This window comes from Corythoichthys intestinalis, chromosome 19, assembly GCF_030265065.1.
Source record: "Corythoichthys intestinalis isolate RoL2023-P3 chromosome 19, ASM3026506v1, whole genome shotgun sequence".
Taxonomy (NCBI): Eukaryota; Metazoa; Chordata; class Actinopteri; order Syngnathiformes; family Syngnathidae; genus Corythoichthys; species Corythoichthys intestinalis.
This window is the reverse complement of record NC_080413.1, coordinates 9,307,357-10,228,215: the sequence shown is the minus strand read 5'-3', so window position 1 is coordinate 10,228,215 and position 920,859 is coordinate 9,307,357. Positions and strand designations below refer to the sequence as shown.

At 39.1% G+C, this 920,859-nt stretch overlaps 8 protein-coding genes across 15 annotated transcripts; 5 read left to right on the top strand and 3 right to left on the bottom strand.

Annotated features, from left to right (window-relative positions):
* Positions 1-18,869: 18,869 nt before the first annotated feature.
* Positions 18,870-520,574, top strand: LOC130907439 (kelch-like protein 29). 4 transcript variants are annotated; one of them, XM_057822529.1, is made up of 15 exons: positions 18,870-19,112; positions 53,204-53,276; positions 194,891-195,196; positions 292,945-293,083; positions 301,626-302,084; positions 369,534-369,672; positions 388,264-388,460; positions 395,998-396,110; positions 399,992-400,138; positions 444,864-445,062; positions 469,010-469,192; positions 475,214-475,394; positions 506,017-506,210; positions 513,904-514,048; positions 519,722-520,574. In XM_057822529.1, the coding sequence occupies exons 3-15, from the start codon at positions 194,930-194,932 to the stop codon at positions 519,903-519,905; spliced, it is 2,547 nt and encodes an 848-aa protein (XP_057678512.1). In that variant the 5' UTR covers positions 18,870-19,112; positions 53,204-53,276; positions 194,891-194,929; the 3' UTR covers positions 519,906-520,574. The 4 variants fall into 4 exon arrangements, with proteins under 4 accessions (XP_057678512.1, XP_057678513.1, XP_057678514.1 ...); XM_057822530.1 differs by having other exon boundaries at positions 18,870-19,116; XM_057822531.1 differs by lacking the exons at positions 18,870-19,112; positions 53,204-53,276 and adding an exon at positions 190,665-190,718.
* Positions 520,575-521,362: 788 nt separating this feature from the next.
* Positions 521,363-687,365, bottom strand: atad2b (ATPase family AAA domain containing 2B). 2 transcript variants are annotated; one of them, XM_057822001.1, is made up of 28 exons: positions 687,122-687,365; positions 679,162-679,316; positions 679,009-679,040; positions 678,797-678,923; positions 676,152-676,251; positions 675,951-676,074; positions 675,737-675,880; positions 675,589-675,664; positions 673,765-673,866; positions 668,616-668,727; positions 668,416-668,531; positions 666,014-666,188; positions 665,848-665,936; positions 665,493-665,652; positions 661,375-661,465; positions 659,921-660,229; positions 658,380-658,536; positions 658,010-658,196; positions 657,741-657,926; positions 651,497-651,632; positions 639,252-639,445; positions 639,016-639,175; positions 627,057-627,179; positions 619,118-619,297; positions 577,635-578,261; positions 573,558-573,709; positions 549,965-550,093; positions 521,363-532,877 (listed from the first exon to the last, which is right to left on the bottom strand). In XM_057822001.1, exons 1-28 carry the CDS (start codon positions 687,218-687,220, stop codon positions 532,836-532,838), a joined length of 4,284 nt encoding a protein of 1,427 aa, XP_057677984.1. In that variant the 5' UTR covers positions 687,221-687,365; the 3' UTR covers positions 521,363-532,835. The 2 variants fall into 2 exon arrangements, with proteins under 2 accessions (XP_057677984.1, XP_057677983.1); XM_057822000.1 differs by having other exon boundaries at positions 679,162-679,319; positions 687,122-687,364.
* A 4,164-nt stretch (positions 687,366-691,529) lies between these two features.
* ubxn2a (UBX domain protein 2A) lies at positions 691,530-696,677 on the top strand. Of its 3 annotated transcripts, none has more exons than XM_057822003.1 (7): positions 691,530-691,648; positions 691,926-691,979; positions 692,216-692,318; positions 692,500-692,609; positions 692,685-692,822; positions 694,451-694,612; positions 696,249-696,674. In XM_057822003.1, exons 2-7 carry the CDS (start codon positions 691,945-691,947, stop codon positions 696,427-696,429), a joined length of 729 nt encoding a protein of 242 aa, XP_057677986.1. In that variant the 5' UTR covers positions 691,530-691,648; positions 691,926-691,944; the 3' UTR covers positions 696,430-696,674. The 3 variants fall into 3 exon arrangements, with proteins under 3 accessions (XP_057677986.1, XP_057677988.1, XP_057677987.1); XM_057822005.1 differs by having other exon boundaries at positions 691,607-691,688; positions 696,249-696,677; XM_057822004.1 differs by having other exon boundaries at positions 691,619-691,752; positions 696,249-696,677.
* Positions 696,678-697,563: 886 nt separating this feature from the next.
* mfsd2b (MFSD2 lysolipid transporter B, sphingolipid) lies at positions 697,564-755,864 on the top strand. Its single transcript, XM_057822002.1, has 16 exons — positions 697,564-698,084; positions 704,962-705,066; positions 708,596-708,909; positions 721,521-721,646; positions 721,708-721,832; positions 732,093-732,216; positions 737,590-737,668; positions 737,738-737,919; positions 739,469-739,559; positions 742,028-742,149; positions 742,288-742,371; positions 747,418-747,501; positions 747,912-748,021; positions 750,384-750,527; positions 754,882-755,058; positions 755,178-755,864. The coding sequence occupies exons 3-16, from the start codon at positions 708,613-708,615 to the stop codon at positions 755,224-755,226; spliced, it is 1,794 nt and encodes a 597-aa protein (XP_057677985.1). The 5' UTR covers positions 697,564-698,084; positions 704,962-705,066; positions 708,596-708,612; the 3' UTR covers positions 755,227-755,864.
* Positions 755,865-756,265: 401 nt separating this feature from the next.
* LOC130907477 (required for drug-induced death protein 1-like) lies at positions 756,266-761,462 on the bottom strand. The gene is made up of 2 exons (XM_057822622.1): positions 761,086-761,462; positions 756,266-756,777 (listed from the first exon to the last, which is right to left on the bottom strand). The coding sequence occupies exons 1-2, from the start codon at positions 761,302-761,304 to the stop codon at positions 756,640-756,642; spliced, it is 357 nt and encodes a 118-aa protein (XP_057678605.1). The 5' UTR covers positions 761,305-761,462; the 3' UTR covers positions 756,266-756,639.
* Positions 761,463-763,493: 2,031 nt separating this feature from the next.
* Positions 763,494-782,382, bottom strand: ak9 (adenylate kinase 9). Of its 2 annotated transcripts, XM_057822606.1 has the most exons (35): positions 782,132-782,382; positions 781,590-781,693; positions 781,239-781,302; positions 781,113-781,165; positions 778,436-778,532; positions 778,254-778,366; positions 778,028-778,189; positions 777,801-777,938; positions 777,652-777,726; positions 777,485-777,580; positions 777,255-777,394; positions 776,851-777,167; positions 776,755-776,775; positions 775,481-775,596; positions 775,220-775,367; positions 775,040-775,087; positions 773,613-773,759; positions 773,358-773,521; positions 773,057-773,272; positions 772,750-772,992; positions 772,559-772,683; positions 772,269-772,488; positions 772,125-772,190; positions 771,849-772,052; positions 771,549-771,767; positions 768,872-769,088; positions 768,596-768,797; positions 768,384-768,527; positions 768,090-768,307; positions 767,832-768,028; positions 767,573-767,742; positions 764,695-764,793; positions 764,514-764,616; positions 764,330-764,444; positions 763,494-764,267 (listed from the first exon to the last, which is right to left on the bottom strand). In XM_057822606.1, the coding sequence occupies exons 2-35, from the start codon at positions 781,686-781,688 to the stop codon at positions 764,053-764,055; spliced, it is 4,971 nt and encodes a 1,656-aa protein (XP_057678589.1). In that variant the 5' UTR covers positions 781,689-781,693; positions 782,132-782,382; the 3' UTR covers positions 763,494-764,052. The 2 variants fall into 2 exon arrangements, with proteins under 2 accessions (XP_057678589.1, XP_057678590.1); XM_057822607.1 differs by lacking the exon at positions 782,132-782,382 and having other exon boundaries at positions 781,590-781,786.
* fig4a (FIG4 phosphoinositide 5-phosphatase a) lies at positions 782,322-869,621 on the top strand. The gene is made up of 24 exons (XM_057822608.1): positions 782,322-782,664; positions 782,757-782,856; positions 787,992-788,090; positions 788,491-788,614; positions 791,158-791,314; positions 793,329-793,379; positions 793,458-793,621; positions 793,701-793,829; positions 795,309-795,409; positions 799,684-799,846; positions 807,344-807,441; positions 817,170-817,303; positions 820,083-820,199; positions 825,972-826,017; positions 828,262-828,410; positions 829,138-829,304; positions 834,565-834,703; positions 835,293-835,351; positions 839,879-840,026; positions 841,858-841,941; positions 842,255-842,453; positions 850,462-850,547; positions 858,127-858,204; positions 867,665-869,621. The coding sequence occupies exons 2-24, from the start codon at positions 782,794-782,796 to the stop codon at positions 867,840-867,842; spliced, it is 2,733 nt and encodes a 910-aa protein (XP_057678591.1). The 5' UTR covers positions 782,322-782,664; positions 782,757-782,793; the 3' UTR covers positions 867,843-869,621.
* Positions 869,622-890,104: 20,483 nt separating this feature from the next.
* Positions 890,105-898,027, top strand: LOC130907475 (G-protein coupled receptor 6). Its single transcript, XM_057822616.1, has 2 exons — positions 890,105-890,473; positions 895,998-898,027. Exon 2 carries the CDS (start codon positions 896,026-896,028, stop codon positions 897,007-897,009), a length of 984 nt encoding a protein of 327 aa, XP_057678599.1. The 5' UTR covers positions 890,105-890,473; positions 895,998-896,025; the 3' UTR covers positions 897,010-898,027.
* Positions 898,028-920,859: the final 22,832 nt, after the last annotated feature.

Here is a 920,859-nt window from a genome sequence, read left to right as displayed (position 1 = left end):
GGACATGATAGACCCGCCCTCGCATTGAAGCAATATTATTTCTGCTACTTTTCTCTGGTAATCTTTCAAAAACGAACATGCTGATCAGTGATCACGCATTGCTTTTTTGGAACTTGTAGAAACGAATCTAGACATTAAGGATGTTTTCTTCATACGTTTCCCGAAACCAAAAACTCGGAGGAAAAAATGTGACGAATGAATCAATTTGCGCGGACGATTTAACGCCAGCTAGGTGAAGCCAGGGTGAATCCATTCAGATTTCATATGCAGTACACATTTTGTTGGGTTGGCATGGTCTTTCAGAGGACAAAGAGGTAAGCCATTTTTATATTTTTAACTTATTTTTTAACGTGATGTTGTCCCGTGCTGCTTCTGTCCGACAATGAATGACCTGAAAATAATTAAAATGAAATTTGACTGCCAGATACCTTTTCTGTTGTAAAAAAAAAAAAAAAAACTTTAGTAAGGGGGAAGTGGTGCGTTGGCATGTCCCCCCTTAGCAACAGTAGCTAATGTCATGAATATTAATGAGCGGAAGTGATGTGTTACTTGCAGTACGCCATTCTCACAGGCCCCTCAAGACGATTTTCTGGTGGGTGTGTGTGTAAGGTGTGCAAGTGGAAATTTATTTGCAGGCCCCTTCAGACAACCAACCAAGCTAGATGGGCTGGCAGAGATATTTTCACACTAAAAATACTACACTGCTGGCTAAAAAATTTTCCCAGAAAATGATTGCAATCACAAATGCTTTGGTAGTAATATCTTCATTTATTTTGCTTGCAATGCAAAAACACTAAAGAGAATGGAAAAAAATAATTATCATTTTACACCAAACTCCAAAAATGGGCCGGACAAAAGTTTTGACACCCTCAGCTTAATACTTGGTAGCACAACCTTTAGACAAAATAACTGCGAACAACCTCTTCCAGTATCCATCAATGAGTTTCCTACAATGCTCTGCTGGAATTTTAGACCATTGTTCTTTGGCCAACTGCTCCAGGTCTCTGATATTTGATGGGTGCCTTCTCCAAACTGCCATTTTCAGATCTCTCCACAGGTGTTCTATGAGATTCAGGTCTGGACTCATTGCTGGCCACTTTAGAAGTCTCCAGTGCTTTCTCTCAAACCATTTTTTACTGCTTTTTTACGTGTGTTTTGGGTCATTGTCCTGCTGGAAGATCCATGACCTCTGAGGGAGACTCGGCTTTCTCACACTGGGCCCTACATTAAGCTGCAAAATCAGTTGGTAGTCTTCAGACTTCCTAACGCTATGCACACGGTCAAGTAGTCCAGTGCCAGAGGCAGCAGAGCAACCCCAAAACATCAGGGAACCTTCGCCATGTTTGACTGTGTGGACCGTGTTCTTTTCTTTAAAGGCCTCGTCCCCCCCCCCCCCCCCCCCCCCCCCCCGTAAACTCTATGTTGATGCCTTTTCCCAAAAAACTCTACTTTTGTCTCATCTGACCAGAGAACATTCTTCCAAAACGTTTTTGGCTTCTCAGGTAAGTTTTGGCAAACTCCAGCCTGGCTTTTTACTGTCTCTGGGTCAGAAGTGGGGTCTTCCTTGGTATCCTACCATAGAGTCCCTTTTCATTCAGACGCTGATGGATAGTACGGGTTGACACTGTTGTACCCTCAGACTGTTAGTCGAGGTTCTTTATCTACCATCCGCACAATCTTTCATTGAAATCTCTCGTCAATTTTTCTGCTCCGTCCACATCTAGGGAGGTTAGCCACAGCGCCATGGGCTTTACACTTATTGAAGACACTGCACACGGTAGACACAGGAGCATTCAGGTCTTTGGAGATGGACTTGTAGCCAGGGCCGGCCCAGGCCATTTGGGGGCCCGAAGCAAAATAATGCAAAGGGGCCAATATTTTTGGCCCACCATTTCGTCACAGTGTACTGTGAAACCCATACATGCAATCCAACCCATACGTCCATATTTTGTATATTAATCAGATTTATTTGCACTGCATACTTCAAACTTCTCACCCCAAATGATTGTCAGTACTTACAGTAGTAGCGCCAAACCAAAGAGGCCAAAGAGGAAAGAAAGAAGTTAAGGAAGAACTTTTATTTTTTTTAAAGCTTGTAATCAAGTCTCAAAACTCACAAAAGTCAAATAAAGCAAACTGTAGTAAACAAAATAGAACACAAATTAAACAATTGCCAGATTGGGGCCCCCAGGTGGTCAGGGGCCCTAAGCAACTGCATAGTCTGCGTATAGGCTGGGCCGGCCCTGCTTGTAGCCTTGAGATTGCCCATGTTTCCTCACAATTTTGCGTCTCAAGTCCTCAGACAGTTCTTTGGTCTTCTTCCTTTCTCCATGCTCAATCTGGTACTCACAAGGACACAGGACAGGGGTTGAGTCAACTTTAATCCATTTTAACTGGCTGCAAGTGTGATTTAGTTATCGCCACCACCTGTTATGCGCCACAGGTAAGTCACAGGTGCTGTCAATTGCACAAATTAGAGAAGCATCGCATGATTTTTCAAAGGGAGTTTTGTGTTAAATGATAATGATTTAATTTTTCCCCCATTCTCTTATGTGTTTTTTATTGCAAGCAAAATAAATGAAGATATTACTACCAAAGCATTTGTAATTGCAATTATTTTCTGGCAGAAATCGTGCATGAGCTGACAGAATTGCAGGGGTGCCAATACTTTTGGCCAGTACTGTACGTACTATGTCAAAATCAAATGAATTATGAGTGCTAAATGCATATTCTTTTATCAATTAATTTTTTTTGCACTTTGTCGTTATATAAATGTATTTTGCGTGCACTCAACTATGACTCAAATCATTCCAAACAATTAAAAAAATTTTTTGCTGTTAATCCACAATTTCTGGCAAATGGACGAATCCCATCTCTTCAAAATAAGTCCAACTCAAGCCATCAATTTTCCACAGTCTTAATGCTTTCAATATGCTAAGGAATAATCTTTTTCCACCATCTCTTATGATCTCGCAGATCTTAAAATGAGTGGGATGAAGAATTTCAAATTTATGGTAATGATTCTAGCTCCGTTTTTAATTCGTTTTATTATGTTATATAACATAGTGTGTCAATATGGTTCTTTGAGAAACCCTGCCAATGTCATTTAGGGATACACACACACTCACACACAGCCAGAAAGCACAGAGCAGATGGCCGCTGCCAAGTGTGATGCTGAATAAGCTCTACGCAATTCCTTTTATGTATACACGCTACATATTGTCCAATGAGAGATCCAGATGGAATATAAAGCCTATGTATACAGTTGTACAGCATGTATTGCAGTTATTATGTTTCAACACTAGAGAGCGCTCAACTACAAGTTTAGAACGTTTACAAGCCATCTTTGGTAAAGAGCATTTACACTCACCAGCCACTTTATTAGGTGCACCATGCTAGTAACGGGTCGGACCCCCTTTTGCCTTCAGAACTGTCTCAATTCTTCGAGGCATAGATTCAACAAGGTGCTGGAAGCATTCCTCAGAGAGTTTGGTCCATACTGACATGATGGCATCACACAGTTGGTGCAGATTTGTCGGCTGCACATCCATGATGCGAATCTCCCGTTCCACCACATCCCAAAGATGCTCTATTGGATTGAGATCTGGTGATTGTGGAGGCCATTTGAGTACAGTGAACTCATTGTCATGTTCAAGAAACCAGTCTGAGATGATTCCAGCTTTATCCTGCTGAAAGTAGTCATCAGAAGTTGGGTACATTTTGGTCATAAAGGGATGGACATGGTTAGCAACAATACTCAGGTAGGCTATGGCGTTCCAACGATGCTCAGTTGGGATCAAGGGGCCCAAAGAGTGCCAAGAAAATATTCCCCACACCATTACACCACCACCACTAGCCTGAGCCGTTGATACAAGGCAGGATGGATCCATGCTTTTATGTTGTTGACGCCATATTCTGACCCTACCATCCGAATTTCGCAGCAGAAATCGAGACTCATCAAACCAGGCAACGTTTTTCCAATCTTCTATTGTCCAATTTCGATGAGCTTGTGCAAATTGTAGCATCAGTTTCCTGTTCCTAGCTGAAAGGAGTTGCACCCGGCGTGGTCTTCTGCTGCTGTAGCCCATCTGCCTCAAAGTTCGACGTACTGTGCGTTCAGAGATGCTCTTCTTCCTACCTTGGTTGTAACGGGTGGTTATTTGAGTCACTGTTGCCTTTCTATCAGCTCAAACCAGTCTGGCCATTCTCCTCTGACCTCTGGCATCAACAAGGTATTTCCGCCCACAGAACTGCCGCTCACTGGATATTTCTTCTTTTTTGGACCATTCTCTGTAAACCGTAGAGATGGTTGTGCGTGAAAATCCCATTAGATCAGCAGTTTCTGAAATACTCAGACCAGCCCTTCTGGCACCAACAACCATGCCACGTTCAAAGTCACTCAAATCATTGAACTACAGGAGATTGTCTTAAATCATGGCGGCACTGAGTTGCCGCCATGTGATTGGCTGATTAGAAATTAAGTGTTAACGAGCAGTTGGACAGGTGTACCTAATAAAGTGGCCGGTGAGTGTATACAGTATTTCAATGATAATCTACAGTCCCTGACAAAAGTCTTGTCGCTAATCCATTTTGTAGAAACAATTGCTAATAACCTGACTTTTAATTATTCAATTGGTTTTAGAAATGGCTCATATGAAAGCTAAGACTCTCCCAAACGATGTTGAATGTACAAAAAAAAATTTGTTTCACTGAAAAAAGATTTATCATTTAATGAAGACATAAAGGTCAAATTTTAGCAAGACAAAAGGTTTGTCGCCTACAGAAAGTAGTGTGAAAATTGAAGAAAAAATGTACTTCAAATACAAAAATATGTTACATAACATAAGCGAATTAAGTAGTGGTGCTATGAGATCCAATTTGATATCTTGTATGACTTCCATGGGCTTGAAGGACTGCATCCATGCGGTTCGGCAAGGATTCATACAATTTATTGATGAAGTCATCAGGAACATCAAAGAAAGTAGTCCTGCATGCCTCCCAGAGTCCATCAACATTCTTGGGTTTCGTCTTCCATGCTTCCTCTTTCATCCTGTTCATGTCTGGTGACTGGGCTGGCCAGTCCTGGAGGATCTTGATCTTCTTTGCCTTGAGGAACTTTTAGGTAGAAGATTGAAGTATGCGATGGTGCACCATCCTGCTGCAGAATTTGTCCCTTTTTATGGTTAGGAATGTAAGAGGCAGCTAAGATTTGTTGATATTTCAGACTATTTATGTTACCTTCCACCCTGCAGATCTCTCGCACACCCCCATACAGGATGTAACCCCATACCATGATTTTGCCACCACCAAACTTCAGTTTTCTGAGTGAATCTCGGATCCATGCGGGCTCCAGTAGGTCTCCTGCAATATTTGCGGCGACTGTGGGTACTACTGGAGATTTTTCTCTCAGCAGAAAGGTATCTATATGAACTGTTATTATTATACTGTACAATAACCCATTACATAATCGTATTAATTCAAAGAAATACAAAAAAACATAATAATTGAATTCCAGCGAGAGGGAAAAAATACAGAAGTGAAGCATCATTAGTCCGAAGAGCATGAGTTCCCTCTAGAGGAAATTGTTCCTCGCTTGAATAGTTGAATAATAATTCCTTCATAGTTCCTATTATGAAATTAATGTCAGGAAAACGTGGGCAGGCAGGTGGTGTGGACCCAATTGCAGGGAAACAAAAAGCAGCAAGGCAGTTTGCGGTGAACTCAAAACACGTTATAATAACAACTAACCAAAAGTACAAAGTACAACCAAAAGGACTGGGGATCAAAAAGGCAATGTTCAAACCAAAACTTACTTAAACGGAGGGACTGGTACACGAGGGCTTGGACAGGACTTGAAAGTGACGTTGACATAGACAATGACGCAACAAGGAGTGAAAAGAAACTGGGAGCTTATATACACACACAGAGACGAGGGGTAACGAGACAACGAGGAACAGATGGGTGACACAGAAGGATGCAGGGTGGCGATACACTAGGAGCAGGCACAACAGTTGAAATCAATGGGCAATCACATGAACACACTAGGAGGGAACCAACACAAAACCTAACAATTAAAAGGATCATATTTCCGGTTTTCAGTGGTCAATCGGTGACAAATAAAAACTGGGAGAGAGGTTAAAGTCCCCGCTTTCGCTTTCGTTGAGGGCAGCGCACTATGTCAAATACTTAATTTTTCACGGTGCTTTCAGAAGCCACGTAATTGAACAGGCCGGCATGATCATAGAACGGCAAGCTAGAGTCTGATTGGTATAATGAAGTCATGTGATTATTGTTGCGACGTCTCATTGGTGAAACTGGTAGCGCTACTGTTGACATCGCTGGCAAAACATTTTTAAAAACGTAAAATCTAATATGTAGAATAAAGTAGAGTTACAGTAAAAAAAATTTTTAAATCACTGAAGATTGCCAACAAAAAAGTGACGACCAACCCCCAAAAAAATCAACCAAAATATTAGACAAAAAATTCCGGGCAAGGAATGCCAAAAATTGTAAACAAAAAACATTTCACCATAAAATTCGAACAATAAGTGGTCACACAAAAAATGCAACCCAGCCACTTTATTATTTTACAGTAGCGTTTTTTGGAGGGCTGATGTACTACAAAAAAACTGCTTTCTTTTGTTACATGAGTGCTTTAGTGTCCTGCATGTTATACGCTGCTCCAAAAGCTCTTTTTTATGTCGCTCGTTCTTCAAGGACTTAACGTGGCAATAAAGCGTTTCAGCTACCACCAGCCGCTCTTGTGTGGACATCAACTTTTATGCTGTTCACTATACGTTTAAATGAGCGCGGGCGACACGTGACATTGTTTTATGGGAAGATCTAATTGCTTAAACTCCCCAGGGGCCTCATACTCATACGTATGTGTGTTGGCGAGTGTTTGTCATCTCATCATGTCATGTATGTTACGTTAAGTTAGTTGAGGTTATGTAACTGGCATTCTCTCACGCGCCCACAGGCAATTAACACATGATGCACACCAGCAACTGAAAAATATAACAATATGCTCATATACTGTATATGAAAGGGAAAAACAACAACACATTTATCATGTGCATACCAAGGGAAATATCCTTGTTTAATCAGTTTAAAAGAATAGAATTGTATTTTTCTGATGTATAAAAGTGAAGAAAACCTGAATAAAAACTAGGACTTCCAGGAAGTACCCGCTCAACATAAAAGAAGATATTTTTATCAAATGCTGGTTATACAAGGCTCCAGACTGCTCCTAAATGGGGGCATTTCACCCCTAAAATTTGACATAATGCAAATAAATTTCCCATCAACTTGCACCTGTGCAAGTAGGACTTTTGCACATTTTTAATTTAACAAAAAAAAAAAAAAAAAGTTGGACTCCATTGTTGGCGGCAATGGACAAATAAGTTGCTAAAGCAATGCATTTATCAGCAATACAGTAAACATATAGTAAACATATTGACGGGGGTTTCTCCAGCTCATGAAAATTTAAATTCAAGACTTACAGTGTACCCCAAACGTGAGTACACCCCTCGCATTACTGCAGATATTTAGGGTTGTTCCGATCATGTTTTTTTGCTCCCGATCCGATCCCGATCGTTTTAGTTTGAGTATCTGCCGATCCGATTGCTTTTTTTTTGCTCCCGATTCAATTCCAGTCATTCCCGATAATTTTTCCCGATCATATACATTTTGGCAATGCATTAAGAAAAAAATGAATAAAACTCGGACAAATATATTCATTCAACATACAGTACATAAGTACTGTATTTGTTTATTATGACAATAAATCCTCAAGATGGCATTTACATTATTAACATTCTTTCTGTGAGAGGGATCCATGGATATAAAGACTTGTAATGCTTAAAGGATATTTGTGACTTTGTATATTGTGACTCAATATTGCCATCTAGTGTATTTGTTGAGCTTTCAGTCAATGATACTGTAGCCCTGCCCAAATGCATGATGGGAAGAGCAAACCATGACTGTGCGTAGTGCTACCAATCGGTATATCTTCTCTGCGTTGGGAAATAACATAAGGTGTTAAGAAAAAGATCAGGTACTACCTTCCCCACTTTGCTTCCCACGATATTTCTAATCATAGGGAGAGGGATTGTAAGGCTTTAGCCAATTAAAAAGAGGTGCCTAAGGCTGCCAAAATTCACTCTACTCATTTTATGCTGCCTTTTAGCTCTCTGTACAGGTAAAACGGCGCCATTACAGATTGAGCGCGACAATGCGAGAGTGAGTCATGCAGCACATGCATTAATTGTGTTAAATATTTTAACGTGATACATTTTTTAAAAAATTAATTACCGCTGTTATCGGGATAAATTTGATAACCCTACCTTTAGCCTAAACTAAAGACTCTGGATGAGTGTAACATATTATGTCTGTAACATTAAATACAATTAGAAAACGATTTAATCAAAAAAATAAATATATATTAAAAAAAGGCATGTCCGATATTTTTTTGCTGATTCAGATACTTTGAAAATGACGTGATCGGACCCGATCGATCGGCATCGACATCTCTATATTAACACTGACAAAATGACACTTTGACACAATGAAAAGTAGTCTTTGTGCAGCTTATATAATAGAGTTAATTTATTTTCCCCTCAAAATAACTCAAAATATAGCCATTAACTCATTCACTCCCAGCCATTTTCACCGGAGCAACCCCCTTCACTCACGGCCGTTTTGCTGGATTTTGACTGATTTTGCAAGGCCCACAGAAAATTCTGTTCTATTGCTATATAAAAATGGATCCACCAAAAGAAAGATTAAACTCTCCTCTTTCAGCAGGAAAAAAAGTTAATATCTTTTTCCATTCAATAGATATCAGCATTAGAATATAGCTTAGTTTGAGCAATTTTCCAATTTCTGATGAAAAAGTTTGCTTTTTGTAAAAGCATACATTTCAAGCATTGACTTTAACACAGCTATTTTTTGCTTTCGTGACATCCCAAACATCTAAATAATGTTTTCCTTCTACAAAATAATAAACAAGAAGACAAATACAGCTTTTGATAGCAAAGTAACAATTTATTTACACATAACTAAACTATTGAACTGAGAGATTATGCTGTTGTGGCCGCGGCTCTATCGGCAGACGGGGTAAATTTTTCCCTCATCACCACCTGTCTGTCTCATCAAGATAGATTTTTTTGAATCTTTCTTTTGGAGTGACCACTACCTCATAACAGAATTCACCTAGGGAACTTGTGTGGGGCATGTGCCTTGTGTTTCACATCGTTCTCCACATTTTTCTCACGCTTTTTACTTCTTCCAACTTCCGTTTCCTGACTATTTCTCTTCATTCATTTCTTTTCAAGGTCCGATACTGCCCTCTAGACCTCTAGAACCTAGAGATGTCTCTTGTGGAAAAAAAAACGTAAAAGACGTGTAACGTTTTTGGGACACTGAAACAATTAAAAATAGAACGTATTTATACGTTTTGGGAGCAAATGAGTTAGTATCTAAACCCCTGGCAACAAAAGTGAGTACACCTCTTAGTAACAACGTACATCCCTAAATGTCCAAATTGAGTACTGCTTGTTATTTTCTCTCCAAAATGTCATGTGACTCGTTACAGGAGTGCTGTCAGCATTGCTGCAGAGATTGAAGAGGTGGGGGGTCAGCCTGTTAGTGCTCAGACCATACGCCGCACTCTACATCAAAATGGTGTGCATGGCTGTCACCCCAGGAGGAAGCCTCTTCTGAAGATGGTACACAAGAAAGCCCGCAAACAGTTTGCTGAAGATATGTCAACAAAGCACATGGATTACTGGAACCGTGTCCTATGGTCTGATGAGATGTAGTTTCTAAGGGGTGTACTCACTTTTGTTGCCAAGTGTTTAGATATTAATGGCTATATTTTGAGTTATTTTGAGGGGAAAATAAATTAACTCTATGATATAAACTGCACACAGACCACTTTTCATTATGTCAAAGTAAAATTTTGTCAGTGTTGTCCCATGAAAAGATATACTTAAATATCTGCAGAAATGCGAGGGGTGTATTCACTTTTGTGATACACTGTATTAATGTCTTTGAAGACCCCCTCAATTCTACCGACACGCCTTCCTTTGCGGAAGCAGAGTCTGGGGACTCCAAGGTGGGCTCTCCAATCTCTGGGGTTGAAGTCACTGAGGTGGTTGGAAAGCTCCTCGGTGGCAAGTCCCCGGGGGTCGATGAGATCCGCCCGGAGTTCCTAAAGGCTCTGGATGTTGTGGGGCTGTCGTGACTGACACGCCTCTACAACATCGCGTGGACATAGGTGACAGTGCCTCTGGATTGGCAGACCGGGGTGGTGGTCCCCCTTTTTATGAAGGGGGGCCGGAGGATGTGTTCCAATTATAGAGGGATCACACTCCTCAGCCTCCCTGGTAAAGTCTATTCAGGGGTGCTGGAGAGGAGGGTCCGTCGGGAAGTCGAATCTCGGATTCAGGAGGAACAGTGTGGTTTTGTCCCGACCGTGGAGCAGTGGACCAGCTCTACACCCTCGGCAGGGTCCTCGAGGGTGCATGGGAGTTCGCCCAACCAGTCTACATGTGTTTTGTGGATCTGGAGAAGGCATTCGACAGTGTGCCTCGGGGAGTCCTGTGGGGGGTGCTCCGGGAGTACGGGGTACCGAACCCCTTGGTAAGGACTGTTCGGTCCCTGTACGACCGGTGTCAGAATTTGGTCCGCATTGCCGGCGGTCAGTCAAATTCGTTCCCAGTGATAGTTGGACAAAGATCAGCACCTCCAAATCAAAGACCGTGGTCTTCAGTCGGAAAAGGGTGGCGTGCCCTCTCCGGGTCAGGGATGAGATCCTGCCCCAAGTGGAGGAGTTCAAGTATGTTGGGGTCTTGTTCACGAGTGAGGGTAGGAGGGTGCGGGAAATCGACAGGCGGATCGGTGCAGCGTCTGCAGTGATGCGGCCTCTGCACTGGTCCGTAGTGGTGAAGAAGGAACTGAGCCGAAAGGCCAAGCTCTTGATTTACCAGTCGATCTAGGTTCTGACCATCACCTATAGTCACGAGCTGTGGGTCATGACCGAAAGAACAAGATCCCGGATACAAGCGGCCAAAATGAGTTTCTGCCGCAGGGTGTCCGGGCTCTCCCTTAGAGATAGGGTGAGAAGGGAATCGGCGTCGAGCCGCTACACCTCCGCGTTGAGAGGAGCCAGCTGAGGTGGCTCGGGATTCTGGTTCGGATGAATCCTGGGCGCCTCCCCGGAGAGGTGTTCCGGGCATGTCCCACCGGCGGGAGGCCCCGGGGATGACCCAGGACACGCTGGACAGACTAGGTCTCTCGGCTGGCCTGGGAACGCCTTGGGATCCTGCCAGAGGTTTCTGGTTGAAGTGGGGAGAGTGAAGTCTGGGCTTCCCTGTTAAAGCTGCTGCCTCCGCGACCCGACCCCGGAGTAGGCGGAAGATGACGGATGGATGGATGGATGGACTTATTAATGTTGTTTGAGACCAACTTCACAACATACCAAAGTTGTAGATGAGGGCGGGCACAACAGGACGTCAAGTAGTGTGATTTAATCGTTGCTAAAAGTCACAGTCAATCAATCATATGACATCCCATAAGTGAAGCCACATAAACAACATAGTCTCGGAAGGGGATATCACGTGATTTAGCGGTTTTATTCTTGCCACAAAATAAGCCAGTGAGTTTTGCCCAAAAATAATGGTCCGGCCCACATTAGATCCATCCATCCATCCATCCATCCATCCATCCATCCATCCATCCATCCATCCATCCATCCATCCATCCATCCATCCATCCATCCATCCATCCATCCATCCATCCATCCATCCATCCATCGTCTTCCACTCGTTCCGCTCGTTCCGGGGGCAGCAGCCTTAAAAGGAAAGCCCAGACTTCCCTCTCCCCAGCCACTTCAACCAGCTCCTCCGGCAGGATCCCAAGGCCTTCCCAGGCCAGCCGAGAGACAGTCTCTCCAGCTTGTCCTTGGTTGTCCCCGGGGCCTCCCGCCGGTGGGACATGCCCGGAACACCTCTCCGAGGAGGCATCCAGGATTCATCCTAACCAGAATCCTGAGCCACCTCAGCTGGCTCCTCTCACCCTATCTCTCAGGGAGAGACCGGACACCCTGCGGAGGAAACTCATTTCAGCCGTTTGTAGCCGGGATCTTGTCCTTTCGGTGGGGTGAGGGTAGGAACATGGATCGACTGGTAAATCGAGAGCTTTGCCTTTTGGCTCAGCTCCTTCTTCACCACTACGGACCGGTGCATAGTCCGCATCACTGCAGATACTTCACCGATCCGCCTGTCGACCTCCTGCTCCCTCCTACCGTCACTCATGAACAAGACCCCAAGATACTTGTTAATGTGGCCCATCAACCAAAGTGAGTTTTACACCCCTGCTCTGGAATACCCCAAAATTCACCCAAAACCTGAAATAAATAAATACCCCCAAATTTAGAAACCCCTGACAAAAATCAGTCACTTGAAAATTGTGACCCGCTCCCAAAAAGATCAATAACGTGAATACTTTGTGTATTTTTTTCATCCTTTAAATGTACTGTAAATACTTGCTGTGCTGAATTGGTATTTCTTTCCTGAGAGGAAGAATGTGAGCATTATAGCAAGCAATTAACCTTCAAAAAAAGAAAAGAAAGAAAAGCTCAGTGGCGGCAGCTTCAGAGTGAATCAATGCCGTTTCATTTCCAGACAGAGATAATGGATCAACGCAGACATACTGTCTGACAGCATAAATGTTTTTTTCGTGTAATTCTGCTCCATAAGACCCCTACTTACATGATCGCTGCTGTCTATTTTGCACAAGGACTCCCAAGTAGGAAGTACTTAGTGTGGTAGACCTTTGACAGCAGCTTAGCTTAAATGCCAATAAATATACTGGGGTCATGGTTTTTAAAAGATGCCATTTGGATGTAACAGTGTGGACCAGTGGCGGAAAAAATGTGAACAGGGCTCGGGTGCGATGAGCATGAACGGGACCCCCTGAGTAGATGGTTTGATGGAGGAGGGCAGGAGGGGGTTGGTGCTAATGGACAATTGTTCATGGGCCCCTCAAGGCCAAGGGGCAGTTTACATGGCGACCGTGCGACACAAAGACGCAATGACTGAGTAGCGGACTCGCCTCGCGTGCATATGGTGTCGGCGAAGACGAAAAATTCTGAATCCTGCCTCCAAAGTGAAAGAATCCGATTGCGGGGGAATGAGGGGGGCTTCCTCAGCATGCATATCAAAGGCTCCTGCGACGCGAGACTGTGCCATTAACGGCAGCACTCATACACATCACATTGTCATTTAACATTTTTTTAACACATCTTACCTTTGTTTGACCCTCCCCTCGACCAACCTCATCCACTTTACGCCCCCATACCGGGCCCTTTAGAGGCCTGGATGCAGTCGCACCCCCAAAACCCCCCTAAATTCCGCCCCTGGAGTGGACACAATTGTGGTTCCTTGCACGGTCAGGTTGGGCGGTTGCCTGGGGCAGCAAATTGCTAGGGGTGCATGCACATAAGGCTCACACGAGTTATTGCCTACTAGTATTAAAATTGGCGCCCCGAGCGTTGAAATGACGCCCCCTGCAGACCGCAGTTACTGTCTGCATGCAACACCACAAGGAGAAGGAGGTGGGAGCTGGGATTAGATCAGTTCCATCTGAGCGAACTAGTCACAAGTAGTCTTCCACACTCTTGATTGTTTCTCCAAATAATGTTTGTGATATTAAATATTCTCTTGCGCATATTTCTTGTGAACTTTTAACTGGTTTGATAGCATTAAAAAAATGAATTTTTTTTGCTTTGTTTTGTTGTTTTCAATGAAAACGTTGTTGGTTGTGCTAAGTATACTTCACGCGCTCTATTTTGTGGGTCAAACATTTTTGTATTTTTTGCGATTGTTATTTTTTTGAGGGGTGGAAGGGGGCGCCAAAGCGCATTGTTGCACAGCGCGTCAATGTAGGCTCGGAACGCCACTTAGTGGACACTAACAGAGGGGACATTTTGTACTAATGTTAGCTCTCAGCATAATGGCTAACATAATTTTGGATTTTTGATGAGAAATCTATAATTTAACAAATAGACCTTTCGAAATAATTCAATTCAATTAATTTCTATATCATATATATAACTTTTTAACAGAGTGGACAGGTTAAGATCAACAACACTGAACGTACTACATAAAACAAAAAAAATCTATTTTTTTAGGGAGGAAAAAATTAAATTGCTTTCCACAGTTGAATATCCTGTCAGTTGTGTGATGTTATCGCAGAAGAGTGATGGGAAATTTAAAAAATGGGGACATAACACAACGTAATAGAGTGGACAGTGACACTGGGGACCAACATTTAATTTAATTTTTTTTTTTAAATATGTGAATTTAAAAACAAAACATGATTAAAGATAATTTATCCAGGACAACAAAATCATAATTATTTTGGATTTTATCTACTTATATTAGTAACTTTATATACTGAATTTGAATGAAACACATTGAGGACATATCAAAATTTCAGAACATTTTTTTTTTACCAGAAGTAAACTAAACTAAAAAAAATGAATTAAAGCAAAACTAGGTAACTTTTCAAACTTTATAAAATATTTTCATAAAATTTGCGATATGTTGACTGACAACTAGTTGAATGACACCTCTTTTATATCTTGAGGGGGTCTGTATCATTCTCACCGGCACTAATTAACTATGAGGAGGGTGGCAGGAACTCTGCCACACACAAAAAAAACCTAAAGACTGCTTTTTGTCATACTTTACTTCTCTCTTTCCCCATTCATTGTAAAGACAGAAGTCGATGCAAACGCTTCCGCGCGAATTCTGCAAAGATAGCAGTGCAACAAAAGAGACAAAAAGTTTTGTCTGAAGAGGAAAAAAAATTGGAGGCTACCAGAATATACATTGGCCCGGCTTTCACTCGCTGGCATCAGTGCTGACGAGTTCAGGTGTGGTGGGGGGTTTAGCCACATAAGTCACACGGTTGCTAACCATCATATGCTATTGTTTAGCCACAAATGGATTCATTACCTTATTACTATTCATCCTTCACACAGCCACTGGAAACAGAAATGTCGTTTATTCCATCTGCAGGTGACTGGGACATCATGATTTTACGACACTGTGCAGGTGTGTGCTGGTCCTTACGGGAAACGCAGTCTTCCTTAAGGCAAAACACTACCGCTTTTGTCCACCGGCGTCGCTAAAATCGACCAAAACTGAAAAGTTACCAAGTGTTGCTTTAAGGAGCCTGTACAACTTAAATATACAATTGACAGCAATTGGTAATACACACAAAAAATAAGTTGGATGTATTTTTGTCCAACTTCAGTGAAAACAGTTTAATTTTTACTTGGGACACAAATACTACCCTATAAAAAATGACTAAAACTGAAGTCAGTTTCACAAAAAAAATTGAGGGCCAAAAACTGTCATCAATTGAAAATATTTGCTACTGGGAGTGATGGTGCCTTCTGCCAGTCAATAAAACACTGGCAGGGAAGCAAGAGAAAATGAAACTTTGATAAGAAAGTAAATATCTGGCTGAGTGTATCTTTCCCTGCAGGACGGGAACGTGTCGAGCGTTTTAGTCGAGTCGCCTTTTTTTGGTGCGACTCTGCCTTCATTTGCATGCAGCCGAGCGTGATATTTATAGTCTCTCGCAGATAGGAAGACACCTTTTTAAACACTGTCTGTCCCAACATCGCTGCCTGAATTCTAAATGCCATAACACATCAGAAACCGAGTTGGGATGAAAGCAAAGGATGACCGAGAGTGTTGTAAAACCAATAATCCAACTTTTTGGAAAATGTAGCATTTCATCATATACTGAGAGCTGCTCTAACACAAGTTAAATTCAAACTGATATAGTTTTGAAAAAAAAAATAGTGGCCAGAAAAGAACGTTGTCAATGTTGACAGCAGTACAAACATTTGTGTAAACATTAGTGCACCGAATTATGTCATTGGTATCAGCGACTACTAAAAAGTATCTAATGTGTCTAATACTAAAACATCTAATCCTTTTAAAGTCGGAGGGTTCGTTCATTCACTGCCACCCTCCCACTTCAAATGGATTGGACGTCTACCACCGTTAGCGGCAGACAATAAGTTAAGTCGTGTCTGACCAAGCCAAGATGGCAATTATTTTACATTCTGGTGAGTATGTAGTAATACAGTGATCCTTCGCTACTTCGCGGCTCATGTTTCACGCTTTTAGTGCATCGTGGATTTTTAAAATGATCATATTATTATGTAAAAGAGTTTTAAAACATATGTACATTTTATTTACATCGATGTATTTATGTACACTTACACTTACACACATACCCACGTATCATATGAGAGTGAGAGAGAGAATGACTGTACAGTACGTATTATTTACTGTATTTTCCTCACTATACGACGCATCGGAGTATAAGGCACACCTTCAATGAATGGCCTATTTTAAAACTGTTTTCATATATAGCTCTGCATTATAAGGCGCAGTATTAGTAGTCGTAGTGGTTGGGGTTGTGTTATACATCCACTAGATGGTGCTGTGCTAAAGGGAATGTCATGCCATGATTCACCAATATTGATCTATGTATAAGGCACCTCGGATTATAAGAGGCACTGTCTGGTTTTGAGAAAATTGAAGAATTTTAGGTGCGCCTTCGAGTGCCAAAAATACTATTATATATTATACTATTATATATTATATATATTATTTTATGTATGTTATTTATATTATGAATACTTATTAATGTTCTAATGATAACATATGCATTTATAGGGTTTTATATGTACTTATTGATATACAGTATATACCGTATTGGCCCGAATATAAGACGGTGTTTTTGCATTGAAATAAGACTGAAACAGAGGGGGCCGTCTTATATTCGCGGTCTCGACATTATACCCATTCACGATGCTAGATGGCGCCAGATATCATTGAAGCGATGTTCTGTCATGACAGCTCTCAGCTACTCTCCCCATTCATGACGCTAGATGGCGCCAGATATCATTGAAGCGATGTTCTGTCATGATAGATCTCAGCTACTGTCACGTTTAACCAGTTTGCATTGTTTAACTGCAATGTTTTTCCTTATTCAGATTTTACTTCAAGACTACAGTTACAGTTAGACTTCACTTTGATGGTAAATGCAGTTATTGCAATTTTGTTGTTTCATCACAATAGATTGGTTTATTTACATTTCAAAAACCAGAAGCCATTCATTTACGAATGTGATTGCACTTTAGTTTACATATTTAAATGTTCAGATATTAAGATTTGAAAGAGGCAAAATAACATGCTTTTTTCAAACTTGAGTCTTGAAAAAGAGGGGGTCGTCTTATAACCAGTGCCGTCTTATATTCTGGCCAATACGGTATATATACACACAAAAAATGTATGTTAAAAATGGGTTTTGCGGTTTTTCACTTCATGTGGTCAGTTCTGGTCCCAATTAATAGTGATATTTGAGGAATCACTGGATAGTATTAAACAAGAAAGGATATTTTTTCAAGAAATGTAGTATCGGTACGGTATTGGCATCAACCGATATCACACAGATGGAATCAGTATTGGGAGAAAAATGGTTTTGGTGCAAAACCGGAAAAAAAAAAAAAGACACCTAAAAATGGACAAACTACACCCAAAAATATTTTTGAAAAATTCATTCATTCATCCAAGTTACCAACAATTGTGATGCAATCTAAAAATATGCCAAAAAAAAATAACCAAAAACTAAAATGTCCCCAAAAATGTTGTCATTAAAAATTATGATCCCCATAAATTTCTCCAGCAGGGCCGAGAACGAAAAGTGGTATTTGGTTTGTGGCAAAATTGATTTTGACATGTGGCATTTTTTTGCCGTATGGCATACATTTTGCCACGTTGCAAAAAAATGCCACATGGAAAAATCAATTTTCCACATACCAAAAAAATGCCACATGGCAAAATCCATTTTGCCACACACGAAAAAAAAGGCCACCTGCCAAAATCCATTTTGCCACATTCCCAAAAAATACCACATACCAAAATCTACTTTGCCACACACGAAAAAACAAACAAACAAACAAACAAAAAAAAAAAACAGCCACATGCCAAAACACGTTGCCACATGTAAAAAAATGCCACATGGCAAAATCAGTTTCCCACATACCCAAAACATGCCACATGGCAAAAAAAAAAAAAAAAAAAGCCAGATGCCAAAATCCATTTTGTCACATACCAAAAAAATGTCACACGGCAAAAAAAGTGCCACATGCCAAAATCCCTTTTGCCACATTCCCAAAAAATACCACATACCAAAATCTACTTTGCCACACACGAAAAAACAAACAAACAAACAAACAAAAAAAAACAGCCACATGCCAAAACACGTTGCCACATGTAAAAAAATGCCACATGGCAAAATCAGTTTCCCACATACCCAAAACATGCCACATGGCAAAAAAAAAAAAAAAAAAGCCAGATGCCAAAATCCATTTTGCCACATACCAAAAAAATGTCACACGGCAAAAAAAGTGCCACATGCCAAAATCCCTTTTGCCATATACCCAAAAAATGCCACATGGCAAAAAAAAACCACATGCCAAAATGCCTTTTGCCACATATCCGAAAAATGCCACATGGCAAAAAAAAAAACACATGCCAAAATAAATTTAGCCATATGGCAAAATCAATGTTGTCAAATACTGTACCGCTTTTTGTTCTCGCTGTCTCTCTAAATTTTACCCAAAAAAGCTCACCAGCACTCCTGCAATTTCACTGAACGTGCTGCGGGAGACGCTGTCGAGCCAGTGTTTAGCCGGAGCACACATGCCCATAAAGGGGAGGCGCTTGATCCGGAGTAAAGTGTCTTCTACGCTCGGTGCCACTCGTCTTCCTCCAGTCTTCATCAGCGCATCTTAGTCACGCCGCTCCCCGCCGTCGGTGACCCGCACACGGACGAACGAGCTCACCTTTTCACTACCTTCCTCCGACCCTACTTTGCTGAACAATGCACAAGCAGCGCGTCTTCTTTGCCGGATAATAATAGCGTAGGAAAGGGAGGAACGAACTATAACCCGCCGGTGGTGGTGCTTGTCGGCCGGTGCAAGGGAGCGAGGACCAGCGGAGCAACGAGCGGCCCCGGTAGGTAAGCCACCCTGCGGCCGTCTCTCGGTGCTCATCTGTCGGCCACCAGCTTGGACGCGAGCCGGTCACTTGACATGTCATCAATGAACAGATTCAAACGTTGTGCGCAGGCGCTGAGGTTTATCATAAAAAATAACTTATAAATTATTATTGTTTTTGTTATAGTATTACTATTATTATAGTGAATTCAGAAAGACTTAAAGCACTCATTAATGGGAAGTTGGAATCAATATTTTAATGCATTTGGAATGCATCTACATGAAGTATTAATTAGCTATAGTTGGGATTTACTGTTATTTCCCAAGGCACTATAATGCTCAGGTTGCATTGTTTTAACTGTACTGATGTAAACAATGGCCTGACTCATTACTTGCACATTGACCTACCAATACTCAGCAATAATGCATACTTTAGTTTTATTACTTAAACGGTTGTTTTAATTATTAATATAATAATTTCATGAGAGAGTCACACTTACAGTATTAACAGCTTGGCCTTCAACATATTTACAGTAAATGCTGGTATGTCATATGTGTTCTTTGTTTGTTTATTTGTTTGTTTGTTGGTTTGTTTGTAGAGCAACTTACTGACCGGATCTATATTTAGTAGTCGCTCAACTCGGCCAAGTCAGCGCCAGGCGTCATGTTGATTCCAGTGATGGTATTATCATAATCTGGCCTCCATATTTAGCATGATTTATCAACCCCCGCAACCCCCTCTACTTCTTGCTGATGCTTTCATGAGCTGCATGAAGAATCATCACGAACATGCACTGTATGTCACTCACTACTGAAGTCGATTTTCCAGCAAGCTGTCCTACACTTGTGTATTTACTTGAACTTTTTAGTGGCAGTCCATTGAAAAAATTCGATCCCTGTCTTTGTTTAGGTTATTCATTCTCCGGTTTTTACCAAAACAACTTCAAAACGCAAAAATATGTCAGGGTCATATCAGGTAGAAAATAACACGGTCAGAAGCAAATTAGCGGAACGTAAACCAGGAAGCTTTAACATTAATCAGAAAAATATTTCCCCATCCGTGCACTTACTTAAAAGCATTCTTTTGACACTGGCGGCTGCAAAAATGATTAATGTCCGGAAAAAACACATTGTCGTTGTCTGGCAGAATCCTCATCAATCAAATAACACCATGATGCATAAGTAACTGAACACTGCATTGTTTGAATTGGTGTTTTACCTTCTATTGTATCATTGCACACTAAAATGAACAAGCCAGCACCAAAAAATAATTTCTAAATCACTAATTTAGTTCATTATCACTGATTAAAAACAGGCAAAAACACATCAACAAGGCCTGTATTTTGACTCATAATATCTTGAAAATACAAGCGAAGTTTAAATCTTGACGTAAATTGCTGAGTTTACGTCACTTAAAGTGTCCAGTAGTGTTAATATTCATTTTTCTTCTATTTTTTTAATGTGAAACTGACCAAATTTGAACATGCAGGGTTTCTATGTGACAGCAAGGTACACAACTGTACAGTGCAGTGTAGTACAGTAGACTACAGTACATTACGGTTCTTCTCCCTCAGTCTCCGAGGGTAATCTGTCCTTGTCGGATGTGAATTACGCCAGCCCAGGGATTCGCCTCGGCCGGAGGAATTCATTTCGAGGTCCAACCGGAGACATTTATCCTATTAGCTGAGAGCCCTCGTTGTCGCTTTGCTCAGCAAATTACAATTTGGTCGCCCCAGGGCATTTGTGTTGTCGTTATTATCTACGCCAAGCATGAAAATATGAAGAGGATGGATTCACGCGAAACTTAGTAGAAGACTTGATGAATCTATCTGAAGAAATGGGGATTTGTCTGGTGTTTTGTCTTTTGAGTTGCCATGGAACTGTCACAGAGTGGCAATGGTTCAGTCCTGTCTGTTTAACACATTGGCTGCCAATGAGTTGACTCATTCACTAATTTTGCTTGTTTTCATTGAATTTATTTGCTACTCTTGCATTTTGAGTTAGTACTAATAGTACAGTACCTTCTGTCGAATGCTGTTTAGCTAACACAGTGGTTCTTAATAGTGTTGTTCCGATCATGTTTTTTGCTCCCGATCCGATCCCGATCATTTTAGTTTGAGTATCTGCCGAGTCAAATGAGTTCAAGAAACTAAATTCTGTGCTTTACGAAGAGTGAAAAAAGGAGAATTTAACACAGACGAAATCATTCGGCCGATTAGAGTGAAGTATTACTGAAACAAAATGGTGACGTCACGTACCGTAATGGTCGGTAACGGGTCGCCGCAGACGTTTCTTCAACACAACATGGCCGTGTCGATTAAAAAAAAAAAAAAAAACGGTATATATATATATGTAGTATATATATATATATGTATATATATATATTTCTGTCTCCATCCATGTACCCATTTATAATGCGCACCATGATTTTACAAGTTGATTTTGGGGGAAAAAAAGTGCGCGTTATATTCGGGAAATTACGGTAATTTGAAGTTGGTTGCTTAAAGATTGGCCATGTTAAGATAAGAAACGCCAATATTTTAAAGGTGTGAGTAAGGTTAACAAATTAGCTAGAATGTGCACAGGTTAAAATAAAATAGATAATTGAAATAATTAGGGTTGTTCCGATCATGTTTTTTTGCTCCCGATCCGATCCCGATCGTTTTAGTTTGAGTATCTGCCGATCCCGATATTTCCCGATCCGATTTTTTTTTTTTTTGCTCCCAATTCAATTCCAATCATTCCCGATAATTTTTCCCGATCATATACATTTTGGCAATGCATTAAGAAAAAAATGAATAAAACTCGGATGAATATATACATTCAACATACAGTACATAAGTACTGTATTTGTTTATTATGACAATAAATCCTCAAGATGGCATTTACATTATTAACATTCTTTCTGTGAGAGGGATCCACGGATAGAAAGACTTGTGACTTTGTATATTGTGACTAAATATTGCCATCTAGTGTATTTGTTGAGCTTTCAGTAAATGATACTATCGCCATTTAACTGTTCTGCCCAAATGCATGATTGGAAGTGCAATCATGACTGTGCGTAGTGGCACCAACTGATATATCTTCTTTGCGTTGGGAAATAACATAGGGTGCTAAGAAAAAGATCAATCACTACCTTTCTTCCCCACATTGCTTCTCACGATATTTCTAATTGTTGAGAGAGGGATTTTAAGGTTTTAGCCAATTAAAAATAGGCTTCAAAGACTGCCAAAATTCACTCTACTCATTTTACACTGCCTTTTAGCTCTATATTTAGATAAAACGGCGCCATTATAGATTGAACGCGACAATGCGTGAGTGGGTCGTGCAGCGCATGCGTTCATTGCATGAAATATTTTAACGTGATTAATTAAAAAAATAAGATTACCACCGTTAACGCGATAAATTTGATAGCCCTACTTTAAGCCTAAACTAAAGACTCTGGATGAGTGTAAGACATTTTTTCTGTAACGTTAAATACAAATAGAAAACGATCTAATAAAAAAAAAAAAAAAAAATTAAAAAAAGGCATGTCCAATATTTTTTTGCCGATTCCGATACTTTGAAAATGACGTGATCGGACCTGATCGATGCCGATCAATCGGGACATCTTTAGTTCTTAACCTTGCTAAAGTTACCAAACCTCACAAGTTTTACATGCGGATTCACCGGACCCTTCGGAATTAGATAATAAAACATTATTTTTTTCAAATTCAAAACCGATATATCTAAACTAGCAAGCTAACAATTTAGCAAATTCCCGTTCAAAATTCTTCTCATTTTGACAGCATGTTTTATAAACCAGTCAAAATTTGATACCATGCTGCGCATTGTGCGAGTCAACCTTCCACTGAGCAAACCAGTTCCTCCTCCCATCAGATGGAGGACTAGCAGTTAAAAGAAATGAATTAAGCCTGTAAATTGGGAGCAAAATCAGGCGACCTGGTCTAAAAAGCCACTTTGCCTAGATTTAATCAGCGTACGAAAATAGGGCCCTGCGTTTCTTTACCTTCGCCGAACCTCTTGGCAGAGGTAGCGTTACTTCAAAATAATATTACTCAAGTCAAAGTAAAAGTAGTCATTCAAAAAATGTACTCAAGTGCAAGTAAAGTGTTTGGTGAATAGAATACTCAGCTAATGAGTAACATTGTGAGGAACTGCTTACATTGTTTATTTTTTAAACAATGGTATTTTTTCTCTCTCAAACCAAACTTATCTATAAGAACTGTTGTTATAATAATACTGTACAATAACCCATGACATAACCACATTAAACCAAAGAAATACAACAACAACAAAAAAATTGAATTCCGGCGAAAAAAATAACAGAAATGAAGCATTATTCGTTCAAAGAGCATGAGTGCCCTCTAGTGGAAAAAATAGTTCCTAGTTTGAATACTGTAGTTGTTTCCTTCATGGTTACTATTATGAAATTAAAAGGATCATATTGCCGGTTTTCCTTGGTCAATCGGTGCCAAATAAAAACTGGAAGAGAGGGTAAAATCCGCGCTTTCGAGTCATGTTGAGGGCAGCGCTCTATGTCAAATACTTCATTTTTTATGGTGCTTCGAAGACACCAAGTGATTGAACAGGCTGGCGTGATCATAGAATGTCAAGCTTGCGTGTGATTGGTATATTGTAGTCATGTGATTAATGTTGCGTTGTGTCATTGGTGAAATTTGTAGAGCTACTCTTGGCATCTCTGGGGAAAAAAAAAGAAATCTAATATGTAGAATAAAGAGATGTAACAACGTAGCGGAGTAAGAGTAGTGTTTTTCTTCACAAATCTAGTCAAGTAAAAGTAAAAAGTATGGCTTTGTAAAACTACTCTTACAAGCACATTTTTCTCAAAAAGTTACTCAAGTAAATGTAACAAAGAAAACGTAACGCGTTACTACCCACCTCTGCCCATTAGACTTACTCACCGAACCCCTGGGGTTTGATCAAACCCAGTTTAAGAACCACTTAGCTGACAAACACTCCCTGTACATTGAATGTTTAGTTGTTTTAGTGTATTAATCAGCTATTTTTTAATTCTGACTTTGCAAACTTTGGCCCCAGAACTTAAATACAGTGGTACCTCGACATACGATCCTTTCGACATCCAACATAAAATTTGACTCGACATATGACAACATGCTCGAATTACGATAATTTATGACAGCGTCGCAGTTCCACAGTTTTCCCGCACGGGTGATTTTCTTGTGAGAGAAATCACCATTGGTCCGAACAATGTTAGTGCAGGCGGTGAAAAAGGAAAAAGGTGACGCTTACCATTGAAATAAGAAGCAAATTATAGAAAAATATGAGCGTGGTGTGCGTTAGAGTGAACTGGCACGACAACATGGCCGGTCTCCACCGACCTTCGTTCACCAGTCTCTATAAGTTAAGGTGACAATGAAATCAAGGTGACAATGAAATCGCTTTTTATTTCCGATTGTAACATCGGCAAGGAAGTCGCCAGCATCGTCAGGTTTTTAATCATTTATTTCAGAACTTGAGCAACACAACACGGCTACTGTCTGCCGTAGCTGACGCCAACAACAACATGAAAAATAGTAAAAACGTCCCACTCTACCGCACCTCTCTCTCGTCAGTCACACGGTGAGTTCAGGAACAGCATGCAAAACACAACCGCCACATTAGAACCTGATTGCTTACATTATAATTTGTTATTATTCCAATTTGTATTTATAATACGTATAACTGTTTTGCAATGTGTAACTGTACCAGCAGTATTTATTAAGGATTTAGCATCGGTTTTTAGGATGTGGAACGAATTAATCGAATTATAATGTATTCTTAAGGGAAAATCCCGCTCGACATACGACCGTTTCGACTTACAAACCAGGTCCTGGAATGAATTAAATTCATATTTAGAGTTGGGCTGCAGCTATTGATTATTTTAGTAGTCGATTAATAGATGAGATGAACTAGTTAGTTCGAATAATCATGTAATCGGATAAGGAACATATAAAAAAATTAAAATACCTGAGCTTCAAAAAGTAAATTAATAAAAAAATAGTATTTAAGTACAACAGAAGAACAATTGGCTAACTTACAAAAGTCCGCTAGCTTAAATACTATAAAATGCTAACTTGTTTTTTTTTTTGTTTTGTTTTTTTACAATGCTCTTAACAAATGGTTCAAACACATATTCCCACAAAAAAAGAAATTATGAAAGCATTAAAAAACATTAGCTCAAACAAGAACTTAGCTTATGTTGCTCTTAACAGGGAGCAGCCGGATTTAGCCATGTGAAATGAGTTATGTCATATTCACTGTTGCCACGAGAGGGCAGTGTATCCACCCAAATCAATAAAACTTAATGCAAACACTTTCAAAACAAACCATTAAAACAGCACTTTAATTAAACTAATACTCGAAGTAGCAAAATTGAATTGGAATCTTTTTTTGCTAATCGAATTACTCGAGTTAATCGATTAATCGTTTCAGCACTAATGTAGAGGTACCACTGTAGTACTGTCCTAGCCAATAAGATAAGACATAAACTTGCACTCTCTGAACGATAAGGTTGTCTAATTTTACTAGAATTTATTTGCTAATTTGAATCTCAATGGAAATGTTCCCCACTACAGAATCTAAATTGTAAAATTCAATCTTTAAATCTAGCATTTTTCATTGCATTCTCCATGAACCAATAAGTAGCCTGCCGGCTAACATACCACAAGAGGCTTTATTACTTTTGTAAATAAGATGTCTGTTTTTGCTGTTGAAGTCAAAATAGAGTGCACTGTGACTGTACAATTGGTTGTATTGAGCACTCGTGTTTTCGAGTATCTTGCAGCAGTTAGTATAAGATTAGCGAGATATGATGATGAAACCTACCGTGTGGTGTTGAGTTGGTCCCCGCTGGTTAGGTTTCAGGTTATGTGCTGTGTTTGAAAAAAATAATAAAAGAAATGAAGCGGTAGTAGCTCGCCTCGTTAAACACGGAGACGACGTGAATGGGCCGTGTATATCTTTTATTCGCGCACGTGATTACAATGCTTGTGTTACGTCAGCACTGAAACAGCGAATTATTTTCATATCATGTCAATGTTACTTACTCTCACTTTCATTTTTTAAAACTTTTCTTTAGTTTGTTTAACAATATTCTAGAGTAATCCATTATTTTTCGTAAGCTTATTTTATTTTAATTAGTGCTGTAACAATTGTTTAGAAAAAAGCTTTAAATCAAATTTCGCTGCTTAGAGGTTTCAGTTAGAGTTGTGTTGTAATTAGGGTTCCGATCTAGGCATGTGCCGGTATGAGATTTTGACGGTACGATAACCGTGAGCAAAAATACCGCGGTTTCACGGTATCACGGTATTGCAATTATAGCTCCAAAATGTGTTATTTTGAGATGTATGGGTTAAAAAAAAAACAACTTCTTTCCATTGAACAGGATTTTTTTTTTAGAACATAGTTGCAAATTGGAATATGAATGTATTGTTAAAATATATAAATTATCAATTAAAAAAAAAAAACTTATAAAAAAAAATTAAAATATAACATAGACTATACCCACAGCCACAGCTCAAGTTGCTCAAGTTTAGAGCAAGAACAAAATAATTTCTATAAAAAAAGTAAAAACTCTTATGAATAAAATTTTAAAACATTTATACTGCATAATTTTTTTTGAGGATTGAAAAGCTCAAGTGAAGTTTCGCCATTTTCAGCCACTGTGTCAACTCTAGTCTACATGATGTCATGCCTTTGTGTTAGAAAGAACAAAAAATTCAAAAGTTAATAACTTAGTTAAAAATGTATAAGTTAGTTAAAATGTAAATATTGTTGTGGAAAGGTTTCATCTTAAAAAAAAAATATATATAATAATAATTGGGAGTGAGACCTCTCCTTGATCCAGCGAACGTGGATTTTGTGCTTAGAGCAAGATCATCTTTCCTCAATTAACGATCTTTGATGCTATGCCTTTTTTTCCCCCTTCATTCAAGAGAATCATGCTTGTTTTCTCACTCTGCGGCTGTAACACTCGACGGAGTTGCTCTCCCAGCTAAGCCTAGGCTAACATTCGTCTTTTATAAGCTTTTAGTTAGTTTGTATATCGAATTTCAAAGGAAAATATGTGTTTTGTTTTTGGCGAACTCATAGTGCTAATCTGTATAGCTACTCACACATGGGAAAATACAATTGTACAACGTTTTAAATGTATTCATTCTGTATATTTCACTTACCACGATTTGAGAGCTCAATAAATTGAAGAAAAGAACGCCTTATGTTTGGAGTATTTGTTTAGGGTTCGCTGGCTGTTTAGCCGATAATCACTTTCACACGCAGCAACAAACGGGAGGGGGTGAGCGCTGCCGCGCCACGCCACTTCTGGCTGGATTTTTGACACATGAAAAATGGCGAATACCGTACTACGGTCTGACGGAAAATTTTAGTGGTTTTGAAACCGCGACGTTTTCACACCACGGTAAACCGTGAAACCGGTAACCGGCACATGTCTATTCCGATCATGTTTTTTTTACTCCCGATCCGATCCCGATCGTTTTAGTTTGAGTATCTGCCGATCCCGATATTTCCCGATCTGATTGCTTTTTTTTTTGCTCCCGATTCAATTCCAATCATTCCCGATAATTTTTCCCAATCATATACATTTTGGCAATGCATTAAGAAAAAAATGAATAAAACTCGGACGAATATATACATTCAACATACAGTACATAAGTACTGTATTTGTTTATTATGACAATAAATCCTCAAGATAGCATTTACATTATTAACATTCTTTCTGTGAGAGGGATCCACGGATAGAAAGACTTGTAATTCTTAAAGGATAAATGTGACTTTGTATATAGTGACTAAATATTGCCATCTAGTGTATTTGTTGAGCTTTCAGTAAATGATACTGTAGCCATTTAACTGTTCTGCCCAAATGCATGATGGAAAGTGCAACCATGACTGTGCGTAGTGGTATCAATTGATATATCTTGGGAAGCGTTGGGAAATAACATAGGGTGTTAAGAAAAAAGATCAATTACTACTTTTCTTCCCCACATTGCTTCCCACGATATTTCTAATCGTAGGGAGAGGGATTGCAAGGCTTTAGCCAATTTAAAAAAAGGCTCCAAAGGCTGCCAAAATTCACTCTACTCATTTTACGCTGCCTTTTAGCTCTATATATAGGTAAAACGGCGCCATTACAGATTGAACGCGACAATGTGTGAGTGGGTCATGCAGCGCATGCGTTAATTGCGTTAAATATTTTAACGTGATAAATTTTTAAAAAAATTAATTACCGCCGTTAACGGGATAAATTTGATAACCCTACCTTAAGCCTAAACTAAAGACTCTGGATGAGTGTAACATATTATGTCTGTAACGTTAAATACAATTAGAAAACGATTTAATTAAAAAAATATATATATATATATTAAAAAAAGGCATGTCCGATATTTTTTTTGCCGATTCCGATACTTTGAAAATGATGTGATCGGACCCGATAGATCGGGATGCCAATCGATCGGGACATCTCTAGTTGTAATGGTTTGTTTTGAAAGTGTTTGCATTTAGTTTTATTGATTTTGGGTGGATACACCCTTTAGTGGCAACAGTGAATATGACATAACTTATTTACCTTGGCTGAATCTGTTAAGACCAAGATATGGTAAGTTTTTGTTTGAGCTCGTTTTTTTTTTTTTTTAATGCATTCGTAATTTAGTTTATAGGTATATTTAGCAGTTTTTGTGAGAATAGGGGTTTGAACGATTTGTTAAGAGCATTGTAAGGGAAAAAAAACGTAGCTTTTTGTAGCATTTAAGCTAGCGGACTTTAACTATGCAAGTTAGCCAAGTGTTTTTTTTTTGTACTTAGAGCCTCATTTATGTATTCATTTTTTTCATACAATTGGAGGCTAATCTCAGATAATTTATTTTAAAATTATTTTATTGCTCTTGTGAAATGAAAGTGCAATTCTGCAGTTTGAAGAAACTTATTTGGTGTTTGCACTTTCAAAAGAGCATTAAATGCTATCTTATCATGCCGAAATAAATGTTGTTGCAAGCATAAACACAAGTTTCTTTGTTTTATATCTCCTAAAATTGATGATTCAATTATTCCAACTAACTAGTTGATAGATTAATCAATTATTTAAATAATCAATTGCTGCAGCACAATTTTAATGTATAGTTTTTACGCCTATAATTTTGAGGTAAGTTATTATTTGTATTTTTTTAAGAAATTCATTATCATAAAATGAACTCATTCACCGCCATTCACAGTGATAGACATCAAATCCATTTGAATTGGGATGACTGGCATAGAGGAATCATGTTTCATTGCCATTGACAACGATAGACGTCCAATCCGTTTTGGCTTGGGGGGTGTAGCAATCATTCAAAGCTAATTAAAATAAATTAAAATGTGTTCAATTTTGTATTTTTCTTCAAATAGTTTGTTGTTTTGTTTGTAGATGAAAAAAATTAAGAAACAGTTTGCTTCAGGTTTTATATTTTACTGATAATATACTTTTGAATTATTAAAAAAAAAAAAACCTAAACAACGATTTAGTGATTAACTCGAGTAATTCGATTAGAAAAGAGCGTAATCAAATTTTGCTGCTTTGTGGATTTGTTTATTTAGATTGGCATTGTAATGGTTTTGAAAGTGTTTGCATTTGGTGTTATTCGTTTGGGTAGATACACTGCCCTCTTGTGGTAACAATGAATATGGCATAACCCATCTAACATGACTGGATCTGGCTGCTCCCTGTTAAGACCAACATAAGGTTGTAAGTTTTTGTGTGCGCTACTATGATTGTTTATGCATTCGGAATTTAGTTCAGAAGTGCATTCAGCAGTTTTTTGTAGGAATATGTGTTTGAACAATTTGTTAAGAGCATTGTTTAAAAAAAAAAAAAAGTTAGCATTTTATAGCATTTGAGCTAGCACACTTTTGCTATGCGAGTTAACCAATTGTTCTTTTGTTGTACTTCGATCCTCATTTGTTATTTTTTATACCGTTTGAGGCTAAGCTCAGGTATTTTAATTTAGTTTTAAATGCAAATATTGCTCTCATGAAATAAAAATGCAATTCTGTAGAGTTTGAAAAACGAAACACTCAGGAATTCGGTATAAGCATTTAATGCTCTTTTGAAAGTGCAATCTTAGCAAGCCCCTGTGCTACATCTCCTAATTTTTTTTTTTTGCAATGCATGAAATGTTTCTAATCCGATTATTCGAACTAATTGATAGATTAATCGATAATTTAAATAATCTAGTGCTGCAACGATTAATTGATTAACTCGAGTATTCGATTAGGAAAAAAAGATTCGAATTAAATGTTGCTGCTTCGAGTATTCGGTTAATTAAAGTGGCATTTTAATGGCTTGTTTTGAAAGTGTTTACATTTAGTTTTATTGATTTGGGTGGATACTCTGTCCTTTAATCTGCCTCATTTCACATGGCTGAATGGCTGCTCCCTGTTAAAACCAACATAAACTAAGATTTTGTTTGAGCTCATATTATTTTTAATGCATTCTTAATTTAGTTTACAGGTATATTTTGCCATTTTTTGTGGTGATTTGTGTCTGAACCATTTGTTAAGAGCATTGTTAAAAAAAATAAAAAACCGTTAGCATTTCATAGCATGTAAGCTAGCGGGCTTTTGCTGTGCAAGTTTGCCAGTTGTTTTTTCGTTGTACATACTAGTAGATCCTCATGTTCCTTATATTATTCGAACTAACTAGTTCATCGATTAATCGACAACTAAAATAATCGATAGCTGCACCCCTAAAATAATCGATAGCTGCAGTCTTACTTTTAAAACGTACAGTACATACAGAGTTACTATGTGCATATGGAAGCAAAGTACGGTGTGAATGTAAAACATCACAAAAAGTGAAACACCCCGATGAAATAAATGCTCCCCATATCATTGAAAAATCAAATATAAAATACATTAATTGCTGTGCTCTGCTGCATAATGAAGCCAAACTATGCGTGTGATTTTCTTCACTCGACGCCTCTTGAGTCGTGAAGGGCGTCATGTCTTGCTGGGCTTCAGAGAGTGGAAAACATTAAGTGCGATACTTCAATATTAGTCCTTTTGTGATTGCCTCTATTGATTAAATGATTGCAACGATTGATTTTGCACAAACAAGAGTCTAAAAAAGCAATTTAACAAAGTAAAAGAAAGATTAAGTACTTCATTAGCATTAGCCTCTTTTTTTTTCTGTTTAAACCCTTTTACATGTAATGCTGCTGAAGTGGCGATGTTTTGAGTGAAACGTCAGGAGGGGAAAAACGTGCGTGCGGACGTTTTTAGCCAGCAACTTAGCGCTCGTCTGCACTTAGCCTAATTGCACCTTGCAGTGATCGCTTTAGTGGTGATCATTGATCACAATGCGTTGTCCGTTGCTGGCCTGTGTTGATTAGCACCTCGATGGAAGTGGCTTGGGTTGACCGTGACGTGCCCTGCCTGCTAATAATGTGATGAGAAACCTTTTTAAAAGCGGAACAATGTTGATGGTTTCAACTGGATTCTGGTGGTTGTTTTTGTTTTTAGTAATAGAAAGGTTGCGGTTGATTATTTCAAGTGTTTTTTTTTTTTTAGGGCTGTCAAATTTATCGCATTAAAATATTTGACGCAATTAACACATGGACGGAATGACTTGTTCATGCGTTGCCTCAAACAGTTTACAACGACGCCATTTTTGCACATTTGGACCGAAAAGGTAGAGAAATGCGAGTGGACACAGGCGTTCATTGGACCGCGCGTTTTATTGGCTGAAGAAGCCACTACTAATTGTCATGGTTGCCCAACTTCCCATTATGCATTTGGGCAGAGCAAGGTACTATCTTTTTCTTAACATGCTTAATTGAACACAACGCAGAACATATTGTATACCATTTGCAGCCACTACTGACAGTTAGTAGTGAGAACCTCTTGTTACCTCACGATTCGATACGATTTGCGATTCAAAGCTCACGATAATGATTTTCTGACGATATGGCGATACAATGATTATCGATACATTGGTCAGGAAGTCATTCAAGGATATTCTACAAACAACTAATAAACAGAAAAACAAGCTTCTGCTGCGAATTGGAATGAGTATATCAATAGTAGACGTCCAATCCATTTGAACTGGGAGGGTGGCAGCGAATGAACATTCGTTCATTCGCTGCCATCCCTCCCACTTCAAAAGGATTGAACGTCTATGGCTGTCATTGGCAGCCAATGCCAGGCAACGACGTTTAATTAAAGTGCCGCTGTAATGCTTTGCTTTGAAAGTGTTTGCATTTATTTTTATTGATTTGGGTGGATACACGGCCCTCTTGTCTGCCTCATTTCACATGGCTGAATCCATCTGATCCCTGTTAAGACCAACATAAGCTAAGTTTTTGTTTGAGCTAATAATTGTTTTGGAATGCATTCGTAATTTAGTTTAAAGGTATACTTAGCAATTTTTTGTGGGAATATGTGTCTGAGCCATTTTTTAAGAGCATTGTAAAAAAGCGTTAGCATTTTATAGAATTTAAGCTAGCTGACTTTTGCTATCTAAGTTAGCCAATTGTTTTTTGTTGTACATAGATCATATATATATATATATATATATATATATATATATATATATAAGCTAAAACTAAAATAATCAATAGCTGCAGCCCTATTTCGAATGAACGAACGTTCCCAGTCTAAATGGATTGGCCGTCGAGCAGCGTCAATGGCAGCCTTAGAGTTACCTGACACACTATTATATTCCTTTTTAAAAAAAAATTATTTATTTTTTATTTTTTTAAACATTGACACCTTTATAACGATGTCTCGATTCTTAGCAGTAGCATATCGGTAACCTTTTGGGATACAATGTATCACGATATATCACCATTTTGATATATTGTCACACCCCTACTGACAGTCATGGTTGCCCAACTTTCCATCATGCAACTGGGCGGAGCAGGAGACGATCTTTTTCTTAACACGCCGAATTGAACATAACGTACGATAAACCATTTGCATCCACCCCTGAGAGTCATGGTTGACCAACTTCCCATCATGCATTTGGGCGGAGCAGGAGGCGTTCTTTTTCTTAACACGACTAATTGAACACAACGCAGATCGTACTGTATACCATTTGCAGCCACCACTGACAGTCATGGTTGCCCAACTTCCCATCATGCATTTGGGCAAAGCAAGAGACGATCTTTTTTCTTAACACGCCTAATTGAAAACAATGTAGAACATAGTGGACACCATTTGCAGCCACCACTGACAGTCATGGTTGCCCAACCTCCCATCATGCATTTGGGCCGAACAGTTAAGTCGCTACAGTATCGTTTAGTGACAGCATAACAAAAATAATTATTCTATCACTCAAAAAAATAATGTTCACAAAAAGAAAAGCGCTCAATGCAAAGAGAACTGGCATTCCCAATCAAATAGCTATGCAAAATACACATAAATGTTAATAATGTTAATGCCATCTTGTGGATTTATTGTTATAATAAACAAATACAGTACTTATGTACAGTCTGTTGAATGTTCATGTCCCTCTTGTGTCTTATCTTTCCGTTCCAACAATAATTTACAGAAAAATATGGCATATTTTAGAGATGGTTTGAATTGCGATTAATTACGATGAATTAATTTTTAAGCTGTTATTAACTCGATTAAAAATTTTAATTGTTTGACAGCGCTAGTTTTTTAAAATCTTGTTGTCATGGTGGCCCTCAATGAACATTTCTTTATTGTTAGTTATTAACATCGGCAGCCTTTGACGGTGATAGATGTCCAATTCATTTAAATTTGGATCATTCACTGCCAGGCCTCCCAATGGATTTGATGTCTGTTGCCGTCAAAAGCAGCCAATGAGTCAAGGCTCAACCACAGGGTGCTGAATTGTCTTTTTAAGTTCTGTTCTGTGTTAATAAACTTACAACTTTGGCGGTTTGTGAGTTTGATGACTTGCCAGAAAACACAAAGTCTAGTAAGTTGACTTTGACAATTCAGCCCTGAAGCCTGTTTCATTTAGCTACATGGAATTTGATAGCTTGATTAATTTTTCAAAGCTCGGTCGACCCACAAAAATGTCTTGGAATCGTGCCCGAAAAGGCAAAAAACATCTGCCATTTGGGTTTTGAGGCTGTTTTTGCATCAATTCTGCCATTTCTAGGTTTCACGTGTAGATTTCTATCATTTCAAAGGCAGTTTGCATCGCTTTCCCAGCTACCTGTGATAAATGGATGGATGTTTAGCCATTTGAACCATGTTTACCATGATGAGAGATGATAAATTGACAGTTTCTCATTTGAAGAATTGCCTTGAAACGCTATTAACTCATTCACTGCCAGCATTTAAAGTTTCACTGAGTCGTATATTCTACCACAAAAGCATTGAGTGTACAAAGAGTAAATTCTCTATCATTACCCCAAAAGTTTGCTTTTCAAGGTTTCCTTTCTTTAATAATTAGGAGTAGAACATGTGTATGTTTCAGTAAAAGCTACGGTTTCTGGAGAAAAAAAAAAAGCAGAAAAATGAAGTTTATTTTCTAAAAGATTTCAATTGGAATCGTGGCAATTAGGGCTGCAGCTATCGATTGTTTTAGTAGTCTATTAATCTATCAACTAGTTAGTTCGAATAATCGAGTAATTGGATTAGGAACATTTAATATGTTGCAGAATATACCTGAGCTTTGCCTCAAATGATCTAAATAAATAAATAAATCAATAAATGAGGATCTAAGTACACCAAAGAACAATTGGCTAACTTGCATAGCAAAAATCTGCGAGTTTAAATGCTTTAAAATGCTAATGTTTAAAAAAAAAAAAATTTTTTTTTAACAATGCTCTTAACAAATCGTTCAAACACATAATAGCAAAAAAAAAAAAAAAAAAAAAAAAGAATAAAAGGCTAAATATACCTATTAACTGAATTACGAATGCATCAAAAAATGTGAGCTCAAACCAAAACTTACCTTATGTTGGTCTTAACAGGGATCAGCTGGATTCAGCCATGTTAACTGAGTCATGTCATATTCACCGTTGCCACTAGAGGACAGTGTATTCACCCAAATCAATAAAACTAAATGCAAACACTTACAAAACAAACCATTACATGGCTACTCTAATTAGATGAATACTCGAAGTCGCAAAATTGGATTCGAAGATGTGACAGTAATAAAATAAATACAATTAAGCGATAGTTAGACCTATTTAGAGACACTATTTTTTTCATTGTGGCATAATTTGTTTCAAGTTTAAATAATAATTTTTTGGAAGTGTTTTTTTAACTAAATATTCGACATCGATTAATGATTTTAAGCTAAAATTGATAGACATTTCGAATAATAAATATAACTACTTCTTTTTATGGCTGGGTTGAAACAAGAGCAGTTGCGCAGTGTCTATAAATGGGATTAGACTAGACTACCAGCTTCTCCCTGTTAAGACCAACATACGTTTTTGTTTGAGCTAAGGTTTTTTATAATGCATTCATAATTTAGTTTAAAGGTATATTTAGCCGTTTTTTGTGGGAAAATGTGTTTCCACCATTTAAGAGCAATGACCCCCCCAAAAAATAGCATTAGCATTAAACTGATTTGCTCCCAGAAACGTAAAAATACGTTCTATTTTTAAATGCTTCATTGTCCCAAAAACGTATTTATGTCTTTTGCGTTTTTTTTTTTTTTTTTACAAGAAGAATCTATAGCTTGCGATCTATGAGAAGCAAAAAACAATGCTCCAAACCCATTTTAAAGCAATAAAACTGGCCACTGGAGGGCAGTAGCGCATTTTGTAAAGACCCGCAACCCGATTCAACAGCAATTAAAGGGGCAGCACGGTCGGAGCGCTGGCGGCAGTATGCCAGGCGGCGGACGACCGAACAAAACAACCGAGAGGATGCCTGGAATGCCAGGCGCTTGACAACGGAGCAAAACGACTGAGACCACCGTGCAGCGGGCTCGCCAAGCAGACCCCACAGAGATAAAAAAATAATCCATCTTTGTGAGAAGACAACGATGAGGGAAAAGTTTACACGGCAGACGCGGCGACAACGGCGTCATCTCGGCGACAACAGGCGTCATCTCTCAGTAGTCATTTGTAAACAAATTGTTACTTTGCTATTTGTCTTGTTCATTATATTTTGTAAAAGGAAAACATTTAGATGTTTGGAATGTAAATAATGCAAAAATAGCTGTGTTAAAGTCAAAGTGATGTTTGAAATGTATACGTTAAAGTGATGTTTGAAATGTATGCGTTTACAAAAAGCTAATTTTCTCAGTTTTTTCATCAGAAATTGGAAAATTGCTCAAACTAAGCTATTTTCTAATGCTGATTTCGAAAGAATGGAAAGCGATTTGAACTTTTTTTCTGCTGAAAGAAGAGAGTCTAATCTTTTTTTTGGTGGGTTCCATGTTTATATAGCAATAGAACAGAATTTTCTGTGGGCCTTGCAAAATCAGTCAAAATCCAGAAAAAGGGCCGGGAGCGAAAGTTAAGCTAGCGAACTTTTGCTTTGTAAGTTAGCCAATTGTTCTTTTGTTGTACTTAGATCCAAATTTTTTAATTTTCTTGATACCGTTTGAGGTTAGCTCAGGTACTTGAATTTTTTATGTTCCTTATCCGATTATTCAATTATTCAAACTAGTTCATTGATTAATCGACTACTAAAATAACCGATAGCAGCAGCCCTAATTGCGTTCACGTCACACAAACCTAATTAACGCTAAGCTAAACTGCTAGTTTACTACAATTATGGCACCACATGAAGGCAGTAACAGTACATAATGTCTGAGTGTGAGGTGCCTGAATCTTTGTAAATATGAACAAAATTGACGTTACAGGGCAATATACACCACTATATGGTTAACTCAAAAGCTGTGCTGATCTAATATCCAAATCGATGCTAGACCGCCATCATGAGTATTTTAGTATTACACTTCCCTACTGTTCAAAGCAAAACAAGATAAATATAGTATATGCATCATTTCTAGTAGGAGGTTGGATTTCCGGTGACGATTAAATAGTTCAGTAAATGATGCCCATGAAACTAATTTTAGTTAAAAAAAAAAAAAAATCAAATTGGCTGAAAATGCACGTTAAGTCTTCCATTTGGTTTTAAAGCGCCCATTTTAGTGTCACTTTTGGCAATTTGGGTATAAAATGGGTCAATTAAATTTGACATACTTTCAAGCGTCTAAATACTGTAAAGCGTCCCTAGGTCTCTTGATAGACACTATAGAAAATAATTATGAACATTTGTCTTTCTACATATTTTAAAAACTGCGCCTTGTTCCATTTTGCAGAGATTTTCCTCTAAGAAGCGCCTGTTTAAAACCATTATCATCTCTTCAATGCCTACTCAAGCTTCACATGGTTTGTTTGGGAACACTCGGGGCTAAGCGCCTGTTTTGAGGCCCAAGCTTGTCAGGCGTCATCAGAGAGGGTGGACGGTGAGGGGTCGAGTCTTGAGAGTCCCTGCGGGGGGGCCACTTAAGCCTGTTAGCCTCATATGATGACACAGCGGGATGGCCGCACACGCGAACCGGCGGGTTGGGAAAACTTGTCTATCTGTGCTGCGCTTGGCCGCCGATGTCGGGACGCAACCTTCCGCGTCGTGCTCCCTCTTGCTATTATTTCAACTTTGCGCTGAACATCATCCACTATTTAAGCTTGACTTGAGGTTTTAAAAAATGCAGCGCGCCTGCAGAGTGACACGGATGTCTCATTGTAATAATTCATTACAAATTTGAATAATTGAGGGAAAAGCTTAAATAGAGGTCCACTCTAATGGAATGACAAGACTGGGCTCCGTGATATGTCCAAAATCAGTTGGGACATGCTCCAGCTCACCCCAATCCCAATGAATATACAGTGCCCTCCATAATTATTGGCACCCCTGAAAAAGATGTGTTTTTTAGCTTCTAATATACATATTTTTTCATTCAAATAATATGGGACCTTAATGGAAAAAAAGAGAAAAGTCCAACCTTCAATACAATTGCACTCATTCAGTGGGGAAAAAAATCCCACATAAAGAAAAAATTATTTGACATCAAATAATGTGTGTCACAATTATTAGCACCCCTGGTGTTAATACTTTGTACGACCCCCTTTTGCCAACAAAACAAGGTCCGGGGACTGAGATGGCCATGGGAGGAGTTTGATTTTGTGTCTGGTGAACCATTTCTGTGTAGATTTGGCCATATGTTTAGAGTCATTGTCTTGCTGAAAGACCCAGTGACGATCCATCTTCAGCTTTCGGGCAGAGGGCAACAGATTTTGATTTAAAATGTCCTGGTATTTCAAAGCATTCATGATGCCATGCACCCTAACAAGGATCCCAGAGCCTTTGGAAGCGAAACAGCCCCACAGCATCACTGACCTACCCCAATACTTCACAGTAGGTATGAGGTGCTTTTCAACATGCGCATCTTTCGTGGCACGCCAGACCCACTTAGAGTGTTTGTTGCCAAAAAGCTCAATCTTGGTCTCATCTGACCAAAGCACACGGTCCCAGTTGAAGCCTGGGACCGTGTGTATTTTTGTGTTCACAGTGGGTATGGTGTTCTTCGGATGCAATTCAGTATTCTTTCTATTCCAAACACAAGAACCTGTGTTTCTACCAAAAAGTTCTATTTTGGTTTCATCTGACCATAACACGTTCTCCCAGTCCTCTTGTGGATCATCCAAATGCTCCCTAGCGAACCGCAGACGGGCCTGGACGTGTACTTTCTTCAGCAGGGGGACACGCCTGGCAGTGCAGGATTTGAGACCCTGGCGGCGCATTGTGTTACTGATAGTACCCTTTGTTACTGTGGTCCCAGCTCTCTGTAGGTCATTCACTAGGTCCCCCCGTGTGGTTCTGGGATTTTTGCTCAACGTTCTAGTTATCATTTTGACGCCACGGGGTGAGATCGAGGGAGATTATCAGTGGTCTTGTATGTCTTCCATGTCTTCCATTTTCTAATAATTGCTCCCACAGTGGATTTCTTTACACCAAGCGTTTTACCTATTGCAGATTCTGTCTTCCCAGCCTGGTGCAGGTGTACAATTTTGTCTCTGGTGTCTTTCGACAGCTCTTTGGTCTTGGCCATGGTGGAGATTGGAGTGTGACTGAATGAGGTTGTGGACAGGTGTCTTTTATACTGATAATTAGTTAAAACAGGTGCCATTAATACAGGTAACGAGTGAAGCCTCGTTAGACCTCGTTAGAAGAAGTTAGACCTCTTTGACAGCCAGAAATCTTGCTTGTTTGTAGGTGACCAAATACTTATTTTCCACTCTAATTTGGAAATTCTTTAAAAATCAAACAATCTGATTTTCTGTTTTTTTTTTCCCCCCACATTCTCTCTCTCATGGTTGAGGTTTACCCATATTGACAATTACAGGCCTCTCTAATCTTTTTAAGTAGGAGAACTTGCACAATTGGTGGTTGACTAAATACTTATTTGCCCCACTGTATTTCCTCCACAATCTTCTCACCTTTTTAACCCCTGACCCATTTTCATGCCTGTATTTGAATGCTAATCTTGCGATAAAACGTGGAACTTGACTGTGTAAGCATGTTCATTATTTTTTCTTTGACATTTTCCCGAAAATGTAGTCCATACTTTAGAAAAATAAGCATTTTACTAGTTGACAATATATGTATTATAATAGTCACATAATACAGTCTCAATGCCCAAATTCAACAACTAGTCAGCCATTTTGAGTCGAAAAGACAGGACATCTCCTGACACATGTGGGAGGAATATTGTGATTAAAACAATCGTTTTTTTTTGGCATACATCAGCTTCCTCACTGCTTCCCTTTGTCTTTCCTTTTGACACTGTGCATAAGACAAACAGCAACTCTGAATGAAGACGTTGACCGTCACGAAAGCTTCCCGCGCGAGACGTCGACTGCTTGTCGGCCATATGCTTGTCACTCGTGATGAAAAGCTGCTCTTTGAGGTAGCGCCATACCGCTTGTCCTAATGAAGGTGATGTTTCAGGAAGAGCGTGTTTGGATTTGTCATTAGCAGCCAGACACTACTTGAAGTAATCACTAAGGACAATTAATGACCCCCGATGCTTTTGTGCTTCAGTATTTACGCAGGCAAAAATCCACCGCCAGCATTAATTCATCAAGAGCCGAGCGCGCGCCGCCTCGGCTGGGCCTCGGCCAATATTTCATGACGAAGGCAAACGGGTTGTAAATAAGACGCGATTAGAAATGCGCACGCACACCTTGGCGCAAATATGATTTATGTATCCTCTTAAGTCAAGAGCCACAAATGCAAATGAGACGTGTTGCCCAGAGAAGCTTTTACTGTATGTATTTATTCCTTCACCGCAGACAAATGATTTAAGGCCGCTTGAATGAGACGATAACCCGAAATGAAAACCGCGCTCGTAACCTGTTTATAATGGTGATTTAATCTTATTTTTACCTTATGGGATTAATAACATTTATCCATGCAAATGCATATCAAGCCAGGGTTGTTTTTTATGGGCTATTAGCCAGCAGACACTAACACCAGGGGGAGCTACTCGAATCCGTGTGAAAACAAGTTGTGAGAATAACTCTTTGGCCATTTGAATTGGGAGGGTTGGCAGTGATTTGTTTCGTGAATGTGTTAATCATTATTAGGATAACAATGATTAATTGATACAGCACCTAAAAATGAAGGTAAAATGCACAAATGCTCCATGTTTTCACCAAATACTTAAAGTGCCTATAAATACTAGCAATGCCGATCGATTGGGTCCGATCACGTCATTTTCAAAGTATCGGAATCGGCAAAAAAATATCGGCCATGCCTTTTTAAAATATATACATATTTTTTAATTAAATCGTTTTCTAATTGTATTTAACGTTACAGACATAGTATGTTACACTCATCCAGAGTCTTTAGTTTAGGCTTAAGGTAGGGTTATCAAATTTATCCCAATAATGGCGGTGATTAATTAAAAAAAAAAAATGTATCACGTTAAAATATTTAAAGGGATCCTCTATTTTTAAAACAAGTAATTCTTATAAGATAAATGTTAGTATGAGTTATAATAATTTGATATTAAAACCCCTCTTAATGTTTTTGTTTTAATAAAGTTTGTAAAATGATTTTAAGTGATAGGTCGCCATTCGCGTGACGTCACTGGTCCCGTTGGCGAAATTCCAGCGCGTCACTCGTTAGCTTTCCCAACATGTCGTCAGTTCTACCCTTCCTATTTGAACCAGATCTGAAAAGTGAAGAGCAGGACAGCACTGTCGGTCGCTCACAAGACGAGCTTCAGGGAAAAATGCGTGCAGCAAATACCTGATAAGACAAAAGTTGGGCAAAACTGGTGATGCGAGAGAGTCCTGTTGGGAACTCCGGTTGGGAGCGAGAGTGCATGCTGTTGGGATTCGGGAACTCCTGTTTTATTAGCAGATATTCAAGGTAAGCATATTGCGTTTTCAAACTTATCCCAATATAATTATGTAGATAGTTAGCATCCAGACCTGTCGTGTGCTTTACATACAGTACAGGCCAAAGAGCACACCTTGTGTAATCCAGGTCTTGTACATTGTAACGCGTGGTAGCTAGGATACGTGTATAAAAGTACCAGAAAGGGGAGAAGCTTCTACTTATGCACATTTATTCACAAAAAATAATATTTCCACCATGACCACTCTTCACTCGGGAGCTCAGCAGTACGCAAACACGCATTCCCTGACGAACTCCAACATCGTGGTAAGGTCCACGTCAGAGTCACTGTTGCCACTGTAGCGTGCCATAGGGCTTTAATTATTTAGTATGATTTGGGGGAAACTGCCACGAAGAATAGTCAACAAAAAAAGATAGCAATACTAATCCAAATCCGCGTTTTTTACTCACTCGAAGATCCAGGAATTAGACAGATCCGAGGGCAATATCGCAGCCGCGATCAGGCCGTCGATTCCAAAAAATAGACTGATCCGAAAAGCCGCTGTGGGACCGACGAATCAAAAATATAGACAGAATCGAAACCAATATTGCAGACGCGGTGGGACCATCGGATGCAGGAAATAGACGGATCCCTTACTTGACTGAGGAGCCAGGAAAAATGTTCGGGCCCCAGTTGTAACGCGTGGTGGGTAGGATATGTGCATACAGGGACCAAAAAAGGGGGAGAAGCTTCCACTTGTGCACATTTATTCACTAAAAATAATAATTCTACCTTGACCACTCACTTCACTCCCCTTGTTTCCATTTGACTGGAAATTGCATCCAAAAGCAGCACATCGTGGCATTTTACTTCGCGAGTTTAGGCAGCAATAAGCAATTGTTGAACACGCTACACATTTGGAAAGATACCAATTACGTCATCACTGTGAGCCCGCAACCCATGGCGCCAACTAACGGTCAAAATATGGACTAAATATTATAAAATATTGCCATTGATTTAACATTTTATGTGTTTCTAACAACATATTTTAGTACAAGAGAACAATTGTGGTTTATTAGAGCCTACATGTATTTAAGTCAGAGGATCACTTTAACGCTATTAATGCATGCGTTGCACGACCCACTCACGCATTGTCGCGCTCAATTTGTAATGGCGCCGTTTTACCTATATAGAGAGATAAAAGGCAGCGTAAAATGAGTGGAGGGAATTTTGGCAGCTTTTGAAGCCTTTTTTTAATTGGCTAAAGCCTTACAATCCCTCATGGGAAGCAATGTGGGGAAACAAGGTAGCAATTGATCTTTTTCTTAACACCTTATGTTATTTCCCAACGCAGAGAAGATATATCAATTGGTAGCACTACGCACAGTTATGGTTCCACTTCCCATCATGCATTTGGGCATGACTACAGTATCATTTACTGAAAGCTCAACAAATACACTAGATGGCAATATTTAGTCACAATATACAAAGTCACAAGTCTTTCTATCCGTGGATCCCTCTCACAGAAATAATATTAATAATGTAAATGCCATCTTGAGGATTTATTGTCATAATAAATAAATACAGTACTTATGTACTGTATGTTGAATGTATATATTCGTCCGAGTTTCATTCATTTTTTTCGTAATGCATTGCCAAAATGTATATGATCGGGAAAAATGATCGGGAATGATTGGAATTGAATCGGGAGAAAAAAAAAAAAGCAATCGGATCGGGAAATATCGGGATCGGCAGATACTCAAACTAAAACAATCGGGATCGGATCGGGAGCAAAAAAACATGATCGGAACAACCCTAGATGTAACTAATGCAAAAAATAGCTGTGTTAAAGTCAAAGTTATGTTTGAAATGTATGCGTTTACAAAAAGCTCAATTTTTTCCACCCCTCTCTTCCCTCTTCGTGCGCTTGTTGAGAGCACGATCCTCAGCTTGGGCTCGCGGGGCCCCTTCGCTCTGGTCTCCGGTTCTGGTTCCGGAGCACACTATACTCGACTTGGGCTTGGGCAGCCATGTACTCCGACGTCAGCTGGTTTGTCCACCGAGAATGTGCAATTTTTGGCGTTCATTCCCCTCTGCGTCCCGGCGACGAACACTGCCTGCCTGCCGAGAGCCGCAGCAGAACGATGAGCCGACAATCAACCCTGTCGCCGTGTGTGACACGAGTCGGGGGAGTTTTGTGTGATTTTTCATTTTCGAAAGGCGAGGAAAAGACTTGGAAGAGCTGCTCGCTTTTGTTTACGCTGTTTCCTCCGTCTCCGAAGCCAGGGCAGGGAAATGACAAAAGCCGGACTGACTCCGGTGGCATAAAATACAGTTCAGGTTTAAGAAGTCGGCAGTTTTGACCATTATGCTGTAATTTAGCCCTGTCATTCTGAATCAATACATTTTTAATGTTCCATATTGTATTTAGCACAAGACTGTTATTTGTCATGACCATACCATTTATTTAGCAATTGGGGAAAATACTCAGATTAAAAACAATATCCAGTAAAAATATTGGCGTCCAGAGATCAAAACTTTGATGACATTTTGCTGCTCTCTGTCGCATTTTCCTCGTTCTGATTCTTACCCATTGGGCTGAATTCTAAATCAGCTGAAATCGTTCCTCTGCTGGAGGAGCTAGAGCGCTATCATGACAGGTGGGGCTAAACGGCAGATTAAAAGACTCATTTTTCGTCATCTGTGCTTTTGCCACAATGTTGTATAGAGTCGAATTGTCTCAAAATATGATTTGAATTCACATGATAATAATATTTAAGATTTTTTTCATCATGTCACGGGCACTTTAAATACAAAATACTAAAATAATAATTAATTAAAAACTTAAACCATATTTTTGTATTTTCTACCAGTTAGCAAAACACATTCTCGAGCTATCAAACTTGTTGTTTTTGTCATCGGGTGCTGTGGTCGTACAGGACATCCCTCCATTTGTTCTTGACTGTCCTGAAGAGCTGATTGCAGGATTTGGTGTTGCAGACGTGGGCTTCTCGAGGTCTTGGCTATCACCTGGTAGTCGGCGCCAGTCTTGCTCAGTCAGCTGCATGACGCACGCGTTGGGCTTCTGTGGTAAAAAGGCGTCATGTATCTCTTATACCCTATGCCAACTATATTTTGCTTGTTTTCCTTATATTGGGTGCATTAGAATAATACAAACAGTCAAACAGTAAATACGAGAAAAGATACTATTCTCTGATTGATTATAATAAGTGTGTTGGAGTAATACAAACAGTTGAACGGTAAATACGAGAAAAGATACTATATCCTTCAACCTCCATCAGGAAAGTCCTGAATTGTTTGGCCACCATTATTCTCACACATATTGACGTCTGGATGTCGCCACTCTTATTACGTAGGATATCAAATGTTGGAGTCCGACAAGAGGAGAAACTTTCAAACAAGTCGTGTAGGGTGACATCACCGAGGCCTTAATTGCCCCGCTTTGATTAAAAGCCGACTTTTATCTCCGCATATTTCACAGTCAAGAGGCAGCTTGATTCAATGCGACGTTACGCCAATGATTTATGGCCACCCGAGCCGTTAAGATTAGTTTTTAACTGACTTTGTTACTTGAGGTTTTGTTTATCATGCATAGAGGGGCAAAATATACATCTATAGGGAGAAGTCAATGAGGTTGTTAATGATGCCCGCACTTAATGGGGATGCATCTCTCATTTCATGGTGGCAACACTTTTTTTTTTTCTTCTCCCGGAGGCTTCTTAATTCTACGGCTCGATAAGATTTTTGTCTCCCCGATTACCAGCGTTTCTTCTGGTTGTTTATTGTGTAAATATCACGTAAATACATTGTCTGTGCCTTTTCTTCCCTTACAAAATAGTTGCTGAAATTAGGTTTTAACAAGTGTTTTTGTTTAGTCGTAAACATTGGATTTGAAAAGAGCTGAGAAGTGGTCACATTTGTTCTCCACACTGATGGTACAGACTGCATTATTTTGCAATTTTGTACAGTGGTGCCTTGAGAAGATACAAGGTTAATTTGTTGCAGACCAATTTGGGACTCAAAACACTCATGATTTTTGCTCATTTAAATGAATGGAAATGCCGATAATCCGTACCAGCTTCCCCTCCAAAAACCAACAAGTCTTTGTACCACTTGACAATATGCTTTATAAAACATTAAATAAAAAGATGTTTAGAAGAATGCACTTACATTTCACAAGAGCAATAAATGTAGTGCTGCAACGATTAATCGATTAACTCGAATATTCGATTAGGAAAAAAGATTCAAATTAAATTTTATGCTTCGAGTATTCGTTTAATTAAAGTGCCGTTGTAAGGGTTTGTTTTGAAAGTGTTTGCATTTAGCTTTATTGATTTGGGTGGATACACTGCTCTCTAGTTTGCCTCATTTCACATGGCTGAATCCAGCTGCTCCTTGTTAAGACCAACCTCAGCTAAGTTTTTGTTTGCGCTCAAGTTTTTTGTTCAATGCATTCAAATTTTAGTTTATCGGTATATTTAGCCATTTTTTGTGGGAATATGTGTCTGAACCATTTGCTAAGAGCATTGTAAAAAAATGTTCTTTTGTTGTACATAGATCATTTATTTATTTTATGTTCCTTATCCGATTACTTGATTATTCGAACCAAATAGTTTATCAATTAATCGACTACTAAAATAATCGATAGCTGCAGCCCTCAATAAATGCATTCAAAAATAATTAAAATACCTTAGCTCAGCCTTGAAGAGTCTACTAAAAATAAATGTGGAAGTTCAACAAAAAAAACGATCCATATTTAGTCAGGCTTTTGACATTTCCCTGCCCCCTGGCTTCGGAGAATGTAAACAAACCAAAAGGCGTAACAGCTAGCCGACATGCTAACCTGAACCGAGTGACGTCTCAAAGTCTTATTTTCGCTTTTGAAGCGAAAAATCACGTAAAACTAGCCCGGATCATATCACACTGCTGCGGGGTTGTCGATTGTCTTCGCCGATCGGCAACCCGCCCGGCGGAGAGCAAGTTACAGCTTGTTCCCCTGCTACTACGGACAGGAGAGCTCGCCGGAGAAGCAGCTGGAGAGTACCGCCGGACAAACCGGCCGACGTCGGAGGAACGCATAGCTGCCACATGGTCAGCAGGTATAGAATGAAAAATAATGCTTTATTACACGGCGACGACGTAAACAAAGAGCGGCGTGCAGTTGTTGTGCAGCTAACATGACAGATGAGTCTTAGGAGATCTTTTCTACCTGCCCATCCATGATGTAACGTAAGTAAATAGTCCTTTATTTAAATAAAGTTTGTAGTGTTTACCTTGCAATAGCTGTATTTGCGGCCATTTTTAACACAAAGTTGCAATTTCTGATGGGGTTGAAAATTTGACAGAACACCGGGCACATGAAGATGGCAATAAACCTAGTATAGTGCTCTCCAAGCGGTCCATTTAATTCAGGAGCGGAAAATATGAAAAAAAAAAAGCTTTTTGCTGTCATAGGCACTTTAATGTGGTCATGTAAAAGGTTATTGTACAGTATCATTATAACAACAGTTCATATAAAAAAATAAAAATCAAAAATATGCAGTTACTCACAATGTTCGTCATTTCTTGTGTTTTCTTTTCACTGGATATTTTTTTACTTGTACTTGAGCAGATTTTTCGGATTAGTACTTTTACTTGAGTAATATTATTTTGAAGTAGCGCTACTCTTATTTCAGTAAAAATTTTGGCTACTCTACCGACCTCTGATAGTAATATGAAATACTTACAGAGGCGTCGCGTCCCATTAGGCAAACCAGGCAATTGCTTAGGGCCCCCAGCCAGCAGGGGCCCCCAGAGGGCCAATGGATTTAGCACACACAGCTTTACTGCACTATTGCAGCGTCAAGTGTAGGGAGTGTTTCAATACAATTGGAATCGTTTGGCGGATTATCTAACAATTCTGTTATCAATTCCAATCAGCACTAACCATGTCACATACATTGTACATGTTTAAGGAAGTCCAATCAGCTAGTAATACCACATGATTGTTTAAAGACTCAAAAAGTACTCTCTAGAAAGTTCTTGCCGAGTTTTTTTATATTGATTTTCACAGGCCACCTCATTATTCATGTGACTACTTAAAGAAATGGTAATTTTCCCAAAAAAGTCTATTAATGGGTCTATCATATTCCTCGTCGAATACTCTATAAGAAAAATATAACATATATGCATCTAAAATAATCCTAAACAATTTTATTAGCAAATTTAATGCTCATTTCGGTCGGTAGTCCACCAATCAGTGTTTTTTACAGAATAATTTGAATTTGGTGGGTCGTACGGCCAATCTGACTACTGATTTTACACATCCACTGGTGGTATTTATGTGTTGCTACTCTTTCTTCTATTGCTCCAAGTCCAGCTGTCCCCCTTACTTGCACACGCTCGAAGGGCCCCATGTTGCTTGTTGCCTGGGGCCCCCGGGGACCCTTGCTACGCCTCTGAGTACTTATCTGAAAATTAAAAGTTGTAAAACTAAAAAGAACATGAAAATATTCTAGAAAATGTCTTAAAGTTGCTGAAAAATCATGAAAACTGATCTTGAAAGTTTCTGTATCATTCTATTTAATAATTCATAATTTGTCAGGTCGTTTTTGCAACAAGTTCCTTTTTCTTTCTGGAATGAAGCCGTATTCTCCCAGCCAGCTTCTCCCTGCAATCACCCCCTCGGGTAGGATTTTGCCAGAAGGCACTTTTGTCCTTTTTTTCCTGCACAATCATCACAACCGAGTCACGAAAAATACGACTTCATCCCGAAAGCCACCATCCGTCCCCCGCGTTCTCCTTATTAAGTCTTACACTTTTAACACTTGGAGAAATTTTGCCGGGAAACTGTCATCGCCGATATTCTGGCAATGGCAGATTCTGGTACTCCGGCACATTTACAATCTTTGAGAATAAAAAAATATTCACCCTCATTTTTTTTTTTTCCCGCCCTGTCAAACTGAAGCTGCCAAATGCCTCTTATTTGCATTGTAGCATTGTCGTTTCCCAGGAAAAAGAAAAAAAACCCAAGAGGGATTGCTTGAGTCTGTGTTTTTATTCCTGCGTAGGTGTTGGAATATGTGCACCAAAAAAAAAAAAAGTGTGGGTTGTCAGTCTTAAGCTAGGAGTAAGACGTGTGTGCGGCGAGCGATGCTTTATTCACGATCTTCTCGGAGCTGAATGTGGAATTTGTTCCTGATCCCGGAAAGACTCAAGTTAAGACGAGCTCGGGGAGCTCCACGCTGCACTCTGACACAAGCCAGGCGTCACGTTCGTACCGACACTGCTTTGGCTTTTTACACCAAAATGGCATTTCTACACCACACTGACGTGTTTTTACAACACGGTGATGTATTTTGACACCATATTTTTACACCGCCATGTTACACCATGATGATATTTTTAAAGCAACACTATGTAACTTTTCAACCTTTATAATATGTTTTATTAACATTTGTGATGATATTTCGACTGACAACTACCGTAATTTCCCGAATATAACGCGCACTTTTTCCCCCCAAAATCAACTTGTAAAATCATGGTGGGCATTATAAACGGGTACATGGATGGAGACAGAAATATATACTGTATATATTACACATATATATATATATATATATATATATATAAAAACCGATTTTTTTTTTTTTTATTGACACGGCCACGTTGTGTTGAAGAACCGTCAACATTTTGTTTCGGTAATACTTCACTCTAATCGGCCGAATGATTTTGTCTGTGCTAAATTCTTTTTTCACTCTTCATAAAGCACAGAATTTAGTTTCTTGAACTCATTTGAGTCAACTTTTATTGCAGCTCCGCAACTCGGACCATAACAAACGTAAGCACACAGACTTCCTGTGTCCGTCAACTATATCTGTCCCTCGGGAAACTCAAACCCAAATAACAATAGTTCCTATTGTTACTGCCGTGTCGACAGCGATGAGCTCTTACGGATTTCCGACTTACGTTCTCACTTTCATTTTACCATATCAATCCATGGAAGAAACATTTATTCATCATGATGAAACGAGCAAGTTATACAGCAGCCTTTAAAAGAAAAGTCACATCTGTTTTGTTTTCTCCTAGATTCTGGTAAGTTGGTGAAGTTGTCAAATCATATTATTAGGGCTGTCAAACGATTACAATTTTTAATCGAGTTAATTACAGCTTAAAAATTAATTAATCGTAATTAATCGCAATTAATCACAATTCAAACCAACTATAAAATATGCCATATTTTTCTGTAAATTATATATATATTCTGTAAAATAAATTGTTGGAATGGAAAGATAAGACACAAGATGGATATATATATTCAACATACAGTTACTCACTCCGAAGCGTCTACTTTTTCCAAAGCTAGACAGCTAGTGAACGACGCCTTAATAGTTAGACTTCTTCCTTTTTCATCTGATTTATTAATAAAATGACCTCAAACCATTGTCCTCTTTAGACCGTCGTAAAACTACAAAATAAAAGTACACAAGCATTGCATTAGCAACAATGTTAGCTTAGCACGCTATACAGGGTCACTAAACATAAACAAAAAGCGTCTCATACAAAAAATATAACATTTTGCTTACTAACATAATATGTACATTCTTTACAACAACCATACTTACGGACAAATCTTGTCCAAGGATCATATAAGCACAACATTATCAGCCCGAGACGTCGTGCAGCCATAATGAACTGGCAAGAAAACAATAAACCATGTCGCAAAGCGACCACAAGAGTTCACTGTTGGACAGCACAAAAAGCCTTGCTGTAAAACCAAAAGGCAGAATACTGTCTGAGCGGGACATGTGCGTTAATTGCGTCAAATATTTTAACGTGATTAATTAAAAAAATTAATTACCGCGCGTTAACGCGATAATTTTGACAGCTCTACATATTATTACCGTAAATATTGTCAGTTTATGTTAATGTTTTGAACTACCAATGTGCTATGCTTGTGCTGTGTTTCACCAGTTAGTAAAATGACATTTCTGTATCTGTACACCAGAGGTTGCGCTAGACTTTTTCGTTGTCTGTCATTTTGACTGACAGGGTCATAAAAATCTGGTCATAATCTATTTTTACCCGTCACTTAAATTTTTGCAATGTTGATAATGACATATTCAATAGTATTTAGTTTTCATTCGTCTTTAATTAATATTCTGTCCGAACAAGCTTAACAGAGAATCCACACCGCGCCATCACACATCAAGCAGCTGTGCGTTAGTAGCGCCTAGCTTGCCTTGAACATGGCTTTTTAGGAAGGGTCGGACTTGACAAGTGATTAAAAAAAAAAAAAAAAAGGGGGTTTGAGGATAAGCCTGAGAATGATCGGTTTTCTCTCTGCTCCATATAAGCAATATTTCAACATTGCTTACACGGCCGAGAGTCGGGGCAAACTGCTCGTATGTGTGTGTGACATGCACGAACAGTGCGTGCATGCAATCGATCCATATACTCTGAATATAAACCTGTACAGGGATTATTTATGCCTGTTATTTGTGTCCTCTTTTTAAAAAGCAAAATATGATATCCCTGGAATGACGGATGTCAGCCAGCATGTGTGATTGTATGGTCATTTGTTTTGATGCTTCTGCGCATGCGGGTCGTCTTGCTCAGCGCATGTGGGACTGCAGATATGACAAAAAATCGGATTCGTGCATTAAGACCTGTAGTATGAACGTAGCCATAGGCTTGTTGCTGTTAAAAAGAGGACACAAATAACAGGCATATATAATCCCCGTTTAGGCTTATATTCAAAGTATATGGATCGATAGCATGCACGCACTGTTCGTGCATGTCACACACACATACGGGCAGTTTGCCCCGACTCTCGGCCTTGTAAGCAATGTTGAAATATTGCTTACATGGAGCAGAGAGAAAACTGATCATTCTCAGGCTTATCCTCAAACCTATTATTATTTTTTTATGACTGTTGTCAAGTCCGACCCTTCCTAAAAAGCCGTGTTCAAGGCAAGCTAGGCGCTAATAACGCACTGCTGCATCGCTACCGTACCGTCTCTCGCTTTTTGATGACGTAATTGCTGCATTAAATCCGATTTGCGGGACTGGAAAGTACAGACCGCCGCGACAGTCTGGAAAAATGTGGCCCAGACCAGATTTAGACCACATACGAAAGTGACCCAGATCGGATTTGAAATGGTCCCGTTCTATGCGACTTGTCACGTTCAGACCGTCAAGTTAATGCCTCACTCGAGTCGGAAAAACACGGAAAAATCGTATTCGTGCATTAAGACCTGTAGTATGAACGTAGCCTTAGTTCGGACGCTCAGTTGCCTTGACATTTTTCCGAGTAAGGCCAACGACGTCATGCATCAAGAGAGACAATAGCTAATTGATATGCTCACTCGCCACCCTGTGGTCTGGGGTGTGAATTGCAACCTGTCAAAATGACGGATGGACTTCAGTTTTTTCCCTCACCGTTTTAAAAAACCGGTCAACGACGGAAAATATTCGGTTAACGCGACCCCTGCAGTGTACACAAGCTCTGTTTTCTTGTATGCTTCTATTTATTGGTGCTAAAATTAGGGTGCATGTTATACCTGGGTACAATAATTTTCCCTAGATTTTACAAGTAAATTTGGGGTGCGTGTTATACACGGGTGCGCCTTATATTCGTGAAATTACAGTACTCTCCGATACCGATGACATCATTTTAGTGCCGTATCGGTTGTTTTTATGTATGCAGTGACGTACCACCTTATCATTTTTACACCACAATGTAATTTCTCACGCTCAAGTCGTATTTCTATTTCGCCATTTATGTGTTTTTATGCCAGTGTTGCATTTTAACACCAAGGTGGAATGTTTTTACACTGTGGCGTCATGTTTTTACAACACATTGTCATTTATACACCACAGTTGCATGTTATTAGACTGTTATGTGGTGTTTTTATACTAGAGTGTCATGTTTTTCCATGACCATGACATGTTTTAAAACCGCCATCTTTTTAATTTTTAAAATTTTTTTAAATTTTAAAATGTTATATTTTTACACCCCAATGTTTTTAATTTATGCTATCACTACCTTGTCATAGATGTATGCCATGTTTTCAGTTTTTCCCAAAAATGTAGTGTTTACAATGGCAGTCTTGTGTTCTTACACCCTCTGGCAATTTTTGATTTGATGGCAAATTATTCTGTTTTTTACATGTTCGTGTAGTTTTTAAATGCCAATGTCATTTTTATAATAACACACTGTGATTGATGCTTTAACTCCGGAATTCCTTTCAAATGTAGTCCTTGGTTTGTGTCATTGATACGCTATCTCGTCCATCTTTGCTAGCATTGTGACTTCCTCTTGAAACTCCTCACAGGAACCTTTGTAGTCATAGCTCTGGTTTTTCCATACAACTTTATATCTTTTATTCATTTTTTGCTTTAGTGTCCAGTCCCCAAGAGCTTTCCGACTATTGTAGCCGCACGCCTCCGGTTTGACCTTTTTCCCGCCGCCGAATTACCCGACACGTCGCGCTAATGTTCTCTCGGGATGTTGGCGTCCGTCGGCGTTATTGATAGCTTCCGCCGGTCCCGGCAGAGTCGTTTATCTGTTCTCCAGATTGCGGCGATTGCGCTAATCCATCTCCAGATGCAGATTGTACTTCATTTCAGCAAAAGAGGTTCCTCGTTTTCATCATTTAGAGGCCAACACGCACGGGGAAATCGACACTGGCGTTCGGATTTGTAATCGTTAACGTCGTCAAGTCATAAAGCTTTGTTTTTTTCCGCAGGTGCGCCACGGAAATATGCGCCGGATGTAATTTGTCTGGGATGAGCATCCCCGTCATCCACCATAGACCGAAGGTAAGACATTGAAAAATGGATCGTGCTAAAGATGCTAAAGCTAAGTCCAGTATTCTTGTGGATTAGTTGAAAAAAAGACTTTTTCTGCTGCGCATGTAAGCAGTCATGCTACAGAATTGGGAATGATATTTGACTCAATGTTTCTGAGCGTTAAGGTCAAGTTGACTCCTGTAATTCCCTTTTTTTTGAAGGCTCGTAAATCGGTTTGTAAAGGGTAGTAAATCCCATTTCTCCCACAGCATCTTGTGCTGCTCTGTGATCATTTATTCATATCCGTGTTCTGCTTCAGTGGAAAAAAAGGGCCCCATTGATGGGAATTACATAGATAGATGGCGCCATTTATTCCGCTTGACGTGCTGTGAAATGAGTCTGTCTTTGTTTTCCGACAAACGTCGCGGGGACAAATGGGGTGGGAGTCTGTTGCACCAGTGATCCCCAGGCTGGAAAGGGTGATCTCAGGTCACTGGGAAATGGGAAGTCAGGTGCAGTTGGTGCTGATGAGAAAGAGTTGAATCAACGAACAACATGAGATGAAAAGTCATTGAATTTTTTTTTCCAAACACCCAAACACGTTGATAATTTGTGTGATTTATCGTGATACCAAGAATCGAGAATTCGTTTTTAGGGCTGCAGCTATCGAATGTTTTAGTAATCGGGTATTCGACTGAAATTCTATCGATTAATCGAGTAATCGGATAAAACATTTTTTTTAGGTAAAGAGCAATTATAAATATTAGAGGCGTGCAAAATTTCCGATTCTTAGATTATTTGCGATTCGGCCGTGGAAGATTCGAGAACGATTCACAAATATCCAAATTCCGATTATTGAATTATACCAGGTAAAGTGGAAATAAAACGCATTCAGCGCGGTCTTCAGGACGCAATGAGGAACAGACTGAGAGTAAATATCATGTGCAGTTAATGCCGCTAGGTAAAAAAAACAATAATACCTGACTACGGCCGTCAGCCGCTACAAACAGCGGCCAGTTGCTAGTTGCTACAAACATACGGCAACATACGGCTATGGTAGATATCATATATATCTAGACTAGATGTGAAATGACAGACTTTCCCGCACTAGTAAACAGGCGCCATCTTAAAGCAGTAGACTTCTCTAGAAGGCTCTGTTGTAGAGAACCTAATTACTTTTTATCTAAAATACTCCTAAATCGGCAAAATAAATAAATAAATAAAACAATAAATAATATACTCAAATCCCCATTCTGTATCAACAGCTTTAAACTACATTCAATTAATTTAATGTTGTGAATCAACCGTTAAAGTCGTTAAAATTGCTCCTGTTATTCCATAATTTCCCTTTTGTCTACTTTCGACATGTGAAAGTTTTAAAACTATTTTAAAGATAGATTCAAGTCAATAATTTACCGATTTAGGAGTATTTTAGATAAAAAAGTTAATTAGGTTCTCTACAACAGCCTAGCAGGGAAGTCTACTGCTTTAAGATGGCGGCCGTTTACTAACGCCCGCTTCTAGCTTTCAGTACATGTGCTGCTAACGCCACCGAGTCTAATTGCATCTAGTCCTATATAAATATGATATCTACCGACATTGTAAATTTTCTTCAAATTAACAATGAACATAAATTATTTTTTATGTTATGCTTGTCTTTTTCTGAAGACTTTTAAATGTCAAGATCCTCAACAGTCGTTTTTACTAGAGTTGTCCAATAATAACGGCCAGTCGATAATATCAATCGATAAATGCGTTTAAAAATAATATCGGTATCGGTTTTGCACAATTATGCATGCTGGCTTATAAATTAATGTACAGCCTGCAGCCTTTGTGCATTGTGATCTCAAGATGTCTCCAAACTAAGATGTTTAGGATTTTTTAAACTGAGAGACAGACCCTAATCACTCATGGTGCACAAAAAAAAGAGAACAATATATGAAAAATAATGAATTTTAAATTCATGACATATAACTACTGCAGCACCACAGACAAATAGTCACTAAGAAAAGTAATAAAAACACACAATTATAATTAAAAATATATGTAAAAGGAGTAAAGGAATTATTGCATTGGCATGTCCTATGATTCCCTGCCTGTATATGTAATGCTTTCCTCACCCCATAGTGCCTCATTGGGAAAACAAGTGTAAACGCGATTTATTTGTGAATTATTCTTTTTATTTAACTACAGACATTTTCGCTCATTTCATTTGATTTTTATCTATATGGGACATTATTTTGGCACTTTTTCTATAACTTTAAGTTGTTTTCTTATTTTTCACAGAATATTTATTGATCTGGAAAACCTTGGAAGTTGTTACATTTATCATTGTTAAAGCATCTAGTGGGGTATCACAATACAGTTAGCAATAATAGTTTTTGTCCACGACCGCATATATCGGTATCGGATTTTGGAGTTGGACATCATCAGGATGTCAGTTATCGATTAAAAAGTCATTATCGGATAACAAACATTATTATACTGCGTATATACAATTACATTTACATTTTGAGTTGATAATTTTGTTTGTTTATGTAGAATGGATTTAATTAGGATATATCTGTATTGCGGATTTGACTTATTGCGTAGGTTGTCTAGAAGATAACCCCCAGGATTGAGAGGGGAGTAGTGATTTACTGCGGACATGTACCTGCTCGAGGCCTCCACAAACATTCTATTTTAAGTAAATAGTAAGAATTCTCCCCATTTTTGTCCAGTTGTGAGCCAAGATGGTGGATATACAGTAGCTAAGATTCACGATCAAGCGAGCACATTGTTCTTGTTGACGCTCTGTCCATGCTCAAAGGTTCTTGAAATTGAGATAAAACAATACGTGTACACACTAAAAGGTTAAAAGCAACTCGGCGGCAACGTTGACAGACACAATTCGTTTCTTTTACAACACACCTTGGATGGTAACGCTCGTGATCACCCTGGCGCGCGCTGTTTATTCGAGGACCCCAGACGGCGAGGCGCAGCTGTCAGGCCGCATCATTCTCAGCGCTTACCTGGCGTAATGACGGATGGCGAGCCTCCGCGGTGAGAAGGAGCGGGCACAAACCGCGGATGAAACACTGCAGGGCACCATGGGAGATGTGGCCTTCTTTGGTCCTGCTGAGCTGTGCAGTAAATTACAGTTAGCGATGGGAGGCGGCTTTGTGCCACTTCTCAGCTAACTTTTATGCTGGGAAAATGTTACACAGTTACATACGTGCAAATAAAATGTATTTTGGAGTTTTCAGTGAGCCTGTGTTATTGTTTTCAATAAAAAAAAATTAGGGAGTCAATTTATCTGCAAGATAGTTGACTATAACTTGTTTTTCTTATAATAAAACCCCATGAACATTAGGAAAAAAATCCAGAAAAAAAAACTTTGCCTCAAAAGTATTTTTTTTTTTCGTTTTAAACTTTTTTCCAACGTGACAGAGACAAACAAACTAAAAAATAAAGCCACTTAAAAAATTTCGTGTTGTTGTTTTTTCTAGCAATTTCTTTGAACTTTTCCTCATATGAATTTAAAATCGATAAAATACTTAACAAAAACATACAATATATCTCTATATAATACCGTATATTATAATATATCTTAAGAATTTAAGAATTTTATGGATGAACTTACTCTTAAAAATGGATTTTTCTTTTACCTAAACATTTGACTGAATGGTAATTTTTACTTCAGAAAATACTTTATACCATCTAGCAACTTGCTGAGATTCACATATGAAAGATGAGTACATTTTAACAGACAATTGCACGAGTCACTATTATCCGAGTCATGAGGTTATGTCGAGTCACGAGGTTGTGTTGAGTCACGAGGTTATGTCGAGTCACGAGGTTATGTCGAGTCGAGACACGAGGTTATGTCGAGTCACGAGGATATGTCGAGTGAAGTCACGATGTTATGTCGAGTGGAGTCACGATATGTCGAGTGGAGTCACGAGGTTGTGTCGAGTTGAGTCACGAGGTTATGTCGAGTCACGAGGTTGTCGAGTCACGAGGTTGTCGAGTCACGAGGTTATGTCGAGTGGAGTCACGAGGATATGTCGAGTGGAGTCACGAGGATATGTCGAGTGGAGTCACGAGGATATGTCGAGTGGAGTCACGAGGATATGTCGAGTGGAGTCACGAGGATATGTCGAGTGGAGTGACGAGGATATGTCGAGTGGAGTGACGAGGATATTTTGAGTCTAGTCACGATGTTATGTCGAGTGGAGTCGCGAGGTCATGTCAAGCGAAGTCGTGAGGTCATGTCGAGCGGAGTCACGATATGTCGAGCGGAGTCACGATATGTCGAGTGGAGTCACGATATGTCGAGTGGAGTCACAATGTTATGTCGAGTGGAGTCACAATGTTATGTCGAGTGGAGTCACGAGGTTATGTCGAGTCACGAGGTTGTCGAGTGGAGTCACGAGATCATGTCGAGCGAAGTCGCGAGGTCATGTCGAGCGGAGTCACGATATGTCGAGTGGAGTCACGATATGTCGAGTGGAGTCACAATGTTATGTTGAGTGGAGTCACAATGTTATGTCGAGTTGAGTCACGAGGTTGTTTCGAGTTGAGTCACGAGGTTGTTTCGAGTTGAGTCACGAGGTTGTGTCGAGTTGAGTCACGAGGTTGTGTCGAGTTGAGTCACGAGGTTATGTCGAGTCACGAGGATATGTCGAGTGGAGTCACGAGGATATGTCGAGTGGAGTCACGAGGTTGTGTCGAGTTGAGTCACGAGGTTATGTCGAGTCACGAGGTTATGTCGAGTGGAGTCACGAGGATATGTCGAGTGGAGTCACGAGGATATGTCGAGTGGAGTCACGAGGATATGTCGAGTAGAGTCACGAGGATATGTCGAATGGAGTCACGAGGATATTTTGAGTCTAGTCACGATGTTATGTTTAGGTTATGTCGAGTGGAGTCGCGAGGTCATGTCGAGCGAAGTCGCGAGGTCATGTCGAGCGAAGTCGCGAGGTCATGTCGAGCGGAGTCACGATATGTCGAGTGGAGTCACGATATGTCGAGTGGAGTCACAATGTTATGTCGAGCTGAGTCACGAGGTTGTGTCGAGTTGAGTCACGAGGTTATGTCGAGTCACGAGGTTATGTCGAGTTGAGTCACGAGGTTATGTCGAGTCACGAGGATATGTTGAGTGGAGTCACGAAGATAAGTCGAGTTGAGTCACGAGGTCATGTCGAGCGGAGTCGCGAGGTCATGTCGAGCGGAGTCGCGAGGTCATGTCGAGCCGGGTCGCGAGGTCATGTCGAGCGGCGTCGAGCCCAGTCACAAGGTTGTAAAGACAAGTCGAACAAGTCAAAGGTTGTTGAGTCGGGTCACAAGTTTTTCAAGCCAGCTTTGCGAGTCTCGAGTTGTCTCGAGTTATTGCCTGACAAGTAGTCGAGTCATGGACCCTCCCAGCTCAAGCGTGTCAAGTCAGTCTGCCTTTTTTTTCTCGTTCAAATCCGATTCGAGTTACAAGTCATCAAATTTGTGACTCGAGTCGACTCGAGTCAGAGTCCCTGTGACTCAAGTCCAATCGTCTGCATTTTTAACCAACACAATTAACTCAACATGCAGTATGCGCTAAATTAATACGCCATACTACACAGCTGAATAATAATATGTGAGGTAGGCTAAATTGGGCATGTGATAATCTGTGATTAATGTTATACGACATGAAAAAAATGTCTGATTAATGTAATAATGCCTTAACACATGAATCACTTGATAATGTGTAAAATGCTCTGGTTGTTACAGCACAAAAGCGGTTTCTGATGTTTTTTACAGCACAAGGTAACCAATACGTTAGAAACAGCCCTTCTTTCAGCTCACATTAGAAAGTGAGAGGGTACAAGTGAGCAAAAAAATCTCCCTCATAACTTGCTGACAAAGCAAAATTGTAGATACGGCCTACGTAGGGGGTTTGGGGTGGTGGTAATGAGCTGACCCTTGAACTTACTGCAAGGTGTGCTATCATGATGAGGTGTGTGGAAGGTCAGATTTTTCTCACCAGAGCCTCTCTCATCCATTATCGTCTCCCCTGCCGAAATGAAGATGTGCAATGCTAGGAAGGTGGGAGGGAGTTGGAAGGGGGGGGCGCGTGGTTAAGCGTGGAATCGTGAGAAGCCGACACACACACTCCGCACGGCGGGGGGTTCCGACGTTTCCAAGGCCGCTGAGGCTAATAATGCGCGCAAATGGCCACTTTTTTTACCGCGTGCTAGGCATCACGGATGATTTACAACGCTGCTTTAAGGTATCCCGCCTGCAGTTTGTGGACGGCTGTCTCGCAAGAGCAGCAGCAAGTGACAGCTGCTCGAGGCCACAATGCATATGGCATATATTACAAAGCGCGTCTTCCTTTGTTAGTATGTCTGGGTCTGGTCAATTTAGCCGGCTACTGTGGATCACAACTGCCGGCTCCATTTCGGGGGAAAAAAGTGGAATTAATGGAAAAAGTGACGATAGGTTTTGCCTCCTTGTCCTGTCCTGAACCCTGCGCTTCACTGGTTGGTTTTATGAGGGTTTAATGCTTTTAAGGGGGAAGAATAAGGGCCTCTTTATCATTTCGTGTATCGGGGCAAATTTGGTCTTAACTCACCTGACTGGTCTTTTGGTTATCGTGAGACATCTCCCAGGTGAACAGCAACATTTTGGTCATATGAGTGGATTTACATCAAAACATGTCTAAAAAGCTTGAAACATAGGCTTGTTTAAAGTACTTTTTTTCTTATGCTTCTATTTGTTTTTTTAAAAAACAATTTTCATGTTTTTGTGTCCCACAATTATTATCACACTCTCCCAGCGTCCATGAGAATGAAAACAGCAAATCTGAGACTGAAGCACTGGACAACCGGATGTCCGGCTTGTATCAGGGAGAAGGGGGGGGGGGGGGGGGGGTACATCTGTAAATTAACTCTGGTCCCCTTTTTTGGCTTTATGCAACTTTCACGTGTCACCAATTCTGCCCTTTTTGGTAATTGGCGGTGTTTTCAACTCCTCGCCGTAGTGAGGAGTAAACCGGCGATTCACTTGGCTCGTTGTCATCGGTTCGTCCGATTTCCGCCTCAGAAAGGCGGCGGCGTGCATAAAAACACCGAGAGGCGTCGGATGGCTCTTTATGGATACTTTTATTGACCAAAACAAAAACGTAGGAGATGCCACCACTGAACTCCGCGCTACCTGCGCACTTTCCCAACTCACCGATCTCACTCCCTCTCTCGGGGGTGTTAGTAACAACCGCTTGCATCGCGAGCGCCCGCCATTCTAAACTTTATCCACATGTAATTTTTCTTTTTGACCCGTCATTACCCGTCGACGGTATGTTTTGCCCGTCGACGCATTTACGTCATCAATGACGTCGACAACGTCGACTAGCATTTTCATTAAAGATACACGATAATATCGATCACCGATAATTATCGGCCGATAATGGCAATTATGACGTCACACAGATAATCCAGATAATAAAAAAATTCAACTGATAATGCAATCCGATAATTATATACTTGATTTAGCCTCCAAATGTGCGCAACCGAAGAATTCAGCACGGCGCCTCCTCAACCCCTCCCCTCTCTGAAGCCCCTGAGGGAGGAGGGGTTGAGGAGGCGGAGTTACACGACAAGAAATAGTTGGAATATTATGGCGGCTGTTACTAAAAAAACGACGCTCTCGCCATCTGCGAAACATGTACCGCAGAAGTTCCACGAGGCGAAAAGAAAGCGTCCTCATTCAAAACCACTAACCCAGCAGCCATTTAAAACTGCATCACAAAGATTTTTGGAACGAATACGAGGCTGCTGCTAGCGGGAATGCTAAAGCTAGTGTAAAGACAAGTTAAACTACAGGGCTTGTGACGATACAGAGTCTGGCTGTTTGGGAATGCAGCCCAAGGCGGGTGGTAAATTCGCATCCAAGGCTAAACACCGGCACGACTGGAGACCGATAGTCGGCAAGTAGCCGTCTTCCGACGGAGCCCGCCGCTCTGGCCGGTCCGGCAGGCTGCCGCCTCGCCGTAGGCGGAGCGAGCCGAGCTCGGTTCCCCGGCTTCGGGACCTCTGGCGAACACCCCGGTTTCTCGAGTGTTCCCCCACGGCGTGCGAGCAGAGCCAGGACCCGAATATGCTGCGGCGAACCGGCCGGGGTGGGCGGATTATCCGGTACGAACGTAGCTGCCGCGGCCGAGACGAGACACGATTTTTTTTTTTTTTTTTTACCGAAATGACCCGAAAACCAAAGCCCAGGATAAAAAAATAATGCAGTTTATACGACCACCATTCCTCATGAAAAACATGCCAATCACATCATTTTTTTGACAACGGTCATTTGGACAAGTGATGTCCAGTAGGCTAGCTTATCATGACGGCACAGTGGTTAGATGATAATTTAAACATGGAGAAAACGAAGTCAGCCAGTCAATAATGCGTTCAGTATGTAAAATTACGAGCGGTCAGATGACTCTGTAACGCTGCCTTTATTTTCGGCTTAACAAAACTCAGGCACAAAACAACAGGCACGCGGATGCGAGCTCCAACTCTGTCCAAATAGTACTGCCGTGTATCAGTTTAGCTGCTGTAAAGCAAATGTCGTGAGTGCCGCAAATGTAAACAAAGCGCTGCAGAATGGGTACGTGACATCTCGCTCTTTGGAGTTAATCATTTTCCAGTGTGCAACAAAGCATATAATATTAGCAATCACTTTTCAAATTATTTAACTTATTTGTCTGCTCAATTACAGTCACAATAGATAATCAAAACTTGTTGGCACTTATTAACACTTATCAATTTAAATATGCACATTCCTGTTGTAATGAAATAACAATAATATTCTGTAGCCACAAATATTATTCAAAATCTTTCCTTCTTCCAAGTTTTTTTTTTTTTTTTTTTTTAGGATTAAGTATAATAATGTATTGCTTAAAATAAGGCTGTTAAGATTATTTTCAGCTAGCTATTTTTCTTCCAAGAAATCTGAGAGAAATACACTTGAAGCGCTGGCAGATAATTTCACTTATTTCCAATAGATTTACACTTAAAACTGACTAGTTTTAAGGAGGTGTGTTTTGCAGTGTATTAATGTTATATATGTTAGGAATGGCTTACTTTTAAAGGCATTTTTGTGCAACTTAGGTATTTACTCTGTAAGTAATTGTTGCCAAAAGTTTACCATTACCCAATGTCAGACAATCTGTCATTATTTCGATGTTGTAATTGACGACTTGTTCATATTTTATGTTGACAAAAAGGGCAATAAATTATATTTTTGCAAAGTAATAATTTCTTTTGTGTATACTTTAAAATTTTACATAAATCTTTTAATAGAATTATCGGCTTGACATTATCGGTTATCGGTTGGAATGAGCAGGAAATTATCGGTTATCGGTATCGGTTGAAAAATGTATTATCGTGCATCACTAATTTTCATACCAAGGTATACCTTGAAACCGGTAATCGGCACATGTCTAGTTTAATGATGTGGGAATAAGGACAAAAAGACCATATGTTTGTTCTCAACTTTATTAATGCAAGTTATGTACACTGCATAAAGAAAAAGTTAATCTTAAGATACACAAATTTATAAAATATTCATCACACATTGGTTAGAAGATGTCTGTGGCCATAGTTTTATAATATATGTACATAATGTATGTCAGAACTGTGGGCTTCTTTGATTGTTGGACTGGCATCTGAGTCCCACCATGCTAACCGCTACAAAGCCTCAAGGCCTACTCAATGCTGTTTTAGCGAAAGCCAAAAGATCAACTATTTCGGGTCATTAAGTGTTTTCTTGGGTGATTTCTTCGCACAAAGCAACTGTAGGCAGCGAGAGATTTTTGTGTAGGGATCATTGTTGTTCTTGCTGTGTCTGCGTCTCTATCCCTGTCAACTTTTTAGCCCTCGTCTTAGCGCATCAGAGAAGCTTGAAAATTTTATAACACAGCAGATATTAACGGATCAGGGTAACATGGCAGGCAAACAAATACTGAATACGTCTATAGCGCTTCCAGCAATAACATACTGCTGTACAACTGAGTAGAACAGAATGTTTTGTCTTTTATTCGCGATTGGCTAAATGCTATATGCTAAGTGGCTTATTGACAAAGCCGAGCCAAATTTTGTTTGTTTGTCGTGTAACATAAGAACAATGTAAAGCGCTGCTTTGTCAGAGATTTCCACACTAAAAGACATGTTTTTTAAGTGTCTTAGAGCCAAATTTCAGCCACACGGCTTAAATCAACAAGGCGACACAACGCCTCTCGCATTCATAACGACTTCATTAGAAGAAAAGCGCCAGCTGGTTTTTCACTGAACACCATCGAGTCTTTTGAAAACCTTTTTTTCATTCTTTGTTGCGGTTTGTTTGGGCTTTGAAAGCCGCCGCCGCAAATATGAAACGCCCGACATCTCTTTGTTGGGTATTTTTTTTTTTTGTTTTCGCGTCCAAGGTTCCCTTTAAAGCGAGAGAACGAGTCAGACGCTAAGTTGTATTCATCCGTTGTTGTCGGTGTCACGTTGAACACTCCAAATCCCCGAAAATCATTTTCTCATCTCGCGTGTCCGTCACGTCAGCAGCAGTCTTATTTAAGACTTTCGACCTACTATTGATTTTCATACCGGGTGTCTTCATCCCTAGAGGTTGTTGAGGGTCTTTAGCAGGTATTTGTTTCAGGTCCTTGGGCTTGAGCTGTCGGAGTTGATGTCATCTTAGCAGGTAATTATGCGCGTGACCTTGTTCTTTCCTTCTTCCTTTTAATAGATCAGCTTCGTTCTGTCACTGTTAATGACTGACATATAGTCTTGCCAATATTAAAATTGGAGAGTTGCTTGGTGTGTAGCTGTGATGTTTTTGCCAGCCCTTTTAATTTTCGTCTTTTGAAGGATAATACTTATTAGTCTTAGTCATGCTTAGGCCTGTCGCGATACCAAATTTTAGTAGGCGATATACAGTCATGTGAAAAAATTAGGACACCCCATTAAATATTCAGTTCTTTATCTAGAAATGTTCACATATCAATGTCTGATCTTGTTTTTCTTTATCTCTGGAAAAGAAAGTGATTTAATTGCAGGTAAACAACAAAAAAATAGCATTGTTTTACTCCTCAAACCAAATATATCAACAAAAATGCAAATTCTAACTGAGGAAAAAGTTAGGACACCCTACCCCCTAATACGTAGCTAGTGTTACCCTCTTTGGCTGAAATAACTTCAGTAAGACGCTTTTTTGTAGCCATCTACCAGTCTTTGACATCGGTCTGAAGAACGTTTGACCCACTCCTCAACGCAAAATACTTTCAGCTGTGAGATGTTTGAGGGGTTTCTTGCATGTACAGCCCGTTTCTAGTCACCCACAGCATCCATTTAGACTGGGAACGTACGTTCATTCGAAATAGGGCTGCAGCTATCGATTATTTTAGTGGTCGATTAATCGATGAACTATTTAGTTCGAATAATCGTGTAATTGGATAAGGAACGTAAAAAAATTAACGTACCTGAGCTGAAACTCACACGGTATAAATATATTTTTAAAAAAAAATAGAGGATCGATGCACAACAAAAGAAAAATTGGCTAACTTACATAGCAAAACTCCGCTAGCTGAATTGCGATGAAATGCTAACGCTTTTTTTTACAGTGCTTTTAACAAATGGCTCAGACACATATTCCCACAAAAAATGGCTAAATATACATTTAACTAAATTAGGAATGCATTCAAAAAATCATTAGCTCAAACAAACGCTTATGTTGGTCTTAACAGGGAGCAGATGGATTCAGCCATGTGAAATGAGGTCGACTAGAGGGCCGTGTATCCACCCATATCAATAAAAATAAATGCAAACAGTTTCAAAACCATATCAACGCCACTTTAATTAAACGAATACTCGAAGCAGCAAAATTTAATTTGAACCTTTATTTCTATTTATTTATTTTTTTAACCTGTCCTGTTCAGCTGTTTGACACCGAGAATGGAAGTCTAAGTGCCCGGATAGTCTGAACAGTTTTAATGTTTCACATTGAGTCTGAGATACTCCCATTGTGATCATTCAAAATACCTCATTTATTATGACAAAGCAGCGAACAGGAAAGGGTTATGGGGGGACAGAAGAAAAGAAACACGAGAAGAAAGAAAGGAAACACAAACACAAACAACAACGAGAAATACATTGAACGTCTGGACTAGCTACTAATATGTTGGTGCTATCTTTAGCTATATGTATTTCCGGTTAACACCATGTTGGGGCCTGTTGACCAGTGAAAGAGGGGCATAGGGGTGGGTTTGTCTATAAACTAAGTGATTGAAAGGGGTAGAGTGTACACAAATCAGTTCTGTGATCTAGAACCCAGTAATCGTGTGAAGCCTTTGTGAGTGTAAGCTTGTTGGCGACCGACCCTACCCCGCCCCATCGCCAATCCCGGCATCGGGACCCCCCCACCCGAGCGCGCCTTATCACATCCCGCCGCACGCGAGCCCCACCAGGCGCGCAACAGCCATGCAGACGAGCAGAGACGCCACGCGGGTGCCAACCCAGGGCCTCGGCTCCCAGCCAGCCAGGGGAGGGAGGGCGGTGTTCCGCGCAGCCCATCCCTCAACCGGCCCTCAGGGATGGCAAGAGGGGATGCACCACCAACCCCACATCCACCCCCACCCGCCCACCCGGCCCGCCAGCCACAGCCGCAGCCCTCCAACCGGCATGGCACGCCACAGGACCTCCAGTGGCCCACCAAGCCCAGGGCAGGGCAGGGTCCCCCGCCGGAGCAGGCAACACCCAGCCGATACACCGGCGCCCAGCCAGCGACCCGCGACGGAGCACAGGGGGGGATACCCAGTCAGAGAAGAGAGGGGAAGGCGGAGGCGGGAGAACGCCGACGGAGTCTCGACCTCCCCCCACTTCCGCCGCCAGCAGCCCAGGCAGAGGGGAGGCCCCAGGAGCCACGCAATAGGGAAAAAATGTGGGACCCACCTTCCACCCTTTTACTGTGGCTGTCAGGTTCCCGGCTGGCAGCCATTACCCAGCACTGTGAGGGGAGGGTAGTGCTCTGTATGCATTAAAATAGGAGAGCTTGGCTTGGGGCAGTGGGACCGCAGCATGGAATTTCTACCCAGCCGCCCGTCCCACCACCCTCTACCGGAGCTCTCCTGTGGAGAATGATGTGTGTGGTGTGTTAAAAAAAGGTGCAGGGATGGCGGGGCCAGTCTTGAGGAGGTAACCGTGAGGCACCTCCCCCTCAACAGGTCCCAACTATCCCATAACCTTGGTGTGTGATGCATCAAAAACAGGGGGAGCTGGGCCGGGACTGTATGGCCCCGTCCCAACTCTCCCCGGAGAAATGTATGAGTATGTAAGTGCCAGCGTGAAAGATATTTACAGTGCCGAAGTGAGAAGTGCGTGAGTTAAGAGGCAGGCTCCCGCGGGCGTGGCCCCGTCCACCGGAACCACCGGGCGCAGGGCGGGAGAAGCGCCAGGGCCCCGATCAACCCCCGCCCGAGCACCCACCCTGCACCCCAAGCAGGCGCTATGCCAAGAGCCGGAGACCAGGGGGCGTCCACCCCACCGGCAGGCGACAGCAAGCACTACCCATGGCCCCGTGGGCCCCAAGAGGCCTTTTTATTTAATCTCTTTTTCTAATCGCGCAGTCATTCTGTCTGATTATCGGGGCATTTACAGGTCACTTGCTGATCATTTACAGGTCATTTCCTGTTGAGTTTGAGTCACTGCCTATTCATTTGGGTGATTCCCAGGTCACTTCCTGTTCTGTAACTCAATATAAACAGGAAGTGACCCATAAAATACCCCCCAAATCAACAGGAAGTGACTAAAAATCAACAGGCAATTGACCTTAAATGGCCCAAAATTACCTCATTGCCTGGCATTGGCTGCCACTGACGGCCATAGACGTTCAATCAAGTGGGAGGGATGGCAGCGAATGAACGAATGTTCATTCGCTGCCACCCTCCCATTTCGAATGGATTGAACGTCTACAAGTGATAACCTCATTCCAATTCACAGCAGAAGCTTGTTTTTCTATTTATTAGTTGTTTTTAGAATACCCTAGAATGATTTCCGGACCAATGTATCGATAATCGTTGTAACGCCATATCGTTAAATCATTGTTATCGTGAGCTTTGTATCGCGTATCGTATCGTGAGGGAACAAGAGGTTCCCACTCCTAATCCTCATCGTAGACGAAAACAACACTGGTGAGTAGACTCTCAAAAGTGGAAAAAGAGGTCATCTGGTCACCAGGAGTTTTTCAGTTCTTACCAAACCCTAGCCTCCTTACACATGTGTTAGCATTCTTTCCTCACGTTGGACTTTAATGGCCTTCTACACATACAGCACAGTTACGCACGTGTGCACGCACATCTATATAAATGTTTTATGTTATTTTCTACCACTATGCACATGCACGACCAGCCATTGTTTGAGTTCTTCGAAACAAAGCACACATTTTCCTCATGAACGGTTTTAGCTGTGATGTATAATTGCGATGATCCGTTCAGGCTAATTACTGGTTACGTGGCTATATGGACAGTGCATACAAGTGTCGTTAATCGAAAAAAGGTTTGTAGCTTTATGGATGCAAAGAACGCAGATGTTAAACCAAACCTATAGGTGCTCGTAAACTGCATTCCTACACGGTGGCGGGCTCAATTTCAACACACTGCGCCTGCTGGAAAAGACTGTAGTTTTATAATCGTGTTGGAAACTTAAGGAAAGTGCGTACATTTTGTCCTCCTATTTTTCAGACCTGCAACACATTCGTTATTAAAGCATTTGAGAAATTCTGACCAAAACCAGATTGTAGGATAATCATAGAGACAATTTCGAATGAACATTGACTGAAGAGCACATAATTGTAGAGTCTCGGAGGACATCACCATCTTTGTGATGATAATACACACTTAGCAGGAAAACAGTACATTGTTTTCAATTAAATAAACTCACCTGGATGCCACGAACTGTGCGTAAAAAGTTTTCCAAGAGTTTAAGATGACAGTACGCTAAATTCTAATGCTAACGCGAACACTATGCTAATGCTACAAGTTACATTTAGTGTGTGATGATCACTCAGCACAGAGCTTTAAAGACTAAAGCAACATGGCATATCTAGCCAGGATAAGAAAACAGAACCTGACATGTTTCACAAAAGGAGCCTGGACTGGGCACACACTTAAGCCTGTTTGTGAGGTTCGGGGTGAGGCGCAGCACGTCACATGAGTGACACAATCAAACACTGCTAAAATGAGTGCTAAATACACATACGATAAGAGAATATCACATATGGCGAACTTATGGCAGAAACTATGGCGAATTTTTGTCTCGTGAGACGACAACTTGCATCCGTCTCGTTATGTTTTCGTCTCCCAAGACATGTTTTTAGTTCGTGTATCATCACGTCCTGGTCATTAAAAAAATTGTTCGATGACGAAATTTTTTCGTTATCGTCATCGTTGACGAAAACAACACTTATGTATTGTACACTTTATTTACATCTACGTCTATGTACACTTACACGTATTATATGAGAGAGTGAGCGAATGAATATACAGTCCAGTACATATTATCCATATTATTCGTACATTATTTTATGTGTGTTATTTACCATATTTTCCATACTATAAGTCACACTTTTTTCGTAATTTGACTGGGTCCGCGACTCAAGTGCGGCATATATATGTTTTTTTCCCCACTATCCCACATTCCCTGCTATCTTGTGTGTTTTAGGCTATAGTTATCTGAAAAACTGTTAATACGTTACGTTAACAGAGGCCTATTTAGCCTGTTGTTCTCCAATTTACTATTATCACTTTAAAGTGTAATGTTTGTTCTTGGTTTTTGATCAATTAAAAAATTGACCCTCAAAACGCAATTTATACTCCAGTGCAGAGGTGCAACAATTTATATATATATATAATATTGATAGCCAATTAAACGTTTAGGACCTTTTTCACCTTAAAGTTGTCTAAATTCTTCAAATTATAACATATATAAAACTTCTCAATTGTAAATATTATCAGATTTCTTTATCATATTTTTGTTAAGTCAAAGTAGGACATGAACAAAAAAGTCTGCTTTTTCTTTGGAAAACAACTATTCACATTTTTGCCAATTTTCGGACATTTTACTGCCTAAACTAGCTTATTAATGAGGCTGCAATAATTAATTAATTCAATGGATTGATAAATTAGTTGCCAATAGGCCTGTACCTATCAATGATTTTAATCGTCAATTGATTGATGAACTAGTTGGTTCGAATAATTGAGTAATCGGATAAGGAACATAAAAAATTAAAATACCTGAGCTGAGGCTCAAACAGTATTAAAAAATAGATAAATAAATAAATAAATGAGGATCTAAGTACAGCAAAAGAACAATTAGCTAACTTGCATATCAAAAGTCCACTAGCTTAAATGCTATAAAATGCTAACTTTTTCTTTTTTCTTTTATTTTTTTTATTTTTACAATGCTCTTAACAAATAGTTCAAACACATAATCGGACAATAAATATGAACTAAATTATGAATACATTAAAAAAAGATTAGCTCAAACAAAAACTTAGCTTATGTTGGTCTTAACAGGGAGCAGCTGGTATCAGCCATGTGAAATGAGGTATGTCCTATTCACTGTTGCGTCTGGAGGGCAGTGTATCCACCCAAATCAATAAATCTGAATGCAAACACTTTCATAACAAACCATTACAACGCCACTTTAATTGAACGAATACTCGAACCAGGAAAATTTAATTTTAATCATTTTTCTAATCGAATTACTCGATTAATCGTTGCAGCACTAGTTGACAACGAATTTGATCATCGATACAGTTGTATACTACAGTTAAGTCAGGAAGCTGTAATAAAATATTATTTTTGAAGAATATACTCATCCATTTTGTCTTCATTGCTACTTACAACATGCTAAAAACAAATTCAAGTTAAATTGTGAAGGTAATTGAAATAAATGACATTTATCCAACTAATCGATTTATCATTTAATTAATTGTCCAATTCATCGATTATGAAAATATTCGTTCTTTGCAGCCCTACTCCAGTGCGACTTTTGTATATTTACTTTTCATTGCTCATTTTTTGGCTGGTGCGACTTATAGTCCGAAAAATATGGTATAATTGTTATTGTATTTGCATGTTTCAAATTGTTCTCAGATTTTCTCATGATGATTTTTCACTTTAAGCTGTTGTTTTTGTTCCCCATTAATACAGCTATTAATGAGGAATCACTTTACATGCTTTTATTTTGAAGGTCTGACTTTTGAAAGGCTGTTACACATGTGTCACAAAATCAGTCTATTGTATGACAGACGTTTTTTTCCCTCCTGGTTCTTGTGCCCCTTGAAAGATTTTTTTGGTTTGTTTGTTTGTATGTTTTATTCAACATTGTCATGCTTGCATCTTCCAGCTGAATGCAATCACAACAAGAGCGTAGCAGCGGTGGCATCAATGCATGCTGGGATTCAAGCCGTCAGCTTTGAGAGGCCTTTTAAACACAGTTATAATGTGTAGTGTTGTTTCGACGACAATTCCCATGATTCTTTTTTCTCGTTACACTCATGTAACTGAGGCAATAATAAAAACAACTCCACGTTTTCTTGCTTTAAAGACGGCCGCGGTGAATTAGAAGTAAAGGTTGTGCTTAAGTTGCACTTTTAGCTCTAAGTAGAGGGCATATATATTAGGGCTGGGCGATATGGCCTTAAGTACGTATCACGATAAATTGAGCAGATTTACCTCGATAACGATAAATGACGATAAATTCGCCCAAGCGGACTATTATATAATTTGAAACTTTGGATCAATGCATGGAACACAAATTAACCGTTTCTCGTTAAATTTATTTACCAGCTGTCAATTTAACAATTGCACATGCAGTCTAAACATGAAGTAATACAAAAAATCTTGTAAACAATAAGAATTCTAGTGTGAACATTTATAACAACTTGTATGACTTGAAAAAAGTACAACATTATAAAAAATCAATATGATGACTGAGCAAACATGTCATTCTAACACAAATGACTTGCAGCTTTAACAGTACACTTCAGACAACTTATTGGTAATGGCTGCTGTGACATCATTATTCAACACAAGTGTTTACGTCAAGGTTTCAGGTTTTTTTTTCCCGAAACATTTTTTAATACATGCACCCCCCCACACACAGACACAACCAGATTAAAGCTGTATTGCTCTGATGCCAATGAAACATTTAAGGTTTTATGATGGTAGAATAAAGCAAACACACACAGAAAAATAGCTGTGGCCAATAAACTGTCATATTATATATAGGCTCCACTGTTGGATTATACTTTATGCTGAGTGCTTTACCATCATGAAAGTTTTCAGAGAAATCACACAGAGATACCAAATAACGCGACATAATGATTGCTAAATGAAGTCCGTGCCCAGTCCACTCATTATTTTCAGCCGTTTCGACAAGGTTAGAGCCGCTATCCGACTCCATCACGTTCGTTTTTACCGTTAGCCGCTAGCGTTAGCCTGTGGCTTGGCTACCAGAAGAAAGCACTGAAAGCATCCTCTCCTGAAATTGTGAGAACCAGGGAGGACAGCGGGTGAAAGCCCGTCTGGAACTCGCCAAGAGTTTACTTAATGTCGGGTGAAAGTTTGGCGAAGCTAACTTAAGCCCGACTCCATCCCGTTTACTTCTAGCGTTAGATGCTGGCGTTAGCCTACCGGGCTTCTGTTTGTTTGGCTTCCTGAAAACCACGTGACTCCATACGTAAGCACACTGTCTGCTTTCTCAAAGGGGAATGAACATAGCCGAACAACACAGAGTCAAAGCGGGATGAAAAGACCATATTTTCTTGTTTTATTAAAATACCGAATTTGCCGACATGGTCAAAATTACGCCGGTCATCGTGAAGAATTTCGGTGACGGTAAATTTTCGGTTTACCGCCCTGCTCTAATATATGTTCAATTTAGTAATTACAACAGGTTGTGCTTTTTATTTTATTTTTTTCAAGTACACCAAAAGAAAACATCTTTTTCTTACTTTCCAAACTTGTTTTTAATTTTTTTAAGCGACAACTTAGTCTTCTCATCTCTGATGTGAATCTGGAGCAACCAGGCACGGCGCCGTGGGGAACGCCTCCCCTTACAACTCACCTGCGTGCTCCCGTTCTTTCGCTTTCCTTTCTGTCTCGAGGCTGTGTTGTTTTGCTCGTGCAAAAAATCAATAGCTATTACACCAGAGAGAAGACGGCGTGCCGTCCCCGCCTGCCTGAAGGCTGTCATCTCCTTTAATTGCAGCGCTAATATCGTCCCCGCTCAGCCTGGATGTAGGTCGGCAGGCCTGCGGGCGCGCCTTCCTCATCGCCTCTTCTTCCTCCTCTGGGCTCTGTCAAGTGCAAACATGAGGGAGATAAGTTTAGTTTAATCCAATTGTGTTTTGACCCAAGTTGAAGATAAGGAGGACTTTCGTAGCATTGTCGGAGTGAATGGGAAGTATTTTAGCTTTGTAGTCAAACGCAACGGGTTGTTAAAGTGCCTGTGACACGGAAAAGCATGTTTATTTCATAATACACGCGCTATTTTATGCCCCTGAATGATATGGGCCGCTTGGATGTGTGTGGAAGCGATCGCTATTTTTATTTAGTTTTTTGAATCCCGCGCCATGAAAATGAGTGACTTCCGGCTTCGGTCTTGCATTGAGGAGGAGGGCGCTGTGACGTGTACGGTAGAAGACATCCTCTTCACGCTACAGTGTACTGTTGTGTATGAGGACAAAGGATTCAGCTGATTTTGCGGATTAATACGTTTATTTTTCGCATCACGCCAGCCAAACGGCTGCAGAAAAATCATTCTGTATGAGGGAGAGGCGTATGCGCCTTTTTGGAGTGTCAAAAGGTTCCCATTCACCGTGGATATTTACTGTGGGACCATTGGACTTACGAGGAAGTGAGTAAACATCTTGTTTTGTATTATGTCAAATACGAATACAGCGATTACAAAGTAAACACTACAAACTTCCTTTAAATGAAGGACTACTTAGGTTTGATCATTGATTGGCATGTAAAAAGCTCTCCTAATGCTCATTAGCAGCAGCACGTTAGTTGCACAACAAATCCAGCCACCCTCCTCCAGGGAACGAACTGTAAATTGCTCTCCGCCGGGCGGTTTGCCGATCCACTAAGACAATCGACAACCGGGTCATCATGTCAAATAATCCAGGATAGTTATGTGTGATTTTCCACTTCGAAGACTTTGAAACATCACTCGGTTCGGGTTAGCATGTCGGCTAGCTGTCACGGCTTCTGGTTTGTTTACATTCTCCGAAGCCGGGGAAGGGAAATGACATATGTCCGATTTAGGTGTCATAAAATATCGTTCGGGAGGTGCGACAGTAAAGGTGAAGTCGACATTTTTGACCATTATGGAGTAATTTTGCCATGTCGTCCTGAATAAATGCATTTTTATTATTTCATATTCCATTCAGCACAAGACTGTTATTTGTCATGAACATGCCATTTATTTAGCAATTGGGGAAAATACTTGGATAAAAAGAATATCCTGTAAAAATATTGAAGTAAAGAGACAGAAACAATGACATTTTGCCGCTCTCTTCGTCGCGTTTTCCTCGTTGTGAACAGTTCCCCCTCGACGGGCTGACTGGTCCTTCTCAAGCCATTTATATAGCTATTGGGGAAAATACTTGGATAAAAAGAATATTCAGTAAAAATATTGGAGTAGAGAGACTTAAACAATGACATTTTGCGGCTCTCTTCATCGCGTTTTCCTTGTTCTGAATAATTCCTCCTCAATGGGCTGAATAGTAAAACCGATGAGCCCAGTCTCCCACTGACGGTCATCCACCTGTTGGGGACGCTAAAGCCCTATAATGGTAGGCGTGGCTAACCGGCAGATTAAAAGACTAATTTCTCGTCATCTGCGCTTTGCTAAATTGTTGTATATAGTCGAATCGTCTCAAAATATTATTCTAATTCACATAATAATGCCATTTAAGACTTTCTCATGTCATATGCTCTTTAAGTCATTGGCTAGCATTGTTAATGGCGCTGAAACTTGAGCATTCACAGCAATTGAAGGTCTATCCAAGTTAGCTGTTGAATGTGAATGCAGTGTTGAATGCAGTCTAACCTGTAGTTTTTTTTTTAGCAACAGAGTGTCAATCCTGAACACAGGTTTACAAAAATTTGTGACCAATATTTGAGAAAGTCATTTGAAGTAGCAAATATGACATTTACCCTATTGGCCCGAATATAAGACGGTGTTTTTTTGCATTGAAATAAGAATGAAACAGAGGGGGTCGTCTTATATTCGCGGTCTAGACATTATACCCATTCACGACGCTAGATGGCGCCAGATATCATTGAAGCCATGTTCTGTCATGACAGATCCCAGCTACTAGTTTAACCAGTTCGCATTATTTTATTGCAAGCATTACGAGCATCGTTAACTTTAATAAGCAAGTGCTGCAGTGACTGAGGAACAAAGGGCTGGGAGAGGGAGGGTGTGAGGCTGTGGCAGAGCAGAAAGCACGGCGTATGTGGATTAAAAAACAAAACAAAACTATCGCACGCGCTTGCGATGGGACTATCGCGTACGCGCACATCGCGATGGCGATGTTTAAAGGATATATCGTTCAGGCCTAGTCTAGTTATGTTTTAGTCTCTCAAAGCATGTTTTTAGCTCATCATGGTGTTCGTTGATGAAATATTTTCGTTGTCATCGTTCACGAAAGCAACACTTGTATCGGCCGATACTCACAGCTAGAGGCGTGCAAAATTTCCGATTCTTAGATTCGTCCGTGGAAGATTCGAGAACGATTCACAAATATCCAAATTCTGATTATTGAAATATACCAGGTAAAGCGGAAGTAAAACACAGTCAGCGCGGTCTTTGGGACGCAATGAGGAACGGACCGAGAGTAAATATCATGTTCAACTCATGCCGCTAGATAAAAAAAACAATCATACCTGACTGCGGCTGACAGCCGCTACAAAGAACGCCCAGTTGCTAGTTGCTACAAACATACGGTGACAGTAGATATCATATATATGTAGAACTAGATGCAAAATGACAGACGACGTCGGTGTTCGACCATGTATTATTGAAGAGATGCGAAATGACTGACTTTCCAGCGTAAGTAAACAGCCGCCATCTTAAAGCAGTAGACCTCTCTAGAAGGCTCTGTTATAGCGAACCTAATTAATTTTTTATCTAAAAGACTCTTAAATCGGCAGAATCTTGTCTTGAATCTATCTTTAAATGATGAAATAGTGTTAAAACTTTGACTAAAGTAGACAGAAGGGAAATTATGGAATAACGGGAGCAATTTTAACAACTGTAACAGTTGATTCACAACATTAATTTAATTGAATGTAGTTTAAAGCTGCTGATACAGAATGGGGACTGGAGTTTTTTATTTACTGTTATTTTTGTATATTTGTTTACTGTTATATGTTAACTTGATACTGAAATAGTAGTTTGGTTTAGCCTGCGAGGATTTTTGATCAATTTTGGAACTAATGTACAAAACATTTTAAAAAAAAAAAAAAAAAAGGAGGGGGGTGCATCAATAATCGTTTTATAATCGAATCGGAGCCTCTGAATCGTAATCGAATCGTTAGGTGCCCAAAGATTCCCAGCTCTACTCACAGCACAAGTATCAGAATTGGTATTGGGATGAAAAAATGGTATCGGAACATCCATCCATCCATCCATCCATCCATCCATCCATCCATCCATCCATCCATCCATCCATCCATCCATCCATCCATCCATCCATCCATCCATCCATCCATCCATCCATCCATCCATCCATCCATCCATCCATCCATCCATCCATCCATCCATCCATCCAATTTAAAACTTATTAAAATGGCCAAACAAAATGTATATATAAACATGTTTACTACTGGTGACTATCCTTTTGGCACACATGCTTTGTTCTCCAGCCAGGCACGTCTATGCACAAGCTCTCCATCCCCAAAACGCTCCAATGTGCTTTCTATTGGCCCGTGCTAGTATATTCCTCTCCTCTCTTTGGTTTCCAAGTGACAGTCCAGATGTGTGTTTTCTCTGGAGGCTCTCGGCAGCTCAATCAAAAAGCCTGCGGTTGTTTTTGGAAGCGTGGCAGCTGTTGCTCCCAACCACTTGTTTTGTTTGCCCAAAGTCTCGGATTGCGCCTGCGCTTCCCCTCGTCGCCACTTTGCGTCCCGTTTAATGGATGGCCACCGACTTGATATTCAACGGGTTTGGAAGCGAACGAAAAGTGCTGACTTTGCGTGGCACAACTTTGATTGATTGCCTTGAAATTCAGTCCGAATAACGTGCCCGACTCTGTCAATTAAGTAGACCTTTACATCCGTTATTTCCCATAGGAAATAATGGAAAGTGAATTTGCGCCACTGCTGTCATAAAACTTTATGAGCCCTATGGGCAATTTTGAATTGAAAAAAAAACCAAAACAAGTTTTGTGTCACATAAAAAGTTGAAGATCCAGAGAAGTGAATGTCTGTAAATTTGTCTGTAAAAACATCACACGTTTAACGATAATTTGTCAAAACATTAAATTACGTATATTATGGAGGTATGCCGGTAAGCAGTTTCTCATCATTTCCATATTTTTACGTGGTGTATTTTTGTGTTGTCAAAAGTTGTTGCGTGACGGACGCAGTTTTGGAGTCCGCTTTATAGTGGTGGGAACCACTGGGTGCCTCACGATACAATACGATTTGCGATGCAAGGCTCACCATAACGATGATCTAACGATATGGCGATACAACGATTATCATTACATCTGTCAGGAAACCATCCCACGATTAAACAGTAAAACAAGCTCTTTTCATCCTTCTGGTGTGAACTGGAATGATTTTATCACTAGTAGACTTCCAATCGTTTTTCTATGGCTGTCGGTGGAAGCCAATGCCAGACAATGAGTTCATTTGGGGCATTCGCGGAGATTGCATGTAATTGACTTTCCAATATATTAATTTAAAATAGGGCTGTCAAACGATTAAAATTTTTAATCGAGTTAATTACAGCTTAAAAATAATCGTAATTAATCGCAATTCAAACCATCTATAAAATATGCCCTATTTTTCTGAAAATTATTGTTGGAATGGAAAGATAAGACACAAAACGGATATATACATTCAACATACGGTACATAAGTATTTGTTTATTGTAACAATAAATCAACAAGATGGCATTAACATTATTTACATTCTCTTAAAGCGATCCATGGATAGAAAGACTTGTGGTTTTTAAAAGATAAATGTTAGTACAAGTTATAGAAATTTTATATTAAAACCCCTCTTAATGTTTTCGTTTTCTTAAAATTTTCAATCAAAAAATAAACTAGTAGCTCGCCATTGTTGATGTCAATAATTACACCTTGCTCACTCATGGTACTAACCCATAAAATCAGTTGTACCCAAGCGCCAGCAGAGGGCGCCAAACACCAAAAAACAAGTAACAAGCGGACTAGAACTGTCCCGACTAGTCGACATTGTCGACGTCATCGATGACGTAAATCCGTCGACGAGCACAACATCTCGTCGACGGTTAATGAAGGGTTAAAAAAATATATGCGTGGAAAGTTCAGAATGTCGGACGCTTGGTATGCAAGCGGGGAAATCGGCACAAAGCCAAAAAAGCGCACCAGAGAGTCCAAAACATTGCCTTATTTTTAAAGAAACAAAGGAGGGTACACTGTTGTGTCCTGTCTCTTCAATGCCAAGCTTGGCTGCACGTCGGCCGTGAATGATAACGACAGGAGATTGTAAGTCCATCTAACTAACTAATGACATGTTTCATTGAAGTTGCTAAGCCTGTCGCGATATGCAATGATTCCATTTATCGCATGGTAAATAAAAACTAGGGCGGTCATTTTCACGGCTGTGTGTTATAGCTGCGCGCGCGTGTGTGCATTTGTGCGTGCGTGCTGATGGCATATGAGACTCCAGTTCTTCTCTGTCATCAACACGCTGTAGAATTAAAGTTCAGACATACAAAATAAGAAAACACATCTATATTAAACACTATATACGTTAGCATTGCTACATTGAGGTGAATGGGAAAAAAGATGACCTACTTTAGCCGGCTATAAAACAGGCAGCCTTGTCCAAAACTTGCAGTTAAAAGGTGACACTTCAAACATGAAAAATCACTGGTTAACAGCATTTGCAACAGGACAAAAAATCTATTACTAACACCACATGCAATAACAAAAAGTGTTTTTTTATGTGGAATGTAAAGCATAAGTTAGCGGTTTAGCGAGCGTACTTCCGGTGAACATTTCAAAATAAAAGCATGCCATGTTCGTCATATAAATAACGATTTCTGGAGTTAATCCCACATACTTCAGATTCTACACTAAGAATACCTTTAAAATGACACCCTTTATGAAAAGTCTGATTGGCAATGAATAATTTTTATAATACTATTATATATAGTACGACAGTATACTATAATATTAACGCTAGGTATTTTTTTAAGAATTGTTTTGAATGATGTTGGAAAGGTGAAGTCAGTGTTCTGAATCTGTTTACATTCCATTCTTTTTCACAAGTTAATTCTTTCAGCATTTGAACTCATTGTTTGTGATTTATTATTGTTATTTATCTATTTATTTGTACTTTAATAAAGAATTTAAGTGTTCCAAAATGTTTTTGTGGATTGATAAGCGTCAACAAAAATTTCATTGCTAAATTAGTAAAAAAAAAAAAGTTTTTGTGAATTGATAAGCGTCAACAAAAATTTCATTGCTAAATTAGTAAAAAAAAAAAAAAATTTGAAAAAAATTAGAAAAAAATTAACAGATTAGTCGACTAATCAGAAAAATAGTCGGCTGATTAATCGGGAGAAAATTTGTCGTTTGGGACAGCCCTAAAGCGGACATTACACTATACTGTCATTTTAATCTGTTTGAGCGGGGCATGTGCGTTAATTGCGTCAAATATTTTAACGTGATTTAAAAAATTAATTACCGCCCGTTAACGCAATATTTTTGACAGCCCTCATTTAAAATTAAGACTGCCGGTAAAATGTTGTCTATAAAGTTTGTAAAGCAATAAAACAACAAAAATGAATTGAATGAAAAAAAAAAAAAAAAGGGTCAAAATTATTTTTCAATCAGATCATGTGACTAGCACCTAAAATCATAGGAAACATATATCATGTACATATGAATATTCAAATTTAGTAAAACAATATATAAAGTGTCTGGTGTGCACAGATGTGTCCAGCTGGTTTTATCCAAGCACATGTCAAAAATAATGATCCAGAAGTATTTGCCCTTGACTTGATTTTTGGAGAAAGGGTCCAGTTTGGCCTGAATGTGGACCTCAGATGTTTTCATGTTGACGCTTGGAAGCGTTCCCGTCTCGGCGCCGGGCTTCAGACGGCCAGAAGAGCGCAGGTGCTTGAAACACATTGTTCTACGGCCACAGTGTGTGCGGATGCGTGCGTGAGCGCGCCCGGCCAAACACACTCACCCAGCTGGGCCGGACGGGGCCGGTGGCCGTGTTTCTCGTACCATCTGCCGCCCCGCCGCTCGCCTCGCCAAGCTCGCTCATATCCCATTGCCAAAAACATGAGGACGATCCTTCTGTTGCCTTTTGGACGGCTTCATTACCTCCACCAAGGAGCCTGTACTTTCAGAACCGGAAGCATTTCATTTGCCTTTGAAAAGACTCATTGTGCTTCTGTTTATCCTTTCACAAAATGCAAATGATTCAGAATCTGTCTGTTCATTTACGTACTTAAGATAATCTTGTAAGCAACACATGATGTCGTACACGTCTGTCTGTTCACATACACATTATCCATTCCCTTTCACAACCCATCATTTAAACATCCATTCACATACTCGCACGATTTACACGTCTGCCTGTCAGTTCACATACAAGCATCTATATATAAATCTATCCGTATACTTACATTATTTTTCGTTTACTCATGATTCTTAGAAATCCAGTTAGATTTTGTTAAGTAATTTTTCCCCTTTCAAATTTGAGGAAATTCAAGATCATAAGATGTGTGAAAATGGCCGATGGTCATAAGTAAAGATGATGCCGATCGATCGGGTCCAATCACGTCATTTTCAAAGTATCGGAATCGGCAAAAAAAATATCGGACATGCCTTTTTTTTATATATATATATATATATATATACATATATATATATTTTTTTTATTTCAATCGTTTTCTAATTGTGTATAACGTTACAGACAAAATGTCTTACACTCATCCAGAGTAGTTTTGGCTTAAAGTAGGGCTATCAAAATTATTGCGTTAACGGCGGTAATTATTTTTTCTTAATTAATCCCGTTAAATGATTAACGCATGCGCTGCACGACCCACTCACGCATTGTCGCGTTCAATCTATAAAGGCGCCGTTTTACCAATATATATAGCTAAACGCAGCGTATAATGAGTAGGAAAAATTTTGACAGCCTTTGGAGCCTTTTTTTATTTGGCTAAAGCCTTAAATTCCCTCTCTCAGCAATTAAAATTAAGGTGGGAGGCAATGTTGGGAAGAAAGGTAGTAGTTGATCATTTTCTTAACACCCTAAGTTCTTTCTCAACGCAGAGAAGATATATCAATTGGTGCCCCTACACACAGTCATGGTTGCACTTCCAGTCATGCATTTGGGTTGAATGGCTGCAGTATCATTTACTGAAAGCTCAACAAATACACTAGATGGCAATATTAGTCACAATATACAAAGTCACATTTATCCTTTAAGAATTACAAGTCTTTCTATCCATGGATCCCTCTCACAGAAAGAATGTTAATAAATGCCATCTTGAGGATTTATTGTCATAATAAACAAATACAGTACTTATGTACTGTATGTTGAATGTATATAGTCATCCGAGTTTTATTCATTTTTTTCTGAATGCATTGCCAAAATGTATATGATCGGGAAATTTTTATCGGGAATGATTGGAATTGAATCGGGAGGGAAAAAAAGCAATCGGATCGGGAAATATTGGGATCGGCAGATACTCAAACTAAAATGATCGGGATCGGATCGGGAGCAAAAAAAACATGATCGGAACAACCCTACCCAAAATTAAACAAATCGGTTGCCATTGACTGCCGTAGACGTCCAATTCGTTTGAAGTGGGAGGTTGAACGTTCGTTCATTCGCTGCCATCCCTCCCACTTCAAACGAATTATTGGATGTCTCCTCGTGATAAGGAGTACACAGCACACATAAGGATACACACACTGCGTTCTTTGATCGCCTCAAAAATTTGTAATCGAAACATTTTGTCCATTACCATATGCACATAATGCAAAGATATGTCTCCCAATTCACATATACTCTACGCGTATTGCAAATATTTGTCAATTTACATACCCACCTAAGGCTAACATCCATCTGTGCATACATTACTGTATAAACACATCATGTAAATATCTGTCAATTCACACAATGTATTTCTCTTTATGTACTCCCATACTGCATACATTTTCATTTTGAATCCACATAAACACGCTAAGATCTCTCTTCTACACAAACTTGTAGCGCAAGCATCTGTTTGTCCATTCACATAAAAAAATCGTAAAGTGAGCTCGACAAGCAACCGTGTCAGAGCTGAACCGGATTTATTTTTAAACGTTGAATTCCTGCCATTAGTCTTGACATTCGCCCTCTTTGAAAAGATTTCCCCCCTCGCGGAATCCTCCGTGACCTCTCGAGTCATCGCTCCTATTGAGCGTTGGCACGTCAAACTCCGGTCCCCTTGAGGATACTCAAAGCATAACGCCGCTCCAATTAGTCCGGTATTTTATTTTTTCACGTTTTAAGATTTTTGTTTTTCATTGTTATAGTTAGTTCATATTTAATCATGTCATATTTGTGAACTGTGGAAGCGTAGCGCAGTCCTGGTATTCGCCACTGGCGCACAAATGAGTCACTGAATAAATGAATCTAATATATTTTCTCATTTATTCAATTGAGACTGGGATTAGATTCTCTCCGCCTGTTTAATATTTCATGGGTGCACTCGCTTCCATTAGTGACATTTGGATGTTCTTAAACTGTACCGCGATGCAATATCTTAAGTTATTAGAGGCTGTTCAAAGTGTTATGTTTCATTTTGAGGAATAGGCTATACTCAAGCTCACATTTAGCAGGAATGTTTGGTTGCCACCATTCAACTGAATTTGTCTCAATAGTGGTTCTAAAATTTACCACCTAAGATGGTTGAAGTGACCTGGAATAATGTCATTTCCTTAATCACAAGTAGACCCCAAAAATGGTATTTGCTGTTTCCGTTGTGCAAGATTCTGACCAGGGCCAGCCCAGCCTATGCGCAGACTATGCAGCTGCTTAGGGCCCCTGATCACTAAAGGGCTCCAAATTTGTCAATTGTTTAATTTATATTCTATTTTGTTTACTACAGTTTGCTTTATTTGACTTTTGTGAGTTTTGATACTTGATTACAAGCTTAAAAAAATAAAAGTCCTTCCTTAACTTCTTTATTTCCTCTTTTAGAAAAAGGTTTGGCGCTATCTACTGTAAGTTCTGACAATCATTTGGGGTGAGAAGTTTGAAGTATGCAGTGCAACAAAATCTGATTAATATACAAAATATGGATGTATGGGTTGGATTGCATGTATGGGTTTCACAGTACACTGTGACGAAATGGTGGGCCAAAAATATGGGCCCCTTTGCATTATTTTGCTTAGAGCCCCCAAATAGCCCTGATTCTGACGGTATGATAACCTTAAGAGAAAATATCATGGTTCACGGTATCACTGTATTGCAATTACAGCTCTAAAATGTGTTACTTTGAGATATCTGGGTTTAAAAAATAAAAAAAAAAAAGTTTTTTTCATTGAACAAGATTTTTAGTTTTCAAAACATGCCATCAAATTGAAACAAAGTATAAAGTTAAAATAAAAAAATATATATGACGGAAAACACTCAGGCGACTTGAAGTTCCACTCTGAGACTTCCAATTTGGCCAAATTTCAAAATTGTCCTATATGCATGTGTAATAAATCATTTGAAAGCTTAAAATCTCAATTTTCTGGGGTAAGAAAATGTTTGAAAAGGAGGGCATTTTAGAAAAAACAAAAAATGTAAACAGCAAAACCTGAACTGGAGGTGATAGCATTAAAGAGCAAAATTAAAGACACTACGATTTTAACGAGATATTATCGTGTACTTACCTCTTTTCGATCCAAAAACTCAATGTAGCATGTATCACCGAGTGTCAAGACAAAGCTGTGAATGACCACAGCTGGATTTTTTGGGAATTTTAAGGGTGAAATATGGTCATATAACAAGGGTCGCGATGCAGAAATCGCAGACATCAAGGAGGGTTCTAGATTTTTTTTTTCCATATATTTACCTACAGTGGGGCAAATAAGTATTTAGTCAACATGGGTATTTATAAGTATTTATTGTCAACATGGGTAAATCTCAACTATGACAGACAGAATGTGGGGAAAAAAACAGAAATCATATTGTTTGATTTTTAAAGAATTTGTTTCCAAATTAGAGTGAAAAATAAGTATTTGGTCACCTACAAACAAGCAAGATTTCTGGCTGTCAAAGAGGTCTAACTTCTTCTAACGAGGTCTAACGAGGCTCCACTCGTTACCTGTATTAATGGCACCTGTTTTAACTCATTATCTGTATGAAAGACACCTGTCCAAAATCTCAGTCAGTCACACTCGGACACGGACTTTCAATTCCCTCCACAGATTTTCTATGGGGTTGAGATCTGGAGACCGGCTAGGCCACTCCAGGACCTTGAAATGCTTCTTACGAAGCCACTCCTTTGTTGCCCTGGCTGTGTGTTTGGGATCATTGTCATGCTGAAAGATCCAGCCACGTCTCATCTGATGGAGATTTTCACTCAAAATCGCTTGATATTTGGCCCCATTCATTCTTTCCTTTACACCAGGGGTGTCCAAACATTTTGCAAAGGGGGCCAGATTTGGTGTGGTAAAAATGTGGGGTGTGTCACATTTGCTTTAGTATTTTTTTAAATTAATAATTTCAACAATCTCGCAACTAGACTTTGTGGCGTATTCTTTCGAATCTCGGGCTCATGCGAAATACTGCTGCTGTGAAATGAAACTAGCTTCAAGTTGCTTTAATTTATCGCTACGTATTTACCCTGTAATCTTGTCGTACATGTCAGCGTGTCTTCTTTGGCAATATCGCCTCACATTGAACTATTAAAAAGCAGCGACTGTCTCTTTGCAAATGAGGCAGACACAGTTGTTGCGTATTTTAGAGAAGAAATAGTCCAATTTCCACCTATCCTTGAAGCGTTGGCCGTCGCAGTTGATTGTCGCCATTTTAGCAAATTGGGAGTAAAGGGTCACATGGGGTAATGATGCTAAGAGTGCTGCTGCCTTTTAGTGGGTAAATGAGGAGCAGCATTTAGTGTGTAAGCTACTTCTTATGCTGGTAGCAGTACTGCTGACCAATTTATTAAGTCTGTGTGTAGGCCAGACATTATTGATTTTAGGACAGAGGCTGGGGGCCGGATGAAATTTGTCCACGGGCCGCATTTGGCCCCCAGGCCGGACTTTGGACATGTCTGCTTTACACAGATCAGTCGTCCTGGTCCCTTTGCAGAAAAAAAAGCCCCAAAGCATGATGTTTCCACCCCCATGCTTCACAGTGGGTATGGTGTTCTTCGGATACAATTCAGTATTCTTTCTCCTCCAAACACGAGAAGCTGTGTTTCTACCAAAAAGTTCTATTTTGGTTTCATCTGACCATAACACATTCTTCCAGTCCTCTTCTGGATCATCCAACTGCTTTCTAGTGAACTGCAGACGGGCCTGGACGTGTACTGGCTTCAGCAGGCGGACACGTCTGGCAGTGCAGGATTTGAGTCCCTGGCGGCACATTGTGTTACTGATAGTAGCCTTTGTTACTGTGGTCCCAGCTCTCTGTAGGTCATTCACTAGGTCCACCCGTGTGGTTCTGGGATTTTTGCTCACCGTTCTTGTTATCATTTTGACCCCATGGGGTGAGATCTTGCATGGAGCCCCAGATCGAGGGAGATTATCAGTGGTCTTGTCTGTCTTCGATTTTCTAATAATTGCTCCCACAGTTGATTTCTTTACACCAAGCGTTTTACCTATTGCAGATTCAGTCTTCCCAACCTGGTGCAGGTCTACAATTTTGTCTCTGGTGTCCTTCGACCGCTCTTTGGTCTTGGCCGTAGTGGAGTTTGGAGTGTGACTGACTGAGATTATGGACAAGTGTTTTTTATACCGATAATGAGTTAAAACAGGTGCCATTAATGCAGGTAACGAGTGGAGCCTTGTTAGACCTCGTTAGAAGAAGTTAGACCTCATGGACAGCCAGAAATCTTGCTTGTTTGTAGGTGACCAAATACTTATTTTCCACTCAATTTGGAAATCATTAAAAATCAAATAAAATGATTTTCAGTTTTTTTCCCCCCACATTCTGTCTCTCATGGTTGAGGTTTATCCATGTGGACAATTACAGGCCTCTCTAATCTTTTCAAGTCGGAGAACTTGCACAATTGGTGGTTGACTAAATACTTATTTGCCCCACTGTACTTCAAAGGCTGGTGACAATCGTATGCTGCAGTGAATAAGTGAATTTTGTTCAGATTTTTAGTCCTAACAAATTCAAACCAGGTATACTGTATCTAACAGATTTGCAATACTGGATCTTTTGAGTTTCGTCTTGTGTTGAATCTCGCCGTAAAACGTGAACTCAATGTCAGTTCATTTCTGTAGATGCTGTAATTTCAAGTTCAACATAGGTTTTCAAAAAGGGAGAATATTTTTGGTTTTATGTTTCTTGGCCGCCGCTGAAGGTTTCGCTTCAAGCATGGGCGCGTTTTTATATGGAGTATGCCTATCAAGGGACAAAGAAGAGCAGGAACAGGAAGTCTTGCTTGTTTATTACTTATTAGCGATTCCGCTCAAACGAGTTTGTTTAGCACGTACTTAATTACCTCCATCGCATTAAACCTCAGAATAGACCTGCCTGTTCTCAGCGGCTATGTCAACTGCGGCCCGGCTCGCCCATGGCGCTGATTTGATGTGAGCTCCGCTAGACAATTTGCAGTTTATTACTGCTGTGTCCAGCTCGGTCCCCGATGAGATTAATCAATGTCTGCGAATCACCAACGACGCACTGTTTGCACTCGCCGGAGCTCATATCTGAAACGATCCGCGGACCGGACGGTCCGCATCCGCGATCAAGTTTGAGTAGGGAATCGTGATGGCTGGACTACAGGGACCGAAGCAGCCCCCTTTTTCCCTGACCCAATTTCAACTTAAAGACTTTTGAACTCTCGGTATTCTTTTAATGGACTTAGACTTTCAATTACAGCGGTACTTGACTCATGAGCATAATTTGTCTTTGAATCTGCTTCAGACACCACAGTTTTTGTTTTTACGGAAAACAACAAAACAATCTTAGCTGAAATTTTAGCTCGCTCAGCAAAACAAAAACAAAAAAATCACACAACTGACTACAACTAGATCGCTCAAATGTGAAGGTACCACTATATCTAATAATCTTGCGTGGGCTTGGCCAAAAGAGGCGACAGTCTTTTGTTTTACTGCAACACTTCTCGTAATTGTGTGAAGGGGAGGTGTTGACTTTGATTGATTGTTTACCCCTTTTGCTATTTGTAGACACACATACATACACACTCACACGCACTGAGGCTTGATGAATTATGTATCGCTGCACTGGAAACAAAGCAATCAATATAAGATGTCTGCCTTCGCTAGCACAAACACTGGCAGTGAAAAAGAGAGAGATCAGGTGTTTATGGAGGCTATGTGGACGTAAGGATAGCGACACAGCCCTTAATCAACTAATCAATCCATCACAAGTTAGGCTGGAATACTTACTAAAGAAACCTAAATCCTGTATACTGTACTGCTTTTGGACAAACTGCTAAGAATCAAACTTGATGAAATGTTTCATGCGAATCAACTTTATTCCCAGGCAACTGATCCAAACCTTAAAATTTTTTGTTTGGATTAGGCATGTGCTGGTTACCTGTTTCAAGGTTTACCGTGGTATGAAAACGTCACGGTTTCAAAACAACTAAAATTTTCCTTCATCGATCGGGTCCGATCACGTCATTTTCAAAGTATCGGAATCGGCAAAAAAATATCGGCCATGCCATTTTTAAATATATATATAAATATTTTAATTAGGGCTGTCAAACGATTAAAATTTTTAATCAAGTTAATTACAGCTTAAAAATTAATTAATCGTAATTAATCGCAATTAATCGCAATTCAAACCATCTATAAAATATGCCATATGTTTCTGTGAATTATATATATATTCTGTAAAATAAATTGTTGGAATGGAAAGATAAGACACAACATGGATATATACAGTGGGGAGAACAAGTATTTGATACACTGCCAATGGGAAAACCCATTGGCAGTGTATCAAATACTTGTTCTCCCCACTGTACATTCAACATTCGGTACATAAGGACTGTAGTGGGCATTTCACTCTACTGTCATTTAAATCTGTCTATGCTGTCCTCACTCCGAAGCGTCTACTTTTTCCAAAGCTAGACAGCTAGTGAACGACGCCTTAATAATCAGACTTCTTCCTTTTTCATCTGATTTATTAATAAAATAGCCTCCAACCATTGTCCTCTTTAGACCGTCATAAAACTACAAAAAAAAAAGTACACAAGCATTGCATTAGCAACAACGTTAGCTAAGCACGCTATACAGGTTCACTAAACATAACCAAAAAGCGTCTCATACAAAAAATAGAACATTTCGCTTACTAACATAATATGTACATTCTTTACAACAACCATACTTACGGACAAATCTTGTCCAAGGATCATATAAGCACAACATTACAACGTAGGCGTCAGCCCGAGACGTCGTGCACCCATATTGAACTGGCAAGAAAAAAATAAACCATGTCGCAAAGCGACCACAAGAGTTCGCTGTTAGACAGCACAAAAAGCCTTGCTGTAAAACTTACCAAAAGGCAGAATACTGTCTGAGCGGGACATGTGCGTTAATTGCGTCAAATATTTTAACGTGATTAATTAAAAAAATTAATTACCGCGCATTAACGCGATAATTTTGACAGCCCTAATTTTAATTAAATCGTTTTCTAATTGTATTTAACGTGACAGACATAATATGTTACACTCATCCAGAGTCTTTAGTTTAGGCTTAAGGTAGGGTTATCAAATTTATCCCGATAACGGCGGTAATTAATTTAGCATTTTAGCATATTATAGCAGCTAGCTTAAGCTAGCATGCTTTTGCTATGCAAGTTAGCCAGTTGTTCTTTTGTTGTACTTAAATCCTCATTTGTTTTATACCGTCTGAGGCTTAGCTCAGATATTTTATGTTCCTTATCAGATTACACGATTATTCAAAATAGCTCGTTCATCGATTAATCGACTATTAAAATAATCGATAGCTGCAGACCTAGATAATACACGCTCAGCAGTAAAACCATACACTATTTTCAGTTATACCCACCTTGACACCCTAAACTTTATGTAAAAAAAATGTTGTTTGGGAGTTTAAGACGACGCTCGCCATGCTAAATTTAAAAACTAACACGAACGCGAATGCTATGCTAACGCTATGAGTTACATTTAGTGTGAGAGGAAAAATTGCATATTCCCATCTGACCAAGATGAGTAAACAAATCTTCCCATGCTTGAAGGTGAGGATGGGGGCTAGCGGGGGTGGGGGGCAGCATGAGTGACACAACCCACGTACTCCACGTACAATATGAAAATGTCACGCATTGTGAACGTGACAGAAACCTTGTCGCATTTTCATCTCATTGTCGTCTCGTCAGATGAAAACTGGCATTTGTCTTGTCTCTAAAGCCATGTTTTTATCCAGTCATCATCATGAAAAATTTGTTGACAAAATATTTTATAGTCATCGTTGACAAATACAACAATGACCAAAACAATGAGTTCAAAACGCACTACTTCCTAGCACCTAAACAAACTGATTGGTCATCAGAGACTGCAGCTGAATGACAAAGAAGACCAAAAACCAGACAAGGGTTTCGAAGCATACAGCCGGTCTGTCATGCATGCAATTTTCCCCCCCAGTGTAGCTTGCAGGGTTTCGTTAGCGTCCTCCGCTAGCTTGCTCAGGGCCCATGAGAGAGATGCGGCTGATTAAGAGCTACAGATCGCTGGAGGAGAACGACCTTGGCGTTAGTATCGGAGAATGTGGGAAACGCTGGCGAGCAGCAGTGCTCCCCAGACGAGCGACGCGGCTCCAACAATGAGCTGCGGATTCACTTTTTTCTCTCGCTCCATCGCTTTTTTTTTTTCTATGCCACAATGGCGAGGTCAGGAAGTTGCCGTAACAATGTGATCGTAGGGAAAAAGGAAGATGTATAGCATGTTGAAATTCAGGAAAACTTGCATACCTTTTATGTCGAGAGAATGCTTATGATTAATACTGTAAAGAATCCATTTGCAATTTAGAAAAATATTTTCGCAAGTAACCAAATTGAAAAATTTTGTTATGAGACTTGGCTCTTTGATCAATTTCTTCTCACTTTCTGCGATAGAAATGGCCAATTAGTTTGTCTGATCTCTTAACCCTGCACATGTATGTAGTGACTTTGTACCGTCATAATGTCTTCAACCTTCCATTGATTAGTATCCGCCAATTAGAATCTGAACTTTCACTGCTATTGATGTCGATATTCTTGGGTTTTTAACATGTACAACCGCTGATGGCAGAGGTGCTCCATATTCTTAAGTAATTTGTTGTTTATAACTAATTTTATCAAGTAAATATTGTGAACTTGATCAAATGAGTTTACAGTAATTGAAATGATAGGTCATACTTTTATTTCTGAGTATACTAAACGTGCAATGATAATATGTGTGAAGTTAGCTTCAGTCTTGATTAGTGCTGCAACGATTAATCGATTAACTCGAGTAACGTATTTTCGGACAATAAGTCGCACCTGAGTATAAGTTGCACCAGATATAAAATGCCCAATGAAGAGGAAAAAAAACATATATAGGTCGCACCGGAGTATAAGTCGCATTTTGGGGGGAAATTTACTTGATAAAATCCAACACATAGAACATATATGTCATCTTGAAAGGCAATTTAATAAAAAATTACAATAGAGAACAACATGCTGAATAAGTGTATGATAATGTTACATGATGCATGAACAACGAAATGCGAATATACTATCCTAACCAGGACGCTACGGCTTGGTCCTGGCTATAGACCCTACTCACGTGACGTCACAGACGTAATTTCCGTATCTGAGGAAGCTGAAATTCGTGAAGTGGCAAGACGGTATGACGTCGGAGAATCGAGTGTGCGGTATTGGAAACGAATGAAGAAGCAGCTGGAACAAGCAAAGTCATCAGCAAAAGCAATTGGTAGGGGCAGAAAAGCACTTATAAGAATGCTTTAGATGTTCATGTATAATACAGATATGGCTGTTTTGTTTTCTCACGGGTTCTCTTAAGTTGGAGAAGTTGTTAAAGGTTGTTACAGTAATGTTTTGCACTACCGGAACGGTAATTATCACTGTGCTATGCTTGTGCTGTGTTATGTCTGTTTATAATTTGTTAAATTAAAATGACATTTCTGTATTTCTACATGAACTGTTTTCTTGTATTTTACCGTATTTATTGGTGCTAAAATTAGGGTGCGCGTTATACACGGGTACAAGAATTTTCCCTAGATTTTGCAGGTAAATTGGGGGTGCGCGTTATACACGGGTGCGCCTTATATTCGGGAAATTACGGTATGTGTTTTATAAGCCTGCGTAAAATATTCTTTCACAGTGGCAACAGTGAACAGCGAATATGCCATAACATGGCTGAATCCAGCTGCTCCCTGTTAAGAAAAACATAAGGTATGTTTTTGTTTGAGCTAATATACTTGTTTATACATTTGTTATTTCGTTTAGAAGTGTATTCAGCAGGTTTTTGTGGGAATACGTATGTGTTTAGAGGATTTAAGAGCATTGTCAAAAAAAAAAAAAAGTTTTTGAATTTGTTTTGAAAGTGTTTGCATTTAATTTTGATTTGCGTGGGTACACTACCCTCTAGTGGCAACCAGGAACATTTAACATTTAAAATATCTTTGAATGATTTGTTAAGAGCATTGTAAAAAAAAAAAGTTAGCATTTTATAGCATTTTAGCATTTGCTACGCAAGTTAGCCAATTGTTCTTTTGTTTTACTTAGATACTAAGTTATTTTTCTTATATTGTTTGAGGCAAATCTCAGGTATTTATTTTTAAATGCATTTATTGCTCTTGTGAAATGAAAGTGCAATTCTGCATTGTTTGTAGAAACACTCAGGAATTTTATTGTGTATTCGCATTTAACGCTCTGTTGAAAGTGTAATCTTAGCAAGCCTAAATAAATATTATTGCAATCATAAACACATGTTTATTAACATATGCTAAAATTTATTCTGCAACGCATTAAATGTTCGTAATCCAATTATTCGAACTACAGTAATTGTTAGATTAATCGATAGCTGTAACCCTACTCTTGATGCATTCAAAAGCATGAGCTGGGAAGGGGGCAGTTAGCCAGGATGTTTGGCACATTCTTTTACCCACTCCGCTACCACGGTGATGGCCCAGGTTCGCCTGGAGAATGATTATATATTTACATAAACTAAAGTTAAGTTTACTTATGAAGAGAAAATAGTCAAAGCAAAGATGGAGGGAGTCGACGTTCTCTTTTCACAGGTCACTACTTCTTTTATATGAACATAAGATGAAGACACGCAATTCAAAACAACAATAATGAATTAAAATATAGAACAAAGTATCAGAAGGGAAAAAAAGACAGCAAAGAATCATTTTAGCAAGTCCAGTTGTAAACCTTGCACACCCCCGTCATTGATGGAATCGAGAGAAAAAGGCCCAATTGAACCATTAAATCATGCGCAGTGGAAAAATACAAAGGGTAAACAATTAATTCCAATGTCCCCTTATCATATCTTTGAGGCAGGCACTTTGCGTACAAGCCTGAAGACAGTAACTGAACAGCAGTGAATGAATATGTATAACTTTACGATTATATGAAAATATTTTCTTCTTCACTTACTCGATGGCATTAAATTGTTTGTAGTTTTACATCAAACCTTGGAAATGTAAGCGAAATAGATTGACTTGACCGTTCAAGCTCGACAAACTTTTTCCAGATCAGCAATGGCTCAGTTCTGATAAGACGCATGACCTACTGCACTTAACTGCAAATTACTTGGTACGTTTTCTTGTTAGATTCTATATTCTATGTAATAATAGGCCACAATATTCTGTACGTCTTGAAAAATCAGGTGAAATTGCTTTTCTGAAAGCAGCTGGCAGTGAAAAAGTTACAAATAGAAACACCATCCAGCATGGTGAAGTCTAGAATCTTGACATTTGCTATACAACAAACAGCCACATGTTAAGCATTGATATTCATTCATAGTGTTAATAGTTCATATTGTCAGCATAGCCCTCTATAATGTGTTTACTGCAGTCAATCCAATGCATGACAGTGGCACGTGGCATTTGAGCAAAAATACATTTGCCCTGCTCGACTCCAGACAGCTGCAAAAAAAAAACAAAAAAAAAAAGACGGCGGCGGCGTCTCCTTGCAACTCGATGATGTTATCTCCCTGCGAAGCCAAGGCGAAAAAATATATATCATTATTTACATGCATCAGCACCGTGTTTTCACACCATTTTCTCCACTTTACCGGAACCTGTGTTACCCCATGCTGGCGAGCTATTACTTTGTGACACTGCAGTGACATTTCATTCGAATGATGGACAGCTTGACGCAGATGATTTGCAATAATATTAAATGCATGTCGCTTGAGGCGGTGCTACTGCTATATAGAGGTAGTGATGCCCCATTTTGGCTTGGGTTTCTCAAGCTTCTTGGGTACACGGACCAAAATAAGTCAACGATGAATGCCGCTGTCACTCCTCTGTCTAAGCTTGATTGTGCCTCCGACCCCAAGAAGATATTGTGTTTACAAGGCGAACGTGTATTTACACCTGCACTCTTTGCTTTCCTCCAGTGAAGGGTTCTCAACAACGCTGGGTGTTTTTATCGCTTGTAGAGCAATCATTCTCTTTAAGCCCCCAGGCCGAATGCTGAGTCAGCTCACCTTCGTATGGAGATTGGCTCCCTAAGCTCAGGGGGGGTTATTGATCTTACACCCCCTTTTATACACAGGAACCGTTGCCCCCTCGAATTCGTTTGACTCGACGAGAGCTCCGCAGGGCCTCTGATGGAAACAATGTCATGCTTGGATGACAGCGTGGATGTATGTTGGTAATGACAATATGCATAGAAATCAATGAAGAAGCTAAGCTGTATAAGGAAACATTTTTTTCTATGAAGATTTTTTTTTCTGGAATGTGGTTATTTCCACGGGTGCAGCTACAGTATATTTACCTGGAAAGTTTATGATTGCCCAGAAAATTGCCAAATAGATGAATGCTGAACTGCAAATACAGTGGGGCAAATAAGTATTTAGTCAACCACTAATTGTGCAAGTTCTCCCACTTGAAAATATTAGAGGCCTGTAATTGTCAACAAGGGTAAACCTCAACCATGAGAGACAGAATGTGGAAGAAAAAAAATCCCAGAAAATCACATCGTTTGATTTTTAAATAATGTATTTGCAAATCATGGTGGAAAATAAGTATTTGGTCAATACCAAAAGTTCATCTCAATACTTTGTTATGTACCCTCTGTTGGCAATAACGGAGGCCAAACATTTTCTGTAATTCTTCACAAGCTTTTTACACACGGTTGCTTGTATTTTGGCCCGTTCCTCCATGCAGATCTCTAGAGCAGTGATGTTTTGGGGCTGTTGTTGGCAACACGGACTTTCAACTCCCTCCACAGATTTTCGATGGGGTTGAGATCTGGAGACTGGCTAGGCCACTCCAGGACCTTGAAATGCGTCTTACGAAGCCACTCCTTTGTTGCCCTGGCTGTGTGTTTGGGATCAGTAGCCACGTTTACATGGAGCCAAATATTCCAATTACAATCGGTTTAGATGTTCAAACCGAATAAATGTGTTCCATATAAACACCTCATTCGGAATGAACAGGCCCAAACCGAATGGAATTTCATTCCGTTTCACAGGGGTGGAATATTCCTTTTCCCAAACCGATTAGAAGTAAAATTATATCATGTAAACAGGGAAGCGGAATGGTGTCTGGTTGCGTTCTTTCTGCACATGCTCCGTACTGACGTGGTGACGTCACTTGGTGACGTAAGTAACGTCACTTGCAACATGGCCTCCAAGCACAGCGCACCTAATTGGAGTCCGGCGGAAAGTTTGTATTTAATTCAAACTTTAAAATAATTGAATATAATTGCTCGCTTAGACGGGCGTAAAACGAGGAACAGTGAACTATTTAAAAAAGTTCATGAGAGGTTACAGATTAGAAACTGGTGGAAAACGCTGAAAACCGGCTACTACAAGGCAAAAGAGCAAAACAGCAGAAGCGGATACGACCCCACAAACACAACAAGTGGGTTAAAGTTAAAACAGCAGCACTCTGACGATCGATTTCCATGTTTTGCAACGTGACGCTTTGTTTTGATTAATCTGCGCATGTCAGACGGCAGTTGTCAAACGTCCTTTCGGAATAAAGGCAGACACATGTAAACGCTGGATCGGAATAGATGAAGTGACATGTAAACAGCTGATCTGAAATTTCCATTCGGAATGATTTGAATCGGTATGAATAAAAGTCAGCATGTAAACGTGGCTATTGTCATGCTGAAAGACCCAGCCACGTCTTATCTTCAATGCCCTTTGATTTTCACTCAAAATCTCTCGATACATGGCCCCATTCATTCTTTCCTTTACACAGATCAGTCGTCTTCGCCCCTTTGCAGAAAAACAGCCTCAAAGCATGATATTTCACCCCCATGCTTCACAGTGGGTATGGTGTTCTTCGGATGCAATTCAGTATTTTTTTTCTCCTCCAAACACGAAAACCTGTGTTTCTCCCAAAAAGTTCTATTTTGGTTTCATCTGACCATAACACATTCTCCCAGTCCTCTTCTGGATCATCCAAATTCTCTCTAGCGAACCGCAGATGGGGCTGGACGTGTACTTTCTTCAGCAGGGGGACACGTCTGGTAGTGCAGGATTTGAGTCCCTGGCGGCGCATTGTGTTACTGATAGTAGCCTTTGTTACTCTGGTCCCAGCTCTCTGTAGGTCAATCACTAGGTCCCCCTGTGTGGTTCTGGGATTTTTGCTCACCGTTCTTATCATTTTGACGCCACGGGGTGAGATCTTGCATGGAGCCCCAGATCGAGGGAGATTATCGTGGTCTTGTATGTCTTCCATTTTCTAATAATTGCTCCCACAGTTGATTTCTTTACACCAAGCATTTTACCTATTGCAGATTCAGTCTTCCCAGCCTGGTGCAGGTCTACAATTTTGTCTCTGGTGTCCTTCGACAGCTCTGTGGTCTTGGCCATAGTGGAGTTTAGAGTGTGACTGACTGAGGTTGTGGACAGGTGTCTTTTAGGGGCAGTTTACATGGCGACTCTGCGACACAAAGACGCAATGACTGAGTTGCGGACTCGCCTCGCGTGCATATGGTGTCGGCGAAGATGAAAAATTCTGAATCCTGCCTCCAAAGTGGAAGAATCCGATTGCGGGGGGTTGAGAGGGGCTTCCTCGGCATGCATATCAAAGGCTCCTGCGGCGCGAGACAGCGCTGTTGAAGTCAGCACTCATACACGTCACATTGGGCATGAGCAGCGGTGCTAAAAACAGCAAATACGGCGGAATGTCGGCTTTAATTTACTGTTTTAATAATATTTTAAAATTAAATATGTTGAACGTTTAATTTTTTGTGCCTTTTTGAACAAAAGAAAAATGACATTGCTTCGTGTGGGCGGGCTTATTTTTTTCCGGGCTGAGGGAGCTTGGTGGGGTCAAAGTGCGGAATTGCGACATTGTTCAAAAGGAGACGCAAATGCAAATGCAAGATTGAAATTGTTCGTATTCTCGGAGAGTCACCATGTAAACGGCCCCTTATACCGATAACGAGTTAAAACAGGTGCCATTGATACAGGTAACGAGAGGAGCCTCGTTAGACCTCATTAGAAGAAGTTAGACCCCTTTGACAGCCAGAAATCTTGCTTGTTTGTAGGTGACCAAATACTTATTTTCCACTCTTAATTTGGAAATAAATTCTTTTCTGTTTTTTTTCCCCCACATTCTGTCTCTCATGGTTGAGGTTTACCCATGTTGACAAATACAGGCCTCTAATCTTTTCAAGTAGGAGAACTTGCACAATTGGTGGTTGACTAAATACTTATTTGCCCCACTGTAACACCTATTGTCCATTACCAATATACCTATTTTCGTCTATGTGTTAGATAATACATGAGCCTTCAACTGTGATATGGTGGGCAAACATGATACCGACATGATGATGATGACCATCATCTCTAAAAGTATGCAATTAGTATGAAATCTGATCCTGTTTAGCTCACCACAAACTGTTATTTCATTATTTGAATAGCAACAGGTGGATTAAATGTACCTTCTGCCCAGTGATGTGTGGAGAGCTTCTTGGCAGGCATTAGTCATGCGTAGTTGCAGGACATAAAAACAAAACAAAACATATATATAGAAATAAAAAAATTAAAAATGCTTGATTAAATTCTTTTCATGCACATAACATTTGACTGTAAGGATCATTGCATTTCCAGTGGTTTAGCGAGAGAGCGTATCAGCCATTGTAATTCCTTACCGAGTCATTATTAACTACATGAGCAAACAGGAGAAAAATATCAGCTTGGAAGTAAATAAAACACAATAAAACAGACAAAGAGAAATTCATAAATGTTACCTTCAACTTAGTATCACTGTGGAATAGTGTGATGAATGGTATGGAAAGTCATGTATTCTTGCATAACTCACGAAATATTGCAAATCAGTTTAGATAAGGGTGAGGATTTTTTGTTGTTGTTGTTGTTGTTGTAAAATGTCACTTTGAATAGGGCATACCGTATTTTTCAGACTATAAGTCGCACCTGAGTATAAGTCGCACCAGCCCAAAAATGCAATGAGTGCAATGAATAGAAAAAAACCCATATAAGTCGCACTGAAGTATAAGTCACATTTTGGGATTGAAATTTACTTGATAAAATCCAAGACATACAACAGATATGTAATCTTGAAAGGCATTTTAAAATAAAAACACAATTGAGAACAACATGCTGAATAAGTGTACAGGATGATAATGTTACATGATGAATGAACAACGAAATGCGAATTTGGCCGGTATTTTAACGTAACATTGCTATTAAGAGTTATTCAAATAACTATAGTAGTGCTACAACGATTAATCGATTAACTTGAGCATTCGATTAGAAAAAAAATATTTGAATAAAGTTTTGCTGCCTTGAGTATTCCTTTAAAGTAAAATTAAAGTGGCGTTGTAATGGTTTGTTTTGAAAGTGTTTGTCATTAGTTTTATTGATTTGGGTGGATACACTGTCCTCTAGTCTGCCTCATTTCACATGGCTGAATCCAGCTGCTCTCTGTTAAGACCAACATAAGCTAAATTTTTGTTTGAGCTAATTTTTTTTTAATGCACTCGTAATTTAGTTTAAAGGTATATTTAGCTGTTTTTTTGTTGGAATATGTGTTTGAACTATTTGTTAAGTAGTGGCTACAGTGAATACGACATAAGTCATTGAACATAGTTGAATCCAACTGCTCCCTGTTAAGACCAACATAAGTAAGCTTCTTGTTTGAGCTGTTTTTTTTTTTTTTTTTTTTTATGCATTCGTAATTTGGTTTATAGGTATATTTTATTTAAGTTTTTTTTGTGAGTATTCGATTAGAAAAAAATATATTCGAATTAAATTTTGCTGTCTTGAGCATTCGTTTAATCAAAGTGGCGTTGTAATGGTTTGTTTTGAAAGTGTTTGCCATTAGTTTTATTGATTTGCGTGGATACACTGTCCTCTAGTCTGCCTCATTTCACATGGCTGAATCCAGCTGCTCTGTGTTAAGACCAACATAAGCTAAGTTTTTGTTTGAGCTAAAAAATTTTTTTAATGCACTCGTAATTTAGTTTAAAGGTATATTTAGCCGTTTTTTTGTTGGAATATGTGTTTGAACTATTTGTTAAGTAGTGGCTACAGTGAATACGACATAAGTCATTTAACATGGTTGAATCCAACTGCTCCCTGTTAAGACCAACATAAGTAAGCTTTTTGTTTGAGCTATTATGTTTTTTTTTTTTTTTTAATGCACTCGTAATTTGGTTTATAGGTATATTTAACAGTTTTTTTTGTGTGGGTATATGTGATTGAATGACTTGTTAAGAGCATTGTTAAAAAAAAAAATCATTTTATAGCATTTAAACTAGCGGACTTTTGCGATGTAAGTTAGCTAATTGTTCTTTTGTTGTACATATATCCTGATTTTTTTATTATTATTACTTATTATCATTTTTTTTTTTTTTTTTATACCGTTTGAGGCTCAGGTCAGGTATTTTAATTTTTAATGTTCCTTATCGGATTACTCGATTATTTGAACTAACGAGTTCATGGATTAATCGACTACTAAAATAATCGATAGCTGCAGGCCTAAACTATAGCATAAAGGACTTGCTAGCAAGTTTACCAAACCATCAGTCTCTCCAAAACACCAAAATAACATGTGATAATGTGTGCATAATAATGTGTTAATAATTTCACGTATAAGTCGCTCCAGAGTATACGTAAGTTGCACCCCCAGCCAAACTATGAAAAAAAAAACCCAACTGCGACTTATAGTGCGAAAAATACGGTAAATAAGTCTGCTGTGAGTAAGTACGGGAATATTACATTTTGAAATATAAGATATGAGCAGAAAATGCAAAATAGAAAAATTGGGAGTGTTTTTCCAAGCCTCGAATGGATGAATGGAATTTCAGTTCTTTTATGAGTTACCAGAATTTATACGTAGACTACAAGTAAATTGAGTTATGAATAAATTATACTACTAAGGCAAGATACGCTTGCATTATTTTTATGTTTTAGTATAAAATAAACCCACATAAATATGTGCATTGAGGCACTCTGACATGTTCAATAAAAACTACATGCTTGTGAAGCGGCTGTTGAATGCCATGACAACACACCTGAGGGGCATTTTTCTCACATTCGACACTGCCAAATGGCATCTTGTGAATCTAAGTTGATTAGCGCGCTGGTGCCGAATGCCGCTTGCTGCTGTAAAATCAAATCTTTAAAAACATGACGTTGCGGGGTGGCCCGCAGGTGACTCACGCTCTGTTTCTTTACCACATGGTGTACGGTGAGCAAGTAAGTAAGTGAGTGAGCGAGGTGCCACAATAACGTGGATCGATGGCGGCATGTAAGCCTAAGAGAGACAAAACCCTCTGAGTTTACTTTTTCTTTTTTCCCCCTTTTCTAAGCAAGGTATACTTTTGAATAATTTATTTGTTTTTGTACTGCTGCAGACTATTTATCAACGTGGAGAGTATTGTAGACCAAGTCGGCGCTTTTGTTTTGCAAGAGTAGATCTCCCCATGTGCGCTCCGCCATGCTTAAAAATCCATAATTGCCTTTGGATAATAACACACTTGTCTCCAGACAAAGAAAAAAGACGTGTTTAAAACTCTTAATTGTGATATTTGTGCTCAACTTTGACCTGTTTCCTGTCCGTTGAAACGTTTTATAAGCATTTTGCTTCCCCACAATCCTCTTCGGGGATTTGGGTAGGTCAAAGTTCAGAAAATACATAACTTTGCTTAAGTGAAACTTCTGCAATGTTTTGTCAACAAATGTCAAACAACTAAACATAACCAAATCCATAATTAGAACAAGCCGAAGTAGGACAAGAACCAAACCAGAACACCAAATAAAATAAAAACAACAACATACCGATAGGGCTGCAGCTATCGATTATTTAAGTAATTGATTAATCTATCAACTAGTTAGTTCGAATAATCGAGTAATTGGATAAGGAACATTTAATACGTTTCAAAATAAATTTTGTGAGATGTAAAGAAAAGGCTTGCTAAGATTGCACTTCCAAAACAGCATTAAATACAAAATAAAATTCCCGAGTGTTTCTTCAAACTGCAGAATTGAAATTTTATTTCCCCAGAGCAAATAATGCATTTAAAAATAAATTAAAATACCCGAGCTTAGCCTGAAACAGTATAAAAAAATACATAAATGAGGTTCTAAGTACAACAAAAGAACACAGTACTGTAATTTTCGGGCTATAAGGTGCACCTGACTATAAGCCGCCACCCACCAAAATTGACACCAAAACAGCATTTGTTCATAGGTATGGTAACAGCATCGTAGGTCCAAAGGTATTAACCGGTAACACTTAATTTGACAGAGGCATCATAAGACTGTCATAAGACAAAAATGAACCACCAAGAAGCTTTGAACCAATTGGCTGCAAAACTTAATTGCTTCAAAAAGCTTCATTTGGCCATCACTGCTCCCTTGGGGGAGACGATCAACCTTTTCTGCCACCTAATGTCAACACTGTTGTTGTCCAACATGCCTCCTAGCATGCATTGCAACGCTACAGATGTAAATAACAATCAAAATTCATGTTCTGCGCTAATTATTTCTTCAGTATTACTTTTCCAGTTGTTTCATTAATTGCTAGCTGTGGTATTTGGTAACACTTTATTTGACAGTGGCGCCATAAAACTGTCATAAGACCATCATAATTATGACATGACACTGCTATGAGCATTAATGTATTATTATGACAGATGTCATTTTGTGTCAACCGGCAAACAATCTCACTTTTGAATAGATGTAAAAGATCCAAGCTTGGCATAAATGGAGTGTTGGTGACATAATTTGCCCTATGATACTTGATGACATCTGTCATATGCATACATTAATGCTCATAGCAGTGTTATTATTGCCCGTAATAGTGTCATAATCATGTCATAATTACGACTGTGTTATGATGCTGCCCTCAAATAAAGTGTTACCTATTAACCCAAATAAATCAACAAATAAGCCGCACTGGACTATACTGGACTATAAACCACAGGATTCAAAATGAGGGGAAAAAGTAGCGGGTTATAGTCCGAAAATTACGTTAACTAGCTTGTAAGCCTGTCGCGATCTGCAATAAGTCAGTTTATCGCACGGTAAGTAAAAATTAGGTCAGTAATTTTCCCGGCTGCAATTTATCACCGCGTGCTTGTTTGCATTTGCTACGTGCACTGGGCACACGTGCGTGATGGTTGCATATGAGACTCAATTTCCTTTCACAGATGTTTGTTGGTCATCGTTACATCTTAAAATTAAGGTTCAGACAAACAAAATAAGGAAACACATTTATATTAATTAGGGCTGTCAAAATTATCGCGTTAACGGGCGTTAATTAATTTTTTTAATAATCACGTTAAAATATTTGACGCAATGAACGCACATGCCCCGCTCAAACAGATTAAAATGACAGCAGTGTCCTGTCCACTTGTTACATGTGTTTTTTTGTCTCCCTCTGCTGGCGCTTTGGTGTGACTGATTTTATGGGTTGACATCAACAATGGCGGGCTACTAGTTTTTGCCTGGTACACCAGACTCAACGCTGTTCCAGCGATTGAGTCTGGCCACCATTCCCACGGATACAATTTCCAGGGCGGAGCAAGCCACAGCAAACAGACAGCGGAGTGGACCAATCAGCAACGGGCAGATGTGACGTTATTAACTGACGACGGAAGGACGAGGGACTTGCGCGCAGAAGTAAACATACGAAGAGAGCGGAGTTTATTCAACATGGCTAGCGCGAGACAGACTATTGTCAATGACTCGTGTCGCTGTGTTTTTGGTAATTTTAAAAAGAATTGACCGCGGATTGGAACATGTTCTCGGTTATCCCGTTGACCATCTCTGTTGTCGAGACGACTTTCGGCGCGCAAGACTGACGTTGCTCGTGAAGAACACGTCACGCAAATAAACGAATCTGATTTGTCGATTGATTTTGTACCTGCTCGAAAAGGCCGTTAATGGGATGGTTCCCAGACTATTTCTCTCAGTGTTTGAAAAATACAGGGAGAATAGTCAGGCAGAGCCAGGCAATACTAGTTTATTTTTTGATTGAAAATTTCACAAATTTTATTAAAACGAAAACATTAAGAGGGGTTTTAATATAAAATTTCTATAACTTGTGCTAACATTTATCTTTTTAGAACTACAAGTCTTTCAATCCATGGATCACTTTAACAGAATGTTAATGTTAATGCCATCTTGTTGATTTATTATTATAATAAACAAATACAGTACTTATGTACATGATGTAGAATGTATATATCCGTCTTGTGTCTTATCTTTCCATTCCTACAATAATTTACAGGAAAATATGGGATATTTTATAGATGGTTTGAATTGCGATTAATGACGATTAATTAATTTTTAAGCTGTGATTAACTCGATTAAAAATTTTAATCGTTTGACAGCCCTAGTATAAATATAACATATTAATATTGTCAAACGTTAGCATTGCTACATTAAGGCTAATGGAAGAAAGACAATATACTAACTGCTTTAGCCCTTTATAAAACAGTGGCTTTCTGGTGGTGGTTTTCTCCAAAACGCAAACTTGCGGTTAAGAGGTCACACTTCAAACATGAAAACTTGCTGGTTTACAGCATTTGCAAACAATGCGAAAAAATGTATTACTGACACTACCTGCATGATGAACATTGAAGTGTACTTTTTCTTTTTTTTAAAACTGATTGTAAAGCTTACGATTAGCTGCTTAGGGAACGCACTGCCGGTGAACATTTCAAAATAAAAGCACAGCATGTTCAACATGTAAATAAAGATTTCTGGAGTTAATCTCACATACTTCACAATCTACACTAAGTGTAGCTTTAAAATGACACCCGCAATGAATAATTTGGCTTCAAATTTGCTGACGTACACACTTTGCAGGACAAAATGACAGACATTTTGGATCTAATAACCACCCGATGGGCTCTAATTGGCAGAGAAAAAAAAATGCCTTTGGGTTTATCACCTATTTTATGTTCTGCACTTAGCTAGCTTTCAAATGACTCGTTGTGCATTGTTTTTTTTTTTCTTTTCTTTTTAAATATTATTTATAATATAGTGTGTTTTATTTCAGAATTACAATTTATTCGATTTGAATGGATGATTTGTTCGGATTGCATTGTCACTTCATTAGTGGTTGAATTGGTTCCAAAAAAAAAAAAAAAATTGACAGCAGTGTCGCATATCCTAGCTAGCCTACTAGCTTGCATGGCAAAAGTCGGCTAGCTTTAATGCTATAAAAGACTAACTTTTTTTCCCCATGCTGTTCACAAATCATTCAAACACATATTCCCCTTAAAATAACTGTTATATACGAGGGGTGCACGACATCCATATTTTGAAACCGATATCGATAACATCCTGCTCCTCAAGGCCGATACCAATACGATAACCGATAGTATAATTTTTCAATGTATATTCACCTGAGTTTTTGAACACCTGTAGTTAAAAAATACTAGTGATTGATTCAGCATAGATGATGACATGAACATTACTATAATTAACAAGACAAAGACAGGAACAGTTTTGACTTCAAATAAAGTGCCCGTATTAATTTTTTCAAATAAATATAATTTGAGTCAATCACAATCAATCAGTCAATATCATTGACGATGTGTTCCTCTGAACAATAAGCACTGATCTAAAACAAACATAAACCCAACAGGTATTGTGCTTTGTCGGCAGATAAAACCTTTGGTGCAACAGGAGAGGAGACTTTTGTCGTCATGATCCATGAAACCACTTTCTTAACCTGGCAATTATAGAACAGCAAGCCTATCAATAACCAAAAGGTCTCCCAAGACCTTGTAAACATAACACTGTAAAATGCAAACTTTTGCTAATTGACATAGTAAAGTTCATAACTCGGTGAAGGAAAATACGGCCTCTAGAACAGTAACAAAACTTTACATACTGGCAAAACAGGAGTGGAAACAAACGCACACACCCCAATCCGACACCATGCCAAAAATATTATTAATAGGCCCGATAATATATAATGTTATCGGATTTATTGGGATGACGTCATAATTCCTATTATCGGACCGATAATTATCGAACCGATAATTATCTTGCACCTCTATTATATGTGTACCTATAAACGAAATTACAAATGCATAAAAAAAACATACCGTAATTTCCCGAATATAACGCACACTTTTTCCTCCCAAAATCAACTTGTAAACTCATGGTGCGCATTATAAACGGGTACATGGATGGAGACAGAAATATATATGTATTACATATATATATAAACCGATTTTTTTTTCATTGACACGGCCACGTTGTGTTGAAGAAACGTATGCGGCGACCCGTTGCCGACCATTACGGTACGTGACGTCACCATTTTGTTTCGGTAATACTTGACTGTAATCGGCCGAATGATTTCGTCTGTGTTAAATTCTGCTTTTTTCACTCTTCATAAAGCACAGAATTTAGTTTCTTGAACTCATTTGAGTCGACGTTTATTGCAGCTCCGCAATTCGGACCATAACAAATGTAAGGACACACACTTCCTGTGTCCGTCAACTATATCGGTCCCTCGGGAAACTCAAACCCAAATAACAATGGTTCCTTTTGTTACTGTCGTGTTGACAGCGATGACCTCTCATGGATTTCCGACTTACGTTCTCACTTTCATTTTACCGTATCAATCCATGGAAGAAACATTTATTCATCATGAGGAAACGAGCAAGTTATACAGCAGCCTTTAAAAGAAAAGTCACATCTGTTTTGTTTTCTCCTAGATTCTGGTAAGTTGGAGAAGTTGTCAAATCATATTATTACCGTAAATATTGTCAGTTTACGGTAATGTTTTGAACTACCAATGTGCTATGCTAGTGCTGTGTTTCACCACTCAGTAAAATTACATCTCTGTATCTGTACACGAGCTCTGTTTTCTTGTATTCTTCTATTTATTGGTGCTAAAATTAGGGTGCACGTTATAAACGGGTACAATAATTTTCCCCAGATTTAACAAGTAAATTTGGGGTGCACATTATACACGGGTGCGCCTTATATTCGGGAAATTACGGTAATAGCTCAAACAAAAACCTACCTGACTTATGTTGGTCTTAACAGGGAGCAGCTGGATTCAGCCATGTTAAATGAGTGATATCATAGTCGCTGTTGCCACTAGAGGGAACTGTATCCACCCAAATCAATAAAACTAAATGCAAACACTTTCAAAACAAACCATTACAACTTCACTAAGGAAATGAATCATCAAAGCAGCAAAATTTGATTTGAAGCTTTTTCCTGAACAAATTACTCGAGTTAATCGATTAATCGTTGCAGGACTACATACCAACAATCCAGAAGTTCAACTAAAACATGAATTCTGGGACTAAAACAAACCCAGAAGGAGGTCTAGTTTTACAACCACAATCTGAGCTACAACTGGTCACAATCAGAATTACAATCACAAGCAAAAGTCAAATTAGAGTATAAATAGAATGAGACATAGAAGCTGAACCAGAAGTGGACCAAGACACTACAGCTAGAGGCTTGCGTTTGTTAAAGGTCTGCCAAACTAGGTGACAGTCCAGTAAAAATTTACCAAGTGTACCTAATGTTTTAGCCAATGAGTGCACATTGCATCTAATTCAGTACTTGTATTGCACTTGAAATACTCTTAAAATGCTCTGAAAATTCACATATGAACCAAATAATCTTATTTTATGTCCTTTTGGAATGGAGATATTTCCTCACTGTCAGCAGTCAGTGTTTCATGTGTCCTCTGAATGTCTGTTGATATCTCCCAAGGTGCGCGCACACACAGACACACACAACACAGCAGGTGTCTCGCTATCCCCCGTTGCCGTATTGTGTGACCGTGTCTGCTTGAGTGACAGCTCTTAGTTTGTCTGGGTGTCCGTGGTTACGGCCCAAGGGCTAGCGCCCAGGAGACCATGACCTTGTCAACGCGCCTGAAAGCAGAGATGGATGGCCCCGGGCCCTGAGCCCTTTCTGCCCCTTAGCCCTGAGCTCATTTTTGCCCCTTGTGCCGCTTGTTAGAAACTATCCACCAAAAAGAACCTCAGTGTTGGCATCTCAATTTACTCACACCCTGAAGAAGTGACATATCAAGAAAAACACATCCTAATAAATGGAAGGCTGGTTTTCTAGTTCCAAAAGGTGGCTTCAGTTCAGGTGTCGAGCACCCTGCTGCTTTTGTTTTGATGAGCATAAGTACACACCAGCTCAGATGTCAGGGCTGGCTCTTCAAGGACTCTCACTATCACTCTATCTTGAACTGAGACTAGTATTATGACCAAGGGGGTTCTAACAACGAAACTAGCATCAGAACCAAAATCATGAGTCTGACCAAATGTACAGAAATCTTGTATGAAAAAGTATCTGAACCTTTTGAAATTTCTCACATTTCTGCATAAAAGGATAAAAAACCATCTTTAAAAGTCTGGATGTCTGTCAATCGACAGTCCAAGAAGTTGTCTACAAATGGATAGTGGTTTGATTGTCTCCCAATGAGTGGCCTTCCACCAAAGATGACGCCAAGAGTTCGGTGCAGAATACTCAGAGAGGTAAAAAAGAACTCTAGAGTGTCTGCGAAAGACTTACAGAAATCACTAGCACAGTCCAATATCTCTGTGCACACATCAACTATATGTAAAACTATGCCCAAGAATGGTGTTCTTGAGAGAACAAAACATTGTTGCTCATTTAGTGTTCACAAATAGGCACTTGAACACTCCACAGAAGTTTTGGCACAATATTTTGTGTACTGAAGAAACCAAAGTTGAAGTGTTTGGGAGTAACACACAACGCCATGTGTGGAGGAAAAATGGAACAGCTCACCAACATTAACACCTCATCCCCACCGTGAAGCATGGTGGAGGGAGCACCATGTTTTTAGGCTGTTTGCTGCTTCAAGGCCTGGACAACTTGCAATCATTAATGGAAGAATGAATTCAAAAGTTTATCAGGATGTTTTGCAGGAAAAGCTGAGGCCGTCTGTCAGACGGTTGAATTTAAAAAGAGGATGGATGCTGCAACAAAACAATGATCTAAAACACAGAAGTAAATCAACTTCAGAATGCTTTCAGAAGAACAAAATACACCTTCTGGAGTGGCCAAGGCAAAGTCCAGACTTGAACCCCATTGAGATGCTGTGACATGACCTAAAGACAGCGATTCATGCCAGACATCCTAGGAGTCCGACTGAACTACAGCATTTTTGTCGAGAAGAATGTACCAAGATTAGTCCTGATCGATGTGCCAGACTGATCTGCAGCTACAGGAAGCATCTGGTTAAAGTTATTGCTGCCAAAGGGGGGGGCCACAAAATATAAAATATGATGGTTCACTTACTCATTTTTCCCCCCTTCTATCATTGTTTGCATACTATCCTCATTAAAGTATGAAAACCTATAAATGTTTGGGTGGTTTAAGTTAAAGCAGACAGTTTTTTTTCATCTGTGTGATTTTGACAAAGATCAGATCACATTTGATAGTAATTTTATGCAGAAATGTGAGAAATTCCAAAGGGTTCAGATACTTTTTCATACCACTGTAACATACAACCAGTGCTCGGATTTGGACTATAATTTAAACTAAACCAGAATGCTGAGTGTGGTTATGAGTGGAAACCTAACTAAATAATCATGACTTTCCAACTACAACCTGAACTTGGACTGAGATTGTCAGTGTAAATGTATCTTAGCCCAAACTAAATGTCAGGAAATAAAACTCAACCAGTATTCTATTCTAAAGACAGTCACAAGGAAACGAAAATCTCACATCCCAATCTGAAGCCACTCGAGTTTCACTTTTTAATGTGCACGGGGACGATCTCCGAATCTTTTCTTTTCTCACCTTTTATTACCCAGAATCACATGGTAATACATGGTAACAGAATATGCAGAAAGTGAGTACATGGCGTGCAGTGATTGGTTAGTTCAGAATAGCAACAGTTTGGTAAGTGCCTTATTTGGTGTTGTTTCTCAAAACTGGATGCTTACTGTGAAACGATACCTCTGAAAACGAGAGTGAAACTTAAGTATCAACTCTGGTGATTTTCCACAGCTTACGACCTTGAGAACCTGGCCGTGGTTGGCACCAAAAGTGAGGGAAAATTTGATAAGACAGTCAACTGAACATAGTATGAATATGCATATAGTATCACACCAGTAATGTGTTTTATAAGCATGAATAAAATATATTCTTTCACACTAAACCTAATACTTTACCAGTCTTCTACCAGTGACTTGTAAAAACCCAGAGGTCGGTGACTCAATCCAGAAATTGGACTACAACTTAAATCTGATAACAACCAGAACCCTAACTTTGATGAAAGGTATTAAGAACCAGAACTCTAAGTATGACTATCATAAAAATTTGAATCAGAAGAACCGTACCTGAAACTCTGTCTTTAAGAGCGACTCCAACATCACAATAACTGCAAACCTGCCGAAAACTAGATATAAACTAAACATAGCACTAGAATCAGAATCCTCGAGAAGAAAGTGTTTGGTTCTTAGGCGTTAAAGCAACGGGTGTCTGTGTGTGCATGCGTGCATGACCGACCTCTCAAGCAGCTAATGAGAACGTTTAACATTTGCTGAATCGGCAGTGCATTTGAAATCATTCGTCACACCACTGATATGGCTCACGGCAGCCACATTTGAGAGGAAGTATCTCAACATTTTTGTATGTGTAGCATCTTGTCCAATTTTCACCTCTCATGGTATTTTGTGGTAAGGGGAAAGGTCTCTTCCCACCCACGCACTGCATAAAAATATACTTTGTCAGCCTGCCTTCCAAAGCAAACGTGGAAGAAGAACAAAAGTTGAACTCCAATCAGATTTAGTAATATAATAAGATACAGAACTAGAACCAGGTATAAAACTAGAAACAGAAAGACAGAGAGGTAGAACCATAAACCACAAGTACTAGCATACAAAACATGGAAGTAGAAGCAGATCTAGCATAAATGCTATAACAGGCTGTTTTACAAACCGATGTTCTGCCAAAATGTCCTATTTTGGCGAAACGTCTACGATTTGACACCTAAAGTTCTACCGTGCGCTTTCAACTTGTTTTATTAACTGTAATTTTCGGACTATAAGCCGCTACTTTTTAAAACTCATTTTGGATCCTGCTGCTTATAGTCCAGTGTGGATTACTTGTTGATTTATTTGGGTTAATTGGTAACACTTTATTTGACAGCGGGGTCATGTAAGACTCCCATAAGACCATCATAATTACGACATGACACTATCATGGGCATTAATGAATGCTGATGGTGGTTTTCATTCAGTGTCATTCAGCAAATTATGTCACTAACTCCAATTATGTCCAGCTCGGATCTTTTACATCCATTCAAAAATAAAATAATTTGCCAAATAAATGACATCTATCATAAGCATTCATTAATGCTCACGGCGGTGTCATTTCATAGTTATACTAGTCTTATGACAGTCTTATGGCGCGACTGTCAAATAAAGTGTTACCAAATACCATAAGAATAGTAAATGAATAAATAATTAGCACAGAACATGACTTTTGATTGTAATTTGCATCTGTAGCGCTGCAATGCATGCTAGGAGGTAAGGCTGCAGCTATCGACTATTTTAGTAATCGAGTGTTCGACGGAAAATTCGGAAATTCGGAAATTTTCAATTAATCGAGTAATCGAATAAAACATATAATCGAGTAATCGAATAAAACATATATATATATATATATATATATATATATGTATATTAGGGCTGTCAAAATTATCTCGTTAACGGGCGGTAATTAATTTTTTAAATTAATCACGTTAAAATATTTGACGCAATTAACGCACATGCCCCGCTCAAACAGATTAAAATGACAGTACAGTGTAATGCCCGCTTGTTGCATGTTTTTTGGTGTTTGGCGCCCTCTGCTGGCGCTTGGGTCCAATAATGTTATGGGTTAGTAACATGAGTGAGCATGGTGTAATGATTGACATCAACAATGGCGAGCTACGAGTTTATTTTTTGATTGAAAATTTTACAAATTTTAATAAACCGAAAACATTAAGAGGGGTTTTAATATAAAATTTCAATAACTTGTACTAACAATTATCTTTTAAGAACTACAAGTCTTTCTATCCATGGATCACTTTAAGAGAATGTTAATAATGTTAATGCCATCTTGTTAATTTATTGTTATAATAAACAAATACAGTACTTATGTACCGTATGTTGAATGTATATATCTGTCTTGTGTCTTTCCATTCCAACAATAATTTACAAAAAAATATGGCATATTTTATAGATGGTTTGAATTGCGATTAATTACGATTAATTTATTTTTAAGCTGTAATTAACTCGATTAAAAATTTTAATCGTTTGACAGCCCAAATATATATATACATACATACACATGAGAAAACGACATTTCACCTAATATTGAACCATTTTCACACAATTAATGTCTTTATTTTCGATGTACATTGTTGAAAATAGCCAACAATTGCATTTCAGATGTGACTGGGAAAAAAAACAACAAATTCATGGCTTTCTCTCAAAAATTTTCTACATCTTACAAAAAAAAAAATCTTATTTCTTACCTAAAAATGCCATTATGCTTAAAGTCCTGATAGGATTTTGAGTTTTTGCAGTGTTCAAAATAACTATGATACCTGCTGTATTGGAGCACATTAGGCACCAGTGCTACTAGGTGTTTTATTTAGCAATGACTACTGAGCTTAAACTGACAGTTAGCTTTATTATGTTTTTAGACCCTCATCACTCTACAGTGCTGTGTTTTTATAGATTAAATAAAGCCTGTATGTGAGACACGTTAGCCACACATCGACAGTGGTCATAATTAATAGAAACCTAGCCCTCGGCAGGGCTAATGTTACGTTAGCAAGGTACAGTAACGTTAATCATATTTACTAGCACTGAGAAGTTTACTGCTTTAAGATGGCGTCTGTTTACTAACGGTGTGGTGAGTCTGTCATTTCGCATCTAGTTTCATATACATGTGATATCTATGAGACGCACGCTACCTGCTACCACCCTAGCATAATGCGTGCGTCGTTTGTAGCAACGTTGGCATAGTTTGTAGCGGCTGTAGGTTGCAATCAGGTATTATTGCTTCTTTCTCAAAGATGTGATGTCAGTGCGTTGTCTCACATTGAAAGTTGAAAGTCAAAACGTGATGCTTAGAGCTGGCGAAAACGATTCCTCAAGGCAAATAAAATGACTCGGATCAATTTTTTAAACTCGAGTTACTCGAGTTAGTTGAGTATTCGTTTCAGCCCTATTAGGAGGCATGTTGGACAACAACAGTGTTGACAGCAGGTGGCAACAGAGGTTAAGTGTCTCCTCCAAGGGAGCCGTGATGGCCAAATGAAGCTTTTTGAAGCAATGAAGCTTTGAACTACCGTAATTGGCTGCAAAGGCTCATGGGGTTCATTTGATCTTATCACAGTTTTATGATGCTGCTGTCAAATTAGGTGTTCCCGGTTAATATCTTTTGGTGTAAATATCCCATGATACGGTGAGGACAGCTGCGGCTTATAATCCCATGTGGTTTATCTCTAAACTAATGCTGTTTTCGTTTCAAATTTGGTGGGTGGCGGCTTATTGTCAGGTGTGCCTTATAGTCGGAAAATTACGGTAGATGCGTACAGGCAGAACGTACAAAAAAAAAGCCTTAAGAAAATACTTAAATGTAGTTATATAAAATAAAGACAGTTCAAATACGCTATGTGACTAATGTGGTCAACAGATAAACACTGCTTTAAAGCTACCACAAGAAACACAATGGTTAAAAGTATAAAAAGTTGTAATAAAAAACTCATTAAAAACAAAAATAGTGAGCACTCGCTGCTTTTAGCTCTTGTGTGCATGCATGTGGATGCTTACGCAAGCACACTGAGCAATGTGTAGCATTTTGCCGCGTCGGAAGGAATTGTAGACCACCGGTAAAAAGAAAATTCAGTGACAGCGCCATTTAACTCTATGTCTGAAGAAGGCAGTTGAATTTATGAAAACGTTTTGCACTCCCATTGACCTTTCAGACACAAAGCGTTATATCCTGAATTAAGCTAATTAAACCTGTCTGCATGGTGTATTAGAACGCTTTTAGAAGAGAGCATTCCTAACAGCTATTCTGAATTCTGTCCGAAATCAGGTCGACAAGTTAGTATTGTCCAACTATTTGCATCCACATTAAATACATAAAGGTCTATACTTTACTATAACTTCTAAACACTATGCTCGTGTTCTCTAGGTAACCTTGATGAGTACTCGCTGTTTAGTGACCGTGAGGTGACCTCGCCGCCTCGCCCTACGTGTAACTCTGCATCCGCCCCTCCCGCGATCCCCCCCATCGCGGCAACCTGACCGCAGCGCAGGGCCCATTACTATTTGATGAGCGGGAAGGGGCTCGTACCGCCGCGCATTTCCACTGGGCCGCAGCGAGTCAGCACTTTAGCGCAGCTCCGTTCGAGAGGTCGCCGGGCGGGCATGTCGCTCCTCTTACGCCACCTTGCTGGTTGTTATCAAGATGACTGGTGCGCCGACTTCTCCCAGTGACCTCGTGCCGAACCCTTTTCCAGATCTATTTTTAAAGGCTTTACTATTTTTGTGTTTTTGTAAGGAGAAACGTCGCACGATGTCACCCTTTACTACGAGATTAGTGTAGTGTATTTAGTATGTTAAAAAAAAATCTATACCCATTACAATTAGATTGTAGAAGCAGTTAATTGACCGGTGCAATCGGTGAACAGAATGTCAGATTTTTCAGTTGTATTACTTCTTCCTTAAATACGTTATTCTTTTCACCGGCTTGAATGAATTTGTAATCAGTCCTCAGTCACTTTAAAAAATTTAAACGGTTTTGAGCAAGGTCAACTGTCAATTTTTCACGAAGTAATGATTTACCTGGAAAAGCTTCGGTACTATTTTTTTAGACAATAACTACACACAGAACATGAATCTGAACTGCAGCTATGAGGCGGAAAACACTCAGGTGACTTGAAGTTCCGCTCTGAGACCCCCAATTTGGCCAAATTTCAAAATTGTCCAATATGCATGTGTGATACATCATTGGAAAGCTTAAAATCTCAATTTTCTGGGGGAAGAAAAATTTTGAACAGGAGGGCATTTAATTTTTTTTTTTTTTTTTTTTAAAACAGCAAAACCCTATCTGGAGGTGAGAGCACGCGAGAGCAGAATTACAGACGCCATGACTTTAACGAGATATTAACGCGTACTTACCTTATTTCGATCCCAAAACTCCATGTAACATGTATCACAGAGTGTCAAGACACAGCTGTGAATGGCCACAGCTGGATTTTTGGGGGATTTTATGGATGAAACATGGTAATATAACTAGAGTCGTGATGCAGAAATCGCTGACATCGAGGAGTGGTTGAGATTTTCTTTTTCATATATTTGCTAGGGCTGTCAAACGATTACAAATTTTAATCGAGTTAATTACAGCTTAAAAATTAATCGTAATTAATCGCAATTCAAACCATCTATAAAATATGCCATATTTTTCTGTAAATTATTGTTGGAATGGAAAGATAAGACGGATATACGTATACATTCAACATACGGTACATAAGTACTGTATTTGTTTATTATAACAATAAATCAACAAGATGGCATTAACATTATTAACATTCTGTTAAAGTGATCCACGGATAGAAAGACTTAGTTCTTAAAAGATAAATGTTAGTACAAGTGATAGAAATTTTATATTAAAACCCCTCTTAATGTTTTCGTTTTAATAAAATTTGTAAAATCTTCAATCAAAAAATAAACTAGTAGCTCGCCATTGTTGATGTCAATAATTACACAATTCTCATGGTGCTGAAACTCATAAAATCAGTCGCACCCAAGCACCAGCAGAGGGCAACAAAACACCCAAAAACACAAGTATCAAGTGGACATGACACTGTGCTGTCATTTTAATCTGTTTGAGCGGGGCATGTGCATTAAATGCGTCAAATTTTTTAACGTGATTAATTTAAATAATTAATTACCGCCTGTTAACACGATAATTTTGACAGCCCTAATATTTACCCTTTTAAAGTTTTTTTTTTCTTTCTGTTCTTTGTTTGGATTGATTATTTATCATCTAACATATCGGATAAAATGCTACGGTAACAACAACAACAACAAAAAATAATAATACAATTAAGCGATAGCGATTTTTATTTATTTTTTGGATTGAATTAACTTTTTGATTGAAGTAATGTTGATTTGTGTTTGGGCCACATTTTGGCTAGGACATTTTTCTCTTTATTATTCAAACAAAAAATAAGTTAATAATTAATTAATAAGTCAAAAAAATATAGATTTTCAAAAGAAAAATAACTTAAATCATAGAAAAAGGTTTTTGAATGCGAAAAAATATTTTTGATTGAACATTTTGCATTTGAACACTTTCATTGAAAAAGATTGCTTCTATTGAAGCAATCTTTTCTGTTTGGCCATATTATGATTAGGACATGATTAGGACATTTATGTCTAAATCATTCAATCCCCCAAAAAGTTGCTTCAGTCAAAAAAAAAAAAAAAAATTTTTTTTTCAATCATAGAAAAAAATTATTTTTAAAAATATGTTTAAATGATATGTAAAGCAAATGACTGTTTAAGGTACTCGAAAAATAATTTCGACCCATTATAAAATAATTTCGACCCATTATAAAAATGTTTTTTTGTTCATTTAATTCATTTTTGTGGCAGTTTTATTGCTTTACAACTTTTATATATACTGTATATAGGAAAGTTAATTACATGCAATGACACTTTTCGGCCCCCCTTAAAATCCGCTTATGCCCATAGCTACAAATAGAACAACAATTAAAACCACAACCAGAGGTAGAAAGACGGTATCATCAAAAGAACTGAACAAAAATGGCACTTGTAGAAAGTCTAATTTTACCAGAAGCTGTGCTCAGACAGCACAAGCAGGCTATTGCTAAGCTGCCACTGATTGGAGTCGCAAAAACTTCCTTCACCTCCAAACCCCCCCACCGCTTACTCTCCGAGTCTTCCGAGTCGGCGGCAACAACAGCGCCCTCGGGTTTCTGGACAAAGCCGATCAGCGGCCGGCTTGACAAGTCATTGTCTTTTCCTAAGCTGCGGTAATTCATCAGCGCTGCAGCACCGCCTCTGGATGATTGCGTTTTGGACAGAGCAATCTCCGCCGTGTCATAGATGCTTTGGTTTTCGTGGCGCGGATGCAACTTGGACGGTAAATGCGCGGAGACGGCGAAAGGCGCTTGGGCTCGCAAATTGAATCTGGTGCTGTGAGGAGTTACTTTTTGGGCCTCCTCCAGAGGGTCGCAACTTTCTTTTGTTCTGTCATTTCTCCAGCGATTTAGAGGAAGATGAAAAATGGACACGGCGAAGTTCTTCACAGTGAATTTCAAGCATGAGTTAAGGTTTCAAGTTGGGGTTTTACAATGGTGTTTAAAGCCAGGGTAATAACTTCATGTTAGGGTTTCAATTTAAGGGCACTTTCACATTAGACTAGGCATGTGCCGGTATGATAACTTTAGGCCAAAATATCACTGTTTCACGGTGCAAGGTATCGCAATTACAGCTTTAAAATGTGTTACTTTGAGTTATCTGGGTTTAAAAAAATAAATTGAATAGGATTTTAATTTTTTTAAAACAATTTTAGCAAATTGGAACATAAGTATAAACTCACAGCCTCAGCTCAACATTATTAACATCAGAACAAAAATAATCGTGTTATTCTCCAGAAAAAGCATGTGTGTATGACTCGTATCTTGTTTACATTATTCATACACACTCTCTTTCTCAACACAGACAGTTGCCAGAGAGGAAAAAAACACTGCATGTTTTACCACCACTAGACACACTAAGCACGCTGGAGTTAACTCTCGTAGCTGGTGGGAAACGTTCATGACGGTGTTTACAAACCTTTAATTTTGTATAAATGCAAAATCATATTGGAGGTACTGCCTCCTCGGCAGCCACCCTCCGCAAACATGTTATACATGTCCTTTGGTCCTCCTACTCTAAGCCTTGTCTGTCTGTAACTTTTCTGTCGCCAAAGTATTCCCATACCAGCAATTTCGTTTTCTTCAATGGGGAGAAAATTCAGGACTTTCACCTCCTCCAGCTATCGTGTAGCACAGCTGACTTACTGACACTGAGCAACAACCAGTGGGGAAGGGTTGAGCCTTGAAGCTGTAAGCGAGGGATTTCTCAATGCATTTTTGGAACATTAAAAATAGCTAATAACTCAGGGACGGTATGACGGAAAATTTTTGCACTTTTGAAACCTTGAGCTTTTCATACCGGTAATAGGCACATGTCTACATCATCAATCAATCAAATTTATTTATATAGCCCTTTACTAAACCTGAAAGTGCTTTACAACAAAAACATGGCTCAAGATAAATAAAAGGCACGATAGTATTATACAATGACATTAAGAAAAAATAAAGAAATGAAACTAAAACAGCGCATCGCGATTAAAGTCCAGCAAATAAAACAAAACCGATAAAATCCCAAAACATTAAAAACCCTTAAGCAAATGAAACCAGGGTATCCTAATCTGTGGAAAAGGCGAGTCGAAAAAAGGTGTCTTTTTAACCGAGACTTGACCTAGATCAGACATGTCCAAAGTCCGGCCCAGGGGCCAAATGCGGCCTGTGGTCAAACTTCATCCGGCCCCCAGCCTCTGTCATAAAATCAATAATGTCTGGGCCGCACACAGACATAGTAAATTGGTCAGCAGTACTGCTACCAGCATATGAAGTAGCTTACACACTAAATGCTGCTCCTATTTACGCACTAAAAAGCAGCAGCACTCTAAGCAACATTACCCCGTGTGAATCTTTACTCCCAATTTGCTAAAATGGCGACAATCAACAACAAAAAAATAAAGTTGACTCCGACGGCCAATTCTTCAAGGATAGGTGGAAATTGGACTATTTCTTCACTAAAATACGCAACTGTGTCTGCCTCATTTGCAAAGACAGTTTTAAAGAGTTCAATGTGAGGCGATATTACCAAACAAGACACGCTGACTTGTACGACAAGATTACAGGCAAGATACGTAGCGAGAAATTGAAGCAACTTGAAGCTAGTTTAATTTTGAAGCTGCAGTATTTCGCAAGAGCCATAGAGTCGAAAGAGAATGTCACAAAGGCTAGTTGCGAGATTGTTGAAATTATTAATTTAAAAAAATAATAAATAATAAAGCAAATGTGACACACAGAATGGCTAGCTAAAATTTGCTTAAATATATTGTTTTACTTAAAAACGTCAGCCAAGGTCGGCCCCCACATGTTTATCGCACCAAATCTGGCCCCCTTTGCAAAATGTTTGGATACCCCTGACCTAGATCCTTAATGGTGCGGATTTCAGGGGGAAGGCTATTCCACAGCCTGGGGGCAGCAACCGCAAAAGATCGGCCTACCTGCTGCTTAAGTTTTCACCTCAAAACGTAAAAGAAGCTGGCCGGTCGAACGAAGAGTCCTGCCAGAGTTACGGAAGGTTAAAATTTCCGATAAATAAGATGGAGCCTGGCCATTAATAGAATTAAAAACAAACAATAAAAGTTTGACATCAATTCTAAAATGGACTGGCACATGCTACAGCTACCTTGCAACAACACTTGCAAATGACTTGTTGAAAAGGTTCAGCATTCACACTGCGCCAAACGAAGTACAACCCCCCCCAATCTCTGCCGGGAAAAAAAAGGGTTGGGGGCAACAACTGAAAAATGGAGCCTCTAGTACAGGCATTTGTTTCCTTAGTACTGTAACAGCGACAAGGAAGCCAACTTCGTCAGGTTTTTAATCCTTTACTTCAGAACTTGTGCAACACAACACTGTTTCTGTCACGAACCAGGGAACAGATGGACCCAAGAATGCAGAACTCAGATCAAAGATTTCTGAAGCGAATTTTTAGACAGGACAGGCCTCGTCTTTCTTTGAAGTCTGGAGGGGGGTCGAATGGGAGGGTCATGCAAAGCAAAGGCAGGAAACGTTCCGGGTCCGTTTCCCGTCGCCGGTTCAGGGTAACAGAAATACAGGCAGAAAAAGGCATAGGCAAGGTACGGGCTAGAGGCAAAGGTCCAAAAGGTCAAAAACATGTATCAAGGTCCGGGAAGGCAAGATGACTGGAAAATGCGCATAAGGTGCTTGTAAGGGCTAACAAACCTGCACTGAAGCAGAGAGCTGAGAGTGTATAAGTCGGGGGGCTATGATGACGATCAGGTGTGCAGAACAGGTGGGTGAAATGAGTGCTAATGACCGGGGGGGCCTGCTGCTGTGCTCGAACAGCTACTGTCCGCCGTAGGCGACGCCAACTTCGCCAAGTCGCCAACAATAACAGAATATTGAAAGTGAAAGTTTCCCGCCCCACTCTTCCGCAATCTCACACGGTGGGTTCAGCAACAGCATGCAAAACACGACCGCCACATAAGAACCTGACTCTGTCATCAAATGCAACTGCTTAGCACAGCACCACAACATTTGGCCATGGTTAACCATCTGTCCTCTTGCCATTGTTGATGTTTAATAGCCAGTTACCGGTTTCAATGTATACCGTGGGATGAAAACGTCATGGTTTCAAAACCACTATATTTTCCCGTCATACAGTTCCTACTGTACTAGCTATTTTTTTATGTCCCAAAGGTAAAAATCCCTCACTTGCAGCTTCAGGGCTTACCTCTCCCTAGGGCTGCAGCTATCGAATATTTTAGTAATCGCGTAATCGACTGAAAATTCTATCGATTAATCGTGTAATCGGATAAAACATTTTTTTAGGTAAAGAGCAATTATAAACATACATGAGAAAAAAAGACATTTAATCCAATATTGAACCATTTTCAAGTCAATCAATGTCTTTATTTTCCATGTGCATTGTTGAAAACCGCCAACAATTGCATCTAAGATGTGACTAGAAAAAAAATTCACTGCTTTCACTCAAAAAACTTCTAGATCTTATTAAAAAAAAACATATTTCTTACCTAAAAATGTAATTACGCTTGATAACACACATCACTTGAAAGCTACGTGTTTTTCCCACGTGTTTCAATTTAATTTCCATTTGTGTCAAGCTATTTTTAAGTTTTAAGTTAGTCTAAACTGTAAGTACTGGTAGGATTTTGAGTTTTTGCAGTGTTTAAAATAAATGTATGATACCTGCTGTATTGGAGCACATTTATTCAGTAATGACTACTGAGCTAAAACTGACAGTTAGCTTTATTATGTTTTAATTTTACACCCTCATCACCCTACAACGCTGTGTTTTTACAGATTAAGTAGCCACGCATCGACAGTGGTCATAATCAATAGAAACCTAGCCCCTCGAAGGGCTAACGTTACGTGAGCGAGACAGTAACGTTATATTTATTAGCGATGAGAAGTCTACTGCTTAAAGATGGCGGCTGTTTACTAACGCTGCCCAGACGCGGCTGAGTCTGTCATTTCGCATCTAGTCTTAAATGCATGCGATATCTATGAGATGCATAGCACACTACCTGCTACCAAACTAGCATCATGCGGGCGTAGTTTTTAGCAACGTCGGCGCAGTTTGTAGTGGCTGTTGGCTGCGGTAAGTTTTTTTTATTTAATTTTTTATTGCTTCTTCCTCTACGCACGTGACGTCAGCGCATTGTCCCGCATTAAAAGTAGTCCGGGCAAAACGTGATGCTTAGAGCTGGCAAAATTAAACGATTCCTCGAGGTGAATAAAATTACTCGGATGCGTTTTTAAACTCTAGTTACTCGTGTTGCTCGAGTATTCGTTTCAGCTCTACCTCTCCCCCTCTGGTTGTTGCTCAGTGAGTCAGAGACTCAGCTGTGCTACACAATGGCTAGAGGAAGTGGAACACCTGAACTTTCCCCCCATTGAAGAAAACGAAATGGTTCGTATGGGAATACTTCGGCTACAGAAAAGTTATAGACGCCCGTGGCTGAGAGGAAGAGGGCCAAGTGACATGTGAAACATGTGGCTGCCAGAGGAAGCAATACCTCCAGTATGATTTTGATTTTACATGACCACCCATCACTTTATACAAAATTAAAGGTTAATAAATGTTGTTATGAACGTTTCCCACCAGCTACGAGAGTTAACTCCAGTGTGTTTAGTGTGTCTATCAGTAGTAAAACAAATACAGAAATTGGATAATAATTTAATTATTTTTGTTATGATGATAATAATGTTGAACTGTGGCTGAGGGTTTAGGCTCACCTGAAGGACGGCTTTTATTTTGATTCTATTTAGAATATATCAGTTATTTATTTTAACTTAACATTATACCGTATTGGCCTGAATATAAGATGGTGGTTTTTGCATTGAAATAAGACTGAAAAAGTGGGGGTCGTCTTATATTTGCGGTCTAGACATTATACCCATTCACGACGCTAGATGGCGACAGATATCATTGAAGCGATGTTCTTTCATGACAGATCTCAGCTACTTTCAAGTTTAACCAGTTTGCATTATTTTATTGCAATGTTTTTCCTTATTCATTGTTTTAAGACTACAGTTACAGTTAAACTTCACTTTGATGGTTAATGCAGTTGTTGCAATTTTGTTGTTTTATCACAATAGATTGGTTTATTTACATTTCAAAAACCAGAAGCCATTCATTTACGAATGTGATTGCACTTTAGTTTACATATTTAAATGTTCAGATATTAAGATTTGAATGAGATTTTTCTCTCAAATACATTGTTATAATCATTTTTTTTTGTGGATATACTGTAATTATTTTCTGTATAAAAATTAATTTGGTGTTCAAAAAGTCTTTTTTCAAACTTGAGTCTTGAAAAAGAGGGGGACGTCTTATAATCAGGGCCGTCTTATATTCGGGCCAATACGGTACTCATGTTCCAATTTGCTAATATCTTGTTTAGAAAAATAAAAAGCCTGTTCAATGGAAAAAAGTTTTGTTTTTAACCCAGAGATCTCAAAATAACACATTTTAGAGCTGTAACTGCAATATCGAGAAACCGTGATATTTTTGTCATAAGGTTATCATACCGTCAGAATCTCATACCAGCTGTGACGCTGCAACTAAAATAGCAAAAACGCACCCTACCTATGGTTGCATTCAAAAGCGAAGCAGGGTGCGTTTAAAGTGGACCGAGACCCACAATTTTTGAATGGACCAGAATTCGTTTGTTTTGTCCGAACTCGAGTTCGGACGCGCGTTCATATTTACAAAACAAAAAGGACTATCTGAGAAAAAGAACTCTGGTCCGTTTAAAACACACCAAACAGTCCTGGTGCAAAAGCGCCCTAAGGTATAAAAACTTGTTTCATGCAAAAGTTAGGGTCTTTAAATTGAGAGTTTAAGTGCAGTGTAGGATTTCAACATATCCTTTCACATTAGGGTTCTATAACCAGTGTTACATTTTCTAGACCAAATGATAGTTTCAAATTACATTTCAAGACAGTTATGCTTTCACATTAGAGTTTCAAGCCAGGGAAGGTGAACATTAGAATAGCCTAGAGCTTCCTCACCCGCTGCATCCTAATAGCATTTTCCTTGCGCCTCACAAGCTCTTTCATATTTCTCTGCTCTACATGAACGTCATTGTTATAGTCACTGTCAGCGTTTAACGGGCACCTCTGTACTACGCTTGATTAAGTCCAATAAACTCCGCTAACCAACATTTTATGGGAGATTTCCACACTAAAGGGAGTATAATCCGCTATTGACGGCCACTGCGAGACGAGTAATAACGAGTAAAAAGTGCGTGTGTGTGTTTTCATTTGGAGGCTGATGATGGACTGGAGACACTCACGTGTCAGCGGTCAAAGCTTCCATTCAGGCCCTCACACAAAGGAGACGAGAGCAGCACTCGCGTAGGAAGAGAGTAGTAAGCATTGTGCCAGTATTTGGATTGTCAGGGAAATAATCTCATTAGGGTTTCAAGCAAAATTTAGGGTTCAAAATTAGGGTTTCTAACCAGGATTAGGGATTTAAATGTGATTCGGCTCAAGCTTGGCTAGAATGTCTAACTCAATAGTCAGTAATGAACAGCAGCAGTGCTTCTAAATGGCTGTTCTGTCTATTTAGATGACTAACAGTCATCTTGATTAGATTTGCTCAATATTCTACCAACACGCTATGTCATAGCACATGATGTCAACCATAAATTCTGAAAAAGATAAGAAAATGAAGACTCTCAGTAAGACTGCCAAGGAACACGAGGCACAAAGTGACAGGGAGCTTTAATTTATTTACTGTGTCGTAATTTAACTCGCTCTTGGGGGGAAATATCGTCAATTTGATTTTGGGCGTTTGTCTGTCTTTCCCACATTGATGTATATTTTGGCAATTAAGCATAATTTTTACCTTGATGGATTTATCTAGCACATAGAAAAAGTTTTTGTTTGTCTTATTTGTGTTGGCCCTTCATTTATTTCTATGCATGACATTACGTTTCATACAATGGCTGCAAGCTAACTGCACCATTTACCCTGCCGGCAGGTTGAAGCGTCTTAGGAGGTGTCAATTAATGTTTGTAAAATGTCACTTACTAATTACGCCTCAAGAATAAATGTTGTGTGTCTGCAAAAATGAGATAAATATGTTTAATCCACTCACCTTCTGTGCATTAGCATACTCGTTCGCAGGGTAACTAGCTCCCTTTACACATTTAACGGTAAATTTGCTAACATTTCTGTACATACATGTTTTATAAAGTCACTTTTCACATTTTATTTTGGTTGACAGTATTGTAAATTACAATAATGCCCTCTAAAACAATGATTCTGTCACGCATCATTAGCGCTAATGCTATATGTTCACTTGTTATTGCAAAATCTTGTGTGTTTGCAAAAATGAGATAAATATGTTTAATCCACTCACATCCTGTGCATTATCATACTTGCTAGCAGGCTAACTAGTTCTCTTCACACATTTAGCGTTAATTTTGCTAACATTTCTCTACATACATGTTTTATAAAGTCACTTTTCGCATATTAATTTGGTTTATTGTATCTTAAATTACAATAATGCCCTCTAAAACAATTATTCTAGCACACATCATTAGCGCTAATGCTAGTTGTTCACTTGTTATTGCCAAATCTTGTGTGTTTGCAAAAATTAGATAAATATGTTTAATACACTCACATCTGGTGCATTAGCATACTTGCTAGCAGGCTAACTAGCTCCCTACACACATTTAACGTTAATTTTGCTAACATTCGTGTACATACATGTTTTGGAAAGTCACTTTTCACATATTATTTTGGTTTACAGTATTGTAAATTATTATAATGCCCTCTAAAACAATTATTTTATCACGCATCATTAACGCTAATGCTAGTTGTTCACATGTTATTGCAAAATCTTGTGTGTCTGCAAAAATGAGATAAATATGTTTAATCCACTTACGTCCTGTGCATTAGCATACTTGCTAGTAGGTTAACTAGCTCTCTTCACACATTTAATGTTAATTTTGCTAACATTTCTGTACATACATGTTTTAGAAAGTCACTTTCCACATATTATTTTGGTTTACAGTATTGTAAATTATTATAATGCCCTCTAAAACAATTATTCCATCACGTATCATAAGCGCTAATGCTAGTTGTTCACTTGTTTTTACAAAATCTTGTGTGTCTGCAAAAATGAGATAAATATGTTTAATCCACTCACATCCTGTGCGTTAGCATACTTGCTAGCAGGCTAACTAGCTCTCTTCACACATTTAACATGAATTTTGCTAACATTTCTGTACATACATGTTTTATAAAGTCGCTTTTCATTTATTATTTTTGTTTACAGTATTGTAAAATACAACAATGCCCTCGAAAACATTCTTCTATCACGCATCATTAGCGCTAATAATAGTTGTTCACTTTTTATTGCAAAATCTTATGTGTCTGCAGAAATGAGATAAATATGTTTAATCCACTCACTTTCTGTGCATTAGCATATTTGTTAGCAGGCTAACTAGCTCCCTTCACACATTGAACGTTAATTTTGCTAACATTTCTGTACATACATGTTTTAGAAAGTCGCTTTTCATTTATTATTTTTGTTTACAGTATTTTAAATTACAATAATTCCCTCTCAAACATTCTTCTATCAAGCATCATTAGCGCTAATGCTAGTTGTTGACTTGTTATTGGAAAATCATATAGTATTTTAAAAACACAAGGTGTTTGTATGTTTTCGGCGACACGTGTGTCGACAAAACACAAGGGAACACTGCAAGTCAATTTTTTGTGTCTACACTCTGGCATGTGTGAAACGCCGCCATCAAAAGCTTGCGTTTGTGAGTGTGTGTTTGTGTGTGGTGGGAGTGTAGTATCTGCGTGTGTTTGTGTGGGTAGTGTGCAGAGTGTCCGTTATGGCAGTGATGGTGTTTCACTTGGCTACAAACAGCAGTCATGAGGGACCAGAAGAGTGATGACACACTTCTCTCTCTCTCTGCACTCCAACTAACCTCACACATGCACACACACACACTGTAAACTGTACAGTGCGTGTGTGCACAACAGCAGCACAAATAAACAAGGCCATGTGCAAACACAAGTAAGCATATATTGCGGGAAAGCATATTTGCGCTTGGATAAGGAACACTTGATACATACTGTACATGCTGTATAGTGAGCGTGTGTATTGTTGTTTTTCTACTTTTATGTGGAGCAGCATTTCAAATGTTGTCATTACAATGTAATGATGTAATTTTGGAGAATGGGGCCAGATTTGTGAGATTAAAGAGTCACGATAAATTGAAATTGTTAATTTGATCACAATAAAAACAAAAATATACGAACAGAAATTCAATGTTACCAAATTAAACATAAATATACCAAATAAAGATGTAGTGTTAGTGACTTAAAAAAAAATCAAATAATCTTTTTCAAGAAAAGTGTCATAAACGTACAAAATAAAATTGTATTCCTGTAAAAATTAAGTCATATAATAGGTGGAACAGAGTTGTATTATTTCTAGACTAACATGGACATTAAGGTAATATTTTCCTGGAAGGAAAAGTCTTATATAATGACTACGTTCCCTCATATTCCGAGAACAAAATACAGTTAGTCCCTGGGATACGAACGAGTTCCGTTTCTACGCTGGTGAAGTAACCCGAATTTCCGCGTAAGTGGAATGAACCCTTTAACTCATTCACTCCCAGCCATTTTCATCGGAGCAAGGCCCTTCGCTCCCGGCCGTTTTACTGGATTTGGACTGATTTTGCAAGGCCCACAGAAAATTCTGTTCGATTGCTATATAAACATGGAACCCACCAAAAGAAAGATTAGACTCTTCTTTCAGCAGGTAAAAAAGGAAGTTCATATCTTTTTCCATTCTTTACAAATCAGCATCAGAAAATAGCTTAGTTTGAGCAATTTTCCAATATCTGATGAAAAAAAAAGAAATTGAGCTTTTTGTGAAAGCATATGTTTCAAACATAACTTTGACTTTAACACAGCTATTTTTTGCTTTAGTTGCATCCCAAACATCTGAATAATGTTTTCCTTTTACAAAATAACACAAACAACAAGACAAATGGAGCTTTTGATAGCAAAGTAACAATTTATTTACACATAACTAACTGAGAGATGACGCTGTTGTGGCCGCGACAGCCGGGTTAACTTTTCCCTCATCGCCGCCTGTCTCAAAAAGATGGATTTTTTTTTTTTTTAAGTCTCTGTGGTGTCTGCTCGGCAAGCAGCATGGACTCAACGACATCGTCCGCTGCACTGGTGGTCCCGGTCATTCTTCTCAATCGTCCAGCGCCTGGCATCCCGGGCGTCTTCTCGGTTGTTCTGCTCGATTGTCCGCCGCCTGGCATCCTTCAGCCGGCGCCCCGGCCGTGTGGCCCGGCCATTTATTGCCGTTGAATCGGGTTGCGGGTCTTACCAAATGCGCTACTGCTCTCCAGTGGACAGTTGTATTGCTTTAAAATGGAGTTTTGGCTTTGTTCTTTGGAGCTCAGTTGAATCAGAACCCAGAGATGTCATTTACGAAAAAGACGGATGAATACGTCTTTGGGACACTGAAACAATTAAAAATAGGACGTATTTATACGCTTTTGGGAGCAAATGAGTTAAGTACCCCCAAATACCCCCCAAATCTAAAAAAAAACTATCCCAAAAAATATATTATACGTCATTGTACTGTCCTCACCAAGACTTTGGAGCCGAATCTTAGCTATACCACGAGCTAAGCTCCGAAATGACGTCAGACGTCCGTGTGTTTTGCTGACTTTATTCAGCTGCTCGTGACATCACCACGAAGTGGGAGGGACGGCAGCGAATGAAAATTCGTTAATTCCACCCTCCCAGTTCAAATGAATTGGATGTCTACTATTGACTCTTATCTATTAACTCTATTAAATTGACAGCAGAGGGTTGAATAGAGGTTGTTTTTCTGTTTATTACTTGTACAGTATAGTTAAAATAATTGTAAAATTATTTCCTTACCCATGTATGGATAGCATATCAATTGTGAGATATTCGTTATCGTGAGCCTTTTAAGTGACTATTAGTCATTTTGGCTCATCTACACAAGAAAAATGCTTCAGTCTTTCTATTTTGTATCTTGCTTTTTTTTTGGACATTCCTCAATCTGACTGGTACACACAAGAAATATCTTTGGCATTATGTTCCTCTTTCTTGCTTCTTTTGCTCTCTTTTTTTCCCATTTGTGTTTATCGATTGTGCTGAAACAAAAGGATGCAAACCTCAGCAGTTACTTTGTACGATGAAGGCTTTAAAAGTTGAAAGTGGAAACCTCAGCAAGAGGCACAACCAAGTAGAAAGGTGCTCTTGGAAGAATTTTGGTTTTTATTTATTTTGCTCTCTCTGCTTGGCACCCTCAAGGTGTTTTTTTTTTCTTTTTTCTTTTTCTGGGCGCTCAAATGTTGACAGTTTTATAGAGAGATTTCACCCAGTGTTCATTCACTTTAGGAGGCTGGCAGGAATGGGAACTGAGTCCAAGGGTGGGCAGAGACTTTGAACTCAGCCAAGGCTTTAAAGGCTGATCAGATGAGGGGGCGATTCTTTTGATCCGCTTCATGCAAAATGCATCCACCATAAAAAGAAAAAGAAACAACTAATAGCAGGACCTCAGTGAAAAGGGAAATCAAGTATATTATAGTAAAAAAAGTAAAGAATGTAATGTGGGTTCGAAAAGTATTAGTGGTGTGGAAAGATTTGTTGGTTGAAAAAGCCATATTTTTCAGAGTAAATCAATTTCTTTCTCTTTTAAAAACATTTTTTGGGGGGAAAATGGCATTTCTTCCCAGCCAAAACAGTTTTATGAACCGACACCATTCATACACCAAAACGAACAGAAGTCTCATGGAACACGTTTTGTGCCCCAAAAAACTGTACCCCCAAATACACGTTTAAAAAAAAAAAGTCTCAAATTTCAATACGTTACTTATGAAAATCAATGATTTAAAAAAAAAAATTTGCACAAGTGAAAATTTCCAAAATTTGCCAAAAACATACCCATTCATTTCTAATGCGCGAAATTTCCCATTAATTTTCCAATGGCCCTATTCACCATTCATTTCAAGAACACAAAAACTTCCATTCACTCCTATTGATTTCAAACCCAATTGACTCAATATCAACAGGAAGTCACCCATAAATGCCCCGAAATCAAGTGATCCAGTATAAACACTGCCCTTAGCCGGCCCTCTCCTATTTTAATGTATATACTGCATTAACCTTCCCACACAATCCCATCACGGTGCTGGGTAAATGCTGCCAGTCGGGGACCTAGCAGCCACAGTACCGTAATTTCCGAACTACAAGCTGCTACTTTTTCCCCCTCATTTTGAATCCTGTGGCGTATGCAATTATGCGTCCAATTTTTTTTGCTGTACTATGTTTTTAGATGTAGCAGTTTGTCAGTGATGTTTTTTCCTCCTTTAAAAGTCATTCTTAGGTTTTTGACACTGTACTCTGTTGCGTTCCTTTTTGTTCAGGGCTGCCCACAGTTCCCTCTTACTAAAGGTGGTCTTCGACCTTAACTTTACGGAAATTGACAAGGGGGGACTTAAATGTTATATATTGGGCCAAATTTAACTTAGTACGTTTCTGTTTTTTTCCTAATGTAAGGAATTTTATTTACTGGACAAAATTTAACTCAGTGTTGTTTTTCGTTTTTTCCTAACTGAAGACTAACTTGATTTTTATCTATGGGGCCAAATTTTACTTAGTGTATATCTCATTTTTCCAAATTTCAGGACTAACTTGATAGGTAGCCCGTCTAATTGATCATGGAAAAATCATTCTCAATACACCTGTACAAAGAGGTCACTGTGAGCTGATGCCTACAGCCACGGGACCAAACACAACCAAGGATGAACCCTTTTAAGCGGTATTATATTGTCTTATAGAATCTTTAACAGGAGTTCTGAGGGGGACTTGCTAATTTCATCCATCAATGTTTAATCTGTTCATCAATTTCTAAATTTTTCCACCACTTGCTAAGGCTAACTTCTAAGGCCCCATCCATGTTTTTACGATCCCGTCGGGGCTCGTGAGGGGGAATGAAGGGAATTGTTACCTTTCTCGCGCACACCATATAACTGTTTGGATTACTCTAACACACTTAATATAATCAATCAGGGAACAGTATCATTTGTCATATTTACTGTAGGAATGTTTGTATTATCTCTCACTCACCTAATATAAAATAAATAGCTCTTAAACAATAGTTTAATGAAAAGAAGCAGAATAGAGGGCATAAAAGATACACAACAGCATCTTATCACAGAAGCCCAACGTGTGCCATTAGCAAGATTGACGCGCCAACTCTGGCAATCAGTTCTCCCGGGCACTCCAGGACAAAGAGCAGGGCGTTCTGTCCTAAAACAAGTAGCATCGGAAAACGTCCGATATCCAACTGATAACACAACTGACAAGACTCCAGGAGTCTTTAAGTAATTTAAAACTCGCCATTCACACCTTGTGGTGTATTTCATTCACTACCTTACGTAGTTAAAGACACTGTGGAAGAACAGCAGGGAGCCCATGTGATGTAACCGCTCTGCGACGTCAACGATGGCGAGCTACTAGTTTATTTTTTTATTGAAAATTTTACAAATCTTAATAAAACGAAAACATTAAGAGGGGTTTTAATATAAAATTACTATAACTTGTACTAACATTGATCTTTTAAGAACTACAAGTCTTTTTACCCGTGGATCCCATTAACAGAAAGAATGTTAATAATGTTAATGCCATCTTTTGGATTTATTGTTAAAATGAACAAATACAGTACTTATATACAGTATGTTGAATGCATATATCCGTCTTGTGTCTTATCTTTCCTTTCCAACAATAATTTACAGAAAAATAGGGCATATTTTAGAGATGGTTTGAATTGCAATTAATTACGATTAATTGATTTTTAAGCTGTGATTAACTCGATTAAAAATTTTAATCGTTTGACTGCCCTAAAAAAATATATAGTGTACAGGGTTTCCCCTACACACAAAAGATTGGGGCACACCGCCACACCGAAATAAAGGGCGCCAAGCCTTGCAAATGAGATGTTTTTTTTTTTTTTTTTTTTTAAACGATACATTCTAAATCGTAATTTGTATGATTTAACAATACGTCCAAATGAATATCTATAACTCATTATTTACACACTATTCGCCAGAAGTTGTCTGAAAGCGCAATTCAAATACAATTTGGTCCTTTACACGCTTTATTTTGAAAATCACATTGGTTCTCCTGTTGCAAGCGTGAGTCTGACTATGTTGGCGCGGAGTCGGAAGAAAAATCAACAGAAAGCTATTTCAAATTAATGGATGTACCGTATTGGCCCGAATATAAGAATGCCCTGATTATAAGACGACCCCCTCTTTTTCATGACTCAAGTTTGAAAAAAGACTTTTTGAACACCAAATTAATTTTTATACAGAAAATAATTACAGTACATCCGAAAAAAATGATTGTAACAATATATTTGAGAAAAAAAGCCTGTTATTTTGACTCATTCAAATCTTAATATCTGAACATTTAAATATGTAAACTAAAGTGCAATCACATTTGTAAATGAATGGCTTCTGGTTTTTGAAATGTAAATAAACCAATCTATAAAGTGAAGTCTAACTGTAACTGTAGTCTTTAAACAAATCTGAATAAGGAAAAACATTGCAATGAAATAATGCAAACTGGTTAAACTAAAAAGAGTAGCTGAGATGTGTCATGACAGAACATCGCTTGCTTCAATGATATCTGGCGCCATCTAGCGTCGTGAATGGGGAGAGTAGCTGAGATCTGTCATGACAGAACATCGCTTCAATGATATCTGGCGCCATCTAGCGTCGTGAATGGGTATAATATCGAATATAAGACGACCGCCTCTTTTTCAGTGTTATTTCAATGCAAAAAACACCGTCTTATATTCGGGCCAATACGGTAATTCTGGTTTAAACCTGTGAAAATGACCTTAATATTGACATTGACATGACTTTTAGGTTCTTTTCGGCGTGTGTTTTACCTGAATTGCCGCGTCCTAGCATAGCATTTTATCGTTGCTGTTGTCACTGGTAGTAAATTCAGATGAGAATTTTTGGAAGTATTTAGAAAAGATTTAAGTTGTCAATGAAGGAAGGTCCGTTAACAGAAAGACTATTATTGTTATGGTAATGTAGTGCATAATAAAGCCAAATAAAGAAAAAGAAAAGAGATGTAATTTGTACTATTGCTACAAGGAAAAAGTCATTATTATGTGGAGGTAATGTAGCTGTAATCAGCTACGCATTTTACGTACATGTACCGTAGCTGAGAGCTACGACAAAGCAATAGTATAAATCTTTCTATTGATTATAATTTGATGTTGAAGAGGCAAAGTATAAAGGATTTCCTTATTAGTTAAACCGATTCTAAAACACAAGATGCTTTCAATATTGTCAATTTGTAACCGAGGCCGCAACGCGCTATGTGAAGTACGTACTGTAGGTGCTTATTCAGCTACATTAGCCCTACGTAATACGATTTTTATTCTCATACTTCTAATTCAACATTCATTTTCGTAGTAATAGTTCGACTTTTTTTTCTCTTGCTTCATCTAGATGAAATTATTATCCATAGAATGATTTAAGCTAATGCTTTGTCGTAGCTCCCAGCTAAGGTACATGTATGTAAAGTGTGTAGCGGTTTACAGCTACATTACCTCTATGTAATAATTAAATTAATTAAAAAATTCATAAATTCATTTAAAAAATTCTCATTAGTCACGATACGAAGCAACTTTACCGCTGCACAACATGTGGGGCTGTCCAACTTCGATGCGGCCCACCACCACCACAGCTTCAAAAAATCCTAGAGGAAACCTTGCTGTATATTGTTGAATATTTTTAGGGGTTGAGGGGCATACCAGTAATAAAAATCATTAAAATATTCAACTTTATTCCCCTAGGATTACAACTTTTCTCTTCCAAAACATGTCCCCGTTGGCTGAAACTCGACGTTCTGTCGTCCGTTGGAAACATGACAGTAGTTTGTTGTATAGTTGCGTTTTGAGGGTTCTTCACACTGTGTGGGCTTGTTCAAATAGAGTGGATGCACTGCAGCGCTCTGGTGCAAAGACTCTCGGCTCCCCAGTTGGTCCGGCCTGACTGAGAGTTCTGGGCCGTGGTTCTGACAGGAGTAGGCCCACTGAGAACAGCTTTTTAAAGGGGCATGCCGCTTTTTGTGTTTATTGTACCGTATGTGTGTATTTACTAGCGCAACACTAAAAAACACTAAAAATTTTATTGTGTCAATGCCGAGAGAGGAATAAAAAATGGCTGCACCTGCTCGCCAAATTCTGAACCCAAACCGCAAACAAAACGTCTTGGATGGACTTTTCCAACTTTTTACTGGTCCTGTTCCGAAAATGATTTAGTCGTGAAATATTTCAAGCATGAATAATTGAGCTTTTGTATGGAAAATCGCTGACATCAAAACATTGTAAAAACAGACTGAATTTTTTGAAGTCATCTGTGTGCCTTACACTTCAATTTTACTCCCATAAGAGTAGCGTTACTTCAAAAAATATTACTTTAAAAAAAAAAAAAAATTACTCAAGTAAAAGTAATCATTGAAAAAAAAAACTCAAGTACAAGTCAAAAAGTATTTGGTGAAAAGAATACTCAAGTAATCAGTAATTGTTTACAACGTCAGATTGTTTTGTAAACAATGGCATATTATTTTTTTCAGCACCTTATGCATGTGAACTGTTATTATTATACTGTACTATAACCTATTACATGACCATATTAAAGGCTAAAAAAACATAAAAATAATTGAAAATTATTCTAAGAAATCCACAGAAATGAAACATCACCCGTTCAAAGAGCATGAGTGCCCTCTAGTGGAGAAAAACTTTTTCATCCCATGAAATTAAAACAATCATATCATGACTGGTTTTCCGCAGTCAATCGGTGCCAAATAAAAACTGGGAAAGAGGTTGAAACCTGCGCTTTCAACAGGTAGTAATGTTGACGGCAGCGCTCTATGCGACCTCTGTGAAGTTGGTCTCCCATCAGACGAAAATTTATAGAAAAATTATGTTGTTGGTTTGTGCTAGGTTTGTGCTGAAAATATTTTGTTTGTGCAGCTATCGTTTTTGAGGTATTAACAATTTTTTTATAGGTCAGTCTAAGGTCAGGCAGTCCCCCATTTTGATTAAAAATGGCTAAAAATCATGTCAAACGTTTGTGTTACGTTTGTGCTGTAAATTTTTTTATTTGTCCTGTTATCGTTTTTGAGCCATTGAGATATTAATTTCAAGTGATGACGTCACACAGGTCGAAATTAATCTCAAATTTATTTTATTTATTTATTTATTATTTTTGTGTGTGTGTATTTTTTTATTATTTTTTTTATTTATTTTTGTTTTTTATTTGTATTTATTATTATTTTTTTATTTTTAGAAATTAATATCTCAATATCTGTAAAAAGATAGCAGCACAAACGTAGCGTAAACGAATGGCACCATTTCGGATCCATTTTGCAATAAACGGGGGGCTGCGTGACGTCATCATTCGAAATCAATATCTCTAAAAATAATAGCACAAATGAAGCATAAACGATTTACACCATTTTTAATCAAAATAGGGGTCTGGTTGACTTTAGATTGACCTGTAAAAGAATTGTAAATATCTTAAAAACGATAGCAGCACAAATGAAACTTTTTACGGCACAAATTTAACACAAATAATTGACATCATTTTTATATAAGTTTGCGTCTGATGGGGGGGCAACTTCACGGAGGTCTTTATGCGAACAAGTTAATTTTTTACTGTGCTTTAAAGACGTCACGTGATTGAACACGCTGGCGTGATCAAAGGACTTCAGACTATAAGCGTGTATATGGTCATGTGAGTGTATCGTTACGTTTGGTTGGTATAATAGAATTGTGATGATTGTTGCGGCGTCTAAACATTGGTAGAGATTGGTAGAGCCACTGTGAGAATCTCTGGTAAAAAATAAAGTCAAATATGTAGAATAAATAGGAAAAATGACTCTAGCGTCGCTCAGAGTAGCATAGTAGGATTAGCGTTTCTTCTTCACAAATCTACTCAAGGAAAAGTTAAAAAAAGTATGCTGTAGTAAACACGTCTCAGAAGTACTTTCTCTCTCAAAAAGTACTCAAGTACCGTCATTATTGGACTAAAAGCCACTACTTTTTTCCCTCATTGTGAATCCTGCGGCATTTCGCCCAGTGCGGCTTTTTTGTTGATTCATTGGGTTAAAAGGTAACACTATATTCGACAACAGCATCATAAGACTGTCATAAGACCATCAGAATTATGACATGACATTATCATGGGCATTAATGAATGCTTATGACAGATGTCATTAAGTGTCATCCGGCAAATTATGTCACTAACTCCATGTATTTCCAGCTCGGATGTTTTACATCCATTCAAAAGTGGGATAATTTGCTGGATGACACAAAATGACATTTGTCCAAAGTATTCAGGAATGCTCATGGCAGTGTCATGTCATAATTAGGATGGGCTTATGACAGTGTGATGGTGCCACTATCAAAAAAAGTGTTACCAAATACCGTAAATAGCAATTCATGAAACAACTGTAACTGTAACTGAAGAAATGATTAGCATAGAACAGGAATTTTGATTGTTATTTACATCTGTTGCACTGCAATGCATGCTAGGAGGCATGTTGGACAACAACAGTGTTTACAGCAGGTGGCAGACTGTCTCCTCCAAGAGAGCAGCGGTGGCCAAATGAAGCTTCTTGAAGCAATGAAGCTTCACAGCCAATTGGTTTTAAACTTCATGGTGGTTCATTTAGTCTTATGAGGTCTTATGATGCCACTGTCAACCGGTTAATATATGTTGGTGTAAATATCCCATAATACAGTGAGGACAGTTGCAGTGAACAAATGTCGTTTTCATGTCAAATTTGGTGGGTGTCAGTTTATAGTCAGGTGCACTTTATAGTCCGAAAATTACGGTAAATGTAATGGAGTAAACGTAACACGTGACTATCAATCTCTGCTTGCAACAAATAACACAATTTATGTTAGAAAGTTATATTTATGAGGGAAAAATATTATTTTTCGAGGTGTTTTTTTTTCTCTCCAAAACACTTTCCTCAAAAATAAAGCTTCTATCTTAGTACGGCCATGTTTGCCTTCACTTTGGGGAGGCTATGATACTAACTTCAGTTATGGTCCTCAATGTAGTTCGGTGAGAGAATATTTCATCCTAATTTCTTAGTGGACTATAATTTGTAGTTATTGTCGGCACAAAATGGACTTGGCCGCATGTTTGTCCGTTGAGTGTAATGGAGCGTGCCGGGCGTCCTCGGAACAGAATACATAATACGCTGTAATGGTGCGTCTTGAACAAGTGCTCCACGTCTCCTCGGCGCCTTTTAATGGGCCGCTTGAAAAGGAAGAATTGATTTTTTTGTCGGTCTTGTATGTCGCACCGAGAGCCGCTCTCGAAGCAATCCTGTTGCCTCCACCATCCTGTCTCGACAGAAAGGAGTTGCGGAGTTTGGTTTCTGTGACGGCTCCTCTAAAGTCAGCCGACCTTGTTTATGTCAGATCTAAAACTTTCTTGATTGATTATGTTGAGTTGCTGAATTAAACGGTCCCTGACAAAAGTCTTGTCGCTTATCCATTTTGTAGAAACAATTGCTAATAACCTGACTTTTAATTTTTCAGTTGGTTTCAGAAATGGCTCATATGAAAGCTAAGACCCTCCCAAATGATGTTAAATGTACGAAAATATATTTGTTTCACTGAAAAAAAAATTATCATTTAATGAAAACATAAAGGTCAAATTTTGGCAAGACAAAAGTTTTGTCGCCTACAGAAAGTAGTGTGAAAATTGAACAAAAAATGTACTTCAAATACAAAAATATGTTACATAACATAAGCGAATTAAGTAGTGGTGCTGTGAGATCCAAATTTAATATTTTGTATGCCTTCCATGAGCTTCGGGAAGGATTCATACAATTTATTGATAAAGTAATCAGGAACATCAAAGAAAGCAGTCTTGCATGCCTCCCAGAGTTCATCAACATTCTTGGGTTTCGTCTTCCGTGCTTCCTCTTTCATCCTGTTCATGTCTGGTGACTGGGCTGGCCAGTCCTGGAGGATCTAGATCAGACATGTCCAAAGTCCGGCCCGGGGGCCAAATGCGGCCCTTTGTCAAATTTAATCCGGCCCCCAGCCTCTGTCATAAAATCAATTACGTCTGGCCCGCACACAGGCTTAATAAATTGGTCAGCAGTACTGCTACCAGCATATGACGTAGCTTAAACACTAAATGCTGCTCCTCATTTACCCACTAAAAGGCAGCAGCACTCTAAGCAACATTACCTCGGGGGACCCTTTATTCCCTATTTTCTAAAATAACGACGATCAACAGCAACAAAAAAAAAGTTGTCTGCGACGGCCGACGCTTCAAGGATAGGTGGAAATTGGAATATTTCTTCTCTAAAATACGCAACAACTCTGTCTGCCTCATTTGCAAAGAGACAGTCACTGTTTTTAAAAAAGAAGAAAGGAAGAAATTCAAGCAACTTGAAGCTAGTTCAATTTTACACCTGCAGTATTTCACAAGAGCCCGAGAGCTGAAAGAGAATGCCACAAAAGCTAGTTGCGAGATTGTTGAAATTATTAATTAAAAAAATAATAATAAAGCAAAAGTGACACAAGGAATGGCTTGCTCAAATTTGCTTCAATAATTTGTTCTACGTAAAGGACGTCAGCCAAGGCCGGCCCCCCACATTTTTACCACACCAAATCTGGCCCCCTTTGCAAAATGTTTGGACACCCCTGATCTAGATCTTCTTTGCCTTGAACTTTGAGGTAGAAATTGAAGTATGCGATGGAGCACCATCCTGCTGCAGAATTTGTCCCTTTTTATGGTTAGGAATGTAAGAGGCAGCTATGATTTGTTGATATTTCAGACTATTTATGTTGCCTTCCACAGATCCGTCGCACACCCCCATACTGGATGTAACCCCAGACCATGATTTTGCCACCACCAAACTTGACTGTTTTTTGAGTGAATCCTGGATCCATGCGGGCTCCAGTAGGTCTCCTGCAATATTTGTGGCGACTGTGGTGTAATTTAATGGAAGATTCATCTGAAAAATCCACCTTTTGCCATTTTTCCAGCGTCCATCCTTTTGACAGGCTTTGGGCCTTGGCAAATGCCACACGGTTTTTTGATTGTCTGCACCCTGAGAGATAAATTAGTCAGAAATATCAACAAATCTTAGCTGCCTCTTACGTTCCTAACCACAAAAAGGGACAAATTCTGCAGCAGGGTGGAGCTCTATCGCATACTTTTATCACTACCTCAAAGTTCCTCAAGGCAAAGAAGATCAGGATCCTCCAGGACTGGCCAGCCCAGTCACCAGACATGAACATCATTGAGCATGTCTGGGGTAGGATGAAAGAGGAAGCATGGAAGACGAAACCCAAGAATGTTGATGAACTCTGGGAAGCATGCATGACTGCTTTCTTTGATGTTTCTGATGACTTCATCAATAAATTGTATGAATCCTTGCTGAAGCTCATTGAAGTCATACAAAATATTAATTTGGATCTCACAGCAGCACTACTTAATTCGCTTATGCTATGTAACATATTTTTGTATTTGAAGTACATTTTTTGTTAGATTTTCACACTACTTTCTGTAGGCAACAAAACTTTTGTCTTGCCAAAATTTGACCTTCATGTCTTCATTAAATGATGAATCTTTTTTCAGTGAAACAAATATATTTTTGTACATTCAAAATCATTTGGAAGGGTCTTAGCTTTCATATGAGCCATTTCTGAAACCAATTGAATAATTAAAAGTCAGGTTATTAGCAATTGTTTCTACAAAATGGATAAGCGACAAGACTTTTGCCAGGTACTATACTTGCTTAGCTAAACAACCAATGAAAACAAGTCAGTTTATATCATGTTTTTCAGGAATATCTTCTACAGACCCAGAAATGTCGATTAAACATGCATTTTAGGGGTTTGATAATGTTTGAAAACACATTTTACGGCCTCGTGTTTTTAATCGAGTGCCTTCCCCGGCCCCCGCAAAAGTCTCATAAACACGTTTTCCCACTGCGATACGGAAGATAAACGGAGTTAATCGTGGGGACTTTGCTTTAATAAAGCAGCACTCCTACTGTTTACGATATACTGTAATTTGTACACAAGCGTTTGGTTTCCATGTGAAAGCCCCTCTGAGTCTTGATGAGTCGTGTGAGTCTTGTAGCTGTAGGATGAAGCGGATGAGAATATAGAGATTCTGTGATAAGCGCCGACAGAGAAGGAGGACAATAGTCGGTGCGCTTCTGCCGGAATTTAATGAGTGGCGTTGCTCATCTGATTATGAGCCGCTGACAATCTTTCTGCTCCAGCCTGAGCTCCGCTATGACTAATGAACAGTGATCTCCTCCCTCCTTCTCGCTCTTCACTTCACGCTCTATTGATTATTGAAACGCTCACCCGCTCTTTCCTTTCATTTGCCATTCGCCTCTTCGTCTTGTAGAGTTCATTTCGCTAATTTGATATCTCGACTTGATAGGACCCAACCACTACCCGGGGATGCTTCCTCTACCGAATATCTCTTATTCTGCATCTTCTTTTCTTCCTCTTCTTTCTACTCTTCATTCACCTAACAGAACAGCTACTCTTAGCATCAAGTGTGTTGAAGTGCCTCACAGAACATGCTGACTTCCTGACAATAGGAGTGTGACAATTTATTGAAAAGGTGATGTATCGCGTGACTTCGTAGCCCAAAAGGTTATCGATATGCTTCCGGCAAGAATCGAGATACTGCTAGCCAAAAGTATTGGCACCCCTGCAATTCTGTCAGATAATGCTCAATTTCTCCCAGAAAATGGTTGCAATTATAAATATCCTTATACACAAAATTTTAAAAATGGGCTGGACAAAAGTATTGGCACCCTTTGAAAAATTATATGATGCTTCTCTAATTTGTTCAATTAAAATCACCTATTAACTCATTTGCCCCCCAAAACGTATAAATATGTTCTATTTTTAATTGTTTCAGTGTCCCAAAGACGTATTTATACGTCTTTTATGTTTTTTTTTCATAAGAGACATCTCTGGGTTCTGATTCAACTGAGCTCCAGAGTACAAAGCCAAAAATCCATTTTAAAGCAATAAAACTGGCCACTGGAAGGCAGTAGCGCATTTGGTAAGACCCGCAACCCGATTCAACGGCAACGAACGGCTGGGCCACACGGCCGGGGTGCCAGCGGAAGGATGCCAGGCGGCGGACGACTGAGCAGAAAAAACCGAGAAGACGCCCGGGATGCCAGGCGCCGGACGACCGAGCAGAACGACCGGGACCACCAGTGCAGCAAACAATGTCATTGAGTCTGTGCTGCTTGCCGAGCAGACCCAGCAGAGACTCAAAAACATCCAGCTTTGTGAGACAGGCTACGATGAGGGAAAAGTTAACCCGGCTGTCGCGGCCACAACAGCGTCATCTCAGTTATGTGTAAATAAATTGTTATTTTGCTATCAAAAGCTCTATTTGTCTTGTTGTTTATGTTATTTTGTAAAAGGAAAACATTATTCAGATGTTTGGGATGTAACTAAAGCAAAAAATAGCTGTGTTAAAGTCAAAGTTATGTTTGAAATGTATGCTTTCACAAGAAGCTCAATTTCTCTGTTTTTTCATCAGAAATTGGAAAACTGCTCAAACTATGCTATTTTCTAATGCTGATTTCTAAAGAACGGAAAAAGATATGAACTTATGTTTTTTTCCTGCTCAAAGAAGAGAGTCCAATCTTTCTTTTGGTGGGTTCAATGTTTATATAGCAATAGAACAGAATTTTCTGTGGGCCTTGCAAAATCAGTCAAAATCCAGTAAAACGGCCGGGAGCGAAGGGCCTTGCTCCGGTGACAATGGCTGGGAGTGAATGAATTAAAATCACCTGTTACTTACCTGTGGCACATAACAGGTGGTGGCAATAACTAAATCACACTTGCAGCCAGTTAAAGTGGATTAAAGTTGACTGAACCTCTGTCTTATGTCCTTGTGTGTTTCACATTGAGGATGGAGAAAAAAAAAATCAGACCAAAGAACTGTCTGAGGATTTGAGAAGCAAAATTGTGAGGAAGCATGGGCAATCTCAGGGCTACAAGTCCATCTCCAAAGACCTGTGTTTACCGTGCATAGTGTCATCAATAAGTGTAAAGCCCATGGCACCTAGATGTGGACGGAAAAGAAAAAATTGATTGAGAGATTTCAATGAAAGATTGTGTGGATGGTGGATAAAGAACCTCAACTAACATCCAAACAAGTTCAAGCTGTCCTGCGGTCCGAGGGTAAAACAGTGTTAACCCGTGCTATCCGTCAGCGTCTGAATGAAAAGGGACTCTATGGTAGCATACCCAGGAAGACCCCTACTTATGACACAGAGACATAAAAAAAAGCCCGGCTAGAGTTTGCGAAAACTGACCTGAGAAAGCCAAAAACGTTTTGGAAGAATGTTCTCTGGTCAGATGAGACAAAAGTATAGCTTTTTGGGAAAATGCATCTACATAGAGTTTACAGGAAAAAAAACGAGGCCTTCAAAGAAAAGAACACTGTCCCCACAGTTAAACATGGCGGAGGTTCCGTGATGTTTTGGGGTTGCTTTGCTGCTTCTGGCACTGGACTGCTTGACCGTGTGCATGGCATTATGAAGTCTGAAGACTACCAACAACTTTTGCAGCATTATGTAGGACCCAGTGTGAGAAAGCTGGGTCTCCCTCAGAGGTCATGAGTCTTCCAGCAGGACGATGACCCAAAAGACACGTCAAGAAGCACTAGAAAATGGTTTGAGAGAAAGCACTGGAGACTTCTGAAGTGGCCAGCAATGAGTCCAGACTTGAATCCCATAGAACATCTGTGGAGAGATCTTAAAATGGCAGTTTGGAGAAGGCACCCTACAGATCTCAGAGGCCTGGAGCAGTTAGCCAAAGAAGAATGGTCTAAAATTCCAGCAGAGCATTGTAAGAAACTCATTGATGCATACCGGAAGCGGTTGTTTACAGTTATTTTGTCTAAAGGTTGTGCTACCAAGTATTAGGATGAGGGTGCCAATACCTTTTTTCCGGCCGATTTTTGGAGTTTTGTGTAAAATGATTATGATTTGTTTTTCATTCCCTTTTGTGTTTTTTCATTGCAAGGAAAATAAATGAAGATATTACTACCAAGGCATTTATAATTGCAATCATTTTCTGGGTAAAATTGAGCATTAACTGACAGAATTGCAGGGGTGCCAATACTTTTGGCCAGCATTGTAAGATTGGATTTCTTGATCACACTCATTATCTATTTGCTAACTCAAAACGATTTAAAATTAAAGATCTTGCCAAATATTATACATCTATAATGTTATTTAGGACATATAATAAACTACTGCCATTTAATATGCAAAACCTTTTTAAGATTAGGGAGAGTACGCATAGTCTGTCATTTTGGGTCATTTAAGGTCATTTGCCTGTTGATTTTCAGTTTCTTCCTGTTGATTTTGTGGTATTTTAAAGGTCACTTCCTGTTTATTTTGCGTGACAGAACAGGAAATGACCTGGGAATCACCCAAATGAATAGGAAGTGACTCAAACTCAACAGGAAATGACCTGTAAATGAACAGCAAGTGACATGTAAATGGCCCGAAAATCAGACAATGACTGCGAATGCTCTGGTTTCGTATTAGTGCAGCAACGATTAATCGATTAACTCGAGTATTCGATTAGAAAAAAGGATGCAAATTAAATTTTTCTGCTTCGAGTATTCGTTGAATTAAAGTGGCGTTGTAATGGTTTGGTTTGAAAGTGTTTGCATTAATTTTTATTGATTTGGGTGGATACACAGCCCTCTAGTCTACCTCATTTCACATGGCTGAATCCATCTGCTCCCTGTTAAGACCAACATAAGCGTTTGTTTGAGCTAATGATTTTTTTGGAATGCATTCCTAATTTAGTTTAAAGGTATATTTAGCTATTTTTTGTGGGAATATGTGTCTGAGCCATTTGTTAAGAGCATTGTAAAAAAGCGTTAGCATTTTGTAGCATTTAAGCTAGCGGACTATTGCTATATAAGTTAGCCAATTGTTCTTTTGTTGTACATTTTTATATACCGTGTGAGACTCAGCTCAGTATTTTAATGTTTTATGTTCCTTATCCGATTATTCGATTATTCGAAATTGATAACTCATCGATTAATCGGCTACTAAAATAATCGATTGCAGCCCTATTTCGAATGAATGAACTTTCCCAGTCTCAATGGATAGGGCGTCGAGTTACCTGAGACACTATTATGGTGGAAGATTTTGGTAGCAACTTGTTGGTCCCTTTTTTTTTTAAACACTGACACCTTTTTAAAATGATATCTCGATTCTTGGCAGGACCATATCGATAAACTTTTTGGATAGAAAGTATCATGATATATCACCATTTCGATATTTTGTCACAACTCTAATCGCTATATCGTCAGATCATCGTTATCGTGAGCTTTGTATCGCAAATCGTATCGTATCGTGAGGTACCAAGAGGTTTCCACTTCTACAGCTGGCTGAAAAAAATGTTAAGTAGAATTCTGAGGGAGGTAACCCATCCGACACAGCAGATGTTTTTCTTGACGTTTACTAGAATCTTAATGCTAAAATTATTGGAATCCCTCCTAAAAAGTCAAGACAATAACAGTACAAAGCCTGAAAACTAGGGTTGTTCCGATCATGTTTTTTTTTTGCTCCCGATCGGATCCCGATCGTTTTAGTTTGAGTATCTGCAGATCCCGATAGTTCCCGATCCGATTGCTTTTTTTTTGCTCCCGATTCAATTCCAATCATTCCCGATAATTTTTCCTGATCATATACATTTTGGCAAAGCATTAAGAAAAAAATGAATAAAACGCGGACGAATATATACATTCAACATACAGTACATAAGTACTGTATTTGTTTATTATGACAATAAATTCTCAAGATGGCATTTACCTTAACATTCTTTCTGTGAGAGGGATCCACGGATAGAAAGACTTGTGACTTTGTATATTGTGACTAAATATTGCCATCTAGTGTATTTGTTGAGCTTTCAGTAAATGATAATATAGCCATGCCCAAATGCATGATGGGAAGTGCAACCATGACTGTGCTTAGTGGTACCAATTGATATATCTTCTCTGCGTTGGGAAATAACGTAGGGTGTTAAGAAAAAGATCAACTACTACCTTCCTTCCCCACATTGCTTCCCATGATATTTCTAATCGTAGGGAGAGGGATTGTCAGGCTTTAGCCAAGTAAAAACAGGCTCCAAAGGCTGCTAAAATTCACTCTACTCATTTTACGCTGCCTTTTATCTCTCTATATGGGTAAAACGGCGCCATTATAAATTGAACGCGACAATGTGTGAGTGGGTCGTGCAGCGCATGCGTTAATTGCGCTAAATATTTTAACGTGATAAATTTTTTTAAAAATTAATTACCGCCGCTAACAGGATAAATTTGATAACCCTACCTTAAGCCTAAACGAAAGACTCTGGATGAGTGTAACATATTATGTCTGTAACGTTAAATACAGTTAGAAAACATTTAATTAAAAAATATATATATTTATGTTTAAAAAAAGGCATGGCTGATAATTTTGTCCGATACTTTGAAAATGACGTGATCGGACCCGATCGATCGGGACATCTCTACTGAAAACACATCGTGTAAGAAGACAGAGACTGACCAAGAAGATGAAAATGTTTCTTTATTTATCGCTGTTCACGAGAGTCGATCCTGTTAATTTCCTACTCAAAAATGTCAATCTTGTTCTCAATCTTCTTTCTCTCCTCCTTCGACTCCTTCCCTTTCTCTGCCTCCTCCCGTTTTCCATCCAGATAATGAAATCAGGCGGCGGCAGCCCTTCATCTGCATTAGCACCATTTGCGAGACTAAACAGCCCGCTAATTCGCCATCCTTCTCGTTGGTTAGCCTGACACCCATTTGCATAATTTTCAGCAGGGCCGCTTTCTGTCAGCCGGCGAGAGGAAGCAGGAAGCTGCCGCCGGCTCGTTTGATCCCCGTCTCAATATTTGTCTATCGGGCAAAGGGCTTGATTAACGGAACAAAAAGCGATCCGCCACCCGGATCGTTCCTCTTGAACAGTCAATCCGAATTTTACCACGAACCCCTTTGATTGCGCCTCACCTTCGGGTTGTGACTCACGTCGCTGAAGAGACTTTCATCGCCTCCTGCCAACTCCGTCACTTTGTTGAGTGGCGTCTCGAGGCTAGGCGTCTCAGAAAAAAAACACACACACACACACAAAACCTTTCCAGGTTATCTTTTTCTTCCTCGCACTGGCAGGTGTTCCATTAACCTTGAAGGCTAACGCTGTCTCCAAGTAGCCTCATTACCTTGCGACTGACGAGCTCTTAACTCATATGTCGCTGTGATTTTTTTGCGCCTTGGACACGCCGGGATGAGCGAAGGGGACGGTATGACCTTCCCCTTCGCTTTTCGCCTCCGTGCATTAATGAAGAGACGAGGCGTCCTTTGTCAGAGACACATCTTGAAGTTGGTTTCCTTTTCTCTTAATGGCATTCAGTGTCATTTAGATTAGCGTCAGGTTCAGGGGTTCTGAAACTTTTTCTTAGAGGAAAGATATTTTTGCTCAGACACATAAGATCAACACCAGGTAAACAGAACTATCTCATACAGCCTTAACATCAATAGGATAAGAAATAGTCCTTTTATTGTCCTGTAGTTAGTCGAGAAAGCGAGCTACAGTATCTGGCAACATGACTTTCAAGGACAGTTTGTTATGTACTTATATACTTGCCTTAAGACTTTTATATGATCCCCATTCAGTGTTGTTTTGGCAGCCCTTTAAATTTTTGTCTTTAAGACTTATCGAAGAGGAAGTTCGGAATTTTTGACATCAGCCTGAAAGTGTGACAGCATAAAAAAATTTTTTTTTTAATCGCATTATTATGTGAATTACAATCATATTTTGAGACGATTCGACTATATACCGTATTGGCCCGACTAAAAGACGGCCCTGATTATAAGACGACTCCCTCTTTTTCAAGACTCAACTTTGAAAAAAGACTTTTTGAACACCAAATTAATTTTTATACAGAAAATAATTACAGTACATTCCGAAACAAATGATTATAACAATATATCTGAGAGAAAAACATGTTATTTTGCCTCATTCAAATCTTAATATATGAACATTTAAATATGTAAACTAAAGTGCAATCACATTCGTAAATAAATGGCTTCTGGTTTTTGAAATGTAAATAAACCAATCTATTGTGATAAAACAACAAAATTGCAATAACTGCATTAACCATCAAAGTGGAGTCTAACTGTAACTGTAGTCTTGAAACAAATCTGAATAAGGAAAAACATTGCAATAAAATAATGCAAACTGGTTAAACTTGAGAGTAGCTGAGATCTGTCATGACAGAACATCTAGCGTTGTGAATGGGTATAATGTCTACACCGCGAATATAAGACGACGCCCCCATTTTCAGTCTTATTTCAATGCAAAAACACCATCTTATATTCGGGCCAATATGGTACGACAATTTGGCAATGCACAGATGACGAGAAATTACTCTTTTAATCTGCCGTTTAGAACCACCTGTCATTATAGCGCTCTCGCGTCCCTAGCTGGATGATGACGTCGGCAGGGTCACGATTTCATCTAATTTAGAACTTAGCCCATTGAGGGGGAAGTTTCAGGAAGAGGAAAATACAACACTGAGGAGCAAAATGTCATCATTGTTTCAATCTCTCCACTCCAATATTTTTACAGGATATTCTTTTTATTAGTGCTGTCAAATTTATCGCGTTAACGGGCGGTAATTAATTTTTAAAGTATTGTGCCAAACGACGTAGGGAGGAATGACAGGAGACGATCTTTTTCTTAACACGCTTAATTGAACACAAGCAGAGCATACTGTATACTATTTGCAGCCACCGCTGACAGTCATGGTTGCCCAACTTCCCAGCAAGCATTTGGGCAGAACAGTTAGGTCGCTACAGTATCATTTAGTGAAAGCACAACAAAAATAATATTTCCATTTCTCACAGGAGACTATCTTTGTCTTAACACGCTTAATTGAACACAACGCAGAACATACTGTATACTATTTGCAGCCACCACTGACAATCATGGTTGCCCAACTTCCCATCATGCATTTGGGCGGAACAGTTAAGTCGCTACAGTATCATTTAGTGAAAGCACATAAAAAATAATATTCCTATCTCTCAAAAAAAACGTAATGTTCACAAAAAGAAAAGTGCTCAATGCAAAGAGAACTGGCATTCCCGATCAAAATAGCTATGCAAAATACACATAAAACTTACTCAGACTTTGCCTTGTCTAGATCTCTAATTAATTTAAAACTCGCCATTGACACCTTGTGGTGTATTTCAGCCACTACCTTACGTAGTTAAAGACGCTGTGGAAGAACGGCAGGGAGCCCATGTGATGTCCTGTTCGGCGACGTCAACAATGGCAAGCTATTAGTTTATTTTTTTTGATTGAAAATTTTACAAATTTTATTAAAATAAAAACATTCAGAGGGGTTTTAATATACAATTCCTATAGCTTGTACTCAAATTTATCTTTTAAGAGCCACAAGTATTTCTATCTGTGTATTATATGTGTATGTGTGTGTGTATTTCTATCCTTTAACAGAAAGGATGTCAATAATGTTAATGCCATCTTGTGGATTTATTGTTATAATAAACAGATACAGTACTTATTTACAGTATGTTGAATGTTTATGTCCGTCTTTTGTCTTATCTTTCCATTCCAACAATAATTTACAGAAAAATATAGCATATTTTAGAGATGGTTTGAATTGCGATTAATTATGATTAATTAGTTTTTAAGCTGTGATTCATATTTTTTATAAGTATTTATATAAGTATTTTTCCCCAATTGCTATTATAAATCCTATGGTAAATGCCATAGGAAATGAATGGGAAATTTGGACGTCCATGGCCGTCATGGAATCGACATATGCTTCAATGGAATCCAAGTACATTGGCATCAATAGAATCGACATACATGGACGTCAATGGCATGGACGTGCATAGCCCTCATTGGCATCTGTGGACATGAGCGTCCATGCAATGTTAATGCCATTGGAAATGAATATGAAATTTGGACGTACTTGGCCGTCAATGGCATCGACTTACATATGCGTCAATTTAATCCAAGTACATTGGCTTCAATAGAATTGACATACATGGCCGTCAATGGCATCTGTGTACATGGGCGTTAATGCATGCTGTTGGAAATGAATGGGAAATTTGGATTTACATGGCTGTCTTTAGCATCTCATTAGAAATTAATGGGGCAGTTTTTGGCAAATTTTGGGGGAACCGTAAGTTTTTTCCAAAGTCTGTACACAACTTTTATGCCCCTTACTGTCCCGGAATTTTTGATGTCATAATTATGTGATTTGGTCAAAAACTGTAGGACAAGTAGTGTTTTTGAAAATACATTAAAAAAAAAAAAAAAAATAATTAAAATCGGCGTTTTTACGGGCGAACAAAAAAATTTTCGGGGTTGTTCGAAAAAATCCCTGTGTTGCGCAAAAATTCTGATAGTTTCGATATTCTGTTCCATTGGTGCCACGCCCCCCCCCCCCCCCCCCCCCCCGCCACCCCCCCAAAAAAAGGAATTTTACTATATGGACCTTTAAAATGCAAAGCTCCATATAATTAAACCACCTAGAAACCACAAACTGTACTTAAAAAGAAAGGTGTCCAAGCGTTTAAGAGGATGCTCGCCACGCTAAAGTTAATGCTAATGCTAACATGAACGCTATGCTAACGCAACAAGTTACATTGAGTGTGTGATGATCACTAAGCAGAGGCCTTTAAAGGCTAAAGCAACATTGCATAATCTCTCTTACCAAGATAAGAAAACAAATCTTACCATGTGTCTCCAAACAAGCAAATAAAGCGCAGCCTAGCTTAAAACACATACTAAACTCCGATGAGGACAGTGAGGGAGAGGCGCACCACATCTCACATGAGTGACACAACCCAAACACTGCTACGATACAAGCTAATGTACTCCACGTACAGTATGAAAATGTCACGTATTGTAGACATATGACAGAAACTGTCGCATTTTTGTCTCTTTGTCGTCTCGTCAGACGAAAATTAACATTCGTCTCGATATGTTCTGGTCTTCCAAGCCACATTTTTACCTCGTCGTCATCATGAAAAAATTGTTCCTTAAGAAAACAATATGTTGTTTGACAAACACTTGCTAGTTAAGGTCAAAATTGCAATCGATAGGAACATTTCGCTAACAATAGCTTCCTTTGCGTTGTTGCAATTCAACATCTTTAAAAAAAAAGAAAAAAAAAAAGAGCCGAGACAGTGATTCAGACGAATACAAGCACAAAATGTCATCTTTAGAAGTAGTCTGCTTGGTTTAAAGGTCACAAGAACTCTTAACTGATGTCCGCTCAGCGATTTACCGGTTGATCAATGATATGACGCTAATCCCCGCAAGCCCTGACAATAATTCTGGACACGGAATGTTATTTCTCCTACTTTCTATTTTTCCTTGACACTTGCAGGTCGTTTATTTCTTCTGTGCTGCTAAAGAAGTCATGTCGGGTCCGGGCGCAGCCGTATATGATGAATCTCAGTTGAGGAGTGTTCATTCCAGACAGCATTCCCTCAGTCGCTGTTCTTCCACTCCAATAGATTCTTATTAGGGCTCAAGCACCAGGTGGTGCAAAAGCCCTCGTCTTGCAACTCTCTTGCCTGAAAACTCATCGATCTTTTCGAGCTTTTTTGTATCCTGATAAAAATGTATGGTGTGCTCAACACGGCACCCCTGAACTTACTCGCTCATGCACAAAAATGTCTCAAGGACCCATGTTGAACAGGAAGTCAGACATTTTGGTTTAAAGCACTGTTCCTTAAAGCACTGTTCCAAGTGGATACCAGGCACTTTGGAGAAAATCCTATTTGGGAACTTGCCCAAATGAGCTACCATTAGAAGCAGGTGCCCTTGACGAATGGGCCCCGGTAATTGTTGAAGCTTTTTTGGCTTAACCATTTTAAGGTGCCAGAGCAGGGCGCCAAAGATGGATTTTGAGAATGAGCCTCTTACAGTGGTTTAACCAATCAACAGAAAATCGAGTGGAGATATAGCAGAAAAATTACCCAAACCCATGTTTGAAACAGAATAGAGGGTTGTAGATTAACTCATTCACTCCCAGCCATTTTCACTGGAGCAAGGCCCTTCGCTTCCGGCCGTTTTACTGGATTTTGACTGATTTTGCAAGGGCCTTCAGAAAATTCCATTGCTATATAAACATGGAACCTACCAAAAGAAAGATTACTCTTCTTTCAGCAGGAAAAAAAAGTAAGTTCATATCTTTTTCCATTCTTTAGAAATCAGCATTAGAAATTAGCTTACCGTAATTTCCCGAATATAAGGTGCACCCGTGTATAACGTGCACCCCAAATTTACTTGTAAAATCTAGGGGAAATTATTGTACTTGTGTATAACGCGCACCCTAATTTTAGCACCAATAAATAGAAGAATACAAGAAAACAGAGCTCGTGTACAGATACAGAAATGTCATTTTTACTGACTGGTGAAACACAGCACAAGCATAGCAAATTGCTAGTTCAAAACATTACCGTAAACTGACAATATGTACGGTATTAATAAGAGCTGGGAGTCTTTGGGCACCTAATGATTCGATTACGATTACGATTTTAATGTTTTGTATAGTAGTTCCAAACTTGTTCCAAAATCCTCTCAGGCTAAACCAAACTACTATTTCAGAATCAAGTTAACATATAACTTACGATTGATCATGGATAGGCATGTAAAAACCTCTCCTCATATACAGTGGGGAGAACAAGTATTTGATACACTGCCAGTGGGTTTTCCCATTGGCAGTGTATCAAATACTCGTGTTGACCATTTGGCAGCTACACACTTCTCCGACGTCGGCTGGTTTGTTCAGCGGTCATTGTCCAGCTGCTTCCATGGCGAGCTCTCCTGTCTGTAGTAGCAGGGGAACGAGCTCTAAATTGCTCTCCACCGGGCGAGTTGGCAATCGGCGAAGACAATCGACAACCCAGTCCGCATGTGAAATGATCCGGGCTAGTTATGTGTGATTTTCCGCTTCGAAGACTTTGAAACATCACTCGGTTCGGGTTAGCATGTCGGCTTGCTATCACGCCTCTTGGTTTGTTCACATTCTCCGAAGCCGGGGAAGGGAAATGACATAAGGCGGGATAAAATATTGTTCGGGAGGTGCGACGCAGTGACAGTAAAGGTGAAGTCGATAGTTTTGACCATTATGGAGTAATTTTGCAATATCGTCCTGAATAAATGCCTTTTTATTATTTCATATTCCATTTAGCACAAGACTCTTACATGTCATGATCATGCCATTTATTTAGCTATTGGGAAAAAAATACTTTGATAAAAAGAATATCCTGTAAAAATATTGGAGTAGAGAGACTGAAAAAATGACATTTTGCGGCTCTTCACGTTTTCCTTGTTCTGAATAATTCCCCCTCAACGGGCTGACTGGTCCTTCTCAGGCCATTCATTTAGCTATTGGGGAAAAATACTTGGATAAAAAGAATATCCTGTAAAAATATTGGAGCAGAGAGACTGAAACAATGACATTTTGCGTCTCTCTTCGTCGTATTTTCCTCATTGTGAGTAATTCCTCCTCATCGGGCTGCATACGAAATCAGTTGAAATCGTGACTCCGCTGACGTCATCCACCTGTTGGGGACGCTAGAGCTCTATAATGGTAGGCGTGGCTAACCGGCAGACTAAAAGACTAATTTCTCGTCATCTGCGCTTTACTAAACTGTTGTATATAGTCGAATCGTCTCAAAATATGATTCTAACGTCTAGCGCCGTCAATGGCAGCCAACGTAGACATAATTCCATTGTTAGATTTTGATAGCAACCTGTTGGTTCCTTTGCTTTTTTTTTTTTTTTTTTCTCCTTTTTTTTTTCAAATGACACCTTTTTAAAATGATATATGGATTCTTGGTGGGAGCATATCAATAACCTTTTGGGCTACAAGGTTTTGTGATATACCACCTTTTCGATATATTGTCGCACCCCTAGTGTAGATATATTTATTTACTCCTACATATTTGTTCATTTTATATTATCATACATATCCATTCATTGCTAGTATATTACTGACATTTGTGAACTACATTATATGACTGTTTTTCTTGCAAAGAGGCAAGAACTGTGAGAGTCTTTACCCAGCCAAGGTCATCCAATAGATACGAGTTGTTTTTCAGCCAAGGAATTTCCATTCTAGTGATTTTCAACAGTTTTTTTTTTTTTTTTGTGTGTGTGTGTCACGTCTAATTTATAGGCTGGCGCTAGCTTGCAGATTTTCATAACCCATAATATAAAGCGTATGAATTGGAAGTTCGGGAATTCAAGGGACGAGTTCCCGCTTTTAATTGTTCATTGATAAGAAAATGAAAATAATCTGGAAAATAATTAGGAATTTTTACAAATTCAGATAAAGATAAGTTCCAATTGGAGTCAGCCAATGCAGCTTAGCTTGTAGCATTAGTTGTTTAATGAACACCGCAAAATTTAACAATCATCCCTCGCGGTTAAATGTTGACCATCAGAACTTGACCGAACTTAGACTCAACATAAACTGACTCGAAGGGGCTCCAAAGTGTCCAGATTATTTTCTCGTATAGAATAACAAATAGTTGATTTCGTCAGGGAATTTTCAACCACAGCCTTTCTAAAATGTGCTTCTCTTCATGCACGGTCATGTCTTCACCAACCACAGGTCAAAGTGCCACTGAGTGATGCCTATTTGTTCAGTGTGTGTGTGGCATTAGCATTGATTTGCCATTCTGAGGGGAAAAAGCACAGTAAATGCCAAGCGGCTGTACCGTGGCTTGTTTTATTTATGAACACGTGCCCCTCCGAGACGTTCATTATCTTGCGTGGCTACAAAGCTCCGGTGTAGCAACTGTGGAAGCGTCTTTTTATAGCCAATTCCCAAACTGCCTCAACAGTGGACCCGATCGGATTTTTAACGCATCTTTACGCGCGACCCGGGGGCATTGTTGATTGTGCCCGCGGTGCAAGCTTCTCATAAATGAGCGCTTGTTAAAAAGACGGTTTATGAGAAAGCGGCGTCGAACACTTTGTGCGTCACAGGATAACCTTGCTGTCGTTTCGGAATAGAAGCAAAGCGTCCAGATGATTAGAGCCAGACTGAGGCAGATGGATTGGCCGTGCTAGTTGTGGGCGGTTAATTAAGCTTAAATTGAGCAAATTGATCAGAGCGGGGTCGGCGCCGTCCTTCGGTTAGCAAACATTGCTGCTGGCGAGAATGTGAATTCGGTCAGAACAAAGCATAGAATGTGACAATTCATCAGTTGCCGAAGGCTGTGTTTACATCATAATTGTATATAAGCGTACAAGCAAAACTAATTGTTTTGGTGCCTTTAGTTTTTGACGGTTAAGCCTGAGTTATGCTCCTGTGTTGCAGTGACGGCGAAGTGACTACGGCCTCAATGAGCATTCGATAGTTCTGCTGTGAGGGAACGCGCTGCTCTGTAATTCACGCCAAACCACTAGAGGGGTCTGGAATTGTGTTTGTACGGTTTTGGGGCACGCTTGTCGACTTCCTCTAGTGTAACGGAGAAAAAGTAAATAAACAATGCAAGATGGAATGCGTGAATGTGGATCTTCAGCTCATCAACATTGAATAAATGTTGATCTTACAAATGTTGAGGCACAGGCGACGCAGAAGACGGTTTCGAGGCGTTCTGTCCGACTTTTGATGCCGCACAGAGAGTTATAGCCTCGGGTGGAAACCAGCAAGCTGTGGCGGCTAGCTTCAAAATGGCGTCGAGCACTGTGTCCAGCATTTTGTCCGAGGTCTGCAAAGCCCTCTAGCCTGATTTGTTTGCATTGTCCTACAACCAGCCAGTGGGAAGCCATAGCAGATTTCTGGCGGCTATGGAACTTCCCAAACTGCGTTAGAAGCCTTGATGTTAACGTTATCATAAAAGCGCCGAGGCACTCTATGTCAGTGATGATGTATCAAGTGTGAACTGTCTGTTAAACCTCAATACAACTATTTTAACACCAGTCTCTGTGCGGCATCAACAGTCGGACAGACCACCTCTGCAACCATCTTCTGCGTCGCCTGCACCACAACATTTGTATTAAAGATGTCGCCGATCGATCGGGTCCAATCACGTCATTGTCAAAGTATCGGAATCGGCAAAAAAATATCAGACATGCCTTTTTTAATATATATATATATATTTTTAATTCAATCGTTTTCTAATTGTATTTAACGTTACAGACAAAATGTCTTACACTCATCCAAAGTCTTTAGTTTTGGCTTATAGTAGGGTTATCAAATTTATCGCTTTAACGGCGGTAATAACATGAACATATTTAACGCAATTAACGGATGCGCTGCACTAACCACTCACGCATTGTTGCGTTCAATCTATAATGGCACCGTTTTACGTATAAATAGAGCTAATAGGCAACGCAAAATGAGTAGAGAGAATTTTGGCAGCCTTTGAAGCCTATTTTTAATTGGCTAAAGCCTTACATTCCCTCTCTCAACAATTAGAAATATCGTGGGAAGCAATGTGGGGAAGAAAGGTAGTAGTTGATCTTTTTCTTAACACCCTATGTTATTTCCCAACGCAGAGAAGATATATCAATTGGTTCCACTAAGCACAGTCATGGTTGCACTTCCCATCATGCATTTGGGCAGAAGTTAAATGGCTTCAGTATCATTTACTGAAAGCTCAACAAATACACTAGAGGGCAATATTTAGTCACAATATACAAAGTCACATTTATCCTTTAAGAATTACAAGTCTTTCTATCCGTGGATCCCTCTCACAGAAAGAGTGTTAATAATGTAAACGCCATCTTGAGGATTTATTGTCATAATAAACAAATACAGTACTTATGTACTGTATGTTGAATGTATATATTCGTCCGACTTTTATTCATTTTTTTCTTAATGCATTGCCAAAATGTATATGATCGGGAAAAATTATCGGGAATGATTGGAATTGAATCGGGAGCAAAAAAAAAAAACAGTCGGATCGGGAAATGTCGGGATCGGCAGGTACTCAAACTAAAATGATCGGGATCGGACCGGGAGCAAAAAAACATGATCGGAACAACCCTAATTTGTACGATCAACATTTGCCGTTCAATGTTGATGAGCTGAAGACACCTTCAAGGATTCCATCTCTGTTGCCATTGTTGTCTAACCGGAAGAAAACTCAAGGAATTCGACAAAAGTCCCCTAAAACCTCACGAACACAACGCAACACACCACTAGTGACTTGGCGGTGATTACAGAGCAACGCGTTCCCTTGATGCAAAACTTTGAATGCTCATTGACGATTTCGGGTCCGTATACGCAGTTGCTACTCCGTCACCGCAACGCAGAAGCATAAATTTGGCTTGAGTCGCAGCCGATTAAAACTCACAGGCCCTACCTGGAAAAAAGTGTGACTTATACAGGTAGTCCCCGGGTTACGAACGAGTTCCTTTCCCATGCTGGCGACATAACCCGAATTTCCTTCTAAGTCTGAATTAACACTTTAAGTACCCCTACAAAATAACTAAACAAAAAAATCCAAAAGTATTGTATTTTGTTAAATGATGGAGGATACACTGCCCTCCGGTGGCAGCGTTGGGTCTGGTTGGACTGTCGTCTTGTATGACTGAGAAGCAGACTCAGACATCTGACATGCATAAAGGATAGCTGCGCTCTGGTTTGGCCCACATAAGACTGTAAGTTATTTCAGCTAATATATGTTAGTGAATGCTAGCGGTGCAATGGTTTGTGGTTCAAAACCGAACCCTGTACGGTTCAATACACCTTTATGAACCGTGCCTTTTCGGTTTTGCAATTAATGTATTCCGAACGCTTGTGGAATGAATTGATCGAGCTCTGTGTGCCTGTGTGTGATGTGAAGCACCGCTGTGGAGAAATTCCCGCCCTGCAAGTAAATGTCGGATCGCAGTCAAGCACCTGTGTAATAGAAGCCGAGTAACGCCCTGTCTCGCTTACGAGCGAAGTGAAAGTGAAACAAGACAGAAAACAAATAGCTATGCCGAATAGAGGAGTGGAGAGACTGAATTTTGTGGAAGCACCGGCTTCTTTCAAATCTGTGGTGTGGCAACAATTTGGTTTCCCCGTGACTTCAATGAGGAGGGAGAGAAAATATTGAAGAAAAAAAAAAAAATTGCAAGCATTCGCCCTGACCACTGATAGTTGGAAGTTGGACGTCCCGTGCTACAGAGTGCTACTACCTAACTGTGACGGTCCACTATAATTCATACCTGTCAAATTGTACGGTCTCGTTGTAATTTGTACAAGTGAGCACTCATTTTTAAATGTGTACGCCTTACGTTATGTTCAAAATCTGCACGTTTTTCGTGTATTACGTTTTTTTTTTCATCCGTTCGGATTTGGTCACCGTTTCTGCAACGAGACAATGCGTTGGTTGAATGACGCGAGAAAAGTCAGAGACTTGGAGAGGGAAGAGTGTTTGTTGAGACACTGTAGCAAACGCGATGCTAGGCTAGGTGGCTCTAATATTTCCTGACTGTAGCCGACAGGCTACAACCTACGCCTAGATATCTCATGCATATAGAACTACATGCGAAATGACAGACTCGGTAGCGTTAGTAAACAGCTGCCATTTTAGAGCAGTAAACTCAGAAAGGCTCTGTTGTAGTAAACCTTATGAGCAAACCTAAGCAACTTTTTATCTAAAATACTCCTAAATCGGCAAAATCTTGACTTGAGTCTATCTTTAAAGGATGAAACAGTTTTAAAGTTTTCACATGTCGAAAGTAGATAGAAGGGAACGAATGCAAAAACGGGAGCAATTTTATCAACTTTAACGGTTGATTCACAACATTAAATGACCTCCAAACATAGCAAAGGTTACTATGTTTTTGGGTTTGTTTGTTTTTTGTTTTTTTTTTTAATGGAAAAAAAAAACATGAAAAGGTATCACCAGTTACTTTGCCAAGTAACTTTTTTACTACTGTGTGTGTATTTCAGTAGTCAGTCACTACACTAGCCAAAGAGCTAAGAGGCATTTTAACAGTCGAAAATGTTTACATTTCACGTGTTTGTTTCATTTTTTAAAAAGCAAAATAAAGGCAGTTAAAAAAAAAAAAAAAAAAAAAAAGCAAAACGCAAACCGAAACCAAACCGAAACCGTGATCCCAAAACCGAGGTTCAAACCGAACCGTGGGCTAACTGAACCGTTGCACCCCGAGTGAATGCATTTGTAACCACATTTACAGCTATAGTTTCTGTGAGTGATTTGCGATAAGAATTGTAAATACGTTAGCATTCACAGCATTTAAGCTATCTGATTTTTGTTAGGCAATTTAGGCTAATTTAATCTACTAAATTTCCATATTGATCAGATTAGATGGACGTTTGAACACCCTTTTTTTTTGTGTTGAGCGTTTTATTGTTAAAATACGTGTCCTTTTGAACAAAAGTGTACATATGTGTGTTACAGCTTTCCAAATTGTCAAAAGTGAAGGAAGTAAAAAGCTTCAAAAGGCACAATTGCCTTGTTTGCTGTCCGTAAAGCTGTAAAAGTTCATGTTTAGTGAGGACAGAACACTTAATTTTAATAAAGTAAAAAAAAAGATACTGTGAAGTACAATACGGTACTGTTTATGCGACTGGAGATAAAATGGCGGACGAGACTCTGGCGTCGTGAAGTCGAAATCGCCTAAGTCGAGTGCGTCGTACCTGTATTCCAGATAATACATCCTGGTATTAGAAAGCTCGGTCTTAGTTATCTTTTGGGATTTCAGCACTGAAAGACGATTTAAGATACAAGTGGTTTGAGTTACGAGCATGGTCTACAGCACTAATTAGCCTTGTAGCGCAAGTCGCCTCTGTGTTTTGTACACGTACAAACTCAATGCATCTTGGAGCGAAATGTGCTGCCGAATCAATATATATGGAGGACTGGGATCTCCTAAAGAGCTTGCTGGTCTTCAGTGTGACATTGTAACAGGATGCCATTGTTGCAAGTTTCTTCTGTCGTAAACATTCGGAGATCAACTCCAAGTGGTGTTGTCGCAGTAAATGGAAGTGTTTAAGAACCGCAGCCACATCATTAAGCGCTCTGCCAAGTGGGCTCGGTTGACTGCATTGTGCCCACTTGTTAAGTTTGGTTCAGGAGGGATAAAGCTGCTAGTTTGTTATTGTGGAGTCAAACCGAGCTTATTATCAAAACTTCATCCAAGCAGTATCATATTCAGACCGAAAGAAAATGACGCCCACGTTAAAAAAAGACTCACATTTCTGTTGTAATGCAATATGCACGCCACACCAGTAATTAGCAATGTCTTTTACGATGAATGGTGATCTTAATTTAAAAGAATTAAAACATTTAAATAACGCCGTCTGATAAAAAGGGAAGAAGTTGTTGCAAAACACTGCATTTCTTTCCTAAAAATAATATAACGATATGGTACAGTTATATCATACAAATTCTAATTGAATGTATTTTAAAAAATATTCTTTGATTAACACCTCGTTTAAAAATACAGTGGGGCAAATAAGTATTTAGTCAACCATTTATTGTGCAAGTTCTTTCACTTGAAAATATTAGAGAGGCTTGTAATTGTCAGCATGGGTAAACCTCAACCATGAGAGACAAAAACGGAAAAAACCCCGGAAAATCACATTGTTTGCTTTTTAAAGAATTTATTTGCAAATCATGGTGGAAAATAAGTATTTGGTCAATACCAAACGTTCTCAATACTTATCTCAATACTTTGTTATGTACCCTTTGTTGGCAATAACGGAGGCCAAACGTTTTCTGTAACTCTTCACAAGCTTTTCACACACTGTTGCTGGTATTTTGGCCCATACCTCCGTGTAGATCTCCTCTAGAGCAGTGATGTTTTAGGGCTGTCGTTGGGCAACACGGACTTCCAACTCCCTCCACAGATTTTCTATGAGGTCGAGATCTGGAGACTGGCTTGGCCGATCCAGCACCTTGAAATGCTTCTTAAGAAGCCACTCCTTTGTTGTCCTGGTTGTGTGTTTGGGATCATTGTCATGCTCAAAGACCCAGCCACGTCTCATGTTCAATGCGCTTGCTGATGGAAGGAGATTTTCACTCAAAATCTCTCGATACATGGCCCCATTCATTCTTTCCTTTACACAGATCAGTCGTCCTGGTCCCTTTGCAGAAAAACAGCCGCAAAACATGATGTTTCCACCCCCATGCTTCACAGTGGGTATGGTGTTCTTCGGATGCAATTCAGTATTCTTTCTCCTCTAAACAGGAGAGCCTGTGTTTCTACCAAAATGTTCTGTTTTGGTTTCATCTGACCATAACACATTCTCCCAGTCCTCTTCTGGATCATCTAGATGCTCTCTAGCGAACCGCAGACGGGCCTGGACGTGCACTGGCTTCAGCAGGGGGACACGTCTGGCAGTGCAAGATTTGAGTCCCTGGCGGCGCATTGTGTTACTGATAGAAGCCTTTGTTACTGTGGTCCCAGCTCTCTGTAGGTTATTTACTAGGTCCCCCCGTGTGGTTCTGGGATTTTTGCTCACCGTTCTTGTTATCATTTTGACGCCACGGGGTGAGATCTTGCATGGAGCCCCAGATCGAGGGAGATAATCAGTGGTCTTTTATGTCTTCCATTTTCTAATAAGTGCTCCCACAGTTGATTTCTTTACAACAAGCGCTTTACCTATTGCAGATTCAGTCTTCCCAGCCTGGTGCAGGTCTACAATTTTGTCTCTGGTGTCCTTCGACAGCTCTTTGGTCTTGGCCATTATGTAGTTTGGAGTGTGACTGACTGAGTTTGTGGACAGGTGTCTTTTATACCGATAATGAGTTAAAACAGGTGCCATTAACACAGATAACGAGTGAAGCCTCGTTAGACCTCTTTAGATCTCATTAGAAGAAGTTAGACCTCTTTGACAGGCAGAAATCTTGCTTGTTTGTAGGTGACCAAATACTTACTCAAACACATATTCCCACAAAAAACAGCTAACTATACCATAAACTAAATTACGAATCCACAAAAAAAAACATTTCTTATGTCGGTCCTAACAGGGGGCAGCTGGATTCAGCCATGTTAAATAAGTTACGTCATATTCACTGTTGCCACTAGAGGGCAGTTTATCCACCAAAATTAATAAAACTAAGTGCAAACACTTTTAAAACAAACCATTACAATGCCACTCTCATTGAACGAATACTCGATGCAGCAAAATTGATTCGAAGCATTTTTCTAATCGTATTGAGTTAATCGATGAAGGAATCTGACTATTTAGCCAGATTGCCGGAATCACGCCAACCGAACCACCGGACCCACGCTGGCTCAGCTCCAACGACCCGGGCCGGCAAAAATCCCACAACTCGGCCAAAAGGCCAAACTTCGCCCATTCACCTTAGTCTTAACCCCTTGTACTGACTCCATTTTGAAAGCTGGAAAAAGGCTTTGAAACACAAGTTGAGAATTTATTCAGGTCGACAGCGATCAAAAAGACCCAGGCGAGGAGGCAGACTGGTTCCAGGGTCGCCATATCACAAGTCAAAGAAAGATTCCCGAGAAAAAATGACAAGGATTAGTTAAGCATTCAATCTTTTTGAAGGCTGCGGTGCGGTAGGCTGGACAAAGGGTGTGGCTGGGTCTTCTGGTGTTGCAGATTTGGGCAGTCAAGTTCATGTGTCACTGTTGCTGGGTTAATGAGGCAACTGAGGTGAGAGGTTCGGTGCACCTCACCGTCTGGGAGGCGCTAAGCTAACAAACTTAGTTGTTTTTTTATTATCGGGTGTTGTGGTAGTACAGGGCATCCCGCCATTTGTTCTGGACTATCCCGAAGAGCTGATTGTGGGATTTGGTGTTGCAGATATGGGCTTGTAGATCTCTTGCCTATCACCTGGTAGTCAGCGTCAATCTTGCACAGTCTGCTGCATGACGCACGCGTTGGGCTTCCATGGTCAGAAGGCGTCATATATCTCTTATGCCCTATGCCAAATATATTCTGTTTGTTTTCCTTAAACTAAATGCTATTTATGGTATATTGGGTATGTTATAGTAATACAAACAGTCAAACAGTAAATACAAGAAAAGATACAATTCCTTCATCGATTAATCGTTGCAGACCTAAGGCAATGAGTTTAATGGTTTCACTATGTACTGTATATAACTTGCATATTTTCTTCCCCCCGTGCTGACTGCCCTGGAGTGCGTGACCCAATGGGTCGGCAACCCCTGGTGTAGACGGCCTCTCCAGAGTATATGGAGGTCAGTTTCACCATGACAACAAGGTTTGATATCTTGACGTGCCGTTTTTCACTCACGTCTCAGTTCAGGGCGCACACAAACGGATGCGGCGCACGATCGGCGAAGTGGCACGCGCCGCACACTATAAGTCACTTAGCCGTCGTCACAGGCCACTCGTCCGTTTATCTCCATCCCTGCATCCATTAATCTCCCTTTACTGTAACCCATCCGGTTAGTGGCTAGCCAAAGCCGATGAGACGGGCCATTACTTATTTAGCGCTACTTTGAAGGGAGGGGGGGCAAACGGTGCAGGGTGGGGTCGATAGCGGAGACGCTCTCGGTAACAACATTTGCTGTCCAGTTTGAAGACGTCGAGATGGAATCAAGTCAATAAAACACGAGGCGCGCCGTGATGGGCGCGTAGTTAAGTGAAGGTCAAACTGCCGGGTCGGGGCGTAATCTGTTCGCTTGGATGACGGCGGCAAACATTCTAGAGGGGATCGTCCCCCCCTACCCTCCTACCCCAGCACTTCAATATCCTCTAAATCAATGTGACCTGCACAGGAGCATAGCACTCAGTTTGTACCGATGTACTGTAATATCTTTTTTTTTTTTTTTTTTTTTTTTTTCCTATATCATAGTGCACTCGGTGGCAGAAGAGCGTGTTGTGACGCATTAAGAGTCCATGAGAGAGGACACGAGATAAGGCAGCCTGTGTGTGTTTTTGTGTGTATTTTAGTCATATCCAGGGCTTCTTCAGGGATTTGAAAACGTGACAGGAAAAATGTCAATATATGATTCATTTGGGTTACGAGCCTGGTCACAGAATGCGTGAAACAAAATACTGAAATAACCCACGATCCCCAACCTTAAAGGGAACCACGGACAGAAAGACTTGTAGTTCTTAAAAGATAAATGTTAGTATGAGTTATAATAATTTGATATTGAACCCCCTCTTAATGTTTTCGTTTAACTAGTAGGCCGCCATTAGACATGTCCCGATTACCAGTTTGAAGGTATACCGTGGTATGAAAACGTCACGGTTTCAAAACCGCAAAAATTTTTCCATCATACCATCCGTAAGGTATTACCGTAATTTTGGGACTATAAGCCGCTACTTTTTTCCCCTCATTTTGAATCCTGCAATATATAGTCCAGTGCCGCTTATTTGTTGATTTATTTGGGTTAATACATGACACTTTTGACAGCGGTGTCATAAGACTGTCATAAGACCATCATAATTATGACATGACACTATCAAAGGCATTACTGAATGCTTATATCAATATAGCAAATTATGTCACTAACTCCATTTATGTCCAGTTTGGATCTTTTGCATCCATTCAAAAATGAGATCATTTGCCAGATAACACTAAATGACATCTGTTATAAGCATTAATTAACGCTCATGACAACGTCATGTCATAATTATGATTGTCTAATAACAGTCTTATGATGCCACTCTCAAATAAAGTGTTACCAAATACCATAACTTGGAATTTATGAAACAACTGGAACAGTAACTGAAGAAATAATGAGCACAGAACATGAATTTTGATTGTTATTTACATCTGTAGCGCTGCAATGCATGCTAGGAGGCATGTTGGATGACAATAGTGTTGACAGCAGGGGGCAGCAGAGGTTGTCTGTCTCCCCCAATGGAGCAGTGATGGCCAAATGAATCTTCTTGAAGCCATCAAGCTTTGCAGCCAATTAGTTCAAAGCTTCATAGTGGTTCATTTGGTCTTATGACAGTTGTATGACGCTGCTTTCTAATACGGTGTTACCGGTGAATATCTTTTGGTGTAAATATATCATAATAAAGTGAGGACAGTTCCGGCTTATAGTCCAGTGCAGCTTATCTATGAACAAATGCCGTTTTCATGCCAAATTTGGTGGGTGGCGGCTTATAGTCAGGTGCGCCTTACAGTGCGAAAATTATGGTAGATAATTCTTGTGTCCCAAAACCCTCCCCACCGGTTGTCAGTCTGTCAGCTGTGCTACATGATGGCTGGACGAGGTGAAACACTTGAACTTTTTCCCCCATCAAAGAAAATGAAATCGCCGGTATGGGAATACTTCGGCTACAGAAAAGTTAGACGGCTCCGGCAAAAGTTAACTCCAGTGTGCTTAGTGTTTCTTGCGGTGGTAAAACATGGTGTTTTTCCTCTCTGTCAACTGTCTGTGTTGGGAAAGAGTGTGCGTATAATGTAAACATGATACGAGTCATACGCATGTGCTTTTTATGGAAAATAATTCAATTATATTTGTTCTGATGGTAATAATGTTATGCTGTGGCTTTGGGTTTAGGCTCCTGTTCGATGGATTTTTTTTTTTTAACCCAGATATCTCAAAGTAACAGATTTTAGAGCGGTAATTGCAATACCGTGAAACCGTGATATTTAGGTTTAAGGTTATCATACCATCAGAATCTCATAACTGGCACATGCCTAGTCGCCATTGTTGTTGACGACGCAATGCACTCTAAACGGTGACGTCATTGGGCAGCACTGCCTTAATTCCACAATGTCACTAGTTAGCTACATAAACATGTCGTCGGTTGTGCCCTTCCAATTTGAACTGGAAAAGTGATGAGCAGGACAGCACTGTCGATACGTCACAAAACGAGCAGCAAAAGCAATTAAATGAAGGTCTCAAGCAGGATTCCTTCATGAGCACGTAGACCACAGGACTAGACTTCAGAATCATGATTTTTCTTATTAAAGCAATCACAACCCACATGCGGTGCTCTGCGCAACTGAAAAGAAAGTGGGACTGGCTTGACCACGGAATTAGAAAACGCAGCTGACTTCAGGCTTCAAGCAGACAATAATATAGTCATTGCGTAAGAGGGTTTATTGAACACACTAAAAGAAATGTGAAAGGGCGACACAAAAAGGCTCCATGACAGCAGGTCGGGATCAATAAAAAAATAAAATTAAAAAACCTGAGGAAAACCGCGGTGAGAGACAGACAAATGAAAAAAAAAAGGCAATGAGTCTACTAGCAACTAAGACATATACAAACTATCAAATGGCAGCAAGTCAATATCTCGGCAAGCCGCCTAGGATCGGTTTTAAGACACTGCTGATGAGCTGGAATTGGATGCAGGTACGATATTAGGAACTCATCCCACATCTCTGTAACAAAACAATTTGACCGGCAGTAGAATGTGACAAAATCCTTCCAGTCGTCATACTAGCTTCGCTTGCTAGCTAGCATAGCTATTCTCCCAATCCAGCCCAACTGCGTCATCACCCTCCGTAGATCAAAACATGTACTAAATTTATAGATTTTTAAATAAATGCCAATAATATATGTGTTTCTAATAACATATTTTAGTAAAAGAGAACAATTATGGCTTATTGGAGCCTTCAAGTCTTTAAGTCCGAGATTCCCTTTAACACAAGCCCCCAACCGCACTGTACACATGACATTTCCTACCAAGTCCACCTCCCCCAACTCCTCGTCCACGTCTTGTATCACGTGCTGTCACTCTGGCAACATATTAAAAAGGCGAGATAGCAGCCGCTCTGTTCTTGCCAGGAAAGTGATTTAGCGCGGGCTTGTGTTGATGAAAGAACATGTGTGTTTTTTTTTCCCACCACTCCTCCATCTCATCACGCACGCTTCTCATTTGGTGTCCTCTTCCTCATTTTCTTCTTCTACTTTATCTCCCGTCGCCTCTCTGATGTCGTCCGGGAGTGTTCGCCTTCGCCGCTCCCTTTCTTCTTCTTTGGAAGGATGATTGTTTTGTTAGTGGAGGGAGAAGAAGAAGAACAAAGGAAGGTTTGGGGTTATAGTTAGGGTTGGGGTTCGGACAGGGTTCTATCGTTATTTTAAAGGTACTACTTTTTAAGATACTATGATATTGCTACAAAGAACTTTGCCAAACCGCGTGTTGATATTTGATCATTTTAACTAGGGGTGTGACAATATATCGAAATGGTGATATATCGCGATACTTTGTAGCCCTAAAGGTTATCGATATGCTCCCACCACGAGTGGATATACCATAATTTTTGGACTATAAGCCGTTTTCTTCCTACATTATGAATCCTGCGGCTTCAGTGCGGCTTATTTGTTGATTTATTTGGGTTATTGCTTCAGTTACTGTTCCAGTTGTTTCAGTAATTGCTAGTTATGGTATTTGGTAACACTTTTTTTGACAGCGGTGTTATAAGACTGTCATAATTATGACATAATACTATCATTGGCATTACTAAATGCTCATGACAGATGTTATTAAGTGTCATCCGGCAAATTACGACACTAACCCCATTTATGTCCAGCTTAGATCTTTTACAGCCATTCAAAAGTGAGCTAATTTGCCAGATAAAACTAAATGACATGTTATAAGCATTCATTAGTGCTCATGACAGTGTCATGTCATAATTGTGATTGTCTAATGACAGTCTTATGGTGCCACTGTCAAATAAAGTGTTACCAAATACCGTAACTAGCCATTACTGAAACAACTGGAACAGTAACTGAAGAAATAATTAGCACAGAACATAAGTTTTGATTGTTATTTACATTTGTAGCGCTGCAATGAATGCAAAGAGGCATGTTGAACAACAGCAGCGTTGACAGCAGATAGCAGCTGAGGTTGATCCTCTCACCCAATGGAGCAGTGATGGCCAAATGAAGCTTCTTGAAGCAATAAGGCTTTGCAGCCTATTGGTTCAAACTTCATAGTGATTCATTTGGTCTGTTGACAGTCAAATGATGCCGCTGTCAAATAAAGTGTTACCAGTTAAGATCTTTTGGTGTTAATATCCCATAATACCGTGAGGACAGCTGCGGCTTTTATTTCATACCATTTAAGCTAGCAGACTTTTTCTATCCAAGTTAGCCAATTGTTCTTTTGTTGTACACATATCCTCATTTAAAAAAAAAAAAAAAAATCGTTTGAGGCTCAGCTCAGGTGTTTTAATTTTTTATGTTCCTTATCCGATTACTCGATTATTCGAACAAACTAGTCCATCGATTAATCAACGACTAAAATATTCGATAGCTGCAGCCTTATAATAAAGCAAATGTGACACACAGAACGGCTTGATAGAATTTGCTTAAATATATTGTTCTACGTAAAGGACGTCAGCCAAGATCGGCCCCCCACATTTTTACCACACCAAATCTGGCCCCCATTGCACAAAGTTTGGACACCCCTGATGTAGTGCTTTGTTTTGGACACTCAAAGACGCTTTACATTATATTATTCTTTCACTCTGCACTCGATGGAGGGAAGCCACAATTGTAGCCACATTTGGCCTGGGGCAGTCCGACAGAAGTGAGGCAGCCAATCCGCGCCATCGGCCCCTTCCGACTTCCAACAGACAACGCGTTTTCACACTCTTTTCACACAGGCAAGCAGGGTAAAGTATCTTGTAGCCCAAGGATACAACGACAATGGGCGTAGGTCGGGGTAGGGATGGGAATTGATAGGATTTTTACGATTCCAATTCCATTATCGATATTGCTTAACGATTCGATTCTTTATCGATTCTCTTATCGATTCTAATTTGGGGAAAAAGAACAACAAACGTTTTGATTGGCATCGAGTTTGTTGAATCAGAACTCACAACCTTACAAACTCACAACGAGATCAAAAGAGGCCCAAAGCCTCAATGTTAACTGTGGCAATAAGTGGCAAATACACAAGAATGTGTAACATTTTACTGAAACATTTATCTAATAGAAATAAAAAATATTGGTATATATTGGCAGATAGGTTGTTGTTCTGCGTTTGGCAATATGTGTTAAAGCAGGGGTCCCCAAACTTTTTCCTGTGAGGGTAACATAACTTTTCCCTTCTCTGATGAGGGGCCGGGGTCAGTTTGTAACAAAAAAAGTGTGACGATTGCAGAAGTGCATAAATGTAAAAAATTATTGTTTTTCAGAAAGCCACAATCAAATAACCCTTTCTGGATGAAAGTAAATAAAATAAAAATAATAATATAATAATTAATAATAAAAACACTATTAATTAAATAGATAATAACCAAATAACCCGCTCTGAATTCTTCAAGGAAAAAGGCCAGGAAATAAATAATACGATTGAGAAAAAAAAAAAATTCAAAATGGCCGGACCAAATGTGGAGGCGGGCCGTATTTGGGCCGCGGGCCGCAGTTTGGGCACCCGAAGAAATGCCGCATCCAAGCGAGTGAGCGAGCGAAGTGAGAGAGGGAAACACTTCTACGAGCCTACATTCTTTGTTAATGTTAATATCTACAGAGGCAACGCCTGTATGTATAATCTTTTGTGTTGTTGTTGTTGTGTTTCCACTCGCGATCGGACACTTAAATCCAGTTGTGTAGTGGTTTTAACGATGTGCTAATGCTAGCGAACGAATGCTAACCATACTGTTATTAGCAGCTAATCATCGCTGATTTACGTTGATGCAAACCTGTTTGTTATTGGGGACGAAATTGATTTGTTTCATTTCTATTTTTAGTTTCACTCTTCAAGTGATGGTTGAATAAAGTCAGCAAATTATACCAACGTCTTCTGTATCGTCATTTCGGAGTTTAGCTAGCTGCATAGCTGTCTCGGTGAGGACAGTGCAGTCTATTCCCTCCCGATGCAGTTATCTCCACCTTGCAATGACTGCAAGTCGCTTTGTTGTAATTTTTCCTCGTGAAGTGAAGACACACTTTCCAGCGTTTGAACCTACGTGCTGTCATTGTTTATGGCTGCAATGCTCGTGCTTACCCGTCGTAACCTTTCATTTTCACATTCTTTCCTGGTGAAGTGTAGTCCAACTTTGGAGCGAGTGGTTCTTGGCGCCATGCTAGTTTGATGCGTCTGGACAACAAAACACGTCACGACGCAATACGCGTCTTTAGGAATCGTTAAAGGGATCGTTAAGGCTTTTTCATTGTGATGTCGAGGCCTCGAAACACTCGGAACCGGTTCCGAATTGGAATCGGATTTCGATTCCCATCCCTAGGTGGGGGCTAGAATCGAAACCCCGATCCTTCAATCAGTGACCGAACATCAATAGGAAATGATGCGGAATGCCCCAAAATGAACTCATTGTGTGGCATTAGCTGCCACTGACGGCCATTGACGTCCAATCAGTTTGAAGTGGGAGGGATGGCAGCGAATGAACGAATGTTCATTCGCTGCCACCCTCCCAGTTCAAGCGGATTGGACGTCTACAAGTGATAAACTCATTCCAATTCACAGCAGACAGATGAAAATAGCTTGTTTTTCTGTTTCTTAGTTGTTCGTATCGTATTGTATCGTATCGTATCGTATCGTGAGGTACCCAGATGTTCCCACCCCTAATTTCAACTGATTATGCAGATGCCCAGATAACTTCATCCTTAGCTTGCGGTTGGACGAGGGAATTGACGCATTATTAGAAAGGGAGGTCGGAGTTAAACAAGGGTGTGAAAGAAAGAAGGTAGAGCAAGTTAATGCCTGTTAATTAATCCCGTCAACTGTGGCTCAGCTTTGTTCACTTAAACAATCGGACCACACTCTCACTTAACAGTCTGTACCATGATCAAGCAAAGCTCGGTTATATTGGAATTACTTTTAAGACCAAAGAAGCGTCGGGTGCAAAGGATGAACCTGGTCAAAGTAGGCTAATAAACTAGTAATGACATGTACGGATTTAAGCATGAATGAGTTTACATACTGACATTTATAGCGAATGCAGAGCATCATTTTTCTGCTAGGTGCTAAATCATTAATAACAACAGCATATGCACTATGGCAGTTACTGTTAACGAGCGATTCTGACTAGGGCCTAATTTTAGGGTTAGGTTATAGGTAGAGTTGTCTGATAATGACTTGTCAACCAATAACCGATATCTCGATATTGTCCAACTCCGAAAATCCGATACCGATATCAAACCGATACCAATATATGCGCTCGTGAACTTGGGTTATGGCGAATTTAATTATATAATAATTAATTAATTAATTAATTAATTATTATTAATTAATTAATTATTAATAATTAATATTGTGATGCCCCACTAGATTCTTTAATAATGATAAATGTAACAACTTCAAGGTGTTCCAAATAAACATTCTGTGAAAAATAAGAGAACAACTTCAAGTGACGTGATGGAAAAAGTTCCTATATTTCACTACTATATTTATTGTTGAAATCATAAAAGTCCAAACATCAGTTTTTGTTTTTGACTAAGTGCAAGTGCAAAGTGCCAATAAGGTACTTATTCTGTCCTCTGTATGTGTGGGTACACAAATCGACAGATAGAATTAGTGCTGAAACGATTAATCAATTAACTCGAGTAATTCGATTAGAAAAAAGATTGGAATTACATTTTTTCTGCTTCGAGTATTTGTTTAATTAATGTGGCGTCATAATGGTTTGAATTTAGTTTTATTGATTTGGATAGATACTTTGCCCTCTAGTGCTGACTGTGAATATGACTTATTTCACATGGCTGAACTTAGCTGCTCCCTGTTAAGACCAACATAAGCTAAATTTTTGTTTAAGCTGTTTTTTTAAAATGCATTTGTAATATAGTTTATTGGTATATGTAGCCGTTTTTGTGGGAATATGTGTTTGAAACAGTTGCTAAGAGGTTTAAAAAAAAAAAAAAAAAAAATTAGCACTTTATAGCATTTAAGCTAGCGGACTTTTGCTATGTAAGTTAGCCAAATGTTCTTTTGTTGTACTTATATCCTCATATATTCATTTTTTACACCGTTTGAGGCTCAGCTGAGGTATTTTAATTGTCTATGTTCCTTATCTGATTACTCGATTATTTAAACTAACAGGTTCATTGATTGATCAACTACTAAAATAAGCTGCAGCCCTAGATAGAACACCACGTGTCAATTTGAATAGGAACTGGTAGTATAGCTAGCAAACAATGAAGCAATGTAACCACATTTTACCACAAATGCAAACAAAACAAAATATACACATCTCCAATATACTACACGACGCCCATGAATATAAAACAAAGAAAGAATATAACTTACAAACAATGCTTGTGTCAGGCAAAAACAACTTGGTGAGATGGCAAGAACTGCTATGATACAGTAGCTGCAGATGTAAACTTGTCCATTTATCTCTCTCTATCCGCAATGACCTCACGTCGAAATATGATGACGTCAGCAGAAAGTGCTGGAACTTTTGAAAACTTCTCGCGCCAGCAGGGGGTGTCAAATCACCAGAAACGCAGTCAGGCAATACAGGGACATGACAGCACTGCCATACGCATATTGGCCCAAAACCGATAATGAAAAGCCGATGTCAATATTATCAGATATCATTTTAAAATGCTTTCATCGGCCGATATTATCGACTACACTAGTTTTAGGGTTTTGGTAAGATTTCAGGCTACGAAATTCAAGTCTTAAAGACAAGCTTTAAAATGTATTTTTTTCCACTGTGAATTAAAGTCTATCCAAAAAATTCTAAGGGATTCTCCTATGACACCACACTATATTGAACATTTTATCTATGGCCAGCTAAACCTTTTAATCAATGGTGTTATTACTGAGCGTAGGATTGATTTTGTTTTAAACTGAGACATGGTTGGATCAAAATATGAGCACAGTTGCTCTTATTGTGTCAACCCCTCTTAGCTGTAGTTTTTGTGTAAGGCCAGAGTGAATTGGAGAGGGAGTGGAGCAGCGTTTTTTTTTTTTTTTTCTAAATCCTTTTCAGATTCACTAGATCGTCTTTCAAGTATTTTTATACCTTTGAGTATATGGCTCTTGAGCTGAAATCCTCAATGCGAGCAGTGTTCTTCAATGTTTACAAGTCACCTACCGTAACTACTCTGCTGCCTTTTGGAGGATTTTTGTGTGCTTCTGTTTATAGTAGGGCTGTCAAACGATTAAAATTTTTAACCGAGTTAATTACAGCTTAAAAATTAATCGTAATTAATCGCAATTCAACCATCTCTAACAATGCCATATTTTTCTGTAAATTATTGTTGGAATGGAAATATAAGACACAAGACGGAAATAAACATTCAACATACTGTATATAATTACTGTATTTGTTTATTATAACAATAAATCCACAAGATGGCATTGACATTATTAACATTCTTTCTGTTAAAGGGATCCACGGATAGAAAGACTTGTAGTTCTTAAAAGATAAATTTGAGTACAAGTTATAGTAATTTTATATTAAAACGCCTCTTAATGTTTTCATTTTAATAAAATTTGTAAAAATTTGAATCAAAAAATAAACTAATAGCTAGCCATTGTTGACGTCACCAAGCGGGACGTCACATGGGCTCCCTGCCGTTCTTCCACAGTGTCTCTAACTACCTAAGATAGTGATTGAAATACACCACAAGGTGTCAATGGCGAGTTTTAAATTAATTAGAGATCTAGCCAAGGCAAAGTCTGAGTAAGTTTTATGTGTATTTTGCGTAGCTATTTTGATTGAGAATGCCAGTTCTCTTTGCATTGAGCGCTTTTCTTTTTGTGAACATAATTTTTTTGAGAAATAGGTTCAGAGAAAGATCGTCTCCTGCTCTGCCCAAATGCATGATGGGAAGTTGGGCAACCATGAATGTCAGTCGTGGCTGCAAACGGTATACAATTTGTTCTGCCTTGTGTTCAATTAAGCGTGATAGGAGAAAAACATAGGCGGCACGGTGGCTGAGTGGTTAGCACGTCCGCCTCACAGTTCTGAAATCGAGGGTTCAATCCCGGGCTTCGGCCTTCCTGTGTGGAGTTTGCATGTTCTCCCTGTGCCTGCGTGGGTTTCCTCCGGGAAACATGCATGGTAAGCTGATTGAACACTCTAAATTGTCCGTAGGTATGAGGGTGTGCGTGAATGGTTGTATGTCTCCTTGTGCCCTGCGATTGGCTGGCAACCAGCCTACTGCCCGTAGTTAGCTGGGACCTCCGTGACCCACGTGAGGAAAAAGCGGCATGGAAAATGAATGAATGAATGAATGAAAGAAAAATATCGTCTCCTGCTCCACCCAAATGCATGATGGGAAATTGGGCAACCATGACTGTTAGTAGAGGCTGCAAATGGTATACAGTATGTTCTGCGTTGTGTTCAAATAAGCGTGTCCATAAAAGAAAAAATTCTGTCTCCTTTCATTCTTCCCTACGTCGTTCGCCACAATACTTTACTAATTCAATACTAAGATTTGCCAATAAAAGGCGCGGTCCAATGAATGCCTGTGTCCACTTGCAATTCTCTGCCTTTTTCCTCTCAATGTGCTAAAACGGCATCATTGTAAACTGTTTGAGGCAACGCATGAATGAGTCATTCCGTGCATGCGTTAACTGCGTCAAATATTTTAACGTGATTGATTTAAAAAATGAATTACCGCCCGTTAACGCGATAAATTTGACAGCCCTAGTTTATAGTGTGTATTTTATATGATGATATCATATTTTTTGGTGATTTTAACATGCATGATGACAGTTGGGATCTCCTAAAACAGAGGGGCTAATGCTAACAAAACAAGAGTCCGACGCTGCTATATTTGAGGATTTTTGCGGTTAGTTAGTGTCGGGTTTTAGGGTTTCAGTTAGGTTGTAGGGTTTAGGGTTGTGATTAAATTTTAGGGGTGGATTTGTCTTTTTGCCAAGGTTCTGGCTGGTAAGTCATTTGTAACAAATGACAAATTGGCGTTGTAGGCTGCTGCTAATGAGAGATTTTAATTATCGGCTAATCCGCTGGTCATTTTTGTGATGAAGGGATCAATCATTCCCTCATTAAGATGTCAGACAATTGTCGGAAATGAGCTCTCGTGCTCGGAGTAACACAGCTGCTTGGCGCAAAATGACCATTATTTTGCAGCGGGGGAAGTAGATTTTTCAGGTATCTGCATCAATTGAGTATTTTTTGGAGTTTTGATAAATAAATACCTGTACTTTTTGCAATTCCTTTTATCAAAAGGAGCTTGTTGCCTTTGTTTGTCTTTCTTTTTAATGTTAGCAAAGCTATAGAAACATTTCGTTGCGTCACTTTATTAAAAGAGCCCTTGTATATGTTTGATAAGAGTCAGAGTCTGCACTTTGTTAAATTTACGTAAGTAAGTGTGCTGAATTTTTACTTCCACTTCGTCTCTTTTACACCGTATCTGTATTTCAATTTAAGAATACGGTTTGAGTACTTTTGACAGTTCTTTGTCTTGGGATTTGAGTCATATATCTGGGTTTCTCTTGCAAACAGAGGAAATAAATTGAAGTAGTTTCACTTCCAGAGTCTCCTGATCAATACTTCTATACTTCTTTTTGATCATTCGAGTTGGCCCAGTTTGTTCATTCCCAACCGTGTGCTTGGCCGTTAATCTCCTGAACACTACTTCAGGCTCTCTAGCCTTTCACAGTGCTTCTTAAAGGCTATGTGTTCATACCGATGTAAAACTCAGACAAAGAAGGGCTGTTAGGGCGAGCTGCACCCTGAAATGTGAGATAAGTGGCGAAAGCTAGAACCTCTCCTGGGATTTCCACGTCTTTGAAGGCCAAAGTGACAACATTTTGAGCGATTGAGAGAATATCGGCAACTCCTCAACAATTCCTTGCGTGCTCTTTTGAAAAGGTTGCATTCAGAGGAGGTGAATATAGAGTTAGATCACTAAGGGATTCCTTTCGGGGGATGCAGGACTGGGGAAGGTAAACTGGCATTGAGTGGGACAGAGAAAGAACCAGTCTATGAACCTTGATCGTGAAAAGAGACATGGATAGAAAGGATGTATTTTAATCCATCCATCTTTGTCCTTTTATAAGAGGTCAGGTCGTTGGAGCAGCAGGTTCAGTAGGGAAACCTGGACTTCCATTTCCCCAAACACTTCACCCAGCTCTTCAAGGCGGACCCCGAGGCGTTCCTCCTCTCAATGCGTAGGAGCAGAGGCTCGACCTTGAGTCCCTCCTGGATGACTGAGGTTGAAAGACCAAACACCCTTCGGCTGAAACTCTTTTCGCCGTTTGGATCTTGTTCTTCTGGTCACGACCCACAGCTCATGACAATAGCTGAGCGTAGGAACGTAGCTCGACAAGTCATTTGAGAGCTTCACCCTTCGGTTCAGCTCCTTCAACATGTCAGACCGATACAGAAATACTGTATTTTTAATATAGCATTTGTTTCTGGAAGTAGTCTCGTAACCTGAAAAGTCCTTAAGTAGTTTTTCATGTGAATGCCCTATTCCGTTCCAAGCACTACTGAAACGCCACATTAAATTTTATAACTGGGTTAACAACAGCCAAACACATTTGATCTTTACATATACGTATCTAACCCAGTGGTTCTTAACAGGGGTTCGGTGAGTAAGGCACAAGGGTTCGGTAAAAGTTAAAGTGATCCTCTAACTTAAATACATGTAGGCTCTAATAAACCACAATTGTTCTCTTGTACTAAAATATGTTGTTAGAAACACATAAAATATTAAATCAATGGCAATATTTTATAATATTTCCGATTCTTAGATTATTCGCAATTCGGCCGTGGAAGATTCGAGAACGATTCACAAACATCCAAATTCCGATTATTGAATTATACCAGGTAAAGCGGAAATAAAACGCAGTCAGCGCGGTCTTTGGGACGCAATGAGGAACGGACCAAGAATAAATATCGTGTGCAGCTAATGCCGCTAGGTAAAAAAAAACAATAATACCTGACTGCGGCCGTCAGCCGCTACAAACAGCGTGGAGTTGCTAATTGCTACAAACATACGCCAACATACTGCTATGGTAGATATCACATATATCTAGACTAGATGTGAAACGACGTACTTTCCCGTGCTATTAAACAGGCGCCATCTTAAAGCAGTAGACTTCTCTAGAAGGCTCTGTTGTAGAGAACCTAATTACTTTTTATCTAAAATACCCCTAAATCGGCAAAATCTTGACTTGAATCTATCTTCGAATGATGAAAAAGTTTTAAAACTTTCACATGTCGAAAGTAGATATGAAGGAAATTATGGAATAACGGTCGCAATTTAAACAACTTCAACGGTTGATTCACAACATTAAATTAATTGAATGTAGTTTAAAGCTGCTGATACAGAATGGGGACTTGAGTATTTTATTTACTGTTTTTAACCGGTAACTTGATACTAAAATAGTAGTTTGGTTTATTTAGCCTGAGACGATTTTTGAACAATTTTGGAACAAATATACAAAACATTTAAAAAAAAAAAAAAAATGGGGGGGGGGGGGCGGGGGGGGGCATCAATAATCGATTTATAGTAGAATCGGAGTCTCTGAATCGTAATCGAATCGTTAGGTGCCCAAAGATTCCCACCTCTAATATTTAGTCCATATTTTGACCGTTAGTTGGCGCCATGGTTTGCGTGCTCGTAGTGATGACGTAATTGGGATCTTTCCAAATGTGTAGCGTGTTCAACAATTGATTATTGCTGCCTAAACTCGCAAAGTAAAATGCCACAATGTGCTGCTTTTGGGTGCAATTTCCAGTCGAATGGAAACAAGGGGAGTGAAGTGAGTGGTCAAAGTGGAATTTTTAGTGAATAAATGTGCATAAGTGGAAGCTTCTCCCCCTTTTTGGTCCCTGTATGCAGATATCCTACCCACCACGTGTTACAACTGGCGCGACATTGCCATGCGATCGGTCTAATTCCTGGATCTTTGAGTGAGTAAAAAACGCGGATCTGGATTACTATTGCTATCTTTAATGTTGACTATTCTTCGTGGGAGTTTTCCCCAAATCATACTAAATAATTAAAGCACTATGGCACGCTATAGGGACGACAGTGACTCTGACGTGGACCTTACAACAATGTTGGAGTTCGTCATGGAACGTTTGTTTGCGTACTGCTGAGCTCCCGAGTGAAGAGTGGTCAAGGTGGAAATATTATTTTTTTGTGAATAAATGTGCATAAGTGGAAGCTACTCCCCTTTTGGTACTTTTATACACGTATCCTAGCTACCACGCGTTACAATGTACAAGACATGGATTACACAAGGTGTGCTCTTTGGCCTGTACTGTATGTAAAGCACACGACAGCTCTTGATGCTAACAATCTACATAATTATATTGGGATAAGTTTGAAAACGCAATATGCTTACCTTGAATATCTGCTAATAAAACCAGAGTTCCAAATAGCATACAGTCTCGCTCCCAACCGGATTTCCCAACAGCACTCTCTCGCATCACCAGTTTTGCCCAACTTTTGTCTTATCGGGTAATTGCTGCACGCATTTTTCCCTGAATCTCATCTTGTGAACGACTGACAGTGCTGTCCTGCTCTTCCCTTTTCAGATCTGGTTCAAATAGGAAGGGTAGAACTGACGACATGTTGGGAAAGCTAACGAGGGACACGCTGGAATTTCAGCAACGGTTCCGGTGACGTCACGCACTGCGACGTAACAAGAATGGCGACCTATCACTTAAAATAGTTTTACAAACTTTATTCAAACAAAAACATTAAGGGGGGGTTTAATATCAAATTATTATAACTCATAGTAACATTTATCTTTTAAGAGTTACTTGTCTTAAAAATAGAGGATCCCTTTAAGAAACGCATAGCTCTAATTTGTACGCTGACTAAATCTCGGCAAAGTGGCGTTTTAGACTGGTTGTTGTTGTTGACGTCGCAGGGCGGCGACATCACTCGGTTACGCTGCCGTACTTCCACAGTGTCACTCGTTAGCTACATAAACATGTTGTTGGTTCTTACAGTACACATTACATTAATGAGCAAGACAGCACTGTTTTACATATTTCACAAAATGAGCAGCAAAACCAAAATGAACAGGAAAGACTGGATGAGATGACAAGACCGGTGTTCTGTCAAAATGTGCTACACCAGCGAAACGTCCTACTAGAGGCGAATTTAACACCCAAAATACTACCGTGCGCTTTCAGCTTGTTTTGTTTAGATGCATACAGACAGAACATACTAAAGATGTAAGTAATATCAAATAAGGGTGGTTTAAATACGCTACGTGACTAATATGGTCAACAGATCACCAATCTGTTTTAAAGCTACCACAAGAAAACGCAATGCTTAAAAGTATGAGAGGGAAACACATGCAAGAAGTATTTTGAGGCAATGAAAAGGTAATAAGACTCAAACACAAATAGTAAGTATTCGCCGCTTTTAACTAGGCATGTGCCGGTATGAGATTTTGACGGTACGATAACCGTGAGCAAAAATACCGCTGTTTTACGGTATCACGGTATTGCAATTATAGCTCCAAAATGTGTTATTTTGAGAGGTATTGGTTAAAAAAAACAACAACAAAAAAACCCCACTTTTTTCCGGGATTTTTTTATTTTTCAAAAAATATTTGCAAATTGGAACATGATTATTATGTTAAAAAACATAAATAAACAAAAAAATATTTTAAATAAAATTAAAATAAATAACTTATAGACTACCCACAGCTCAGGTTGCTCAAGATTGGAGCAAGACCTAAATTAATTGCTATAAAAAAAGTAAAAAACTTCTAAATAAAATTGAAAAATATTGACTGTACTTTTTTTTTTTTTTTTGAGGGGGCAAAAGCTCAAGTGAAGTTTCGCCATTTTCAGCTACTGTGTCAACTCTAGTCCTTTGTGTTAAAAAGACGCAGAATTCATAAGTTAATAAGTTAAAAATGGATAAGTTAGTTAAAATGTGAATGTTGTCGTGTAAAGGTTTAATCTAAAAACATTGGGAGTGAGACCTCTCCTTGTCCAGCGAGCGTACATTTGTGCTTAGGGCAAGATCATCTGTCGCAATTAGCGATCTTTGATGTTATCCCTTTTCCTTCATTCAAGCTTGTTTATCAGTGGCCGTGAGATTTATAACCTCGACGAAGTTGCTCTCCCAGCTAAGACTAGGCTAACATTCACCTTTGTAAGTTTTTAGTCAATTTGTATTTTGAATTTGACAGGAAAATGTGTGTTTTGTTTTTGGCGAACTTTTTCATGGAATACTTCCTCACATTCTGTTGTGTTTGTGCTAATGAAGCTACTCACAAGTGTAAAATACTATTGTACAAGGTTTTAAAAGTGTTCATTTTGTATATTTCAGTTATCATGATTTGAGACCTCCATAAATTCAAGAAAAGTACGCCTTTTGTTTGGAGTGTTTCTTTTTCGGTGTTTAGCAGAATAGCGTCACTGACACACACACATCAGCAACCGGAGACGGAGGGTTGAGCGCTGTCGCTCCAAGACACTTCTGGCTGCATTTTTGAGACTTGTAAAATAGCGAATACCGTACTATGGTATGACGGAAAATTTTAGTGGTTTTGAAACTGTGACGTTTTCATACCACGGTAAACCTTGATACCGCTAACCGGCACATGCCTACTTCTAACCGATTTGCACATGTGTTGGACGTCTTACCGTGGAAGGACTTGCAGAAGACCGGTAGTGTTAGTCTAGTGAGTGACAAACTACATCATCACCCCGAGCAACTGTTGCGCTTAAATCATGACGCCCTCTGTAGGTCAAAACATGTACTAAATATTGTAGATTTTCAAATCAATGGCAATATTTTACGTTTCTAATAACATACTTTAGTAAAAGAGAACAATTATGGCTTAATAGGTTCCCTTTAGGAAAAACTTTGTGAGACAAAATGCGAGGAGACTTGTGCTCTTTTGGCAGAGACGTTGAGCCCGCTATAACAACAACACCATCGCGCTTGTGCACATCATCATACTGCGACACCCAAATTGAAATGTCATCAATCGGATAGCAGAATCACATCACTGAAGCATTCTGGGAAATATTATGACCAATCGGGGAGCAGGATCTTATGGCGCGACATTTAACAGAAGGAAGCACATACGCATGTCTTTCAGTACTCAATTGTATTTTTACCTCTCGTATCCTGAAATTTCTCTCGTAATAACAGGCAATATTTTCCAGTTGAGTTGATAATCTAAAAATTCTGTTTGTACCACTGTACGTCAAAAAGATGTAAATGCCGTTAAATGATTTAAACTTGACAAAACACTCCCTCTGAACCAAATATACTTTGTGAATTGTTTAATCAGTGGTTGCTCAGTGTTTATCTTTCTCTCATTACTTACAAGCACACAGTTAGCTTCTTCTGGCCTCGATTAACCTGAACTCAAGAGTCAGTCCGCGTGGTTGTGGTCTGAATAAATTAATGTCTTTGTTAATAATGCCCATGTGTCTCCAGTTTGGTTCACCTTCCCATGATACACTTCCAATGTCCCTAACTCCCTAATTCAGCTAGTACTACATTAACGGCAGGTGCTAGCTACTATGAACTTGCACATGTGATCGTCAATGCTGTAGCGTAGCATTCGCCGTCCTATCTGCCGATTACCTGGCCGTTCACATGTGTTTGTGAGTCAAACGCCTCCCAGTTGTCCCGTTAAACTGGAGCTATTTAAGCCGAGCCATCCTCCATGTCGCTATTAATCACGCAAGCAGATGCTATTTGGGCTGCAAAACAGCAGCTTGGCCTGCAGGCTTTTTATGCTTTCCCTTTTTTCTTTCTAGATGTCCTATATTTATTACAGGGCCTACTACTGACTGCCTGCTTCTTTCCGGAGCACTAATGAGGTGTAGCAATTGTAGTAGAGGTACTAATTCTCCTCAAAGCACTGGGATTAATTGCGGCGACTAATGCGAAGATTCAATCCCAAAAAGAGGTTACTGGTAAGCGGCGTTCTTCTCCGCATGCTTATCCCCAAAAGATGGTCTCTCAGAATGACGCACACCTTCATCATATATTTTACGTTGTTGGCTAAACTTGAGCGGCTGATTTGAATTCAAGGCGAACAGCAGAAAGTGGCAGGTTTTATAAACTCCCTACATACAGTATTGAACTAAAAGTCGAATATCTGGTTGAAATAGACTTTTACTTTTTCCAAAGTCGTGTCCTTCTCCAAGAACGTTAATTAGCTTTCCTCCTGCGTCAGACAAAGAAAAAAAACAACTACCGGAAGGTATTGTTCCTCTCCTGCTCGGAGAACAAAATCAGTCAGTATTAGAGCTGCAGCTGTTGAATATTTTAGTAATCGAGTATTCTACTGAAAATTTTATCGATTAATTGAGTACCGTAATTTTTGCACTATAATGCGCACCTTACTTATACCTGTCAACCCGACGCCGTTGGCAATCTGACAAATAGTGACGTATGCCCTTACAAATTGATGACTAGTCTTACAACGTTTTATATAGCGTGCAATATGAAAGAATATTAAAACTAAATTTTTGAAAATAATATGAATTTATTGGTAATATTGTCACATATAACCTGGTGCAATCAAAGAACAATGGGGCGCCGTTTGAAAAGCAGTACATGCTGAAAATTCAGACAACATTTTCTTACATTTAGCGCCACACATTGTTTAAAATGTGTAAAATCTTTAGAGTCACTTTTTTTTTTGCACATTTAAAACATTATTTAGCAACTTAAATATGTTTATGTTTTTTTTTTTTTTGGACCTTATTGTTTAAATCCAGAACTAAATATTTAATTTAAATCTTAAATTTATGTCCTGCATCCTAAATGTTACATCTGGAAACGGTTGGAACTAAATATTTAGCATAATATGCAAATTCAAATGACTGGAGACCGGAAGTAACAAAATAAAAGCTGGCGCACACAAACTACTTTTTAAATAGTATCTCCTAAATGTGTATTTTAGCTATATATTGATATAATCACAATGACTCATGTCCAAGAGCCGACCGACTGCCACCATTGAGTCGGTTTTATTCATTTTTTAATCAAAGTAAACAGACAGTCTGAGTTGCTCCAGTTTTTATCTTGTTACTTCCGGTCTCCCTTCACGTGAATTTGCATATTAAGCTAAATATTTAGTTCCAACCGTTTCCAATAGGGTTGTTCCGATCATGTTTTTTTTGCTCCCGATCCGATCGTTTTAGTTTGAGTATCTGCCGATCCTGATATTTCCCGATCCGATTGCTTTTTTTTGCTCCCGATTCAATTCCGATCATTCCCGATAATTTTTCCCGATCATATACATTTTGGCAATGCATTAAGAAAAAAATGAATAAAACTCGGACGAATACATACGTTCAACATACAGTACATAAGTACTGTATTTGTTTATTATGACAATAAATCCTCAAGATGGCATTTACATTATTAACATTCTTTCTGTGAGAGGGATCCACGGATAGAAAGACTTGTGACTTTGTATATTGTGACTAAATATTGCCATCTAGTGTATTTGTTGAGCTTTCAGTAAATTATACTGTAGCCCTGCCCAAATGCATGATGGGAAGTGGAACCATGACTGTGTGTAGTGCTACCAATTGATATATCTTCTCTGCGTTGGGAAATAACATAAGGTGTTAAGAAAAAGATCATTTGCTACCTTGCTTCCCCACATTGCTGCCCATGATGTTTCTAATCGTAGGGAAAGGGATTGCAAGGCTTTAGCCAATTAAAAAAAAGGCTCCAACGGCTGCCAAAATTCACTACTCATTTTACGCTGCCTTTTATCTCTCTATATAGGTAAAACGGCGCCATTACAGATTGAGCGCGACAATGCGTGAGTGGGTCGTGCAGTGCATGCATTATTTGCGTTAAATGTTTTAACGTGATTTTTTTTTTTTTTTAATTAATTACTGCTGTTATCGGGATAAATTTGATAACCCTACCTTAAGCCTAAACTAAAGACTCTGGATGAGTGTAACATATTATGTCTGCAACGTTAAATACAATTAGAAAACGATTTAATTAAAAATATATATATATTTAAAAAAGGCATGGCCGATATTTTTTTGCCGATTCCGATACTTGAAAATGACGTGATCGGACGCGCTCGATCGGGATGCCGATCGATCGGGACATCTGTAGTTTCCAAATTTAACATTTAGGATATAGGATATAAATTTATGATTAAAATTAAATATTTAGTTCTGTATTTAAACAGTCAGGTCTAAAACTTCTTATTAAAAACTAAATATTTAAGTTGCTAAATTGCATTGTAAATGTGCAAAAAGAAAGTGACTCTAAACATTTCAAACCATTTTAAACACTGTGTGGTGCTAAATGTGAGACAATGATGTAATTTTTAGCATATACTGCTTTACAAATGGCGCTTCATAATCTTCAGCTACATCATGATTAATCAAATTTAACAGTGACAAGCCCAAATGCATGACAGGAAGTTGGGCAACCATGACTGTCAGTGGTGGCTGCAAATGGTATACAGTATGTTCTGCGTTGTGTTCAGTTAAGCGTGTTAAGAAAAATATCGTCTCCTGCTCCACCCAAATGTATGATGGGAAGTTGGGCAACCATGACTGTTAGTCATGGCTGCAAATGGTATACTGTATGTTCTGCGATGTGTTCAATTAAGCGTGTCAAAGAAAAAAAAAAAAAGTTTGTCTTCCCTACGTCGTTCGCCACAATACTAACTCAATACTAAGATTTGCCAATAAAAGGCGCGGTCCAATGAACGCCTGTGTCCACTTGCATTTCTCTGCCTTTTTCCTCTCAATGTGCTAAAACGGCGTCATTGTAAACTGTTTGAGGCAACGCATGAACGGGTCATTCTGTGCATGCGTTAATTGCGTCAAATATTTTAACGTGACTCATCAAAAAATTAATTACCGCCCGTTAACGCGATAAATTTGTCAGCCCCTACAGGGAATATGACATATCTTTCTTCTTTTTTTTTTTTTTTTTTTTTTTTTGCACTCCTGGTCCTCCATCAATTATTCACGTCATTTCCTATTGATTTTCGGTCACTTCCTATTAATTTGGGGACATTTGTTAGTCACATGGCAGAACAATTTTTAAACCCGAGTTATTCGAGTAATCGTTTCAGCTCTAGTCAGTATTGTTTAAAACACTGTCGGAAATTTTCTGGGTTTGTCGCTGTCCTTCAAAATTGCATCTTTTTCCTTGAAAATCAGTAAGCTTTCCTCCTTCCTGTTCATCTCAGTCAACAAAACCAATCAGAAGGAACATCCATAATGGCTCCTGTTGCAGGGCATGTTTGCCCTTTTATCGCTTGTGTATTTGTTTGTGGGTGTGTGCGCGTGTGTGTTGCTTTTGTCATTTCTCCTCTTGCTCTGCTGCTCTATTTAAATGTCAGCATGAACATTGTGTTGTCCTGGAAGAATTGTCAGCACATTTACTGCTGCGGTGAGTGTGTGTGCGCGTGTATTAATGATTAGTGTTGTGTGTGTGTGTGTCTCACGGGGGCTGCTCATTTACAGCAATATCTTGTTCTTGTAGGACTTACAGCAGATCCACTTTCGGCGAGGCTCATTTGTAGCACGCACGCTCTCCTGATGGATAAATTGATCATTAGTGCGGCAAGTGTGTGCGTGCATGTGTTCGAAGGATGGCTGCCACCAGGTCAATAGCAGTAACTACGGCCGCAGATTGGAAATGGAGCCGATTCTCATTGGGAGTAGGGGTGTGACAAAATATCGAAATTGTGATATATCGTGATACTTTGTATCCCAAAAGGTTATCGATATGCTCCTGCCAAGAATCGAGATATCGTTTTAGGAAGGTGTCAATGTTTAAAAAAAAGAAAAAAAGGAACCAACAAGCTGTTATCAAAATCTTCCACCATAATGTAACCCCTAGCAAAAAAGTATGGAATAACCAGTCTCGGACATGCACTCACTCAGACAGTTGATCATGTAGAACAAACTCAGATGAAAAGCTTGAAAAAAATGAATGAGTTCGAAAGTGCAACACTTTAGCATTCAGAAACACTAAAAGAAATGAATAAAAAACATTGTGGCGGTCAGTAAATGTTAATTTTATGGAGCAAGTGGAGGGAAATATATATATATATAGAATCACTCATCATTAGAAACAAACAAAGAAATAACAATCAAAACACATCTCTAGTATTTAGTAGCACCACCTCTGGCTTTTATGAAAGCTTGCAGTCTCTGAGGCATGGACTTGATGAGTATTCTTCATTAATTTGGTGCCAACTCTCTTTGATCGCAGTTGCCAGATCATCCATGCAGGTCGGAGCCCTGCTGTGGACCATTTTTTTTAAATTTCCACCACAGGTTATCAATAGGGTTGGGATCTGGACTATTTGCAGGCCATGACATTGACTGGATGAGTCTTTCTCCAAGGAATGCATTACCAGTTTTATCTTTTTGGCATGATGCATTGCCATCTTGGAAAATGACAAACATATTTTCAATTGAAGGGATCAGAAATCTAAAATGTCTAAAATTTCAATGTAAACTTGTGCATTTATTGAAGATTTAACCACAGCCATCTCGCCAGTGCCTTTGCCTGACATGCAGCCCCATATCAAGGACTGAGGGAATTTTAATGTTTTCTTCAGGCAATCATCTTTGTAAATCTCAGTGGAACGGCGCCAAACAAAAGTTCCAGCATCATCACCTTGTCCAATGCAGATTCTTGACTCTTGACACCTTGTCCAATGCAGATTCTTGACTCTTGACAAGGTGATGAAGCTGGAACTTTAGTTTGGTGCTGTTCCAGTGAGACCTTAAATGGCCCAAAATTACCTAATTGCCTGGCATCGACTGCCACTGACAGCCATAGACGTTCAATCCGAACAGTTCAATAGGATTGGACGTACTAGTGATAAACTCATTCCAAAGCTTTTTTTTCTGTTTATTAGTTGTTTGTAGAGTATCCTAGAATGATTTCCTGACCAATGTATCGATAATTGTTGTATCGTCATTAGTGCTGCAACGATTAATCGATTAACTCGAGTATTCGATAAGAAAAAATATTCGAATTGAATTTTGTTGCCTCGAGTATTCGTTTAATTAAAGTGGCGTTGTAATGGTTTATTTTGAAAGTGTTTGCATTGAGTTTTATTGATTCGGGTGGATACACTGCCCTCTGGTTTGCCTCTTTTCACATGGCTGAATCCAACTGCTCCCTGTTAAGACCAACGTAAGCTAAGTTTTTGTTTGAGCTAATGTTTTTTAATGCATTCATAATTTAGTTTATAGGTGTAATTAGCCAATTTTTGTGGGAATATGTGTCTGAACTAGGGCTGTAAAAATTATCGCGTTAACGGGCGGTATTATTATTATTATTTTTTAATCACGTTAAAATATTTGACGCAGTTAACGCACATGCCCCGCTCAGATTAAAATGACAGCAATGTAATGTTAGCTTGTTACTTGTTTTTTGGTGTTTGGCGCCCTCTGCTGGCGCTTGGGTCCAACTGATTTTATGTGTTACACCGTGAGTGAGCATGGTGTAATGATTGACATCAACAATAGCGAGCTACTAGTTTATTTTTTGATTGAAATTTTTACAAATTTTAATAAAACGAAAACATTAAGAGGGGTTTTAATATAAAATTTCTATTACTTGTACTAACATTTATCTTTTAAGAACTACAATTCTTTCTATCCATGGATCTCTTTAAGAGAATATTAGTAATGTTAATGCCATCTTGTTGATTTATTGTTATAATAAACAAATACAGTACTTATGTACCGTATGTTGAATGTATATATCCGTCTTGTGTCTTACCTTTCCATTCCAACAATAATTTACAGAAAAATTTCATATTTTATAGATGGTTTGAATTGCGATTAATTACATTGAATTAGTTTTTAAGTTGTAATTAACTCAATTAAAAATTTTAATCGTTTGACAGCCCTAGTCTGAACCATTTTTTAGAGCATTGTAAAAAAAACTTTAGCATTTCATGGCATTTAAGCTAGTGGACTTTTTCTATGTAAGTTAGCAGATTGTTCTTTTGTTTAACATAGATCCTCATTTTTAAAAATGTATACTGTTTGAGGCTCAGTTCAGGTATTTTAATTTTTCATGTTCCGTATCCGGCACGGTGGCTTAGTGGTTAGCACATATGCTTCACAGTTCTGAGATCAAGGGTTCAATCCCGGGCTTCGGCCTTCCTGTGTGGAGTTTGCATGTTCTCCCCGTGCCTGCGTGGGTTTACTCCGGGAACTCCGGTTTCCTCCCACATCCCAAAAACATGCATGGTAGGCTGATTGAACACTCTAAATTGTCCGTAGGTATGAGTGTGTGCGTGAATGGTTGTATGTCTCCTTGTGCCCTGCGATTGGCTGGCAACCAGTTCAGGGTGTCCCCTGCCTACTGCCCGTAGTTGGCTGGGATAGGCTCCAGCACCTCCGCGACCCTCGTGAGGAAAAGCGGCATGGAAAATGAATGAATGGATGAATGTTCCGTATCCGATTACACAATTATTCGAACTAACTAGTCTATTGATTAATCGACTATATATTCGATAGCTGCAGCCCTAATCGCCATATCATCAGATCATCGTTATCGTGAGCTTTGTATCGCAAATCGTATCGTGAGGTAACAAGAGGTTCCCACTCCTAATTGGGATCATCGGAAGCAGGCAGATTCCAAATCCGGTGACATCAACCAAACATTGCACATGCAGTCACATAAACATACATTTGTCACCGTCGTCTCAAGCTCACGTACACGTTGACTTTTCCGCTGCCGAACGCAGGTTACTAGCTGCTAACATCCATCTGTCGTGTTCCTTCCTTCTTCACACGTATTCCCGCACGGTTTGAGTGTGACGCGCGCCTAACATGACTCCAGGCAGATGCCATCCCTAAAAAGTGAGGATTTGTTTATTAATTTGATAAAAAGAACAATCTGCTAATTAACAGCCATCATTGTTTGCATATCAAAATACATTGGCAAGCTTGTCACCTGGCAGAAAATTGAAAACAAAAAACAGGCAGTAATTGTGTTCCCTTTTGAAACGAGCATGGTTCACTCATTGTAAACAAACCACAAGTGTTTTAAGCTAGGTTCCTTTGACTGGCAAAGTTGCTACATCTATACATCCACGACTAAAATAGCTTTTGTGTGTTGTCGTTCCTCGTTTCGGAACACTGTCACCATTTTCCAACCGTTGTAGTTGATTGGATGTGACGTAAAATGGTCGAATGCCTATTGGCAGCGTGTCCCCAGGGCGGCGTGATGCATTTAAGTTTTTATCCATTCTGGCAGAGCACACAGGTGTGCTGGGTGTCTGGTTCCCCTCCTCATCCTCTTCTTCCTCCTCCTCGCTAGACCTCGCTCTGAGCTTCCAGTCGGTACACACACACGCGCTCGCCAGGACCTTTTAAAAGCCCCCTCGTAGTTATGCAGAGAATTTAAGACTCGCTAATTAGGAAGCTCAAATCCATCTGTTCGCCACCCAACCGCAAATGTAGCTGGATTTTGTTTGGGTGACACGAGTCGTGCAGCTGCCGCTTGCAACGTGAGACTCACACATACATTCATTGCACTGCCTATATTTAATCTCATGATCGCGACACATACTTGCTACAAACAACCTTGACACATACCCTGTTTATACATTGCATCCATATAACTAAACATATCCGACTTAAAGCGTGTTGACATTTCTCTTCCTCATAAATAATCCAAGATTTAGCACCTAATCGTTTCCTTCTACGCAAAAGCTATGTTAATCTAAAATCTGATAAAATGCTACAATGATACATTTTACAGTAAAAGCAGGGTGAGTTGGAAAACATAACTGAAGAATATACCTATACAGTGTATCACAAAAGTGAGTACATCCCTCGCATTTCTGCAGATATTTAAGTACTGTATATATTTCCATGGGACAACACTGACCAAATGACACTTTGACACAATGAAAAGCAGTCTGTGTGCAGCTTGTATAATAGTTAATTTATTTTCCCCTCAAAATAACTCAGAATAAAGCCATTAATATCGAAACCCCTGGCAACAAAAGTGAGTACACCCCTTAGAAACTACATCCCTAAATGTTCAAATTGAGTACTGCTCCACTGCATTTACTACTAGGTCCAGGTGTGCATAAGGAGCAGGTGTGTTCAAATTTGTAGTGCAGCTCTCACACTCTCTCATACTGGTCACTGAAAGTTCCAACATGGCACCACATGGCAAAGAACTCTCTGAGGATCTTAAAATATGTAATGTTGCGCTACAAGAACATTGCCAACATCCAGCACAGTGGCTAATATCATCCAGTGTTTTAAAACACGCAGCGAATGAACAGTTCATTCGCTGCCATCCCTCCCACTTCAAACGGATTGAATGTCTATGGCTGTCAGTGGCAGTCAATGCCAGGGAATTAGGTAATTTTGGGCCATTTAAGGTCTCCCTGGAACAGCAACAAACAAAAGTTCCAGCATCATCACCTTGTCCAATGCAAATTCTTGTGAATTAACGCTTAAATCCCTGAAATCTTTATAGATATGGACGTAAAACAGTCTCGATTCTTGGTTAAAAGCAAAAACTACCGGCAGTTAGCTTTTATTTTACGTAATTATGTCGAATATGCTGCTTAGTTAAGTCACTGTGGTTGCCTCCTTTGTACAACAAGAGCATTTTACGCTAAAAATTCTTGTGAATTAACGCTTAAATCCCGGAATTCTTTATATATATGGACGTAAAACAGTCTCGATTCTTGGTTAAAAGCGAAAGCAACAGGGCAGTTAGCTTTTATTTTACGTAAATATGTCGAATGTGTTGCTAGTAAAGTCACTGTGGCTGCCCACTTAGTACAAGAAAGAGCTATTTCCGCCGAAAATTATTGTGAATAAATGCTGAAATACCTGAATTCTTTATAAATGTGGACGTAAAGCAGTCTCGATTCTTGGTTAAAAGCAAAAACTACCGGGCAGTTAGCTTTTATTTTACGTAATTATGTCGAATGTGCTGCTCGTTAAGTCACTGTGGTTGCCCCCTTTGTACAACAAGAGCATTTTACGCTGAAAATTCTTGTGAATTAATGCTTAAATCCCTGAATTCTTTATAGATATGGAAGTAAAACAGTCTCGACTCTTGGTTAAAAGCGAAAACAACAGGGCAGTTAGCTTTTATTTTACGTAAATTATTCGAATGCGTTGCTAGTTAAGTCACTGTGGTTTCCTACTTAGTACAAGAAAGAGCTATTTCCGCCGAAAATTCTTGTGAATAAATGCTTAAATCCCTGAATTCTTTATAGATGTGGACGTAAAACAGTCTCGATTCTTGGTTTAAAGCAAAAGCAACAGGGCAGTTAGCTTTTATTTTACGTAAATATGTCGAATGTGCTGCTAGTTAAGTCACTGTGGCTGCCCCCTTAGTACAACAAAGACCTTTTTGCTTTGAAAATTCATGTGAATAAATGCTTAAATCCCTGTATTCTTTAGAGATATGGACGCAAAACAGTTTCGATTCTTGGTTAAAAGCAAAAAAAAAACAAAAAAAAAAAAAAAGAGCAATTAGCTTTTATTTTACGTAAATAAATGTCAAATGTGCTTGTAGTTAAGTCACTGTGGCTTCCCCGTTTGTACAACAAAGAGCTTTTTTCATTGAAAATTCTTATGAATAAATGCTTAAATCCCTGAATTCTTTGTAAATATGGACGTAAAACAGTTTCGATTCCTGGTTAAAGGCATAAAACCGGGAAGTAAGCAGTTATTTGACGTAAATATTTTGATGTATAATGCCAATGCTGTAGCGGCTAATTCCTCCAAATGATTTCTTTCACACCGTTCAAAATGCATGCATGGTACGAAAAAAATAATAATTTCATTGAATCCTCGAACAAATCTCTACTGAGACAATCCTTCCTGTTTGCATTCAGTACAGCTTTCTTAGTTTTTCAACCTAAATCCGGCTATACATTGCTGCATGTGACCGACTGCTAATAAATGAAGGCTTCGGGAAGGCTTCACGCAGTAAATGGCAAAAGTGTCAGGTCAATCATTATGAAGTCTAATATTTTGTATTATTTTCAATAATTATCTAATTATTCAGTAAGATTTAAGCATATTTTTGTATTGTCTATCTAATATGCAAACTTTTTTATTATGTTAAATATTGTGTAGTGTACTTTATTTATATTTGAAGACTTTTTTTTTCTGCTAGTTGTGCCTGTCCCTCTTATTTTTGCATATTTTATGATAGTTTAGCATTTTTGCCTGTCCCTCTTATTTTTGCATATTTTATGATAGTTTAGCATTTTTCTTTTTATATTTTAGCATTTTTTGGGAAGTATTTTGCAATCTAAAAAAATAATTGTCAAATTTGGTATTTTCTGACAATATTTTGGTCCACCATAGGCTTGACGCAATAAATGGCAAAAGTGTCAGGTCAATCATTATAAAGTCTAATATTTGTATTATTTTCAATAATTATCTAATTACTCAGTAAGATTTAAGCATATTTTTGTATTGTCTATCTAATTTGCAAACTTTTTTATTATGTTAAATATTGGGTAATGTACTTTATTTATATTTGAAGACTTTTTAAAAAAAATTCTACTAGTTGTGCCTGTCCCTCTTATTTTGGCATATTTCATGATAGTTGAGCATTTTTCATTTTGTATTTTAGCATTTTTTGGTAAGTATTTTGCAATCTAAAAAAATAATTGTCAAACTTAGTATTTTCTGACAATATTTTGGTCCACCATAGGCTTCACGCAATAAATGGCAAAAGTGTCAGGTAAATCATTATAAAGTCTAATATTTTGTATTATTTTCAATAATTATCTAATTACTCAGTAAGATTTAAGCATATTTTTGTATTGTCTATCTAATTTGCTAACTTTTTTATTATGTTAAATATTGTGTAATGTACTTTATTTATATTTGAAGACTTTTTTTTTTATTCTACTAGTTGTGCCTGTCCCTCTTATTTTGGCATATTTCATGATAGTTGACCATTTTTCATTTTATATTTTAGCATTTTTTGGTAAGTATTTTGCAATTCAAAAAAATAATTGTCAAATTTAGTATTTTCTGACAATATTTTGGTCCACCATAGGCTTGACGCAATAAATGGCAAAAGTGTCAGGTCAATCATTATAAAGTCTAATATTTTGTATTATTTTCAATAATTATCTAATTACTCAGTAAGATTTAAAAGTGTCAGGTCAATCATTATAAAGTCTAATATTTTGTATTATTTTCAATAATTATCTAATTACTCAGTGAGATTTAAGCATATTTTTGTATTGTCGATCTAATTTGCAAACTTTTTTATTAGTATTTTGCATTGAAGTATTTTGCAATCTAAAAAAATAATTGTCAAATTTAGTATTTTCAGACAATATTTTGGTCCACCATAATTTGATGTTTTTCATATTTTTTGTCAAATGTGCATTTTCCGCTCCTTTTTTTTGTCAATTTTTTTGGTATCATTTTAATAATATCTAACATTATTTGGGGGATATTTAAAACATAGTATTTCCAGTCATTATTATTTTAATAATATCTAACATTATTTGGGGGATGTTCAAAACATAGTATTTGCAGTCATTATTCATTTTCATGAGCAAAAAAAAATCCACATTTCTTTGAGCAAAAAAAAAATCCACATTTCTTTGATAAATATTGTGATTACTGACAACTATAATCACAAAGCTCGTTCCCTCACACTGAAAAACTGTGTTAACAATAGGCAGAGCTGCTAAAAAAGCGGCGGGATGTCACTCTCGACTGATTCCCCCCCTTCACTCTCCGGCCGTTGCCTACCCGCCGCAGCCCCCCCTTTAATAACCTTGAATTTTCCGAGTGGCTACAGTTGTATTACCTCTAAAAATATGTGAGGCGAAGAGAGGAACACGGCGCTCGTCCGGCGGAACAATGCTGGCGGTTTGTGCCAGCTAATATTCTCCCTTATCTCCACAGCTCCACACCTCAGCTGGGAAAGAAGAGGGCAGCCGGGTAATTCTTCCGCAAATAGGTAGAGAACAAATATGAAAAAAAAAAAAAAACTATATATAAATATATATGTATGTAAAGATTATCTCCTCAGAAATGCTGCTGAAGCACATTTGCATTCAGGATTTCACACCTTTTATGTATTTTGGGCGAGAGAAGTGGTGAAAATGCTGTTCTGGATCTATTGTGCTATTCACTCCAAGATATATATATATTTTTTTGTGACAAATATTTAATCTTATCGTGTAAGCTTGCAGTTTTTTTTTTTTTCCTCTGCAAAGTGAACAGCAAAAGGGAAGTCGTATGATTATCCACCGAGCATCCACCACTGTGCTTTCAGGACTAAAAAGGACTATTATACAGCAAGAAGCTCGGCAGACTGGACTAATAAATGTCACAGCCTAGGCTATAAGCACAAAATATTGTGGTGTGATCATCCAATAGTGCCTACCAGATGTGATTTCTCTAAGACTGTAAGAGAAGCTAAGCTTCCTCTAAAATGTAAGTGATCATAAGCATTGTGTGTACATGGCATTGACAAATTATTTTCTGCAACGCGCTCAAGTTACAGTGGTATGAAAAATTATCTGAACCTTTTGGATTTTCTCACATTTCTGCATAAAATCACCATCAAATGTGATCTGATCTTTGTCAAAATCACACAGATGAAAAAACTGTCTGCTTTAACTAAAACCACCCAAACATTTATAGGTTTTTATATTTTAATGAGGCTAGTATGCAAACAATGGCAGAAGGGGGGAAAAATAAGTAAGTGAACCATCACATTTAATATTTTTTGACCCCCACTTTGGATGCAATAACTTCAACCAGACACTTCCTGTAGCTGCAGATCATTTTGGCACACCGATCAGGATTAATCTTGGCCCATTCTTCTCTACAAAACTGCTGTAGTTGAGTCAGATTCCTGGGATGTCTGGCATCAATTCCTGTCTTTAGGTCATGCCACAGCATCTCAATGGAGTTTAAGTCTGGACTTGGCCACTCCGGAACGTGTATTTTGTTCTTCTAAAACCATTCTGAAAGTTGATTTACTTCTCTGTTTTGGATCATTGTCTTGTTGCAGCATCCATCCTCTTTTTAGCTTTAACTGTCTGACAGACAGCCTCAGTTTTTCCTACAAAACATCCTGATACACTTTTGAATTCATTCTTCCATTAATGATTGCAAGTTGTCCAAGCCCTGATCAGCAAAACAGCCCCAAATTATGATGCTCCCTCTACCATGCTTCACGGTGGGGATGAGGTGTTGATGTTGGTGAGCTGTTCCATTTTTCCTCCAAACATGACGTTGTGTGTTACTCCCGAACAATTCAACTTTGGTTTCATCGGTCCGCAAAATATTTTGCCAAAACTTCTGTGGGATGTCCAAGTGCCTTTTTTGCAAACATTAAACGAGCAACAATGGGTTTTTTTTAGACAGCAGTGGCTTCGTCCGTGGAGTCCTCCCATGAACACCATTGTTGGCCATACTTTTACATATAGTTGATGTGTGCACAGAGATATTGGACTGTGCCATGTGATTTCTGTAAGTCTTTAGAAGACACTCTAGGGTTCATTTTTACCTCTCTGAGTATTTCTGCGCTGAACTCTTAACGTCATCTTTGGTGGACGGGAGAGAAGCAACAGTGCCAAATTCTCTCCGTTTCTCTGACCATCTTCTCTGACTATTGATTGATGAATATCCAGACTTTTACAGATGATTTTGTATCCTCTCCCAGCTTTTTGCAAATCAACAATCCTTGATCGCAGGTCTTTAGACCGCTCTTTTGACCAAGCCATGATGCACATTAGACCTCTCATCAAGACATTTCTTACCAGGTGTGTGTTTCATAGTGGGCAGCGCAGCTTTAAACCACTCATCAGTGATTGGGCACACATCTGACTTAAAATGTTTGGTAAAAAATTGTTTCAATTGCTCTTTATGTCTCCTGCAGCAGAGGGTTCACTTACTTATTCCCCCACCCCCTCTTGTGTCATTGTTTGCATGCTGTCCTCAGTAAAATATAAAAGCCTATAAATGTTTGGGTGGTTTTAGTTAAAGCAGACACTGTATTTTCATCTGTGTGATTTTGACAAATGTCAGATCACATTTGATGGTGATTTTATGCAGGAATGTGAGAAATTCAAGGTTCAGATACTTTTTCATTCCACTGTATGTTCAGAATCAGCTTCTTCATCACTGTTTACCACGCGGCTTCTAGTTAAACACTGTGGACGCTGTGCATCTCCAGAGTTTAGCGTACATTGTTCCACTACCGAGATGATTGACTTATTTGTCTGAGACTGAATTCCTTTTTGATTGACAGTGAAATGAGCAAATCAGTGATGTTGTCGTATTAACATCCACAGAAGGCATTTTTCAATATTCATTCCGTTGTTCTGAGTGTAACCGGAGGCTTTCATAATCCTGCTAGCGACGCTTGCTCTGTTAAAAACGACTAGCAAACAATTGACTTTCTCTTACTGGTGTTTTTTTTTTTTTTTTTTTTTTAACTGTAGCTGCTTCATGCATTTGGGCAGAAGTTAAATGGCTACAGTATAATTTACTGAAAGCTCAACAAATACACTAGATGGCAATATTTAGTCACAATATACAAAGTCACATTTATCCTTTAAGAATTACAAGTCTTTCTATCTGTGGATCCCTCTCACAGAAAGAATGTTAATAATGTAAATGCCATCTTGAGGATTTATTGTCATAATAAACAAATACAGTACTTATGTACTGTATGTTGAATGTATATATTCGTCCGAGTTTTATTCATTTTTTTCTTAATGCATTGCAAAAATGTATATGATCGGGAAAAATTATCGGGAATGATTGGAATTGAATCGGGAGCAAAAAAACATGATCGGAACAACCCTACTTTTTACATTTCTTACAGTGGCTGCTACTGGCTGGAAAAAAAAACTTCAAATATCCCTCATATCTAATGTGTGTGTGTGTTGTTGGGGGGGTCAAGTCATCAGCCAATCAAATAAGCGTTTAGGAGGGAAATAAATGGACCGGCACATTCAGCAAGTGAAAAGAGGTACATGTAAGTCTGAAGATAATGAAAATAATTCACTTAATAATGTTTGGGTCAGTTATAACAAAATAAAACATATGGGAAGTGTTGAAATTCGCCTCCCCAGACAAGCCGTACGGAAACAGCGACAGCCGAACAAAGTGCCGCTCTGCCGATGCCGCCCCCGCGCGCGCCAACCGGGTATGCGGAATTTCGCGCGTTCATCTCTGATGTTATTTGTCGACAATGGTCAAAAACAAGGCAAAAACAGACGACGGAGGGACAATTCTGGATCCAAAACAAGGCTACATGTTTCCCAGCAGCAAAATCTGTGTTATCTCAGTGTCCAGTGTTTTTAAGTCCTTAATGTTGTGGGCGGTCTGAAGGTGTGTCCGGGCGTTGCTTTGGGATCATCCCTCTCTGGCCGGTTTCGGGCTGTTTAGGTTCGTGCGTGGATGGGATGTGGTTGCCACAGCAACCGATGCTGGTCTTTACGTCCCAAGCGCCTGCTATCAACTTTGTTATCCGGGCTGGCTCTACTTGTTGTCGGACAAAGAGCGCTTTGTCCTTGCAGAACTGATTTGCAAGTTTTGGTGCGTCAATCTTGCTCGTGGCGCACACGTTGGGCTTCTATGATAAGATGGCGTCGTGTATTTATTCTGCTTCTTTTCATTAAACTATGGTGTTCTATCTATTGTACACTAGGTGTGTCAGAGCAGTACAGTCCCATCATAAATATGAGTAATAATACTATTCCCTGATTAATTGTATTCCGTGTGTTCGAGTAATGCAAACAGTTAGACGGTGCCTACGAGAAACGTTTTTTTCCATTTCCCCCTCAGGAGCCCTGATAAGGTGATTAACTTTACTGTGTCAAGGCCACTGAGTGAAGTCTGCCTAGACTAATGCAAACAATTATATGGTGTGTGAGAGAACGGTACCTTTACCCTTCAGAAGACAATCTAAATGACATGCTATTATATAACGCAAATAAGGTTGCTTAAAAGTCGGTGGGGACAATTTGAGCATCCTGAAAAGTTGGTAGTGTTTTGTCCCTACCGTCCCTATGCAAACCTACGCCCTTTCGTCAACTAATAATGAAGTCTATGGCTGAAGTATTTTGTTCCTAAATCTTACCTGTACTTTTCATTGTGCTTGTGCCGCAGGCCTGCCCTTGTTATTCCCCTTGATAGGACGAGGAAGTGATGTCACGCCACCACCACCGCTTCGAACGGGACTACCGGGCACCCTGGGAGCGGCGCGACATCCGCCTTTCGGGCCTCCACAATGGAGGAGCCAATCATAACTGTGCCTCTGCCGTGGTCAACGGCAACAACCGCCCGGGACTCCTTCCTCTCCCCGTAATCCCGTCGCTGCTTCCCACACCGACCGCCGTCGTCGTGACGACGTCGAGCGGCGAAGCGGCCGTCAAGCGGGGCATCGCGGGATCGGTCGCTCCGGCGTCATCCAAGGTAAGAGAACCCCGACTCGCCGCTTCTGTCAAGTTTCTCACCACGGTTAACTTCCCGTCTCCTTTTCTCTGGAAATGTTTCGCCGCTCGCTCACTTGTCGTCATGGTTGGCCTCCGCCTGTCTCTCGGAACTCACCATCCGAACCGCTCCCGTCAACGCCTCGGTTCTTGCCAAACCATTTTTCTCTTCCATCCTCATTTCCTCCGTCTGCCAAGTGCGAGGCTCGTCTTCCCAGCCTAGGCCTCTCTGTGCTAATTTTTTTCCCTTTGATTATGCAAATAGCCTTTCAGTCAGTGACGGTTTGACTTTTCTTTGAATTAAAACAAATGAGAAAGGATAGGGAGAATAGTTTGAGTGATTTGATATGTTTACGGCTATGTGGCCATGGTTATTTTTACTATCAAGGCTGCAAGTGATTCATGTATATCTCCAATTTTACTGCACACCCACCTAAAACCTCATTATGAACACAAACTCTCAACATCCACTATAAAAAGCGCCATCAAAAAAAAATATCAGTGTTTAGAGAAATAACAAACCAGCATGCAACTCTAGACACGAAGACCAATTTTCATGCCTGAGTCTGACTCATTGAACAACTTGTTAAGTGAGGAAGGATTTGTAGCTTAACATCAGTTACTTTAGTTGTAAGCTTAGGCTGTAGTCATGCTAGGCTAGCCTTGGCCAATCACTGTAAGTTCTCTGAAGTTGGGGCTTGCTTTTGACCACAACTTCAGCTGTGGTGGATGCTGGTCTTTCAATGAGGGGAAGCTCAAACTGTGTCCGCTTGTGAGTGCCTTGTCATGGTGGAGAGGCTCAGCTGCACCCCAGCGTGTGCACGGCAATAGACCACTATCCTCGGCTTGGGCTCGGCCAGTGACACGCTCCTCCAACGTCAGCCGGTTTGCCGGCTGTTATTCTCCAACTGCTTCTCCGTCAAACGAGACGAACTCTTCTGCCCGCAGCAGAGGAACGACGAGCTGTAACTTGCTCACGGCGGGGGTAGGGGGGTTTGCCGATCGGCAAAGACAACCTGTTACGTCCCACGGATGGCTCGCTAAGGGCGTAACATATAACGAGCCACACAAATGTACAAGTGGACACAAATTTATTTACACAAAAATCAAACTCGCAATGAATATGTACAAAATGTGGATGAAGCGCGGCTTCAGGGTAAGCCCAGGCCAAAACAACAAACAAAAGGAATCTACATTTAAACCCCACCCGCTAACTAAACCCTGATCATGAAAAAGAACAAAGAAAAGACAGCCACTAACCTAGCTTCCTACGCTATACAAAACAGGAGAAAACGGGTTGAACAGAAATGGCGACTTACCCCTACTTGCTTTAGTGCTCTTATTTACAGTGGTGAACAAAAAAGATCCAATAAGGAATAAACACAAAAGACCTCACTGAAAAAGCGGGAGTGTATCAGACTAGTGATCAAATGCAAACGGCGTGAATGGCAAGCAAACAGCTGGCGAGGAGGACCGCGGCAGAATGCTGTCAAATGCGACCTCCCAGAGCGTTGACAGCGGCAGGTTTAAGAAGCGTGGCGCCTTTCTTCGTGGCCAATATGCGGCGGCGACGTCGTCGGTCCGTCGGCGTCGATCAGCTTTCGTCACAGTGGGAGAGGAAGCAGCCAGCTGGTGGAGGCGATGATCAGCTGACTGGAAGAGTCTCAGAAAATTAACTATTGAATGGCCAGGGGCTGTCACACAACTGACAACCCCGCCGCCATTTGAAATAATCCGGGGTAGTTTTTTTGTCTGATTTTTCGCTTCGAAAGGCGAGGATTTGGAAACGCTGCTCGTTTCGGGTTAGCATGTTGGCTAGTTGTCACACCTCCTGGTTTGTTTACGCTCTCCGAAGCCGGGGCAGGAAAATGACAAAAGCCAGACTAACTACGGTGGTATAAAATATCGTTTGTGAGGTGCAAGAAGTCGTCAGTTTTTACCATTATGGAGTAATTTTGCCATATCTTACTGAATAAATGCATTTTTAATATTTCATATTCCATTTAGCGCAAGACTGTTATTTGTCATGACCATGCCATTTATTTAGCAATTAGGGAAAAATACTTGGATAAAAAAAATATCCCGCAAAAATATTGGAGGAGAGCGATTGAAACAATGACATTTTCCTCAATTTGAATAATTCCCCTTCAATTGGCTGAATTCTAAATCGGACGAAACCATGACCCTGCCGACGTCATCCTCCTGTTGGGGACGCTAGAGCCCTATAATGGTAGGTGTGGCTAAACGGCAGATTAAAAGACTAATTTCTCGTTATCTGCGCTTTACCAAATTGTTGTATATAGTCGAATTGTCTCAAAATATCAGACGAGACAAAATATGAGATTCCAGGTATTTTATGTCATGGTTTGTTTGTCCAACTTTTCAGTGCATCAAAAAATCTCAGACTCTTTTAAATAACGTTACATTTTTATAAACAACATACAATCCTTGTTATTTGTTCTGTAATTATTTTATTTTATACATTTTTTAAAAACGTTTTTTTATTATTATTATTTTCTATACACGAGATGTGCCGGATCTGCCTAAATAAGTCCCGGAACACAAGGAGGCCAAAATCAACCCCTGCTTATTCCCCTCCCATACCAATTTACAGTGGGGCAAATACGTATTTCGTCAACCACCAATTGTGCAAGTTCTCCTACTTGAAAACATTAGAGAGGCCTGTAATTGTCAACATGGGTAAACTTCAACCATGAGAGACAGAATGTGGAAAAAAAAAAAAAAAAAAAAAGAAAATCACATTGTTTGATTTTTAAAGAATTTCCATATTAGAGTGGAAAATAAGTACTTGGTCACCAACAAACAAGCAAGATTTCTGAATGTCAAATAGATCTAACTTCTTCTAATGAGGTCTAACAAGGCTCCACTCGTTACCTGTATTATTGGCACCTGTTTCAACTCATTATTAGTATAAAAGACACCTGTCCACAACCTCAGTCAGTCACACTCCAAACTCCACTATGGCCAAGACCAAAAAGCTGTCGAAGGACACCAGAGACAAAATTGTAGACCTGCACCAGGCTGGAATCAGAATCTGCAATAGGTAAAACGGTTGGTGTAAAGAAATCAACTGTGGGAGCAATTATTAGGAAAAGGAAGACACACAAGACCACTGATAATCTCCCTCGATCTGGGGCTCCACGCAAGATCTCACCCCATGGCGTCAAAATGATAACAAGAACGGTGAGCAAAAATCCCAGAACCACACGGGGGGACCTAGTGAATGACCTGCAGAGAGCTGGGACCACAGTAACAAAGGCTACTATCAGTAACACACTGCGCCGCCAGGGACTCAAATCCTGCACTGCCAGACGTGTCCCCCTGCTGAAGCCAGTACACGTCCAGGCCCGTCTGCAGTTCGCTAAAGAGGATCTGGATGATCCAGAAGAGGACTGGGAGAATGTGTTATGGTCAGATGAAACCAAAATAGAACTTTTTGGTGGAAACACAGGTTCTCGTGTTTGGAGGAGAAAGAATACTGAATTGCATCCGAAGAACACCATACCCACTGTGAATCATGGGGGTGGAAACTTCATGATTTGGGGCTGTTTTTCTGCAAAGGGACCATGACGACTGATCTGTGTAAAGGAAAGAATGAATGGGGCCATGTATCGAGGGATTTTGAGTGAAAATCTCCTTCCATCAACAAGGGCATTGAAGATGAGACATGGCTGGGTCTTTCAGCATGACAATGATCCCAAACACACAGCCAGGGCAACAAAGGGGTGGCTTCGTAAAAAGCATTTCAAGGTCCTGGAGTGGCCTAGCCAGTCTCCAGATCTCAACCCCATCGAAAATCTGTGGAGGGAGTTGAAAGTCCGTGTTGCCCAACGACAGTCCCAAAACATCACTGCTCTAGAGGAGATCTGCATGGAGGAAGGGGCCAAAATACCAGCAACAGTGTGTGAAAAGCTTGTGTAGAGTTACATTAAAGGTTTGGCCTCCGTTATTGCCAACAAAGGGTACATAACAAAGTATTGAGATGAACTTTTGGTATTGACCAAATACTTATTTTCCACCATGATTTGCAAATAAATTATTTAAAAATCAAACAATGTGATTCTGTCTCCCATGGTTGAGGTTTACCCATTTTGACAATTACAGGCGTCTCTAATATTTTCAAGTGGGAGAACTTGCACAATTAGTGGTTGACTAAATACTTATTTGCCCCACTGTAATTTCCGTCGTCTGTGTTCATAGCTAGCTAAAAGGTCGCCAAAGTTTAGAGTTAGACTTGGGACTGATCATTCATTGCCAGAGTCGTTGCTGAAGGTAAGGAGCTAATCTCAGACCATGAATCAGCTTCGTCACTCCATGTTTAATCCACTCCATAGCCATAACCTTTCTGCCAGCTAGTTCAGGCATTGGCAGCCAGTCCGTGCGAGGCATCGGCTACTTTTCTCTTACAAGAGGACATTCCTTGGGTTTTCCAAGTTGACTCATTTGGTTAAAACAAAGTTTATGGCATCGATCTCCTCTCCCGGGAGGTAAACACGGCCGTTGTAATTTAAGAGTTCCCGCTGAACGCACAGGTTGCAAATCGTAAATCTGCATTGGCATCGGCCCAATCGTTACGTGCTCTTGCTACGGTCGTTGTCATTATTCAAGTGCAATTAGGTGACATTCCTATAAAGGCACTTATTATATTTGAGGTAAGGGGAATGCGAGTGCCTCACCGCAGCGCTCTTCCCAGGATGCCACTTTGTTTGTTTTTACCGGAACTTTCTCCCACCTCCTCTTCCTGTGTAGAGGTTTTCAACAGCTCTTTGCTAAATGGGCAACGGAGAGCAACCGTGTCTAAAAGGCAAACTGCTCGTCTCGGCTTTAATTACGGCACGGGCCTCTCAGGAGCCAGCCAACACCTCCGGTGCCTGGCTTTCCATCTCAGCTCCCCACATGTACCCTCTGCCATTCGGTCAAATCGGATAAAAGCTGCTGGCAAGTCCAAAATTCCTATTGGGAGCTTCCGACACGTGTAAAAGCGATGCTCCGTAATCTTTCGCAACCAATCACAGGGCGGATTGGCGCGACATGGGACAAGACGGCTTTTACTTTCACCTGTGCGGGAGTGTGAGTGCCTGTGCGACAAGCGCACCATCTGGCATTATTGTCCGTTACCGATGTAAAGTTAACCGCACGGAACAGCAGCCTGTAGTTAATTCGCAGCGACGTTTTTTTTTCTCCCCCGGTCCCAAGTCGCTCCGTTAATTATTTGTCAACGGTTTTCCATGCTGTTGTCGCATTCATAAAAAAATCATGCCCTCCTCTTAAAGAGGCCACGTTCATCGACATAAAAACACCACAGTCAAGCATTTACGGCAATATAACTTTCATGCAAACATCGTAAAAGTTTAACAAGATGCGTCTTCATCCTTTTTAAGTGCTGGACTATAAATCAAATGCATTAAATGGGAGTCGCTGGGATGGAATTACTTTGACCCACGGGCCTAGATGGAAACTCGGGTTGAGAATCTCTGGCATGAAGCCGATTCGATATGTATCTAGATACACAGTTTACTATTCGATTAAAAAAACGATACATTCTTAAGGCCGAGCGATTCGATACGATTCGATAAAGTTTAAGAACGATACGGTTCGATGCAGAGCGAAAACGATACGATAGTAAACATTTGTTGTGTGTGTTAGTACAGTATTTTAAACATATAAAAAAGTAGGGCTTTCAAAATTATCGCGGTAACAGGCGGTAATGAATTTTTAAAATTAATCATGTTAAAATTTTTGACGCAATTAACGCACAAATGCCCCGCTCAAACAGATTAAAATGACAGCACAGTGAAACGTGTACTTGTGTTTTTCGGAGTTTTGGCACCCTCTGCTGGCGTTTGGATGCGACTGATTTTATAGGCTTCAGCACCCATGAGCATTTTGTAAGTAATTATTGACATCAACAATGTCGGGCTACTAGTTTATTTTTTTGATTGAAAATTTTACAAATGTTATTAAAATGAAAACATGAAGAGAGGTTTTAATATAGAATTTCTATAACCTGTACTAAAAATTGTTTTTTAAGAACTACAAGTCTTTCTATCCATGGATCGCTTTAACAGAATGTTAATAATGGTATTGCCATCTTGTTGATTTATTGTTATAATAAAGAAATACAGTACTTATGTACGGTATGTTGAACGGATATATCCATCTTGTGTCGTATCTTTCCATTCCAACAATAATTTACAGAAAAATATGGCATATTTTATAGATGGTTTGAATTGGGATTAATTAATTTTTAAGCTGTAATTAACTCGATTAAAAATTTTAATTGTTTGACACCCCTTGTTATCATAAATAAATGATAAATTATGCTTTACCACTGGTATAATTGGGGGAATAAAAACATGGCATTTTAGACTGACAGGTCTATAATCATTACTTTAACCTTATACAGAGCAAAGTCATTCACTTATGCCTGTGCTTCCACATTTTTTTTTATTCCTCATCACTGTCTATGTTTTTTGAAGGGCAGATTTTTCTTGAGGAAGATCAACTGATCCACATGTTCATGTTTAAGTAGACTGCATTTCGTGGAAACAATATGCCGCCCTTTCCACCATTGTAGTGGGTTATTTTTTAGGGTTAAAAACTCACGATCTCTGTACCACTTCACAGTAGGTCTGTCCCATGCGAACAGATCTGGCTGCCTTTGTCACTTCAAAGTCCGAGTTTTGTTTTCCTGGGTGCGTTGAAAATCAATCGCTGCACGTCGCTGGCGTGGTGCGCAAACTGTCCATTGTTTTAGCATGTTGCTTCGTTGCCACTACTAGTTTAGTTTTGGGCTGTAAAGAAAACGCTACGGAGCGTGCGTTGCAGGTTTTTTTTTTTTAGCTCTCGCGTTATGACACGCCCGTGACGATCGGGTAATGACGGTGACTACGAGCGGTTCTGCCGAAAAGAATTGGAAACTGAGACAACCACGACGGCGGTCACATTCTAAGTGCGCTGTGTGGTGAATGACACAAGCGCAGCATGTGAGGTAAAAGCTATATTATTATCATATTAAGCAATGCATTGTACTATGCATTAGAAGCTAATTCTTGTGCTCGCGATAGCCGAATTCTATCTCTACTATCGGTTCATTGAATATTTAATGGCTAATTACTGTCGAATGGTAACTTTACTATCGATACAGCTGTATCTCTCATCTGTAAAACCGGATATCCGGTCGTATCGGTTTATCGTTCTCAAGCTTACTGTTTACTGTGTCTAAAAATGATCATAGCAGACAGCTGGAAGCCAAATCAATTCAGACGCCACTTAAGACCCCAATCTCATTGATAAGCCGCTTGGTTGTTTTTCAGCGAAAACGTGCCGAATATTGCCAACAATCGTCCCGCTTTGTCAGTGTTATATCAGTAAACCAGTGAGCACTGTTAGCATGCTCAGTGCAAAATAACCCCACACCATTGCAAACCGGAGGTGACACTGTGAGCAGCGAAAATAAAAACTGTCCTTCGTTCCAAAGACACTTTTTTTTTTTCTATTCAGTTTTGTTTTTTCGGTCAAAGTTTTTGGCATATTGTCCTCATGTGTTAATGTTTCAAATCAATTTGAATTTGTTGTTATTTACTGATTTTATTTTTCAGTATCAAATGGTTAAAAATGTACCTTGAGTGTATTTTTACAGTTTGGATGTGACTTTTTAACTAATTCAGGCAAATTGATGTACGTTAAGTCTTTTCTGTTACAAACAAAACAATGTCAATCAAGTGATACTTTATAAATTGATGTTATTTTCTCTAATAGAAAAAAAGGACACAATGTGAGGCACAGGCGTTGGTATAATAGTAATATTATAGACAAATGATACTGTTTACGGTGGCGGCAGAGTTTGGGGGGCGTGAAACATTTACGTCTTCCTTGGGGGGGGTGTAACAAAAATAATTGCACTAAACTTGTGATTATGACTTTTGATTTCAAAGTTGGTGCAGGCTTTTCATTTTTTTTTTTACTTTAAAAAAATACTACTTGATAATCATTTTTAAACAGGGGTCAACACATCAGTATGATTACCGCATTTCTTTTGATAAAGGTGCACACGAGCACTGGCACTTTATTTTTTGTGACTTGTTTTTCATGTAATAATTGAAGAGATGAAGAAGAAAATGCGGCGGTCGCACCTTGGCGGAGTGCGTTAATATTCATAAGGCGATTAATCACTTACATAAATGAGTCGTGCACCTAAAAAAGAAAAAAAAAAAGTCTTCCTCGAAGCAGCCAAATATAAAACTAGCGTGGCGACGCGGCGGCTTAAAAGATGAGCTCTTTATTCATGCAAATTAAAGGCGAATAAAAACACAGGTATCGCACTGGTGAAGACTTTGTCTTGAGATGTGGAAATGTACAAATACTCTGTCCTTCTATAGAAGTACAGTCCCTGACAAAAGTCTTGTGGCTCTTCCATTTTGTAGAAACAATTGCTAATAACCTGATTTTTAATGATTCAATTGGTCAGAAATGGCTCATATGAAAGCTAAGACCCTCCCAAATGATGTTGAATGTACAAAAATTAGGGCTGTCAAATGATTAAAAATTTTAATCGAGTTAATCACAGCATAAAAATTAATTAATCGTAATTAATCGCAATTCAAACCATCTCTAAAATATGCCATATTTTCCCCGTAAATTATTGTTGGAATTGAAAGATAAGACATAAGACGGATATATACATTCAACATACTGTACATAAGTACTGTATTTGTTTATTATAACAATAAATCAACAAGATGGCATTAACATTATTAACATTCTTTCTGTTAAAGGGATCCACAAGAAAGACTTGTAGTTCTTAAAAGATAAATGTTATTACAAGTTATACTAATTCTATACTAAAACCCCTCTTAATGATTTGTAAAATTTTCTATCATAAAATAAACTACACTAACTTAGTGCTGCAACGATTAATCCATTAACTCGAGTATTCGATTAGAAAAAAAAAGATTCAAATTAAATTTTGCTGCTTCGAGTATTCGTTTAACTAAAGTGGCATTGTAATGGTTTGTTTTGAAAATGATTGCAATTAGGTTTTACTGATTTGAGTGGATACACTGCCTTGTAGTCTGCCTCATTTCACATGGCTGAATCCAGCTGTTCCCTATTAAGACCAACTAAGCTAGGTTTTTGTTTGAGCTAATTTTTTTTTTTTTATGCATTCGTAATTTAGTTTAAAAGTATATTTAGCCAATTTTTGTGGGAATATGTGTCTGAACCATTTGTTAACAGCATTGTAAAAAAAAATAAATAAATAAAAAATTACTATCTTATAGCATTTAAGTTAGCGGACTTTTGCTATGTAAGTTAGCCAATTGTTCTTTTGTTGTACATAGATCCTTATTTATTTATTCTTTTTTTTAAATATTTTTTTATACCAATTGGTGGTCAGCTTAGGTGTTTTAATTTTTTATGTTCCTTATCCGATTACTCGATTATTCGAACTGACTAGTTCATCGATTAATCGACTACTAAAATAATCGATAGCTGCGGCCCTACACTAAATACACCCCAAGGTGTCAATGGCGAGTTTTAAATTAAATTAGAAATCAAGCCAAATAGTGTGTTTTGTCCCTCGACTGACGCCGTAGTTTCCTGTTTACTGGTCCATCCATTGTAATTCACGTCATTTGATTGCTGGCTTCACAACGTACTTGACCTCTGATAGTTTGTAGTATATTGTGAATAAATATTGCCATCCAATGTATTTGTTGAACTAAACAAAATGTTTGAATAGAGTTTGACCAAAGTCTTGAGTAAGTTTTATGTGTATGTTGCATAGCTATTTTGATTGGGAATGCCAGTTCTGTTTGCACTTTTGTTTAACTGTGTGAGAATAGGGCCTCATTAATACAGATTTTCTTTTTGTGAACATTTTTTTTTGTTTTTTTTGAGCGATATTATTTTTGTTGTGCTTTCACTAAATAATACTCACAGTGGGGAGAACAAGTATTTGATACACTGCCAATGGGTTTTCCCATTGGCAGTGTATCAAATACTTGTTCTCCCTACTGTATGTTTGTTGTGAAGGAGTAGCCGAAGCTTACGGCAATAAACGTCGCGGTCCAATGAATGCCGGTGTCCACTCACCTTTTGTAATATTCTGATATAGAATTATCCGAGTCACCTTGAAGTGAACGTGGCGCCAACTTGTTGTTTACTCATATGACGCAGGAGTGAGTTAGAGTTATGGCCTGCCGAGAGCCGTAAGCTTTGTTAATGTTAAAGCTGAATGTGCTAATAAAGAAACAAAGTGCCAGCACGTCGTGTGTGGTATACCTTTATTTTGAAAGAGCACAAAACAAGACACCTTTCTCTGCCTCTTAGCTCTCAAGTGCGTCATTGTAATCTGTTTGAGGCAATGCATGAGCGGGTCATTCCGCGCATGCGTTAAATGCGTTAAATATTTTAACGTGAATATTTTAACGTGATTAATTGAAAAAATGAATTACCGCCCGTTAATTTGTTAAATTTGACAGCCCTAACAAAAATATATTTGTTTCACTGAAAAAAGAGTTATCATTTAAATGACAACATAAAGGTCCAATTTTGGCAAGACAAAAGTTTTGTCGCCTACAGAAAGTAGTGTGAAAATTGAACAAAAAATGTACTTCAAATACAAAAATATGTTACATAACATAAGCGAATTAAGTAGTGGTGCTGTGAGATCCAAATTTAATATTTTGTATGACTTCCATGGGCTTGAAGGACTGCATCCATGCGGTTCGGCAAGGATTCATACAATATATTGATGTCGTCAGGAACATCAAAGAAAGCAGTCTTGCATGCCTCCCAGAGTTCATCAACATTCTTGGGTTTCGTCTTCCATGCTTCCTCTTTCATCCTGTTCATGTCTGGTGACTGGGCTGGCCAGTCCTGGAGGATCTTGATCTTCTTTGCCTTGAGGAACTTTGAGGTAGAGATTGAAGTATGCGATGGAGCACCATCCTGCTGCAGAATTTGTCCCTTTTTATGCTTAGGAATGTAAGAGGCAGCTAAGATTTGTTGATATTTCAGACTATTTATGTTGCCTTCCACCCTGCAGATTTTGCACACCCCCATACTGGATGTAACCGCAAACCATGATTTTGCCACCACCAAACTTCACCGTTTTCTGAGTGAATCTCGGATCCATGCGGGCTCCAGTAGGTCTGCAATGTTTGCGGCGACTGTGGTGTAATTCAATGGAAGATTCATCTGAAAAATCCACCTTTTGCCACAAAACAGTGAAATGGCAGCCATTGTGTTAACTTATTTGGTCAAAAATAAACTGGTCCAGCCCACATTAGGTCTAATTGCCATGAAAGTGGCCCGCATACCAAAATGAGTTTGACACCCCTGCTAATAACAGCCCTTCAACATAACAGAGTATGTTTCACAGTGTATATTTTTTTGTGTACAGATGCAGCAAAGTATCACCAGAACATAACAAAAGTTTTTGTGACCACTGTGGGTTTACCAGAGAGGTACTAACTCTTGTGCGGGTGCATTAATCATAAAAAAAGTGAGACAAAAATTTGCCAAACTGCATTATGACTAGCCACAAACCTTCAGGGAGAATGTCCTATGCTTTGGCTTTAACGTGCGTGATAAAGAGCTTTCTGGGGACATTCTGCAGAGGTACCCACACATAAGCTTTTTTATTGTATCCGAACGAGGTAATGATGCCGCTGGAGGCCAGAAGGATGGACGGACCGGTCGTCGTCTTGTCAGAGCGCTGCGGCGAGTACCAGGCAGCACACCGGCAATCCCTGTTCGCTTTGTCGGCAGGATCTCGTCATGTGAAACAACCGAGGCGCCTTGAGCCGCTAAGTCCCCGAAGGGAAGGTGGGATGTTCAAGGAGTTACAGTGGAATAAGACAGAACACCCTCCCTTTTTCCCAAAGCTTATTGAGCTGTCAGGTTGCAGTCCAGCCGGAGAATATTGATTTTTCTGTCACATGTCCGAATCTGGTCCAAATTTTTAACTTTTTTTTAATACTTCAGAAACTTCTACAATATCCTCAATTTATTAATCTATTAATTTCTCTTATTGCATTATTTTGGGGCCATTTAATTTGTTTAGTTTAGAATATTAACACATCATTTAAAGTATACTATACATAGTACATACAGATACAGTATATGTTTATATAATTAAATGTGCAAAAAGGACACTCCAAGGAAGCTATTTAGAAGCTTTCAGTAGGGGGCTCAGTTTTCCACAAATTAACCGAGTAATCAGATTTGGAACATTTAATGCGTTGCAGAATAAATTTTAGTAGATCTAAAACAAAGGCTTGCTAAAATTGCACTTTGAAAAGAGCATAAAATGCAAATACGAAATAAAATTCTGGAGTGTTTCTTCAAACTATGCAGAAGTGCACTTTCATTTCATAAGAGCTTTTAATGCATTTAGAAATAAATGAAATTACCTGATCTTAGTTTCAAACGATATAGAAAATTAATTAAAAAAAAAAAGTCCGCTAGCTTAAATGCTACAAAATGCTAACATTATTTTTACAATGCTCTTAGTAGAGATTGTGCAAACATATATCGCTATTAAAAAAATATGCTAAATATAACTTTAAACTAAATTACGAATGCATAAACAATTATATTAGCTCAAGCAAAAACTTAGAACCTTATGTTGGTCTTAATAGGGAGCCGCTAATTTCATGTTATACAGTACGTTATATATCGTATTCTCTGTTGCCACTAGAGGGCAGTGTATCCACCCAAATCAATAAAACTAAATGCAAACACCCCCCGCCCCCCCCTCAAAAAAACCCATTACAACGCCTCTCTAATAAGCAAATCTTCAAAGTTTTTTTTCTAATCGAATTACTCAAGTTAATCGATTAATCGTTGCAACAATAGACAACATACACAGACACACAATTCACGAGAAGAATTTCAAAATTCTGTCATGTTGGATTGATGCGAATTCTAGTCGTAATGTTATCTAAAGAATCAGCATATCAGACATACATTGCTAGCTGGTGAAGGAATCTGACCTTTTTGCCAGATTGCCAGAATCACGCCAGCCGTACTGCCGGAACCACACTAACGCAATTCCAATGACTCGGGCCGGCCGAACGCAACAACCCGGCCAAAAGGCCAAACTCCGGGCGTTCATCTTTGACTTAACCCCTTGTACTGACTCCATTTTAAAAGCTGGAAAAAAGGCTATGAAACACAAGTTGACTATTTATTCCAGAAAGGCAGCAATCATACAGCTCAGAGAGACCTGGACGAGGAGGCAAACTGCATTCCAGGTCACCATATCTCAAGTCAACAAACGATTCCAGAGAAAAATGACAACGATTAGTTAAATGGAACGTGACATTTTAAGGATTTCATCAAGTTCGTTGCATATCTGTGGTCCTGTATACACAATGCTAAAGCTTGTACACTTTAGTCTTTTTTCCCCATTACTATTCCCTTCGCTAGCTAGGAGTTGAAGTTTGAGTTTTTTCTTTAAAATGGAAATGGAATGTGACATTTTAAGTATTTGATCAAGTTCGTTCCAAATCTGTGGTCCTCTATACACAATGCTAAAGCTTGTACACTTTAGCCTTTTATTTTCCCCATTACTATTCCCTTCACTAGCTAGCGAGGTGAGCTTTTAGTTTTTTCTTTAAAATGAAGATGGAATGTGACATTTGAAGGATTTCATCAAGTTTGTTCCTGTTGACCTTTGAGTTTTTTCTTTAGAATGGAGATGGAATGTAACATTTTTAGGATTTCATCAAGTTCATTCCAAATCTGTGGTCCTCTATACACAATGCTAAACCTTGTACACTTTAGCCTTCTTTTTTCCCCACTACTATTCCCTTCACTAGCTAGCTAGCTAACTAGCGAGTTGAGCTTTGAGTTTTTTTTCTTTAAAATGGAGATGGAATGTAACATTTTTAGGATTTCATCCAAGTTTGTTCCAAATCTTTGGTCCTCTATACACATTGCTAAAGCTTGTACACTTTAGCTTTCTTTTTTTCCCCATTACTATTCCCTTCACTAGCTAGCTAGCTAGCTAGTGAGTTGAGCGTTGAGTTTTTTTCTTTAAAATGGAGATGGAATGTGACATTTTAAGGATTTCATCAAGTTCGTTCCAAATCTGTGGTCCTTCTTCCTTCTCTTATCCCCCCCACCACCCAGCGATTTAGATTTTTTTTTTTTTTTTTTTTTGTAGAATAGCTGTACCGAGGAGCACATTTAGTGAAAATTTGGCCAGATTTGATAACTTTTTCTGCTTCATCTGCATCGTGTCAGTGTTGCAAAGTTCCACAATACTGTTTAAAAAGCCATTTTAAGCTTATGGACTCAACCTGCTGGGCCAACACCATTAATATAACTCAGAAAGAAATGAGAGGAGACAATAAATAAGTTGTGTTGTTACCACGGGGGACCGGACAGGCCTCATAATGAAGACGTAGTGTGTGTATGTGTGTGTGCTCGTGTATATGCGTGACACTGCGCGGCCGTTTCTGTGCTAGAGCGCGATTCATTAAGCTCATTTAAATGAGGTCGTTATGCCAATGAAATGAGGCCCTATATATTTGGAAGCGGGTCCAAAAAAACAACTCGGAAGTTGAATATGTGTGTGCGCGTTCCTAGGGGAGGTCTGCATCACCGTCAAGTACGCCTTGGCGCTAGCATTAAGTGCAATAACCACTGTAGCATCCTGATAGCGCTCTATGAACAACTTGACAATAGCGGCTATTAGGATGCTTTAATTAGCTCTCACCCAGCTTTAAATAACAAGTAACGACCGCCTACCCCCACACGACACACAGTGCACACACATACAAGTGATTGGCCTCTCATTAAGGTGTTCTCGATACAGTGTTGGGCTGACATGTGACATGGTGCAAACGAGCCCCTGTAGGTTCACGTTTTCAACCTGTGGAACTAAAAACAAAAATAGCAGTCATAAAAAAAATAAAAACTTTTATGGACCATGTCATGACCCACGATAGAAAGTCTGACTTTCTGTTTTTTCTCATTTCTAAACAATTCCTCCCTCAGGAAATAATGGGAAGGGAGTTCATCCGTTCTAGAAGTTTCTCAGCTATGATGACCTTCAATATGAGTGACCGAAGTGAAAAGTTTTTCTGAGACACCTGCTAAATTCAGTTGCTTTGACTTCTGACTCTGACAGTAATAATTAGGAAACATTCTTTCTGGCTTCAAGCTGTTTATTTTCACTCTCAGACGAAGGTTACTGTCAAATGAAATGAAATTAAGACAAGTAAACCATGTGAATTTAAAATAGGGAAACCTCATTGGTAGAGCCGGCCGGCCCGATAACCGTAACCCTTGATTTTTATTTTTTTGTATGTGAAAAGGGATTTTAAAATTAATTTTCATAATATTATTATAATTTTACTCAAACCTGAATTAATTAGGTCATATTTAAGTGATATAAGTAAATAAAATTACCGTATTGGCCGAATATAAGCAACCCTGATTATAAGACGACCCTTTTTCAAGACTCAAGTTTGAAATAAGACTTTTTGAACACCAAATTAATTTTTATACAGAAAATAATTACACAGTACATCCGAAACAAATGATTGTAACAATATATGTGAGAGAAAAAGCATGTTATTTTGCCTCATTCAAATCTTAATATCTGAACATTTAAATATGTAAACTAAAGTGCAATCACATTCGTAAATGAATGGCTTCTGGTTTTTGAAATGTAAATAAACCAGTCTATTGTGATAAACAACAAAATTGCAATAACTGCATTAACCATCAAAGTGAAATCTAACTGTAACTGTAGTCTTGAAACAAATCTGAATAAGGAAAAACATTGCAATAAAATAATGCAAACTGGTTAAACTTGAGAGTAGCTGAGTCGCTTCAATGATATCTGGCACCATCTAGCGTCGTGAATGGGTATAACATCTAGACCGCGAATATAAGACGACCCCCACTTTTTCAGTCTTATTTCAATGCAAAAAACACTGTCTTATATTTGGGCCAATACGGTAACATCTATCCTGCTAAATTTAAAACTGTATACTTTAACCCTTAAGGTCCTGAGCCTTTTTTCTTTCGTGTGTGTGTGTGTGTGATTTTGGACCTCCCTGAAGTTGCCCTCCCATGAGACGCAAATTTATCGAAAAATTATGTCATTCGTTTGTTCCAGGTTTGTGCTGGAAAAAAGAAATTGTGCTGCAAACGTTTTTGAGATATTCACAATACTTCTAAAAGTCAATCTGAGGTCAACCAGCCCCCCATTTTGATTAAAAATGGCTAAAAATGGTGTGCTACGTTCGTGCTGGTTTGTGGTGTCAAAATTTTTGTTTGTGCTGCAATCGTTTTTGAGATATTGTGATGTTAATTACGAGTGATGACTAGGCATGTGCCAATTACCAGTTTCAAGGGATACTGAATGAAAACGTCAATGTTTCAAAACTGCAAAGATTTTCCATCATACCATTCCATCATAGGGTATTAGCAATTTTTTATGTCCCAAAAATTAATGGAGAAATCCCTCGCTTTCAGCTGCAAGGCTCAATCCTCCCCCACCGGTTGTTGCTCAGTTTCAGTGAGTCAGCTGTGCTACACGATGGCTGGAGGTGTTGAAACTCCGAAACTTTTTCGCCCCATCGAAGAAAGCAAAATCGCTGGTATTGGATTACTTCGGCTACAAAAAAGTTACAGACGGCCGCGGCTTAGAGGAGGGCCAACCGACATGTAAAACATGTTTGCGGAGGGTGTCTGCCGAGGAGGCAATACCTCCAATATGATTTCGCATTTATACTGAATTAAGGGTTTGTCAACACTGTCATGAACGTTTGAACCACCAGCTACAAGAGTTATCTCCAGCGTGTTTAGTATGTCTAGCGGTGGTAAATGTTAAGAAATAGAGTGTGTGTATAATGTAAACATGATACGAGTCATACACACGTGCTTTTTATGGAAAACAATTATTTTTGTTCTGATGGTAATAATGTTGAGCTGTGGCTTTGGGTTTGGCTCACCTAGAAAACTCAACTCCAACGTGTTTAGTGTGTCTAACGGGGGTAAAACGTGGTGTTTTTTTCTCTCTGGCAACTGCGTTGAGAAAAAGAGTGTGTGTATAATGTAAACAATATTACGAGTCATACACATGTGCTTTTTATGGAAAATAACTCAATTATTTTTGCTCTGATGGTGATAATTTTGCGGTGTGGGTTTAGGCTCACCTAAAGGACTGCGTTTATTTTAATTTAAAATATTTCGGTTATTTTCTTGTCATTTTGTAAAATTTATTTTAACTTAACATTATACCTATATTCCAATTTGCTTAATATGTGTTGAAAAATAAAAATCCTGTTTAATTGCAATTTGCTAATAAGTTTTGAAAAATAAAAATCCTGACAATGGGAATTTTTTTTTTTTTTATTATTATTTTTTTTTAACTTAGATATCTCAATGTAACACATTTTCGATCTTTAATTGCAAAACCGCGATACCGTGAAACCGTGATATTTTTTTGCTTAAGGTTAGCCCCCCATTTATTGCAAAATGGACCCGAAATGGTGTCATTCGTTTATGCTACGTTTGCGCTCGTTTTTACTGTAAAAATTTTCGTTTTGTGCTGATATTGTTTTACAGATTTTTAGACGTCAATTGCAGCATCTCTGTCCTGGCTGACAGAGCGTACCAACTGTCTCAATAACAGAGGGGTGTCCCAAAAACTAGCGCAAATGTAGCACAAACGAATGGCACCCCTTCAGGTCCATTTTGCAGTAAATGGGAGGCTGTGTGACGTCATCACTCGAAATGAATACCTCAAAAATGATAGCGCAAACGGAAAAATTTTCCAGTAAAAATGTAGCACAAACGATTGATACAATTTTCAGCCATTTTAAATCAAAACGGGGGGCTGGTTGACCTCAGATTATGTTATCTTCCGTTATCATCATGGCAAGCGACAGTACCTCAACCAATGAGACGAGTTGGATTTCAAATTGTCATTGTTCCGTGAGCTCATTGGTTAAAAAGCAGGAGAGGCGGGGGGGATGAGTTTCCCATCATATCCTTGTAAAGCCCCATACCAGTTTTCATTCGTACTACAAATAAGACACTATTTTCGATTTTCATGATAATAAGGGACAAAGCACGTCCACTTAAAGCTCATCATGAGACGCGTACTTTTGTTTCTGAATACGGGTTGATTCCGTTTTTCAAGGCACAGTTGGCAACACTAATTTAAAACAACCAGATAGCCGCTGCTAATCGAATACTAGCATGCGACGGGAGGAGTTGATTGATGACATGAAACATAAAAACAGTGTTTATATAACTGTTCTATTGATAGAATTGTCAAGTATGACTAAAAACTAAATAGAATGTAATTTACCTCACGAAGAGCCGTTCTTGAAGTTGGTGGTCATCTTCATGCTAAAGAGATGTGTAGCCGGTTAGCAACTATCAGATACTGTGCTTGTATAACTTTACAACCACAGAATATGGGAGGAATCAATGCAGTGATGGTCATGGTACTAGAGTGGAGTGCGCAAATTCTCTTCATGAATTATCTTTATACGATATAAATGTCTCCTCGGCCTTAGATTTAACACAGTAACAAAGACCACACACACACACGCACACACACTCGACAATGTGATTGTAACCTCCCTCGGCTGCACCTCACAGTCATCCGATTACGTCCTAGTGGGAAATAACAGTCGAAGCGTTGTAGGAGCGGAGGAACACGCTGCCTCGCAATTAGCCGCAAATTGGAGCTAATAGTTAGGCGAGTTGAGAAGCAACACTTGGCAAAAGTAATTGCACAAGTAATTAGCATTTAGATGATCAGGATTCATAAATGCTTCCACAGGTATTGTGTCGCGTGTAATAGAATATATTTAATCTTATATATTGATATTGGCGTCAAAGAAAATCTAACTGCGTTAACCTGTAATTCTTTTTTTTTTTTTTGATTCAGAGTTGTGCTTTTAAATTCGCTTAGGGTTTTTTTCCCCCCAGAGCAAAGTAGAAGACTAAACGGAGTTAAGTGTCGGGGAAAAAAAGCCTAGGAAAGTGGAAAAAGTTTTACTCATTTTCTTGTACAAAATTTATTAAATGATTGTGACGAGACTATATTTAGTAGTAGGGGTTGAGATTGAGAATATAAATGGCCCGGTGGCCCAGATATTTTTTTTTTTTTTTTTAAACCTTCAGGGCCACCAGAATGCTCCAAACAATGGCCCGATTGGGCCAGTAAAAATAATACGTCGATTAAAAAAAAAAAAAAAAAATCTTATTTCACATTCATTCTCCATGGTTCCGTGTTTTAATAACGTTATGCTATCCCGATCAAAGACAACCTTAGAGTCCTCGCAGTTAGCCGTTGCTCTCCGTGTGGCGTAAACTCACCTCGTTCGTTCGCTCACGTGAACACGCCCAAATTGATTACTGCTGCTAATTAATTGTCAGTATCTCAGTACCCACCTAACATTATTGTACAAGACTATATGTTTCTGAAACCCCCAGCACCCGGCCAAGCACCGGGGGAAAAAAAAGATCACCCAAGAAAGATAAAGTTAGAGAAACGTTAACAAGTATTAAACCTATGGTATGAACTATATATTCCACCATTAGTTGACAAGACAGCTCCCACAGACATTGCGCCACGCTTTCTGGTAGGGAGCCAGACCCAGACAGAAGTTGAGTTGGCTTTTACTGTGATAAACTCAAACGCTGCATTCTAGTGCCGGATTTAAGTGGAAATAGGGCGAATGTTTTCCTAATAGGGAACCCTTTATTTGACAGCGGCGTCATAAGACTGCCATAAGAATGTCTAATTATGACATGACATTATCATTGGCAATAATGAATGCTTATGACAGATGTTATTAAGTGTCATCCGGCAAACTGTGTCACTAACTCCATTTTTGTCCAGCTCTGATCTTTTACATCCATTCAAAAGGGAGATAATTTGATGGATACATTAAATGACATGGTATAAGCATTCATTTATGCTTATGACAGTCTCATGTCATAACTAGAAACTGCAAGTTTGGGAGAAATTACTTCTGGTCTTTGCCATATGGAGATACAGATCTTGGCCCCAGCCTAGGTTGGTTTGGGGACAATTCGGGGACAATATCAGGTCACTTCCTGTCTATTTGTGGACATTTATGGGGCCTGGGATAATGATATCAGGTCATTTGGGAACATTTGGGAGGCGTGGCCTATTCATATCAGGTCATTTGGGAGCATTTGGGGCGTGGCCTAGTCATATCAGGTAATTTTGGAACATTTAGGGGGCATGGCCTGATCATATCAGGTCATTTGGGAACATTTAGGGGGCGTCGCCTGATCATATATGGTCATTTGGGAACATTTGGGGGGCGTGGCCTGATCATATCAGGTCATTTGGGGGCATGTCCTATTGATATCAGGTTATTTCCTGTTGATTTGGGGACATTGTTTTTTTTTGCCATTGAAAATGAATGGGAAAAAAATTGGATAGCCGTCAATGGCATTAAACAAGAGGAAATGCCATTGGAAATGAATGGAAAATTTGGACGTCCATGTCCGTCAATGGCAGCACCCTCTACAAGCGTCAATGGAAGTGGGGAAGTTTGGGGGACACGTCCTATTGATATCTGCTCATTTTCTGTTGATTTGGGGACATTGGATTTTTTTCCCCATTGAAAATGAATGGGAAAAATTTTGGACATCCAAGGCTGTCAATGGCATCGACTTACATAGGCATCAATGGAAAGCAAGTACATTGGCATCAATACAATGGAGAAACATGCCCGCCAATGGCATTAAACAAACTAAATGCCATGAGAAATGAATGGGAAATTTGGACGTCCATGGCCGTCAATCGCAGCACCCCCTGTAAGCGTCAATGGAATCCGGGACGTTTGGGGAACATGTCTTATTGATATCTGGTCATTTTTTTGTTGATTTGGGGAAATTTTGTTTTTTCCCCATTGAAAATGAATGGGAAAAATTTTGGACGTCCATGGCCGTCAATGGCATCGACATCCATATAGTCAATTGAATCCAAGTACATTGCCATCAATACATTCGACATGCATGGCCGTCAGTGGCATCAATGCAATGTAAATTCCATTGGAAATCCCATTGGAAGTGAATAGGAACTGTTCCCATTAGAAATGAATATACTTTTTTAAAATTTGAAAAGGAAACTGGATAAGTAAAAAACAGATTTCAACTTTCATTATAACAACAAAAGTTATTATTATTTCAACAAACGTGTGGAGAGAAAAAAAAGGACCAGTTTTTCTCTTAATATGTGACCTGCAAAAATGAGCCGTATTTAATTCTGCCACAGGGAAAATGTTTTTCATTTTTTGTACATTCCGATCATCAAACACAGTGGAAGACCACACACCCATTTTACTTTTCTAATTCCCCAAAAAACAGCAAGAACCTACAAGACAAACACGGCCCTTTTATATTTGCCAGCTCAGAAGCGCACTGATAATTAATAATTCATTGCTCTCATCTTGTGCCTGTGAACATTTTGCACGCTCCTCTTTGACTTTTTTTTTCCCAATGCACATTTGCACCCAAAATGAAAAAACAAGACTAAGGTGGCGGAGAGGAGGATAAAGTCCCACTTTTATCTAAAACAACAAAGTAGTTAATTCTACCATGCGTCACGCTTAACTGATTCATTAGAGCACGAGCGGAAGAACAACGCGCTTCCATCAGAGACTTAATCCGAGAGCAGACCCGTTAAAGTCGCGAGAAGTGATTGTTGTTTTTGGCCGGCCAGTCGTTTGCCCGTCCGATAGGGATCCTCATCTCAGTAAGTCTTTAAATATTGATGCCTGGTCTCATTTAGTATTTCTAGCTCTTCATTACAACGTAAAATTTACAAAAATATTGCACAGTATAAGTTGTACCAGAAGAATGAAGAGGAAAAACACATATACTGGACTGTCTCAGAAAATTAGAATACACAATATTCTAATTTTTTGAGACAGTCCTGTGTATATATACAGGACTGTCTCAGGAAATTAGAATACACAATATTCTAATTTCCCGACTGTCTCAGGAAATTAGAATATTGTGTATTCTAATTTCCTGAGACAGTCCTGTATATATACACAGGACTGTCTCAAAAAATTAGAATATTGTGTATTCTAATTTTCTGAGACAGTCCAGTATAAGGCTAGGTTTATACCGCAGGTCTTAATTCATGAAGGCAATAATATCTTTTCTCGTATATACCGATCGACTCTTTGTATTACTCTAAGGTCTTGTAGCTTATCCATTTTGTAGAAACAATTACTAATAACCTGACTTTTAATTATTCAATTGGTTTCAGAAATGGCTCATACGAAAGCTAAGACCCTCCCAAATGATGTTGAATCTCCAAAAATATATTTGTTTCACTGAAAAAAAATGTATCAGTTAATGAAGACATATAGGTCAAATTTTGGTTAAGAAAAAAGTTTTGTCGCCTACAGAAAGTAGTGTGAAAATTGAACAAAAAATGTACCTCAAATACAAAAACATGTTACATAACATAAGCAAATTAAGTAGTGGTGCTGTGGGATGCAAATTTAATATTTTGTATGACTTCCATGCGGTTCGGCAAGGATTCATACAATCTATTGATTAAGTCATCAGGAACATCAAAGAAAGCAGTTTTGCATGCCTCCCAGAGTTCATCGACATTCTTGGGTTTCGTCTTCCATGCTTCCTCTTTCATTCTACCCCAGACATGCTCAATGTTATCCATGTCTGGTGACTGGGCTGGCCAGTCCTGGACAATTTTGATCTTCTTTGCCTTGAGGAACTTTGAGGTAGAGATTGAAGTATGCGATGGAGCACCTTCCTGCTGCAGAATTTGTCCCTTTTTATGGTTAGGAATGTAAGAGGCAGCTAAGATTTGTTGATATGTCAGACTATTTATCTCTCAGGGTTCAGACAATTAAAAAAACGTGTGGCATTTGCCAAGGCCCACAGCCTGTCAAAAGGATAGACGCTGGAAAAGTGGCAAAATATAGATTCTTCAGATGAATATTCCATTTAATTACACCACAGTCGCCACAAATATTGCAGGAGACATACTGGAGCCCGCATGGATCCGAGATTCACTCAGAAAACTGAAGTTTGGTGATTACATCATTCCCAAAATCATCGTCTGGGGTTACATCGAGTATGGGGTGTGCGAGAGATCTGCAGGGTGGAAGGCAACATAAATAGTCATCATTGAGCATGTCTGGGGTAGGAACAAAGAGGAAGCATGGAAGACGAAACCCAAGAATGTTGATGAACTCTGGGAGGCATGCAAGACTGCTTTCTTTGATGTTCCTGATGACTTCATCAATAAATTGTATGAATCCTTGCCAAAGCCCATGGAAGTCATACAAAATATGAAATTTGGATCTCACAGCACCACTACTTATTTCGCTTATGTTTATGTAACACAGTTTTGTATTTGAAGTACATTTATTGTTCAGATTTAGCATTGGAAAGAGATACATATAAGACACGTTTTTTAACTTTTTTTCCCCCCAAAAGTAATAATTTAAAAAATCTTGTATGTATGTATCTATATATATATGGTTTTTAAGCACTTGAAATGTAATATTTTTGATAAGATTTAAACATGTTACTGTCCCACAGAATTATTTTTAAACAAGAATAAAGTAGAAAAATGCTTGTGTCACTCATTTGCCCCCCAAAACGTATAAATACATTCTATTTTTAATTGTTTCAGTGTCCCAAAAACGTATTTATACGTCGTTTTTTTTTTTTTACAAGCGGCATCTCTAGGTTCTTTTGCACCTAAACTGCAATGCACAATGCTCAAAACTCATTTTAAAGCAATAAAACTGGCCACTGGAGGGCAGTAGCGCATTTTGTAAGAACTCATCTTGGGCCAAGCAAGGAAGTGAAGAAAAATAGTCAGGAAACGGAAGTTGGAGGGATCTTGTGAAGACGCGTGATAATTTGAGAAAAATGTAGAGAACGATCGGGAAAAAAAGGCAAACGACACTGGAAGAGTGTTTTGAAAAGAAACGAAACCATCGTCAAAGAAGGATTCAAAAAAATCTATCTTGATCATACAGACGGTGGCGGCCACAACAGCGTCAGGTTCCACACGTGTTCTGCGGAGCTCACGTTGCGTTACTCCTGAGCCCGAGGTTGAAACCAACGATGAAGATGATAGAAAAAAGTGAGACTGATCTTGATCCGGACTCATCAGATTACTGGGATCCACCTCATTCAACCGGAAGCAGCCGAGAGCCTTCCCCGTTGTTATGTGCGCAAGTAGTTCAACAGTTCAATAGTTTAGTTATGTGTAAATAAATTGTTACTTTGCGATCAAAAGCTCTATTTGTCTTGTTGTTTATGTTATTTTGTAGAAAGAAAACATTATTCAGATGTTTGGGGTGTCACAAAAGCGAAAAATAGCTGTGTTAAAGTCAAAGTTACGTTTGAAATGTATGCTTTTACAAAAAGCTCAATTTCTCTGTTTTTTTCATCAGAAATTGGAAAATTGCTCAAACTAAGTTATTTTCTAATGCTGATTTCTAAAGAATGGAAAAAGATATGAACTAACTTTTTTTTCTGCTGAAAGAAGAGAGTCTAATCTTTCTTTTGGTGGGTTCCATGTTTGGAAAGAAATAGAACAGAAATTTCTGTGGGCCTTGCAAAATCAGTCAAAATCCAGTAAAACGGCCGGGAGCGAAGGGCCTTGCTCCGGTGAAAATGGCTGTGAGTGAATGAGTTGCTCATTTACACACAATGAGTTGCCACAGCAACTGTTGTACAAGTGAAATGATGATTGACGCATGCGTTGCTTTGAAGTGTTGGCTTCCATGCGTCTCTGGCAAGATCAAACCTTAACGTCTGTCAATCACTGTTAACTTTAATCAGCAATTCCAGTTTACTGCCTGACCAAGAAAATCGGCAGGAGCGAGAGTAAGAGACTACGTGATCAGATCGGGACAGCGCTAGAAAAGACTGCATTCATTTATTTTATTTTTTTAATTGAAAAAAAAATGTGCGATGAACTGAGGGCGCAAAGTTTGAAGTGCGAAGTAGCGAGGGATCACTGTAATTACAAATTACATTAAATTTCCAAACAAATTTTATTTTAAAAAAATATATACATTAGGGCTGTCAAAATTATCGCGTTAACGGGCGGTAATGCATTTTTTAAATGAATCACGTTAAAATATTTGACGCAATTAACGCACATGTCCCGCTCAGACAGATTTAAATGACAGTAGAGTGAAATGCCCACTTGTTAATTGTGTTTTATGGAGTTTTGCCGCCCTCTGCTGGCGCTTGGGTGCGACTGATTTTATAGGCTTCAGCACCCATGAGCATTGTGTAAGTAATTATTGACATCAACAATGGCGGGCTACTAGTTTATTTTTTGATTGAAAATTTTACAAAATTTATTAAAACGAAAACATTAAGAGGGGTTTTAATATAAAATTTCTATAACTTGTACTAACATTTATTTTTTAAGAACTACAAGTCTTTCTATCCATGGATCGCTTTAACAGAATGTTAATAATGTTAATGCCATCTTGTTGATTTATTGTTATAATAAACAAATACAGCCCTTATGTACCGTATGTTGAATGTATATATCCATCTTGTGTCTTATCTTTCCATTCCAACAATTTATTTTACAGATTATATATATGATTTACAGAAAAATATGGCATATTTTATAGACGGTTTGAATTGCGATTAATTACGATTATTTAATTTTTAAGCTGTAATTAACTTGATTAAAAATTTTAATCGTTTGACAGCCCTAATATACATATAACTAAATAAACCTTGTCTTGAGTCCTCCAAAATGTCAAGTACTGACCTCAGCGGGTACACTTACAAAGAGCTCAAAAGTGCTCATTAATAAATAATGCATCGGTCATGAGACTCCAAAGAGAGTGAAGCAGTCTCGTGTCAGCACTGTAAAGATTTACCACAGCTAACTTGAGAGGACAATGTACACACATGCGCGCACACACACACTCACCGAGTAGTGCGGTTATGGCGGCGTGGCGAAGCGTGAAGCTCCTAATGAGAAAAAAAAGTGAGTTTGCAGTCATTTGTTCGGCCAGAGTTAAGGTCAGACCACAAAAGGCTGATTGAGTCTCTCCCTATTAGAATCTGCATTTAAAAGGTGATCTATTATTTATGTGTATGATATTAAAATGCCTGCCTGGACCCCCTGCCGTCCCCCGCTCCTCAGCCACATAGCCCCAAAGCGACTACACCACAATCCACACAGCACCCAATCAATGGAATAATAATAATAATGAGAAATGGCTTGGTTGCCTCAGTGAATATTTTGTAACGCTCTGCTTAAAAAATTATAATAATAACTCAAATGTAGTTTCCTGGCTGTGTTTCAACTGGAAAGAATATTAAATGAACAGAATAAAATTTGACTAATGTGTGCACCCAATGGAAAAATTGGTCGGAATTCATTTTGAGCAACAAGTCTGAATAACCAAGACTTTTACTGTTAAAAATGACTTTATTGACTTATAGAGTTATTCTCAATAAGTACGAGTCAAATAGCACTCTGAGTGTACTTAATTTAAATATACAGTATTCGCATGCTTATAAAAGATATATATTGACTTTGACTCCGTCTGGTATATGGATATACTGTAGTTAGAGCTGTCCCGACTAGTCGACGTTGTCAACGTCATTGATGAGGTAAATGCGTATGTGGGCAAAACATACCGTCGACGGGTAATGATGGGTTGAAAAAAAAATTACATGCAGATAAAGTTTAGAATAGCGGGTGCTGTTACTGGCACCCCCAAGGGGGACGCTGTTATTTCAATGTGACCGGCGTTGTCAGATTGAGCAAAGAGGAAGAAAGTAGGCGAGCGAGCGAGAGGGCGCGAGATCGGTGAGTTGGAAAAGTGCGCGGGTAGCGCCGAGTTGAGTGGTTGCATCCCCCACGTTTTTGTTTTGGTCAATAAAAGTATCCATAAAGAGCTATCCGATGCCTCTCTGTGTTTTTCTGCACGCCACCGCCTTCCTGAGGAGGAAATCTGACGAACCGACGACAACGAGCCAAGTGACTCGCCGGTTCACTCCTCACTATGGCGAGGAGTTGAAAACACTGCCAATTACCAAAAAGGGCAGAATTGGTAACACGTGAAAGCGGCATAAAGCCAAAAAAGCGGACCAGAATAGCCAGGGCCTGGAATTATTTCAAGGAAAATATGGAGGGTGCCACTTTGTGTACTCTTTGCTAAGCTGAGCTCGCATACCACGGTAGCACGTCGGCTATGAACGAACACTTGAAGCGCCGTCACCCAAGTGTAATTTTCGAAGACTACAAGAAACAAGCTAGCGGATTGTAAGTCCATACAACTTTCTAACGATTTTTTTAAATGGAAGTTGCCTTTATGTGCGTCGTATCAACATGCATTTTTATTTAATAAAATAGTTAATACATATAATAATTATATAATATTTTTTTTAATTATTATTAAATTTATTAGGATCATGGAAGCTCCCACTTGGGGAAAATATATACATACGTATATACTGTATATACATAATAAAAATATACTGGACTGTCTCAGAAAATTAGAATACACAATATTCTAATTTTCTGAGACAGTCCTGTATATTGTTCTATGTAAAGGACGTCAGCCAAGGTCGGCCCCCCACATTTTTACCACGCCAAATCTGGTCCCCTTTGCAAAAAGTTTGGACACCCCTGCTTTAAATGGTGGATTAATGTACAGGACTGTCTCAGAAAATTAGAATATTGTGTATTCTAATTTTCTGAGACAGTCCAGTATATGGAAACAGCACTGGCCTGCTTACTGTAATCCATGACTGCACTAATGTTAGTTACTTAATATTATAAAGCATTACATATAGTAGTATACTATAAAATTAATACTATATATTAAATTTTTGTTACTGTGGGTATGTGGGCCTTTCATTCAAAATAATTGTGGTAATATTTCAGTGGGCCCTCTACTTGATTTATTTTCAGGTTAAAACAAACAAAAGTTGAAGTTTTTCCCATCCCCCAAAAATGCGGAATGCACGCCAGAAAAAGCATCTGAACTCACACAAAGTATTCTGAAAATGGTTGTCCGGGACATTGCATTTCATTTTAACATTTAGAACAATGTAGACAATGACATACCACAAAAAGAGTAAGAATTGTTTTGACTCCTGTTAAAGAGGTGAAGTCACAGTGTTTCCGTTTACATTTTTTTGCACTAGTTAATGCCAGCAGCATTTGACCTCATTGTTTGTGATTTATTATTGGTATTCATGTTATTTATTTATACGTTAATAAAGAATTTAGGTGTTCCAAAATGTTTTTTGTGAATTAATGAGCTTGAACAAAAATTTCAATATTAAAGTAGTAAGAAAAAAAAAAATAGATTAGTCGACCAATCGTAAAAATAGTCGGCTGACTAATCGGGAGGAAATTAGTCGTTTGGGACAGCCCCAGATATAGTTGTAACAGTAAGATGCTGTAATATTAGATTTCCATTACAGAGGATCAAGGTTCTCTAGGTGAAAGTTTAGCTAGGGCCGTCCCAAAATTACAATATTTTTTTTTAAATGTTGTATATTTTGTAAATACAGTGGTACCTCTATTTACAAACGTCTCTACATACATAATTTTGAGGTAAAAGTTTAGCTAGGACCCTCCCAAAATTATAATATTTAAAAAAAAAAAAAAAAAAGTTGTATATTTTATAAATACAGTGGTACCTCTACATACAGACATCTCTACATACATAATTTTCAGGTTAAAACATGCCTCAATGGGAAAATATCGCCTGTTGTTAAGGAAGAAATTTCAGGATGCAAAAGGCAAAAATACAATATGGCTGGAACTCGAAGCTCCCAGAGTTTACTGAACGGAACAAATTTATAGCTGCTCTACCATTGGCTATTTGTCTAGCATTCCTTGCATCCAATTGGTTAAGAGGGACCTCTACTGTATGTGTGTGTGTGTGTGTGTGTTCCAGTGTCCTCTTCATTCGGCCCTCATGTCCTGACAGCTTTACATGGGTGTATTAAATTGTATTCTTTATTCTTGGTTTTTAAATTATGCACAACTCAGATTTTATGTTTATTGTGCAATAAACTAATTGTAACATGTATTTGTTACATGTTTTGATGCATATTTATACATTATAAAAGATTTATTTGGGGGGCTTGGAACGGATGAGGGAATTTATATGGAACATGCGTCTCTACTTACAGAATTTTCTAGTTAAGAAACTACTTCCAGAACAAATTAATTTCGTAAGTGGAGGTACCATTGTATTGTATCTGCACAACTTGGAAAACCAATAAGCTTTGCCCCACTCAGAGTTAGTTTTGTGCTGTAGTAGTAGGGGAGTCAACAGGTTACCCGCTATCTCCGAAGCTAACGCTATTTTCATGTTTAACTTTTATTTAAGACAATGATGGACCTCTACTCTGTGCCCTTTTTCCCTCCACTTTCTTTCGTCGCTTTCTTAAAGCAGCACTTGAGGGCTTGGATCTTTTCATATTAAAAGTCTGACATGTCATATTGCCATCAACAGAAGTGAAATATGCATTTTTCAATAGTGCTAGCCGCTAACACAGTGAGATGATTTGCAAACCCTCACCACACCTTTCGCTGTCAACAACAGGAAGAAAACAAGAGTAATAAGAGATTTAGAGTGCTCGGTCATGATCTGACTCGAAGTTAAATATTCAGACCAGAAGCCATTTTGAAAATAATGTATACAAATTGTCTCCGGGTTACGAATGACTTGGGTTCCTACGCTTGTGACATAATCGGAATTTCCGCGTAAACCTTTTGAGTACCCCTAAATACCCCCTAAATCTCAAAATAACTATCCCAAAACATGTATTATACATCATTGTACTGTCCTTGCCAAGATGTTGGAGCTAAGTCTTAGCTAGACAGCGAGCTAAGCTGTAACCTTTCCCTTCTCTCTCACTCGGCTGTGCGACTTCTTCACAGCAAATGCACTTTTCCTCGTGTCGTGTGTGCGCATGCGCTCTTACTCGGGCGTGTACTACCTGCTCTATGCTTCCTGCGCGGAAAGAAAAGCATGCATCACAAAACAAAAGTTCCTGTGAGGTATAAGATACTGTTTACGCGACTAAAAAAAAAAAAAAAAAAAAAACCGAGTGGAGACAAAATGGCGGACGAGACCCCGGTGTCGAAATCCGGGGACTACCTGTATAATTTTTTTTTTTTTTTTTTATGTTTAGCATATTTAAAGGTACTTGCTATATGTTAAAATGTTCAGGAAGCGTAGCATGAGTATTTTTTTTTTCCTTCCAAAGCAGTTTGGTGCCCGAGGCTACCAACTAGCTTGTCTATGTTGATGGCCGGCACTGCAGAGGATAAAGAATACATGCCAGCGAGTACATCTTTATTGTCTGTCTACATGTTTATCAATTGACTGACTGATGAGGCTTTTGAGGTATAAACCATTATTCAAGACTTTGTTTTTTTGTTTTTTTTTGCTTTGGCTTGAGAGCAAAAATTTCAAATCTGAGTACTGTATGCTGTCAGTGAACTCAAATCCCCTCACAAAAAGCACCTTTGGTATTGTAAACAGATCTTCAAAAGAGAGGCTTCAAGCTGTTGACTGCCAGTTAAGGTTAGTACAGTCAAAGTAAACATCAAACATCAGAGAAATATTTTGTTTTCACATACACTGTACTAACATATTTTTCCTCAACTCAGAAAAATGTCTTTTAGTCAAATTATATATATAAACATGATCCTTAATGATTTAACATTTTAAATTTTCAAACGGCATAGTTGCCTGTTTTCTCACAGCTTTTTCTCATGTACAGTTGGAAAGCTGACTCAAAGCGAACTCAGCAAATATTTTCAGCTTGCAAACACAATGACTTTCTCACCAACCACGAGAATGTCTGGAATAAGGCTGGAACTATCGATTATTGTAGTAGTCGATTAATCGATGAACTAGTTAGTTCGAATAATCGAGTAATTGGATAAGGAACATAAAAAAAATAATAAAATACCTGAGCTGAGCCTCAAACAGTATAAAAATAAATAAATAAAGAAATGAGGATCTAAATACAACAAAAGAACAATTGGCTATCTTACATAGCAACGATCTGCTAGCTTAAATGCTATAAAATGCTATCGTTTTTTGTTGTTTTTTTTTGTTTTTTTGTTTTGCTCACAATGCTCTAAACAAATGGTTCAAACACATATTCCCAGAAAAAAAACGGCTAAAAATACCTAAAAAGCATTAGCTAAAAAAAAAAACTGGTCTTAACAGGGAGCAGCTGTATTCAGCCTTGTGAAATGAGTTATATGTCATATTCACTGTTGCCACTAGAGGGCAGTGAATCCAACCAAATCAATAAAACTAAATTCTAAACAAACCGTTACAACGCCACTCGAATTAAATAAATCCTCGAAGCAGCAAAATTTAATTCCATTTTTTTTTCCTAATCGAATTACTTGAGTTGGATGTGATTGGCCGCGCTCGGGTGGGGGGTGCCGGTGCTGGGGCTGGCGGTGGGGCGGCTTAGGGTCGGTTGCCAACAGGCTTACACTCCTTACCCCTCCCAATCACTTAGCTTATCGACATCCCCAGCCCCCTCCTCTTCTTTCCTTTGTCAACAGGCCCCCCACATGGTGTCAACCGGAAATGCATCTAGGTGACAATAACACCAGCATATTAATAGTTAGTGTAGGCCAGGGCCGGCCCAGGCCATTTGGTGGCCTAAGCAAAATAATGCCAAGGGGCCCATATTTTTGGCACACCATTTCGTCACAGTGTACTGTGAAACCCATACATGCAATCCAACCCATACGTCCATATTTTTTATATTAATCAGATTTTGTTGCACTGCATACTTCAAACTTCTCACCCCAAATGATTGTCAGTACTTACAGTAGATAGCGCCAAACCTTTTTCTAAAAGAGGAAAAGAAGTTAAGAACTTTTATTTTTTTAATCTTGAAATTAAGTATCAAAACTCACAATAGTCAAATAAAGCAAACAGTAGTAAACAAAATAGAATATAAATTAATAAATAAACATATATAATAATAAACAATTGCCAGATTGGGGGCCCCCTAGTGGTCAGGGGCCCTAAGCAGCTGCATAGTCTGCGTATAGACCCTACTCACCTACGTCACAAAATGGGCGTGTCGCTGTTTCCGGCCGCCATATTGTACCTCTTTTTCAGACCTATTCTCATTGTTTTCTATTAGTCGAGCAAGTTATAGAGCAATTCATGGAAGCCCCGGTGTTATCTGACGCTGTAAACTCATTGGATCCGTTGCATAAAAGGCGTTACGTGGAAAAGCTTCAGTTTATCCATTCGCCAGATCCGTATTTGATGCCTAAATCGATGTTTTTCGACCCGCTGGCTTCGCCTGACATCTGATACCCACACAAAATCAGCCTATTCTCACGAAAGTTTGAAAAACTTTAAGAGCTTGGAGGCTTATAAATGCTACGTTGCTGGTTAGGTGAAACACGTCCTCGTACACGAAAATTCGGCAGGAATCTTGTGCTCGGAAGGTGAGTTACGAAATTTTCAATTGAAAATCTTTTGTTCTTGCTAACATCCACTGTCAAGTCTAATGTATTTCATGTCATTTGTCAATGGAGCTAGGGCTTTTAATGTTTATATGGTTTAGCGATAGCACTAACTACATACATACGTGTATGTTGTCGGCGATTAGCCTAGCAATGATCTTAATTGTGGTTGTCAGCCCGAAACCCTCTAAATATATATTAAATGCATCTTACCAGATATAAAATGACTACTACATAATCTGTGGTAGTCGTTTGGAGCCCAGTTGTCTCGTCGAATTGCAGCAGTCAATCGCGGCCTCCTCTTCGTGTCTCTCGGAATACGGTAAAAATTCAAGTCTCTCCGTCTATCTTCTCTGTTTTTGCAACCGACCGCCACACACGACTTCGCCATTTTGAGTATTAATGTTGACGAGCAGTAAAACGTGCAATAATAGGAAGAATTTACGAAGCGCTAATGCATTTCTATGGCGAGTATGCGGACATCATGGCGCGGGGGCGTGGCTATGACGTCACGTGAGTAGGGTCTATAGGCTGGGCCGGCCCTGGAGTAGGCGTTCAATGTATTTCTTGTTGTTGTTTGTGTTTTTCTTTCTTCTCTTGTGTTTCTTTTCTTTTGAAGAATTACTCGAGTTAATCGACTAATCGTTGCAGCACTAGTTTGGAATGTACGATCCGCTACAAAAGGAAGGGTTATTTGCGCTTGTAAGATGAAGACAGTAACCAACAGAATTTTTCTGGAGAAGTTAATTGCTTCATCATTCAGTTTCCTTGTACTTTCAAGGCAGCAAGTCTCGGAGCTGACAACAGCTGTCTTTGCTAATTCTCTTCATTAGCACTTTGCAAACTCTTCGCAGTTGCACGGCAGCCTCCGGAGAACGAGCCAATTATAAACGATGGAGTGAAAAAAATCAGCCCGAGTATCATTTTCACCTTTGACAAGAGGCCTCTGACGCACGCGTGAGCGGCAGGGCGAGAAGCCCGCGGCGACGGCGGCGGTGCTGACGGATGACAGCGACAAATCTAAGACGACAGCCACTTGGAGCTGTCGGCGGACGGACCGCGACGAGCCTCTCGACACGCTCGTCCTGTCTGACAAGCTCGACGCTCTCATAGGCTGACAGTCCTGAGGAGGACTCCAGGAGAATGACCACAGAGAAGTCAACACTTGAAGTACCGTAAAGTTCATGCATGGAAAGGAATTCATCAATTATGCACAACTCATTGCGAACTCTCTGAGTTACGCTTCGACTACGTGATGGAGAAATCAAGTAGAGCAAAAGCAAAGAATTTGTTTAAAGGGCGATTGAGTTCAAGTTTTTAAAGGAATGATTTAATATTTATAATTCATTTTGGTATCTTAATAGTAGTGCTGCGACGATTAATCGAATAAGACGAGTAATTGGATTAGAAAAAAGGCTTTGAATTAAATTTCGCTGCTTAGATTATTCTTTTAATTGGAGTGGCGTTGTAATGTTTTTTTAAATGTGTTTGCATTTAGTTTTATTAATTTGGGTGGATCCACTGCCTTCTAGTGGCAACAGTGAATGTGACATAACTCATTTAACAAGAGACCAACGTAAAGTAATTTTTTGTTTGAGCTAATATGTTTTTTATGCATTTGTAATGTAGTTTAAGGTACATTTGGCTGGTTTTTGTGGGAATATGTGTTTGAACGATTTGTTAAGAGCATTGTAAAAAAAAAAAATCGCCTTTGAGCTAGCGGACTTTTGCTATGTAAAGTTTGCCTATTTTTATTCTAAATGAAAGTGCAATTCTACATAGTTTGAAGAAACACTCGATAATTTTGTATTCGCATTTAATGCTCTTTTTAAAGTGCAATCTTACCAAGCCTTTGTTTTACATCTCCTAAAAATTTATTCTGCAACCCATTAAATGTGCCTAATTTAAATACTCGATTATTCAAACTAACTAGTTGATAGAGTAATCGGTTACTAAAATAATCGATAGCTGCAGCCCTACTTTAATAGTAATCTTTCACGTGTACTATAAACAGATTAAATTAAAATGCAAAAAGGCACTTTGAAAGTATTTCATATTCTCTGCAACATTTGACATACAGAACAATATCAAAATAGCATTAGCCCTATGTCACCAAACACTTGTAATAAATTAATAGATAAATGTATTTTTCTTTCTCCTGTTGAAAAAACTAAAACAACAGAACAAGTTAGCTTTTGTGCTGTTTGTCAAATTTGTCTTAAATGAGCTCGCTGGTTCCTTCTGTAGTCATGTATTCACATATTCCTCTTGCTGAAATCTAAAATATATATTGTAAAACTTCATTTTGGAGATATCGCCTTCATTGGCTAAGCTAAAGCTAAAGCTAACACAATAATTCAATGTAATGCTTAATTATCAAGCACAAAAATTTCCCAGTCATGGCACACTTTCACGGACGCATATTAGTCTAGTGCTGCATAATTTGAGAGTTATTTTGTATTCAAATTTAATACTTTTTTGAGAGTGCAATCTTAGCAAGCCAATATAAATGTTATTGCTGTAAAATACTTATTTGTTTTACATCTCCTAGTATTTATTCTGCAACGCATTAAAAATGTTCGTAATCCGATGACGCGATTATTCAAACTAACTTAATCGATAGATTAATCAATTACCTAAATAATCGATAGTTGCAGCCCTATATTTATTGTATATATTTACGACGTACACGACTTATGCAATTTCAACGCCGGAGTCTCGTCTGCCATTTAGTCTCCAGTATTTTTTTTTTACGCACAAACAGTACCTAATAGTACCTCACAGTATCTTATTTTTTACTTTACTTTATTAAGATGACGTGTTCTGTTTTTCAGCTTGACAGACAGCAAACAAAGCAATTGTACTTTTTGAAGCTTTTTACTTCCTTCACTTTTAACAATTTGTAAAGCTGTTACACACATACAGCCAATGGGTTTTCCCATTGGCAGTGTATCAAATACTTGTTCTCCCCACTGTATGTACCGCCTGTTCAAAACAACATGCATTTTAACAAAACAGCACTCGACACAAAACGATTGGTGTTCAAACGTCCATCTAGTCTGATCAATATGTAAATCTAGTTGATTAAATTAGCCTAATTTTACTCAGAAAAGTCCCCTAGCTTAACTGCTACAAATGCTAACGCATTTACAATTCGCATAGCAAATCGCTCGCAGGTAACTCCACAAACTGTAGCTCTAAATTTAATTCCAAATTCATACACAAACATTTATTAGCTGAAACTTACTTACGCCTTATGTGGGCCAAACCAGAGCACAGCTGTCCTTTATCCATGTGAGACGTTTGAGTGCTCCTGTATGGAAGCATTACTGAACGACAGTCCAGCCAGACCCAACACTGCCACCAGAGGGCAGTGCATCCTCCACTATTAAACAAAATACAATGCTTTTAGAATTTGTGATAGTTATTTTGGATTTTTAAACGGTTAATTCCGATTTGCGTTGAAATTCGGGTTACGTCACCAGCGTAGGAACGGAACTCGTTCGTAACCCAGGGACTGCCTGAACTGTATTTTTTAAAAATTAAATTAAATAATGTAATTTTACTGCATTTAATAAATAGAAAAAATAAAAATAAAATATTTTTTTCCCCAGATTTCCTCTTAAAATTCTTATTATTAATTGAACAAATGAGCTAAAAAATTTTATTAGATTTTTTTTTAAACTGAAAAAAAAAAAAAACCATATGTATATATATATATACAGTATATATATATATATATAATTTTTTTTTTTTTTTTTTTTTTTTTTTTTTACATATCATTATATTTTGTTTCAAGTTTGTAAGTAAGATGTTAAACTACTGTATATGGCGGAAAACACAGCCAAGGCTGAAAAAGCAGTTTCTGCTCTTGCACCCCTCTTTAAAATAAACTGCTGTATTTTAAGCCAAAACAACTGTCGTGTTTGATAGAAGACAGAATAGCAAATTCATAGCGGATTAAGCCCCCGAACTATTTTTAATTTGTCCGATTTACCCTGGAAACCCCTGTCTACATACATCGCGCAATTGCTTTTGTTTCAACCTAGCCATAAAAAGAAGGTATGTAATAATATTTATTATTCGAAATGTCTGTCATTTTTAGCCTAGAATCATTAATGGATGTCTAATATTTAGTTTAGAAAGAAAAAAAATCACTATCATATTTTAAACTTTTAAACAAATGTCACAATGAAAAAATAAGCATCTGTAAATAAGTCATGGATATCTACCTCATAACTATTGCTTAATTGTAGTTTTTTTTTTACACTGTCGCATTTTCCCCGATATTTTAGATGATAAATAATCAATCCAGACAAAAAAAATAGAAAAAAAAAAATGTTTAAAAGCGTAAAGATATGAAAATGAAAATCTCGACCACTCCTTGATGCCTGCGATTTCTGCATCTCGACCCTTGTTATATCACCATATTTCACCCATAAAGTCCCCCAAAAATCCGGCTGTGACAATTCACAGCTGTGTCTTGACACCCGGTGATACATGCTACATGAAGTTTTTGGATCGAAAAGAGGTAAGTACGCGGTAATGTCTTGTTAAAATCATGGTGTCTTTAATTATGCTCTCGTGTGCTCTTACCTCCAGTGAAGGTTTTGCTGTTTAAAAAAAAATGTGTGCAGAAAAATTGAGATTTTAAGCTTTCCAATGATGTATCACACATGCATATAGGACAATTTTGAAATTTGGCAAAATTAGGGTTCTCAGAGCGGAACTTCAATTCACCTGAGGGTTTTCCGCCATATACTGTATTTTTCAGACTATAAGTCGCACCAGCCATAAAATGCCCAACGAAGAGGAAAAAAAACATATAAGTCGCACCGGAGTATCAGTCGAATTTTGGGGGGAAATTTACTTGATAAAATCCAACACATAGAGCAGATATGTCATCTTGAAAGGGAATTTAATTTAAAAATACAATAGAGAACAACCTGCTGAATAAGTGTACAGTATGATGTTACATGATGCATGAACAACAAAATGCGAATATACTGTCCTCACCAGGACGCTACGGCTTGGAGCTAGCTATACAGCGAGCTAAACTCCCAAATGACGATGCTGGACGTCTGTATAATTTGCTGAATCAATTTTATCCTCAATACCAAACAGGTTCGCATCAACGTAAATAAATGATAATTGGTTGCTATTACAGCAATGACCCAAACGGTTAGCATGCGTTTGATAGCATTAGCACATCGTTCAAACAACCACACAACTGGCCCTAAGTGTCCGATCGCGGGTGGAAAACACACATCAACAACAGAAAAGATGATACACACAGACGTTGCCTCTGTAGAGATATTTTAAAAGCATAAACAATGAACGTAGGTTCGCAACCGTGTTTCTCTCTCGTCCACTGGCTCAGATACGCTGCGTAGCTGTCCGGCTTCTTCTGGCGTAAACAAGTGCGAGTGCGCCACCACTTGGGCGTGAGAGCTACAAACTAAAAGCATGCATTTCAATATAAAAAAGTCAATAATACAATTGAACACACATTGCCAAAGGCGGAACGTGAACATGGCCATAGCTATTAAGAGTTATTCAGATAACTATAGCATAAAGAACATGCTAACAAGTTTACCAAACCATCAGTGTCACTCCAAAACACAAAAATAACATGGAAATGATAACATAATGTGTTAATAATTTCACACATAAGTTGCTCCTGAGTATGTCGCACCCCCAGCCAAACTATGACAAAAACTGCGACATATAGTCCGAAAAATACGGTAATAATTACTAAAATGTGCCCAATTTTATACAACTCTATTAAATTTTCATAATTATTTATTGATTAATTGATTTGAGGTGGTAGAGGTAAGCAACTAATATACTGTATGTTTGATTGAACACTGTTTTTTAAACTTTGTTCATGCAAATCTAAGTAATTATACTCACATCATTTTTGAACTTCCAGGAATTGATTAGCTGCCATAACAATTCAAATTAATAGAAGTATAAACTAAGTTAGCAATGTTGCATTTCTCAACACCCACTGAAAATTGAGTTTCATTGTTATTATTAACAGTTTATGAATTCACCTGAGCAATTTATCGACACTGCCAGACAGTCGGCGCATACGCGATCGATAGAGAATAGGAGCCAATGACACATTTATCTGGAGCCTACCATCATCTCGCACATCAAGAAATATTGACAGGCAAGAAGATTGAAAAAATGAAAACGGTGACAAAGGCGGGCGCTCGTACAATGGCGACCAGATGAACCATATCTGTGTGGCTTGTGTCAATCTCGGATAAGACCGGACGGGATGTCACGAAGATTTTCGTACAATCGCCGCCATGTCTCCACTGACCTTTGGCGTCGGCCCTTTTGTCCCTTCAAATAAAGCGAACCTGGAGAATCTCCAAAGGCAGCGGTCCAATAGAGGCTTTGTTATTTGTCCACACAGACTGGAATGGAAACAAACTGACTCACTTATGAGTGTGGCTCCAAGCTGACGGGCTGGATGGTTCAATCTAATAAGCAGTCAGTGGATATCATGCTGGGATGAAAGACAAGATGCAGTCCCACCACGTCTATTTATGTCTCAGTGACTTTGCGAACGCGAGCGTCTTGTTGTGCAATAATAGGCTTCACAGGTTAGCAATACTGCGGTAAACTGAGAAAACCGCATCACATTCAAGGCGTAATGTTAACAAACACAGACAATAGTGAAGGATCTTCTTCTTGACAAGTTGGTAAGAAGGCAAATTGTTTTGGAGAGGAGACTAATACAGGGCTGCAGCTATCGATTATTTAAGTAATTGATTAGGTTCGCTAGGAAGGTTCTCTACAACAGAGCCGTCCTAAAAAGTCTACTGCTTTAAGATGGCGGCTGTCTACTAACGCATTTAGTGCCATGCAGTGTTGTTAATTTTACTTTAAAAAAGTAATTAATTACAGTTACAAATTACTTCTCCCAAAAAGTAATTGCGTTAGTAACTCAGTTACCTGAATGTAAGAGTAATTAGTTACTTGGCAAAGTAACTAGTGATATATATATATTTTTTTTTCTCCAAAAAAAAAAAAAAAAAAAACACAGGTCACACAATGTGAAGCTTAAAGGGTTTGGGGGACAATTGGCCCTAACCCAATTCTTTACCCTCCGCTTAACTAGACACAAGGGTATTGCGATAACTAGCTAGTAACCTTTGCTATGTGTGGAAGTCATTTAAAGTTGTGAATCAATCGTTAAAGTTGTTAAAATTTCTCCCGTTATTGCATTAGTTCCCTTCTGTCTACTTTAAACATGTGTAAGTTTTAAAACTGTTTCATCATTTAAAGATAGATTTAAGTTAAGATTTTGCCGATTTAGGAGCATTTTAGATTTAAAAAAAAAATACTTAGGTTCGCTAGGAAGGATCTCTACATCAGGGCCTTCCTGAGAGGTCTACTGCTTTAAGATTGCGGCTGTTTACAAACGCATGTAGTCCTTAAAACATGTTGGCAATGCAGCAGTGTCTGACATTTGCATCTAGTTCTATAATATGATATCTACCGTGTCATGTGGGCGTAGTTTGTCGGCTATGGCTGCAGTCAGGTATTATTGGAGCCACCTAGCATCGCGGTTGCAACGGCGTCTTCCCCACTCCTGCTCAGCTCTCGTCCCCGTGAGTCCGTTTCTCTCAGACTTTTTTTTTATTCAACCAACTTAGTAACGCATAGTAACGCACGCCTTTCCCGCCTCAGTAACGGTAACGGCGTTGCCAAGATGAGAAAAGTAATTAATTAGATTACTCATTACTGAAAAAAATAACGCCGTTAGTAACGCCGTTATATTGTAATGCCGTTATTAACAACACTGGTCATAATAAACAAATACAGTACTTATGTACTGTACGTTGAATGTATACATTCGTCCGAGTTTTATTCATTTTTTTCTTAATGCATTGCCAAAATGTATATGATCGGGAAAAATTATCGGGAATGATTGGAATTGAATCGGGAGCAAAAAAAAAAAAAAGCAATCGGATCGGGAAATATCGGGATCGGCAGCTACTCAAACTAAAACGGTCGGGATCGGATCGGGAGCAAAAAAAAACATGATCGGAACAACCCTAGTTTTTATTTTATTTTTTTTTTTAACAAAGCTCTTAAAGTGATCCTCTAACTTAAATACATGTAGGCTGTAATAAACCACAATTGTTCCCTTGTACTAAAATATGTTGTAAGAAACACATAAAATGTTAAATCAATGGCAATATTTTATAATATTTTCTACATATTTTGACCGTTAGTTGGCGCCATGGTTTGCGGGCTCGCAGTGATGACGTCATTGGGATCTTTCCAAATGTGTAGCGTGTTCAACAATTGCTTATTGCAGCCTAAACTCGCGAAGTAAAATGCCACGATGTGCTGCTTTTGGATGCAATTTCCAGTCAAATGGAAACAAGGGTAGTGAAGTGAGTGGTCAATGTGGAATTATTATTTTTAGTGAATAAATGTGCATAAGTGGAAGCTTCTCCCCCTTTTTGGTCCATGTATGCACGTATCCTACCCACCACGCGTTACAACTGGCGCCCGAACATTTTTCCTGGATTCTCAGTCAAGTAAGGGATCCCTCTATTTTCTGGATCCGACGGTCCCACCGCGTCTGCAATATTGGTTTCGGATCTGTCCATTTTTTTGATTCGTCGGTCCCACAGCGACTTTTCGGATCAGTCTATTTTGTGGAATCGATGGCCTTATCGCGGCTGCAACATTGCCATGGGATCGGTCTTAATTCCTGGATCTTCGAGTGAGTAAAAAACGCGGATTTGGATTACTATTGCTATCTTTTTAGTTGACTATTCTTCGTGGGAGTTTTCCCCAAATCATACTAAATAATTAAAGCACTATGGCACTCTACAGTGACAACAGTGACTCTGACGTGGACCTTACAACAATTTTTGTGAATAAATGTGCATAAGTGGACGGGATGTTTTGGTACTTTTATACACGTATCCTACCTACCACGCGTTACAATGTACAAGACATGGATTACACAAGGTGTGCTCTTTGGCCTGTACTGTATGTAAAGCACACGACAGCTCTGGATGCTAACAATCTACATAATTATATTGGGATAAGTTTGAAAACGCAATATGCTTACCTTGAATATCTGCTAATAACAGCATACACTCTCGCTCCCAACCGGAGTTTCCAACAGCACTGTCTTTCTCTGTTGCCATTGAGACTCACTTGCAGCGAGTGCATCACCAGTTTTGCCCGACTTTTGTCTTATCAGGCATTTGCTGCACGCATTTTTCCCTGAAGCTCGTCTTGTGAACGACCGACAGTGCTGTCCTGCTCTTCACTTTTCAGATCTGGTTCAAATGGGAAGGGTAGAACTGACGACATGTTGGGAAAGCTAACGATTGACACGCTGGAATTTCGGCTACGGGCCCGGTGACGTCACGCACTACGACGTAAAAAGAACGGCGACCTATCACTTAAAATAATTTTACAAACTTTATTAAAACAAAAACATTGAGGGGTTTTAATATCAAATTATTATAACTCATACTAACATTTATCTTTTAAGAATTACTTGTCTTAAAAATACAGGATCCCTTTAACAAATCGTTCAAACATAGAGTCCCACAAAAAACTGCTAAATATACTTATTAAGTATATCACAAATGAATAAACAAATATATTAGCTCAAACAAACACATACAGTGCTGACCAAAAGTATTGGCACCCCTGCAATTCCTATAAATAATAAATCATATTTTATACCTATAAAGGTAAAAAATAAACACTCTAAACATACTTCTATAGCGTAATCAAAATAACTCATCGCAAATTGCATTTATAATAAAATTTCGAGGACTACACTATACAGTCCCTGACAGCCGCTTATCCATTTTGTAGAAACAATTGCTAATAACCTGAATTTTAATTATTCAATGGGTTTCAGAAATGGCTCATATGAAAACTAAAACCCTCCCAAATGATGTCGAATGTACAAAAATATACAGTATGTGTTTCACTGAAAAAAGATTGATCATTTAATGAAGACATAAAGGTCAAATTTTGGCAAGACAAAAGTTTTGTCGCCTAAAGAAAGTAGTGTGAAAATTGAACAAAAAATGTACTTCTAACACAAAAAATATGTTACATAAGCGAATTAAGTAGTGGTGCTGTGAGATCCTAATTTAACATTTTGTATGACTTCCATCGGCTTCGGCAAGGATTCATACAATTTATTGAAGTCATCAGGAACATCAAAGAAAGCAGTCTTGCATGCCTCCCAGAGTTCATCAACATTCTTGGGTTTCGTCTTCCATGCTTCGTCTTTCATCCTGTTCATGTCTGGTGACTGGGCTGGCCAGTCCTGGAGGATCTTGATCTACTTTGCCTTGAGGAACTTTCAGGTAGAGATCGAAGTATGCAATGGAGCACCATCCTGCTGCAGAATGTGTCCCTTTTTATGGTTAGGAATGTAAGAGGCAGCTAAGATTTGTTGATATTTCAGACTATTTATGTTGCCTTCCACCCTGCAGATCTTTTGCACACCCCATACTGGATGTAACCCCAGACAATGATTTTGCCACCACCAAACTTCACTGTTTTCTGAGTGAATCTCAGATCCATGCGGGTTCCAGTAGGTTTCTTGCAATATTTGCGGCGACTGTGGTGTAATTCAATGGAAGATTCATCTGAAAAATCCATCTTTTGCCATAAAACAGTGAAGTTTGGTGGTGGCAAAATCATGGTGGATCATGCATGGTGGATTTTTCAGATGAATCTTTCATTGAATTACACCACAGTCGCCGCAAATATTGCAGGAGACCTACTGGAGCCTGCATGGATCTGAGATTCGCTCAGAAAACAGTGAAGTTTGGTGATGGCAAAATCATGGTCGGGAGTTACATCCAGTATGGGGGTGTGCGAGAGATCGGCAGGGTGGAAGGCAACATAAATAGTCTGAAATATCAGCAAATCCTAGCTGCCTCTTTTATTCCTCACCATAAAAAGGGACAAATTCTGCAGCAGGATGGTGCTCCATCGCATACTTCAATCTCTACCTCAAAGTTCCTCAAGGCAAAGAAGATTAAGATCCTCCAGGACTGGCCAGCCCAGTCACTAGACATACAGTGCCTTGCAAAAGTATTCGGCCCCCTTGAACCTTGCAACCTTTCGCCACATTTCAGGCTTCAAACATAAAGATATAAAATTTTAATTTTTTGTCAAGAATCAACAACAAGTGGGACACAATCGTGAAGTGGAACAAAATTTATTGGATAATTTAAACTTTTTTAACAAATAAAAAACTCAAAAGTGGGGCGTGCAATATTATTCGGCCCCCTTGCGTTAATACTTTGTAGCGCCACCTTTTGCTCCAATTACAGCTGCAAGTCGCTTGGGGTATGTTTCTATCAGTTTTGCACATCGAGAGACTGACATTCTTGCCCATTCTTCCTTGCAAAACAGCTCGAGCTCAGTGAGGTTGGATGGAGAGTGTTTGTGAACAGCAGTCTTCAGCTCTTTCCACAGATTCTCGATTGGATTCAGGTCTGGACTTTGACTTGGCCATTCTAACACCTGGATACGTTTATTTTTGAACCATTCCATTGTAGATTTGGCTTTATGTTTTGGATCATTGTCCTGTTGGAAGATAAATCTCCGTCCCAGTCTCAGGTCTTGTGCAGATACCAACAGGTTTTCTTCCAGAATGTTCCTGTATTTGGCTGCATCCATCTTCCCGTCAATTTTAACCATCTTCCCCGTCCCTGCTGAAGAAAAGTAGGCCCAGACCATGATGCTGCCACCACCATGTTTGACAGTGGGGATGGTGTGTTCAGGGTGATGAGCTGTGTTGCTTTTCCGCCAAACATATCGTTTTGCATTGTGGCCAAAAAGTTCAATTTTGGTTTCATCTGACCAGACCACCTTCTTCCACATGTTTGGTGTGTCTCCCAGGTGGCTTGTGGCAAACTTTAAACGAGACTTTTTATGGATATCTTTGAGAAATCGCTTTCTTCTTGCCACTCTTCCATAAAGGCCAGATTTGTGCAGTGTACGACTGATTGTTGTCCTATGGACAGACTCTCCCACCTCAGCTGTAGGTCTCTGCAGTTCATCCAGAGTGATCATGGGCCTCTTGGCTGCATCTGTGATCAGTTTTCTCCTTGTTTGAGAAGAAAGTTTGGAAGGACGGCCGGGTCTTGGTAGATTTGCAGTGGTCTGATGCTCCTTCCATTTCAATATGATGGCTTGCACAGTGCTCCTTGAGATGTTTAAAGCTTGGGAAATCTTTTTGTATCCAAATCCGGCTTTAAACTTCTCCACAACAGTATCTCGGACCTGCCTGGTGTGTTCCTTGGTTTTCATAATGCTCTCTGCACTTTAAACAGAACCCTGAGACTATCACAGAGCAGGTGCATTTATACGGAGACTTGATTACACACATTTGGATTCTATTTATCATCATCGGTCATTTAGGACAACATTGGATCATTCAGAGATCCTCACTGAACTTCTGTAGTGAGTTTGCTGCACTGAAAGTAAAGGGGCCGAATAATATTGCACGCCCCACTTTTCAGTTTTTTATTTGTTAAAAAAGTTTAAATTATCCAATAAATGTTGTTCCACTTCACGATTGTGTCCCACTTGTTGTTGATTCTTGACAAAAAAAAATTAAATTTCATATCTTTATGTTTGAAGCCTGAAATATGGCGAAAGGTTGCAAGATTCAAGGGGGCCGAATACTTTTGCAAGGCACTGTAAACAGGATGAAAGAGGAAGCATGGAAGACGTAACCCAAGAATGTTGATGAACTCGGGAAGCATGCAAGTCTGCTTTCTTTGATGTTTCTGATGACTTCATCAATAAATTGTATGAATCCTTGCCGAAGCCCATGGAAGTCATACAAAATATTAAATTTGGATCTCACAGCACCACTACTTAATTCGCTTATGTTATGTAACATATTTTTGTATTTGAAGTACATTTTTTGTGCAATTTTCACACTACTTTCTGTAGGCGACAAAACTTTTGTCTTGCCAAAATTTGACGTTTATGTCTTCATTAAATGATAAATCTTTTTTCAGTGAAACAAATATATTTTTGTACATTCAACATCATTTGGGAGGGTCTTAGCGTTCATATGAGCCATTTCTGAATCCAATTGAATAATGAAAAATCAGGTTGTTTCTACAAAATGTATAAGCGACAAAACTTTTGTCAGCGACTGTCGAGGACATGATTAGGAGCAGGCTGCAGACATTTTGTCGTAATCTGGCCTTCAGGGCATGCTGTGATTGGTCGCCGAGCAGACAACTAACTCAGCATCTACTTAATTAAAAATCAGCGTTCCTCCTTAAACTTTCCATGCGGTCTCCTGAAAGGAAAATCGCTGCTTAATCCCTTTCCCTCTTCGCTCGTGCGGCCTTCTGCTTCAAAGCAGATTTGTTTGTCCACAAACAACGGCGACGTTCGCATTCTTGAATGGAAAACGATGATGGTGATGCCTGTTGGGAGCCAAACAAAATCAGGTGCAGTCATCAGTGCAGACGAGCCAGTTTATGAACGTTGCCTTGAGGAACAACAGACGTGCTCAGAGGCTGCCAAAAACGATGAGGCCTGTTTTTTCCCCCTTTTCCAGGGAGGAAAAATCAAACCCAGAAAGAAAAACAGGAAGTGGCGCTTTTCATTAGCAGGTTAATAGTTTGGTGGTGTGAAAGCGGTTCCCTGTAGGGCTACTCAGGGCTGTCTTATAGCGAACTGACATTTTGGATCACGACTAATATGTATTCCAACATCCCTGAAGAACAGATCTGGGCATTGTATGCAGTGTTGTTTTCGTCAACAAAGAACAATTTGTTTCATGACAATGATGTGACGATTAGGAGTGGGAACTTCTTGTTACCTCACGATACGATTTGCGATACAAAGCTCACGATAACGATGATCTGACGATATGGCGATACAACGATTATCGATACATTGGTCAGGAAATCATTTTAGGATATTCTACAAACAACTAATAATAACAGAAAAACAAGCTTCTGTGAATTGGAATGAGTTCATCACTAGTAGACGTCCAATCCATTTGAACTGGGAGGGTGGCAGCGAATGAACATTCGTTCATTCGCTGCCATCCCTCCCACTTCAAACGGATTGAACGTCTATGGCCGTCACTGGCAGCCAATAGACCCTACCCACGTGACGTCACAACTCCGCTCTCCTGAATGGTACCGCCCAATTGTCCGTCAAAACATAGTGTTAACCTGTTACGGCTACGTACATTCCTCCTATTTACGGCGTGTTTTTCTGCTCCTTAACATTAATAATCAAAATGGTGAAGGCGTGTGTGGCTGTTGGTTGCACTAACAGAGAAGATGGAAGGAGAGACTTGAAGTTTTACCGTATTCCGAGGGATCCAAAGAGGAGAGCGAAATGGACGGCTGCAATTCGACGTGAAAACTGGGCACCAAAAAATCACCACAGACTATGTAGTAGTCATTTTATATCCGGTAAGATGCATTTAAGATATACTTAGAGGGTTTTGGGCTGACAAATAACCACAATTAAGATCATTGCTTGGCTAATCGCCGACAACATACACGTATGTGTGTAGTGAGAGTGCTATCGCTAAACCATATAAACATAAAAAGTCCTAACTGCATTGACAAATGACATGAAATAAATTAGACTTGACAGTGGATGTTAGCGAGAATAAAAGATTTTGAATTGAAAATTTTGTAACTCACCTTTCCAAGCACAAGATAGATTCCTGCCGAATTTTCGTGGACGAGGACCTGTTTCACCCAACCAGCAACGAAGTATTTATAAGCCTCCAAGCTCTTGAAGTTTTTCAAATTTTCGTGAGAATAGGCTGATTTTGTGTGGACAAGATAGTTGTAAATATCAGCGTAGCAGATGTTAGGCAGACAGGGCGAAGACAGTGGGTCGAAAAACATCGATTTGGGCATCAAATATGGATCTGGCGACTGTATAGAACGAAGCTTTTCCACATAACGCCTTTTATGCAACACATCCAGTGAGTTTACGGCATCCGAAAGCACCGGGTCTTCCATGAAATGCATTTTAAATTCCTCGATAAATTGAAACCAATGCTAATACAGAGACAAAATGACGGACAAGGGGGCGGAACCATACAGCGAGCATGTGGTTTTGTGACGTCGGTGGGTAGGGTCTATACCAGGCAATGAGGTAATTTTGGGCCATTTAAGGTCATTTACCTGTTGATTTTGGGTTACTTCCTGTTGATTTTGGGGTATTTTATGGGTCACTTCCGGTTTATTTTGAGTTACAGAGCAGGAAGTGACCTGGGAATCACCCAAATGATTAGGTAGGATCTATGAAGGTTTAACAACTTCTAGGAGATGAATAAAACACTCTAGCACGAAAAATCAAAAAATCAGAATTTTGAAGTGCATATGACACCAAAAATCGAAACTCGAGAAAACGCGTAAAAACTAGAAACCCGTGCACGGCAAATAAAACTCAATAAAGCGCGAAAAGAAATGTAAATTTTAGTGGAAAACTCTATTTTTGGGAAAAAAATTAAAATACCATCAAAAAACTGCTAAAAAAATCATTTTTAATGTAGTTTAGATAGTATTAAGGAGGGTCTTGCGTGAATTTAAGGCGAAAAACGAAGTTTTAAATTTTGAAGGGACCCTCGGTCTGAAAATGTTTATTGTCAAAAATAACTCAAAAGTGTCTAAAGTCTGTTCACGGCAGTTAAACGAACGGATAATAATAATAATCACATAGGATAGAAACAGTACTGGTGTGTGGATGAGGTTTGTGTGAGTGTGTGCTTTTTACTAACATAAAACAAGTGGGACTGTAAGTGGCAACTCACTTTGGATGGATAGCAAGAGTGGTTCGCCTATCAGTAATACTGAGAGGTAGAAGCCTGACCACTACCACTGTGAGAAATTAATTGTCACCCCACTTTCTTGGCCAAGGAGAGCAAAAGAGGGACTAGACAGAGAAATGCTAGATTACGCTGTATAGTCCCCAAAATTGATCTAAGGAAAACCCCTCCTTGCTATTTTTATTTAGGGGTTTGTCCTAACACAGAAAGGGTGCTGACCTGAGGGAGGGGAGAGCAAGCTGGAGACACCCACGTGATTTTGGTTGGCTATGTGTGAGCATGTAGGTGGAACTAACTAAATACACGTGTGTAAGCAAAGGCACATGTAAACAACGGTCAAAATGACCCAGACACTTCACTTATGCAACGCTGCGGCCATGGAAGATGTCCTCGAATGGAAAATCGTCCTCGAAGGTCTAGACGAAAGTCCAGACTTCAGGTGCTGAAGATGTCTCGGAAGGTCTAGTTACGCAATGATGCGGCCATGAAGTAAGGCAGTTGTCATCCCGACCCTCTTTGCTCTTTGTAACACTTAACATTATACCTAGTATAGCAAGCAATAATCATTTTCTGGTTATATCAATAAGAGAAAAATATGACAATATGTATTATTTATGGTATATATGAGCACAAGCAAATATTCAATCAATCAATCAAAAATATTTAATCAATCAACCCTCGATAATTACCTCAACACTCACCGAAAACAGGCTGACAATTTATTCGTCGACAATGGTCAAAAAACAAGGCAAAAACAGACGACGGAGGGACCCTGCTGGATCCAAAACAAGGCTATATCTCAGTGTCCAGTCTTTTTGAAAGCTGCGGTGGAGTGGGCCAGGCCGAAGGTGTGGCTGGGTGTTGCCTTGGGATCATCCCTCTGTGGCAGGTTTTGGGTGGTTAGGTTCGTGCGTCATCCTTCGTGGCTGGGACGTGGTTGCCACAGCGACCGACGCCGGACTTTACGTCCCAGGCGCCCGCTATCAACTTGTTATCCTGGTTGGGCAGGATGCTACTTCTTTTAGGACAGAGCGCCCTGCTCTTTGTCCTGGAGTGCCCGGGAGAACTGATTGCGAGAGTTGGTGCGTCAATCTTGCTTGTGACGCACACGTTGGGCTTCTGTGTTAAGATGGCGTTGTGTATCTTTTTATTTCGCCTCTATTCTGCTTCTTTTCATTAAACTATGGTGTAAGTGCTATTTATTTTATATTAGGTGTGTTAGAGTAATACAAACAGTACAACAGTAAATATGAGAAATTATACTATTCCCTGATTAATTATATTACGTGTGTTAGAGTAATGCAAACAGTTATATGGTGTGTGCGAGAAAGGTAACTACCCTTCAGCTGCAACGATTAATCGATTAACTCGAGTATTCGATTAGAAAAAAATTCAAATTAAATTTTGCTGCTTCGAGTATTCGTTTAATTAAAGTGGCGTTGGAATGGTTTGTTTTGGAAGTGTTTGCATTTATTTTCATTGATTTGGGTGGATACACAGCCCTCTAGTCTACCTCATTTCACATGGCTGAATCCATCTGCTCCCTGTTAAGACCAACATAAGCTAAGTTTTTGAGCTAATGATTTTTTTGAATGTAGTAATTTAGTTTATAGGTATATTTAGCCATTTTTTGTAGTATGCGTCACGTTTCTAAATATCGGCCCGATATTTCGGCCGGCTGATATATCAGTCTATCTCTACACTAAATGTAACTCATCGCATTAGCATAGCATTCACGTTAGCATTAACATGAATTTTAGCCTGGTGAGCATCCTCCTAAACACTAGGACGTTTTTTTACATATAGTTTGTGGCTTCAAGGCAGATTTAATTCAAAATAATGTACTGCTATTCCTGCCGATTGTGTATTATCATTACCAAGTTGGCGTTATCCTTGTAGATGGTACAATATGTGGTTATCTGCAGTGTTGTTAATAACGGCGTTACAATATAACGGCGTTACTAACGGCGTTATTTTTTTCAGCAACGAGTAATCTAATTAATTACTTTTCTCATCTTGGCAACACCGTTACCGTTACTGAGGCGGGAAAGGCGTGCGTTACTATGCGTTTCTAAGTTGGTTGAATAAAAAAAGTCTGAGAGAAACGGACTCACGGGGACGAGAGCAGAGCAGCAGTGGGGAAGACGTCGTTGCAACCGCGATGCTAGGTGGCTCCAATAATACCTGACTGTAGCCATAGTGACAAACTACGCCCACATGACACGGTAGATATCATATTATAGAACTAGATGCAAAAACTGACACAGCTGCATTGCCAACATGTTTTAAGGACTACATGCGTTAGTAAACAGCCGCCATCTTAAAGCAGTAGACCTCTCAGGAAGGCCCTGATGTAGAGATCCTTCCTAGCGAACCTAAGTAACTTTTTTTTTTTTTTTTTTTAATCTAAAATGCTTCTAAATCGGCAAAATCTTAACTTAAATCTATCTTTAAATGATGAAACAGTTTTAAAACTTACACATGTTTAAAGTAGACAGAAGGGAACTAATGCAATAACGGGAGCAATTTTAACAACTTTAACGGTTGATTCACAACTTTAAATGACTTCCACACATAGCAAAGGTTACTAGCTAGTTATCGCAATACCCGTGTGTCTAGTTAAGTGGAGGGTAAAGAATTGGGCTAGGGCCAATTGTCCCCCCAAATCCTTTAAACTTCACATTGTGTGACCTGTTTTTTTTTTTTTGTTTGTTTCTTGTTTTTTTTTTTTTTTTTTGAGAAAAAAAAAATTATCACTAGTTACTTTGCCAATTAACTAATTACTCTTACATTCAGGTAACTGAGTTACTAACGCAATTACTTTTTGGGAGAAGTAATTTGTAACTGTAATTAATTACTATTTTAAAGTAAAATTAACAACACTGCATATACTGTAATAGATATAACTAGATGCAAAATGACAGACACGGCACTAGATGCGTTAGTAAACAGCCGCCATCTTAAAGCAGTAGACCTTTTATTACGGCTCTGTTGTAGAAAACCTTCCTAACGAACCTAAGTAACTTTTTATCTAAAATACTTCTAAATCGGCAAAATCTTGACTTGAATCTATCTTTAAATGATGAAATAGTTTTAAAACTTTCATTTGTCGAAAGTAGAGAGAAGGGAACTAATGCAATAATGGGAGCAATTTTAACAACTTTTAACAGTTGATTCAGGGTGAAGGGTAAATTAGGGTAAAGAATTGGGCTCGGGCCAATTGTACCAAAAACCTTCACAAAAAAACTTCACATAGTGTGGCCAATGTTTCTTTTTTTTTTTTTTGAGGAAAAAAAAAAGTAATTACAGTGGTACCTCTACATACGAAGTTAATCCGTTCCAGGACCTTGTTTGTAAGTCGAAATGGTCGTATGTCGAGCAGGATTTTCCCATAGGAATACATTATAATTCCATTAATTCGTTCCACAGCCCAAAAACCTTCACTAAATCCTTAAAAAATACTGCTGGTACTATTACAAATGGCAATTACACATAGCAAAACAAATAAATTATAAATCAAAATCGGAATAATAATAATAATAATAATAATTCCTGTATTAATGTAACGAATCGGGTTCTAATGTGGCGGACGTTTTTTGCTGACCCTGAACGCACCGTGAGGCTCACGTGCCAGAGACAGACCGGTGAGCTTGAGTTTCACTTTCACTTTGAATGTTTTCTTGAGAACACCTCAATTGCGGCAGACAGAAGGTGTTTTTGTTTTGAATAAGTTGTGAAATAAATGATAAAAACGTGGCGAAGTTGGCGATTTCTCTGGAGATGTTACCACAAAAGGAATTGTCAGCTTAACTTATAGACTGGCGAACGATGGTCATAGGAGGACCGTGGAGATGTATTTTTGAGCCATTTCACGGATGCCCACCCTACGCTCATATTTTTCTGTCATTTGCATCTTCATTTAGAAGGTAAGCGTCAACTTTTTCCTTGTTTCACCCCCTGTACCAACCTTTTCTGAAACCAGTGTTGATTTGTCACACAAGAAAATCCGCCGTGCATTCGTCTGCGGTGCTGCCATTGTCGTCGTATTTCGAGCATGTCGTCGGATGTAGAAACAAATGGCGAGTCAAATTTTACGTCGGATGTCGAAAAGTTCGTGTGTCGAAGCGATCGTATGTAGAGGTACCACTGTATCACCAATTACTTTGCCAAGTAACTAATTACTCTTACATTCAGGTAATTGAGTTACTAACGCAATTACTTTTTAGGAGAAGTAATTTGTAACTATAATTAATTACTTTTTTTCAGTAAAATTAACAACACTGGTTATCTGTCTACGTTTAGTCAAATTTATTGGAAACCTTTATTTATTTTTGGACTAAGACTTTTGAATTTTACAGACCAAAACATTTGGAGTAAAACTTGACAAAATTTTTATGAGATTCCGTCGACTAAAACTAGATGAACACATTATGAAATGACTATAATATGACTAAGACTAATAAGAATGACAAAAATTAAAAGGATGCCAAAAACAACACTAATTGTATGTAAATCAAACCAACTCAAACCTTAATCCATTAAAATTTTACATTAATCCAACACCCTAGGCTTCAACTCTAACCCTAAACCCTAATCCTAACCCCGACACTAATATGGCCACCCAAGACCTAAAAGGCGGATAAAGACCCGCTCAACTCAATTCACCTTCCGGTGTTCCGTGACGAATGGCTAAGAATTGAAGGGCAGACCAGTGAAGAAGGTTTCTCCCCCGTGGTCGTTTTGTGAAGGATCATCTTCTCAGGGGGAGGATTTGCTGACATTTTCACCATTCAATGCAAATAGCGAGCTAGTCTGGGACAGGATGAGACGGGCGGCGAGAAGCTAATAAATCAAATCCAGGCAGCAGAGTGTGAAGGTGGTTTACTTTTGGGATCCTCCGAGGGGGAAGAAAGTAAGAAAGTAAGTTGGGAAGAGTGCCTCTGCTTTGTGGATTTATGGAGGACAATCCGGTTGTCTGTTTGTGTTCTCATGCATAAGTGAGCACAACATCAGTAGAATGGCGGAATTGTCAGATAACAGGATTTGCGCGGAGAATTGAAAATTAATCTTTTCAAAGTTAGGCAAAACATAGGCAATAATCTTAGGACAAACTTCTTTACCAATAAATAAGCCTTAAGTTAACCTGAACCACTTATCCTAAAACTCCAAACCTTAACGTTTAGCTGAAATCCTAAATCAAAGGCTCAAAAGCCTACACCATCATTGTAAAAGTCACACTAACACTTATCTGCAAGCCTAAATCTAAGTATTTTACACAGATCAATCTGGGCAAGATTCAATTAAGACTTGTTTCATGGGTCAAACCTTAAAAAAAATATACAGCTGCTGATGGCTTTTCTCGTCACTTACGAAAACATCATTTTCTGTCAAAAAAAATGTTTTTAGTGACATTCTTTGCTCCTCTTCAAATGAGGAAATTAAGTGTATTTCAGAAAAACTTTTGGAAACTGACATACCTACAAGAACTGCTTTGCATTCCGCCATAGTATTCAAGCAGATAGTTTGCAGCTCCAGCCTCTTTCACCTGATTGGCTCACCACCGTTATTGAGTTTTTGTTTTAATGAAGACATAAAGATCAAATTTTGGCAAGAGAAAAGTTTTGTCGCCAACAGAAAGTAGTGTGAAAATTGAATAAAAACTGTACTTCAAATACAAAAATATGTTACATATAGCCTACCAGAGTTCAACAACATTCTTGGGTTTCATCTTCCATGCTTCCTCTTTCATCCTACCCCAGACATGCTCAATGATGTTCATGTCTGGTGACTTGGGGATCTTGATCTTCTTTGCCTTGAGGAACTTTGAGGTACAGATTGAAGTATGTGATGGAGCACCATCCTGCTGCAGAATTTGTTCCTTTTTATGGTTAGTAATGTAAGAGGCAGCTAAGATTTGTTGATATTTCAGACTATTCACGTTGCCTTCCACCCTGCAGATCTCTCGCACACCCCATACTGGATGTAATCCCAGACCATGATTTTGCCACCACCAAACTTCACTGTTTTCTGAGTGAATCTCGGATCCATGCGGGCTCCAGTAGGTCTCCTGCAATATTTGCGGCGACTGGGGGATGAAGCCACTCAACTCGGCGCTACGCGCGCACTTTTCCAACTCACAGATCTCGCTCCCTCTCTCTCGCTCGCTCGCCCACTTTCTTCCTCTTTGCTCAATCTGACAACGCCGGTCACATTGAAATGATGGCGGCCCCCTTGGAGGTGCCAGTAACAACCGCTTGTATCGCGAGCGCCCGCCATTCTATTCTTTATCCGCATGTAATTTTTTTTATCCCGTCATTAGCCGTCGACGGTATGTTTTGCCCGACGATGCATTTACTTAATCGATGACGTCGACAACGTGGACTAGTCGGGACAGCTCTACTTGCAAGGCTACTAGACAATAACCCCTGAACCTAAAATCGGATCCTATACCCTTACCAAATACAAAAAGCCTTCAACCTTAACCCAAAGTAAGACATAAACCCTATCTTGATACAACAAACTCATGCCCAAGCTGTAACCCGAACACTAAACCCACCCCTAACCCTCAGCTCTAACATTCTGACCCCAGACCCCTAACCCAAATCAAATTTTAGCGTACATGTTCGAAGGAAGTAAACTAAAGCTCTTTTGTAAGTGTTCCTTCTCTGTTGATTAGGGCAGCTCTTTCTGCTCCCCCGTTGCGACGGCCCCGGCATGGGGTCTGTGTACAGGATCAATGGCCCAACCAGACACAATGCCAGATGAGTTTTATTCGCGACGCGCTGCATTGATCTCTGCTGTCGATGCTTCACTCGTGACGCTTAATTGCGCGAGGAGGCAAACTTTTGTGTATTCCCTACTTTTCAATCAGTTACAAATTGGCTTTTGAGAAGAAGAACAACGGTGCGTAGCTATGAACCGATGATGGAGTGATCCATCACTATAGTAGAATCTGTGTCAGGTGCTGAAATCCAACGCAGGATGATGGTACCCTTTCATAATAAAAACGGGCAGGGCAAAAAAAAAAAAGAAATGAAAAGGGAAATGGCTGTGCTCAGTGGAACAGAAAGCTACGCACGGTCTTGCGGCGAGAATGTGTCTTAATGGAATGCCGGCAGCAGGTATTACACAGAATCTCTATCAGAGCCCATCAAAGCGCTGGATGTATCGCGGCGGAATATCAAGCACGGCCATCTTGATTGTTTACTATGTCGCTATGCTCGGCTGCCGACGCTGGATTTATGTTTGTGTGCTGTGGCTGCAAAACAAATTGAACTTGGGGAGTTGGGAACTTTGGAAAGTCCCAAAGTCAACTTCAGGAAAATTAGTCGCATCATTTGCTATTCTCAGTATAGAGGCGAGGCCTTCGCTTTTCAATAGAGTTCCGTTCCAAAGTCTGATAACCCAAATTGTAATCCAAGTCATAATCTGTCACTTTCTATCAGCTACTATTTTATAGTACTGTTTAGCTAGTATCAGTACACACAAGTCACAGTTTGGTACGTACCTCCAGAGATGGGTAGAGTAGCAAAAAACTGTACTCAAGTAAGAGTAGAGTTACAGTGGGGCAAATAAGTATTTCGTCAACCACTAATTGTGCAAGTTCTCCCACTTTAAAAATATTAGAGAGGCCTGTAATTTTCAACATGGGTAAACCTTAACCGTGAGAGACAGAATGTGGGGGGAAAAAATCACATTGTTCGATTTTTAAAGAATTTATTTGCAAATCATGGTGGAAAATAAGTATTTGGTCTATACCAAAAGTTGTTTGTTTGTTTGTTTGTTATGTACCCTTTGTTGGCAATAACAGAGACCAAACGTTTTCTGTAACTCTTCACAAGCTTTTCACACACTGTTGCTGGTATTTTGGCCCATTCCTCCATGCAGATCTCCTCGAGAGAAGTGATGTTTTGGGGCTGTCGTTGGGCAACACGGACTTTCAACTCCCTCCACAGATTTTCTATGGGGTTGAGATCTGGAGACTGGCTAGGCCACTCCAGGACCTTGAAATGCTTCTTACGAAGCCACCCCTTTTTTGCCTTGGCTGTGTGTTTGGGATCATTGTCATGCTGAAAGACCCAGCCACGTCTCATCTTCAATGCCCTTGCTGATGGAAGGAGATTTTCACTCGAAATCTCTCAATACATGGCCCCATTCATTCTTTCTTTCACACAGATCAGTCGTCCTGGTTTCTTTGCAGATAAACAGCCCCAAAGCATGATGTTTCCACCCACATGCTTCACAGTGGATATGGTGCAATTCAGTATTCTTTTTTCCTCCAAACACGAGAACCTGTGTTTCTACCAAAAAGTTCTATTTTGGTTTCATCTGACCATAACACATTCTCTCAGTCCTCTTCTGGATCATCCAAATGCTCTATTATGAACCGCAGACGGGCCTGGACTAGGCATGTGCCGGTATGAGATTTTGACGGTACGATAACTGTGAGCAAAAATACCGCGGTTTCACGGTATCACGGTATTGCAATTATAGCTACAAAATGTGTTTTTTTTGAGATGTATGAGTTAAAGAAAATAACTTTTTTCCATTGAACAGGATTTTTTTTTTTTTTTCAGAACATAGTTGCAAATTGGAACATGAATATATTGTTAAAATAAATTATAAATAAAAGAAAACATTAAAATACAACAACAATACAATTAAACAACAATAAAATTAAAATATAACTTATAGACTATACCCACAGCCACAGCTCAAGTTGCTCAAGATTAGAGCAAGAACAAAATAATTTATATAAAAAAGTAAAAACACTTCTGAATAAAATTTTTAAAAATTTATACTGCATCACTTTTTTTTAAGGGTGGAAAAGCTCAAGTGAAGTTTTGCCAATTTCAGCCACTGTGTCAAATCTAGTCTTCATGATGTCATGCCTTTGTGTTAAAAAGAACATAAAGAATTCATAAGTTAATAAATTAGTTAAAAATCTACAAGTAAGTATAAGTTAGTTGAAAATGTAAAAGTTAGTTAAAATGTAAATATTGTTGTAGAAAGGTTTCATCTAAAAAAAAAAAAAAAAAAACATTGGGAGTGAGACCTCTCCTTGAGCTAAGGAACATGGATTTGTGCTTAGGGCAAGATCATCTTTCACAATTAACGATCTTTGATGCTATCCTTTTTCCCCTTCATTCAAGCGAATCAAGCTTGTTTTCTCACTCTGCGGCTGTAACACTCGGCGAAGTTGTTCTCCCAGCTAAGCCTAGGCTAACATTCATCTGTGTAAGCTTTTAGTTAGTGTGTATATCGAATTTGAAAGGAAAATGTGTGTTTTGTTTTTGGCGAACTTTTCCATGGTGCTAATCTGTTGAAGCTACTCACACATGGAAAAATACAATTGTAAATGTTTTAAATGTATTCATTTTGTATATTACACTTACCACGATTTGAGAGCTCAATAAATTGAAGAAAAGAACGTCTTATGTTTGGAGTATTTGTTTTTGGGTTCGCTGGCTGTCTAGCCGATAGCGTCACTTTCACACACAGAAACAAACGGGAGGGGATGAATGCTGCCGCGCCACGCCACTTCTGGCTGCATTTTTGACACATGAAAAATGGCGAATACCGTACTATGGTCTGACGGAAAATTTTAGTGGTTTTGAAACCGCGACGTTTTCACACCACGGTAAAACGTGAAACCGGTAACTGGCACATGCCTAGCCTGGACTTGTACTTTCTTCAGCAGGGGGACACGTCTGGCAGTGCAGGATTTGAGTCCCTGGCGGCGCATTGTGTTACTGATAGTAGCCTTTGTTTCTGTGGTCCCGGCTCTCTGTAGGTCATTCACTAGGTCCCCCCGTGTGGTTCTGGGATTTCTGCTCACCGTTCTTGTTATCGTTTTGACGCCACGGAGTGAGAAGGGAGTAGAAAGTCTGTGTTGCCCAACGACAGCCCCAAAACATCACTACTCTAGAGGAGATCTGCATGGAGGAATGGGCCAAAATACCAGCAACAGTGTGTGAAAAGCTTGTGAAGAGTTACAGAAAACGTTTGGCCTCCGTTATTGCCAACAAAGGGGATATAACAAAGTATTGAGATGAACTTTTGGTATTGACCAAATACTTATTTTCCACCATGATTTGCAAATAAATTCTTTAAAAATCAAATAATTTGATTTTCTGTTTTTTTTTTTACCACATTCTGTCTCTCATGGTTGAGGTTTACCCATGTTGACAATTACAGGCCTCTCTAATATTTTCAAGTGGGAGAACCTTCACAGTTAGTGGTTGACTAAATACTTATTTGCCCCACTGTACCTCAAAATCATATTACTCAAGTAAAAGTAAAAGCAGTCATCCAAACAATACCGCCCCCTGGATTTGAGGTAGACTAACTGACAGTACGGGACAAATGCAAATACCTCTACACTCTTAATAGCTACTATTTCTGCGTATGCCAGTGAAAGCTACAACATTTTTTAAATCTTTTCAGAAAATTCAATCACTACTGTAAAAGAAAGTCCTGTCTTCTCACTGTGACCACCCCGACTAATAAGAGAAACATTTAAACCTATATGAGATTTACAGCATTCGCCGTATTACACCAAGCCGAAGAGCACCAATCTCCCCGGTGCGAATAAGCATGCAGAGAAGGGGCGGATTTGAACGATCAAATTAAAGGATTAAACCATGTATGAAATCCATGTTTCAGTGGGCTCTCGGTGTGAAGACACTTTGAGGAATATTATGCTTGAGCAGATAAAAGAGTTTGGCTTTGGCCCATGTTTAAACCCAATAAAATCCTTCTCCGCTCACTCGACTAGTGTTGTAGCACGCGAGGTTCACCCAGCATGGATGCAAATGACTGCAGAGCTTGCTTAAAACTTCCAGAAGAGTAACTGATGATTGCTTTTGCTTGCTGTGAGTTTCCCATTGCCATTTTCAAGTTTCATAGAAGCATGTACTGGACAAGCACAAAGCATCAGCACGTAATAACTAAGGGTGTAACAGTACATGTACTGTATTTGTATTGAACCATTTCGGTACGGGGTGTCGGTTCGGAACGGAAGCGTACCGAATGAGTTTCTGACGTAATGTAACTAGGGCTGCAGCTATCAAATATTTTAGTAATCGAGTAATCGACTGAAAATTATATCGATTAATCGAGTAATCAGATAAAACATATATTTTTAGGTGAAGAGCAATAATAAATATACATGAGAAAACAAGACATTTCATCTAATATTGAACCATTTTCAGTCAATCAATGTCTTTATTTTCGATGTACCATGTTGAAAACAGCCAACAATTGCATCTCAGATGTAACTAGAATTTTAAAAAAAAGACTAATTCACTGCTTTCACTCAAAAAACTTTTAGATCTTAGAAAGTATATATATATATATATATATATATATATATATATATATATATATATGTATATATATATATATTTCTTACGTAAAAATGCCATTACGCTGGATAACACACATCACTTAAAAGTTAGGATTTTTTCCCCCACGTGTTTCAGTTGAATTTCTATTTGTGTCAAGCTATTTTTAAGTTCTAGTAAAGTTTTAAGTTAGTCTAAACTGTAAGTCCTGATAGGATTTTGAGTATTTACAGTGTTCAAAATAAATGTATGATACAAGCTGTATTGGAGCACATAAGGGACCAGTGCTACTTGGTGTTTTATCCAGCAATGACTGATGAGATAAAATTGATAGTTAGCATCATTAAGTTTTTATTTTACACCCTCGTCACTCCACAGCGCTATGTTATGTTAAAGCCTGTATGTAAGACACGTTAGCCACGCATCGACAGTGGTCATAATTAATAGAAACCTAGCCCTCTGCAGGGCTAACATTCCGTGAGCGAGTGACAGTAACGTTAATCTTATTTATTAGCGCTTAGTGCTCTTTATTAGCGTTTAGCGCACCACTGCTTTAAGATGGCGGCTGTTTACTAACGCCGCTGACTCTGTCATTTTGCATATAGTTCAACAACATACATGTGATATCTATGAGATGCATCAGATGCCACCTGCTACCGTCGTAGCATCATGCGGGCTAGTTTTTAGCAACGTCGGCGTCGTTTGTTGCGGCTGTCGGCTTCGGTAAGTTTTTTTTTTTTTTTAATTGCTTTTCCCTCTACGCACGTGACATCAGCGCGTTGTCCCGCATTAAAAGTAGTCTGAGCAAAACGTGGTGCTTAGAGCTGTCAAAATTAAACGATTACTAGAGGTGAATAAAATTACTCGGATCAGTTTTTAAACTCGAGTTACTCGAGTTGCTTGAGTATTCGTTTCAGCTCTAAATGTAACCCTTACTTTTCGAGGCTGTGAGTCGATCGGGTTACAGTTTCTTTGTGTAGATTATATTTACTCCGTCTTCTCTACTATAATGAGGACCAACACGGACAGTATATAACCCAGAAATGTCAACGGCGCGACAACGTGGCCGCCGCGAGAACGCAGTGAATTTCGGGCGTTAAAGTCAATCAGCCAATGCACACCAGTCGCAGTGCGGCCGCGTGTTAGACGTGTCCCAGAAGCGGCTCAACGCGACGCACGCGAAAAGAACGGCAGAGTTTATTATTTGACGCGAGACGCGGCCCTCCTGCGTCAATGCTACTAGCTAGGATCGGGCAGACCGGAAGTCACTCGTGTAAAAATACGGTGGATCCTGTCGATTTTCAAACTAATATGCTATCGTAACCAACTTTTGGAGTCCATCAGATCTCTTGAGTGGTAGATCGGGGCACAGTTGACTTGTCTTTGTTGATTTTCTGCTGTCTTCTCTTCTATAATAATAACGAACACGGCCTCGTGTTCAATACAAAACCCTCCTACCACAACAAAACAAGTAGGAACTAATATTCACATAGGAAATAAAGTTATACAACATAAAATACTGTAATTTCCCGAATATAACGCGCACTTTTTTCCCCAAAATTTACTCGTAAAATCATGGGTGCGCGTTATTCACGGGTACAGGGATGGACACAGAAAAAATTCATCATGATTCATGTTCCATTGTAAGCATGGACCAGCACAATATTACCTAATCCGAACGACAGTGATATAATAATCAAGTTTCATGTGGTAAATAATTGTTTTCATGATATTTTTCACATCTAATAAAATTAAAATGTTTTTTTTTGTACTATTCGTTTATTATTTACCGGTACATTTTTCTTACCTTTGCGTTGCAACATGCCGGCACACGGCGATGTTGTCTTGAAGAGAACGTATACGGCGAGCCGTTTCGTATAAATGTTGACCGTGTTGTGAGCTACGACAGGAGTCTGAGGAAGAGTGTCGAACCACTGAGCCAAGCTGCGTTGTTTTATTTACATTGAAACTCACAAAGTAACAACGTACGTCTTGCACGAAAATCGCGGGACATTAGTTCCGCTGGTGAATTCTGTTAAAACTCGCTACAACTCCTTACTTTGTGAAAATTATTATCGTATACTGTGAGCAATTTTACCACAGAAAAATTAATGTTCTATTTAAAAAAAAAAAAAATGAAAAAATGATTAAAAAATGCTGCAACCGCGTACTTTATAAAAGTTCGAGAGACGAGACTCATATTTATTGGTGCTAAAATTAGGGTGCGCTTTATACACGGGTGCAAGAATTTTCCCTAGATTTTACAGGTAAAGTTGGGGTGCGCGTTATACACGGGTGCACCTTATATTCGGGAAATTACGGTATACAATATAAATGAATACTACATCACATTTGTAAAATATAAACACATAATAAAATAAATAATAACCCTTTTAAATAAAATAAATTGAAATGAGCTAAAACACCTGTAATTAAATAATAAGAATAATACACAGATCCTGCTTACACAATTCAATTTATTAATTTCTGTGTGGCACTTTAACTTGAGAAAATCCACCAATAAAGCTTTGGAAAACCGTTCATAAGAAAAAAAAACATGATTCATTGAGGCATTTCATTTGTAAAATACATGTTAAAATCTTTGTCATTGGGATTGATTTTCTCTTTAGCACAGGACTTCTTTTTTCTTCTTTCTAAGCTGACCAATACGCGGTGTCTGAAAGGCAAATTGTTGTTGGATTATTATTAGGGTTGTTCTGATCATGTTTTTTTGCTCCCGATCCGATCCCGATTGTTTTAGTTTGAGTATCTGCTGATCCCGATATTTCCCGATCTGATTGCTTTTTTTTTGCTCCCGATTCAATTCCAATCATTCCCGATCATTTTTCCCGATCATATACATTTTGGCAATGCATTAAGAAAAAAATGAAAAAAAAACTCGGACGAATATATACATTCAACATACAGTACATAAGTACTGTATTTGTTTATTATGACAATAAATCCTCAAGATGGCATTTACATTGTTAACATTCTTTCTGTGAGAGAGATCCACGGATAGAAAGACTTGTAATTCTTAAAGGACAAATGTGACTAAATATTGCCATCTAGTTTATTTGTTGAGCTTTCAGTAAATGATACTGTAGCCATGCCCAAATGCATGATGGGAAGTGCAACCATGACTGTGCGTAGTGCTACCAATTGATATATCTTCTCTGTGTTGGGAAATAACATAGGGTGTTAAGAAAAAGATCAATTACTACCTTGCTTCCCCACATTGTTTCCCATAATATTTCTAATCGTAAGGAGAGGGATTGTAAGGCTTTAGCCAATTAAAAAAAGGCTCCAAAGGCTTCCAATATACACTCTACTCATTTTACGCTGCCCTTTAGCTCTCCATATAGGTAAAACTGCGCCATTACAGATTAAGCGTGACAATGCGTGGGTGGGTCGTGCAGCGCATGCATTAATTGCGTTAAATATTTTAACGTGATACATTTTTAAAAAAATTAATTACCGCCATTATCGGGATAAATTTGATAACTCTACCTTAAGCCAAAACGAAAAACTCTGGATGAGTGTAACATATTATATCTGTAACGTTAAATAATTATAAAGCGATTTAATTTATATATATATATATATATATATATATATATATATATATATATATATATATATATATATATATATACAGTGGGGAGAACAAGTATTTGATACACTGCCATTGGCAGTGTATCAAATACTTGTTCTCCCCACTGTATATGAAATGTTTCTGTTTTGATTGTTCCGTACGGTCCAACCTAATTGAATTTGTTGCCGATGGCCTTTAGAAGTTGAATGACGTTTACCTTGAAATGTCTTGTGCCATGTCTATGGAGTTGCATTAGCATTTGAAGAGTTTGCATTGTTCGCAGACCGCCTGGAGGCAGTTCTGGACAGACAAAACAGTCCTCCCTCCTTTCAGGGCTCAGTTTGTTTTTCCCCACCTGCCGCACTCTAAAGACCCCCACCGTGCTTCTGCCGGGTCGGACCCCGACCCCGTCGGGCTTGCTGCGAGCCCCCAGGGGTCTCGGTGACCACTTCATCTTGTCCGATAAAAAGCCGCCTTTGAGCAGTGCTAGTGGGGGGCGGCGTTGTTGTTGCCCCCCAGGATGAAAATCTCAAAGGTATAAATAAAGCCGCTCAGAAAATATTGTTGGCGCCTGCACTTAAAAGAACAGTGAGTAACAGTTTAACCTTAAAATAGCTGCTTTTAAATGAGAATTGCTTTTCTTGTTACCAGGGCTACTTTGTGTCATGTTGGCGGAGCAGCCAAGGCACATCTTATTTCTAATGTTGGCAGACTGCTTTTGATTTCAGTTAAAATCCCTTAACGTTATGGGTTTTCTCTTCAATAACAAAAAAAAAAAAAAAAAAAAACCACAAATATACAGTGATGAAAATAAGTATATGATTACCCTGCGATTTTGCAAGTTCTCCCACTTAGAAATGATGGGTGGCATTGGAATTTTCATGGTCGGTGCTTGTCAGCTGACATTCTAAAGAAGGAAAAATCCAGAAATCACAGTGTATAATTTTTTTTTAACAATTTACTCGAATTATACTGCTGCAAATAAGTATTTGAACACCTGTCTTTTAGCTAAAATTGTCAGTCTCAAATACATGTTAGTCACCTTCAAAACGTCCAATGAATAAGTGGAGTGGAGGTAGACTTTTTGAGTCTGACTTTTTGACCCGTTTGCGGCGGTTAGCTGCATATAAAGACATGTCCACCCCATACAATCAGTAAGACCCTAATTCCTAACATGGTCCAGACCAAAGAGCTGTCCAAAGACACCAGAGACAGAATTGTCGACTTGTACAAGGCTGGACAGGGTTACGGGACAATTGCCAAGCAGCTTGATGATATAAGATCCACCGCTGGAGCATCCATCCATCCATCCATCGCATCCATCCCATCCATCCATCCATCCCATCCCATCCATCGCTTAGTCCAGGGTCGACTCACGAAGGCAGCAGCTTTAGCAGGGAAGCCCAGACTTCCCTCTCCCCAGCCACTTCAACCAGCTCCTCCGGCGGGATCCCAAGGCATTCCCAGGCCATGTCAGCCACTTCAACCAGCTCCTCCGGCGGGATCCCAAGGCATTCCCAGGCCACCCGAGAGACAGTCTCTCCAGCGTGTCCTGTGTCGTCCCCGGGGCCTTCCGTCAGTGGGACATGCCCGGAACTCCTCTGCTGGGAGGCGTCCAGAAGGCATCCGAACCATATGCCCAAGCCACCTCAACTGGCTCCTCTCAACGTGGAGGAGTAGCGGCTCTCACCAAGTCACTCCCGGATGACCGAGCTTCTCACCTTATCTATATGGGAGAGCCCGAACACCCTGCGGAGGAAACTCATTTCGGCCGCTTGTATCAGGGACCTTGTTCTTTCGGTCATGACCCACAGCATGTGACCTTAGGTGAGGGTCGGAACGTAGATCGACTGGTAAATCGAGAGCTTCACCTTTCGGCTCAGCTCCTTCTTAATAGCTACGGACTGGTGCATAGTCCGCATCACTGCAGACGCTTCACCGATCCGCCTGTCGATCTCCGGCTCCCTCCTACCCTCACTCATGAACAAGAACCCAAGGTACTTCAACTCCTGCACTTGGGGCAGGATCTCATCCCCGACCTGGAAAAGGTATGCCACCCTTTTCCGACTGAGGACCATGGTCTTGGATTTGGAGGAGCTGATCTTCTTCCAGCTGCTTCACAATCGACTGCGAACCGCTCCAGTGAGAGTTGGAGGTCACGTCTTAATGAAACCAACAGCGCCACATCATCTGCATTAAGCAGATGCAATGCTGAGGTCACCAAACCGGACCCCCTCAACGCTTCGGCTGCGCCTAAAAATTCTGTCCATAAAAATTATGAACAGAATCGGTGACAAAGGGGACTTGGTGGAGTCCAACCCCCACTGGGAACAAATTCGACTTACTGCCAGCAATGCGGACCAAACTCTGACACTGGTCATACAGGGACCGAACAACCCTTACCAAGGAGCTCGGTACCCCGTACTCCCGGAGCACCCCCCACAGGACTCCCTGAAACATTATTAAGATTAATACAAAATGGAAGAAGCTAAACATGACTGTCAATCTCCTTCGGACTGGGGCTCCATGCAAGACCTACCTCGTAGGGTCTCAATGATCCTAAGAATGGTGAGGAATCAGCCAAGAACTACACAGGAGGAGCTTGCCAATGACCTGAAAGGTGCTGGAACCACCATTTCCAAAGGTAATGTTGGTAATACACCAAGACGTCATGGTTTAAAATCATGCATGGCATGGAAGGTTCCCCTGATTAAACCAGCACATGTCCAGGCCAGTTTGCCAATGACCATTTGGATGATCCAGAGGAGTCAGGGGAGAAGGTCATGATGAAATGGAGCTTTTTTGTCTTAATTACAGTCATAGTGTTTGGAGGAAGAAGAATGATGAGCAGGGCCGGCCCAGGCCATTTGGGGGCCCTAAGCAAATTAATGCCAAGGGGCCCATATTTTTGGCACACCATTTCGTCACAGCGTACTGTGAAACACATACATGCAATCCAACCCATACGTCCATATTTTTTATATTAATCATATTTTGTTGCACTGCATACTTCAAACTTCTCACCCCAAATAATTGTCAGTACTTACAGTAGATAGCGCCAAACCTTTTTCTAAAAGAGGAAAAGAAGTTAAGGAAGAACTTTTATTATTTTAAGCTTGAAATTAAGTATCAAAACTCACAATAGTCAAATAAAGCAAACAGTAGTAAACAAAATAGAATATGAATTAATAAATAAACATATGTAATAATAAACAATTGCCAGATTGGGGGCCCCCTAGTGGTCAGGGGCCCTAAGCAGCTGCATAGTCTGCGTATAGGCTGGGCCGGCCCTCATGATGAGTACCATCCCAAGAACACCATCACTGCTGTGAAGCATTTGGGTGGTAGCATAATGCTTTTGGGGTGTTTTCCTGCATATGGGACTAGATGACTGCACTGTATTAAGGAGAGGATGACCAGGGCCGTGTCTTGTGAGATTTTGGGAAATAACCTCCTTCCCTTAGTTTGAGCATTGACAATGGGTCGTGACTGGATCATCCAACATGACAATGGCCCGCAGCAGACAGCTAGAATAACCAAGGAGTGGCTTTGTAAAAAGCATATCAAGGTTCTGGAGGGGCGTAGCCAGTCGCCAGACCTAAACCCAATAGAAAATCTTTGGTGGAAGCTCAAGCTCCGTGTTTATTAGTGACAGCCCAGAAACCTGATTGATCTAGAGAAGATCTGTGTGGAGCAGCGGTGCAAAATCTCAGCTACAAACCTGGTGAAAAGTTACAGGAAATGTTTGACCTCTGTAATTGTAATCAAAGGCTACTTACCAAGTATTAATTTATTTTCTCAAGTGTACTTATTGGCAGCAGTATAATACAAATAAATTGTTAAAAAAAATCATACGCTGTGATTTCTGGATGGTTTTTTTTTTTAGATTGTCTCTCACAGTGGACAAGCACCTACCATGAAAGTTTCAAACTCGCCCATCAAAATCGCAGGGTGTTCGAATACTAATTTTCCTCACTGTATGTATCATATTCATTTGTTTAAAAAAAAAAAAAAAAAAAAACACTTTTCACATACAAAAATATAATTCAAGGGTGACGGTTATCGGGCCGGCTGGCTCTACCAATGAGGTGTCCCTTATTATTGTTTTTTTAAGGGAGTTGGCAACCCAATAAACAACACTTGTTAGCAAACTGCGTACTTGTCAGCTCTTTGTAGCACAATACGCTATCATTAGCGCTAAACCACGACTAGCCAGTTGTTTCATCGACTCCCAATCCGCACATTGATGAATGCACTCGTTGCGTTTTGCTGCATTACGCCGCTAATTAGTCACAATTGTAGAGAAAGAATCGCCATAGGCTGCGCCTCCAGCTTTTCGGCTCCATTGGACGCCTGTGTTGTTGTTTGCCTCAATCTCTCGCGCTTAATCCCGCTCATGTCGGGTAAACAAAAAGCATCCGCGCTTGTCTCGATTTGCTTTGAAGATGCTTCAGAGCTCCGTTTTCAGGCTTTTTGTCAACGCGGCGGGGGGTCTCGTTTGGAGATCTATCTGGCTGGACGCCTGCATGTTGCCAGCCCACAGAGGCCGTCCCGCTAGGGCGGGCCTGCAAGTCCTGACCAAGTCGCTCAATGGTTTTTGGTGGTTTTCCTTCTTTGTTTTTCAAAGCGAATCAAGCTTGAAAAAGACTTCAGCCTGCGCAGTATGATCATAATATGAAATATTTTAAAGGATAAACAAAAAAAAAAAACACTTTTTATTATTCATACTTATTATCATACTACTGTATTCCCCTAATGTTTTTGTTGTTATCTTCCTAGCGTTAAACATTTTGTTTAATGTAGTATTTCTACTTCTTGCGTTTTCATGCAGTTTTGTTCAACTAATAATTTTGTAGTTGTCATCTAATACTTTTACATAGAATAACTATTGCTTAAATGTTTAAGATACACAAATGGGGGGAAAAGTTAAAAATACCTGTATTTTGTGTTTTTCTATATTTTAATTATTCATTGCTAAGCATTAATCTACAGTAAAATAAGAAAATATGTTAAAGTCCAAATTGCTATCCATTGACTTAATCTACACTAATAATTTAATAATACGAAAATGTGTCTCTAAATTAGATTATTGTTGTAATGCCATTTTTTAAAGAATGATTTATATACAGTGATCCTTCGTTTTTCGCTCGAAAATCCGCTAAGTTGTGGCGGAGCTTATTTACATTTTTTTTTTTTTTTTTAAGTTTTCTTAGGGGTATGTTCAATTTATTTATTCAGATTTAACAGCATTAGAAAGAGATACATATAGAACATGTTTTTTTCTCCTTTTTAATTTATTTATAATTAAAAAAAAGCAAAAATAAAAAATAATGAAATGATTTGAATGATTTTTAAGTACTGCAAATGTCACAATTAAAACATAAATGAGATATATATGAAAGAAAACAATGATTTGTAAATGTATAGATTAGGGCTGTCCCAAATGACAAATTTTCTCCCGATTAGTCAGCCGACTATTTTTACGATTAGTCGACTAATCTAATAATAATTAAAAAAAAAAATTTTTTTTTTTTTTTTTTGCTAAATTAGCAATGACATTTTTGTTGACGCTTATCAATTCACAAAAAACATTTTGGAAAACTTAAATTGTTTATTAAAGTACAAACAAACACGTAAATAACAATCATAAATCACAAATAAACAATGAGTTCAAATGCTGATAGAATTAACTAGTGTAAAAGACTGGAATGTAAACAGATTCAGAACACTGACTTCGCCTTTCCAACATGATTCAAAACAATTCTTAAAAAACACCTAGCATTAATATTATAGTATAGTACTATATATAATAGCGTTATAATCAGGGGTGCACATAATTTTTTTGCCCAGGTTCTCAGAGGAGGACCTGGAGATGTGACTTGGTCCTCATTGAGCTTGAGAGCCGACCCGCCTGATGCGATAAATTTATGACGAGCTTTACTTAGAGCCAATTAACTTTAATTAATTATATTAACAATTAGTGCTTGATTAACATCAACTGGCACAACAAAATTGCCATTACTTTGAAGTGAAATGTAAAGAAATAAAAAGCACCAATTCAAAATAAAGGGCATTATGCGGCTCCCACATTAACTCCAAGCCTTTTTAAAATTGGGATGTCCTCCTCATAAGACCTTATTGAACGTGCATGTTTAGCTTTGTAAAATGCGAGCAAAAACACGTTTGTCAGTGCATGTCGCTGTTCATTACCTTTATTCCGCCACTTGTCCATAGGGTGAGCGGGGTCCTGTTTGACATCGATAGTTTGCTTAATTGCCACATGCTCTCTGTTTTTTTCGTGCTTTTCAAAGTTTGGATGGCTGAAATTCTTTGACCCTACATAAAATGCGCTGCTCTTATCGGCGACATTGGGATTCTCACAGCACATTTTGTACCGCATTTCCGTGCGAGCATCATTTGCTTCTAGCCATGGTACCTCCTACTTTTCAGCAAAAGTCCTTTTTTTCGGTAGCTCCGGTGACGTCTCTGTCGTCTGTCTTTTGACAGGGGTGGGGGAACACCGAAGTAATTACTCAGTGTGGCCTCCCTCTTTGACATTTTGAGAAGTTGTTTTCTCGTGTCCGCCGCAAATACGGTGGTCAGCCATCGGTACGCAAAAGCGTATGGAAGCCGTTGAGGGCCAGCGCGTTTGTCTACGTCCGGTACGCATGCGCGCATGCGGACCACTTATGTGCACCCCTGGTTATAATAATTATAATAATTATTCATTGCCAATCAGATTTTTCATAAAGGGTGTCATTTTAAAGGTATTCTTAGTGTAGAATCTGAATTCTGAAGTATGAGTGATTAACTCCAGAAATCGTTATATATATGACGAACATGACTTGCTTTTATTTTGAAATGTTCACCGGAAGTACGTTCGCTAAACAGCTAACGTCAGCTTTACACTCAGCCAAAAAAGCACTTTTTGTCATTGCATGAAGTGTCAGTAATAGATTTTTTTTCTTCATTTTTTTCGTTTGCAAATGCTGTTAACCAGCGATTTTTCATTTTTAAAGTGTCACCTTTTGACCGCAAGTTTGCTTTCACGAAACGACTGCCAATGTTTTATAGCAGGCTAAAGTAGGTTGCCTTTTGTCCCCCCATTCACCTCAGTGTAGCAGTAGCCTGGTACACCAGACTCAACGCTGTTCCAGCTATTGAGTCTGGCCACCATTCCCACGGAAACAATTTCCAGGGCGGAGCAAGCCACAGCAAACAGACAGCGGAGTGGACCAATCAGCGACGGGCAGACGTGACGTTATTAAATGGCGACGGCAGGACGAGGGACTTGCGCGCGGAAGTAAACATACGAAGAGAGCGGAGTTTATTCGACATGGCTAGCGCGAGACAGACTGTTGTCAATGACTCGTGTCGATGTGTTTTTGGTCATTTAAAACTGATTTTACCGTGGATTGGAACATATTCTTGGCTCTGCCGTTCACCATCTGTGTTGCTGAAGGGACGACTTTCGACGCGCAAGAGTGACGTTGCTCGTGAAGAACACGTCACGCAAATAAACGAATCTGATTTGTCGATTGATTTTGTATCTGCTCGAAAAGGCCGTTAATGGGATGGTTCCCAGACTATTTCTCTCAGTGTTTGAAAAATACAGGGAGAATAGTCTGGCAGAGCCAGGCTAGTGTAGCAGTGCTAACGTTAGTGTTTAATATAGGTGTTTCTTATTTTGTATGTCTGAACTTTAATTCTACAGCGTGCTGATAAGAGAAAGGAACTGGAGTCTCATTTGCCATCAGCACGCACACACCTATGTATGCACGCAGGCACGCGTGCGGCGATAAAACTCAGCCGTGAAAATTACCGCCCTCATTTTTATTTGCCGTGCGATAAATGGACTCATTGCATATCGCGACAGGCTTAGCAACTTCAATAAAACATGTCGTTAGTCAGTTATGAGGACATACAAACTGGGTGACGCCGCTTTAGGTGTTTATTCACGGCCGACGTGCAGCCAAGCTTGGCATTGAAGGGACAGGACACAAGAGTGTACCCTCCTTTTTTTCTTTGAAATAAGTCAATGTTTAGGACACTCTGGTGCGCTTTTTTGGCTTTGTGCCGCTTTCCCCGCTTGCATACAGAGCGTCCGACATTCTGAACTTTCCACGCATATATTTCTTTAACCGTTCATTAACCGTCGACGGGATGTTGTGCTCGTCGACAGATTTAAGTCATCGATGACGTCGACTATGTCGACTAGTCGGGACAGATGCATATATCTTAACATTTTTAAATAAAATACAGTATTTATTTATTTATTTTTAAATACGCAATGGACTGATGGCGTGAAATTTAAAACATGTTTATCGGATTTTTTCTAATTTTTCATCCAATATTTATATAGTTAGTTCTCATATTTAAGTATTTTTACACCTCCCATGCTGCTGAACTGATATAAACATTGCTCAGCCATATTTCATGTTTATTTCACTGTCAAACCTCCTTTAGTTGAGGCTAATTCAATCCGGCCAATGTACTTTCACTCCCCTTCACGGATGTTCATCTTCTTTGAGACGCTGACAGGCCGTCGGATATTTTCCTCCCCAAACACTCTGCAGTCACGGCCCGCCGAAGCCCCCCGTGTCACTTGGTCAGCAGCAGTGGGGGCCCCCCGATAAACTCCTAGCATGACATGAAGAAGCCCTCGACTGCTCAGCAGAGTCAACCGCCGGACGCCCTCGGGACGAGGCCGTCCGCCGCTCGTCTCGCACATAAACAAGAACACAAAAGGAAGGTTGCGAGCGCCGCGAGGTCTGAGCACTCTGAGGATATTAGCTCCGCTTTCCCACTCGAGCATGTCGGCAATCTCGCAATTTTGCCGTTCGGGCCTTTGGCGGCGGCCGGCCCCCCTCCCCGGGATGGAAATCACACAGCGTGTCCGTAGCCGCTCCACAGAGCATCAACGCTTTATACACCCGGCAGACGATGGTGTTATTTTCATGATGTCGGTCTGGTGAGCGTGAGGGGACGTCGGATGTGTTACAATGCTTGGAGAGACTGTGCAAGGCAGCTCAGGTGACAGTAAAGTTTTTAGTTAAGACAATTTTTTTGCATGTATTTTTCAACTTGTAAAAGTTAAATTTGTTCAGAATATGCTCAACATTTTTGTAGTAGTGGTTTTGTATTTGGCGGAAAACACTCAAGTAGGGCTGCAGCTATCGACTATTTTAGTAATCGAGTATTCGACTGAAAATTCTATCAATGAATTGAGTAATCGGATAAAACTTTTTTTTAGGTAAGGAGCAATTATAAATATTCATGAGAAAACAAGACATTTCATCTAATATTGAACCATTTTCAGTCAATCAATGTCTTTATTTTCGATTGTTGAATACAGCCAACAATTCCATCTCAGAAGTGACTAGAAAAAAACCCAACTTTTTTACTGTTTTCACTCAAAAACCTCTAGACCTTATTAAAAAAATATTATTTCTTGCCTAAAAATTTAATTACGCTTGATAACACACTAGGGCTGCAGCTATCGATTATTTTAGTAGTCAATTAATCAATGAACTAGTTAGTTCGAATAATCAATTAATCGGATGAACATGAAAAAATTAAAATACCTGAGCTGGGCCTCAAACGGTATAAAAAATAAATAAATAAGACTCTACATATGAACAACAAAAGAACAATTGGCTAACTTACGTAGCAAAAGTCCACTAGCTTAAATGCTATAAAATACATTTTTTTTGTGTGTACAATGCTCTCAACAAATAGTTCCAACACATATTCCCACAAAAATTGGCAAAATATACCTTCAAACTAAATTACGAATGCATTAAAAAACATTAGCTCAAACAAAAACCTGGCTTATGTTGGTCTTAACAGGGAGTATCTGGATTTGGCCACGTAAAATGAGGCGACTAGAGGGCAGTGTATCCACCCAAATCAATGGAACTAAATGCAAACACTTTCAAAAACAAACCATTACAACGCCACTTTAATTAAACGAATACTCGAAGCAGCAAATTTTAATTCGAATATTTTTTTCTCATCGAATACTCGAGTTAATCGATTAATCGTTGTAGCACTACACTCAAGTGACTTGAAGTTCCGCTCTGAGACCCTCAATTTGGCCAACTTTCAAAATTGTCAAAATGCATGCGTGATAGATAATTGGAAAGATTAAAGTCTCAATTTTCTGGGGGAACAAAAATTTTGAACAAGAAGGCATTTAAAAAAAAAAAAAAAAATTAAACAGCAAAACCCTAATTGGAGGCGAGAACACGCGAGAGCAGAATTAAAGACGCCACGATTTTAACCAGATATTATCGTGTACTTACCTTGTTTCAATCCAAAAACTCCATGCAGCAAGTATCACCGAGTGTCAAGACACAGCTGTGAATGGCCACAGCTGGATTTCTTATTTTATTTTATGGGTGAAACATGGTGATATGACAAGGGTCACAATGCAGAAATCGCAGACAACAAGGACAACAAGATTTTCTTTTTCATATAGTTCCCCTTTTAAACGTTATATTTCAATTCTTTTTTGTTAGGATCCATTATTTATCATCTAACATATCGGGGAAAATGCGACAGTAACAAAAAAAATACAATTAAGCGATAATTATGAGGTAGATATCCGTGACTTTTTTACAGACGCCAAATTTTTCATTGTGACGTAATTCCTTTAAAAGTTTAAAATATGCGAGTGAATAATTTTTTAAAGTAGTTTTTTTTTTTTTTAAACTTAACATTTAGACATCAATTAATGATTCTACGCTAAAAATGACAGACATTATGAATAATAGATGTAATTCTTTTTATGGCTAGGTTGAAACAAAAGTGGTCTGTAAACGGGGGTTTTCGGGGTAAAACGGACAAATTAAAAATAGTTTGGAGGCTTAGCGCGCCATGAATCTGCTATGGCAGCATATAGACATATTGTTCTATCAAGCACAACAGTTCTTTTGGCTTAAAATACAGCAGTTTATTTTAAAAAGGGGTGCAAGAGCAGAAACTGCTTTTTCAGTCTTGTCTGTGTTTTCCCCCATTTGCTTCAATTTTGGGGGCTAAAATTTGCAATTTTATGGTCAAGTAAAGCCATGCTTTGAGATATAAGTGACCCGACTTACAAGTTTTAAAGGGATCCTCGATCTTTCAGACAAGTAATTCTTAAAAGATAAATGTTAGTAGTGAGTTATAATAATTTGATATTAAAACCCCTCTTAATGTTTTCGTTTTAATAAAGTTTGTAAAATAATTTTAAGTGATAGGTCGCCATTCTCGTTACATCGCAGTGCCCGCTGACGGACTTCCAGCATGTCACTCATTAGCTACCCCAACATGTCGTCGGTTCTGCCCTTCCAATTTGATTCAGATCGGAAAGGTGAAGAGCAGGACAGCACTGTCAGTCATTCACAAGAAGAGCAGCAAAGGCAAATGCAGAGCAGTAAATACAGTACCCGATAAGACAAGAGTTGGGCAAAACTGGTGATGGACTCGCGGCAAGTGCGTCTCAATGACAACGGAGCAAGAGAGTGTATGCTGTTGAGAACTCCGGTTTTTGTTAGCAAATCTTCAAGGTGAGCTATTGCATTTCCAAACTTATCCCAGAATAATTATGTAGATTTTTAGCATACAGTGCTGTTGTGTGCTTTACATACAGTACAGGCCAAAAGTTTGAACACACCTTGTCATTCATGCATGTTTATTTTCATGACTATTGACATAAACTCACTGAAGGTACTAAAACTATGAATGCAAATGTGTGATAGGATCGTAGTCGTGTCGTGGCTGACTGTCCTCATTAAATTCGTCATCTGACGGGAACAAATCCTGGAATCGAGTGTAATCCATGTCTTGTACATTGAAACGCGTGGCAGGTAGGATACGTGCATAAAAGTACCAAAAAAGGGAGAAACTTCCACTTAGGCACATTTATTCACAAAAAATATTTCCACCTTGACCACTCGTCACTCGGGAGCGCAGCAGTACGCACACACGCGTTCCCAGACGAACTCCAACATTAAAGTAATGTCCATGTCAGAGTCACTGTCGTCACTGTAGCGTGCCATAATGCTTTAATTATTTGGTATGATTTGGGGAAAACTCCCACGAAGAATAGTACACAAAAAAGATAGCAATAGTAATCCAAAGCCGTGTTTTTTCACTCACTCGAAGATCCAGGAATTAGACTGATCCCATTGCAATGTTGCAGCCGCGATCAGGCCGTCGAATACAAAAAATAGATTGATCTGAAAAGCCACTGTGGGACCGACGAATCCAGAAAATAGACAGATCCGAAACCAGTATTGCAGCCGCGGTGGGACGTCGGATCCAGAAAATAGACCCTTACTTGACTGAGGATCCTGGAAAAATGTTTGGGCGCCAGTTGTTACGCGTGGTAAGTAGGATACGTACATATAAGTACCAAAAAGGGGAGAAGCTTCCTCTTATGCACATTTATTCACAAAAAATAATAATTAAACCTTGACCTTTGACTGGAAATTGCATCCAAAAGCAGCACATTGTGGCATTTTACCTCGCGAGTTTAGGAAGCAATACGCAATTGTTGATCACGCTACACATTTGGAAACATCCCATTTACGTCATCACTCCGAGCCCGCAAAACATGGCGCCAACTACTGGTCAAAATATGTACTAAATATTATCAAATATTGCCATTGATTTAACATTTTATGTGTTTCTAACAACATGATTTAGTACAAGAGAACAATTGTGGTTTATTAGAGCCTACATATATTTAAGGTCGAGGATCCCTTTAAGAGATACGAGCTGTCACTTTCCTGTGAACTGACTTCACAAAATTCGATATACAAACTAATACAAGTTTTTAGTTAAAGCCAGTATTTTTGTATGTATTTTCAACTGGTCAAAGTTTAATTTTGTTCAAAATACGTTAATGTTTTCTGAAATTTGTGTCGTTTTTGTAGTAGTAGTATTTGCTTCAAGCTTCTTCTGATATTCGCAGGTATGTGGTCAAGTAAAGCTATGCTTTGAGATACGAGTGACCCGACTTAGAAGTTTTACAAGATACCAGCTGTCATTTTAATTGCGAACTGACTTGCCCAAACCTGATATACGAACAAGAGGAACAGGTTTTTAGTGACTGATAGTATTTTTGTATGTACTTTTCATCTTGTAAGTTAAAATTGTTAGAAACATGTTTGATATTTACTTCTATTTTTTCCCCTAGAATATTTGCAAATTTACGATCAAGTAAAACAATGCTTTGACATACGAGTGACCCGACTTAAAAGTTTTACTATATATATACTGTCATTTTTTTTTTTTTTTTTTTCCGCTTTGACTTGCAAACTAACTTGCAAAAATATTTTTAGTTAAATAGAGTATTTCTTTATATATTTTTCAACGTGTAAAACTTTAATTTGGTTAAAAGCATGTTAGTGTTGTATTTGCTTCAACTTTTTCCCGGTATAGCAAAATCATGCATTGAGATGGTTAAAGTTTGTAGAGATGGTAAAGTTTAGTTTTTGGTAGTGTTGTATGTGCTTCAATTTTTTTTTCTGAATATTTGCAAAACCCTGCTTTGAGATACAAGTGACCTGACTTGCAAGTTAAAATTTTTCTTAAATTTGTGTAATTTTTCTAGTGGTTGTATTTCCTTCAACCTTTTACGGTCAAGTAAAACCGTGCTTTGAGAAACAAGTGACCCGACTTAATGTTTACGACATACAAAATGTATGTTATTTTGCTTTGACTTGCGAATTGACTTGCGAAAACTTGATATAAGAACTCGAGGTAAAGTTTAAGTTAGTTAGTTTTTGGTAGTGTTGTATGTGCTTCAATTTTTTTTCTGAATATTTGCAAAACCCTGCTTTGAGATACCAGTGACCTGACTTGCAAGTTAAAAATTTTCTTAAATTTGTGTAATTTTTCTAGTGGTTGTATTTCCTTCAACCTTTTACGGTCAAGTAAAACCGTGCTTTGAGATACAAGTGACCCGACTTAATGTTTACGACATACAAAATGTATGTTATTTTGCTTTGACTTGCGAATTGACTTGCGAAAACTTGATATAAGAACTCGAGGTAAAGTTTAAGGTAGTTAGTTTTTGGTAGTGTTGTATGTGCTTCAATTTTTTTTCTGAAAATTTGCAAAACCCTGCTTTGAGATACAAGTGACTTGACTTACAAGTTAGAAATTTTCTTAAATTTGTGTAATTTTTCTCGTGGTTGTATTTGTTTCAACCTTTTACGGTCAAGTAAAACCGTGCTTTGAGATACAAGTGACCCGACTTAACTTTTACAACATACGAAATGTATGTTATTTTGCTTTGACTTGCGAATTGACTTGCACAAACTTGATATACGAACTCGTGGTAAAGTTTAAGTTAGTTCGTTTTTGGTAGTGTTGTATGTGCTTCAATTTTTTTTCCCGAATACTTGCAAAACCCTACTTTGAGATACGAGTGATCTGATTTGCAAGTTAGAAATTTTCTTAAACTTGTGTAATTTTTCTAGTGGTTGTATTTGTTTCAACCTTTTACGGTCAAGTAAAACCGTGCTTTGAGATACAAGTGACCCGACTTAACTTTTACAACATACGAAATGTATGTTATTTTGCTTTGACTTGCGAATTGACTTGCACAAACTTGATATACGAACTCGTGGTAAAGTTTAAGTTAGTTCGTTTTTGGTAGTGTTGTATGTGCTTCAATTTTTTTTCCCGAATACTTGCAAAACCCTACTTTGAGATACGAGTGATCTGATTTGCAAGTTAGAAATTTTCTTAAACTTGTGTAATTTTTCTAGTGGTTGTATTTGCTTCAACCTTTTACGCTCAAGCAAAACCGTGCTTTGAGATACAAGTGACCCGACTTAACTTTTACAACATACGAAATGTTTTTTTGCTTTGACTTGCGAATTGACTTGCAAAAACTTGATATACGAACTCGAGGTAAAGTTTAAGTTAGTTAGTTTTTGGTAGTGTTGTATGTGCTTCAATGTTCTTTTTCTGAATATTTGCAAAACCCTGCTTTGAGATATGAGTGACCTGATTTACAAGTTAGAAATTATGTTGAATTTGTGGTTAGGGTTTGTTTTTTTCTAGTGGTTGTGAATTGAAGTACACCCGTGCTTTGAGATACAAGTGACCCGATTTAAGTTTTACAACATACGAAATGTTTTTTTGCTTTGACTTGCGAATTGACTTGCAAAAACTTGATATACGAACTCGAGGTAAAGTTTAAGTTAGTTAGTTTTTGGTAGTGTTGTATGTGCTTCAATGATGTCGGTCTGGGATGACCTGAAAAACGAACTATAGGTGTAACTTTTTATCGATTTGTTAACTCATTGGCTGCCATTGATGGCAATAGACGTCCAATCCATTTGAAGTGGGAGGGTGGCAGCGTTCATGTTCATTCGCTGCCGCCCTCCCGGTTCAAATGGATTGGACGTCTACGAGTGGTAAAGTAGTGATCAAACTCATTTAAATTCACAGCAGAACATTTTAATTTTACACAGACACATTAATTCAGATTAAAACCTGATTGGAATAAAATTGCTTCACGTTCACATGCTAACGCTAGTGTGGGCAATTCCCCCACTAGTGTTTTCTCATTGCCATCTGCCTATTTACTCACTTGCGCGTGATGCGCTGCAGCGTTCCGGTCCAATAGATTGGACACGGCGGCATGCGGGGACACCCGGAACTAATCGGCTTCGCATTCAGGTGACGGCGCGTCGCCATGGAGACGGGCTCTCTTCTGAGCGCGACTCGTTAACTGTCGCTCAATTTCGGGCCTTTGCTCGCTTTCTTTCGGGCAGAAGAGGTGGATATTTTGGGGGAGAGGCGAGCGTGATCGGTCAGGAGGCGACACGGCGAGTCTGCGTGATGGATGTTTCTGGGAGAGGAGCCATTATTCCCATCAGTTTCCACATTGCGGCCAAGTCCAGCGTATCTGTCCGAGCTTGGCCGAAGGGAAGGGAGAGAAAAAAAAGCACAGTTGCAAGCAGATGGATTTCATGAATTTCATTTTCTTGTATGTGCTTCCTCCTCCTCTTCCTCCTTCATTCTCGTGTAGTTACGAGCTGGAGAGCTATGGAGGAAGCAATATAGAGTGGAAAGTCTCCATGCAATTCCATTATTGTGTGTTTCGCATTAATAGTTTAGTATTTTTCTGAAATATTTGGATGTTTTTTGTAACCAACTTTTAATCATCACTTAGGTTATAGTTGTGAATTTACTTGGAGAATGTTTGTGTATTTCAAGTAGGGTTGTTCCGATCATGTTTTTTTGCTCTCGATCCGATCCGGATCATTTTAGTTTGAGTATCTGCCGATCCCGATATTTCCCGATCCGATTGCTTTTTTTTTTGCTCCCGATTCAATTCCAATCATTCCCGATAATTTTTCCCGATCATATACATTTTGACAAAATGTTGGCAAACTCGGACGAATATATACATTCAACATACAGTACATAAGTACTGTATTTGTTTATTTTGACAATAAATCCTCAAGATGGCATTTATATTATTAACATTCTTTCTGTGAGAGGGATCCACGGATAGAAAGACTTGTAATTCTTAAAGGATAAATATGACTTTGTATATTGTTACTAAATATTGCCATCTAGTGTATTTGTTGAGCTTTCAGTAAATGATACTGTAGCCACTTAACTTCTGTCCAAATGCATGATGGGAAGTGCAACCATGACTGTGCGTAATGGTACCAATTGATATAGCTTCTCTGTGTTGGGAAATAACATAGGCTGTTAAGAAAAAGATCAACCACTACCTTTCTTCCCCACATTGATTCCCACAATATTTCAAATCGTTGAGAGAGGGATTGTAAGGCTTTAGCCAATTAAATAAAGGCTTCAAAGGCTGCCAAAATTCTCTCTACTCATTTTACGTTGCCTTTTTCCCCTATGTATATGTAAAACGGTGCCATTATAGATTGAATGCGACAATGCGTGAGTGGGTAGTGCAGCGCATGCGTTGATTGCGTTAAATATTATAATGTTATTAATGCCGTTAACGCGATAAATTTGATAGCCCTACTTTACGCCAAATCTAAAGACTCCGGATGAGGGTAAGACATTTTGTCTGTAACGTTAAATACAATCAGAAAACGATTTAATTAAAAAAAAAAAAAAAAAAAATATATATATATATATATATATATATATATATAAAAAAAGGCATGTCGGATATATTTTTGCAGATTCCGATACTTTGAAAATGACGTGATCGGACCTGATCGATGCCGATCGATCGGGACATCTTTAATTTCAAGGTAATTGTCGTGTACAACTCCTAGCAAAAAGTAAGGAATCACCAGTCTCGGACTTGCACTCGCTCAGACATTTTATCATGTAGAACAAACTCAGATAAAAAAGCTTGAAAAAAATAATGAATTAGTTCAAAAGTGCAACTCTTTAGCATTCAGAAACAACAAAAGAAATGAATAAAAAACATTTTGGTGGTCAGTAAATGTTACTTTTATAGAGCAAGTGCAGGGAAATATATATCATCATGTCAAGAGTCAAGAATCTGCATTGGACAAGGTGATGATGCTGGAACTTTTGTCTGGTGCTGTTCCAGTAAGATTTACAAAGATGACTGCCTGAAGAAAACATCAAAATTACCAGGGAAATATATATGGAATTACTCTATTCTAAGGAAAAAAATATGGAATCATGAGAAACAAACAAAGAAATAACAATCAAAACACATCTCTAGTATTTAGTAGCACCACCTCTGGCTTTTATGACAGCTTGCAGTCTCTAAGGCATAGACTTAATGAGTATTCTTTATCAATTTGGTGCCAATTCTCTTTGATTGCAGTTGCCAGATCATCCTTGCAGGTCGGAGCCTTGCTGTGGACCTTTTTTTTTTTCCAATTTCCACCACAGGTTTTCAATAGGGCTACCGTAATTTCCCGAATATAACGCACACTTTTTCCCCCCCAAAATCAACTTGTAAAATCATGTTGCGCATTATAAACGGGTACAGGGATGGAGACAAAAAAAAATATATATATATATATATATATATATATATATATATATATATATATAGACCGAGTTTTTTTTATTGACACGGCCATGTTGTGTTGAAAAAACTTATGTGGCGATCCATTGCCGACCATTACGGTACGTGACGTCACCATTTTGTTTCGGTTGTGGCGAGCTAGAGAAGGAGTCGGAGACGGAATTAAAGATGTCCCGATCGATCGGGTCCGATCACGTCATTTTCAAAGTATTGGAATCTGCAAAAAAATATTGGACATGCCTTTTTTTAATATATATATATTTTTTAATTGAATCGTTTTCTAATTGTATTTAACGTTACAGACAAAATGCCTTAGACTCAACCAGAGTCTTTAGTTTTGGCTTAAATTTGGGCTATCAAATTTATCGCGTTAACGGCAGTAATAATTTTTTTAAAAATTATTCACGTTAAATTATTTAACGCAATTACCACACGCGCTGCATGACCCACTCACGCATTGTCGTGTTCAATCTATAATGCCGCCATTTTATCTGTATACAGAGGTAAAAGCATAAAATGAGTTGAGTGAATTTTGCAAGTCTTTGGAGTCTTTTTTTAATTGGCTAAAGCCTTAAAATCCCTCTCTCAACAATTAGAAATATCGTGAGAAGCCATGTGGGAAAGAAAGGTAGTGGTTGATCTTTTTCTTAACACCCTATGTTATTTCCCAACGCAGAGAAGATATATTAATTGGTGCCACTACGCACAGTCATGGTTGCACTTCCCATCATGCATTTGGACAGAAGTTAAGTGGCTACAGTATCATTTACTGAAAGCTCAACAAATACACTAGATGGCAATATTTAGTCACAATATACAAAGTCACCTTTATCCTTTAAGAATTACAAGTCTTTCTATCCGTGGATCCCTCTCACAGAAAGAATGTTAATAATGTAAATGCCATCTTGAGGATTTATTGTCATAATAAACAAATACAGTACTTATGTACTGTATGTTGAATGTATATATTCGTCCGAGTTTTATTCATTTTTTTCTTAATGCATTGCCAAAATGTATATGATCAGGAAAAATTTTCAGGAATGATTGGAATTGAATTGGGAGCAAAAAAAAAACATGATCGGAACAACCCTAGTAGCAATGTCTGTCTCACATGCAACCCGCGGAATATAACTATCTTTCTGGCTGTTCCCTCAACAAAATACCTCAATACCGACAATTCATTAATGCTCATGAATAGTGCTTCAACGATTAATTGATTAACTCGGCTAATTCAATTAGAAAAAAAGATTCAAATTAAATTTAGCTGCTTTGAGGATTGTTAATTAACTTGTCGTAGTAATGGTTTGTTTTGAAAGTGTTTGCATTTAATTTTATTGATTTGGGTGGATACACTGCCCTCAAGTGGTAACAGTGAATATGACATAAGTCATTTCACATAGGTGAATCAAGCTGCTCTCTGTTAAGACCAACATAAGCTAACTTTTTGTTTGCGCTGTTTTTTTAAATGCATACGTAATTTAGTTTGTAGGTATATTTAGCCTTTTTTTAAACGAGAATATGTGTTTAAACCATTAATTAAGAGCATTGTTTAAAAAAAAACAACAAAAAAAACTAGCATTTTATAAGATTTAAGCTAGCGGACTTTTGCTATGTAAGTTGGCCAATTGTTCTTTTGTTGTACTTACATCCTCATTTATTTATTTTTTTTATACCGTTTGAGGCTCAGCTCAGGTATTTTAATTTTTTATGTTCCTTATCCGAATACTCGAATATTCGAACTAACTAGTTCATCGATTAATCGACTACCAAAATAATCGATAGCTGCAGCCCTACTCATGACCATGTCATGTCATAATTATGACGGTCTTATGACTGTCAAATAAAGTGTTACCTCTTACTGAAATAGTATATTTTTTAAATGTATTACTTATTTGATATTTGTTTTCAAATATTCTTGTATTTAGCCCAAATATTTATCATCTTTTTTTCCACGTGTTTACCATGATCTACTAATCTTGTATTTTGTCATCTTTAAATTTTTATGTAGATACCTCTCTAGTAATCACATATTTATCGACTTTTTTTTTTTTTTTTTGTGCATTCCCCCCCAGAATTTAGACACATGCTCACAAGGAAGAAATAGGGGAATAAGCACTAGTAGCAAGCAGATGGAATTCATGAATTTCATTTCCTTCCATATACACTGCCCTCCTTCTCCTCTTCCTCACGTGCAATTACAAACCAGCGTTATTTCTACGGAGGGAGCAATATAGACTCTTGATTAAATTTGTTTACACGCGGCTCCCTTGAGATAGTGAGCAGATTTGTGGAGGTGGTAGTGCATTTTAATGTAAGCAACACCACGCGAGACCAGTCGTATAGCAAAAAAAAACTAAGCAAACAAAAACACAAGAGCTGTATTATATACATTTAACTTAATACACCTTTTTCAAGGGGCAAAAATATACCCAAAACCGTGGTCCCAGGAAAATGTCTTGTTCTGTGCTGCTCTAAAACTTTGAATGATGGATAAGGAAATTTTCTAAATGCAGATGAGTGAACCTCTTGCATTCATGAGAGTGTTACCGGTGACTCAAAAGTAATGAAAAATCTGTCGTATCCCATCGAGGCGCCGCCTGTGTCACTCGCACACGTGCAGGGCAGATGGCGACGGGCAGCAGTGCGAGGTTCTGCTTGACTCTCGACCGGCTCCTGCCGTGGCAAGATGGCAACAGATGTCAGCTGACACAGTAACATTCACGATGAGGTTTTCACTTCCGTGTGTGTGTGAGTGACTTATCATCGTTGTTAGGTGAATCCTCTTGTTAATCAGATTTTAAAGCCACGTGAAGCCAACATTTATTTTTAGCGTCATACCTGCCTACTTATTTTGGACCAATTGTGTTGGAAAAAAAGTGGAATTTAACCCACGAATGGCCAAATGTCGGCTTCCACCCAATATGGCTGACTTCCGATTTAACTTCTTGGGACTTTTTTTTTTAATCACTCCATGTTGATGCATGAATCCACTGTGAGAGAAGATTTGGTAACACTTTATTTGACAGTGGCGTCGTAAGACTGTCGTAATTATGACACGACACTGTCATGAGCATTGATGAATGCTTATGCACGGCAAATGTTTTCGGACTATAAGGCGCACCTGGCTTACAGCTCCCACCCACCAAATTTGACATGAAAACCGCATTTCATAAGCCGCACTGGACTATAAGCCGCAGCTGCCTTCACTGTATCATGGGATATTTACTGTACATCAAAAGATATTTACCGGAAACACTTTATTTGACAGCGGCATCATAAGACTGTCATAAGAACAAATGAACCCCATAAAGCTTTGAACCAATTGGCTGCAAAGCTTCCTTGCTTCAAGAAGCTTTATTTGGCCATCACTGTTAACACTGTTGTCGTCCAATATGCCTCCTAGCATGCATTACAGCGCTACAGATGTAAATTACAATCAAAATTCATGATCTGTGCTAATTATTTCTTCAGTTACTGTTCTAGTTGTTTCATTAATTACTAGTGATGGTATTTGGTAACGCTTTATTTGACAGTGGCGCCATAAGTCTGTCATAAGACCATCAAAACTATGACATGATCCTGTCATGAGCATTAATAGATGCTTATGACAGATGTCATTTTGTGTCATTCTGCAAATTATCTCACTTTTGAATGGATGTAAAAGATCCCAGCTGGACATAAACGGAGTTAGTGACATAATTTGCCGTATGACACTAAATGACAACCGTCACAAGCATTCTTTCATGCACATGGTAGTGTCATGTCATAATTATGACGGTCTTATGGCAGTCTTATGAAGCCGCTGTCAAATAAAGTGTTACCTATTAACCCAAATAAATTCACAAATAAGCCACACTGGACAATAAACTGCAGGATTCAAAATAAGGGCTTATTGTCCGAAAATTACGGTAACGTCTTTCTCTTAATTCTAGTCAAATATTTTTCTCCATCTTGTTCCAACTGTGAAAGACTAGTTAACAGATTCATGCTTCAGATTATTCCACTTATTTTAACTAAATCTTACTATTTATTCTTATTAAGCTCATACATCTAAAAGTTTTTTTTTTAATTTTTCACCTAAATCAAGAAAAATTGCATTGCATTCAAATTATGTTTTGAACAATATCTATACTTTAACGAAGAACACTTGTGACAAACAAGCTTTTTTTAAGATGATATATACTAATTTATTGCTGAAAATAAGTAAGCCTATTTTAGCTAGCCATTTTTCTTATTTGAAGAAATCAGAGTAAAATTTACTAGAAGCACTGGCAGATAATTTCATTTATTTCTAGTAGATTTACACTGAAAACAAGGGAATATAACTAGTTTTTAGGAGGTGAGGTGTGTTTTTGCAGTGTGACAGATGTCATAAAGTGTCATCTGGCAAATTTTGTCACTAACTCCATTTATATCCAGTCCGGATCTTTTACATCCATTCAAAAGTGACATAATTTGCCGGATAACACTTAATGACATCTGTCACACACATTCAGTAACGCTCATGCATGTTTTCGAGACTATAAATAGGAGTATTTTTCATAGGCATTTCATTGGCTGGCCCTGCGACTTATACTCAGGTGTGGCTTTTATACATGACATACTGTATAAATATATGTACTATAGCACTCTATGTGAAATAGTTGATTTTATGCAACTTTGAAGACGTCACATGATTGATCACACCGGCGTGACCATAGGATTCATGGTGATTTGTGACTGAAAGCTTGTGTGTGATCATTAGGCATGTGCCGCTATGATATTCTGACAGTATGATAACCTTAAACCAAAATATCACGGTGTAAACATTTTTCCATTGAACAGGGTTTTTATTGTTCAAAATGTTAGCAAACTGGTACATAAGTATAATAAATAAATAAATAAATATATAAACTTAAAATAGATTTTAAGAATTACAAAATATTCTTAATAAAATCAAAATTAATGCAGTCCTTTAGTGAGCCTAAACCCACAGCCACAGCTCAACATTATTACCATTAGAACAAAAATAATTGAATTATTTTCCATAAAAAGCACGTGTGTATGTCTCATATCATGTTTACATTATACACACACTCTTTCTCAGCACAGTTGCCAGAGAGAAAGAAAAAAAAAAACACGTTTTACCACCGCTAGACACACTAAACACACTGGAGTTATCTCTCGTAGTTGGTGGGAAGCATTCGTTACAGTGTTTACTAACCTTTAATTTTGTATAAATGTGAAATCATATTGAAGGTATTGCTTCCTCGGCTGCCACCCTCTGCAAACATGTTTTACATGTCCGTTGGCCCTCCTCGTCTAAGCCGTGGCCATCTGTAACTTTTCTGTAGCCGAAGTATTTCCATACCAGTGTTTTCGTTGTCTTCGATAGGGGAAAATTTTAAGGAGTTTGACCTTCTCCAGCCATCGTGTAGCGCAGCTGACTTACTGATATCGAGCAACAGCCAGTGGGGGAGAGTTGAGCAAGTGAGGGATTTCTCCCTGCATTTATTGGGCATAAAAAAATAGCTTAAAATAGCTAATACCGTAGGGATGGAATTTTTTTTGTGGTTTTGAAATCTTGACGTTTTCATCCCATGATATACCCTGAAACTGGCATTCAGCACGTGCCTACACATGACAGTGCCATGTCATTTTTTTCATTTTTTTTTTCATTTCATTCGTTTATTTCAGGCCATTATTCCTTGTCAAGACAACAAATATATACAGCTCATATAATCAAGTAACAAAAAAGAGCAGCAAAGCTAAGCTAAGCTATACATACTTACTTTACATGTCATAATTATGACGGTTTTATGACGCCACTGTCAAATAGTGTTACTGAAGATTTTATTCCTAATTGCTTATCATATCATTTGCAAATATGTACATATTTTTCCATGCTGGCTTTTATTGAGCAAGTTATTATATTTATAGATATTTACAAACGCAATATCTTTTTATTGCCTTATTTTATTTTGTGCTTCCTCTGCAACGCAATTTTTAAATTGTATATCTCCCGAAAAGTTGATTGTGGCAATATGTTCATTTGGGGGAACCCTGCTGAGACCTTTTTCGAATATTTCTCAATGTTTTCAGTGTAATGTGGAATTACTGGCCCTCTATACGAGGATAATCCTTTTTTTATACTATTGGATACTGCAGATGTAACAGTAGGGGGTGCACACCACACCATCCACTGCAATATCGAGTGTGTGAGTTCGACCCCCAGCCAGAACCCAGAATATCTTGAACATGGGCTTGAAAATTATTTATCTGGATCTCCACCAAACTCATCCAGTATATGCTTTCTGTCCATTCGGCAGGAAGCATCTGCGGGCCGATGATAATAAGCGAGTCGCAACTGATGAAACTAGAAAAATAAAATCGAGAAAATGTCAGGCGTTGTCCCAGAACCTCCAGCTACTTCATACTTGTCTGCTTGCTGCATGTCTTCTGTCTTAATAAATAAATCCTTGCTCCTGTCTGTGTGTATATCCAAGTGTGTATATTTACAGTGTGCGGTCATGGCCCAGTCTTGTGTGTATTCCTCCTGATAAATCACCATTTTCTGGCCTGTAAAATTCAGCCAATTCACATACATGGTTCCCCCTTTTTTTAACCCTTTTAACCAGTTTGTCGTCTCCTAAGCATGAATTGTGAGTAGCTAGTTAGCATGTCCATTATTGATTTCATTAGTTATTTGTAAGGACAACAAAATGTTAGTTTTGAATGTTTCACATCTGTCAGTTATTAGTTGTTTGTTGGTTTATATTTGTTTGCATTTTAGTTTAGTTATTTTTTTTCCAGTTGGTTAATTTGTTAGCTAACTTGCTAGGTATAAGAGTGGTGATTAATTTGCTTAGTTAGCTAGGTAGATAGTTAATTAGCAAGTTACAAATATTACACAAGTGTATGTTTGGTTTTGTTGTTTGTTTGATATGTTAAAAAAAAATCGTTAGTATGACAATAATTTGCGCAAAACTTGCTGAAGTTAACTCGTTGGCTGCTGTCATACGATCCACCTTTTTCATTTTTCTTTCTTTTTTTTTCTAACCCTATTAACCAGTTTGTTGTCTTCTTCAAGCAGAAATTGTGAGTAGCTAGTTAGCATGTCCATTATTTATTTCATTAGTTATTTGGAAAGACAACAAAAAGTTAGTTTTGAATATTCCACGTCAGTTAGTTATTAGTTGTTTGTTGGCTTATATTTGTTTGCATTTTAGTTTAGTTATTTTTTTCCCAGTTGGTTAATTTGCTAGCTACCTTGCTAGGTATAAGAGTGGTGATTAATTGGCTTAGTTAGCTAGGTAGGTAGTTAATTAGCAAGTTACAAATATTACACAAGTGTATGTTTGGTTTTGCTGTTTGTTTGATATGTTAGCAACATTCGTTAGCATGAAGTTAATTTGCACAAAACTTGCTGACGTTAACTCGTTGGCTGCTATCATAGAATCCCCCATTTTTTCATTTTTTCACCCTATTAACCAGATTTTTATCTCCTTCAAGCATGAATTGTGGGTAGCTAGTTAGCGTGTCCATTAGTTTTTTTTCATTAGTTATTTGGACAACAAAAACTTAGTTTTGAGTGCTCCACGTCAGTCAGTTAATTACTTGTTTTATTTGTTGGTTTATTTATTTATTCATTTATTTATTTATTTATTTTTCTTTTGAATTGTAGTTTAGTTATTTTTTTCCAGTTGGCTAATTTGTTAGCTAGCTTGCTAAGTGTAAAAGTGGTGATTAATTGGCTTAGTTAGCTAGCTAGGTAGTTCATTAGCAAGTTAGAAATATTACATAAGTGTAAATTTGGTTTTGTTGCTTGTTTAATGTGTTAGCATCATTCGTTAGCATGGCTTTAGTTTGTGCAAAACTTGCTGAAGTTAACTCTTTGGCTGCTATCATACGATCCACCTTTTTCTTTATTTATTTTTTTTTTTAACCCTATTAACCAGTTTGTTGTCTTCTTCAAGCATAAATTGTGAGTAGCTAGTTAGCATGTCCATTATTTATTTCATTAGTTATTTGGAAAGACAACAAAAAGTTATTTTTGAATATTCCACGTCTGTCAGTTATTAGTTGTTTGTTGGTTTATATTTGTTTGCATTTTAGTTAAGTTATTTTTTTCCAGTTGGTTAATTTTCTAGCTACCTTGCTAGGTATGAGAGTGGTGATTAATTGGCTTAGTTAACTAGGTAGGTAGTAAATTAGCAAGCTACAAATATTACACAAGTGTATGTTTGGTTTTGCTGTTTGTTTGATATGTTAGCAACATTATTTTTTTATATATTGCATTTTAGTTTAGTAATTTTTTTCCAATTTGTTAATTTGTTAGCTAGCTTGCTAAGTGTAAAAGTGGTGATTAATTGGTTTAGTTAGCTAGCTAGGTAGTTACTTAGCTAGAAGTTACAGTTAGAAATATTACATAAGTATACATTTGGTTTTGTTGTTTGTTTAATGTGTTAGCATTATTCATTAGCATGGCTTTAGTTTGCGCGAAACTTGCTGAAGTTAAATCGTTGGCTGCTATTACAGTACGTGTTTTTAAAATTTTTAACCTTATTAACCAATTTGTTGTCTCCTTCATGCATATTTTGTGAGTAGCCAATTAGCATGTTCATTATTTATTTCATTAGGTATTTGGACGGACAACAAAAAGTTCGTTTTGGAAGTTCCACTTCAGCCAGTTAATTACTTGTTTTGTTTGTTGGTTTATTTTTGTTTGCATTTTAGTTTAGTTAATATTTTTCAGTTGATTAATTTGTTAGCTAGCGTGCTAGGTATAAGAGTGTTGATTAAATGGCTTAGTTAGCTAGCTTGGTAGATAGTTAATTAGAAAGTTAGAAAAATTACACCAGAGCATATTTGGTGTTAGCAACATTCGTTAGCATGACATTAGTTTGCGCAAAACTTGCTGGATTTAACTCATGGCTGCTATCATGCGATACCCCCCCCCCCCCCCCCTTTTTTTTTTTTTTTTTTTTTTTTTTTTTTTTTTAACTCTATTAGCCATTTTTTGGTCTCCTTTATGCTATTTGGAAGAAAAGCAAAGTTATGAATGATCCCAGGTCAGTTAGTTAGTCATTTTGTTTGTTGGTTTATTTTTGTGTGCTTTTTAATTCTTTTTTTTCAGTTGATAATAATTTGTTAGCTGGATTGCTAGGTATAAGAGTGGTGATTAGTTGACTTAGTAGCTAGCTAGGTAGTTAATTGGCAAGTTACAAATTTTACACAAGTCTACATTTGGTTTTGTTGTTTGTTAGCAACATTGCGTTAGCGTGACATTGATTTGCACAAACATGCTGAAGTTAACTCATTGACCGCCATCATGCGATCATTCGCTGCTATCCCTCCCAGATGAAATTGCCTGAACATCAGTTACCGTCATTGGCAGCCAGTGAGTTAATTATTACTGTTAGATTACAGAAAAGTTGCTTGTTTGTTGAGTGCAGAGGTTTAAGGACAATTAAAATGACTCAGAAACAGTTTGGGGCCAGAACTGGTCCAAAGTAGCAGACACTACATTCATGTATGGCCCAGATATGGCACACATGTGACCAAATATGGGCCAGATTTGGGGTCCATTTTGTTCAATGTATCATACTTTAATGCAGGGGTTTCCAAATCGGTCCTCAAGGACCGCTGTGGGTCCTGGTTTTTGTTACAACCGATCGAGCACCCGACTGCAATAAACTGATTACACTTGTAAGACACCAGATTGGTGCATAGGTGTTGTCTTGTTTAGTTGGAATGTGTCCTGGTTTTTGTTACAACCGATCGAGCACCCGACTGCAATTAACTGATTACACTTGTAAGACACCAGATTGGTGCATAGGTGTTGTCTTGTTTAGTTGGAATGTGGAATAGTTTGGAGACCACTGCTTTAATGTGTTTATATTGCATATTAAATTTGTCTTTTAAAATCAATAATGACAACACTTCTTTTTCATGCCATTTTTAATGCGAACATATTAATTAATCATACAACAACAATACAACATTGTTTTTTCACAAAATATTTTAAATGGAACCAGCAACACCACATTAAAGATGACCGATTTTTAGACTGTAAACAACATATTGTATTTGTTAAGGTTTCAGGTGTAACGGGGTGCCTAATTCATTGACAATGAGAGGGAGTGGTAGATAGTGCCCGAAGAATCCGGTGGGCAGTTTGGTGATAGAACAGGTGAACGGGCAGGCAGGCGTTTTGCCAGGCAAGCAGTACAGGATCTGGGGGGGGGGGGGGGGGGGGGTCACAAAAATGAGCTAAGTATCAGGAATACAAGATTCTTTGTTAACTGAAAGTCACATACCTGTAGGTGAGTTGTTGATCTGGCAATGATGTGAGGCCAAGGACCAGTTTAAGTAAACTGCTGACGATGATCAGCGGCACCTTGTCCCAGGCTTACCAATCTGTGCAATCAAGGCGACAATTAAGGCAAAACTGTCTTCGTGCTGATCCGGGCCACATCTGGTGCACTGACATTCAGCGGGAGTTTGAGCACGTCCGGTCTGCAAGGTCCGCCCCGGAACAGTGCGTAACCTATCATTTGGACTGTCATAGTGCTGATCCGGGCCACATCTGGCGCACCGACGTTAAGTGGGTATGATTGCTATGCAGATCTGGCAAGCTGAGGCCGGATCCGGCACGCACTCGCCTGCTATTGAGGTAGTTGCATATTTTTTATCCTGTTGGTTTTTAAGTCCTGAAATAATTCTGTTAATTCCTTCAGGAATGAACTTTTTTAACTTTAAAATCTCTGGCATGCAGTGTTAATTGAGATTTATCTGGCCAAATATGAGTTTGCAACAAATCATGTTTGTTTTCAGGTGTTTTAGGGTGAACTCTTATTACTCTTAATGAGGCCGCGTATGTGGGTTCGGGCTCGGTACGAGGGTCAACGTTAAGCGTTAATGATGAGTTTTCCCTCGCCGCAAAGGGAAAAGGAGGACGGCTCATTAAAGCCAATAGCGGGTTTGGAAGGAACGTCTCCTCACCTTGGATATGCTCGGGAATCTTGCCCCCTCCTTCCCCTAGAGTCTCCGGAATGGAGCAGTTCTCAGAGTAAAGCGTTTGAGTTGACAGCTTGAAGTGGACAAAAGAAGCTGACAGCTCATCTTCTCGGGCTTCATTCCCTCGCTCCATCACTCCTTTGTCTTTGTTTTTTTGGGTCTTCGGCTCCCATCGTACGCACGCGCACACGCGCCAACACACAAACACACAACTGTCAGAGAAGCTCCAGTAGGGATTTATCTTCGAGTGGACACACATTCAACTTGTCTGCCCGTGTGAAACTGAGTTTTCATCCCACAACACAACATTGTTGCAAAGGGGGCATTGCCCAGGGGTCCGTTTTAGGTTTAGTTTTATTGACAATTTATTTTACTGCTTCTGTCAGAAAAATAGCAGCCTCAGCCTTGTGATTGCAATCATGTAATAGTATGCTTACAAGAATTTTTTGGGGCACTTCTATGTGTAAGAACAAAACTGATACTGTCACTACTAGTCTTTTAGTTTTATTCTTACTTCATGCTACTTCCTCGATTACTTTTACTGTATCTGTATGACAAAGCTGCTTGTGAATTCCGAAGCCAAACCGCGTCACTGCAGGGTCAGTCAGGATAATGGAATGGCAGGCCAGAGCGCCGCTCTGAGGGGATCCGGGTCTTTTCTATTAACTCTAAGGCCAAGCGGAGGGGAATCCGGCTTCGGCGCTGAACCCTCGAAAACCCGCAGCAATCGGTCGAGTCCAAACGCTGAAGCGGCGGGTGAAATGGGGGGAAAGGAGATCTCCCACCGGGTACAGCAGTGATTGAGCCAGCGTTGCATCAGCCTGCTCGAGCCTGATAACGTTTCGTCCCGGCAAAATCCATTTTTTTACATAGCAGGTGTGAAAATAGAAACACTTTATTTTGATGGGCACTGTTTCCAGAATTGTTTTTGGCACAACCAGCTGGACTATTACACATTAACAGGTATTATCCTGCAGGAGTGCTCTATCTTTTTGGCCAGAATTTACAACTCAGTTTCATGAGTACACCTCAATGCCATAAGATATTGCAGTGTTATGGTGAAGAGAAAAGAAAAATCAATGTAAAGAGGCATTTTTTGTTGGAAATAAATATGTCATTCAAGAAGAATGATGTTATGTTCTTCCAACATTGTAATTAGACTTGTCCGATAATGACTTTTTAGCCGATAACCGATATCCCGATGTTGTTCAAATCCAAAATCTGATGCCAATACCAAACTAATACTGATATATGCAGTCATGGACTTAACATATTATTGCTAATTGTATTGTGTTGCCCTACTGCAGTGCTTCTCATTTATTTTCTGTTATGCCCCCCACGGCAAGATGTAAATGTTCCACGCCCCCCCAACTCTCTGCCGCCACTATAAATATACTGTAGTATCATTTGTATATAAAATTCTTATTTTTATAAGTACACCTCTGCATAACATTGTGTTCTTTTTAATATTAAAAGAAAGAAAGTAATATAGATCAACTTTCAATAAAGTGTTAAAAAAAAAAATCCATTCTGTAAAAATACAGTCAAGTTAGATAGTTTGACTGTTTGATACTGAAAATTAAAAATGATTAAAATCAATAAATAATAATAAATTCAAATAGATTAGCAACATTAACTCATCGGGATAATATGCCAACAATTAGACAGAAAAAATCAAAATTAATAGAACAAAAACGACAGTGTCATTGGACAGAGGGACAATTTTTATTTTTGCTGCAGGCAGTATCAGCTCCTTTGCTATGGTGTGGAGTTATTTTGCACTGAGCAACTTGGTATGCCACCTTATATGATGCTGACAGTGCTTGCTGGTTTACTTAGGTAACACGAATTGCTGGCAAAATTTGGCACGTTTTCACAAAAAAAAAAAAAAAAAAATTCCTGCTGTCCGCTGCGAACATTTTTAGACAAAGTAAACAGATTGGTCTTTCCTCGTCTCCCTCTGTACTAAAAGTCAAAGACAAATGTTGCATATGTTTCGTCATATTTCCTTGTCTTAGCTTTTCATATCTCTGTTGCTCTTTGCTGTGTGCTCTTGTTTGGCCCAAAAATACTGCGCACACACCAAAAATGAGAGTGGCACTGCCACCCACTGAGTGGATGTGCAATTACACTGTATTCTAGTACGGCAAAAAAGTATGTTCCCCAAGGTCATACGCGCCACCCCCAGAATCGCTCTGCACCCCCCTGGGGCTGCCCGCCCCACTATTTGAGAAGTACTGCCCTACTGGATGCTTTAATAATGATAAATGTAACAACTACACTGTTCTCCAAATAAAATAAAACAATATGTAATCCCATCTGAATAATGTAATATTCTTCCAACATTGTAATAAAAGTTGTCCGATAATGACTTTTTAACGAATAGCCGATATCCCAATGTTGTTCAATTCCAAAATCTGATACCAATATCAAACCGATACTGATATATGTGGTCATGGACTTAACATATTATTGCTAATTGTATTGTGTTGCCCTACTGGATGCTTTAATAATGATACATGTAACAAAATCATAGTTCTCCAAATGAAATAAAACAAATATGTAACCCCAGAAGAATAGTGTTATATTCTTCCAACATTGTAACTAGAGTTGTCCGATAATGACTTCTTAACCGATAGCTGATATCCTGATGTTGTTCAACTCCAAAATCTGATACCAATATCAAACCCATACTGATATATGCGGTCATGGACTTAACATATTATTGCTAATTGTACTGTGTTGCCCGACTGGATGCTTTAATAATGATAAATGTAACAACTTCAATGTTTTCCAAATAAACATTCTGTGAAAAATAAGAGAACAACAAAATAAAGTCCCATATATCATTATTTTCGGACTATAAGGCGCACCTGACTATAAGCTGCCTCCAACCAAATTTGACACGAAAACGGCATTTATTCATAAGACTGTCATAAGACTGGCTGCAAAGCTTCACTGCTTCAAGAAGCTTCATTTGGCCATCACTGCTCCCTTGGGGGAGACATTCAACCTCTGCTATCAACACTGTTGTCATCCAACATGCTTCCTAGCATGCACTGCAGTGCTACGGATCTAAATTACAATCAAAATGCATGTTCTGTGCTATTTATTTCTTCAATTACTGTTCTAGTTGTTTCATTAATTGCGAGTTATGGTATTTAGTACCACTTTAGTCGACAGTGGCGCCATAAGACTGTTATAAGACCATTATAACTATGACATGACACTGCCATGAGCATTAATAAATGCTTATGACAGATGTCATTTTCTCACATGTAAATAGATGTAAAAGATCCGAGCTCAACATAAATGGAGTTAGTGACATAATTTACCGGAAGACACTCAATGACAACAGTCATAAGCAATTATTAATCCCCATGATAATGTCATTTCATAATTATGACTGTTTTATGACGCAGCTGTCAAATAAAGTGTTACCTATTTAACCAATTAACAAACAAGCAAAACGGGACTATAAGCCACAGGATTCAAAATGAGGGAAAACAGTAGCGGTTTATAGTCCGCAGATTATGGTAAATAAAATAAATTGAAATGAGCCAAAATGTCTGTATTTAAATAAGATAAATAAATAATTAGGGCTGTCAAACGATTAAAATTTTTAATCGAGTTAATAACAGCTTAAAAATTAATTAATCGTAATTAATCGCAATTAATCGCAATTCAAACCATCTATAAAATATGCCATATTTTTCTGTAAATTATTGTTGGAATGGAAAGATAAGACAAGATGGATATATACATTCAACATACGGTACATAAGGACTGTATTTGTTTATTATAACAATAAATCAACAAGATGGCATTAACATTATTAACATTCTGTTAAAGTGATCCATGGATAGAAAGACTTGTAGTTCTTAAAAGATGAATATTAGTACAAGTTATAGAAATGTTATATTAAAACGCCTCTTAATGTTTTCGTTTTAATAAAATTTGTAAAATTTTCAAAAAATAAACTAGTAGCCCTATTCTGTCCTCAATGTGTGTGAGTACACAAATTGACAGATAAAAATCCGACGGTGTGGCAAAGTTGCATGGGCTTTACTGAAGTCATCTCTTTTTGACAGGAGCACGTTTCTTCTATTTTTGTAAAACTGAAAATAACAAGGCAATGTGTAAATAACTTGCATAAATCACAAAATAACATAAAATGTACACACACGTGTCCATTTGAGCAGTAGCACTAGCCAATTAGCTCACAAGCATCTAACAATGTAACTGCATTTCGCCATATATGTGAACAAATTCAAATACACATCATCAATAGCTATCTAATGCTCATGAATATAAACAAAGGAGGAATATAACTCACAAGCGATGCATGTATTAGACACAAAAAGTGTGATGGGGCTATGAGAACTGCCACTGAATACTGGATGCGGACGTTAGCTGGTCTTGAATAGCACTGTCTATTAGTGTGAGTTCGCGTCGACATATAATCACGTCAGAAAAGCGCGCCGAAACCCAAATAATCAGCTGCGCTGAATCGCCAGCAGAGGACGACATTACGCCACATAACATATGCAAGTCACACCCAAGCGCCAGCAGAGGGCGGAAAAACTCCATAAAACACAATTAACAAGTTGGCCTTTCACTGTACTGACATTTAAATCTGTCTGAGCGGGCCTAGTGCGTTAATTGCGTCAAATATTTTAACGTGATTAATTTAAAAAATTAATTAACGCCCGTTAACGTGATAATTTTGACAGCCCTATAAATGATATAAAATAAATAATTCACAATGAAATCATGTTTACACTAGTTACCACTAGACCATTAGTAGACGATCAAAGCATTACAAACATAGGCAGGCAATCATAAGACATGCTAATACAATGACAATTCCCAAAATGCATTTTGCTGGGCGTTTGCACACATTGTAAATGATAATTTTACTTATTGTGCTGAGTTTAAGATTCTTTTATTTTCTTCATTTATTGTTCATTTTACTTGTGCACCATGAGTGATTAGGGTCTTTCCCTCAGTTAACACATCTCAAGCATATCAGTTTGTAAACACTTAAAAGGTCACTCTAAGCACAAAAAAACATTTGTTATTGGATATAAACTTTATTCCAATAATCATATGACCCAAACAAAAATAATATATGGGCAGGGACATATTATTTATGCACTGATATGTCAGCAAATGACTAAATTAACCCAAAGCTAAATTAGGTAGGTGTAATTGATTTTGCATAGAAACGGCTAACTTTTGTTTTCAAAGCCTAATTCAATGCAAATTAATTTGCAAACCCCCCAAGCTGTGACCCACGAACACAATTATGATAATAATATCGGTTCGTTGATAATCAGTATTAATGAGTACTTGTTGTGGTTACAGGTGTCTCCCGGGGACAACCAAAGCTCGGGCCTGCTGCTCACTCCGGGTGTGAGGTGGGGACAGACGCCCATCAACCAGCTGACACCCTGGGACACGGACGAGCCGCCGAGCAAGCAGCATCGAGATGGCGAGGCCACGGGTAACTCAAACTCAAATTCAGCAGCTTTTTCTGAGAGCGGCCTAATCGCGCATATCATTATAGAACTGTCAAAATCGTACATGCTAGGAAAGCACCTTAGAGGTCTTAACAGCCCGTGTCAAAAGCGCTGTCAACGGTATAATGTAGTTGTCTGCTATTTATGCCCTAGTGTCTCGTCTTCATCCTCCCATTTTTTTTTTCTCTCCAAGACTTATTGTAATGAAGCCACCCAGAATGGCTTCACCCCACAGCGGTTAATTTCCTTCCCTGACCTGCTGCGACTTACTCAAAATAACTCTTTTAGACAGAACACCGGCAGACAGTGGTGTTGACGGAATAAAGAGGGACAACCGAGGGCTCTATTGCAGCATCGATTGACTAACTGATGATCTTGCGTGCTATTGACGGTTACAGATGTTCTATCCATTTGAACTTTATTTGCTCTTCCAATCTGACGTCAGAGTAAAATTTTAAAATAAACTCGAAGCGAATACAAATCCTGTTCTGGGGAACTGTAGTCCTTACTCATTGACTGCCATTGACGTTGCTCAACGGTCAGTCCATTTTCGACTAGATTGGACGACTAGCGGCGTCAATGGCACCGAAAGATGACTTCCAGCTTAACTGGATTGGACGTCTATCACCGTCAGTGGCATTCGATGAGTTAAATACTATTTAAATTTTTTTTTTAAATACTACTTTGAGCCCTAACCAGTGTGCATTTCTGTTTTTATTCATTTCATTTCAATTTAATTAATTTAGCGTCTGCTAACATTGTATTAATTTATCAAATCTATATATTAATTATAGAAAACAATATAAAAAATGCATTAACGAAATTATTATTCTTTTTTTTTGTTTTTTTCCTGTTGATTTGGGGACATTTCAGGGACATGTTCTGTTGACATCAGGTCACTTCCTAATGATTTGGAGACATTTCGGGGACACATCCTGTTGATGGGGACATTTCGGGGACACTTTCTGTTAAAATCGGATCACTTCCTGTCGATTTGGGGACGTTTCGGGGACACGTCCTGTTGAAATCAAGTCACTTCGTGTTGATTTGGGGACATTTCAGGGACACGTCCTGTTGATTTGGGGACATTTCGGGGACATGTCCTGTTGATATCAGGTGCTTTGTATTGATTTGGGGACATTTCGGGGACACGTCCTGTTGAAATCAGGTCACTTCCTGTTGATTTGGGGACATTTCTGGGACACGTCCTGTTGAAATCAGGTCACTTTCTGTTGATTTGGTGACACGTCCTGGTGATCTAGGGACATTTTGGGAACACGTCTTGTTGCTATCAGGTCACTTCTTGTTGATTTGGGGACATTTCGTGGTCACTTTGCGTTGATATCAGGTCACTTCCTGTTTACTTGGGGACAATGGGGAGGGGGACTTTCTGTTGAAATCAGATCATTTCCTGTTGATTTGGGGACATTTCTGGGACACATATTGTTGATATCAGGTAACTTCGTGTTGATTTGGGGACATTTCAGGGACACGTCCTGTTGACTTGGGGACATTTCAGAGACACGTCATGTTGCTCTGGGGACATTTTGGGGACACGTCCTGTTGATGGGGACCATTCAGGGACACGTCCTGTTGATATCAGGTCACTTCCTGTTGATCTGGGAACATTTTGGGGACACGTCCTGTTGATGGGGACCTTTCAGCGACACGTCCTGTTGATATCAGGTCACTTCCTGTTCATTTAGGGACATTACGGGGACAGGTCCTGTTGATATCAGGTGGCTTCCTGTTGATTTGGGGAAATTTCTGGGACACATCCTGTTGAGATCAGGTCACTTCGTGTTGATTTGGAAACATTTTGGGGCCACATCGTGTTGAAATCAGGTCACTTCCTGTTGATCTGGGGACATTTCGGGGACACGTCCTGTTGATATCAGGTCACTTCGTGTTGATTTGGGGACATTTAAGGGACACGTCCTTTTGTCTTGGGGACATTTCAGGGACACTTCCTGTTGATATCAGGTAACTTCCTGTTGATTTGGGGACAATTCAGGGACACGTCCTGTTCATCTGGGGACACATCCTGTTGATGGGGACATTTCAGGGACACGTCCTGTTGATATCAGGTCACTTTCTATTGATTTGGCGACATTTCGGGGACACTTCCTTTTGCTATCAGGTCGCTTCCTGTTGATTTGGGGTCATTTCTGGGACACATCCTGTTGAGATCAGGTCACTTCGTGTTGATTTGGGGACAATTCGGGCACACGGCCTGTTGATATCAGGTCTCATCGTGTTGATTTGGGGACAATTTGGGGACACGGCCTGTTGATATCAGGTCACTTCGTGTTGATAATGGGGACAATTTGAGGACATGTCCTGTGCCAGTTAAATGTCAATGGGCTGTGATGTTAAGTTTTTGGTCAAAAACCACAACCAAACAGGTTTTTCATTGGGAAATTTGGACATACATGGCCGTCAATGGCATCCTATTAGAAATGAATGGTTTGAACGTTTTAGGCGAATTTGGGGGGAACCTTACGTTTTTGCCAAATACTATATTCAACTTTTATGCCCCGTGCCGTCCTGGAATTTTTGATGAGTAAATTATGTGATTTGGTCAAAAATTATGGGACAAGTAGCGTTTTGCATATTTTTTTTTTCAACAAACCCGTGTTTTTCGGTTGAACAGAAAATTTTGGGAGGTCATTGGAAAATTTCCCGAGAACTCCGGTCATTTCGATATTGGAATGGTGCCGATCGGTCAAACAGTTTGGGCAGTGCGGCGCGCTGAAAAACACGGAGAATAAGATGATTTATAAGATAAATAATATAGTTTGAGGAATTTTATATAAGCCAAGCAAAGCTCCCATCAATAAATGTAAGAAACAGTAGAAATGTTTTACCTTACGTTTAAACAATACACTTATGATAACTACATATAATTTAGCCTCAGAGAAATTTCCACAAGCTAAAATGTCAGTCATTTGTTTAGTAAGGTAGCAAATGTAGGCATTTCGCCTGTTCAAATCTGCAAAAAAAATTGTGACAATCCTTATTAATGGAAAAACTTGGCAAAAGAAATGGAGCTTCAGGACAGCACCAGTTAGCTGACTGACTTGTGACTTCTCTATCAGCACCTCCAGCATCATGAATAATGCCAGTGTCTCCTTTTCCCATCTTTCCTTTTTTTTTTTAGCGCCATTTAGACTTTGGCCCTTTGACTCAGTGCTCAGTTATTTTTAGAAGGTGGCAGGGAGGAACACTATGGCAAGGAGGCATCATTTAGGTGCAATATGGTTGTGTCTTCCCAGCAAACCCTGCGCCCCGAGCGCCTCAGGGTAGGAAATGATTGGCTCAGACTGTGTGGATAAACACACAGTCCACAGTGGCTTTAAAAAGCACATGAAATGTGCTGGCTCTTTGCTAAACTCTCATGATGATGTTGATCCTACGCAGGGGTTAATTAAACATAAGGGACGTTGTAAGGAAGGGAAAAATATTCCTATATATTATAAACCCTTAGCTGTCAGTACAATAACACATTAGAAAATTATGTGAAAGCACAAAAATGAAGTAATAATAATGCATTCCGTTACAATAGTGGGCAATGGACTCCAAAAGCATGGCAGACCTGTAAACAAAGTACTAGTAAAAAAAAAAAGTAATAAGACCACACAGATTGGGTGAAAGGAGGTTTTGTGCATGTTTTGTTGTGTGAGCAACATATGAGGTTATGCAGCACCAATCTCCCTCCAAGCAGCTTCTTGTTCATGTTTTTCTGGTTCTATGGTGTCCAGCACCACTACATCATCACTACATTTCTCACAGTTCAATTAACTCATTTGCTCCCAAAAACGTATAAATACTAGGGCTGTCAAAATGATCGCGTTAGCGGGCGGTAATCAATTTTTAAAAATTAATCACGTTAAAATATTTGACGCAATTAACGCACATGCGCCACTCGAACAGATTAAAATGACAGCACAGTGTCATGGCCACTTGTTACTTGTGTTTTTTGGTGTTTTGTCACCCTCTGCTGGCGCTAGGGTGCGACTGATTTTATGGGTTTAAGCACCATGAGCATTGTGTAATTATTGACATCAACAATGGCGAGCTACTAGTTTATTTTTTGATTGAAAATTTTACAAATGTTATTAAAACGAACACATTAAGAAGGGTTTTAAATATCAAATTTCTATAACTTGTACTAACATTTATCTTTTAAGAACTACAAGTCTTTCTATCCATGGATCGCTTTAACAGAATGTTAATGTTAAAGCCATCTTGTTTATATATTGTTATAATAAACAAATACAGTACTTATGTACAGTATGTTGAATGTACATATCCATCTTGTGTCTTATCTTTCCATTCCAACAATAATTTACAAAAAAATGTGGCATATTTTATAGATGGTTTGAATTGCGATTAATTACGATTAATTTTTAAGCTGTGATTAACTCGATTAATAATTTTAATCGTTTGACAGCCCTAATAAATATGTTCTATTTTTAATTGCTTCAGTGTCCCAAAAACGTTTTTATACGTCTTTTGCGTTGTTTTTTTTTTTTTTTTTTTTTTAAAGGCATCTATAGGTTCCGATGTATCTAAGATACAATGCACAAAGCTCAAAACCCATTTTAAAGCAGTAACATTGACCACTGGAGGTCAGTAGCGCATCTCGGGCCAAGAAAGGAAGTGAAGAAAAATAGGCAGGAAACGGAAGTTGGAGGCATCTTGTGAAGACGCGTGAGAATTTGAGAAAAATGTGGAGAACGATCGTGGAAAAAAAGTCAATCGACACTGGAGCAGTGTTTTGAAAAGAAAAGGAAACCATCTTCAAATAAGGATTCAAAAAAATCTATCTTGATGAGACAGACGGTCACGGCCACAACAGCGTCAGGTTCCACGCGCGTTCTGCGTTACTCCTTAGCCTGAGGTTGAAACCAACGATGAAGATGATGAAAAAAGTGAGACCGATCTTGATCTGGACTCATCAGATTACCGTACTGGGAGCCACCTCATTCAACCGGGATGTTGTTGTTATGTGCGCAAATAGTTCAACAGTTCAGTAGTTTAGTTATGTGTAAATAAATTGTTACTTTGCGATCAAAAGCTCTATTTGTCTTGTTGTTTGTTATTTTGTAGAACGAAAACATTATTCAGATGTTTGGTATGTCCCGTAAGCGAAAAATAGCTGTGTTAAAGTCATGTTTTTAATGTATGCTTTCACAAAAAGCTCAATTTCTCTGTTTTTTCATCAGAAATTGGAAAATTGCTCAAACTAAGCTATTTTCTAATGCTGATTTCTGAAGAATGGAAAAAGATATGAATTAACTAACAAGAAGAGAGTCTAATCTTTCTTTTGGTGGGTTCCATGTTTATATAGCAATAGAACAGAATTTTCTGTGGGCCTTGCAAAATCAGTCAAAATCCAGTAAAACGGCCGGGAGCGAAGGGCCTTGCTCCGGTGAAATGGCTGGGAGTGAATGAGTTAACGTTAACAGTAGAAAACATAAACAGAAGGACACTTCTCTCTCGCAGCTTCCTACTCGAGTTTTGCAGGTTAGCAAATTTACACAGTTGAATGTTATGCTAACTCTGATGCAGGTCGGGCTTTCAGTAGCAAAATTTACGGTGTGTTCCCCTACTCCACAACATTGACATATTTTTACATTACTTATAGTGGCTGCTGCTGGCCCAAAAAAAAAACCAAAAAATTCGAAAATACATGTTGTCGACATGTATTTCTGTCGGGGCTGTGTGAGTGTGAGCGTGCGTGTGAGTGTCGGCGGTGGGTCAAGTCATCAGCTAATCAAACGTGCATTGGGGGGGGGGGGATGGACCGGCACATTCAGCAAGTGAAGAGGGGTAAATTTAAGTTTGAATATAATGAAAATTATTCACTTAATAATGGTAGGGTCAGTTCTATCCTTACAACATTTGGGAAGACAATCTAAGTTATCTGTATAACTGAACTCATTATATAATGCAGATACGGTTGCTTAAAGGTTGGTGGGGACAATTTGAGCATCCTGAAAAGTTGGTAGTGTCATGTCCCTATGCAAACCTACGCCCTTGGCTTCTAAACACGATCTTTTCGACATCCGACATATGTATCGCAAATCTGATTGTATAGTGAGGTACCCAGAGGTGCCCACCTCTACTATGCATAAGAAATTGCAGTATAATTGACGTTTTAATGAATTGTAATCCACCTAATTTGCGTTTTGTGTGCGGAAAAAAACTGTTAATATGCATTGTATTTATGCATGATATTACACATTGAAGTCAGTTCAATGAACATGCAGTACAGTTAAGGCGTCATGAATATGAATATAGATTGTGTGAGCTGTACATGTTACTATGCATTATAGTGATTGTACATATTAATTATGTATACATTATTGTGCATTGTATCCAGGCGTATTTTGCTGGCGCCGAGTGGGGAAATTGTTTCATAACAGAATACAGAACAGCAACAAAGAAGATCTGAAATGTTGTTTCCGACTACGAAGCGAAATAATTTTGTTTATGGAAGAACTAATTTGCTGACGGCAAGGTTTATGGAGAGGATGTAAATGATCCTTACAGGATGCCATTTTTTTCATGTAAAGTAAAAACATATGTAAGGACTAAATAACGTGTGTTGCTGTTTGAGCGCTAACTTTTCACCTTGCAACAAAATTCGTTGAGTCCATCCGCTGTTTTTGCTCTCATTTGCCACCCGCGTGCTCCTAACTAAGCCCTGTGTGGATGGAGTCGAAGTGCGGTTTTGTTTCAGTCAATTTGGAGTCCTCTCAGATGCTCACCTCTCATCCTATTTGATCGTCTAATAGCCGACTTAAAACTCTTCCCTGTCAGTTCCTGTTCACAGCTTTGTCGACGACTTACTGAAAAAATGCGACTAATCAGTCCGCGTTTCTGATCAGAGGTATCAACCTGGCAGGTGGATAAGTGGGTTTTAATGTTTTAACAAACATGGGGATGTACTCGAATAGAAAATAACTTTGCCTGCATCAGAACTGAACGGGCCCTCGCAGTTTGGTGCAACTCGGACGGCACGCAGGTCAGGGTGGTGACAGATTGTCCCCCTACAACCATCTCATGAAAAAACTAACATGCTCGAAACTCGCCTCTTTTTGGGGGATTAGGAATACATTCACACAACTAGGAGGAAAAAACCCTTTTGGAGAGAGTACAACAAAAAAGGAGGCGCTACTGAGCTGTGCAGCCACGCCCTTATTCAAAACCAAAATGCATCTTCTATTTGGGCCAATTTGATCAAGTGTGCCAAATTCCGTGGTTTGATAAGCTGCCTAAGTCCCTGAAAAAAATTTACTTCCTTTTATAGCGAACAAAGGATTGTCACTGAAACAGAAAGAGACATGTGGACATGGGCCTTAAAATATATTATTAGAAAAGGTCTTGAAACTATGATGACCAACCTGAAAAGAACTGGACATGTATAAGTAAAATGAGTGACTTTCTGTTGCCACTAGTTGGCGCTGTGGGGTTGATGCAAATGACTCGTACAGGAGCCTCCAGGGTACGAATCTCACCAAGCACGGGAAGTTTAGCATAGATATGTTGTATGTCTGCCAAGTTATGACTGTTCAAAATTTGTGGCGAGACAAAATGAAGATGGTCATTTACACTTTCTTGTTTGGACTCCTCTGCTTCAACCAAACCACAATAGTTTTCATCAGGCATTTGAACACATGTCTTAAGGCTGCCTTTAAACGGGTTTGAGGTCAATTGATTTTTTTTTTCCCTTGGAGGAGGAGCCCGTCACGTAAAAAAGGCCATTTCCTGCTCCCAGCAGGGGGCGCCAGGCCTAATAGGAAATATTTCAATGCAGTCCTCTTCAAGCTGGGATACCCCACATACATGCCAGATATGAAAAAGATTGAACCTTGTATCAGGGAGTTATTCGGCATTTACTTAATATGAAGTGTTGCCAAAAAAATGGCCGATTTTGGCACCCTGCCCAGGTCAGACACGTGAATGAAAATTCACCATTTTTAAAACTTAAGATCTCATTTGTCTCATCAGCAGTCTTACCAATTTTGAGGAGGATACAATTAACTCCCTAGGCGCCAAGGTCTCAAAAGTGCACCCTGTAAATCTATAAAGCATGTACATTCGATCCAAAATACCCGATTTTCCTTTTGGGTTTTGAATATGGGTGCAAGAGACTTTTTGAAGCAGTTTTGCACCATGTTTCAACTCCCAAAATGTCATTGCTCTATGTTAAAAAAACCTCATAGGAGAGGCCTATTTGAAAAATTCAAAGGGGCACCACTGAGCCATTATTTTTTTGCAACGTTGCAAAATTATCAAAATTTACGCAAAGCCGCATTTATGTGCAAATTTTGGTGAGTTTTCGAGCATGTTCAGGCCTCCAAATTGGCCATTTTCATTTGCCCTGAAAAAAGAATAATATTCCTTTGCATTACAATAGGGCTCTCGCGCCAGTTAGTGCTCAGGCCCTAATGATAGATTTGTATTTATCTCAGGGATGGTTCTTTGGCTGAATTTTTTCTTGTGTTTGTGTTCCAGGTCCCGCCTGGGTGGCACCGGTCGCTGCAGTTAGTCAGCCTAGCCTCTTACCCCACACTTACGCCCTCCCCCATCCGCCCTCCTATAACCACAGTGTGACGGCACAGTCGCCGATCATTGGGGTGACATCTGTGCCGCCGCCCCATCATCAGCACTCCCTCATGACCGCCCACTTCCAGCTGACACCGCAGTCGACCCCACAGCCGCCTGCTATGGTGATGAGCATGCCAGGACAGCCACCCTACGCCACCGTGCCATCCAACCACGTGGTACACACGACCCCCCACGGTCTGATGGGCAACGGCCATTTGAGCGCCCACCACCCGGGCCTCATCCAGCTCACCAACGGACAGGGGACTGCCGCCACCGCTGACAATCAGGAGGGTCTTAACGGTGTGCAAATGCTTCGGACAGTCGGGATGGGGAAGTACGAGTTCAGCGATCCGGGACATCCCAAAGGTAAGAAAGGCGGGAGGCTAAAATGCGTGGCCTGCTTAGATGCAACTAACGGAGATCATGGTACAGTCTTTTGATTGGGTTCTACCTTCAATGTTTCCTCGTCATTTACAGTATTTTTGAGACTATAAGTTGTACTATTTTTTTTATAGGCATTTGATTGGCTGGCCATGCGACTTATACACAGGTGTGCCTTTTATATATGACATAAGGTATATATATGTATATACTGTATATATGTATATATATATATGTACTGCAGCACCCTATGTAAAATAGTTTATTTTTATGCTACTTAAGGACGTCACATAATGATCATAGGATTCATGGTGACTTGCGACTGAACACTTGTGTGTGATCATAGGCATGTGCCGTTGTGATATTCTCACCGTATGATAACCTTAAGCCAAAAATATCACAGTTTCACAGTATCACACTATTACAATTACAGCTCTAAAATGTGTTAATTTGAGAGAAACTTTTTCCCATTGAACAGGATTTTTATTTTTTAAAACATTAGCAAATTGGAACGTAAGTATGATGTTACGTTAAATTAAAAAATAAAAAATCATTCTAAATATAAACATTAGCAAATTGGAATGTAAGTATGATGTTACGTTAAATTAAAAAATAAAAAATTATTCTAAATATAAACATTAGCAAATTGGAACATAAGTATGATGTTACGTTAGATTAAAAAATAATTCTAAATAAAATTAAAAATAAATGCAGTCTTATAGATGAGACAAAACCCACAGCCACAGCTCAATATTATTACCATTAGAACTAAAATAAATGAATTATTTTCCATGTAAAGCACGTGTGTATGACCCGTATCATGTTTACACTATACACACACTCTCTTTCTTAACAGACGATTGCCAGAGAGAAAAAAAACACGTTTTACAACCGCTAGACACACTAAACACGCTGGACTTAACTCTCGTAGCAGGTGGGAAACTTTCATGACAGTGTTTACTAAATGTGAAATCTTATTGGAGGTATTGCCTCCTCGGCAGCCACCCGCAGTAAACATGTTTTATATGTTGGTTGGCCCTCCTCCTCTAAGCCCCGGCCTTCTGTAACTTTTCTGTACTTTTCCGATGGGGGAAAAAGTTCAGTTTCACCTTCTCCAGCCATCATGTAGCACAGCTGACTCACTGACACTGAGCAGTGGAGGAGGGTTGAGCCTTGCAGCTGCGAGCAAGAGATTTCTCCATGCATTTTTGGAACATAAAAAATAGCTAATACCTTAGGGACGGTATGACGGAAAATTTTGGGCGGTTTTGAAACCTTGACGTTTTCATACCACAGTATACCTTGAAACCGGTAATCGGCACATGTCTACTGTATATATAAGTACTGCAGCACTCAATGTGAAATAGTTGGTTTTTTACGCAACTTTATAGAAGTCACATGACTGATCACGCTGGCGTGATCATAGGACTCGGGGTGACTTGTGACTGAAAGCTTGTGTGTGATCATGTGACTGTATTGTTAAGTGTGATTACGTTCTAAAAGATAAAAGTTTGGCGTTGTAAAACTACTCTTATCAGTACATTTTTCTCCAAGTTACTCAAGCAAATATGACATAGTAAATGTAATGCGTTGCTACCATCTTTGCATATAGTGACAGGAAGAGCAACTACAGTATATCAGATGCGAAAAAGTGCAAAATAGCTGCGTTTCGACCTGTTGCCATTCATACAACAGGTATACAATATAAATCAGCTTTGTGTGTAGTTAAATAGAACCAAATCTTACACAGAGTAAGTGCATTTGTTAGTAAATTGAAATTGATTATATCATTATTCATAGTTTTTGCAACATTTTAGTATGACAGCGTTACATTATCTAATATAAAGCCTACAAAATACATTAGTTGGCAAATGGTATGTTCGGAAGTTATTAGGGTTAGTGGCGTCAGGTTTAGTTTCATGGGTTAGGGCAGTGGTTCTTAAGCTGGGTTCGATCGAACCCCAGGGGTTCGGTGAGTAAATCTGAGGAGTTCGGCGAAGGTAAAGAAGTCCAGAGCCCTATTTTCGTACACTGATTAAATCTAGGCAAAGTGGCTTTTTAGACCAAGCTTTGGACTGGTTTGCTCCCAATTTACAGGCTTAATCCATTTCTTTTAACTAGGGATGTCCCGATCCAGGTTTTTGCACTTCCGATCCGATACCGATATTGTTTTGCACTTCCGATCCGATACCGATACTGGCCGATACCAATACCGGCCTATCTGAGCATGTGTTAAAGTTTAAAAGTTATTTAAAGTTTAAAGTTAACACTTTACTTGACATATTTCAATAATCGGAATTTGGATGTTTGTGAATCGTTCTCAAATCTTCCACGGCCGAATCGCTCAAGGATGTAATGACGGCAGGGCACGTTGTACTGTGGTTCTAAGTGCTGGATGGTGCGTGTTTACTCATGAGAGATAATTGCTCGTCATCCAGAATGAATTCTTCGGCAATGACTCTTGTTATTCCCTGGGCTTTGGGACTGTCGAGTGCCAGTTTGTCACGCATAGCAAAAGTTTCTGCCAGTGTTAGTTGTGTAGGACCTTTCTTTTTGTCTTCGGTTTTCTCAACATACGCCTTATATTGTTTGTGTTGGTATTACGCTAAATGCTTGATTAGGCTGGTTGTATTAAAACTTCTTACAGCTTTACCACCACGCTTGACTTTAATATGGCATATGTTGCACTCTGCCTCTTCGTCTTTGTCGTCCTTTAAGGTGAAATGATCCCACACATCATTTTTACCGATAAAGTCTCTCGGTAAATTGGGAGATGGTAATGTAGTGTGTTGAAGGTGTGCCGTAAAATACGGACCAGATTATAGGTAAACCGAAGCAAAACTGGAATGGATTATGTAAATCGGTGCGCTGGAAAACCCGGACCCGGACAGGTTCAAAACCTGGATCGGAAGTCTGGATCGGAATTTTTCCGTGTCGGCTGATTCGATACCGATGCGCATTTTTTTGCCCATATCGGCATCCGATCCGATCCAAATATCGGATCGGGACATCTCTACTTTTAACTATTAGTCCTCGATCTTGTGGGAGTAGGAACTGGTTTGCTCAGTGGAAAGTCGACTCACACTTGGTATGAGGGAATATAACAGACCAGTGGGCAGCGTGGTCTCAAATTTTGACCTGTTTATGAAACATGTTGTCAAAATGAGAATTTTGAATGGGAATTTGCTAAATTAGTAACTCGCCAGCTTAGATATGGCGGAAAACACTCAGGTGACTTGAAGTTCCGCTCTGAGACCCCCAATTTGGCCAACTCTGAAATTTGTCCGATATGCATGTGTGATACATCTTTGGAAAGCTTGAAATCTCAATTTTCTGGGGGAAGAAAAAATTTGAACTGGAGGGCATTTAAAAAAAAAAAAAATAATGTTTTTTTAAACAGCAAAACCCTATCTGGAGGCGGGAGCACGCGAGAGCAGAATTACAGACGCCATGACTTTAACGAGATATTATCGTGTACTTACCTTGTTTTGATCCAAAAACTCCATGTAACATGTATCACTGAGTCTCAAGACACAGCTGTGAATGGCCACAGCTGGATTTTTGGGGGATTTTATCAGTGAAACATGGTAGTATAACAAGGGTCGAGATGCATAAATCGCAGACATCAAGGAGTGGTCGAGATTTTCTTTTTCATATATTTACCCTTTTAAACGTTTATTTATTTATTTATTCTTTGTTTGGATCGATTATAATGTATTTATCATCTAACATATCAGAGAAAATGTGACAGTAACAAAAAGGATACAATTAAGCGATAGTTATGAGGTAGATATCATGACTTTTTTACAGACACCATTTTTTTTCACTGTGACATAATTTGTTTAAAAGTTAAAAATATGTGAGTGAATAATTTTTTAAAGTCGTTTTTTATTTGAAACGAAATATGGGACATCAATTAATGATTCTAAGCTAAAAACGACAGACATTATAAATAATAAATATAATTAATTACCTTTGTTTTATGGCGGGGTTGAAACGAAAGCGGTTGCGCGACTTCTGTAAACGGGTTTTCAGGGTAAAGCGGACAAATTAAAAATAGTTCGGGGGCTTCATGCCCCATGAATCTGCTATGGCAGCATATAGACATGTATTTCTATCAAACACAACTGTTGTTTTGGCTTAAAATACAGCAGTTTCTTTTAAAGAGGTGTGCAAGAGCAGAAACTGCTTTTTCAGTCTTGTCCGTGTTTTCTGCCATATATTGGTTTTGAATTTGACAAAAATAACTTTATTACGTAATTCTGAAGCGTTAGGTGAATCCACATGTGAAACTTGTGGGGTTCGGTCCCTTTAGCAAGGTTAAGAACCACTGGGTTAGGAGATTGCGTTTGGCTCTTTGGTTAGTCAACTATTTCTAGTTTAGGAAGTTCAAGAAACAAGTTAAACCTCAGCAACGATGCGAATCCCCTTCCACATCTGCGACTCAACTGAAGCGTCTTTACTGATAAACGATATTTGTCTTGACATCCCACAGCATCAAAACTTACTAGTCCTCGCCTCGCCGGCATCGTTTGCGAAGTTGATTCACGGCCCGCGAGTTGAATTTGCCGTCTGGTTTTAACCTTGGAGTTTACGACGCAGGGACTTGTCAGAAACAGATGTTCGCAATTCCCGGTACAATTTTCACATTTAATGAAGCTTTTCATTTAGGTTTAGATTGTTTTCACCCCCCACACACTCCCGACCCCCCCTCGCCACATCCCCGACTCATTGCGATCAATAAAACAAAGGCAAATGAACTCGTAGATTGCAGAAAAGCAATTATTTTGTGGCCTGTCTGCGCTACATTGAAATGAGACTGTAGGTAGAATTGCAAACGGATAATTAGACAGGATTGTTGGCTTGGTCTGCTCTCTATAAAATGAGAATTTTTGCTGCCTCCGGCGTGTTGAATAGGCTGTCACGATCCATTAAGCCCATACGCGCACGGTTGCGTTGACCTCCCACTAAGAGACCCAGAACGTTATAGCTCGACGGCTGTTACGGCGTCGCACGACGAGAATTTGTCTGCGGAAGCCTCCAGCCTAGGGGAACGTAACCATCCGCTTTTGCAATTATTACATTTTCACTCAATTAACCTGTATGGCAGTGGCATTTAATACCTGCTAGAATGGTAAAATATCAATAAACCTCCAAACCTGAGAGGTCATAAGAAGTTCATGGGTTCAGAGACAAGAAAAACTGTTATTATAAGAGCAAGGACCAGATTATTTTAAAAAAAAAAAAAAAAAAAGGCTGAACTTGAAAAACTACAGCGACTGGCTGGCAACCAGTTGAGGGGTACTCTGCCTCCTGCCTGGCTCCAACACCCTCGTGACCCTTGTGAGGATAAGCGTTTCAGAAGATGAATGAATGAAAGATGAAAAACAAATCAATAAAAAATAAGCTAACACTATAAACGCAACTTGGTTGCCACTGAAGGAGATAGATGTCCAATCCATTTGAACTGGAAGTACAAATGGATGTCTACTAGTGAAAAACTAATTCAATTTCACACCATCAATTGCACTGAATGAGTTGAAGACCGCACTATACTGCGCATGAAAGCATTAGGCGCACCGTCACTGAATGGCCTATTTTAAAACTGTTTTCATATATAGGCATATATACTGCATTATAAGGCGCAGTGGTAGTAATAGTAGTAGTGGTTGGGGTTGCATTACACATCCACTAGACGAACCTGCGCTAAAGAGAATGTCATTTCATGATTAACCATCATTGATGAATCAGTGGTAGATGAAGGAATTTTTTTTTGCCCAAGTAAAAGTACACATACAGAGGTAAAGCAACTACCTAATCAAGTAATTTAAATTTTACTTTACAAGTCAAAATAGTTTTTTCTTACCAAAGCAAAACTGTCCCTCGCTACTTCGCGCTTCAAACTTCGTGCCCTCAGTCCATCGCGGATTTATTTTCCAATTAAAAAAATAAAAATAAAAAAAATAAATACAGATGAACCATCCTGAGCCAATCACGTAGTCTTACTCTCCCTCCTACTGCTCATGGTTGGTCAGGCAGTGCACTGAAGTTGCTTATTAAAGTTAACGATGATTGACAGACTTTTAATGTTTGATCTTGCCAAAACCAAGCCAAAGCTTCAAAGCGCCGCATGCGTCAATCATCGTTTAACTTGTTAAACAGTTGCTGTGGCAACTCATTGTGTCTAAGTGAGCAGCTAGAGCAGATTAGTTTGGACTCACTCAATCAAGCATTTAATACAGACAAGCGTTTTTCTACTTCTGGTTTAAAAATAATTTGGTGGGACAGTAATATATTTAAAACTTACATTTGAGTGGGGGAAAAGTGTCTTATATGTATCTCTTTCCAATGCTAAATCTAAAATAAATACATTGAATACAGAAAAAGAAAAACAAAAATCATTTTTTTTTGGAGGGGGGGGGGGCTACTTTTTTGGGGATCTGGTCCCCATTAACCGCCAAAAACGAGGGATCACACAATGTATGTGTATATATGTATATATATATATATTTATATATATATATATATATATATATAAATATACATTAGGGCTGTCAAACGATTAAAATTTTTAATTGAGTTAATTACAGCTTAAAAATTAATCGTAATTAATCGCAATTAATCGCAATTCAAACCATCTATAAAATATGCCATATTTTTCTGTAAATTATATATATATTCTGTAAAATAAATTGTTGGAATGGAAAGATAAGACACATTCAACATACGGTACATAAGGACTGTAGTGGGCATTTCACTCTATTGTCATTTAAATCTGTCTATGCTGTCCTCAATCCGAAGCGTTTACTTTTTCCAAAGCTAGACAGCTAGTGAACGACGCTGTAATAATCGGACTTCTTCCTTTTTCATCTGATTTATTAATAAAATGGCCTCAAACCATTGTCCTCTTTAGACCGTCGTAAAACTACAAAAAAAAAGTAGCAAAAACGTTAGCTTAGCACGCTATACAGGTTCACTAAACATAAACAAAAAGCGTCTCATACAAAAATATAACATTTCGCTTACTAACATAATATGTACATTCGTTACAACAACCATACTTAACGGACAAATCTTGTCCAAGGATCATATAAGCACAACATTACAATGTAGGCGTCAGCCCGAGACGTCGTGCAGCCATATTGAACTGGGAAGAAAACAATAAACCATGTCGCAAAGCGACCACAAGAGTTCGCTGTTAGACAGCACAAAAAGCCTTGCTGTAAAACTTACCAAAAGGCAGAATACTGTCTGAGCGGGGCATGTGCGTTAATTGCGTCAAATATTTTAGACACATTTATATATATATATATATATATATATATATATATATATATATATATATATATATATGTATATATATAAATGATCGCGTTAACGGGCGGTAATCAATTTTTTAAATTAATCACGTTAAAACATTTGACGCAATTAACGCACATGCCCCGCTCAAACAGATTAAAATGTACAGTACAGTGTAATATCCGCTTGTTACTTGTTTTTTGGTGTTTGGTGCCCTCTGCTTGCGCTTGGGTCCAATGGATTTAATGGCTTAGTACAATGAGTGAGCTACTAGTTTATTTTTTGATTGAAAATTTTACAAATTTTAATAAAACGGAAACATTAAGAGGGGTTTTAATATAAAATTTCTATAACTTGTACTAACATTCATCTTTTAAGAACTACAAATTATTATCTATTTACTTAATAGTGTTGTTATTATAGTATATTTAGGGCTGTCAAACGATTAACATTTTTTATCGAGTTAATCACAGCTTAAAAATTAATTAATCGTAATTAATCGTAATCAATCGCAATTCCAACCATCTATAAAATATGCCATAATTTTCTGTAAATTGTTGGAATGGAAAGATAAGACACAAGACAGATATATACATTCAACATACTGTACATAAGTTCTGTATTTGTTTATTATAACAATTAAATCAAGAAGATGGCATTAACATTAACATTCTCTTAAAGCGATCCATAGATAGAAAGACTTGTAGTTCTTAAAGGATAAATGTTAGTACAAGTTATACAAATTTTAAATTAAAACCCCTCTTAATGTTTTCCTTTTAATAAAATTTGTAAAATTTTCAATCAAAAAAACTAGTAGCTCGCCATTGTTGATGTCAATAATTACACAATGCTCATTGTGCTTAAACCCATAAATTCAGTTGCACCAAAGCGCCAGCAGAGGGAGACAAAAACACAAGTAACAAGTGGACATGTCACTGCTGTCATTTTAATCTGTTTGAGTGGGGCATGTGTGTTAATTGCGTCAAATATTTTAACGTGATTAATTTAAAAAATTAATTACCGCCCGTTAACGCGGTAATTTTGACAACCCTAATTATATTATATGATATTATTATTTTTATTTTATTTACTTTTGTTCCGTGAAGAATCCAGAAAGGGTTATTTGATTGTGGCTTTCTGAAAAGCAAAAAAATTTTACATTAAGGTACTCCTACACTCGTCACAATTTTTCTGTTACAAACTGACCCCGGCCCCTCATCAGAGAAGGGAAAGGTTATGTGGCCCTCACAGGAAAAAGTTTGGGGATCCCTGTTCTATATTATTCTGACCAATCAGTATTTTTTTGTTTGTTTGTTTGTTTGTTAACAACCCAAAATGCAGCCTCGCTAATCATCACCGAGGAAGCCGTTTAGTCCTTCAGGAAGTACAGTTGCAGTGCAGTTCACGAGACCTGCCATAAAAAGGCTAGTCGATGGCGTTTCCAAGTGATTGCTCGGCAAAGAGCTGAAACGTCCTCTCGAGGGTTGTCATCGCTTCTTAACAAGTTGCTCGCCCAAGGACACATCGCTAGCAAGGGTGGGGCATTTCTGGCATTTGATGGCAAAGCGGACTGATCTTGGAGATGGTGACGGCGTCTTAATCCACACACACAACAGGCCACTAAATGTGTTTGTGTCTGTGATTGTGTGTGTGAGCTTCTGGGTGTGGATATTTTGTCAGATGACAGCCTGCAAACAGCACAGTGGCAGAAATTGCGCCTCGTCTTTTGATCCCGCTTTGCTTCAAAGGCAGCAATTTGTCTTCGCTCTGCTTCAATGAGCACATTTTATTCTCTGTGCACACATCTGTCGATACGTGCTTGAGTCAGTATTAACGTCAGCCACTATCATGTGCACTTGACCGGCATACATACAGTTAATATATAAGTCTTAAGCCACAGTTAGAGTTGTGCTTGTACAATGCTGTCTTTACTGTATGACAGGGGTCTCCAAACCGGTTCTCGAGGGCCGCTGTGGGTTTTTGTTCATACCGATCAAGCACAGACCTTTTAACCAATGTGGTTTGTACTAAAACAAGCAGCACCTGACTGCAATCAACTGATTAAAGTGCTGCAACGATTAATTGATTAACTCGAGTATTCGATTAGAAAAAAATATTCAAATTAAATTTTGTTGTTTTTAGTATTCGTTTAATTAAAATTCTGTTGTATTGGTTTATTTTGAAAGTGTTTGCATTTAGTTTTATTGATTTGGGTGGCAACAATTAATATGATATAACTCATTTCTCATGGCTGAAACCAGCTGCTCCCTGTTAAGACCAACATTAGTCAAGTTTTTGTTTGAGCTAATGTTTTTTAATGCATTCATGATTTAGTTTATAGGTATAGTTAACAGTTTTTTGTGGGAATATGTGTCTGAACCATTGTAAAAAAGAAAAAAAAATCTTTAGCATTTTATAGCATTTAAGCTAGAGGACTTTTATGTGCAAGTTAGCCAATTGTTCTTTTGTTGTACTCAGATCCTCATTTAAAAAAAAAATTATACATCAGGTATTTTAATTTTTCATGTTCCTTAGCCGATTACTCGATTATTCGAACTAACTAGTCTATCGATTAATCGACTAGTAAAATATTCGATAGCTGCAGCCCTAACTGATTACACTTATAAAACACCAGATTGGTGAAAAGGTGTGGTTCTGTTTTGTTGGAGTGAAATCCTGCACCCACTGCGGCCAGGGGTTAATTTGAGCCGGATCTTTGCGGATCAAGATCCGGCACCTCTTGATTTTGGCCTCCCTGTGTTCCGGGACTTATTTGGGCAGATCCAGCACCGCTCGTGCATATAAAATAATGATAATATAAAAAAAACGTTGGGGGGAAAGAAGGAGAGGAGTCGTGGATGGCTTTCTCCACTTTATTGTGGCAACAATAAGAAAACGATAAACAAAATAATGCGGACTGCCGCCACATTCGACCGCGAACTTTTGCTTCTCGCTCGTCTCCCCCTCGTCTCCTACTACTCACCACTCTCCAGTCCCAGCGTGTCTTAAATGTATCGTGTCTTGTTATGAGCTTTTTGTTGACAAAGGTATCGAACACACGATGTGTTGACAACTTTGTTCCTTTATTAACACATGAAGCTAACAGTACGAACACAGCTTGGGGCTCTTGGCAGGCTGCGCCGAGCGATAGATAGAACCTGTGCCTCTCTATCGCAGTCCCGCATCACGTGACCAAAACAACAGTAACGTTGCATGCACTTCAGGGTGCCTCGGAAAACATTATATCAGAATATTACACACAGTTACAGACATTACAGTATAAAATAAAATAATAATATGCGTAAATTCATTTACACAACAAATCCCAAGAATTGCATGTTGTTTATAAAAAATTAACGTCATTTGAAAGAGTCGGAGATTTGTTGATGCACTGAAAAGCTGGATCAACAAATCATGCCCCTGACATAAAAATAATAATAATAATAATAAAAAAAATTGAAATTTGCTTGCCTGATACAGCCAGACTATTCTGCCTGTATTTTTCAAACACTGTGAGAAATAGTCTGGCACCCAGCCCATTAATGGCCTCTCGAGCAAGGTACAAAATCAATCGTCCAATCAGATTCGTTTATTTGCGTGACGTGTTCTTAACGAGTAACGTCACTCTTGCCCGCCGAAAGTCGTGTCTACAACAACACAGATGGCGAACGAGAGAGCCGAGAATATGTTCCAATCCGCAGTAAAACCAGTTTTAAATTGCCAAAAACACATTGAAACAAGTCCTTGACAACAGTCAACATGGCTCGCGCTAGCCATGTTGAATAAACTTCTCCATTCTCCGCTCACGCTAATTACTTGTCGCTTTAACAACGTCACGTCTGCCCGTCGCTGATTGGTCCACTCCGCTGTCTGTTTGCTGTGGCTTGCGCCGCCCTCGGAATTTGATCCACCGGACGGTCGCCAGACTCAATTGCTGGAACAGCAGTGAGTCTGGTATACCAGGCAAAAAAGTTGCGGCATCTTGGGAGCAAGCCGCCAGGATCAAACGGTATTTCAACATGCCAAAAAGACAGTTGCATTTACTGTCTTTTTTCAAAAAGAAGGAAGATGGTTCAAAACGAGTCAGAAAAGCACATAGAAAAGAACGAAAAAAAGGAAAATCCCACAGCCATAGGCGTATCTACTATTCAGGCGAAGTAGGCGATCGCCTTAGGCCCCCAACCAGTAGGGGGGCCCCAACCAGCTGCCCTTGCCCCAACGAACAAGGGCTTGGGCCACCGGAGCCAGCAGCACCCCCAACTATTAGTCATGTATGATTATGTCAGCATACCAAATAAACAAATAACCAAACAAACAAATAACAAAACAAAAAAGAAAGCCATTTGAATGCTGCATTTATATTATCTCTCCCCCACACACACGCACTACAATGGACTGTTCCATGACAACGGACTGAGTATCAGTCGCTTAGCTTCATTTAGCACCGTTTAGCTTCGCTTACCTCCGTTTAGCATCGCTTAGCTGTTCGTTAGCTTCACTTAGCTCTCCCGCGTTTTTCACGCCACTAAGCTTGCTATTTTTACAGCTCACTTGCTACTTTGCACGTCGGCTTTCGTTTATTTCGAACACATGAGCGAACCTGCTCTCCATGAGAGTCAAAGTGCAGTGAGGGAGAAGTTGAGAACAGGCCGCTAATGCCTCTTTTGACTTTCTTCTTCTTCTTCACACCGAACATAAAATACACGACAGCACTTCCTGTGGCGAAACAATGCAGTACAGTTCCAATCAGTCATACACTAACACTCAACAGCTGGTTAACAGCATTTGCTAATGAAAAAAAAATTAAATCTATCTAATCTAAGAATGTTTTTTACGGCGTGTGAAGCTTTCGGTTAGCGGTTTAGCGAACGTAGCTCCGGTGAACATTTCAAAATAAAAGCACGTCATGTTCGTCATATAAATAACGATTTCTGCAGTTAATCCCACATACTTCAGAATTAATATTATAATATGTTGAGTAAATTCTTCAGAATACAGATTCTACACTAAGAATAGCTTTTAAATGACACTCTTTATGACAAATATGATTGGCAATGAATAATCATTATAATTATTATACTACTATTATATATACTTGTAGTATACTATAATAATAATGCTGGAATTTTTTTTTTAAGAATTGTTTTGAATAATGTTGGGAAGGCAAAATCAGTGTTCTGAATCTGTTTACTTTCCATTCTTTTGCACTAGTAAATGCTATCAGCATTTTACGTCATTGTTTATTTGTGATTAATTATTTGTTATTTACATGATTATTTGTACTTTAATACAGAATTTAAGTGTTCCAAAATGGTTTTGTGAATTAATAAGCGTAAAAAAAATTTTCATTGCTAAATTAGTTAAAAAAAAAAAGAAAATATTTAGATTAGTCGACTAATCGTAAAACTAGTCGGCTGACTAATCAGGAGAAAATATATCCTTTAGGACAGCCCTAGTGTACCGGAACATATTTCCTTCACACCCTGCTCATCTTTTTAACCCCTGACCCATGAAGAGGGCCCCTGGATATGTTCGCCTTAGGCCCCAAAACTGCCAAGTCCGCCACTGCCTACAGCATGGCAAGTGGACATTTGCGTTTTGTTTTCAGCACCATTTTTTGCTTATGTTCCGGGACCTGTCCCCGTGCCGTCATCCCTGCGCTGTCATATGTTCATGCGTTCCGGCACCTTATGATTTACAAATTAAGCACTGACTGCGGTCCTATGTGGCATAGTTTGGAGACCACTGCTGTATGAGGAGACAAAGAAATGAGACCGCGACAGCCGAGTGCACAACTCAACGTGAAACCCTTATAGATGGCAAACAAGCATTTGTGGGTAAGGCTATGTGGGTTATTTGAGGTCTGACAAGAGAAAAAAAAAACTCTGCTGCATAGACACTCATGACTTATTGCAATTCGCCTTATTTGCTCATGTCACTGATTTGATGTCGATTTTATGGAACGGCATTGACGAATTCCGAATGAGTTGAATTGAAAGCAGGGATTGCACACGTCAGGCAAACGGGAAAGTGCAGCGTGTCGTCTGCTTTGTGTGCACTTTTAACTTCCTCTCCTGCTGTGATGTTTCAGTCGCCGCTCTATAATTTTGCCCACCTTGTTTCGCCGCCCACAGCAGGCACTCCTGGTAATACCCGCCTGTCGACAGCGCGCACTTCCCCTCCTCTTTACGTTTATTTATTTTTTCATTGGAACTCAAATAACTGGTGCAGCTGGCCCGGACACACTCTGTCGTAAGAGTAGGTGACTGACATAGTTGATTAAAGGTCTCGTAAAGAGCGCGGGGCATAGGCTGAGAGAGCCAGCTCGGGTCTATTGAGCGGCTCGTTCAAATCAATGCTCGTGTCCTGATGAATGTCAGCCACGGGAAGCAAGTGTTGAGCTCAGCACGGACGTGCTCAGAAATTGGATTGATATAAATGCACTTAACTACTTAAAAAAACGTAAATCAGGAAATGTGTGCCTTGGGTTTTTTGGGGACTAACCGTGTTAATTCCATTTTAGACAAAATGTGGAGTATCTGATTTGTCTGTGCAATGGGAACAGTACAATCCCAGTTGTATCCGAATTAGAAGTGCAAATTAATCGACAACTATTTTTAGGACTTGCTAACTTGTCTAAACTCTTGAAATTACGTTGAAAAAATGTTGAGTTGGCATTCATTGTGATAAACTCGAATACGCTGCGTTCTAACGCCAGATTTAGGTGGAAACAGGACAAAGGTTTTATTGCATACAAGCAGGCAGGAGTGTCTCAAGAGTGATTTGGTTGAGGATTCAAGGTAATTATTACAATAAATAGTACCATGCGTGCACTTTGAAACATTGTGAAAAAAATCAATGGATGAAATTAGTGTAACTTTGGCTTGAAATATTTACGTAAAATGAATGATAACTGCCCGTTTTTTTCTTTTAACCAAGAATCTAGACTGTTTTACGTTCATATCTATAGAAATTCCGTGATTTAAGCGTTTAATGACAAGAATTTTCAACTTAACGAGCTCTTTGTTTCGTGATGGTCGCATATTGGATTACACAATACCGTAAGTTTTGCTTGAAATATTTACGTTAAATGAACGATGACTGCCCGTTTTTTGCTTTTAACCAAGAATCTTAACTGTTTTACGTTCATATTCACAGAAATTCCATGATTCAAGCATTTATTGACAAGAATATTGAACTTAAAAAGCTTTCTTTCATGACGACCACCATGTTGGATTACACAATACCATAACTTTGGCTTGAAATATTTAGGTAAAATGAACGATAACTGCCTGTTTTTTGCTTTTAACCAAGAATCTAAACTGTTTGACGTTCATATCTATAGTAATTCCACGATCTAGGCATTTATTTACAAGAATCTTCAACCTAAAAAGCTCTTTGTTTCGTGACGTCCACCATGTTGGATTTTGTATCTCCACAATAGCGGAATTCAACCTAAATAATTTGTGACTGTATTTAGAAAAATGCTAATTTTGCTTTTGTTCAGTAAAAGTTAGATAATTCTGCATAGTTTCTTCAAGTATTAAGTTTCTGATGTGAAAATTGAGTGATTTCTTAGATGTTGAAAACTTAAAAAAAAAAAAAAAAAAAAAAAAAAAATTGCTATTATGGGGAAATACATATATGATAAATATTGCTGTTGATCTGGCAAAAAATTATGATATGTTAAATATTGCTATTGATGCTGAAAATATAGGTGATTATCTCCGAATTTGGTGATTTTTGTGCATCTAGTGTAAATTTTGGCAATTTTAGAGCCAGTTTAAGTTTTGTTATACTTGTACAAAAAATTATTAATCAGGATTTTATTAGGGAACGACTTTGAATTTTTAGATGTCGCTGCTCATGGAGACTCATATATGCTTAAGGGAGGTGCCTCTTTTGGTTTTAGGTCGCTAGCGGCTGTGGTTTTGAAAAAAATTGAATTTTAAGTAAAAATAGGCTTCTTACCGATTCACCCTGATCCCTGTCTCCTGTTAACTGACAGTGAAATCTATGATGTAAGATTTCTGCTTTTTTTTTTGTTTTGTTTTTGTTTTGTTAAGTTAAAGTAGGACATGAACAAAAATCTGCTTTTACTTTGGAAAACAACAATTCACATTTTTGCCAATTTTCGGACATCTGACTGTCTAAACTAGCTTCTTAATAAGGCTGCAACAACTAATCAATTAATAAGTCATTTGCCAATGAATTTACTAATCGTACAATTGAAGGAAATAGTCATCCATTTTGTCTTCATTGCTACTTACAACATGCCGAAAACAACTTCAAGGGAAAATGTGAAGGTAATTGAAAGAAATGACATTTAACTGATTAATCGTCCGATTAATCGATTGTGACAATAATCGTTAGTGCAGCATCTGATATGTATCCCATGCATGTCCAATATCAACACTGACAATAGCGAAATATTTCGTCGACAAACAATTTTTTTCATGACAATGACGTCACGATGACAAGCTAAAAACGTGGCTTGGGAGACTAGAACATTTCGGGACAATTGCCAGTTTTCGTCTGACGAGACGACAACGAAACAAAAATTCGACATAGTTTCTGTCATATGTTGACAATGCGTGACATTTTCATATTTTACCTGGAGTACGTCAGCTTGCGTCGTAGCATTGTTTGGGTTGTGTCACTCATCGGTGTTTAGGATGTGTCTAAAGCTAGGCAGCGCTACATCTTGCTTGTTTGGAAGCACGGTAAGATCTGTTTTCTTATCTTTGCAAGAGAGAATATGCAGTGCTGCTTTAACGTTTAAAGGTCTGTGTTGAGTGATCGTCAGACACTAAATGTAACTCCTCACGTTAGCGTAGCATTCACGTTCGTATTAAGCATTAGCTTCAAAATGACAAGTGTCCTCTGGCCACTTGGCTTCTCTGGTCAGTAATTCTAGAGGAGAGTAAAAATGGCATTTAGCTAATAGCCCATTTCAGCTGTTTTATTTGATAAATTACACCTGGGTCATTCTTCTGTGGAGATACAGATCTTAGCCCCACTCAGGTCTATCAATAGAATGGACAATAATGCCAGTCAATGGCATTAAACAAAGTAAACGCCATTAGAAATTATTGGGAGAATTGGATGTCCATGTCCGTCAATGGCAGCACCCTCCATAAGCGTCAATGCAATCGGGGACATTTGGGGTACACGTCCGATTGATATCTAGTCATTTCCTGTTGATTTGGGGATATATTTTTTTTTTGCCATTGAAAATGAATGAGGAAAAATTGGACGTCAATGGTATCAAATTACATAGGCGTCAATGGAATCCAAGTAAATTGGCATCAATAGAATGGAAAAACATGATTAAATGCCATTAGAAATGAATGGGAAATTTGGACGTCCATGGCCGTCAATGGTGGTACCCTTCATAAGCGTCAATGGAATTGGGGAAGTTTGGGGGACACGTCCTATTGATATCTAGTCATTTTCTGTTGATTTGGAGAAAAAAAATCCCCATTGAAAATGAATGGGGAAAAATTTGGACGTCCATGGACGTCAATGGTATCAACTTACATAGGCATCAGTGGAATCCAAATACAATGACATCAATTGAATGAAAAAACATAATTAAATGCCTTTAGAAATGAATGGGAATTTTGGACGTCCATGGACATCATGGTAAATTAGCAATTACTGGGAAATACTTATTGTTTGCAACATTTTTTTTACGTACAGTTTGTGGCTTCCAGGTGGGTTTAATTGCTACAATATGTGCTTGTCTGTCTATGTTCATTCGAAATTGTTGGAAACCGTTATTTATTTTTGAACTAAAACTAACTACTAACAACTAAAACTAGACAAAATTTGTTGGAGATTTCATCGACTAAAACTACACGAAGGCAAACACATTTTAAAATGACTAAAGATGACTAAGACTAATAAGTATTTTCATCCAAAAGACTAACACAAAAATGAAAAGGGCTGCCACAAAACAACACTGATTCCTCATTTGATGCTCCAATGTGGCCCAACATCCACTTTTCATCTCTTGACAGAAATGTGTTGTTTTCATGGGTTGCCTGTCCACTAAATTTGCCCATTTTCTACAAAGTGCACACATTTATTTTGTTTTGACACATCCATTTTGATCTGACACTGAACGTTTGCGTTCACCTCACTGGCCTTTACTGGTCTTTTGCTCACAGACAGTAGAGGCCATCACATGCATAAATTCACTCGAGGAGCCAATAGGCTCACGTTAGACATCCACACGCGGCGACTCGCTGCGACACATAGCGACACGCAGCCTCTCCGCCTGCCCTGGGAGTTCATCTTCCAGTCAGTTCACATCAGACCTTATCAGGGGAGCAACGAGCGGCCCCTGTGAACGCAATTAAGATGCCCCGCCGAGTTAAGATCAACGCAGTGGTTTACCATCCAATTGTGTATATTTAAAGTCAGATTTACTAGTTTACTGTGTGTTGCTGTAATAATTAAACTTTTCTTTGTGGTGTGCATAGCAAAATTTTCTGACTAACACGGCAGCTGCTCTCACACCTTCGTGCTAAACATGGAGCACCATCACCAGCATACATTGTTTACAGTTACTTGGAGCAGGGTGTTCAAAAATAACCTCAGGCAATGCACCAAAAGAACCACAAGACATTATTTACTAAGCCAGTATTTTAAACTGGTGGGCAACATGCTGTAGTTCCTAGTAAGCTAAGTGGGTTTGGTTTCAGTTCGTCAGGTCAGGGTTAGGATCAGGGTTAAACCATCCTTTAGTTGATCGTTACCATTTCACATAGTCATTCAACAACATTGCACACAGTCAAGTCTACAGAGTGTTTTGGTATTACGATTGGCAGTAACAAATAGGGGTGTGACAATAATTCGAAAAAGTGATATATCGCGATACTTCTTAGCCCAAAAGATTATCGATATGCTCCCACCAAGAATTGATAGTGATCCCTCATTTTTCGCGGCGAATTGGGACCGCCCCTTATGATAATCGAAATTCTGCGAAGTAGAGGTGGGTATTATTTACATTAAAATATATGTGGTGGAAAACACAGACAAATAAGTATTTAGTCAACCAATAATTGTACAAGTTCTCCCACTTGAAAATATTAGAGAGACCTGTAATTGTCAACATGGGTCAACCTCAACCATGAGAGACAGAATGTGGGGGGGTGGGGGGGGGTACCACATTATTTGACTTTCAAAGAATTTATTTGCGAATCACGGTGGAAAATAAGTATTTGGTCAATACCAAAAGTTCATCTCGATACTTTGTTATGTCCCCTTTGTTGGCAATTAAGAAAGGCCAAACGTTTTCTGTAACTCTTCACAAGCTTTTCACACACGGTTGCTGGTATGTTGGCCCATTCCTCCATGCAGATCTCCTCTAGATCAGTGATGTTTTAAGGCTGTCATTGGGCAACACGGACTTTCAACTCCCTCCACAGATTTTCTATGGGGTTGAGATCTGAGGACTGGCTAGGCCACTCCAGGACCTTGAAGTGCTTCTTACGAAGCCACTACTTTGTTGCCCTGGCTGTGTGTTTGGGATCATTGTCATGCTGAAAGACCCAGCCACGTCTCATCTTCAATGTCCTTGCTGATGGAAGGATATTTTCACTCAAAATCTCTTGATACATGGCCCCATTCATTCTTTCCTTTACAAAGATCAGTTGTCCTGGTCCCTTTGCAGAAAAACAGCCCCAAAGCATGATGTTTCCACCCCCATGCTTCACAGTGGGTATGGTGTTCTTTGGATGCAATTCAGTATTCTTTCTCCTCCAAACACGAGAACCTGTGTTTCTACCAAAAAGTTCTATTTCGGTTTCATCTGACCATAACACATTCTCCCCTCCCACTCCTCTTCTGGATCATCCAAATGCTCTCTAGTGAACCGCAGACGGGCCTAGACGTGTACTGGCTTCAACAGGGGGACACGTCTAGCAGTGCAGGATTTGAGCCCCTGGCGGCACATTGTGTTACTGATAGTAGCCTTTGTTACTGTGGTCCCAGCTCTCTGTAGGTCATTCACTAGGTCCCCATTGTATGGTTCTGGGATTTTTGCTCACCGTTTTTGTTATCATTTTGACGCCATGGGGTGAGATCTTGCATGGAGCCCCAGATCGAGGGGGATAATCAGTGGTTTTGTATGTCTTCCATTTTCTAATAATTGCTCCCACAGTTGATTTCTTTACACCAAGGGTTCTACCTATTGCAGATTCAGTCTTCCTAGCCTGGTGCAGGTCTACAATTTTGTCTCTGGTGTCCTTCAACAGCTCTTTGGTCTTGGCCATAGTGGAGTTTGGAGTGTGACCGACTGACTGAGGTTGTGGACAGGTGTCTTTCATTCCGATAATGAGTTAAAACAGGTGCCATTAATACAGGTAACGAGTGGAGCCTCGTTAGACCTCGTTAGAAAAAGTTAGACTTCTTTGACAGCCAGAAATCTTGCGTGTTTGTAGGTGATCAAATACTTATTTTCCACTCTTTAAAAATCAAACAATGTGATTTTCTGTTTTTTTTCCACATTTTGTCTCTCATGGTTGAGGTTTACCCATGTTGACAATTACAGGCCTCTCTAATCTTTTCAAGTAGGAGAACTTGCACAATTGATGGTTGACTAAATACTTATTTTTGTTTCTACCCAGCCATAAAACGAAGGTAATTAATTATATTTATTATTCAAAATGTCTGTCATTTTTAGCTTTGAATCATTAATTGATGTCTCATATCTCGTTTAAAAAAAAAAAAACGACTTTAAAAAATTATTCACTCACATATTTTGAATTTAAACAAATTATGTCTCAATGAAAAAAATGGCGTCTGTAAAAAAGTCACGGATATCTACCTCATAACTATTGCTTAATTGTATTTTTTTTTTTGTTTCTGTCATATTTTCTCCGATATGTTAGATGATAAATAATCGATCCAAACAAAGACAAAAAAAAATAAAAATTTTAAAGGGTAAATATATGAAAAACTCGTCCACTTGCAACCCTTGTTATATTACCATGTTTCACCAATAAAATTAAAAAAAAAAAAAAAAAAAAAAAAATCCAGCTGTGGCCATTCAAAGCTTTGTCATGACACTCAGTGATACATGCTACATGGAGTTTTTGGATCGAATTTTTTTTTTTAAATGCCCTCCTGTTCAAAATGTTTTTTTTTCACCCAGAAAATTGAGTTTTTAAGCTGTCCAATGATGTATCACACATGCATATCGGACAATTTTGAAATTTGGCCAAATTGTGGGTCTCAGAGCAGAACTTCAAGTTACCTAAGTGTTTTCCGCCATATGTTTTTTTTCCCTGTTCGTTGGGCATTTTATGGCTGGTGCGACTTGTACTCAGGTGCGACTTATAGTCTGAAAAACACGGTACTTGCTTTTAGTTTTGAGTACCCTCCCAATTATTTTGGGACATTCTTGAGCCACGTCTCTTCCAGTAACCCAAAATCAGCAGGAAGTGACCTGTAAGTGCCCCAAAATCAACAGGAAGTGAGCTAGAAATGCCCCCCATATCAACAAGAAGTGACTGAAAATTAACAGCAAATGACGTGAAATGCTCCAAAATGAACTCTTTACCTGGCATTGACTGCCATAGACGTTCAATCTGTTTGAAGTGGGAGGGATGGCAGCGAATGAACGGATGTTCATTCGCTGCCACCCTCCCAGTTCAAACGGATTGGACGTCTATGAGTGATAAACTCATTCCAATTCACAGCATGAGCATTTGAGGCAATAAGCATGTACTGGCAGCCACTAAGACTTATTTGAAAGTAAATCCCAAGCGAGCACCAAGATAAACATGCCTCAGCAGTATCATTTATGCAACGTCACTCATCATTTACATTTCAGAAGACAAAAAAGACAGAAGGCGCTTCCCTTCCAGTGAGTCGTCGCGAACAGTTTAGCGATAGGCTCGCCAAGCCCATTAATCACCGCAGGCTTCATTAAAGCTTGTCCTCTTTTCTTCCCGCACGCCATTTTTGTTTCCTGTACGGGAGCGTGTGAAAAAAATTGTACACAAGGTTGACTGGAACTGAGACAGATGCGGTGTAAAATATGCACGCGCGGGAGTTGCTGACAGGGTGGCAAATAGATTCAGTGCGGTTTGGAGCTTTCAAGCTGGTCATTATAACAAAACAAGACTGTGAAAAATCAAAGAGGGAAATGAATGGACTGTACTGTAAAGTTGGTTTTATACATCACTACACAGAAGAGATCCTTAATGAGCTTAAAGTTTAGCAATCCCTAGATAATAATTATTTTAGCCTCTTACTGTGAAAAATTGGGTTTTGTGTGTCAATTTTAACACTTGGTTAATCAATTCTTGTGTTTTATGTCTTTGCATAGTCATTAATTGCTTTAGTTGGGATAAGCATGGCTTCCGTCCAGAAGTTTCTAGTACAGTGGTTTGAAAAAGTATCTGAACCTTTTGGAATTTGTCACATTCCTGCATAAAATCACAATCAAATGCGAGCTGATCTTTGTCAAAATCACACAGATGAAAAAACAGTGTCTGCTTTAACTAAAACCACCCAAACATTTATCGGGTTTTATATTTAAATGAGGATAGTATGCAAACAATGACAGTAGGGGGGGAAATAAATAAGTGAACCATCACATTTAATATTTTGTGGCCACCCCTTTAGCTGCAATAACTTCAACCAGACGCTTCCTGTAGCTCCAGATCAGTCTGGCACATCGAGCAGGACTAATCTTGGCCCATTCTTCTCTACATAACTGCTGTAGTTCAGTCAGATTCCTGGGAGGTCAGGCATGAATCACTGTCTTTAGGTCATGCCACAACATCTCAATGGGGTTCAAGTTTGGACTTTGACTTGGGCAATCCAGAACGTGTATTTTATTTTTCTGAAACCATTCCGAAGTTGATTTACTTCTGTGTTCTGGATCATTGTCTTGTTGCAGCATCCATCCTCTTTTTAGCTTAACTGTCTAACAGACGGCCTCAGGTTTTCCTGCAAAACATCCTGATAAACTTTTGAATTCATTCTTCCTTTAATGATTGCAAGTTGTCCAGGCCCAGAGGCAGCAAAACAGCCCCAAATCATGATGCTCCCTCCACCATGCTTCACGCTGGGGATGAGGTGCTGATGTTGGTGAGCTGTTCCATTTTTCCCTCCACGCATGGCGTTTTGTGTTACTCCCAAACAATTCAACTTTCATCAGTCTACAAAATATTTTGCCAAAACATCTGTGGAGTGTCCAAGTGCCTTTTTGCGAACATTAAACGATATCCAAACATTTTTTTTTTTTAGACAGCAGTAGCTTTCTCCGTGGAGTCCTCCCATGAACACCATTCTTGGTCATAGTTTTACATATAGTTGATGTATGGACAGAGACTGTGTCAGTGATTTCTGTAAGTCTTTAGCAGACACTCTAGAGTTCTTTTTTACCTCTCTGAGTATTCTGCGCTAAACTCTTGGCGTCAACATTGGTGGACGGCCACTCCTTGGGAGAGAAGCAACAGTGCCGAACCCTCTCCATTTGTAGACAACTTCTCTGACTGTTGATCGATAAACATACAGATTTTTAGAGAGGGTTTTGTATCCTTTACCAGATTTATACAAATAAAAAATCCTTGATCGCAGGTCTTCAGACAGCTCATTTGACCGAGCCAGGATGCACATCAGACAATGCTTCTAATCAAGACAATTCTTACTAGGTGTGTGTTTTATAGTGGGCAGGGCAGCTTTAAACCACCCATCAGCGATTGGGCACACACCTGACTTAATTTGTTTGGTAACAATTGGTTTCAATTAGAGATGTCCCGATTGATATGCCGATCGATCGGGTCCGATCACGTCATTTTCAAAGTATCGGGATCGGCAAACCTTTTTTTAATATATGTTTTTTTAATTAAATCGGTTTCTAATTGTATTTAACATTACAGACCTAATATGTTAAACTCATCCAGAGTCTTTAGTTTAGGCTTAAGGTAGGGTTATCAAATTTATCCGGTTAACGGCAGTAATTAATTTTTTTTTTTTTTTAAATTTATCACGTTAAAATATTTAACGCAATTAACGCATGCGCTGCACGACCCACTCACGCATTGTTGCGTTCAATCTGTAATGGCGCCGTTTTATCTATATATAGAGCTAAAAGGCAGCGTAAAATGAGTAGAGTGAATTTTGGCAGCATTTGGAGCCTTTTTTTAATTGACTAAAGCCTTACAATCCCTCTCCCTACGATTAGAAATATCATGGGAAGCAATGTGGGGAAGATCGGTAGTAATTGATCTTTTTCTTAACACCCTATGTTATTTCCCAACGCAGAGAACATATATCAATTGGTACCACTATGCACAGTCATGGTTGCACTTCCCATCATGCATTTGGGCAGAACAGTTAAATGGCTACAGTATCATTTACTGAAAGCTCAACAAATACACTAGATGGCAATATTTAGTCACAATATACAAAGTCACATTTATCCTTTAAGAATTACAAGTCTTTCTATTCGTGGATCCCTCTCACAGAAAGAATGTTAATAATGTAAATGCCATCTTGAAGATTTATTGTTATAATTAACAAATACAGTACTTATGTACTGTATGCTGAATGTATATAGTTTTATTCATTTTTTTCTTAATGCATTGCCAAAATGTATATGATCGGGAAAAATTATCGGGAATGATTGGAATTGAATCGGGAGCAAAAAAAAAAAAAAAGCAATCGGATCGGGAAATATCGGGATCGGCAGATACTCAAACTAAAACGATCGGGATCGAATCGGGAGCAAAAAAACATGATTGGAACAACCCTAGTTTCAATTGCTCTTTAAATCTCATTGGGCATAGGGTTTACTTACTTATTTTCCCCCTTCTGTCATTGTTTGCATGCTATCCCCATTAAAATATGAGAACCTATAAATGTTTGGGTGGTTTTAGTTAAAGCAGACACTGTTTTTACATTTGTGTGATTTTGACAAAGATCAGATTTGATGGTAATTTTATGCAGAAATGTGAGAAAAACTTTTTTATACCACTGTACATCTTGGCCAAAGTGGAGCCGAAATAAGGAACTGAATAGGGGGTTGCATATATGGCAGCGAAAGCAAGAAAATCAGCCTCACGCCCTCACTCATTCGTCCTCGTTACCGTATTTTAAAAGCGAGGAGCCCCCGTGCGTTATATCGGTCCGTAGTTAATGCTCGGACGGCGGATAGCTCATTAAGATTGATCATTCCTTGCCCACCGCCTCACGTGCACAATGCAGCGGCGGCTTCATTAATCACTTGGATCTCGGAGATAAAGCTCGCGAATGTCACCGGTCGAACCCGTGGTCCTGACAGATCAGGTTGTACATGCGTAATCACATCCTGGGAGCCGTCCCCTTCCCACCTCGCACCTGCACTTTCACCGACAAGTGACTCGGTTGCTTCCGTTCGAGGCGCCGCATTCCCATTTGGTGTTGAATATCTTCCAGATAAAAGTTAACCACCTAGTTATGCGTTAGGCCTGCACAATATAACAAACTATATAACAAACAATATAACAAAACATGTCCGATGAGCTCAAATGCTGACATTAACCAACACCATTGCAAGTGAATGTAAAGTAAACAGATCCAAAACATTTTTCCAACAGGATTTAACACAATTTTAACTTCTCTCACAGCTCTATATTGTTCTCTCTAAGCATTGAAGTGAAGGAATGTGAGGATGTCAGGTGCCAAGTTTTCTCTTTTTTTCGTTACAATGTTCCTAGCACCTGAGAAAAGACGCTCAGATGGTGTTGCGCAGAGTAGATAAATAGAGGTCACGTGTTTCCATTTATTAATACATGAAGCAGCGGGACTAGCAACGTGCCTACAAGCCCTAACACAATTTGACCAGTCACTGGAGTGAAATAGCTCCATTAATGTTAGCTACATAATGCACAAAGCTGAAACACAACACTGTAATTTTAACTGCTACCAAATGCTTCGAATAAATTGAACTTAATGATGCACGTCAATACCAAGTATAAAGTTATATGGACTTACGATCCTCCAGCTTTTTGTCTTTTGTCGTCTTCCATTAGTACATCTGGGTGACGGCATTTCAGGTGTTCGTTTATAGCCAAGGTGCTGCACACAACAGTGAAACCCTCCTTTTTTTCTTGAAAATAAGACTTTGGACACTGGTCCGCTTTTTTTCGCTTTATTGTCCCGCTCAAGCCTTCCGGGCCTACCCCATATCAACTTTGCACACGTGCTTTTAACTGTTCTTTTTTTTTTTTTTTTAATCTCTTCAACTGCCGACGGTATGTTGTGTTCGTCTACGCAGTTACCTCATCGATGACGTCAACAACTTTGGCTAGTCGTACAGCTCTAATAATTAATTAAAACTAGTGGTGTCAAATTTATTGCGTTAACGGGCGGTAATTCATTTTTTTAATCAATCATGTTAAAATATTTGACGCATTTAACGCATGCGCGGAATGACCCGCTCATGCATTGCCTCAAAAAGATTACAATGACGCCGTTTTTTGCACATAATAAGAGGCATAGAAAGGTGAGCGGACACAGGCATTCATTGGGCCACGCCATTTATTAGCATAAACTTCGGCAAGTAAAAGTGCTTCAATCTGTGTTAATAAGGCCCTATTCTCACACAGTAAAACAATGCAAAGTGAACTTGCATTCCCAATCAAAATAGCTATGCAAAATACATATAAAACGTACTCAGACTTTGGTCAAACTCTATTCAAACATTTCGTTTAGCTCAGTGCTTCTCAATTATCTTGAGGTACGCCCCCCCCAAGGAAGACATAAATATTTTGCGCCACCCCCCCAAACTCTCTGCCGCCACTGTAAATAGTATCATTTGTCTATAAAATTATTATTATAAGTACGCATCTGCCTAACATTGTGTCCTTTTTTTCTACTAAAGAAAAAACTGTAATATAAATTAACTTAGAATAAAGTATAACTTTATAAACATTTTTTTGTTTGTAACAGAAAAGACTTAACGCACATCAATTTGCCTGAATTTAAAAAAAAAAAGTCACATCCAAATTGTAAAAATACGCTCAAGGTACATTTTTGACCATTTGATACTGAAAGATAAAATGTAATAAAATCAGTAAATAATAAAAAAAAAAAAAAAAATCAAATTGATTAGAAACAAATAACTCATGAAGACAATATACCAAAAAATTTGACCGAAAAAACAAAACTGAATAGAAGAGGAAAAAAAATTGTCTTTGGACAAAAGCAAGAGTGTCTTTGGACAGAAGGTTAGGACAGTTTTTATTTTCGCTGCTCACAGTATCACCTCATTTGCAAAGGTGTGGGGTTATTTAGCATTGAGCATGCTAACAGTGCTCACTGGTTTACTGATATAACACAGACAAAGCGGGACGATTGTTGGCAATATTCGCCACGTTTTCGCTGAAAAACAATCAAGCGGCTTTTCAATGAGATTGGGGTCTCATGTCTTTAAGTGTCGTCTTAATTGATCTGGCTTCTGGCTGTCCGCTATAATCATTTTTAGACACAGTAAACAGTGTTTTTTCCTCTTCTCCCACTGTATTAAAAGTCAAAGCCAAAAGGCAAACGGCCCGAAAAAAGCGCATTCTCGGTGGCCGAGGGAGAACCGCAAGTGTGGGCGGTCGTCGTGACGATCCCAAGCTAAAAATGGCACTTCTCGGGCGGACACGTGAGAACCGGAGAAGACAGTGGGTCCCTGCGTGAGTCCGGTCGGAAAACGGCTTTCGAAAACGGCGCACAGCTCTTCTTCATATCTCTTTTCTGTGTGCTCCTGCTTAGTTCTAAATACAGTGGTACCTCTACATACGAAGTTAATCCGTTCCAGGACCTTGTTTGTAAGTCGAAATGGTCGTATGTCGAGCAGGATTTTCCCATAGGAATACATTATAATTCCATTAATTCGTTCCACAGCCCAAAAACCTGCACTAAATCCTTAAAAAATACTGCTGGTGCTATTACAAATGGCAATTACACGTAGCAAAACAAATAAATTATAAATCAAAATTGGAATAATGTAATAAAAAGAATAATAATAATTCCTGTAATAGTGTAACGAATTGGGTTCTAATAAGGCGGACGTTTTTTTGTGTACCTGAACGCACCGCGGGGCTCACGTGCCAGAGACAGACCGGTGAGCTTGAGTTTCACTTTCACTTTGAATGTTCTCTTGAGAACACCATCAATTGCGGCAGACAGCAGGCGTTTTGTGTTGAATAAGTTGTAAAAGAAATGATGAAAACGTGGCGAAGCTGGCGATTTCTTTGGAGACAATAAGAATTGTCAGCTTAATTTATAAAGACTGGCGAACGATGGTCGGAGGAGGACCGTGGAGATGTATTGTTGAGCCATTTCACGGATGCCCACCCCACGCTCATATTTTTCTGTCATTTGCATCTTCATTTCGAAGGTAAGCATCAACTTTTTCCTTGTTTCACCACCTGTACCAACCTTTTCTGAAACCTGTGTTGATTTGTCACACAAGAAAATCCGCCGTGCATTCGTCTGCGGTGCTGCCATTGTCGTCGTATTTCGAGCATGTCGTCGGATGTAGAAACAAATGGCGAGTCAAATTTTACGTCGGATGTCGAAAAGTTCGTGTGTCGAAGCGATCGTATGTAGAGGTACCACTGTACTGTGCACACTTTGAAAATGAGAGCGCCACTGCCACCCACTGAGTGGATGTGCAAGTACACTTTATTCTAGTACGGCAAAAAAAAAAAAAAAAAACATGTTCCCAGAGCTCACATGCGCCGCCCTTGGCATTGCTCTGCGCCCCCCAGGGGGCGCACCCCACTATTTGAGAAGTACTGGTTTAGCTCAACAAATACACTGGATGGCGATATTTAGTCACAGTATACAAACTATCAGAGGTCTCGTATGTTGTGAAGCCAACACTCAAATGAACGTAAGGTACAATGAACCCGGAAACTACAACGTCAGTCAAGGGGCAAAACGCACTCGTTGGCTATATCTCTAATTAATTTAAAAATCGCCATTGACACCTTGTGGTGTATTTCAATCACTACCTCACGTAGTTAAAGACACTGTGGAAGAACGGCAGGGAGCCCATGTGACGTCCTGCTGGGATGGCGAGCTACTAGTTTATTTTTTGATTGAAAATTTTACAAATTTTATTAAAACGAAAAACAATAATAGGGGTTTTAATATAAAATTACGATAACTTGTACTAACATTTATCTTTTAAGAACTACAAGTCTTTCTATCCTTTTAACAGAAAGAATGTTATTAATGTTAATGCCATCTTGTGGATTTATAGTCATAAGAAACAAATACAGTACTTATGTACAGTATGTTGTATGTATATCTCTGTCTTGTGTCTTATCTTTCCATTCCAACAATAATTTACAGAAAAATATGGCATATTTTAGAGATGGTTTGAATTGTGATTAATTATTTTTTAAGCTGTGATTAACTCGATTAAAAATTTTAATCATTTGACAGCCCTAAAACTTTTTAGCAATTTAGCATCTTAAACAATCATTCACAAAGTGTCGCGCAAGCACCACTCTTGGTACATGCGCCCCCTCTAGTGGTAGGTAAACGAATGACTGAATTAAACGAAAATGACATCATGGACATATGACAGAATCAACTCGACAAAACTTAACTTTATTCGCAGCTGTACTAAAAGTATGTTGAGTTCCCCCAAACGGTAATTTTAGAAAAAAATCCCAGTTTTCTCAAATGCAACATTAATAGCCTGTAATATATTTAGTTAGCAAAATGCAAGCGGGAACTGTAAAAGAGGGTAGAAAGATGTAGAAACAGCTGGAGTCCAATAGCGCCGGGAATCTGCTGCGCTTACTGGCCCCGCAGAAAACTTAATGGAAAACCTTTATGAGCGCCATGAAAGCCCATCAAATAAAGTTGATTTTCAGGCCACAAACAGATACAAGGAGACATTTACTGTATGAGCAAGGTGATTCAAGTCGTGTTGATATAGATACTCCCTCATATTTCCACTGTCTCTGTATTTGTTTTGCCAGACACTCTAAAATAAACATACCACAAAGACCTTTATACTTCATCTTGAGGGCTTATTTGCACATGCTTTAAAATTTTGGCTTCATATACAGTAATTCAGTGAAACATTTACCGTATTTTTTAGACAATAGGTTGCTTTTTTTTTCTTCAATAGTTTGGCCGGGGGTGTGACATACCCTGGAGCGATTTTATGTATGAAATTATTAATACATTATTATTAGGTCTGTTAAACGATCAAACGAGTTAATCACAGCTTAAAAATTAATGAATCGCAATTCAAACCATCCATAAAACATGCCATATTTTTCTGTAAATTGTTGTTGGAATGGAAAGATAAGACTCAAGACGGATATATACATTCAACATACTGTACATATGTACTGTATTTGTTTATTATAACATTAAAACAACAAGATGGCATTAACATTAACATTCTGTTAAAGCGGTCCATGGATAGAAACACTTATATTTCTTAAAAGATAAATAATAGTACAAGTTACAGAAATTTTATATTAAAACCCCTCTTAATGTTTCCGTTTTAATAAAATTTATAAAATTTTCAAACAAAAGATAAACTAGTAGCTCGCCATTGTTGATGTCAATAATTACACAATGCTCATGGTGCTGAAACCCATAAAATCAGTCGCGCCCAAGCGCCACCAGTGGGCGACAAAACACCAAAAAACGAGTAACAAGTGGACATGACACTGTGCTGTCATTTTACTCTGTTTGAGCGGGGCATGTGGGTTAATTGCATCAAATATTTTAACGTGATTAATTTAAAAAATTAATTACCGCTCGTTACCGCGATAATTTTGACAGCCCTAATTATATATCATTTCACGTTATTTTCACACTAAAACGTGAGAGAGCGCTCAAGGCCTGTGTTTCAACATTGGTGGTAACTTATAAAAACAACTGAGAAGGGCTGAACAAAATGGCACTGAAAATAAAATTATATCTTGAAGATTACAAGCAGTAAAATGTGAAATATGCGGCCGAAAACGGTAATCGAGTGGAAGAAAGGAAGTTTGGATTTAGAGAGAAACGAAGGTTACTCTTACCGAAATGAAGAGCTAAGTGGCCACAGCTATAACTCTTAATAGTTATGTTACGTTAACATACCAGGCACGTTCACAGTTCGTTGTTTATGTGTCATGTAGCATTAGGATACCGTACATTTGTTCAAGCTATTGTTCTCTATTTTTTATTTTACAAAATGCGACTTATGTTTTATTCCACAGATGTGACGTATACCGTAATTTTCATACTATAAGCCGCTAGTTTTTTTCCTTCAGCTTATAGTCTGGTGTTATTTGTTGATTTATTTGGGTTAATAGGTAAGATTTTATTTGACAGCGGCATCATAAGACCGTCATAATTATGAAATGATCATGGGCAGTACTAAATGCTTATGTCATTGAGGGTCATACAGCAAATAATGTCACTAACTTCATTGATGTCCAGCTTGGATCTTTTACATCCATTCAAAAGTGAGATAATTTGCCGGATAACACTAAAGGACATCTGTTATAAGCATTCATTAATGCTCAGGACAGTGTCATGTCGTAATTATGATTGTCTAATGACAGTCTTATGGCGCCACGGTCAAATATAGTGTTACCAAATACCATAACTAGCAATTAATGAAACAACTGGAACAGTAACTGAAGAAATGATTAGCACAGAACATGAATTCTGCTTGTAATTTACATCTGTAGCGCTGCAATGAATGCTAGGAGGTATGTTGGACGACAACAGTGTTGACAGCAGGTGGCAGCAGAGGTTGACCGTCTCCCCCAAGGGAGCAGTGATGGCCAAATGAAGCTTCTTGAAGCAGTAAAGCTTTGCAGCCAATTGGTTCAAGGGTTCATGGCGGTTCATTCGGTCTTATGACAGTCGTATGATGCCGCTATCAAATAAAGATTACTGGTTAATAAGGGTGAAATGGTACATGTATTTGTATTGAACCGTTTCGGTACGTGGTGCTCGGTTCGGAACGGTGGCGTACCGAACGAGTTTGTGACGTAATGTAACCCTTACTTTTCGAGACTGTGAGTCGATCGGGTTACAGTTTCTTTGTGTAGATTATATTTCCTCCGTCTTCTCTACTATAATGAGGACCAACACGGTAGGACAGTATAACCCAGAAACGTCAACGGCGCGACAACGTGGCCGCCGCGAGAACGCAGTGAAACGCGGGCGTTAAAGTCAATCAGCCAATGCACACCGGTCGCAGTGCGGCCGCGTGTTAGACCCAGAAGCGGCTAAACACTACGCACGCGAAAAGAACTGCAGAGTTTATTATTTGACGCGAGACGCGACCCTCGTGCGTCAATACTACTACCGGTAGCTAGGATCGGACAGACCGGAAGTCACTCGTGTAAAAATACGGTGGATCCGGACGATTTTCAAACTAATATGCATTCGTAACCCACTTTTTCAGTCCATCAGATCTCTTGAGTGGTAGATCGGGGCACAGTTGACTTGTCTTTGTTGATTTACTGCTGTCTTCTCTGCTATAAAATAACCAACACGGCCCTGTGTTCAATACAAAACCTGCCTACCACAACAAAACAAGTAGGAACTAATATTCACATAGGAACTAAAGTTATACAACATAAAATATACAATATAAATGAATACTACATGACATTTGTAAAATCTAAACACATAATAAAATAAATAAATAGGCCATTTAAATAAAATCAAGTTAGCTAAAACACCTGTAATTAAAGAATTATACACAGATCCTGCTTACACAATGAAATTTATTGATTTCTGTGTGGCGCTTTAACTTGAGAAAATCCATCCATAAAGCTTTTGAAAGCCGTTCATAAGAAAAAAATATGATTCATTGAGGCATTTCATTTGTAAAATGCATGTTAAAATCTTTGTCATTGGGATTGCTTTTCTCTTTAGCACAGGACTTCTTTTTTCTTCTTTCTTTCAGAAATATGCGGGGTCTGACAAGCAAATTGTTGTTGGATTATCTTTAAATACCCGCTACTATTTGAACAGAATTCTAGCTTTGTATAGGCTAAAGTTCCTATTGTTGAAAGCACAAAGGTGTGTAATAAACATTTATAGCACATTTATATTTTGCATTTTGTTTTCTTACTGTACCGAAAATGAACCGAACCGTGACCTCAAAACCGAGGTACATACCGAACCGAGATTTTTGTGTACAGTTACACCCCTACTGGTTAATGTCTTAAGGTGTAAATATCCCATAATTCAGTGAGGACTGCTGCGGTTTATAGTCCAGTGCAGCTTATCTATGCGCAAATGCCGTTTTCGTGCCAAATTTGGTGGGTGGCGGCTAGAGCTGGGAATCTTTGGGCACCTAACGATTCGATTACGATTCAGAGGCTCCGATTCGATTATAAAACGATTACTGATGCACCCCCCCCCTTTTTTTTTTTTTTTAATTTATTTATTTTTTTTTGATAAATGTTTTGTACATTAGTTCCAAAATTGTTCAAAAATCCTCTCAGGCTAAACCAAACTACTATTTCAGTATCAAGTTAACATATAACAGTAAACAAATATACAAAAATAACAGTAAATAAAAAACTCCAGTCCCCATTCTGTATCAGCAGCTTTAAACTACATTCAATAATTTAATGTTGTGAATCAACCGTTAAAGTTGTTAAAATTGCTCCCGTTATTCCATAATTTCCTTTTTGTCTACTTTCGACATGTGAAAGTTTTAAAACTATTTTAAAGATAGATTCGAGTCAATATTTTACCGATTTAGGAGTATTTTAGATAAAAAGTTTATTAGGTTTGCTTGGAAGGTTCGCTACAACAGCCTTGCAGGGAAGTGTACTGCTTTAAGATGGCGGCCGTTTCCTAACGCCCGCATCTAGCTTTTTGTAGATGTGCTGCTAACGCTACAGAATCTTTATTGCATCTATTCCTATCTAAATGATATCTACCGTAACATTATGTGGATGTACTTTGTAGCAGCTTTTCGGCAGCAGTCAGGTATGTTGTGTTTTTTTTATGTTGTTGTGTTTTTTTTATCTCGTGGCATGAGTTGAGCTAGAGCCGTGAGTTGAGCATTGGCATTACCCGAGGGGCCAGGTAATGAGAAGCATGATGTTTTGCTACTCTCGCTCCAGTCCTCATTGCGTCCTGAAGACAGCGCGGCGCGCTGAGTGTGTTGTACTTCCGCTTTACTTGGCATATTTCAATAATCGGAATTTGGATGTTTGTGAATCGTTCTCGAATCTTCCACGGCCGAATCGCGAATAATCTAAGAATCGGAAATTTTGCACACCTCTAGTGGCGGCTTATAGTCAGGTGCGCCTTATAGTCCTAAAATTACAGTAGTCTGAAAAATACGGTAAATATGATTCTATATATGAATATAGCTATCAAGTGTTGATTATTTTTTTGCGGGTTGTCAGAATATGGAGTGAAATGAGTCTGGTACAACAGCTGAATTAAAAAAATAATTGACTATTGTTTTGATACATTTTATTGTTTCATATTTATGGCTTATTAGTGTGTTTCCATACAAATGTTTTCTGACATTATGGCTTCACCTCTTTACTAGCAGACGTGAGTGATACACTATGGTAGTTTATGACTTCGATAAACAATGGATTACATCACTACCATTGGAATGGGACCCTGTCGTAAACCAAGCACCCCTTGTAAAGATGTTGTCATTCGATTTTGCAGGTATTCTTATTAAGTCAGTGAGTATATTTATACAGCATCACACAGAGATGACTCACAAAGTCGTTAATATGGTTACGATTCAGATAAGCAAACATACAGTTAAGATGAAATAAAATCATTATTTAATGTTTTCTCTCAACAAATCTATGCAATAACTTTTTTAATGTCTGCTGTGCAATCCATGATTTGCAACAAATAGAAAGGCTCTATCACTGTTAGCTTTTAATATTGTGGGAGAGACGTTAAATAAAATGCGGTCAACACGGCAGAGTGACCTTACAGGACAATAAAATGACATCAGCTTCTCCAAGTATTGAGTTGTCTGTTCGTTGAAGGCTCTGTACGTGACTGGTAAAATTTGGTGGTGCAGTCTGAAAATAACAGGGAGTGTTCTCAAGTTGAGACTGTCTGATTACGTAAGTTTTCAGTTTACTCTCTATATCAACTAGAATTTAAACATTTGCCATTTATCGTCATAGTCGGTGTTTTGCTACTAATACCATAAAAAGCTAAAAGCCATGTACTTGAAATCCTCGTTTTCGTCAACAATGGCGATAACAAAAATGTTTCATCGCCGAACAATTTCTTTCATGACAATGATGAGCAAAGAACGTGTCTTGGGAGACTAAAACATATGACAACAGAAGAATACCAGTTTTCGACTGAGACGAGATGAAAAAGAAATGACGTAGGATTCATCATATGTTAACAATGTGTGACATTTTCTTATCGTATGTGTAGTTAGCCTTCATTGCCCCATATACTATATTTTTCGGACTATAAATCGCAGTTTTTTTCATAATTTGGCTGGAGGTGCGACTTATACTCTGGAGCGACTTATGTGTGAAATTATTAACACAATATTATATCATTTCACATGTTATTTTGGTGTTTTGGAGTAGCACTGCTGGTTTGGTAAAGTTGTTAGCATGTTCTGTATGCTTTAGTCGTCTCAATAACTCCTAATAGCTATGTTACGTTAACATACCGGCCACGTTTCCATTTTGTTTTTCAAGCATCATGTAACATGATCATACCGTACACCTATTCAGCATGTTGTTCTCTATTGTTTTTTTATTTTAAATTGCCTTTCAAGATGACATATCTGTTCAATGTGTTGGATTTTATCAAGTAAATTTCCCCCAAAAATGTGACTTATACTCAGATGTGACTTATATATGTTTTTTTCCTCTTCACTGGGCATTTTATGGCTGGTGCGACTTATACTCAGGTGCGACCTATAGTCCGAAAAATACGGTATATACTCACAAGTGTTCTCTCCAGGCTCCAGACTTGCTTGTTTTGAAACAAAAAGATTTGTTTTCTTATCCTGGCTCAAGAGAATATGCCATGTTGCTTTAGCCTTGAAAGATCTGTGCTGAATGATCATCACGCACTAAATGTAACTAGTAGCAATAGCATAACGGTCACGTAAGTGTTAGCATTAGCATTTAGTGTGGCAAGCGTAATTTTAAACTATTGGACAACTTTTTTTTCTTTTTCACATACACTTCGTGAGGCCCAGGTGGGTTTAATTAATTAAAAAATAATGTACTGTTTTCCTTCTTAGTGAGTATTATCATCACGTAGATCGCGATGTCCTTGTAGACGCTACAATTATGTGCTCGTCCCTCAATGTTAATTTGAAATTGTGGAAACCTTTATTTATTTTTGGACTAAAACTTCTGAAATTTACAGACAAAAACATTTTGCAGAATCGTTGACTAAAACTAGACAAATTTATTTTCATTTCTCGTTGCCTGAAACTGGACGAACACATTTTGAAATGACTAAAGTATCTGCATCCCAAAAGACTAGGACAAAAATCAAAAGGGCTGCCAAGAACAACACTGTAATTGAAATGAAATATCATACGAATGTATTGGCAGCAACGATGAAACTTCCGTTTTTGTCTCAGTCACCTAAAGCAAGTTGGGACCCATTCAGCCAAGGGCGTAGGTTTGCATAGGGACGGTAGGGACATAACACTACCAACTTTTTAGGATGATCAAATTGTCCCCACCAACTTTTAAGCAACCTTATTTGCATTATATAATGACTTCAGTGTATATTAGATTGTCTTTCCATATGCCGTAATGATAGAATTAACCCTGCCATTACTAAGTGAATTATTTGTTCAGACTTTTACCCCTTTTCACTTGCTGAATGTGGCAGTCAATCTTTTTCCCCTCAAATGCATGTTTGATTGTTTGATTACTTATACAGCATGTTGACAACATGCCGTCTCCTCCGCCCCCTTCAAGGAGGAGGATATTATAAGTTTTTTTTTTCAGCCAGCAGCACCAGCAACCACTCTAAGTAATGTAAAAAGATGTTAATGTTGTGGAGGTAGTGGACACACCACAAATTTTGCTACTGAAAATCCGACCTGCATCCGAGTAAGCTTAACATTAAACGGTGTGAATTTGCTAACCTGAAAAACTCGAGTAGGAAACTGCTTAGAGAGATGTGTCCTCCTGTATGTGTTTTCTCCTTAAACTGTGAGAAATGTAGTATACCGAGGTTTAAAACTTAATTGTCACTTTTGTTTATTTATTTCGCCTTAAAGCAGCCCAAAGGAGCTTTCAATTTCGGTTGAATTTGGCTGTGGAAGGCTCCATTTTTAGTTATTTTTTAATTTTTTTTTTTATTTCCTGACTAAGTTTTTTCAGTTATATTTAATTTATTTAGACAATGTTGAATGGTCTTAAGACAAATGTTTTTTTGTTGTTGTTTTTTTTGCATTCCTGGATAGTTAAGATTTTTAACAAGTTTGTATTTGTTATGTATCTTAATATAATTGAAGTTATGTTCAAATATTGAAATTTAAATTTGCTAATAAAATCCAGACATTTATGTTTTCAAAATCTTTTATTTATTTATTTAAAACAAAGGTTTGAAATAATTGAATGGTTTATCACCTAAACCAATATATATGAAAGTTAGCATAAGTCAATACAGACTTATTTTGCATTGATCATTTAGCCTATCAATTAATTAGGTTGATATTTGTGAGAAATGTAGCCCTGACCCCCATTCACCCAATCAGTTTGGTCTTATAAATGTCCTGTCCCCACCAAAAAGTGTACATGCAGATTATGCTGTTATATCGGCCCTACCAATGTTAAGACCAAACCTACGCCCTTGCATTCAGCCTTTTATAATAGCTATTAGATCAAGTTGAAGTTTAACTAATTATTGAAATTGCTGATGAATGTAGAGTATACATGAGGTCAGACTCACACTTGCAAATTTTCCCAGCCACCTCGCAATGGATTTTATATGTGACTAAATTGAGTTATGTGCGTGATCACAAAACAAATTAAGACTACTTTATTTGTTGCTTCCCGCCATTGGTAAACATGGCAGATGCTATGCGCGCTGTGCCGGATGTTTCTCCCAAATGAGAAGGCCTAATTGCGACGCAAGCGAGTCTGTGCTGCCCCAAAAGCTGTTCAGCAGTGTCGGCCATGTTCGAGTCCAACTTCTGCCTAGAAAACTTTTAAATGGCTTTGATAATGCATGCAGGACATCTAATAAATACTAATGACGAGAGCAGACATTAGCAGGAATAGCTCCCCCTTTCCATCTTATTATTCCTGGGAGTTAGCAACAAGGTCGGCACAGGGAAGATGGATAGTTTGTCTGCGACGTAGACGGATGATAATGGATCCCGACTGCAATCAAGACATCTCGGGCGCGCTCGCGAAACGAAAATCGTGTGCGAGGCGCAGATACCGTGATGCTATTGAACGAAGCTGAATCACAGCATTATTGACATTTCATTGTAGCCATTCCCTAAGTGCCAGATGACGACACGGCTCGGTTATCAAGGTGTCGATATTTTATGCTGCTGTTATGGATAATGGATTGTATCACATATGATCCGACGCGCGACGTGTATTGATACTGCTTTTAAAATTACCATGTAACACAGTAGTGATATTTAAAACTGGTTTGGGGGTAATTTATCATTGCAAATAGGAATAAATCACAATTGTGTTACTGGATGCTGCTGATACTATAGCAGATAATTATGCTGTGTATTACTCTGTCAATATTTTGTGACGTTTTTGTGAACTTGTATCCATATTTTACCATATCAGATAATGATTCAATGTGGTATTGATTAGGGGTTCAATGCAATTAGTTTTCCAGCGCCCATAACATACTGTGATCATCGTTTAATGATCGAATCCTAGCACCCTGAATCGTAAACGAATCGTATCGTGGGGTGCCTTACATGGCACACCCATGGCTGAAACTCGTGTAACGGCATTTGAAACTTAAAGTTTGATCGATTGGCTAAAACTAAAAATGTGCTGTGATTTAAGTGCATAATAAATAGAAGAAAACCTCAAACTTGTAAATTTGTGTTTTTATGGTTCTAACATTCTTTAACTCACAGTTAATGTGCAAAAATGAACAACACACCCTTTTTTGTTGGGATCATCTGAGGTAACCGTTAAAGTCAGGTCGCGCTCGCTAGCTAGCAACCTGGGTATTTTTTTTTTTCTTTTAACTCATTCACTCCCAGCAATTTTCACCAGTGCAACCCCCTTCGCTCCTGGCCGTTTTACTGGATTTTGACTGATTTTGCAAGGCCCACAGAAAAATCTGTTCTATTGCCATATAAACATGGAACCCACCAAAAGAAAGACTAGACTCTCTTCTTTCAGCAGAAAAAAAGGAAGTTCATATCTTTTTCCATTCTTTAGAAATCAGCATTAGTGACATAATTCGCCGGATGAGACTTAATGACATCTGTCATAAGCATTCATTAATGCCCATGACAGTGTCGTGTCATAATTGTGACAGTCATATGTAGAGCTGGGAATCTTGGGGCACCTAACGATTCGATTACGATTACAATTCAGAGGCTCTGATTCGATTATAAAACAATTATTGATGCACCCCCCCCCCTCCTTTTTTTATTTTTATTTTATTTTATTTTTTATTTTTTTTAATGTTTTGTACATTAGTTCCAAAATTGTTCAAAAATCCTCTCAGGCTAAACCAAAATACTATTTCAGTATCAAGTTAACATATAGCAGTAAACAAATATACAAAAATAACAGTAAATAAAAAACTCCAGTCCCCATTCTGTAACAGCAGCTTTAAACTACATTCAATTAATTTAATGTTGTGAATCAACTGTTAAAGTTGTTAAAATTGCTCCCGTTATTCCATAATTTCCCTTCTGTCTACTTTCGACATGTGAAAGTTTTAAAACTATTTTAAAGATAGATTCAAGTCAATATTTTACCGATTTAGGAGTATTTTAGATAAAAAGTTAATTAGGTTTGCTTGGAAGGTTCGCTACAACAGCCTTGCAGGGAAGTGTACTGCTTTAAGATGGCGGCCGTTTATAACGCCCGCATCTAGCTTTTTGTAGATGTGCTGCTCACGCTACCGAATCAATGGTCCATCTAGTCCTATATAAATGATATCTACCATTACATTATGTGGATGACTTACTTTGTAGCAGCTTTTCGGCAGCAGTCAGGTATGTTGTTGTGTTTTTTTATCTCGTGGCATGAGTTGAGCTAGAGCCGTGAGTTGAGCATTGGCATTACCCGAGGGGCCGGGTAATGAGAAGCATGATGTGTAGCCACTCTCGCTGCGTTCTTCCTCGTTGCGCCCGGAAGACCGCGCGGCGCGCTGAGTGGGTTGTACTTCCGCTTTGCTTGGCATATTTCAATAATCGGAATTTGGATGTTTGTGAATCGTTCTCGAATCTTCCACGGCAGAATCGCGAATAATCTAAGAATCGGAAATTTTGCACACCTCTAGTCATATGGCAGTCTGATGATGCCGCTGTCAAATAAAGTGTTACCTATAAAGGCAAGGCAAGGCAAATTTATTCATATAGCACAATTCAACACAAGGCAATTCAAAGTGCTTTACATCACATGAAAATCATAAAAATCACATTTAAATCAATACAACGTAAAAACCAAGACAAAAGATCGCATTTAATCACAAATAGAATAAAAATAAATAATTAGAAATAAAACAAAAATAAAAATAAAACAAAAACTGCTACTACTAATAATTGAAATCAGCAATGGGTATAAGCACAAGAGGAATAGAAAGCAAGTAGATTAAAATATATAGACAGTTATGGATATGCAGTGCTAAACAAAAGCGTTTTTAGCCCTGATTTAAAAGCGCTAACAGTTTGAGCATACTTCAGACGTGCAGGTAACTTGTTCCAGAGGTGAGGAGCATAATAACTAAATGCTGCCTCACCCTGCTTGGTTCTTGTTCTTGGAACATACAGAAAACCGGTTCCAGACGACCTTAGGGGTCTAGATGTCTCATAGGAATCTAACAAGTCAAGCATGTATCTTGGTCCAAGGCCATTAAGTGTTTTGTAGACGAGCAGTAGTATTTTATAGTGTATCCTTTGACTCACTGGAAGCCAGTGTAGCGATTTCAAAACCGGTGTAATGTGGTCCAGCTTCCTTGTATTTGTGAGGACTCTGGCTGCAGCATTCTGTACTAGCTGCAGCTTCCTGACTGATTTTTTATCAAGACCTGTAAATATACCGTTGCAAGAGTCCAATTTGCTGAAAATGAATGCATGCATAAGTTTTTCCATGTCTTGTTGAGTCAGAAGCCCCTTAATTCTGGTTATATTTTTTAGGTGGTAATAAGCGGATTTAGTGACGGACTTTAGATGGCTATCAAATTTTAGGTCTGAGTCAATAATTACGCCAAGGTTTCTAACTTGATTTGTAGCTGTAAGTGACAAAGTGCTAAGTTGCCTGCTTATCTTTGACCTTTCCTTTTTTGGCCCAAAAATGATCACCTCTGTCTTCTCCACATTTAACTGGAGAAAATTCTGGCACATCCATTCATTGATTTGATGAATGCATTTACTCAGGTAGACTAAGGGACTATAATCATGTGGGGACACAGAAATGTACAGTTGTGTGTCATCTGCATAGGCGTGATAGGATATGTCATACTGTTCCATTATCTGAGCTAACGGAAGCATATAGATGTTAAATAAGAGTGGTCCAAGAATTGACCCTTGAGGGACTCCACACGTGAATTTGGTTCGTTCTGACTGATAGTTTCCGATTGACACAAAGAAATCCCTATCATGTAAGTAGGATGTGAACCACTGAAGAATAGTGTCAGTAAGACCTACCCACTGTTCCAATCTGTTGAGTAGTATGTTGTGATCAACCGTGTCAAATGCGGCGCTGAGATCCAATAGTAGCAGAACAGATGATTTGCCTGCATCGGTATTCCGACGAATATCATTTAGGACTTTGATAAGCACGGTCTCGGTGCTGTGTTGTGGCCGAAAAACTCAAATATATCAACAAATAAGCTATTCGATTCAAAATGAGGGGAAAAAGTAGCTTCTTATAGTCCAAAAATTACATTAGTTGAAACTCATGCAGCAACAACTCTCATACTGCTTGTTTTTAATTCCATAGAATATTAATACTTTGCCACACTCATGATTATGACAGATGAGACATTTTGTAAGCAAGCAGTTTAGTGTTGTGTTTTTTATTAGCATCTCTCAACGCTCTAAATGTTGTGTTTGTCTTCAGGGCTCGCGAGCAACAGCTACAAAAAAAATTAGAAGGTCACAGCTGCCATACATAAACACGCACACAAAATAAAGAAATAACAGACCAAAAAAAAAAAGTTCAAATGGGATCAAATGCAAGAGTTGCATAGCCCCCACTGCTAACCTTCCCGCTCTGACCGCTTTGACTTTTAGGTCGTTGTCCAGTAAACAGGCGGCGCTTACATGGTGACATTTATCCTTAAAGGGCTCAGCTGACATGAAAATGTTGTTATTGTGTTTGTCTACATGCCAGGGAGGAGGCGAGAAAACGTGGCGAGTCGTAAACGCAATCCGCGTTTGAAGGGTAACAGACGCTGAAAGTAATTCAAGACCTTTGCTGGACCACAGTTTTTACACAATGTTCGGGGCAGTCAAGTATTCCAAGTAAATAACAAAAAGTCAAAAGTGAAGGACTTTAAAGATGAAGTTATTTAAAAGATGTGCGGTTTAATTTTATGAGATACTAAGAGCCGAGAATCAAGGCCAGGTTTGTTTTAAAAGCTATTAAATTAGCATCTTCACAGGAAAGTATTCAATGCAAATGTGTTCTGTTTGATTTTTTTATTCAGATTTAATTACCAAGCTGCCTCACCATTGAAATGGGGTGGACACCTATTGCCGTCAATGGCTGCGAATTCACCCATAATTAAAATATTCGTTGGTATTAAAATCACTAATTACATATTTGATGCAAGAGTCAATTTCAAATACAGGTAGTAATCAAGGTAAACCTTAATAATGAAAAACCGTCTCTCTGATTATTATGAGCATAATCATTGTAGCGGTGTCATGTTTTTTTGTACTTGCTAATACTCTCTGACAGCTAATGCAGTACTTGCTTGTCAGGTCTTTCATTAGAACAGAGTGTAGCGCTTGTCTTCTAACCCCTTTTAATTCAATTACATTAAGTTACTATTTCAACAGCGGAGTTCAAATGGTGACGTTTATAAAGCCGGCTGTAAAAACAATGCTGACAGAGCCCAATCAATCACGAATGCCACCGACGTCGTTTGTTCTTCACTTTGACCGCTGACCGAGCACAAAGACAACTGTATGAAACATCTATCCAAAACATCCCAACGCTAGGTTTTTGTTCAGTTTTAGAGATGAAAATTAGAAAATAAAATCAACAATTTACAGTGAAGAAAAGAAGTATTTGAACACCCTGCTATTTTGCAAGTTCTCCCACTTAGAAATCATGGAGGAGTCTGAAACTTTCATCGTAGGTGCATGTCCACTGTGAGAGAGATAATCTAATCTAAACAGAAAAATCCAGAAATCACAATGCATGTTTTTTTAACATTTTGTGTGTGTGATACAGCTGCAAATAAGTACTGTATATGAACACCTGTCCATCAGCTGGATTCCTGACCCTGAAAGTCCTGTTGGTCCGCCTATTAACTCATTTGCTCCCAAAAACGTATAAATGTGTTCTATTTTTAATTGTTTCAGTGTCCCAAAGACGTATTTATGCGTCTTTTACGGGGGTTTTTTTCACAAGAAACATCTCTGGGTTCTGATTCAACTTGGCTCCAAAGCACAACGCTGAAAATCCATTTTAAAGCAATAAAACTGGCCACTGGAGGGCAGTAGCGCATTTGGTCAGAGCAGCAACCCGATTCAACGGAACGAACGGCCGGGTCGCCGGTGGAAGACAACCGAATGGACGTCCAGGATGCCAGGCGGCGGATGACCGAGCAGAACAACCGGGAGGACGCCCAAGATGCCAGGCGCTGGACGACCTAGCAGAACAACCGGGACCACCAGTGCAGCGGATGATGCTCGCTGAGCAGAGACAGTCGGCGATGAGGGAAAAGTTTACCCCGGCTGTCGCAGCCACAACAACGACATCTCTCAGTTAGTTATGTGTAAATAAATTGTTACTTTGCTATCAATAGCTCTATTTTCTTTGTTTTTTTTTATCTTATTTTGTAAAAGGAAAACATTATTCAGATGTTTGGGAAGTAACTAAAGCAAAAAATAGCTGTGTTAAAGTCAAAGTAATGTTTGAAATGTATGTTTTCACAAAAGCTCAATTTCTCTGTTTTTTCATCAGAAATTGGAGAATTACTCAAACTATGCTATTTTCTAATGCTAATTTATAAAGAATGGAAAACGATATGAGCTAACTTTTTTTCCTGCTGAAAGAAGAGAGTCTAATCTTTCTTTTGGTGGGTTCCATGTTTATATAGCAATAGAACAGAATTTTCTGTGGGCCTTGCAAAATCAGTCAAAATCCAGTAAAACATCCGGGAGCGAAGGGGGTTGCACCGGTGAAAATGGTTGGGAGTGAATGAGTTAAAAGTCCACCTCTCACCTGAATCAGATGCACTTGTTTGAGGTCGATGGCAGCATAAAGACACCTGTCCACCCCATACAATCAGTGAGACTCAAACTTGTAACATGGTCAAGACCAAAGAGCTGTCCAAAGACAAAATTGTTCACCTCCACAAGGCTGGAAAGGGCTATACAGCAATTGCCAAGCTTGATTAAAAAAGGTCCACTGTTGGAGCAATCCATAGAAAATGGAAGAAGCTAAACCTGACGGTCAATCTCAATCGCAGTGGAGCCCCATTTAAGATATCACCTCATGGGGTCTATATGATTCTAAGAAAGGTGAGGAATCTACCTAGAACTACACGACAGGAGTTAAACCTGCACATGTCAAGGCCGGTCTTAAGTTTTGTGGTCAGATGAGAGTAAAATAGAACTTTTTGGTCATAACCCCACTAAGCGTGTTTGGAAGAAGAAGAAGAATGATGAGTACTAACTCAAGAACACCATCCCTACTGTGAAGCATGGCGGTGGTAGCATCATGCTTTGGGGGTGTATTTCTGCGTATGGGACAGGGTGAGTGAACTGTATTAAAGAGAAGATGACTGGGGCCCTGTATTGTGAGATTTTGGGGAACAACCAACTTCCTTCAGTCAAAGCATTGAAGATGGCATATGTCTGGGTCTCCCAACATGACAATGACCCGAAGCACACAGCCAGGAAAACCAAGGAGTGGCTCCGTAGGAAGCATAACAAGGTTCTAGCATGGCCTAGCCGGTCTTCAGAACTAAACCCAATATAAAACCTTTGAATGGAGCTGAAACTCAGTGTTTCTCAGATACAGCCCAGAAACCTGACTGATGAGTGGAAACTTTTGACCTGTCATCTCAAACAAAGGCTACTGTACCAAATATTAACACAGTTTTCTCAGGTGTTCAAATTCTTATTTGCATCTGTATCACACAAGTGATAAATAGTATTTAAAAATCATACATTGTGATTTCTGGATTTTTCTTTTGAGATTATCCCTCTCACAGTGGACATAAAATTTCAGACCCCTCCATGATTTCTAAGTGGGAGAACTTGAAAAATAGCAGGGTGTTCAAATACTTTTTTTCTTCACTGTAGGTAGGTAGATACTGTGGCCTTATATTGTCATGTGTGGTAGCCAATTGGACAGAATTCTAATTGAAAATAGGGTATTTATGCCATCTACTGGTGTTTTTGTTTCATTAACAATGTGTACAAGGCTGAAATTCACAGTACAGCTGCTAAACATAAAAAATATAGACAAATGAATAAGCATTGGTTGTAAAAATCTGGAGAAATTTATCACAAGTTAGCTTACACATACTGTAGACAACATTACTATTTTCATTTTTGAAGTCAAATTGCAGTTTTATTTTCTGGGTAAATGACAAATTTGTCTCTTCTAATGAAATTAATATTTTGTATTTCTATGCACCCCTTTGTCTGATTAATGGACTTGTAGTTTTTGGTATCCAGGGTGTTTTCTAGCGTGTTAAATTTGCGTGTAATGTGATTGGTCTTTACTCACTGCATTCTGATTGGTTGTCACTCAACCAATCCGAAGACCGTTTTCCACTCACGCTTGAAACTAATCCTGACAATTAATTAATTCGGTGTTGCTCCCCTCTGATTAGTGCACTTTTTTTTGCCTGTCGAATTTGCATTTTGTGGTTTCACCAGTAATTAACCCCAGGATACTTTGCAAGTAGGAAAATGTTGATGTTTTCTCAATTTAGGGTTGTATACGGTTATGTGTAGTTTTAAATCTGTATTGGTAAGCAGTATTGTGTTATTTTTATTCTTGGGGGAAAGGTGGAAAATAATGATGGAAGCAAAATGTACTATAGGTGGAATGAAGCCACTAAGTCTTTCCATTGTATGTAGAATTTTCATATATTTATTATTCTTTAAGAGTGTGAAGGTCCAGGAATTTCACACATCACTTGAGACATACACACAAGTGTTGGAAAATAAATCTTTACACATTTGTGATGAGGTGCCGTTGGCTCAAACTGCATGCGAAGTGGATGTCATTATTCCGCATATTCCCTCGTGGAAGTATTTCCTACATTGCTGGAAAAGCTCAGCGTGTGTGGGCTGGAAAGGTGTTACAGCATTTCTAAATAGCTGATGCCAGAAAAACTGAGAAAATGCAGTTTTCTGTCCCTTTAGGTAGGAATGACATTCATCAAACACGATAATTGTAAGGCTGTGGTTTTATTATGTTTGTAATGTTTAGGGCTGCATCTATCGATTATATTAGTAGTCGATTAATTTAGTTAGTTAGTTCTAGTTAGTTCGAATAATTGAGTAATCAAATTAAAAACATTTAATGCATTGCAGAATACATTTTAGGAGATAGAAAACAAAGGCTAGCTAACATTGCACTTTCAAAAGAGCATTAAATCCGACTACAAAATAAAATTGCAGAATTGCATTTTTATGTTAAATAAATTAAAATACCTGAGCTTAGCCTCAAACGTTATAAAATAAATAAATAAATGAGGATCTAAGTACAACAAGATAACAATTGACTAACTTGCATCGCAAAAGTCCGCTATCTTAAATGCTATAAAATGCTAATTTTTTTTACATAACTCTTACAAAATTGTTCAAACACATGTTCCCGCAAAAAAAACAGCTAAATATACCGATAAACTACATTTCAAATGCATAAAAAAAATGTTGGTCTTAACAGGGAGCAGCTGGATTCAGCCATATAAAATGAGTTGTGTCATATTCACTTTTTTTTTTTTTTTTTTTTTTTTTTTTTTTTTTTTAACAATAGTCTTAACAAATCGTTCAAACACATATTCCAACAAAAAACGGCTGAACATTCCTATAAACTAAATTAGGAATGCATATACAAACATATTAGCTCAAACAAAAACTTACTTTATGTTGGGTTTAACAAGGTGCGGCTGGATAAACGAATACATGAAGCAGCAAAATTTGATTCGGAGCATTTTTGTAATCGAACTACTCGAGTTAATCGATTAATCGTTGCAGCATTAGTAACGTTAGAGTGTGAATGTACTGTTAGATTAACCTAATTTTTGATAAAGTAATGGTATATGCTTGTAAGCAGAATGTTTTTGTCTGTATTTTGTCTGGATTTTTTTAATGCTAGATTTAACGAATAAAATCACTGCTAAGTGTCAGTCATTAATTCTTCCTTGGAATATATGAATTAGAGCAGAAAATTGACATTATGGCTTCGTTTATTTGCAGTTTTCTGGCAAATTAGGAGATGGACAACAAAGGCTAGCTAACATTGCACTTTCAAAAGAGCATTAAATGCGAATACAAAATGAAATTGCAGAATTGCATTTTCGTTTTAAAATAAATTAAAATAACTGAGCCTCAAACGGTATAAAAAAAATTAATAAATGAGGATCTAAGTACAACTAGAGAACAATTGGCTAACTTGCATAGCAAAAGTCCGCTCGCTTAAATTCTATAAAATGCTAATGTTTTTTTACATAACTCTTAACAAATTGTTCAAACACATGTTCCCGCAAAAAACAGCAAAAAATACGGATAAACCACATTTCAAATGCATTAAAAAAACATTAGCTTATATTGGTCTTAACAGGAAGCAGCTGGATTCAGCCCTGTTAAATGAGGTATGTCGTATTCACTTTATTTTTTAAAAAATTTTTAACAATGCTCTTAACTAAGTGTTCAAACACATATTCCAACAAAAAACGGCTAAACATTCCTATAAACTTAACTAAAATACGAATGCATATACAAACATATTAGCTCAAACAAAAACTTACCTTATGTTAGGCTTAACAAGGAGCGGCTGGATTCAGCCATCTTAAATGAGTTGTTATATTTACTGTTGCCACTAGAAGGTGGTGTATCCACCCAAATCAATAAAACTAAATGCCAACACTTTCAAAACAAACCATTACAACGCCACTCTAACTAAACGAATACTCGAAGCAGCAAAATTTGATTCGGAGCGTTTTTCTAATCAAATTACTCGAGTTGATTGGTTAATCGTTGCAGCACTAGTAACTTTCGAGTGTTAGAGTAACTTGATTTTGTTTGATAAATTAATGGTATATGCTTGCAAGCAGGATGCTTTTGTCTATGTTGGATTTTTTTAATGCCAGATTTAACGAATAAAGTCACTGCTAAGTGTCAGTCATGAACTCTTCCTTAGAATATTTGAATTAGAGCAGAAAATTGACATTATGACTTTGTTTATTTGCCGTTTTCTGTACGCTTTAAATGATTTAATTGGCAGTGTTGAGTCCAGTGGTTAGTTTAGTGAGATTTCAGAGACGCACAGCTAGAAGAGCAAAGAATTTGCTTCTTTTTGTTGTCCGTTTAAGGATTATACCTGCATCAGCTACCACTATTGAAATCAACAAAATCATATTAGATTGTTTCATTGAATATATTATGTTGGATATTTTATATTAACTAACTTAAAGATGGTGTTTTTCTAAGGTGCATTTTTTATCTTGATCTTTATAAACCATTACTAAAGAATTTATTGAAATGTTTGAATAACAGTGAAAATGAGACTTAACATAACTGTTTTCATTCGTTTCATCTAGTGCTGCAACGATTAATCGATTCACTTGAGTAATGCTATTAGAAAAAAGTTTTGAATCAAATTTTGCTGCTTCGAGTATTCGTTTAATTTGAGTGGTGTAGTAATGGTTTATTTTGAAAATGTTTGCATTTAGTTTAATTGATTTGGGTGGATACACTGCCTTTTGGTGGCAACAGTGAATATGACATAACTCATTTAACATGGCTGAATCCAGCTGATCCCTGTTAAGACCAACATAAGGTAAGTTTTTGTTTGGGCTAATATGTTTGTTTATGCATTCGTAATTTAGTTTATAGGAATGTTTTGCCGTTTTTTGTTGGAATATGTGTTTGAACGATTTGTTAAGAGCATTGTTTAAAAAAAAAAAAAAAAGTGATTATGACATAACTTATTTTACATGGCTGAATCCAGCTGCTCCTTGTAAAGACCAAAATAAGCTAATGTTTTTTTTTTATGCGTTTGAAATTTTTTAATCGGTATATTGTCTTTGAACAATTTGTTTAGAGAACTGTAGGGAAAAAAAAAAAACTTTAGCATTTTATAGCATTTAGTAAAGATGTCCCGATCGATCGGCATCATTTTCCAGGTATCGGAATCGGCAAAAAAATATTTTAAATGTTTTTAATATATATATATATATTTTTTAATCAAATCGTTTTCTAATTGTATTTAACGTTACAGACAAAATGTCTTACATTCATCCAGAGTCTTTAGGTTTGGCTTAAAGTAGGGCTATCAAATTTATCGCGTAAACGGCGGTAATTAATTTTTTAAAAATTAATCACGATAAAATATTTAATGCAATTAACGCATGCGCTGCACGACCCATGCACGCATTGTCGCGTTCAATCTATAATGGTGCCGTTTTACCTATATATATAGCGCTAACAGGCAGCGTAAAATGAGTAGAGAGAATTTTGGCAGTCTTTGGAGCCTCTTTTTAATTGGCTAAAGCCTTAAAATCCCTCTCTCAACAATTAGAAATATTGTGGGAAGCAATGTGGGGAAGGACGGTAGTGGTTGATCTTTTCCTTAACACTCTATGTTACATCCCAATGCAGAGATGTAATTCTGTGGGGAATGATTAGCTTCCCCACAGACAATTGGTGCCACTACCCACAGTCATGGTTGCACTTCCCATCATGCATTTGGGCAGAACAGCTAAATGGCTACAGTATCATTTACTGAAAGCTCAACAAATACACTAGATGGCAATATTTAGTCACAATATACAAAGTCACATTTATCCTTTAAGAATTACTAGTCTTTCTATCTGTGGATCCCTCTCACAGAAAGAATGTTAATAATGTAAATGCCATCTTGAGGATTTATTGTCATAATAAACAAATACAGTACTTATGTATTGTATGTTGAATGTATATATCCGTCCGAGTTTTATTCATTTTTTTCTTAATGCATTGCCAAAATGTATATGATCGGGAAAAATTATCGGGAATGATTGGAATTGAATCGGGAGCACAAAAAAAAAAGCAATCGGATCGGGAAATTTCGGGATCGGCAGATACTCAAACTAAAACGATCGGATCGGGAACAAAAAAACATGATCGGAACAACCCTAAATATAAGCTAATGTTTTTTTATGCGTTTGAAATTTTTTTTATCGGTATATTGTGTTTGAACAATTTGTTTAGAGTAATGTAGGAAAAGAATTTTTTTTTTTTTAGCATTTTATAGCATTCAGGCATGCAGACTTTTGCTATGTGTTAGCCATTTGTTCTTTGTACTTACATCCTCATCTATTTATTTTTGTTTTAATACCGTTTGAGGCTAAGCTCAGGTATTTTCATTTATTTTCAAATTAAAGTGAAATTCTGCATTGTTTGATGAAACAATTTTTATTTAATGTTCTTTTGATAGTGCAATCTTAGCAAGCCTTTGTTTTATATCTTCTAAAATTGATTGTGCAACACATTAAATGTTCCTAATCGGATTACGCGATTATTCGAACTAACTAGTTGATAGATTAATCGATTACTAAAATGATCGATAGCTGCAGCCCTAGTTTCGTCCTGTTTTAAATTATTCGTGGGTGTCCCAGTTTTCAGAGACATTCCTGTGGTACAACGCGGAAATGTGTAAAATACTGTTTAAGTCCTTTTTGTTTGTGTCTAAAGTTCATTTATTTCTTGTAATAGTCACAAAGAAATTCCTCTAAACTCCATTTTATGTATTTTTAATGGCCATCAAATGACATTAAACATCAAAGACGCTCAAAGAATTTTGCTTCGAATTTGTTGACCCTCCAATTCGGTGAGCCACATGTTATAAACACATGAGTGTAGCGCAGTCATCACAATGGAAAATGGTCACATTTATTGCATTTTTGCATGTTTGTTTGCACATGGATTGTCGTCACCCTGTTTTTTCTCCCCGCTCGAGCAATTCAGGGGGGCGGTACCGACAGCGGTGTCCCAGTTTTTGGCGGTCGGAGTTAAAGTATATGTGGTGCGCGCGTGCTGTCATGGCGTCTGTCGCTCTGTGGTAGCTTGCAAAGGGGATTCCTTGTTGTCAAGTGTAATCGGTCAATGCATTATAGAATGAATGTTTTGATGTTCACTAAGTGACATTGGTTAAAATTTTCATTACTGAGATTAAACATGCCAGAATACAGCAGGAACAGGAGTTACACTGTGTGTAAACCAAGATTGAACTTTGCTATCTTCTGATTTGTGTTTTTTAAATGTTTATGTATTTGTATTTTTGTTTGCAATTCACTTCTGATTTAGAATATTTCATCATTTACGGGGATAAAACCGCATTTATCGTTGGGAAAATCCTCAAAATCATAAAGTACTGATTTGAGGTAACATAAAGTTTTTTTTTTTTTTTTGCAGGAACATCGTAGAGTGGTTTTGAACTAATATGTATGAAAATAGTTTTGTTACTGTCACAAAATATTATACCTTGTGTTTTGTTTTAGGTAAACAGTAGTGATGCACGATAATGCATTTTTCAAAGGATAACCATAAGTTTCCTCCTCCTTCCAGCCAATAACTGATAATGTTAAGCCGATAACTCTATTAAAAGATGTATAGTAGATATGATTTTAAATTATACACAAGAGCAAATGTTACTGTGCAAAAATGAGAATTTATTGCTACTTTTTCCACATAAATTGTGAACAATTGATAAATTCAAACATCTAAACAATGTATATTAATTGATTAATAGTAATACTTACAAAGTAAATACTTCATTGCAGAAAAATGCCTTTCAGGAGGGGTTGAGGCGCAGAATTGGACCAAGCTGTCAAGTGCGCACATTTGGAGGCTAAATCAAGTATATGATCATCAGATTGCATTATCAGTTGAATTTTTTTAATGATCTGGATTATCTGTGTGACGTCATAATTTCCATTATCGATAGCCGATAGAGATTGACCGCAAAGGGTTTTTCAGGACCGATATCGATTATTAGTAGTTAGAGAGGCCGATAACCGATTTTTGGAGCTTGTTCATTCGTGGTAAAAGTGTAAAAATTGGCTTAAAAATTTTCAATAATGCAAACACTGAACTTTGCCTAAGCATGTTTTTTTTTAATCACACAAATAGAAAATAATAGCTACAGAAGTGCCTGAATTTCCTGGACTCAGAAGATCTCTTATAAAGTGGAATAAAAGGTTAAATAAATCGCTCTCTGAAACTTTTCCACAGAAACTACTATAGAAAAAAAATGCAGGGAGTTCTCAGGCTCAGCAGCACCTCTTGTACTGTTAAATTAAAATGTATAATTGCTCCCTGAGTTCTTTTCACAATAAAAAAAATAAAATTTCAATATAACTGAAATAATTTTACTTCAAACAAACAAAAAAATAAGTGCAGGAGTTCTCAGGCTCAGCATTATCTCTAGTAAATGCAAATAAAAACCATTAATGACTGAATGACCATTTAGCCAATCAGAGGACGGGGTGAATACAAGTGCATTTGAGGGAGGCGCGGCTGCATTTGAGCCGAAATAACCCAATTTTAAATAGATTTTTTCACAACGGCAGGTCAGATTTTTAATAAAAGGCGATACCGATATACGTCAAATTTCCTAATATCGGCACCGATAATCGGTCTATCTCTAGTAACCGATATTACTGCAGTAAAAAGGGAAACATAGATTTTCTTTTGCATGGACAGATATAAAAAAAAAAAAAAATACAATATCTATGTCATATTAGCATTAGTGCTGCAGCGATTAATCGATTAACTCAAGTAATTTGATTGGGAAAAAAAGCTTTGATTCAATTTTTGCTGCTTCGAGTATTAATTTAATTAGGGTGGCGTCGTAATGGCTTTGTTTTGAATGTGTTTGCATTTAGTTTTATTGATTTGGATGGATACACTGCCCTCTAGTGGCAACAGTGAATATGACATAACTCATGTGACATGGCTTAGTCCAGCTGTTCCCTGTTAAGACCAACATAAGCTCATGCTTTTTTTTTTTTTTTTATGAATTTGAAATTTAGTTCAGCGGTTTTTTTAGCCGTTATGTTGTGGGAATATGAGTTTGAACGATTTGTTAATAACATTGTTTAAAAAAAATAAACATTTTATAGCATTTAAGCGAGCGCACTTTTTCTATGCTGGTTAGCCAATTGTTCTTTTTTGTACTTAGATCCTCATTTATCTATTTTTTTCATACCATTTGAGGCGAAGCTCAGGTTTTAAAATTTATTTATGAATGAAAGTGGAATCCTGCATAGATCGAAGAAATATTTTACATTTCCTAAAATATTTTCTACATCGGATTAAATGTTCCTAATCAGATTACTCAATTTTTTGAACTAACTAGTTGATGGATTAATCGACTACTAACATAATTGATAGCTGCATCCCTGATTATCATGACAGCAGCTTCCATACAATTAAGATTTCTAATAATCAAACATTAATGAATCAAATAAAAAAGGTAAAAATAATGTATATATTTTCACGTGCTGGTCAGCTTTTAATCAAACAAACTTGAAATGAAATTTTAGTTATTTCAACGTAATTTTAAATGGCTTTAACTGTATCAATTTACATTTTAAACCTAGACTTTTTAATCAGATTTTAAAATAAAATCTTTGATCAACTCTATATTTTGTTAATATTGAAAAAGTCAGACGTTTTGTGCATAAGGTAGTTTAAGTGTAACTAGTGTACGTTTTTACTTGCATGAAATTACATTGCTAGTGTTTGTATAAAAAGCCTACATAATTATGTTGAAAAATATACACAAATACAGTGCCTGTCAATTAACAAAAAAACACAAAAATGTTAAGCAATCCATATTTTACATGTTCAAGTTGACCAAAAACTGACTTTAAACATAATTTCGATCATTTTGGCATATTTACACCTTGAATTGTATTAAATAATAATATAAATTACGTGATTACAGTTTGTGTACTAAAGACCAAACTCTATAGACTATGTGCATTACTTTAGCCTTCTACGGTCCCATTACGAGACTTTTGTATGATAATATGTAACCGACGGGGCCCCTCTTCCATTCGGCGTGGCTAACATTGAAGCCACACCCCCCCTTGGGGTCCTTGACAGACTTTTTCCCTTTGAGCTTGTACTTGAATTTGCCCTCAGTTGTCCTCAGAGTACCGCCTGACCTCTGAACCTCCCGAGCCCAGGTCCCGCTCCCCTACAAAGAGACCTTACATCGTTCTTGAAGACCCCCCCCCCCCAACCCCTCGCTTACGGCTGGCCCCTTGACAAGCGCCTTCTTAACTCAGCACTTTTGAGCAGGAAAGAGGATATAAAAATAAGACATGAAACGAAGAGCGTCATCACGGACTATTCTCCCAAGCGGCGAGAGTGAAGAGTCGTTGAAGATCCGAGAGGATTTCCTGCGGAATGAATGCGGCTGATTGGAAAGAGGAATGTTTTGACGCCATTGGACGCCATCTGACTTTGTCACGTGACCGTACGATGAAACAAGGACGCCGACGGCTTTGATCCTGGCTTGTTTTTCAACACGCAAACAACAAAAAAAACATTTGCAAGCCTTTGATTTTCGGCTTTTAATGTTTTAAAAGACAGGAAAATAGTCCTTACTTTCATTTTATGCGATTATAGATAAAACGACGGATATAAAAATGCATATTTCAACATGAATTTCTTGTATTTTTTTGAAAAAATAAGTATTAGATGTGGTTGTGTGGATGTAAAAAAAAATGTTTTCAATTAAATTATAAAATATGTGCATTTATGCGCTAAAGTCCATTTCAAGTGTTGACGCAGAATATGAAATGTTTTTTAAAAAACAATAATTGAATGGATTTTTTAAATCAAATACGTTCATAAAAAAGTCATTTTAGGTCTTTCAAAATTATCACGTTAAAAAACAATCTCAAACATATGATTATTAATCTGAATTTTATTTGCTTTTGTAAACAATAGATTTCTTATTTACGGTTTGACACTCAGAAAACTAAAAGAATGCATATTTTTCTTTTAGAAACTAAAAATACTTTTTAAATTATTATTAAAACATACTGCATTAGATTTTTATATTTAATGGCTGTATTTTAAATGAAAGCTTTGAGTCATTGTGGAAGTAGATTTGTTCAAATTACATCTATTTTAATTACAAAGTGTACTTATATTTATTAATAATGAACCCTTCAGCTTCATTTTTATTTTCGTGTTCCGTTCTGTTTGCCTTTTGAAATCCAAAAACTTTTACAAAATGATTTTATAAGATTAATTAAGAATTACATTGTGGGGTAAGTTGCACTTGTTAGTACTAATTACATTGAAAGGAATACATCTATTTATCACAAAAATGACAATAAACGAAGAAGACCTTATAATTATTCCTGAAATATGCCAATGAATGATTGCATCGAATTTATAAAAATACAAAAACATAATCATTTACAAAATGAAATCCATTTTGATTTGGAAAATTCCATTTGTAACACAAAAAAGAAAAGAGTAAGCGCCATAAATACTTTAATACATTTGATTTAATGTAATATTTAATGTACGTCATAAAATATGCCCTGCCTCTTTACGCTCGGAATAAAAACATAAAAGTCAAGTTGTATATTGAATTATTGATCGGCTTGCGGTGCTGGTTTGTTTTCCGGCCAATTAAGCCAGCGTCGTTTTACCATTAAATCTTTAAAAGCGGACAAAAAAGGGCGGAATGAGAACATTTTTGTTCTTTTGGGGGACTTTCATTTTAAAAACAGAAGTCCAGAAAATGTCTGGATAAAAAAATCAACAACAAGCAAAACATTTTAGTTGATTAATTAACAAAGATTGATGTTTTTTTTTAATGTAAAGTATATTTATAATGCTGAAAATAGCTTCTAATCAAAAATATAGAAAAAAGGTGAATTACTTAGATTAGAACCTAAAGATACTGTTTGTAAAAAAACAATAAAGCCAAAGTGTAAATTTTCTAATTGTGTTAAAATTAGTTATTGTTTCCATATACAAGACAACAAAGAAATATACATATTTAAAAATAACAGTTTAACAACAAATAAATGCTGGAGGAAAAAAGATTAATTAGTTAGTTACAATATAAATAAGATTTGGAAGGGAGGTGCATAAGATATTTCATATGCAAAAAAAATGTGTATTAAAGTATATAAGTATAAGCAAATATATAGTATGTATATAAGTAGTTTTTTTACATACATGTTGCTAATGCTATGGCAAAAGAAATGGATTCATAAAGTAAAGAAATGCTGAAAAAAATTTTGGGGAAAAAAAAAAAGAAAAATACTTAAGAGATGTTGCCTGTAAACAACAATAAATATGCTAAAAAATGCTTTAACAACAAACATTTAATTCCTTTTTTGCTTATATTGGAAAATGCTTTTCCTAATAATGCTTTCAACAAGAAAAAATGTCATTTTTTTAGACAATATCTTCACACATGAACCTCACAAGTCCATCACATCACATTTGAACATCACAAAGCCCACCAACATCTATGCCTTGATGACAAAATGGCGGCAACTCCCACCCGCTTGTCAAATCTGTGCCGAACCGCAAAATGGCTCCGAGATCGGCAACCGACATCGCGTCATTTCTGGGCCACCTATCGTGTCTCGCTACGTAACTTTTTTGGCATTGGCAAGGCGTTGGCACCCGCGGATTGGTCGGCGTACCCGAGAACCCCAATTGGGCATAGTCGCCGTTACTAGGCCGCTAAGGAACCAATCAACATTGAGCTGCTCCTGTTGTGAACTCGTCCGCCCGGCGACCCAACGGCGAGAGCTAGCGTAGGTCTTTGTTACTCCTCTTGACGTCCCTCGGCGCATCTTTCTCGTATTGAGACGTAGGTTTGGCGTTCCCCCGCACTGAAGAATGGGGTACGCCATTTTAGTTTCACGGGTTGTTCCAGGGCAAATCCTTCCACCCTGCTACTCCTCTTGGAAGCTACGATTAGCTCTTCTCTCAGGCATTCAGGTGTGTCTGCGTGGCTCCAAGGGAGGCGGCCTTTGTTTGCTCACCGGACCCCCATCCCACCCCCTCTAGGGGCTCTATTCACGGTGTAAAGGGGTCTTATACGGTGTGGATGATTGGAGGCGAGAGCCATATCATTTTTTGCAGGAGAGTCCAAACTAATTCACTGTCGTCCGAGGGTCGGCCCCGCTGACAAGAAGAGCTGGAGTGGAATGCTTTTGTGTTTCGGTGGGGGTGTTGGGGCAAATTCTTAAAAGAGATGCAGCTGTGTATCCAGTTGGGGATTTCCAGAACCGTCTGTACGTTAGACCCTCGCATTTTCTTTCGGAGTATAATAGTATTTGTACTTGCAAGAAACATTCGATACAGTACCGAAACATCTCAAATTCCTGCTGGCAACGTATTAATTTAGAAAGAGGTCATGGCGGTTTTCCAACATAATAATTCATACTGATCCGCGAAAATAATAATCGTCAAAATGGAATCTGGCACTTTAGTTGAACGCAAAGCTATTGTTCTGTAGTATGAATGGCACCAGGTAGCTTATTGTGAGCATTGAATTGTCCTGCCTGTCACTATACGTTGCAGACATAGTTGAAAATAGGGGTGTGACAAAATATCGAAATGGTGATATACAGTGGGGCAAATAAGTATTTAGTCAACCACTAATTGTGCAAGTTCTCCCTCTTGAAAATATTAGAGAGGCCTGTAATTGTCAACATGGGTAAACCTCAACCATATGAGACAGAATGTAGGAAAAAAAAAAAAAAAAAAGAAAATCACATTGTTTGATTTTTAAAGAATTTATTTGCAAATCATGGTGGAAAATAAGTATTTGGTCAATACCAAAAGTTCATCTCAATACTTTGTTATGTACCCTTTGTTGGCAATAACCGAGGCCAAACGTTTTCTGTAACTCTCCAGAAGCTTTTCACACACTGTTGCTGGCCCATTCCTCCATGCAGATCTCCTCTAGAGCAGTGATGTTTTGGGGCTGTCATTGGGCAACACGGACTTTCAACTCCCTCCACAGATTTTCTATGGGGTTGAGATCTGGAGACTGGCTAGGCCACTCCAGGACCTTGAAATGCTTCTTAGGAAGCCACTCCTTTGTTGCCCTGGCTGTGTGTTTGGGATCATTGTCATGCTGAAAGACCCAGCCACGTCTCATCTTCAATGCCCTTGCTGATGGAAGGAGAATTTCACCCAAAATCTCTCGATACATGGCCCCATTCATTCTTTCTTTTACCCAGATCAGTCGTCCTGGTGCCGTTGCAGAAAAACAGCCCCAAAGCATGATATTTCCACCCCCATGCTTCACAGTGGGTATGGTGTTCTTCGGATGCAATTCCGTATTCTTTCTCCTCCAAACACCAGAACCTGTGTTTCTACCAAAAAGTTCTATTTTGGTTTCATCTGACCATAACACATTCTCCCAGTCCTCTTCTGGATCATCCAAATGCTCTCTAGCGAACCGCAGACGTGCCTGGATGTGTACTTTCTTCAGCAGGGGGACACGTCTGGCATTGCAGAATTTGAGTCACTGGCGGCGCATTGTGTTACTGATTGTAGCCTTTGTTACTGTGGTCCCAGCTCTCTGTAGGTCATTCACTAACCCCCAATCTCCCTTGTGGTTCTGGGATTTTTGCTCATCTTTCTTATCATTTTGATGCCACGGGGTGAGATCTTGCATGGAGCCCCAGATCGAGGGAGATTATCAATGGTCTTGTATGTCTTCCATTTTCTAATTATTGCTCCCACAGTTTATTTCTTTGCACCAAGAGTTTTACTTATTGCAGATTCAGTCTTCCCAGCCTGGTGCAGGTCTACAATTTTGTCTCTGGTGTCCTTCGACAGGTCTTTGGCCATAGTGGAGTTTGGAGTGTGACTGACTGAGGTTGTGGACAGGTGTCTTTTATACCGATAATGAGTTAAAACAGGTGCCATAAATACAGGTAACGAGTGGAGCCTCGTTAGAAGAAGTTAGACCGGTTTGACAGCCAGAAATCTTGCTTGTTTGTAGGTGACCAAATACTTATTTTCCACTGTAATTTGGAAATAAATTCTTTAAAAATCAAACAATGTGATTTTCTGTTTTTTTCCCACATTCTGTCTGTCATGGTTGAGGTTTACCCATGTTGATAATTACATGCCTCTCTAATCTTTTCAAGTAGGAGAACTTGCACAATTGGTGGTTTACTAAATACTTATTTGCCCCACTGTATCGTGATACTTTGTATCCCAAAAGGTTATCGATATGCTCCATAATATGCGCATAATAGTGTCTCAGTTACCTCTAAGGCTGCCTTGACGGTGCTCGACACCCAATTCATTTAGACTGGGAACGTTCGTTCGTTTGAAACCAAATCATTCACATTCATCCTGTCAGATTTTCAGGGCTTATAGGTCACTTACTGTTTATTTTAGGGCATTTCCAGGTCGTTTCCTATTGAGTTTGAGTCACTGCCTAGTCATTTGGGTGATTCCCAGGTCACTTCCTGTTCTGTAACACAAAATGAACAGGAAGTGACCCATAAAATACCCCAAAATCAACAGGAAGTAACTGAAAATCAACCGGTAAATGACCTTAACTCATTCACTCCCAGCCATTTTCACCGGAGCAACCCCCTTCGCTCCCGGCCGTTTTACTGGATTTTGACTGATTTTGCAAGGCCCACAAAAAATTCTGTTCAATTGCTATATGAACATGGAACCCACCAAAAGAAAGATTAGACTCTCTTTTAGCAGAAAAATAAAAAGTTAGTATCTTTTTCCATTTTTTAGAAATCAAGCATTAGAAAATAGCTTAGTTTGAGCAATTCCCCTATTTCTGATGAAAAACCGGAGAAATTGAGCTTTTTGTGAAAGCATACATTTCAAACATAACTTTGACTTTAACACAGCTATTTTTTGCTTTAGTTACATCCCAACCATCTGAATGTTTTGCTTTTACAAAATAAGATAAACAACAAGACAAATAGAGCTTTTGATAGCAAACTAACTATTTATTTACACATAACTAACTGAAAGATGACGCTGTTCTGTCCGCGACAGCCGGTTAAACTTTTCCCTCATTGCCATCTGTCTCATAAAGATGAATTTTTTTTAGTCTCTGCGGGCTCTGCTCGCGAGCAGCACGGACTCAAAGGCATCGTCCTCTGCACTAGTGGTCCCGGTCGTTCTGCTCGGTCGTCCAGCGCCTGGCATCCCGGGCATCCAACTGGTTGTTCTGCTCGGTCGTCCATCGCCTGGCATCCATTCGGTCGTCTTTCGCCGGCGCCCGGATATGCGGCTTGGACGTTCGTTGCTGTTGAATCGGGTTACGGGTCCTACCAAATGCGCTACTGCCCTCCAGTGGCCAGTTTTATTGCTTTAAAATGGATTTGCAGCTTTGTGCTTTGGAGGTAAATTGAAACACGACCCATAGATGTCTTTTTTGAAAAAAACAAAACAAAACGTAAAAGACGTATAGATACATCTTTGGGGCACTGAAACAATTAAAAATAGAACGTATTTATATGTTTTTGGGAGCAAATGAGTTAAATGGCCCAAAATTACCTCATTGCCTGGCATTGGCCGCTACTGACGGCCATAGATGTTCAATCTGTTTGAAATGGTCCCTCCCAGTTCAAACAGATTGGACGTCTACTAGTGATAAACTCATTCCAATTCACAGCAGAAGCTTGTTTTTCTGTTTATTAGTTGTTTTTAGAATATCCTAAAATGATTTCCTGACCAATGTATCGATAATCATTGTATCGCTGTATCGTCATCATTATCATGAGCTTTGTATCGCAAACTGTATCGTATCGTGAGGTTCCAAGAGGTTCCCACTCCTACTTGAAAATACATTATTCATAGTTTTAAAAAAAAAAATAGTCAGTGTAATTGGATAATATTTCGCAGCATCTCTTATGATAGCTTACAACGCACTGAGCAGTGAATGGTAATGGCTGCTGAATGTCAACCAAATAATCGCCTTCAAATCATGCTATCCACCGAACTGTCAAGTGCTCACTTGAAAGATTACGCACACAACACTCACAAAAGAGAACCATTATCTATACAGAAACGTGATTAGTTCAACTACTAGACAGTTTGAGTTCCAGTGCAAAGGAAATAATAATGTTCTTTTGCGAGAACCAAGGCCATGTTCTATACAGTTGCGAGAGACAGTCATAATACAGTAGCTGCGTTATTGTCGGAAAGACTGTGGACTGCGCACTCAGCAGACGAAGGCTAATGTGGGCCTGGTCATCGAGGTCTCTTTTTCAGAATGTTTTGGAAGGACAAATTGCAATTTCTTTCCATGTCAGGTCTACTTTTCATGGGTCCATGCTGGGTATTAGAACTGCACTTTCCAAAGTCCTTCAAGACAGTGGCGCCACCAGAGGGTGGCCACGGCCCCCCAATAAATTTGTTGGCCACGCCACTGACCACCCCTCTTTTGTTAAATGTTCACTTTATGCTTAATATATACTAGGGCTGTCAAACGATTAAAATTTTTAATCGAGTTAATTACAGCTTAAAATTAATTAATCGTAATTCATTGCAATTCAGACCATCTATAAAATATGCCATATTTTTCTGTAAATTATTGTTGGAATGGAAAGATAAGACACAAGACAGATATATACATTCAACATACGGTACGTAAGTAGTGTATTTGTTTACTATAACAATAAATCAACAAGATGGCATTAACATTAACATTCTGTTAAAGCGATCCATAGATAGAAAGACTTGTAGTTCTTAAAAGATAAATGTTAGTACAAGTTATAGAAATTTCATATTAAAACCCGTCTTAATGTTTTCGTTTTAATAAAATTTGTAAAATTTTCAATCAAAAAATAAACTAGTAGGTCGCCATTGTTGATGTCAATAATTACACAATGCTCATTCATGGTGCTGAAACCCATCAAATCAGTCGCACCCAAGCGCCAGCAGAGGGCGACAAAACGCCAAAATGCACAAGTAACAAGTGGACATTACACTGTGCTGTCATTTTAATCTGTTTGAGCGGGGTGGTGGTTAATTGCCTCAAATATTTCAACATGATTAAAAAAAATTAATTACTGCCTGTTAATGCGATAATTTTGACAGCCCTAATGTATACATAACACAATAGAACAGAATTGTTGTGGAACTCAAAATGTTGACTGGACTGTTATGGACTGAAATCATTGGTAACATTAAATTAGGGCTGCAGCTATCAATTATTTTAGTAGTCGACTAATCAATGAACTAGTTAGTTTGAATAATCGAGTAATCGGATAAGGAACATAAAAAAATCAAGTACATGAGCTGAGCCTCAAACGGTCTAAAAAAATAAATCGATGAGGATCTAAGTACAATAAAAGAACAACTGGCTAACTTATATAGCAAAAGTCTGCTAGCTTCAATGCTATAATATGCTAACTTTTTTTTTTTTTTAACATGCTGTCAACAAATGGTTCAAACATATATTCCCACAAAAATTGCTAATTATACCTATTAGCTAAATTATGAATTGATTAAAAAAGCATTAGCTCAAACAAAAACGTAGCTTATGTTGGTCTTAACAGGGAGCAACTTGATTCAGCCATGTGAAATGAGTTATGTCATATTCATGTTGCCACTGGAGGGTAATGTATCCACCCAAACCAATAAAACTAAATGCAAACACTTTACTCACGAACAGTGTTGGGAATAACGCCGTTATAAATAACAGCGTTACATAACGGCGTTATTTTTTCAGTAACGGGGTAATCTAACTAATTATTTTTTCTGCCGTTACAACGCCGTTACCGTTACTGACGGTCAAAAGCGGTGCGTAACTTACTTTGAATAAATTGAAGAAACTATCAGCCGTAGCGAGTCTACTCTGCTCTGTTTATTTGTCATCCAAGACTTGGGGTGCGTTCAGGTTCATGGCAATGAAAATAGTAAACACACATAGCCTACCTTTGTAAGAACGATGGAGTTGCCGTTTGATACGGTCATAATGTGCAGGTCCTGCACACATCCGCAGCAAAATTGTTCGTACTTTTGTAGCCATTTGTAATTTCGGAATCGCTGATGAGTTTAGTAACATACACCAAACAATAAATACAGCAGAATGTCCATTTCGCGTAATTGTGGAAGCCTGTCGACATCTTTACTCCATTAGTCTTCGGCTTGCTCGTAAGGGTCAACATTGTTCACATCCTTAAATTTGATCACATATCTGTTCTTCGCCTTAGTAACGAGTTTGTCTCTTTATTGAACTGGCAAGTTAAAGTTTAATGTCCCGCGAGCCAGACCTGCTTCCAATATGGCTGCGTTGTTGTCAAATCTCACGTGATCCCCCATTCTGTGACGTAAAAGCTCGAGCCTCATAGCGCACGTACTTCAGAGTACGTGCGCTATGAGCCGGTGTTTTCACACACAAACTGGAACAGCGCGTGCGGCAAACACACACGCACGCAAAACAGATGCAGAGGGATATGATGGTAGAGCATTCAGAGGAAAATTTGCCGTTTACGAGGTGGAGATATAAACACTATTTCAAGTTGGTCGAAATTAAAGGAAAGAACGTGCATGTAAAGTGTAATCAGCATTCGACCTCAGTGTTCATGTGTGATCAATTATAGTTATTTACATGTTTATTTGTACTTTAATAAAGAATTTAAGTGTTCCAAAATGTTTTTGTGAATTAATAAGCGTCAACAAAAGTTGAATTGCTAAATTAGTAAAAAAAAAAAAAAAATGTTAAAAAAAAAATTGTAAAAATAGTCGGCTGACTAATCGGGAAAAATTTGTCGTTTGGGACTGCCCTACCGGAACATATTTCCTCCACACCCTTCTCACCTTTTTAACCCCTGATCCATTTTCATGCCTGGTCTTAAATAGAATAGCAATTTACAGTGGTATCGCTAGATACCAGCGGCTACCGCCAATACATTGGACTTATATATCGACTTTTTTCCAATATCGACCATCGGCCGATTAACAAAAAGTAAGCTGATATAAAAAGGATTTTGATCAGTACTGATTAAGTATAGCAACCATGTGCAAATGTTGTGCAGTCATCCAAAAAAAAAAAGGTATTGTACAAATTTCAGAACTGCCATGACTAGTACAGCATGTTTTCTGAGTCATTTGCGGGATGCCCATTTGCGAGTCACAAACTCCACTGTTTACCAAATGTTCCAACTGTCATCCTCACAGCCAGCACTTGCAATCAAAAGCTGTAACCGCACACGAACAGTGTCCATAACCATAATACGGCACATTATGGCTTGTGTACGTTCACAAAGTGGCCTTCTGGATTACGAAGCATGGCGTCTCCCCCACTTCACCCCACCACCCGCTGATATTTCCTCTCAGCATCCCCTCATGGCGCCTCATTAAGACACCAGGAAAACAAGCGCCTCCGACCCATCGCCGCAGTGGGTCCAACGAGGCGAGACTACACCGAATTTGCATCCGTTAGCTCTGAGCGTGACTCTTTCTCAGTTTGGTTGTCGTCCGATTATAAAGGCATTGTGATGATTACGTTTGGGAGTAAGCAGATCGCGTCAGTGGAAAGTCGACTACACGGAAAGTAGGACAATCCATTAACAGGGTGTTCCAAATTTTCTAGAATTTCGTATGTTTAATTTCGTTTTTAAGTTGGTCAACGCCTGCGATTGGCTAGCAGCCAGTTCAGGGTGTAACATGTAGTGCTGCAACGATTAATTGATTAACTCGAGTAATTCACTTAGAAAAAGATTCAAATTAAATTTTGTTGCTTTGAGTATTCGTTTAATTAAAGCGGCGTTGTAATGGTTTGTTTTGAAAGTGTTTGCACTGCGTTTTATTAATTTGGGTGGATACACTGCCCTGTAGTGGCAACAGTGAGTATGACATAGTTCATTTCACATGGCTGAATCCAGCTGCTCCCTGTTAAGACCAACATAAGCTGTTTTTTAATTGCATTTGTAATGTAGTTTATTGATACATTTAGCCATTTTTGTGGGAATATGTGCCCATTTGCGAGTCACATTTGTTAGAGCATTGTTTAAAAAAAAAAGCTAGCGGAATTTTGCTGTGTAAATTAACCAGATCCTTCGATCCTCATTTATTTACAGTATTTTTTTTATACCATTTGAGGCTCAGTTCAGGTATTTTATTTTTTCATGTTCCTGAAATGATTACTCGTTTATTCGAACTAACTAGTTCATCGATTAATCGACTACTAAAATAATTGATAGCTTTAGCCCTAGTACCTTATTTCCTGCCCGTTGTTAGCTGGATAGGCTCCAGCACCCCTGTGACCCTCGTCAGGATAAGCTGTTCAGATAGCAATGAATGAAACGCTTGACAAAAAATAGTAAGGGTCTTGATTCATATTAAGCTTGTCCCGATCGCATATTCTTCCAGCCGAGTCCAGAGTCCGAGTCACCTGATTTTGAGAATCTGAGATACCGAGGTCCAGATCCAAGTTGTTGTTTTTTTTTCCTTTTTAAGCAAAAGTTCCAAACATGTTACTATTCGACCGTGCCGCATTCATTACGTGAATTATTTTTAAACAAGAATAACGTAGAAAAATGGTTGTCTTTATTCAACGCTTCATTGAGTGAGTCCACTCAAATTCATTCACGTTTTGATTCTCACGCTGCTTAGAACAGCCTCTCACTTGCACAATGAGTTGCTACAGCACACTTTTGCACCTTAGATCGTAGCGCTACCAAGGTTATCTGACAAGATCAAAGCAACAAACCTTTCAATCGCCGTTAACTTTGAGTACCAAACGCAAGCTGGGCAGTTTGGCCGCACTGCTTAGCAGGAGAGAGGGTTAGAGGCTGAGGCGCTGTACGAGCATGAAGCAGAAAAACATAAATACAGGTAGTCCCCGGGCTACAACGTACTTTTTTTTTTCCTAATTGTACTTCACAGTGTATTATTTTTTACTTTACTTTATTAACATGACTTCTATCCTCGCTAAACGTGAAGTTGTTCAGCTTGACAGAAAAAGCAATTGTGCTTTTTGAAGCTTTTGACTTCCTTTTGACAATTTGTAAAGCTGTTACACACATGTACACGTCTGTTTTAACAATAAAACACTCGACACAAAACGATTGGTGTTCAAACGTCCATCTAGTCTGATCAATATATAAATTTAGTAGATTAAATTAGCCTAATTTGCTTCACAAAAGTCCGCTAGCTTAAATGCTACGAATGCTAACGTATTTACAATTCTCATAGCAAATTGCTCACATGTAACTCCACAAACTGTAGCTCCAAACTTAATTACAAATGCATTAAAAAAAACATATATTAGCTGAAACAACTTACAGCCTTATGTGGGCCAAACCAGAACACAGCTATCCTTTATCCATGGGAGATGTCTGAGTGCTCCTGAATGGATCGACAGTCCAACCAGAGCCAACGCTGCCACTAGAGGACAGTGTAACCTCCATCATTAAACAAAATACAAAACTGTGGGACTTTTTGGATGGTTATTTTGAAATTTTAAAGGGTTAATTCTTGTTTACACAGAAATTCAGGTTACGTTGCCGTTTGTAACCCGGGGCCTATTTGTATATATTTTTTAATTAAACAACCCAATCCTTTTCACCTGATTCCGATCCTCGAAAATGGCCTGATCGGTCGATTTTCGATCTCGCGATCGGATGTGGACATCCCTAATTCATATCCTTGTAAATTTGTTCATTTCGGTAATCCAATTGCACGTTAATTGCGACTATTCCGATGTTCTCTTACAGGAAGAATTTCATAGCAATTCATTCATAAAATAATCTCCTTTATTCAGTAGAAAACTGAAAGTTGGTGCATGTTCAGGTTATTCAACAAGAATTCAATACGCAAAGTTGTGTATTATAAATACACTGTAAAAAATGGAATTTACTCAGTAGAATTGAGGTAACAATTTACAGTTAGTTTGATAGTGTAAAGTTGAGCCAATTTTACTGTGTAAATTATATTTAAATGCGTCAACAATAATATACTCAAGTAATTTGGGTAAGGTTTACCTAACCTTTTAAAAGTGATTATATCACTTACTACGTATTAAAATTGAGTATTATTTACTCATGTGTGTAGTGTATTGTATTGTTTATTTTACTGAATGTTTTTTAATAAATCTTAATATGAATATCACTATTGTAGATTAGGTTTATTTTACCCTGAAGTCATTGTACACAAGAGAAACATTTGATTGCCAAGTGTTTTTTTTATTTTTTATTTACAATTTGCTCATTAAATTTAAAATTTAACAAATTGTCTGCCCAACATAAATTACATAAATAAATAAATAAATAAATAGATATAATTCCCCAAAAGCAGTTTTTTCGCAGTGACCTTCAGCATTTTTTGTTCAATTTCCCACAAAAAATTAATTTGTTTTTCACACAGGTGAGAAAACTGTGTGGATGTTGTTTCTTCACTTTGACATCACCAATGTTATCTCCAATGTTTCTTTTCTGTGTCACGCTGTTGATGCTCATGTCTGTCCTGAAAATCAAGCAACTTCTTAATCTTAAAATATGTCGCTGTCTGTTTTCCTTCTTCTTCTCTTTCTTCCTCCCCAGAAATGTTGAAGGAGCTCAACCAGCAGCGGCGAGCGAAAGAGTTTACAGACCTGAAAATAATTGTTGAAGGCAAAGAGTTTGAAGTCCACCAAAATGTTCTAGCTTCCTGCAGCTTGTATTTCAAGGACCTGGTCAAAAGGTTTGCCTTTTCCTGACAGCATTCATCCTCCTTGATCCCACCTGTTCTCTTTTGTAGGGCACATTTGTGTCGCTTTCCTAACCCGCCTTAGCTCCAATCTGCCCCCCCACCCTTCTTTCTCTTTCTGTTCTGTCTTTTCATCTTTCTTGCAGGTACTTGAAGACTTTTTTTGGTTCTAGCGCAGGGCCAGCAGCCATTCCTTCCTTCTCTCCCCTTCACTCCCACACTCAAATGAATGTATCTGAATCTGGAGATAAAGGTCAACAACTCGTCATCTCTTGCAACCCCCTCTCTCACCATGCCATTTTAACCACATTTCCATTTTAACGAGCAGCGCAAATGTTGCACGGGCGGGGGATGTTTTTAAGGGCCCAAACGAGACGACCGTATTTCCTCCGCACTGTGTAATCGTAAATAATAGGCGCTTTTGCACTGTAGGAACCATCTGAAGTTTCTGTAACCTTATGGGGGCCGAAGACCTAATTTGCTGTGTAGGAACAAGGGACCAGTTCCCGGAAAATTGCAGGAGTCGCTATGATCCGAGTCTTAGGGCACTTTTCACATTAGACCAAGAGTACCAGGGTCCGGTTGGAGAGCTACAGTGGTATGAAAAAGTATCTGAACCTTTTGGAATTTCTGCATCAAATCACCTTCAAATGTGATCTGATCTTCTGTCTAAATCACACAGATGAAAATAAGGTGTTTGCTTTAACTAAAACCACCCAAACATTTATAAGTTTTCATTAGGGCTGTCAAAATTATCGCGTTAACGCACGGTAATTAATTTTTTAAATTAATCACGTTAAAATATTTGACGCAATTAACGCACATGCCCCGCTCAAACAGATTAAAATGACAGCACAGTGCAATGTTACTTGTTACTTATGTTTTTGGGAGTTTTGTTGCCCTCTGCTGGCGCTTGGGTGCGACTGATTTTATGGGCTTAAGCTCCCGTGAGCATTGTGTAATTATTGACATCAACAATGGCGGGCTACGAGTTAATTTTTTGATTGAAAATTTAACAAATTTTATTAAAATGAAAACATGAAGAGGGGTTTTAATATAAAATTTCTATAACTTGTACTAACATTTATCTTTTAAGAACTACAAGTCTTGGATCGCTTTAACAGAGTGTTAGTAATGTTAATGCCATCTTTTTGATTTATTGTTATAATAAACAAATACAGTACTTATGTACAGTATGTTGAATGTATATATCCATCTTGTGTCTTATCTTTCCATTCCTACAATAATTTACAGAAAAAATGGCATATTTTATAGATGGTTTGAATTGCGATTAATTACGATTAATTAATTTTTAATCTCTGTCTCGATTAAAAATTTTAATCATTTGACAGCCCTAGTTTTCATATTTTAATGAGGATAGCATGCAAACAATGATGGGGGGGGGGGGGGGGGGGGGTAAGTGAACACTCTGCCTAAGGAGACTTAAAGAGCAATTGAGACCATTTTTTACCAAACATTTTAAGTCACTTAAGTCCTAAAGCTGCTCTGCCCACTATAAAACCCACACCTGGTAAGAAATGTCTTGATAAGAAGCTGGGAAAGGATACAAAACCATCTCTAAAAGTCTGGATGTTCATCAATCGACAGTCAGAGAAGTTGTCTACAAATTCAGAGAATTTGGCACTGTTGCTTTCCTCCCAAGAAGTGGCCGTCCACCAAAGATGACGCCAAGAGTTCTGCACAGAATACTCAGAGGGGTAAAAATGAACGCTACAGTGTCTAAAGACTTACAGAAATAACTGGCACAGTCCAAAATCTATACGCACACATCAACTGTATGTAAAACTATGGCCAAGAATGGTGTTCATGGGAGGACTCCACGGAGGAAGCCACTAGTTTCTAAAAAAAAAAAAAAAAAAAAAAAAAACATTGTTGCTAGTTTAAAAAAAGGCACTTGGACCCTCCACAGACGTTTTGGCAAGATATTTTGTGGACTGATGAAACCAGAGTTGAATTGCTTGGGAGTAAGACACAACGTCATGTGTGGAGGGAAAAATGGAACAGCTCACCGAGATGAACACCTCATCCCCACCGTGACGCATGGTGGAGGGAGCGTCATGATTTGGGGCTGTTTTGCAACCTCAGGGCCTGGACAACTTGAAATCAATAATGTAAAAATGTATTCAGAAGTTTATCAGGATGTTTTGCAAGAAAACCTTAGGCCGTCTGCAGACAGTTAAAGCTAAAAAGAGGATGGATGCTGCAACAAGACAATGATCCAAAACACAAAAGTAAATCAACTTCAGAATTGTTTCAGAAGAACAAAATACACATTCTGGAATGGCCTAATCAAAGTCCAGACTTGAACCCCATTGAGATGCTGTGGCATGACATAAGACAGCGATTCATAGCCAGACCTCCCAGGAATCTGACATAACTAAAGCAGTTTTGTAGAGAAGAATGGGCCAAGATTAGTCCTAATCGATGTGCCGGACTGATTTACAGCTACAGGAAGCGTCTGGTTGAAGTTATTGTTGCCAAAGGGGGGCCACAAAATAATAAATGTGATGGTTCAATTACTTATTTTCCCCCTTCTGTCATTCTTTGCATACTATCCTCATTAAAATAATAAAACCTATAAATGTTTGAGTGGTGTTAAAGCAGTTGTTTCATCTGTGTGATTTTGATAAACATCAGTTCACATTTGATGGTGATTTTATGCAGAAATGTGAGAAATTCCAAAAGGTTCAGACACTTTTTCATACCACTGTACCTTGCAACAACACTTGGAAATAACTTGTTGAAAGGTTCAGCGTTCATACTGCCACCGAACTATCCCCCCAACCCCCCCCCCCCCCCCCCCCCCCCAAAAAAAAAAGAAAAAAACAACCGAAAAATGGAGTCTCTGTGTCAGGAGTGACACAAGCAGACACTGCTACGATGCAGGCTAACTACACATATAAAATGTCACACATTGTGAACATGTGACAGAAACAATTGCGCAATTTTGTTTTGTTGTTGTCTCGTCAGACAAAAACTGGCAAAGACAAAGTCTCCAAAAACACATTTTTGGCTCGTTAATCTCGTCATCGTTATGACAAAAGTGTTTGTTGAGGAAATATTTTCGTAGTCATCGTTGACGAACACTGTTCCATAGGGCTGTAGGAACTTGATTACGTCGGTGTTTGGTGATTTGCTGAAATGAAAAGTCTCAACTGCAATTTAAAAAAAAAAAAAAAGTGGCATATGGTATTAGCCATGTATATGTTTGATATATTATGCTTGAAACACATAAAACAAAGAAAGCCTTTGGTTCTTTCATATTATTAAACCTGCGCGCTCTTCCAGTCTCGTCGATTAAACGCTCAATGTAGTCGCCTATAGAAACTATTGTTGCAGCTCAACAACATGCCATGCCAAGTTGTATTTCAATCTCAGAACACTCGAATATCCAAAATTACATTTTTTAATTGTATTTTGGTCTTATCTTAGAATGCAAAATTTTGGGGGGCTGGGGGGGTCCAATTCATGGTAAAATATATTTCAAATAAATAGAATTTATTATCTCTAATTAATGGTAACGTGTAACTCTGAAACTGAGTGGCGTTCAACCTTTTTAACTCCAGTTATGGCATTTTTCTTGCCAAAGTTTTGATATTATACTTTGGATTCACGTTCAAATTAGGGCTGTCAAAATTATCACGTTAACGGGCGTTAATTAATTTTTTTTAATTAATCACGTTAAAATATTTGACGCAATTAACGCAGATGCCCCGCTCAGACAGATTTAAATGACAGTAGAGTGAAACGCTCACTTGTTGTGTTTTATGGAGTTTTGCCGCCCTCTGCTGGCGCTTGGGTGCGACTGATTTTATAGGCTTCAGCACCCATGAGCATTGTGTAAGTAATTATTGACATCAACAATGGAGGGCTACTGGTTTATTTTTTGATTGACAATTTTACAAATTTTTTTCAAACGAAAACATTAAGAGGGGTTTTAATATAAAATTTCTATAACTTGTGCTAACATTTTTCTTTTAAGAACTACAAGTCCCTCTATCCATGGATCACTTTAACGGAATGTTAATAATGTTAATGCCATCTTGTTGATTTATTGTTATAATAAACAAATACAGTCCTTATGTACCGTATGTTTAATGTATATATCCATCTTGTGTCTTATCTTTCCATTCCAACAATAATTTACAGAAAAATATGGCATATTTTATGGATGGTTTGAATTGCGATTAATTACGATTAATTAATTTTTAAGCTGTAATTAACTCGATTAAAAATTTTAATCGTTTGACACCCCTAGTTTAAATCAATCCTTGAAATTTGAGGTTCCACTGTACATCTCAAAATTTGGTGATGGTAGAGCAGACGAGAAGACCTTTCCACCAGCGCGCCAATTCCAGAGTCTGCCTTTGACCTTGACGAGAGCCTGAAAGCCTCACGGGGGGTCGACGGGGGGTTGAGCTGCTGTCCATCACTCGCCGTCTCATGTGGGGTTCTTACCGGCGATACGAGCCCATCATTTATGCGCGAAGGTGTGAAACCCCCAATAGACACCTGAGCTTGACACATTAATCAGCCCAAATGCTCATGAATCACTTAATTGATTGGGGGAGCGCTTTCATCTGTTGTCATAACGTTCTCACTTTTCAGGGTAGTTAAGACATTTAGCTCATTTTGAAAGGTGGGAAAAAACACGTTTGTACAACTAGTGGTTACACCTAATGAATTTCATCGAGAAGTTGAAATTATTTTTGGTTTCTATCCTCCAAGAATATTTTTTAAAATTAAAATGTCATGTTAAATTTATGCAAATAAGTATTTAAATATTTGGCTCCCATTGACGGCGAGAGATGTCCAATCCATTTGAAGTATGACGGTGGCAGCGAATGAACCAATGTAATTTTAACGTCTTTAACTTATTCTCTGCCATTATTGGACATGCAAAACAATAGTTCTACATATAACATTGTAATAACATCGTGATAACACTGTAATAACGTGCAAATACACAGAAATTTGAAGTTTAACTGTGCAAATGCTCACATGAATTGGATGTTGATTGCTGTCAACGGAAAACTTATGTTTGTTTTCAGTTCAAATGGATTGGACATCTACTAGTCATAAAGTCATCTAAATTCTAAAACTCAATTTAATTTGTAGATGTCATTGCTATTACTTTTCATTAGTTGTACAATATATATATATTGTGTGGCTTTTGCAAATGCTAAAATTGATTCTTCCATTTTAATTAATGTACCGAACCATGTTTTTTGGAAATATTTTCATATTTTGTGAAATTTAACTCTAAAATTCTGGTTTAGTCGTACGGAGCCCCTAAAGGGACATCAACAGAAATAACATAAAATTAAGCAAACTATCTCTGATAAACACTAGCGTTATATAGCATTTAGGCTAGCGGACATATGCTATGCATGTTAGCCAAATGCTGCATTGTTGCAATTAGCTAACTTGCATAGCAAAACTCTGCTACCTTAAATGCAACATAATGCTAAGGTTTATAACAATTGACTAATTTGAATGGTAAAATTAAGCTAGCTTAAATGCAATATAATGCTAATGTTTACAACAATTGACTAACTTGCATAGCAAAAGTCCGCTAGCTTAAATGCTATATAAAGCTAATGTTTACAACAATTAGCTAACTTGCATAGCGAAAGTCCACTTGTTTAAATGCTATATAATGCTAATGTTTACAAAAATTGGCTAACTTTGTAACTTGCATAGCAAAAGTCCGCTAGCTCAAATGCTATATAATGCTAATGTTTACAGCAATATACTAACTTGCATTGCAAAAGTCCGCTATCTTAAATGCTATATAATGCTAATGTTTACAACAATTGACTAACTTGCATAGCAAAAGTCCGCAAGCTTAAATGCTATATAAAGCTAATGTTTACAACAATTAGCTAACTTGCATAGCGAAAGTCCACTTGTTTAAATGCTTTATAATGCTAATGTTTACAACAATTGGCTAACTTTGTAACTTGCATAGCAAAAGTCCGCTCGCTCAAATGCTATATAATGCTAATTTTTACAGCAATATACTAACTTGCATTGCAAAAGTCCGCTATCTTAAATGCTATATAATGCTAATGTTAACAACAATTGACTTACTATTCTAGCAAAGGTCTGCTAGCTTGAATGCTATATAATGTTTTTTTTCGTTTGTTTGTTTTTTTTAAACAATTGACTAACTTGCATAGCAAAAGTATGTTAGCTTAAATGCTATATAATGCCAATGTTCACAACAACTGGCTAACTTGCATTACTAAGGTCCGCTAGCTTAAATGCTATATAATGCTGATGTTTACTAGATAGATTCTGGTGTCCCAGATTGCGTCAATATTTCTGTCGATGTCCCTTTCAGGGCTCCGGAGAAATAGTATTTTCGCTTATCTTTTTTTTTTTAGCATTTTGGTGGCTGTACGCAATCATTTTATTTCCACGCATTGCTTCTATTTTTCTACAATTTCCATTTTCTACTAATTTCTTGGAACATGTTGCCCCACGATACCGAAAGGATCCAATGCAAACATTAACCCTCCCCGAAAAAACCCATTACCTTCCTCTTAAAGGGCCGGTGCACCGAGCAGGCTGACAGATCATGGCCCGTAATTCCATTTCACCCATCAGCATTTTCCAATAAGCGTGCTCGCTTGGCATTTAATTTATGGCATCCGTCCGCATATTCTGCATCGCCACTACCGCATTCCGCAAAAAAACTGAGCCCGGTCTGACACATTTCGTCCTCGTGAGCCGTTACCAACCCGACCGTTCGACTCACCCCGGGGGGAGGACGGGACTTTGTCCAATTCCCTTTAGATTTATGTGTAATAGTCTTTGTTCTAGTTGATCCTGATAGCGAGACGAGTCTTCACACTTTTATTTGGCCTGCAGTCTCTGTCACCTCTTCAATGACTTTCATATCAAAGACAATTTTGTGCAGGTGCACCGTCTCTCTCACCTTGGTCTTCATAAAGTGACATTTTTGGGATGAGGCCATTTAAATGGAAACAGGATGAGGTGAAATGCTTACAATAACTCTAATAAGTAGAGTTTGAAAATTGAACCCGCAAATCAGTTTTTCATAACATGGCATATGATTGGCATATCCATCATGAGTAGACCCACAAGAAAGACGACGCTATGCACAAAAAGACACAGGAAGTCAGCCGTTGTGTGTGTTTCAATAGCATACCAGCAAGGTTTAATGATTCTTTGTAAACTCAAGTTTCGTAATCGGTTTCGTTTAGCAACTTGACATTAAGGTTATAATAGTTAGGATTATTTTTTTAAATTGTAGTTAAGTTTTATGTAGTCCTCTAAATCAATTAGTTTAAACTCATTGGCGGCCGTAGACGTCAAATTTTGATTCCAAATTCGAAGTGAGATGGTGGCAGAGAATTAACAAATGTCATTTTAGCGTGTTAATATTGCATCTGGAGATAAAATGAAAACGAAGGGATTAGTGTCTTGAACTCATTGATTGACACTGATAGCATTAGACGTCCAAACTGAAATTCCACCATTTACATTGTAATAACATGGTAATAACACTGTAATAACTTCAAACTACAACACAATAAGTTGAACTGTGCAAATGTTGAAATGAATCAGATGTAGATTGCTGTCAATGGAAGCTAATGAGTTCATTTGAAAACGTATATTAGTTTTGTTGACACTATACAATTCAATTCAGTTTAGGGCTGCAGCTATCGATTATTTTAGTAGTCGATTAATCGGTAAACTAGTTAGTTCGAATAATTAAGTAATCGGATGAGGAACACGAAAAATTAAAATACCTGAGCTGAGCCTCAAACGATATAAAAATAAATAAATAAATAAATAAGAATCTATGTACAAGAAAAGAACAATCGGCTAAATTACTAGTACACAGCAAAAGTCCGTTAGCTTAAATGCTATAAAACGCTAACTTTTTTTTTTTTTTTTTTTACAATTCTCTTAACAAATGGTTCAGACACATATTCCCACAAAAACGGCTAAATATACAGCTAAGTATACCTATCCCTATAACTAAATTATGAATGCATTAAAAAAAACAGACGCAAACAAAAACTTGGCTTATGTTGGTCTTAACATGGAGCAGCTGGATTCAGCCATGTGAAATGAGGCAGACTAGAGGGCAGTGTATCCACCCAAATCAATAAAACCGAATGCAAACACTTTCAAAATAAACCATTACAACATCACTTTAATTAAAAGAATACTCGAAGCAACAAAATTTAATTTGAATCTTTTTTTTCTAATTGAATACTCGAGTTAATCGATTAATCATTGCAGCACTAATTCAATTTATTCTAAACACTGTGTCCAATCTACTACTTTTTTGATTTTTAGATAATTATTTTTATTGTTTTCAATCACAAGTTAAATTGAACATACATTTCTCAGCAATGGAATCCAACTTGCAAACTACAGCGGTATGAAAAGATATCTGAACCTTTTGGAATTTCTCACATTTCTGCATAAAATCACCATCAAATGTGATCTGATCTTTGTCAAAATCACTCAGATGAAAAAACAGTGTCTGCTTTAACTAAAACCACCCAAACATTTATAGGTTTTCATATTTTAATGACGATAGTATGCAAACAATGACAGAAGAGGGAAAAATAAGTAAGTGAACCCTCTGCCGAAGGAGACCAAACAATTAAAGTCAGGTGTGTGCCCAATCACTGATGAGTGGTTTAAATCTGCCCTGCCCGCTATTAAAACACACACCTGTTAAGAATTGTATTGATTGTCTGATGTGCATCATGGCTCGGTCGAATGAGCTGTCTGAAGACCTGCGATCAAGGATTGTTGATTTGTATAAAGCTGGGAAAGGTTACACAACCATCTCTAAAAGGCTGGATGTTCATCAGTCGACAGTCAGAGAAGTTGTCTACAAATGGAGAGAGTTTGTTACTGTTGCTTCTCTCCCAAGGAGTGGTCGTCCACTAAAGGTGACGCCAATAGTTCAGCGCAGAATACTCAGTGAGGTAATAAAAAAAAGTAGAGTGGCCACAAAATATTAAATGTAATGATTCACTTACTTATTTCCCCCCCTCCTGTCATTGTTTGCATACTATCCTCATTAAAATATAAAAAACCTATAAATGTTTGGGTGGTTTTAGTTGAAGAAGGCACTGTTTTTTTCATCTGTGTGATTTTGACAAAGATCAGATCACATTTGATGGTGATTTTATGCAGAAATGTGACAAACTCCAAAAGGTTCAGATATGTTTTTATACCACTGTATGTGACTTTGATGTATAAGAGGACATACATACAAAACAAAAAAACACATAAACACACAAACAGCACCTCGTCAGTCATAAAAATATACTGTATAATCGGGAAATGTCTCCATAGTTCAGCAGCACCAAATAACCCCACCGAGCGCTCTCCAAAAATCAGCATACAACAATGTATACATATAAAAATTAGGGCTGTGAAACGATTAAAATTTCTAATCGAGTTAATTACAGCTTAAAAATTAATTAATCGTAATTAATCGCAATTCAGACCATCTATAAAATATGCCATATTTTTCTGTAAATTATTGTTGGAATGGAAAGATAAGACACAAGACGGATATATACATTCAACATACGGTACATAAGTACTGTATTTGTTTATTATAACAATAAATCAACAAGATGGCATTAACATTGTTAACATTCTCTTAAAGCGATCCATGGATAGAAAGACTTGTAGTTCTTAAAAGATAAATGTTAGTACAAGTTATAGAAATTTTATATTAAAACCCCTTTTAATGTTTTCATTTTATTAAAATTTGTGAAATTGTCAATCAAAAAATAATCTAGTAGCTCGCCATTGTTGATGTCAATAATTACACCATGCTCACTCATGGTACTAACCCACAAAAATCACTTGGACCCAAGCGCCAGCAGAGGGCGCCAAACACCAAAAAACAAGTAACAAGCGGACATTACACTGTACTGTCATTTTAATCTGTTTGAGTGGGGCATGTGCGTTAATTGCGTCAGATATTTTAACGTGATTAATTTGCAAAAATTAATTACCGCCCATTAACGTGGTAATTTTGACAGCCTTAATTAAAAATATAAGAACTTTTGGGTTCAGTTGGAGGAGCAGCCACATGCTGTATGTCACTAATGAGAAAGTTAAAAAAAAAATTTTTTAAACGATATTCTAGAATCTGAAGGAAATTCAAGGCCCTAGCATATATCAGGAAAGGGGTCCACCTTGCTTTAAATTTGTTTCTGCAGCCCCCAAGCGTACAAAAGATCTTCCCGAAGTGAACACAATTCAAGATTGATTTTATCCAAGCATGTGAGAGGGTGAGATGGGAGATTTCCATGCAAGTACTATCAGTCGCCTTGCCAAAAGGGTAACAAAGGCAATTCTATCCTGATCCATCTTGGATAATTCCAACACAGATGAGGATGTTCTAAACACCGCTATGGTGGGGTCTGGACTTATTCGTATGCGGCATATTTCTGAAATTGTCTTAAATACCTTGAAGGAATTTGGCCTCCCGACTAGGCCTGAACGATATTGGAAAAAACTATTGTTGCGAATTTTTGGGGGTTTGCGATATATTGCGATATTATATTGCGATATTAATTTTTTTTTTTTTTTTTTTTTAAAGAAATTTTCACTAGATGACTTGAATAGCTGTTTGAAAAGACTTTGGATGACTCACCATCACCACAGTGTACAGTGATCCCTCGTTTTTCGCGGTAAATGGGGACCAGAACCCGCCGCGATAAGTGAAAAACCTCGAAGTAGCGCACCCCCACCCCAATTTTTTTTTATGTGTGTGTGTTTTTGTGCTCAATGTATTTATTCAGATTTAGCATTGGATAGAGATACATATAAGACATGTTTTTTTCTCACTTTTTCCCCCAAAGTGATTTTAAAAATGTATATAAATAAATATTTTTTAAGCACTTCAAATGTCATAATTATAATCAGTTTAAACATAACTGTCCAAACAAATCATTTTTGAACAAGAATAAAGTACTGTAGTAGAAAAATGCTTGGCTTTATTAAATGCTTCTGTTTATCTACCTTAGCTGTGACTCTTGGAGTGACTTGTAGAAATTCCAAACTCCTCATGATCACTTCTGGCATTTATTTTATGTCTCCAACGTCTCCACAAACACACACATTCATTCCAGCGCGGCTTCCTTGCAGAAACTGTTTAACAAGTTAAACGATGATTGACACATTGCTCCGCTTTGATGTCCGCTTCTTTGGCAAGATCAAAGACAACAAGCATCGTTAACTTTAATAAGCAAGTGCTGCAGTGACTGTGGGAACAAAGGGCTGGGAGAGGGAGGGCGTGAGGCTGTGTGCAGAGCAAAAAGCAAGGCGTATGTGGATTAAAAAATATATATATATCACACTCGCTTGCGATGGGACTATCGCGCACATCGCGATGGCAATGTTTAAACGATATATCGTTCAGGCTTACTCCCGACCAAGCCGCTGGAACTGCGACAGCCGAACCAGTAGGGATCCCACTGTCGCAGCCCCAGCTAAGTCGGCCGGAGAGGCCAAACCCCGCGCGTCCACTCCGGTGTTAACCCTTTGTACTGACTCCATTTTGAATGATTTAAAGAAGTCTCACCGAAAACAGGTTGACAATTTATTCGTCGACAATGTTCAAAAAGCAAGGCAAAAACAGACGACGGAGAAACAATACTGGATCCAGGGTCAGCTAAACAACGGATACATCAAAATACCCTGAGAAGTGACAGTTGTTATCTAAATGTTCAGTCTTTTGAAGGCTTTGCGAGGAAGAAGGTTGTTAAGAAGGAAGAAGAAGGGTGTGTTTGGGATTATTATCTTTTTGTGGATTGGACAGGAGGATTCGGGAGTTACTGTTGTCCGGGCAACGAGGATGTGGATTCTGCCACCTAAGTGTGAAAGGGGGCTCTTGGAATCTTGTCAGTTGTTTTAGCAGTTGGATTTCGGGCGTTCTCCGATGCTACTTGTTTTAGAACAGAACGCCCTGCTCTTTATCCTGGAGTGCCCGGGAGAACTGATTGCAAGAGTTGGGGCGTCAATCTTGCTCATGATGCACACGTTGGGCTTCTGTGATAAGATGGCGTTGTGAATTTTTTAGTCATAAATATACAGAAAGTATTCCATTTCTCTTCAAAGTGGGACATTTCGACATTTCCGAGGGTCCTTCATGACCAAACTCTGCCTCGAAATATTGCCTGATTTCAAACAAATTCTAATCCTCGGAATCCTACGCAGACAGCCAATGCAAAATTTTTCTGATTGTGCATTTTCATCATCCCGTGCATGTGTGTGTTCTGTCTTCCTCATTCTCCGCTTCCTCTCAGACAAGTGTAGCATTTTTTTCCCCACTGAGAAGTATCAACGTCCGAGCGTTTCTCATCTGGACATAACCTCACTCGCCACCCTCCCATCTTTCACACGAGTACAATCAGACGCTAGCCTCCTTTTTTCAGACGCTCCCTAACATTTTTCCACGGCCCCGCCAGCCGCTTCCCGCCGCACTAATTGACTGGGCTGATGCTCGTTTTTTTTTTTTTTTTCCCTCCCCCATTCTCCCTCCATCATTTTACCATCCCCTCTGCCTCCCTTTCTTTCTTCCACCTGCCACCTCCCTCCGCCCCCCCCTGCAGGCAGGCCTTTGTGCGGGATAAAGGTCAATAACACTATGTGGCTTTTTGCTTTGCAGGAGGACAAAACATTTAAAAAAGAAAGAAAAAAAAAAGCTTTGAGTTTTTGCAGCCATGCGGAGACAATTAAATGTCTTTCATTTTTTTATTTTTTATTTTTTGGATGTCCTTCTCACCTCCCCCTCCCTCCCCGCTTCAATTGACGACTAATGTCTTTGAGTTCATACAATACAGGATATTGCAGGTGTGAAGGTGGTGGGCTTTTTAATGGGGGTTGCTTGGGGTTATCTTTTATTGAAAAGTCATGGAACAACACGACCCCTCCCCCGTTAAGGATGGCTGCTGGCTCCCTGCGGAAGGATCGTCTCACCCCTGCCTCACTCCTTTCTCCCCCTCTCTCTTTTTTTTTTCGTCCTTCCTCGATCCACCATCCTTTCCTGTTGTCTCGTCCCGTTTGTTTGTTGTCGTGTTTAAATTCTTTTACACTAGAATGTACGCTGTTTTCACACCTAAAATTATATATGATACTACAATCCTGTGTAGGGTACTCGTTTAACTGATTGGCTGTCACTGATGGCGCTAGACGTCCAATACATTTTGACTGGGAGAGGCTAGCAGCCAGTGCTGTTTTTGGCAGCCCTTTTAATTTTCTCTTTGTCTTTTGGACGAAAATACTCATTAGTGTTAGTTTTGGTCCTTTCAAAATTTGATGGCACATTTACATGTGTTTGTCTGTTTTACACTGAAAAAAAATATTTGGTGGATTTACTTGATAAAATCAGTGTAACAATTTGCACTTACTTTTATGAAGTAAAAATTTACTTAGTAAAAGTACCGTCATTTTTGGACGACAAGCCGCTACTTTTTTCTTTCATTTTGAATCCTGTGGCTTATAGTCCAGTGCGGCTTATTTGTTGATTTATTTGGGTTAAGAGGTAACACTTTATTTGACAGCGGCATCATAAGACCATCATCACCATCATAGGAATTATTGAATGCTTATGACAGATGTCATTAAGTGTCAACCGACAAATTATGTCACTAACTCCATTTATGTCCCGCTTGGCTCTTTTACATGCATTCAAAAGTGAGATAATTTGCCGGATAACACTAAATGACATCTGTTATAGGCATTCATTAATGCTCATGACCGTCTAATGGCGCCACTGTCATATAAAATGTTACCAAATACCAAAACTAGCAATTAATGAAACAACTGGAACAGTAACCGAATAAATAATTAGCACAGAACATGAAGTTTGATTGTTGTTTACATTTGTAGCGCTGCAATGCATGCTAAGAGGCATGTTAGACAACAGTATTGACAGCAGGTGGTAGCAGAGGTTCACTGTCTCCTCCAAGGGAGCAGTGATGGCCAAATGAAGCTTCTTGAAGCGTCATGGTGGTTCATTTGGTTTTATGACAGTCTTATGCTGCCGCTGTAAAATAAAGTGTTACCAGGTAATATCTTTTGGAGTAAATATCTCATAATATAATGAGGAGAGCTGCGGCTTGTAGTCAAGTGGGGCTTATTTATGAACAAATGCCGTTTTCCTGCCAAATTTGGTGGGTGGCGCCTTATAGTAAGGTGTGCCTTATAGTGCAAAAACCACGGTAAGTGCAATTTACTACAAGCAGTAAAATTTATCAAGTAAATCAACCAGTTTTTTTTTTTTTTTTTTTTTTTTTTTCAGTGTAGTCCAAAAATAAATACAGTGATCCCTTGTTTGTCGCGGTTAATGGGGCGGGTGAAAAACCGCAAAAAACACCCCCAGACCAAAAAAAAAAAAAAAAGAAAAATTATTTAAATGAACAAAAAAATTGTTTATTGTTTTTGTGTGTGTTCAATGTATTTTATATATATATATATATATATATATATATATATATATATATATATATATAAAGGCTGTCAAAATTATCGCGTTAACGGGCGGTAATTTTTTAAATTAATCACGTTAAAATATTTGACGCAATTAACGCACTTGCCGAGCTCAGACAGATTTAAATGACAGAAGAGTGAAAGGCCCACTTGTTAATTGTGTTTTGCGGAGTTTTGCTGCCCTCTGCTGGCGCTTGGGTGCGACTGATTTTATAGGCTTCAGCACCCAGGAGCATTGTGTAAGTAATTATTGACATCAACAATGGCGGGCTACTAGTTTATTTTTTGATTGAAAATTTTACAAATTTTATTAAAACGAAAACATTAAGAGGGGTTTTAATATAAAATTTCTATAACTTGTACTAACATTTATCTTTTAAGAACTGCAAGTCTTTCTATCCATGGATCGCTTTAACAGAATGTTAATAATGTTAATGCCATCTTGTTGATTTATTGTTATAATAAACAAATACAGTCCTTATGTACCACATGTTGAATATATATACTGTATATCCATCTTGTGTCTTATCTTTCCATTCCAACAATAATTTACAGAAAAATATGGCATATTATATAGATGGTTTGAATTGCGATTAATTATGATTAATTAATTTTTAAGCTGTAATTAACTCGATTAAAAATTGTAATCGTTTGACAGCCCTATATATATATATTTATATATATATATTTTTTTTTCCCCCCCAAAGTATGATTACCAAAAAAAAACGAATAATTAATAGGTAATAATTATGATATAAACATGTTACTGTCCCACCTAATTATTCTTAAACAAGAATAAAGCATAAAAACGCTTGTCTTTAATAAATGCTTCATTGAGTGAGTCCACTCAATTCCGCTCCATCTCCTCACTTACACACAATGAGTTGCCACCGCAACTGTTTAACAAGTTAAATGATGATTGACGCTTTGATGCTGAGGCTTCCAGGGATCTGTGGCAAAATCGAACAGAAGACGCCTCCTAGCATGCATTGCAGTGCTACAGATGTAAATAACAATTAAAATTCATGTTCTATGCTTATTATTTCTTCAGTTACTGTTCCAGTTGTTCCATTCATTGCTAGTTATGGTATATGGTAACATTTTATGTGACAGTGGCACCATAAGACTATCATAATTGTGACATGACACTTCTATGAGTATTTATGAATGCTTATGACAGATGTCATTTTGTCTCATCTGGCAAATTACCTCACTTTTGAATGGACGTAAAAGATCCAAGCTGGACATAAATGGAGTTAGGGACATCATTTTCCAGGTGACACTAAATTACATCTATCATAAGCATTTATTACAGCCCACGATAGTGTCATTTCATAATTATGGCGGTCTTAGGGCACCACTGTCAAATAAAGTGTTACCTATTAACCCAAATAAATCAACAAATAAGCCGCACTGGACTATAAACCGCAGGATTCAAAATGAGGGAAAAATAAAGCGACTTATAGTCCGAAAATTACGGTAAATATTAGGGATGGGAATCGAAATCCAATTCCAATTCCGAACCAGTTCCTAGTGTTTCGAGGCCTCAACATCACAATGAAAAAGCCTTAACGATCCCTTTAACGAGTCCTGAAGACGCATATTGCGTCGTGACTGTCTTGTTGTCCAGACGCATCAAACTAGCATGGCGCCAAGAACAACCCGCTCCAAAGTTTGGCTACACTTCACCAGGAAAGAGGGTGAAAATGAAAGGTTACGATGGTTTAGCACGAGCATTGCAGCCGTAAACATAATAATGACAGCACGTAGGTTCAAACGCTCGAAAGTGTGTCTTTACTTCAAGAGGAAAAATTACAACAACACGACTTGCAATCATTGCAAGGTGGAGATAACTGCATCGTGAGGGATGGTGGAGATAACTGCATCGGGAGGGAATAGACTGCACTGTCCTCACCGACACAGCTATACAGCTAGCTAAACTCCGAAATGACGATACAAAAGACGTTGGTATGATTTGCTGACTTTATTCAACCATCACTTGAAGAGTGAAACTAAAAATAGAAATGAAACAAATCAATTTCGTCCCCAATAACAAACAGGTTTGCATCAACGTAAATCAGCGATGATTAGCTGCTAATTCAGTAATAACAACACGGTTAGCATGCGTTCGCTAGCATTAGCACATCGTTCAAACCACTGCACAACTGGATTTAAGTGTCCAATCGCGAGTGGAAACACACAACAACAACACAAAAGATGATACATACAGGCGTTGCCTCTGTAGATATTTTACAAACATTAAGAAAGAAAGTAGGATTGTAGCAGTGCTTCCCTCTCTCACTAACTCGCTCACTCGCTTGGATGCGGCATTTCTTCTTCTTCGCGTGTAAGCGCGCTCTTCTTCACGTGAGCACGTTCTTCTTTGCGTGAGGAAGCGCAAGGGCGCCCCCACTTGAGCGTGAAAGCACCATAAAAACTAAAAGGCATGCATTTCAATATACTGGTAAATAATACACTTTAACAGGGGTCCCCAAACTACGGCCCGCGGGCCGGATAGGCCCGCCCTGACATTTGGTCCGGCCCCCTGAACAATACCAGAGAGCATTTTGAATTTTTTTTTTTTTTTTTCTCAATAGTGTTATTTATTTTCTGGCCTTTTTCTGTGAAGAACTCAGAGAGGGTTATTTGGTTATTATCTATTTGATTAATAGTGTTGTTATTATTATTAATTATTATTAAATAAATTTATTTTTTATTTACTTTTGTTCCGTTAAATATCCTGTAAGGGTTATTTGATTGTGGCTTTCTGAAAAACTAATTTTTTTTTACATTTAGGCACTCCTGCAATCGTCACACTTTTTCTGTTACAAACTGACCCCGGCCCCTCATCAGAGAAAAGGGAAAAGTTATGTGGCCCTCTCTGGAAAAAGTTTGGGGACCCCAGCAAGTTTAACACATATTGCCAACGGCAGACCAACGACCTATATGCCAATATATACCAATATTTTTTATCTATTAGAAAAATGTTTCAGTAAAATGTTACACATTCTTGTGCATTTGCCACTTATTGCCACAGTTAATATTGAGGCTTTGGGCCTCTTTTGACCTTGTTGTGAGTTTGTAAGGTTGTGACTTCTGATTAAACAAACTCAATGCCAATCAAAACGTTTGTTCTTCTTTTCCCCCCAAATTAGAATCGATAAAGAATCGAATCGTTAAGCAATATCGATAATGGAATTGGAATCGTAAAAATCCTATCAATTCCCATCCCTAGTAAATATAATATTTGTGAGCAATTCAGTTCAACAATTTGAGTCTTATTACGCATTTGAGAAGCTGTCCAAAGCTGCCAAGATCTTAGAAATCTTGATTGGCAAATTAACTGCAATTTTTCCCTTTCTAATATGAGAAACATCAAGATCATAATATATAAAATGGCCAAAAAATATGTGTTTGCCTTTCAAAAGTCCTACCAATAATCCTTTATTCAAATAAACTCGCTAACCCTCATTTTTATCAAATGTGATTATCTGACCTGGGAAATTTCTCAGCTTTCTTCAATGTAGCATCAATTGTGAACGCGTACTTAATGTAATTCAGCAAAGTGGCTCCAGCACGAGCGTGTAAAAAAAAAAAAATGTGCAAAATCTTGATTGACGCAGGGAAAGGGCCTCCATCCATCTTAATACGGACCACTTTTCATATGTCCGTGGCCGCAGGGAGGGGAGTTAAAGTGGTTGTGGGCGGCGGGGTGGGGGGGCTCCATTTGTCTCGCCCTTGAGTAGATTATTGTTTCACATGGGACATTAAACATGGGTGAGGTGTTACTTAACGCCCTAATATCTCCCCCGTGGGCTTCCGCCGCCGCGTGGACAAATCGCCGTCATCCGAGCCCAGCCGAGTAACACGTAGTCTGCTTCTCATGCCTCCCGGTTATCATATAATCGTTTTTTATATACTGTAATCTCCTGTCAGAATTTACTATTTTTATGCCTAAATTCTCTCCCTTTGTCACACCTTTTCGCCTCAGAGCAAGCAGCCTTCTCTAACCCGGTTACTCTTCTTTCTCTGTGCCTTGATTGGTCGGACCAGGTCGTCAGGGGAGACGCGTAACGGCGAGATGCTGAAGCTGAGCATGAGCAACATCAGCGCAGAGGTTCTGGAGCAGCTGCTGGAATTCGTGTACACCGGCTCGCTTGTCATTGATTCGGCAAACGCCAAAACGCTGTTGGAGGCCGCCAACAAGTTTCAGTTCAACACTTTCTGCAAAGTCTGTGTCTCCTTCCTAGGTGGGTTTGTGTGTTAGTTACCTTTGTCCGTGAGGTTAGCTTTTGTAACTTTTAATGATTTCCTATCAAACCCAAAACTTGTATGAGTCCCCAATGCCACATTTGGCTAGCACCAATTTAGTTAGATTGTCTGACATTAGTAGAGCCTCAAAAATACCAACCGGGAAGGCGGAATTTCGCGCGTTCATCTCTGATGTTAACCCTTTGTACTGACACCATGTTCCAAAAGTTTGAAAAAGACTCGCCGAAAGCAGGTTGACAATTTATTCGTCGACAATGGTCAAAAACAAGGCCAAAACAGACAATGGAGGGACCATTCTGGACCCAAAGCAAGGCTACATAGAAAATGTTTCCGAGTAGCAAATCTGTGTTATCTCAGTCTCCAGTGTTTTTTAAGTCCATGGTGTAGGAGGGCCGGGCCGAAGGTGTGACTGCGTGTTGTTTCGGGACCATCCCTCTGTGGCCGGTCTTGGGCGGTTTTGGTTCGTGCGCGGATGGGACGTGGTTACCACAGCGACCGACGCTGGTCTTGACGTCCCAAGCGCCCGCTATTAACTTTGTTATCCGGGCTAGCGCTACTTGTTTTAGGACAAAGCTTAAAGGCTAAATCAACTCGGCATATCTAGCCAAGATAAGAAAACAAAACATACCAAGCAGCACCTGACACAGGTCTTTCACAAAAGGAGCCTCGAGTGAACACACCGGCCGGTGCGTAAGCTTGGGGTGCGCGGCACGTCACATATATAACATGACCAAACACTGCTACGATGCGTGCTAACTACACATACGATAAGAAAACGTCACACATTGTGAATTTTTGACTGAAACTATGGCGGATTTTCATATCGTTATCGTCTCGTCGGACAATAACTAGCATCCATCTCGTTATGTTTTAGTCTCCCAAGACGTTTTTAGCTTGTCATCGCCATGTCAATGTTATGAAAAAAATTTTTCATCGATGAAATATTTTCATTATCGTCATCACTGACGAAAACATTACTGATATTGCATTTTCACAACTTCAAGGGTGTACAACCACCATTGTTTATAGTCTACTTGAAACGAGCAAATAAAGGTTCCGTCCCGTACATTAAAGTCCCATTTAAAGTGCCCGTTTTCCCTCCGCCTCCTTTTATAGCTTCTTAAAGCAGCACCCGAGGGCTGGGCCCTTTTCATATTAAAAGTCTTTAATGTTGTATTGAAAGCAAAAGAAGTGACACATTCATTTTTCAATAGCTTCAGTTGCTAACACTGTGAGATGATGCACAACCCCTCCCCCTTGATATGTTAGGAAATGTTCTGGAACTGTAGCGTGTGAATTAGAGTATTTAATTTGGCGCCCCTTCCATTAGATGTCACCCTATGCAAGCGCCTAGCTCGTCTATGCTCAGGGCTGGCGCTGGAGTTAGCATAGCAACAAAGTTTATGGACTTAAACATTCATGCGTTCATTAATTTTCTGAACCGCTTATCCTCTTGAGGGTCACGGGGGTGCTGGAGTCTACCCCAGCTAACAACGGATAACAATGCAGTCAACTTAAACATAAAATACCAAACTATTTAGTTGAATTTGAAAAATTAAGCCCTCAAAATCATTGTCTTATCCGAAAAAGACAATTGTTAAATTTTGGCAATTTATGGGTGTGACATGAAATATTCTAGAGCTTCTGTCTGTTAGCCACCAAAATTAAATTTCTAGAATTAAAAATAGACGTTTTCGCTATTGTGTTCTGCGTAGCATGGTGGATGACTCACCACAAAACACTAAAAAAAAGTTTCTTTTTAAAGTTCATCCTCCCAAGCCAGTGTTACCTTGCGACATAAAATATGATAGACATGTCTGTCACAAGGTCATGCAACTCCTAAAAAGTTTGAAAAAGGCTTTGTTGGGGGACCTTAACAATAAAAAAAAGAGCCCGAAATGTCAGGATTTGCATTCCATCTCGTGAGTTGTTTGGGGTATGGCGAACACGAGGGAAGCGTATGTCGACAAAAAGGTCAGAGGCGAGCGAGCGGAGAGAGGAAAACGGCAGAAATGGCGCCTATTGATTTGTTTTCCTCTATTTGGGCCACACAACACATAAAAAAGAGAAAGCAAACATGGAAGCCATTTGTAGACTTCATTTCCACTGAGACGTCAATTCATTCCGCTTCGACAAGATTCATGACATTTTAGCACATTAGAGCGAGAGAGGGCGGCGTTCAGGTGCAAGCGTTTGTCCTTGGGAGAGGAGAAAGTGATAGTGTGTCAGATGTTACCGTCTTCTCGACCTACTTTTTGCTTTTCGTTGACGTTAATTCACAGAAATCGCATTTGTCAGCATTGGAACATTTCAAGCGCTTCAGTGTGGGCTTGAATGCAAGGCCAAACTGGTCCCGAAAAGGAATGCTAGAATGTTAGCAATAGGGGTGTGACAAAATATCGAAATAGTGATATATCGCGATTAGGGTTGGGCATCGTTTGAAATTGAACGATTCCAATTACGATTCCACGTTTCGATTCCGGTTCCGAACAATTCTCGATGATTTTTTAAATTATATGACCTTCTCCGAGGGCTAATTTTAACATATATAAATTAACTAGGGCTGTCAAATGATTAAAATTTTTAATCGAGTTAATTACAGCTTAAAAATGAATTAATCGTGATTAATCGCAATTCAAACCATCTATAAAATATGATGTATGACGGCAGCCCTCTTGCTGGCACTGCGGGAGGAGGGATGGGCTGCGCTGGCTCACCCCCTCCCCGATTACCTGGGGAAGGGGCATGGCCCTAGGGCGGCTCCCGGGCGGCATTTCCACCCATCTGCAGGACTATCAAATGTCTCACGCATGACTAAGTGCAATTAGACACACTCAAGTAGAGAAACTTGGTGTCATGTTTAGCGATCAGGCAGCATAGGATAGGATCCCGACATATCCACTTTCACAAGGGTTTCACACAAATACTGGGTTCTACACCTCACATGGCTGATTTGTGAACACTACACTCCTTCCAATTATTCTTTCTGACTCCCCCCTGGTGTCAACCAGAAATACAACTAGCTAACAACAGCTCCAACATATTCATAGTTTGTGTCGGCATTCAATGTATTTCTTCGGTAACACTTTACAATAAGGGTCCCTTAATTAACATTAGTTAATGCATTTTTGGACAATAACTCTAGTTTAAGTAACATGACAATAATTCATTTAATCCCTTATCTAACATTTATTAATATATTAATTAACATGAGTTAATGCATTAGTTAATGCAGTAACTAATAGTTTGGTAAAATTAAAAATATATATAAGCCTATATAGGATTAGGGTTTAGGGTTAGGGTTTGTTAATTTAAGCATTTATAATTTCTAAACTAAGGGACACATGTGCTACACTTTACAATAAGGGTCCAAAAAGCATTCAGTAATGGTTAATGAAGGTTAAGAGGGGGGAACTTAAGCATTTATATTTTCTTAGTTAAGGGATACTAAGTAATAAGTAAGTAATTTAAGTCATACTTATGAGGTACGTTCACGTGAAATAATACCATACTTAAGGTTAGGTTATAACAGTGCTTCTCAATTATTTTCTGTTACGCCCCAAGGAAGACGTAAATGTTTCGCGCCTCCCTAAACTCTGCCGCCACTGTAAATAGTATCATTTGTCAATAACAGGGGTGTCCAAACTTTTTGCAAAGAGGGCCAGATTTGGTGTGGTAAAAATATGGGGGGCCGACCTTGGCTGACTTCCTTTACGTAGAACAATATATTATTATATATTGCAAATTTTAGCAAGCCATTCTGTGTGTCACATTTGCTTTATTTTTTTTTTTTTTAATTAATAATTTCAACAATCTTGCAACTATAGCCTTTGCGGCGTTCTCTTTCGACTCTCGGGCTCTTGCAACATGCTGCTGCTGTAAAATTAAACTAGGGCTGTCAAAATTATCGCGTTAACGGGCGGTAATTAATTTTTAAAATTAATCACGTTAAAATATTTGACGCAATTAACGCACATGCTCCGCTCAAACAGATTAAAATGACAGCAGTGTAATGTCCGCTTGTGACTTGTTTTTTGTTGTTTGACGCCTTCTGCTGGCTCTTGGGTCCAAATGATTTTATCGGTTTGAGGAGTGAGCATTGTGTAATTATTGACATCAACAATGGCGAGCTACTAGTTTATTTTTTTAATTGAAAACTTTACAAATTGTATTAAAACGAAAACATTAAGAGGGGTTTTAATATAAAATTTCTATAACTTGTACTAACATGTATCTTTTAAGAACTACAGGTTTTTCTATCCATGGATCGCTTTAAGAGAATGTTAATAATGTTAATGCCATCTTGTTGATTTATTGTTATAATAAACAAATACAGTACTTATGTACCGTATCTTGAATGTATATATCCGTCATGTGTCTTATCTTTCCATTCCAACAATAATTTACAGAAAAATATGGCATATTTTATAGATTGTTTGAATCGCGATTAATTACGATTAATTAATTTTTAAGCTGTAATTAACTCGATTAAAAATTTTAATCCTTTGACAGCCCTAAATTAAACTAGTTTTAAGTTGCTTCAATTTCTTGCTACGTATCTTCCCTGTAATCTTGTCGTACATGTCAGCGTGTCTTGTTTGGTAATATTGCCTCACATTGAACTCTTTAAAAACAGCGACTGTCTCTTTGCAAATGAGGCAGACACAGTTGTTGCGTATTTTAGTGAAGAAATAGTCCAATGTCCAGCTATCCTTGAAGTGTGAGTAGTTGCAGTCAACTTTCTTTTTTTTGTTGTTGATTGTCGCCATTTTAGAAAATTGGGTCACATGGGGTAACGTTAGAGTGCTGCTGCCTTTTAGTGGGTAAATGAGGAGCAGCATTTAGTGTGTAGGTTACTTTATATGCTGGTTGCAGTACTGCTGACCAATTTATTAAGTCTGTGTGCGGGCCAGACGTTATTAATTTTATGACAGAGGCTGGGGGCCGGATGAAATTTGTCCACGGGCCGCATTTGGCCTCCGGGCCCGACTTTGGACATGTCTGGCCCATAATATTACTATTATAAGTACGCCTCTGCCTCACATTGTGTCCTTTGTTTCTATTACAGAAAATAAAAGAGATCAACTTATAAAGTATAACTTTATCAACATTGTTTTGTTTGTAACAGAAAAGACAACGCGCATCAATTTGCCTGTATTAAAAAAAAAAAAAAAAAAGTCACATCCAAACTGTAAAAATACACTCAAGGTACATTTTTAACATTTGATACTGAAAAATAAAATCAGTAAATAATAACAAATTCAAATTGATTAGAAACATTAACTCATGAGGACAATATGCCAAAAAATTTGACCGAAAAATCAAAACTGAATAGAAGAAAAAAAGCAAAAAGAGTGTCTCTGGACAAAAGGACAGTTTTTATTTTCACTGCTCACTATCACCTTCAGTTTGCAATGGTGTGGGGTTATTTTCCACTGAGCATGCTAAGAGTGCTCACAGGTTTATTTATATAACACTGACAAAGCGGGACGATTATTGGCAATAATCGTCACGTTTTCGCTGAAAAACAACCAAGCGGCTTATCAATGAGATTGGGGTCTAATGTCTTTAAGTGGCGTCTTAATTGATTTGGCTTCCGGCTGTACGCTATAATCATTTTTAGACACAATAAACAATGGTCTTTCCTCACCTATCACTGTATTAAATGTCAAAGCCAAAAGGCAACCGGCCCGAAAAAAAGCGCATTCTCGGCGGCCGAGGGAGAACCGTAGGTGAGGGCGGTGGTCGTGACGATCCCAAGCCGAAAATGCCACTTCTTGGGCGGACACGTGAGAACCGGAAAAGACAGTGGGTCGCTGTGTGAGTCCAGCTGGAAAACGGCTTTCGAAAACGGCGCACAGCTCTTCATATCTCCCGTCTGTGTGCTCTTGCTTACTTCAAAAATACCGCGCGCACTTTGAAAATGAGAGCGCCACTGCTACCCACTGAGTGGATGCGCAAGTACACTTTATTCTAGAAAAAAAAGCATGTTCCCCGAGGTCAGATGCGCCACCCCTGGCATCGCTCTGCGCCCACCTGGGGGGGCGCGCCCCACTATTTGAGAAGTACTGGGTTATAATATATAATATATATAATAATACATTACTTAACATTAATTCACATATACATTAGTGCATTAATAAATAGTTATTAATGTATACTGGTACTAGTAAGTGATTGTTATTTTAAAATGAGAAACATTGCTCTGTGAGTCCTTGGGTGCTGCTAACCTAACCTTAAGTTTGGTATTATTTCACGTGAACATACCTCATAAGTATCACTTAACCTTAATTAACCAGCTCACATGTAGCTCATGTGTCCCTTAACTAAGAAATTATAAATGCTAAATTAACAAACCCTAACCCTATATAGGTCTATATTTTTAATTTTACCAAACCATTAGTTACTGCCTGGTTATGCTAATGCATTAACTCATGTTAATTAATATAATTAATATTAATAAATGTTAGATAAGCAATTATTTTATTTATTGTAATGTTACTTAAACATTAGTTATTGTCTAAAAATGCATTAACTAATGTTAATTAACGGACCCTTATTGTAAAGTGTTACCATTTCTTCTTGTTGTATGTGCCTCTTCTGTTTCTCTCTCTCCTATTCTTTTTTTTCCCATCCCCCCCATAACCACTTCCTTTTCACTACTTTCTCCTAATAAATGAGGCACGTCGAATGATCACAATGGGAGTATGTCATACTCCTATGTGATACATTAAAACCTTTCGGACCAATCAGACCCTCAGATTTCCATTCTCTGTGTCAAGCAGCTGAACAGGACAGGTTAAAAAAAAAAAAAAAAAAAGCTAGCAAACTTGAACCGGAATGATCCGCTGCTTTGTGTTTTGGCTTTGCCTCTGTTGACCGCTATTTATTTTTGGGCACGGCACATTTATCGATTAAAATTAAAAAAGGCCTGGCGTGGCTCCCTCTCGAGGGCAATTATTTAATCAGGTCTCTTTCATGGGGCCAGTTATTCCGTCCGTCTGTCTGATTGCGTGTTGATTACAAACATTCCCTCAGCTCTTTTGATTAATTCATGCTTACTTCGAAAGCAACCTCTCGTCAAGGATCACAGGGCACTCGTAAGCTCTCCCCCTGCTGGTCGTTTTAAGATGTACCTCTTTAATGTGCCCCGGCTAATCCCTAATCCTACTCCCCGCGATCGATTCCCGCTCTGTTTGTTTGTCCCGGGAGGCGTTTGGAGTTATTAGACGTGTCGAGGTAGCTAGAAAGCTGATAAGCTGCGACACAATCCCTCGACATCATCTTCGACGTCCACCATCTTGCTATCGACCTAATCAATCTGTCTGTGTTCTCCCCTCGCGGGTCTCCTGATCTGACCTCCTCCTTCTTTAGTCAATTACTTGTTTTTCTGTTGCCGCTATATTAGTCGCATTAGATTGACATAGTAATGTTTGTGGTTTTCATCTCATGTTGTCGAACGGATTCACTTTGAAACTAAAAATCTTGATTTTTCTTTTTCCTCCTCGGCCACAGAGAAACAGCTGACGGCTGCAAACTGTCTTGGCGTATTGGCCATGGCTGAAGCCATGACTTGCACAGAGCTGCACAACATGGCCAAAGCCTTTGCGCTGCAGAATTTTCCTGAGGTAAGTCCAAACTGTGCTGGAACACTTTCTAGTATAACGCTGAAGATAAAATCATCATCCTTGATTAGGTGTGTAACGGTACACACAAGTCACGCTTCGGTACATACAGAGGGGCAAATAAGTATTTAGTCAACCACTAATTGTGCAAGTTCTCCCACTTGAAAATATTAGAGAGGCCTGTAATTGTCAACATGGTTAAACCTCAACCATGAGAGACAGAATGTGGAAAAAAAAACACGGGCAACACGGACTTTCAACTCCCTCCTTACCCTGTGGCGTCAAAATGATAACAAGAACGGGGAGCAAAAATCCCAGAACCACACGGAGGGACCTAGTGAATGACCTACAGAGAGCTGGGACCACAGGAACAAAGGCTACTACCAGTAACACAATACGCCGCCAGGGGCTCAAATCCTGCACTGCCAGACTTGTCCCCCTGCTGGAGAAAGTACACGTCCAGGCCCGTCTGCGGTTCGCTAGAGAGCATTTGGATGATCCAGAAGAGGACTGGGAGAATGTGGTTTGGTCAGATGAAACCAAAATAGAACTTTTTGGTAGAAACACAGGTTCTCGTGTTTGGAGGAGAAAGAATACTGAATTGCATCTGAAGAACACCATACCCACTGTGAAGCACGGGGGTGGAAACATCATGCTTTGGGGCTGTTTTTCTGCAAAGGGACCAGGACGACTGATCTGTGTAAAGGAAAGAATGAATGGGGCCATGTATCGAGAGATTTTGAGTGAAAGTCCTTGTTGCCCAACGACAGCCCCAAAACATCACTGCTCTAGAGGAGATCTGCATGGAGGAATGGGCCAAAATACCAGCAACAGTGTGTGAAAAGCTTGTGAACAGTTCCAGAAAACGTTTGGCCTCCGTTATTGCCAACAAAGAGTACATAACAAAGTATTGAGATGAACTTTTGGTATTGACCAAATACTTATTTTCCACCATGATTTGCAAATAAATTCTTTAAAAATCAAACAATTTGATTTACCCATGTTGACAATTACAGGCCTCTCTAATATTTTCAAGTGGCAGAACCTGCACTAGCATTAGTAGTTGACTAAATACTTATTTGCCCCATTGTACATCGGTACGGGGATCATGGTCGGTCCAGGTTCGATACAACAGGAACCCGTTCATCACAGCATTTGAAAGTTAATACTAGAACTCCCAAGGGTGGATCAGTTGATACAAATTACTTTTTTAACCAGAGAAGGATCATTTGACCCTAATCAGCATATCTTTTTTTAGGACTATGGTCCTCATTAGTCATTCCCATTCACACTCGCATTGCTACAATTAGCATCGTGAGTGTTTGCAGGGCAGGGGTGCCTTTGCTGATGGGGAAAGGGTAAACTGGTGTTATTCTAGCTGGCCTGTTGTCACTTCTAAGGCCAGAAGACAGGTTGTGGTGAAAAAGCCACCATAAAATAGACCAAACTACTGACAGGATGTGACTTTTCTTTTTAAGTCTTTACTTGTCCCTTCAACTCTTCCAGTTTTCTCCCTTGTGTAAACCAAATGGAATTTACTAGGTCAGGTTTCCTTTTTTTTTCTTTCTTTTTTTTTTTTTTTTTTTCTTCATGCATGCAACATGCAACTTCATGCATGGAACCATACTGTGGTCAGATGTACAGTATGTCTCACATATACTCTATGTGTATGTAAACTGTATGGAAACAAAAGGTGCCATTGGATGGTTGGCTGAGGCAATGAACACCTTTAGAGGTCATTTACTCTCCCCCTTCCGAATAGGCTTCTCCAGTTGGACAAAACAGTTGTTGCTTGTCGGACAGTGAAACTCTCAGGCAGGCAATCAGGCGGACAACCTTTTTACATCTTCCGTTTGCCTACGCTACAAGGGAAGGTGTAATAAAAAAACAAAACATTTTTTATGTGGTGACATATGGCACTTCGCCCTTTTCCCAGGGCTAGGTGTTGGAGGTTGTTGTCCAAGCAATTTTTCCTTCTGCACCTTCATTGCGCCCAAATCAGAGAGAGCCAATTCCTTTGCAAGACCCACCAGAAAGCCCACCGGTCTCTCTTATATTCAAGATGCTAATTACAGCTATCCGGAGTGAACCCCCCCCCCCCCCTTCACACCTAGGCAGCGACTCCACAGGAGTGTGTAGGGGGGTGGCCTGCTTGATTTCTTCTTTGAGTGGTCTACTGTTTGACAAAGCCCAGTAGTCAGTTTGGTATCGGGGTCATTTGACGCCTTTCTGGTATTTCTTTATAGCCAAAAAAAAAAAAAACCCTGGGAGTTCTAGTGTTAAAGGGTATCACATATAGAAAGACATGTAGTTCTTTAAAGATAAACGTTAATATGAGTTATAATAATTTGATATTAAAACCCCTCTTAATTTTTTTGTTTTTATAAAATATGTACAATTTTAAACCAAAAAATTAACTAGTAGCTCACCATTGTTGTTGACGTCGTAGGGCGGTGACCTCACATGGGTGTGCTGCCGTAGTTCACAGTGTCACTCTTTAAGGTAGTGATTTAAATACACCACAACGTGTCAATGGCCAGTTTTGAATTAATTAGAGATCAAGCCAATGAGTGCGTTTTGTCTCCCGTAGTTTCCTTTTTAGTGCGGGTCCATTGTGCCTAATGTTCATTTTTGTGTTGTTTTCACAACATACAAGACTCCTGATATTGGCTCCTAGCATCATAATTTGTATATTGTGACTAAAAATTGCCATCCAGTGTATTTGTTGAACTCAACGAGTTGCTAAAATGTTTAAATAGAGTTTGACCAAAGTCTGAGTAAGGTTTGTGTGTACTTTGCATATTTGTTTTGATTGTGAATTTGTGAATGCCAGTTCTCTTTGCATTGTTGTTTAACTGTGTGAGAATAGGGCCTCATGAATATAGATTGAAGCACTTTTCGTTTTGTGAACATTATTTTTTGAACGATATGAATATATATTTTTAATATTTATAATATTATTATATTATTCTATTTTCGCTATATCATACTTATGTTCAATTGTATCTTGTAAAGGAGGTGCCGAAGCTTATGCAAATAAACGGCGCAGTCTGAGCTACGAATCTGAACGCCTTTGTCCAATCGCCTTTCTCTGCCTTTTAGATCTCAATGTGCAAAATATGGCGTCATGATAATCTGTTGGGCAGAAAATGATACAAATAGCCAGCAATCAAACTAATTTTAATACATTTATTCGTTTTACGTGTTGCTTATTCACCGGGAAGCAAGCTTCGGGAGCAACATCTGATAAGTCTGATAAATCTGAGAACACCGGTTATTAACTGAAAGAATTTTGCACATACAAGTTTGGCGAGACCCTTATCGCCGCCTACTCATTAGCAAACCAGTTAATTAATATAACCGTACACAAAAACGTCTTTCGCCATCCATAATTAGAGCTCATTGCAAATTGCGACCTGCGAGAAGTCAATGTTTTATGCTTGGTGGAGACATTTTGAGTCTTCTTTCAAATTACCACGTCTGGGCTACTTGAGGTCAATTAGTCAATGATTTAAAGGGTACATATTCCACTGACCCAATAAACTTCGTCGATATATTTTTCCTTTTTTTATCCTGTCGTCAGCGGCTGCTTTGTCATGCAAAATGAATTCTCCATATACCCTTTTATGCCAGAGCAGCAGTTTTTCAGTGCAACAGAGGAGTTTGATTTACTCCTTCTCTTATGTTGTGATGGATAGTTATTGGAAAATGCAGTCGGACAGAACGAGGTTTGACAGAGGGCAGACAGAGAGAAAGGAAAGAACAGAGCAAAAAAAATGGGTCGAGAACAATAGAAGTGTAAAACAATACCTGGCTCTACAACAATTGAATGAGGGCAGAAGTTGTCCCAAAATATGCTCATTTATGACATGTTTGACCATCAGGTGGCAGGACAGGAGGAGATTCTGAGCGTTTCCAAGGAGGACCTGGTGGCCTACCTGTCCAATGACAGCCTCAACACCAAAGCGGAGGAGTTGGTGTACGAGACAGTCATCAAGTGGATCAAACGCGACTCTAGCTCCAGAGTTCAGGTAAGGAAAACAAACGCAGCGCTCTCAATTTTGGAAGTGTTTTTCTATCTGAAAGTTTTCTTGGTTTCTCGAGAGAAAATCAAAAAAACAAACAACAGTCACCGCCCTGGTCTGTTTGTTTGTTTGTTTGTCCTCAAGGCCTCAAAAGATTCCCAGAGTCAGTTCATCACAATCAAAGGTTATATCCTCAAGATGGATATCGACAACAGGAAAGAGCAGGTCAAAATCAGTATGTTGCGCTGAATCGATAAAGCCTAGAGGACAGAGCGTCAACTCCGGCCCGGTCGGTGCAAAAGTAAATGGCGCGCCGACTGATGTGTTCACGGTTAGGACCTCAGGTCATGAGATTTTTATCGATTCCGGTGGCGAACGCCGAGCTGCTGATTTTATGGCCTGTTTAAGAACGGAGGCGGTTATAGTGGATAAATTGCAGGCCATCCGTCATTGGAGGAGTCATCCATCCTAAGCAATGTCTACTCGTCCACGGGCGCTGGCCGGCATCCCCCAGATCAGACGTCCAAAATCAATGCAACCCTGTCAGCACTACATCATTAGTTCTGATTCGTTGTTTAACTTTATGCCTTTGAGCTGCGGTCTTATTGCGTTACCATCAAGCTTACTTAGCGTCTTAGCAAGGTACTAGTCCGTATCTGATGTGAGATGTGTTGACGTTTTATTGAATGAATTGACTCCCGTTTAGTATCGCAGGATGTCATTTTAAATATAAGACTTACAGGAGATGTGGAACTGTTGTTTAGACGCTAGGTGTTGTGTGATAAAATCCTATTACCATTTGACAACTTTGGGAAATGTGACGGACTGATTTGGCTCTTATTTTTTAGTAGTTCAAGGGCAATTTGTATTAGAATGTGGACATAATCCCACTAAACTTCTTTTGAGGACTTTTATGTTAGGGGTGTGTATTGCCCCATAACTCTGGTGATACGATTCGTATCACGATTCACAAGTCAGGATTCGATTCGATCCCTATTAATCCCAATACTACACTCAAAGACGATTATTAAGCTATTTATTCTTGAATCCTCATCCAGCACTCAAGTTAAAATGTTTGTTTTATGTTTGAATATAGACTTAACATATTATAATTACATATTAAAACCTGAAAGGAAAACACAACTGAAAGGAAAGTGGAATTAAACCACGGAATTAGAAAACGTGGCTCACTTCAGACAGCAAGCAGACAACGATAGCAAAGGGATTGCGTAAAAGGGTTTATAAAACACACGAAAAAAAAACACGTGATCGCGAAAAGGGAGACACAAAAAGGGTTCGTGGCAGATGCATGATGCATCTAGGTATGAAAAGATATACAAGCGGTCAAATGGCAGCAAGTCAATATCCCAGCCAGCCGCTTAGGATCGTTTTAAAGACCCCACTGATGAGCTGGAATTGGATGCCGGTACGACGTTGGGAACTCATCCCACATCACTGTAAAAGACAATCTGACCAGAAGCAGAATGTGACAAAATCATGCCAGTCGTCATACTAGCTTCGCATGCTTGCTAGCACAGCTATTCTCCCAGTCCAGCTCAAGCATGTCATCACCCCCAGCGTGTATTGCACACGTGAAACATTGCACCCTCCATAGGTCAAAACATGTACTAAATTATAGATTTTTAAATCAATTGCAATAATACACAGTGGGGCAAATAAGTATTTAGGCAACCACTAATTGTGCAAGTTCTCCCACTTGAAAATATTAGAGAGGCTTGTAATTGTCAACATGGGTAAACCTCAACCTTGAGAGACAGAATGTGGGGAAAAAAACAGCTCACATTGTATGATTTTTAAAGAATTTATTTGCAAATCATGGTGGAAAATAAGTATTTGGTCAATACCAAAAGTTCATGTCAATGCTTTGTTATGTACCCTTTGTTGGCAGTAATGGAGGCCAAGCGTTTTCTGTAACTCTTCACAAGCTTTTCACACACCGTTTCTGGTATTTTGGCCCATTCCTCCATGCAGATCTCCTCTAGAGCAATGATGTTTTGGGGCTGTTGTTGGGCAACACGGACTTTCAACTCCCTCCACAGATTTTCTATGGGGTTGAGATCTGGATACTGGCTAGGCCACTCCAGGACCTTGAAATGCTTCTTACAAAGCCACTCATTTGTTGCCCTGGCTGTGTGTTTGGGATCATTGTCATGCTGAAAGACCCAGCCACGTCTCATCTTCAATGCCCTTTTCACCCAAAATCTCTCGATTTCATTCTTTCTTTTACACAGATCAGTCATACTGGTCCCTTTGCAGAAAAACAGCCCCAAAGCATGATGTTTCCACCCCCATGCTTCACAGTGGGTATGGTGTTCTTCGGATGCAATTCAGTATTGTTTCTCCTCCAAACACGAGAACCTGTGTTTCTACCATAAAGTTCTATTTTGGTTTCATCTGACCATACCACATTCTCCCAGTCCTCTTCTGGATCATCCAAATGCTCTCTAGCGAACCGCTGACGGGCCTGGACGTGTACTTTCTCCAGCAGGGGAACACGTCTGGCAGTGCAGGATTTGAGTCCCTGGCGGCGCATTGTGTTACTGATAGTAGCCTTTGTTACTGTGGTCCCAGCTCTCTGTAGGTCATTCACTAGGGCCCCCCATGTGGTTCTGGGATTTTTGCTCACCGTTCTTATTATCATTTTGACGCCACGGGGTGAGATCTTGCCTGGAGCCCCAGATCGAGGGAGATTATCAGTGGTCTTGTATGTCTTCCATTTTCTAATAATTGCTCCCAGAATTGATTTCTTTACACCAAGCGTTTTACCTATTGTAGATTCAGTCTTCCCAGCCTGGTGCTGGTCTACAATTTTGTCTCTGGTGTCCTTGCTCTTTGGTCTTGGCCAAAGTGGAGTTTGGAGTGTGACTGAATGAGGTTGTGGACAGGTGTCTTTTATACCGGTAATGAGTTAAAACAGGTGTCATTAATACAGGTAACGAGTGGAGCCTCGTTAGACCTCGTTGACAGCCAGAAATCTTGCTTGTTTGTAGGTGGCCAAATACCTTTTTTCCACTTTAATTTGGAAATAAATTCTTTAAAAATCAAGCATACATGGCTTGCTGCTCAACCTAAAATTTTTATTTCTGAGAGTATCAGAAAGCTTGTGCAATGATGGACAAAGTGCATTGAAAAACGGGGTGTCTATGTTGAAAAATCATGTACTTTTATGTTCTTGTATCAAATAATAAAAACGGAGTGCAGATACGTAATGACCCTTGTATCATGAAAAAAATTTAATCCGAAGTCATAAAAATCTATATCAGGATAGCTTTAGTTTAATATATTCTATCCAGTACAGTTATCATTCTTGTTCAGGCTCAACCACCATTGACCAAGTGATGCCCGCAGCATGTCATGTCAGTCCAAAACCTCCAAACCACTCAGTCCAGCAATCTCACCCTCTAATGGACAGCCAAGTTATTCCAAAGAAGTAGACTTAGGGGGCAAAAAATGGGACATTTTTCCGCCTGTCTGAACAAGCCATTCACATATTCCTGAGACGGGAGACCCTGGGTCACCTTGTGTTTGAGCCGAGAAGAAGAAGAAGGTACAGAAGATTGCAGAGATTGAAAAAAAATGGGGAGAAACAATCCAAGCGTATCAAGAGGCGACTTCGAATCTTGTACTCTGACCTCCTCGGGCGGGAGCAAAAAATGCGTCTCTTTCGGATGCTTCCGTGACGCCGCATTCATGGTCCGCATCCACCGGTGGTTCATCCCGAGGCGGAAAAATCACTCCTGCGGAACCTGTGACAACTTTTAATGACATGTCAGGGCACCACGTCGCCGCGTGACTTTTAAGCCGTCAACCAGTCAGTATGTGTGTGCGCGCTACAATGCGTTCATCTCAGCACGCCCCCGCTTTGTGTGTCTTAAGCTGCGGGCTATATAGCAGAAAAGTGGCATATTGAACGCGGCGTGTAAATAATATGCAATTTTCTTTTTTCCGCTACCCTGTCAGCTAGCGTCTGATGGCGGCAGGAAACGAGGCGTGGACATCACTTAGAGATGGAAGAGAACATTAGAGTGTGTTTTCAAGTGAAATTGTATTTATTTCTGAGTGGGGTCCTGACACAAAAGCTTCCAAAATTCACTTAATAGAAACCTCCTAGGCAATGTTCCCTCTAATTTTTTATGTGTCTGAGCAAACACACCTGCTCCCTGAGCACACTGCGGCCCACGGTGAGCAACATCAGATGTGTACCGTATTTTTCGGAACATAAAATGTGTAATTAAAAGGTAAAAACATATATGTCGCACCGGCGTATAAGTCGCATTTTTGGGGGAAATTTATTTGGTAGAATCCACCACCAAGAACAGACATGTCATTTTGAAAGGCAATGTAGAATAAAAATACAATAGAGAACAACAGGCTGAATAAGTGTACGGTATGCTAACATTACATGACTCATAAACAACGAACTGAGAACATGCCTGGTATGTTAATGTAACATAGCTTTTTAGAGCTATTCAGATAACCATAGCATAAAGAACATGCTAACTAGCAACAATGATATAATGATGTGTGAATAAGCTCACATACAGTATAAATCGCTCCAGAGTATAAGACGCACCCTCTGCCAAACTATGAAAAAAAACTGCGATTTATAGTCTGTAAAATACGGTACATGGCGGCCACACACCAGTATCACGCCTTTTCACGCCTATTAGCATTTCAACTGCCCGTAAATTATCTAGTATTAAGAGCATTTAATGATTAATATCCATGATTAAAATATCTTTATAAATGTCACTAGAATACACACCAATCTGACTTAAATTGTACCTTATTTTTCACATCTTAATATATAGGACTAGCATTTGGTGTACTGATATGTCAGTGCTCTCATCTACTATCGGTGTATGCCAGGGTGCATTTTTAACACTGAACATAGTCTCGTTCTCCACTATTTCATTTATTGAGTTTACAAATTCAAAGGCATAATTTTTACTTCGTCAGCTTTCTGGTATACTTACATACTTTGCCATTTGATTGCGGATTTGTTGAACTGACACCATTGACGCATTCATTTCGATGGCAAGTAAAATATCGTCAATTAGAACTTCAACTTGCTCTGGGTCAGATTTTGTTTTGTGGGACAGCTCGTTTCTCTTCTGTCGGTCTTTTTGCATTCTCCCGCAATAATGTACTAATCGCCTGTCCCATCTTGAGTCTTCGTAATTTTCAACGGCTTTCAAATGACTTTTCTGCTGAATATGACAATTGAGGTAGTCCAACTTCCATTCAGTCCGCATTTTTCCCTCTGAAAACTCACGTGGTACTTTGGCTTCGTGGCATATATCACACAGTTTCACCGCTTGTTCGTCTATTTGCACATGCTCCGACAGCTACTCCATCTTATATGAACCGCATTTCTTTTTTACTTTGGCATGGTGAGTGGATGTGTTGCTGCCCGTTCGTTTCGCCATGATAAGGGGTTAGCCTTTGCGTCTCTCAACTCCGCCGCAATCACGCACTGTTGATAGCTTGCTAACCTACACCGCGCGTGTAGGCTGGGCAATACACAAGCAATGTCAATGCTATGATTGGCTGCGTAGCGGAAGTGAACCTTATCGTATCATTTGCTGGACACCTGTCACTCACCGAGTTACAACCCAATTAATACGTTTCTGTTGATTTTTTTTTTTTGTGCGCAGCATAGAATTTCTTGTGCGCAGAGTAGGTGCCAGCAGTGCGCGATTGCGCACACGCGCAGCTTAGAGGGAACATTGCTCCTAGGATGTCGGGGTGGGGTGAGAATGTCTCAATCCAGTTTCAAAACATGTGTATGTACAAGGGTTGTCCCCGATAAGATCACGTGGTTTGAAATCGAGCCCAATCAGATCATTTTCAGAGGATCGGAATCGGGTAAAAAAGATGGGATTTTCAAAATGTATTCATTCATTAGTTTTATTTTGGAGTCTTAACTCATTGACGGTGATAGAAGACGTCCATTTTGACTGGGAGGTCTAGCAGCGATCATTCGATCTATCGCCGTCAATGGCGGTGAAACGTGATCACTGTCAGAGGCAGTGAATGAGCTGCAAGCAACTAAATAGTACAGTCCCTGACAAAAGTCTTGTCGCTTAACCATTTTGTTGAAACAATTGCGAATAACCTGACTTTTTAATTATTCAATTTGTTTCAGAAATGGCTCATATGAAAGCTAAGACACTAAGTTGAATGTCAAAAATATATTTGTTGCACTGAAAAAAGATTTATCATTTAATGAAGTCATAAAGGTCCAATTTTGGCAATACAAAAGTTTTGTCGCCTACAGAAAGTAGTGTGAAAATTGAACAAAAAATGTACTTCAAATACAAAAATGTTACATAACATAAGCGAATTAAGTAGTGGTGCTGTGAGATCCAAATTTAATATTTTGTATGACTTCAATGGGCTTAAAGCACTGCATCCATTCAGTTCGGCAAGGATTCATACAATTTATGGATGAAGTCATCAGGAACATCAAAGAAATCAGTTTTGCATGCCTCCCAGAGTTCATCAACATTGTTGGGTTTCGTCTTCCATGCTTCCTCTTTCATCCTACCCCAGACAAGCTCAATGATATTGATGTCTGGTGACTGGGCTGGCCAGTCCTGGAGGATCTTGATTGAAGTATGCGATGGAGCACCATCCTGCTGCAGAATTTGTCCCTTTTTATTTTATTTTATTTTATTTTTTTACTTGTCCTGTTCAGCTGCTTGACACAGAGAATGGAAGTCTAAGTGCCCGAATAGTCTGAACAGTTTTAATGTTTCACATTGAGAGTCTGACATACTCCCATTGTGATCATTCAACATACCTCGTTTATTATGACAAAGACAAACACAAGAGAAACAAAGAAAAGAAACACAAATTACAAGTAGAAATACATTGAACCTCTAGACTAACTACTAATATGTTGGTGCTATCTTCAGCTAGATGTATTTCCGGTTAACACCATGTGGGGGCCTGTTGACCAGGGAGAGAGGGGGACGGGGGTGGAGGTGTCTATAAGCTAAGTGATTGAAAGGGGTAGAGTGTACACAAATCAGCTCTGTGATCTAGAACTCAGTAATCCTTTGTGAGTGTAAGTCTGTTGGCGACTGACAGTACCCCGCCCCATCGCCAATCCCGGCACCGGGACGCCCCCACCCGAGCGCGCTCTATCACATCGCACCGCACGCGAGCCCCACCAGGCGCGCGACAGCCACGCAGACGAGCAAAGACGCCACGCGGGCGTCAACCCAGGGCCCCGGCCCCCACCCAGTCAGCCCGAGGAGGGAGGACGACTGGGGGGGGGTCTGTGGGGGGCGCTGTTCCGCGCAGCCCATCCCTATCCCTCCTCCCGCAGCCCAGCAAAGGAGCCATCGTCCCCCCCCCCCCCCCCACGGGATCCAGGGTGGTCCCCTGGGCCACCCGCGCACCCATCAGCCGGCCTTCAGGGATGGCAAGAGGGGACGCACGCATTTGTCCCTTTTTATGGTTAGGAATGTAAGAGGCAGCTAAGACCCTCCAGATCTCTCGCACGCCCCCATTCTGGATGTAACCCCAGACCATGATTTTGCCACCACCAAACTTCACTGTTTTGTGGCAAAAGGTGGATTTTTCAGATGAATCTTCCATTGAATTACACCACAGTCGCCACAAATATTGCAGGAGACCTACTGGAGCCCGCATGGATCCCAGATTCATCCAGCACCTGGCATCCCGGGCGTCCTCTCGGTTGTTCTGCTCGGTCGTCCTCCGCCTGGCATCCTTCCGCCGGCGCCCCGGTTGGCCATTCGTTGCTGTTGAATCTGGTTGCGGGTCTTAACAAATGCCCTACTGCCCTCCAATGGCCAGTTTTATTGCTTTAAAATGGATTTTCAGCTTTGTGCTTTGGAGCTCAGTTGTATCAGAACCCAGAGATGTCTCTTATGAAAAAAAATACGTATAAATACGTCTTTGGGACACCGAAACAATTAAAAATAGAACTTATTTATACGTTTCTGGGAGCAAATGAGTTAATAAGCAACTCCAGTGCACTGCCTGACCAACAAAGAGGAAGGGAGAGTGAGACTACTCGATCGGCTCGGGACTGCTGATCTATATATATATATTTTTTTAATTGGAAAAAAAATCCGCGATACACTGAGGGCGCAAAGTTTGAAGCGCGAAGTAGCGAGAGATCACTGTATATCCCCTTTTTTGGTATATTGTTACACCCTTAAATTGAGTGCCAGTCGAATGCAGGTATCCTTTGTTAGCCATCTATTGAACCCTAGAGTACTTTTTTGACCTACATTCTTTCATCAAGCTCAGTCCTATCACCATTCATTATCCAAGTTTGCTGCCGCTCGGTTGATGAAACTAACAAAGTAACAACATCCCCTTCTTTTCTGCAGTGTTGAAACAGCTGAAGTGGAGTCAGAACAAAACAACTCAGGCATTTCAATCTCCTCTGAAGGACGATTGTGGAAGACGGGAAGTTTTTCTTCTCCCATAAAATACAATTAACCTCGCTTAATGGCTCGTGGCAATGAAGTCTTTTGCGCTTTTGAACTCGGAAGACAACGGCTAAATGAAAAGCGACTCCCCAGGTAAAATGGGGTCATTTTTGTCATCTTGGACGACGGGGAATCAGTTTAAATACGTACTCAGGCGCGCGCACACGCGCAGTCTCAAAGCACTTTTGTCCTCTGATATCATTTGTTCTGACTTTAGAAAAAAGACAGCAGAAAATTACATCAGCTTAATATGAGAGTCACACATAAGCACATGAAGTAATACTTTAAACTATGTTCATTTTGCCCGCGGACCGCAAATGTCACGTTGTGCCATTGTTATTCCCGCTAATGGCTAGGCCGGCTTTTTTTTTTTTTTTTTTTTATCAGGCAAAACACGCCATTAAATGTCCTTTTTAGCCGCGCTACAGTCGCTGGCCACTTTCCAAAGACACAATTAATCAGCCTCTTTTGTCACCTGGCCAGATAGGATCGGCTATGAAATGAAATGTCGGCGTTAGGCCTAATGGAGGTCCTATTCAGGCTTTTGGCAGAGCCTAGCTTCCAGTAATTGAACGAGTACGGAGGAGATACAAAGCACCGCCGAGCGAAAGCGAGGACGCGTGTCCCGCTGTCAACGCAGTTGGGAAAAACGTGGCGGGAAATTTACAGGTCTCCATCATTGGCTGTTTCAAATCAGATATGACCCAGTTTTGATCATCAAGCTTTAACACCTACCAAGAAGAAAAAGGCTTGCAAAGGGGCATTGTTGTTTTCGTCAACGGTGACGATAACAAAACTATTTTGTCGACGAGCAATTTTTTCATGACATGACGATAGCGAGCTGAAATCATTTCATGGGCCACTAAAACATAACAAGACAAATGGCAGTTTTCCTTTGACGAGACGACAATGAGACGAAAATACAATAGTTTCTGTCATATGTTCGCAATGTGTGAAATTATTGAATGTGTAGTTAGCCTCTATCATAGCAGTGTTTGGTTGTGTCACTCATGTGATGTGCTGCGCCCTCCCTCCCCACACACACACTCACCTAGGAGTGGGAACCTCTTGGTACCTCACGATATGATTCGATTTGCGATACAAAGCTCACGATAACGATGATCTGACGATATGGCAATACAATGATTATCAATACATTGGTCAAGAAATCTATGTCTTCGTATTACATTTTACTGTAATACGTATGTGGCTTGTATTTTGTGGCCGACATGCTCTTTGTCCACTCGGCCGACGACCGGCGGCTTGTCACACATCCCCCCACCGGGAGAGCACTATTCTCAGCTTATTGCCTTCTTCATGTGCCCGGTGTTTTGTCAAATTTTACACCCGATCAGAAATTGCAAATTTGTGTTAAAAATAGCCGCGAATACAGCGATTACAAAGTAAACACTACAAACTTTCTTTATATAAAGGACTACTTATGTTTGATCATGAATGGGCAAAAAGCTCTCCTCATACACATTCTGTCATGTTAGCTGCACAACAACTGCAGCTGCTGTCCTATGATATTCTCGCTGTTTACGTCTTCGCCGTGTAGCAAAGCATTATTTTGCCATATTCGTGTTGACCATTTGGCAGCTACACGCTCCTCCGACGTCGGCCGGTTTGTCCGTCGTTCATTGTCCAGCTGCTTCCCCGCAAACGAGCCCTCTGCCTTCAACAGTGGAACGACGAGGTCTAACTTGCTCGCCGCCGGGCAGGTTGCCGATTGGCGAAGACAATCAACAACCCCACTGTCACGTGAAATGATCCGGGCCAGTAATGTGTGATTTTCGGCTTCGATGACTTTGAAACATCACTCAGTTCGGGTTAGCATGTCATCTAGCTGTCTCGCCTCTTGGTTTGTTTACATTCTCCGAAGCCGGCAGGGAAATGACAAAAGCCCGACTAACTACGGTGCCATAAAATATCGTTCAGGAGGTGCGACAATAAAGGTGAAGGTGACCATTATGGAGTAATTTTGCCATGTCGTACTGAATAAATACATTCGTATTACTTCATATTCCATTTAGCAAAAGCCCTCTATGGGCTGAATAGTAAAACAGATGAGACCATTCTCCTGCCGACGTCATCCACCTGTTGTTGACGCTTGAGCCCTATAATGGTAGGCGTGGCTAACTGGCAGATTAAAAGACTAATTTCCCGTCATCTGCGCTTTGCCAAATTGTTGTATATAGTCGTATCGTCTCAAAATGTGATTCTAATTCAGATAAAAATGCTATTTAGGACTTTTTTTCTCCTGTCGTACGCACTTTAAAGGGCTAAGATGAGTGATCATCACACACTAAATGTAACTTCTAGCGTTAGCATAGCGTTCGCGTTAGTGTTAGAATTAGTATTTCAAGTGGCGAGCATCATCTTAAACTCTTGGACAACAGTTTGTGGCGTCCAGGCAGTTTTAATTCATTAAAAATGATGTACAGTTTTCCTGCTGAGTTTGTATTATCATCACCAAGGTTGCGATGTCCTTGTAGACGCTAAAATTATGTTATCTGCTGTCAATGTTAATTTGAAATTGTTGAAAACATTTACAGTGCTGGACAAAAGTATTGGCACCCCTGTAGTTCTGTCAGATAATGCTCAATTTCTCCCAGAAAATGATTGCAATTACAAATGCTTTGGTAGTAATATCTTCATTGATTTTGCTTGCAATGAAAAAACACAAAAGAGATTTTTTTAAAAATAAATAAATGATTATCATTTTACACAAAACTCCAAAAATGGTATTGGCACCCTTTCAAAAATCATGTGATGCTTCTCTAATTTGTGTAATTAACAGCACCTGTTACTTACCTGTGGCAAATGACAAGTGGTGGCAATAACTAAATCACACTTGCAGCCAGTTAAAATGGATTAATGTTGACTCAACCTCTGTCTTGTGGCCTTGTGTGTATCACATTGAGCATGGAGAAAAGAAAGAAACCAAGGAACTGTCTGAGGACTTGAGAAGAAAAAATGTGAGGAAGCATGGGCAATCACAAGGTTACAAGTCCATCTCCAAAGGCCTGAATGTTCCGGTGACTACCATGCGCAGTGTCATCAATAAGAGTAAAGCCCATGACACTGTGGCTAACCTCCCTAGATGTGGACGGAAAAAAAAATTGACTAGTGATTTCAACGAAAGATTGTGCGGATGGTGGATAAAGAACCTCGACTAAGATCCAAACAAGTTCAAGCTGTCCTGCAGTCCGAGGGTACAAAAGTGCCAACCCGTACTCCTTAAAAGGGACTCTATGGTAGGATACCCAGGAAGCCCCAACTTAAGACCCAAAGACATAAAAAAGCCAGGCTGGTGTTTGCCAAAACTTATCTGAGAGAGCCAAAAACATTTTGGAAGAATGTTCTCTGGTCAGATAAGACAAAAGTAAAGCTTTTTGGGGAAAGCCATCAACCTGGAGTTTACAGGAAAAAGAACGAAGCCTTCAAAGAAAAGAACACGGTCCCCACTGTCAAACATGGTGGGGGTTCCCTGATGTTTTGGGGTTGCTTTGCTGCCTCTGGCTCTGAACTGCTTGACCGTGTGCATGGCATTATGAAGTCTACAGACTACCAACAAATTTTGCAGTATAATGCAGTGCCCAGTGTGAGAAAGTTGGTTCTCCTTCAGAGGTCATGGGCCTTCCAGCAGGACAATAACCCAAAACACACTTCAAAAAGCACTAGAAAATGGTTTTAGAGAAAGCACTGGAGACTTCTAAAGTTGTCAGCAATGAGTCGAGACCTGAATCTCATAGAACACCTGTGGAGAGATCTGAAAATGTCAGTTTGGAGAAGGCACCCTTCAAATCTCAGAGACTTGGAGCAGTTGGCCAAAGAAGAATGGTCTAAAATTCCAGCAGAGCATTGTAAAAATCTCATTGATGGACACCGGAAGCGGTTGTTCACAGTTATTTTGTCTAAAGGTTGTGCTACCAAGTATTAGGCTGAGGGTGCCAATACTTTTGTCCGGCCCATTTTTGGAGTTTTGTGTAAAATGATAATGATTAAAAAAAATTTCATTCTCTTTTGTGTTTTTTCATTACAAACTAATTAAATGAAGATATTACTACCAAAGCATTTGTAATTAGGGCCCGAGCACTAAGTGTGCGAAAGCCCTATTGTAACGCAAAGGATTATTACTCTTCTGCTCGGCAAATGAAAATGGCCAATTTGGAAGCCTGAACATGCTCGAAAACTCACCAAAATTTGCACATACGTGCAGCTTTGCGTAAATTTAAATAATTTTGCAACGTAGCGAGAAAAAAAATGTAACAAAATGGCTCAGTGGCGCCCCCCTGAATTTTTTTTTTTTTAAAAGGCCTCTCCATTTAGGTTTTTTCACATAGACCAATGAAATTTGGGGAGTCGATACGTTGTGCAAAATTGCTCTAAAAGTCTCTTGCACCCATATTCCAAACCCAACAGGAAATCGTGTATTTTGGATTGAATTTGAATTTATCGATTAACAGGGTGCACACTTGACACCTGCCTAGGGAGTTAGTTGGATCCTCATTGGTGAGAATGTTCATGAGACATATGAGACCTTAAGTTGTCAAAATGGTGAGTTTTCATTCACGGGCTTGACCTGGGCGAGGTGCCAAAGTCGGCCATTTTTGGGGCAAAACACCAAATTCAGAAAAAGACTATTAACTCCCTCATACAATATTCAATCTTTTTCATATATGGGACTATCTGCAGATATTTCTGTGCTGTGTGTCCAGAGTTGAGAGTACATTTTTCTACTAGAGCGAAACGAGTCATTGGCTAAAGGCTGGGTTTATCCCACTCATCGGACGCGCTGTGTTTCTGGGGGTCTGTGGGCAGTGGGCGGGGCTCGACTCGCCCGGACACACTTGTTTTCTGCATGATGATTGGATGAGCTGTCTGAGGCTGAATCCCTTTTTGATGAACTAACCGCAAAAAACGAGGGATCACTGTACACTGCGTCACGTTGAATCATCCAAAGTCTTTCCAAACACCTATTCAAGTCATCTAGTGAAAATTTCTTTTAAAAAATAAAATCTATATATATATATATATATATATATATTTTTTTTTTTTTATCGTTCAGGCCTAATTTGAACTTAAAAATTCCAAACTTTAAGATAAAAAAAAAAAAAAAACATTTGGTTTCAATTTTTTTTTTTTCAAATGTTTCTTTTTTTCAGATTACAATACTTTTGACCTTGATTTAGCACCATAGGCTAATAAGTATTTTTGTCCGAAAGACTAAAACAAAAATTAAAAGAGCTGCCAAAAACAACATCGTAAAGTAGGCAGCATTGGTTGTCTTTCAACCCGAAGATAGTGGGTTTAATCCTTAGCGAGTGACCTTTCTGTGTCCCTGTAAATGAGGAGGCGGTGTTAAAGCACTTTCAGTGCCTTGAAGGTAGAAAGACGCAAAAGAAGTGAAATTCCATCTAAAAAATCTGTGCAGACGAAATCTGTCTTTGAAGGACCTCTGAAAATGGCCTAAATGACCACTTTGGACCAAAATTTTTCTGTGCCTTTTCGGGCATGGTCACTAGACTGTTTTTTCATGAGTCTGCTCATGAAATGTCTGCACACCAAATTTCTGTTATTTAAATGAAACTGGCTTTTGGGAACACATTTTTCATTCTTAGTTTCATGTTTTATGACAAATCCTTAGACTCCTAGTGCAAGTTATCAGAATTTGCAGACTTGCAAGCTGTCTGATTCATTCATTCATTCGTGCTGGTCTTTTAATGGGGGGAAGCTTAAAGTGTGTCCACTTGTGAGTGCTTTGTGATGGTGGAGGGGCTAAGCGGCACCCGCTGCTTGGTAGGGAAAGAAACTAGAGTGCAAGAAGTCAAGGCTCCAAACACAAGCAGCTACAATAGCAAAAAAATTTTTATAACAATATAGCAAATGGATTTTTTCGCTAGTCATTTTTAACAAAGCAAGTGTTGCTAGGATGATGATGAAAGTCTCTGGTTCAACTTAGAACAACAAAATGAAAATTGAAAAATGCGTCCTGTGGATCTTAATGCAATAAGATCACTGATTCTCTCATTTCGCTGTCAATAAAAAAGGGATTCAGCCTCAGACAGATCATCCAATCGTCATGCAGAGAACCAGAGCGTCCAGGCCAGTCGAGCCCCGCCCAGAGACACAGTGCGTCCAATGAGCGGAATAAACCCAGCCTCTAGCCAATGACTCGTCTTGTTTTGCTCTAGTGGAACAATGTACTCTCAACTCTGGAGACACAGCGCGGAAACATCTGTGGGTTACAAACAAGTTCTGTTCCTACGCTGGCGATGTAACCCGAATTTACGCATAAATTGGAATTAACCCTTTAAGTACCTTTTAACACCCTCCAAATTAGGGGGGAAAAAACTATCCAAAAACATGTATTTTACATCATATTAATCAAATAAAGTAAAAAAATGATATATTATTTCCCTCTGGTAACACCAATCACACCATAGTTCGTCTTCAAATTGCATTTATTAATTTGTCATCATCAAACAATGAACACACAATTACAAAATAAAATACAATCATGACAAAGAGCGTACAATAATGCTATTAAGTAAATCAATAGAGACATTGGCTTACAAAAACATACAAACATTGCCAAATAGTGGGCTAATAGCGAGCTAACGGGGGGTGGCATAGCCAAGTCTGCGCCGTTTACATTTTCTTTGCCTTCTTAAAACGTTAAATGGCGTTTACCCCCACGTGAAAGCAACGCTTGAAACTAACAAAGTAGCGCTGACGTGATGCTATTACTGTAGAAATCAACCATTTACATTAATTAGGAGAGACAGCGAGAACCAAAAGTAGTATTTGCCATTTGGCATTTTTTTTGCCATGTGGCATATTTTTTTGCCAGGTGGCAAAATTGATTTTGCCATGTGGCAAAATTGATTTTGCCATGTGGCATTTTTTGTTTGGCATGTGACAAAATGGATTTTGACTTGTGGCGTTTTTTTTTTTTGGTATGTGGCAAAATGGATTTGGATTTTGGAAAATTTGGATGTGCATAGCCATCAAGGGCGTGGACGTGCATGGCACAATCCATTTCGCCACATGGCAAAAAGAATGTCACATGGCAAAAAAAAATGCCACATGGCAAATACCACTTTTGGTTCTCGGCCCTGCAGTTAATTAGACCAAATAATTTACTGTAGCCTACTTACCATCAGTGCTTAGAGGTGGCAGACGAGACACTTTTACGCCATCGTCCAATCAGCAGTTGTATATTTTATGAAGGTTCCTCACTATGAAAAAGTGAGTAATGAGTAATGTGGCATGGCAGGCACAGGATTTGTGCTTCAAGTTTATTTACAAAATCTCACGGATAAATCACTTTTGTACTCAAGTGCTGGAATTTCTCAGTCATACCTGCTGCGATCCTTGAAACCCACCCAAAATGCTTGCTTTAAACCTAAATGCTCAATTTCAGACATGAGTCTCTTGAGACTTTTTCCTGCGTACTTTTATGAGAGACATGTTCACCCAATTTAATGTGGATTGGTGAAACCCCTGTCAGGAGCTGATTTTTTTTCTTCTACATGATGGTACAATTAGTTCGGTTCAGATCATTCGTTTAAAAAAACGGTTTTTGCGGTGTGTTGAGACCATGAAATAGAATTAGGTCACCGAGCGCACGTTGTAGTGTAAATGCCGCTGTTGTCTCTTCTAGTATGTATGTGTCGCCTGCTGTTTTAGAAGCGAGGGGGTGGGCCAGAGGATCGGATACAGGCCAGTGAACTGTGGACCTCCACAGACATCTGTGTGGTCCCAGAGCGTGCTCAGTCCTGATGTGTGCAGCCAGATGGACGCAGGCGCTCGACCGTGGCGACTTTGTATCCGGTGCAGGTCAAATCTGTGCTCGCTTACACCGGCTGGAACCTACTGTAATATTAGCCAAGAGGTGAATACTATGCTACAACTACTGCATTCATCACATTTTTTCGATTAGTGGAGTCTTTCATTAATATTTTCTGCCACATTTGCAGTTGTAAAGGGAAGACTTTGTGATATAGACCTTGTGCAGGTACACCTAATATTTTGGGCTGACAGCTTATGAGACGATACTTCCATCTTGTACCTGGTGTGCAACAAGGAGTCTTCCAGCTGAACGTGCTCCTTTTCTCCCAATGAAGTCATGCTGAAACGCGCTGCACCTGTCAGTCGCGGCTCAGGGCGACATGCCCCCCCTCCCCCCGTCTGCTCTCCCACTCACCATCAACCAACCCCCTCGCTCACATCCTCCCCGGCTGACACGCACTCACACATAGTCACGCAGGCGCCCAAAAACACCATCCGTGGCCAAGCGCGAGCATATTTTGCTCACGCGTAATGTGTGCAGTGCGCTCTCATTGCAGTTGAATGGGTTTGTTTGTGAGGTTGTGTGCTCTTCTACACGTGTGTGTGTGTTATTATTCATGTGTACTGAAGAGAGTAGTCTATTATTCAAACCAAAGCAGACAACATGACCCTTTGTGTGCCATTTGCTTGAGTCATTTCAAATTGCAAGGCTTTAATGGAAATTTTTACTGGAGCAGGCTGCTGTAATGTATTTGCGTTTAGACTTTGTGAAGCAATATGTGTCTCTCTCACCTCGCCATGTTGGGCCAATGTGGATGTAATGTAGATGTACAGTGCCTTGCAAAAGTATTCGGCCCCCTTGAACCTTGCAACCTTTCGCCACATTTCAGGCTTCAAACATAAAGATATAAAATTTTAATTTTTTGTCAAGAGTCAACAACAAGTGGGACACAATCGTGAAGTGGAACAAAATTTATTGGATAATTTAAACTTTTTTAACAAATAAAAAACTGAAAAGTGGGGCGTGCAATATTATACGGCTCCCTTGCGTTAATACTTTGTAGCGCCACCTTTTGCTCCAATTACAGCTGCAAGTCGCTTTGGGTATGTTTCTATCAGTTTTGCACATCGAGAGACTGACATTCTTGCCCATTCTTCCTTGCAAAACAGCTCGAGCTCAGTGAGGTTGGATGGAGAGTGTTTGTGAACAGCAGTCTTCAGCTCTTTCCACAGATTCTCGATTGGATTCAGGTCTGGACTTTGACTTGGCCATTCTAACACCTGGATAAGTTTATTTTTTAACCATTCCATTGTAGATTTGGCTTTATGTTTTGGATCATTGTCCTGTTGGAAGATAAATCTCCGTCCCAGTCTCAGGTCTTTTGAAAGATACCAACAGGTTTTCTTCCAGAATGTTCCTGTATTTGGCTGCATCCATCTTCCCGTCAATTTTAACCATCTTCCCTGTCCCTGCTGAAGAAAAGCAGGCCCAAACCATGATGCTGCCACCACCATGTTTGACAGTGGGGATGGTGTGTTCAGGGTGATGAGCTGTGTTGCTTTTACGCCAAACATATCGTTTTGCATTGTAGCCAAAAAGTTCAATTTTGGTTTCATCTGACCAGAGCACCTTCTTCCACATGTTTGGTGTGTCTCCCAGGTGGCTTGTGGCAAACTTTAAACGAGACTTTTTATGGATATCTTTGAGAAATGGCTTTCTTCTTGCCACTCTTCCATAAAGGCCAGATTTGTGCAGTGTACGACTGATTGTTGTCCTATGGACAGACTCTCCCACCTCAGCTGTAGATCTCTGCAGTTCATCCAGAGTGATCATGGGCCTCTTGGCTGCATCTCTGATCAGTTTTCTCCTTGTTTGAGAAGAAAGTTTGGAAGGACGGCCGAGTCTTGGTAGATTTGCAGTGGTCTGATGCTCCTTCCATTTCAATATGATGGCTTGCACAGTGCTCCTTGAGATGTTTAAAGCTTGGGAAATCTTTTTGTATCCAAATCCGGCTTTAAACTTCTCCACAACAGTATCTCGGACCTGCCTGGTGTGTTCCTTGGTTTTCATAATGCTCTCTGCACTTTAAACAGAACCCTGAGACTATCACAGAGCAGGTGCATTTATACGGAGACTTGATTACACACAGGTGGATTCTATTTATCATCATAGGTCATTTAGGACAACATTGGATCATTCAGAAATCCTCACTGAACTTCTGGAGTGAGTTTGCTGCACTGAAAGTAAAGGGGCCGAATAATATTGCACGCCCCACTTTTCAGTTTTTTATTTGTTAAAAAAGTTTAAATTATCCAATAAATGTTGTTCCACTTCACGATTGTGTCCCACTTGTTGTTGATTCTTGACAAAAAAATTAAATTTCATATCTTTATGTTTGAAGCCTGAAATGTGGCGAAAGGTTGCAAGATTCAAGGGGGCCGAATACTTTTGCAAGGCACTGTACTATGTTACCATGGTGGCGATAGGGGAGTGCAGAAGAAAACTTTTAACTTTTAATCTATCTGGCCCAGTGGTTGCGCTAGACTTTTTTGTTCTCTGTCATTTTGACTGACAGTGTCATAAAAATCCGGTCATAATCTATTTTTACTTGCACTTACATTTTTAAAATGATAATAATGACATATTCAATAGTATTTAGTTTTCATTAATTTTTAATTAATATTCTGTCCGAACAAGCTTAACAAGAGGCAAACAGACAGCTGAGTGCACCAATCAGCGACGGGTAGACGTGCCGTTAGCAAAGCGACGAGGGCAGGACGAGGGACTAGCGCGCGGAAGTAAACATACGAGGAGAGCGGAGTTTATTCAACATGGCTAGCGCGAGACAGACTGTTGTCAATGACTCGTGTCGATGTGTTTTAGCTCATTTAAAACTGAATTTACCGCAGATTGGAACATATTCTCGGCTCTCCCGTTCGCCATCAGTGTTGTTGTAGAGACGACTTTCGGCGCGCAAGAGTGACGTTGCTCGTGAAGAACACGTCACGCAAATAAACAAATCTGATTTGTCGATTGATTTTGTACCTACTCAAGAGGCCGTTAATGGGCTGGGTCCTAGACTTTTCTCTCAGTGTTTGAAAAATACCGGGAGAACAGTCTGGCCGTGCCAGGCAAACACTCAGTTGCCTTGACATTTTTCCGAGTAAAGCCAACGACGTCATGCATCAAGAGAAACAATAGCTAATTAATATGCTCACTCGCCACCCTGTGGTCTGGGGTGTGAATTGCAACCTGTCAAAATAACAGATGGACTTTAATTTTTTCCGTCACCGTTTTAAAAAACCGGTCAGCGACGGAAAATATTCGGTTAACGCGACCCCTGATCTGGCCTATTGTCACTTTCAATTCAATTCAATTCAATTTTATTTGTATAGCCCTAGATCACAAAAATGTTGTCTCAAAGGGCTTTGCAGAGGCAATATGATACACAATCAGAAACAGCAAACGAAGCAACAAAGATGAATAAATAAATTCAAGTCCTGGGTGTCCCCCATCCTTAGACCCTCCATGTCGGCAAGGAAAAACTCCAAAAATTCCAGAGTCTTCAGGAGAAAACGAGAAACCTTGCGGAGTACCACAGTCAGGAGAGATCCACTCCCAGGACGGATAAACAGGAAGCCCCAGGACCGCTAATGGGAATTAGCAGGCGAAGTTACAGTCCGTAAAAAATGCGGTGGAGTAAAGGAACAAGAAGAGGTCCATCTAGCCAGATGAGACGGGGGTAGCAACGAGGACGTCCATCCAGCTTGGGGTCCGGACAGTCAGGAGGCTGCAGCTGAAAGGGACACCGGGTGACTAGTGATGAAGAGACTAGACAACTAGATATTAACATTAGAAAATAGAAATAAAGTAAGAAAGGTGGTTGGTAGAGTGAGAAAAAAGGAGATAGAACTCAGTGGCTGTACTTCCCCCAGCTTTCTAGCTTCTAGTGCAGCTTAGACTAAACTTTGAGTCTACTCCGACTTCAACTAGCCTGACCATAAGCTTTGCTGAATAGGAACGTTTTTAATCTAATCTTAAATGTTTCAAGCCCAGAAGACAGGTTGTGGTGAAAAAAACACCATAAAATAGACCAAACTACTGACAGGATGTGACTTTTCTTTTTAAGTGTTTACTTGTCCCTTCAACTTTTCCAGTTTTATCTTCTGTATAAACCAAATGGAAATACCGTAATTTCCCGAATATAAGGCGCACCCGTGTATAATGCGCACCCCAAATTTACTTGTAAAATCTAGGGGAAATTATTGTACCCGTTTATAACGCGCACCCTAATTTTAGCACCAATAAATAGAAGAATATAAGAAAACAGCTCGTGTACAGATGCAGAAATGTCATTTTACTGAATGGTGAAACACAGCACAAGCACAGCATATTGGTAGTTCAAAACATTACCATAAACTGACAATATTTGCGGTAATAATATGATTTGACAACTTCTCCAACTTACCAGAATCTAGGAGAAAACAAAACATAGTGACTTTTCTTTTAAAGGCTGCTGTATAACTTGCTCGTTTCATCATGATGAATAAATGTTTCTTCCACGGATTGATACGGTAAAATCAAAGTGAGAATGTAAGTCAGAAATCCGAGAGCGCTCATCGCTGTCGACACAACAGTAACAATAGGAACTATTGTTATTTGGGTTTGAGTTTCTCGAGGGACAGATATAGTTGACGGACACACACAGGAAGTCTGTTGTTAAGTTTGTTATGGTCCGAGTTGGGGAGCTGCAATGAAGGTTGACTCAAATGAGTTAAAGAAACTAAATTCTGTGCTTTATGTAGAGTGAAAAAAGCAGAATTTAACACAGACGAAATCTTTCGGCCGATTAGAGTGAAGTATTACCGAAACAAAATGGTGACGTCACATACCGTAATGGTCGGCAACGGATCGCCGCATACGTTTCTTCAACACAACATGGCCGTGTCAATAAAAAAAAAAGGGTTTATATACAGTGCCCTCCGTAATTATTGGCACCCCTGAAAAACATGTTTTTTAGCTTCTAATATTTTTTTTAATTCAAATAATATGGGACCTTAATGGGAAAAAAAAGAGAAAAATCCAACCTTCAATACAAGTGCATTCATTCAGTGGGGGAAAAAATCCCACATAAAGAAAAAAATATTTGACATCAAATAATGTGTGTCACAATTATTAGCACCCCTGGTGTTAATACTTTGTACAACCCCCTTTTGCCAACAAAACAAGGTCTGGGGACTGAGACGGCCATGGGAGGAGCTTGATTTTGTGTCTGGTGAACCATTTCTGTGTAGATTTGGCCATATGTTTAGGGTCATTGTCTTACTGAAAGACCCAGTGACGACCCATCTTCAGCTTTCCGGCAGAGGGCAACAGATTTTGATTTAAAATGTATTGTATAAAATGGTATTTCAAAGCATTCATGATGCCATGCACCCTAACAAGGTTCCCAGGGCCTTTGGAAGCGAAACAGCCCCACAGCATCACTGACCCACCCCCATACTTCACAGTGGGTATGAGGTGCTTTTCAGCATGCGCATCTTTCGTGGCACGCCAGACCCACTTAGAGTGTTTGTTGCCAAAAAGCTCAATCTTGGTCTCATCTGACCAAAGCACGCGGTCCCAGTTGAAGCCTGGAACCGTGTGTATTTTTGTGTAAGACCAAGATTGAGCTCACAGAAAATAATTGAAAAGCACTGTCCTTAAGTTCCGGCCTGGACAGTCTCTTTTCCAGGCATTTGAGACAGCCTTGATGCAAAGACCACTTTATATAAAGTCGTTTATGAAATATAATGCTTTCACAAATCAAGGTAAAAAAAAAAAAAGAGCTGTAGAATGATAACTTGCAAAGACAACAATTTATACATACAATATGTATATGTATGTATGTGCTGCCACCTATAGCATCGGAGTGGAACCCTTTCAACTACAGATTAAATATTTTTTTTGTTTTTGTTAGTATTATTATTTATTTATTATTATTTATTTTATTTATTTTCCCTTCAGGCATGACAAATCCAAACAAACATACAGCATTTATATGTGTTTACAATTAATTCAACCCGAAAAGAAAAGGGCTGGCGGGAGAAGCCGAAGCTTATTGAAACCCATATAGTAATAGTATAGTAATAGTATCGTCTGAGTGCAGAAACTTGGGTTCAAGACTTACTCTATCACGCATCCTTCTGGGTTCTTTGTGTGGCCTGAGTGCTTATTTGGGCCCATTAGTGAGCATGTTGGGAATCACGTTGTTCGGGCATATGGTCTCCTCATCCTGAGAGAATTGAAGAAGCAGGCAAAAAAATTGCTAAAAGTAGCTGCTGCACATGAGCTCGGACCTCTCGTGGAGAGCGTCCATATGTTGGGCATGTTAGCACTCGCACGCTACTTGTCATTAAAAATGAGTGCAATACAGAGAAAGGTTAAAGCTAGGATTAGCAACCTGGAGTTCGTGGATTGTATTTGAAAATTAGTACCATTTTTGCTTTTAAGGCTTAGCTCGCCAAACGGCGGATACATTTTTTTTTAGCTGAGGCAATGATTTACTGTATCGAATTGGCCTAAAAATAGCCTTCTTCCCATTATTTATCTGCCTTTGCGTCATAGGTCATCTTCCTTTAAAGGTTTGTCTCGATGTCTGGTCGGTGAAGACAGCTCTCACCGTTCGTCACTCAGGATGACGCTCGCGTTTTACTCAAAAGCTGTGCTAGACATGGACGGTGAGAAATGGAATCCGTCGCTCCCTCACTCGCTCTCAATTCCCCGAACATCGTTCACCGGTGGGAATGTCATGAGTGATGTCCCGCAGAGATGTTCGCCTATGAGGACGCAGAGGTCGTTTTGTGTACTTACCACCCTGAGCTCTCACCTAAATTTAGCATTAGTACTGTACTTGATGCAGTGTGGTTGTGCTGCTTTCAAGAAAAATGGGAAATTTCGCTGTAAACGAGGAAAATGGCAAATCAATGAGATACAGTTGTCTGACGTGACACAATAATGGCGTTATAAACTACCATTTATTAGTGTTGCAGTATCGATACAGCACTAAATTGACGTCATTGGTGTCGGCAAGGAGAATTAATGTGCTAATGTTGTGCAATATGTACTTTTCAATATCTAGTGTCCAACTGCTGGTTGCCCTACCTAAGATGGGCGCCAACTACGCATGCATCCGTACAAATAGGAGCGCTTGTCGCCCTTTCCAAGACGATGATAGACGTCCAGTCACGTGGTGTCCAATCATCCTTCCGTTTATCACAAGTAGACGTCCAATCCATTTGAAGTGGGAGGGATGGCAGCGAATGAACATTCGCTGCCATCCCTCCCACTTCAAATGGGTTGGACATCTAGCACCTTCAATGGCAGACAATGAGTTAGGCAATGTTTGACCAACCCATGATAGCAATTACTTTACATTCAAGTGAGTATGCAATAATTTAGTATTGAAAAAAAATAGTAATTCAAAAACAAAAAAACATGGTATCGGTACAGTATGGGCATCGACCGATACCACGCAACTTAGTGTCGGAATCGGTATCAGGAGCCAGAAAATTGTATCGGTGCAGCGCTACCATTTATTCATTGTTTATGAATATAAAATATTTGTTGCAAGTTTACACAAACGTTATCGTAGAAACTGATGTGTACCGTATTTTTCGGACTATAAGTCGCACCTGAGTATACACTCACCGGCCACTTTATTAGGTACACCATGCTAGTCACGGGTTGGACCCCCTTTTGCCCTCAGAACTGCCTCAATTCTTTGTGGCATAGATTCAACAAGGTGCTGGAAGCATTCCTCAGAGAGTTCTGTCCACATTGACATGATGGCATCACACAGTTGGTGCAGATTTGTCGGCTGCACATCCATGATGCGAATCCGCCGTTCCACCACATCCCAAATTTGCTCCATTGGATTGAGATCTGGTGACTGTGGAGGCCATTTGAGTACAGTCAACTCATTGTCATGTTAAAGAAACCAGTCTGAAATGAATACGGCTTTATGACATAGCGCATTATCCTGCTGAAAGTAGCCATCAGAAATTGGGTACATTGTGGTCATAAAGGGATGGACATGGTCAGCAACAATACTCAGGTAACTGTGGTGTTCCAACGATGCACAATTGGTACCAAGGGGCCCAAAGAGTCCCAAGAAAATATTCCCCACACCATTACACCACCACCACCAGCCTGAACCGTTGATACAATGCAGGATGGATCCATGCTTTCATGTTGTTGACACCAAATTCTGACCCTTTATTTATGTATTTTATAATTGAAAAAAAATCTGTGATGGACTGAGTTTGAAGCACGAAGTAGCGAGGGATCACTGTAACCCCTTTTGTACTGTTTATTGTGCGTTTTCAATTGTAGCCGAATACGTGGGGCGAGTTTATGTGATTGTTTCTGATGATGTGCGGATGCTAACTGATACATGCTAATCGTTTGTTATTGCTGTATCAGCAGCTACTTAAAACGCAAATATGGCATTGATGTTGTTGAAGAGGAGACTGATTTAATTTTATTTTAGTTTTATTCTACAAGTGTTGATGTCATGAGCAGCTGAATAAAGTCAAGAAAACCACGCGGACGTCTGACATTGTCCTTCGGAGTTTAGCTTACTGTCTAGCAAGGACTTAGCTCCAACGTCTTGGCAAGGACAGTACAATGAAGTATAATACATGTTTTTGGATAGATTGTTTGTAATTTAGAGGGTGTTTTGGGGTATTTAAAGGGTTAATTCCGACTTACGTGGAAATCCGGGTTACTTCTCCAGCGCAGTAACTGAACTCATTTGTAAACCAGGGACTACCTGTATACATTATATCAGGAGCTGACGTTTTTACACAATAAATTGGATTTCGCGTCTGCTATGCTGTGTAAATTGCTGCTTTCTTCATCCATATGATAGTTCTGCCTACAAAAGCACATCCAAACATAATTTAAGGATGCAAATAAAAGTTTCTGAATCATTAGAAACAACCGGAAAATATTTTTACAAGACACACACATTGCCTCCAGTGAGCATCATTTCCCATTTTGACCGGTTTTTTCCCCTTAGCATAGCGATCCTCACAAACCTAATTTGTCGTCATCTTTTGTTATTTGTCCAAAACCCGGGATTAGCCTTCAATTTCACAAAACAGTTTTCTCCTGGTGTCGCAGAAATAGCCGTTACCGCTGAATAAACATAAACACACCTGCGGCAGAGCCACATTAGCATGTGAGTATTGTGGTTATGCATCATGCTAGTCACTATTTTCTTAATGTCGCTGTCGCAGCACCTCACTGCCCCCTGCTGTTTGGAGTGACAATAATTCAGACGACTAAAATCAGGGGCAATCTTTTAGCCTGGCAGAACTTTCTCTACTTGTGGCCTCCTTTTATTTTTTTTAACACGGAGACTGACAGCTTGAGTATTCGCAGCGAGCGTGCATCTCATTTCCATTGCGAGCGTAGGAGGACGAGCGAAGAGCCGCGGAGGAGAGCGAGAGAGACAGAGACAGAGGAAGTAGTTTGATTGTAAGCAAGGAAAAAGAAGAGTGTACATGTCCCACAATGCATTGAGACGCTGGCTTTGTTTCATTAATCATTCAAAAGCAAAAACAAACGCACTGAGAACCCCCACTGATTCACCATTTGCGAGTTTTCCCATAAAAAACTATAAAATTATAGCTTTGTTCTTGTAAAATTGCATCATTTATTTAAGTTTACAATCTTTTATCCGTAATGCCGACTTCAGTCTTGCAACATCCTCTTCCTCTATTCAAATTATTTAATAATACAATTAACCTTCCCAGAAAAAAGCAAAAAAATTGGACTCTTCTATAACACTTCAATATTTTACTTAACAACGACAAACATTAATGACATTATCATTGTTTACTTTGACTGCAAACTTCAAACCAGAGTGCCAATAATCAACGTCAAGCCTCTTTCATCAGCAAGGCTTCGCGGCATTCCATTAGTTTCAAGGAAACGTGTTGAAATGATCCATCTCCACTGAGATAACGAGGCAAGTTAAGCGTGGGTTGTCGGAATCAGATTATCTGTAAGACCTTCGTTTTTGAATGGAAAGTTTCAAGACAAGTTGAACAAATATTAAAAGTTTACCTACTGATACAAAATGAAACATTCCATTTCGGGAGTCGATTATTACCAACAAGCACTGTTGATAATAATGGCGTTAGAGTATTTTCGCGTTAAAACACTGTTATTTTTGTCAATAGTGAGTAATCTAATTAATTACATTTCCTATCTTTGAACGCCATTACTGTTACTGAGGATGTGAAGGCCCGCGTTACTACAATTTGGGTGAATGACACTGAAGACATGGAAAGCGCAGAGGGGGAAGGGGTGATAAGGGGTGCTGGTGGCTCAGAGCATTAGCATAGCATTCGCGTTCTCGCTAGCATTAGCAATTAGCGTGGCGAACTCTCGGGCAACTTTTTTTTTTTTTTTTAACATAAAGTTTGTTGCGTTCAGGTGGGTACAGTTAATTGAAAATAACGGACTGTTTTCCTGTTGAGTATGCATTATCATCACAAAAGGGGCGTTGTCCTTGTAGATGCTACAATATAATAATAATTTGTATTTGTTTGTATTTTTTACCAAAAATAGTCACTTGCTCTCATCTTTTCTTGAATGACATATCCATAAACCTAGTATGATTTTTTAAAAAATATTAAAAATACTAGAGTAAAGACAGGAGAGGGAAGAGATTCAGAGCCACACCTGCATATTGGAAAAATATATCTACAATGGGGCAAATAAGTATTTAGTCAACCACAAATTGTGCAAGTTCTCCCACTTAAAAATATTAGAGAGGCCTGTAATTGTCAACATGGGTAAACCTCAACCATGAGAGACAAAATGTCGAAAAAAAAACAGAAAATCCCATTGTTTGATTTTTAAAGAATTTATTTGCAAATCATGGTGGAAAATAAGTATCTGGTGAATACCAAAAGTTCATCTCAATACTTTGTTATATCCCCTTTGTTGGCAATAATGTAGGCCAAACGTTTTCTGTAACTCTTCACAAGCTTTTCACACACTGTTGCTAGTATTTTGGCCCATTCCTCCATGCAGATCTCCTCTAGAGCAGTGATGTTTTGGGACTGTCGTTGGGCAACACGGACTTTCAACTCCCTCCACAGATTTTCTATGGGGTTAAGATCTGGAGACTGGCTAGGCCACTCCAGGACCTTGAAATGCTTCTGACGATGCCACTCCTTTGTTGCCCTGGCTGTGTGTTTGGTATCATTGTCATGCTGAAAGGCCCAGCCACGTCTCATCTTCAATGCCCTTGCTGATGGAAGGAGATTTTCACTCAAAATCTCTCGATATATGGCCCCATTCATTCTTTCCTTTACACAGATCAGTCGTCCTGGTCCCTTTGCAGAAAAACAGCCCCAAAGCATGATGTTTCTAGCCCCATGCTTCACAGTGGGTATGGTTTTCTTCAGATGCAATTCAGTGTTCTTTCTCCTTCAAACAGGAGAACCTGTGTTTCTACCAAAAAGTTCTATTTTGGTTTCATCTGACCATAACACATTCTCCCAGTCCTCTTCTGGATCATCCAAATGCTCTCTAGCGAACCGCAAACGGGTCTGGACGTGTACTTTCTCCAGCAGGGGGACACGTCTGGCAGTGCAGGATTCGAGTCCCTGGCGGCGCATTGTGTTACTGATAGTAGCCTTTGTTACTGTGGTCCCAGCTCTCTGTAGGTCATTCACTAGGTCCCCCCGTGTGGTTCTGGGATTTTTGCTCACTGTTCTTGTTATCATTTTGATGCCACGGGGGGGAGATCTTGATGGAGCCCCAGATCGAGGGAGATTATCAGTGGTCTTGTATGTCTTCAATTTTCTAATAATTGCTCCCACAGTTGTTTTCTTTACACCAAGCGTTTTGCCTATTGCAGATTCAGTCTTCCCAGCCTGGTGCAAGTCTACAATTTTGTCTCTGGTGTCCTTTGACAGCTCTTTGGTCTTGGCCATAGTGGAGTTTGGACTGTGACTGACTGAGTTGTGGACAGGTGTATTTTATACCGATAATGAGTTACAGCAGGTGCCATTAATACAGTTAATGAGTGGAGCCTCGTTCGACGAAGTTAGACCTCTTTGACAGCCAGAAATCTTGTTTGTTTGTAGGTGACCAAATACTTATTTTCCACTCTAATTTGGAAATAAATTCTTTAAAAATCAAACAATGTGATTTTCTGTTTTTTTTTCCACATTTTGTCTCTCATGGTTGAGGTTTACCCATGTTGACAATTACTGGCCTCTTTCATCTTTTCAAGTAGGAGAACTTGCACAATTGGTGGTTGACTAAGTACTTATCTGCCCCACTGTACATGAGTAAAATTTTCGGGTACTCTATCCACTTCTGTAAACTACTAATACTTACTAGCATATTTTGTTTAGTAACGGCATAGAACTAATTTGCAGACACATTTGTATGTAGGTGTGTGTCAAATGTTACTCTCTCTTTTTTAGCAGCGACCAGATGTGGTCCATTTTAAGTAGTTTTCCTGCAATATCCAACCTGTTTGGCAAGAGAAGCAGATGCAGAAACGGTTTTGGAGGAGGATTTGCAGATGGTGAGCACAAGTGTTGGTTTTATTTTTTATTTTTTTCCCTTTCCTTTTGCTACCCTTCCCCAGAAAGTTTAGTTTAGGGAAGAAGAAGAAAAAAAAGCAAGTTAAGTTGAGGACTGTATCGAGAGCTTGTCACTGACAGTTTTGGAAATCCCAGTACCGGTTGCCATGGAAACCTCCTCCTCTTCGCAGCACTTGATGGATTCATCTTTTTTTCTCTGGGCACATTGTGACAGTTCAAACTGTATTTGGAGATTACAGTAATCCCCTGCTATATTAGTTAGTTAGTTGAATTTTTCTTTTATCCCAGACAATTGTTTTAGGTTGTTTCATTTACCTGCCGACTGCGACTACTTGCGCTGCACCTTTTGTGGTCAGGCTGGATTTACCGATATTTATAGTTTATTTCATTCTTCAGACCTTATCAAATCAATTGCCCCGTGAAAGAATTTAAATGGCATTAATAGTTGGTAGTTATTTACTCCGTCACATTTACTTGAGTAACTTTTTGAGAAAAATGTACTTCTAAAAATAGTTTTACCACACCGTACTTTGTACTTTTACTAGCTTACTTTCACTCGAGGCTTTTTATTTTTCTTATGTAATCTACATATTAGATTTTACTTATTTTTTGCCAGGGATGCCTACAATGGCTCTACCAGTTTAACCAATAAGCAGAGGTAGGTAGAGTAATCAAAGTTTTTACTCAAGTAAGAGTAGCGTTTCTGCTAATTGATATTACTCAAGTAAAAGTAGTCATCCAAAAATGTACTCAAGTACAAGTAAAAAAGTATTCCTTCAAGAAAATACTCAAGTAATAAGTGACATTTGACATTTTGAACATCTTTTTACCTATTTTGGCTTTTGGTGGTGCACCTAAAAGGGCTTCAGCTGACTCTTCCGCAGTCGTTCGTCCATCCCCTCCGTCGTCTGGGCTCTTACGTACGTCACCAACTGAAGGAATTTGCCCACCGCCAAGCCGCGGAAACAGCGCCAGCTGAACGAAATGCCGTTCCGCTGGCACCGCTCCCGCAAGTCGGCCGGAAGGGCCAAAATTCCGCGCGTTCACTCCCGTCTTAACCCTTTGTATTGACTCCATGTTCCAAAAGTTTGAACAAGGCTCACCGAAAACAGGTTGACAATTTATCTGTCGACAATGGTCAAAAACAAGGAAAAAACAGACGACGGAGGGACCCTGCTGGATCCAGGGTCGGCAAACAAGGCTACATAGAAATGTTCCCGAGCAGCGACTGTTGTTATCTAAATGTTCAGTTCTTTTTGAAAGCTGCGGTGGCTTGGGATCATCCCTTTGTGGCAGGTTTGGGCGGTCAAGTTCGTGCGTCATCTTTCGTGGCTGGGACGTGGTTGCCACGGCAACTGAGGCATGTGTTAACGTAGAAGACGCGGCGCTATCAACATGTTACCTTGGCAGGGCGAGGGCGCTCCGACCCACGTAAGTTGACCGGCTTATCGGGCGAGGGCCGATAAGCCGGTCAACTTCACTGTGTGTCAAATGGCATGGAGTAACGTCTCCTTAATGCTTTACTATTATGAATGTGTTAGACTAATGCAAACAGTTATAGTTGTGGTCAAAAGTTTACATACACTTGTGAAGAACATAATGTTATGGCTCTCTTGAGTGTCCAGTTATTTCTACAACTCTGATTTTTCTCTGATAGAGTGATTGGAACAGATACTTTGTCACAAAAAACATTCATGAAGTTTGGTTCTTTTATGACTTTATTATGGGTCAACAGAAAAAAGTGATCAAATCTGCTGGGTCAAAAATATACATACAGCAGTGCTAATATTTGGTAACATGTCCCATGGCCATTTTCACTTCAATTAGGCGCTTTTGGTAGCCATCCACAAGCTTTTGGCAAGCTTCTGGTTGAATCTTTGACCACTCCTCTTGACAGAATTGGTGCAGTTCAGTTAAATTTGATGGCTTTCTGACATGGACTTGTTTCTTCAGCATTGTCCACAAGTTCTCAATGGGGTTTAAGTCAGGACTTTGGGAAGGCCATTCGAAAACTTTAAGTCTAGCCTGATTTAGCCATCCCATTACCACTTTTGATGTGTGTTTGGGGTCATTGTCCTGTTGGAACACCCAACTGCGCCCAAGACCCAATCTTTGGGCTGATGACGTTAGGTTATCTTGAAGAATTTGAAGGTAATCCTCCTTCTTCATGATCCCATTTACTCTCTGTAAAGCACCAGTTCCATTGGTAGCAAAACAGCCCCACAGCATAATACTACCACCACCGTGCTTGACGGTAGGCATGGTGTACTTGGGGTTAAAGGCCTCACCTTTTCTCCTCCAAACATATTGCTGGGCATTGTGGCCAAACAGCTCGATTTTTATTTCGTCTGACCACAGAACTTTCCTCCAGAAGGTCTTATCTTTGTCCATGTGATCAGCAGCAAACTTCAGTCGAGCCTTAAGGTGCCGCTTTTGGAGCAAGGGCTTCCTTCTTGCACGGCAGCCTCTCAGTCCATGGAGATGCAAAACACGCTTGACTGTGGACACTGACACCTGTGTTCCAGCAGCTTCTAATTCTTGGCAGATCTGCTTTTTGGTGATTCTCGGTTGAATCTTCACCCTCCTGACGAAATTTCTCTCAACAGCAGGTGATAGCTTGCGTTTTCTTCCTGATCGTTGCAGTGACAAAACAGTGCCATGCACTTTATACTTACAAACAATTGTTTGCACTGTTGCTCTTGGGACCTGCAGCTGCTTTGAAATGGCTCCAAGTGACTTTCCTGACTTGTTCAAGTCAATGATTCACTTTTTCGGATCCATGTATGTATATTTTTGACCCAGCAGATTTGATCACTTTTTCTGTTAACCCATAATAAAGTCATAAAAGAACCAAACTTCATGAATGTTTTTTGTGACAAAGAAGTATCTGTTCCAATCACTCTATCGGAGAAAAATCAGAGTTGTAGAAATAACTGGAAACTCAAGAGAGCCATGACATTATGTTCTTCACAAGTGTATGTAAACTTTTGACCACAACTGTATATGGTGTGTGCGAGAAAGGTAACTATTCCCTTTCAGTCATAAGCTATTGTTTAGCCACAACTGGATTCATTACCTCATTACTATTCATCCTTTACATAGCTAGCGCAAGTCATTTGGACCATCTTAGCATGCCAATAAAAAACAGCAAATGCACACATGAAAATCATCGATGACCCATGCAATCAATAGTGTTGGCTATGTTTTCAGGATAAACTTATTAAAACTTACCATTGCATGTCAATAATTGCAGTATGAACAACATTTGTAATCCAGAATCTGTACAGAGCAGCAAGACGGAGTGATGTCACATCGTTTTTTTTTTCACTGCTGATTTTTTTATGTCGTAGCCAGCAGCAAGTAACCAGTTCTTCATTGGGAATTTGTATAAAACTGTTGGATCTGTTCGTAGATCTGTACCGTTTTTTATTGGCAGGCTATGAAGCTGCCATTAACTCGCGCTAGCTTAGCCACTCCGGAGCCCTGAAACTAACAAATAACTGCAAACTGCACAAAATTTTTTGAAATCAACTCTACCAACTAATTAAACCCCTGCTAACTCGAAGACTAAGCCTAACGTCAAAAATTCTGAACCTCCACAAAACACTACTGCTTTTGTCCACCAGCGTCGCTAAAATCGGCCAAAACTGAAAAGCTACCAAGTGTTTCTTAAAGTTTTGTCTACTCTACCCATTTCTGCAAATAACCCCTTTTTGTGACTGTACATCTTTTTGCTGGGGGAGAAAAAAAAACAAAAAAAAAACACTATCCTAAAATACTTAATGTACTCAACCCTGTTGAGTGTTCAGTGAGGATTATTGGTTTTCTGACATTTCAATTTCATCGGGGTGAAACGTCACAATTTCTTTAGTTTAAGGAAACCTCCCACAGGAGTTACAGCTCAACCCAAAAATAAAAATGATATACTCCGCTCCCTGTAAGGCAAGAATCATATTGATTTTTGTTATATGTGAGGTAAGCTTGGACAGTTAATTGTTGCCCTCTTGTGAGAATTGAAGTCTGGACACAAAGACGCAGCGAAGTTGGTGAGGACCTGACGTTTGCATCTTTTCTTTCACATAAGAGTAGCTTTTGTCTTGAAAAGCCTTTCTTTTGTCAGCACTTGAAAAGCGGCATTATTAAAAAATTTATTATTCCTCAAGGTTGTAGATGTTTGGAATGTATCACGGTAAAATACTTGCTCTAACAGCTCCACTAAGGTCACTTCCTTTATTTCACAGCTCACAATTGTTTGTGGTGTTTACACCTGGAATTTGAGCATTTGTTTTCTGCAAAGACGTAATCCAAATGAAATTCAAGTGTTGTCTCCAATGTTGCTCCACTGTTTGTGTTCAAATACATGTCACTTATAACTGCTGTCGTTAATTACATTTTATACAGTGAGGAATGTGTGAGAGTAGAAGAAATGATGTTAGATGTTTGAGGTGTCTCACATTATCTCCAAAAGCACTTGTACAGACATACAGTGGGCAAAATAAGTATTTAGTCAACCACCAATTGTGCAAGTTCTCCTACTTGAAAAGATTACAGAGGCCTGTAATTGTCAACATGGGTAAACCTCAACTATGAGAGACAGAATGTGGGGGGGGAAAACAACAGAAAATCACATTGTTTGATTTTTAAAGAATTTATTTCCAAATTAGATTGGAAAATAAGTATTTGGTCACCTACAAACAAGCAAGATTTCTGGCTGTCAAAGAGTTCTAATTTCTTCTAACGAGGTCTAACGAGGCTCCACTCGTTACCGGTATAAATGGCACCTGTTTTTACTCCTTATTGGTATAAAAAACACCTGTCCACAATCTCAGTCAGTCACACTCCAAACTCCGCTATGGCCAATACCAAAGAGCTGTCGAAGGACACCAGAGACAAAATTGTAGACCTGCACCAGGCTGGGAAGACCGAATCTGCAGTAGGTAACACAATGCGCCGCCAGGGACTCAAATCCTGCACTGCCAGACGTGTCCCCCTGCTGAAGAAAGTACACTTCCAGGCCCGTCTGCTGCTCACTATAGAGCATTTGGATGATCCAGAAGAGGACTGGGAGAATATGTTATGTTCAGATGAAACCAAAATAGAAGTTTATGGTAGAAACACAGGTTCTCGTGTTAGGAAGCGAAAGAATACTCAATTGCATCTGAAGAACACCATACCCACTGTGAAGCATGGGGGTGGAAACACCATGCTTTGGGGCTGTTTTTCTGCAAAGGGACCAGGACGACTGGTCTGTGTAAAGGAAAGAATGAATGGGGCCATGTATCGAGAGATTTTGAGTGAAAATCTCCTTCCATCAGCAAGGGCATTGAAGATGAGTGTGGCTGGGTCTTTCAGCATGACAATGATCCCAAACACATAGCCAAGGCAACAAAGGAGTAGCTTCATCAGAAGCATTTCAAGGTCTTGGAGTGGCCTAGCCAGTCTCCAGATCTCAACCCCATAGAAAATCTGCGGAGGGAGTTGAAAGTCCGTGTTGCCCAACGACAGCCCCAAAACATCATTGCTCGAGAGGAGATCTGCATAGAGGAATGGGCCAAAATACCAGCAACAGTGTGTGAAAATGTTGTGAAGAGTTGAAAATGTTTGGCCTCAGTTATTGCCAACAAAGAGTATATAACAAAGAATTGAGATGAACTTTTGGTATTGACCAGATACTTATTTTCCACCATGATTTGCAAATAAATTCTTTAAAAATCAAACAATGTAATTTTCTGGGGGGGGGGGGGGGGGGGGGGGGGGGGGGGGGGGGGTTCTACATTCTGTCTCTCATGGTTGAGGTTTACCCATATTGACAATTACAGGCTTCTCTAGTATATTCAAGAGGGAGAACTTGCACAATTAGTGGTTGACTAAATACTTATTTGCCCCACTGTACGAACCAACTTTACACTCATGGATGTCATCGGCTTTCGCGTTCGCTACATTTCAAACTGAAAGGGCCCAAACGTGCTATCTCCGGTGACAGTTTTAGGCAGCACCTGGCTAAACCAGAACCGCCAAAAAAGCTTTAATTGAGCTCTGAAGGTCAGCCGCCGAACACAGGAAGTAGCACTTCTTAAATCTGGCAGGTCCCGCCCGTGTTTACCCGTGCGGCTTGTTTGATAAACTGTTTTGGCAGACGGCGCGCTCCCCCATGGGTGACGGTAGCCGACAGTCCCATCTGCGGGGCTCGCTGAGAGGAAATGTCATCAGCAGATGTCCGCCGTGACGGGCGCCCTCGCGTACGCTCCCCCCAACCTCCCACCCTGCCGTTTTTCATTCCTCCTGCTTCTCTTCTCTCAATGGAACTGAGTTTTATTTATGTGTTTATGGATCACAGTACATAAATAAGACATAAATTACACTGCATTTAAATCTGACAGGAAGTCGTCCCACCTTCCTGCTCTGTCATTGGTTGACTATTGCACCTTTTATTGACTAAATTGTATCGTCCCATTATCTTCCATCTATCTTTAGTGTGCCATATTGATGATTTAGAATTATATAGTTCAACGGAAGAAATATACAAAGATGGCGCCAAGAATGGTCACCTCCTAATGCACTCTCCAATATTGTCTTTGCACTTTTTTACCAGGTGATTTATAGTTCTATAGCGACGCAGTGAAAATCTGTTGCCAGTTTTGCACATCTCAGTTTTTTACAGTGCCACCCGTAGTTTGACTTTTGGGGCGGGGGGGGGGGGGGGGGCACAACATGTTGATGACTGCGAAACGCAATGTTTATAATAATAAGTTGTAGTGCTGCAACGATTAATCGATTAACTCGAGTAGAGCCTAAACGAATACTCTAGCAACTCGAGTAACTCGAGTTTAAAAGCTGATCCGAGTAATTTTATTCACCTCGAGTAATCGTTTATTTTGACAGCTTTAGGCATCACAGTTTGCTCGGACTACTTTTAATGCGGGACAACGCGCTGATGTTACGTGCGTAGAGGAAGAAGCAAAAAAAAAAAAAAAACCTTACTGCAACCGACAGCCGCTACAAACGACGCCGACGTTGCTAAATACTAGTCCGCACGATGCTACGTTGGTAGCAGGTAGCGTCTGCTGAGTCTCATAGAGATCACATGTATGTTGAACTAGATGCGAAATGACAGACCCGGCCGCGTCTGGGCAGCGTTAGTAAACAGCCGTCATCTTAAAGCAGTAGAGCGCTAAGCGCTAATAAATAAGATTAATGTTACTGTCACTAGCTCAAGTAACGTTAGGCCTGTGGAGGGCTAGGTTTCTATTAATTATGACCACTTGCGATGCGTGGCTAACTTGTCTTACATACAGGCTTTAACATAACATAGCATTGTGGAGTGATGAGGGTGTAAAATAAAAACTCAATAATGCTAACTATCAATGTTAGCTCAGTAGTCATTGCTGGAATGAAACACCAAGTAGCACTGGTCCCTAATGTGCTCCAATACAGCCTGTATCATACATTTATTTTGAACACTGCAAAAACTCTAAATCCTATCAGGACTTACAGTTTAGACTAACTTAAAGCTTAACTTGAACTTAAAAATGGCTTGACACAAATAGAAATTCAATTGAAACACGTGGGAAAAAATCCTAAAACCAACGTAAGCAAAGTTTTTCTTTGGGCTGTTTTTTAATGCATTCGTAATTTAGTTTATATGTATATTTAGCCGTTTTTTGCGGGAATATGAGTCCGAACCATTTGTTAAGAGCATTGGAAAAACAAAAAAGGTTAGCATTTTATAGCATTTAAGCTCGCAGACTTTTGACATGTAAGTTAGCCAATTGTTCTTTTGTTGTACCTAGATCCTCATTTATTTATTTTTAATACCGTTTGAGGCTCAGCTCAGGTATTTTAATTTTTCATGTTCCTTTTCCGATTACTCGATTATTCGAACTAATTCATCAATTAATCGACTACTAAAATAATCGATAGCTGCAGCCCTAATAAGTTGACAATGAGCGTTTTTTGTTTCATTCTTGAGGGGAATTCAAAATCAGGCTGCTTAGGCAATACTTTTCACCAAGATTGTCATCTATTGAATATGGTACGCCCGTCGGTTTCGTGCCAATGTAGTTACCCCAGTCAAAAATTGTCACAGCTCCCTTCGGGGAGAAAGTCAGCATCTGCTGCCACCTGCTGGCAACACTGTTGTCGTCTACTATGCCTCCTGGCATGCATTGCAGCGCTACAGATGTAAATTACAATTAAAATTCATGTCCTGTGCTGATAATTTCTTCAGTCACTGTACGAGTTGTTTCATTAATGCTAGTTATGGTATTTGGTAACACTTTATTTGACAGTGGTGCCATAAGACTGTCACAACACCATCATAACTACGATATAACACTGCCATGAGCATTAATGAATGCTTATGACAGATGTCATTTTGTGTCATCCGGAAAATTATGACTTTTGAATGGATGTAAAAGATCAGAGCTTGATATAAATGGAGTTAGTGACATATTTTGCTGGATGACACTCAATGACGTCAGTCATAAGCATTCATTAATACCCATGATAGTGTCATGTCATAAATATGACTGTCGTATTGCAGTCTTACAATGTTAATGAAATTATGAATTAATGAAACAACTAGAACAGTAACTGAAGAAATAATTAGCACAGCACACGAATTTTGATTGTAGTTTACATCTGTAGCGCTGCAATGCATGCTCGGAGGCATGTTGGACAACAACAGTGTTGACAGCAGGTGGCAGCAGAGGCTGACTTTCTCCCCCAAGGGAGCAGTGATGGCCAAATGAAACTTCTTGAAGCTTTGCAGCCAATTGGTTCAAAGCTTCATGGGGATATGAGAGTCTTATGAGACTCTTATGATGCCGCTGTCAAATAAAGTATTATCGGTTAATATTTTTTTGTGTAAATATCCCAAGATACAGTCAGGACAGCTGCTATGGACGGCTATGAACAAATGCCGTTTTCGTGTCAAATTTGGTGGGTGGCGGCTTATAGTCAGGTGCGCCCTACTGTCCGAAAAGTTTTGGTTTGCGCTAATGTTTTTTAATGCATTCGTAATTTAGTTTATGACAAGAAAATAAACCAATAACTAAACAAAAAATAATAAAAACTCATACCACAAATAAATCAGCAAATAAGACACACTGGACTGTAAGCCTCAGGATTCCAAATGAGGGGGAAAATGTAGCGGTTTATAGTCCGAAAATTACGGTACCTTATGTTGGTCTTAACAGGGAGCAGCTGGATTTAGCCATGGTAAATGAATTATGTCGTACTCACTGTTACAACTAGATGTATGCACTCAAATCAATAAAGCTAAATGTAAACACTTCCAAAACAAACCATTACAACTTACAAGGCTACTCTAATTAAACGAATACTCGAATTCCGTGTCAGTTTCCAAGATACTTGTCTAATTTCATCAATATCTCATAGACATGCCGACCAGATTTCACATGGCTAAGTAAAACTGTCTTCTGTTCTGGGACTGGAATTTCAAACTCAACTTGCTAAAGAGCAACGTAGTGTGTGAGTGTGTGTGAGGTTAGATATTTGGCTTATTACTGGCTTTTTTTCCCTGTCTTGGAGTCTGTTGTTTTTCACCCCTGTCCAGCTGGGCCACATGGCAACCAGCCAGTCGAGGTCATCCCGGTCGGCCTCGGCCTGCTGCTATGACACTCCGTGGCGGCTTGTTTACAGCTTTTGCTGTCGCACTAGACGAGCCTCCCACAGGGGTTTCACGTCGCCGCACTTAAACACAGGCATACACATTCTGCAGCTTTAGATGATGTTGCCTTGGTAACTGTGCCCCTGCCACTGTGCTAAATCAGGTGTAGGCAAACTTTTATGCTTTAGGGCCACGTTTGGTTTTAAATCAACACTTAATAACTTTTCAACCGTCATTAAACGTATTAACTTTTTTAAAGAAACATCGACTTCCAAGTAGTTGAATGACACCTCTGTCATGGCCCTAGGGGGTGTGTATCACTTTCACTGGCACTAAGCAACTTCAGGGAGGGTAGTAAGAACACTGATATCTAAAAAAAACTACAAATGTGCTGCCTGCATTACTTTGTCATATTCTAGCCATTCATCCTTCGCACAGCCACTAGAAACACAAAAGTAGTTCAGTACAACTGCAGGCGACCGGGAGATAAGGACTTTATGACACTTGCGCAAGTCCTCATGGCAAAATATTATCGCTTTTGTCCACTTGCGTCGCCAGAATAACTGAAAACTGAAAGTTATTAACTCATTCACTCGCAGCCATTTTCACCGGTGCAACCCCCTTCGCTCCTGGCCGTTTTACTGGATTTTGACTGATTTTGCAAGGCCCACAGAAAATTCTGTTCTGTTGCTATATACAGTGGGGTAAATAAGTATTTAGTCAACCACAAATTGTGCAAGTTCTCCCACTTGAAAATATTAGAGAGGCCTTTAATTGTCAACATGGGTAAATCTCAACCATGAGAGACAGAATGTGGGGAAAAAAAACAGAAAATCACATTGTTTGATTTTTAAAGAATTTATATGCAAATCATGGTGGAAAATAAGTATTTGGTCAATACCAAAATTTCATCTCAATACTTTGTTATGTATCCTTTGTTGGCAATAACAGAGGCCAAACATTTTCTGTAACTCTTCACAAGCTTTTCACACACTGTTGCTGGTATTTTGGCCCATTCCTCCATGCAGATCTCCTCGAGAGCAGTGATCTTTTGGGGCTGTCGTTGGGCAACACGGACTTTCAACTCCCTCCACAGATTTTCTATGGGGTTGAGATCTGGAGACTGGCTAGGCCACACCCCGACCTTGAAATGCTTCTTACGAAGCCACTCCTTTGTTGCCCTGGCTGTGTGTTTGGGATCACTGTCATGCTGAAAGACCCAGCCATGTCTCATCTTCAATGCCCTTGCTGATGGAAGGAGATTTTCACTCAAAATCTCTCGATATATGGCCCCATTCATTCTTTCCTTTACACAGATCAGTCCTCCTTGTCCTTTTGCAGAAAAACAGCCCCAAAGCATGATGTTTCCACCCCCATGCTTCACAGTGGGTATGCTGCAATTCAGTATTCTTTTTCCTCCAAACACGAGAACCTGTGTTTCTACCAAAAAGTTCTATTTTGGTTTCATCTGACCATAACACATTCTCCCAGTCCTCTTCTGGATCATCCAAATGCTCTATAGCGAACCGCATACGGGCTTGGACGTGTACTTTCTTCAGCAGGGGGACACATCTGGCAGTGCAGGATTTGAGTCCCTGGCGGCGCATTGTGTTACTGATAGTAGCCTTTGTTACTGTGGTCCCAGCTCTCTGTAAGTCATTCACTAGGTCCCCCCGTGTGGTTCTGGGATTTTTGCTCACCGTTCTTGTTATCATTTTGACGCTACGGGGTGAGGAGGGAGTTGAAAGTCCGTGTTACCCAACGAAAGTCCCAAAACATCACTGCTCTAGAGGAGACCTGCATGGAGGAATGGGCCAAAATACCAGCAACAGTGTGTGAAAAGCTTGTGCAGAATTACATAAAACGTTTGGCCTCCGTTACCGCCAACAAAGGGTACATAACAAAGTATTGAGATGAACCTTTGGTATTGACCAAATACTTATTTTCCACCATGATTTGCAAATAAATTCTTGAAAAATCAAACAATGTGATTTTCTGGTTTTTTTTGTCACGTTCTGGCTCTTATGGTTGAAGTTTAACCATGTTGACAGTTATAGGCTTCTCTAATATTTTCAAGTGGGAGAACCTGCACAATTAGTGGTTGTCTAAATACTTATTTACCCCACTGTAAACATGGAACCCACCAAAAGAAGATTAGACTCTCTTCTTTCAGCAGGAAAAAAAGTTGGTTCATGTCTTTTTCCATTCTTCAGAAATCAGCATTAGAAAATAGCCTAGTTTGAACAATTTTTTCATTTCTGGTGAAAAAAACAGCTAAATTGAGCTTTTTGTGAAAGCATACCTTTCAAACATTGACTTGAACACAGCTATTTTTTTTGCTTTAGTTACATCCCAAACATCTGAATATTGTTTTCCTTTTACAAAATAACATAAACAACAAGACAAATAGAGCTTTTGAGAGCAAAGTAACAATTTATTTACACATAATTAACTGAGAGATGACGCTGTTGTGGCCGCAACAGCCAGGGTAAACTATTCCCTCATCGCCGCCTGTCTCTGCTCGGCGAGCAGCACGGACTCAATGGCATCGTCCGCGGCACTGGTGGTCCCGGTCGTTCTGCTCGGTCGTCTAATGCCTGGCATTCCGGGCGACCTCCCAGTTGTTCTGCTCGGTCGTCCGCCGCCTGGCATCCTGGACGTCCATTCGCTCGTCTTCCGCCGGCGTCCCGGCCGTGCGGCCAGCCGTTCATTCCGTTGAATCGGGTTGCGGGTCTTACCAAATGCGCTATTGCCCTCCAGTGGCCAGTTGTATTGCTTTAAAATGGATTTTCAGCGTTGTGCTTTGGAGCTAAGTTGAATCAGAACCCAGAGATGTCTCTTGTGAAAAAAAACGTGAAAGACGTATAAATATGTCATGGACACTGAAACAATCAAAAATAGAATGTATTTATACGTTTTAGGGATCAAATGAGTTCAAGGAGAGGTTCGGAATTTTTGACATCAGGCTTAATCTTCGAGTTAGCGAGGGTTTTATTAGTCGTTGGAGTTGATTTCAACAAATTCAGTGTAGTTTGTTAGTTATTCGTTTGTTAGTTTCAGGGCTGACTTAGCATGCCAATAATAAACAACGTATGCACACATGAAAATCATTGATAACCCATGCAATCAATAATGTGGGCTATGTTTTCTGGATAAAATTATTAAAACTTACCATTGCGTGCCAATAATTGCAGTATGAACAGCAACATTTGTAATCCAGAAGCTCTGCAGAGGAGCAGGTCGGAGTGATATCACATCATTTTTTTTTCACCGCTGATTTTAATGTCGTAGCCAGCAGCAAGTAATCAGTTTATATTGTTCCTCGTTCTTCAAAGGGGATTTGTGGAAACTTTTCTTTGCCCATTTCTTCTGCCTGTTTCCATAGCATCTTAATGCACATTTCAACTTGTTGCAGGCCGTCAGTTAGCTCAGCAGACTGATGCTGAATTCGTGAATGATTTTGGCCTCCCTGTGTTCCGGGACCGATTTGGGCAGATCCGGCACCTCTCGTGCATATAAAATAATAATAATATAAAAACGTTGGGCGGAAAGAAGGAGAGGAGTCGTCGATGGCTTTCTCCACTATATTGTGGCAACAATAAGAAAACAATAAACAAAATAATAGCGGGCTACCGCCACATTCAACCGGGAACTTTTGCTTCTCGCTTGTCTCCCCCTCGCTTCCTACTACTCACAGTTCTCCAGTCCCAGCGTCTATTAAACGGATAGTGCATAGTGTCTTGTTTTGAGCTTTTCCTTGAAAAAGGTATCGAACACACGACGTGCTGACAACTTTGTTTCTTTATTAACATATGGAGTTAACAGTAGGAACACAGTTTGGGGCTCTCGGAAGGCTGTGCTTCTCTATCGCACTCCCGCATCACGTGACCAAAACAACAGTAACGTTGCGTGCACTTCAGGGTGCCTCGGAAAAAATTATATCAGAATATTGCACATAGTTACGGACATTACAGTATAAAATAAAAATAATAATATGCATAAATTCATTTACACAACAAATCCCAAGAATTGCATGTTGTTTATAAAAAATTTACGTCATTTGAAAGAGTCGGAGATTTGTTGATGCACTGAAAAGCTGGACCAACAAATCACGCCCCTGACATTAAAAATGATTTTTTTTTTTTTTTTTTAACTTGAAATTTGCGGCATCTGGGGAGCAAGCAGCCAGGATCAAACGTTTTTTCAACATGCCAAAAAGACAGTTGCCTTTACTGTCTTTTTTTCAAAAAGAAGGAAGATGGTTCAAAACGAGTCAGAAGTGCACATAGAAAAGAAAGAAAAAACGAAAGTCCCACACATGGCAAGTGGGCATTTGCGTTTTGTTTTCAGCACCATTTTCTGCATATCTTCCGGGACCTGTCCCCGTGCCGTCATCCCTGCGCTGTCATATATACTTTGCGTTCCGGCACCTTATGATTTACAAATTAAGTACTGTCGAGGCGTGAGCTTCGTAAAGTCGAAACGTAAATAGGGCTGTCAAACGATTAAAATTTTTAATTGAGTTAATCACAGCTTAAAAATTAATTATTTGGAATTAATCACAATTCAAACCATCTACAAAATATGCCATATTTTTCTGTAAATTATTGTTGGAATGGAAAGATAAGACACAAGACGGATATACACATTCAACATACTGTACATAACTACTGCATTTGTTTATTATAACAATAAATCAACAAGATGGCATTAACATTAACATTCTGTTAAAGCGATCCATGGATAGAAAGACTTGTAGTTCTTAAAAGATAAATGTTGGTACAAGTTATAGAATTTTTTTTTAAACCCCTCTCCATGTTTTCGTTTTAATAAAATTTGTAAAAATTTCAATCAAAAAATAAATTTGTAGCTCGCCATTGTTGATGTCAATAATTATACAGTGCTCATGGTCCATAAAATCAGTCGCACCAAAGCGCCAGCAGAGGGAGACATAAAAACACAAGTAACAAGTAGAGATGTCCCGATCGATCGGGTCCGATCACGTCATTTTCAAAAATATCGGACATGCCTTTTTTTATTTTATTTATTTATTTTTTTTAATTAAATCATTTTCTAATTGTATTTAACGTTACAGACATAATTTTACACTCATCCAGAGTCTTTAGTTTAGGGTAAGTTAGGGTTATCAAATTTATCCCGTTACCGGCGGTAATTAATTTTTTTAAAAAAAGTATCACGTTAAAATATTTCACGCAATTAACGCATGCACTGCACGACCCACTCACGCATTGTCGCATTCAATCTGTAATGGCACCGATTTACTTATATATAGAACTAAAAGGCAGCGTAAAATGAGTAGAGTGAATTTTGGCAGCCTTTGGAGCATTTTTTTAATTGGCTAAAGCTTTATAATCCCTCTACCTACGATTAGAAATATCGTGGGAAGCAATGTGGGGATGAAAGGTAGTAATTGATCTTTTTCTTAACACCCTATGTTATTTCCCAACGCAGAGAACATATATCAATTGGTACCACTACGCACAGTCATGGGTGCACTTCCCATCATGCATTTGGGCAGAACAGTTAAATGGCTACAGTATCATTTACTAAAAGCTCAACAAATACACTAGATGGCAATATTTAGTCACATTATACAAAGTCACATTTAACCTATAAGAATTACAAGTCTTTCTATCCGTGGATCCCTCTCACAGAAAGAATGTTAATAATGTAAATGCCATCTTGAGGATTTATTGTCATAATAAACAAATACAGTACTTATGTACTGTATGTTGAATGTATATATTCGTCCGAGTTTTATTCATTTTTTTCTTAATGCATTGCCAAAATGTATATGATCGGGGAAAATTATCGGGAATGATTGGAATTGAATCGGGAGCAAAAAAAAAACAAAAAAACAATCAGATCGGGAAATATTGGGATCGGCAGATACTCAAACTAAAACGATCGGGATCGGATCGGGAGCAAAAAAACATGATCGGAAAAACCCTAGTAACAAGTGGACATGACACTGCTGTCATTTTAATCTGTTTGCGTGGGCCATGTGCGTTAATTGCGTCAAATATTTTAACGTGATTAATTTAAAAAATTAATTACCGTCCGTTAACGCGATAATTTTGACAGCCCTAGTTGTAAACGGAGGACTCCCTATAAATGGTTCATCTTACCAACAAAATTAACGTTTTTTTTTTTTTTTAATGTCCTTTTCTAGCACCTGTCAGATCTGCTGGCATCAGTACGTCTGCCCTTCATCCACCCGTCATACCTGCTTAACGTGGTAGATAACGAGGAGCTGATCAAGTCGTCAGAGGCATGCCGCGACCTGGTGAACGAGGCCAAGCGCTACCACATGTTGCCGCACGCACGCCAGGAAATGCAGACGCCCCGCACCAGACCGAGACTCTCTGCAGGTAACGCCCGCAATCCCCTCTTGAGATTTCCGGGTAAAGTACGCGAATGCCCGACAAGACAAAACGAAAGCACATTACACTCACCATTCATCCCGCGCCGTAACAAGGTGACAGAGAGGTCATGTCACCATAAGGAGACGTCGCTCGGTATTGATTTTGGCCCACCATGAAGGTAATGGGCCGTTGCTCTTCAGTGCATTGTGTATGTGTGGTACATTAGGTCACTGTGGACAGTAAAGCCATCTTTTCAGGTGAAAGCAAGCGCATCCACTCTGATGTCCTTTTCCAAAGTCTAATGAATGATACTTAGTTTAATTGATGCCCATCAGGAACGTCCACTGAGGTTGGTGTAGACGGAATAAAGAAGAGGAGAAGGGCCACTTAACCTTGTGTTGAGCAAAACATACTCAAACCAATTTATTATACCGGCAGACTACATATGCTAAGTACGTAAAAGTACATGTACAAGTGAAGGGAAAAAAAGCAGTCGCCCTCTCAGTTTGTTTTATAGGTCAAGCGATAAAATTGTTATTTGCGTTAGTGTAATATGTGGAGTAAGTATTCAGCATTTTATGTTATACTTTTGTAATAACACAAAGTGGGTGATGTAAGCCAAAAGGACGAGAGTGATCTCTTATAACCTTTTTTTCACATTTACATTTTTTAACCCCAAAAAAAAAAAAAAGTAAGAAATGAATGAGAAATTTACTGTATTTTCACTTTAAGCCAGACAGTTGCTAACTGTCATATGCTATTGTTGAGCCACAACTAGATTCATTACCTTATTACTTTTAATCTTTCACACAGACGCTGGAAACAGAAATGTTGTTTAATTCATCTGCAGGCGACCGGGAGATTGATTTTTGATTGATTGATGATTTTACGACAGTTTGAGGGTGTGTGCTGGTCCTCATGAGAAACGCATGGTCTTCCTTAAGGCAAAACAGTACCGCTTTTGTCCACCGGCATAGCTAAAATCGACCAGAACTGAAAAACGACCAAGAGTTTCTGCAAGTACCCATTATCCCCTCTTAAAATAACTATACAAAAACATTTATTACACATCATATTAATGAAATAAAGCAAAAAATAAGATATATGAAAAAATATCTGAAGTTTTTGGAATTTCACACATTTTTGCATAAAATCACCATGAAATGTGAGCTGATCTTTGTCAAAATCACACAGATGAAAAAAACTGTCTGCTTTAACTGAAACCAACCAAACATTTATTTGTTTTCATATTTTAATGAGGATAGTATGCAAACAATGACAAAAAGAGGAAAAATAAGTAAGTGAACCATCACATTTAATATTTTGTGCAGATATAACTTCAACCAGATGCTTCCTGTAGCTGCAGATTAGTCTGGCACATCGATCAGGACTAATCTTGGCCCATTCTTCTCTAAAAAAAAACTGCTGTTGTTCAGTCAGAATCCTGGGATGTCTGGCATGAATCGCTGTCTTTAGGTCATGCCACAGCATCTCAATGGGGTTTAAGTCTGTACTTTGACTTGGCCACTCCAGGAGGTGCATCTTATTCTTCTGTAGCCATTCTGACGTTGATTTACTTCTGTGTTTTGAATTATTGTCTTGTTGCAGCATCAATCCTTTTTTGAGCTTCAACTGTCTGACAGACTGGAAAACGTCCTGATAAACTTTTGAATTCATTCTTCCATCAATGATTGCAAGTTGTCCAGGCCCTGAGTTAGCAAAACAGCCCCAAATCATGATGCTCCCTCCACCATGGTTCACGGTGGGGATGAGGTGTTGATGTTGGCGAGCTGTTCCATTTTTCCTCCACACACGACATTGTGTGTTACTCCCAAACAATTCAACTTTGATTTCATCAGCACACAAAATATTTTGCCAAAACGTCTGTGGAGTGTCATGGAGACTCATGTATGCCGAAGTGAGGTGCCTGTTTTGGTTTTAGGTCGCGAGTGGCTTTGGTTTTGAATTTAAAGTTTTAACTTTTGAAAATAGGCCCCCTACAGATCGGCCTTGTGTCCCGTCAACTGATAATGGAGATAATGACTGCGATGCGCCTTATAGTGCGGAAAAAACTGTAATCATTTGAAAATAGATGTTTTGATTATTAAATATATATAGAGATAAAAAAAATTGATCAAATAAGTACCTAAAAGAAAAATAGACGTACTGTATATTTAAATAAAAAGTTGTTTCAAATAATTAAAGTACTAAACTACTAAAAAAAAATATTTACAAAATGTAAAATTATTAATTATACATTTTACATTAGTTATAATGTATTAAGTTTTACTTTAAAACATATATTTAGATAAGATATTAATAATTTAAAAATATTTGAAATACATTTCAGTGAGAAATACTGCTTTAGCATTTGTAAAACATCTAAGATTTCTAGGGCCAGCAAAATTATCGCGTTAACGAGCGGTAATTAATTTTTTAAATTAATCACGTTAAAATATTTGACGCATTTAACACACATGCCCCGCTCAAACAGATTAAAATGACAGCACAGTGTCATGTCCAATTGTTACTTGTGTTTTTTGGTGTTTTGTCGCCCTCTGCTGGCACTTGGGTGCATCTGATTTTATGGGTTTCAGCACCATGAGCATTGTGTAATTATTGACATCAACAATGGCGAGGTTCTAGTTTATTTTTTGTTTGAAAATTTTACAACTTTTATTAAAAGAAAACATTAAGAGAGGTTTTAATATAAAATTTCTATAACTTGTACTAACATTTATCTTTTAAGAACTACAAGTCTTTCTATCCATGGATCGCTTTAACAGAATGTTAATAATGTTCATGCCATCAAATACAGTACTTATGTACAGTATGTTGAATGTATATATCCGTCTTGTGTCTTATCTTTCCATTCCAACAATAATTTACAGAAAAATCTGGCATATTTTATAGATGGTTTGAATTGCAATTAATTACGATTAATTAATTTTTAAGCTGTGATTAACTCGATTAAAATTTTTAATCGTTTGACAGCCCTAAAGATTTCATAAAACAAAATTAATTTTTAAAAAATGAACTTTTTTCATTATTATTATTCATAATTCACTGTGGCAAGTGTCCAAGTTAATTGGCAAAGTTGGCAGCCAATGAGAAACAGATTGTGAAACGTCACGTTATATTAAATTTTATTGATTGTTTTAAAAAACAAAATCCACTATTAGACATTTGTAGATGAACAATTGACATCTCAGCATATTTAACATTTAATAAAATCTTAAACTAATTTGAAAACTAGTGGCGAATCTTGCAACATTCCAAATGTAAGTTGCTCTCCGAACCTTCTGATGCCTTGTTTAATTTTACGAGCGCTCTGCGGGCTGCAAATTGCTCCCCCGGGCTGCACTTTGTACTCCCCTAACTTGTACATAAAACTCTTAATGCAACTGACTTGTGCTTCACGTGTGTTTCATGCACTCAAGAAAGCAACACAAAAGCCAATTCAAAATGCTAATGGGATCATCGTCAAGTTGCGTTATATACATTTCAACTTAACCTGTGTCAAAGCTCAGATGGTTAACAGCGCCGGAGTACGGCCCGTGGAAAATTATGATAGATATTTTAAAGTATGAGCACTTGACTGCTGCGTAAACATCATCACGGTGAGGTCACTTAACAGCCGTTTGCTTCGGTTAGCGAGCATGAAGGAGGCTTGCGCTCGTATTTTTATTTCATTCCATGTAATGACGTCCCTTGGGGTCGTCGTGAGGTGTTCGCGGCATGTCGTTCGTGGGCTCGTTTCGACGCTGAATGAGTGTTTTATACGTAATTTCTCGTTAACGACTTGCGTGATGCATGACGGGGCTACTGCTCATTGGGCCGTTAGCGCATTTATTGGTTTTTGTTTTAGATATAAAAGAAAAACATGCTTTCGCTTCAGAAGACAATAAACCAAAAAAGAAATTAGGATGTTCTAAAGTGAAAGTTGTGAAAAAACGGCAGATGATTTAGTCCTTGAATGTGTGCGCATGTGTCCGGGAAAGTGTGCGAGTTGTGTGTGTGCTTAAAAAGGCGCGTAAGCAGATGGGGCGCCACCTGAGCTCTGTTGATAAGACTGTCAAGCGTAGAAAGAAAAGAGAACTGCCATCCGTGAAGCCTTTCTTGCTGAGCAAAGTCAATCTGTGGACTCTGTGAGTGCACTGCGAGGGTGGGTGTGTGTGCTCAAGTTGTTATATAGTGGGGGAACCGCTACTCGTGACCAGGGTACGAGTACTTTACAAGTACTGCACAGTATTTCTTAGTCTTTGGCCCAAATTTTCATTTGTGCTTCTATCGTTTTATACAGTGCCTTGCAAAAGTATTCGGCCCCCTTGAATCTTGCAACCTTTCGCCACATTTCAGGCTTCAAACATAAAGATATGAAATTTAATTTTTTTGTCAAGAATCAACAACAAGTGGGACACAATCGTGAAGTGGAACAACATTTATTGGATAATTTAAACTTTTTTAACAAATAAAAAACTGAAAAGTGGGGCGTGCAATATTATTCGGCCCCCTTGCGTTAATACTTTGTAGCGCCACCTTTTGCTCCAATTACAGCTGCAAGTCGCTTGGGGTATGTTTCTATCAGTTTTGCACATCGAGAGACTGACATTCTTGCCCATTCTTCCTTGCAAAACAGCTCGAGCTCAGTGAGGTTGGATGGAGAGTGTTTGTGAATAGCAGTCTTCAGCTCTTTCCACAGATTCTCGATTGGATTCAGGTCTGGACTTTGACTTGGCCATTCTAACACCTGGATACGTTTATTTTTGAACCATTCCATTGTAGATTTGGCTATATGTTTTGGATCATTGTCCTGTTGGAAGATAAATCTCCGTCCCAGTCTCAGGTCTTGTGCAGATACCAACAGGTTTTCTTCCAGAATGTTCCTGTATTTGGCTGCATCCATCTTCCCGTCAATTTTAACCATCTTCCCTGTCCCTGCTGAAGAAAAGCAGGCCCAAACCATGATGCTGCCACCACCATGTTTGACTGTGGGGATGGTGTGTTCAGGGTGATGAGCTGTGTTGCTTTTACGCCAAACATATCGTTTTGCATTGTGGCCAAAAAGTTCAATTTTGGTTTCATCTGACCAGAGCACCTTCTTCCACATGTTTGGTGTGTCTCCCAGGTGGGTGTGGCAAACTTTAAACGAGACTTTTTATGGATATCTTTGAGAAATGGCTTTCTTCTTGCCACTCTTCCATAAAGGCCAGATTTGTGCAGTGTACGACTGATTGTTGTCCTATGGACAGACTCTCCCACCTCAGCTGTAGATCTCTGCAGTTCATCCAGAGTGATCATGGGGCTCTTGGCTGCATCTCTGATCAGTTTTCTCCTTGTTTGAGAAGAAAGTTTGGAAGGACGGCCGGGTCTTGGTAGATTTGCGGTGGTCTGATGCTCCATCCATTTCAATTGCTTGCACAGTGCTCCTTGAGATGTTTAAAGCTTGGGAAATCTTTTTGTATCCAAATCCGGCTTTAAACTTCTCCACAACAGTATCTCGGACCTGCCTGGTGTGTTCCTTGGTTTTCATAATGCTCTCTGCACTTTAAACAGAACCCTGAGACTATCACAGAGCAGGTGCATTCATACGGAGACTTGATTACACACAGGTGGATTCTATTTATCATCATCGGTCATTTAGGACAACATTGGATCATTCAGAGATCCTCACTGAACTTCTGGAGTGAGTTTGCTGCACTGAAAGTAAAGGGGCCGAATAATATTGCACGCCCCACTTTTCAGTTTTTTATTTGTTAAAAAAGTTTAAATTATCCAATAAATGTTGTTCCACTTCACGATTGTGTCCCACTTGTTGTTGATTCTTGACAAAAAAATTAAATTTAATATCTTTATGTTTGAAGCCTGAAATGTGGCGAAAGGTTGCAAGATTCAAGGGGGCCGAACACTTTTGCAAGGCACTGTATGTGCTATGTTTGTGTTAGTTGTTGGGACGTACTTTTCGTACTTTTTTCCTTCATTTTGAATCCTGCGGCTTGGAGATAGATAAATTGATAGAATGACGGATGTCATTTAGTGACAAACAGCAAATTATGTCACTAACTCTATTAATGTTCAGCTTGGATTTTTACATCCATTCAAGAGTGAGATAATTTGCCAGATAACACTAAATGACATCTGTTATAAGTATTCATTAATGCTCATGACAGGGTCATGTCATATTTATGATTGTCTAATAACAGTCTTATGAGGCCACTGTCAAAAAAAGTGTTACCAAACACCAAGGGCGTAGGTTTGGTCTCAATATCGGTAGGGACGGTATGGCATAACCTGCATGTACACTTTTTGCTGGGACAGGACATTCTTAGTGATCAATACAAAATAAATCTGTATTGACTTATACTAATTTTTATGTGTATTGGTTCAGCCTACACCGTTCAATTCAAATCTCTTGTTTTAAAAAGTTACGAAAGAAACATTTTGAAAACTTTCAGGAAAAATGTCCAGCTTTTATGAGCAAATTTAAATTGCAGTATTTGAACATAAATTATATTAACATACACAATAAATACAAGTTTGTTTATCATCTCTTATCTATCCAGGAATGTAAAAAAAGTAAACATTTAACAATTAAGAAATTAAATATAACAGAAAAATCCTATTTGTCAGGGAATAACAAAAAAATAAAAAATGGAGCTGTTCTTCAGGTAAAAAACTACTGCTTTTGTCCACAAGCACAGCCAAACTCAACAAAAAATTGAAAGCTCCAGTGGGCTGCTTTAAGATCACATAAACAAAATAAAAGGTAAAACTGGGAAGAAGGGGGTAGAATTCGGTTCACTACATATCTCATCGTTTACCGTTAACAGTAGAAATCACATACATGAGGACACTTCTCTCTAAGCAGCTACCTACTCGAGTTCAGCTGGTTAGCAAGTTACACAGTTTCACGTCATGGTAAGTCTGATGCAGGTCGGACTTTCAGGAGCAATATTAGTGGCGTGTTCCCCTCTTCCACAACATTGACGTCTTTTTACATTTCTTACAGTGGCTGCTGCTGGCGGGGGAAAAAAAACATCTAATATCCCTAATATCTAATGTCTGTGTTTGTGTTCATCAGCCGATCAAATGTGCGTTTAAGAGGGGTGAAAAATTACCAGCACATTTAGCAAGTGAAAGGAGGGACATGTGTGTGTGAACATAATGAAAATAATTCACCTAATGATGGTAGGGTTAATTATAAAATTAAAACATGGAAAGACAATCTAAATGACCCATATAATTGAATCCATTATATAACGCAAATAAAGTTGCTTTAAAGTTGGTGGGGACAATTTGAGCACCCTGAAAAGTTGGTAGTGTTTTGTCCCTACCGTCCCTATGCAAACATACGCCCTTGCCAAACACCATAACTAAAAATTAATGAAAAAACTCAAACAGTAACTGACGAAATAATTTGCACAGAATATGAATTTTTATTGTTATTTACATTTATAGAGCTGCAATGCATGCTAGGAGGCATGTTGGACAACAACAGTGTTGACAGCAGGTGGCAGCAGAGGTTGACTGTCTCCCCCAAGGGAGAAGAGATGGACAAATGAAGCTTCTTGAAGCAATGAAGCTTTGCAGCCAATCTGTTCAAAGCTTTATGGTGGTTCATTTGATTTTATGACAGTCATATGATGCCACTGTCAAATTACTGCGCCTTTTAATACGATGTGCCCTATGGTCACGAAAACACAGCAATCAGAGACGAAGCACCAACATTACACATTATAGTTGTAATAAAACCAAGTGCTAAATAGGTATCTCTTAACATATTAACAGTTATTCGGATAAAGTTAAACAAAACAAACTCTCAATCTAACTCCAAATCACGACTCAATACATTCAAATCTTATTCTTCGGTATCAGTTTTTTTTTTTTTCTGAGTTGTCCCTAAACCTAACGCCTGTCTGACTGGAGGAAAATACAGAGGGAAAGACGAGTTGGCTGTTTTGGATTCGTTTTTAAAGTGTTTAGTGCTTTCGGTTGCATATATAAACCATTGAAAAGCCTAATTCTCAGCAATAATGGTATGTAGAGCATCTTTTTTCTTTTTCTTTTTATGTATTTTACTTTTTTATACTAAGGATTTTGACGTAAATTCCAACTTTAACTGTAAAATCCGATTTACCCGGAAATTTGGATTACATCGCCAGCTAGGGAACGTAACTCAAGGACTTCCTGAGCATAGTTAACTAGCTAGATACTGTAGATACTCCTAGTATACTCTATGGATGTAGGATTCTATATAAAGTAAGTTTTTTTGGTGAGCAAAGTGAGTTGTCACAACTCCATCTTTTGTTGTCACCCACCATGAAGGAAATGGTGACATTAACGTTGAGCCCATCATGCTATGACAAACTACTCACTTGCCTGATATAGGAGCAACAAAAAGTCTGTTTGCCCATAAAAGTGACACGTGTATACATAAATATTGTGCAAACTGAAAGGCGGCAGATGCTAACACACGAACACGCACACCCCAACACGCATAGATATGCTCTTTTTTTATACACACACACACACTCTCTGTGTATAGCCGTGGGAGACATTTATATCTCGCTGCAGGTCCATAACCATTATGTCTTATCACGTTCCCTTTTTACTCCATTTGCTCTCATTTGCTAACCCTGTGATTTGTCTCCCAGGGTGCTAATTTGCTATGACGATGTTGAGGGAGGGGGGCCCACGGCGCCCCCATGATGGTGCTACCGACTGTGCGTCAGTATGTGTGAGAGGATATTAGGATGTTTGCTGTTCTACTTAGCTGCTGACTTGAGTCATTTAAGTCCCCTAAATACCCTACAAACAGTGCATCGGGGCAGGAGGTGCAGTGCCCCTTTATATCCAGCAGGGGTTGCTTTTTCTTTCTTTGTACCGGGAAGCTTATTTTTATTTTATTTTTTTACAGTTTTTGTAACTAATGTGCAAAACATTAAAAACAGCTAATAGCGGGGGGGGGGGGGGGGGGGGCAGTCATCAATAATCGAGTTATAATCGAATCGTAGCCTCTGAATCGTAACCGAATCGTTAGGTGCCCAAAGATTCCTACCTCTAATATTTTCCCCCTTTTGTCATTGTTTGCATGATGTCTTCATTACAATATGAAAACCTGTAAACGTTTGGGTGGTTTTAGGTAAAGCAGACACTGTTTTTTTTCATCTGTGTGATTTTGACAAAGATCAGATCATATTTTAATGGTGATTTTATGCAGAAATGTGAGAAATTCCAAAAGGTTCAGATACTTTTTCACACCACTGTACCCTTATCTGCTGTCATCGCTCGAGAGAAAATGGCATCGGTTCGTGCATGCGTAATCCGAGAGCCCGTCACGATCGGGTATTGACAGTCATTCTATGGTTGGTAAATAATTTTGGCTAACACAACAGTCAATATTTCAATCTGCTGAGCAACAGATAGCCTTGCATATCCAAAAGAATCCCTACAATTTGGTCAAAGGATGTTCCCGTGTCTGTAATGAATGCTGGAAGAGGCTCCAGCAGATTTGCAGTGTGTCCAGCGGGTCAGCGTTGCGGATGCGCTTCACCTAAGCTGGATTTACTTTCTCTGTGTCGAATTTATGAGTCCGCACCGGATGAGATTTTGTCGATAAGCTGCGAGACCGTCGCCACTTCACACTGCAAATGTATGACTGAAAAACTCTCACGTCTCTCGTCTAGAAAGCATATCCTGTTCTGGGTCATGTGGAAGCCCAGAGGACTTTATTTTTAAAATCACCTGTCAATCACAGGCAATGACAGGCAACCATACGTAGCACCAAAGACAGTTCAAAGTCGTCTTAGATACATGTTCTTTTGAGTTAACACAGTGTTTCTTTGAAGGAATTAATTTAACAAAAACACAATTGAGTCTTCAAAAAGCCCTAAGAACAACAACATGCTAAAAATGCTAACACGCATGTTTTCACAAACAAACAATTTAGTTTCCAATTTAGCCAAAACTGAGGTTTTTGTAAACATGAAAGGAAATCAGTCTTCAATTAACCTTTCAGTGAACATCAATGACGATTTAGTCATCAAAGGAACTTGGGAGTTTTCTCGAACACCGAAGACAACTTAACGGCAAGGATAAATGTTTTAATCGTGTGTAAATAAAAGAAACCCGGTGAAAGTCCGCTGCAGCACAAGTAATCTCACGCTGCATTTACTCCCCGAGAAAAAACGGTGAGGCTTAATAATTACTCGGAGCCGGACAAGAATCAACAAAGTCAGGGTTAAAACGCTTTTAATTGTCTTTCTGAGCTGCTGACAGATTCACCTTGCTGCCTGCTTAAACGCAGACACAACACATTCAATTAAAGCTTGAAAGAGAGGCGAGGAGGGACGAGAAATTCGGGATCAACTCATGTTAATTGGGACGCCGCCAAAAAAGCAGCAGGTGGCAGCCTTCAGAGGGTGACGGCTGTTGAAATGTTTCAAAGCTCGTTATATCTGCTGTAAATATCTATCTTTCACGTCACGAAACACAAATTATGAATAAAAACTAAAGGTAAACCCCCCCAAAAAATACACCGTTTCCACCCAAATTGTCTTTGATTTACCATCCATTTAATCTTAAATTGAAATATGTTTCTCCACTTTTATACAGCACTTTAAGAGCAACTGCAACATCTAAGACAGTTATGGTTACGACTTAAATGAAACCGAACACGTTTTAATTGTGTTTTCAACCAGCATTAGGCCTTCAATAAACCTTTCTTTCTTTTTTTCGGAAAAAAAACAGACTATAATGAATGAAATTACCTTTTTTTATTTGTCTAACACGCCTTTTAATACCATGAACACATCACCTTAAACAATTTTAGATGGAATTGAAAACATTTTTCAATGAATCTCCTTTTACTGAATAACCAAGCATGTCTGAATTGAACCACTAAATTAAAATCAATCATTTTCTTAGACACAGAAGAGCATGCGCGAGTTAAGCAGAAACTGGTGCAGGAGACTTAATGGTGGACGCGGCACGGGTGTCGTAAAGTCGAAACATCATAGTTTGAGTACACCGTAACCGGAGGACTCCCTGCATCCGAGATATAACGCTAGCTAGCTAGCTAACTGTATATCCTAGATATAAAGCTAGCTAAAGATTGGTCTTGACCTTTTTTCCCCCGTCTACTTTGAAAGATCGCCAATGAGAGGAATGTTCACTGAGAGTAGATGAGTAAAGAGACTTAAATCATTTTATTGGGTACACACAATAGTAAAATGTTTTCATAAGTTTTTTTCTTTAAAAATAAAATTTTATAACATTACTGTATACTGTATGTATTTGTGGATGTACAATAGATGTAGAGCTAGCTTTATATCTGGGATATACTGAGAGTAGATGAGTAAAGAGACCTACAGTGGGGCAAATAAGTATTTAGTCAACCACTAATTGTGCAAATTCTCCCACTTGAAAATATTAGAGAGGCCTGTAATTGTCAACATGGGTAAACCTCAACCATGAGAGACAGAATGTGGGGGGGGAAAAAAACAGAAAATTGCATTGTTTGATTTTTAATTTTATTTGCAAATCATGGTGGAAAATAAGTATTTGGTCAATACCAAAAGTTCATCTCAATACTTTGTTATGTACCCTTTGTCGCAAATAACGGAGGCCAAACGTTTTCTGGAACTCTTCACTAGCTTTTCACACACTGTTGCTGGTATTTTGGACCATTCCTCCATGCAGATCTCCTCTAGAGCAGTGATGTTTTGGAGCTGTCGTTGGGCAACACGGACTTACAACTCCCTCCACAGATTTTCTATGGGGTTGAGATCTGGAGACTGGCTAGGCAACTCCAGGACCTTGAAATGCTTTTTACGAAGCCACTCCTTTGTTGCCCTGGCTGTGTGTTTGGGATCATTGTCATGCTGAAAGACCCAGCCACATCTAATATTCAATGCTCTTGCTGATGGAAGGAGATTTTCACTCAAAATCTCTCGATACATGGCCCTGTTCATTCTTTCCTTTACACAGATCAGTCGTCCTGGTCCCTTTGCAGAAAAACAGCCCCAAAGCATGATGTTTCCACCCCCGTGCTTCACAGTGGGTATGGTGTTCTTCGGGTGCAATTCAGTATTCTTTCTCCTCCAAGCGCGAGAACCTGTGTTTCTACCAAAAAGTTCTATTTTGGTTTCATCTGACCCTAACACATTCTCCCAGTCCACTTCTGGATCATCCAAGTGCTCTCTAGCGAACCGCAGACGGGCCTGGACGTGTACTGGCTTCAGCAGGGGGACACGTCTGGCAGTGCAGGATTTGAGTCCCTGGCGGCGCATTGTGTTGCTGATAGTAGCCTTTGTTACTGTGGTCCCAGCTCTCTGTAGGTCATTCACTAGGTCCCCCCCGTGTGTTTCTGGGATTTTTGCTAACCGTTCTTGTTATCATTTTGACGCCACGGGGTGAGATCTTGCATTGAGCCCCAGATCGAGGGAGATTATCAATGGTCTTATATGTCTTCCATTTTCTAATAATTGCTCCTACAGTGGATTTCTTTACACTACGAGTTTTACCTATTGCGGATTCAGTCTTCCCAGCCTGGTGCAGGTCTACAATTCTGTCTCTGGTGTCCTTCGACAGCTCTTTGGTATTGGCCATAGTGGAGTTTGGAGTGTGACTGACTGAGGTTGTAGACAGGTGTATTTTATACCGATAATGACTTAAAACAGGTGCCATTAATACAGGTAACGAGTGGAGCCTCGTTAGACCTCTTTAGAAGAAGTTAAACCTCTTTGACAGCCAGAAATCTTGCTTGTTTGTAGGTGAACAAATACTTATTTTCCAATCTAATTTGGAAATAAATTCTTTAAAAATCAAACAATGTGATTATCTGGGCTTTTTTCCACATTCTGTCTCTCATGGTTGAGGTTTACCCATGTTGACAATTACAGGCCCCTCTAATGTTTTCAAGTAGGAGAACTTGCACAATTGGTGGTTGACTAAATACTTATTTGCCCACTGTAAATCATTTTATTAGGTACACACAATAGTAAAATGTTTTCTTTCAAGTTGTTTTGTTTAATAATCAGATTTTATAACATTATTGTATACTGTATGTATTTGTGAATGTACAATAGATGTGTAGCTAGCTAACTGTATATCCTTGATATAAAGCTAGCTATACATCTATTGTACATTCACAGATACATACAGTATACAGCCATGTTATACAATTTTATTTTTAAATAAATAAAAAAAAAACAACAACTTATGAAAACATTTTACTATTGTGTGTACCTAATAAAATGATTTAAGTCTCTTTACTCATCTACTCTCAGTGAACATTCCTCTCATCGGCGATCTTTCAAAGTAGACAGGGGGGAAAAAGGTCAAGACCAATCTTTTCATCTCCAAAATGTGTTACTCTTGCCAGGAAGAAAACATCAGCTTGTCAAAGTTCTCTTCCTCCTTGGCTGCCTCCCTTTCCTCCAAACCGCTGGATGAGTGGCGGCCGCCCCTTCGCGAGCCGTGACCCCAAACCGCTGCCGCTCCATCCCTCGCCACCGCTGCCGTGTTCTGACAGGGCTATGTTGAGTTGTGTTAGTCCGCCAGCGCGCTTTCAACCTTCAGGGATCATTCAGACGGCCAGATGTGGATGATCGTTGACGCGGGCGACCGAGCGGAAAGCACACGTACACGTGGGGTCATCAGAATCATAAACCGTGGCGTTTAAAACACTGATGTTGGTTTTTTTCCCATCCAGTCATAGACACTGTCAACTGTGTCCACTTCCATATTTCCATGTCCTTCCTCATTCTCACAATTACGAACGAGTTCCGTTCCTTCACTGGCGACGTAACTCGAATTTCCGTGTAAATTGGAATAAACCCTTTAAGTACCCCTAGAAAATAACTAGGGTTGGGCATCGAGCATCGATGGGATCCGGGACGAACACTCCAGAACTATTCGAATCTTTTAATTTCAATTACAAGTTTTGATGGCCTGACGAAAAAATAGCTGCCGAACACCACGAAGAAGAAGCCACATGAAGACTAGCTCTGTTATGAGCAAATCAAATTAAATGGCTAATTTAGCTTATTACAAAAACATGTTAAATCGCTTCACATAAATCACAACAAAGTAACAGAACAAATACACCGAAATATTTTCAGATCCTCTGTTAAAACGCGCAAACTTACAGATTTTGTTTTGTCAAGGTTTTTCAACAATATGTATTGCAGAGGAGGTGTGTAGCTTCTGTGCACGTCAAGGATTATTTTCCAACTAAAGTTAATGTTCTTTTTGCCTGCTGCTTTCAGTAAGTCACCACTAGGGAAAGCCAAGCGCACATAGCACAAAGAAAAACTGTACAGAAATCAAATTTAAAAAGTAGGCAATTTAAGATCGAGGGGCAGAACACTACTCTGTCCAGCCCTTAACTAACTAAATACCACTTAAAACAAACGATGCAATACAATAAATGCCTGCTGCATAAGACACTCTAAAACATAGGCAAAAGAATATGTGTAAATGTTTTCTCCGTGAGCTTTTGAAAATAAACATCTTTGTGAAAGTGTGCTCCTGTGGGAAGAAACTTCATCATATTCAAGTTCAAAGACTGATATTTATTAACAAGTTTTAAAAAGTAGCCCTGTGAGAGCTTAATAGCAAAGTTCATATAATTTAAAAAATAAGCGAGAAGTTAAGAAATCAATATAAACTATGGATTTTTTTTACCTTGCCTGATCTGAATTGAGAATCATTTGGAACCGGAATCAAAACTTGGAATCGGAACCGGAACCGTTCAAATTCAAACGATGTCCGACCCTGAAAATAACTATCCAAAAATCCAAGTGTTTTTTTTTTTTTTTTTTTAAACGATGGAGGATACACTGCCCTCTGGTGGCAGTGTTGGGTCTGGCTGGACTTTCAACTTGTATGATTGAAAAGCAGACTCAGACTTCTGACAGGGATAAAGGGTAGCTGCGCTCTAGTTAGGTCTGTAAGTTGTTTCAGCTAATATGTGGTTGTGTATGCATTTTTTTTTTTTTTTTTTTTTAAACCTGTCCTGTTCAGCTGTTTGACACAGAGAATGGAAGTCTAAGTGCCCGGATTCTGAACAGTTTTAATGTTTCACATGGAGAGTCTGACATACTCCCATTGTGATCATTCAAAATACCTTTTTATTATGACAAAGCAGCGAACAGGAAGGGATTATGGGGGGACAGAAGAAAAGAAATACAAGAGAAGAAAGAAAAGAAACACATACACAAACAACAACAAGAAATACATTGAACATCTAAACTAGTTACTAATATGCTTGTGCTATCGTCAGCGAGATGTATTTCCGGTTTACACCATGTGGGGGCCAATTGGCCAGTGAAAGAGGAGAATGGGGGTGGGGGTGTCTATAAGACTATAAGCTAAGTGACTGAAAGGGGTAGAGTGTACACAAATCAGTTCTGTGATCTAGAACCCAGTAATCATGTGAATCTCTTATGAGTGTAAGCCCGTTGGCGACCAACCCTACGCCGCTGCATCGCCAATCCCGGCACCGGAACCCCCAACCCGAGCATGCCCTACCACATCCAGCAGCACACAAGCCCCACCGGGCGCGCGACAGCCACGCAGACGGGCGGAGAAACTGCGCGGGCGCCAACCCAGGGCCACGGCCCCCACCCAGCCAGCCCGGGGAGGGAGGGCGAGCGGGGGATTGGGGGTGCCACGCGCAGCCCATCCCTCCTCCCGCCGCCCAGCAAAGGAGCCACCGTCCCCCCCCGGGACCCAGGGTGGTCCCCCGGGCCACCCGCGTGCCCATCAACCGGCCTTCAGGGATGGCAGGAGGGGACGAATCACCAACCCCACGCCTACACCCACCCCCGCCCGCCCACCCGGGCCACGAGCCACAGCCACAGCCCCCCAACCGGCACGGCACGCCACGGGACCCCCAGCGGCCCACCAAGCCCCAGGCAAGGCAGGGTCCCCCGCCGGTGCAGGCTACACCCCGCTGATACACGGGCGCCCAGCCAGCGACCCGCGATGGAGCGCAGGGCGGATGCCCAGCCAGAGAAGAGAGGGGAAGGCGGAGGCAGGAGAACGCCCAGGAACTGCCACGGGGCGATGCAAGATCGGAGACCCGACCCCCCAACCCACTCCCGCGGCCGGCAGCCGAGGCAGAGGGGAGGCCACACCCAGGGAGCCACGCCATATAGAAAAAGTGTGGGACCCACCTACCACCCTATTACTGTGGCTGCCAGGTTCCCGACTGGCAGCCATCACCCAGCACCGTGATGGGGGTGTGAGGGGAGGGTAGTGCAATGTATGCATGTGTGCATGTGTATGCATTTGTAATTAAATTTACAGCTACGGTTTGTGGAGTTGCTTGTTAGCGATATGCTTTGAGAATTGTAAATACTAGGGTTGTTCCGATCATGTTTTTTTGCTCCAGATCCGATCCCGATCGTTTTAGTATCTGCCGATCCTGATATTTCCCGATCCGATTGCTTTTTTTTTCCTCCCGATTCAGTTCCAATCATTCCCGATAATTTTTCCCGATCATATACATTTTGGCAATGCATTAAGAAAAAAATGAATAAAACTCGGACGAATATTTACATTCAACATACAGTACATAAGTACTTTATTTGTTTATTATGACAATAAATCCTGAAGATGGCATTTACATTATTAACATTCTTTCTGTGAGAGGGATCCACGGATAGAAAGACTTGTGACTTTGTATATTGGGACTAAATATTGCCATCCAGTGTATTTGTTGAGCTTTTAGTAAATGATACTATAGCCATGCCCAAATGCATGATGGGAATTGGAACCATGACTGTGCGTAGTGCTACCAATTGATATATCTTCTCTGCGTTGGGAAATAACATAAGGTGTTAAGAAAAAGAACAATTGCTACCTTGCTTCCCCACATTGCTTCCCATGATATTTCTAATCGTGGGAAGAGGGATTGTAAGGCTTTAGCCAATTAAAAAAAAGGCTCCAAGGCTGCCAAAATTTACTCTACTCATATTACGCTGCCTTTTATCTCTCTATAGAGGTAAAACGACGCCATTACAGATTGAGCACGACAATGCGTGAGTGGGTCGTTCAGTGCATGCATTAATTGCATTAAATATTTTAACGTGATACATTTTTTAAAAAGGTAATAACCGTTGTTATCGGGATAAATTTGATAACCCTACCTTAAGTCTAAACTAAAGACTCTGGATGAGTGTAACATAATATGTCTGTAACGTTAAATACAATTAGAAAACGATTTAATTAAAAAATATACAGTGGGGAGAATAAGTATTTGATACACTGCCAATAGTGTATCAAATATTTATTCTCCCCACTGTATATATATTTAAAAAAGGCATGGCCGATATTTTTTTGCCAATTCCGATACTTTGAAAATGACCTGATCGGGCCGATCGATCGGGACATCTCTAGTAAATACGTTAGCTTTCGTAGAATTTAAGCTAGTGGACTTTTCTTGGGCATGTTAGGCTAATTTAATCTATTAAATTTACATATTGATTAGACGAGATGGACGTTTGAACACCAATTGTTTTTTTGTCAAGTGTTCTATTGTTAAAATGCGTTTCGTTTTTTTAACATAAGTGTACATGTGTGTGTTACAGCTTTACAAATTGTCAAAAGTGAGCTTCAAAAGCTTCAAAAAGCACAATCGCCTTGTTTGCTGTCTGTAAAGCTGAACAACTAAACGTTTAGTGAGGACAGAACAGGTAATATCAATAAAGTACAGTAAAAAATAAGATACTGTGAGGTACAATAAGGTACTGGTTATGCAACTGGAGAAAAAATGGCGGCTTAGACTCTGGCGTCGTACAGTCGAAATTGCGTAAGTCAACTACGTCTTAACCCGGGGACTGTCTGTATCCGTCTCTCGATTTACATACATATTGAATGTACGCACCGGTCTGTAAAGTCACACTCAGTCCATTGACTCCTGCACATAATGCAAACATCTATTTGCATAAACCAAATATTGACACTTCACATACATAGGTAAAACATGTATGAATCTGTCCATTCACATACGAACATACTGCACACTTTGTTCATTTACATAGCTTAAAAGTCTCTCAATTCAATCGAAATGCATCCAATTATATAAACATTAGGGTTGTTCCGATTATGTTTTTTTGCTCCAGATCCGATCCTGATCGTTTTGAGTATCTGCCGATCCCGATATTTCCCGATCCGATTGCTTTTTTTTTGCTCCCGATTCAATTCCAATCATTCCTGATCATTTTTCCCGATCATATACATTTTGGCAATGCATTACGAAAAAAATGAATAAAACTCAGACAAATATATACATTCAACATACAGTACATAAGTACTGTATTTGTTTATTATGACAATAAATCCTCAAGATGGCATTTACATTATTAACATTCTTTCTGTGAGAGGGATCCACGGATAGAAAGACTTGTAATTCTTAAAGGATAAATGTGACTTTGTATATTGTGACTAAATATTGCCATCTAGTGTATTTGTTGAGCTTTCAGTAAATAATACTGTAGCCATTTAACTGTTCTGGCCAAATGCATGATGGGACGTGCAACCATGACTGTGCGTACTGGTACCAATTGATATATCTCTTTCTGCGTTTGGAATAACATAGGGTGTTAAGAAAAAGATCAATTACTACCTTTCTTCCCCACATTGCTTCCCACGATATTTCTAATCGTAGGGAGAGGGATTGTAAGGCTTTAGCCAATTTAAAAAAAGGCTCCAAAGGCTGCCAAAATTCACTCTACTCATGTTACGCAGCCTTTTATCTCTATATATAGGTAAAACGGCGCCATTACAGATTGAACGCTACAATGCGTGAGTGGGTCGTGCAGCGCATGCGTTAATTGCGTTAAATATTTTAACATGATAAATTTAAAAAATAATAATTACTGCCGTTAACGGGATAAATTTGATAACCCTACCTTAAGCCTAAACTAAAGACTCTGGATGAGTGTAACATATTATGTCTGTAACGTTAAATACAATTAGAAAACGATTTAATCAAAACATATTTACAATTTTAAAAAAGGCATGTCTGATTTTTTTTGCCGATTCCGATACTTTGAAAATGACGTGATCGGACCCGATCGATCGGGATGCTGATCGATCGGGACATCTCTAATAAAATTCAAATGGACAAGTATGCATCAGTCTGTCCATTCGCATTATGCAATAATCCATAAAATGTGAATGTTTGTTTTTTAAAAAATGATGCTATGAGTTCATTTGAAGGCCTGTCAAAACAGCCATCATGGCTCTGCATGTATTTTGACTTTTACCCGTAACCGCTCCTCCCTCATTGTTCCTGTTTTGTTTTAAAGTAGTTGCTGGCTTCATCTTTAAAACAAACAACACCTTAAACCTGGCTTTGGCCGTCACATCCATCAGGGAGCCTCTTAAAGCTTCACCCCAGAAAAACATCCACTCATCCACAGGCTGTCGGCTAAGCTCTGCTTTGGCCTTTTTGCTTCCATCTTTTTCCCCATCTTCCTCTTTGGCTTTTTTTCCCTGTTTGTTTTAGTGGCTTTGACGGGGGGACTTCAGAGTTAAAAAGAGGAATGTCCGCTATTTGTTGTTGGTTTGTAAGCTGGGAAAGCAGCGGGTAAAAAGACTCGACTGAGCAGCAAAATCGATTGGGGGGCAAAAGATAAAGCGCTTGTTGGCCTTGATTTCGCCAGTCTATGAAGATTAACCTCCCATTCCTCACCTTTTTCTCAATCCTGGCTGCCCCCCGTATCACAGGGGCCTTGCCTCCCCTCCTTCTGGATGCCTGCTGCTCGCAAACACGCTGCTCACTCAGGTCTGGCGGCCGCCTTGTCGCCCGGCTGGGAGTCGCTTAGTGGCAGCCTGCCAGCCTGTTTGTGTGTTCTGGATCACTGGTGTCTTTATCCCGCCCTCTGTGTGTGCGAGTGTGTGTGCACGCTTCCAGCCAAAACCCTAAGGCTAGATGAAACCCGCTGAATATCATGCACGATTGCAACCGTTTTGCCGTTCTTTGGGATACAAGTGTCCGAACGGATGAGTTTTTTATGATGCAAGCCTTCATATAGGAGCTAGAATGGAAACTAGGATCTCAACTCGCTGCACAATAAACGGCATTTTGGCAGTTTATTAGCCACTTTTGGACTTTAGGAACCTGAGTACAGCGGTTCCTGTACTTATGAACAGTGTTGGGCACGTTACTTTAAAAAAGTAATTAGTTATAGTTACTCACTACTTCTTCCAAAAAGTAACTGAGTAAGTGAATTACTCTATAGTAAAAGTAACTAGTTACCAGGGAAAGTAATTATTTCCGTTACTTTAAAAAGAAGTTGTTGTATGTCAAAGAATTTGAAATTTTCTGAGCAGTATTTGAGTCAGTTGAATAGAGAAGAACAGAAAGGTAGTTTTATAGAACCTTGTAATATTTATTGCATCTCACCAGCAACAGATTTATCCTACACTTGAAGTGCAACAAAAATAAACAGCAAACAATATAATAAAATAACAATCGGCAGTAAACAATATAAAGTGAGTTTAATCAATTAAATCTAACCCTCACAACCTGAGAAATAGACATAGCCTACTGTACTTCAAGTATTTTGACTTGAAAGAGTGTTTATATCTCCACCTCGTAGAGGACAAATTTTCCTCTGAATGCTCTGCCATCATATCCCTCTGCATCTGTTTAGCATGTGTGTGTTTGCCGCACACGCTGTTCCTCACATGATGCGGGAATGAGTTAGAGACACGGCCTGCCGAGAGCCGTACGTTTGTGTTAATGTTGAACTTATATGTGCTATTAAAGAAGCAGAGTGCCAGCACGTCCTGTGTGGTATATCTTTGCTAAGAAAAAGCACAAAACAAAACACTTGCGCTATTCTCGAACCTGAATGCACCCACGGTCTTGGATGACAAATAAACAGAGCAGAGTAGACTCGCTACGGCTGGTGGTTTCTTCAATTTATTCAGAGTAAGTAACGCACCGCTTTTGACCGTCAGTAACGGTAACGGCGGAAAAAATAATTAGTTAGATTACCCCGTTACTGAAAAAATAACACCGTTATGTAACAGCGTTGTTATTCCCAACACTGCTTATGAACGTCTCTACATACAGAATTTTCAAGTTAAGAACGCCTCAACGGGAAAATATTGCCTCTTATTTTGAAATATATTTCAGGATATGATAGGCAAAAATACAGTGTGGTTGGTACTCATAGCTCCCAGAGTTTACTGAATGTAACATACTTGTAGCTGCTCTGCCATTGGCTATTGCCTTGCATTCCTGGCTTCCAATTGGCTAAGAGGGACCTCTACTGAATGTATACATGTGTATCCAAGCATCCTCTTCATTCGCCCCTCGTGTTCCGACAGATTTACTATATTTTTCGGACTGTAAGGCGCACCTGACTACAGCCTCCCACCCACCAAATTTGACACAAAAACGGCATTTCTTCACAGATAAGCCGCACTGGACAAAAAAAACGCACCTGTCCTCACTGTATTTTGGGATATTTACACCAAAAGATATTAACCGGTAACACTTTATTTGACAGTGGCATCGTAAGACTGTCAAAAGACCAAATGAACCCCCATGAAGCTTTGAACCAATTGGCAATGAAGCTTAAAGAAGCTTCATTTGGCCATCACTGCTCCCAGACAGTCAACTTCTGATGCCACCTGCTGTCAACACTGTTGTTGTCCAACATGTCTCCTAGCATGCATTGCAAGCGCTACTGATATAAATAACAATCAAAATTCATGTTCTGTGCTAATTGTTTCTTCAGTTCCTGTTCCAGTTGTTTCATGAATTGCTAGTTATGGTATTTGGTAACACTTTACTGGACAGTGGCACCATAAGACTGAATGGGTGATATATGTCCAATCTGTTTTGACTGGCTGGCAGGATCTGCTATGAGTTAATTTTTTAAATAACCTTAAGGCTGTTGGAACAATAGGGAGGTTTTTGCTCTGTTTTCGTAGTTAGTGTAAAAATAGTTTTAGAGCAACTCTTGTCCATCTATCACTGTTAATTGAAAGCTACCAAGCACCTAAAGGGACATCGAGAGAAATCAAATAAATTTAAGCAATCTGGTGCGCACCAGAAACAATCTGGTAAACATTAGCATTATATAACATGTAAGCTTACGGACTTTTGCTATGCAAGTTAGCCAATTGTTGTAAACATTAGCATTTAATAGCATTTAAGCTTGCGGACTTTTGCTATGCAAGTTAGCCAGTTGTTGTAAACATTAACATTTAATAGTGTTTAAGCCACCGGACTTTTGCTATGCAAGTTAGCCGATTGTTGTAAACATTAGCATTTAATAGCATTTCAGCTAGCGTAATTTTGCTATGCAAGTTAGCCAATTGTTGTAAACATTAGAATTATATAGCATTTAAGCTAGCGGACATTTGCTATGCAAGTTAGCCAATTGTTGCATTTTTGCAATTGCCAATTGTTGCGTTGTTGCAATTGGCTAACTTGCATAGCAAAAGTCCGCTAGCTTAAATGCAATATAATGCTAATGTTTACCAGATAGTTTCTGGTGCGCACCAGAAATAATCTGGTAAACATTAGCATTATATAACACGGAAGCTTGCGGACTTTTGCTATGCAATTTAGCCAATTGTTGTAAACATTAGCATTTAATAGCATTTAAGCTTGCGGACTTTTGCTATGCAAGTTAGCCAGTTGTTGTAAACATTAACATTTAATAGTGTTTAAGCCACCGGACTTTTGCTATGCAAGTTAGCCGATTGTTGTAAACATTAGCATTTAATAGCATTTCAGCTAGCGGACTTTTGCTATGCAAGTTAGCCAATTGTTGTAAACATTAGAATTATATAGCATTTAAGCTAGCGGACATTTGCCATGCAAGTTAGCCAATTGTTGCATTTTTGCAATTGCCAATTGTTGCGTTGTTTCAATTGGCTAACTTGCATAGCAAAAGTCCGCTAGCTTAAATGCAATATAATGCTAATGTTTACCAGATAGTTTCTGGTGCGCATTAGATAGAATATATTTTATTTCTGTCGATGTACCTTTAGGGCAGGGGTCTCCAAACCAGTCCTCGAGGGCCGTTGTGGGTCCTGGTTTTTGTTCATACCGATCAAGCACAGACCTTTAACCAATGTGGTTTGTACTAAAACAAGCAGCACGTGACTGCAATCAACTGATTACACTTATAAAACACCAGATTGGTGAAAAGGTGTGGTCTTCTTTTGTTGGAGTGAATCCTGCACCCACTGCGGCCTTATGTGGAATAGTTCGGAGACCACTGCTTTAGGGGCTCCTTAAAAATCAGTGAGTTACGTTCTCATCATTTATGGAAAACTGGCACCATCACCCTGTCGCTTGAGGTAATGCATTTAGCAGCGATATCTTTAAGTTCTCAAAAAAAAACGGGCAACTTTGGTGTATTTTATAAGCAATTTTTTTCAGTGCCCGTGATAAGTCTTTTTGCAAAAGCACCCCTCAAACAAACCTTTAGGATGCAAACTTTGAAGTGAACGTTTCTAAGGTTGGAGTTAATTCAAAACTGTTTCAGTGCCATTGACGGCGATAAACATCCAATCCAGCTTGAGTGGCCAATAAATTACGGTAATTTCTGAAATAACATGAAAGCCATTGAAACAATAGAGAGGTTGTTAATCTGTTTTCGTAGTAAAACTGTTCATTTTTAAAACAACTGTGGTCCATCTATCACTGTCAAAGGAAAGCAATGAGTCGGTTCCTCCTCATTTATGGGAAACTGGCACTACCGCCCTATCGCCTGAGGCAATACATTTAGCAGTGATATCTGTAGGTTCAGAAAAACAGGCAAATTTTGTGTCTTTTACAAGCTATTTTTTCCATGCTCGTGATGAGTCTTCTCATAAAAGCACCCTCAAACAAACCTTTAGCATGCAAACTTTGAAGTGAAAGTTTCAGAGGTAGGTTTTTATTTACAAATCATTTTGAAAAATCTCACAGGTGTGGCAGAGGTGATCGTCCTCGTGGGGGGTCGCCAGGCCATCGGGATGAATCAGCGCTCCCTGACAGCGGTCACCTGCTTCAACCCTCAGAACAGCAAATGGTACCCATTAGCCAGCCTGCCATTCTACGACCGGGAGTTCTTCAGCGTCATCTCGGCCGGCGATAACATCTACCTATCAGGTGAGCCAACGCGTGTCACGCACCCTCGTGACTCATCCAGATACGCGACATAATAGTGAGTCACAATGAATGGTTAAGGTCAAAACGAACCATTCCGTGTGACTTTTGTGAACTATTTAAAGAGCGTGAAAAGGGCAACGGGACTCGTGTCGAAGCTCCTTTTTCCTTTTCTCTGTCGTGACGAAATTTTTTTGCCGCCACGCTCCATTTGCGCCCCCCTTTCAGCGCGCCAGCCGTGCACTCACCTTGAGGCCACAACAGGATTGGTCTTCCAGGCTGGTGTCTCTCACGTTCTCTTTTCATATAAATGGAAATGTGTGTATGGCGGCGGGAACAAGCGGCGCCTCTGTGTCCGCCGGGAGTCCGACAAGCCAGAGGGGAAATCAGAGTTTTTATAACAGGTTGGCCAATCAGCTCCCGCTGCTAGTCCGAGGCAAACTTCTTTACTTAAATGGCATCATAATTAACATTTGAAATGATTTACGAGTGCTTCAAAATCACTCGGACAATATTTTTTGCTTGGTTTTGCAGGCCAAAATTAGAGTCATGAGCAAGCTACTACAACCTCTGGTTACCTCACGATATGATATGATTTGCGATACAAGGCTCACGATAACGATCTCACGACAATTATCGATACATGAGTCAGGAAATAATTCTAGGACATTCAACAAAACAGCTAATAAACAGAAAAACAAGCTATTTTCATACTTCTGCCGTGAATTGGTATAAGTTTATCACTAGTAGACGTCCAATCCAGAGGTTGCGCTAGACTTTTTCGTTGTCTGTCATTTTGACTGACAGGGTCATAAAAATCCGGTCATAATCTATTTTTACCGGTCACTTTAATTTTTAAAATGACTATATCTTGATGCAGTCACTATATGTATATACACAATAATACTTTATAATATAAAGTAACTAACATTAGTGCAGTCATGGATTACAGTAAGCAGGCCAGTGCTGTGTTTCCATATATATATACGGTATATATATATATATATACCGTATATATATATATATATATATATTAGGGCTGTCAAACGATTAAAATTTTTAATCGAGTTAATTACAGCTTAAAAATTAATTAATCGTAATTAATCGCAATTAATCGCAATTCAAACCATCTATAAAATATGCCATATTTTTCTGTAAATTATATATATATTCTGTAAAATAAATTGTTGGAATGGAAAGATAGGACACAAGATGGATATATACATTCAACATACAGTACATAAGGACCGTAGTGGGCATTTCACTCTACTGTCATTTAAATCTGTCTATGCTTTCCTCACTCCGAAGCGTCTACTTTTTCCAAGGCTAGACAGCTAGTGAACGACGCCTTAATAATCAGACTTCTTCCTTTTTCATCTGATTTATGAATAAAATGGCCTCAAACCATTGTCCTCTTTAGACCGTCGTAAAACTACAAAAAAAAGTACACAAGCATTGCATTAGCAACAACGTTAGCTTAGCACGCTACACAGGTTCACTAAACAAAAAGAAAAAGCGTCTCATACAAAAAATATAACATTTCGCTTACTAACATAATATGTACATTCTTTACAACAACCATACTTACGGACAAATCTTGTCCAAGGATCATATAAGCACAACATTACAACGTAGGGGTCAGCCCGAGACGTCGTGCAGCCATATTGAACAGGTAAGAAAACAATAAACCATGTCGCAAAGCGACCACAAGAGTTCGCTGTTAGACAGCGCAAAAAGCCTTGCTGTAAAACTTACCAAAAGGCAGAATACTGTCTGAGTGGGACATGTGTTGGTTCATAGCCGACGTGCTCCCGTGGTATGCGAGCTTAGCTTAGCAAAAAGAGTAGACACAGTGGTGGCACCTTCCATATTTTCCTTGAAATAATTTCAGGCTCTGGCTAGTCTGGTCCGCTTTTTTGGCTTTATGCCGCTTTCACCGTGTTACCAATTCTTTCCTTCCTGGTAATTGGCGGTGTTTTCAACTGCTCGCTGCAGTGAGGAGTGAACCGGCGATTCACTTGATTCGTTGACATCTTTCATCCTCCAAGGCATTAGTCCCTCTTTTTTCACCTCTTTTATCAACACTATCGGCGTTTTAGGAAGAAACTTCGGACACTCAGTTGCCTTGACATTTTTCCGAGTAAGGCCAACGACGTCACGCATCAAGAGAGACAATAGCCAATTAATATGCTCACTCGCCACCCTGTGGTCTGGGGTGTGAATTGCAACCTGTCAAAATGACAGATGGACTTCAGTTTTTTCCGTCACCGTTTTAAAAAAACGGTCAATGACGGTAAAATATTCGGTTAACGCGACCCCTGGTCCAATCCGTTTTAAGTGGGAGGGATGACAGCCAATGAACAAATGTTCAATATTCAAACGGATTGTTTGTCTATGGCCGACAGTGGCAGCCCATGCCAGGCAATGAGTTCATTTTGGAGCATTTCATGTCACTTCTAGTGCTACAAGGATTAATCGATTAACTCGAATAATTCGATTAGAAAAAAAGCTTCGAATCAAATTCTCCTGTTTCGAATGGTCGTTTATTAGAGTGGCATTGTAATGGTTTCTTTTAGAGATGTCCCGATCGATCGGGTCCGATCATGTCATTTTCAAAGTATCGGAATTGGCAAAAAAATATCGGCCATGCCTTTTTCTTAATATATCTATATTTTTTAATTAAAATGTTTTCTAATTGTATTTAACGTGACAGACATAATATGTTACGCTTATCCAGAGTCTTTAGTTTAGGCTTAAGGTAGGGTTATCAAATTTATCCCAATAACGGCGGTAATTAATTTTTAAAAAAATGTATCACGTTAAAATCTTTAACGCAATTAATGCATGCGCTGCACGACCCACTCACGCATTGTCGCGCTCCATCTGTAATGGCGCCGTTTTGCCTATATAGAGAGCTAAAAGGCTGCGTAAAATGAGCAGTGAATTTTGGCAGCCTTTGGAGCCTTATTTCAATTGGCTAAAGCATTACAATCCCTCTCCCTTCGATTAGAAATATCATGGGATGCAATGTGGGCAAGCAAGGTAGCAATTGATCTTTTTCTTAACACCTTATGTTATTTCCCAACGCAGAGAAGATATATGAATTGGTAGCACTACGCACAGTCATGGTTCCACTTCCCATCATGCATTTGGGCATGGCCTTCAGTATCATTTACTGAAAGCTCAACAAATACAATAAATGGCAATATTTAGTCACAATATACAAAGTCACAAGTCTTTCTATCCGTGGATCCCTCTCACAGAAAGAATGTTAATAATGTAAATGCCATCTTGAGGATTTTTTGTCATAATAAACAAATACAGTACTTGTGTACTGTATGTTGAATGTATATATTCGTCCGATTTTTATTTATTTTTTTCTTAATGCATTGCCAAAATGTATATGATCGGGAAAAATTATCGGGAATGATTGGAATTGAATCCGGAGCAAAAAAAAAGCAATCGGATCGGGAAATATTGGGATCGGCAGATACTCAAACTAAAACGATCGGGATCGGATCGGGAGCAAAAAAACATGATCGGAACAACCCTAGTTTGTTTTAAAAGTGTTTGCATTTAGTTTTATTGATTGGGTGGATACATTGCCCTCTCGTGGCAAAAGTGAATATGGAATAACCAACATGGCTGGATGGAGCTGCTCCCTGTTAAGACCAACATTAACTTGTTAGATTTTGTTTGCGTGAATATGATTGTTTATGCATTCAAAATTTAGTTTAGAGGTATAGTTAGAAGTTTTTTTTCGTCGGAGTATGTTTTTGAACGATTTCAGCTTTCTTGAAAAAAAAAAGTTAGCTTTTTGTAGCATTTAAGCAAGCAGACTTTTGCAATAAAAGTTAGCCAAATATTCTCTTGTTGTACTTAGTTCCTCATTTATTTGTCTTTATACAATTTGAGGCTAAACTCGGGTATTTTGATTTATTTTTAGACGAAAGTGCGATCCTGTATAGTTTGAAGAAACACTCGGGATTTTAATTTTTGTATTCGCACTTACTGCTCCTTTGAAAGTGCAATCTTAGGAAGCCTTTATTTTAAATCTCCTAAAATTTATTCTGCAACACATTAAATGTTCCTAATCCGATTACGCAATGATTCGAACTAACTAGTTGATGGATTAATTGATTACTAAAATTATCGACAGCTGCAGCCCTAGTCACTTTACTTGGGTTGATTTTAGGGTACTGAAAAGGAAATGACTCCAGAATGTCCTCAAATGAATAGGAAGTATCTCAAAATTAACAGGAAGTAACCTCTAAATGCACTAAAATGAACAGGATATGACCTGTAAACGTCCACAAAAGACTAGCTATGAATGTTCTGTTTTCAGTGCCATTGACTGCTCTAGATGTCCAATCCAGTCAGAATGAATTGGACGTCTAGCGCCGTCAAGGCAGTTAGCGAGCTAATGTAGACACTATTATAATGGAAGATTTTGGTAGCAACCTCTTGGTTCTTTTATTTATTCATTTATTTTTATTTTTTTTAAACAGTGACACCTTTTTAAACCAATGTATTGATTCTTGATTAGAGCATATCGATAACCTTTTGGGCTACAAAGTATTGCGATATATCAACTTTTCAATATATTGTGACACCTCTACTCCTCAACCCCTTTCCAGTTTAATTGGTTCTTGAAGGTACCACTATACAGTAACCCCCTCCCCCTTGATTGCTGGAACTCTTCACATGCTTTTCACACACTGTTGCTGGTATTTTGGCCCATTCCTCCATGCAGATCTCCTCTAGAGCAATGATGTTTTGGGGCTGTTGTTGGGCAACACGGACTTTCAACTCCCTCCGCAGATTTTCTATGGGGTTGAGATCTGGAGACTGGCTAGGCCACTTGAGGACCTTGAAATGCATATTACGAAGCCACTCCTTTGTTGCCCTGGCTGTGTGTTTGGGATCATTGTCATGCTGAAAGACCCAGCCACGTCTCATCTTCAATGCCATTGCTGATGGAAGGAGATTTTCACTTAAAATCTCTCGATACATGGCCCCATTCCTTCCTTTACACAGATCAGTCGTACTGGTCCCTTTGCAGAAAAACAGCCCCAAAGCATGATGTTTCCACCCCCATGCTTCACAGTGGGTATGGTGTTCTTCAGATGCAATTCAGTATTCTTTCTCCTCCAAACACGAAAAACCTGTGTTTCTCCCAAAAAGTTCTATTTTGGTGTCATCTGACCATAACACATTCTCCCAGTCCTCTTCTGGATCATCCAAATGCTCTCTAGCGAACCGCAGCCTTTGTTACTGTGGTCCCAGCTCTCTGTAGGTCATTCACTAGGTGCCCCCATGTGGTTCTGGGATTTTTGCTCACCGTTCTTGTTATCATTTTGACGCCACGGGGTGAGATCTTGCATGGAGCCCCAGATCGAGGGAGATTATCAGTGGTCTTGTATGTCTTCCATTTTCTAATAATTGCTCCCACAGTTGATTTCTTTACACCAAGTGTTTTACCTATTGCAGATTAAGTCTTCCCAGCCTGGTACAGGTCTACAATTTTGTCTCTGGCGTCCTTCAACAGCTCTTTGGTCTTGGCCATAGTGGAGTTTGGAGTGTGACTGACAGAGGTTGTGGACAAATGTCTTTTATACCGATAACGAGTTAAACAGGTGCCATTAATACAAGTAACGAGTGGAGCCTCGTTAGACCTCGTTAGAAGAAGTTACATCTCTTTAACAGCCAGAAATCTTGTTTGTAGGTGACCAAATACTTATTTTCCACTGTAATTTGGAAATAAATTCTTTAAAAATCAAACAATGTGATTTTCTGTTGTTTTTTTTTCTTCCACATTCTGTCTCTCATGGTTGAGGTTTACCCATGTTGACAAATACAGGCCTCTCTAATCTTTTCAAGTAGGAGAACTTGCACAATTGGTGGTTGATTAAATACTTATTTGCCCCACTGTATATTGGTATCGGTTTGATATCGTTATCAGATTTATTAATTAAAAAGTCGTTATCGGACAACTCTAAGAATAATTATTTGTGTTTTTTGCAGGTGGTACAGAGTCAGGAGTGATGCTGTCTGACGTGTGGTGCTACATGTCCTTGTTGGACAACTGGAACTTGGTGTCCCGCATGACAGTGGCCCGCTGCAGACATAACAGTTTGGTCTACGACGGCAAACTCTACGCCATCGGCGGCCTGGGCGTCTCTGGGAATCTGGATCACGTGGAGAGGTGAGCATGGGATGCCAATAGCTGAGTTTCCTTTAATGGGTTAAAACTAAAATAGGGCCGAAACTAGGAAAAGCAGCATGTCATGAACTGTTGAAATTATTACTGAAGCAAAGCTTTTTGGGTGTGTTTTGGGGTTGCTCACCTGCAGGCAAACTAAGATCACCACCTTCAGAGAAAAATGTTTTAGAAGCTTTTTAGTACATCATTTGCAACTATTTCAGTGTTGCTTGTCCCTTAAATTTGCTCCAATTGAGACACTAGCAAATGCGTCATATGGCTTCATTTTTCTTCTTTTTTAGCTCAAGATACATTTTTTGTTTTGTACCACAGCAATATAATTATTCCAGGAGCAAAGGTGTCTTATTTATCTTTTATCCCCAAAGAAAGAAAGTTATATTTCTGTTTACTGAGAAAATGTCCTTTTTCAGTTCATCCGTCTTCTATTTCTATTCTAGTCTAGAAAAACATTGTTATTTCTCTCCAATGTTTGCTTGTCTTGTTCGCTGGTTTCCTGAGGAAAAAGTCCCCTTTCACTTTCTGAGGCATCGTGACATGTCATGCACTGTTATGACTATTTCATCCCGGAAAAAGCTCTAAACTTTCTCTGCTTTGGTGGCACCAAAATATGTCACTTCAAGCACTCACGCGATTGTCCTTGTCACGTGTTTTGTGGCTGCTTTGCCAATGCTTAGCCAGTTTCCTGAGAAATGGTCCTTTGCCACTTTTCAAGGAATAGCAGTTCCTAAGGTGACAAAACGTAAGAAATAACCTCAATGGAGTCCTGAATAGAAATGTGCCCATCACCGATTTTAAGGTATACCAATGCTACGGTTTCAAAACCGCTAAAAATATCCTATCATAGCGTCCCTACGGTATTAGCTATTTTTTTAATGTCCCAAAAATGCAGGGAGAAATCCCTTGCTTGCAGCTGCAAGGCTCAGCACTCCCTCACCGTTGCTCAGTGTCAGGGAGTCAACTGTGCTACAGGATGGCTGGAGGAGGTGAAACTCCTAAACATTTTCCCTTATCGAAGAAAACGAAATCGCTGGTATGGGAATACTTCGGGTACAGAAAAGTTAGATGGCCGCGGCTTAGAGGAGGAGGGCCAACCGACATGTAAAACATGTTTGCGGAGGGTGGCTGCCGAGGAGGCAATACCTCCAATATGATTTTGCATTTATACTAGGGGTGTCAAACGATTAAAATTTTTAATTGAGTTAATTACAGCTTAAAAGATAATTAATCGTAATTAATCACAATTCAAACCATTTATAAAGTATGCCATATTTTTCTGTAAATTATTGATGGAATGGAAAGATAAGACACAAGATGGATGTATACATTCAACATACGGTACATAAGTACTGTATTTGTTTATTATAACAATAAATCAACAAGATGGCATTAACATTATCAACATTCTGTTAAAGAGATCCATGGATAGAAAGACTTGTAGTTCTTAAAAGATAAATGTTAGTACAAGTTATAGACATTTTATATTAAAACCCCTCTTAATGTTTTCGTTTTAATAACATTTGTAAAATTTTCAATCAAAAAATAACTAGTAGCCCGCCATTGTTGTCAATAATTACTTACACAATGCTCATGGGTGCTGAAGCTTATAAAATCAGTCACACCCAAGCGCCATCAGAGAGCACAAAACTCCAAAAAACACAATTAACAAGATGACATTTCACTGTGCTGTCATTTTAATCTGTTTGAGCAGGGCATGTGCATTAATTGCGTCAAATATTTTAACATTATTAATTTAAAAAATTAATTACCGCCCGTTAACGCGATAATTTTGACAGCCCTAATTTATAGAAAATTAAAGGTTGGTAAACACTGTCATGAACATTTCCCACCAGCTACGAGATTTAACTCCAGTGTGTTTAGTGTGTCTAGCGGTGGTAAAACATGTGGTTTTTTTCTCTCTGGCAACTGTCTGTGTTGAGAAAGAGAACAAGAGTTGTGTATATAATGTAAACATGATAGGAGTCATACATGTGTGCTTTTTATGGAAAATAATTCAATTATTTTTATTCTAATGGTAATGTTGAGCTGTGGCTGTGGGTTTAGGCTCACCGACAGGACTGCAGTTATTTTAATTTTATTTAGAATATTTCAGGTTTTTTTTTTTAACTGAACATTATACTTATATTCCAATTTGCTAATGTTTTGGAAAAAAAAGAAAAAAAAATTTTTTTTATTTTTTAAAAAATTTTTATAAACCCAGATATCTCAAATTACCACATTTTAGAGCTGTAATTGCAATACTGTGATACCGTGATATTTTGGCTTAAGAAGGGGCGTCACTAGGTTTTAAGAATGGGGTGCTTAGCCCCCAGGAGATGACTAGGATGTAAGTGAACGTAGTGTACAAGCACAAAACTTCACGAACAGCTAACAGAGACTGATAATTTATTCATTATTGTTGTTGTTGTCTATTTTTTTAATGCAGTAAGACAACACGAAAAAAATACAATTATAAAAAAAATTATAAAAATTATAAATTATATTATAAATTATATATTATCAATTATAAAAATACAGCTATAATTGCAAGTTACTTGGTAAATGGAAGCATCAAAGAATGCTGTTTGTTTTTAAGGGTGGCAAATTGGACTATCACTCTGCTCTGACTCCTACAGGTCAATAAAGGTGTTGGAGTAATTCTTATTAGTGTATTAATATGACTATCCACTGATGATAGTCACATGTGAATGAACTCAGCTCCTGTACTCATCTATACGTAAAGTGAGAAACACTGATACAGCTGATACTGCAGAAGGAAGTCACCCCCAAAGACAGTGGTTAAAAGACTGTACATTTAACTCTATAAACAACCAGGACCTCCACAATGCATTTCAGACTAACTAGCTAGCAGCAGCTAAGTAGCAGTGTTATTTTAGAGCTGAGATGTAACCTTTGACCACAAAACAACAAAAGTAAGACTTGCACAGAGATTGTCTGTAGTGTGGAAGCCAGGTTTTTATTTGTCAAATACAGAGCAGTTGGTTTATTAATTATATGGTACTTTTTGCTGTTAGTCAGGGACTGGAACTGCCGGCAGTAATAAATTCTCACTTTCTTGGAAAACCTTCTTACAATGCTGGCCAAAAGTATTGGCACCCCTGCAATTCTGTCAGATAATGCTCAATTGCTCCCAGAAAATGATTGCAATTACAAATGCTTCGATAGTAATATCTTCATTTATTTTGCTTGCAATGAAAAAACACAAACGAGAATGAAAAAAAAAAATCATTATCATTTTAAACAAAACTCCAAAAATGGGCCGAACAAAAGTATTGGCACCCTCAGCCTAATACCTGGTAGCACAACCTTTAGACAAAATAATTGCGAACAACCGCTACCTGTTTTAGTCTATCAGCAGTTCATTTTTAAGACCGGTAAGTTCATGTTCAAAGGCATCTATGCAGTGGCACAAACTTGGATAGCAAAGTAGCAGCTAGGACGTTAATGCACGCTGGTCAGTTTGGGCCAAACCATTTGTGACATGGGATCAAGACTGTAGCTATTCTCAATAAGAGCGCAGATCATTCTGGTTGTTTTTCTGGTAAACTCTAAAGATTTCATCTTTTGGTGTCTCACTTCAGCCTCCTCTCCCTGTGGAGTCTTGGTTGAATGAGCCGGCTAATGTGCACCGCGTGCAGCTAGCGACATGTCACTGCGACAAGGAGGAAGAAAAAGAAGACGGGGAGGAAGAGTAGCTATCTTTTGCCGTTGTTGTTGTTGTGTGCGGAGTCTGTGAGGCGAGACTAATGTCAGCTTCTTCATGCATAATTTACTATCAAAGTTTTATGGAGATTTGATTTGTACCCACACGCTTGTTTTGTTTGGCAGCACCATTTATGAATGACACACAAACCATCATGTTTTTAGCCATTTGTTTTGAAGCATAACAAGAATGCGAGCTGGTAATCAATGTGTCTGTCTTGATACTTTGTCTGCAAAGCGAGAACCATTTTGCTTTTAGATGGCGCCTAAAACAAGATAGACGAACTAAACACTTGCTGCTGCGGGAAATCTTTCGGTAAAATACACGATGCTTTATAAAGTATATTAATCAATCACATAGAGCATCATTGTTAGCGACGTTATTAAATGATCTGTTTTTTTTAACTCATTTTTTTGCCAAGTCGTTTCAGCTTTCTGCATTTTTTTCCGCCGACACTATTCATTTTGATGGAGGATTTTAATACTGTCTCGACACGTAAGCGCGGCTGGACAATTTCCGAAGGGCGGAGCAGCAACAGGAAAGATTTGCAGCTAGACGGGACAGCAAACAGCTGGTCGGCGACGTCTACTCGGGGAGCAGGTGTCGTAAATTACGCTCCAACCGACCACGCACAACGTTCCTGACAGATTATCAGCGAGCTATTTATTTCATAGTGCTCATAAATACAAGGCAAATCCCTTCGAAGCCCACTCTGAGTTGCCTGAGGAAGCTGCAGTTTGGACCCTTTCAGTCATTACAGAGAAAACTTGATGGGTCCAGGACAGGGGTCGGCAACCTTTTATACTCAAAGAGCCATTTTGAACCGGTTTCTATGAAAAGACAACATTAGGTGGGAGCCGCACACTTTTTGCCATCTGAAACGTAGACGTTAGGCTAGGAGTCGTGAACATTTTTGACCGAGAGAGCCAAAAAAAATCTCACACATTTTAAAAAAAAATGTGATTCCACGAGAGCCGTACAGTTTGTGTGTATGTACCCCTTTTCACAAACACATCCCGGTAAAGTCCTGTGTAAAATGACTCGGGATTTACTCGCGTCATTGCTTTCACACATGTAGAGATTAGGGTTGTTCCAATCATGTTTTTTAGCTCCCGATCCGATCACGATCATTTTAGTTTGAGTATCTGCCGATGCCGATATTTCCCGATCCGATTGCTTTTTTTTTTGCTCCCGATTCAATTCCAATCATTCCCGATAATGTTTCCCGATCCTATACATTTTGGCAATGCATTAAGAAAAAAATGAATAAAACTCGGACGAATATATACATTCAACATACAGGACATAAGTACTGTATTTGTTTAATATGACAATAAATCCTCAAGATGGCATTTACATTATTAACATTCTTTCTGTGAGAGGAATCCACGGATAGAAAGACTTGTGACTTTGTATATTGTGACTAAATACTGCCATCTAGTGTATTTGTTGAGCTTTCAGTAAATGATACTGCAGCCATTCAACCCAAATGCATGATGGGAAGTGGAACCATGACTGTGCGCAGTGCTACCAATTGATATATCTTCTCTGCGTTGGGAAATAATACAAGGTGTTAAGAAATAGATCAATTGCTACCTTGCTTCCCCACATTGCTTCCCAAGATGTTTCTAATCGTAGGGAGAGGGATTGTACAGGTTTAGCCAATTAAAAGAAGGCTTCAAAGGCTGCCAAAATTCACTCTACTCATTTTATGCTGCCTTTTATCTCTCTATATAGGTAAAACGCCGCCATTACAGATTGAGCGCGACAATGCGTGAGTGGGTCGTGCAGCGCATGCATTAATTACGTTAAATATTTTAACGTGATACATTTTTTTTAAAAAGTAACTACCGCCGTTTTCGGGATAAATTTGATAACCCTACCTTAAGCCTAAACTAAAGACTCTGGATGAGTGTAACATATTATGTCTGTAACGTTAAATACAATTAGAAAACGATTTAATTAAAAATATATATATATTAAAAAAAGGCATGGCCGATTTTTTTTTGCCGATTCCGATACTTTGAAAATGACGTGATCGGGACATCTCCAGTAGATATATCCTGGGAATGACACGGGTTGGACACTTTCACAGACTTGTGCTGCCCACTTGCGCTCTCTGTGGGGGAAGGGCTGCTAGCGTGATTTTATAACCCGGACATTACATCTTTTTTGGTCGGCATCGGCCGTTACAATGTTGGTCATATCGTGTTTTGTTACAGAGCCGATTGTGGGAGCATTCCCGACGTCGTAACTGCTGGCAATTCACGCTCATCAAGACTGTATTTAAGCCCAGGCAATTAGAGCTGAAACGAATACTCGAGCAGCTTGAGTAATCGAGTTTAAAAACTGATCCGAGTAATTTTATTCACCTCGAGGAATCGTTTATTTTTGCCAGCTCTAAGCATCACGTTTGCCCGGACTATTTTTAATGCAGGACAACGCGCTGACGTCACGTGCGTAGAGGAAGAAGCAATAAAAAAATTAATAAATAAAAAAAACTTACCGCAGCCGACAGCCGCTACAAACTATGCCGACGTTGCTAAAAACTACACCCACTTGATGCTAGTTTGGTAGCAGCTAGTGTTCGATGCGTCTCATAGATATCGCATGCGTTTAGGACTAGATGCGAAATGACACTCTGCCGCGTATGGGCAGCGTTAGTAAACAGCCACCATCTTTAAGCAGTAGACTTCTCATAGCTAATAAATATAACGTTACTGTCACTCGCTCAAGTAACGTTAGCCCTTCGGAGGGCTAGGTTTCTATTGATTATGACCACTGTCGATGCGTGGCTAACGTGTCTTACATACAGGCTTTATTTAATCTGTAAAAACACAGCGCTGTAGCGTGATGAGGGTGTAAAATTAAAACATAATAAATCTAACTGTCAGTTTTAACTCAGTAGTCATTGCTAAATAAAACACCAAGTAGCACTGGTCCCTTATGTGCTCCAAAACAGCAGGTATCATACATTTATTTTGAACACTGCAAAAACTCAAAATCCTATCAGTACTTACAGTTTAGACTAACTTAAAACTTAACTAGAACTTAAAAATACCTTGACACAAATGACAATTAAGGTAGAGGATCACTTTAAAATTGTAATTTTGTGAACTATTCTTTTAAAACATCCGACAATGAAAAAGTCGGCCGATTGTTGACCGTATTTGACCGTCCGGAATGTTCATTTACGGCGACCCCCAGTGAAAGAAGAGAGAAAATCCTAGCGTGTGTCTTCTTTCTGACTGGAGAGCTAATAACATTCCGGAATCATTACTCAGCGGATAGGAATGGCTGCCGATGTTTGATATGCGGATGGCAGCCCGGGGACGCCGCGACAACTGCAAATTGATTTGCTGCGTTGCTCGTCGCCTGATGGATGCGCACGGACGCCACCGGTCGTTTGTGTGCTCTCGTTGTTGTCGGCGCGGATATACGCGCATGCAGAGTTGAACACATTTATTAGACGAGCTGTCGTTAAAAACGGGACGGAATCATATAACATCACGTAGCGCTTTCATCTCAGCTCTTTCTGTTGACTTATTGTGAGATTGTTGCATTGGAAATAGCATTTGAGTTAAAAACTTTCTACCTACTGGTGTATCAACAACTACAGGAATGTAAATAATCATGTCCGCGATACAAACTGATGTTAACTAGGGGCAGCTGCAGCTAATAGAGTTTGGATTTCATTGCCTTTGCGTACAGTAACAAAGGCTACTATCAGTAACACAATGCGCCGACAGGGACTCAAATCCTGCACTGCCAGACGTGTCCCCCTGCTGAAGAAAGTACATGTCCAGGCCCGTCTGTGGTTTGGTAGAGAGCATTTGGATGATCCAGAAGAGGACTGGGAGAATGTGTTAATGGTCAGATGAAACCAAAATAGAACTTTTTGGTAGAAACACAGGTTGTCGTGTTTGGAGGAGAAAGAATACTGAATTGCATCCGAAAAACACCATGTCCACCGTGAAGCATGGGGGTGGAAACATCATGCTTTAGGGCTGTTTTTCTGCAAAGGGACCAGAACGACTGGTCTGTGGAAAGGAAAAAATGAATTGGGCCATGTATCGAGAGATTTTGAGTGAAAATCTCCTTCCATCGGCAAGGGCATTGAAGATGAGACGTAGCTGGGTCTTTCAGCATGACAATGATCCCAAACACACAGCCAGGGCAACAAAGGAGTGGCTTCGTAAGAAGCATTTCAAGGTCGTGGAGTGGCCTAGCCAGTCTCCAGATCTCAACCCCCGTAGAAAATCTGCGGAGGGAGTTGAAAGTCCATGTTGCCCAACGACAGCCCGAAAACATCACTGCTCTAGAGGAGATCTGCATGGAGGAATGGGCCAAAATACCAGCAACAGTGTGTGAAAAGCTTGTGAAGAGTTACAGAATATGTTTGGCCTCCGTTATTGCCAACAAAGGGTACATAACAAAGTATTGATATGAAGTTTTGGTATTGACCAAATACTTATTTTCCACCATGATTTGCAAATAAATTCTTTAAAAATCAAACAATGTGATTTTCTGTTGAGTGAGGTTTACCCATGTTTACAATTACATGCCTCTCTAATATTTTAAAGTGGGAGAACTTGCACAATTTGTGGCTGACTAAATACTTATTTGCCCCACTGTGTTTGTCATGACCATGCCAGTTATTTAGCTATTGGGGAAAAATACTTGGACAAAAAGAATATCCTGTAAAAATATTGGAGTAGAGAGACTGAAACAATGTTCGTCACGTTTTCCTCGTTCTGAATAATTACCCCTCAATGGGCTAACTGGTCCTTCTCTCGCCAATTATTTAGATATTGGGGAAAAATACTTGCATAAAAAGAATATCCTGTAAAAATATTGTAGTCGAGAGACTGAAAGAATGACATTTTGCGGCTCTCTTCGTCGCGTTTTCCTCGTTGTGAATAATTCCCCTCAATGGGCTGCCTACTAAATCAGATGAAATTGTGACTCCTCTGACGTCATCCACCTGTTGGGGACGCTAGAGCCCTGTAATGGTAGGTGTGGCTAACCAGCAGATTAAAAGACTATTTTCTCGTCATCTGCGCTTTGCTAAATTGTTGTATATAGTCGAATCGTCTCAAAATATGATTCTAATTCACATAATAATCCTATTTAAGACTTTTTTCCTCCTGTCGTATGCACTTTAAAGGCTACAGAAATTCATTTTTATTTTTTGCTGCTGGTGTGCCTTGGCTCAAAAAAGGTTGAAAAACACCAGAGTACAAGACGAAAGTATTAAAAAATATCGGAACCCTTGTCCCATTCATGTCATCACCAAATATTTACAGACTCTTCAAGTCCATTTTTGATGTCTTGAACGCATAAAAACTTCCTTTGAGTTCACCTTTTTTCTTAATTGTACGTGCTTCAGGTACGGCCATGTGTACTCCACGAGCCTCATTTGCAGTCTTCTCTTCCGCCTGCACTGCCATCCCTCTTGACGATAGCTTTCACGCTTCTCACCGTGAAATTCGAGCCCACGGTCGCAATTATGTCTTCAATCAGACGCATCTCAAAGCGGCCCGGATGCGGCCCGGTTGCAGTCTTTCTTCGGCGCAAATCAACACTCACGACGATCCAACCCGACTGTTCCCGTCGCTAATGAGTGACACTTTTTTTTTTAAAAGGAAGTGAGTCACGGAGTTGTGGGGGAGGCTTTTAACTTGCAATCAGGTGCCCTGGGCCTGCGCTCTCGCCCGGCGTGTTGATCCTTCGGCAAAGCAATATGATTGCAGAATATTGAATAATTCATGCCTGTCTAATGATGTGTCAATCACACCGTGGCGCTTTTGTTTTATTTATTGCGCGCCGCGCACAGGTTTGCGCGTCCTTCAAGCGCCATTGCCGCTTAATATTTCATGAGGAACTGTTAGCAATGTGACGCCCGATTTCGTAGTCGCTCAGCGGGGATGCTGGGCTAACAAAAGCATCGGATGGAATTTTGTGTATTTTGTTAAACTAACCTGACTCAGCTGATTACGATGGTTGCACCTCACTTCGCGTTAGATCGTATTCTGAGTGCAGTGATTCATTAATTCATCGTGGTTCAGTTCAGTAAATATCGATATGGTTTGTGTTTCCACCAATACAGCAATTGCTTTTTTGGCTAAAATCATACTAGCAAGGCATGATAAAGATGATTGCGTCATCACGGTACCGTTTCTGAAGCTGTTTTTCCGAACTATTACACTGAATAGCATTAGCTACCAGAGGTGGGTTAAGTAGCCAAAAATTTTACTCAAGTAAGAGGAGCGTTGCTTCGAACTAATATTACTCAAGTAAGAGTCAAAGTATTACCGTATTAGCCCGAATATAAGACGGTGTTTTTTTTGCATTGAAATAAGACTGAAAAAGAGGAGGGTCATCTTATATTCGCGGTCTGGACCACGACCTCATCTGACCAAAGCACACGGTCCCAGGCTTCAACTGGGACCGTGTATTTTTGTGTGAGACCAAGATTGAGCTTTTTGGCAACAAACACTCTAAGTGGGTCTGGCGTGCCACGAAAGATGCGCATGCTTAAAAGCACCTCATACCCACTGTGAAGTATGGGGGTGGGTCAGTGATGCTGTGGGGCTGTTTCGCTTCCAAAGGCCCTGGGAACCTTGTTAGGGTGCATGGCATCATGAATGCTTTATAGGACATTTTAAATCAAAATATGTTGCCCTCTGCCCGAAAGCTGAAGATGGGTCATCACTGGATCTTTCAGCAAGACAATGACCCTAAACATATGGCCAAATCTACACAGAAATGGTTCACCAGACACAAAATCAAGCTCCTCCCATGGCCATCTCAGTCCCCAGACCTTGTTTTGTTGGCAAAAGGGGGTTGTACAAAGTATTAACACCAGGGGTGCTAATAATTGTGACTCACATTATTTGATGTCAAATAATTATTTCTTTAAGTGGGATTTTTTTCCCCACTGAATGAATGCACTTGTATTGAAGGTAGGATTTTTCTCTTTTTTTCCATTAAGGTCCCATTTTATTTGAATTAAAAAAAAAATATTAGAAGCTAAAAAACACATCTTTATCAGGGGTGCCAATAATTATGGAGGGCACTGTATTGCTATCAAAGCGTTTGTAAATTGCAATCATTTTCTGGGAGAAATTGAGCATTACCTGACAGAATTGCAGGGGTGCCAATACTTTTGGCCAGCACTGTAGATATAGTGTAGTTACCACTAGTAGCATGGCTGGTGGGGTATGCGTGTAGAGTTGAGCTCAGTCTCATTTTGTCGTGACACTCAGCACACAACTGGACTCCATATTCCGCTTACCATAATTTTTGGACTATAAGGTGCACCTGACTATAACCGCACCCACCAAATTTGACACAAAAACGGCATTTGTTCACATATAAGCCGCACTGGACTATAAGCCGCAACACTCATCACTGTATTACGGAATATTTACACCAAAAGATAGTAACCGGTAACACTTTATTTTGACAGCGGCACTGTAAGACTGTCATAAGACCAAATGAACCACCATGAAGCTTTGAACCAATGGGCTGAAAAGCTTCATTGCTTCGAGAAGCTTAATTTGCCCATCACTGCTCCACCTGCTGTCAACACTGTTGTCGTCCGACATGCCTCCTAGCATGCATTGCATGCACTATAGATGTAAATAACAATCAAAATTCATGTTCTATGCAAATTATTTCTTCAGTTGCTGTTTCAGTTGTTTCATTTATTGCTAGATATGGTATTTGGTAACTCTTTATTTGAAACTGTCATTAGACAATCATAATTATGACATGACACTGTTCTGACAAATAATGAATGCTTATACCAGATGTGATTTAGTGTTATCCGGCAAATTATCTCACTTTTGAATGGATGTAAAAGGTCCGAGCTGAACATAAATGGAGATAGTGACATACCGTATTTTTCGGACTACAAGTCGCACCTGATTATAAGTCGATCCAGCCATAAAATGCCCAACGAAGAGAAAAAAACATATACGTCGAATTTTTGGGGGAAATTTACTTGATAAAATCCAACACATAGAACAGACATGTCATCTTGAAAGGCAATTTAATATAAAAATACAATAGAGAACAACATGCTAAATAAATGTACAGTGTACAGTGCATGAACAACGAAATGTGAATAGACTGTCCTACGCTACGACTCGGTCCTGGTTATACAGCGAACTCCCAAAAGACAATGCTGGACGTCCGTATAATTTGCTGAATCAATTTGGTCCTCGATAGCAAACAGGTTCGCATCAACGTAAATAAATGATAATTAGGTACTATTACAGTAATAAGTAACAGGTTAGCATGCGTTCGCTATCATTAGCACATCGTTCAAACAACCACACAACGGCTCTGAGTGTCCGATCGCGGGTGGAAAACACACAACAACAACAGAAAAGATGATACACGCAGGCGTTGCCTCTGTAGAGATAATTTAAAAGCATAAACAATGAAAGCAGGTTCGCAGCCGTCTTTTCTCTTTCGCTAACTCGCCCATTCACTCACTCAGAGCTACGTAGCTGTCCGTCTTCTTCTGGCGTGTGAGCACTCTTCTTTACGTAAACAAGTGCGAGTGCGCCCTCACGTGGGCGTGAAAGCGCCACAAACTAAATGCATCCATTTCAAGATAAAAAAGTCAATAATACAATTGAACATACACTGCCCAAGGCAGAACGCGAACGTGGCCATAGCTATAAGAGTTATTCAGATAACTATAGCATAAGAACACGCTAACAACTTTACAAAACCATCAGTGTCACTGCAAAACACAAAAATAACATTTGAAATTATAGCATAATGTGTTAATAATTCCACACATAAGTCGCTCCTGAGTATAAGTCGCACCCCCAGCCAAAATATGAAAAAAAAACGCGACTTATAGTCCGAAAAATACGGCAGTTTGCCGGATGACACTTAATGACATCTGTCATAAGCATTCAGTAATGCTTGATAGTGTCATGTCATAATTATGACGGTCATAAGAAATATAAGACATACAGTGGTACCTCTACATACGAAGTTAATCCGTTCCAGGACCTTGTTTGTAAGTCGAAATGGTCGTATGTCGAGCAGGATTTTCCCATAGGAATACATTATAATTCCATTAATTCGTTCCACAGCCCAAAAACCTTCACGAAATCCTTAAAAAATACTGCTGGTACTATTACAAATGGCAATTACACATAGCAAAACAAATAAATTATAAATCAAAATCGGAATAATAATAATAATAATAATTCCTGTATTAATGTAACGAATCGGGTTCTAATGTGGCGGACGTTTTTTGCTGACCCTGAACGCACCGCGGGGCTCACGTGCCAGAGACAGACCGGTGAGCTTGAGTTTCACTTTCACTTTGAATGCTTTCTTGAGAACACCGTCAATTGCGGCAGACAGAAGGTGTTTTTGTTTTGAATAAGTTGTGAAATAAATGATAAAAACGTGGCGAAGTTGGCGATTTCTCTGGAGATGTTACCACAAAAGGAATTGTCAGCTTAATTTATAAGGACTGGCGAACGATGGTCGGAGGAGGACCGTGGAGATGTATTTTTGAGCCATTTCACGGATGCCCACCCTACGCTCATATTTTTCTGTCATTTGCATCTTCATTTAGAAGGTAAGCGTCAACTTTTTCCTTGTTTCACTACCTGTACCAACCTTTTCTGAAACCAGTGTTGATTTGTCACACAAGAAAATCCGCCGTGCATTCGTCTGCGGTGCTGCCATTGTCGTCGTATTTCGAGCATGTCGTCGGATGTAGAAACAAATGGCGAGTCAAATTTTACGTCGGATGTCGAAAAGTTCGTGTGTCGAAGCGATCGTATGTAGAGGTACCACTGTATTTGGTAACATTTTATTTGACAGTCGTGCCATAAGACTATCATAATTATGACATGACACTGCCATGAGCATTAATGAATCCTTATGACAGATGTCATTTTGTGTCATCGGCAAATTATCTCACTTTTGAATAGTTTAAAAGATCCGAGCTGGACATAAATGGAGTTAGTGACATAGTTTGCCGGATGACAATGACATCTGTCATAAGCATACATTAACGCCCTTGATAGTGTTATAATTATGACGGTCTTATGACGCCGCTCTCAAATAAAGTGTTACCTATTAAGCCAAATAAATCAACAAATAAGCCATGCTGGACGATAAGCTGCAGGATACTGAGGGAGGGAAAAAAGTAGCGGCTTATAGTCCGGAATATACGGTACATGTTGTTGGTTAAGTTACACTCCGCCGACTACAGTTGAGTTTGACTGGTTGTGCATACTGTCGTTGGTCAACCACAATATATTAGGCTCGAGCGTTTACGTCACAGCAGCACGGGATCATGCGAGATTTGCGACAACGCAGCCATTTCGGAAGCACGTCTGCATCACGGGACATTTAAACTTAACGGCAAATACAATTCAACTACGAGTGCCAAAGATGGAAAAAAGTAAGGAAAACTTGCCAGTTCGATACAGAGACAAATTTGTTACCACGGCGAAGGACAGATATGTGAGCAATTTTAAGAATGTGAACAATGTTGACCCTTACGAGCAAGCCGAACACAAATGGAATAAAGATGTCGACAAGCTTCCACCACTACGCGAAATGGACATCATGCTGTATTTAGTTTTTGGTGTAAGTTACTACACTCATCAGCAAATCCGAAACTACAAATCGCTACAAAGCTACGAACAGTTTTGCTGCGGATGGGTGCAGGATCTGGACATTATGACCATAGCAAACGGCAACACCATCTTTCTAGCAAAGGTAGGCAATGTGTGTTTACATTAGTCTGTGACCACGGATGTACAAATTTTTTGTTGCAGAAAATGTAGCCTGTGTACAAATTCTTTGCCACTCTCTCACGTCAACATATTACAGCTTTTTCATTTAGCAACGACAGGAATTATGTTTTAAGAAGACAATGCACATGTATGCATGCTAGTTGTTTAGCTGTAGCTATAGCTAACAACAGGCCGACTTAGGGCATAAAGTTACCGAAATTTGCGTAAACAAATTAAATTAACTTACCGGAGTGGAAGTGCATAGAGCAAACTCTGTGTGTAACTGGAGAATCAAACGTTATGCCCTTCCTTCTGATCGATGCCACCCATGGCATTCTTCGACATTTGGTAAGTTCAGATATGACCTTTCCCTCGCCTTTTCTCCATGTAGGGATCCGGAAGGAACTCAATGGTGTTCCGTCGAGCTGTAGCTTCTCCTTTCTATTCGATCGGTTGTTGCAATTCTTTACCGAACAATAATTTCCAACCATTTTTAAAGAGCGACCTGTGTTGAAATGCCTCACTGTTTATGTTTCCCGCTTCCAAAATGGCGATAGCGGCGGAAACCTCGCGAGTGCCACGTCATACGCTCGAGCCTAATTACACACACAAACTGTACGGCTGGAATCACATTTCAAAATGTGTGAGATATTTTTGGCTCGTTCTGTTAAAAATTTTCCTGACCTCCAAGCTAAAGTGTGCGGCTCCTGCCCAGTATTGTCTTTTCAAAGAAATCTGGTCGAAATGGCTCTTTGAGTGTTAAAGGTTGCCAAACTCTGCTTTATACAATACCCAAAGGGGCTCCTAAAACCAAAAGAAAATGATGGGAAACAAAGGGAATCATGGGAAACAAAGAGGATGATAGAAAAACTCCCTCTAGTGTAATGTCTTTATTTTTCCACACCTCTAATGAACTGCCGTTTCGCTACCTGCAAGCGTTTCCGCATTTGAGCTCAGGTAAGCGCCTCCAGCTGTTATGGTTAGTGGTGGGTGGTGCCAGGGGGCGCACAGCAGGGAGGTGACCCTGCTGCAGTCAGGGACAAGAGGCCCCCAAAGCCCCCCTGCTGTGGAGGGTTCCCCCCTACTGAGCTAATCCCTTGCTCCTCTGGATTAGGCAAGTTTGCGGCAGTGGCACCCGCTGCGCTGTCAAGGTTGATGCCCCCCTCCAAATTCAGCAAGTAGCTTCCCAGTGTGACACCCGTGGTCTTCGCAACCACACGTAGCCTTCCGCGGAAAGGGATAAACACATTTGCCCCAAAATGAAGACAAACTGTCAAACGTGCTGCCACCGCTAACCTAATTTTCCCACTAATTATTTTAAGAGTTTTTCAACAGTACAAAACTATTCCAGTAAGGAGAGTTGATGAAAAGGAATCGATGCTACCTTCCCTCCACTAATAAATCAAACACAGACAGAGAGCCTCATTGGTGGCAGACTTTATTTAACACTCTGGGTAATATCACGGTGAAGAATGTGTGCAGACATGATGTTCATTGTGATGGATCGTGCCATTTTGGGACTCGGTCGACTTACAAACCGGGAGAAAAATGAAAGCGAATCGCTGTAGATGCGCACTTGCGCTGACTGTAAAAAGTTGTCGCCATAAAAAAAGATGTAACATCACTCTCTCCTCTTATTGCTCGCAAAGTTGTAAACAGGAAAGAAATATGCAACACGACTAAAACACTAATAGGGTAAATTTGTCACATTTGTAATCTACCAGGCTAGCATCCTACTTTGGTAAAGGTTTATGCAGTATCTTCCAAAAAGTATTACTGTATATCCTTTATCAGTGCGGAACAAATGTGAACAAGTGCGCGTGCGAAAAGTTTAAACACGGGCCCCCCAAGGTGAACGTCCGGTGGGTGGGGATCTTAAAGGATGATTATTCCTGGGCCCCTCCAAACTTTCACCAGCCCTTCGAGGCTACATCTACACTAGGACAGATAATTTTCTCCAGGGTATTTTGTCGACTATTTTTATACCGGTCCACACTTACGTTTAAGGTGCGTTTAAAGAGCATACGACAGGGGAAAAAAAGTCTTAAATAGCATTATTATGTGAATTAGAGTCATATTTTGAGACGATTCGACTATATACAACAATTTAGCAAAGCGCAGATGACGAGAAATTAGTCTTTTAATCTGCCGGTTAGCCACACCTACCATTATAGGGCTCTAGCGTCCCCAACAGGTGGATTACGTCAGCGGGAGACTGGGCTCATCGGTTTTGCTATTTAACACATTGAGGGGGAATTATTCAGAACGAGGAAAACGCGACGAAGAGAGCCGCAAAATGTCATTGTTTCAGTCTCTCTACTTCAATATTTTTACAGGATATTCTTTTTATCCAAGTATTTTTCCCCAATAGCTAAATAAATGGCTTGAGAAGGACCAGTCAGCCCGTCGAGGGGGAACTATTCACAACGAGGAAAACGCGACGAAGAGAGCTGCAAAATGTCAGTGTTTCTGTCTCTTTACTTCAATATTTTTGTAGGATATTCTTTTTATCCAAGTATTTTCCCCAATTGCTAAATAAATGGCATGGTCATGACAAATAACAGTCTTGTGCTAAATGGAATATGAAATAATAAAAATGCACTTTTTCAGGATGACATGGCAAAATTACTCCATAATGGTCAAAACTGTCGACTTCACCTTTACTATCTCACCTCCCGAACAATATTTTATGACACCTAAATCGTATGTCATTTCCCTTCCCCGGCTTCGGAGAATGTAAACAAACCAGAAGGTGTGACAGCTAGCCGACATACTAACCAGAACCGAGTGATGTTTCAAAGTAGAGCTGAAATGAATACTCGAGCAACTCGAGGAATCGTTTAATTTTGCCAGCTCTACGCATCACGTTTTGCCAGGACTACTTTTAATGCGGCATGACGTGCTGACGTCACGTGCGTAGAGGAAGAAGCTATAAAAAATTTTTTTTTAAAAACTTACCACAGCCGACAGCCACTACAAAATACGCCGATGTTGCTAAAAACTACACCTGCAGGATGCTAGTGTGGTAGCAGGTAGTGACCGATGCGTGTCATAGATATCGCATGCATTTAGAACTAGATGGGAAATGACAGACTCGGCCGCGTATGGGCAGCGTTAGTAAACAGCCGCCATCTTTAAGCAGTACACTTCTCATCGCTAATAAATATAACGTTACTGTCACTCGCTCACGTAACGTTAGCCCTTCGGACGGCTAGGTTTCTATTGATTATGACCACTGTCGATGCGTGGCTAACGTGTCTTACGTACAGGCTTTATTTAATCTGTAAAAACACAGCGCTGTAGAGTGATGAGGGTGTAAAATTAAAACATAATAAAGCTAACTGTGAGTTTTAGCTCAGTAGTCATTGCTGAATAAAACACCAAGTTGCACTGGTCCCTAATGTGCTCCAATACAGCAGGTATCATACATTTATTTTGAACATTGCAAAAACTCAAAATACTATCAGTACTTACAGTTTAGACTAACTTAAAACTTAACTAGAACTTAAAAATAGCTTGACACAAATGGAAATTAAATTGAAACATGTGGGAAAAACACGTAGCTTTCAAGTGATGTGTGTTATCAAGCGTAATTACATTTTTAGGTAAGAAATATGTTGTTTTTTTTTATAAGATCTAGAAGTTTTTTGAGTGAAAGCAGTGAATTTTTTTTCAAGTCACATCTTAGATGTAATTGTTGGCTGTTTTCAACAATGTACATCGAAAATAAAGACGCTGATTGACTGAAAATGGTTCAATATTGGATTAAATGTCTTTTTTTCTCAAGTGTATTTATAATTGCTCTTTACCTAAAAAAAAGTTTTATCCGATTACTCGATTAATCGATAGAATTTTTAGTCGATTACTCGATTACTAAAATATTTGATAGCTGCAGCCCTATTTCAAAGTCTTCGAAGCGGAAAATCACACATAACTAGCCCGGATTATTTGACATGACGGCTGGGTTGTCAATTGTCTTCGCGGATCGGCAAACCGCCCGGCGGAGAGCAATTTACAGCTCTTTCCCCGGAGGAGGGCGGCTGCAGTTGTTGTGCAACTAACGTGCAGCTAATGTGCATGAGGAGAGCTTTTTACATGCCTATCAATGATCAAACATAAGTAGTCCTTTATTTGAAGTAAGTTTGTAGTGTTTACTTTGTAATCGTTGTATTCGTATTTGACATAATACAAAACAAGATGTTTACTCACTTCCTCGTAAATCCAATGGTCCCACAGTAGTAGGGCTTATTTTGGCCAATATCCACGGTGAATGGGAAACTTTTGAAACTCCAAAAAGGCGCACACGCCTTTCCCTTATACAGCAAGATTTTTCCGCACCCATTTGACTGGCGTGATGCGAAAAATAAACGTATTAATCCGCAAAATCAGCTGAATCCTTAGTCCTCATACACAACAGTACGGCTGTATAGTGAAGAGGACGCCTTCATTCGTACACGTCACAGCAATAGTGCTTAGCTGCACTGGACTGCTTGACCGTGTGCATGGCATTATAAAGTCTGAAGACTACCAACAAATTTTGCAGCATAATGTAGGGTCCAGTGTGAGAAATCTGGGTCTCCCTCAGAGGTCATGGGTCTTCCAGCAGGACAATGACCCAAAACACACTTCAAAAAGCACTAGAAAATGGTTTGAGAGAAAGCAGTGGAGACTTCGAAAGTGGCCATCAATGAGTCCATACCTGATGGCAGAGCAGCCATATGTATGATAAGTTTAGTAAACCCTGGAAGCTGCGAGTAGCAGCCCATACTGTATTTTTGCCTATCCTGAAATTTCTTTTGTAACAAGAGGCAATATTTTCCCTTTGAGGCTTTTCTTAACCTGAAAATTCTGTATGTAGAGACATTCGTTAGTAGAGGTATCACTATACTATTCGTTTTGACCCTCCCCTTGCCCAACTACGGCCCTGTTACGGCTCCAAACCACTTAGACGCCTGGACCCGACTGCCGCTGCACCTCCAGCACCCCTCTAACTCCCACCCCTGTCCGGTATGATTTGCTATGAATTAAAGTCAAGTTATTGTCACTTAAAAGTTACTCAACACATTACTGTCTTGGCAACAAAAATGACTAGACCCTTAAAGTGAAATATTCCAAATTGGTTAAGCACGCCAACTAAGGGATTTTGAGCTTGGCAGATCTCTACCATGAGCCCCTAACAAGCATTTTGGCTTCACTGAATGTGATTCTACAGGCAACCGGATAATGAGGCTAAGCGGCATATAAACTGAACTGATAGATTTATCCCGTCATTATTGGATGATTGACGCGCCAACCTTTTTTTTAAATGGTCGTAGGCCTTCCGTGTTTCTATCTTTGCCTCACATGACAGCATCTATACGCGCTCGCCTCTGTGACGCTAATTAGCAGCCGTTAGCGTGTGACAACCACCAGCTCACCGCCTCCTCATCATAAGAAAGTGACAAGTGACCTTTTAGAATGTACAACTTTCCTACGGTGAGTGGCCCACCCAACATGGCCAACAGTTGTCAACGGTCTTAGAACCTGTTAGCCTTCATTTTTTTTTTTTTTTTACCTTTTTTAAGACATCATTATGCTTGTCAATGCCCTTGAGGAGATTAGCAAGATACTTAAGGTAAACAGAAACAAAAAGTGTTGAGCCGACGGTGCCCTACTTTTGCTTTGATAGCATTGCATGTTTGCTAATTTCCTGTATAACTGTTTGCTATACAGTGTTTTTTTTTTTCAGCAACAGTAACGATAACGAAAAGATTTCGTGGACTAATTTTTTTCATGACGATGACGAGCTAAAAACGTAGCTTGGGATACCAGAACGTAACGAGACGAATGCCAGTTTTCGCCTACACTCTATGTCAAATATTTTCTTTTTTACGGTGCTTTAAAGACGCCACGTGATTGAACAGGCTGGCATGATCAAAGAAAGGCAAGCTTGCGTTTCATTGGTATAACAGATTATAGTTTTGGCGTCTCATTGGTGAAATAGGTAGCGCTACTCTTGGCAATAGCATCGCTAGCAAACAAAAAAAAAAAAAATCTAATATGTAGAATAAAGAGGAAAAATGTAACGACTCTTGTGTAGCCCAAAGTAGCGTAGTAAGAGTCGCGTGTTTTTCTTCACAAATCTACTCAAGTAAAAGTAAAAAGTATGGCTTAGTGGAACTACTCTTAGGAGTACATTTTCCACAAAAAATTACTCAAGTAAATGTAACGGAGTACATGTAACGCGTTACTACCCACCTCTGCCACTTTGTGTACTTAAGGATTTGTATTTGAACTATTTGAACTTGACATTTAAATGGTCCTTCGAGCCGGATTGCAAGTACTTTTCCATCAAGTGTTTGTGAACTTGTTCATTTCGCCATGGAATCTCACACGATGGAAAAGTAAACAATAAATTCCTATGTCCTGTTATCAGGATTATGTGGAGGAGGGTTCTAATGTTTAAAGAAAAAGCAGCAGCAACAAATGTGTAATTATGTGTGAATAAATTTAAATATATTCCTACAGTACATGCTGGGAGGACCTTACTAAATCGACTGGCAAATTACAGCGTAAAAAAAACCTTTCCACGCTTGAATTGGCTTTTTCCAAATTTCACATTTTTTGTATATTTTATAGCTTTCTTGGCCTTGACAACAATCCCATCTGAATGAGTTAATTCCAGGGATTACTTGTCAATCTGGGATGCCAGTTGTGTTGTGTAAATTCCACGGGGATTACGTGAAGGTGACTCACGGTTGCGAAGGACGCCAAAATATGCTCTAATCCCTCGGCGTGTATGTTTGTGTGTATCTCGGCCGACCTTGACTCCGTCCGTCTGTCAGAGTGACTCCATCAGACGGTCGAATGACCGTCAAAAACAGACCCCCTGCTGCTACTTTTTGGGGTGGGATCAGGGAGAGCTCTGCCGCGTAATTGACGCCCACTCAAAGAGGTTTCATTTATAAATTTGTTCATATTTAAATACAAATATGCTACATGTCACTTTACAATGCTGAAGTTTCCTTCTGGGCATCATTTTATTGTCTTTCCTTTGGCTGTTGAATTCAGTTTTTCAAGCTAGTCCCCGGTAGCTGTCAGCCCGTCGAGCTCGTCCGCAGGGGTAAACAAAGCCAAGTGGTTACTCAATGGGTGGTATTACTGTTATTTTACCCACAATCCACTACCCCTGCTGTCAAGCACCGGGCCGTTAATGAATTTCACATGCTCATTCGTCAGGCTATTTTCACAAAGCGGCGACTGTCAGAGACAACGACACAAAATCCCAACAAGCACATGCGTACGTGAACATCGAATAACTCGTGGATTCCGCTCGAACATTTCAACTATTTACCGTTTTAAGTGTCAGATTTGGCCGGTCATAATCAGTATTGGACCATCCAGATTCATCAAACAATCACAGGACTATGACCAGAAAAGAAAAAAAAAAAATGCCTCACTGTATGTGAGTCTCCATGAGCTGTGGCATCAAAAAATTCAAAGTCGTTCCCTTATAAAATCCTGATTAATTCCTTTTTATTAGTGGTGCACGATAATAATCGGTCCGATTATAGGCTAATACGATAACAATATGTTTTCGGGCCAATTAATAATATTTTTGGTACGGTGTCGGATTGGGATATGTGCATTTGTTTCTACTCCTGTTTTGTTACTGTTCTAGAGGCCGTATTTTTCCTTCACTGAGTTATAAACCTTACTATGCAAATTAGCAAATGTTTGCATTTTACAGTGTTATGTTTACAAGTTCTTGAGAGGCCTTTTGGTTATTGGTAGGCTCGCTGTTCTATAATTGCCAAGTTTAAAAAGTTGTTTAAAGGGTATGACAACACCTGGGGAAATGCTAATATTCCATCATTTATCCATCGACGCATGCCTTTTGAATTCATATCATGCCACTTCGTGTAATTACACACATCGCAACACCAAGAAAATGATAGAAATTAGGTCGATTGTCAAGCTAAAAGGACCCGCCCCCGAGATGCCGGAAATCTAGCACATGGTGTCCGTGACGTCACTATAGCTAAACAGCCGGCTCAGTGCTTAGTACTGAATGGCGGCGATGATGGCGGACAATTTTGTTTCTATTTGCAGCGGCGAATCCGACGTAACGAACATTCTTCTAATGGTGACGAGGAGAGTTATGAACCTTTCTTTGGTGTTTTGGGTTATCAATTTGAGCCCAAACGAAAGCCAATGCAGCCTAATGAAAGGATCATTGAGGGGAGCAATCACACTGATGAAACACCGGCGGCAACAGAATCACCGAATGGTTTGTTTTGCATTTCTTTTTGTGAAACTGATACACCGTGACCGCAAAATAAAGTAATGTATAGAATAATTATCATTTAATATGCTATCATCGGTTTCGCTCTGCCAAACGACACAAATATGAATGGCATTAGAGGATTTGTTCTATATATTTTACGAGCGATAATTTATACATGTGTCCAGTCCTATATCCAATGCGTGTTATGTTTTTTATTATAAAAGAGTACTCACTCTGGCCATTTCCCTCCTTTGCTTTGCCTGGGGTGGTGAGGTGGTCTCATCAGAGCCAGTCATCGTCCTCTTTCACTGGGCACCGCATCTGCTTTCAGCAGCAATTTCTTAGCAAAACCTGATTTCATTTGCCCCATAGTTCGTATAGCTTTCAGGTGTAAAATGCGCACCATACAAAACCGTGCCGGAGGCTGGGTCTGCAAATTTAGCCCTCTTAGCACTGACGAACTTTACTCATTGTCTGCGTAGTCCAGCTTTTTCTCGCGTTCGGGAACTCATGGGTACTACATTGCGACAAATGGCTATTTGTAAACCACATAGCACGACAGGTTTGAACCATTTTAGCGATTTTTTGATAAAACACGAACGCAACTCTCTCGTCGATAAACAACGATGGCACCTGCCTCGACCTTTTGTTTCCTTGTTATGACGTCTCGTCCCATTCGGCTGTTTCCGGAACACTTTCGGAAATGTTCGTCATTTTCGATCTATTTTCGATAATTGCCCATTAATGGGATTGATTTTTTGTTAACTTTATCAATATTTGTTATCTTGGCACATAACGGTTCTATTGATGTCTCACACCCCCTTTGCGTTTTCATACCTTTTAATGGACCAAGATGACAAACGTCTCCTCTCCTGTTCCACAATTTTTTTTATCTGCTGACAAAGCATAATACCTGTTGGGTTTATGTTAGTTTTAGATCAGTGCTCATTGTTCAGGGAAACACATCGCCAATGATATTGACTGATTGATTGACTGTGATTGACTCAAATTATATTTATTTGAAAAAAAATAATATGGACACTTTATTTGAAAACAAAACTGTTCTTGTCTTTTGTTTTTTTTCATTATAATAATGTTCGAGTCATCATGAAAATTCTGGTCCTTTCAAAGGCAAATCTATGCTGAATCAACCTCTAGTATTTTTGACCTATGGGTGTTCAAAAACTCAGGTGAATATACATTGAAAAATTAAATATGTATTATCGGTTATCGTATCGGTATCGGCCTTGAGGAGCAGGAAGTTATAGATATCTGTATCAGTTACAAAAAAAGGGATATCATGCACCTCTTTTTTTATATAAGTATAACACAACGTAAAATAGCTACAACAGTCTCAGATTTTACACTAGATGCACAAAAATCACCAAATCCAGATATAATCACCTATATTTTCAGCATCAATGGCAATAATTAACATATCATGTATAAAATATAAAGTTTTCAACAGCTAATAAATCACTCAATTTAACATCAGAAACTTAATACTTGAGGAAAACATGCAGAATCAATCATAAATAATCTGTAAATAGATTATTAATAAATTCTATATACAATCACAATTTATTCTAGAATATAATAGCCCTTTATAATCATTATACACTATATACTGTTAGCGAAAGAGGTGTAAACAGAGCTTTTCTGGCAAAAATTCTTGTGAATAAAGCTCTGGCAAAAATTCTTGTGAATAAATGCTTAAATCCCTGAATTCTTTATAGATATGTATGGAAAACAGTCTCGATTTTTGGTTAAAAACCAAAAAAAAAAAAACGTGCAGTTAGTGTTTATTTTACATATATTGTCCAAGTACAATGCTACTCTGTTAGCGAATGAGGCTAGCGGCCGCCTGGTGTAAACAGAGCTTTTCTGGCGAAAATTCTTGTGAATAAATGCTTAAATCCCCGAATTCTTCATAGATATGGATGTAAAACAGTCTCGATTCTTGGTTAACAGCAAAGAAACTGTGCAGTTAGCATTTATTTTACATATATTGTCCAAGTACAATGCTACTCTGTTAGCGAATGAGGCTAGCGGCCGCCTGGCATAAACAGCTTTTCTGGCGAAAATTCTTGTGAATAAATGCTTAAATCCCTCAATTCTTTATAGATATGGACGTAAAACAGTCTCAATTCTTGGTTAAAAGCAAAGAAACCGTGCGGTTAGCGTTTGTTTTGCGTATATTGTCGAAGTACAATGCTAATCTGTTAGCGAATGAGACTAGCGGCCGTATAATAAAAAAAATGAATAAAAACAAGGGAAAGGTAGCTTTAAAAAACACAAAAATTATACAGTGAAATGCTAATAACCAAAATTACAAATAAATCAACTCAAGTGAAGAAAATAAAATGTTTTACAATATTTGTTCTCATTTCTACTCATTTAATCACAAAAACATAGGTATTAGATATAAATTTAATTAAAAACGAACAACATTGAACAAAAGTACACTACAAACAAATTTTATCACTTTAAATTATGAAAGAAATATTAGAAAAAAATAAAACCCAGCGGAATATTATAAAATATATACCTATACACATCATTCCAAAACTTCAAAAACGCATAAATCAAATGGAAAGTTTTGAATCAAAAATTCAAATTCAGATTTACTTTATTTATTTATTTTAAGTGTACGTTTTTATTGAGTAAATATAAAAATAAAACAATTCAGAATTCCTGTAACTGCAAAAATAAGCAATATCCACACTGGTAAGTTATTTAACACTGAATTTTAACTTATACCGTGAATCATTTCTTAATTTTTTAAAAATATCTGCCAAGCGCAAGAGAGAAAAGTAGGAAACGCTGAGACTGCAGTTTGCCCCTGGGCATCGCCGACTGTAGAAGCACTAGCGCCTACCGAAGAGGTCTCCATTAGAAGGAAAGTATTTTTTCCCCTCTAAGACGGTGGCCGGTCGGCACCAGGGCTTAATGGCGTGTGTCGGTCGACATATGTTTGCTTTGTGTAATTGCTTTAATTGCCGTCATTGTGCGCAATGCTCGCGCTTTTTCATCCTCCCTGGTGGTGCGCGCGTTCGGCTAATTACGCCTGTCAGCCCCGCGGCCCAAAGTCGGGAAGCCTACTGTACGCTGTGTGTGTCTGTGTGATACATTAGTGCTATGTTTAAGTAGGGCATATCCTATTTAGAGGCAAAGAGGTTCGACCTTAAAGGAGTTGAACTCATTTGCTGCCGTCGTCAATGGCGGCTCGTTTGCAAAACGTCCCACAAACAGAAAAAACTAACTATTTTCATCCTTCTGCTGTGAATTGGAATGACTTTATCACTAGTAGATGAATGACGTTCACTGCCATTCCTCCCACTTCAAACGAAATGGACGCCTATGGTCGTCAGTGGCAGCCAATACCGGGCAATTTTGGGGCACTGCACATCATTTCCTGTTCATTTTCAGTCACTTTCTTTTCCTTTTGAGCATAGGCGGAGTTTGACTCTTGGGGCAAGGGGGCAGTGGTGCCACCAGAGGGTGGCCAGGGGTGGCCACAGCCACCCCTATAAATTGGTTGGCCACCCCACTTGCCATTATACCCCTAAATTGTTGTAGCATCAGTTATGGATTTCGTCCCAAATGAATGCATTTATTTTGTTTTGTTAAATGTAGGGCTGTCAAATTTATCGCGTTAACGGGCAGTAATTTTTTTTTTCCAATTAATCACGTGAAAATATTTATCGCAATTAACACATTTGCGGTACGACTCATTCACGCATTGCCGCAAACAGCCCACAATGATGCCATTTTACTTATATACAGAGATAAGAGGCAGTGTCAAGTGAGTGGAGTAGATACAAGCATTCATTTGGGCCGTGCTTTTAATTGACAAAAGCTTTGTCATCTCTCCCACAGCAACTATAAATATTGTGGGACGCGACGTGGGGAAGAATGACAGGAGTTGATCTATTTCTTAACAGCCTGTAGTGTACCCAACACAGAGAAGATATAGCATTTGCAGCCACCACATACAGTCATGGTTGCACCACTTCCCATCATGCATTTGGCCAGAACATTTAAGTCGCTACAGTATCATTTACTGAAAGCTCAACAAATACAGTAGATGGCAATATTTAGTCACAATATACAAACTCACATTTATCCTTTCTTTCTATCCGTGGATTCCTTTCGCAGAAAGAATGTTAATGTTAATGCCATCCTGTGGATTTATTGTTATAATAAACAAATACAGTACTTATGTACAGTATGTTGAATGTATATATCCGTCTTATCTTTCCATTCCAACAATAATTTATAGAAAATTATGGCGTGAATTATGGTTTGAATTGCGATTAATTACGATTAATTAATTTCTAAGCTGTGATTAACTCGATTAAAAATTTTTATCGTTTGACAGCCCTAGTTAAATGTACACCTTATGCCTAATATATAAAACAGAATTGTTGTGGAACTCAAAATGTTGACCGGACAGTTATGGACTATGCACATTAAATCATTAGTAACATCAAATATTACACAATACACCAAAGTATATAAATAGCCATGTCCTTAAGTCTTTCTGATAGTTTTCCCCTGACCTTTTTACTGCAATAATATAATGAAAACCTGAATTTATGGCTTTTAGTTTTGGCCACCCCAAGATTTTAAGTGGCCCCATCTGGCCACCCCTATGAAAAATTTCTGGAGGCGCCACTGCAGGGGGGACACAACATGTTGATGACCCCAAAACGCAGTGTCAGCAATAAAATGAACTTACAAGAATATTTATAATAATAAGTTGACAATGAGCGTTTTTTGTTTCCCATCATTCTTGAGGGGAATTCTAAATCAGGCTGCTTAGGCAATACTTTTCAGATCGTCAACCATTGAATATGGTACGCCCATTGGTGTTGTGCCAATGTAGTTACCCCAGTCAAAAATTGCATCCCCTGGGCAGAGCCATATGGAGGTAGATTTGTGTCTTTATTATTCAATCAAATAAAAAGTTGCTTCTTAAAAAAAAAAAAAAAAAAAAAAAAGTTGCTTGAATCAAAATATATATTTTCAATCCAAAAAAATGTGTGTGAAACCTATTTTTCTTTGAATTTTTTGGTGGGGTTGAGGCAACTTTTTTGTAATGTAAAGTAATGTTGATTTGTGTTTGGGCCACATTTTGGCTAGGATGTTTTTGTCTTATTCAATCAAAAAATAAGTTGCTTCAAAAATATATATATATTTTCAAAAAGAAAAATCAATCAAAAAATGAAAAATTTCAATCATAGAAAACGTTTTTGAATGTGAAAAAATATTTGAGATTGAAAAATTTGCATTTGAACACTTGATTTTTCATTGAAAAAGTTTTATTTGATTGAAGCAATCCTTTTTGTGTTTGGGCCATATTATGGGTAGGACATTTGTGTTTAAATCATTCAATGCCAAAACAAGTTGCTTCAATCAAAAACAAAATATTTTCATTCAAAGAAAAAAAATCATTTGAAAAATAAACTTGCCCTCCCATACTTTTTTTTTGTTGAAAATTATATGCAAAGCAAATGACCTAAGGTGCTAATGATCTGTTGGAAAAATAATTTTGACACCATTATAAAATTTTTTTTTTTTTGTTCATTTCATTCATTTTTGTTGCAGTTTTATTGCTTTACATCTTTTATATATAGGAAAGTCAATTTCATGCAATGACACTTGTCGGCCACCGGGGGGGCCTGCCCCCCCCCTCCCCCTTAAAATCCGCTTATGCTTTTGGGGTATTTAAGAGTCACTTCCTGTTGATTTTGGGACACTTACAGGTCACTTCCTATTGAATTTGGGTTACTGAAAAGGAAGTGACTCAAGAATGTTCCCAAATGAATAGGAAAGGACTTAAAATCAACATGAAATAACCTGTAAATGCCCTAAAATGAACCGGAAGTGACCTGTAAATGCCCACAAAAGACTGACTGTGAATGCTGTAGTGCCGCAACGATTAATTGATTAACTCGAGTTAGTCGATTAGAAAAAAAAAAGCTTCAAATCAAATTTTGGTGCTTCGAGGATTCATTTAATTGTTTGCAAATATGAACATCAACATGAAACTGATGTGAAAATTTTAAAAAGTTATGATGCAGGAATGTGTTTCTGGGTTAATCTACCACTACTTCTTTTAATAATAATTAGTTGAATATTAATGAAGAGTGAGAGCAAGAGTAAGTGTACGTATGTATGACTCGTATCATTATTTTTTGAACAGGTTTTTACAATGGCGGAAGACAAAAGTGAGGACACTAGTTAGCCATGCTGGCATTCTAACTAGTCTTGTAAACAAGCTTAGGTTATAATATTTGTTTTACCATTGCTAGACACACGAAAGATGCTGTAGTGAACTCTCGTAGCTGGTGGGAAACAGCGTTTATTTACGTTAAATTGTGTGTAAAGTGACGGATGATGGTCACGTGAATGTGAAATCATGTTGGAGGTGATGCCTGCACGTCGGCTGTCCTTCCTCCTCTAAGCCGCGGCCGTCTGTTTCTTTTCGGTAGTCGAAATACTCCCAAACTATACTTTTTTGAAGGGATTTTGAAAAAGCTCAGGTGTAGTTTCGACAGCAACAGCAGTGTCACTGACAGAACAAAAACTGGAGGGGTGAGCGCTTCCGCCGCGTTTTTTTGTATGTGGCAAAATTGATTTTGCCATGTGGCAAACTGTATTTTGGCATATGGCATTGTTTGGGCATGTGGCAAAATGGATTTTGGTATGTAGCAAAATTTTTTTTTTTTTTCAATCATTGATTTTGCCTTTTTTTTTTTTTTTTTTTTTTATTCAAAATTGATTTTGCCATGTGGATTTTTTTTTGCCATGTAGCAAAATGTATTTTGGTAAGTTGCAGTTTTTTTTGGTATGTGGCAAAATTAATTTTGACATGTGGCAAAATTAATTTTGACATGTGGCAAAATGTATTTTGGTATGTGGCATTTTTTTTGTATGTGGCAAAATTGATTGCCACGCAGCATTTTTTTTTTTTTTTGTAAGTAGCAAAATGGATTTTGGCATGTGGCAAAATCAATTTTGCCAAATACCAAAAAACTGCAACTTACCAAAATACATTTTGCTACATGGCAAAAAAAAATCCACATGGCAAAATCAATTTTGAGGAAAAAAAAAAACACACACACATTGCAAAATCAATTTTGCTACATACCAAAATCCATTTTGCCACATACCCAAAAAAATGCCACATAACAAAATCCATTTTGCCACATACAAAAAAAAATGCCAAATGGCAAAAAAAATGCCATATGCTAAAATACAGTTTGCCACATGGCAAAATCAATTTTGCCACATGCAAAAAAAAAACATGGCACATACCAAAATACATTTTGCCACATTCAAAATCAATTTTGCCACATACAAAAAAACATGGCACATACCAAACTACATTTTGCCACATTTAAAATCAATTTTGCCACATACCAAAAAAATGCCACATACCAAAATACATTTTGCCACATTTCAAAATTAATTTTGCCACATATAAAAAAAATGCCACATACCCAAAAAATGCCACATACCAAAATCGATTTTGCCACATTAAAAAAAAATGCCACATGGCAAAAAAAATGCCATACGCCAACATACATTTTGCCACATGGCAAAATCAATTTTGCCACATACCAAAAAAATGCCACATGCCAAATACAGTTTGCCACATGGCAAAATGAATTTTGCCACTTACCAAATACCATGTTTCGTTCTCGGCCCCGCTGCCTGAAAATGACAAAAGTGACTGAAAATCACAAGTTGAAGTAGACTCAAATGTCCTAATAACTTTTTCTGAATAGATAAATAATGATATACGGTTTGTGTTCTCTCCAGGTACGACACCATCACTAACCAGTGGGAGACGGTGTCCCCGCTACCCAAGCCGGTACACTCGGCGGCGGCCACGGTGTGCGGCGGCAAAGTGTACGTGTTCGGCGGCGTCAACGAGGCGGGGCGTTCGGCCGGCGTGCTGCAGTCGTACGTGCCGCAAAGTGACGCCTGGAGTTTTATAGAGTCGCCAATGATAGGTGAGTTCATCTTTTGACTTGATAAAATATATGGTCGTTTGATATATTAGCATGAAACAAAGTAGTGTATTGTAAAATATATTGTGGTTTTTAGATGCTTACATTTAACGGCCACGTTACTGTTCTGAGACAATTTGACAGTTTGAAACAGAGCTAAAATTTCAAGTTAAATTTGGTTCCAAAGTTTCAAAAAAAAAAAAAAAATCTTCATTTTGGGAAATACAAGGATTTTCTTAGTGGGGACTCTCATAGGGGTGTGTTTGTGTGTGTGTAAATGTACATACACACGTAGATGTAAATAAAAGTGTACATAAATAAGTGAAACTCTGCGCCGAAAGTTGAGCCGTGAAGTAGCGAGGGATTACTGTACTAAACTTGTCTGCTTTTTTGCATTGTTTATGTATTACGTTTCCACCTTTAAGTTGATGTTCAACTTTTTAGAAGGATAAGCGCATTAAACTATCCGTTGAAATATCGACAAAAATTAGGGTCCCACAGATCAATCAAAACACCTACCCTCCAAAAAGCCAACTCCTTTTCACATTTTCATAATATTTATTTTTATACAATAACACATTACGAGACGAGGATAATGACATTCAAATAAACATTGGGGAAAAAAACAAGGGCTAGCCAGTTGTCATGGTAACAAAAAAAATGTTCACTGTAATGTGAGACAATGAAGTGTTACAACATGTTTGCCTTTGAAAGGCCGCAAGTTGTTCACTTGTCTGCCTCTGGTTGAGGAGAACACTGTTGCCAGGCAACCATACTCACTTGAAAAAAAAATAAAAAAGACAGCAGGTTATTATTAAGGCAAGTTAAAAAAAAATAAAAAATTTTTGTCATACTTGAAAAATGTCATATCATATAACAAGCTTACACTTGCTCAAAGTAAAAATTTTATTATTTCATTCCAGGTTCATTTCAAACATTTATATTATGCCATTAAAATACGATATTTTCATTTAAACAAAAAAAAGGATATCACACATTAAAATGCCTGTATTGTATAAATGGATTTTGCTATGTGGAATTGTTTGCCCTGTAGCAAAATGGATTTTGCCTTGTGGATTTTTTTTTTTTTTTTTTTTTTTGCCATGTGGCAAAATGGATTTTGCCATGTGGCATATTTTTTGCCAAGTAGCAAAATGGATTTTGCCATGTGGTATTTTTGGGGGGATATGGCAAAATGCATTTTGGTATGTGGTATTTTATTGGTATTTGGCAAAATGGATTTTGGTATGTAAACCACGCGTTTTTATGCCATTTGAAATATGCCAAGTAGCAAAATGGATTTTGCCATGTGGTATTTTTTGGGGGATATGGCAAAATGCATTTTGGTATGTGGCATTTTATTGGTATTTGGCAAAATGGATTTTGGTATGTAAACCACGCGTTTTTATGCCATTTGAAATAAATGGAAAATTTAGACGTACATAGCCGTCAATGGCATAGCCTTATTTGGGTGCCAATTGAATGTCAATGGTAAGTGTATTGTCAAAAATCACAACCACACGTTTTTATGTCACTTAAAAATCAATGGAAAATTTGGACGTGCATAGCCGTCAATGGCATGGATATGCATGGCCTGCAAAAATGCCATATACCAAAAAAAAAAGCTACATACAAAAAAAAAAAAGCCACAGACCAAAATCCGTTTTCCCCTTATACACATAAAAATGCCACATGGCAAAAAAATCCCACATGGCAATATCAATTTTGCCACATGGCAAATACCACTTTTAGTTCTCGCTGTCTCTCCCTTTTTTCGATGTCTCTCCCTTTTTTGTCCGCCAAAATCCAACATTTTTAACCAAATTTTTGTTTGGTTTTTTTTTTTGGTTATAGTTGAAAAATGTCATATCATATTATAAGCATACGCTTGCTCAAAGTCAAACTTTCATTATTTCATTCCAGGTTCATTTCAAACATTTATATTATACCATTAAAATACAGTATTTTCATTATAATAAAGGATACATCGCACATCAAAAGGCCTGTTTTGTAAAAACAGAGGGAAAGAATGACCACAAAATTTGTAAAAGTGCTACTATTTATGTGGTATTTGCCATGTGGCAAAATGGATTTTGCCGTGTGTCAAAATAGATTTTGCCATGTGGAATTTTTTTTGCCATGTAGCAAATTGGATTTTGCCATGTGGAATTTTTTTTTTTTTTTGCCATGTGGCAAAATGGATTTTTGGTGGCATTTTTTGGCCATGTGGCATTTTTTTTTTTTTTTGGTAAGTGGCAAAATGCATTTTGGTATGTAGCATTTTTTGGTATGAGGCAAAATGGATTTTGGTATGTAAACCACACGTTTTTATGCCATTTGAAATAGATGGAAAATTTGGACGCCCATAGCATATGGGTGCCAATGGAATGCCAATGCACTGTAATGGTAAGTGCATAGTAAAAAAAAATCACAGCCACACGTTTTTATGTCATCTAAAAATCAATGGAAAATTTGGACGTGCATAGCAGTCAATGGCATGGTTGTGCATGGCCTGCACAAATGCCATATACCAAAAAAAAAATGCCACAATCAAAAAAAAACAACACAGACCAAAATCAGTTTTGCCACATGTGAAAAAAAAAATCCCACATGGCAAAATAAAAATGCCACATGGCAAAAAAAACAAAAAACAAAAACCACTTTTGGTTCTTGCTGTCTCTCGCTTTTTGTCCACCAAAATGCAACATTTTGAAACAAATGAGTACATTAATAAGTTCCGTTTCGCCACAGAAATTCTTCTGTGTGGTGTCACTTCACTAAAAAAAATAAAATAAAAACTGTTCCAAAATGTTGAATTAGCTTGTGGAAACATTTGCTTTTTCTGTTGTTATTGTGACTTCTGATTGGCTAAAATGCCCTTACGGCGCCAAGTTAAAGAGTGCCAACTCAGCTATTCAGTCAGGCTAATTTATGCTAATGACTTGTGTCTCTGCGTCCTAATCTCCATTTGTAAGTCATTCTGAGACGTCAGCAACACATCCCAGAGCTGACACAGGTGATGTTTGGATTGCGTGTGATGAAGACGACGCCACATGCTGTGTCGAAGACACACACAAAATACTGATCAGAGTCTCCCCCCCCCGTTGATGTTGTTTTCTTACACCCCTGTGAGTTTTTGGCCTCGAGCGTGGAGCGCAGAGAAATGAAATTTGGGTGTGTCGATACACGCGCCCTCGCGCACTGTTTGTATCGTGCTGGGAGCTGTTCCTAATATTTGGACGAGTGTGTGGAAAAACAAATAGATGTCATTACAACAGGATGGAAAATGGCTCCTGTGTGTTTTTGTGTTTTAATAATGATTACTCTGCGTGAGTGTGTTTGATTATGTGTGTGTTTGGTTTTTGTGTTCACATGTTTGTGTGTTTGTGTTATTTTGTCCGTGTGTATTTTTGTGTCTCTTTGTTCAGTGTCGGCCTTCAGCATAGGCAAGCTAGGCGGTTGCTTCGGGCGCCATCTAGTGGAGGGGGCGCCAAATTGCTTTGGGAGGGAGAAAAAAACACTCATGCTACGCTTCCCGAACGTTTTCTAAAATATCGAGTACATTTCATTCTGACAATAATTCTATGTCGGTCATACGCATGCGCAACAAAAACAGGTGGTCATGTGTGGCAGTGTTTATAGAAGTACGTCATGCTTTATACGGCAATTTTGAGGATTTTATCCTTTTTTTAACCCGATAGCCTCCGTTGGCATTTGATATCTTAACCAAACGACGCGTTCTCATGTCGTTGTAACTACTATCTGACTGAAAAGCTCTAACAATGACTTTCCAAAAAGTAGACCATTTAATTCAAGTTGGTAACAGTCAAAAATAATTAGAACAACGATGAAAATTGTCTGACACGCCTGTCGGCATCCTGACAAAATGAAGATTTCTGACGGAAATGTTGAGTCATTTAAAAGGTTTCGGGAGGCAGATCGGAGGGGCTATCGGGGCGGTGCCCTGGGGTGTCGCCAGTCTTGTATTGGGAGAAAGAGTTCGTGGCCACTGTTGTTGGGGCAACGCTGATTACACCATGTTACAGGAAAAAAATAAATAAAACTTTGTTCCTGGCTTGTAATCGTTTTATTTGTGTTGCTTGGGTCTAACTAGTTTTGCTAAAGAGGTTGCAGTGCCCTCCATAATTATTGGCACCCCTGAGAAAGTTTTTAGCTTCTAATATTTTTTTTTAATTCAAATAACATGAGACCTTAATGGGGGGAAAAAAGAAAAATCCAACCTTCAATACAAGTGCATTCATTCGGTGGGGAAAAAATCCCACATAAAGAAAAAAATATTTGACATCAAATATTGTGTGTCACAATTATTAGCACCCCTGGTGTTAATACTTTGTACAACCCCCTTTTGCCAACAAAACAAGGACTGGGGACTGAGATGCCCATGGGAGGGGCTTGATTATGTGTCTGGTGAACCGTTTCTGTGTAGATTTGGCCATATGTTTAGGGTCATTGTCTTGCTGAAATACCCAGTGACGACCCATCTTCAGCTTTCGGGTAGAAGGCAACAGATTTTGATTTAAAATGTCCTGGTATTTTAAAGCATTCATGATGCCATGCACCCTAACAAGGTTCCCAGGGCCTTTGGAAGCGAAACAGCCCCACAGCATCACTGATCCACCCCCATACTTCACAGTGGGTATGAGGTGCTTTTCAGCATGCACATCTTTCGTGGCACGCCAGACCCACTTAGAGTGTTTGTTGCCAAAAAGCTCAATCTTGGTCTCACACAAAAATACACACGGTCCCAGGCTACAACTGGGACCGTGTGCTTTGGTCAGATGAGACCAATTTTCTTCCCCACTGAATGAATGCACTTGTATTGAAGGTTGGATTTTTGTCTTTTTTTTCCATTAAGATCCCATATTATTTGAATAAAGAAAAAAATTATTAGAAGCTAAAAAACACATCTTTTTCGGGGGTGCCAATAATTATGGAGGGCACTGTATATTCCAAATTTCTGGTTTTATGTCCTAGTTATGGGGATGGCGTGGCTCAGTGGTGGAGTAGTTGTCCCCCAATCCTGAGGCTGTGGGTTCGATTCTCCACCCTGATGAACTCGCCTAAGTATCCTTGAGCAAGATACTGAACCCCGCATTGCTCCTGGTGCTGTGCCACCAGTAGGGAGATGGCAATGTAGTGTAAAGCGCTTTGAGTACCTTGAGAGGTAGAAAAGCGCTATACAAGTATAACACCATTTACCATTTATGCAGAAAATATATTAAATGTCATTTCTTCATGTTTCACGTGAAACTAAGTCTATAAAATAAGCAGGAAAATGTACACATATATATTTATATATGTATGGCGGAAAACACTTAGGTGACTTGAAGTTCCATTCCGAGGCCCCCAATTTGGCCAAATTTCAAAATTGTCCGATATGCATGTGTGATGTGTGGAAAATTTTGAACAGGAGGGCATTAAAAGAATATATCAAATTTAAACAGCAAAACCTTAACTGGAGGCGAGAGCACACGAGAGCAGACTTAAAGACGCCACGATTTTAATGAGATATCGCGTACTTACATTGTTTCGATCCAAAAACTCCATGTAGCATGTATCACCGAGTGTCAAGACACAGCTGTGAATGGCCACAGCCAGATTTTTGGGGGATTTTATGGGCGATGCAGAAATCGCAGAAAAACAAGGAGTGGTTGAGATTTTCCTTTTCATATAGTTACCCTTTTAAATTTTAATTTTCAATTTTTCTTTGTTTTGATCGATTATTTATCGTCTAACATATCTGGGAAAATGCGACAGTAACAAAAAAAAAAATACAATTAAGCGATAGTTATGAGGTAGATATCTGTGAGTTTTTTACAGACGCCAAATTATCCATTGTGACGTAATTTGTTTAAAAGTTTTAAAATATGCGAGTGAATAATTTTTTTAAGTCGTTCCTTTTTTTAAACTAAATATTAGACATTAATTAATGATTGTAAGGTAAAAACGACATATTTTGAATAATAAATATAATTACTTACCTTCTTTTTATGGCTAGGTTGAAACAAAGCGGTTGCGCGACGTCTGTAAACAGGGATTTTCAGGGTAAAATGGACAAATTAATAATATTTCGGGGGCTTAATGCGCCATGAATTTGCTATGGCAGCATATAGACATATTGTCCTATCAAACACAACAGTTGTTTTGGCTTAAAATACAGCAGTTTCTTTTGAAGAGGAGCGCAAGAGCAAAAACTGCTTTTTCAGTCTTGACTGTGTTTTCTGCCATATATATACCGTATTGGCCCGAATACAAGACGGCCTCCTTTTTTAAGACTAAAGTTTGAAAAAGACTTTTTGAACACCAAATTAATTTTTATACAGAAAATAATTACAGTACATCTGAAATAAATGATAACATATTTGAGAGAAAAAGCGCGTTATTTTGCCATTCATTTCATTCAAATCTTAATATCTGAACATTTAAATATGTAAACTAAAGTGCAATCACATTCAGAAATGAATGGCTTCTGGTTTTTCAAATGTAAATAAACCAATCTATTGTGATAAAACAACAAAATTGCAACAACTGCATTAACCATCAAAGTGAAGTCTAACTGTAACTGTAGTCTTAAAACAAATCTGAATAAGGAAAAACATTGCAATAAAATAATGCAAACTGGTTAAACTTGAGAGTAGCTGAGAGCTGCCATGACAGAACATCACTTCAATGATATCTGGCGCTATCTAGCGTCGTGAATGGGTATAATGTCTAGACTGCGAATATAAGACGAATCCCACTTTTTCAGTCTTATTTCAATGCAAAAAAACACCGTCTTATATTCAGGCCAATACGGTATATATGGCGGTTCCACTCTGAGATCCCCAATTTTGGCTTACTTGAGGAGTGGTCGAGATTTTCATTTTCATATATCTACCCTTTTTTTTTCTTTATTTGGATCCGTTATTTAATCATCTAAAATATTGGGGAAAATGCGACAGTAACGAAAAAAAATACAATTAAGTGAAAGTTATGAGGTAGATATCCGTGGCTTTTTTACAGACGCTAATTTTTTCATTGTCACGTAAAGTTTTTTAAAAATTATCCACATGCATATTTTAAAATCGTCCCCCCCCCCCCCCCCCTTAACTAAACATTAGACATCAATCAATGATTCCAAGCTAAAAATGACAGACATTTTGAATAATAAATTACTTACCTTCTTCTTACGGCTAGGTTAAAACAAAAGCGGTTGCGCAACGTCTGTAAACGTGGGTTTCCAGGGTAAAACGGACAAATTAAAAATATTTCAGGGGCTTAATGCACCATGAATCTGCTATGGCAGCATATAGACATATTGTCCTGTCAAACAAAACAGTTCTTTGGGCTTAAAATACAGCAATTTATTTTAAAGACGGGTGCAAGAGCAGAAACTTTTTTTTCAGCCTTTTCTGTGTTTTCCGCCGTATACGTTTAATTGTCCGCAACACTGCCATAGACAGCGGAAGAAGAAGTACTTTAAAAAGTACAGTACTGTAACATGTTTGTAACGTTTTTTCAGAAACTTTTTTTTTGTTTTTTCGGTATCGGATCGGGACTTGCAAAATCAGGTGACTGTCAGATAGAAAAACATTGGAATTGGGACTGTTAAGACTGCATTCAAAACCATTAGGAGTTGGCTTGCTGTGTTAACGTAACCTAAATGTCTGTTTTGTGTGTCTTTTCATGCATGTAGATAACAAGTACGCTCCGGCGGTGAGTCTGGGCGGGCTTGTGTACATTCTGGGCGGCGCATACGCACGAGCCACGACCATCTACGACCCCGACAAGGGCAACATCAAAGCGGGCCCCAATATGAACCACTCCAGGCAGTTCTGCAGGTAACAAGCCCACACTCACGATGTACTCACACATGTAAACAGCCGTCATTGCTTGTTGTACCCAAAGAATCCTCGAGATGGCGCTCGTCCAAATAAAGCTAAACGTGGAAAGAAAAATGGGCATTTTTTTTGTCAGTTTTGAGGGCGCGTCAATTATTTGCAGTCAGGTTCGGTCAATAACTCCCGTGACTAGTGCGGATTTCACTGTTTTTTTGTGCATTGCGTGCAGTCGAGCAGGTGTTCTAACAAGAGAAAGTAGAGAGGCAATGATGTTCCGCGCCTCCTCTTCGGCTTCCGCGCGTTTATCAGGCCGGGCAGCAGCAGCTCGTGCTTTTCGCCGCACGCGTGCCACTCCTGGTCAGGCCCAATAGATTGAAGCTTTATGTAATCATCTTTTCCACTTCCAGCAGCGTTTACGACTTTGTGTGTGCGTGGCCCAATAGGACGACACAAAAACGTAATCTTCTTATAGCCCAAGTTTTAATCCTTCCTGCGCCCAAACTCCTGTTTCTTTTTCTCATGTTAAGTAAGCACATTAGCTCAGTTGCTACCATTGACGACTATCGGCGTCAATGTTTAGTAGGGGTGGGAACCTGAGGGTAGGCCTGTTGCGATAACAAATTTTTAGTGTGCGATAATTTATTTACTAATTTATTGCGATATGCGATATTATTGCACCCCCCCCAATTAAAAAAAAAATATATATATATATATGTACAATTACACTGTGAGAATACAGTATATATTAATTAGAGATGTCCCGATCGATCGGCATTTTCAAAGTATCGGAATCGGCAAAAAACTATCGGCCATGCCTTTTTAAATTTTTTTTTTTTTTTTTTTTTTTTTTTTTATTAAATCGTTTCCTAATTGTATTTAATGTTACAGACATAATATGTTACAGTCATCTAGAGTCCTTAGTTTAGGCTTAAGGTAGGGTTATCAAATTTATCCCGATAACGGCAGTAATAAGTTTTAAAAATGTATCACGTTAAAATATTTAACGCAATTAATGCATGCGCTGCACGACCCACTCACGCATTGTCGCGCTCATTCTGTAATGGCGCCGTTTTACCTATATAGAGAGCTAAAAGGCAGCTTAAAATGAGTAGAGGGAATTTTGGCAGCCTTTGGAGCCTTTTTTTAATTGGCTAAAGCCTTACAATTCCTCTCCCTATGATTAGAAATAACGTGGGAAGCAATGTGGGGAAGCAAGGTAGTAATTGATCTTTTTCTTAACACCCTATGTTATTTCACAACGCAGAGAAGATATATCAAATGGTAGCACTACGCACAGTCATGGTTGCACTTCCCATCATGCATTTGGGCATGGCTACAGTATCATTTACTGAAAGCTCAACAAATACACTAGATGGCAATATTTAGTCACAATATACAAAGTCACATTTATCCTTTAAGAATTACAAGTCTTTCTATCTGTGGATCCCTCTCACAGAAAAAATGTTAATAATCAGGGGTGCACATATTTTTTTTTTGCCCAGGTTCTCAGAGGAGGACCTGGAGATGCGACTTGGTCCTCATTGAGCTTGAGAGCCGACCCGCCTGATGCGATAAAATTATGACAAGCCTTACTTAGAGCCAATTACCTTTAATTAATTATATTAACAATTAATGCTTGATTATCAACTGGCGCAACAAAATTGCCAGTACGATGAAGTGTTGTTAATTTTACTTTAAAAAGTCATTATAGTTACAAATTACTTTTCCCAAAAAGTAATTGCGTTAGTAACTCAGTTACCTGAATGTAAGAGTAATTAGTTACTTGGCAAAGTAACTAGTGATAATTTTCGTGTTTTTTTTTTCCTCAAAAAAAAAAAAAACAGGCCGCACAATGTGAAGTTTAAAGGGTTTTGGGGACAATTGGCCCAAGCCCAATTCTTTACCCTCCACTTAACTAGACACAAGGGTATTGCGATAACTAGATAGTAACCTTTGCTGTGTGGAAGTCATTTTAAGTTGTGAATCAACCGTTAAAATTGTTAAAATTGTTCCCGTTATTGCATTAGTTCCCTTCTGTCTACTTTCAACATGTGTAAGTTTTAAAACCATTTCATCATTTAAAGATAGATTTATGTCAAGATTTTGCTGATTTAGGAGCATTTTAGATTTAAAAAAAAAAAAAAAGTTACTTAGTTTCGCTAGGGAACCATCTCTACATCAGAGCCTTCCTGAGAGGTCTACTGCTTTAAGATGGCGGCTGTTTACTAACGCATGTAGTCCTTAAAACATGTTGCCAATGCAGCCGTGTCTGTGATTTGCGTCTAGTTCTATAATATGTGATATCTACCGTATCATGTGGGCGTAGTTTGAAGGCTATGGCTACAGTCAGGTATTATTGGAGCCACCTAGCATCGTGTTTGCAACGGCGTCTTCCCTACTCCTGCCCTGCTCTCTCGTCTCCATGAGTCCGTCTCTCTCAGACTTTTTTTATTCAACCAACTTAGTAACACATAGTAACGCCGCCTTCCCCGCCTCAGTAACGGTAACGGCGTTGCCAAGATGAGAAAAGTAATTCATTAGATTACTCATTACTGAAAAAAATAACGCCGTTATATTCTAACGCCGTTATTAACAACACTGAGTATGAAGTGAAATGTAAAGAAATAAACATAAAAGCACTAATTCAAAATAAAGGGCATTATGCGGCTCCCACATTAACTCCAAGCCTTTGTAAAAGTGGGATGTCCTTCTCATAAGAGCTCATTGAACGTGCATGTTTAGCTTTGTGAAATGCGAGCAAAAACACGTTTGTCAGTGCATGTCGCTGTTCATTACCTTTATTCCGCCCTATTCCGCCACTTGTCCATAGGGCAAGTGGGGTCCTGTTTGACATCGATAGTTTGCTTAATTGCCACATGCTGTTTTTTTCGGGCTTTTCAAAGTTTGGATGGCTGAAATTCTTTGACCCTACATAAAATGTGCTGCTCTTATCAGCGACATTGTGATTCTCACGGCAAATTTTGTACCACATTTCCGTGCGAGCATCATTTGCTTCTAGCCATGGTACCTACCTCCTGCAGCCACTTTTCAGCAAAAGTCCTTTTTTTTGGTAGCTCCGGTGACGTCTCTGTCGTCTGTCTGTCTTTTGACGGGGGTGGAGGAACACGGAGATTTTTACTCAGTGGGGCCTGCCTCTTTGACATTTTGAGAAGTGATTTTCTCGTGTCCGCCGCAAATACAGTGGTCAGCCATCGGTACGCAAAAGCGGATGTATGCCGTTGAGGGCCAGCGCGTTTGTCTACGTCCAGTACGCATGCGGACCACTTATGTGCACCCCTGTTAATAATGTAAATGCCATCTTGAGGATTTATTGTCATAATAAACAAATACAGTACTTATGTACAGTATGTTGAATGCATATATTCGTCCGAGTTTTATTCATTTTTTTCTTAATGCATTGCCAAAATGTATATGATCGGGAAAAATTATCGGGAATGATTGGAATTGAATCGGGAGAAAAAAAAGCAATCGGATCAGGAAATATCGGGATCGGCAGATACTCAAACTAAAACGATCGGGAGGAAAAAACCATGATCGGAACAACCCTACTAGCAATAATAATAATACAGTACACTACCTGTAATAATATAACAAATTGGGTTCTAATGTGGCGGACTTTTTTTGCTGTACCTGAACGCACCGCGGGGCTGACGGTGAGCAGGAGAGCGCTATTTTACATTCTGTTTCAATCCTGGCGTCAACAGCAGTGGACACTTGGCGAATTGATGTTACCACAATGAGAACTGTCACCTTAGAGAGCATACGACATGAGAAAAAAAGTCTTAAATAGCATTATTATGTGAATTAGAATCATATTTTGAGACGATTCAACTATATACAACAATTTAGCAAAGCGCAGATGACGAGAAATTAGTCTTTTAATCTGCTGGTTAGCCACGCCTACCATGTTAGGGCTCTAGCGTCCCCAACAGGTGGATGACATCAGCGGAGTCACGATTTCATCTGATTTAGTATGCAGCCCATTAAGGGGGAATTATTCAGAACGAGGAAAACGCGACGAAGAGAGCCGCAAAATGTCATTGTTTCAATCTCTCTACTCCAATATTTTTACAGGATATTCTTTTTATCCAAGTATTTTCCCCAATTGCTAAATAAATGGCATGGTCATGACAAATAACAGTCTTGTGCTAAATGGAATATGAAATAATAAAAATGCACTTATTCAGGACGACATGGCAAAATGACTCCATAATGGTCAAAACTGTCGACTTCCCCTTTACTGTCGCACCTCCCGAACGATATTTTATGACACCTAAATCGGACATATGTCATTTCCCTTCCCCGGCTTCGGAGAATGTAAACAAACTAAGAGGCGTGACAGCTAGCCGACATGCTAACCCGAACCGAGTGATGTTTCAAAGTCTTCGAAGCGGAAAATCACACATAACTAGCCCGGATTATTTCACATGACGACTGGGTTGTCGATTGTCTTCGCGGATCGGCAAACTGCCTGGCGGAGAGCAATTTACAGTTCATTCCCCGGAGGAGGGCGGCTGCAGTTGTTGTGTAGCTAATGTGCACGAGGAGAGCTTTTTACATGCCTATCAATGATCAAACGTAAGTAGTCCTTTATTTTAAAGAAAGTTTGTAGTGTTTACTTTGTAATTGCTGTATTAATGTATGACATAATACAAAACAAGATGTTTACTCACTTCCTCGTAAGTCCAATAGTCCCACAGTAGTAGGGCTTGTTTTGGCCAATATCCACGGTGAATGGGAACCTTTTGAAGCTCCAAAAAGGCGTACATGCCTCTCCCTCACAAAGTAAGATTTGCTGGCGTGATGCGAAAAATAAACGTATTAGCTGAATCCTTAGTACGCTTTCACCCGTACACGTCACAGCGCCCTCCTCCTAAATGCAAGACCGAATCCGGAAGTCACTCATTTTCATGGCGCAGGATTAAAAAAACTAATTAAATATAGCGATCGCTTCCAACACATCCAAGCGGTCCATATCAGTCAGGAGCATAAAATACCGCGTGTATTATGAAATAAACATGCGTTTTCGTGTCACATGCACTTTAACTTATAAAGACTGGCGAACAGAGGAGGACCGCCGGTGGACTGGCACGCCGGAGATGGTCCGCAGTCAATCCCGAGCAATGACACGGCTGGTATACTTTGAACAATAAGATATAATGGGAAAAAATTGGCTCCGGCGCTATTTTTTGCCGGACCCAGAACGAAAATTCATTTTGTCTGGTTGGCAATAAGTAAGCCGAATTTTTAACAGCACATCAGCCGGGAGGCGATAAATCTTTTTAACAGCACATCAGCCGGGAGGCGATAAATCGCAGCGGAAAAATTACCGCCCTCATTTTTATTTACCGTGCGATAAATGGAATTATTGCATATTGCGACAGGCTTACCTCTGGGTAGCTCACGATAAGGATGATCTCACGATATGGCGATGTTATCGATACATTGATCAGGAAATCATTCTACAAAACGACTAATAAACAGAAAAACAAGCTGTTTTCATCCTTATGCTGTGAACTGAAATTCGCTGCCACCCTCCCACTTTGAACGGATTGGACGTCTACTAGTGATAAACTCATTCCAATTCACAGCAGAAAGATGAAAAGAACTTGTCAAATCCATTAACGGCAACATTTGCGTTTTCCACTCTAGCGCGGTGATCCTGGACGGCAAGATCTACGCCACGGGAGGCATCGTGAGCAGCGAGGGTCCGGCGCTAGGCAACATGGAGACGTTCGAACCCAGCGGCAACACGTGGACGCTGCTTCAATCGCTACCTTGCCCGCTCTTCAGACACGGCTGCGTTGTTATCAAGAAGTACATCCAAAGCGGATGAGGCCCACCCTCGCTCAGTGCCAAAAACTAGGGACGCTATGGACCGTTCGCTCGTTCCCTTCCCTGTGCAGAATGTACTTCATGCGCAACCACGCCGGTTGTTCATCACCCCATCAACAGGCGCAGGGACCCTCTTAGTAAACCTTTGTTTACTGCTCTCATTTCCATTTAATCCTACACTAGCGATACGATGGGAAGGACTTCCAAAGAGGACTAAAGTGGTTGGGCCTCATCCCATTTTCCGGAATATTTCATCCCTCGCCGAGGGAAAGAAGCACAATAATCACCCATGACTGTTATCATTTTTCTCATTTGGTTTTTCTAAACACCACAGGTCTCATTTTAAAGCCGCACGTAGAGTAGAAGAGGCGGCCTTCTGTAAATACCAGGAAGGAAAAATATGTATATTTTACAACCCTGAGACAATTGTGTATAAATGTTTTTAGGAAAAAAAATACAAAAAAAATTGATAGGTTGAATTAAAAAAAAAAAGTGGTACGTCTGTAAATCTGTATCCAAAAAAATAACACAATATTACAAAAAGCTAATACATATACCCAAAAAATATGATTTGTCTTGTCTTTCTTGGACAGTTTTTTTTTTGTGCAATGAATTTTTCATTTCTTTGCTATTTCAGAAATAGTAAGACCTCACAAGTTTTATAACAAAATTTGGTTTTTGTACATGAAGCCATTTTTGTAAAAAAAAAAAAAAAAAAAGATGGACGAAATTATTCCAGAAGGGCTGAGAACCAAAAGCTCTTTGCCATATGGCAAAATATTTTTTTTTTTTTTTTTTTTTTTTGCCACATGGCATTTTTTTGACGTGGCATTTTTTTGCCATGTGGCAAAATTGATTTTGCTTTGTGGCTTTTTTTGCATTTTGCGGTGTGCCATTTTTTTGCCGATTTTGCCATGATGCATTTTTTTTGCCATGTGTCAAAATGGATTTTTCAATGTGGCTTTTTTTTTTTTTTTTGCCATGTAGCAAAATGGATTTTGCCATGATGCATTTTTTTGCCATGTGTTAAAATGGATTTTTCAATGTGGCATTTTTTTTGCCATGTAGCAAAATGGATTTTGCCATGTGGCATTTTTTTGCCATGTGGCAAAATGGATTTTGCCATGTGGCATTTTTTTGTCATGTGACAAAATGGATTTTGCTATGTGGCATTTTTTTTGCCATGTGGCAAACTGGATTTTGCGGTGTGCCATTTTTTTGCCATGTGGCATCTTTTTTGCCTTGTAGCAAAATGGATTTTGCCGTGATGCATTTTTGCCATGTGGCATTTTTTTGCCATGTGGCAAATGGATTTTGCCATGTTGCAATGTTTTGCATGTGGCCAAATTTTGCCATGTGGCGTTTTTTTGGCCATGTGGCAAAATGGATTTTGACATCTGGCATTTCCTTTGGTACGTGGCAAAATGGACTTTTGTTTGTCCCATTTTTGGGGGGGGGGGGGGTTATGTGGCAATTTTTAGGGGGTACATGGCAGTTTTGCAAGCCATGCACGTCCAAATTTTCCATTCATTTTAAAATGGCAGAAAAACGTGGCTGTGATTTTTGACCGTACACTTTACATAAAAGTGCATTGACATTCAACTGACAACCAAGGCAGGCTATGCCATTGACGGCTATGCACGGCCAAATTTTCCATTCATATTAAATGGCAGAAAAACGTGCATGGCTGTGATTTTTGAACTTACACTTGAATGCCAGGTCAAAATCCATTTTGCTACATGGCAGAAATATGCCACATGGCAAAATAAAAAAAAATGCCACATGGCAAAACATTTTGATACATGGCAAAAAAAAATGCTACATGGCAAATACCACTTTGGTTCTAGCTGTCTCTCAATTATGGACACCCCTGGAATTTTTCCTGAAAATACAGCATTTCTCACATAAATTAATGCAGTTACAAATGTTTTCGGTAATAATGTATTTCTTGAATGTGCATTGGAAAAACATAAAACAGCTGAGGAAAAAAGTCAAAATAAACACAATTTTAGACAAAACTCAAAAAATAGGCTGGACAAAATTGTTGGCACCTTCACCACAATATTTGGTTGCACATCATTTGGAAGAAATAACGGAAAGCAATCGCTTCCTATAACCATCAACAAGTTTTGTGCACCTCTTAGATGAAATTTTGGACCACTCTTCTTTTGCAACTATTCCAGGTCTCTCAGATTTGAAGGGTGCCTTCTTGCAACAGCAATTTTAAGATCTCTGCATAGTGTTTAATATGATTTTTATCCGGACTCATCGATGGCCACCGCAGAATTCTCCAGCGCTTTGTCTCCAACCATTTCTTGGTGCGATTTGAGGTATGTTTTGGGTCATTGTCCTGTTGGAACACCCACGACCTCTGACACAGACCCAGTTATCTGACTCTACACCCTACATTATGGCCCAAAAGATTTTGATAGTCTCTATATTTCATGACACTTTGCAAAAATTGTCAAGGCACCCAGTTACGTGGGACTTACGCGGAAATTCTGTATAAGTCGCCAGCGTAGAAACGGAACTTATTCATAACCCGGGGACTACCTGTAATTGACTTTTCTATACATTAATTTGAAACAGTCTTGTTTTCGTCAACAATGGTGATCACGAAAATATTTCGTCAGCGAACAATTTTTTCATAACGAGACCATAAAGAGCTAAATACTTGTTTTGGGAGACTAAAATATGACTATTGTCAGGTTTCGTTTGATGAGACATGAACGAGATGAAAATGCGCAATAGTTTCCATCACATGTTCACAATGTCTGACATTTTTTTGTGTAGTTGGCCTGAGTTGTAGCAGTCTCTGCTTGTGTCACTCATGTGACATACTGCGCCTCCCGCCCTGACTCAGTGAGTCTTACCCAGTCTCCAAGCTTGCACACACAGTAAAATTTGTTTTCTTATCTTGATCAGAGAGGATATGCAATGTTGCTTTAGCCTTTAAATGTATATGGCGGGAAAACACTCAGGTGACTTGTAGTTCCCCTCTGAGACCCCCAATTTGGCCAAATTTCAAAATTGTCCGATATGCATGTGTGATATATCACTGGAAAGCTTAAAATCTCAATTTTCTGGGGGAAGAAACATTTTGAACAGTTTTGAACGGCATTTTAAAAAAAAATAATAATAATGATAATAATTTTAACAGCAAAACCCTATCTGGAGGTGAGAGCACGCGAGAGCAGAATTACAGACGCCATGACTTTAACGAGATATTATCGCGTACTTACCTTGTTTCGATCCAAAAACTCCATGTAGCATGTATCACTGAGTGTCAAGACACAGCTGTGAATGGCCACAGCTGGATTTAATGGGTGAAACATGGTAATATAACAAGGGTCGCGATGCAGAAATCGCAGACATCAAAGATTGGTCGAGATTTTCTTTTTCATAAATTTACCCTTTTAAACGTTTTTTTCTTTCTTTCTATTTTTCTTTGTGTGGATCGATTATTTATCATCTAACATATCGAAAAAAAATTCGACAGTAACAAAAACAATAAAGCAATAGTTATGAGGTAGATATCCGTGACTTTTTTTTACAGACGCCATTTATTTCATTGTGGCATAATTTGTCTAAAAGTTTAAAATATTTGAGTAAATAATTTTTTTAAGGTTTTTTTTTTTTTTTTTTTTAAACGAAATATGAGACATCAATTAATGATTCTAAGCTAAAAACGACAGACATTTTGAATAATAAATATAATTAATTACCTTCGTTTTATGGCTGGGTTGAAAAAAGCGGTTGCGCGACGTCTGTAAACGGGGGTTTTCAGGGTAAAACGGACAAATTAAAAATAGTTCGGGGGCTTCATGCGCCATGAATCTGCTATGGCAGCATATAGACATATTGTTCTATCAAACAAAACAGTTGTTTTGGCTTAAAATACAGCACGTTCTTTTAAAGAGGAGTGCAAGAGCAGAAACTGATTTTTCAGTCTTGTCTGTGTTTTCCACCATATACTGAGTGATCATCACACAAAATGTAACTCCTAGCGTTAGCATAGTTTTCACGTTAGCATTAGGCTAACGCTAAAAGCGAGCGTCCGCTTAACTCATTTGCTCCCAAAAACGTATAAATACGTTCTATTTTTGTTTTAGTGTCCCAAAGACGTATTTATACGTCTTTTATGTTTTTTCTCCACAAGAGACATCTCTAGGCTCTGATGCAACGTAGCTCCAAAGCAAAATGCTGAAAATCCATTTTAAAGCTACGAACGGCCGGGGCGCCGGCAGAAGGATGCCAGCCGGCGGACAACCGAGCAGAACAACCGAGAGGACGCCCCGGATGCCAGGCGCTGGACGACCGAGCAGAACGACCGGGACCACCCGTGCAGCGGACAATGTCGAGTCCGTGCTGCTCGCCGAGCAGACCCCGCAGAGACTAAAAAAAAAAAAAATCTTTGTGAGACAGGTGGCGATTAAGGAAAAGTTAACCCGGATGTCGCAGCCACAACAGCATCATCTCAGTTAGTTATGTGTAAATAAATTGTTACTTTGCTATCAAAAGCTCTATTTGGCTTGTTGTTTATGTTATTTTGTAGAAGGAAAACATTATTTAGATGTTTGGGATGTAACTAAAGACTTCACTTTGATGGTTAATGCAGTTATTGCAATCTTGTTTTATCACAATAGATTGGTTTATTTACATTTCAAAAACCAGAGGTCATTCATTTACAAATGTGATTGCACTTTACATATTTAAATGTTCAGATATTAAGATTTGAATGAGGCAAAATAACATGCTTTTTCTCTCAAATATATTGTTATAGTCATTTGTTTCAGATGTACTGTAATTATTTTCCGTATAAAAATTATTTTGGTGTTCAAAAAGCCTCTTTTTTTTTTTTTCAAACTTGATTCTTGAAAAAGAGGGGGTCGTCTAATATTCAGGCCAATACGGTATATCATAGCTTTTCTGTTTATCAGGCGTTTTGTAGAATATCGTAGAATTATTTCCGAACCAATGTATCAATAACTGTTGCATTGCCATATCGCGAGATCGTTAACATCGCTAATCATATCTTGAGCTAGCCAAAAGTTCCCACCCCTAATCCACAAAAAGCTCCATTTCTGTTTTTTCATCAGAAATTGGAAAATTGCTATTGCTAATTGCTAAAAAAGCTATTTTCTAATGCTGATTTCTAAAGAATGGAAAAAGATATGAACTAATTTTTTTTTTCCTGCTGAAAGAAGAGAGTAATGTTTCTTTTGGTGTTTATTTAGCAATAGAACATAATTTTCTGTGGGCCTTGCAAAATCAGTTAAAATCTAGTAAAATGGCTGGTAGCGAATAAGTTAAACAACTTTTTTTTTTTTTTTTTTTTTTTTTACATTCATATATACCGTATTGGCCCGAATATAAGACTTTTTTGCAATGAAATAAGACTGAAAAAGAGGGGGTCCTCTTATATTCGCGGTCTAGACGTTATACCCATTCACGACGCTAGATGGCGCCAGATATCACTGAAGCGATGTTGTCATGACAGATCTCAGCTTCTCTCAAGTTTAACCAGTTTACATTATTTTATTGAAATGTTTTTCCTTATTCAGATTTGTTTCAAGACTACAATTACAGTTAGACTTCACGTTGATGGTTAATGCAGTTATTGCAATTTTGTTGTTTTATCACAACAGTTTATTTACATTTGAAAAACCAGAAGCCATTCATTTACGAATGTGATTGCACTTTAGTTTACATATTTAAATGTTCACATATTAAGATTTGAATGAGGCAAAACAACATGCATTTTCTCTCAAATATATGGTTATAATCATTTGTTTCAGATGTACTGTATTATTTTCTGTATAAAAATTTGGTGTTCAAAAAGTCTTTTTTTCAAATTTGAATCTTGAAAAAGGGGGTCGTCTTATATTCAGGCCAATACGGTATATCATAGCTTTTCTGTTTATCAGGCGTTTTGTAGAATATCGTAGAATTATTTCCGGACCAATGTATCGATAACTGTTGCATTGCCATATCGCGAGATCGTTAACATCGCAAATCATATCTTGAGCTAGCCAAAAGTTCCCACCCCTAATCCCCATAACAAATCCATTTTTTAATGTCGACTCAAAAAACAAACCAGCACATTCAGTTTTGCACCTTTTTATTCAAGTATTTCACAGCAGTTTTATTTGAGAAATACAGTAAGTGTTTCCATTCCAAATATAACCTTACACTAAAAAGGTAACGAGAGCGTGCTGGGTGGTGTTGAACGGGCCGAAAATCTTAACCGAAACCCTGGCAGCGCCTCAAAAGTTTCCGACGCAAAAAAAAAAAAAAGTGTCAGGGCACGTGAAGGAAAGAAGAACGGGACCAAAGAGGGGCTCGCTTGCTCGCTCGGCATACTGGACTAGAAAAAGTCGTGTCAACTACCAGACAAAAATTGGTTGTTAGTCCATCATGGCTACAATAACAAAGCAATATCACAATGTATGACATTTAAACCAACTCGTGTCTTTATAATTCCCAAATGTAGCTCTCGTGTATGTCTTTTGGCAACAAAATGTTTATTTAAAAAAAACAAAAAAGTCTGGTCCTGTTCCTGCGCGATTTCCAGTATGCAACATATCAAATGAAAAAACAGGAAATTATGGAAGCGTATTGATGCTACACCCAAAAAAAAAACGTTCAGTACATGTGATGCTAAGCTTTTCTTTTTTGGGGTAGGGCAACAATACACTTCAGGAAATAAATACATGTACACACCATAAAAAGTAGGAAAACCAAATTTAAAAAAAAAAAGGGCATGTGTTAAACCTGAGAGACTTGTAAAAACTCTCAAATGCCCCCGAAAACCTGCTACACAAATGCTACAGGTTTACAAAATTCAAAACCAAAAAAAAAAATGTAAATCATCTACAATAAATAGACATGAGATGAAATCTGCCCAAATAATACAGGAAAAATAATGCATCATGTCACAAAATGGGGCCCTGGCAGGTGGGAGTTTGGGGGGCCGCTTAGACGTCACCTCACCGCTAACGAGTTGAGTACTTTATTTAAAAAAAAAAAAAAAAAAATACCGCTTGAGTGTACCGAGTAAACAGCTGACAATAAGTTACGCTGAGGTAGCTTGCGGACCGAGTGTTAACCCGGCGGCGGCAGCTTTTTTTTCCTTTTTTTTTTTTTGCATATTCAGTCCATCATCTTTTCCGAGCTTAGTTAAAACGACACAGGGTTATTTCTGGGAGCGAACATGTAATTAAAACCAAATGCTGCCTTAGCGACGGTGCTAACACGAATACAAGCGCAAATTATTCAAAGAACGCGAACGTTTCCAACATGGTGCGCGGTAAGACTTGGGGATGACAGTTTAGAACTTTCTGTTCTGTTAAAAAAAAAAAAAGAAAAAGAAAAGAAAACATAATATGTAATCTTCAAGCTGTTCTACGGAAGCGTATTGCATTCACATGAAAAAATTTTAAAATGCGGGGCTGTTTTTGAATTAATTTTTTTTCAACTCTCCGTTTTTCTGAGTAATTTGTTTTTGGGGCTGTTTTTTTTTTTTAATTAATTTTTTTTCAACCCTGTTTTTCTGAGTAAATTATTTTGGAGGTTGTTTTTTTGAATAATTTTTTTTTTCAACTTCGTTTTTCTAAGTAATTTATTTTTGGGTTTGCTTTTTGAATTACATTTTTTCCAACTTTGTTTTTCAAAATAATTTATTTTTGGATTTGTTTTTTTTGAATTCATTAAAGTATCTCAATAACTCAAGTGCTTGAATTTTGAATACATTTTTTTTTTTTTTTTTTTTTGGAAGCCATTAGCATTTACGGAAGCGTATTGCAATTTTTTCTGCAGTAGCCAAGCTCAGGGGGAAAAATTATTCAAAAAACAAACGCAAAAATAAATTATTTTGAAAAACGAAGTTGGAAAAAAATTAATTAAAAAAACAAACCCAAAAACAATTTTGAAAACCAAAGTTGGAAAAAAAAAAATATTTCAAAAAACAAACCTGAAAATATATTTTGAAAAACAAGGTTGGAAAAAAATGTAATTAAAATAATAAATAAATAAATAAATGATTTTAAAAGTTGGGGAAAAAAATATATTTCAAAAAAACAAACCCAAAAATAAATTATTTTGAAAAACAAGGTTGGAAAAAACAATAATTAAAAAAAAACATCCTCAAAATAAATTATTTTGAAAAACAAAGTTGGAAAAAATTAATTAAAAAAAAAACAAACCCAAAAATAAATTATTTTGAAAAACAAGGTTGGGGGGAAAAATGATTAAAAAAAACAACCCCAAAATAAATTATTTTGAAAAACGAAGTTGGGGAAAAAAAACTATTTCAAAATACAAACCTGATAATACATTATTTTGAAAAACAATGTTAGAAAAAAAATAATAAAAAAACAACAACCCCAAAATAAATTATTCGGAAAAACAAAGATGGAAAATTTAAAAAAAACAAACCCGAAAATAAATTATTTTAAAAAACAAGGTTGGAAAATTAAAAAAAAAAACAAAATAAATTATTTTGAAAAACAACGTTGGAAAAAAAATTTTTTTTAAAAAACGACCTCCAAAATAAATTACCCAGAAAAACGGAGGGTTAAAAAAAAATTTATTGAAAAAACAGCCCCCCCATTTTTTATTTTGCATGTGAATGCAATACGCTTCCGTAGTTCTCTATATGAAAATTTCAAATAACTCCTCGACACAATTAGCCATTAACCACTCAATCATCCAGATTATTGTCTTGCGTGAACAGGTAAAACTGACAATAAATTGATGTTAATTTTGGCCGTTCAGTGTAAAAAGTACGGTAACACTATTTGACATTGGCGTCATAAGGCCGTCATAATTCTGAATGCTTATGACAGATCTCATTAACTCCAATTACGTCTTTCACATCTATTCAAAAGTGACATACTTCTCATGACAGTGTTATGTCATAATTATGACGCCACCGTCAAATAAAATGTTACTAAAAGTACAAATCCAAATTGAGTAGGTAAATTTTGTCAGTTCGGAGATCTTCAGGTAACTTGCTTGCATTCAAACTCACTCCTTTTGCACTTTATTCATTTATTTTTGCTTTTCTGTAATTCAGGGGTCCGCAAGTCCGGTCCTCAAGAGCCGCTATCCAGCTTGTTTTCCATGTTTCCCTCCTTTAACACACTTGAATCAAATAATCAGGGTCGTTATCAGGCTCCTGCAGCGCTTGCTGATGAGCCAATCATTTGATTCAGGTGTGTTAAAGGAGGGAGACATGGAAAACAAGCTGGATAGCACCTCTCGAGGACCGGACTTAGAGACCCCTGCTATAAACGAATTTAAGTTCTTTTGCGTTTTTTGTGTTTGTATTTTGTGTGCTTTCACGCGGTCAATCAACACTGCTCTTAATTACAGGGTGACTAAAAAAAGGGAACTTTTTAACAAGCAAACTAAGTGTTATGGAAGAAAAATAATTTACTCATAGTGACTGAAATCTTAAAACATGCCGTTTAAGTAACAATGATGGAATTTTCATTCAAAAATGGTGTTCAACTGCATGAAGGCTTTGTTGAAATCTGCTGTTGAAAATTTTTGCGTATTGGTAGACATGAGCAAGTGGCGGCGCTGCGAGACGGTGACCTTGAGCAAGTAAACAATGTGCCATTATAGTAACCATGGTGAATTCAGGATGAAATTCACAGTATCTCAGCTCAGATGTATGGAATCCCAAAAGGGTCAAAATTAAATAAAAGCAACACTTCGATAAATAACAGACAAATTATGTAATATGGCCCTTAAATTGTAAAATAAGGTAGAATTATTATGAAAATCACACAAAAAAACTTCATGAAAAACACTCTCTATTCCTTAATGCCTTTCTCCACAAGAGCCCTTTCATTTCATAATGAAGCTTTTCAGCACAATGAGATTTTACAAGATGAAAAGCACTTTTCACAAAGATTTTTTTTCACAATGCCTTTTACCACAATGGCCTTTTTATCTCAAAAAGTTGTTTTTCAGAACAATGAAGCGCGTGCTGCGTGTGGAGTCCGGCTAGCTGCGCTAGCATTTGGTAGCGACGATGAACTGCTCGGTAAACTTCCAGAAAGCATCTAATAAAAACACACTGCTGCTGAAATCCTTGCTAAGGCTGAGGTAAACGCCGTCCGTTACTATCTAACCGGTTCGCAACTTATCTGATTAACTCTGAAAGTGACGCTACGAAATGCTAGCGCAGCTAGCCAAACTTCACAGTCCCTCCAGCATATCACTTAACTGACTCAGACTTAAGTATTTGATTGACAGTTCATGCTTTATTGTGCTGGAAAACGACATTATGAAATAAAAAGGCCTTTGTGGAAAAAGATATTATGAAATTTTTTTGGTAAAATCTCATTGTGCTGAAAAACGACTTGGAAATGAAAAAAGGCTATTTTGGAAACAGGAATTATGAAATTAAAAAACACTTGGCAACACTTTCCAATAAGGGTCCCTTAATTAACATTAGTTAATGCATTTTTAGACATTTTGCATTTTGTTTCAGTAACATGACAATAATTTAATCCTTTATCTAACATTTATTAATACATTAACATGAGTTAATGCGTTAATTAATGCATTTTAAGACAACAAAGTTGGAACAAATTAATAAAATAAAAAAAAACGAAAATAAATTATTTTGAAAAACAAGGTTGGGGAAAAAAATTATAATTAAAAAATAAATAAATACTTCAAAAATATTTCAAAATACAAACCCGAAAATAAATTATTTTGAAAAACAAGTTTGGAATAATAATAATTTTAAAAAAAACAACCCCAAAATAAATTATTTTGAAAAACAAAGTTGGGGAAAAAAAAACTTTCAAAAAACAAACCCGAAAATAAATTATTTTGAAAAACAAGGTTGGAAAATTTAAAATGTACCCCAAAATACATTATTTTGAAAAACAACGTTGGAAAAAAAATTAATTCAAAAAACAAACCCAAAAATAAATTATTTTGAAAAACGAAGTTGGGGGGGAAAAAAATTTAATAAACGACCTCCGAAATAAATTACCCAGAAAAATGGAGGGTTCAAATTTTTTTTTTTTTATTCAAAATAGCCCTAAAAATAGATTGACAATAACAATAACGATAGACAATAACGTTTAAGTAACATTACAATAATTAATATAATTGCTTATCCAACATGTATTGATGTATTAATTCATATGAGTTAATGCATTAGTTAAAGCATTAGTTAATGCATAACCAGACAGTAACTAATAGTTTGGTAAAATTAAATATATATATAGGCCTATATGGGGTTAGGGTTTGTTAAACATTTAAAATTTCTTAGTTAAGGGGCACATGTGCTATACTTTCCAATAAGGGTCCAAAAAGTATTCAGTAATGGTTAATAAAGGTTAATACTTAATGAGGTACGTTCACGTGAAATAATACCATACTTAAGGTTAAGTTATAAGATATAATACATTACTTAACATTAATTCACATATACATTAGTAAATTATAAGTTATTAATGTATACTGATACTAGTAAGTGATTGTTATTTTAAAATGAGAAACATTGCTCTTTGAGTCCTTGGGTGCTGCTAACCTGACCTTAATTATGGTATTTTTTCACGTGAATGTACCTCATAAGTATTACTTAACCTTAATCAACCATTACTGAATATTTTTTGGACCCTTATTATAAAGTGTAGCACATGTGTCCCTTAACTAACAAATTATAAATGCTTAAGTTCCCCCCCTTAACCTTTATTAACCATTATTGAATGCTTTTTGGACACGTAAAGTCCCTTAACTGAGAAATTGTAAATGCCAAGTTAACAAACCCTAACCCTAAACCCTAACCCAATATATACTTTGAGTTTTACCAAACCATTAGTTACTGTCTGGTTATGCATTAACTAACGCATTAGCTAATGCATTAACTCATGTTAACTAACATATTAATAAATGTTAGCTAAGCAATTATATTATCTATTGTAATGTTACTTAAACATTAGTTATTGTCTAAAAAAATGATTTAACTAATGTTAATTAAGGGACCCTTATTGTAAAGTGTTACCAAACACTTTTTATCTTGTATAATCTTTTTCATAATAATATTACATAATTTTACAATGTAAGCGCCACATTAAACAATTCGTTATTTATCAAAGCATATTTCAAAATGTTGTTTTTATTTAATTCAGACCCTTTTGGGGTTCTATACAGATAAAGAAGAATGCATTCATACAAGAAGAGGCCATTTTTAAAAGAAGAAAAATTTTAAGGTTTCAATAGCTAAAAAATAAATTTTTTTGGGGTCCATCACTCTTGGTTTTATTGGATTGTTAAAAAGTCACCCTGTATTGTATGACTGGAGTTGATTCTAACTGAGTAGTACCATATTTGTTTCAAATCATATCACTCGGAGATGTCAGGTTTAATTAAAAGCCACTAAGACCCTTCCACAGTTTTTCTAACTTTTTTTTGGAGAGATAACATGGCACAACGAATATAAAGTAACCGTAAGAGGGTAGAAAGAAGTGGTGAGAAAGAAACAACAGCGCATAATGATGATGATCCACTCAGCGGTGAGATTGGCTCAGCGGCGTCTTTGACCGAATGAGATTTTTCTTCCGTTCTGGCATTCGCAACTGTCTGCTGGTGAGGATCGGTGCGCGCGCGTGCGGAAGGGGTTGTTTTCACTTCAAGCAGCATGGATTACAGTTAGAATAGCACCCAAGTAGCACCGGGGTCGCCCATTACCGTTGGCGTGGGTCTAAATGTGCGTGAGTGTGACACACCTGCAGGGGGAGGTGGGGGGTTTGGTTGTGTCAAAGCGTGTTTTCCTGAGACGATAGCACCATTGAATGTCTCTCGACTTCGCTCTCAGTTTGTGGTCCCGTGGGAGGAGGCGGTTAGGGGTCCGGGGGCAGTTTGCTCAGGGTCTACCTGAGGAGGTTTTGTTGTCGGAGTCTCACAGGAATGTGTCAAAATGCTGGATTCGGTCTTCCATTTCCTGCAGCACACAAATGGACAACAACGAGGTGGCTTGTTAAGAAGGTCACCAACGGATGATGGAAAGGTGACGCAAAAGCGGGACAGGCCACTGTGTTGGCAACCAAGCGGGAATTTAAGCCTACTGAATGGACTGTAATGGGAGTTGGTGAAACGTGCTCCCGTTGCCTTCATTGACAAACTAAGCACGCACAATAAAACCTCGTTAAAGCATCGTGGCGAAAGCAAAATTAAATTGTATCAGGTCGAAATTGGACTTAACGGATTTTTCGGACTACAAGTCGCACCAACCATAAAATGCCAAACGAAGAGAAAAAAAACATACATATAATAAGTCGCACCGGAGTACAAGTCGCATTTTGGGGGGAAATTTACTTGATAAAATCCAACACATAGAACACATATGTCATCTTGAAAGGCAATTTAATGTAAAAATTAGGGCTGACAAACCATTAAAATTTTTAATTGAGTTAATTACAGCTTAAAAATTAATTAATCGTAATTAATCGCAATTCAAACCATCTATAAAATATGCCATATTTTTCTGTAAATTATTGTTGGGGTGGAAAGATAAGACAAGACTGATATATACATCCAACATACGGTACATAAGTACTGTATTTGTTTATTATAACAAATCAACAAGATGGCATTAACATTATTAACATTCGCTTAAAGCGATGCATGGATAGAAAGACTTGTAGTTCTAAAAAGATAAAAGTACTAGGGCTGTCAAAATTATTGCGTTAACGGGCGGGATTTTTTTTTTTTTTTTTAAATTAATCACGTTAAAATATTTGACGCAATTAACACACATGCCCCGCTCAAACACACTAAAATGACAGTACAGTGTAATGTCCGCTTGTTACTTGTTTTTTGGTGTTTGGCGCCCTCTGCTGGCGTTTGGGTCCAACTGATTTTATGGGTTAGTACCATGAGTGAGCATGGTGTAATTATTCACATCAACAATGGCGAGCTACTAGTTTATTTTTTGATTGAAAATATTACAAATTTTAATAAAACGAAAACATTAAGAGGGGTTTTAATATAACATTTCTCTAACTTGTAAGATGACGGCTGTTTACTAACGCCCGCGAGTATATCATTTCGCATCTAGTTCTCTATACATGTGCTAACGCCTCCGAGTCTGTCATTTCGCATCTAGTTCTATGTACATGTGATGTCTACCGTAGCATCATGTGGGCGTAGTTTGTAGGCTATCGGCTACAGTCTGCTATTATTGGAGCCACTCCCACTCTGCTCTCTCCGTGAGTCTGTGTCTCAGACTTTTCTCGCGTCATTCAACCAAAGTAGTAAAGCATAGTAACGAACTCCTTTACATCCTCAGTAACGGCGTTGCAAAGATAAGTGATTACTCATTACTGAAAAAATAACGCCGTTATACTATAACGGCGTTATTAACAACACTGCAAATGACCAATAAGCATAATTGCTGTGCTAAGCTGTGACTAGCCCTTGTACAAAGGCAGAACGCTTCTACATCCATACATACATACATATACAGGTAGTTCCCTGGGTTAAGATGTACCAGACTTATTTCCTTTTTTTTTTTTTTTTTTTTTTTTTTTTTTGTCTCCAGTCGTTTTTTTGTTTTTTTTTTTTGGAATAATGCTACTTTTGTTTTGTGATGCATGCTTTTATTTTGGTGCAGAAAGCATAGACCTGGTATTACTTCCATACGCGAGTAAGCGAACGTGTACTAACGAAGAATAATCTATTTGTGCACACGAAGAAGATAGCATTTGCTCCCGCGAAGAAGTCGAGCAGCCGAGTGAGAGAGAGGGAAAGACTACAGCTGCAAGCCTGCGCGCACATTTGTTTCTTGTGAAGCATGCACCGAGGCAACACCTTTTGTACTGTTGTAGTCAAATACTTGAGGCAAATATATGTGATTGTTTTTGATGATGTGTGGACGCTTACTGATAAATGCTAATCGTTTGTATGGATTGTTGTTATTGTATCAGCAGCCAGCTATACAATGCAAATTCAAATTGCTGTTATTGAAGATGAAACTGATTTGCTTTCATTTTTATTTTCGTTTCATTCTGCAAGTTTAGCTGTCATGTCATGAGCAGCTGAATACAGTCAGTCATTTTGGAGCTTAGCTCACTGTCTAGCTAGGACTTAGAGCTAACGTCTTAGCGAGGACAGTTAAATTACATGTTTTTGGATAGTTATTTTGAGATTTAGAGGTACTTAAAGGGTTAATTCCGACGTAAGCGGAAATTCCGGTTACGTCGACAGCGTAGGAACGGAACTCGTTTGTAACCCGCGGACTACCTGTAACTTAAAATCAGAAGTATATGGGCAGTTATGAGTATTCTGTGGTAAACAGTAGTGTATTTAGCCCCGATTCATAGCAGCTAACGGTTTGAGCACACTTCAGAGCTTCAGGTAACTTGTTCCAGAGGTGAGGAGCATAGTAACTGAATGCAGCCTCGCCCTGCTGCTTCCATTGGAGTGAATTGTCTAGAAATTGCCTAGAAATTCAGGTGGATCTTGTCTAATCTTACTCATTGTGGAGTGAATTTGATCAAATTAAAATTGTTGTGAATCTTATCACACGGCAATTGGGAGTCATCGTATGTGGTAAGATTTGGTAATGTATGAATAGTATCAAATTGTAATTAGAGCGATTTGTATAAGATCATATTTAGAGAGAATTGTATCTCATGCAGTTGGTGTGAATCGTGTCAGGTTCCTAAATTATTCATATTATCTTGTAATTGATCCTCATGACATATCTCACTAGGTCAAATTCCAACTGCAGTCAATCCTATTTGTCGCTTCTAATTTCTCACATTTGTGTAATATGTCAAACCACTTCCATGCAAACCCCCCAAAATTTTTTTGAACCATTTTCAGATAAAATTGTTGTCCTCGGTCCTTCTACAAGCAGACAAAAGTCCTTGTCCTGGTTAAACAGACTGTCTGGAATATTTGTAAAACAACTTGCACAATCTCCATTTTAAAAAAAAAAACAATTTACCTGAATAATTTGGGTTTTTTGTGTGTTTTTTTACAATTTGGCTCTAAAACAAAGATGCAGCATTGGCATTATCTGAGTCAGAGTGTTTTCACGACCACATAAAATATAAACACAGTCACCAGGTTGGCGGCTCCATTCGACCATAATCCCAGCTCTGTTTATAGCACCAATTAGGCACTTAGCACGTTAGCGTACCCCCACAGCTACCGCACGCACAGCAGTTCCCACACTAGTTGATGTAAGGACACACCTTTTCTTTTCACGGTCATCTATCTGAACGCCCACACGCTTCTGCAATCTTGGGCAGAATAGCACTTCTGAAGGATTATAAAACCAATACAGAAGCTGTAATTTAACCTGAAAAACCTCACAACAGTAAAATGTCATTTTAGTGCAATTTCTAGTGAAAGTGACTTATGTACAGTTTTGTGTTGTTTTTTTACCTGTCCAATCCAACTGCTTTAACACAAGAATAGGAATCTGAGTGTCTTTACGGTCTGAACATTTTTAAAGTGCCTATGAGAGCAAAAATGGTAAATGGTAAATGGTGTTATACTTATATAGCGCTTTTCCACCTTTCAAGGCGCTCAAAGCGCTTTACACTATCTCGCCATTCACCTACTGGTGACACAGCACCAGGAGCAACGTGGGGTTCAGTATCTTGCTCAAGGATACCTAGGCGAGTTCATCAGGGTGAAGAATCGAACCCACAACCTCTGGGTTGGGGGACAACTACTCTACCACTGAGCCACGCCACCCCACAAGCATGTTTATTTCATACTTCACACTGTATTTTATGCTCCTGAATGAAATGGACCGCTTGGATGTGTGTAGAAGCGATCCTTTTATTTTTGCAATTGTTTTAATCCCGCGCCATGAAAATGAGTGACTTCCGGCTCCACGTCTCGGTTTGAGAACGAATGCGAATATGACTTCACCCGTATCAGCATCTCACAATACAGCAATGCTTTATAGCATGCAGATTGACTGTGGATTTTTCGCATCACGCCAGCCAAATGTGCTGCAGAGTTTTGTTACTGCACCAGGGAGAGGCGTGTGAGCCTTTTTGGGTTTCAAAAAGTTCTTGTTCACCCCGAGATTGGCCAAAACAAGTCCGACAACTGTGGACTTACGACGACGTGAGTAAACATCGTGTTTTGTATTATGTCAAATACTGAGATCATGGCACATGTTTTAATACGGAGCGACTTTCATTTTATGGCTGACAATGCTCCTTGTCCACCGAGAATGCCACTCGGCCGACAACCGACGACTTGTCGCACACCCCCCACGGTCCTCTTCGGTTGCCTAGGCTTATGCTCGTGGGGTTCTCCATATCGTCCAGACTTCCAGCCCCCTCTGCCCTCTTCGTGTGCCTGGCAATAGACCACTATCCTCGGGTTGGGCTCAGGCAGCTACACGCTCCTCTGCCGTCGGCCGGTTTGTCCGGCGGTCATTTTCCAGCTGCTTCCCTGCCAAACGAGCTCTCCTGCCCGCAGCAAGGGGACAACGAACTGTAACTTGCTCGCTGCCGGCGGGGTTTCTGTTCCCTAAAGACAATCGACAGACGCGCCGCCGTGTGAAATGATCCGGGTAGTTTTGTGTGAGTTTTCACTTCGAAAGGCGAGAATAAGGCTTGGAAACTGCACTCTGTTCAGGTTAACATGTTGGCTAACTGTCACGCCTCCTGGTTTGTTTACGCTCTCCGAAGCCGGGGCGGGAAAATGACAAAAGCCGGACCAACTCTGGTGGCATAAAATATCATTCGGGAGGTGCAAGAAGTTGACAGTTTTGACCATTCTGGAGTAATTTTGCCATGTCGTACTGAATAAATGTTTTTTTAATAGTTCATATTTCATTTAGCACAAGACATATTTGTCATGACCATACCATTTATTTAGCAATTGGGGAAAAATACTTAAAAAGAATACCCTGTAAAAATATTGGAGTAGACTGGTTGAAACAATGACATTTTGCTGCTCTTTTCGTCGCATTTTCCTCGTTCTAGATAATTCTCCCGTCAATGAGCTAAATTCTAAATCAGATGAAATCGTGATCCTGCCAATGTCATCCTCCAGCTGAGGACGCTAGAGCGCTATAATGACAGGCGGTGGCTAAACAGTATAAAAAGACTAATTTCTCATGATCTGCGCTTTGCCAAATTGTCATATATAGTTGAATTGTCTCAAAATATGATTCCAAAGTGGGGAGAACAAGTATTTGATACACTGCCAATGGGAAAACCCATTGACAGTGTATCAAATACTTGTTCTCCCCACTGTAATTGACCTAATAATGCTATTTATGATTTTTTTTTTTTTTAAACTGTCGCAGGCACTTTAATATTGTGAGAGAATTGATTCATGCTTAAAACACAACCATTACATACTATATGTTGAAGGCTTTTGTTGCTTGCATGAGAACATTATAGCATAGAGTATCATTGTTAAAATAATCTGTTGTAATCTTTTTGAGTGGGCTTTCTCATAGCCTTGACGATTGTAGACGGAGTCAATATGCCCAAATATGGACTGTCATGTTCCTGTTGTTTCTAATATGCCCTGAATGAATACAATACAAAAACTGTGGCTTATCAAACTTCTTCCTGGCCACAGCTGCTGATTCAAGGTTGTAGCTTGGGGTAGTTTTCCCCTATGAGAGATGTTTTTCTGTAACTTGAGATGTTTTAACTAACTTTCGATTTCGTTTCTATGGTGTCAACCCATAAATAGAAGCATGTCCTGTATCTCTCTTTTGTCCACATGCGGAGAGGCACTTTGTGCATTATTCCGTGTCTGTACCCAAGAGCTCTTGTACTAAAACCTTCGAAGAAAATCAATCCATGGTTGTGGTCGTATTTATTTCTCTAATCTAGCTATCGAGGTAACATTTGTCTTGGAGTTCAAACTTGAGCTTCCCTGACAAATATGTCACATAGGAGTTTGATATATTCCCATTGTGGTTGTTCATTACGTTTTATTTGTTAGGAGAAAGCAACAAACAGGAAAGAGTTTAGGGAGGATAGAAAGAAAGAAAGCCAGAAGAGGAAAAGAACAAACAACAAAAAATACATTATTAAACGCCTATGCTACATATGAACATCGTAATCTAATTGTATTTACCCGTGAAATACACTCCATTTGTAAATATCATACATAACACACAGTGGTACTTCTCCTTATGAAATTAATTGGTTTTGGAAGTAGCTGTGTAAACCAAAAAATTCCGTAAGTAGAGACGTGTTTTCCATGGAAATGCCCTAATTTGTTCCACCAGCCCCAAAATTCTGACAAATTTTTGTCAATGCATAAAAATACATCAAAACATGTAACGAATACATTTTACAATTACACTACTGAACAATAAACATAAGAGTTGTGTATTTATTTAAAAAAAAAAAAAAAAAAAGTTAATACACTCACATAAAGCTGACGGAAACTCCCTACGGCTCGAGGGGCGAATGAAGAGGACACTTGAGATACACACATACACATCCAGTAGAGGTCCCTCTTAGCCAATTGGATGCAGGAAAGATGCTAGGCAATAGCCAATGGCTGAGCAGCTCTAAGTATGTTACATTCAGTAAACTCTGCAAGCTGCAAGTAGCAGTCCGTACTGTATTTTTGCCTCTCATATCCTGAAATTTCTTTCGTAACAAGAAGCAATATTTTCCCGTTGAGACGTGTCTTAACTTGAAAATTCCGTTTGCAGAGACATTCATAAGGAGAGGTACCACTGTACTAACAGAGGACTGCTTGAACATTGAAAAAAGTAGTCTTTCTCACAAAACTTAAAAAGTTTATTCTCTTAAATCACCACTTTTTCTCTCATTAAACATCTTAAGTCTTGTAAAATTTGATTTTTTCCCCCTCCTGTGATGATCCCATTATGTTTGTGTTCACACACTCTTGGACAAAAGCCAAAGTTAATTTACTCGCTGAACGTGTGCCAACTGTCTTCTTCATCTTTCTTCGCTCTGGCTACATTTCCACCGCGACCTCCCCAAGGACCACCGATTTCTTTGTGTGGCGGAAAGACGGAAGAAAAAGGAGTTGAGAGGCAACAATCTGGTGCATTGTGTCTCGTTAGCAAAGCAATCCACATAGATAAAAGTCAAAATTGAGGCGCTCCGAGGTATTCTTGCTCGAAAAATTGTTTTCTGCGCCCTGCGGTATGATGACATTTCAACGCTCTCAACAGAAGCTCTCACCCGGCAGCATTCCTTGTTCGCCATTAATCATTCAAATGAGACACATCGAAGCTGGAATAAAAAATATAAGGCGGAGAGAATAACGACGGCGGACATACAATGCAATATGTAGTAGGGGACAAAAAAAATTACACTTCGTTCAACAGTTACGAGTCTTCTACACGGAATTTTCACTGCTGACCATTTGTCCCAGAGAAACCAACTCCAACCAACTTTGATTAGTTTTTCAAGATGCACAGAATATTGTCATATTCTGTAATCTTGTATACAATGGAGAGGTAGTCCCGGAGTTATGAACGAGTTCCGTTCCTACGCTGGCGACGTGACCCGAGTTTCCGCGTTAATCTGAATTAACCCTTTAACTCATATGCTCCCAAAAACGTATAAATACGTTCTATTTTTAATTGTTTCAGTGTCCCAAAAACTTAGTTATATTTATTTTATTATATATATTATATACACTCACCGACCACTTTATTTGGTACACCATGCTAGTAATGGGTTGGACCCCCTTTTGCCTTCAGAACTGCCTCAATTCTTCGTGGCATAGATTCAACAAGGTGCTGGAAGCATTTCTCAGAGAGTTTGGTCTATATTGACATGATGGCATCACACAGTTGGTGCCGATTTGTCGGGTGCACATCCATGATGCGAATCTCCCGTTCCGCCACATCCCAAAGATGCTCTATTGGATTGAGATCTGGTGACGGTGGAGGCCATTTGAGTACAGTGAACTCATTGTCATGTTCAAGAAACCAGTCTGAGATGATTCCAGCATTATCCTGCTGAAAGTAGCCATCAGAAGTTGGGTACATTGTGGTCATAAAGGGATGGACATGGTCAGCAACAATACTCAGGTAGACTGCGGCGTTCCAACGATGCTCAATTGGTACCAAGGGGCCCAAAAAGTGCCAAGAAAATATTCCCCACACCATTACACCACCACCACCAGCCTGAACCGTTGATACAAGGCAGGATGGATCCATGCTTTCATGTTGTTGACGCCAAATTCTGACCCTACTATCCGAATGTCGCAGCATAAATCGAGACTCATCAGACCAGGCAACGTTTTTCCAATCTTCTATTGTCCAATTTCGATGAGCTTGTGAAAATTGTAGCCTCAGTTTCCTGTTCTTAGCTGAAAGGAGTGGCACCCGGCGTGGTCTTCTGCTGCTGTAGCCCATCTGCCTCAAAGTTCGACGTACTGTGCGTTCAAAGATGCTCTTCTGCCTACCTTGGTTGTAACGGGTGGTTATTTGAGTCACTGTTGCCTTTCTATCAGCTCGAACCACTCTGGCCATTCTCCTCTGACCTCTGGCATCAACAAGGCATTTCCGTCCACAGAACTGCCGCTCACTGGATGTTTTTTCTTTTTCTGACCATTCTCTGTAAACCCTAGAGATGGTTGTGCGTGAAAATCCCAGTAGATCAGCATTTTCTGAAATATTCAGACGAGCCCTTCTGGCACCAACAGCCATGCCCCGTTCAAAGTCACTCAGATCACCTTTCTTCCCCATACTGATGCTCGGTTTGAACTGCAGGAGATTGTCTTAAACCGTGTCTACATGCCTAAATGCCATGTTGCAGTTGCTGCCATGTTATTGGCTGACTAGAAATTAAGTGTAAACGAGCAGTTGGACAGGTGTACCTAATAAAGTGGTTGGTGAGTGTATATACAGTGGGGTAAATAAGTATTTAGTCAACCACTAATTGTGCAAGTTCTCCCACTTGAAAATATTAGAGAGGCCTATAATTGTCAACATGGGTAAACCTCAACCATGAGAGACAATGTGAAAAAAAAAAAAAAACAGAAAATCACATTGTTTGATTTTTAAAGAATTTATTTGCAAATCATGGTGGAAAATAACTATTTGGTCAATACCAAAAGTTCATCTCAAGACTTTGTTATGTTCCCTTTGCTGGCAATAACGGAGCCCAAACGTTTTCCGTAACTCTTCACAAGCTTTTCACACACTGCTGCTGGTATTTTGGCCCATTCCTCCATGCAGATCTCCTCTAGAGCAGTGATGTTTTGGGGCTGTCGTTGGGTAACACTGGCTTTCAACTCCCTCCTCACCCCGTGGCGTCAAAATGATAACAAGCGCGGTGAGCAAAAATCCCAGAACCACACCGCGGGACCTAGTGAATGACCTACAGAGAGCTGGGACCACAGTAACAAAGGCTACTAACAGTAACACAATGCGCCTCCAGGGACTCAAATCCTGCACTGCCAGACGTGTCCCCCTGCTGAAGAAAGTACACGTCCAGGCCCGTCGGTGGTTCGCTAGAGAGCATTTGGATGATCCAGAAGAGGACTGGGAGAACGTGTTACGGTCAGATAAAACCAAAAAAGAACTTTTTGGTAGAAACACAGGTTCTCGTGTTTGGAGGAAAATGAATAATGAATTGCACCATACCCACTGTAAATCATGAGGGTGGAAACATCATGCTTTGGGGCTGTTTTTCTGCATAGGGACCAGGACGACTGATCTGTGTAAAGGAAAGAATGAATGGGGCCATGTATCGAGAGATTTTGAGTGAAAATCTCCTTCCATCAGCAAGGGCATTGAAGATGAGACGTGGTTGGGTCTGTCAGCATGACAATGATCCTAAACACACTGCCAGGGCAACAAAGGAGTGGCTTCGTAAGAAGCATTTCAAGGTCCTGGAGTGGCCTACCCAATCTCCAGATCTCAACCCCATAGAAAATCTGTGGAGGGAGTTGAAAGTCCGTGTTGCCCAACGACAGCCCCAAAACATCACTGCTCTAGAGGAGATCTGCATGGAGGGATGGGTCAAAATACCAGCAACAGTGTGTGAAAAGCTTGTGAAGGGTTACAGAAAACGTTTGGGCTCTGTTATTGCCAACAAAGGGTACATAACAAAGTATTGAGATGAACTTTTGGTATTGACTAAATACTTATTTTCCACCATGATTTGCAAATAAATTCTTTAAAAATCAAACAATGTGATTTTCTGTTTTTTTTTTTTCCACATTCTGTCTCTCATGGCTGAGGTTTACCCATGTTGACAATTACAGGCCTCTCTAATATTTTCAAGTGGGAGAACTTGCACAATTAGTGGTTGACTAAATACTTATTTGCCCTGCTGTATATTATATTTATATTAATAAAGTAAAAAATAAGATACTGTGAAGTACAATAAGGCACTGTTTATGCGACAAGAAGTCGAGTATGTTGTAACCCGGGACTACCTGTATCTTGAAATGATTGAATATCGGCTGAATATTATGAGTTTTTAAAAAGCCTTAACAAGGCATGGGGAAAAGGGGATTGACGGTAAAAAGGCTGTCACGCAGCATCTAATTGCTGCCTTGAAGAGTGGGGGGAAAAAATCTAAATGTAATTGTACGCTTACAGCCATGCGAATGCCAATTTGTAGCAAGGACCTGCTTGCGTGTTGTTGTGTACAAAGAGGAGGTAGAAGTGCCCACTGGCTTTTAACAAGAAGCAAGAGTGCGGTCCACTCCATCTGTTGAAAGGTCAGCGCTGCCGGTGGAGAATGGCAAGCCCCGCGGAGGACGCGGCCGGCCGAGCACGCTGACAAATGCGCCGACACACTCCATTTACGGCAGAACAGTGTGCACATGGCGCAGCTCACGTGCAACGGTGAGCAGTGGAGGAGTCGCCCGTATCTATTGAGCATCTATGAGGCTTGGCGTTCTATCTCGGGGTTTTGTTTTTTCATTTTAGCCATAAAGCGATTGACATTTGCGCTCTCGTAACTCAAATTTCAAGAAGTGATAAGGACAAATTCACACTAGAAGCCCGTAGGTACCATTTATTTTACAAAATGACCACTTTAAACCATAGTCGGAGTTTGACTTTTCGGGCAGGGGGGGGCACAACATGTTGATGACCCCGAAACGCAGTGTCAGCAATAAAATTAACTTACATGAATATTTATAATAATAAGTTGACAATGAGCATTCTTGAGGGGAATTCTAAATCAGGCTGCTTAGGCAATACTTTTCACCAAGATCGTCAACCATTGAATATGGTACGCCCATTGGTGTCGTGCCAATGTAGTTACCCCAGTCAAAAATTGTATCCCCTGGGAGGAGCCATATGGAGGTAGATTTGTATTATTCAATCAAAAAAAAGACGCTTCCAAAAAAAAAAAAAAAAAAAAAATTTTTTTTTTAAAAGTTGCTTCAATCAAAATATATATTTTCAATCAAAAAAAGTCGCTTCAATCAAAAAAAAAAAAAAAAAAAGGTGTTTGAGTGCAAAAATAGATTTGAAACTCAAAAAAATGCATGTGAAAGCTATTTTTCTTTGAATTGAACTAACTATTTTGATTGAAGTAATGTTGATTTGTGTTTGGGCCACATTTTGGCTAGGACGTTTTGGTCTTTATTATTCAATCAAAAAATAAGTTGCTTCTAAAAATATGTATTTTCAAAAAGAATAATCATTTCAGTCAAAAAAAGAAAAAAAAACAATTATAGAAAACCTTTTTGAATGCGGAAAAATATTTGAGATTGAATAATTTGCATTTCAACTAGGGCTGTCAAACGATTAAAATTTTTAATCAAGTTAATTACAGCTTAAAAATTAATTAATCGTAATTAATCGCAATCAATCGCAATTTAAACCATCTATAAAATATGCCGTATTTTTCTGTAAATTATTGTTGGAATGGAAAGATAAGACACAAGATGGATATATACATTCAACATACGGTACATAAGGACTGTATTTGTTTATTATAACAATAAATCAACAAGATGGCATTAACATTATTAACATTCTGTTAAAGCGATCCATGGATAGAAAGACTTGTAGTTCTTAAAAGAAAAATGTTAGTACAAGTCATAGAAATTTTATTTTTTAAAACCCCTCTTAATGTTTTCGTTTTAATAAAATTTGTAAAATTCTCAATCAAAAAATAAACTAGTAGCCTGCCATTGTTGATGTCAATAATTACTTACACAATGCTCATGGGTGCTGAAGCCTATAAAATCAGTCGCACCCAAGCGCCAGCAGAGGGCGGCAAAACTCCATAAAACACAACAAGTGAGCGTTTCACTGTACTGTCATTTAAATCTGTCTGAGCGCGGCATCTGCGTTAATTGCATCAAATATTTTAACATGATTAATTAAAAAAAATAATTAACGCTCGTTAACGCGATAATTTTGACAGCCCTAATTTGAACACTTAATTTTTCATTGAAAACGTTTTATTTGATTGAAGCAATCCTTTTTGTGTTTGGGCCATATTATGGGCATGACATTTGTGTGTCTAAATCATTCAATCCCCCAAAAAGTTGCGTCAATCAAAAAAAATATTTTCAATCAAAGAAAAAAATCATTTGAAAAATAAAATTGCTCCCCCCCCTAATTTTTTTTTTTTTGTGTGTGTGTGAAAATTATATGCAAAGTAAATGATCGTCCAAGGTGCTAGTCACATGATCTGTTCGAAAAATAATTTGACCCATTATAAAAATATATTTTTTTGTTCATTTCATTCATTTTTGTTGCAGTTTTATTGCTTTACAACTTTTATATACAGGACTGTCTCAGATAATTAGAATATTGTGATAAAGTTCTTTACTTTCTGTAATGCAATTAAAAAAACAAAAATGTCATACATTCTGGATTCATTACACATCAACTGAACTATTTCAAGCCTTTTATTATTTGAATATTGCTGAATTTGGCTTACAGCTTAAGAAACCTCAAAAATCCTATATCAAAAAATTAGAATACTTCCTCAGACCAAGTAAAAAAATAATTTTATAACAGCAAAACTAAATCAAACATTTGAAAATGTCCATTGATGCACTCAGTACTTGGGTTGGGAAAACTCAAAAATCCTATCTCAAAATATTAGAATATCATGAAAAAGTATACAAGTAGGCTATTCAACTAATCACCTGAATCATCTAATTAACTCGAAACACCTGCGAGGGTTTCCTGAGCCTTAAAAACACTCAGCTTGGTTCAGTAAACTAAATCACAAGTATGGGGAAGACTGCTGATCTGACTGCTGTCCAGAGGACCATCATTGATACCCTCCATCAGGAGGGTAAGACACAAAAAGAAATTTCTCAAAGAGCAGGCTGTTCACAGAGTGCAGTTTCAAAGCATATCCACAAAAAGTCTGTTGGAAGGGAAAAATGTGGCCGGAAACGCTGCACAACCAAGAGAGATGACCGCAGCCTTAACAAAATTGTGAAGAAGAGCCGCTTCCAGAATTTGGGGGAGCTTCAAAGACAGTGGGCTGAAGCTGGAGTCCAGGTATCAAAAGCCACAGTTCACAGACGTGTCCGGGAAATGGGCTACAATAGCCGTATTCCCATGGTCAAGCCACTTCTGAACTCAAGACAACGGAAGAAGCGTCTGACTTGGGCTATGGAGAAGAAGCACTGGACAGTTGCAGAGTGGTCCAAAGTCCTCTTTTCAGACGAAAGCAAGTTTTGCATTTCATTTGGAAGTCAAGGCGCCAGAGTCTGGAGAAAGGCTGGAGAGGAGCAAAATCCAAGTTGCTTGAAATCCAGTGTGAAGTTCCCACAGTCAGCAATGGTTTGGGGAGCCATGTCAGCTGCTGGTGTTGGTCCACTGTGTTTCATCAAGTCCAGAGTAAATGCAACTGTGTACCAAGAGATTTTAGAGCACTACATGCTTCCATCTGCTGAAAAGCTCTATGGAGATGAGGATTTCATTTTCCAGCATGATCTGGCACCTGCCCACAGTGCCAAAACCACCAGTAACTGGTGCACTGACCATGGCATCACTGTCCTTGATTGGCCTGCTAATTCCCCTGACCTGAACCCCATCGAGAATTTGTGGGGTATAGTTAAGAAGAAGATGAAAGACACCAGACCTACAAATGCAAATGAGCTGAAGGCCGCTATCGAAGCATCCTGGGCATCAATAACACCTCAGCAATGCCACAGGCTGATTGCCTCCATGCCACGCCGGATTGATGCAGTAATCCGTGCAAAAGGATTCCCAACCAAGTACTGAGTGCATCAATGGACATTTTCAAATGTTTGATTTAGTTTTGCTGTTATAAAATTATTTTTTTACTTGGTCTGAGGAAGTATTCTAATTTTTTGATATAGGATTTTTGAGGTTTCTTAAGCTGTAAGCCAAAATCAGCAATATTCAAATAATAAAAGGCTTGAAATAGTTCAGTTGATGTGTAATGAATCCAGAATGTATGACATTTTTGTTTTTTTAATTGCATTACAGAAAGTAAAGAACTTTATCACAATATTCTAATTATCTGAGACAGTCCTGTATATAGGAAAGTCAATTACATGCAATGACACTTTTTGGCCACCGGGGGGGCCTTGCACCCCATAAAATCTGCTTATGCTTTAAACTTATGAGTTTCCCTGCCCTTCAAATCATAAATTTATTGTTATAAGTACTGCAAGTTCCCAAATGTCATAAATGTGTCAAAGTGACCAGCACCTATAGCGAAAACACAGGACGTAACTGTAATAAATGAGAAAAATATTGAACCTTAAATACTGTAATTTGCCACTCCTGACCTTGCTTCTCAGCCAATGATGCTTTATGAACACACTATTGAGTTATTCAAATGTTTAGAAAGTGTAACCTTGTACTGAATTCATTAATTTAGTAGATTTGGAACAGAGCCTTCTTGACTCCACAGTGGAGTCAAGTAAAACTGATGAGTACATTCTGTCCCTGTCATGTCACTGTCAGGATAAAGTAATAAATATCTTTATAAATGCTGATATTCTGCCATAGTATGAGGCAAGAGAAAAAGACAAGACAAAATTTGTATAACTCCATTATAACAAGTACCCATGAAGGAAATGTAACAAATAACATTGAGGTTTAAAAAGAATGAAGCGACATCTTTCACGTGTTCCTCATGTCCTTCGTCTTTTGCCAACGGCCGACGGCTAAGTCGTGACAAACAAACACCCTTCCTTTTAAACTGTGTGATGAAGTTTTTCGCACATTTGGCTGCTGATTTTTCCACTCCAAACATTTTTCATTATTGTAATTCATTACTTTTGCCTGGCAGCGAGACTTTGAATGACTCCTCAAAGTCGCACAACGAAAGTGGCAACTATACTGCGAGTTTGGCAGTTAGCGTACGCTAGGGAAAAAAAAACATGATAGTAATGACTAGCTCTGAAAGAAAGTTAATTGTGCTACAATGTTGGCAAACGAGCGTAAGAGGAAAAGCTATTTTAAAAAATGGCAATATAGACAGAAGCGTGTTTATATGCGGTCTAACTCGTTAGTGGGCTAGTTAGCGTTAGCTAGCAGGATATGCAAACAATTTCCACAAACTACCACACTTTTTCCCTCACTAGTTAGCTTAAAAAAAGGCCAGAGTAACACTTGTGCATCGTATAGTCAAGTTTTATATAATCCACAGATTTTTTTCCCCCTCCCCCTTTAAATTATTAGCATTGTTATTCACTCTCATCTTGGTAAAAACACTTTTTTGACAAATGACGAAATACAGGAAAGTCTGACAAAAATGATTGTTCCCTTCTTAATACAGTGATCCCTCACTACTTCGCACCCTCAGTCCATCGTGGATTTTTTTCATTTTAAAAATAAATAGATAAATACAGTATTTCATAGAGATGTCTCGATCTGATCACGTATAGCCTCCCACCTTCCCTCCAACTGCTTTTCCTACTCCCCATGGCAAGTGCAGCTTGTTAAAGTTAACGATGAGTGACACGCGTACAACCTTTGATCTTGCCAGAGAAGCTTGGGAGCGCTGTGCTGCAAAGGAGCCGACTCGTTTAGCTTGTTAAACGTGTGTGTGTATAATAAAGACAAGCATTTTGCTATGTTATTCTTGTTTAAGAATAATGTAGCAAAATATCAATGCTATCAATGAATGGATGCGCCAGAATTTTCTCCAGTTAAATGTGGAGAAGGCAGAAGTTATCATTTTTGGGCCAAAAAAGGAAAGTATCTCTTTCCAATGCTAAAGTTGAGAAGATACATTGAACACACAAAAAAAAAAAAAAAAGTAAATTAGCTCCACCTATACTTTGTGACTTTCGATTATTGCTGGTCCCAATCGACCGCAAAAAATGAGGGATCACTGTACAACGAAATGAAAAATACAAAACGGCGCAATTTTGAAAAATTCATATGGCATTGAAGATTTTTTTAAACAAAATGAGATTTAAATGGATATTTAAAATGCAGGGGGGAAAAAAATTAACAATTTTTACAGCCTTAACTGTACTGTACGAAAACGATGATTCAATTACCTGAATTAATATACAACGTTTACCTAAATACGTTTAGAAAAAACTCTAAATGATTTCAATATAAACGTATAGCATGTAACTAAAGCGTAAATACCAAACTTAATAACCGCACTGACATAAATTTAAAAAATATATAAAACACTGTAGTCGCCATGGTGGTAGAGTGATTAGCATGTCCGCCTCACGCTTGGAGATTGTTGGTTCAATCTCTGGCCTCCCTGTGTTTGCATGTTCTCCCCATGCCTGTGTTCGTTTTCTCCGGGTACTCCGGTTTCCTACCACATCCCCAAAACATGCATGGTAGGCTGATTGAACACTCCAAATATCCGTAGGTGTAAATGTCTGTGTGCCTTGATACAGGCTGGCAACCAGTTCTGGGTGTATCAGTTATTAGCTCCAGCACCCCTACGATCCTTGTGAGGATAAGTGGTTCAGAAGATGAATGAATGAATATACCAGTGTATTATGCACATAGAGGACATAGTGCCATTTCTTCACTTTAGGAAACACTGGTTTAAAACGCTTTAGTTGCTGTTTTATTGGGGTATTTTACTTCTATGACTATTTTTTTTAACAACAATACCAATACTTGTTTCCATAACAATAACTATCAGTTACCTCCAGTAATCGTGTCTTGTCGTACTCTCTGCGATGGGTGAAGATACACTGGCTGAGCACCGAGTAGAGTCTCTCCATCTGCTCCACGCTGAAGCCTTCACTCTTCCTCACCACCATGTTGAGTAGCACCTGTAGGGTAACGACAAGCGGCAAATACATTTATGATATACTGCTATACATATGTGCCAAAATGGCAGAGGCTGACAAAGGGTGAAACAGAATTTAGAGGTCAGAGGCATACAAAAGCGATGCAGATCCCAGTGACAGTTAATTAAAGCTAATCATAGCAACCGGCAAGTTTGCATTTTACAACGACTTTAATTAAAACATTGTGGACAGTGAAAGGCCCTTTTAATTGACCCCGGTCTGTATTTTTTTTTTTTGAATGCAAAGCTCATCACAACACGCCCACTCGAGTCGACTAAGGCACATTAATTAAAGTTACCATCAATGACGATGGGGGGAAAAAAGGGGTTGGTGGGTTAAAGGCGGCGTCCGTGCGGTAAAGCACACAATGACGTGTCAAGATGAAGTCACCCGACGCATGGGATTTAATTATACGCGCAGCCTTAATCTAGTTTGATTACAAAGGATGTTGATTACACTGAAGGGTTCACATCAAGGGAACGATCAAAGTAACAAACAAAGCTAGGCTTTATTGTGTTTCCCCGATAACAGTCAAGAGCAGCGTGAATCTGTGCTATTCATGGTGGTTAAGAACACAAGCCTAAATAAATGAAAATTTACTCTTTCGAGGAACTAATACAGCTGTATGATGGAACATTTCATAAAAGTAGGTAAAAAGTCTACAATTTAGCAGTTTAACTAGTTATGGCGACTTGTTCAACATTTTTGATTGATCCATCTATCCATCATTTGCTGCTTAATCCGGGATCAGGTGGCGGGGGCAGCATCTTTAGCAGGGAAGCTCAGACTTCCCTCTCCCCAGCCACCTCAACCAGCTCCTCCGGCGGGATGCCCAGGCGTTCCCAGGCCAGCCGAGAGACATGGTCTCTCCAGCATGTCTTGGGTCGTCCCCGGGGCCTCCCACCAGTGGGACATGCCCGGAACATCTCTCCAGGGAGGCGTGCAGGACGCATCCGAACCAGATGCCCGAGCCACCTCAACTGGCTCCTCTCAACGCGGAGGAGAAGCAGCTCGACACTGAATACCTCCCGGATGACCGAGCTTCTCCAAGGGAGAGCACGAACACCCTGCGGCGGACACTCATTTTGGCCGCTTGTATCCGGGAGCTTGTTCTTTTGGTAATGACCCACAGCTCGTGACCGTAGGTGAGGGTAGGAACGTAGATCGGCAGGTAAATCGAGAGCTTCGCCTTTCGGCTCAGCTCCTTCATCACTACGGACCAGTGCAGAGTCTGCATCACTGCAGAGGCTGCACCGATCCACCTGCCGATCTCCCGCTCCCTGGTCCCAGCTCTCTGTAGGTCATTCACTAGGTCCCCCCGTGTGGTTCTGCTCACCGTTTTTATCATTTTCACGCCACGGGGTGAGATCTTGCATGGAGCCCCAAATCGAGGGAGATTGCATGGAGCCCCAGATCAAGGGAGATTATCAGTGGTCTTGTATGTCTTCCATTTTCTAATAATTGCTCCCACAGTTGATTTCTTCACACCAAGCATTTTACCTATTGCAGATTCAGTCTTCCTAGCCTGGTGCAGGTCGACAATTTTGTCTCTGGTGTCCTTCGACAGCTCTTTGGTCGTGGCCATAATGGAGTTTGGAGTGTGACTGACTGAAGTTGTGGGCAGGTGTCTTTTATACCGATAATGAGTGAAAACAAGTGCCATTAATACAGGTAACGAGTGGAGCCTGGTTAGACTTTGTTAGAAGAAGTTAGACCTCTTTGACAGCCAGAAATCTTGCTTGTTTGTAGGTGACCAAATACTTATTTTCCACTCTAATTTGGACATTAATTCTTTAAAAATCAAACAATGTGATTTTCTGTTTTTTTTCCACATTCTGTCTCTCATGGTTGAGGTTTACCCATGTTGAAAATTACAGGCCTCTAATCTTTTCAAGTAGGAAAACTTGCACAATTGGTGGTTGACTAAATACTTATTTGCCCCACTGTAAGAGGCTGGTAAGATTTTAAAAAGGGTTCTAAATAGATATTATCGGCTAGCCGATAACCGAAGCATCCTGCGGGGCATAACAATACAATTAACAATAACACGTGAAGTGCACGACCTTATATCTCGGTATCCGTTTGATATCGGATTTTTTTAGTTTGACAATATCAGAATATCAGTTAAAAGTCATTATTGGACAAGTAGTTCTAAACAATCCAGTCTAAAAACAGTAGTCGATTAATTTCATGATTGATCGATTAATTTGACAGCCTCTGTTAAATGTAAAGCATAAAGTCATTCAAACAAACCCACTCAACCATATCTGACATCAAAGTTTGTGTCCATTTTGTTAAGTGTATTATCTCCACTTACAGAACCAGAGCGGAAAAGCATCGCCCAAACACAAAAAGGACTTTTTTTGCACATTAAAAAGTTGCCCCGTTGTTATTCCCGCTGGATGTTGTTCTCCACTGAAACAGCAGATTAAGCACATAATAACTTTGACAATTTTGTCACTTTCCATTAGACTGTCTGGCAGCGTAAGACAAACTCCGAAGATGTGACAAAAACTCCCCCTTGGCCTCTAATAAGTGCGAGTCCCTTGTTCAGTAAAAAGCCAGTGCTGAAGACTCTCATAACCCCCCTCTCCCAAAAAAAAAAAAATAGTCATCATTAGCTCTGCAGTCCACTGAGCTCTACCCGGCACATTTTATTGGGCTATTTTCATAGACTAACTGCTAGCGGTGTGTGTGTTTGTGTCTGTGTGCGTGAAAGAACATCCAAAAGGGAGCTCTTTGGATATTCGCCACACCGTGTCATGAAGCCAGAACAAAATGGAGCACCATGAGACATAGGCCCCCTAAAAAAAAAAATCTACATAAAAGCTTTAATTGGCATAATTACATTCCATCTCGACAGTGAGCAACTGTGTGAAAATCCACGTATTGCACATTTCTCTTGCGTTTTGGGCGCACTTTGCTACTTTACGGCCCACTTCCTCTCCTGTTTTATGTAGCATCTTCTCACCTTTTCACCATTTCAATGTTTTATAGAGCCACCTCCCCCCGAAGCTCTTTTTGCAGTGTATTTTATGTTTTTTTTTAAAAAAAATATACTAGTATATACAGTGGGGAGCAGAAGTATTTGCACCCCATGTGATTTTGCAAGTTCACCCTTTTAGAAAATACAGTAGGGAGAACAAGTATTTGATACACTGCCGATTTTGCTGGTTTTCCCACTTGCAAGCCATGTAGACGTCTGTAATTTGTATCATAAGTTCTCTTCAACTGTGAGGGACGGAATCTAATACAAAAATCCAGAAAATCACATTGTATAATTTTTAAATAATAAATTTGTATTTAACTGCATGAAATAAGTATTTGATACATTACCAACTAGTAAATATTTCGGTTCTTAGTTCTTTTTTTAAGAACCCCTCCTGCTCTACACTCATTACTGGAAGTAACTGAACCTGTTTGAAATTGTTACCTGTATAAAGACACCTGTTCACATGCTCAAACAAACAAACTCCAACCTCTCCACAATGGCCAAGACCAAAGAGCTGTGTAAGGACATCAGGGATAAAATAATAGACCTGCACAAGGCTGGGATGGGCTGCAGGAAAATAAGCAAGCAGCTTGGTGAGAAGGTAACAACCGCTGGAGCGATTATTAGAAAATGGAAGTTCAAGTTGACGGTCAATCTGCCTCGTTCTGGGGCTCCATGCAAGATCTCACCTCGTGGGGCATCACTGATCATGAGGGAGGTGAGAGATCAGCCCAGAACTACACGGCAGGACCTGGTCAATGACTTGAAGAGAGCTGGAACCACAGTCTCGAAGAAAACCATCGGAAACACATTACGCTGTCATGGGTTAAAAAAATCCTACAGCGCACGCAAGGTCCCGCTGCTGAAGCCAGTGCATGTCCAGACACGTCTGAAGTTTGCCACTGACCATCCGGATGATCCAGAGGAGCAATGGAAGAAGGTCATGTGGTCGGATGAGACCAAAATTGAACTTTTTGGTCTAAACCCGGCTCGTCGTGTTTAGAGGAAAAAGAAGGATGAGTACAACCCCAAGAACACCATCCCAACCGTGAAACATGGAGGAGGAAACATCATTTTTTGGGGGTGATTCTCTGCCAAGGGTACAGGACGACTGCACCGTATTGAGGGGAGGATGGATGGGGCTATGTATCGCCAGATCTTGGCTGACAACCTCCTTCCTTCAGTGAGAGCCCTGAAGATGGGTCGTGGCTGGGTCTTCCAGCATGACAACGACCCAAAGCACACAGCCAAGGCAACTAAAGAGTGGCTCCGTAAGAAGCATCTCAAGGTCCTGGAGTGGCCTAGCCAGTCACCAGATCTGAACCCGATAGAAAATCTATGGAGGGAGCTGAAAGTCCGTGTTGCCCGGCAGCAGCCCTGAAACCTGAAGGCTCCGGAGAAGATCTGCATGGCACACACACACACTCACCGGCCACATTATTAGGTACACCAGTCCAACTGCTCGTTAACACTTGCTTTCTAATCAGCCAATCACATGGCAGCAACTCAGTGCATTTAGGCACGTAGACATGGTTTAACACAATCTCCTGCAGTTCAAACCGAGCATCAGTACATGGTTGTTGGTGCCAGAAGGGCTGGTCTGAGTATTTCAAAAACTGCTGATCTACTGGGATTTTCACACACAACCATCCCTAGGGTTTAGAGAGAATGTTCCGAAAAAGAAAAAATATCCAGTGAGCGGCAGTTCTGTGGGCGGAAATGCCTTGTTGATGCCAGAGGTCAGAGGATAATGGCCAGACTGGTTTGAGCTGATAGAAAGGCAGCAGTGACTCAAATAAACACCCGTTACAACCAAGGTAGGCAGAAGAGCATCTCTGAACGCACAGTACGTCGAACTTTGAGGCAGATGGGCTACAGCAGCAGAAGACCACGCCGGGTGCCACTCCTTTCAGCTAAGAACAGGAAACTGAGGCTACAATTTGCACAAGCTCATCAAAATTGGACAATAGAAGATTGGAAAAACGCTGCCTGGTCTGATGAGTCTCGATTTCTGCTGCGACATTCGGATGGTAGGGTCAGAATTTGGCGTCAACAACATGAAAGCATGGATCCATCCTGCCTTGTATCAACGGTTCAGGCTGATGGTGGTGGTGTAATGGTGTGGGGAATATTTTCTTGGCACTCTTTGGGCCCCTTGGTACCAATTGAGCATCGTTGGAACACCACAGCCTACCTGAGTATTGTTGCTGACCATGTCCATCCCTTTATGACCACAATGTACCCAACTTCTGATGGCTACTTTCAGCAGGATAATGCTGGAATCATCTCAGACTGGTTTCTTGAACATGACGATGAGTTCACTGTACTCAAATGGCCTCCACAGTCACCAGATCTCAATCCAATAGAGCATCTTTGGGATTTGGTGGAACGGGAGATTCGCATCATGGATGTGCAGCCGACATATCTGCACCAACTGTGTGATGCCAACCAGTTACTAGCGTGGTGTACCTAATAAAGTGGCCGGTGAGTGTGTGTGTATATATATATATATATTCCCATCTCATCCTGCCTCCTTTTGCCTCATTTCTGCTCCATTCACCCCCTTTGATGCATTCTCCCACTGGCTGAAAGTCATCTGATTGCACTACCGTCCCTTTTGTCAGTTTGGTCAGTGGCTTGGCTGTGGCGTGGGGTAAATGGCGGCAGCGTGTCTTACAACGCGCTTGGTGATTGAGAAAGCGTGGTGCTACACAAAAGGGCAGTAATCCCATGCGCTAAGGAGCACCGCTGACACGGGCCATTTAACCTTCATAGCCTAGCTCCATTTGCTGTTGCCTTTCTTTGCAAGTGTTACCTGCCATCACTGGAGGTTCACATGCTTTTTTTTTTTTGACACAAAGATTGTTTTTTTTTGTGCCAAATGCTGGAAAATACATAGAACTGTCCTTTTACGAGAGGTTGCATGGCGCAAAATGCACAAAATGCTGTATAAAAAAATTCAAAAGTCAATTTTAGGTGTAGTAATACATGATGAAAAGCACTGGGAAAGAGTGAGCATGCAAAATGACACACGCCGGCGTTAGTAAACAGACGCCATCTTAAAGCAGTAGACTTCCCTGGAAGGCTGTTGTAGCGAACCTTCCAAGTGAATTTAATTAACTTTTTATCTAAAATAGTCCTAAAATGGCAAAATCTTGGCTTGAATCTGTCTTTAAAACAGTTTTAAAACTTTCACATCTCAAAAGTTGACAGAAGGGAAATTATGGAATAACGGGAGAAACTATAACACCTTTAACGGTTCAGTCACAACATTAAATTTTGTTTGCATGGGGTTTGCATCAATAATCGATTTATAATCGAATTGTCGCCTCTGAATCGTAATCGAATCGTAAGGTGCCCAAAGATTCCCCCCTCTACTGCCAGCAGTGAATATGATATAACTCATTTCACATGGCTGAATCCCGCTGCTCCCTGTTAAGACTATCATAAGCTAAGTTTTTGTTTAAGCTTTTGTTTGTTTAATGCATTCGTAATTTAGCTAATAGGTATATTAGCAAATTTTTAGCGGGAATATGTGTTTGAACTAGGGCTGCAGCTATCGAATATTTTAGTAATCGACTGAAAATTCTATCGATTAATCGAGTAATCGGATAAAACAAATATATTTTTGGGTGAAGAGCAATTATAAATATACATGAGAAAACAAGACATTTTATCTGATCTTGAACCATTTTCAGTCAATCAATGTCTTTATTTTCGATGTATATTGTTGAAAACAGCCGACAATTGCTTCTCAGATGTAACTAAAATAAAAATAAAAAAAAGACTAATTCATTGCTTTCACTCAAAAAACCTTTAGATCTTATTTAAAAAAAAAATATATATATATATATATATATATATGTATATATACCTAAAAATGCCGTTACGCTTGATAACACACATCACTTAAGTTTTTTTCTCCCTACGTGTTTCCATTGAATTTTTATTTGTGAAAAACCATTTTTAAGTTCTAGCTAAGTTTTAAGTTAGTCTAAACTGCAAGTCCTGATAGGATTTTGAGTTTTTGCAGTGTTCAAAATAAATGTATGATACAGGCTGTATTGGAGCACATTAGGGACCAGTGCTACTTGGTGTTTTATCCAGCAATGACTACTGAGCTAAAATTGATAGTTAGCATTATTGAGTTTTTATTTTACACCCTCATCACTCCACATCGCTATGTTATGTTAAAGCCTGTATGTAAGACACGTTAGCCAAGCATCGACAGTGGTCATAATTAATAGAAACCTAGCCCTCCGCAGGGCTAACGTTACATTAATCTTATTTATTAGCGCTTAGCGCTCTTTATTAGCACTTAGCGCTCTACTGCTTTAAGATGGCGGCTGTTTACTAACGCTGCTCAGACGAGGCAGAGTCTGTCATTTCGCATCTAGTTCAACATACATGTGGTCTCTATGAGACTCATCAGACACTACCTGCTACACACTAGCATCGTGCAGGCTAGTATTTAGCAACGTCGGCGTCGTTTGTAGCGTTTTTTTTTTCTCTTCTTCTTCTTCCTCCACGTACGTGACATCAGCGCGTCCCGCATTAAAAGTAGTCCGAGCAAAACGTGATGCTTAGAGCTGTCAAAATAAACGATTAATCGAGGTGAATAAAACTACTCGGATCAGTTTTTAAACTCGAGTTACTCGAGTTGCTCGAGTATTCGTTTCAGCTCTAGTTTGAACCATTTGTTAAGAGCATTGAGGAAAAAAAGTTAGAATTCTATAGCATTTAAGCTAGCGGACATTTGCTATGTAAGTTAGCCGATTGTTCTTTTGTTGTCATTAGATCCTCATTTACTTATTTATATATAATGTTTGAGGCTCAGCTCAGGTATTTCAATTTTTTATGTACCTTATCAGATTATTCCATGATTCAACTATTGAAATCATCGATAGCTGCAGTCGTAGTTCCCACCCCTACTCTTGACACACAAAATGTTATGTTTTACTGTAAGGATGTGAAAAGGTAACAATCAACAAAATGTAGAATTGTGTTTTAGTCCTCTGAAAAAAAAAATCCACGGTGGAGATCATTCTGAGAGAGGGTAGTTATACACATACAGTATCTGCGATCATCGGGGACACTATTAAGCCTTTGCTATTCCACTTCAAGACACCAATTCAGATTCCTTTTCCTGAAAACAATAAATGATGAATGAACATCGTTTTCTTTTCGCCTGGGCTTATGCGAGGGCAAAGGGGTGGTCGAAGTGGGGCTTCACGCTGGCACGCCGGTTTTAAAAATATCCCGGTCCATGTGGCAAGTATGGGAGCGTTCACACAGGTAATGCAATATAGATGGTGTTAGGAGGGTCAGGGACAATCATGACAAATCATATTATGGACCTCGTCTTGGAACATTAAAATGAGATGCTTGGCCCTTACGGCGAGGAATAGTGGGAAGAAATCCCTTCTGGGGTTGTCAACTCATCTTAAAATATGCAGCGGGCCGGCTTGGCTTCCAACATCAAATCACTGGAAAAATCCCCAGGACACTTGATAGCTGTGAATTATCTCTGCTTGGTTTTAAAGGACCAAAAAAAGGAGTGATGTGCTTTAAAAGCCCTTGTGCGAGATCAATGTCAGAAAATAGCTTTAAGTTAAAAATCATCAGCTTGTATTTTCTAAAGGCCTTTTGGCACTTATAAAATGTTTTTTAATCAAAGGAAATGAAACGCCTTCACATGAGAGGGGGAAAAAAAAAAACATGTCGCCAGCATGAACTGTAGCTTCTCTATTTGTAGAAGCCTCTCACACACTTGGCTACTTGATGGAAAATGCAATACGACTGCATGAGGGCTAAACAGCTTTAAGAATGAAACAAAAAGTGTACAAATTAGGGCTGTCAAAATTATCGCGGTAACGGGCGCTAATTTTTTTAATTAATCACGTTAAAATTAGGGTTGTCAAACAATTAAAATTTTTGATCCAGTTAATTACAGTTTAAAAAGTAATTAATCGTAATTAATCGCAATTAAAACCATCTATAAAATATGCCATATTTTTCTGTAAATTATTGTTGGAATGGAAAGACGACACAATATGGATATATCCATTCAACATACAGTACATAAGTATTGTATTTCTTTATTATAACAATAAATCAACAAGATGGCATTACCATTATTAACATTCTGTTAAAGCCATCCATGGATAAAAAGACTTGTAGTTCTTAAAAGATATATGTTAGTAAAAGTTATAGAAATTTTATATTAAACCCCTCTTCATATTTTCGTTTTAATACAATTTGTAAAATTTTCAATCAAAAAATAAACTAGTAGCCCGCCATTGTTGATGTCAATAATTACTTACACAATGCTCATGGGTGCTGAAGCCTATAAAATCAGTCGCACCCAACCGCCAGCAGAGGGTGCCAAAACTCTGAAAAACACAAGTACACATTTCACTGTGCTGTCATTTTAATCTGAGCGGGGCATTTGTGCGTTAATTGCGTCAAATATTTTAACGTGATTAATTTTAAAAATTAATTACCGCCCGTTAACGCGATAATTTTGACAGCCCTAGTTAAAATATTTGACGCAATTAACACACATGCCCCGCTCAAACAGATTAAAATGACAGCAGTGTAATGTCCGCTTGTTACTTGTTTTTTGGTGTTTGGCGCCCTCTGCCGGCGATTGGGTCCAAATGATTTTATGGGTTTAAGCACAATGAGTGAACATGGTGTAATTATTGACATCAACAATGGCGAGCTACTAGTTTATTTTTTGATTGGAAATTTTTACAAATTTTAATAAAACAAACGCCCTTCAACACTAGAAGTCCCGGAGAATTCTATGGCCTCTCCCCGGAAAAACCCAGAGGTGGCCAAAATCACCCAAGTGCTCTTGAACTGGTAAGTCGTTGTCCAACAGACAGCAGCCGTTCATATAGAAATGCAACCACTAGACATACATTGTGTTGGTATGCGACCCAAACGGAGGGGAACACACCGCGGTTGAACTATTTATGTGATAGTTTGTGTCAGTTCAAGTCAGGCTGTATTTACTTATGGAGTTTTACACTTTTTACACATTTTTTAAACTCACTTCTCTTATACTCCACACATAAAAACAGAAAAAAATGACCCAAATGTGAATTTTAAATTCATGATCCATGCCCTTGATTCAGTCCTTCTAAACTATAGACACAACTCCTGCTTTACATTCAAATTGCAGTTCTAAAACACTTTTTTTTCCAAAACGATGTACACATTTGGGCCATTTCTTTCTGTTTTTTTTTTTGTTTGTTTTTTTTGTGCGTGGAATATAGGAGAAGTGAGTTTAAAAATGTGTAAAAAGTGTATAACTCTATAAATAAATGTAGCTTCACTTGAAATGACACAAACCATCACACGAATAGTGCAACCGTGGTGTGTTCCCTTCCGTTTGAGCCGCATACGAGCACAATATATGTCTAGTGGTTGCATTTACATATGAATGGTTGCTGTCTGTCGGACAACGACTTGCTAATTCAAAAGCACTTGGGTCATTTTGGCCACCTCTGGGTTTTTCCGGAGGAGAGGCCAAATCGGCCATTGCTTGGGAATATTAGAGGTATTTGTCTTGAAGAAGGCCGAGTCGGCCTCTGCTGGGTTTTCTAGTGTTAATGCCAGCAATATGAAGCAATCATCAGAGAATCCCAAAATTTGAAAAATAAGGTCCTAATGAAACCTTTTTTTCAAATTTGTAAAAAGAAAAGTCAAAATGAATATGTGTAATAAGCGCTCAGATATCGATAACCCTTGCTAAATCCTGTTTTTTTCAAGGAACCTGCAGATGCATGTGTTGACTTGCATCCACCCCCCCCCCCCCCCAAAAAAGAAATGTCAAAATTCGGAATTAGTCCCAAAATAATGAAATTTTAGGTGTATCAAATGTGATACATTTGGCAATATAGGGTTAAGAGGGGTTTTAATATAAAATTTCTATAACTTGTAATCACATTTATCTTTTAAGAACTACAAGTCTTTCTATTCATGGATCGCTTTAAGAGAATGTTAGTAATGTTAATGCCATCTTGTTGATTTATTGTTATAATAAACAAATACAGTACTTATGTACCGTATGTTGAATGTTTATATCCGTCTTGTGTCTTATCTTTCCATTCCAACAATAATTTACAGAAAAATATGGCATATTTTATAGATGGTTTGAATTGCGATTAATTACGATTCATTTTTAAGCTGTAATTAACTCGATTAAAAATTTTAATGTTTGACAGCCCTAGTACAAATGCCATCTATTTTTGATTGGCAGATGATAAACTCTACTATTACGTCGTTCTCTTTAGAGGCACAAACATGCTACAGGGCCACTTTGCCTTAGGGAAGATGGGGCTCCCCTGCTGTGATGACGAAGAGTGAGCGAAGACGACAAAATGAAACTGGGACGTGGCTATTGTCGAGCAGGCTCGTGTTGAAACAGGAAACGGTGAAATGCTGTAATAACTCCACGTCGTGCCCAAAGGGCTGCGTACTGTGCCGGCGGCGCTGAGAAAAGAGCTCATTCTGGGCAGCTGTTAAAAGAAAACAGCATCGTCGGCAATAAGTGCGAGATGGAGGGGCGGGGGCTCTAGATTGGATATTTACTTCTTAAAAGTCTCATCAGCATTCTTCTGCATCACTTTCCACACAATAGTCTGATTGTTGGAAAAAAGAATAACAGCAAAGCTTTAGGGTCTAGTCATTTGCATTCAGAGATTCCAGGAAAAGTGGCAATAAAGGGGAACATGCAGTCATTGCAGAGGATATAAAGTTGACACATCCCGGCTTCAATGCTAGGTTTTTGCAATAGACAAAAATAAAACCAAACAACCACCAGCCAATTCCTAATTTCCACGATTACTGCCATTATGGCCAAAAAGCTTAACTTTGTTTTCATTACAAGTAGGCATGTGCTGCATGAGATTCTGACGGTATGAAAACCTTATCACGGTTTTAAAAAAAAAAAAAAAAAAAAAAAAGCTTTTGTCCATTGAACAGGATTTTTATTTTCAAAACATACTGGCAAATTGGAACATACAGTGGGGCAAATAAGTATTTAGTTCGTTCCGTTGAATCGGGTTGGGGGTCTTACCAAATGCGCTACTGCCCTCCAGTGGCCAGTTTTATTGCTTTAAAATGGATTTTCAGCTTTGTGCTTTGGAACGAAGTTGAATCAGAACCTAGAGATATCTCTTGTTAATGAATACGTCTTTGGGACACTGAAACAATTAAAAATAGAACGTATTATACGTTTTTGGGAGCAAATAAGTTAATGCTATTAAAACACTAACGTTTTTTTTTTTCCCCCCACAATGCTCTTAACATATGGTCCTGACACAAATCCCCACAAAAAAACTGCTAAATATAGTATACCTATAAACTAAATTACAAATGCATTAAAAAAACATTAGCTTAAACAAAAACATTGCTTATGTTGGTCTTAACATGGAGCAGCTGATTTCAGCCATGTGAAATGAGGCAGACTAGTGGTCAGTGTATCCACCCAAATCAGTAAAACTAAATGCAAACACTTTCAAAATAAACCATTACAACGCCACTTTAATTAAACTAATATTCGAAGCAGCAAAATGTAATTCCCAAATTTTTTTTCTAATCGAATACTCGAGTTAATCGATTAATGGTGGCAGCACTACTACTGTGTAAGGTTTTTACTGGTTTAAATTGAGGCAAAAGTAGCACAGTTCTGATATTTGGCATTTGCCACGCCATCCTCTGGCTCAAATCAATGTTCATTCACTGAAGTCAAAATCGTAAAGCGGAAGTAAAGCCGAAGTGGGACATTATAGACCCGCCCTCGCATAGACACAATGAAATTTTATGCTCCTTTACTCCGGTAATCTTTCAAAAACGAACATGCCGATCACGCATTGCTTCTTTTTGGAACTTGCAGAAACGACTCTAGACATTACGACACATGAAGGATGTTTTCTTCATACGTTTCCGGAAACCAAAAACTCGGGAGGAAAAAATGTGAAGACCGAATCAACTTGCGCAGACTTTAACAACAGCTCGGTGAATCCATTCACATTTCAAATGCAGTAAACATTATGTTGGGTTGGCATGGTCTTTCAGAGGACAAAGAGGTAAGCCATTTTTATATTTTTAACTTATTTTTTTAGTGCAACGTTGTGCCGTACTGCTTCTGTCTGACAATGCATGACCTGAAAAGAATTACAATGGTATCTGACTGCCACTGTTACCGTTTCTGTTATATATAAAAAAACTACTTTAGTAAGGGGGAAGTGTAAATAAATTATAGAATTAAGATGTGTTATCAATGAAAAAATTAAAAGTGTTCGTTGGCTGTCACTGAGTAGCATTTGCGATCGCTACACAAAGCTAACTAAATTACCCCCAAGAACGGTAAGAGATGTAGGACAACCAGAGGATATATAAGAAAGACAGGGCTGATGGTAAAGGATAGCTTGTTGAAAAAGGAGAATGTCATTGTCAGTCGCTAAGCTATGCTTAGGTCGGCTCGTTTTTTTCCGTCTTTTTCAGCCTTCGACACTAAAGCCATCTCTTTAACTGAACTTTTTTATGTTCTTCCACATCTTTGCCGGTCAATTTGGCACCAGGCACATCATTTTCGGAGAGAATTGGTAGGTTTAGCTTTGTAAACATCTCCTTCGTACACGATTTCCATTCATTTCCTATTAGGGACAAACGGTGGCTTGTCCCTACTTAGCAACAGTAGCTAATGTCATGAATATTAATGAGCGGAAGTGACGTGTTGCTTGCGGTACGCCATTGTATTTTGTATTAGCATTAAATTCTCTTTTGAAAGTGCAATCTTGGCAAGCCTTTGTTTTACATCTAAAATTTATTCTGCAACGCATTAAATGTTCTTAATCCAATTACTTGCTTATTCGAACTAACTCGTTGATATATTAATCGACTACTAAAATAATCGCTAGCTGCAGTCCGAGTTCAGACTACAAAAGAGCCATCCAGTTTCAATCTGGATTAGCTAAAAATTGGATTTTGGCTCCCAATCTGAACAAGGCCCATGTTTTCAATGAGGCTAGCAGCTACTACTGGTTCTTTATGTGAATAAAATGTGGTAAAAGCATAGTTTGTACTTTCACTGGTGAGGGCAGCACTAATTTCCAGGATCTTATATTAAAATATCACACTTGGAATCAGATTTAAAGAAAAATGCATAATGTCTCCTTTAGAGAAAGCTTCAGTTATTAAAATTAGCATCATTGCTCTTAAGGGCGCAAGTAAATACCCATGTCCTCAATGGCCTCAAGTGTTGATTCTGCAACCAAACTCCTTTTGGTATTTAAATTCGTGGACGAGATTTCAGAACCTCTTCCATCACGTTGACAGTCGGGAATAATGAGCACCCTATAATCAATGAATATAACCGAGGGAAGGCTGACATCCACCACAAGTCCTAATAAACAGCAGCGAGCATAGCGCCGCTTAAACGGCGGCGCTCGTTCCTGGCGCCAATGGGAAATTCAATTTGTTCCGTAAGCTAGGGGATAAAAAAGCAATTATTCACAGTCTCCCTATTTTCACGATCTGTTTCTTAAAGATAACCCGAGCGCCCCCCGCCCCACGACACGCTTTAGCCACAAGCCTGCAGATTAGTGCCATGTGTTGCTGTTCACAGCGGCGGACCGTCAGAGTCCAAAAGATCAGGCCAACTAAAAGGCCTGCCAATCAGTTTGAGTGATGGCGTCGACACCGTCATCCGTGTGGGACTTGGGTAAAAAAAGCCACTCGATAATGGTTTGATGGCTCTATGTCACTTCGGAAGAGGGTGGGAGAAAGTGAGTGCATGTCAAAAGAGCACTTCTTTTACGCCAATTACACCCCGTGGCCGCCCACCCACTATTGCTGGGATGTGCCGACAAGGGAGCCCACTGAGCCAAAAAGGTACCGATTTCCGGTCCGCTTGGGGGGACCAAAGTAGCATGTTCTGTTTGGTAAGCAGAGTGGATGGCTGCTCATGTTTTAGTCATGATCTTGTTGCCTTGCACAAGAAGCGAATTTGTTGATTGAGAGAGATGTTACGGCGTAATTGGCGCCCCGAGAGAAACTGCGCCATAAACCCCAAGAAGGGCAAGCAGAGTTTGGATAAGCCTGACAAAGTTATTCATCTGAGAAGGACAGCTGACAACCATCAGCTTCAAAACAGACCTATGGATATAGAAGGAACTTAAGGTGCGGTCTTCCGTGAAGGGGCTTTGCCATCGCATATGATGTAAATCCCCTTCTGCAAGGGGGGGGGGGAAATGTAGCCTCATCTTCGCTTTGTTCAGAAAGTTAAGTTAAAGCAGGTTTTATAAAACAGACAGGAAAGGTAACTCAATGACAAATGCAAAGAGTGCAGGGTACAAGGGCAAGGTCAGGAAACTTCAATTTGCTAACCTTGAAGCACAAAGACAGTCAGCGACGTGTCTAATGCCACATTGAAGGTTGACAGCTTGTCGGTCAACCAGCTTTAAAAACCATTATTGAAGTTTCAATCTGTGAGTCACCATTTTACCATGTACACTCAGGGTTTCCCCTACATATTAAATAATGTGGCACACCGCCACACCAAAATAAAAGCCGCCACGCGGTGCAAAAGAGACGTTTTATTTTATTTTATTTTTTTTTTTAAGGCCGTTTTAAACTAGCGGCAGCCTAGGTGTGAATGATTCAGCAGCAACCTATTCATTGTGTACCGTAATGTCTTTAACTATGCGAGGTCCCCTTAAGAGACGATCGGACGTGGAGCTGTGACGTAGAGGGAAGCGAGAAGGAGATTGCGGTCTCATGTCATGGAAGCCAGCTGTTATTTTGTTATTCTTTATTATTGTTGCCACAATACTCCTCTCCTTCTTCCCCCCATCCGGAGCATTACAGTATTTTGGATAGGACTTTTCGGCCAAAGTGAGCGGTGGACGGCAGTCTTGGACGGAAGTCACAGAACGGCAAGTTTGAATGAATTTGCGCCGAGTGGCGGGTCAGAGCGCCGCCGCACTAATGTCGACAACGCATTCAATAGCAGAAATAATACGCCTGCCCCAGGTGTATTAAATCTGTGCTATCAGGCTGTTACAGCAGACGGCTATACGCAATCATGGCTGACGAAACCTTAATAAATGCGCCTTTTTCCCCCAAGTTTTGCGAGCTCTGGGACACTTGAAAAATGTCTCTCATACCTCTCCTTGCTAAGCTAAATGTAGTTCACGAACAACAACAAAAACTATTCACCTTCTCACAGAAACTAGTAAAACTCTTTACACGGCAAGTAGAAATTCCCCCTACATCTTGAAATGGGCCCATTACAAGAGATGTAAGTCATACTATTGCTACGAGAAAAAAAGTCGTATTATTACAGAGGGTAATGTAGCTGTAATCAACTACGCATTTTACGTACATGTGCCGTAGCTGAGAGCTACGACATTAGCCTGGCTAATGAAATTTTTCAAATAGATCTTTGTTATGGTTCTTCTTGGGAAACAAAATGTGGGAAAAAAATTTGTCATGATATGACGTAATTTTGCCTTGGCACGACATGGTGAGGCGGTCCGACTCCGATGCAGCCCACCACCACAGCTTGAAAAAATCCTAAGAGAAACCCTGACACTTATTCTGACATTGTTGTTTTATGGCATGCTGTGAGATGTTTCTTCAGTAAAATATGTGCCTAGGCTCAATAACGGTTGAGAGCACTGATTGAAGTACCTCCTTCTGAATAAAACCCGTTTGAACAAATTCTCGAGTATGAGTGCAAATGAAATTTGCTTAAAATAGCTGCTCCAAACCAAATTGCTGACTTCCCGTTTAATTTTGCTCTTGATTCTTTAGATGTTTTAAAGTCACGTCATGATAGACATCTCCATCCAAATGAGCGTCGAATGGTGAAATTTGGGGCAGTTTTCGCAAGAAATGCCTTTTTGTCAGGGCATATCTTTAAAAAGTCAGAACTTTTAAAGCCATATTTTGTCCACATTTGATGACAAAGACATAGACTTCATAATGATATTGACGGGTCAGATTCGACCTTCAGTGCTCCACCCCTTCAAGTAGGGGGCCATCCCACAATCCGCTTCGCAGTCAGTCAGTCGCAGCGACACATGCAGCGATTCAACGCCGGATTTATGTTGAAAAAGTACCGGATACAAACAGGAAGGCTTGTCTCAGAAGTGATTTGTTCGAGGATTCAAGGAATTACCATATTTTTTGGACTAAAAGTCCTAGGTTTTTTTTTCATAGTTTGGCTTGGGGTGAAACTTATACTCTGAAGCGACTTATGTGTGAAATTATTAACACATTATTATATCTTTATAAAACTTGTTAGCATGTTCTTTATGCTATAGTTATCTGAATAACTCTTAATAGCTATGTGACGTTAACATACGGTCACGTTCGCATTTCGTTGTTCATGCATCATGTAACATTATCATACTGTACACCTATTCAGCATGTTGTTCTCTATTGTATTTTCATTTTATATTGCCTTTCAAGATGACAACTCCGTTCTATGTGTTGGATTTTATCAAGTAAATTTTCCCCCCAAAATACGACTTATACTTAAGCTTGAGAACGATAAACCGATACGACCGGATATCCGGTTTTACAGGTGAGAGATACAGCTGTATCGATAGTAAAGTTACCATTCGACAGTAATTAGCCATTAAATATTCAATGAACCGATAGTAGAGACAGAATTCGGCTATCGCGAGCACAAGAATCGGCTTCTAATGCCTAGTTCAATGCATTGCTTAATGGGTTGATAATTTAGCTTTTACTTCACATTCTGCACTTATGTCATTCACCACACAGCGCACTTAGAATGAGACCGCACGCATGATATAATATGGACAAGCACAACTCACGGTTGTGGTTGCCTCAACTTCCCATGCATTTCGGCAGAACCGCTACTAGTCGTCGTCATTACCCGATCGTCACGGGCGTGTCATAACAACGCGAGAGCCTAAAACGAAAACGAAAGTAGTAGTGGCAACGAAGCAACATGCTAAAACAATGGACAGTTTGAGCACAGACGCCAGCGACGTGCAGCGATTGATTTTCAACGCACCCAGGAAAAACAAAAGTCGGACTTTGAAGTGAGGAAGGCAGCCAGATCTGTTCGCATGGGACAGAGCTAGTGTGAAGTGTGGAGCGGTACAGAGATCGTGAGTTTCTAACCCTGAAAAATAACCTACTACAATGGTGGAAAGGGCAGCACGACCCTCTGGAGATTTTTTTTCCACGAAACGCAGTCTACTTAAACATTAACGTGTGGATTAGTTGATCTTCCTCAAGAAAAAATCTGCCCTTCAGAAAAGATATGGACAGTGATGAGGAATAAAAAAATGTGGAAGCACAGACATAAGTGAAAGACTCTGCTGTGTATAAGGTTAAAGTAATGATTATTGACCTGTCTGTCTAAAATGCCATGTTTTATTCCCCCAATTATACCAGTGGTAAAGCATAATTTATTATTTATGATAACATTGCAGTTTTAATTCTTTTTTTCTAGAGCTGCTGCATATAATTAATATTTTTTGTTTGTAAGATGTTTACGTTGAAAGTTTGCACTTAAATTACTAACCTCTTGTGTTCGGAACAGACCTGTGTATCTAGATTAGGGCTGTCAAACGATTAAAATTTTTAATCGAGTTAATTACATCTTAAAAATTAATTAATCGTAATTAATCGCAATTAATCGCAATTCAAACCATCTATAAAATATGCCCTATTTTTCTGTAAATTACATATATATTCTGTAAAATAAATTGTTGGAATGGAAAGATAAGACACAAGATGGATATATACATTCAACATACGGTACATTAGGACTGTAGTGGGCATCTCACTCTACTGTCATTTAAATCTGTCTATGCTGTCCTTACTCCAAAGCGTCTACTTTTTCCAAAGCTAAAAAGCTAGTGAATGACGCCTTAATGATCAGACTTCTTCCTTTTTCATCTGATTTATGAATAAAATGGCCTCAAACCATTGTCCTCTTTAGACCGTCGTAAAACTACAAAAAAAAAGTACACAAGCATTGCATTAGCAACAACGTTAGCTTAGCACGCTATACAGGTTAACTAAACATAAACAAAAAGCATCTCATACAAAAAATATAACATTTCGCTTACTAACATAATATGTACATTCTTTACAACAACCATACTTACGGACAAATCTTGTCCAAGGATCATATAAGCACAACATTACAACATAGGGCGTCAGCCCGAGACGTCGTGCAGCCATATTGAACTGGCAAAAAAACAATAAACCATGTCGCAAAGCGACCACAAGAGTTCGCTGTTAGACAGCACAAAAAGCTTTGCTTTAAAACTTTCCAAACGGCAGAATACTGAGCGGGACATGTGCGTTAATTGCGTCAAATATTTTAACGTGATTAATTTAAAAAATTAATTACCGCCCGTTAACGCGATAATTTTGACAGCCCTAATCTAGATACATATCGAATCGGCTTCATGCCAGAGATTCCCAACCCTACTTATACTCCAGTGCGACTTATGTTTTTTTTTTCCTCTTGATTGCGCATTTTTGGGCTGGTGCGACTTATAGTCCGAAAAATACGGGTATCATATTTTTTCGTACCAAGCATGCATTTTGAAACGTTGTGGAAAGAAAAAAAATCAATAAAAGAAATTAGCCGCTACAGCATTGGCATTACACTTCGCAATGTTTACGTAAAATAAATGCGACCTGCATGTTTTGGGGGAGATTTTAACCAAGAACCAAGACTGTTTTACATCCATATCTATGAAGAATTCAGGGATTTAAGCATTTATTCAAAAGAATTTTCACCGGAAAAGCTGTTTACATATGGCGGCCGCCACACTGACCGACAGACTAGCATCATACTTTGACATATTTATGTAAAATAAATACTAACTACACGTTTTGGTTGGGGGGTTTTTTTGTGGGGTTTTTTTTTGGCTTTTAACCAAGAATCGGGAAGAATTTACGTCCATATCTATAAAGAATTCAGGGATTTACGCATTTATTCACAAGAATTTTCAACGAAAAAAGCTCTTTGTCTGCAATTACACTCAGTAAGCTTTGACAGCCACGCCAATAATGCAGGCCCCCTATTAATCGGCCCTGCTCCCCGTCAATATCATAATGAAGTAAGTCTGTGACAAAGCATAAAAACGTTTTTCCATTTTACAACCAACCTCTGATTGGGTGTTCCTTAATGGAAATCTGTTTAAGTACCAGAGCTGAAATTCACGCGAAATAGCCGCTTCACACCAAATTGGCTGTCCTCCTGTTCAATTTCCGGCAAGAGACTTTTTTTCCTGTTATAACAGATATGTCGACCCAGTTATGTGTTAAACAGTGAAATTGGTGTATGCGGATTTTTTTTTTTATTAACTTCTAAGGCAGTGGTACATTTTTTTTATCAGGACATAATCACTTGAAAGGAAAAAAAATAATTCCATCAACTAAGCGTGGAAGCGTATTGCTGCCACCCAAAAAAAAAAAGAAAAAAAGTCCAGTATCGCATTTTTTAAGAAAAATTATCACATAAAAACATAACTATAATGTTAGAAAAATGTAAGTACAGTAATTTTTGGACTATAAACCGCTTTTTTCCCCCCTTCATTTTGAATCCTGCGGCTTATAGTCCAGTGCGGCTTATTTGTTGATTAATTGGGTTAATAAGTAACACTTTGACAGCGGCATGATAAGACTGTCATAAGACCTTCATAATTATAACATGCCACTATTATGGGCATTAATGTGAATGCATATGACAGATGTCCTTAAGTATCATCAGGCAAATGATGTCACTAACTCCATTTATGTCCAGCTCGGATCTTTTACATCCATTCAAAAGTGAGATCTTTGCCAGATGACACAAAATGATATCTGTCATAAGCATTTATTAATGCTCACGGCAGTGTCATGTCATAATTATGACTGTCTTATGACAGTCCTATGGTACAACTGTCAGATAAAGTGTTACAAAATACCGTAACTAGCAATTATTGTAACAACTGGAACAGTAACTGAAGAAATAATTAGCTCAAAACATGAACTTTGATTGTTATTTACATCTGTAGCGCTGCAGTGCATGCTAGTAGGCATTTTGGACGTCAACAGTGTTGACAGCAGAGGTTGACGGTCTCCCTCAAGGGAGCAGTGATGGCCAACTGAAGCTTTTTGAAGCAATGAAGCTCTGCCACCAATTGGTTCAAAGCTTCATGGAGGTTCATTTGGTCATATGACAGTCTTATGATGGCACCGTCAAATAAAGTGTTACAGGTTAATATCTTTTGGTGTAAACATCCCATAATACAGTGAGGAGGGCTGCAGCTTATAGTCCAGCTATAGTGCAGCTTATCTATGAAAAAAATGCAGCTTTTGTGCCAGATTTGGTGAGTGGCAGCTTATAGTCAGGTGCGCCTTATATTGTGAAAATTATCGTATGTAAAAATGTGAAAACTATCATGTAAAAATTATGTATAATTATGTATAATTATAAGTATGTATTTTTCGGACTATAAGTCGCAGTTTTTTTTTCATAGTTTGGCTGGGGGTGCGACATACTCGGGCGACTTATGTGTGAAATTATTAACACATTATGATTTCATTTCACATGTTATTATGGTGTTTTGGAGAGACACTGATGGTTTGGTAAACTTGTTAGCATGTTCTTTATGCTATAGTTATCTGAATAACTTAATAGCTATGGCGACGTTCGCGTTCTGCCTTTGGCAATGTGTGTTCAATTGTATTATTGACTTTTTTTATATTAAAATGCATGCTTTTAGTTTGTGGCACTTTCACGCCCACGTGGTGGCGCACTCGCACTTGTTTACGTGAAGAAGAGCACGCACACGCCAGAAGAAGACGGACAGCTACGCAGCTCTGAGTGAGCGGGCGAGTTAGCGAGAGAGAAACACGGCTGCGAACCTACGTTCATTTTTTATGCTTGTAAAATATCTCTACAGAGGCAACGCCTGTGTGTATCATCTTTTCTGTTGTCGTTGTGTGTTTTCCACCCGCGATCGGACACTTAGAGCCAGTTGTGTGGTTGTTTGTGCTAATGCTAGCGAATGCATGCTAACCATTTGTGTCATTGCTGTAATAGCACCTAATCATCATTTATCTACGTTGATGCGAACCTGTTTGGTATCGAGGACGAAATCGATTCAGCAAATTATACGTTTGTCCAGCATTGTCATTTGGGAGTTTAGCTCGCTGTATAGCCAGGACCGAGCCGTAGCGTCCTGGTGAGGACGGTATATTCGACTTACGTTGTTCATGCATCATGTATCATCATACTGTACACTTATTCAGCTGTTGTTCTCTATTGTGTTTTTAAATTAAATTGCCTTTCAAGATGACATATCTGTTCTATGTGTTGGATTTTATCAAGTAAAATTTCCCCCCAAAAGGCGACTTATACTCCGGTACAACATCTGTTTTTTTTCTCTTCGTTGGGCATTTTATGGCTGGTGTGACTTATACTCAGGTGCGACTTGTAGTCTGAAAAATACGGTAAAAGCGGGAAAATTAAGAGAAAATGTGATATTATTGTGTAAAAACGTGTTACTATCACATAAAACGTGATAATTATAATATTAAAAAAGTCCTAACTATTATGTATAAAATGTAATGGTTATGTGAAAACATGATGATTATCATATAGAAATGTGATAAACGTGTAAAAACGTAAATACGATCATGTAAAAAATTATAGTTTTCATGTTTTGACATAATTACCACATTTTACATGATTTTTATCAACTTTTTACGGAATCATTTTCACAAATTTTCACATGAAACCAACATGTAAAAACGTGACACTCAACTTTTTGTTTTTGGGTGTGGCAGCAATACGTTTCCGCAACTAAGAGATAATCTTCCACAAAAGAATAAAATATGTATCAAGTAGAATTCAAAGTCCATTTGCCCCCAAAGAAGTAAAAGTCAAACGTGCAAGCTAACAAGATTAGCGGTGCAGAAAATGGATGGACAATTGGCCACCTGAACCAACACCATTACTGTCAGGGAGATCATTCTTGAAGCGTGTTCACTCTGCCAAATAATCCCAGCTGCCACATCGCTCATGTAAATTAGCGTGGGAAATTAACCAAAACAGTCATTAAACATGTGTGCTGAGTGGGTTCAGCATTGGTGATAAGCTTTTTTTGCTAAGATAGCTAGTTAGGACAAAATTAGATATACACATTACGTTTTCTCCATTCTAAATCAATTAATGACAATTCCATTTATTGAAAACACTTCTTTCCCGTTTCATAAATCTATTTCCTTCCTTCCATCATCCTCTATCCTCTCTCCATTTTTGTTTCCTAGCTTCCCCCCTCTTTCATTTCAAAAGTCTATACCCGTTTTCACACCACCTTGTGTTAAAACGCTAGTTTTTCATTAGACTGCACTGTCGTCAAAATGGCTTCATGAAAATAATTGCGTTACCAAAAGTTGCTGGTGGTCAACCACGAGTGGAGGTGGCGGAGGGGGTGGAGGCGGGGGTGGAGACGTTGGTTTGGCTTCTTCCTCCGTCCTCTCGGCCGACGCTTTCAATTGCTCTGACGTGCCCCTCTTGCATTTCTTCGCCCTGGAGTCCCCTGTTAATGACATCAAAGCATTCTTGATGGGAACACAGAGCGGGATATTTTCACACCCATCCACAAAAAAAAAGCCCAAAACTCTGTAGTTGAAAGGGAGCTTTTACTATAGCGAATGATGGTACGCTATTTAGTAATTGGGACCATCTTCTCAAATAAGCCCAAATAGGCTTTGGATGAAGGGATACGTGGACTTCAAAGGAGGCCAACAGCACCACCGTGTGATGCCGGAAACATCGTGTTTGACTGTCGGCATGGTCTTAGGCTGGATTTACACTGCAGGTCCAAGTGCATAATTCCCGTTTAATGTCTGATTATACAGTTAACCCTCCTAAAAGAAGCAATGTCAATAATTGTATATATTAGAGTTGTCCGGTATTATTGGGTAGCCGATAAAAGCATTTTAAAATGTTATTGGTTAATATCGACATCGGTTTATCATTATCGGTTTTGGGCCATGATGCATTTTGCCTTCAAAGTGAATGTAGAAGCCTTCTTCTGCCTTTGTACAAGAGCTGGTTACAGCTTAGCACAGCAGTTATGCTTATTGACAATTAGATGTCTTCAAACTACAGTGGGGCTAATAAGTATTTAGTCAACCACTAATTGTGCAAGTTCTCCCACTTGAAAATATTAGAGAGGCATGTAATCGTCAACATGGGTACACCTTAACCATGAGAGACAGAATGTGGAAAAACAAACCAAAAAATCACAATGTTTGATTTTTAAAGAATTTAATTGCAAATCATATATGCCCTTTGTTGGCAATAACGGAGGTCAAACGTTTTCTGTAACTCTTCACAAGCTTTTCAAACACTGTTGTTGGTATTTTGGCCCATTCCTCCATGCAGATCTCCTCTAGAGCAGTGATATTTGGGGCTGTCGTTGGCCAACACGGACTTTCAACTCCCTCCACAGATTTTCTATGGGGTTGACATATGGAGACTGGCTAGGCCACTCCAGGACCTTGAAATGCTTCTTACGAAGCCACTCCTTTGTTGCATTGGCTGTGTGCTTGGGATCATTGTCATGCTGAAAGACCCAGCCACGTCTCATCTTCAATGCCCTTGCTGATGGAGGGAGATTTTCACTCAAAATCTCTCGATCGATGGCCCCATTCATTCTTTCCTCTACATAGATCAGTCGTCCTAGTCCCTTTGTAGAAAAACAGCCTCAAAGCATGATGTTTCCACCCCATGCTTCACAGTGGGTATGGTGTTCTTCAGATGCAATTCAGTATTCTTTCTCCTCCAAACACGAGAACCTGTGTTTCTACCAAAAAGTTCTTTTTTGGTTTCATCTGACCATAACACATTCTCCCAGTCCTCTTCTGGATCATCCAAATGCTCTCGAGCGAACCGCTGACAGGCCTAGATGTGTACTTTCTTCAGCAGGGGGACGCGTCTGGCAGTGCAGGATTTGAGTCTCCTGTTACTGTGGTCCCAGCTCTCTGTAGGTCATTCACTAGGTCCCCCCGTGTGGTTCTGGGATTTTTGCTCACCGTTCTTGTTATCATTTTGATGCCACAGGGTGAGATCTTGCATGGAGCCCCAGATTGAGGGAGATTTACCAGTGGTCTTGTAGTCTTCCATTTTCTAATAATTGCTCCCACAGTTGATTTCTTTACGCCAAGCGTTTTAACTATTGCAGAATCTGTCTTCCCAGCCTGGTGCAGGTCTACACTTTTATCTCTGGTGTCCTTCGACAGCTCTTTGGTCTTGGCCATAGTGGAGTTTGGAGTGTGGCTGACTGAGGTTGTCGACAGGTGTCTTTTATACTGATAATGACTTAAAACAGGTGCCATTAATACAGGTAACGGGTGGAGCCTCTTTAGACCTTGTTAGAAGAAGTTAGACCTCTTCGACAGCCAGAAATCTTGCTTGTTTGTAGGTGAACAAATACTTATTTTCCACTCTAATTTGGAAATAAATTCTTTAAAAATCAAACAATGTGATTTTTTGTTTTTTTTCCCCACATTCTGTCTCTCATGGTTATGGTTTACCCATGTTGACAATTACAGGCCCCTCTAATCCTTTCAAGTAGGAGAACTTGCACAATTGGTGGTTGACTAAATACAGTTGTGGTCAAAAGTTTACATACACTTGTGAAGAACATAATGTCATGGCTCTCTTGAGTTTCCAGTTATTTCTACAACTCAGATTTTTCTCCGATAGAGTGATTGGAACAGATACTTCTTTGTCACAAAAAACATTCATGAAGTTTGGTTCTTTTATGACTTTATTATGGGTGAACAGAAAAAGTGATCAAATCTGCTGGGTCAAAAATATACATACAGCAACACGAATTAGCAATTTCTTGTGAGTGATTATTTACTTGAACAATCATTGACTTGAACAAGTCAGGAAAGTCACTTGGAGCCATTTCAAAGCAGCTGCAGGTCCCAAGAGCAACAGTGCAAACAATTGTTTGTAAGTATAAAGTGCATGGCACTGTTTGTCACTGCCACGATCAGGAAGAAAACGCAAGCTATCACCTGCTGCTGAGAGAAAATTGGTCAGGAGGGTGAGGATTCAACCGAGAATCACCAAAAAGCAGATCTGCCAAGAATTAGAAGCTGCTAGAACACATGTGTCAGTGTCCACAGTCAAGCGTGTTTTGCATCTCCATGGACTGAGAGGCTGCCGTGCAAGAAGGAAGCCCTTGCTCCAAAAGCGGCACCTTAAGGCTCGACTGAAGTTTGCTGCTGATCACATGGACAAAGATAAGACCTTCTGGAGCAAAGTTCTGTGGTCAGACGAAACAAAAATCGAGCTGTTTGGCCACAATGCCCAGCAATATGTTTGGAGGAGAAAAGGTGAGGCCTTTAACCCCAAGTACACCATGCCTACCGTCAAGCACAGTGGTGGTAGTATTATGCTGTGGGGCTGTTTTGCTACCAATGGAACTAGTGCTTTACAGAGAGTTAATGGGATAATGAAGGAGGAGGATTACCTTCAAATTCTTCAAGATAACCTAACGTCATCAGCCCGAAGATTGGGTCTTGGGCGCAGTTGGGTGTTCCAACAGGACAATGACCCCACACACACATCAAAAGTGGTAATGGAATGGCTAAATCAGGCTAGAATTAAGGTTTTCGAATGGCCTTCCCAAAGTCCTGACTTAAACCTCATTGAGAACTTGTGGACAATGCTGAAGAAACAAGTCCATGTCAGAAAGCCATCAAATTTAACTGAACTGCACCAATTCTGTCAAGAGGAGTGGTCAAAGATTCAACCAGAAGCTTGTGGATGGCTAACAAAAGCGCCTAATTGAAGTGAAAATGGCCAAGGGACACGTTACCAAATATTAGCGCTGCTGTATGTATATTTTTGACCCAGCAGATTTGATCACTTTTTTCTGTTCACCCATAATAAAGTCATAAAAGAACCAAACTTCATGAATGTTTTTGTGACAAAGAAGTATCTGTTTCAATCACTATCAGAGAAAAATCAGAGTTGTGGAAATAACTGGAAACTCAAGAGAGCCATGACATTATGTACTTCACAAGTGTATGTAAACTTTTGACCACAACTGTACTTATTTGCCACTGTATCGGTATCGGTTTAATATCAGTATCGGATTTTTGGAGTTGTACAATATTGGTTCAAAAGTCATTATCTGAAAACTCTAGTATATATTAAAACTTTAAAATATATAAACTTGGACGACATTAAAACTTCCACTACAACACAACTTAAAAATACTACAGGTTATTTGACTGTCAAATGTACATGTACTAAATACAAAGACGTTAGTCTCACAGTTTAAATTCCGCACTTTAACGTATTATCTTGATGCTAATTACGACGCCGTTAGTTTTTTGTTGAAACACTAAGCAAAATGCCATAAAATGAGTGAACAAATACTATGCAGTGATATAACGACAATAGTAGGAAAATCAACTGTTATTTATTTCAATACATACCTTCTTTGTCCTGATCTTCCTCCAGACTTTCTATCACAAGATCTTCAGTTATTTCGCTTTCATGATTACTGTTGTGTTCCCCCACGGCCACCTTTTTCCCTGCGTCATCCGCTATGTTGTGTTGAGTCCTTTTGTCGATAGCCCTGACATTTTTCTCTTGACACTGTGAGTCAAGACTATCCATGGACTCGTTCCCGTTCACTTGCGTTACATGGAGAACCTCTGTGTGCTGAGTGTCTGAGCACTCTGATTTTTCAATCGAAGGTTTTGCATCACTTTGACTGTCCCCGTCTGCCTGTGGATGAGAACTGTTTCCAAGGCAATGCAGGCGAGTTTGCTTTTCCAACTCCTTTCCAGCCTCCGCAGAGCAAACCGGAGGCTCGTTGGAGCTCTCTTCCTCCATGGAGGAGACATGAGGGAGGTGGCCGTTGGCCTGAAGGCCCGGTGTGTCACAGGAGGACTCCTCGTCCAGCGTCAGACAGGAGTCGCTTGGCCCCGCCGCTTCAGTTTCGGCCTCAGGGTGCTCCTGCCCTTTCTCCTCTTCCACGGACTTCTTGTGGTGCTTGTGTTTGCGGATGATGCCCCGGACCCAAGATGGCCGTCGGCGAAGCTTCTTCTTGACATGATCTGCAATACAAAACAAGTTGAAACAAAGAACGATTAGAACTGGTCCTAAAGCAGAGTTTTTTGTCGACATTTAAAACATTTATATATATACTAGTAGATCCCTCGCTACTTCACGCTTCAAACTTCGCGCCCTCAGTCCGTTGCTGATTTTTTTCAATTTAAAAAAAAAAATACTGATGAGCCGTCCAGAGCCGATCGTGTAGTCTCCCTCCCTCTGCTCTTTGTCGATCAGGCAGTGAGTGCGCTGGAGTTGCTTATTAAACTTAAAGATGATTGACAGACAGTTACGCTTTGATCTTGCCTGAGAAGCTGGTAAGCAGATACTTCAAAGCGCAGCATGCATCAACACTATTTAACTTGTTAAACAGTTGCTGTGGCAACTTAGGGGCCGTTTACATGGTGACTCTCCGAGAATACGAACAATTTCAAATTTGCATTTGCATTTGCGTCTCCATTTGAACAATGTCGCAATTCCGCATGAAAACGATGTAGTATTCATGCCAGGCCCTAGGAGGCAGGGCAGATTTACTGGGCGACAGAGAATGATACACTTTGACCCCACCAAGCTCCCTCAGCCTGGAAAAAAATATCCCCGCCCACTCAAAGCAATGTCATTTTTCTTTTGTTCAAAAAGGCACAAAAATTGAACGTTCAACATAATTAATTTAAAAATATTATTAAAACAGTAAATTAATGCTGACATTCCACCAAATTTGCCGTTTTTAATGTTTAGTAGCACCGCTGCGCACGCCCAATGTGATGTGTACGAGTGCTGACGTTAAAAGCGCGGTCTCGCGCCGCAGGAGCCTTTGATATGCATGCCGAGGAAGCACCCCTCAATCCCCCGCAATCGGATTCTTCCACTTTGGAGGCAGGATTCAGAATTTTTTGTCTCCGCCGACGCCATATGCACGCGAGTCCGCAACTCAGTCATTGCGTCTTTGTGTCGCAGAGTCGCCATGTAAACTGCCCCTTTTTGTGTGTAAGTGAGCAGCTTGAGTGGACTCACTCAATGAAGCATTTAATATAGACAAGCATTTTTCAACTTTTTTTTTTAATGGATTGGGCGATTTTTTCTTGGTTAAAAATAATTCGGTGGGACAGTAACATGATTAAAACTCATAATTATTCCATTTGAAATGCTTAAACATAATTTATTAAAAATATATATACGGCGGAAAACACAGACAAGACTGAAAAAGCAGATTCTGCTCTTGCACCCTTAAGCCCCCGAACTGTTTTTAATTTGTCCGTTTTACCCTGGAGATCCCCGTTTACAGACGTTGCGCAACCGCTTTTCTTTCAATCCAGCTATAAAAAGAATTATATTTATTATTCAAAATGTCCGTCATTTTTAGCTTAGAATCATTAAATGTCTAATATTTCGTTAAAAAAAAAAAAAAAAAAAAAAAAAAAAAACGACTTCAAAAAGTTATTCACTCGCATATTTTAAACTTTTGAACAAATTACGTCACAATAAAAAAAAAAAAAAAAAAAAAAGGTGTCAGTAAATAAGTCACGGATATCTATCTCATAACTATCGGTTAATTTTTTTTTTTTTTTTGTTACTGTCGCATTTTTTCCGATATGTTAGATGATAAATAATCAATCCTAACAAAGAAAAACTGGAGAAAAAAAAAAAACATGTATAAGGGTAAATATATATATATATATATGAAAAAGAACATCTCAACCACTCCTTGATGTCTGCGATTTCTGCATCGCGACCCTTGTTATATGCCCATGTTTCACCCATAAAATCCGCCACAAATCCGGCTGTAGCCATTCACATCTGTGTTTTGACACTCAGTGATACATGCTACATGGAGTTTTTGGACCGAAACAAGGTAAGTACACGGTAATATCTCGTTAAAATTGTGGCGTCTTTAATTATGCTCTCTCAAGCTCTCAGTTACGGTTTTGCCGTTTAATTTTTTTTTTTTAAATAGCCTCCAGACCAAAATTTGGATGGATTAACAATAGTGTCTATGAACCGTGGAAAATTTTATAATATAATCAAACTGACTTGAATGGTTTATGCTTTACATTTAACAAAGGCTGTATAATTAATCGATCAATCATAAAATTAATCGACAACTGTTTTTAAGACTCAATTGTTTATAACTACAACTGTCCAATAATGACTTTTTAACCAATATCCCGATATTGCCCAACTAAAAAAATCTGATACCAAACAGATATTGATATACAGTGGGGAGAACAAGTATTTGATACACTGCCGATTTTGCTGGTTTTCCCACTTGCAAAGCATGTAGAGGTCTGTAATTTGTATCATAAGTTCTCTTCAACTGTGAGGGACGGAATCTAATTTTAAAAAAATTAAAAAAACAGAAAATCACGGTGTATGATTTTTAAATAATACATTTGCATTTAATTGCATGAAATAAGTATTTGATACATCACAAAAATCGATCTTAATATTTGGTACAGAAACCTTTGTTTGCTATTACAGATACCAAACGTTTCCTGTAGTCCTTGACAAGGTTTGCACACACTGCAGCAGGGATTTTGGCCCACTCCTCCATGCAGATCTTCTCCAGGGCCTTCAGGTTTCGGGGCTGCTGCCGGGCAACACGGACTTTCAGCTCCCTCCATAGATTTTCTATCGGGTTCAGCTCTGCTGACTGGCTAGGCCACTCCAGGACCTTAAGATGCTTCTTACGGAGCCACTCTTTAGTTGCCTTGGCTGTGTGCTTTGGGTAGTTGTCATGCTGGAAGACCCAGCCACGACCCATCTTCAGGGCTCTCACTGAAGGAAGGAGGTTGTCAGCCAAGATCTGGCGATACATAGCCCCATTCATCCTCGCGTCAATACGGTGCAGTCGTCCTGTACCCTTGGCATAGAAGTAGCCCCAAAAAATGATGTTTCCTCCTCCATGTTTCACGGTTGGGATGGTGTTCTTGGGGTTGTACTCATCCTTCTTTTTCCTCCAAACACGACGAGCCGAGTTTAGACCAAAAAGTTCAATTTTGGTCTCATCTGACCACATAACCTTCTCCCATTGCTCCTCTGGATCATCCAGATGGTCAGTGGCAAACTTCAGACGTGTCTGGACATGCACTGGCTTCGGCAGTGGGACCTTGCGTGCGCTGTAGGATTTTAATCCATGACGGCGTAATGTGTTTCCGATGGTTTTCTTCGAGACTGTGGTTCCAGCTCTCTTCAGGTCATTGACCAGGTCTTGCCGTGTAGTTCTGGGCTGATCCCTCAGCTTCCTCATGATCAGTGATGCCCTACGAGGTGAGATCTTGCATGGAACCCCAGAACGAGGCAGACTGACCGTCAACTTGAACTTCTTCCATTTTCTAATAATCGCTCCAACAGTTGTTACCTTCTCACCAAGCTGCTTGCTTATTTTCCGGTAGCCCATCCCAGCCTTGTGCAGGTCTATTATTTTATCCCTGATGTCCTTACACAGCTCTTTGGTCTTGGCCATTGTGGAGAGGTTGGAGTTTGTTTGTTTGAGCATGTGAACAGGTGTCTTTTATACAGGTAACAAGTTCAAACAGGTGCAGTTGCTTCCAGTAATGAGTGGAGAACAGGAGGGGTTCTTAAAAGAGAACCAAGAGCTGAAATATTTACTTGTTGGTAATGTATCAAATACTTATTTCATGCAGTTAAATACAAATTTATTATTTAAAAATTATACAATGTGATTTTCTGGATTTTTGTATTAGATTCCATCCCTTACAGTTGAAGAGAAGTTATGATACAAATTACAGACCTCTACATGGCTTACAAGTGGGAAAACCAGCAAAATCCGCAGTGTATCAAATACTTGTTCTCCCCACTGTATGCGGGCGCGGACTTAACATATTATATCTATTTGTATTGTGATGCCCCACTGGATGCTTGGATAATGATACATGTAACAACTTCAAGGTTTTCCAAATAAAACATGCTCTGAAAAAAGTTCAACTCAAGTTGGTGTAAAAGTGCCTATATTGTGCCACTATATCTTTGAAGGCAAAATGCATGTTGGCCCAAAACCGATAATGAAAAACCGATGTCGATATTATTGGATATCATTTTAAAATTTGGTGGATATTATCGGGTAGACAACTGTAATTATAAGCGCCCTTTTGATACCACAAACATAATAGGGGTAAAAGGCCATTAGATACAATGTGACCCTTGAAAAAAAAACAATACCAATTTAAAACAACTGAAAAGAAACCGATAACATCAGTTGGTCATTTTCAGAGGACGTACATAGTCTCATTATAGGGGCTAAGCTAAAAGGGCACAATTGACATACATATCATAGCAAGAATGGTATAACCCCGAATGCAGATTGCATGTGAAAAAGAAAGCGAAAGGCACATGGGAAAGGTGGAAATGATCTACATGGCGGAATGCTGGACACCAAAGACAGCAGACGGCGCGCAGAGGTTTTAGCAGGAAAAGGGTTTGAAAATGTGAAGGCAGTTCTCAGAGCACAATGCTGATGCAAGCGAGTGGGGAAAACGTTAACATGGCTGCCTTCACTCCGCTCGCTGATAAGAGGTCAGGACACAGCAGTTGGTTAGACAGAGCAGAGGGGAAAAAACATGATTGAATTCTCTGGAGATAACAACATTGCAGGTTAACCGCAAATGAACCCTTTGAGATTGGTGTGAAAAAGATTCCAGTTAAAAAAATAACATGTAGCGGCAATTGCCATTGAACAACATTGATCAACAAGGTCTTTCATAGAGTAGAATACCTCAAAAGACAACAAAGGCAGTCCAATTCATAGTCAGACCAAGGCCACATAATCCTAAATCTGTTCTCATGCGTTAAATTTTTTAAAAGAAAAAAAAAAAAAGTGACGTGCTAGCTGAAGACCTCAAAGAGAACAAAATGGGCAAGAATAAAGGAGAGAATGTGGTTATTTTGAAAGTCTTTTGGCAATGATTGTGCACCCCTTTCCCTGATTGCACCTGTAAATTATAGAGTCAAAGACTAGTATTTTTAAACTCTGATTGTATTCTTGTAGGTAAGCACTTTCCTGTTTGGCTGTTACATCTACGTTGCAGCGCCGTCCCCTAGTGATTCAAATGTAGAGTTGCATAGACACAAGGAGTGCAACGGTTTGCGGTTCAAAGCCGAACCATACGGTTCGCCCTGTACGGTTCAATACGCCTTTATGAACCGCGCCTTTTCGGTTTTGCAATTAATTTATTCCGAATGCTTGTGGAATGAATTGGTCGAGCTCTGTGTGAGACGTGAAGCACAGCTGTGGAGAAATTCCCGCCCCGCAGCAAGTAAAGGTCCAATCGCTGTTGAGCACCTGTGTAATAGAAGCCGAGTAACGCCCTCTCTCGCTTACGACTAGTGATGGGACGAAATGAGCCGAGGTTCCGAAGCTTGTGTCGAGTAATGGGAGGGGGGTTTCCACGAAGCTTGTAGCGAGGCGTGCTTCATTTCGGCAAAACCCGGAAATGATGACGTGGGAAGCTTTGCCGGCGGCCGGCGGCCGGCTGAATCTCGTGAGTGCTTCGGAAGTGATCCAACGTTTGGCGCACATTGCAAAAAACAGGACAGACTACGGTATAAATTGGTTGCAAAACGCAATGGCGATCGCCTGTTATCTCACATTTTGTGGATTTCGGGCTCCTGTACTTGTTACATCTGTGCGCAACAGTGCAACCAGTGCAATCTTTTTTCGAGCCGTGTCCTTTGCTTGCGATGGAACCTGCGCGAAAAGAGCGATCCTCCCCTGTATGGGAACATTTTGATTTGATTGCTTTCAATAAAGTAAGGGAGAAAAACTACTTTAATATAAATGTGAGTGAGTGTGTGTACCTATCTGAACCAAACATCAACAGAATGAACAATCCATTAGTGTACTGGGAGGCACAAAAGAATACCTACCCAAATTTATATAAACTGGCACTCACATTGCTCTGCACCCCAGCTTCATCTGTGCCTTGTGAAAGAATATTTTCTAAAGCTGGTGAAATATTTTCCAAAAAAAAAGAAACTGTTTAAAGCCAGCCACTGTGGGAAAGCTATTATTTCTAAATAAAAATGAATAACAAATTACCCTTAGCACTTGTTGTATTTTGTTCACATACTAAATTACTAACACAAGCACATTCATATCTTTGTCTTAAGCACGTAGCCATTGAATTCTTAACAATGTTGACCTCTTGGGCTTCTAGACCACTTGATGGCGCCATAGGGTAAATGAAGCACCATGAAGCTTTGCTCCATGTGCAAACCAATTGGCTGCAAAGCTTCATTGCTTCATGAGGCTTCATTTGGCCATCACTACTTACGACCAAAGTGAAAGTGAAACAAGAAAGAAAACAAAAAGCTATGGCGAGCGGAGGAGTGGAGAGACCGAATTTTGAGGAAGCACGGGCTTCTTTCAAATCTGCGGTGTGGCAACATTTCGGTTTCCCCGTGGACTACAATGAGGTGGGAGAGAAAATAGGAGTGAGAGAAAATATTGAGAAAAAAAAAAACAATTTGCAAGCATTGCTCAGCGCTTGTTCCCTATGCTAAAGGCAACACTTATAACATGACTCTGGCACCTCAGCCGGCATCACCCACAGATATCACTTTGTCAGAGCAGGACAACCCCGGAGATGACACCAGTGAAAACACACGGCGGGCTTCGTTAATCTATTTGCAACGCTTGACCCGCATTACATTGTTCCCTCGCAGACATATTTCTCCAGCAACGTAATCCCCGACATTTATGAAATGGCACACAAAGCCATCGAAGATGACTTCGCTAAAGCACATAGTTTCGCCGTGACCACTGATAGTTGGACGTCCCGTGCTACAGAGTGCTACTACCTAACTGTGACGGTCAACTATAATTCATACCTGTCAAGTTGTATGGTCTCGGCATAATTTGTGGAAGTGAGCACTGATTTGTAAATGTGTAATTCTGTACGTTTTTCCACCACCACCAAACTTCACTGTTTTGTAGCAAAAGGTAGATTTTTCAGATGAATCTTCCATTGAATTACACCACAGTCGCCGCAAATATTGCAGGAGACCTACTGGAGCCCGCATGGATCTGGGATTCACTCAGAAAACAGTGAAGTTTGGTGGTGGCAAAATCATGGTCTGGGGTTACGTCCAGTATGGCGTTGTGCGAGAGATCTGCAGGGTGGAAGGCAACATAAATAGTTTGAAATATCAACAAATCTTAGCTGCCTCTTACATTCGTAACCATCAAAAGGGACAAATTCTGCAGCAGGATGGTGCTCTATCGCATATTTCAATCAAGATCCTCCAAGACTGACCAGCCCAGTCACCAGACATGAATATCATTGAGCATGTCTGGGGTAGGATGAAAGAGGAAGCATGGAAGACGAAACCCAAGAATGTTAATGAAATCTGGGAGGCATGCAAGACTGCTTTCTTTGATGCTCCTGATGACTTCATCAATAAATTGTATGAATCCTTGCCGAACCGCATGGATGCAGTCCTTCAAGCCCATGGAAGTCATACAAGATATCAAATTTGGATCTCACAGCACCACTACTTAATTCGCTTATGTTATGTAACATTTCTGTATTTGAAGTACATTTTTTGTTAAATTTTCACACTACTTTCTGTAGGCAACAAAACTTTTGGCTTGCCAAAATTCGACCTTTATGTCTTCATTAAAGGGTAAATCTTTTTTCAGTGAAACCAATATATTTTTGTACATTTCAACATCATTTGGGAGGGTCTTAGCTTTCATATGAGCCATTTCTGAAATCAACTGAATAATTAAAAGTCAGGTTATTAGTAGGGCTGTCAAAATTATCGCGTTAACGGGCGTAATTTTTTTAAAAATTAATCACGTTAAAATATTTGACGCATTTAATGCACATGCCCCGCTCAAACAGATTAAAATGACAGCAAAGTGTCATTTCCACTTGTTACTTGTGTTTTTTGGTGTTTTGCCGCCCTCTGCTGGCGCTTGGGTGCGACTGATTTTGTGGGTTTCAGCACCATAATTATGATTGACATCAACAATGGCGAGCTACTAGTTTATTTTTTGATTGAAAATTTTACAAACTTTATTAAAACGAAAACATTAAGAGTGGTTTTAATATAAAATTTCTATAACTTGTACTAACATTTATCTTTTAAGAACTACAAGTCTTTCTATCCATGGATCACTTTAAATGAATGTTAATAATGTTAATGCCATCTTGTTGATTTGTTGTTACAATAAACAAACACAGTACTTATGTACAGTATGTTGAATGCATGTATCCGTCTTGTGTCTTATCTTTCCATTCCAACAATAATTTACAGAAAAATATGGCATATTATATAGATGGTTTGAATTGCGACTGATTACGATTAATGTATTTTTAAGCTGTGATTAACTCCATTAAAAATTTTAATCATTTGACAGCCTTAGTTATTAGCAGTTGTTTCTACAAAATGGATAAGCGACAAGACTTTTGTCAGGGGCTGTATGTGCGGAAAACGAAGTTGCTTTTCAGAATTTTTTTGCATGGATATGCTGAATAAAACCACAGTGGACTCATTCAATCAAATCCAAGCCATTACAATTCTGTCAAGCGCCAGTGGAATAGCATAAATCAGATAGAAGATCCTTTGAATAATTAATAATATATGACCCATCGTGATCTCAATGGACACTAAATGGTCAGGAATGCATTAGCCTGTTAAACAGCGCAGTGCACTCCTAGCTTTTATTTGCATTACGGAGCATACACAGTAGAAAAAGACTATGCGTGCATTGTTTTGTTTTTTTAAATATTTGTTATTAGGGCTAAGCCAATTACAAATGAGGCAGAGTTTGCATACACAGAAATTAAATTCACTACTGTTAACAGGCCCTGAATTTGCCTTTCCATGCTGCCCAGAGGTCTTATTTACACAAAGAAAACGAAAACCTCACAGGAGGTTGGCTTGCGAGGACTTAGCTATCACCATCAAAGATGTGTAGTAAGCACCCGGGGGATGGAAAAGGTGAGACGGAGTAGCAGCAAGTGACTCGTCATAGGAAGCTCGTAAATGATGCATGAAAATTGTCAGAGCATGAACAGTCAACCACATGGGGGGGAAGGGCGAAGGCAGAGAAGTCAGTCTTAGTTCCAAAGCTCTTTTGTAGTAGTAATTAAAACAGTCGTCACATTTGCTAGGCTGTGCCAAATGCTGTGCTTGTGTGTGCCTGTTAAGAGTGAACACTGAGCACGGGGAGGTAAAATTCCACTCCAGGATCCAAAGTGCGGTACCAGCAATTATTAAGCCGATAAATCATTGCGGTGCAGCCAACATGAACAGAGCTTGAGAAAGCCTTTGGGTACAATTATGAATTGGGTGTCTGACTGACTGATTTCTTTACTTAATAATTTCATCGAATTATTGCTTCAGTGATCTGGAGCGTTGGAGACGATACGTTGGTTGAAGAATATCAGGACTGTCTTGAGCGGAAGTTGTTCCGTTAAACAGTTCTGCTTGCGGGGGTGATGCAAAAAGTTTGATCGAGGAATTATTAGCATCGAGTTTCATGTAAAATCCAGTACATCTGCCATGTTGTTTTACGAAAAGTTACGGGTTCGCGGTGAATCAGTAACAGGCACAATTTTGCAAAATAGACATTGTTTATTGATTAGAAAATGCAGAATCAATGAGATTTATTGATTACAATCCCACAAAAGCAAGCAAACAAGTATCAAAAACAAGCATAACGATGATGCTAGATTTGAGTTTGTCAATCCCAGAATCCCCGCGCTACCGCTACAGCACAACCAAGTGTCCCTTTAGCAATGAAAATCGTTTACCGTGACAAATGAGCGGGAGCCAACGCTCCGGTAAGGCGGCGAAGGAAGTCACTTCATGCACAAACGGCTTTAACATGTTGCGGAATGTTAATTTAGTTTGTCTATTTATGGTTATTTCTTGTTGGGGGATTGCATTTCTACCTCAGATTTTGTGCAATGTTCTGCATTTGGTTACCTTTTCTTTGGTGAAATGTTGCTCATTTTTGTTAAATGCTGTGTAGTACTTTGTCACCATGCATCTTTGTTCTGACATTAAAGATTGGTTAAAGGGAACCTTGGACTTAAAGACTTATAAGCCACAATTGTTCTCTTTTACTAAAACTATGGTAGAAGAAACACGTAAAATATTGCCATTGATTTAAAAATCTATCATTTTTAGTACATGTTTTGACCTAGGGAGGGCGCCATGTTTTTAAGCGCGATGGACGCTTAAGGTGATGACATACTATGTCACTGTCACTAGACGAACAGTACCAGGTTACTGCAATTCCTTCTACACGGCGAGACATCCAACACACATGCACATCAGTTTAAAATAAAAGCGGCAATAACTTACCGTTTGTGTTTTTATTGAATCTTTTATTACCTTTTCATTGCCTCAAAATACTTTTTGCATGTGTTTCCCTCTCATACTTTTAAGTGTTGCGGTTTCTTGTGGTAGCTTTAAAGCAGATTGTTGATCTGTCGACCACATTAGTCACGTATGAAGGAAAAGAGTCGATTTATCCTTGTTACAGGTTGTTTTATTCTTATAGCGAACAGGAGATGATGACACAAAATTCGGGAATTAAAAAAAGAAAGAATTTACACTTAAAGACGAGACACACTGGTACCACGTGACAAAGAAAAGAGCTCCCAGCCTCCCCGTGCATAGCCTTTTTCCCCCTTCTCAGGTAACTTGCTTGGAATGTACAACCCCCTGCCCTGATAAAATTACATACACTGGTAAGAAGAAAAAAGGGGCCTGTGTGATTATTTTAGAAAAGTGGCATTTTTCACGTGTGATTATTGTGAATAAATGGAAATATATTTCTACACGTACCATATTTAAACCACCCATATTTGATATTACTATGTTTAAGTGTTTTTTTCTTAAGGCAACTTTAGTATGTTCTGTCTGTATGCATCTAAACAAGACAAGCGGAAATCACACAGTAGTACTTTGGGTGTCAAATTCGCCTGCTGTACGACGTTACGCCGGTCTAGCACATTTTGGCAAAACACTGTTTTTTCCTACTCTCGTCTCATCCTGTCTTTCCTGTTCATTTTGCTTACGCTGCTCGTTTTGTGAAATATCGACAGTGCTGTCATGCTCATTAATGTTCCAATCTGGTTCAAATTGAAAGGGTTGAACAGATGACTGTCGCTAGAGTCATACTCTGGAATCCCGGCAGTGTAACCATGTGATGTCACCGCCCAGCGACGTCAACAACAATGGCGACCTACTAGTTAAACTAATATTACAAATTGTGTAAAAACAAAAAAAAACATCATCTATCGACGTAAACTAGCTAATAATGTGTAACTTCAGAATGTACAGCGTCTTGCAGAGTGGACAAAGACTTCGACTACAATTCGACGCGGCACCTCTACAAATTTGAGACGGGGATACCATGAATACCCAATGACATAAGCGGGTCAACAGCTCACGTCTTATTCACAATGGGTTAATGACCACAGAGCCTCTACTTGACATTTGGAACAATGGAGGTCAAAAACATCTTGGAGGACATTAAAAAATGCAAACATGGAAATTTGTCAATGGTAACTGCGACTATGCAGGCAGTTATTGCATAAGGTATGACTTAAGAAAAAACTTTATAGTACAATATACATACTTTAGTGAATGAACACTGATTTGAGCCAGTGGATGGTGTGGCTACAACTGTGCTACGTTTGCCTCAATTTAAACCAGTAAAAACCTTGCACAGTAGTAGTGCTGCCACGATTAATCGATTAACTCGAGTATTCGATTTGAAAAAAAAAAAGATTCGAATTAAATTTTGCTGCTTCGAGTATTCGTTTAATTAAAGTGGCGTTGTAATGGTTTATTTTGAAAGTGTTTGCATTTAGTTTTACTGATTTGGGTGGATACACTGACATCTAGTCTGCCTCATTTCACATGGCTGAATCCATCTGCTCCATGTTAAGACCAACATAAGCCATGTTTTTGTTTAAGCTAATGCTTTTTTAATGCATTCGTAATTTAGTTTATAGGTATACTATATTTAGCAGTTTTTTTGTGGGGATTTAAAAAAAAAAACATTAGTGTTTTAATAGCATTTAACTTATTTGCTCCCAAAAACGTATAATACGTTCTATTTTTAATTGCTTCAGTGTCCCAAAGACGTATTCATACGTCTTTTACGTTTTCTTTTTTTTAACAAGAGACACCTCTAGGTTCTGATTCAACTTAGTTCCAAAGCACAAAGCTGAAAATCCATTTTAAAGCAATAAAACTGGCCACTGGAGGGCAGTAGCGCATTTGGTAAGACCCCCAACCCGATTCAACGGAACGAATGGCCGGCCGCACGGCCGGGGCACCGACGGAAGACAACCAAATGGACGTCCAGGATGCCAGGCGCTGGACGACTGAGCAGAACAACCATGACCACCAGTTCAGCGGACAATGCTGTTGAGTCCGTGCTGGAAAGACTAAAAAAAATCCATCTTTATGAGCCAGGCGGCAATGAGGGAAAAGTTTACCCCGGCCATCGCGGCCATAACAGTGTCATCTCTCAGTTAGTTATGTGTAAATAAATTGTTACTTTTCTATCAAAAGCTCTATTTCTCTTGTTGTTTATGTTATTTTGTAAAAGGTAAACATTATTCAGATGTTTGGGATGTACCTAAAGCGAAAAATAGCTGTGTTAAAGTCAAAGTTATGTTTGAAATGTATGCGTTTACAAAAAGCTTAATTTCTCTGTTTTTTCATCAGAAATTGGAAAATTGCTTAAACTACGCTATTTTCTAATGCTGATTTCTAAAGAATGGAAAAAGATATGAACTAAAGGGGGTTGCACCGGTGAAAATGGCTGGGAGTGAATGAGTTAAGCTAGCGGACATTTGCTATGTAAGTTAGCCAATTCATATTTTGTTGTACATAGATCCTTTTTTTAATACCGTTTGAAGCTCAAGCTCAGGCATTTTAATTCTTCATGTTCCTTATCCGATGACTCGATTATTCGAACTAACTAGTTCATCGACGAATCGACTACTAAAATAATAGATAGCTGCAACCCTACACAGTAGGGGTGTAACGGTACACAAAAATCTCGGTTCGGTACGTACCTCAGTTTTGAGGTCACGGTTCGATTCATTTTCGGTACAGTAAGAAAACCAAATGCAAAATATAAATGTGCCAGTTGTTTATTACACGCTTTTGTGCTTTCAACAATAGGAACAGTAGCCTATACAAAGCTAGAATTCTGCTCAAAAAGTAGTGGGTATTTAAAGATAATAATCCAACAACAATTTGCCTTTCAGACCCCGAGTATTGGTCAGCTTTTTTTCCAGAAAGAAAGGAGAAAAAAGAAGTCCTGTGCTAAAGAGAAAAGCAATCCCAATGACAAAAATTTTTAACCTGTATTTTACAAATGAAATGCCTCAATTTTTTTTTCTTATGAACGGTTTTCAAAAGCTTTATTTTTGGATTTTCTCAAGTTAAGCGCCACACAGAAATTAATAAATTTAATTGTGTAAGCAGGATCTGTCTATTATTCTTATTATTTAATTACAGGTGTTTTAGCTCATTTCAATTTATTTTATTTAAATGGGCTATTGTTTATTATGTGTTTATATTTTACAAATAAGATGTAGTATTCATTTATATTATATATTTTATGTTGTATAACTTTAGTTCCTATGTGAATATTAGTTCCTACTTGTTTTGTTGTGGTAGGCAGGTTTTTTATTGAACACGGGGCCGTGTTGGTTATTATTGTAGCAGAGAAGACAACTGTAAATCAACAAAGACAAGTCAACTGTGCCCCGATCTACCACTCAAGAGATTTGACGGACTCAAAAAGTAAGTTACGATTGCATATTAGTTTGAAAATCGACCCGATCCACCGTATTTTTACATGAGTGACTTCCGGTCTGCTAGCTAGTAGGATTGACGCAGGAGGGTCGAGTCTCGCGTCAAATAACAAACTCTGCCATTCTTTTCGCGTGCATCGCGTTGAGCCGCTTCTGGGACGCGTCTAACACGCGGCCGCACTGCGACTGCTGTGCATTGGCTGATTGACTTTAACGGCCGCGTTTCACTGTGTTCTCACGGCGGCCACGTTGTCGCGCTGTTGACGTTTCTTACTGTGCTACCATGTTGGTCCTCATTATAGTAGAGAATACGGAGTAAATATAATCTACACAAAGAAACTGTAACCCGATCGACTCGCAGCCTCGAAAAGTAAGGGTTACATTACGTCAGCAACTCGTTCGGTACGCCTCCGTTCCGAAACGACCACCAAGTACCGAAACGGTTCAATACGAATCCATGTACCGTTACACCCTTACTACACAACAGTATTAATATCATGGTTTGATTTAAAAATCAGCAAAACTCCCGCTAATCATGTTAATCGTACCTATGTTACTCTGAGGCACGACCTGGGAAATCAGCCAATCTGTCCGCATCATTCCCGAATCCCTCCGATCCACAACTCCAAACCTGAACAGATGCTCTCTTGTTTACCTTGCGTACAGGTTGGTTTTCATCATGACCGTGTGTTTCCATGGCAATCAACAACATTTTTCCTTCACTCCCGAGAGGGCTCCACTCTGTAAATCTCCATGAATTCACATTTAGGACACGGGGGCGAACACTGGCGCATATTCATGCCGGGGGAATAAATTATACTGTAGCATTTTGGGGTCAAGGGAAAACAAATGCCCCAGGCTATTTTTTGGGCGCTTGAAATGTGTAATTTAATAATCATATGGGGATCTGGCGCATATTTGATTTGAGATTCCCAGCAGTAGAAGTGGGCTATGGGTGCTGCCTGGGATTTATTCCAAATAAATACTATTAGAAACGTATGAAATCTCAACGTAATATGGTTTTCCTCATGACAGCAAGAGTTAGGCACGATAAAAATTTTTAGAAAGGGAGTGAAAGGAAAAGGTACCGTTCTAGCACACACCATATAATTGTTTGCATTAGTATAACATATTCATTTAACTATAGTTTAGGCAGACTCCACTCAGTGGCCTTGAACACAGTAGAGTGAATCACCTTATCGGCGCTCCTGAGGGGGAAAAGGAAAAATGATACCGTTTCTCGTAGGCACAGTCTAACTGTTTGCATTACTCGAACACACGTAATATAATCAATCAGGGAATAATATCATTTTTCATATTCACTGTAGGACTGCACTACTCTAACACACCTAATGTAAAATAAATAGCACACCATAGTTTAAAGAAACAGAATAGATACACAACGCCATCTTATCACAGAAGCCCAAAACGTGTGCGCCATGAGCAAGATTGACGCACCAACTCTGGCAATCAGTCCTCCCGACAAACGAACAAGGACAAAGACCAGCGCGCTTTGTCCTAAAACAAGTAGTGCCAGCCCGGATAAAAAAGTTGATAGCAGGCGCTTGTGATGTCAAGACCAGCGTCGGTCGCTGTGGCAACCACATTCCATCCACGCACAAACCTAAACAGCCCGAAACCGGCCAGAGAGGGATGATACCAAAGCAACGCTTGGACACACCTTCAGCCGGCCCATGGACTTAAAAAACACTGGACACTGAGATAAGACAGATTTTGCTGCTCGGAAACATGTAGCCTTGTTTTGGATCCAGAATTGTCCCTCCGTCGTCTGTTTTTGACCATTGTCGACGAATAAATTGTCAAATTGCTTTCGGCGAGTCTTTTTCAAACTTTTGGAACATGGAGTCAGTACAAAGGGTTAATATCAGAGATGAACGCGCGAGGTTCCGCCTTCCCAGTTGGCGCACGCGGAGGCAGCATCGGCAGAGCGGCACTTTGTTCAGCTGTCGCTGTTTCCGTGCGGCTTGTCTGGGGAGGCGGATTTCATTTTTATAGAAGTCAAAATGAAAGAACTTTGGTCTGTTGACCGACATGAATATGGGCATTTGTGTTTTATATATTACTTTTTGAGGACCTACAGAGTGAGAAAAAATTGAGTATGTATGTAATATCCCGAAGTTTTCTGTGAGTGCCCTTGAACTGCCTTATATTGCTAAGAGCAACCTTGCCCATATAAGATGACTTCTCGACGTAAATAATGAAAAGAACGACTTATTAAGTCACAACTGTGCCTAAAAAACACCAAAGAAATGAAAAAAGTCCAACTGTCCAGAGCAGAGTAGTCGGAAAAGAAAGCTACCAAGGTTGTGACGGTGACTCATGAGCTACAGGGTTATAAAACGCAAGATGGTCATTCATCAACTGAGGTGACATGCTGCACCGACACTTAATGAAACGTCCCGATCAATAAATGATACCATCCCTGGCTCGTGGAAATGAAGGCGATCAGTCAATTCGTTCAATTGTTCTCCCACCGCCACCGAACGAGCGTCTGTTTGGTTTTACTTTCGCTATGTTTCTTGGCTAATAGCGTCTAACACGATAGCATCGATTCTAACGACGAAGCTTTGACTCACTGTGCGATTTTACTGACTTGCAAGACAACATTTTTCAATCTCTTGCATAAGAACAACAAGGCAGGAGGTAACAACTTGGCAGCCTCGATCTGCCTCGAAGGCATCAGTCTAGCTTTCTGCCCTTTCCTCTGTTCGGTTAACAGTTGGTGTTTAGCTGCTACCTGTGGTGCATCTGACCGGTGTAGCTGCAGACACTATTTAATAGATGTCGACCTGACCTGAATGAGTATCGGGTGATAAAAGGTGATTTTTTTTTTTCTGAGGCATGAATTTTGTATTTGTTGCTCAGCAGTACTCTCTATGCACTTTAATTATGCTTCCTTTTTGTGTAATGCAGGCTTTGGAATTGTTGGATGAAATTGGTCTCAGCGACTCAAATATTAAATGTAATGTGAACCTCAGCCTATTTGCTATTCACAATTTCACTTTTTAATGATTTTTTCTATGGAACCTATTCTGATGAATAGGAAAAAACTAACATATTCACGGTTTTTGTGCTTATCCTGTAACATCAAAGGATGGTACAAAATGCCCTAGATAATAGTAAAGCAGTGACTGGTATTGAGAGAGCACATCAAAAATGAGACATCATGACTGTTCCATTATCGTTTTATGTCGAGGAGGAGCTACTTTAAACCTGAGTGTATGTGGAAGTTACAAAAAGTTTTTCCCACATGAATACTGTCGATCTGCTAAGGGGCTATTGAGAAGCTCAAGCTAACGAACAGCGGTGGTCTCAAAGTCAGAAGGAATGCGAAGAAAGGTACAAGGGGTCCACAGTTTTGAGAGTTCTCACTCCTTTGTAAGCAATGTGGTCGTCAAAAGTATCGTAAAGTATCAAGTTATTGATACGAAAATGTTGTACCCAGCAGACATGTGCCAACTACCTGTTTCAAGGTATAACGTGGTATGAAAGCATCTCTGTTTTGATACCGCAAAAACTTTCCGTCATACCGTTCCAAACATATTAGCTATTTTGTATGTCCCAAAAATGACTGGAGAAATCCCCCGCTTGCAGCTGCAAGGCTCAACCCTCCCCCACCGGTTGTTGCTCAGTGTCAAATACCTCCAATATGAGTTCGCATTTATACAAAATTAAAGGTTAGTAAACACTGTCATGAATCTTTCCCAGCTAAGAGAGTTGACTCTAGCATGTTTAGTGTGTCTAGAAGTGGTAAAACGTGGGGGTTTTTTTCTCTGGTAGTGGTCTGTGTTGAGAAAGAGTGTGTGTATAATGTAAACTAGAGATGTCCCGATCCGATATTTGGATCGGATCAGATGCTGATATGGGCAAAAAAAATGCGCATCGGTATCGGATCAGAACACGAGAAAAATTCTGATCCAGACTTCCGATCCAGTTTTTTTTTTTTTTTTTAATTCCGGTCCGGGTTTTCCAGCGCACCGATTTACATAATCCATTCCACTTTTTGCTTCGGTTTCCCTAAAACCCGGTCCGCATTTTACGGCACACCTTCAACACACTACATTACCGTCTCCCAATTTACCGAGAGACTTTATCGGTAAAAATGTCAGCTGTGTGGGATCATTTCACCTTAAAGGACGACAAAGACGAAGAGGCAGAGAGCAACATGTGCCACAATAAAGTCAAGCGTAGTAGTAAAGCTGTAAGAAGTTTTAATGCAACCAACCTAATCAAACATTTAGCGAAATACCACCACAAACAATATGAGGAGTATGTTAAGAAAACCGAAGACAAAAAGAAAGGTCCTACGTAACTAACACTGGCAGAAACTTTTGCTATGCGTGACAAACTGGCACTCCCAAAGCCCAGGGAATAACAAGAGTCATTGCCGAAGAATTCATTCTGGATGACGAGCCATTATCTCACGTGAGTAAAGAAGCACCATCCAACACGCGATTTGGCCGCTGAAGATTCGAGAACAATTCACAAACATCCAAATTCCGATTATTAAAATATGTCAAGTAAAGCGGAACTAATACACAGCGCGGTCTTCGGGACGCAATGAGAAACTGACCGCATTGCGTCCCGAAAGTAAACATAACTTGTCTTAGACCCGGGTAATGCCAATGCTCAACTCACGGCTTTAGCTCAACTCATGCCGCTGGATAAAAAACACAATACCTGACTTCTGCTGACAGCCGCAACAAACTACGTCAAATTCGTTTTACTGGAAATAATAGATATCATATGTATATAGAACCAGATGCTACACGACAGACTCGACTGCGTTAGCAACATTGAAGTATTGAAAACCAGATGCGTTAGTGAACAGTCGCCATCTTAAAGCAGAAGACTTCCCTAGCAGGCTGTTGTGAACCTTCCAAGCAAACCTAATTAACTTTTTATCTAAAATACTCCTAAATCGGCAAAATCTTGACTTGAATCTATCTTCAAAACAGTTTTAAAACTTTCACATGTCGAAAGTAGACAGAAGGGAAATTATGGAATAACGGGAGCAATTTTAACAACTTCAACAGTTGATTCGCAAAATTAAATGAATTGAATGTAGTTTAAAGCTGCTGATACAGAATGGGGACTTGAGTATTTCACTTACTGTTTTAAAATGTTAACTTGATACTGAAATAGTCGTTAATTTAAACCTGAGAGGCTTTTTATACAATTATTGTAACTAATGCACGAAACATTAAAAGCATCTAATAGCTTGGGGGATTTGTGGGATTTTCCACTGAGGTTGTTGGTGTGTTTTGCTTTTTTAAGACAGTTTACAATATTATTTGCACGTTTTACTGACTGACTATGCCATTTCTGTTTGTTATTTATAATGTTTTGTGTTTGTCACTGAATAAACAGGTCAGTTTCTTGTTACCAGCCGTTGTGTGTTATTCAAACTCACCTAATTCAGCTGGCTAGTTGTTATCAAGGGTACTAAAACCTTTTTCAACATGAGTCTCACAACTAAGTAAGGAGGCTAAATAACTTTAAACTTTAACACATGCTCAGATAGGTCGGTATCGGATCGGAAGTGCAAAAACCTGGATCGGGACATCCCTAATGGAAATACTTCCACTACAGAAAAGTTACAGACGGCCAAGGCTCAGAGGAAACCGACATGTATAACAAGGGTGGGTGCCGAGGAGGCAATACCTCCAATATGATTTCACAGATATATAAAATTAAAGGTTAGTAAACACTGTCATGAATGTTTCCCACCAGCTACGAGAGTTAACTCTAGCATGTTTAGTGTGTCTAGCGAAGGTAAAACATGGTGTTTTTTTTTCTCCCTGCTAACTCTGTGTGTTGAGAAAGAGTGTGTGTATAATGTAAACATGACATGAGTCATACAGACATACTTTTTGTGGAAAATAATTGAATTATTTTTGTTCTGATGGTAATAATGTTGAGTTATGGCTGTGGGTTTAGGCTAACCTAAAGGACTGCAATTATTTCAATTTTATTTAGAATATGTTGTTATTTAAAAAAAAAAAACATTATACTTATGTTCCAATTTGCCAATATGTTTTGAAAAATATAAAAATTTTGTTCAGTGGAAAAAAACCTATTTTTAAAACCATGATATCTCAAAGTAACACATTTTAGAGCTGTAATTGCAATACCGTGATACCATGAAACAGTGATATTTTGGCTGAAGGTTATCATACCGTCAGAATATCATACCAGCACATGCCTATTATTATCGAGATAAGATATTTGAGTGCGAAACTATTGATACTCATTTGTTTTTGCGCGACAACAGGCCACCAGAAATTTGTGGTCATGGGGTAAATTGGAATTTTGTACTACTCTTGCAAGTAATAGAGGATATTTTTACATTTTCCTTGTTATTGGCCTACTCTAATTATTGGCTGCCATTGATGGCGATAGACGAAAGATAAGCATTCACAGGAAGCCTGTGACCCAAAATCAACAGTAAGTGGCCTGGAATTGACGCTAAATCAACGGGAAGTGACCTGCATGACATTTTAATTTAGTTTCTTTTAGTGCTGCAACAATTCAGCGATTAACTCGAGCAATTCGATTGGGAAAAAGCTTCGACTCAAATTTTGCTGCTTCGAGTATTCATTTGATTAGAGTTGCGTTGTAATGGTTTGTTTTGAAAGTCTTTGCATTTAGTTTTATTGATTTCAATGGATACACTGACCTCTAGTGGCAACAGTGAATATAACTCATTTAGCATGGCTAAATCCAGCTGCTCCCCGTTAAGACCAACATAAGGTACGTTTTTGTTTGAGCTAATATATTTTTAATGCATGATTTGTTAAGTGCATTGTAAAAAAAATAAATAATAAAAAAAAAGTCGCGTTTTATAGCATTTAAGCTAGCAGACTTTTGCTATGCAAGTTAGCCACTTGTTCTTTTTTTGTACATAGATCCTCATTTATTTTTTATTTTTTTCCCGTTTGAGGATAAGCTCAGGTATTTTATTTTTAAAATGAAAATACAATTCTGCATAGTTTGAAGAAACAGTCAGGAATTTTATTTTGAATTTGCATTTAATAATCTTTTGAAAGTGAAATCTTAGCAAGCCTTTGTTTTACATCTCTTGAAATGTATTCTGCAACGCATTAAATGTTCTTAATCTCATTACTCGCTTATTCAAACTAACTAGCTGATTGATAAATCGACTACTAATATTATCGATATTCCGCAAAGCATCAAATGTTCCTAATACGATTACTCAATTATTCGAAATAACTAGTTAATAGATTAATCGACTATCAAAATAATAGTCCTAGTTTCTATTAACTTAGTGGCTGTGATTGATGGCGAAATGTTCATTCTCTACCAGCCCTCCCACTGGATTGGGCCAGAGACAAACATTTCAGCTCACAGTCGACGGATAATTTGACACCATGTGATTGGACATCAATCACTGTCAATGGCACAAAGAGTTCATTAAAAAAATACATTTTAATTTTGTTATTTTTATTTATGTTGTCTCGAAAATGGTATTGGGTATTTTTTAGAGTATCGATATCGAGCTGAAAATGTTAGTATCGTGACAACAGTAGTCAACAACATAGCCGGAATGTACCATGTCTGAAATTTCAGCAATTATTTGTTAGCATCAGTAAACATCAGTCTTGTGAATGAAAAAAAGCTCACGTCCTTTGTAGCAAGGCACATAGTACTTTGAACTTTTACACAGAATTGCTTTCGTCCCCTCAAAAGTGATTAAAAAGATCTCGAGCAAACAATGTGTCCTTCTAAAACAAAGGGATTTGCTTCAAGGAGAGACGAGAGATATAACAAAGACCGAGTTAGTGTGATAAGGCTAAGATAACAAAACAGGCGTAGCCCTTGTGAAACATTTTTAAAGCTTTTACATGAATTCATCACATTCGTACTCCAAGTGCACAGGGGTCATTAGTAAACGTCGCACCGCGGATACGATGGTTTGATGAATAACAATGAACTGTGTGAGGAGTCAGATGTTGGAAAAAGCTAATGAATTGCCGAGCTGCCCTTGACTGTAATGACATGTCTTAATGAGTCGTTAGCGAGAAAAGAGGGCAGCTATGTGCGAAAGGAAAATGCACCTCAGCGCGGCATTTATTGGCTGTGTCCACGATTAGTGTGGATAAGTATAGTCTCCCAGTAATTTCTAGTAATTAAAAACAGCCGTTGTGCATTTTAAATTCTTACGGTGGGGTGTCGGATGCTGTTGCATCTCTTTATGGGTGGTGCTCCAAGGCAGCTAGTATGGTCGAATAACTAACGTGTGGCTGATTTTATTGTCTTTCCTATTGTTACGGGTGAGAAAATGTGCACTGTGAATTAATTTTCAGCCTGAAACATACTAAACCACAGGAGCAAAGCTGTAATGAATTCCCAAAAAATTATAGCACAAATACTTGCATAATTAAAAAGAAAGAGCTGTAAAAAGGAAGGAAATTTATGGAATCATGTGTAGTAAAGAGGCTAAACCTTTGTTTCCACAAAATCATACACATTTTTGTGTAAATATCCAAATTGAACTCTCTTTCCAGTACCCCTTTGTTGCACACCTGCTATCGTAAATATTAGGGTTGTTCTGATCATGTTTTTTTGCTCCCGATCCGATTGCTTTTTGTTGCTCCCGATTAAATTCCAATCAATCCCTATAATTTTTCCCGATCATATACATTTTGGCAATGCATTAAGAAAAAAATGAATAAAACTCGGACGAATATATACATTCAACATACAGTACATAAGTACTGTATTTGTTTATTATGACAATAAATCCTCAAGATGGCATTTACATTATTAACATTCTTTCTGGGAGAGGGAGCCACGGATAGAAAGACTTGTGACTTTGTATATTGTGACTAAATATTGCCATCTAGTTTATTTGTTGAGCTTTCAGTAAATGATACTGTAGCCATGCCCAAATGCATGATGGGAAGTGGAACCATGACTGTGCGTAGTGCTACCAATTTATATATCTTCTCTGCGTTGGGAAATAACATAAGGTGTTTGTTAAGAAAAAGATCAATTGCTACCTTGCTTCCCCACATTGCTTTCCATGATATTTCTAATCGTAGCGAGAGGGATTGTAAGGCTTTAGCCAATTAAAAAAAGGCACCACAGGCTGCCAAAATTCACTGTACTCATTTTATGCTGCCTTTTATCTCTCTATATAGGTAAAACGGCGCCATTACAGATTGAGCGCGACAATGCGTGAGTGGATCGTGCAGCGCATGCATTAATTGCGTTAAATATTTTAACGTGATACAATTGATTACTGTCGTTGTCAGGATACATTTGATAACCCTACCCTCAGCCTAAACTAAAGACTCTGGATGAGTGTAACATATTATGTCTGTAACGTTAAATACAATTAGAAAACGATTTAATTTAAAAAAAAATATATATATATATTTTTAAAAAGCATGGCCGATATTTTTTTGCCGATTCCGATACTTTGAAAATGACATGATCGGACCCGATCGACATCTCTAGTAAATACAGTGTGTATATATATATATACATATACATATATACATATACATATATATATATACATATATATATATACATATACATATACATATACATATACATACATACATATATATTAGGCCTGTCAAAATTATCGCGTTAACGGTCGGTAATTCATTTCTTTAATTCATCACGTTAAAATATTTGACGCAATTAACACACACGCCCCGCTCAAACAGATTAAAATGACAGCAGAGTGTAATGTCCACTTGTTACTTGTTTTTTTGTGTTTGGCGCCCTCTGCTGGTGCTTGGGTCCAACAGATTTTTTGGCTTTCAGCACCATGAGTGAGCATGGTGTAATTATTGACATCAACAATGGCGAGCTATTAGTTTATTTTTTGATTGAATATTTTACAAATTTTAATAAAACGAAAACATTAAGAGGGGTTTTAATATAAAATTTCTATAACTTGTACTAACATTTATCTTTTAAAGCTACAAGTCTTTCTATCCATGGATCGCTTTAAGAGAATGTTAATAATGTTAATGCCAACTTGTTGATTTGTTATAATAAACTAATACAGTACTTATGTACCGTATGTTGAATGTCTATATCTGTCTTGTGTGTCATCTTTCCATTCCAACAATAAATTAAAGAAAAACATGGCATATTTTAGAAATGGTTTGAATTGCGATTAATTAATTTTTAAGCTGCAATGAACTCGATTAAAAATGTTAATCGTTTGACAGCCCTAATATACTGTGTATATGTATGCATAATTATATATATATATATATACTGGACTGTCTCAGAAAATTAGAATACACAATATTCTAATTTTTTGAGACAGTCCTGTGTATATATACAGGACTGTCTCAGGAAATTAGAATACACAATATTCTAATTTCCTGACTGTCTCAGGAAATTAGAATATTGTGTATTCTAATTTCCTGAGACAGTCCTGTATATATACACAGGACTGTCTCAAAAAATTAGAATATTGTGTATTCTAATTTCCTGAGACAGTCCAGTATATATATATTAGTGCCCTCCATAATTATTGGCACCCATGAAAAAGATGTGTTTTTTAGCTTCTATTTTTTTTTTTTTTTTTTTTAATTCAAATAATATGGGACCTTAATGGAAAAAAAGAGAAAAATCCAACTTTCAATACAAGTGCATTCATTCAGTGGGGAAAAAAATCCCACATAAAGAAAGAATTATTTGACATCAAATAATGTGTCTCACAATTATTAGCACCCCTGGTGTTAATACTTTGTACAACCCCCTTTTGCCAACAAAACAAGGTCTGGGGACTGAGATGGCCATGGGAGGAGCTTGATTTTGTGTCTGGTGAACCATTTTTGTGTAGATTTGGCCATATGTTTAGGGTCATTGTCTTGCTGAAAGACCCAGTGACGACCCATCTTCAGCTTTCGGGCTGAGGGCAACAGATTTTGATTTAAAATATCCTGGTATTTCAAAGCATTCATGATGCCATGCAACCTAACAAGGTTCCCAGGGCCTTTGGAAGCGAAACAGCCCCACAGCATCACTGACCCACCCCCATACTTCACAGTGGGTATGAGGTGCTTTTCAGCATGCGCATCTTTCGTGGCACGCCAGACCCACTCAGAGTGTTTGTTGCCAAAAAGCTCAATCTTGGTCTCATCTGACCAACGCACACGGTCCCAGTTGAAGCCTGGGACCGTGTGTATTTTTGTGTGAGGGCCTTGAGTTTGACAGCAGCAGTCCGGAGGGAACTTATTCAGAAATCGCAGACTACAGTATTTGACTACTGTATAATAATAAATAACTACTAGGCATGTACGGTCATAATTTAAAGGCTTTAGAGTAACAACGGAACACAAGCAGATAAAAAACAGCATAAGGTGTCAACACAATAATGTATGGGAAGGAAGAAGACCCACAAAAATAGCAGGAGACAGTAGCGATGTACATCCTAATACAATGAAAAGAAACATGAGTTATACTAATTTTGCTTGGCTCTGCGAACATCACAAAGGCATTTGTGGCTACCAAATGGCAACAAAGCTGGGCGCCTCTCCTCAGAAACAACAGATTTCCTTTGAAAAGCAATTTTCTTTAGAGCGTAAAGCGCATTCTAATATCGGACATTAATGCTACAATCTCAAACTAAAGACGGGTGCTTTGTAGCCTGCTGTTTGTGTTCTAATTTTAGCCCCTAAGGAAGGAAAGAAAGAAAAAAAGTCCATTTGTCACCTGACGTCGGTAGCAGGCGACGTGAATAATGGAAACAAGCTGCCAAAATTAGTTTCCTGCGAACAGTGACCAAGTAAGCCTAAAGCGACAAGCGGCGAGCTGCCCGAGGGAGTTGACGGGATGAATATTGAGCCACCTAGCACAACTTTGGGGACGGCTATAATTAAAACACATGCATTATAAATGATTGAGGCTATCATTGAGAGGAGAAGCTCCATTAAAAGTTCTCAGGGTCCAGTTCAGAGACATTAGTAGACTCAAAGTTATGCCTCAACAGAAATGTGGTTTTTCAAATCAATTTTCAGAGGTGGCTATTTGTAAGTTTTTTGTGGATCTACTGATAGCAATGCCTAATAAATATATAAGTGAAAAAAAAAAATTTGGGGGGGGGGCGGGCGGGGGGGGGTTAAATTTCCAAATTTTAATGTGTGCACTAAAAAAATGTTCACCAGAATGAACAATCATGCTAAATTTTGTTATGTTTTTTATAGGGCTGTCAAAATTATCGCGTTAACGAGCAGTAATTTCTTTTTTTAAAATTAATCACGTGAAAATATTTGACGCAATTAACGCACAAATGCCCCGCCCAAACAGATTAAAATGACAGCACATTGAAATATGTACTTGTTGTGTTTTTCGGAGTTTTGTTGCCCTCTGCTGGCGCTTGGGAGCGACTGATTTTATAGGCTTCAGCACCCATGAGCATTGATGGCTCAACAATGGCGGCCTACTAGTTTATTTTTTGATTGAAAATTTTACAAATTTTATTAAAACGAAAACATTAAGAGGGGTTTTAATATAAAATTTCTATAACTTGTACTAACATTTATCTTTTAAGAACTACAAGTCTTTCTATCCATGGATCGCTTTAACAGAATGTTAATAATGGTAATGCCATCTTGTTGATTTATTATTATAATAAACAAATACAGTACTTATGTACCGTATGATGAATGTATATATCCATCTTGTGTCTTATCTTTCCATTCCAACATCAATTTACAGAAAAATATGGCATATTTTATAGATGGTTGGAATTGCGATTAATTGCGATTAATTAATTTTTGAGCTGTAATTAACTCGATTAAAAATTTTAATCGTTTGACACCCCTAGTTTTTTAGTTTTCAGTTCCCCCTTAACACCCTATTCCCCCTATTTGCAGACACCATCGCCATGACTGCTGTACATCCTGTCAAATTTGCTGGGTTAAATTGGAAAATAATAAATAATCTCTCTAAGCCATTATGTTGTCTATTAGTGCTGCAACAATTACTCGAGTAATTAGATGAGAAAAAAGCTTCGAATCAAATTTTGCTGCTTCGAGTATTCGTTTAATTAGAGCGAAGTTGTACATGATTTTTTATAAAGTGTTTGCATTTAGTATTATTGATTTGGGTGGACTGGCCCTCTAGTGCAGGGGTTTTCAACCCAGTCCTCAAGGCACACTGTGGGTCCTGGTTTTTGTTCCAGCCGATCCAGCAGAGACAGTTGAACCAATGAGGCTTCTGCTAAAACAAGCCACACCTGACTGCAATCAACTGATTACACTTGTAAAACACCAGATTGGGGAAAAAGTGTTGTCATCTTGTTTGGTAAGAATGAAATCCTGCACCCACAGTGTGCCTTAGTGGAATAGGTTGGGGACCCCTGCTCTAGTGGCAACAATGAATATGCCATAACTCGTCAAACATGGCTGAATCCAGCTGCTCCCTGTTAAGACCACCATAAGGTCATTTATTGTTTGAGCTAATGCATTTTTTAATGCATTCATATTCTAGTTTATACGTATATTTAGCTGTTTTTGTGGGAATGTGTTTGAACGTTTTAAGAGCTATGTAAAAAAAAAAAAAAAAAATCAAGCATTTCATAGCATTTAAGCTAGGAGACTTTGCAGTGCAAGTTAGCCAATTGTTCTTTTGTTGTACTTAGAGCAGGGGTGGGCAAACCGGTCCTCGAGGGCCGCAGTGGGTCCTGGTCTTTGTTCCAACTGACCCAGCACAGCTAGTTTAACCAATGAGGTTTCAGCAGAAATGAGAAGCACCTGATTGCAATCGACTGATTACACATGTAAAACAGCAGATTGGTGAAAAGGTGTCCTCTTAATGGGTTGCAACAAAAACCCGCACCCACTGCGGCCCCTTGTGGAATAGTTTGCCCACCCCTGACTTAGAGCCTCATTTGTTTATGTTTTTATACTGTTTGAGGCTAAGTTCAGGTATTTTAATTTAGTTTTAACTGCATTTAACGCTCTTTTGACAGTGCAATCTTAGCAGTCGGAGTGGGAACCTCTTGGTACCTCACGGTATTATACGATTTATAATACAAAGCTCACGATAATGATGGTCTGACGATATGGCGATACAGTGATTATCGATACACCGGTCAGGAATTAATTCTAGGATATTCTACAAAAAACTAAAACAGAAAAACAAGCTTCTGCTGTGAATTGGAATAAGTTTACTACTAGTAGACGTCCAATCCATTTGAACTGGGAGGGTAGCAGCGAATGAACAGTCGCTGCCAACCCTCACACTTCAAACGGATTGAACGATTATGGCTGGTAGTGGCAGCCAATGCCAGTCAATGAGGTAAATTTGGGCCATTTAAGGTCATTTACCTGTTGATTTTGGGGTATTTTATGGGTCAACTCCTATTTATTTTGAGTTACAAAACAGGAAGTGACCTTGGAATCACCCAAATGAATAGGCAGTGTCAAACTCAACAGGAAATGACCTGTAAATGTCCTAAAATGAACAGCAAGTGACCTGTAAATGCCCAGAAAATCTGACAGAATGACTGTGAATGCTCTGGTTTCGAATGAACGAACGTTCCCAGTCTAAATGGATTGGGCGTCGAGCACCGTCAATGCAGCCTTAGAGTTAACTGAGACACTATTATGGTGGAGGATTTTGGTAGCAACTTGTTGATTCATTTTCTTTTTCTTTAAGACATTTAGGAGATTGTACTTTCAAAAGAGTATTGAATGCAAATTAGTAGAGATGTCCCGATCGATCACGTCATTTTGAAAGTATCGGAATCGGCAAAAAAATATCGGACGTGCCTTTTTTTATTTATTTTTATTTTCTTTAATTAAATCGTTTTCTAATTGTATTTAACATTACAGACATAATATGTTACACTCATCCAGAGTCTTTAGTTTAGGCTTAAGGTAGGGTTATCAAATTTATCCCGATAAAAGCAGTAATTAATTTTTTAAAAAATATATCACGTTAAAATATTTAATGGAATTAATGCATGCTCTGCACGACCCACTCACATATTGTTGCGTTCAATCTGTAATGGCGCCGTTTTACCTATATAGAGAGCTAAAAGGCAGCGTAACATTAGTAGAGTGAATTTAAGCAGCCTTTGGAGCCTTTTTTTAATTGGCTAAAGCCTTACAACCCCTCTCCCTACAATTAGAAATATCGTGGGAAGCAATGTGGAGTAGAATGGTAGTAATTGATCTTTTTCTTAACACCCTATGTTATTTCCCAACGCAGAGAATATATATCAATTGGTAGCACTACGCACAGTCATGGTTGCCCTTCCCATCATGCATTTGGGCATGGCTACAGTATCATTTACTGAAAGCTCAACAAATACACTAGATGTCAATATTTAGTCACAATATACAAAGTCACATTTGTCCTTTAGGAATTACAAGTCTTTTTATCCTTGGATCCCTCTCACAGAAATAATGTTAATAATGTAAATGCCATCTTGAGGATTTATTGTCATAATAAACAATGTACATATTCGTCCGAGTTTTATTCATTTTTTTCTTAACGCATTGCCAAAATGTATATGATCGGGAAAAATTATCGGAAATGATTGGAATTGAATCGGGAGCAACAAAAAAGCAATCGGATCGGGATCGGCAGATACTCAAACTAAAACGATCGGATCGGGAGCATAAAAACATGATCGGAACAGCCCTACAAATTACAATAGTGTCTATGTTAGCTCACTGGATGCCATTGATGGCACCTGACATCCAATTAGGGCTGCAGCTATCTATCGATTAAGATTTAATAGTCAATTAATCTATTAACTAATAAGTTCGAATAATCGAGTAATCGGATTAGGAACATTTAATGCGTTGCTGAATAAATATTAGGAGATGTAAAACAAAGGCTTACTAAGATTGTGCTTTCAAAAGAGTATTAAATGTGAATACAAAATAAAATTCCTCAGTGTTTCTTCAAACTATGCAGAATTGAACTTTCATTTAGTAAAAAAATAAATTAAAATGCCTGCTTGACTTCAAACGGTATAAAAAATAAATAAATAAATACATGAGGATCTAAGTACAACAAAATAACAACTGGCTAACTTGCATAGCAAAAGTCCGCTAGCTTAAATGCTATAAAATGCTAACGATTTTTTTTTTTTACAATACTTTTGTATTGATTCTTGATTCTTGGCAGGAGCATATAGATAACCTTTTGGGATACAAAGTATAACGATATATTTATCACCATTTCGATATTTTGTCACACTCCTACTTAGCAGGCCAAAATGAATATTATTGCAAGCATGAACACTTGTTTGTTATGATTTACCTCTCGAAAAATGTATTCCGCAAGGCATTAAATTTTGTAATCCGATCACTCGATTATTCGAACTCACGAATCATCAAAATGCACATACTAAAAAATTTGCACTTCATGTTATGGCCAAGTATAGTATTTCTTTGTATGTACTCGAAAAGCCAAAGAGTTTGAAAAAAAATAATAAACTGTTTTATCTTCAATAACCCTTTGTGTTCTCTGAAAAAGAAGACCTCCTCTTCATAACCCATTTCTCGAATGCCCACTGTCCTTTTTGTCCTTAAAAGTAATCAAATCCAGGCCATCCTTTTATGCAGTAACTACTCCAGTCGAATATGAAAGCAAGCGGGGTGTTTATTATGACTTTAAATATCCCATCAAGGCCTGGCGATGGATTGACATTGGCAACGGGGAGGAGAGACGCCCGTTTAATGTGATGTAAGATGCGCGGCGGGGATGGGAGGGTGGGTCGCGGCGGTATTCCAACCACAAGAGAGTAAGCCTTGGTGGCTGTTGCCTTGGGCAGGCTATTGACTGATGCAGAGGACACATTATGCACAGCCAGCATCATTATTCTTCTCTTGCAAACACTTGTGTAAGGAACGGTTCTCATCAAGCCTCCACAAAAGGTAATAAGGGAAATAAGCCAGGTTTCGTCAGAATGAATATCTTGTATGGCAATCAATAACGACGGCGACTAGAAGGCCGATGAGAGCAAGGAAGAAGTCCCGACCGACTGAGAAAAGCAAAGGGGGGGGACTTAATTATATATGAAAGGATGGCACTCGCAATGAACTTGATCCTTGTGGTGATGCACCACACATGAACCTCGAGCTGAGGCCTCACTAATGGCCCTTGGGGGCAGGGGGAAGGGGCGCTCCGGCCCTTGTTTTGAGTGAGTGAGTGGCAAGCGGAAGTGGGAGCGACACAAACATATTCCATCCATTCGAGGTCTTCCCACGTGTCTATCCATGGCAACAAGGTTTGTCCATCCAGCGCGAGTGCTTTTCACACCAGCTTGGCGAATATACTTAGCCTTCATAAAAAACGAGTTTGTGTAAATATTGAGTGGCCCTCGTCATCGCTGCTGTCGGTGCTTGTTACATCGGTTTGACACAGTCCCGTCTCAGAAATTGGTGAGAAGGGCGCAGTAGTTTGTTTAAAAAGGCAAAATAACAACAGCAATAAAAAAAAAACAAACACACAGGGCAAGTCAGATTTGAACAAAACTCCAGTTTAAGCCATAAAATTCTGAATTCTCGATCAGAATAGTTAAAGCACAGGTGTCAAACCGATTCCAGAAAGGGCCTAGTGGGTGTAGGTTTGCTTTCCAACCAATGAAGAGGACACCTTTTCACCAATTAGATCTTTTACATGTGTAATCAGTTAAACTTTGTCAGGTGCTGCTTGTTTCAGCTGGAAGTTCATTGGTTAAACTCTCTGCGCGTTATCGGTTGGAACAAAATCCTGCACCCACTAGGCCCTTTCTGGAATCGGTTTGACACCTGTGAGTTAAAGGGATCCACGGATAGAAAGACTTGTAGTTCTTAAAAGATAAACGTTATCATGAGTTATTTTAATGTTTTATTTTTATACAATTTGTCAAATTAGTTTAACTAGTAGGTCGCCATTGTTGTTGACGTTGCAGGGCGGTGATGTCACATGGTTACGCTGCCGGGATTCCAGAGTACAACTCTAACATTAACACGTCTTCTGTTCTCTATCGATATTCACAAAATCAGTACAATAAATGTCGTTTGCCTTTGGCAGGAGTTGAATCAGGAAAAAGCTTTAGGAAAAAAAACATCACTTTTGAAGGATGAAGAGAACAATCAATGTGACTCAAAAATAGTCCACACAGATGAAAACACAAAAATGTAGCGTCACCATTTGTTTTAGTGTACATGGTTCATATTTGGTGGCAATCAGGGTAAAAACAAAAAATCTTTGCAAAAAGTTGAAGTCTGCCTTCAATTGACAAAGGTTACCTTAACATTGTATGAGTACGAAACAAAATAAACATGCCTAGTGCCTACTAGAGATGTGCCAATATGTCGAAAAGGTGACAAATCGCAATACTTTGTAGTCCAAAAGCTTATGTATACTAATTAGTTCAAATAATCGGATTAGGAACATTTAATGCATTGCAGAATAAATTTTAGGAGATGTAAAACAAAGGCTTACTAAGACTACTTTCAAAAGAGTATTAAATGCGAATACAAAATAAAATTTCTCTGTTTCTTCAAACTATGCAGAATTGCACTTTCATTTAATAAAAATAAATTAAAATACCTGCTTAGCTTCAAACGGTATAAAAAAATAAATGAATGAATAAATAAATAAATGAGGATCTAAGTACAACAAAAGAACAACTGGCTAATTTGCATAGCAAAGGTCTGCTAGTTTAAATGCTACAAAATGCTAACCATTTTTTTTTTTTTAAACAAAACTTTTAACAAATCATTCAAACACATATTCTCACAAAAAATGGCTCAATGTACCTCTAAACTATATTATAAATGTATTTAAAAAAACATTAGCTCAAACAAAAACTTACAACCTTATGTTGGTCGTAACAGGGAGCGGCTGGATCCAGCCATGTGAAACTTGTTATTTCATATTGACTGTTGCCTCTTGAGGGCAGTGTATCCATCCATCCATCTATTTTCAAATCGAATTGCTCGAGTAAATCGATTAACCGTTGCAGCAATACATCCAATTCATTTTGACGTTATTGGCACTGAATCCAAATCTTTTGTGGGCATTTACAGGTCACCTCTTCATTTTGGGCATTTTCAGGTTGCTTTCTGTTAATTTTGAGTCACTTCCTCTCCATTCGGGGACATTTTTGAGTCACTTCCTTTTCAGTAACCCAAAATCAACAGGAAGCGACCCTATAAATGCCCCAAAATAAACAGGTAGTGACCCGTAAATGCCGAAAAAGGAAAATCAGCAGGCATTGCCTGGCATTGGCTGCCACTGAGGGCCATAGACGTCCAATCTGTTTGAAGTGGGGGGGTGGCTGCCACCCTCCCAGTTCAGACAGATTGGATGTCTATTAGTGATAAATTCCAATTCACAGCAGAAGGCTGAAATAGCTTGTTTTTCTGTTTATTAGGTGTTTTTTAGAATTATTTCCTGACCCACGTATCTGTTCTATCACCGTATCCTAAGATCATAGTTATCCTTCTATCGCAAAATGTCAAAATTAACTTCTTTGGGCCATTTTTTTTTTTGGTGTTTGACAAACACGCCAACCAAAAATCAAGGACTTCATGGATCACTCACCATGCAGTAACTCACCCCTAGGTATGGGGATTTATAGCAATGTGCAGGATTTATTGGAGGGTTTCATACTTATTTTTGCTGGTCAGGTTGGCTCATGATGAACAGACCTACGCGGCATTCTTAATTCCACGAGCAGAGGTAAATTTTGCAGACTACACTTTTTAGCCTGTCATGTCATTAGGCACAATCACTGATCAATTAGCCTAATAGCTGCCCCGTTGCGGAGTTCCAGGTGAGCGCGGGATGCCTGTGTCACAAATTAATCACCTGACTTATCCTAATTAATTGCCGCTTTCAGCGGAGGGTTTTAGCAAATACTCTGCAAGATGAGCTTCTGCTGTAACCCAATGACATGATACTGACTAATGCCCATGTAAGATTGCAATGCCTTGTCCGATTTTGCACATCTTAGCACATTATTGACATATAGGAATATCTGATTGGGCTTGGATTGATTTATAGAATGAGAGATACAGTACAGTATGGCAGGGAAAAACATGGAAAACGAGCTCCACCCTGTGTTGAGCTGAGGGACTGCAGTTGAAACTTGGTAAACATTGATTGATCCATCGCCTAGTGTACAGCTAGCGGGCATTTTGTGACTTTACATGAGAGCGGTTAAGATGATATCCCCATTAGTTTGCCTCACACCTGCCGTTTGCCACAGGTGGTCATGTAATGGCCCTGCGGTGTGGTCATGTTCCAAGCGGTTAGGAGAGGGGAGGACCCCGCTAATGAGGCTGCTCGCTTCCGACGACTCCCGACAGTGCGTTGTTTCTGAGTGTATGTGCGCTGAAAACATCTGGTGTGTTGTAATAATGTGACTGAGCTGACTGCTGTGAAGGAAAAAAAAGTCCCCCCCCTCCCCCACATTTCCTAAGGCTGACATATAATAAGGAATTGTGTCATACTTGTCAGACGAGACCCTATCTCTTGATTTCATGGTTTGGCTTTTTTGTAAATATATTTATTTATTCCCACATATTTGTTCTTTTGGTATATTATATTGTTTGCCTTACTCACTAAGGGGCCGTTTACCTGACAACGGAGGTGAAAACACAAAAACTTTTCCAGAGAGCACTATTGTTTAACTCAGGCTGCAGCTATCGATTATTTAAGCAATTGATTGACTATAAGCCGCCACCCAGCGGCATCAAACCAGTTGGCTGCAAAGCTTCATTTGGCCATCACTAGGGTTGTTCCGATCATGTTTTTTTGCTCCCGATCCCGATCGTTTTAGTTTGAGTATCTGCCGATCCCGATATTTCCCAATCCGATTGCTTTTTTTTTGCTCCCGATTCAATTCCAGTCATTCGCGATAATTTTTCCCGATCATATACATTTTGGCAATGCATTAAGAAAAAAATGAATAAAACTCGGACGAATATATACATTCAATATACAGTACATAAGTACTGTATTTGTTTATTATGACAATAAATCCTCAAGATGGCATTTACATTATTAACATTCTTTCTGTGAGAGGGATCCACAGATAGAAAGACTTGTAATTCTTAAAGGATAAATGTGACTTTGTATATTGTGACTAAATATTGCCATCTAGTGTTTTTGTTGAGCTTTCAGTAAATGATACTGTAGCCATGCCCAAATGCATGGTGAGAAGTGCAACCATGACTGTGCGTAGTGGTACCAATTGATATATCTTCTCTGCGTTGGGAAATAACATAGGGTGTTAAGAAAAAGATCAATTTCTACCTCTCTTCCCCACATTGCTTCCCACAATATTTCTAATTGTAGGGAGAGGGATTGTAAGGCTTTAGCTAATTAAAAAAAAAAGGCTCCAAAGGCTGCCAAAATTCACTCTACTCATAAAACGCTGCCTTTTAGCTCTATATATAGGTAAAACAGCGCCATTAGATTAAACGCGCCAATGCGTGAATGGGTCGTGCAGCGCATGCGTTAATTGCGTTAAATATTTCAACGTGATAAATTTTTTAAAAAATTAATTACCGCCAATAATGGGATAAATTTGATAACCCTACCGTAAGCCGAAACTAAAGACTCTGGATGAGTGAAAAATATTATGTCTGTAACGTTAAACACAATTAGAAAACGATTTAATTAAAAAATATATATATTAAAAAACGGCATGTCCGATATTTTTGTTGCCGATTCCGATACTTTGAAAATGACGTGATCGGACCCGATCGATTGGCAGCCATCACTGCTCCCTTGGGAGAAAGTGAACCTGCTGTCAACACTGTTGTTGTCCTACATGCCTCCTAGCATGCATTGTAGCGCTGTACATGTAAATAACAATTAAAAAATCATGTTCTGTGCTAATTATTTCTTCAGTTACTGTTCGAGTTGTTTCATTAATTGCTAGTTATGGTATTTGGTAACTTAGTTAACTAAACTATTTGACAGTGGTGCCATATGACTGTCATAACACCATCATAATTATGACATGAGCATTAATAAATGCATATAAAAGATGTCATTTAGCGTTATCCGGCAAATTATCTCACTTTTGAATGGATGTAAAAGATCTAAGCTGGACGTAAGTGGATTTAGTGACATAATTTGCCAGACACTGAATTACACCTGTCATAAGCATTTCAGTAATGACCATGATTGTGTCATGTCATAATTATGACGGTCTTATGACACTGCTTTCAAATAAAGTGTTACCTATTAACCCAAACATATCAACAAATAAGCCGCACTGGACAATAAACCGCAGGATTCAAATTGAAGGAATAAAGTACATATTATATTTCGAAAATTACGGTAGTTCAAATAATAGAGTAATCGGATTAGGAACATTTAATGTGTTGCAGAATAAATTTTAGGACATTTAAAACAAAGGCTTGCTAAGATTACACTTTCAAAAGAATTAAATGCGAGTACAAAATAAAATTCCTGAGTGCTTCTGAAAATTATACAGATTTTCACTTTCATTTCACAATGAATGCCTTTAAAACTAAATTAAAATACCTGAGCTTAGCCTCAAACGGTGTAGAAAAAAATGGAATAAATTAGAATCTAAGTACAACAAAAGAACAATTGGCAAAGCAAAAGTCCGCTATCTTAAATGTCATAAAATGCTTTTTTCTTTTTTTTTTAATACAAAGATATCAACAACACGTATTCCCACGAAAAACTGGTAAATAAATTTGTAAACTAAATACTGAATACATAAATACCGTAAATTCCGAATTACAAGCCGCTACTTTTTTCCCTCATTTTGAATCCTGCGGCGTATGCAATGATGCGGCCAATTTATCAATTTTTCTAACGACCGCCAGGAGCGCTCGTACATAAAATGCAAGCATAAGACACGTGGAATAGGTGTGTCGAGGAAGACGCTAGTTGGCACTCTTACCCGTATTTTAACTTTGTGCTTTGTGCACGAATAAAAGTAGCAGATCCTCATCTTTGTGCATTAGTAGAATTAGCATAGCCTGGTACTCCAGACTCACCGCTGTTCCAGCTATTGAGTCTGGCCAGCATTAAGCGGATAAAATTTTCAGGGCGGAGCAAGCCACAGCAAACAGACAGTGGAGTGGACCAATCAGCGACGGGCGGGACGAGGGACTTGCGCGCGGAAGTAAACATACGAGGAGAGCGGAGTTTATTCAACATGGCTAGCGCGAGACAGACTGTTGTCACTGACTTGTGTCGATGTGTTTTTGGTCATTTAAAACTGATTTTACCGTGGATTGGAACATATTTTCGGCTCTCCTGTTCGCCATCTGTGTTGTGGAGACGACTTCCGACGCGGAAGAGTGACACCGCTCGTTAAGAGCACGTCACGCAAATAAACAAATCTGATTTATCGATTGATTTTGTACTTGCTCGAGAGGGTGTTAATGGGCTGGGTCTCAGACTATTCTCTCAGTGTTTGAAAAACACACGGAGAACAGTGTGGCCGTGCCAGGCAAGAATTAGCATACCCGCATCATGCTAGAAGAAATAGATATGATGTGCCGAGTTGAATTGAAGGCTTGGATGGCCAGCGGCGTCAGATCGTTTACAAAAGTGGTCGTATGCGAAGAGCAACTTTTGCAAAAGTCTGACAGCGTGGAGCAGCGTGAAAAAAATCCACCATCACCAACGGGTTTCGAAAAGTCGGTCTGCTGCGTGATGAAGAGGACGACACGCTAAGCTTGAGGAGTCAGCTAAGTGCCGTGTTGCTGGCGCTGTTTGGAAAGAAAAGTTAAGGTATTGTAACGATGACAAATAGTAACCCATTAAGTTAGGTTGCAATTCTTTATTTTGGAAACTCGTCGAACAACACACGACTGCTGCCTCTAGCAGCCGACGCACACACACAGACACACCCGCAGCAACAACGACAGCACGTCTCTTGCTCTTCCGCACCTCCCTTACCTGTAAGTCATGCGCTGTATCATAACCCGATTCGTTAAAATATGGAATTTAAACTTGGAAAACTGTGTATTTCTTTATAAATATTTCAGTTTAATATGTGGGCACACGCGGCTTATAGGCAGGAGAGGCTTATGTATGTACAAAATGCTTTTTCCTTTAAAAATGAACTGGGTGAGGCTTGTAATCCGGGGCGCTCAATGGTCCGGAATTTACGGTATATTAGCTCAAACAAAAACATATCTTATGTTGGTCTAAACAGGTAGCAGCTGGATTCAGCCATGTTAGACGAGTTATGGTCACCACTAGAGGGCAGTGTATTCACCCAAATCAATTAAACTAAACGCAACACTTTCAAATTTAAACCATTACAACGCCACTCTAATTAAACAAATACTCGAAGCAGCGAAATTTGATTCTAAGTAGGGCTGCAGCTATCGATTATTTTAGTAGTCGATTAATCGATGAACTAGTTTGTCGAATAATCGAGTAATCGGGATAAGTAACATGAAAAATTAAAATACCTGAGCCGAGCCTCAAACGTTGTAGAAAAACAATCAAATAAGGATCTATGTACAACAAAAGAACAATTGGCTAACTTACATGGCAAAAGTCCGCTAGCTTAAATGCTATAAAACGTTAACTTTTTTTTTTTCCCAATGCTCTTAACAAATGGTTCAGACACGTATATCCACAAAACACTAAATATACCCATAATTAAATTACGAATGCATTAAAAAAAACTGCGCAAACAAAAACTTAGCTTATGTTGGTGTTAACGTGTAGCAGCTGGATTCAGCCATGTGAAATGAGGCAGACTAGAGGGCAGTGTAACCACTTAAATCAATACAACTGATTGCAAATACTTTCAAAATAAACCATGACAACGCCACAATAATTAAACGAATACTCGAAGCAGCAAAATTTAATTTGAATCTTTTTTTTCTAATCGAATACTCGAGTTGATTGATTAATCGTTGCAGCACTAATTTGAAGCTTTATTCTAATCCAATTACTCGAATAAAATCAATTAATTGATTAATTGAATATCAAAAGGATCCACACACTCGTGAGTGCGGATTTCAAATTAAAAGCGAAACTAAAGTTATAGTTGCGCGCATGACAATGCACTCACACATTTGGTGAATGTGTGTGTTTCGTGTCAGATGTTTATAAATCCCATAATGTGTGAAAATGTGTTTTTCCCACAATGTGTGTGTTTCGTGTTAGATGTGTGTGTGCGCGTATCGAAAATGTGTGTGTGTTCATTATGAGAGTGTTTTAGCTCCATAACCTTGGGGAACTCGAGAAGAGAGGTCCGTGCCGGCCTGCTTTTAATTGTTAATTCATGACTAATTTGTACTTAGCTAAGGTGATTATCGCTTTCTTTTTACCCCTGAATTGTGTGTTGTCATCTCCTGTTCATTTAAGAGAATTAAAAAAACGGTAAAAGTCTCTTCTTCACCTTTTGATCTCTTTTTTCCAGTCTCAGTCGTATTTTGAGTTTTCATATATATTTCTGAAGGGAACCATGGACATGAAGATACATGTTAATATGAGTTATAATAAGTTGCTATTAAAACCCCTCTTAAATGTTTTCGTTTTTATGAAATTTGAAAAATTAGTTTAACTCGTCACCATTGTTGTTGACGACGCAATGCACTCTGGGCGATGACGTCACTTGGGAGCGCTGCCGTACTTCCACAGTGTCGTTAGCGACAAACATGTCGGTTATGATGCAACTAACAAGAAGGGATATACAAACTGTTAAATCGGACCAAGTCAATATCTCGGCAAGCCGCCTAGGATCGGTTTGAAGACACTGCTGACGAGCTGGAATTGGATGCCGTTACGACGCTGGGAACTCATCCCACATCTCTGTACCAAAACAATCTGACCCCTAACAGATTGTGACAAAATCATGCCAGTCGTCATACTGGCTTCGCTTGCTAGCTAGTAGGGGTGTGACAAAATATAGAAATGGTGATCTATCGTGATACTTTGAATCCCAAAAGGTTATCGATATGCTCCTGCCAAGAATCGGGATATCGTTTTATAAAAGGTGTCAATGTCAAAAAATAAATAAAAATGAACCAAAAAGCTGCTACCAAAATCTTCCACCATAATAGAGTTTCAGTTAAGTTTAAGGCTACATTGACGGTGCTCGACGCCCAATCCATTTAGACTGGGAACGTTCGTTCATTCGAAACCAGAACATTCACAGTCATTCTGTCCAATTTTCAGGGCATTTACAGGTCACTTGCTGTTCATTTTCGGGCATTTACAGGTCATTTCCTGTTGAGTTTGAGTCACTGCCTATTTATTTGGGTGATTCCCTGGTCACTTCCTGTTCTGTAACTCAAAATAAACAGGAAGAGACCTATAAAATACCCCAAAATCAACAGGAAGTAACTGAAAATGAACAGGTAAATGACCTTAAATGGCCCAAAATTACCTCATTGGCTGCCATTACTGGCCATAGACGTTCAATCTGTTTGAAGTGGGAGGGACCACCCTCCCAGTTCAAATGGATTGGACGTCTACTAGTGATAAACTCATTCCAATTCACAGCAGAAGCTTGCTTTTCTGTTTATTAGTTGTTTGTAGAATATCCTACAATGATTTCCTGACCAATGTATCGATAATCGTTGTATCACCATATTGTCAGATCATCGTTATCGTGAGCTTTGTATCGCAAATTGTATTGTATCGTGAGGTACCAAGAGCTTCAAACTCGTACTAGCTAGCACAGTTATTCTCCCAGTCCAGGCCAACCGCGTCATCACCCCCAGCGTGCATTGCGTGTGTAAAACTTGGCGCCCCAAGTAGGTCAAAACATGTACGAAATATTTTTGAATCAATGGCAACAATATCTGTTTGTAATAACATATTATAGTAAAAGAGAACAATTGTCGAAGTCCGAGGATCCCTTTAAAATACATTTTTATTTATGTCGTCCTATTTGTTATTTTTTTAATCATATAGGATTAAATATCCTTTTGTAATTGTTATAGTCCATATTCTGTATAATTCCTACAAAAGCTGTTCTAAATTGCCTTCACCAATTAATTAACAAATGACTATCCAAACTATATTTGTGTGTATTTTCTGGTGGTACTTACTTGGGGTGCCTGGTTTATTCTCGGTAGTCTCGCCCTGAGTGCTGGCCTTGCTCTGCTGTTCCGCAGAAGCTAGGCTCTTCCTGGATCCGAGAGCACTCGAAGGAGTCGCTGCTATTGAAGTTGTTGATGCTGCTGCCGCCGTTGATGCTGCCGCTGCAGGCTGAACTGGCGTCTGCTCGTCTGCAGATCCCAACAGAAGATTAAGTTAGGAAGTACACTATAGGAATATATTGGTCTTTATGCACAGGAGTGGGCATTACATAAGTATCAATCACCAAAGGGAAATGGGAAGAAGAAACTCATTTTGGCCAAATTGACTTCAAAATTGCGCTTTCAAACCAAGATTACGGACCTCCTGTGCATTTTCTAAGCATGAGCTCTTAAGGCATTTTCATTCGCCTCATCTTGATGAAATGTCAAGGTTACCAATTTGGTGCCGCTGTCATTTTTGGCAGCCTTTTTAATTGGTGTCTTAGTCTTTTGGACGAAAATACTTAGTAGTCTTAGTCATATCTTATGCTAGGTTCATACTGCAATGCACAAGTCCGATTTTATTTTGTCATACCGGGTTTTTTTTTTTTTGGCGTGCCCGTTCAGACTACCTTTGTCCATTGAGCCCGTTCAAGTATCACGCTTGCACACTTATTCGCAGTCCAAAATGCGCTGTGCAAACTTACCCAGATGCGCAAGAGCTTCAAAACAAATGCTGGCTCAACGTCATTCTAATTTCTAGGGTGATCATGTTTTGATTTCCAAAAAGAGGACACAAATAAAAACTAGGGTTGTCAAAATTATTGCGTTAACGGGCGGTAATTAATTCTTTTTAATTAATCACGTTAAAATATTTGACGCAGTTAAGGCACATGCACCGCTCAAACAGATTAAAATGACAGCACAGTGTCATATCCACTTGTTACTTGTGTTTTTTGGTGTTTTGTCGCCCTCTTCTGGCGCTTGGGTGCGACTGATTTTATGGGTTTCAGCACCATGAGCATTGGGTAATTATTGACATCAACAATGGCGAGTTACTAGTTTATTTTTTGATTGAAAATTTTACAAATTTTATTAAAACAAAAACATTAAGAGGGGTTTTAATTCTATAACTTGTACTAACATTTATCTTTTAAGAATGAGAAGTCTTTCTAGCCATGGATCACTTTAACAGAATGTTAATGTATTACTTATACTTATTTTCCACTCTAATTTGGAAATAAATTCTTTAAAAATCAATGTGATTTTCTGGTTTTTTTTTCCCACATTCTATCTCTCATTGTTGAGGTTTACCCATGTTGACAATTACAGGCCTCTCTAATCTTTTCAAGTAGGAGAACTTGCACACTTGGTGGTTGACTAAATACTTATTTGTCCCACTTTAAAAATGTCACAGATTATGAACATGTGACTGAAATTATGGTGCACTTCGTCTCGTTCTCGTCCGCTGATAACTGGCATTCGTCTTGTTATGTTTTAATCTCCAAAGACACGTTATAGTCTCGTCATCGTCATGAAAAAATTGTGAAATATTTTCGCTGTAGTCATCGCTGACAAGAACAACGGGTTAGTGCTCAGTGATTATTTCTAGAGATGTCCCGATCGATCGGGTCCGATCACGTCATTTTCAAAGGATCGGAATCGGCAAAAAAATATTGGCCATGCCTTTTTTTAAATATATATATATATATATATATATATATATATATATATATATTTTTTTTTTTTTTTTTAATTAAATCGTTTTCTAATTGTATTTAACGTTACAAACATAATATGTTACACTCATCCAGAGTCTTTAGTTTAGGCTTAAGGTAGGGTTATCAGATTTATCCCGATAACGGCAGTAATTAATTTTTTAAAAAATGTATCACGTTAAAATATTTTACGCAATTAATGCATGCGCTGCACGACCCACCCACGCATTGTCGCGCTCAATCTGTAATGGCGCCGTTTTACCTATATAGAGAGATAAAAGGCAGTGTAAAATGAGTAGTGAATTTTGGCAGCCTTTGGAGCCTTATTTTAATTGGTTAAAGCCTTACAATCCCTCTACCTACGATTAGAAATAGCATGGGAAGCAAATGCAATGTGGGGAAACAAGGTAGCAAATGATCTTTTTCTTAACATCTTATATTATTTCCCAATGCAGAGAAGATATATCAATTGATAGCACTACGCACAGTCATGGTTCCACTTCCCATCATGCATTGGGCATGGCTACAGTATCATTTACTAAAAGCTCAACAAATACACTAGATGGCAATATTTAGTCACAATATACAAAGTCACAAGTCTTTTTATCCGTGGATCCCTCTCACAGAAAGAATGTTACTAATGTAAATGCCATCTTGAGGATTTATTGTCATAATAAACAAATACAGTACTTATGTACTGTATGCTGAATGTACATATTCGTCAGAGTTATATTCATTTTTTTCGTAATGCATTGCCAAAATGTATATGAACGGGAAAAATTATCGGGAATGATTGGAATTTAATCGGGAGCAAAAAAAAAAAAGCAATCGGATCGGGAAATATCGGGATCGGCAGATACTCAAACTAAAACGATCGGGATCAAAAAAACATGATCGGAACAACCCTTATTATCAATTATCTATTTTATATTAACCTGTGCACATTCTAGCTAATTTGTTAACCTTATTCACACCTTTAAAATATTGGTGGTCTTATCTTAACATGGCCAATCTTTAAGCAACCAACTTCAAATTACCGTAATTTCCCGAATATAACGCACACTTTTTTTCCCCAAAATCAACTTGTAAAATCATGGTGCGCATTATAAATGGGTACATGGATGGAGACAGAAATATATATATATATATATACATATAAACCGCTTTTTTTTTGACACGGCCATGTTGTGTTGAAGAAACATATGCGGCGACCCGTTGCCTACCATTACGGTACGTGACGTCACCATTTTGTTTCGGTAATACTTCACTCTAATCGGCCGAATGATTTCGTCTGTGTTAAATTCTGCTTTTTTCACTCTTCGTAAAGCACAGAATTTAGTTTATTGAACTCATTTTGAGTCAACGTTTATTGCAGCTCCACAACTCGGACCATAACAAACTTAAGCACACACTTCCTGTGTCTGTCAACAATATCTGTCCCTTCGGAAACTCAAACCCAAATAACAATAGTTCCTATTGTTACTGTCGTGTTGACAGCGATGAGCTCTCACGGATTTCCGACTTACGTTCTCACTTTCATTTTACTGTATCAATCCAAGGAAGAAACATTTATTCATCATGATGAAACGAGCAAGTTATACAGCAGCCTTTAAAAGAAAAGTCACATCTGTTTTGTTTTTGTTGTCAAATCATATTATTACCGTAAATATTGTCAGTTCATGATAATGTTTTGAACTACCAATGTGCTATGCTTGTGCTGTGTTTCACTAGTCAGTAAAATAACATTTCTGTATCTGTACACGAGCTCGGTTTTCTTGTATTCTTCTATTTATTGGTACTAAAATTAGGGTGCGGGTTATAAACGGGTACAATAATTTTGCCTAGATTTTACAAGTAAATTTGGGGTGCACATTATGCACGGGTGCGCCTTATATTCTGGAAATTACGGTAACAGCCAAATCACATGGCGTTCAACTTGCACGTGCCTTGGTTTCCACTAATTCACACTGAAAGCTGGAGTGTCACAGGACATTAAAAACTGACATAGAGTCCATCCATTGCAGATCTTTGAATACTATTTTCATTACTCACATTTATTTTAATCACCTCTCATTCAGTTTTCCAAGTCAGACAAGTCCCCCGACACGCCGCCAGGAATTCGCTACAACCCCACAGTCATGCGAACGCCTCAGTTAGTTGATAGCTTCATAAAAGGACCTTGACTCAAGTATGAAATATTTAAAGGCACATTGTACGGCGGCTGACCTCCGGGTCGTGCAACATTCATGCTGCATCATGTGCGTTGAGTTCACAAAAAGCATGTAATCAAACATGACACAGTACACACCATTGGATGTGATGCAATTGCAGCTTTGGGGCTTAAGTAGGTTGTCAATAAGATGTAGGTTATGCAGTGTGATCACAACGTTTTCAAATAATGCACTATTTAAAATAAATAAATAAATAAATAAATAAACCCTAAGGCGCACAACTTAAAAATAAGAAAATCATAATTGGCGCAGGTCAAGTCTTAGAACAGCTAACAAAGAAGAAAAAGGTTAAGATTCTAATTTTAACATTGACTTGCCATGCTGACTTGGTGAGGGCACTCTAATGGCCTTTAAAAATTTAAATACATTCACTTTGCGACGTGCAAATATATACAGTAAGCGCGAGCCCACGTGTTATAACGCGCTTATTTTAAGCAAGAGTGTTAATTAGCCAGTTCCTACAGGGGTGATCGTCAACAGGAGTATTTGCATACGATTACACGTCTCATCGCTTTAATATTTGACGACATACGTGAAGGAGAAAAAAACCTGCATATATCATTTATCATTTGCTTGATGGCTCCTAATTGGAGCTGAATCTGCTATCAAAGCAAAAATACAGGAGAATTGACTGCACATAAAAAGGGGTTATTTAGCACACCTATCTTTGGACCGTTTTACCCATTTCTCTTTGTCTGAACCCATTCTTAAAATTAGGTGGGTGACAATACAGTGGGGCAAATAAGTATTTAGTCAACCACCAGTTGTGCAAGTTCTCCTACTTGAAAAGATTAGAGAGGCCTGTAATTGTCAACATGGGTAAACCTCAACCATGAGAGACAGAATGTGAAGAAAAAAAAAAACAGAAAATCACATTGTTTGATTTTTAAAGAATTTCAAAATTAGTGAAAAATAAGTATTTGGTCACCTACAAACAAGCAAGATTTCTCGCTGTCAAAGAGGTCTAACTTCTACCGATGTCTAACGAGGCTCCACTCGTTACCTGTATTAATGGTACCTGCTATAACTCATTATCGGTATAAAAGACACCTGTCCACAACCTCAGTCAGTCACACTCCAAACTCCACCATGGCCAAGACCAAAGACCTGTTGAAGGACACCAGAGATAAAATTGTAGACCTGCACCAGGCTGGGAAGACAGAATCTGCAATAGGTAAAACGCTTGGTATAATGAAATCAACTGTGGGAGCAATTATTAGAAAATGAAAGACATACAAGACCACTGATAATCTCCCTCGATCTGGGGCTTCATGCAAGATCTCACCCCGTGGCGTCAAAATGATAACAAGAACGGTGAGCAAAAATCCCAGAAACACACGGAGGGACCTAGTGAATGACCTACAGAGAGCTGGGACCACAGGAACAAAGGCTACTATCAGTAACACAATGCGCTGCCAGGGACTCAAATCCTGCACTGCCAGACGTGTACCCCTGCTGAAGAAAGTACACGTCCAGGCCTGTCTGCGGTTTGCTAGAGAGCATTTGGATGATCCAGAAGAGGACTGGGAGAACGTGTTATAGTCAGATGAAACCAAAATAGAACTTTTTGGTAGAAATACAGGTTCTCGTGTTTGGAGGAGAATGAATACTGAATTGCATCCAAAGAACACCATACCCACTGTGAAGCATGGGGGTGGAAACATCATGCTTTGGGGGCTGTTTTTCTGCAAAGGGACCAGGATGACTGATCTGTGTAAAGGAAAAAATGAATGGGGCCATGTATCGAGAGATTTTGAGTGAAAATCTTCTTCCATCAGCAAGGGCATTGAAGATGAGACGTGGCTGGGTCTTTCAGCATGACAATGATCCCAAACACACAGCCAGGGCAACAAAGGAGTGGCTTCGTAAGAAGCATTTCAAGGTCCTGGAGTGGCCTAGCCAGCCTCCAGATCTCAACCCCATAGAAAATCTGTGGAGGGAGTTGAAAGTCCGTGTTGCCCAACGACAGCCCCAAAACATCACTGCTCTAGAGGAGATCTGCATGGAGGAATGGGCCCCAATTTCCACAACAGTGTGTGAAAAGCTTGTAAAGAGTTACAGAAAACGTTTGGCCTCCGTTATTGCCAACAAAAGGTACATAACAAAGTATTGAGATTAACTTTTGGTATTGACCAAATACTTATTTTCCACCATGATTTGCAAATAAATTCTTTAAAAATCAAACAATGTGATATTCTGGAGTTTTTTCCCCACGTTCTGTCTCTCATGGTTGAGGTTTATCCATGTTGACAATTACAGGCCTCTCTAATATTTTCAAGCGGGAGAACTTGCACAATTAGTGGTTGACCAAATACTTATCTGCCCCACTGTATGTTCATCCTTCTGTTGTGAATTGAGTATCACTAGTAGACGTCTAATTCATTTGCACTGGGAATGTTCATCCGCTGCCATCCGTCCCATCTCAAACTGATTGGACATCTATGGCAATGCCAGGCAATGAGTTCATTTTGCCGCATTTTTTTTTGTCACTTCCTGTTGATTTTCGGTTACTTCCTTTTCCTTTTGAGGCATTATCGGGTCATTCCTGTTGATTTTGGGCCTTTTACAGATCACTTCCAGTTGATTTTAGGAAAGACTCAAAATCAACAGGACGTTACCTGTATATGCCATAAAATGGACACGAGGTGACCTGTAAAGATTGGCTTTGAATGTTCTTGTCTCAGTGCCATTGACGGCGTTAGACGTCCAGTCCAGCAAAACGAATGTCTAGCGCCGTCAATGGCAGCCGGTGAGCCAACGGAGGCACAATTCAAATGGAAGATTTTGCTCGCAACTTGTTCTTGCTTTGCTTTTTAAAACGATATATCGATTTATAGATCTCATTATCAGTTGACGGGAAAAGGGGCGCGGGCCGTTTCATAGGGGCCTATTTTCAAAAACTTAAAATATTTTCAAAGCCGCTAGCGACCTAAACAAAAACAGGCACTTCCGTTAGGCATATATGAGTCTCCAACTCTCCATTAACAGCGGCATCAAAAAATTGAAGTCGTTCCTTAATAAAAATCCCGATTACTTTTTTATACAAGTATAACAAAACTTGGCTGTAAAATTCTCAAATTTTTCGGTAGATGTACAAAAATCACCAAATGCAGAGATAATCACCTATATTTTCAGGATCAATAGCAATATTTAACATAGCATAAAAGTTTTTGCCCAAATTAGCAACTTTTTTTTTTTTAATTTAGTGCAAGTTTTCAACAGCTAAAAATCAAAACTTATTTAGGTTGAATTCCGTTATTGTATAGAGATACAAAATCCAACATGGTGGTCATCACAAAACAAAGAGCTTTTTAAATTGAAAATTGGTGCTGGTCTACAATTTTGTCTCTGGTGTCCTTCGACAGCTCTTTGGTCTTGGCCATAGTGGAGTTTGGAGTGTGACTGACCGAAGTTGTGGACAGGTGTCTTATATAACCGATAATGAGGTAAAACAGGTGCCATTAATACAGGTAACGAGTGGAGCCTCGTTAGACCTCGTTAGAAGAAGTTAGACCTCTTTGACAGCCAGAAATCTTGCTTGTTTGTAGGTGACCAAATACTTATTTTCCACTCTAATTTGGAAATAAATTCTTTAATAATCAAACAATGTGATTTTCTGTTTTTTCCCCACATTCTGTCTCTCATGGTTGAGGTTTACTCATGTTGACAATTACAGGCCTCTAATCTTTTCAAGTAGGAGAACTTGCACAATTGGTGGTTGACTAAATACTTATTGCCCCACTGTAACTTGTTTTTTCTGTTTATTAGTCGTTTAATAGAGTATCGTAGAATGATTTCCTGACCCATGCATCAGTAAATATTGTATCGCCATATCGTGAGATCATTATCAAGAGCCTTGTTTCACAATTCGTATCATATCATGAGGTACCGAGAGGTTCCCACCCCTATTAAATATTGGAAAAGCTGTTTCTATTTTCTAGATGTGCTGTATGTTTGTAATTGTACTTAGGGCCCATTGTATACTAGGAAGTCAGTATTTGTAAAAAGTATGTTTCTCACTCTTCTTCCTGTGTGCCTCCTTTATGTCTTCGCACATTCGATCGAACTCTGGGTCGAGCTCTGAGGCAAAGATGGCATGCGCTGTGTCCTTGAGGCTGCATGCTCGGTGCCGGATCACTTTATCTGAAAAGCAGAGGAAAAAAAACATGAATCTCAACATTTTTTACGCTCCTTAGAAAAATGAACCTCTGTTGTGAAATGAATGAAAATGCCATGAATCACATTCAGTCATACCAATATAAAAAACTAAGTGAGTCGCTTCAACAAAGCTCCTTTACACCGGGCAATACTTTTAAGAAAAATGTAAATGAAAGATCATGAAAAAGCAGGGACACTTCTTTAATTTACTACTTTCCTATTTAGACAGCGCTTTGGCAGCATTATATGGATTTCCTCGATCCTATCAAGTCATTTTTAAAAGATCAGAATCAGGTGAAAAAGATGTTTTTTCAAAGATTTTTTTTTAAGGGGAACAAGGCAAAACAATAAGATGTACAAGGATAACGTTAAAATAAAACAAAAAAACGATGTACGATGAAATATTTTTAGAAGATTGGAATCTGGTGAAATAGATCGGGTATCGAGTATTAGTTTACTTAAAGTGGAGTTGTAATGGCTTGATTTGAAAATGTTTGCATTTAGTTTTATTGATTTGGGTGGATACACTGCCCCTCAGTGTCAACAGTGAATATGACAACTCATTTCACATGGCTGGGTCCAGCTGCTCCATGTTAAGACCAACATAAGCTAAGTTTTTGTTTATGTTAATGTTTTTGATGCATTCTTAATTTAGTTTGAAGGTATATTTGGCCACTTTTCATGGGAATATGTGTGTGAACGATTTGTTCAGAACATTGTAAAAAAATTTAAAAAATAAAAATAAAAATAAAAAAAAGTTAGCATTTAATAGCATTTAAGCTAGCGGACTTTTGCTATGCTAGTTAGCCAATAGTCAATAGTTTTGTTGTACTTAGATACTCCTTTATTCTTTTATACCGTTTGAGGCTAAACTCAGGTATTTAAATTTTCTATGTTCCGATTACTTGATTATTCGAACTAGTTCATCGATTAATCGACTACTAAAATATTCAATAGCTGTAGCCCTAAAATAAATTACTGTATTCCGCACAATAAGGCGCATTGGAGCATTATGCGAGCCTTTGATGAATGGCCTATTTTAAAACCGTTTTAATCTATAGGGCGCACCGCATTATAAGGTGCAGTAGTAGTAGTAGTAGTCTTAGTATTAGTAGTAGTTGGGGCTGCGTTATGGATCCACTAAATGGAGCTGCGCTAAAGGGAATTTCGTGCCATGATTAACCAACATTGATCCATACATAAGGCGCTTCGGATTATAAGGCACAATGCGTCTTACACTGCGGAAAATATGGTCGTAAATTGGTGAGGTATCGAATCAGTACTCAGTATTGGCAGATCTTTAGATCAGGTGAATCGGACATTGTGGTGGTGACAACACTGATGGCATTTTGGGGATTTTGCGCAAAAAAAATGGACGGGTTTTGTAGTAAATATTTGCAGATAGGTGCCGAAAGAGAAGAAATATATATTTATACTGCAATTTACGCATTATAAGGCACACCTGACTATGAAAGCCACCACCCACCAAATTTGACACAAAAACGACATTTGTTCATAGATAAGCTGCACTGGACTATAAGACTAAGCTGTCCTCACTGTATTATAATTGTCTGTCATAAGACCAAATGAACCACCATGAAGATTTGAACCAATTGGCTGCAAAGCTTCATTGCTTCAACAAGCTTTATTTGGCCATCATTGCACCCATGGGGGAGACAGTCAACCACTAATGCTACCTGCTGTCAACACTGTTGTTGTCTAACATGCCTCCTAGCATGCATTTCAGCGCTACAGATGTAAATAACAATCAAAATTCATGTTCTGTGCTAATTATTTCTTCAGTTACTGTTCCAGTTGTTGTATTAAGTGCTAGTTATGGTATTTGGTACCACTTTATTTGACACATTAGACAATCATAATAATGACATGACACTGTCATGAGTATTAAACAATGCTTATTACAGATGCCATTTAGTGTCATCCAGCAAATTATCCCCCTTTTGAATGGATTTAAAAGATCCGAGCTGGACATAAATAGAGTTAGTGACAAAATTTGCCGGATAACACTTAATGACATCCGTCATAAGCATTCAGTAACGGCCATGATAGTGTCATGTCATAATTATGACGGTCTTATGACAGTCTTATGACGCCCCTGTCAAATAAAGTGTTACCTATTAAGCCAAATCAATCAATAAATAAGCAGCGCTGGACTATAAGCCGCAGGACTCAAAATGAAGCAAAAAAGTAGAAGCTTATAGTCCGAAAATTATGGTACATGACATTTTTTTAATAGTTTCCTACAAATACTGTATGTAGACTGTTGCTGTGTCTGGAAAAACAACAAATTATCATTTGACTTTCAGTTTTTTTGTCGAAAAAGTAATGTGCTCTCCAGCACAACATGTCTCTGTGATGGCCCCAGGCATCATTAATCCCCCATTTTGTGTGACTGAAGGGGCGAGCTGAAGACTGAGGCTAAAAGCGTATCCACTGTAAACAGGCTGCCTCTCATTACGGGCAGGCGGAGGCGGGAGCGGCGACGGAGGGGTTGCAATCTGCCAGCATTTGTCTAATTGGACGGCTGCGTAATAGTGATGGAGTTTTTGTGCGCGTGTTAGTGTATGTGTGTCGGTGAACATTACGGGAGGAAAAAAGGCCTTTCAGAGGCTTCTAATGACAGATGGCCTGCTGGGAGGAGCTCATCTGCTTCAAGTCTCTTTCTACTACTACTCAATACCACTTCTCTGTTTTTATTCATAGTGAAAAGGCTTTGACATGTTGACATATTAGTGGCATACTGTGTTTTAATTGTATAATCCCCGATAGAACTGCTTTATTTTGGGTTATGGTCAAATGCTGAGATTAACTGTACAAATCTGACAATATCCCTCACTATATCAAAGTTCACACTTTGCAGTCTCCTCATATGGATGTAATTTTATACTGCTGATCTTTTGCTATTTTGTGGGGATTGTGCTGAATTTATTCCCCTCCAGACTAATGTTACTGCAGTAAATGTTAGCCGTGAGGAAAAAGTGCGTAAAAGACTATGTTTATAGTTGGATCATTTCACACATCTAAAAGGATAACAATAGATGTGTCTACCAGTATTGCAAAGTAAAACTAAACAGCCATATATCTTCGGTAAAGTTAACATCATTAGCCAATTTAATATAGCCAACCATTGCTAGTTAGAACAAACTAATCCCTCCAGATGTGGGCAAGGATAGACGTAGCCACCTGTGCACTTTTATAGCTATATTGAACAAATTGAAACGAAATGTACACGAGTTGCATTTTTTAAAAAAAATTATTTCACGTTTAGGGATGGGAATTGATAACCGGTTCTCTATAAGAACCGGTTCTGCGTGTATCAATTCTTTGGAATCGTTTGGCAGATTATTTAACGATTCTCTTATAGATTCCAAACAGTACGATCAACGTTACGAACCTTACGCATGATACACATCGATAAGTAGAGGCGTGCGAAATTTCCGATGCTTAGATTATTCGCGATTCGGCCGTGGAAGATTCGAGAACGATTCACAAACAAAATTCTGATTATTGAATTATACCAGGTAAAACAGAAGTAAAACACAGTCAGAGCGGTCTTTGGGACGCAATGAGGAACGGACAGAGAGTAAATATCATGTTCATCTCATGCCGCTAGATAAAAAAAAAAATCATACCTGACTGCAGCCGACAGCCGCTACAAACAACGCCCAGTTGCTAGCTGCTACAAACATACGACTACAGTAGATATCATATATACAGTGCCTTGCAAAAGTATTCGGCCCCCTTGAACCTTGCAACCTTTCGCTACATTTCAGGCTTCAAACATAAAGATATAAAATTTTAATTTTTGTCAAGAATCAACAACAAGTGGGACACAATCGTGAAGTGGAACAACATTTATTGGATAATTTAAACTTTTTTAACAAATAAAAAACTGAAAAGTGGGGCGTGCAATATTATTCGGCCCCCTTGCGTTAATACTTTGTAGCGCCACCTTTTGCTCCAATTACAGCTGCAAGTCGCTTGGGGTATGTTTCTATCAGTTTTGCACATCGAGAGACTGACATTGTTGCCCATTCTTCCTTGCAAAACAGCTCGAGCTCAGTGAGGTTTGGATGGAGAGTGTTTGTGAACAGCAGTCTTCAGCTCTTTCCACAGATTCTCGATTGGATTCAGGTCTGGACTTTGACTTGGCCATTCTAACACCTGGATACGTTTATTTTTGAACCATTCCATTGTAGATTTGGCTTTATGTTTTGGATCATTGTCCTGTTGGAAGATAAATCTCCGTCCCAGTCTCAGGTCTTGTGCAGATACCAACAGGTTTTCTTCCAGAATGTTCCTGTATTTGGCTGCATCCATCTTCCCGTCAATTTTAACCATCTTCCCTGTCCCTGCTGAAGAAAAGCAGGCCCAAACCATGATGCTGCCACCACCATGTTTGACAGTGGGGATGGTGTGTTCAGGGTGATGAGCTGTGTTGCTTTTATGCCAAACATATCGTTTTGCATTGTGGCCAAAAAGTTCAATTTTGGTTTCATCTGACCAGAGCACCTTCTTCCACATGTTTGGTGTGTCTCCCAGGTGGCTTGTGGCAAACTTTAAACCAGACTTTTTATGGATATCTTTGAGAAATGGCTTTCTTCTTGCCACTCTTCCATAAAGGCCAGATTTGTGCAGTGTACGACTGATTGTTGTCCAATGGACAGACTCTCCCACCTCAGCTGTAGATCTCTGCAGTTCATCCAGAGTGATCATGGGCCTCTTGGCTGCATCTCTGATCAGTTTTCTCCTTATTTGAGAAGAAAGTTTGGAAGGACGACCGGGTCTTGGTAGATTTGCAGTGGTCTGATGCTCCTTCCATTTCAATATGATGGCTTGCACAGTGCTCCTTGAGATGTTTAAAGCTTGGGAAATCTTTTTGTATCCAAATCCGGCTTTAAACTTCTCCACAACAGTATCTCGGACCTGCCTGGTGTGTTCCTTGGTTTTTATAATGTTCTCTGCACTTTAAACAGAACCCTGAGACTATCACAGAGCAGGTGCATTTATACGGAGACTTGATTACACACATTTGGATTCTATTTATCATCATCGGTCATTTAGGACAACATTGGATCATTCAGAGATCCTCACTGAACTTCTGGAGTGAGTTTGCTGCACTGAAAGTAAAGGGGCCGAATAATATTGCACGCCCCACTTTTCAGTTTTTTATTTATTAAAAAAGTTTAAATTATCCAATAAATGTTGTTCCACTTCACGATTGTGTCCCACTTGTTGTTGATTCTTGACAAAAAAATTAAATTTCATATCTTTATGTTTGAAGCCTGAAATGTGGCGAAAGGTTGCAAGATTCAAGGGGGCCGAATACTTTTGCAAGGCACTGTATGTAGAACTAGATGCAAAATGACAGACGAAGGCGGTGTTAGAACATATATAAACAGCCGCCATCTTAAAGCAGTACTTAAGCTAGACTTCTCTAGAAGGCTGTTGTAGCAAACCTAATTAACTTTTTATCTAAAATACTCCTAAATCGGCAGACTCTTGTCTTGAATCGATCTTTAAACGATGAAATAGTTTTAAAACTTTGACAAAAGTAGACAGAAGGGAAATTATGGAATAACGGGAGCAATTTTAACAACTGTAACAGTTGATTCACATCATTAAATTAATTGAATGTACTTTAAAGCTGCGGATACAGAATGGGGACTGGAGTATTTTATTTACTGTTATTTTTGTATATTTGTTTACTGTTATATGCTAACTTTATACTGAAATAGTAGTTTGGTTTAGCCTGAGAGGATTTTTGAACAATTTTGTAACTAATGTACAAAACATTAAAAAAAAAAAAAAAAAAAAAAAAAAAGGGAGGAAGGGTGCATGAATAATCGTTTTATAATCAAATCGGAGCCTCTGAATCGTAATCGAATCTTTAGGTGCCCAAAGATTCCCAGCTCTACCGATAAGTGAGCCAGTATCACAGCGTGAACGTTCACAGTGTAACCACTTACCAAGTGTACCATAAGGTATCGCCATCGAGAGATGCTGAAGTGGTATTCACCGGCCAAGTCAATATTCATGAGACTACTTAAAGAAATGGTGATTTTTCCCAAAAAGTCTAGGAATGGGTCTATCATATTCACATCGAATACTCTATAAGAAAAATATAACATACATGCATCTAAAATAATCCGAAACGATTTTATGCGCAATTTTTATACACCTGTTAGAAAGACTTCATGGGCATGCTGGTTCGTTCCCATAGCAACCAGTCCATTTCCTGTTATTGTCCTACGTCATGCGCGCTGTGTATTTGGGACCGAGAATAGGTGTAAGGCCACCTTTTAGAGGAAGTATTAATTTTTGTGCGTCCATGAACTAATGTATGGTAAGTATTTCCTCCTCATGCCATAAAGTTCTTATGATAAATTAGAGCCGTTATCAGTAGGGTTGTTCCGATCATGTTTTTTTGCTCCCGATCCGATCCCGATCGTTTTAGTTTGAGTATCTGCCGATCCCGATATTTCCCGATCCGATTGTTGTTGTTTTTTGCTCCCGATTCAATTCCAATCATTCACTATAATTTTTACCCGATCATATACATTTTGGCAATGCATTAAGAAAAGAAGAAAAAAACTCGGATCAACATATCCGATCAACATACAGTACCTAAGTACTGTATGTTGAATGTGTGTGTGTGTATATATATATATATATATATATATATTCGTCTATATATTTGTTTATTATGACAATAAATCCTCAAAATGGCATTTACATTATTATCAGTCTTTCTGTGAGAGGGATCCACAGATATAAAGACTTGTAATTCTTAAAGGATAAATGTGACTTTGTATATTGTAACTAAATATTGCCATCTAGTGTATTTGTTGAGCTTTCAGTAAATGATACTGCAGCCATTTAACTTCTGCCCAAATGCATGATGGGAAGTGCAACCATGACTGTGCGTAGGGCTACCAATTGATATATCTTCTCTGCGTTGGGAAATAACATGGGGTGTTAAGAAAAAGATCAATGACTACCTTTCTTCCCCGCATTGCTTCCCACGAAATTTCTAATCGTAGAGAGAGGGATTGTAAGGGTTTAGCCAATTAAAAAAAGGCTCCAAAGGCTATCAAAATTCTCTCTACTCATTATACGCTGCCTTTTTGGTAAAACGGCGTCTTTATAGTTTGAGCGCGACAATGCGTGAGTGGGTCGTGCAGCGCATGCGTTAATTACTTAACGTGATTAATTTTTAAAAATTAATTATGGCCAAGATGACCGCACGTGCACGCAGCGTACTTCCAAGTTGTGCACGGTATGAGGTGCACGGTCCCAGTTAAAGCCTGGGACCGTGTGCTTTGGTCAGATGAGACCAAGATTGAGCTTTTTGGCAACAAACACTCTAAGTGGGTCTGGCGTGCCACGAAAGATGCGCATGCTGAAAAGCACCTCATACCCACTGTGAAGTATTGGGGTGGGTCAGTGATGCTGTGGGGCTGTTTCGCTTCCAAAGGCCAGTTAACCTTGTTAGGGTGCATGGCATCATGAATGCTTTAAAATACCAGGACATTTTAAATCAAAATCTGTTGCCCTCTACCCGAAAGCTGAAGATGGGTCGTCACTGGGTCTTTCTGCAAGACAATGACCCTAAACATATGGCCAAATCTACACAGAAATGGTTCACCAGACACAAAATCAAGCTCCTCCCATGGCCATCTCAGTCCCCAGACCTTGTTTTGTTGGCAAAAGGGGGTTGTACAAAGTATTAACACCAGCGGTGCTAATAATTGTGACACACATTGTTTGATGTCAAATAATTATTTCTTTATGCGGGATTTTTTCCCCACTGAATAAATGCACTTGTATTGAAGGTTGGATTTTTCTCTTTTTTTTCCATTAAGGTCCCATATTATTTGAATTTAAAAAATGATTAGAAGCTAAAAAACACATCTTAACCAGCGGTGCCAATAATTATGGAGGGCACTGTATTTTGTATGCTTTTGTTATGCTTGCATGAGAACATCGTAGCATAGAGAACCTGTTTGAGTGTGCCTTCCCATAGCATTCGTAGACTATCACAATATGCCCAAATATGGACTGCTATGTTCCTGTGTGCCCTGAATGAATACAGTGGGCGTCTGTGGCTATCAGACTGAGCTTATCTTCGTTCTAGCTGGGACCAGTGCTCAAGGTCTCAGCTCAAAGATGTTTTTGTATGGAAAAATACCCAGGTTTGTGAGATGATGTGTTTCGTTTCTTAATAAGTTTCGTTTCACGGTGGGCTTCGGCACCGCCATTTCAACAGTATAAATGTCCAGCTTCTATTGTACTACTCCGTACTCTGGGTGATCACAGCTCCTGGCTGAATCACATCATTTTGTACCTAAGAGCTCTTGTTCATAAAGCCTTCGAAGCAAGGCAATCCAAGGTTTGGGTCGTATTCATTTCTCTACTCGATCTATCGAGGTAACACTTGTCTTGGAGTTCAAAATTGAATTTCTCTGACAGGAGTTGTGTAAATAAATTGTTGACTTGTATCCACTGTGAACTGGCTCGTTATATGTCACGAGCCTTCGATTTGGGACGTAACATTATCATACCGGCACATGCGTAATTGTTACACGCTTATGCTACCTATGAACATAGTAGTACTGTCATTAGCTGATGATCTTTACCCGTGGACATCCTGTGGGGGTCTGTTAACTGAGCATACACAAATCAGCAATGTGAGGTGTAGAAAGCAGCATTATGTGAATCACATGTAAGTGTGGCTATGTTGACATCCGATGTTTAATGTATAGTCTCGTTGGACTCATGTGGGATACTTTTCAGCAAAACTAAGTTGGGAGTTATTTTTCTCATTTTGAAAACCCAGAGAAGCAGCCCACCAGCGAGCTAATAATGACTTTCTAGCATAATCGGAGGCTTAATTGTGCCGCGACCAGGCCACAGTACACATGATGGAGGCTTGGTTCATCTTTATTAAAACAGTCTAATTGCATTTTCTCCTTTTAAGTGTATCTTTGGTAGATACCCCCACGTACGGACGAATGACGGCGCGATATGATTTATTCATTTGGCCCGGCAGAAAACTGCTTCCCATTAAGCATCGTGCGCGAGGCGAGAATTAAAATAGTTACTCGTGCTGTATGCTGCTTTCAATTCATATCTTTCTGTTCCGCCGCTGTCACTACTGTTCTCTTTAAGCTGGCGTGGACATTTTTCACCAGTATACGAAAAAATACAGATGAATGTGTAAGCAAACAACAAGCCTCTTTCAATGTTTGTGCATACATTTGTCCTCTGTGATGTTCTGGGCACCAAAGACAGGAAGGGTGTGGGGGGAATTTGGGGGTGTGGGGAGTGGAATCAATTCTAGCTGCAAGACAACACGCGAGATTAAATTTTCATGCATATGCAAGCCTTCTTCATTTTCTACATGGCAAACAGGGAAGCGGGGAAGTGACTTTCTTCATTTGAATTTCCGACGTGTACAAAAAGGTGCTGGGAGCTTTTGTAATTATCGTGCCTGTAGGCTCACTTAAGTCATTAGATTATTTAATAGTCCTGTTTTTCTTTTTGTTTATTCGCTCCATCACTAATGGAGCACAACAAAACTACAGAAGCAAACTGTCGGACTGATTAAGGGAAGCCATGTGTGTTTTACGGCTGTCAATAACTCTCGGAGCACTATTTTTAGAGGTAATTGAGTGATACAGTGTAAAGCTGAATCAGGTGCAATTTGAAGGAGAAGCAAAACAACTGGAAAAATGTTTAACTAAAATTTACAATTGGAATTTTTTTTTTTTTTTTAATGAATGAAAAAATCTCCGAAAAGAACAAGAATTGAATTACAGTGGTACCTCTATTTACGAATGTCTCTACTTACGGAATTTTCCGGTTACGACACGCCTCAAAGGGAAATTATTAGGGGTATGACAAAATATCGAAAAGGTGATATATCGTGATACTTTGTATCTCAAAAGGTTATCGATATGCTCCTGCCAAGAATTGAGATATCGTTTTAAAAAGGTGTCAGTGTTTAAAAAAAAATTTTTTTTTTTTTTTTAAAGCAACCAACAAGTTGCTACCAAAATCTTCCACCATAATAGTGTCTCAGGTAACTAAGGCTGCCATTGACGGTGCTCGACGCCCAAACCATTTAGACTGGGAACGTGCTTTCATTCAATATAGGGCAGCAGCTATCGATTATTTTAGTAGCCAATTAATCGATGGACTATTTATTTCTAATAATCGATTAATCAGATAAGAGACATAAAAATTTAAAATACCTGAGCTGAGCCTCACACGGTATACATCGAAAAAAAAATTGGCTAACTTACATACCAAAAGTCCGCCAGTTTAAATGCTATAAAATGCTAACGTTTTTTTTACAATGCTCTTAGCACAGGGTCTCCAAACTTTTTGCAAAAGGGGCCAGATTTGGTGTGCTAAACATGTGGTGGGCCGACCTTGGCGGATGTCTTTTATGTTGAACAATATATTTAAGCAAATTTTAGCGAGCCATTATGTGTCACATTTGCTTTATTATCTTTTTTAATTAATAATTTCAACAATCTCGCAACGAGCCTTTGTGGCTAAGCTTTTGACTCTCGGGCTCTTGCGAAACACTGCTGCTGTAACATTAAACTAGCTTCAAGTTGCTTCAATTTCTCACTACGCATCTTCCCTGTAATCTTGTCATACATATCAGAGTGTCTTGTTTTGTAAAATCGCCATACATTGAACTCTTTAAAAACAGCGACTGTCTCTTTGCAAATGAGGCAGACACAGTTGTTGCGTATTTTAGTGAAGAAATAGTCCAATTTCCACCTATCCTTGAAGCATTGGCCGTCACAGTCAACTTTCTTTTTTTTTTTGTTGATTGTCGCCATTTTAGAAAATTGGGAGTAAAAGGTCACACGGGGTAATGTTGCATTGAGTAAGGTTGCTTTTTAGTGGGTAAATGATGCAATAAGAATGTTGGCAAAATCGGGAATTTTGATGTTACACTGTACAGGTAGTCCCCGGGTTACGAACCAGTTCCGTTCCTACGCTGGTGACATAACCCGAATTTCCGCTTAAATTGGAATCAACCCTTCAAAAATTAAAAATAACAACCTAAAGTGCCAAAAAGTATTGTATTTTGTTTAATAATGGGGGGCACACTGCCCTCTGGTGGCAGCGCTGGGTCTGACTGGACAGTCACCTTGTAAGACTGAAGAGCAGACTCAGACGTCTGACATGGCTAAAAGATAGCTGCGCTCTGGTTTGGATCACAAGGCTGTAAGTTGTGTCTGCTAATATATGTTTGTGTATGCATTTGTAATTAAGTTTAGAGCTACAGTTTTTGGAAATGTGAGTGAGCGAGTTGCTCTGAAAATTATAAATTTGTTAGCATTTGTGGCATTTAAACTAGCGGACTTTTTTTAAGGCAATTTAGGTTCATTTAATCTACTAAATTTAAATATCGATCAGACTACATGGACATTTGAACACCAAATGTTTTGTGTCAAGTGTTTTATTGTTAAAATGTGTGTCGTTTTGAACATAAGTATGTATATATGTGTGTTCCAGCTTCATAAATTGTCAAAAGTGAAGGAAGCTTCAAAAAGCACAATTGCCTTGTTTGCTGTCTCTAAAGCTGAACAACTTCACGTTTAGTGAGGACAGAACATGTCATATTAATAAAGTGCAAAATAAGATACTGTCAGGTACATACAATAAGGTACTGTTTAAAAAGTCTAGTTCAAGTCGAGTACATCGTAACCCAGGGACTACCTGTACATTTCTGTATACCATTAGCTATTAGCCATGACCTTGTAGTTCATCTTACCTCCAGGATCTTTATCGGGATTATATTCAAGCGCGTTGCTGCAGATAAGGTCAATATCCACCAGAAAGTCTTTGGCCGTCAGGTAATGGTGCTTGTCAATCTTGGTCATGACAGTCGACAGGTCCATGGGCTGTCCGATAACCTCCAGGTAGTCCGACACCTTACAGATTCGTAATATAGTCAGTCTGACTGCCAATGAATAGAACATGACTTTCAGTTTCGATTGTTATCCTCACCTCCTCAATGTCAACAGGCTTGCTGAAGATGTTGAAGCGTTTGTCGGTGGCCAACCGCTTGGTCACATCCCTGAGAAAGAGCCGGAGCTCTCGTAATGTGTTTTCCTCCTGCTCTGCCAGGCGACGCTGTTCTTCAGCAGACAGCACCCTAGGGCCTGGGGCGTCAGCCACAGGCAGAACCTCCACGATCCGCTCTGCCGAGGACAGACGGCGAGAATGGTAAACTTATCTCAATGAGACAAGAAAGCTAGAACCGATCAACTGGAAAACATTTTTAAAAGGTGAGCTACTGAATAGAAAATGTGTAATATACCTTATTAATTTATGAATTCTTTATGTCTTTTTAACACAAAGGCATGACATGTAGACTAGAGTTGACACAATGGCTAAAAATGGTGAAACTTCACTTGAGCCCCCCCCCCCAAAAAAACAATAAAAAAAGTCGTACAGTATATATTTTTTAATTTTATTTAGAAGTGTTTTACTTTTTTATAGCAATTATTTTTGTTCTTGCTCTAATCTTGAGCAACCTGAGTTGTGGCTGGTCTATAAGTGCTATTTATTTTAATTTTATTTAAAATATTTGTTATTTTTTGTTAATTGATGTATTTTAACATTATATTCATAGACCAATTTGCAAATATGTTCTAAAAATTTTTTAAAATCCTTTTGAAGGAAAAAAACAAAATAACACATTTTGGAGCTATAATTGCAATACCGTGATACCGCGGTATTTTTGCTCAAGGTTACCGTACCGTCAAAATCTCATAGCGGCACATGCCTACTCAAAACCCAAGGATTTTATAAATGAATATGGCTCCATCTGGTACAAAAGAAAAAAACAATTTTAAATTGATGGGCATCCAGTATTTGCTATAACAAGAGAACGCCATGCTAGCGTTGATTAGCTGTTTTCAACTGGCACTCAGAGTACTTTAAAATATGCTACAACAAAGTTGCTATATAAAGGCTAGTGCTAGCTGTGATTTCATCAACTTCAAGATTATAAGGCAAGGTAAAGTGGATTATAAATCTTTGTAAATGTACAGACTTCTTTTTTTAAAGTCAGTTTGTTTTGAAGCATTCCGACAACATGAGTTGGTGATGTTGATGCGTGTTTAACTGGTTAATAAATATATTTTTGATCAAATACTTCTGTGTAACATCTATGTAAAAATCCAATGTTAAGATATAGACACCTGCGGCTTGTAATCAGGCATCGGGGGGGGGGGGGGGGGGGGGGAAGAGAAATTCACATTGTTTGATTTTTAATTTATTTCCAAATTAGAGTGGAAAATAAGTATTTGGTCACCTACAAACAAGCAAGATTTCTGGCTGTCAAAGAGGTCTAACTTCTTGTAACGGGGTCTAACGAGGCTCCACTCGTTACCTGTATTAATGGCACCTGTTTTAACTCATTATCGGTATAAAAGACACCTGTCCACAACTCAGTCAGTAACAATCCAAACGCCACTATGGCCAAGACCAAAGAGCTGTCGAAGGACACCAGAGACAAAATTGTAGACAAGCACCAGGCTGGGAAGACGGAATCTGCAACAGGTAAAATGCTTGGTGTAAAAGAAATCAACTGTGGGAGCAATTATTAGAAAATGGAAGACATACAAGACCACTGATAATCTCCCTCGATCTGGGGCTCCATGCAAGATCTCACCCCGTCGCGTCAAAATGATAAGAACGGTGAGCAAAAATCCCAGAACCACATGGGGGGACCTAGTGAATGACCTATAGAGAGCTGGGACCACAGTAACAGATCATTAACACAATGCGCCGCCAGGGACTCAAATCCTGCACTGTCAGACGTGTCCCCTTGCTGAAGAAAGCACACGTCCAGCCCCGTCTGCAGTTCACAACAGAGCATTTGGATGATCCAGAAGAGGACTGGGAGAATGTGTTATAGTCAGATGAAACCAAAATAGAACTTTTTGGTAGAAACACAGGTTATCTTGTTTGGAGGAGAAAGAATATTGAATTGCATCCGAAGAACACCATACCCACTGTGAAGCATGGGAGTGGAAACATCATGCTTTGGGGCTGTTTTTCTGCAAAGGGACCAGGACGACTGATCTGTGTAAAGGAAAGAATGAATGGGGCCATGTATCGAGATATTTTGAGTAAAAATCTCCTTCCATCAGCAAGGGCATTGAAGATGAGGCGTGGCTGGGTCTTTCAGTATGACAATGATCCCAAACACACAGCCAGGGCAACAAAGTAGTGGCTTCGTATGAAGCATTTCAAGGTCCTAGAGTGGCCTAGCCAGCCTCCAGATCTCAACCCCATAGAAAATCTGTAGAGGGAGTTGAAAGTCTGTGTTACCCAACGACAGCCCCAAAACATCACTGCTCTAGAGGAGATCTGCATGGAGGAATGGACCAAAATACCAGCAACAGTGTGTGAAAAGCTTGTGAAGCGTTACAGAAAACGTTTGGCCTCCGTTATTGCCAACAAAGGGTAAATAACAAAGTATTGAGATTAACTTTTGGTATTAACTAAATGCTTATTTTCCACCATGATTTGCAAATAAATTATTTTAAAATCAAACAACGTGATTTTCAGGATTTTTTTTCCACATTCTGTCTCTCATGGCTGAGGTTTACCCATGTTGACAATTACAGGCCTCTCTAATATTTTCAAGTGGGAGAACTTGCACAATTAGTGGTTGACTAAATACTTATTTGCCACACTGTATATGTGGATTTAGTTCTAAAATTTTGTGAAATTTGGCTAGTGCGGCTTATGATCAGGAGTGCTCTATAGTCCGAAAATAACGGTATACACAAAGTTATGAAATGCAGTGCAAGGTCAACTATAAAAAAATATTGCTTCCTCATCATCTTATTACATGTTGGTTTACATTTAGTCCTTCAATATTTGTTGCATTAATATGTATTTTCCCTACAATGTGTCTTTTGGTTCATGCATGTGAAATTATCATATATTTAAATAAGTTCATAAATTATAACTCAAACCTCGTGCTATCCAAAATGCATATACCCACCATCGACTTTATTATTAAATATTCATGCACCTTTCACTTTATTTCACCCAATTCCAATCTACAAATGACATGATCCATCTATCTTTTTTAAAACTCAAATGTGGCCCTTGAGCACAAAGCTTTGCCCACCCTTGGTCTAAATAAATTATGTTGAAGAATGAAGTAATTGGGTAAAGTAAGGGGAAAAAACCCAACGTCCGCTACCCAGGCGTAGGCCCATGAGACATGGTTAGGAAGCCCCCGCAGCTCCTCACCTCTCTTCCATCATGAGCATTCCCTGACTCTAATTAGTGATAATAGCTCCGGCACTAGCACGCCGTTTCCTCTCCCGCCGTTTTTTTTCATGCTGGAAGTCGGACCCCCGAAGAGCGGCGCAGAGGACCCCGGTCTTGTATCAACGAGGAGGAGGAGGGACGGGGGATCCCATATTACGCTTGATCGAAGGAGCGGGGCAGTGGCAGAAGGACAGATTAACACTTGGGATGAGGATGTGATGGGGGGCACCGCAGGCCGTCGGGAAAGCAATTTTAACCCGAGAAACATTTACATCCGCGCATATCTACCGGTCACGTAATACACCTCGCAGGCAAAATATTTAGCTCACACCTATGCACACAGAATATGAATGAGGCCTACACACGTATTTGGCTCAATGTTCTCTTTCAGGTGCATGAATATTGAGACAGGGACACAAGTTTTTGGACATACTGGATTTGAAATTAAACAAAATATACTTTTACTGCAGAATTTGAGCTTTAATTTGAGCCTATTTATATCCAAATCCAGGTTTGGTATGTGCAATTGAAGTTTTAAAGGAGAAATATTTAGTTGGAAATTGGAGTGGGAACCTCTTGGTACCTCACAATACAACACGATTTGCGATACAAAGCTCACGATAATGATGATGTGATGATATGGCGATACAACGATTATCGATACATTGGTGAGGAAATCATTCTAGGATATTCTACAAACAACTAATTAACAGAAAAGTAAACTTATAGTGTGAATTGGAATTAGTTTATCACTAGTAGACGTCCAATCCATTTGAACGTCTATGGCCGTCAGTGGCAATCAATGCCAGGCAATTAAGTAATTGTGGGCCATTTAAGGTCTCACTGGAACAGCACCAAACAAAAGTTCCAGCATCATCACCTTGTCCAATGCAGATTTTTGACTCTTGACACCTTGTCCAATGCAGATTCTTGACTCTAGACAAGGTGATGATGCTGGAACTTTTGTTTGGTGCCGTTCCATTGAGATTTACAAAGATGACTGCCTGAAGAAGGCATTAAAATTCCCTCAGTCCTTGATGATATGGGGCTGCATGTCAAGCAAAGGCACTGGAGAGATGGCTGTGGTTAAATCTTCAATAAATGCACAAGTAAGCCTGTCGCAATATGCAATAATTCCATTTATCGCATGATAAATAAAAATGAAGGCGGTAATTTTTCCGGTGCGATTTATCGCCTCGCGTGCACGTGTGCAGACGTGCTGTTAAAAGTTCGGATTCCTTGTTACCAACTGCGCAAAATGCATCTTCGTTCCAGGTCTGGCAAAAAATAGCGCCAATAGTTCCCATTATATCCTATTGTTCAACGTATACCGGCCCCGTCAGTGCTTCGGATTGACTGCGGACCATCTCCGGCGCACCGGTGTTGTTGACGTGTGGGCGCTCCCGTCAGGGGTGACATTTCACGCGGGGCGGCTATTTTTCGGCACAACACCTGATATACAACGAAGTCCGCCAAAACATTGTTACCGACTTGGCTGCTACGAACAACCTCGCTTTGACAACGCACAGCTGAATGGAAATGATGAACAATGAGTGGCAAATTAAGAGAGCTGTGCTTCAAACTCGTCCTGTTTATGAAAGTATTGTCCTATGCTAGTGTTGTGCAGTAATGAGCAGACGTGACTTCAGCGGCGTTTGCTAACTTTTTTAATGCGCGCACACACTAGATATCATGAAATGGCAAACTAGATGCGATGTGCTACGTCCCATGCCATTGGCTACGTGAGCCCAGAGTGATTATGGGACACGTAGTCCATATACTATTGATGAATTCTAAACTGTCATGACTGAATGGAAGTTAAGAAGGCCAAATCAATCCATACCAATGACTATAGATAATGTTGCAAATAGTGTTAATTCAGTACGTGACACAGATGGATTCGGACTACAAATAGGATGTCTTGCTCATGTAGTAAACCTAGCTGCTAAGAGAGCTGCAGCAATCAACAGTGTGCCCCGCCTCACTTGACAAACAGTAAAAATTGTTCTCAGCACTTTTATACAAAATTTTTTCGGATCAGTAAGAAGCACATAAATATTACGCACTAAAATGCATGTTTATATGATGGCAATTTAATTTTTGCTCGTTAGCAAAAAGAAACAAAAAATATATTTTTTTCAGAGCATTAAATGTATTGAATCGGATCGAAAATCATGTCCCCCGTATCGAAAATCGTACCGAACCGTGACTTAACTGTATCGTTGCATTCGTATGGAACACCATTGCGGAAGCTATGAGGGGAAAAGTTTTCATTTGCCTAAATGCTTATGTTATTAAGTGCAATTTTTTTTTTTTTTTCTTGAAAAACACATTTATTCTGTGTTTCTGTGTGGTATTAATATTGTTGTCTTTTACTTAAGACCCATGGTCTATTGTTTTTAGTTGTGATTTCTTAAGTATTTTTGAATTTAAGAGTAAATATCGCGTTTAAATGGGTGTACTTGATCTATTAATATATACTCTATTCTCACTGTGTTATTGTAAATTGGGGGGGGGCGCAATAATATTGTATATCGCAATAATTTATGAGATAAATTATCGCACACTAAAATTTGTTATCGCGACAGGCCTGTGCACATTTTACATTGAAATTTTAGACAGCTTTCTTATCCCTTCAATTGAAAATATGTTTGTCATTTTCCAAGATGACAATGCATCATGCCACAGAGTTAAAACTGTTAAAGCATTGCTTGGAGAAAGACTCATCCAATCAATGTCATGGCCTGCAAATAGCCCAGATCCCAACCCTATTAACCTGTGGTGGAAATTGAACAAAAATGGTCCACGGCAATGCTCCGACCTGCATGGATGATCTGGCAACTGCAATCAAAGAGAGTTGGCACCAAATTGATGAAAAATACTCATCAAGTCCATGCCTCAGAGACTGCAAGCTGTCATAAAAGCCAGAGGTGGTGCTACTAAATACTAGAGATGTGTTTTGATTGTTATTTCTTTGTTTGTTTCTCATGATTCCATATTTTTTTCCTCCGAATGGAGTGATTGCATATATATTTCCCTGCACTTGCTCTATAAAATTAACATTTACTGACCACCACAATGTTTTTTATTCATTTTTTTTAGTGTTTCTGAATGCTGAAGAGTTGCACTTTTGAACTAATTCATTATTTTTTCAAGCTTTTATCTGAGTTTGTTCTACATGATAAAACCTTTTTAGAACGATATCTCGATTCTTCGCAGGAGCATATCGATAACCTTTTGGGATACAAGTATAACGATATATCACCCTTTCGATATTTTGTCACACCCCCAGTTGCAAATCATCTGAAGTCAATTACAGCGTTAAAAGTCTTGAATACATCGATATCACCAGATGCTGTATTTCATCACTGGTGACGCTCTGACACAACTGTACTTCTTCCTGTTTTTGTTGCTTGGGGAATTTTCCCTTTCGTTTGGTCTTCAGTCAGTGAAATGCATGCTTAATTGGATTCCGGTCAAGTGGTTGACTTGGCCATTGCATAACACGGGCAATGTTTCTTTGCCATAAAAAAAGAAACCACTTTGGTTGGTTACGCAGCATGCTTCAGGTCATTGTACATTTCAACTGAAGCACCATCCAAGACTAATCTTCAGAATTATCTTACTGCTTGTGTCAGCAGATACATCCTTAACAAATGCATGGGAAACAGTTCCATTGGCAGCTATGCATGTCCATCTGGCCATGGAATAGCTAAGCAGTCAATTTACTTTTGATTCCTTTCATAGTCACAGTCACATTAACAATTGTTTAAATTCCTTATTTGGATGCTTTTTTTTTTTTTTTTTTTTTTTTTTAATTTCAAGATGTTTATGAACATATGACATTTAAATGTGTCCAGTCCACTCAGGCTTATAAAATCAACATAAACAATTAGCAGACATTGACAATCAAACAAAGCATTTTACAAAAATTAAAGCCAAACGACTGCATTTAACGCAAATCTTGTTCATTTTATATCAAGTCCATCCTGATATTTAGAACCACAAAAGATGGCGACTACGTTGATGTCTCAATATTTATTGACATGACTGCATTTTAGGTTTGAGGAGGGAATAAATACACATAGACCAACACTGCCCTCTACAGTAAATGTCCATTACTCTATGATTTCCTATTCGTGTCGAGTGCCAGCGTGCATATGTATAATTGAGTCCACATCCAGGCCTGCCTAAAGGTGCTACAATTCTAAATTTGACCTACATTATTGTATTAAAACTTCATTTCAACAGTCTTTGATCAGCAAGCATTAAAAGTACAGTTTCTTGTAAAGGGGATCTGTGATTTTAGATATGCATCTGACACATTCAAGCGACACTCTTATTGCTTTAAAATTTTACTTTAAAAGGGAAAGAAAACACCTCTATCATGTAAATGCATCTCTAAAAGCGAAGAAAAACATAAATAAGAGGCAATGTTTTCAGAAAGTGGCCGCTTGACATGGGGCAGACATTTTATCAATGCAGGTACATTTTTAGCCAATCAAATGTGTGTATTCAAAATTGCCCACCCTTTCTCGTTAGCACATTATCTCATGCACCTGTGCTCAAGTTACGGTGGCCCTCAAGTGCAAAACACAACAACAAATCACATACCAAAAAATTAATTAATTAATTAATTTACAAAATATATAAATAACACAACGACAAATAACAAATACAACGGCAAATCACATAATAATTAAACAAAAACGCCAAATCACGGAACAAAAAAAATAATTAGAAAACAACGGCAAATCGCATAAACAAAACAAAAAAATCAGAAAACAACACGACAAATCAAAAAGGCAAAACGGCAAATCACACACACACACACACACACACACACAAAAAAAAAAAAAAAAAAAAAAAAAAAAACACAACAACAAACCCAAAAATGTACTTATATCGCTGATTGGACGAATCTACCGTACTCGTACCGGTACTGATAAACTAGGACGTTATTCCGCATCTGGTGTGGTATTTAAAAATGAGCACTACCAAATATGCAAACGTGGCTTCCGCTCTAAATCCATCCATACATCTTTAACCACTTAGAATACTTTTATTTAAGACATAAGTATGAAGAAAATATGCTGGCGGCGCCATAGTGTGTCAACGTGACTTTCCTATTGGTGCGTTCGATGTGCCAACGCGATGCTTGGCTGAATAATCGATACACTGGTCAGGAAATCATTCTACGATATTCTATGATACAACTTGTAAACCGAAAAACAAGCTATTTTCATCCTCTGCCGTGACGTGAATTGGAATGAGTTTTCGGTCACTTCCTGTTGATCTTGGGGCATTTACGGCCTACTTCCTGTTGATCTTGGGGCATTTACGGCTCACTTCCTGTTGATCTTGGGGCATTTACGGCTCACTTCCTGTTGATCTTGGGTTACTGAAAAGTAAGGTTAGGTTTATACCGCAGGTCATTGCACGAATTCCATTTTTTCCTGTTTTTCCGACTCTTTTGAGGCATTAAATTGACCATCCGAACGGGAAAAGTCGCATAAAAGTGGACCATTTCAAATCCCGTCATTTTTGTATGTGGTTAAAATCCGATCTGGGCCACATTTTTCCAAAATGTGGCTGCGATCTGAACTGTCAAGTCCCCCAAATCGGAATTCATGCAGCAATTACGTCAGTAAAGAGCAAGAGAGCGGTGCACCTGTGCATTAGCGTTAGCGCCTACCTTGAACGCGCCTTTTGGGGAAAGGCGCGGGCTTTACAACAGACATAAAAAATAAAATGTGTTGAGGATAAACCTGAAAATGCTCGGTTTTCTCTCTGCTCCAAATGAGTAATATTTCAAGATTGCTTACACGGCGGGGAGTCGGGGCAAACTGTCTGTATGTGTGTCATGTGTAGTAATTTGTTTTGATGCTCCTGCACATGTGGGTCAGTTTGCTCAGCGCATCTCGTACTGTGAATTAGTGCGCATGCGTGATAAACAGGCTGAATGGACAAAGTCAGTCTGGATGGGCATGCCAAAAAAACATGACAAAAAAATCGGAATTGAGCATTAAGACCTGCGGAAGTGATACAAAATCAATAGAAAACCTGTAAATGCCCTAAAATGAACAGGAAGGTACCTGTAAATGCCCACAAGACTGATTGTGAATGCTCTGGTTTACCCGCCATTGACGGCGCAAATGTCCAATCCAGTCAAAATAAATTGGATGTCTAGAGCAGTCAATGGAAGACCGTGACCTAACGTGGAAGCTATTCTAATGGAAGATTTTGGTAGCAACCTGTAGGTTCCTTTTGTTTTTTAACCAGTGACACCTTTTTAAAAAGATTTATCAATTCTTGGTGGGAGCATATCGATAACCTTTTGGGCTACAAAGTATCGCGATATATCACTATTTCGATATTTTGTCACACCCCTAGTGAGAATATGGAGCATTTCCATAACCTTTTGGGATACAAAGTATCACGATATATCACCATTTTGATATTTTGTCACACCCCTAGTGATATATTTTGATACTATGTTTCCCAAAAGGTTATCGATATGCTCCTGCAAAGAATCGAGATATCGTTTTAAAAAGGTGTCAATGTCTAAAAAAAGTATTAAAAATGGACCAACAAGTTGCTACCAAAACCCTTCCACCATAATAGTATCTCAGTTCACTCTTAGCTGCATTGACGGTGCTCAATGCCCAATCCATTTAGACTGGGAACGTTCGTTCATTTGAAACCAGAGCATTCACAGTCATTCTGTCCGATTTTCAGGGCATTTATAGGTCACTTGCTGTTCATTTTAGTTAATTTCCAGGTCATTTCCTGTTGAGTTTGAGTCACTTCCTATTCATTTGGGTGATTCCTAAATCACTTCCTGTTCTGTAACACAAAATGAACAGGAAGTGACCCATAAAATACCCCAAAATCAACAGGAAGTAACTGAAAATCAACAGGTAAATGACCTTAAATGCCGCAAAATTACCTCATTGCCTGGCATTGGCTGCTACTGACGGCCATAGACCTTCAATCCGTTCAAATGGATTTGATGTCTACTAGTGATAAACTCATTCCCAGGCATGCAAACTGGTTAGGGGTGAAAAATAAGACAAAGTAACATGGACACACGGCATGCGCGGAAAAGTGCATTTCATAATGCAACCAGAGACATCTCCAATTAAACACAGTACATAATAATTTAACATATACAAGTCTAAATCTCTCATCCTGAAATCAGAACATATAAGACGCATTAAGTAGCAAATTATACAAAATCTAAATTATAAAATATACAGTATGTCCCATTTGCATTAAGCAGAGAACAGCTGTACTCCTGTCTCTCACTATTGTCAGTCATTTGTTGTCACTAGAAGACAGTGGCGTTGATAGGTCTAGGTCCTCGGACTAGCGCAGGGGTCCCCAACCTTTTTGCACCACGGACCGGTGTTATTTGGGTCTTTTTTTCACGGACCGGTGTTCTGACAAATTCTGCAACCCATCAAAAATTGCAACAATGTGGTTCTGCGCATGCGCGTAACAAACATAGCCGCAAAATGCGCAAATGCAGCGATTCCAAAGTAAACAATACACAAACTTTCTTGAAAGAAAGGAATATTAACTTACGTTTGATCATGGAAGGACTTGTAGAAAAGTCCCCCACAGATACATCCTGCCATGTTAGCTGCACACAAAAACTGCACACCGCTCTCACCATTAACGACTTCGCCTTGTCGTTAAGCATTAATTAAGAAGCCCGTTTCACAAAGATACGATGTTGGAAATTGCAGCAAGGTTTTCAATGCTCTCCTAGCGATGTCAGGATATTCCGGAATGACTTTAATCCATAACCTCGGTAGAGTTGGTTGTCTCAAACGTTTAATAAGGTCGCCGTCATTTGCGCTATCTACAAGTTGATCCTCCTGTTGCACAGACAAGCTCGAATCACTCGGTTTATTCACAAACGGGTCTTGAATCCACTCCTTCGCAGTTCGTGGGTCTTCGAGGTTGTAGGCTCGTCAGGTGCCCTTTTCGCCGTAAAAATATCTCCAAAGACGTCTGTTTTCCAGTCATCTTCGCTCGTGTTGGGGGTAATTATTTCCGGGAACAAATGTGCTGCGCCCGCGGCCTAGTAAAACGTAATTATCGAGGACAAGCGCACATATATTATATACACAAACAAGATGTACTGCTAGCAGTCCAATGAATGGATTTCTATGACGACATTTTAATCTATCCCGTAGTATTATATCTAGAGTAGACAGAGATATTGGTGTGTTAAGCAGGGGCACAAGGTTAATTCGGCCAGAATGCGGTCGGTATTAAATTATTATTTCTGTGCGGCCTGGTAGCAAATGCGCACCGGAACCGGTCTGCGGCCCGGCAGATGGGGACCCCTGGACGAGAGTAGTTTTGAGCATGGACTACGGCTTTGAAGTTAACGGTTTCACTCGCTCATTGACAGAACCCCCCCCCCCCATTTTTTTCTCCTTGGATCTACGTGATTCAGAAGAATTACCCATTTTGATTTCAAAACGGCGAGATTTCGCCGAAAGGTGGCAAGTTTACATGCCTGCATTCCAATTCACAGAAGAAGCTTGTTTTTCTGTTTATTATTTGTTTTTAGAATACCCTAGAATGATTTCCTAACCAATGTATCGATAACCGTTGTATCGCCTTATCGTCAGATCATCGTTATCGTGAGCTTTGTATCGCAAATCGTATCGTATCGTGAGGTACCAAGAGGTTCCCACTCCGAATTGTCACACCTCTATTTTTTTTATATTTAAAAAAATGTACTAGTGGTTTTTTTCCCCTCCTCAGTCTTACATTTTAGTATGGATGACTCCCAGCATTAAACATACGGTTCAAATATAGCCTCTACAGCTAATAAAAGGGTTTAAATGGCTGGTTTGGCCAAGGAACTGATGACTTAACGATGATTTCCCAGGAGAATAATTCCTAATACCAACCCAATACTTGTGTCCGAGTACCTGTATTCCTGAGGCGCGGTGGAGCTCTGGCCGCTTGGACCAGCAGCAGATCTGAAAAGAAGCTCCTCCTCTCTGCTTCGCCTGGTGGCTGCAGTGTGACCACCTCACCATAAGCCTTCTGGAACATACTCCTCACCTAAAAAATTAAAAAGATATACATTAATCATTCTTAAGGGCAAGACAATCCCAGCAGCTGCATTTCAATCGGTCGCTGAAGTGATTGGGAGTTGAAGTCTGCACCCTCTGGGAAGCCATTTTTTTGCTTACAGAGCTCATTCTTCCTCTTTCCGTCTCGCATCAATCCTTTCTCTTATCTCTTGACGCCTTTGAATCGCCTTTTGGTCTTTCTGGAATCTTTCCTTGGACAAGAGTGTTTTATCATTTATAAAAAGGATGAGAAACTGGGGTAAATTTGAGGGGAATAATGTAGCTGCGTAGACGGAAGTGAGTGATGATGCTGGTTATTGCTCATGGTGATAAAGTCTGGAGGGTACGGACATGAGGAGGAGATGAATAATGCATGACGGTGTGTAATTTAACACCTGTTCTACTGGCATGACACCAATGATATCTGGATTAATAAGGAGAGTAAGCATCTGAGAATCAGCATGAGTAATGCTGGACTACTTTGGTTTTGACATAGTGGAGGAGCCAGCGAAGGAGCTCGATGTCAAGCTTTGCGTTGAAAAGAGTGGATGGTTATTATTCAAAGTGGATTACTTGCATGCTCATATGGGAGAAAACAAGTGACAAATTAGGAAGAATTTTATTGAAAACTGATTATGTTGAAGGCACCCGTAGTGGAAATCCTACAAAATGCTCACTGATGGATCCACCAAAAAAAGGAGCTTAACTCATTCATTCCCCGCCATTTTCACCGGAGCAACCCCCTTCGCTGCCGGCCGTTTTACTGGATTTTGACTGATTTTGCAAGGCCCACAGAAAATTTTGTTCTATTGCTATATAAACATGGAACCCACCAAAAGAAAGATTAGACTCTCTTCTTTCAGCATGAAAAAAAAGTTAATTCATATCTTTTTCCATTCTTTAGAAATCAGCATTAGAAAATAGCTTAGTTTGAGCAATTTTCCAATTTTTGATGAAAAAACAGAAATTGTGAAAAAACAGAAATTGAACTTTTTGTAAAAGCATACATTCAAACATAACTTTGACTTTAACACAGCTATTTTTTGTGACATCCCAAACATCTGAATTATGTTTTCCTTCTACAAAATAACATAAACAACAAGACAAATAGAGCTTTTGATAGCAAAGTAACAATTTATTTACACATAACTAAACTACTGAATTGAGAGATGACGCTGTTGTAGCCGCGGCTGTCTCACCAGACGGGGTAAACTTTTCCCTCATCACCGCCTGTCTCATCAAGATAGTTTTTTTTTTTTATCTTTATTTTGTAGTGACCACTACCTCATAACAGAATTCACCTAGGGAACTTGTGTGGGGCATGTTGTGTTCCTGGGGGGAACTAAATTAGCAGTGCGCATTTCCGGCTGAGTCACGAGAGACACAAGCGGCCGAACACGGCTACGCGAACTCTACTCAACGAGCAACAAAGACTTAGCAACATCATCCGTTACACTGGTGATCCCAATCGTTCTGCTCTGTCGTCCGCCGCCTGGCATCCTGGACGTCGTCCTGGTCGTCGCACTTGGTCGTTCATCACCTGGCATCCCGGGCATCCTCCCGATCGTCCTACTTGGACTTCCCACACCTGGCCTCCTGGACGTCGTCCTGATCATCCATTCGGTCGTCTTCCACCAGCACCCCGGCCGTGCAACCCAACCGTTCGTTCCGTTAAATCGGGTTACGCCTCTTTTCCGCACTTCCTTTCATGGTCCAATAAGAGTTCTAACCAAATGCGCTACTACCATCCAGTGGCCAGTTTTATTGCTTTAAAATGAATTTTGAGCATTGTGCTTTGGAGCGAAGTTGCATCAGAACCTAGAGATGTCTCTTGTGAAAAAAAACGTAAAAGACTTATAAATACCAGGGGTGAAAGTGGCTAGAATTTCTTGCCGGAACTCCCCGACGTGAAGGTCGCCACGGAGCCAGAAATTTTGTTTGTTTTTTTTGTTTTGTTTTGTTTTGTTTTGTTTTGGGGGGGGGGGTGTCAAACCTCCTAAAACTATTGAAATGCAAAGAAAACTGTTTTGGCACAGTTATTTCTATAACACATACAGAAACTGATTTTCATTCAAAATTGTATTTTTTTCAATGATTTGCAAAATAAAAGTTAACAAAAACAGCAATAACCCCAACCTCCATCTCCTGATTTTTATTTTCCCTCATTTCCTCACATACTAAATGCCAAATTTTAACTACTTAAGAACATAGGATGTATATTAAAATTGAAGTTACTGTAAACATTTGCTTTTTTTTTTAATACTAATAAAGATATAAGTAACATTCATTCAGAAAAATAAGTACAAATGACTTATATTATGTAGAGTGAAATAGAATATATTTTGAAGATTTAAAAACTTCAATGTTTGCGCAATCATAAGGAAATGAATAAGTAGCCTATCATAAATGAGCAAAATAAGTACAAAGTGCACATTGACAGCTAAGATCTTCTGAACCTCCCCATCAGAGCAAATAAAACTAAATATGATAAATAAGCCTCCTCAACTCTATCCCTGCTTTGAAAGATTTGATCCATTTTCTGTTGAATTGCCCTTTTTTGTCGCATCAATTCAACTTTTTTTTTTGCTGTTCCAGGAAACATGCAAATTTGAACCAATCAGAGCTAACCAGCTCTGCTGATCACATGTCAGTATGTCAGCCAATTGAATGGATAAATGAGTCCAGGCGTTTTGCTTTACCGCGTGCATTCGCACATTGACGTGACTCATCATCGTCAGACTCAGATAACTGCAGCAGCTGGGGAAACCTCCATACCGTCCGTGGAATAAAATAAATAATGAATATGGGTGAAAACGGACTACGCTACACAAGCACTTTATAATGCTTAGTGTTAACACTTGTGTATGTAAATCTGATGTTGGTAGATTGTTTTCTTCTTGGAGATGAAATGCATGTGTGGCATATGTTTACATAGTGTTTTGACAGTTGCCGTCATATTTTTGGAATCAAAGCACCGAGTACCGGAGGAGCATTCCGGCCCTGAATCTTATACCGGAACTGCGTTCCTGCCTTGAATCTTATACTGGAATTGCGTTCCTGACCGTACTGGCCCACTTTCACCCCTGATAAATACGTTTTTGGGACACAAACAATTAAAAATAGAACGTATTTATACGTTTTTGGGAGCAAATGAGTTAACTTCATCATGTTTCACATAAAGATTCTGCAAAATTGCAGCATCCAAGTCATAATTTAATCTTTTAAACAGATTTGAAAAGTATGCAACTGTGCCTTTGCCACATAGATCCTCCAAAATTGTCACATCGGCATTGCAACAGAATACCTGCCGTTCTGTACGAGATAAAAGAGCATTAAATTTTAAATACAAGTGCGCTTTAGATCACTACCACTAAATTTGCGCAGCATTAATTCACATTTGTGTCTTTGTTATGGTAGGGCAAAACCTGTTTGTGCTAGTTATTAGACTGGTTTGTCAACTGTTATGGTAGGGCAATACCTGTTTGTGCTAGTAATTAGACTGGTTTTCCAACTGTCAACAGACTACAAGGAACTGCAAGGAAAGAAACAAAACAAAACAAAAAAAAAGTACCGGTTGTTGTATTTTGTGTTCCTGATTTCAGGTCATGTGGAAAACAAATGTTATCAACTTGATGGTATTATGCGGCTTCTATAAACATGAGTGTAGTTCTTATTGTACAACAGTGTTGTTTTTAGTCAACGATGAGGATAACAAAAACATTTCCTCAACGAACAATTTTCAATTTTTTCATGACGATGACGCGCTGAAAACGTTTCTTAGGAGACTAAAACATAACGAGATGGATGCCAGTTGTAGTCTGATGACACGAAAACGAGATGAAAATTCGCCTTAGTTTCCATCATAAATTCACAATGTGTGATAATTTCTTATTGTATGTGTAGTTCGAACGCATTTAGCGGTGTTTGGTCGTGTCACTCATGTGACGTGCTGCGCCTCCTAAACGCCCCGGCCCCACACATGTGCCCATTCTAGGCTCATTTTGTGAAACATACCTGTGTCAGATGCTGCTTGGCAAGTGTTGCTTTCTTATCTTGGCTAGATATGCCATGTTACTTTAGTCTTTAAACGTTAGCATTACTTTAAACATAGCGTTTACGTCAGCATAGCGTTCACGTTAGCATTAGCATTTAGTGCGGCGACTGTGTCTTCTTAAACTATTGGAAAACATTTTACATACAGTTCGTGGCGTCCATGTGAGTTTAATTAATTGCAAATGTGCGGTTTTCCTGCTGAGTGTGTATTATCAAGAAAATGGTGATGTCCTCGTCTGTCATGTTCATTTGAAATTGTTGGAAACCTTTTATTTATATATTTATTCATGGACTAAAACTTTTGAAGTTTATAGACAAAAACATTTTAAGGATTGTCGACTAAAACTAGATGAAAATTAAAATGGCTGCCAAAAACAACACTGTTGTACAAAAGCGTTTTTAAAAAAATGTCGACTGAAACTAGATGAAAATTAAAATGGCTGCCAAAAACAACACTGTTGTACAAAAGCGTTTTTAAAGTAATTCTTTGGGAGGGAGCAGCAATGGATCATTTCAAGTGTTTTTGACAGCCCTTTTAGTTTTAGTCTTAGTCTTATGGACAAAAATACTTATTAGTCTTAGTCAAATTTTAGTTATTTCAAAATGTGTTTGTCTTACTCTACTTTTAGTCGACGAAATCTCAAATTTCGTCTAGTTTTAGTCGACAGCTACAAAACATGTTTTCGTCTGTGAAATTCAAACATTTTAGCCCAAAAATAAATGAATGTTTGCAACAATTTCGAATGAAGACTAGTACATATTGTAGCATCTACAAGGACAACGCCAACTTCGTAATGATAGAACACACTCCTCAGGAAAAGCGGTACATTATTTTCAATTAAACCCACCTAGAAGCCATGAACTGTATATTATCTAAAAAAATAAATAAATAAATAAATAAATTAAAAAAAACGCAACGCTAAAGCTGCTGTTAATGCTAACGCGAACGCTATGCTAACGCGACGAGTTACATTAAGTCTGTGATCACTCAGCACAGACTTTTAGAGGCTAAAACAACATTTTATATTCTTTCCAAACAAGCAAGCAGAAGCACAGCTTAGCTTGAAACACATCCTAAACTGAGCACATGGAGAGGTGCAGCACCTCTCACATGAGTGACATGACCCAAACACTGTTATTGATTCAACTTAGCTCCAAAGGACAAAGCTGAAAATCCATTTTAAAGCAATAAAACTGGCCACTGGAGGGCAGTAGCGCATTTGGTAAGACCCACAACCCAATTCAACGGCAACGAACGGCCGGGGCGCCGCAAAGACGACCGAATGGAGAACAACCTAGAGGACGCCCGGGATGCCAGGTGCTGGACGACCGAGCAGAACGACCGGGACCACCAGTACAGCGGACGATACTCTTGATTTCGTGCTGCTCGCTGAGCAGACCCCGCAGAGACTCAAAAAAATCCATCTTTATGAGACAGGCAGCAATATGGGAAAAGTCTACCCGGCTGTCGCAGCCACAACAGCGTCATCTCTCAGTTATGTGTAAAAAAATTGTTACTTTGCTATCAAAAGCTCTATTTGTCTTGTTATGTTATTTTGTAAAAGGAAAACGTTATTCAGATGTTTGGGATGTATCTAAAGCAAAAATAGCTGTGTTAAAATCAAAGTTATGTTTGAAATGTACGCGTTCACAAAAAGCTCAATTTCTCCAGTTTTTTCATCAAAAATTGGAAAATTGCTCAAACTAAGCTATTTTCTAATGCTGATTTCTAGAGAATGGAAAAAGATATGAACTTACTTTTTTTCCTGCTGAAAAAAGAGAGTCTAATCTTTCTTTTGGTGGGTTCCATCTTTATATAGCGATAGAACAGAGTTTTCTGTGGGCCTTGCAAAATCAGTCAAAATCCAGTAAAACGGCCGGGAGCGAAAAAAAACGTTCAATCAATCAATCTATCAAAAGAGTTTGGAAGGGGCAAAAACTGCATGGTCAATTTAGTACCCTATTCTTAAAATTGCGGTGACAAGCTTCTTCGAGAGATTGGGTGCAATTCGCCCATTCCAGCTAAATCTGTCCATGTTCTCACCTCGTCAGAGAGCCGCGAGTAGCACATTTCGGCGGTGGCGAGGATAAGGACCGGGCAGAAGGAGGGTATGTCCTGCAGCAGTGTGAGGAAGGTGCTCTTTAGCGTGTCGCTCACAGTCTCCCACCACTCAGAGATGTGCGGCACAAACACCACGCTGGGAGTGCTCCGGCAGGCCTCACGGAATACCTAATGTATATTTTAAAAAATGGAACAAATTGAAGCTCGGACCAAAAAAACTGGGTGTTTATCTTCTTATGTAAATGAGTTACCTGAGCACAGGACTCCTCCGGCGTCTTAGCACTAATAGAGTAGAGGGTGGGCAAGTCCAGGCGGTGCACAGGCAACTTGTCCAAGTGGTGCAGCAAGGCGGGGGCTAGGTGAGAACTCTGTCCTGAGCCCGGGGTACCGGCCAGGAGCAAACGAGGCCGGTATGAGGTGGGTTGCTGGTGGGGTGAACTGCAAGGGGAAGAACCGAAATTTATTAAGTCCTCCTTCTAATAAGACTGCTGTCCATTGGAACATATGAATACAATCAACGCCTGCTAACCCCAGTGAATGGAAAATGAGTAGTAAATTTTAAAAAACGCAAAAATGGAATGCCAAAATGGATGGTTGGTTGTTCTGTTTGTTAAAACTCACAAAGAGCTATGAATGAAGGGCCGGCACATTGCAGCGCTCAAGGACTCTGACGGGCTTAGCGGGCACAAAGCAGACTGGACTTCATAGATTGAAGTGCTACGCTCCTCGTTTTCGTCATCACTGTACACATCTTCTTCAAGTAGTTGATTGTCGCCGCCTACAACACACACAAAAAAATGGAACATCACTAAATCAAATCAAATGTATTCGCAGGAATTTTCTTCTTTGTTTACACATGGAGGCAATAATTTTCCTAACCGACTAGCCTCATAGTTTACTTTTAACCAAGAATCGAGACTGTTTTACGTCCATATCTATGAAGAATTCGGGGATTTAAGCATTTATTCACAAGAATTTTCGCCAGAAAAGCTCCTTTTACGCCAGGCGGCGGCTAGCCTCATTCGCTCATTCGCTAACATAGTGGCATTGTACTTCATCAATGTACGTAAAATAAACGCTAACTGCACAGTTTCTTTGCTTTTAACCAGGAATTGAGACTGTTTTACGTCCATATCTATGAAGAATTCGGGGATTTAAGCATTTATTCACAAGAATTTTCACCAGAAAAGCTCCTTTTACGTCAGGCGGCGGCTAGCCTCATTCGCTCATTCGCTAACATAGTGGCATCGTACTTCATCAATATACGTAAAATAAACGCTAACTGCACAGTTTCTTTGCTTTTAACCAGGAATTGAGGCCGTTTTACGTCCATATCTATGAAGAATTCGGGGATTTAAGCATTTATTCACAAGATTTTTTGCCACAAAAGCTCCGTTTACACCAAGCGGCCACTAGCCTCATTCACTAACAGTATATAGTTTATAATGATAATAAAGGGACATTCTATTCTATAATAAATTGTGATTGTATATAGAAATGATTAATTATCTATTTTAATATTATTTATGATTGATTCTGCATGTTTTCCTCAAGTGTTAAGTTTCTGATGTTAAATTGAGTGATTTATTAGCTGTTGAAAACTTGCAGTAAATAAAAAAATGAAGTTGCTATTTTGGTCAAAAACTAATATATGTTAAATATTGCTATTGATCCTGAAAATCTAGTGATTATCTCTGCATTTGGTGATTTTTTTTTTTTTTATCATCTAGTGTAAAATCTGAGACTTTTATAGCCATTTTAGGTTGTGTTAAACTTCTATAGAAAATAATTAATCTGGATTTAATTAAAGAACCACTTTGAATTTTTTGATGCTGCTGCTCATGGAGACTCATATATGGCTAAGGTAGGTGCCTGTTTTGGTTTTAGGTCAGGAGCAGCTTTGGTTTTGTAAATATTTTAAATTGAAGTTTTTGAAAATAGCCCCCGTTTTCCGTGTCATGTCAATACGTTATGAAGTCTATGACTCATGTAATATTCCAGTTCACAAAATTCAGGACATCCAAGCTACAATTTTCCATATTCCCAAATTTCCCGTTTTCATTCTATTCGATTTTGAACTGAATTTGGATCTTGGAGCCCAGGGTTAAAACTTTATAAATATCCCACCCACAGCATTTGTCTGAATTTTGAATTCTGCCTACCGTGGATGTCCCTGTCTGCACACTGAGCATGGGGGAAGACTCTGAGAAGAGCATTGAGCACCAAGGAGAAGGCGCCAGCCAGTAGGGGCCTGAGGATGGGTGACAGCGCCCGCCCCGAGGGTGCCAGCGCCCTCTGGGAGGCCGGCACAATGGCCCTCATAGCCCGGCCAAAATCGGCGGGTCCCAGCACTATGGAGGCTACGTCTAGTTTCAACTTGACGCTGCTGCCGTATATCTGGGGGTAGCGGCGGCGTAGCGCCACCAGCGCCGCCTCTGTGCAAAGTGCTTTGATGTCTGCGCCGCAGTAGCCTGGAACCGTAGAAACACTTAAGATTAGCATTTTTTAAATTTTGAAATAAAAAGTTCATAAAAGGAAAACCAATGTGAAAATTTCACCGTGGACATAGCTGTAGCATGAAGTACAGTGGTACCTCGACATAAGATCGCTTCGACACACAACATCCGGCGTAAAATTTGACTCGCCATTTGTTCCTACATCCGACGACATGCTCGAAATATCACGATTTATGACAGCGACAGTTTCTTTGTTTTGCCACGATATGGACGCATGGCGGATTTTCTTGTGAGAGAAATCATTATGGGTCCTAACTTCCCATAAAGGTTTGTGCAAGTGGTGAAAAGGGAAAAAGGTGACTCTTACCATTGAAATGAAGATGGAAATGATAGAAAAATATGAGCGTGGGGTGGCTTAACAATACGGCTGTAGAATGTCTACGATCTCGGCGGTCCTCCTCCTCCGACCTCCGTTCGCCAGTCTTTATAAGTTGACTATTATTATTGTGGTAATATCACCAAAGAAATCGCCAGCTTCGTCAGGCTTTTAATAATTTATTTCAGAACTTGTGCAACACAACACGCCTACTGTCCGCCGCAGTTGACTCCAATATTAAAACATTAAAAGAGAGAGTAAAATCTATCGCACCTTTCTCACAGTGTCAGCCACGTGGTGCGTTCAGGTACAGCACGCAAAACACATCTGTACATTAGAACCCGATTCGGTACATTATTAGAGGAATTATAATTGTTATTATATTACCATTCCGATTTTGATCTATAATTTATTTGTTTTGCTATGTGTAATTGCCATTTGTCATAGTACCAGCAGTATTCAGGATTTTGTGTAGGTTTTCGGGCTGTGGAACGTATTAATGGCATTATAATGTATTCCTATGGTAAAATCCTGCTCGACATAGGACCGTTTCGACTTACAAACAAGGTACTGGAAGGAATTAACTCTGTATGTAGAGGTACCGCTGTGCTAAACATGTCTGTAATTTAGTTTACAATATCTCAAAAACAGTCAACACACTTCTGCACTGGTAGGAGAGTTACAATAGTTTATGTGTGTCTTAAAATTGTCTCCACAGTTCTAAGTCAAATTGCTAAAATGCCAGTGGAAATTTGTGAAATCAATGTTTGCGTGAGTCTCTTACCAACACATTTTTCTGCAAGTTCATCTACAAATGGCTCAGACAATTTGGGGTTCCAGTCCCGTGTGTGGATTTGCAAGATGTGCTTTCTGGCCTGTATCAACATTACAAAAAAAATAACATACTGTATAAAGCAAGATACATCAATACAATTTCTGTTTTTCTGCTGTCCCAAAGTCTTGGTTAAATTTGATTAAAGGAAGCAGATCCCAAAATGACAGCATCGAGTAAAATATGAACCAATACTCCATGTAATGTTGTACATACCCCTACGTTAGAGCAGGGCGGTAAACCGAAAATTTACCGTCACCGAAATTCTTAACGATGACCGACGTAATTTTGACCATGTCGGTAAATTCGGTAAATTAATAAAACAAGAAAATATAGTCTTTTCATCCCGCTTTGATTCTGTGTTGTCCGTCTATGTTCATTCCCCTTTAAGAAACCGTCAATGGGCTTACGTAGGGAGTCACGTGATCATCAAGGAGCCAATCAAACAAAAGCCCAGTAAGCTAACGCTAGCAGCTAACGCTACAAGCAAAACGTGATGGAGTGTGGCTTAAGGGAGGTTCACCAAACTTTTAACCGACATTTAGTAGACTCTTGGTGGCATCCAGACGGGCTTTCACCCGCTGTCCTCCCTGCTGTTCTCACAATTTCCGGAGATGGTGCTTTCAGTGCTTTCTACTGGTAGCCAGGCTAACGCTAGCTAGCGGCTAACGCTACAAATGAACGTGATGTAGTCGGATAGCGGCTCTAACTTGTCGAAACGGCTGAACTTAATGAGTGGATTGGGCACGGACTGCATCTAGCAATTACTATGTGGCATTATTTTGTATCTGTCTGTGTGTGATTCCTCTGATAGCTTTTGTGATGGTAAAGCATTCAGCTTAAAGTACAATCCAACGGCGAAACTTATAATGACCGAGAAATGGCCCCAGCTATTTTTCTGTATGTGCTTATTTCTGTGTCATTATTGCTATCATAAAATCTTAAGCGTTTCATTTGAAGAAGATCAATATAGCTTTAATGTGTGTGTGTCTCTCTCTGTTTGTTTGGGGTTTCATTTGTGCGTGCATTTATTAAAAAATGCACTGGGGGGGACCCTGAAACCATAATGTAAACACTTGTATTTAATAATTATGTCACAGCAGCCATTAACAAGTTGTCTTTTTGAAGTGTACTGTTCAAGCTGCAAGTCATTTGTGTTACAATGACATGTTTGCACAGGCATATTGTTTTTGATAATGTACATTGTTCAAGTCATACACGCTGTTATAAATGTTCATACTTGAATTCTTATTGCTTACATTACATTTTTATAAACTTAATGTTTAGACTGCATGTACAATTGTTAAATACAGTATATGAAATTGAATGCTGGTAAATAAATCAACAAGAAACAGTTAATCTGTATTTCATGCATTGTTTCAGATTTTCAAATTATATAACAGTACGCTTGGGCGAATTTATCGTCATTTATCGTTATCGAGATAAATCTGCTCAATTTATCGTGATACATGTTTAAGGCCATATCGCCCAGCCCTACCCTACGTCTTCAGCCACAAGATACATTTATTGTTCTGGTCATTTTTTTATGAAGGCAATGAGGGTTCGCAAGTAATTCGATTATGAAAAAGCTTTGAATCAAAGTTTGCTGCTTTGAGGATTCGTTTAATTAGAGTGGTGTTGTAATGGTTTGTTTTGAAAGTGTTTGCATTTAGTTTTATTGATTTGGTTGGATAGACGGTCTACTAGGGGCAACAGTGAATATGATATAACTCATCTAATATGGCTGAATCCAGCTGCTCCCTGTTAAGACCAACAGAGTTTTTGTTTGAGCCAATATGTATGTTGATCCATTCGGAAATTAGAGGTATATTTAGCAGGGTTTTTTTTGTTGTTGTTGTAATATGCGTTTGAACAATTTAAGAGCATTGTAAAAAAAAATTAAAAACATCAGCGTTTTATAGCATTTAAACTGGCAGACTTTTGCCATTGAAGGTAATAGTATCTTTTCTCGTATTTACTGTTTGACTGTTTGTATTACTCTAACACACTTAATATACCGTATTGGCCCGAATATTAGACGGTGTTTTTTGCATTGAAATAAGACTGGAAAAGTGAGGGTAGTCTTATATTCGCGGTCTAGACGTTATACCCATTCACGACGCTAGATGGCACTAGATATCATTGAAGCAATGTTCTGTTATGACAGATCTCAGTTACTCTCAAGTTTAACCAGTTTACATTATTTCATTGCAATGTTTTTCCTTATTCAGATTTGTTTCAAGACTACAGTTACAGTTAGACCTCACTTTGATGGTTATTGCAGTTATTGCAATTTTGTTGTTTTATCACAATAGATTGGTTTATTTACATTTCAAAAACCAGAAGCCATTCATTTACAAATGTGATTGCACTTTAGTCTACATATATAAATGTTCAGATATTAAGATTTGAATGAGGCAAAATAACATGCTTTTTCTTTCAAATATATTGTTAGAATAATTTGTTTCAGATGTGCTGTAATTATTTTCAGTATAAAAATTTGGTGTTCAAAAGTCTTTTTTCAAACTTGAGTCTTGAAAAAGAGGGGGTCGTCTTATAATCAGGGCAGTCTTATATTCGGGCCAATACAGTAATCAATCAGGGAATAGTGTATTTTCTCATATTTACTGTTTGTATTACTCTGCCATACCCAATATAAAATGAGTAGCATTTATACCATAGTTTAAGAAAAACAAGCAGAATATATTTGATATTATGAACAGTTGGACTTGAAATGATGAGAATTTCCAGCGTCAAGACAATGGGCAGATAAAGGCAGAATAGATACAGTACGCCTTCTGACCACGGAAGCCCAACACGCGCCTCATGCAGCTAATTGAGCAAGATTGACGCTGACAAGCAGGTGATAGGCAAGACATCAACAAGCCCACGTCTGCACCACCAAATCCCGCAATCGGCTCTTCTGGACAGTCCAGAGAAGTTAGCCAACAGTTCTTTTGTTGTACTTAAATCTCGTTTATTTTTTTATACCGTTTGAGGCTAAGCTCAGGTATTTATATATTTATATTTAAATGCATTTATTGCTCTTGTGAAATGAAAGTGCTACTCTGCAGTTTGAAGAAACCCAGGAATTTTATTTTGTATTTGCATGTAATGCTCTTTTGAAAGTGTAATCTTTGCAAACCAAAATATTATTGCTAGCATTAAGACTTGTTTGTTTTACATATCCTAAAAATTATTCTACAACGCATTAAATTTTCGTAATCCAATTACTCGCTTATTTGAACTAACAAATCGATGGATTAATCGATTACTTAAATAATCGATAGCTGCAGCCCTAGTTCAAATTTGGGGAGGGGCTGGGACTGAAACACTAGCTTAAATAGATTTGTTCCAGGTATTCTCTGTAAAACGGTTAAGTATTTCCCCAATAAAAGGTGATGAGCATCTATTGCAAAGTGAGAAGGTAAAATTCCCTGGCAGCCGACCAGCGTTAGAAGACTTGGCCGTCATGTTGACTCCGGGATAACAAGAATGTGCAACAATGGCAGTTTCATCACTTCTAAAAAGAGTGGAAATTTGCTCGAGCTCTTATTTCAAAACCGACAGCTGCGCAAGAGTTGGAAGTGAGCTACACCGCCGACGTGAGCCCATTGCGTCACCCGCCGAGGACTCCACTTTGATGGGCAGACGTCAAGAAGCAAAGGGCTTGCTATTGTGAGTACATGGCTTTTCATAGTCTTTCATCACACTTTGTGGAGAGAAGAGCCAAACTTGGCGGATGTTCTGAAACTGCGCAATTCATGCAGCCGAGCTGGTTTTGAACATGACCAAAGGGTCCTTTATGTCCACAGGATTTGTTTTTAAATCGTTACAAACTCACTGGTGCAACCCTCTGTAAAATTCAGATCACAGTCAACAACATTTTTGAGAGCTCCTTTACCAAATTATGAAATAACATGAATTGCTCTCAACTTTTGATTGCCCTTAGAAATCCTATCTTAAAATACTTTTGTCTGTTTTGGCTGTCAAGGAGAAAAACAACATTTTCTGGCAGATTATGATCATTATCAAGTTCCGGCTATTTACGCATGCACAGCATCACTCACAGTCTTGTCGGGCAGGTTGAAGAGAAATTCCCGGTCGAAACGGCCGGGCCTCCGCAGCGCTGGGTCGATAGAGTCAAGTCTGTTGGTAGCACCGATGACCACTATCTCCCCACGGCTGTCTAGGCCATCCATCAAGGCCAGCAGAGTAGACACAATAGAACTAAAAAAAGATCGATGAGTAAATAGAGTAGAAAATAACATGATATATACTTTATGAGAGAAGCAGACTTCAATAAAATACTGGATTTAAGCTGCAGAATCTGGTGTTAAATTGTTTCACTTGAACTCCTCAGAGTAAATACACCTTAAGAATCTCCGAACTTTACCAAGGCGCCACAGTAATGATGTTTTTTACCTGTGTATCTGGTCCTGCCTACTGGAGCGAACCGGAGCTAAGCCATCAATCTCATCAAAGAAGATGATAGATGGCCTCATCATATATGCCTTGATTAAGAGAAATAATGAGCAAAGTTTAAAAAATAACCAACACTCTCACTCACTTTCAGAAAAATATGACTTGCCTGGTCGAATAGGAGGCGCAGCTGGCGCTCCGATTCGCCAACCCACTTGCTGAGGCAGTCGGCGCCTTTGCGCATGAAGAAGGAAACCTTACGCTCGCCTTGGCTGCACTCGTTGGCCAGTGCTCGAGCCACTAGCGTCTTTCCTGTCCCTGGTGGGCCGTAAAATAAACACCCCCTGCGTGGATATCAATTAGAGGAGTTCCGAAAAAATCTATTATTACATGCATCGCGATTCGACACGTGACAATTCGATTACGATTCATAAAGGTTCAAAAACGATGATTTTCCCACATAACTTCATGACAGCCGCTTGTAGCAGAATGAAATTCAAGACACGTCTGCCGCCCGGACACCTTTAACAGACGCACGCACATTATAATGAATGCTGCCTGCAACTGAGTGAGAGATTTACTCCTTTTTAAAAGACTGGAAAATAAATTTGTGTATGAGACAGGCAGGTGCTTTTCAGCATGTGCATCTTTCGTGGCACGCCAGACCCACTTGGAGTGTTTGTTGCCAAAAAGCTCAATCTTGGTCTCATCTGACCAAAGCACACGGTCCCAGTTGAAGCCCCAATACCGCTTGGCGAACTCCAGATGTTTGCGTTAATGATTGTGAGTGAGGAAAGGTTTTCTCCGTGCATGCCTCCCAAACAGCTTGTTGGCGTGTAGACAGCACCTCATACCCAATGCGAAGTATGGGGGTGGGTCAGTGATGCTGTGGGGCTGTTTCGCTTCCAAAGGCCCTAGGAACCTTGTTAGGGTGCATGGCATCATGAATGCTTTGAAATACCAGGACATTTTAAATCAAAATCTGTTGCCCTCTGCCCGAAAGCTGAAGATGGGTCGTCACTGGGTCTTTCAGCAAGACAATGACCCTAAACATATGGCCAAATCTACACAGAAATGGTTCACCAGACACAAACTCAAGCTCCTCCCATGGCCATCTCAGTCCCCAGACCTCAACCCCATTGAAAACCAGTGGGGTGAGCTGAAGAGGAGAGTACAGAGGAGAGGACCCAGGTTTCTGGATGATTTAGAGAGATTCTGCAAAGAGGAATGGCTGAAGATCCCCCTTTCGGTCTTTTCCCATGTTGTGAAACATTATAGGAGAAGATCAGGTGCTGTTTTGTTGGCAAAAGGGGGTTGTACAAAGCATTAACACCAGGGGTGCTAATAATTGTGACACACGTGGGATTTTTTTCCCCACTGAATAAATGCACTTGTATTGAAGACTGGATTTTTCTCCTTTTTTCCATTAAGGTCCCATATTAGTTAGAAAAAAAATATTAGAAGCTAAAAAACACATAATTATTATAAATCCAATAATTATGGAGGGCACTGTATGGCCACGTTAGTGTTCTGCCTTGGCAATGTGTGTTCAATTGTATTATTGACTTTTTTATATTGAAATGCATGCTTTTAGTTTGTGGCGCTTTCACGCCCACGAGAGGGCGCACTCGCACTTGTTTACGTGAAGAAGACCGCTCACACGCCAGGACAAGACTGACAGCTACGCAGCTTGAGTGAGTGGGCGAGTTAGCGAGAGAGAAACACGGCTGCGAACACATGTTCATTGTTTATGCTTGTAAAATATCTCTACAGAGGCAACGCCTGTGTGTATCATCTTTTCTGTTGTTGTTGAGTGTTATCCACCCGCAATCGGACACTTAAAGCCAGTTGTGTGGTTGTTTGAACGATGTGCTAATGCTAGCGAATGCATGCTAACCGTTTGTGTCATTGCTGTAACAGCACCTAATTATCATTTATTTACGTTGATGCGAACCTGTTTGGGATCGAGGAGGAAAATGATTCCACAAATTATACGGACGTCAAGCATCGTTATTTGGGAATTTAGCTCGCTGTATAGCCAGGACAGTATATTGCATGTTCTTCTCTATTGTATTTTTTTATCAAATTGCCTTTCAAGATGACAGATCTGTTCTATGTTTTGGATTTTATCAAGTAAATGTCCCCCAAAATGCGACTTGTACTCCGGTGCGACTTACATGGGTTTTTTTTTCTCTTCGTTGGGCATTTTATGGCTGGTGCGACTTATACTCAGGTGCGACTTGTAGTCCGAAAAATACGGTACATCAATATCTATGCACAAACTGTCATTTGCACTATCATTTCAGGTCAGCCATCTGCCTCCTAGTCTGAGTACTGTAAATTGCCATTTACAAACTGCTATATTACTACTACCTCAAAATTTACTACTAGTCACTGACTTTATCCCCAACTGTAACTTGTATTTTTATATTAGCCTCGTTGTACTTTTGTTTTATGTGGTGGACATTATGGCGAAGCTTTAAATCTCATACGCTCTATAATGATGATAAAGGCTTTTTATTCTATTATATTCCACTAGCTAAAAGTTCCCTCAAAAAAACCTTTACTGACCGTGGAGGTTGAATCTTGAATCTCTCAAAGACCTCTGGATAAAGAAGTGGGAACACGACCATCTCCTTCAGAGACTGAATGTGATTCCCAAGGCCACCCACTTGGTCAAATCTCACCTGAAGGAGAGGACAAGAATTTTCAAAAATGACAATGACAAAGCATCAAAGTGGTCTCACTGGAACTTAGATGACTACACTTACTGAGGTGTCGAGGTTCATGGGGTCCACATCGGCCAGGCTGGCCCCCACTTTTGTCCTATCACGCAGGACGCCGCTCGCCAAGTCCTCCGCTGTCAAGTTCATGGGCAGACATCTGCGAGATAAACAACCTCATTAGGTCGAGAGATATCTTAACATCACAATGCATGTTCATATGCATTGTCAATTCCACAATGAACCACTGACCCAAAATACCGTAATTTTCGGACTATAAGCCGCTACTTTTTTCCTTCATTTTGAATCCTGCGGCTTACAGTCCAGTGCAGCTTATGTGTTGATTTATTTGGGTTAATAGGTAACACCTTATTTGACAACGGCATCATAAGACCGTCATAATAATGACATGACACTATCATGGGTATTACTGAATGCTTACGACAGATGTCATGAAGTGTCATCCAGCAAATTATGTCACTAACTCCATTTATGTCCAGCTCAGATCTTTTACATCTATTTAAAAGTGAGGTCATTTGCCAGATAACACTAAATGACATGTTATAAGCCTTCATTAATGCTCATGACAGTGTCATATCATAATAAGTCTTATGGCACCACTGTCAAATAAAGTAACAAAATACCATAACTAGCAATTAATGAAACAACTAGAACAGTAACTGAAAAAAATAATTAGCATAGAACATGAATTTTGATTGTTATTTACATATGTAGCACGGCAATGCATGCTAGGAGGCATGTTGTACAACAACAGAGTTAACAGCAGGTGGCAGCAGAAGTTGACTGTCTCCCCCAAGGGAGCAGTAATGGCCAAATAGAGCTTCTTGAAGAAATGAAGCTTGACAGCCAATTGGTTCAGAGCTCCATGGTGGTTCATTTGGTCTTATGACAGTCGTATGATGCCGCTGTCAAATAAAGTGTTGCCGGTTTTATCTTTTGGTGTAAATATCCCATAATACAGTGAGGACAGCTGCGGCTTGTAGTCCAGTGCGGCTTATCCATGAACAAATGTCATTTTCGTGTCAAATTTAGGGGGTGGCGGCTTATCGTCAGGTGCACCTTATAGTGCGAAAATTACGGTAATTAATACTCAATAATTAAATTCTTGTTTATATAATTTCTACTTGGCTTGGTAAATGCAACAATTAAAATACAGCATGAAATTATAATTCAAAAGACTGCCGGACAGAATACGCCTGGAGCATGTATTGCTCTTCCTGAGGAAAAAAAACGTCAGAGTTCAATTGTAAACCGTGTCGTTAATAAGCAGATGAACAATACTTGTTTTGTTTATTTCCCTGAACTTTTGGGTATTTAAATCACACTCCACGTCAAAAAGAAACTAGATTATTATTATTACATAACAAAATTGATAGTAAAGTTAAAGCAACACTAGCTAACTTTTCAGTTTTGGTCGATTTTAGCGACGGTGGTGGACAAAAGTGGTAGTGTTTTGCCTTAAGGAAGGCTGCATTTCCCATGAGAACCAGCGCACACCCGCACAGTGTCGTACAATCATGATCTCCCGGTTGCCTGCAGATGGATTGAACAACATTGGTGTTTCCAGCGGTTGTGTGAAGGATGAATAGTAATAAGGTAATGAATTCAGATGTGGCTAAACAATAGCATATGACGGTTAGCAACCGTGTGGCTTAGCACCGAGTCAGCACATTTGTAGTTTTTTGTGTGGCAGGTTACCTGCCACCCTCCTCCAAGTTTATTATTCCCGGTGAAAGCGATACAGACCCCCTCAAGATATAAAAGAGGTGTCATTCAACTAGTTGTCAGTCAACGTGTCATTACAAATGTTCTGAAAATGTTTTATAAAGGTTGAAACATTGACTTCATAATTGTATTGACGGGTTACATCCGTCAGCCACTGCGCAACGCCTTCAAGTAGGAGACCGTCCTCAACTCTGCTTCAGTTATTCGCAGTTATTCAACACATGCAGCGATCCAACGCCGGATTTACGTTAAAAAAGTATGAAAGCTGTACCGCATACAAACAGGAAGGATGGTCTCAGGAGTGATTTGTTTGAGGATTCAAGGTAATTATTATATTTTTCATACCACTCATGCATTTTGAAACGTTCTGAAAAAGTCAATGGGAGAAATTAACCGCAACAAACTAGGATCATTCTTCGACATTTTAAGGTAAAATAAATTCTAACTGCCCGTTTTTTTGTTTTTTTTTGGGGCTCTTTTAACCAAGAATCAAGACTGTTTTAGGTCCATATCCATAAAGAATTAAGGGATTTAAGCATTTATTCACAAGAATTTTCACCGGAAGAGCTCTGTTTACATATGGCAGCCACCACATTGACTAACAGACTGGCATCGAACTTTGACATATTTACATAAAATATGCATACATTTTGAAACGTGAAAAAAAAAATCAATGGGAGAAATTAACCGCTACGGACTAGGATCCTTCTTCGACGTATTTAGGTAAAATAAATGCTCACTGCACTTTTTTTTTTAAGCATTTATTCACAGTAATTTTCAACGAAAAAAGCTCTCAGTCTGTGATTCCACTCGGTCAGCTTTGACGGCCACGCCAACAATGCAGGCCCCCTGTTAATCTGCCCCGTGTATCGTCAATATCACAATGAAGTCTATGGTTGAAAAGTTACCTGGTGTTGCTTTGAATGGTTGGTAATTGGCTTAATATTGAGTTTATTGCTTTTTTCCCCCAAAATTCAAATACTTTAGAGCAGTGTTTTTCAGTGATAGAGCGTAAGGTGTGCCGCTAGAAATTATCCTTTTTTTTTTTCGTCGTCGGGCGGAGTTGCAGTAAGAAAGAAGAAGTAGAAACAAAGTTCTCGGTTGTGTGCAGATGAGCAAGGTACTGCTCGTGTCATGTTCAAGAACTACTCGGATTTCTAGCTAACAGCCACCTTACTGTCCGCGACAATGTGGATGCCAGCAAGTCTACTGTATATCATTTGATTTTTTATTCCCAACACATTATCGAGGACAGCAAGGTGGTTGATTGCTAGAAATCAGAGCAGTTCTTGAACGCAGCTATTTAGTACTGGTGCACGATAATTATTGGTCCGATAATAGGAAGTATGACGTCATCCCGATAAATCCAATAACATTTATAATAGGACCGATAATATGTACTGTTCTGGCTTTACAGTTTCTAGTATGGGAAATCAGTTGATCATTTGCGGGCCATTGCTCCCACCTGCTGGTCAGAATAATTCACTGCATCTATTTTCTGTTAAAGTAGTTTGGTTCAATCACTTACACATTGCGGTGACTAGCGAGAGCATTGACAGTCGTGAATGCTTTCTGTTACGTTTCCACCTCGGAAATATATGTAAGTATTTTATGTTTACTATAACATATGGATGTGCAATATATGTTTACTTCTGTGGTGAAGGGTCATATGTACAGAACTTCATAAGTTGTGTTATAGAAGCCAGCCAATGCTTTAGTAGCTCAAGCTAGTGTGCTATGCTAAACATATAATAGTTGTGTATATAAGTTTATTGTGCAATTTGTTGTATATGGAGTATTGAATGTGTATTTTTCTGTTGTACTTTCACAACATTAAGACGAGTGTCTTCCCATAAAAGCAAGGAAAGACCAAGCCTTGTGGTTTATGGAAGTGCAGTGTCGGGCAGTGCAGAAGTGAACCGCACTGTTTTGTTCATGTCATTATGAAAAATCTGATGAGATCAAAGGCAAATCTATGTTGAATCCACCACTACTAAAAACTCAGGTTATACATTTAAAAATGTATATATTTATTATCGGTTATCGATATCGGCATCGGCTTTGAGGAGCAGGAAGTTATCGATATCGGTTTCAAAAAATGGATATCGTGCACCCCTACTATTTAGCGTTATGCATGACCCTGGCGCTAAGGTGCCAGGCAAGCTTAAACGTCATCTCATTTTTTTTTTTTTTTTGTTGTTTCTGAAAAACTACAAAGGTAAATAAGAAATCCCTGAAAGTTACTTTGTTGCTGAACTTACTATGTCCAAAAAGTCCCAAATTGTGGCAGCGACGTTAATATTACCTGCCATCAAAGCTATTGTCAGAGAGATGACCAGCCCTGATGTGGTTAAAGATATTGGTTAAGTTCTCGTGTCTGATAATTATGAGTTTTTCAAGCCTAACTGCTAAAAAAATAAATAAATAAAAACAGAGGGAGACAGAGTTGTTGAAGAAGATTCCTGCCAGTTTTTTTCAGCTTTGTGTTCATCTTAACAGGCTCAAGTTTTACTCTGAGGTAGTATTAATACTAAGAAATTATTTTATAATGAAATACAGAAAGTAATTTTGGAGCATTTTGGTGTGGTGTGCCGCGAGATTTTTCCAATGTAAAAACGTGCCATGACTCAGAAAAGGTTGAAAAACCCTGCTTTAGAGTAAAATGTAACAGCCACACATAAACATGCTGTTCTCATGAAACAAAACAGTAGCAGGGATAAGTAAGAGTTTGGCATCGTTAGTTGTCAGGTGAATTTAGTTGATAAGGAAATAAGCTATGTGTTTGAATTAGGGCTGCAGCTATCGAATATTTTAGTAGTCGATTAATCGGTGGACTAGTTAGCTCGAATAATCAAGTAATCGGATAAGGAACATGAAAAATTAAAACACCTGAGCCTCAAACGGTACAATTTTTTTTTTTTTTTTTTTTAAATGAGGATCTATGTACAATAAAAGAACAATTGGCTAACTTACATAGAAAAAGTCAGCTAGCTTAAATGCTAAAGTTTTTTTTTTTTTTTTTTAATGCTCCTAACAAATGGTTCAGACACATATTCCCACAAAAAACGGCTAGATATACCTATAAACTGAATTATGAATGCATTAAAAAACATTAGCTCAAACAAAAACTTAGCTTACGTTGGTCTCAACAGGGAGCAGTTGGATTAAGCCATGTGAAAAGAAGGAGACCAAGGGGGCTGTGTATCCACTCTAATCAATACAACTAAATGCAAACACTTTCAAAATAAACCATTACAACGCCACTTTAATTAAACGAATACTCGAAGCAACAAAATTTAATTCGAATATTTTTTTTCTAATCGAATACTCGAGTTAATCGATTAATCGTTGCAGCACTAGTTTGAATAAATAAACTACTCTGAATGACCAAATCCTTTAGATTAAAAGTATTTGTTTGGATTCTCATGGCTGATTTCAACAAAAAACTCACCTGTTCCTAGCCCGCGTCATACTTTTGCTTTTCCTTCTCTCGAAACGCTCCTCATCGGAGGAGGAGGTGGTATCACTGCTGTGAATGGCGTGTTTCTTTATTCTGAAATAAAAGGAAGGAAAAGTGCAAAAAATTCATTCGATAAGTTTCCATTGGTACAGTGCCTTGCAAAAGTATTCGGCCCCCTTGAATCTTGCAACCTTTCGCCACATTTCAGGCTTAAAACATAAAGATATGTAATTTAATTTTTTTGTCAAGAATCAACAACAAGTGGGACACGATCATGAAGTGGAACAACATTTATTGGATAATTTTAACTTTTTTAACAAATAAAAAACTGAAAAGTGGGGCGTGCAATATTATTCGGCCCCTTTACTTTCAGTGCAGCAAACTCACTCCAGAAGTTCAGTGAAGATCTCTGAATGACCCAATGTTGTCCTAAATGACCGATGATGATAAATAGAATCTACCTGTGTGTAATCAAGTCTCCGTATAAATGCACCTGCTCTGTGATAGTCTCAGGGTTCTGTTTAAAGTGCAGAGAGCATTATGAAAACCAAGGAACACACCAGGCAGGTCCGAGATACTGTTGTGGTGAAGTTTAAAGCCGGATACAAAAAGATTTCCCAAGCTTTAAACATCTCAAGGAGCTTTAAACATCTCAAGGAGCACTGTGCAAGCCATCATATTGAAATGGAAGGAGCATCAGACCACTGCAAATCTACCAAGACCCGGCCGTCCTTCCAAACTTTCTTCTTAAACAAGGAGAAAACTGATCAGAGATGCAGCCAAGAGGCCCATGATCACTCTGGATGAACTGCAGAGATCTACAGCTGAGGTGGGAGAGTCTGTCCATAGGACAACAATCAGTCGTACACTGCACAAATCTGGCCTTTATGGAAGAGTGGCAAGAAGAAAGCCATTTCTCAAAGATATCCATAAAAAGTCTGGTTTAAAGTTTGCCACAAGCCACCTGGGAGACACACCAAACATGTGGAAGAAGGTGCTCTGGTCAGATGAAACCAAAATTGAACTTTTTGGCCACAATGCAAAACGATATGTTTGGCGTAAAAGCAACAGCTCATCACCCTGAACACACCATCCCCACTGTCAAACATGGTGGTGGCAGCATCATGGTTTGGGCCTGCTTTTCTTCAGCAGGGACAGGGAAGATGGTTAAAATTGACGGGAAGATGGATGCAGCCAAATACAGGAACATTCTGGAAGAAAACCTGTTGGTATCTGCACAAGACCTGAGACTGGGACGGAGATTTATCTTCCAACGGGACAATGATCCAAAACATAAAGCCAAATCTACAATGGAATGGTTCAAAAATAAAAGTATCCAGGTGTTAGAATGGCCAAGTCAAAGTCCAGACCTGAATCCAATCGAGAATCTGTGGAAAGAGCTGAAGACTGCTGTTCACAAACACTCTCCATCCAACCTCACTGAGCTCGAGCTGTTTTGCAAGGAAGAATGGGCAAGAATGTCAGTCTCTCGATGTGCAAAACTGATACAAACATACCCCAAGCGACTTGCAGCTGTAATTGGAGCAAAAGGTGGCGCTACAAAGTATTAACGCAAGGGGGCCGAATAATATTGCACACCCCAATTTTCAGTTTTTTGTTAAAAAAGTTTAAATTATCCAATAAATGTTGTTCCACTTCACGATTGTGTCCCACTTGTTGTTGATTCTTGACAAAAAAATTAAATTTCATCTCTTTATGTTTGAAGCCTGAAATGTGGCGAAAGGTTGCAAGATTCAAGGGGGCCGAATACTTTTGCAAGGCACTGTATTTGAAGCTAATTGAAGCCCATCTCACCGTATATGGCTTCTTCTTGCTGGCGACCTGTGCGTATCAAAGAGTGTGGGGTTGCTTTGCTTCCTGTTCACTGGTTCTGAGGACAAAGATATGACTGATTGCCCCTTGCGTTTATTGAACGAGGCGCATTGAAAAGTACGTTCATTACCAATTGGTGGAGCCTCATATCTCTGCACTGTCTTGCGCTGCCTCAAGTTGTACGGCCTGTCGTTCCCCTCCCCTGCTTCTTCGGCTTCATCCCCTTCGTCGTCCTCGTCCTCTGCGTCCTCCTCCTCTTCCTCCCCGTGAGATTCTGATTTCAAACATTTCTCCATCATAACTCGGCTGATTCAAACAGTTGCCTGCGTGAGTCAGAAACTCACCTTCCGTGCCCTCCTCCTCCTCTTCTTGCGTTTTACTCATGACTTTATGGTGCGCGGGCAGGCTGAACGTGCTGCGCCGCATTGACTTCCTCCGCTTCACACGAGAGTACATGTCCATGTTTTCCTAAATGAAAATCGGATCACAGTAAGGGAGAATTTGCTCTATAATTTTAAGGAAAAAGCTGGCTTTTTTACCCGTACCTCCTCGGTGTCCCTGGTCCACATGCGGAGGCGCTCCACCTCACGGTTCTGCCTGATGCTGCTGATGTTGTCCATCTCCTGGAGGACAGCCTCGGCAGTGCTGCACAATTATCAAACGTGAAACAATGATGGATTAAAGGCGATTTTTTTTTTTAGGCTTCAGCTTAGACCCAGATCCTATGGGTTTGCCTTGGGCAAAATGGCAGCTTGTATAGTAGTTAGCAACTCAAATTTGCTCTGGCTTGAGTTTTCTCGCTTGCAGTGTTGTTTTCGTCAACAATGACGAAAACGAAAATATTTAGTCGAAGGACAAATTTTTCATGACTATGACGTGACGATGACAAGCTAAAAACGTGGCTTGGGAGACGAGAACATAATGAGATAAATGCCAGTTTTGTCTGACGAGACGACTGAGACGTAACTGCGGCAAAAATGATTTCTGGGTTTCCCCTACACATTAAAGATTGTGGCACACCGCCACACCAAAATAAAAGCCGCCACGCCTTGCAAATTATTTTTTTCCAAAAAGGTTTAAAGATACTTTCTAATTTGTAATTTAGATAATTGAACAAGACTTCTAAATTAATATATATAGCTCATGATTTACGCACTATTTGCCATAAGTCATCTGAAATAGCACCTCAAATACAAATTGTTTTTGCACACTATATTTTGAAAATTAGATTGGTTCTACCATTCTTGTCGGCGCGCGCGGAGTTGGAAGTTGGGGGGAAAAAATCCAGAGGAAGCCATTTCAATTTAATGAATATAATTCTGGGTTATAGCCTGTGAATACGACCTTAGTATGACCAATGACGTAACGTTTAAGTTCATATGGCTTTTTTAAGACCCGAATCCTTGCGTCCTAGCATAGGATTTGACTCAGGTTAATTAAAAATAATACATAAATTAAGGTATTAAGAATTGTGCAACTATTATTTTTATTCATCATAATTGTAATGTTTTCATTTATATTACGGTGTTGAAAATGATTTCTTCTTAACCTGGCATATTCCAAATCCCTAAAATTTCAAAACATGGCGAATTTAAAACCGTGCCAATCTCAACAGTGAACTGTGTGAGAGATTTCTCTGCAATGAACACAGTAAGACACTTGGTCAACTGTTCAATGTACAGAACTGTACAATGTACGTTAGAGATGCTTGTGTGTCTTCATTTCCTACTCATTGTCTTCATTTACAACTCATTTTTTTCTTGTGTAGGTGAAGACAAGACCTGAGGAACCGGCTGGGGACAATCTGGTGGCATACCTCACATTGACTCTTATGAAGGAGCCCTCAAATTGTCTTACGGTAAAACATCCAGGAAAATCAAGTGCAGGCAGGATGGAAACTTTGCAAATAGATCTTGGTTATGGTTCTTCTTGGAAAAAAAATTATCTCAAACAGTTTACAATAACGTGAAGGAGCCAAAAGGCAGAGAAATGCGAGTGGACACAGGCGTTCATTGGACCGCGACTTTTTGGCTTAAGCTTTGGCAACTCTTTAACAACAAACATAGGTATTGTGGCGAACGACGTGGGGAAGAATGATAGGGAATGATAGGAAACGATCTTTCTTAACACACTTAATTGAACACAACGCAGAACATACTGTATACCATTTGCAGCCACCACTGACAGTCATGGTTGCTTAACTTCCCATCATGCATTTGGGCGGAACAGCTAAGTCGCTACAGTATCATTTAGTGAAAGCACAACAAAAATAATATTCCTATCCCTCAAAAAAATAATGTTCACAAAAAGAAAATCGCTCAACTGAGAACTGGCATTCCCAATCATAATAATAATAATCAAATAGCTATGCAAAATACACATAAAACTTAGACTTTGCCTTGGCTAGATCTGTAATTAATTTAAAACACACCATTGACACCTTGTGCTGTATTTCAATCACTTCCTTACGTAGTTAAAGACACTGTGGAAGAGCGGCAGGGAGCCCACGTGACGTCCCGCTCGGCGACGTCAACAATGGCGAGCTATTGGTTTATTTTTCGATTAAAAATTTTACTAAAACGAAAACATTAAGAGAGGTTTTAATATAAAATTACTATAACTTGTACTCAAATTTATCTATTAAGAACTACAAGTCTTTCTATCCGTAGATCCCTTTAACAGAAAGAATGTTAATAATGTTAACATTGGCAATTTTAATGCCATCTTGTGGATTTACTGTTATAATAAACAAATACAGTACTTGTGTACAGTATGGTGCATGTATATGTCCGTCTAGTGTCTTATCTTTCCATTCCAACAATAATTTACAAAAAAATATGGCATATTTTAGTGATGGTTTGAACTGTGATTTATTACGATTAATTAATTTTTAAGCTGTGATTAACTCGATTAAAAATTTTAATCGTTTGACAGCCCTAGTACTTATTCTTGCTTTAGGTCAATTGGAACTGATCGTGTTCAATGTCAGTACATTAAACCGATCAAAGGCCTTGAATCGAATCGTGGAAGAACATCGTATCATTGCCTGAAGAATCGATAACATATTAGATCATCCTGAAATATTTGCCACCCTCAAAACATTCCTGCTCCCCTCTCATTATTTTTCTAGATCCGACCCGGTCCTCTGTCGGGATTTGGACGTGAGGAAGCAGTGTGCCTGGCCGCTCACCTGTTCACCAGCTGGTCAAACAGCAGGCTCTGGTTGAGGTGTTCAAACTGGCTCTTCCTCACACGGCAGCTCCTTTTAAGCTCCACGTGGCCGTTCATGCGCGAGTGGTCACCCTGGCCCATGTGGCCTGCGGAGTAAACCCACAAAAAAACAGCCGATAAGTAATTCATTCTTAGTTGTATGTTTTCATATTTAACGCCGTGTGATATTACCATGCCCGTTCTGCATAATACGAGATGACAACCTACAAGTGAAAAACACAGGATTTGAGTTTAGGCTTGAAGGGCCATCAGGAGATTTCGCCCAAAAAGAAGCTTCTCAATGTTTAGATGTAAACGCTAGAATTGAACATTAAGCAAGCCGACCTAGTGCGGTAAGTGGGAAGGTCCCAGCTGACCCTCTGGCCTTTGGTCTGGGGCGAAGGGGACGTGTCGCTGGAGCTGGGCTCCGATGTCATCTGCCTGTGGGGCCGCTTGGCAGGCGGGCTTAGCCGTGGACTGCTCACATCACTGCTTATCTCCTTCTGGTCCAGCAAAAGACAATGACATTAACAATAAAGGTGAGGGTTAGGGGTGACGTTGTGTTGATGACAAAAGTGTGCGAGAGAGTTCCCGCTCATACGGTGGTGACCCCAACTTGTTTTTCTTTAAACTTCTATACATGTCATTCAGGTTATGATTAATTCAAATTAAGTGTTCATTTACAAGTTCACTGACTTAATTTCATGATGTGTTCATTGTTTTTTTTCACGTGTGTTGCAAAGTCAATCAATCAGTCAAAGCAGTATATACTAGAGTTGTCTGATAATATCGGCTGATAAAAGCATTTTAAAATTATATTATGGTCTCTGCAGGTTTCAACAAGCCAAATATAAGACTTTTAAAGACTTTAAGACCATATTGAATTAGGGCTGCAGCTATCGAATATTTTAGTAGTCGATTAATCGATGGACTAGTTAGTTCGAATAATCGAATAATCTGATAATGGACATGAAAAATTAAAATACCTGAGCTGAGCCTCAAACTGTATTTTTTTTTATTTTTATTTTTTATGAGGATCTATGTACAACACAAGAACTGGCTAACTTACATAAAAAAAGTCCGCTAGCTTAAATGCTATAAAATGCTATTTTTTTTGTTTTTGTTTTTTGTTTTTACAATTCTCTTAACAAATGGTTCAGACACATTCCCCAAAAAAACGGCTAAATATACCGATAAACTAAACTATGAAAGCATTAAAAAAAACATTAGCTCAAACAAAAACTTAGCTTACGTCAGTCTTAACAGGGAGCAGTTGGATTCAGCCATGTGAAAAGAGGCAGACCAGAGGGCAGAGTGTCCTCCCAAATCAATAAAAGTAAATGCAAACACTTTTAAAATAAACCATTACTACGCCACTTTGATTAAACGAAAAATCGAAGCAAAAGAATTTAATTTGAATATTTTTTTCTAATCGAATACTCGAGTTAATCGATTAATCGTTGCAGCACTATATTGAATACAGTTTACGACCCATTTCACATGAATACCGGCAAAAAAAAAGGTACAAAAAAAACAAAGGAAAATGAGCGGGCAGCACAGGTAGGTCTGCTTTGTAGTCCTTTGTTAAAACTGATATTGAAGTATATGCCTGTTCATCATAAAAGTGACGGCAATCGATTGTCAAGACCTTTCAAAATCGTATCAGACCTTTTGAGGAATTTTTGTGGAATTCGAGATATTTTAAGGCCTTAAATTCAAAATATTGGATTCAAGACATTTTATGATTATTTAAGAGATAACATAAACAGCGGTTTAGGGCCAATATGCATGTTGTCTTCAATGTGAATGTAAAAGCCTTTCTAACAGGGCTGGTCACAGCTCAGCACAACAGTTAAGCTTATTCCATTAGATGTCTCAAAACCAAGATGCTTGGGATTTATTATGTGAGCATTATCATTATTAAAGCATCGAGAGGGGCATCACAATACAATTAGCTGGTATCAGTTTGATATCGATATCAGATTTTTGGCGTACAATATCGGGATCTCGGTTGTTGGTTAAAAAGTCATTATCAGAAAACTCCAGTACTTACATAGCAATTTCCAAAGTAATCGTGCTTCACAAGCAGGTGATAAAAAGTTAATACAAATGTGGGTACACTTGTTCAGACACTTTCATCAAGGAAGGATGAAAAAATGTGTTCACAGAAGAAACTTGAAAGTGGCAGTAGTTAAAAATATATAAATGTACAGTATATGTATCAAGAATTAACCAATTTAAATCGGCCATTGCTTCTATTGGACTTGAATGTATAAATCCAGAACTAAATAGTAATTTAAATCGTAAATGTAAATGTTAAATGTATTTCCGAGGGTACACTTGTTCAGACACTTTCATCAAGGAAGGATGAAAAAATGTTTTCACAGAAGAAACTTGAAAGTGGCAGTAGTTAAAAATATATAAATGTTAAAGATACTCGATAATATCGGCTACCGATAATTATCGGCCGATAATGGCAATTATGACGTCACACAGATAATACAGATAATTAAAAAATCAACCGATAATGCAATCCGATAATTATATACTTGATTTAGCCTCCAAATGTGCGCAACCAAGCAGTTTTCTCCACTTCTTCACTGCCGCCTGCTCAACCCCTCCCCTCTCTGAAGCCCCTGTGGGAGGAGGGGTTTAGGAGTACGGCGTCATAGAGGAGGCGGTGTTACACATCAGTGTTGACACTGTTGAGGCGCTCTCACTAGCGTGCGTTGCTTTTCCCGTGTGTGAATGGAATGAAATGGTGTTATACTTATATAGCGCTTTTCCACCTTTCAAGGCGCTCAAAATGAAATAAACGATGCTCTCGCCATCTACAAAACAGTTCCTCAAGGCCTAAAGAAAGCGTCCTCATTGAACACCACTAGCACTAACCCAGCAGCCATTTAAAACTGCATCACAATGATTTTTGGAACGAATATGAGGCTGCTGCTAGCATGAATGCTAAAGCTATTGTTAACAAATAAACTATAAAGGAAGCTACGGGGCTTGTGACGATACAGAGACGCTGCGGTCCTCCCGGAGTCGGGGGGTTTGGGAATGCAGCCCAAAGCGAGTGGTAAACTCCCATCTATGGCTAAACACCTCACGAGATCGATAGTTGACAAGTAGCTGTCTTCCGACGGAGCCCGCCGGTCCGGCAGGCCGCCGCCGCCTCGCCCTAGGCGGGTAGAGGATGAGAGCAGAGCCATGCACCGAATGCGCCGCAGCGAGCCGGCCGGGGCGGGCTGATATCCGGTACGAACTTAGCTGCCGCCGCCACTCCGGTTCAAGACAGAGGCCTGGCGCGGGTGCTAATTTGGCAGCCGGGCGGACTGAAGGGCACAGGCGGGAGGAAATTCCCGAAATGACCACGATAGCCAAATCCCTGGATGAAAAAATAATGCAGTTTATACGACCACGATTCTTCGTGAAAGACATGCCGATCACATCAGTTTTACCTCGGACATTTACACAGGTCAACAAACCATGTTTATTATGACGGCACAGTGGTTAGTTGATAATTGTAACATGCACCAAACAACACAAAGAAGTCGTCCAGTCAGTAATGCATTCAGTACGCTTTAAATTTATGACGTCTTAATCAGATCATTCTTCTTAAATCTAGTCAAATAATTTTCCCCATCTTGTTTGAGTGTTGAAGACTAGTTGAATGCGCCAGATTATTCCACTTACTTGAACTAAATATTGCAATTTGTTCTTATTAAGCCCAAACATCTAAAAAAATACGGTCATTTTCACCTAAATCAAGAAAAAATTGCTTTCAAAATATGTTTTGAACCATACATATTCTTGAATAAAGAACATTTCTGACAAGGTTTTTTTTTTTTTTAGGATTATGTATAATAATTTATTGCTTAAAATAAGGCTGTTAATCTTATTTTCAGCTGGCCATTTTTCTTCAAGAAATCTGAGTAAAATATACTTGAAGTGCTGGCAGTTAATTTAACTTATTTCCAATAGATTTACACTGAAAACAAGGGACTTTAACTAGTCTTAAGGAGCTGTGTTTTTGCTATGTAGTAATGTTATACTTTAGGAATGGCATACTTTTAAAGCCATTTTTGTGCAACTTATGTATTTACTCTGTAAGTAATTGTTGCCAAAAGTTTACCATTACACAATGTCAGACAATCTGTCTTTATTTAGATGTTGGAATTTACTACTACTACTACTTGTTCACATTTGATGTTGAAAAAAAAAGAGCAATATTATTTTTGCACAGCAATATTTTCTCTTGTGTATACTTTAAAATTTTACATAAATCTTTAATAAAATTATCGGCTTGACATTATCGGTTATCGGTTGGAACGAGGAGGAAATTATCGGTTATCGGTATCGGCTGAAAAATGCATTATCGTGCATCACTAATAAATGTACAGTATATGTATCAAGAATTAACCAATTTAAATCGGTCATTGCTTCTATTGGACTTGAATGTGTAAATCCAGAACTAAATATTAATTAAAATCGTAAATGTAAATGTTAAATGTATTTCCGAAATGTAAATCTGATATGTATATCCTAAATTACATCCGAAATTTATTTTTGAAATATTTATTTTAAATCTGAATTTTCTATTTATAAATATAAATGTAAATGTAAATCTAAATCTTTCTCACTGGGAAACCCTTGTATTGTAGTCAGAATAGCTCTGCCGATATATTATGTACAGTGGGGAGAACAAGTATTTGATACACTGCTAATGGGTTTTCCCATTGGCAGTGTATCAAATATTTGTTCTCCCCACTGTATATATATATATACATACATATTTTCTTACAGCCCACCTTTGCCGACTGTGAGAAATGCGGGATTTTTGCAGTTGAAGTTTGAAAAGTCAACCTTGCTCTCCAGTCCAGTCCAACAGAGACCCCTCGTGGATACTCTTAGTAACTTTACTGGGCTCGTGCGTAAAAGTGACACTAAAAACACAAAATACTCCTTAAATGGTTTCTCCTAAATGTGTATTTTACCTAGATATTATTATCACAATGATTCATGTCCACGAGCCGACTGCCACCGTTGAGTAGGTTTTATTCATTTTCAAGCAACGTAAACAAACAATTTGAGCTACTCCAGCTTTTATTTTGTTACTTTCGGTCTCCAGTCATGTGAATTTGCATATTACGCTAAATATATAGTTTCAACCGTCTCCAGATATAACATTTATATTCAGTATTTAAGTTTAGATTTAGTATTTAGAATTACATTTAAGATTTAGGATATGAATATAAAATTCAGATTTAAAACAAATATTTCGAATCTAAATTTCCTAAATTCTTGAATAAGTTTCCAAATTACCTTTGTGCTTTCAACAATAGGAACATTAGCCTATACAAAGCTAGAATTCTGCTCAAAAGGAGCTGGTATTTAAAGATAATGCACCAACAATTTGCCTTTCAGACCCCGGGTATTGGTCAGGTTTCTTTCTGGAAGAAAGAGGAAAAAAGAAGTCCTGTGCTAAAGAGAAATGCAATCCCAATGACAAAGATTTTGTATAACTTTAGTTCCTATGTGAATATTAATTCCTACTTGTTTTGTTGTGGTAGGAGGGTTTTGTATTGAACATGGGGCCGTGTTCTTTCGTTATTATTATAGCAGACAAGACAGCAGTCAACAAAGGCAAGCCAACTGTGCCCCGATCTACCACTCAAGAGATCTGATGGAGTCAAAAAGTAGGTTACGATTGCATATTAGTTTGAAAATCGACCGGATCCACCGTATTTTTACAGGAGTGACTTCCGGTCTGCCAGATCCTAGCTACCGTTAGTAGTATTGACGCAGGAGGGTCGCGTCTCGCGTCAAATAATAAACTCTGCCGTTCTTTTCGCGTGCGTCGCGTTGAGCCGCTTCTGGGACGCGTCTAACACGCGGCCGCACTGCGACTGGTGTGCATTGGCTGATCGACTTTAACGCCCGCGTTTCACTGCGTTCTCGCGGCGGCCATGTTGTCACGCCGTTGACGTTTCTGGGTGATATACTGTCCTACCGTGTTGGCCCTCATCATAGTACAGAAGACGGAGTAAATATAATCTGCACAAAGAAACTGTAACCCGATCGACTCACAGCCTCGAAAAGTAAGGGTTACATACGTCAGAAACTCGTTCGGTACGCCTCCGTTCCGAACCGAGCACCACGTATCGAAATGGTTCAATACAAATACAAGTACCGTTACACCTAGAGATGTCCCCATCGATCGGCATCACATCATTTTCAAAGTATTGGAATCGGCAAAAAAATATCGGCCATGCCTTTTTTTAAAATATATATATATATATATATTTTTTTTTTTATTAAATCGTTTTCTAATTGTATTTAACGTTACAGACATAATATGTTACACTCATCCAGTCTTTAGGCTTAAGGGGGGGTTTATCAAAATTATCCCGATAACAGCGGTAATTTTTTTAAAAAATGTATCAAATTACAATATTTAACGCAATTAATGCATGCGCTGCACGACCCACTCACGCATTATTGCGCTCAATCTGTAATAATGGTGCTGTTTTACCTATATAGAGAGATAAAAGGCAATGTAAAATGAGTAGAGTGGATTTTGGCAGCCTTTGAAGCATTTTTTTAATTGGCTAAATCCTTACAATTCCCATCCCTATGATTAGAAATATCATGGGAAGCAATGTGGGGAAGCAAAGTAGCAAGTGATCATTTTCTTAACACCTTATGTTATTTCCCAACGCAGAGAAGATATATCAATTGGTAGCACTACGCACAGTCATGGTTCCACTTCCCATCATGCCTTTGGGCATGGCTACAGTATCACTTACTGAAAGCTCAACAAATACACTAGATGGCAATATTTAGTCACAATATAAAAAGTCACAAGTCTTTCTATCTGTGAATCCCTCTCACAGCAAGAATGTTAATAATGTAAATGCCATCTTGTGGATTTTTTGTCATAATAAACATACAGTACTTATGTACTATATGTTGAATGTATATATTTGTCCGAGTTTTATTCATTTTTTCCTTAATGCTTTGCCAAAATGTATACGATCGGGAAAAATTATCGGAAATGATTGGAATTGAATCGGGAGCAAAAAAAAAGCAATCGGATCAGGAAATATCGGGATCGGCAGATACTCAAACTAAAACGATCGGGATCGGATCGGGAGGAAAAAAAATGATCGGAACAATCCTTGTTACACCCTTAGTATATAGTAACATTTCCTCCAAGTACCTCAGACTTATTTTGCTTGCATTGCAAAGGGAGTGTTCTGCTGAGAATCTTAGTTGTCAAAGTTTTTTTATTTAATATTACAAAGGCAGTTTTCAATTTTTTGTCTCCTCCATCTGCGAATCATCTTACTGAGCATTTCTGTCACTCATTTAATCCGTACAACATGTCTCTCTTTTTGATGTTTGTATTGCTCTCATGTGTGTTTATGATGTCTTTCTGTACGTCACATTACTGTACTATGATGACTAGTGCTAAACTCGCAAAATTTTGTAATTGTTTATCATACTAGTGTTTTTTCTTTCCTCCGTTGCGTCTGTACGAATGTTTTCTCTTTTTTCAAATATCAAGTGATAGCTCTCTCGTTTATTAAAATAACGTACTACATTTTAATCATGCTGATCTTCCCCAAACAGTGAGCTGTCAATCATTTAAACGGTCACTTAAAAGAACTCTTGGATTTAATGATAATTTGTCGGAGCATTAATTTAAAAACATTACTATCCAATAGACCAAATGTATAGAATTAATGCAGTTAAGTTCACCAAGTTCAGACTTGCCTAATACGGGACATGAGCCAGCCAACTGTTGTGATCCCTTCCCCCACGACAAGGCTACCCTGTCGGGTTAGCCTTAGCTCTAGCGCCACTCCGCTTTAACCAACCATAAAAGTGTTAAATACTTCCACAAAAGAGGCAAGCGCTAGCTGTGAGTCCCTTCTGTCAAAACCCATGGTGGGCTTCGCGTGAGTGGGTAAATCTGGCGTGTAAACGCGAGGGGAGTCAAACGAGTCCAAGTGACAAACACAAAGGGAACTCAACTTGAAGCTACGAGCTAACAACGCTAGCCTCCGCTTTGAATGGGTTTTAATAAAGAACACCATAAATGACAGGCGTACGGATCGCGGCGTTTTGACGTTCGGTCTTGTGTGAACATGCGCCGGCGGGTGTCAAGCCCGGCGCGGGCGTCATTTCGCCGGGAAACGATGCCCCCGAAGCGGGAGTAGATCCCTCCCAGGCCACAGCTAGAACTAGCGGCTGCTGTGCTAGCTTACCGGGGGAGGAAAAAAAAAAGAGGAAACCGGCTTACATGTTCATCGGAGTTGCGCTCACTCCTCGACGATGAGCGGGTCCTGGAGGAGATGAAGTGGCTGCTGCTCGGCCGCGAGCTGTTCCGCGTGTTCACCATGTTTATTCTCACTCTAGAGGCTCCAAACACTGGCTCAAAGAGCACAGCACCAAGGCGCCATTTCTCTCTCTCGCTCTCTCTGTAGCTCTCTCGCTCTCTCTCTCCCCCTCGTTTGTTTCTATGTCTCTCTCCTTTCAGTCTGTACACTGTCTCCTTTATGATGTCAAGTAGGAACTCAAGAAGTTTCGTAATTACGGTCTTTAAAATCCATTTAAAGTGAAAATTAATGTCTTGCAAATTTTACAAACTATAGATCACACTTTCAACCTGTTCAATACCTGCTCAATTTTTTAATATTAAAAAAAAAAAAACGGCGCGTTAAAAATTATTCAAAATCAAGCCCATGTCCCCAAACGATGTGGGAGGGGCAATGAAGACCTGAGACCACGCCCCATTCAACTGTCACCTGGAAAAATGCGACTTCATCCTTCTTATGTCAAAATATACTATGTAGGGTTGTTCCGATCATGTTTTTTTGCTCCCGATTCGATCCCGATCGTTTTAGTTTGAGTATCTGCCCATCCCGATATTTCCCGATCCGATTGCTTTTTTTTGCTCCCGATTCAATTCCAATCATTCCCGATAACTTTTCCCAATCATATATATTTTGGCAATACATTAAGAAAAAAATGAATAAAACTCGGACGAATGTATACATTCAACATACAGTCCATAAGTATTGTATTTCTTTATTATGACAATAAATCCTCAAGATGGCATTTACATTATTAACATTCTTTCTGTGAGAGGGATCCACAGATGGTGGTAAATGGTGTTATACTTATATAGCGCTTTTCCACCTTTCAAGGCGTTCAAAGTGCTTTACACTATCTCACCATCCACCTACTGGTGACGCAGCACCAGGAGCAACGTGGGGTTCAGTATCTTGCTCAAGGACATCAGGGTGAAGAATCGAACCCACAACCTCTGGGTTGGGCAGGACCGGCCCAGGCCATTTGGGGGCCCTAAGCAAAATAATGTCAAGGGGCCCATATTTTTGGCCCACCATTTTGTCACAGTGTACTGTGAAACCCATACATGCAATCCAACCCATACGTCCATATTTTGTATATTAATCTGATTTTGTTGCACTGCATACTTCAAACTTCTCACCCCAAATGATTGTCAGTGCTTACAGTAGATAGCGCCAAACCTTTTTCTAAAAGAGGAAAAGAAAGAAGTTAAGGAAGAACTTTTATTTTTTTAAGCTTGAAATTAAGTATCAAAACTCACAAAAGTCAAATAAAGCAAACTGTAATAAACAAAATAGAATTTAATTAAACAATTGCCAGATTGGGGGCCCCCTAGTGGTCAGGGGCCCTAAGCAGCTGCATAGTCTGCGTATAGGCTGGGCCGGCCCTGGTTGGGGGACAACTACTCTACCACTGATCCACGCCATCTCCATAGAAAGACTTGTAATTCTTAAAGGACAAATGTGACTAAATATATTATATATGGGAAGTGGAACCATGACTGTGCGTAGAGCTACCAATTGATATATCTTCTATGCGTTGGGAAATACAATAAGGTGTTAAGAAAAAGATCAGTTGCTACCTTGCTTCCCCACATCGCTTCCCATGATATTTCTAATCGTAGGGAGAGGGATTGTAAGGCTTTAGCCAATTAAAATAAGCCTCCAAAGGCTGCCAAAATTCACTCTACTCATTTTATGCTGCCTTTAATCTCTCTATATAGGTAAAATGGCGTCATTACAGATTGAGCGCGACAGTGCGTGAGTGGGTCGTGCAACGCATGCATTAATTGCGTTAAATAGTTTAACGTGATACATTTATTAAAAAAAACTTATTCCCGCCGTTACAGGGATAAATTTGATAACCTTAAGCCTAACCTAAAGACTCTGGATGAGTGTAACATATTATATCTGTAACGTTAAGTACTATTAGAATACGATTTAATTAAAATATATATATACTGTATATTAAAAAAAGGCAGGGCCGATATTTTTTTGCCGATTCCGATACTTTGAAAATGACGTGATCGGACCAGATCAATCGGGACATCTCTAATACTATGTATAATGTGCATTTTGACTTTATGTAAATATATAGCGGAAAACACTCAGGTGACTTGAAGTTCCGCTCTGAGACCCCCAATTTGGCCAAATTTCAAAATTGTCTGACATGCATGCGTGATACATCATTGGAAAGCTTAAAATCTCAATTTTTGGGGGAAAGAAAAATTTTGGACAGAGGGGCATTATTTTATTATTTTTAAAATGTTTTTCAAACAGCAAAACCCTATCTGGAGGTGAGAGCACGCGAGAGCAGAATTACAGACGCCATGACTTTAACGAGATATTATCGCGTACTTACCTTGTTTCAATCCAAAAACTCCATGTCGCATGTATCACTGAGTGTCAAGAAACAGCTGTGAATGGCCACGGCTGGATTTTTGGGGGGTTTTTATGGGTGAAACATGGAATATAACAAGGGTCGCCATGCAGAAATCACAGACATCAAGGAGTGGTCAAGATTTTCTTTTTCATATATTTACCCTTTTAAAAGTTTTTTTTCCAATTTTTTTGTTTGGATCGATAATTTATCATCTAACATATCAGGGAAAATGCGACAGTAACAAAAAAATACAATTTAACGATAGTTATGAGGTAGATATCCATGACTTTTTGACAGATGCCATTTTTTTCATTGTGACCTAATTTGTTTAAAAGTTTAGAATATGCAAGTGAATAATTTTTTTAAGTCGGTTTTTTTTGTAAACAAAATATTAGACATCAATTAATGATTCTAAGCTAAAAATGACAGACATTTTGAATAATAAATATAATTACTTAGCTTGCTTGCATGGCTGGGTTGAAACAAAAACGGTTGCGCGACATCTGTAAATGGGGGTTTCCAGGGTAAAACGGGCAAATTGAAAATAGTTCGGGGGCTTAATGCGCCATGAATCTGCTATGGCAGCATATAGACATATTGTTCTATCAAACACAACAATTGTTTTGGCTTAAAATATATATATACAGTGCCCTCCATAATTATTGGCACCCCTGAAAAAGATGTGTTTTTTAGCTTCTAATATTTTTTTTAATTCAAATAATACAGGACCTGAATGGAAAAAAAGAAAAAAATCCAACCTTCAATACAAGTGCATTCATTCAGTGGGGAAAAAATCCCACATAAAGAAAAAATTATTTGACCTCAAATAATGTGTGTCACAATTGTTAGCACCCCTGGTGTTAATACTTTGTACAACCCCCATTTGCCAACAAAACAAGGTCTGGGGACTGAGATGGCCATGGGAGGAGCTCGATTTTGTGTCTGGTGAACCATTTCTGTGTAGATTTGGCCATATGTTTAGGGTCATTGTCTTACTGAAAGACCCAGTGACAACCCATCTTCAGCTTTCGGGCAGAGGGCAACAGATTTTGATTTAAAATGTCCTGGTATTTCAAAGCATTCCTGATGCCATGCACCCTAACAAGGTTCCCAGGGCCTTTGGAAGCGAAACAGCCCCACAGCATCACTGACCCACCCCCATACTTCACAGTGGGTATGAGGTGCTTTTCAGCATGCGCATCTTTCGTGGCACGCCAGACCCACTTAGAGTGTTTGTTGCCAAAAAGCTCAATCTTGGTCTCACACAAAAATACACACGGTCCCAGGCTTTAACTTTTGCTGGATTATAAATTCTAATGCAGTGGTTCTTAACCTGGGTACGATCGAACTCCAGGGGTTCGGCGATTAAGTCTAAGGGGTGCGGCGAAAGTTAGACCCACGGGGCACATTTTTCATACGCTGAATAAATCCAAGCAATGTTTTTTAGTTAGGTTTGCAGGCTTTATTCCATTTCTTTACAATTTGATGGGAGGAGAAACTCGTTTGCTCAGTGGAAGGTCGACTCGTATAAGGAAGTATAATACACTGATGGGCAGCGTGGACTCATATTTTGACCTGTTTAAAAACGTGCCGTCCAAATGATAATAAATTTGGACGGGAATTCGCTAAGTTATTTTGGTTTTGAAAATGATTTTTTTTCTGGGTTCTTTGAATGCACAGGTGAAACTTCAGTACCTTTAGCGAGGTTAAGAACCACTGTTCTAATGGATGTGTTAGGTAATTATTTTGTTAGTACAGCATGTACTGGATTTATTGGTGAGGAATACCTCTAAACTATTGTCTATTTCACTTGTTTAGTTCTGTTTCTGCATTCTGAATCTTTACTTATATTTCCAAAACATTTTTTAACTATTCTATTACAATTCTCCTTTTGACTCACACACATCTTGAATTTTCAAGAGGTTGACAACAGTTGAACAGAAAATCTTCCGACACCTACGACCAATTTACGGCAGGTGGTATTGACGTCAGAGAGCTGCTGCCGTAAACTAGTATAGTACATAGCCGCAGATGTTTTAGCCACTGATTAGCCATCGAAAACACGCACGGACTGGTAAACTATTCGTTTACCTTAATTACCCCATTTTTAAATGGTGTTTTGCAAATTTTTGTATCTGTACAGTGCTGTTTTTATTTTGTTACGTCATTCGTGCCCACGTACGTTATTAATGATAGCCTACGATGTTGAATTATCAAACACAGCTTTTAAAATATTCATCTTTATATAGTTTTAAACCGCTCAATACACTTACCCGTGACAAGATAAATGACGTAGTGAATCAAATTATTATTATTAGTTTTAGTTTTTAGTCTTTTTACTTTGTTTTCAGATGGAAAACACAAGACGACATGATACACAATGACACTGAGGACGACGAGAATTGGTAACGTAAAACCTTATTGTCGTGAATATCCTGTACATAATTAGTTATTTAGCATTTTTGTTAATACTGTACCAGTTCAAAGTTTAAAAACACATCTCATGTTGTTGAATGGAAATGTGCAGTAAAACCTTGTAACCTAACGTGTCCAATTTATTTAAAAAAAAAAAAAAAAAAAAAGGACCGTAAGGTGTAACAATATATTGTTTTATCACATGAATGTGTTAAATTGTTGCCAGCGACGACAATGAAGAGGAGGCGCCAATGAGGTGCAGCTTTTCTGTAGAAGACCTCCTGGATGAAGTGGAGAAGATTTGTTATGACGCCTCAGGAACATCTAAGGTCAGAAATCAAGAATTGTTGGATTTGTTTTAGCCGTATATTTATCAGGGAATAACGAGCCACCAAAAATCTCTTATGACAAAATTCGTTTTTGCCGTATTTTTAAAACAAATGATGGTTTTTAAGTTGTTGATGTGAACAAGTCTGCACATGAGCAGTGCATTCATGTGTTTGTCACCAGGTGGAGATGGTGGTGCGCCTCTGGAAGGATGGCTTCACCGTCAATGACCAAGAGTTTCGCAGCTACTCCATCCCTGCAAACCAAGAGTTCCTGGATGCTATTAAAAGAGGGTGAGTTTTATTTTATGTGCGTGTGCTCAATTTATCAAGTAAATATTCTTATGTGTGTCGTGATCTTCAATGCAGGGAACTTCCGGCAGAGTGGGAGAGCCGAGCTGAGGAGGAGGAGCTGGAAGTCAATGTGGAGGATCTGACGGAGGAAGAGTACGTTCCCAGAAAGAAAGTTTTTCACCCTTTCAGTGGGCGAGGATACCGACTTGGCAGGTGAGGGGGCGTTTAAGGGGAAATACAAAGATTTCCAGTAAATGACCTTTTAAAATTTCACAAAGAAATTTTAGATGAGAAGGAGGCTTTCATAATGAAAAGGGGGCTTTCATAATCATTACACATAACATTTAATTGAATTCAGAAGTGTTAATCCAAAAAAGGCCATATTGTGTTGAAACAGGCAGTGAGAAAAATATCGGCTTGAAAGTCACTTTAAAAACGAATATTAATTTGTATCTTCAATACATTCACTGTGCTCAAAACCCAAGGTATAGAATTTACTGTATTTTAGTGCCGCAACGATTAATCTACCCGAGTATTTGATTAGAAAAAAAATATTCTAATTAAATTTTGCTGCCTCGAGTATTCGTTTAATTGAAGTGGCATTGTAAGGGTTTGTTTTGAAAGTGTTTGCCTTTAGTTTTTTTTTATTTTGGTAGATACACTGCCCTCTAGTCTGGCTCATTTCACATGGCTGAATCCAGCTGCTCCCTGTTAAGACCAACATAGGGTTAAGTTTTTGTTGGAGCTAATGTTTTTTTTTGATGCATTCGTAATTTAGTTTAAAGGTATATTTAGCCGTTTTTTGTGGGAATGTGTGTTTGAAATATTTGTGAAGAGCATTGTAAAAAAAGTTGGCATTTTAAAGCATTTAAATTAGCGGACTTTTGCTATGTAAGCTTGCCAGTTGATCTTTTGTTGTACATATATCCTCACTTATTTATTTTTTTATACCGTTTGAGCCTCAGGTCAGGTATTTTAATTTTTTATGTTCCTTATCCGATTTCTCGATTATTCGAACTAACTAGTACATCGATTAATGGACTAATAAAATAATCGATAGCTGCAGGCCTACTGTATTTTATTATTATTTTTAATTTTATAGTCTAATTTTATCCCTCAAGTATGTTGATGGAAGTGCCATTAATTCATTTTCAATATATTTTTATAAACAAAATATTAGTCCTCAATTTTAATTTCATATGTATAAATACTAACTTTAAAAAATATATATATTATTTTTTAAACAAATAAAAATTCAAGTTTGATCAACGTGGCCTTATTATGGTCTTTTTTAAACATTTTTTTATTTGTGTTGTTTACATTTGAATAAATAGCCATTTTCAATATTTAAAAAGGCTGATTTTAGCCTATAAACGTTCCAATTATTTTCATGTCATCTATACTAGTGATTCTAAAATTGTAGTACGTTGGCTCCTTCTAGTGGTATGTAAACCAAATAACAATCGTGTTACATGTTCAGATTGTGTTTAAAATTGGGTTTCAAACTTTCTGAAATCACTATAGTAAATATTTTATTTACATTTTACTTCTATTATCTTTTAATGATACAGTTTCGTTCCATTTTTTATGAAATATTTGTTTATTTCTTTTCAAACATTTAATTATAGTACTTGGAGAAACGAGTGATGTAGTACTGCTATTCTATTTTCTGCCACGAGATGTCACTAGCAATCCAAGCTTTCAAAGCAGGTCATGGTACCACCCTGACGAGCTGCAAAAGAGCACCGAATTCATTTTCTCCTCCCGCCATCATCATCTGCATTAAAGCCTGAGATTTAATCTGCCCTCTGCTTAATCTGCGGTCTGTGTGGCTGCTGCAGCGTGGCGCCCCGAGTGGTGGCCCGCTCGCCGTCGGTGCACGAGGACGGCGAATCTCCCCCCATCCCCATGGTAACCCTGGACCACACCCTGCCCGTCACCTCTCTGCAGCTGTGGTTGGCCGACGGCCGCAGGCTGGTACAGCGCTTCAACCTATCCCATCGGTGCGTATTGTAATCACAAACAAACCAAAAAAAATGTTAATCTGTGAGTTTGTCTTAATCTCCAGACGACCAAAAAAAAAAAAAACAGAATCCTACTCGACTAGATTATGTAATGTTAGTCTGCCACGCTAAACATAATCTGAGATGGAGCGCATCCATCAAATCGCAGCAAAGGGGTGCGTTGCGTAACCCCCGATGCAGCGTTTATGTAACAGGGTCGAGGAGCTCAAGGATGGAGAGAGATCCCGACCTTCGCGGTCCTCCGGTGAGAGCAGGAGACCACCGGCGCTCATGAAAAATAGAGACCTCACCTAGCTCAAATGGGGAGAAAGAACAAGACAAGCATTCACTTTTTTTCCCCTGCCTAGGAAATATTCCAGGTCCATAATCCAATCATCCAAAATTGTATCAGTTGTAGCAATCATACAAGTGTAAAAAATAAATTAACTCCTGTATCTAGTAGTACTATTTTATTTTTGTGTGTCTCTAAAAATATGACTTTCAGGGTTTAAAATGACCAGTTGTTACATTATAACTTTTATCCTCCTAATGTTATTATTCATGGTAGTTTTAAATTTTTCTGTGAAAATGTTTTTTAAAATTATTTTTCTTGTGAAATTGTAAGTTGTTCTTATAGAATTCTGACATTTTTTCATTAACTTCCTCCTCTAACAATGTGACTTTTTATTCCCACAAAATGATTTTTTTAGAAAACATTCTAACATATCTCATGAGATTTAACATTTCTCTTGAATTTATGTATCTCGTTGAATTTAACCCTTTTAACCGATATTGTCAAACTCGTAAACAATTCCGAAATATGCGGTATATTAATGATAAATGCAACAACTTCAAGGTTTTCCAAAATAAGATGAGAACTATTTCAGCTGAAGTTATAAAAAATAAAAGTCCCATATAAATAATATAAATTGAAATTAGCCAAACTGTCCATAATTAAATAAAAGGAATCATTCACAATTAAATCACTTTTACAGTAGTTACCTCAACGAGCCACGAAGGGGCGACCAAAGCATTGCAAATACAGGCACGCAATCATAGGACATGTCAATGCATTGACAATTCCTAAGATGCTTTTTGCTTGGCTTTTGCACAGACTTTTGTGTTTTATTACTTTTATAGTTTTCTTAGTGCCCATTTCTTCCTGGTAATGTTGTAGTTATATGTAATGAGTTTATAATTCATTGTTTTTCAATCATTTATTGCTCAGTTAATTTTTGCAGCATGAATGCATATGGTCTGCTCACATACCAAATCCCAAGCATCTTATTTTAGGTTGTTTTACGGTAAATAAGCATGATGTTGTTCTAGACTCTGAGCAGGCCTTGGTCAAAAAATGATTGCTACATTCATTATGAAGGCTAGATGTATATAGGTCTATAACATATAGGAAAAAAATGGAAAATGAATTTCGCCTTTATTCAATATCATTTTAAAATGTTGTTATTCGTCGTTATTATTGGCTGCCCGGTAATATCGAACAACTCCTAATTTAGATCAATCTCCTGTGTAGTCAAACGTCATACTTAAGGGGCATTCTCATTTGAAGCCTCTCGTGCCTTGGTGTCCAACATGTTTACAACCATTTATCCACTAACTCCTATTTTCCTCCTCTCAGGATCATGGACGTTCATGATTTTGTGTCACGTTGCCAGAGGAGTTGCCCGCCTTTTGTGCTCACCACGTCGCTTCCTGTGCGGGAGCTCAACAATCAGGAGCTGAGCCTCGAAGCGGCGGACTTGGCTAACGCCGTCATCGTCCAACGGCCCCTCAACACGCATGCGCCCTTCGTGCCATAATCAACTTTCACCTTTCACTTCAGATGCATAAGTGACATACAATTAACAAGCATCTTCACCTAAGACGGCACCAAAACAAACTGTCTTCCCAAACTGTGATCTCCATTTTTATGCACTTTTTAAAAGCCGGACACTGCTTGCATTTTGAGGTTTACAATGAATGTCTGCCTTGGTTTTCAAATGTCTACTCATTTTTGAATGTATCATGTTATGTGCCTGCATCATTTCCATCCAATACATGTTAAAATATAATAATGATAAGCTTAAGTGTTTTGTTGTTGTTGTTGTTATCACGTTTACTCTTCAGTTTTTTTGGGGGGTGAGCACATCAACAAAAATGGTGGCAAATTTGGGAAGCCTTCTCCAACGGCTTTAATTGGTTGACGAGGACACCACTATCCTTTGAGTTTTGCTGGGTCAGTTTGACCCAAGGAGTGGGCAAGTGTCAACAAATTATTAAAAATAAAGCCCAGACTCACTGGCTGCCATTGACTGCGATAGACTTCCGATCCACTGTCAAAATGGGTCGCCGTCACCGTCAATGGCAATGAGAGTTAAATGTGTCAGAAACTGAATTTTGTAAAACTTGCAATCTAATTTTGAACTTGTGCCATGTTCACTAACCATCATTAAGACTAGCAAAACCCGTTTAATACCAAAAAATACCTTTTTTTTTTTTTTTTTTTTTTTTCTTTTAACAAGTGAGTAAATATCCTAATAAAAAATAACCCCACTAATATTAGTCAATTTTTTTCTTTTATCCCCTACAATAGTTATCGGTGGTTTAAATACCGGACATGTTTCAGCGAACACTTTCGCCTTCATCAGAGAGTCACTGTTGTTGGTGTGACGCGTCTTAATCAGCTGATGGATGAAGGTGTGACTCACCTGTCAGATTGACAGGCGAGTCACGCCCTATGCTGACCATTCTTTCTCCCAGGATGCTGGTCTTGGTAGTAGAGTGCATGTACGCCCCCTCCCCCCTGTTGATAGTCCTCTGGCCCTGCTGTTCTCAATGGCCTCCCTGATCCAGCGCTGATATTTCGGGGGGTGTACATGCTCTCTACTACCTGGACCAGCGTCCTGGAAGAGTGACTGGTCAGCAGAGGTTGTGACTCACCTGTCAATCTAACAGGTGAGTCACACCAACATTAGTGACTCTGATGAATGCGGAAGTGTTCGCCGAAACATGTCAGGTATTTAAACCACCTATAACTATTGTCTTGGATAAAAGAAAAATTGGACTAATATACGTGTAGACAAAATGAATTAATTACAACTAACCCCACTAATATTTTCACTGCAAAATATGCGTTATAATGTTTCATGAATACAAATAAACTATTCAAAATAGCATCAAAATGGGCCAATATGAATATAAAGAGCCATGTCTTAACATTCAGGTACCAAATGGTGGGCATGTGCCGATTAGCGGTTTCAAGGTATACCGAGGTATGAAAACGTCGAGGTTTCAAAACCACAAAATTTTTCTGTCATACTGTCCCTAAGGTATTAGCTAAATCCCTCGCAGCTGTAAGGCTCAACCCTCCCCCACCGGTTGTTGATTAGTGTCAGTGAGTCAGCTGTGCCACATGATGGCTAGACAAGGTGAAACTCCTGAACTTTTTCCCCCATCGAAGAAAACGGAATTGCTGGTATGGGAATACTTCTGCTACAGAAAAGTTATAGACGGCCGCGCTTTAGAGGAGGAGGGCCAACCAACATGTAAAACATGTTTGCGGAGGGTGGCTGCCGAGGAGGCAATACCTTCAATATATTTTGCATTTATTCAAAATTAAAGGTTAGTAAATACTGTCATGAACGTTTCCCACCAGCTAAGACAGTTAACTCTAGCGTGTTTAGTGTGTCAAGCAGTGGGAAAAACGTGTTTTTTTCCCTCTGGCAACTGTCTGTCTTCAGAAAGAGAGTGTGTGTGTAAAATGTAAACATGATACGAGTTATACACGTGCTTTTTATGAAAAATAATTCAATTATTTTTTTCTCTGATAATAACGTTGAGCTGTGGCTGTGTTTTTGGCATTCATTTCTGCATTCATTTCAATTTTATTGAGAATTTTTTAAAAATTCAATTTATTTTAGCTTAATGATGTTATGGTGTTATACTTATATAGCGCTTTTCCACCTTCGCAATATACTTATGTTCTAATTTTCTCATATGTTTTGAAAAATAAAAATCCTGTTCGATGGAAAAAACCCAGATATCTCAAAGTAACACATTTTAGAGCTGTAATAATTGCATACCGTGATACCGTGAAACCGTGATATTTTGGCTTGAGGTTATCACACCGTCAGAATACCATACTGCCACATGCCAAGGTAGTACCCAAAAGTTGTAGTTACTTAGAGTTGTCGGATAATGACTTTTAAACCGATAGTTGATATCCCGATATTATCCAACTCCAAAAATCCGATACAGATATATGTGGTCATGGACTTAATATATTATGGGTAACTGTGTTGTGAAGCCCCACTAGATGCTTTAGTAATAATAAATGTAACAACTTCAAGGCTTTCCAAATAAATATTCTGTGAAAAATAAGAGAACAATGTCAACTGAAGTAATGAAAAAAGTGCCTATATTTCACCACTATATTGGTGAAATCCCTCTGCTCGGATAGCAAATTCTAAGTATCTTAATTTGGAGACATCGAATGTTCAGCAAGCATAACTGCTGTGCTAAGCTGTGACCAGCCCTTGTGCAAAGGCAGACATACATTCACTTTGAAGGCAACATGCATATTGGCCCCAAACTACGGTGGCCGAGAGGTGTCAGGTGAAATGCAAAATCCAAACACTTTGTAAATAGAAAAAAGCGCAAAGCCCAATTGCAAACGCTTTGCTAAAGAAAAAAAGCACGAATGCAAACTGCCACAACACGATCCCCGATTCCTAAAGCGCGATTGCAAATTGGCAAAAGCATGAACCCCAATTGCCACAAAACGACAGCAAATAGCTCGCAGCACGACAGCAAAATCATGCAACACAACAGCAAAATCACACAGCACGACGGAAAGAGGATGACGCGGAACACTTTGTATATTGCTATATGTGCTTTGTGATCATCTCTACAGACCTCCATGAAGTTGACCCCCCCCCCATTAGACGTAAATATATATATAAAAATGATATCCATTGTTTTTGCTGTAAAAGTTTTGTTTGTGCTGCTTTCGTTTTGGAGATATTTACAAATATTTTATAGGTAAATCTAATTTCAGCTAGGTTTTGTAGATGCAGTATAATGCCTGTATTGACATATTAATTTCGAGTGGTGACGTCCCTCGTAGCTTTTCCTTAGTTTAGCTCCCGCGGCTCATGAAGGGTACCAACTCTTTGAATAACGAAGGGTCTCTTAACAACTCGCATGAACGTAGCACAAACAATGGCAACACTTTGAGACCATTTTGCAGTAAATGAGGGGCTTAGAGTGACGTCATCACTCGAAATTAATATCTCAAGCCCCCCAATTTACTGCAAAATGAAACCAAATTTGTTTGTATTATGACCGCGCTAGTTGTTGGGACACCCCTCTGATATTGATCGATTCGGAACGCTCCATTAGCCGCGGGAGCTAAACTAAGGAAAAGTTTCGAGTGACGTCACCACTCTAAATTGATATCGCAATAAAAGCATAACACTGTATCTACAAAACCGTTGCAGCACAAACGATTGACATAATTTTTATGTGTGAATGTTAATAATGTAAATGCCATCTTGAGGATTTATTGTCATAATAAACAAATACAGTACTTATGTACTGTATGTTGAATGTATATATTCGTCCGAGTTTTATCCATTTTTTTCTTAATGCATTGCCAAAATGTATATGATCGGGAAAAATTATCGGGAATGATTGGAATTGAATCAGGAGCAAAAAAAAAAAAGCAATCGGATCGGGAAATATCGGGATTGGCAGATACTCAAACTAAAACGATCGGGATCGAATCGGGAGCAAAAAAAACATGATCGGAACAACCCTACTCATAACTATCGCTTAATTGTATTTTTTTTGTTACTGTTGCATTTTTCCCGATATGTTAGATGATAAATAATCGATCCAATCAAGGAAAAATTGAAAAATAACATTTAAAAGGGTAACTATATGAAAAAGAAAATCTTGTTGTCTGCGATTTCTGCATCGCGACCCTTGTTATATCACCATGTTTCACCGATAAAATAAAAAAATCTTGTACTGCGAGCCATTTGCTGTCGTGTTGTGGCAGTTGGGGTTCGTGCTTTTGCCAATTTGCAATCGCGCTTTAGGAATTGGGGATCGTGTTTTGGCAGTTTGCATTCATGCTTTATTCTTTTGCAAAGCGTCTGCAAATGGGGTTCGTGCTTTTTTTCTATTTGCAAAGTGTTTGGACTTTGCATTTCGCCTGACACCTCTCGGCTACCGTACAAAACTGATCATGAAAAACCAACGTCGATAATATCCGATATCATTTTAACATGCTTTTATCTGGAACTCTAGTTGTAGTCTACCATTAGTGATCAGCCACAGTCTTCACAGATACAAAGGGCCAAATGATAATGCCCGAGTACCAAGGGCTATTTGTGCCCTATCATATTAATATTATCATTCCAAATATTGCATGTTCCAATTTTACCGGAAATGACTAGCACAGAGTGATGATACAGTCTGTACGGGTTTGGCCAATATTGAGGATGTTTCGTCGTCCGTATCAAAAACGCTAGCATCGGAGTGGGGGTTGTACTCATGTTCCCTGCTTGAAAGAGGAATCTTGTAAGCATGGACTGCTTCCCCTACACCCTCGTTCTTTCCCGGCGTTCTCCTGGGCCGAGCGGCATTATCCGTCGTCAATATTTTAAAGCCGGCAGAGCAGCATGCGCACGAGACAGGATTAGTGGATGTGAATGGTCAAGGTCAGGACAGAGGCAGTGTTGCGAGAATCCTAATTTTCCTGACTTTTACACTGATGCATTTACAGAATTGCAACCTGAATTTTTGTGAGTTAAGAGGACAAACGAGGAAGAGGAGGTTCTGGAGAAAGGGAAGAAAAAGCAAGCACGTTTGTGCTACATATTTCATAAGTGAAAGCATGCAGGGAATTACTTTCAACTTTCCAACCTTTCATTTAGCTTCTTCCCTTTCATGGATTGTAGGAAGCATGCTGGCATTAATGCGAATCATATGGCGGACGGATCACTTGTGTGCTTCTCAGGCAAAGTAGGGATTTAGCATGACGTTTTTCTGCTATTACGCACAATTTGCAGCATTAGCAGGTCATATTTACTGAAATTAAAAAGCTATTCCAACCAAAACCACCTAAATGTGTCAAAGTACATATTAACATTGGACTTCCTCTTAATAACTTCACCCAATTTTAATCTCTATTGATCTTCCATTGAATTTTTGGAAGGCTGCAGTCATTTGAAAAAATGTACTCAGTTATTTGGAACTCAATGAAAGGATACATTCATGCCAAGTTACTTTTAATGAATCACAATTCTGCCGAAATGAATGCTGATGCACTGTGGGAACACTGTGGCCAGTTTCTTCTCACAAAACACACGCCTGTCCAAAACTGAATGACTGACAGTGACGTGAAGCCAAACCTCATTGTTTCCATTCCACCTGCAACTACTTAATTGCAGGTACCTGGTACAAGTCAGTCGGGTCGGAATGTCGCCGTCTAGGGATGGTCAAAAAGTATCAATACTGGATTGTCAACTGCAGGTTAGGCAGGAATGTAGTCTGTAATGTATGGCAGACGTGGTGTTATGTGACAATTGCTTTTTGAGAGAGACTTTTTGGACTTCCGTCTTGCACAACCAGCGCCTTGGAAATGTGACTGTCATGTTGTGAGCCATTGGTGATGACAGCTACTTTGAACTGGCTTGACTGATTCTTCACCAATAATCACATAGGGAGGTCACAGGGTTATTTGTTTACAGGACACATAGTTAGATACACCTCAAATTAGGCATGTGAACTAAATTTAGCCCACTAAAATGATTGTAAAATAGAGGGATGTCCCGAACGCATATTTTTGCACCCGAGTCCAAGTCACCTGAATTTGAGAATCTGCCAATACCAAGTCCCAATCCAAGATCGGGATTTATTTATATGTTTTTTGTTCCAAACATGTTACAGCATTGTATTGTTTACAGTACTTCCTCTCCTACTTTTTCCGAGAGTGTTGCGGAATATGAAACATATATATTTTTGTGCTAGCTAGTGTTAACTAGTTATGAAGTAGGCTAACTTGTTGATAAATAGTAGAAAAAAGTCAAAAAAGACACACACACAAGATACTATATGAAGATAATACTAACACGTATTAGCTCTTGCTGTGTAAAATAATCTTCCCAGGGGGTGACACATCTGATATAGCTACACCAGTGGTTCTTAACCTTGGTAAAGCTACCGAACCCCAAGAAGTTTCACATGTGCATTCACCAAACACTTCAGAATTGGATAACAAAGCAAATTTTAAAAATAAATTCTAAACCTGATACATAGACTTCATAATATATTGACGGGACACGGAGCGTTGGGCCGATTAGTAGGAGGCCTGTATTGTTGGCATGGCCGTCAAAGCTGACTGAGTGAAAACACAGACAGAGCTTTCTCCATTGAAAATTCTTGTGAATAAATGCTTAAATCCCTGAATTCTTTATATATATGGACATAAAACAGTCTCGACCCTTGGTTAAAAGCAAAAAAAACATGCAGTCAGCATTTATTTTACGTAAATATCGCGAACTATGATGCTAGTCAGTAAGCAAATGTAGCGGCCGCCGTACGAAATCAAAGAGCTTTTTCCGTTGAAAATTCTTTTGAATAAATGCTTAAATCCCTGAATTCTTTATAGATATGGACATAAAACTGTCTCGATTCTTGGTTAAAAGCAAAAAACATGCAGTTAGCATTTATTTTACGTAAATATCGCGAACTATGATGCTAGCAACTAAGCAAATGTAGCGGCCGGCTTATGAAAACAAAGAGCTTTTTCTGTTGAAATTTCTTGTGAATAAATGCTTAAATCCCTGAATCCTTTATTGATATGGACGTAAAACAGTCTCGAATCTTGGTTAAAAGCAAAAAAACGTGCACTAATTCCTCTCATTGATTTTTTTTTCACGTTTCAAAATGCATGCATGGTACGAAAAATATAATAATTACCTGGAATCCTCAAACAAATCACTCCTGAGACAATCCTTCCTGTTTGTATGCGGTACATCTTTCGTACTTTTTTAACAGAAGTCCGGCATTAGATCGCTGCATGCATGTTTGAGAATTATTCATCTTGATGCTGGGTGTGGGCAGGCCCTCTACTTGAAGGCGTGGCGCAGTGTCTGATGGATGTCACCCGTCAATATAATTATGAAGTCAATGCCTGCGATATCTAAGCTAGAAAGCTAATAACTGGGTGAATTCTTCTTCGGATTTTGTCACATTTTGAAAGTGTGTTTAAATAGGTCCAAATTTGAGTCCATGCTGATTGTAGGCCTGTTGTACTTCCTCATACTCAGTGCAAGTCAACCTTCCACTGAGCAAACCAGTTTCTCATCTGATTAGATAGAGAGCTAGCAGTTGGAAGAAATGGAATACAGCCTGTTAATTGGAGGCAAACCAGTTAGAAACCTGTTCTAAAACACCACTTTGCCTACATTTAGTCAGTGTACGAAATTAGATGCCTTCGCCGAACCCCTTAAACTTACTCACCGAACCCCTGGGGTTCGATCGAACCAAGGTCAAGAACTTCTGATCTAGACTGTCCGGTCCACAGTTAATTTATTCCTGACAGCCAAAGTTGATAAGAATCAAAGGGTTCCATTGAGTTGCATGCGTGCAAGCCATTTTTGACCCACGATTGTGATACAAAAACAACAATTTCTTCAACTGTATAAAAGGTTATCAAACGGAATATGAAATGATAACAATCTTTTATTACAAAGATATTTCAAGAAAGCAACCTCACCGGGTCATTTTTGACCAACTTATCTATCTAAGGGTTAAAAACCAGATCCTATCACCCGATTCTGATCCTCTGAAAAATGGATTTTTTTCGATGGATGGATTTCCGATCACGTCATTGGCATCAGTTTACCTATTGTGTATTATAAAGTTACCAAAAATGTCAACTCTCTAACAGCCAGATGGATCAAATTGGGTTTTTTAATGTACTTTACCTGCATTTAATGTTCATTGAAATGACGTGTGATAATAATTTGCAATTACGCACACATGTAAAAATGTCGGTTAAAAATGGATGCTGCTTAATTAAAACATAAAAAACTTTTGGTAGTGTGACTGTAATTATAATTACTTTCTAAATAACTGAAAATAGTCCAACCTTTATAATAAAGATAATTCATGTTACATTACAGGTCGTGTGTTCATGCCTATGTGTGCATTTGAGTATGAGTATGAATGGATAATTGTTGCAATACACCGTGTCGTCACGCGGGGTCGCCGCTGAAGAGCAGCGACCGTCGCCTCTTTTCCTCAGTGTCTCTCCGTCCCTGTGTGGTTATTCTCCGCAGTCTCCTTCTCATCCTGCCCGGCCGCCAACACTCTGCTGCCGGCGCACACGCCCAGCAACCCGCTGCTGTACGGAGCTCATCTCTCTCTCTCTCTACCATCAGCAGGTAAGACGACACATTAATGACTCCTCCACCGTTTAGTTTTTTTTTCGTAAATGAATTTTTTATTTTTAGTGTGTTTTTAAAAAATATATACATTATTGATGTGCTTTGCCAGGAATAGTAACGCACTCTTTTTTTTTTTCTTCTTTTGACACGGGACGAGCGATGTATCCCGTTTGCACTCAGCGTACAAAACATTAGGTACACGCAATGAAAACGGTGTGGAAATGATGCTTTGAAAACGAGTATTATTTTGACTATGTTAACAGTGATTGTTTTATTTTTTAGTTATTTATTTATTTTGCTGCGTGAGCCATGTTAATATTTTGGTCATTTAGACACATTTAGGGAAGGTAAAAAATAATGGGAACAAGTGTCTCACCATTAGAGGATCAAGTAAAGCACCTACACACACTGAAGGAATTTAATATTATTGTTAATTTAAACATGAGTATTTATATAAATAAGAGCAATACTAAATCCAAATTCCTGGGAAATAATTTGTTATTAGAATAAAATATACTCGCCCAAAAAAAATAAACTAATACAAGTACAAAACAAAGCAGTACAGTATTTCAGATTCATTGTTCCCTATTGAAATGCATCGAATGAAATTACTGTGTTCCAGACAAAAAAAAAAGTGTTTTTTAACCCTCCCAAAAAATTAAAGTGAAGACTTATCACGAAAACAGTAAAAACATTTGCGTTCCTCATAACCTAGAAACACATATGATGTCAACTCAAAACACAGTTGTACATAATGTGTAGTCCTACCCTGTTCTTCTAATATGCGATTTATTGAGGGTTGGAAAAACCCGCATAATATTGCAATTACGCCATCAACTGGAGTGGTAGCCAGTATTGTACACTAAACAGTAAACATGGATTATGGATTATTAACATGGACATTTTGTAAAAGTATACGACTCAATCTACAGGGGTTGAACAAAATGATGAAACACCTTTAAAACATCAACAAAAACTAACTTAATATGGTGTAGGTCCGCCTTTTGCGGCACTTTCAGCCTCGATTCTCTGAGGTATTGATTCATACAACTTGCCATTCTTTAGTTAGAATACCCTCTAACTCTTTGATGGCGGTGGAAATCGACGTCTGGATCTGATCTCTAAAATTGACCATAAATGCTCAATAATGTTGAGGTCTGGGTATTGTGCCGGCCATACGAGATGTTCAACTTAATTAGAATGTTTTTAATGCCACTCTTTAGCAATTATGTTCAATGATTATGATGCCAAAATGTTAGGTGTTTCCATTTTTTGTCCAACCCCTGTATTTAACGGTAATTATTTTGAACATCAGGGTTTGCAGTGTATAGTAGTCGGGGTCTGATGCGCACATACTGTATATATCATATTTTTGCTCAAAAGGCGATGGATCCTATACAGTGGGGCAAATAAGTATTTAGTCAACCATTAATTGCACAAGTTCTCCCACTTGAAAATATTAGAGAGGCCTGTAATTGTCAACATGGGTAAGCCTCAACCATGAGAGACAATGTTGAATAACAGCCCGGAAAATCACATCGTTTGATTTTTAAAGAATTTATTTGCAAATCATGGTGGAAAATAAGTATTTGGTCAGTACCAAAAGTTTGTCTCAATACTTTGTTATGTACCCTTTGTTGGCAATAATGGAGGCCAAATGTTTTCTGTCACCCTTCACAAGCTTTTCACACACTGTTGCTGGTATTTTGGCCCATTCCTCCATGCAGATCTCCTCTAGAGCAGTGATGTTTTGGGGCTGTCGTTGGGCAACACGGACTTTCTACTCCCTCCACAGATTTTCTATGGGGTTGAGATCTGGAGACTGGCTAGGCCACTCCAGGACCTTGAAATGCTTCTTACGAAGCCACTCCTTTGTTGCCCTGGCTGTGTGTTTGGGATCATTGTCATGGTGAAAGACCCAGGCACGTCTCATCTTCAATGCCCTTGCTGATGGAATGAGATTTTCACTCAAAATCTCTCGATACATGGCCCCATTCATTCTTTCCTTTACACAGATCAGTCGTCCTGGTCCCTTTGCAGAAAAATAGCCCCAAAGCATGATGTTTCCACCCCCATGCTTCACAGTGGGTATGGTGTTCTTCGGTTGCAATTCAGTATTCTTTCTCCTCCAAACACAAGAACCTGTGTTTCTACCAAAAAGTTCTATTTTGGTTTCATCTGACCATAACACATTCTCCTAGTCCTCTTCTGGATCATCCAAGTGCTCTCTAGCGAACCGCAGACGGGCCTGGACGTGTACTTTCTTCAGCAGGGGGACACGTCTGGCAGTGCAGGATTTGAGTCCCTGGCGGCGCATTGTGTTACTGATAGTAGCCTTTCTTACTGTGGTCCCAGTTCTCTGTAGGTCATTCACTAGGTCCCCCCGTGTGGTTTTGGGATTTTTGCTCACCGTTCTTGTTATCATTTTGACACCACGGGGTGAGATCTTGCATGGAGCCCCAGATTTAGGGAGATTATCAGTGGTCTTGTATGTCTTCCATCTTCTAATAATTGCTCCCATAGTTGATTTCTTTACGCCAAGCATTTTACCTATTGCTGATTCAGTCTTCCCAGCCTGGTGCAGGTCTACAATTTTGTCTCTGGTGTCCTTCGACAGTTCTTTGGTCTTGGCCATAGTGGAGTGTGGAGTGTGACTGACTGAGGTTGTGGACAGGTGTCTTTTATACCGATAATGAGTTAAAACCGGTGCCATTAATACAGGTAACGAGTGGAGCCTCGTTAGACCTCGTTAGAAGAAGTTAGACCTCTTTGACAGCCAGAAATCTTGTTTGTTTGTAGTTGACCAAATACTTATTTTCCACTCTAATTTGGAAATAAATTCTTTAAAAATCAAACAATCTGATTTTCTGTTTTTTTTTTTCTCTTCATATTCTGTCCGTCATGGTTTAGGTTTACCTGTGTTGACAATTACAGGCCTCTCTAATCTTTTCAAGTAGGAGAACTTGAACAATTGGTGGTTGATTAAATACTTATTTGCCCCACTGCATATCAAAGAACTTGTATGTGGATGCTGTTGTATTTCAAGGCACAACTTTATATGGTCATTTTGGTTTAATTAGTATATAGTGTGAAGTATAATATTTATGACAGTGATGTATTATGCCATATTCATGAATTGTAATTCACCTAATATTTACAGTGTATTTTGCATTTTTGAAATGCATAGTAGCTCTATTTCATAATGATGGGGTTATGTGGTTATATATATTTTTAAAGGCTTTTATTTTGTTGTAAAATACATGGAAGCTTTAGTGGCGTTATTTACAACCAGAAATGTTCCTGTTTTAAAAGTAATAAAACAACTAAAACTATTACTGTCCTGTTAATTCAATAACAAACGTTACTACTACTATTTAGGTGTTTGGTAGAATGTATGTATTTTTCAGTGATGGAATTCTGTGTACATGTGTCAGCATTCCTTAGCTGGTATGTTGTGCATACTTGTTATTGAGTGTATGTCTTTTTTGTGTGTCTGTCATCCCCTGGTCCGGCCTCACCGATCCAGAGCAAAGCAGCATGTGAATGGCGGCGGAAAGCGTCCGAGTTGTCCGGGAGGAGCCGGAGGAGGAGGCGGTGCAGTCAGAGCTCCCGGCGCGCAGTCAGAGCCATGTCCAATTCCCGCCCCGCCTTCTGGCACACACCCGCAGCCTCAGCCACACGCACTTTGGCGCACCGTCACAGAAGAAGCGCACCTGCCGCCTCACCCACAGCCTCTCCGCCATGGCCCGTGGGGAAAACGGCACCCAAGGGGGCCTGGCTGCAGCGGGAAAGATGCTCAAGCCCACTGAGGCACTGTTAGACGCCAAAGTCCCTCAACAGGTAAGACCAGCTCAACCCTTGTGAGATGTCTTCAAGTGATGCTTGTTATGAGGGAATCTATTGGTGGTTTGCGTTTAAAGAATCTGTAAAGATTTTTTGTAAATACTTATTTCAAGATTTCTAAGGTTGTTTATGCTTAAGCACTTTTGTTACATGCGGATAGTTAGCGAGCTATATTTCCAACCTGGAAATGGCATCTTCATTTCAAATTGTCCTCTGGCATGGCTACTTCACAGCGTCTTGTTGTCTGTGGAGAGTGTCTGAACATCACAGAGCAAAAGATGGAAGTGTGGAATAAATTATTTGATAAGTATGTCACAACAACCGACGTGAGAAGAGTGCCTTGCTGTCTGCCACAAGTGTGCACACATCACACAGAGGATATAGACTATAGTTCTTCAAAGTCTGATTTCATAGCATCAGTTTTAGAGCGCCTCCTTGTCAGCCATAAGTGCTTGCACGCAATGTTGAGTAAGACAACACCTAGAAGGGAGGACTCTTGGTATGTTTTGAAAGTTTTTTGACAGAAACTGTGGTGCTCCAGGCTAGTATGGTCTTTTCAGAGTGCCTCGTTTTCACCTTGTTGTTTTCCTTTCTAATAACTAGATGAATATAAATTTTCACAGTGTAAATGACAAGTGACAGTGGAGTGGAGAAAACAGCTTAATTTTTATCTCTTTATCTATTTTTTTTACATAATGGTAACCATTCAACTTTATCAGGGTTATTAACAACACTCTTCTGTGTGGTTTATCAACTTTAAAAGATATTTGTTTTTATGTGGTTACAAGATTCTGGTTGTTCCGGTTCATACGCCTTCATTTTCTAATTTGTCATTGAAGAAGCGAAAGTATGACATGCCCCACATAATTTGCCATTATGATGCTTAAGAGTGTTTTATTTATTTATTTCCTGAGTGTGAGTAATGGGCGTCCCTGTTCATGTGGGTTCACTTCCTAATTTGCATTTAAACGGCCTCATTGACATGAATGACATGATATAATCTTCATCATTACCGGCACTGTTTTGGACTCATTCCACAAATTCCTGTGTTCTTATTGAGCTGTTTTGATTACTGTGTGTCTCACAGTTCGTGTAAGGGTAAATATTTAAGGTGGAAATCCTCCACATAGTAGGTAATCACATACAACACATTCCCCATGAATGTATAGCAACTCGTCAGCCATCAAACAAATCATTATCAAACTCTGCATTTGTACTCATAATCCATAATCTGTCTGTTAAATCCCGGTCTGGATTTCTGTATGGATCAATTTGAACATCTATTTTCCTTGTGAGAATCTGCTTAACTCAGCACTACAGCTTAAGGCTAGTCTTTTAGAATGTATTGATTGTACACTGTTAACCATTCAGTGGCTCACTGATGACCGAACTCATAAATTACCCGAGAAATCTATTTTACAGTAATATGGATTAGTTTGAGGACAAACAAACAAACAAACAGACAGACAAACAAAATCAATCTATGCAGTATAGTCATGTGAATATAATACATTACTTGAAACATACTGGACTGTCTCAGGAAATTAGAATACACAATATTCTAATTTTTTGAGACAGTCCTGTGTATATATACAGGACTGTCTCAGGAAATTAGAATACACAATATTCTAATTTCCTGACAGGAATATTGTGTATTCTAATTTCCTGAGACAGTCCTGTATATATACACAGGACTGTCTGTGTATATATACACAGGACTGTCTCAAAAAATTAGAATATTGTGTATTCTAATTTTCTGAGACAGTCCAGTACAGCTGGCAAAAAAAAAAAATGGAATCGGAATTCATTGTAATTTTATGTTCATTCAAATATTTTCATTTTCATTTTCTAACACAATATTAGTATTCTATATTCTGATGAGATTCAATACAGCATACTAAAGTAATGTTATTTTATAAGTAAAATAAATATATTTAAAGCAGTGCTTGTGAATTATTTTCTGTCCCCCCGCATCCTCCAGGAAGAATTAAACCCCCTCCAACTCCCTGCCGCCACTGTAAATTGCATCATTTGTCTATAATATTGTTATATCATTATTATTATAAGAAAACCTCTGCTTAACTTTGTGTCCTTTTTAATATTTAAAAAAAAAATATATATAGATCAATTTACAATAAAGTTTAACTTTATTAACCCTATATTGCCAAATGTATCACATTTGATACACCTAAAAGTTCATGATTTTGAGACTAATTCAGAATTTTGACATTTCTTTTTGGAAAAAAAAAAAAGATGGATGCAAGTCAACACATGCATCTTCAGGTTCCATGAGAAAAAAAACAGGTGTTAGGAAGGGGTTAAGATATTAGAGCGCTTATTACACGTGTGCATTTTGACTTTTCTTTTTACAAATTTGGAAAAAAAAGGTTTCATTAAGATCTTATTTTTCAAATTTTTAAATTCTCTGATAATTGCTTCATATTGCAGGCATTAAAGGCTTATAATTATTTTGTTTGTATCAGAAAAGACTTAAAGCGCATCAATTTGCCTGAATTAAAAAAAAAGAAAAGAAAAGAAAAGTCACATTCAAACTGTAAAAATAAACTCAAGTTACAATTTTGGACAATGTGATACTGAAAAAGAAAATTCAATAAATTATGATAATAAATTCAAATTGATTAGCAACATTAACTCATGAGGACAATATGCCAAACAATTTGACCGAAAAAACAAAAATTACTATAACAAAAACAGAGTCATCGGACAGGGAGACAGTTTTTATCTTTGCTGTAGGCAGTATCAGCTCCTTTGCTATGGTGTGGGGTTATTTTGCACTGAGCAACTTGGTATGCCACCTTGTCAGATGCTAACAGTGCTCACTGGTTTACTGATGTAACCCTGACAAAGCGGGACGATTATTGGCAATATTCGGCATGTTTTTTTCGCTGAAAAAAATCAAGCGTCTTGTCAGTGTGATTGGGGTTTAATCTCTTTATGTGACATCTTAATTGATTTGGCTTCCCGCTGTCTGCTGCAAACATTTTAGACACAGTAAACAAACTGGTCTTTCCGCATATCCTACTGTATTAAAAGTCAAAGCCAAAAGCCAAACACTACATCCGCTTAGTCATATTTTCTCGTCTTAGCTCTTCATATCTCCAGCACTCTTTGCTGTGTGCCACTGCCACCTACTGAGTGGATGTGCATTTACACTTTATTTTAGTACGGCAAAACACTATGTACATTTTAATTCAAATACATTTTCAACAATCAAATACTGTCAATACCATGATCAAACCATAATGAGATTTTAAAAGATTCATATATGTAAATATATATATTGAATTATAAAATATGACAAAATAATTACAATTTAAACAAGAATTTTAATGGGAAAATAAAACCTTTTGTGCATGTCTGTATCACATACCCATACAGATGTCAAAAATAGATTATAATATTTTAATGCATTAAATTTCTTAAATCCAAACAAACATAAATGATCATCCAAAAAAATACCGATACTGTAATTTTCAGACTATAAGCCTTTACTTTTTTCCCTCATTTTGAATCCTGAGGCTTATAGTCCAGTGCAGGTTATTTGTAGATTTATTTGGGTTAATAGGTAACACTTTATTTGACAGCGGCGTCATAAGACCGTCATGACACTATCATGTGCATTACTGAGTGCTTATGACAGATGTCATTCAGTGTCATCCGGAATTATTTCACTAACTCCCTTTATGTCCAGCTCAGATCTTTTACATCCATTCAAAAGTGAGATAATTTGCCGGATGAAACTAAAAGACATTTGTAATAAGCAATCATTAATGCTCATGGAAATGTCATGTCATAATTATGATTGTCTTATGGCACAACTGTCAAATAAAGTGTAACAAAATACCATAAAAAGAAATTAATGAAACAACTGGAACAGTAACGTAAGAAATAATTAGCCCAAAACATGAATTTTGATTGTTATATAAATTTGTAGCGCTGCAATGCATGCTATGAGGCATTTTGGACGACAACAGTGTTGACAAGAGGTGGCAGCAGAGGTTGACTGTCTCCCCTCAAGGGAGCAGTAATGGCTAAATGAAGCGTCTTGAAGCAATGAAGCTTATCTGCCAGTTAGTTCAAAGCTTCATGGGGGTCAGTTTGGTCGTATGACATTCTTATGATGCAGCCGTCAAATAAAGTGTTACCGGTTAATATATTTTGGTGTAAATATCCCATAGTACAGGGAGGGCGGCTGCGACTTATAGTCCAGTGCGGCTTATCTATGAACAAATGCCGTTTTTGTGTCAAATTTGTGTGGCGGCTTATAGTCAGGTGTGCCTTATAATGTGAAAATTATGGTATGTAAAAATGTGAAAAATATCATGTAAAAATGATGTAGAATTATTAAAGATGTCCCGATCAATTGGCATCCCGATCGATCGGGTCCGATCACATCATTTTCAAATTATCGGAATCGGCAAAAAAATATCGGACATGCCTTTTTTTAATATATAAATATATTTTATTTAAATCGCTTTCTAATTGTATTTAACGTTACAGACTAAATGTATTACACTCATCCAGAGTAGTTTGGCATAAAGTAGGGCTATCAAATTTATTGCGTTAACGGCGGTAATTAATTTTTTTAAATTAATCACGTTAAATAATTAACGCATGCACTGCACGACCCACTCACACATCGTCGCGTTCAATCTATAAAGGCACCGTTTTACCTATATATAGAGCTAAAAGGCAGCGTTTAATGAGTAGAGAGAATTTTGACAGCCTTTGGGGCCCTTTTTCATTTGGCTAACGCCTTACAATCTCTCTCTCAGCATTTAAAAAATATCATGAGAGGCAATGTGGGGGAGAAAGGTAGTAGTAGATCATATTCTTAATACCCTATTTTCTTTCCCAACACAGAGAAGATATATCAATTGGTGCCCCTACACACAGTCCTGGTTGCACTTCCCATCATGCATTTGGGCAGAACAATTAAATGGGTGTAGTATCATTTACTGAAAGCTCAACAAATACACTAGATGGCAGTATTTAGTCACAATATACAAAGTCACATTTATCCTTTAAGAATTACAAATCTTTCTATCCGTGGAGCCCTCTCACAGAAAGAATGTTAATAATGTAAATGCCATCTTGAGGATTTATAGTCATAATAAACAAATACAGTACTTATGTACTGTATGTTGAATTTACAGTATATATTCGTCCGAGTTTTATTCATTTTTTTCTTAACGCATTGCCAAAATGTATATGATCTGGAAAAATTATCGGGAATGATTGGAATCGAATCGGGAGCAAAGAAAAAAAAGCAATCAGATCGGGAAATATCGGGATCGGCAGATACTCAAACTAAAACGATCGGGATCGGATCGGGAGCAAAAAAACATGATCGGAACAACCCTAATAATTATTGAAAAGTATGATAATTAACTGAAAATGTTCTATTTTGTAAAAACGTAATACTACCGTGTAAAAACATGATAATTATTATGTAAAAACATGCTACTATCATGTTATAATGTGAAACTAGTTTATTGCGCCACTGTCAAATAAAATATGACTAAATACCATAACTAGCAATTACTGAAACAACTGACATGACACTATCATGGGCATTAATGAATGCTTCTGACAGATGTCATTAAGTATCATTCGGCAAGTTACGTCACTAATTCCATTTATGTCCAGCTCGGATCTTTTACATCTATTCAAAAGTGAGATAATGCACCGGATGACACAAAATGACATATGTCATAAGCATTTATTAATGCTCATGGCAGTATCATCTCATGATTATGATGGTCTTATGACAGGTTTATGGCACCACCGTCAAATAAAGTGTTACCAAATACCATAACTAGCAATTACTTAAACAACTAGAACAGTAACTGAAGAAATAATTAGCAAAGAACATGAATTCTGATTGTTATTTACATCTGCAGCGCTGCAATGCATGCTAGGAGGCATGTTGGACGACAACAGTGTTGACAGCAGGTGGCAGCAGAGGTTTACTGTCTCCCCCAAAAAGACCAGTGGTGGCAAATGAAGCTTCTTGAAGCAACGAAGCTTTGAACCAATTGGCTGCAAAGCTTCATGGGGTTTCATTTGGTCTTATGACAGTCTTATGATGCCGCTGTCAAATAACGAGTTACCGGTTAATATCTTTTGGGGCAAATATCCCATAATACCGTGAGGACCGTTGCGGCGCATAGTCCAGTGCGGCTTACCTATGAACAAATGCCGTTTGTGTGTTAAATTTGGTGGGTGGTGGCTTATAGTCAGGTGCGCCTTTATAGTCCAAAAATTATGATAACTAATAATTTAATTATTGTTTCAAATATTATTATTTTTCCACTTGTATCGGTTGCTTTTCAAATTAAATACAATATGTACCATACTTATTATTTTAATATTATGTTATTATTTTATTCTTTAATAATATTTTAATATTAAAATCCATCATGAAGGGTTACCTAACAAAGTGTCCAGTGATTTCATTGTTGACGTATGTGCTGTGCAATGCAGTTTTTTTCATCGTGAATAACATTAGGCGGGACATCCTGTTTATCCCCTTTGATGATAACTGGAGAGTTGGGAAGGAAAGAATAAGAAAAGATAGAAGAGTTCACAGCATATTTTTGCACATCATCAGTGGCATGGAGCTGCCGAAAACACTTTGATTTCCTCTCCAATTAGCCTTAATTGCAGCGAAAGCCTCAGCCTTTACTTACCTCTGACCCCACTCGTCTCGAGATGGAATAATTACACGCCTCCCTCCTGGTAATTGTCGCTCCCTGAGCCCCTTCATGTTTTGACAGAGTTGCGGTAATAACAGCGTTTCACTGAGATGTGGTCGCTTTGGTGGTTTTTCAGCTCCGGGTCGCATATTCCCTCTTATTTAGCACTAAAGATGGCCAATTGATGAAAAGGTGACAATTCATTTTTAGCATATCGACTGACAAAGAAAAACATTTTGGGGATGTTTGCATCATATGTCTATTATTCTGTTATTACAACTGAAAAGGAGATATTTAAAAGCGAGTTTTTCATTGCAAGATTTATTTTTAAAAACCCAAACATAATTCATATTTTCATCTGAAAAATAAAAATAAAAATTCTGAAACACCATGTTATATGTACTGCGTGTTGTTTCCAAAAATGACGTCATTAACCACAAACTCAACATAAACTGTAGATCACCAAAAAAGATTGTGTGTATAATTTCACCTCATGTAACGACGTGGAGGCGTCTCTGGGTTCGTTACTCATCATTTCATCAACATTTTTCTGGTAAGTCTTACTTTAAAAATATGGAAAAAATCCCCATATATCTAGTAATCAAAGTGACACATGCTGTAAGTGTGGCTGAAAATAGATATGCAACAGGAAGGAAATTGCATCAAACCTGACTTGTAAACAGCTAAGTAAAAGTTATTTGAATGACTAATTGATTACCTTAAAGAACTGTTAAAAAGGTTTGGGACATTTTAACAAGTGATGGATGCTGGTCTTCCATTGAGGAGAAGCTCAAAGTGTGTCCGCCTGGGAGTGCTTTGTGACAATAGGGAAAGAAATTAGAGTGCCAGAAGTCACATCTCCAAACACGAGCAGCTACAATAAAAAAAAGCACCAGAAATTAGCTCAATTTTTGTTGGTGTACGCAAATGCGGAAACAAGGTTGGACCTCGAAGCAGACAACAAGCGAGGAATGTGTACAAGGGTTTATGAAATACAAACAAAAAAAACAACACACGCTCGCGGAAAAGTGGAAATAACATAATGGGTCCGTGACAGCAGGACGACGGGGCTCGAGGGTAAACTAAGACAATAGGCAGAGAGCCAAAAGGCAAAAATAAAACACTCAAGGTAGAGGATTACAAACTAAAGCGGCTGAAGAACAAAAACTCAAGGCAGGGTCGAAACAAGTACAGTAAATGTAACGAGACGATAGTACGAGGTGTCAAATGACAATCAGCAAGACAATATCTCAGCACCCTTCTCTTGGATCAACCGTGTTTGAATGCCGTGTTAATGAGCGGCATTGGATGCAGGTGTGACGTCGGGAACGCCCCCACAACCAGCCCTGCAACAAAACACAATCTAACCAGCAGCAGAATGTGACAGTTGTTCTTAAACAAAGCAAGTGTCGCAAGGAAGATTATGAAAGTCTCTGGTCCAAATCAGAACAACGGAACGAAAATTGAAAAAGGCCACCCGCAGTTTACACGCAGAGATTGAGGGGTGGCAGGCAGGGACGTGCCCCCCCAGTGGCCACAAAATTGTCATTGTATGTAATTGATTTTCCTATATATGAATTTAAAATAAAGACTTAGCTGGTAAAATGCTGTCTATAAAAGTTGTAAAGCAATAAAACAAACAACAAAAAAGAATAAAATGACGAGAATCCTACAAAGTATTTCATAATGGGTTGAAATTATTTTTCAAGCAGATCATATGATTCACACCATAGAGACCCTAACCCTCCTAACTGAGCATATATCTTTTAAGTTAATTTTATTGCTGCCATCGCATTTCGGGGTCATCAGCATGTTTTGTGTTTTGTAAAATTAATATAACTGGTAAGTCGCCATTGTTGTTGACGACGCAATGCACTCTGGGTGGTGACGTCACTGGACAGCGCTGCAGTACTTCCACAGTGTCACTTGTTAGCTACATAAACATGTCGTCGGTTCTGCCCTTTCAATTTGAACCTGAAAGGAACCTTAACTCATTTGCGCCCAAAAACGTATAAATACATTCTCTTTTTAATTGTTTCAGTGTCCCAAAGACGTATTTTACGTTTTTTTTTTAAAAGACATATCGCTGGGTTCTGATTCAATTTAGCTCCAAAGCTGAATATCCATTTTAAAGCAATAAAACTGGTCACTGAAGGGCAGTAGCGCATTTGGTAAGACCCGCAACCCGATTTAATGGCAACGAACGGCCGGGGCGCCAGCGGCAGACAACCGAATGGCGTCCAGGATGCCAGGCAGCGGACGACCGAGCAGAACAACCAAGAGGACGCCCGGGATGCCAGGCTCTAGACGATCTAGCAGAGCGACTGGGACAACCAGTGCAGCAGACGATGCCATTGAGTCCGTGCTGCTGATTTCTAAAGAATGGAAAAAGATATGAACTAACTTTTTTTCCTGCTGAAAGAAGAGAGTCTAATCTTTTTATTTTTGGTGGGTTCCATGTTTATATGGCAATAGAACAGAATTTTCTGTGGGCTTTGCAAAATCAGTCAAAATCCAGTAAAACGGCCGGGAGCGAAGGGGGTTGCACCGGTGAAAATGGGAGTGAATGAGTTAATGAGCATGACAGCACTGGCGATGTTTTACAAAACAAAACGAGCAGCAAAAAGCAAAATGAACAGGAAAAACGGGATGGGACAAGACAAGAGACAAAACCGGCAAAACATTCTACAAGAGGCGAATTTGACACCCAAACTACTACCGTACGCTTTCAGCTAGTTTTGTTTAGATGCATACAGACAGAACATACTAAAGATGCCTTAAGAAAATACTTAAACATAGTAATATTAAATAAGGGTCGTTCAAATACGCAAATGTGGTCAACAGATCAACAATTTGCTTTAAAGCTACCACAAGAAAACACAATACTCAAAAGTATGAGGGGAAAACACATGCAAAAAGTATTTTGAGGCAATGAAAAGGTACTGAAAGACTCAATAAAAACACAAACAGTAAGTACTCACCGCTTTTAACCGATATGCGCATGTGTTGGACGTCTCTCTGCGTAAAAAAACAAGGCAAGCAACGAAGGGATCAAGAATACAAACTGTCAAATGGCAGCAAGTCAATATATCGGCAAGCCGTCTAGGATCGGTTTAAAGTCACTGCTTATGAACTGGAACTGAATGCAGGTACGATGTTGGGAAGTCATCCCACAGCTCTTCAACAAAACAATCTGACCAGCAGCACAATGTGACAAAATCATGCCAGTCGTCATACTAGCTTCACTTGCTAGCTAGCACAGCTATTCTCCCAGTCCAGCCCAACTACGTCATCACCCCGAGCGTCCACTGCTCACATAAAACATAGTGCCCTTCGTACATAGGTCAAAACATGTACTAAATATTATTGATTTTCAAATCAATGGCAATATTTTATGTGTTTTTAATAACATATTTTAGTCAAAAAGAACAATTAATCAGTCTTTAAGTCTGAGGTTCCCTTGAACAAAGGTTGAGCATGTTATAGCACATATTTAGTCAATGAAATGTACACACAATAGAATACATTTGATCACTTATTTTTTGACATTTTAGGGGAAGCTGAGCTTTCCTCGCAGTTAAAGCAATCGCCTCTCATTTTAACCAGTAAATTATAGATCATAATCATTTTATTGGAATGCAGACTTCTGCACATTATGTTCTATTCTAAGGGCGCAAAGTGTTTCCTGTTACTTTAATGCCGTCTTCTAATAAAAATAAACAGAGCAAACAGGATAAATCAATAGAAACTTCACCATCTTGTTATTTACACGCGCCGTCTTCCCACACAGTCATCATTTTCACATCCGCAACCTCAGCCAGACCCGCGCATCCCAACACTTTTAAACATGGATGATGGGTACTTACTGGCGAGACCGAATCTCCAAAACCGCCGCGACGCTTGCTGAGGAAAGTCTACTTGGCACTTTTATTCTTCGTAAATAGAACATGCGCTCGTAGCGGACCGCAAATGTGCCCGACTCTAAATTTGTTAGTCCTGAAAACAAGCTGTTTTCATGTTTTTGCTGTGAACTGGATTGAGTTTATCATTAGTATCATTCGTTCATTCGCTACCACCCTCCCAGGTCAAACGAATTGGACGTCTATGGCGGTCAACGGCAACCAATGAGTTTCATTTTGGGGGCATTTCAGGTCATTTGCTGTTGATTTTCGGTCACTTCTGGTTGATTTTGAGGCATTTATGGGTCACTTCCAGTTGATTTTGAGGCATTTATGTAGGGGTGTGACAAAATATCGAAATGGTGATATATCGTGATACTTTGTATCCCAAAAGGTTATCGATATGCTCCTGCCAAGAATCGAGATATCGTTTTAAAAAGGTGTCAATGTTTAAAAAAACAAACAAAAAAAGGAACCAACAAATTGTTATCATAATCTTCCACCATAATACAACTCCTAGCAAAAAGTATGCAATCACCAGTCTCGGACGAGCACTCACTCAGACATTTTATCATGTAGAACAAACTCAGATAAAAAGCTTGAAAAAAATAACGAGTTCAAAAGTGCAATTCAGAACAACTAAAAGAAATGAATAAAAAACATTGTGGTGGTCAGTAAATGTTAATTTTATAGAGCAAGTGCAGGGAAATTGTTGGGTCTAAAACTTGTTCTTTAACTTAGTTATTTACCCAAGGCAAGCTGACAAAAGGCAGGGCACGAAGTGAGGCAGAGTCAGAGAGTTGACGTTTTTTCAATCTGCAGGTTGGGAGAGCCAGGAGACAGAGTTCCGCGACCAATGCTGTTTCATCGAAGTCTCTCTTCGAGCTCCCCCGCGCTGCTAACTTTTATTGAGGGCTTGTTGCTGGGCAGAATATAGTTACAACAATGTTGTCCAACGTGGCAGTTTCGATCGGGCAAGTTCCTTATTCTAGTCATTGATTTAACAGTCACACTCTTGATTGTATTAACAGTCACACTCTTGAGCGGGCACGATATCTTTGTTTTGAACAGACATTTGCACTCAAAGTACTGTAGCTTGGTGGAAAAGTACTGAGACGTTGTGTGATGAATCAACATATGTGTGTGTATCTATTTATCAGCAGAATGTGAACAATTGCCGGTAATAAAAATGTAAGCACATGATTATGGGCTAAAACTGTATTCTTCATAACAGCTTGGGAGTGCGCGTATAATAGCTGTGGGAGAGCAAACTGGCATAATATATTTGGCATACAAAAACAAGCTTATCTTACAGAAATAAATACAGAATCACTCCATTCTGAAGAAATAAACAAACAAAGAAATAACAATCAAAACGCACATCTAGTATTTAGTAGCACCACCTCTGGCTTTTATGACTGCTTGCAGTCTCTGAGGCATGGACTTGATGAGTATCCCCCTACATCACAGCTCCCCAGTCCGATCGTCTCTGAAGGTGGCCGCGCTTTGTTACGGTCATTACAATACACAATGAATAGGTTGCCGCTGAACCCTTCACACTAGGCTGCTGCTAGTTTGAAACTGCCTTAAAAATAAAAAATAAAAAACTCATTTGCAAGGCGTGGCAACTTTTATTTTGTTGTGGCGGTGCGCCACAATCCTTTATTTGTAGGGGAAACCCTGTATCACTATTTCGATATTTCGTCACACCCCTAATATTTATGCTGTATTGTGTTTGAACCAAGTCTTATTAATGATTAACCAAGTCTTATTAATGATGAATGAGTTTTAACTTCAAACACTCTCACATCTGGTGGGGTCTGTAGAAATATTTCGTAGCGGCCACTTAAAATATTAAAGTGGCACACCAAAAGTAAAAGCCATAATTTCAGGTTTTTATGATGTGGCGCCATTGCTCACATTGTCTTTATTCATTTGAATGCATTGAAATTCCATTAATCTGCTCCAAAAATATCATCGTTCCCCTTAGACGGACCTGAATCAGAAGCTGTCAGTGTGCAACAAGCTGTGTTTCGCCATCGGCGCCGTCCCCAAAGAGGTTGCAGCCAGTGCCACGGCCTTTTTCCTGCAGATCTACCTGCTGGACATTGCCCAGGTGAGCCAGAATGCCAATGCATTAGCTTGAATATATCCCACTAAAAATATGCCCCATGCAGATCAACGCCTTCCAAGCCTCCATGGTGCTGTTTGTCGGAAGAGCCTGGGGGGCCGTGGTGGATCCAGTTGTGGGCTTCTTCATCAACAAGACCAAGTGGACCAAGATCGGAAGACTCATGCCATGGTGAGCTTTTCAAGCCACAGAAACACCACACTATTACCTCTACCAAGAAATTCATAATCATCATATAGTAGCAGGATCACTCCAAAACAACAACAAAAAAGTGAACAACTGTTGCTAAGCACAGTCACATTTTTTCAATTGCCGAATGAAAAAAATAACCATATGATCATGCAGTCAAAATATGAGTCAAAAATGCTGTTGTCAGGTAGGTCATAATCGTTGGTGCTTCTGTGATCTGATCTGTGCGAATGAAATAGGTAAATATATCTCAACAAACTTGAATGGAAATGCAAGTACCAACTATACTGTACTTCCAGTGAAAGGAAACCAATGTGAATTGATAGTGGACTAACAAAAGTTTGCTGCTGTCAAGATGCGTGGTTGTGGAACGCATTTCTGTCTCATATTTAGCTCATACTAGCAGTATGAGCCGGCGTTGCTTGGGTTTGTGTAACGTGAACGCAATACAACCGAATATAGGGTGACACATACTCTTCCTAGGGATGCAGCTGTAATGTAGTAACAGTAAACAGACACTATCAAGGTTGTTAATTCGTAATGGCGTGCAACGTGGAGAAGAATGAGACAGTTTTTATATTTCACATTTGCTGCTCAAGTGCCCCATATACAGCACACCTCAAATAGATGGAACAGAACAGAACAGAAAACACCAGAACATAACAATGGCAACCACCACTCTCAGTCGTGGTTGGAACAACTACCCATGAACCATTGCGGGCGTAACACACAATAAATAACAATGGGTACAGTATGAATATCCAGCCGAAATTAATCCCTTAGTAATATTCCAGAAAATTGAACTTTTTTATAAATCCAGCATGTTCTTGTGTGCCCTTAGTCCATCGCAAATTTTTTTTCACTTAGAAAATGAATAAATAAATACAGATGAGCTGTCCCGAGCAGATTACGTAGTCTCACTCTCGCTCCTGCTGCCCTTCATTGGTCAGTTAGTGCACTGGAGTTGCTTATTAAAGTTAACGATGATTGACAGACGTTAAGGTTTGATCTTGCTGCAACTTCAAAGCACCGCATGCGTCAAACATTGTTTCACTTGTTAAACAGTTACTGTGGCAACTCATTGTGTGTAAGTGAGCAGCTTGAGCGAATTTGAGTGGACTCACTCATTGAAGCATTTAATAAAGACAAGAATTTTATTTTTGCTTAAAAATAATTCGGCGGGACAGTTGTAAAGGGATGTTTAAAACTGATCGTAATTACTAAGTTTAAAGTGCATCTCTTATATGTATCTCTTTGTAATGCTTAATCTGAATAAGTACATTGAACACACACAAAAAAAATGCGAAAAAACGAGGGATCACAGTACTCAAAGCCACAATGTCTCATTGCAGCGCATTTAAATTTGTTCATGAAACCATAAAGTTTGAAAGCCAACTGTGACATTGCCATCGCAAGGGATGTGTCTTTTGTCCCAAAAGATGGCGGTGTTTCCTCAACAATCAGGGATTTCCTATGGTAATTTTTTGAGTTCTGAATTTTCCGTACTAAATGGAGGTCTACAGAGATCGAACACATCTAAGAATACTCCTAGACTCATAAAGTACAACGGTGTAAAATTTCCTCAGAATCCGCCCATTCGTTTCGGAGTCCATAGGCAAGGCAAGGCAAAGCAAATTTATTTATATAGCACAATTCAACACAAGGCAATTCAAAGTGCTTTACATCACATGAAGATCATAAAAATCACATTTAAATCAATACAACGTAAAAACCAAGACAAAAGATCGCATTTAATCACAAATAAAATAAAAGTAAATAAATAAAAATAAAACAAATCAAAATAAAACAAAAGCTACTACTACTAATAATAATTGAAATCAGCAATGGAGATAAGCACAAGAGGAATAGAAAGCTGGTAGATTGAAATATATAGCCAGTTATGGATATGCAGTGCTAAACAAAAGCGTTTTTAGCCCTGATTTAAAAGAGCTAACAGTTTGAGCATACCTCAGACGTTCGGGTAACTTGTTCCAGAGGTGAGGAGCATAATAACTAAATGCTGCCTCACCCTGCTTGGTTCTTGTTCTCGGAACATGCAGAAGACCGGTTCCAGACAACCTTAGGGGTCTAGATGTCTCATCGGAATCCAACAAGTCAAGCATGTATTTTGGTCCAAGGCCATTAAGTGTTTTGTAGACGAGCAGTAGTATTTTATATTCTATCCTTTGACTCACTGGAAGCCAGTGTAGCAATTTCAAAACCGGTGTAATGTGGTCCAGCTTCCTTGTATTTGTGAGGACTCTGGCTGCAGCATTCTGTACTAGCTGCAGCTTCCGGACTGATTTTTTATCAAGACCTGTAAATATACCGTTGCAATAGTCCAATCTGCTGAAAATGAATGCATGCACAAGTTTTTCCATGTCTTGTTGAGTCAGAAGCCCCTTAATTCTGGTTATATTTTTTAGGTGGTAATAAGCGGATTTAGTGACGGACTTTAGATGGCTATCAAATTTTAGGTCTGAATCAATAATTACGCCAAGGTTTCTGACTTGATTTGTAGCTGTAAGTGACATTGTGCTAAGTTGCCTGCTTATCTTTGACCTTTCCTTTTTTGGCCCAAAAATGATCACCTCTGTCTTCTCCACATTTAACTGGAGAAAATTCTGGCACATCCATTCATTGATTTGATGAATGCATTTACTCAGGGAGACTAAGGGACTATCATGTGGGGACACAGAAATGTACAGTTGTGTGTCATCTGCATAGGCGTGATAGGAGATGTCATACTGTTCCATTATCTGAGCTAACGGAAGCATATAGATGTTAAATAAGAGTGGTCCAAGAATTGACCCTTGAGGGACTCCACACGTGAATTTGGTTCGTTCTGACTGATAGTTTCCGAATGACACAAAGAAATCCCTATCATGTAAATAGGATGTGAACCACTGAAGAATAGTGTCAGTAAGCCCTACCCACTGTTCCAATCTGCTGAGTAGTATGTTGTGATCAACCGTGTCGAATGCGGCGCTGAGATCCAATAGTAACAGAACAGATGATTTGCCTGCATCGGTATTCCGACGAATATCATTTAGGACTTTGATAAGCACGGTCTCGGTGCTGTGTTGTGGCCGAAATCCAGACTGAAATGAGTTAAAAAGATTGTTTTGCATCATAAAAGTCTGGATCTAATCGAACACAACCCTTTCGATAATTTTCCCCAGGAATGTCAGATTTGATATTGGCCTTTAAATGCTAATGGTTGAGGCATCCAGATTAGGTTTTTTTAGGAGAGGTTTTATTACTGCAGTTTTTAAAGTCTGTGGAAACTCTCCTGTTTGGAGAGAAGTATTTTCCCATAGGGAACGAAAACACACATGCACAAAGTTCCATTTATATATAAGTATAGGTATAGCTATAGATACCAAAGAAACTTGTATTGTTGCCGCTCGTATCTCAAAAAAGGCACCACAGTAGATTCTTGTGGTTTTTTTGTTCCGTATAATGTTAACAAATAGCCTCCGCCTGTGGCTAATGGCACTTTAATTGCACTCTTCCCGACACGCCCTGCACCAAGCCGCTGCATTTACGTAATGCTTCATTTCAACTTTGGGCAACATCCCGCACCCCCGGGGTCTCTTTTTTATTTTCTTTTTAGCATCATGGATTTACCCTCTTGAGGCTTTTACTGCCAAGATGGACTTAAGTTTAAAGCAGCTGCAGAAGTTACACAGACACACTTTAATGCTGCTTGTGCATTATAGGCTTGGGATCACACACATGTAAGCAAAGCGGCCTTGGAAGAGGTCCAAGTAACTGTAGCAGACTGCCGCACAGGCCTAGTTTAACCAGCTTGTCCGATTTTGGAGCGCGCGGGTGAGTTTGTTTCCGGAGTCTGCGGCGGTACAGGCGACATCTTTTAATACGCATTACATGTTTGTCATTTTCCACCTCCCTCGTTGGCAGAAGTCTTCCTAGAGAGGAAGCGCCTTCCCTTCTCTGCATTTTTTTGAGTGTGGTTATGGAACAAATTCAACTTGTATCTCAAGTAAGGTGTGACAATACTGTAAGGTGTGACAATATTGTATATCGAAATGGTGATGTATCGCAATATTTTTTATCCCACAAGGTTATCAATATGCTCCTGCCAAGAATCGGTATATCATTTTAAAAAGGTGTCACTGTTTGGGAAAAAAAGAGAAACTAACAGGTTGCTATCAAAATCTTCCACTAGAATAGTGCTGGGATAGATCATTGGCTGCCATTGACAGCGCTAGACGTCCAATCCAATTTGACTGGGAGAGTCAAAGATAGATTGGACATCTAGCGCTGTCAATGGCACAGAAACCGAGCACTCACAGCCAATTTTCCCGGTTTTGGGGGCATTTTTAGTTCATCTAAGGCTCATTTTAGGGCATTTACAGCTCACTTACTGTTGATTTTGAGTCACTTCCTATTCATTTGGGGACATTCCCAGGTCACTTCCTGTTCAGTAACCAAAAATCAACAGGAAGTGATCTGTAAATGCCCCTAAATCAACAGGAAATTACCCAGAAATGCCGCAAAATTGATAAGAAGTGACCAAAAATCAATATGTTGTATACAGGTAGTCCTTGGGTAACGACGTACCCAACTTTAAGTGATTTCGACTTTATGACGCCGGAGTCTCGTCCGCCATTTTGTCACGTAAACAATACCTCACTATACCTCACCGTATCTTATTTTTTACTTTATTTTATTAAAATGATATATAATACATGTTTTTGGATAGTTATTTTAAAATTTAGGCTTTGTCTGCACTAGGACGGATAATGGCCTCCTAAACGTTCAATTTATTTTACTATACGGCACGTCGGCTACACTAATGTAACTCTTGTATTGAGATTGTTTGTCTCCTTAAAAGTAATGCAGACAGGTATAAAATATTGTCCGAAAACAAGGCAAAAAAATTATCCTTTCTAGTCTACCGTAGTTTTCGGACTATAAGCCACTACTTTTTCCCCTCATTTTGAATCATGTGGTTTATAGTCCAGTGCGGCTTATTTGTTGATTTATTTCGGTTAATAGTTAACACTTTATTTGATAGCGGCATCATAAGACTGCCATCAGACCGTCATAATTGTGACATGACATTATCATGGGCATTAATGAATGCTTATGTCAGATATTAACTCATTTGCACCTAAAAATGTATAAATAGGTTCTATTTTTAATTGTTTCAGTGTCCTAAAAACATATTTATTAGAGATGTTGGTCGATCACGTCATTTTCAAAGTATCGGAATTGGCAATAAAATATCGGCCATGCCTTTTTTAATATATATATATCATTTTTAATTAAATCGTTTTCTAATTGTATTTAACGTTACAGACATCATATGTTACACTTATCCAGAGTCTTTAGTTTAGGCTTAAGGTAGGGTCATCAAGTTTATCCCAATAACGGCGGTAATTAATTATTTTGAAAATGTATCACGTTAAAACATTTAACGCAATTAATGCATGCGCTGCACGACCCACTCACACATTGTCGCGCTCCATCTGTAATGACGCCGTTTCACCATCAAAGAGAGCTAACAGGCATCGTAAAATGAGTGGAGTGAATTTTGGCAGCCTTTAGAGCCTTATTTAAATTGGCTAAAGCCTTACAATCCCTCTCTCTACGATTAGAAACATCATGGGAAGCAATGTGGGGAAGCAAGGTAACAACTGATCTTTTTCTCAACGCCTTGAATAATATCCCATCGCAGAGAAGATATATGAATTGGTAGCACTACGCACAGTCGTGGTTTCACTTGTCATGGTTCCACTTCCCATCATGCATTGGGCATGGTCTTCAGCATCATTTACTGAAAGCTCAACAAATACACTAGATGGCAATATTTAGTCACAATATACAAAGTCACATTTATCCTTTAAGAATTACAAGTCTTTCTATCCGTGGATCCCTCTCACAGAAAGAATGTTAATAATGTAAATGCCATCTTGAGGATTTATTGTCATAATAAACAAATACAGTACTTATGTACTGTATGTTGAATGTATATATTCGTCCGAGTTTTATTCCTTTTTTTCATAATGCATTGCCAAAATGTATATGATCGGGAAAAATTATCGGGAATGATTGGAATTGAATCGGGAGCAAAATAAGCAATCGGATCGGGAAATATCGGGATCGGCAGGTACTCAAACTGAAACGATCGGGATCGGGTCGGGAGCAAAAAAACATGATCGGAGCAACCCTAATATTTATACTTCTTTTACGTTTTTTTTCACAAGAGACATCTCTAGGTTGTGACGCAACTTCGCTCCAAAGCACAACGCTCAAAATCCATTTCAAAGCAATAAAACTGGCCACTGGAGGGCAGTAGCGCATTTGGTAAGAACTCATAATGGCCCATGAAAGGAAATGAATGAAGAGAAGTAGTCAGGAAGCGGAAGTTGGAAGAAGTAAGAAGCGTGAGAAAAATGTGGAGAACGATGTAAAACACAAGGCACATGCCCCACACAAGTTCCCTAGGTGAATTCTGCTATGAGGTAGTGGTCACTACAAAAGAAAGATTCAAAAATATCTATCTTGATTAGACAGGCGGTGATGAGGGAAAAATTTACCCCGTCTGGTGAGACAGCCGCGGCCACAACAGGGTCATCTCTCAGTTCAACAGTTTAGTTATGTGTAAATAAATTGTTACTTTGCTATCAAAAGCTCTATTTTTCTTGTTGTTTATGTTATTTTGTAGAAGGAAAACATTATTCAGATGTTTGGGATCTAACTAAAGCAAAAATAGCTGTGTTAAAGTCAAAGTTAAGTTTGAAATGTATGCTTTTACAATAAGCTCAATTTCTCAGTTTTTTTAATCAGAAATTGAAAAACGGCTCAAACTAAGCTATTTTCTAATGCTGATTTCTAAAGACTGGAAAAAGATACGTTTTGTTCCTGCTGAAAGAAGAGAGTCTAATCTTTCTTTTGGTGGGTTCCATGTTTATATAGCAATAGAACAGAATTGTCTGTGGGCCTTGCAAAATCAGTCAAAATCCAGTAAAACGGCCGGGAGCGAAGGGCCTTGTTCTGGTGGAAATGGCTGGGAGTGAATCAGTTGAGTGTCATCCGGCAAATTATGTCGCTACTTCCATTTATGTCCAGCTCGAATCTTTTACATTCATTCAGAATGGAGATAATTTGCCAGATGACACAAAATGGCGTCCGTCAAAAGCATTCGTTAATGCTCATGGCAGTGTCATGTCATAATTATGATGGTCTTATGATAGTCTTATGGCACCACTGTCAAATAAAGTGTTACCAAATACCTTAACTAGCAACTACTGAAACAACTGGAACGATAACTGAAGAAATATTTAGCGCAGAACATGAATTTTGATTGTTATGTACATCTGTAGCGCTGCAATGCATGCTAGGAGGCATATTGGATGACAACAGTGTTGACAGCAGGTGGCAGCAGAGGTTGACTGTCTCCCCCAAGAGAACAGTGATGGCCAAATGAAGCTTCTTGAAGCAATGAAGTTTTGCAGCCAAATTGTTCAAAGCTTCATGGTGGTTCATTTGGTCTCATGACAGTCTTATGATGCCGCTGTCAAATAAAGTGTTCCATGTCTTGGTGCAAATATCCCATAATACAGTGAGGACAGCTGCGGCTTATAGTCCAGTGTGGTTTATCTATGAACAAAGGCCTTTTTCATGTCAAATTTGGTGGGTGGCAGCTTAAAGTCAGGCGTGCCTAATAATGCGAAAATAACGGTTGATGTAGCTTTAGGAGGTATTTAGGGGTATGTAAAGGGTTAATTCCGACTTACGTAGAAACCCGGGTTACGTCACAAGCGTAGGAACAGAACTTGTTCGTAACCCGGGGACTACCTGTATTCTAGGATGATATCCTGACCCATGCATCGATAACTGTTGTGTCGTGAGATAATCGTTCTTCTATCACACATATCGTATCGTGAGGTACCCAGCGGTTCCCACCGCTAATCTCAAGGCACCACTGCTTAATTATAACAAAGTGTTAAAAAGTACTTCATGATTACTTTGAAACTTAAGAATTTATCTTTAAATCCCCTCAGTTCCCTTGCACCTCATCCAATTAATACTGTTTAAATAAGCCTAATAGCATCCAGGATTGTCTTCTTATCACCTGTGCACCATCTTGCAGCAATGTTCCAATTCACAGGACTCTTTCATCACCCACCGGTGGACACCCCCCCTCCCCCCCATACACCCTCTAATAGTGCAGCACCAGCGTTGTACGTCGTCTTTTGTTATTGCAAACAATCGGGAGGAAAGCGGAGCAACACAGCCAGATGCTACCAGAAACCGCTCGGGCTCTCACTCTTCATTATTCCTGTTCCTGTGTCGCAGGGTCAGAGGTGGCTTGTTGTTGTTGTTTTGGCAACGTCACCTGAATGCCATCACTATTTTTTGCCCTTTCAAAATGTCGCTGAGCCTAAATCCTGCTGTGAGAATTCATTATTTTACTTGAAAATTTTTAAGGTGCTTTCATTACGTGACGATAGTCTTGGAAGAATGACAAACAAGTTTAATCAATCATGATTAACTAACAAGTTTTAAAGATTTTTTTTCACTTCGGATTCGATTATCTGTAAAACTCAGTGCAAGTGTTGGCCTAGTTGTTTGATTTACAATAGCCGAAAACTGCAACGGTGCTAAAACCACATATGAATACTGGATTGGATCCAGTCCCAAATCCGAACCACCAAAAGTAGCTTTATAAGTCACTGATACTGAGTTTTGCATCGTAATAAAAAAGCTTATTTTTCCCCCTCTGTTTCAATTTTTGTCTTTGTCTTTTGGTGCACTTATTATTATGGTCCACAAATTCTGCCTGGCAACAAATGGCAATTTCTGACAGAACGTTCTTCTTGTTCCTTAAAAGCAAATGACAAAAAAAGAATAGAAAAACAAAATTTTATTTCACGAACAGATACGGCAAATTGATTCAACGTAGAGTGTTTTTGTGTCGAATCTCTTTTGTGTTGTGGGCATGGCTGAAAAGGTTGTTTTTGTATATCCTGTGATGAGAAATACATACACACACCTAGGTGAAAAAACCCCTATTAAAGAGGGTCCTACAAAAAAGGAGGTGCTACTGAGCTGTGCAGCCGCGCCCTTTTTCAAAACCAATATGAATCTTCTTACACTTACCATTTAAGCACATTGACATTCAACTGGCACCCAAATAAGGCTATGCCATTGACGGCTATGCACGTCCAAATTTTCCATTCATATTAAATGGTAGAAAAACGTGTGGCTAAGATTTTTGACCATACACTTACCATTTAAGCGCATTGACATTCAACTGGCACCCAAATAAGGCTATGCCATTGACGGCTATGCACGTCCAAATTTTCCATTCATATTAAATGGTAGAAAAACGTGTGGCTAAGATTTTTGACCATACACTTACCATTTAAATGCATTGACATTCAACTGGCAATCAAATAAGGCTATGCCATTGACGGCTATGCACGTCCAAATTTTCCATTCATATTAAATGACAGAAAAACGTGTGGCTGGGATTTTTGACCATACACTTACCATTTAAATGCATTGACATTCAACTGGCAATCAAATAAGGCTATGCCATTGACGGCTATGCACGTCCAAATTTTCCCTTCATATCAAATGGTAGAAAAACGTGTGTCTGTGATTTTTGACCATACACTTACCATTTAAATGCATTGACATTCAACTGGCACCCAAAAAAGGCTCTGCCATTGACAGCTATGAACGTCCAACTTTTCGTTCTTGGCCCTGCTGGAGACAATTTTCATTGCTCTACGTTTAAAAAACCCTAATAGGAGAGGTCTTTTTGAAAAATTCTAGGGGGCGACATTGAGCCATTTTGTTAAGGTTTTTTTGCAAGGCCACAAAATTAGCTAAATTTACGCCAAACTGCATCTATCTGCAAATTTTGGTGAGTTTTCGAGCATGTTAAGGCCTCCAAATTGTCCATTCTCATTTACCCTGAAGAAAGAATAATCTTTTCCTTTTGGCTTTAAATAATATCCTTTGTGTTACAATGGGACTCTCGCACCACTTGGTGCTCGGGCCCTAAAAAGCCAACGAAAAAGCTTAACAACAGCTAATGTGTCAATTTATGCAAATATTATTCAACAAGATTCACATAGCTTAGTGATATAGCTTAGCCTAGTGATGTGACATGGTTCTGATGTTATATAACGGATTAAACCAGACATTGTTTGATTGACAGCTGTAGTTAAAACGCTGCCACCCCCTCCCTTCCCGCAGGATGCTTGGCGTTACACCCTTCTTGGTGGTGTCCTACTTCTACCTCTGGTACGTTCCCCCCTTCATTAACGGGAGGTTCGTGTGGTACCTCGGCTTCTACTGCCTCTACCAGACCCTAATCACAGTGAGTACCACACTCACCACATGTACCCTTTCCATCATCATTAGTGTACAATTCATGTCCTGTCAAAAAACTGGCAAAACTGTTGTGTGCTAGAAACACAGTACGGGTAGCCTATCTGCCACTGCAATGACAAGGCTTTTCTTTTTTAATATTACATGACCAGTCTTACCCTCCAAGCTACAGTTTTTCCATTTTTCCTCACTTATCTAAATGCAGAACTTGATAGGATGAAAGTTGAAGGTGAAAGTTAACAGGAGGAGTAATTACATTTGGGAATTACCCTCCCGCTAGGGGAAGATGTCAAGATTTGAGCCCGCGAGCTGTAAGGGGCGTCGACCCCCTCAAAGGGAAAGCGCAGCTATTCCTGGCGCCTTTTGTCATCGCAGTCCATTCATCTCCTCATGGCCTGTAATAGTGTACTACGCTAACGGCGTGATAAGTATACACTTGTCATGTATACGTTGCTTATTTCTGTTTGCATCCCACAGACATTTCAAGAGTATCACCTAAGTTTCAAGGCTGTCAAAAAATGCTAATTGTCATGAATTAGAAAAAGTCGTAAATTTTTACTGATCTTATCTTTGACACCAGCTATTTCATGAACGTTAGATTCTGGCTCTGACATACAGTGGGGAAAATAAGTATTTAGTCAACCACTAATTGTTCTCCCACTTGAAAATATTAGAAAGGCCTGTAATTGTCAACATGGGTAAACCTCAACCATGAGAGACACAATGTGGGAAAAAAACAGAAAATCACATTGTTTGATTTTTAAAGAATTTATTTGCAAATCATGGTGGAAAATAAGTATTTGGTCAATACCAACAGTTCATCTCAATACTTTGTTATGTACCCTTTGTTGGCAATAATGGAGGCCAAACGTTTTCTGTAACTCTTCACAAGCTTTTCACACACTGTTGCTGGTATTTTGGCCCATTCCTCCATGCAGATCTCCATGGGGCTGTTGTTGGGCAACACGGACTTTCAACTCCCTCCACAGATTTTCTATGGGGTTGAGATCTGGAGACTGGCTAGGCCACTCCAGGACCTTGAAATGCTTCTTACGAAGCCACTCCTTTGTTGCCCTGGCTGTGTGTTTGGGATCATTGTCATGCTGAAAGACCCAGCCACGTCTCATCTTCAATGCCCTTGCTGATGGAAGGAGATTTTCACTCAAAATCTCTCGATACATGGCCCCATTCATTCTTTCCTTTACACAGATCAGTCGTCCTGGTCCCTTTGCCAAAAAACAGCCCCAAAGCATGATGTTTCCACCCCCATGCTTCACAGTGGGTAGGGTGTTCTTCGGATGCAATTCAGTATTCTTTTTCCTCCAAACACGAGAACCTGTGTTTCAACCAAAAAGTTCTATTTTGGTTTCATCTGACCATAACACATCCTCTCCCCTCCCAGTCCTCTTCAAGATCATCCAAAAGCTCTCTAGCGAACTGCAGACGGGCCTGGACGTGTACTTTCTTCAACAGGGGGATACGTCTGGAAGTGCAGGATTTGAGTCCCTGGCGGCGCATTGTGTTACTGATAGTAGCCTTTGTTACTGTGATCTCAGCTCTCTGTAGGTCATTCACTAGGTCCCACATGTGGTTCTGGGACTTTTGCTCACCGTTCTTGTTATCATTTTGACGCCACGGGATGAAATCCTGCATGGAGCCCCAGATCGAGGGAGATTATCAGTGGTCTTGTATGTCTTCAATTTTCTAATAATTGCTCCCACTGTTGATTTCTTCACACCAAGCGTTTTACTTATTGCAGATTCAGTCTTCCCAGCCTGGTGCAGGTCTACAATTTTGTCTCTGGTGTCCTTCGACAGCTCTTTGGTCTTGTCCATAGTGGAGTTTTGAGTGTGACTGACTGAAGTTGTGGACAGGTGTCTTTTATACCGATAATTAGTTAAAACAGGCGCCATTAATACAGGTAACGAGTGGAGCCTCGTTAGACCTCATTAGAAGAACTTAGACCTTTTTGACAGCCAGAAATCTTGCTTGTTTGTAGGTGACCACTCTAATTTGGAAATAAATTCTTGAAAAATCAAACAAATAGGAGAACTTGCACCATTAGGAGAAAACAGCGAATGGGAAAGGGTTACGGGGGAACAGAAGAAAAGGAGAGAGAGACAGAAGAAACACAAACAGCAACAAGAAATACATTAAACGCCTACACTAACCATTAATATGTTGGTGCTATCGTTAGCTGTTTGTATTTCCAGTTGACACCATGTGGGGGGCCTGATGACCAAGGAAAGAGGGGGGAGGGGCTGAAAAATAAGTGATTGGGACGGGTGGAGTGTACACAAATCAGCTATGTGGTCTAGAACCCAGTATTTGTGTGACTCCCCTGTGAGAGTATGTTGGCATCCTATTCAATGCTGTCTGATCGCTAATCCTGACACCGAGGTTTTCTACTTGAGTGTGTCTAATTGCAACTAGTCATGCAAGAATTCAATCCGACAATGTTTTAATTAGAAGAGACTGGCCAGGAGGTCCAATCCTGTTCATGGGGTTGTTATGCCTGACAGGCATGGTGTAGCCCATTCATTCTGTACATACAAAATCACATGCTTTTATTTTGACATTGGCGCTGTAGATTTCTGATTGTGTTATTTGGCTCAATATCGTATCAGCAGTTACAGTACATTCGTTCATTCCCCCCTACAGGTCGAATTGGGATTGGAACGTCTAGCACAGTCAATGGTATCCAATGAGTTAACATGTAAATGACCCAAAAATGCCCCAAAACCAACAGGTAATGACAAGAAATCAACAGGAAGTAACCTGGAAATGCTCTAAAATTAACAGGCAATGATCCAAAATTACAGGCAAATGACCTGTAAGTGACGCAAAATTAACTCATTGCCTGCCGTTTAGAATGATAGGTATTTTGATTCATTAAATTGGGAGGACTGGCTGTGAATGCTCTCTCTCAGGGCCATTGACGGCACTAAATGTCCAATCCATTTTGGCCAAATGAAGGTGAGTAAACTCATTCGGCCAAAAATAAACGAATCCAGCCCAACATGAGATGTACCGTATTTTTCGGACTACAGTTTTGGTCAAACGTTTACATACACTTGTGAAGAACATAATGTCATGGCTCTCTTGAGTTTCCAGTTATTTCTACAACTCTGATTTTTCTCTGATAGAGTGATTGGAACAGATACTTCTTTGTCACAAAAAACATTCATGAAGTTTTATGACTTTATTATCGGTGAACAGAAAAAAGTGATCAAATCTGCTGGGTCAAAAATATACATACAGCAGCGCTAATATTTGGTAACATGTCCCTTGGCCATTTTCACTTCAATTAGGCGCTTTTGGTAGCCATCCACAAGCTTCTGGCAGAATCTTTGACCACTCCTCTTGACAGAATTGGTGCAGTTCAGTTAAATTTGATGGCTTTCTGACATGGACTTGTTTCTTCAGCATTGTCCACAAGTTCTCAATGGGGTTTAAGTCAGGCCATTCGAAAACCTTAATTCTAGCCTGATTTAGCCATTCCATTACCACTTTTGATGTGTGTTTGGGGTCATTGTCCTGTTGGAACACCCAACTGCGGCCAAGACCGGATCTTCGGGCTGATGACGTTAGGTTATCTTGAAGAATTTGAAGGTAATCCTCCTTCTTCATTATCCCATTTACTCTCTGTAAAGCACCAGTTCCATTGACAGCAAAACAGCCCCACAGCATAATACTACCACCACTGTGCTTGACAGTAGGCATGGTGTACTTGGGGTTAAAGGCCTCACCTTTTCTCCTCCAAACATATTGCTGAGCATTGTGGCCAAACAGCTCGATTTTTGTTTCATCTGACCACAGAAATTTCCTCCAGAAGGTCTTATCTTCGTCCATGTGATCAGCAGCAAACTTCAGTCGAGCCTTAAGGTGCCGCTTTTGGAGCAAGGGCTTCCTTCTTGCACGGCAGCCTCTCAGTCCATGGTGATGCAAAACACGCTTGACTGTGGACACTGACACCTGTGTTCCAGCAGCTTCCAATTCTTGGCAGATCTGCGTTTTGGTGATTCTCGGTTGAATCTTCACCCTCCTGACCAATTTTCTCTCAGCAGCAGGTGATAGCTTGCGTTTTCTTCCTGATCGTGGCAGTGACAAAACAGTGCCATGCACTTTATACTTACAAACAATTGTTTGCACTGTTGCTCTTGGGACTTGCAGCTGCTTTGAAATGGCTCCAAGTGACTTTCCTGACTTGTTCAAGTCAATGATTGTTCAAGTCAATAATCACTCACAAGAAATTGCTAATTCATGTTGCTGTATGTATATTTTTGACCCAGCAGATTTGATCACTTTTTCTGTCAACCCATAATAAAGTCATAAAAGAACCAAACTTCATGAATGTTTTTTGTGACAAAGAAGTATCTGTTCCAATCACTCTATCGGAGAAAAATCAGAGTTGTAGAAATAACTGGAAACTCAAGAGAGCCGTGACATTATGTTCTTCACAAGTGTATGTAAACTTTTGACCTCACTGTATAAGTCGCAGTTTTTTTTCATTGTTTGGTTTCATAGATGCGACTTATAAACCATTATTATGTCGTTTCACGCATTATTTCCTCCGCGTTGAGAGAAGCCAGCTGAAGTGGCTCGGGCATCTGGTTCGGATGCCTCCTGGACACCTCCTGGAGAGGTGTTTCGGGTATGTCCCACCAGCGGGAGGCCACGACATGCTGGAGAGACTATGTCTCTCAGCTGGCCTGGGGTATGTACGCCTTGGGGTCCCACTGGAGGAGCTGATTGTAACGGCTGGGGAGATGGAAGTCTGGGCTTCCCTGAAAAAGCTGCTGCCTTTGTGACCCTACCCCAGATTAAGCGTTAGAAAATGGATGGAATTAATTTCACGCTAAACCGCAAGAGGGCGCTTAAGGCCTGTGTTTCAACATTGGCGGTAACTTATAAAAACAAGTAAAAACAACTGAGAAGGGCTTAACAAAATGGCACTGAAAATAAAATCGGATTCTGCAGATTACAAACTGCAAGTACTGGAATAAGCAGTAAATATGCAGAAATATTTGAAGTTAGCAAGAAACTGGCAAAATGCAGAGGTTACTATCACCATACACGTTCTCTATTCCATTTTTATTTCAAATTGCCTTTGAAGTTGACATGTCTGTTCTTAGTGTTGGAGTTAATCAAATAGATTTCCCTCAAAAATGCGATTTCTACTTTGGTGCATCTTATAAATGTTTCTTTTTCACTTCATTGCACATTTTTTGACAGGTACGACTTCTACTCAGGTGCGATTTATATCCGAAAATACGTTAACTGCTATAAACGTGGCCCGCGAACCAATATGACTTTGAAACCCCTGGTTTAAATGACCTACCTGCCTCTGTTCTTTTCCTAGTGCTACCACGTGCCTTATTCCGCTCTTACCATGTTCCTAAGCACAGACCAGGGGGAGCGTGACTCTGCCACCGCCTACCGTAAGCGCCTTCCCAACGCTATCCGTCAATCATTCAGGATGATGGATTTACCTGTATGTTTTCTGTCAGGAATGACTCTAGAAGTGTTGGGCACCTTGGCCGGCGCCGCCATCCAAGGTCAGATTGTGGCCAGCGCCCACGGACTCAAACACTGCCAAGGGAACAACGCTACCGTCAATGCGCTTAACAACAGCGGAGGTGCGGAGGTTGTTCGGAGTTTGGTGCGCTCGAAGGAATACATGACACATGCTGTAAGTGAAAACAATATGTAAGCATTGTTTAAATTGGGTATGTGAGCCAATCATGGCTGCTATTCACAATGATGGACGTCCAATCCATTTTGACTAGGAGGGCTGGCAGCCATCATTCGATCACCAGTGTTGTTTTCTGCTCTCAACACTGTTGTCATCCAACATTCCTCCTAGCATGCATTGCGGCGCTACAGATGTAAATAACAGTCATGTTCTGTGCTAATTATTTCTTCAGTTACTGTTCCAGTTGTTTCATTAATTGCTATTGGTATTTGGTAACATTTTCTTGGATAGTGGTCCCATAATACTGTCATAAGACAGTCATAATTATTACATGACACTGTCATAAGCATTAATGAATGCTTATAATAGATGTCGGTTAGTGTCATCCAGCAAATTATCTCACTTTTGAATGGACGTAAAAGATCTGAGCTGGACATTAATGGATTTAGCGACATAATCTGCCACATGACACATATTGACATCTGTCATAAGCATTCAGTAATGCCCATGATAGTGTCATGTCATACTTATGATGCCGCTGTTAAATAAAGTGGTACCTATTGACTCAAATAAATCAACAAATAAGCCACACTTGACTATAAGCCACAGGATTCAAAATGAGGAAAAAAAGTAGCGGCTTATAGTCCGAAAATTAGGGTACTCACCCCCCTTCTGTCATTGTTTGCATACTATCCTCATTGAAACTTGAAAACCTATACATGTTTGGGTGGTTTTAATTAAAGCAGACACGGTTTTTACATCTGTGTGATTTTGACATTTTATGAGGAAATGTGAGAAATTCCAAAAGGTTCAGATACTTTTTCATACCACTGTATGTACAGTGTTTCACTGTTTCCATTAGTTACAATCAGCTGCCAGACTAATTGTTGTGAAACTGACTGTTGGGGTTCCCTCCTATGCAGAGGGTCTCCTCTGTCTGGAAGTTCTTATTCTATTTATAGCCCAGCCAGAATGTTCAAAGACGTCTTGCGTTGTCGCGAATATTAGGTGGCAAAATGGATTGTTTGCAGGGGAAACATGGCTGAAGGACAAAATAGGCAATAACTACGGTAGACTGATGACAATATGGTTCTCACCCCAGAAGTGTGGCTGAATTACCATGTGACTTTGTCTGAGGAGAAACACATGCAAGTGATTTGTGTCTATAATATTACTAGTATGTGTTTGTGAGGCACAGCAGGGTGGAAAAGTAATGTGATAGGTGGCATGTTGGGATGCTGGTTTTTGGCCACAGCTATTTGGGCTTGTTCTTTCCGGCACATTTTGAGTAAAGCCTCCTCAGTGGTTTGGGCAAAGTCAAATAATGACGGCGGGAAAAGGGAGCAAACAAACAGAAGCGCTATTTTTGGCGTCTGACTTATTGCCGCCCTCTGTTTGCTCACTAATGTATACGCAAGGGGAAAGTGACACACCGCAATGCAACTAGTCAACATGGCGGGGTGATGGATTTAGGATGTTTTTATTGTAGGGCATTAAGAGGCTAAAATAGAGGAAATGACGGTCTTGGCTATTTTTCTGGTTGCAGAAGGAAGTTTACATGATCGCTGCTGGTGTCATCGGGGGAATCTTCCTGGTCTGCACTGTGGTCATGTTCCTCGGAGTGAAGGAGAAAGACGGTGAGGCCTAACTAACAGTCTATAACAGTATATAGAGAACAGACATGAAAAATAAATAAAGTAACAAAATTCATCATGAGAACTTAGAATTTAGGGAACACGTTTACAATAGCATCAGGGCTGTCAACAGACTTGCAGGGGCCCGGGGACAAGAGACCATTACACCCCACGCCTGCCACCGGCTTGTCACGACAACATACGCAGTACTTTTAACGCTTTGCAAGCAATTACAGTGTAAATTTTTTAATTATTTAATTTGAGATGGACAGTTAAATCTAACAGACCGTAATTTGATGTGACACAATATAAACAAACAATTTCCATCTATTGTCCCATGTAAGCTACAATACAATACAACTGAGAGTGCTATGCCTACCTGCTAAGCAACAAAACAGTATAACTAGACATCTTGTGCCTGCCACATCCCTGGGGTTATCAAGCCCTCAAACAGTGATGCGCCTAGATTTTTTGACAGCAAACTGATTTATAACATCATTGAAATCCAGTTTTTGAGCTAGCTCACGCGCAATGCAGAGCATGGCTAGGTTGTTAAGCCTGCCCTGTGATATGGTGGAGCATTGGTAGTTTTTTTATTATTTTCATTTTACATAAGGCTCGCTCTCCTCCAGATACAGTCACTTGCAAAGACAAGAAAATGCGTAGCAGTGTGCAGTGATCAAAGATAAATCCAGCCACCGGACCCAAGTTTATTCAGCCCCGCGCACCTGCTCCCCACAGACTAACATATACAGTGGGGCAAATAAGTATTTAGTCCACCACTAATCGTGCAAGTTCTCCCACTTGAAAATATTAGAGAGGCCTGTAATTGTCAACATGGGTAAACCTCAACAGAGTGTGGAAAAAAAACAAAACAGAAAATCACATTGTTTGATTTTTAAAGAATGTATTAGCAAATCATGGTGGAAAATGAGTATTTGGTCAATACCAAAAGTTCATCTCAATACATTGTTATGTACCCTTTGTTGGCAACAACGGAGGCCAAACGTTTTCTGTAACTCTTCACAAGCTTTTCACACACTGTTGCTGGTATTTTGGCCCATTCCTCCATGCAGATCTCCTCTAGAGCAGTGATGTTTTGGGGCTGACTTTCAACTCCCTCCACAGATTTTCTATGGGGTTGACATCTGGAGACTGGCTAGGCCACTCCAGGACCTTGAAATTCTTCTTACGAAGCCACTCCTTTGTTGCCCTGGCTGTGTGTTTGGGATCATTGTCATGCTGAAAGACCCAGCCACGTCTCATCTTCAATGCCCTTGCTGATGGAAGGAGATTTTCACTCAAAATCTCTCGATACATGGCCCCATTCATTCTTTCCTTTACACAGATCACTCGTCCTGGTCCCTTTGCAGAAAACAGCCCCAAAGCATGATGTTTTCACCCCCATGCTTCACAGTGGGTATGGTGTTCTTCGGATGCAATTCAGTATTCTTTATCCTACAAACACGTTAACCTGTGTTTCTACCAAAAAGTTCTATTTTGGGTTCATCTGACCATAACACATTCTCCCAGTCCTCTTCTGGATCATCCAAATACTCTCTAGCGAACCGCAGACAGGCCTGGACGTGTACTTTCTTCAGCAGGGGGACACGTCTGGCAGTGCAGGATTTGAGTCCCTGGTAGCGCATTGTGTTACTGATAGTAGCATTTGTTACTGTGATCCCAGCTTTCTGTAGGTCATTCACTCGGTCCCCCCATGTGGTTCTGGGATTTTTGCTCACCGTTCTTGTTATCATTTTGACGCCACGGGGTGAGATCTTGCAAGGAGCCCCAGATCGAGGGAGATTATCAGTGGTCTTGTATGTCTTCCAGTTTCTAATAATTGCTCCCACAGTTGATTTCTTTCCACCAAGTGTTTTACCTATTGCAGATTCAGTCTTCCTAGCCTGGTGCAGGTCTACAATTTTGTCTCTGGTGTCCTTCGACAGCTCTTTGGTCTTGGCCATAGTGGAGTTTGGAGTGTGACTGATTGAGTTGTGGACAGGTGTCTTGTATACCGATAATGAGTTAAAACAGGTGCCATTAATACAGGTAACGAGTGGAGCCTCGTTAGAAGAAGTTAGACCTCTTTGACAGCCAGAAATCTTGCTTGTTTGTAGGTGACCAAATACTTATTTTCCACTCTAATTTGGAAATAAATTCTTAAAAATCAAACAATATGATTATCTGTTTTTTTTTTCCACATTCTGTCTCTCATGGTTGAGGTTTACCCATCTTGACAATTACAAGCCTCTCTAATCTTTGCAAGTAGGAGAACTTGCACAATTGTTTTTTGACTAAATACTTATTTGCCCCACTGTATACATTAACTAAATTACCACTGAAACAGAAAGCTAGATAGTTAACTTACTGATAAAGGAAAACTCTTGTTTTTGGCTATTAAACTGCCACATTTGTACACAAAAAGACCCAAAATTAATGCAAATTTTCAATCACATTACTCTTGCCAGATCCTTACGCGCCAAAGACAGAGAAGCAGATTCCGTTCCACCGCGGCTTTATCATGGTGATGCGTCACGGGCCGTACCTCATCCTCACTGCCGCTTTCCTCTTCATCCTGGTGGCCATTCAGGTTGTCCGCTCAATCAATGCTAATCGGTCCATGCCCGGCCCCGGCTGGCAGATCAATGAACAGCAAGTTTCTATTTCTGTAATGTTTTGTCTGCCCTGAGCTCATCTTGCGTGACTTCTTCTTGCTTGTTGTCTACAGCTGGTGCAGAACAATTTTGTCCTCTTCTGCACGTACGCTGCAGACCTGAGGGAACACTTCCAGAATATCGTGCTGACCATCCTGGTGAGTTGACATTTTTATTCTGTTCTTCGTGGCCATTACATGGCTAGTTTCCTAAGCAAATCCAGCATTTTGAATGTGCAATGTTTGTCCACAAAAAGCAGCCGTTTGACACTGAGTCCATTGACTGTTTCATTTTGGGTGTCTCTGAAATAGTGTTTACTTGTTCTCAAATAGCTTTCAACACAGGTTTGACTTCCTCCTCACATTGAATGAAACCTGTTGGCGAATACAGCCAATGAAAGCTGTTTATAGTAGGGCTGTCAAACGATTAAAATTTTGAATCGAGTTAATCACAGCTTAAAAATTAATTTATCGTTATTAATCGCAATTTAAACCATCTCTAAAATATGCCATATATTTCTGTGAATTATTGTTGGAATGGAAAGATAAGACACAAGACATAAACATTCAACATACTGTACAAAAGTACTGTATTTGTTTATTATAACAATAAATCCACAAGATGGCATTAACATTATTAACATTTTTTCTGTGAGAGGGATCCACGGATAGAAAGACTTGTAGTTCGTAAAAGATAAATATGAGTGCAAGTTTTAGTAATTTTATATTAAAACTAGAGATTGATCAGGTCCGATCACGTCATTTTCAAAGTATTGGAATCGGCAAAAAAATATCGGCCATGCCTTTTTTAAATATATATACTTTTTAATTAAGTCGTTTTCTAATTGTATTTAACGTTACAGACATAATATGTTACACTCATCCAGAGTCTTTAGTTTAGGCTTAAGGTAGGGTTATCAGATTTATCCCAATAATGGTGGTAATTAATCTAAAAAAAAAAAAGTATCACGTTAAAATATTTAATGCAATTAATGCATGCGCTGCACGACCCACTCACGCATTGTCGCGCTCAATCTTAAATGGCGCCGTTTTACCTATATAGAGAGATAAAAGGCAGCGTAAAATGAGTAGAGTGAATTTTGACAGCCTTTGGAGCCTTTTTAAAATTGGCTAAAGACTTACAAAATCTCTCTCCCTACGATTAGAAATATCATGGGAAGCAATGTGGGGAAGCAAGGTAGCAATTGATCTTTTTCTTAACACCTTATGTTATTTCCCAACGCAGAGAAGATATATCAATTGGTAGCACTACGCACAGTCATGGTTCCACTTCCCATCATGCATTTGGGCATAGCCACAGTATCATTTACTGCAAGCTCAACAAATACACTAGATGGCAATATTTAGTCACAATATACAAAGTCACAAGTCTTTCTATCTGTGGATCCCTCCCACAGAAAGAATGTTAATAATGTAAATGCCATCTTGAGGATTTATTGTCATACTAAACAAATACAGTACTTATGTACTGTATGTTGGATGTATATATTCGTCCAAGTTTTATTCATTTTTTTCTTAATGCCTTGTATATGATCGGGAAAAATTATCGGGAATGATTGGAATTGAATCGGGACCAAAAAAAAGCAATCGGATCGGGAAATATCGGGATCGGCAGATTCTCAAACTAAAACGATCGGGATCGGATCGGGAACAAAAAAACATGATCGGAACAACCCTAATTAAAACCCCTCTTAATTTTTTCGTTTTAATAAAATTTGTAAAATTTTCCATCAAAAGATAAACTAATAGCTCGCCATTGTTGACGTCGCCGAGCGGGGACGTCTCATCGGGCTCCCTGCCGTTCTTCCACAGTGTCTTTATCTACGTAAGGTAGTGATTGAAATACACCACAAGGTGTCAATGGTGAGTTTTAAATTAATTAGAGATCTAGCCAAGGCAAAGTCTGAGTAAGTTTTATTTGTATTTTTGTTAGGTCTGAAACTCGTTCTTTAACTTAGTTATTTACCCAAGGCAAGCTGACAAAAGGCAGGGCATAAAGTGAGACAGAGTCAGAGAGTTTACATTTTTCAACCTGCAGGTTGGGAGAGCCAGGAGACATAGTTCCGCGACCAATGTCTCATTGAAGTCTCTCTCCGAACTCCCCCGCGCTGCTAACTTTTATTGAGGGCTTGTTGATGGGCAGAACACAGTTACCACACTGTTGTCCAACGTGGCGGGCAAGTTCCTTATTCTAGTCATTGATTGAACAGTCACACTCTTGATTGAATTAACAGTCACACTCTTGAGCAGGCTAGATATCTTTGTTTTGAACACACATTTGCACTCAAAGTACTGTAGCTTGGTGGAAAAGTACTGAGACGTGGTGTGATGAATCAACATACAGTGGGGAGAACAAGTATTTGATACACTGCCAATAGGAGAACCCATTGGCAGTGTATCAAATACTTGTTCCCCCCACTGTATGTGTGTGTATCTATTTATCAGCAGAATGTGAGGAATCGCCGGTAAACACATGATTATGGGCTAAAACTGTATTCTTCATAATAGCTTGGGAGTGCGTGTATAAAAGCTGTGGGAGAGCAAACTGGCATAATATATTTGGCATACAACTTATCTTACAATTTTGTATAGCTATTTTGATTGGGAATGCCAGTTCTCTTTCCATTGAGCGCTTTTCTTTTTGTGAACATAATTTTTTTGAGAGATAGGAATATTATTTTTGTTGTGCTTTCACTAAATGATGCTGTAGCGATTTAACTGTTCCGCCTAAATGCATGATGGGAGGTTGGGCAACCATGACTGTCAGTGGTGGCTGCAAATGGTATACAATATGTTCTTCGTTGTGTTCAATTAAACGTGTTAAGAAAAAGATTGTCGCTGGCTCTGCCTAAATGCATGATGGGAAGTTGGACAACCATGACTGTTAGTAGTGGCTGCCAAAGCTTAAGCCAACAAAAGGCGCGGTCTGAACACCTGTATCCACTAGCATTTTCACTCTCAATATGCTAAAACGGCGCCACTGAAACTGTTGGAGGCAACGTATGAACGGGTCATTCCGTGCATGCATTAATTGCGTCAAATATTTTAACGTGATTAATTTAGAAAAATTAATTACCGTCCGTTAACGCGATAAATTTGACAGCCCTAGTTTATAGTAAAGCTAGGAAATTACGTTAGCCTCAAGGTTCTAAATGTTGTACTGCGTATTTGCACAAATGATAGTCATTCAAATATCCTGAGACTAAGGGTTGATTTTTCAACACTGACACTTAGACATGTGCCGATTACCGGTTTTAAGATATACCGTGGTATGAAAACGTCAAGGATTCAAAACCGCAAACATTTTCCGTCATACCGTCCCTAAGGTATTAGCTATTTTTTAATGTCCCAAAAATGCATGGAGAAATCCCTCGCTTGCAGCTGCAAGGCTCAACCCTCCCCCACTGGTTGTTGCTCAGTGAGTCGGCTGTGCTACACGATGGCTGGAGGAGGTGAAACTCCTGAACTTTTTTCGCCCATCGAAGAAAACAAAATCGCTGGTATGGGAGTACTTCGACTAGAGAAAAGTGGTTTTGAGGAGGATAGCCAACCGACATGTAAAACATGTTTGGGGAGTGGGGTGGATGCTGAGGAGGCAATACCTCCAGTATGATTTTGCATTTATACAAAATTCAAGGTTAGTAAACACCGTCATGAACGTTTCCCACCAGCTACGAGAGTTAACTCCAGTGTGTTTAGTGTGTCTAGCGGTGGTAAAATGTGGTGTTTTTTCTTCTCTGGTAACTGTCTGTGTTGAGAAAAGTAGTGTGTGTATAATGTAAACATTATATACACATGCCTTTTTTGGAAAATTCAATAATAATTGAATTATTTTTTTCCTGATGGTAACAATTTAGACCTGTGGCTGTGGGTTTAGGCTCACCTAAAGCACTGCATTTATTTTAGTTTTATTTAGAAAGCTCTAATTGCAATACCGTGAAACCGTGATATATTGGCTTAAAGCAGGGGTGTCCAAACTTTTTGCAAAGGGGGCCAGATTTGGTGCGGTAAAAATGTGGGGGGCCAACCTTGGCTGTCAATCTTTACGTAGAACAATATGTTTAAGCAAATTTTAGCAAGCCATTCAGTGTGTCACATTTGCTTTATTATTTTTTTTAATGAATAATTTCAACAATCTCACAGCTAGCCTTTGTGGCGTTCTCTTTCGTCTTTCGTTTGTCTTTGTTGTAAAGCACTTTGGGGACCTTTCGGGTTTTGTAAAGGGCTATATAAATAAATTTGATTTGATTTGATTTTGACTCTCGGGCTCTTGCGAAATACTACTACTGTGAAATTAAACTGGCTTCAAGTTGCTTCAATTTCTCGCTGTGTTTCTTCCCTGTAATCTTGTCGTACATGTCAGCGTGTCTTGTTTGGTAATATCGCCTCACATTGAAATCTTTAAAAACAGCGACTGTCTCTTTGCAAATGAGGCAGACACAGTTGTTGTGTATTTTAGTGAAGAAATAGTCCAATTTCCACCTATCCTTGAAGCGTCGGCCGTCACAGTCAACTTACTTTTTTTTGTTGATTGTCGCCATTTTAGAAAATGGAAGTAATGGGTCACACGGGTAATGTTACTTAGCCCTTAAATACCTGCAACATGAAGCAATTATCAGAGAATCCCAAAATTTGAAAAATAAGGTCCTAACGAAACCTTTTTTTCAAATTTGTAAAAAGAAAAGTCAAAATGAATATGTGTACTAAGCGCTCTAATATCTATAACCGTTGCTAAATCATGTTTTGTTTTCTCATGGAACCTGCAGATGCATGTGTTGAATTGCATCCATCATTTTTTTTTCAAGAAGAAATGTCAAAATTCTAAATTCGTCTCAAAATCATGACATTTTAGGTGTATCAAATGTGATATATTTGGCAATAAAGGGTTAAAGTGCTGCTACATTTTAGCGGGTAAATGAGGAGCAGAATTTCGTGTGTAAGCTACTTCATATGCTGGTTGCAGTACTGCTGACCAATTTATTAAGTCTGTGTGCGGGCCAGACGTTATTGATCTTATGACAGAGGCTGGGGGCCGGATGAAATTTGACCGCGGGCCGCTTTTGGCCCCCGGGCCGGACTTTGGACATGTCTGGCTTGAAGTTATCATACCATCAGAATATCATACCGGCACATGCTTACATGTGACTTGTTATTTTCCCATGTGTGCGCATTTTGTGCTCTCAGGTGTCTGCCGTGGTAAGCATCCCTCTGTGGCAGTGGTTCCTGCAGAAGTTCGGGAAAAAGACGGCAGCTTTTTGCGGCATCACGGTGAGTCCATAGAATAGAAATACTAGTAGTACTCGGGTGTTTTTCAAAGACTCAGATAAATATTATTGTAACAGTGCAAAAATGCTAGAATGTAACTGCAAATAGATTGCAGATTGAGACAGATGTCTGAAGACAATGTTGTGGCATTAGCAGTGCAATGACTGTGACATTTTAGTGCAAATTGAGTTGAGTATGGTGACAGCTCGTGGAAAGAAAGTGTCTCTCAGTCTATTTGTTTTAGCTAGCCAGAGGGCTAGTGTGTGTATTTTATTTTATGATGCTTCTTGTCCTTCCTAGGCGCCTACCCCCACACTTGGATTATTATTCCTATTATCTATATTTGCTCTGTGCCATTTTGTGGCTATTTCCTACCAAAAATGACTCATTTGCCTTCCATCCTGTCTCTTCAGTGGATCATGCCGTTCATAATGATACTCGTGTTCGTCCCCAACGTGGTGGTGGCTTACGTGGTGGCAGTGTCATCCGGACTTAGCGTCGCCGCCTCGCTGCTTCTGCCATGGTAAGACTCTACTATACAGTCCCTGACAAAAGTCGTGTCGCTTATTCATTTTGTAGAAACAATTGCTAATAACCTGACTTTTAATTATTCAATTGATTTCAGAAATGGCTCATATGAAAGCTAAGACCCTCCCAAATGATGTCGAATGTACAAAAATATATTTGTGTCACTGAAAAAACATTTATCATTTAATGAAGACATAAAGGTCCAATTTTGGCAAGACAAAAGTTTTGTCGCCTACAGAAAGTAGTGTGAAAATTGAACAAAAAATGTACGTCAAATACAAAAATATGGTCCATAACAGAAGCGAATTAAGTAGTGGTGCAGTGAGATCCAAATTTAATATTTTGTATGGCTTCCATGGGGTTGAAGGACTGCATCCATGCGGTTCAAGGATTCATACAATTTATTGATGAAGTCATCAGGGAACATCAAAGAAAGCAGTATTGCATGCCTACCAGAGTTCATCAACATTTTTGGGTTTCATCTTCCATGCTTCCTCTTTCATTCTGTTCATGTCTGGTGACTGGGCTGGCCAGTCCTGGAAGATCTTGATTTTCTTTGCCTTGAGGAACTTTGAGGTAGAGATTGAAGTATGCGATGGAGGACCATCCTGCTGCAGAATTTGTCCCTTTTTATGGTTAGTAATGTTGGAGGCAGCTAAGATTTGTTGATATTTCAGACTATTTATGTTGCCTTCCACCCTGCAGATCTCTCGCACACCCCCATACTGGATGTAACCCCAGACCATGATTTTGCCACCACTAAACTTCAATGTTTTGTGGCAAAAGGTGTATTTTTCAGATGAATCTTCCATTGAATTACACCACAGTCGCCACAAATATTGAAGCAGACCTACTGGAGCTCGCATGGATCCAATATTCACTCAGAAAACAGTGAAGTTTGTTGGTGGCAGAGATCCCTCAGGACTTGGCCAGTCCAGTCACCAGAAATGAACAGGATGAAAGAGGAAGCATGGAAGACGAAACCCAAGAATGTTGATGAACTCTGGGAGGCATGCAAGACTGCTTTCTTTGATGTTCCTGATGACTTCATCAATAAATTGTATGAATCCTTGCCAAACCGCATGGATGCAGTCCTTCAAGCCCATGGAAGTTACACAAAATATTTAAATTTGGATCTCACAGCATCACTACTTAATTCGCTTATGTTATGGAACATATTTTTGTATTTGAAGTACACTTTTTGTTCAATTTAACTTTCTGTTGGCGACGAAACTTTTGTCTTGCCAAAATTTGACCTTTATGTCTTCATTAAATGATAAATCTTTTTTCAGTGAGACAAATATATTTTGGTACATTCAACATCATTTGGGAGGGTCTTAGCTTTCATATGAGCCATTTCTGAAACCAATTGAATAATTAAAAGTCAGGTTATTCGTAGGGCTGTCAAACGATTAAGATTTTTAATCGAGTTAATTACAGCTTAAAAATTAATCGTAATTAATCGCAATTCAAACCATCTATAAAATATGCCATATTTTTCTGTAAATTATTAATTAATTAATTAATTATTAATATATATATTCTGTAAAATAAATTGTTGGAATGGAAAGATAAGACACAAGATGGATATATACATTCAACATACGGTACATAAGGACTGTAGTGGGCATTTCACTCTACTGTCATTTAAATCTGTCTATGCTGTCCTCACTCCGAAGCGTCTACTTTTTCTAAAGCTAGACAGCTAGTGAACGACGCCATAATAATCAGACTTCTTCCTTTTTCATCTGATTTATTAATAAAACGGCCTCAAACCATTGTCCTCTTTAGACCGTCGTAAAACTACAAAAAAACAGTACACAAGCATTGCATTAGCAACAACGTTGGCTTAGCACGCTATACAGGTTCACTAAACATAAACAAAAAGCGTCTCATACAAAAAATATAACATTTCGCTTACTAACATAATATGTACATTATTTACAACAACCATACTTACGGACAAATCTTGTCCAAGGATCATATAAGCACAACATTACAACATAGGCGTCAGCCCGAGATGTCGTGCAGCCATATTGAACTGGCAAGACAACAATAAACCATGTCGCAAAGCGACCACAAGAGTTCTCTGTTAGACAGCACAAAAAGCCTTGCTGTAAAACTTACCAAAAGGCAGAATACTGTCTGAGCGGGAGATGTGCGTTAATTGCGTCAAATATTTTAACGTGATTAATTTAAAAAATTAATTACCGCGCGTTAACGCGATAATTTTGAAAGCCCTAGTTATTAGCAATTGTTTCGACAAAATGGATAAGCGACAAGACTTTTGTCAGGGACTGTATATCGGCACAGTATCTCCCCAGAAGCCACTATCTCAATGGCTAATATAATGGCAGGTCAATGCTTCCTGACGTAGTGGACGACTTCCGGCTGGCCAATCCGTACTGCAAAGGCCATGAGGCCATCTTCTACTCCTTCTACGTCTTTTTCACCAAGTTCGCCGCCGCCGTCTCGCTCGGCGTCTCCACCCTGTGTTTGCAGTAAGACACCGTCACTCACATTCAGTTCCGTTTCGGCCATTACTGTAAAAATAATTACATTTTAGCTAGTGCTGTGCGATATGGAAAAAATCTCCAGTCATATTGTGTGCCATTGTTGTATCACAATATTGATATGGAGATATCATTTTATTTTAAAATTGCCACAAATGTTAAACGTATCAATCTACTAATTTACTAATACGGTGGTATGAAAAAGTATCTGAACCTTTGGAATTTCTCACATTTCTGCAAAAATTCCCCATTAAATGTGATCTGATCTTTGTCAAAATCACACAGATGAAAAAACAGTGTCTGCTTTAACGAATACCACCCAAACATTTATAGGTTTTCAAATTTAATTACGATAGCATCCAAACGATGACAGAAGGGGGAAAAATAAATAAGTGAACCCTATGCCTAAGGAGACTTCAAGAGCAATTGAAACCAATTTTTACCAAATAATTTAAGTCAGGTGTGTGCCAAATCACTGATGAGTGGTTTAAAGCTGCCCTGCCCACTATAAAACACACACCTGGTAAGAATTGTCTTGATGAGAGGTGCATCATGGCTTGGTCAAAAGCTGTCTGAAGACCTGCAATCAAGGATTGTTGATTTGTATAAAGCTGGGAAAGGTTCCAAAACCATCTCTAAAAGTCTGGATGTTCATCAATCGACAGTCAGAGAAGTTGTCTACAAATGGAGAGTGTTTGGCACTGTTGCTTCTCTCCCAAGGAGTGGTCTTCCACCAAAGATGATGCCAAGAGTTCAGCGCAGAATACTCAGAGGTAAAAAAGAACCCTAGAATGTTTGCTAAAGACTTACAGAAATCACTGGCACAGTCCAATATCTCTGTGCACACATCAACTACCGTACTTTTCGCACTATAAGCCGCACCTGACTATAAACCGCACCCTTCAAATTTGGCATGAAAATGGCATTTATTCATAGATAAGCCGAACTGGAATATAAGCAGCAGCTATCCTCACGGTAATATGGGATATTTACACCAAAATGTATTCACCGGTAACACTTATTTGACAGCAGCATCATGAGACTGTCATAAGACCAAATGAACCACCTTGAAGCTTTGAACCAATTGGCTGTATAGCTTCGTTGCTTCAAGAAGCTGGCCATCACTGCTCCCTTGGGTGTAACAGTCAACCTCTGCTGCCACCTGCTGTCAACATTGTTTTCATCCAACATGCCTCCTAGCATGCATTGCAGCACTATAGATGTAAATAACAAACCAAAATTCATGTTCTGATTCATGGGTGTGGTGTGGCTCAGTGGTAGAGTAGTTGTCCCCAAACCCAGAGGTTGTGGGTTCAATTCTCTGCCCTGATAGACTCACCTAAATATCCTTGAGCAAGACACTGAACCCCACATTGCTCCTGGTGCTGCGTCACCAGTAGGTGGATGGCAATGTAGTGTAAAGTGCTTTGAGAGCCTTGAAAGGTGGAAAAGCGCTATACAAGTATAACACCACTTACCATTCTGTGATAATTATTTCGTCAGTTACTGTTCTAGTTGTTTCATTAATTGCTAATTATGAAATTTGCTAACACTTTATTTAACCGGATGACAGACATCTGTCATAAGCGTTCATTGTTGCCCATGATAATGTCATGTCGTAATTATGTATACTGTCTTATGATGCCGTTGTCATGTAAAGTGTTACCCATTAACCCAAATAAATCAACAGAAAAGCCACACTGAACTACAAGCCGCAGGATTCAAAATAAAGGAAAAAAGTAGCGTCTTATAGTCTGAAAATTACGGTATATGTAAAACTATTGCCAAGAATGGTGTTCAAGGGAGGACTCCACGGAGGAAGCCACTGCTGTCTAAAAAAATGTTGTTGCTCATTTAATTTTCGCAAAAAGGCACTTGGAAAGTCCACAGACGTTTTGGCAAAGTATTTTGTGGACTGATGAATCCAAAGTTGAATTGTTTGGGAGTAACACACAACGTCATATGTGGAGGGAAAATGGAATAACTCACCAAATATCAACACTGTGAAGCATGGTGGCGAGAGCATCATGATTTGGGGCTGTTTTGCTACCGCAGGGCCTGGACTTCTTGCAATCATTAATGGGAGAATGAATTCAAAAGTTTATCAGGATGTTTTGTAGGAAAACCTGAGGCCATCTGTCAAACAGTTGAAGCTCAAGAGAGAGTGGATGCTGCAAAAAGAAAATGATCCAAAACACAGAAGTAAATCAATTGCAGAAGAACAAAATACACGTTCTGGAGTGGCCAAGTCAAAGTCCTGACTTGAACCCCATTGAGATGCTGTGGCATGACCTAAAGACAGCGATTCATGCCAGCCAGACATCCCAGGATTCGGCTGAACTACAGTAACTTATATATATACGTATATATATATATATATATATATATCAGAGGTTGCGCTAGACTTTTTCGTTGTCTGTCATTTTGACTGACAGGGTCATAAAAATCCTAGTCATAATCTATTTTTTCCCGTCAATTAAATTTTTAAAATGCTGATTATGACATTGTGGTGACCCTTTGTTTGGCATAATTCACCTTCCGTACTTGTGTGTCCATTTGGCCGAGCGCGTTACCGGCTACGACAGTCACGTGACAGAGACACTTAAGAGCCGCGCGCGGTCCCCTCACTATCCACTCGCTCTCGCTATATGATTGGCCGAAGAGTCGAAATGCTCTCCCGTGAAATGCCCGTTTAAAAATGTTCCCGTTGTTACTTCTTGCGTTCGCTTATAAGTGCCCATTTAAAAAGGAAAAGCGATGGATGATACTACACACAGAGCGTATTATTAACAAATGTTAAAGTAGTATAATCATATAGCGAGAATAAGGAACGTCACTGACAAGCGCAGGCCCCCGCAAGTGGATAGTGAGGGGTCTAGGATAGTGCACCTACAGCTAACAAGACTCTTAACATTGCATACCGCTTCAACATATACAATAGTATTTAGTTTTCATTCATTTTAAATTAATATTCTGTCCGAACAAGCTTAACAGAGAATCCACACCGTACCATCACACATCAAGCAGATGAATATGTAACTTTTTCTCCGCAGTGACAAAAACAGCTAACTGTGGCCCCAGTAGTTAGGTAGCCTACCATATGTAGCATATGGAACAATGAAATTAACAGTTCACCTGCTGTGGCCTGAACGTAGTCTCACACTTTCCTCCTGGTGCGCATGGACTTTTTTTTGCGTGCCCGCTTGTGCAGTCCCTGTTTTTTCACCTCTTTTATCAACACCATCGTCGTTTTGGGGCTTTTTGAAGAAACTTCGGACACTCAGTTGCCTTGACATTTTTCAGAATAAGGCCAACGACGGCATGCATCAAGAGAGACAATAGCTAATTAATAAGCTCACTCGCCACCCTGTGGTCTGGGGTGTGAATTGCAACCGGTCAAAATGACGGATGGATTTCAGTTTTTTCCGTCACCGTTTTAAAAAATCGGTCAACGACGGAAAATATTCGGTTAACGCGACCCCTGATATATATATATATATATATATGTGTGTGTGTGTGTGTATTTATATATGTATATACAGTATATATATGTATATACAGTATATATATATACAGTGGTACCTCTACATACGAAGTTAATCCGTATATATATACATATATATATATAGTAGGGCTGTCAAACAATTAAAATTTTTAATCGAGTTAATTACAACTTTAAAATTAATTAATCGTAATTAATCACAATTCAAACCATCTATAAAATATGCCATATTTTTCTGTAAATTATTGTTGGAATGAAAAGAAGACACAAGACGGATATATACATTCAACATATGGTACATAAATACTGTATTTGTTTATTTTTACAACAAATCAACAAGATGGCATTAACATTAGCATTCTCTTAAAGCGATCCATGGATAGAAAAACTTGTACTTCTTAAAAGATAAATGTTAGTACAAGTTATAGAAGTTTTATATTAAAGAAGAATAGGCCAAGATTAGTCCTGATTGATATGCTAGACTGATCTGCAGCTACCGGAAGCGTCTGGTTGAAGTTATTGCTGCCAAAGGGCGGGGCCATAAATTATTAAATGTGATATTTGACTTATTTTTCCCTCTTCTGTCATTGTTTGCATACTATACTAACCTATAAATGTTTGGGTGGTTTTAGTTAAAGCAGACACTGTTTTTTCATCAGTGTGATTTTGACAAAGATCAGATCAGATATTATGCAGAAATGTGAGAAATTCCAAAAGGTTCAGATACTTTTTCATGTCACTGTATAACATCATTTCGATATTTTGTCACAACCCTAATGTCTATAATGAGACACCTAAAAACACATAATACACGATCTAATCCTATGTATATGTGGTTAGGTTCGCAGGGTACGACAATGGCGCCTGCAAGCAGCCGGCCGCCGTAGTGTACACGCTCAAACTACTCATCGGCGCCGCCCCGGTGGCATTCATCATCACAGGCCTCCTGATCTTGCTTTTGTACCCCATCACGGAAAAAGTGCGACTGCGCAATAAACTACACCTGGATGAGCTACGGTAAGTGTCAATCAAGTTTCTCTTCTTAAAGAACGTCTGCCATTTTAATTGGAAGCAAGTTGTCAGACCTGTTCGGAGTTTTTCCATTTTTCATATCTTTGTTATTGTATGTAACACAGAAAACAAAGCTGCGTCTCCAGAAGTTCAGATGACTTGGGCGTGATGTGACATGAGATGACGGCGGACACGTATTCCAGCAGTGCCTGCTGGGAAATTGGCGGCATTGGTGTATATTACACTGGGATTTGTTTTTACCGTGAACATTTTTTGTTTCAACACGTACTGTATAGCCATAATATAACAAGAGTATTTATACAAATGAATGTATATCAGGGTTTTATTTTCCTTTTTCCTTGCTGTGTCTAGTTTCTCTGCAAAAATGTTATTTATTATTTATGAATCATGTGAGTAAAAGACATGGAAGGGGTTGATGTTGTGTTACTTTGCCGAGGAAGTGAGATGAGGACAGTAAAGAAAAAGCCACTAAGCTATTAAAATATATCGGGTTTATTTTTTACAGACAGCTGTGAGCTCGTGCAGTGTTCCATGTGCGTGTTGCACCCTCTAGAGGTAGGATGTGGTATTGAAACCTGCTGAAAAGGGAATCTTCCGTTGATGAACAAACCGCTTGGATTTTGGACAATAATATATTTTGTGCTGAGACAATCAGACAGTGTGGTGCACATAAATGGAGTCTTAGATTTGAGATTGTCTACATGCCCATTTGATTGTTAATCTGATGCCAACATCCCTGCAATAAAACCTCACCTCGTTACGATTCGGATTGGTTTTTGTTTGTTTGTTTGTTTTTTAAACATCATTTTCATGTCAAAATCCCGGTTCACTTCTTTAAGGGTGTAAGTTTGGTCTCAACATTAGTTTGCAAGAAATAACAATAAATGAATATTTAAAATAAGTTGACAATGAGCATTTTTTTTGTTTCCCATCATTCTTGAGGAGAATTCTAAATCAGGCTGCTTAGGCAATACTTTTCGCCAAGATCGTCATCCATTGAATTTGGTACGCCCGCCGGTGTCGTGCCAAAGTAGTTACCCCAGTCAAAAATTGTATCCTCTGGGCGGAGCCGTATGGAGGCAGATTTGTGTCTTTTTTATTCAATCAAAACAAAGTTGCTTCAATAAAAATATATATTTTCAACCCAAAAAAAAGTTGTTTCAATAAAAAAAAATGAACCAGAAAATTCATTGACTGCTCAGTTTTATTTCAAACTGTAGAATGGCAAAAAACAAGCAATAAAATTGACTGCACCGTAAAAATAAAAAAAATAAAAAGCTCAACAAACTCAAAAACCCCAAAATTTAGCTTTATGGCAGATTGCAAGCAACTATCAGGTGTATACTGCCACCTACTGTACAAGCGTGTGGTGGTAAGAACTTCAGAAGAATTGTCATTATGGTGGGTCATAGAACATTATTTCAAGAAACAGAGTCAAAACAATAATAAAAGTGTATGAATTCACAAGGATTATATTATATGAACTGTGAGGGACTAGCAGTGTTTCTCCCATTCAAAATGGATAGGACGTCTATCACTGTACACCTAAATACAGAAAAGAGGCATTCAGCTTCTGTTTCTCCCCGGGGTGAAGTGCGGCACAAAGGTGGCGGCAGCTGTCACTGGCGTGGAGTAGCCCAGGGCAAAATTATAAAGGCCGAGCATCAGGCACTTCCACGTCGAGCGCAGCGCTTTGCCGACATTCTGCAAGACAAATACATTCACGTCACAAATATTTCTTTAGTTGTATGACAAAAGCGCAGCAGGGCTTGTTTTCACTAAGTTTTCGCTCATAATGGAAGGACGTGAAGCCCAACTGTCTCCTGACCTCATTCAAAAAGGAAATGGCTGTTGTGAAGTGGAAAGGAGCGGATATCACGTGACTGGCAAAAATAAATCCAAACAGGCACATGCTTGGGATGCCGTGTAGAGTATCAGGCAAGTCATAATTTTGCCCAAAGTGCTTTGGCTTAGGAGTTTTTCAAGATACAAGCGATTTGGTTGCAGATACACTTAATTTGAAGTAGGCTTCAGGCTAGGGTTGTTCCGATCATGTTTTTTTGCTCTCGATCAGATCCCGATCGTTTTAGTTTGAGTATCTGCCGATCCCGATATTTCCCGATCCGATTGCTTTTTTATTTGCTCCCGATCCCAAACATTCCCGATAATTTTTCCCGATCATATACATTTTGGCAATGCATTGAGAAAACAATGAATAAAACTCGGACGAATATATACATTCAACATACAGTACATAAGTACTGTATTTGTTTATTATGACAATAAATCCTCAAGATGGCATTTACATTATTAACATTCTTTCTTTGAGAGGGATCCACGGATAGAAAGACTTGTAATTCTTAAAGGATAAATGTGACTTTGTATACTGTGACTAAATTAGGGATGGGAATTGATAGGATTTTTACGATTCCGATTCCATTATCGATATTGCTTAAGGATTCGATTCTTTATCGATTCTCTTATCGATTCTAATTTGGGGAAAAAGAACAACAAACGTTTTGATTGGCATTGAGTTTGTTTAATCAGAACTCACAAACTCACAACGAGATCAAAAGAGGCCCAAAGCCTCAATGTTAACTGTGGCAATAAGTGGCAAATACACAAGAATGTGTAACATTTTACTGAAACATTTATCTAATAGAAATAAAAAAATATTGGTATATATTGGGAGATAGGTTGTTGTTCTGCGTTTGGCAATATGTGTTAAAGCAGGGGTCCCCAAACTTTTTCCTGTGAGGGCCACATAACTTTTCCCTTCTCTGATGAGGGGCCGGGGTCAGTTTGTAACAAAAAAAGTGTGACGATTGCAGAAGTGCATAAATGTAAAAAATTATTGTTTTTCAGAAAGCCGCAATCAAATAACCCTTTCTGGATGAAAGTAAATAAAATAAAAATAATAATATAATAATTAATAATAAAAACACTATTAATTAAATAGATAATAACCAAATAACCCGCTCTGAATTCTTCAAGGAAAAAGGCCAGGAAATAAATAACACGATTGAGGAAAAAAAAAAATTCAAAATGGCCGGACCAAATGTGGAGGCGGGCCGTATTTGGGCCGCGGGCCGCAGTTTGGGCACCCGAAGAAATGCGGCATCCAAGCGAGTGAGCGTGCGAAGTGAGAGAGGGAAACACTTCTACGAGCCTACGTTCTTTGTTAATGTTAATATCTACAGAGGCAACGCCTGTATGTATAATCTTTTGTGCTGTTGTTGTTGTGTTTCCACTCGCGATCGGACACTTAAATTCTGTTGTGTAGTGGTTTGAACGATGTGCTAATGCTAGCGAACGAATGCTAACCATACTGTTATTAGCAGCTAATCATCGCTGATTTACGTTGATGCAAACCTGTTTGTTATTGGGGACGAAATTGATTTGTTTCATTTCTATTTTTAGTTTCACTCTTCAAGTGATGGTTGAATAAAGTCAGCAAATTATACCAACGTCTTCTGTATCGTCATTTCGGAGTTTAGCTAGCTGTATAGCTGTCTCGGTGAGGACAGTGCAGTCTATTCCCTCCCGATGCAGTTATCTCCACCTTGCAATGACTGCAAGTCGCTTTGTTGTAATTTTTCCTCGTGAAGTGAAGACACACTTTCGAGCGTTTGAAACTACGTGCTGTCATTGTTATGTTTATGGCTGCAATGCTCGTGCTTACCCGTCGAAACCTTTCATTTTCACACTCTTTCCTGGTGAAGTGTAGTCCAACTTTGGAGCGAGTGGTTCTTGGCGCCATGCTAGTTTGATGCGTCTGGACAACAAGACACGTCACGACGCAATACGCGTCTTTAGGAATCGTTAAAGGGATCGTTAAGGCTTTTTCATTGTGATGTCGAGGCCTCGAAACACTCGGAACCGGTTCCGAATTGGAATCGCATTTCGATTCCCATCCCTAGACTAAATATTGCCATCTAGTGTATTTGTTGAGCTTTCGGTAAATGATACTGTAGCCATTTAACTGTTCTGGCCAAATGCATGATGGGAAGTGCAACCATGACTGTGCGTACTGGTACCAATTGATATATCTTCTCTGCGTTGGGAAATAACATAGGGTTCTAAGAAAAAGATCAATTACTACCTTTCTTCCCCACAGTGCTTCCTGCGATATTTCTAATCGTAGGGAGAGGGATTGTAAGGCCTTAGCCAATTAAAAAAAAGCTCTAAAGGCTGCCAAAATTCACTCTACTCATTTCGCGCTGCCTTTTAGCGCTATATATAGGAAAAACGGTGCCATTACAGATTGAACGCGACAATGTGTAAGTGGGTCGTGCAGCACAAGACTCTGGATGAGTGTAACATATTATGTTTGTAACGTTAATTACAATTAGAAAACAATTTAATCAAAAAAAAAATATATATATATATTTAAAAAAGGCATGCCCGATATTTTTTTGCCGATTCCGATACTTTGAAAATGACATGATCGGACCCGATCGATCGGGATGCCGACATCTCTACTTCAGGCTCTTAAGAGTGTTTTTTTTCTAATGGAATAAAAAATGTTAAAAATTTTAATTTTGAGAGATATACATTTATTTTGATTGGGCACAGATAATTTGAGATAAGAGTCTTTTGAGATGCAAGCATCAAAGCTGATCTTTTTCAAGATACAAGCTACTTGGTTGTAAATATATGCAGCATGAACTGCATTTCAGGCCCTTAACAGTATTTTTTTTTCTCATGAAAAAACATTAAAACATGACGTTTGGGAGAGATATTCCATTTTAATGGGCAAAGATGATTTGAGATAAGAGCCTTTTGAGATATAGGCATCACATCATATTTTTTTCATGATACAAGCGTTTTGGTTCTAGATATAATTAACATGGAGTGCATTTCAGGCCCCTAAGAGGAATTTTGAGACCGATACATTTTTTTTCAATGGGCAAAAATGATTTGAGTTAAGAGTCTTTGGTGATACGGGCATCAAATGCAATTTGGTTGTAAATATACTTGACATATGGTGGACTTCAGACAATTAAAAGTGTTGTTGTCGTTTTTTTTTTGTTTTTTTTTAATGAAAAAAATGTCGAAACAATAAATTTTGTGAGATTTTTTTTTTCAATGGACAAAGATGATTTGAGATAAAAAACTTTGGCCATTCTGGCATCCAAACTTTTCAAGATACAAGATATTTGGTTGTAAATATACTGTATATGAAATGAAGTGCACTTCAGAACCTTAACAGCATTTTTTCCCCATGAAAAAACGTTTAAAACATTAATTTTGAGAGAGATTCATTTCATTTCAATGTGCAAAAATGATAAGAGAAAAGAGTTTTTTGAGATACAGGCATCAAATCTGATCTTTTTCAAGCTACAAGCTATTTGGTTGTAGATATACTTGACATGGAATGCATTTCAGGCCCTTAAGAGTGTTTTTTCTGATGAAAAAATATGTTTAAAAATTCATTTCAGAGAGATACAGTCCTTTTAAATGGTCAAAGAATATTTGAGATAAGAGTATTTTGAAATACAGGCTTCAAGATTTTCAAGATAAAAGTTTTGAGATACAGAGATCAAATCTGATCTTTTTCAAGTTACAAGTTATTTGGTTGTAAATATATGGTCCTCATGGGAAACGCAGTCTTCCTTGAGGCAAAACACTACTGCTTTTGTCCACCAGCATCGCTAAAATCGACCAAAACTGAAAAGTTATCAAGTGTTGCTTTAAAACTACAATATACTGTATTATATTGTGTAATTATCTTTTTTTCACGGAAAAATTACATCAGAAAAATATCATGATGAAAAAACAATTTAAAAATGAATTTTCAAAGAGATACATGTTTTTTTTCAATGGGCAAAGATGATTTGAGATACAGAGTCTTTTGAGATACGCGCATCAAATCTTATTTTACAGTTTGGGATTTAGGTTAACATTCATGATGAAATCTTTGCAAATCATTCACTGAAGTAACTTATTAATGTCTAGGAAGTCTATCACTGAAAATTGCAGCCAATAAGTTAAATATAAACTCAGACTAACCTTCTTAACTCTTTTATATTTCTCTTTCTTGGTTTTCTTTTCCTCCTTCACATCCTCCTCAACAAGCGGTTGATAGCGCTCAGCCCGAAAAGCCAAATGGACCTCCCTACGCTTTCGGTGCCGCTCAGCCTCCGCACTGTCCACATGTCGCCGGTACGAGGCCCCACCGGCCTCGGCGTCCCTGTGCCGCGGCCTCCGTGGTACTCCGACGGGCTTCATGGCGGTTGTGAAGGAAGTCCTGGAAGAGGTCTTGTTTGGCAGTGGTTGAAAACAACTTCCTCAACGGGGGGCTACGAACAGTACAGTGTGTTGTCCACAGCTGTTATTCACATGAGTGAGTTACAGTAGACTGCTGTGTGCTGGAGCAAAGCCCTTAAAGGTGTAAGTCCTCCTCCATAAAGAATTATTAGCTATTATTGTTGGTTTTCAGAGCAGTCAACCTACTGCCAAACATTTTAGATTTTTAAGACACATTAAATATTGTTTTCAACGACTATACTTATAGTTACAGTGGGGCAAATAAGTATTTAGTCAACCACAAATTGTGCAAGTTTTCACTTGAAAATATTAGAGAGGCCTGTAATTGTCAACATGGGTAAACCTCAACCATGAGAGACAGAATGTGGGGAAAAAAAACTGGAAATCACATTGTTTGATTTTTAAAGAATTTATTAGCAAATCATGGTGGAAAATAAGTATTTGGTCTATACCAAAAGTTCATCTCAATACTTTGTTATGTACCCTTTGTTGGCAATAACGGAGGCCAAACATTTTCTGTAACTCTTCACAAGCTTTTCACACACTGTTGCTGGTATTTTGGCCCATTCCTCCATGCAGATCTCCTCTAGAGCAGTGATGTTTTGGGGCTGTCGTTGGGCAACACGGACTTTCAACTCCCTCCAAAGATTTTCTATGGGGTTGAGATCTGGAGACTGGCTCGGCCACTCCAGGACCTTGAAATGCTTCTTACGTAGCCACTCCTTTGTTGTCCTGGCTGTGTGTTTGGGATCATTGTCCTGCTGAAAGTCCCAGCCATGTTTCATCTTCAATGCCCTTGCTGGTGGAAGGAGATTTTCACTCAAAATCTCTCGATACATGGCCCCATTCATTCATTCCTTTACACAGATCAGTCGTCCTGGTCCCTTTGCAGAAAAACAGCCCCAAAGCATGATTTCCACCCCCATGCTTCACAGTGGGTATGGTGTTGTTCGGATGCAATTCAGTATTCTTTCTCCTCCAAACACGAAAACCTGTGTTTCTACCAAAAAGTTCTATTTTGGTTTCATCTGACCATAACACATTCTCCCAGTCCTCTTCTGGATCATCCAAATGCTCTCTAGTCGGGCCTGGACGTGTACTTTCTTCAGCAGGGGGACACGTCTGGCAGTGCAAGATTTGAGTCCCCAGCGACTAAATACTTATTTGCCCCACTGTACTAGAGTTGTCCGATTATATCTGAGAATATCAACTAGAGGTCGACCGATATGGGATTTTCAAATGCTGATGCCGATACCGATATCTAAAGAAAATTTCAGCCAATTGCTGATATCCAAGGCCGATTTTGGAATCTGATATTTGAGACCGATATACTTTTCATTAAAAAGCACATAGATTATAAAAGGATATCTTAATTAAAAATTGCTTCAACAGCTTCAAATTTACAGTGATGACCTGAGACTTAAAGGATTAATTCGATCTAGGGCTACGAAACCAATGAACACAGCAGTTCTTTTTATGATTATTCACATTCACTAAGATAAGTACATTATTTTCAAATAATTAAACCCACCAGGACGTCACAATGAGATGTAAACAAGGGAGAGTGAGAGTTTAAGAGGAAGCCCGCCATGCTAAAGCTACGGCTAGGTGCCATAAGGTGCCGGAACAAAAAGTACATATGACAGGGCAGTGATGAGACGGGCACAGGTCCAGGAACATACGCAGAAAATGGTGCTGAAAACAACACGCAAATGCCCACTTGCCATGCTGTGGGACTTACAAACCTCAATTTCAGATAATATCAATGGTATAAATGTTATGACAACAATTTACAATTATTTAGGCTATACTCTGCACAGAAACAATTGCTAATAAGCTGACTTTTAATTATTCAATTGGTTTCAGAAATGGCTCACATGAAAGCTAAAACCCTCCCAAATGATGTTGAATGTACAAAAATATATTTGTTTCACTGAAAAAAGATTTATCATTTAATGAAGAGATAAAGGTCAAATTTTGGCAAGACAAAAGTTTTGTCGCCTACAGAAGGTAGTGTGAAAATTGAACAAAAAATGTACTTCAAATACAAAAGAATGTTACATAAGTGAATTAAGTAGTGGTGCTGTGAGATCCAACTTTAATATTTTGCATGACTTCCATAAAAACAACAAAATTGCAATAGGTCCATTAACCATCAAAGTGAAGTCTAACCGTAACTGTAGTCTTGAAACAAATCTGAATAAGGAAAAACATTGCAATAAAATAATGCAAACTGGTTTAACTTGAGAGTAGCTGAGATCTGTCATGACAGAACATCGCTTCAATGATATCTGGCGCCATCTAGCATCGTGAATGGGTATAATGTCTAGACCGCGAAGATAAGACGACCCCCTCTTTTTCAGTCTTATTTCAATGCAAAAAACACCGTCTTATATTCGGGCCAATACGGTACATCAAATACTACAATATACTGTATTTTCTTGTGTGATCATCTTTATTCCGGGAAAAATTACATTGTGGTCTTTGTCCTATAAAAAAATTATTATTCTCTCAACAAGCACGTCAACACTCACTTGAAAAAACAAATGAAACAAGATAAAATGTTCAGGCTAAAGACTTTTTAGCAACATTTTCTTAGTAGAATACTTTACAGCCAAATGCTGTAGACTCAAGTGAATAATCACTCTGACAACCAGAGGCTCAAAAATGGAACGCGACCACATCGGTTCCAGTTCAACACAGAACATTTTAGTCTTCCAGATCGGAATCCTCTTCGGACGAGTCTCTCAAGGCCAGAAACTTCTTCAATTTGAAGTCAAAGTCCACAGGGCATTCGCAGGGGAGCTTGTAGGCAGTTCCCATAGAAGTGCTAAGGTAAGGAATGAGTGCGCAGTTCTCCTCGAACGAGGCTAGCTTCTTTTTGTACATCTGGCGAATGTGCTCTGTGCTGCTATGGTTGAACGCTGCGGTGAGAAAAACATTGTCATACTCATACAAACTTGCTTGTCTAACTATGAGTTAATACCTTTCATGTAGAACGCAACATAATTGAGAGCAGATCGTTCCATAGTCAAGAAGGGAAACTTTGGTTTCAGACACCCGACTGCCGTCATGGCTTTTATGACCGCCACGGCCACGCCCTTCAAAAGCAAGATATAAAGCACTCAAACAACTTTTCAACAACTTAATATTTCTGTTCTGTTTCTGACCTGTTCAAGATAGCCTAGAGTAGGGAGGCAGGTAAGGGGAATGGACTCGCAAAGAGGAGGAACCTTATTGGGCAGCTTGAGGTCCCAGTAGACTTCCGGAGCACTTGAGAAATGATGTATTGTAGCCGCTCAATAACTGATGACAAGTAGAAGGACCTATTCAGCACAGATTTGGACTCACCTCAAGAACCTGTACTGCTTCTCTTTGGTCTCGCAGGTATAGATACGCCCTCGGTATTCCAATGCAAATCTCAAACTGCCGTGAACCAGAGCTTCATACCTAAGAAACGGAACCAAATTGATATTTAACACAGAGTGTGAGTTTTCGTGGGCTTTGGGGCACAAATATTAATGCCCTGTGAATTCTGCCTAGCAACAAATGACTCACATAACTAGTGTTGAAATGCCTTTTGGCAACTGGCATTTTTTTGCATATGGCAAAATGGCTTCTGGCATATGGAATTTTTCGTATATGGCATTTTTTGGCATATGGCTTTTGGCAACTGGCATTTTTTGGCATACGGTAAAATGGCTTTTGGCATATGACATTTTTTTTGTATACGCCATTCTTTTGGTTTATGGCATTTTTCTTGGCATATGGCAAAATGGCTTTTGGCATATGGCATTTTTTGTTTATGGCATTTTTTGGCATATGGTTTTTGGCAACTGGCATTTTTTGGCATACGGTAAAATGGCTTTTGGCATATGGCAGTTTTTTGTATATGCCATTCTTTTGGTTAATGGCATTTTTTTGGCATATGGCAAAATTGCTTTGGCATATGGCTTTTTTTTTTTTTGGTTAATGGTATTTTTTGGGCATTTGGCAAAATGGCTTTTGGCATATGACATTTTTTTGTATATGGCAAAATGGGTTTTGGCATATAGCATTTTATTGGTATAGAGCCTACCCACGTACCACGTGCTCGCTGTATGGTTCCGCCCACTTGTCCGTCATTTTGACTCTGTATTAGCATTGTTTTCAATTGATGGCGGAATTTAAAATGCATTTCATGGAAGACCCGGTGCTTTCTGATGCCGCAAACTCACTGGATCTGTTGCATAAAAGGCGTTATGAGGAAAAGCTTCGTTCTATACAGTCGCCAGATCCATATTTGATGCCCAAATCGATGTTTTTCGACCCACTGTCTTCGCCCTGTCTGCCTGACATCTGCTACGCAGATATTTACAATTATCTTGTCCACACTAAATCAGCCTATTCTCACGAAAATATGAAAAACTTCAAGAGCTTGGAGGCTTATAAATACTTCGTTGCTGGTTGGGTGAAACAGGTCCTCGTCCACGAAAATTCGGTAGGAATCTATCTTGTGCTTGGAAAGGTGAGTTACGAAATTTTCAATTCAAAATCTTTTGTTATTGCTAACATCCACTGTCAAGTCTAATGTATTTCATGTCATTTGTCAATGGAGTTAAGGCTTTTAATGTTTATATGGTTTAGCGATAGCACTCTCACTACATACATACGTGTATGTTGTCGGCGATTAGCCTAGCAATGATCTTAATTGTGGTTATTTGTCAGCCCCGTAGACGAGGCCAGTTTCTTTCACTTGGTACCAGCTAAATATTATTCAAAAAATAACGATGGTGGAAGAAAGGGAAGTCACAAACATCTTGAATTTGAAACTATGTCGTACTACGTCGTATGTTGTCGGCGATTAGCCTCGCAATGATCTTAATTGTGGTTATTTGTCAGCCCCGTAGACGAGGCCAGTTTCTTTCACTTGGTACCAGCTAAATATTATTCAAAAAATAACGATGGTGGAAGAAAGGGAAGTCACAAACATCTTGAATTTGAAACTATGTCGTACTACGTCGTATGTTGTCGGCGATTAGCCTAGCAATGATCTTAATTGTGGTTGTCAGGCCAAAACCCTCTAAATATATATTAAATGCATCTTACCGGATATAAAATGACTACTACATAGTCTGTGGTGATTTTTTGGTGTCCAGTTTTCACGTCGAATTGCAGCCGTCCATTTCGCTCTCCTCTTTGGATCCCTCGGAATACGGTAAAACTTCAAGTCTCTCCTTCCATCTTCTCTGTTAGTGCAACCAACAGCCACACACGCCTTCACCATTTTGATTATTAATGTTAAGGAGCAGAAAAACACGCCGTAAATAGGAGAAATGTACGTAGCCGTAACAGGTTAACACTATGTTTTGACGGACAAGTGGGCGGAACCATACAGCGAGCACGTGGTACGTGGGTAGGCTCTATATGGCATTTTTTTGGGCATTTGGCAAAATGGCTTTTGGCATATGGCATTTTTTGGCATATGGCAGAATGGCTTTTGAAGTATGGCATTCGTGCCTTTGACGGCCATGCACAACCAAATTTTCCATTCATTTTAAATGGCAGAAAAACGCGTGGTTGTGATTTTTGGACCATACATTTACCATTAGAGCGCATTGACATTCAACTGGCACCCAAGTAAGGTCATGACATTGACAGCCAGACCAAAAAAAGGCCATTTGCCAAAAGCCATTTTGCCATATACCAAAAAAAAAAAAACTGCCATATGCCAAAAGCCATTTTGCCATATGCAAAACAAATACCATATGCAAAAAAATGCCATATGCCTAAAGCCATTAGCCATATGCCAAAAGCTGTTTTGCCATATGCCCAAAAAAATGCCAGTTTCTAAAAGCCATTTTGCTATATGTTAAAATACCACTTTTTATTCTCGCTGTTTCTGAAAAAAGATTCCACATGTACCCCGCACACAAACGCCGGACAAGTCTTGAGGGGCCTGCAAAAGTGTCAGGTTGGACGGTTCACTCAGGGGTCTCGTTTCTGCTCATTGTACCCGGGCCCTGTTGACATTTGTTCCGCCACTGTTCCGCATCTTAGAGTACCGTAATTTACAGTAAATGAAAAATTGTCTCAAAATATTATTGAAATTAGACTTATTTTTGCCACAAAATTTCTGATCATATGATAACATTTTGAATAGTTCTTATTTGTAGCTTTTTAGGCCAAAAATGTACTGGCCCTTCTCACTTCAGAACAAATTAGGGTCATATAACCTGAAAGTGTGTACCTCAGTTTGCCATCCAGATAAGTGACGGGGCAGAAACCTTTCAGCTCAATTGGCTGTGGAAATTTCTTCCTCAAATCCTCATCAGATAACTTTCTGGGCAGCATTTCTGCCTTCGGGAGAGGGCGTGGGCAGCCCGGGCTGATGAATTTATCCGGATTGGCCAGGAAGAACTGCCACAAGCATAAAACATTCTCTCTTTAGGCTTAGAACTTGTACAAGTTTTTTTTTTTTTTTTTTTTTTTTTTTTTTAGAAGCTCACCTCCAAATGCTCCGTACCACACATTTTGAAATATTGCCTTTTGTATTCTGCAGCATACATCAGTGAGGCAGTTTCTGAGCAGTCCACTAGGTGGTCCTTCAGAGCCAAGCACACAGGGCAGTAATGGCCAAACTCTCCAAGCTGACGCTGAAACTCTTCCGGTGTGACGCACAGCCTGTTGATGCAGCCCGCTTGACCTGCATCATGATACACACGTTTAAACCAGGCTGTATTCATCTTCTTGTTCCTCTTACTTACCTCTCCTGGTCCTCCTCAGGTAAGTGTGAATGTACTCCATGCTGATACTGATCTCCTTGAGAAGCCGTTCCCACGTGTACCAAATGCTCTTGAGGCCATCCATCGAGATCCAGTTGTTGTACTGCTGCTGGAAATGCTTCTTCAAAAGCTCCGTTTCCTGCTTGTAGCACGCGTTGCGAATGTGGAGGATCTCGGCGCTGTCGTGCATCAGATGCGGCCTGCAATCAAAAGCAGTTAGTTGTGTTTGCTTGTCGGTCGGTTTCGGTGGTTACGTCAAGAATGCGGTTCTCTGACTTCTCCCCCATTTTGAGCGTCAAGCCTCGCTTCAGCACTTCCACCGTGTCTAGTTCCATCTCGATCACCACCATGGGGATGATGCTGTTGGCCTGCATTAGTTCTGCTTGCTTCATCGTCAAGGGAAATCCGTCCAACACGTACCTGGAAGACCAGAAAACAGCAATTCCCAACCAGGGTTGGACCAGCGGCGAGTAATTCTTCAGACGCACCCTTGCGTATTGCAAACTAAGCTCATCAGCACCTTCTCCAGGCACTGGATGGCTAGTTCATCTGGCACCACAAGACCCTCGTTGAGATGCTGCTTCATCTTCACTGCCAGGTCGCTGTGCTCCTGCTCACTGAGAATACGCCGCATGACGCCGCCGATGGACAATAGGTCCAAACCGTACCTCTGCGCGAACAACATCGCCACTGATGGCGGGGAATGTGATGAACTGATGAAATCATTCAAGACTTGAAAAGGAAAGGTTATTTCAGGGACTCACTGCTTGTTTTTCCTGATTTGGGCGGTCCAAGGATAGCCATTTTAACAGGAAGCATAGGCGAGGGCTTAGACTGTCGGAGGTACTTCAAGGGGTTAAGTATGAATGTTTGCTGGTTCTTCTTGGAGGCGAAGAAGTAGATATACTGGTTAAAAAGCACTGGAAATGCCGTATCCAGAGGCCACAACACGGGCTGGATGAGATCACCTTCACTGTACCGCTGTAAGGATTTACAGGGTTTTAAAACTTCCAAAATTTCAGGTACATTGGTGCAAATAAGTATTTAGTCAACCACCAATTGTGCAAGTTCTCCTACTTGAAAAGATTAGAGAGGCCTGTAATTGTCAACATGGGTAAACCTCAACCATGAGAGACAGAATGTGGAAAAAAAACAGAAAATCACATTGTTTGATTTTTAAAGAATTTATTTCCAAATTAAAGTGGAAAATAAGTATTTGGTCACCAACAAACAAGCAAGATTTCTGGCTGTCAAAGAGGTCTAACTTCTTTTAACGATGTCTAACGAGGCTCCACTCTTTACCTGTATTAATGGCACCTGTTTTAACTCATTATCGGTATAAAAGACACCTGTCCACAATCTCAGTCAGTCACACTCCAAACTCCACTATGGCCAAGACCAAAGAGCTGTCGAAGGACACCAGAGACAAAATTCTAGACCTGCACCAGGCGTGGAAGACTGAATCTGCAATAGGTAAAATGCTTTGTCTAAAGAAATCAGCTGTGGGAGCAATTATTAGAAAATGGAAGACATACAAGACCACTGATAATCTCCCTCGATCTGGGGCTCCATGCAAGATCTCACCCCGTGGCGTCAAAATGATAACAAGAACGGTGAGCAAAAATCCCAGAACCACACAGGGGGACCTAGTGAATGACCTACAGCATGGGTGTCCAAACCTGTCCTCAAGGGCCACTGTGGGTTCTGGTTTTTGTTCCTACCAATCGAGCACAGACAGTTTAACCAATGAAGTTTGTGCTAAAAAAAGTAGCACCTGACTGCAATCAACTGATTACAGTTGTGAGATACCAGATTGGTGAAAAGATGTCGTCTTGTTGTGTAGGAAGGAAATCCAGCACCCACTGTGGCCCTATGTGGAATAGTTTGGACACCACTGACCTGCAGAGAGCTGGGACCATAGTCAGAGGGGTAGCAAGGGTCCCCGGGGGCCCCTGGCAACAAGCAACATGGGGCCCTTTGAGCTTGTGCAAGTAAGGGTGACAGTTGGACTTGGAGCAATAGCATATTTAATAAAAGTATAATAACGCCTCTGTCTCATAGAGCGCTTTTTAGGACACTCAAAGTGCCCGGCTTCTACTACATTAGGACATAAAACTACAGTATCATAGTACACTCACCGCTGTCTTGCTTCCTTTTCTCCTCTTCTGTTTTTTATAATCTTTCATTTGTCGCTTCCAGAAGGATAACTTCTCTTCATTTGGATATACGCCAATTTAAAAAAAGCCAAATCGCCGCTCACTCTCACTCTGAGTTACGTGTGGGGATTGGGGGGTGTAGAGCAAGTGAAAGGGCCCCTTCAGGGAACTCAGACACAAGGCTTTCACTGGCACTGTCATACTTGTTGCTGCGACAGTTCAGTAAAGCTGCGTGCGCTAAATCTGTTGGCCCGTCTGGGGGCCCCTGCTGGCTGGGGGCCCTAGGCAATTGCCTGGTTTGCCTAATGGGACGCGACGCCTCTGATCATAGTAACAAAGGCTACTATCAGTTACACAATGTGCCGCCAGGGACTCAAATCCTGCACTGCCAGACGTGTCCCCCTGCTAAAGCCAGTACACGTCCAGGCCCGTCTGCGGTTCACTACAGAGCATTTGGATGATCCAGAAGAGGACTGGGAGAATGTGTTATGGTCAGATGAAACCAAACTACAACTTTTTGGTCGAAACACAGGTTTTCATGTTTGGAGTAGAAAGAATACTGAATTGCATCTAAAGAACACCATATCCACTGTGAAGCAAGGGGGTGGAAACATCATGCTTTGGGGCTGTTTTTCTGCAAAGCGACCAGGACGACTGATCTGTGTAAAGGAAAGAATGAATGGGGCCATGTATCGAGAGATTTTGAGTGAAAATCTCCTTCCATCAGCAAGGGCATTGAAGATGAGACGTGGCTGGGTCTTTCAGCATGACAATGATCCCAAACACACAGCCAGAGCAACAAAGGAGGGGCTTCGTAAGAAGCATTTCAAGGTCCTGGAGATACCTAACCAGTCTCCAGATCTCAACCCCATAGAAAATCTGTGGAGGGAGTTGAAAGTCAGCCCCAAAACATCACTGCTCTAGAGGAGATCTGCATGGAGGAATGGGCCAAAATACCAGCAACAGTGTGTGAAAAGCTTGTGAAGAGTTACAGAAAACGTTTGGCCTCCGTTATTGCCAACAAAGGGTACATAACAAAGTATTGAGATGAACTTTTGGTATTGACCAAATACTTATTTTCCACCATGATTTGCAAATAAATTATTTAAAAATCAAACGATGTGATTTTCTGTTTTTTTTTCCACATTCTGTCTCTCATGGTTGAGGTTTACCCATGTTGACAATTGCAGGCCTCTCTAATATTTTCAAGCGGGAGAACTTGCACAATTAGTGGTTGACTAAATATTCATGTGCCCCACTGTACAGCTGATACTGTGGTGCTTACCTGGACGGGGTCCAGGCACCCAAAGGCGCTGTGGAACTTGAAGGAGTAAAGCAAAAGCAGCTGTGCCAGTTGATACGAAATGGGCTGGCATTTTTGGAAGAGCGACTCGCGGTTAGCATGCAGCGGCTCTACTTTCAGAAGGACTTGCCGCAGAACGACGTGTGACTTGCGAGCGCCGTTAATAGAGATCCGAGGAATTTTGAGTTCGCTGAGTACCTCCTGCAAGTACAAAAAAAAACAAACATCAATGTGTTTTAACAGTTTGATCAATTAAGCAATCAAGTTAGCTACTGTTTTTACCAGCACGGTAGACATGTTGTTTGTGTCTGATACGTAACGTTCTTCTATCTCCATGTTCAGTCTGTCGATAGTTGTCTCCTCCGGTTCTTCTTCGATGAACTCGTCATAGGTTTCCTCGGGGTACTCCTCCTCCAGTATGGCTTCTATCTCATCTTCTAAAGTTTTAGCATCCTCTTCTCCCTCATCCTCATCTCGGAAACTTAACTGGTTTATTTAGCGGTTAGTATGAATACAAAAAACAGTCGAGCAGAGACGGTAGTTGACGAGACTGCTTACTTTTGTTGTGGTTGAAGCTGCTTTCTCCTCCATTAGTTCTGCCCTTCTCTTCTCACGATTCACTTCCTGTATGTAGCCAACACTTACGCAGTTACCATCTGTTCTCATTACTCCGTCATTTCAATAAAGTTTTATCTGACTTACCCGAGCTTTGCGGTGAATTTCACGGAGGACGTTGACCAAAGCTTCACGTCTTTGACAGTGTTCCTGCCACCTTTGCCGGAATTTGGGCTGCAGTCGCGCCTGAACATCCTCCACCTCCACCATCAAGGTGACCACAGCGTCGGGAAAAAGCTGGTGTTGCATCATGTGCTGCACTTCCTCTGTGTTGTAAGGGAAACCCTCCAGGATGAAACCGGTTGACCTGCAACATCCAGAATTGAAGTCGACACTATCTGCGCCGAAGTTTAACCCCTGTGAGTTGGCTATGTTACATGTAGGGCTCCGTTTTCCAGTATAGATTGATGACCTGATCCATGACTTGTGAACTCAAGGGAAGTTGGTCATCTGCTAGGTAGGCCTTAATACCAATTTCCTCATCAGTCAGCCCGGCGTCTTCCTAATGGACAACAAAACGCAATACAAAGATCCACCATACCTTGAAAACATTATCCAGAAAGCTTACCTCGGTTGTTTCTGGAGCGTCACTCCCTTGCGCCTCCTCGATAGTTGCCTTCAAGACCCTAAGATGCTCCTCTGTCGACTCGTCAGCAGGGATGACTCGATGCTTCAGCTTTGGCATGAGGAGCGTTTGAAGGTGCTCCTTGAACTGAATATGGAAGAGGCCCAGTTTCTTGGCGAGCCACTCGCCTTGAGTGGTCTTGCCGGAGCCCCGGCATCCCAGAATGAAGATCCTCAAAGCAGGGGGCTGAAACAGAGGTAACCTTATAAAACATCCCATTTAACTGACTTCGTCTACCCTCAGTTTGTACCTTCAGAAGACTGGTCTGTCCAACAAACTGCTCTGGAGTGAGCATAAAGATCTCTCTGGCGTCTGTACTGGAGAAATAGTAGACCTTTTCCCGATACTTGGATGATACCTCATCTGAACAGGGCACTAATGCATTCTGCTTCTTTAGCACTACTGGGCAGAAATGATAGGTATCGCCAAAAGCCCTCTTGGTATTTGCCTCGCCTTGGGATTCTGACTTTTAGACGAATACAAAGACAGAAAAAATGAACTTTGAACTGTACAATGTTAAGCAATGAGCAAAAGGATGTGTGTTGACTTACGCCTTCCTCATCGTCCTCTTCCACTTCTTCCTCCTCCTCGGCCGTATCTTTGGAAGAGTCATTTTCATCATCGGCATTTTCCAAATTTGCGATGGCGTCGAAATCTTCTGCTTCCTCATCCAAGTCGACTGCGGAAAACTCTCTAGGCAAATACCTGAAGGGCTCTGCGGAACAATTAAGAACCGACATTGGGTTCTTAACTCTAAACTGTTGAGGTCCTGTTACAAAACTCAAGACTCGCAAGATTCTACTCACTCTCCATGAGCTGGACAACCTCGTGAAGAAGTTCCTTAGGACTTCTGTCATTGGTATGGAGCACTGAATGGCTTAAGCTAAGCGCCAGCTGAAGGCCGTCCCAATCTCGTTTGAACTGCTCCTTCTCCATTTTCTCCTCAGGCTTTTCTGAAGAATTGAAACCGTGAGATATCAAGCCAAATCAATCAATCAATCAATCAATCAATCAATCAATCAATCAATCAATCAATCAATCCATCCATCCATCCATCCATCCATCCATCCATCCATCCATCCATCCATCCATCCATCCATCCATCCATCCATCCATCCATCCATCCATCCATCCATCCATCCATCCATCCATCCATCCATCCATCCATCCATCCATCCATCCATCCATCCATCCATCCATCCATCCATCCATCCATCCATTTTCTCCCGCTTATCTGAGGTCAGGTTGCGGGGGCAGCAGCTCTAGAAAGGTAGCCCAGACTTTCCTCTCCCAAGCTTGGGGGATCCCAAGGTGTTCCCAGACCAATCGGGAAACATAGTCTACCCAGCGTGCCCTGGGTCGGCCCAACAGCCTCCTCCCCATGGGACATGCCCGGAACACCTCACCAGGAAGGCATCCGGGAAGCATCCTAATCAGAGGCCTTAGCCACCTCATCTGGCTCCTCTCGACGTGGAGGAGCAGCAGCTCTACTCCGGATGACCGAGCTTCTCACCTTATCTCAAATGGAGAGCCCGGACACCCTACGGAGGAAACTCATTTCAGCCGCTTCTATCCGGGATCTTGTACTTTCGGTCACGACCCACAGCTCATGACCACAGATGAGGGTAGGAACATAGATCAACCGGTAAACAGAGAGCTTCGCCTTTTGGCTCAGCTACTTCTTCACCACGACGGACCAATGCAGAGTCCACATCACTGCATAGGCAGTACCAATCCGCCTGTTGATCTCCCATTCAATTTTTCCGTCACTCGTGAACAAGACCCCGAGATACTTGAACTCCTCCACTTGGGGGAGGACCTCATCCCAGACCCAGAGAGGGCACTCCACCTTTTCCCGACTGAGGACCATAGTCTCCGACACGGAGGTGCTGATTCTCATCTCGACCGCTTCACACTCAGCTGCGAACTGCTCCAGCGAGAGCCGAAGGTCACAGCCTGATGAAGCCAACACCACCACATTATCCTCAAAAAGCACAGATGCAAAACTGAGGCCACCAAACCGGACCCCTTGGTGCCTTTGCTGCTCCTAGATAAGATATGCTGTCCATAAAAGTGATGAACAGAACCAGTGACATAGGACCGACCTGGTGAAGTCCAACTCTCATTGGAAACAGATCCGACTTACAACCGGCTACACAGACCAAACTGACACCGGTCATACAGTGACCAGACCCCGCAGACTACATTTGATAAATTAATAAGAAACGTCTACCTTCAGGTTTTTCTGCCGGTGGAGCACCAGACTGATCTGTCGTGGGAACTACACAATGGGATAAAAACATGAGGGATGATCAACACATGACAGAAACTCCAATGTAGTACAATAAAAAGTTCACCCTATAAAGACATTTTAGGATAGGTTAGGAAAAAAGACATAAGACATTGAACTCACTCTGATTGGCTTCAGTTTGCATGAGACAGAAGAGAAAATCTGGATGGATCCCAGCTCGTTGTAATGCCTCCAATTGCGAGGCCCTTCTGGGAAAGTTGTCCAGAACCCAACCAGTGCCTACATCTGCACCCATTTTGGTGGATTCATTCTGGGTCAAAATGCAGTAGAAATCTTTCAAATCAGAGTTGGGAATCATAGATTTTGGACATTTTGGATACACTGCGCAGACAGTATATGTTACCCAAAATGTATTGAATATACCTCTCTTACGACCTTCGTCAGAGCCTGAGCATAAACTTCCTTGGCTGCATCCTGCTTTCTGGCATCTTCTAGAGCAATCTGCACCAGTGCCACTACTTCAGGATGATCCTCAGTCACTGAGGGCAGCGTAAGGGTATTTCAACATCGCGTTCAATACATTCGCTTCTTTGTTTGTTTGTTTGTTTGTTTATTGTCATCATCATCAGTATCATTGACAGTTACAAGATAGCAATGTGATATGATTAACCCGAAGAAAACCAAAGAAAAGACAAGGGTTGACATGATAGAGTAAGCATTTCACATTGTGGTACATGTACAGTATTTTTTTTTTTTTTCTTTTTGGTTTTTTTCACATGAATTTTCTTTCCCAAAGTAATTGATTCGACGTAACACTTGGGTAAAGCTGTCAATCAGCTGTTTGCTCATTGATTAGGGTAAGATTGTCTGATTTGTTAAAGGAGGAATAGCCGAGGGAAGAAAACATCTTCCATATCCTCGATCTGAAGAGCGGTCAAACATATGGGCCTCCATTTCCCCCAGCCATCCTCCGTAAAATCCAGACGTGAAAGTATTGGCTGGACATGGGCGTTGGCTCGATGTAGGTCGCATTGTTGAGAAAACCTGTCCAGTGTACTTAGCGATCAGTTTAGTAACTTCATTGTACACAAATGTTGCAGATTTAATCAAAGGCGGACAGCATTCGCGTAAGTCAGCAGTTGAATGTTCTGTCTTTGCGACAGAGTTGTTTATTAGGGCATGTTATGCCTATGAAATTCCTTCACTTTTGTTATGGGAACTCTATGTGGTGTCTATGTGTCTGGCAGAATACCTTTGTTTGACTCTCATGCGGTTGTTTTACAAAACTGGAGGTCAATCACAGTAGTGACTAAGAATACTGTTCTTATATTTTCTTTTAAACGCTGCTAGGGACCCTATGTTGGTCAGTGCAGGGTCAAGAGCATTCCAGAGGCGATCGCCTATGTTGGTAATCGAAAATGATTTTAAGGTAGTTCTAACATGGCCATAGGTAAAAACATTGTTCCTTCTCAAATCATAATTTGATTCCCTCGCTTGGAAGCGAATTTGTAAGTTGTACGGATGACAATTTGTATGGGCCTTGTACATCATCTGAACAGTTTTGAAGTGTATCAAATCATAAAATTTTAAAATCTTGGATTTGATGTAAAGCTCATTTGTGTGTGCTCTATACGGAGCTTTGTGGATGATCCGAATTGGTATCGCAAGTGATTTCAATGAACTAAAACCTTGCTTACCTTCCACAGCAGGGGTTCCGTCTGGGGAGGCAAGACATCACAAGTGAGTGATAGTAATGTCTGTACGCAAATAGGAGAAACTTGTCATCAACTTGCCAGATCTGTGCTCGGTTTGCTGTTTGGTCCTGATTTTTTCCATAGCGGCTTGTGTGCTGTCCTCTTTGACTTTGCCCAGCCAGTTCTTCTCCAACTCAGCCAATAGTGGCTCCGCTAGTTTCTCCAGCTCCAGCACGGACACGTTGTGCCTCTCACCCAAGAGTTGGGCCAGCTCACTTCTCCCTGTAACATTCGTGCCAATGATGCACACCCTGCAAGGGGGGCTTGGCATCGGGGGGAGCAGGTAGGGCCGGGGGTTGGTCACAAACTTGTCATAGGCTTCTTTGGAGGATAGGATGTACATTTTGTCGCAGAAACTGCAAAAGACGAGACAAGTTTACTCATGGAACAAATGAAACTGCTATCTGAAGTCACTGCGGTATATCACTTAACAGAATCCTTACCCTACAGAAAATTCTGGTTTTCCAGGTACCAACAGTCCTTCCGTCAGAGCCACTGGACAACTTCGACCCCAGCGGCTCCTTCGCCACCTGAAGCCTGGCACCAACATCCGTGAGGAGGACATAAACCTCAACAGATCCTCCTACAAACCATATGGGAGGCGGCATTGGATTTGAGCTTTGTGTTGGATGAATCGAAACAGTCTTACTGAAAAACATTGTACAAGACTGACCGTTTCGATGTCTTCAGGCAACTCTTCATTCTGATGGAGGACCACCGGAATGGAGACGCGCTGTATGGCCATTGCTCCCAGCCGGGACAACACAAACTAGAAGCAAACATTGACAGACATCAATAACACAAACAGTACCAACATGCTCTTTGTGGGAAGTGACTTACTAAGACCAACTCCTCCGGTGTATTGCTTCCATCCACTTCTAAAAGGTATATCGGGTTGTGGTCCATCATATAGTCCTGAATACCAAAATATGTGTTACATTTAAATGGAAGTCCTATTATTTCCACTTTTGAACAATGAGAATTGGTACCTCAAGTGGTCTCAGGATGTTATCTTTGTACATATTAATTCTTAGGGACGTATTTCTGGACTGACGTTCAGGAAGCCAAACCAACTGGTCAATGGTACACCTGGTGGTGATTATTTCCTCCTCCTCGTCATCCTCATCCTGCAGGCATGACAATCATTAATTCGTCTAACCTGGATCTGTCAGATCACTTCCCCACTTCCTAACCATGTGTAAAGTTGAACAGATACCTCTGAGTCTTCCTTATCGCCCTCCTCCACGATTTCGTCATCTATAAATCCCGTTACGTGGAATTCATTGTCCCACTTGCATTGATCTTGATTGTACAGAAGCCCTGTAATTGGGTGCTGCTTCTGACTCGACAGTCTCTGGACCAGATCTTTGTCGGCGCACTGATAAGACAACAGGTTCATTGTCTTATTGAAAACCTAAGGAAGGACGGTGATGCGACATAACCTTGATGTTGATGATGAAGTCTGGCTTCAGCTTGAGCTTCCGGATCAACTCCATTTGCTCATCGACGCTAAAGCCCTCTTCCGACATGAATGGCAGGCAGCTCAGCACGTAACCTGCGATAACCTGATATGAATATCGGGGTGGTTGTACGCGTTGTGGTTCCAAGCTAACAGGAACTTTACCGTAGTGCTGAACTTTGCTTGAGTTCAACATGTCGAAAATGAGCCTGACGACCATTTGTTCTGGTACACTTTCACCTGCATTTAGGATGTCCAGGAGCTGTAAAATAATCAGTTTTTAGTACAGGAATGGGAAAGCTATGACACACAACCATTATTTGTCGAAACAGATAAAACTTTTGGAGAACTCAGATTAACTACAGAAGCACTCTGAGAGAGCAAACCTCCACAGACAAATTCAGAGCATCGCCATATTGGGAGAGTGGGCAGTCCCTTTAAATTTAAACAGATTATCTCGAAATTCCCCTTTATTCGTTATTGAGTTATCTTGAACACAAACATACAGCGAGGAGCAGAAGTATTTGCACCCCTTGTGATTTTGCAAGTTCACCCACTTTCAATCATAGATGCGACATAATCTAAATAAAAAATCCAGAACTCACAATGTATGATTTTTCAATAATTTATTTGTAATTACTGGGGTTCATAAGTATTTGTACCCCTGAGAAAGTCAGTTGTAATATTTTGTGCAGAAGCCTTTGTTTGCAATTACAGAGGTCGGACGCTCTTTGTAGTTCTTCACCAGATTTTTACATATGGAAACAGGGATTGTGGCCCATTCCTCCACATAAATCTTCTCTAGATCAGTCAGATTTCGGGGCTGTCGTTGAGAAACACAAAGTTTCAGCTCCATCCTAAGATTTTCTATTTGATTGATGTCTGGAGACTGGCTAGGCCACTCCAGAACCTTGATATGCTTTGTACGCAGCCACTTCTTGATCAGCTTGGCTGTGTGCTTCAGATCATTGTCATCTTGGAAGATCCAGCCACGACTCTCTGACTGAGGGAAGAAATTGTGGCTCAAAATCTGACAAAACATTCATCAGTCAGATGGTCCATAGCAAACTTCAAACGGGTCTTCAACAGGGGAACCTGACCAATGCATGACTTTAAACCATTGCAGCGTAGTGTTCTACTGTCAGTAGCCTTTGAAATTGTGCATCCAGCTCTCTTCAGGTCATTGACCTGCTCCTGCCGTGTATTTTTTGGCTGAACCCTCACTTTTCTCATCATGAGTGATGCCCCACGAGGAGAAATTTTACATGGAGCCCCAGTCCGAGGTAGATTATCAGTCATGTTTAGCCTTTTCCATTTTCTATCAATTGCTGCAACTGTTGATTTATTCTCACCAAGCTGGTTTCCAATTGTACCATAGCCTTTTCCAGCTTTGTGGAGCTCAACATTTTTTTTCTCCGGTGTGTTTTGAAAGCTCACAGGTCTTGCCCATGGTACCAGTTGTATTATGACTGACTGTGGGGTGCACAGGTGACAATATTGAGCTCAAACAGGTGGTGGGTGTGTGGTTACTCATGGGGTGAAGGTGGACTTTTTTATTTTATTTTATTTTTTAAAGTAGACAGACAAGCTGATTCTCAGGGCTACAAATACTTATGAACTCCAGTAAATTACAAATGAATTATTTTTAAAAAATCATACAATATGATTTCTGATTTTTTTTTTTAATTGTGTCTCTGTAAGTGGAAATGCATCTATGATTTAAAATTCGGGCCTCTACCTATACCTCTACCTAATTGACTTTCCTATACAGTATATGATCTTAAAATTAAGAATTTTCCGGTAAAATATTGTCTATAAAAGTTGTAAAGCAATAAAACAACAAAAATGAATGAAATGAACAAAAAAAGATATTTTTATAATTGGTAAAAATTATTTTTCGAATGGATCATGTGAGTAGCACCTTAGACAGTCATTAGCTTTGCTGAGCCAAAACCACCCGAGGACCGAAGAGGCAAGATGGATATATGTCATTTTTTTCAAACCTAAGCTTTCAAAAGCGATAACAACTACCGAGCAAGAAACAATTATTGAAAGTGGGGACCATTAAAGGCTAGAGAACACCGTCAAAATGGTGAGCGGAGTTTCAATTTGCCCCACTAAAGAAGCTAATTGTACAACTGAGCCACCTCTGGTGTCTTGCCAATGTAGTTACCACCGTCAAAAAGTGTGTCCCCTGGCCGCAGGAGCGCACAAAGACGCATGTGTTATGAGTTATGTCGACTTAAAAAATTAATTGAAGCCAGAAAAGAACCACAGTTATATATTTTGGACATTGACGTTTATTAAACTGGAGAAACTCCATACAAGACTTGCAAGACTTACAGTAATAACAGTTATAGGTCATCCTACGAGTAAAACATTTTACGCTCAGTATTTATGTTATGTTATATGACAGAAAAAAAATGCTTTTTTTTTAATGTTTTTTTTTTTTTTTTTTAAATGGATGGGCCATGTTTTAAAAGCTCGTAGATAACTACATCACCAAAACACGGAAATTAGTGCATCGCAGTGGCTCCACCTCGGGGATACAATTTTTGACTGGGGTAACTACATTGGTACGACACCGTTGGGCGTACCATATTCAATGGATGATGATCTTGGCGATAAGTATAGCTGAAGCAGCCTGATTTGGCCTCTCAAGAATGATGGGAAACAAAAAAAAAAAACGCTCATTTTCAACTTATTATTATAATTATTCTTGTAAGTTAATTTTATTGCTGACACTGCGTTTCGGGGTCATCAACATGGTGTGCGCCCCCCTGCCCCAAAAGTCAAACTCCGCCTATGCTGGCGAAAGTAAAAAACTGGCAAATTGGGTTACCTTAATGCCATCCTCTGTTTTATTTCTGATATGGGAGTCGAGCACTTCCGTGTCTGCAATTGGGAAACAGATGAATGAATTTAAAAAATGACATTTGGAAAAGAGAGGGTACATGATGATGTTTACCGTCAATTAAAACACAGCCCCAGGTCTCTGCAATGTTTTTGGCCAAGGTAGATTTGCCAACACCCTGCAACAACGGACGTCAGAATTCTTTGTTGTAATGACTTTTTATGGGTAATAAATGAAGAATGATTAAAATCCATCTGCACTGAATTACAGGAGCTACATTTGATCATTTAAGATTTGATATTAGATACAGTTGTTACATCAATGTGTCATATCTATTTATAGTCATTTTGTATGAGCTGTTTCGGTTATTCATTTTTATTTTTTATTTTATTTGTCCAAGTAAGTATGAGTGTGAATGGCTTGGCTGTTTCTGCTGTGTATATGAGGCAAATTGGCAATATTTACCGGCCTTCCAACCACAAGGAAGCAGGTCGGTTTGGAAAGTAGACGCTGTCTCTCGGCCTCATCTTCAATGAGGTTGTCCACTAGATCCACGGATGGCATAATGCCTGCAAATAGGCACCAAAAATTCAATTGCGCAAAAATAGAGCAACTTAAGACACGATCGCGCAATGATTCCCGTGAGAGAACGTCAGCGTAAGGATTACACATTTATAAGCATCCAACATTCATGACGTAAATGTTTACGTAATGCGTGTTATGCCCAATTCTTAGCCAGTTTGATGCTGCAAAATTTCAAAGCGAGTTACATCAGTGGCGATTGCTCGCATGTTCGCATAATAACAAAAATGTAAGACATCAGACAACGAAACTGCATGCAAAACGTTTTTTATAGGATTAATATTAAAAAGATAGTTCCTGTTCCTTCCATTTGAAACACAGATATCACACAAAATATAAATCTTAAAAGTGATAGTTCGTTTGGGAAAGATTTATGGACATTTTTGGGGCCTTTATTCCAAATATTTAACGAAAAATTTTCTTACCTTCAACTCAAACAAAAAAATAAAACCCTTTAAACTCGTACTGTGGCTTGTTGGGCAGAAGCTAGCTTAAATTTTGTAACTTTATATTAGCACCTGTTGACAGCAGCGTCCGTTACCATAGCAACAATAGAACAGGTTTTACGGGAAATTAAAAAAAAAAATCACCGCAACGAGCCACTAAGTATTGAAGAATTAATGGAATTTCAACATATAATATTTAACAAATGACATATTTTGATAAATATACGGCAATTCTTTTGCTCAAAAATGAGCGCGAAATTGATTGTTTTGTGCTTCACCGGATGCCGTACTAATGTCTTCCGGGTTCATAACAGTCACGTGACTTAAACAAATTCATATCACATGCTTCCATATGCTGAAAAACACACCGACGTATTAGAATGGCTTTATACATATGTCGTTTAATTTGAACATTTTATCATTTATATCAGATACTTCTGGGTGGAAATGTATATGAATCCTGCCTGTTAAGCAAAGTGGCTGTCACTGCTCGCCGCTTTGTCAATTTATCGGTGAGTCAAATAGCAACGCAAAGACATTCGAATTGACAGTTTGAAGACAGGAGAGCATTAGTTAAATGTGCTTTGTCCTTGTTATTTTGCAGTTTTTCTGTTTTTTGAGTTCCGACGTTGTGAGCAAACATGCCTCAGTCAGCAGCTGTCATCAGTGGGCTTCAAAAGATGGTTCTGTACGAGACCAGAGCTGTAAGTCGATTTTTTTTCCTGTCACAATTTAATTTTATACGGGTTCACTCAGTTATCTCGTGGCTGTCAAGGTGCGAGATATCCAAGCTATTTTGACTGCTAACCTTTTTGAGTGCTGGCAGCAAATGGTCGCGATAATCCAATTTGAACCTTTAAAAAATGTCCAAAAGTAGTGATTTGCGCTTTAAAGGGTTAAGTCATAAACATAGAGTAAATTAACCTACGTAAACCTTGAGAAGAGCTAACGATAACAGAGAAGGTATTGGAGTAACTGGAGGGCAAATGGTGCCTTACTTGTTGTGGACGTTAGATGGCAGCAAAGGCTTTAGTTGGGATGCTTTGCTCATCTTGATGTCAAACTTTATTTATACAGTACTGTACTTGTGCTCCTGAGTCCGGTGGTTCCTAACCTAGGTTCGAGCGAACCCCAGTGGTTCAGTGAGTAGGTCTAAGGGGTTCGGCGAAGGTTAACACACACAGGGCCCTATTTTTGTGCACTGACTAAAGGCAAAGCTTCGTTTTAGACTAAGTTCTGGACTGGTTTGCCCTCGATTTCAAGGGCGTAGGTTTGCATAGGGACGGTAGGGACATAACCACAGGCGGAGTTTGACTTTTGGGGCAAGTGGGCACAACATGTTGATGAACCCCGAAACGCAGTGTCAGCAATAAAATTAAACTTTATAGAATATTTATGATAATAAGTTGACAATGAGTGTTTGTTTCCCATCATTCTTGAGGAGAATTCTAAATCAGGCTGCTTAGGCAATACTTTTTGCCAAGATCGTCATCCATTGAATATGGTACACCGGCCGGTGTCGTGCCAATGTAGTTACCTGAGTCAAAAATTGCATCCCCTGGGCGGAGGGTATATGGAGGTAGATTTGTGTCTCTATTATTCAATCAAAAAAAAAGTTGCTTCAATAAAAAAAAAAAAAGTGTTTGAATGCAAAAATAAACTAACAAAAAATGCATGTGATAGCTTTTTTTTTTTTTTTTTTTGGTGGGGGATTGAAGTCAAGTTTTTTTTTTTTTTTTTTGATTGAAGTAATGTTGTTTTGTGTTTGGGCCACATTTTGGCTAGGTCATTTTTGTCTTTATTATTCAATCAAAAAATAAAAAATAAATTGCTTCCAAAAAATATATTTTCAAAAAGAAAAATAAAATTAAGAAAAAGAACAATTTCAATCATGGAAAACGTTTTTGAATGCGAAAAAATATTTGAGATTGAAAATTTTGCATTTGAACACTTACTTTTTCATTGAAAATGTTTTCTTTGATTGAAGCAATCCTTTTTTTTGTTTGGGCCATATTATGGGTAAGACATTTGTGTCTAAATCATTTAATCCCCCCAAAAAGTTGCTTCAATCCAAAAAAAAAAAAAAAGTATTTTCAGTCAAAGAAAAAAATCATTTGGAAAAAAAAAATGCCCTCCCCTAATTTTTTTGGGGAAAACTATATGTCACATGTCACATGCTAGTCACATGATCTGTTCAAAAAATAATTTTATATAAATTATAAAAATATATTTTTTTGTTCATTTATTTTTGTTGCAGTTTTATTGCTTTACAACTTTTATATATATATATATAGGAAAGTCAGTTCCATGCAATGGCACTTTTCGCCCACCGGGGGGGGGCCTGACCCCCCCCCCCCCCCTTAAAATCTGGTCATGGACATAACACTACACGCTTTTTATTTATATTGTTAGTTTTGTGTAGTGATCGCAAATTCTATTCAGTGACAGCCAACAAACTTTTAATTTTTTCATCAATAACAAATCTTAATTCTATGAATTTATTTACACTTCCCCCTTATTAAAGGTGTTTCTTTACAACAGAAAAGGTAACAACAGTGGGAGTCAGATACCACTTTAATTTTTTTCAGGTCATTCATTGTCAGACAGAAGTTGCAACGGCAAAACACCACGCTAAAAAATAAGTAAAAATATCAAAATGGCTTACCTCTTCTGGGGACGCTGTGGGAGGCAATGGGTCGGGATTGTCATTTGTAGGACCATGACCAAGTAAATGACTTCACCTTGCTGGCGTTAAACTGGTGTTTCGGACGACCACAAGGGCTGATCCATTGTTCACATTTTTTCCTTTGAGTCTTTGGTTTTGGGAAACGTATGAATTAGTGATGCACGATAATACATTTTTCAACCGATATCGATAACCGATAATTTCCTGCCCCTTCCACCCGATAACCGATAATGTCACGCCGATAATTCTATTCAAACATGTATGTAAAATTTTAAAGTATACAAAGATCAAATGTTACTTTGCAAAAATGTAATTTAGTGCTATTTTTTTCCACATCAAATGTGAATAAGTAGCAAATTCCAACAACTAAACAATGGCAATGACTATGTGTAATGGTAAGCTTTTGGCAACAATTACTTAGAGAGTAAACACCCAAGTTGCACAAAAATGCCTTTAAAAGTAAGCCATTCCTAACATATATCACATTACTACACTGCAAAAACACCTCCTTAAAACTAGCAGAATTGGACAAAACTGTTGATTGCGCACATTTGGAGGCTAAATCAAGTATATAATTATCGGATATCATTATCGGTTGAATTTCGTTTTATCTGGATTATCTGTGTGACGTCATAATTGCCATTATCGGCCGATAATTATCGGTGACCGATATTATCGTGCATCTCTAGTATGAATAAAACATCTTTCATATGTGGACAGTCGTAATGTCTAGAGTCGTTTCTACAAGTTCCATAGCAGCAGTGTTTAATCGGCATGTTCGTTTTTAAAGGTTAGCGGGGAAAACTAGCAGAAATATAATAGTTTGTATGCGATGGCGTGTCTATAATGTCCCACTTCCGCTTTACGATGCGACGTCACGGTCTAAAAATAGCATTTGTGCGGTACGCTATTCCTCATACCAGGTGAGAGTTCACCTTCCACTGAGCAAACCAGTTTCTCCTTCGATCAGATTGAGGATTACAAGTTGGAAGACTTGGAATAAAGCCTGTAAATTGGGGACAAGTCAGTCCTAAACCTAGTGTAAAACGCCACTTTGCTTGGATTTAGTCAGCGTCCAAAAATAGGGCCCTGTGTGTATTAACCTTCACCGAACCCCTTAGACTGACTCTCCGAATCCATGAGGTTTGCTCGAACCCAGTTTAAGAACCATTGCTTAATAGTGTAAGTGTCACAAACACCTTTAAAGTCTAAAGCAACATTGCTAATTCTCTCATGGAAGATTAAAAAAAAAAAAAAAAAAAAAATCTAAAAATATTTACAAAACAGGCAAGCCTTCCTATACCAGCCTGCCTTCAGTCAGTCCTACTGTCAGTCAACGGTGGTCACAGATGCCAGATCAAAAATCCTTTTTTATCTGTTTATTTTCATTGTTAATCCACCGATATATCGGTCGACCTGGAGTTTTTTTAAAGGGGTAAAATGGAACAACCAGGCATGAAAATCTCTCACCTTTCGGCGAAATTCGCCGTTTTGAAGTAAAAAAGGGTCACCTACGTGACTTGTGTAGCTCCGAGGAGAATTTTTTTAAGGGGGGGTCGGGAGATTTTATTTAATGTCGAACGCTGGGTATGCAAGCGAGGAAAGCGGCACAGAGCCAAAAAAGCGCACCAGAGTGGCCAAAACATTGACTTATTTCAATGAAACAAAGGAGGGTTCACTGTTGTCCTGTCTCTTCAATGCCAAGCTTTGAATGTGGCTGTGAATGAACACCTAAAGCGCCGTCACCCGGTTTGTAAGTCCATCTAAATAACTAATGACAAGTTTTATTGAAGTTGCTAAGCCTGTCGCGATATGCAATGAGTCCATTTATCGCACGGTAAATAAAAATGAAGGCGGTAATTTTCACGGCTGTGTTTTATCGTTGCGTGCATACATTTGTGCGTGCGTGGAGACGTGCATTTTGATGGCATATTAGACTCAAGTTCCTTTCACAGAAGTTTATTGGTTATCAACACGCCGTAGAATTAAAGTTCAAACATACAAAATAAGGAAACATGTATATTAACCACTGTAAACGTTAGCATTGCTACATTGAGGCTAATGGGGAAAAAAAGACAACCTACTTCAGCCTGCTATAAAACATTGGCAGTCTTGTCCAAAACGCAAACTTAAACGCGGTTAAAAGGTGACACTTCAAACGTGAAAAATCGCTGGTTAACAGCATTTGCAAACGAAAAAAAGATTACTGACACCACATGCAATGACAAAAAGAGTTTTTTTTGCAGAGTGTAAAGCTAACTGTGAGCGGTTAAGCGAACGTACTTCCGGTAAACATTTCAAAATAAAATCACGTCATGTTTGTCATATAAATAACGATTTCTGGAGTTAATCCCACATACTTTGGAATTCAGATTCTACACTAAGAATAGCTTTGAAATGACACCCTTTATGAAAAATCTGATTGGCAATGTTATAATATTATTATAATTGCATATTGTAGTATACTATAATACTAATGCTAGATATTTTTTTAAGAATTGTTTTGACTCATGTTGGAAAGGCGAAGTCAGTGTTCTGAATCTGATTACGTTCCATTTTTTGCACTAGTTAATGCTATCAGCATTTGACCTCATTGTTTATTTGTGATTTATTGTTGTTATTTACGTGTTTATTGGTACTTTAATAAAGAATTTAAGTGTTCCAAAATGCTTTTGTGAATTAATAAGCGTCATCAAAAATTTCATTGCTAAATTAGTGAGGAAAAAAAAAAGGGGAAAATAGTCGGCTGACTAACCGTGAGAAAATTAGTCGTTTGGGCCCTAGTTGTACAGTGTACCGGAACATATTTCCTCCACACCCTTCTCACCTTTTCAACCCCGGAACCCATTTTCATGCCTGAACAACATAATCCAGAAATGCCAAAAGAAACAAACAAAAAAAAAGGTTTTAAACTCTGCAACACTCCCGGAAAAAGTGGAAGAGGGAGTACTGTAAACATTACAGTACTGTAACGTGTAAACTTTAGAACTTTTGTTCCAATTAAAAAAAAAACAAAAAAAAAACAACAACAAAAAACCTTTTTTTTCAGGATCAGATCAGGACTTGATATCTGCAGATTCTTAAAATTAGGTGACTCGGGTGCAAAAATATGCGATTGGGACATCCCTAATTTCTTTTTTTTTTTCTTTGCAGAGGTATTTTTTGGTGGGGAGCAATCAGGCTCAGACCAAACACAGAGTGCTGAAGATTGACCGCACGGAACCTAAGGACTTGGTCATTATTGACGATAAGGTGAGCGAGCGTTAGTGCGGCACTAATGTACTGTGGTTCTTATGTAATACAGTACAGTTGCCCCTGGGGGGGGTCTGTGGGAGTTGTATATTGTACAACTCTCCCCCTAGTGTAATGCATTTGTGACAGCCTGGCTGATGACTCGTGAGCCCGCCGCACCCAAATATGAGCTGCCTGGGAATCGATTTGCTCGTAATAATGTGTGTTCATTATTATGGTGATTGTTATTATGAGGGATCTTCCAGGAACTATCCATCACCCCGCGCTACCATTCCCACCAATATTAACGTGCGTATAGTAGTGCAGTGTAATTGATAAACATCCTGTGAATGCTGGAGAATGGCATTTTATTATTATTGAAGTCAAAGAGAGATTAGGACTGTCGTACTTTGTCATGCAGCATGTGTACAACCAGCAAGAGGTGCGCGAGTTGCTCGGTCGCCTGGACTTGGGAAACCGCACAAAGATCGCCCAGAAGGGTCCGTCGGGCCTGTCCAGGGCCGTGTCAGCCGTCGGAATCGTGGGTACGTGTCCTCGTCGCACTCTCTGTTCATGCTCTTGCACAACAACGACACAGATGGTAACGTGGCCACAAAGCACGAGTTGTCCAGCTGCAGGTGCTGGCCTGCTTTTACAAATTACGCACAGGAAGTGGGAAAGCACAATAAAAGGCCCACCTGCCAATTGAATGCAATTCACAACAAAATGGAGCTACCTCTATTTTTCAGGTTTCACATAATCACCATCTGTAATGTACGCACAAGCAGATTCTTTGTGTTTATTTTCACTAGTCCAATCAGCCGTCAGCTCATTGATGACAACTTGCGTCCAATTCGTCATTTTTGATTCCAATGCACATTTACAGCTAAAATGTAAGTGAAGAATAATAGAACACGTTATTCATATACAGTGAGGAAAAGAAGTATTTGAACACCATGCAATTTTGCAAGTTCTCCCACTAAGAAGTGATGGGCGGGTTTGAAATTTTCATGGTAGGTGCTTGTCCACTGCGGGTTTGAAATTTTCATGGTAGGTGCTTGTCCACTGTGAGAGACAATCTAAAGAAAAAAATTGGACAATAGCTCTTATTCCCGTTGGAAAAATCTTAGTGAGGTTTTTTTGCTCTTCATTAAATGAGAAATTTATGTGTATTTCAGACAAAAATATACCTTTTTACAAAAAAACACTTTGCATTGAATTCAAACAGATCGTACCTTCCTGGTCGCGTCTGCTGCCTCCTACTGAGAAAGCGCAGTAGGGCCAACAATGAAAAGTGGTATTTGGCCTATGGCAAAATGGCTTTTGGCATATTCCATTTTTTGCGGCATATGGCAAATTTTGGCATATGGCAGTTTTTTTTAGCATATGGCAAAATGGCTTTTGGCATATGGCAGTTTTTTTTGCATATGGCAAAATGGCTTTTGGCATATGGCAGTTTGTATTGGGCATATGGCGAAATGGATATGGCATATCGCATAATGGATTTTGACATATGGCAGTTTTCTGGGCATATGGCAAAATGGCTTTTGGCAAATGGCAGTTTTTGGCATATCGTAAAATGGCTTTTGGCATATGACAGTTTTTTCATTTGGCAAAATTGATTTGGCATATAGCTTTTTTTTGGTATTTGGCAAAAAGGCTTTAGCATATGGCATTTTTTGGGCATATGACAAAATGGCTTTTGGCAAATGGCAGTTTTTTGGCATATCGTAAAATGGCTTTTGGCATATGACAGTACTTTTTCCATATGGCAAAATTGATTTGGCATATAGCATTTTTTTTGTATTCAGCAAAAATGCTTTAGCATCTAGCATTTTTTAGCATATGGCTAAATGGGTTTTGGTGTATGGCAGTTTTTTGGGCATATGGCATAATGGCTTTTCGCATATGGTAGTTTTTGGGCGCATGGCAAAATGGATTTAGCATATAGCATTTCTTTGGCAAATGGCAAAAAGGCTTGGCGTATTGCAGTTTTTTGGGGATATGGCATAACGACTTTTGCCGTATGGCAGTTTTTTTTTTTGCATATGGCAAAATGACTTTTGGCATATGGCAGTTTTTTGGGCATATGGCTTTTGGCATATGGCAGTTTTTTTGGTCATATGGCAAGATGGCTTTTGGCATATGGCAAAATTGATTTGGCATATAGCATATTTTTGGTATTTGTCAGAAAGGCTTTAGCATATAGCATTTTTTAGCATATGGCTAAATGGCTTTTGGCATATGGCAGTTTTTGGCAAATGGCGTGATTTGTTAAACAAAAATTGCAAAACCTGATAGGTGTGCCCTACTGTGTGAATGTCATACTCGTGTTGTAGGAATACTTTCTAGTCCTGACCTACATTTGATATATGTGTATAGTTAGAGTTTCAGTCAAAGATATTTGTTTTGCTAAGCTCTCATTATTTCTAAGCAACCTCAAGAGGTAAATTGTCTCCGTTCAGTAGGATTCGTCCATTAATGATGCTGGGGAACATATTTTCAAGAGCCTCATTACAGAGAGATTAATCATCAATCTGATGTGCAGTGATTTGTACTTCAGTTTTATTGGAAATTAAAGGGACGGAAAAAATTCAGTTTTTATTTCGCAAAACATCTACTCGTATTAAATGTTTCATAGTGCACCAATTATTTTACTCATAGCTCATTAAAAAAAATCGTGACTACAAATTTCCAATATAAATTGTCCTTACGTGAAGGTTTCTAACTCGTTCACTCATCGATCATTTGCTGGACGTCTATTGTCGTCAACGACAGCCAGTTAGCTATAGGAAGCCGACGCCAAACGAGTTCGTCTCCTTGTCGTGCTGTATATTTTTCATACACTCGCATCTTCCGTGACCCGCTATACACAGACACTTTGACATTTGCCAAACTACATGATGATGCCGACTGTCTGTGCCCTTGCGCCTTTTTACGTCTCAAGCTGCTCTTTGACAAAAAGTCAGTGGGTTGCACAGTTTATCCTCAAAATCTCCTGTTGTGGTCCGGCACTTTCTTGTTATTTATACCCAGCTTTTATCCATATTTTGTGAAATTGCCGTTTCGGTTTCATGTCCTTTTCCAGGCTTTGTACGCTTCCTTGAGGGCTACTACATGGTGTTGATCACCAAACGCAGAAAAATGGCTGACATCGGCGGTCATTCCATTTATAAAATTGAGGACACCACTATGATTTACATCCCTAATGACTCTGTCCGGGTGGCCCACCCTGATGAAGCCAGGTATGAGCGTTATCATTGCTTTGGCGATAGACGTCCAATCGCAGTTCAAATGGATTAGATGTCTATCGCTGTCAATGACAGTCAACAAGTTTTTTTTTCCTGTTAGAAGCAGAAGCTTTGTCAGCATAGGCAAATATGTTAACTGTATGTCCATGGTAATTAGCCATAATTTTAAATGCAAAAAAAAAAAATCCTAATGATCATGACTCATCATGATATGACTTTTCTTTTAACATCCAACTAAAATTTGAGATAGGAATACTTTAAGGAGGCAGTGAACTCAACTCAGCAGTTCCTAATTTATACGAAATTTAATTTAACCGATACTGTCCAACTCCCAAAATCTGATACCAACATCAAACAGATACTGATATATGCGGTCGTAAACTTAACATATTATGCCTAATTGTATTGTTATTCCCTATTGGATGCTTTCCTAATGATAAATGTAACAACTTCCAAGATTTTCTAAATAAGCATTCTGTGAAAAATAAGAGAACTTCAACTGAAGTTATAGGAAAAAGTGCCTATATTGCACCACTATATTTATTGTTGAAATCAAAATAGTGCAAATGTCAGTTTTTTAATATCGAGTGCAATGTGCCAAAAACTGATAATGAAAAACCGATGTCGATATTATCCGATATAATTTTAAAATGCTTTTATCGGCCGATAATATCGGCTACCGGATAATCTCTGCTACCCGATAATCTCGGCCCCTGTAGTAAATAATTTTTAATTCCATATTTAGCTTCAGCAAGCTACTCGCAATAATCTAATAAATTCAAAATAAACGACAAAATTCAAAAAAGCAGTGCCATGGGATAAGAGCTTAATTTGTTTCATAATGATGCTACTTGTATCTCAAAGCAGTCTTATGTTAAATCATCTTTTATCACTAAAATGAATAGCAATTCAACTGTTCCAGCACCTCTAAAAACACTATATATATATATATATATATATATATATATATATATATATATATATATTTTTTTTTTTCATCTTTTAATAAAACGAGAAGGCATCTGAGAGAAAAGACTTCCGCCGAAGCAACCAAATTCTAAGCGTCACCATATTTCTGACCTCTGTAACCTTTGACCCCTTCTCTTTTCATCATATCACCCACCCTGCAAATTCAAGCTGAATAGACTAATCTGTTGTCAAGTAATTGCAGAATTCCATTTCTGACCTTTGACCTCATAACCCCTAAAATTTGACCTTTTACCTCAATACTCCCCAAATTTAAACCCCTCATCTATGTATTTAATATCACAAACATGTTAGGGCCGCAGTTGTCAATTAGTTAAGTAATCGATTAATCTATCAATTAGTGAGTTCGAATAATCAAGTAATCAGATTAGGAACATTTAATGCATTGTAGAATGAATTTTTGGTGTAAAACAAAGGCTTGCTAAGATTGCACTTTCAAAAGAGCATTCAAATTATGCAGAATTGCACTTTAATTTCAGGAGCAATACAGGTATTTAAAAAATAAATTACCTCAGTTTAGTCTTAAATGCTATATAAACATTAATAAATGAGGATAGAAGTTCAACAATAGAACAATTGGCCAATTTGTATAGCAAAAGTCCGCTAGCTTAAATGCTATAAAATGCTAACTTTTTTTTCCCTTCAGTGCTCTTAACAAATCGTTCTAACACATATCCCCCCGCCCCCCAAGTTACTCGATTAATTGTTGCAGCACTGAAACATATCCTGACAAGTTTGATAATAACCCCTTCATTCGTTCATTAGTTATCTTGAACAAGCAATCCAATCCAAACAAACATACGGTTAGATATATACGTAGAACCAAATGCTGTACATAAAAAAAACATGAAATAAATACTTAAAGGGTAAACATCTTGTATCTTGAAAATTTCACTAGTCAAGGCATTCCTATCTGAAAGCATTACCATATACAGTATTCAGTAATTGCAATGGTAGCCAATGAGCTTAATAGACGTGAGTTTTAACTTTTTATCTGATGAATTTTTCACCTTTACCACAGATATGTGAGAGTTTTTCAAACCATGGACCTCTCCAGCAACTTTTACTTCAGGTACTCTATACCACATGACCCACAAACATTTTTTTGGGCAAAAATCAGCATTTATTTTTTAATAATCTTACCCTACAGCTATAGTTACGACCTAAGCCACTCGCTGCAGCACAACCTGACGTTGCTACGGAGGCCTTATGAACTGTGGTCGTCGTCGGCCTCTAACGCTGAAGATGAAGTAAACACCCGGAACAAGCAGGACAGCTTCGATATATTTGAAGACGAGGGCTTGCCCACGCAAGGTGAGAGCACTCAGAAACCCAGCAGCGCTTACTTTTGTGATTGTTTCCAATTCAAATGTGTTTGTGTCCTCGCTCACAGTGGTTTATGGCGTGCGTGCTGAGCCATACTACAAGTACGTTTGGAACGGGAACTTGTTGGAGCGGGTTAAGGACATCGTACACCCTGACTGGCTCATGTATATCATCCACGGATTTTGTGGACAGTCCAGTATCCTTTTAGCTTCTAACTGCAGCATCTGATTGTTAATCAACCTACCAATTAGCGATCACTTTTTTTGTTTGTTTGTTAAAATTGTCATTTTTTTCCCCCACTCAAGTTTTAATTGGTTCACAATTTTTTTCAAATCAACCTTCTTTGTCATTTGTCATTAACAAACAAGATCAGCTAAAAAAAAAAAAAAAGTATAATGTTTTACTGATACAATTGTATGCCTCCTGGTACCTTACATGCTAACATCCTGAATTAGCAGTGCAAAAATGTTAGCTTGAATCTGTGCTCCTTATGCGTTGAAAGTAGAGTTGTCCAATAATGGCTTTTTAATGAACAACCAATATCCCAAATATCAGATGCCGATATCGAACCGATACCAATATATGCGGTCATGGACTTAACATATCATGGCTAATTGTATTGTAATGCATCAATGGTTGCTTTAGTATTGATAAATATAACAACTTCAAAGTTTTTCCAAACAAACATTCTGTGAAAAATCTGAAAACAACTTCAACTGTTATGGAAAAAGCGCCTACATTAAATCCAGTATATTTAGTGTTGAAATTAAATGAATGAGGCCATGTATCGAGAGATTTTGAGTGAAAATCTCCTTCCATCAGCAAGGGCATTGAAGATGAGACGTGGCTGGGTCTTTCAGCATGACAATGATCCCAAACACACAGCCAGAGCAACAAAGGAGTGGCTTCGTAAGAAGCATTTCAAGGTCCTGGAGATACCTAGCCAGTGTCCAGATCTCAACCCCATAGAAAATCTGTGGAGGGAGTTGAAAGTCCGTGTTGGCCAACGACAGCCCCAAAACATCACTGCTCTAGAGGAGATCTGCATGGAGGAATGGGCCAAAATGCCAGCAGCAGTGTGTGAAGAGTTACAGAAAACGTTTGGCCTCCGTTATTGCCAACAAAGGGTACATAACAAAGTATTGAGATGAACTTTTGGTATTGACCAAGTACTTATTTTCCACCATGATTTGCAAATAAATTCTTTAAAAGTCAAACAATGGGATTTTCGGGGTCCCCCCCCCCAACACACATTCTGTCCCTCACGGTTGAGGTTTACCCATGTTGACAATTACAGGCCTCTCTAATATTTTCAAGTGGGAGAACGTGCACAATTAGTGGTTGACTAAATACTTATTTGCCCCACTGTATTATTTAATTCATTTTATTCTGATTATCAGTATCAAATGGTTAAAAATATATAAAACATAAAAAGGATTTTTTTTTTTTTTTTTTAATTCAGGCAAATTGACGCGCTTACAATGTTAATAAAGTTATACAGCTACACGATAATATCGGACAACTCCAACTAGAAATGTGGAAAACTGTTAAATATTAAAAACATTAGCTTGACAGTCCATTCTCTATCTAATGTCCAAAAGTGACTGACAGCCTACCTAACACCTGTCAGAAGCGTTCCAATTACGAATATTTCCTTCACCCCGGCCTATCCCAGAGCTCCTGATCTACGGTCGCCCGGTGCACATCACCCTCATCGCCAGGCGCTCGAGCAAATTTGCAGGAACCCGCTTCCTGAAAAGAGGAGCCAACTGCGAGGTACAAACCGGTTGCGGGGGCAACCGAGGGAAAAATAGGCACATTCACCAGTTCCAGCGGCTTGATTGGAATGACTCATCTTGCCGATCGCAGGGGGGATTCATTTGATCTGCGGGCTCTTCCTTGAGTATGCATGAATGTCTCCGTGCGTGGGAGGCGGGAGCAGCTGTTGCTGCTGTTCAATGCCAAACATTAGCTTGATGTATTTGTATTTCTCCTAGATACTTACACTTTGTTTTATTATTTATTTATTTAAATCAAGGTTTCCGCTTTGAAAGTGTCAAGCCAGTGGAAAAAAAGTTAGCTCACGTGTTGTTGTTGACCTTGGCAGTAGCAGTGGAGAAATGAATCCTATTTAGTGCTTTTTCTGTAGCTTTTCCATCACATTGTACTGTTATTTTCTTCCAGGTAATAGAGCTTGGTTAGTTAATGCCGTCTCTATTTTCCACCTTGTCTTTTTCCAGCTGCCTTTTAGGCTTCTCATGTTGATGTTGATAATAATCCTTTAAAGTGTCGTGTTACAACTTTGAGTGCACTTTCGCTTTCTTTTTAATATGGAAACTTACCGTATTGGCCCGAATATAAGACAGCCCTGATTATGAGACGATCCCCTCTTTTTCAAGACTCAAGTTTGAAAAAGACTTTTTGAACACCAAATTAATTTTTATACAGAAAATAATTATTGTACATCCGAAACAAATGATTTTAACAATATATTTGAGAGAAAAAGCATGTTATATTGCCTCATTGAAATCTTAATATCTGAACATTTAAATATGTAAACTAAAGTGCAATCACATTCGTAAATGAATGGCTTCTGGTTTTTGAAATGTAAATAAACCAATCTATTGTGATAAAACAACAAAGTTGCAATAACTGCATTAACCATCAAAGTGAAGTCTAACTGTAACTGTAGTCTTGAAACAAATCTGAATAAGGAAAAACATTGCAATAAAATGATGAGAGTAGCTGAGATCTATCATGACAGAACATCGCTTCAATGATATCTGGCGCCATCTAGCGTCGTGAATGGGGAGAGTAGCTGAGATCTGGCATGACAGAACATCGCTTCAATGATATCTGGCGCCATCTAGCTTCGTGAATGGGTATAATGTCTAGACCGCGAATATAAGACGCCACACCCCTTTTCAGTCTAATTTCAATGCAAAAAACACAGTCTTATATTCGGGCCAATATGGTATGTTACTTTCTGGGAAGCATGGTTGAATAGCGGTTAGCACTCCTGACTCGCTTTTTAAATTTTTTTAGATTCTAATCTTTCAGGGATCCCGCGGTTCCTTAAAAAGTCTTCAAATGTATAAAATTTTAAATCTAGATAATAAGGTTGCAAAAACTAATCAATTCAAATTTATTAATAAATTAGTAGCCAACTAATTTAATTGCCAGCAGCTAAGACTAGTCCCGTTTGGGTCCTTGTTTGTGTGTAATGTGAGGCTGCGTGTGCCAGTGATTAGAGCAAGAGAGAGTGAGTTAACTGCTGCTGCTTTTGGGTTGCGAAATCAATAATATTAAGAAGTGTTGAGAGTTAGATTGTCTTTTGTGTTGTTAGATCCGGTGTGCCTCTGTCAGAGGTGAGTAAATGAAGCCAATTGCATTGTTTGTATACTTTGTTGATGAGATGTGACTACTTAGCACGGAGCGCTAAGCTAGTTAGCGATTATGCTGATTAGCGTCTTAAGTATCTGTTTGTATTGTGTTTTGGAGAAGCATATTAGCATTGTCTCATTTCTTTATGTAAAAAAGAGAGACCCATTCATACAACAGTACTTGCAAGTAGGGATGTCCCGATCCAGGTTTTTGCACTTCCGATCCGATCCTGATATTGTTTTGTACTTCCGATCCGATACCGATACTGGCCGATACCGATAACGGCCTATCTGAGCATGTGTTAAAATTTAAAGTCATTTAGCCTCCTTACTTAATTGTTAGACTCATGTTGAAAAGGGCTTCAGTACTCTTGATAACAACTAGCCAGCTGAATTAGGTGAGTTTGAATAACGCAATGGTTGGTAACAAGAAACAAACCTGTTTATTCAGTGGTTAACACAAAACATAAATAACAAACCGAAATGGCATATTCAGTCCGTAAAACGTGCGAATAATATTGTAAACTGTCTTAAAAAAGCAAAACACACTAACAACCTCAGTGGGAAATAAACTATTAACTCAGCATCAGTTCTCTGCTCTTGAACAACTGTAACGCGGCTTTAAAAAAATGTGCAAATAATATTATTTGCACATTTTTACTATTTTTACAGTGCAAATAATACTATTTTAAACCAAAAATGGCTTGTATTCCCTAATCCACACTTTGTTGCTCCATCTCCATCTATTCTACACACTCCCTTCAGCTGTTTGCCCTGGATGCAGTCCCAGCATGATGGGGAGATTTTTTTTGACAAAGACAAGCATTTCAAGATGCTCAGGTGACAGCTGACATTTTTACCGATAAACTTTAAATTTACATTGCAGTCATAATGTTGGAGGTGCCACGGAGGTAAATTGGGAGACAGTAATGCTAGCGTGCTGAAGGTGTGCCGTAAAATACGGACTGGATTTTAGGGAAACTAAAGCAAAACTGGAATGGATTATGTAAAAATCAACGCTTGCAAAAAGAAAACAGCGCTGTATGAGTTTATCTCCCAAGGACAGGGCCTGCGAGGAGAAGTTTAAGAAATATAGAAAGAAGCTAAACTCCCTACACCAACTTGGACATCAACTGATACAATGAACCCACTCAAATTGACAATATGTGAAATTCCATGGCAATCAATGACTTTTGAATGATATGTGGAAAAAAAAAAAAACTGATAATAACTGGACTGTAACACAAACATGCTTGACTGTGCGTCCCGGGCTGTTGGGGGACGGGTATCGATAAGCATTTGCTTTTTCCCGTCTTTCCTTTGTCATCGTCTTTCTTTCGGGCAAATTCCACACTCTTAAGCTGTCAATGATTATGATGATGATGACAATGACAATAAATGACAAATTAGAAAAATTCAAAAAAAAAAAATTGCCGCACTGGAAACTGCGGACTGGATTCCCCCCCCAAAAAACTGGATCAGGAGTCTAGATCTAAATTTTTCCGTGTCGGCTGATCCGATACCGACGCGCATTTTTTTGCACATATCGGCAGTTGATCCGATCCAAATATCGTATCGGGGCAACTCTACTTGCAACACTGCCCGCCCGTCTCATCAGATCATAGGACATCGTTCCAATAATCCATGTGCTTTGTTGACATTTTTTCAGCAAACTGTTTGCGGGCTTTCTTGTGTACAGTCTTCAGAAGAGGCTTCCTCCTGGGGTGATACCCATGCACACCAATTTGATGTAGAGTGCGGTGCATGGTCTGAGCACTAACAGGCTGACCCCCACCTCTTCAATCTCTGCAGCAATGCTTACAGCACTCCTGTAATGAGTCACATGACATTTTGGAGGGAAAATGACAAGCAGTACTCAATTTGGACATTTAGGGATGTATGTTTTTTTTTTCAAAGGGGTGTACTCACTTTTGTTGCCAGGGGTTTAGATATTAATGGCTATTTTGAGTTATTTTGAGGGGAAAATAAATTAACTCTATTATGTAAGCTGCACACTTTCTATTTTTCATTGTGTCCCTGTGTCATTTTGTCAGTGTTGTTCCATGAAAAGATAAATATCGGCAGAAATGCGAGGGGTGTACTCACTTTTGTGATACACTGTAGATGTCTTGCCTATCCCCTGCTTGTTAGCGTCAATCTTGCTCAGTCAGCTGCATGATGCGAGCGTTTGGCTTCCGTGGTCAGAAGGCTTCCTGTATCTGTTCTGCCCTTATCTGCCCGTTGTCTTGGCACTGCAAATTCTAATCATTTCAAGTCCAACTGTTCATAATAACAAATATAGTCTGCTTGTTTTTTATAAAACTATGATATAAAATGCTATTTATTTTATATTGGGTGTGCCAGAGTAATAAACAGTCAAACAGTAAATATGAGAAAAGATACTATTCCCCGATTAACTATATTAAGTGTGTTTGAGCAATACAAACAAACGGTAAATATGAAAAGATACTATTCCCTTCATAACATAATATCTAAAATTAGTTTGTTTTTCACTGGAAATTGTTGCGACATGTTTTGGTCTTAATGAATATTTTTCACGTCTTGATAATCTCTTGAAAAGCATTAACTTGGACTTATTAAAGGGTGCAAAAACCCCGTCTTCTTTCTGACCTTCCTTTGTCCTTATTGTATGTTTTGTTCTTTCAGGGGGACGTTGCAAATGAAGTGGAGACCGAGCAGATTGTCCACGACGCCTCTGTGATGTCGTTCACGGTGGGAAGTTACTCATCGTACGTCCAAACGCGAGGCTCAGTCCCACTCTACTGGTCGCAGGACATTTCCACCATGATGCCCAAGCCCCCAATTCGATGTAAGAGCATTGTCTTTTTGCTTTTGTACGGCTGTCCTTGTCTGCAAATAACCTTCAGGATATGGAACAATATTAAAGCGAGAGAATGGCCTCAGAAAGGCTTGTATCTCTTTTGACAAAAAGTAGCCGCGGTCAACCTTACATGACTTTTTTGCAAACGCAGCGCTCAAAATAATCGTCTTACCTCATCATCCCGAGCTGACTTCGCTACCTGACATCACTTGTTACATTGGCACCGTGTGTGTTTTGTCCTTTCTTGGCCTCCAAAATGCCAGGGTTAGTTCAGTTGTCTTCTATTACGCAGTGCGGTTTATGTAATCCGTGACAATGGAACCTCAAATTCAAACACTATTAAAAAATGCCCTGTATCCTTGCATATGTAGAAAATCCATTTTTTTAAAAAATGACCTGAACATGGCCCCTTCAAATGAAAAAAAAAAAAACATATTATGGGCTACAGAATTCAGGATATTGACTGTTTTTCTTCCCTTTTTGTAAAATAAAAAACAAATAAATGAATAAATATTTTATAATTTTCTATTTTTTTTCTAATTAATGATCATGATTATTTTACTTTTTTTGCATAAAAATACAACAAAAAATTACACTTAGTTTCCTGTTTTTTTTTAATTAAAAATAAACTACTTTTTTACTGTTTCCCTTTTTTGTTTAAAATTAAAATAAATGAATACTTTTTAACTTGCAAAATCAGTAGAACTTTTCCCCCCGATATTTTCTAGTTAATTATCATGATTTATTAGTTATTTTAATTTAATGAATAAGAATAGAACATCTAAAAAATTAATGTTTATATTTTTTTCTGTTTTGTAAATAAAAAAAAAACAATACATGCAAAAACAAACAGTACAAACTACAAATAAGAATGCTCTCAATTAAGAAGCTAAAAAAAAGTTTTGCACAATTTTTAAGTCATCAATAAACCAAATCAAACGTGCGGGCCAGAAGCGGCGCATCCGATTAGGCCGGCGGGATTGTTCCGCCTGACAGGCACGTCGTAGCTCTGTCATACTGTTCATACAGAATCATGTGCTTTTATTTTGACATTGGCGCAATAAAACTGGAGATTTGTCCATTTCTGCACTTGGCTCACTTTTGCATTGGCAGTCACATTTAGTCATTCGCCCCCCCCGTCCTGTCAAAATGGAATTGACGTCTAGCGCCGTCAATGGCAGGCAATGAACTGGCAAAGAAGTTACCCAAAAAAGCCCCAAAACCAATAGTGAGTGACCCAAAATCCACAGGAAGTTACCTGGAAATGCCCCAAAATCAACAGGAAGTGCCCCGGAGGCTCGGAAATCAACAGGAAAGGATCCAAATCTGCAGGAAGAGACATTGAGATACACCAAAATAGGGCTGCAGCTATCGATTATTTTAGTAGTCGATTATTTGATGAACTAGTGAGTTCGAATAATCGAGCAATCTGACAAGGAACATAAAAAAATTTAAAATCCAATAAAAGAAAATTGGCTAACATACATTAGGGTGACCATATTTTGATTTCCAAAAAAGAGGACACTCTGCCCGGCCTCGGGATACTTGAATTTTACTCGAAGATCACTCAGAGATGCCTATACCTAGCCTGGTACTCCAGACTCACCGCTGTTCCAGCAATTGAGTCTGGCCACCATAAGGCGGATAAAATTTCCAGGGCGGAGCAAGCCACAGCAAACAGACAGCGGAGTGGACCAATCAGCGACGGGCGGGACGAGGGACTTGCGCGCGAAAGTAAACATACGAGGAGAGCGGAGTTTATTCAACATGGCTAGCTCGAGACAGACTGTTGTCAATGACTTGTGTCGATGTGTTTTTGGTCATTTAAAACTGATTTTACCGTGGATTGGAACACATTCTCGGCTCTCCTGTTCGCCATCTGTGTTGTTGTGGAGACGACTTCGGACGTGGAAGAGTGACGTTGCTCGTTAAGAACACGTCACGCAAATAAACGAATCTGATTTGTTGATTGATTTTGTACTTGCTCGAGAGGCCGTTAATGGGCTGGATCCCAGACTATACTTTCAGCGTTTGAAAAACACAGGGAGAACAGTCTGGCCGTGCCAGGCAAGCCTATACCACCCACTTTATTTACTCAACTGGTTATTCAACAGGCTTTATTCTTCCTAAAAAATCAAACAATAAAAAAAAAAAATAAAAAAAATAACCCAAAAAAAACGAATAATGATAAAATTTAAAAAATGATATAATGCAGACCCATGGAAATGTGGTCCAGTCAATACACACACACAGTAGGCTATGTCCCAACTCAACATTTTTATAAATTACTATCACGACACTTGTCGTTGACAAATTGTTATTCCCACTCAATTTTTATTCTCATTCAATGTTCTAGATTGTACGCAAACAATAACAGAAATAAACTGACAAGCTATTCAACCAGCATGTTTCCAAACACAGCAGTTCAAAACGACATTGCCCATAATGCCTAGCGCGGCTGAGCTCACTGATTGCTACCCTATTAGCGAGTACAGGAGCCGAGGCAAAATCAGACTTCGCTATCAAAGTTTACAATCATCGGCAGCGCACAGATGCGACACCAAACGGGATTTAACAGATTACACCAGTACAAATCTCCGACAGAAGTCAACAGATGCCAATATATACGTATTTATCATAAAAAAAACCTCATAAGAACCACAGCTATTTAGAATACTACCATTCAACCAAATAAACGAACGCAGAACAATTACAAGACTCATACAATATACTGCATCTCTGTCTACACATATGACCCCATATACAACAGAAGAAACGTGATCAAAACTTACAGTAAGGTGTATGGAGCCACGTCTTTTAGAACTCCTTATTGAACTCCTTACTGTAGTCTGTTCTCTCGCCAAACCGTCAGTAGATGGTGGTAATTCCCCATTAAACAAAGGGTAAATTGCCAACAAAAAAGAAGATCTACTCCTTCTCCCGCCCGTACTAGTAGGAGCCACGTCAACGCAGGCAGGCGCTGCCCCCTAGCGCCCGGAGGGATTCTCTTCAAATCGGTCCAGGGAAAAATCATAAAAAACGGACATTTTCATGAATTTATGAAACCCGGCCGGACGCTCCGGAGGGCATGTAAGAAGAGGACTTGTCCGGGCAAAAGACGACGTTTGGTCACCCTGACATATATAACAAAGTCCGCTAGCTAAAATGCTATTGAATGCTAACGTTTTTACTTTTTATTTTTACAATGCTCTTCACAAATGCTTCAAACACATATTCCCACAAAAGAACGGCTAAATATACCAATAAACTATAAATGCATTAAAAAAACATTAGCTCAAACAAACACATCATCTTCAGAAGAGGCTTCCTCCTGGGGTGACAGCCATGCACACCAATTTGATGTAGAGTGCGGCGTATAGTCTGAGCACTAACAGGCTGATCCCCCACCTCTTCAATATCTGAAGCAATGCTGACAGCACTCCTGTAACGAGTCACATGACATTTTGGAGGGAAAAAGACAAGTAGTTCTCGATTTGGACATTTAGGGATGTACGTTTTTTCAAAGGGGCGTACTCACTTTTGTTGGCAGGGGTTTATATATTACTGGGTATATTTTGAGTTATTTTGAGGGGAAAATAAATTAACTCTAGACACTACTTTTCATTGTGTCATTTTGTCAGTGTTGTCCCATGAAAAGATATACTTAAATATCTGCAGAAATGCAAGGGGTGTACTCACTTTTGTGATACACTGTAATAATTAGTTGTGAATAAATCGTGGTAGCCCACGTTGAGAAGACCAAAATGACTATACGTCCCACGGCAAAGATGAGTTTGACACCCTCTGAATGAACTCATCCTATTGTGCACTCATAATAGATGGCATATGATCCAATGGACTTCAACAAGTGGTTTATTTAGGTCAAATGATTCAAAGTAGCTGATATTTATACAATCTGAGTCAATGGCGTTTGAACAGACACGTCCATCTGATAAGACACGAACCGCACCATTCCTCTCGTCAACAACTTCGGAGACACGATGTTGCGTAAGGTGGATATTTATATCTTGTTTTGATGACTTGGCCTCAGCCGTGAGGTAGGCGGACTTAATTGGAAATGCACCTTCAGTCTAGAGTGTAATAAAGATAGGATTGTTTGGTTTCTCCTAATGACACATCAGGAAGTGCATAATTGAGAAGTGGAGGTGTAAAATTAAAATACGAATCCTGAATGTGGTAAAAATAACTACTGTTGCCAAGCTTGTCAGTGAACGATCATGTTTTGGCGCCGTTGACCAAGGGCGTAGGTTTGTTCTCAACATTGGGAGGGACGATATAATAGCATAACCTGCATGTACACTTTTTGCCCAGAATGGGACATTAATAAGACCAAACTGATTGGGTGAACCCGTATCAGGGCTACATTTCTCACAAATATGAACCTAATTAATTGATATGCTCAGTCAGGTGTGCTCATTACATCAATCACGATCTAAGCTTGAGAACGATAAACCGATACGACCGGATATCCGGTTTTACAGGTGAGAGATACAGATGTATCGATAGTAAAGTTTAGTGCTGCAACGATTAATCGATTAACTTGTGTATTCGATTTGAAAAAAATATTCGAATTAAATTTTGTTGCCTCGAGTATTCGTTTAATTAAAGTGGTGTTGTAATGTTTTATTTTGAAAGTGTTAACATTTAATTTATTGATTAGGGTGGATACATTGCCCTCTGGTCAGCCTCATTTCACACCTACCTGTTAAGACCAACGTAAGCTGTTTTTCTTTGGGCTAATATTTTTTTAATGCATTCGTAATTTAGTTTATATGTATATTTAGCCGTTTTTTGTGGGGAATATGAGTGAACCATTTGTTAAGAGCATTGGGGAAAAAAAGTTAGCATTTTACAGCATTTAAGCTAGCGTAATTTTGCAATGTAAGTTAGCCAATTGTTCTTTTGTTGTACATAGATCCTCATTTATTTATTTGTAATACCGTTTAAGGCTCAGCTCAGGTATTTTCATTTTGGATGTTCCTTTTCCGATTACTCGTTTATTCGAACTAACTAGTTCATCGATTAATCGACTACTAAAATAATCAATAGCTGCAGCCCTAGTAAAGTTACCATTCGACAGTAATTAGCCATTAAATATTCAATGAACCGATAGTAGAGATAGAATTCGGCTATCGCGAGCACAAGAATCGGCTTCTAATGCCTAGTTCAATGCATTGCTTAATATGATAATAATTTAGCTTTTACTTCACATACTGCGCTTGTGTCAATCACCACACAGCGCACTTAGCTCGAGACCGCACGCATGATATAATATGGACAAGCACTACTCACGGTCGTGGTTGCCTCAACTTCCCATGCATTTCGACAGAACCACTTCTGATCGCCGTCATTACCCGATCGTCACGGGCGTGTCACAACAATGCGAGAGCTAACAAAACCACTGCAACGCACGCTCCGTAGCATTTTCTTCACAGCCCAAAACGAAACTAGTAGTGACAATGAAGCAACATGCTAAAACAATGGACAGTGTGATCACCAACGCCAGCGACGTGCAGCGACTGATTTTCAACGCACCCAGGAAAACAAAAGTCAGACTTTGAAGTGATGAAGGCAGCCAGATCTGTTAGCATGGGACAGAGCTTGTGTGAAGTGTGGAGCGGTACAGAGATCGTGAGTTTTTAACCCTGAAAAATAACCCACTACAATGGTGGAAAGGGCGGCATATTGTTTCCACGAAACGCAGTCCACTGAAACATGAACATGTGGATTAGTTGATCTTCCTCAAGAAAAATCTGCCCTTCAAAAAAGATATGGACATTGATGAGGAATAAAAAATGAGGAAGCACAGGCATAAGTGAATGACTTTGCTGTGTATTAGGTTAAGGTAATGATTCTAAATGCCATGTTTTTATTCCCCCAATTATACCAGTCGTAAAGCATAATTTATTATTTATTTATGATAACACTAGCAGGTTTAATTCTTTTTTTTTCTAGAGCTGCTGCAAATAATTAATATTTTTTGTTTGTAAGATGTTTACGTTGAAAGTATGCACTTAAATTACTCACCTCTTGTGTTAAAAACACCATGAAGTACAGTAATTGAATTACTGCACTTTATTGTTTTTATTGTTGAGTTTTATTTTATTATCAATCCCATCCAACAAAATGACGGTCATATAGTAAGCCTTTTTTTCCCCCATAAATTCATAATTTTTTTTTCATTTTTATATGTTTAAAATACTGTACAAACACACACAACAAATATTTACTATCGTATCGTTTTCACTCTATCAAACCGTATCGTTCTTAGACTGTATCGAATCGTATCAAATCGCTCGGTCTTAAAATTGTATCGTTTTTTAATCGAATCGTAACCTGTGTATCTAAATACATATCGAATCGGCTTCATGCCAGAGATTCCCAACCCTATCACGATCAACTGCAAAGCTAGTGTGGGTAGCTCGCGGCGCCCCCTCTTCCCCCCAAAAAACATTTTTAAAAAATGTACATACTGTAGTTAATTATGATTATGTTGTGTGTTTGTTGTGTTGTGTGATTAACGTATGAAGTGATGCAGCACCCTTCTCTCTCTAAGCAGCTTCTTGCTCACGTTTTTCTAGTTCTATTGTTTCCAGCAGAGTTCACTACATTTCTCACAGTTTAATTAACGGTAATTGTAGAAAACACAAACAGAAGGACACTTCTCTCGAAGCAGCTTACTACTCAAGTTTTGCAGGTTAGCAAGTTCACATAGTTCAATCTTATGCTAACTCTGATGCAGGTCAGACTTTCAGTAGCAAAATTAGTGGTGTGTTCCCCACTTCCACAACATTGGGGTCTTTTTAAATCACTTACAGTGGTTGCTGCTGGCCGAAAAAAACTTCTAATATCCCTCCTCTTCGAGGGGGGTGGAAGAGGCGGCATGTTTTTTTTTACATGTTTTTCTGTTGGGGTTGTGTGAGTGTGTGTGTCGGGGGTGGGTCAAGTCATCAGCCAATGAAACGTGCATTGGGAGGGGGGGGCGGCAGATTCAGCAAGTGAAATGGGGTAAATGTAAGTTTGAAATAGTTCACTCAATAATTGTAGGGTCAATTCTATCCTTACAACATATGGGAAGACAATCGTAATGACCTATATACGTAACTGAACTAATTATATTATGTATATTAGGTTGCTTAAAATTTGGTAGGGACATTTGAACATCCTGAAAGGTTGCTAGTGTTGTGTCCCAACCATCCCTATGTAAACCTACACCCTTGCCGTTGATGGCGATAGACAAAAATAGGACGTCTATGGCCGTCAACGGCAGCCTATGAGTTACTGTCAGGCACTAAAATAGCCTCTTGTTTATTGAATGGCCACATTTCAAGGTGACTTTTCCCCTTAACATAGCTGCTAGCTAACAAACGAATAATTAAGCTAAGCGTGCGAAATTGGTTTAGCCGTTTTAAGAGATTTTTCTGTTTTTTAAACTAGTGTACTTCTTTTTAATCTTTCTGACAGTGGACCAAGCAGACCCATATGCACATGTCGCCGGTTTGCATTTCGACCAGATGCTACAGCGATTTGGATCACCCATTATCATCCTGAACTTGGTTAAGGTAGGCAAATACAGCATAAATGTTTTGGCTAATTTTGCTTTGACTTCACTAATTTTCAATGAAAACTCCTATTAGGCTTGCTAATTTGAGAATTTAAGTAAATATTCTGAAGTTCTTAATTGATTAATAAAGTCTATACATACATATAGTCTTAGAGTTTGGCAATATGGCCAAATCATGTTGTCCATTTTCAATTTTTTCCATGATTAAAAAAAAAACTTATTTAACTGGTAGTTTTCCTACAATTGTATGTTAGCACTAAGCTAATAGGTCTGTGAAAAAAGAAAAATGTAACGACCAGTGTAACCCAAAGTAGCGGAGTGAGAGTAGTGATTCTTCTTCTCAAATCTACTCAAGTAAAGGTAAAAAGTATGGCTGAGTAAGACTACTCTTAGAAGTACATTTTTCTCAAAAAGTTACTCAAGTAAATGTAACGCGTTACTACCCACCTCTGTGGAGAATATCTTTTAACTTGTTGAAGCACAATGAAACGCTCCTCAGTAATCACATTTAACAGTAGATGATAGTTTTTCCTTGCTAGGTTTAAAAGCATATTTCAAACTGCATTTATTCGTTTAACCAGTACTCAGAACAAGTGTAAATGTGAGTACTCAGAACAAGTGTAAATGTGAGGTGCTTTGGCGAAAATGTACGGTAATCCGTAGATTTATACAGTGGGGCAAATAAGTATTTAGTCAACCACTAATTGTGCAAGTTCTGCCACTAGAACATATTAGAGAGGGCTGTAATTGTCAACATGGGTAAACCTCAAGCATGAGAGACAGAATGTGGGGGGGGGGGGAACAAAATCACATTGTTTGATTGTTAAAAAATTTATTTGCAAATCATGGTGGAAAATAAGTATTATGTCAATACCAAAAGTTCATTTCAATACTTTGTTATGTACCCTTTGCTGGCAATAACGGAGGCCAAACGTTTTCTGTAACTCTTCACAAGCTTTTCACATACTGTTGCTAGTATTTTGACCCATTCCTCCATTCAGATCTCCTCTAGAGCTGTGATGTTTTGAGGCTGTCGTTGGGCAACACGGACTTTCAACTCCCTCCACAGATTTTCTATGGGGTTGAGATCTGGAGACTGGCTAGGCCACTCCAGGACCTTGAAATGCTTCTTACGAAGCCACTCCTCTGTTGCCCTGGCTGTGTGTTTGGGATCATTGTCATGCTGAAAGACCCAGCCACGTCTCATCTTCAATGCCCTTGCTGATGGAAGATTTTCACTCAAAATCTTTCGATACATGGCTCCATTCATTCTTTCCTTTACACAGATCAGTCGTCCTGGTTCATTTGCAGAATAACAGCCCCAAAGCATGATGTTTCCACCCCCATGCTTCACAGTGGGTATGGTGTTCTTCGGATGCAATTCAGTATTCTTTCTCCTCCAAACACTACAACCTGTGTTTCTACCAAAAAGTTCTATTTTGGTTTCATCTGACCATAACACATTCTCCCAGTTCTCTTCTGGATTATCCAAATGCTCTCTAGCGAACTGTAGACGGGCCTGGACGTGTACTTTTTTCAGCAGGGGGACACGTCTGGCCATGCAGGATTTGAGTCCCTGGCGGTGCATTGTGTTACTGATAGTAGCCTTTGTTACTGTGGTCCCAGCTCTCTGTAGGTCATTCACTAGGTCCCCCATATGGTTCTGGGATTTTTGCTCGCCGTTCTTGTTATCATTTTGACGCCACGTGGTGAGATCTTGCATGGAACCCCAGATCAAGGGAGGTTATCAGTGGTCTTGTATGTCTTCCATTTTCTAATAATTGCTCCCACAGTTGATTTCTTTACACCAAGTGTTTTACCTATTGCAGATTCAGTCTTGAATCCTGGTGCAGGTCTACAATTTTGTCTCTGGTGTCCTTCGACAGCTCTTTGGTCTTGGCCATAGTGAAGTTTGGAGTGTGACTGACTGAGCTTGTGGACAGGTGTCTTTTATAGGCTTAATGAGTTAAAACAGGTGCCATTAATACAGGTAACGAGTGGAGCCTCGTTAGACCTCATTAGAAGAAGTTAGACCTCTTTGACAGCCAGAAATCTTGCTTGTTTGTAGGTGACCAAATACTTATTTTCCACTCTAATTTGGAAATAAATTCTTTAAAAATCAAACAATGTGATTTTCTGTTTTTTTTCCCCCACATTCTGTCTCTCATGGTAGAGGTTTACCCATGTTGACAATTACAGGCCTCTCTAATCTTTTCAAGTAGGAGAACTTGCACAATTGGTGGTTGACTAAATACTTATTTGCCACACTGTACATAGATTTTACTATTATGAAGTCCTTCTATAAGAAAAGTGTGACCTCACACACCTGTATTTTTCTGCTTCTTGCCTAAAAATCTCATCTGAAAAACGCTCTGAAAATGCAGCACGGGCTTTCTTTGTCACATTGGCCTCACGCGGCAATCGCTCATTTGTATTGCACCGCATTTTCTCGCACAATGGGGAGCGCACACATCTCTGCCCAGCGCTCGTTCTCCGGCTTGGGTTTCAGTCTCACGTTGACTCTGGCGAGGGGAACCGTGAGCGCCAGAGAGAACCAATCACAGACCTCCGAGATCCACACAAGCGACCGCCATGTGATTTATTTATTTATTTATTTTGGGTAACTGAGGGTTTTTAGTAGTGGACCCCCTACCCATATACAACGCTTCTGTGCTTTACACCCAATAGAATGCGAGACGGATGAAATAATGGGCAATTAGGCATCAAATCATGACTGTCCTTCTTGTAGACTCGTCCTATGCGGCCCTGTCGCGCCTTCCGAGGAAGGGGATGTGTGCACATGGCCCAGCATGTGAATCCATTTTCTCTACCAGCTGCTTTAACAAGAAGTTAATGAGCTATTTATTTAGTCTCTTCTTTTGAATATGTTTGACATCACCATGAAAAGACAAGTGCAATGCAATGCCATTCATAGCGACTGGGATGGCTTTCTTTTGAACGAGTGTAAACCAGAAGGAATTGTTTTGTTTTTGTCCTATGCGAAAGTCAAATTTACAGCTTTTATTTTTTAAAGGGATGCATGGATAGAAAGACTTGTAGTTCTTAAAAGATAAACGTTATTGAGTTAAAATAATTTGATATTCAAACCCCTCTTGATGTTTCATTTTTATACAATTTGTAAAATTAGTTTAACTAGTAGGTCGCCATTGTTAGGGTTTAGGACGTCGCAGGGCGGTGACGTCACATGGTTTTGCTGCCGAGCTTCCAGAGTATGGCTTTCGTGACATAAACATGTCATTTGTCATTTGTTCAACCCTTTCAATTTGAACCCGAGAAGAATATTAATGAGCATGACAGCACTGTCGATATTTCACAAAACGAGTAGCAAAAGCAAAATGAACAGGAAAGACTGGATGAGACGAAACGAGAGTTCTGCCAAAATGTGCTACACCGGCAAAACGTGCTACAAGAGGCGAATTTGACACCCAATGTACTACTGTGCACTTTTAGCTTGTTTTGCTTAGATGCATACAGATAGAACATACTAAAGATGCCTTAAAAAAATACTTAAAGCAGTAATATCAAATAAGGGTGGTTCAAATATGCTACGTGATTAATGTGGTCAACAGATCAACAATCTTCTTTAAAGCTACCACGAGAAAACACAATCCTTGAAAGTATGAGAGGAAAACACATGCAAAAAGTATTTTGAGTTGCGTTGTGATGCCATATTTCCAATATAATTGTGATCAAAATTGATCACGATTGATTGTCCTCGATCAATTTTTTTTTCAGCGAAAAGCATAACGTCAGTGTTGTCACAGATTACTTGAAAAAGTAATTTAATTACTGATTACTCCTCTAAAAAGTAATGTAGTTACTGATTACTTTATTATCAAAGTAATTAAGTTGCTTTAAAAGTAATTTATCGGTTACTTTCTACCAATTTTTTTCCCTTTGCTGCTTCAACATAAGAATGACAACAGAAAAATGTCATCACATGTAATCGACTTTCTGATAATTAAATTTAAAGAGGAAGATCAGAATTTTTCACATTAGGCTTAATCTTCGAGTTAGAGGGAGTTTAATTAGTCGATGAAGTTGATTTCAACCTCCATTGACTCACGCTAGCTTATCTAACCATGAGCCCTGACACTAACAGATAACTGACAAACTGCATGGAATTTGTTGAAATCAACTTCACTGACTAATTAAACCCCAGCTAATTCAAAGATTAAGCCTAATGTAAAAAATTCTGACCTTCGGGTTAGGGTTTAGTGCATATCAGTGCCAATATAAAACAATGAAAATTGACTGCACAATAATCAACAACACACAAATGAGTTGTGCAATAAACATTGCAATAAACACAACGGTGGGGGCAGGCGCGAATGCTCGCGCACAACCCGGAAGTACGCCGTACACACACGCGGTCAATTTGGCCACAAAACGTGGCGGCAACTCAGCACTTTACATTCAGTCGGACTTCCAACACATCCCAAAGATGCTAAACGAACTCCTCACCTCACAGCATAAATGTGCAACACGAATATGATGTAAACAAAGTTCGCCGACTACGTGCCATTGCAACAGCAAAGCTACGAAACGGCTGCGCATGTAGCGGCTTCACCCTATCGCTGGAACCCTGCAGAATGAGGGGGAAAAAAACGTCCATTCATGGACGCACACAGATCAACATTCTTTCGCACATCTCAACAGGTGGCTGCACTTGGCTCCAATGTGCACCCGCGTTCGTCACGCCTTTCTAAGTCCCAAAACACTTAGCGCGTATGATTCGAGTCCAAAACAGGAAGTAACTGTGAGCAGTTAGCATGGAAACGAACCTTAGGAACTTTTCTAACATTTTCTATTCAAAATGCTCTTCGTACATGATTACAATATTCTTCATTCTACATACATTATGAGGCAATATCAAAATCGTAACGAACATACACTAAGGAAACTAACTTTAATCAGATTACTGGTTTGGAAAAATTATGATTTATGATGATGATTTATTTTTGCGGGCCCACCAAATGACATTCAGGGCCGGATCTGGCCCTAAGGCCTTAAGTTTTTCACCCTTGGTTCACTTTTTACTTTTTGGCCTGTGAATATTTACTTTTTTCCCCAATAACAATTTAAAAACGCATAATTGCTTCAGTAGTATTCGTTGAAGCTACCTGTTTAATTTTAACATTCAGATGACAAATCGAAACATCTTTTGACAATAATGTGCAGTTATTGAACTCATTGGCTGCCATTGATGGCAAATGGTTGCTGCCAGCCCTCCCAGTCCAAATTGATTGGGCGTCTATCGCCATCAATAGAAGTAAATCACTAAGAAAATGTTATAAATAACTTTTGTATTATGGGCCTGGTAGCAAACACGTGTGCTTTTACAAAGGCATGCGCACATTTAATTGCCCCTCATCAGTTTGTCGAAAATTTCTATTCGTGTGCGTGCACATGTGCCAGACCACATAACGCGTTCAGCTTAGGAAACGCGACGATGTAATTGAACTGGTCGCTCTGATGACGCGTTGTCACTTCAGGGGAAGATGTGATCTGTTCAAAGATGCACCCAAGCCTATGATCATGCAGTGATGAGTGCCCAACGAGGTGTGTGAGGAATACAGTACATGCAAAGACGGGTCTAATCGAGCATGTGATAAATTACACATGATTAGCATACACAGTGTGTTGGAAGATAATGTGCGGGTAATGTCTTACCGGGGCTTGAGTGCCTACCGTGAAATATGTACTGGACATGTATTGAGGTTCTTCATGAGTACATGTAATGTGGATGAAGTTCATGCATGGACAGCTAACCGTGAAGCAGGGCTGTCACTCTTTTCGTAGTTATGGTTTCCTTTGGAGGGACATTTTGTCTGTCACAATCTATTTTGACTGTTAATTCAGTGTTTAGGGACATGTTTTTACTTGAAAATTCACTGAATCCTTGTTTTTCACGCTCTTAATAGCAACAAAAACTATATAGCTGTATCATTCAAGAACGAATGAAGGGATCGTTTTTAAATTTGCAGGATATGTTTTAGGGCTGCAGCTATCTATTATTTTAGTAATCGTTTAATCTGTCAACTAGTTATATAGTTAATTATATATACATTGGGGCAAATAAGTATTTAGTCAACCACCAATTGTGCAAGTTCTCCTACTTGAAAAGATTAGAGAGACCTGTAATTGTCAACATGGGTAAACCTCAACCATGAGAGACAGAATGTGGGGAAAAAAACAGAAAATCACATTGTTTGATTTTTAAAGAATTTATTTCCAAATTAGAGTGGAAAATAAGTATTTGGTCACCTACAAACAAGCAAGATTTCTGGCTGTCAAAGAGGTCTAACTTCTTCTAACGAGGTCTAACAAGGCTCCACTCGTTACCTGTATTAATGGCACCTGTTTTAACTCATTATCGGTATAAAAGACACCTGTCCACAAGCTCAGTCAATCACACTCCAAACTCTACTATGGCCATGACCAAAGAGCTGTAAAGGACACCAGAGACCAAGTTGTAGACCTGCACGAAGCTGGGAAGATCTGCAATAGGTAAAACGCTTGGTGTAAAGAAATCAACTGTAGGAGCAATTATTAGAAAATGGAAGACGTACAAGACCACCAATAATCTCCCTTGATCTGGGGCTCCATGCAAGATCTCACCCCGTGGCGTCAAAATGATAACAAGAACGGTGAGCAAAAATCCCAGAACCACACTGGGCACCTAGTGAATGACCTACAGAGAGCTGGGACCACAGTAACAAAGGCTACTCTCAGTAACACAATGCGCCGCCAGGGACTCAAATCTTGCACTGCCAGACGTGTCCCCATGCTGAAGCCAATACACGTCCAGGCCCGTCTGCGGTTCGCTAGATAGCATTTGGATGATCCAGAAGAGGACTGGGAGAATGTGTTATGGTCAGATGAAAGCAAAATAGAACTTTTTGGTAGAAACACAGGTTCTCGTGTTTGGAGAAAGAATTCTGAATTGCATCCGAAGAACACCATACCCACTGTGAGCATGGGGGTGGAAACATCATGCTTTGGGGCTGTTTTTCTGTAAAGGGACCAGGATGACTAATCTGTGTAAAGGAAAGAATGAATGGGGCCATGCACCGAGAGATTATGAGTGAAAATCTCCTTCCATCAGCAAGGGCATTGAAGATGAGACGTGGCTGGGTCTTTCAGCATGACAATGATCCCAAACACACAGCCAGGGCAACAAAGGAGTGGCTTCGTAAGAAGCATTTCAAGGTCCTGGAGTGGCCTAGCCAGTCTCCAGATCTCAACCCCATAGAAAATCTGTGGAGGGAATTGAAAATCCGTGTTGCCCAAAGACAGCCCCAAAACATCACTGCTCTAGAGGAGATCTGCATGGAGGATGGGCCAAAATACCAGCAACAGTGTGTGAAAAGCTTGTGAAGAGTTACAGAAAACGTTTGGCCTCCGTTATTGCCAGCAAAGGGTACATACAAGGGTACAAAGTATTGAGATGAACTGTTGGTATTGACCAAATACTTATTTTCCACCATGATTTGCAAATAAATTCTTTAAAAATCAAACAGTGTGATTTTCTGGTTTTTTTTTCCCACATTCTGTCTCTCATGGTTGAGTTTTACCCATGTTGACAATTACAGGCCTCTCTAATATGTTCAAGTGGGAGAACTTGCACAATTAGTGGTTGACTAAATACTTATTTGCCCCACTGTAGTTCCAATATAACTGGAGTTATATGATTAGCGACATTTCATGTGTTGCAGAATCAATTTTAGGAGATTTAAAACAAAAGGCTTACTAAGTTTGCACTTTCAAAAGAGCATTAATAGGTATACAAAATAAAATTCCCGTGTGTTTCTTCAAAGTATGCAGAATTGCACATTCATTTAAAAATCAATTAAAATACCTGAGCTTAGCCTCGAACAAACGATATAAAAAAATAACTGAGGATCTAAGTACAACAATTGAACAATTGGCTAACTAATGGCAAAAGTACACTAGCTAAAATGCTATTAATACGAACGTTTTTTTCTGCAATGCTCTTAACAAATCGTTCAAATACTATTCTCACAAAAAACTGCTAAATATACCTATAAACTAAATTCTGAATGTATTAAAACATATTAGCTCAAGCAAAAACTTACCATATGTTGTTCTTAACAGGGAGCAGCCACCGGATTTATTTTTCATTTTCACTTTTGCCACTAGAGGGCATTGTATCCACCCAAATCAATAAAACTAAATGTAAACACTTTCAAAACAAACAGTTACAACGCCACTAATTAAACGAATCCTCGAAGCAGCAAAATTTGATCTGAAGCTTTTTTTTCTAATCGAATTACTTGAGTTAATAGATTAATCGTTGCAGCACTAATATGTTAGTATTATGAAACGGCAGAGCAGATCAAGTGAAATGAATTTCCTGCTACCTTGATAATTGATTATCCTAATTTAATTAAATTTGCAAGGTAAGTGATATGAAAAGAGGAAGGGTCAAAGGTCACAGAGGTCAGAAAATGGCGCTACTCCGGTGGAAGTCTGCGTCTTCTGTAATTTAAAAAAATTCATGGTTACTTTTTAAAATTAATAAACAAAAATGAAAGTTAAGTATTCTCATTTTTATTGTTTTTGTTGAACTCATTCACTCCCAGCCATTTTCACCGGTGCAACCCCCTTCGCTCCCGGCCGTTTTACTGGATTTTGACTGATTTTGCAAGGCCCACAGAAAATTCTGTTCTATTGCTATATAAACATGGAACCCACCAAAAGAAAAAATAGACTCTCTTCTTTCAGCAGGAAAAAGTTACTTCATGTCTTTTTCCATTCTTTAGAAATCAGCATTAGAAAATAGCTTAGTTTGAGCAATTTTCCAATTTCTGATGAAAAAAACAGAGAAATTTAGCTTTTTGTAAAAGCATACATTTCAAACATAAATTTGACTTTAACACAGCAGTTTTTTGCTTTGTGACATCCCAAACATCTGAATAATGTTTTCCTTCTACAAAATTACATAAACAACGAGACAAATAGAGATTTTAATGGCAAAGTAACAATTTATTTACACATAACTAAACTATTGAACTGAGAGATGACGCGGTTGTGGCTGCGACAGCCATGGTAAACTTTTCCCTTATCCAAATCTTTCCAAATCTTTTAAAAAGTAATTTAAAAAACAAAAATAAACCTGAAAATCAGAAATCAGAGAATACTCTGATTTCTTGATCTTGAACTTGATCTTTCATTTTAATTTACATTTCATCTTAACGAGAAAACAGACAAAAAAAAAGGTCCATTGCTTTGTTTCGTTGGCCGGAACTGGTTCCCGAGCCTTGGGTTTGAACCCCTTTGTCGTAGCGTAAAGTTTCAAAAGCCGTTTTTCACTCAATGAAAACTGGACGTAATATTTTCAATGTTGTTTTCAAAGGGAAGGCATATGATTCCATACAATACTCATATTTATTCCTTACATTTGCTGCTTCTACTTTAATTATCCATCTTTTTCCTGCACTCCACATGTTTTAATCCATTGCATGCTCCTCCAACTGCTTCTTTGCAAGGAGACAACATGATGTCCGAATGCGTCACAGTGGGCGTGCAATCTAGCAAGTCTATCTACATCTACTTTTACCCTCAAGGGACCTTTTCACGCAACTGGAACTCTATTGACGATACTCAATCATGCGCCCAGTGATGCAGCTATATTGCTTTTAGTTATATATGAAGATACATGTGTCTTTTGTTGTGTGGCAGAAACGAGAAAAAAGGAAACATGAGAAAATTCTGAGTGAGGAGCTCTATCCCGCCGTGCTCAACCTCAACCAGTTCCTGCCACCGCAGCATGGCATCGAATACATTGCGTGGGACATGGCCCGCTACACCAAAAGGTTGGAGGAACCTTTTGTTTATGGGGAAACCAAGCAGTACTTCAGTACTTTACTTTGCTTGAGGAGTATTGTATATTTTGTATTTTTATTTAATATTCTTACCTTCATTTATATTTTTATTTGTATTTGCAGTCGATTTTATTAATTAAAAAAAAATCTTCACCCAGAAAATTGAGATTTTAAGCTTTCCAATGATGTATCTCACATGCATATCGGGCATTTTTGAAATTTGGCCAAATTGGGGGTCTCAGAGTGGAACTTCAAGTCACCTGAGTGTTTTCCGCCATGCCGGCAAATTGAAAAACAAAGCAAATATAACATAAAAAAATGTCTTTTCAAAAATATTGAAAATAATAAACTAGTTCAGTTCAATTTTTCCAGGCATGCCACTCAGTTCCCCCCTTTCAGAACAAGACAAAGGGCTACGTCATACGCTACGTCACACCGCCCACTCATCTGCCGTTTGCGCTGTCAGTATGTCACTCTTCCCAACTCATTCGAAGAAGACAAATCTGGTCTCTTCCTCGAGTTGATGAAATAATGCATTAGCTCGCGCAAAATTTAGTTATTGATTCATTCCGCACGTTGCAAAGTCGCTTGCTCAATCCAACCGGCCGTCGCTCGCTACCTCGCCTCCCTCTCCTTAGGTGGCGCCTCGCTCGGCAATTTATTAAAAATGTTCACATTACGTCAGTCTTTCTTGACCTCACAATGGCTCCTAGGATATGTAGTCTTTCGTGGTGCTTTCGGTTTTGAAAAAGGAGAAGAAATTATGGAAATATGGACAAAAACACATGGTCCATGCTGTGTTTTAATGCTTATTTATAATGGCTATAAAATTATAAAACTTAAATGACATTATCTCCCATTTTTCTTGGTCGATTGACTTCAAGTAAAAACGGGCGTGGACCTCAACTTCTGCACTTTCAAATGAGGCCAACCAGTGGCACCTAGGTGACATACAGTGTATTACAAAAGTGAATACACCCCTCACATTTCTGCAGATATTCAAGTATATCTTTTCATGGGACAACACTGACAAAATGACACTTTGACACAATGAAAAGTAGGCTGTGTGCAGCTTGTATAATAGAGTTCATTTATTTTCCCCTCAAAATAACTCAAAATATAGCCATTAATATCTAAACCCCTGGCAACTAAAGTGAGTACACCCCTATGAAAAAACATACATCCCTAAATGTCCAAAATGAGTACTGCTTGTCATTTTCCCTCCAAAATGTCATGCGACTCGTTACAGGAGTGCTGTCAGCATTGCATTGTGATGCAGCGTGACAAGGCTTCAAAGATGATATGCGCAAACGAATCGCCGCCGACAGTCCTGTGTTGAAGGGTTAACCCTTTGCCCAGCCAATGTTGGGTAAAGTCAATATATTGGCCCGATATGTCAGCCGGCCGATATATCGGTCGACCTCAAGTACAATGCATTTCAGTTGTGCTTTGGAGTTAAATCAAGCGAACATTATACAAGTAGAGTAGTATTTAAGTGCGTACGTGTGGATTCGCTTTGGTTTAGTACAATACTTTTATTGTACGACCAGTTGATTTTTTTGGGGGCGTGACCTCCACACCCTTATGCCAGTCGCTTTTTGATTCGGCTTTGTCGCCGCTAGGACTAGGCACCGTTCAAACCAAATTTCTTGAGTCTTCTTGCTGATAAAACTTGTTGGAAGACATTTGTGTACTTGTGAGAAGGCACCAAATTCTGCCTCATCTTAAAATAAACATTGCGATAATGTTTAAGTGGTACTGGAAAAACTGGAAAATTGGTCTTGAAAGTCCTTAAAAGGTGCTTGAATTTGGAATGAAAAATGTATACGAACCATGCATCTTCCTGTTAGTTGTCTTTTTCATTTGATATAAAAGTTTTGTTTCAAATTCAGTCAGCATTGTCTGGTGGAGGTGGTCCAAAAATTGCAGTATTTTATTTTTTTTTTGGTATTTACATATACCGTATTGGCCCGAATATAATGAGCCCTGATTATATGACGACCCCCTTTTTCAAGACTCAAGTTTGAAAAAAGACTTTTTGAACAGCAAATTAATTTTTATACAGAAAATAATTACAGTACATCCGAAACAAATGATTATAACAATATATTTGAGACAAAAAGCATGTTATTTTGCCTCATTCAAATCTTAATATCTGAACATTTAAATATGTAAACTAAAGTGCAATCACATTCGTAAATGAATGGCTTCAGGTTTTTGAAATGTAAATAAACCAATCTATTGTGATAAAACAACAAAATTGCAGTAACTGCATTAACCATCAAAGTGAAGTCTAACTGTAACTGTAGTCTTGAAACAAATCTGAATCATGAAAAACATTGCAATAAATAATGCAAACTGGTTAAACTAAAAAGAGTAGCTGAGATCTGTCATGACAGAACATCGATTCAATGATATCTGGCGCCATCAAGCGTCGTGAATGGGGAGAGTAGCTGAGATCTGTCATGACAGAACATCGCTTCAATCATATCTGGTGCCATCTAGCGTCGTGAATGGGTATAATGTCTAGAACGCGAATATAAGACGACCCCCTCTTTTTCAGTCTTATTTCAATGCAAAAAGCACCGTCTTATATTCGGGCCAATACGGTACTTAAACATTTCACTCTAGTTAAATCAAACCAATCAAGTCATTTAAAAAAATTTTTTTTTTTTAATTACAATTTTCGTCCCAAATGCCATGGTGATGCTACTTATGTATTAACCTTACATTCATAAATGAATAAATAACTTTACTGTCTTCTCCCCAGTAAACTCTGCAATGTCCTGGACCGTCTTAGCATGATTGCGGAAAATGTGGTGAAGCGAACCGGCTTTTTCGTCAACCGTCCAGACTTGTACTGTCATACCCTCCACCCGGATGAAAGGTGAGACTCACTGTTGAGCTTCTATATAAAGTATTGCTAACAATAGTTATCTGGTCTTTGCCTTTTTGGCAAAGCCAGATAATGTTATTTCATAACATTTTCTTACATACTAAAAATGGCAAAGAGTACATTAATCAACAGCTCCCCCCAACCCCCCCCTCACCACTAAATACTTCATGGAAATGACGTCCAGCGGTGGTTACATTATGTTCCCCGTAACAAGCGGAGTAAATTGCTCCTCGTGTCGTGTCCGTGAGTTGCCGCCGCCGTCTGCATGTTAATCACTTTCGTGTTGTTACGTAAGGTAAAGACCGTGCGTTCTATAGTACATTCATCAGCCATGCACTTCAATTCGCTCCACCCTGTTTCACTTTGTTTACCTCTGAATACATGTTTTTCAAAAAGATAATGGTGGGTAAACATACAAAATTCTACTTAAAATATATATATTTTTTCTTGTCCTGTTCAGCTGCTTTGACAAAAAGAATAGGATTCTGAGTGTCCTTATGGTCTGAGCAGTTTTAATGTATTACATGGGAGTACTGTTGTCACAATACTAAAATTTTCAAATTAATATTAATACTCCAAAAAAGTACTTGATACCATTTTCGATATAACATACCAGTTAATAAAAATCCCAAAATTGTTATTATTATTATTTATTTTTTTGTTCTGCACTGCTGGCCAAAAGTATTGGCACCCCTGCAATTCTGTCAGATGGTGTTCAATTTCTCCCAGAAAATGATTGCAATTACAAATGCTTTGGTAGTAATATCTTCATTTATTTTGCTTGCAATGAAAAAACACAAAAGGGAATGGAAAAAAAATCATTATCATTTTACACAAAACTCACACAAAACTCACTTGGGCCGGACAAAAGTATTGGCACCCTTAGAAAAATCTTGTCATGCTTCTCTAATTTGTGTAATTTACAGCACCTTGTTACTTACCTGTGGAACATAAGAAGTGGTGCCAATAACTATGGTGACGGCGAAAATGGAAGGCGAAGACACAAAATTTTGATTCCGGCCTCCAAAGTGGAACGATTCGATTGTGGGTAGGCCTGTCGCGATAACAAATTTTAGTGTGCGTTAATTATTCTCATAAATTATTGCGATATGCGATATTATTGCAACCACCACAGTTTTTTTTTAACCAATTTACAATAACACAGTGAGAATACAGTATATGTTAATAGATCAAGTACACCCATTTAAACGCGATAAGTATTTACTCTTAAATTCAAAAATACTTTTTAAGAAATCACAACTAAAAACAATTGACCATGCCTCTTAAGTAAAAAACAACAATATTGATACCGCACAGAAACACTGAATAAATAAAATGTGTTTAAAAAAAAGAAAAAAGAAAAGAAAATTGCACTTAATAACTTAAGCATTTAGGCAAATTAAAACTTTTCATGTCATAGCTTGTGCAATGGTGTTCCATAGGGATGCAACGATACAGTTAAGTCATGGTTCGGTATGATTTTTGATACGGGGGACATGATTTTCGATCCGATTCAATACATTTAATGCTCTGTAAAAAAAAAAAAAAAAAAAAAAAAACAATTATATATATATATGTATATATATGTATATATATATATTTTTTTGCTAACGAGCAAAAATTAAATTGTCATCATATAAACATGCATCTTAGTGCATAATATTTCTGTGCTTACTTCTTACTGATCTGAAAAAAATTTGTATAAAAATTGCTGAGAACAATCTTTACTGTTTGTAAAGTGAGGCAGGGCACACTGTTGATTGCTACAGCTCTCTTAGCAGCTAGGTTTACTACATGAGCAAGACATCCTATTTTTGGTCCGAATCAATCTGTGTCACGTACTGAATTAACAATATTTACAACATTATCTATAGTCACTGGTATGGATTGATTTGGCCTTCTTAACTTCCATTCAGTCATGACAGTTTAGAATTCATCGATGTAGTATATGGACTTCGTGTCCCATAATCCCTCTGGGCTCACGTAGCCAATGGCATGGGACATAGCACATCGAGTTTGCCATTTCATGATATCTAGTGTGTGCGCACATTAAAAAAGTTAGCAAGCGCCGCTGAAGTCACGTCTGCTCATTACTACACAACACCAGCATATGACAATCGACTTTCATAAACAGGACGAGTTTGAAGCAGCTGTTCGTTGTCAAAGCGAGGTTGTTCGTTGTCAAAGCGAGGTTGTTCGTTGCAGCCAAGTCGGTAACAATGTTATCCGGCGTTGTGCCGAAAAATAGCCGCCCCGCATGAAATGTCTCTCCTGACGGAAGTGCCCACACGTCAACAACACCGGCGCGCCATAGATGGTCCACAGTCACTCCGGAGCACTGACGCGGCCAGTATACGTTGAACAATAGGATATAATGGGAACGATTGGCTCCAGCGCTAGTTTTTGCCGGACCTGGAACGAAGATGCATTTTGCGCGGTTGGTAACGAGGAATCCGAACTTTTAACAGCACGTCTGCTGCACACGCACGTGCACGCGAGGCGATAAATTGCAGCGGAAAAATTACCGCCTTCATTTTTATTTATCGCACGATAAATGGAATTATTGCATATTGTGACAGGCTTAATTGTGGAGATTGCTCTGCAACCATATGCATGGAACGCTCTCGCTCTGACGACGTTGACAAACAATGTCATACAATCATTTAAACTTGTATGGAACAGCAAACGTACAAGAAATATGAGAGAAAAATATACAGGAAAAAACGTGATTAAAACTGAAAAAAAAAAAAAAAAAAAAACGTAAGGGGCTAAAAAAAAAACACCATTGTTTCGAGTGGGTGGGTGTGTTGTCTTCCGAGTTCCGAGCTGAGGAGGTTGTTGTCAAGGAAGTGCATCATTTGCTGTCGCATTATAAAACTGCACTGCCCTCTAGGGCCTGGCATGAATACTACATCTTTTTTCACACGGAATTGCGACATCGTTCGAATAGAGACGGAACCAAGATGAAGCTCTGTAAATGCAAACATGAAATTTGTTGTATTCTTGGAATGTCACGATGTAAACGGCCACTTAGTTTGGAGACATCTAATGATCAATCAGCATAACAGCTGTGCTAAGCTGTGACCAACCCTTGTACAAAGGCAAAAGGCTTGTACATTCACTTTGAAGGCAACATGCATACTGACCCAAAATTGATCATGAAAAACCGATGTCGATATTATCCAATGATATCGAAAGGTCAAAGATAAGCAGGCACCTTAGCACAATGTCACTTACAGCTACAAATCAAGTCAGAGCCCTTGGTGTAATTATTGACTCAGACCTAAAATTTGATAGCCCTCTAAAGTCCGTGACTAAATCTGCTTATTACCACCTAAAAATATAGCCAGAATTAAGGGGCTTCTGACTCGACAAAACTTATGCATGCATTCATTTTCAGCAGATTGGACTATTGCAACGGTATATTTACAGGTCTTGATAAAAAATCAGTCAGGAAGCTGCAGCTAGTAAAGAATGCTGCAGCCAGAGTCCTCACAAATACAAGGAAACTGGACCACATTACACCGGTTTTGAAATCGTTACAGTGGCTTCTACTGAGTCAAAGGATAGACTATAAAATACTACTGCTCGTTTACAAAACACTTAAGGGCCTTGGACCAAAATACATGCTTGATTTGTTAGATTCCTATGAAACATCTAGGCCCCTAAGGTCATCTGGAACCGGTCTCCTGGATGTTCCAAGAACAAGAACCAAGCAGGGTGAGGCAGCATTTAGTTATTATGCTCCTCACCTCTGGAACAAGGGGCAGTTTACATGGCGACTGCGACACAAAGATGCAATGACTGAGTAGCGGACTCGCCTCGCATGCATATGGCGTCGGCGAAGACGGAAGGCGAAGATGAAAAATTCTGAATCCTGCCTCCAAAGTGGAAGAATCCGATTGCGGGGGGTTGAGGGGGGCTTCCTCGACATGCATATCAAAGGCTCCTGTGGCGCGAGACTGCGCCGTTAACGTCGGCACTCGTACACATCACATTGGGCGTGCGTAGCGGTGCTACTAAACATTAAAAACAGCAAATATGGCGGAATGTCGGCTTTAATTTACTGTTTTAATAATATTTTTAAATGAAATATGTTGAAGGTTTCAATTTTTGTGCCTTTTTGAACAAAAGAAAAATGACATTGCTTCAAGTGGGCGGGCATATTTTTTTCCGGGCTGAGGGAGCTTGGTGGGGTCAAAGTGCATCATTCTCTGTCGCTCTGTAAATCTGCACTGCCCCCTAGGGCCTGGCATGAATACTACATCGTTTTCATGCGGAATTGCGACATTGTTCAAATGGAGACGCAAATGAAAATTTAAAATTTTTCGTATTCTCGGAGAGTCACCATATAAATGGCCCCCACTGCATATCCATAACTGTCTATATATTTCAATGTATTTGCTTACTATTCCTCTTGTGTTTATTTCCATTGCTGATTTCAATTATGATTAGTAGTAGTATTTGTTTTATTTTTATTTTTCATTTATTTTATTTTTTTATTATTATTTGTTTTTTATTCTATGCGTGATTAATTGCAATTTTTATGTATACCGTAATTTTTGCACTATAAGGCGCACCTGACTATAAGCCGCCACCCACCAAATTTGACACCAAAATGACATTTGTTCACACATAAGCCGCACTGGACTATAAGACGAGGCTATCCTCACTGTATTATGGGATATTTACACCAAAAGATATTAATCGGTAACACTTAATTGACAGCAGTATCATACCAAGACCACATGAACCACCAAGAAGCTTTGAACCAGTTGGCTGAAAAGCTTCATTGCTTCAAGAAGCTTCATTTGGCTATCACTGCTCCCTAGGGGGAGACAGTCAACCTCTGCTGCCACCTGCTGTCAACACTGCTCTCGTCCACCATGCCTCCTAGCATGCATTGCAGCGCTACAGATGTAAATACCAATCAAAATTCCTTTTCTGTGCTAGTTATTTCTTCAGTTACTGTTCCAGTTGTTTCATTAATTGCTAGTTATGGTATTTGGTAACACTTTATTTGACAGTGATTCCATAAGACTGTTATAAGACAATCATAATTATGACATGACACTGTCATGAGCATTAATGAATGCTTATAACACATGTTATTTAATGTCATTTGGCAAATTATCTCACTTTTGAATAGATGTAAAAGATCCGAGATGGACATAAATGGAGTTAGTGATATAATTTGCCAGTTGACACCTAATGACATCTGTCATAATCATTCAGTAATGCCCATGATAAAGTCATGTCATAATTATGACGGTCTTATGACGCCACTGTCAAATTAAATTTTACCTATTAACCCAAATAAATCAACAAATAAGCCGCACTGGACTATAAGCTGTAGGATTCAAAATGAAGGAAAAAAGTAGCGGTTTATAGTCCGAAAATTACGGTAATTTTATTTCCTATTTCGATTGTCTTTGTTTTAACGTTCTATTGATTTTAATGTGATTTCTATGATCTTCATGTGATGTAAAGCACTTTGAATTGCCTTGTGTTGAATTGTACTATATAAATAAATTTACCTTGCCTTGCCAGTATCATTTTTAAATGCTTTTATCGTCCAACTGATAATATCGGACAACTCTTACTGGGAAGGCATGAATGAATTAATGTTAATTCGCTGCTAGCCCCCCCCCCCCCCCCCCCCCCCAACCCTGTTCAAATGGATTGAACATCGATCGCCATCAATAGCAACCAGTAAGCTTAGATGAGTGTGACACCATTACATCTTAATTGTTTTTTTCACAGATGGGGAGACTTGGGTGGAAGCATTTCAGCCAGCGGACGAGTACAGGTTAGTTTGTGGGGTCATTAAAGTGTATACAACACCTAAAATGAAATTTTAAATAGCATTATTATTGGAATTGAAATAATTTATAATATATATTAGGGCTGTCAAAATTATCGCGTTAACGCGCGGTAATTAATTTTTTAAATTAATCACGTTAAAATATTTGACGCAATTAACGCACGTGTCCCGCTCAGACAGTATTCTGCCTTTTGGTAAGTTTTACAGCAAGGCTTTTTTTGCTGTCCAACAGCGAACTCTTGTGGTCGCTTTGCGACATGGTTTATTATTTTCTTGCCAGTTCATTATGGCTGCACGACGTCTCGGGCTGATAATGTTGTGTTTATATGATCCTTGGACAAGATTTGTCCATAAGTATGGTTGTTGTAAAGAATGTACATATTATGTTAGTAAGCGAAATGTTATATTTTTTGTATGAGACGCTTTTTGTGTTATGTTTAGTGAACCTGTATAGCGTGCTAAGCTAACGTTGTTGCTAATGCAATGCTTGTGTACTTTTATTTTGTAGTTTTACGACGGTCTAAAGAGGACAATGGTTTGAGGCCATTTTATTAATAAATCAGATGAAAAAGAAACAAGTCTAATTATTAAGGCGTCGTTCACTAGCTGTCTAGCTTTGGAAAAAGTAGACGCTTCGGAGTGAGGACAGCATAGACAGATTTAAATGACAGTAGAGTGAAATGCCCACTACAGTCCTTATATACCGTATGTTGAATGTATATATCCATCTTGTGTTTTATCTTTCCATGCCAACAATTTATTTTACAGAATATATATATAATTTGCATAATACAGTGGTACCTCTACATACGAAGTTAATCCGTTCCAGGAGCTTGTTTGTAAGTCGAAATGGTCGTATGTCGAGCAGGATTTTCCCATAGGAATACATTATAATTCCATTAATTCGTTCCACAGCCCAAAAACCTGCACTAAATCCTTAAAAAATACTGCTGGTACTATTACAAATGGCAATTACATATAGCAAAACAAATAAATAATAAATAAAAATCGGATTAATAATATAATAATAATAATAATTCCTGTAATAGTGTAACGAAACGGGTTCTAATAAGGCGGACGTTTTTTTCTGTACCTGAAGGCACCGCGGCGCTGACGTGACAAAGAGGGAGGGGAGCGGGTGAAAGTTTACTTTCGCTTTCAATGCTTTCTTGAGAACATCGTCAATTGCGGCAGACAGCAGGCGTTTTGTGTTGAATAAGTTGTGAAAGAAATGATGAAAACGTGGCGAAGCTGGCGATTTCTCTGGAGATGTTACCACAATAAGAATTGTCAGCTTAACTTATACTAAAGACTGGCGAACGATGGTCGGAGGAGGACCGTGGAGATGTATTGTTGAGCCATTTCACGGATGCCCACCCTAGGCTCATATTTTTCTGTCATTTGCATCTTCATTTAGAAGGTAAGCGTCAACTTTTTCCTTGTTTCACCACCTGTACCAACCTTTTCTGAAACCTGTGTTGATTTGTCACACAAGAAAATCCGCCGTGCATTCGTCTGCGGTGCTGCCGTTGTCGTCGTATTTCGAGCATGTCGTCGGATGTAGAAACAAATGGCGAGTCAAATTTTACGTCGGATGTCGAAAAGTTCGTGTGTCGAAGCGATCGTATGTAGAGGTACCACTGTATATATATAATTTACAGAAAAATATGGCATATTTTATAGCTGGTTTGAATTGCGATTAATTACGATTAATTATTTTTTAAGCTGTAATTAACTTGATTAAAAATTTTAATCGTTTGACAGCCCTAACATATATATATATATATATATATATATATATATATATATATATATATATATATATATATAAAATAATATTCAACTATATACAACTATTGGGCATCGCGTGGGTGACGAGAAATCAATCTTTAAGGTCTATGTGGCTCATGGCCTTGAAATTTCACACACTGTATAAGTGTGATATGTGATGCGTCCGTCTCTTTTCAACTAGAAATAATCATTTGAGTAGAAAAATGTGAGCTGAGGTATCCAAGGCTATTTTTATTGTGTGGTTTTTCAGGTTCATATGGTTCATACTTGTAAAGCTGTCATTACCTTTAGCAATTTCAACACTAGCACTGACTATTTTTTCCTTTTGAATACTGGGATAGTTGCTTGAAACTTTTCAGTCAAGTCTTGTCCATAAATCAATCATGTGAGACCTTGTAACTTGCTAATGTGTTTACTGTAATGTGAAAATCCTACCAGACCGGTGTTCTCAGGACCAACTGTGTGGACTGTCTGGACCGAACCAACACCGCCCAGTTCATGGTAGGCAAGTGTGCACTTGCCTATCAACTCTACGCACTGGGAATGACTGACAAGCCCAAGCTCCAGTTTGACACCGACTGCGTGAGGTAATGCACCTGACGTCCGTCAGTATCTTTGGAAATAACAAATGGGTTCTATAGTTAGATCAATATAGATCTTGCTAATTCAAGCTTTTTTCATTAATGAGCCTTCCCAATTAGTTGAGGTAAAGTATGCGCGCAGCCTTGATTGCATAATCCATAACCCTTGCAAATTTCCCCTAAAGCAGCATAAGTTTTTTTTCCTTAGTCGTCATTCGCGTACCCTCGATTAAATGTTTTGCCATATTTACTCCTGTTGTTTTCTAATTTTCTGTTCTTCTCTCTGATTGTTTTGATGAATACTAAAGAAAAATAATTATTGACAGTAGTAGTTGGGGTGGGATCCTCTTGGTACCTCACTATATGATACGATTTGGGATACAAAGCTCACGATAACGGCTGATCTCACGATATGGCGATACAACGATTATCAATACATTGGTCAGGAAATCATTTGGGGACATTTTACAAAACAACTAATAAAGAGAAAAATAAGCTTTTCTTTTTCTTTTCTTTTTACTATTTAAAACGATATCTTGATTCTTGGCATGAGCGTATTGATAACCTTTGAGGATGCAAAGACTCACGATATATCACCTTTTCAATATTTTTGTCACACCCCGAAGTAGCAGTGCATCCGGGCCCTGACTCAGGAAAGCAGATGGAAAAAAATTAAACCTTCTCTCAAACGAGGTGCTAACCAAGAATTTACGCCTCTTTTTGTGGATTGCAGGTTGTTCGAGGAGTTGTACGAGGACCATGGGGACACGCTATCGCTGCAGTACGGCGGCTCACAGCTGGTGCACAGGGTCAAGACCTATCGGAAGATTGCGCCATGGACTCAGCACTCCAAAGACATCATGCAGACGCTTTCGCGCTACTACAGCAACGCCTTCTCTGGTGCGTGTTCCCTGGAAAGTAATTAGGCTCTAATAATTATTATTGCACTTTCGTTGCTTTGGCAGTCAAGTCTTATGCAGGATATTATAATTCATGTGACTTTGTACAGTAGAGAGTTGTGAATATTGCATTCTGATAAGAGAGATAAGTTGGTTAAATTAGGTTACAATTAAAAGTATAATTTTTTAATTGTATTATTCATGATTGATATTAAAACTGGTAAATGCATATATAAAATTATTTTAGTACTATTTCAATATTTAGAATAAGTCATTGAAGTAATTAATTGATGATGAAAAAAAAAACAAATATAGGAAAGTTATGTGAAATAATTTGTAGTCAATTTTATATGTGAACTTATATAAATATATATATATGAACTACATAAAATTGTGTCAACTTAAAATTGAACATTTTAAAAAATAAATACATGTACTTTATTAACATAATAAATGAAATCAAATGTTAAATGTTATTTTTTTTTAAATCATAATGAATAACCAATTATTTTATGACAAGATGAAAGCTGCATGTGTAAAAAATTGTTTTAAATTTTTCTACCTAAATGAAACATTCAAATATGTTTTATAAATTTTTTGATAAATTTTTTGATGAATGTAATTTTTCCTGGCGTTCAACTTTTTAAAGTTGTGTTTTTAGTGAAATGACAAAAAAATTTAAGAAAATTGAGCAAAAACAACATTTTACTAGTAAATAAATTCTGCCAATCAATGGATAAATAAGATAAACAAAGCATTGTTAAATTTAAATTTGTAATTTTAAATTTTTATATGACTTCAAATCAAATTACAATTAACAGTCATTAAATGAGATGAAAAATACAAAAAAAGTGTCAATTTGAAAAGAAAATTCTAAAATTGAACATTTAAAAAATAAATACACGTACTTTATTAACAGAAAATCAATAAATACAAAATGTATAAATGTAATTTAAACACAATTATAATGAACAACCAAAAATTTTATGAGAAGATAAAAACTGCATGTGTCTAAAATTGTTTTAAATTTTTCTACTAAAATGAAACATTCAAATATAAATTTTTGGATCAATTTTTTGACGAATGTTTTTTTTCCCTGGTATTCAGTATTTGTTATCGTGAAATAAACAAAATATATTAAAGAAATTTGAGTTTAAAAAAAAAACAGCATTTTGCTTGTAAATAAATTCTTCCAATCAATGCATAAATAATATAAACAAAACCTTGTTAAATTGAAATTGACTAATTTATCCAATCTGCACATATTTTTCAATGAAATAAATGAAAATACTCTTTTCAAGCCGTTTCATCCTCGTTTCACAACATCCCGTTGTCCTCACAGACCCTTAGCATTACCATACAGATGTTAAATAATAACATGCTTGAGTAACTCAACCACACACGTGACATTGACATGACACCGCTGCGCTAAGTGCAGTCCTCATGAACATTTTAAGTCTTAATGAAAGGACTGTCTCGGCTTTCCATTTCAATCATGAATAGCACAGTAATTTGTCAGATACATTGTGTCTACATAAATGCGTACAAACGATTCAGTAACTGTTCCTAAAAGCGGCAGAAACTGAAATGAAAGCGCGCTACTTGACACGCTAAGGTCTTGATTTTTTTTTTCTTTTCCATTCTCGTCGGCGCCTCCATTTTAAGTAAATGGAGTTCGGGAGCACAGGAGGGAATGTAACTTCTTTTCAGAGCGCAAATGTCAGGGTAGAAAGGGTTGGCGTAGTGCCAGTTTTTAGGAGAGTCCAGTCATTTTCAGACTTTTACTTGTGATTACATTTTGATGGCTTATTAAGCTGAGCTTCACCCACGTTTATTAGTCATAGGTGTTGAATAGAAGTCGGATTCTGGCCTAATTTCAAGTGAATCTTAAAAGGTTGCTATGTAATATTTAACTCTTTACAGGGAGTTCATTAAAGTCATTTGCTGCCAGCCACGGTGCTCGACGTCCAATTTATTTTGACTGAAGCCCACCCAGTCAAAATGGATTGGTCATTTAGCACCGTTAATGATATTCAAACATGAACATTTGCAGCCATTCCTCCCAGTTTAAATGAATTGGATCTCTATTGTGTCAGGGAAGTTCAAGTTGGAACTCCGAGACAAGTATCAATCAATAGCTCAGATAAGAGAAAGAATCAAACTCAGCCAAGGATTGCCTGCTTCGAAGACTTTATAAAAAAGATATACACTCACCGGCCACTTTATTAGGTACACCTGTCCAACTGCTCGTTAACACTTAATTTCTAATCAGCCAATTACATGGCGACAACTCATACATTTAGGCATGTAGACATGGTTTAAGACAATCTCCTGCAGTTCAAACCGAGCATCAGTATGGGGAAGAAAGGTGATTTGAGTGACTTTCAACGTGGCATGGTTTTTGGTGCCAGAAGGGCTGGTCTGAGTATTTCAGAAACTGCTGATCTACTGGGATTTTCACACACAACCATCTGTAGGGTTTGCAGAGAATGGTCCGAAAAAGAAAAAATCTCCAGTGAGAGGCATTTCTGTGGGCGGAAATGCCTTGTTGATGCCAGAGGTCAGAGGAGAATGGCCAGACTGGTTCGAGCTGATAGAAAGGCAACAGTGACTCAAATAACCATCCGTTACAACCAAGGTAGGCAGAAGAGCATCTCTGAACGCACAGTACGTCGAACTTTGAGGCAGATGGGCTACAGCAGCAGAAGACCTCGCCGGGTGCCACTCCTTTCAGCTAAGAACAGGAAACTGAGGCTACAATTTGCACAAGCTCATCGAAATTGGACAATAGAAGATTGGAAAAACGTTGCCTGGTCTGATGAGTCTCGATTTCTGCTGCGACATTCGGATGGTAGGGTCAGAATTTGGCGTCAACAACATAAAAGCATGGATCCATCCTGCCTTGTATCAACGTTTCAGGCTGGTGGTGGTGGTGTAATGGTGTGGGGAATATTTTCTTGGCACTCTTTGGGCCCCTTGGTACCAATTGAGCATTGTTGGAACGCCACAGCCTACCTGGGTATTGTTGCTGACCATGTCCATCCCTTTATGACCACAATGTACCCAACTTCTGATGGCTACTTTCAGCAGGATAATGCGCCATGTAATAAAGCTGGAATCATCTCAGACTGGTTTCTTGAACATGACGATGAGTTCACTGTACTCAAATGGCTTCCACAGTCACCAGATATCAATCCAATAGAGCATCTTTGGGATGTGGTGGAACGGGAGATTCGCATCATGGACGTGCAGCCGACAAATCTGCACCAGCTGTGTGATGCCATCATGTCAATATGGACCAAACTCTCTGAGAAATGCTTCCAGCACCTTGTTGAATCTATTCCACGAAGAATTGAGGCAGTTCTGAGAGCAAAAGGGGGTCCAACCCGTTACTAGCATGGTGTACCTAATAAAGTGGCCGATGAGTGTATATATCAAGGGTACAACAATGTGGTCCAGACAAGCCTGTGGCCACTCAGAAGTACAAAGGAGTACAACAGAGGCTGGACATTTATACTGCTGAAAGGGCGTTACTTAAGGATGCTTACTGTGAAACAGAAGTGAAACTTATTACAGCCCAACCTGGGGATTTTCCACAGAAAAACATAATGAGTTATGACCTTGGAAACTTAGCCGTAGCTGGTACAAGAGGTAGTAAAATCAGATAAGGCAGGCCACAGAAACTCTTTGTATTATGTTCAAAGAGATAGGTAGAACACATGAACATGAATAGATACAGTCACAGCACAAATGAATATAGTTTAACACTAGTTATGTGTTTTATAAGCATGAAGAAATTATTTCTCTTATTGTTGTCAATATCAAGCAATGAAGTAATTAGTTATGAATTTTATTTTATAAAGTTATGGATCCCCGTCAGTATTTATTGATGAAATTAAAATAGTGCATGCATCATTTTTTTGGATCAGGTGCAAGTGCAAAGTTTCAATAAGGCACTTTCTGTCCTCAATGGACATGACAGCACTGCCATATGTATATTGGCCCAAAACCGATAATGAAAAACCGATGTCAATATTATCGGATATCATTTTAAAATGCTTTTATCGGCCGATATTTTCCACTACCCGATATCGGACAACTCTACTTAAAGGTGCTATAAAATACAACAGCAAGTGACCAGCCTTCCTTTCTCAGCTGCAATGACCCGGCCTACTAAAAAAATCTCCGACGAAAGATGAATAGCTGCAGATTTTTGACGTCTGCTAGCATGCTATCCAAATGCTTTGTATTCTCTTGTTGCGGTGTGACCGCTCTGTCATTATGTCAACATACAAGCTAGCGCAGCACTACAAAGGTAGGCATAATTATCAATGGCGTACCACAAAAAACACGTCATTTTTGCTCATTAATATTCATGACGTTAGCAATTGTTGCTAGGTGGGTCAACCTCCTTTGTGTAGCGATCCGGATGCTACTCAGTGACAGCCAATGAACACTTTTATTCATTGATAACAAATCTTAATTCTATAATTGATTTACACTTACCCCTTACTAAAGCTGTTTTTTTTTTTTTACAACAGAAAAGGTAACGGTGGCAGTCAAATACCATTTCAATTTATTTCAGGTCATTCGTTGTCAGACAGAAGCAGCATGGAAAAATGCCACGCTAAAAAATAAGTAAAAATATCAAAATGGCTTCTCTTCGTCCTTTTTTAGGACCAATGCCCCCAACAAAATGTTTACTGAATATGAAATGTGAATGGCTTCACCTTGCTGGCGTAAAACTGGTCTTTTGGACGTTCGCGCAAGTTGATCCATTCTTCACATTTTTTCCTCCGAGTTTTTGGTTTCGGGAAACGTATGAAGAAAACATCCAAAGTTCCATAGCAGCAGTGTTTGATCGGCATGTTCTTTTTTGAATGATTACCGGAGAAAACCAGCAGAAATAACATGGATTGTATGCGAGGGAGTGTCGATAATGACCCACTTTCGCATTACGATGGTGATGTCACGGTCCAAAAAACTGCATTCGTGGTTTACGCTATTCCGGTTGGCTGATAAAAAGTTGGCGTTCCCTGATGCATTTTTGCGTGGTGTAACTATGAAATAGTTGGGGGGGAAAAACAAAAGAAAAACAGCCAGATTTGTGTGCCATATTCATTTTCTACATATATAGTCACATTAGTGCCATCGTTTTCATTTTTTGACATGATCACAATTTCTGAGCACGTTTTAACTTCCTAAAATCTTGATAAGATAGAAGGCTAAACATTCAATTTTGTTCTGAATTTTTTTTTCAGATGCGGATCGACAGGACGCCATCAATTTATTTCTCCAAGTCTACCAGCCAGCAGAGAGCCGCCCACACTTATGGGACCTTCCCACTGACTTCTACCTGCATCAGAAGAGCACAATGGCCCTCCCGATGGACAGACGCAGGTACAAAAACTCAATTAGCGACAGCATCAGCCTATGTTCTATATTTCATTTCCAGTGCAGGACCAAGTGACCCCCCAAAAAACTGAATAGTCATACACAGGAACCTCAGTTTTTGTGTTAAAATCTCAATTTGCCCCAGTTTTTCTCTCCATCTTGTTAATATTTTTGTGTCTAGAACAGACTCATTGGATTTATTTGCTTTGCAATTATAAGTAGGGCAAAGTCCCACTTTCATGTTGACTTTTGTCCAGCTTCATACAATGTAGTTTTTTTTTTTTTTTTTCACGCTTATGTAAAACTAGACCTAGTTTCTCACTTCTGGCCAGTTCAATTGTCCACAATAGATCGAGATGGCTCAGCCTTTATTCTCAGAAATTAACTTGCTCGCATCTGAATTCATTTGTGGTCGCTCGCTCACAAACACGCAAACAAAATCACACTCTCGGAGCTGGTTTACATAGAATAAAATGAATGATGCATAAGGAGGTGTGGGGGGGCGGGGTAGGTGTTCCAGCAGGACCAATTTGGTTATCTAGGTCAAAGTAGCAGCTGTTTGACTTTTTACATTTCTGTGTTTTGTCTTTGTCAGTTACACACTGTGGTGGTCAGAGGGAGTCCTGTCCTACCTGCCTATCGCCTATGATGAAGGTAAAAGCAATATGTGGTTTGAAGGGTCATTGGTAAGACTTGGATAATAACAATCACAAGTTAATACATCATTACTAAATTGCAAATAAATGATTTATGTTTGATTTGTTAAGTTATAAGCTTGTTAAGCATTTTTAATGATGCCTTATAGATAGGGTTAGGGTTAGCTTGTGTGTTTTTATACATTAAACAAAATGCATTCTTCGTTTGTGCTGAAAACAATTTCGTTTGTGCTGCTATCGTTTTTGAGATTAATTTCGAGTGATGACGTCATGCAGTTCCCCATTTTTTGCAAAATGGAAACAAAATGGTGCCATTCGTTTATGCTACAGTGGGGGGAACAAGTATTTGATACACTGCTGATTTTGCTGGTTTTCCCGCTTGCGGGCCATGTAGAGGTCTGTAATTTGTATCATAAATTCTCTTCAACTGTGAGGGACGGAATCTAATACAAAAATCCAGAAAATCACATTGTATAATTTTTAGATAATAAATTTGTATTTAACTGTATGAAATAAGTATTTGATACATTACCAACTAGTAAATATTTCGGCTCTTAGTTCTTTTTTAAGAACCCCTCCTGTTTGCCACTCATTACCGGAAGTAACTGCACCTGTTTGAACTTGTTACCTGTATAAAAGACACCTGTTCACATGCTCAAACAAACAAACTCCAACCTCTCCACAATGGCCAAGACCAAAGAGCTGTGTAAGGACATCAGCGATAAAATAATAGACCTGCACAAGGCTGTGATGGGCTACAGGAAAATAAGCAAGCAGCTTGGTGAGAAGGTAACAACTGTTGGAGCGATTATTAGAAAATGGAAGAAGTTCAAGTTGACGGTCAATCTGCCTCGTTCTGGGGCTCCATGCAAGTTCTCACCTCGTGGGGCATCACTGATCATGAGGAAGGTGAGGACCTGGTCAATGACCTGAAGAGAGCTGGAACCACAGTCTGGAAGAAAACCATCAGAAACACATTACACCATAATATGCATGTCCAGACACGTCTGAAGTTTGCCACTGACCATCTGGATGATCCAGAGGAGCAATGGGAGAAGGTCATGTGGTCGGATGAGGCCAAAATTGAACTTTTTGGTCTAAACTCGGCTCGTCGTGTTTGGAGGAAAAAGAAGGATGAGTACAACCCCAAGAACACCATCCCAACCGTGAAACATGGAGGAGGAAACATCATTTTTTTGGGGCTGCTTCTCTGCCAAGGGTACAGGACGACTGCACCGTATTGAGGGGAGGATGGATGGGGCTATGTATCGCCAGATCTTGGCTGACAACCTCCTTCCTTCAGTGAGAGCCCTGAAGATGGGTCTTCCAGCATAACAACGACCCAAAGCACACAGCCAAGGCAACTAAAGAGTGGCTCCGTAAGAAGCATCTTAAGGTCCTGGAGTGGCCTAGCCAGTCACCAGATGTGAACCCGATAGAAAATCTATGGAGGGAGCTGAAAGTCCGTGTTGCCCGGCAGCAGCCCCGAAACCTGAAGGCTCTGGAAAAGATCTGCATGGAGGAGTGGGCCAAAATCCCTGCTGCAGTGTGTGCAAACCTTGTCAAGGACTACAGGAAACATTTGGTATCTGTAATAGCAAACAAAGGTTTCTGTACCAAATATTAAGTTCGATTTTTGTGATGTATCAAATACTTATTTCATGCAATTAAATGCAAATGTATTATTTAAAAATCATACAACGTGGTTTTCTGTTTTTTTGTATTAGATTCCGTCCCTCATACTTGTTCTCCCCACTGTACATTTGTGCTATAAAAATGTTCGTTTGTGCTGCTATCGTTTTATAGATATTGAGAAATTAATTTTGAGTAATAAAGTCAATCGCAGCCCCTCTGTCCCTCAATGATAAAAGGGTGTCCCAGCAACTATCATGCTATCAAGCTTCTTGGAGACACACATCTATGTATAAATTGAAAAGATATATAGTGGAAGAAAAATCATATATAACATTAAAAAAAGTCTTTTAAAAAATACTGAGAATGAACTACAACCCCGAGCAAAACGTATGGAATCACCAGTCTCAGACGAGCTCTCACGCAGACATTTTATTATGTAGAACAAACTTAGATAAAAAGCTTGAAAAAATAATGAATTAGTTCAAAAGTGCAACTCTTTAGCATTCAGAAACACTAAAATAAATGAATAAAAAAACATTGCAGTGGTTGGTAAATGTTACCTTTATAGAGCAAGTTCAGGGACATAAATATAGAATCACTCCATTCTGAAGAAAAAAAATATGGAATCACTCCATTTTAAGTAGAAAATACAGACACACCCAGTCAATTTCCTTTCCTTAATTGGGCCCCTGCCTCAGATTAGATCTGCTCGTTAGTCAGTAGTTAAAAACAGTGCAGTTATCACACCTTGGAATGCTGCTGGACCAAGTGGATTCACAAGAATCATGGCTCCAACAAGCGAGATGTCTCATGAGACCAAGGAGAGGATTATCAAACTTCTTGAAGAAGGTAACCGCCACATGTATGGTTGCCAAAGATGTAGGCCGGTCACAGTCAGCTGTATCAAAAATCAGTCTCGACCAAGTACAAACAGCATGGCAAGGTTGTTTAAGTTAAACGTACTGGTAGACATCCAAACGTCATGACAAACAACTAAAGGCCATATGTCTTGAAAACAGAAGATGTACAACAAGACAAATGAAGAAGAAATGGGAGGAAGCTGGAGTCAAGGTATGTGACAGAACTGTCCAAAATCGCCTAAAGGAAATGGGATTTTCATACAGGAAAGCTAAAAGGAAACCATCATTGACGCTTAAACAGAAAAGAACAAGACTGCAATGGGCTAAGGAGAGGCAATCATGGACTGTAAATGACTGGATTAAGGTTATTTTCAGTGATGAGTCTAGAATCTGCTTTGGACAAGGTGATGATGCTGGAGCTTTTGTTTGGTGCCGTTCCACTGAGATTTACATAGCTAACTGCCTGAAGAAAACATCAAAATTCCCTGAGTCCTTGATGATATGGTTCTGCATGTCAGGCGAAGGCATCGGGGGGGTGTGGGGGGGGCTGTGCTTAAATCTTCAATAAAAACACAAGTTTACATTGAAATTTAAGACCGCTTTATTATCCCTTCAATTGAAAATGTTTGTCATTTTCCAAGATGACAATGCATCATGCCACAGAGTTAAAACTTAAAACATTCCTTGGAACAAGACTCATCCAGTCAATGTCATGGTCTGCACACAGCGCAGATCTCAACCCTATTGAAAACCTGTGGTGGAAATTGAAAAAAAATGGTCCACAGCAAGGCTCCGACCTGCAAGGATGATCTGGCAACTGCAATTAAAGAGACTTTGCACCAAATTGATGAAAAATACTGTTTGTCACTCATCAAGTCCATGCCTCAGAGACTGCAAGTTGTCATAAAAGCCAGAGGTGGTGCAACTAAATACTAGAGATGTGTTTTGATTGTCATTTGTTTGTTTCTCATGATTCCATATGTCTCCTCAGAATGGAGTGATTCTATATTTCCCTGCACTTGCTCTATAAAAGTGACATTTACTGACCACCACAATGTTTTTTATTCATTTTTTTTAGTGTTTCTGAATGTCAAGGAGTTGCACTTTTGAACTAATTCATTATTTTTTCAAGCTTTTTATCTGAGTTTGTTCTACATAATAAAATGTCTGAGTGAGTGCTCGTCCGAGACTGGTGATTCCATACTTTTTGCTAGGGGTTGTAGTTAATTCAATATTTTTTCAGGCATGCCACTCAGTTTCCTCTTGAACAGGACAAAGGGCCACTTCATACACTACGTCACACAGCCCACGTTTCCGCCGTTTGCGTTGTCAGCCTCTTCCCAACTCGCCGACTCATCCGAAGAAAACAACGACAAATCTGGTCCATCCTCTTCCTCGAGTTGATGAAATAATAGCTTGCGCTAAATTTAGTTTTCGATTCATTCCGAACGTTTCTAAGTCGCTCGTGCTATCCAACAGGCCGTCACTCACTTCGCCTCCCTAACCTTAGGTGGCGCCTCGCTCAGCAATTTATAAAAAATGTTCACATTACATCTGTCCTTCAATGGCTACTGAGAGATGTAGTCTTTCGTAGTGCTTTTGGTTTTGAAAAAGGACAAGAAATGATAGAAATATGGACATAAACACATGGTCCATGCAGCGTTTTAATGCTTATTTATGTGGGCAATAAAATTATAAAACTCAAATGACATTATCCACCGTTTTACTTGGTCAATTGACTTAATGTAAAAACGGGAGTGAACCTCAACTTCCACAATTTCAAATGAAACCAACCAGCGGCACGCAGGTGACGTAATTACAGTGTGACGAGGCTTCAAAAATGATATGCATAATTTTGTCGCCACTGACACGTTCAGTGTTAAAGGGTTAACTGCCACTGACTGAAATCGACGTCAAATTTCATTATCATACATTATGTGTAAGATGAATTCTAAACTACCACTGACAGAAATAGAAGTCCAATTTCGTTATCATACATTATGTGTAAGATGAATTCTATTGGTTGGCAGTCCCATGTGATGAAACCATGAAGAAGTTGAAAGTCAAGCGAGTAAACCGCTTCGACGAGACCATCGACATCTACACGGAGTTCTTCCGACCCTATGAGCTCACCTCCTTCGACGACACCTTCTGCAAAGCCATGACCAACTCGGCCAGGTGCGACGCCATCTTTTTGTGCCTGTGGCAGCGTGGCTAAACCATAGACTTCACTATCAGTTGACAAGAACAGCTCCTAAAGAGCTGCTTTCACTGCGATAAACTCAAGCACACGCTGCGTTCTAACGCCGTATTTAGGTGGAAACAGGACAAACGTTTTGGTGCAAGGAGGCAGGAGTGTCTCAAAAGTGATTTGGTCGAGGATTCAAGGTGATTATTATATAAAATAGTACCATTCATGTACTTTGAAACATTGTAAAAAAAATGAAATGAATGGAAAACAATTAGCGTAACTTTATGTAAAGGGAATAATAACTGCCCGTTTTTGTTTTTTTTTTTGCTTTTAACCAAGGATCTACACTGTTTTACGTTCATATCAATAGAAATTCCGGGATTTACGCATTTATTTACGAACTTTCAACTTAAACAGCTCTTTGTTTAGTGATGGCCGCCGTGCTGGATTTTGTATCAATACACAATAGCATAACTTTAGATTCAATTAATCAGGTAATTTCGGCCAACTGCCTTTTTTTGGGGGGCAAAAAAATAATAATTTTGACATTTCTGCCTCCATACAAAAAAAAATCTGCTTTTACGTCTTTTATTTTATGTAACATTTCAATATAAAAACGACGAGGACCAGATAGCCGACAAGACATGCTGAGCCTATAGTGACATTGGAATTCAACCTACCGTAATTTTCGGATTATAAACCGCTACTTTTTCCCTCATTTTGAGTCCTGCAGTTTATAGTCCAGTGCGGCTTATTTCTTGATTTATTTGTGTTAATCGGCAAAACTTTATTGGAAAACGGCGTCATAAGACTGTCATAAGACCGTCATAATTTTGACATGACACTGTCATGGGAATTAATGAATGCTTATGACAGATGTCATTAAATGTCACCCGGAAAATTTTGTCACTAACTCCATTTATGTCCATTTGGGATCTTTTACATTGATTCAAAATGACATCTGTCATAAGTATTCATTACCGCTCATGACAGTGTCATGTGGTAGTTATGATGGTCTTATGACACCACTGTCAAATAAAGTGTTACTGGTTAATATATTTTGGTGTAAACATCTCATAATACAGTGAGGACATCCCATAATACAGTGAGGACAGGTGCAGCTTATAGTCCGATGGGGCTTATCAATGAACAAATGGCATTTTTGTGTCAAATTTGGTTGGTGCGGCTTATAGTCCGAAAATTACGGTAAATAAGTTGTGATTGTTTATTGAAAAATGCAAAATTTGCTTTTGTTGAGAAGATGATTCTGCATGCATTCCTCAATTATTAAGTTTCTGATGTTAAAGTTGAGTGATTTATTAAGTGTAGAAAACTTATGTCAAAATTGCACTAAATAAAAAAAAAAAAGTAGCTATTTCCGGCAAAAACTTAAATGATATGTTAAACATTGCTATTTATCCTGAAAATATAGGTGATTATCTGTGCATTTTGTGATTTTTGTGCATGTAGCGTAAAATCTAAAAATTTTATCGCCATTTTGTTTTGTTATACTTATATAAAAAATAATTAATCGGGATTTTATTAGGGAACGAATTTAAATTTTTTGATGCCGCTGCTCATGGAGACTCATATATGCCTTAAGGGAGGTGCCTGTTTTAGTTTTAGGTTGGTAGTGGCTTTGATTTTGAAAGTATTTTAAATTCAAATTTTTGAAAATATGCCCCCTACGAACCGGCCCCGCCCCCGTTTCCCGTCAACTGATAGTGAAGTCTACGACTAAACGAAGGAATCTACTGTGCAGCCAACTGAGCTAAACACCTAGGCTAACAGTATTATTTCTATATTTACTTATTAAAGGGAGTTCATGCCTAAAACAGTGGGAGTGGATCCCAGCCCGTTCACGGTCCGCAAACCGGAGGAGACTGCGAAATCAGTGCTGGGGTGAGTCTACATCTTTTTGTCTGACATTGTAGCCCTAAATATGTCAATTCACATTTTTTTGTGTGATGGATAAGCTTTTCTCCTAATCTGCTTTGAAAAGCTATAAGACAACCTGCTTGAAAAATGACCCGAAGCGTTAATCAACTACGAAACAGGAACATATTAGTTTTCAGTCTCACGACCGACTGATTAGTTTGACTAATTACTTTCTTGCCGCTATGTTGACATTTTACATATGAACTTTATTTGGATTTTTCTGCCTTAAGGGAACATTAAAATTACCCTTTTACGTGATGAAATTTTTGTGATGTAGCAACAAGAGCAGCAAGGAGGAGACGCTGGTCCAGCGGAAGACAGCGGCCAGCGCGCCCCCTCCGCCTAGCGAGGAGGCAATTTCTAGCTCATCGGAGGACGACTCTGAGGAGGACCGTGAGGACGACGCCTCCGTCTCGCAGCGCTCCACCCCGGTTAAACTTTGGCTGGAAACTGGAGAGAGTGGCCGGGCGCCAGAGGTAGGATGTATTTCACACAAAACATACGCTACCGTTTAAAAGTTTGGGGTCACTTAGAAATTTCCTCCTTTTTGAAAGAAAAGCACTTTTTTTTCGATGGAAATAACATTAAACTAATTAGAAAAACACTCGTTATATTATTAATTTGGTAAATGACTATTCTAGCTGGAAAGGCGTGGCTTTAAGGCAATATCTACGTAGTTTTGTAAAGAGGCCCATTTACAGCAAACATCACTCCAGTGTTCTAATGCTACATTGTGCTTGCTAGTTGCCTTAGAAGAAAAGGCAAGGCAAGGCAAATTTATTTATATAGCACAATTCAACACGAGGCAATTCAAAGTGCTTTACATCACATGAAGATCATAAAAATCACATTTAAATCAATACAACATAAAAACCAAAAGATCGCACTTAATCACAGAATAAAAATAAATAAATACAAATAAAACAAAAACTACTACTCCTAATAATAATTGAAATCAGCAATGGAGATAAGCACAAGAGGAATAGAAAGCAGGTAGATTGAAATATATAGACAGTTATGGATATGCAGTGCTAAACAAAAGCGTTTTTAGCCCTGATTTAAAGAGCTAACAGTTTGAGCATACTTCAGAGGTTCGGGTAACTTGTTCCAGAGGTGAGGAGCATAGTAACTAAATGCTGCCTCACCCTGCTTGGTTTTTGTTCTTGGAACATGCAGAAGACCGGTTCCAGACGACCTTAGGGGTCTAGATGTCTCATAGGAATCTAACAAGTCAAGCATGTATTTTGGTCCAAGGCCATTAAGTGTTTTGTAGACGAGCAGTAGTATTTTATAGTCTATCCTTTGACTCACTGGAAGCCAGTGTAGCGATTTCAAAACCGGTGTAATGTGGTCCAGTTTCCTTGTATTTGTGAGGACTCTGGCTGCAGCATTCTGTACTAGCTGCAGTTTCCTGACTGATTTTTTATCAAGACCTGTAAATATACCGTTGCAATAGTCCAATCTGCTGAAAATGAATGCATGCATAAGTTTTTCCATGTCTTGTTGTGTCAGAAGCCCCTTAATTCTGGTTATATTTTTTAGGTGGTAATGAGCGGATTTAGTGACGGACTTTAGATGGCTATCAAATTTTAGGTCTGAGTCAATAATTACACCGAGGTTTCTGACTTGATTTGTAGCTGTAAGTGACATTGTGCTAAGTTGGCTGCTTATCTTTGACCTTTCCTTTTTTGGCCCAAAAATGATCACCTCTGTCTTCTCCACATTTAACTGGAGAAAATTCTGGCACATCCATTCATTGATTTGATGAATGCATTTACTCAGGGAGACTAAGGGACTATAATCATGTGGGGACACAGAAATGTACAGTTGTGTGTCATCTGCATAGGCGTGATAGGAGATAGAAGGATAATAGATGATTAGAAAAACCTTGCGCAATTATGTTGGCACAGCTCAAAACAGTTTAGGTGGTTAGGGAAGCTATAAAACTGATCTTCCTTTGAGCTAGTTGGGTATCTGGAGCATCGCCTTTGTGGGGTTAATTAAACTCTCAAAATGGCCAGAAAAAGACAACTTTCACTTGAAACTTGATTGTCTTCGCCAATCGGCAACACCCCGTCGACGAGCAAGTGAGCTCGTTGTTCCCCTGCTGCGGGCAGGAGAGTTCGTTTGCCAGGGAAGCAGCTGGAGAATGACCGCCGGACAAACCGGCCGTCATCGGTGGAGCGAGAAGCTGCCCGAGCCCAACCCGAGAATAGTAGTCTATTGCCGGTGTTCTGCCAAATTTTATATTTTGCTCCCAAAACTGTTGTAGCCTGTGAATAAGCTCTCTTTTACGTTCATTTGGACTCTTAATGTTATTTACAGGTGCTAAATAAACAAGTAACATCATAAGCATACATATTCAACACGAATATGGCGTAAATCAGTACGGCATGGCACAATTACTCCATAATGGTCAAAACTGTAGACTTCTTGCACATCCCAAACGATATTTTATGCCAGCGGAATTCGACCGGCTTTTGTCATTTTCCTGACCCGGCTTCGGAGAGCGTAAACAAACCAGGAGGCGTGACATCGAGCCGATATGCTAACCCAAGCCGAGCGGCATTTCGATGTCTTAAAAAAATGATAAAAACTACCCCGGGTCATTTCACACGGCGGCCGGGTTGTCGATTGTCTTCACCGATTGGCAACCCGCCCGGCAGCGAGCAAGTTACAGCTCGTTGTTCCCGTGCCGCAGGCAGGAGAACTCGTTTGCGGGTAGACAGCTGGAGAATGACCACCGGACAAAACGGCCAATGTCGGAGGAGCGTGTAGCTGCCACATGGTCAACGCCAATATGGCGTAAATTAATGCTTAACTACACGGCGAAGACGTTAACAGCGAGAGAGCGGCGTGCAGTTGTTGTGTGCGGCTAACAAGGCAGGATGTGTCTGAGAAGAAGTTTTCTACATGTCCGTCCATGATCAAACGTAAGTAAATATTCCTTTATTTAAAGAAAGTTTGTAGTGTTTAGTTCGTAATCGCTGTATTCGCGGCCATTTTTAACACAAAGTTGCAATTTTTTATGTGGTGCAAAATTTGGCAGAACACCAGCACAAGAGGAAGGCAATAAGCCGAGTATAGCCCTCTCCCGGTGGGCAAGCGAAGAGGACCGAGAGGGGTGTGCGACCAGCCACCGGTCGTTGGCTCAGTGGGATTCTGTGTGGACAAGGAGCATTGTCAGCCACAAAATGCAAGCCACCTCCATATTAAAACGTCTGCCGTGATCCCAGTATTTGACATAATACAAAATACGATGTTTACTCTAGGGCTGCAGCTATCAAATAATTTAGTAATCGAGTAATCGACTGAAAATTCTATCGATTAATCGAGTAATCGGATAAAACATTTTTTTTTAAGGTTAAGAGCAGTTATAAATATACATGAGAAAAAAGACATTTAATCCAATATTGAACCATTTTCAGTCAATCAATGTATTTATTTTCGATGTACATTGTTGAAAACAGCCAACAATTGCATCTCAGATGTGACTAGAAAAAAAAATTCACTGCTTTCACTCAAAAAACTTCGAGATCTTATTAAAAAAAAAAACATATTTCTTACCTAAAAATGTAATTACGCTTGATAACACACATCACTTAAAAGCTACGTGTTTGTCCCACGTGTTTCAATTGAATTTCCATTTGTGTCAAGCTATTTTTAAGTTCTAGTTAAGTTTTAAGTTAGTATAAACTGTAAGTACTGATAGGATTTTGAGTTTTTGCAGTGTTCAAAATAAATTTATAATACCTTCTGTATTGGAGCACATTAGGGACCAGTGCTACTTGGTGTTTTATTCAGGAATGACTACTGAGCTAAAACTGACAGTGAGCTTTATGATGTTTGAATTTTACACCCTCATCACTCTACAGCGCTGTGTTTTTACAGATTAAATAAAGCCTGTATGTAAAACACGTTAGCCACGCATTGACAGTGGTCATAATCAATAGAAACCTAGCCCTCCGAAGGGCTAACGTTACGTGAGCGAGTGACAGTAACGTTATATTTATTAGCGCTGAGAAGTCTACTGCTTAAATATGGCGGCTGTTTACTAACGCTGCCCAGACGCGGCCGAGTCTGTCATTTCGCATCTAGTTCTAAATGCATGCGATATCTATGAGACGCCTCGGACATTACGTGCTACCGCACTAGCATCATGCGGGCGTAGTTTTTAGCAAAGTCGGCGTACTTTGTAACGGCTGTTGGCTGCAGTAAGGTTTTTTTTTTTTTTAAATTTTTTATTGCTTATTCCTCTAGGCACGTGACGTCCCACATTAAAAGTAGTCTGGCCAAAACGTGATGCTTAGAGCTAGCAAAATTAAAACAATTCCTCGAGGTGAATAAAATTACTCGGATCAGTTTTTAAACTCGAGTTGCCCGAGTATTCGTTTCGGCTCTAGTTTACTCACTTCCTCATAAATCCAATGGTCTCACAGTTGTTGGACTTGTTTTTGCCAATCTCGGGTGAATGGGAACCTTTTAAAACCCAAAAAGGCTCACACACCTTTCCCTGGTGCAGCAACAAAACCCTGCAGCACATTTGGCTGGCGTGATGGAAAAAATAAACGAATTAATCCACAACTTCAGCCGAATCCACAGTCTTCCTGCATGCTATAAAGCAATGCTGTATCGTGAGATGCTGACCGGGATGACGTCGCTTTCGCATTCGTCCTCAACCCGAGACTGGAGCCGGAAGTCACTCATTTTTATGACGCGGGATTCAAAAATTGAATAAGTAAAATGAACGCTTCCACACACATCCAAGCGGTCCATTTCATATTTCATCAGGAGCATAAAATACCGCGTGAGATATTGTTGAAATTCGCCTCCCCAGACAAGCCGCACGGAAACAGCGACAGCTGAACAAAGTGCCGCTCTGCCGATGCTGCCTCCGCGCGCGCCAACCGGGAAGGCGGAACTTCGCGCGTCCACCTTTGATATTAACCCTTTGTACTGACTCCATGTCTCAAAAGTTGAAAAAGACTCGCCGAAAGCAGGTTGACAATTTTTTCGTCGACAATGGTCAAAAACAAGGCAAAAACAGACGACGGAGGGACAAATGGATCCAAAACAAGGCTACATGTTTCCGAGCAGCAAAATCTGTCTTATCTCAGTGTCCAGTGTTTTTTAAGTCCGTGGGCTGGCCGAAGGGGTGTCCAGGCGTTGCTTTGGGATCATCCCTCTCTGGCCGGTTTCGGGCTGTTTAGGTTCGTGCGTGGATGGGATGTGGTTGCTACAGCGACCGGCGCTGGTCTTGACGTCACAAGCGCCTGCTATCAACTTTGTTATCCGGGCTGGCATTATTTGTTTTAGGACAAAGCGCACTGGTCTTTGTCCTTGTTCGTTTGTCGGGAGGACTGATTGCCAGAGTTTGGTGTGTCAATCTTGCTCGTGGCGCACACGTTTTGGGCTTCTGTGAAAAGATGGCGTTGTGTATTCTGTTTCTTTAAACTATGGTGGGCTATTTATTTTACATTAGGTGTGTTAGAGTAGTGCAGTCCTACAGTGAATATGAGAAATGATACTATTCCCTGATTGATTATATTACGTGTGTTCGAGTAATGCAAACAGTTAGACGGTGGTGCCTACGAGAAACGGTACCATTTTTCCTTTTCCCCCTCATGAGCACCGATAAGGTGATTCACTTTACTGTGTTCAAGGCCACTGAGTGGAGTCTGCCTAAACTATAGTTAAATGAATGTGTTATACTAATGCCAACAGTTATATGGTGTGTGCGAGAACGGTACCTTTTCCCTTCAATATGCAATTAACAATCTTTTTGATGTCATAGGTACTTTCATTTCAATGTTTTACAGTTCCACAAACTGTTTTTTCTTTTTTATCAGTTTTTGTTTATTTCCCTTTAAAAAAAAAGCTCTTTCAGTTGTATTTCTTATCATTTTAGCCGTTTCCTTTAGGAATTACAACCTTAAAGTGCAGTAGCGCTTCTATATTGGTACTAATATAATACATCGCATGTGATGACTTCCTCCCTAATTCTCAGAAAATGATTTTACCACTGGAGCAGTACGTATTTCACGCCCCGGTGAACTACTACTCTCTTTTGACCCAGATTGTCGTTAGTAGGTGAAGAGGAACCTGCTGAGAAATCCTCGGGAAAAAAATTGTCCTTCCCGCGGTGGCGGCGATGTCCTTTTGACGCAGGTGACTTCGCTGTTGTCTCGTGAAGGAAAAATGTGTCAAGTGAAGCCCTTGTTATCGGGAAGTCCTGCTGGGACATTGAATGATTGTTTCAGAGTCATCATTCGCCCCCCCACTCAAAAAGGATTGGACGTCTATCACCGTTAATGGCAGCCAATGAGTAAAATTATTTTCAGCCCAACTTTTTGGGCTCTCACGTGTCAAGCCCCGCCCCCCTCCGACCTTGCAATCACATGGCTCTCGCATGAAGTACATAATACTGTTGAAATATTTAAACGTCAGATCATTACTGTGTTTGCCCTGTAATTACACATTTTATATTCCGCCTCAGCAACAGCCATATGCGCACGGATGGATTTACAGGTTGGAGGATGGTGTGCGTACGCGTGTGTGTTCACAGCTGTAGTTCGCTGGACTCGGTCCGAGAACAATCTCGCGGCGCCGATCAATACAAATATAGTAAAAATTGAAGGCATTATGTTAAGCATTTTTCGCTGGCGTGGCAGGAAAACAGTCTGGATGAATAATAGCGTGGGTGATGGCTTTAGGAGCACTCCCGCTCGGCCGTTATTACATAATCAGACCTTTTGGTCTGGAGATCTTTACAGTGGTGTTTTGAAGTACTGAAAACTTGGAGTTTGAGTTGGGTTTTTTTCCAATAAAATGGTTGAACTATCATTTTAAGATTTGTAACTTTTATCCATGTGTAAGAAGTTAAGATAACGTAATTGGCTATTGATGGTGATGTCCAATTTTGTTTAAAGTGAGAGAATAGGAAAATATAAAGTAATTGTTTTTCATGTTGAAAATTTAAGTTGTCAATCGGTAGAAAAGAGGGGGGAAAAAATGTTTTATTACTTGGCTTAAATTGTGGTATTAAAAACAGTACTTACAGTACTTTTATTTTTTTAAATATATTCTGCTAGCTGTATGGGCTGGGTTGCTCGGATTTTTGTAACGTGAACGCAATACAACCGAATGGCAGATAAAACAGTATTTTCCTGAGAGATGCAGCTGCAATATAGTAATTAGGGTTGTTCCGATCATGTTTTTTTTTGCTCCCGATCCGATCCCGATCATTTTAGTTTGAGTATCTGCCGATCCCGATATTTCCCGTTTTCCCGTGGGATTGTAAGGCTTTAGCCAATTAAAATAAGGCTCCAAAGGCTGCCAGAATTCACTCTATTCATTTTATGCTGCCTTTTAGCTCTCTATATAGGCAAAACAGCGCCATTACAGATGGAGCGCGACAATGCGTGAGTAGGTCGTGCAGCGCATGCATTAGTTGCGTTAAATATTTTAACGTGATACTTTTTTTTTTAATTAATTACCGCCGTTATTGGGATAAATAAAGGCCCTGGGAACCTTGTTAGGGTGCATGGCATCATGAATGCTTTGAAATACCATGACATTTTAAATCAAAATCTGTTGCCCTTTGCCCGAAAGCTGAAGATGGGTTGTCACTGGGTCTTTCAGCAACACAATGACCCTAAACATATGGCCAAATCTACACAGAAATGGTTCACCAGACACAAAATCAAGCTCCTCCCATGGCCATCTCAGTCCCCAGACCTTGTTTTGTTGGCAAAATGGGGTTGTACAAAATATTAACACCAGGGGTGCTAATAATTGTGACACACATTATTTGATGTCAAATAATTATTTCTTTATGTGGGATTTTTTCCCCCACTGAATAAATGCACTTGTATTGAAGGTTGGATTTTTCTGTTTTTTTCCATTTAGGTCCCATATTATTTGAATAAAAAATATATATATATATTAGAAGCTAAAAAACACATCTTAACCAGGGGTGCCAATAATTATGGAGGGCACTGTACCATGTATATGGTATATAAATGTCTTTTTCTAGCTTTTACAATTTTACAGCTTTCCAACATTGATTGGTTTGAATAATCAAACCAAGGGGGGTTGGATTTTTCTCTTTTTTTCCATTAAGGTCCCATATTATTTGAATTTTTAAAAATTATTAGAAGCTAAAAAACACACCTTAACCAGGGGTGCCAATAATTATGGAGGGCACTGTACCATGTATATGGTATATATGGTATAAAAATGTTTTTTTCTAGCTTTGACAATTTTACAGCTTTCCAACATTGATTGGTTTGAATAAAAACATGGATTTCCGTCTAAAAACGGAGTCAGAACACTGACTTTCGTGCTAATATTTGTTGGGTTTTTGCGACACTTCATACTACAAAAACAAAAGCCAGGCTAAAACACATTGTCACTGCATAAAAGTGCTCACATGACATCCTAGCCAATTTTAATGGCATTTGACCTTTGAAATGTTCTTTCCAGGAGACCCACCATCAAGCTTTCAAGGAACCCTATGGACTTAATCTGGCCGAATTCCCTGCTGAGCAAGACCTGTTCATCTACAACCGGTAATTTCCGTCCCATCTTTTATCATGTAAATCATGTGACAAATAATTTTCATTTTGAAATTATGCTTGCAAAAATGTGCTCGTTTTTATCATCTCAACATGATGGGTACCAGTGTTGTTTTCCTTAATGTTGACTATAAGGAAACTATTTCTTAAACGAACAATTTTTTAAAAACATGTTTTGGACACTAAAACAAAACGAGACTTATGCCAGTTTTCGTCTGACAAGAAAATGCGCAAGAGTTTCTGTCACATGTTCACAATGTGTGACATTTTATGTATAGTTAGCCTGCATTGTAGCAGCATCTGGTTGTGTCACTCATGTGACGTGCTGCTGCTCTCCAGTCTCCAGGCTTGCACACATGTTAAGATTTGTTTTCTTATCTTGGCCAGAGAATATATGCAATGTTGCTTTAGCCTTTAAAGGTCTGTGCTGAGTGATGATCACACACTAAATGTAACTTGTAGCATTAGCATAGCATTCACATTCATGTTAGCATTAGGCTAATGCTAACGTGTCTTAAACTCTTTGCTTTTTTTTTTTACATACAGTTCGTGGCGTCTAGGTGGGTATAATTAATTGAAAATAATGTACCGTATTTTCACGACTATAAGGCGCACCTAATAATCAAAAATATTCTCCAAAAGGGACGGTGTGCCTATAGTGTGGACTGAGTACCAAAATGTGTCTGTCTGACTGAGCACTTTTTGAAAAGGCGGACGTAAGTGAGAGCCACATGAGAACCTTAAAGGGAGAAGGTTGCGTGTGATAGGGGGCAGGCCCCCAGTAGCTTTAACGTTTGAGTGTGTGTGTTAGACTAAACAACTTTGGTTTGGAGAAGGACCCTGAAAAATGGCATCTACTGCGAAGAGACACGCTTCAAACTCATGGCTATCCCCTACGCGAAACAAAAAGATTTTTTTTTAGAGGAAGACGCTACCTAAAGAAAGGTTGAGCTGCCGTATTTGATGGAAACCTAGCCTAGCTGTTCAATTCGAATACAAAAGATGGACTTTGATGGATTTGTGGATTAAGATTGATGTAAGTTCTTTGTTGAATTTTTTAATAAAGTACAATTGAGCTCAGTTTTTCTCCCGCTGTCTTTAAAAAAAAAAAAAAAAAAAAAAAAAACGCTAGCGCGCATGCTAGTGTGCTACTTGCATGCATGCTAGCACGCATGCTAGCATGCTACTAGCGTCCATGCTAGCGGGCATGCTAGGGTGAATACCAGCATGCATGCTAGCGCACATGCTAGCGTGCTATTAGCTTCCATATTAGCATGCATGCTTCCGTGTATAATGCGGTGATATCACACCAAAATGAGCCTGCGCCTTTTAATGCGTTGCGCCCAATGGTCGTGAAAATACGGTAGTTTTTCTGCTCACAAAGTTGGCGTTGCCCTTGCCGATGCTACACTATATGCTCGTCCGTTTTTCATTCGAAATAGTTGGAAACCATAACTTATTTATTTTTGGAATAAAAATGTTTAATTTTACAGACGAAAACTTTTTGAGTAAAAGTCGACGAAAACTTGATGAAATGAGTCTTCAGTTTTCATCAACAAAAACCAAAGATGAAGACAAACACATTTTGAGATGACGAATACATGACTATGACTAGTAAATATTGTTGTCCAAAAGACTATGACTTAGACGAAAATTAAAAGGGCTGCCAAAAACAACCCTGCTAAGTTATATTTACTTGAGTAACTGAGAAAGTTTTAAGAGTTTTACACTGTCATACTTTTTACTTGAGTAGATTTGCGAAGAAGAAAGCTACTCTTACTCCCTACTCTGGGCTACACTAGAGTTGTTACGTTTTTCCTCTTTATTCTGCATATTAGATTGAGATGAGACGTTGCAACCAATTAGACGTAACAATATAGTCACATAAATAAACACAGGCAGGCACAAGTCCTATTATCACGCCGGCGTGTTCAATCACGTGTTGTCTTTAAAGCACCGTAAAAAAATTAATGCAAATTTAATTTGTCCCAGGACCTGGTTTTTAAATTGAAATGGTTGTATGTCAAGCGAGATTTTCCTATAAAAATTTATTATAATTCAATTCATTGGATCCACCGCCTACAACCATTGCTAAATCCTTAACAAATACTGCGGGTACAATTTCAAATAGCAATTGCACGAATTATCAATAATTCGTTTAAAACTTCCAAAAGAATTTAAAATGGCAGCCAAAAACAACACTGATAGGTACAATCTCCACATCATGTCCCCTTTTCAAACATGATCAGTTATACAAGCTTTTGAATCTTTTATTTTCTTTTAATCAAACTGAATGTAAAATCCAAGCAGATTGTGTTTGATTCGAAAGGTTCCGCTAGTTAGCGCGAACTTAAGGCACTGTGAGTTCTTGTGAACAAGCAAGGGACACAACAGGCTCCATTGCCAAGTGCACCCTATGAGCCACTCGATATAGAAAACTGTCAATTATTACCGCTGGCTGTCGTACGTGAGAAAAGAAGATCCTCGGCTCTCTTGTGTTCCTCCTCTGGCTGCCTGACGAGCTTTTCAGTGTCAAGTTAAAACCTGCGTTACTATTTTTTTCCTCCCTTGTCCAGGAAAGTACTTCTATTGATAACTACACTATAGTCTTTATTATTATTATTTATAACAAGTAGTCTCCTCAGGGTCATATGGGTCAGAGGACATTGTCAGCTACACTTTTGTCCACTTGTGTGCACGTGTTCTTTTCATTACAGCAATGTTCTTTCGTATGGATGGCCAAATGGGACAGAATGCAATATATGAATACATCTTGAAATAAATAATTAAATGTTTAATTCGTGAATTGAAATGGCAGTTAAACCAATAAAAGTGTCATTCAATGTGTCCTGATTTCATCAAATTACCAGCTTATTTAATGTAAAAGCATAGTGTATCACAAAAGGGAGTACACCCCTCGCATTTCTGCAGATATTTAAGTATATCTTTTCATGGGACAACACTGACAAAATGACACTTTGACAAAATGAAAAGTAATCTGTTTAGCTTATATAATAGAGTTCATTTATTTTCTCCTCATAATAACTCAAAATATAGCCTTTAATATCCAAACCCCTGGCAACAAAAGTGAGTACACCCCTTAGTGAAAGTTGTCAATATTAATTTACAGCATGCCAACTGTCAATATTTTGTGTGGCCACCACTATTATCCAGAACTGCCTTTACTCTCCAGGGCATGGAGTTGACCAGAGCTTCACAGTTTGCCACTGGAATGCTCTTCCAGTCCTCCATGAAGACGTTGCGGAGCTGCCAGGTATTTGAGACTTTGCGCACCTTCCACTTGAGGATTCTCCAAAGATGTTCTATTGGGTTCAAATCTGGAGACATGCTTGGCCAGTCCATCACCTTTACCCTCAGCCTCTTCAGTAAAGCAGTGGTCATCTTTGAGGTGTGTTTGGGGTCATTGTCATGCTGGAACACTGCCCTGCGACCCAGTTTCTGGAGGCAGGGGATCATGCTCTGCTGCAGTATTTCACAGTACATGTTGGAGTTCATGTTTCCCTGAATGGAATGTAACCCTCCAACACCTGCAGCACTCATGCAGTCTCAGACCATGACATTCCCACCACCATGCTTGACTGTAGGCATGACACACTTATCTTTGTACTCCTCACCTGGTCGCCGCCACACATGCTTGGGGACCAATCGGAACCAAACAAATTAATCTTCGTCTCATCGGACCGTAGGACATGGTTCCAGTAATCCATGTGCTTCGTTGACATGTGTTCAGCAAACTGTTTGCGGGCTTTGTTGTGTACAGTCTTCAGAAGAGGCTTCCTCCTGGGGTGACAGCCATGCACACCAATTTGATGTAGAGTGTGGCGTATGGCCTGAGCACTAACAGGCTGACCCCCCCACCTCTTCAGTCTCTGCAGCAATGCTGACAGCATTCCTGCGACGATCTTTTAAGGAAAGCATTTGGGTGTGAGGCTCAGCACGTGCGCTCAGCTTCTTTGGACGACCAACCCGAGGCCTGCTCTGAGTGGACCCTGCTCTTTTAAAACGCTGGTTGATCTTAGCCACTGTGCTGCAGTCAGGGTGTTGGCAATCTTCTTGTAGCCTTGGCCATCTTCATGTAGCGCAACAATTCATCTTTTAAAATCCTCAGAGAGTTCTTTGCCATGTGGTGCCATGTTGGAACTTTCATTGACCAGTATGAAAGCGTGTGAGAGCTGCACTACAAATTTGAACACACCTGCTCCCTATGCACACCTGGTCCTAGTAACACTAACGATGGAGGGAAAATGACAAGCAGTACTCAATTTGGACATTTAGGGGTGTAGTTTCTAAGTGGTGTACTCACTTTTATTGCCAGGGATTTAGATATTAATGGCTATATTTTGAGGCATTTTGAGGGGAAAATAAATTAACTCTATTATATAAGCTGCACACAGACTAGTTTTCATTGTATCAAAGTGTCATTTTGTCAGTGTTGTCCCATGAAAAGATATACTTAAATATCTGCAGAAATGCGAGGAGTGTACTCACTTTTGTGATACACTGTATATAATTATTTCATGGACACATATTGCAGCGCTTCATGAATTTATACAGATACAAATTATTAAACTGGGTATGTACAGTATTAGCTATGAAAAATATTTTTTTCTTACTTAACTGTGGGTACAGTTTATTAATCTGTGCGTACATATTAATAAACTGGATACAGTTTATTAATCTGTGCAAACAGGTGACTAAACTGTGGATACAGTTTAGTATCCTGTTGTTACAGTTTAGTAATCTGTGGGGACATATTAGCTATGAAATAGTTGTTTCTTTTTATTTACTAAACTGTGGGTACAGTTTATTAATCTGTGTGTGCAGATTACTAAACTGGGTACAGTTTATTAATCTGTACGTACAGATTACTAAACTGTTGATACAGTTGAGGCAACTGTGAGTACAATTTAGTAATATGTGGGTACAGTTTAGTAATCTGTACGTACAGATTATTAAACTGGGTGGGTATTAGCTCTGAAAAATATTTTTTTCTTACTAAACTGTGGGTACAGTTTAATAATCTGTGCAGATTACACATTATTAAACTGTGGGTGGGTATTAGCTATGAAAAATATTTTTTTTCTTACTCAACTGTGGATACAGTTTATTAATCTGTGTGTGCAAATTACTAAACTGTGGATACAGTTAATGCAACTGTGCAACAATTTGTATGCAACTATGCAACAATTTAGTCATCTGTGATTACAGTTTAGTAATATAAGGCTACAGATTAATAAACTGGTTACGTGCAGTATTAGCTATGAAAAACCTTTTTTTTTTTCTTACTAAACTGTGGCTTCAGTTTATTAATCTGAAAGTACAGATTACTAAACTGGGTAAAATTTAGGCAACTGTGAGTACAGTTTAGTAATCTGTGGGTACAGATTATTAATCTGTGGATGGGTATTATCTTTGAAAAATATTTTTTCTTACTCACTAAACTGTGCGTACAGTTAATTAATCTGTGCGTACATATTACTAAACTGTGGGTATACATTATTAAACTGTGGGTGGGTATTAGCTATGAAAAATATTTTTTTTCTTACTGAATTGTGGATACAGTTTATTAATCTGTGTGTGCAAATTACTAAAGCGTAGGTAGAGTTTATTAATCTGTGCGTACAGATTACTAAACTGTGGATACAGTTGATGCAACTGTGCAACAATTTGTATGCAACTATGCAACAATTTAGTCATCTGTGATTACAGTTTAGTATTATAAAGCTACAGATTATTAAACTGGTTACGTACAGTATTAGCTGTGAAAAATCTTTTTTTTTCTTCTTACCTACTAAACTGTGGCTTCAGTTTATTAATCTGACAGTACAGATTACTAAACTGGGTAAAATTTAGGCAACTTTGAGTACAGTTTAGTAATCTGTGAGTACAGATTATTAATCTGTGGATGGGTATTAGCTATGAAAAATATTTTTTCTTACTGACTAAACTGTGCGTACAGTTAATTAATCTATGCGCACATATTACTAAACTGTGGGTACAGATTATTAAACTGTGGGTGGGTGTTAGCTATGAAAAATATTTTTTCTTACTGAACTGTGGATACAGTTTATTAATCTTGTGTGCAAATTACTAAAGCGTAGGTAGAGTTTATTAATCTGCGTACAGATTACTAAACTGTGGATACAGTTGATGCAACTGCAACAATTTGGATGCAACTATGCAACAATTTAGTCATCTGTGATTACAGTTTAGTATTATAAGGCTACAGATTATTAAACTGGTTACGTACAGTATTAGCTATGAAAAATCTTTTTTTTTCTTACTAAACTGTGGCTTCAGTTTATTAATCTGACATTACAGATTACTAAACTGGGTAAATTTTTGGCAACTGTGGGTACAGTTTAGTAATCTGTGGGTACAGATTATTAATCTGTGGATGGGTATTAGCTATGAAAAATATTTTTTCTTACTGACTAAACTGTGCGTACAGTTAATTAATCTGTGCATACATATTACTAAACTGTGGGTAGAGTTTATTAATCTGTGCATACAGGTGACTAAACTGTGGATACAGTTTAGCATCCTGTTGATCCAGTTTAGTAAACTGTGGGGACATATTAGCGATGAAAAATATTTCTTTCTTACTAAACTGTAGGTACAGTTTATTAATCTGTTCGTACAGACTACTAAACTGTGGGTACAGTTTATCAATCTCTGCGTACAGATTACTAAACTGGATACAGTTGAGGCAATGAGTACAATTTAGTAATCTGTAGGTACAGTTTAGTAATCTGTGGTTACATATTATTAATCTGTGGGTACATATTAGCTATGAAAAATATTTTTTTCTGACTTGCTAAACTATGGGTACAGTTTATTAAAATGTGGGTACAGATTACTAAACTATGGGTACAGTTTATTAATCTGCGGGTACAGATTACTAAACTGTGCGTACAGTTTATTAATCTGCGGGTACAGATTACTAAACTGCGCGTACAGTTTATTAATCTGTGGATACAGATCACTATACTGTATTTATTAATCTGTGTATACAAATGACTAAACTTTGGACATAGATAGTATCTTGTGGGTACAGTTTAGTCAACTGTGGGTAGATATTACAGTAGCTATGAAGAATATTTTTTCTACCCGGCACCCGGGGGGTGGAGGGGGGGCTCCATAAATTTCACTTCTGCATTTGGCAAAACAAAGCAAATTTTTCACACATTTTTAGAACGTGATTCTTAATTACGTTTCCGTCACGTTTGGAATGCGTGAGTAAGGCCAAACGGGGGTTCACCCCAGTTTCTCAAGTTCTTCTTGTGATAAATGTGCCTCCTATCCACTTTGCAGTCGCGTGTAATGAGAATTAACGCGCATTCATTATAGGATGACGAGGTTGGACCGCTTCCAAACACGTTAGCGTGGCTAATCAATACATTAATATTAAAAATATAGAGCAGAGCCAGATGGTACCCCAAATTTCACGACCACGCGTGAGGAAGTCATGTTTAGCTCATCTTAGAAAGCCGTCATGACACGTGTTTGGTCAAAAGATGCTTTTTATCGACTTGTGTCCATGTTTTGACAGGTTTGCGCGACTGGGAGAGAGCCAGCAGCGGCGAACAGCGAGGAGTGAGCACCTCCACTTGGCAAACATCATCAGCTTGTGAGTAAAACGTGACCCGCCGGGAAAAACAAAAGCGGACAAACATTAATCCTCGCTCACGTGCGGCGGGTCCGTTTCCCTCTCCCTGCCGTGCCGAGCTTTTAAAGAAAATCTAAAGAAGAAAAGCCATTCAAGCCAAGTGAGCTTGCTCATCGCTAAGTGCCGTCCAGGGACATCTCCCTCTGACCGCCGCGCGTTTTATCTACTGAGCCTTAGCTCGGCCACTCTCGTCCTGCTGTTTCACCCAGTGACTCAGAACCGCTCGTGTCCCTCTCGTCGCCAAGAAATCGACACGTGTCTTGGAAATGTGCGGGCACTTTGCACTCTTCTTGGTAGCGCGTGCATGCGCTCCCAGTGATAAAATGCCCTGTTTTACTTTACACGCACGTGTGACAAGTTTGCTACGTTGGATGCCGAGAGGGAGGAATAAAAGGAAGCCGCAAGGTCGGGTGTTGTCAAAGCGCAGGTGAGAGGTGAAGGACCTTTTTACACTTCACACTGCTTTAAAAATAAACTTCTTACTAGGGTTGCAACCGGTGTTTGGCACGTTACTTTAAAAAAGTAATTAGTTATAGTTACTCACTACTTCTTCCAAAAAGTAACTGAGTTAGTAACTGAATTACCGTAATTTCCCGAATATAACGCGCACTTTTTTTCCCCAAAATCAACTTGTAAAATCATGGTGCGCATTATACACGGGTACAGGGATGGAGACAGAAATATATATATATTATATATATTTAAAAACCGTTTTGTTTTTAATTGACACGGCCATGTTGTGTTGAAGAAACGTATGCGGCGATCCGTTGCCGACCATTACGGTACGTGACATCACCATTTTGTTCCGGTAATACTTCACTCTGATCGGTCGAATGATTTCGTCTGTGTTAAATTCTGCTTTTTTCACTCTTCATAAAGCACAGAATTTAGTTTCTTGAACTCATTTGAGTCAACGTTTATTGCAGCTCTGCAACTCGGACCTTAACAAACGTAACACAACACAGACTTCCTGTGTCCGTCAACTATATCTGTCTGTCGGGAAACTCAAACTCAAATAACAATAGTTCCTATTGTTACTGTCGTGTATACAGCGATGAGCTCTCTCAGATTTCCGACGTAAGTTCTCACTTTCATTTTACCGTATCAATCCATGGAAGAAACATTTATTCATCATGATGAAACAAGCAAGTTATACAGCAGCTTTTAAAAGAAAAGTCACATCTGTTTTGTTTTCTCCTGGATTCTGGTAAGTTGAAGAAGTTATCAGATCATATTATTACAGTGCATATTGTCAGTTTACGGTAATTTTTTAACCAACTACCAATTAGACATGTGCCGGTTACCGGTTTCACGGTTTACCGTAGTGTGAAAATGTCGCGGTTTCAAAACCACTAAAATTTTCCGTCATACCTTAGTACGGTACTCGCTATTTTTCATGTGCCAAAATGCAGCCGAAGTGGGTTCGTGCGGCAGCGCTCACCCTTCCCGTTTGTTGCCGTGAGTGTCAGTAACGCTATTCTGCTAAACAGCCAGCAAACCCAAAAACCAACCCTCGAAACACAAGGCGTACTTTTCTTCAATTTATTGAGCTCTGAAAACGTGGTGAAATATACAAATGAATACATTTAAAACGTTATACAATTGTATTTTTCCACATGTGAGTAGGTTCAACAGGATAGCAGTAGCACCATGAAAAAGGTCGCCAAAAACAAAACATACATTTTCCTTTCAAATTCAATATACAAACTAACTAAAACTTACAAAGACGAATGTTAGCCTAGGCTAAGCTGGGAGAGCAGCTTGGTCGACGTTTTATGTCTCACAGCCGCTGAGTGAGAAACAAGCTTGAATGAAGGGGGGAGGAAAAAAAGGATCGCGTCAAAGATCGCTAATTGCGAAAGGAGGTCTCACTCATCACTTTTTGTTTTAGATGAAACCTTGAAACCTCAACAATATTTACATTTTAACTAACTTATAAAACTAACTTATACATTTTTAACTAACTTATTAACTTATGAATTCTTTGTTCTTTCTAACACAAAGGCATGACATCATGTAGAAGAGAGTTGACACAGTGGCTGAAAATGGCGAAACTTCAGCTTCTCCCCCTCAAAAAAAAGTCATACAGTATATATTTTTAATTTGATTTAGAAATGTTCTTACTTTTTTATAGCAATTATTTTGTTCTTGCTCTATTATTGAGCAACTTGAGCTCTGGCTGTGGGTATACTCTAGGTTCTATTTATTTTAATCTTATATAAAATATTTGTTATTTTTTGTTAATTTATTTATTTTCACATTAATTTATTTTCACATTATATTCATGTTCCAATTTGCAAATATGTTCTGAAAAAAAAACCTGTTCAATGGAAATTTTTTTTTTTTTTTTTTTTTTTTTAAACCCATACATCTCAAAATTTGGGAGCTATAATTGCAATACCGTGATACCGTGAAACCGCGGTATTTTTGCTCACGGTTATCGTACCGTCAAAATCTCATACCGGCACATGCCTACTACCAATGTGCTATATGCTATGTGCTGTGTTTCACCAGTCAGTAAAATGACATTTCTGTATCTGTACACGAGCTCTGTTTTCTTGTATTCTTCTATTTATTGGTGCTAAAATTAGGGTACGCGTTATACACGGGTACAATAATTTCCCCTAGATTTTACAAGTAAATTTGGGGTGCGCGTTATACAAGGGTGCGCCTTATATTCGGGAAATTACGGTACTCTATAGTAAAAGTAACTAGTTACCAGGGAAAGTAACTATTTCCGTTACTTTAAAAAGTTGTTGTATGTCAAAGAATTTGAAATTTGTGACCAAGACAAAATTGCTTGTTCCATTGGCAAGATGTTCTTGTTATAAGCAAATCTTATCTCATTTCACGTAATTTTTTACTCGTTTTAGAAGTGGCATTTTTTTTCCTGTGTGTGTGTACCACATTGAGCATGGAGAAGAGAAAGAAGACCAAAGAACTGTCTGAGGACTTGAGAAGCAAAATTGTGAGGAAGCATGGGCAATCTCAAGGCTACAAGTCCATCTCCAAAGACCTGAATGTTCCTGTGTCTACCGTGCGCAGTGTCATCAATAAGTGTAAAGGGCCCATGGCCCTGTGGCTGACCTCCCTAGATGTGGTTGGAAAACAAAAATGACAATTTCAACGAAACATTGTGCGGACGGTGGATAAAGAACCTCGACTAACATCCAAACAAGTTCAGGCTGTCCCGCAGTCTGAGGGTACAACAGTGTCAACCCGTACTAGCTGTCGGCATCTGAATGAAAAGGGACTCTACCCAGGAAGACCCCACTTCTGACCTAGAGATATAAAAAACCCAGGCCAGAATTTTCCAAAACTTACCTGAGAAAGCTAAAAATGTTTTGGAAGAATGTTCTCTGGTCAGATGAGACAAAAGTAGAGCTTTTTGGAAAAGCCATCAGCATAGAGTTAACAGGAAAAAAACGAGCGCTTCAAAGAAAAGAACACGGTCCCCACAGTCAAACATGGCGGAGGTTCCCTGATGTTTTGGGGTTGCTTTGCTGCCTCTGGCACTGGACTGCTTGACCGTGTGCATGGCATTATGAAGTCTGAAGACTACCAACAAATTTTGCAGCATAATGTAGGGCCAAGGGTGAGAAACCTGGGTCTCCCTCAGAGGTCATGGGTCTTCCAGCAGGACAATGACCCAAAACACACTTCAAAAAGCACTAGAAAATGGTTTGAGAGAAAGCACTGGAGACTTCTAAAGTGGCCAGCTATGATTCCAGTTCTGAATCTCATAGAAAACCTCTGGAGAGATCTGAAAATGGCAGTTTGGAGAAGGCACCCTTCAAATCTCAGACACCTGAAGCAGTTGGTTAAAGAAGAATGGTCTAAAATTCCAGCAGAGCATTGTAAGAAACTCTTTGATGGATACCGGAAGCGGTTGTTCGCAGTTATATTGTTTAAAGGTTGTGGTACCAAGTATAAGGCTGAAGATGCCAATACTTTTGTCCGACCCATTTTGGTAGTTTTGTGTAATAAGATATTGATTTAAAAAAAAAAAAAAATTTCATTCTCTTATGTGTTTTGAGAAATTGAGCATTATCTGACAGAATTGTAGGTGTGCCAATACTTTTAGCCAGCAGTGTACTTGCTCGTTCATAAAATGTGCAATTAAAAAAAAAGAAAAGTTCTTCAAAAAAAAATTTTTAATATATTTTTTTCATGACTGGGTTGAAAAAATGTGTGAATTTGCATTTAACAGATATACATCAATATACAGAATACATAAATACATGCAAATAATCATTGAAATATACAACTGAAAACTGGAAAATCCTAAATTAAAAAAAAATAAAATTAAATAGATACATTTGAAAAAATAGAAAATATAGGTATACTGGAAAAGAAAGTTTAAAAAATAAAACAAAATATTAATTGTTTTTAAAAAGATCGTTAAAAATGTAGAACATTCTTTAAATTTGTGATATCAAATATTTTTTAAAAAAATGTTTAAATCATTTTAAAATCACATGTACAGTATATTGGAAAAAAGATATGATTGAAATAGAAAATTTTTAAAAAATAAATCAAAAAACTAAAAAAAAAAATTATAGTCAAATATGTCGACATTCATTAAAAAATATTTGTAAAATCAAATATTTAAATAAAATGTATCATTTCAAAATGACATGCATATAATTATATATATTTTCTTATAAAAAAAAATTGAGCGCAAATATAAAAAATGAAAAGGAGGGAAAAAAGTTTGCCTTTTTATTTTTGTACTAATTATTAATTCAAAAAAATATAAACATTTGATTTTGAATATTTTCTTTTGAAAAAATTCGCTTCATGATTTTTAATATTTTTTACCATTTTTTAATTAAAATTTCTATCTTTAGTATTTTTTTTTTTTTTGCAATACTATTTTTTTATGTACTTAGGTATTCCTCCAATCAATTTTGTGTATTTGTTCACAATCTTCTCAACCTCCAATCCATTTGAAGTGGCAGGGTTGACAGCCAATGAACGAACATTCACCGCAGGTTGTGAGGTGGATTGCGCAACCCGTGAAGAAATCCGACAAACAGGCAAGAAGGCGACCCATCCAATGACACATCCTCCTCCTGGGCCGAAGGGGGGCTTCCACGTGTTTTGGGTGCCATAAGAAATCTTAAAATAGCGCTGTTGTGTAACACACACACCTGTATGAGCATGTGTGCATCACACACACTCGTAGGGGCACATTTGGTGAAAGACAGGTTGAAAGGGGTAACAAGGGATCATGCGAGAAGGCTTTTACTACTTCAAATGAAAGATAATCATTTAGATTTTTTTTTTTGTAACTGTAAAAGCTAGGGTCTCAAACTCATTTTAATTCATTGGATACCATTGACGCCGATAGACGTCCAATCCATCTGGACTGGGAGGGCTGCAAGCGATCAAAACACGATCATTCATGTGAAATTTTTTTTGACCATATTACATAATATACACATCAAAAATTTTAGGACGGTAAGGGGCATTAATGTTGTATACAGAATTTGGCAAAAATGTATACTTCCCCCCAATTTAACCAAAAACTCTCCCATCCATTTCTAATGGGATGCCATCGACTGCCATGTACGTCCAAATTTCCCATTCATTTTCAATGGCAAGAAACATAGGTTCTTGTGATTTTTGTACCATTTACTATTACAGCCCCTTGAAATTCTGTGTCCTGATATCACCAGGATGTGTCTCCAAAATTTCCCCAAATCAACAGGAAGTGACCCCCAAATGTCCCCAGATTAACAGGAAGTTACCTGATATCAACAGGACCTGTGCCCCAAATGTCCCCAAATCAAAAGGGGTGTCTAACAAGTAGCACAAACGAATGGCACAAATTCGGAACCATTTTGCAGTAAATGAGGGGCTTAGAGGGACATACAGTGCCTTGCAAAAGTATTCGGCCCTCTTGAATCTTGCAACCTTTCACCACATTTCAGGCTTCAAACATAAAGATATGAAATTTAATTTTTTGGTTAAGAATCAACAACAAGTGGGACACAATCGTGAAGTGGAACAACATTTATTGGATAATTTAACCTTTTTTAACAAATAAAAAACTGAAAAGTGGGGCGTGCAATATTATTCGGCCCCTTTACTTTCAGTGCAGCAAACTCACTCCAGAAGTTCAGTGAGGATCTCTGAATGATCCAATGTTGTCCTAAATGACCGATGATGATAAATAGAATCCACCTGTGTGTAATCAAGTCTCCGTATAAATGCACCTGCTCTGTGATAGTCTCAGGGTTCTGTTTAAAGTGCAGAGAGCATTATGAAAACCAAGGAACACACGAGGCAGGTCCGAGATACTGTTGTGGAGAAGTTTAAAGCCGGATTTGGATACAAAAAGATTTCCCGAGCTTTAAACATCTCAAGGAGCACTGTGCAAGCCATCATATTGAAATGGAAGGAGCATCAGACCACTGCAAATCTACCAAGACCCGACCGTCCTTCCAAACTTTCTTCTCAAACAAGGAGAAAACTGATCAGAGATGCAGCCAAGAGGCCCATGATCACTCTGGATGAACTGCAGAGATCTACAGCTGAGGTGGGAGAGTCTGTCCATAGGACAACAATCAGTCGTACACTGCACAAATCTGGCCTTTATGGAAGAGTGGCAAGAAGAAAGCCATTTCTCAAAGATATCCATAAAAAGTCTCGTTTAAAGTTTGCCACAATCCACCTGGGAGACACACCAAACATGTGGAAGAAGGTGCTCTGGTCAGATGAAATCAAAATTGAACTTTTTGGCCAAAATGCAAAACGATATGTTTGGCGTAAAAGCAACACAGCTCATCACCCTGAACACACCATCCCCACTGTCAAACATGGTGGTGGCAGCATCATGGTTTGGGCCTGCTTTTCTTCAGCAGGGACATGGAAGATGGTTAAAATTGACGGGAAGATGGATGCAGCCAAATACAGGAACATTCTGGAAGAAAACCTGTTGGTATCTGCACAAGACCTGAGACTGGGACGGAGATTTATCTTCCAACAGGACAATGATCCAAAACATAAAGCCAAATCTACAATGGAATGGTTCAAAAATAAACGTATCCAGGTGTTAGAATGGCCAAGTCAAAGTCCAGACCTGAATCCAATGGAGAATCTGTGGAAAGAGCTGAAGACTGCTGTTCACAAACACTCTCCATCCAACCTCACTGAGCTCGAGCTGTTTTGCAAGGAAGAATGGGCAAGAATGTCAGTCTCTCGATGTGCAAAACTGATAGAAACATACCCCAAGCGACTTTCAGCTGTAATTGGAGTAAAAGGTGGCGCTACAAAGTATTAACGCAAGGGGGCCGAATAATATTGCACGCCCCACTTTTCAGTTTTTTATTTGTTAAAAAAGTTTAAATTATCCAATAAATTTTGTTCCACTTCGCGATTGTGTCTCACTTGTTGTTGATTCTTAACAAAAAATTAAAATTTTATATCTTTATGTTTGAAGCCTGAAATGTGGCGAAAGGTTCAAGGGGGCCGAATACTTTTGCAAGGCACTGTATAGCAATATACAAAGTGACGTCTTTTTAATTTTTTAATTTTTTTTTTAACTTCTGGGTCATTGTCTTTGCAATTGTCTTGCGAGCCATGTATAATTATGTCAGCATACCAAACAAAAACAAAAAAGAAAGCCATTTGAATACTGCATTTATATTACCTCTCCCCCACACACACGCACTACAATGGACTGTTCCACGACGACTGACTGAGTATCAGTCGCTTAGCTTCATTTAGCGCCGTTTAGCTTCGCTTAGCTCCGTTTAGTATCGCTTAGCTGTTCGTTAGCTTCACTTAGCTCCCCACGTTTTTCACGCCACTAAGCTCGCTATTTTTACAGCTCACTTGCTAGTTGCTACTTTGCACGTCGGCTATCGTTTATTTCGAACACATGAGCGAACGTGCTCTCCATGAGAGCCAAAGTGCAGTGAGGGAGAGGTTGAGAACAGGCCGCTAATGCCTCTTTTAACTTTCTTCTTCTTCTTCACACCGAACATAAAATACACAACAGCACACCATGTGGCGAAACAATGCAGTACAGTTCCAATTAGTCATACAATAACACACAACAGCTGGTTAACAGCATTTGCTAATGAAAAAAAAAAATCTATTAGTGCCACCACAAGCAATGACGAAGAATTTTTTTTTACGGTGTGTAAAGCTTTCAGTTAGCGGTTTAGCAAACGTACCTCCGGTGAACATTTCAAAATAAAAGCACATCATGTTTGTCATATAAATAACAATTTCTGGAGTTAATCCCACATACTTCAGAATTGATATTATAATATGTTGAGTAAATACTACAGAATACAGATTCTACACTAAGAATAGCTTTCAAATGACACTCTTTATGACAAATATGATTGGCAATGAATAATTACTATAATTATTATACTATTATTATATATAGTAGTATACAATAATGCTGGAATTTTTTTTTTTAAGAATTGTTTTGAATAATGTTGGAAAGGCAAAGTCAGTGTTCTGAATCTGTTTACTTTCCATTCTTTTGCACTTGTAAATGCTATCAGCATTTAACCTCATTGTTTAATTATTGTTATTTACATGATTATTTGTACTTGAATGAAGAATTTAAGTGTTCCAAAATGGTTTTGTGAAATAATAAGCGTTAACAAAAATGTCATTGCTAAATTGGTAAAAAAAAAAAAAAGAAAATTATTAGATTAGTCGACTAATCGTAAAACTAGTCGGCTGACTAATCAGGAGAAAATTTGTCGTTTAGGACAGCCCTAGTGTACCAGAACATATTTCCTCCACACCCTTCTCACCTTTTTAACCCCTAACCCATGAAGAGGGCCCCTGGATATGTTCGCCTTAGGGCCCCAAATTGCCAAGTCCGCCACTGCGTGTGCTTTACACTTAATGATGACACTGCGCACGGTAGGGACTTGTAGCCTTGAGATTGCCCATGCTTCCTCACAATTTTGCCTCTCAAGTCCTCAGACAGTTCTTTGGTCTTCTTTCTTTTCTCCGTGCTCAATGTGGCACACACAAGGACACAGGACAGAGGTTGAGTCAACTTTAATCCATTTTAACAGGCTGCAAGTTGGATTTAGTTTTTGCCACCACCTGTTATGTGCCGCAGGTAAGTAGCAGGAGCTGTTAATTACCCAAATTACAGAAACATCGCAATTTTTCAAAGGGTGCAAATACTTTTGTCCGGCCCTTTTTTTTTTTTGTTTTGTGGAAAATGATTTTTTTTCCTTCCATTCTCTTTTGTGTTTTTTAATTGCAAGGAAAATCAATGACGATATTACTACCAAAGCATTTGTAATTGCAATCATTTTCTGGGAGAAACTAAGCATTATCTGAAAGAATTGCAGGGGTGCCAATACTTTTGACCAGCAGTGTATACCCGTCTTCCATTCACATCACAGTCCTTTGTCTCTGTCTCCACCTATAGAGAACCGGTTTCCCGCTTCCCCGAGGACAGCGTGTACGCCGCGTCACCACCGCAAGTGGACCGTGACAGCCGAGACGTCTTCGAGAGCCACGTGATGGCGGCCTACGGTCAAGTGAGGCACCTGTGCCGCGACGACATGTTGATGTACAGGGAGTACGTCAAGAACAGATACATGTGATGGATATTTATTTTTTGAATCCAAAGACACTTTCTTATGGATCATGAGTCATGTGGATGATGTTATTTTTAGGATTTTTATTACTCCCATTCATATTTATTGAAACCCACGCATATGCCTTTTTAGGTGCTTTTATTTTGAAGAAATGCTATGAAATCGATTGATTTAAGATGACTAAAGTGAGGAGTAAAGACTGTTTGAAGCTGTGAAATCAATTGAATTCAATTGAAAACGCTCTATCCAAACAGCCACAGATCTTCAGATTATATGTCTGCAAATATTGCTTTATTATCTATGTGTACGTAAAATATAAGGAACATCATTTAGAACCTTAAAAGTTTTTTTCCACTGCTGTATGACATTTCTGCAAGCTATTTGCATGTGAACGTACCACGAATGATCTTTGAAGCAGACTTTGAAAGTTTGATCATGATGATTCAATTATGTTTGCTTTTATTTCATGTTATAAAAATGAACTTGTCTATGCACATATTTTCCGTTGGATTTTGTATGTTGGATATGAACCGTCTCGCGTGTGAATGTGCGAAAGCGTCATGCTGCCACATCAGGAGGTTGGTTTTTTTTTCGTTATGTGATGAATTTCGTGTTTTAATTCCTTAAATTTCGCAGTTAAATGTGTCACGTTTTAACCTGTTTAATTTTTCATTACGATTTCATGTTTCAATGTGATTTCACGATTGAATTTTACGTTTAATCGGGTTTCACGGTTTAACAATTTTCATGTTTTGGCGTGCTAAATTTCTTCTTATAACGTGATAATTTTCCTATTTCATCGAGCACACTGATCAATTCCGCCTTTATTCACGTTTTAATATGATGAATTTCACTTTGTATGGTGTAAGGTTCTACACTATGACGTGAAAAGTTTAATGATTAATGATCATGTTCATATGTTAGCGTTAGTGTTGTTCCGATCATGTTTTTTTGCTCCCGATCTGATCCCGATCGTTTTAGTTTGATTATCTGCCGATCCCGATATTTCCCGATCCGATTGCATTTTTTTTCTTCCCGATTCAATTCCAATCATTCTCCGATAATTTTTCCTGATCAAATACATTTTGGCAATGCATTAAGAAAAAAATGAATAAAACTCGGACGAATATATACATTCAACATACAGTACATAAGTACTGTATTTGTTTATTATGACAATAAATCCTCAAGATGGCATTTACATTATTAACATTCTTTCTGTGAGAGGGATCCACGGCTAGAAAGACTTGTAATTCTTAAAGGATAAATGTGACTTTGTATATTGTGACTAAATATTACCATCTAGTGTATTTGTTGAGCTTTCAGTAAATGATACTGTGGCCATTTAACTTCTGCCCAAATGCATGATGGGAAGTGCAACCATGACTGTGCGTCGTGATACCAATTGATATATCTTCTCTGCGTTGGGAAATAACAAAGGGGGTTAAGAAAAAGATCAACTACTACCTTTCTTCCCCACATTGCTTCCCACGATTATTCTAATCATTGGGAGAGGGATTGTAAGGCTTTAGCCATTTAAGAAAAAGGCTCCAAAGGCTGACAAAATTCACTCTACTCATTTTACACTACCTTTTAGCTCTATATACTGTATGGTTAAAACGGCGCCATTATAGCTTGAACGCGACAATGAGTGGGTCGTACAGCGCATGAGTTAATTGCGTTAATCATTGTAACGTGATAAATGTAAAAAATATTAATTCTCGCCCCTACCTTAAACTTAAACTAAAGACTCTGGAAGAGTGTAACACATTATGTCTGTAACCTTAAATACAATTAGAAAACAATTTAATTAAAAAATATACAGTGGGGAGAACAAGTATTTGATACACTGCGTATCAAATACTTGTTCTCCCCACTGTATACATATTTAAAAAAGGCATGTCCGATATTTTTTTGCCGATTCCGATACTTTGAAAATGACGTGATCGGACCCGATCGATCGGGACATCTCTAGTTCGCGTGATCAATTTCACGATATAACGTTATAAGTCTCTTGTTTATTTTGAACTACCGTAATTTTCGGACTATTAGCCGCTACTTTTTCCCCTCGTTTTGAATCCTGCGGCTTATAGTCCAGTGCCATTTATTTGTTGATTTATTTGGGTTAATAGGCAACACTTTATTTGACAGTGGCGCCATAAAACTGTCATATGACGTCATAATGACTGTATGACATGACATCATGGGCATTACTGAATCCTTATGACAGATGTCATTTAGTGTCATCCGGCAAATTATGTCAGTAACTCTCTTTATGTCCAGCTCAGATCTTTTACATCCATTCAGAAGTGAGATAATTTGCTGGAATACACTAAAAAACATCTGTTATAAGCATTCATTAATGCTCATGACCTTGTCATGTCATAATTACGATTGTCTTATGACAGTCTTATGACGCCACTGTCAAATAAAATGTTACTAAATCCCATAACTAGCAATTAATGAAACAAGTGGAACAGCAACTGAAGAAAAAATTAGCGCAGAACATGAATTTTATTGTTTTTTTACATCTGTAGCGCTGCAATGCATGCTAGGAGGCATGTCGGACGGTGGCAGCAGAGGTTGACTCTCTCCCCCCAAGGGAGCAGTGATGGCCAAATGAAACTTCTTGAAGCAATTAAGCTTTATATCCAATTGGTTCAAAGCTTCATGGTGGTTAATTTGATCTCATGACAGTCTTATGATGCCACTGTCAAATAAAGTGTTAACGGTTAATATCTTTTGGGGTAAATGTCCCATAATACAGCGAGGATAGCTGCGGCTTAAAGTCCAGTGCGACTATGAACACTTGCCGTTTTCGTGTCAAATTTGGTGGGTAGAGGGTTATAGTCAGGTGCGCCCTATAGTCTAGAAATTATGGTAGCGGTATTGCTAACCGTCATATAGTATTGTTTGGACACAACTGGATTCATTACCTTATTACTATTCATCCTTTACACAGCAGCTGGAAACAGAAATGTTGTTTAATCCATATGTAGGCGACCGGGAGATTGATTTTTAATTGATTGATGATTTTACGACACTGTGCGGGTGTGCGCTGGTCCTCATGCGAAACACAATCTTCCTTAAAGAGCGTATGACAGCAAAAAAGTGTGTTTATTTCATATTTCACACTATATTTTATGCTCCTGAATGAAATGGACTGCTTGGCTGTGTGTGGAAACTATTGTTTTATTTATTCAATTTTTGAATCCCGCGCCATGAAAATGAATGATTTCCTTCTCCAGTCTCGAGTTGAGGACGAATGCGAATGTGACGTCACCCAGGTCAGCATCTCACAATACAGCATTGCTTTATAGCATGCAGATGGACTGCGCATTCAGCTGATTTTGCGGATTAATTTGTTTTTTGTTTTTTATCACACCAGCCAAACGCTGCAGGGTTTTGTAGCTGCACCAGGGAGAGGTGTGTGAGCCTTTTTGGGTTTCAAAAAAGTTCCCGTTCACCCGAGATCGACCGAAACAAGTGTGCGACAACTGTGGGACCATTGGACTTCCGAGGAAGTGAGTAAACATTAGAGGTGTGCAAAATTTCCGATTCTTAGATTATTCGCGATTCGGCCGTGGAAGATTCGAGAACGATTCACAAACATCCAAATTCCGATTATTGAAATATGCGAAGTAAAGCGGAAGTACACAACACTCAGCGCACCGCGCGGATCTTCGGGGCGGAACGGAGCGAGAGTAGCTAAACATCATGCTTCCCATTACCCGGCCCCTCGGGTAATGCCAATGCTCAACTTATGGCTCTAGCTCAACTCATGCAACGAGATAAAAAAACACAACAACATACCTGACTGCTGCCGAAAAGCTGCTACAAAGTTCATCCATATAATGTTACGGTGAATATCATTTATATAGGACTAGATGCAATATAGATTTGGTAGTGTTAGCAGCACATCTACAAAAAGCTAGATGCGGGTGTTATAAACGGCCGCCATCTTAAAAGCAGTACACTTCACTGCAAGGCTGTTGTAGCGAACCTTCCAAGCAAACCTAATTAACTTTTTATCTAAAATACTCCTAAATCGGTAAATATTGACTTGAATCTATCTTTGAAATAGTTTTAAAACTTTCACATGTCGAAAGTAGACAAAAGGGAAATTATGGCATAACGGGAGCAATTTTAAAAAATTTAACGGTTGATTCACAACATTAAATTAATTGAATGTAGTTTAAAGCTGCTGATACAGAATGGGGACTGGAGTTTTTTATTTAATGTTATATTTGTATATTTGTTTACTGCTTGATACTGATACTGATACTTGATACTGAAATAGTAGTGTGGTTTAGCCTGAGAGTATTTTTGAACAATTTTGGAACTAATGTACAAAACATTAAAAAAAAAAAAAAAAGAGGAAAAAAGGGAGGGGGGGTGCATCAATAATCGTTTTATAATCGAATCGAAGCCTCTGAATCGTAATCGAGTCGTTAGGTGCCCAAAGATTCCCAGCTCTAGTAAACATCGTGTTTTGTATTATGTCAAATACTTGGATCATAGCACACGTTTTAATACGGAGGTGGCTTGCATTTTGTGGCTGACAATGCTCCTTGTACACCGAGAATGCCACTCGGCCAACGACCGGCGGCTTTTTGTTTCTATTTTTTTTTTTAAGTGTTTTCGATGTTCAGGTAAAGTACTCACATACGCACACAAAAAAAAAAACTAAGTCAAAAGGGGCACTTTGGGCATGTAGGGGCAAAGGGGCAGGTGCTCAAGCACCCCCTGCCTCTGCACGTGCCTGTGTATTACTATGTACACTAGAAGCACACAGTTGCTTAATGAGCATTGTAATCTTTTTCAATGCAGATTTCTAATGGAGCTCATGACTAAAAATAGCTTTTTATGACAGTTGCAGAACGGAAGTTTGGCTGCCCACTCTCGACGTTTGTGCGCCAACACACCTGTGAAAGGAAACGAGGCGATGAGGCTCTCCGGCTAAAAGCTCCGACGCTCGTCCGGTGACCCGGGAGTCGGACGTGCGCGTCAGGTATTTCCAGCCAGCTGGCCTTCTGGCAGACGGGAGGCGAGGGGCATTGACGCAAGTCATTAGGAAACATTCACCTGGGCTGATGTTACTTTATTAGTAGTAGTAGTAGTAGTAGTAGTACTATGAACAATGAGAATTTTTTTATTGTGGCAGTTATTTTTAAAGTGCCTGTGAAACGAAAAAGCATGTTTATTTCATAATACACGCGGTATTTTATGCTCCTGAATGAAAAAGAAGACTTGGATTTGTGAAGAAGCGATCGATATATTTATTCAATTTTTTTGAATCCCGCGCTACGAAAATGACAGACTTCCGGTTCGGTCTCGAGTTGAGAAAGAGGGCGCTGTGACGTGTACGGGAGAAAGAGTCCTCTTTACAATACAGCCGTACTGTTGTATGAGAAGGACTAAGGATTCAGCTGATTTTGCGGATTAATTCGTTTATTTTTCGCATCAAGCCAGCCAAACGACTGCAGAAAAATCTTGCTGTACGAGGGAGAGGCGTGTGAGGCTTTTTGGGGTTTCAAAAGGTTCCCATTCACCAGTGGATATTGGCCAAAACAAGCCCTTCTACTGTGGGACCGTGGGACTTACGAGGAAGTGAGTAAACATTGTGTTATGTACAGTATTGTCAGTAACATGTTACTAAGTAACGTGTTACTGTAATCTGATTACTTTCTTTCAGTAACGAACAATCTAACGCGTTAGTTTTTCCAAGCCAGTAATCTGATTAAAGTTAGTTTCCTCAGTAACTGTGCGTTACTATTTTGTTTTTGCCTCATACTGTATGTAGAATGAAGAATACTGTAGTCATGTACGAAGAGCATTTGAATAGAAAATACCGCATTCGAGTTTGGGAGTGACATCACATCTCACGTTTTCTCATCGGAAAAAAACGGGTCACGTGCAGTACCGTGTTGTATGCGCGCCGTCTGCCACATACAGTGCCTTGCAAAAGTATTCGGCCCCCTTGAATCTTGCAACCTTTCGCCACATTTCAGGCTTCAAACATAAAGATATGAAATTTAATTTTTTTGTCAAGAATCAACAAGTGGGACACAATCGTGAAGTGGAACAACATTTATTGGATAATTTAAACTTTTTTAACAAATAAAAAACTGAAAAGTGGGGCGTCCAATATTATTCGGCCCCTTTACTTTCAGTGCAGCAAACTCACTCCAGAAGTTCAGTGAGGATTTCTGAATGATCCAATGTTGTCCTAAATGACCGATGATGATAAATAGAATCCACCTGTGTGTAATCAAGTCTCCGTATAAATGCACCTGCTTTGTGATAGTCTCAGGGTTCTGTTTAAAGTGCAGAGAGCATTATGAAAACCAAGGAACACACCAGGCAGGTCCGAGATACTGTTGTGGAGAAGTTTAAAGCCGGATTTGGATACAAAAAGATTTCCCAAGCTTTAAACATCTCAAGGAGCACTGTGCAAGCCATCATATTGAAATGGAAGGAGCATCAGACCACTGCAAATCTACCAAGACCTGGCCATCCTCCCAAACTTTCTTCTCAAACAAGGAGAAAACTGATCAGAGATGCAGCCAAGAGGCCCATGATCACTCTGGATGAACTGCAGAGATCTACAGCTGAGGTGGGAGAGTCTGTCCATAGGACAACAATCAGTCGTACACTGCACAAATCTGGCCTTTATGGAAGAGTGGCAAGAAGAAAGCCATTTCTCAAAGATATCCATAAAAAGTCTCGTTTAAAGTTTGCCATAAGCCACCTGGGAGACACACCAAACATGTGGAAGAAGGTGCTCTGGTCAGATGAAACCAAAATTGAACTTTTTGGCCAAAATGCAAAACGATATGTTTGGCGTAAAAGCAACACAGCTCATCACCCTGAACACACCATCCCCACTGTCAAACATGGTGGTGGCAGCATCATGGTTTGGGCCTGCTTTTCTTCAGCAGGGACAGGGAAGATGGTTAAAATTGACGGGAAGATGGATGCAGCCAAATACAGGAACATTCTGGAAGAAAACCTGTTGGTATCTGCACAAGACCTGAGACTGGGACGGAGATTTATCTTCCAACAGGACAATGATCCAAAACATAAAGCCAAATCTACAATGGAATGGTTCAAAAATAAACGTATCCAGGTGTTAGAATGGCCAAGTCAAAGTCCAGACCTGAATCCAATCGAGAATCTGTGGAAAGAGCTGAAGACTGCTGTTCACAAACACTCTCCATCCAACCTCACTGAGCTCGAGCTGTTTTGCAAGGAAGAATGGGCAACAATGTCAGTCTCTCGATGTGCAAAACTGATAGAAACATACCCCAAGCGACTTTCAGCTGTAATTGGAGCAAAAGGTGGCGCTACAAAGTATTAACGCAAGGGGGCCGAATAATATTGCACGCCCCACTTTTCAGTTTTTTATTTGTTAAAAAAGTATAAATTATCCAATAAATTTTGTTCCACTTCACGATTGTGTCCCACTTGTTGTTGATTCTTGACAAAAAATTAAAATTTTATATCTTTGTTTGAAGCCTGAAATGTGGCGAAAGGTTGCAAGGTTCAAGGGGGCCGAATACTTTTGCAGGGCACTGTATATACACACACACACACACACACACATCTTGATACTGTTCGAGTTCAATCAGCTGTTCAAGTTGTTGTTGGTAGCGTTTGAAAGCTTAGGTTTAAAGAAATTCTAAATATCCATTTTGCCTCCTCTGGTGTAGTTTTGGCTAAGCAAAGCAAAGGATAGTCTCAAGGTGCTAGTCACATGGTCTGTTGGAAAAATGATTTTGACAATTATGAAAACTGTACGTTGTAGGATTTTTGTTCATTTCATAAATTTTTGTTGTTTTATTGCTTTACAACTTTTATAGACAACATTTTAATGGCTAGGTCTTTATTTCAAAGGGGTAGTTCAGAATTTTTTACATCGGGCTTCATCTTGGAGTTAGCGGGGATTTAATTAGTCGTTGGACTTTATTTAAACAAATTTCGCGCAGTTTGTCAGTTATTTGTTAGTTTTAAGGCTCCAGGATGGCTAAGCTAGGGCGAGTCAATGGTGGTTGAAATCAACTCCATCGACTAATTAAACCCCCGCTAACGCAAAGATTAAGCCTTATGTGAAAAACTCAATTACACGTGATGAAATGTTTGTTATTTTTATGTTGAGGCAGCAAAAGTAGAAAAATTGGTAAAAAGTAACTGATAAGTTACTTTTAAAGTAACTTAGTTACTTTTATAATAAAGTAATCAGTAAAGTAACTAGATTACTTTTTTTTTAAGTATAATCGGTAATCAGTAATTAAATTACTTTTTTAAGTAATCCGTGACAACACTGGTTATGTATTATGTGAAATACTGGGATCATATTAATATGTAGGTGGCTTGCATTTTGTGGCTGACATGCTCCTTGTCCCCTCGGCCGACGACCGGCGGCTCGTTGCACATCCCCCCGCCGGGAGAGCACTATACTCTGCTTAATGCCCTCTTCATGTGCCCGGTGTTCGGTCAAATTTTCCAACCGATCAGAAATTGCAACTTTGTGTTAAAAATCGCCGCGAATACAGCGATTGCAAAGTAAACGCTATAAACTTTCTTTAAAAAAAAGGACTTCTTATGTTTGATCATGGGTGGTCATGTAAAAAGCTCTCCTCATATACATATTGCCATGTTAGCTGCATAACAACTGCAGCCGCCCTCCTATGAGTCTCGCTGTTTACGACTTCGCCGTGTAGTAAAGCATTATTTTGCCATATTTGTGTTAACCATTTGGCAGCTACACACTCCTCCGACGTCATTGTCCAGCTGCTTCCCCGCAAACGAGCCCTCTGCCCTCAGCAGGGGAACGACGAGCCTGGCGAAGACAATCGACAATCCAGTCGTCATGTGAAATGATCCGGGCTAATTATCTGGGTCTTTGAAAAAGACCAAGATAGTGTTGTTCTGCAACTTTATTCATCTTATCTATTATTCAGTAGTTTCTCTACGTTTTTTGGGCACGCCACGCAGCCCGGACCATTTGACGAATCGGCACCGTTCAAGTATCGACACGACCGGAATTTTCGCGCGACGCAATGAAATTTTTCAAACGGCCCCGAAAATTTTCCCGTTTGTCCGTAAACGGCAATTTTCCGAAAAAAAATTAAGGGGAAAAAATTTTGAGTTCCCCGGAATTTTGCCAAAAACTTGCCCATTCATTTCTAATGAGAAAATTTCCCATTAACTTCCAATGGGATTTCCAATGGAATTTACATTGCATTGATGCCATTGACGACCATGCATGTCGAATGTATTGATGCTACTGGACTTGAATTCCATTGACGCCTATGTAACTCTATGCCATTGACGGCCATGGAGGTCCAAAATGTTTTTCATGTCATTTTTCAATTCATTTTCAATGGAAAAAAAAAAATCCCTAAATCAAAAGGAAATGACCAGTTATCATTTGGACGTGTCCCCCAAACTTCCCTGATTCCATTGATGCTTATGGAGGGTGCTGCCATTGACGGGCATGGACGTCCAAATTTCCCATTTATTTCTAATGGTATTAACTTTGTTTAATGCCATTGACGGGTATGTTTGTCCATTCTATTGATGCCAATATACTTGGATTCCATTGACGCCTATGTAAGTCGATGATGCCATTGACGGCCATGGGCGTCCAAAATTTTTCCCACTCATTTTCAATGGCAAAAAAAATAAATGTCCCCAAATCAACAGGGAATGACCAGATATCAATAAGACGTGTCCCCCAAACTACCCCGCTTCCATTGACGCTTATGGACAGTGCTGCTATTGACGGCCATGGACGTCCAAATTTCCCATTCATTTCTAATGGCATTTAATTTGTTTAATGCCATTGACAGGCATGTTTGTCCATTCTATTGATAGCCCTGGGCGGGCTAAGATCTGTATAGCCACACATCAAAGACCCAGAGTAATTTCTCCAGAAATTGCATTTTCGAGTTATGTGTGATTTTCCGATTCGAAGACTTTGAAACATCACTCGGTTTGGGTTAGCGTGTCAGCTAGCTGTCATGCCTCTTGGTTTGTTTACATTCTCCGAAGCCAGGGAAGGGAAATGACATAAGCCCGACTTAGGTGGCATAAAATATCGTTCGGGAGGTGCGACAGTAAAGGTGAAGTTTTGACCATTATGGAGTAATTTTGCCATTTCGTCCTGAATAAATGCATTTTTATTATTTCATATTCCATTTCGCACAAGACTGTTATTTGTCATGACCATGCCATATATTTAGCTATTGGGGAAAAATACTTGGATAAAAAGAATATCCTGTAAAAATATGGAGTTGAGAAACTGAAACAATGAAATTTTGCGTCTCTCTTCGTTGCGTTTTCCTCGTTCTGAATAATTCCCTCTCAATGTGCTGAATCGTAAAACCAATGAGCCCATTCTCCCGCTGACGTCATCCACCTGTTGGGGACGCTAGAGCCTTATAATGGTAGGCGTGGCTAACTGGCAGATTAAAAGACTTAATTTCTCTTTCTCTTAATTGTTGTATATAGTCGAATCGTCTCAAAATATGATTCTAATTCACATAATAATGCTATATAAGCCTTTTTTTCTCCTGTCGTACGCTTTTTAAATTCAATTTACCGGTATTTATTTTTTATGATTTATTTAATTGATTCATTTATTTCTTAAATCTTTCAGCAAGATTTTTGTTTTTTTGGGGGGAGGTGTGGTCTGTTTGTAATAACTCTATTTGAATATGTAAGAACGCTCAGTATAATAACGGTCTGAATTGTCGGAGCCCAATCAAACACATAAGAAGGCCTGACAAAAGGTCAATGGGAAAGTGCGTTTTGTCAAATTGTGCCACTTTTGCTTTTCGGCTGTTGTTGTTGTTGTTACATCTGCTCGTCAAATCGCATGTACGCACGTTTTAGGAGACAATCATCCCCATTTTAACCTCCCGCAATCAGAGGCTTCACGTCACTTCTCCTTTTAAAGCGCAGCACGGTGACCCACTTGGCGCCACACGTGTTCGCTAACACTCGCCGGTGTTATAAGACTTTGATGAAATGCGATTACGTGAGATCTCCGCTTGTTTCGTCTACGTTTAGGATGTACTTTAGTTGCTTTTCTTCGAGTCAATGACATAATGGCTTGATTTGTAATCATTTTGAAGATCAATTTCATAAGCTTGACCATTTTCATCAAGCTTGGCTTCACCAAATTATGCAGAATTGTTTAACCCATTGGCTGCCATTGACAATTCATTTTGACTGGGAAAATTTGCAGTGATCATTCGCAGTTAGTTAAGGGGACTTAAACACAACTTTTTTTGTTGTTGCAAGGATGTAAACATGGATCAAAAACTTCAGTGTGATAAATGTAATTTTTAAGATGCTAAAATTTTAGTGGGCGGGGTTTAACGTGATGATTATTTGCGTTTTAACAAGATCGCTTTCATTGTTTAACGAGATAAACTTTCGATGTTTTTATCAATAACGATATGTTTGATTTTGTACAGCAAAAAGAAAATAAGTATTTGAACACCCTGCGATTTTGCAAGTTCTCCCACTTAGAAATGATGGGCTGGTTTGAAATTTTCATGGTCGGTGCTTGTCCACTGTGAGAGACAATCTTAAAAAATAATTACGAAATCACAGTGTATGATTTTTTTTTTTAACAATTTATTTGTATTATACTGCTGCAAATACGTATTTGAACACATGAGAAAATCAATGTTAATATTTGGCACAGTAGCCTTTAAAAAAAAAAAAACACCTGCAAAGCATGATGCTAACACCCCTATGCTTCACAGTAGGGGTGGTGTTCTTGGGATGGTACTCATCATTCTTCAATTACAGTCAAACGTTTCCTGTGACGTTTCACCAGGTTTGCACAGACTGCAGCAGGGATTTTGCATCACTGCTACACACAGATCTTCTCTAGATCAATCAGATATCTGGGCTGTCACTGAGAAACATGGAGCTTCCTCCAAGATTTCCTATTGGGTTTGGGTCTGGAGACTGGCTAGGCCCCTCCAGAACCTTGATATGCTTTTTACGAAGCCATTCCTTGGTTATTCTGGCGTCTGCTTCGGGCCATTGTCATGCTGGAAGACCCATTGTTTTCCGAAATTTCCGGGTTCGCGGTGAGTCAGCAACCAGCACACTTTTGCTCAATAGACGATGTTTATTGATTAGAAAATGCAGAATAAATGAGATTTATTGATTATAATCCCACAAGAGCAAGCAACATGTATCAAAAACAAGCATAACAAGGGTAAGGATGACGCTAGATTGAGTTTGTCAATCCCAGAATCCCCGCGCTACCGTTACAGCACAACCAAGTGTTCCTTAGCCATGAAAATCGCTTACCGTGACAAATGAGCGGGAGCCAACGCTCCGGTTAGGCGGCGAAGGAACAAAGCCAGGCGATCCGTACGTGACCCACTGGCGGACTTCACTGGTCACCCGGAAATGCCCGGTTTTTGTAGGAACGCGCCACATGGGGGCGGAGACAGCCAACCTCCGCTCCCAATCGGCGCGGCCCCGTCCAAAGACAAAGCTACTTTTTGTTCAGCCCCTCGAAAAAGGGGCTTTGCGTGGTTCCCAGGTTGTGCCGTCCGGTAGCAGATGTTGTGTTCCCACGGTAAATATTATGAGTGCAAAACAAGTTATCTCGTGAGATTCCCTCCTAACTATGGAACCCAGGCGTGTAAGAAACAATCAAAACAAGTTATCTCGTGAGATTTCCTCCTAACTATGTAATTAAAGGTAAAAAACAATAGAAGTTGTTACAATCTAGGTCACAGAAGCAATCATACATCACAAAGGCATAATGTAATATTTTCCCCCATCAGGTTCAAAGCTTCATAGTGGTTAATTTGGTCTTATGACAGTCGTACGATGCATCTGTCAAATAAAGTGTTACCGGTTAATATCTTTTAGCGGAAATATCCCATAATACAGTGAGGACAGCTGCCGACAAGATAGACTTTGTGTTTTAACATGATAAATTTTGCAGCTAATTATGGATAAGTTTTGCTGTTTCACATAGGTTTGGGGTTTTTTATAGAGATGTCCCGATCGGGTCCGATCACGTCATTTTCAAAGTATCGGAATCGGCAAAAAAATATCGTACATGCCTTTTTTAAATTTATTTATTTTTTAAATTAAATCGTTTTCTAACTGTATTTAACGTTACAGACATAATATGTTACACTTATCCAGAGTCTTTAGTTTAGGCTTAAGGTAGGGTTATCAAATTTATCCCGATAGTGGCGGTAATTAATTTTTTAAAAATTGTATCACTTTCAAATATTTAGCGCAGTTAATGAATGCGCTGCACGACCCACTCATGCATTGTCACGCTCAATCTGTAATGGCGCCGTTTTACCTATATAGAGAGCTAAAAGGCAGCGTAAAATGAGTAGAGTGAATTTTGGCAACCTTTGGAGCCTTGTTTTAAATGGCTAAAGCCTTACAATCCCACTCACTACGATTAGAAATATTGTGGGAAGCAATGTGGGGAAGCAAGGTAGTAATTGATCTTTTTCTTATCACCCTATTTTATTTCCCAACGAAGAGAATATATATCAATTGGTAGCACGAAGCACAGTCATGGTTCCACTTCCCATCATGCATTTGGGCATGGCTACAGTATCATTTACTGAAAGCTCAACAAATACACTAGATGGCAATATTTAGTCACAATATACAAAGTCACAAGTCTTTCTATCCATGGATCCCTCTCACAGAAAGAATGTTAATAATGTAAATGCCATCTTGAGGATTTATTGTCATAATAAACATACAGTACTTATGTACTATATGTTGAATGTATATGTTCGTCCGAGTTTTACTCATTTTTTCCTTAATGCGTTGCCAAAATGTATATGATCGGGAAAAATTATCGGGAATGATTGGAATTTAATCGGGAGCAAAAAAAAAAAGCAATCGGATCGGGAAATATCGGAATCGGCAGATACTCAAACTAAAACGGTCTGGATCGGATCGGGAGCAAAAAAACACGATCGGAACAACCCTAGTTTTTAATGTTATAAATTTATTCATAACATTGTATTTAATATGATTGTTTACGCAGTTTCATGTGATGGATTTCATGGGTCAACAGTTTTGCGTTTTACCATGATAAGTTTTACATTTTAACGTGATAAATTATGCGTATTAAGGTGACAGATTTTGTTTATGAACAAAACCACGTGTATTTATTTTGTTTAATGTTTTGTGGCCTAAACTCCCCATGGTAGATGTTCGCACGTGCCTAACAATGCCTTTCTACGTATATTTTTGGTAGATGAGATGAGATGTAATTGATGTATTTGGCTTCCTTATGCGCGTTTGCTCTCCAGTGAGTCACTCGGCGCTTCATGTGCACCGCTCAGTTGTGGGGATGAAAACCACACACTAGACCCCCCCTTCCCACTCCATCCCGCCCACCTCGGCTACATTCTCCCTTCCTCAGAGGCGGGGCTGCAACAGGTGGCCAAACAGCTGTTGCTTAGAAACCGAAAAGTGGTTAGCATGCAGCGTTTATGTCGCATTCAAAGCTTCCTTTTAAGAGCTACTTTCACTGTGGCCAACCCTTGACAGTACACATACATTATGTATAAAAACATGAATAAACATGCATGAATTTTTTGTCACTTTTAGTTAAAAAGAAAAGAAAAAAACTCACAAAAAGTTTTTCCATTTTCCAATGGGTTTTTCCCGATCTAAACCCCATTATGTTATCAATAATCATCATTAACATTTATTTTTAATCCTTTTTTATTTTTAATGACAAACTATTTACAGTGGGGCAAATAAGTATTTAGTCAACCACCAATTGTGCAAGTTCTCCTACATGAAAAGATTAGAGACAGAATGTGGGGGGGAAAAAACAGAAAATCACATTGTTTGATTTTTAAAGAATTTATTTTCAAATTTGAGTGGAAAATAAGTATTTGGTCACCGACAAACAAGCGAGAGTTCTGGCTCTCAAAGAGGTCTAACTTCTTCTAACGAGGTCTAACGAGGCTCCACTCGTTACCTGTATTAATGGAACCTGTTTTAACTCATTATCGGTATAAAAGACACCTGTCCACAACCTCAGACAGTCACACTCCAAACTCCACTATGGCCAAGACCAAAGAGCTATCGAAGGACACCAGGGACAAAATTGTAGACCTGCACCAGGCTGGGAAGACTGAATCTGCAATAGGTAAAACGTTTGGTGTAAAGAAATCAACTGTAGGACCAATTATTAGAGAATGGAAGACATACAAGATCACTGATAATCTCCCTCAATCTGGAGCTCCATGCAAGATCTCACCCCGTGGCGTCAAAATGATAACAAGAACGGTGAGCAAAAATCCCAGAACCACACGGGGGACCTAGTGAATGACCCACAGAGAGCTTGGACCACAGTAACAAAGGCTACTCTCAGTAACACAATGCGCCGCCAGGGACTCAAATCCTGCACTGCTAGACGTAGACGTGTCCCCCTGCTGAAGAAAGTACACGTCCAGGCCCATCTGCGGAGCATTTGGATGATCCAGAAGAGGACTGGGAGAATGTGTAATGATCAGATGAAACCAAAATAGAACTTTTTGGTAGAAACAAAGGTTCTCGTGTTTGGAGAAGAAAGAATACTGAATTGCATCCGAAGAACACCATACCCACTATGAAGCATGGGGATGGAAACATCATGCTTTGGGGCTGTTTTTCTGCAAAGGGACCAGGACGACTGATCTGTGTAAAGGAAAGAATGAATGGGGCCATGTATCGAGAGATTTTGAGTGAAAATCTCCTTCCATCAGCAAGGGCAGTGAAGATGAGACGTGGCTGGGTCTTTCACCATGACAATGATCCCAAACACACAGCCAGGGCAACAAAGTAGTGGCTTCCTAAGAAGCATTTCAGGGTCCTGGAGTGGCCTAGCCAGTCTCCAGATCTCAACCTCATAGAAAATCTGTGGAGGGAGTTGAAATTCCTTGTTGCCCAACGACAGCCCCAAAACCTCACTGCTCTAGAGGAGATCTGCATGGTGGTATAGGCCAAAATACCAGCAACAGTGTGTGAAAAGCTTGTGAAGAGTTACAGAAAACGTTTGGCCTCCGTTATTGCCAACAAAGGGTGCATAACAAAGTATTGAGATGAACCTTTGGTATTGACCAAATACTTATTTTCCACCATGCAAATAAATTCTTTAAATATCAAACAATGTGATTTTCTGTTTTTTTTTTCCACATTCTGTCTCTCATGTTTGAAGTTAACCCATGTTGACAATTACCGGCCTCTCTAATATTTTCAAGTGGGAGAACTTGCACAATTAGTGGTTGACTATGTACTTATTTGCCCCACTGTATTTTATGATTTTCAAATATAGCTTTTGTTTATTTCATGTAATTAAATCCTAAACTGCCATTCCAATCCATTTGGACTGGGAGGGTTTGCACCCATGTCTATAGCTGTCAATGGCAGCCATGACAGTGGACAGTGAATGAGTATATACTGTTCTACCCTCCCAACACAATCCCATCACGGTGCTGGGTAATGGCTGCCAATCGGGGACATGGAAGCAACACTCATTAGGCGTTTCTTTAGGGTGTGGCTCAGGGGCGGGGCCTCCTCTTTGCCTGGGCTGCCAGTTACGCGGGTTGGGTGGGGGGTCGGAGCTCTGGTCACGCGACGCCCCGCGGCGGTTTCTTGGCTGTTTTCTCCTTCCGCCTTCGCCTCGCTTCTCTACCCTGGTATCCTCCTTGGGCCCCAGCGTGGGTCGTAAAGGAATTCGGCCCCCCGGCCAGGCCGCCGGAACAGCGACAGCCGAACCAGATGGCGTTCCGCTGGTGCCGCTCCAGCAAGTTAGCCGGGAGGGCAAAATCCCGCGCGTCCACTCCGGTGTTAACCCTTTGTACTGACTCCATTTTGAACGGTTTAAAGAAGGCTCACCGAAAACAGGTTGACAATTTATTCGTCGACAATGGTCAAAAAACAAGGCAAAACAGACGACGCGGATCCAAGGTCCGCAAAACAATGGATACATCGGAATGTCCCCGAGAAGCGACCCTTGTTCGCTAAAAGTTCAGTCTTTTGAACGCTGCGGTGGAGTGGGCCTGGCGGAAGGCGTGCGTGGGTGTTGTCTTGGGATCCTCCCTCTGTGGCAGGTTTGGAGGGTCATGTTCGTCCGTCATCCTTCGTGGCTGGGACGTGGTTGCCATGGCAACCGACACATGTCTTGACGTCCAAGGCGCCGCGCTGTCAACATGTTGTCCTGACAGGACGGGAGCGTCCTGACCCTACCGAGAACTGATGATGTTTTTTTCTTCAGTGATAAGCCGATCAACTTTACTGTGTCAAATGGCTTATAGTAACATCTCCCTAACTGCTTTACTATAATGAATGTGTTAGACTAATGTAGACAGTTATATGGTGTCTGCGAGAAAAGTTACCTATTCCTTTCAGTCGTCAGTGGGTCGGCGGGGTGTCGCCCCCTCTGGGTGGGGATTCTATCCTGCCCCGGGCGTAGTGGGCAGTGGGGATCCCGCGGTGTGCTGTGTCGCTTGGGCGAAGGCGCGCCCCCACATCCCTTCCCTGAAGGCTGGTTAATGGGGGTTCAGATGGTCCTGGGGGGTACCCCTTACCAGATCTGCGGGAGGACGGTTGGGCCATGCTGGCCACCCTCCCTGATTGGCTGGGGAGGTGCCGTGGTCCTAGGGGTGGGCCCCGCACAGCATTTCCACTTGAGGACTATCACACGTCTGATGGGATTCACGCACGACTGGATGCAATTAGACACACTCAAGTAGAGATACTGTCGGTGCCAGGATCAGCGATCAGGCAGCATAGAATAGGAGGTTAACATAGCAACACTTACAAGTGATTCACATAATACTGGGTTCGACACATCACATTGCCTATTTGTGTACGTTCCACCCCGACGAATCACCTCTGTTTGACTCACCTTCCAATCAAAACGAAGAGTGCGTCTATCTTCTCAATGGAAATGAAACAAGATCACTGTCAGTGAAGGAGTTAACAATCAGTTATTCTGTCGACTAATTCTGTTACTTATTCTATGAATTCTATCGTGATTCAATTCAATTTTATTTGTATTGCCCTATATCACAACAGGTTTGTTTCAGAGGGCATTTTGATACACAGTCACATACAGTAGATGAATGAGATGAGTCCATGTCCTGGACATCCCCCATCCTTAGACCCTCCATGGGGGCAAGGAAAAACTCAAAAAACCCCATGGGGGAAAAAAGAGAAACCTTGGGGAGAGCCACAATCTTGAGAGATCCACTCCCAGGACGGACAGGCTATAGATGCACCAGGACTGATTATGGGTACTAGCTAGAGCTGAAACGAATACTCGAGCAACTCGAGTAACTCGAGTTTAAAAACTGATCCGAGTAATTTTATTCACCTCGAGCAATTGTTTATTTTGACAGCTCTAAGCATCATGTTTTACTCGGACTACTTTTAATGCTGAACAACGCGCTGATGTCACGTGCGTAGAGGAAGAAGGAAAAAAAAAAAAACTTACTGCAGCCGACAGCCGCTACAAACGACGCCGACGTTGCTAAATACTAGCCCGCACATGCTACGTTAGTTGCAGGTAGCATCTGATGAGTCTCATAGAGATCACATGTATGTTGAACTAGATGCGCAATGACAGACAAACAGCCGCCATCTTAAAGCAGTAGAGCGCTAAGCGCTAATAAAGAGTGCTAAGCACTAATATATAAGATTAACGTTACTGTCACTACTAGCTCACGTAACGTTAGCCCTGCGGTGGGCTAGGTTTCTATTAATTAAGACCACTTTCGATACGTGGCTAACGTGTCTTACATACAGGCTTTAACATAACATAGCGTTGTGGAGTGATGAGGGTGTCAAATAAAAACTCAATAATGCTAACTATCAATTTTAGCTCAGTAGTCATTGCTGGATAAAACACCAAGTAGCTCTAGTCCCTAATGTGCTCCAATACAGCCTGTATCATACATTTATTTTGAACACTGCAAAAACTCAAAATCCTTAGTTTAGACTAACTTAAAACTTAACTACAACTTAAAAATGGCTTGACACAAATAGAAATTCAATTGAAAAACGTGGGAAAAAATCCTAACTTTTAAGTGATGTGTGTTATCAAGCGTAAAGGCATTTTTAGGTATATATATATATATATATATATATATACTTTTTTAAAATAAGATCTAAAGTTTTTTTGAGTGAAAGCAGTGAATTAGTCTTTTTTTTGTATTCTAGTTACATCTGAGATGCAATTGTTTGCTGTTTTCAACAATATACATCAAAAATAAAGACAGATTGACTGAAAATGATAAAATGTCTTGTTTTCTCATGTATATCTATAATTGCTCTTCACCTAAAAATATATTTGTTTTATCCGATTACTCGATTAATCGATAGAATTTTCAGTCGATTACTCGATTACTAAAATATTCGATAGCTGCAGCCCTAGTACTAGCAGAAGGAGTTCAAGTTTGTAGAGATGCAATGGAGTAAGGGAACATGAGGAGGTCCAAGTTGCCAAATGAGGCAGGGGGGCAACGAGGATGTCCATCCAGCCAGGGGTCAGGATAGTCAGGCGGCTGAAAAAGTAGCCCCTCCCCAGAGGGGAGGTGGGAAAGGGGACACCGGGTGACTAGTGATGAAAAGACGAGTCAACTAGATATTAAAATTGGAAAAGAGAAATAAAGTAAGAACAAGTGGTAAGTAGAGTGAAAAACAGGGGATAGGACTCAGTGGCTGTATTTCCCCCAGCATTATAGCTCCTATGGCAGCTTTAGACTGAACTGTGAGTCTCGTCTGTTTTCAACTAGCCTGACCATAAGCTTTGTCAAATAGGAACGTTTTTAGTCTAATCTTAAATGTACAGACTGTGTCGGCCTCTTTAATATCAGCTGGAAGCTGATTCCATAAGACAGGAGCTTGGTAACTAAAGGCTCTAGCTCCTACTGTACTTTTAGAGACCCTGGGAACTACCAGTAGACCTGCATTCTGAGAACGAAGTGTTCTTTTCGGGTGGTATGGAACCAGAGCATCTGTGAGATAAGATTGCCCCAAACCATTAATAGTCTTAATTGTAAGAAGGAGGATTTTAAATTTAATTCCAAACTTTGCTGGAAGCCAGTGAAAGGCTCTCTTCTGCTCTCTTCTATTAGTTCCTGTTAAAAGTCTTGCTGCTGCGTTCTGGACTAGCTGAAGACCGTTTAGGGAACTTTTAGGACAAGCTGCGAGTAAGGACTGACAGTAATCCAATCTGGATGTAACGAACGCGTGAATTAATTTTTCTGCATCGCTTTCAGACATAGTATTTCTGATTTTGGCTATGTTGCGCAGGTGAAAAAAGGCTGTTCTGCAGGTTTGTTTAATATGAGCTTTAAATGATAGGTCTGGGTCAAATAGAACTCTTAGGTTTTTAACTGTGGTGCTGGAGGCTACACTCACATTGTCCAGAGTGACTATCTGGGAAGTTAGAGAGTCTCTCACACTTTTAAGGCCTATTATAAGGACTTCTGTCTTTTCAGGGTTAAGTAAAAGATAATTAGTGCTCATCCAGGTATTTACAGTGCCTTGCAAAAGTATTCGGCAATCTTGAACCTTGCAACCTTTCGCCACATTTCAGGCTTCAAACATAAAGATATGAAATTTAATTTGTTTGTCAAGAATCAACAACAAGTGGGACACAATCGTGAAGTGGAACAACATTTATTGGATTATTTTTAACTTTTTTAACAAATAAAAAAACTGAAAAGTGGGGCGTGCAATATTATTCGGCCCCTTTACTTTCAGTGCAGCAAACTCACTCCAGATCCAATGTCCTAAATGACCGATGATGATAAATAGAATCCACCCGTGTGTAATCAAGTCTCCGTATAAATGCACCTGCTCTGTGATAGTCTCAGGGTTCTGTTTAAAGTGCAGAGAGCATTATGAAAACCAAGGAACACACCAGGCAGGTCCGATATACTGTTGTGGAGAAGTTTACAGCCGGATTTGGATACAAAAAGATTTCCCAAGCTTTAAACATCTCAAGGAGCACTGTGCAAGCTATCATATTGAAATGGAAGGAGCATCAGACCACTGCAAATCTACCAAGACCCGGCCGTCCTTCCAAACTTTCTTCTCAAACAAGGAGAAAACTGATCAGAGATGCAGCCAAGAGGCCCGTGATCACTCTGGATGAACTGCAGAGATCTACAGCTGAGGTGGGAGAGTCTGTCCATAGGACAACAATCAGTCGTACACTGCACAAATCTGGCCTTTATGGAAGAGTGGCAAGAAGAAAGCCATTTCTCAAAGATATCCATAAAAGGTCTCGTTTAAAGTTTGCCACAAGCCACCTGGGAGACACACCAAACATGTGGAAGAAGGTGCTCTGGTCAGATGAAACCAAAATTGAACTTTTTGGCCACAATGCAAAACGATGTTTGGCGTAAAAGCAACACAGCTCATCACCCTGAACACACCATCCCCACTGTCAAACATGGTGGTGGCAGCATCATGGTTTGGGCCTGCTTTTCTTCAGCAGGGACAGGGAAGATGGTTAAAATTGACGGGAAGATGGATGCAGCCAAATACAGGAACATTCTGGAAGAAAACTTGTTGGTATCTGCACAAGACCTGAGACTGGGACGGAGATTTATCTTCCAACAGGACAATGATCCAAAACATAAAGCCAAATCTACAATGGAATGGTTCAAAAATATACGTATCCAGGTGTTAGAATGGCCAAGTCAAAGTCCAGACCTGAATCCAATCGAGAATCTGTGGAAAGAGCTGAAGACTGCTGTTCACAAACACTCTCCATCCAACCTCACTGAGCTCGAGCTGTTTTGCAAGGAAGAATGGGCAAGAATGTCAGTCTCTCGATGTGCAAAACTGATAGAAACATACCCCAAGTGACTTGTAGCTGTAATTGGAGCAAAATGTGTCGCTACAAAGTATTAACGCAAGGGGGCCGAATAATATTGCACGCCCCACTTTTCAGTTTTTTATTTGTTAAAAAAGTTAAATTATCCAATAAATTTTGTTCCACTTCACAATTGTGTCTCACTTGTTGTTGATTCTTGACAAAAAATTAAAATTTTATATCTTTATGTGTGAAGCCTGAAATGTGGCGAAAGGTTGCAAGGTTCAAGGGGGCCGAATACTTTTGCAAGGCACTGTACATCTCGGACACAGTTACTTAGTGATCATTGGCAATGAATAGTTCATGTTGTACTCCTATTCAGTTGAGGGTTTTTTTGCATTGCAAGTGCCACCACGAACAAATTCAACTCATATCTCAAAGCACCACTGCTGCATCACCTCTCACATTACAGTCCTACTGAAGCATCCGCCGTACGTATCCCCGAGCGACAAATGATCAAATGCCCTGGAAGCGTGGAAACCACCCCTTTCTCCTACTCCTGACTCCTCCCCCTACTGCTTTTGCCCCTCCCCCTGCTCGTGTGACGTCACGGCCGTTTAAAGCTGCTCCTCGAGCGCATCCGCCGGCCGCTCGCCGCACGCCCGCTCTTCTCCGCCAATGCTTCTTCACACCGTTTCTGACTCGGGTGTGAGTCCCACGCGTGGGGAGCACCGCCAACGCAAGTGGGGATCGCCGCTTCCCCGCCAGCCTCTGCTCATCAAGGAAGGTAAATGACACTTTTGCTCATTTTCACATCAATTTAATGAGTGTTTTTGTGATGGGAAACGTCAACCAAGAGTTTATTAGAGTTTGAATGGACGTGTGATGCCAATTCAGCACCACGGACAGCTTCCCTGAGGCAGCAACTTTACAAAACGGCTTTGTGCAGGCAGCGATTTCCTTACAATGAATCATCTGCAACTATATTTTGTGTTACTGAGTGCAGAATTATATGCATTGATAATGCCAATAAATATCAAGTTAATATAATGATCTAAATCAAGATAATGCTATCATGTGCAAAAAATATGTCAGGTGACGCCAAGACAAGCATTCATGTAATTATATTGCATTCAAGTATAACATATCTGGGCAAGGGATTTTTGTGCATGTCAGAAATGTGTGCATGCTGAGCGAAAGTCAATATTAATGTGTGTCAGAAATATGTTTTCTTGCATGAATGCTTAAGTGCAACAAAAATATTGACTTATTGCATGCTGAGTATTCCAATTAATGTTATTTTACGGGAAGCCTTTTGAGGGTAACGGCATTCAAAGTGATGGTATTGTATAGGAAAAATTGGTATTCTCATTATGTTCGAGAAGAAATTGCGAGTAATTTCAGGTTGGATGAAATTACCGATTAATTTTCTTTCCTTGAGAAATGGTAGTAATGGGGCAAAATGTTAAAAACTAAAAACTTTCAAATTAAATTTATGTACAATCAACACCCATTCCAATAACTTGGCACAAGAAGGGTGAAAAGTAGACATGCTTTTGGAAGGAGAGAGACAAAATATAAACAAGGGTTTAGAAGAATGGGAGGAGATCCGGAAGGCAGACAGAAGCAAAGGAAGGAACTGAACATTGGATGAAAAGAAAGATAGGATTGATGAAAGAAGATGGAAGTAATAAAATTGAAAGTCTGATCTAAAATGGAGAGAAGGTAGAAGAATTGAAGTAATGAAGACAATGGTTTTATGTAAAGAAAGAAACGATTACAAAATGGTACAGTTGTCTGTTAATCCCTTTTTAACCGATATTTCGATATTATCCAACTCCAAAATCCGATACCGATAAATCCGGTCTGGATTTAACGTATTATGGCTAATTGTATTGTGATGCCCCACTGGATGCTTTAATAATGATAAATGTAACAACTTCCAGGTTTTTCCAAATAAACATTCTGTGAAAATACAGAGAACAACTTCAACTGAAGTTCTCCAGTGTATCACAAAAGTGAGTACACCCGTCACATTTCTGCAAATATTTAAGTTTCTTTTCATGGGACAACACTGACAAAATGACACTTCGACACAATAAAAAGTAGTCTGTGTGCAGTTTATATAATAGTTAATTTATTTTCACCTCAAAATTGCGCAAAATATAGCCTTTAATATCCAAACCCCTGCCAACAAAAAGGAGTACACCCCTTAGAAACTACATCCCTAAATTTCCAAATTGAGTACTGCTTGTCATTTTCCCTCCAAAATGTCATGTGACTCGTTACAGGAGTGCTGTCAGCATTGCTGCAGATATTGAAGAGGTGAGGGGTCAGCCTGTTAGTGCTCAGACCATACGCCGCACTCTACATCAAATTGGTGTGCATGGCTGTCACCCCAGGAGGAAGCCTCTTCTGAAGACTGTACACAAGAAAGCCCGCCCGTCTCATCAGACCATAGGACATGGTTCCAGTAAACCATGTGCGTTGTTGACATGTCTTCAGCAAACTGTTTGCGGGCTTTCTTGTGTACCATCTTCAGAAGAGGCTTACTCCTGGGGTGACAGCCATGCGCACCCATTTGATGTAGAGTGTTGCATATGGTCTAAACATTAACAGGCTGACCCCCCGCCTCTTCAATATCTGCAGCAATGCTGACAGCACTCCTGTAACGAGTCACATGACATTTTGGAGGGAAAATGACAAGCAGTACTCAATTTGGACATTTAGGGATGTAGTTTCTAAGGGGTGTACTCACTTTTGTTGCCAGGGGTTTAGATATCAACGGCTATATTTTGAGTTATTTTGAGTGGAAAATAAATTAACTGTATTATATAAGCTGCACACAGACTACTTTTCATTGTGTCAGTGTCATTTTATTAGTGTTGTCCCATGAAAAGATATACTTAAATATCTGCAGAAATGCGACGGGTGTACTCACTTTTGTGATACACTGTAGTTATATATTGCACCTCTATATTTTATAAATCTTTATTGTTCAATAATGTATTGTTAATTTAATTAAATTTTTGCACCATGAATGCATATGGTCTGCTCACATAACAAATCCCAAGCATGTTAGTTTGGACCCATCTAATGGTCAGTAAGGGTAACTGCTGGCTAAGCTGTGACCAGCCCTTGTACAAAGGCTTCACTTTGAAGGCAATGCTAGGCATGAATATTAGCTCAAAATCAGTGTCAATATTAGGGCTGCAGCTATCGATTGCTATAATAGTCGAATAATCTATCAACTACTTACTTCGAACAATCGGACTAGGAACATTTATTGCATTGCAGAATAAATTTTAGGAGATGTAAAACAAAGGTTTGCTAAGATTGCACTTTCAAATGCGCAATAAATTTGAATACAAAGTTTTTCCCTTCAAAATATGCAGAATATACAGCAATTTTATTAAAAACTAAATTAAAATACCTGGGCTAAGCCTCAAATGGTATTAAAAAAATAATAAATGAGGATTTAAGTACAACAAAAGAACTATTAGCTAACTTGCATAGCAAACGTCCGCTAGCTTAAATGCTATAAAATGCTTTTATTAATTTTTTTTACAATGCTCGTAACAATCGTTCAAACTAGGGTTGTTCCGATCATGTTTTTTTGCTCGATCCCGATATTTCCCGATCCGATTGCTTTTTTTTTTTGCTCCCGATTCAAATCCAATCATTCCCGATAATTTTTCCCGATCATATACATTTTGGCAATGCATTAAGAAAAAAATGAATAAAACTCGGACGAATATACACATTCAACATACAGTACATAAGTACTGTATTTGTTTATTATGACAATAAATCCTCAAGATGGCATTTACATTATTAACATTCTTTCTGTGAGAGGGATCCACGGATAGAAAGACTTGTAATTCTTAAAGGATAAATGTGACTTTATATATTGTGACTAAATATTGCCATCTAGTGTATTTGTTGAGCTTTCTGTAAATGATACTGTAGCCATTTAACTTCTGCCCAAATGCATGATGGGAAGTGCAACCATGACTGTGCGTCGTGGTACCAATTGATATATCTTCTCTGCGTTGGAAAAAAACATAGGGTGTTAAGAAAAAGATCAACTACTACCTTTCTTCCCCACATTGCTTCCCACAATATTTCTAATAGGGAGAGGGATTGTAAGGCTTTAGCCATTTAAAAAAAGGCTCCAAAGGCTGCCAAAATTCACTCTACTCATTTTACGCTGACTTTTAGCTCTATATACTGTATGGGTAAAACGGCGCCATTATAGATTGAACGCGACAATGCGTGAGTGGATCGTGCAGCGCATGCGTTAATTGCGTTAAATATTGTAACGTGATAAATGTAAAAAATATGAATTCTCGCCGTTAACGCGATAAATTTGATAACCCTACCTTAAGCTTAAACTAAAGACTCTGTAAGAGTGTAACACATTATGTCTGTAACGTTAAATACAATTAGAAAATGATTTAATTAAAAAAAAAAAAAAAAAAAAAATTAAAAAAGGCATGTCCAATATTTTTTTGCCGATTCCGATACTTTGGAAAATGACGTGATCGGACCCGATCGATCGGCATCCCGATCAATCGGGACATCGCTAGTGTCGGATTTTTGGAGTTGGACAATATCGGTTACCGGTTAACACTAGAAAACCCAGCAGAGGCCGACTTGGCCTTTCCCAAGACAAACACTCCTAATATTCCTTAGCAATGGCCGATTTGGCCTCTCCTCCATGACTCATGTGATAGTTTGTATCAGTTCAAGTCAAGCTACGTTTATTTAATTACATTTATTTTAGGGCTGTCAAACGATTAAAATTTTTAATCGAGTTAATTACAGCTTAAAAATCAATTAGTCGTATTTGATCGCAATTAATCGCAATTTAAACCATCTATAAAAAAAAAACGTATCGTGAAATTGATCACGCTAAAATATGAACGTTATCATTAATCATTCAATTTTCCACACATTAGTGTAGAACTTTACACCTTAAAAAGTGAAATTCATCATGTCAAAACGTGAACGTGAAAACGATCATATTAGTGTTCTCAATGAAATAGGAAAATTATCACGCTATACCAAGAAATTTAGCACGCCAAAACATGAAAATTGTTCAATCGTGAAACCCGATTAAACGTAAAATTCAATCATGAAATCAGATTGAAACATGAAATCGTAATGAAAAATTAAACAGGTTAAAACTAGGGCTGTCAAACGATTAAAATTTTTAATCGAGTTAATTACAGCTTAAAATTTAATCGTAATTAATCGCAATTCAAACCAGCTATAAAATATGCCATATTTTTCTGTAAATTATTGTTGGAATGGAAAGATAAGACACAAGATGGATATATACGTTCAACATACGGTACATAAGGACTGCATTTGTTTATCATAACAATAAATCAACAAGATTAACATTCTGATAAAGCGATCCATGGATAGCAAGACTTGTAGTTCGTAAAAGAAAAATGTTAGTACAAGTTATAGAAATGTTATATTAAAACCCCTCTTAATGTTTTCGTTTTAATAAAATTTGTAAAATTTTCAATCAAAAAATGAACTAGTAGCCCGCCATTGTTGATGTCAATAATGACTTACACAATGCTCATGGATGCTGAAGCCTATAAAATCAGTCGCACCCAAGCGCCAGCAGAGGGCGGCAAAACTCCATAAAACACAATTAACAAGCAAATCACTGTACTGTCATTTAAATCTGTTTGAGTGGGGGGAGTGCGTTAATTGCGTCAAATATTTTAACGTGATTAATTTTAAAAATTGATTAACGCCCGTTAACGCGATAATTTTGACACCCCTAATTTATTTATGAAGTTTGACACTTTTCACACATTTTTTGAATTCACTTCTCCTATTCTCCACATATAACAACAGAAAGAATGGCCCAAATGTGTACATTGTTTTGAAGAAGAAAAAAACTGCAATTTGAGTGTAAAGCAGGAATTGTGTCTATAGTTTAGAAGGACTGAATCAGGGGCATGGAGTATGGATTGTGGTGATTGTGTCTGAAGTTAATGTATGTCTAGTGGTTGCATTTCCATATGAACGGCTGTTGTCTGTCTGACAACGACTTGCCAATTCAAAAGCACATGGGTCATTTTTGCCACCTTTGGGTTTTCCGGGAGAGAGGCCATATCGGCCATTGTTTGGGACTAGTAGGAGTACCAGAATTCTTTAGTGTTAAAAAGTTTTTAGTGGACAACGCTAAAGGAAACAAAAAAAGTGGAAAGTTTTGAAGGAAAGATGGAAAAAGTGGATCCAGTTTGTCTTGGTGCTCACCATCTTCTGGCGATTTGCTCCCGCAGGAGACCCAAGAGGAACCATTGCCCGGCGATGAACGCCTCGTCGTTGTCGGCCAACGACTCTGAGTCGTTTTGGGCGGACGCGGATCGCAACGCCACGCCGGCGTCGTGGTCCGAGGACGCCCCCGCGCCCTTCGCCGTCAACCCCTGGGACATCATGCTGTGCATGTCGGGCACGGCCATCGCCTGCGAGAACGCCATCGTGGTGGCCATCATCTTCTACACGCCGGCGCTCAGGACTCCCATGTTCGTGCTGGTGGGCAGCCTGGCCACGGCCGACCTGCTGGCGGGCGTGGGCCTCATCCTCAACTTCGTCTTTCGTTACGTGGTCTCCTCGGAGACTGTCAGCCTGCTGACGGTGGGCTTCTTAGTGGCGTCCTTCGCCGCCTCCATCATCAGCTTGCTGGCCATCACGGTGGACCGCTACTTCTCGCTGTACAACGCCCTCACGTACTTCTCGGAGAAGACTTTGCGCTCGGTGCACGTGATGCTGCTGGCCACCTGGGGCGTGTCGCTGCTGCTGGGGCTGCTGCCCGTGCTGGGCTGGAACTGCCTGGACCGGCCGGAGACGTGCAGCGTGGTGCGACCGCTGACGCGCGGCAACATCACGCTATTGGCCGCCGCCTTTTTCGTCATCTTCGCGCTCATGCTGACGCTCTACTTCAAGATCTGCAAGATCGTGTGCCGCCACGCGCACCAGATCGCCCTGCAGCAGCACTTCTTCGCCACCTCGCACTACGTAGCCACTAAAAAGGGCGTGTCCACCCTGGCTATTATCTTGGGGACCTTCGGCGCTAGCTGGTTGCCCTTCGCCATCTACTGCCTGGTGGGCGAACGGGACTACCCGTCGGTGTACACGTACGCCACGTTGCTGCCCGCCACCTACAACTCCATGATCAACCCCATCATCTACGCCTACAGGAACGCCGAGATCCAGCGTTCCATCTACATGCTACTGTGCGGCTGCTTTCGAGCCAACGCCGCCTACCGCTCAAGGTCGCCTAGCGAGGTTTGAAGCCAGAACAAAAAAGTGTCGCGCGGGACTCCTAGCGGCGCCGGCTAGCTAGTCTGTCGGCGGAACCGCTCTTAAAAACTGAAACGGTACCAGAGAAAAGGATGCTACGGTCGCAGAATTTTGAGATTAAAGTCGTAATGTTAAAAGAAATCATCATTTCGGATGGTAAAATTATAATAGTACGAGATGGGCATTGTAAAATTAGGAGATGATTGTCAAGATGCTACAAAATTCTAATATTTTCCACACTATAAGGCGCATTGGAGTATAAGGCGCACATTCAATTACCATAATTTTCGCTGCATAAGGCGCACCTGACTATAAGCCACCACCCAGCAAATTTGGCAGGAAAATTTGTTCATAGATAAGCCCATAAGCGGAGTTTAAGGGTGGCCACCGGTGGCCGAATAGTGTCATTGCATGTAATTGACTTCCCTATATATATAAAAGTTGTATATAAAATACATAAAGCAAACAACAAAAATGAATGACGTGAACAAAAAGATATTTTTTATAATGGGTCAAAATAATTTTTCAAACAGATCACGTGACGAGCATCTTAGACGGTCATTTGCTTTGCATATTATTTAAAAAAAAAAAAAAAATTAGAAAAAATTAAAATATTAATTTTATTTTTCTGATTTTTTGGGGGGGGTGAATTGAATGATTTAGACACAAATGTCACACAAAAAGGATTGCTAAAATCAAAGAAAAAACTTTTAATTAAAAATTAAGTGTTCAAATGCAAATATTTGCATCTCAAATATTTTTTCACATTCAAAAACTTTTTCTATGATTGAAATTTTCTTTTTTTTTTTTTTTTGGATTGAAGTGATTTTTCTTTTGAAAATTTATAGTTTTTTGTTTGAAGCAACTTATTTTTTCATTGAATAATAAAGACACACGTCCTAGCCAAACTGTGGCCCAAATACAAAACAACATTATTTCAATCAAATAAGTTACTTCAACCCAAAAAATTGACTTCAATCTAAAAAAAAAAAAAAAAAAATCCAAAGAAAAATAGCTTTAAAATGCATTTTTTTGAGTTTCAAATTTATTTTTGCATTCAAACATATTTTTTTTGATTGAAGTGACTTTTTTTTTTTATATTGAAAATGTATATTTTAATTGAATTTTTTTTTTTTTTTTGGATAATATTTTTTTGACTGAGGCAACTTCTTTGTGAATTGAATGTTTTAGACACAAATGTCACAAAAAAAGGATTGCTAAAATCAAAGAAAATTTTTTTAATGAAAAATTAAGTGTTCAAATGCAAATATTTGCGTCTCAAATATTTTTTCACATTCAAAAACTTTTTTTCTATGATTGAAATTTTTCTTTTTTGATTGAAGTGATTTTTCTTTTGAAAATTTTGAAAAAAAATTTGTCTGAAGCAACTTATTTTTTGATTGACAAACTGTGGCCCAAACGCAAAACAACATTGCTTCAATCAAAAAAGTTACTTCAACCCAAAAAAAAAAAAATGACTTCAATCAAAAAAACAAAACAAAAAATCCAAAGAAAAATAGCTTTCAAATTTATTTTTGCATTCAAACATATTTTTTTTTGATTGAAGTGACTTTTTTTTTTTATTGAAAATATATATTTTGATTGAACTTTTTTTTTTGTTTGTTTTTGATTGAGGCAAATTTTTGGGGGATCAAATAATCAAGATACGAATCTACCTCCATATGGCTTCACCCAGGTGATACAATTTTTGACTGGGATAACTACATTGGCACGACACCGGCGGGCGTACCATATTCAATGGATGATATTCAATCTTGGCCAAGAATCGAGATATCGTTTTAAAAAGGTGTCAAAAAAAAACATTTTTTTTTAAAAAGCAACCAACAAGTTGCTACCAAAATCTTCCACCATAATAGTGTCTCAGTTAACTATAAGGCTGCATTGATGGTGCTCAACGCCCAATCATTTAGACTGGGAGCATTTGTTCATTCGAAACAAGGGCGTTTACAGTTATTCTGTCCGATTTTCAGGGCATTTACAGGTCACTTGCTGTTCATTTTGGGGCATTTACAGGTCATTTCCTGTTGAGTTTGAGTCGCTGCCTATTAATTCGGGTGATTTCCAGGTCACTTCCTGTTCTATAACTCAAAATAAACAGGAAGTGACCCATAAAATACCCCAAAATCAACAGGAAGTAACTGAAAATCAACAGGTAAATGTCCTTAAATGGCCCAAAAATACCTCATTGCCTGGCATTGGCTGCCAATGACGGCCATAGACGTTCAATCCGTTTGAAGTGGGAGGGATGGCAGCGAATGAACGAATGTTCATTCGCTGCCACCCTCCCACTTCAAATGGATTGGACGTCTACAAGTGATAAACTTATTCCAATTCACAGCAGAAGCTTGTTTTGTATCGATAATCGTTGTTTCGCCATATCGTCAGATCATCGTTATTGTTAGGTACCAAGAGGTTCCCACTCCTAATGTACTCCAAAAGATATTAACCGGAAACATTTTAACACTTTACCAACATGCCTCTTAGCATGCATTGCAGCGCCACAGATGTAAACAATCAAAATCAATGTGCTGTGCTAATTATTTCTTCAGTTACTGTTCTACTTGTTTCATTAATTGCTAGTTATGGTATTTGGTAACACTTTATTTGACAGTGGGGCTATTAGACAATCATATTTGTGACAGGACACTGTCATGAGCATTAATGAATGCTTATAACAGATGTCATTTAGTGTTATCAAGCAAATTATCTCACTTTTCAATGGATATAAAAGATCCAAACTGGACATAAATGGAGTTAGTAACATAATTTGCCAGATGACATCTGTCATAAGCATTTAGTAATGCCCATGATAGTGTCATGTCATAATTATGACAGTCTTATGACAGTCTTATGACGCCTCTGTCAAATAAAATGTTACCTATTAATCCATACAAATCAACAAATAAGATGCACTGGACTATAAATCAAGATGAAGGAAAAAAGTAGCGGCTTATAGAGCAAAATTTACGGTAATAGCCTATTTTAAAACTTTTTTCATATATAGGGCGCGTCACATTATAAGGCGCAGTACTAGTATTAGTAGTAGTAATTGCTGGGGTTGCGTTTTTCATCCACTAGATGGAGCTGCGCTAAAGAGAATGTCATCTCATAATTCACCAATATTAATCCATATATAAACCGCATCGGATTATAAAACGCACTGTCGGCTTTTGAGAAAATTGAAGACTTTTAGGTGTGCCTTATGTGGAAAATACGGTATTTATGTCAGGACAATAAAGTTGTAGAGATATTGGATATTTGGATATTAAAATCATAATTTTGAGGTATCAAAAAGGAAATTTTACATAATTCTAGAAGATTGCGATCCTAATGGCAAAATAAATCGTAATATTACAATATGAACGTTGCAACGATACACTATTGATCTCATTATGTTCCGAGAAAATGACATGATTAGTTATGAGATTTAAGTTGTAATGTTATAAGGAATCATAATTCGGATATTAAAGTTGTAACGTTGCAAATTCGAAGTTGGAGAATTAGGAGATTATAGTCGAGATTTTACAAAAAATCCTAAAATTTTAGTATTTTATTTGAGATTAAAATCGTGGAGTTATCGGCTTTTCAGATTTTAAAGTCATGCTAATGTGATCTAATAATATTATAAGTTGTAATGTTATGCTATTAATCTCATTGTTACATGAGAGAGACCGGGTGTTTTCATGATTACAATTATGAGATTAAAGTTGTAATGTTATAAGAAATCATTATTAGAATATTAAAGTGTCAACGTTACAAATTGGGAGTTGTAAAATTGGGAGATTATAGTCGAGATTTTACAGAAAATCCTAATATTTGAGTATTTATTTGAGATTAAAGTCGTGGAGTTAACGGCTTTTCAGTTATTAAAGTCATTATAATGCGATCAAATAATATTACTGTTTGCACATGATTATAGTTAAAGAAATCATAATTCGGATATTAAACTTGTAATATTACAATTTGGGAGTTGTGAAATTAGGAGATTATAGTCTAGATTTTACAAAAAATCTGAATATTTGAGTATTTATTTGAGATTAAAGTTGTGGAGTTATCAGCTCAGATATTTAAAGTCATAATAATACCATCTAATAATGTTACGATATGAAAGTTGCAACGTTACGATATTAATCTCATTATGTTTCGAAACTGCATGATTACAGTTTCGGGATTAATGTCATGTCACAAAAAAATTCCAAAATTCATTAAAATTATTTTTTTAGATTAAGCTCATGTCTCAAGAAAAACAATCGAGATTAAAGTCACAAAAATAAAAATATCGTACATTCAACCCGAATTGTTACAGGATTAAATTCTAACAAACAATTGAGATTAAAGATACAAATGACCAAATCACAAATTTTAGCTTTTAGCAAAAAGTGATATTCTAATCATGAAAATCATATGCTAGAATAGCTGAGTTATACGATCAAAGCAGTTTTAGCAATTTTACGATATCCGAAATGTGATTTTGAAAGACGAATTACTACGGGATTAAAGTCGGAAAAACATTGTTCAATCAACAGGATTTAATTCTTATAGTTACAGAACTAAAATTTGATCTCAAATTTAAAATTATGATTTAAATCTTGCAATATTACGTTTTTTTTTTCCACACAAATGCAGATTTTTAGAACAGTTCAACTTTCTCCTAATAATGCGACTGGTTTTATTTAGTTTTATTTAGTTATTTATTCCGGAATGTACCATTTTTCTACCATTATTTATTCTTTTTTTTTTAATCTAAGGTACCCTCAGTGTAAAGTGGTAGCCGTTGGATATCAGCACTTTAACTCATCAAGTTCTGGATGGAACTTTGAGAAACGCTTTGAACAAGAAAAAAAAAAACCTGTGAATGTACCTTCAAAAAAACCATTTTGCACTTTACTAAATGTTTGTTTTTGTTTTAAAAAAGCCAAAGCAGTATTATAACAACCCTGTATTGTGACCAGTGTGCCATTTTTCTATTTTGTATGTTTTGTGTGTACATGTGTTTTCTACCAAAGGGAAAAATACAAAATAAAAGAGCTACTATTGCAAAAAAAAAAAAACTGAATCACTCGTTCTTGAGTTTGTGTACACCTCACTTTGATTTCCTGCACAGCTGGCGGTGTTTGACGAGACTAATGGCACATTGACGGCGCCAAAGTGCTCGTCTGCGAAAAATAGCTTCAATTTACAGTACACGGTCTTTGCAAGCGTGTTTGCTTTCACAGTTCGCACGTGTACTTTGAAAACACGGGAAAACGTGCTGGGATCAGCAGACAGTTGGGAGACAAATTCATGAGATTAAAACAGGATTGTTGTGAGATTTACGTCGTGTTGCTAAAATGTGTTGGCTACATGAGACAAAGCTTTAGAGTACTGTAGCCCAGATTAGATTAGATTTATTGTGATTGTACAATGAGATGTAAATTCGAATACAAAATGAAATTACCAAGTGTTTCTTCAAACGATGCAGAATTCCACTTTCATTTGAAAATAAATTAAAATACCTTGAGTTTAGCCTCAAACAGTATAAAAAAATGAATGAGGATCTAAGTATAACTAGCCCTCAACGGGCCCTCGGGAGTCCTGTGTTGATTTCTCCAATTTCTTTTTGGTGATTTTTTGGGGGGGGTCATTAGGTTTTTTTCCCTTCGAGGAGGAGTCGGTCTCGTAAAAAAGGCCATTTCCTGTTCCCAGCAGGGGGCGCCAAGCCTAATGGGTGATATTTCAATGAAGTCGAGTTTAGGCTGGGATACACCACGTACATGCCAAATATGAAAAAGATTGGACGTTGTATGGGGGAGTTATTAGTCATTTTCTCAATTTGGTGTTTTGTCAAAAAAATGTCCGACTTTGGCACCCCATCAACTTTGGCATGATGAAAAGTACATCGTATCTTTTTTCCTCCTACAAATGAAGTAGCAGAGTGTGAAGCAACAGCCTTAATGAGTCAAAGCAGTTCTTCACTGCTGTCATCAGGTGAACCAATTTATCCCTAATATATTTCATTGAAAAGTACATAGTATTTTTTTTCTCCCACAGAAGAAGTAGCAGAGTGTGAACCCTAAACCCTAACACAAAAAAACGCCACGCACGTGTCAGCCCGTGAATGAAAACTCACTATTTTGATATGTACAAATTTTAGTGAGTTTTCGAGCATGTTCAGAACTTCAAATTGGCCATTTTCATTTGCCCTGAAGAAGCCCTAACCCTAAACCCTAATCCCCAAATAAACCCGACTTTGGTACTCCGCCCAGGTCAGGCCCGTGAATGAAAACTCACCATTTTGATAACTTGACATCTCATATGTCTCATGAAGAGTCTCACCAATTTTGAGGAGGATCCAACTAACTGCCTCGGCGCAATGGTCTCAAATGTGCACCCTGGTTTTCGACAAAAATGGGATGTTTTTTAATATTCAATCCAAAATACCCGATTTCCTGTTGGGTTTAGAATATGGGTGCAAGAAACTTTTTGAAGCATTTTGGCCCAATGTATCGACTCCCCAAATTTCATCCTTCTACAATGAAAAAACCTAAATGGAGAGGCCTTTTTAAAAAATTCAAGGCGGCGACACTCAGCCAATTTTTGACATTTTTTCACAACGTTGCCAAATTATCGAAATTTTTGCGAGATGTTTGTGCAAATTTTGGTGAGTTTTTGAACATGTTAAGACCTCTAAATGGGCCATTTTCATTTGCCATGAAGAAAGAATAATAATAATCCTTTGCAGAACAATAGGGCCTTCGCACCATGTTGGTGCTCGGGCCCTAACAAGAGAATAGTTGGCTAACTTGCACAGCAAAAGTCCACTAGCTTAAATGCTAAGAAATACTAACGTTTTTTTTGTTTTTTGTTTTTTTACAATGCAAACATATTCCCACAAAAAATATATAAATATAAGTCAAATAAATATAAGTATACCTATAAACTAAATTACGAATGCATAAACATATTAGCCTAAACAAAAACGGTCTTAATAGAGAGAAGCTGGATTCAGCCACGGTAAACGAGTCATGTCATATTCACTGTTGCCACTAGAGGGCAAAGTATCCACCCAAATCAATAAAACTAAATGCAAACACTTTCAAAACAAACCATTACAACGTGACTCTAATTGAACTAATACTCGAAACAGCAAAATTTGATTCGAAGTTTTTTCTAATAGAATCAGCTTTGGCATCTCTTCCACAACAATTAAACTACTCGCCCTTGACACCTCGTGGTGTATTTCAATCACTACCTTCCACAATGGCGAGCTATTAGTTTATTTTTTAATTGAAAATTTTACAAATTTTATTAAAACGAAAACATACAGAGGGGTTTTAATATAAAATTACTATAATTTGTACTCACTTTTATCTTTTGAGAATTACAAGTCTTTCTATCCGTGGATCCCTTTCACAGAAAGAATGTTAATAATGTTAGATCCAGTGTTCCTCCGTCAGAGGTGAGTAAATGAAGCAAATTGTATTGTTTGTATTCTTTGTTGATGAGACGTTAGCAACGGAGCGCTAAGGTAGTTAGTGATTATGCTAATCAGGTCTTAAGTGTCCGTTTGTATTGTGTTATGGAGAAGCATATTAGCACTTCAGTTACTGTTAGATTGTGAAGTTGTCTCATTTCTTTTGATAAAGAAACTGTTTTCAACACAAGCTCCCATTTCAACTGTAATTTGTCATAGAAGAGAGAGTGCTTTGAAATTGGATTTGGATTGTAATTATGAGCAACTGTTTGATAAAGGAAACTGATTAATTACAGCCTGCTTCCTCATTCGATTTTGTTGTTTAGTTTGTTTAAAGAAAATAAATGAATTATTGACACAATTTCTATCAGTGCTTTGCCCACAAGACAAAAAATGTCAATCAGAAGCACTTTTTTTCATTTGAATGAACACGACTCGTCTTATTTACACTCAGACACTCGAAGGCGAAGGATGCGTCCTATATGGTATACTGGGGACGGGTTTCAATAAGCTTCGGCTTCTCCCGTCAGCCCTTTTCTTTTCGGGTTCATGCCTGAAGGGAAAATAAATAAATAAATAAAATAAACACCATATTTTTGTACTGAGAAATTATTTTCATGTTTTATATTCAGAAACTTTATTATAAACTTTAACAAGTTTTATGTACATAAAACAGTACAGTTGTAGACTACACTACAGTCATGTCATGTCGACAACATGCCGCCTGCTCCGCCCCCATCGACGAGGTGGGATATGAGGTGGGATATTTTTTTTACAGCAGCCCCTGTAATTATAAAAAGATGTCAATGTTGTGGAGGTGGGGGAAACACCAGTGGAAATTTAAGTCACCTGTTTTCTGCCATATATATATATATATATTTATTAGGGCTGTCAAAATTATCGCGTTAACGGGTGGTAATTAATTTTTTTAATCAATCATGTTCAAATATTTGCCCCGCTCAGACAGATTTAAATGACAGTACAGTGAAATTGTTAATTGTGTTTTATGGAGTTTTGCCGCCCTCTGCTGGCGCTTGGGTGCGACTGATTTTATAGGCTTCAGCACCCATGAGCATTGTGTAAGTAATTATTGACATCAACAATGGCTGGCTACTAGTTTTATTGAAAATTTTACAAATTTTATTAAAATGAAAACATTAAGAGGGGTTTTAATATAAAATTTCTATAACTTGTACTAACATTTATCTTTTAAGAACTACAAGTCTTTCTATCCATGGATCACTTTAACAGAATGTTGATAATGTTAATGTATAAAACATGCCATATTTTTCTGTAAATTATTGTTGGATTGGAAAGATAAGACACAAGATGGATATATACATTCAACATACGGTACATAAGGACTGTATTTGTTTATTATAACAATAAATCAACAAGATGGCATTACCATTATTAACATTCTGTTAAAGCGATCCATGGATAGAAAGACTTGTAGTTCTTAAAAGATAAATGTTAGTATAAGTTATAGAAATGTTATATTAAAACCCCTCTTAATGTTTTCATTTTATAAAATTTGTTAAATTTTCAATCAAAAAATAAACTAGTAGCTCGCCATTGTTGATGTCAATAATTACTTACACAATGCTCATGGGTGCTGAAGCCTATAAAATCAGTCGCACCCAAGCACCAGCAGAGGGCGATAAAACTCCGAAAAACACAACATGTACACATTTCACTTTGCTGTCATTTTAATCTGTTTGAGCGGGGCATTTGTGCGTTAATTGCGTCAAATATTTTAACGTGATTAATTTAAATAATTAATTACCACCCATTAACGCGATAATTTTGACAGCCCTAATATATATATATATATATATATATATATATATAATATGTATACAGTGGGGAGAACAAATATTTGATACACTGCCAATGGGTCTTCCCATTGTCAGTGTATTTAGTCAATACCAAAAGTTCATCTCAATACTTTGTAATGTACCCTTTGTTGGCAATTACGGAGGCCAAACGTTTTCTGTAACTCTTCACAAGCTTTTCACACAGTGTTGCTGGTATTTTGACCTATTCCTCCATGCAGATCTCCTCTAGAGCAGGGATGTTTTGGGGCTGTCGTTGGGTAACACGGATTTATACTAGTACAATCTCAATTTTCTAGGGGAAGAAAAATTTTGAACAGGAGGGCATTTAAAAAAAAATCTATCTGGAGGTGGGAACATGAAAGAGCAGAATTAAAGACGCCATGATTTCAACGAGATATTATCGCGTACTTACCTTGTTTAGATCCAAAAAATCCATGTAGCATGTATCACTGAGTGTCAAGACACAGCTGTGAATGGCCACAGCTGGATTTTTGGGGGATTTTATGGGTGAAACATGGTAATATAACAAGGGTTGCGATGCGGAAATCGCAGACATCAAGGAATAGTCAAGATTTTCCTTTTCATATATTTACCTTTTTAAACTTTTTTTTTTCTTTTTTCTATGGATCGATTATTTTTATCTAACATATAGGAGAAAATGCGACAGTAATATAAAAATACAATTAATTGATAGTTATGAGGTAGATATCTGTGACTTTTTTACAGACACCATTTTTTTGATTGTGATGTAATTTGTTTAAAGGTTTAAAATATGCAAGTGAATAATTTTTTTAAAGTAGTTTTTTCAAATGGAATATTAGACATCAATTAATGATTGTAAGCTAAAAATGATAGACATTTCAAATAATAAATATAATTACCTTCGTTTTATGGCTGGGTTGAAAAAAAAGCGTTTACGCGACATCTGTAAACGGGGGTTACCAGGGTAAAACGGCAAATTAAAAATAGGTCGGGGCTTAATGCGCCATGAATCTGATATGGCAGCATATATACATAATGTTCTATCAAACACAACAGTTGTTTTGGCTTAAAATACAGCAGTTTCTTTTAAAGAGGAGTGCAAGAGCAGAAACTTCAGTCTTCTTCAGTCTTGTCTGTGTTTTCCGCCATATACTGTATATATAATCTTCTGATCTGCTTATCTTCACGAGGGTCGTGAGGGGTGCTGGAGCCTATCCCAGCAGATAACAGGCAGGTGGCAGGATAAACACTGAACAGGTTGCTATATACTGTATATGTTAATTATTATTTTCATGTACTTAAGTATTCCCCCAATGCTTTTGTGTATATTCGTTACCTACAGTCAGAGTATTACAATATTAACTTAATGTTACCTAAAAAAAAAATTTTTTTTTTAAAAGGCCGGTTCCAACAGATGTTAAAATACTGATTAAAATTGGAATGTTCTAGACTAAAATCGGACTAATATTAAAAAAAAAGTCACATTTAAATTACTTTTTTTTTTTTTTTTTTTTTACAAGATTAACAAAATGTTGCGTGGAAGAAAAAGTCAATTTCTACCAAATGTTTCAAAAATGTTATTTTTAAAATACTTTGCAACCCTAAACTGGATTTTAAACCCTACATTGATATCAGATAAAATGATGTTTTCATGTGTTTTATCGCCATTTGATGGAAGCAAAAGAAGAAAAATGGGAATAGTGCTGGACCAATCAGCTTGAGTGCTTAAGATTTAAAGCCACAGTATGTTCGCGAAAGTCTAAAAATAAGTTGGCGCGTAAACATGCCATCAATGAAAAGCACTTTGGTCTGAAAGTGCCGTTTGTACGTGGCCAACGAGTGATCGCTTCAACGGCTAACAAAAAAGCAACATCTGTCGAGGGCAGAAAAAAACAGCGTGAACAAACAAGGAGTCCTTGTCAACCTTTTAATGAATGTTACCTCTGACCCATTTCTTTCTTGCCCATTGATAGAAATACACAATTTGAATCCTTTCATTTTTTTCTTGCAACATTCGTACCTGAATTGATCCAAGTATCAAAAGGTTTCAATTTAGGGTTTCAAATTAAGGTTAGGATTGAAAATTTTGGTTTCACACTCGGGGTTACTGTTTCAGACTAAGGTTAATGTTGCTAAATAGGGTTTAAAACCTGGCTATAAAATTCTCAAATTTTATGCTCATTTTGCACAAAAATCACCAAATGCAGAGATAATCACCTATATTTTCAGGATCAACAGCAATATTTAACATATTATATAGGTTTTTGCCCAAAATAACAACTAGCAGAAACTTAATACTTGAGAAAAGCATGCAGAATCATCTTAATTTTACTCAACAAAAAGAAAAAAAAGCATTTTTCTATGTACAATCACAACTTATTTAGGTTAAATTCCGATGTTACTATTGCCCCACCATGTCTTGCCGGTGTTCTGACAAATGCGTCTCCAGGTCAAATTGATATCCAAAGCGCACCACAACCACGCCCCTATAGGGGTGATCACATGCCAAATGTCTTTTGACCACTAAACTCTGTAAGCAACTAGAAACTGCAATTTCAGGAGAAATTACTTCTGGTCTTTGCCATGTGGTGATACAGATCTTAGCCCCGCCCAGGGCTATCAATAGAATGGACAAACATGCTCGTCAATGGCATTAAACAAAGTAACACCATTAGAAATGAATGGGAAATTTGGACGTCTATGGCCGTCAATGGCAGCACCCTTCAAAAGCGTCAATGGAATCGGGGAAGTTTGGGGGACACGTCCTATTGATATCTGGTCATTTCATGTTGATTTGGGTGATTTTTTGTTTTTCCCATTGAAAATGAATGGGAAAAATTTTGGACGTCCATGGCCGTCAATGGCATTGATTTACATAGGCGTTGATAGAATTCAAGTCCATTAGCATCAATAGATTTGACATACATGACCGTCAATGGCAACACATGCAATGTAGATTCTATTGGAAATCCCATTGAAAGTGAATGGGACATTTCCCATTAAAAATGAATGGGAAAGTTGTTAGCAAATTCCCGGGGAACCGTAGTTTTTTTTCCAAATTCTGTATACAATCTTTATGCCCCTCACTGTCCTGGAATTTTTGATGTCCAAATTATGTGATTTGGTCAAAAATTGTAGGACATGTAGCGTTTTGAAAAAAAAAATTTAATCGGAAAATTGGCGTTTACGTGAAAACGGAAAATTTTTTGGGGCCGTTTGACAAAAAGCCACAGTCAAACAAAAATTCCGGACGTGTCGATACCTGAACGGTGCCGATCAGTGCAGCGGTACGGGCTGTGCGGCGCGCCGAAAAACGCGGATAATAAGTTGATTAATAAATAAATAAATCATAATAATAAAGTCGCAGAATAACGTGCGAGATAATAGAGTTAGGACGTTAACGTTGTCTGATAAGTAGTAAACATGTGGGTCGCCTGGGTTGTAATAGTGTTTATTTTTCAAGATAAAATATAGACATTATAGTGGGAGTATCTAAATATTTTCATCTAATAATATATCTATAATATATCTGAATAGACGTGTCAAAATATAAAGTAAATTTGTTTAACATTAAGCTGCTACCAACAGCAGAAATACTACTTCGACAGGGGATACTGTTGGAGGTAGTCTTTCAGGTCCTCCACGTGTTCGTTTTCAATTAAGGTGAGACGGCTAGACTGGATTGTTAAATGAAGACTGGAGGCAAAAGAGCAATACTGCGCAGTTTTAATTTCAGAAATTTCTGGGTGCACTTAGCTATAGGACAAGCCGTGTAGAGAAATCCACGCTAAACAGAGGGCTCGACCTTCCTTATATATAAATAAGGAGGTGTGTTTGGAACGTTTGGTGATTAACTCATCATGCAGATCTTGCAAAATAGGTCATGAGCCTTGCTGCGTTGGCAGTGAAAAGTCCATGATTATCTGAGGTAAAACTATCAGCAGTTTCAGTAAAAAACAACTCCATCCCTGGCCATGCTTGCAAGCATATCAGAAGATTCCATTAGGAGAGATGCATACTGACTTCAATACCCATTTGTTAGAACACTGGCTATCTGGCACTCATCATTTTTAGATTTAAATGTTACATAAAATAAAACACGTAAAAGGCTTTTTTTTTTGTATGTACGCAGAAATTACTATTTTTCTTTTCCAAAAAAAACAGGCAGTTGGCCAAAAATTACCTGTTTATTTAAATGTAAAGTTACGCTATTGTGTATGGATTAGAGCTGAAACGAATACTCGAGCAACTCGAGTAACTCGAGTTTAAAAACTGATCCGAGTAATTTTATTCACCTCGAGTAATCGTTTATTTTGACAGCTCTAAGCATCACGTTTTGCTCGGACTACTTTTAATGCGGGACAACGCGCTGATGTCACGTGCGTAGAGGAAGAAGCAAAAAAAACAACTTACTGCAGCCGACAACCGCTACAAACGACGCCGACGTTGCTAAATACTAGCCCGCACATGCTACGTTAGTTGCAGGTAGCGTCCAATGAGTCTCATAGAGATCACATGTATGTTGAACTAGATGCACATTGACAGACTAGGCCGCGTCTGGGCAGCGTTAGCAAACAGCCGCCATCTTAAAGCAGTAGAGCGCTAATCGCTAATAAAGAGCGCTAAGCGCTAATATATAAGATTAACGTTACTGTCACTACTAGCTCATCTTACGTTAGCCCTGCGGAGGGCTAGGTTTAAATTAATTAAGACCACTTTCGATGCGTGGCTAACGTGTCTTACATACAGGCTTTAACATAACATAGCGTTGTGGAGTGATGAGGGTGTCAAATAAAAACTCAATAATGCTAACTATCAATTTTAGCTCAGTAGTCATTGCTGGATAAAACACCAAGTAGCACTAGTCCCTAATGTGCTCCAATACAGCCTGTATCATACATTATTTTGAACAGTGCAAAAACTCAAAATCCTATCAGGACTTACAGTTTAGACTAACTTAAAACTTAAGTAGAACTTAAAAATGGCTTGACACAAATAGAAATTCAATTGAAAAACGTGGGAAAAAATCCTAACTTTTAAGTGATGTGTGTTATCAAGCGAAAAGGCATTTAGGTGTGTTTATATATATATATATATATATATATATATATATATATATATATATATATATATATATATATATATATATATATACTTTTAAAAAATAAGATCTAAAGGTTTTTTGAGTGAAAGCAGTGAATTTGTCATTTTTTTTCATTCTAGTTACATCTGAGATGCAATTGTTGGCTGTTTTCAACAATATACATCAAAAATAAAGACATTGATTGACTGAAAATGATCAAATGTCTTGTTTTCTCATGTATATCTATAATTGCTCTTCACCTGAAAATATATTTGTTTTATCCGATTACTCGATTAATCGATAGAATTTTCAGTCGATTACTCGATTACTAAAATATTCGATAGCTGCAGCCCTAGTATGGATACAAAATACAACATGGCGGCCATCACAAAACAAAGAGCTTTTTCAACTGAAAATTCTTGTCAATAAATATGTAAATCCCAGAATTTCTATAGATATGAACATAAAACGGTCTAGATTTAAATATTTTGGTTTTGTATGGACGGACAGAAATGTCTAAATTACTATATTTTTGCAAAAAAAAAGACAGGTGGCCAAAAATGACCTGTTTATGTAAATGTAAAGTTACGCTATTGTGTATGGATACAAAATACAACATGACGCCCATCGCAAAACAAAAAGCTTTTTAAATTGAAAATTCTTGTAAATAAATATGTACACTCCAGAATTTATAGATATGAACATAAAACAGTCTAGATTCTTGGTTAGAAGCAAAAAAAAAACGGACAGTTATCATTCATTTTACATAAATATTTCAAGCTAAAGTTACCCTACTGTGTACAGATACAAAATCTAACGTGGCGGCTGTCACAAAACAGTTTTTTCATTTGAAAGTTCTTGTAAATAAATGCGTAAATCCCGGAATTTCTATAGAAATTAACGTAAAACAGTCTAGATTTTAAGTTAAAAGCAAAAAAACGGGCAGTTATCATTCATTTTATGTGAATATTTCCAAGCTAAAGATATGCTAATTTTTTCTATATCTTATCACAATGTTTCGAAGTGCATGCATGGTGCTATTTTATATAATAATTACCTTGAATCCTCGACCAAATCACTCTTGAGACACTCCTGCCTGCTTGTATGCAGTAAAACCGTAGTTCTGTTTCTACCTAAAGATTAGAGAGGCCTGTAATTGTTAACATGGGTAAACCTCAACCATGAGAGACAGAATTTGGAAAATAAACAAAAAATGACATTGTTTGATGTTTAAAGAATTTATTTCCAAATTAGAGTGGAAAATAAGTATTTGGTCACCTACGAACAAGTAAGATTTCTGGCTGTCTGGTCTAACTTCTTCTAACAAGGGCTAAAGAGGCTCCACTCGTTACCTGTATTAATGGCACCTGTTTTAACTCATTATCAGTATAAAAGACATCTGTCGACAACCTCAGTCTGTCACACTCCAAACTCCACTATGGCCAAGACCAAAGAGCTGTCGAAGGAAACCAGAGATAAAGTTGTAGACCTGCACCAGGCTGGGAAGACAATCTGCAATAGTTAGAACGTTTGGTGTAAAGAAATCAACTGTGGGAGCAATTATTAGAAAATGGAAGACTACAAGACCACTGGTATATATCCCTCGATCTGGGGCTCCATGCAAGATCTCACCCCGTGGCGTCAAAATGATAACAAGAACGGTGAGCAAAAATTCCAGAACCACACGGGGGGACCTAGTGAATGACCTACAGAGAGCTGGGACCACAGTAACAAAGGCTACTATCAGTAACAAAATGCGCCGCTAGGGACTCAAATCCTGCACTGCCAGACGCGTTCCCCTGCTGAAGAAAGTACACGCCCAGGCCCGTCTGCGGTTCGCTAGAGAGCATTTGGATCATGCAGAAGAGGACTGGGAGAATGTGTTATGGTCAGATGAAACCAAAATAGAACTTTTTGGTAGAAACACAGGTTCTCATGTTTGGAGGAGAAAGAATACTGAATTGCATCTGAAGAACACCATACTCACTGTGAAGCATGGTGGTCGAAACATCAAGCTTTGGGACTGTTTTTCTGCAAAGGGACCGGGACGACTGATCTGTGTAAAGGAAAGAATGAATGGGGCCATGCACGGCCGGCCCAGGCCATTTAGGGTCTCTAAGCAAAATAATGCCAAAGGGCCCATATTTTTGGCCCACCATTTCAAATGTATATTATGCCAATATTTTGTTTTACTACAATCAGCGGAAGCCGTACATTTGCCATTGCCGACAGGTGACAACTTGCTCGGCTTTACTTGATTCGCTCCGGGCCTTCGCCCTGCGGCAAATGGCAATTACCAGCACGACGTATTGACAAGCTCAGCTGACAACAACGTTCAAGTCGGAGTGTCATGCACAACAACATCAACAACAACAACATCAACAACATGCTCTATTACCTTGATACTGTTGTTTCTTTTCTTCATCAATTTTCTTCTTCTTTCATTTCTCTGCTCCATGAAGAGAAATTCTCTTTGACATATTCGTGCATCTATTTTCCAAGCAAGTTTGAGCACCAATCATCGCAAAGCAGGTTCAACGTCACTCCCCAGGTTGCCAGATTGTAATGACTAGATAATAGACGTATGCATAGATAAACGGCAATGTACGCCAAATTATTCACAATGCTCTATTAACAACGTATAAAAGGAGGTTGCCAGATTGGGGGGCCCCCTAGTGGTCAGGGGCCCTAAGCAGCTGCATAATCTGCGTATAGGCTGGGCCGGCCTTGGGGCCATGTATCGAGAGATTTTGAGTGAAAATCTTCTTCCATCAGCAAAGGCAGTGAAGATGAGACATGGCTGGGTCTTTCAGCATGACAATGATCCCAAACACACAGCCAAGGCAACAAAGGAGTGGCTTCGTAAGAAACATTTCAAGGTCCTGGAGTGGCCTAGCCAGTCTCCAGATATCAACCCCATAGAAAATCTTTGGAGGGAGTTCAAAAGTCCGTGTTGCCCAACGACAGCCCCAAAACATCATTGCTCGAGAGGAGATCTGCATGGAGGAATGGGCCAAAATACCAGCAACAGTGTGTGAAAAGAGTTACAGAAAACGTTTGGCCTCCGTTATTTGCAACAAAGGGTATATAACAAAGTATTGAGATGAACTTTTGGTATTGACCAAATACTTATTTTCCACTATGATTTGCAAATAAATACTTTAAAAACCAAACAATGCGATTTTCAGTTGTTTTTTTTCCACATTCTGTCTCTCATGGTTGAGGTTTACCCATGTTGACGATTACAGGCCTCTCTAATATTTTCAAGTGGGAGAACTTGCACAATTAGTGGTTGACTAAATATTTGCCCCACTGTATAAAGAAATTAATCATGCTAAAATGCCTTCTACAAATTACAATAAGTAATTGAACTATTCTAATAGTCGTTCTTCCTCTTAGCATTTTTGTTAATCATGAATAATTGATAATAACAGTAGAAATATTACTATCCTTTGGCTTTCATAGCCGCTAGTTGAATATAGACAATGAATTATGTCATAAAAGTAACAGCTGCTGAGAAAAAAAAGCTCTCGAGAAGTGCGATTGCGCAATGGCGACGTCGGCCGAAACGTTTCCTCATCACACTTTGGAGCGTTACCACGGCGACGCGACGTTGTCGGCCCACTGCGCCCTTTCTCTGGCAGATTGTGCGTGGGCGAGTGCATGTGAGATGATCATCGGGTTCGGGTGCGGCCACTTCTGAGGAAAGGCCGAAAGCATTTGTTTACATTGGAAATTAACTTTTAACTCCCATGATGGATTGGACGTCTATCGCTGTCAATGGCAATTGTGTTTAGTAAATAATATTACAACCTGCATTTTATGTTTACACTGGTTATTTTTGTCTAATATTGACTTTTTAACTTTTAATTAAGGCTGAGCGAAGTTTTCTAACTTTAATCACGATTACTGGTGTTCTGTAAAACAATCAATTCAAAAGTAGTAATTTGTACACTATTACAGGTAGCTACGCTTGTGACATAACCCGAATTTCCGCGAAAGTCAGAATAACTGTTTAAAAACATTACTATCCAAAAAGTTCAAAAGTATTTTATTTTGTTTAATGATGGAGGATACACTGCCCTCTGGTGGCAGCGTTGGGTGTGGCTGGACTGTTACCTTGGCTTCTATGACTGAGTAGGAGACTCATGGACATGGATATAGGACAGCTGCCCACTCGTTTGGCCAACATCAGGCGGTAAGTTGTTTCAGCTAATATATGTTTGTGTATGCATTTGTAATTAAGTTTAGAGCTACAATTGTAATGTTATGCGTTAGCGATTTGCTATGAAAATTGTAAATAAGTTTACATTCATAGCATAAGCTGGCGGACTTTTGCAAGGCAAATTAGGTTAATTTACTCTGCTGAATTTGCATTTTGATCAGACGAAGATGGACGTTTGAACACTAATTTTTTTGTGTCAGGTGTTTCATTATTAAAATGTGTGTCGTTTTGAACATAAATGTACATAGGTGCGCTACAGCTTTACAAATTGTCAAAAGTGAAGGGAAAAAAAAGCTTCAAAAACCACAATTGCCTTGGATGGCCTGTTGCTTTGAATGACTTAAGAGAAGACTCAGACGTCTGACATGGATTAAAGATAGCTGTGCTCTGGTTTGGCCCGCATCAGGCTGTAAGTCGTTTCAGCTAATATATGTTTGTGTATGCATTTGTAATTAAATTTAGAGCCACAGGTTGTGGAGTTACGTGTGTGCAATTTGTGATGAAAATTGTAAATACAGTGGGGCAAATAAGTATTTAGTCAACCACTAATTGTGCAAGTTCTCCCACTTGAAAATATGAGAGAGAGGCCTGTAATTGTCAACATGGGTAAACCTCAACAATAAGAGACAGATGGGGGAAAAAAAAACCCACACACTGTTGCTAGTATTTTGGCCCATTCCTCCATGCAGATCTCCTCTAGAGCAGTGATGTTTTGGGGCTGTCGTTGGGCAACACAGACTTTCAACTCCCTCCTCACCCCGTGGCGTCAAAATGATAACATGAACTGGGAATAGAAATCCCAGAACCACACTTGGGGACCTACTGAATGACCTACAGAGAGCTGGGACCACATTAACAAAGGCTACTATCAGTAACACAATGCGCCGCCAGGGACTCAAATCCTGCACCGCCAGACATGTCCCCCTGCTGAAGAAAGTACACGTCCAGGCCCGTCTGCGATTCGCTAGAGAGCATTTGGATGATCCAGAAGAGGACTGGGAGAATGTGTTATGGTCAGATGAAACCAAAATAGAACTTTTTGGTAGAAACACAGGTTCTCGTGTTTGGAGGAGAAAGAATACTGAATTACATCCGGAGAACACCATACCCACTGTGAAGCATGGGGGTGGAAACATCAGGCTATGGGGCTGTTTTACTGCAAAGGGACCAGGACGACTGATCTGTGTAAAGGAAAGAATGAATGGGGCCATGTATCAAGAAATTTTGAGTGGAAATCTCCTTCCATCAGCAAGGGCATTGAAGATGAGACGTGGCTGGGTCTTTCAGCATGACAATGATCCCAAACGCACAGCCAGGGCAACAAAGGAGTGGCTTCGTAAGAAGCATTTCAAGGTCCTGAAGTGGCCTAGCCAGTCTCCAGGTCTCAACCTCATAGAAAATGTGCGGAGGGAGTTGAAAGTCCGTGTTGCCCAACGACAGCCCCAAGACATCACTGATCTAGAGGAGATCTGCATTGAGGAATGGGCCAAAATACCAGCAACAGTGTGTGAAAAGCTTGTGAGGAGTTAGAGAAAACGTTTGGACTCCGTTATTGCCAACAAAGGGTACATAACAAAGTATTGAGATGAACTTTTGGTATTGACCAAATACTTATTTTCCACCATGATTTGCAAATAAATTCTTCAAAAATCAAACAATGTGATTTTTTTGTTTTTTTTCCACATTCTGTCTCTCATGGTTGAGGTTTACCCATGTTGACAATTACAGGCCTCTCTAACATTTTCAAGTCGGAGAACTTGCACAATTAGTGGTTGACTAAATAATTATTTGCCTCACTGTAGCTAAGGTTTGTGCTTAGAAAAATTACATGCCATTAATAGAAAAATACTAACAATCTAATAATTGTAAGCAGTTACTCACAGTGTTACTCATTACTTGAGTATTTTTTTCAAACGAATACTTTTTTACTTGTACTTGAGTAAATTTTGGGACGACCCCTTTTACTTGAGTAATATTATTTAGAAGTAACGCTACTCTTACTTGAGTGAAATGTTTGCTTATTCTACTCACCTCTGGGATTCATATTTTAGTTGAGTAATTTAGTAGGAAAAAAACTAATACAAACAAAATAGTATTTTAAGTACATTTTCACTAGTTAATTCAGTTAGTTAAAAGTAGTTTTAAATTGTATTTCAGTTTTCATGAAATGTATCAGTTGAAAACTACAAAAATGCTGGAATGTAGTTCAGAAATATGTAATGTTTTGTTTTCGGAAATTGCAGAAATTTAGCTTAGCAGAAAAATAAAACGAATCGTATTGCTGCCACTGTCAGGCAAGGGTGTAGATCTGCAAAGGGACGGTAGGGTATTGACACTAGCAACTTTTCAGGATGCTTAAATTTTCCCCACCAACTTTTAAGCAACCTTATTGGCATTATATAATGAGTTCAGTTATAAAGGTAATTGAGATTGTCTTTCCATATGTTGTATGGATAGAATTGACCCTACCATTATTAAGTGAATTACTTTCATTATGTTCAGGCTGGCGTTTACCCCTTTTCACTTGTTGAATGTGCCAGTCCATTTTTTCCCCTCAAACACATGTTCGATTGGCTGACGACGTGACCCCCCACACACACTCACAGCCCAGACAGAAATACAACTTGCCGACAACATGTCTTCTCCGCCCCCTTCGAAGACGAGGGATATTAGAATTTTATTTCGGCCAGCAGCAACCACATTAAGTAATGTAAAAAGATGTCAATGTTGTGGAGGTGGGGAACACACCACTAACAAGTTATGAAACTGTATGAATTTGATAACCTGCAAAACTCGAGTAGGGAGCTGCTTCGAGAGAAGAATCCTTGCGTATGTTTTCTACTGTTAACGTTAATCGTGAGAAATGTAGTAACCGATGTTTAACCCCTTCTCCCCAATTCATTTTTATTTTATTTATGTGGTCTTAAAGCAACCCAAAGGAGCTTTCTTTCTTTTTTTTTTTGAGTTTGGTTGTGTTTGTGGACGAAAGCAGTTGTGTTTTACCTGAAGGAAGGATCCATTTTTATTTATTTTTCGTATTCCCTAACTAAGGTGTCTTTTCAGTTGTAATTAATGTCTTTATTTAGACGGACATTGTTGAGTGGTCTTAAGACATTTTTTTATTTTTTGCATTCCTGGATAGTTAAGAGATTAATGTGTATGTTAATATAATTTAAATTCTGTTCAAATATTGCAATTTAAATTTGCTTAGCAAAAAAAAAAAAAAAAAAAAAAATCCAGACATTTATTCTTGAAGTTAAAAATGTTTTTTTTAGTAGTTTGTGAAAACAAAGGTTTGAATCGAACGATGTATCACTTGAACTAATACATATAAAAGTTAGCATAAATCACTACAGATTTATTTTGCATTGATCATTTAGCTTATCAATTAATTAGGTTCATATCTGTCAGAAATGCATCCCTGACCACACTCAATCTCTTTGTTCTTATTAATGCTCCGTCCCCAGCAAAAAGTACTGTATATATGAAGGTTATGTTGTGATATCGTCCCCACCAATGTTGAGCCCAAACCTACACCCCTGCTGTCATGTAAAATTGTAATAATTATGTACAAAAATGAAAACTATTGTGTAAATAGGTGATAAAAAGCATGTAAAAACGTAATGTTTATCACGTGACTATGATGTAAAAGGTGAAAACTCATGTAAAAACCAGAGGATTATCATGTAAAGATGTGATCATTATGTAAAAACATGATCATTATGGAAAAATGTGACAACTATCATGTAAAAATGTGATCATTCTTATGTAAAAACGTGAAAACTATCATGTAAAACATGATAACGCTCATGTAATAGTGTGATAATGGACTTTTTTTGTGTTTGTGTGTGAGGCAGCAATTCTCCTCTGTACTATGTAAATACAATTGCTGTCTAAAAACTGATAGAGGAAATTATGAAAATATGGATTAGCTTAGTCTGGAAGTAAACATAGCACATTTCACACTAAACATTAAATCATATAGTCGCAAAATAAAAGTAATAGTAGAAGCAGTTTTGTTTCTTAGGCTGCCGTATGTAGTAGCACAGTCCATTGACCACATGATCCATAATGACTGGACTTCATTCTGGTGTTTTTCATCTGCTTAATGAATCACTGTTTGCGTGGACCCACTCACTCTCTCACTCACTCCATTACACCCCCCCAACCCACTCCCAATCGCATGTGGCCATTGTAAACAAGACCCTTATGCAACAGTGATGATCGCTTTTAATTATTTTGACTGGCTTCAGGCACGTTGACGGTCATAGGATTGGACGTCCATCACTGTCAATGGCAGAGCAAGAGTTAAGAGTTGAAAAAAAAACAACAACAAAAAACAACACGAGTTGAAGATGAATGAACGAATGTTCATCCACTGGTAATCCTCCCAGTTCACATGGATTGGACGTCTATCCCTGTAGATGGCAGCCAATAAGTTAAGATAGATTATTTCTTTACTATATTAGTACATTTAAAATCCAGGGTTACGACGGAGTCGACTTAAGCAATTTTGACTTTGACTTCATTTTTTTTAGCTATGTAAACAGTACTTAATTGTACCACTCAGTATGTAATTTTAAACTTCATTAACTTGACGTGTTCTTTCCTCACTAAATGTGAAGTTGTTGATCTTGACAGACAGCAAACAAGACAATTGTGGTTTTTGAAGCTTTTCCCTTCCTTCACTTTTGACAATTTGTAAAGCTGCAGCACACTTGATCAAAACGACACACATTTTAACACTAAAACACCTGACACAAAACAGTTGGTGTTAAAGTGTCCATGTTGTCTGATCCAAATGTAAATTTAGTAGAGTAATTTAGCCTAATTTGCCTAGCAAAAGTCCACTAGCTTAAATGCTACAAATGCTAATGTATTTACAATTTTCAAAGCAAACTGTTCCTCAAAATTAAATTTCAAATGCATACACAAACATATATTAGCTTATTGACTTACAGCCTTATGTTCGAAATGACACACATTTTAACAATATAACACCTTACGCACAAAAAAATTGGGTGTTCAAACGTCCATCTCGTCTGATCAAAATGTAAACCTAGTAGAGTAAATTAGCCTAATTTGCCTAGCTATCCTAAATGCTACGAATGCAAACGTATTTAGAAATTTTCATACCTAATCGCTCACGCATAACTCCACAAAGTGTAGCTCTAAATTTAATTACAAAGGCATACACAAACATATATTAGCTTATTAATTTACAACCTTATGTTCAAAA

Excerpts from the sequence above, each read along its gene's own strand:
- LOC130907439 (XM_057822529.1), top strand. The coding sequence starts at position 194,930 with ATGTCACGCCACCACCACCGCTTCGAACGGGACTACCGGGCACCCTGG. Across the intron at positions 293,084-301,625 it reads TCGAGATGGCGAGGCCACGG|GTCCCGCCTGGGTGGCACCG; the intron begins GTAACTCAAACT and ends TTTGTGTTCCAG. Across the intron at positions 369,673-388,263 it reads TTCAAGGACCTGGTCAAAAG|GTCGTCAGGGGAGACGCGTA; the intron begins GTTTGCCTTTTC and ends TGGTCGGACCAG.
- atad2b (XM_057822000.1), bottom strand. The coding sequence starts at position 687,220 with ATGGTGAACACGCGGAACAGCTCGCGGCCGAGCAGCAGCCACTTCATC. Across the intron at positions 679,041-679,161 it reads CTTCCCACTTACCGCACTAG|GTTGTCATCTCGTATTATGC; the intron begins GTCGGCTTGCTT and ends TTTCACTTGTAG. Across the intron at positions 675,665-675,736 it reads ATATGAGGCTCCACCAATTG|AACCAGTGAACAGGAAGCAA; the intron begins GTAATGAACGTA and ends CTTTGTCCTCAG.
- ubxn2a (XM_057822005.1), top strand. The coding sequence starts at position 691,945 with ATGATACACAATGACACTGAGGACGACGAGAATTG. Across the intron at positions 691,980-692,215 it reads ACTGAGGACGACGAGAATTG|CGACGACAATGAAGAGGAGG; the intron begins GTAACGTAAAAC and ends AATTGTTGCCAG. Across the intron at positions 692,319-692,499 it reads ACGCCTCAGGAACATCTAAG|GTGGAGATGGTGGTGCGCCT; the intron begins GTCAGAAATCAA and ends GTTTGTCACCAG.
- mfsd2b (XM_057822002.1), top strand. The coding sequence starts at position 708,613 with ATGGCGGCGGAAAGCGTCCGAGTTGTCCGGGAGGAGCCGGAGGAGGAG. Across the intron at positions 732,217-737,589 it reads TCTACCAGACCCTAATCACA|TGCTACCACGTGCCTTATTC; the intron begins GTGAGTACCACA and ends TTCTTTTCCTAG. Across the intron at positions 748,022-750,383 it reads GCCTCGCTGCTTCTGCCATG|GTCAATGCTTCCTGACGTAG; the intron begins GTAAGACTCTAC and ends ATATAATGGCAG.
- LOC130907477 (XM_057822622.1), bottom strand. The coding sequence starts at position 761,304 with ATGAAGCCCGTCGGAGTACCACGGAGGCCGCGGCACAGGGACGCCGAG. Across the intron at positions 756,778-761,085 it reads AATATAAAAGAGTTAAGAAG|AATGTCGGCAAAGCGCTGCG; the intron begins GTTAGTCTGAGT and ends TTTGTCTTGCAG.
- ak9 (XM_057822606.1), bottom strand. The coding sequence starts at position 781,688 with ATGCCATCCGTGGATCTAGTGGACAACCTCATTGAAGATGAGGCCGAG. Across the intron at positions 778,190-778,253 it reads ACTTCATCATCAACATCAAG|TGCGCCGACAAAGATCTGGT; the intron begins GTTATGTCGCAT and ends TTGTCTTATCAG. Across the intron at positions 777,727-777,800 it reads ACATCCTGAGACCACTTGAG|GACTATATGATGGACCACAA; the intron begins GTACCAATTCTC and ends TTTGGTATTCAG.
- fig4a (XM_057822608.1), top strand. The coding sequence starts at position 782,794 with ATGCCTCAGTCAGCAGCTGTCATCAGTGGGCTTCAAAAGATGGTTCTG. Across the intron at positions 799,847-807,343 it reads GCCCAAGCCCCCAATTCGAT|TGGACCAAGCAGACCCATAT; the intron begins GTAAGAGCATTG and ends TCTTTCTGACAG. Across the intron at positions 826,018-828,261 it reads CAGCCAGCGGACGAGTACAG|ACCGGTGTTCTCAGGACCAA; the intron begins GTTAGTTTGTGG and ends AAATCCTACCAG.
- LOC130907475 (XM_057822616.1), top strand. The coding sequence starts at position 896,026 with ATGAACGCCTCGTCGTTGTCGGCCAACGACTCTGAGTCGTTTTGGGCG.